General features: G+C 48.7%; 52 protein-coding genes, 14 non-coding genes and 1 pseudogene across 118 annotated transcripts in view; 26 read left to right on the top strand and 41 right to left on the bottom strand.

Annotated features, from left to right (window-relative positions):
- si:rp71-1c10.7 (uncharacterized) overlaps positions 1 to 1,161 on the top strand; it is a 17,074-nt gene extending 15,913 nt beyond the window's left edge. For both annotated transcript variants that reach the window (XM_015346205.2, XM_069188191.1), the window contains exon 5: positions 1 to 1,161. This exon is cut by the window's left edge and continues 2,821 nt beyond it. The gene's annotated coding sequence lies outside the window, so the exon portion shown is untranslated.
- An 11,140-nt stretch (positions 1,162 to 12,301) lies between these two features.
- LOC102687548 (beta-2-microglobulin) lies at positions 12,302 to 17,963 on the bottom strand. The gene is made up of 4 exons (XM_015346206.2): positions 17,799 to 17,963; positions 14,500 to 14,778; positions 13,727 to 13,772; positions 12,302 to 13,172 (listed from the first exon to the last, which is right to left on the bottom strand). The coding sequence occupies exons 1-3, from the start codon at positions 17,866 to 17,868 to the stop codon at positions 13,759 to 13,761; spliced, it is 363 nt and encodes a 120-aa protein (XP_015201692.1). The 5' UTR covers positions 17,869 to 17,963; the 3' UTR covers positions 12,302 to 13,172; positions 13,727 to 13,758.
- Positions 17,964 to 23,412: 5,449 nt separating this feature from the next.
- znf668 (zinc finger protein 668) lies at positions 23,413 to 27,573 on the bottom strand. 2 transcript variants are annotated; one of them, XM_069188068.1, is made up of 2 exons: positions 27,362 to 27,573; positions 23,413 to 25,925 (listed from the first exon to the last, which is right to left on the bottom strand). In XM_069188068.1, exon 2 carries the CDS (start codon positions 25,869 to 25,871, stop codon positions 24,033 to 24,035), a length of 1,839 nt encoding a protein of 612 aa, XP_069044169.1. In that variant the 5' UTR covers positions 25,872 to 25,925; positions 27,362 to 27,573; the 3' UTR covers positions 23,413 to 24,032. The 2 variants fall into 2 exon arrangements, with proteins under 2 accessions (XP_069044169.1, XP_069044170.1); XM_069188069.1 differs by lacking the exon at positions 27,362 to 27,573 and adding an exon at positions 26,180 to 27,340.
- Positions 27,574 to 28,822: 1,249 nt separating this feature from the next.
- znf646 (zinc finger protein 646) lies at positions 28,823 to 40,196 on the top strand. 2 transcript variants are annotated; one of them, XM_069188004.1, is made up of 4 exons: positions 28,823 to 29,440; positions 31,492 to 34,400; positions 36,953 to 38,221; positions 38,658 to 40,196. In XM_069188004.1, the coding sequence occupies exons 2-4, from the start codon at positions 31,756 to 31,758 to the stop codon at positions 39,427 to 39,429; spliced, it is 4,686 nt and encodes a 1,561-aa protein (XP_069044105.1). In that variant the 5' UTR covers positions 28,823 to 29,440; positions 31,492 to 31,755; the 3' UTR covers positions 39,430 to 40,196. The 2 variants fall into 2 exon arrangements, with proteins under 2 accessions (XP_069044105.1, XP_069044106.1); XM_069188005.1 differs by lacking the exon at positions 28,823 to 29,440 and adding an exon at positions 29,586 to 29,668.
- Positions 40,197 to 42,429: 2,233 nt separating this feature from the next.
- Positions 42,430 to 48,484, bottom strand: LOC138238142 (uncharacterized). 5 transcript variants are annotated; one of them, XM_069188181.1, is made up of 3 exons: positions 48,403 to 48,484; positions 45,136 to 45,460; positions 42,430 to 44,030 (listed from the first exon to the last, which is right to left on the bottom strand). In XM_069188181.1, exons 2-3 carry the CDS (start codon positions 45,458 to 45,460, stop codon positions 43,705 to 43,707), a joined length of 651 nt encoding a protein of 216 aa, XP_069044282.1. In that variant the 5' UTR covers positions 48,403 to 48,484; the 3' UTR covers positions 42,430 to 43,704. The 5 variants fall into 5 exon arrangements, with proteins under 5 accessions (XP_069044282.1, XP_069044280.1, XP_069044278.1 ...); XM_069188179.1 differs by having other exon boundaries at positions 45,136 to 45,505; positions 48,403 to 48,482; XM_069188177.1 differs by lacking the exon at positions 48,403 to 48,484 and adding an exon at positions 47,895 to 47,969 and having other exon boundaries at positions 45,136 to 45,505.
- An 838-nt stretch (positions 48,485 to 49,322) lies between these two features.
- On the bottom strand, positions 49,323 to 56,607 carry gjz1 (gap junction protein zeta 1). The gene is made up of 2 exons (XM_006630228.3): positions 56,442 to 56,607; positions 49,323 to 50,093 (listed from the first exon to the last, which is right to left on the bottom strand). Exon 2 carries the CDS (start codon positions 50,075 to 50,077, stop codon positions 49,325 to 49,327), a length of 753 nt encoding a protein of 250 aa, XP_006630291.2. The 5' UTR covers positions 50,078 to 50,093; positions 56,442 to 56,607; the 3' UTR covers positions 49,323 to 49,324.
- Positions 56,608 to 61,395: 4,788 nt separating this feature from the next.
- On the top strand, positions 61,396 to 81,129 carry LOC107077276 (complement factor B-like). The gene is made up of 18 exons (XM_069188054.1): positions 61,396 to 61,502; positions 62,233 to 62,421; positions 63,964 to 64,149; positions 66,077 to 66,250; positions 66,657 to 66,737; positions 69,521 to 69,615; positions 69,946 to 70,069; positions 70,385 to 70,492; positions 71,573 to 71,653; positions 71,795 to 71,923; positions 72,380 to 72,495; positions 72,662 to 72,788; positions 73,686 to 73,833; positions 74,902 to 74,987; positions 76,247 to 76,374; positions 78,267 to 78,357; positions 79,906 to 79,955; positions 80,721 to 81,129. The coding sequence occupies exons 1-18, from the start codon at positions 61,445 to 61,447 to the stop codon at positions 80,841 to 80,843; spliced, it is 2,094 nt and encodes a 697-aa protein (XP_069044155.1). The 5' UTR covers positions 61,396 to 61,444; the 3' UTR covers positions 80,844 to 81,129.
- Positions 81,130 to 108,387: 27,258 nt separating this feature from the next.
- On the top strand, positions 108,388 to 112,246 carry LOC102688361 (macrophage mannose receptor 1-like). The gene is made up of 5 exons (XM_069188286.1): positions 108,388 to 108,405; positions 109,313 to 109,451; positions 109,568 to 109,912; positions 111,351 to 111,698; positions 112,181 to 112,246. The coding sequence occupies exons 1-5, from the start codon at positions 108,388 to 108,390 to the stop codon at positions 112,183 to 112,185; spliced, it is 855 nt and encodes a 284-aa protein (XP_069044387.1). The 3' UTR covers positions 112,186 to 112,246.
- Positions 112,247 to 113,084: 838 nt separating this feature from the next.
- Positions 113,085 to 118,416, bottom strand: LOC138238125 (zinc finger protein 135-like). Of its 4 annotated transcripts, none has more exons than XM_069188081.1 (2): positions 118,336 to 118,416; positions 113,085 to 115,408 (listed from the first exon to the last, which is right to left on the bottom strand). In XM_069188081.1, the coding sequence occupies exon 2, from the start codon at positions 115,269 to 115,271 to the stop codon at positions 113,664 to 113,666; it is 1,608 nt and encodes a 535-aa protein (XP_069044182.1). In that variant the 5' UTR covers positions 115,272 to 115,408; positions 118,336 to 118,416; the 3' UTR covers positions 113,085 to 113,663. The 4 variants fall into 4 exon arrangements, with proteins under 4 accessions (XP_069044182.1, XP_069044180.1, XP_069044181.1 ...); XM_069188079.1 differs by lacking the exon at positions 118,336 to 118,416 and adding an exon at positions 117,259 to 117,923; XM_069188080.1 differs by lacking the exon at positions 118,336 to 118,416 and adding an exon at positions 117,430 to 117,923.
- Positions 118,047 to 120,933, top strand: LOC107077272 (zinc finger protein 16-like). Its single transcript, XM_069188094.1, has 3 exons — positions 118,047 to 118,629; positions 119,310 to 119,831; positions 120,374 to 120,933. The coding sequence occupies exons 1-3, from the start codon at positions 118,251 to 118,253 to the stop codon at positions 120,880 to 120,882; spliced, it is 1,410 nt and encodes a 469-aa protein (XP_069044195.1). The 5' UTR covers positions 118,047 to 118,250; the 3' UTR covers positions 120,883 to 120,933.
- Positions 120,934 to 122,725: 1,792 nt separating this feature from the next.
- Positions 122,726 to 139,459, bottom strand: rnf40 (ring finger protein 40). Of its 4 annotated transcripts, none has more exons than XM_069188040.1 (21): positions 139,383 to 139,459; positions 139,092 to 139,292; positions 137,289 to 137,475; positions 135,803 to 135,970; positions 134,730 to 134,964; positions 133,835 to 134,038; positions 133,624 to 133,745; positions 133,071 to 133,217; positions 132,508 to 132,582; positions 132,193 to 132,312; positions 131,552 to 131,731; positions 131,191 to 131,326; positions 129,472 to 129,593; positions 128,642 to 128,913; positions 126,906 to 127,023; positions 126,198 to 126,347; positions 125,590 to 125,802; positions 125,328 to 125,453; positions 124,907 to 125,047; positions 124,714 to 124,815; positions 122,726 to 124,328 (listed from the first exon to the last, which is right to left on the bottom strand). In XM_069188040.1, the coding sequence occupies exons 3-21, from the start codon at positions 137,427 to 137,429 to the stop codon at positions 124,152 to 124,154; spliced, it is 2,949 nt and encodes a 982-aa protein (XP_069044141.1). In that variant the 5' UTR covers positions 137,430 to 137,475; positions 139,092 to 139,292; positions 139,383 to 139,459; the 3' UTR covers positions 122,726 to 124,151. The 4 variants fall into 4 exon arrangements, with proteins under 4 accessions (XP_069044141.1, XP_069044144.1, XP_069044142.1 ...); XM_069188043.1 differs by having other exon boundaries at positions 133,835 to 134,035; XM_069188041.1 differs by lacking the exon at positions 139,092 to 139,292.
- cfap119 (cilia and flagella associated protein 119) lies at positions 139,287 to 144,961 on the top strand. Of its 2 annotated transcripts, XM_015346196.2 has the most exons (9): positions 139,287 to 139,720; positions 140,307 to 140,338; positions 141,193 to 141,258; positions 141,402 to 141,565; positions 142,008 to 142,078; positions 142,355 to 142,471; positions 142,913 to 142,988; positions 143,576 to 143,671; positions 144,751 to 144,961. In XM_015346196.2, exons 1-9 carry the CDS (start codon positions 139,694 to 139,696, stop codon positions 144,909 to 144,911), a joined length of 810 nt encoding a protein of 269 aa, XP_015201682.2. In that variant the 5' UTR covers positions 139,287 to 139,693; the 3' UTR covers positions 144,912 to 144,961. The 2 variants fall into 2 exon arrangements, with proteins under 2 accessions (XP_015201682.2, XP_015201683.2); XM_015346197.2 differs by lacking the exon at positions 142,355 to 142,471.
- Positions 144,962 to 145,938: 977 nt separating this feature from the next.
- phkg2 (phosphorylase kinase, gamma 2 (testis)) lies at positions 145,939 to 155,941 on the bottom strand. Of its 3 annotated transcripts, none has more exons than XM_069188103.1 (11): positions 154,969 to 155,941; positions 154,605 to 154,844; positions 152,949 to 153,050; positions 152,084 to 152,259; positions 150,786 to 150,840; positions 150,464 to 150,529; positions 150,212 to 150,375; positions 149,835 to 149,925; positions 149,432 to 149,585; positions 148,757 to 148,882; positions 145,939 to 148,188 (listed from the first exon to the last, which is right to left on the bottom strand). In XM_069188103.1, the coding sequence occupies exons 3-11, from the start codon at positions 153,041 to 153,043 to the stop codon at positions 147,931 to 147,933; spliced, it is 1,185 nt and encodes a 394-aa protein (XP_069044204.1). In that variant the 5' UTR covers positions 153,044 to 153,050; positions 154,605 to 154,844; positions 154,969 to 155,941; the 3' UTR covers positions 145,939 to 147,930. The 3 variants fall into 3 exon arrangements, with proteins under 3 accessions (XP_069044204.1, XP_069044203.1, XP_069044202.1); XM_069188102.1 differs by having other exon boundaries at positions 154,605 to 155,094; positions 155,627 to 155,941; XM_069188101.1 differs by having other exon boundaries at positions 154,605 to 155,941.
- Positions 155,942 to 157,219: 1,278 nt separating this feature from the next.
- fbrs (fibrosin) lies at positions 157,220 to 178,707 on the top strand. Of its 3 annotated transcripts, none has more exons than XM_069188019.1 (18): positions 157,220 to 159,722; positions 164,938 to 165,132; positions 166,305 to 166,340; positions 167,208 to 167,237; positions 167,771 to 167,816; positions 168,474 to 168,864; positions 169,008 to 169,288; positions 170,440 to 170,723; positions 171,575 to 171,619; positions 171,728 to 171,817; positions 172,047 to 172,115; positions 172,961 to 172,999; positions 173,410 to 173,481; positions 173,948 to 174,071; positions 174,226 to 174,306; positions 174,592 to 174,675; positions 175,035 to 175,221; positions 175,888 to 178,707. In XM_069188019.1, the coding sequence occupies exons 1-18, from the start codon at positions 159,438 to 159,440 to the stop codon at positions 177,326 to 177,328; spliced, it is 3,780 nt and encodes a 1,259-aa protein (XP_069044120.1). In that variant the 5' UTR covers positions 157,220 to 159,437; the 3' UTR covers positions 177,329 to 178,707. The 3 variants fall into 3 exon arrangements, with proteins under 3 accessions (XP_069044120.1, XP_069044119.1, XP_069044121.1); XM_069188018.1 differs by having other exon boundaries at positions 164,935 to 165,132; XM_069188020.1 differs by lacking the exon at positions 166,305 to 166,340 and having other exon boundaries at positions 164,935 to 165,132.
- Positions 178,708 to 190,356: 11,649 nt separating this feature from the next.
- srcap (Snf2-related CREBBP activator protein) lies at positions 190,357 to 219,459 on the top strand. 2 transcript variants are annotated; one of them, XM_069187997.1, is made up of 33 exons: positions 190,357 to 192,441; positions 193,142 to 193,180; positions 193,940 to 194,191; positions 194,862 to 195,047; positions 195,543 to 195,683; positions 196,384 to 196,576; positions 196,684 to 196,862; positions 197,896 to 197,983; positions 198,095 to 198,184; positions 198,330 to 198,542; positions 199,181 to 199,386; positions 199,649 to 199,826; positions 200,630 to 200,766; positions 200,859 to 201,028; positions 201,719 to 201,911; positions 201,993 to 202,129; positions 202,237 to 202,423; positions 202,831 to 203,000; positions 203,503 to 203,687; positions 204,053 to 204,325; positions 204,925 to 205,089; positions 205,339 to 205,512; positions 205,964 to 206,299; positions 206,442 to 206,596; positions 207,530 to 207,837; positions 208,094 to 208,296; positions 208,388 to 208,557; positions 208,750 to 208,946; positions 209,275 to 209,389; positions 209,884 to 210,012; positions 211,530 to 211,718; positions 212,214 to 212,297; positions 213,756 to 219,459. In XM_069187997.1, exons 1-33 carry the CDS (start codon positions 190,441 to 190,443, stop codon positions 217,752 to 217,754), a joined length of 11,442 nt encoding a protein of 3,813 aa, XP_069044098.1. In that variant the 5' UTR covers positions 190,357 to 190,440; the 3' UTR covers positions 217,755 to 219,459. The 2 variants fall into 2 exon arrangements, with proteins under 2 accessions (XP_069044098.1, XP_069044099.1); XM_069187998.1 differs by lacking the exon at positions 193,142 to 193,180.
- Positions 219,460 to 223,724: 4,265 nt separating this feature from the next.
- LOC138238144 (cardiotrophin-1-like) lies at positions 223,725 to 230,958 on the top strand. 4 transcript variants are annotated; one of them, XM_069188188.1, is made up of 3 exons: positions 223,725 to 223,844; positions 226,068 to 226,183; positions 227,898 to 230,958. In XM_069188188.1, exons 1-3 carry the CDS (start codon positions 223,829 to 223,831, stop codon positions 228,351 to 228,353), a joined length of 588 nt encoding a protein of 195 aa, XP_069044289.1. In that variant the 5' UTR covers positions 223,725 to 223,828; the 3' UTR covers positions 228,354 to 230,958. The 4 variants fall into 4 exon arrangements, with proteins under 4 accessions (XP_069044289.1, XP_069044288.1, XP_069044287.1 ...); XM_069188187.1 differs by having other exon boundaries at positions 226,065 to 226,183; XM_069188186.1 differs by having other exon boundaries at positions 223,725 to 223,865.
- A 78-nt stretch (positions 230,959 to 231,036) lies between these two features.
- On the bottom strand, positions 231,037 to 243,577 carry LOC102689590 (macrophage mannose receptor 1-like). Its single transcript, XM_069188072.1, has 8 exons — positions 243,246 to 243,577; positions 236,782 to 236,822; positions 235,873 to 236,217; positions 235,385 to 235,741; positions 233,999 to 234,331; positions 233,456 to 233,806; positions 232,036 to 232,386; positions 231,037 to 231,471 (listed from the first exon to the last, which is right to left on the bottom strand). The coding sequence occupies exons 1-8, from the start codon at positions 243,254 to 243,256 to the stop codon at positions 231,467 to 231,469; spliced, it is 1,794 nt and encodes a 597-aa protein (XP_069044173.1). The 5' UTR covers positions 243,257 to 243,577; the 3' UTR covers positions 231,037 to 231,466.
- A 4,731-nt stretch (positions 243,578 to 248,308) lies between these two features.
- On the top strand, positions 248,309 to 650,342 carry LOC102689789 (butyrophilin subfamily 1 member A1-like). 5 transcript variants are annotated; one of them, XM_069188105.1, is made up of 11 exons: positions 249,147 to 249,834; positions 250,410 to 250,484; positions 251,210 to 251,491; positions 640,379 to 640,486; positions 641,761 to 641,778; positions 642,320 to 642,346; positions 642,804 to 642,836; positions 643,400 to 643,426; positions 645,129 to 645,155; positions 647,770 to 647,796; positions 648,002 to 650,342. In XM_069188105.1, the coding sequence occupies exons 2-11, from the start codon at positions 250,412 to 250,414 to the stop codon at positions 648,526 to 648,528; spliced, it is 1,149 nt and encodes a 382-aa protein (XP_069044206.1). In that variant the 5' UTR covers positions 249,147 to 249,834; positions 250,410 to 250,411; the 3' UTR covers positions 648,529 to 650,342. The 5 variants fall into 5 exon arrangements, with proteins under 5 accessions (XP_015201677.1, XP_069044206.1, XP_069044205.1 ...); XM_015346191.2 differs by lacking the exons at positions 640,379 to 640,486; positions 641,761 to 641,778; positions 642,320 to 642,346; ... (3 more) ...; positions 647,770 to 647,796; positions 648,002 to 650,342 and adding exons at positions 248,309 to 248,653; positions 252,290 to 252,397; positions 252,744 to 252,770; ... (2 more) ...; positions 254,465 to 254,491; positions 256,253 to 257,076 and having other exon boundaries at positions 249,696 to 249,834; XM_069188104.1 differs by lacking the exons at positions 640,379 to 640,486; positions 641,761 to 641,778; positions 642,320 to 642,346; ... (3 more) ...; positions 647,770 to 647,796; positions 648,002 to 650,342 and adding exons at positions 252,290 to 252,397; positions 252,744 to 252,770; positions 253,413 to 253,439; ... (1 more) ...; positions 254,465 to 254,491; positions 256,253 to 257,076 and having other exon boundaries at positions 249,159 to 249,834.
- On the bottom strand, positions 258,358 to 285,376 carry tbc1d10b (TBC1 domain family, member 10b). Its single transcript, XM_069188048.1, has 11 exons — positions 285,111 to 285,376; positions 277,959 to 278,863; positions 273,332 to 273,431; positions 272,342 to 272,449; positions 271,688 to 271,794; positions 270,471 to 270,585; positions 268,253 to 268,318; positions 267,566 to 267,755; positions 267,221 to 267,375; positions 265,789 to 266,517; positions 258,358 to 262,252 (listed from the first exon to the last, which is right to left on the bottom strand). The coding sequence occupies exons 2-10, from the start codon at positions 278,849 to 278,851 to the stop codon at positions 265,819 to 265,821; spliced, it is 2,433 nt and encodes an 810-aa protein (XP_069044149.1). The 5' UTR covers positions 278,852 to 278,863; positions 285,111 to 285,376; the 3' UTR covers positions 258,358 to 262,252; positions 265,789 to 265,818.
- Positions 289,017 to 297,335, top strand: LOC102689987 (3 beta-hydroxysteroid dehydrogenase type 7). Its single transcript, XM_069188125.1, has 6 exons — positions 289,017 to 289,866; positions 292,674 to 292,829; positions 294,908 to 295,016; positions 295,580 to 295,679; positions 296,072 to 296,234; positions 296,395 to 297,335. The coding sequence occupies exons 1-6, from the start codon at positions 289,710 to 289,712 to the stop codon at positions 296,787 to 296,789; spliced, it is 1,080 nt and encodes a 359-aa protein (XP_069044226.1). The 5' UTR covers positions 289,017 to 289,709; the 3' UTR covers positions 296,790 to 297,335.
- On the bottom strand, positions 303,010 to 338,287 carry LOC102690188 (3 beta-hydroxysteroid dehydrogenase type 7-like). 4 transcript variants are annotated; one of them, XM_069188121.1, is made up of 7 exons: positions 338,140 to 338,287; positions 328,936 to 329,210; positions 318,163 to 318,318; positions 315,433 to 315,541; positions 308,919 to 309,018; positions 307,745 to 307,907; positions 303,010 to 306,797 (listed from the first exon to the last, which is right to left on the bottom strand). In XM_069188121.1, the coding sequence occupies exons 2-7, from the start codon at positions 329,090 to 329,092 to the stop codon at positions 306,403 to 306,405; spliced, it is 1,080 nt and encodes a 359-aa protein (XP_069044222.1). In that variant the 5' UTR covers positions 329,093 to 329,210; positions 338,140 to 338,287; the 3' UTR covers positions 303,010 to 306,402. The 4 variants fall into 4 exon arrangements, with proteins under 4 accessions (XP_069044222.1, XP_069044225.1, XP_069044224.1 ...); XM_069188124.1 differs by lacking the exon at positions 338,140 to 338,287 and adding an exon at positions 336,929 to 337,050; XM_069188123.1 differs by lacking the exon at positions 338,140 to 338,287 and adding an exon at positions 329,484 to 329,591.
- Positions 342,472 to 370,656, bottom strand: setd1a (SET domain containing 1A, histone lysine methyltransferase). The gene is made up of 21 exons (XM_069187999.1): positions 370,323 to 370,656; positions 367,808 to 367,954; positions 366,904 to 367,002; positions 364,835 to 365,105; positions 363,688 to 363,809; positions 363,297 to 363,526; positions 360,999 to 362,814; positions 359,920 to 360,912; positions 359,181 to 359,351; positions 359,003 to 359,090; positions 357,137 to 357,303; positions 357,002 to 357,044; positions 356,309 to 356,552; positions 356,103 to 356,218; positions 353,883 to 355,384; positions 353,300 to 353,645; positions 352,549 to 352,721; positions 350,140 to 350,250; positions 348,107 to 348,226; positions 347,593 to 347,730; positions 342,472 to 346,166 (listed from the first exon to the last, which is right to left on the bottom strand). The coding sequence occupies exons 2-21, from the start codon at positions 367,943 to 367,945 to the stop codon at positions 345,993 to 345,995; spliced, it is 7,062 nt and encodes a 2,353-aa protein (XP_069044100.1). The 5' UTR covers positions 367,946 to 367,954; positions 370,323 to 370,656; the 3' UTR covers positions 342,472 to 345,992.
- On the bottom strand, positions 373,497 to 381,119 carry LOC102690593 (calcium release-activated calcium channel protein 1). The gene is made up of 2 exons (XM_069188152.1): positions 380,238 to 381,119; positions 373,497 to 376,050 (listed from the first exon to the last, which is right to left on the bottom strand). Exons 1-2 carry the CDS (start codon positions 380,514 to 380,516, stop codon positions 375,502 to 375,504), a joined length of 828 nt encoding a protein of 275 aa, XP_069044253.1. The 5' UTR covers positions 380,517 to 381,119; the 3' UTR covers positions 373,497 to 375,501.
- LOC107077274 (F-box/LRR-repeat protein 19) lies at positions 383,303 to 408,030 on the top strand. Its single transcript, XM_069188047.1, has 11 exons — positions 383,303 to 383,982; positions 390,113 to 390,316; positions 391,064 to 391,207; positions 392,343 to 392,429; positions 394,283 to 394,462; positions 396,263 to 396,295; positions 397,563 to 398,839; positions 399,324 to 399,487; positions 399,573 to 399,734; positions 400,362 to 400,580; positions 400,673 to 408,030. The coding sequence occupies exons 2-11, from the start codon at positions 390,146 to 390,148 to the stop codon at positions 400,843 to 400,845; spliced, it is 2,610 nt and encodes an 869-aa protein (XP_069044148.1). The 5' UTR covers positions 383,303 to 383,982; positions 390,113 to 390,145; the 3' UTR covers positions 400,846 to 408,030.
- On the top strand, positions 414,186 to 414,292 carry LOC138238477 (U6 spliceosomal RNA). Its single transcript, XR_011189528.1, has one exon. It is a non-coding gene; the product is annotated as a U6 spliceosomal RNA (small nuclear RNA).
- Positions 415,499 to 415,605, top strand: LOC138238476 (U6 spliceosomal RNA). The gene has a single exon (XR_011189527.1). It is a non-coding gene; the product is annotated as a U6 spliceosomal RNA (small nuclear RNA).
- Positions 417,546 to 417,617, top strand: trnap-ugg (transfer RNA proline (anticodon UGG)). The gene has a single exon. It is a non-coding gene; the product is annotated as a tRNA-Pro (tRNA).
- trnam-cau (transfer RNA methionine (anticodon CAU)) lies at positions 417,957 to 418,029 on the bottom strand. Its single transcript has one exon. It is a non-coding gene; the product is annotated as a tRNA-Met (tRNA).
- Positions 420,941 to 478,808, bottom strand: zmp:0000001082 (integrin alpha-M). Of its 2 annotated transcripts, none has more exons than XM_069188028.1 (31): positions 478,704 to 478,808; positions 463,404 to 463,521; positions 453,351 to 453,445; positions 451,968 to 452,041; positions 449,955 to 450,069; positions 449,078 to 449,208; positions 447,817 to 447,962; positions 446,252 to 446,402; positions 442,660 to 442,795; positions 440,002 to 440,075; positions 438,463 to 438,583; positions 437,998 to 438,146; positions 436,378 to 436,518; positions 435,365 to 435,571; positions 434,096 to 434,226; positions 433,661 to 433,815; positions 432,939 to 433,099; positions 431,962 to 432,087; positions 430,917 to 430,987; positions 430,681 to 430,822; positions 430,034 to 430,126; positions 429,817 to 429,896; positions 429,359 to 429,439; positions 428,762 to 428,831; positions 427,544 to 427,651; positions 427,111 to 427,164; positions 425,423 to 425,542; positions 425,040 to 425,138; positions 424,114 to 424,146; positions 423,426 to 423,536; positions 420,941 to 422,732 (listed from the first exon to the last, which is right to left on the bottom strand). In XM_069188028.1, the coding sequence occupies exons 1-31, from the start codon at positions 478,747 to 478,749 to the stop codon at positions 422,484 to 422,486; spliced, it is 3,588 nt and encodes a 1,195-aa protein (XP_069044129.1). In that variant the 5' UTR covers positions 478,750 to 478,808; the 3' UTR covers positions 420,941 to 422,483. The 2 variants fall into 2 exon arrangements, with proteins under 2 accessions (XP_069044129.1, XP_069044128.1); XM_069188027.1 differs by lacking the exon at positions 478,704 to 478,808 and adding an exon at positions 477,094 to 477,740.
- LOC138238149 (CD59 glycoprotein-like) lies at positions 484,059 to 491,903 on the top strand. Its single transcript, XM_069188195.1, has 4 exons — positions 484,059 to 484,194; positions 490,462 to 490,547; positions 491,202 to 491,324; positions 491,671 to 491,903. Exons 2-4 carry the CDS (start codon positions 490,493 to 490,495, stop codon positions 491,769 to 491,771), a joined length of 279 nt encoding a protein of 92 aa, XP_069044296.1. The 5' UTR covers positions 484,059 to 484,194; positions 490,462 to 490,492; the 3' UTR covers positions 491,772 to 491,903.
- Positions 493,088 to 493,160, bottom strand: trnaa-agc (transfer RNA alanine (anticodon AGC)). The gene has a single exon. It is a non-coding gene; the product is annotated as a tRNA-Ala (tRNA).
- trnam-cau (transfer RNA methionine (anticodon CAU)) lies at positions 493,707 to 493,779 on the bottom strand. Its single transcript has one exon. It is a non-coding gene; the product is annotated as a tRNA-Met (tRNA).
- trnaa-agc (transfer RNA alanine (anticodon AGC)) lies at positions 625,158 to 625,230 on the bottom strand. Its single transcript has one exon. It is a non-coding gene; the product is annotated as a tRNA-Ala (tRNA).
- On the top strand, positions 628,878 to 628,949 carry trnap-agg (transfer RNA proline (anticodon AGG)). The gene has a single exon. It is a non-coding gene; the product is annotated as a tRNA-Pro (tRNA).
- On the top strand, positions 629,391 to 629,463 carry trnam-cau (transfer RNA methionine (anticodon CAU)). The gene has a single exon. It is a non-coding gene; the product is annotated as a tRNA-Met (tRNA).
- trnap-ugg (transfer RNA proline (anticodon UGG)) lies at positions 629,769 to 629,840 on the bottom strand. The gene has a single exon. It is a non-coding gene; the product is annotated as a tRNA-Pro (tRNA).
- trnaa-agc (transfer RNA alanine (anticodon AGC)) lies at positions 630,032 to 630,104 on the top strand. Its single transcript has one exon. It is a non-coding gene; the product is annotated as a tRNA-Ala (tRNA).
- On the bottom strand, positions 630,600 to 630,706 carry LOC138238475 (U6 spliceosomal RNA). Its single transcript, XR_011189526.1, has one exon. It is a non-coding gene; the product is annotated as a U6 spliceosomal RNA (small nuclear RNA).
- On the bottom strand, positions 631,908 to 632,014 carry LOC138238474 (U6 spliceosomal RNA). Its single transcript, XR_011189525.1, has one exon. It is a non-coding gene; the product is annotated as a U6 spliceosomal RNA (small nuclear RNA).
- LOC107076443 (butyrophilin subfamily 1 member A1-like) lies at positions 632,381 to 640,358 on the top strand. Of its 2 annotated transcripts, XM_069188162.1 has the most exons (6): positions 632,382 to 633,838; positions 633,955 to 634,048; positions 634,791 to 635,110; positions 636,247 to 636,321; positions 637,514 to 637,849; positions 639,079 to 640,358. In XM_069188162.1, the coding sequence occupies exons 4-6, from the start codon at positions 636,249 to 636,251 to the stop codon at positions 639,369 to 639,371; spliced, it is 702 nt and encodes a 233-aa protein (XP_069044263.1). In that variant the 5' UTR covers positions 632,382 to 633,838; positions 633,955 to 634,048; positions 634,791 to 635,110; positions 636,247 to 636,248; the 3' UTR covers positions 639,372 to 640,358. The 2 variants fall into 2 exon arrangements, with proteins under 2 accessions (XP_069044265.1, XP_069044263.1); XM_069188164.1 differs by lacking the exon at positions 634,791 to 635,110 and having other exon boundaries at positions 632,381 to 633,838.
- Positions 650,343 to 652,918: 2,576 nt separating the features above from the next.
- Positions 652,919 to 653,744, bottom strand: LOC102699015 (E3 ubiquitin-protein ligase TRIM47-like; annotated as a pseudogene).
- Positions 653,745 to 656,368: 2,624 nt separating this feature from the next.
- LOC138238150 (phospholipase A2 inhibitor and Ly6/PLAUR domain-containing protein-like) lies at positions 656,369 to 662,749 on the bottom strand. Its single transcript, XM_069188196.1, has 4 exons — positions 662,676 to 662,749; positions 660,312 to 660,401; positions 658,766 to 658,888; positions 656,369 to 657,242 (listed from the first exon to the last, which is right to left on the bottom strand). The coding sequence occupies exons 2-4, from the start codon at positions 660,358 to 660,360 to the stop codon at positions 657,142 to 657,144; spliced, it is 273 nt and encodes a 90-aa protein (XP_069044297.1). The 5' UTR covers positions 660,361 to 660,401; positions 662,676 to 662,749; the 3' UTR covers positions 656,369 to 657,141.
- Positions 662,750 to 663,815: 1,066 nt separating this feature from the next.
- Positions 663,816 to 678,877, top strand: LOC102699210 (septin-4-like). The gene is made up of 11 exons (XM_069188120.1): positions 663,816 to 663,948; positions 668,967 to 669,057; positions 669,402 to 669,488; positions 670,201 to 670,324; positions 671,584 to 671,718; positions 672,255 to 672,372; positions 672,737 to 672,838; positions 673,711 to 673,810; positions 675,254 to 675,419; positions 676,225 to 676,309; positions 678,474 to 678,877. Exons 1-11 carry the CDS (start codon positions 663,946 to 663,948, stop codon positions 678,552 to 678,554), a joined length of 1,092 nt encoding a protein of 363 aa, XP_069044221.1. The 5' UTR covers positions 663,816 to 663,945; the 3' UTR covers positions 678,555 to 678,877.
- Positions 678,878 to 679,032: 155 nt separating this feature from the next.
- On the bottom strand, positions 679,033 to 686,025 carry dctpp1 (dCTP pyrophosphatase 1). Its single transcript, XM_015346143.2, has 4 exons — positions 685,891 to 686,025; positions 683,118 to 683,255; positions 681,942 to 682,052; positions 679,033 to 680,845 (listed from the first exon to the last, which is right to left on the bottom strand). The coding sequence occupies exons 2-4, from the start codon at positions 683,231 to 683,233 to the stop codon at positions 680,617 to 680,619; spliced, it is 456 nt and encodes a 151-aa protein (XP_015201629.2). The 5' UTR covers positions 683,234 to 683,255; positions 685,891 to 686,025; the 3' UTR covers positions 679,033 to 680,616.
- A 2,190-nt stretch (positions 686,026 to 688,215) lies between these two features.
- On the top strand, positions 688,216 to 700,538 carry LOC102682500 (nicotinate-nucleotide pyrophosphorylase [carboxylating]). Of its 3 annotated transcripts, XM_069188127.1 has the most exons (6): positions 688,695 to 688,894; positions 693,304 to 693,370; positions 695,609 to 695,883; positions 697,000 to 697,310; positions 697,573 to 697,704; positions 699,852 to 700,538. In XM_069188127.1, the coding sequence occupies exons 3-6, from the start codon at positions 695,631 to 695,633 to the stop codon at positions 700,179 to 700,181; spliced, it is 1,026 nt and encodes a 341-aa protein (XP_069044228.1). In that variant the 5' UTR covers positions 688,695 to 688,894; positions 693,304 to 693,370; positions 695,609 to 695,630; the 3' UTR covers positions 700,182 to 700,538. The 3 variants fall into 3 exon arrangements, with proteins under 3 accessions (XP_069044229.1, XP_069044228.1, XP_069044227.1); XM_069188128.1 differs by lacking the exons at positions 688,695 to 688,894; positions 693,304 to 693,370 and adding an exon at positions 688,216 to 688,271; XM_069188126.1 differs by lacking the exon at positions 693,304 to 693,370 and having other exon boundaries at positions 688,700 to 688,894.
- An 811-nt stretch (positions 700,539 to 701,349) lies between these two features.
- LOC102682703 (branched-chain alpha-ketoacid dehydrogenase kinase-like) lies at positions 701,350 to 711,129 on the bottom strand. Its single transcript, XM_006630204.3, has 11 exons — positions 710,190 to 711,129; positions 708,412 to 708,480; positions 707,189 to 707,299; positions 706,096 to 706,143; positions 705,545 to 705,664; positions 705,240 to 705,338; positions 705,086 to 705,159; positions 704,876 to 705,004; positions 704,516 to 704,605; positions 704,122 to 704,283; positions 701,350 to 703,764 (listed from the first exon to the last, which is right to left on the bottom strand). The coding sequence occupies exons 1-11, from the start codon at positions 710,364 to 710,366 to the stop codon at positions 703,620 to 703,622; spliced, it is 1,224 nt and encodes a 407-aa protein (XP_006630267.2). The 5' UTR covers positions 710,367 to 711,129; the 3' UTR covers positions 701,350 to 703,619.
- A 98-nt stretch (positions 711,130 to 711,227) lies between these two features.
- Positions 711,228 to 721,074, top strand: LOC138238122 (E3 SUMO-protein ligase ZBED1-like). 5 transcript variants are annotated; one of them, XM_069188055.1, is made up of 6 exons: positions 711,228 to 712,044; positions 714,940 to 715,073; positions 715,820 to 715,939; positions 717,706 to 717,917; positions 719,133 to 719,338; positions 719,482 to 721,074. In XM_069188055.1, exons 2-6 carry the CDS (start codon positions 714,982 to 714,984, stop codon positions 720,934 to 720,936), a joined length of 2,085 nt encoding a protein of 694 aa, XP_069044156.1. In that variant the 5' UTR covers positions 711,228 to 712,044; positions 714,940 to 714,981; the 3' UTR covers positions 720,937 to 721,074. The 5 variants fall into 5 exon arrangements, with proteins under 5 accessions (XP_069044156.1, XP_069044160.1, XP_069044159.1 ...); XM_069188059.1 differs by having other exon boundaries at positions 719,133 to 719,256; positions 719,482 to 720,767; XM_069188058.1 differs by having other exon boundaries at positions 719,133 to 719,304; positions 719,482 to 720,767.
- Positions 715,463 to 715,564, top strand: LOC138238492 (U6atac minor spliceosomal RNA). Its single transcript, XR_011189543.1, has one exon. It is a non-coding gene; the product is annotated as a U6atac minor spliceosomal RNA (small nuclear RNA).
- A 2,809-nt stretch (positions 721,075 to 723,883) lies between the features above and the next one.
- On the top strand, positions 723,884 to 736,958 carry LOC107077267 (phospholipase A and acyltransferase 3-like). 2 transcript variants are annotated; one of them, XM_069188150.1, is made up of 6 exons: positions 723,891 to 724,234; positions 730,514 to 730,619; positions 731,125 to 731,393; positions 732,128 to 732,233; positions 732,815 to 733,086; positions 735,784 to 736,958. In XM_069188150.1, the coding sequence occupies exons 1-6, from the start codon at positions 724,220 to 724,222 to the stop codon at positions 735,865 to 735,867; spliced, it is 852 nt and encodes a 283-aa protein (XP_069044251.1). In that variant the 5' UTR covers positions 723,891 to 724,219; the 3' UTR covers positions 735,868 to 736,958. The 2 variants fall into 2 exon arrangements, with proteins under 2 accessions (XP_069044250.1, XP_069044251.1); XM_069188149.1 differs by lacking the exon at positions 735,784 to 736,958 and having other exon boundaries at positions 723,884 to 724,234; positions 732,815 to 734,125.
- Positions 736,959 to 737,502: 544 nt separating this feature from the next.
- On the bottom strand, positions 737,503 to 754,526 carry stx4 (syntaxin 4). The gene is made up of 11 exons (XM_006630199.3): positions 754,338 to 754,526; positions 752,716 to 752,829; positions 751,912 to 752,011; positions 749,429 to 749,503; positions 745,399 to 745,469; positions 744,720 to 744,828; positions 742,347 to 742,420; positions 741,710 to 741,847; positions 741,216 to 741,326; positions 740,180 to 740,308; positions 737,503 to 739,069 (listed from the first exon to the last, which is right to left on the bottom strand). Exons 1-10 carry the CDS (start codon positions 754,365 to 754,367, stop codon positions 740,228 to 740,230), a joined length of 903 nt encoding a protein of 300 aa, XP_006630262.1. The 5' UTR covers positions 754,368 to 754,526; the 3' UTR covers positions 737,503 to 739,069; positions 740,180 to 740,227.
- Positions 754,527 to 761,696: 7,170 nt separating this feature from the next.
- Positions 761,697 to 833,289, top strand: stx1b (syntaxin 1B). Of its 2 annotated transcripts, none has more exons than XM_015346140.2 (10): positions 761,697 to 762,029; positions 812,510 to 812,584; positions 815,979 to 816,078; positions 823,496 to 823,570; positions 824,206 to 824,279; positions 825,530 to 825,638; positions 827,321 to 827,394; positions 827,521 to 827,658; positions 828,574 to 828,684; positions 829,529 to 833,289. In XM_015346140.2, exons 1-10 carry the CDS (start codon positions 762,000 to 762,002, stop codon positions 829,607 to 829,609), a joined length of 867 nt encoding a protein of 288 aa, XP_015201626.1. In that variant the 5' UTR covers positions 761,697 to 761,999; the 3' UTR covers positions 829,610 to 833,289. The 2 variants fall into 2 exon arrangements, with proteins under 2 accessions (XP_015201626.1, XP_069044245.1); XM_069188144.1 differs by lacking the exon at positions 761,697 to 762,029 and adding an exon at positions 809,450 to 810,457.
- Positions 833,290 to 838,586: 5,297 nt separating this feature from the next.
- On the bottom strand, positions 838,587 to 842,618 carry LOC102683104 (zinc finger protein ZFP2-like). The gene is made up of 2 exons (XM_015346136.2): positions 842,199 to 842,618; positions 838,587 to 840,145 (listed from the first exon to the last, which is right to left on the bottom strand). The coding sequence occupies exons 1-2, from the start codon at positions 842,497 to 842,499 to the stop codon at positions 838,686 to 838,688; spliced, it is 1,761 nt and encodes a 586-aa protein (XP_015201622.2). The 5' UTR covers positions 842,500 to 842,618; the 3' UTR covers positions 838,587 to 838,685.
- A 1,160-nt stretch (positions 842,619 to 843,778) lies between these two features.
- On the bottom strand, positions 843,779 to 851,989 carry LOC107075321 (zinc finger protein 696). 2 transcript variants are annotated; one of them, XM_015346141.2, is made up of 3 exons: positions 851,616 to 851,989; positions 848,190 to 848,786; positions 843,779 to 847,528 (listed from the first exon to the last, which is right to left on the bottom strand). In XM_015346141.2, exons 1-3 carry the CDS (start codon positions 851,881 to 851,883, stop codon positions 846,744 to 846,746), a joined length of 1,650 nt encoding a protein of 549 aa, XP_015201627.2. In that variant the 5' UTR covers positions 851,884 to 851,989; the 3' UTR covers positions 843,779 to 846,743. The 2 variants fall into 2 exon arrangements, with proteins under 2 accessions (XP_015201627.2, XP_015201628.2); XM_015346142.2 differs by having other exon boundaries at positions 851,655 to 851,989.
- Positions 851,990 to 855,508: 3,519 nt separating this feature from the next.
- On the bottom strand, positions 855,509 to 865,592 carry LOC102683306 (E3 ubiquitin-protein ligase TRIM39-like). The gene is made up of 8 exons (XM_069188083.1): positions 865,464 to 865,592; positions 864,166 to 864,743; positions 863,660 to 863,755; positions 861,961 to 862,194; positions 860,220 to 860,367; positions 859,057 to 859,161; positions 858,301 to 858,381; positions 855,509 to 857,036 (listed from the first exon to the last, which is right to left on the bottom strand). Exons 1-8 carry the CDS (start codon positions 865,546 to 865,548, stop codon positions 856,762 to 856,764), a joined length of 1,602 nt encoding a protein of 533 aa, XP_069044184.1. The 5' UTR covers positions 865,549 to 865,592; the 3' UTR covers positions 855,509 to 856,761.
- A 9,460-nt stretch (positions 865,593 to 875,052) lies between these two features.
- Positions 875,053 to 893,945, bottom strand: LOC102683510 (calcium-activated chloride channel regulator 1-like). Its single transcript, XM_069188285.1, has 14 exons — positions 893,691 to 893,945; positions 890,425 to 890,568; positions 889,410 to 889,563; positions 887,134 to 887,242; positions 886,805 to 886,964; positions 885,850 to 886,077; positions 885,320 to 885,544; positions 882,469 to 882,646; positions 881,715 to 881,821; positions 879,901 to 880,122; positions 878,684 to 878,954; positions 877,718 to 877,873; positions 877,062 to 877,283; positions 875,053 to 876,051 (listed from the first exon to the last, which is right to left on the bottom strand). Exons 1-14 carry the CDS (start codon positions 893,943 to 893,945, stop codon positions 875,735 to 875,737), a joined length of 2,748 nt encoding a protein of 915 aa, XP_069044386.1. The 3' UTR covers positions 875,053 to 875,734.
- A 17,587-nt stretch (positions 893,946 to 911,532) lies between these two features.
- LOC138238120 (calcium-activated chloride channel regulator 1-like) lies at positions 911,533 to 931,125 on the bottom strand. The gene is made up of 14 exons (XM_069188046.1): positions 930,910 to 931,125; positions 926,549 to 926,692; positions 924,635 to 924,788; positions 924,116 to 924,224; positions 923,728 to 923,887; positions 922,557 to 922,784; positions 920,246 to 920,470; positions 919,226 to 919,403; positions 918,522 to 918,628; positions 917,413 to 917,634; positions 914,981 to 915,251; positions 914,150 to 914,314; positions 913,016 to 913,237; positions 911,533 to 912,410 (listed from the first exon to the last, which is right to left on the bottom strand). Exons 1-14 carry the CDS (start codon positions 931,054 to 931,056, stop codon positions 912,058 to 912,060), a joined length of 2,685 nt encoding a protein of 894 aa, XP_069044147.1. The 5' UTR covers positions 931,057 to 931,125; the 3' UTR covers positions 911,533 to 912,057.
- A 5,313-nt stretch (positions 931,126 to 936,438) lies between these two features.
- On the bottom strand, positions 936,439 to 972,187 carry LOC107077269 (calcium-activated chloride channel regulator 1-like). 2 transcript variants are annotated; one of them, XM_069188044.1, is made up of 13 exons: positions 959,583 to 959,778; positions 957,512 to 957,655; positions 955,596 to 955,749; positions 949,539 to 949,647; positions 948,282 to 948,441; positions 947,456 to 947,683; positions 945,463 to 945,687; positions 943,431 to 943,608; positions 942,599 to 942,705; positions 942,041 to 942,262; positions 939,517 to 939,787; positions 938,194 to 938,613; positions 936,439 to 937,637 (listed from the first exon to the last, which is right to left on the bottom strand). In XM_069188044.1, exons 1-13 carry the CDS (start codon positions 959,727 to 959,729, stop codon positions 937,285 to 937,287), a joined length of 2,718 nt encoding a protein of 905 aa, XP_069044145.1. In that variant the 5' UTR covers positions 959,730 to 959,778; the 3' UTR covers positions 936,439 to 937,284. The 2 variants fall into 2 exon arrangements, with proteins under 2 accessions (XP_069044145.1, XP_069044146.1); XM_069188045.1 differs by lacking the exons at positions 955,596 to 955,749; positions 957,512 to 957,655; positions 959,583 to 959,778 and adding an exon at positions 972,157 to 972,187.
- A 1,960-nt stretch (positions 972,188 to 974,147) lies between these two features.
- On the bottom strand, positions 974,148 to 1,003,705 carry LOC138238130 (zinc-binding protein A33-like). 4 transcript variants are annotated; one of them, XM_069188129.1, is made up of 9 exons: positions 1,003,625 to 1,003,687; positions 983,771 to 984,066; positions 982,885 to 982,935; positions 981,035 to 981,055; positions 980,263 to 980,283; positions 979,978 to 979,998; positions 979,347 to 979,364; positions 975,331 to 975,357; positions 974,148 to 975,200 (listed from the first exon to the last, which is right to left on the bottom strand). In XM_069188129.1, exons 2-9 carry the CDS (start codon positions 984,036 to 984,038, stop codon positions 974,659 to 974,661), a joined length of 969 nt encoding a protein of 322 aa, XP_069044230.1. In that variant the 5' UTR covers positions 984,039 to 984,066; positions 1,003,625 to 1,003,687; the 3' UTR covers positions 974,148 to 974,658. The 4 variants fall into 4 exon arrangements, with proteins under 4 accessions (XP_069044230.1, XP_069044232.1, XP_069044231.1 ...); XM_069188130.1 differs by lacking the exons at positions 974,148 to 975,200; positions 975,331 to 975,357; positions 979,347 to 979,364; ... (3 more) ...; positions 982,885 to 982,935; positions 983,771 to 984,066 and adding exons at positions 994,910 to 996,391; positions 996,522 to 996,548; positions 997,858 to 997,875; ... (3 more) ...; positions 1,002,153 to 1,002,203; positions 1,003,048 to 1,003,343 and having other exon boundaries at positions 1,003,625 to 1,003,705; XM_069188132.1 differs by lacking the exons at positions 974,148 to 975,200; positions 975,331 to 975,357; positions 979,347 to 979,364; ... (3 more) ...; positions 982,885 to 982,935; positions 983,771 to 984,066 and adding exons at positions 994,910 to 996,391; positions 996,522 to 996,548; positions 999,637 to 999,657; ... (1 more) ...; positions 1,002,153 to 1,002,203; positions 1,003,048 to 1,003,343 and having other exon boundaries at positions 1,003,625 to 1,003,705.
- A 14,888-nt stretch (positions 1,003,706 to 1,018,593) lies between these two features.
- Positions 1,018,594 to 1,027,411, bottom strand: LOC107076405 (erythroid membrane-associated protein-like). Its single transcript, XM_069188136.1, has 9 exons — positions 1,027,312 to 1,027,411; positions 1,026,732 to 1,027,027; positions 1,025,837 to 1,025,887; positions 1,023,922 to 1,023,942; positions 1,023,321 to 1,023,341; positions 1,023,038 to 1,023,058; positions 1,021,542 to 1,021,559; positions 1,020,206 to 1,020,232; positions 1,018,594 to 1,020,075 (listed from the first exon to the last, which is right to left on the bottom strand). Exons 2-9 carry the CDS (start codon positions 1,026,997 to 1,026,999, stop codon positions 1,019,534 to 1,019,536), a joined length of 969 nt encoding a protein of 322 aa, XP_069044237.1. The 5' UTR covers positions 1,027,000 to 1,027,027; positions 1,027,312 to 1,027,411; the 3' UTR covers positions 1,018,594 to 1,019,533.
- Positions 1,027,412 to 1,028,819: 1,408 nt separating this feature from the next.
- On the bottom strand, positions 1,028,820 to 1,053,556 carry LOC102683921 (E3 ubiquitin-protein ligase TRIM69-like). 3 transcript variants are annotated; one of them, XM_069188134.1, is made up of 8 exons: positions 1,053,249 to 1,053,556; positions 1,038,367 to 1,038,417; positions 1,035,603 to 1,035,623; positions 1,034,831 to 1,034,851; positions 1,034,546 to 1,034,566; positions 1,033,919 to 1,033,936; positions 1,029,927 to 1,029,953; positions 1,028,820 to 1,029,796 (listed from the first exon to the last, which is right to left on the bottom strand). In XM_069188134.1, the coding sequence occupies exons 1-8, from the start codon at positions 1,053,514 to 1,053,516 to the stop codon at positions 1,029,255 to 1,029,257; spliced, it is 969 nt and encodes a 322-aa protein (XP_069044235.1). In that variant the 5' UTR covers positions 1,053,517 to 1,053,556; the 3' UTR covers positions 1,028,820 to 1,029,254. The 3 variants fall into 3 exon arrangements, with proteins under 3 accessions (XP_069044235.1, XP_069044234.1, XP_069044236.1); XM_069188133.1 differs by lacking the exon at positions 1,053,249 to 1,053,556 and adding an exon at positions 1,039,262 to 1,039,737; XM_069188135.1 differs by lacking the exons at positions 1,033,919 to 1,033,936; positions 1,034,546 to 1,034,566; positions 1,053,249 to 1,053,556 and adding an exon at positions 1,039,262 to 1,039,737.
- Positions 1,044,311 to 1,049,372, bottom strand: LOC138238151 (E3 ubiquitin-protein ligase TRIM69-like; the record flags this gene model as incomplete). Its single annotated transcript, XM_069188197.1, has 6 exons — positions 1,044,311 to 1,045,451; positions 1,045,582 to 1,045,608; positions 1,046,703 to 1,046,720; positions 1,047,379 to 1,047,396; positions 1,048,853 to 1,048,873; positions 1,049,279 to 1,049,372. Coding segments are annotated over 6 exons (750 nt in total), but the record flags the coding sequence as incomplete, so codon positions are not given.
- Positions 1,053,557 to 1,060,427: 6,871 nt separating the features above from the next.
- Positions 1,060,428 to 1,066,585, bottom strand: LOC138238131 (E3 ubiquitin-protein ligase TRIM69-like). Of its 2 annotated transcripts, none has more exons than XM_069188139.1 (7): positions 1,066,105 to 1,066,585; positions 1,065,714 to 1,065,758; positions 1,064,491 to 1,064,526; positions 1,064,106 to 1,064,126; positions 1,062,345 to 1,062,362; positions 1,061,245 to 1,061,271; positions 1,060,428 to 1,061,123 (listed from the first exon to the last, which is right to left on the bottom strand). In XM_069188139.1, the coding sequence occupies exons 1-7, from the start codon at positions 1,066,370 to 1,066,372 to the stop codon at positions 1,060,582 to 1,060,584; spliced, it is 957 nt and encodes a 318-aa protein (XP_069044240.1). In that variant the 5' UTR covers positions 1,066,373 to 1,066,585; the 3' UTR covers positions 1,060,428 to 1,060,581. The 2 variants fall into 2 exon arrangements, with proteins under 2 accessions (XP_069044240.1, XP_069044241.1); XM_069188140.1 differs by having other exon boundaries at positions 1,064,506 to 1,064,526.
- A 1,771-nt stretch (positions 1,066,586 to 1,068,356) lies between these two features.
- Positions 1,068,357 to 1,074,137, bottom strand: LOC138238134 (erythroid membrane-associated protein-like). The gene is made up of 4 exons (XM_069188148.1): positions 1,073,216 to 1,074,137; positions 1,072,157 to 1,072,177; positions 1,070,380 to 1,070,406; positions 1,068,357 to 1,070,248 (listed from the first exon to the last, which is right to left on the bottom strand). The coding sequence occupies exons 1-4, from the start codon at positions 1,073,481 to 1,073,483 to the stop codon at positions 1,069,707 to 1,069,709; spliced, it is 858 nt and encodes a 285-aa protein (XP_069044249.1). The 5' UTR covers positions 1,073,484 to 1,074,137; the 3' UTR covers positions 1,068,357 to 1,069,706.
- A 2,131-nt stretch (positions 1,074,138 to 1,076,268) lies between these two features.
- LOC138238226 (pyrin-like) lies at positions 1,076,269 to 1,092,658 on the bottom strand. Its single transcript, XM_069188284.1, has 10 exons — positions 1,092,158 to 1,092,658; positions 1,091,767 to 1,091,811; positions 1,090,544 to 1,090,579; positions 1,090,159 to 1,090,179; positions 1,088,398 to 1,088,415; positions 1,087,298 to 1,087,324; positions 1,079,143 to 1,079,160; positions 1,077,661 to 1,077,687; positions 1,076,619 to 1,076,717; positions 1,076,269 to 1,076,327 (listed from the first exon to the last, which is right to left on the bottom strand). The coding sequence occupies exons 1-10, from the start codon at positions 1,092,423 to 1,092,425 to the stop codon at positions 1,076,269 to 1,076,271; spliced, it is 618 nt and encodes a 205-aa protein (XP_069044385.1). The 5' UTR covers positions 1,092,426 to 1,092,658.
- A 1,751-nt stretch (positions 1,092,659 to 1,094,409) lies between these two features.
- On the bottom strand, positions 1,094,410 to 1,100,189 carry LOC138238133 (erythroid membrane-associated protein-like). The gene is made up of 4 exons (XM_069188147.1): positions 1,099,269 to 1,100,189; positions 1,098,210 to 1,098,230; positions 1,096,433 to 1,096,459; positions 1,094,410 to 1,096,301 (listed from the first exon to the last, which is right to left on the bottom strand). Exons 1-4 carry the CDS (start codon positions 1,099,534 to 1,099,536, stop codon positions 1,095,760 to 1,095,762), a joined length of 858 nt encoding a protein of 285 aa, XP_069044248.1. The 5' UTR covers positions 1,099,537 to 1,100,189; the 3' UTR covers positions 1,094,410 to 1,095,759.
- A 12,009-nt stretch (positions 1,100,190 to 1,112,198) lies between these two features.
- LOC138238132 (E3 ubiquitin-protein ligase TRIM69-like) lies at positions 1,112,199 to 1,118,131 on the bottom strand. 2 transcript variants are annotated; one of them, XM_069188141.1, is made up of 7 exons: positions 1,117,591 to 1,118,131; positions 1,117,218 to 1,117,268; positions 1,115,921 to 1,115,941; positions 1,115,515 to 1,115,535; positions 1,114,314 to 1,114,331; positions 1,113,261 to 1,113,287; positions 1,112,199 to 1,113,141 (listed from the first exon to the last, which is right to left on the bottom strand). In XM_069188141.1, the coding sequence occupies exons 1-7, from the start codon at positions 1,117,865 to 1,117,867 to the stop codon at positions 1,112,600 to 1,112,602; spliced, it is 957 nt and encodes a 318-aa protein (XP_069044242.1). In that variant the 5' UTR covers positions 1,117,868 to 1,118,131; the 3' UTR covers positions 1,112,199 to 1,112,599. The 2 variants fall into 2 exon arrangements, with proteins under 2 accessions (XP_069044242.1, XP_069044243.1); XM_069188142.1 differs by having other exon boundaries at positions 1,117,600 to 1,118,131.
- A 6,898-nt stretch (positions 1,118,132 to 1,125,029) lies between these two features.
- Positions 1,125,030 to 1,127,681, bottom strand: part of LOC107077270 (butyrophilin subfamily 2 member A2-like) — a 5,480-nt gene continuing 2,828 nt past the window's right edge. For all 5 annotated transcript variants that reach the window (XR_011189285.1, XR_011189286.1, XR_011189287.1 and 2 more), the window contains exons 3-4: positions 1,126,778 to 1,126,804; positions 1,125,030 to 1,126,646 (exon numbers count right to left, since the gene is read on the bottom strand). Coding sequence is in view for 1 of the 5 variants with exons in the window: in XM_015346144.2 (XP_015201630.2) it covers positions 1,126,240 to 1,126,646; positions 1,126,778 to 1,126,804 (434 nt within the window). In the remaining 4 variants the exon portion in view is untranslated. The remainder of the gene's footprint in view (positions 1,126,647 to 1,126,777; positions 1,126,805 to 1,127,681) is intronic.

Here is a 1,127,681-nt window from a genome sequence, read left to right as displayed (position 1 = left end):
CAGTGAGTGTGTCTGCAGCAGGGCTGTCCAGTCCTGGTCCTGGAGGGCTGGCTGTTCAGTGTGGCTACAGGATGTCTTAGTCTCTTTAAAGCTGTAGCACCTGAAGAGCCAGGAGGAGCTGGTGAACTGATCCAATTAAGCCATTAATGAGCTGATTCAGGTCATTAAGAGCCCAGCTGCACTGTGAGCCTACAGCCCCCCTGGCACCACGGCACCATGACCGGGGCCCCTGGCTGAGCAGTACAGCTCAGGAGGAGACAGGTCCCCTGGGGGACAGAGCAGGTGTGTCTTGGTTACTGTGTGTCCATGAGTCACTGCCATGGACTCTGCAATGGGGCTGTGTCCCTTGTGTATTTAAAAGAAGTGTCTTATTTCTTCCTTCTAAGCACAATGTAATGAGCAATAACTTCTGCATGCAATAAGAAAGACATATTGAAGCAGGGGCCATGGAGCACACCCGCACAGCTGAAACCTGCCTGTCCCCGCTGTGAAAGGGATACCCGCCACTGAGGCGGCAGACAGGACGTGGGGCTCGTGAGACCCGACATGGCCCCCCGGCGTGTCTTGAGACACAGCACCGGGCACCAAAAGGAGCAGGCTCAAACCCACTAGCGCTTTGCCCATGAAGGGCTGAATGCAGAATGGATTCAGAACGACAGCTGATCGGGGGGGGGATGGGGGTCGTCGTATATTTATCCAGGACAGAGAGGGGGGCTCTGCCGGTCTCCAGCCCACAGCGTTTATCAGTTGCAGCTGCTCCAGAGAGTGCTGGTGGAGATGAGGAGAAGACTCTCAAACACGTCTCTGCAGAGGAGAGTGGGGTTCTGACCTCTGACCTCTGACCTCCTCTCTCATAACAGACACACCTGTCTTCAGGGGGACACCCCCCGCTCCTGTGTGTCCCATACACCCAGAAAATCACAATGCAGTTCTCTTGACAACTGTTGTATGAAATACTAAGAAACATTGTAAATAAACGTTATAGAATGTTTGTATTTTTAAATGCCTTATATATCCGCAAAGTTCGTTTTTCATACCGCCTGAGTTTTAAAAGCATTAATTTATTACACTTGCTAAAAAAGGAAACAGAGTTTATTAATTATTACGATGTGCAGGTTGTCATAAATTAATTTGAATAAACTGAGCACTTTGTGGTTTTCACATCTCGTCTCCGGTGTCATGACTCCAGTCTGAGAGGCCCGTGTCTGAGTGTGGGGGTGTGGGGGTGTGGGGGTGGGGTTTCTCCCCGTCTCTCCCAGACTGAGCCACGTGTCGGAGCGCTGTCGGAACTCCCGCAGCTTCCGGACCGGAATGAGTTCAGCATCCGTCAACAAAATACCTCACTTGCGCAGAAACAACTGCGAGGGCAGCTGGCTCAGGTGTTCAAAATCCTCAAGGACATCAGCCCAGTGAACCCGGAGGGGGCCTTCAGAACAAACAAAGAAACACAAACCAGGGAACACTGGTGGAAACTGTTGAAGTGCACTTGAAACCGAGAACAGGAGGGATGTCTTTACACCAAGGGTGGTGGGAGCGGGGAACAAGCTGCCCAAGTCTCTGTTGTTGAAGCCAATACCCTGACTTCTCTCAAGAAACAGCTGGATAAGATCCTCCAGTCAGGAGAGGAGGCTCTACTTTACACAAAGGGTGGTGGGAGTGGGGGACACGCTGCACGGCCTTGTAAGAGCCATTGGAGGAAACAGCTGGATGAGATCCGGGGATCAGTTGACTACTAAGCAGGCTGAGTCACCTCCTCTCGTCTGTGACCCGACCCGTCTTACGGTCTTATGTTCCTATGCACCACAAACCTGAAAGGCATTTCAAAATCTAACACAGGGGGTAAACAGTGTCGGCGCCCCACTCCCTGACCTCGGACACGGGGGGGACCCCCGGGCTGGGTGGTCTGAGCCACGCGCCGGACAGTGAGGCTGACCGGACACTGGCGCCCATCCCGGTGATCCCAGAGGCCGGCTCGGAGAGAGGGACAGTGCTTCACCGGCAGCCGGAGAGACCCCACCGCAGGAAGAACTAACCAGGGTAAAACTGGCTTCATCGCTAGAATCAGTCTTTCACAGGAGGTCAGGTGAGTAGCTCCCAGGTGTTTGTCTGTGGGCCGAGGGAGGGGTGTAAGCAGGTCCTTGATGGTCGCCTCTCTCAGCGCGGCGCCCGCTGTCTGAAGAAGACCTCAGACACAAGTCTGACTATAACACGCAGTACTGGGACACTGGGTTCAACAGTGTCGTAGTCTGATCAGTTCATGCTCCGGGGTCAGTCTGTGTGTAATATTAGCATCCCTCTCCTGGGCACTCCAATCCCTGGGCGGCCCCTCCTGGATGATGCTCCAGTCTGCTCACACACACCAGCTCTCAGTGGGGAGGAGAGCAGAGTGATGAAGCCAGTTCAGAGAGGGGGGTTATTAGGAGGCCATGACTGGTAAAGGACAGGGGGGAAATGTGGCCAGGGGGCTGGGGTAACACCCCACATCTTTTACAATCTTTAACCACAAAGTCAGGGCATTAGGACCCACACAGACTGCAGGGTGTGCGCCCCCTACTGGCCCCCCTAAATACCTCTCCCAGCAGCAACCTCAGCTTTCCCAGGAGTCTCCCCTCCAGGTACTGACCAGGCTCACAGCTGCCGAGTTCCACTGGGCTGCCAGCTGGGAGCTGTGGGGAGATACAGCTGCTGTGTGTGTGTAATGGGAGGAGGGGTACCGTCTTTTTCCTACGTGTCGTGTTTTCCATTCTCACAAACGCTAGAAAGCTTTTGCTCTCTCTCTCTCTCGGCGTTCACCGCTGTGTGAAACTCGGGGAGACTGAGAAAAACGTGGCCCACCGAGCATGAGGCCTCGGTTGGGGCGCCCGCTGTTGGAGGCACTGGCGAGACCGCGGGTTTTCTGTCCGCGGTTTGATGAAAGGGACCGGCGCACATCGGTTACTCATTCTCCTGCGGCCCTGGAGTTTGTTTGGCTGAACTGTAACCAAAGACAGCTGTTTCCAAGCGCTGCCTCACCGCCCCGGCTCGATTTGGACCGGATGACTCACAGTCCCGAGAAAAGCGCAGCACGGTTTTATACCATTCCTCCGGCGTGACGTGGCGCCGACGGGAGCCGGCACGGGCCAATGTCCGCGTGGGAAAGACAGGCACAGGCTCGTCCCCCCCGGGCCCGCGTGCCAGCCTGGCCCTCTGGTGGGGGGGGGCAGCGAGCGGCTCTGCGGCACATGACCGGCGCGAAGGGGTTGAGCCCAGCCCGGCCCTGCTGATGGCGGAGCGCCGGCTGCTGGCCCCTCCGGAAAATAGTATCGTTCGCTCTGAGGTCTGACCTGCCGCTGGATGCCACAGTAACCGCCCGTGAACGCCGAAACCTGCGCGGGTGGGTCGCCCGTTGTATTTGCACAGATACAAAGAACATGACTCCCAGGACACCGCTACTTGTTTCTGTGTTTGTTTCAGAATCTGTCAATACTGTCTTCGATTATTTTTGAGTTTCATTCAGAATCTCCCTAGGCAGACAACACACACACACACGCGCGCGCGCGCGTGTTCGTGGGTGTTTCCTGTTCACGCGCAGTCTTTTTTTTAATCTCCCTCGGTTGCTATAACTCCACCCGGAGAATGAAAGTTAGACCGTCGACAGCTTATTTAGACGTAGAAGAAGAGCCTTTAACTAAAAAAGGCCATTCACATCGTGAGAATGTCTCACATCGTCTGTTTGCCAGGCGATGACTGAGGATGGAGGAGGGGGGGGGGGGCATTTTTCCCGAACTGCAGTCCCACCCTTCCCCCGCACGCCCACAGACACGGACACAGTTCCGAGGAACTCCTTGATCCACAGCCGCGAGATAAGGATCAAGGAGTTCCTTGATTCCTCTCAGAAATGCCCGGTGTCCTCCTCTCTCTGAAGGTTCAAGTAACCCCTTACTCCCCACCCGCGTTCGCGAGGACAACCTTCACGCCACGCCCAAACGCCGACCGCAGGGCCAGTAACGACGGATAAAAGTTTATTTTTTATTATTATTTTGACCTTAGCCAAAACGTGCTTTCTTTTTTTTTTTCCACCAGCGGAGCAAAGCCTCCACGCCACACAGCCTGACCCGGCCGGCTCGCGCTTGAAGCCCACGCAAGAAGACGCAGAAGCGCGATTCCAGAGCTAATGGATAAGTCATTTTTAGTTGCCTTAGCTTTTACCTTTGTGTGAAGCACTTTGAGGTTCGCTGGAATGAAACGCGCTGTGTAAGTTAAGCGTATTATTAGTACTATAAGGAACGTGGACAAGGGCTCGCACTAGAACTAATGCGTCACCGCCCCCTGCTGGCCGGTTCTGATCGCAGCGCCATTCTGTCTCTGGGACGCCTGCGCGTTGTTTCCCTAGCAACCACGGCACTGAGGGCCAAACAGCAGCGTGTGGTGCCGATTATCAGCAGCCCGGGTGGGCGCTGGAGCCTGAAGGCCGGGTTCGTGGTTTAGTGTGATCCGAGAGGAGCCAGAGCTATCTTTCCATTCCTCCCAGCGTTCTAGTAGCAAATAGTATGACACCGGCTCCACATTCGTCAGAGACCCAGGCACCACAGGATGAACAGCATGGTGCAGTCCCGTCTGGAGTACAGACTCAGACTCTTCTCTGTGTGTGAACTCCCAGGGCGCTTCTCGAAAAGAGTAGGGGTGTAACCCCGGTGTCCTGGCCAAATTTCCAATTGGCCTTTACCAATCATGGCCTCCTAATAATCCCCCTCTATGAATTGGCTACATCACTCTGCTCTCCTCCCCACTGACAGCTGATGTGTGGTGAGCGTTCTGGCGCACTATGGCTGCCGTCGCATCATCCAGGTGGATGCTACACACTGGTGGTGGTGGAGGGGAGTCCCCATTACCTGTAAAGCGCTTTGAGTGGAGTGTCCAGAAAAGCGCTATATAAGTGTAACCAATTATTATTATTATTATTATTACTGAGGATCACGGTGCCCCAGCCTCTGATCACTGGCCCAGTTGGGAGTCTCACGTCAGACACGGGGGCTGTCATTGCCCGGGTCGAGAGATGGAGGTATTTCCTCTTTATTTAGGCCAAGCGAGAGGTTCGATGGGCCTGAAGGCTGGTCAGCTGGTAACACTGAGGAACACAAGCTACCAACTAGAGGAGGCCCACCCAGCCTGTCTGGTAGTTAATAGTTCACTGATCACAGGATCCCATCCAGCTGTTTCTTGAGAGAAGTCAGGGTATTGGCTCCAACCACATGGCTGACCAGCTTGTTCCACACTCCCACCACCCTCTGTGTAGAGAAGAGCCCCCCCCCCCTGTCCTGACTGGAGGATCTCATCCAGCTGTTTCTTGAGAGAAGCCAGGGTATCGGCTTCAACCACATGGTCGGAGTTCCACACTCCCACTACCCTTCATGTAAAGGAGTGCCCGCGGTTCGTAGTTTTAAACGCACTTCCACATTGGACACAAACCACTCAGACAGACTTCTGAAAACAGCTCCTCCAGCAGCTACAAGCAGCACACGGCTGGAATAACAGTCACTCTGATAACCCTCGCAATCGAATTAGGCCGTAATTTTGGAACCTTGCATATGTGTGAGGTGATAAATTTTGTTCTACTTCAGACTTCTTTCACACCAACCAAAAGCAAACCTGAACTCCTTGCCAGAGCCCTGATCACACTGGAATAAACGTCTTCCCCGTCTAGCATGAGCCAGGACTGACTCCTTATACCCCTACTGGCTGCTATCTGATAAAAAAGTACACAAACGTGCCCTGTCTGATGTGTCAGCTCAGCAGGCTCGCAAAGCTTGTCGGGTCTCTGCTGGCCTGATCTGATGAGAGACAGCCCTGCTCTGCTCCACAGGTAGATTTCCACTCTCATCAGCCAGGGGGCACAGCTGCCAGCCCCCCACTGGCCCAGCAGGAGAGGAAGCGTTGCCCTGGAAGCTGCCCAGGTTACAGGCCATGAGGAGGAGGAGGATGAGGAGGAGACTGGCTCCATGGAGTCTTACTCTCATCCCGGCACGAGACTGCTGCCCTCCGTCCACACACCCAGCCATTTTCTAACGGCTTCATCCAGTACAGGACTGGGAGGGAGCCGGAGCCCATCCCAGCAAGCACCAGGAGCAAGGCAGGGTACGCCCTGGACAGGACGCCAGTCCGTCACGGACACACACTCTGATTTTCCTGGAGGTTAGTTATTCCAGCATGTCTTTGGACTGTGGGAAGACACGGGAGCACCACACATGTGTTGGAGAATGAAGAGTCTCAAGCTGCCTGTTCATTACCGCCGATGGACTCAAGTAATTGAATCCAGAGGGAATCTACTCTCTGTACACACCACGACAGGAAAGACGGAAATCCCCAGAGGCTGAAACAGCTCGGTTCAAGGCCTACGGCTGCCTGAAACCTGTTTTCTTGTGAAATCCGGCCTGTCACTGTAAATCAGCAGTTTCACAAATGCAAGGCAGCCTTCTGCAATAAATCCAGGAAAGATCACGGATGTTGGGAGAGATCGCAAGGTGGGTATACACAAATTACAAACAGAAAGCAGAATTCAGGGTTGGAAAATAAGAAGGGATTTTAAACGCAGTGGTGAGGTGTGTTCAGTGTCAAGGTATCGCAGAAGGAATTATGTGCTCAGCCATATCTCCCTGCAGCTCACAGCTGGTAGCCCAGTGGAGCTCAGCAGGTGTGAGTCTGGTCAGTACCTGGAGGGGAGACTCCTGGGAAAGCTGAGGTTGCTGCTGGAAGAGGTGTTAGTGGGGCCAGTAGGGGGCGCTCACCCTGCAGTCTGTGTGGGTCCTAATGCCCCAGTATAGTGACAGGGACACTATACTGTAAACAGGTGCCGTCCTTCAGATGAGACATAAAACCGAAGTCTCTGTGGTCCTTAAAAATCCTGCAGCATCTCTCAATAAGAGTAGAGGCATAATGCTGGTGTCCTGGACGAATTTCCCCCTGGCCTTTATCAATCCAGGCCTCCTAATAACCCCTGTGTCAAACAGGAGCTTCATCCAGGTGGGGCTGCACACTGGTGGTGGTGTAGGGGATCCCCATTACCTGTAAAGCGCTTTGAGTGCAGTGTCCAGAAAAGCGCTATATAAGGGTAAGAAATCATTATTATTATTATGTGCCTGGGTGCTGTCAAGACAGAGGAGGGTTTGTCCGTAAGAGCCGTGTGATTCGCTGGTGAGCTGTGTCTGTCTCCGCCCTCCGCAGGAAAGCACCTACAAGCGCGGACGCCAGCAAATGCTGGTGTTGTCCACAAGGGGGAGCTATCTGACCACACTTCTGACAAGCAACCTTTTCTGTTAACTTCACAGTCGCGTCGCCGGATCAGCTGAACGGCTTCTCCCAGTTCTTTAACATTCTCCCAGTTCTCTTTAAAATAACATATTTTAACATTTAAATCAGATACTTTAAAGAGACCTGGAGCCCTTGCTGAGACCCTGGCGCTTCAGAACTAGCACTGGGTAGTGAAGTTGCCTTGAAAGAGGCCAGAGTATGAGATTCAAGAACTCCTTGTAGGCAGCAGCTGTATCTCCCTGCAGCTCACAGCCTTCAGCCCACTGAAGCTCAGCAGCTGTGAGCCTGGTCAGCACCTGCAGGGGAGACTCCTGGGAAAGGTGAGGTTGCTGCTGGGAGAGGTGTTAGTGGGGCCAGTAGGGGGTGCTCACCCTGCGGTCTGTGTGGGTCCTAATGCCCCAGTATAGTAATGGGGATGCTATACTGTAAAATGGTGCTGTCCTCTGAATGAGATGTAAAACTGAGGTCCTGACTCTCTGGTCATTAAAGATCCCAGGGCATCCCTTGAGAAGAGTAGGGGTGTTACCGCAGAGTCCTGGCCAAACTCCCCCTGGTCTTTACCAATCATGGCCTCCTAATAACCCCCCTCTCTGAAGTGGCTTCATCACTCTGCTCTCCTCCCCACTGAGAGCTGGTGTGTGTGAGCAGACTGGAGCATCATCCACATAAATTGAGAGGTCCAGAAAAGTGCAGTAAGTCTAAGAACATTATTATTGCTCACACCCTTAACTGAGTGCATGAAAATATCACCCGGGCGGGGCTACACATTGGTAATGTTAAAGAGAAGTTCCCGTTACCTGTAAAACGCTTTGGGTGGAGTGTTCAGAGAAGCACTATATAAGAGCAAGGAATTGTTATTAAGAAATTATAAGAACAAGTCTGGGCTTCCTGTTACACACTCCCCCTCCTCTTTGTGTAAAGACCCATTACAGTTTCTAACATGGCCATACTATCATTTTTCCTGCAATGGTGTTAATTCAGGTGCGACCAAGATTGTTCTTTTAACTCCTGATTCCAGATGTGTCACTCTAGAGAGTGGTAGCCATTTATCAAATGTCAGAAACCGGCCCTTCACTTACTTGCAGAAGGAACTATTCTCCCAACGATAACACCCCCCCGTGTCATCTGGGCTGGTCTCAGCTCGAACCCGTTGGGATGAATGGGTTCAGTGAACTGACGGGGCGGGGGCCCGACCCAGCCGCGGTACAGTCTCTCCTGGACGCGCCCGCTGGCTGTGCGGGACCCACCCGAAAGTGAAAGGAAGTTTTAAGTCATGTGTCACGAGTCCAGAAAACCCCTGAAGATTTTCCCGAACATTCTGGACGCTAATAAGGAGTCTCTTTATTTGATTTTAATGCTTCGTGTGCTTTGAAGCTACGGCGGGAAAGGAGGGGAGGGGAATCGGGCCGTAAAACGATATCAAACGTATCAAATTGCGCGAAACAAGCAGCCACGATATCTCCAGGTGACGTCCTCAAGACGAACATGTAGAAACTGCCGTTTAAATACAAGGGCGCAGAGTGAAATGGAAAATTCTGTGCGGTTTAACGCTAGTCATATCCCCCTGCAGCTCACAGCCTTCAGCCCACTGAGGCTCAGCAGGTGTGAGCCTGGTCAGCACCTGGAGGGGAGACTCCTGGGAAAGCTGAGGCTGCTGCTGGAAGAGGTGTTCGTGGGGCCAGTAGGGGGCGCTCACCCTGCGGTCTGTGTGGGTCCTCATGCCCCCGTATAGTGGGGACACTGTACTGTAAAAAGGTGCCGTCCTTTGGATGAGACATAAAGCCGAGGTCCTGACTCTCTGTAGTCATAAAGAGTAGGGGTGTTACCCTGGTGTCCTGGCCAGATTTCCCCCTGGTCTTTACCAGTTATGGCCTCCTAATAACCCCCTTCTCTGAACTGGCTTCATCACTCTGCTCTCCTCCCCGCTGAGAGCTGGTGTGTGTGAGCAGACTGGAGCATCAGCCAGGTGTGGAGACGCCATTACCTGTAAAGAGCTTTGAGTGGAGTGTGTCCAGAAAAGCGCTATATACAGGTAAATGTAAGGAATTATTATCAGTCTGGAAGTACAAACAAGTTTGGATTCAAGGCAATCAAGGCTGAACTTCTGTTGTGGTATCCCTGAAAGCTGCCTTTTATTTGAAACACTGCCGATTTACAGTAACTCGTTGGATTTCTAAAAATACAGGTTCAGGCAGCTGTAGGTCTTGAGTTGTTTCAGTCTCTGGGGATTTCCGTCTTTCCTGTCGTGGTGTGTACAGAGAGTAGATTCTCTCTGGATTGAATTATTTGAACAGCAAGCTGACGACCTGGAATCCATCGGCGGTAATGAACAGGCAGCTTGAGAAGCGTCGGACCTTTCACTCTCCGACACGGACTGGACACGATTCCTGCCAGCTTTTCCGACTCACTCGCTCTACCCGTCGGGCCGTCGGGGCTCCGGGCGAAAGCGAAAGTCTTTCTCGGCTCAGCGGTGCCCAGCGCCAGGGGAAACGCGGGAAGGGCGTCCTTTTATAGGGCGGAGTGTTGGCATTTTCCAGTTCGTCTGGATGCGTCATAGCCTGGTTAATGAAACTGATGCCCTTCTTGCACTGTACCGATTCTCTATTCAATACTCCATCGGGCCGTAGTCCTTTTTAACGTGGGACTTTTCACAGTTATGTGTGTTGGGTAAACGTGACCAACTTGTACGTTTTATCGTTGTGACGGATCATTAGTGTGGTTTATTCCACAGCTGGACACACACAGACACACACTCTCATAATCTAGTTTTAGATTATGTGTTTTGGGTAAACGCGACCAATTTGTACGTTTTATCGTTGTGACGGATCATGAGCGCGGTTTATTCCACAGCTGTCCCGGTTTGTAGTGGTGTAGAGTGGCCTGACTTTCCGTCAGTTCAATTCGCCTCACGGACGGGACACACGCTCGACCCGTGATGGCGACTAGCCTGGTGTCCCTTCCTTTTGTGTTCCTCAGTAAAACCCAGTGTGAGTAAAATGGTTCTGCTTCCATTCACTTGAAACCTTGATGCTGTATGTCAGAAAAGCGCAGTGGGGCAGTGGTTTGCATTGCTGCTTCTTTTCACTGGGGCCCTTCCAATTCCACACCTGGGGTGCTGTCTGTGTGGAGTTTGCATGTTCTCCTCAGGCATGTGTGGGTTTCCTGTGGGTGTTCCAGTGTCCTCCCACAGTCCAAAGACATGCTGGGAGGTGAATTGGCTTCTGGGAGAACTGGCCCTGGGAGTGTGTGTGTCCTGTGATGGACTGGTGTCTAGGGTGTGTGAGAGTGTGTGTCCTGTGATGGACCGGTGTCCAGGGTGTGTGAGAGTGTGTGTCCTGTGATGGACTGCTCTCCTGTCCAGGGTGTGTGAGAGTGTGTGTCTGTGTGTGTCCTGTGATGGACTGGTGTCCTGTCCAGGGTGTGCGAGAGTGTGTGTCTGTGTGTGTCCTGTGATGGACTGGTGTCCTGTCCAGAGTGTGTGAGAGTGTGTGTCCTGTGATAGATTGGTGTACTGTCCAGGGTGTGCGAGAGTGTGTGTCTGTGTGTGTCCTGTGATGGACTGGTGTCCTGTCCAGGGTGTGTGAGAGTCTGTGTGTGTCCTGTGATGGACTGTACCCTGCCTTGTGCCTGTTGCTTGCTGGGATAGACTCCAGTGCTGGAAAAAGCAGTCAGAAAGTGGATGGGTGGACAACGTGCATCTGTCAGACTTCATGGTGGGTTTGTGATCTGCTTCCTTAAGTCGTGGAGCCTAGAGACAGGTGTTCAGCCGCTCTGTGTATGCAGACCAGCAGTGGGGCTCAGTACCGTGAGGGACCATCTCGGTTCCGACAGCGTTTGCCTGCACAGAGCAGGTACAGGTTGGGTGGGGCTGTGTTACCCCTGATCTCTGTGGTGTGAGAGTGGGAGTGGGAGTGGGAGGGAGGGAGCCGGCCTTCTGTCTATCCACCCAGGCCTCTCCGGGCCATCAGACCCAACACGCCTAAATCGAAATCCCCCAGGAGGCCCTGCTGCCTGACCTCACTCAGTGCGCGTGCGTGTGTGTGTGTGTTTGTAGCAGAGCTAGTTTGGATACAGCGATGTCAGCGCCCTCCCTGCACGTAGCAGGGTCCCCAGCTGCCTAGGGTGAGGGAGGTCTTCTTTAGCTCCTGCGGCTGGTTCCCTGTTGCGTTACGCCAGAGACCCGGGTTCGCGCCCCAGGTGCTGCGGGACGGGACGGGTGGCGAAGGGCACGAGCCCGCGCGGAACCGCGGTGGTCACATGTTCAGGCAAGATGGCTCCCTCTCCTCTTGGGCTGGGCAGGGGCCCCTGTGGCATGTCAGAAACCCAGCCAGGCCAGCTCGTCCTCTCTGAACACCTGGCCAGAGTCTCGCTCTTTGTCAACGAGCGCTGGACGAGGAATGCGCGTCACATTAACCCAACTAGCTCTTTGGGCAGTAGCTACAGTGCGTAGAGAAAGTCTACACACCCCTCCCAGCACCGCCCAAGTACACCCCCACCCGAACAGCATCCTGCCTGTGACTGCAGCTTTCAACAGGGACGAGCTCGGGGGCGTGAGCCCCTGTCCAGCCCAGTTCACCAGGTCCTCATCCGGAATGACTTTCCAGAACGTCAGCGCACGTGCTTCTCACCCGGAGGGGTTGTGTGTAACAGAGTAAAACAAATTCTGTTTTAATGGGTCAGAAGGCAGGTGGATACATTCTGGTAAATACAGGTCAAATGGGTCTTGACGTCAGGCATTCGGGTCACAAAACGTCTCTCTCCCCATGTCTGACAATCTCACGGTGTCGTGCAACATTCAGACAGGACCCCACCGCAGGAACTTCCGATAGGCACTGACACGGACCCATCCAGGGTGTTCGGTAACTAGTAGCTCAGTGATCCCCAGACGTCATTCAGACGTTTCTTGAAGGTTCCCAAACAAGACACATTTCTGAACCATGATCCGAGACCTTGTTCTACTCCTGCCACTTCATCTGTCAGGTGCCGGAACGAACAAATTCACACAATCACAAGACCCTGTTATCTAGTTTTATTTAAAAAATACAGAGGAACAGAATTCAAATGTTTTTTAAAACTTCTACATCTTTAATATTATTATTAATAATGACAATAAAGTTGAATTGAATTATGGTGCTCAGAGCAATTGAAAACCCCAAGGAGGTTAAATAGAGTCGCATTTAGAATGTATTCTTTACAGCATCATCACACACCTGTATTTCAATAGTTGGAGGCTGTCAAGGATAAGAATTTTCCATTTATTTGATCTTCAATACAGTCCCTACATCCAGTATCTCTCTATGGGCTCTTTATAGCTGAAGCTCTTTCCTCTTCAGGTCTGATTAATCTACCCGCTGGTTCATGATCAGTGGTTAAAGGCAGATTTACGGGCAGTGGTTCAGTGAAAGAGACCCCACCAGGCGACAGAACTGGCGCTCTCCAGTCTACGATTCACCTTGTTCCAGTCCGCGAGGCGCCATAAATCAACCTTTAACATTTCCTGGTTTGGGTGGTCCAGGACGTTCCCCTAAATTCCTAAATCTGGGCTGGGGCCAGAATTACTGACAATCTTTTCACTTAAATTGGTTTAGCCCCCAGTCCAGGTAAACCTGATCTGTACAAAGTCACCAACTCTCTACCTGAAAAGTTATAAAAAAATAGGCACAAGAAATCCATACAGTTAAAGCAAACTCCCAAAACCCACCCACTCACGAAATTTAGACACTCCTCATATCAGGGGAGACCACGTTTGAGAATGCACAAGTTTGCATGAGGATACACAGAGAAATTTAAGCTGTTGCTGTATGCATGATCAGTAGATTTAGTGGGTTTGAAAAACTAAAGGTTTACAAAGATAGATTGCATGAGACATGAGGCGTGATCTTCACCTGCAACAGAAGAAAAATAATCAGGCATGTGACACGCAATAATGCCGTTCATTTACTTAATCCACTGCACTGATCACAAGGTGTCTGGTTTTTAGTGCAACAGCATGGCCAAACACTGAGTTCCAGGTGAGGTTTGAACATAAGATCAAGAACATTTTTAGCATTTCAATTAACTGAATCCAGAATGTCTCCAGTAACAGATAAAGGGAAGCCAGCACAGAGGTGATATAAATGGTGGTTGTGCTGAGTTAAGGTCAAGTTACAGTCCCAGGATTTTCACAGATATAATGAGATGGTTCTAACTGTAAAAACAACTTGAATATATAATAAACAAAGGGCTTGGAAATTCTTATGTCCAATTGTTAGAACATGTTAGAACATTTCTAGTAATAATTATTGATATTCACATGTTTTTATATAACAATTGATAGCAGAACTGACAACTTATGAACCTAGGCCCAGTATAATTCTCCACCCACTGTTAAATCACATTGTATTGTGTTCTACACTACTGCAGCTCTGAGAAAAGGAAATATTCACAAAAAATCTCTCACCTTAGGTGCACAGGCCGATCCTCTGACAGAATTTACATGTCAGGTTCTGTAAGCAGAGAAGGGGAAAAAAGGAGATCGGTCACATTTCCGCATCACACTTCACAGGCTCAAGAAACTCCTATCCAAGAACTGGAGAGATCCTATCCAAAAACTGAAGAGATCCTATCTAAGCAATGCGGTCTAAAATAACCGGTTTCGGTAGCATCAGCTCTGTTAATGTGATGACCGACCACCATCACACGCAAGTCTTCTACATTCTGGAACAAAATTGTTTTTCTCAAATACTGAGACAACTCACGAGGCTGAGGTTTATAAAAGGGTGTGGAAGGACTGCAGGAAGTGACCCCATGTTTCCTGGGACACTTTCAGAGGGGAGGAAGCTTGATAACGAGAGAGGACCACTGAATCCAGGTTCTCATCCCGCCAGGCTACTGGCTTAAACAACACGGCTGGGCAGCTTGTTCCACACTCCCACAGCCCTTTGTGTAAAGCAGTGTCTCCCACCCCGATTGGAGGGACTCATCCAGCTGTGCCTGCTTTCATCAACAACCTGGATCACGGATTTTATATTAAGGAGACACCCGGACAAAATCAATCAGAGAGGCACAATCAAATGAACTGCTGTTCGGGCGCCTCCCTGTAGGGGGCAGAGTGGAGTCTCAATTAAATCGCCATCATGTCCCGTCTCCCAGAGTGCTGGAGCCATGGGGTCTCCCCGATCAACCTCCCCTTTAGCTAGATGTGCTGCTGTGGAGCAGGAGCGGCACACCTACCCCAGGTGAACTCCTTTGGCACAGACAGGGTGCTGTGTGACACCCTGCAGGAGTAGATGTCCCCCTTCTTGGGGGTGAAGGGCACGGTCTGGGTCAGGTGGAAGTGCCAGCCCTGCTCAAAGGCCAGGTCGCTCTGCTTGACGCCCTCCATCTGCTGCTTGTTCTTCAGCAGCTCGATCTTGATGTCAGGGGGATGGAAGTCGCTGACGTGGCAGATCAGGGTGTTCGACTTGTCGTACTCCCCGGGGTTCCGGCTGTAGATCTGCACCTTGGGCTCGGCTGGGGGCAAAGGAAAAACACAAGACAAGCCGGTAAGCACACAGCTCCTCCTCTCGCTCTGAGCAGGGGGTCTCCCTGCACGACGTCCCGCGGCAGGAAGGGAAGGGCGGAGACGAGTCCTGCTCGGGGAAGCTGGAACGTTATTAGGTGTCATCTCTAGACATCTCTAGGTGGCTCTGTGGCTCAGGATCTGCGCCTGTGGCTGGAAGGTTGCCGGTTCGTATCCCTCAGCCGGCAGAGGAATCCTACTCTGTTGGGCCCCTGAGCGAGGCCCTTCGCCCCAGCTGCTCCAGGGGCGCTGTATAAATGGCTGACCCTGCGCTCTGACCCCCAGCTTCTCTCCCTGTCTGTGTGTCTCATGGAGAGCAAGCTGGGGTCTGTGAAAAGACACATTCCTAATGCAAGAAATTGTGTGGCCAATGAAGTGATCTGATCTTACAGTCCAGGAGAACACTGAAGAATTCTTGTCATGGGTTGCTGAGCGCCGCATTGTGCTGCTTTAAATACTAATGCTAACCCACTCCTTCTCCTAACTGGGTACAGCTCTATCCCCTTCCAGAGCCTGGTTTATATCGATTAAAACACAGAAACGTCTTCTGTGCCAGAACAGGCTGGTTTGGGTCAATATGTTTCACAGCTCAGTGCCAGCAGCCCTTTGGGTTGCATTTCAAACTGACGACAGGAGGCACCACTTTACACAAAGGAGGGTGGGAGCGTGGAACAAAGCTGCCCAGCCCAGCTGTTGAAGGAGATAACCCCGACTTCTCTCAAGGAGCTACTGGATGACGTCTTGGATCTATTCACTACTGACAAGCCTGATGGCCCGAATGGAGAACACGGGTTCGAGAGGTGGGCGGCCCAACAGTGATCCAAGTGGTGAAACAGGGACAGACGCCCCCCCCCCAACAGAAACAGCGGACACAGCTCGTCTGTGACACGATCAGTGGCCTGCAACGGGGAATTCCCTCATCATCGGGGGCTCAGACAGACCCTGCTGCCTCGCGAGGCTTCGACACCCCAGCGCTCCTGCGGAAAACACCGGGCCACCCGCGCGGTTCCCGACGCCGCCAGCTCAGTCTGGGGTTTCACACCGCCGGGAGGGAGGGCCGCCTTGCCCCGGGAGGTGTGCGCGTTCCAGCTCCCTGCCCCCGGGAGGGCAGCGGGGCACGAGAGCGACAACTGTCGCGCGGCGGATCAGCCGACGGTGGGCTTCCGCGTCCCGAGGAGCAGGTTCAAAAGTAACACTAGGAAGACATTCAGTGACCAGTCCAGGAGCCGCAGCAAGGGGTACACGGCAGAGCCCACACACACACACACAGTCCAGGGCTGACATTCCCGGACGCCAGCTTATCTCCCAGCATGTCCCTGGACTGTGGGAGGAAACCCATGTAAACCTGGGGAGAACATGCAGACTCCACACAGACAGCGCCCCAGGAACTGAACCCAGGGCCCCAGCCCAGCGCCGCCCCACGATAAAAACCTCCGGCTGGACCCGTGGAGAAGGAGTTTGGGAATACCTGCATGTTCTACACGGGCAGTTTGGGTAGGCAGCGTAGGCTGCAGAGGAACAAGTAAGGCTGTGGCGGTGGAGCCTTCTTCGGGCGTCTTTCCTTCTCTTTCCGGCAGGGAATAACCCCTTTACTTGTTCCCCTGCAGCCTGCGCAAGCCCTTCCGAAGCGGGGAGTATATTCAGCGCGCTGGATGGGCGCCAGGCGCCTGGGCGGAGCGACATCGCTGCGCCACAAGATGGAGGAGACGAGCCAGCTCCGGGGCCGTGCGCGGCACGTGGGGCCTGACGCGGACGATCACACAGGCCGCCGGACGCAAGCGCAGCGTCTCCCACCAGGACACTCCCACCGACACACACACACACACGCAGCGATGGTTCAGGCACAGAGCCCCGCAACAAGAACAAATACCACAATCCGCACGCTGTACAGCTCCTACCATGATTAAACCTGACCTTTCCCCCACCCCAGTGTTTTTAACTGTAAAAGAGTGAATGAAAAGGGTTTTTCTTCCCTTGAATTGTAAAAGATCACCCTGCACTTCGAAAGTACTTTTAAAAAAGATGTATTGGTGTCTGCTGGTGGGGTGGCGAGAGGTTTCTCTGTGTGTTTTGTCCTTATTTCTGATTTCTAGCCTAGTCTCCCTGACTGCAGTCCCATCAGTCTCCACAGTCTGCAGCAGAGCGGTCTTGAAAGCAGGTGATTTCTCGGAACGCGGTACTGCAACGCCAGGGGGCGCTGTCACCCCGCCTTCTCTCACCCCCAAACACTTCGCACCTCATCCGCGAACAGGTTCCCCCTGAGAACGACGGAGACGCACGGCAGGCGGTGAAAACTGAACGAGCTGGACCACCCAGACAGCCCCCTGTCGCCATCCTCCTGCTTTCCAGTGCGGCCTCGACGCCTGGACCTCTGTAGAAACTCGTACACAAACGGCGGCCGGGAAACCGAAAGTAAAACTTGCGATGCGGGAAAGTCCCTGGCGCTCGTCCAGGGGCCGTCGCCCCGAAAACAGAACAATAAAAGCGACTTTGCTGGCCCCTCAGACGCCCTAAAGGCGTTATTTCCAATAACTGACCGCGGTGAAGTTAGAGACCAGACGGACCAGCGGGTAAAAAGGCTGGCCGTGTAAATAACCGGCTCATACGAACAGGAGAGTCCGGTAATATCCAGACAGGGCGGCGCGGTACACGGATGTGTCATTTCTTCAGAGAAAAAGTTAAGGACAGCGATCCGGGACTCTAAACAACTTCTCCCTCCACTCAAACACATCCTGTTACACGACGGCTCCCCCCTTCCTCCTCAAACTGGCGTTGAGAATCTGGGCAACGCAAACCGCCGTCCGCCCCGGAGACCAGGGCGAGACGGACCCCCGCACTGCTGGCCTTCGCCACCGAGTTGTGCCGCCGAAGCCCCCCCCAGACGGGGCTCAGAAGTTGAAACCGTCCACGGCGAGGGACGCGGCTGAAATAACCATCCCGACGGCAAGCCCAGACACCGAGAAGCTTTTACCTGCTGCGGCGGCCGCCGAGTCGAGGTAAGCGAGGAAGGCCACCAGGGCTGTTAGATAGAGGACCTTCATCTTCGGCTTCTGGGTCGGTAAAGTCGGGGTTTCTGCGCAGCACGGCTCCGTGCGCTGTACCGGGTGACTCTGCAGGCTTCTGAGACACAACAGGAGGGACGAGACGTTAAATGCGGCGGAGGGTGGAGCGCTGTCCCGCCTTGCCCCGCTGTCCAATCAGCTATTTCTCCGCTGCTGAGACAGACGTCGCCAGGCAGGTTTCGGCGGCGCAGGTTGGGTGGACGCTGGTAGATGCGCACGGCCGAAACCGAAAGTGCGGCATGAGGGGCGGGGGGTGACAGGAGCCACTCTGAATCATCAGCTGTGTCTTGTTCCACACTCCCCCTATCCTTTGTGTAGAGTCTCCCGTCCTGACTTTTTCCATTTGAAGCAAAGATTGTGCGTTTAGTCAGCTGCTCTGTCTGTCCTCTGCGTGTGTTCCGCCGGCTGAAGCCCAGAACGAGATTAAATCAGCGGAGACCACCGAGAAAAGGCGGGTTCGGGGTTCGGTGTTCTGGGTCCGCTCCCTGCTTGCTCTCACAGGACGGTCTCGCCCGGCACAGCTGCGCAGTCAGGGCCAGAGATACTGGACACTGCTGGTGAAAGATGTTCTCTTACTGAGCCCGCTCAGGGCGGCCTCACACCTATCGAGAGAGGACATTTCCAAGGGCAGAGCCGCAGCGTGAGAGACACAGGGGGACACGGTGCCGTGCGGGTCAGAGGTGGTGGCCTGTTTACAAGCTCATAAGAAAGGTTTCAAACGAGAAGAGGCCATGTTGCCCATTCAGCCTGTCTGGGAGTAGCCAGTACATCCAGGGATGTCATTCAGCTGTTTTTCGAAAGAAGCCACAGTATCAACAACAACAACAACAACAACAACAACAATGGGGTAGCTTGTTCCACACTCCCACTTCCCTTTGTGTAAAGTTGTGGTTCTATTTTCCAATTATGTCCTCAGTACCTTCAGTCTATCAGTGTGGGACACTCCCTTCAGACTAAAGAGGCTCAGTTCCTTCAGGCTGTCTGTGTGGGATACTCCCTTGTGACTAAAGAGACTCAGTTCCTTCAGCCTGTCAGTGCAGTCTTGTGGTTAGGCCCAAGCCTCTTGTCAGTGTAAGACATTCCTTTTACACTTATCATTTTTTCAAGTTTCAACGAGTAGAAACCTATTTTTTCACCGCTATAAACAGTGGAACAACTAAATCAATAGTACCATTAATGAAACGCTCTGCCAACGCTGGGAACAAGAGCAGACTGGAATATAAAATAACTTTTTTGGATTTAAATAATCCTTTATAAAAATCCTGTTTGTGCTGAGAATAGGAACAACTATTCCTAAAGTAAGATTTACTTTTTAAATCTGTTACAGCACTTTGTAACATGCGCCGTGGTGGATTAGTTGAACACAGTTGTGGAGATGCGGCTGTTGAAAACAACAGCCGTGTCTCCTGGAGGCGGCGTCACCAGCCCGACGTTTCCTGTTGTGTTGATGTTTTGTAATGGCTTCTGCGTGGAAGGTTAGGGACATCTTTAGACATTAAGAAGTATATATCCCGTGTTTTTATGCCCAATGGGATCCACACACATATACAGTATGCGTACCAGCCGTGTGTGCTGTGTTGTTAAAGCAGGGCTAAATACTGCGTGTGGTTTTGTACAGTTCACCATAGGAGCGCGCCTACCACACAGTACTGTATATCCACTCTGTTTTCTCCCAAACTGTGTAGTCAACTTATGCGCATGGTAGCGAATTGTTATCCAGAGGATTTATCATTTGACGACTTGACAAGTTTTATATCAGGCCTGCCGCTGCCAAACAGCGAATCTACCGGAAGCAAAAAAAACCTAACGGCTCGACCCGCTCCTTAATCGTATACAAAAACAAGTCATTTAAAAGGTGTGAGGGGGAGTTGAGGATTGGTTTGTAGTATATTTTAAGATGAACAGCTGAACAAGAAATTGAAAAACTGACGCCTTTATATGTACATGTCTCTGTTGTTTCGTGTTTTTTTTCAAGGCACGGGTTGAACATCACAGCCAGACCTGTAAACGGAACCACTCCTCGGTGCCAGAACACAGATTTCAAACGGAAACCGAAACAAAGCGAGCGAAGACGACGCGGCGGTATTCCCCTACAATTCAGCCGCTCTCGTTGTGATGGTCTGTCGGTTTGTCGCTCTCTATTCGTGTCTGTGCCGGGGGATTTCGGCAATCAGGGAGTAAATAAATCACGGGATTTTGTCACGACCTGAAAACAGCTGCGTCCGCCGTAAAAATGGTTTTCTGGCGGTTAAAGCCAAGGAGGAGTTAAACAGAGATGTTAACGCGCCGTTCCCGTCCTCGGTAACACCCAGGCTGCGTAATCGACCTCACTGGGGCCAGATCTTCTTGAGAGCAGTTAATCTGCTTTACCCTGTTTCCAGTCGCGGGGGATTCCGGTTGAACTTGCGCACCCGCACCTTGAAGTATATCAGGAACATGAACGCCTGCCTATAGTCAGTATTCACCACCGTTTCAAGAGGCTCACAACCAGCTGTTACTTGGAAAGACATCAGGGTCTCAGCTTCATCCACATGGCTGGGCAGCTTGTTCCACACTCCTACCACCCTCTGTGTAATGTAGAGCCTCCTGTCCTGACTGGAGGATATCATCCAGCTGTGTCTTGTTCCACACTCCCCCTATCCTTTGTGTAGAGTCTCCCTTCCTGACTTTTTTTAATTTGAAGCAAGCTTGTATTATTTTTACTCTTAGGTTACTTTCTTTTGTCAACACCTTTCTTAACCATATACAAATAATATCATCATCATTCTTACACTTATATAGCGTTTTTCTGGACACCCCACTCAAAGTTCTTTACAGGTAATGGGGTCTCCTCTCCTGGATGATGCTCCAGTCTGCTCACACACACCAGCTCTCAGTGGGGAGGAGAGCAGAGTGATGAAGCCAGTTCAGAGAGGGGGGTTATTAGGAGGCCATGACTGGTAAAGGCCAGGGGGAAATCTGGCCAGGACACTGAGGTAACACCCCTACTCTTTTTGAGAAACACCCTGGGATTTTTAATGACCACAGAGTCAGGACATCGGTTTTACATCTTATTTTACATCTTAATTTGGATGACTCAAAACTTCCTTCATCTTAACTGTGACAAGACTGAAGTCATGCTTATTGGTACCCCCCATCAACTTCGTAAAGCCAGTCCTGTAACCCTGTCTGTAGATGGCTCTGTACTTGAGCTCCAATCAAAATTGAAAAACCTTGGGGTTATATTCGATTCTGGCTTAACATTCGACCCACATGTACAGCATACTGTCAAAACATCTTTTTTTCACCTTAGAAATATCGCAAGACTACGCCCTATGCTATCATTAACTGTGGCTGAAAAGCTGATCAACATATTTGTATTCTCTCGAATTGACTACTGCAATGTTCTGCTCCCTGGGGTATCTAAATCTACTCTGAACAAGCTGCAGTATGTCCAAAATTCAGCAGCCAGAATCCTGACCAGGTCTAGTGCAAGTGTTCACATTACTCCTATCCTGGAGTCCTTGCACTGGCTTCCGGTCAAATTCCGCGTAGACTTTAAAATCCTCATGCTCACCTACAAGGCTTTACATGGCTTGGCACCTCAATACCTGTCTGAACTTTTATCGCCCTACTCCCCACCTCGCAACCTCCGCTCTTCAAATTCTGCCCTCCTTACTGTCCCCCAAGCCCGTCTACATTGTATGGGCGACAGGGCCTTCTCCTGCTATGCCCCCAAGCTCTGGAACTCTTTGCCCAAGGATATTAGAGAGTCACCTTCTCTAAACTCCTTCAAATCCAGACTCAAAACCCTCCTTTTCAGAAAAGCCTTTACTTAACTGGTTCAATTCTTCACCCCTCTGCTCTTCTTAATACCATCTTCCACAGTCTCCTCTATTGTTATTGTTGTATTGTTGTAATTATAATTGTGTCCTGTCTTGTGAAATTTTCTTATTTATTGTTGTAGTCTTCTTATTTATTGTTATTGTCATCCTGTAAAGCGCTTTGAGAAGCCACCTTTAAAGGCGCTATATAAAATAAAGTTTATTATTATTATTATCACCTGGACAGCGCCTTTTTACAGTATAGTGTCCCTGTCACTATAGAGCGGCATTGGGACCCACACAGACAGTGTGAGCAGCCCCTACTGGCCCCACTAACACCTCTTCCAGCAGCAACCTCAGCTTTCCCAGGAGTCTCCCCTCCAGGTGCTGACCAGGCTCACACCTGCTGAGCTTCAGTGGGCTGAAGGCTGTGAGCTGCGGGTAATATCGTTTCCACCCAAAATCTCACATCACCGTCTATGTGTTAAAAGAACAAAACAAAACAAATGCCAGTGAGAACGTCCTTCCTGCCCCACGAATAAAACTTTATTACAATGCTCAGGTTGTGTCGGCTTAAGTCAACCTACTGCTTGCTGCTCAGAAGCGCCCCCTGGTGGACCTAGTTGATGATGCGCACTTTTTCTCACAGCAGTACTAGTATGTCTTTGGACAGTGGGAAGCAACCTGAACATTGATTTAAAACAAATGTCATAAAACAGTTTTGAATAATGTTATATGTAAATCAAATTCCTCTGTTTTCTGAAATAGTATTTATTAAAGAAATCAACATTGTAGATTCACGATTTGAGTAAAAGTTGCCTTCAAGCTCACTGAACATCCATTTGGCCTGTCCAGTACATTTGTTTCCAGGATCGGAGGCACCTGTTCTTGAGAGAAGTCAGGGTCCCGGCTTCAATAACACAGCTTGGCAACTTGTTCCACACTCCCACCACCCTCTGTGCATAGGTTTCCACATGGTTTCCACTTGTGCCGTGTTTCACGGGCTGTTCTGAAAATTTCACTGATATAGTCTGACACACCTCATAGGGGAAAACTATGATTTGGTCACTATCATTTCATTGTCCCCTGGCAACTTTTTTGTTTTGGTTCAAGAAAAGATCTTTGGCCGATCCGCTGCTGAAAACGTTCAGGACCTTTACTGGCCTCTGGTGGAAGGTTTAATTAAAGCAAGTGATATAGAAACGGAAAAGTCTTTCACATGCAGGAAGTGCAGACTCCCATCTGACAAACAAACAGTGTTTTGCTAAACGAGGACTCCAATATAGTGCACATATAGCCATTATCTTGACTTCTTTGAGAAAACAGCTGGATGAGATCCTCCAGGCAGGACAGGAGACTCTAGTTTACACAAAGGTTGGTGGGAGGGGGGAACAAGTTGCCCAGTCATGTTGTGGAAGTCGATACCCTGCCTTCTGTCAAGCAACAGCTGGATGAGATCCTGGGATCAATGAACCTCTACCAGCCAGCTGGCAGGTGAACGGAGTGGCCTCCCACAGTCGTTAAGCTTTCTCCTATTCCTGCAATCAGTGAACTACCCAGCCCTGCACTCTCCGCGTATCCCGTAAACAATTCCCGCCCCAGAGAGACGCTCGTTCACTCTCAGAGAGGGCATAAGATATACATGGCGGCATAAAACACAGAAACCACAGCCTGTGGAGTGTCCAAGGACAAAAGAAACACCACACACTCCTTTTGCCTGCCTTTCAAGTACTTTAATCAAACTTAACATGCTGGTTTCAAAGGCCCGTGACCTTTGACCTTCTGTCTGGGAAGCCAGGCGTGACGGTGAGTGACCGGGCCCAGCACGGTCCGCGCCGACGAGACCTCCGTTTTCCCGAAGACCGCCCTTGTGAATGTGTGTTTTTTCTAGCGCGCGTGCACACACACACACACACACCGTCCCCGCCCGGGGCGGTGGGGAGAAATCAGTTCCCGGCTGACTATCTCGTCCCCCCTCGCTTTTCTGCTCACCTGGGAGTGACCGAGGCTGCAGCACAGCACACCCCATCACCACCCCGCCACCCGTGCCCGGTGGGCGTGACGTCTTCCGCATCACTGTCTGGGAAAAGCGGATAAACACGAGCCCACTGGCGTATGTGGCGGGACCACTGGCGCGGCTTCTCTCCTGGACCCCGGGGAAGAGGGCGCCTTTCGTCCCGGAGCTGGGATCAGGGCACACCCGAGCACGCCCCGGCCCCCATCCGCTCTGCCCGCCCGCCGAGCAGAGGAGCGTCACCCCCGCCCTGCGGGGGGCGCTGTGGCGCGGCCGGAGCTCGAGGACGGCGCTGGCGGGGCACCAGTCTGGGTCCTGGGGCTCGGTCACTCGGGCTTGTCGATGTACACGGCGGCGGCGGGCAGGGCCTGGAAGGCGGCCAGGGGGACGGTGGTGAGGGGCAGGGCGTGGGGCTCCTCGGGGGGGGGCGGGGGCGGGGGGGCGTCTCCGCGGTGGGTGCGCTGGTGCTTGCGCAGGTAGGCGGCGAACAGGAAGGCCTTGCCGCACTGCTCGCAGGCGTGGGGGCGGCTGCTGGAGTGGATCCGCTCGTGCTTGCGCAGGCCCGCCTTGTTCAGGAAGCCCTTCCCGCACTGGGCGCAGGTGTGGGGGCGCGCCTCTGCCGCCGCCGCCGGGGCAGGGGCAGCCCTCTCGGGGGCCCCCGGCTCCCCGAACCCCGAGGGGTGCAGGGCCTCGTGGGCCCGCAGGGAGGCCCAGCTGGGGAAGACCAGCTCGCACTGCGGGCAGGCGAACTGCGCCAGCGCGGCGGCGGCGGGGTCCGGGGCGGGGGCCGGCGCCGGCGCCCGCTGCTCGGCCAGGTGGGTGCGCTCGTGCTTGCGCAGGCTGGACGACACCACGAAGGCCTTGAGGCACAGGCCGCACTTGAAGGGCCGCTCGCCGGAGTGCACGCGCCGGTGCTTGTTGAGGCTGGAGCGCTCGGCGAAGGCCTTGCCGCACTCGGCGCAGGAGAAGGGCCGCAGCCCCGTGTGCACCAGCAGGTGGCGCCGCAGGTCCCAGGAGGCCACGAAGGCCTTGTCGCAGCTCTGGCACTTGTAGGGCCGCTGGCCCGAGTGCACGCGCTGGTGCACCGCCAGGTCGGCCGGCTGCCTGAAGCGCTTGGCGCACTTGTCGCAGGGGTAGGGCTTGAAGCCCGAGTGCGCCCTCTGGTGGCGGCGGAAGCTGGAGGGGTCGGAGAACATCTTGCCGCACTGCGGGCAGAGGAAGGGCTTCTCGCCGGAGTGGGTGCGCAGGTGGCTCTGGTAGGAGGAGAGCTGCGTGAAGCCCTTGCCGCACTGCTCGCAGCCGTAGGGCTTGCTCTGGGCGTGGATGCGCAGGTGGCAGGCCAGCGAGGACGAGCGGGAGAAGGCCTTGCCGCAGTCCGAGCACAGGTAGGGCTTCTCGCCCGTGTGCGAGCGCTCGTGGTTCTTCAGGTCCTTCAGCTCCGTGTAGGTCTTGCCGCACTGGCCGCAGGCGTAGGGCCGGTGGCCCTGGTGGTTGCGCCGGTGCTTGCGGTAGACGGAGGGGTCGGCGAAGCTCTTGCCGCACTCGGCGCACAGGTAGGGCTTCTCGCCCGTGTGGGAGCGCTGGTGCACCTTGAGCTTGGACAGGGTGGGGTAGCTCTTGGCGCAGTGCGGGCAGGCGTGGGGCCGCTCGCCGCTGTGCTGCGTGGCGTGGATGCGCAGGCAGATGGCCTGCATGAAGGCCTTGCCGCACTCGGCGCAGACGAAGGGCTTCTCGCCCGTGTGGGAGCGCGAGTGGTTGCGCAGCTCGGTGGGCGTCTTGTAGGCCTTGTGGCACTGCGGGCACTGGAAGGGCCGCTGCGCCGAGTGGGCGCGCTGGTGCTTGGCCAGCTGCGCCCGGCTGGGGAAGGCCTTGCCGCAGTGCCCGCAGCCGTGCGCAGCCCGCTCCTTGCAGTGGGAGGCCCGGTGGGCCCGCAGCGCCGCCGCGCTGGGGAAGGCCTGCTGGCACGCGGCGCAGCGGTGCGGGCGGCCCGGCCTGGCCTGCCGGCCCTTCCGCTTCCTGGTTTCCGCCTCCCCCTCTTCGTCCTCCTTCGGCGCGCCCCGCGGCTCGCTCTCCCCCTGCTCCTCCTTCAGGCCCTCGCCCTCCGCGGAGGGGGGGTCAGCGCGCTCCGCGGCAGAGGGGGAGCTCCCGGGCTGGGCGGAGGCCATCTTTACTCAGGGCACAGGCGCTCAGCCTGCTGGGATTGTCTTCTGCGGTTTCCCCTGGCAACAGAGAACAGGCACCGTTACCGACGGTAACGGCATTCACAGGCGCGCAAACACTGAGCTCCAGAGGTCTTCCCCAGCGGGTCACCAAGCCCCGAAAAACATCTCTGAGGGCACAGGTCAGTCTCTCCCCCCCCAAAAAAAAGCCCATCCCCCAGACCAGGACCCTGACTGAACCCCCATAGAGAGGTTTCCACCTGAAGAGTCTTCACTGAATCTCAGGCCTCCAGAATCAAAAGGCCCTCACTTACACAGAGAGTGGTGGGAGTGTGGGTCAAGTTGCGCAGCCATGTTGTCAAAGTCAATACCCTGACTTCTCTCAAAAAACAGCTGGATGAGATCTTGCAGTCAGGACAGGACGTTCTACTTTACACAAAGGGTGGTGGGAGTGTGGAACAAGCTGCCCAGCCCCTACTAAACCGGCTAGATGGGCCAAAGTGCCTCCTGACTCCCCGTTTGTCAACTGTCTTTTTGTGTCGATTTGCTCACAACCCAAGAGTCGTGGTTCGTTTAAAGAGAGGGGGGCGCTTCAAACCTGACCCCAAGGGCTTCCAGGGTCACTCCAGGTCACTTCCCTGGTGGCCCCGCACGCCCAAAGCTCGAAAGAAAAACTTTCTCTTTCTGATCTTTGATCAAATATCGCTTAGTTCCTTTTCGCTGCCTGATTGACCTCGATACCACCCCTGAATATCTAAATTACTCTTTGGCGTTTAAAGAGCTACAAAGGCTTTCATTAAAAGAGAGCAAAAAAGGACGTTTTGAAAGGCTCCCAGGAATTATTTAATGCTTCTTCTATCTTCTATGCAGGTATATTATTTGTATTACAGCTTTCCTGACTACCAAACCAGCGCTTCTGAATAACGGACTTAAAAGCCAGCAGTTGTTTTTCCGAACAAGTTCCAGGGGTACATGCCCGCTAGGACCGAACAGGAGTGCAGGACCGCTGGGGTACCTTTCCATCACCCCTCCTTGCGCGAATAGCAGATTTGAAGGCAATCACAAAATGGCTGGCTTTAGGACCTCTGGGAGAGAGAGAGGGAGGGTGCGCTCGGAGAAGTTAAACCTTTCCGAGCCTCGCCAGCGGCTTAAATTTGTTACCGTAACGTTTAACGCCTGGCTTGGAAAGTCTCGCCGTCGGCGCGTCTGAAACGCCGCGTCGCGTTTCACTAAAAACCCGCTTATGTGGCAAAAGCGCTTCTCCTGTTGTTCTCCCATTAAATACACGTTTTAAAAAAAAAACAAGTTCGAAAACGAAGCAGACAAAATGGCTGGCTTTAGGACCAGACAAGGCAGCGCCGCCGAGTCAAACCCGCAGCCGGAACCGGTGCAGTTCTTGCGACAAGCGTGCAGGCAGCGGCGGCAGCCGGGAGCCGGAGCGGACCGGACCGGACCGGCTGCCGCGGCCCGCAGTTCTGAGGAGGCGGCGATCTCACCTGAGGCCGGGCGGGAGCGGATATCCAGCTCGGCGATGGTTACTGTAACACAAAAGCGCCGTGCTGTTTCTCCAAAGGGGCCGCGCTTGAACCAGCCTCGTCGGGCAGAGAGAGAGTGAGAGAGGAAGGGAGGGAGGGAGAGGAGGCGGGCCGGCTTTAGGACCATCACAGGGAAGAGGAGAGGAGGAGACACCTAGTGAAGGAGCCGCAGGGCCAACTTATCTGAAGTGCAATACTAATACTAATACTAATAATAATAATAATAATAATAATAATAATAATAATAATAGCATTAGCTTTGTATTGCTACCGCAATTGTAATGAAAAAAATAGTATATTTTGTTAGTTTTAAAATTTACATGGCTACAAATAGTGTTAACATTAACGCATTTTTGTCCACTTTTTATTCGATTAGATTATTCCTCGTTACGAATGTGCGCTGTACCATCGTCAAATAAAAAAAACGGAAAAAGAATGAAACAATGTCAGGGGTCTTTGTTGGTGATGAAACTGTGTCTTCGGCTTTAAGAAAAGGGCGGCGCGCCAGAGCTGCGTGGTAATATTGTACAGTGCGTGTGTCCGAGCGCCAGCTTCCGCCGCAGTTCGCCAGGAGCGGAGAAGAGCCCAGGTCACAGGTCACAGGTCACGCAGGTGCCCTGCGCTCCTGTCTGCCTCCCCTCTTCGGCTTGACTTGTTTTTTTAAATAAGTTTTTATTTAAATACCAGAAACACAAGAAAGTGGACAGCATATTGAAATAGATACAGAAATAGACACTTCACAGCCAGAGGAATTCACAACTGTTAAAACTAAAAATGATACTTTTTACATATTTCCAGTGTATGTCTTGCCTTTTGATTCAATCCACCCAGCTCCCCAACTGACACCATCAGATACTTTCAGGTATTTCCCCATTCTTTCACCTCACAGAATTACCCGGTGCACTGAAGAGGATTATGTAGGCCAAGGCCAAGACCAGAAAGGTCATCTAGATGCTAGTAGTTAATTGATTCCAGGATCTTACCTCAGGATCTCATTCATATGTTTCTTGAATTAAGTCTGGGTATCAGCTTAAACAACATGGCTGGGCAGCTTGTTCCCCACTCCCACCACCTTTTGTGTAAAGACATACCTCCTATTATCAGTTTTAAACTGAGCTTTTTTAAGTAATAAATTAACTAAAAAAACAGTAACTACCACTTTACCAAAAATACATTCAAATAGTTAAATACAAGGTAAAATACGACACCAATGTAAGGGTTGAAAAATGCAAATCTCTTTTTTTTTCCAACAAATAAATATCCAAATATTTTAGAATTGTCCTGTTTCAGGGTACAATACCCGGATCTAGACAGCTCCAGGGGGTATTTGCCTACACAGAGCCCCAAAACCCCAGGGGACCGTTTCGCACTCCGTCTGGGACAATCTTCACTGGTGGTTCTTGAGAGCGTCCTCTGATCCTTCTGGATGAATGGCGCTATAACAAATTCAGCTGTAAATTTTCATACATAATTGTATATGTGAAATGGGCGATACGGACGAGGTGACGTGAAGGGCTGCCCCGCTTGCTAATCTGTAGTTCTCTATCCAGGATATAAAAGAAAAACGTGTTTATTTATGGAACAGGTAAAGGTTTATTCCCTGCTGAAAAGAGAAGGGAAGAAACAACGTTTCGGCTGTGGAGCCTTCTTCGGGTGTGATTTATTTATTTATGTATTATTTATGCATTGTGTTCATTTATTACGACTTTTAGTTAGGCAACCTCTTTTTGAAAAAATGTATAATTTGCAGAGTTACATACCATTACAGAGTGGTTAAGTTTGTTTTTGTTATTATGTTACCTGGCGGCTGGCCGGATCCGAACAGCCACTGTGTCGGCGGAGAAGGGGGGGAAGGCTTTCGCGGGGACACACTTCCTGTTTCTTAGCAACCCCAGCAGGAAGTGTGTGGAGCCGAAGACAGACAGAGATCGAGAGGAGGCGAGAGGACGGGTTGAGCGGCTGTGACTAAAACCCCAAATCCGATCCCGGTCCAGGACGGCCTGTGAACAGGGTGGCCCGCGCAGGATGGCGGCGGACCGGGTAGGTTCGCTCGGTTTCCCTCGTCGCCATCCTTCCCTCTTTTTCAGCCCGTTTGTTTAGGGAAGCGATCTTTGTGTGTGTGTGTGAGACCGTCTCTCTCTCTCTCGGTGTGTGTTCAATAATAACACGGCGAACTGGGCTTGAGAGAAAATAACACCAGCAGCGACCTCCCGCACTGAGGGGACTGATCCTGGTCCCCAGCGGCAGTCAATTGCCTGAACGCGGCGGGTTAGTAACGTGTAAGATGTGATCACTAAGACCCTAAGCTAACTTGTAAGATATGATTTTCCACTTCCAACGGAATAAACACAACCTGTGCGACCGGGGATGAGTTGGTAGTGACGCGACGGAGCCGGTCGAGCTCGGGCGTTCGGCGTGGCGTGGCGAGTCGTGTCGTGTCGTGTCGGGCACCGCGGCGGCGTTTCCCCGCAGCTCGTCCCGGGACGACCCCGGGAGCTCTCTGTAACTTCGGGCCGGACGGCTAAACTCTCCGGTCTGGGTCACAGCGTCGGCTAGACCCACTTTTTTTCTTCCGCAAAGTGCTGATCCCACGCGGTTATTACTCATTCAAAGCGAAGGAGTCTCATCTGCTCACCGCTCCACAAAATGTCGAGCCGCCTGAGCGTGAGAGGTTGAACCGCTCCTTCATCTGGTGAAACGGGGTCTCGGACGGAGTCCGACCCCCCCTCCTCGTCCTGTCTTCTCCTGTCGTAGGGATTTTGAAGCCCCACGCAGAACGCAGACCAGACGAAGCGCGACCACAATTGAGCGATCTTTTCACCATGGCGTGGCAGTCGCGCCAGAAGCTAATATCAACTCACAATTTGAACTAATGAGCTTTTGTTGAAGTCTGGGAGTGACGCGGGGCAGACTTGGAGAGGTTTTTTTTGGTAATGAATTCCCAATTGTAGTGCGGGTTGTCCCTTTAAACTGTGTCCCACGAAGCCTTCATTCCGTGTATCTTCGATTGTTTGTTTTTTTGCGACCGGCCTTCGATGTTTCTCCGATACGTTCAAGGCTGAGGCCTCTTCCTCTCATTGTTCCTGAAGTTGTCTAATCGACCCCCTGATTGTCGCTAAGCTTGTGCGGACGGCCTCTAGAGATATGGGATGTTTGTTTTGAGGGTGGCAGGATACTTTGAACTGGGGGCAGGACAGGCAGTTTCTCACCCCTGTGTCGCGCTGGGATTCATCCCAGGGTGTGATATAGGCAGTAGGTTCACTTAATGACTCAAAATAGGAGATGCTTCTTTAGGCAAAGAGTTGCAGGTGGCTGGAACCAGAAACCCAGATGCCTTGCCCAAAGTTTGAGTTTCATGGGCTGCTGCTGCTGTGAAATCTCTGACAACAGGGCCTGGGTTAAAGGTCTCGTCTGAAGGTTGGGTCAGGAAGAGACGTTCAGTAACTTGCTCATAAGGGAGCAGTGAACCCGGGGCTTAAACACTGTCCCTTGTTGAGGAAATGGGCACTACTGTACAAAATACTTGACCAAAAAAATAATTTCTGGTACAGTACTATTGTCGTTTTCTGTCACGGCCAAGAGGACAGCGGGGACTACTTTACACAAAGGGTAGTGGGAGTCTGGAGCAAGCTGTCCAGCCTGGTAGTTGAGGCCGATGCCCTGGTTTCTCTCAAGAAACAGCTGGATGAGATCCTCCAACCAGGTCTGGAGGCACCACTTTACACAAAGGGTGGCGAGAGAGTTGAACAAGCTTTCCATATACTACAAAACTGGCTAGATGTGCGACAGATCCAGAGGCAGCTCTCGAGCATGATTCTGGGGTCAAATAACTGCTATCAAATGGGCCAAATGAGCCATAGTTCTTCTGTTCGTATGCAGGCTAACATCCAGAGACAGCACTCTCTTTCTGTTTTGCTGGGATATGAAAATGTTACACAGAAGGAATAATCAGCCATACCTGCTATTCATAGTATTTGATGGAGGATTGTGCAGGGGTTTAATGTGTCCAGGTAAAAATCCTGCAGCCGTCTCAGTTCTTTATCTTAGTTTCTTAGTTTAATTTATATGGTCGTCGGCCTTTGTTTTCGCAGCCCTGCGCCCTGATCCGCTCCGGGGATCTGTGACGGTGCTGGCGTCGGGAGAAGGGATGTGAGTCTCCGGATCCTGACCAGGAGGTTTGATTCCGGCTCATCTGGGCGGCATGAGGACTGCGCGCGCCTGCCCCGTGGACAGATTGCTGTGAGAAAGCGTGCCCGTTGTCTTTTCGAAAGCTCTCCTGCCCCTGAGGGAAAGGAGGGAGGGAGGGGTCCTTCCCAAATCCTCCTCCTCCTCCTCCTCCTCCTCCTCCTCCTGAGATGCAGGACCAGGCCCGGACCACCGGCTTCCAGTGCAAGCAGTGCGAGGTGGTGTGTCCGAGCTGGCCCGGTCTGCTGGAGCACGTGGAGAGCCACTACCAGCACGAGGAGGAGCGGCGCTTCTGGTGCGAGCAGTGCGGTCGCGGGTACCGGCACGCGGGCAGCCTGGTCAACCACAAGAAGACCCACGAGGTGGGGTCGTTCCAGTGCCCCGTGTGCGCGCGGGAGCTCAGCAACCCCTTGGCGCTGAAGAACCACCTGCGCATCCACACGCCGGGCAAGAACTACCCCTGCCCGGTGTGCGGCAAGGCCTTCCGACTGGCCACGCAGCTGGCCACTCACCAGAAGCTGCACGGCCCTCCGGGGGAGCCCCTGGGCCCCGTGGTGGCAGGATCTGACGAAACGGAAAGCGGGCCCGACGCGATTCCCGGGGAAGCCTCTCCGGGGGACCCCAGCGGCATGTTGACCGGTGTGCCCCCGCCAGCTCCCAGCAATAATCCGCCCCCTCCTCCGTTCCTCAGGGAGGTGGGGGATGTCCTCGACCCACCCGGGGGCAGCAGGGACCGCGATACCTTTCTGGAACAGGACCCGTCGGAGCAGGCGGATTCCCAGGCTTCGGTAACGGACTCGAGCCCCGATTGCGGGCTCCAGCCAGACGCCCACCTGGAAGCAGGGGTGGACAAGCCGAGCACCGAGGAAGACCGGCCGTTCAAGTGCAACCAGTGTGAGAAAACGTACAGGCACCATGGCAGTCTCATAAACCACAAGAAGTCCCACCAGTTGGGGGCGTACGAGTGCCACGTCTGCTACAAGCAGTTCAATAACCTGGCAGCTCTCAAGAGCCACTTGCGAATCCACAGCAAGTCCAAGGGCCGTCCAGCAGTGGCGTCTCCGTTCTCGGGCGCAGCCGCAGCGGAGCTGTCGGCGCCTCAGAACGGTGACGCATCCCACTTCTGCCACCTGTGTCAGGTGGCGTTCTCCAGCGAGGGGGAGTTTCAGGACCACGTGCTGCTGCACAACAGCACCTCTCTCTCGCTGGGGCCGCCCGACGACTTCTCCGACGACTTGTCTTATGACTACACCGGGGTCGGATCCCCTGATGATGGCGTCTATGCGCATCCACCTCTGATTGGCCGGAGCGACGAGAAGGAAGAGGCTGAAGAGGAGGAGTCTGTGGCGGCCGTGAATGGACAGATGTACACCTGCGCCTTCTGTGGGGAGAGCTACTCCGACCTCGAAAGCCTTAAGGCTCATTACCTCACGCACGATGCAGGTCTGCAGGATGAAGACGTGCCGCCCGAACAGGAAGAGGGAAACCCAGAAGGGACGCCGGCGGCCAAAGGGGAACCCAAGGTGAATCAGGCCGCGGCAGAGGTAACGGGATCGGATGAGCGCCGCTTCAAGTGCCAGCTTTGTGGCAAGAGCTATCGGCATGCTGGCAGCCTGATCAACCACAAGCGCTCCCACCAGACAGGAGTCTTTCAGTGCTCGATTTGCCAGAAGCACTACCCCCACCTCGCCGCCTTGAAAAGCCACCTCCGCATCCATAAATCGAAGCCTCCTGCGCTGCCCTTGAGCTCTGAGGGTGACTGGCTCTCCCCCGAGCCCTTGACTCTGGAAGGCCAGAGCTACGTCTTGCCTTTCTCTTCTCAGGTCCCAGATTCCGGATTGGCCATGCCTCAAGATGTCGCCCTTCCGGCTCCTCCAGATGACGCTGCAGATGCGTCGGGGAGTGTGTGCTTCCCGCCGTTTGATTCTGGCCTTGCCAGTAGCTGTCCTGCCTCCCCACCGACGCCAGATCCCGGATTTCAGGCCGAGAGGCACATGTGTGCCGACTGCGGGGAGACGTATTCCGATATCGCCGGGATCAAATCCCATCAGTGTCCGCGCCGGGAAAACCTGAACGGGCTGACGGGTAGCGGGGGATTCCGGGAGGCGGGGGACAATGCCGACGTGGAGGAGGACGGGAACGAGAGTCCGGTCCCCGTGGGGTCCAGGAGGCGAAAGCGCGGCCCGGCCCAGAAGCACGTGGAGGCGGAAGAGCGGCGGGATGCGGAGGAGTACGGGGAGCTCTGCCAGTGCTCCGTGTGCGGGAATCACTACGCCAGCCTGTCGGCCCTGCGGAGCCACCTCCGCTGCCACACGCTCCCCGGTGGCGCCGGCCGCTCCCCGGAAGCCGAGGACGAGGGCGGCCTGCTCATCTGCAGCGCCTGCGGGGAGAGCTTCTTGACCGAGCGGGACCTGGAGGACCACCAGCTCTCCCACGAGTCCGAGCTCGCCCCCCTCCCCCCGAAACCGGAAAGCAAGAGCCACGCGTGCGCCAGGTGCGGCGCCGTCTGCGACGACTACTACCCGCTGGGCGCCCACCGCTGCGCGGAGGACGCGGGCGGCGAGGCGGCGGAGGCGGCGGACGCGGGAGGGGAAGGGAAGGCGGAGAGCCCCGGCGCCCTGCAGGAGGGCCCCGACGCCGCGGACCGGCCCCATCGCTGCGAGCAGTGTGGCCGGGCCTACCGCCATGCCGGCAGCCTCCTCAACCACAAGAAGTCCCACAAGACCGGCGTCTTCCGCTGCTTCGTCTGCCAGAAGCGTTTCTACAACCTGCTGGCGCTCAAAAACCACCAGAGGGTGCACTTTGACATCAAGAGGTAAGACCGGCGGCGGAGGGGCAGGAGTCGGCCGCACCAGTCGCCCGCATCTTGTAAGAATACGACGAGAGGAGGCCGTTGGACCCGTCCAGTAAATTTGCCTTTTTAATAGTTAACTGAACCGCCGGTTCTTGAGAGAAGCCAGAGTATCGGCTTCATGACATGGCCGGGCAGTTGGTTCCACACTCACAGCACCCTTCGTGTAAAGTAGTGCCTACTGAGTCTCTGAACGCTGTTCCCTACTGTTTCACCGTGCCTTCTGTTTGCTTGAGAAGTTTCATTGAAGAAATCGGCTGTGTTGGCCTTCTAAACTCCTCTGAGGGTTTTTACTACTTGTGTTGGGTTGTAGTTTTGTTCTGTTCATGATTCAAGAAACTCAGTTCCTTCAGTCTGTCAGTGTAGGACACGCCGTTCAGACTAAAGAGACTCAGTTCCTTCAGTCTGTCAGTGTAGGACGCTCCGTTCAGACTTAAGAGACTCAGTTCCTTCAGTCTGTCAGTGTAGGACGCTCCGTTCAGACTAAAGAGACTCGGTTTCTTCAGCCTCCTGACACGCATTGTTTACAATCTTCTAAATACACAGCATCTTTTGATTTAAATTTCACACTTTTAAGTAAGTTAAGTAGCATAACATTTTGCCTTTTTAATTGGTTCACTGGATTGTCTTGAAACTGTACGTGACGCGTTAACATGAACTATAAATAGAAGTGCTGAACTAGAACACGCTGCGCATGAAAAAGACTGAGGTGTTTACCTTCTTACTGCTTACATGCAACACCCTGCTCTTGTTTGCATTAAACATCACCTGCTTGTGTCTGTTAGTATTGGAATCTTTCATGTGGTGCTTAATTCTAATGGGAAAGGGTGATTAAGGGGACAGCATGGTAGCCCAGTAGTTAGCATTGCTGCCTTACATGGCTGGGGTCCTGGGTTCAATTCCTGGGGTGCTCTCTGCGTGGAGTTTGTTCTTCCCATTTTCGCATGTGTTTCCTCCCAGAGTCCAGAGACGTACAGCTAGGTAAATTGTCTTCTGGGATTCATTGGGTTCGTTGAGTGTGTTTGTGTCCGTGTCTGCCCAGCGATGGACTGGTGTCCCATCCAGGAAGTACCCTGTCTAGCGCCCATTGCCTGCTGGGATTGCTCCCCCACGAGCCTGTACTGGACAAAGCACTTGAAAATGGGTGGAAAATCGTGAAACATTGCTCAGTCTGAACACCTGCTGGAGGTTAAGGACCGGCTCTTCTGAAACAAAGCTGCTCACTGAGAGTTTCCTCTTAAGACGTGGGGTGTAGTGGCCACAATGTGCTGTCAGTGCCTTACCTAATTTCCAGCAGGACTGATGTTTGCAGTGGTAGCTTAGAGGTTCTCCAGTTCCGATCCTGGATCACTCGCCTGGTCTTTGGTCTGTTACACCGTTGAGTTAGAAGCAGGATTTGATGGAACTGTTTAACTGTTCTAAACATGTCAAAGGTCACTGCTATATCTACTTAACCGTCTCGTTCAGGGGTTCCCAGTCCTGGTCTTGGAGGCTTACAAATCTGCTGGATTCCATTACGGCCCACCTCAATTGCTCAATTGAGCCTTTAATTGAGCTGACGAGTTTCCCGAGTAGGATGCAGTAAACCCTCGATATCCGCGCTTTTGCCTCTTGGTGGGAGAGGAAAGGCGGCCGCCCACTGCCACAGCATCGTCAGCTCTCAGATGGGCTTCACGCGCCCTGCAGCGTAGGAAAGGCACTGCTTGGTCAACAAAGAGTTCACGTGTCTCTGGAGCAGTGCCTCAGTAGTTCAGTTTCCTCTAGGGAAAGCGTTAGATGTGGCTTGTGGGTGTTATCAGAGCACTGCCTGCACGTGGCTCAGGTGAGTGAGGACATTTGATTCACTTTCTGATCTGTGGTTTCTGTGCTGTGATAAACTTTCTTACAGTACAGCAGTGCTGCAATTCCAGTAGTAAAACAAGATGTAAAGAAAAGGCAATCTAGTAAAGATGGGGGGGGGAAATGAGCTCTTAATACATGGTAAGCTGTTGTATCATAACAGTGATCTTATTTGCACATATATAAGCTTTTTTGAGGTTTCCAGTACTCATTTTCACTAAAAACAAACTTACTACAATTATTTAGATGCTGCGGAGCTATTTCTGAAACGGTTCATGGTTAAAGCACAATCACTGTGGAGATGCTTGTTCCTCGAGCTGTGGAGCCACATCCTGTTTTCCCCCTGAGATATTCAGTCTCGTGTTCACTAATTCACCATACAGCGAGATCTCGTGACGCCTAACTTCCCATGAATGCTGAGGTTTTATTGCATCTGCCATTTTTTTTTCTTCTTGGCGAATTTGAGGATTTATTTTGCCACCAAAGAGGCAGCTTCTCGCAGGTTTGAGCAGTTTGAATTAAGCCCATTAAGGGTTCAACTGTGTCGCCGAGAGCGGGGCTGGAGCCAAGACCTGGTGTGTGTGATCCAGGAGCAGGACTGGGAGCCCAGATCCCCCTTCCTTTCTCCTTCCGCCCCGGTCCTGAAGGCCTCCGCTCTCTCTCCCCCTCTGCTGCAGGCACAAGTGCTCGGAGTGCGGGAAAGCCTTCAAGATCCACAAGCAGCTGGTCAGCCACCAGAGGACGCACGAGGAGAACCGGGCCCGGGCCAAAGAGCTCAACCGGCAGCTGCAGCGCCTCCTGCAGGCAAACGGCGGTACTGCGGCGCCGGCGGCTTCTCCTCCCCCGCAGCCTGACCCGCCGGCGAAGCCGACGCCGAAGCGCAGCCAGCGGCAGAATCGTGGCCGCGTCCTGGATTCCAGTCTCCTGGGGGCGGGAAGGTGCGACTTCCCAGGGCCTCCTCCTCCCCCCGGAAACACCCCGTCCGCCCCCTCTGCCGGCGCCAAGCCCCCAGCCGACCCCGAGCCGCCGCCGCCGCCCCTCGCCGGGGACCCGCAGGACGAGCGGCCCTACGCCTGCGATCAGTGCGGCAGGACGTACCGGCACGCCGGCTCGCTGGTCAACCACAAGAACTCGCACAAGGTCGGCCAGTACTACTGCACCATCTGCAGCAACACCTACCCCAACCAGCTGGCCATGAAGAACCACCTGCGCAACCACTTCGCCGTCAAGAAGCACTGCTGCGCCGACTGCGGCAAGGCCTTCCGGGGCCGGCGGCAGCTGTCCAGCCACGAGCGCTCGCGCGTCTGCCGCCGGAAGAGGGGCCGGGACCCGCGGCGGCCCCGGAGGGCGGCCCCGAGGCGGGCCGGCGGCCCCGAGGCCGAGCCGGAGGCGGCGGGGGGGCCCCCCGGCGCTCGCTGCGCGCGGTGCGGGCAGGCCTTCGCCTCGGCGGCGGAGATGGCGGGGCACGCCTGCGCCCGCCCGCCGCGGGGGGATGGGGCGGGCGCGGCGAACGGCGGCGCCGGCTCCCCCTCCGGGGCCGCCGCCGCGCCCGAGGAGCGCCCCTTCCGCTGCGACGTCTGCGGCCGCACCTACCGCCACGCCGGCAGCCTGCTCAACCACAAGAACACCCACAAGACGGGGCGCTTCGACTGCGCCGTCTGCGCCAAGGCCTTCTCCAACCCCATGGCCCTGAAGAACCACCTGCGCATCCACACCCAGAAGAGGCGCCACTCCTGCCCGGACTGCGGCAAGGCCTTCCGGCTCGCCAGCGCCCTCCGCAGCCACCAGAAGGTCCACTGCGGCCGGGCGCCGGCCCAGTGCGCCGACTGCGGCAAGGCCTTCCTGGGCAGCAGCGGCCTGCGGCGGCACCGCTGCGCGGCCGAGGGGGGCCGCAGCCCGGAGCACGGCGGCGCGGAGGAGGCGGGAGGGGGCGAGCGCCGCTTCACGTGAGTCGATCGGGGGGGATCGTGCTGGCAGCTCCTGCGTGTAGCAATAATAATAATAATAATAGTAATAATAATATCCTCACACTTATACAGCGCTCTTCTGGACACTCCACTCAAAGCTCTTTACAGGTAATGGGGATCCCCTCCTCCACCACCAGTGTGCAGCATCCACCTGGATGATGCTCCAGTCTGCTCACACACACCAGCTCTCAGCGGGGAGGAGAGCAGAGTGATGAAGCCAGTTCAGAGAGGGGGGTTATTAGGAGGCCATGATTGGTCAAGGACAGGGGGCAATTTGGCCAGGATGACGGGGTGTGTGGGAGGTTAGGGAGTCCAGGTGCCCCCTGGGTACCCTTCCTGTGCAGGTACCAGGTACCCTTCCTGTGCAGCTGTGCGGGCCGCGGCCCTAACGGGTGTCTCCCTCTCCCCCCCACAGGTGTGAGCAGTGCGGCCGGTCCTACCGCCACGCGGGCTCGCTGCTCAACCACAAGAACACGCACACCACGGGCCTGTACCGCTGCTCCGCCTGCGCCAAGGAGTTCTCCAACCTGCTGGCGCTCAAGAACCACCGGCGCATCCACACGGAGGCGCGCCGCTTCGCCTGCCCGGACTGCGGCAAGGCCTTCCGCGTGTCGGCCCACCTGCTGAGCCACCGGCGCGTGCACGCCCGCGAGCGCCCGCGGGGCGGCCCGGAGCTGGGCTCGGGGCCCGGCCCGGCCTGCCGGCGGTGCCCCGGCCCCGAGGCGCCGCCCGGCGGGGAGAAGGCCCACGTGTGCGAGCACTGTGGCCGCACCTACCGGCACGCCGGCTCGCTGCTCAACCACAAGAACAGCCACAAGACGGGCTCCTTCTCCTGCGCCGCCTGCCAGAAGCAGTTCTCCAACCTGATGGCGCTGAAGAACCACCGGCGCATCCACACCGAGCCCAAGCGCTACCAGTGCCCGGACTGCGGCAAGGCCTTCCGCGTCTCCACGCAGCTCATCTGCCACCGGCGCGTGCACACCCGCGAGAAGCCCTTCGCCTGCCCGCTCTGCGGCAAGTGCTTCTCCAGCAAGTCCAACCTGCGGCACCACCAGAAGGTGCACAAGACCCGGCAGGCCGGGCTCGGCCTCGGCCTCGGCCTCGCAGCCCCCCTGGACGGGGGCTTCGCCGGCCTGGCGGGGCTCGGCTCGGGCGGGCTCGGCGCGGGCGGCTTCGCCGAGTGCTGACGAAGCCTGCGTGCAGCCTCTCCGGCGGGTCCGAGAAACTGACTCCGGGAAGACAGGACATCCCTGGGATTCTTCCCCTCCTCGAGGCCTTGAATCTGCCCGGCTCGCCCCACCTTCCCTAGTAATTTAAAAACATGAGTTTTTGTAAGGGCTGGATTTTGGATTCTGCATAATCGCTGACCGTGGGTGGTCATCCCTTGTACTCTCAAGAATCTTGTTTGTTTGTTTTTTTTTGAGGGGGGGGTTGCACATGTATATTTTTATTTATTGTTTGTTTTTTTTTAATTCACAAAACATAAACGGCCTAGAGGGACATCTGCCTCCACGCAGAAGCCTTTCCAGTTCTCTTTACCTCGGCGTTGCGGTCCTCCTCCGTGCTGTCCCGCAGGAGAGACTCTGAGTCCGGCAGCGGCTCTCGCCAGCCGGCGCGGTGCGGTGCAGCGGCGCCCCCCAGTATTAGTGCCTGAAAGACGAGGGGCTCTGCGGTGAGGGCGATTTCCGCTCCCCGAAACTCTGAACCGGCTGTACAAGTCTCCTGGGGTGAGACAGGTGCTTCTGCTAGCCGTGTCCCCTGGGGAAGAACAAATGACCTTTGAGTTTGTCCTTTGAGAACTCCAGTCCCCCTTCCTCCTGGATCGTGGCTGTAGACGACACTTCTGCTAGCGATGTCTGTGTCTGAGTTTCCAGCAGCGAGGAGAAAATGTTGTTGCAATAAAATAGATGGGGGTGGGGGAGGGGCTTCCCCAGCCCTGTCACGAGTCTGAAGAGCGAAGTTTCCGATTACAGCTCGTGGCGAGTGTGATTTTCCCATGTGTTTGTGTCCCTGCTGTGAGAACAGGAGAGGGCCCAGTGTGCTCATCTCGCTCGTTGTCTTGTTTAGAAATGTCCCCTGGGTTTCTTTCAGCTCCTTCTCAAGAGAAGCCAGGTTATCGTCTTCACCGACGGGGCCGGGCAGCTTGTTCCACGCCCCCAGCGTCCTTTGCGTATAGGTTTGTGGAACAAGCTGCCCAGCCCCGGTGTTAGCCGACGATAACCTGGCTTCTCTTGGGGAAACAGCTGGCTGCGATCCTCCAGTCAGGACAGATGTACGCAGAGAGTGGTGGGAGTGTCCTTGAAGCTGATCCTCCGGTTTCTTTCAAGAAACCACTGCATGAGATCCTGGGAGGACGGCTGTATGATGAAACCTCTGCGGGCGAGCTTTTTGGAGTGGGGAAGGTGGTTGCACTGGGGCAGTCCCACTCTGTCGCCCACAGAAGCCGGGGTCCGGTGGTACCAGTAGTCGACTGGAGACTGGAGACTTCCTTGGTTGCAGTAGATGGCCATGGCGCCTTTCTGAGCCTTGTCATGACCTCTCTTTCCACGGAGCGTTGCAACAGTATAGTGTCCCAATTGCTATACTGGGACATTAGGACCCACCCAGACTGCAGGGTGAGCGCCCCCTACTGGCCCTACTAAATACCTCTTCCAGCAGCAGCCTCAGCTTTCCCAGGAGTCTCCCCTCCAGGTGTTGACCAGGCTCAAACCTGCTGAGCCTCAATGGGGTAAAAGTGGGGTCCCTCGTCTTGACGTCTCTTTGTTAGTGAAGAAGGCGGTTCAGTGTGCACATAGTCTCCTCCTCTTCCCTCTTTGTAGAGTGGCCATGAGTTCCTTAGGCCTCTGGAGAAGACCATAGGCGACTAATTCATTTTGGCCTAATTAAACTCTTCTCCCCTGCTCTTGATCTGTTGTGTATTCACGATGCCTGCTGAATTTTTGAGTGACTTGTGCTTGTGCAATCCATTTGGATAAATGAGATGAGAGGGTGATCCTAGTTTTATAAACTTCTGCTTTTTTGGCCCAGTTACATAAACCTCATGCCAAACAATATACATATATATTTGCACATTTAAACTGCTGAGCAAGTCAAGGGGGTGTTGGTATAACCATTTACTGTATTTGTGTGCAGAAACAGAGACCAGATCTGTATAGGAACCAGTAAAGGTTGATTCCATGTTGAAAAGAGAAAAGAAGAAAAGAAACAGTGTTTTGGCTGTGGTGTCTTCTTCAGGTGTGATGAGGGCTTCGGGTGAACACCCGAAGAAGGCTCCACAACCGAAACGTATGTCTTTTCTTCCCCTTTCAGCAGGGAATAAATCTTTACTTGTTTCTTTGCAGCCTGCGCATGCTGCTGCAGCTCCCTACTTGAGCTAGATCTCGATATGTGTAAATGCTATATTCGGAGCTCAAGGCGGTCAGGATGCTCCAAGCGCTTCATCCGTTCCCTATACTGATGGAAGTGAGGAGACTGTGCCACGCCCCCCCCCCCCCCCCCGCGTAGAGTGTTGGTGATTGGATGAAGTGTGTGGTGGGGGGCGTGTCTTCCTCGACCTGTGTTCTCTATTTCCATCGTCATAGGGGGCCGAGCCCCTGAAGAATATGAGTGCATGTCTGTGGATCATTAATACCTCCCGCACTAACCCCCCACTCCCCGGCAGACTGCCAAACAGAGCTAGTTTTCCACCCGCTCCAAGCCAGGTTTACTCCAGGTTTAGTAGAAACTGGTGTCCTGACGCTCTCGGACCCTCAACATATCATCAACACGAGGTGTCGACTCGCTGCACGATTGAAAAACAAAAAAAGCGATACGATAATTCCCAGTTGTTATTTTTATATGTTCTAGTTATTTTATAGAAAGCAAAATCTTCAATTTCTTACTGGGAATGAGGTTGCCTGTCGGTTAATAGTACTGTGAATGTCATACCCGCGTACATCGTGTGGAAGAATGAAGTCAGCCTAAATTCACGTCAGATTTGATTGTTCTGTTCGATCTGTAAGAACAGACAAAAATTTAAACGGAGGAGCCAGCTGAGCCAAGTAAAGCCACGAGACCGGTACAACTCTGACTAGTCGCGGCGGTCAGGAGTTCAGACCTTGCAGGGCGCCAGTGCAGTGAACCACTCTGTCCACTAGGGGGCTCTGTAACGCCACCGAGTTCTTTTTGTCATACCAGGGAAGGGGGCGTTTTATTCTGGAAACAAGCTTTTATTACACTATAAAAGAACATAAAAATCAAAGTCAATAGGTTTGCATCGGTCTTGCAGTATTGGTTTTCTGGAGAAATCTTCAGAGCCAGTCATACTATAAAGCTGCAACAGCTGTGGAGTTGAATATTTCCATCAATGTAGAATTACTCAGATAAAGTCAGAGTCCTTTGCATGTGTTTTATATACCTCTTGTATACCTCAGCAAATGTCATTTTAGTCTCCCTGTCTGGGATAAACCGCTGAAGCCCCTGCAGGAAACACAAGACATACGAAGGATGTGAACAAAAGGTATCTGCTGTGATCTGGAGGAAAGCAAATGCCTTGATTCAAGCCAACACTGAAATTCACCATCTCGACACACGGTACACAGTGCAGGGAACGATCCCGCAAACCAGTCAGGAAGTAAGTGTGCTTGAGAATATTGTACAGTGACCAGGGCATGGTGGAGGGGATCAGGGGACTGTAGATCTCCAGGTGTCAGTGTGAACAGGAGTGTGGAGAAGGTGATCAGTACTGTAGATCTCCAGGTGTCAGTGTGAACAGGAGTGCGGAGGAGGTGATCAGGGGACTGTAGATCTCCAGGTGTCAGTGTGATCAGGAGTGTGGAGGAGGTGATCGGTACTGTAGATCTCCAGGTGTCAGTGTGATCAGGAGTGTGGAGGAGGTGATCAGTAGACTGTAGATCTCCAGGTGTCAGTGTGAGAAGGAGTGTGGAGGAGGTGATCAGTACTGTAGATCTCCAGGTGTCAGTGTGAACAGGAGTGTGGAGGAGGTGATCAGTACTGTAGATTTCCAGGTGTCAGTGTGAACAGGAGTGTGGAGGAGGTGATCAGTACTGTAGATCTCCAGGTGTCAGTGTGAGAAGGAGTGTGGAGGAGGTGATCAGTACTGTAGATCTCCAGGTGTCAGTGTGAACAGGAGTGTGGAGGAGGTGATCAGTACTGTAGATCTCCAGGTGTCAGTGTGAGAAGGAGTGTGGAGGAGGTGACCAGTAGACTGAAAATCTCCAGGTGTCAGTGTGAACAGGAGTGTGGAGGAGGTGATCAGGGGACTGTAGATCTCCAGGTGTCAGTGTGAACAGGAGTGTGGAGGAGGTGATCAGTACTGTAGATCTCCAGGTGTCACTGTGAACAGGAGTGTGGAGGAGGTGATCAGTAGACTGTAAATCTCCAGGTGTCAGTGTGAACAGCCTCTTGTTGAGGACAGTGATGATTCCCTTGTCCTGTGCAGCACTGGAGGTGACTGGTCATGGCTATCTGTGCCTCCTCCTCCGGCTGGGTCCCACCAGCAGGTAGACTGTATAACCAACACTGGCTAGAATATTGACTGTGGACGTAAAGCCCAGCGTCACCATTGCCATCTGCTTGTCGGAGCGGCCCAGCACCACGCACTGCACTTCCACTCTCGGGCAGAAGGAGGCGCTAGTCTGGCAGGACACGGTGTCGGGGGTTATGATGCTGGAGTTGATGGCAATCAGCACCCAGAGAAACGATGTCTCAATGAGGAGGAGGAGGAGGAGGAAGAAGAGGAGGGGGCAGGGGTTTGGGCGCTCCGGCTTTCCTGCCCCACCTTCACCGCCTGCGAACACACAAACAGGACATCAGTGGTTGAGGTGAGAGGCGCGACACCGATTGTACTGTCAGTCAAGAGCCTGAGAGCACAGGTGTGCACCTGCAGGTGACAGAAGCAGACCCCCAGCCCAGCAAAATCCTCTTATTCCACAGAGGAGCTGAACTGCACCAGTAGTTATAATATTTTATTTTACAGAGGCCTCTGGAGACAGACTCAGTCCACCCAGTAGCAGTATTAATCAGACCGCTTTCCTCTTTCATGGATGCTTTTCTCTATTGTAACTCTGGAAAAGGTTAGCCTGTGTCTGGTACTGCCCTATCAGACTAGACGAAATGACTCTCCACCCAAATTCATCGTGTTGTAACATGTCCCAGGTCTGGGCAAGCAATCGCCAGTCATTCTTTACGGAATATTGTTAAAACATGTTCTTCTTGTATGCTAAATTATCAGCTTCTGAAGGCTGATGCTATAGACAATATTACACCAGATCCATCTATTTCATAATGGCTTTATCCAGTACAGGATCACAGCGCTGCCGGAGGCTATCCCCGCAAGCAACGGGTGCAAGGCAGGGGACACACACACACACAGACACACAGATGGCACCCCAGGTCCAGAACTAAACCTAGGCAGCAATACTAACAACTGGACCACCTTGTCACCCATTGCATTGCAGTTTAAAGGTTCCGTTGTTGGAAAAAACTTTGTTTGGCAATGTCTCATAAAGTGATTTTTTTCCCCCAAAGGCCCTTGTGAGCTGAACAGAAAATATTAAATTTAACCCTTTCCATTCATTCCTCCATTGGCTGTTCCAAAGAAAATCCAGTTCAACACTTCAGGTTAAAGCTCATCATGCCAGATCAATCCGTACACAGAATCAGGTGCTGATTTAACCTAAGGTCAGGAAAGACTGCCTGTTTAAAACCCCTCCCCCTGCCCCTGTGATTGGCTGGTCATGTCACAGATGATTTAACCCAGGGTGAGGAATGGCTGCCTTTTTAAGCCCCGCCCCCTGTCCCTTGGCTCAGATTGGCTGGTCATGTCTGTTTAAGCCCCGCCTCCCCGCCTCTGGGCTCTGATTGGCTGGAGGGCTCGATGCGACTCTACTCACTGTCCTGAGGACCACTGCGTATCTTCCCCCTGCTGGCCACCTGCAGCAGCGCAATGGCCACGGCCACGGCCAGGAAGCTGAAGCTCCAGAGCGAGGCGGTGGGGAAGGAGAAGGCGTGGTTGAAGCAGAGGGCGTGGCAGAACTGGGTGAGGTTGCCGTCGCAGACGAAGTCCGTCCGGATGGCCCGCCAGCTGCTCTCGGCGCTGAAGAGCGCCAGCAGGCGCAGGCTGAGGAGCCCGTACCACACCGCCGGGCCGCGCAGCTCCAGCACCGAGCTCAGCACGGGCTGCAGGAAGCGACCCAGGCCGCCAACCAGCGACGCCATCTGGAGAGCGGGGCGCAGGTGACGGTCAGCGATCAGACATGCGCTCTAGATACACGGGAACACCAGAGAGGTCATGGACAAGAGGAGCCCCTCGGCCAAACCAGCCGGCTGGTGGGGAGGAGCTAATTGATCCTGAGATCTCATGCAGATGGTTCTCGAGAGAAGCCAGGATATCAGCTTCAACAACATGGCTGGGCAGCTTGTTCCACACTCCTACCACCCTCTGTGTAAAGACGTGCCTCCTGCACAGCTAAAATCAGTTGGACACAATGAAATACTGGTTGAAATTCGGGAGCAATCTTTGTTTCCATTCTGTTCAGATTGAACATGTTAGATAGATAGATACTTTATTGATCCCGTGAGGGAAATTGCAGATTTGTTGAGCTTGGAGCTACTTCTCCTCCAATTAATAAACAGTAAAGCAGAACAGACATTCGCTCAGTAATGCAGTGTCCTGTGTGCAGCGCTGTAACGCACAGTGTCCTCTGTGAGCTGTCCATCCTCCTGTCCATGAGTAAGACATCCAATCACTACTCATGAAAAAGGATTTAAGTTGATTCTGGACAATCACTGGGCTGTGCAGTAAAGCCCAGTGAGATCAGACTAAAATCACAGAACAATGCAGTAAAGCCCAGTGAAATCAGGGTAAAATCACAGGACAGTGCAGTAAAGTCCAGTGAGATCAGGGTTAAATCACAGGACAGGGCAGTAAAGCCCAGTGAGATTGTGGTAAAATCACATGACAGGGCAGTAAAGCCCAGTGAGATCAGGGTAAAATCACAGGGCTGTGCAGTAAAGCCCAGTGAGATCAGAGTAAAATCACAGGGCTGTGCAGTAAAGCCCAGTGAGATTGTGGTAAAATCACAGGACTGTGCAGTAACGCCCAGTGAGATCAGAGTACAGTAAGTAGAGAGGCACGACAAAGCATGTTCCCCATCATGTTTCATATTTCCTGAAAACCACGGTCTCTGTGGGAAGAGCTGGGAAAGGCGGATCTGAGGCAGAGAGGCACACAGGAAGTGCAAATATCCTCTCGGCGTGAGCCGGCCTGAAGCGGAGACGTGAATCTGTGCAGCTCGGTAGAGTGTTGGTCAGGCTGTGCAGACGTAGAGCAGAAAGACTCAGTTTTCACTGCAACACTGCGCTGCCTCGAGGTCCAAACTGTGTCTGACTTCTGTTTCCCTGCTCTGGCTCTGTCGGGGACCTCTCGTTAAATGTGGGGGGACCCTGGTTTTTCCCTGGGAGCTTAAAATGGGTTAGGGTCACCAACCTGCAGCTCTTGGGGTCTTGGGGTACGATTCTGTCCCCGAGCACGTTCTGTGTGGAGTCAGCATGTTGTTGCCTTGATCACATGCGCTTTCTCCATGCGCTCCAGTTTCTCCCTGTTTCCCAAGGGCCTGGGGGCTGGGATACCAGCTGGATAACAGCTGGGGGTTGGTAAACTGGCCTTTACTAATCATGGCCTCCTAATAACCCCCCTCTCTGAACTGGCTTCATCACTCTGGTCTTCTCCACACTGAGAGCTGGTGTGTGTGAGCAGACTGGCGCATCATCCAGGTGGGGCTGCACACTGGTGCTGGTGGAGGGGATCCCCATTACCTGTAAAGCACTTTGAGTGGAGTGTCCAGAAAGCGCTATATACAGGTAAGGGATTATTACTGTAATTGTTACGAGGAGGCATCTCTTTATTGTCCCTGTGTAGTTTAGCTTCTCCTTGCACTTACTTGCACTGTATATTTCCTGAACAGGCCCTGGGCTGGTTCAGCCCTCACCAGGAACTGTAATGTAGTGAATTATTTATTAACAAAAAAAGGAAACAAAACCTAACACTTTCTCCGGCCAGCTACTATGTGTCAGGAAGCTGAACCCATCCCCCCTTGAAAGGATCTACCAGTGCCAGGAAGCTGCAATCCAATAGGGGACAAGGAACTGCATGTAGTAATAAAAACAGGAGGCACGTCTTTACACAAAGGGTGGTGGGAGTGGGGAGCAAGCTGCCCAGCCATGTTGCTCAAGAAACAGAGATGGGGGGATCAATTAGCTACTAACTAGAAAACGTGGCAGGTGGATCGAGTGGCCTCTCCTTTCTAGCTAAACTGTAGCGGTTTTGATCAAAGTTGGAAATTAAATACTGTACATCAGGTTTTCCACCGCAGAACGTGTTCTAAAAGTCTCGTTTTCGCAGAGGCGACTGTGCGACACATTCAACACTCTCTCTCCGGTTTGAACCGCGGACTTCCCTTTCTCCCAGCCGGCGAGAGCGGTGCGTTACTAACGCCAGGCGCGGCGAAATCACGGTAAAGCGAGGTAGGACGATGTTATTCACCGCCGGCAAAGCGCTCGGGACTGCAGGTCCAGAGCGAATCCGGTTACAAAACAAACCCTGGCGGGGGGTCGTTTAAACGCGAAACCGTGTTGTGGAGAGTCTACCTACCCCTGTCTGAGACGGTGCTCGGCGGCAGGCGGCTGACGAGACGGGGCGGAGCGGCCGGGAAATGAAGTGGCTGCGCTCGGCACTTTTGGGAAGTGAAACCTCTCAATCTGCGCTTTCGAAAATGACAGCTCCGTCCCGAAGAGCCGGGGAAATCGGGAGACCGCGAGCAGCGGGGCGCATAAACAGGACGCCCCGCCTCTTATCAGCCCAGCCGGGGGCGCTGGGGCAGTTAGATCACGAGCCCTTGGGAAGAGTGATACTGTATACCATCATATTTGACAGGCAAGGAGGACCAAAGTCTGACTCGAGCTGTCATTTAACCAGGGATTAGTCTGTGATGAATTAGCCCGTGTCAGACCAGAGGTCAGTCAGAAAGTGGGGTCCCCCAAGGACCTGGGTTGGGGACCCCCGTCCTAGCGGATGATTCCCAGTGTCGCACTCTAAGGTGACATTCACTCACCACTTTATCAGCAATTAGCCACTAATTAATCAATTAGCCTGCACTCACCTGGAACAACTAACCAGGAGACAGTGAGACAGGGAGGTGTCCCAAGGACCTGGGGTGAAAACCGGACACCCCTCTGCTCCAGGGACCCAGGACCTGAAGAAGGGGCATCACTTCGGGGAGGGGCATGTGAAAGCTAGGGGGGCTCGGGGGGCCGCTGGAGGCCCCTGCAGAAGTCTCTCGTGCCCGGGTCTGTCGGCCTGCTGCAAGGCACCCAACACCGTGAACTGCCTCCTCCTCTCAGTCTTAAACAGCCTTTCCTGCAGTTTCTGCTCCTCTGCTCTTACTCTTTCTGATTCTTGGTTTCCCAAAGGATGCTTTTCCAGTTTCAAGAATATTCCAGCGTGGCAGGTTTCCTCCACAACCCTCAACACAAGGTACAGCACAGTTATAGTCTGATAAAAGAGACAAACATCGCCCCCCGCTGGTCCCCCAAGGCAGAAGTCAGTTTGTTGCAAATGAACATCTCGTCTTCCAGAGAGGCCTAACACTACAGCTCTTCCATCAGTCCATGATCAGCAGCCGCTCTCCAGGAGTGTTCTCCAGGGGCCTCTCGAGAATTACAGAAAAATCTTCTCTTCCAGATGTTTTCATTTCTGTTATCACCAAAAAACTAAGCTTCAGGAGCACAGAAGGTCTGACACCTGTCAGAGGTGCGCAGTTGCAGGAGTGTGGGAGGTCTGACACCTGTCAGAGCTGCGCAGCCGCAGGAGTGAGGGAGGTCTGACACCTGTCAGAGCTGCGCAGCTGCAGGAGTGAGGGAGGTCTGACACCTGTCAGAGCTGCGCAATTGCAGGAGTGAGGGAGGTCTGACACCTGTCAGAGCTGCGCAGCCGCAGGAGTGTGGGAGGTCTGACACCTGTCAGAGCTGCGCAGCTGCAGGCACAATGATGGCCGAGGACATGTGGCCACCAGTTTTGTGCGGCTAGGCACAGCTCTGCATGGAAACTCCCGGCACAGTGTCGCCTGCAGGCCTGGTCCTTCCCAGAATCAAGTAGTGCGTCAGGGAGTAGAGGAAGAAGAGGGCGCTGGTGAGGACGACCACGGCGGAGATGGAGCCCAGCGCGTAGATGGACATCCTCTTCTCGGCCGCCGCCCTCACGACGCACACGTAGGTCCCAGGGCACAGCTCGGTTCTGCAGAGGATGGGCGTCTCGTCCAGCGTGGGCAGGTTCCAGAAGACCAGGATGCCCAGGAAGGAGATCTCGATGGACATGCGCAGCGTCACACACAGCAGGTAGAACAACAGGGAGGCCTTGTGCCGGTGGAAGTCGATGATCACTTTGCGCTTGGGCCCGTTCTGCTCCTCGGCGTCGATCAGGCCCGCCTGGGCCTCCGACTCGGACAGCGCCGCCTTCTTGACGGCGGACTTGCGCAGCTGGGAGGCGAAGAGCTCCATGAGCAGCACGGACAGGATGAGCAGCACGTAGCAGAAGTTCCAGGCCATGACCGTGGGCCGGTGGAAGTGCTGGTTGAAGCAGGCCCGCTGGCACAGGTCGGGGCCCGTGGTGTTGCAGCTGAAGTCCGTGTCCAGCTTGGACCAGGGCAGCTGGGCCACGAACAGCACCACCAGCCGGATGCTGAGGAAGCCGAACCACAGCGTGCGGCCCTTGTAGTCCGTCGAGGCCTCGACCGCGGTGCGCAGGATGGGGATCAGCCCCGTGACGATGGCGGCCATCCTCCCGCCTCAGCGCCTGTCCGCACCGGGGGAGAAGCAGCGGCGTCATTAGTCAGGGGGTTACAGGGCGCTCTCAGGCCCGCGGGGAAGCACACACACTCGTCTCACACACCGCAGGATAAGACACTTAGTAAGACTGGACACGAGCGACAGGGGGCCTTCAGCCGGTCCAGCCCGTTTGGTAGTTAGCAGGTGATTCATCCCAGGATTCCTGAGAGAATCCAGGTTATCGGCTTCAACAACAAGGCTGGGCAACTTGTTCCCCCCTCCCACCACCCTTTGGGTACAGTAGGGCCTCTTGTCCTGACTGGAGGGTCTCATTCAGCTATTTCCAGAGAGATTCTTGAGTATCGGCTTCAAGAATAAGGTTGGGCAGCATGTTCCCCCCTCCCACCGCGCTTTGTGTAAAGTAGGGCACAAAGCCTCCTCCTGACTGGAGAATCTCATCCAGTTGTTTTCTGAGAGACTCCAAGGTATTGACTTCAACAACATAGGCTGGGCACCTTGTTGCACATCCCTGACACTCTTTCTGTAAAATAGTGCCTCCTGTCTTGACTGGAGGATCTCACCCAGCTGTTTCATGAAGGACGTCAGGGTATTATTCTTAAAATGTACTGAAGTTCTAGGGTCTCCTTACTCAAGAAAATTACTTGCTTAAATCATCAATAACTACTGAGCTCCTAATCCTTATCAAATACGCGATTCAGGGTGTGGTCAGAGGCTCTTTGGGAGTGGGGAGCTTCTTGAGTGTGTATTTGTTCCATAGCTTTTCCTCTTTGCCGTGTGGAATTAACCAGTATGTCCCATTACTGGTGAAGAATGTATGAGTCCGGGTATCCTGGGTCCTGTCCAGGAAGCACAGAGCTCCCTATGGATTCCTGCTTTCTGCTCTGCTGTCTGTCCTGCCCCCTATCGGAAACATCAGTCCTTCTCCGCTGCAGTGTGTACTGACTCGATGACGCGCCGTCATTACACACACCTCACACACGCGCCACATGCACACAGTCGCACCACACACTTCCACGTGCACACACTCACACGTAGACACACTCGCACACACTCGCACACACCCCTGCACGTGCACACACTCACACGTAGACACACTCGCACACACTCGCACACACCCCTGCACGTGCACACACTCACACGTAGACACACTCGCACACACTCGCACACACCCCTGCACATGCACACACTCACACGTAGACACACTCGCACACACCCCTGCACATGCACACACTCACACGTAGACACACTCGCACACACCCCTGCACATGCACACACTCGCACGTAGACACACTCGCACACACCCCTGCACATGCACACACTCGCACGTAGACACACTCGCACACACCCCTGCACATGCACACATTCACACGTAGACACACTCGCACACACCCCTGCACGTGCACACACTCACACGTAGACACACTCGCACACACCCCTGCACGTGCACACACTCACACGTAGACACACTCGCACATAACCCCGTACATGCACACACTCACACATTTGCACACACCACTGCACGTGCACACATACACACATACACACACTCGCACACACACACACTCGCACCACACACTCGCACACACCCCTGCACATGCACATGCACCACACACTCACACACACGCACACACTCGCACACTCGCACACACCCCTGCACATGCACACACACACAGATATGCACATACTCAAACACATGCACACACACGCACACGCACATACCTGGAAACCCCCCCCGCACATCCACACACACGAACCCCACATTCACACATACACACACTCACACTCTTGTATGCACATACAGACGTCCACATACACATGTGCACACGGATCTTTTGCTGTTGTAAGGCTGAGTTTTACTGGGCTCATTACTGAGAGTGACACACACACTCCCACGCCCAGCAGCTCAGAATGCACAGAATGTGCTTGCAGCCAATTAACAGATTCCCGCAGACTCTGGGAGCTGGATCGGAATGCAGATACCCTTCTGCAGTACTTTTCTAAAGCTTGTTCTCCTGAGATGAGCTTTTTCTCACTCAGACGTGAAGCAGGTGAGTGTTGACTTCTTAGCAGTTCTCATCCTGAACATATAAACCAAGTTTATTACTTGAGTTTCTGCTGCTGAAGACATCCCTAAATGTCTTTCCCCAACTGTGAGGTAAATTAAACTCTCCCACGAAAGCTAAGCACATACATTTTTACCCTGAAAGACTGAATCTGAATTATACCGATTTTATTTTCACAAAGGGTGGCGGGAGTGTGGAACAAGCCGCCCAGCCATGTTGTTGAAGCCGATACCCTGACTTCTCTCAAGAAACAGCTGTATAAGATCCTCCAGTCAGGACAGGAGGCTCTACTTTACACAGAGGGTGGTGGGAGTGTGGAACAAGAAGCCCAGCCATGTTGTTGAAGCCGATACCCCCACTTCTCTCAGGAAACAGCTGGATGAGATCCTGAGATCAATAAGCTACCAACTACCGGATGGGCCGAATGGCTGCGCTCGTTCCTAACCGTGTTGTGCTATCGGTGGAGGAGGTGCAGGTGTTTTGTGTGCCCATCCCTGCACTGTTGTGGGGGCCAGAGGGTTCCCCATGACACGCATCCCCTCATCACCCGTGAAGCGCTGGGCTGGGCGCCCACTCTGCCCGGCGTCTCTTCATGCTCTAAGACTATGGCTAGAATATCCGGCTTGCGGCGTGTCTGGTATCGAGGGGCCTCTCCTCGGGGTACACTGAGAGTGGCGTTGCAACAGAAGCCGCCGCCGCAGGGCTCACATTCTTCACAGAGCTGAGCCCCAGCCACTTGGCCCTGCCTGACACCGTGTCTTCAGGCACGCGCGAGCAGCCGTCAACGCTAAAGAGCCCGCTATGTCTAATCAGAGTTAGAGAACAGGGACTTGAACCCTGGACCCTCAGATTAAGAGCTTTAACGACGGAGCTATCCAGGCTCTGCTGATGTCCATTCGGAGATTTCAGGTTAAGGTAATAGAAAATTACACTGTAGGACCTGATCTGATTGCCTGTGTGGCTCTTGTGCTGTGAAGTCCCAGCACTTACTGTGACTAATTACACGTATTCTAATTCAGGCGTGCAATGCTATTATATTTAAATACAGATTCTACAAGGGAAACCTTTCAGGTTTACATTGTGTTCAATGAGCAAACAGAAGGTGCTGTGAGCCGCGGGACTGACGAATATCAATGAGGCTCCAGCTCTGCCACACCAGTGAAACGGCGGTCTGCGGTTTCCGCCTGCGGTACTGGGTTCGACTGGGGCGACCCCGATTCTGTCCGCACTCAGAAAGGGGCTGCAGGGCTGCCCGCTGCAGTTCGGGGCCAGCCTTTCTCGTTCGGTAACGAAAGGAGGGAAGTTATCCTTCCAGTTGTCCAGCCTGTCCAGTTGAACAGGTTTCCCTGCCAGGTGTGAGCAGGTGTGGGCCTGGAGAGTATTTGTCGAGAGGAGGGCCACGCCCAGCACTGCTCCCTGCTCTCCCATACTTCTGAAACAATAGCAGAACACGAACTTCAGGATGGAAGTGAACAATACAGGGTAGGGCATTTAAAACACAGCTGGACGGCATTCTCCAATCCAGACAGGAGACGCTACTTTACACAAAGGGCAATAGGAGTGTGTAACAAGCTGACCGGCCATGTTGTTCAAGCTGATGCCCTGACTTCTGTCAGGAAACAACTGGATGAGACGTTCAGCCAGGACAGGAGGCTCTACTTTACACAAAGCAGGGTGGGAGTGTGGAACAAGCTGCCCAGCCATGTTGTTGATGGCGATACCCTGGCTTCTCTCAAGAACCTACTGGATGAGATCTTGGGATCAATTAGCTTCTAATTACCAAACGAACTAGAAGAGCAAAAATGTCTGCTCTCTTTTGCATAATGTATCACATTTTCATAAAGAATGCATGGCTTGTGGTGAATCAGGTCTAGTGAATACAAACAGCAGACTGATCTACAAAAGATAAGGTGGCAGTGTGCTTATCAGGACTGAAATCTTGAATGGCTTCAAATTTCGCTCCCCTTTGTTTCAAATACCTGTTACTCACAGCTCACACGCAGCCTCCAGCCTCCAGCTTCTGTACTGCTCTCATACAGCCCCCAGCCTCTGTACTGCTCTCGCACAGCCTCCAGCATCTATATTGCTCTCTCACAGCCTCCAGCCTCTGTACTGCTCTCGCACAGCCTCCAGCCTCTGTACTGCTCTCGCACAGCCTCCAGCCTCTATACTGCTCTCGCACAGCCTCCAGCCTCTGTACTGCTCTCGCACAGCCTCCAGCCTCTGTACTGCTCTCGCACAGCCTCCAGCCTCTGTACTGCTCTCGCACAGCCTCCAGCCTCTATACTGCTCTCGCACAGCCTCCAGCCTCTATACTGCTCTCGCACAGCCTCCAGCCTCTGTACTGCTCTCACATAGCATCTAGCCTCTATACTGTTTACACACAGCCTCCAGCCTCTATACTGCTTGCACACAGCCTCCAGCATCTATACTGCTCTCATCCAGCCTCCAGCCTTCATACTGATTGCACACAGCCTCCAGCCTCTGTATTTCTCTCACACAGCCTCCAGCCTCTGTATTTCTCTCACACAGCCTCCAGCCTCTATACTGCTTGCACACAGCCCCCAGCCTCACTGCCTCTATACGGCTTGCACACAGCCTCCAGTCTCACTGCCTCTATACGGCTTGCACACAGCCTCCAGTTTCACTGCCTCTGTGCTGCTTGCACACAGCCTCCAGTCTCACTGCCTCTGTACTGCTTGCACACAGCCTCCAGCATCTATACTGCTCTCATCCAGCGTCCAGCCTTCATACTGCTTGCACACAGCCTCCAGCCTCACTGCCTCTATACGGCTTGCACACAGCCTCCAGTCTCACTGCCTCTGTATTGCTTGCACACAGCCTCCAGCCTCTATACTGCTCTCATACAGCCTCCAGCCTCTCTACTGCTCTCGCACAGCTTCTGGTCTCACTGCCTCTGTACCACTCTCACACAGCCTCCAGCCTCACCCCTCTGTACTGCTCCCACACTGAACCAGGCAAGCAACGTACACCCTGGACAGGACCCCAGTCCACTGCAGGGCACATACAGTATTATACACAGACACACATACTCACACCAGTGAGCGTGCGACCAGTTTTCCCAGAGGCCCATTAATCTACCAGCATGTCTTTGGACTGTGGGAGGAAACCTCTATGAATACAGGGAGAACATGCAAACTCCACACAGATAGCAAATAGCAGGTCTGGAATTGAACACAGGGCCCCAGCACATTGAAGCAACAATGCTAGCTGCTGCCACACTGTGCAGTCTGTGTTTGTTTTTATTCTACATTAGATTCCACAAATCTAAGATGCACCTGAAGAGGAGTGAGAGTCACTGTGCCTCTTCCTGCCCTTCAGAGGAGCTGTGCTGCGATTTCAGTCAGACGGGCCGGAAGAGTCCAGCACTGACCTCCTAGCCCTCTGCAGCTCCTGATTCGGGTATTCAGATATTTGGGGCAGGAGCTTCTGCTTGTGCTCCCTGATGAAAAGGGGGAAACAGACTGTAGTCCCCCTTTCTCGTGATCGGTCATCTTCTAGATTCCCGGTTTGAAATCGAGCAGATTTAAGCCCTAAAACAAAACAGATGCAGAAAATCCTGCCGGTCGCCTCTGAGCTTTCGTAGGAATGCTGTTGGAAAGCGAGAGCAACTCTCAGACCTGGTGGGATGGCCTCTGCTCCCTCACTCATCTCTCTCTGAGACGAGCTCGCTCCTGCTCTGCTTTTCTGCACTGACATTTCCCAGCGAGGAAGAGCCTGTTTCCACTCTGATCTCAGGGCTCTGCAGGGAAATCCACCGGTTCCACACACATCACACACACACCACACACACACACACACATCACACACACACCACACACACACATCACACACACCACACACACACATCACACACATCACATACAAACCACACACACACATCACACACACCGCACACACATCACACACATCACACACACACACATCATACACACCGCACACACATCACACATCTCACACACACACCACACACACATCACACACACATACATCTCACACACACATCATTCACATTACCACTCATTGCAGTTATCACACACACATACATCACACATCACACATCACACACATACCACACACTTCACACACAACACACACACCACACACATCACATACCACACACATCACACACCACACACATACATCACACATCACATACCACACACATACATCACACATACCTCTCTCACACGCACACATCCCATCAAGCCTCCCTCCCAGTCCAGCGGTGCTGGAAGGGTTGAAGAGGGATCCTGAGATCCGCCTCTCACCTGGTCAGAATCCGGATGAGACGAGAGATGGGAAGATCCTTCTCGGAGAGGAGGGGAGGGAGAAGGCTGGGACTCCCCGGTCAGCGCGAGCTCTCAGAGTGCAGGCGGAGGAGAGGAGAGGAGACCCGGCAGGGAGAGCAGTGGAGCCGTGCAGACTCCTGCCTGCAGGTAAAGGAAGAAGGACAAGGGGCGTGGAGAGGGAACCTGTCGGACAGGTACGCCTCCACAGGCGGCCTTAACCCTTTCCTCACCCCGACAGCCTGACGGAGGCAGGGAGAGCGCCAACATACTGCGACAGGCTGTTTTCCAGGTTTTCCAGGTTTTCCAGGTTACAATTGCTAACGTGTTTTTCAATACCAGGTTCACTTTTTTTTTTTGGACGATGACCATACACTTTCCACCTCTGTGAGGAAAGCCTCATCCACATCAATGATTCACTGGGGTGTCAGACTGGCCTCCAGCTCCATGACTCTCTAGCAGAAATCAAACCGATGAGGCTAGACAGTCAAAGCCTTACTGTGGACCTACAGTACAAGCAATAAGGCAGTGAGTGCTGTGTCCTACAGTGCCCTAGCGTTTCTGTTGAATAGACACCTTACCAGCACATACTGGTGCCTGAGCTCCTTGATACGATCACCGTTCCTCTCGGAAGGAACGGTGTACAGCTGCTTCATGCTGCTGTGGCGTTTTCGTCAGGGTCCGAGCTATCGCCATGAGGCCTACACTTTGAACATTTTGCAAAACAGTGTGGTCTGCCAGCACTCTGGCCTGAATTTCTCAAAGTTTGATTGCATTGGCCCTTGGTCTTTCCTCTTCAGAACAAATCCAATTAGCAGTGGTTCTGGAGGCTAATATTCACTGGATGCATTTCAGTGTCAGCCTTTGTAAAATGCATAACTTACCTGTTGGTTCGCTGGAAAGTTCTTACTATAGATGTGACAGTTGAATGGTTGAGATTTGGCTGAGCTCTTAGACCAGCCTCTCTCAATGACAGACCATGATTCGTGACACGGTCTATTATGGTAGCTCTTATCTCATCAGACACAATAGCCCGTGGTCTTCCCCTGTGGCGAATGCCACCACGCTTTCGAACTCCTCTCCCTCTTCCTCTCCATCGTCCAGCCGTTGGTCTTTCACCCCCTCCTGCAGTTCTTGCTGGGTCCATGTTGAGCGAAATCATTCCAAAGATTTCCTCTTTTTCCGAGGTGGTCGTGGAATTGAAGATCTCTCAGCACCTGGGTAGGTTTTCAGCTGAGATGGGAATCAACTGTGTTTGGTCTATTTACAGAACTTCAATCAGCAGCTTGTCTCAGTAACCTTTATCAAAAACTTTGGTGTGGACTTGGAATGCGCACAAATATATTTGCGACATGGCAAATTGCTATCCCCTTGGATTGTACTGTATATGTTAGGTTTTGAAACTTAGTGTTATCAGTGCGGAGCGGTGGCTCTGTGGCTAATGATCTGTCCCTGGAGCTGGAAAGTTACTGGTTCGTATCCCGTGGCCGGCAGAGGAATCCTACTCTGTTGGGCCCCTGAGCGAGGCCCTTCACCCCAGCTGCTCCAGGGGTGCTGTATAAATGGCTGACCCTGCGCTCTGACCCCCAGCTTCTCTCCCTGTCTGTGTGTCTCAGGGAGAGCAAGCTGGGGTCTGAGAAAAGACAAATTCCTAATACAAGAAATCGTATATGGCCAGTAAAGTGATCTGATCTGTACGTAAGCATTTGCACAGTGGGCTGTTAAAATACACTGTTTTGCTGGTAGTGGCGCTTGAGTGAGACGTGAATTGAAGAATTGTGAAAACTATGTTCACCGAATGCATTTTGTGTCTAAGCAATGAAAAAATCATTCATGGTTAGGTCCACATAGGGGGCTGTCGTGTTAACTGTGTGAAGAGCTTTGAAAAAGTGAACTCGGTATTGAAAAACACTGTAATTCATCAAACACCATCGGCGCTCATTCACCTGGAGAGATCAGCTCTCCTCACACACCTGGGGAATTCTCCAGCACATTCAGACACTCTTCATACAAACCCTAGCTCGGCTGTCAGTAGAATCACCGCAGGGCTGCTTGTTAACCACCTTGGAACCACTCCCTTTAGTTATTTAACAATGACATAATTGGTTCTTGAAGTTGCTGTGTAATTCCACCGAAATGTAACACAGGTGGGCAGCTTGTTCCACACCCCCACCACCCCTTGTGTAAAGTGATGCCTCCTGTTCTGTTTTAAAAGTACACTTCACTTTGTTCAGGTTAAACCCATGCTGAGGCACATGGATGTGTTTGTACGAAGGTGGTAATTATACCGAGCAGCTGTGGACAAGGTGGTAATGAGGTGGCACGAGGTTGTTTATCTGTCTTCAGATCTGCAGCTCCCCTTGAGGTCTTTGTGCCCGGAGAGAGGCAGGCGTGGAAGAGCGAAGGAGTGATGATGGTGTCCGGGCGTTTCTGCTCTGTCTCTCTCGGGCCGGGTTGAAAGTGAAAGATGGAAAAGTCGCCTGGCAGATCTGACTCTGGCTCTGCAGGACCCGGGTGCGACTGGGAGCCCTTCAGGTGCACCAAATGTAGAGACCAGTTAAGATCGCTCAAGCTGTGGAGGAGTCACGGCGCTTGAGTCGGAGCCGACAAGGTCTCACCTTCGAACCCGAGCCCAGCAGCCCATGAGGGCTCCAGGGCCAAGGGCCTTCCGGTAGTGCAGAGGGGTCAGGAAGAGAAGGAAGGAGAGCTCCTGACGTCCAGTTATGAGTGCGAAGGTCCCGGCACTGAACCACCACAAAGGAGCAGGTGGAGAATAATTCCATACTGAAAGGTTCTGTTGACCCAATGAGACCTTCGTCAGTTTCCGCCTGGAATGACGTCCCCTCAAACATGTTGTAATGTCTTTAGAAGTTTATACAGAAGCCTGGTTTATGGCTTAAATTAAGCAAGATAAAGAGAGATGCTGTTTCACACTCCGTAGTGGCACAAGGACACAGGGTCACATCTGGAAACTGAAGGGGAATTCATTTAGGACCGAGGAAAGGATATGCTTCTTTACACAAAGAGTGGCGGGTGTCTGGAACAGGCTTACCCGCCAGGGTTCTTAAGGCTCAAACTCTGGGGCCCTTTAAGACACAGTGGGATGAAAGCCGAGATCCACTCCACTATTAAACTCCCGTGAGCAGGGTGGGCCCTCGTGTGTCGCAGCACGTGAGTGTGTTTCGTAAGACTCGGGGAAAGAGGCTGTGGCGTGCGGAGGCGTGTGGTCCAGAGTTCTCTCTGGTGGAAACCACATCCGCGCTGTAACAGGAGCGCGTTGTGTTTGGGTGTGCTGGGGCGGTTTCTACGCGACCGGCCTCCTCCTCCTGATCCCGGCTGACTTGTTATTCAAATCCCAGCTCCTCTGTCGGAGCTCCGTTTCCCCGGCACGGACGCGGTGTGTTTGTGAAACTGCTCTCCAATCCATCAGCAGACCTGAGAGCTGTGGTAACTCCGCAGGGAACACAGTCTGAACAACAGATGAAAAAGGAACACAGTCTGAGCGCTGTTCAAATGTCCATCCATGTTCTAACTGATTTTTCCAGTACAGCGTTGCAGGGGAGCAACAGGCTCAAGGCAGGTCACACCCTGGAAGGGACGCCAGTCTGTAGCAGGAAACACAAACACAGACAAACCGGGGCCGGTTTTCCCAGAAGCCAGTTAACCCCCCAGCACGACAGTGGACTGTGAGAGGAAACCCATGTGAACAAGGGGAGAAACTCCACAGTGACAGGACCCCAGAAACCGAACCCGGGGCCCCAACACTGTGAGACAGAAATGCACCACTGTAGCACCCATCCTTTCAAATGTAAATATCATTATTCTGCACTCCGCTGCCTGAACTGCTTCAACCTGGGCGTGCTGAAGCTCACTTCCAGGTGTCTTGCTGGAACTGAAAGTGTCCGTGTCTTATTATTTGCCTGCCCTCTCCTGGTCACTGCAGATGGTCACCAGCTGCGAGTGATTGGAGGGGGAGGGTGGGGCTTCTTGACCGAACCACCAATCGCCCGCTGAGGACACAGGGATGCAGGGCGGAGTCAGTGATGTCATCACGCTCGTGCCTTTCGCAGAAGCTCCTGAGCGAGGTTCCTGAGAGGGCTGGCCGTCCGGTGAAATGTACTGACTGGTCCTGTGATCAAAGTTAAACCAACTTTCTCCTGAGGGCGTTGGATCATAAAGAACAAGCAGGTCCTTATGGTAGTGACAGCGGGGGTGTGATCGTCCCGCACACCTGGGGCGCTAACCCGGGTCTCCAGCATAACGCGACAGGGCACCAACTGCGTGAGGTAAAGGAGACCTCCCTCAGCCCAGGCAGCTGAGGTCCCTGGTACGTGCAGGGAGGGCACTGACATCACCGCACTAGCTCCGCTACAGGGGCAGAAATAAAGGTGAAAAACAATACCCAACAAGCCCAGATTAAAAAGCTTTCTGGGCCCCACTGAGAGTCGAACCCGTATCATTAGAACGGGAATCGTTCAACGCTACACTGCTGCCGAACCTCTATTACGAGCTAGGGGACAGATCAGGCCTACAGATGACACCAGAGTCAGAGTGTGGAACAAGATGTCCAGCCTATGTTGCTGAAGACTGATAACCTGACTTCTGTCAAGAAACAGCTGGATGAGATCCTCCAGTCAGGAGACGAGGCTCTACTTTACACAAAGAGCGGTGGGAGTGTGGAACAAGCTGCCCAGCCATGCATGAATGGCTTTGGTTGTCGATCCCCTGGTTCCCCCCAAGAAACAGCGGGATGCGATCTAACTTTTCACTATGAGATCAGAAATGGAATCTCACCTTTAACCTAAACTGAGCTGATTCCAGGTTCCAGGGGAGAGGAATCTTGTTTTGCCTGAACGGGACTCCTGGCAGGAGATGCTGCTCCTCTTAAACATTAACCCAGCGTCAACAGCAGCTCAGTTCCAGGAACAGGCGGGTCTTGTCTTCCACAGCAGAGTGCAGCTGAAGCCCAGAGGAAGACGCTCAGCATGAGTTCCTGTCTGCTCCTTCTCCTGACGGCCGCCTTCTTCTGCCCCGTCCGAACCGGTAAGAGACAGAACCCCCCCTCTTTCCAGGCCTGCGCTTCGAGCTTGGACTTTCCCTTCCCTGCTCTGTCGGACAGAACCTTCATTCCAGCCCTGTCTGTACGCAGATCAGACAGCCTGCAGTAAGCTGGGCTTGAAAGGACGTGGAGTTGAGTCTCTGGGCTTCTTCGGCCACAGGCTGGAAGCCGAGCTTTCGTTCTCGTGCTGGATTCTGACAGGAAGACCTGTCGACCTCCATGAGCCTCACCAGTCTGTGTCCAGTAGACACCGTCTGTCGTTTTGACTCCTTCAGAAAGATCAGAACGGCTACAGCGAAGAGAAGGTGTTTCGGCCCATTGTGCTTCTGTTTTACTCTCATAACTAGTGCTGCTTGTACTAGTCTGGGGTAGACCCACACTGTGAAAGTACTGAGGACAAATGCCTCTGGTTATATTAGAAACCACCCACCCACATTGTGACCCACTGATTGAGGGGGGACCTATAAGACTCACCGGACTGGGGCTGGAGCCCCTCTGATTGAGGGGGACCTATAAGACTCACCGGACTGGGGCTGGAGCCCCTCTGATTGAGGGGGACCTATAAGACTCACTGGACTGGGGCTGGATTCTGGTGTCGTCCTACCTTGTGCCCAGAGCTTCTGGCTCCAGGCTGGTGTGCCGCCCAGCGTGCTGCTCGTGGCTGGGCTGGAGGCCTTCACTGAGACCGCCCGCCCGCTGGGCCCTCTGTTCCAGAGCTGCTGTGCAGCGGCGCCGAGGAGATAAGGGGCGGCCAGGTGGAGTACCCAGGGGACCGCAGGGTGGGCAGCGTGCTGCAGTACGTGTGCCCCCCGCGCACGAGGGCCCAGCCCGTGTCGTGGAGGGTCTGCGGCCGGGACGGTCGCTGGAGCCCCCTGAGGACCGCCAGGACGGCCGCCTGCGTGCGTGAGTACAGACCGCTGCGACCCCCCGCCGGGCTCAACAGTAAGGTGTAAACACGTCAATAAAAACAAGATCACGCCATCTCAAGCACACACTCTTTCAGTTTTAAACCATGAAGCACCAATCATCGTCTGTTAAAGAGTAGAGAGGCCAGGGGCTCCAGCAGGCCTCAGACTGTTCCTTCAAGATCCAGGACAGAGTCGCTGCCAGAGACTCTGACGATAACGTGTCTCCAGGACAGCAAGCATACTAGGGATGCCTTACACCCAGGAGTCACTGGGATAGTAACCCTCACTGGGATCACTGGGACTGGAACTCACTGGGATCACTGGGACAGGAACTCATTGGGTCACTGGGACAGTACCTCATTGTGTCATGAGGACAGTCACGTATTGGGATCATTGGGACAGTAACTCACTGTGTCACTGGGACAGTAACTCACTGTGTCACTGGGACAGTAACCCACTGTGTCACCGGGACAGAAACTCACTGGGTCACTAGGACAGTAACTCATTGTGTCACTGGGACAGTACCTCATTGTGTCATGAGGACAGTCACGTATTGGGATCATTGGGACAGTAACTCACTGTGTCACTGGGACAGTACCTCATTGTGTCATGAGGACAGTCACGTATTGGGATCATTGGGACAGTAACTCACTGTGTCACTGGGACAGTAACTCACTGTGTCACCGGGACAGAAACTCACTGGGTCACTGGGACAGTAACTCATTGTGTCACTGGGACAGAAACTGTCACGCCCGACATCCCTCCCTAGAGGGCGCTCCACTGCTCCCATTATTGTCCGTGTGATTAAGCTCTCCAGGTGTACCCTTTCAGCGTTCTTATTTAAAGACCAGCTCCTCCAGTCCTCGGCGCTCATCATTAGGATAAGATGTCGCGAGGCCCGCCTAGCACCAGGAAACCCTACGGCCATCTCCTGAGGGCATAGGCCTCATCCCCGACACCTCCCGCTTCCTGAGCCCGGGGTCTGGAGGATCTCACCCCGTCACCCTTGGACCTCCATGTTTTGTCTCTCCGTGTGCTCCCCCCTCCCAGGGATTTGAACCTTGTCGCGTCCCAGGATGGATTCCTCGTTGATGGACTCTCGGACTGTGCCCTGACCTGCCTTTGGACCCGTTTGGATTTGGATGCCGTTTTGTCTTCCCCGTTCACTGTCTCACGGATTGTCACTATTATTTTGTGCACTATTAAACCCCTGTGTGTTCCTTTTTACCACGCCTCCTGTTTTCTCCAGCTCTTACCGCATCGCATAGGGTCTTCTACAAGATCTGACACGGATTTCAGTCCGTGTTCGTGACAGAAACTCACTGGGTCACTGGAACAGTAACTCATTGGGTCACTGGGACAGTAACTCACTGGGTCAGTGGGACAGTAACTCACTGGGTCACTGGGACAGTAACTCACTGGGTCACTGGGACAGAAGCTCATTGGGTCACTGGGGGATGATCATTGGTGTCACTAGTATGGTAACCCAACTCATCCCCGATAGACTGAAGTGCTCCCGTCCTTTGCCATGTGGCAGCTCTCCACTGCAGTGGTCCGATCACGCTGGAGAATGGCTGGTTTTCCCCACGCAAGGCCCTGTACAACATTGGAGACTCGGTGGAGTTCAGCTGCGCCGGGGGCCTGACGCTCTTCGGCTCCCCCAACAGGACCTGCCTGCCCACGGGCAAGTGGAGCGGCCAGACAACCTTCTGCGACGCGGGAGGTGAGTCCTGGGTCTTCGAACCCAGAGCAGCCTGGGGGAAGGTTGTTTAGATCACTGCCCACTGGCCTTGGGGGGGTGCTGGTAGATCATTAGGTGGGACTCTTTCTTTTTCTTAAATCAGGGACACTGTGCTGTAGGAGGAGCTGATTACTGATCATCACTTCCAGGACACTGTCAGTAAGAGTAGGGGTGTCCTGACTGCTGGTCAGTTCAGATCCCAGGACACTGTCAGTAAGAGTAGAGGTGTCCTGACTGCTGGTCAGTACAGATCCCAGGACACTGTCAGTAAGAGTAGGGGTGTCCTGACTGCTGGTCAGTACAGATCCCAGGACACTGTCAGTAAGAGTAGGGGTGTCCTGACTGCTGGTCAGTACAGATCCCAGGACACTGTCAGTAAGAGAAGAGGTGTCCTGACTGCTGGTCAGTACAGATCCCAGGACACTGTCAGTAAGAGTAGGGGTGTCCTGACTGCTGGTCAGTACAGATCCCAGGACACTGTCAGTAAGAGTAGGGGTGTCCTGACTGCTGGTCAGTCCAGATCCCAGGACACTGTCAGTAAGAGTAGAGGTGTCCTGACTGCTGGTCAGTTCAGATCCCAGGACACTGTCAGTAAGAGTAGGGGTGTCCTGACTGCTGGTCAGTACAGATCCCAGGACACTGTCAGTAAGACTAGAGGTGTCCTGACTGCTGGTCAGTCCAGATCCCAGGACACTGTCAGTAAGAGTAGAGGTGTCCTGACTGCTGGTCAGTACAGATCCCAGGACACTGTCAGTAAGAGTAGGGGTGTCCTGACTGGTCAGTCCAGATCCCAGGACACTGTCAGTAAGAGAAGAGGTGTCCTGACTGCTGGTCAGTACAGATCCCAGGACACTGTCAGTAAGAGTAGGGGTGTCCTGACTGCTGGTCAGTACAGATCCCAGGACACTGTCAGTAAGAGTAGGGGTGTCCTGACTGCTGGTCAGTCCAGATCCCAGGACACTGTCAGTAAGAGTAGAGGTGTCCTGACTGCTGGTCAGTACAGATCCCAGGACACTGTCAGTAAGAGTAGGGGTGTCCTGACTGCTGGTCAGTACAGATCCCAGGATACTGTCAGTAAGAGTAGAGGTGTCCTGACTGCTGGTCAGTCCAGATCCCAGGACACTGTCAGTAAGAGTAGGGGTGTCCTGACTGCTGGTCAGTCCAGATCCCAGGACACTGTCAGTAAGAGTAGAGGTGTCCTGACTGCTGGTCAGTACAGATCCCAGGACACTGTCTGTAAGAGTAGAGGTGTCCAGACCGCTGGTCAGTACAGATCCCAGGACACTGTCTGTAAGAGTAGAGGTGTCCAGACCGCTGGTCAGTCCAGATCCCAGGACACTGTCAGTAAGAGTAGGGGTGTCCTGACTGCTGGTCAGTACAGATACAGACACTGTCAGTAAGAGTAGAGGTGTCCAGACCGCTGGTCAGTTCAGATCCCAGGACACTGTCAGTAAGAGTAGGGGTGTCAACCCCGGTGTCCTGACTAAATTACACTCTGGGGGACATGGTCTGTCCTCCCTCAGGTTCCTCCTTAATCCCCCTGGTGCAACAGATTCTCTCTCCTGCCCCTGATCTGTGCATAGAGGTGCTGCTGTGTGTGGCCCAGATGGGGCTGCACGTCAATGCAGTGTGTGAAGTTCTTTGTGTTTCTTTGACATTACAGCCACTGTATACTTGTAGTTATTTAGAATTGTTACAAAGAGATTGGTTCCTTTACCCGCCAGTCTATGCCATTACTTTGAGATCAGAAATGGTTTTGCTTATTCATCTTTAAGCCCTTTCTAATGCAGCAGTAAGGTTTTTGTGTTGTGCAGCTACCACTGAAATTGAATTTGCTCATCGCAGTGGGTAGGATCTGGGGGCTCCTGAATGATGTTGAGACTGATTTTCTGGGGTGTCTCTTTCTCAGCGTCACTGTGCCAGAACCCAGGGGTGCCTATGGGCGGTCAGAGGGTGGGTCGACGCTTTGAGGAAGGTGACCGGGTTCGCTACACCTGTTACAAAAGCCTGGTTCTTTTGGGCTCTGTCTATAGAACCTGCCTGGAGGATGGGAGCTGGTCTGGTTTAGAACCCCGCTGTGAAGGTACTGGAGTCCATAACTGCACCAGCGTTTCACCATCAGCCACCATTGCCATGTTCACCAACAGCACATTCACTATTATCACAATCTCCATTAACAATCTGACCATATTCGCCAACAGCACTTTCATTATTATCACAATCTCCTTTTCCAGTGTACCTACAGCATGTTCACTATTATCACAATCTCCATAAGCAGTCTCGTCATGACCATGTTCACCAACAGCACGTTCACTACTATCACAATCTCCATTAACAATCTGACCATATTTTCCAACAGCACTTTCATTATTATCACAATCTCCTTTTCCAGTGTACCAACAGCATGTTCACGATTATCACAATCTCCATTAACAGTCTTTCCATGACCATGTTCACCATTACTCTCTCTCTCTGCTTGCATCTCACAGATCCTCATTCATACGATGAACCAGAAACAGTTGCGAAGCACCTGAAATTTTCTGAAGAAATTCTACTGAATCCAGACAAAGGTTTGTGCTGAGCAGGACAGCTGTAAAAGGTGTTTCTTTGTGGAGGCTCCTGAGAAATGTCAGTAGGCATCTTTACAAATGAACAAAACCAGTAGTGTTCTAAAGCTGATATGCACTTTTCCTTATCATTCACTCAGGGAGGAGTTACTTTACTTCTTTCTTCAGAAGGAAATATTATGTCCTTACCCATCTGTTAATTTAAAAATTACCAAGCTTTGGTTCTTGTTAGGTTTATTTTTCTTGATCTGTGAAACAATGTGATTGTTCCCCACAGCCTGGTAATTCAATTCTATCCCCCTGTTTATCAAACACAGTAAAAGAGTAGCAATATGGTAACCAAATAAAACAGAGGTTTTCGAAGTGAACTCATTGCAGGTGAAGCCGACAGAAATTTTGTAACTACTTCCTGAATCTCTTGGCAACACTTCAAACCATAAAAGACATCTGGTCTGTGTGTGTGTTTACTTATAGAGTGGCTCAGTGCTGGAGCAGTCAGCTCTGCCCTTCCTCCCGACATCCTTCTGTATGGAGTTAGTATGGTCACTATGTGGGGTGCTGATTTTCTCACACGTCTAAAAGATGCTAGAATGACTGTCACTAAATTAATGTCTGTCCTGTGATAGACTGGTGTCCTTTCCAGGGTGTGTTTGCATCCTGTGATGGACTGTTGTCCTATCTAGGATGTAGTCTCCCCCTGTATCCTGTGTTTACAAATTAGGCACTGGGTTGCTATGACTGACACCAAGAACAAGTGGGTTTTCGATAATGAGTGGACATTTACTTATATTATTTGCTTTAATTAGAAACTGAAATTGACTTGGCTAATTTCTTTAAAAAATAATAATTTACTTTCTCTGAGTTTCACTTAACCTATTCCCAGGCTGAACGCCACATCTTCTAGCACAGAGTAAAGGAGGAACGTGTTTGTGGAAGGTATCGGAAGTATGATCACTCTCTTTAAAACTCCCAGCTCGCCTATTACACTGGCATAATGGAGATACAGGCTTCTGATGTCCAAAACTTCCATTAAAAAAATTTCAACGACTTGGCGTAACTTCTGGATTAGCATCCTGGAGGAAGGGCGGCACTTTCTTGGAGCTGTTGGGTAAATGTTTTGTAAATGCAGTCCTAGCTGGTGGTGTTACCCCACTGCCATCAGAGTTCAATATTATAACAGCACACAAGTCACGCCTTTCACACAGGTCCGGGCTCAGAGACACTCCTTGTCGAAAGTGGCAGCAGCCACGTTGTGTCTGCAAACGTTTGCTCTTGATTCTTTTGATCATTTAGATTTTATTTTTCTCAGCCCTTCAGGACCGCCGCCGACCCAGAAAGATCTGTTCACTCCGTGCGGTCGCCCCCCTCCACAGACAGCCCCGAGAGCTGCCTGTTTCTGTGGGCCTGTGCCGTTGAAAGCATTGTGGAAACAGAGCATCTCTGTCTCTCTCTCTCTCTCAGTGTCTGTCGATGTCAATGCTTCGTCACAGACATTTGTGCGCAGCAAATATATGCAGTAAAAGGGGACCGGCACCAAGCCTCCTGACATGAATGGCGTAAACTGTTGAGTACAGGAAGTATTCAGTGTGCTAAGCTGGGGGAAGTGCCTCCCACAGACTGGTCCCTGTCCTCGACTTCACTGTAAAGTTCCTGGGAGACCGAGTCACGTGACTCCACAGAAAAGCTGCTCTGGCGCCACTTTCAACGGCAGAAACCAGCACAAACGGAGCACCAGCGAATGCTTCATTGCCTGTGCTGTTTGAAGGAGGTTAGATCTTTCAGGCTGGAGGAGCAGGAAGGGTAAAGACTACCGGTAACCTGCGGCATCCGATATCATTTTACTGACCGTTTCCTTTGGACGGTGCTGAGGGCAGGAACCTGAGTCCCTTGAAAACACACTGCATTTCTACCAGTTCACAGCTTAAATATGAGATACCAGAGAATGGTCTCCTTTCAATCTCAGATTTCTCAGACACAACGCAGATCCATCTGTCCATCTTCTAACAGCTTCATCCAGTACAGGGTCACAGGGCAGCCAGAGTCTATCCCAGCATGCAGGGGGCTCAAGGTAGGGTTCACCCTGCACAGGACGCCAGTCCACCACAGGGCTGACACACATACAAACACACTCACACCAGTGCCAGTTGTCCCAGAAGACAGTTAAGCTCCCAACATGTCTCTGGACTGTGGGAGGAAGCCCATGCGAGCACAGAGAACATGCAAACTCCACACAGATAGCACCCCAGGAATTGAACCCCAGAGCTGGGAGACCACTGCACCACTGCACTACCCAACAGCTCAGATTTCACTCGTTATCTGTGTTCAGTGTGACTTCGGAATGAGACTGGCACAACAGTGCTGGAGGAGACCCAGCTGTGAGGAGAGGGGGGTCTGGATGGAAAACCGGGGGGGTTTCTCCTGCTCCGGGTTCGAAAGGCGGTGCAAGTGGGAGTCTTGTTCCTTCAACGACCCAGTGAAAGTTTGCCCACTTGGGTCTGGCCAGGTCTCAGCGGTTCTGATCCAAGTGTTTGTATTGCGAGGGGACGGGATGATGAGAGCTGAGCTGTGAAACGGGCTCACAGTGGAGTGTCCAAGGTCGACCAGAGCTCAGGGGGCACCCCAGATCTCAGCGAGCAGGCTGACCCCCAGTTCCCCACCCCGAAGCCCCAGGAACGTGACCGCACATTTAGGAAAATCATGCCCAGGGTGGGAACTGACCCTCAGTGTTTCCAAACAGGCTAGGAACCTGCTATGAGCTCAGAGTTTCCTCTTGTTTCTATCCCCAGAGATCCACATCTACTTTGTGATAAAGGCGTCAAGCAGTGTGGGCACAGAGAATCTGAAGAAGGCTCTGCTCTTTGTGGATAATTTGTCTGGGATGGTGAGAAAAGCTCTTAGTAGCTGGCTTTGTAACTGCAGGAAGAAGTCAGGTTGTCAGCTGGGAAGCTTGTTGCACACTCCCACCACCCTTTGTGTAAAGTAATGCCTCCTGTTTTCAGTTTTAAAATCTCTTCCCTCTAGTTTCCACTTGTCTCTTGTGGTTGGTGTTTCAATGTTAATTCTGGGTTGATTCTCTTGGTGAGAGATTTTGAACACTTGTATCAGGTCCCATCATGACCTTGTCTGAGACTATAAAGATTCAGGCCTATTTCATCTGGCCTATAGCCTGACTGATTGTCTTGTCCTGTAACATGTTGTCTCATACTGCCAGGTCATGGCCTCCTCTGGACAGGTGAAATGCAGTCTGGTGCTGTTTGGCTCCTCAGCTAGAGAGATGGTTCCTCTCACCTCAAACCAGGTGGCCATGGAGATGGAGGATACAGATAATGTCACAGGTATGACACTACTCGGCTCCTGGAGTCTCACCACCTCACAGACATTAGTAATCCAGCTGGCTCTGTTAGCAGTGTGGAGTCCCACCCCCTCACAGACGAGGGGCCTAGAAATGATCATCTGCTATCGTCTACCAGGGCTCAGTGCCCTCTGTGAAGGCAGTGTGAGTGGGAAATGTCATCGCTACGATTTCTGTTAGCAGACCTCGTATTATCTTGAATACTGTGCAGGTAAATGGCTGTAAATATCCTCTCTGCTTCGTACGCCGGAATCGCACGGAGGCGGGAGTTGACGCTATCTCCCCCTCTGCACGCCAGATTTCCTGGAGCAGCCGGGCGTGAACACCGGAGAGGCCCTGACGGTTGTCCTGCAGTCCGTCCGGCGCAATCCCACCGGGAAGCAGATCGTCATCCTGGTCACGGACGGTAGGGTGTGGCAGAGGGCAGAGGCAGGAGGGCTCTCGGAGAAGAGGGGTACACAGGGGCAGCTGGCAGGAGTCTCAGTCCAGAAATGCTTGCACATCGGGGTCCACGTCTGTCAACACTGCGTTCTGGGCCTGCCTTTTGAAAGCTGATAACAACAATGAAGTGCAGTGCCACTGCACACAGATTAAGATCTGACAGTACTGACCCAGCCCAGGCCCCTGAGATCACATGCACCCTCTCATTCACCCATTTATCCATTCATCAACCCACCCATCCACCCATTCACCCATTCATCAACCCTACATCTACCCATTCACCCATTCACCCTTTCACCAACCCACCCATCCACCCATTCACCCATTCATCAACCCTACATCCACCCATTCACAAATTCACTCATTCACCCATTCATCAACCCTACATCCACCCATTCACCCATTCATCAACCCTACATCTACCCATTCACCCATTCACCCTTTCACCAACCCACCCATCCACCCATTCACCCATTCATCAACCCTACATCCACCCATTCACCAACCCTACATCCATTCACACATCCACCCATCCTCTCACCACCCGTCCACTCTTCCCTATTCTAACCCTTTTCCCCAGTACAGGGCCTCAGGGGAGCTGGAGGACACACCTTGGACAGAACGACAACAAACACGGGCACAGACACACACACTCACACCGGGGCCAATATTCCCAGAAGCCAGTTGACCCACCAGCATGTCTTTGGACTGTGGGAGGAAACCAGAACACCAGGAGGAAACCCATGTGATCACAGAGAGAACATGCAAACTCCACACAGATAGGACTCCAGGTCTGGAATTGAGCCCAGGGCCCCAGCGCTGTGAGGCAGACAGATCATGGAGACATAGCATGGTCAAGACTAAGATGGTTAAAACACGTGCAGCTTGGAAACTTTTGTGCAACCTGTGTATCGGTGCCTCGGTGTTGTCTGCTGGGAGTTGTGCAGTCACTTCAGGGCACACGTCAATGGACTCTAGCTGTTTTAGGCTGTAAGGAGGAAAGTGACCATGAGGAAGTCTCTCTTCCTCTCCTTCTCTGCTTCAGGGAGACACAACATGGGACCCAGCCCCTATTCCGTCATGCGCAACCTGACCAACGCCATCCCTGAGCCGGACAAGCACCTGGGTGAGTCTGGGGACCGAGAGGGGCTCCCTGACTGAGGATCCTGTCTAACACCCGAAACTGCACACTGGTGTATTGTCTCCAATTCTGACTCTCCGTCTCAATGTCGTGTGTGCCTGTTCGATCTCTGCCCGCGCTGTCCAGACGTGTTCGCCATCGGACTGGGCGACGCCAGCAAGGAGGAGCTGGACAGGATCTCCTCCTCCCAGAGGGCCGAGCAGAGATCCTTCTACCTGCCTGACTACAGCGCTCTGGACCGCGTGCTGCCCGAAGGTGAGCTTTCTCTCGTCGTTGATTGATTGATTGATTGATTCATTCATTTGATTGATTTGATTGGGTGATTGAATGATCGGTCGGTCGGTCGGTCGATTGATTGATTGAAGCAGTAGGTGAATCTGTCTGCCTGATCTCTCTGGGCTGCTCTGCAGAATCTGGGCAAGTACTAACTGGTTAGATTTCAGAGGGGAAACCTTATACTGCAGCAGAGAACAGCAATGTGTCAGGCCAGCTGCGGAGAGGATGGTAGTTACAGCTGTTTGTTTGTGTCTGTCTGTCCTGCAGTGCACTGGCGTGGGTCTCCTCCCACAGTCCAAACACGTGCTGGTGGGTTGACTGTTTTCGGGGAAATTGGCCCTGGTGTGAGTGTGTGTGCCCGTGTCTGTCTGGTGTCCTGAGGGCCTGATGTGATGAAAGGCGCTATATCCCCTGACATATCTCCTCTCTGATCAGCGTCCTCGGACAGCTGTGGAATCAGAGGGGAGAAGACCTTCCAGTACAAGAGGGTATTCGGAGGAGTGAATGCCAGAGACAAGCAGTGGCCCTGGCAGGTGCTGCTGAAGATGAAGGTACTTGAACCCGGGACCTCATAGCTTCTCTATGCGTGGTTAATTGGGATGGGTGCTGCCTTTCTGCTCCAGGGCCGTTACGTCCTCTCCCCTGGGATCCCACAATGCATTGCACCTGACTGTGTGACGTCAGCCTCACCCAGCGTGGGCGTGTGCTCTCTTCCAGAGTGATGGCAGCTGGAAACCAAAAGGGGGCGGCTCGATCATCTCCAGGCGCTGGGTCCTGACCGCGGCCCACGTCCTGATGTGCAGGGACGTGGTCTGTGGCGCTGCCGACGTCACAGTCGTTGCCGGTAATACCCGATCACCGCTAGCAGGCAAACGCACATTTCTGGCTATTAACAGGAAGAAAGACGTTCCAGCTCTCAGGAATTACAGGGAGGATTAATAATTTATATCCCAAAGTGTGATCAATTACTCAAATCCCCAGGCATCATCAATAACCTAACCTAAATATCAATAGAAGTGTATAGATTAGTAGAAGTGTGTTTGACTGAAGGGATCAGCTGGAAAACGATACAATGATTTGCGTGGTTGTTCTCATAACGTGTGGAGCCAATAGCACTACACAGGCCTTTAAGAACCAGACCTCCCGCGAAAACTACAGTAGAGTCTAAGTTTCCTGTGGTGAAATATTGGCAGAGACTCTGATATCCAAGTTCCGAATCAGATCCCCTCATATCCACGGTGGAGACAGTGGTGAATTAATTGTTGCCACCCGGCAGGTGACATTGGAGGTGACAATGGAGACCAGGGCAGGGGGCTACACACAGGCGGTAAAAACGACATACAAACCTACAATGAGACGTGCTGAGCTAGAAGAGGCTACTTGTGCCAGAGACTCATGTGTTATGTGGACACATTGCTTGCATCTTCTAGACGCAAATGGTCCGTGGACCACTGGTGGTCCGCCAGTGTGTGCCAGGTGGTCTGCGGGCTGACCGAGTCATGTTTCTTAAAGCAAGTCTCGGCAGAAGTCCCTTCTTCACATTAACTTTTCAAGTAATAAAAACAGTTGCAAAATATACGATTTAGTTCGTAAAAATATTAGTACTTTCATCAAATTTAATTCGGTATTAATTTTAGTACATTAATAGGTAATGATTTTACAGGGTAAGAAGTGAGTGTTGTTTGCTCCAGCCCCTTCTTCCAGCACTCCCATCACTGCTGCCCCCTTGTGTCCGCCGCAGGTATCACAAGGCGCACGGACAGCCAGGGCAGTGATCTGGTGGTGGAGGAGGTCATTGTGCATGAAATGTACAAGGACAACGAGAGCTATATCTACGACATTGGGCTGCTGAAGCTGAAGGAGGACATCGTCTTCGGCGAGCGCAAGAGGTACAGGGGTCAGAGACGTCTGCCCCACCAGCCACCAGCCAAGGGGCGCCTCGCGATGTTGAGCGGCGATGACCGACTCTGAGCTGAGAGTCAGCCTGTTGCGTAATTGACGAGAGGGACCATGTGTCAGGGCAGCACAGTGGCGCAGTGGTGTAGTAGCAGTAGTGGTAGTAGTAGCAGTTGCTGCCTCACACCTCCGGACCTAGGGTACTGTCTGCATGGAGTTTGCATGTTCTCTTTTTAGTTGGTATTTTTAGTTGGTTTCCTCTGGGAGCTCTGGTTCCTCCCATGGTCCAAAGACATGCTAGTAGGTTAATTGGATTGGTTTCTGGGAAAAACAGCCCTGGTGTGAGCGTGTGCGTGTCTGTGTGTGTCCTGCGATTCACTGGTGTCTTGTCCAGCGTGTGTCTTGCTGGGATAGGCTCTGGATTTCCACAGTGACCCAGAATAATAGGTTCTGTGAGCTTCAGTGAGCCTGATTAATAAGAAGTAGTATGAAAATGGATTTATGGGCTAATTGTGTCACAAAACATTAGTAAGACAAAGGCCACACAGACCCGCAGGAGGGAAGATCATGGCGGGGACGTCAGGGCTGCTACCAAACAGTGTTTTGATCCTGGGTTCAACTGCAGATTGGAGCACATTCTGTGTGGAGTTCACATGTTCCCCTGCATTGCATAGGAATGGTGATTATTTATGGTGAGAGAATGACCTACACAGTCCCACGGTGTCTCTCTCGTCTGTGCAGCGGTGACTCTGCAGTGACACTGTCTGTCTCGTCTGCGCGGCGGTGTCTCTGCAGTGACACTGTCTGTCTCGTCTGCGCAGCGGTGTCTCTGCAGTGACACTGTCTGTCTCGTCTGCGCAGCGGTGTCTCTGCAGTGACACTGTCTGTCTCGTCTGCGCAGCGGTGACTCTGCAGTGACACTGTCTGTCTCGTCTGCGCAGCGGTGTCTCTGCAGTGACACTGTCTGTCTCGTCTGCGCAGCGGTGACTCTGCAGTGACACTGTCTGTCTTGTCTGCGCGGCGGTGACTCTGCAGTGACACTGTCTGTCTCGTCTGCACAGGCCTGTCTGTCTCCCCTGCACGGCGGATCTCTCTCAAGTCCTCTCTCTTCCTGCACTGGACTGGCGCTCTCGCTGTGAGCACCAAGGTGAGACTGAATCCTCTCTTCCCTCGATCTGCAGCTGCTCTCAAACTCTTTGATGACACACACTTTCACCCTGAATTCCCGTCATGACACCACAAAAGGCTGGATGCCGTCTTCCCCTGTGAGCACTTGTGTGAGGGCTGTTTCGGCCAGCAGGGGGCGGCAGTGAGGCATGTTCTGGTGAGACTCTGAGCTCCAGGCTGAACTGGAGGGTTCAAACCCCTAACGTTGTCCCCTTTTAGGCAATGTACTTAGCTCCAATTGATCCATCAGCCCCCCTGCTGTTTAGATGAAGGAGTAAAAACATTTTTGGGATCAGCTCGGTTTTCTAGCACTTTGCCTTCAGTTGTGTGCTTCATTGGTGATTGATCTTAAAGTTTTTAGCCGCTGTAACACAGCTGCAAAATTACACTGAATATCTCTGTTTATCCATCTTTTGGATGAGATGTTAAACCGAGGTTCTGACTCTCAGTGGTCATTAAAGACTTTGTGTGCTGTCTGTGTGGAGTTTGCATGTTCTCTCCAAGTTCGCTGTGTCCCAGGTTTAGATCTGCCGCACAAGTTGCCAGAACCCTGATCCATCTGTGATCCCATCAGTTTTGACAACCTTCCCTGTCCCTGCTGATGAGAAGCAGAGCTATAACCCCCTGCTGCATCGCCAAGCCTGACAGCAGAGCTGGCTGACTGGGCTGGGTGTGAGGCAGATGCACCTCTCTCCATTTAGCCCTAAGCGTTCCTGTTTTGATCACAAGCCTCTTTATGCAGACACCATGTACGAGTTTCACTATTGAGCTTTCCGAGCAATGGCCCTGCAGAGGGTGCAAGAAGCTGGTTCGGCGAAGGTTTGAAATGTGTTTTCATTTGTGCTGGAAAAGGCTGTTGTCCAAAGGCCCTGCCAAGAAGACACACATGAGGTGCCTCCCCTGTGGCGCTCTGAACCCAGGCAGGTTCATAGGAGGATTTATGGTGTGAGCGCAGCTCTGGTCTCACTCTTTTATCACCTGTTTGGAAGTGAGCATTGCATGCATGCATCAGACCTACAGAAAATATCCCCCACACTGAGGCAGAGTGGGACAGTGTCGGTGATGAGGGTGTCGCTGCAGGGTCAGTTGTGGGCAGGTCAGGACAGCTGCTGCAGTTTCAGTCTAGCTGCCCCTCCACAGTCAAGGGCCAGCTTCGTGCGTGTCGCTCCCCTGGAGTCATCTCCCACTCTCCCGGCGGGAACGCGGGTCTCCGCTAATCCCCTCGCCTGTGACCCCCAGACCTGATCTTCACCGGCCGGGGCGGCGAGGACTACAGGACCGTCAACGGGTTCGTGACTGGCTGGGGAAAGATTAAGATGCGCAGATGTATGGAGGACAACCTGCAGTACGGCAGCATCACTGTGCAGGTGAGCCCCCCCCCACTCCGGATAAACGCCTCGATTGCAGGGGCGGGTTTATTGGTCAGTTCTGTTGAGATATGTCCTAATCCAGGCAACACGGTGGCGCAGTGGTCAGCATTGATGCCCACTAGACAGCATAGCTTTCACATAGCTTGTTGTGTAATTCGCTACTGGGAAAACTGGCCTTGGTGTGCGTGTGTCTGTGTATCTATGTGTGTCCTGTGATGGACTGGTGTCCTGTCCAGGGTGTGTGAGAGTGTGTGTCTGTGTGTGTCCTGTGATGGATTGGTGTCCTTTCCAGGGTGTATGAAAGTGTGTGTCTGTGTGTGTCCTGTGATGGATTGGTGTCCTTTCCAGGGTGTATGAAAGTGTGTGTCTGTGTGTGTCCTGTGATGGATTGGTGTCCTTTCCAGGGTGTATGAGAGTGTGTGTCTGTGTGTGTCCTGTGATGGACTGGTGTCCTGTCCAGGGTGTGTGAGAGTGTGTGTCTGTGTGTGTCCTGTGATGGACTGGTGTCCAGAGTGTGTGAGAGTGTGTGTCTGTGTGTGTCCTGTGATGGACTGGTGTCCTGTCCAGGGTGTGTGAGTCTGTGTGTGTCCTGTGATGGACTGGTGTCCAGTCTAGGGTGTGTGAGAGTGTGTGTCTGTGTGTGTCCTGTGATGGACTGGTGTCCTGTCCAGGGTGTGTGAGAGTGTGTGTCTGTGTGTGTCCTGTGATGGACTGGTGTCCAGGATGTGTGAGAGTGTGTGTCTGTGTGTGTCCTGTGATGGACTGGTGTCCTGTCCAGGGTGTGTGAGAGTGTGTGTCTGTGAGTGTCCTGTGATGGACTGGTGTCCAGGGTGTGTGAGAGTGTGTGTCTGTGTGTGTCCTGTGATGGATTGATGTCCTTTCCAGGGTGTGTGAGAGTGTGTGTCTGTGTGTGTCCTGTGATGGACTGGTGTCCTGTCCAGGGTGTGTGAGAGTGTGTGTCTGTGTGTGTCCTGTGATAGACTGGTGTCCAGAGTGTGTGAGAGTGTGTGTCTGTGTGTGTCCTGTGATGGACTGGTGTCCAGTCCAGGGTGTGTGAGTCTGTGTGTGTCCTGTGATGGACTGGTGTCCAGTCCAGGGTGTGTGACAGTGTGTGTCTGTGTATGGACTGGTGTCCAGGGTGTACTCTGCCTTGTTCTCGTTGCTTCCTGGGATAGACTCCAGCTCCCCGTGACCCTGTGCTGGATAAAGAGGTGGGAAAATGGGTGGATGTCCTAATCCAAGAAGATCACATGCAGTAGGAATACTCAGAGCTTGATGAGACAGGTTGTTATCTTGCCAAAGTGCATTAAACACATGAAAGTGTGTGTATGAGACATGAAAAGTGTTGGGTTTTGGATGCAATCTGCCTGCCTCTGACACCATGCTGCAGAGATCTGTGAAAGGATCTTTTGCGACAGAAGGAGGGCTGGGGTTACAGAGCTATCCTGGACCGAGGCTGAGAGACCTCTACCCACTTTGCCCTGTCTGCGGGACTTTGTGCTTTCCTGTGCCTGGTTATAGCAAAGGGGGACTAACGGTTGTCTAATTCATGAGTTGTCAACAACTAGTTTGTTTCTCATCTTCTAAAAGTTTGTGGCCAGCACTGCCTTTTGGGTTTGCTGGTGAAGTGAGTTTGTTAGAGGTCAATGGCAGTGCCGAGAGTTTGGAAATGACCCCAGGCTCCAGAGCAGGAGACTTTATTCCTGCAGGTTTTGTAAGCAGGTTGACAGACAAGACAGGTGGAAGACTTGTCTCGGCCAGGACTGACTTGAAACCCCCCCCAAAAAAACTGTCACACTTCCTAAAAGCTGTCATCTTGGTGGCTTGGTAACAAACGCCAGGAAGCAGCTGTCCGAGGAAATAATTCCTCTGCCTGCTTCCTCTCCCAGAGCCGGGAAAAGTGTGGGACAATCCTGCCAGATGTGCCCTTCACAGCCGAGAAGCTCTGCGCTAATGGAAACAATGTGGACGCTTGCAAAGGTAGGGCTTTCCATGGATATTGCTTTTGCCCTACAGCGCCCCCCTGAGGATGTTCTACATAACAGCTATTCTGATTTGAGCAGGACGGTGGCACTCTGGTGAGTGTATCGCTGCCTCACAGCCTCACAGCACTGGGGCCATGGGTTTGATTCCTGGGGTGTGGAGTCTGTATGTTCTCCCTGTGCTCATGTGAGTTTCCTCCAGGTGCTCCAGTTTCCCCCCACAGCCCAAAACATACTGGTCGGTGAATTGGTTTCTGGGAAAACGGGGATTGTGTCTGTTTCTGTGTGTGTGTCCTGTGATGCTTGGCTGAGGAGTGTTTAGGCGGGATTCTGACTTAGAGGCGTTCAGTCATTATCCCACAGATGGTAGCTTCGCACCATTGGCTCCTCAGCCAAGCACAGGCACCAAATGTCTGAACCTGATGGGTTGGTGTCCTGTCTAGAGTGTATCCTGCCTTGTGCCTGGTGCTTGTTGGGATAGGCTGGGATAGGCTCTGGCTCCTCTGTGACCCTGGGTTAGAAAATGGCTGGTCGGAGCCAATTGATTTGAACATCTCCTGCTGCTGTTTTTCTCCAAAGTGTCGGCTCTCTTGGGAAAGAGTGTTTACACTCTTTGTGTAAAGACCTACTTTCCATTGTCAATCCGAAATGCCCCACCTTTCCCTTTCCACTGGGTGAGAAGATGGGAAACTCCTTTTTAACACAGAGGTGTTACGATCTGGTCCCCAACGTACAGGAGCTGTGATCGGTGGCAAGACGAGCCCCAAGTGCTCAGAGGGACTCGCAGGAATCTGGGGGACGTGAGGTTGATGTGCGGCTCAAAGGGAAGGCTGTGTGGAGTTCCCTGCCTGGCCAGGGCCCTTGCAGCAATGAAAGAAATGTAGTGCTTCACTTCAAGGAAGAGAAACCGAGCGTTAACTCAATGTCAGAGCACTGAATCTCAGGGGACTTGATCTTCAAGAAGGAGCTCCATTGCGTGATGAGGGTGCGCCTGGTTGATTTAGTAACAGGGTCTGGGAGGTGTGTCCCAAGTGAGTCTACACGGGGTTAGATGCAGACTGAGTCTCCGTGTGAATGTCCTGGCTGTTAGGAGCAACCCCCAACACCCGAGACACTCCCAGCCCAGGTGTAACAAAGGGGAGCCGAGTGTCCGGATCAAGGTGGGCAACAGTGTTACAGAAGCCATTTTCCCGTGATCCTGAAGAAAAGGCAGGGAAGACATCCGTAGACCGGAGCTCTACTAGTGGCCAAACACACGCGAGTCGACTGGGCTGCTCTCTGATCGGAGCTGTGTGTCAGAATCGGAGCCTCTGGGGCCAGGCGAGAGGAGACACTGCACTGCCTGAGGCTCACCGCTCACACAAGCCGTTAAACTGCAGGCCTGAATCCCAGCTGACACACAGCAGGTTTCAGACGGAGGCCATGTGGCTATTTACAGTCAATGTGCTCGTGACTTATACAGACAAGACCCGGAGTCTCCGACCGTGTGTGGGCTGGTAGGCTGGTGGACTGCCCCCTGAACTCTGACCTCTGACCTCTGTTGCAGGAGATTCCGGAGGTCCCTTCGTCATCAAGAGGAATGGCCGCTGGATTCAGGTACATCCTTGCTCTAAGCCTCCTGATCATTCAGTCGCAGTGAAGCGGGCGAGGGTGGGACTGCAGTCCGAGAGAATTGTGAATGATTCAACTGCATCTTTCAGATGGCATTTGCCCACTTTAAGAAAGTGGGAATGGTGTTAATAACATCTCATCAAGATGTCTGAAGTAGAGACTGTTAGCGATATCATAGGGTTAGTTAAATAATACAATACTGTAGTCCAGTCCTGGTCCTGGAGCGGTCTGTCCTGAATAGAACTATACTCAGAGGACGGGACAGCTCTACAGACACACTGCCTAGCACACCAGGACCAGGACTGGACAGCCCTGCTGCAGACACACTGACCCCTCCAGGACCAGGACTGGACAGCCCTACAGACACACTGACTGACCCCTCCAGGACCAGGACTGGACAGCCCTGCTGCAGACACACTGACTGACCCCTCCAGGACCAGGACTGGACAGCCCTGCTGCAGACACACTGACTGACCCCTCCAGGACCAGGACTGGACAGGCATGCTACAAACATTGACCACTCCAGGACCAGAATGAGACGGGTCTGATCTCAGACAAAGGCATATTTCAGAATTATTGTCATGTTAGTTTACTCTACAATTTACACCAGAGGTCATGGCAAGTCAGTATGACCTGTATTTTTGAAAACACATTATTGAATACGACACCCTCATGCCATGAGCCCGCAGTCCAGTCAGTACAGTGCCGTCTCTGAGCTCGCGGTCGGTTTGCTGCCCTCTCCTGGCACAGATTGGGATTGTCAGCTATGGGGACAAGGACTGCACGAACGGCAGCACGGGATTCTACGTCAACGTGGCGCGGATGATGGAGTGGATCCGAGGGAAGGTGGGGGAGGACCTGCAGTTCGCCTGAGCGAGCGCGCCCTCCCGCCTGATCGCTACGCTCCCCTCTTCGCTCAAGCCTGGCCACCGGCTGCCGCCCCGGAGAGACGACTCCGTCCCATCATGCAGTCCAGCCTCCGCCGGGCTGTTTTTAAAGGCTACAGCGGGGAGACCAGCGTCAAACCCAGGACCATGATCCCCTGCGGTTCGAATAAAGGTGGACAGGGGGAGGGGGGGCGACGGGAAACTTGTTTCCCATCAGGGTTTTTTGTACTGGAAACCAGATCTTACAAATAAAGCGCAAAACTGAAAGATGAGCGGCGAGGCGCGTGATTCACTGAGTTTGTGATCTCCAGTCTGGTTGACACGATCGTCATCCCTCCTCTTAAGGGCGCTCCGGCTCTTTCACATTTTTGATGATTTCGTGCACCTGCCCCCAGTCCTGCCCCTCCTTGTTTTTAGCTGGGCGCTCTCGTTACTCCCAGCTCTGCGATGGAAGACGGACGCCCGGAGGCCCGCCTACCATCAATAATAATAATTAAAAATAATAATTGCTTACACTTATATAGCGCTTTTCTTGACACTCCACTCAAAGCGCTTTACAGGTAATGGGGACTCCCCTCCACCACCACCAATGTGCAGCATCCACCTGGATGATGCGACGGCAGCCATAGTGCGCCAGAACGCTCACCACACATCAGATATCAGTGGGGAGGAGAGCAGAGTAATGAAGCCAATTCATAGATGGGGATTATTAGGAGGCCATGATTGGTAAGGGCCAATGGGAAATTTGGCCAGGACGCCGGGGTTACACCCCTATCAAGTCCCTCTACTCCCGCAGCTTGAGGGCACAGGCCTCCTGTCGGCGTCCTGACCCAGCTGAATCCGGGACTCGGAGCACCTGGCGTCGTCATCCCGTTTTTATTCCCCGTCCCTGTACCCGATCCCGTTCCGGTTTTTAATCATGTTTTGTCACGTCTTGGCTGGATCTCCCCGTTTGGACTTTTGGACTTCGCCCAGGATTCCCCCCCCCCTGGACTCCTTGGACTTGTTCGCCCTGGCCACGCCCCCCCCGAGCCCCAGTTCACCATCGCCACGCCCTCCTGTCTGTCAACCCCTCCTGATCCTCGCCGTCCTGTTCCACGTACTCCCGGATTATCCCCGTCACGCTAATCAGCACGGACCAGTGGTGAAGGCGATCGGACCCTACGCGGTGCGGAGAGGGAACGAGTCAGAATTCCAGGGAGCTGGAACCGGAGCGAGGTCGGAGTCAGAGTGAGGTCGGGTATCCAGAGGGCCAGGCAGCGAGGTATCCAAGTCCAAAAGACGCGAGGCAGAGACGTGGTCGGAGGCAGCGCAGGGTCGGGTATCCAGTAGTCAGTATAGAAAGAAAGCGCACAAGAGGAAGGCTAGGACGATCTCAACAGTGAGCGAGGCGTGCGCGGGTCTCAATGAGGAAACAGGGAGCGCAGTGCTAATTGCTAACAGCGGCGCAGGTGTGTACGCCGGGAGGTGCGCGCGGGAGTGTGGTTCGTGACGATACCATCTGCACAGGGTCCTGAACTCCGCTTCATCACACTGGTTTGCTTGAACACCAGCGCTTCCCCTGAGCAGGTGCGGCCTGAGCTGGTCGCTCCGAGGTTTCCTGTGTGTCGGATTGATTCATCGGGGATCCGTTCACCTGCACAGGGTGTCAGGAGAGGGAGGCCCAAGCTACGTGCACGGTGCTTATTGGAGAGTTGGTATCGGATTGATCTGAGAATCCCATCCAGCTGTTTCTTGAGCCAGGGCCAGGGTATCGGCTTCAACAACATGGCTGGGCAGCTTGTTCCACACTCCCACCACCCTCTGTGTAAAACGGTGCCCAGAAAACAGTAACAATGATGAAATCATGTGATGTACAATACTACATATAATGAAATAGTTAATTTTGACAGGGAGTCATTAATATTGACAGGGCGGCGTAATAAACAGCTGGACCCTATGCGGAGGGTTTAGTACAGATCCGAGGGCAGAGCAGAAGGCTAAATCCAATATTCAAGGCAGAGGTTGAGAATCCAGAAAAATCCAAGGAAGGGAATAGACTGAGCTGGCGGCAAGCTGGCAAGCCTGGGACTCTAATACTGAGCCTGGAACAGCGAGACGAGAGGGTTCAAACAGGGCGGAGCTGAGGCGTGACTGGAGAATGAGGTTATTAGTGAGGGCGTGTGCGGAATGGGGTTGTAACAGAACCAGCCTGTGCTCAGGAGTCAGTGACGTGTTTAATCTCGACCTCTGACAGGAGGCAGCAGCACAAGGTCTTTATCTGAATCCCAGGTCCTGAAGACAGGATAGATCTTCTCCCCCTGATTGAAGGCCATGTCAGTGAACGTGAAGATGTGAGTCCTGGACTCCACTGTGTAAAAGGAGACCTTCCTCTCGTCAATATCCACACACACCTCCATCTCCACAGGCTGACGCTCAGGGGGGGGAGAGAGGTCTTAGTGTGAGTAAGAGCAGGGAAAGAAGGATATTCCCCATCCAGGCTTAAAACTTGGGACTGATCACTTTTCGAAATGTAGCAATACCTGCCGAACGGGACAAGACTGATGACAATGTCAAAGATTAACACTCCCCCAGAAACTGAGGCTTTACTTTTAAATTCTCCCAAATACGGACTCCTTTGTAGGTAAGTAAGTGATGTTTGGAATCTGTATGTGCAGACAAATCTACAAATCCTACAAAGTTGTTTTTTTAGCATAGTACAGTTCCCGTGGGAGAAAAAAAAAACTTCCAAGTCTTTATTGACATGAAAAACATGATTCTGAATTAACAAAATGAAGCCTCACTAACTTCATTAGCAAGTTTTGTAAGTAAGTTTTTTTTACTGATTTTTAACAACAGGTTATTTGTTATTCTACAATTTCCCTCACGGGATCAATAAAATATCTATCAACTATCATTTGGATATAGAATATTAATATTTCAGTGTGGTTATTTTATTTTGTATGATATGTTTTACTTACATGTTTTGAGGTGAGTTGAGCATACAGGACTGCTCCTGAGTTATTCAGGAAGTGCTATTGTACATTGATTTTTTTCCTGTTCTCTTCATTGTATTGGAGAGTAAACCTCCTTACCTTCTTGTTTTATAGCCGCAGGTTGTTTTGAATAAAGACACCAAAGTTAAAATGTAATAGACAGGTGAGGTTAGCATTGTGCCTCACAGCTCTTGGGTCTGTGGTCTAAGATGCCTGTAGTTGTCCAGATAATTAAATGAATTAAACTGCATTTGAAAAGCAGGGGGTGGCACAATGGTGCCGTGGTAAGCATGGCTATCTTGTAGCACTACGGCTCCAGGTTCAATTCTTGGGGTGCTATCTGTATGGAGTCTGCATGTTCTCCCCATGTTTGTGTGGGTTTCCTCCCACAGTCCACAGACATGCTGGGAGGTTAACTGGCTTCTAGGAACATTGGCCCCGGATAGGCTCTCCAGTTACTCTGAATTTAATGAAGTGTAGCTGTCACAATATAGTGAGCAGATTGCAAGTAAGCCTGACGTCTTCAGCTTGTGTTATCAGGCATGTAGAGCACAGGCAGGTTAGTGACATAGCCTGGGCTTGGGTTCGGCAGGAGGCGGGACATACCTGTCTCTGCACCCCTGGGAGCTAGGACTGGGATTATTTGGTCGTGGCACTTCAGCTCACAGTGACTCTCACAACGTGAGGACCTGAGCAAGGAAAGCATTCCTCCTCCCGGCGCCACAGGGAGGAATTTGTTACCTTGTGATTTACTTATTTTTAAACACCTTTTAACTCTTAACTCTTAACTATTGTAGATGCATCTTTGTGATATTAATATGAAAGAGACTTTTCACTTTTGTATCATTTAAATAAGATGCATAAAATCTGTAATCAAGTTGGTGGGGGGGGGTGATTAATGTGCTGTCATTTCCACATCTTCTCATCTCCTGTAACTGGTCCAGTAGAGAGCCCCCTGCTGTTGAGGTCTGAGTACTGCAGATACAGGCCAGAAATCCTGGGACAAGAAACTGGAGGATAGAGCAAGGTGTCTGTTTAACACATTGGAACTCTCTTATCTCTCCAGTCCAGCTCAAAGACATGCTGGTAGGTTAATTTCTTTCTGGGAAAACTGGCCCTGGTGCGAGTGTTTTTGTGGGTGTGTGCCCTGTGATTTCCCGTCCAAGTTGTGCCCTGCCTTGTGCCTGTTGCTTGCTGGGATAGGCTCTAGCTTACCCACAATCCTGAATTGGAAGAAGCTGTTAGAAAATCAGTACATGGTTTCATCTTGGCAAAACTCATGGTGGATGTACACTCCAGTGCAAAGTATTTGATCATTGCAAACATCAGTCAATGTAATTGATTAAACATTTAAAGTTGCTTTCAGGTTGAAAATGGAAGGGGCTTATGAGCTGGAAAGTGTACCCTCCCACACTGAGATCCCCAGGAAAAACCCCGGCAGCTTTAGAAACTACTTGTCTTGTTTAAATGTGTACCTTTTTGGGACCTATTTGTTCAGGTAAAAAAAGATTTCTCTAAAGCAATATCTGTTTTTATTTTATTTGTTCAATACATTTTTAAGCAAATACGTCAGTATATGCTGCTCGCTGACTTCTCAAGCTGTGTGTGAGCAGAGCAAACAGCTTTATATGAAAGAAGATGAAATACCACTGATGTGCCCGACTACTACCGTAATTAAGTGTTGCCTCTAATTAATAGGAAGTACCTAAAGGAGAATTTTGTCAAACACATTGTGAATATAAATAAAGTATTTAGACTATTTGCTAAAGTTTAGGAAGTTAATATATACTGATGGAAAAAAAAAACGCAACACCTCCACCTCCACACTCCTGTCTGCGTGGAACAGGCTGAAGAGGACCTGATGCCGCTGCTGTTGAGTTCATTGCAGCCTTTGTCTGGCCGAAGCCGGTCGGGTGTGAGCAGAGGGCCTCTGACAGGTCGCCTTGCTATAAGGCCAGCAGCATGGAGCCTCACTGTCCTGTCACTGATGTGGGCATTGTGTCGGCCATCAGTTTCAGCAGCAGTACGGGTGCCGGATCTGAATCGATTTTCACTGATCTTGGTCGGTCATCCGTCCTGCCGGTCTGCTGAAACCTTCTCTGCAGTCTGGACACAGTGGAGCGGCTCACTCTATAGTGTCTGGCAACGCTGGCACGTGACACGCCTGCCTGCAGCATGCCAATGACCCTCTCCCTTGCTTCTGGTGACATTCGAGGCATTATGGAATGACTAAGTGTGGCCTTTTTCTTGCAGTGACCTAAGCTTTGAATTAAGGCCTTTTTAAAGGTGACCTGATAAGGCATTGTTCCACCTGGACCTCATTTGGTAAAAGTGCACCTAACGAGCTTTCGTGTGATTGGCAAGTTGCAATGCCTCACTGCACAAGCTGTATTGCTGGTCAGAGGGCTTAAAACAAATTGACAATTTTTTGTGAAAGTACATAAGTATTCTCATTCCAGAAAATGTTGGGTTTCTTTTTTCATTCAGTGTATAATACAGCTACAATATTTAAAGTTAAGTGAAAATGTTTGTGAAGGGTCTTTATCAGAATTCATAGGGATTAATAAGAATAACAAAAAATGATCTCTCTTAAAAAGTTAAACGAAATGAGCCATAGAAGAAACTGGTTTAGTACCAGCAGGGGGCACTAGAGACACAGCTCCCAGAGCCCCAGAATAGGTAGTCTGGCTGCTGAGAGCTGCTGGCTGGGCTTCACTTGGTCTCACACTGACCTGAGGAGGAAAGACAGAACGAGTGAGAGGACACAGCTCCAGTGGGACAGCAGAGTGAGGGAAAGGAGACTTTGCTCTTACTCACCGTCTCTCTCCCCCTTGTGGAAGACTTTGCCACCCTGCTCTCTCCACTGCAGAGTTGTGTTTCCCATTGGAGTGCGCTTTGACAGTTCCCCTTGTACCTGGAAACAAGTTTTAGGAAACTGCGCTGAGACCCAGAGCCTCTTCTGAGGGGACAGCCGTGTGTGAAGCAGCGCCGATACCACCACATCTCTGTCTCTGTGCTGCGGTGGAGGATGAAGCCCCTTCACAGTCACACGGCAATACTGCTCTCAAAGGTAGAGCTGATCGGCCCCCGGAGAATGATCTATACATTCTGGACAGGATTTGTTCTCCAGGGCCCTGTGTAGCTTCTGTTCTTACCTGCTTCAAAATGAACTCCTTCGCTGCAGGATCATTGGGATCCTGTCCGTTCTGCTGTCTCAGCTCAATCCTCAACACAGCCCTTTTCTCTGGGGAAAAAGAAAATAGGCTCTTCCTAGTGACCAGGTTGGTGTGATTCTCCCTAATTTGACCTCGACCATCTACAAAACTTGTGCTCAGCGTCAGAGTGCCACCGCTGTCAGAGTAAGAGAAGAATGTGTGTGGATATGGTCTTTTCCCTGAGCCCAGATCAATCTCCACCTAATTAGAAGGGCTCAAGAACAGAGGTTGAGAACCTTTTGAGATATCTGTGTGCACCCAACACCTTCTGTAAAAGGGTATGAATAGTGCTTGATGCCAGTAATTAAGCACACAGTACCTGGCAGGGTAACAGAGGCTAAAAGATTAAAGTTCTGGTCCAGGTCAGTTTTAAAAAAAACAATTGTGTCTCTTCACTCTACCTGAGTAACACATGAATGGGTGCAGCTCATGACAGCTCACATCTGTCCAGTACCCATCTGGACCAATGGTGGCGCAAGAGAGCTGGGTCTTCCAGTTGGCATAGCTGGCCCTCTTTCCACTGACCCACTGCCAGTTCTCCTTACCGTGGTACATTCCGATCCAGGACAATCCCGAGACGTAACCTGGAAGCTTTTGAAGCTGCTGATTTTCCTGCTGACTGTAAATGGTGACCAGGTACTTGTTCAGGGATCTGCAGTGGCTTTGGGCTTGACTCCATGACATGAGTGTCGACATGAAGACACACCTTTCAGCGATACTCCTGGACCTGTCGGCTGAAAAATCCCATATTGAATGAAACAGAAGATGATAAAACCAATGATGGAACAGAACTTCCAGTGGAATCAATCGGTTCATATTCCAACATGTTTAGAAGGGGAGTTTTTCTGTAAGATTTGCTTGGAACACCAAAGGAAAACTAACGCCTGAAAGATATTTGTGCAGAATTCCTGTGGTTTCACACCCGACATATCTGCTTGAGGGTTCACCACTAATTGGTTTCTGTTTTTTTCTGTTCTTGATTTGTTCTTCCTTTCCTGCACTGCCCATGCTGTGACTGTATCTTTAACATTCTTGATAACTGACTTTGAGCATGGGGGTGAAGTGGTAAACATTGCTGCCTCAAAGCGCTGGGGCCACAGATCAAAGATATACTGGTAGGTTATTTGTCTCCTGGAAAAAGTGGCCCTGGTGTGAGTGTGTGCATGTCTGTCTGCCCTGCATTGTCTGTCCATTGCTTGCTGGGATAGCCTCTGGTTCCCCCACAACATTGTACTGGATAAAGCAGTTAGAAAATGGATGGATGGATAGACGACTGACTTTGCCAGCAGAGGCAGGTTTGGAATGGGACTTCTCCAGACTGAAGCAGTGAGACAGCAGTGCCGAGCGATGTCAGTAGTACTCATTTCCACACTGATGCTTGCTAGAAAGTATTTATATTTGGATATGTCACAGGAACTTACCATCACAACAGAAGAACGTATACATTTCAGTACAGTAGTAGTCACGCCACTGGGCTGGTTCCATTGCAACACAGAGCTGATTTCTATTTAGGTTGTTTGGTTCTATTGAATTCCACAGTCGTAATGATGAGTTTCCCCCATCATCCCACTCCCAAGGATCGTTGAACAGCCCGATCCAGAAGCTGCTGCCCTGCGCCGTCGCTTTCACTGCTTGGTTCTCACTGGGGCTGCTGATGGTGACCAGGTCAGCGTGCTGCTGTCTGCATTGATCTCGAGCAGTTGCCCAGGTCTGACTCTGCTTAATCAGGGTGTAGGTCCTGGAGCCCTGGCTGGTCTCTGATGAGGAGAAGAGCAGGCGAAAGAGATGGTTTTATGTGTGGACGGGCAAGTATGACCTGAGGGAAGATCGGCCTCTAAGTCAGAAGGGCTTAGAAGTTAAGTGGAAGGAAAGATGAAAACTAAAAGAAGGTTTGCCAAATGGCCTCCAGTCTCTTGTAACCTTTCTTATTTTCTTAGGAAACCATTAAAGAGTAAGCAGGGAGCTCCAAGGTAGTGTTATTTCCCTCTTGATGCTATAAAGGCCTGACAGTTTGATTATCACTTCTGGAGTGTCTCTTTCCACATACCTGTATAGAGGTGTCTACCACAGTTAGAAAATATGACATCAAATTTTAGTGTAGTAGAGAAAAGCAGTTTCAAAACAGAGCTTGAGAACACAGTGAGATTGTCATAATCCTCACAGTTTCTTACTTCTTATCAAATGATAATGAAATGGCTGCATTCTGCCCCTAACGAAATTACAGGTATAAACAAAACTATTACTGTTCTCAACATGAATTGGATTTGTATTTGCAGTACTGAGTTTCATGTGAAGCGATAACATCAGCCTGAGAATTGGTTATTGACAGGACCTGGCAAAGGTCTAGAGTGGCTGAAACCAACCTCTTGTGCAGTCTCCTTGCTGGGGTTGAGGTTACATTTATAGTTAGGAGTTTTCATTTATTTCAATACAGATCCAAATGTCTCAATAGCCAATCAGAATCTTGGGTACGGGGCTAGATGACAGAATCTTTGCGAGATGTTATCAGATGGATAGACTTACCCAGCTTGAGTAAGCTTGATCAATTTAGTGAAGAAGAGTGGGCAAATATTGCAGTGTCCACTTATACAAGAATACTCACAGGTATAATTTCTGCCAAAAGTGCCTGTACCAAATATTGACTCATGGTGGCGAATACTTATGCAATCAGTTATTTTCTGTTTTATATTTACAATTAATGTAGGAGGATCTGTAGAATTATATTTTGAGTTTAACATTATAGAGTTTTGTCAATCAATGGCAAAATAATCCTAAGTAAATCAATTTTGATTCCGTACTGTAACACGGTAAAATGTGAAAAAGTCCCAGGGGGTGTACACTTTTGATAGCTACTGCAATTCATCTTTCAGCATAAGTATAGCCAATTGGAGTCATGGGGATACAGGGCTAGATGACAGAATCTGTGCATTGTATTGTCCACAGTGTCATCAGACTGATACGTTTCTAGTCCATAACTAATGACACACTTCAGGGTTCAGCAGAGGCAGAATAGCTCTGATTTCAGTGTTCGGGCAGTTGATCAGTTTTGAAATGCTTAAAAATTGAAATCCAGAAAAGAATTGATAAAATAATGAGGTATGTTACTATAATATAAGAGGAAGTCCTTAAGATCCTTAAGACTAGCTAATGCATTTTAAAATGTTCCCCAACAAACAGACTGAGCCCTTTTACACAAGTTGAATTGCTGTACACACAGTGATTCAGTGGTGGCACTGGGGCTTGAACCTTCCTTTTAGAGACATCTTTTATCTACTGGACAACCTTCATGTATGAGAAAAATCTACTTGTGTTCTCAATACAAATTTGAGTTCATTAGGTAGGCGGTGCTTTTGGTCTTGACATGAAATGGATTCAAAATGAATGAGAATTCATTTAGTTGTTTGTTACCACTACAGTGATTCTTCTTAAGACCTTTGACATTTCTCGGCTTACCTGTGGAGCACATGAAGTAGTTCAGGTTCATACAGAGTGTATCTTCCCAGGTGCCTTCAGCGTTGACTTGAGCGCAGAAATAGGTACTCTTCCAGTTGTAGCTGGTGACTTCCTCCCCACTGGACCACTGCCAGTTTTGTTGGTCACGATACAACCCTATCCAGGCTTCTGTGTTGTTTCCAGCTAAATCTAACAGTATCTCTTGCATTCCTGCATTATTCACATCAGCCAGATCAGTGTAGGTCGTTCTACAGTACTGCCAGGCTTCATTCCAGGTCATTGGAGTTTCTACATAGTGGTATGTTCTGATCTGAGAGTGAGCCACTGCGCAGAGCCCTGAGGAACAAATCACACAAGTTGAGACTGTAACACCTGTTTTTCTATTATAAGATTTCTATTGTTTGCATGTTGGGGGTGTCCAAGTGCTCATAAAGTACCCTATTCTGAAAGGTCAAACTACGGGCATCCTCAGCTGTGTTTGCACAGCCGTCCTTTATCTGATTGTCTCACAATGACCTTCCCTTTCTGAATCCATGTTCTCCAGTTCTTCAGTAGGCTCTGCCTCAAGAAAGCTGTTGTTTTGTAAGTACAGTGGGGTCTCGGCATCTGTGAATTAAAGATTTGCGAATATGCTTATTTGTGATTCGTCTGGCCGACAGGGTCTTGGATGAAAGAGGAGCAGAATGGGATGGAACTGAGCTGAAGGTTGTTAAGAGCAACTTTCAAATTAGCAGAACAACAGAGTAAGAAAGATCGTGAGACGAATCTAGTGAGTGAGTGAGCCTCTCCCGGGACCCTGCCCAAGTACCCTCTACCAGTGTCTGCATCTCAACATGGTTGTGTTTTTGTACTGTAACAAATGCTCCTGGTTCAATGACGTTACAGGCTTCCTTTTTCATTTCAGTGTGGCATGATAATCACTGAGCAGGGAAATAGCTGGGAAGGCAGCTAAAGAAATTGCAGGCATCCACTGGACACAAAAGAGGGATTCATGTTGTTAAACTTATAACTAAGTGTGTGATTGCAGTTATTCCTTTTAGATGATAAGCATTATCTAAATTAAATTAAAGCCAATGCATTAGTACTTTAATTATCATTTAAGGGAGGTTTACATTACTCTTTTAATCATATGTACTGTATGTGAACTTGACCATTCGCTATGGTTCTCTGCACCAAACACTGGTGAATATCAAGACCCTACTGTGTCTGCTTCAGCTCTAATTGAAGTCAAGATTACTGAAGGTCGGGCCTCAGTTTCAGCTGAAATACCTACCCATCACAAATTTCAGACACACACTGCAGTGACAACATCTTGGAGTTCCCACTTGTCCGGGCCTAGGTTAGATCTCTACCTCTCCTTGCAGGGAGAATGCAAGGGGTTAACAGGCCGTGTCCCAGCTCCCTCCAGAGCGCAGAGTGGGATTTTGCATTGTTCCCTTAGTTACTGATGATTTGTCTGTTGCCTCTTTACTGGGAATTTGATTTCTTTGATTTGCATGTGAAGCTGCAGCTCTCCCCTCTATACAAGCCACTGCTGTTCCCCTATATCCTACACTCAGAACATTTGGTTATTTTTACCTGTCTGTATATGACAATCGTCTCGTACTAGGAATCATTTTATTGATCTTCTTTGAACACCAAGAACTATGCACCAAAACTGAACACAATATTCTGAATGGGATAGTATTAAGCTATTGTAAAGCTTGAGAATAAATTTCCTTAGTTCCTCTCTTTGTACTGTAAACCTCAGCATGAGTTTGCCTCTTTTATAGCTTCCCAGCACTTTCTTGATGAAGACATAGAAGACTCTACATCAATATGCAGAACGCTTTCATGTGCAGCTTTCTGCTTCCAAAGCACCCATGCAATGTGTATACCAGTGTGGATAAATTTGCACTACATCAGTGTTAAATTTCAAAGTGTTTGCCAAGTTCATAAGTTTGTTCAAGTCTTTGTGCCGTCCCTTTGCTGCTGTTTCTGTGTTTGTATCTCCCCTTGTGTTTGTTCTTCAACTGCTTTGCCAGCTGAATCCTACTCAAAGCCATGGAAGCAGATCAGGAAGAGCAACAGCCCTGTAACAGAAGCCTGCAGTGTACTCGAGCTCAGTCTGATTAATACATGGTAGAGATGGCATTGTACCCAAAAAGGCCCATAATAACCTGCAACACTGATAAAATGCATGATGCTGTAATAATCACGAAACAAAACTATTCCTGTACACAGGGCCACATGAAGACTGTCACGGCCCCCTCCCAACACACATCACTCCCAAACAACAAACACAACCGTGCCCTACATGTCATTACATTTAAAGTTCAAATCTTGTCCAAAACGTTGTACAAAAACAGAACTTAAGACAAGTTAGAATCAAAACGAAAGAGTAATTTATTGTTACAATTGAGAAAAGCCACCTTGGCCCTACATACGCATGTACAGTACAGAAGCATTTGGCCCAATTGGGAAGCGCCGCACTCTCAAATGGGCACAGCAGCACGTCGTATGCTTGTGCAGTCACAATTAATAGGCTACTGCAGGCATTGCTTAAATGGTTTTGTGGTGCTCTGACAGCAGTCTCTGAATAGTCCATTTCTGAGGGCTGTTCCTCTTACAACAGGGACACGAGGAACCAGCACGCAACTTGGTACACTTCATAAATCGAATCCAATCAATGACAAACCAATGCACCGCCGGGCGTTCTGGGTGAATTTAGGAACGCACCCATATGTGCTATAAAGCACACAGCACGTAGCCTGTGAAAGCAAAATGCAACATGAAGAAAAAAAACTACGTGAAAACCGTCTATGACAGCTACTGTAGCTACAGACTAATAAACAAAGGCATACGGTTGGCACAGAAATAATAACATCATGTAAACAGGCCTAATTTAGTCAAGTAATATTCACCTTAGCCCTCCTTCTGGTGTATTCTGAGTTGGCTTGCGATGTTTGGTGTACATCACAAAGCGAAGGCGGCAGGGCTTGGCGTTGAATCTGATAAGTGTCCAGAACTGGAACTGCCCAAGCGTGCTTTTTTTAAATGTCATTTGTTTTCCATGCTAAACTGGATAGCTGTGGCAAGCTCCTTATGCGAGTAGCTTACTCGATGTTGCACCACAACTGGCGGGATTTTTTATTTTACTCCGACATCAAGAGTTTGACAGCGACTTAGCCAATTATATCACATTGACCTTCCCCCTTTGATTTGTTTCCTTTTCTTATTGGTTCGAAACGCTATGACAATCGTCACACCGCCAAATTTTCTTTTAATCGTCTGGGTCAGAGAGGAATGGGCCAGGCTCACCCGTACCTACAGTATGTCCCCTGAATTGGAGTATTGACATTTTTTCGGGGGTCAACCCCCCCCCCCCCCCGTAGCACCAGCACTGGTGTGACTACCAGAACAGACGTTCGTGTTATAGAGTGACTTTGAAGAATGACGTATCGTAACAAAGAGCTGATCGATGCGTGCATTTAAAAAGTTAGAATATCATCATTTTATTCATGACACAAAAGTTTTTCTTGCAAAATGGAAGTGGGCAGGGAAATGACCCCATGGAGTATTTGAGAGATATTAACAGTACTGGTACTTAGCGATACATGGATAAATTGCAGTAATCTATTGTCGTCTCCTAAATATACCCCAAGTGCCCCAGTGGGGTCCCCCCCAAGCCTGGAGGCCTCAGCCTTGAGCCCCGGTTAGCCTGTGCATTAATACGTCACTGCCTGTACACGTCAGTTATAACACTAAGGTTCTTAGTAGCTTCTAATTAGCAAGCACCCATGTCCTTTCATTAAAACTCACAATACAGAAGAACCTTTACAGATGTTAGATATTCTTTCATTGTGAAAATGTTAGTCCAGTAATGATACTCAACAGGAGAGTCCAGACCGGGTTATTGCTAAGACTTGGGTATTGCATCAAACTCCTGTTGCTGGGGAGGGGCGTCATTAAAGATTGGAACATTATTACTGACTTGGGCGTTACTGGACTCTGGATTATTGCAGCAGATTTAAAATTATTACTGGCAGGGGTACAGTTGGATACAAGACAATCTTTAACAATACTCCAGTCCCTACTGATGTGATATTGGGAACAAGGGCCACTATAATAAAATAAGAATAATTCAACTGTGGCACAGCACCAGGGCACACAGTGCCTCATAGAAATGATTATACAGATCTACATTTTGAGCAGTGTTGTGGCAATATGGAGAATTGCACTATGCTTGAGCAGGCAGTTATTAAATCTCTCTCTCTCTGTTGCGATTAAAGAAGAGGGTGAATATGTTTGCCTCTGACTGACAACAGAAACTAAAAACTCACCTGCAAACAAGAGAACAGTAAGGCTGGTCTTCTCCATGGTCGCAATCTGTAGAGGGAGAGGGAGACAAGGCTTTAATCTCTAGTTTCACGCACTTAATAAGTAAACATAAATGAATAAAAAGTAAACCTGATAGAGGAGACATCCGTAGGTGTGATGGAAAACTGACAGAGCAGACGAAATTTTTTCAGCTTTTGCAATTAAAATGTAAGATCTCAGACCCCGAGAGTGAGAGGAAATCTGCATCGTTAATCCCTGTCAAAAGGCAAATGAATCATATAGCTTGAGAGTAGAATCCGCTTAACCATTGCAGTTCCAGGTTGTAAGATTCCGCAATCCATGAGCTCTCTAACCGTTTCTACCAAAACAGGGACGGTGGGGGAGCTGGAGTCAATCCCAGCAAGCAACGGGTGCAAGACAGGGGGCACCCTGGACAGGGCAACAGTCCATCAGACACAAACGCACTCTCCACATGCACATCCAGCAGGGGGTCACAGGGGAACTGGAGCCTATCCCAGCAAGCAACTGAGTGCTTGACGAAGACGAGTTACACCCCGGACAAGACACTTGTCAGGACAGACAGAGCCAAACATAGTCACACACGCTCACGCCTGGGCCACTTTTCCCAGAAGCCACTTTACCTCCCAGCATGTCTTTGGATTGTGGGAGGAAACCGGAGCACCTGGGGCAAACCCACATGAACACAGAACATACAAACTCCACACAGACAGCACCCCAGATCCAGAATTGAACCCAGGGCCCCAGTGCTGCCAGGCAGCGATGCTGACCCCTGCACCACCAATGGCAAAATAACCTTTTTACTGTTATTTTTGTTAAAACAACGTTTGAAAAAAAAAAGCCATGATTTAGCCGACACTTTTATCAAATGAGACTTCTATTCAAAATATTTGATACACTTCAGTTGACAGAAAAATATACACTAAGGCTTTCTGATAATTACATTAAGTAATAATGGAAGTGAGGCAGGATACTGTAACGGCATGTCACACTGCCAGATCATGATAGACTTTAATTCTGCCTGCACATCTGGAGATTTAGAAATGCTTTCAAATAAATAACGTGTTCAGCCTGAGATGAAGCGATATTGACATTAAAATCTACTTTGAAAGGTGTTTTCACATCTGTTTAAAAGAACAATGAAAACACTCTACAGAGATTACTTTAAACAGCTTCATCTCACAATTTAGGGTCTTTTACTCCAGTTTCAGATTTATATTACTTTTAAACACAAAACGCTGTTTAAAGGCTGTTGTTAGTTATATTTATTCAATTTGTGCTACTGTAAATGACAGAAGAGAACCTGTTAGCTGCAGCACTCATACCAACGTTCAGCAACATACAGCAGTGAGTCAGTCAGCTCCTTTAGACTTGCGAATGACAAAAGCAGTGTTTAAATGCAGAAGGATTTGTCAAAAACGCAGTCTTGTTTTACAATTTAAAAGTATACTTTGTAAAAGTGCTACTTTGCACTTGTTTTTGCTTGAGATATTTGTTTTTTTTTTAATTTCTACAAATACATGTTCTAACCGGCAACACCACTCCCAGTGAGCAGCTGGTCAGCCTTGATGACCGCTGACAAACACGCCAATTCCTTTGCTGCGGTCTGTGCCCAGTGCCCACTCCCACGCAGACTGACACCTCAGCCCTGGTCCGGGTGCGGTTGCTGTAAACAGTGACGGGCCGCTCCTACCTGTTTACTCCAGTCCGTCCGCACTGCCGCGTGCTCCCAGTGCTGTCTCCCAGTCTGCAGTGCTGCTGTATGGTCTTGTAGTATAGCATGCATGTCCGTCACATGCTGTATGCAAACTATAGGCCTGCTAACTAGGAAAATGTCATCAGCAGCTTTTTTGAAAGAAATTTCATCTGTAAGTAACACCAATAAAGGGAAAACGTTTATCGAGGGCACAAGCCTAAATACCGTAACGGATTTAATGTCTACAAAAAGCCATTAGAGTGATTTATTTCAAGAGAGGCAGACTCTGAAGAGCAGCTTCGTTGAAGGGGGTGAGACTTGAAATGCAGTACTTCTTAAACTGCAGGAGTTTTCGGACAGCGCTCGGATGGCAAAGCGAAGCGCAGGAGAGCAGCAAAGGGAACAACCTGATGTATGAGGGTGAGCCGTTGGGAATTAACCAAGAGATACCTCTTCACCACAGTACTGCGGACCCTGTTAGCCATTATTTCACCATGCCTTGGAGACCTTCCTTCCTCAGGCCAAGTGTCGCGATCGTAATCCCTCCTCTTAAGGGCGCTCTGGCTCTTTCTTATTTTACTGATTCTGTGCACCTGCCCTCAGTCCTGCCCCTCCTTATTTAAGCCCGGCGCTCTCGCTGCTCTGGGCTCAGCACTGGGAGATGGACGCCCGGAGGCCCGCCTGCCAGTGGGTCCAGGAGTGACCCGATGGCACAGGCTTCATCACGGCCTCCTGACCACCTGAGTCCGGGGCTCAGAGCGCCTGGCCTCGTCATCCTGGTTTTATTCCCCGTACCTGTCCCAGATCCCGTTCCGGGTTTTAACCTTGTCTATCTCCGTCTCGGATGGATCATCTGGTTTTGGACCTTGGACTTCGCCCCGGATTTCCCCCCCTGGGCTCCTTGGACTTGTTCACTGTCGTCACGCCCCCGTTTGTCAACCTGCCCTGATCCTCGTCGTCTCCTCCCCATTATCCTATTCCATTTACTTCCGGATTATACCGTCTGCATGGGGTCCTGAGCTACGCTTCACGGGAGGCTGAACCAGCTCCTGTTACACCAAGGAGATGGACGTCCGACATTGCGAGATCCTGATGGCATAGCGGGTTCTCCTGCGCCATGATGTCAAGTGCCCAGAGACCACATGGGCTGCACACGGTGCACGGAGAGGAGGTTGGTTTTGATCCCTCAGCCCTCTCCACCAGCTAGATATCAATGTACAGGGGGACTGTGTTGAATAATTAAGCAGTTTTTCATATCTGTGAAGTCTCTCTCTTTGTCGTTGAACCTTTAATGAGATTATTGTAGTAACACTATACAGTCACTTGACTCAAGATTGATATTAGATATTTGGTTTTATAGCATCTGGTTTGCATTAGGAAGATGAGCCATCATCAAATCATCACCACAACTCCTCTCTTGGTCAGCCCCCATGTGTATCCTTTTAAAAACTGCTATTCACACCAGGCTAAAAAGGCTGATTTGTGTAACCTGACTGAACGTATACTGTCTTTTGTAGCAATTGGTAAGCCCCTAGCTTTAATACTGTGGTATTTAAAATCCCAGACTATGTTTCAGAAGACGTTTTGTAACAAGAATGTGTAAACAGCAGCAGCCTCACATTGCATGCTGGGAAGTATTTCCATAAGCAAAGAGGTCACATCACATGACCACCCCAAAAGGATCAGGCAGGTGTCAATCACCATGGTAACAGGCTTGCTTGAGCTGCCACATCTAGTCCTCTCAAAATTGAGAAGTATCAGTAGGTATCAGTTGCCATGGAGTGAACTACTGTACAACGCCCAGCTTGTAGACCTGGCACAGACACAGAGCAGTCAAGACATGGCACTGGGCTGTTTTCTTTTCTGTGTTTTCATATTTTGTGTACAAAACCTGAAAATTAAAACCACTTCATTAGGCCGGGCAAGGATATTTCTTGTAGTTCCTAAATCTCTGTCCAATTTCTACAATGGAAAAGAAAAGTGTATTTTTATCACTCAAGAAATTTGATATTCTTTAGTAGGACTATTTTTTTTTCTGAAACTTTGATTCTGTGTATAAAAGCAAAATCAGACATCCAATTTAGAACTAGAGAGCTATAGACTGCAATATTTAACTTTGAAGAGAAAGTTAATGTGTAACTGCCCTCAGTGGATATATTAGACAACACAGTCCTTCTATAAGTCAGCAGTTGTACAGATCTCATGGTAATAGGAGGGCAGTCAGCATTTCTACAGATCTCATGGTAATAGGAAGACAGTCAGCATTTCTACAGATCTCATGGTAACACGAGGGCAGTCAGAGGTTGTACAGATCTCATGGTAACAGGAGGGCAGTCAGAGGTTGTACAGATCTCATGGTAACAGGAGGGCAGTCAGAGGTTGTACAGATCTCATGGTAACAGAAGGGCAGTCAGAGGTTGTACAGATTTCATGGTAACAGGAGGGCAGTCAGCATTTCTACAGATCTCATGGTAATAGAAGGACAGTCAGCAGGTGTACAGATCTCATGGTAACAGGAGGGCAGTCAGAGGTTGTACAGATTTCATGGTAACAGGAGGGCAGTCAGAGGTTGTACAGATCTCATGGTAACAGGAGGGCAGTCAGAGGTTGTACAGATTTCATGGTAACAGGAGGGCAGTCAGAGGTTGTACAGATCTCATGGTAACAGGAGGACAGTCAGCATTTCTACAGATCTCATGGTAACAGGAGGACAGTCAGAGGTTGTACAGATCTCATGGTAACAGGAGGGCAGTCAGAGTTTTTACAGATTTCATGGTAACAGGAGGGCAGTCAGAGGTTGTACAGATTTCATGGTAACAGGAGGACAGTCAGCATTTCTACAGATCTCATGGTAACAGGAGGACAGTCAGAGGTTGTACAGATCTCATGGTAACAGGAGGACAGTCAGAGGTTGTACAGATCTCATGGTAACAGGAGGGCAGTCAGAGGTTGTACAGATCTCATGGTAACAGGAGGACAGTCAGCATTTCTACAGATCTCATGGTAACAGGAGGACAGTCAGCAGGTGTACAGATCTCATGGTAATAGGAGGACAGTCAGAGGATGTACAGATCTCCCAGTAATGGGAGGACAGTCGTAAACAATCTTTTTAAGGTTTAGCTTTTAAAAATGACAAAAGTCATGAAAATTAGAATTGAAATTTTCTTGGAGTTTAAATATGTAAAACCCCTTAATCTTGGACCAAGCATGTGACCACCACAAAGGCATTTTCCTACAGTATTCAAATCTGAACATCCTGTTAGCTTTCTTTATCACTTCCTGCTTAATGAGCACCAGATTTCCTAGGTTTCTTCTTGTTGTTCTTTAGGATCGGAGCCACCTACCTTGTATTTATAATAGTTCAGGTGGGTAGCTGCGTCAGAATGCGTAGGTTGCAAAATAACAAGGAACAGGCATATTCCATGCTGAACCGAGAAGAAAGAAAACACAACGTTTCCATCTCTTTTCAGCATGGAATAAACCTATTATTTTTCCTTAATATTTATAATGTTGTTGTTTCTTACCTGTGTGAAGGATTTGTCCGTGTTAACTCTCATTTACCAGTGTCACAATCGTCATCCCTCCTCTTAAGGGCGCTCCGAGCCTTTCGTATTTTAGTTGCACCTGCCCCCTGTAATGCCGGTTAATATTTAAGCCCGGTGCTCCCGCTATTCCTGGCTCAGCTTTCGGAGATCAGCCTATCAGCGGAGGTCCAGGAGAGGAGGTCCATGAAGCATAGGCTTCATCACAGCGTCGTGACCGTCTAAGTGGTGCTCCACCTGGCCTCATTTTCCTGTTCAGGATCCCGTTCCGGATTTGAACTTTGTCTGTCTCAGATGGTTCTCCCGGTATCTGGACCCTGGACTGCGCCCTGGATTTCCCCCTTGGACTGTTTGGACTTGTTGGCCTGCGCCACTCCCTCCCGAGCTCCGGGTCACCGTCATCAAGCCCCCCCTGTCTGTCATTCCGTCCTGATCCTCATCGTGTTTTCCCTGTTGTCCTTCTCCAGGTACTTCCTGATGATACCGTCTGCATAAGGTCCTAAACTATGCACTTCACGGGAGCCCGGACCTGGATGGTGTCCAAATGTATCTGTCGCCTCACACACAGCGAAAGGGAGAGTTGTGAAAAATGAGTGCTGGGTGATCCAGCCCAGGCAGGGTGACCAGCTCTCGCTCATCGTGCTGGCTGAGCCCTGTGGGACAGAGCAGGACTGGGAAAGACAAGTGGAGCAAACTCTGGTAACAGATAGCGATTGGCCAGACAGCAGCCAGTGTTGGGGAGCAGGAGCACAGTTCGGGCTCCCCGTAGCGCTGGCACTGTGGGTAGAGCAGTGAGGCAGTGGGTGATTCCACCAGGAGTGGATTCCTTCAGAAGCCAGAAAACAAAAACAAAAATCCTTTAGGAAGGAGAAGAAAGAGGATAAACAGAGAACATCAGTTATTAAAATGACAGAATTTCTACTTAACAGAAAGCAGTTATGCTTGACCATTACACTGTGTCCTGAAAGTAAAGCATTGTTTTCAAGCCCTGACACATGAGATAAGACTGCAGCTAGCAGCCTCTGACGAGTTCTGACCTTTTTGAGTCAATCACAGTCTGTTCAGTGATGCCACAGGACACTGCTCGACGTCCAGCACTATTTTATCTTCTCATGTTCCTCTGTTTAAGTTGGGAGTGTTGAGCAAATCTAAACAACACCCACAACAATTCAATTCAATTCACCTTTATTGTCACTATACTTACACAGGTGCATAGTATAATGAAAAGTGTTTCTCATTAGTCACTCAGGTGCAGTATATAAATAGGACAGAAGATAAGACAATAGACAGTTACACAATAGCAATAACAGTAACGTGTAATAACATAACATAAATAATATGTAATCAAGTAATTAAAACTGTGCAAAATTCCACAAACAGATAAAATATAACAGGACAAAAACAGTGCAAGGTAATTCTTGGAACAGTGCAAAAATAGTATGGTGATTAATAAATATTACGACTGATACAGTTTTACTGAGCTATCGAAGAAACAGTACAATTTCGGCTTACATGTGTGTGTAGTGGTGTTGGAGTACAGTCCTTGTGGGTACAGGAAGACGTTAGGAGAGATCATAATATGATGGGAGGGAGTGGGGGCGTCACCAACTTGACAACTCTGGGGAAGAAGCTATTTTGGAGTCTAGTTGTGTGCGACTGGAGCGTCCGGAACTTTCTGCAGGATGGTAGGGGGACAAACAAGTTATGACTGGGGTGAGTGGGGTCAGACATAATCTTGGTGGCTTTTTTAAGACTCCTGGTGTTGTAGATTTCCTGGATGGATGGTAAGGCACTGCCGATGATGTGTTGGGCAGTTTTGACCACCCGCTGCAGTGCCTTACGGTCGGATGCGGTGCAGTTGCCGTACCAGACTGTGATGCAGCTGGTCAGTATGCTCTCCACCGTACATCTGTAGACGTTGGTGAGGATCTGTGGATGTAAGTGTATTTTCAAGAACACTACTAGGTCCTGAAATCAACATTTTCCAATCTAGGAACAAGTAAAGGTTTATTCCACGTTGAAAAGAGAAGAAAGGAAATGCAACGTTTCGGCTGTGGAGCCTTCGGGTGTCTCCATTAGGGGCTCTGGGGCTTTGCACCTGATGATCCCTGCCTGCAATAGTAAGCATGCAATAACAGTATAACCTGCAATAACTGACACCCGAAGAAGGCTCCACAGCCAAAATGTTGTTTCTTTTCTTCTCTTTTCAGCAGGGAATAAACCTTTGCTTGTTCCTTTGCAGCCTTAATCCATCTGATTTGTATATTGTATTGTGTGATGCGTGCAGCCTTTAGCATAGTGCAAGTGAACACAGCACTGAGACACAGCAGCCCTGAGGGCAGACTGGAACACAGCAGCACTGGGGACAGACAGACACTGGGACACAGCAGCACAGAGAACATTCATGGAAGGTTTGGTGTAGCCCACACTGAAAGGTAAGACCTGTATCTTACTATTGATGCCTAGATGAGAAAGAAGGATGCCTTTTTGTTTAGACAACATAAATTATTTGTATGTTGCCTTGGTGATGATCTGTTGAAAGAACCTTTTGCAAATAAATACCATTAACCTTCTTGTTTGCTTTGGAAATGTTTCTGGCTACTGTGTTCTCAATTGGTGCTGATTGATTGATTCTACACGGGTAGTGTTTTTCCAGTGTGTAGCTCCCAGGAGATGGTAAGAGTATTCCTCTGCATTCCTGAAAATGGGAGGTCTTTAAATCCCAGTCTCCTCGGGTGCTAGGATAACAGATCACTGTCTGGTTCCTGTGGCACAAGGCAGCTCTGTGTTCAGTGCTTATCCAGTCAAGCAGACACTCAGCTGGATTGGGTGTGTCTCACCTTATAGGTAGCCTGTTCCCAGACATACAACCCACTTTAAATAACCACAGCGTTGTCACGACTAGAGCGACACTAGCTTACCTGGGGCGGAAGAGCCTACAGCTCTGGGGAAACCAGGACAGAATTTGGTGAATGTTTTTTTAAGTCGACGTGATAGTCACAAGGGGTCTGGCGCCTGGGCTGAGCCCTAATGATTTAGGGGGTCAAGCCTGCTCCTTTTTCCCGCCGTACGAAACAAGTTCTGTCACCCTGTTCCACTCCGAATCCTTGCCCTCCCTTCCTATCCCGCTTCAATACGACACCAAGACATCCTGAGAGACGCTGGGATTGGGAACGTATTCTCCCACGGGAACGATGATATGAACACGCAGTGGGTTCCTGGAGGCCCGATACCCCGTTTTCCCCAAGATGCCCCAGAACTTTCTACTTGATCGATTACAGGTGAATAATATGGCCACTGTAATACCCTGTAATACATTCTTTATCTGTGGATTCACATTGCGTTGCCACTACAAGTAGATTATTGGTTGGTTTCTGTGTCCTTGACTTGATGACTTAAAACGAATTACACTCCACTGTACCCATAAACAGTGTACAGAGTGGACGCAGTCGTACAAGCAGGGGAGCCACTTGTGACGCTTGCTTCCTGGGGCACAACAGTTAGCTACCAGCTGCTAGCAAAAGCAGATCCTGGCTATGTACACACACACATTAGCGTAGTAGTCCCATGATTTACATACTCTTCCATGTGGTGTGAGACGGGTATTTAACCAAATAGCAAAGACTGTTATCACTTTATGGGGAAAATCCAAAGCACTTAGAGCAGTGAGTACATCTCTCCTTCCTCCGGGAGCTCAGGGATGGGATGGGAATCAAGAGAAAGCGCCCTCTTTCTAAGAGGGAACCCCGGACAAAGCGAAGACGAGCCCACCGAAGCTAGGATCACTGGGATGAAAAGCCTCCAAACTGGAATTTCAAAAACCAACATCAAGCGGCACAGCTGATAACAGCTGCCCTTGCAAGGGATGCAGAATCCAGCACTGGGACTTGAAACCCCCAGGTAAAGAGATTAAGCTTGTGCGAGTCTGGTTCGTGTGCTTTATTAAAGAAGAGAACTGGACCAAACTCCTCTGTAATACAAGTAGTAGACAAGTATGGTTGTAGCCCCAGACCTGAGCCCCTCCCCCCCCCCCTTTAGATCATTCCTCATGGGGAAAGGCGACTGGTTCAGTGACGGGCCGCTAGATGGCGCTCTTTCCAGGAGAGACCTCCCCCCCCAAGCTTGCACCGGGGGCAGTGATGGCCCATTTGTATACTTACGTTGTGGACAGCAATCACCATGGTATAATAAGCTGTAAATTCATTTAAATACAAGGTACCCCCTCCCCTTGTGCGTTACCTCTACCTACACACAATTTGAAAAGCAGCTTTGAACCCCGGTGTCAAACGGCACGGCCCCGAGAGGATCCCTCCATGTCCTCCACGCCGGCGTGTACCCTGCGCCGGCCTATGCACGATCAGGGGCCAGTCGTTCGTGCCGTGGCCCTCTGGACTGCTCCGTCTTGCCACCTGGATGGGGCAGTGCCCTCAGGCTGCTCCCTGTCTTAAAATGCCCACTCTCCAGGCCAGTCTCGTGCAACACAGACAGTGGGCCGCCCTTTGTGAAGACAGGAAGGATTGAGTTCCGTGAAGCTGGTTCTGCTGGCAGACGGGGGCAGACACGAGGGTCCTTGGGTCACTGGGAATCTGTTGTCAGACGAAGAGGAAGAGAGAGAGAGAGGAAGAGAGAGACAGGGCCATTGTCCCTACATTCTGGGGAAGTAGATGCAGAGACACACTAAACGTGTCACGTCTGTTAACCCTTGTGTAGCTGTTAACCAGAAACCAGTGTTTAGCTTTTGACCAGTGTATAGTGGTTGACCAATGTAGCTGTTGACCAGCGTGTAGCTGTTGGGCACCTAAGACGAGTTCAGGTTTTTAATGATTCTTTCTGTAATTCATGTGGGAAAAAAAGAAAATAAAGCTTTGGGGAATTCAGTATTTTTTCTCCCAGAATGCAATCAAGTTTTGTCAAGCTGCACTGCGGACACGTTGTGTATTTTTCTGTAGGACAGCGGACGATTCTGTCTCCTGCTGTGTTACGTCCTCCACGCTGTGAACCCACTCCCTGACTCCAGTCTCCTTTTTACCCGTTCCTTGGTTTTCCTGGACCGTCGTCATGGAGAAGGCTCAGCTGGCTGTCGCTCTCCTGGCAGGTGACTTCTCCTTTGTTTGTCAGGGACTCGGGAGTGAGGACCTGCTCAAACACAGCCTGTCCTCCAGCCCACAGCCTTCAGAGTATCAGGCTTCCTACTGGAGTTATCCCAGAGTGCTTCACACTGGATACAAATCCATTGTGCAAATCTGTCTAGGACGATGCAAGGTCTTCTTATACTGTTGTGCCTGGAAAGTGCCGGTACTCTTCTAGTGCCCCCTAGTGGCAGAAAAAACAACAACAATTGTTATCTCAGTCTTTCCATCCAAGGTCCAGCAATCTAACAGCAGCCATCCACAGCACAGAGCCAAGGTGGTTGTTTGTGATCAGCGGCAGGCCCTTCCAGCCGTTTCAATTCTTTAAAGGCTTTCCGCCCGCGTGACTCCTCTCTCCTCCTCTCCCCCGCAGTCTGTGTGATCGCCCCGGCCCCGGCCATGAAGTACTACTACATGAAGATTAATATGACCTGGGCTGATGCTCAGAAGTACTGCAGGTCGATCTTCGGTGACCTGGCCACTGTGAGCGGCCAGGCAGACCTGGATCGGCTCCAGGAGGCAGCAGGGACGCCAGGCGCACTGGCCGCCTGGATCGGGCTGTATAGGGAGACGCAGAACTGGCAGTGGTCCAACGGACAGGAGGTTACTTTCCACGGCTGGAAAAGAGTCCTGTTCTGTGGCCTGGTTAACACGGAGGGCACTCTGGAAGACGCACTGTGCCATGCTAATCATTACTTCATGTGCTACACAGGTAAACATAGTAAGACACACCATAATAGTAGGAAACTCTCGGAAACTGTAGTTATTTTAGTCTTTGATGCTACAGACAGACTCAGTGCATAATTATTCCAGTCTAGAATGTCCAAACCCATCTCACTACAGGTCTGGGTGGCTCTCGGGCAAGGTGGGACGCTGTCTAGCCCTAATTAGCTAGGTTGGTGGACAGCTTCCTTCTCATTGGTAAATCACTGAGTCCCTCAGCCAATCAGGGTGCAGCTTTCGAAGGCATCATGAGGATCTGAGCTACACAACTTCAGAGCTCACAGCAGCGGTCTGACTTTCCTCCTCGACTGCGTCACATTTGGGCTCAAACTCTTTAAAGCTATTAGCTGTTTTGGCCATTTTAATTGTAATGAATTTACTTAAAATATTACTTCCCCTAAGGAAAGAGGAAACAATGTTAGTTTCTGTCATTAGCCCCCAGAACCTTCTGGATCTGTCTCCCCTTTGAGATAATCTTATTTCAAGAACTGTTCCAGACCCGGTGTGGTGCAGCTATGCCACTATCCCCACCCTGGTGCAGATACTTTATTTCCATACCTCCACTTGGTTTTGATTCATAGAGGTCTTTACCTAAAATATTACTTTTCCAAATGAAAGAAGCGAGGAACCTGAGCATGAGAGGCATCCTCACAGTGTGGAAGTGTATTGAAATGCTGGTAATTCCAATGAGGAGACTGGAGAAATCGGTGCTCATTTACTCATGCTGAAGGAACTCAGAATCAGGACACACATTTTGTGGCACCATGTAAAAATGCCCAGTATTACATCGGTCTACAGGGTCATGTAATGCAGGTCAGGTCTAGTAGTTTCTTCACACATTACTGAGGAAATGTTCCCACAGCACCCCAGCTCTCTGACCCCACAGCCCCTCCTGTCTGAGCCTCAGACCCCTACAGTCCCTCCTGTCTGAGCCCCAGACCCCCCACAGCCCCTCCTGTCTGAGCCTGTGTGTCTCTGTCAGACTCCAGCCGGGGCTCCAGGACCTACACCCTGATTAAGCAGAGCAAGACCTGGGCAGCCGCTCGAGATCGCTGCAGACAGCAGCACACTGACCTGGTCACCATCAGCAGCCCCAGCGAGAACCAGGCAGTGAGGGAGGCGGCGCAGGGCAGCGTCTTCTGGATCGGGCTGTTCAACCAGCCCTGGGAGTGGTCCGACGGTAGCAATTTTACCTTTTCGTACTGGAACGAGACGCAGCCAAACAACTGGGAATTCACACAGAGCTGCTCAGACCTGTATTTCAGCAACTGGTCAAGGGGGCAGTGGAATGATGGAGGCTGCTTGGAGACATACCCCTTCATCTGCTGCGATGGTAAGACTGCTCAAAACCTCCGATTCTTTTCATCTCGGCTGCTCGGTTCCTGTGCAGGCATCGGCAAGGGGAAGTGTCATGGGCGACACAACACCTAGGCCTGCGCCTCATCAGATCCGTGGGGAACCCCAGAGCTCGCCCCTTTCTCCTGGTCCCCGCGAAAGAGGCTGCTGTCTGCCAGTGGACAGAGCTTTCCTCTGCTGATCTCTCACAACTGCAGTGGGGACGGCTTGTATGCATCTCACATCCCCAGTTCCCATCCCCCTCTGGCTCTCCGTGATGTCTGCCAAGCCCTGCACCCCGCAGGGTGGCTGAGACGCCCTTGACGCCTCTCCCTGCTAGTGCTCAACGTGGGCCCCGCCCGCATCCTCCGCCACACTCTGCAACCTGGGCTCCAGGCCCCCCGGGGCCTCGCTCACGCCAGACTGCAGCCTGGCCGCCAGTATCGTGGCCTCACTGGTGCTGGCCCCATGCCGTCAAGCCTGGCTGTGAGCTCGACCTCTGCTTCCCTGTCGGTCTTTCACGGCAAATCTGTTGTGTTTCCTGCTAACAAACTAAACAGGAGCTAGCCCAGAAATCAGGACTAGTGCGGTCAGGTTCCCTAAGCCTGCCTTCGTACACATCCCAGTATTGTGTCTGTGATGAAGCACTTCCCCATTGGCCGTGACTGAGCCTGCGTTAGTCTTTAGGAATCTGTCAGGGGCAGCCTACTGTATATCCGAGTTTCCTGTGTGGAATTCTGGATGCACAATAGGCCTTTGTAAGGGTCATCCACTGGCTTCTATGCAATAATAATAAATAAAAGTAATATCCTTACACATATTCTGGACACACTCCACTCAAAGCTCTTTACAGGTAACAGGGATTCTCCTCCTCCACCACCAGTGTGCAGCCCCACCTGGATGATGCTCCAGTCTGCTCACACACACCAGCTCTCAGTGGGGAGGAGAGCAGAGTGATGAAGCCAGTTCAGAGAGGAGGATTATTAGGAGGCCATGATTAATAAAGGCCGGTGGGAAATTTGGCCAGGATGCCGGGGTAACACCTCTACTCTCTTCGAGAAACACCCTGGGATTTTTAATGACTGCAGGGAGTCAGGACCTTAGTTTTATGTCTCATCCGAAGGATGGCGCCTTTCTTTTTTGTAAGAGTTAAGACACAGGGTGTCCCATGTGAGTCAGTAGTGGGGCCTTTGTTCTGTCTCAAACATAGAGGAAGGACATAGACCACAGTAACGACAGTGAATTTGTGAATTTTTTTAATTCTGCAATAAAGCTAAGATATTAGAGGTCAATTCATACTGTGAACAACTATTCTCAGTCATGACAGATCTTACGTTAGCACACAAGAATGTAAGAATGTAGCCCTGTTTGACTTCAGGGCCTGGCGATCCTGACAACGCTTGGAGAAGTGTGTCCCCTCCTTGCAGAGGGGAGGAGTGGCCCTTGGGGTGTCCTGGCACAGCTGCCAAGTGCCCGGCCCCTGATTTCTACCAGTGACCTTTCAACTATAAGGCTGTTTGGACTAAGAAATTGTCTGTAATCAGTGGGCTTAAGATCACAGTAAGTGATTCCCTTTTCTCAGCATGGGCCTCACATCTCAACATGATCACAGTTCATCATTTCCCAATGGCACAAGCCAGCCTGTGCCAACCATCCTGTCCCTACATCCTGCCTGTTTCATATATATTTATATGGTAGTAGCAGCAAGTGCATCAGTAATAATCGTCATTGTCTTAAATGCATCTGAAAATGAAATAGAGAAACACCTGAAAAAAACACCACAAGACTAGGAATTCAGCCACAAATCAGTGCTTGTGCTGGAGGCTTTTGCTGATTATGTAAAACATTTTTCCATATTATCCAGGTCCTGTGCTTCCGAAATCATGCCAGTTTGTTTCACAGGCCAAGTCATGGCAGGAGGCTCACAGCTACTGCAGGGCAGATAACAGGCACCTGGCTTCCATACACAGCCAGGAGGAACATGATCAGCTTTTACAGACTTCAGGCTTTTGTCATTGTATAACCTGGATCGGGCTGTACCACGGTAAGGAGAACTGGCAGTGGGTCAGCGGAGAGAGGGCCAGCTATGCCAACTGGAAGACCCGGCTCTTCTGCGCCACCGCTGGTCCGGATGGGTACTGGACAGATGTCGTCTGTGATGAGCTGCACTACTTCATGTGTTACACAGGTACAGTCACCCCCAAATCCCCACAGTACCCTAACTCTCACCCCAAAACCCCACAGCACCCCAACGCTATCCCCTTCACAACACCCCTCCTGTCTGAGCCTGTGTGTCTCTCTCAGACTCCAGCCAGGGCTCCAGGACCTACACCCTGATTGAGCAGAACAAGACCTGGGCAGCCGCTCGAGATCACTGCAGACAGCAGCACACTGACCTGGTCACCATCAGCAGCCCCAGAGAGAATGAGGCAGTGAGGGAGGCGGCGCAGGGCAGCGTCTTCTGGATCGGGCTGTTCAATGAGCCCTGGGAGTGGTCCGACGGGGGAGACTCGTCATTCCGAAACTGGGCGACAGGGGAACCAAGAAATTTAGCTGACAGTGAGAAGTGTGTACTTCAGAGCCTGGAGAGTGGCAGTCAGTGGAATGACATCACATGCCAGACTCTGCAACCGTTCTTCTGTCAACACGGTGAGGCTTGTGGGAACAGCAGTGAGGGAGACAAATAGGCTTATGCTTTTGAAACTTTTTAATTTAGTACATAAATAAAATAATTATTTTAGCATATGGACACCCAATCCAGGTCCTAATCAGTGTGTCTACAGGGTTTCGTTCCAACCTGGCTTTTAACTATCTTGATCAGCTCATTATTGGCTTAAAGGGACACATTTAACAACTTATTGTTTTTTTTCTTTTATTTCTACCACTGTCACCACCATCTGGGGGCTCGAACCCGGTTCCCCTCCAGGAGCCACTGTCCCCTCTAACTTCTTCTGAAACGGCCCCATGATAATTGTACTATAGAAGCAGATTTTCAGAATCCGAGCCCCCAGTGACCCAAATCTGAGGTAATAGTCTTCATAATCCAACACTGAGGTGACCTGCTCAACCCCCAGAATTTAATTTTTGATGTCACCCCATCAAAAAGGTGAAAGAAATGAAGATTCTTCACTGAGGCTTAAACCTTTCCCCAGCTGAGAGTATTTATTGCTCTGATTCACAATTCTAGTGTCATCCTCTTCTATCCATTTGCCCAGTAGTAGTTTCATGAGTTTGCCTACATACTGACCTGGGAGTCAAACATTACGTATAGTAAGCTCTTCTGTACAGATGTTATTTTTGGTAATAATGGGGAAAAGATACTTCTACTCTGGAATCCATCCATAGAACAGCAACCAGATACATTACATTCTGGTGCTTAAGAGAATGCCCTACACTGACAGACTGAAGGAACTGAGTCTCTTTAGTCTGAAGGGAGTGTCCCACACTGACAGGCTTCAGGAACTGAGTCTCTTTAGTCTGAAGAGAGTGTCCCACACTGACAGGCTGCAGGAACTGAGTCTCTTTAGTCTGAAGGGAGTGTCCCACACTGACAGGCTGAAGGAACTGAGTCTATTTAGTCTTCAAACAGAGAACAGAGAAGAATCCTCAAATGTATTCAGAATCCCCAGTTCAAAATCAGAAACTACAGGGAGATGCATTTAAAACAGAGAACAAGAGGCACTATTTTACACAAAATGTGATGGGACTGTGGAACAAGCTGCCCAGCTGTGTATCTGAAGCCAATACCCGGGCTTCCCTCATAAGAAACAGCTGGATGAGATCCTATAGTCAGGACAGCAGACACTACTGTTCACAGAGGTTGGGGCAGTCAGAAATCTAGAACCCGAATCGTGATCAGTGGCACAATCTTCCATAACAGCTCTTGTTCAGCTGTAATTAAACATTGGGCTTTTAAACTGGCATTGAATGCGATATTCTAATGTGATAGATTCAAAAGATTGTCTGGTCATTTAGACGCCTTGTGGTTTTCAATATTTCTCTCTCAATTTGTTTTGTTTTCTGAGCCAGTCTTTGAAACCTGACTAGCAGGCTGAAAGATAATCCCAGATTCTCCATCCATCTTCAGACTTTCAGTTGGTCCTGGTGAAGGAGAACAGGAGCTGGGAGGAGGCGCTGGACTACTGCAGGACTCACCACACTGACCTCACCAGCCTCCTCTCTCAGACGGAGCAGGACCTCGCCGCCCTGGAGGTGGAAGGCGCCCGGTCTCCCCACGTGTGGCTGGGCCTCAGGCAGAGCTTCGTATCCGGCTCCTGGTTCTGGGTGAACAGGGAGCCCCTGGGGTACACCGCGTGGGCCCGGGGAGAGCAGCCCCAGTGCCCCCAGTTGGGCCGCTGTGGAGCCATGTCCACCGAGACCTCCAGCTGGGCCGCGCTGGGCTGTGAGGAGAAGCTCAACTTCCTCTGCTACACAGGTAACCTGTCACTGCAGAGCTCATGGAGGACCTGTGCTCAACAGCACTCGTCCTTCTGTGTGTCCTGTGAGGGACTAATGTCCTGTCCACAGTGTGCGTGTGTGTCCTGTGAGGGACTAGTGTCCTGTCTAGGGTGTGTGTGTCCTATAATGGACTAGTGTCCTCTCCAGAGTGTGTGTGTGTCCTGTGATGGACTGCTGTCTTGTCCAGAGTGTGTGTATCCTGTGATGGACTGGTGTCCTGTCCAGAGTGTGTGTGTGTCCTGTGATGGACTGCTATCTTTCACAGGGTGTGTGTGTCTGTCCAGTGATGGACTGCTATCCTGTTCAGGGTGTGTGTGTGTCCTGTGATGAACAATGTCCTGTCCAGATTGTGTATCACCTACATTGGACATTTATTAGCAGTGTCTCCCCCAGTCCAGCAGGGGGCAGTGCAGCACCCGTGTGCTTTTCTAACTGTGTGGTTCTGTGTTTCCTCCACAGCTTAGTGTCTCCAGAGACCCACAGGCAGAGTCTGACAGCAGCAGCATCTCTCCAGGCACAGGCAGGAGGACTGGGCAGCTCTGGGGCTCTGGGAGCTGTGACTCTGGTGCCCTCTGCTGGCCCAGGCTCAGTTTTACAGCCCATTGGAGATGGTAGTTTCTAAAATTTTGCATTTCTGTGAGAGTAGGTTTCCTAATATGCAAGCTTTATAGATTTTAGAATTTTTGTTATTAATATACTTTGCAATTTTAAAGGAAGATGTTCAGAGCTCTTTGCTCTTGAACATTTACCCCATATTTTCAAAGTTGTAATACAGAAATGTACCTAGATATTATAATTGTAGAAGTTCAGCTCTGGGGAAAAAAATGGAAACTTTTAAGTGGGGTCAAGAAACTTTCTCTGTGCTTCATCAAGAGATGAAGAAACTAGACAAACTCTGAAAAGTCACACTGTAAATGTACTTCATTTGACTTAATCTGCTGTGTGTGATCAGTGGTTTAGATCTTTTGTTTTCATTAGTTTTCTTACATTTCTGATTTCTGATGAAGTCATACCCCCCCCATGATGGGTCTCTCAAGGGTGGAGGTGAGGATGTGGGCTTCCTGGGAGGAAGACACTGGAACTCTTCACTGAGCAGAAAGCTGTGCTTCTCGTCCAGCTTTGTGAAGTGTGAATGATGCTGTAACACACCATTGAAACGACTGTGCGTTTGCTGGGCTCGTCACTGACAATAAACAGGCTCTCTGCTTCGGCTCCGGTCACTGTAACCACAGGACTTGTGTGCGGATGATGCTCTAACACACTAATCAAACGAATGTATTATTCTCTGTGATCGTCACTAACAAGAAACAGCCTCTCTCCCTCCAGGCTCCTGTCTGTCACTGTAACCACAGGACACAAAAAGCAGCTTTCCTGATCCTTTATTAAACCAGACATGCCAACTGAGCTCGAATTCTGGCTGACAGCAAAGATTTACTTGTGCAGTACCAAACTGGTACCTGGAGCTCGAACCCATGACCCTCCACTCAGGAGCTCAAAGTCATACTGATTCCCAACTCTTACATGGCAACAGCAAATCTATCGCCCTCGTATCAAGGGACGTATTTGGAGAAGGGACGTCTTCTCCAAATGACAGCACTCGCAACGCCACTCTAATTTCTTAGCTAGGAAAGGAGATGCCCTGACCAGTGTGTAGGCAGCAGCTATATCCCCCTGCAGCTCACAGCCTTCAGCCCACTGAAGCTCAGCAGCTGTGAGCCTGGTCAGCACCTGGAGGGGAGACTCCTGGGAAAGCTGAGGCTGCTGCTGGAAGAGGTGTTAGAGGAGCCAGTAGGGAGTTGCTAACCCATGCGCTAGCACAATGTTGGTGGAGGGGAGTCCCCACTAAAAATGCTTCGAGTGGAGTGTCCAGAAAAGTGCTGAAGTGTAAGGAGAGAACCCCACTACAGGAGCTCAGGGATCTCCAGAGGCTGGCGCAGAGCTGTCAGGGTTCCTGTCTGTAGCTGGACTCTCCAGTGCTCTCGGGGCTCCTGTCTGTACCTGCAGACTGTGGGGCTCCTGCCTCCAGCCCGTCTCTGGTGTGGACTCTCTGGTGTGCTCTCAGGGCCCCCACCCGGCCGAAGCTCTTGCCACACTGCGTGCACCCATACGGCCTTTCGCCTGTGTGGATCTGCTGGTGGCGCCGCAGGGTGCCCAGCTGGCCGAAGCTCTTCCCGCAGGCGGCGCAGCAGTAGGGCCGCTCGCCAGTGTGCGTGCGCCGGTGGTTAGTGAGGCTGCACTCGCGGTTGAAGCTCCTGCCGCAGTGGGCGCAGGCGTAGGGCCGCTCACTGGTGTGGATACGCCGGTGGGCCTTCAGGTGCTCCAGCTGCATGAAGCTCCTCCCGCAGGCGGCGCAACAGTAGGGCCGCTCGCCGGTGTGGGTGCGTCGGTGGATCTCCAGCGCCCCCGTGTGGCCGAAGCGCTTGCCACACTGGGCGCAGCCGTACGGCTTCTCGCGCATGTGCACACGCTGGTGCACCCTCAGCTCCCCCGCCTGGCCGAAGGTTTTGCCGCAGCAGGCGCAGCCATGGGGGCGGTCCTCCGCGTGGGTGCGCCGGTGGGAGCCCAGCGCCCCCGACTGGCTGAAGCTCTTGCTGCACAGCGCGCAGCCGAAGGGCCGCTCGCCCGTGTGCACGCGCAGGTGCTTCCTCAGGTCCCCTGCCTGGCCGAAGCCGCGCCCGCACAGCGCACAGCTGTAGGGCCGCTCGCCGGTGTGGGTGCGCAGGTGGGTCTTCAGCTGCCCGGCGCGGCTGAAGCGCCGGCCGCACTCCGCGCAGCCATAGGGCCGCTCGCCTGTGTGCACGCGGTAGTGCGTCTCCAGCGCCCCCGAGTGGCTGAAGCGCCGGCCGCACTCCGTGCAGCTGTAGGGCCGCTCACCGGTGTGGGTGCGCAGGTGGGTCTTGAGCACGCCCGACTGGCCGAAGCGCTTGCCGCAGAGGGCGCAGGCGTAGGGCCGCTCGCCCGTGTGCACGCGCCGGTGGTTCTCCAGGCTGCACTCGCGGCTGAAGCCGCGGCCGCACTGCGCGCAGGTGTAGGGCCGCTCGCCCGTGTGGATGCGCTGGTGCCGCTTCAGCACGCCGGACTGGGCGAAGCTGCGGCCGCACTGCGCGCAGCAGTAGGGCCGCTCGCCTGTGTGGGTGCGCCGGTGCGTCCGCAGGCTGGCCGCCGACCCGAAGCTCCTGCTGCACTGGGCGCAGACGTGGCCGCCGCCGCCGCCTGACGGCTCTGGCGCAGGCTCAGGAGGGACGCGCCACACCGAGGACACGGGTTCGACTTCGCCTGGGCTTCCTGCAGACAGCGCCGTTCCGGGCTCCGCCTGCCCGCGTGGCTCCTGTTTGATGGGGGCGTACAGCGGGCCGAGTTCTGACTTGATGTCACCCGGGCCGAGGGGCTCCTGTTTAACGCGATCAGGGACTGGGAAGCCTCTTCTGTTGGAGCCCAGCTCTGCGCTCGGGGCAGATGGGACGCTGGCGCACTGTTCGGGCTCAGCTTTAATTTGGCCGCACCCAAGCACGGGCTCGGACCCCAGCTCTGTCGCGGCGGGAGGCTGCATGTTAGGGAGACCTGCAGTGTGGGGAGGAGCCCGGATCGGGGTGACCTCTGACCTCTTGTAGCCCCTTGATCCCTATGCCTGCTCTCCGGCCCGGCCTATGCTCAGTTTTCCTTGGGCTTTGGACTCGCAGGCCCAGCCTGAAAGAGTTAACAGAAACGTCAGATTACATGGGGAGCAGCTGAAATGTCTAGAATGAACAAAACCAGCCTGTTCTACGCTGCACCGCAGTGCTAACTGTAATGGCAGGTAAACATTCCAGGGGCTGACAACAGGACCAGACCCGCTGGACCGCAGAACCAGTTGGACAGAACCCGTTAATGAGAGTCTGTGTAACACTAATTAGCAATAAACAAGACGCAAGTGTAAGAGGGCAGCAGGTTCAGACAAAATGGAAATTCTTGTCTGAGCCACATTTCCCAGAAGGCTTTGGGGGAAGGAGCTGCTGCCCTCAAGTCACCTGAAAACAGCTGTTCAGGTGACTTTCAGAGCTGAACTTCCTGTCCAGTCCTCCCAGCCGTCCTGAACTGCACGTCCTGGCTCAGCCCCTTCCTCTGGCCCAGTACTTCCAGGACGGTTGAAAAAGCAGGAAGCGGAGGCTTTCTGAGGCGATTCCGATCCGCTGTCTGAGGGACGGAGAGCAGATGGGGTCTGCGCAGACTCGCTAGAGTGAGGAAGCAGCAACAGACCGGCAATGCTTCTGCTGTCCTGCAGGTACTGGGCCCCACAAGATAAAAATCTTATCTTGAGTCCAGGGGTGTGCAACGGGTCTGTCCTGTCACCCTGAGGCCGAGGCACTGAGGCCTGTGTGCAGCATGTGGAGTCTCAGTGCCAGCGTATCCTCTCCACTGTAATAATAATAATAATTGCTTACACTTATATAGCGCTTTTCTGGACACTCCACTCAAAGCGCTTTACAGGTAATGGGGATCCCCTCCACCACCACCAATGTGCAGCATCCACCTGGATGATGCGACGGCAGCCATAGTGCGCCAGAACGCTCACCACACATCAGCTATCAGTGGGGAGGAGAGCAGAGTAATGTAGCCAATTCATAGAGGGGGATTATTAGGAGGCCATGATGGGGTAAAGGCCAGGGGGGAAATTTGGCCAGGACACCGGGGTTACACCCCTACTCTTTTCGAGAAGCGCCCTGGGATTTTTAATGACCACAGAGAGTCAGGACCTCGGTTTTACGTCTCATCCGAAGGACGGCGCCTGTTTACTGTATAGTGTCCCCGTCACTATACTGGGGCATTAGGACCCACATGGACCGCAGGGTGAGCGCCCCCTGCTGGCCCCACTAACACCTCTTCCAGCAGCAACCTTAGTTTTTCCCAGGAGGTCTCCCATCCAGGTACTGACCAGGCTCACACCTGCTTAGCTTCAGTGGGTTGCCAGTTGTGAGTTGCAAGGTGATATGGCTGCTGGCTGTAGAGCACTGCTGTCCCACCCTGGTCCCTGAGGCCAGTGTGTGGACCCCTGAGGGTTTGATCAGGTCGGTAAGATGATCAGTTCAAGGAAGTCAGGAACAGCCACTCAATCTGAAACATCTCAGCTGTTGTCAGCTCTTAAACCTGCTGGACGGCCCCTGTAAACCACTGCGGGTCATAAACTACAACCCAAAACTTCAGAGCAGGAAAAGACACTTGCAAAATTCCAGTCAGTCAAATCGTTAGTTCACTTCAGTAATGACGCTGTGCAGGAATGAAAGCCAACAGGTTTGGACCTCTGAGACCTGCACAGGGGACACCTGCTCTCAGCTGCCTTTGTGTACAAGTGCTTCACGTCCGGGTCCAGCCTGAAATCGGCCGCAGCTGCTGGACTGGGGATCTCCGGGACACCCCCTCTGTGTGTCTGTCCCGCCACGGTGTTTGCACCGACACAGCCTGACGGCACCGAATAGTTCGTTACATCGCGATTAGCGACACCTTCGGGTCTCAAAACAAGACATTTTGTTTAACCGTGTTCACCCGTGTCCCTGACGTACTGTATTTCCTTGATCCTGGCCTCTTTTGGACTCCGGACGCTGCAGTTCACGAACCCGGACCCAGTCCAATTCGGGACCGGCGCTAGAGGCGACTCTGCTGCCGGTCACGGTGTCCCAGCCGTTACAGGCGGGAGGCTCCCCGGCGCCGGCGCTCGCTGGAGACACACCCACCTCGTCCCGGGGCTGGTCCGCCACGGCACCCCGGAGGTCTGGCGTGTCTGTATGTATGTCCTCAGCGGTGCGAGGCACGGTCGAGGGCCAAGAAGAAACAGGCTGTAGGATTTGGATGTGCGGGGAAGGCGGCTGCACGTCTGCGCAGCGCCTGCGAGCAGCTGCGCTCGTTCAGGGCTGCTGCTCCAGCTGCGCTCTGTTCCCCCGTCGGGACAGATGGAGTCCACACAGCGTTTGTTTAAAGCACAGATTCATGCAACCCCCCACCAACACGCGTCCCCCCGATGTTCCGGGCGCAGGATTATGAGGTTTCTGCAGCGAGACGACCTGCGGCTGCGTAGGGCAATAATGAAGCGCAGAATTGAATGACCGCTGTAGTTCCGAGTTCAAATGCCGACCACCACACCGCAAAGCTGTCTGTGGGAGTGATCGTTTTTTTTTTTTTTGGTGTTACACAGTGTGCTGCTGGTGCAATTGAAGGGATCATCCCAAACAGAGACCAGTAATCCGCGCAGTGTGGCACTAGAACATCAAGAACACCGTTTAGTATTTATTTTGATTAAATTTCCAGATGGAATTTGCAGGGAGGCTCAAAGGTCTGTAGTGAACTGAAATCTACGGGCGGGGGATTCCACCTGTCCTGAATGTAGGGCTCTCTGACGCATGTCTTCGATTTCACAGTAGTGTCAGCGCATACAGACCTGCGCTCCTCTGGACCCTAGAAATCGAACTGCGCCGATCGTGCCGACACTACGGTAGGCGGGTGACCCGGTGACCCCGCTGGGGGCGTGGCTCCAGCCAGGAAGGCGGAACTGCGCTGGATGCGTGCCTGTTTCGGGGGCGAAACCGAGTCGACGGCGCAGTTTAGGTTCCAGGTTGGACTTGCTGGTGAGGTTCAGTGCTTACCCGGGATGTCGGAGGCGGCGACGGCGGCGGCGTTCCGAGCGCAGCTCGACTCCGTCATGCGGCTGCTGCTGAAAGCGGCCGTGGGGGAGATCGCCAAGCTGGTGGAGGAGAGCTTCGCCGACTTCCAGCTCCGGCTCGCCCGCAGCGCGCAGGAGAACGAGAGCCTGAAGCTGAGGCTGCGCCTGGCGCAGAAGGAGCTGCGAGCGGCGCGACAGTGTCTGTCCGCGAACAGCAGGAGCCCCGGCCGCGGGCAGGAACGCCACACTCAGACGACACCCTCGGCAGCCGCTAGCGGTCAGTCAGCCTCACTGCACAGTACGAATCTTGACACGCTGGGGGACACAGTACAGCACAGCTCTCAAACACTGAGTGACGGTGCAGAACAGTACAGGTCTGACACTGAATCACACAGTGCAGTACAGCTCTGACACTGAGTCACGCAGTACACTACAGCACAGCTCTGACACCCTGAGTCACAGTGCAGTACAGCTCTGACACCCTGAGTCACAGTACAGCACAGCTCTGACACCCTGAGTCACGCAGTACACTACAGCACAGCTCTGACACCCTGAGTCACAGTGCAGTACAGCTCTGACACCCTGAGTCACGCAGTACAGCACAGCTCTGACACCCTGAATCAAAGTCAGTGCAGTACAGTACGGCTCTGACACAATTACACAGTACAGTAAAGCTCGGACACTGAGTGACAGTGCAGTGCAGTACAGTACAGCTCTGACACACTGAATCACACAGTACAGCACAGCTCTGACACACTGAGTCACAGTCACAGTGCAGTACAGCTCTGACACCCTGAGTCACGCAGTACAGGACAGCTCTGACACACTGAGTCACACAGTACAGGACAGCTCTGACACACTGAGTCACAGTCACAGTGCAGTACAGCACAGCTCTGACACACAGTCACACAGTACAGCTCTGTGAGCAAAATGAGATCATGTCTGTGTTTCCTACAGGCCGCCAGGACTGCTTTGGAATGATGGGCAATTCCTCCATCCAGCAGTGGTGCAACAGCACGCCTCAACAGCGCCGCCCTGGTGTAGGTCAGGAGGAACTGCCCGGACCAGATTTCGCTTTCATTCCGGATCCGAGAGCTCCCTGTGCAGACAACAGCTCTTCTGCACCGGGTTCGATTTCCCTCCTGCAGGGCACGCCCACCCCCAGCGAAACACGCACACAAGGGAGAACTCAGCGGCCTGGCACCACATGGCCGGGCCCGCAGGCCATGGAAGACTCCCGTGCTGATCCACACTCTGGCCAGCAGGGGGCGTGCAAGGTGGAGCGGGACCCCTTCGTCTTGGAGACGGGCGACACCCGCTGCACGGGTGGGGAGGACGCGGCTCCGGGGCCCACAGGCGGCACCGGGGGAGAGGAGAGGGGGAGCGGGCCAGAGCCCTCACTCCAGGTCAAAGAGGAGAGGTGTGAGCAGGACTGGACCGCCGCCGACCAGCAGGGGGCATTGGTGATCTGTGTGAAGAGTGAGTATGAACAATACCCAGGGACTGCAGTGCGATAAATTCTAGTCCAATCCATCCATTCTGGGGTTCTGGGGGCTCTGTGTGCCCCGGTGCACTAGTGCTCTGAGGCTTGGTGTGCCCCGGTGCACTAGTGCTCTGGGGGCTCTGTGTGCCCCGGTGCACTAGTGCTCTGGGGGCTCTGTGTGCCCCGGTGCACTAGTGCTCTGAGGCTTGGTGTGCCCTGGGGCACTAGTGCTCTGGGGGCTCTGTGTGCCCTGGTGCACTAGTGCTCTGAGGCTTGGTGTGCCCTGGTGCACTAGTGCTCTGAGGCTTGGTGTGCCCTGGTGCACTCGTGCTCTGTCTGTGTGCTGGAAGCATGGCTGAGAAGCGGTGGTCCATAGCGAGTTCAGAGCTTTTCCCACAGCCTGTGGCCGTTTTTTACTTGTTAGATTCCTTGGCAGAGGCACTCATCTCTCTCAAATCTCTCTCTCCCCCTCCTCCCCCTCTCACCATTCCTCTGTCCCCTCCTCCTCCTCTCTGTATCGCCCCCCCCCGTCCTGAAGTTGGTGAAACAGAAGTGGACTCCCGCTCTCCTTTCCCCGCGGGCGTCTCTGACGGAGGTGGGCCACCCGAGGGCTCGCGGGACAGCATGCCCCTCCCTGCGGCGGTGCAGGCGGACGGGCCGGAGCCGGCGGGGCAGCGCGCGGCCGGCTGCTTCAGGTGCGGGCGGCGGGTCTGCGCGGGGGGAGAGGGGCGGCCGTGCGGCGCCCGGCGCGGCGGGGGGGCGCCCTTCCCGGGCCCGCCCCCCCCGGAGCTCGGGCCGCGGGCGTTCCGGTGCCCCGAGTGCGGGAGGGTCTTCCCGCAGGCCGGCCAGCTGCGGCTGCACCAGCGCTCCCACGCCGGCGAGCGCGCCTTCCCCTGCCCGCAGTGCTGGAAGAGCTTCCGGCGCTCCGACAACCTGCGCCGCCACCTGCTCATCCACACGGGCGAGAAGCCCTACCGCTGCACGCGCTGCGCCCGCAACTTCCGCCACCTGCACAGCCTGAAGAAGCACAAGTGCGTCGCGCCCTGAGGCCTCCGGTTCCGATCCGGGACGGGTTGGTCTCGGCGTGCGGCCCTACGGCTGCCCGGACAGGGAGGAGCAGCGCCTCCTGCTGGCCTGCGCTCGGAAGGCGCGAGAGGAGCCCTTGTCCACCAGCAGCAGAGAACTAATTAAACCATTAAATCCGTAGGTGAGGACACAGGAGATAAGGGCCCTGGGGGGGTTCTGAATAAGTGGGTCAGAACACAACCCTACACCCCTCCTCAGCATGGCGGCATTTTAAAATCTGATCCGCTCTCTTCTCGGTCCGCCTGTCCAGAGAAGGAACCGTTCAGCTCAGAGCTGTGTCTGTCCGACCTGGTGCCTATGAAACGCTGCCCCCTAGTAGGCCTGCAGGTGGAATTGCATCCTGCAGTCCCCCCCCCCTGTCAGTTTCACTAGGAGACCAGTGTCACCTGCTGTCCCAGAATCCTTCGTGCTTCCAGGATCATTCTCACTGTGGCGCAGTCGTCCCTGTTCCCAACGAGAGATCGCAAGGATCCAACATCCCGACCTTCATTCTGGGTCTCGGAAGTGGGGGAACAGACAGTGGAGCCGCTTCTCCAGAACAAACATCGCGGGAAGAATGGGAACAGAGCGGGACACTCCACTCCATTTCTCTCTGCTCCACTCCTGTCCACTCCACTCCTCAGACCTGACCCTTTCCTCCAGCAGTCAGCTCTGTGGGAACGGGCCCAGATGACACGCACTGCATGCTGGGAAGGTGGCTGGAAAACTGGCATGTCCTGTAGCTGAGGATTTTGGTGACAGATGCCCAGGAAAAGCAGGTGACCCTGTGCAGGGGGGCTATCGGGGGAACGTGGCGGGGTGATGCAGCCTGTACCCCTCTCCGCCCACGCACCTTCTTAACTTCACTAACCGGCCCAGATGTGTCGCTGTAGCGGGTGTTGGGAGCACAAGCACATGCAGGTGATTAATGCACTTTCAACTAACGGTCAATCAATCAAAAACAGTGCCACATGATGTCCAAAATCGATTCATTGTTTCTACAAGTGTATTTGCAAGAATAAAGTTGTTGTTTTTGATGTTTTGTATACTTGTTGAAATGCCCACGGCAAAATATTAAAACAACCGTCGCCGCTTGCATCACAAGTGAGATAACTACCACAGAAACACCCCACTCTTACAGACAGCGCCTGCTACAACAGTGTCTCCCGTCACCACACACCCACAACAGCAGTGTCTCCCATCACCACACACCCAGAACCTCCTTCAGAAGTGTCTCCCATCACCACACACCCGGACCCTCCTTCAGAAGTGTCTCCCATCACCACAAACCCAGAACCTCCTACACCACAGTGTCTCCCATCGCCACACACCCAGAACCTCCTTCAGTAGTGTCTCTCATCACCACACACCCAGAACCTCCTTCAGTAGTGTCTCCCATCACCACAAACCCAGAACCTCCTACTGCACAGTGTCTCCCATCACCACACACTCAGAACCTACTACACCACAGCATCTCCCATCACCACATGCCCAGAACTCCTACAGTGGTACAGTATCTCCCATCACTGTACATCTAGAACCTCCTTCAGCAGTGTCTCCTGTCACCATATACCCAGAATCTCCTATAAAACAGTGTCTCCCGTCACCTCCTACAGCACAGTGTCAAACTGGGGTGCTGGTTTGGAAACTGTGGCTCGGAGGGGAGAGCGCCCCCTGCTGGTCGACCAGCACCACTGAGGTCTGACGGTACTGACCCGGCCCAGTCCACCCGGATCTGGCTTACAGGGTGGGAAATCTGCCGAAAGGTCAAGGGCATTTTGCTCTGTCCGGAACACAAACCACAACTCTGGAAACAAGCTGTTGGTTTTTCTTTTTTTTTACTGTATATCGTTAAGACAAGGCTGGCAGTTGGTGGTTTCATTACACATTAAAAAAATAAAAAATGATACACAGTAAGAGATAACGAGAATTCCACAAGGTGAGAAAAACAAAAGGAGAGAAAAAAAAATAAATCTAACTAAAAACGTCACCTGGCAACCACCCCATGGTCCTGATCCAATGGCAGGTCTTGTTACTGAGCACCCTCTGTGCTGTAGCCAATCAGCAAGGGCGGTGTTGGCCGTTTATCTCTACAGCACCGCCCATTTTCTCCATATGGAATTTCAACATTATTTCCCGTGCGCTTGAGCGCAGGGCAGAGGCAGGGAGGAGTTGAGAGCGTGAGGAGAGAGACCCTGTTACTCCTTTCAAAGGAACCTGGTAGCCCAGAAAACTACAGCTCATGCCTTGGCCATATCCGCGATTGTTCCAGAGAGAGGAAAGGGACTGGAGAACTGGATCAATGGAGAAGACAAATCCAGGTCAGATTCCTGTAAAACAGAGCTGACATCTTTGTTTATCCTTCTCTCAGTAGGTGATGTTCTTGCTCTCCAGGAGGGGGCGTCCCCTCTCTCACTAGGTCATGTCCCTGCTCTCCAGGAGGGGGCACCCTCTCTCTCACTAGGTCATGTCCCTGCTCTCCAGGAGGGGGCACCCTCTCTCTCTCACTAGGTCATGTCTTTGCTCTCCAGGAGGGGGCACCCTCTCTCTCACTAGGTCATGTCCTTGCTCTCCAGGAGGGGGCACCCTCTCTCTCTCACTAGGTCATGTCCCTACTCTCCAGGAGGGGGCACCCTCTCTCTCTCACTAGGTCATGTCCCTACTCTCCAGGAGGGGGCACCCTCTCTCTCTCACTAGGTCATGTTCTTGCTCTCCAGGAGGGGGCACCCTCTCTCTCTCACTAGGTCATGTCCTTGCTCTCCAGGAGGGGGAGCCCTGTCTCTCACTAGGTCATGTCCTTGCTCTCCAGGAGGGGGCACCCTCTCTCTCTCACTAGGTCATGTCCTTGCTCTCCAGGAGGGGGAGCCCTGTCTCTCACTAGGTCATGTCCTTGCTCTCCAGGAGGGGGCGTCCCCTCTCTCACTAGGTCATGTCCTTGCTCTCCAGGAGGGGGCACCCTCTCTCTCTCACTAGGTCATGTCCTTGCTCTCCAGGAGGGGGAGCCCTGTCTCTCACTAGGTCATGTCCTTGCTCTCCAGGAGGGGGCGTCCCCTCTCTCACTAGGTCATGTCCTTGCTCTCCAGGAGGGGGCGTCCCCTCTCTCACTAGGTCATGTCCTTGCTCTCCAGGAGGGGGCGTCCCCTCTCTCACTAGGTCATGTCCCTGCTCTCCAGGAGGGGGCGCCCTCTCTCTCTCACTAGGTCATGTCCCTGCTCTCCAGGAGCGGGCGCCCTCTCTCTCTCCCCTGCTCCCTAGTTGATGTAGATGCGGTGGAAGTCGTTGGCGCCAAAGGCGGCGTTGCACTTGGGGCACTTCCTCTGGCGCGTGTCGTAGCGCGTCTTCAGACACTCATAGCAGAAGACGTGGAAACACTTGGTCAGCACCGTCTCCTTGTCGCGAGTGTTGCAGCACGGACAGCGCAGCTTGGCCTGGGGGGGGGTGAGAGGGAGAGAGGGGGGGGTTATTGAGGCCCCGAGAGAGGCAGTACCACTCTGACGACACTCCTGCTGCCCAGAGATGCAGGCAGAGGAGAGGGGCAGGGGGACATGGAGGAGACTGTGGTCGCACGCTGCCGGCTCTGAGTTGCAGGGAGACATGGGATTCGTCAGCCAGGCTCCTCCCACCTTTCCTCCACACCCACCTCCCAGTCACTGGAGCAGAGCCTCTCCCAGTCCAGCCCTGACACTTCCACTGGAGTTCTGAGTCTCCCAGTCCAGCCCTGAGTCTCCCACTGCAGTTCGCAGTCCAGTCCTGACACTCCCAGTAGAGCTCTTGGACTCCCAGTTGAGTTCCCAGTCTCCCTGTCCCTCTCACCTTGTACTGGTTGATTTCCTCCTGCAGGATTTCATCAGCGTCCGTGTAGACCTCCACCTTCTTCTGCTTCTCCAGCTTGCGGCGCAGCCGAGACAAGTCCTCCTGCAGACAGACAGGCAGGGGGTCAAGGGTCAGGGGTCAGAGATATGAGAGCTCCAGTGTCAGCACTCGGTGTTTTATAGCCAGCGAGTACCTGTGCCCTCTTCAGGTTGAAGGACTCCCTCTCTCGGGCGCTACGATTGTCAGACACAGAGTTCTGGATCTCCTTCAGCTTGGCTTGCGTGTGTTCTAACTGCACCTTCAGATCCTCCGCCAGCTGGGCGGCTTCCACTGCCTAAGAGAGAGGGGTTAATACAGACACACTGACTGACTGGACACTCCAGTACATTAACACTGCACTGAGAGAGAGGGGTTCATACAGACACACTGACTGACTGGACACTCCAGTACATTAACACTGCACTGAGAGAGAGGGGTTCATACAGACACACTGACTGACTGGACACTCCAGTACATTAACACTGCCTGAGAGAGAGGGGTTAATACAGACACACTGACTGACAGGACACTACAGGACATTAACACAAAAGCAGTACAAGACACTCTCTTGGTACCTTCCTCTTGTTGAGCTCCAAGGCCTGTGTCCTCAGCCCCAGCTCCTTCTCCAGGCTGGCCAGGGTGCTCTGTAACACCCCCTCCTTCTCCTCCAGCTTCTGTACCGCTAGCAGCTGGGCGTCCACCTGGGAGACACGAGATCAGGGGGAGAGGAGACAGAGACAGCCTCGTGAGAGCAGATACCCCACCCAGACTTCCTCAGTCAGCACAAGAGCTGGGCAGTGGAATGGGAGTGGTGACGTGCAGCCCGGCGCCTCTCACCTGTGTCTTCAGGGTGAGCACCTGCTCGGCCAGCTCCTCCTTCTCCTCGCGCAGCAGCTTGTAGATCTGGTTGGATTTGATCCTCTCGCTCATCAGCTTGAAGTTGGCGTCGTCCTTCTCCCTCAGCTGCTGCATCAGCCTGATGTTCTGCTCCTGCATGTCTTCAAACGCCTGGCCTGTGACATCCATCTCACTGAGGAGAGCCTCCTCTTCCTAGTACAGCAGAGAGAGGGATTCATACAGACACACTGACTGACTGGACACTCCAGTACATTAACACTGCACTGAGAGAGAGGGGTTCATACAGACACACTGACTGACTGGACACTCCAGTACATTAACACTGCACTGAGAGAGAGGGGTTCATACAGACACACTGACTGGACACTCCAGTACATTAACACTGCACTGAGAGAGAGGGGTTCATACAGACACACTGACTGGACACTCCAGGACATTAACACTGCACTGAGAGAGAGGGGTTAATACAGACACACTGACTGACTGGACACTCCAGTACATTAACACTGCACTGAGAGAGTTGGAGACAGTAAAATGCAGAAACAGAAATTTAACAGTGACTGGCAGAAGTGTTATGAACGATGTACCTGCTTGGTGGCAGTGAGTTTTTTCTGCAGGTGTTCAATCTGTTCCTCAGCCACTCGGATCTTCCTCAAGGCATCTTCATCTGCCAGCTTCTTACTGTCCTTCCTCTCCTTCTCCTCCAGCTCGCGGATGCGAACCCGCAGCTCCTCAACCTAAGAGAGAGACAGGGGTTAATACAGACACATTGACTGACGGGACACTCCAGTACATTAACACTGCACTGAGAGAGAGGGGTTCATACAGACACACTGACTGGACACTCCAGTACATTAACACTGCACTGAGAGAGAGGGGTTAATACAGACACACTGACTGACTGGACACTCCAGTACATTAACACTGCACTGAGAGAGAGGGGTTCATACAGACACACTGACTGACTGGACACTCCAGTACATTAACACTGCACTGAGAGAGAGGGGTTCATACAGACACACTGACTGACTGGACACTCCAGTACATTAACACTGCACTGAGAGAGAGGGGTTCATACAGACACACTGACTGACTGGACACTCCAGTACATTAACACTGCACTGAGAGAGAGGGGTTCATACAGACACACTGACTGACTGGACACTCCAGTACATTAACACTGCACTGAGAGAGAGGGGTTCATACAGACACACTGACTGACTGGACACTCCAGTACATTAACACTGCACTGTGAGAGAGGGGTTCATACAGATATGTGAACACTAGTCTCTTACCTCGGCCTTGGATTTCCTCTCAGCAGCCATCAGCTGTACCTTGTCTCTCTGTTCCTTGGGTGCAGACTTGTACATGTCCAGCAGCAGCTTCATCTCCTTCTGGCTCTCCTGGGCTTTCCTGACCCAGAGAAAGAGGGGTTAATACAGACCCATGGTCCGGCTGGGCACTGCAGGGAAGCACTAATGAGTAACAGCGGAGAAATAATTCTGGACACAGAAGTTGACTGTCAGGTGACTGTCCCGAATATTTGGGAGGAATGTAGTATTGTGCCTTAAACGGAAGCAAAGTTGAAGAGCTCTGACCTCTTGAACACGCCCCCTGCCCACCCTGTAACGTCAGTCACAGACGTCCTACTCACTTCAGCGGAGGTGATGAGCTCTGACCTCTTGAACAAGTACCCTACCCACCCTGTAACGTCAGTCACAGGCGTCCTACTCACTTCAGCAGCGGTGATGAGCTCTGACCTCTTGAACTCGCCCCCTACCCACCCTGTAACGTCAGTCACAGGCGTCCTACTCACTTCAGCAGCAGTGATGAGCTCTGACCTCTTGAACACGCCCCCTGCCCACCCTGTAACGTCAGTCACAGACGTCCTACTCACTTCAGCGGAGGTGATGAGCTCTGACCTCTTGAACAAGTACCCTACCCACCCTGTAACGTCAGTCACAGGCGTCCTACTCACTTCAGCAGCGGTGATGAGCTCTGACCTCTTGAACTCGCCCCCTACCCACCCTGTAACGTCAGTCACAGGCGTCCTACTCACTTCAGCAGCAGTGATGAGCTCTGACCTCTTGAACTCGCCCCCTACCCACCCTGTAACGTCAGTCACAGGCGTCCTACTCACTTCAGCAGCAGTGATGAGCTCTGACCTCTTGAACACGCCCCCTACCCACCCTGTAACGTCAGTCACAGGCGTCCTACTCACTTCAGCAGCAGTGATGAGCTCTGACCTCTTGAACACGCCCCCTACCCACCCTGTAACGTCAGTCCCAGGCGTCCTACTCACTTCAGCAGCAGTGATGAGCTCTGACCTCTTGAACTCGCCCCCTACCCACCCTGTAACGTCAGTCACAGGCGTCCTACTCACTTCAGCGGAGGTGATGAGCTCTGACCTCTTGAACACACCCCCTACCCACCCTGTAACGTCAGTCACAGGCGTCCTACTCACTTCAGCAGCAGTGATGAGCTCTGACCTCTTGAACTCGCCCCCTACCCACCCTGTAACGTCAGTCCCAGGCGTCCTACTCACTTCAGCAGCAGTGATGAGCTCTGACCTCTTGAACACGCCCCCTACCCACCCTGTAACGTCAGTCACAGGCGTCCTACTCACTTCAGCAGCAGTGATGAGCTCTGACCTCTTGAACTCGCCCCCTACCCACCCTGTAACGTCAGTCCCAGGCGTCCTACTCACTTCAGCAGTGGTGATAAGCTCTGACCTCTTGAACACACCCCCTACCCACCCTGTAACGTCAGTCCCAGGCGTCCTACTCACTTCAGCAGCAGTGATGAGCTCTGACCTCTTGAACTCGCCCCCTACCCACCCTGTAACATCAGTCACAGGCGTCCTACTCACTTCAGCAGCAGTGATGAGCTCTGACCTCTTGAACACACCCCCTACCCACCCTGTAACGTCAGTCACAGGCGTCCTACTCACTTCAGCAGTAGTGATGAGCTCTGACCTCTTGAACACACACCCTACCCACTCTTTAATGTTAGTCACAGGCGTCCTACTCACTTCAGCTCGGCCCTCAGCAGCTTTAGTGTGTCGGAGTCCTTCCTCTTGAGCTCCTCGCTGCGCTGGCGCTCCCGCTCCCTCTCGCGCTCCCTCTCCCTCTCGCGCTCCCGCTCAGCCTCCCTCTCCCTCTCCCGGGCCCGCTGCCGCTCCAGCTCGCGCCGCCGCTCCTCCTCCTCCTCCTGGTCCTCCTCCTCCTCCTTCTTCACCTCAACGCCCCCCTCGCTCACTGCGTCCTCCAAGCCCGGGCCAGCCTCCCCGCTCTGACAGCGCAGCTGAGACGGAGGGAGGGGAACATGGTCAAACAGACACCATTCCCTAAAACTTACCAGTTTCCTCCCAGAGAGGTAGAGGCAGAGATGCACTTTCTCCTGCACTCTGGGATTAGACAAACATTCCTCCCTAAATTAACAACTCTGATCCCATAATTCACACACCTGCCAGAATCAGAACAGCTCCCTATCCTACTAGGGGAGGAAACTCCATAAAGCTGCAGCCTAGTATATGATCTCCTGTCATAACCTGAGGAACAGACAGTGAGTCCGTCTCTCAATAATAATAATAATACAGTGTGTGATCTCCTGTCACAGCCTGAGGAAAGGACAGTGACTCTATCAATATTATAGACCCTGTAAAATAAAAACAATAATAGAACCTCTTCCAAGCGTGACATTTACAGAAACAAAGAAAGCAGAGACAGTTCTCTGACGGCGGAGAAACATGGAAACTCCATACAAAAAGTATGTCACATTGGAATCGCATCATGAGGCAATATCACTCCCTACCACACTGCCTGTTATCTACACATTAAACAGAGAGGAGCTGATGCACACCTTGCCAATTTCAACTTGTGTCTCCCTCAGCTTCCTCTTGTATCTCTGCACGTCGCCCTTCAGCTGGTGGTTGTGGTTCTGGAGGCTGCTAATCAGGTGGCGCATCTCCCTATTAATGGGACCTGTGACACAATCACACCAAGGAAACATAGTGAGACACAGTGACAGCGAGAGAAAGAGCGAAACACAGTGGCACACACGCGCGCGCACACACACACAGAAACAGCGAAAGAAAGAGCCAGACACACTGGCACGAGAGGTGAGAGTCACAGGATTGGAAGTGAGTAGTGAGAAGGAAGAGAGTTATCTCCTCTTCCTTCTCACCCAAAACACAAAGGAAAAATCTTTGCATCCTTTGTCGATTTAAAAAAAGCATTTGACTTGATTTGACATGAAAGATTTGTTTTATAAACAACTCCAAAGTGGCATAGGGGGTATAGTGTAATTAAAGCCAGTCCTCAGGGAAACAGGTACAAATTCACACTCAACAGCAACACATTGGAGCACACATCCAGCTACACATATCTCGGTCTCACCATCAGCTCTTCTGGGAGTTTTGACCTGGCAGTGAAGGCACTGAGGGAAAAGGCACTCTGGCTTTCTATGCAATAAGAAGGAGGCTCTTCAACATCAATCCACCAACAAGAATCTGGCTCCAAATATTTGAAAGTGTAATCAAACCCATTGCCCTACACGGCAGTGAAGTGTGGGGTCCCCTCACAGACCAGGAGTACACTCAATTGGACAAACACCCCACAGAAACACCCACAGAGAAAAACACCCAACAACGGGTGCAGGGACGAATTAGGCCAGTACCCACTATCAATAAAAATACAGAAAAGAGTAATAAAGTATTGGCTACACCTAAAAAACAGCGACCAAAATTCCTACCACCACAAAGCCCTGCTGAGCCCAAAACAGAGCCCCCTGAGCCAGCTGGTCCTGAGGCTCACTGACCTGAGCCACACCGACACTAATCAGCATCAGGACAGCACTGCTAGAGCACCACAACCCAGACTCAACCACATCACAGCTCAGATCAAACAGCAATATCTCACACACTGGGACACACACACAAACACAACATCAACTGGAATGCTACAGAACTCTCTTAACAGACAATACACACTAGCCAAATATTTGACCAAGATAAGAAACAGCAAACAGAAACAGACCCTGAAGAAGTACGGGCTCAGTGACCACAGCCTGGCCATAGAAACTGGGTGACACAGGCAGACCTGGCTGCCCAGAGAGGACAGGCTGTGCTCCCACTGCCAGCGAGGAGAAATAGAGACAGAGGTGCACTTCCTACTGCACTGTGACAGATACTCTGGGATTAGAGAAACATTCTTCCCGAAATTCAGAAATCTAATCCCAGAGTTCCCTCACCTGTCAGCCAATCCTACTGGGAGAAGGAGGAGGGAACTCAGTTGAAGTGGCAGCCCAGTATGTGATCTCCTGTTACAGCCTGAGGAACAGTGAGCCTGTCTCCCAATAATTCCCCCTATGTTTACAGCATATGTAAATATTTTATGATATGTCTTTGTTGTAAACGTCTGTAATGTGTCTGTAGATTTTTTTTGTTTTGTTTCGTTAATTTTATTTTTATTTGCTATGGCAACACTGATTGTACTCATCAGTCATGCCAATAAAGCATTTTAAATTGAGTTAAATGAAAAAGTTATCTGCTCAGTGAGACAGTGAGAGGTGAGACTGTACCTGCTTGTTCATTGGCTGCCAGGTTCTGCTCAAACTCAATCCTCAGCATCTCGTACTCCTTCCTGACCTGTGCTAGAGTGTCCTCCAACTGGATCACCTCTGTGCGTAGCTTCTTCTGGAGAGATAGCTCATCACTCTGTGAGAGAGAGGGATTAATACAGACACACTGACTGGACACTCCAGTACATTAACACTGCACTGAGAGAGAGGGGTTCATACAGACACACTGACTGACTGGACACTCCAGTACATTAACACTGCACTGAGAGAGAGGGGTTAATAGAAACACACTGACTGGACACTACAGGACATTTAAATGCCTACCAGCGGCCAGGGAAGGAGACAGAAAAACAGGATGTACCTCCATGTGCTCGATCTGTCGCAGGTGGGCATTCTTGGTGGTCAGTAACAGGGCACGAGCTTCATCCAGCTGGGTCTTCACTTGCAGCGACTCATTATACAGCAGAGAGAACTGAGACTGCAGACACTTGAACTCAGGGGTCTCCTTCACCACCTCTTCTGGGATATTCCTAAGGTCCATCTGGAGAAAGAGAGGGGTTAATACAGACACACTGACGGATTGGACACTCCAGTACATTAACACTGCACTGAGAGAGAGGGGTTAATACAGACACACTGACGAATTGGACAATCCAGTACATTAACACTGCACTGAGAGAGAGGGGTTAATACAGACACACTGACGGATTGGACACTCCAGTACATTAACACTGCACTGAGAGAGAGGGGTTCATACAGACACACTGACTGACTGGACACTCCAGTACATTAACACTGCACTGAGAGAGAGGGGTTCATACAGACACACTGACTGGACACTCCAGTACATTAACACTGCACTGAGAGAGAGGGGTTAATACAGACACACTGACTGGACACTCCAGTACATTAACACTGCACTGAGAGAGAGGGGTTCATACAGACACACTGACTGACTGGACACTCCAGTACACTAACACTTACATAAGATATAAAGAATACCTTCAATTTTTCATTCTCCCTCACAGCCTCCTGGAGCTCCTGTTGCAGTTTCTCCAGCTCGGCCATGCGGCTGTTGGCCAGCTCCTGGTTCTGTTCCAACTCTGCATTCAGCATCTCAAACTACAAAGAGAAAACACACCGTCTCACAGAGACACGGGGACACACACACACACACACATCGTCTCACAGAGACATAGAGGATCAAAAGGAGACACAGAGAAACACAATGTCTCCCAGTTTGTTTGTCCCTCTCAGGTTCATTCCCATGTCATGAAAGAGTTCATTCCCATGTCTCACTGTTCATGAACTCTTTACCTTCTGGATGTTGAGGGTGATCTGTCCCCCAGGTAGACCTCCAGAGCGCCCCGAGGTGTAGTACCCAGAGTTCAGCTGAAACACGGAGACAGACACACCAGTCAATGAACATCATCACACAAAGAGCAACTCCCTCCTGCAGGGGTCACAGTGTGCTATAGGGACTGCAGACTGCGGGGGTCGCAGTGTCCTGTAGGGACTGCAGACTGCGGGGGTCGCAGTGTCCTGTAGGGACTGCAGACTGCGGGGGTCGCAGTGTCCTGTAGGGACTGCAGACTGCGGGGGTCGCAGTGTCCTGTAGGGACTGCAGACTGCGGGGGTCGCAGTGTCCTGTAGGGACTGCAGACTGCGGGGGTCGCAGTGTCCTGTAGGGACTGCAGACTGCGGGGGTCGCAGTGTCCTGTAGGGACTGCAGACTGCGGGGGTCGCAGTGTCCTGTAGGGACTGCAGACTGCGGGGGTCGCAGTGTCCTGTAGGGACTGCAGACTGCGGGGGTCGCAGTGTCCTGTAGGGACTGCAGACTGCGGGGGTCACAGTGTCCTGTGGCAAAGGATCGTTTGTACCTGTTCCAGGGCCTCGGCAAGGTGCTTGTTTAATTTTTGTTCCCTCTTCCTCAGTTTCTCGATGTCCCACTGCAGGTCCTCTACTGTCGTTTCCATCTCTGACACCTTTGTCTCCGAAGATGAAACCTTGTCCACCAGCTCATTATACTGAGAAGAGAGACACACTGACTGACTGGACACTCCAGTACATTAACACTGTACTGAGAGAGAGGGGTTCATACAGACACACTGACTGACTGGACACTCCAGTACATTAACACTGCACTGAGAGAGAGGGGTTCATACAGACACACTGACTGACTGGACACTCCAGTACATTAACACTGCACTGAGAGAGAGGGGTTCATACAGACACACTGACTGACTGGACACTCCAGTACATTAACACTGCACTGAGAGAGAGGGGTTCATACAGACACACTGACTGGACACTCCAGTACATTAACACTGCACTGAGAGAGAGGGGTTCATACAGACACACTGACTGACTGGACACTCCAGTACATTAACACTGCACTGAGAGAGGGGTTCATACAGACACACACTGCTGTACCTCGAGAGACATCTTGTGGTGGCGGCCCTGCAGACAGTTGGCCAGGTCCTGCAGCCTGAGGTTCTCCTCCAGCAGGGACTGACTGAGAGACAGCGCCTCTCGCTGGTTGTCGTCCTCAGCCACTGGAGCGGCACAGAGAGAGGGGGGTTAGTGTGCGGCCTGCCCGGGGCGTAGCCAGTGTCCCGTGCGCGGCGCGCGGCGCGGCGGGTACCTGCGGCCTTCACACGCCGGCACAGGCTCTCGATGCGGCGGTGCAGCCTGTCGAACACCGCGACCATCTTGGCCACCGCAGACTTGCTGAACTCCATCCTGCCCTGCAGCTGCAGCTCCAGCTCCTCCGCGCTGCTGCTGCCCAGAGAGGACAGGAACTCCTGCGCGCTGTCACTCAGGCCAGCAGGGGGAGACACAGGGCCTGCTGAGGGAGACAGTCACTGAGAGAGAGACAACTCAGACAGATAGAGACAGTGAGAGAACTGACGAAGTACAGGCTCAGTGACCACAGCCTGGCCATAGAAACTGGGTGACACAGGCAGACCTGGCTGTCCAGAGAGGACAGGCTGTGCTCCCACTGCCAGCAGGGAGAAATACAGACAGAAGTGCACTTCCTACTGCACTGTGACAGATCCTCTGGGATTAGAGAAACATTCTTCCCGAAATTCAGAAATCTAATCCCGGAGTTCCCACACCTGCCAGCCAATCCTACTGGGAGAGGGAGGAGGGAACTCAGTTGTACTGGCAGCCCAATATGTGATCTCCTGTCACAGCCTGAGGAACAGTGAGTCTGTCTCCCAGTAATGCTCCATCTGGCTACAGTATATGTAAATATTTTATGAAATGTCTCTGTTGTAAATGTCTGTAATATGTCTGTTGATTTTTTGGGGGTTTTATTTTTCATTTTGTTTCATGTTAATTTGATTAATTTTATTTGCTTTGGCAACACTGATTGTACCCATCGGTCATGCAAATAAAGCACTTTGAATTGAAATTGAACTGAGAGAGAGAGACAGTGTGACAGACAGACCATGAGAGAGAGAAGGACAGAAAGAGAGAGACAGACAGACCACCGGCCTGTCCTGTCCCATCCAAGGACTGGCGATGGGACTCACCCGACTCGCCCCCGTCCTGCTCCGGCTCCGCCGCCTCGGCCTGCTCCTCCCCCGGAGCCTGGGGCTGGAGTTCGGAGCCCTCCGCCTCCGGCTGCCCCTCTTCCAGGACGGGCACAGGCGCAGAGTCCAGTCCGGGGGCTGGTGCTGGGGCTGGAGCCAGAGTGGAGGCACAGGCCGGGGCTGGGGGCGTTTCGGTGTCCAGACGCTGCAGCAGGAACTGCACATTGTCATCCAGCTGTGTGAAGGGAAGGAGGAAGATGCAGGCGGTCACCTCTGTTCCTGCAGCCGGACTGAAAGCTCCAACTTGCCCTGCTAGCCTCTCGTGTCTTTGTTCAGTAGTATAGAACGTATTTATCACCTGTTATTTGTGTCTATCCCACCTGATGTGTGTCTGTGTCTGGGCTCAGAGCTCCAAACCCCCAGGGACAGGGAGCAGGTGTGCGCTGACTCCTGCGCTCTGGCCAGCTCGTCGTTACACACATCACAGGTAACACAGACCCCTGGGGTTCCAGCGTGGGCGCCCCAGTGTCAGTACCTGGCCCCAGTGTCAGTACCAGACCCCAGTGTCAGTGTGTGGGCGCCCCAGTGTCAGTACCAGACCCCACTGTTGGTGTGGGCGCCCCAGTGTCAGTACCTGGCCCCAGTGTCAGTATAAGACCCCAGTGTCAGTGTGTGGGCGCCCCAGTGTCAGTATAAGACCCCAGTGTCAGTGTGTGGGCACGCCAGTGTCAGTACCTGGCCCCAGTGTCAGTGTGTGGGCGCCCCAGTGTCAGTGTGGGAGCCCCAGGGTCAGTGTGGGAGCCCCAGGGTCAGTGTGGGGGCCCCAGCGTCAGTACCTGGCCCCAGTGTAAGTGTGGGAGCCCCAGGGTCAGTGTGGGAGCCCCAGGGTCAGTGTGGGAGCCCCAGCGTCAGTACCTGGCCCCAGTGTCAGTGTGGGAGCCCCAGTGTCAGTGTGGGAGCCCCAGCGTCAGTACCTGGCCCCAGTGTCAGTGTGGGAGCCCCAGGGTCAGTGTGGGAGCCCCAGGGTCAGTGTGGGAGCCCCAGGGTCAGTGTGGGAGCCCCAGCGTCAGTACCTGGCCCCAGTATCTGTTGACGATGAGCAGAGTGGTGTCGTCGGTGGCCTGTCTCTTCTCCAGCTTCTCGATTCGCTCCCGCAGCTCGTCCTCCAGCGCCTGCCTCTGCTCCAGCCGCTCGCACAGCTTCTTGTTCTTGAACTGCAGCACCTTCATGTCCATCTCCTCCTGCACAGGCAAGGGCACGCGGGGTCAGAGGGAACAGGCCCGGTGACACTCCTACACAGGGGGCGTACTAACACCGGGGACTGCGCCCCAGAGCGGGGCGACACTCGGGACTGCGCCCCAGAGCGCGGCGACACTCGGGACTGTGCCCCAGAGCGCGGCGACACTCGGGACTGCGCCCCAGAGCGCGGCGACACTCGGGACTGCGCCCCAGAGCGGGGCGTGTGGGGGGTCAACACTCGGGACTGCGCCCCAGAGCGGGGCGACACTCGGGACTGCGCCCCAGAGCGCGGCGACACTCGGGACTGCGCCCCAGAGCGCGGCGACACTCGGGACTGCGCCCCAGAGCGGGGCGACACTCGGGACTGCGCCCCAGAGCGCGGCGACACTCGGGACTGCGCCCCAGAGCGCGGCGACACTCGGGACTGCGCCCCAGAGCGCGGCGACACTCGGGACTGCGCCCCAGAGCGGGGCGTGTGGGGGGTCAACACTCGGGACTGCGCCCCAGAGCGCGGCGACACTCGGGACTGCGCCCCAGAGCGCGGCGACACTCGGGACTGCGCCCCAGAGCGCGGCGACACTCGGGACTGGCCCCAGAGCGGGGCGTGTGGGGGTCTACACTCGGGACTGCGCCCCAGAGCGGGGCGACACTCGGGGCTGGCCCCAGAGCGGGGCGTGTGGGGGGTCTACACTCGGGACTGCGCCCCAGAGCGCGGCGACACTCGGGACTGCGCCCCCAGAGCGCGGCGACACTCGGGACTGCGCCCCCAGAGCGCGGCGACACTCGGGGCTGGCCCCAGAGCGGGGCGTGTGGGGGGTCAACACTCGGGGCTGGCCCCAGAGCGGGGCGTGTGGGGGGTCTACACTCGGGACTGCGCCCCAGAGCGCGGCGACACTCGGGACTGCGCCCCCAGAGCGCGGCGACACTCGGGGCTGGCCCCAGAGCGGGGCGTGTGGGGGTCTACACTCGGGACTGCGCCCCAGAGCGCGGCGACACTCGGGACTGCGCCCCAGAGCGCGGCAAAACTCGGGGCTGGCCCCAGAGCGGGGCGTGTGGGGGGTCAACACTCGGGGCTGGCCCCAGAGCGGGGCGTGTGGGGGGTCTACACTCGGGACTGCGCCCCAGAGCGCGGCGACACTCGGGACTGCGCCCCAGAGCGGGGCGTGTGGGGGGTCTACACTCGGGACTGCGCCCCAGAGCGGGGCGTGTGGGGGGTCTACACTCGGGACTGTGCCCCAGAGTGGGGCGTGTGGGGGGTCTACACTCGGGACTGCGCCCCAGAGCGGGGGGGATGCAGGGTGGCAGAAGACAGTGGCTGACCGTAGAGGACACCCCTCCAAGGCGGATGGGCTCGATCAGAGTGGTGGTAGTCTTCTCCTCCCTTTTCCCTTTCTTCTCGGGGGGCCCCGGTGGGCTGTCTCCTCCTCCTGCTCCCCGCTTTCCTGCCCCTGCCCCTGACATGATCACTGACACTGCACGCCTCCTCCTGGCACTCCAAGAGCTACACCTGCAGAGACAGAGCCGTTTGTACATGACCAGTACATTAACACTGCACTGAGAGAGAGGGGTTCATACAGACACACTGACTGACTGGACACTCCAGTACATTAACACTGCACTGAGAGAGAGGGGTTCATACAGACACACTGACTGGACACTCCAGTACATTAACACTGCACTGAGAGAGAGGGGTTCATACAGACACACTGACTGACTGGACACTCCAGTACATTAACACTGCACTGAGAGAGAGGGGTTCATACAGACACACTGACTGACTGGACACTCCAGTACATTAACACTGCACTGAGAGAGAGGGGTTAATACAGACACACTGACTGACTGGACACTCCAGTACATTAACACTGCACTGAGAGAGAGGGGTTCATACAGACAGACTGACTGACTGGACACTCCAGGACATTAACACTGCACTGAGAGAGAGGGGTTCATACAGACACACTGACTGACTGGACACTCCAGTACATTAACACTGCACTGAGAGAGAGGGGTTCATACAGACACACTGACTGACTGGACACTCCAGTACATTAACACTGCACTGAGAGAGAGGGGTTCATACAGACACACTGACTGACTGGACACTCCAGTACATTAACACTGCACTGAGAGAGGGGTTCATACAGACACACTGACTGGACACTCCAGTACATTAACACTGCACTGAGAGAGAGGGGTTCATACAGACACACTGACTGGACACTCCAGTACATTAACACTGCACTGAGAGAGAGGGGTTCATACAGACACACTGACTGGACACTCCAGTACATTAACACTGCACTGAGAGAGAGGGGTTCATACAGACACACTTACTGACTGGACACTCCAGTACATTAACACTGCACTGAGAGAGAGGGGTTCATACAGACACACTGACTGACTGGACACTCCAGTACATTAACACTGCACTGAGAGAGAGGGGTTCATACAGACACACTGACTGACTGGACACTCCAGTACATTAACACTGCACTGAGAGAGAGGGGTTCATACAGACACACTGACTGACTGGACACTCCAGTACATTAACACTGCACTGAGAGAGAGGGGTTCATACAGACACACTGACTGACTGGACACTCCAGTACATTAACACTGCACTGAGAGAGAGGGGTTCATACAGACACACTGACTGACTGGACACTCCAGTACATTAACACTGCACTGAGAGAGAGGGGTTCATACAGACACACTGACTGACTGGACACTCCAGTACATTAACACTGCACTGAGAGAGAGGGGTTCATACAGACACACTGACTGACTGGACACTCCAGTACATTAACACTGCACTGAGAGAGAGGGGTTCATACAGACACACTGACTGACTGGACACTCCAGTACATTAACACTGCACTGAGAGAGAAGGGTTAATACAGACACACTGACTGACTGGACACTACAGTACACTAACACTGCACTGACAGAGAAGGGTTATTTAAGACACGGCTTGTACAGAACATTAAATTGGCCAATTTTTTTCAGTAACCTTCAGTCCTTCCACGTCTTCAGCGAAGAGAGATGTGGGTTGATCTGTAAGATTCCTGACAGACACATTTTTTGACAAAACGAACATCTGATGTTAGGCAGTGGACCTACTATCCTAGTAGGCGGGTCTTCCTAACGGTGTTCCTGTCCTGTTAGCATGACGCCCGATGCCCTCACTCTCCTGCACGACTGCAGTGTGCCCACCGTGAGCCGATCAGCGCTGCGGCGGCTGTTTGGCCCCGATCTCCGCACCCGACACGCAGAGCGATCCGCGTCCTTCTCCGTCTCCTCACCGCTGAGTTGACGTAGGACCTCGAAGGGAGTCACAACCGAGTAAACTGCTAATCTGGCACGATTTTTTCACGGAAAGTAATAAATTCACGAACAGAAAAGTGAACAAACCTCAGCGACTGTGACAGCGGCTCGCAATACAACACATCCTCCTCGTCACCCGGAAGTATATGTCGGACCGGCGCATTTCCGGGTCTCGCTCACGGGAAGAGGTTCCGGAAGCATCACGCAGAGGAAGCTGGGTTTCAGTTGCTGTGGAAACGAGCGAGACGCTCTTGACGCTACCGAAGGGGGTGGAGATGTTATTGTAGTTTAAATGATTAATCTTTTTATAACATTTAAGCATTACTGAAGGCTTTTTCATCCTAAACGCTAACCTCAGAATTCTGGGCTAAGATACGTTTTCAGAAAATCATCTTAGAATGAAGGGAGAAGGCCTTTTGACAATGGTAAGACTTCGTCTCAGCGTGGTCGGGCTAGCCATCTGGTACCGGCTTTGCTCTGCTTTTGCAAAAAGATAACATTCTGAAAAAATGGGTTAACAACAACACGGCCTGACTATTGTTTTTGTGGGTTTGTTCTCTCTCCTCTCCTATCTTGTCCAACACCTTCTCTCTCCTCGCCTGTCCTATCCTACTCAGTCCCTCTCCCTCTCTACTCCCCCCTCCTGTCCTGTCCGTCTCACCCTCTCTCCTCTCCTACTCCCTCTGTCCCTCTCTCTCTCCTGTCCCACTGCCTCTCTCTCCTCTCTTTCTCTCCTGTCCCTCTCTCCTCTTTCTCCTGTCCCTCTGTCTCTTCTGTCCCATTGCTTCTCTCTCCTGTCCCTCTCCTCTCTCTCTCCTGTCCCTCTCCCTCTCTCCCTTCTGTCCCATTGCCTCTCTCTCTCTCTCCTGTCCCTCTGTCTCTTCTGTCCCATTGCCTCTCTCTCCTGTCCCTCTCCTTCTCTCTCTCCTATCTCACTCCCTTTGTCCCTCACCCTCTCTCTCCCTCAGTCTTTCTGATAACGCCCTGTCCCCTGTGCTCTTGTCTCTGCAGCCTCGCCCTCTGAAGCCCAGAGTCCTGCTGTGGTGAGTTCAGTCTCCCTCTCCTGCAGCTTGTTCTGCACTATTAAAATGCAGGCTTGTGAGATGGGCTCTGTCCTTATCCTGATGTGATTCAGGTTGGAAACTGGCAGACACAGTTTTTTGCAGTTTGTGTTTCCCAGTGATTCCCCCAAGCTGACGTAGTACCAGTTAGGTAAGACCTGAACTGGACAGAGATGTTATTAAGCCTGCTGTGTTTATGGGAGCTCCCTTCACGATGATGGCTTATAAAACAAACACATCTGACAGCAGCTACATGACCCTGCAGCTCACAGCTTGCAACCCACTGAAGGGAGACTCCTGGGAAAGCTGAGCTTGCTGCTGGAAGAGATGTTAGTGGGGCCAGTAGGGGGCGCCCCAGCATAGTGATGGGGACACTATACTGTAAAAAGGCATCGTCCTTCTGATGAGACGTGAAACCGAGGTCCTGACTCTCTGTGGTCATTAAAAATCCCAGGGTGTTTCTTGAAAAGAGTAGAGGTGTTACCCCAGTGTCCTGCCAAAATTTCCCCCTATCCTTTACTAATCATGTCCTCCTAATAACCCCCCTCTCTGAACTGGCTTCATCACTCTGCTCTCCTCCCCACTGAGAGCTGGTGTGTGTGAGCAGACTGGAGCATCATCCAGGAGAGGAGACCCCATTACCTGTAAAGAGCTTTGAGTGGAGTGTCCAGAAAAGCGCTATAAAGGTGTGAGATTATTATTATTATATGATTATTATTACATCTTGGACGGGTAGTTATTGCTGAGATCCCTGCAGGGTAGCTGATGCCGTGGGGCGCAGGGGCGCCCCAGCAGTCTGGTCAGGGCAGTCAGTGACTCCGGCCGTCTGTGTGCAGGGCAGACCTCAGCTACGCCGACATGGAGGAGGTGGAGGCGGCGCAGACGACAGAGGAGCTGCAGAGGTCAGACCCAGAGCCTCCATACGTGTGTTAGCGGTCCGATTTCACCCGCCGCGGCGCTTTCGTAAGGGCCTCGTGGCAGGGACGCTCAGCTGAGCCACCAGTGCAGTGTGAACTCTCCCCCCCTCTGGCTCTCTCTCCCTCAGAGCGCTGGGCAGGGCGCTGGCTCTGCAGCTGTCCCGGCCCAGTGACAGCATCCTGGCCGACATGTACCTGTACGCTGTGCTGTTCTGCAGAGAGAGGCAGTTTAACAGGGAACAGACCTCAGTGCTGGTGTCCATCGTCAGAGCCCTGCACCTCGCCAATACTGGTAATCACAGCTCTGTGACCCCACACAGGAACCCCACAATGCCACTGTCTGTGACCCCACACTGTTTCACCATGCAGGAACCCCAAGCTGTAACCCCACACTGCCACTGTCTGTGACCCTACACTGTAACACCACACTGCCACTGTCTGTGACCCTACACTGTAACACCACACTGCCACTGTCTGTGACCCTACACTGTAACACCACACTGCCACTGTCTGTGACCCTACACTGTAACCCCACACTGCCACTGTCTGTGACCCTACACTGTAACACCACACTGCTGCTGTCTGTAACCCCACACCTCTGCTGTCTGTGACCCCACACTGTGAAGGAGAAGGAATAGCTGTGTTCTCATATCCTAGTCAGATTGAAAGGGGAGGCAATCCAGAGTGCAACTCTTCATAGCAACAGTAACCTGACTGGTGGACTTTCATTCCAGAGACGCCCCTCAACAACATGGAGTACTGCTTCAACTACTTCACTGAGCTGGTCCTGTGCCACTGCGTCAGGGTCAGTGTGTCTGTCACTGTCTCACTGCTCTGAGCTGGCTGTCTCTGTGTTTCACTGCTCTGAGCTGTCTGTCTGTGTCTCTACCTTGAGCTGTCTGTATGTCACTGTGTCTCACTGCTCTGAGCTGTCTGTCTCTGTGTCTCACACTCTGAGCTGTCTGTTTCTACCAGGTTACAAGTAGGTAGTGTATGTCAGTGTGTTAGCCCACATGTCTGTGTGCTGGGTGTTTAAAAATGATCTGGTCTCTCCCCCTCCCCGCTGTGTCCCTCTCTCCAGCGCCCTCCCTTCAGTATTGACCTCTTCAGCCCAGAGCAGGCCACACAGATCACAGAGTACCTCGTCAACACCTACTTCAGGCACTACGCCCTGTACAAGTACACCTTCACTCCCCAGGTGCTGAATGCCTGCAGCTTTTTCTGCCATTTCACAGACTCACTCTGCCCACCTGTCTGACTGACTGACTGACTGACTACTGATCTGTCTCACAGTCTGTCCACCTGTCTGACTGACTGACTACTGATCTGTCTCACAATCTTTCCACCTGTCAGACTGATTGACTACTGATGTGTCTCACACTCTGTCCACCTTTCTGGCTGACTGGCTGCTGATCTGTCTCACACTCTGCCCACCTATCTGACTGACTGGCTGCTGTTCTGTCTCACACTCTGCCCACCTGTCTGACTGACTGACTACTGATCTGTCTCGCACTCTGTCCACCTGTCTGTCTGACTGATGATCTGTCTCATATTCTGTGCACCAGTCTGTCTGACTGACTGCTGATCTGTCTCTCACTCTGTCCGCCTGACTGTCTGCTGGCCTGTCGCCCTCTTGCAGGTGAGACTGGACCTCTCTCTGACCTACTGCGGGATGCCTGAGGCCGAGGCAGTGGACAGTGACTCCCTGGAGCCAGGTACTGGCGCCACGCAGCAGCCCCAGCTCACACTGAGGCCTGTGTGCAGCATGTGGAGTCTCAGTGCCAGCGTATCCTCTCCACTGTAGAGCACTGCTGTCCCACCCTGGTCCCTGAGGCCAGTGTGTGGACCCCTGAGGGTTTGATCAGGTCGGTAAGATGATCAGTTCAAGGAAGTCAGGAACAGCCACTCAATCTGAAACACGACTGCTAAATCTCACCAGGCCTCACTTTGCGGTTTTGTTACACAGCAGAGTCTTTCATTGGCTGAAGCAACATGATTGATCTCAGCTGTTGTCAGCTCATAAACCTGCTGAATGCCCCTGTAAACCACTGCGGGTCATAAACTACAACCCAAAACTTCAGAGCAGGAAAAGACACTTGCAAAATTCCAGTCAGTCAAATCGCAAGCTCAATGAAGGCATCAGTTAAGTAATTGAGTAATCACTTTGTAAAAACTAGCATGTTAACAAGCATTTTAATAAGTTCAGTGAAGTCAGGAATGGAGTGACCCAGAAGACTTTGTATATTGGGGTGTCCTTTGGGCATCTTTGGGTGGTTGCGCCCATACCGTGACTCTGTTCCAGGGCCAGGGACTGACGAAGAGAAGGAGACAGCCACAGAGGTCCTGGAATCAACTGCTCACGACGAGGAGATAAAAGACACAGAGGTGGACCATACAGGTATTGCATGCTTAAGCAAAACCCTGCCAGATTACAGTGAGCAGCCTTTACCTGGAGCTCAGTTGTACACAATAAACCACCAAGCACTCGACAGAAGGAATGAGCACTGCAGTGTCTGGCACCTCAGAAGGCTGACGATCATGGGGTGTGCTTGCTGGGCATTCCCACTGCATCTGGTCTGCGTAAGAGATGGAGATCCACGCACCAGTCATTCTCAGTGCTCAAGGATCATCTGTGGCCAGCATTAAAGATCAGACTCTCCTGCATTCAAACTGAAAACATGAAGTGCAGGTTCCCCCAGTTTAAAACTCTTTACAAGAGCCCAGGCGTCCAGGGAAGAGCTGTTTTAAACATTAGATCAGGGCCAGTTTGCTCTGAGCCAGCTACAGCTACACAGACCCACTGAAGCTGCCTGTGGTTATCAGCTGGCTAGCACTTCTTTCATATTGCCCTAAACTCTAGAGTCCACAGGCAGTCCCGACCTCTCTCCCTCCCCCTGGGTGGAGCTAGGCTTTAATCCCTGTCCACTGCTAACAGCCCTGACCTCTCACTCTCTCTCACTCTTTCTAAACCCCTCCCCCTGGGTGGAGCTAGGCTTTAATCCCTGTCCACTGCTAACAGCCCTGACCTCTCACTCTCTCTCACTCTTTCTAAACCCCTCCCCCTGGGTGGAGCTAGGCTTTAATCCCTGTGTACTACTAACAGTCCTGACCTCTCACTCACTCTCCCTATTTCTAAACCCCTCCCCCTGGGTGGAGCTGGGCTTTAATCCCTGTGTACTACTAACAATCCTGACCTCTCACTCGCTCTCCCTATTTGTAAACCCCTCCCCCTGGGTGGAGCTGGGCTTTAATCCCTGTGTACTACTAACAGTCCCAACCTCTCCTTTCGCTTTCCCCCTTTCCAGGCTTTCCTAGAGTGGAAGGTGGAAGTGAGCTCTGAACTCTGCCCACTGCACATGGTCCTGACCTCTCACTTGCTCTCCCTCTTTCCAAGCCCCTCCCCCTGACTGCCAGAAAGCTCTAATCCCCACCCACTTCACATGGTCCTGATGTCTCATTTGCTCTCCCTCCCTCCAGGCCCCACCCCCTGGGCGGAGCTGAGCCAGATTGTGCAGAGAGAGCTGAGCTCGGAGGTGAGACGGGTGCAGACCGTGCTGGAGCAGCAGCTGAGGGAGAGCACACAGAGGTTGGACAGCAGACTCAGCTCGGTGGAGACGCGCCGCGACAAGAAGAAGTAAAACCCAGTGCTGCTGCCCTATTGCAATATTAAAATATCTGTTCCATTGAAGACTGCTGCTGTCTCCTTGAGTACTGGTGTTTCCAGTTACACAGGTCTGTGTAACACGCTTGCACTCCATGTTCCAGACACTGGCAACAAAGACAAGACCACAGGGGCCCAGACCACCACGCTGCAGGTGCTCGTTCATGTGACATTCATGCTGGCCCTGTGCACAGTCGTGCCCATGTCGTTGGGTTTGAACTGCTGTAAATTTCCAGCGGTTCAGTAGTGTTGAAAAATTAGTCACACAAGGCTAACAGCTAATGGCTCTTAGTGTCATTGGTCAGAGCAACATGGGCAAAATACCTTTGTTCTCCCCTTGTAGGTGGGCAGTTGGAAAAATGGAGGAAGAGCAAAGTTTTTCTGTATGAACCCCTCTCTCAGTGCAGTGTTAATGTACTGGAGTGTCCAGTCAGTCAGTGCGTCTGTATGAACCCCTCTCTCTCAGTGCAGTGTTAATGTACTGGAGTGTCCAGTCAGTGTGTCTGTATGAACCCCTCTCTCTCAGTGCAGTGTTAATGTACTGGAGTGTCCAGTCAGTCAGTGTGCCTGTATGAACCCCTCTCTCTCAGTGCAGTGTTAATGTACTGGAGTGTCCAGTCAGTCAGTGTGTCTGTATGAACCCCTCTCTCTCAGTGCAGTGTTAATGTACTGGAGTGTCCAGTCAGTCAGTGTGTCTGTATGAACCCCTCTCTCAGTGCAGTGTTAATGTACTGGAGTGTCCAGTCAGTCAGTGTGTCTGTATGAACCCCTCTCTCTCAGTGTAGTGTTAATGTACTGGAGTGTCCAGTCAGTCAGTGTGTCTGTATGAACCCCTCTCTCTCAGTGCAGTGTTAATGTACTGGAGTGTCCAGTCAGTCAGTGTGTCTGTATGAACCCCTCTCTCTCAGTGCAGTGTTAATGTACTGGAGTGTCCAGTCAGTCAGTGTGTCTGTATTAACCCCTCTCTCAAAAAGAAAGACAAATGAAAATGCCAGAATCACAGGTTTGTAAACCACAAGTTAATCTATATTTCTCACCAGCTTGTTTATGAATGTTTTAAACATCAAGTACAGTACATAGGATGCAGTGGTGTATACAGTACTCAACAGGAAAGCGCCGCACCGCCCTTCTCTGTGCATGACATGACCTGCCCTGTAGCAGTCAGTCCCCCCGCCCTCAGAGTTCAAGAGTGAAGGCTGTGTCCCTCTCTTACTGCGGACAGGGTCGGCCCCTATGTCCTGTGCACAAAGTCAGTCCTTTCCACAGTGGTGTGTGGACGGGAGCCCCGCTCGGAGACAGCTGTCCCTGCGAGAGGAGGGATCAGGGGTGTAGGGGGCAGTGTGATGGGGTACAACTGAAGTCACAGCCACCACACCCCCAGGACTCCACTTCCCAAACTCTGGAAGCCCCCCCTTCCCCCCACAGCCTGCGGATAACATGTATGCAGCCCTGCGGCTCTTCCACACTGACCCATCCATTCAAGTCAGAGAGCCGTGTCAGAGGCTTGCGACGCAGCGCAGCCCGAGGGGGGTTCAGACTTTCAGGTGTCCCACCACGTGCTCCTCGAGGGCTCGGCCGACCCCCCCGAAACCCTCAGCAGAGCAGGACGTCTGGAAGAGGGCGGCGCCAGCTCAATCTAGACCTCTTGGGACCAGCGTCGCGCACGGGTCTGGAGCTGCTGGTGCCTCAAGCACACTGACAGAGGCTGCTGGCCTGGCGCCCCCGGGGAGAGTCCACTGCAGCCAGTTCTTCCCCAGAGTCAACAGGCTGAGAGGCTCCGAAGTTCTCACCCGACAGAAATTTGAAGAAACGGCTGCATGAGACTCACGGATCACTTTTAGCCGTTAGCAACCCAACCCACTCATGGTTCTGCGAGAGCCATCCTGTCCTCCGAGCTGCTCAGCACTTCCATAAGCGTCTCTGGTCTTGGGCCTGCTGTGTAAGCTCGAGACGCTGGGAAACGGTCGCCCACGAAGTGCGAAACGAACTGCCCTCCAGGTCCTCCAGGTCCGGAAATGCAGCCAGAACACAGTACTGGCAGGAACCGCAATGGTCCCGGGGCCACTGAATTTGTGTCGCATTTGGACTTGGAATAATTAAGGATCGGGAACAAAACATTTAAAAATAAATTAAAAATTACAGACGGTCCCTCGGACAGGGCCCCGAGTTCTGGTCCTCACCCCTGCTGGTTTTCATCGCAGCCGAGCCCTCGACTGAAAAAAGGAACCTTAACTGAACCAGTCTGTCACTGGGCTGGAACCACGTGCGAGTTTATTCTTCTACTCAGAGGCTGGAGACTGGTAAGTCACCCAGGAGTTAAAAGGTATCTCAGTGCAGTGTCTGACTCCTACGTGGAACTGAAGACAAAAGAGTTTAAATTAAACCTAAATCTATGGAGTCTGTTCCCTAACTGAATGATATAACTAACGGGGCGCTCAGGTGGGACAAGGACCAGCAGGCGGGCTTCGGGGTCCCCAGGACTGGCCGCTGCAGGCAAGAGCGATGTGATAACCAGTGGTCTCCGGCTGGTGGTCTCCGGCTCGAGGGAAGGAAGCTGTGGCTCCACACTGGCGCTCGCCTGCGGGGGTGAGAGGGGTGGGGTGGGACGCCAGTGTCCAGGCAGGGGTGGGACGCCCCGGAGGGGGACCTCCACTCACACGACAGACGCCGCACCAGAACGCCATCTGGGAATGCTTCCCCTTAAAAAGTTCCTGGAGATCGATGCCCGTTCCCGATCTCCCCTTCAGCCAGCGGCGCAGGGACGGGGATTGGATCGCGACAAGTCCAGACCAACCGAAGCCCCCCCCCACCTCCCCAACCCACCCCCCCCGTGGGGATGTCGGCACAGGAACACGACGACGACGACGACAGACATGCAGGGCGCTCGGCGCACCACGGCAGGCGCAGAGGCGGGGCCCCTCAGACTCGGGATGGGAGGAGCGGGAGGGAGAGACGGCGCTCCCTCTCCTCCCCCGGTCTCCCCCGCACGGCCCCGCTCAGTCCCCCTCGGCCTCCTCCAGGCTGGCCAGCTCCAGCAGCACGGTCTTGGGCGAGTTCTGGAAGAGCGCGGCCCGGTTCTGCTGCTCGCCTTTCTTCACCCAGTGGCCATAGATCCGGAAGGCACAGGCGTCAATCAGCTTCCTCACCCCCCGCACGGAGTAGGGGTCACGGGTCAGCACATCGCGGGTCAGCGGCCGGGCACGACGATACCGAGAGTACACCCGGATTCCTGCCAGGACGGTCAGGATGAGCACCTTAGAGAGAGAGAGAGAGAGGGGTTCATACAGACACACTGACTGGACACTCCAGTACATTAACACCGCACTGAGAGAGAGGGGTTCATACAGACACACTGGACACTCCAGTACATTAACACTGCACTGAGAGAGAGGGGTTCATACAGACACACTGACTGACTGGACACTCCAGTACATGAACACTGCACTGAGAGAGAGGGGTTCATACAGACACACTGACTGACTGGACACTCCAGTACATTAACACTGCACTGAGAGAGAGGGGTTCATACAGACACACTGACTGACTGGACACTCCAGTACATTAACACTGCACTGAGAGAGAGGGGTTCATACAGACACACTGACTGACTGGACACTCCAGTACATGAACACTGCACTGAGAGAGAGGGGTTCATACAGACACACTGACTGACTGGACACTCCAGTACATGAACACTGCACTGAGAGAGAGGGGTTCATACAGACACACTGACTGGACACTACAGTACATTAACACTGCACTGAGAGAGAGGGGTTCATACAGACACACTGACTGACTGGACACCGTGGTTTATGCTCTCACCCTGAACTTCCTGTAGGGGCAGAACTGCCGGACCTCCTCGGGCTCGTAGAGACGGAAGAAGGGGTGGGCGAGGGCCTGCTCGGCCGTGAGGCGCAGCGAGGGGTCCACTACCAGCAGGCGACAGATCTGGAGTGGGACACAGGGGGCAGGAACGTGTCAGCGCATCGGTCTGCACCAGCGCCAGCCTGCTGACCTGCTGGCGTCCAGCTCCCCAGAAAGAGATGCAGTTCAACTCCGGGGCAGAGGGCATGCAGCTCTCGCCAGGGGTGCGGGTTCAGGAATGGCTTGCCATGACTAGAGAGGCCCTGACCTCTGACCTTTCACCCCTGGAGGGGTATTCACTGGTCAGAGGATGGGTGTCCCCACCTTACAGGAGAAGAGCACTCTGGTCCAATACTGGAGGGCCCTGCGAGGCCCTGTGCCCAGCACAATCACTACTACACACACTGCATCATGGGATAGACTGGCCTGTAGTGCACTGTGTTCCACTGCAGACTGTCCCATCACACTGCAGCACACTGTCCACACCCTGTCACAGTGGGAGTATAGGGGTGTAGTACAGTGACAGTGAGCACTGGGGTGTGGGACAGTGACAGTGAGCACTGGGGGTGTGGGACAGTGACAGTGAGCACTGGGGGTGTGGGACAGTGAGCACTGGGGTGCAGTCACACTCACCAGGTCCTTGACGGTGTCCGAGCGGTCGTCCCACTCCGGGGAGCTGAACTGGTACTTCCCCTCCATGATCATCCTGAGCATCAGCATCTGCTTCCGGTGCCAGAAGGGCGGCGAGCCGGCCAGGAGGGTGAATATGATCACCCCACACGCCCAGCTGCACAGGGCAAGAGAGAGAGAGAGAGAGAGTCAGACACCCCACACGCCCAGCTGCACAGGGCGAGAGAGAGAGAGAGAGAGACACCCCACTGCTAGAGAAATGCACCACACACACACCCTGAGCTCAGGCCAGCACACACACACTACAAACACACTGAGCTCAGGCCGACACACACACACACACACACACACAGAGCTCAGACTGGCGCACACACACACACTGAGCTCTGTGGTGACAGTGACTCACAGGTCCACTTCCTTGCTGTATCCTGGGTGAGTCTCATCCATGGAGCACTTCAGTATCTCAGGAGCCAGATACCCAGGGGTCCCACACAGCTCTGAGCGGGATGAGACAAACAGTGAGAGGCCTGTTCTAAACCCCCTTTCTCCCCTCCAGTCTCACGCCTCAGTATCTCTCTGAGCCTGTCTAGACAGCCAGGTCTGTCTATGTCCAGTTTCTACGTCCAGGCTGTGGTCACTGAGCCTGTCCTCTCTGGACAGCCAGGTCTGCCTGTGTCCAGTTTCTGTTGTCAGTGCCCAAGTATGACAGTCCTGCTCCAGCCCCCCTCTCTCTCCCACCCTCCAGCCCCTCTCTCTCCCACCCCCCCAGCCCCCCTCTCTCACCTCTCAGCCTCTCTCCTGGGCCCAGCTGACAGGAGAAGCCGAAGTCAGAAAGCTTGATGTTTCCATTGTCGTCTAGCAGGATGTTCTCGGGCTTTAGATCCCTGTGGATGATGTTGAGGGAGTGGAGGTATTGGACAGCCTGCAGCAGAGCCCGCATCATACTCCTGGACAGAGAGAGGGGTCAGAGCGGTCAGCACCGGACACTGCAGTGCAGCATCACCACGAGACTCGCCCACCACCCGACACACTCACCTGGTCTCCTTCTCACTCAGCGTGACCTTCTCTGTCAAGTAATCGAACAGCTCACCTCTCCTCATTCTGAAACGTCAGAGAGAGAGGGGTTCATACAGACACACTGACTGACTGGACACTCCAGTACATTAACACTGCACTGAGAGAGAGGGGTTCATACAGACACACTGACTGACTGGACACTCCAGTACATTAACACTGCACTGAGAGAGAGGGGGGTTCATACAGACACACTGACTGACTGGACACTCCAGTACATTAACACTGAACTGAGAGAGACAAGGTCAACTTTTCAATCATTGAGAGCAAAGGTAATACTCACAGATCAAACACCAGGAATATAAATGTGGACGATTCATAGGAATCAATGAGGGTAACTGAGGAGAGAGAAAAGAAAATCAGTCCCACATCTGGGACATGTCATTGATGTCTGCGGAGAAAGAGAGACTCACTGATGGAGGAGAATGGAGAGAGGGACAGACTCACTGATGGAGGGGTGTCCACAGAGAGAGAGAGAGACTCACTGACAGAGGGGTGTCCAGAGAGACAGAGACAGAGAGGTGCCCAGAGAGAGAGACAGACTCACTGATGGAGGAGAGTCGAGAGAGTGACAGACTCACTGACAGAGGGGTGTACGAAGAGACAGAGACAGAGAGGTGTCCAGAGAGAGAGAGAGACAGACTCACTGATGGAGGAGTGTCCAGAGAGACAGAGACAGAGAGGTGTCCACAGAGAGAGAGAGACAGACTCACTGATGGAGGAGTGTCCAGAGAGACAGAGACAGAGAGGTGTCCACAGAGAGAGAGAGACAGACTCACTGATGGAGGAGAATGGAGAGAGGGACAGACTCACTGATGGAGGGGTGTCCAGAGAGACAGAGACAGAGAGGTGTCCAGAGAGAGAGAGGTGTCCAGAGAGAGAGAGACTCACTGATGGAGGAGAGTGGAGAGAGGGACAGACTCACTGACAGAGGGGTGTCCAGAGAGACAGACAGACAGACTCACTGATGGAGGGGTGTCCAGAGAGACAGGGACAGAGAAGTGTCCAGAGAGAGAGAGAGGGAGAGGTGTCCAGAGAGAGAGAGGTGTCCAGAGAGAGAGAGACTCACTGATGGAGGAGTGTGGAGAGAGGGACAGACTCACTGATGGAGGGGTGTCCAGAGAGACAGACAGACAGACTCACTGATGGAGGGGTGTCCAGAGAGACAGGGACAGAGAAGTGTCCAGAGAGAGAGGGAGAGGTGTCCAGAGAGAGAGAGGTGTCCAGAGAGAGAGAGACTCACTGATGGAGGAGTGTGGAGAGAGGGACAGACTCACTGATGGAGGGGTGTCCAGAGAGACAGACAGACAGACTCACTGACAGAGGGGTGTCCAGAGAGACAGACAGACAGACTCACTGATGGAGGGGTGTCCAGAGAGACAGAGACAGAGAGGTGTCCACAGAGAGAGAGAGACAGACTCACTGATGGAGGAGAATGGAGAGAGGGACAGACTCACTGATGGAGGGGTGTCCAGAGAGACAGACAGACAGACTCACTGACAGAGGGGTGTCCAGAGAGACAGACAGACAGACAGACTCACTGACAGAGGGGTGTCCAGAGAGACAGACAGACAGACTCACTGATGGAGGGGTGTCCGCTCACAGTCTTGAGGATCTGTATCTCCTTCAGGGTGGAGCTCTTCACCTCCTGCAGCTGCTGCTCTGTCATCCTCTCAGCCGTGATCTCAATGATCTTCACCGCAAACTCCTGGCCGGACTGCCTGTGCACACACCGCCGCACCACGCTGCTCACGCCCCTGGAGACAGGGAGAGAGAGCTCCAGCACTCCGGCTCACACTGTAACCAGAATCCCAGAACTACTCCAGCTCACTGTCCAGTCAGGCCAGTCCAGCCTGGAGAGTCTCACACTGCTCTGTCGGTGTCAGTGGAGTCTGATTATAATCTAAATAAATCACTAATCAAGATCACAGTCCAGTCAGTCCAGTCCAGCCTGGAGTCTCACACTGCTCTGTCAGTGTCAGTGGAGTCTGATTATAATCTAAATAAATCACTAATCAAGATCACAGTCCAGTCAGTCCAGTCCAGCCTGGAGAGTCTCACACTGCTCTGTCAGTGTCAGTGGAGTCTGATTATAATCTCAGTTAATCACTAATCAAGATCACAGTCCAGTCAGTCCAGTCCAGCCTGGAGAGTCTCACACTGCTCTGTCAGTGTCAGTGGAGTCTGATTATAATCTCAGTTAATCACTAATCAAGATCACAGTCCAGTCAGTCCAGTCCAGCCTGGAGAGTCTCACACTGCTCTGTCAGTGTCAGTGGAGTCTGATTATAATCTCAGTTCATAACTAATCAAGATCACAGTCCAGTCAGTCCAGTCCAGCCTGGAGAGTCTCACACTGCTCTGTCAGTGTCAGTGGAGTCTGATTATAATCTCAGTTCATACCGAATCCAGCCCACAGTAAAGTCAGTCCTGTACTGGGACTCACCTGCCAATCACCTCTTTCGGATCATACTTCTGATAGAATTCTTTGGCTCCTGCCCAGTCAGGGAGCTCATCTCCCAGCTGCAGATCGCGGGTCATGTTAGGTCTTAAGAGAGAGAGAAAGACAGAGAGTCAGACCTGGCTGTCCAGAGAGGACATTATAATTATAAGCTCAGTGACCACAGCCTGGACATAGAAACTGGACAGGCAGACCTGGCTGTCCAGAGAGGACAGGCTCAGTGACCACAGCCTGGACATAGAAACTGGACAGACTGACCTGGCTGTCCAGAGAGGACAGGCTCAGTGACCACAGCCTGGACATAGAAACTGGACACAGACAGACCTGGCTGTCCAGAGAGGACAGGCTCAGTGACCACAGTCTGGATACAGAAACTGGACAGAGGCAGACCTGGCTGTCCAGAGAGGACAGGCTCAGTGACCACAGTCTGGACACAGGCCAACCTGATTGCCCAGAGTGGACAGATTGAGCTCTCACTGCGAGCAGGGAACCCTCCACAAGGTCAGCCCGTTCTCGTGGACACACAGTGACTGCTCAGAAACTGGACCTGGTGGACACGGTGATCAGCTGCACTTTCTGCTGCGCTGTGAGACATACTCTGGGATTAAGACCAGCATTCTTCCCAAACATAACACACAGAGTCCCAGAATTCCCACAGCCCCCAGTGCTGCTGGGAGGGGGACTCAGCAGGGAGCCTGTCTGGTCGTCTCACTGGTGTACATGTCTCTGAAACTCGTGGCAGATGCGACTGTGCTGGCAGCACCGTCCAGCCGCCTGTCGCACCGCGGAGGCTCGCCGAGCTCTGGACAGAGGGACAGCGGTATGAGACCCCAGCTGCGCCCCTCCCCGACGGGTCCACCCCCCCTGCCCCCCTGACCCCTGACCCCGCAGCAGGGAAATCCCAAAACCTGACGTGACCTTCCTCACTTCCACCATTGGCCTGGCCAGCGACCGGGAGGGGCAAAGGGGCATCTAGCACCCCAGGCGTGCTGGGTGGGGCAGGAGGGGCATCCAGTACCAAAGCTGTGCTGGGTGGGGCAGAGGGGCATCTAGCACCCCAGGCGTGCTGGGTGGGGCAGGAGGGGCATCCAGTACCACAGGCGTGCTGGGTGGGGCAGAGGGGCATCTAGCACCCCAGGCGTGCTGGGTGGGGCAGGAGGGGAATCTCGTACCCCAGGCGTGCTGGGTGGGGCAGGAGGGGAATCTCGTACCCCAGGCGTGCTGGGTGGGGCAGGAGGGACTGTTCAGGAACTAGCAATGAACCGATGGACTGCAGCAGCTGCAGTGCTGTGGGTCGGCAGCTCTGCCTGACCGAGGTCAAGGTGAACACGAAACACCCCCCCCGTTCCCGTGACCCTGTCCTGCGTGTAAGTCAAAAGGAGAAGCCGGGGAGGGCGTGGACGTTGCGGGTGGAACATGTATTCACTAGTATTGTGTGTAAATGTCACGTCGCCACCTCTCCAGTATCTCTCTCCCTGTCCACTCCACGACACTGCACTTGAACCCACGGCTACGGCTACGGCCCCCTCCCCCGAGCTACACGCGTGTTCTTACGTAATAGCGGCGCGCGCGCGCCCAGCAGCCTACAAGTTTTAATCCTCTGCCCCTCTGCCCCTCCCCCGGGAAACCAGGTACACTGACCAGTGTCTGTTCCTCGGGTCGTCACGTAGGACACGGCGGCGGCTGTAAGTGGAGCCTCGGCGAGCGTCCGGCGCTCAGGTCATCGTCCTCACAGCACGGGCAGGACTCGCTGCGGGCGTGAGGGACGCGTCCGAGCCGGGAGAGAGCGGCCCAGCTGCGAGATCCTGGCCCCCGGCGTCTCTTCTAGACCCGGGCGGGGAGCTGTGTGACCTCGGTCTGCACGGTGGTTACTCCGAGTCCCTGGAAATTCAGCGGCAGAGCGTCGGAGGGAGGGAATCGTACCTATGTGCAGCAGATCGAGCCGTATCCAGACTAATGCATTTAATCCAGAGCCGAAACTCGTCACTGTGGTCTCTGCAAATACCTGTACTTGCAGCTCGTCCGGGTTTGTTGTTGCTCCCAGCGGTAAAATGATCTGGTTACGACCTGTCACGGCTGATTGAAACACCTTCCCACCAATCGGGTTGCAGCAAAGCCTCGTCAAGGCGGTCTGCCAATGAAAACCCACCAATCTCTCTCTTCGTCACCAGGCTGTAACCAATCAAATCTCTCCACTCACTCCCTAGACCACGCCCGATCCAAACATTACGAAATTCTGAAGCCGTCTTGGCGCCATGTTGGTAGGGGACGAAAAAAAGGTCTTTCCACGCCCTGTGTGTGTTTTAGGGGTTATGTAGTACAGATGTCGGAGCAGACGGAGAAAATAGGAGCGGGGCGAATATGTGTGGAGTTTACAACCCCCTCTCTCCTTAATTCAGTAAGATTTATTTTATAGCTGAGGCCTTTACGACTTTCTAGAAAATGGGAAGAGGACGATGACTCAATAATGGAGACTAACGAAAGAACATTGGCGCCCCCTGCCTTGTCAATTAGAATTAATATTTAAACAATCCCAGTTTCTTTCCAGCCGCCTCTGGGATAATCCTGGGGAGTCAACTATCACCAACAACACCGCCGCAGTCTAAAACACCCTGCACTGATGATTTTGAAAATGAATCATGGGATGAATAGGTTCCTCTCACCTGGGACCTGTCTTCTCTTTTTAAACAAAGCACTGAACGCTGTTCTCTTCTAGGTAGCACTTTGTCAGCGTGCTGGGGCTCTGGTTTGTAATTGAACATAGAAAATGGTCATTCAAGGGCTACAATATGACTCTTAAACACCCAAAGCTTGCAAAGGTGAACAAAGGCTGTTGATGATGTTCACTGCAATGACCTTGTGTCTATAATATGGTATCTTGTTTATATACCACGATCATCCATGATTGAAAACTGAGGTATTGTATGTTCAAGCAGAATCAAAACTAATCTTGAAAGTACAAAGTGTAAAACATGCTATCTGAAAAAGAGATAAACCTCCTATCTGCTGTGAATACATTTAAACTCATAATCATTAAACATGACTGATATGCTGTGCTGTACGGGTTTTCTGTATACTTCACATACCCCCCTGTACACAGATCAGGGGCAGCAGAGAGAAACTGCTGCACCAGGAGGATTAAGAGGGACTGTCTAGCCCAGAGTAGAGTTTAGTCAAGACACTGGGGTCAACACCCCTACTTTTAGTGACTTACCAGCAGTCAGGACACCTCTACTCTTACTGACAGTGTCCTGGGATCTGGACTGACCAGCAGTCAGGACACCTCTACTCTTACTGACAGTGTCCTGGGATCTGTACTGACCAGCAGTCAGGACACCCCTACTCTTACTGATGGTGTCCTGGGATCTGTACTGACCAGCAGTCAGGACACCTCTACTCTTACTGACAGTGTCCTGGGATCTGTACTGACCAGCAGTCAGAACACCCCTACTCTTACTGACAGTGTCCTGGGATCTGTACTGACCAGGAGTCAGGACACCCCTACTCTTACGACAGTGTCCTGGGATCTGTACTGGGATCTGTACTGATCTGTACAGTACTGGACTACTGAGAAGAAGTTCAGGTGGGTATTTGTGTCAGCATGTGTAGGCTGCAAAGGGACAAGTAATAGGTGTAGCCTCATGCTCACCTATAAGGCTCTGCATGGCTTAGCACCCCAGTACCTGTCTGATTTACTATCGCCCTACTCCCCACCTCGCAACCTTCCCTCTTCTAATTCCTAACTGTCCCCCAAGCCCGTCTACATTGTATGGGCGACAGGGCCTTCTCCTGTTGTGTCCCCAAGCTCTGGAACTCTCTGCCCAAGGATATCAGAGAGTCACCTTCTCTAAACTCCTTCAAATCCAGACTCAAAACCCTCTTCTTCAGAAGAGCCATTACTGAACTGGCTCCATTCTTTACCCCTCTGCTCCTACTTTTCTTAACACCACCACCCAGGGTCTCCTCTGTATATTATAATTGTGTTTTATCTTGTGTATTCTTTTTTATTGTTGTTGTCATTCTGTAAAGCGCTTTGAGAAGCCACCTTTAAAGGTGCTATATAAAATACAGGTTATTATTATTATTATTATTATTATTCCATGCTGAAAAGAGAAGAAAGAAGACACAACGTTTCGGCTGTGGAGCCTTCTTCGGGCGTGAGGTCTCACAAGTGCCCCACAGGCAAGGAAGGTAAATAAGAAGCTCTAGAGCCGGGCAGGACGGGACTGCTGCTCCCCTCCGCTCCAGCAGGTGGCGCCACCCCCTCGGCTCTCCGCTGCACCGGAACAGGACAAGGACCAGCAGCGCAACAAGGATCTTCGCTTCAAGGGGAGGAAGTGAGGCGGTTCAGGGGCTGTAGTGAATAGTGAGAGCAGAAAGGGGAGAAAAAGGAGGAAATCTCCGACGTGGTGGTGGAGAAGACAGATTCTGAGAGAGGGAATACCGGATGCGTCGATCACCACCCTGGTGAATTTGGTCTCCGCGTCTTTTGGGAGGAGAAGGGACACTCTTTAAATAGCCCTCGCCGCCCGTGTGGGGCTGTGTGGGAGAGACGGAGACGGGCTCTCGCCGAGATGACGGCTGACTGGCTCCGCGGCGTCTGACAGCAGCAGCCCGGAGAGTGACCGGCTCTGACTCGGGGAGGAGGAGAGACGACCGCCGTCCCGGGGAAGCTGACGGCTGGCCGGCGCGTGAGGAAGACCCCGAAGACCTTGACACCGCCGCCGGTCTCGGGGGGGGGCGTCGCGCGCGGGCTGATCCGCACGCAGAGGCAGAGGGAGCTCGAGCCGCCCCGCGAGGCTCCACATTGTTCGAGGGGGGGAGCGGAGCAGAGCGGAGGCACGCGCTGACCGTCGCCAGTATAAAGGGCGCAGCGCTTCGGGGCGGGCAGGGGAGACGGAGCGGCTCGGTCCCGGGCTCTGCTGCTCTCGCCCCGCCGTGTCGGGGAGCACCGGCAGCCCCCGGCTCCGAATCGTGACGGGTTCGGGAGGAAACACCCCAACAACAGCTATCTGGCATAACGTCCCCCCCCCCTCCTCTCCGGGGCAGCGTCCATACTCGCCCCCTCCCTCCTCCTCCTCCCCCTCCTCCCCGCTCTCCCCTCCCCCTCGCCACCATCTGTGTCCCGGCCGCTCGCATTGTGCGCTCACGGTGCTGCGGGGCTTGCGGCGCGATTTCTACGCTTTTCTTCCTGTCCGCTCGGAGCAGAGACCCGTCTGGGCGGCTTGTTCCCGGGCCCTCGTCTCGGAGAGGTACCCGGAAAGCTCCTTTGTTCAAGAGTCAAGAGCGGGGAGGTTTTTCAGCGCTTCAACTACCCCCCCCCCTTCCTTTCCCCCGGTCTCTGTTGTGCTTCAGCGGGGCCGCGGAAGGAGGAGGAGTCCGACCTGAGAGCCCTCCGCCTGGGGAAGCGGCTGCAACGCGAAGCCGAGGCTTCTTCCGTCCCCGGGCCCCGTGGATGTTAATGGATGCGGAGAGCCGAGTGCGGGATTGGGAGAGGGAAGTGACCGCCGCGGCCGTTGTTTTCGGGAAGGGAGGCGCCATTTCCTTCGCCTCGCCTTGAAGAGGAGCCGCGCTCGCTCCTGCTCGGTGCGCCGTCTGTCTGCGACGCCGGAGCGGCTGAGCTGCTGGTGTCGAGGGAGAAGAGAGAGAGAGAGGGGCCTGCTCCCCTGTTTTCTCTCCTCCACAGGCCCTCACAGACCCCCCAGTTCGGATTTCCCTCTTCGCGGAGGGAGACTCGCCCGCGGAGCGACTCGCCTGCAGGACGCACGGCCGTTAGAGGAGGGCGAGCTCGAGCCCGGGCGCGGGCTGTCAAGCGGGTGTCCTCGCTCAACCTTGTCGCGAGCCCAGGGCACGAGCCTGCTGTCCCCCCGCGAGCCGGAAGGCGGAAGTCCTCGCCGAAGCGGACAGACAGACCGCGGGGTGGTTGTTGTTGTTGTTGTTGTCGTCGTCTTCGGGGTTAAGAGACACGAACCCTGCGGGGGTGAGACAGGCTGAGCCTCGGACGGGGCGCAGAGCGATGAGCGGCAGGTGTCGCTCGGCAGAACAGGGGAAAACCAGCGCCGAGCCCGCCGGCTGCGCCTCCTGAAAGGCCGGAGGGAGACCGCCAGGGCGAGAGGAGAGACCCCCGCGCCCCGCGAAGCGGCGGAGGCAGAGCCTGGTGCCCGGGCGTGGGCCATGCTGAGCCCGGCCGGCTCGGGGCTCGGTGTCAGCGGATTCGGGCTGGGCTGCGGGCAGGGCCGGCTCCCGGCGCAGTAGCGACGAGCCCTCGGCTCCTCGGCTTCGGCTCGGACCCACACGCCAGGGGCGCCTGCTCTAGTTTCGGCAGCGCGGACGGGATGAGCCGGCAGGCGCCGTGAGAGACGGAGAGCGACACACAGACGGGACAGACGCGTTTCGGACGACAAGAGCCGAGAGCGGATCTTCAAGGCGAGGACGCAGAGCGGAGAGCGGCCGGGGGCGCCCACGGACTGCGCCATGGACGGGCCGGGCCGCAGCGCCGGCTACAGGCAGAGCCGGCGGTCCCGCTCGCAGCGCGACCGAGAGCGGCGCCGCCGCCGCTCCGACCTCGCCGAGCAGCAGCGCGCCTCCTCGGGCTCCTCGGGCTCCGAGCGGGAGGCGGCGGGCGGGGAGGCGGGTGGCGGCGGCGCCAGCAGCCGCCACAGGCCGCCGCGCCGGCGGAAGCGGGAGTCGGTGTCGTGCGAGGAGGACATCATCGACGGCTTCGCCATCGCCAGCTTCGTCAGCCTGGAGGCGCTGGAGGTAAGCGGGCCCCGAGCACGGGCCTCTGGGGTTAGGGGTCAGGGCTGAGGTGTGTGTGTGGGGGGGTGTTGGGGTGCTAGGTGTGAGCAAGTTGCCGAGGTGGGGGGGTATTGGGGTGCCAGGTGTGAGCAAGTTGCTGAAGGGGGGTGTTGGGGTGCCAGGTGTGAGCAAGTTGCCGAGGTGGGGGGGTATTGGGGTGCCAGGTGTGAGCAAGTTGCCGAGGTAGGGTGTTGGGATGCCAGGTGTGAGCAAGTTGCCGCTCTGGGTCACGAGACGTGTGGGGATACTGGGGAGGGAGGGGTCAATGGGGATGTCACTGTGGCGCGGAGGACCCCGGCGATCTGCGTGTCCCCTGGCGGATGGAACACGCCTGGCAGAGTCTTCGCCGGACGGGGTTCGTCTGAACTGTTGTCAGCTCGTGAGCCGTGCTCCTGATGGATGGGACACGCCTGTGTCTTGCTCTCTGCTCCCCGCCTGGGAGTCGCCCATCACCATGGCGCTGCAGCGGTCGGGGGGACCCGGGCCCCTGGGCTCAGGGGGGATCCCAGTTTTCATCCACGGGCCGTCGCCCCGGCTCCCCGTCCTCCTCCTGGGCCTCTTCCAGCTGAGCTCTGGGACACGGCGGAGTCTTTGACGGACGGGGTTCGTCTGAACTGTTGTCAGCTCAAGAACTGTTGCCGTGCTCCTGAGCGCTGAAGAAACCGCACAGTGGGCTCTGTGAGGGCTTGGGTCAGGCAGGGTCTGGGGGTCCCACGGTGGACCGGGGCTCTGTGTGGCTTGGATCACATACAGGCGCTCTTGAGAACGCACCCAGGCACAAACAGTGGTGGGAGGCTGGAACAAGCTGCCCAGACATGTTGCCGAAGCCCCGGACTTCTCGAGGAGCAGCTGCATGAGACCCTGCCCTCAGGACAGGAGACTGGACGCGCAGGGTGCTGGGAGTGTGGAGCAGGCTGCCCAGACGTGAAGCGGATGCCCTGAGTGGACGAGATCGCCCCGGTCCTGTGACGCTGGGTTAGGGACACGGGGGCTGCGGCGTCCGTGAGCCCCAGCTCTTTGCCTGGATTGATCCCGCTGATCCCCGGCTGTACCGTTACTGGAGCGCCTCCTGCCAGCTCGCGTCCTGCCACGCCCCTCTCCCCCGGGATGGGGGATGAGCCACTGCTGTGGCTTACCCTATCTGCTCCGGCCCGCCGGACCCCCATCTGGGCCCGCACCCTGATCCCTCCGGACCACCAGACCCCTTCACACCCGGACCTCCGGACCTCCGGACCCCTTCACGCCCTCTCCCCATCTGGGCCCGGTCGTCTCCCAGTTCCCCCGCCCTGTGAACCTCGCTGCCGAAGGACCGGCCCGAATGGATCAGGACTGTTTCTTGCCGGAGCCAGGCCATCCTGCACATCGCTTCCGGACAGCAAGTCCGATCGGCTCCGTTTCCCCCGTCCTGGGGTTCTGAGCAGGACCCAGCTGGGGATGGACGTTCCTCTGTACAGGGGCCGTGCGTCCAGCGTGCAGGAGTTCACTCTGGGGTCGGACACTCGCGGCCGTGCTGAGGGAGCTCTGGGCCTGGTGTTGAGAGGGATGGCTTTTCCACACGATCCCTGAATCTCCGAGTCAGTTGAAGGAAGCCGACCTGCAGAGTGGATCCCAGTTGGGACAGAGGTCCAGCAGGCCAGGTGGTCAGAGACCTTCCCTTCATCGGAGCCTCCCTCCCGGTCTCCTCTTGGTCAATCAGCGTTGTCCCGAGTGTCGGAGATCCATGGACTCGAAGGGAACCGCTTCATCGCACAGACCTGTACCCCGCTTATTCCACTTATTTCTGAGTCAGCAGCCAACTGCTGAGGGGTACAGGTGGGAGGGGTGCTGTGTGGGTCACCCCAACATTGGGCATTCTGTCCATCTGGTGACAATTCAGTTCCGAACCCCAGAGCCCCATAAGTTACACCCCCTCAACCTTTAAGAGCCGAAAGCAAAATAGCACATCTCCCCAAACAGCTAAGTGCCATGAGTCTGGGATTAAAGGCAGGGCATCAGTTCTATCCTCCCCCACCTTCATGTTTAATGGACGCTCTCGCTAAGCTGGTGCTGCGTTGGGGGCAGTGTCCTTTTCTTCTGCAAGGAGCTGGGCCTTTTCTTTGCCTTATGAAAGGAAGGCAGCGGTTGAGCGGCAGCATCCTCCATGTTGAAGCTGAGGCCCGCTGTTGAGCCCGTCCAGGGCCCGGTTGTGCGGCCGAGATCTGGGCTGGAGCGAAGACCAGGTGTGTGTGTGTGTGGTCTGGGTTCTGGACCCTTGCGCAGAGCTGGCCGGTGACGGAGGGCTGCGCTGATGCAGGCAAGTCCGGAACCAGCACCCCCCCCGTTACAGCCGGGGCGCAGAGGCCTGCAGGCGCGAAGCAGGGTCACGGTGACGGGGAAGTGTTCACCCGCACAGTGATGGGGTTCTGGTGTACCCCAGCTTGCAGGTCCCGCGTGGCGCACGCCGCGTGGGTGGGGCCTTCCAGTCCGCCGGGCTGCTGCGCTCCTGCCGGCCCGAGTCTCGCCTGGTACTGGCTTCTTCAGACAGGCCCTCAGCCTCCTGGGTGCCCGGGTTCGAGGAGTGCTGGGACCCCCCGCCCAGTGGTGGCGACGTCCCGCGTGGATAATCTCGCAATCAGACGAGAGCTTCGCTCGCGTGTGTGCTCGACCCTGAGGGGAAGACTCCCTCCGGCGGCGGCGTATCGGCCCTTAATTAGACTCTCCCGGGAGTGTCTCTCCTGCTCTTTTCCAGCTCTGCTGTTCTCTTGGTTAAGGGTACAGCCCTGTCCTGGCCACTCTGGAGCCTAGTTAGCGCAGCTAGCTCTAGCCCCTGGAGAAAGGGCACACCCCTTGCAGAGTAACCTTGCGTGGCCTAATGGCCTGAAATCAAGACAGTTTCCCTCTGCGTTTACACAGTGTAACACACAACCCCTCCGGGTGAGAAGCACGTGCGCTGACGTTCTGGAAAGTCATTACGGATGAGGACCTGGTGAACTGGGCTGGACGGGGGCTCACGCCCCTGAGGTCGTCCCTGTTGGAATGAGTCGCGCTTGTGCGCGGATCGCTCTGTGCCAACGCAGCGCACCTGGTTCTGGTCCTGGTTCTTCCAGAGCTGCTCGAGGCCTGGGCCTCTCGGGGACAGTGATCTTCCTGCCCTCGGGCTGTGTGCCCTGGGTCCCCGTCATGCTGAAAGGTAGACGTCCTTCCCGATTCCAGTTTTCGTGACTGGAGAGCAGCAGGTTTTCTGCGTTTTTTTGCTCCCTCCGGTTTCCCTTCGGTCCTGACCAGTGCGGGGGTCCTGACTGCGGCCGAGCAACACCCCCCATTACAGAGCAGCGTTCTCCCCCCTCCACTGTGGGTCATGTGCTCTGTTGTTTGCGTTGCAGCCGGAAGGTTCTGTCCCGGTTTGAACCGGCCACGACCCGCTTTCCCCGCGCGGCATCTGGGTCCGGTGCAGTGCTGTGCGTTCCTCGCGCGCGGCTCGGTGTGGGCTCTCCTGGGCAGCGGCTTTCTTCCTGCTGCCTTCCCACACCACACGGGCGGCTCTTGTCACGAGCCCCTGGACTCTCGGTGGCCTCTCTTGCTGTGGGCCTGCCCTTGCTCGGTCATCCATTTTGGAGAGGTGACTTGACCTAGGCCAAGACGGGCCCTGGCAGGAGTGTGTCTGCGTCTGCCCTGCCCTCTTGCCCTCGGAGCCCGGCGCTCGCTGGCACGGCGCGGTTGGAAAGTGGGTGATCCACGCAGGGTCTAGCTGGTGCCCTACGTGGTCTTGACTCTTCCAAGAGAGATGTATGGCCCCCGACACCCGTCTCCCGCGCTGCGGCTTTCCAAGACGATATCCCGAGGACCTCCGGTAGCTCCTAGCTGCCCAGGGTCGACTCTTCACCTGGAGCAGCGGAGAGCTACAGGAAGGGCTGCTTCTGTTCTGGAGTCGTCAGAACCGCTCCAGTTGAGGCTGATTGGCTTGTTGTGTGATGTGGGAGGTAACGGGTCACACAGAGCTGGTTTACCATTGCTCTTGCGTTCGTCCGCGTGTTCACCCTCGGTGACTTTTCAGGATGTTGCGGAGGTTGTGTTGAGGTGTGTGAATAAAGGTCGGGTGGATTCCGTTGGCGTCTCTTATTTTCTCTCGGGCGGGGCCGCAGGGTGTGTGGCCGAGGGGTGCGGACTGTAATGACGCTCGCCTCGCGGTTCTCTTCGACGGCGGCGCGGTTCAGCTGGTGAAAGATCCAGTTCTGGCTCCGGGATCGAGGGTTTCCAGTCACGCGGTTAATGAGCTCATGAGCCCGACTGGAGCAGGTTCCAGACTCTCTCGGGTTGGGCGGGGGTCCCTGGTTCTGGTGGTCAGAGCAGCAGGAACACGGACTTCAGGCCCTGACTGTGTCCGAGACGGTGTCCGGGGGCTCTCGGACTCCGTTGCCATGGAGCCCAGCGTCTCCTGGTTTTGGCCTTGACCTGCGTGAGCTGGGCCCGGGTGCGGCCAGGAGCCGGTTATTCGTGTCCGACCCGGCTCTTGATCGTGACGTGACGTGCGGTCGCTGGGGGTGTGTGTGGAAGCGCTCTGCCAGTTTTTTTTTTGCTGAATCCAAGAAAAGTCTCGGACTTTCCACCTCCGGACGTGGTCGGAGGTGGGCGGGGAGGGGGGTGTGACGGACTGTCAGCTGTGTGTGTCTGAGAGGGCACAGCGCTGGCTGCTCCTTCCCCCTGTTCTTCCAGGAGAAACCAGGGCTCTAGTTTCCGGGGGGTGGGAGGTTGCGGAAGCCTGGAGTGAAATTGGGGTACCTGATCTCAACATACTGAGGCTGTGTGGTGTCGTGCGTGCCGCGTGTGCGTCTAGGAGCCTCTGGTTGATTCCTCTCTCCCACTGCAAGGGGCCTCGGCTGCTGTTCTATGTGAAACCGTGGCTCTAGTTTCTGAGGGTGAAATCGGGGTACCTGATCTCAACATACTGAGGTGTCGTGCGAGCCTTGTGTGTGTCCAGGGGCTTCTGGTTTGTTCCTCTCTCCCACTGTGAGAGGTAGCAGCTGCTGTTTTACAGGTGAAACCAGGGCTCTAGTTTCTGGGTGGAGGTGGTGGGAGCTTGGAGAAGAATTGGGGTACCCGAGTCTGGTGTGGTGCGTGCCTCGTGCGTGTCCAGGACCCTCTGGTTGATTCCTCTCTCTCTCTCTCCCTGTTGGTGTGTGTGTGTCTGCTGCAGAAGGACTGCTCCCTGAAGCCCCCAGAGCGAGTGGCCCTGTGGGAGCGCAGGGGTAGCAAGAGGAAGAGGGCGGAGGAGGAAGGGCCACGGTCGGACCCCGAGGACGGGGACCCCCTCCCCCCCCGGCCCCCCGCCGCCTTCTCCCGCCACGAGGGGGCCCCCGACCGAAGAGCCAGCAAGCGCCGGAGGAAGAGAGAGGTGAGAGGGCAGCGCCCTTGTCCCGCCCCGCGTCCCAGCCCGGAGGGGAAAGCTCGGGAAGATCCCGCTGCCTGACGCGAGACCCCTCCCGCTTCGTACCCGGGGTCTCGAGAGGCGTACTGGTACCCTAACAGAGCCCCGCGCTGCCGGAGAGCACTGGTGCCTGTTCGTGATCACCACACTTACTGCAGAGCAGTGGTTACAGGGGGCCTGCAGGCCTGTCGTTTCACCTCTCAGGGTCAGAAAGAATTGGCATGGAGGAGTGCCTTCCAAACCCCTGTGAAAGCAAAAAGTACACCGTAACGTGTAAAACCTCCAGTCTCCATCACGACGGAGGCACAGTTTCCAGATTTGCGCTGCGCTGTGTTCTGCGATTCACCAACAGTGAGTCAACAGGACTTCCCGAGACGAGAGCAGCCCTCTTACACTGTGAACAAGCAGGCTCGTGACTCCAATAGGAACAGTGCTTTCGGTTTTGAGGTGTTTCTGCAGACAAATAAAACTTACTGGCTAATTGCATGCGGATCAGGTTGGAACGTTACTGGTGGGATGTCTGCTGCACAACCTGTACTCATTCACTCGCACGTCCCGTTGCTTTAGTCATTACCGGGACTAGTGAGCAGGAAGGGCCCCAGTTCGTGGGGACTCGAACCCGAATCTGCGACAACGTGCCGACTAACAGTACTTTCACAGTGTTCAGATTAAGCACAAAATGGGGAACTTTGTAAATTTTTTTCTGTGTGGTCACGGAACTTATTTTGTTACTGAGATTTAACAGCCGCTCTGAGAAACTGGGACTGCAGTTCCTCCTTAAGATCAGTAAGGTGCGGAGGTGACCCTCTGCTGGGAGAATCTGAGAACTGGGGGCTGGGAAACCCGAGTGGAAGGTGTGCTTGTGTAGAAAGAGGGGTTTAATAAGGTCGGGATGAATGCCGCACAACCAGAAGTGTGGCGCTGCCCCCTGTGTGCTGCTCTGTGTGCTCAACTCTTTCTGTCCTTTTTTTTTCCTGTCATCTGTGCCCTGCCCTTGTGCCCTTTATTCTGTTCTCTACTCTGTGTCCTGTATCTTTCCGCCTGTGTCCTCTGTCCTCTTGAGCTGCCCTCTGCCCCCGGTGCTCCTGAACCCAGGAGGTGCCCTGTCCTGACAGTCCCTTCTCTCTGTGCTGTTGCAGGGTCCTGGGAGCCTGTTCCTGGAGACGGGCTACATCGTAAGTGTCCCTCCCCCCCAAGCCCCCCCCCCCGCCCGGCTTCAGCAGCGACCCGCCACGAGGATGTCTGTACATTTTGCGATGGCGGTGACAGCCTGTTACACCAGTTTTATGATAACTCCACTTTTGTTCCCCCACATTGGCTGGCTGGGGGATCTGAAGCAAGTGCTCTGATTGGCTAAGGCACCAAGCTGTTTTATATTCCCCACTCCCACCACCCTTTTTGTAAAGTAGGCCCAACTGGAGGATCTCATCCAGATGTGTCCTGGAAGAATCCCGGGTATCGGTTTCATCACAAGGCTGGGCACCTTGTTCTCCACTCCCACCCCCCTCTGTGTGAAGACACAGGGTGTTCATTATAGGCCTCAATTCTGGGGACAGCGGGCCTGAGATTTGGAAAAGGTTCTGCGATCATAACAGAGGTTACAAATCACAATTTGGCCCCTCTAGCTGGTTTAGTAGTGGCTGGCCAGCTTGTTCCACGCTCCTACCACCATTTGTGTACAGAGAAGCTGCTTTCCTTTCAGTCTGTGGACAGGTAGACCTCTGCTTGTCTCACTGTTCAGGCTGTTGGAAAAGCTTAGACCAGAAGCTGCCCTGCCCCTCCAGCCCTCCCACAGGCGCTCTGACAGACTCCCATAAGGAAGCAGGTCTTCGCCAATTCCAGTTCAACCAGTTCAAGCTGCTTCCTCCCCAGTCGGTTTTCCTAGTCTGAATGAGAAAGGTCCAGATCTCCCACTCCGGGATCGACAGGGATGGCCGTGTCCCGGGGGAGCTGTGATGCTGTGTTAGAGCCGGGATTAAGAGACAGTGCTGCCACAGTGGCTACATGAGACTAACCTGCTTTCTGTTTTCTCTCTGCTGCAGTGCGACACAGAGAGCGACTCTGGAGACAGGGTGAGTCTGCGAGTGTTGGTGACCATCTGACCTGGCCTAGGGACCCATGACCCGGTCCAGCCTGGAGTGTCTCGGACTGCTGTGTCAGTGTTGGGGGAATGTGTACCTTGTCTGAAGGCAGTCAGACTCCACTGACACTGACAGAGCAGTGTGAGACTCTCCAGGCTGGACTGGACTGACTGGACTGTGATCTTGATCAGTGATTAACTGAGATTATAATCAGACTCCACTGACACTGACAGAGCAGTGTGAGACTCTCCAGGCTGGACTGGACTGACTGGACTGTGATCTTGATTAGTGATTTATTTAGATTATAATCAGACTCCACTGATACTGACAGAGCAGTGTGAGACACTCCAGGCTGGACTGGACTGACCGTACTGCGGGCTGGATTAGTTATGAACTGTGATCATAATCAGACTCCACTGACAGAGCAGAGTGAGACTCTCCAGGCTGGCCTGGACTGACTGGACTGTGATCTTGAGTGGTTATTGATTGGGATTATAAATGGTCTCTCTCTCGCTGTGTTCAAGGTCTCTGACGACATGGATCGGATGTTCACGGTGACCACCAGGAAGGGTAAGGAAAGCCTCCCTCCAGTGAAGCTCCGGCTTTTTATTCCTCACTCAGGCACTCGGGTCGGAAGTTGGGGAGGGGGTTAGGTTTTTATTTAGAATAAATGAGTCCTAGTCACATGAACTGGGGGTTAGTACAACTAACTGTCAGCTGTGATGGTGTTAAATCCTAAAGAACATGGCAATGGTTCTGAAACCACGACGCATGCAGTCCTGTCGAGTGGTTCCCGGGAACATGGGTTCACACACACCGTGGAGAGCCAGGTTTATCTGGCACTGACTGTGCCAACTACAGCTCCCATAATCCCAAAGGGCCAATTCCTGTAGTGTTCCTGCATCATGATTCGCTAAGATGCCTGGTGGTCAGGGGGACTGGTCTGCCAGGAGCCCACTGGGAATGACCCCATGTGGGCTTATTTCTGAAACAGTGGGACAATGCAATGGGATGGAATTCCAAATGATTGCTTAGCATGGCACAGGACACTGGTAGCTTTCAGAGCCATGGCAGAGGTTCTGCACTGGGTCATCTTGGCACGCCGTCACTCCGCGACGGTCTTCCCAGAAACCCACGCCCTGCTCCGTTTCCAGCCAGGGTGCCAGCAGCCAGCTCCGGAGTGTATCGGGGTGCAGCAAGAGTAACTTCTCTCTCCCTCCCCGTCAGTGCCCGAGACGGCAGTGGGACCCGTGAACGGCCGCCCCTGTGACTCCTGTGGCCCTGCCCGGCTCTCGGTGACACCCCGCGTCTCGGGGCTCCAGCGCAGCCAGGAGAGGAGCCAGGACCCGCTGCCGCCCCCCCGCGATGCCCTGCTGCTGCTGCCGCCCGGCCCCGCGGCCCCACGCCACAGCCCCTCCCCCGCCCCGGTCCTGCCTTCCCAGCACCCCCGGCTCGGGCCCTCCCCCGCGCCCCAGCCCGCACAGCCCCAGCTCAACGGAGACGGCCGACCCCCCTCCCACGGCCCCAGCCCCCCGCAGCCCAGGAACAAGACGCCCCTGTCCTTCGGGCCCGCCCCGCAGACCGTCTACTCCTCAGGGCTGGGACTGAGCACCGTCAGGTGCGTGTGTGCTGGCGGGGGGGGGGTTCGGGTCGAGGTCCATCTGCTGTGGCGGTGCTACAGCGCCGCCGGACTGTCGGGTCCGGCTTGTCTCCGGGTTCAGCAGTGTACTCTTGTATTAACTCTCTCCCTCTCTCTCTCAGGAGCAGTACCCCTGTCAAGCGACCCTCCTCCAACCCCCACTCCCAGTCCCACCGCTCCTCCACGCCATCATCCACTGGAATGGCCATCTCGCTGGGGGGGGCCGGGGCCCCTCCCTCGTCTTCCCACAGCTTTGGTGGCGCCCTGCGGCCCCCCTCGCACCCAGGGTCTGGGGGAGCTGGACTGTTCACCCCCTCCCCCGGTTTGCCTCCTCCGCCACCTCTTCTTCAGGTGTCCAGCCATCACCACAGCACTGTCCCTGCCAACACTGCTGCCTTCACAGGTAGATATGGACACACTGTAGCACTGTACTGACGCACACTGTCGCTGTCCACACCGCTGTCCACTCTGCTAGATATGGACACACTGTAGCACTGTACTGATGCACACTGTCGCTGTCCACTCTGCTAGATATGGACACACTGTAGCACTGTACTGACGCACACTGTCGCTGTCCACACCGCTGTCCCCACTGCTAGATATGGACACACTGTAGCACTGTACTGACGCACACTGTCGCTGTCCTCACGGCTAGATATGGGCACACTGTAGCACTGTACTGACGCACACTGTCGCTGTCCACACCGCTAGATATGGACACACTGTAGCACTGTACTGATGCACACTGTCGCTGTCCACACTGCTAGATATGGACACACTGTAGCACTGTACTGACGCACACTGTCGCTGTCCACACCGCTGTCCCCACGGCTAGATATGGGCACACTGTAGCACTGTACTGACGCACACTGTCGCTGTCCTCACGGCTAGATATGGGCACACTGTAGCACTGTACTGACGCACACTGTCGCTGTCCACACCGCTGTCCACACTGCTAGATATGGACACACTGTAGCACTGTACTGATGCACACTGTCGCTGTCCACACTGCTAGATATGGACACACTGTAGCACTGTACTGACGCACACTGTCGCTGTCCACACGACTAGATATGGACACACTGTAGCACTGTCCAGTCAGTCAGTCAGTGTGTCTGTATGAACCCCTCTCTCTCAGTGCAGTGTTAATGTACTGGAGTGTCCAGTCAGTCAGTGTGTCTGTATGAACCCCTCTCTCTCAGTGCAGTGTTAATGTACTGGAGTGTCCAGTCAGTGTGTCTGTATGAACCCCTCTCTCTCAGTGCAGTGTTAATGTACTGGAGTGTCCAGTCAGTCAGTGTGTCTGTATGAACCCCTCTCTCTCAGTGCAGTGTTAATGTACCAGAGTGTCCAGTCAGTCAGTGTGTCTGTATGAACCCCTCTCTCTGTCAGTGCAGTGTTAATGTACTGGAGTGTCCAGTCAGTCAGTGTGTCTGTATGAACCCCTCTCTCTGTCAGTGCAGTGTTAATGTACTGGAGTGTCCAGTCAGTCAGTGTGTCTGTATGAACCCCTCTTTCTCACTCTCTCTCTTTCTCTCTTTGTTCTCTTCACAGATCACGACTTGCTGCGTCAGGAGTTGAACTCTCGGTTTCTGAGTCACAGCGCAGAGCCTGTGGGGGTTGGGGGAGGGGGTGGAGCGGGTGGGGGCCGCGGAGGGGCTGGGGGCGGCTCGGCGTCGGGGGCGGCCCCGGGTTCAGGTGCTGGGGCGTCCCCGGCCCAGCCTGCCATTCCCCCGCTGGCCTTCCAGTTCCACCAGCACAACCACCAGCACCAGCACACCCACACGCATCAGCACTTCACCCCCTTCCTGACCTCCCCCGCCGCTGCGCCCCCTCTGGTAGGTGTCGGGATTGCGCTCTTGCCCCTTTCCTCCACCGGGGCCTCGTCTTTCCTCGTCGGCGGCAGCTGCAGGCCAGGCTGTGAGGTGCCAGGCCGGGCCAGCGCTGACCCGAGGGCCGTGCCGTGGGGTCTGCTCTCCTTGTAGGTGGGGCTCTCGCACTGTGTCCCCCCCTGAAGGGGGGACCTGGGGCATCAGTGGGCTGTCCTGCTTCACATTGGAGACGTCCTGTGCTGGATCAGCAGGCCTGGGGCGCTGCTGTCTGGCCGCAGGCCTGGTCATCGGCACAGGGCCGTCCCGGGGCTCAGCAGCTCTGTTGCGCCCGACGTCCGAGCCCCTTGTCCTCTCCCGGGACCGGTCGTGGGCGTGGGCTGAGGGGCGGAGACGCTGAGCTCCGGTGCGTTGGTCTGATCCGCGTCTCCTAGCAGGACAGATCCTGCCTGGCGTGCGAGCCCCCCACCCCCCCTGTGGGCCAGGGGCGACTGGGCGGTGACCGCTGCGAGCTCGATCCACCCATCTCTGGGTGCCAGCTCTCAGGGCAGACGCTGGTTCTTTAGAAAGCAGCGCAGGGGGCTGTTGGGGTTGTGGAACTCTTTGGGCTGCCGTGTGACCTTTGACCCCAGTCCTGACTAAGTGCTGGAGAGGGTCCTGGGGCTCCGTCAGTGAACAACTCGCCTGCTCTCCCAGAGCCAGCCTCTTCTCTGGGCTTTAGAGCTGACCACTCCCAGCAGCTCCTGGTACCCAGTGGGACAAGGGAAGCAGGCCCTCACCCGCCCAGTTTCTCCGTCTTCGTTCGTCTCCCGCTTGTAGCGTTCAGCCTCTCAGTCCTTCCTTCTCTTTCTCTTTCTCAGTTCGACAAATTCCCAGGGAAGATGGAGGGGCTGTACCGACACAGTGTGAGTGGGGCCTCTATCTGTGTTTCTGTGTCCATGTCCATTTGCCTGCTCAGCTCTGTGTTTTTTCTGTTCCTCCCTGTGAGATCCTGCTTGTGTCCTCTCTTCCAGTTCTACCCCAACTACCCCCACTCTGTGCCTGGGATCCAGCCTGTACTGCCTGGACCATTCAGCTCACTGCAGGGAGCCTTCCAGCCAAAGGTGAGGACTCGCTGACCTTTGACCTTTCACACTGCAGCCCACACTGTTCTATATCGCCCTCACCCTTCCAGCAAAAGGATGGCACTGTCTCGGACACTTGTTCTTTCACACTGCCCCTGTGCCAAAACTCAGACCTGGGTTCTCTAGTTGTCGCACTCAGACCTAGATAGATCACTGCTCACTACCCACTCCCTAGCTGTTCCATGAGTGACAGTCTCTCTGCTTCCAGGCTACCAATCCAGAGATGGCAGCTCGACTAGGGGCGGTGCCTCACGCCCTGCAGCCCAAAGACCCCCGGGTGAGTGACAGTGTTTCTGGTGTGTATGTCCTCAGTCACTGTTGGTGCACAGTGAACAGGTGTGTGTGTGTGTGCAGTCTGTGATCAGGCTCTGGCTGTGCACAGTGAACAGGTGTGTGTGTGTTTGTGCAGTCTGTGATCAGGCTCTGGCTGTGCACAGTGAACAGGTGTGTGTGTGTTTGTGCAGTATGTGATCAGGCTCTGGTTGTGCACAGTGAACAGGTGTGTGTTTGTGCAGTCTGTGATCAGGCTCTGGTTGTGCACAGTGAATAGGTGTGTGTTTGTGCAGTCTGTGATCAGGCTCTGGTTGTGCACGGTGAACAGGTGTGTGTGTGCGCACAGTCTGTGATCAGGCTCTGGTTGTGCACAGTGAACAGGTGTGTGTTTGTGCAGTCTGTGATCAGGCTCTGGTTGTGCACAGTGAACAGGTGTGTGTGTTTGTGCAGTCTGTGATCAGGCTCTGGTTGTGCACAGTGAACAGGTGTGTGTGTTTGTGCAGTCTGTGATCAGGCTCTGGTTGTGCACAGTGAACAGGTGTGTGTGTTTGTGCAGTCTGTGATCGGGCTCTGGCTGTGCACAGCGAACAGGTGTGTGTTTGTGCAGTCTGTGATCGGGCTCTGGTTGTGCACAGTGAACAGGTGTGTGTGTTTGTGCAGTCTGTGATTGGGCTCTGGCTGTGCACAGCGAACAGGTGTGTGATTATTGTTAATTGTAGGACATGCTGTCAGTGTTTCCTTCTGATTATGGCTTGTTGAGATCACAGGTTGCCAGTAGCTAATTGACCTAATGAATTTGCTGGGCTCAGTGAGCTGTAACAGTGTTCTGATTCTCACTGTCTTTTTCAGCTGACTGATCACTTCAGGACTTCACTGCGAGTCAACAATGTAAGAACCTGCAATTGCTCTGACTCTTTTTGCTTAATCTACTTCTGACATCACAATCTGTCGGCATATTGCTCTGTCTCTGATGTTTATCAGTCAGTGTGTCTGTATTAACCCCTCTCTCAGTCAGTGTGTCTGTATGAACCCCTCTCTCTCAGTGCGGTGTTAATGTACTGGAGTGTCCAGTCAGTGTGTCTGTATTAACCCCTCTCTCTCAGTGCAGTGTTAATGTACTGGAGTGTCCAGTCAGTCAGTGTGTCTGTATTAACCCCTCTCTCTCAGTGCAGTGTTAATTTACTGTAGTGTCCAGTCAGTGTGTCTGTATTAACCCCTCTCTCTCAGTGCAGTGTTAATGTACTGGAGTGTCCAGTCAGTCAGGGTGTCTGTATTGACCCCTCTTATGCTCTCTCTAGAAGCCGGGCAAGTGGTGTGCAATGCATGTAAGAGTAGCTTGGATGATCCTGAGACACCAGGAGAAAGTCAAGGTAATGGCATTATGAAGAGAAGATACTTGAATTAAGAGGAATATTTGCAAATCTGCAAAGATTTGTAGTTTTATATGCTACTCTTATCCTGTGCATTATGTCCCAGATTAACAGCAAAATGTACCAGTTTCAGTCTAACGACCCTACTGCTTTCGAACATGTAGTAAGAAGTTTAGGATTGTTGTTAAGAGATTCCCACAGAGCAGTGTGAGACTCTCCAGGCTGAACTAGACCAACTTCACTGTGCTCTTGATTAGGTATGAACTGTGATAATAATCAGACTCTGACAGAGCAGTCTGAGACACTGCAGGCTGTACAGGACTGGACAGAGTTCACTGTAAACTGGGTTAGTGATTAACTGTGATGAGAATCGGGCTCTGAGAGAGCAGTCAGTGCCTCCCCGGTCCCCTGTCGCTTCTGTGCTGTACACTCTGTTGGTTTGCTCACTGTCCTCTCTGCTGCTCAGATGATGCAGGGGGACCCTCACAAGCTGGACTTCCGCACTGACCTGCTGGCCAGGATGCCCGGGGCAAGCTCTCTGCCCACCTCTCACCAGCTGGCACGGCCCGCCTCTCTCTTCTCTGCGGCTGGTGAGTCTGGGTCCGGCTGTCCCCCTTTCCTTTTTGCTCCTCCTGCCCGTTGGAGAGCGACCTTTTCCACATGGATCTGTCTGCACAGATCAACAGGGAGTCGGCCGTCGGTTCCTTCTCTTGACCTCCTTCACCCAGGCCTCTGTCTCGACAGGTGCAGTTCACCCCAGCTCCTCTCCGTTTGTTCCCCCCTCGGGACCTCACTCCTCTTTCCTGGCCCCAGCAACCCACCTAGGTAAGAATCTCTTGGGCGCACACGGCCCCCGTCGCACGGACACTGGTGTGTCGGCACTTTCGTGTGCACGGCCCCCGTCGCACGGACACTGGTGTGTCGGCACTTTCGCGTGCACGGACACTGGTGTGTCGGCACTTTCGCGTGCACGGACACTGGTGTGTCGGCATCTTCTTAGGTGCAAAAGGTGTCTTTAATTCCAGGAAGCAATCTGTACTTCTGTGACGAGCACTAACCAAGCTCTCCCATTTCTCTCCTCCTCCCGTCTCTCTTCTCTCTCTCCTGCAGATCCCTTTGGTCGCTCCCAGGCTTTCACACCTCTGGGAGCTCTGGGTAATGGGGCGTTTGGCGGCTTGGGCAGCCCCACACTGGGTGAGCACTGTGTGTCTGAGGGAACAGAGCACAGGGTTCGAGTGCAGACGGGGCGAGGGAGGGAACAGGGCACAGGGTTCGAGCGCAGAGATGGGGCGAGGGAGGGAACAGGGCACAGGGTTCGAGTGCAGACGGGGCGAGGGAGGGAACAGGGCACAGGGTTCGAGTGCAGAGACGGGGCGAGGGAGGGAACAGGGCACAGGGTTCGAGTGCAGAGACGGGGCGGGGGAGGGAACAGGGCACAGGGTTCGAGTGTAGAGACGGGGCGGGGGAGGGAACAGGGCACAGGGTTCGAGCGCAGAGGCGGGGTGAGACTGTCTGGTTCTGCTGGTCTAGATCTGCGTGTGTGCCTGTTGCAGGAGCTGGCTCCGTGTTCGGGCACAAGGACTCCCCGGGCGGGGTGACAGGGGGCTTCGGCAGCCCTCACGACACCTGGAACCGCCTGCACCGCACCCCCCCCTCCTTCCCCACCGCCCCCGCCTGGAGCAAGGGGTCCGAGAGCGAGCGCGACAGGGACGCCCCCCTCATCAAGGATGAGAAGGACCGGTAAGAGGTCTTATTCCTGCTGTTGGGCCCAGTTTTGGACCCGGTGTTGTTCCAGGTGTTGGGCCCAGCTCTGGATCAGGTGCTGGACCAAGTGTTATTCCCAGTGTTGGGCCCAGTTTTGGTCCTGGTGTTGTTCCCGGTGTTATTCCTGCTGTTGGACCCAGTTTTGGACCCTCTGTTATTCCAGGTGTCATTCCTGGTGTTGGGCCCAGTTTTGTACCAGTTGTTGTTCCCGGTGTAGGGCCCGGTTTTGGACCCGGTGTTATTCCAGGTGTTGGGCCCAGTTTTGTAACCTGTTGTTCCTAGTGTTATTCCTGCTGTTGGACCCAGTTTTGGACCCTCTGTTATTCCAGGTGTCATTCCTGGTGTTGGGCCCAGTTTTGTACCAGTTGTTGTTCCCGGTGTAGGGCCCGGTTTTGGACCCGGTGTTATTCCAGGTGTTGGGCCCAGTTTTGTAACCTGTTGTTCCTAGTGTTATTCCTGCTGTTGGACCCAGTTTTGGACCCTGTGTTATTCCAGGTTTTGTTCCCGGTGTTGGGCCCAGTTTTGTACCACGTGTTTATCCCAGTGTTAGTCCTGCTGTTGGGCCCTCTGTTATTCCAGGTGTTATTCCCGGTGTTGGGCCCTGGCCTGGTCACTAACCCCCCTACTCTCCTCCTCCCCCAGTGACAGCGCTGCCTATGGCCGCCACCCTGTCCGGATGTCTCCCGCCCACAAGCCGGCGCCTGCGTCCCATAGCAACGGCCACGGCAGCCACGGGCCAGGAGGAGGCCCGGACAGCGACGCCGCCCCGCGAGCGCGGAGCCGCGAGCCCAGCCGGGACCGGGACCACGAGAGGGAGAGGGAGAGGACCCGGGACAGGGAGAGAGACAGCCGGCAGGCCCCCGCAGCCCCCAGGAGCTCCTCGCTGGCGCCGGAGAGACCCCGCTCCTCCTCCTCGGCCTCCTCCTGCGCCCCCACCCCGGCCGGCGAGTCCTCGCGGCCCTCCCACACCCCCCCAGCCCGGCCCGAGGAGGCGGCGGCCCGCTCGTCCAGGGAGAACGGCTGCGCCCCAAACCCCCCTCCCGCGGACCGCAAGCCCAGCACCCCGGACCTGCTGCTGCCCCCCCAGCTGAAGAAGACGCCCGACGGTGCCCCGCCCGCCTCCCACGTGAAGGTGAAGGAGGAGCGCAAGGAGGAGCCGGAGCCCGTCCCAATCTCCCTGCCCCCGCCCCCGCCGCCGCACGCCTTCGAGAGGCCCAGCAGCCGCCCGCACCCCTCCGCCCTGCACCCCCCGCTGGCCCCAGGGCCGCCGCTGGGGCCCCCCGCCTTCCCCGCGCTGGGCTCCCTGTCGCTGCTGGAGCGCACACGCATGCTGGACTACCTGGGCGGGCCGGTGCCGGTGCTGGCGGGCGAGCGCTTCCCGCCCCACCACCACCACCACCCCGCCGCGCCGCCGCCGGCCTCCGCGCCCTTCGGCTGGGACTGGCGGGAGCTGAGCCAGCAGCAGCAGCGGCGGGAGGCGCTGGCCCTGCGCCCCGACCCGCACCTCAGCCGGCTGCTGGCCGCCCAGCACCACCATCACCACCACCACCACGCGCAGCGCTTCTACGAGTCCTCCGCCGCCGCCTCCTCGGCCGGCGGCGCCCCCGGGCGGGCGGACGACTTCGGCCTGCTGGCCCACGAGCGGCCCGGCGCCGGCGGCCTCCTGGACGAGGAGGAGCGGGCGCACATCCTGCGCGAGGACTTCGAGCGGGCGCGCTTCTACGCCGGCGTGCACTCCCACCCGGGGCCGCCCCACCCCGGGCAGCACCCCGTGGCGGCCGCCGCCCTGGAGCAGCTCGCCCACCCGGGGCTGCTGGCGCCCCACCACGGCCCCCCGCCGCCCCCGGGCGCGCTCTACTCCCGCCTCGGCCCGGCCCTGCACACCCACGCTCACCACCCCAACAGCCTGCTGACCAAGACCCCGCCCGGGCTGGTGGGGCCCCTGGGCGCCGGCCCCCCGCCGCCCCTCATCCCCACCGTGGCCCCCAGCAGGGCCTCCGCCTCCCCCCGCAGCTCCCGGATGGGGGGTCCCCCGGTCGAGCTGGCCATGTACGGTGCCCACAAGGACCGGGACTCCAGATAGTGGGGCGCGCAGTCGGGGCGCTGCCTGGTAGCGGGTGTCAGTTTGTTCCCCGGTTCCGGTGTCGTGACCCGCGGGGAGGAGAGGGCCAGCGCTGCAGGAACTCAAACCCTGAGCCGCCCCCAGCCCCTCTCCTTGGGGACAGGGCTGCTACCCCTCTGACCTCCTCCCCGGAGGCCCCAGTGGGATTCGGCAACGCAGTCCCTCCGAGGGGTCACCCTGTCCCCAGAGGGATGTCGGGGCTCCCCTGCTGTGGCACTGTGACAAAGTGTGTGGGGCGCCCCCGTTGTTTGTCCTCTGCTCTGCCCCCATGGTGGGGGGGGGAGGGGTGAAGGGTCTTGGAGATGGGGTGCCCCCATAATGTATGGGTGAAGGGTCTTGGAGATTGGGCGCCCTGTTGTGGGTGGTGAAGAGGTTTGGGGAGGGGGTGCCCCTGTCGTGGGGAAGTGAAGGGTTTTGGAGATGGGGTGCCCCCGTTGTCGGGGAGTGCAGGGTCTCGGAGAGGGGGGCCCCCGTCGGGGAGGGGTGAAAGGTCTCAGAAAAGAGCGAACTGCAGGCGTCTGAGACCCCCCCGCCCATCCTACATGCAGTGTGTCGAACCCAGACCCGCGCAGCGCAGAGGGAGTTCAACACACGCCGCCGTGCCCGGCAGCCCTCAGTGCATTCAGGCAGAAGTATGCACTGTGCTCTTAATTCAGGTGTCATTTTTCTATATAAATATTGTAAATTAGTCAAGTGTTTGCCCATCAGCACACACACGCTGGGCTATTAATCCCCTCTCGCGCACCTGGGCAGTACTACTGCGTAATATTATTGTTGCTATTATTATTATTGTAATTATTAATATTATTATTAATTATTTTTAATAAATATATTCCTTTTTTTGAGGCAGTTTTTTTATTTTTTTAAGTTTCCGGACTGTTACTGGCTCCTTTCCTTTAGGCTATTGTATGGACATTTGGATCACGACGTGAACATTTCAAGGAAAATACGTTTTGTGGGGAGGTGAGGTGAGGGCTCGTGTTGAACTCGTCAGGAGTCCTTCAGGGCTCCCCGCCCCGCTCTGCGTCTGGATATTGAGCGTTCCTCTTGAGGTCTGTGGCCTGCAGAGGCTCCTGGACTGTGCCCAAGAAGCGTGGAGCAGCAGTGGAGTCCTGGCAGGCGGGTTGTGAAGACAGGCCGCCCGCATCCTCCACCTTGACACAAGACCCCATCCGCACGGCCTGAGGAGGAACTCGGCTCTTCAGGACCCGGAGATCTGAAACACGCTGGAGAGCAACACAAAGAGAAGAGACTGCTATAATATGAATATTTTGTACATTTTTAACACCTGGGATTTCCTTCAAAAAAAAAGCTAACAATGAAAATGTTTTGGTTATTTATTTGGGTGTGTGTTTTTTCTTCTTGAGCATGGTTGCGTTGCCCGTCTGGGGAGGGACATTGTGTGAGAGCATGTCCACAGGGCTGTATTGGGACAGAGTGGAAGAGCTGCTCTGCTTGACCTCGCCCTACCAGAACTAAGAGCTGGTCCGCGTGCTTGTGCTAACTAGAATAACACTGCAGCACATGCCAGGGTTATTCGCTCGTTACTCCACTCATCCAGTAACACGGGGTCAAGTTCTGTAGTTATTCCACTGTTGGTGTAAGGTAGCGTCCCGAGCTGTAGTTATTCCACTAATGCAGTAACACAGGGCCATAAGCCGCAGTTATTCCACTAATAGTGTAAAACAGGGCTGTGCTCGGCAGTTATTCCACTAATTCAGTTTCAAGACCATGTTGTAGCTGCAGTTATTCCACGTACAGAGTTACAAAGGGGCCATGTGCTGCAGTTATTTCACTAATGCAGTGACAAGGCCGTGAGCTGCACTTCTTCCACTAATAGTGTAAAATGGGTCTGTTACTAAAACTATTCAATGATCTGCAGCTGCTTTATCAGGATCACAAGCACAATAAGCAAGTGCAACAAATCGAGGTGCTGAATTGCTCCCTAAAATCCAAAAAGTATTTCACTAGGGAAAAACGACATCCAAAGATTGAAAGCCTGGTGAGAAATGTGATTTATCCTGCTTGATTAATCGTTACTAGCCACCCCCCTACTCTTCTCAAGAAACATCCTGGGATTTTTAATGACCACAGAGTCAGGACCTCAGTTTTAGGTCTCATCCAATGGAAAGTGTCTTTTACTGGGGCATTAGGACCCACAGACTGCAGGGTGAGCGCCCCCTACTGGCCCCACGAACACCTCTTCCAGCAGCAGCCTCAGCTTTCCCAGGAGTCTCCCCTCCAGGTGCTGACAAGGCTCTTACTGCTGAGCCTCAGTGGGCTGAAGGCTGTGAGCTGCAGGGTGATACAGCTGACATTCCTCCATGTGTCCAAGTGCACAGTTATCCCCCTGCCCCCCTCACGTTGGCCGGGCTGACTGGCACAGAGCCACTTCTTTCTAAAAGGCAGCTGTTTAATGGTGAGGAACATGCATTGTGCATGGTGTGATCCCACTACCCACATCCCCCCCTGTACCGCACTGTCGCTGTCCGGTACCCCATTGTCCCTGCGCCGTACCCCACTCTCGCTGTCCTGTAGCCCACTGTCCCACTGGGGCTGAGGTCCGGCTCGCCGTGACCCCCGGATTCTGAAGGGATTCCAAGCTTGCCCGAGTTTCCCCTGGAAATGTCTCAGTCCCTCGCTCACTAGCGCAAGAGGGAGCCCCTTGTTCTGAAGAGGCCCAGCTGTGTGCAGGAGTTAGGGCACGCCTGGTCACACTGCATGAGTCGCCGAGTCATGACCCCCGCAGGGTCCAGACTTCAACAAGACATCTTTCTGCACATTTTAGAGCACCATTCAGATCAGATCACTTTATTGGCCCTATACAATCTCTTGCATTAGGAATTTGTCTTTTCTCAGACCCCAGCTTGATCCCCATGAGACACACAGACAGGGAGAGAGAAGCTGGGGGTCAGAGCGCAGGGTCAGCCATTTATACAGCACCCCTGGAGCAGCTGGGGTTAAGGACCTTGCTCAGGGGCCCAATGAAGTAGGATTCCTCTGCTGGCCGCGGGATTTGAACTGGCAACCTTCCAGCCACAGGCACAGATCCTGAGCCACAGAGCCCCGTTACTATTTCTTTGCTAATTATCCAGTTGATTCATCAGAACTTTTCTTAAGCCTTCAAAACTTGATTGGCTCCTTGGGCCTTAAATTAAGCGAGACGAAGACACTTCCAGAGTTAAAGACGGACCCCGCTAACCTCTCAGGGTGCTGTGCCTACCCTCAGCCACCATGGGCTCCTCTAAGCAGCTGACTGAGGACTTGAAAATAAAGACACGCGACTCTTACAAAGCAGGGGAAGGCTTTAAAAAGACATCTAAAAGCCTCCAACTTGGAATCTCCACCATCAGAAACATCGTGAAGAAATGGAAGTCAAAGGGAACCGTTGAAGTCAAAAACAGAAAACTGAACTGCTCGTAAACTGGTCAGATATACGCAGCAGAACCCACCTATCGCTGCAGAGGAGCTGCAGAAAGGTTAAAGTGCCACCGCAGTAGTGGTCCACAGGTCCACAGTACAGCCTGGCTTACACAAAAATGATCTGCACGGGAGAGCTGTCAGCAGGAAACGTCCTCAGAAGAGGCGACGTTGGAAGTATGCAAACCAATACTGGGATAAGGCGGAAACCGTTTGGAACAAAGGGCAGGTGGACTGATGAAACAGAAATTGAAAAGGTTTGGCCACAGCCACAGAAGATGCATTTGGAGAGAGACAGGTGAGGTATTGGAAGAAAAGAACACCTCGCCAGCTGTTCAGCACGGGGGGTGGATCCGTTACGCTTGGGAGTCGTGTGGCAGCCGGCGGCGGCACAGGAGACAGTGTGCGGGTAGAGGGGAGAATGGACTCTACTAAATATCCACACATCCTAGAAGCTCGTGTCCCAGAGTCAGTGAAGAAATGGAAGCTGAAAAGAGGCTGTATGTTTCAGCACGACGGCAATCCAAACATCCCTCAGAATCAACCATGAAGTACTAACAGGAACGGAAGATGAAGGTTTTGGAATGGCCTTCACGGTCCCCAGGCTTGAATAGTATTGAACATCTGTGGGGAGATCTCGACTGCACTGTACTACAGCTGCACATTACTGCTGCTGTTAATCCTACAGCTAGAAATCACTGTGGGTGTTCATGTGTTTTTTCGAAATTATTTCTACTATTAATACTACTGCTATACATAACTGTTGAGGTTAAGGCTTATCCCCTACAATTAATTCTGCTGTTAATACTACTGCTGTCTATTACTGCTGATGTTGACGCTACTGGTTATGTCATGGATCAGGTGACCCCTAAATTCAGGCTTGTTTTTACTGCAGCTCACATCTGTCTGCCCCCTTAGGCTCAGCAGCTGTGAGCCTGGTCAGTACCTGGAGGGGAGACTGCTGGGAAAGCTGAGGTTGCAGCTGGAAGAGGTGTTAGTGGGGCCAGTAGGGGGCGCTCACCCCAGAGTCTGTGTGGGTCCTTATGCCCCAGCATAGTGATGGAGACATATTATTCTGTAAAAAGGCGCAGTCCTTCAGATGAGACATAAAACCGAGGTCCTGACTCTCTGTGGTCATTAAAAATCCCAGGGTGTTTCTTGAAAAGAGTAGGGGTGTTACCCCAGCATCCTGGCCAAATTTCTCCCTGACCTTTACCAGTCATGGCCTCCTAATAATCCCCCTCTCTGAACTGGCTTCATCACTCTGCTCTCCTCCCCACTGAGAGCTGGTGTGTGTGAGCAGACTGGAGCATCATCCAGGTGGGGCTGCACACTGGTGGTGGAGGGGAGTCCCCATTACCTGTGAAGAGCTTTGAGTGGAGTGTCCAGAAAAGTGCTATATAACTGTAAGCAATAATTATTATTATTATTATTATTATTATTGTTATTACTATTACTGCTTCTATTACTCTGTTGTTATTACTGTGTTATTAATACTACTGCTGTAAATACTCCTACCTCTATTACTGTGGCTATTAATAATACTGCTGTAATTTTGCTGTATGCTACTGCTGCTCCTAACACTCCAGCTCTATATTACTGCTGCCCTTAATACTACAGCTCTATATTACTGCTGCCCTTAATACTACTCCTCTATATCACTGTTGCTCTTAATACTACAGCTGTCCATTACTGGTGCTCTTAATACTATTGCTGTATATCACTGTTGCTCTTATTGCTGCTGCTGTACACTACTACTGCTGTTAATACTACAGCTGTACATTACTGCTGGTCTTAATACTACAGCTGTACGTTACTGCTGCTCTTAATACTACAGATTTATGTTACTGCTGCTCTTGATACTACAGATTTATGTTACTGCTGCTCTTGATACTACAGTTGTACGTTACTGCTGCTCTTAATACTACAGCTGTACATTATTGCTATAGGTGTTAATACTACATCTAGACATTACTGTTGAGGTTAATACTAATCCTGTACATTAATTCTGCTGTACATTACTGATGCTGTTAATACTGTACTACTACTGTACACTAATGCTCCTATTAATACTACTGCTGTACATTAGTGCTGCTTTTAATACTACTGTACATTACTGCTGGTGTTAATTCTACTGTTGTATATTATCAATTTCCCTATGGGATTAATAAAGTAATATCTATCTATCTACTTCTGCTTTTAATATCACTGTAAATAGTCTGTGCTTTTAATATTGCTGATCTATATTATTACAGCTGTTAATACGACTGATATCACTACTGTATACTAGTGCCACTGTGAATACTATTGCTAACCATTACTGCAGGTGTTACAACACATATAATACACAATGACATATAATGACATATAATAATGTTCTACATTGCTTGTAATGTACTGCTGTTATTAATATTGCTGCTATATATTACTGCTGTTTGTAAAAATACTATTGGACATTTCTGTTGCTTTCAATACTGCTGCTGTAGTTTACTAGTGCTCTTTATACTACTGATTATCTTATTTCTGTTGTTAATACCACTGCTGCACAGTGCTGAAGCTACTCCTGAAATACATTACTGTCACTGCTAGTGCTGTAAATTACAGTTGATTTCAAAACTACTGCTGTACATTACTGCTGCTGTTAATACTACTGTTGTACAGTACTGCTGTAACTAATATTAATGCTGTATACTACTGCTGCTAACAGTACTGTTGTACATTATTGCAGCTGTTCATACTGCTGATCAAAAGTATTGTTGCTTTTCATACTACAGCTGTACATTACTGCTGCTCTTAATACTACACCTCTATATTACTGCTGCTCTTAATACTAGTGCTGTACATTACTGCTGTTCTTAATACTGCTGCTTCCATTACTCTGTTCTTAATACTACAGCAGCAGTGACATACAGCAATAGTATTAAGAGTGACAGTAATAGACAGCTGTAGTATTAACAACAGAGTCGTAATATATACTGTAGTAGTAATATTAATAACAGCAGTAATGTACAGAAATAGTATTATCAGCAGCAGTAGTATTGACAGAAATAGTAATAACAGCAGTAGTATTATCAGTTGCAGTAATGTTTAGTAGTATTAACAGCAGCGGTAATATGTACTGTAGCAATAATATTAATAACAGCGGTAATGTGCAGGAAACATCAGCAGCAGCAATGAGTAGTACTACCAGCTTGACTAAATTACTACTGCTGTTAATACTACTGCTGTAATAATAATCATTAATAATTGCTTACACTTATATAGCGCTTTTCTGGACACTCCACTCAAAGCGCTTTATAGGTAATGGGGATCCCCTCCACCACCACCAATGTGCAGCCCCACCTGGATGACCTGTACATCACTGCTGCTGTTCATACAACAGCTGTACATTACTGCTGTTCTTAATACTACTGCTGTACATTACTGCTGCTGTTCATACTACTGCTGTACATTACTGCTGTTCTTAATACTACTGCTGTACATCACTGCTGCTGTTCATACAACAGCTGTACATTTCTGTTGCTCTTAATACTTCTGCTGTACATTACTGCTGCCCTCAATTCTACAGCTGTACATTACTACTTCTGTTAATACTACAGCTGTACATTACTACTGCTGTTACTACTACAGCTGTACATTACTGTTGCTGTTATTGGCGCTACTGTCACAAATGCAAGTGAGTATAGTAATTGGTTTCATTACTCTGCTCTCCTCCCCACTGATACCCGGTGTGTGGGGAGCGTTCTGGCGCACTATGGCTGCCGTCGCATCATCCAGGTGGGGCTGCACACTGGTGGTGGTGGAGGGGATCCCCATTACCTGTAAAGAGCTTTGAGTGGAGTGTCCAGAAAAGCACTTAAAAAGTGTAAGCAATTATTACTATTATTATTATTAATTATTATTGATCAATTATAGTTATTAATCACTTGTATAATTAATAATACATGATAACAGTATTATATACTGTGGTAATAATATTTGATATTAATAATTGTTTCATGTAACAATGTATATTTTTATTGTTTAAATAACTATTTATTCATTATATTTATTAATGATATTTATTTATCTTCTTTCATCTCAAAGCAGGTACAAATGAATATCGTAAAAGGAGTTAAAAGTGGGGGGTATGAGAGGATCCCGCAAAATTCTGCTATGAGCTCCCAGGGTCCCCAAAATTCTGCTAGATCTCCTAGGGTTCCTCAGTGATCTGTCAGGGTTTCCAAGGATCTACAGGGATCAGCCTCAGGATCTCCCAGGGTCTCACAGGATTTCCACGCAGACAGGAATCCTTACTTTACAGCGGCTGCTAGAGGAATGAAAGGTGAAATGGTGTGTCTGTGGGCGCGCAGGTGGTTTTTGGGGGTACCCGGTGTGGGGAGATGGGGTCCCAGTGCAGCGAAACCGCTAGGTGGCGCAGTAGCTCCAGGACCCGCATGCACTTGGGTGCTGCTATGGCCTTTAACACAGGACTTCTGCTCGCTGTGGTCCCCTGGCGAAGGGCTATGCGCCCAGGAGGGGCGAGCGGGCTCGACGTGTCCGGGCTACAGGTGCGCAGGCGAGAGCCGGGCGGCTCAGCCCGGAGGGTCACGGGAGTCCGTCTCCGGCTTCTCAACTGGGGCACACGCAGAGCCCGTTCAGGCGACAGACGCTCCTGATATTTCGACCAAAGAGCATACGAGCGACATGCCGGAGGTGTAACGCACGGCAGGAGTAACTGTGAAAGAGGAAGACTCACGGTGGCGCCCGGGGACGACACTGGGGGAAAAAAAAACAAACGCTCGCCTTGGAGACAACTTCTTTCTCGCGCTGCAGGACGAGCAGAAAACTACACTTCCCGTCAGCCCCTGCCGCGGCGGCGGGCGGCCGGGCTCTCGCGAGGCTGCGGCGCGCTCCCAGCCTCTCGGCGCGCGGCGCTCCTCCATTTCGCTGAAACCCGAGTCTCCTCCCCGCAGCCGGCCGCCGAATTGCCGTCCGGACCCGCAGCCGGTTAGCCCTCACTTTTACCCGCTCCCACGGTCCCGCCAGCAGCTCGCTGGGTACCGAGAGACAGTTTGGAGCGGCCCTGTCACGGATTGAGGACGATTTCAGGCGGATGGCGACTCCTTCCCCGAGTTTTTAGTGAAAGAAAGCGGCTGAGAAATTCAGGTAGGAGGGGAGAGAAGATGGCGGCGGGGGTCGGGGAGGAGGAGGGGGGGGTTCCGCGAGGGGGCGAGCGCCGGGCGGCGCTCATGGGGCGGCATCAGCGACCGGCCTCCGCGTTGCGGGGGGGGGGTTGTGGCCGAAACAGGACCTCGCTGGGCAGCGGCTTGTCCCCGTCCTGTCCCACAGACTGGCACGGCGCGGTAGCGGCAGGGGAAATGCACTATTTCAGTCTGGTCCACGATGGGTTTTCGAGGCCGGTGGATGTTGTGGTGAGCTGCCTGGTCCCCCCCTGGCGGGCCCCCGCGCGGCGTGGGCTCAGAAATACCTGCGGAGGGAATTTTTGGGGAAGCGACCCCGAGCCGGGATAGGGTCCCGCAGCCGTGCGGAGCCCGGGGTCGGGGTGGGAAAATTTTCGGCTCCGAGGGAAAAAAAAAAAGCCTAATTTCTGGGCGGCGGTTGACCCCGCGGGTGACGTCACGGGGGTTTATTCCCTCGCCGGGGAGGAGGGGGTCTGGCGGGACACGGGAAGGTGGCGTGTGTGTGTGTGTGACCGGGATATTAATGTTTCACGGGCGAGCGCGGAGGTGCGCAGCCGTGGGAGCGGAGCCGGCCCGCCGTCGCCGGTGGGGTTACATAACTGGGCCGCCGCGGCTGCTGCCCGGGGCCGGCCCGGCGGAAACCCGGCGCCCTGCGGGTCCTGCAGGGGGAGTTGACCGGCTGAGGCTGAGCGGGGAGCGCAGCGGTACCGGCTCCTCCGCACTGGCAGGCCGCCCCGGGCTGAGGGCCTGCGTGCTGCCCGGCGTGTGTGCGAGAGCCTCGGCGAGGTCCCGCTCTCCTGCGAGTCTGCGGTGCTCGTGCGGGGTTCGTGCCCCTCTGGCTGCCTCTGCCGGGTGTGGGGGGTACCGCCGCCCCTCTCGTGTGCTCCGCTGCGGGCCCCGCAGAGCCCATTACCCGCCCGGACTCAGAGGTCCCGCCCGGAGCTGTCCCGGGTACCCCCGTGCAGGCAAAGTGAGGGCGGGAGACGAGGGGTACCCCCGTGTGGACAGGGTGAGGGTCTGAGACAAGGGGTATCCCCGTGAGGGCCGGAGACGAGGGGTACCCCCGTGCAGGCAGGGTGAGGGCTGGAGTGAGGGGTACCCCCCGTGCAGGCACGGTGAGGGTGGGAGTGAGGGGTACCCCCCGTGCAGGCACGGTGAGGGTGGGAGTGAGGGGTACCCCCGTGCAGGCACGGTGAGGGCTGACCTGCTTGCCTCCTGTCCAGCTCTATGCTGTGCTGCTCTCTGTCGCTGCTGCACCCCACATCGTGGAATCACGCACACACCCCCCAGGTCTGAGAGACGCACACACCCCCCAGGACAGGAGTGTACAGGCCCTGAGAGACGCACACACCCCCCAGGACAGGAGTGTACAGGCCCTTAGAGACGCACACACCCCCCAGGACAGGAGTGTACAGGCCCTGAGAGACGCACACACCCCCCAGGACAGGAGTGTACAGGCCCTGAGAGATGCGCGCGCACACACACACACACACACACACCCAGGACAGGAGTGTACATGCCCTGAGAGACGCACACACCCCCCCCAGGATAGGAGTGTACATGCCCTGAGAGACGCACACACCCCCCCCCCCCCAGGACAGGAGTGTACATGCCCTGAGAGATGTACACACACACCCTCCAGGACAGGAGTGTACAGGCCCTGAGAGTGAGACACACACCCCCAGGACAGGAGTGCACACTTCCTGTCACAGTACTGAAGCTCTTGACTGGTGTTCCAGATCACACTGTTCCTGTCACTGTACTGAGCCTCTTGACTGGTGTTCCAGATCACACTGTTCCTGTCACTGTACTGAGCCTCTTGACTGGTGTTCCAGATCACACTGTTCCTGTCACTGTACTGAGCCTCGTGACTGGTGTTCCAGATCACACTGTTCCTGTCACTGTACTCACTGTACTGAGCCTCTTGACTGGTGTTCCAGATCACACTGTTCCTGTCACTGTACTGAGCCTCTCGACTGGTGTTACAGATCACACTGTTCCTGTCACTGAACTCACTGTACTGAGCCTCTTGACTGGTGTTCCAGATCACACTGTTCCTGTCACTGTACTGAGCCTCTTGACTGGTGTTCCAGGTCACACTGTTCCTGTCACTGTACTCACTGTACTGAGCCTCTTGACTGGTGTTCCAGGTCACACTGTTCCTGTCACTGTACTGAGCCTCTTGACTGGTGTTACAGATCACACTGTTCCTGTCACTGTACTGAGCCTCTCGACTGGTGTTACAGATCACACTGTTCCTGTCACTGTACTGAGCCTCTCGACTGGTGTTACAGATCACACTGTTCCTGTCACTGTACTGAGCCTCTCGACTGGTGTTACAGATCACACTGTTCCTGTCACTGTACTGAGCCTCTTGACTGGTGTTCCAGATCAGACTGTTCCTGTCACTGTACTGAGCCTCGTGACTGGTGCTCCAGATCACACTGTTCCTGTCACTGTACTGAGCCTCTTGACTGGTGTTACAGATCACACTGTTCCTGTCACTGTACTGAGCCTCTCGACTGGTGTTACAGATCACACTGTTCCTGTCACTGTACTGAGCCTCTCGACTGGTGTTACAGATCACACTGTTCCTGTCACTGTACTGAGCCTCTCGACTGGTGCTCCAGATCACACTGTTCCTGTCACTGTACTGAGCCTCTTGACTGGTGCTCCAGATTGAACTTTTCCTCTCATCTCTGCCATTTATTTTCTTCTGTGCTCCTCAAGCCACCATTGTGTTCTATTCAGGTGCTGTTTAATATTTTGTGCTCTGTGGAGCAATAAGTCTCATTTTACTTGGAAAGTTAAGCGTCTTCCACTCCCCTTATTATTCTTTAGAAATGATGTTTCTTGCCAACTTCTGCAAGCGACGAAGGGACGCAGTATTTATCTGCGACCTGGTGATTCAGCTGCGAAGAAGCCCTGCATTTTTTTGTTTTGTTTCTGCGTCACGTACTAAAGCCCAGTCCTAAAGCATAGTCCAAAACCCAGATTTTTTTCTGGCTGAGATTTTGGAAGGAAAGCCGCGATGGCTCGTAGTTTCTCCTATTCCTTCCTTTCACTCAAGAGAACACGTTGGTGTCCCGATCTCGCGGTGATTCGTTCGCCGTTTTCGATCTGACCAGATCTGATGGAAATGCATGGGGGTTGAGAGCTGCGCGATGGCTGGCAGGCTGTCTCGAGGTCTCGGTCTCGGTCTCGCTGCGAGACGGATTCGCGTGCGTGCGTGCGTGCGTGCGTGCGTGCGTGCGTGCGTGCGTGCGTGCGTGCGTGCGTGCGTGTTTGGTCGGCGTTCGCGTGTTTCTCAGGAGGTCCGGCGGCCCACACAGCCCGCGTACGTCTGCGGGACACCGTGCCGAAGTGTTGGGCACCCTGCCGCACCTGCTTGTTCTGTTCCGCTCAGGGGGCCTACAGCAGAGTGGGGGGTGCCAGCCGGGGCTGGTGGGGGAAGGGGCCGGGGTTGCCCACCGGCCCTCAGTCCTCCCTCACGAAGTACCGGCGGAAAGCGGGCACCGTGCGAGGGTTTAGGGGAACCCGAGGCGGCAGGGAGAGGGTGTTCCCGGGCGCTCGGGTCACTGGGAGCGGAGGAGCGCCGTGACGTCTGGTGTGGCCGCTGTGTAGTAGGGGAAGGGGTGTCTGGGACCAGCCTTGAGCGTGGGCCAGCGGGGCTGTGCTGCACTGTGTGGAGCGTGACCTGTCCCCCCCTCTCTATCTTGCAGAAGCGCAGGTGCCCATCAACTCAGCATCCTGGAAGTGGAAAGCACAGACGAGCCTGGTCCTGAGCCACAGACAGGTCAGAGCGCCCCAACTGTCCCAGCCGCTACACCTGTCTGTCTGTCTCTCCTCGTGTGTCCCCCTGTCCCGCGCGCCGGCCCCAGCCGGTGAACATGCGTGTCCTCGTGTTGTTTGTGAGCTGGTGATGTTTGAGGAAATCCCCCTCTCGGCTCTCCTTCTTGCTTGCGTCAAGCTTTGCAAAACAGGTGGCGCTGTCGCCTTTCTGCATGCCTCTCCTGCTCATGTGCTCTTGTTCTATTGCGGTCTCTTCCAGGTGCGTTGTGCGGCGGTGGTTTTGGGGAGACGCTGCAGGGGTCCCCAGCTCCGGACGCCTCGCCCCTCAGACTGGCAGTCCAGAATGAGGCCGGGCTATCCCAGCATGCCCCGCAGCAGGCCGTCGCTGTCGCCACACAGCCGCCGCCACCGCCGCCCCCCCTACAGGAGAGAGAGCACAGCAGCAGCGCCCCGTGGGACACGCGCCCCCGCCCCCAAGCCGACGGCGCCGTGGAGCCCGAGAGCTGCCCGCACCCCGACAAGACCGCGACCGGCGCTGGCCAGCACGGAGCCGAGCCCCGGTGCGTCTCCCTGCCCGCGGCTGAGCAGCCCGAGGGCCCCAGGCCAGCTGAGTCCCTGCAGCAGGTGGGGGATCCCCGAGACGCCGCCGCCGCCGCGCAGGCCGGCTCCGCCCGCCTCATGGACTCGCAGGACACGGCCCTGGCCCCGCAGGAGGCCGAGACCCTCCCTGAGCCGGGCAGAGACGCGGCGGAGTCTCGCGGCCACGCGGTCCTGCAGGAGGCGGGCCGGCGCAGTCCCCCAGGGGGAGACGCCGCGGGGCCCGGCGATGGCGGGGCCGACGCGGCGCCCGGGCCCTTCCTCCGGGCTGCCGCAGATGAGGACGGGGCCGGGAGAGAGGACGGAGGAACACAGGGATGTCCCGGTATCCCAGGCAGCTCCCTCTCCCCTGCGGAGGGACAGACGCACGGAGGAGCAGGCGCCGCCCCCACAGGAGAGCCTCCGGCCTCCGAGAGCAGCTGGGGAGCCGACCCCGGCCCCCCGCCCACAGCTGCTGCCCCCCTCGGGCCCGGGGGCGACGGACTTGAACAGCAGGCCGCCCCGCTGTCCGGCTGCCCCGCTGCCGCCCCGGCCCAGGAGCCACCGAGCCCTCATGGCGAAGAAGCTCCTGGTGGGCCTGGCGGCGCGCCTGGCGCGGAGGCTGCTGCCGGGCGCGCGGACCCCCAGCCCGCCCAGCCCGGTGCGGAGGCGGGAGGCGACCAGGCCGGCGCTCAAGGCGCTGGCAGCCCTGCGGACCCAGGCGGCGCAGCGGGGGGCGGGCAGCGCGCGGGCCTGGCTGCTCCGGAGGCTGGGGCTCCTGCTGCTCCAGATCACTGCCAGGATGCGCTCCCGGAGGACGGCCCAGCCGCCTCCCAAGACCTTCCGATCCCTCCAGTAGAGTCCGAGTGTGACCACGGCGCCGCCAGCCTGCCCACCAATGACCTCGCGGCGCTGCAGGGGAGCCCGAGGGGAGCCGGGGGCGGTGGAGATGCGAGCCCTGGCGCCCACCAGGCAGAGGGCAGTGCCAGCCAGGTCCCGGGCAAACCCCTCGGTCCGTGCGCCAGTCGGGCCGAGCTGGCCCCGGGTCCTGTGGAGGAGGGCAGCGAGCCGCGCGACCGAGCCAGAGCCAACGACTGCGCGGCTCTGACCGGGGCTTCCCCGTCTGATGGGGGCTCCCCAGTCTCCGTCTGGGGGTGCAGGTCAGAGACTGTCCTCAACAACGACCCCCCGGTGAACCAGCACGACGACACCTGCTGCCTCCCCCTCAACGACCTCCACAGCGTCCCCTGCTCTCCCCTGGGTGCTGGACATGGGGACGGCTGCGCTCTCCAGAGCAGCCAGCAGGGGGAGCCCGACGGGAAGCCAGCTCTGCCTGCCCCCCGAGACCCTGCTGAGGAGGGCCAGGCCCGCAGTGGAGAGGAGGAACCCCTGCCTGGCCTCGTGGCTGGAGGACTGCTGCCGAGCGCAGACTCTTCTGAGGGGGCCAGCGGGCCCGGCGCTGGGGACCCGCTGGTGGCCTGTGTGGGCTCCCCGGAGCAGCCGGCGGAGCACGTTGGTCCCGGGAGGTCAGAGGTGGAGATGGGTGCCGCGGTGCTGGATGTTGTTGCCGGCGTGGTCAACGCCCGCGCGCCGTCGCCGTCGCCTCCGCTCTGCTCCGCGCCTGCCAGTGCGCCCCACACGGAGGAGAGCGCGGGTGACCCCGCTGGCCAGCCGGGGGGGACCCGGCCCGGCGGCTTGCCTGCTCCGGCGGCGCTCCCCGCCGTCGCCACCGGCCAGCCCGCGGCCGCCGCCGCCGCGCACCCCCAGCTGCGCACGGGCTCCGGGGTCTTCAGGCTGGGGCCGGTGTTCGCCCCGCCCGCGCCTGTGGCTGCTCCCGCGATGGACACTGGCGACAAGCCGAGGGAGACGCCCGCGGGCGCCGCCGACTGCCCCCTCCAGACCGACGGGCCGTCCCCCTGGCCCCTGTCTGCGGCCCCCGCGCAGCTCCCCGACACGCCGCCCTTCGGGGATCCCCCTGCCCGTGCTGCTGAACCCCGGGCGGACAGCACAGCCTCGGGGCCTCCGGGCGCTGCCGTGGAGGTGCCCGCCCGGGCCCAGGCCAGCGGACTCGGAACCGGAGAGCCCAGTCCGGCACAGTCCAAGGTACGGCGCGCGGCCCCGCGGTCATCGCCCGGGTGAAGCGGGCTGTTCGGTGCCGAGCCGTTGTGATGGCAGAATCTGGGGGGGGCTTGGTGTTCCATGGCCAGGGTTTAGGGTTAGGCGTGCGCTTCTGGGACCGGGTTCGAGAAACCCAGAGGAGGGCGTCCTGGCGGTCTCCCCAGAGATGCGCGAGGTGAGGAGCACTTGTTCCCGCCGGCGCCGAGTTGGGGAGGAGGAAGTGTGCGCCTGTGTGTGTGCGCGCGCTCGCTCGGTGGGGTCGCGGGGCGAATGGGACAGAAGGAGGTGTGGCGACAGTGCCCGCAGTGCGAGCAGCGGTAGCTCATGATCTCTTCTGGCCCCGGGGAGCCCCCTTCAAGCAGGGTTTGTGGGTCACCCTGAAATCGCCAGTTTCTAAAGATAAGGAGCATGTCTGCCTTTGAGAGAGAGAGCACACAGGTGTTTGGGAATGTTAGTAGCCCGCTGGGACACCTGTCTTGCCTGGTAGAAGAGTGGTCAGGGCAGGCGTGTTTGTGTCAGCGCAGGGACAGGTTGTTTGAGCCCAGTTCGGAGCTGACCAGCTGCAGACCCTCCCGGAGGTGCCAGGCTCTGCCTTCCTGCGCCTGCGGGTGGGAGACCCAGGACTGACTTGTGTTTCTGGACTGTTTTGCAGCTGAGGGTAATGACAGAGTGACTGTTTTGGCAGGGACAGGGCACGCCAGGCAGGGAGAGCACGTTCCTGAAGGTAAGAGTCGCGCAGGGGCGTTCTTGTACGCGCAGTGAAGATTTGTTTTTTAGACATTCTCAGTTTTTCTTTTGGGAGCTGGTGCTCGTCCTGCAGGCGGTGCGGAAACCTCGTAGTGAGATAGATAGATCTCCTCAGTATAAGCAGCATGTGCAGTAAACCTGTCCTGTGCACCAGGCCTGGCTGTCAGGGTGAGAGCATACGAGCTGGGAAGTGACTGGGTCTCCTTGCGGGTTGTCTGGCCTTGCCAGGGGGTTAGAGCTGGGGTTGTGAGCCAGCAGGGTTCCGTCTGGGACTGGAACTTGCAGGCCGGATTGTCACTTTGCCATTGTCCGGCTGAATTATTCCGTACGGTGTCCTGGAGAACTTTAGTTCCTCTTGGAGCAGGTCATATGAGATCTGTCATTCTCGCTGTCTCCCTGTCTTCCGGCTACCTGGGGCAGTGAAGGGAACAAGTCTGCGTCTCGTCTCCCTTTTCTACTTTTTTCGCTGCCGCCTCGTGGTTCTGCTTGGAAGACGTGCATTCTGGGGATCTAAACCCGGCTGGGAAAATCGTGCTTTAAAATCTCAGGAGGAGAGCAGTCCGCTCACGGTTATCCGGGGCGTGCAGGAAGGGTTCTGTGGCGTGATGCGGCCCCCGAGAGGCGTCTGGCATGTGCTATCGGATCACTTCTCTCACGACACCTCAGGCTGCCGGGGCTGCTGTGGTGGTGCTCCGCTCTCAAGGTGATGGTTTTCCTGTTGGCTTCTCTCCCGCAGCTGAACAAGTGGATCACGGACAGGATATCGCCGGCCCGCCCCTCTTCCTCCTCCTCCTCCTTCAGCCTCAGTGGCTGGACGCCCCCCGTGGAGCGCCACTTCACCCCCCTGCGGGGGCCCCATGGCAAGTTCATCTCCCCCCCTCAGCGGGCCCCTTCCACTGCCTCCTCGCCGGGCTCTCCGGCCGACTCCGCCCAGCGCCACGCCCGGGGAGAGCGCAGCCACTCGGACATCGCGGAGCTGGCCAAGCACGTGAGTCTGACCGCCCTGCATGCAGGCTGTGTGGAAGGTGCTGCGCTGACAAACGAGGTGCTTGGCGCTGCCTCCTCAGCATCTTAACAGGTCGTGGCCGCAGGGCAGTGGGCCAGGATTTGGTAGCTGGTGCTGAGAGGAAAAGTCTCCCCCTGCAACTCACTGCTGGGTCCCACTGTGCCAGTAGTGCTACTAATGGGGAGAAACACTGCAGCTCTTTTGTAGTTTCTGTGTGCTATCCTTCCTCTCCCTCTGTCTGTGTCCCAACCTGATTTTCCCCTCACTCTCCTCTCTCTCGGGCGCCCCACCCCTCCTCCCTCACTCTCCTCTCTCTCGGGCGCCCCACCCCTCCTCCCTCACTCTCCTCTCTCTCGGGCGCCCCACCCCTCCTCCCTCACTCTCCTCTCTCTCGGGCGCCCCACCCCTCCTCCCTCACTCTCCTCTCTCTCGGGCGCCCCACCCCTCCTCCCTCACTCTCGGCATCCCACCCACCCCTCCCTCGGCGTCCCACCCCTCCTCCCTCCTTCTCTCTGCGTCCCACCCCTCTCTCTCTCTCTCTCTCTCTCTCTCTCTCTACCTCCTCTCTCTCGGCGTCCCACCCCCCCCCCCTCTCTCTCCTCCCTCTCCTCTCTCTGGGTAACCCTGCCTCTCTCCCATTGTGCCTTTACAGGAGGCCGAGATTGAGCACCGCACAGCTGCTCTGAAGCGTGAGGGCTTCTGGTCCCTGAAGCGGCTGTCCCGAGTGGCGGAGCCCAGCCGACCCAAGGTGCACTGGGACTACCTGTGTGAGGAGATGCAGTGGCTGTCGGCTGACTTCGCGCAGGAGCGCCGCTGGAAGAGGGGCGTTGCTAGGAAGGTCTGTAACAGTCAGTGCTTCCTGGTGGGCAGGAGCTGCGCGGGTCTGCGCAGGCTGTCCATGGGCCTGGCAGTAATGTGCCCCTGATGCTGGGTGTTGGGGCTGGGGGGGAGGTGTGTTCAGGCTGTGACGTTGGGTGTCGGGGTGTTGAGGTTGCGGGGGTGCGTTCAGTCTGTGACGCCGGGTGTTGGGGTGTTGAGGTTGGAGGGGTGTGTTCAGGCTGTGTCGCCAGCTGTCAGGGTGTTGAGGTTGGAGGGATGAGTTCGGGCTGTGATGCTGGGGGGTGTGTGTTCAGGCCGTGATGCTGAGTGTCTGGGTGTTGGGGAGGTGTGCTCTGGCCGTAATGCGGGGCGTTGGGGCTGGGGAGGGGGTGTGCGTTCAGGCTGTGACGCTGGGTGTCTGGGTGTTGGGGAGGTGTGTTCAGGCCGTGATGCGGGGTGTTGGGGCTGGGGAGGGGGTGTGTGTTCAGGCTGTGACGCTGGGTGTCGTGTTCAGGTGGTGCGGATGGTGATGCGTCACCACGAGGAGCTGCGTCAGAAGGAGGAGCGTGCTCGCCGGGAGGAGCAGGCCAAGCTGCGGCGCATCGCCTCCTCCATCGCCAAGGAGGTGCGGGCCTTCTGGAGCAGCGTGGAGAAGGTACCAGCACTCGCCCCCCCCACCCTTCCTCATCCTCAGCATCTTAACAGGTCGTGGCCGCAGGGCAGTGGGCCAGGATTTGGTAGCTGGTGCTGAGAGGAAAAGTCTCCCCCTGCAACTCACTGCTGGGTCCCACTGTGCCAGTAGTGCTACTAATGGGGAGAAACACTGCAGCTCTGTTGTAGTTTCAGTACCCTATCATGCCTCTCTCTGACTGCAGCTCTGAATTTCCCAGTTATGTCCTGTAGTGTCCAGTCAGTGTGTCTGTATGAACCCCTCTCTCCCAGTGCAGTGTTAATGTACTGGAGTGTCCAGTCAGTCAGTGTGTCTGTATGAACCCCTCTCTCCCAGTGCAGTGTTAATGTACTGGAGTGTCCAGTCAGTCAGTGTGTCTGTATGAACCCCTCTCTCTCAGTGCAGTGTTAATGTACTGGAGTGTCCAGTCAGTCAGTGTGTCTGTATGAACCCCTCTCTCTCAGTGCAGTGTTAATGTACTGGAGTGTCCAGTCAGTCAGTGTGTCTGTATGAACCCCTCTCTCTCAGTGCAGTATTGATGTAGAGACAGACAGAAAAAAGAAACACAACAACTTGGAAAATCAAGTGTTAAGTACTGATATGGCTACAGGTATAACTGAGAACTTAATGAGGTGTGACGGAACTTATGAACGAGTGTGTTTGTATTAACTCCCGTCTCTCTCAGGTTGTGCAGTTCAAGCAGCAGTCTCGGCTGGAGGAGAAGAGGAAGAAGGCCCTGGACCTGCAGCTCGATTTCATCGTGGGCCAGACAGAAAAGTACTCCGACCTGCTGAGCCAGTCTCTGAGTGAGGCCCCTGCGGGATCCGTGCTCCTGCCGCGCCATGGGGCCCCGGTGCGGCCCGCTCCGGAGGAGGATGGTAATGTCTGATGAGGAGCAGCACGTGTGTGTCCATGGGGGGTGTGTGCACATATTCACAGGGACAGTGCGTGTTAGACTGTTCTCAGCTACCTCTGCTCTCCCCAGATGGAGACTTTGAGCCCCAGTGTGAGGAGGAGGACGATGAGGAGACCATTGAGGTGGAGGAGCAGCAGGAGGGCAACGACGCCGAGGCACAGCGGCGGGAGATAGAGCTCCTGAGGCAGGAGGGGGAGCTGCCCCTCGACCAGCTGCTGCAGACTCTACGCGCACAGACGGAGGCCCAGGTGAGGTTCTGCGCAGGCTGGACATGAGACGGGGGGCGGGCAGGAGCTTGCGCGGGTCTGCGCATCCGGGGGGAGGCAGGAGCTTGCGCCGGTCTGCGCATCCGGGGGGAGGCGGAGGGAGGCAGGAGCTGTGCGGATCTGCGCAGGCTGTGCAGGTGGGGAGACAGGAGTTGCGTGGGTCTGCGCAGGCGGGAGCTGAGTGGGTCTGCGCAGGCTGTGCCAGCGGGAAGGCAGGAGCTGCGCGGGTTTGCGCAGGTTGTGCCAGCGGGAAGGCAGGAGCTGCGTGGGTCTGCGCAGGCTGTCCAGGCGGGGGGAGGCAGGACCTGCGCGGGTCTGCGCAGGCTGTCCAGGCGGGGGGAGGCAGGACCTGCGCGGGTCTGCGCAGGCTGTCCAGGCGGGGGGAGGCAGGAGCTGCGCGGGTCTGCGCAGGCTGTCCAGGCGGGGGGAGGCAGGAGCTGCGCGGGTCTGCGCAGGCTGTCCAGGCGGGGGGAGGCAGGAGCTGCGTGGGTCTGCGCAGGCTGTGCAGGCGGGGGGAGGCAGGAGCTGCGCGGGTCTGCGCAGGCTGTGCAGGCGGGGGTCTGCGCAGGCTGTCCAGGCGGGGGGAGGCAGGAGCTGCGCGGGTCTGCGCAGGCTGTCCAGGCGGGGGGAGGCAGGAGCTGCGCGGGTCTGCGCAGGCTGTGCAGGCGGGGGGAGGCAGGAGCTGCGCGGGTCTGCGCAGGCTGTGCAGGCGGGGGGAGGCAGGAGCTGCGCGGGTCTGTCCAGGCGGGGGGAGGCAGGAGCTGCGCCCACTCCCCATCTCCCACCTGCGCAGACCCGCGCAGCTCCTGCCTCCCCCCGCCTGGACAGTCTGCGCAGGTGGGAGATGGGGAGTGGCAGGAGCTGCGCGGGTCTGCGCAGGTGGGAGACGGGGGGTGGCAGGAGCTGCGTGGGTCTGTGCAGGCTGTGCCCTCAGGCTGCTCACTCATTATGGTGACAGGAACGTGAGCACAAGCGGTAAGCCTTTGCTTGACTGCCTGCTCTCTCACTCAATCAGGACTCTTCAGAGGGTGAGGGCTCCCACAGCACCTCTCGTGCCCCAGAGGAGGATGAGGATGATGAGTTCGCTGCCAACGAGGACGAAGGTGAGTGGTATATTATGGTTTCTGCTGTGCACTCAGTAGTACTGCACTCTGCGCTGTTGTAATTAAATGGTGTCTCTGTACCTGTGCATTAATCCCTTTCTTTCTGTCCAGCGGAGGATGAGGAGGACACCATAGCAGCTCAGGAAGTAGTTGAGGGGGATGCTGATCATTCACAGGAGCTCAGTGACCTGGCCAGAGAAGGTAACACCACCCCTTGTTACTGCAGTGTTAATGTACTGTAGTGTCCAGTCAGTCAGTGTGTCTGTATTAACCCCTCTCTCTCAGTGCAGTGTTAATGTACTGGAGTGTTCAGTCAGTGTGTCTGTATTAATCCCCTCTCTATCAGGTGAAATGAGTATAGAGGAGCTGATGGAGCGCTATAGTGGTGCCTATGCTGAAGATTTTGAAGTGCCCTCAGCTTCGGAGTCATCCTCCAGCTCTGAGGAGGAGCAAGAGGAAGCAGATGAAGAGTCCGTGAATACTGGGGAGCGAGAGGAGGAAGATCAGAGTGAGGCAGCGGAGGGAGACCAGAGTGAGGAAGAGGAGAGTCACTGTTCAGGTAACTGGACCTGGAGCACATTGAAAAAATGACGTACACTCTGTCGGAGCATCCCATCATTTTTCCCACACAAGTTTAGAACCACGAGCTATTTGTGTTAAAAACCCGCCTGATGTGGAAGAGCCAGGTGTGTGTCACGGTCTTGATGTGCAGCTCCAAACCCCACGAGCGCACACAGGACAGGGAGCGGGTGTGTGCCGACTCCTGCGTTCAGGCTACCTCCGGGAAGAGAGGAGCGGAGCTCCGGCACACAGGACAGGGAGCGGGTGTGTGCCGACTCCTGCGTTCAGGCTACCTCCGGGAAGAGAGGAGCGGAGCTCCGGCACACAGGACAGGGAGCGGGTGTGTGCCGACTCCTGCGTTCAGGCTACCTCCGGGAAGAGAGGAGCGGAGCTCCGGCACACAGGACAGGGAGCGGGTGTGTGCTGACTCCTGCGTTCAGGCTACCTCCGGGAAGAGAGGAGCGGAGCTCCGGCCCCCTCCCCCTCCCCGCCGGATGAGAGGCGGGTGTGATAAGATATCGATTCTCCTTGGGCGAGAGTCTGGTGCTTAAGTAGGGGTCACGCTCAGAATATAGAGGGATCCTTCACTGGCCTGACTGACCAAGGGGTCTCTGTCTCCCCTTCGGTTTGCCCCAGACTCCTCTGCAGCCCTGGACAGCGATGACGGGCGCTCGAGTCCCGGGGGTGACGTGGGGGTGGCGTTCCTGCTGAAGGGGGACCGCAGCCCCCCCACCCCGGGAGAGAAGGTCCCCATTGCTCCCCGGCCCAAGAAGGAGATCAGCGACATCGCCGCCACAGCCGAGAGCCTGCAGCCAAAGGGGTACACGCTGGCCACCACCCAGGTAATAATAATAATAATTAATAATAATAAACTTTATTTTATATAGCGCCTTTAAAGGTGGCTTCTCAAAGCGCTTTACAGGATGACAATAACAATAAATAAGAAGACTACAACAATAATTAAGAAGATTTCACAAGATAGGACACAATTATAATTACAACAATAACAATAGAGGAGGCCGTGGAAGGTGCTATTAAGAAGAGCAGCGCCTGTCCATCTGGAGCCGTTCTCCCGGCTCACCCTCTCTCCCTCCTCTCCGCCAGGTGAAGACGCCTATCCCATTCCTGCTCTACGGCACGCTGCGGGAGTACCAGCACATCGGGCTGGACTGGCTGGTCACCATGTACGAGAAGAAACTCAACGGCATCTTGGCGGATGAGATGGGGCTGGGCAAGACCATCCAGACCATCTCGCTGCTGGCCCACCTGGCCTGCGAGAAAGGTACTGAGAGCCTGGGCATCACTGGACACTCCAGTACATTAACACTGCACTGAGAGAGAGGGGTTAATACAGACACACTGACTGACTGGACACTCCTGTACATTAACACTGCACTGAGAGAGAGGGAATCATGCAGACACACTGACTGACTGGACACTCCAGTACATTAACACTGCACTGAGAGACAGGGGTTCATACAGACACACTGACTGACTGGACACTCCAGTACATTAACACTGCACTGAGAGAGAGGGGTTAATACAGACACACTGACTGGACACTCCAGTACATTAACACTGCACTGAGAGAGAGGGGTTCATACAGACACACTGACTGACTGGACACTCCAGTACATTAACACTGCACTGAGAGAGAGGGGTTCATACAGACACACTGACTGACTGGACACTCCAGTACATTAACACTGCACTGAGAGAGAGGGGTTCATACAGACACACTGACTGACTGGACACTCCAGTACATTAACACTGCACTGAGAGAGAGGGGTTCATACAGACACACTGACTGACTGGACACTCCAGTACATTAACACTGCACTGAGAGAGAGGGGTTCATACAGACACACTGACTGACTGGACACTCCAGTACATTAACACTGCACTGAGAGAGAGGGGTTCATACAGACACACTGACTGACTGGACACTCCAGTACATTAACACTGCACTGGGAGAGAGGGGTTCATACAGACACACTGACTTTACGCAACGATATTTCAGTGAGCTATAAGGATTATTGGTGTCGCAGACCATGTTGTAAAATGTCTCCTCTCTCCCTCTCTGAGGTAACTGGGGGCCTCACTTGATCATTGTGCCCACCAGTGTGATGCTGAACTGGGAGATGGAGCTGAAGCGCTGGTGCCCTGGCTTCAAGATCCTCACTTACTATGGCAGCCAGAAGGAGCGCAAGCTCAAGAGACAGGTAGGGGGCAGCGCAGAGCTCTGCCCGTGCTGGTTGTGTGGCTGTGGACCCGCCCGGAGGCCTCAACCGTTGGTCTCTCTTCCACCCCCCAGGGCTGGACGAAGCCCAACGCTTTCCATGTCTGCATCACCTCCTACAAGCTGGTGCTGCAGGACCACCAGGCCTTCCGCCGCAAGAGCTGGCGCTACCTGATCCTGGACGAGGCGCAGAACATCAAGAACTTCAAGTCCCAGCGCTGGCAGAGCCTGCTCAACTTCAACAGGTGGGGTGCGCCCCGGGGCCGCTGGCTAACGTCCGCACCTCTCTCTCTCAGTTCAGTTTCAATTCTAGATGCTTTATTGGCATGGCCGATGTATATGATCTGGCAACACTGAAATTCAGTTAACACAACATCTACGGATATTTACAGTCATTTACGATACAGATACACCGTAATACAATTAAATACAAACATATGGAACACTATTGAGAGAGGGGCTCACTGTTCCTCAGGCTGTGTCAGGAAATCACTATTATCATTATTATTATTATTATTTTTATTATTATTATTATTATTATTATTGAGAGACAGGCTCACTGTTCCTCAGGCTGTGTCAGGAAATCACACACTATTATTGAGAGACAGGCTCACTGTTTCTCAGGCTGTGTCAGGAAATCACTATTATTATTATTATTATTATTATTATTATTGAGAGACAGGCTCACTGTCTGTTCCTCAGGCTGGGACAGGAGATCACACACTGTATTATTGTTATTGAGAGACAGGCTCACTGTCTGTTCCTCAGGCTGGGACAGGAGATCATATACTAGGCTGCAGCTCTGTTGAGTTTCCTCTCCCGGTAGGTTTGGGAGCTGTTGGGATTCTGGGAGGTGTGGGAATTCTGGAATGGGAGTTGTTAATTTGGGGAATGTTGGTCTAATCCCTGAATGTTTGTCCCTCTCTCACTCTCAGTCAGAGGAGGCTGCTGCTGACGGGCACGCCCCTGCAGAACAGCCTGATGGAGCTGTGGTCCCTGATGCACTTCCTGATGCCCCACGTCTTCCAGTCGCACCGCGAGTTCCGCGAGTGGTTCTCCAACCCGCTGACTGGCATGATCGAGGGCAGCCAGGAGTACAACGAGGGGCTGGTCAAGAGGCTGCACAAGGTACCGCCCCCGCCCTGGCCGACGCAGTGTGCTCCCCCAGTGCCCGAGCCTCGCCTCACGCTCTCCCCTCTCTCCGCGCAGGTGCTGCGGCCCTTCCTCCTGCGCCGGATCAAGGCCGACGTGGAGAAGCAGATGCCCAAGAAGTACGAGCACGTGGTGCGCTGCCGGCTGTCCAAGCGCCAGCGCTTCCTGTACGATGACTTCATGGCGCAGGCCTCGTGAGTACCCGCCACGTCCTTCGGGGTGGGGAGGGGAGGGTCACTGGGTTGCGGTAGCTGAGTTGGTCATCTCTCGCTCTCTCCCCTCCCCTCCTCCCTCTGTCCAGCACCCGGGAGACGTTGGCCAGCGGTCACTTCATGAGCGTCATCAACATCCTCATGCAGCTGCGGAAGGTGTGCAACCACCCCAACCTGTTTGACCCGCGGCCGATCCACTCGCCCTTCATCACACCCCGCATCCTGTACACCACCGCCTCGCTCGCCCTGCGCGGGCTGGACACGCACCCCTTTCAGGTGAGTCGCACCCTGATGAAGGACCACAGCCTGGACACGGATACTGGGCACAAGCTGACCTGGCTACTCATGGAGAGCAGGCTCAATGACATAGCCTAGACATAGGAACTGGACACAGGCAGTTGCTGACCCTCAGGCCTCTCTTTCTCCCCTGTGGCGCTGTGATCTGTGTTAATGTGACGTCACTGTGGCCCGTGTCTGTGCTGACCCTCAAGCCTCTTTCTCTCCCCTGCAGCGCTGTGACCTCTGTGTTAATGTGACGTCACTGTGGCCCGTGTGTCTGTGCTGACCCTCAGGCCTCTCTCTCTCTCTCCCCTGCAGCGCTGTGACCTCTGTGTTAATGTGACGTCACTGTGGCCCGTGTGTCTGTGCTGACCCTCGGGCCTCTCTCTCTCTCTCCCCTGCAGCGCTGTGACCTCTCCATGTTTGACCTCATTGGCCTGGAGGGCCGTGTGACGCGCTACCAGGCGGACGTCTTCCTGCCGCGGAGGAAGGTCTCCCGCCTGCTGGTCCAGGAGGTGATGGACTCTCCCGACCCGCCACCGCGGCCCAAACCCGTTCGCATGAAGGTCAACAGGTGCGCAGCTCCCGTTACCATGACGCCTTTGTGACACAGGAGGCCGGATGAGGCTGCATGGTGGTGCGCTTGCCGGTCTCGAAAAATTGAGGTTCGCTGCCAAGGAGCGGCGCTGTGTCTGGCGAGGTGTCAGTGACTTCCTGGGTAGTCCCTGGGCCTTCCCATCAGCAGAGCTCGTGTTCCCTAGCGAAAACCTGCGGTGTTGTGTGAATAACATCCAGACCTGGGTGTCGGGATGGGGGGGGGGGGTGGGGGTCGAACCCAAGTCAGAAACTCCATGGTCTCTTCGTATGGGGTGCCCGGTGATAGTGAAGGGATTCAGAAGACTTCAAGAAACCCTGGGGAACAGGGGTTCAGAGCTGCGATCCCAGACGGGGTCTGAAAGACCAGGGCCGTGGCAGCGTCGGTCTTCTGGTCCACAGTGCACTCTGGTAGCCGTCGCCTGATTAAACGCTCAATGCGTCTCTTAACCTCCCCCCTTCTCTCTCTCTCTCTCCGGCAGGATGTTCCAGCCGCTGCCGAAAGCGGACGGGCGCACTGTAGTGCTGGTGAACAGTCCCCGCCCCCCCGGCCCGGCCCCTTCTCCTGCCCCCTCGCCCTCCCCCCTGCTGCGCCCCCCTGTGGCCCCGGAGAGCGCTCCCGTTGCCGCCGCCCCCCTTCCGCAGCAGCAGCACCCCGCCCCTCCAGGTGAGCAGCCCCGGAGGCCGGGGGGCCGAGGCAGCGGGGCGGAGCGGTGGGCTGCCCGGCCCGCTCCTGTCCGGTGTGGGGCGTCAGGGTCTCCGTGTTGCAAACCCCCCCCCCCCCACACCCAATCGGGGAGCACGAGTCCTAGGCTGACCCGGGGCAGTTGTTCATTGTAACGGGCTGGGTGAAATGAGTGCAGCCAGCACAGGTTATCTATAAGATCAGAAGCTCGTCCTTGAGCGGGCTGTGATGTGTAACGAATTCATGTCATTTCTTGAGATATGGGCTCAAGGGACCGGGGGCGTGTTGTCAGCTGTGTGGCGTTGAGTCGTCTGTGCTAATGGGCCTCTTGTCCCTTTCTCTCCCAGTGACGGTGTGTTCGGTGCCGCCGGCTGCTCTGGCCCGGCCTCCGCTGGTCCCAGCTGGCCCCAGTGCTGTCTGCGTTGGCGGAACCGGGGTGAGGCCCGGCACCCCTTTGCCTGTACTGGCTGTGCGGCCTCCGGGATCCCCTGGCACCCTGCTCCGGACCCCGACGGCACCCGCAGCCTCTGCGCCCCCTCTGTCAGGCTACGCAACACCCACTGGTGGGACCGTCACCCAGCGAGTGCTCCTCACCCCGGACATGCAGGCCAGACTGCCCTGTGAGTGCACACTGTCTCTGACTGTGGATCTCTCTCTCTCTTTGTTGGTGTCTGTTAAAATTCTTTATTCACATGCTGGAGTTTATATCTCTCGTATTAACCCCCCTCTCTCAGTGCAGTGTTAATGTACTGGAGTGTCCAGTCAGTCAGTCAGTCTGTCTGTATGAACCCCTCTCTCTCAGTGCAGTGTTAATGTACTGGAGTGTCCAGTCAGTCAGTCTGTCTGTATGAACCCCTCTCTCTCAGTGCAGTGTTAATGTACTGGAGTGTCCAGTCAGTCAGTGTGTCTGTATGAACCCCTCTCTCTCAGTGCAGTGTTAATGTACTGGAGTGTCCAGTCAGTCAGTGTGTCTGTATGAACCCCTCTCTCTCAGTGCAGTGTTAATGTACTGGAGTGTCCAGTCAGTCAGTGTGTCTGTATGAACCCCTCTCTCTCAGTGCAGTGTTAATGTACTGGAGTGTCCAGTCAGTCAGTGTGTCTGTATGAACCCCTCTCTCTCAGTGCAGTGTTAATGTACTGGAGTGTCCAGTCAGTCAGTGTGTCTGTATGAACCCCTCTCTCTCAGTGCAGTGTTAATGTACTGTTACCCTCTCTCTAGCCGGTGAGGTGCTCAGTATAGCCCAACTTGCCTCTTTGGCCAGTCGCCCAGTCCAGTCATCTCAGGGCAGCAAGCCGGTCACCTTCCAGCTGCAGGGCAACAAGTTGACTCTGTCAGGAGCGCAGCTGCACCAGGTCAACATGAGCCAGCCTCGGCCTGTGCAGGGTGAGTGTCTGCGTGCTTCCCTTTAAAACCCTCTAGCGCGGATCTTGAGTGCGTGTTTTTATCCCCCGGCTCGGTGCAAGTGCTGTTGAGATGCCAGGTGCTGTCGTGTGTGTGTGTGTGTGCGCGTGCGTGTGCGTGTGTCTGGGATCCGGGTTTCTGTTTCGCTGCCTGCTCGCGCGCCCCTCCAGTGTCGTGAACTGTGCGTCGTGTTGATGTCATCAGTGACCAGATCCGTGCCCGTCTCTGCAGGGAACGTAGTTCACCTGGTGTCCAGTGGGGGGCAGCACCACCTGATAAGCCAGCCGGCCCAGGTGGCTGTGATCCAAACCGTGAGTCAGAGCAGCGCGGGGGTGGTCAGCACGCACCAGCCCACCCTGCCACCCGGTCCCCCCGGCCTGTCGCTGCCGCTGAATGCCACCCAAGGTAGGGCTCTTTCCGGCTCTTCCTCCCACGGTGCAGAACTGCGTCGACGGTTTTCTGTCCGGTCAGAGTCATGTTGCTTCAGTGCAAGGGTTAGTGGAGAACTGCTGGGACCTGTACGTGGTCTACTGCTCTGCTTCGTTGTGTCACTTTAAAAACTGAGGCCAAAACAGCTGGACTGGCAGACACTGTGGCAGCGGCAGATGAAATTTGGAATGATTCAGCTGATGTTCAAGCCTGGGCGAGCACCTGGCAGATGACGTTGAATGCAGGTTTCAAGTGCCAAGTTTCACGTGCGGGCAGCACTGACATGAACTGCTAATACAGAACAGGACAGGCAGACAGTGGTAATGTGCAAAATTTGCTTTTTTAACAACCAATTCAAAAGACAAATGGATGTGAGGATCTCGAGTTAAGTGTTGAGTTTTAATCAGTAGTAACTCTCTCTTTTCAGTTCCTTCCTCCATGGTGTCTGGCTCTGGCATTGTGAAGATCGTGGTGCGCCAGTCGGCTGGTAAAGAGGGGGTGCCCACCCTGGCTGTGCCCCCCACCCCCCGTGCCCCTCCCTCCTGCCCCACCCCCTCCCCCTCTCTTGCACCCCATTCCAATAGCAGCCCGTCCGTGCGCCCGGTGCCCCCCTCGCAGCCCGTCAGCCGGCCTCCTGCCCCCCTGCCCAGCCAGCTGGCCCCCCCACGGCCCCCCCCTCAGCCCCCGTCGCCCACCCCCACACTCCCGCCGCTGCGGCCCGTGCTGAGGGTGCTGCAGGGCCCTGCCGCCGGGACAGAGCAGGGTGAGGAGCGCCGCCGTCTCTCGGGGTGCTGAACCCCCGCCCGCAGGCACTGGGCTGCTCCTTGCTGCTTCAGTGATGCCCCTCCCTCCCTCGCAGACCTGTGTCCTAACTGCTGTCCCTCTCTCCCTCTGTCCGCTCGCAGCGCGCCTGAGCGCGACCCCGGGCCGGGACGACAGCGACGTCATCACCCTGCGCGTGGCCACGCCGTCGGGAGCGAGCCCCCACCTGGGCGGCGGGCTGAGCACCCCGAGAGTGCGCACGCAGGTGCCTCCGCCCCCCCGCTCGCCCTTCTACATGGTGAGTAGCCTCTGGGCCAGCCCCTGTACCGCTGAGGCCTGACCCCCTAGTGTCCAGGGGCTGACCCTTCTCCAGGCAAGCTGTGAGGACCCCAGCCAGCTGATCCCCAGTCTCATCTCGGGCAGGGCCGGCCGGTGGCAGGACTTGGCTCCCACCCGAGCTCGGAGCGGGGTTTCCTGCTCGAGTCACACGGCGGCGGCCCCTGCAGTCTGTTCGAAGAGATGAGCTTTGCTGATGGGGTCAGCGCCCTTGGTTTTCTCGATTAATCATTTTAGTTTGGCTGACGTTCAGGCAGCCATTTCGAAGCGGCGCCCTTTCCTGTACAGGGAGCTCTTTTTCCCAGCGCGAGTCGGCAGCTCTGCGACAACTTCATCGCTGCCGCTGGCCGTGCGTGTCCCGTGCGTGTCCCGTGCGTGTCCCGTGCGTGTCCCGTGCGTGTCCCGTGCGTGTCCCGTGCGTGTCCCGTGCGTGTCCCGTGCGTGTCCCGTGCGTGTCCCGTGCGTGTCCCGTGCGTGTCCCGTGCGAACCTGCGGTGGAGGAGCAGGGGTGCCCAAGCACTGTCCAGCTGCCTTTCGTGACGTTACACAAACACGTTTTGAGGCCGCAGGCTTTCATTGTGAAAGCAATTGGAACGTAAACCCTCCTTCGTTTTCCCCGCTTTCCTGCTGAAGGCTGGCGCGTGTGGTACCATTACACGAGTTTGAGAAAGTAAGGGCTAACGCTATGTCAGTCCTGAATGGGTTTTCTGGAGATCCTGCCCCTACCCGTTAGTTCCTATGGAATCAGTGGCGAGGAGTCTGTGCTGTCTTCGGGAACGCCACGGACATGTTGCAGCGCTCACTGTCGTTGTGACTCGTCCAGATGTCCGCGACGGGCGTGACCGAGCCCGGACCCGCTCTGATCAGTACCTGCGTCCCGGCTCTTTTCTTTCAGTCCTGGCTGGCGGACCGGCGCAAGGCCCAGCGTGAGGCCCGCCTCTCCCGGATCCTGCGCGTGAACGAGCAGCACTGCTCGGCCCGGCCCATCTACGGCCAGGAGGTCCTGCGCTTCCTGACCGTCCTGGACCGGCCCTCCGCCCCGTCTCCCGACGCCCCGGGGCACTGGCTGAGCTCCGGCTACGCCCACTGCCTGAACGCCCAGTCCCAGGCTCCGGACCGGTACTGGGAGCGCAGCGAGGCCCTGAGCCGGGTCATCCAGACCCCAGAGCAGCGGATAGAGCAGCTGTCCAACGTCATAGACAGGTGCAGACTAGTGGCGTGTCCCTGAGCTCACGCAATTCTTCCAGCAATGTTAGCCAGTCACTGTCCTGGTCCTGGAGAGCCCCAGTCCGGTGAGGCTTATAAGTCCCCCTCAATCAGATGGGCTCCAGCCCCAGTCCAGTGAGTCTTAGAGGTCCCCCTCAATCAGAGGGGCTCCAGTGGTTAGTTCAATGGTGGATTGAGGTCAGTTCCCCCAGTCTACAGTGAAGTGACCCCTGCTGCCCCCTCTCTTCCCCAGGTTCATCTTCGTGATCCCCCCAGTCGAGGCCCCGGCCGTGGCCCTGCACACCTCTCACCCCCCGCCCTGGCTGGCACACCGTGAGGCCGTGTTCAGGGAGAGGCTGCGCGCCGAACTGTCCCCGCGCACCGCCTGCCTGCACCGCGTCCACTGCAACATGCGGACGCAGTTCCCCGACCTGCGGCTCATCCAGTACGACTGCGGTGAGTCCTCCGGCCACCAGGGGGCGGTCTCGCAAGAGGCCCATTGGCCGGCGCACCTGTTACTCACCCCTCTCTGTCTGCCGGCCCGTAGGGAAGCTGCAGACTCTGCACATGCTGCTACGCCGGCTGAAGGCGGGGGGTCACCGCGTCCTGATCTTCACCCAGATGACCCGCATGCTGGACGTACTGGAGCAGTTCCTCAACTACCACGGACACATCTACCTGCGCCTGGATGGCAGCACCCGCGTGGAGCAGAGACAGGTGAGCTGTGGGGATGAGCACCGTTTGGAATTGGGAATGCTGGGCTGGAGGCTTCTTCAGTCAGCCCAGGAGACGGTGGAAAGGGCTCTTCTCCCTAGGAGCAGAAAGACTGAAGTGCTCACAGCGGCCTACACAGATTCCTGTTTCTCCTCCTGCTGCCTGGTGCTGACCCCTCCTCTCGCTCTCCCTCAGGCCTTAATGGAGCGCTTCAACGCAGACCGGCGGATATTCTGCTTCATCCTGTCGACCCGCAGTGGGGGCGTGGGGGTCAACCTGACCGGGGCCGACACCGTGGTCTTCTACGACAGCGACTGGAACCCCACCATGGACGCCCAGGCACAGGACCGCTGCCACCGGATTGGCCAGACCAGGGACGTGCACATCTACAGGTACAGTGCGGCGCTAATCCTGACACAGAGCTGACCGTGTCAGCCATCTGCAGCCCAGCGTCCCGCTGACGCAGGTCAGGGACAAGCGCCTCTACAACCCAGAGTCGCTCTAGAGCAGGTCAGGGACGAGCGCCTCTACGGCCCAGAGTCGCTCTAGAGCAGGCCGGGGACGAGCGCCTCTACGGCCCAGAGTCGCTCTAGAGCAGGCCGGGGACGAGCGCCTCTACGGCCCAGAGTCGCTCTAGAGCAGGTCGGGGACATCTACAGGTACAATTAAGTCTTCAGTTTTGTGCTGTGAGTTCACTGGGTATTGCTGGTTGTTGTTCAGACTGATCAGCGAGAGAACGGTGGAGGAGAACATCTTGAAGAAGGCCAATCAGAAGAGGATGCTGGGAGATATGGCCATCGAGGGTGGAAACTTCACTACAGCCTTCTTCAAACAGGTATTCCCTCCCCCCCCCCCCCCCATCTTCCTCCCGTCCTGGTGTCGGTGCCTCCTCAGCATCTTGACAGGTCGTGGCCGCAGGGCAGTGGGCCAGGATTTGGTAGCTGGTGCTGAGAGGAAAAGTCTCCCCCTGCAACTCACTGCTGGGTCCCACTGTGCCAGTAGTGCTACTAATGGGGAGAAACACTGCAGCTCTGTTGTAGTTTCAGTACCCTATCATGCCTCTCTCTGACTGCAGCTCTGAATTTCCCAGTTATGTCCTGTAGTGTCCAGTCAGTGTGTCTGTATTAACCCCTCTCTCTCAGTGCAGTGTTAATGTACTGGAGTGTCCAGTCAGTCAGTGTGTCTGTATGAACCCCTCTCTCTCAGTGCAGTGTTAATGTACTGGAGTGTCCAGTCAGTCAGTGTGTCTGTATTAACCCCTCTCTCTCAGTGCAGTGTTAATGTACTGGAGTGTCCAGTCAGTGTATTAACCTTTCTCTTTCTCCTTAGCAAACAATTCGGGAGCTCTTTGATCTGACCGAGGGGGAGAGGAAGGAGATGGAACAGCCCAACCAGGCCCCCTCCCGACAAGAGGAGGAAGAGGCCTTGAACAACAAACACACCTCTATCCTGGAACAGGTGAGGGGCTGCAGTGCACCTAGACACAACTGGCATCCCACAGGGCTCTGTTTTTGGTCCCATTCTTCATATCTATTGCATCTGTTTCCAGTTCAAGGCTTGTCCATTCATTTTCTAACCTTTTTATCCAGTATGAGGTTGTGGGTGAGTTGGAGCAAGCAATAGGCGCAAAGCAGGACACACCCTGGACAGGATGTCAGTCCATCACAGTGGACAGCAATGTTGACCACTGCACCTTATTTCTAGGCTTATGAAACACTGGAATCATACTCGCGCAAAACCTGGTACGAATTGCAAGCTACAGAGGGTCCCTGTTGGAAGTCGGCTTAATAATTTGTTGCTTTGCATATACGTTGTCAATTAAATTAATTATGCGTCGAACATCATACTGATCTGTCCTTTTTTCAGGGCACCAATAACTAGCACGTGTAGGTGGTTAGTGAATTGCCTTGTTCCAAAATGAAACAACAAAGGAAAAAGGCAAAATGTAACACGTAAAAATTGTTCTCGTAGCCAGTGCAGTTGCAAGTGACTCGGATTATGAATCGTTGTTCCGCCTCGTTAAAATCAATCTCTTACCTCTTCCCGCGACTTCATTGATCCGGGCGGTGGATTAAGGTGTGATTGCTCACTTTTAAAGCCTCTTCTTCACATTGGGCTTTCAGGAGGCTCCGTGATGAGGCAGTGGGCAAAGGGAAACTATCGGGGTGGGGATTTTGGCATGGTTTGACCTTGTGAACGCAGTGATGCGCACTAGGGTGGCGTGGGGTGAGGGAAGTGTTGGCTGCATCAGCGGTGTTGGAGTCGGGGGGAGGGGGGGGTATCGACCGTGTCGCAGTGCTTGACTGTTGGGTTTGACGAGCTGATAGCTGGAAAGGAGCTGATGCTGGCTCGCTGTTTCTCTGTACGCGTGAGTTCGGGGTACGTATCTGAAGGTCATGACATTATTCTCCATGGATAAGACTTTCCTCTTCTAAGCAGAGGTCACATGATCTCCCAGGCTTGTCGCGGCCAAGAGCTGCATTATTTAGGGACATATCCTGGACTTGCATGGGGACCCCCTGTACTGTTCTTCAGTGCACCCCTGTGACACTGGGTGGAAGTCCGACTTGGGACCATCAGCCCCATTAATTTCTGATTGGTAGAGCCTTCAGCTTGGCTGCTGGGGGAGGTTTATGCTGTGATGCTCCTGAACCCTCCGTGTTTTCCATTCTCATGGCTGGGGGGGCGTTCCCTTTTGTACGTCTTCACACTATACGTCACGGCTTTCCGTGGGCACGGGTTCGAGCCTGGATCGTGTCACGCCAGCCGTCCGGGACTGGCTGTCCTGGGGCAGTGTGGGATTGCTCGGCCAGAGCGCAAGCAGCTGGGTCTGCGTGCTGGGGCGGGGGGTCCTTCCCGTGCCGCCACGTTCTCCTGCCGCACGCCTCGGTCAAGTTCAGTCGGTTTCGCCTCTAGCTCTGCGGGCAGAAACTGCAGCGGCTGGCCCGGGGTTCACCAGCTCCTCTCTCTCCCAGGCGCTGTGCCGGGCGGAGGACGAGGAGGACATCGCCGCCGCCTCGCAGGCGAAGGCGGAGCAGGTGGCGGAGCTGGCCGAGTTCAACGAGAACATCCCGTTGGAGGAGGGCAGCGAGGGGGCGGGCCGAGAGCAGGAAGAGGAGGAGCTATCCAAGGCTGAGCAGGAGATCGCCGCCCTGGTGGAGCAGGTACAGACCGACACGGGACACACACACTCAGCAGATTGCAGCTCTAAAGCGGAGCGGAAACACACACCATGTTTGCCTCTTGCACCGGTGTGTCATTCTCGCCATGGGTCCAGGCTCCTGCCTCCAGGTGTCCAGTCAGTCAGTGTGTCTGTATGAACCCCTCTCTCTCAGTGCAGTGTTAATGTACTGGAGTGTCCAGTCAGTGTGTCTGTATGAACCCCTCTCTCTCAGTGCAGTGTTAATGTACTGGAGTCTCCAGTCAGTCAGTGTGTCTGTATGAACCCCTCTCTCTCAGTGCAGTGTTAATGTACTGGAGTGTCCAGTCAGTCAGTGTGTCTGTATGAACCCCTCTCTCTCAGTGCAGTGTTAATGTACTGGAGTGTCCAGTCAGTCAGTGTGTCTGTATGAACCCCTCTCTCTCAGTGCAGTGTTAATGTACTGGAGTCTCCAGTCAGTCAGTGTGTCTGTATGAACCCCTCTCTGTTTCTCTCACAGCTGACTCCAATAGAGCGCTATGCAATGAACTTCCTGGAGGCCTCACTGGAAGACGTCTGCAAGGAGGAGCTGAAACAGGCCGAGGTAACTGCCTTCTTTTCTCACAAGCTCTCCCACTGAGCTGCACTCGTGCGCACCGCCTGTATTTGAGCCGCGCCCTGAGAGAAGGGTTCTGGGCAGCTACTTATTAAGCAGTGGCCTTGGGTTCATATTAACAGGGAGGGACGACAAGGTCTCTGCCCTGCTGAGGAGCAGTTCCTGTGGTATAAAAAAAATATTCCAGACCTGTGTTTGCTGGATCTCCTGCGTGTGGTCCAGAGCGAGGTAGCAAAAGATGGCAACTAACAAGGTTGGGGCCCTCATTCTGCAGAAGTGGCCGCTAGGCTCGGTCTGAATCGGTGTTTTCCTCTTTGCAAGGGGCTAGCAGAGCAGTTGGTGTTTTTTTTTGTGTGCAAGATGTCCTCTCTAAAGGGACGTTGCTTCTGTCCTTACACCCACGTGTGGTTTCTGGGGTGGGCCGGTCCCAACGCAGCGTCGCTGTTTACGCCGCTGGCCGTGGCGTTCAGACGCTCTTCCTTGGTGTTATCGATGAATATGAAACTGAACCTGCAGCGCAGCCTAGCGACTGTCCACATTGACGCGGCAGGGCTGATGGTGTACAGCCATGCGGTGCTGGTGCCTTCCTTGAGTTTGGATCGGTCTCGATCTGTGAAGGCATGGCAGCTCTCCTCCTGGGGTGCGCGTGGTCCGAGGATGCGCCAACTGGTCTACTTATCCCAGAGCCTGCTGGAAGATTTTAGACTGGGCTGAGATTTTGGACTGCCACACTGTGGACATTTCAGCAGACGCTGTGGGTTTGTCTGAATTCCTCTCTCGGGGAGAACAGACACGATTGCGCCCCGTTTTCAAAACCCTTGAGGGCCGGGCTGGGGTAACCCGACGCGGATCAGGAACTGCCATATCTAAATGTTCCCGGGGGTCTCTGAGGTGAGCAGTGGTTTGGCTTCTTCGCGTGCAGGCAGCCAGCTTAGTGATGGAGTTGAAACGTTGCTTTCAGGGGTGGGTGTTGTCTCGGTTGTTTCACCGCCTCACAGTCCAGAAGAGCAGTGATGAGGAGTACTTACAGACCCCGGAGACGCAACCGGTTAGGTGTGAAGAAGGCTCTCAGGACGCCTTCTTCGCCTCTTGGCTTTGTCTGCCAGTCTCTGGACCGAGAGATGCTTAGAGTTCGATCGGGGTGCGTTTTCCTTGTGCTGTGGCCTGGGGCTCCGGTGATAATCAGCGAGGTGGTAATCCGATCAGGTTGTGACCACAATCTTTGTCGCCTGGTTCCCTGGAAGCTGCTTAGGGCGTTGTGCTGGTGCCAGAAGGGGTTCACAAGGGTTCAACTAATGCCAGCGTGACGGTGGTCGGGTTTTCAGAGTTTTGTCTGTGAAATATTTGCAAGGGGGATTCGAGGGGTTAAGAAACAGCTTGTGTCCAGAGCCCCTGACGCTGGAGCTCTTGTGCCTGACGCCCTCCTTCTCCTCTCCGTGTCCGCAGGAGCAGGTGGAAGCCGCCCGCAAGGGCCTGGACCAGGCCAAGGAGGAGGCGTTCAAGCTGCCCTCGGACGACGAGGCCCCGTCTGCGCCCCGCGCCCTGCCCGAGGACGCCCCGCACCGCCGGGCCCGCAAGACCAAGGAGAAGAGCGCCCTCTGCACCCGGGCCAGCGGGAGGCTGAGGCCTCGAACCCCCGCGGCGGAGGGGGCAGACGAACTTCCCCCCGCCCCCGCCCGGAGTCCGGGGGAGGTGACGGGAGACTCCCCTCCACAGCCTCGGATCGACGTCCTTCCTACCACCCTGGCTCGACCGGAGCCTGAGGCAGGGGCCCGGACCGAGGACAACATGCCAGTGCAGGAGGCGAGCACTGCATGTGTTTCCGCTCCGGCTCCGTCTCCGGCTCCGACCCTGGCTTCGGCTTCGGCTAATCCGAATCCGACTCCGGCTCCGGCTCAGACCCTGGCTTCGGCTTCGGCTAATCCGAATCCGACTCCGACTCCGGCTCCGGCTCCAGTTCAGGCTCCGCTGGTTCCCGCCCCCGAGGAGGACAGCACCCCGCAGCACAGAGACGTGCCTGAGCCTGCCGGCCTGGCTCTGCAGGGAGACACCAAAGACGAGCTCCACCTCCCTTCGCCACCGCCACTCACCCGCCTCGCCACCCCCGAAGCCCATCAGCTGCCCGAGCCAGCCGAGCCGGCGCCGCCTTCTCCCCAGAACAACCTTTTGCCCGACGCAGGCGTTGGGCAGCCAGAGGGAGGAGGAGGAGGCCTCCCTTCCCCGGGCCCTTCCTCCCCACCCCAGCCAGCCGCCTGCCAGGCCCCCAGGGACCCCCAGCCCCAGGTCTCCCCCCTCTCAGTGCCTTCTGCCGCCCCCACGTCTCCCTGTGGCGAGACCGAGAGGACGGCCCCACTCTCCCCTCCGGCCACCCCCGTACCCTCCTCCGAGCCCCCGCCTCCTTCGCAAAGGGGGGGCGGCCCCCACAGCCCCCCTGCCCCACTCCATGAAGAGCCAGAGCCTCATGCCGCCCCGCAGCCCAGAGCAGACAGGGCGCTGGAGCAGCCCGTCTCCACTAGGGAAGGGGGGTCAGCCCCCGGCTCGCCTGTGAAGAGCGAGCGGCTTGATTCCTGTGGGACGGCTGCCGCCATGTTGCCCGGATCCCTTGTCTACAGCAATGCGGACGAGGCAGGGCAAAGCAGCAGCCCTGGACATCGCGCTGCAGAACTGGGCACCCCACCTCCCCAGCCCCCGCCCGCCTCCCCCTTGCCCTCCCCCGGCTCCTCGCCCCCGGGCTCGCCGCCGCTGCCACAGGCGCCGGCCCGCTCTCCCCGCAAGCGGGTGTCGGCGGACGGAGAGGTGCTGAACAGCCTGCAGGAGGGGTCGCCCTCGGCCAAGGTGCTGCGCAAGCTCCCGGGCCGGCTGGTGACCGTGGTGGAGGAGAAGGAGCTCAAGCGCCGCAGGAGGGGAGCGAGCGGCCCGCGGAGGGACGCCGCCGGGGAGGCCGACCGAGGGGCGGACCCGGCCGCGGAGGACGGAGCCATGGCCGCCGGGGAGCCCCCCGGCCCCGGAGACCTGCTCGACCACGCACCCGCGCTGCCGGACTCCCTGCCCGGCCCCGGCAGGGCCTACCCCGCGGACATGCCCGTGCTCAGGAACCTGCCCGTGCGGCGGCGCCTGGAGACCGAGTCGCGGTTGGCGGCCCAGCTGGGCGAGCAGCCGGGCCGCGGCCGAGGGAGGGGCGCCGGGGGAACGGTGGGGGACAGGAGGAGCTTCTCGCCCGGCTCCCCTCGGAAACAGGACACCCCGCCGGAAAGGGACTGCTTGTCCTCGCCAGACAGCTCCGCCGCCACTCCCACCCCTCCGGGGAAGCGCAAGCGCGGCAGGCCCCCCAAGACGCCTCCCCGAGCCGTCGGGGACCCCAAAACCCTGGAGTCGTCGTCGTCGTCGCCCCCGCCGCCTCCCCCGGCCCAAGCGGCGGCGGCGGGAGACGGCAGCCTGTCGCCCTCCCCCAAACGCAAGCGGGGCCGGCCCCGCAAAGACCAGCGCCCGCCCGAGATGGCCGCGGACTGCCCCGCCAGCCCCTCCGCGTCGAGGTCCCCCGCTGCCGCCCCCACCTCTCCCCTCCTCCGCAGCTCCCCGCCCGATCCCTCCTGCCTGCCAGTGCCTGCCGAGACCCTGCCGCCCAGCCCCCACAGGCAGGAGGCGCAGCTGGAGGGGGAGGACAAAGAGGCAGCACTGAAGCAGAGTCCCACAGAGTCCCGAGTAGGAGAAGAGGGGGGGAATGGCAAGATGGCGCCGCCTGAGGAGAGCAAGAGCAAGGGCTCGGAGAACAGGAGGCCAGGGAAGAGGAGGGACAGCGAGAGCCGGGACTCGGAGGACAGGAGGCCAGGGAAGAGGAGAGACAGCGAGAGCGGGGCCGAGGCAGACGAGGAGTTGCCGCCCCACCGCAAGAAGAGGAGAGTGACCCGCTCCTCTCAGGAAGAGCACTCCCCCTCTCCCTCCCTGCGCAGAGTGACCCGAGCCGCCGTCAGGGGCCGCAGTCCCCGGCCAGAGGAGCAGCGGAGGCGCAGCCGGGCCAGGCAGGGGGGCAAGAGGGGCAAGAGGGGCAGACGCGCGGCACAGGAGGAGGAGACGGAGCCGCCGCAGCACCGGCGCAGCAGTCAGAGCCAGGAGTCGACGCGCTCTTCCTCCGCGTCGTCGTCCTCCTCCTCCTCCTGCTCGGCCTCCACCAGATCGTCCTCGCTGTCCACCGGCAAGAAGGGCGGCCGAGGGAAGGCAGCGGTCAAGAGAAAAGGAGAGGAGGTGGAGACAGAAGAGGAGGAGGACGCTCCCCAGAGGAGGGTCACCCGCTCCTCCCGGACAGACGCCCTGGCCGCCACCGCCACCTCGCAGTCCTCCTCCCCCTCGTCCTCCGATTCGGAGGCGTCCGGCGGGGCGGGCGAGCGGCGCCTGACACGGGCGTCCCAGCGCAGGCCGGAGGGCAGGCGGCGGGAGGCGGAGCGCCAGGGCGAGGGCGGGGACAGGAGGAGAGCGCCGAAGAACCTGAAGAGGAGAGAGCGTCCGCGGGAGGCGGGCTCGTCCGGCAGGCTCACGCCCAACACCACCACCACCACCGGGGGCGAGTCGGGCAGCGAGGTGTCGGTCAGGGCGACCCGCAGGACCCTCACACCCTTGCCCACCCGCCAGGACCCAGAATCCACCTCTGCACCTCGGGCCGCCGCGGCTGCCCCCCCGGACAGCGAGCGCAAGCAGAAGGCCGGCGCGAAACCGCGGCCGAGCCCCGTCCCCGAGGTCCTAGGCAAGCGCTGCTCAGCCCTCAACGCGGCCGCTAAGCTGCTCGCCATGCGCGGCCGGGGCTCGGCGGGTCCAGCCGGCAGAGGGGGCCGGCAGGGGGGCACCACCACCTCCTCCTCCTCCTCAGCGGACCGCAGCTGCCGGCCCGAGCCCCCGGCCGAGCACCCCGAGCCCGGCCCCCGCTGCACCAGGCAGAGGCCGGGGCCGCTGGTGCCCCCGCTGGAGGCGGGCGGCAAGAAGCCGGCGCAGAAGCGGGCGGAGGCGGGCGGGCGGCGGGCGCGCAGCAGGAGCAGGGCCTCGCGCCGCAGCAGCAGCGGGAGCTGCCGGAGCTGCAGCAGCAGCAGCAGCGGCGGCAGCCGGATCAGCCGCAGCCTCAGCTCCCAGAGCACGGGCCGCAGCCGGAGCAGCACGGGCGCGGACAAGACCTCCGGCAGCGACCGCGAGGAGCGCCGCTCGCGCCACAGGGGCCGCCGGCGGCAGGCGGAGGACTCCTCCTCGGACAGGGAGCGGGGGGGCCGCCGGAGGCCGTCCCGAGGGGGCGGGAGGCTGCGGAGCCGCCAGCCCCCCTCGGAGGGCACCCCCGACCGGGTGCTGCGCAGCGTGGCGGCCGCCGCCGCCGCCCAGGCCCGCACGCCCGCCAGCAACACGCGCTCCTCGTCCTCCTCCTCCTCGCAGCACCAGCCCCCGCCCCGCCGCCGGGGCAAGACCTGAGGGTCCCGAGGGCGCCGGACTCGACGCGCGGACAGAACCTGCCCCTCTCCGGGCGCCAGGCTGCTTTCGGGGGGGGGGGGGGATAAAACTGCTTCTCTCAGGCGCGCACCATTCCCCCTGCCCTCTCCTCTGCCACCCCCCTCTCTTGACGCGGCCGTGAGCGCCCCCTGGTGGACACCGCGAGGAGCCGCACTGCTCACGTACAGAGAGAAGGACCGTGGGGGGCCGGCTGCTGCGGCACTGTCTTGCCCTGCTGGAGGAGAGAGATGGGTGTCCGCTTGGGTCCCGGAGCCTGTCCGGGTCTGCGCCCCAACACGCTGGGGGTCAGACGCGCAGGCTTGGGGGTGGACGGGGGGCACACTGCTGCTAGCTCCCTGTAGGGGGCAGCGGGGATCAGGCGTGGGAAGGGGGGGGTCGGTTCTGTCCAGTTCTGTCCTTACAGCTGGACCCCTCTCCCTGATAGAGCACGCAGGAACCTCGTTTGGGGTAACAAACACTGGTTGCCCCCCCCTTTTCACCTGCCGTTTGTTTTTTCGAGAACTGTGGGAGGGACTGGGGGGGAGAGGGGAGTTGGTGCCAAACCTGCTGGGGTGCCGCTGGATGAACTGGGGTACAAGATGCCCCGTAGTTTGAGAAGGTGAGGGTTTTTTAGGGGCTTAGAGGGCTTGCTCTTCTACTCCAGAGGGAATCCAGCAGCCGGCACAGTACATGATGTCAGGTCGGAGCCAGGGGTGATTTTAGGGAGCTTTTTGGGGGTGAGGAGTGACGGCTGGGAGCGGGCAGGCAGTGTGTCTAGGGAGAAAGGGCTGTCGGCACTGCCCCCAGAGCGAGGTTCCTGCTGCCCAGCGGTGGCCCTGTGTGACCCGATCTGCGGTTCCAGTACCAGCAGCTGCAGGGCCCTGAGCTCCGGGGGGCGTCCTTTCAGTTTCAGGGGTTCCAGCGGTTCAGCGGAAGAGTAGGGGTGCCCCGTACCAAACTGCATGAGACCATCAATTGAAAAGCCAGGTGTTTCGACACGTTTCCGTCGGGGTTGAAGTGTACTTAATCTGTCTGCTCCCACTGAACAGACTCGGGGTTTCCTCCCCCCTTCCAGGCCTCATCTCCCCCCATCTGCCCCTCTCGGTACCCCACTAGCACCCCAAACCGGCGTCCACGCACTGTGGAGCCCGGTCTGACCACTGGAACTGGAGGGAGTGGGGGGGCTGGTGTTGCCTTAATGTGGAGACTGTTGGCCAATCGGCACATAAAATGACCCCCCCCTCTCCCTCTCTGTCCAGTCTAGCTCGCACCTTCTCTTTCCCTCTCCCTGCCCCTGGTCGAGCTGGCGCCCCATCTCTCCCTCTCCCTGTCCCCAGAGCGTCTGAGTCCTGTTCCGACCTCTATCTGGGGTTGGACTGGCCAAGCCCCTGTCCATCCTTGTTCAGAAGGCACACGCTGCAGGGCGCAGGGGAGCCAGAAGGGGGACCCCCCGAGTCTGAAGTGGAGGCAGCCATGAGCATGTCCGGGAGAGCTGGGGAGAGGCGTTAGGAGGCGGGGCTGGGGGGGAGTTCTGGGACTGGGAAGGAGTTTGGTGGGGGGGGGGGATGAAGGTTTTTACGTTGGACTTTATTTTCAGTTTCTACATTCCTGTGTTCCCGTGTAATTCCAGATTATTTTACTTGAACGAAAAACGATTAAATAAAAAGACCAAAAAACTTGAAAGAGCCTCTGCAGTGGTGGGTGTTTTTCACTGGGGTGGGGAGGGGGGGTGGAGGGCTGGCTAATTCTGCCCCGCCAACAGGCTTTAACCCCAACTGGCCCCCCTGGGTGTTTCATTCAATTACCTGACTTACTGGGAGCTGCCGGAGCAGTTGGCTAGTTCTCATCTACCTGGAAGTGTGGGGTTTTATTTCATCCACCCCTTTTCTAACCGCTTCTTCCAGTACAGGCTCGGGTGGAGCCGGAGCCTATCCCAGTGAGCCGTGGGCACAAGGCGGGGTACACCCTGATCGGGGTGCCAGTCCATTGCAGGGCAGACAGACGGACGCTCACACCAGAGCCAGTTTTCCCAGAAGCCCATTGACCTACCAGCTTGTCCTTGGATTGGGAAGGAAACCAGAGCACCCACAGGAAACCCACACGCATTTGGAGGACATGCAAGCTCCATGCAGACAGCTTGAACTCTCCGGGTCCGGAATTGAACTTGGGGGGCCCCGGCACCGCGCCACCACGCTGGCCTGTAAGTTTTTCTTTCCGCTGATGAAATTCAGTCATTGAAAGGCAAGTTACGTCCCGTTGAAGGGGGCAAAACAAACCATTAAAATGCATCGTGTCAAGTCAATTAAAGGACTAATGGTTTAACTGTGCGGCAGATCTGGGCTCGAGCCAAAACCGGGGGTGTGATCCAGAGTCGGGATTGAGATCCCCGTTTTAACCCTTCATGGCAAGGCCCGTGGTGGAGAGACACGGCTGAAACACTACCGCCGGGGCCTGAGTAGAAAAGTACAGGGAAGTGCAAAACCAAAAAGACATGACACTCTACAAAGCATAGTGTCGCTATACAAAGTGGAACACGCTGCCCAGCCATGTCGTGGAAGCCAATACCCTGACTTCTCTCAAGAAACAGCTGGATGAGATCCCTCAGTCAGGACAGGAGGCTCTACTTTACACACAGGGTGGTGGGAGTGTGGAACAAGCTACCCCCCACCATGTGGTTGAAGCCGATACCCTGACTTCTCTCAATAAACAGCTGGATGAGATCCTTCAGTCAGGACAGGAGGCTCTGCTTTACTCCCAGGGTGGTGGGAGTGCGGTCTGCATGTGAGAGACAGTAGAGTTCCCAATGTTTTGCACTTCAGTTATGAACTACCTGGGTCACCGATTTACTTCTTCATATTTTTAAAAAGGGACACAACTACGGAATATTGAGACATGCTCGTTAGTTTCTTTGTAAGGACATGCAGTTTCTTGCTAATATTTGCCTTTTAATGCTACATCCGCAACTGTTCTGATTAGGCTATGATATTGGTGACTATTTTAATTTTCCTGATCATACAAACGCGCAGAAGAACACAACTGCAGCATAGTCACTCTCGCACCAGTGGCACAGTGCTTGAACTCGACAGACGGGGTTACTGGAGGTCAAAAACACTGCGTGTGGTCACGTGATCACTGGAGAAACAAGGCGCTATATCTCGGGAACGAGAGCAACTGGAAAGCTATTTTCAACCGCACAAACACAGCACTAAGGAATGAGACCAGTTTGGTTTCCCTACGACACTGTAGAGGGGCTGAGTGACGGCAAGGCCCCGGAAGAACACGGCGCTATATCTCGGAAGCGGAAGAAGCACAAACGCTACTTTCAACAACACAAGAGTAGCGCTAACGAATGAGGTGGGTTTCATCGTTTGCGCTGTCTGTAGGGGGGACCAACTTCACGGAGCTGCTGCCCAGCCCTGTTGTTGGAGCCGATACCCTGACTTCCCCTTTCAGAAGCAGCTGGATGAGATCCTGGAACCAATGAACTATTGAAGTACCAAATGGGCTGGATGGACCAAAGGGCTTCGACTTGCGTGTGACCGATCTCCTGTTCTTCCAGGTCTCTCGGCTGTGAGAGAACACTGATCTCTGCCATTAGGCAAGTTTCCAAAACGCGAATGGTGAATAGGGGAAAGATGTCTGTATAAGACAAAACTCACGTTGGCTTTTCCGCAGTTTCATCCCCGGCGTGTTTTAAGTTTTGTGTCGCGGAGTAACGCCACTGAACGCGGAGGAATACCCATGCTGCTCAACTGCCCCACGTGCTTTGTGTTGGAAGTGCTAATTGGGAGGTGCTCCTCAATTCTCGTGCTATTTTCTTGTCACAAGAATGTGTCCAATGAGTGTGCCGGTGATAAAATTTCAGGTGATCATTTCCCTTTTTTTCCCCAAGGTGAAGTCTTAAACTTACCGTAGTGTTTCTTTATGATGAATTTAACGTGCATTTAAACCGTGCTAACATTTTTATTAGGATAAGTATTGCATTTGGTAAAGCTTTGGTTAGGTTTTGGAGTGGTCTGCCCCCTAATGCTATTTTCCCCATAAGCCCTGTATTTTTTTGCGTGATTTTGCGTAACGTGAGGTTTTACAGGAGCTCATCTATTGCGTTATAGCTCAACACCAGGTCAGAGACCCAGCTGGGGCCAACTCCAGCTCTTGAGTGGGGTTGGTCTTTCAGGTCATCCATTAAGAGTTCAAGGAGCTGGCAGTAGCTGCAATTAGCAGTGGGAAAGATTGCAGGTATGATGGGCAGTGGGGTCTCCGCTGCACATGAACTGCAGATCCGTAGACGGCAAAACCGGCCCGACGAGTGGAAGATGGTTTGGTGTTTGGCTGTCTCCTGCCTTCTCTATCACTGACCAAGGGTAAACAGAAATGTTGACAATCTCCACAGGAAAGGTTGCCCTTTATTGCTCACCTTGGCACTGTGTTGGACAGTCTTTGTCCGATTGTAGTGTCCATCTTAGCACTATATTAGTCCTGTCTGACTGTAGCAGCCAGCGTGGACCAGTACTGGACAGTCCTGTCTGACTGTAGCAGCCAGTGTTGGCACCATGTTGAACAGTCCCGCTAGAACTCTGCCCTGTACAGAGTTGGACACTTACAAATTGCAGGTAACCTGAGGCCGAGAGAGCCTGCAGGCTTCACATACCTTCCTCTGGGAAAGAGCTTTCTGGCGCCAGATCAATATACTGTAGTCGTTCAACATGAAGTGCTTTTGTACAGTACATTAACACTGCACTGAGAGAGAGGGGTTCATACAGACACACTGACTGACTGGACACTCCAGTACATTAACACTGCACTGAGAGAGAGGGGTTCATACAGACACACTGACTGACTGGACACTCCAGTACATTAACACTGTACTGAGAGAGAGGGGTTCATACAGACACACTGACTGACTGGACACTCCAGTACATTAACACTGCACTGAGAGAGAGGGGTTCATACAGACACACTGACTGACTGGACACTCCAGTACATTAACACTGCACTGAGAGAGAGGGGTTCATACAGACACACTGACTGGACACTCCAGTACATTAACACTGCACAGAGAGAGGGGTTCATACAGACACACTGACTGGACACTCCAGTACATTAACACTGCACTGAGAGAGAGGGGTTCATACAGACACACTGACTGACTGGACACTCCAGTACATTAACACTGCACTGAGAGAGGGGGGTTCATACAGACACACAGACTGACTGGACACTCCAGTACATTAACACTGCACTGAGAGAGAGGGGTTCATACAGACACCCTGACTGACTGGACACTCCAGTACATTAACACTGCACTGAGAGAGAGGGGTTCATACAGACACCCTGACTGACTGGACACTCCAGTACATTAACACTGCACTGAGAGAGAGGGGTTCATACAGACACACAGACTGACTGGACACTCCAGTACATTAACACTGCACTGAGAGAGAGGGGTTCATACAGACACACTGACTGGACACTCCAGTACATTAACACTGCACAGAGAGAGGGGTTCATACAGACACACTGACTGGACACTCCAGTACATTAACACTGCACTGAGAGAGAGGGGTTCATACAGACACACTGACTGACTGGACACTCCAGTACATTAACACTGCACTGAGAGAGAGGGGTTCATACAGACACACTGACTGACTGGACACTCCAGTACATTAACACTGCACTGAGAGAGAGGGGTTCATACAGACACACTGACTGACTGCACTTCTAGCTCTCAGTACAGTATTGGAGCAGGTCAGAGCGAGGTTAATCCTGCTTCAGACTCGCCTGGGTCGTTTACGGGAAAGAGCTCTTCAGAAGAACCCGCGTGTTACAGATTTGCTCTGGGGTCTAGCTGTGGCGTATCCTTTCTCGGGGGGCGGGTGGGGGCCCTCTGACGTGTACACGGGTGGGGGAGGGGGCTGTCCGAGTCCAGGCTACTTTTAAAGCCTGGTTTCTTCACTGGTCGGCACGCCGCCGGGCAGACCGGACTGGACTGGACAGGGCTCCGCGGCGCAGGGAACCACCGCCGAGGCTGTGCTTCAGTATCGACGGCAGCGATGGAAGTCGAGCGGGGTGTGTCGATTCGTGTTTTGTGTAAGAACTCGGACAAACCCCGCGTTTCTCCGGGTGGAGAAGCGGCCGGTACCTCTGGAGGGCGTGTGTCCGTGTGTTTGGAAAGTCAGCCTCGTTTGTGAAAAGCGCTCGGAGGAGACGAGTAGCGCAGACCTTCCGTCCGGCGGCTCAGGGCTACCGGCCTTAAAGCGGATGCATAAAGGCGCACATAAACCGCCGCGTGTTTGTATTGAGCGCTGGATTGAAAATCGGGCCACAGCCGAGTTTTCGGGAGTGTGCCGCGTAACAGCTCGCTATAACGCTACTCTGTCGCAAGGGATCACTCTTGCACTGTCGGATCCCAGCGCAGCGCGCGTACTGGACTGGGCCACGTCGCTCCCGCACCTGCGGCGCCTGTGTCTCTGTGGTTGAATGCCCCGGATTGCGTCTCCGGTGTGATTTGCTGTGGATTTCTCGCAGTCGCGCGCTCTCTGCATCGCGTCGTAGCAATATCACCTGCATCGGCTCAAAAAGCCGGGGTGCCTGGTTCTGGGGACCTCCGAACCTGTCGATTTTCACCCGCTCCGAGCTCGGTAAATGAACACTTTGGCCTCACAATACAAGCACTCCACCCGTCCCAGCGGGGGTCTGCTCTGTTTCCGCTTCATTCGGATTAAAATCGGTTTCGGTGCGCGTCGGTTTTCAGACGGGGGGCGTGGCTTTGAGTATGGTGGGCGTGTTTTTCACAGAGTGGGCGTGTCTTCCATGACGAACGGGTTGTCTTTAAGAGGGCGTGTCTTATTGGTTAAATGGGCGTGTCTTGTACGCTAAAGGGGTGTGTCTTTCGAGGTAATGGCGGGAAGTGGGGAGCTGGTGAACAGGCGTCTTCCTGCTGGGTGTCCAGGGTCCAGCACCCCAACAGTAATGCCCCTACTGAGACCGTTGTTAATTAGTTATCAATTAATCAATTAAGTCCTTTAGCGATAAGGACACTCTGATTTGCAGTTAAAGGTTTTTTTTTTAATGATGCAATTTCCAAGTCCTGCTGAAATAAAAAAAAAACCTTTAACTGCAAATCGGAGTGTCCTGATCGCTAAAGGACTTAATTGATTAATTGATAACTAATTACCAACGGTCTTGTGCGGTTATGTTCTGAAGTGGAGGGCAGCAGCACGGTTGAGCGGCTCGTTCCAGACCCCTGCCACTCTTTCCGCGAAGATGCGTTCCCACTTCCCGGCCTGCGTGACGCTGACCTTGAGAGGCAGTGACCGCGGATCGGGGCGATACGCTGCCTTCCCCGGCAGCGACGTGTCTCCCCCCCGCCCCCCTCTCCGCTGTGAGAAATCCCGGGTGGCGGGACAGGGGTTGTGCACGCTGGGTGGTGCCTGCTCTCCTCTCCGGGCTCGTCCTGTTGTGTCCTGCTGGGAGCTGGTGCAGTGCAGGCCGTGCAGGGGGGGTCCTCTCCCCCCTGCTTCTGGGAAGAGGCTGGGAGCAGCGGCGCTGCTGAACTGGACCTATTGTCTGATCCCGCTCGGTCGTGGAGTGGGGGTAGGGGGGTGTTAGAGAGTGGCGCCGGCAGTAAATCCCACATAATCTGCCTTCCGGCCGTCGCGGCGTGCCACTCTGTACTGCGCAGTGACCTCTGTACGGGCCCGAGCCAAGCGCAAGGCCCAGCAAACCTTTTCATACTCGGTATCGTCTTCAACAACATGGCTGGGCAGCTTGTTCCACACTCCCCCCACCCTCTGTGTAAAGAAGTGCCGTCTGTTCTCAGATTTAAATGCGTCACTCCTAAGATTCTCCCTTGTGCACGTGTGAGATTCACCGGATTCACTCTATCAATGCGTCAGCGTGTCTTTCTGTGTGACTGTTTCTCTATCCAAGTGTGACATCCTAGAGACTGCTGTCCCTCTCCTCTCACACTCCCCCTGAATTCACACACTGACACACCTGACTGGACTGTAGACACTGCTAGAGACACTGCTGTCCCTCTCCTCTCACACTCCCCCTGAACTCACACACTGACACACCTGACTGGACTGTAGACACTGCTAGAGACACTGCTGTCCCTCTCCTCTCACACTCCCCCTGAATTCACACACTGACACACCTGACTGGACTGTAGACACTGCTAGAGACTGCTGTCCCTCTCCTCTCACACTCCCCCTGAATTCACCAGCACACACTTGCACTCTCACCATTTCAGTAGTAAAGTTGCATGAGCCCATCTCTGTTTTCCAGCAGACCCAGACCTGGCCCAGTACGCCCCTCTCGAACCCAGTGTCCAGGACATGCTGGAGAAGTCCCACAGTCTGACAGTGCTGCTGCTGACCCACTGTAGGGATCTTCTGCTGGAATATGTGAGCGCTCACTCTGTACCTGCGGCTACGGGTTCGAATCAGTGACCCAGAGTGTGGAAAGGGCAAGGGTGGAGTGGGAGAAGTGAATAACAAGTAATTCCTTTCTTTTATATAGTGCCTTTCATCCAGGTGGATAATATATCCCTCTACCCATTTTCTAACTGCTTTATCCAGCACAGGGTCACGGGGAGCTGGAGTCTATCCCAGGAAGCAACGGGAACAAGGCAGGGTACACCCTGGACACCAGTCCATACACAGACACACACTGTCACACACCCTGAACTGGACACCAGTCCATCACAGGACACACACAGACACACACACCCTGGACAGGACACTAGTCCATCACAGGACACACACAGACACACACTCTCACACACCCTAGACACCAGTCCATACAGAGACACACACACCAGTTCTCCCAGAAGCCTCTTACCCTTCCAGTCTCTGGACTATGGGAGGAATCCCTCATGAACACAGGAAGAACATGCAGACTCCACACAGATGGAACGCCAGCACTGTGAGGCAGAAGTGCTCACCATGCTGTCCATGATAATCTATAAATATGAATTCCACTCTGGGTTGGTCTCCCTAGGGTTTGTCTCTCCTGCCCCCATAATCTGTGCAGGGGGGGGGTGCTGTGTGTCGCCCAGAAGAGGGATGAAAGGTGCTACATCAGTGCAAGAAATTGATCACCACTGATAGCAATTCCTGGATTGGATTTAGCCTCAGAATGCGGCAAAAAACATTTAATTTCCAGATTAAATGCAGAATCGCAGTTTTCTCCTTCTTCCTTGTATTGGTTTATCAATCAGAGACAGTCCATAAAATATCCAAGGTTAATAATAATAATAATAATTATTATTATTATTATAATTTACTTATATAGCGCTTTTCTGGACACTGCACTCAAAGCTCTTTACAGGTAACGGGGATCCCCTCCACCAGCACCAGTGTGCAGCCCCTCCTGGATGATGCTCCAGTCTGCTCACACACACCAGCTCTCAGTGGGGAGGAGAGCAGAGTGATGAAGCCAGTTCAGAGAGGGGGGTTTTTAGGACGCCATGACTGGTAAAGGCCAGGGGGAAATCTGGCCAGGACTCTGGGGTAACACCCCTACTTTTTTTGAGAAACAACCTGGGTTTTTTAATGACCACAGAGAGTCAGGACCTCAGTTTTACATCTCATCAGAAGGATGGTGCCTTTTTACAGTATAGTGTCCCTGTCACTGTACTGGGGCATAAGGACCCACACAGACTCTGGGGTGAGCACTTCCTACTGGCCCCACTAACACCTCTTCCAGCAGCAGCCTCAGCTTTCCCAGGAGTCTCCCCTCCAGGTACTGTCCAGGCTCACACCTGCTGAGCTCCAGGGGGCTGAAGGCTGTGAACTGTGAGCTGCAGGGTGATAGGTTCAAGCTACTGTAAGATCAGCCAAAGACACATCCTGTTTCTCCCGAGAGCAGGACAGGATTGGTTCAGTTTTCTCTAGAACGGAATCAAGGCAGTAAGAGGGATTTGGATGTGGGTGGCGGGACACCGTAAAATAATTCAGATAGCTGCGTCAGCTGGCACAGGCTGCCAATAAGGGTTTATTCCCTGCTGAAGAGGCGAAAGGAAACGCAGCATTTCAGCTGTGGAGCCTTCCCGCCTGAGGAAGGCTCCTGCTGTAAAACGAGGTGAGCTGACCCCCCTCCCCTCTCTGTCCCGTCCAGCGGCGGTGGCAGGGACCCCCGTTCCTGGACCAGAGCTTCTCTCCTCCTCCCTTCGCCTGCCCCGGCTGCCCCCCCCTGCTGCCGGCGGAGCTGCGGCGGAGCCCCCTGTCGGCCCCGGAGCGGCTGCGGGAGAGCCACGCCGCGCACCGCGTCCTGGCCGCGCGCCTGCTGCGGGTGCAGCGCTGGCAGGGCGAGCTCAACCCCCGGGCCCTGCGCCTCCACCGCCTGCTGGGGGAGGTGGGCAGCCGGCTCGGCCTCCTGGCGTCCAACCTGGCCGGCGCGCTGGGGCTGCCCGACTCGCCGGGCCTGCCGGAGGAGGAGGAGGAGGAGGAGGAGGAGGAGGAGTACGCCCGCAAGCTGGCCGGCTTGAGCGTCTGCCAGGCGGTCCTCAGCTGGCTGGAGGAGACGGAGAGGGACCTGCGCAGCCTGGCGTCCCCCCCGGCCCCGCAGCCCTGAGGAGAAGTGGACTCCCGGCCCCGTTCCTGGTGGGGGGATCCGAGAACGAGAGCTTCAGGACGGGGGCCCCTGTTTCCCACCATGCACCTGGAAAGAGTCGCCAAGCCCTGAGCCCCCCGCGGGCTCTTCCTCTGGACCGACCCCTCCGCCCCTCTCTTGCAGGCGGGCGGGAGGGACACGCCCCCTTGCGGGGAGAGCGGGACGAGGGGGTCGGATCCCGAAGGGAAGAGGTTGCGTGGGGACGTGAGGGGACAAACGAGGAGGGACAGGGACGGCCTGGATCTGACCCCTGGGCCTGCCGTTGGGAAGCCTTGTTTCGAGTGAACAGCTGGTGCCAGAAGAGTGGCCGGTGTGCGAGAGGAGTTTCTGGCCTCGGCTCAGGAAGGCAGGGCTGGGACCCCGGACCTCACGCTGGACCTCCTGCTGGGCGCAGTAGGAGCTCTGCTGCACAGTCCCAAATCTTACCCACATGCTGAACGCTGCTGCACGACGACAGCACTCCTGCTGATACACTGAACACTGCTGCACGACGACAGCACTCCTGGTGACACACTGAACACTGCTGCACGACGACAGCACTCCTGCTGACACACTGAACACTGCTGCACGACGACAGCACTCCTGCTGATACACTGAACACTGCTGCTCGACGACAGCACTCCTGATGAAACACTGAACACTGCTGTACGATGATAGCACACCTGCCGAAACACTGAACGCTGCTATACGACAACAGCACTCCTGCTGACACACTGAACACTGCTGCAGGACGACAGCACTCCTGCTGACACACTGAACACTGCTGCACGACAACAGCACTCCTGCTGACACACTGAACACTGCTGCACGACGACAGCACTCCTGCTAAAACACTGGACACTGCTATACGACGACAGCACTCCTGCTGACACACTGAACACTGCTGCACGACAAGAGCACTCCAGCTGACACAGTGAACACTGCTATACGACGACAGCACTCCCGCTGACACACTGAACACCAATACACGACAACAGCACTCCCGCTGACACACTGAACAGTACTGCATGACAACAGCACTCCCGCTGATACACTGAACACTGCTGCACGACGACAGCACTCCTGGTGACACACTGAACACTGCTGCACGACGACAGCACTCCTGCTGATACACTAAACACTGCTGCTCGACGACAGCACTCCTGATGAAACACTGAACACTGCTGTACGATGATAGCACACCTGCCGAAACACTGAATGCTGCTATACGACAACAGCACTCCTGCTGACACACTGAACACTGCTGCAGGACGACAGCACTCCTGCTGACACACTGAACACTGCTGCACGACAACAGCACTCCCGCTGACACACTGAACACTGCTATTCGACGACAGCACTCCCGCTGACACACTGAACACTGCTGCAGGACAACAGCACTCCTGCTGACACACTGAACACCGCAGCAGTGACACAGTGCTAGTACTGACACATGGACATCACCAACAGTCCTGCAGAGGAACGCTCCCATGTGCTCCTGAATAAGAAGTGGTGGATCTGGCACGGCTGACTGCCTTAGTGGTTTATTTTGTTAGTGTAGGTGCAGCACCATGAGGTCTTTTTGTGTGTAATGGGTTCGAGCGTTCCAGCCTGCTCTGGCAGACCCAGAGTCCACAGGGCTCGCAGCGGCGTGAGAAGGAGGTCGCTCTGGGCAGGACTGCTGACCCCAGAGCACTTAGATTTCCCCACCAGCGTACATCCACTCAGGCAGAGACTGAGTAGAGCCTCCTGTCCTGACTGCAGGATCTCATCTTGTAAGAAGTCATCTTGTAAGAAGTCAGAGTATCAAGTTCTAACAACATGGCTTGGCAGCGTGTTCCACACTCCCACCACCCTGTGTGTAAAGTAAAGCCTCCTGTCCTGACTGCAGGATCTCATCCAGCTGTTTCTTGTAAGACGTCAGAGTATGAGCTTCAACATTAGGGCTAGGCAGCTTGTGCCATACTGTCCCACCACCCGTTGTGTATATTAGTGCCTCTCATCTTCCAAAGGCAGCAACACTGGCTGATCAGTGGCTAACTGTGATTATGGGGCATAGACACACATGCACGCACACCCAAGACAGGACACCTATCCATTAAAACATCCACAAAAAAAGTAGGAGACGATTCAGACATACTAACTCATTTCTCGATGTGTTTTGTATGTCGAAGGAAACTGCAGCACCAAGCAAAAACCCCCCACACACACACTACTGAAGAGCATGCAAACTCCACACAGACACCCCAGATTCAAACCCAGGAACGCAGAGTGACACCCCTATCTGCTGCTCCCCCAGTGCCACTTCTTACAAACTCTGAATTACAGTACAGATTTCCTCGAGTCTTGTTTCATTCAATCCAACCTGAAGCCTTAATTACGATCGTTATTCGAATTGTCTGGTGAATTACTGAAGTCGCAATAACAGACAGGAGCTGAGAGAGAGAGAGAGAGAGAGCCCATTTATTGTCAGCGATGATCTCGGCAAACATCCAGACTCAATGAATCAGGTTTATAAACACGGCAGCGGTGCAAAGAGCTGTTCCCTCTATCTCCATCTTCAAATAAAAGCCCGCTACACCTCCTATATTATGGCTATATTCTCCTTTTATTTTCTCAGATAGCAGTTTATTGCAAATTATCTTAACAGCTTTTAACGTCACATTATAAAGTTGCAAAGGTTATGAATAAATCCTAAAAATCTGCAAAAGCTTGCCTATTAGGAGACCTACTGTACTGTAACAGAAATGTAAATCTTAACAGGAACAATAGGTTTATTCCATGCTGAAAGGAGAAGAGTGAAAAAAACGTTTCAGCTGTGAAGCCTTACATTGTGTTTTCTCTCTTCTCTTTTCAGCATGGAATAAACCTGTAACTCTTTCCTTTGCAAACTACACGTGCTGACGGAGCTCCCCACCCGAACTACTGTAAATCTGAACTATTACTACCATCTCCAATGGGCTGTAAACCTGAGCCTGGGCCAGCAGAGGGCACCAGAGTCACAGCTCCCAGAGTCCCAGAGCTGCCCAGTCCTCCTTCCTGTGCCTGGAGAGATGCTGCTGCTGTCAGACTCTGCCTGGGGGTCTCTGGAGACACTAAGCTGTGGAGGAAACACAGAACCACACAGTTAGAAAAGCACACAGGTGCTGCACTGCCCCCTGCTGGACTGGGGGAGTCACTGCTAATAAATGTCTAATGTAGGTGACACACAATCTGGACAGGACATTGTTCATCACAGGACACACACACACCCTGAACAGGATAGCAGTCCATCACTGGACAGACACACACACCCTGTGAAAGATAGCAGTCCATCACAGGACACACACACTCTGGACAAGACACTAGTCCATCACAGGACACACACACACTCTGGACAAGACACTAGTCCATCACAGGACACACACACACTCTGGACAAGACAGCAGTCCATCACAGGACACACACACACACTCTGGACAGGACAGCAGTCCATCACAGGACACACACACACTCTGGAGAGGACACTAGTCCATTATAGGACACACACACCCTAGACAGGACACTAGTCCCTCACAGGACACACACACATACCCTGGACAGGACACTAGTCCCTCACAGGACACACAGAAGGACGAGTGCTGTTGAGCACAGGTCCTCCATGAGCTCTGCAGTGACAGGTTACCTGTGTAGCAGAGGAAGTTGAGCTTCTCCTCACAGCCCAGCGCGGCCCAGCTGGAGGTCTCAGTGGACATGGCTCCACAGCGTCCCGACTGGGGGCACTGGGGCTGCTCTCCCTGGGCCCACGCGGTGTACCCCAGGGGCTCCCTGTTCACCCAGAACCAGGAGCCGGATATGACGCTCTGCCTGAGGCCAAGCCACACGTGGGGAGACCGGGCGCCTTCCACCTCCAGGGCGGCGAGGTCCTGCTCCGTCTGAGAGAGGAGGCTGGTGAGGTCAGTGTGGTGAGTCCTGCAGTAGTCCAGCGCCTCCTCCCAGCTCCTGTTCTCCTTCACCAGCACGATGTCTCGAGCATCTGAAGGCATGGAGGAGGAGGAGACAAGATAGCTTTACACACAGGGGGGTGGGGGGGTGGAACAAGCTGTTGAAGCCGATACCCTGGATTCCCTCAAGAAGCAGCTGGATGAGATCCTCCAATCAGGACAGGGCAGCTTACACAAAGGGTAGTGGGTGTATGGTCCAAATAATCAATTGAAGAAGATAGAATATCACATACTCAGATGTTCCCCCGTTAAAGTGTGTTATTTCCAACAGCTTCAGCACACAGAACTCTATGCAGTTTCCTCCTAACTTGGGAATTAAGAACTTGTTCCCTTATTTCTGACTAAACTGATCTAACAGGTTGATCACTTGGAGAACAGACAACTGGGAGTGACACAGGGTGAGTGCCCCCTACTGGTCACACTAACTTCTCTTCCAGCAGTAACCTCAGCTTTCCCAGGAGTCTCCCCTCCAGGTAGTGACCAGGCTCACACCTGCTGGGCTGCAGTGGGCTGCCAGCTGTGAGCTGTGGGGGAGATATGGTTGCCGTACCTCCTGTGAGGATCAAACTCATGACCTTCATATTATGAGACCGATGTGCTACCTACTGGACAGACACTGTATCAGATACACTCAGAATATGCCCATAGCAGGAATATCCAGGATTTGACATTGTATCAGATGTCCTCAGTGGGAGTGACAATGTATATGACACACCCTTTGTGGGAGGGGCACTGAATTAAACACGCCCACAGCAGGAGTGACAATCTATGAGACACTCCCACATCGAGTCAGTGCTCAAGTCTGATTGGTCGGCTCCAGCTCACACACCTGAGTGAGGGCGAATGAGTCCTCCCCCCATGAGCACAATTCCCAAAAACAATTCAGCTTCAGAAGGGCTGCCAGTGGATGTAAAGAGAGACCTCGAGTGGAAAAATGAAATGAATGATCATGTTAGAAAAACGTTCACCTGCAGCACGATCCAGAAGAGACAGTTTCCCCAGAGCTGACGGCCTCTGTGCTAAACCTGCATGAATAACTTCTGCACGAGGGGAAACACATGAACCTGTCTGTCAGCCTGCTGGAGCTGTGAGAGGACTCACCCCCAAGACAGAGGAAGGGAAACGCACGTCCACAATTCTTATCGATCAAGGCTCCCCTGGACGGACTGCTCAGAGACAGCAGTACACACTTCTCATTGCCACCCATGTTGTTCGGCTCCCCTGTCGTCCAGTTTCGGAATGACGAGTCTCCCCCGTCGGACCACTCCCAGGGCTCGTTGAACAGCCCGATCCAGAAGACGCTGCCCTGCGCCGCCTCCCTCACTGCCTGGTTCTCGCTGGGGCTGCTGATGGTGACCAGGTCAGTGTGCTGCTGTCTGCAGTGATCTCGAGCGGCTGCCCAGGTCTTGTTCTGCTCAATCAGGGTGTAGGTCCTGGAGCCCTGGCTGGAGTCTGAGAGAGAGAGAGAGCTCAGAGAGCTGGGGTGCTGTGGGGGTCTGGGGCTCAGAGAGCTGGGGTGCTGTGGGGGTCTGGGGGTGAGAGAGTTGGGGTGCTGTGGGGGTTTGTGGGTGAGAGATTTGGGGGGCTGTGGGGGTTCGGGGGTGAGAGAGTTGGGGTGCTGTGGGGGTTTGGGGGTGACTGTACCTGTGTAACACATGAAGTAGTGCAGCTCGTCACAGACGACATCTGTCCAGTACCCATCCGGACCAGCGGTGGCGCAGAAGAGCTGGGTCTTCCAGTTGGCATAGCTGGCCCTCTCTCCGCTGACCCACTGCCAGCTCTCCTTACCGTGGTACATTCCGATCCAGGACAATCCCAAGATGTAACCTGGAAACTGTTGAAGCTGCTGGTTTTCCTGCTGACTGTAAATGGTGACCAGGTCCTTGTTCAGGGATCTGCAGTGGCTTTGGGCTTGACTCCATGACATGAGTGTCGACATGAAGACACACCTGTCAGCGATACTCCTGGACCTGTCGGCTGAAACACAAATAGAGAATCAAACCTGAAACTCTTGAGAGGCTGAGTCTCGTCAGGGGACGTCCTGTCCAGGAGGGGTGATCTGAGGATCACCAGTGACCCCATTACTCACAGGTCTCCAGGAAAGAGACAGGAAGTGGTTCTGAGAGAGAGGGGCTCAAACCCTTACAAGGGCTGGAGATGATCTCACACTCTTCTGTCCCGTGCTGCTCTCCTGCAGTGTGTGTGAGTGTCACAGTGTCCTGTGTGTGTTACACTGCGACACTGTGTCTGTGAAACACTGTGTCCTGTGTGTGAGAGACACTGTGCCCTGCGTGTGTGTATGACACTGTGTACTGTGTGTGAGAGACACTGTGACAGTATGTCCTGTGTGTGTGAAAGACACAGTGTCCTATCTGTGCGTTACACTGTGACGTGTGTGTGTAACACTGTGTCCTGAGTGTGAGAGACACAGTTTCCTCTGTGTGTGTTACACTGTGTCCTGATGTGTAACGCTGTGTCCTGAGTGTGAGAGACAGTTTTCTCTGTCTGTGACACTTTGACACTGTGTACTGTGTGTGAGAGACACTGTGACAGTTTGTCCTGTGTGTGTAACACTGTGTCCTGAGTGTGAGAGACAGTTTTCTGTGTCTGTGACACTGTGACACTGTGTACTGTGTGTGAGAGACACTGTGACAGTGTGTCCTGTGTGTGTAACACTGTGTCCTGAGTGTGAGAGACAGTTTTCTGTGTCTGTGACACTGTGACACTGTGTACTGTGTGTGAGAGACACTGTGACAGTGTGTCCTGTGTGTGTAACACTGTGTCCTGAGTGTGAGAGACAGTTTTCTGTGTCTGTGACACTGTGACACTGTGTACTGTGTGTGAGAGACACTGTGACAGTGTGTCCTGTGTGTGTAACACTGTGTCCTGTGTGTGAAATTATTATGAAGCTGTGATCGGGGTAATAACAGGACCCCTGTGTCCCTCCCTCAGACTGACAGTGACAATTCCAGACTGAATCCGCAGTGGAAGAGCTGGGAAGATGCTGTTGGGAAGATGCTGAGGACTCACCGTCACAGCAGAGGAAGGACAGTGCAGTCAGGCAGTTCATATCGTACCACACAGATAGAGACACAATGACAGAGGGACCAGTCACTGAAACACAGAGCTCAGTTCCGTTCTGATTGTCAGGATCTCCTGGAGCCCACAGTCGAAATGACGAGTCTCCCCCATCAGACCACTCCCAGGGCTGGTTGAACAGCCCGATCCAGAAGACGCTGCCCCCTGCTATCTTCCTCACTGCCTGGTTCTCTCTGGGGCTGCTGATGGTGACCAGGTCAGTGTGCTGCTGTCTGCAGTGATCTCGAGCGGCTGCCCAGGTCTTGCTCTGCTTAATCAGGGTGTAGGTCCTGGAGCCCTGGCTGGAGTCTGAGAGAGACACACAGGCTCAGACAGGAGGGGCTGTGAGGGTGTGGGGCTCAGAGAGTTGGGGTGCTGCCTGCTGTTCACCTGCTGCCTCATAAAGACTTGACTGGAGCCTTAGAGCCGGTTGTCTTTACCTGTGGAGCACATGAAGTAGTTCAGATCGTCACACACTGCATCCTCCCAGGTGCCTTCAGCGTTGACTTTAGCACAGAAATAGGTCCTGTTCCAGTTGTAGTAGGTGACCTCGTCTCCACTGGACCACTGCCAGCGGGGCTGGTCCTGGTACAGCCCGATCCAGACCTGAGGGGCAGAGGAGCCCTGGGCTGCTACTAAAAGCTGCTGCAGCTGTGATTGGTCAAGCACGGTGGCCAGGTCACCATCGTCACCCTGTCTGCAGTACTGACGAGCGTCAAGCCAGCTCATTGCTGTCTTCACCAGGTAGGGTCTCCTGCTTCGGCCATGGGTGACCACGCTGAGCCCTGAGACATAAACACAGGCACTAATACACACCTGTCTGTAACTCCTCCAGCAACACACACACAGACACTAATACACACCTGTCTGTAACTCCTCCAGCAACACACACACAGACACTAATACACACCTGTCTGTAACAGCCTGTCAGTGTGGAGCACTCCCTCCACCCTAAAGAGACTCAGCTCCTTCAGCCTGTCAGTGTAGGACACTCCCTTCAGACTAAAGAGACTCTGTTCCTTCAGCCTGTCAGTATGGGACACTCCCTTCACAGTAATGAGACTCAGTTCCTTCAGTCTGTCAGTGTGGGACACTCCCTTCAGACTACAGAGGCTCAGTTCCTGCAGCCTGTCAGTGTGGGACACTCCCTTCAGACTACAGAGATTCTGATAATTTTCTTTTCCATAACATCACAACCAAACTTGTAAAAACATTGCATAAGTAGACCTTACTAGTGTGTTATACAGTTTTAACATCCCTTTATTTAAATTCTACATTTAAGCCATATCCCAGTATTTTGTTTGCCTTCTTTCGTGTGCTGTGTGCCAGCGAGAGGCGCCGTCACTCACCTGCCAGCAGGAGGACAGCCAGCCCCCTTCTCTCCATGAGCCTGTATGGGGAACAGGACCAGTGCTGAGTCAGCTCTTCCACACACAGACCCTGACTGAACTGGACTGAATGTCTTCAGTCTTCAACAGTGAAGACTGCCAGCAGACCTGACAGAAGTATTCAAAATCCTCAACCCCATCGACACAGTCACCCCACCAGACGTCTTCACAATCAACAGTGAGACACCAGCCTGCGAAATCAAGTGGAAAATACCAGGGAAGAATTTACAACTTATTTTCATAAAGGGTGGGGGGAGTGGGGAACAGGCTGCCCAGCCATCGTCGTTGAAGCCGATAACCTGACGTCTCTCAAGGAACAGCTGGATGAGATCCTTCAGTCAGGACAGGAGGCACTACTTTACACAAAGGGTGGTTGGAGTGTGGAACAAGCTGCCCAGCCATGTCGTTGAAGCCGATAGCCTGACGTCTCTCAAAGAACAGCTGGATGAGATCCTTGGTTTAATTAGCTACCAAACGGGCTGGGATGTGCGAATGGCCTCCTCTTGTCTGTGACCCGACTGATGTTTCCATAAGCAAAAACTGTCATTTGAGTTTTGACTGTGTGCCTGCTGGGTGCTGACAGACGGAGATATATATAGCGCAAGATCGGGGCCGTGTTTCCGAGCGCCTCTGCCGGACCGCGACGAAACGAGAAGTTTGGCCGGACCTGATTTTTGCAAACCAAATGGTTTTCACCCACCCACATCTCTCCACTCTGCCCGAGCTTCTGTCCTCTGCTGCAGTATGAATTTTCACTTCAAATGAACAATTCAGATTTGAAGTAATAACTACAAGACTGGGTTGCAATGTGGTGCAGTGGTGGGCATTGCTGCCTCTCACCTCTGGGGCCCGGGGGTTCAGTTCCAGAACTGGGGTGCTGTCTGTGTGGAGTTTGCATGTTCTCCCCTTGTTTGCATGGGTTTCCTCTAAGAGTTCAAAGGCAAGCTGGCAGGTTTATTGTCTTCTGGGAAAGCTGGCCCTGGCGCGAGGGTGCTTGTGCCTGTGTGCCTGCTCTGTCACGGACTAGCGGCTCGTCTGCGGTGTACTCAGCCGTGCGCCTGTGTCTTGCCGGGATAGGCTCCTGATTCCCCACCACCCTGAGGGGGAAAGTAGTGCCTCTTGTTCCCCACTCCCACCGCCCTGTGTGTAAACAGGGGCCTCCTGTTCACAGTTGTGCAGAAATGCACTACTCTGTAGTTTCCACATGTCTCCTGTGGATCTGTTGCGATGACTCTGTTAATGGCTTTGAGGGATTGTGAATACCTGTGTTAGGTACCTCATAGTATTCCCCATTCAAGAGATTCTGTTCCCTCAGTCAGTGTGGTACACTCCCTTCAGACTAAAGAGACTCAGTTCCTCCAGTCTGTCAGTGTGGGACACTCCCTTCAGACTAAAGAGACTGAGTTCCTTCAGTCTGTCAGGAAGAATCTATGGCCAGCAGCTATATCACCCTGCAGTCTGTGTGACAGAGACACTATACTGTAAAAAAGGCGCTGTGCTTCAGATGAAACATAAAACCTGACTCTGTGGTCATTTAAAATCGCAGGGTGTTTCTCGAAGAGAGTAGGAGTGTTACCCCTGTGTCCTGGCCAAATATCCCATTGACCCTTACCAGTCATGGCCTCCTAATAACCCCCCTCTCTGAACTGGCTTCATCACTCTGCTCTCCTCCCCACTGAGTGCTGGTGTGTGTGAGCAGACTGGAGCATCATCCAGGTGGGGCTGCACACTGGTGCTGGTGGAGGGGATCCCCATTACCTGTGAAGAGCTGTGAGTGCAGTGTCCAGTGTGAGGATATTATTATTATAATAATCTAGTGTCAGGTTTCCTCTGGTATAGCGATAGACTCTCGAGGGCCAGGACTGCTGGTGCTGCTCACTCTTTGCTCTCTACATTGCTCATGTCTTTGGAAATACTTCAGTTTAGATATTTTGCTGCAGTTTTGAATCCAGCTGCTCCCTATTCCCGAATGTTCAGCAAACCCCAGCAATCCTCAACGCCGCTGTGCGTGGACCTTAACTTGTCTCCTAGCTTGGGGCTGCTGCTTTTCAATATGGAAATGGGCGACACACTCTGTACGCTCCTGTCGGCACCTAACACTCTTTAGAAACACACAGTTCCAGTGTCTGGTGCTCGAGCTGCTGTATAAGCTGCGTGGAGAAATTGTCATTCACCTTGAACTCCGCTCTATTTGCAAGCCTTGGTCTGCAGAGCCGTCACAGGAAATACCACAGGCTGAGTGCAATTCGGAAACACAAACTGCAGTCCAGCCTTGTCTGAAGCAGACCACTGATACCTTGTCCTCACTCCTCTGATACTGCTGACCCCTGTGCTGGTCTCTACAGTACACTGACTCCTCTGATGGTCTATTCAGTAATATAGCTGAGTTCTCTGATGGTCTCTACAGCACACTGTCCCCTCTGCTGGTCTCTACAGTATACTGACCACTCTGCTGGTCTCTACAGTGATATAGCTGACCTCTCTGCTGGTCTCTACAGCACGCTGTCCCCTGTGCTGGTCTCTACAGTACACTGATCCCTCTGATGGTCTCTACAATAATACTGCTGTCCCCTCTGCTGGTCTCTACGGTACACTGACCCCTCTGAAGGTCTCTACAGTGATACTGCTGTCCCCTCTGCTGGTCTCTACGGTACACTGACCCCTCTGCTGGTCTCTACAGTGATACCGCTGACCTCTCTGCTGGTCTCTACAGCACGCTGTCCCCTGTGCTGGTCTCTACAGTATACTGACCACTCTGCTGTTCTCTACAGTGATATAGCTGACCTCTCTGCTGGTCTCTACAGTACACTGACCCCTCTGCTGGTCTCTACAGTGATACAGCTGACCTCTCTGATGGTCTCTACAGTGATATAGCTGACCCCTCTGCTGGTCTCTACAGTGATATAGCTGACTTCTCTGCTGGTCTCTACAGTGATACAGCTGACCTCTCTGATGGTCTCTACAGTGATATAGCTGACCTCTCGGCTGGTCTCTACAGTACAGTGACCCCTCTGACAATCCTGTTGGAAGGGCTATTTTTATTTAACACCTTGAAAGAAATATAATCATTAATAATAGTGCTTTACTTTTATACAGCGCTTTTCTGGACACTCTGGCCTGATGTATTTTCTGCGTGTGTTGTTACACGTTCCCAGGCTGGAACATGCAGGATGTCGACCTGTCTGACACTTTTATGGCTGCTTCTATTACGGATGATAAGGGTCCTTTGATTCGTGCAGATTCGAGTAGTGTGAAAAGGACTCCGGTGCAAATTAGTGAGAGTGATGTATATGCTGAAATTGCCCGTAACTAGAGAACAGCTTATTGCAGTGTGACCGTCGCGGTTCCGCGCTGGCTCGTTCCCTCCGCAACACCTGGGGCGCAAACCCGGGTCTCCGGCGTAACGCAACAGGGAACCAGCCGCAGGAGCTAAACGAGACCTCCCTTAGCCCAGTCGGCCGAGGTCCCCGCTATGCGCAGGGAGGGCGCTAACGTCACCGTGTCCGAACTAGCTCCGCTACAGCAGCACGGAAAGCCGGTTCTTCTCTCGCTGCTCCTCGGTCTGCTGTTGTGGATTCAAAGGCGGTTACGGAAAAATATGTGGCGTATTTTATCGCCAAGGAAATCCTGATGCGCGAATGGATTCCTCCCAGATGCAGAGACGATGGTTGGGAATTCCGTCTATCAGGTTGTCGTACCTACTGCTTCTCGCCCTCGTGTCCCGTGTTTAGCTCATTGTTCGCCTGGACACTTAGGGGTTACGAAAACACATAGCCGTATTTTAAGACATTTCTTTTGGCCGGGTCTGAAGGCAGACGTGGTCCGGTACTGTAGAACGTGCCCTACCTGTCAATGAACAGGAAAACCGAAAGCAGGTCATTCACTCTGCTCCGCTCTATCCCGTACCGACTATAGGATAAACATCTGTGCGCGTTATTAGTGACTGTGTTGGTCCCCGCTGCCAAAAACTAAATCTGCCAAGCAGTACTTGCTGACCGCGATGTGTGCTGCTACTCGCTTCCCCGAGGCTCTCCCGCTGCGTAAAATACCGCCTCCGGTGATCGTGAAGGCTCGGCTTCAATTCCTCTCTCTCTTCGGGCGGCCAAAAGTGATACAAACCGACCGAGGGACTAATTTTATGTCTAACCTTTCGGCACAGGTCATGAGGCAGCTGTCGGTTAAGCTCGCCACCTCTAGCGCTGGTCATCCAATGCGTGCGTATTGCTTCGAGGCTGGACAGGGCTGGGATGAGGGTGCGCCTCTTGTTGTGTTTGCTGTGAGGACAACCACGCAGGGATCTTTGGGGGTTCAGTCCAGCCGAACCTGTATTTGGAGGTAGTGTCAGTGGGCCTTTGAAATTGTTAAAAGACAAATGGAGCTCTGAAGATTCCGACTCTAATCATAATGTATTGGATTTTGTTGGTACTTTTCGCGAGAGATGACATCATGCTTGTTCTGTCGCTCAAAGGTCTCTGTCTTCCTCGCAGTCTAAAATGGAGACTCGATATGACAAGAAATCTGTTTTTCGGGAATTTCAGTCAGGAGACGAGGTTTTAGTCCTATTACCGATATCTGGTTCGGCTTTTACACGCACGATTTTCCGGCCCGTATGTCATTGACCGCAAACTGAGCGCAAGTGATGACGTTGTCTGCGCTCCCGACCGTAAACGACAAACCCTTATGTGTCACGTTAAGATGCTACAACTGTACTTTGATAGAGAAGATCGTCCTGGAAACAGCAGCGTGAAGCTAGCTACTCCTGGAAATGAGTCGGTTAATAACCCGGTAGTCCCTCCGGCTTCTGCATCTGTGGCGAGCAAGCAGTGGTGAACACGGCCCGGAGACAGGCGAGCTTGAAATGCGTAATGTGTCGATTCAGTGCGCTCGGTTAGCGGACTCGGAAGTTCTGGCTGACTTGTCTTCCTGCCTGTCTCATTTGTCTGAAATAGAAAGAAAAGATCTAATATCTCTCATTGAAAAACCGTTTCATTCCCTGTGCTTCAGCATGACACTGACGTGGGTAGCGCCCCTCCTATTGAACAGCGCCCTGATCGTGTAAACCCAAGGAAACGTGCTCTTCTGCAGAAGGAGAGCGCGGTCTAAGCGAAAACGAGTCCCAGTCCGTGGAGCTCCCCTTCTCTAGTAGTGCCCAAACCTGGCGGGACGAAGCGGTTTTGTACAGATGACAGAAAAGTCCAACTCGGCCGGATTCATGTCCTCTTCCCAGGATGGAAGATTGTATTGATCGCGTTGGGTCCGCCCAGCTTGACTTGCTGAAGGGTTATGGGCAAGTCCCTTTAACTGAACTTCGTCGCTCCGGACCGCTGCCCGCGGTACGCGGTGACGGCCCCAGGTACGCGCAACGCTCCGGCCGCGCTCACTTTCAGAGGCCGGTGGGTTGTGTGTTGGCGGGGGCGCGCCGAACTGTGGGGCATACCTGGAGGACGAGGTGGTGTACTCTTCCGGTACACGCCTCGGGAGCAGCGTCCGGGCGCCATGGGAAGGCTTCCTTGACACTCCGCTTGGCAAAAGGGGAATGTGCTAAAGCAGCCGTGACTTATTTGGGTAAGCAGGTGGGTCAAGGTCAGGTGCGCCCTGTTGGGTGCCGAAGTTGCCGCATCAAAAAGCGGACGTCCCTGTGCCTAGCACAAAACGCGAACTTCGCCGTGTTCTGGGAATGGCTGGGTACTGCCGTAACTTGTGCATATCAATCACAGACAGTGCAGGTCAGTTCAACCTAACAAGCACAGCTAACCGCCAGAGAGAAACAGGCACATTGTCTGTCTGTTATAGGGAACTGCTACAAGCCCCTAGTATTGCTGCCTCACAGCGCTGAGGCCCTGGGTACAATTCCAGACCTGGAGGGACTGTCTGTGGGGAGTTTGCATGTTCTTCCCATGTTCATGTGGGTGTCCAACTGTTGCTCTGGTTTCCTCCCACCGTCCAAAGACATGCGGACGACTCCCTTAATCAGCTTCAGGGAAAACTGGCCCTGGTGTGAGTGTGTGTGTGTGTGTTTCTGTCTGTCTGCCCTGAAATGGACTGGCGTCCTGTCCAGGGTGTACCCTGCCTTGTGCCCAGAGCTTGCTGGGAAAGGTTCTTGCTCCACCCGACCCTGTACTGGATAAAACCAGTTAGAAAATGGATGGCTGGAGATTAGCTTTCTTACTTTCAAACATTTTATAAATATACCCATCTTAAGTATATTCATTTTAGTTCTGGTTTATGCAGTACGAATGACAGCTATATACATGCTATTAATATTTGCTAATTTGTTGCAATGCATCTTGTTGTGAATAAGCATGAAGACCTTAGTTTGTGCTTGGAGGCTGCAGTGCTCTCTGTGTGTTTCTCTCTGTGCCCAGTGTCTGATCGCTCACCCTGGTCCGGGTGGGGCTCCTATAGACAGCGAGATGGGCTCCTACCTGCTCAGCATCGTGTCTGACACCTTGTCCTCAGTGCTGCTGTGTCCCAGAACTGGATCCCAGTCTGTCTCAGTCTGTCCTCAGTGCTGCTGTTTCTTAGTCTGTCCTCAGTGCTGCTGTTTCTTAGTCTGTCCTCAGGGCTGCTGTGTCTCAGTCTGTCCACAGTGCTGCTGTGTCTTGGTCTGTACTCAGTGCTGCCGTGTCTCGGTGTGTCCGTAGGGCTGCCGTGTCTCAGTGTGTCCTCAGGGCTGCTGTGTCTCAGTCTGTCCTCGGTGCTGCTGTGTCTCAGTCTGTCCTCAGGGCTGCTGTGTCTCAGTGTGTCCTCAGGGCTGCTGTGTCTCAGTCTGTCCTCGGTGCTGCTGTGTCTCAGTCTGTCCTCTGGGCTGCTGTGTCTCAGTGTGTCCTCAGGGCTGCCGTGTCTGAGTCTGTCCTCAGTGCTGCTGTGTCTCAGTCTGTCCTCAGTGCTGCCGTGTCCCAGTCTGTCCACAGGGCTGCTGTGTCTCAGTGTGTCCTCAGTGCTGCTGTGTCTCAATGTGTCCTCTGGGCTGCTGTGTCTCAGTCTGTCCTCAGGGCTGCTGTGTCTCAGTCTGTCCTCAGTGCTGCCGTGTCCCAGTCTGTCCACAGGGCTGCTGTGTCTCAGTGTGTCCTCAGTGCTGCTGTGTGCCAGTGTGTCCCAGTCTGTAGCTGGGCTGCTCTCAGTGCAGTACTGCTGTGTACACCCTTTTCGACAGTGAGAGGAGCCTTTTCCACATCCCAGAATGCAAATTCCTGCTCTGCCGCCTATGGAAATGCTTCTCCTCATTTTGTTTTCGCAGCTGTTTGTTGTTTTTGAAAGCACACTCGGCCACCACTCGGAGCGACCGCAGTGTGACAGCCTGAGACCGTGCCCGGAGAGGGGCTTTCCAAACAGTGCCAGAGTCTTCCACGGGACAGCAACTAGCGTTCAGCAGTGGACTATGTAAATGGGAATGCTCCCAGCTGCCCCACAGCTTAACTGTTGCTTTCTATCGACAGCTGCTGGGATGCTTCTGCCCACATGCCAGAGAGGCCTGAGCGTTTCGAACCACCTGACCGTTTAGCGCCACCTATAGAGCAGGAAGCAGGAAGGAGCAGAGTGCTCTGTCTCTTTCTCCTTTCCTGTTTCCCACAGAGCAGTGCAGCTGAACTGTGTCTGGAGCTGACATGTGATGCACACAGGTGCGGGGTTTTGCATGCAGGTAGCAAAAATATAAACTATCAATACAAAACTGGAAAACACCGAGCTGGAAGAGGTTACTTATGAAAAAGACTAAGGAGTTTATGTGGCCACATCATTTGCATTTTCTAGACCACATGGTGAGCCAACTCAGAAGGCACACAAAATATTGGGATATCATGAGATCGTGGGATTTAAAGCGAAGGGAGATAAAATTGTATAACACAATAGTTAGGCCTCATTTAGAAGATTGTGTACAATGTAGGTTGGCATGGTGACAGCACAGTGGTAAGCATTGCTGCCTCGCAGCTCTGGGGACCTGGGTTCAGTTCTGGACCTGGGTTGCTGTCTGTGTGGAGTTTGCATGTTCTCCTTGCATCCATGTGGGTTTCTCTCGCATGCTCTGGTTTCATCCTATGTTCCAAAGTCAGGCTGGTAGGTTAACTGGCTCCTGAGAAGACTGTCCCCGGTGTCTGTGAGTGCCCTGAGATGGACTGGTGTCCTGTCCAGGTTGTGTCCTGCCCTGTGCTTGTTGCTTGCTGGGTTAGGCTCTGGCACAACACCAAGCACAGAGCAAAGAGACACAACACCAAGCACAGAGCAGACAGATACAACACCCAGCACAGCACGGAGCAGACACAACACCAAGGACAGCACGGAGCAGACACAACACCAAGCACAGCACAGAGCAGACACAACACCAAGCACAGTGTGGAGCAGGCACAACACCAAGCACAGCACAGAGCAGACACAACACCAAGCACAGTGTGGAGCAGGCACAACACCAAGCACAGAGCAGACAGACACAACGCCCAGCACAGCACTGAGCAGACACAACACCAAGCACAGCGCGGAGCAGACACAACACCAAGCACAGAACAGACAGACACAACACCAATCAAAGAGCAGACAGACACAACACCAAGCACAGTGGGGAGCAGGCACAACACCAAGCACAGAACAGACAGACACAACACCAATCAAAGAGCAGACAGACACAACACCAAGCACAGTGGGGAGCAGGCACAACACCAAGCACAGCAGGGAGCGGACCCAGAGATGCAGTGGTGCATAAACCATTACCCCCACAATAATCATGGCAGTTAATAGACACATCACATCCACAGCCTTCTCCAGCACAGGCCTCAGGGGAGCCGGAGTCTATCCCAGCAAGCACCGGGCACGAGACAGGGTACAATCTTGACGAGACGCCAGTCCGTCACAGGGCACACACAGACACACACAATCATACCTGGGCTCATCTTTGCAGAAGACCGTAAACCATTAACCATTAGGGAGGAAGCAGCTGGAAGAAACCCGCGTGAAACCCCACACAGACAGCACCCCAGGACCCGAACCCGGGGCCCCAGCGCTGCGTCAACCCCCTGCCCATGACGCGGCTCAGTCGGACCGGATTGCTTAAACGCACAAGCGCTGCAGCTTCCTCTTTCGGGCCGGCTGTGTCGAACCCCCCGTGGACAGGCGAGGTCAGGCTCGGGCCTGGCGCCGCGGGGGGGAGGGGCACTGAGCTGCCCCGCCCTCTCAGTTATGGACGAGAAGGATTTTGGAACACTTTCGCTCACTTAGCTTCCGCCCTTAAAAGATACAGTAGTTGTACTTTGTCAGTGGTCAGGTACCCCCAGGAACCCCCAGCTCACACCAGGAGGAACAGCCCGGTGCTGGTCAGATCCGGGGTGGACCCGCCTGATCTGAGCGCACATTGGAATCCAAAGCCTCGCAGGTGAGCTAATTGTTGTTGCGATCGTAATCCCTCCTCTTAAGGGCGCTCCAGCTCGTTCAGATTTCACCCAATCACATGCACCTGCCCTCAGCCCCGCCCCTCTCGCTGCTCTGGGCTCAGCGCTGGGAGATGGACGCCCGGAGGCCCGCCTGCCAGTGGGTCCAGGAGTGACCCGACGGCACAAGCTTCATCACGGCGTCCTGACCGTCTGAGTCCGGGGCTCGGCTCGCCTGGCCTCGTCATCCTGGTTTTATTCCCCGTCCCTGTCCCAGATCCTGTTTTTCCGGATTTTAACCTTGTCTATGTTCGTCTCGGATGGATCATCCGGTTTTGGACCTTGGACTTTGCCCCGGATTTCCCCCCCCGAACTCCTTGGACCTGTTCGCCCTGGCCAGGCCCCCCTGTCTGTCAACCCCTCCAGATCCTCGTCCTCCTGTTCCACGTGCTTCCGGATCGTACCGCCTGCACAGGGTCCAGAACTACGCTTCACGGGAGCCCGGTCCGGCTCTCGTCACAGCTGTGCTGCTGAGCTTGCTAGCATCCTGAACGTGGACGTTAGAAAATGAGCACACAGGATCCAGTCGGCCCAACAGCCGATTCTGCTGTCTCTGAAGGAGCATGTGACCGAGGGGACGCTGTTCTTGGAGAGATAATTAATAATATTAATAATAATTGCTTACACAGCGCTCTTCTGGACACACTCCACTCAAAGCTCTTTACAGGTAACGGGGATCCCCTCCTCCACCACCAGTGTGCAGCCCCACCTGGATGATGCTCCAGTCTGCTCACACACACCAGCTCTCAGTGGGGAGGAGAGCAGAGTGAGGAAGCCAGTTCAGAGAGGGGGGTTATTAGGAGGCCATGACTGGTAAAGGCCAGGGGGAAATTTGGCCAGGACACAGGGGTAACACCCCTACTCTTTTCGAGAAACACCCTGGGATTTTTAATGACCACAGGGAGTCAGGACCCTGGTTTTACGTCTCATGCAAAGGACGGTGCCTGTTTACAGTATAGTGTCCCCGTCACTATACTGGGACATTAGGAACCACACAGACTGCAAGGTGAGCGCCCCCTACTGGCCCCACTAACACCTCTTCCAGCAGCAGCCTCAGCTTTCCCAGGAGTCTCCCCTCCAGGTACTGACTAGGCTCACAGCTGCTGAGCTCCAGGGGGCTGCCAGCTGGGAGCTCCTCTTGGAGGAGGCCTTGAGGGCCCTGGATCTGGGCAGTCAGAGCGTTCTGGGTGTTGGGATAAGTTAAACCGTTCCTCGATTTTGCCGAAGACAGATACGGGAGACTGCATTCACACCCGCGCTGGCGTCTAGGGCCTCAGCGGCCACGGGCCAGAGCTCACTCGCTGCTTTGAGGGACAGGTTTCCGGAACACGGACGTAGCGTGACGCGCAGACGGAAAGCCCGGCGGATTCAGTTGGCCTGCGAAAGGGATTTATCCAGCAAATTCCGTGGAGAATGGAAGGAGAAACTGCTCAGGAGGTTGAACTCTACAACGGAGAGAAGACGGCAACTTTATTGACTACGGGCATGCTAAAATGAACTTTTTAGTGGGTGGTTTTCTGGCGTGGCTAGTTGGGATTATGGACATGTTTGGTTTAGGGTTCTTAAGTAGCAAAGACTGTCGCCTGTTTTGGTTTTTACTTTAGTTGCTGCGCTGATTTTGCAGGTTGGTTGAAATGGTGTGGAAGTATGTCTCCTGACAACTGTCTAGTGGGCTAAGGGTTATGCTGTGTGCATGAATCGTTTGTTTGGGTTTGTTACCGTCGTGCTGCAGTGAAAAGTGAGTGTTGAGGTACAGTAGGCCACCTGTTTTACCGTCTGCGAGTCGGTATCTTCTATCATGAAGCGCTACTCAGCGGCATGGTTGTGCGATTTCACTTGGGTACTTGCACACGTCTCCCTCCCCCAGTAATGAATTCACACTGAAGACCCGCTTGTGGCGTCGAGAGTCGCCTTAGACTGAATTCTAAGACTGCCACCGAGGGGCCGGGTTTGTCAGGCAGGCGCACCTCCCAGGCTCTCCGTTTCAGGCTTTGCATGTGAAACCTCAGCTCCGATACTTCACGGGACGGACTACAAAATAACGCGGCGGAATCCGCAGTCGTTTCCTTACACGCTGTTTCACTTCAGTTAAAGTACATCACACGGACGAGCGACCGACTTGCCCGAAAGAAACCAGAAACTTGGCGTTTCTCTTTCAATCCGAGTAGTTTTTTCCCCCTCGCGCCACAGTGTCCGTATATATATATATTTGATTACAGAAATATAAGTGTGAAAGATTTACGCCAGTTCCTGTCCGGGTGACGGCAGCGTGTGGTTTTCCTACATGTTGTTTTTTCTCATGTGACTGCGTGTTGAGGGAAGTTCAAGGGCACATACAGTATCTCCTGGAGAGACGGGAGCCGTGCTCCGCACGTCGGACTCGGAGCGCCGTTCGCCTTGTGATGTTGCGCGTACAGGTAAGCGGGAAACGCCCGTGACTGTGCGTGGTACGCGTGTGTTCCGAGAGCTTGCGCACATCGTGATATAGCTGTGATTCGGTTTATTTCAGTTGTTTCGGAGTAATACCAGTTGGTGGTCTACAGTGCGTGATACTGTCCTTAATCGTGGCAGGGAAATACTGTACTGTACACTCCACTCAACGATCTTTACAGGCAATGGGGACTCTCCTCATCCACCACCAGTGTGCAGCCCCACCTGGATGATGCTCCAGTCTCCCCTCCAGGTACTGACCAGGCTCACACCTGCTGAGCTCCACCGGGCTGAAGGCTGTGAGCTGCTGGCTCTGTCAGCATCTATAGTATGTGATATGGACAATTAGAACTGACAGCTTTCTCATGGACACAGGGTGTTCTGGAGCCCAGCCTGTAATACACAATCTTTACCAGCACTCAGTGTGAAGTGATGTGGCATCACTAAATCAGGTCACCACTCTGATCTAATTAATCCCGTCAGGTGTTTCTCTTCACAGCATCCTGTGTCCTAATCTAGATAAATGTAAGAATCTCTCAAGAAACACGTGGATGAGCTCCTCCAGTCAGGACAGGAGGCCCTTCTTTACACAGAGGGTGGTGGGAGTGTGGAACAAGCTGCCCAGCCACGTTGTAGAAGCCGATCCCCTGGATCCTTCCATAGACACAGCTGGATGAGATCCGGGGAACAGTTAACTACTAAGCGCCACACGGGCCGGGTGGGCCGAGAGGTCTCTGCAGCTCGTCGCCGGGAGGTGAAGATTCCCGGAACAACAAGAGAGTCTGACCACACTGCGGCAGTTTAAGAAAGCCCAGGCGCGTCGGCCGCGATTGCACAGTTCCTCGCCCAGAAAGGGGAAGAGAGAGCTGGGGGGACGCTGCCCTGTGCCCTGCGCGAGTCAGACGAAGAGTCCTGGGAATCTTCGTGAACGGCGTGTCGAGGCAGGAGACAGACCTCATTGGATTGTTTAATGTGACTTGAAGGACTGAAAGCTTCAGAAGTGTCATTGTTTTTGTTTTCTACTGAAAGGCAAGTGTTCGGGAGCTGTAAAACCGCCGGAAAGTTGAGATTGATCCCACTGTGGACTGAACCGCTCTGGTCCAGCACCAGAGTTTGGGCCTCAACCACCTGCCTGGGAAGCCTGTTCCAGTCACCCACCACTCTTTGGGTAAGTTAATGTATCCATCCAAAATTAATTCCTTTTTAGTTTGCAGTTGTTTCACTGTGGGGTGTGGAAACCCCTGAGGATTTTATATACTGGGGTCCGATCTCGTCTCCGTCTCCGTCAAACCTGAAGAGATTTAGTATCTTTACCCAGCTGGTATCAGACAGTCGCCTGAGACCAGCAATCATTATTCTTGGTGCTCTTCTCTGAACTCCTTCTGTGGCTGTAATTTATTTTCTGTGCTGTGTTGACCGGAATGGAACACGATATTCTAGTTTAGATGTTTCTGATGCAGTTTCCCAAATTGTGGGAAGGTTCCAGGTGTTTCATGGAATCAGACGGGATCGTGTCCGAATAGTCCGGATGTGTAGGAAAAGTGTGGGTCAGCCATGCTGCTGAAGCCGATACCTTGGCTTCTCTCAAGAAACAGCTGGTTGAGATCCTCCTTTCAGGACCGGAGACTCTACTCTGCACCAAGGGTGGTGGGAGTGGGGAACAAGCTGGCCCGCCTTGTGGTTGAAGCCAATGGACTTGTACTGTGACATGGAGGCATGCAGTAATCAGTGGATCTCTTTCAGTGATGGTGTCTGTTGAGTCCAAGCATCTCCTTGTGATTCTGCTGCTTCTTGTCAGGATTCCTGTGACTGGATCAGGTAGGAAGAGTCCAAGTATTCAAAATCCTCTAGGGCACTGAGAATGGGAAGAGCATTTGAAACTGAGAACAGGAGACAGTGTATTACACAAAGAGTGGTAGGAGTGTGGAACAGGCTGCCCAGCCACAGTGGTGAAGCTGATACCCTGACTTCTTTCTTTCTAGACAACAGAACAGAATTCAATACGAAACAATTCAGCACAGTGCAAAGTAAACGCAGTCCAGCATACAAGTCAACACTACACAAGACAGCACAACATAACACATTGCAACACAACACCACACAGCACAGCATAGCACTCTGCATCAGCACAACAACACAGCACAGCATAGCACTCTGCATCACAACACAGCACAACATCACACATGTCAACACAACTGAACACAGCACTACACAACACAACTCAGCAGTCATTAAAGCACGTTTGTCTGCAGCCAGGTGTCCCTGTGACACTGATGCCATCTCCTGTACACAGACATGACCACCTGATGCTTGAACTATTTAGTTAGTTGACAGTATTCTCTGAGTCGGAGTGGAGAAACAGTCACTGCTTCTGCTTTTAGAAATTAAAATAATTGTGCGAGTTGTAATGTACAGAAGCTTCAGACTGTTGATAGGAAGCCTCCCCTTGTCTATCCTGTGTTCTGAATGCACAGTGTAGAAATATTTTACTTCAATGTGTTTTAATCAGCTGTGAAATATCTCCTGTTGTGACGAATCCACAGCCCTGGGCTCCCAGCCCTCAGTGTCTCTCCACTCCCCTGGAGGAGGTCAGACCCAGCTGCTGTGCAGGTCAGAGGGCTGGTTCCCTGCACCTGCAGTGATCTGGACAGACAGAGATGGACACGATGTGACCTCACTGTCCAGCACCACAGTGGAGAAGGACAGTCAGGGGCTCCTCAGTGTCAGCAGCTACATCCCAGTCCAGCAGGAGTCCAACATCTTCTCCTGTCTGGTCAGAAGTGCTCTTCCTGAACCAGACTGGGAATCTCAGCTCCACATACCCAGTGAGTATCGTACTAAGACAATATTTCAGGAGTTTTCAGAATTCATGTTTTAGTCATAACAGCAAGACAAAACTCATTCCCACTTCATCCATTTTCGAACATGCTTTATCCAGTACAAGGTCATGGGGGAGCCAGAGTCTATCCCAGCAAGCACTGGGGACAAGACAGGGTTCACCCGTGTGAATGCAGGGAGAACATGCGAACTCCACACAGACAGCACCTCAGGAACTGAGCGCCGGGCCCCAGAGCTGTGAGGCAGCGATGATATAACCACTGGGCCACCTGGACAGAGTCTTCTGAGCATCCAGACCAGTGACCCGTCTTTATTTCAGGCAGTTTCGCAGCACACTGAGGGATCGACACCTCTGCACTGCTTTTTACTGCTGATCTGTTTGGTTGTCATCCCACGGAAGACCAGAGATGACTGGACTCTGATTTAACCCACGTCCGTATCCTTCCAGTCAGTTCTGCAGCCGGGGGAACTGTTCCACAGCACCTGGAACAAGTCCCTTGTAGCGGCCTCTAGTGCCAGACCGTCATCAAGACACCCCTCTTGTGGCGCAACCTGCCGACATGTGGTAACAGGAAGTTGGATTTCCCACTCAGCCTCAATGACATCATTTCCCATGTGTTTGCTACATCGATAACCAGAAGTTCTCTTTTGTTTTTTTATGCTGACACAGTGATTTCCAGCAGTTTGGGATGTCTGCTCCCATGCATCTTTGCCTTATTGTGGGAGATCCAGGCTACTAGATGCTGTCAGTTCCTGTGGGATCACATTCCTGTGCTGTTTTCCAGGAGACTTTTTCCCTGGACCCTCTGGATGGATGGTGGCTCTCTGTGTAACAGCAGCTGTGGCTGTAGCTGTGTCAGCACTTCTGGTGATCCAGTGGGGGAGAATGGACAGTATGTGCTCATGAGAGATGTGTGTTTGAATGTCTGTGTGAGGAGGGGTTTAAACACCACTGTATGGCAGTTCACAATCAGCACAGGACACCCTGCTCTTGAGAACAGGGGTCAGTGTACAGACACCATTATATCATACTTTATAGGTTATTTTTCAGAGTGACACCGGTGTTATACACCCTCACATCCTCTCTCACTCCCTCACCCCTCTCTCTCTCACCCCTCTTATTCTTCGACTCCCTCTCCTCCTCCCTCACTCCCTCTTACCCCTCTCACTCGCTGCCTCACTCTCTGACTCTCTCAGGAAGCCAGCTGTGAGTGACTGTGTTGTCTGTGTTCTTTCCAGAGCTCGAGAGACGGTGGATATCTGAGTGTGAGTCACACAACGCAGAGGACCTGGAGCCGCACCGGAGTCACTCTCTCACTCCTCTCTGGGGAGCCTCGTCTCACTCTCTCACTCCTCTCTGCGGAGCCTCGTCTCACTCTCTCACTCCTCTCTGCAGAGCCTCGTCTCACTCTCTCACTCCTCTCTGTGGTGCCTGGTCACTCTCTCACTTCTCTCTATGGAGCCTCGTCTCACTCTCTCACTCCTCTCTGTGGTGCCTGGTCACTCTCTCACTCCTCTCTGCGGTGCCTGGTCACTCTCTCACTTCTCTCTGTGGAGCCTCGTCTCACTCTCTCACTCCTCTCCGCAGAGCTCTCGTCACTCTCTCACTCCTCTCTGCGGTGCATGGTCACTCTCTCACTCCTCTGTGTGCTTAGCACTCCTATCCAGTCTGGGCTACTGCTTCAAGCAGAGACATAGAGACTGTGATCTCAACACTATTACAGTTGGAAGCCAGAAATGTTATTGAATTATTAGCAGGCTGGACTGACTGAACACCCAGAGTTCACTTATTTAAAGATTTATAATACTAATTCTACACGCTTAAGCAGAAAAATACTTAATAACTTATATCACCTGACTTGTTGTGATTAAACTTTGCGGTCTTATACAAGTTTCTTTAATTTGCAGTGAATTTTGCACTTCGTCGAGAAATTGGTAAGTTTAGTTTAAAAAAATCCCTGGAACACGGTGTGACTGACTGAACATCCTGAAACACAGTGTGCGGTGTGACTGAACACCACATCAATCCCCGTCTTTTATCTCTACAGATACTGTGAAGAGAACTCCTGTCCCTAAATCAGGTGTGTGGAGACTTCTGACTTACAGCAATGACTATACTGATGCCTTACTCCCATGGTGGAGCCCAGTGTGTGTCTGTGACTCACAATGTCTGTGTTCCAGTGTGTGTCTGTGACTAACAGTTTCTGTATCTCTGTGTTCAGTGTGTGTCTGTGATTAACAGTGTCTGTGTCTCTGTGTTCCAGTGTGTGTCTGTGACTAACAGTGTCTGTATCTCTGTGTTCAGTGTGTGTCTGTGATTAACAGTGTCTGTATCTCTGTGTTCCAGTGTGTCTGTAACTAACTGTGTCTGTATCTCTGTGTTCAGTGTGTGTCTGTGATTAACAGTGTCTGTATCTCTGTGTTCAGTGTGTGTCTGTGATTAACAGTGTCTGTATCTCTGTGTTCAGTGTGTGTCTGTGATTAACAGTGTCTGTATTTCTGTGTTCAGTGTGTGTCTGTGACTAACAGTGTCTGTATCTCTGTGTTCAGTGTGTGTCTGTGACTAACAGTGTCTGGATCTCTGTGTTCAGTGTGTGTCTGTGACTAACAGTGTCTGGATCTCTGTGTTCAGTGAGTGTCTGTGATTAACAGTGTCTGGATCTCTGTGTTCAGTGAGTGTCTGTGATTAACAGTGTCTGGATCTCTGTGTTCAGTGTGTGTCTGTGATTAACAATGTCTGGATCTCTGTGTTCAGTGAGTGTCTGTGATTAACAATGTCTGGATCTCTGTGTTCAGTGAGTGTCTGTGATTAACAGTGTCTGGATCTCTGTGTTCAGTGTGTGTCTGTGACTAACAGTGTCTGTATCTCTGTGTCCCAGTGTGTGTCTGTGACTAACAGTGTCTGTATCTCTGTGTTCAGTGTGTCAGTGATTAACAGTGTCTGTATCTCTGTGTTTCAGAGTGGCAGTGGCTGTGCAGTGCTGCAGGTAGGTCCCATCTGCTGTTGAAGACAGACACAGTAAACCTTGCTGTTGTGATACACAGGGGCTGTTTTCTGGGGTTATTGAATACAGTCCCAGGGCTATATGTATTGGTCCCAGAGGGTTTGTGTTCCTGCGACATGGGTAATAATTTGGAGTCTCCTCTTCCTGGGACAGGAGTGACTTTGGGGTCTTTCTGTTCTGCCCAGCTGGTGTTCTCATAAGGTCCTGGACATTAACTGATGCAGTGGTTTGTTTAACTAAGAATGACACCGGAGTGTCAATATTATTTCACTGTGTCCTCACAGACAGCCGCTCCTGTGGAGTGAGTGAGTGAGTGAGTGATGCAGTATCCTGTTCTACACGGAAACGGTGTGAAGTTTCAGTGGAAGAGGATGCCTTGTCAGTATCAGGGCCAGGCTGACATTCCCCCTCACGTCCAGCAGAGGGTGCACCTGATCTTCATGGAATAACTCGCAGGACTGTCACTAGTCACCTGGACATGGGGACTCATTCACTAGAGCTTCCTTTGGGTTATGAAGCATCTACAGAATAAGATGTTTAGGTAGGGTGTTTAGGATCTGCCACATGTCCAGAATGCGTGCTAATGTATTCAGATGCATTAATCAGAATAACGATAGGTGCAGACATTAAGAGAAGCTGTTGAACTTTAAAGTGCTTCTTAACTTCAATGCAAATTAGTACTGATGAGACCCGGGTGAGGTGAGCGACCCTCTCCTGTTTATAAAGTTGGTTCCTCAGGGATCCCCATTACATGGGGTAAGGAGGTGTTAAAAGTATTATGTTGAATTTAAGAATTCAAGAACAGTTACAGAGTAGAAGAGGTCATTCTGCCCTCCAACCCATTTGATCACTAGTTACTAATTGGTCTCAGGTTCTCATCCAGCTGTTTCTTGAGAGACGTCAGGGTATCGGCTTCAACAACATGACTGGCAGGTCGTTCCACAGCCCCATCACCTTTTGTGTAAAGCACACAAAAGCAGCTCATCTGGGATCGAACCCGGGAGAAAGAGCCATCCCCCTGAGACCAGCGAGCTGCACCAGTCTGGCTCAACTTTCTGGACAGAAGGTGTCCAAAGTGTGTTGGTGGGCATCGACTGTCTTAGGCGGACTGTCCCTTAAAGACTGACGAGACCCTCTGACACCTGTATAGTGTGTGGACGGGTGCTCACACACCTCTATAGTGTGCGGACGGGTGCTCACACCTCTATAGTGTGCGGACGGGTGCTCACACCTCTATAGTGTGCGGACGGGTGCTCACACACCTCTATAGTGTGTGGATGGCTGCTCACACAGCTCTATAGTGTGCGGACGGGTGCTCACACAGCTCTATAGTGTGCAGACGGGTGCTCACACACCTCTATAGTGTGCAGACGGGTGCTCACACAGCTCTATAGTGTGCGGACGGGTGCTCACACCTCTATAGTGTGCAGACTGGTGCTCACACAGTTCTATAGTGTGTGGACGGGTGCTCACACAGTTCTATAGTGTGTGGACGGGTGCTCACACACCTCTATAGTGTGCAGACTGGTGCTCACACAGCTCTATAGTGTGTGGACGGGTGCTCACACCTCTATAGTGTGCAGACTGGTTCTCACACAGCTCTATAGTGTGCGGACGGGTGCTCACACTCCTCTAGTGTGCAGCCGGGTGCTCACAGACCAGAAAGGATCTTTTCATACTTTTCAGGTATCAACTTCAAGCTTTCTCTGAATTCCTGCCATCTTCCGTTTCCTTCTCCCTCAGGGGAGCTCACTCTGGACCCGGATACAGCCCACGGCGGACTAGTCCTCTCCCGGGATGGGCTGGGGGTGAGACTGGACAGGTGGATGGTTTCCCAGAGCAGCTTGTCCAAGGAAGGGAGGAGAGTGAGTCTGGGAAAACAGATGGATCACTTTGCCAACCCACGCAGATTCGATTCCCAGCCCTGTGTCCTGGCCAGGCAGGGCTTCACCTCCGGGAGACACTACTGGGAGGTGGAGGGGAATGAGGACTGGAGAATCGGAGTGAGCAGAGAGTCTGCGCAGAGGACAAGAGGGTTCAAATTCACCCCACAGGAGGGTTACTGGGGTCTGGGATGTTATTCTTCTTGCCTCATTGCACTTACTGACCCAGTGACCCCCCTTCACTGCAGTCTGCAGCCCAGGAGGGTGGGGGTGTGTGTGGACATCGAGGAGAGGCAGGTGTCTTTTTACAGTGTGGAGACCAGGACACACATCTACACTTTCACTGACATGGTCTTCAAACAGGGGGAGAAGATCTGTCCATTCTTCTGGACGATTGATAAGCAGAATGAGCTTGTGCTGCTGCCCCCTGTCAGCGGTGGAGATTAAACACTCGCATTTGCACACACAGACTGATATACACTATGTCACAGAATACCGGACAAGCCCACAGTGGGACTAATGCTGTATTAGACACCTTCACAGTATGAGTGACTCTGAACAGACGCCCACATCAGGGAGTGACTGTATCTGATACACCCACAGTAGGGAGTGACCCTGTACCAGACACAGACCACAGTGGGGAATAACTCTGTATTACGCCAATAAAAGTTATAGTCAAGACATTATAGTCTGAAGGGAGTGTCCTACAGTGACAGACTGAGGGAACTGAGTCTCTTTAGTCTGAAGGAAGTGTCCCACACTGACAGACTGGAGGAACTGAGGCTCTTTAGTCTGAAGGGAGTGTCCCACACTGACAGGCTGGGGGAACCGAGTCTCTTTAATTTTTGGATTACAGACTAAAGAAGATTGCAATACAAGTGTTCAGAATCTTCAAGGGCATCAACAGAGTCAAGAGAATTTCTCCAGAATCAACAGTAAACACGATCTAGAGGTGCTCAGATGGGAAAATACAGGGAAGAGCGTTTAAAACCAAGATCAGTGGTTTAAGGGCTGTGCACAGCGTTTGTTCTGTAGACTGAAGCTACACGTCTGTGGCCACAGGGTAGACAGCCCACGAGACTAAACCATACTCGGGTCCCCCCCACGCTGAGGCCCACTTTCTGCACCACCATTACAGTCCTGCTTCTCAGTGTGAATGGATGAATATAGGAATGGGACCAGCAGCACTGCCTGGTGGCTGGGCCATCCACAGGTCAATCCCATGGCCACCAGTCTGGGGCCTGTGGGGTCCCTCCCAGACACCAGCACCTGAAGAGCTGGGAGAAGTTAAGTCAGGTTCATCAAGCCAGCAAGGAGCTGATTGATACAGCTCGTTAAGAGTCCGTTAAGAGTTCCTGAGGGAAATCCCACAGACACTCCAGCCCTCCAGGCGCAGGACTGCAGACTCTGATCGGTCAGCAGTTGGTAATTAACTCAAATCATCCCAGAACGGCAAATTATCAGATTTGCAATTAGGTCTAGGAAAGGCATCAGCATTCAGCAATTCAGAAATCACCCTGAAACGCTGGGAATTAATATATTATTTTTATTATCATTGTCATCAGGGTCATCAGCATCATTATTATTAACAGTTAAAGACATGGCGCAGAGATCTGCTGTCGTGTTTAAGGAATGATGGGTAGTTTTTTCAAAACAAGTGTGGTTTCGGGGAAACTGGCACACGACAAGAGACAAGCCACCCGCACACACAGACGCACAAACACACACACACGCACACAGGACAACAACAGGTTAGAAAACAAAGCCATAAAAAAAAATAAAAAAAAAACGACGCACACGCACGCACACCTAGAACGGTGATCCAGATCTGCGTGGTGACGAGATCCCTCCCTCCACTGGCTCAGCACCGGCGGCGGCACTTCAGCCTGCTACAGTAAAGGATCTGAGCTGCTTCGCCATTCCAGAGCGACTGAGCTCTCCGGCCTCCTCCCCGCCGCCTCTGGGATCCCTCCGAATCCATCGCACAGGCCCGGAACCCCGACTCACCCCTGTCCCCGCCCCCTCGCTCTCCCAGCAGCGTGCAGATTGTTTCAGTGAAGTGTGCATATCAGCACGTAGGCTGGAAACAACATGATGGAGCAGAGTTTCTTTGAAATGGGCTAAGGACCCTTCTTAAAGGCCAGTCCCGGGCTGCTAACCCTGCACGAGCTCCTTGTTGAGAAATCTGTCTTTCGTCGAGGCCATCCGCCTTTAAATCAGGTGCGTCAAACTCGGACTGGGGTGTCCCAGGCTCATGGGATTAATTCATGAACGAGACCGGCAGTGCCCCCTAGTGGCTCAGCGTGAAGGGGGTTGACCTCTGTGATCCCATCCAGGGGTCACCAGCTCTGCTCCTAGAGTACTCCGTTAACCCGATTGTTTTCTTAATGAGATTTTTCTTAATGAAGCTGTTTTACAGTCGATCACACAAGACATTTCAATACAGGTACAGTTGCCAGCAAGCGACCTCAGTGCCCGGTGAGAAGTGTTATAGTCACACAGCTAATTAAGGAATTAATTAGACCAACTACGTATTTGAGAACAGGGGAACAAAGATCAGAAGACACCAGGCACCCCACGATCTGAGTCCGAGACCCCCAGTGCTACATCAGGAGTTCTTGGTTTTCGTTCCAGCCCTGCAGTGACTCGATAACGGGATTAATTGGAACTATGCAGCTGGTCTCAGCTCTTAAACCTTGAATACTGTCCTCAAACTGTAGCACGTCACAAATACAATCTTTCGAGTAGAACAAATAGCATGCACATATTCCAATCTAGCAACTCGTTAGTTCAATTAAGGCCTCAGTTAAGTCATTAAGCTGGGCTGGGGTGAATTTCAGAAGATGTCAGGCCCTGCAGGCAGCGAGCTTGTCAGACTCTGCTTGCAACACTGTGCCACCTCTTCTCCAAGGGCACTCCTGAAATACCGCTCTAGGGCTCAAATCCAGGCCCTCCTCGCGTTCAGAAATGCATGTGGACATACAGTACGACAGACAAGCTCTTCCAGGGGAGTCCAGGCTGACAATACCTTTGAACACTGTCCAGAGTTGTGTGTTTTTAAGAAAGGCGGACCAGTTTTTTTCTGTAAACACTTCTGGGGTCAAATTCCATCACCAGTTCCAGGGTCAAACTCGGCCCATTTAGAGCATCGTTAAGGTAATCGCGCTGGGGATAGGATCCTGCTGGGGATGGTGTTTCCCTTTCTGTCCCCGGATACTAGGAGGGAAGACAGCAGGAAAGGGGAGGGGAGGGCGCCTCTGTCCGGGTGCGCTCCGAGCGGAGGGAGTACTGGGCCAGAGCAGAACACACCCTCATCAGCCACACCACTTCCCCGGCCGCCGGCACCCTCCTGCTGCCCCAGCTTCCGCGGGGGGGGGGGGTGTTTCAGTTTCCTTTCATCTGCGCAGCTCTTTCTCGCCAACCCCCGTTCGGCACTACTTTACACAATGGATGGCAGGAGTGTGGAGCAAGATTCCCAGCCACGTCACTGAAGCCAATACCCTGGGATTCTCCGGAGGGACAGCCGGATGAGATGCGAGACGCCAACAGACCAGCAAAGCAAACCCGTGCCCTCCTCCTGTTGGTGGCCTCACACGTTTGTAGTCAGATTTTAACTCTGCGGCAGACGAGCAAACAAGGAAACTGAGACGTAGGCAGATCAGGCTGCTGTGCTGCGGGACCCTCACCCGCTATTCCAGTTATTTCCCAGTTCGGGAGCAGACTGGCCGCAGGTCCTCCGGGCAGGACAGATGCTGACCGATAGCCCGGGGCGGCCAGATGGGGGGGGGGGGGGGGGCCCAAGTGGCCAGTGCACCTCTGCTCTCTGCTCTCTGACCTCTGACCCCTGCCCCCCCGCTCGGCCTGTGACCTTCCGGGCCCCCGCGGCCCGTCTCCGGGACGCGCGTGGCCAGGACAGCGACTGCAGTCCCACATCCCCGAGCGCGCAGGTCTCTTTCAGAGCAGGTAACCAGCAGCTCCAGCAGGCCGAGACCGGGCCAGACCAGTCCTCAAGTCAGGAAGTTTGGTCTCCTGTGTCCGTCGGAGACCTGCGTGATCATGGGGCCCGGAGACGTGGCTGGCCAGCGCAGAACAGTGCAAACTGCCACTTTAATCAGCTGTAAACATAGGCGGAGTGCGGAGAACATCCGTTCTCCATTTGAATAAAAATTAACTTAAAAAGAGTTTAAAAAAAAAAACAAGAAAACGAGAGATTTCTTCACTTTCAGTACGACAGGACTGACGATTCTACACATCACACAGCTAAAGACACCTCGTTTGTAAAGGATCAGTGTCATTCTGCTGTACTTCCCATCTCTCACTGTGTCTCCTTTCCTGTTGTGTGTGTTTATTACCGAGGGAGTCTCTGTGATCTCCTCTCACTGTGTCTCCTGTCCTGTTGTGTTTATTAATGAGGGATTCTCTGTGATCTCCTCTCTCTGTGTCTCCTGTCCTGTTGTGTGTGTTTATTACCGAGGGATTCTCTGTGATCTCCTCTCTCTCACTGTGTCTCCTGCCCTGTTGTGTGTGTTTATTACTGAGGGATTCTCTGTGATCTCCTCTCACTGTGTCTCCTGTCCTGTTGTGTTTATTAATGAGGGATTCTCTGTGATCTCCTCTCTCACTGTGTCTCCTGTCCTGTTGTGTGTGTTTATTACCGAGGGATTCTCTGTGATCTCCTCTCTCTCACTGTGTCTCCTGCCCTGTTGTGTGTGTTTATTACTGAGGGATTCTCTGTGATCTCCTCTCTCACTGTGTCTCCTGTCCTGTTGTGTGTGTTTATTACTGAGGGATTCTCTGTGATCTCCTCTCTCACTGTGTCTCCTGTCCTGTTGTGTGTGTTTATTACTGAGGGATTCTCTGTGATCTCCTCTCTCACTGTGTCTCCTGTCCTGTTGTGTGTGTTTATTACCGAGGGATTCTCTGTGATCATCTCTCTCACTGTGTCTCCTGTCCTGTTGTGTGTGTTTATTACCGAGGGATTCTCTGTGATCTCCTCTCTCACTGCGTCTCCCGCCCAGTTGTGTGTGTTTATTACTGAGGGATTCTCTGTGATCTCCTCTCTGTGTCTCCTGTCCTGTTGAATGTGCTTATCACCAAGAGGCTCTGTGTTCTCCTCTTTCATTGTCTCCTGTCCTGTTGTGTGCTTATTACTGAGATACTCTCTGTGCTCCCCTCTCTCTGAGCGTCTCCTGTCCCATGTGTTTATCACTGATACACGGCGTTACCTCCTCTGTCTCTAACTGTACCTCCTTTCCTGCAGCGACTGATGCACTTGCTATTATATACAGGATGGGAGGCCCAGTGAGAGAAGGTAATGGGTTCTTGGGGGGGGGGCAGAATTACAGAACACTAAACTACTAAACCACATACACTATTTCTATTATAAATATATTCTCATGTGCTGCACTGCATTATTATTAAAGTTTGCTTGCGGGTGTTGGGCTCGGACAGCCTGCCGAGCAGGAAGAGCCGCCCGTCTTCGGTGTTAATGCAGGGCGGGGCGGGGAGGGGTCCAGCAACGGGTTGGCTATTTATAAGCGCGGGCGCCGATCCGTCGGCTCCGCGCGCGCCCCGCGGCCGGAAGAAGAGCGGGAAACGTGAAACCCCCCCGCTGGGCTCCGCCAGATGTGCGCGCCCGCCGCCCCCCAGGTGGTTTGTGGGAAGCCGTGTGCTCGCCCAGGCCCCGGCGGGAAGGGAAACGCGCGGGAGCGGGATCGCGGCCCCTCCGTCTCCGCCCGCGGCTGCTCCGGCTTCCAGGCCATTAGGTCCCGCCGCCCCATCTGTCCCCACCTTCCACCTGCTCCCGGTTTCCGAGACTGGAATACTGTGGCAGAGAGAGACGGCCGTCCTGGGAGTCCTCCTGTCGTGAGAGAGAGACAGCTCAGCTGTCCTGTACAACAGCACTTGCCCACGTGCACTGACTGAAAATGGACAATCACCTCTTTCGGAATGTCTTCTTATCGCAATAATAGTGAACATTTGTTACGAGTGTTTACTAATTGTGAGAATGTTTTCTATTGTGAAATGCTGTTTTGGAAATAAAGTTTATTTTGAGAGAAAAGAAAAACAGCACAGACACCAGGGGAGACAGTACTGCATCTGTGGGACAGTGTGCGTCTCACACCTCTCTCTGTGACAGTGTGCGTCTCACACCTCTCTCTGTGACAGTGTGCGTCTCACACCTCTCTCTGTGACAGTGTGCGTCTCACACCTCTCTCTGTGACAGTGTGCGTCTCACACCTCTCTCTGTGACAGTGTGCGTCTCACACCTCTCTCTGTGACAAGTGTGCGTCTCACACCTCTCTCTGTGACAAGTGTGCGTCTCACACCTCTCTCTGTGACAGTGTGCGTCTCACACCTCTCTCTGTGACAGTGTGCGTCTCGCCTCTCTCTCTGTGACAGTGTGCGTCTCGCCTCTCTCTCTGTGACAGTGTGCGTCTCGCCTCTCTCTCTGTGACAGTGTGCGTCTCGCCTCTCTCTCTGTGACAGTGTGCGTCTCGCCTCTCTCTCTCTGTGACAGTGTGCGTCTCACCTCTCTCTCTGTGACAGTGTGCGTCTCACACCTCTCTCTCTGTGACAGTGTGCGTCTCGCCTCTCTCTCTCTGTGACAGTGTGCGTCTCACCTCTCTCTCTGTGAGTGTGCGTCTCACACCTCTCTCTGTGACAGTGTGCGTCTCGCCTCTCTCTCTGTGACAGCGTGCGTCCCGCCTCTCTCTGTGACAGCGTGCGTCTCGCCTCTCTCTCTGTGACAGCGTGCGTCTCACACCTCTCTCTCTGTGACAGCGTGCGTCTCACACCTCTCTCTCTGTGACAGCGTGCGTCTCGCCTCTCTCTCTCTGTGACAGCGTGCGTCTCGCCTCTCTCTCTCTGTGACAGCGTGCGTCTCGCCTCTCTCTGTGACAGCGTGCGTCTCGCCTCTCTCTCTCTGTGACAGCGTGCGTCTCGCCTCTCTCTCTCTGTGACAGCGTGCGTCTCGCACCTCTCTCTCTGTGACAGCGTGCGTCTCGCACCTCTCTCTGTGTGACAGCGTGCGTCTCGCACCTCTCTCTCTCTGTGACAGCGTGCGTCTCGCACCTCTCTCTCTCTGTGACAGTGTGCGTCTCGCACCTCTCTCTCTGTGACAGTGTGCGTCTCGCACCTCTCTCTCTGTGACAGTGTGCGTCTCGCACCTCTCTCTGTGACAGTGTGCGTCTCGCACCTCTCTCTCTGTGACAGTGTGCGTCTCGCACCTCTCTCTCTGTGACAGTGTGCGTCTCGCACCTCTCTCTCTGTGACAGTGTGCGTCTCGCCTCTCTCTCTGTGACAGTGTGCGTCTCGCCTCTCTCTCTGTGACAGTGTGCGTCTCGCCTCTCTCTCTCTGTGACAGTGTGCGTCTCACCTCTCTCTCTGTGACAGTGTGCGTCTCACACCTCTCTCTCTGTGACAGTGTGCGTCTCGCCTCTCTCTCTGTAACAGTGTGCGTCTCACCTCTCTCTCTGTGACAGTGTGCGTCTCACACCTCTCTCTCTGTGACAGTGTGCGTCTCGCCTCTCTCTCTCTGTGACAGTGTGCGTCTCACCTCTCTCTGTGACAGTGTGCGTCTCGCCTCTCTCTGTGACAGTGTGCGTCTCACACCTCTCTCTCTGTGACAGTGTGCGTCTCGCACCTCTCTCTGTGACAGTGTGCGTCTCGCCTCTCTCTCTGTGACAGTGTGCGTCTCGCCTCTCTCTCTGTGACAGTGTGCGTCTCGCCTCTCTCTCTGTGACAGTGTGCGTCTCGCCTCTCTCTCTCTGTGACAGTGTGCGTCTCGCCTCTCTCTCTCTGTGACAGTGTGCGTCTCGCCTCTCTCTTTCTGTGACAGTGTGCGTCTCGCCTCTCTCTCTGTGACAGTGTGCGTCTCACACCTCTCTCTCCGTGACAGTGTGCGTCTCGCCTCTCTCTCCGTGACAGTGTGCGTCTCACCTCTCTCTCTGTGACAGTGTGCGTCTCACACCTCTCTCTCTGTGACAGTGTGCGTCTCACCTCTCTCTCTGTGACAGTGTGCGTCTCACCTCTCTCTCTGTGACAGTGTGCATCTCACACCTCTCTCTGTGACAGTGTGCGTCTCACCTCACTCTCTGTGACAGTGTGCGTCTCACACCTCTCTCTGTGACAGTGTGCGTCTCACACCTCTCTGTGACAGCGTGCGTCTCGCCTCTCTCTCTCTGTGACAGCGTGCGTCTCACACCTCTCTCTGTGACAGCGTGCGTCTCACACCTCTCTCTTTGTGACAGCGTGCGTCTCACACCTCTCTCTGTGACAGTGTGCGTCTCACACCTCTCTCTGTGACAGTGTGCGTCTCACACCTCTCTCTGTGACAGCGTGCGTCTCACACCTCTCTCTGTGACAGCGTGCGTCTCACACCTCGCTCTCTGTGACAGCGTGCGTCTCTCACCTCTTTCTCTCTGTGACAGTGTGCGTCTCGCCTCTCTCTCTGTGACAGCGTGCGTCTCACACCTCTCTCTGTGACAGCGTGCGTCTCACACCTCTCTCTTTGTGACAGCGTGCGTCTCACACCTCTCTCTGTGACAGTGTGCGTCTCACACCTCTCTCTGTGACAGTGTGCGTCTCACACCTCTCTCTGTGACAGTGTGCGTCTCACACCTCTCTCTGTGACAGTGTGCGTCTCACACCTCTCTCTGTGACAGCGTGCGTCTCACACCTCTCTCTGTGACAGCGTGCGTCTCACACCTCGCTCTCTGTGACAGCGTGCGTCTCACACCTCGCTCTCTGTGACAGCGTGCGTCTCTCACCTCTCTCTCTGTGACAGCGTGCGTCTCACACTTCTCTCTCTGTGACAGAGTGCGTCTCACACCTCTCTCTCTGTGACAGCGTGCGTCTCGCCTCTCTCTCTGTGACAGCGTGCGTCTCGCCTCTCTCTCTGTGACAGCGTGCGTCTCGCCTCTCTCTCTGTGACAGCGTGCGTCTCGCCTCTCTCTCTGTGACAGCGTGCGTCTCGCCTCTCTCTCTGTGACAGTGTGCGTCTCACACCTCTCTCTCTGTGACAGTGTGCGTCTCGCCTCTCTCTCTGTGACAGTGTGCGTCTCGCCTCTCTCTCTCCGAGACAGTGTGCGTCTCGCCTCTCTCTCTCCGAGACAGTGTGCGTCTCGCCTCTCTCTCTCCGTGACAGTGTGCGTCTCACACCTCTCTCTCTATGACAGTGTGCGTCTCGCCTCTCTCTCTGTGACAGTGTGCGTCTCGCCTCTCTCTCTGTGACAGTGTGCGTCTCGCCTCTCTCTCTGTGACAGTGTGCGTCTCGCCTCTCTCTCTGTGACAGTGTGCGTCTCGCCTCTCTCTCTGTGACAGTGTGCGTCTCACCTCTCTCTCTGTGACAGTGTGCGTCTCACACCTCTCTCTCTGTGACAGTGTGCGTCTCACCTCTCTCTCTGTTACAGTGTCTCTCTCTCTTCAGAAATAGGTGTCCTTGGGTTCGGCTGCCCCGTTCTCCTCCGCCTGCCCGTCTGCCCCCGTCTCCCCAGCGGTGGCGGCCGCTGCCCCCCCGTTCTCCTTCTTCTTTCCACCTCCGCTCTTCTTCCTCTCCTTCTCCGCCTTCTCCTTCTCCTTCTTCTGCCTCTCCCGCTCCGCCTTCTCCACCTTCTCCCGCTCCTTCCGCTCCTTGGCGCGCTGCTTCTCCTCCTCTTTCTCCCGCTTCTTGTCCTCCCTGCTCTTCTTCTTCTTCTTGCCCTCCTCGGCCCCTCCTCCTCCTCCCGGGGCCTCGCCCAGGGCCCCTGTGACTGGGAGGGGGGTGTTGTTGGCTGTGGGGGAAGGCAAGGTGGGCACCACAGCCTCCGAGACGACTTTGGGGCTGGGGGGCGGGTTGTGGGCGAGCCTGAGGGCAGCAGGGGGCAGCTGCGAGAGCGAGGACGCGTCGCCCCGAGTGCGCCGGAAGGTGGGCAGGCTGAGGAGGCTGGCGGAGGAGCGCAGCGGCCCCGCGGGCGGGGGCAGGGAGGCGTGGGAGCTCCGCAGGCGCTGCTCCTGGATGGCGCGCGTGCCGTGGAGCCGGCGGCAGGGCTGGTGCTGCAGCTCCCCTCGCGTCTCCCGCCAGCGCTTCACCTGCACCTTGCTCTCGCGCTCGATTAGGGCCTCCGTCACTGGGAGGGAGATCACCTGGGGAGCAGGGACGGGGGTTAGTGTGGCCAGACTGACCCCGAGGTAGAGAGGAGTCGCAGCACTGGACACTGAGCACAGAGCTCAGTGAGCAAGACAGGCCTAATCAACAGAGCACAGAGCACACACACTGAAAGACAGGCCAAATCAACAGAGCATAGAGTGTACATCCAGCAAGACAGACCCAATCAACAGAGTAAAGAGTGCATGCACTGAATGACAGGTCGAATCAACAGAGCATAGAGTGTACATTCAGCAAGACAGGCCCAATCAACAGAGCACAGAGCGCACACACTGAACGACAGGCCCAATCAACGGAGCATAGAGTGTACATCCAACAAGACAGGCCCAATCAACAGAGTACAGGGCGCACGCACCAAAAAACATGCCTAATCAACAGAGCACAGAGCCCACACACCGAACAATAGGCCGATTCAACATAGCACAGAGTGCACACCCAGCAAGACGGGCCAAATCAACAGAGCACAGAGCGCATGCACCGAATGACAGGCCCAATCAACAGAGTACAGAGCGCATGCAATGAAAGGGGAGTCTAATCAAAAAAGCACAGAGTGCACACCCAGCAAGACAGGCCTAATCAACAGAGTACAGAGCAAGGCACCAAAAGACATGCCTAATCAACAGATCACAGAGTGCAAGAGGCACTGCAGTTGCCATATAATACAATACAGGATGTACAGACCTCGTGCACTAGTGCTTCCTCCTTCACGTTGTCCGGGGGGATGTTCCTTAGCCGCTCCATGGTCTCATACATCCCCTGACACTCGCGCAGCTGCTGCACAGAGCCCAACATCTGGCGCAGGAGCACCAGCCCCACACGAAATATAATCTTTACTCCTACAGGGAGAGAGAGACAGAAAGGGAGTTAATACAGACATAAGGAGAGAAAAACAGAGGGGTTGATATTGACTCCTACAGAATACAGGGATAAGATCATCCTCATGTTCTCCTCACCCTCTAATTCCATTCTGTCAGAGTCTACTCTCCAGACACACTCCCCTTCTCTTGCACATTCCTGTGTCCCTACCTTCGCAGAAGAACATGTCCCAGACCCGGAGAACGCAGGCCCAGGGCAGGGTGCGGGAGTACACACACATGAACCACTCTGTCATGTACAGGATGGGGTCGATCTTGAACTTCTTCAGGTGTCTGTAGGCCATGGGGCAAACCCTCCGCAGAAGAGAGAAGAAGATCTCTCCATCCAGCTGAATCGCCTCCTGCACAAGAGGGAGGGGTTCATACAGACACACTGACTGACTGGACACTCCAGTACATTAACACTGCACTGTGAGAGAGGGGTTCATACAGGCACACTGACTGACTGGACACTCCAGTACATTAACACTGCACTGAGAGAGAGGGGTTCATACAGACACACTGACTGACTGGACACTCCAGTACATTAACACTGCACTGAGAGAGAGGGGCTCATACAGACACACTGACTGGACACTCCAGTACATTAACACTGCACTGAGAGAGAGGGGTTCATACAGACACAAACAGGCAGAGAGGAGGAGGAACTGTCACTTGAAAAACTAAAAAAAAACTAAAGAATTTCAACAGGAAAAACTGAGGATCCAAAGAGATTCTGTTAAGATTTCTGCCTGACCTAAACAATATTGGTTTATTGTTCATTTTCTGAGTTTGTCTGTCTACAGTGGGAGCTTGTGTCACATCCCCTCATCGACCAGCAGGTGGAGCAGGGACTCACCAGGCCTGCACTGTAGTAGCCAGGTAGGTACTTCTCACAAATCTGAACCAGGCACCAGAAAGCTTGCTGAGAGAAAGGAGACAAGCACCTCGTTAGGTACTGCACACACAGTTCCTCGTTAGGGTCTGCAGTACTACACTCCACACACACAGCTCGTCGTTAGGGTCTGCAGTACTACACTCCACACACACAGCTCCTCGTGAGGGTCTAGAGTACTACACTCCACACACACAGCTCCTCGTCAGGGTCTAGAGTACTACACTCCACACACACAGCTCCTCGTGAGGGTCTAGAGTACTACACTCCACACACACAGCTCCTCGTGAGGGTCTAGAGTACTACACTCCACACACACAGCTCCTCGTGAGGGTCTAGAGTAATACACTCCACACACACAGCTCCTCGTGAGGGTCTAGAGTACTACACTCCACACACACAGCTCTTCGTGAGGGTCTAGAGTACTACACTCCACACACACAGCTCCTCGTCAGGGTCTAGAGTACTACACTCCACACACACAGCTCCTCGTGAGGGTCTAGAGTACTACACTCAACACACACAGCTCCTCGTGAGGGTCTAGAGTACTACACTCCACACACACAGCTCCTCGTGAGGGTCTGCAGTACTACACTCCACACACACAGCTCCTCGTCAGGGTCTAGAGTACTACACTCCACACACACAGCTCCTCGTTAGGGTCTAGAGTACTACACTCCACACACACAGCTCCTCATCAGGGTCTAGAGTACTACACTCCACACACACAGCTCCTCGTGAGGGTCTGCAGTACTACACTCCACACACACAGCTCCTCGTGAGGGTCTGCAGTACTACACTCCACACACACAGCTCCTCGTGAGGGTCTAGAGTACTACACTCCACACACACAGCTCCTCGTGAGGGTCTAGAGTACTACACTCCACACACACAGCTCCTCGTCAGGGTCTAGAGTACTACACTCCACACACACAGCTCCTCATCAGGGTCTAGAGTACTACACTCCACACACACACCTCCTCGTGAGGGTCTGCAGTACTACACTCCACACACACAGCTCCTCGTGAGGGTCTGCAGTACTACACTCCACACACACAGCTCCTCGTGAGGGTCTAGAGTACTACACTCCACACACACAGCTCCTAGTGAGGGTCTAGAGTACTACACTCCACACACACAGCTCTTCGTGAGGGTCTAGAGTACTACACTCCACACACACAGCTCCTCGTCAGGGTCTAGAGTACTACACTCCACACACACAGCTCCTCGTGAGGGTCTAGAGTACTACACTCAACACACACAGCTCCTCGTGAGGGTCTAGAGTACTACACTCCACACACACAGCTCCTCGTGAGGGTCTGCAGTACTACACTCCACACACACAGCTCCTCGTGAGGGTCTAGAGTACTACACTCCACACACACAGCTCCTCGTGAGGGTCTAGAGTACTACACTCCACACACACAGCTCCTAGTGAGGGTCTAGAGTACTACACTCCACACACACAGCTCCTCGTCAGGGTCTAGAGTACTACACTCCACACACACAGCTCCTCGTCAGGGTCTAGAGTACTACACTCCACACACACAGCTCCTCATCAGGGTCTAGAGTACTACACTCCACACACACAGCTCCTCGTGAGGGTCTGCAGTACTACACTCCACACACACAGCTCCTCGTGAGGGTCTAGAGTACTACACTCCACACACACACAGCTCCTCGTGAGGGTCTGCAGTACTACACTCCACACACACAGCTCCTCGTGAGGTTCTAGAGTACTACACTCCACACACACAGCTCCTCGTGAGGGTCTAGAGTACTACACTCCACACACACAGCTCCTCGTGAGGGTCTAGAGTACTACACTCCACACACACAGCTCCTAGTGAGGGTCTAGAGTACTACACTCCACACACACACACGCACAGCTCCTCGTGAGGGTCTAGAGTACTACACTCCACACACACAGCTCCTCGTGAGGGTCTAGAGTACTACACTCCACACACACAGCTCTTCGTGAGGGTCTGCAGTACTACACTCCCCACACACACACACAGCTCCTCATGAGGATCTGCAGTACTACACTCCACACACACACAGCTCCTCGTCAGGGTCTAGAGTACTACACTCCACACACACAGCTCCTCGTCAGGGTCTGCAGTACTAGAGAAAGCCACACTGCGTGCCTCGCTTGTGCCCCCCAGCTCTCAGGCCCTCTCACCTCGGCTGGCATGTGCATGAGCAGCACTGCGGCCACAGGGGCCTGTGCCTGGCAGTAGCCCTCCTCGGGCCGGTACACCGTGTAGGCCTTCAGGATACGATACAGGTCCTGCTGCCTGAGACGCAGAGAGACGGGTTAGTACACTGGACACTGCTGTGTGTGCGCGGGGACAGTGGGGCAGTGTGTCACAAGGTCTCAGTGTATGTGTGCGTGTGGGGACAGTGTCTCAATGTGTGTGCGTGCGTGCGGGGACAGTGTCTCACAGTGTCTCAGTGTGTATGCGCGGGGACAATGTCTCGCAGTGTCTCAGTGTGTGTGTGTGTGCGAGGGGACAATGTCTCGCAGTGTCTCAGTGTGTATGTGTGTGCGCGGGGACAATGTCTCGCAGTGTCTCAGTGTGTATGTGTGTGCGCGGGGACAATGTCTCGCAGTGTCTCAGTGTGTATGTGTGTGCGCGGGGACAATGTCTCGCAGTGTCTCAGTGTGTATGTGTGTGCGCGGGGACAATGTCTCGCAGTGTCTCAGTGTGTGTGTGTGTGTGCGTGGGGACAATGTCTCGCAGTGTCTCGGTGTGTGGGTGTGCGCGGGGACAATGTCTCGCAGTGTTTCAGTGTATGTGTGCGCGGGGACAATGTCTCGCAGTGTTTCAGTGTGTGTGTGTGGTGACAATGTCTCGCAGTGTCTCAGTGTGTGTGTGTGCGCGGGGACAATGTCTCGCAGTGTCTCAGTGTGTGGGTGTGCGCGGGGACAATGTCTCGCAGTGTCTCAGTGTGTGGGTGTGCGTGGGGATAATGTCTCGCAGTGTCTCAGTGTGTGTGTGTGTGCGCGGGGACAATGTCTCACAGCATCTCAGTGTGTGTGTGTGCGCGGGGACAATGTCTCGCAGTGTCTCAGTGTGTGTGTGTGTGTGCGCGGGGACAATGTCTCGCAGTGTCTCAGTGTGTGTGTGTGTGCGCGGGGACAATGTCTCACAGCATCTCAGTGTGTGTGTGTGCGCGGGGACAATGTCTCGCAGTGTCTCAGTGTGTGGGTGTGCGCGGGGACAATGTCTCGCAGTGTCTCAGTGTGTGTGTGTGTGCGCGGGGACAATGTCTCGCAGTGTCTCAGTGTGTGTGTGTGTGCGCGGGGACAATGTCTCGCAGTGTCTCAGTGTGTGTGTGTGTGTCTGCGAGCGCAGGGACAGTGTCTCAGTGTGTGTGCGGGGGACAGTCTCTCACCCGTGTCCACCCCGTGCGGCGAACATCTCGTGGAAGGGGAACTGGCGGTGCAGGTCCTTCTCTATGATGTCCAGCCACTTCGGGTCCCCGGGCTCCCTCTCCAGGGCCTGGGGCAGACAGAGGGACACAGGCCGCCGCGTGTCAGTCAGCTTTGCCCTGCCCGGGCCAATCACGAGACGGGGGAAATCTTGACAGCTTGATCCCCTCCCCCTGGGCCTGTCCCTCACACCGCCTCCAATCCCACAGTGCCTGGATCCCAACCCCCTTGTACCCCCCACCCACCCCCAGTGTGACACACGCACTGGGCTCAGGCCTGCACCCTCCGCGCCGCCCCGGCCAGAGCGCACTCCGACGGGCAGGGATCACGGGAGGCAGAGAGGATTATGGGATTAACCCTCAGAGCGGGGGCTCAGTCTGGAAGAGCAGATGAGGGAGGGGGATTAGGGCTGGGAACCCCAGGGGAGAGGCGAGAGGAGGACACACCACCCCTTGCCTGCCCGTCGTGGTCTCCTCATCTGTCTATAATCTGTCTCGTCTGTGCGGTTTCCCTTTCTGCCCGTCGCCTCAGGCTTCTGCTGATTCTGGTAGAGTAACCGTCTTCTCTCAGCCTGTCCAGACTTCTCCTGTCTACTAGCCAGTCCGCCCGGCTCTCACCTCAAACTTCCCGGGGTTCTGGTCCATCACTTCTTTGCTGTTGGACAGGAACTGCCAAGCCTTTGCCCGCAGAGAGGAGGGGATCCCCTTCCTGCAGCGTAGCTTCACCTGCGCCCAAAAAAAAACATGGTGAGACGCCCCAGAACACGTTCACAGAGCAAGACGCACAAGTCTGGAAACATACTCACTGGGACAACTCATCATCAGTGAAAGAGAGATGATGCCTAGCACACACAGTCCTAAAGAGCAGCCCTGAAACACTCACAATTAAACCCCAAAGCAGACACAGCTGGAATAGTCACGCTGAAAATAGGGCTGTAGGATCCCAGCAGGAATAGTCACGTTGAGAATACGGCTGCAGGAAACCAGCTGGAACAGTCACGCTGAGAATAGGGCTGTAGGAACCCAGCCAGAATAGTCACAGTGAGAACAGTGGTGAAGGAACAAAGACACAGCTGGAATGGTCACACTGAGAATAGGGCTGTAGGATCCCAGCTGGAATAGTCACGTTGAGAATAGTGCTGCAGGAAACCAGCTGGAATAGTCACGCTGAGAATAGGGCTGTAGGATTCCAGCTGGAATAGTCACGCTGAGAATAGGGCTGTAGGATCAAGGCTGGAATAGCCACACTGAGAATAGGGCTGTAGGATCCCAGCTGGAATAGCCACACTGAGAACAGTGGTGAAGGAACAAAGACACAGCTGGAATAGTCACGTTGAGAATAGGGCTGTAGGATCCCAGCTGGAATAGTCACGCTGAGAATAGTCCTGTAGGAAATCAGGTGGAATAGTCATGTTGAGAATAGTCCTGTAGGAAATCAGGTGGAATAGTCACGTTGAGAATAGTGCTGCAGGAAATCAGCTGGAATAGTCACGCTGAAAATAGGGCTGTAGGATTAAAAATAGTCCTGGTAGAAAAACTTTGGTCAAATCCAAACTAACAACAATCACACAGACACACAGAAACAGATTCACAGAATGACACCTGTACCTTCTGGAAGCGCCGGGAGACCCACTTGTCCCAGTTATTGAACATGTCCAACCACTTCATCTCCCTCTGCCGAGCCACCTCCACTCTCATCTCCCGCTCACTGGGACACACAGAGAGAGGGGTTAATACAGACACACTGACTGGACACTCCAGTACATTAACACTGCACTGAGAGAGAGGGGTTCATACAGACACACTGACTGGACACTCCAGTACATTAACACTGCACTGAGAGAGAGGGGTTCATACAGACACACTGACTGACTGGACACTCCAGTACATTAACACTGCACTGAGAGAGAGGGGTTCATACAGACACACTGACTGACTGGACACTCCAGTACATTAACACTGCACTGAGAGAGAGGGGTTCATACAGACACACTGACTGACTGGACACTCCAGTACATTAACACTGCACTGAGAGAGAGGGGTTCATACAGACACACTGACTGACTGGACACTCCAGTACAGTAACACTGCACTGAGGGAGAGGGGTTCATACAGACACACTGACTGACTGGACACTCCAGTACATTAACACTGCACTGAGAGAGAGGGGTTCATACAGACACACTGACTGACTGGACACTCCAGTACATTAACACTGCACTGAGAGAGAGGGGTTAATACAGACACACTGACTGACTGGACACCCCAGTACATTAACACTGCACTGAGAGAGAGGGGTTCATACAGACACACTGACTGGACACTCCAGTACATTAGCACTGCACTGAGAGAGAGGGGTTCATACAGACACACTGACTGGACACTCCAGTACATTAGCACTGCACTGAGAGAGAGGGGTTCATACAGACACACTGACTGGCTACTCCAGTACATTAACACTGCACTGAGAGAGAGGGGTTCATACAGACACACTGACTGACTGGACACTCCAGTACATTAACACTGCACTGAGAGAGAGGGGTTCATACAGACACACTGACTGACTGGACACCCCAGTACATTAACACTGCACTGAGAGAGAGGGGTTCATACAGACACACTGACTGGACACTCCAGTACATTAACACTGCACTGAGAGAGAGGGGTTCATACAGACACACTGACTGGACACTCCAGTACATTAACACTGCACTGAGAGAGAGGGGTTCATACAGACACACTGACTGACTGGACACTCCAGTACATTAACACTGCACTGAGAGAGAGGGGTTCATACAGACACACTGACTGACTGGACACTCCAGTACATTAACACTGCACTGAGAGAGAGGGGTTCATACAGACACACTGACTGGACACTCCAGTACATTAACACTGCACTGAGAGAGAGGGGTTCATACAGACACACTGACTGACTGGACACTCCAGTACATTAACACTGCACTGAGAGAGAGGGGTTCATACAGACACACTGACTGACTGGACACTCCAGTACAGTAACACTGCACTGAGGGAGAGGGGTTCATACAGACACACTGACTGACTGGACACTCCAGTACATTAACACTGCACTGAGAGAGAGGGGTTCATACAGACACACTGACTGACTGGACACTCCAGTACATTAACACTGCACTGAGAGAGAGGGGTTAATACAGACACACTGACTGACTGGACACTCCAGTACATTAACACTGCACTGAGAGAGAGGGGTTCATACAGACACACTGACTGACTGGACACCCCAGTACATTAACACTGCACTGAGAGAGAGGGGATCATACAGACACACTGACTGGACACTCCAGTACATTAGCACTGCACTGAGAGAGAGGGGTTCATACAGACACACTGACTGGACACTCCAGTACATTAACACTGCACTGAGAGAGAGGGGTTCATACAGACACACTGACTGACTGGACACTCCAGTACATTAACACTGCACTGAGAGAGAGGGGTTAATACAGACACACTGACTGGACACTACAGTACATTAATACTGCAATGAGGGAGACATTTAATTTAGTCACCCTTTGGTGTAGCATAACACTGTACTGCATTTAGGTATTCTTTCAACTACAATGATGGTAGTTTCCAGTCAGTAAGATAAGATCATAAATTACAGCTGCAATTAAAACCACAGCAGTCCTCATCAACTGCAATACTGTGTGAAATCAGAGACCTCTGATCCTAATTTAGAAAAAGGGAGTGATAGCGATCATTGTGAGTAAGATGCATTTTCGGAAGCACACATTGAATCACAACTGGGAGGAAAGGAGGTATGTAATCTTTATGCATACAGGTACAGGAAGTCCTTAAACACTGACACAGCCAGTGGACTCTTACTGTCCACTGACACAGCCCAGTCACAGAGCTCTGGAGTCCTCCAGTCCACTGACACAGCCCAGTCACAGAGCTCTAGACTCCTCCAGTCCACTGACACAGCCCAGTCACAGAGCTCTAGACTCCTCCTGTCCAGTGACACAGCCCAGTCACAGAGCTCTAGACTCCTCCTGTCCAGTGACACAGCCCAGTCACAGAGCTCTAGACTCTTACTGTCCACTGACACAGCCCAGTCACAGAGCTCTAGACTCCTCCAGTCCACTGACACAGCCCAGTCACGGGGCTCTAGACTCTTACTCTCCACTGACACAGCCCAGTCACAGAGCTCTAGACTCCTCCAGTCCACTGACATAGCCCAGTCACAGAGCTCTAGACTCCTCCAGTCCACTGACACAGCCCAGTCACAGAGCTCTAGACTCCTCCAGTCCACTGACACAGCCCAGCCACAGAGCTCTGGACTCCTCCAGTCCACTGACACAGCCCAGTCACAGAGCTCTGGACTCCTCCTGTCCACTTACACAGCCCAGTCACGGGGGTCTAGACTCTTACTGTCCACTGACACAGCCCAGTCACAGAGCTCTAGACTCTTACTGTCCACTGACACAGCCCAGTCACGGGGCTCTAGACTCTTACTGTCCACTGATACAGCCCAATCACAGGGACTCTAGACTCCTCCAGTCCACTGACACAGCCCAGTCACGGAGCTCTAGACTCCTCTAGTCCACTGACACAGCCCAGTCACAGAGCTCTAGACTCCTCCAGTCCACTGACACAGCCCAGTCACGGGGCTCTAGACTCTTACTGTCCACTGACACAGCCCAGTCACAGAGCTCTAGACTCCTCCAGTCCACTGACACAGCCCAGTCACAGAGCTCTAGACTCCTCCAGTCCACTGACACAGCCTAGTCACAGAGCTCTAGACTCCTCCAGTCCACTGACACAGCCCAGTCACAGAGCTCTAGACTCTTACTGTCCACTGACACAGCCCAGTCACAGAGCTCTAGACTCCTCCAGTCCACTGACACAGCCCAGTCACAGAGCTCTAGACTCCTCCAGTCCACTGACACAGCCCAGTCACAGAGCTCTAGACTCCTCCAGTCCACTGACACAGCCCAGTCACAGAGCTCTAGACTCCTCTAGTCCACTGACACAGCCCAGTCACAGAGCTCTAGACTCCTCTAGTCCACTGACACAGCCCAGTCACAGAGCTCTAGACTCCTCCAGTCTACTGACACAGCCCAGTCACGGGGCTCTAGACTCCTCCAGTCCGCTGACACAGCCCAGTCACAGAGCTCTAGACTCTTACTGTCCACTGACACAGCCCAGTCACAGAGCTCTAGACTCCTCCAGTCCACTGACACAGCCCAGTCACGGGGCTCTAGACTCCTCCAGTCCACTGACACAGCCCAGTCACAGAGCTCTAGACTCCTCCAGTCTACTGACACAGCCTGGTCACAGAGCTCTAGACTCCTCCAGTCCACTGACACAGCCCAGTCACAGAGCTCTAGACTCCTCCAGTCTACTGACACAGCCCAGTCACAGAGCTCTAGACTCCTCCAGTCCACTGACACAGCCCAGTCACAGAGCTCTAGACTCCTCCAGTCCACTGACACAGCCCAGTCACAGAGCTCTAGACTCCTCCAGTCTACTGACACAGCCCAGTCACAGAGCTCTAGACTCCTCCAGTCCACTGACAGCCCAGTCACGGGGCTCTAGACTCCCCCAGTCCACTGACACAGCCCAGTCACAGAGCTCTAGACTCCTCCAGTCCACTGACACAGCCCAGTCACAGAGCTCTAGACTCCTCCAGTCCACTGACAAGCCCAGTCACAGAGCTCTAGACTCCTCCAGTCCACTGACACAGCCCAGTCACAGAGCTCTAGACTCCTCCAGTCCACTGACACAGCCCAGTCACGGGGCTCTAGACTCCTCCAGTCCACTGACACAGCCCAGTCACAGAGCTCTAGACTCCTCCAGTCCACTGACACAGCCCAGTCACAGAGCTCTAGACTCCTCCAGTCCACTGACACAGCCCAGTCACAGAGCTCTAGACTCCTCCAGTCCACTGACACAGCCCAGTCACAGAGCTCTAGACTCCTCCTGTCCGCTGACACAGCCCAGTCACAGAGCTCTAGACTCCTCCTGTCCGCTGACACAGCCCAGTCACGGGGCTCTAGACTCCCCCAGTCCACTGACACAGCCCAGTCACAGAGCTCTAGACTCCTCCAGTCCACTGACACAGCCCAGTCACAGAGCTCTGGACTCTTACTGTCCACTGACACAGCCCAGTCACGGGGCTCTAGACTCTTACTCTGTACAGTAGTGACCCCAGTGTCAGGGTGCAGTGACCCCAGTGTCGGGGACTCACCTGTTCTCGCTATACTGCGATCCCCCCAGGAACCCGTACTTGTCCGTGCGGCGGAAGGTCATGCCGTTGATCTCCGAGTCGGAGCCAAGCGAGCTGGCGTCGTCGCCCAGGCCGGCCAGGGACTCCAGCGTGCCGGACATCAGGCTGGCCGACTCCAGGTAGCTGAGCGTGTCGGGGGCGGGGGGCCCGCGGCGCACCCCGGGGAGCAGCGAGACCGAGCCCGACAGCTGGGGCGGCTCCTGGACCAGGGGGATCGCTGGGGACTGCGGTCCCGGAGGGGGCTCCGCACCTTCCTGCTGGGGTGTTTGTGCACTTTTCTCGAGGTCCGTCTGGCCCTGCCCCGGGGGGGGAGGTGCCCCCGTACCCCCGTCCGAGTTCTGCCAAGGCTGCGGGGAAGGGGAAGTGTGTGGTTCCACTGGGGTTTGGGGGTCCACCCCCGGTGCATGGAGGCGGCTTCTGTCCGCCCCCTCGTCCCGCCCGCCGTGCGGACGAGGCTCAGCTCCCACGCCGTGGGGGGACGGGCTTACTGGCGGGTCGGCAGGTCTGGACCCGAGGTTGGCTGCCCCCCTGTCTGGTCCCGAACTTCCATCGGCGTACCCCACCTGGTCCCTCAGGCCGTGCCCTGTTGGGGACCCCGCTCCGGGCTTCGCGGGGGGCAAGGGGACGGCCGGCTTTGCCCTGGCTGGCGATACAACCCTGACCAAGCCCCCCGGCCTGCTGCCTGGGCCCATCACAGCGGGGTCGGTGTACAGGGCCGATTTGGGTACGGGGGATTTGCTGGCGTCATTGGGGACCCCTGGTCGGTGCTGTGGGTCAGGGGGGGTCTGCGCTGGGGTGTTGCGGGGGTCCCCTAGGCCCTGGGGTGAATGCGTGAGTGCTGAAATTTCGGCCATATCCGCAGAATCCTGAGAGAGAAACAAACGAAAAGACAAGAGTGAAAACTGAGCAAAATCTGTCCGCTTTAATCTGCCTTTGACTGACTCACTGACCCCACAATCAGGGGAGATCTGTCCTCGACTGACCCCCACAATCAGGGGAGATCTGTACTTGACTGACCCCCCACAATCAGGGGAGATCTGTCCTTGACTGACCCCCCACAATCAGGGGAGATCTGTCCTTGACTGACCCCACAATCAGGGGAGATCTGTCCTTGACTGACCCCCACAATCAGGGGAGATCTGTCCTTGACTGACCCCCCCACAATCAGGGGAGATCTGTACTTGACTGACCCCCCACAATCAGGGGAGATCTGTCCTTGACCGACCCCCCACAATCAGGGGAGATCTGTCCTTGACTGACCCCCCCACAATCAGGGGAGATCTGTACTTGACTGACCCCCCACAATCAGGGGAGATCTGTCCTTGACTGACCCCCCCACAATCAGGGGAGATCCGTCCTTGACTGACCCCCCACAATCAGGGGAGATCTGTCCTTGACTGACCCCCCCACAATCAGGGGAGATCTGTCCTTGACTGACCCCCCCACAATCAGGGGAGATCCGTCCTTGACTGACCCCCACAATCAGGGGAGATCTGTCCTTGACTGACCCCCACAATCAGGGGAGATCTGTCCTTGACTGACCCCCACAATCAGGGGAGATCTGTCCTTGACCGACCCCACAATCAGTGGAGATCTGTCCTCGACTGACCCCCCACAATCAGGGGAGATCTGTCCTTGACTGACCCCCACAATCAGGGGAGATCTGTCCTTGACTGACCCCCCCACAATCAGGGGAGATCTGTACTTGACCGACCCCCCACAATCAGGGGAGATCTGTACTTGACCGACCCCCCACAATCAGGGGAGATCTGTACTTGACCGACCCCCCACAATCGGGGGAGATCTGTCCTTGACCGACCCCACAATCAGGGGAGATCTGTCCTTGACCGACCCCACAATCGGGGGAGATCTGTCCTTGACCGACCCCACAATCAGGGGAGATCTGTCCTTGACCGACCCCACAATCAGGGGAGATCTGTCCTTGACCGATCCCCCACAATCAGGGGAGATCTGTCCTTGACTGACCCCCCACAATCAGGGGAGATCTGTCCTTGACCAACTGACCATTGCCTAGAAAAGACATGGCATCGGAAGTCATCCCCTTAACAGCACAAGCACCTTGATCGTAGCCAGAACGCAGAATTAACAACATCAGCCTTCATTAGCATCTGCAATGGCGAATGCACAGAGAAAATGCAGCAGCCAGTGACAGGTGACCAGTTCCCGGGAACACTGGGACACTGTGGACCAGCAGCCCCTGCTCTGATCTCATTAACACCAGCCAGCCGTGGGCGGGCGGGGCATGAGCTCAGGGGGCGGGTCTCAGTCTGAGTCTTTGATTCAGTGTTCATGCCTGTGCCCAGTGATGGACTAGACCCATCCAGGTTGCATCCTGCCTTGTGCCCGTTGTTGGCCAGGTCCTTTACCAGATAAAGGGGTTAGAATAGGGCTGAATAGAAGGTAGGTGTCAAGAACAGAAGTAATCACATTTCAGAGAAGACGACAACCACTTTAAACGTTAACCGAACGTCTCTCTCAGCATGCAGAGTATGTACGAGCTGGGAAACCCTTGCAGTGCAGGAAAGAGATACAGCACAGTGTGCTCTCTTTATTGCGCACTAACCTGCACAATGACCTGCTGCTGCTAATTATGGCCCAGCGTAAACAGAAATAGACCTCAGAACGTGATGGGTGGACAGAGGACAGGTCCCACGACTGGCGTGGACGGTCTCAGCCGTGCTGCAGCGGCTCTAAGCACTTCTCTAGGTTATAAATATAGCCCTGCTGAGGAGAAGACTTCCTGTCTGGGAGTGAGTCAGAGTAGCACTCACAGCTTGTGAGCAGTCCTTACAGGACCGAGACCCCACACTACAGCCCTGGACACGGGACCGAGACCCCACACTACAGTCCAGGACACAGGATGAGACCCCACACTACAGCCCTGGACACAGGATGAGACCCCACACTACAGCCCTGGACACAGGACCGAGACCCCACACTACAGCCCTGGACACAGGACCGAGACCCCACACTACAGCCCTGGACACAGGATGAGACCCCACACTACAGCCCTGGACACAGGACCGAGACCCCACAGTACAGCCCTAGACACAGGACCGAGACCCCACAGTACAGCCCTGGACACAGGACCGAGACCCCACAGTACAGCCCTGGACACAGGACCGAGACCCCACAGTACAGCCCAGGACGCAGGATGAGACCCCACACTACAGCCCTGGACACAGGACCGAGACCCCACACTACAGCCCTGGACACAGGACCGAGACCCCACACTACAGCCCTGGACACAGGACCGAGACCCCACACTACAGCCCTGGACACAGGACCGAGACCCCACACTACAGCCCTGGACACAGGATGAGACCCCACACTACAGCCCTGGACACAGGACCGAGACCCCACACTACAGTCCAGGACGCAGGACCGAGACCCCACACTACAGTCCTGGACACAGGACCGAGACCCCACAGTACAGCCCTGGACACAGGATGAGACCCCACAGTACAGCCCTGGACACAGGATGAGACCCCACACTACAGTCCAGGACGCAGGATGAGACCCCACACTACAGCCCTGGACGCAGGATGAGACCCCACACTACAGCCCTGGACACAGGACCGAGACCCCACAGTACAGTCCAGGACACAGGATGAGACCCCACACTACAGTCCTGGACACAGGACCGAGACCCCACAGTACAGCCCTGGACACAGGATGAGACCCCACACTACAGCCCTGGACACAGGATGAGACCCCACACTACAGCCCTGGACACAGGATGAGACCCCACACTACAGCCCTGGAGACAGGACCGAGACCCCACAGTACAGCCCTGGACACAGGATGAGACCCCACACTACAGCCCTGGACACAGGATGAGACCCCACACTACAGCCCTGGACACAGGACCGAGACCCCACACTACAGCCCTGGACGCAGGATAAGACCCCACACTACAGCCCTGGACACAGGACCGAGACCCCACACTACAGCCCTGGACGCAGGATGAGACCCCACACTACAGCCCTGGACACAGGATGAGACCCCACACTACAGCCCTGGACACAGGACCGAGACCCCACAGTACAGCCCTGGACACAGGACCGAGACCCCACACTACAGCCCTGGACGCAGGATGAGACCCCACACTACAGCCCTGGACGCAGGATGAGACCCCACACTACAGCCCTGGACGCAGGATGAGACCCCACAGTACAGCCCTGGACACAGGATGAGACCCCACACTACAGTCCTGGACACAGGATGAGACCCCACACTACAGCCCTGGACACAGGATGAGACCCCACACTACAGCCCTGGACACAGGATGAGACCCCACACTACAGCCCTGGACACGGGACCGAGACCCCACACTACAGTCCAGGACACAGGATGAGACCCCACACTACAGCCCTGGACACAGGATGAGACCCCACACTACAGCCCTGGACACAGGACCGAGACCCCACACTACAGCCCTGGACACAGGATGAGACCCCACACTACAGCCCTGGACACAGGACCGAGACCCCACAGTACAGCCCTAGACACAGGACCGAGACCCCACAGTACAGCCCTGGACACAGGACCGAGACCCCACAGTACAGCCCTGGACACAGGATGAGACCCCACACTACAGTCCAGGACGCAGGATGAGACCCCACACTACAGCCCTGGACACAGGACCGAGACCCCACACTACAGCCCTGGACACAGGACCGAGACCCCACACTACAGCCCTGGACACAGGACCGAGACCCCACACTACAGCCCTGGACACAGGACCGAGACCCCACACTACAGCCCTGGACACAGGATGAGACCCCACACTACAGCCCTGGACACAGGACCGAGACCCCACACTACAGTCCAGGACGCAGGACCGAGACCCCACACTACAGTCCTGGACACAGGACCGAGACCCCACAGTACAGCCCTGGACACAGGATGAGACCCCACAGTACAGCCCTGGACACAGGATGAGACCCCACACTACAGTCCAGGACGCAGGATGAGACCCCACACTACAGCCCTGGACGCAGGATGAGACCCCACACTACAGCCCTGGACACAGGACCGAGACCCCACAGTACAGTCCAGGACACAGGATGAGACCCCACACTACAGTCCTGGACACAGGACCGAGACCCCACAGTACAGCCCTGGACACAGGATGAGACCCCACACTACAGCCCTGGACACAGGATGAGACCCCACACTACAGCCCTGGACACAGGATGAGACCCCACACTACAGCCCTGGAGACAGGACCGAGACCCCACAGTACAGCCCTGGACACAGGATGAGACCCCACACTACAGCCCTGGACACAGGATGAGACCCCACACTACAGCCCTGGACACAGGACCGAGACCCCACACTACAGCCCTGGACGCAGGATAAGACCCCACACTACAGCCCTGGACACAGGACCGAGACCCCACACTACAGCCCTGGACGCAGGATGAGACCCCACACTACAGCCCTGGACACAGGATGAGACCCCACACTACAGCCCTGGACACAGGACCGAGACCCCACAGTACAGCCCTGGACACAGGACCGAGACCCCACACTACAGCCCTGGACGCAGGATGAGACCCCACACTACAGCCCTGGACGCAGGATGAGACCCCACACTACAGTCCTGGACACAGGACCGAGACCCCACAGTACAGCCCTGGACACAGGATGAGACCCCACACTACAGTCCTGGACACAGGATGAGACCCCACACTACAGCCCTGGACACAGGATGAGACCCCACACTACAGCCCTGGACACAGGATGAGACCCCACACTACAGCCCTGGACACAGGACCGAGACTCCACACTACAGCCCTGGACACAGGACCGAGACTCCACACTACAGCCCTGGACACAGGACTGAGACCCCACACTACAGTCCTGGACACAGGATGAGACCCCACACTACAGTCCAGGACACAGTCCTGATGTAAAACAAACTGCCCCTTGGTTATAATAAAGACAGTCTCCCTCTCTTCCTCTTGTCCCCAGTTTCTCCAAGTATGTACACTCATCTCTGCCCAGCTAGAGATCAGGGCTTCACCATGCAGCACCTCTGCACAGGAAAGCCTGGCGATTCGCTCCGGGCTCCAGGCTCCAGGCTCCAGCAGAAGGAACTCGACAGGTTGTAATCTTAGCGACTCAGTCTCACCAGCGATGACTGCAGGCCAACACAGAGCCACATGGTCAGGCCACACCTTGACAGTCCAGTGTGCTGAGCTGCTGTCCTGGGCTACAGTGGGACTGTGGAGGTCAGATTCACTACAGGTGCTCTTGGTTCAGACTGAGCAACCCCTCCAGGACAGGACTGGACAGCCCTGCTGCAGACACACTGACTGACCCCTCCAGGACCAGGACTGGACAGCCCTGCTGCAGAAACACTCACTGACCCCTCCAGGACCAGGACTGGACAGCCCTGCTGCAGACACACTGACTGACCCCTCCAGGACCAGGACTGGACAGCCCTGCTGCAGAAACACTCACTGACCCCTCCAGGACCAGGACTGGACAGCCCTGCTTCAGACACACTGACTGACCTTCAAGGACAAGGACTGGACAGCCCTGTTGCAGACACACTGACCCCTCCAGGACCAGGACTGGACAGCCCTACTGACAAACTGACTGACCCCTCCAGGACCAGGACTGGACAGCCCTGCTGCAGACACACTGACTGACTCCTCCAGGACCAGGACTGGATATCGCGGATGCGGACACACTGGCCGGCCCTGGAGGTCTCTCTTGGCCCGTGATGACAGAGAAATACGCATCACCGCTGTACAACCCAGCAGAGAGAACTGAGAGAACTGCACATCCCGATAAACTACAGCTCGGCAACGCCGCCTCGGTGCAGCAGTTCCCCGCGTCGTTCCGCTACCCGGCCCCGCTATCCGCTCGGGGCGGAGACGAAGCTCAGCTACTCCTGCACGGCGCCCTGGCGGAGGTTTCAGATCCGTCCCCCCGCCTGGCCTCGCAAGCTTCGTCGACACAACTTCCCAATTCAAAAACATGCAGCATCACCGCAGAGTTACACCTCCGGCCCCCCTCCCCGCTGGGCCCGGGCCTCAGCCCCGGCCTTGCCCAGCCGCGCTCGCCCCCGCCACTCACCCACAGCCGGGATCGCCGGCAGGTTGCGTCCGCCGCCGCCGCCGCCGGCCGGGGGGTCCGTCACCTCGGCCAGCCCCCTCCCGCCTCCACCACAGCGCCCGTTACCGGACCCCTCCCGTCGGGAGCGACTGGACGAACTGCGGAAAGCGGAGACCGTGCCGTCGGCTACCTCGTCCTCAGACCTGGCGGAACTCCAGCTCCCGTCCCGCCTCCATCTTTTCAGCCGGGCCGCTCCCTTTCCCGTGAGAAAAGGACGTTTTTGTTCGGGAATTGATGCGAGCGGAGTGCAAGCGCTGCTTGTCAAACCACAAGCCTGTCTCTCTCTCTCTCCCCTGTCAGCCCGACACCGTCCGCATTTCCTCACTGACAGCGGCGTGCGCGCCCCCGACACGCCGGCCCCAGGCTTGCAGACCGGGAGCCAAAAGGGCCGGCCGAAGAGCGTGCGCGAGCCCGCGTGTGCGTGCGAGCGAGCGAGCAAGGGAGCGAGCAGGCGGCCTCGCGTCGCGCGGCGCGCGGCCTTAATCACCGGCGATCGTAGCTCAGCACTGCCGATGAGGCAGCGGTGGCCTTTAACATTACTGTTCAGCCGACGCCTTTATCTGAGGAGAGGAACCGGTAGTTACTGGACCACAACAAGCAACCTGCTACAATACGGCCTCAGATGACGGAAATTACAGTAATACACTTCCGCCTGGGCTGGAAAATACAGAAATTAAATCAACAGGAAGCCGAAACACAAATAAAATCAAGCAGGAGCTAGACAGTTTTCCTCTCTGTGTCAGACAAGCATTGAACAACCTGACTTTGCTGTCCCAAATGGGAAATTTGCTTTGCTGGCAGGTGAAAGACATAACACAGTACACAATACATTGAACACAACACGAACCCGTCAGTAAATAAGACACATTGTTCAAGTTCAAGTTTGTTGTCATTATACTCGTATACAGGTATATGGTAAAACGAAATGCTATTTAGCTAGCTCTCAGACGATAAGTACTACAAAAAAAAAGCAACAATACAATTGTATAACAAAAGAAAGACTGAGAGAACAGGCAGTGTGCAAAACAACAACAGATGTGCAAAAATATGCATCAACAGAATGAAATAAAGGATAGAAATGATGGGGAGTGAGCTATTGACATGTGAGGTAGAGGGAGATTTTCAATGTGTGTTTGGGTTTTTGGTAAGAAAGAAAGGAAGAAGGCACTGTGAGGTTCAGATCATAGGTGAGAGTGAGAGTGAGAGAGGCTGGGAGTTTAACAGTTTGATAGTGCGGGGGTAAACACTGTCTCTGAGTCTGGAAGTCCGGGCCCGAATGCTCCGGTACCGTCTTCCAGATGGTAGCAGATCATAAAGTCTGTAGCTGGTGTGTGTGGGGTCTTTGATGATGCTTAGAGCTTTCCTCAAGTACCGTCTGTGTCATGTCACGTCACGTCACATACATGGACCGCATGACGAGAAAGAAAAAGAAACGCTGTATATGCATTCACTAAAATATACAGCCAGTTGTCCCAGTTAAGCAGGTGAAAAGCCTTTGGAATACAAGAGACCTGTGTCCTGCTGCATTTGCATACAGGTAGTCTGAGTCAACGCCCAGTGCCGTTGTCGTCAGCGTGCCTGACTACTGCCACAGACGGACCCCCTGGGCTCCCTCTCAGAAACGCGGCGTTATCTTTCCCCACATGAAGTGCTGGCCCTGGGCCCTCTCCGCGCCCGAGGCGAGCACGCTGAGAGCCGGAAATGTAGCCGTTCCCCTCCCAGTCTCAGCCCCCAGCTCCAGTGAAGGGCGGCCTCTGCAGGCAGGCCACAGCGGCCACGACACTGGAACGCGCAAAACAGTGTTTTCACGTAAATACCTCCACGGCACGGTCCTATTTTGGGCAAAATATTATTAGACGAGCCTCGTGTCAGTGGCTTCTCAGCACTGACGCTGGACTCCCTGATGTCATACGAGGTACGGCCGTCTGGGACATGCAGTTATAAATGTACACTGTCCGTGTGAAAAACAGAATGAGGACAAGACGCAGTGGCCGTGGACACAGGACACCTCACAGACGTGAGTGGGGGGCCGTTCTGCCCCACGGCCTGTTTGAGAGGCCGCAGGCTGGCTGATCGCAGGATCTCATCCGGCTGCTCCTCCAGAGAATCCAGGGTGTGGGCTTCGACGACATGGCGGGGCTGCTTGTTCCACGCCCCCGCCCCCCTGGGTGTAAACTAGGGCCTCCTGCCCGCCTGGAGGATCTGATCCACCTCACTCTTGCTCCCTACTCCCACCACCCTGGGTGTAAAGTAGTGCAAATCTTTTGCTTGATTGATCAAAAACTTTTAATTAGCAAGTGGGGTGGGTTTCAGGCACCAGGCTTAACGATCCAGGGTCTGAAGAGACCGTCCATATTCTGTTTTTTTTTGTTTTAATGCAATGACCAAAGAAAAGTATAATATATATTTTATAATAGTGATTAGAAACAGCCCCTTTCACAGGGTAGGCTACAGCTGTGCTCCACTGGTCAGCCCCAATACTGCCTAAACAACTGTGCCTCCCTGCAGCTTAATTAACCACGAAGAGAAACAGATGAGCAGAGAGATGAGGGGCTTCTGCTTTCTGGTGGCGTGGACTGTCGGAGCTGGTTCACGCGAGCGAAGAACGCTGTTGGAAAAGAGCTGGCGGGATCTCAAGTGAAGCTCTGGTCCGGCCCGGCCCGGTGCCTGCATGCGGAGAGGTACAGGCTCTGACCCAGTACGGGCTCAGTGGCCTGGGTCCGGCTGGCTCGGAGCCTGGAGAGAGGGCCCAGCGGTGAGCAGCCGTGTGGGCGTGGAGGCTGTATTGTTCTCACAGAGACGCAGGGGGAAGTTGAGCCCTGCTGATACGGGGTATTAATAGACACAGAGAGAAGTCAATCTGACGTCTCACCTCAACTTCCTCCAACCTTCAACTCAGATGAAGTGCTCACACACAGGACGGACAGAGCCAGGGTGCACACAGAGCCGTGCACACTGGACTGGCAGAGCTGCACAGACACACACAGAGCTGCACAGAGCCCCACACACACACTGGACTGGCAGAGCTGCACAGTGACACACACACTGGACTGACAGAGCTGGACAGAGCCACACACACTCACAGGACTGGCAGAGCTGCACAGTGACACACACAGAGCTGCACAGAGCTCCACACACACTGGACTGACAGAGCTGGACAGTGACACACACACTGGACTGACAGAGCTGGACAGAGCCACACACACTCACAGGACTGGCAGAGCTGCACAGAGACACACACACAGGACTGGCAGAGCTGCACAGTGACACACACACAGGACTGGCAGAGCTGGACAGTGACACACACACTGGACTGGCAGAGCTGCACAGTGACACACACACTGGACTGACAGAGCTGGACAGAGCCACACACACTCACAGGACTGGCAGAGCTGCACAGAGACACACACACCGGACTGACAGAGCTGCACAGACACACACACACACACACACACACACACACACACACACACACACGACTGACAGAGCTGCACAGAGACACACACACTCACAGATCTGACTGAGCTGCACAGAGACACACACAGGACTGACAGAGCTGCACAGAGCCACACACACTCACAGGACTGACAGAGCTGCACAGTGACACACACACCGGACTGACAGAGCTGCACAGACACACACACACACACACACACACACACACACACACACGACTGACAGAGCTGCACAGAGACACACACACTCACAGATCTGACTGAGCTGCACAGAGACACACACAGGACTGACAGAGCTGCACAGAGCCACACACACTCACAGGACTGACAGAGCTGCACAGTGACACACACACCGGACTGACAGAGCTGCACAGACACACACACACACACACACACACACACACACACACACACACACACGACTGACAGAGCTGCACAGAGACACACACACTCACAGATCTGACTGAGCTGCACAGAGACACACACAGGACTGACAGAGCTGCACAGAGACACACACACACAGGACTGACAGAGCTGTACAGAGACACACACACACACTGGACTGACAGAGCTGCACAGAGACACACACAGGACTGACAGAGCTGCACAGACACACACACACACTCACAGGACTGATTGAGCTGCACAGAGCCACACACAGAAAATTAAGGCACTATATCTCGATACAAAGCCATTGAAGAAGCTACTTTTCACGGCACAATGTACCACACACGAATGACAGCAGCTCGGTCCCCCTGCACTGCTGTACGGGCTTGAGTGACGACACAGCAAAAATAACAAGGCGCTACTGTATATCCCGGAAACCAAAAGAGCCAAACCGGCCCCAAACCGGCACACACAGAGCACTAACGTACCCGGCGGGTTTGGTTGTCCGAGCTGTTTGACGGGAGGCCCAACCCACGGAGCTGTCCACGCTCCAGGGGGGTCTCGCGGTCACTCCCCCCGCCCCTCCCGCCCCTCTTGTAGATCCTGCAGCGCCGGACCCGGGGCTCAGAGGGCGATCCGCTTTTGAGGGAGAAGGGAGTCCGATCCGGTCCGCCACTTTAACACAACCGCCGAGCCAGAGACGCCGAGGACAGCGAGGATGACGGTCCAGCCGGGGAGGGTGTACCTAGTGACGGGCGGCTGCGGGTTCCTGGGTCAGCACCTGGTCCGCTTGCTGGTGGAGAAGGAGGAGACGGTGTCGGAGGTCCGGCTCTTCGACCTGCACGTGGACCCCAGCCTGGAGCAGCTCGGCACAGGTGAGGCCGGTCCGGGGTTCGAGGCACTGGCTGCCGAAGGCGCTATACAGGCGGGAAGACCGGCAGCGCCTGCTCAGTCGGGGCAGGTGGCTGTAAACCCGCTCGGTCCCAGAGTGAACCGGATTGACACCCGAGAGCGCTTCGGGCTTCAGCCGGACGGACGTCCCGGAGAGCGACGAATGCCGGCGGAGACCAGACTAACAGCGCGGGGTCGAGCCGACCCGCACCGAGGTGACCGCGGCGTGTCCGTCACAGGTCCGGGTGTCGCGGTGTCTCAGTCTCGCCGGTCCCGGCGGGCGAGCTCGGTCTCCTCCGTGATTCGCGCTCGGGGCGCTGAGCGCGGAGTGAAGGACACGCGAAAGCGCGGCATCGGCGCGTAGGCCGGTGGTTAGCGGGTCCGTCCTGCGGGTCCCGCGTGTCCTTGTCCCGCACGAACGTGTCCGGCGACGGACAGATGCCCTCGCGCAGGGGAGTAGCTTCTCTCCTGGCGCCGCGTGCCCGTCGGGGTCAGGCTCCGGCGCACCGCGAGCCAGAAGGGTGCCGCGGTCACGGGTGAAGCGGTGAGGTGAGGGGTACAGGAGGGCTCCCCGAGGGAGGACAAACGGATCACCTCCGGTTCTGCTGCGGGGCTCTCAGCCGACACGGGACCCGAACTCTCACGGTTGGACTCGAGCCCGTTAAAATGGATGCGGAGACCCGCAGCGTTTTTCAGCATTATTTGGGGTTCGTCGGGCTAAATCTAAGGGGAGTGATGGGGCTACCGTTGTCCTGGAGGTGATGTTTTTACAATTTGCCAGTGAAATCAATGCGAGGGACATTGATGCATGACGCTCTGCATGCTCTGTGAGCGGTGAGCCGGTTTGTGCAGAGGGAGGAGAACAGCCCCGCAGGTGATCCCAGCGGTGAGCGCTGGTCGCCACGGCCCCTGCTCTCGTGCCTGCGGCTCGCCGCGAGGCCAGGGCGGGGTGTCGGTACCCCGAGGTCAGCAGTGTGGTGACTCAGAGGCAACTGTGGGCTGCGTCATGCAAAACACAACACAGGGAGGGGGGAGAGGAGGCCCTCGGCCCATTTGGGCTACAAAAGAGAACTGACCCCAGGAACTCATGCAGATGTCTCTTGTTCCACACCCCCACCACCCTGTGGGTAAAGTAGAGCCTCCTGCTCTGACTGCTCTGAAGAGAAAACAGAGGGTCTGCTTCAACAACGTGGCTGGACAGCTTGTTCCACACTCCCACTGCCCTAAATTCAATTAATTCGAGTTTAGCTTCATTGTCATAGAAGCAGGATATTGACTCTTTCTCTCTGTCATAGGCTTTGTCTGAAGACTGAAGAGACTCAGTTCCTCCAGCCTGTCAGTGTAGGACACTCCCTTCAGATCCTTCATGCTCCCTCAGCCTATCATGTGAACATGAGGAAAACATACAAATTCCACACAGATAACACCCCAGGAATTAAATGCAGGGCCCCCGAGAGTAGTGATGAAGCAGTGATAAACACTTTCCTACTTTCAGTTATTTGTAAATCTTAGTTCATTAATATTATACAGTACAGTTCATGTGCTGTGACATTACAGTATCTGTGCAGTCCAGTCCATTCTGGTGTATGTGTGACATCACAGCGCCTGCGCAGTCCAGTCCATTCTGGTGTCTGTGTGACATCACAGTGTCTGAGCAGTCCAGTCCAGTCTGGTGTCTGTGTGACATCACAGCGCCTGCGCAGTCCAGTCCAGTCTGGTGTATGTGTGACATCACAGCGCCTGCGCAGTCCAGTCCAGTCTGGTGTATGTGTGACATCACAGCGCCTGCGCAGTCCAGTCCAGTCTGGTGTCTGTGTGACATCACAGCGCCTGCGCAGTCCAGTCCAGTCTGGTGTCTTTGCGACATCACAGCGCCTGCGCAGTCCAGTCCAGTCTGGTGTATGTGTGACATCACAGCGCCTGCGCAGTCCAGTCCAGTCTGGTGTCTGTGTGACATCACAGCGCCTGCGCAGTCCAGTCCATTCTGGTTTATGTGTGACATCACAGCTCCTGCGCAGTCCAGTCCATTCTGGTGTATGTGTGACATCACAGCGCCTGCGCAGTCCAGTCCAGTCTGGTCTATGTGTGACATCACAGCGCCTGCGCAGTCCAGTCCATTCTGGTGTATGTGCGACATCACAGCGCCTGCGCAGTCCAGTCCAGTCTGGTGTCTTTGCGACATCACAGCGCCTGCGCAGTCCAGTCCAGTCTGGTGTATGTGTGACATCACAGCGCCTGCGCAGTCCAGTCCAGTCTGGTGTCTGTATGACATCACAGCGCCTGCGCAGTCCAGTCCATTCTGGTTTATGTGTGACATCACAGCGCCTGTGTGGTTCAGTCCATTCTGGTGTCTGTGTGACATCACAGCGCCTGTGTGGTCCAGTCTATTCTGGTGTCTGTGTGACATCACAGCGCCTGTGCGGTCCAGTCCATTCTGGTGTCTGTGTGACATCACAGCGCCTGCGCGGTCCAGTCCAGTCTGGTGTCTGTGTGACATCACAGCGCCTGTGCGGTCCAGTCCATTCTGGTGTCTGTGTGACATCACAGCGCCTGTGTGGTCCAGTCCATTCTGGTGTCTGTGTGACATCACAGCGCCTGCGCGGTCCAGTCCAGTCTGGCGTCTGTGTGACATCACAGCGCCTGTGCGGTCCAGTCCATTCTGGTGTCTGTGTGACATCACAGCGCCTGTGCGGTCCAGTCCAGTCTGGTGTATGTGTGACATCACAGCGCCTGTGCAGTCCAGTATGTACAGCTGTATGTGTGACATCACGGTTTTTCCCTCTTCCCACAGAGAGAGTGAAGATCCGACTGATCCAGGGTGACATCACTGACTACCCCACAGTAAGAGATGCCCTGCAGGGGGCGCACCTCGTCATCCACTCTGCCAGCCTGGTGGACGTCCATTACCGTATCCCTGAGGAGACCATCCGCGCGGTCAACGTGCACGGTGAGTCCCGGCCGCGCCGCTCCCTCCCTGCTGGGCACCAGTGCCCGGGCACTGACCCTGCCGACCCCTGTCCATACCTGGAGCGCTAAGCTGCGGGCGCTGATGGAAGAGACGCTGACGAGCTGCATCTTCTGATGCCAGCTCACATGTTTCTGCCCTCCCACCGGCACACAGACAGGCTGGACTGCCAGTCCGTCTCGGGAGCGGGCACGGGGAACGCACTGCCACTGACGATCAGAGTACCCAGGTCTGAAGAGGGTACACTATGCTGACAAACTGAAGGAACTGAGTCTCCTTAGTCTGAAGGGAGTGTCCCACACTGACAGGCTGAAGGAACTGAATCTCTGAAGTCTTTAGATGAAGTCTTTAAGGGAAAGTGTCAATATCCTGCTTCCATGACAATGAAGCTAAACTCGAATTATTTGAATTTAGGGCAGTGGGAGTGTGGAACAAGCTGTCCAGCCACGTTGTTGAAGCAGACCCTCTGTTTTCTCTTAAGAAACAGCTGGCTGAGATCCTCCAGTCAGAGCAGGAGGCTCTACTTTACCCACAGGGTGGTGGGGGTGTGGAACAAGAGACATCTGCATGAGTTCCTTGGGTCAGTTCTCTTTCGTAGCCCAAACGGGCCGAGGGCCTCCTCTCCCCCCTCCCTGTGTTGTGTTTTGCATGACGCAGCCCACAGTCGCCTCTGAGTCACCCCGCTGCCGACTTTGGGGTACTGACACCCCGCCCTGGCCTCGCGGCTAGCCGCAGGCATGAGAGCAGGGCTGTGGCGACCAGCGCTCACTGCTGGGATCACCTGCGGGGCTGTTCTCCTCCCTCTGCACAAACCATCTCCTCCAGGCTTGTTCTTCACATTCATTTTACTGACAAATAATAAGGAAAGCACCTGTAGGACAACTATATTCACATCGCTCTCCACTACCCTTCGATTCAGAAGAGAAGAGCGACGAGGTACATTTTGGGCTGCAGGAACTGAGTCTCTTTAGTCTGAAGGGAGTGTCCCACACTGACAGGCTGGAGGAACTGAGTCTCTTTAGTCTGTATTAACAGAGAAGATTACAAGGTGACTGACACAGGTATTCAAAATCTTCAAAGCCATTGACAAAGTTAACCCAGAAGATTTCTTCAGAAACTGCAGTAAAGCACAAACCAGGATTACAAGTGGAAACCACAGGGATGTGGATTTCAAACCGAGAAGAGAGGGCACTACTTAACACACAGGTGGGGTGGGAGTGTGGAACAAGCTGCTCAGCCATGTTGAAGTTGATACTCTGACGTCTGGCAAGAAACAGCTGGATGAGACACACAGATCAATTGTCTTCTTACTGCATCACAGGCCAGACCAGCCGAATGGCTGCTCTCCTCTGTGTAACGTACAGTTCTTTCCGGACCCTATGCGGACGACACAATCCGAAGAAGTGGGGAAACGTGGGGAAAAGTCATGCAGGAATACGGAGCTGAAAACAGGGGGGCGTGTCCAAAGTGCGCTGGTGCACGGGGGAGGTGTGGCCGAGGCAAACAATCCAAAAGTAACCCATAGAGGGAAACCAAAAACACAAGAAAGTCCATAGCCAGGTGATCCATCCAAACAAGGAATTAAAAAACACGAACCGGGTCGGAACTGGCGGACAAGGAACAGGAACAGGAACAGGAACAGAGGTTAAAACCTTAACGGGACCAGGCGCTTCCAGGTCCCGGACTTGCACGGTGCGGAAACCAGATGCAGAGCCAGGGTGATCGTCAGCGTCTGGCTTTTAAGGTGGGCTGGGAAAAGGGGTCAGGTGCACAGAATTAAGTCTAAAGTGAAAGGGCTGGAGCACCCTTAAGGAGGAGGGAATATAATGTGACACTCTGTGGCTCTTCTTATCAGTTGAGTGTAATTCTTCAAGTTGATTTGAATTGTTATGTCATTGCAGATGAAACTGAGGAGGGTTACAAGGGAATCTCACTCTGCCGTGATGTGTTCTTAAATTTGCTGTGTTTTGCAGGTCCTCTGGAAGCTCAGAGCAGTGGTGTCAGTTTGCTCAGGGTGTCGAGGTCCTCTGACGCCCCCTCTGGTGTGTGTGTGTCTGCAGGTACTGAGAACGTGCTGCGCGCCTGCGAGGAGCTGGGGGTCCAGTATCTTGTCTACACCAGCAGCATGAATGTTGTGGGGCCCAATTCCAAAGGAGACCACTTTTACAGGCAAGGCTGTCTCACTGACTCATTACTGTCTCTCTGTGTCATTCCTGTCTCTTTAACTCCCAATCGGATCTCTCCTGTACCGTTCAGATCTCTCCTGATCCCAGTCAGATCTCTCCTGTACTGTTCAGATCTCTCCTGATCCCAGTCGGATCTCTCCTGGACCTGGTCACAACTCTCCTGTTCCCAGTTGGATCTCTCCTGTACCGCTCAGATCTCTCCTGATCCCAGTTGGATCTCTCCTGTACCGTTCAGATCTCTCCTGTTCCCAATCGGATCTCTCCTGTACCATTCAGATCTCTCCTGATCCCAGTCGGATCTCTCCTGTACCGCTCAGATCTCTCTTGATCCCAGTCGGATCTCTCCTGTACCGTTCAGATCTCTCCTGATCCCAGTCGGATCTCTCCTGTACCGCTCAGATCTCTCCTGATCCCAGTCGGATCTCTCCAGGTGTCACCGGCACACCTGTGCTCTTTCCTCCCTGTCGTTCGCTCCTCCTGGAGCTGGAGTGGCTGTGTGGAGGAGGAGCTGGACTGACTCTCCTCTCTCTCCGCTGGCGCCCGCAGGGGGGACGAGGACACGGAGTACAATGTCTTCCACGACATGGCCTACCCCAAGAGCAAGGCGGAGGCCGAGAGGCTGGTCCTGAACGCCAACGGCAAGCAGGTAAGACTGCAGCCCCCCGGTCCTGTGGGCACAGAGCCCTCACTGCTGCAGACTGGCACTGAGGGGCTGTACCTCCTGCCCCAGTCTGTCCTGTGGGCACAGTGCCCTCACTGCTGTAGACTGGCACTGAGGGACTGTACCTCCTGCCCCAGTCTGTCCTTTGGGCACAGAGCCCTCACTGCTGCAGACTGGCACTTAGGGACTGTACCTCCTGCCCCAGTCTGTACTGTAACCACCTGAAGAAGGCTCCACGGCCGAAACGTTGTGTTCTTTCTTCTTTTTTTCAGCATGGAATAAACCTATTACTTGTTCCTTTGCAGCCTACGCATGCTGACGCAGCTACCCACCTGAACTACTGTAACCACAGTACCCAATGTGTGATGTTGTTTCAGATCAGTGGGGAGAAGGTCCTGTACACTTGTGCCTTGCGCCCCACTGGTATCTATGGGGAGAACCACCAGGTGATGAAGGATTTCTACAAAAGGGGCATGAAGACTGGGAGCTGGATACTGCGTGCCATTACCAACAACATTGAACAGGGCCGTGTCTATGCAGGTACACACACTGATCCTCACTCACACCACACCTCAAAATCACCTCTGTTTCACTTTCCTTACCCCACACGTGAACATCACCTACATCTCACTGTCTTCTCACCTCATACCTGAACATCACCTCCGACTCACAGTTTGTCTCCTGTATCTCTGTGCCTCAGGGAATGTAGCCTGGATGCACCTGCTGGCCTGCAGGTCCCTGCAGGAGCGCCCCCTACTGCTGGGAGGGCAGGTGTACTTCTGCTATGACGAGTCTCCTTACAAGAATTTTGTGGACTTCAACATGCAGTTCCTGTCGGGTTTCGGCTTCCGCGAGGTGCGCATCCCCATGTGGCTGCTGTGGGCCGCGGCCATGACCAACGACCTGCTGCACACGCTGCTCAGGCCGCTGTGCAACTACTCGCCCCAGCTGAACCGCTACACGCTGGCCGTGGCCAGCACCACCTTCACCGTGAGCACCGACAAGGCCCGCCGCCACTTCGGCTACCAGCCCCTGTACTCCTGGGAGGAGAGCCGGTGCCGCACGCAGGCCTGGGTGCAGACCTTCCGGGAGTGAGCGTGGAGGTGCCGATCCGAGCGGATCAGTGGCGCCGCAGGGACGGGGAGGGTGGAGGGACAACAGAGAGTCCCATGTTGGCAGTGACTCTGTATCAGACACACCCCCACGATGGGAGTGGCTCTGTATCAGGCACGCCCCCGTTGTGGGAGTGGCTCTGTATCAGACACACCCCCACGATGGGAGTGGCTCTGTATCAGACACGCCCCCATGGTGGGGGGGGGCGTTTCTGTTTCGGACACACCCACAAGGGAGGAGTGACACTGTCCTGGACACACCCAAAGTTAGAGTGATCCACCCAAGGAAGAGCGTCTGCACGGTGGGCACACGAGCTGGTCTCCTACAACAAGTGTCCCAGGTCACCTTGGTGGACTTCCCCCTACTGGTCCACTGACAATTGTAGCAGCAGTTTCGTCTTCGTTTAAGTCCTGTTGAGCTCCTGAGATCTGACTACATCAGGGTGCAGGGTGGCAACTCTACTGTCTGTGTGAATCAGAAACAGTTTTTTTTTTTTGTTTTACACTCAATAAACATGTGGTTTTAAAATACTGTGCACCTCTGTTTTCTGTTACCGTTTGAGTAGGACATTTTGCTCATCATGTAGTCCTTTATTCAAGACATCTGTTGGAAGGTGCTCTGACACAAGCGCAGCTACAACAACACAAAACCCAGTCAACCAAGACACAGCACAGATCAGACAACACCTGTGTGTCCCTTATTTAGGGGCACACACACTACCTGGACTGCTACAGACCCTAAACTGACAGTAACACTAGTCTGACCAGCGTAGGAGGCAGCAATGAGAAACCAAGTCTGAGGAAGTACAGATACAGTCAGACCTGGCTTGAGAGGACAGGCTCAGTGACCACAGTCTGGACATAGAAACTGGACACAGGCAGACCTGTCTGTCCAGAGATAACAGGCCAAGTGACCACAGTCTGCACAACTGGATCACCATGTGATCTCCTGTCACAGCCTGAGAAGCAAACATTGAGCCTGTCTCTCAATAATAATACAGTGCGTGATCTCCTGTCCCACCCTGAGGAACAGACAGTGAGCCTGTCTCTCAATAATAATACAGTGCGTGATCTCCTGTCCCACCCTGAGGAACAGACAGTGAGCCTGTCTCTCAATAATAATACAGTGTGTGATCTCCTGTCCCACCCTGAGGAACAGACAGTGAGCCTGTCTCTCAATAATAATACTGTGTGTGATCTCCTGTCCCAGCCTGAGGAACAGAAAGTGAGCCTGTCTCTCAATAATAATAATAATAATAACAACAATAATAATAGGTGGCACAGTGTTGCAGTGGTTATCATTGCTGCCCTGTAGCGCTGGGGCCCTGGGTTCAACTCCTGGTGTGCTCTATGTGTGGAGTTGGTATGTTCTCCCAGTATTCACGTGGGTTTCCTTCTACCGTCTAGAGACGTGGGTAAGTGAATTGTCTTCTGAGAAAACTGGCTCCGGTGTGAGAATGTGTGTCTGGGTCTGTCAAGGGTGTATCTCACCTTTCACCTTTCACGCAGTGCTTCCTGGGAGTAGGCTGCGGACCCCTGTGACCAGGGGAAAATCATTGAACATTGTACTTCCGAATCCGACCAGCAGATGGCAGCCTGACCCAGCAATTCACCGCCAGCTGCTCCTCTTGCTTCCTCTGCTGACACCCAGGTGGGAAATTTGCATTGCAGGCAGGTACGCAATCGTGCCAATATATTCGTAACCGCTGACAATTGTAGACTACACCTTTTCACCACTGTTGGTTTTCCAGCCGGTTGATTTTTATGATTCACTAGGAATGACAACACCCAAGATCAGAGCGTGATGAACTATTGTGGAGCGAATATTGGCTTAACCCGCTTGGCTGAGGGCCGACCTCCTGGCGCACAATACATCTAGCACAACACGAGCCCATTTTCAAATACGAAACACAATCACGAGACGAGACAAACAAATTGGCAGCTAAAGTTATCGTCACCATTTAGAAAAAAAAGAAGAAATTGGGCCGTATGTGAGTAAGGTTGACACATCTATGACGAAGAAAGAAAAAAGTCAAAAACACAAGCAGTTGTCCAGATTAAGCTGGTTAGTAGCTGTAAGAATAAAGGAGAACGTGGTTCTATTGCACTTAAATCGACGCCCAGACAGAAGGAGCTCAGGTTCACAGTTCAAGGGGTGGTCATGAGAATCTGTGATCATACTGTCTGTGATCATACTGTTTGTGATTATACTGTCTGTGATTGATTATACTGTCTGTGATTGATTATACTGTCTGTGATCATACTGTCTGTGATCATACTGTCTGTCTGACAGCTGCAGCTGGAGCTCTGATGACTTTGCTGGCTGCCTTCACAATCCTGCTCAGTCTGTTTCTATTGTGTGCTCAGGTTACCAAACCGGGCTCCTGCAGTGAATGTTAGGACGGGTTCAATGAAACCTCTAGAGGATAAAGTCATGGTTGTAGCACACATATTAAAGGAGAACTGCAGTCCCAATGTCTCAGATAGGTCATTAAATCTTAGTACAAGAATAAATTATTTGAAGTTATCGAAAAAATTACAAATTTCCAATTGAGCACAAAATTGTGATCTTTGCAAAGCCCTGGTCTCGCCAGAGGGAAGTGTGAGAGTAGTCCCCACGAACTGGGGCCCTTCCTGCTCACTAGTCCGGTAATGACTAAAGCAACGGGACGTGCGAGTGAATGAGTACAGGTTCTGCAGCAGACATCCCACCACAGAAGTGTGCCAACGTGATCTGCACCGAGAGTTAGATAATAAATTGTATTTGTTGGCAAAACCGAAAGCAACATTTCTATTGGATTAAGAGCTGTTTTCACAAGCCGCACTCGTCACCGGAAAGTTCGCCGCCTCGTTCTGAATCGCAGAACATGACGCTGCGCATACCTGGAAAATTTTGTCTCTGTTGTGATGGAAATTGGAGGTTTTATGCGCTGCTGTGTTCTTTTTCGTATTCACTGGGGTTTGAGACGCACGATTCTTTCTGACCCTGAAACCTGAAAACAGGGCTGCGGGTCCCCTCTACAAGAGCAGAGTTTCGTCAGGAAAAACAATCACTCTCGACTCTTCCTGCACAGGGCATCTGTGTTTTCCCCAAAGGTTAGTTTTTATCAGCAATCGTGCCAACATATTAGATAAGAGATCAGATCACTTTATCAGCCCTATACACTTTCTTGCATTAGGCCTTTGTCTTTTCACATACCTCAGCTTGCTCTCCATGAGACACACAGACAGGGAGAGAGAAGCCTGAAGTCAGAGCACAGCATCAGCCATTGTACAGCACCCCTAGAGCAGTTGAGGTTAAGGGCCTTGCTCAAGGGCCCAACAGAGTAAGATTCCTTTGCCGGACGCAGGATTTGAACCAGCAACATTCCAGCCACAAGCCCAGATCCTTAGCCACCACTCCACCAGTAACCACTGGCAATTGTGGGCTACGCCTTTTCATCACTGTTGGTTTTGCAGCCGGTTGATTTCTATAATTCACCAGGAATGACAACACCCAAGATCAGAGCGTGATGAACTATTGTGGAGCGAATATTGGCTTAACCCGCTTGGCTGAGGGCCGACCTCCCGGCCACAGGACGAGGAGGCCAGGACCCCCCCGCAGGGTGACCAAGGGGCAGCTGCAAAGGTGGAGGTGGGATGCAGAAGTCGCACGCGAGGGAGAGTAGGAAATCCCGCTGGTATTTATAGCGTTCGGTGGAGGAAGGACGAAGGGAGTGATTGCAAATTACTGACAGCTGCGGATGATCGAGCGTGGTTGTTGTCATCCCTCCCGAACTTTCGTTATCAACTCCGTTCATTGATCGCGTCTTTGGTCATGGGGTAGATCGAACTGATGGGAGGAAGGAGGTGCGACAGCACTCAATAAAATAGTCCACCCCACTGGCCCATGACCGGGGTCTGTGACCGGGGTCTGTGACAGCTACAGAGTCCTCAGCTGTCTTAGCGATACGTCTGTCCTCCAACGGGCCACAGCACCACCAGGCAACAGTGACGGTCAAGACCAGACGCCAGATGTGGGTAGCTGTTGGGATCGAGTCTGTCTCCACTCTTATAGATGGGCGTGCTCAGGCGGGAGGAAACATCCGGCTGTCACGATGAGATTGAGGAGTTTGAGCAGGGCTTGTTGCAACTTCGGGCTGCCGTGTTTCAGCGTCTCGTTGTTGACTCCATCGTGGCCACAGGCTTTGCGTGGTCTGAGGGGCCTGGAGTTTGTCCAGTAGCTCCTGCTCAGTGATCAGGGAGTCTAAGGGGTTTTGGTTGTCTTTGATAGCCAATTCCAAAATTTCGAGTTTTTCATAAACAGTGCTGTGGTCTGATTGATTTGTATTTGGGAGCTTTTGACAGAGATTTTCACAGTGTGTTTGCCAGATGTTCCATTGTGGACGGCCGGTCCTTCTGGTTTTGATTGAACTTGTTCCACTCCTCCCAGAAGCCGCTCTGACTGAGTGACGAGTGGCGTGCTCGGGTGCGTGCTGGAGAAGTCTTGCCGTGTCGCAGTACCCGACGGCGCAGAGCTGTGCTGTGTGGCTGTCTGTGTGTTTGATCTGAGAGTTCTCGGTGTGCTGTTCCGTTGCGTTTACACTCCCTATAAAAAACCACAGTTGTTTCGCTTTTGCTTTTCGGGGGTTGTTGTTTTTTACCCGCCCCACCCTGTACTTGTGTCTCCCAGATGTAAATGTTTAGACCCATTTCCATGGAGTTATTTGGATTGGATGGGAGCTCCCAGGCGGCGAGGAAACACCCTTAGCCCTCAGCTCTTCACCCTGGACCGATTCCCACGGAAGGCTGGCCCACAGCTGGGATCGTCCCTGCACTCCGGCTGGGTGGCGCGTCCTCGGACTGCCAGGCGATGAGAAACGAGCAGTTTCCCATCATAACCCCTTTCCCCGGGTTTCTCCATTCCTCGTTTTATTATCTTTTTTTTAATCTGCAGACTGCACCGGGCGACAGAAGGGAAACTCTTTCTCAGGCTCTCCACTGGCGCGCAGGAAACAGAGGAAAGAGTGCGAAGGGACCTACAGCCTAGGCGACTCTCTTAACACGCAAGCCAGGACTCGGCGCACTGCGGGAAGAGCTGATCCTCGCGGTGGGACCCGCCCAGCGCACGGCTCCGTCCTGCCTCGAAGACACTCTCTGTGTAGAGACTCTGGCATTCAAATTCGCAGCGCTGAATGAGCACAGCCTTGCCAGCGAATTAACAGTGAGAAGACACCGGACAACAATAATGTTAGACCTAGTAGAGGGCTGTGGGGGGCTATCCCAGGAAGCAACAGGCGCAGGGCAGGGTACACCCTGGACAGGACACCACTCCATCACAGGACACACACAGATCCACACTCTCACACACCCTGGACAGTACACCAATCTATCACAGGACACACACAGACACACACTCTCACACACCCTGGACAGGACACCAGTCCATCACAGGACACACACAGACACACACTCTCACACACCCTGGACAGGACACCTGTCCATCACAGGACACACACAGATACACACTCTCACACACCCTGGACAGGACACCAGTCCATCACAGGACACACACTCTCACACACCCTGGACAGGACACCTGTCCATCACAGGACACACACAGATACACACTCTCACACACCCTGGACAGGACACCAGTCCATCACAGGACACACACAGACACACACTCTCACACACCCTGGACAGGACACCAGTCCATCACAGGACACACACAGACACACACTCTCACACACCCTGGACAGGACACCAGTCCATCACAGGACACACACAGACACACACTCTCACACACCCTGGACAGGACACCAGTCCATCACAGGACACACACTCTCACACACCCTGGACAGGACACCAGTCCATCACAGGACACACACAGACACACACTCTCACACACCCTGGACAGGATACCTGTCCATCACAGGACACACACAGACACCCACTCTCACACACCCTGGACAGGACACCAGTCCATCACAGGACACACACAGACACACACTCTCACACACCCTGGACAGGACACCTGTCCATCACAGGACACACACAGACACACACTCTCACACACCCTGGACAGGACACCAGTCCATCACAGGACACACACAGACACATACTGTCACACACAAAAGAGGGGGTGCACCTCCCCAGTCCACCAGCACATTAGTAATGACACCCCAAAAGGCCGACAAAAAGGACAGGGATAGCAGCAGGGGTCTAGGGGTTGTTAAAGATAGTTTTATTGATTTATTTAAAAAATGACAATAAATACTAATTTAAATACATTTCGATACAGAATTGCTACGCAGTTTTTACACATTGTTTTTAGTTTTGTACATTGTTATGCTACGCTATGCATGTGTACTTTAAAATTAAATATATTACTTTCTTTAACACTGACTAAAGAAACACAAGTTTGAAATTAAGGTCAGGCAGGAGGAGGGAGGGAAGTCAGGAACTATTTTCTCTCAATGACTTTCCTGCGGGGAAAATAGATCCGGCTGGCAAGAAGGCAGAAGTAACGAGGTTTCTCAATGGATTAGTACGCCCTTGCCTTCCCAACATCAGAAACTCGGTTTTAACAGAATCGATCATCAACAAACACCTTCAAACGGAAATCTAGAGGACTGCTTTTCTACACACGGTGAGCAAAATGGCCTCCTCACAGGGTAAGAGAAATAAGAAGTTTGTTTCGAAAACAACTTTAAGTGAGGGTAAAACAACAAATCAATAACTTTACTATTTGCACAGACAGCAGTGTTACCATCCAGCAGCCTGATTAGACCAGATCTCAGGAGCTCAGCAGAACTGGACAGGGTCAGTACTGTCAGGACTCTGTAGGAGATCAGACAGGTGCTGTAATTGTGTCGGTGGCCCAGTAGGGGGCAGTCCATTAAGGTGACTTGAGACACTATGTTGTAGGAGGTACTGTCCTGACTGCTGGTCAGTACAGATCCCAGGGCACTGTCTGTAAAAGTAGGGGTGTTGACCCCAGTGTCTTGACTAAACTCTACTCTGGGCTAGACAGTCCCTCTTAATCCTCCTGTTGCAGCTGTTTCTCTCTGCTGCCCCTGATCTGTGTTGGGTGGCTGCAGTCAGTGAGTCTCCTCCTGTGTGTAAAGACCTTCAGGATACTTGCTGGTAAAAGGCACAATATGAATACAAGAACTTATATCCTCACCCCAAATCCAGATTTCTAACATAAAGTCATAACTAGGTTTATATTACAATTCATTACAAAAGCACCCTGTTTATATGCTGAAGGATACATCATTACTTTTCAAAGATAATTCAAGATTAAAGATCACACAACATATCCTTACAAATAGGCAAATAAAACAAAAGACATGGTGTTTTCATGAAGGTAAAAGGTTATTTGCTTCAAATCCAAAACATAAGTTGCTACAAGGTTCCCTGTTCTGGTCTGTCTGACAACCTTTTTTTCCACCTAATCTATTCATTATAACCCACCAGTCCTGCAGTGCCTATTTCTGCACCCATGTTGCTGCTCTGGGGAGAGAAGGAGCGGCTTGAGCCGCTAAAGTAGTAGCAAACCAGGCCTTTCCCCTAATGCATTGGCAAAGGACTCGGCTGCCGCGAGTGATGTGGCAGAAGGCCATGCGCGTCTGGGCGTGCGCCACCGAAAGGCAACAGCAGACCAGGCCGATGTGTCAAAAGACAGCCGCGAGAAGGTACAGGCAGGGGGTCAGCGGCTCGAACCCCGGGCAGCCCTGAGAATTGTACGGAGATTCGCTCAGCTGTCAGAAGGGCGGAATCTTCCTGCAGGACCTGGTGGGTGTCGGGGTGGGGGGCACCAGCTCGTACCCCCACTGTGCAGACGCTCTTGCCGAAGGAGGCAGTGGCTCCCCTGGTCTCTGCGAGCCGGGGGGATTATTGCTAACGAGGGCGGCGGGAAATCGTCCAACTTTTGGAAAGGTTGGGCAAAGTGCTCTTGGCAAACGAAAGCAGGCGAAGGCTCTGGGTTTGCTCCACCAGAGCGGGGCGGGTCCGCGGACAACGGGAAGTCTGAAACAACGCCGGGCAGTGCGGCGACTGCGGTAAACCTGGCGCTCCGGCGCTCTCCTCCTGCTGGCTCAGCGCGTGAAGGGCAGACCCCGCGCCTACCGCCGAGTCCGGAGATTCACAGGGGCACAACACCAAGCAGGGAACGGAGCAGGCACACACTCTGCAGGGCCCGAGGTCCTGTGGCCCATCGGGGAGACGCAGGCAGAGAGCCCAGGACGACCCAGACAGTCGGGTTTGTGTGGCTCAGCGTCGCCGTAGAGCTGTGGCTCCCAGTCCTGCTCCAGGAGGATCTGCGTCTCCTGGTTTTCACTCCAGCCTGAGCTCTTCCTCACAGACTGACTCATTTCAGTTCCCCGTTGGGGGGGGGGGGGGGGTGATTATCAATTTGCTTTCAGCTTTTAAAAGTTCAGGTGGGATTTGTAACTGTATCAACCCTGTTCCAGTTCTGAACCCGAAATGTAACATGGAGCAACTTGCCCAAAGTGGGCGGATCTGATACAGCGCCACTCCCACTCTGGGCGTGTCCGATAAAGGGCCACTCCCACTGGCATGTCTACTAGCATGGTCACTAGCGTGTCTGAGTGTCTGATACACAGACAGTCCCACCAGGGGGGTGTCTTAAACAGTGTCACTCCCACTTGGGGGCATGTCCAAGATAGTGTCACTCCCCTGTTGGGGCGTGTCTAACCGTGTCACTCCCACTTGAGGGCATGTCCAAGATAGTGTCACTCTGGACTGACACAGGTCTGAAGAAATACGTCAAAACACTGAATGAGCAAGAGGACGAATTAAACCTTCAATCAGCAGTGGAGATTTGGCGCTCAGCTGGAGGGAGAGCCAGCAGACTGGGTTCCTGCAGGACCAAGACTGGGTCCACTGATCTGCAGGAGCTGCTGTACAAATTCAACAGCAGCACTCAGAGCACAGTTCAGCACGTGACCAGGGTACGACAGACCTGAGCTGTACTGCTGGCCCTGCAGTGTGAGGTCAGGTGTCAAGGTTAACGGCAGAGAGACTGGAATGAAGGAGAGAGTCTCGTCTGAGGAACCTGAGACAAGCAGGTCAGCTCTGACTGAAGGCACACAGTGAGGGCAGAGTGAGAGAGACAGTGACAGGGAGTGAGAGCGAGAAAGAGTGAGAGAGAGTGAGAGAGAGCAGGAGTGAGAGACACAGTGACAGGGAGTGAGGATGAGAGAGAGTGAAAGGTGTGAAGGAAAGAGTGAGTGAGAGAGACTGGGATAGAGTGAGAGAGTGGGAGAGTGAGAGTGAGAGAGATAGAGTGAGGGTGAGAGTGGGTCTGAGAGACTGGGAGAGAGTGTGAGTGTGAGAGTGAGAGAGATAGAGTGAGGGTGAGAGTGAGTCTGAGAGACTGGGAGAGAGTGTGAGTGTGAGAGTGAGAGAGAAAGAGAGAGTAGAAGCGTCAGAGAGACTGTGTGAGGGACTGGAACAGGGAGGGTGTGAGAGTGAGACAGAGGGAGAGGTTGCAGGTTTGAGATGCCTCTCGTCTTCTGGACTCTCTGTTGTCTCTCCCCCCTCCCCGTCCCTGCGGCGCCACTGATCCGCTCGGATCGGCACCCCCACGCTCACTCCCGGAAGGTCTGCACCCAGGCCAGCGTGCGGCACCGGCTCTCCTCCCAGGAGTACAGGGGCTGGTAGCCGAAGTGGCGGCGGGCCTTGTCGGTGCTCACGGTGAAGGTGGTGCTGGCCACGGCCAGCGTGTAGCGGTTCAGCAGGGGCGAGTAGCTACACAGCGGCCTGAGCAGCGTGTGCAGCAGGTCGTTGGTCATGGCCGCGGCCCACAGCAGCCACATGGGGATGCGCACCTCGCGGAAGCCGAAGCCCGACAGGAACTGCATGTTGAAGTCCTCATAGCTCTTGTAGGGAGACTCGTCATAGCAGAAGTACACCTGCCCTCCCAGCAGTAGGGGGCGCTCCTGCAGGGACCTGCAGGCCAGCAGGTGCATCCAGGCTACATTTCCTGAGGCAGAGAGATACAGGAGACAAACTGTGAGACGGAGGTGATGTTCAGGTGTGGGGTGGTGAGACAGAAGTGATACGCAGGTGTGGGGTGAGGGGAACCACAGTGAGACGGAGGTGATGTTCAGGTGTGGAGTAAAGAGACAGTGAGACGGAGGTGATGTTCAGGTGTGGGGTGAGGAGACAGTGAGACAGAGGTGATGTTCAGCTGTGGGGTGAGGAGACAGTGATTTGGAGTGAGGAGACAGAGCGATGGAGGTGATGTTCAGGTGTGTGATGAGGAGACAGACAGAGAGACACAGAGATACACAAACTGTGAGACAGAGGTGATGTTCAGGTGTGGGGTGAGGAGACAGTGAGACGGAGGTGGTTTTCAGGTGTAGGGTGAGGAGACAATGAGATGGAGGTGATGTTCAGGTGTGGGGTGAGAAGAACCACAGTGAAACGGAAGTGATGTTCTGGTGTAGGGTGAGGAGACTGTAAGGCAGAGGTGATGTTCAGGTGTGTGGGGAGGAGACAGTGACTAGGAGAGTCTGACATGCTGAGGCTGACTGGCAGAGCCTGGTGAAATGGGGCTGCCAGGGAAGCATGATGAAAACACAAGCTCACAGCGAAGGCACTTTGCTGGACCAGTGTTGCAGATGATGATCAAAAAGCAGAAATTAGACGGCATTTCTGATATCCTGCGTTGTGCTAAGCAGGCAGGAGACTGTACTACCTCAGGAAGCTCAATGTCAGAGCACTGACGCAGCACAGATTTGAGATTTAAATGCTTTACTGGAGTCAGTGCTTAATTGGAGGCTTGAGTGGAGGCGGCCGGAGCTGGTCCTCATGGGTTCGGCAGGAACACATGCACTCATGGGAATTCTGCTGTTTCCCATGATGACTGCAGGCTGCCCGGGTGTTACAGGAATGAGCTGGTGTGGGAGTGAGGATCAGAGTGTGTACCTGCGTAGACACGGCCATGTTCAATGTGCTCGGGGATGCCCCTCAGTATCCAGCCCCCAGTCTTCATGCCCCTGTTGTAGAAATCCTTCATCAGCTGATGGTTCTCCCCATAGATACCAGTGGGGCGCAGGGCACAAGTGTACAGGACCTTCTCCCCGCTGATCTGAAACAACATCACACATTGGGTACTGTGGTTACAGTACAGACTGGGGCAGGAGGTACAGTCCCTCAGTGCCAGTCTGCAGCAGTGAGGGCTCTGTGCCCACAGGACAGACTGGGCCAGGAGGTACAGTCCCTCAGTCCCAGTCTGCAGCAGTGAGGGCTCTGTGCCCACAGGACAGACTGGGCCAGGAGGTACAGTCCCTCAGTCCCAGTCTGCAGCAGTGAGGGCACTGTGCCCACAGGACAGACTGGGGCAGGAGGTACAGTCCCTCAGTGCCAGTCTGCAGTAGTGAGGGCTCTGTGATCACAGGACAGACTGGGGCAGGAGGTACAGCCCCTCAGTGCCAGTCTGCAGCAGTGAGGGCTCTGTGCCCACAGGACAGACTGGGCCAGGAGGTACAGTCCCTCAGTCCCAGTCTGCAGCAGTGAGGGCACTGTGCCCACAGGACAGACTGGGGCAGGAGGTACAGTCCCTCAGTGCCAGTCTGCACCAGTGAGGGCTCTGTGCCCACAGTACAGACTGGGGCAGGAGGTACAGTCCCTCAGTGCCTGTCTGCAGCAGTGAGGGCTCTGTGCCCACAGTACAGACTGGGGCAGGAGGTACAGTCCCTCAGTGCCAGTCTGCAGTAGTGAGGGCTCTGTGATCACAGGACAGACTGGGGCAGGAGGTACAGCCCCTCAGTGCCAGTCTGCAGCAGTGAGGGCTCTGTGCCCACAGGACAGACTGGGGCAGGAGGTACAGTCCCTCAGTGCCAGTCTACAGCAGTGAGGGCACTGTGCCCACAGGACAGACTGGGGCAGGAGGTACAGCCCCTCAGTGCCAGTCTGCAGCAGTGAGGGCTCTGTGCCCACAGGACAGACTGGGGCAGGAGGTACAGTCCCTAAGTGCCAGTCTGCAGCAGTGAGGGCTCTGTGCCCACAGGACAGACTGGGGCAGGAGGTACAGTCCCTCAGTGCCAGTCTGCAGCAGTGAGGGCTCTGTGCCCACAGGACCGGGGGGCTGCAGTCTTACCTGCTTGCCGTTGGCGTTCAGGACCAGCCTCTCGGCCTCCGCCTTGCTCTTGGGGTAGGCCATGTCGTGGAAGACATTGTACTCCGTGTCCTCGTCCCCCCTGCGGGCGCCAGCGGAGAGAGAGGGGAGTCAGTCCAGCTCCTCCTCCACACAGCCACTCCAGCTCCAGGAGGAGCGAACGACAGGGAGGAAAGAGCACAGGTGTGCCGGTGACACCTGGAGAGATCCGACTGGGATCAGGAGAGATCTGAGCGGTACAGGAGAGATCCGACTGGGATCAGGAGAGATCTGAGCGGTACAGGAGAGATCCGACTGGGATCAGGAGAGATCTGAGCGGTACAGGAGAGATCCAACTGGGATCAGGAGAGATCTGAGCGGTACAGGAGAGATCTGACTGGGATCAGGAGAGATCTGAGTGGTACAGGAGAGATCCGACTGGGATCAGGAGAGATCTGAGCGGTACAGGAGAGATCCGACTGGGATCAGGAGAGATCTGAGCGGTACAGGAGAGATCTGACTGGCTGTAGGAGAGAATCGATCGGGACTAGGAGACAGGGCTCACTTCCTCGCTGCGTGCCTGTGGTGGACACCACACAGGCCTAAGCCTGGCTGTACTCTCGCCTGGCCTTTCAGGAAAGGAGGCGATACCAGAGCCCGCAGAGCAGGATTGAACAGCCCGGCTTGACCTTTGACCCCAGCACATGTGACAAATCTTGTTTGGACACTGCAGTGCAGTTTTACTTCCAGCCAGATCCCGAACAATCAGAACAAAAAACAGCCCAGGACACAGATTTCTCCCTGACCTAAGCAACTGCTGTGACTATTTTTCTCTCTCCTGAAAAATGTGAATCATCTCCGCTGCCAAAATCCGAGTCTGGCAGCCTGACTGTCCGGATCTGCATTCCTAAAGTGCAGAGAGCGAGGGAGGGCCCTGGAGGGGCCAGATCTCAGGAGAGGAGTGTTCATAAACAGAGAGGGGGAGCCGAAGAGAAGGAGAGGGGCAGGGAGAGGGGAACAGGGAGACAGGGAGAGACAGGCAGAGAGAGAGAGACAGGCGAGACAAGGCAGAGAGATAGAGAGTATACGTAAATATTTACAGTATATGTAAATATCTACAGTATATGTAATATTTACAGTATATGTAAATATTTTAGGATATGTCTCTGTTGTAAATGTCTGTAGATTCTATTTTACTTTTATTTTTTGTTTTGTTTCATGTGAATTTCATTATTTGTATTTGCTTTGGCAACACTGATTGTACCCATCGGTCGTGCTAATAAAGCACCTTGAATTGAATTGAATTTAACTGAAATTGCGAGACAGGCAGGGAGAGAGGTGGATGAATGGGAATTCAAGAAGGGAGGGAATCCAGCTGTATCGCATCAGCTGCTGGGTTGGTCTGTCCTGGGACACCAGTATTAATGTGTGAGACACGTGGCCAGGAGACTGAGAGAAAAACAACATTTTCCCCTGATCCACTAATTCCACTCTCCTGCTGTGTGTTGTGCTCATTACTGAGGGACTCTCTGTGATCTCCCCCCTCCCTCTCTCTCTCTCTCTGTGTGTGTCTCTTGTTTTGTTATGCGGGTTTATACTGAAATTATATCTACTGAATTATATCTTTTGTGTGGTTTCCTGAATAGTTGCCTCTGGAAAGTATTGTTTTTGTTTTCGACTGCAGACAGAGGGAGGGTGTGGGAGGCAGAGAAGAGGGGAGTGAATCTGGAATTAACTCTGAAAATCTCAACAAACAGTCATGCAAGGACCCAGTACAATAATAACACTGTACTACACCGCTGTAACACACAGTCTCCCCTCAGCCCGGTACTGTAATAACACTGTACTACACTGCTGTAACACACAGTCTCCCCTCAGCCCAGTACTGTAATAACACTGTACTACACTGCTGTAACACACAGTCTCCCCTCAGCCCTGTACTGTAATAACACTGTACTACACTGCTGTAACACACAGTCTCCCCTCAGCCCGGTACTGTAATAACACTGTACTACACCGCTGTGACACACGGTCTCCCCTCAGCCCGGTACTGTAATAACACTGTACTACACTACTGTACTGTACCAAACCAGCACAGCGGTCCTGCTCTCAGGCATGAAGCACACAATGCACCAGGCAAAAATCCCCAGAATTTTGCCAGATGTTCCCAGAACCTCAGCAATCTCTACTCTCTGGATTTCACGGGATGACTGTTTTCCAAAAGCATGTGCACTGTGTCCCGCCTAACCCTCTCTGATGTAGACCCTACTTCTCACAGTGGGATAGATCCTCCTCACTCTGAGGAAGACCCTGCTCCTCACAGTGGGATAGATCCTCCTCACTCTGAGGAAGACCAGGCTCCTCACAGTGGGATAGATCCTCCTCACTTTGATGAAGACCAGGCTCCTCACAGTGGGATAGATCCTTCTCACTTTGATGAAGACCAGGCTCCTCACAGTGGGATAGATCCTCCTCACTTCGATGAAGACCAGGCTCCTCACAGTGGGATAGATCCTCCTCACTTTGATGAAGACCAGGCTCCTCACAGTGGGATAGATCCTCCTCACTTTGATGAAGACCAGGCTCCTCACAGTGGGATAGATCCTCCTCACTTTGATGAAGACCAGGCTCCATACAGAGCCTACTATACGCTGCACAATATCGGTGGAGCTTAGAACAGAAGTCTGTGTGAAACTGATGCAGCCTCAAGCGGAGCCCATCCCGACCTGACAAAATACTTCACATTCTACTGTGCCTGTTAGCACTGAGGTCTGGACCATTTCCAGCCTTTAAGTCATAAGTTTAAAATGTTTCCCTTGGTCCTCCTCCTGACAGCTGGCACGCTCTTCCAGTGGGCTGTATCTGTGCCCAAGGGAGAGCACTTTCTCGGAAAATCGGAACAGCAGCTTTGGAATTCCGATGGAGCAGCCTGGAGCCTCCTTCCTCGTAGCTCCGGGGTCCTGGGTTCAGATCTGGCGCACAACATCTGTCTGTGCGGAGTCTGCATGTTCTCTTCCAGCGATGGGTTGGCGTCCCAGGCAGGGAGGTAGCAGGCACATGCTAACGGTCCAGCAGGTGTGGATGGTTTTGAGCAGGTGTGTGCTGTACTTAGCCAGAAATACCAGAAAACACATCAGCTCCTTACATGGAGCGTCAACTGGTTGGGTTTGGTTACCGTTCCAGTTTACCCTTCAGGTGCTGCAACAGGCTGTTTTCCCAAAGCCCTCTCTGGTACGGGGGAGCCACTGGGAACACAGTGACAAGGGACATCTTCTGGAGCACGTTTCCACACGTTTGTCCACATTTATAGCCCAACATCAAACATGGTGTGGGCAATGGGAGTGTGGAACAAGCTGCCCAGTCCCGTTGTTGAAGCCGACAGCCTGACGCCTCTCAAGAGACAGCTGAATCAGATCCTCCAGAGAGGTGATAACTGGGGAAATCCAGAAGGTGTTACGTGTTCACTTCATTTCTGAAATTAACACTACCCACACAAAAACACAAACACAACTTCACAACCCCACCCCCACAGTGTCAAACCAGCCTGACCAGCAGGTGAGGGGTTGAGCGCTGTGCACCTGGAGTGTGACTGACAGTACTGTAAAACCTGGAGTGGATCAGGGCGCTGTGCACCTGGAGTGTGACTGACAGTACTGTAAAACCTGGAGCGGATCAGGGCGCTGTGCACCTGGAGTGTGACTGACAGTACTGTAATAAGAGCAGGTCCGCTAACACAATTTCAGCTGGAACATGTTTTGCTATGTAACCTGTTGCCAGGGCGTTCATCTTTACAAACAGGCACAGGACGTTTCTTAGCCGGCTCAGTCAGCCGCGCACCAGGAATGAGATCCCTTTCCCTGGGTTCGGCCACCGAGCACAAGGAGTTAACACCCGATAGAAGCAGACAAACCACACAACACGGGCCATCCGCCTTCACAGCCTGCAGCTGAGACGCTGCTGGCAGGACAAGGCCTATTGTCAGAGCCCACCTCCTCCACCGGCGTCTCTGAAACCACGTCTCAGAAACCCCAGTGAGTCAGGACTGGAACCCACTGACCTCTCAACTGCTCAGCAATAACCCCTCGTAGGGCCTTGTTTTCTGGAATTGAAAGTAAATATGCAGAGAATGACACACAGGTGCTTACACTACAGGAAAGGAACCGCAGGTGGGGGGAAAAGTAAGTGACCTCAGCCGGTCAGAGCTCAGAAGGCCCAACTTTCCACACAGAGGGGTGGGAGTGTGGAACAAGCTGCCCAGCCACGCTGCTGGGTGAGACACTCAGTCAGGACAGGAGGCTCTTCTTTACACAGAGGGTGGCGGGAGTGTGGAACAAGCTGCCCAGCCACGCTGCTGGGTGAGATACTCCAGTCAGGACAGGAGGCTCTTCTTTACACAGAGGGTGGCGGGAGTGTGGAACACACTGCTCAGCCATGTCCGGACTTCTCCCAAGAAACAGTTGGATGAGATCCTGGGATCAATTAGCTAATTAGCTACCGGCAACCAAGGGGGAAGTTGGTCCAAACGGCCCCCTCTCATTTGTGACTTGTCTTGTGTTTTAATGCTTGCTTCCAGTTCAGTTCTGGAGTCACATCCAGTACCTCACAGCAGGCCCTCTGGCCTGGGAGCTGGAAACTCCGTCTCAGCTGGCGCGGGGAGAAGGCCAGATAGGAGTCAGAGAATCAGACACCAGCCCTCCTGTCTGCACCGGGACAGGCATCCAATAACAACACAGGACCCTTCCTGGACCTCGTGCCTGACACGTCTGTTCTCACATCTCAGCTGCCTGTCTCTCTCCTTCAGCAGGGGCTCACGTTGTCATCTGTCATCCACATGACCGATTTCCTTCGTCTCAACAGACGTTTTCACACCTGCTGTTAAGCATTTTGAGGAACAACACTTACAGGTGCTCTTGCATGAGACAAAGCACAGACCCTAAACTGACAGTAACACTAGCTGGTTGTCTGACCAGCATAGGAGGCAGCAACGAGAAACCGAGTTTGAGGAAATACAGATACAGGCAGACTTGGCTTGAGAGGACTGCTCAGTGACCACAGACTGGACATAGAAACTGGACAGACTGACCTGGCTGTCCAGAAAGGACAGGCTCAGTGACTACAGATTGGACATAGAAACTGGACACAGGACTACCTGGCTGTCCAGAGAGGACAGGCTCAGTGACCACAGCCTGGACGTAGAAACTGGACAAAGGCAGACCTGGCTGCCCAGAGAGGACAGGCTGAGCTCTCACTGCCAACAGGAAAAAACAGAGACAGATGCACTCTCTGCTGCACTGTGAGACATACTCTGGGATTAGATCAACATTTTTTGCTCAAATAAACGCATTCCCCAAATTCCCACTCCTGCCAGAATCAGAACAGCTCCAGTCCTGTGATGTTCTATTGCTGTAAATGTCTTCTAACTGTTATTCTCTTGGGAAGGCTGTGATCCCTGGTCACGACAACAGAGCTGAGGACAGACAGACAACAGAGAGAGGAGAGAGGGCTGAGAGACAGAGGAGAGACAAACGGGAGTGAGAGATAGCAAGACACAGAGGAGAGACACTGAAGAGACGAGAGAGAAGAGACACGGAAGAGTGAGAGACAGGAATGAGAGGGAACAGAGACAGAGGAGAGGGAGAGACAAGAGAGACAGGAGTGAGAGAGAACAGGGACAGAGGAGAGGGAGAGAAAGAGGAGGAGAGTGAGAGAGGAGGAGGAGAGGGAGTGAAAGAGAGGAGGAGAGGGAGTGAAAGGGAACAAGATGTGGACAGAAGAACAAGCCACGAGAGACAGAAGGAACACAGCCATGGATCTCTCACTCAGTGTATAAACACAGAAACACGCCGGCACATCCCCACTCCTCCTCCCAGCACAGACCCGACTGGACAACCTGATCTATCTGTGTGGAGTCTGCATGTTCTCCCTGTTTTTGTGTGGGTTTCCTCCAGGTGCTCCAGTTTCCTCCCACAGCCCAAAGACATGCTGGCAGGCTAACTGGTTTGTGGGAAAATTGGCCCTGGTGTGAGTATGTGCCTGCCCTGCGATGGGCTGTGTCCCTTCCAGCACCTGTCAGGCCTTGTGTCTCTCGCTTGCTGGGATAGACTCTGGCTCCCAGGCAACCCTCACTTGGGCGAAGAGCATGGATGGGTGAATAGTTTGAAATCTGTGTACAGCTTTAGTCACCATGATACAGAAAAGATGTTGCTGCTCTAGCATCAGTCCAGAGAAGAGCAACCAGATACAATCTGGGACTGAAGGGGAAAGTTTTGCTGAACTGAAAGTACAGGGCGACAGGGAATCAGACAGGAAGACAGGGAGATAAACAGGGCAACAGGGAATCACACAGGGAGACAGGGAGATAAACAGGGTGACGGGGTAACAGTAATGACACAGAGAGTAATTATACAGTGAGAAAGGAATGACACAGGGAGACAGGAATGAGGCAGAGAGACAGGAATGAGGCAGAGAGACAGTAATGAGTCAAAGAGACAGTAATGAGTCAGTGAGACAGCCTTGCCTGTAGAAGTGGTCTCCCTTGACATTGGGCCCCACCACCTCCATGCTGCTGGTGTAGACAAGATACTGGACCCCCAGCTCCTCGCAGGCGCGCAGCACGTTCTCAGTCCCTGCAGACACACACACACACCAGAGGGGGCGTCAGAGAACCTCGACACCCTGAGCAAACTGACACCACTGCTCTGAGCTTCCAGAGGACCTGCTAAACACAGCGAATCTAAGAACACATCACGGCAGAGTGCGATTCCCTTGTAACCCTCCTCAGTTTCATCTGCAATGACATAAAAATTCAAATCAACCTGAAGAATTACACTCAACTGATAAGAAGAGTCATTCGGCTGGTCTGGCCTGTGATGCAGTAAGAAGACAATTGATCTGTGTGTCTCATCCAGCTGTTTCTTGCCAGACGTCAGAGTATCAGCTTCAACATGGCTGAAATCTTCTGGGTTAACTTTGTCAATGGCTTTGAAGATTCTGAATACCTGTGTCAGTCACCTTGTAATCTTCTCTGTTAATACAGACTCAAGAGACTCAGTTCCTCCAGCCTGTCAGTGATGGAAACTCCCTTCAAACTAAAGAGACTCAGTTGCTCCAGCCTGTCAGTGTGGGACACTCCCTTCAGACTAAAGAGACTCAGGTCCTCCAGTCTGTCAGTGTGGGACACTCCCTTCAGACTAAAGAGACTCAGGTCCTCCAGTCTGTCAGTGTGGGACACTCCCTTCAGACTAAAGAGACTCAGTTCCTTCAGACTGTTAGTGTAGGATTCTCTCTTCAGCCCCAGAATTGATCTAATTTCTCTTCTCTTGACAGATTCCAGAGCAGCAATATTTTTTTCTATAGTGTTGTGATGACTAAGGATACACACAATATTCTAAATTTGTTACAGTTTTCACATAAATGCTTCCCCTGACTGGAAGAAGGAAGTCATGAGTCAACATGAACATCTCTGTCTTTCTCACAAGGGAATTTGAAAGTAATGTTTAATAATGCAATATAGAGTACTATTTTACTCCTGCGCTTATACTGTATTGGGCTTGTAGAAAACATATTACTTCAGATTTTCTTTAGTTGTCCTACAGCAAATTGAGACCCTATAACCTGATAACAAAGCATCAATTTATATCATAATCAGAGAAATAATTACTAAAATGAGTCTTATTCATGAAGTTAATCATTCACATACTAATATGAAAGTACCTATGGTGTTAAAAGAACAACAAGATAAAAAGTAAAATAGAAATTGATCTTCCTTAGACTGCCATAAATGATATGTAGCTTGAAAAGCACTGAAAAACAATTACTTGGTTTTGAAAATCTGTGAGGACATATCGTACAGAGTGACTGAACTCACACAGCTCAGTGCTCAACTTGCCACCCTGAGACAAAAGACCAAGCGAATCAAATGACCACATCTTTTGCAACAAGAAGGAATTGTTGTCGAGTTTCACAGCTCCACCTGTTGGCGCGGTCTGGAGTTACAGGCAGGTCTGGGGGAGCCTACTAGTCTGACTTCTGGGGTGCCCGTTCCTCCACTAACGGGTGCCCACAGGTGGGGCTGCAGGCCCTCACAGCAAAACTCTCTTTCCTGGGAAGCAGAAGAACCATTTCCTTCGCTGGCTGTCAACCACACCTCTCCGAAGTGGGGGAATGGGCCTCGAGCACCAATATTTTCCACACTCCGGGTAGCCACGGGAACATCCTGTTTTCCTCTTTCCATAGCAACGAGCTGTGGATAGAAATTGCTTCCATCTGAGTTTCCAGGCCTTTGTGTTTCCTAATAACACACATCAAAGCGATCTGGACTTGGACTGGACTTGGAACGAGGACATTTGGATCTGGATCTGCCTCCGTGACTCAGCTGTTGGAAAATAAGACTTACGAGGAGTCAGACCAGGCAGTGCAGGAGAGCTCTTGCTTCGGGACACTGTCCTGTCCCGGGCAGTGCAGGAGAGCTCTTTCTTCGGGACACTGTCCTGTCCCGGGCAGTGAAGGAGAGCTCTTTCTTCGGGACACTGTCCTGTCCCGGGCAGTGCAGGAGAGCTCTTTCTTCGGGACACTGTCCTGTCCCGGGCAGTGAAGGAGAGCTCTTTCTTCGGGACACTGTCCTGTCCCGGGCAGTGCAGGAGAGCTCTTTCTTCGGGACACTATCCTGTCCCGGGCAGTGCAGGAGAGCTCTTTCTTCGGGACACTGTCCTGTCCCGGGCAGTGCAGGAGACCTCTTGCTTTGGGACACTGTCCTGTCCCGGGCAGTGCAGGAGAGCTCTTTCTTCGGGACACTGTCCTGTCCCGGGCAGTGCAGGAGAGCTCTTTCTTCGGGACACTGTCCTGTCCCGGGCAGTGCAGGAGAGCTCTTTCTTCGGGACACTGTCCTGTCCTGGGCAGTGCAGGAGGATACTTTCTCCAGTGTTCAAGTCCAGACTGCAGGTCCTTCCGTGTGGAGTTTGCATGTTACCAACTTATTCATGCCTCAGTAGCCTAAGGGCATGCTGGGTACTCTGATCGTCAGTGGCAGCGTTCCCCGTGCCCGCTCCCGAGACAGACTGGCAGTCCAGCCTGTCTGTGTGCCGGTGGGAGGGCAGAAACATGTGAGCTGGCATCAGAAGATGCAGCTCGTCAGCGTCTCTTCCATCAGCGCCCGCAGCTTAGCGCTCCAGGTGTGGACAGGGGTCGGCAGGGTCAGTGCCCGGGCACTGGTGCCCAGCAGGGAGGGAGCGGCGCGGCCGGGACTCACCGTGCACGTTGACCGCGCGGATGGTCTCCTCAGGGATACGGTACCAGACGTCCACCAGGCTGGCGGAGTGGATGACGAGGTGCACCCCCTGCAGGGCATCTCTTACTGTGGGGTAGTCAGTGATGTCACCCTGGATCAGTCGGATCTTCACTCGCTCTGTGGGAAGAAGGAAAAACTGTGATGTCACACATACAGCACTGCACAGACACTGTGATGTCATACATAATGGACTGTGTATCACACTGAGATGTCATACACAGTGTAATGTGCAGGAGCTGTGATGTCAAACATAATGATCTGCACAGACACTGAGATGTCATACATAATGGAATGCACAGCCACTGTGATGTCATACATAGTGTAATGTGCAGGAGCTGTGATGTCATACATACACCAGGCTGAACTGCACTGAACTCCACAGGGGCTGTAATGTCACACCCCACACACTGTACTCTAACATTATAGACTGGAGGGTGTAAATAACTGAAAACAAGAGGGGTAAAATTACATCAAGGTCCTGATAAAGGCTTGCCAAATTCTAAAATGATGTTAACTGCACACGCCCTGTGGTGAAGGAATACCAGGTGGAACCAATTCAATACAACATGAGGTCTCCATGGCACAAAGAGGTAACGGGGTAAAAAGCAGGGCAGCCAACTCGCAACACAAACAGTACATTGACAAGCGCACAATCACTCAGTGAGCAGAGCGTGAGATAGGGATCTGTGCATGCCAGGGCCCTGCCTCTCACAGAGCCAGGATGCTCAGCCAGTACCCAGGCTCCCCTCAAGAAACGGCTGGATCCTCCTGACCTCTGACCCCTTCCTGACGTTCTTACGTAACAGCGTGCTGTATACTGTTACACCACAGGAGGAGCCGAGCAGGGGAAGTGTGGTCATTCTTGTGGTTCGCAGCACCTCTGGGATCTAGGGGCTGGTGAAAGATTACAGGCCCCACTGAAACCGCTCTTACAACACGGTCTAACAGTTCAACTGTTGCACCCCTCCAAGGCCCAGGAACAAAGACTTCGCTTCAGGCCGCGATTGCCCTGCCAGTCCGCTCGGATCGATTCGAATGAACTCGCTGCTGCAACGTCTGGAGCTGGGCCACTGTAAACACTCTGGAGTACAGACTCCTGCCCACGGTCAAGCACGCAGCCTGGATCACACACACACACACATAGCTCAAGCACACAGCCTGGATCACACACACACACATAGCTCAAGCACGCAGCCTGGATCACACACACACACACAGCTCAAGCACGCAGCCTGGATCACACACACACACACGCACGCACGCACGCACGCACGCACGCACACACACACACACACAGCTCAAGCACACAGCATGTATCACACACACAGCTCAAGCACACAGCCTGTATCACACACACAGCTCAAGCACACAGCCTGTATCACACACACAGCTCACACACACAGCCTGTATCACACACACAGCTCACACACACAGCCTGTATCACACACACAGCTCACACACACAGCCTGTATCACACACACAGCTAACACACAAAGCTTGTATCACACACACAGCTCACAAACACAGCTTGTATCACACACACAGCTTACACACACAAGCTGATCCCAGCACCTGGCCTGTGTGCACTCACATTTCCATCCAGCACAGAGCCCAGTATAGGGCACAGGGCCTGTGTGCACTCACACCTCTGACAAGCACAGAGCACAGGGCCTGTGTGCACTCACACCTCTGCCCAGCACAGAGCACAGCACAGAGCACAGAGCCTGTTTGCAGTCACACCTCTGACAAGCACAGAGCACAGCACAGAGCACAGGGCCTGTGTGCACTCACACCTCTGCCCAGCACAGAGCACACAGCTTTAATACAGACAGACGACACAACAATACACAGCCATACGCACAACAGACACGCAACACAGCACGACACAGTGAGGCACGCAACGGACACGCAACATAACGAAGCACAACACCCCTTTCACACAGCACAACGCGCGCAGCTCCTGCGAAGCGGCTCAGCTGGCGACAGCGCTGTACTCACACGCCAGAGCTCCCCAGCCAAGCCGAGCAGCGGGTCTGGCGCTGTGTCGTGTGGCGCAATCCCGCAGTTAATTCATTACAACAATTTCAAACAGTTTGCCTCTGGAGCGGGGCTCTGCAGGGGGCTCAGACACTCGCGAGGCTGGCGCCGGGCCCAGGACAGAGGCTGCGGAGCGTGCCGTCCCCCTGCTGACCGCGGGGAGAGGAGGGCAGAGTGCAGCTGGCACAGGGGGGATGAGGGGGAGTGGGCAGAACACCTCCACTGGCCCCCCGGGCGGGCGGGGGGCTAGCAGCACGGATCGAGCCAGAGAGAGAGAGAGGGCTGCAAGAAGAGCTCTTACTGCTTCCCAGCAGGCACAGCTGTGCGGCTCTCTCTTCACACTGCTGTCTGCACCCTGGACAGAAGATCAGCAGCTTCTGGAGAGGAGCCGGGGTATCGGCTTCAAGCGCACGGCTGGGGAAACCCCATTCCCCATCCCCTCTCAGGAAACAGCTGGAGGAGATCCTCCAGTCGGGACAGGACACTCTACTTTACACACAGGGTGGTGGGAGTGTGGAACACGAGACAGGTGGATCAGATCCTCCAGTCAGGACAGGACACTCTACTTTACACAGAGGGGGGTGGGAGTGTGGAACATGAGACAGGTGGATTAGATCCTCCAGTCGGGACAGGACACTCTACTTTACACACAGGGTGGTGGGAGTGTGGAACACGAGACAGGTGGATCAGATCCTCCAGTCGGACACTCTACTTTACACACAGGGGGTGGGAGTGTGGAACAAGCTGTCCAGACATGTGGTTGAAGCCGATACCCGGACTCCTCTCAAGGAACAGCTGGATGAGATCCTGGGATCAATTAGCAGCTACATGACTGAACGGGACTCCTCTCGCCTGTGACCCGTCTTGTCCTCCTCTCTCCCGGCCAGGGGTGGGGGGGGGGGTGTTCGGGGCTTGACGCCTCTCCTGCCTCTGGAGTCGGCAGGGCGTAGGCTGCAGTGGAGCGGTCCAGCGCGTGGGCGCAGGTCAGACGCTCTTCTGACTCAGAGAGCACCGCGCCGGGCTCGCGTTGCTGGGTGGGCACGAGATCGTCAAGGCCATGCGCCCCCACCCAGCGGGGAAGTGGAAGTGCGCGGGGAGATAAGGCAGCGTGGGATGACCGCGGAGTAAGGCAGAGGGAACTTCCCTCCCCCACCGCAAGACGTGAGCCAGGAAACGCGCGCGGCACGCTGCAGTGGAGAGAAGCTGCAGTTCACCTGGGCTGACTTTCCCACCACACCCCCGTAACCCTGATTTCTTTGGTTCAGCCTGCACTTACTGGAAATCGCAGGAGGAACAAACCACCCGCAACAGAGAGGGGTGGGGGAGGTTTGTAAGAACTGGGTCCCTTCAGACAAGAAAAAGCCTGTTTGTGACTGGCTTGAGAAGCATTACATCACTCTGATCTGTTTCCCTCTGGATATCTCCTCTCACACTAGTGCCATAACATTAAAACACACACAGCAGGACAGGAGACACACAGAGAGAGAGGAGATCACAGAGAATCCCTCAGTAATACACACACACACCAGGACAGGAGACACAGTGAGAGAGAGGGGAGATCACAGAGAATCCCTCAGTAATAAAAACACACAACAGGACAGGAGACACAGTGAGAGAGAGAAGAGATCACAGAGAATCCCTCAGTAATAAAAACACACAACAGGACAGGAGACACAGTGAGAGAGGGGAGATCACAGAGAAACCCTCAGTAACAGACACAACATGACAGGAGACACAGTGAGAGAGGAGATCACAGAGAATCCTTCAGTGATAAACACCCAACAGGACAGGAGACACAGTGAGAGAGAGGAGATCACAGAGAATCCCTCAGTAATAAAAACACACAACAGGACAGGAGACACAGTGAGAGAGGGGAGATCACAGAGAAACCCTCAGTAACAGACACAACATGACAGGAGACACAGTGAGAGAGGAGATCACAGAGAATCCTTCAGTGATAAACACCCAACAGGACAGGAGACACAGTGAGAGAGAGGAGATCACAGAGAATCCCTCAGTAATAAACACACACAACAGGATAGGAGACACAGTGAGAGAGAGGGGAGATCACAGAGAAACCCTCAGTAATACACACAACAGGACAGGAGACACAGTGAGAGAGAGGAGATAACTGGGGAAATCCAGAAGGTGTAACGTCTTCACTTCATTTCTGAAATTAACACTACCCACACTGACCCAAAAACACAAACACAACTTCACAACCCCACCCCCACAGTGTCAAACCAGCCTGGCCAGCAGGTGAGGAGTTGAGTGCTGTGCACCTGCAGTGTGACTGACAGTACTGTAAAACCTGGAGCGGATCAGGGCGCTGTGCACCTGGAGTGTGACTGACAGTACTGTAAAACCTGGAGCGGATCAGGGCGCTGTGCACCTGGAGTGTGACTGACAGTACTGTAATAAGAGCAGGTCTGCTGACACTATTTCAGCTGGAACGCGTGGCAACACCCTGTTTTGCTATGTAACCTGTTGCCAGGGCGTTCATCTTTACAAACAGGCACAGGACGTTTCTTAGCCGGCTCAGTCAGCCGCGCACCAGGAATGAGATCCCTTTCCCTGGGTTCGGCCACCGAGCACAAGGAGTTAACACCCGATAGAAGCAGACAAGCCACACAACGCGGGCCATCCGTCTTCACAGCCTGCAGCTGAGACGCTGCTGGCAGGACAAGGCCTATTGTCAGAGCCCACCTCCTCCACCGGCGTCTCTGAAACCACGTCTCAGAAACCCCTGTGAGTCAGGACTGGAACCCACTGACCTCTCAACTGCTCAGCAATAACCCCTCGTAGGGCCTTGTTTTCTGGAACTGAAAGTAAATATGCAGACAATGACACACAGGTGCTTACACTACAGGAAAGGAACTGCAGGCGGGAGGAAAAGTAAGTGACCTCAGCCGTTCAGAGCTCAGAAGGCCCAACTTTCCACACAGAGGGGTGGGAGTGTGGAACAAGCTGCCCAGCCACGCTGCTGGGTGAGACACTCACTCAGGACAGGAGGCTCTTCTTTACACAGAGGGTGGCGGGAGTGTGGAACAAGCTGCCCAGCCATGATGTTGATCAAGTATCTAAAACTACCCGAAAGGTCAGATGGGATCGGATCAGCTCTGGACTGGTCTTCCGATGAGTGACACTCTGTTTCCAGCAGCACGGACTCTCCTCCCAGGTTTTTGTGTTTGCCACTCTGGGGGAGAGGCCGGGCCAGAGCCAGGAGCCCCGCCAGGCTGCCCCAGAACTGGCGACCTGGAAGGAGACGTCACTGGGCAGGCCCATCACGATTTCCCATGAGCAATCGCCCGCGCGGGAAACCACACCACCGGATTTCCTGCGCCGCCAGTGCACTGCAGCGCCACGATCTGACCCGGTTTCGCCTACGCTGCCTTCGGCTTCGAGGCCCACACCCCGGCCGACCCCAGGCCCTCCTCTCCTCCTGTGCGCGCGGTTCTGAATCTCGCCGCCATCGCCGCCCCTGGCACCACCCGATCTTGTTACCCATCTGCCCCGCGGGAGGCGGGCTGGGGGGCCGTCTGCACCCCGCTTTTCAACCACAAGGAAGTGGCATCTGGAAATGAAACAAGCAGCTCCGTGCAGGTTGGAAACTCTACGTGCAGAGAGGTAGAGGGAGTGAGCGTCCGCATTCGTACACCCACACTGTAATCCCAAGAGTAAAAAATCCATGAGCTCTTTGTCCAGACACAGAGGACATAGGTGAAACTACAGGCAAGAGCCTTTAAAACGGAGAACAGGCAGCAGTTCTTTACACAGAGAGTGGTGGGAGTGGGGAACAGGCTGCCCAGCCATGTTGTTGAAGCCGATACCCTGGTTTCTCTCACGAAAGAACTGGATGAGATCCTGAGATCTACTGTCCACTAACAGCCAAACAGTCTGCGACCGGTCTTGTGTTTCTAATGTCTGAAGGTATCGACACTGAGGCTCCACAGCCTGAGGAGTGGCCTGAGGGTGTGTGAGAGAGACAGAGTGAGTGTGCGAGAGAGTGTCAGCATGAGTGTGTCTGAGTGTGTGTGTGTGAAAGTTTTTGTGAGATTGTGTATGTGAGTGTGAGAGTGCGAGTGTGAGCATGAGTGTGTCTGAGAGTGTGTGTCCGTGTGTGAGATCGTGAGATCGTGAGAATGAGTGTGAGGGTGTGTGTGCGTGTGTGTGAGACTGCGGGAGTGTGAGATCATGAGATTGTGAGAATGAGTGTGAGGGTGTGTGTGCGTGTGAGACTGCGGGAGTGTGAGATCGTGACATTGTGAGAATGAGTGTGAGGGTGTGTGTGCGTGTGTGTGTGAGACTGTGGGAGTGTGAGATCGTGAAATTGTGAGAATGAGTGTGAGGGTGTGTGTGTGCGCGTGTGAGACTGTGGGAGTGAGTGTGCATGTGTGTCCAGGACACTGTCCCCCCTGACCGCTAGGACAGCAGGAAGCCCCGGAGGTCGCGCACCGGAAGTGGAGCCCTGAGGCAGGCGGGCAGCAGGAGCCTCTCGGCCAGCTCGCCTGCGGGCGCGGTCGGCGCGGCCCAGATGTGCTCCCTCACCACATCATCGGGTCAGCCCAGCTGTGCTCCGACTGACGCATTCCCTTCCTCGGGTGGGAACAGCGGCTCCGTCCTCCCTGTGCGGCTGGGAACGGCGCGGGGTCCGCTGGCGAAAACTCGCTCACCGTAATGAACACGTTAGTTAACGCTCGAAGCTCACGGCGCACCGGGTTCCAGACAGGAAACCCTTCTTCTCCCTTTTTCTAAGAATAATTAAAGGCAATGGAGACCCGCGCCTCAGTGGACCCTTCATATGAGACATAAAACCGAGGTCCTGACTCCCTGTGGTCATTAAAAATCCCAGGGCGTTTCTCGAAAAGAATAGGGGTGTAACCCCGGTGTCCTGGCCAAATTTCCCACCGGCCTTTATTAATCATGGCCTCCTAATAACCCCCCTCTCTGAACTGGCTTCATCACTCTGCTCTCCTCCCCACTGAGAGCTGGTGTGTGTGAGCAGACTGGAGCATCATCCAGGAGGGGCTGCACACTGGTGCTGGAGGGGATCCCCATTACCTGTAACCTGTTTGAGTGGTGTCCAGGAGAGCGCTATATAAGTGTGAGGATATTACTATGTCCAATCGTGCATAGGAATCCAGTTAACTTCAAGCTTATTATTATTGTTGTTGTATTAAGTTGTGATAACCACTGTGCCGGTTTAAACAGAGGTTTAGTCTCTATACAGCTATAGCGCAGAAGATGAAGCTGCAGCAGAGGTCCAGAGTTCGTCCCTTTCGAACCGGCCGAACCCGCGACAGCTTTTACCGAACCTTCAGCCGCACGCAGGCGGGTGACCGGCGCCCTCGTGCTCTCCCCCACCGCACCTGCCGGCTCGCGCTCGTTACCCCCTCGCGCCTCAGCTAACCCCCTCCGTCTGAACCGACGCGTTTCTTGATCGGAAGGTTCGCCAGCTCCGCTCATCTGACGTCACTCAGGAAAAGAACAGGTAGAAGCCGAGAACACCCGCGCAGCTCCAGTCCGTCCAGTGCCCGGGACACGTCACGGTCCGATTCATGAACCGAGCTCAGGGGTGACGCATCCCTGCAGGCGCGTGGGGAACCCTGCGCCAGCTGTGATCCAAATTTCCAAATTGGCCCCGTTTCTTAAAAACTAGTGGCGAACAACGTTCCCTCTAATTTTTAATGGCCTGTGTGCGCAAAAACTTCAAGTTCTGCCATTGTTTTTCCCCAGTGACAAAACCTTCTGCGCACTAAATTGATGTAGATTGATGTAAAATTGTAAACCCGAAATTCTTTTGTGTTAATATAGTCATTCTCGTAGCTACTAAAAATTGTATTTGCTTGTTTTAACAGAAAATGTGAGCTACTTCGTTTTTGGGGGCAATTTAGTTGTATTCTAATGTTATGCAGTTTATAATGCACATAGATATCACGACAGTCCGAACGGTGTACGAATAATTCATTAATTTTTTTCTCTCTCCTTTCTTTGGCATTTGCCCATTCTGTGTAAACCTGACTAATGAGCCCTCCATCCATTTGAAAGCTATTAATTCTCATCGGCATAGCCAAATGTTATTAGACAGTGGAGCACTTTTAGCAACAGACTGCTCCAGCTACGGTGTTCAAGGAAACGACTCCGCAGGTCCTTCCTCTCGGCGGCTGTCAGGGTGTATAACACTGCCCTAGGCTAGGACTGTCAGCCCTTCATCTGCTCGTCTATGGACAGCATGTTGCACTATTGCACTTTTTGGACACTCAATCTGTATAAGCCTATGCACATTTTGCACATATTTGTATTGTTTTTACAGTGACTATGATCATATTTTGCACACACCTATGTATTTATTTATTTTATATTACTGTACGTATTCTAATTTTTTGTCTATCCTGGTGTCTGTTTTTTTTTTTTTTTGCTTGTCTTGAGCTACTGTAACACATCAATTTCCCTTCGGGATCAATACAGTCTTATCTATCTATCCAAATGCTTAATTCAGCTTTGCAAGGTCACAAAACTATTCGTTCTGAAGTGCAAAGGTCACCACATCAGCAAAGTCTGTAACTAGTTTCCATTTAATTTTGTCACGCACAGCACAGTTAAAGCCAGTGCAGCGTGTATCTATGACAGTATTTTCAGCTAAAAACTCTGTCTATTCTGAGCCTAAAGCATTAACTTGCTGATCAAAGTCTGACCATTCTTGTACTTCATCTGCGGGAAACCTCTCTTCCAAATCAACACAAAGCCGTTATAAAAGTTAACAGAGAACTCATATCCACTGCCATGTTTTCTTTGCTCAGCAAGGCCTCAACTAAGAACACCTGTGCACGACCCCCGCGACAGAAAGACGGTAGTACGTGGTTCAAGGTCGAAAGGTTCAGTAACGTCGCGGCTACCGCGTTTGACAAAAGAGAGATATCCAGCCATGTTGTGGAAGCCGATGCCCTGGCTTCTCTCGAGAAACACCTGCCTGAGATCCTCCAGCCAGGACAGGAGGCTCTACTTTACACACAGGGTGGTGGGAGTGTGGAACAGGAGACGGCAAAGCTCCGTGAAGATGCTTGTTTTTTTCGGGGGTGGTGATGTCACCCCGCCTTCCTACAACGTCGTAGGGGAGCCTTACCGGCCTCATGCGTTAGTGCTGCGTTTGTGCCGTTGAAAGTAGCGTTTGTGCTGCTTTCGTTCCCGGGATATAGCGCCTTGTTTTTCGGGTGATCGCGTGACCATGTATGGCGACTTTGACCTGGAGTAACCCCGTCTGCCGAGTTCAAGCGTCTGTTACTGGTGGGAGAGTAAGAGTACCTGACATTTTATTTCCCTGTTTTCCCGGGGGGTGGTTTGTTTTTGCATTTAACACCAGAATATTCTGCGTGTTTGTGTGAACATTAAAATTAAATTAAAAATTGTCATGGATATCATACCCTAATCAGAACAGTTGCGGATGTAGGCTTAAAAGGCGAACATTAGCAAGCAACTGCATGTTTTTACAAAGAGGCTTTAACGAGCACGTCTCAATACTTCGTAGCTGTGTCCTTTTTTAAACATCTGAAGAATCATCAGAATAATAATTTCTCATTGTGTTCTATGTAGTAAGGTGACCCGAGTAGTTCATAACAACGTTGGAGACTGCCGGCTCACACATGCAGACTGCGGAAATATTGGAAAATATTATTTTCAGGTAAAGTAACTGAACATATACCTAAGGTTGTTAAGAATTACTCATTACCCATGTCTTCGTATTTACGTCGTATTCACTATCAACGGCACAAACCCAGCACTAACGACTGAGGTGGGTTTCATCATTTGTGCTGTTTGGGGGGAGGGGGGGGGGGCACCTTCGCGCAGCTAGACAGCTGGCTGAGATCCTCCAGTCAGGACAGGAGGCTCTACTTTACATACAGGGTGGTGGGGGTGTGGAACAGGCTGGGTGAGTTCCTGGGATCAGTTCTCTTTAATAGCCCAAACGGGCCGAGGGCCTCCTCTCGCCCTTCACAGCTGTTGTGTTTTGCATATCGCAGCCCTCGGGTGCCTCTGAGTCTGGTCTCGCGGCCGGCTCCCCCTGAGCCGCAGGCACGCGAGCCGCGATCGATGTCGCTACTTTCATTGCCAGCCGGGCTGTTCACTCCGTCAGCAAAAGCCATTGTGCTGGCAAATTGTGAGAACAGCACTTTACGTTCAGCACGATTAACCCCACATCATGTTGAAGAGCGCTGCAGGTCTCCAGATTTATTTTAACGGACCGTCGCCGGACACGTTCGCGCGGGACAGGGACACGCGGGACCCGCAGGACGGACCCGCTAACCACCGGCCTCCGCGCCGATTCCGCGCTTTCGCGTGTCCTTCACTCCGCGCTCAGCGCCCCGAGCGCGAATCACGGAGGAGACTGAGACACCGCGACACCCGGACCTGTGACGGACACGCCGCGGTCACCTCGGTGCGGGTCGGCTCGACCCCGCGCTGTTAGTCCGGTCTCCGCCGGCATTCGTCGCTCTCCGGGACGTCCGTCCGGCTGAAGCCCGAAGCGCTCTCGGGTGTCAATCCGGTTCACCCTGGGACCGAGCGGGTTTACAGCCACCTGCCCCGACCGAGCAGGCGCTGCCGGATCTCCACAGCGGCGCAGCGGCGGATCGAGTCCGGGTCTTCCCGCCTGTATAGCGCCTTCGGCAGCCAGTGCCTCGAACCCCGGACCGGCCTCACCTGTGCCGAGCTGCTCCAGGCTGGGGTCCACGTGCAGGTCGAAGAGCCGGACCTCCGACACCGTCTCCTCCTTCTCCACCAGCAAGCGGACCAGGTGCTGACCCAGGAACCCGCAGCCGCCCGTCACTAGGTACACCCGCCCCGGCTGGACCGTCATCCTCGCTGTCCTCGGCGTCTCTGGCTCGGCGGTTGTGTTAAAGCGGCGGACCGGAATGGACTCCCTTCTCCCTCAAAAGCGGATCGCCCTCTGAGCCCCGGGTCCGGCGCTGCAGGATCTACGAGAGGGGCGGGAGGGGCGGGAGCCCCGGTTACCAGGCGACACTCCACGACGCCAGTTCTCTTGTATAATTTATTTACGACATCGCTCTAATCAAAAAGTGACAGGCTCGGGGACTGGCAGTGGGAGAGAGAGAGCTGGCCTTGACCCAAATGGTATCTTATCTCTACTCCCGGGTCCGTCCTTCAAAACGCGCAGAGGCAGCAGAAAAAGACAGCTCGCCAGCGCTTCGCCCAAGCAGCTGAACAAAAATAAGGAAAGAAAAACATACTGACGGCAACTGACGGAGAGAGATTGCGGCGTTGGTGCCTGAGCTGTGGATCTGTCGCAAGTGCGGTGAAGCCGAGCCGAGCAGAGCGGAGCTCCGGATCGGTGTGCTGGAGCTCTGGCGCTGCGCAGACGGGCTCCACACCCACACACACACCCACACCCACCTCGGTCCGCAGCCCTGCCTGAGTGCGCACGGCCCCGGGTTCGAGGTCGAGCCGGTGTCGCTCTTGGCCCGCTGGGGGGCACCGTCGCGTGTCTGCGTTTTTAATCAGCCGGGGCTGGGATGCATGAGCCCAGGATGGGGAATGGATGAATTAAGGGGCCGGCCCGTCCTACACAGTTTATTTTTAACACATAGAGTCGCACCTGCACGATGCGAAACCTCAAAGATTCGCGGTGGTGATTCTTTTTTAAATTAAAGTTTCTAAAACGATAAGGTCTAGGACGGACAGCCACCGATTTGTTCTAGGCCAGCCACGACTGTTGTTGGAACCGCAATCTGGGGCGACCTGGGGCGACCTTGTTAATTGATTCTGAGCTCAGGAGGAGAAAGCGAAGCGGAACGTGCTGTAGGTACCAGTTTGTCTCGCCACGTCCGGAGCGGAAGTGACGCTCGGACGCTAGCCGCCGGCTCGCGAGCTAACGGGTCGGGTCCGGCGTCCGTCCCGATCCGGCTACCAAGAGAGCCCAGCACGTCATTTCACAGAAGTGAGGTGGGTGACAGGGCTGTGGCGCGCTGGTTGAAACAATTCTCATTTTGCGCATTTCCGCCGGGCGGCAGTTTCCCGGACAGTCCCGGAGGTCGTGGCGGGTCGTAGAAATCTCACACACACACAATAATGGCAATTCACAGGCGGAGTCGATCTGCTGTTACTCGCTGGAGTCTTGAACATACGGTTGGACCAGGACCAGGACCAGGACCAGGGACGGCGCGCACGCACATGAACTCACTGGTCAAAACCCCAGCCCAGCTGCTGGGGTTTTCATGATTTGAATTGCACCCCAGATCGATCTATCCGGCTGCTCTGATCTGCTTGCAGCTCTGTGGAAGATGGGAAGCTTCCCAGTAAATATCCATACAAAGGCAATGTTTTTTGCGGCACTAAAGAGAAAGGTCTCATCTCTCGACCAGCGTGATTTGCTCAGGTCACCAAGCCTGTCTTTGTCTTGTTTTTTACACTGGTTTTACAATCGAGAGACTTTCTGTAAGTAAGAATTCCATTGTACCAGTCCCGGTTACATATGGCAATAAAGTTCAAGTTCAAGTTCAAGCAAGGGTCCAGTTTATGATAATATCCTCACACTTATATAGCGCTCTTCTGGACACTCCACTCTTTACAGGTAATGGGGATCCCCTCCAGCACCAGTGTGCAGCCCCTCCTGGATGATGCTCCAGTCTGCTCACACACACCAGCTCCCAGTGGGGAGGAGAGCAGAGTGATGAAGCCAGTTCAGAGAGGGGGGTTACTAGGAGGCCATGATTAGTAAAGGCCAGGGAGAAATTTGGCCAGGACACCGGGTTTACTTACACCCCTACTCTTTTCGAGAAAGGCCCTGAGATTTTTAATGACCGCAGAGAGTCAGGACCTCGGTTTTATGTCTCATCAGAAGGACAGTATAGTGTCCCCGACACTGTACTGGGGCATTAGGACCCACACAGCGCCCCCTAGTGTCCCCACTAACACATGACTGACTAGGCTCACACCTGCTGAGCTTCAGGGTGATAAAGCAGATGGATTGATAGGAGGGCAATTCCTGGAATGACTTCTGACTGGAACACAGGACAGGGCAGAAACTAGAGGAACAAGCTCCCAGCCATGTTGCAGAAGCCAATACCCTGGATTCTTCCATAGACACAGCTGGATGAGATCCTGCAGTCAGGACAGGAGGCTCTACTTTACACACAGGGTGGTGGGAGTGTGGAACAAGCTGCCCAGTCAAGTTGATTAAGCTGGGGCCCTAACTTCTCTCAAGAAACAGCTGGATGAGATCCTCCAGTGAGGACAGGAGACTAAACTTTACACAGACTGTGGCAGGAGTGTGGAACAAGTGGCCCAGCCATGTGGATGAAGCTGATGAATTCTTCTCTCGAGGGGAAGGAAATGGCTCATCCAAGAGGGCTTGCCAGTAATCCTAGGAAAGCTCTGTGTTTGTGGGAGTGTAGGAAAAGAACTGTCATTCCATACAGTCCAGCCGGATACCGAACATCCCTGGCAGTAAACACCTGCAGGAAGAGCAGAGCTCAGCCAAACATTTCTGCCCCCGCAACACATTCCTCCCCGGGTCTCCACCCCTGTCATCCATCATGAGAATCAGAGGCTTCACTGGCATGTTTATAAATACACTTCACAAAACTGAAGTACTGTTTACACCACTCAGACAGAGTTCAGAGAGCTAATCCAGACACACTGACAGGACACTCCAGTACATTAACACTGCACTGAGAGAGAGGGGTTCATACAGACACACTGACTGACTGGACACTCCAGTACATTAACACTGCACTGAGAGAGAGGGGTTCATACAGACACACTGACTGGACACTCCAGTACATTAACACTGCACTGAGAGAGAGGGGTTCATACAGACACACTGACTGACTGGACACTCCAGTACATTAACACTGCACTGAGAGAGAGGGGCTCATACAGACACACTGACTGACTGGACACTCCAGTACATTAACACTGCACTGAGAGAGAGGGGTTCATACAGACACACTGACTGGACACTCCAGTACATTAACACTGCACTGAGAGAGAGGGGCTCATACAGACACACTGACTGACTGGACACTCCAGTACATTAACACTGCACTGAGAGAGAGGGGCTCATACAGACACACTGACTGACTGGACACTCTAGTACATTAACACTGCACTGAGAGAGAGGGGCTCATACAGACACACTGACTGACTGGACACTCCAGTACATTAACACTGCACTGAGAGAGAGGGGTTCATACAGACACACTGACTGACTGGACACTCCAGTACATTAACACTGCACTGAGAGAGAGGGGTTCATACAGGCACACTGACTGACTGGACACTCCGGTACATGAACAGTCTCTCATTTCCACTGAGAACAAGGTTAACACAGATGCAGTAATTAACAGGAAAACGCGGTACTCTGATGAATTCTGTCCTGCACCCGTAGGGTGGCAGTAAGCACTCATCGCCAATACAAATTAAATCAAACCTTGAGCCAAGGAGAATTCCTCACTAATTTTCGAATGAACAACAAAGCAGGCGACAGGGTGCCACAGAAGAAATCAGAGCGGTTCTCTGCACGTCACACAGCACTGGGGCGATAGCAGCATGCAGTACTTTGACTCGCTGTGTCCCTGGCCCCTTGTCCTGTAGACTCTGCTATGTGCTGATAAGAGCCCTGATAAGGCCAGCCTTGTGAAAGGTTTTCGGGAGAGAGTTGTAAGCGCCGGACCCGGACCCGATCCTGAAAGGGGGGTATCTGAGTGGAAGGAGACCCATCTGAGTCCAGAGTCCAGACAAGTCTCCCAGCAGGACTGGCAGTCTGACTCCCAGAGCACAGCAATCTGATCCGCTCCAGGTTTTACACTGTTCACACTCCGCCTTCCTGTACAGACTCTTACAGGACACACTGTACACACACACCTGTACAGACTCTTACAGGACACACTGTATACACACACACACACCTGTACAGACTCTTACAGGACACGCTGTATACACACACACACCTGTACAGACTCTTACAGGACACGCTGTATACACACACACACCTGTACAGACTCTTACAGGACACACTGTATACACACACACACACCTGTACAGACTCTTACAGGACACACTGTATACACACACACACACACCTGTACAGACTCTTACAGGACACACTGTACACACACACCTGTACAGACTCTTACAGGACACACTGTATACACACACACACACCTGTACAGACTCTTACAGGACACACTGTATACACACACACACACACCTGTACAGACTCTTACAGGACACACTGTATACACACACACACACACCTGTACAGACTCTTACAGGACACACTGTATACACACACACACACACCTGTACAGACTCTTACAGGACACACTGTAAACACACACACACACACCTGTACAGACTCTTACAGGACACACTGTAAACACACACACACCTGTACAGACTCTTACGGGACACACTGTATACACACACACACACACACACACACACACACACACACACACACACACACACCTGTACAGACTCTTACAGGACACACTGTATACACACACACACCTGTACAGACTCTTACAGGACACACTGTATACACACACACACACCTGTACAGACTCTTACAGGACACACTGTATATACACACACACACCTGTACAGACTCTTACAGGACACACTGTATACACACACACACACACCTGTACAGACTCTTACAGGACACACTGTACACACACACACCTGTACAGACTCTTACAGGACACACTGTATACACACACACACACCTGTACAGACTCTTACAGGACACACTGTATACACACACACACACACCTGTACAGACTCTTACAGGACACACTGTATACACACACACACACACACCTGTACAGACTCTTACAGGACACACTGTAAACACACACACACCTGTACAGACTCTTACGGGACACACTGTATACACACACACACACACACACACACCTGTACAGACTCTTACGGGACACACTGTATACACACACACCTGTACAGACTCTTACAGGACACACTGTTAACACACACACACACACACACACCTGTACAGACTCTTACGGGACACACTGTATATATACACACACACACACCTGTACAGACTCTTACGGGACACACTGTATACACACACACACACACCTGTACAGACTCTTACAGGACACACTGTATACACACACACACACCTGTACAGACTCTTACTGGACACACTGTATACACACACACACACCTGTACAGACTCTTACAGGACACACTGTAAACACACACACACACCTGTACAGACTCTTACGGGACACACTGTATACACACACACACACACACACACACACACACACACCTGTACAGACTCTTACGGGACACACTGTAAACACATACACACCTGTACAGACTCTTACAGGACACACTGTAAACACACACACACACCTGTACAGACTCTTACAGGACACACTGTAAACACACGCACACCTGTACAGACTCTTACAGGACACACTTTAAACACACACACACCTGTACAGACTCTTATGGGACACACTGTATACACACACACACACCTGTACAGACTCTTACAGGACACACTGTAAACACACACACACACCTGTACAGACTCTTACAGGACACACTGTATATACACACACACACACTCACACCTGTACAGACTCTTACTGGAGACACTGTACACACACACCTGTACAGACTCTTACTAGACACAATCAGGAAAATCAGAATTACTTGTAGAATTATAGAGCCACAAATATTTACATTTAAGACCCCTGTTAATATGACCACAGTGTATAAAAGGCAAAAGAAGAACTAATTTTCCCCAGAGCAGTGTGCTACTTGGTGAAGTGTCAGAAACTCCCTTCACTCTACACAGACACATGACTTACTGTTGCGAGCAGCCTGACACATATCTCTCTCTCTCTCTCACAGTTCCCCTCCCTCACATGAGTTTGGTAGTGTGTGCAGAGTCCACATGCAGAACTGCCCTCTCACTCAGGAACTGCCCCCTCATTCACCCTGAGGCATGTCAACCTGTGGTCATGCCTCTGGTGACTGGTCTGCTACTACCTTACCATCCTCAGGAGGCCCAGGCCGTACTGTGTGCTGGGTCAGTCCTATGGACATCCAGGGAGGACACTGTCATATTCAAGCAATGCCACAAGTGAAAAGCCAGATGAGATCCTCCAGTCAGGACAGGAGACTCTACTTTACACAAAGGGTGGCGGGAGTGTGGAACAAGTTGCCGAGCCCCGTTGTTGAAGCCGATACCCAGTTGTTTCTCAGGAAGAGAATAGTTCAAGAGGAGAGTTCAAGAGAGGAGAGAGGCCGGGAGAGCAGCAGACGAGGAGGGTGGAGAGACTAGAGCAGTCTGTTCTGGTCTGATAAGCTTTGGATGCATCTTCTCCCGGTCAGATAACATCAAGATGCCTCTCCCGGGAGCGCTGTGCCACTTCTTGGAACAGCCGGAGGTGCAGGAGACATGCAGGGGCAAGTCTGCACCAACCTGTTGCACAGCCAGCCTTTTGCACTCGAACCCTGCACGGCATGTCCTCCTCTGGTATGCTCCATGACCGGTCCGACGTGTGCTAGTCCTGAACGCTCAGTTCCAGGTTATCTACGCACCAGCAGGCAGTAGGAAGTGATTCACCCATCCATCCAGTTTGTAATCGCTGTCTCCAGCACAGGGCCAGGGCAGGGGGGGAGCTGGAGCCTATCCCAGCCAGCAACAGGTGCAACGTGGGGTCCAGCCTGATGGGCCTCCAGTCCTTCATAGGGCAGACAGACACAGACACTCACACCTGGGCCAAATTTTCCAGAAGCCAAATAAGCTGCCAGCATGACTTGGGACTGTGGGAGAAAACCGGCGCATTCCGAGGACACCTGTGTGAACTCAGCGAGAGCATGCAAATTCCACACAGACTGCACCCCCAGGAATTGAAGCCAGGGCCCCAGGGCTGTGGGGCAGCAATGCTAAACACTTCGCCCCCATACCACTATGTGAAGCGATGCAGCAGCTTACGCAGCTCATGACACAGACTGATCTGACTGACTCACTGACGGGTGTTTATCAGCAGTGACATGTGTTGCTCTCTTTTACTATTAACGTCATGTGTTCTCGGCTTGATAAAGCTCGAAGGCATTGAAATACCATAATACCTCACTTTGCACCAGGGCTACATTCCAGAGGAAGTCATGTTGACGTTCCTGCTGGCTCGGTGGCTTCAGAGCAGCAGACTGGAGCAGGTTGTGAGAAAATAGAAAACTGTCCAGGCGCCCTCTGCTGGCGAAGGGTGGTACAGCAGGCCAATAACATCACAGAGAGGGTGACACACCCCCCTCTGCTGTAAACTTACACCCTTCCCATCTGGGACACCTGTCTGCTCCCCGAGGGGGTAACATTAATAGATCTACGAAACTGCTTTCCCCCGTATTCAGTTTCGTTTCTGAATAATCCAAAAGAGGAACATATTCTCCTACTGCAGCTTTTTTTATAGCACACGTTGCTGAAGCACTTTCTGTCCCTGTTGAGGCCTGCAGAGCTCTGGAGAGCAGACACCGAACGTATACGCCAGGGAAGGAAACTCCAGCTGGCCTGGCTGGAGCTCTGAGGCTGTCCGCTGGTTAATGAAAAGCTGGCAGAGAGAGAGAGAGACGTGCCACACGACTGCGCAGCTCTGAACTCTTGCCCTGTTTTCAGAAGCATACTCACAGGAAGGATGCCTGCTGACAGAGCCTCCCCTCCCCCAGACGTGCGATCTCACACACACATACACAGGCGACACGGTCCGGCGGAGTCCTGCACACTCCGAGGAGTCTGGTGTCCCGAAACCCCTGCCCGGGAAAACAGTGCAGCTGTAACTGGGAATACACACATTGACCTGCGAGTGTGCACCTTTAACTGGGAATACACACATTTACCTGCGAGTGCTCACCTGTAACTGGGAATACACACATTGACCTGCGAGTGCTCACCTGTAACTGGGAATACACACATTGACCTGCGAGTGCTCACCTGTAACTGGGAATACACACATTGACCTGCGAGTGTGCACCTGTAACTGGGAATACACACATTGACCTGCGAGTGCGAGGCTGTAACTGGAGATACACACATTGACCTGCGAGTGCGCACCTGTAACTGGGAATACACACATTGACCTGCAGGTGCGCGGCTGTAACTGGGAATACACACATTGACCTGCGAGTGCGAGGCTGTAACTGGAGATACACACATTGACCTGCGAGTGCGCACCTGTAACTGGGAATACACACATTGACCTGCGAGTGCGCACCTGTAACTGGGAATACACACATTGACCTGCGAGTGCGCACCTGTAACTGGGAACACACACATTGACCTGCGAGTGCTCACCTGTAACTGGGAATACACACATTGACCTGCGAGTGCGCACCTGTAACTGGGAATACACACATTGACCTGCGAGTGCTCACCTGTAACTGAGAATACACACATTGACCTGCAAATGCGAGGCTGTAACTGTTGAAAGAGTGGAGATAACAGAGTCTCTCAGTAATAAACACACACAACAGGACAGGAGACAGAGTGAGAGAGAGGACACCACAGAGGGTCTCTCAGTAACACAGAAAGAAGTCCCAGGATGAAGTTGTTGTTTTAGTCTCAGACGGTGTCCAAATCTCCCAGACACGTTCCGGCTAATCAGGGCAAGCAGAGCTTGCTTTTGATCACAAACCACGCAGTATGATCTTGGTCTTTTTTTTTCTGTCTGTGATTTATCCCGATCCATTCCACAATGCCACTGGATCCACGTCCCATACCCACATACCCAGAATCCACCTCTCTCACTGCTTGGCCAGCAGGATCTGGGTCCTGATCCAGAATTTCCACCCATCAGACTCTCTCCCCCCCTCTGACCGCGTGGTAGAAAGAAGGACACACACCTGCCTCTCACTCCCGCGCTCTCAGGAAGCGGATCTTTCTACCAGACACCTCTGGATCTCCAGCTGTTTCCTCGCGGTGTGCAGCCCTCTTCTTCCTCCCCTCGGTCTTGGTGCGGCCCATGTTTGGGCTTTTCTCCTGAGCGAGAGCGAGGCAGACAGACAGAGAACATCTGTGAAAGCAGAGACCGGCGAGGCTTCTCTCCTCTGCCTGGTCCTAGAGCCCGTAAGATACTGGCCCCCTTCAAGAGGCGTCTGCAGTTGAGGATGTCTGTGCTCAGACACGTCAGGCCCTGCAGAGCTGCTGCTAGATCAGGAAAACATCAGCAATTCTGAATGACAACATTCAAACGCAGACTCCTCCTGTCCACTGACACAGCCCGGTCAAGGGGCTCTAGACTCCTCCAGTCCACTGACACAGCCCAGTCACGGGGCTCTAGACTCTTACTGTCCACTGACACAGCCCAGTCACAGAGCTCTAGACTCCTCCAGTCCACTGACACAGCCCAGTCACAGAGCTCTAGACTCTTACTGTCCACTGACACAGCCCAGTCACAGAGCTCTAGACTCCTCCAGTCCGCTGACACAGCCCAGTCACAGAGCTCTAGACTCCTCCAGTCCACTGACACAGCCCAGTCACGGGGCTCTAGACTCCTCCAGTCCACTGACACAGCCCAGTCACGGGGCTCTAGACTCCTCCAGTCCACTGACACAGCCCAGTCACAGAGCTCTAGACTCCTCCTGTCCACTGACACAGCCCGGTCAAGGGGCTCTAGACTCCTCCAGTCCACTGACACAGCCCAGTCACGGGGCTCTAGACTCTTACTGTCCACTGACACAGCCCAGTCACGGGGCTCTAGACTCTTACTGTCCACTGACACAGCCCAGTCACGGGGCTCTAGACTCCTCCAGTCCACTGACACAGCCCAGTCACGGGGCTCTAGACTCCTCCAGTCCACTGACACAGCCCAGTCACAGAGCTCTGGACTCCTCCAGTCCACTGACACAGCCCAGTCACAGAGCTCTAGACTCTTACTGTCCACTGACACAGCCCAGTCACAGAGCTCTAGACTCCTCCAGTCCACTGACACAGCCCAGCCACAGGGCTCTAGACTCCTCCAGTCCACTGACACAGCCCAGTCACAGAGCTGTAGACTCCTCCAGTCCACTGACACAGCCCAGTCACAGAGCTCTAGACTCTTCTTGTCCTCTAGAGTGTTACTGTCCCTGTGGTATGCACTGTTTGCCTGCACTATTTACAGTAGATGCAGCAGCAAAGGTCTCTGTGGTTGTTTTCTCACACTCATGTGTGTGAGTTTTCTCGGCAGAGGCTGTACAGAGCTTGTGCTCCCTGCAGTGGTGCTGCATACTTCCTGCACCAGAGAGAGAGCAGCGAACCGCACAGCCACAGATACGCCCCCCCACTGTACTGCCCCCAATACAGCAACACAGCAGAGTGGAAAACACTCGCTAGCGTTCAACGAAAATAGTTGTGCTGAAAACAGGGCAGGAAGGCTGATGGGGTGGGATAGTGGCACAGCGGTGAGCTTGGCTGCTTTGCAGCGCTGGGGCCCTGGGTCCAGTTCCTGGGGTGCTGTCTGTGTGGAGTCTGCATGTTCCTCCAGTGCTCCCCTGGGTTTCCTCCAGGCGCTCCAGTTTCCCCCCACAGGCCAGCGAGTTGATTGCCGGCGAGTTCGTTGGCTTCTGGGAGAACTGGCCCTGGCCCTGGTGTGAGTGTGTCGTACAAGCACGTTGCACAGGAAGGCAAGACTCCAGGGAGGGCAGGGTAATGGGACCAGTACCCAATCTGCCAGCTGGCAGATTTTCCTAGACTGGGTTTCTTCAGTCAAGAAGAATCTTGCGAGTTCAATCTTCACACGTCCCTTGATGCCTGTGTTTATTTAAGAAGGAGACAGAGAAACTGGTCACTTCCAAACGCACAGAAGATACTGATTTTAAATGCAAAATCCCCCGCCGCCCCCCCACCCGGGCAAACAGAGGAACACAATTACAGAACTGTTCCTCTCGCACCAGCGGCACAGCGCTTGAACTCGGCAGACGGGGTCACTGGAGGTCAAAGTCACTGTGTGTGGTCACGTGATCACCAGAAATACAAGGTGCTATATCTCGGGAACGAGAGCAGCACAAAAACTCCTTTCAACGGCACAAACCGGAGGTGGGTTTCATCGTTTGTGCTGTCTGTAGGGGGGGGCAACTTCTCAGAGCTGGAAAAGCTGTGCTGTGCGGAGATGGTTCTGGCAGTCGGGCGAAGGAAAGAAGTAGGTCAGTGAGACAATAACTGAGCTGTCCACCGGGGGGGGAGGCTGTCTGGTCATTAATTACTGTATTCCCTTCTCTGCAGTGCTTGTCTTCTGCAATTCCTCACCCTGGGGACTGAAAAACTAGGCCACTCAAAGGCCAGAGGCCAGCCTGCTGCACTGTGATTGGTCACTCCAGGACCTGTGATGTCACACCTACCCTTCCCCAGTGCACACAGGTGTAACAGAAACTATCTGGCATGAGGTTGTCTTTCTGCTAACTGGATTGAAAAACCCCTCTCTGGCTTAATCTCAACAGGGGTCCGTTCTAAACTGGGTGAAGCTGTGTGCCTGCTCTGTGCCTGCTGAGGAGCAGAGACAGACACCTTCTGTGTGCAGTGCTGGCAGAGAGAGTTCGTGACCTTTTGGAGCACCTAGGAGTAGACACCGACAGTAACCTGTGCTGGATTCCTCACGTTGAGAGTGTTTGCTCCAAAGGTCAGCAGCGCTTATAGTTCCTGCGAAGACTAAGAGTGTTTGGGGTTCGACAGGAAGTAAGGCTACTCTTTTACCATGCTGTAATCGAGAGCATTATCAGATACGGTATTACAGTGTGGTTTGGTAATCTATCAGTTCATTTAAAATCACAAATTACCCGTCTCATCCAGACAGCTTTGAAGGCCATGGGAGTTAAACAGCAACCTTCACTGGGGACAATCTTTGAAAAATCCATAATCAAACAGGCAGGAAAAATTATATCAGATCCTTCCCAAATCCTCAACTATGAATATCAACTTCTTCCTTCTGGCAAACGTTTTAGGGTTCCCAAATATAAGTCAAACAGATACAAACATTCCTTTGTTCCACTATCCATTAAAGCTGTCAACACAAATGTCAAGGATAAACACAATTTTGACTCTTACAACCCACTTGAGTGCAATATGTTTTGTGATGTATCATAAATGTTACATGTTGTTATGTGTTATACTGTACATGTGCAATAGAATGATGTGCAAAGTTTTTCTTATTTCTTGTAATAGTATAATGTGCAATGTTTTTCGTTAAATGTACAGGAGTGCTGTGTGTCCATAAAGCATTTCCCTCAGGGGACAATAAAATCTTATCACCTGGAAAGAGGAGAACAAGCTGTGTTACAAATACGACTGTATTATTTGCAACAACCACTTATCCAGTCCTATGTTCTCATGAACTGCTCCAGTGTTCTTCAGTGATGAGGACAGTCGTGTTCTCACGAACATACTTGTGTTCTTCAGTGATGAGGACAGTCCTGTGTTCTCATGAATATACTCATGTTCTTCAGTGATGAGGACAGTCCTGTGTTCTCATGAATAGACTTGTGTTCTTCAGTGATGTGGACAGTCTTGTGTTCTCATGAACTGCTCCAGTGTTGTTCAGTGATGACGACAGTCTTGTGTTCTCATGAACAGCTCCAGTGTTCTTCAGTAATACAGTAAAGCTGAGCCTTCTGTGCCTGTCAGTGTGAGAAAGAAGGCCCCCTCCAAACCGTGAGAAGAGAGAAGACAAAAGACAAATGAGAGAAACAGAAGTGGTTACAATACGAGACACTGTTAATGCCACTGTGGTGATCAGGATGTGGCGAAACGACATGTCTGCATTGTGAAAATGTGTGGAGTATCGCAATAGTTACCTCTTCCTCAGTGCTGCAGAGTCCCCCAGTCACCATTGGACCCCTCGACACCAGGCCTGCGTCTCCCTGGAGCCACGTGCTCAAGATCACACTTCTCCTGGACACCTGGACCACTGACTGGCCGGTCAACACCCGCGCTGGCTGGGCTAAACCCTGCTTCCACAGGGTTCCTTTCTGTCCACAATATTAGGAACCTTGTGCATGTTTGGTTCACTGCTCCTGGGAGAGAGGGTGCAGGGACAGCAGGACAGGGGCTCCTGGGAGAGGGGGTGCAGGGACTGCGGGACAGGGGCTCCTGGGAGGGGGGGCGCAGGGACTATAGGACAGGGGCTCCTGGGAGGGGGGGCGCAGGGACTGTAGGAATGCAAGGGCCTTTTAAATGAACAGAAAACACACACTGTTTTCACCTTTTTTTAAAAAATATTTTAATGCACCATTAATAAAGGGTTGAACGCATTAATACAAGAGAAAAAAAAATAAAATTAAAACGAAAAAAACAATGGAAACTTATGTACACTTTTGAAGTAGGAAAGAACAGAACGTATTTACAGAGCAATAACGCGTGTTTCTACAAGAAACAGCCACATCTACAATATGTACAGCTCGTCTGCTTCCTTTGCACTGAAAAGCTCCTTTTGAATTTTTAAATATTTTACAAGTATGAACACAGGACAGAATCAATGCTGACAGCCCGACTCCCCCCACCCTCCCACCCCCGGACCCCTGGCCTGACTGTCCATTGCTCAGGCGGGCCAGATCCCCATGCTATGAGGGGGAGAGCTCTGTCAGTACCCCTCACATGGTGCAGAGCCTGACCCGGTCCGAACAAGGTCGCTGTTAGCCCACCTCCCCCCCGTCAATTCGGACGAGTGGAAGTATGGCTGCCCACTTCAGCGAAACCCCTAAAGGGGTCAGGAAGTTCCCCTCGAACAGCCACCACCACCCCCACCCTCTCTCTCCCAGACCCCGCCGCCCAGCTTGTGAACAGTGTGTCCTTAACCACACCGACTGCCACCCATGCAAGGGGACCGCCGCCGCCGGGGGGGCCTTCCTATCCCATCCTGCCTTGCAGGAAAGCAGCTAACCCACTGGTCCCCTCTGAGAACAGACACGCCCTCATACCCTAGCGTGACCTCTGACCTTCAGGGGCCCAGACCCCATCAACCCTTTAACACTTCCAAAGGTAATCGGAGAGAACATTTCACTTGAAGTGGTGATTTGGGCAAGGGGGGGTCAGGGGTTCTGGTGATCTCTGCCCGCTCTGCGCTGCAGGCCCAGGGACCAGCTGCGCCCCGCTGACCCAGTGGCCAAGCCAGGCCTGTAAATGGATCTGAGCCAGAGGCAGTGGCAGGCAGACGGAGACAGGACCAAGGGGACTTTCTGTCAGGGTAACTTTGCCCTGGCAGACACAGGACTGACACTGTGCGCTTTGAGCACGTCGCTGGATCTGAAGATGACTGAGGCTCGTGCGGGCTGGCCACCGATCTTCGGGACACATTGGCGAGCTCGCCGAGAGGCAGGCACCTGCCATTACAACCACTACGGTATAAAACGGTCTTTTGGTCAGGGAGTGGATAGCCAGGACTGGAAGCTGAGGCTATCCTGTACTCTCAAACAAGGTGTCAAGCAAGGCAAAGGATCTCTGAAGCAGTGACCCTCCCGAGACGAGGGTGTATAAGGAGCCCAGGCTTCACCTCTGTGACTGAGGCACTGCACCTGAGACCAGACCAGTGCACTCGACAGCCGACTCAGCCGATGTGGCCAAGAGCTCGGGCAAAAAAGCCCTCCGTGACCAGGAGTAAGGAGCATCATCCCAGTGGGAGATTCCTGACTGTGGGACCGAGAATTCAGGATTAGGGTCTCCAACCCTGGTGCTGGGGAGCCCCAGGACCAGCTGGGTGTATAATTCACCTCTGAAGGCTCCATCACAACCACTGTCATCAGTCAAACAGGAGGTGCCAAGTGAAGCAATTTAAAGATCATGTGGGACCGCAGGCCCTTCTGAATCGAATAGATCGCTCGTTTAATTCATCAGGAATGCACAGGCGCACCTGACCTTAAGTAAAAGCTGAGTAACTGGAATAAGGCTCTCAAGAACCTGGGCTGGAGATCCCCAGTTTAGATTTCAATGGAATTAATGTTGTAACACAGCAAAGCAAAGAAGCAACAGCCAGCTTGATACAGCGCTGCCCCCTGGCGTGCAATGTAAGAACTGCAGGCACGATTCTGGCTCTATAATTCACCTGTACAGGGAAGTTAAGCCCAATTCAAAAATGAGACTTTGAATGATCATATAGGCATGACGTTTTTGTGTTCCCCCTAAAAATGTTTTATATAGGGCGATAAAGTGCTAAGAGTTTTCATTCCTGAAACTGAGCGGCTAGGCTCTGAAATTTTAAGTAAGTGCTGTTGGCAAGAATCAAGGGAAACTGTTATTTTCTCCAAACTCCAGTATGGGCAGGCTCTCTCTTCAGACCCTTCACCAGCTGTTCTCAGAGTGCGGGAGACACCCCTCCCCCACCCCTACACCTTTCAGCTCCATGCTTTTATAGAGTGGCCTCTTTAAACACTGCGCAGGGGCCTGTGGGACACTCGGGGGCAAGCAAGCTGTCTGTCTGAACTCTGATCGGACACTTCTGTACAGCGCTGAGCTTGTGCGCCTGTGTAACGCCACTCACAGTCCTTCATTGAGGAAATCAGGGGCGGCTCGGCCTAGAGCCTAACAGCCCTCAAGCCTTCATGCTTCTGTAAAAGACCTACGTACTTTGCAGGAGAATCTGGCCCAGCTTTCCTATGGAGAATGAATGACTGCCCTTCAGGGGTATGTGGACCGTGGTTCCAGGCTCCCATGGTCATGTGAGCCAGGCGTGAGGGGAGTCAGCGTCCCAAACGCCAGGCGTGAGGGGAGTCAGCATTCCCGAGTGCCAGGCGTGAGGGGAGTCAGTGTTGTTAGTTCTGGGAGACATGGTTTACAGCAGGTGCACCCTAAAATACAGCACTCCCCTGAGGGGTGGGTGTCAGCACGTGGGTACTGGAACAGTATTCTGGGGTACAGCGTGTGGGTACTGGAACTGTATTTTGGGATACAGAGTGGCCACTGGAGCTGTATTGTGAAGTACAACTCATGGGTCCTGGAGCTGTAGTGGGGGGTACAGTGTGTGTAGTGGAGTGGTATTTTGGGGTGCAGCGTGTGGGTACCAGAGATGTATGTTGAGGCATAGCACTTGGGTATTGGAGTTGTATTTTGGAGTGCAGATCGTGGATACTTCAGCTGTATTTTGGGGTACAGCATGGGGTACTGGAGCTGTATTTTCGGGTGCAGATCATGGGTACTGAAGTTGTATTGGGGGTACAATGTGTGGGTATCAGAACTGTATTTTAGGGTACAGAGTGGGGGTACCAAAACTGTATTGTGGGGTAAGGCATCTGGGAACTGGAGCTGTATTTTGGGACACAGCATTTGTGTTTTGGAGCTGTATTTTGGAGTGCAGATTGTGGATACTTGAGCTGTATTTTGGGGCACAGCATTCGTGTACCGGAGCTGTATTTTGGGGTACAGCATGTGTGTACCGGAGCTGTATTTTGGGGTGTGGATCATGTGTACTGGAGTTGTATTGGGGGTACAATGTGTGGGTACCGGAACTGTATTTTAAGGTACAATGTGAATACTGGAGCTGTATTTTGGGGAACAGCATCTAGGAACTGGGGCTGTATTTTGGGGAACAGCATGTGGGCATTGGAAGGGTATTTTAGGGCACAGCACGTAGATATTGGAGCTGTATTTTGGGGCAGGGCATGTGGGGCCTGGAGTTGTACGGCTGAGAACAGCTCGTGGGTCCTGGAGGTGTCTTGCAGGGTGAAGATCGCAGGGAAGAGGACTGAAACTGGGGGCGCAGCACGAACGGGACATGAGTTGCGGTGCGGCCCCTCTAGTTGAGCGTGCCCCGGCAGTTCTCCGTCCCGCACAGACAGGGGATTTTGTTCTCCTCGATGGGGAACTTGTAGTCGTAGGTGATCTCCTCGTTGATGCCAATGGGCTGCTTGGAGTAGATGACAATCTTCTTCTGCGACTCCAGCGTGATCACCTTCGCATAGCAGTTTGGCTGCAAGGAGAAAGGAGGGAGAGGGGGTGTGAGGGGCGAGGGATCCCAGTTCCATACACCGGATATCGGGGCGACTGGGTACAGTGGCTAAGGATCTGGACTCCTGACCAGACGGTTGTGGGTTCACTTCCCAGGCAAGCACATTGCAACTCAGTAAAATATAAATCAACGAGTTATACTAATTAAAAAACTTGTCTCAGCACAGGTACTGGTATGGACACACTGTGTGTCGGTATCCCAGGGTGCAGCAGCTGTCAGTGAAGTGTGTCGGTATCCCAGGGTGCAGCAGTGGTCAGTGAAGGGCGTCGGTACCCCAGTGTGCAGCAGTGGTCAGTGAAGGGCGTCAGTATCTCAGTGTGCAGCAGTGGTCAGTGAAGGGCGTCAGTATCTCAGTGTGCAGCAGTGGTCAGTGAAGGGCATCAGTATCTCAGTGTGCAGCAGTGGTCAGTGAAGGGCGTCAGTATCTCAGTGTGCAGCAGTGGTCAGTGAAGGGCGTCGGTATCCCAGGGTGCAGCAGTGGTCAGTGAAGGGCGTCAGTACCCCAGTGTGCAGCAGTGGTCAGTGAAGGGCGTCAGTACCTCAGTGTGCAGCAGTGGTCAGTGAAGGGCGTCAGTACCTCAGTGTGCAGCAGTGGTCAGTGAAGGGCGTCAGTATCTCAGTGTGCAGCAGTGGTCAGTGAAGGGTGTCGGTATCCCAGGGTGCAGCAGTGGTCAGTGAAGGGCGTCAGTACCTCAGTGTGCAGCAGTGGTCAGTGAAGGGCGTCAGTACCCCAGTGTGCAGCAGTGGTCAGTGAAGGGCGTCAGTACCCCAGAGTGCAGCAGTGGTCAGTGAAGGGCGTCAGTACCTCAGTGTGCAGCAGTGGTCAGTGAAGGGTGTCGGTACCCCAGTGTGCAGCAGTGGTCAGTGAAGGGCGTCAGTATCTCAGTGTGCAGCAGTGGTCAGTGAAGTGTGTCAGTACCCCAGTGTGCAGCAGTGGTCAGTGAAGGGCGTCAGTACCCCAGTGTGCAGCAGTGGTCAGTGAAGGGCGTCAGTACCCCAGTGTGCAGCAGTGGTCAGTGAAGGGCGTCAGTACCTCAGTGTGCAGCAGTGGTCAGTGAAGGGCGTCAGTATCTCAGTGTGCAGCAGTGGTCAGTGAAGGGCGTCAGTATCTCAGTGTGCAGCAGTGGTCAGTGAAGGGCGTCGGTACCTCAGTGTGCAGCAGTGGTCAGTGAAGGGCGTCGGTACCCCAGAGTGCAGCAGTGGTCAGTGAAGGGCGTCGGTACCCCAGAGTGCAGCAGTGGTCAGTGAAGGGTGTCGGTACCCCAGAGTGCAGCAGTGGTCAGTGAAGGGCGTCGGTACCTCAGTGTGCAGCAGTGGTCAGTGAAGGGCGTCAGTACCCCAGTGTGCAGCAGTGGTCAGTGAAGGGCGTCAGGCCGTGCGTACTCACCGTGCAGCAGTGGTTGATGAACCGGGCCAGGTTGCCACACTTGGTGGCGTCGATGATGGTATCGTGGTCGACTCTGAACAGGTAGCTGCTCCCGATGCCCTCCTGGGCGTAACGCTTCTCCCGCATGTCCGCCACCACCTGCCACAACACGCCCACATCAGTCACAGCACAGCACGGGCACCCCGGCGTCCTGGCCAGATTTCCCCCTGGCCTTTACCAATCATGGCCTCCTGATAACCCCCGTCTCTCAACTGGCTTCATCACTCTGCTCTCCTCCCCACTGAGAGCTGGCATGAGCAGACTAGCGCATTGTCCAGGTGGGGTCGCACACTGGTGCAATCCCATCATCCCCAGTAACCACCTGACACAGCACCAGGCTGCCCAGGGGCCACAGCAGCCCGGTCCTAACGAACGATCGCCACTCTTGTTTCCCGAGCAGGAATGCCTGCTGGAGTCTCCAGAGGGTGATGCTACGAGGGCAGGTGTCGGAGAAACCAGGGAACCCCCATCTTACCTGGCGGATGTTCTGGCCCACATACTCGATCACCATCTCGTCAGCCGCAATGGGCTCCATGGCAAACAGCCCCCACTCGTGAATCCGACTGCGGCCGAATCGCAGCTTCTTCTTACGGAACTGAGAGGGAAGAGCAAACACACAGAGGGGTCAATACAGCACACTGCCACTGCACAGAGAGAGAGAAAGGATCAATACAGCACACTGCCACTGTACAGAGAGAGAGAGGATCAATACAGCACACTGACACTGCATAGAGAGAGAGAGGGGTCAATACAGCACACTGCCACTGCACAGAGAGAGAGAGGATCAATACAGCACACAGCCACTGTACAGAGAGAGAGAGGGGTCAATACAACACACTGCCACTATACAGAGAGAGAGGATCAATACAGCATGCAGCCACTGTACAGAGAGAGAGGGGTCAATACAGCACACTGCCACTGCACAGAGAGAGAGGGGTCAATACAGCACAATGCCACTGTACAGAGAGAGAGGATCAATACAGCACACTGCCACTGCACAGAGAGAGAGAGAGGATCAATACAGCACACAGCCACTGTACAGAGAGAGAGAGGGGTCAATACAACACACTGCCACTGTACAGAGAGAGAGGATCAATACAGCACGCAGCCACTGTACAGAGAGAGAGGGGTCAATACAGCACACTGCCACTGCACAGAGAGAGAGGGGTCAATACAGCACAATGCCACTGTACAGAGAGAGAGGATCAATACAGCACACTGCTACTGCACAGAGAGAGAGAGGGGTCAATACAGCACACTGCCACTGCACAGAGAGAGAGAGGGGTCAATACAGCACACTGCCACTGCACAGAGAGGATCAATACAGCACACTGCCACTGCACAGAGAGAAAGAGGGGTCAATACAGCACACAGCCACTGTACAGAGAGAGAGAGGATCAATACAGCACACTCCCACTGCACAGAGAGAGAGGGGTCAATACAGCACACTCCCACTGCACAGAGAGAGAGGATCAATACAGCACACAGCCACTGTACAGAGAGAGAGAGGGGTCAATACAGCACACAGCCACTGTACAGAGAGAGAGAGAGGATCAATACAGCACACAGCCACTGCACAGAGAGAGAGAGGGGTCAATACAGCACACTCCCACTGCACAGAGAGAGAGGATCAATACAGCACACTGCCACTGCACAGAGAGAGAGGATCAATACAGCACACTGCCACTGTACAGAGAGAGGGGTCAATACAGCACACTGCCACTGTACAGAGAGAGAGGATCAATACAGCACACTGCCACTGTACAGAGAGAGAGGATCAATACAGCACACTGCCACTGTACAGAGAGAGGGGTCAATACAGCACACTGCCACTGCACAGAGAGAGAGGATCAATACAGCACACTGCCACTGTAAAGAGAGAGGGGTCAATACAGCACACTGCCACTGCACAGAGAGAGAGAGGATCAATACAGCACACTGCCACTGTATAGAGAGAGAGGGGTCAATACAGCACACTGCCACTGCACAGAGAGAGGGGTCAATACAGCACACTGCCACTGCACAGAGAGAAAGAGGGGTCAATACAGCACACTGCCACTGTACAGAGAGAGAGAGGGGTCAATACAACACACTGCCACTGTACAGAGAGAGAGGATCAATACAGCACGCAGCCACTGTACAGAGAGAGAGAGGGGACACAGATAGTCTGAGTCTGAAGGCTGAAGGAACTGAGTCTCTAGTCTGAACTAAAGGATAAAAACTGAATCTCTTCAGTCTTGAACAGACAAGACTACAAGACAGCTCAGAAAAACAGCAGACCTTCCAAGATTTGGATCCTGTGTCTACACTGAATCCTGGGTTGGATCCCGTGTCTCTTTTCCATTTTCTCTATAGATGACCTTGCCTCAACCCCCAAGGGTGTGAATAACACAAGAGTTATGTTATGGGGGGGAACCTCTTGCGCCCTCAGTAACAAAGCTCCAGTCTCCGAAAGGCCCGACTCCCCCGACTCCCCCGACGACACACCGTTCAGCTCTCCGGACTCACCTTGAGCTGGTTCAGCTTGAGCAGGTCGCTGTCCATCACGGCCTGTGTCCCGATGGCGCTCAGCAGCCTCCTCTGCTCCGAGCGGCGCTCCGACAGCACGCGGTTCGTACCCTGGCCACAGCGGGAGAGACACGCCGTGAGGGCCTGCTGGACACTCGACACAGCTCTGAGACCCCCTTACCGACCCTGTCCCCCAGCTCCCGCTGACACAGCCCCGCACTCCCGTCTCCCACTGACGTGACCCTGCCCGCGCTCCCATCTCCCACTGCTGGCTCCTTGCTCCCACTGACACACACCCCCACACTCCCGTCTCCCGCTGACACCCCCCCGTCTTCTGTCTCCTGCTGACAACCCCCCACACTCCCGTCTTCCACTAACAACCCCCTGCTTGCTCCCGTCTCCCACTGACACACACCCCTGCGCCCCCGTCTCCCACTGACACATCCCCACACTCTCTCCCGTCTCCCACTGACACATCCACCGTCTCCCGTCTCCCACTGACACCCCCCCCACTCTCCCGTCTCCCACTGACACATCCCCAAACTCCCCCATCTCCAACTGACACCCTCCACCATGCTCCCATCTCCCACTGACACCCCCCAGCTCGCTCGCGTCTCCCTCTGACACCCCACACACTCCCTTCTCCCCCTGACACCCCCCCACACTACCGTTGACACACCCCCCTCTGCACTCCCATTGACACCCCCCGCGCTCGTCTCCCGCTGACACCCCCCCACACTCCCGTCTCCCACTGACACCCCCCAGCGCTCCCGTCTCCCACTGACACCCCCCCCCACACTCCCATCTCCCACTGACACAGCCCCGCGATCCCGTCTCCCACTGACACACCCGACTGCTCACTCCCATCTCCCACTGACATACCTCCCGTCTTCCGTCTCCCACTGACACCCCCCACACTCCCGTCTCCCACTGACACCCCCCCCACACTCCCGTCTCCCACTGACACCCCCCACCGTCTTCCGTCTCCCACCGACACCCCCCCCCACACTCCCGTCTCCCACTGACACAGCCACGCGATCACGTCTCCCACTGACACACCCGACTGCTCACTCCCATCTCCCACTGACATACCTCCCGTCTTCCGTCTCCCACTGACACCCCCCACACTCCCGTCTCCCACTGACACCCCCCACACTCCCGTCTCCCACTGACACCCCCCACCGTCTTCCGTCTCCCACCGACACCCCCCCCACACTCCCGTCTCCCACTGACACCCCCCCCACACTCCCGTCTCCCACTGACACCCCCCTGCGCTCCCGTCTCCCACTGACACACCCCCCTGCGTTCCCATCTTCCACTGACACCCTCCACAGCGCTCGCGTCTCCCACTGACACCCCTCCACACTCCCATTGACCCCCCCCCACACTTCCGTTTCCTGCTGACCCCCCCACACTCCAGTCTCCCGCTGACACCCCCCCGCGCTCCAGTCTCCCGCTGACACCCCCCCGGCTCCAGTCTCCCGCTGACACCCCCCCCGGCTCCAGTCTCCCACCGACACACCCCCACACTCCTATCTTCCACTGACACCCCACTGCACTCCCATCTCCGCCTGACACACCCCTCCGCTCGCTCCCGCCATCCACTGACACACCCCCACACTCCCGCCATCCACTGACATACCCCCACACTCCCGTCTCTCTCTGACACACCCCCACACTCCCGCCTCCCAGTGACACACCCCCACACTCCCGTCTCTCTCTGACACACCCCCACACTCCCGTCTCTCTCTGACACACCCCCACACTCCCGCCTCCCAGTGACACACCCCCACACTCCCGCCTCCCACTGACACCCCCCCACACTCCCGCCTCCCACTGACACCCCCCCACACTCCCGTCTCTCTCTGACACACCCCCACACTCCCGCCTCCCACTGACACCCCCCCACACTCCCGTCTCCCACTGACACACCCCCACACTCCCGTCTCTCTCTGACACACCCCCACACTCCCGCCTCCCACTGACACCCCCCCACACTCCCGCCTCCCACTGACACCCCCCCACACTCCCGTCTCTCTCTGACACACCCCCACACTCCTGTCTCTCACTGACACACCCCCACACTCCCGTCTCCCACTGACACACCCCCACACTCCCGCCTCCCACTGACACACCCCCACACTCCCGCCTCCCAGTGACACACCCCCACACTCCTGTCTCTCTCTGACACACCCCCACACTCCCGCCATCCACTGACACACCCCCACACTCCCGCCATCCACTGACACACCCCCACACTCCCGCCTCCCAGTGACACACCCCCACACTCCCGTCTCCCACTGACACACCCCCACACTCCCGCCTCCCACTGACACACACCCCCCCGCTCGCTCCTATCGCTCCCCTCCTGTCAGCGAGGCGTGCCCCGGCGCAGCTCGGCCCGCTCACCTGGCTGTCGTACTCCAGCTCGCGGGCCGTGACGGGGTAGATGTTGAGATAGACGTCCTTCTCCTTCTTGCTGATGGAGTAGTAGCCCTCGCTCCGCGCGCAGCCCGTCTTGTGCTCGCGCAGCTGCCCGTCCTGCGACCTCTTCTTCCGCCGCGGGTTCGGGATGTTGGTGAGTGAGGAGGTCGTCAAGGTCAATGCCGACAGGGGCGGCTCACGGCAAACGGACAGCGGTGCTGACGGGCATGGATGGATTAGGGGGTTTACCGGGCTCTATTTTGACGGATTTTGGTGCTCTGCAAGTCTGGGGCTCAGCGGATCGTAGGGGCTCTGCGAGTCTGGGGCTCTGTGGATCGTAGGGGCTCTGCGAGTCTGGGGCTCTGCGGATCGTAGGGGCTCTGCGAGTCTGGGGCTCTGTGGATCGTAGGGGCTCTGCGAGTCTGGGGCTCTGCGGATCGTAGGGGCTCTGCGGATCGTAGGGGCTCTGCGTGTCTGGGGCCCTGTGGATCGTAGGGGCTCTGCGTGTCTGGGGCTCTGAGTGTCTGGGGCTCTGTGGATCGTAGGGGCTCTGTGGATCGTAGGGGCTCTGTGGATCGTAGGGGCTCCACGAGTCTGGGGCTCTGTGGATCGTAGGGGCTCTGCGTGCCTGGGGCTCTGCGTGCCTGGGGCTCTGTGGATCGTAGGGGCTCTGCTAATGTGGAGCCCTGCGTGTCTGGGGCTCAGCCGGCCACCGTCCCGCAGCAGTAAAGGATATTGGTGTGGTGGACCCAGTGCGTGTCGTTCAGCCAGTCCGTGCTGTGGTCCTCCTGCAGCAGCCGCTCGTAGGTCATCTTGAGGAAGCGCATGTCCTCCACGTCCAGCCCCGAGTTCCAGATGTCGTACAGGATGGTCATCTGCTCGAACTCGCTGCGCTGCTCGTACTGCAGGGCGGGGGGCGCCAGCGGGCCGCTGGGCGTGACCGTTTGCTGCAGGAAGAGCCGCTCGCTCTTCCTCAGCTCCTCGCCCGCCCGCTCGCGCCGCCGCTCGCCCCCCTCCTCCTCCTCCTCCTCGTCCGAGTTCACCTCTCCCGGCTCCAGGTCCTCCACGTCCACATCCTCCTCCTGCTCCGGGGACACCCGGGGAGGTAGAGGAAGAAGTGGGGAGGAAGAGGAGGAGGAGGAAGAGAGGGGAGAGGAAGAAGAGGAGGAGGTGGAGGGAGGGGGGAAGGAAGTAGAGAGTAGAGAAGGGGGAGGAGGAGGGAGGGAGGAAGAGGAGGAGAGAGGTTAGCACAAACAGCACTGAGCCCCCCCACGGCGTCACACACTGACCTGCCCTCCCCAGGGACGGGCCGGACTCACCTCCGCCTGCCTCCTCTTCCTCTGCTTCCGGCTCTGTCGCTCCTTCTGCTTCTGCTGCTGCTCCTGCTTCTCTTTCCTCCGCTTCTTGCGGCCGCGGCTCCTGACCCGCCCCCTCTCCTCTTCCGGGGGCCCGCTGCCCCTGCGCCTGGCCGGGGGGGTCCCGGGGGTGAGGGCCGGGGCCGGGGCCGGGGCGGCGGAGGCCTGGGTGCGATCGCCGCCCTCCGCGTCCTCGAACGCGGCGACGGCGGCCAGCGGGGGCAGCAGGTCCAGCGGGTCGGCCCGGGCTGGGCCCGGCGCGCAGGGGGCCTCCCCGATCACCTCCTCGGGCGCCTCCAGCACCCCGGTGATGGGGTGGTGGTTGATGTCGGCGGGGGGCGGGGCTTCGGCTCTGGGGGCCTTCTTCTGGGCAGCGGCCGCGGCCACGAGGGGGGGCGGCGGCGGCGGGGCCAGGGGCTTGGAGTAGTTGTGCTCCAGCCACACGGCCAGCCCCTCGGGGTACGGGCTGGGGGGCGGCCCCTGCTCAGGCTGCTGCTGCTGCAGCTGCTGCTCTTCGGCCTCGTCCGACGTCTCCGTCTCCTCCGAGTCGGGGGCCTCCGGCTCCAGCTTGAGCGCCACGTCGGCCAGGACGGACAGGTCGGGGGGCGCGGAGGGCGGGGAGGAGGTGTGGGCCAGCTCCAAGAGACTGGACGCCCCCAGCTGCTCCCTCAGCCTCAGGCCCCGCGCCCCGTCTCCCGCCCCCCGCCCCTGCTCCTCCTCGTCCTCGTCCTCCGCGGCGGCGGGAGGCGGGAGGGGGGGCGCCGACAGGCTGACGCTGCGGGGCCGGCCCCGGGGGCGCCCGCGCAGCGAGGCGGGGGCGGCGGCCGGCTCCTCGGAGGGCGCCTTCACCAGCGACGCGTGGTCCAGCGGGAGGTTGTGCACCGTGCGGCAGACCTGGGGCGCCGGGCCGGCCGCGGGGGGCGATTTGGGGGAGTCCTTGCTGGAGCGGCGCGAGGGGGACTTGCTCTGGGCGGGGGGCGAGGGGGGAGGGGGCGCGGGCCGCTTCTGGTCGTCGGGCCGCAGCGAGCGCACGGGAGGAGGGACGGTGAGGACGGAGGCGTGGGGCGGCGGCTGCGGGCCGGGCAGCGGGGCGCCCCCTTCGCTCGGCTTGGTGGCGAAGGGCAGCAGGACGGGGGACGGCCGGTCCGGTCTGGGGGAGGGCGGCGAGGCCACTGTGGGCGGCGCGGGGGCCGTGAGGATGGACTCGGGGGGCTGCGGCTTGACGGGGGACAGGAGCAGGGAGGGGGAGGGCGAGGGGGACAGCGGGGGCAGGAGCAGGGGCCCAGGCGAGGGCGCGGGCGTGGGGCCCTCCTCCGCGGAGAAGGACACGGTCTTGCGGCGCTTCTTGAGGGGCGGCAGAAGCAGCACTGGGGAGGGCTCCTCTCGGCGGGACAGTGCGGAGGCGGCAGTGGCCGACTGGCCAGCAGGGGGCACGGCTGCTTCCGACTGCTGCTCCTCGCCTCTCGCTGAAGGACAGAAACATAATCGAGGGGGCGTCAGCGAACCCTGGCCACAGACTGACAGCAAAAGCCTGTCCTCTTTTCCTGCTTTCGTTTGCATTAGCTGTAGAACCATGGGCAAGAGGAGAGCGGAAGCCACGGCGATATTACAGGTTTTAATTTAGGTCTGCAAAACATCATCAAATCGCTTTGTATGCGGATAATATACTGTTGTTTCTATCAAATCCAGAAATGTCCTTTCTCCTAGAAGTTATTCAAGCATTTAGTGAGTTGTCTGGTTACAATGTCACTCACTTGCACGCTCACTCTCTTGGATTTGTGTTCTCACACAATCACTCCTTCGCATGCTCACTCTCTCAGACTTGTGCACTCACACAATCACTCCCTCGCACGCTCACTCTCTCAGACTTGTGCACTTGCACAATCACTCCCTCGTACGCTCACTCTCTAGGGCTTGTGCACTTGCACAATCACGTCTTCGCACGCTCACTCTCTCAGACTTGTGCACTCGCACAATCACTCCCTCGCACGCTCACTCTCTAGGGCTTGTGCACTCACACAATTACTCCCTCGCACGCTCACTCTCTACGGCTTGTGCACTCACACAATCACTCCCTCGCACGTTCTCTCTCAGACTTATGTGCTTGCACTATCACTCCTTCACACACACTCTCTCAGACTTATACACATGCAGATGGACTGGGAACTCGGAGAATGGTCTCACCTGTCTTGACCTCTCCCGTCTGGGGCACGTCTGGTGCGGCTGAGGCCCCACTGACTTTTGACCCATCTGGAATGGCGGCAGCAATAGCTGACGATGGAAAGAGACGCTCCTTCTCACTGAAAAAACACAAGGCAGGTGTTTTAGGAATTATCCTAAATTAGAAAAACATTAGAAAAACTGTTTCTCTGTCCAGCTACTTCGTCTACCTGTCCTTCTCTCTCTCCCTGTCCTCGGCAGAGCTGTCCATTGTAGACTCATCCATGGTGTCGACCGAGTCCTCCCCCTCGCTTACTCCCTCCTCCACTCTAGCCCCCTCCTCCTCCTCTTCTTCCTCATCCTCCTCGTCCTCAGAGGAAGAGGACGATGAACCCGAGCTGCTTTCCGAGTCGGAGGAGGAAGCACTCTCATCATCAGAGTCCACCTTCGAGGAGCCCTCACTGACAGCCTCATCTGCAGAGAGAGACGAGTAAACAGACTGACTGGACACTCCAGGACATTAACACTGCACTGAGAGAGAGGGGTTCATACAGACACACTGACTGACTGGACACTCCAGTCCATTAACACTGCACTGAGAGAGAGGGGTTCATACAGACACCCTGACTGACTGGACACTCCAGTACATTAACACTGCACTGAGAGAGAGGCGTTCATACAGACACACTGACTGACTGGACACTCCAGTACATTAACACTGCACCGAGAGAGAGGGCAAGGGGTTAATAGAGATAACCTCCTACAGTGCATGTAATACCGTCATCAATAATATATACGACCAAATCCCCTTTCACCACAGATTAATTTCTTGTTCTTGTCTATGTTATATTGCCCCCTGGGGATTATAAAAACACTCTCAGTCTAAAAAATTAACTTTCAGAAATAAAATAGGCGAAACCTACCTTCCGAGTCCTTGTCACTGTCGTCGTCATCATCGTCATCCTCCTGGTGTGATCAAAGCACAGAAGTGAATATTTCGTGGCCACTTAATTCCGTACAGTGCAACAGGAGCACAGGCTGGGGGAGGGGAGCCGTACCTTGTCTGAAGAGGAGCCCTCCGAAGTCTCCTCTCCTTCGCTGTCCAGGTCAAACGCTTTCCGCCTCTTCAGTCGCCCTTTCCTTCGGGCCCCGTCCCCGTCCCTTCCTGGGCCCGTCCCGGAGTCCGCGTGGCCCAGGAGACCCATCCCCTTGTCCCGGTACGAGTCTGAGGGAGAAGGCCGAGAGGGAGGCATTCACAAGGAGGATCTACAGCATCCACCCCCTGCCAAGCTCGGGCTGCGATCACCTGAAAGTGTGACGCAACCCATCGCCCTCTACGGCAGCGGATGGGACAAACAGCCCTTTCAAGCCCTGCACGCAGAGCTCTGAGAAGACCGCCCTCCGTGTGCAAGGCCAAAACAGGCCAATACTCACTGCTGGTCAAGGTACAGAAGAGCGCAATCAAATATTGGAAATACTGAGAAACAGGGACCAGCATTCCTGCCACCACAAGGCCCTGCCGAGCCCAGAGCTGAGCCCAGAGAAGAGCCCCCTCAGCCAGCTGGTCCTGAAGCTCTCCGACACCAACTCTAATCCCAGAATTCCCACACGTGTCAGAATCAGAACAGCTACTGTTCTGATTCTGAGGAAACTCAAACAGTGCTGCAGCCCAATATATGATCTCCTGACAGCCTGAGGAACAGACAGTGAGACTGTTTCTCAATAATACAGTGTGTGACCTCCTGTCACAGCCTAAGGAACAGACTAAATAAAAAAACTAAAGTTGTATGTGTTTTATGTGTTGTAGCAGGCATGGCTCGCTGGTCTAGGGGTATAATCCCTTGTGTGCTCTTTAGGCAGAGCGGTGGCGCTAAGGATCTGCACCCGTGGCTGGAAGGTTGCTGGTTCAAATCCTGCTGCCGGCAGAGTAATACTATATTCCGTTGGGCCTGAGCAAGGCCCTTAACCCCAACTGCTCCAGGGGTGCCGTATAAATGTCTGACCCTGCGCTCTGACCCCCAGCTTCTCTCCCTGTCTGTGTGTCTCATGGAGAGCAAGCTGGGGTCTGTGAAAAGACAAATTCCTAATGCAAGAAGTTGTATATTTCTTATATGTAGACATTTTATTGGCCAGTTAGATAAGATAAGATCACTTTGATTGTATATGACCAATAAAGTAATCTTATCTTATCTAACTGGCCAATAAAATGTCTACACTGTAAATGTCTGTTGTGGTTGTTGAGGTTACTTTCTATGCTTTAGCAAGACTGTAATTACACGTTGCACCAATGAAGCTTGTTTAATTTGAATTGGAGAGATGGGTTAATTACAGACACAACGACTTGACACTGAGAAGCTTTTCTCAGTTTATCTGGTGAAAAATTAAAACGACCCGTGACCCCTGCTAGTTTTCCCTTCATGAGTGCATCCCTGATTTCATTACACAGAATTATAATTATAATAAACACTTCTCTTCAAAAGGCACCTCAACTTCCACTTCATCTCCAGCACTGACACTGGAACAACCCCGACACCTCCAGCCTCGCCGTTGTGATTCAGCGCGCCCGGGCTGCCGAGACAGAACTTGACTGTTCTCGTTCCCGTGCCAATGACAGGCGGAGCGCTCGTACGAGGACAGACCGAGACCGTGGGCTCTGGTCCGAGACCACCGGGGATACGGAACTCAAGACGGGGAACCGTGCGCAACCCCGAGTTTGTCAGGGACCTGGGTGGGGGGGAACAGTGGTCAGGGCAGTAGCGTGTGTCACCCGACCCCACGGTTTTGGACTCCCTTTTGGCTCTGCTCCCTGTGTATCCCTCGGGGTTCCCCCCCTCCTGCTTGCGCCCCGGCTGCCGTCGACCCTGGCCCCCAGCCCGCGTCGTCCCAGGGGGACAGGAGTGCGAGAAGGGGCCGGCCTGACTCACCGTCGTCATCCTCGTCGGCTGGGGTCGAAGGCCGCGGCCTCTTCAGGTCTCCGGCCTCGGAGAGCTCCAGCGGTTCCTTCCTCTTCACCTGAGGACGGCACGGGGAGCGTTAGGCGCGGAGGTGCGGGGCGGACGTGGCGCTCGGGCCCGCGGGCCAGGCGCGGCTCGCGCGCGGTACCTTGAAGGACGGCAGCCTCAGCGCTCCCCTCAGAGAGAAGCCCTCCAGCCCGCCGCTCTTGGCCCAGTCGACCAGCGACAGCAGCGCCGCCTCGCGCGGCCGGCTCGCCTTCTCCTCCTTCTCCTTCTTCTCCTCCTCGCGCACCGGCGCCTTCACCACCGTCTGGAACGGCTGGGTAACGGACAGACAGACACGCCAGCGTGTTAGCCAGCTGCGCCCTGTGGCTCACTGCCCTGTCCACCGTCCCCGCACCCCGTCTCTCAGCCCCCATATCTCTGTCCCTGCAATGTGTCTCCGTTCCCTGTCTCTCAGCCCCCCATATCTCTGTCCCTGCGCCCCGTGTCTCCGTGCCCTGTCTCTCAGCCCCCCACATCTCTGTCCCTGCTCTCCGTGCCCTGTCTCTCAGCCCCCCATATCTCTGTCCCTGCTCTCCGTGCCCTGTCTCTCAGCCCCCCATATCTCTGTCCCTGCGCCCCGTGTCTCCCCGCCCTGTGTCTCCGTGCCTGCGCCCCATGTTTCTCAGTCTCCCACATCTCCGTTCTGTCCCTGCGCCCCGGTGTCTCCGTCCCTGCGCCCCATCTCTCAGCTCCCCATGTCTCCATGCCTGCGCCCCGTCTCTCAGCTCCCCATGTCTCCATGCCTGCGCCCCGTCTCTCAGGCCCCCCATGTCCCCATGCCTGCGCCTCGTCTCTCAGGCCCCCCAGGTCCCCATGCCTGCGCCCCGCTGCCAGGGCCGTACCTTGGCCTTGCGCTCCTTCCTCTCCCACCACTCGTCGAAGGTGCCGAAGGCGATGTTCTCGATCATCTTGCGGTTCAGGTCCCTCTGCATGATGTTCTTCATCTCCTGGATGAGGGCGGCCAGCACCAGGTCCACCGTGGCCTCGTGGGGGTGCCGCTGGGCCGGGGGGGGCGGCAGCGCGCTGAACCCGGGGTACGAGGACGTCGCCGAGGGCGACAGGGGGCCGTAGAGGTTCTGAGAGGGGTGGTAAGGGGGGAACTGTGGCGGCAGGCAGTGGGGCCACGAGTGCGGGTGGGGAGGGGGCAGGGAGTGTGGGTGGGGGGGCTCAGGGTATCCGTAAGGGAGCGGCGCGATGGGCGGGGGGCCGTAGCGGTGGTCCTGGTCGAAACGCGCCCCATCTTGGTCCATGTAGGCGTGGGGCGGGGGAGGGGGGAGGCTGTGGAGGTGGGGCGGCCCGTGAGAGGGGGGGTAGGCGCTGAAGTCGGGGTCTCGGATCTCAGTGGCCCCGCCCACCCTGCTGCCGGCCGCCCCGTTGCTGGTGCCTGCGTTGCCCTGGCAACCCCCCAGGCGCATCTGGTGCAGCCGGCTGAGCATCTGCGTCTGCATCTGGAAGGACATGGGGGCGCCGCCCGTGTACTGGCTCACCAGCTCCATGGAGCTGGCGTAGTCGTAGACGGAGTGGTGGGGGGGCGGCAGCGGAGGGTACTCGAGGTGGGACAGGGGTGGGGGCAGCCCGGGCGGGGGCTGCAGGCCGAACCCGGGGGGAGGTGGGGGCATGTGAGGGGGGAAGGAAGGCAGGGGAGGGGGCAGGACGGTGCTGAAGTGCTGCTGCTGCTGCTGCTGCGCGGCGTCTGAGCCGGCGGAGTCCGAGGGGTCGGAGGTCGGGGCCCCGCCGGGGACGGCCTGGGGAGCCTGGTCAGGGGCGGACGGCGGCCCCAGCTCCTCCTCTTCCTCGGAAATCTCCATGTCCTCGCCGGAGGATTGGGGAGAGGACTGTGGGACGGACAGAGAGGTTAGGCAGGCCTGGAGAGATGCGCTGTAAAACGACACACACACATACCGCGGCGCGCCAGACTCACCTGCCCCTGGCCATTGTGCGCGGGGGGGCTGTCGCCGCTCTCGGTCCGGGGGCAGGGGATGGTCAACGTGGAGTGGGGGGTCTCGTCGGGCTCCTGCCCCCCACACAGAGGCTCGGGGAGCGCGGCGGTGGGGTCCGACGGAGGGGGCGGCAGGGCGGAAGAGCAGGAGGAGGAAGAGGAGGAGGAGGGGGCAGCGGGGCTCCTCCGCGCCCCCTCCTTCCTGCCCGAGGCCCTCCGCCGCCGGCTCTCCTTCTCCCCCCGGCGGCCGCGCGCCCCCTCCGCGTCCCGGTCCCCTCCGCGGCGCCGCTCCCTGCGCCGCCTCTCGCGCTCCCTCTCCTGCGCCTCCTGCCCCTCCGCGCTCCCCTTCTCCCCCTCCTCCTCTTCCTCCCCCTCTCCCTGCGGCCGCGACCCCTCCTCTCCCTCCTCCTGCCCCTCCCCCTCCTCCTCCTCCTCCTCGTCGGAGGCCAGGAAGGAGAACTTGGTCTTCTGCTCCTTCAGGAGCATCTCGATGCGCGAGTCCAGGCTGCTGCTGTGGTAGACGAAGGGCAGGCTCTCGTTGGTGGAGTCGGGCTCGGGCGAGGCGGCGCGCCGCCGCGGGGGCGAGGAGGAGGAGGAGGGTGAGGCCAGCGGGGGCGGCAGGGGGGGCGCGGGCGGGGAGGAGGAGGAGGAGATCAGCGCGGGGTGGTGGGCCGGCGCGGGGGACTCCGAGGGGCAGTGCTCGGCCGGGGGAGGGGAGCGGGGGGGCGCCGGGGCCCAGTCCGTGGGGGGCTCGGCAGAGGCGGGGGGCGGGCTCCGCTCCGCGGGGAAGTAGCCGTCCAGGTGGGGCGGGCCTCCGGGGGGGCCGTAGCTCTCGGCGACGGCGGCGGTGATGACGGAGGCGGGGGGCAGGGGCGGAGGGGGAGGGGGCGGCGCCAGCACGCGGTAGTCCCTGTCGCCGCCGGCGCCGCCGCCGCCCCCCCTGCCCGGGGCCTGGGGCCGGAAGACCTGCTCCAGCCGGGAGGACAGCGGGAGCGAGGGGTCGGAGGAGGACGAGGAGGAGGAGGAGGAGGAGGAGAGCGGAGCGGGGGGCGGGAGGGGGTGGTCCTTGCCGGGGCCCGAGGAAGAGGAGGCCGCGGCCGGGGGGGTCAGGGAAACGGAGCCGGCGGTGCCGGCGCCCCGGCCCTGGGAGTAGCGCAGGTCCGAGCTGTTGGCGTACTCGCCGTCGCGGTCCCGGCTGCTCCGGCGCCGCCCGCCGCCGTGGTGGTTGTGCGAGTGGTGGTGGTTGCGGTGGCGCTGGTGGTGGTGGTAGCCCCCCTCCCCGGAGCGGTGCCCCGAGCTGGAACCCGAGCCCCCGCCCCCGCCGCTGCGGTAGCCCCGGTCCTCCCGGCGCTCCGAGTGGTGGTGGGAGTGGTAGGAGGACGAGGACTTGGAGGCACCGCCGCCGTCCAGGTGGTGGTGGTGGTAGGAGCGGCTGTCGGAGGCCCGCCGCGAGCCCGCCGAGGGGCCGTAGCGCCCCGACTCCCTGCCCGGGTCCGGGAGGGCGGGCGCGTCGTACTGGGCCGGGTGGAGCGGGGGGCCGCCCGCGTTGCCGTACGGTGGGGGGTAGGGGGCGTCGCTGGGGAGGAAGGAGCCCAGGGGCGGGGGGTACGGCTGGCTGGGCCGGCGGGAGTAGGCCGAGTCCTGGGGCAGCAGCGGCGGCGGGTGTGCGGGGTACGGGTCGTCGTGGTAGCGGGGGGGCTTGAACCCCGAGGAAGAGGAGGAGATGGAGGAAGACAGCAGGTGGTCTTGAGGGTAGGAGCTGCTCAGGCTGGTCCCGCTGAAGCCAGCGCCACCGTGCCTGGACAGAGGGAGAGCAAGAGTCAAGACACGTCACTGGACTGGGGCTGGAGCCCCTCTGATTGAGGGGGACCTATAAGACTCACTGGACTGGGGCTGGAGCCCCTCTGATTGAGGGGGACCTATAAGACTCACTGGACTGGGGCTGGAGCCCCTCTGATTGAGGGGGACCTATAAGACTCACTGGACTGGGGCTGGAGCCCCTCTGATTGAGGGGGACCTATAAGACTCACCGGACTGGGGCTGGAGCCCCTCTGACTGAGGGGGACCTATAAGACTCACTGGAATGGGGATCTCCAGGACTCCTGGGGTCTCGAACCCTGGGCTAAACCACTGAAAACTCCACCCTTAATTACAAGCTTTAAAAAGCACGTGAGAAAACACAGTGTCGTTCTACACAGCTGGGCTGGCCACTCTGCCGCTAAGCCAATGTCTGTCAGCGAAGTGACCAGTTAACAAGAGCTGCTGGGCGCCGGAGCTGACCTGTTGGAGTAGGCCGAGTCCTGGGAGTAGGGCGTGCCGGAGCGGGGCGTGTAGGGGGTGCCCCCGCCCTGCGAGGAGGTGGAGGAGCCCGGGGTATAGGGCCCCCCCAGTGAGGAGGAGGGTGTGTCCATCCTCTGGTCGCTGGAGAAGCCGGTGTCCACAGAGCAGGGCGTGTTGCTGCCCCCAGGAGTGAGGGCGTCCGTGGACACCCGTCTCCGCAGCTCCGTCAGCTGTGACGCAGAGGGAGAGACGGACAAGGAGTCAGTCCGGGGCAGGAGAGACCGCGAGGCGAGGGGAGAGGACAACGGGGAGGTCAGAGGTCAGACGGCTAACACACCGCCGGGGTTCATCGGGCTGGGAATTACACCCCCCTCCCCTGCCCCACGCTCACCGTGTCGGGGTGCGCCAGAGGGGGCAGGAACCTCTCGGACAGGGCCTTGCCCCCAGTGGGGACGGTCTGGGGCGTGTAGGAGCCGCTGACAATCAGGTCGTAGTACTTCATTCTCTGCTGTCCTGCACAGAGAGACACGGAGAGAGACATAGAGGGTCACTGCTGCCTCACATATGCTGTCTAACCATATCGCCACAGCCAGCCTTCTACACTGAACTGGATACAGTGAACACAGGACCGGTCTCTGCAGTGAGTCAGGGTGAGTCCAGTGTGCAGAGAGGATACAGTGAACACAGGACCGGTCTCTGCAGTGAGTCAGGGTGAGTCCAGTGTGCAGAGAGGATACAGTGAACACAGGACCGGTCTCTGCTATGAGTCAGGGTGAGTCCAGTGTGCAGAGAGGATACAGTGAACACAGGACCGGTCTCTGCAGTGAGTCAGGGTGAGTCCAGTGTGCAGAGAGGATACAGTGAACACAGGACCGGTCTCTGCAGTGAGTCAGGGTGAGTCCAGCGTGCAGAGAGGATACAGTGAACACAGGACCGGTCTCTACTGTGAGTCAAGCGTGCAGAGAGGATACAGTGAACACAGGACCGGTCTCTGCAGTGAGTCAGGGTGAGTCCAGTGTGCAGAGAGGATACAGTGAACAAAGGACCGGTCTCTGCAGTGAGTCAGGGTGAGTCCAGTGTGCAGAGAGGATACAGTGAACACAGGACCGGTCTCTGCAGTGAGTCAGGGTGAGTCCAGCGTGCAGAGAGGATACAGTGAACACAGGACCAGTCTCTGCAGTGAGTCAGGGTGAGTCCAGCGTGCAGAGAGGATACAGTGAACACAGGACGGGTCTCTGCATTGAGTCAGGGTGAGTCCAGCGTACAGAGAGGATACAGTGAACACAGGACCGGTCTCTACTGTGAGTCAGGGTGAGTCCAGCGTGCAGAGAGGATACAGTGAACACAGGACGGGTCTCTGCATTGAGTCAGGGTGAGTCCAGCGTGCAGAGAGGATACAGTGAACACAGGACGGGTCTCTACTGTGAGTCAGGGTGAGTCCAGGGTACAGAGAGGATACAGTGAACACAGGACCGGTCTCTGCAGTGAGTCAGGGTGAGTCCAGTGTACAGAGAGGATACAGTGAACACAGGACCCACCTCTGATGTCAAGCTGCACGTGGACAATGTTGCCCATGACTGAGGTGTTGTGAAGGTGTTTGACCGTCTCCTTGGCACCCCGAGTGCTACTGAACAGGACCTTGGCCAGCCCCAGGTGTTTGCGGGTTTTGGGGTGAAACAGGATCTCCATTTCTTCCACTTCCCCAAATTTGGCGCACATCTCGGCAAGAAAGGGCTCGCGGATGTTGTCGTTGAGGTGAGCGAATGTCACTTCCTTCAGGGGGACGGGACCCACATAGTACTCATCCAGCTAAGAAAGAGGAGGAGACAGTGAGTACCCTTACCCTTACTGAGAGAGAGGGGTTCATACAGACACACTGACTGGACACTCCAGTACATTAACACTGCACTGAGAGAGAGGGGTTAATACAGACACACTGACTGACTGGACACTCCAGTACATTAACACTGCACTGAGAGAGAGGGGTTCATACAGACACACTTACTGACTAGACACTCCAGTACATTAACACTGCACTGAGAGAGAGGGGTTCATACAGACACACTGACTGACTGGACACTCCAGTACATTAACACTGCACTGAGAGAGAGGGGTTCATACAGACACACTGACTGACTGGACACTCCAGTACATTAACACTGCACTGAGAGAGAGGGGTTCATACAGACACACTGACTGACTGGACACTCCAGTACATTAACACTGCACTGAGAGAGAGGGGTTCATACAGACACACTGACTGACTGGACACTCCAGTACATTAACACTGCACTGAGAGAGAGGGGTTCATACAGACACACTGACTGACTGGACACTCCAGTACATTAACACTGCACTGAGAGAGAGGGGTTCATACAGACACACTGACTGACTGGACACTCCAGTACATTAACACTGCACTGAGAGAGGGGGGTTCATACAGACACACTGACTGACTGGACACTCCAGTACATTAACACTGCACTGAGAGAGAGGGGTTCATACAGACACACTTACTGACTAGACACTCCAGTACATTAACACTGCACTGGGAGAGAGGGGTTAATACAGACACACTTACTGACTGGACACTCCAGTACATTAACACTGCACTGAGAGAGAGGGGTTCATACAGACACACTGACTGGACACTCCAGTACATTAACACTGCACTGAGAGAGAGGGGTTAATACAGACACACTGACTGACTGGACACTCCAGTACATTAACACTGCACTGAGAGAGAGGGGTTCATACAGACACACTTACTGACTGGACACTCCAGTACATTAACACTGCACTGAGAGAGAGGGGTTCATACAGACACACTGACTGGACACTCCAGTACATTAACACTGCACTGAGAGAGAGGGGTTCATAAAGACACACTGACTGACTGGACACTCCAGTACATTAACACTGCACTGAGAGAGAGGGGTTCATACAGAAACACTGACTGGACACTCCAGTACATTAACACTGCACTGAGAGAGAGGGGTTCATACAGACACACTGACTGACTGGACACTCCAGTACATTAACACTGCACTGAGAGAGAGGGGTTCATACAGACACACTGACTGACTGGACACTCCAGTACATTAACACTGCACTGAGAGAGAGGGGTTCATACAGACACACTGACTGGACACTCCAGTACATTAACACTGCACTGAGAGAGAGGGGTTCATACAGACACACTGACTGACTGGACACTCCAGTACATTAACACTGCACTGAGAGAGAGGGGTTCATACAGACACACTGACTGACTGGACACTCCAGTACATTAACACTGCACTGAGAGAGAGGGGTTCATACAGACACACTGACTGGACACTCCAGTACATTAACACTGCACTGAGAGAGAGGGGTTCATACAGACACACTGACTGACTGGACACTCCAGTACATTAACACTGCACTGAGAGAGAGGGGTTCATACAGACACACTGACTGGACACTCCAGTACATTAACACTGCACTGAGAGAGAGGGGTTCATACAGACACACTGACTGACTGGACACTCCAGTACATTAACACTGCACTGAGAGAGAGGGGTTCATACAGACACACTCAGGGATGAGAAGGGTGTGAATATCTGACCTTGAATTTTGGCACTGGCAGGGACAGCTCTCTGTGTTTGGACCAGATCCTTCGGGGGCGAGGGTCCCGCACTTCTCCCACAGGGGCGAACCCCGAGTCCTGGGACATTAACACACACTTAAACCTTAAACACACTTAATTAATTAATTATAATAATTGCTTACACTTATATAGCGCTTTTCTGGACACTCCACTCAAAGCGCTTTACAGGTAATGGGGACTCCCCTCCACCACCACCAATGTGCAGCCCCACCTGGACGATGCGACGGCAGCCATAGTGCGCCAGAACGCTCACCACACACCAGCTCTCAGTGGGGAGGAGAGCAGAGTAATGTAGCCAATTCATAGAGGGGGATTATAAGAAGGCCATGATTAGTAAGGGCCAATTGGAAATTTGGCCAGGACACCGGGGTTACACCCCTACTCTTTTCGAGAAGCGCCCTGGGATTTTTAATGACCACAGAGAGTCAGGACCTCGGTTTTACGTCTCATCCGAAGGACGGCGCCTGTTTACAGTATAGTGTCCCCGTCACTATACTGGGGCATTAGGATCCACATGGACCGCAGGGTGAGCGCCCCCTGCTGGCCCCACTAACACCTCTTCCAGCAGCAACCTTAGTTTTTCCCAGGAGGTCTCCCATCCAGGTACTGACCAGGCTCACACCTGCTTAGCTTCAGTGGGTTGCCAGTTGTGAGTTGCAGGGTGATATGGCTGCTGGTAAATTAGCACTCACCTGAACCCCGAGTTGTAGGAACGTAACGGTCACTTTAACACACTCAACTCCTGTTGTCATCAGGTTTCCACCCACATGGTCACTGACACACACAGAAACTGACGCCACCAGCAGGTCGTCACTGACACCTCTCACACACCATCAGTAAACGCCGGAAGGGCGACACTAACCGGCACGCTGAAGTGGACTCCATCGTATCTGTAGATCTTCTGTGAAACCTTTTTCAAGGCTGGATCCACAATCAGCTTGTAGCTCCTCCACTGGACATTGAGGGCTCTCTGTGTGTCTGCCCCGCTGTCTGGATCCATACTCACTCACTGTTGAGCACAGGGAGGGAGGAACAATGCTTCAGTGAGGAATCCCTGACCCTGGTTAGTAACACATTAGCATAACTCATTGGTCCCCCCAAGGCTCACTGTGAGCAGCACTGAAGCGATTATCAACAACAAGCTCAACACATGCAACCGTCTTACCCAATAACATTCCAGTTCTCCCTGCCCTGCCTACGCCAACTGGCTCAACAGAACTCACATTCCTATATCTCAGAAGAAGTGACAGAAAATTCCCCAAACAGAAAGGCGTCTGATATCACCACCATTCAGGATAACACTGATGCTGTCACCACCACCACCACCGTCGCCCGCGGCTTCACATCCACACCAGCGCTCCTCGCGGCATCACACCAGCGCTCCCCACGGCATCACTACCACACCAGCGCTCCCCGGTATCACACCCACACCCCTGGCATCAAACCCACACCAGCGCTCCCCGCGCCATCACACCCAAACCCCCGGCATCACAACCACACTCACACCACCAACACTGCCCCCAGTATCGCATCCACCCCACCACTCCCCGTGGAATCACAACCACACCCACACCACCGCCGCCAACCAAATAGCACAATAACAACAGAACTACCCGTCCGGCACCACCAATCCAAAAAGCACAGTAAGAACAGAACCACAGGTCCAGCACCACGACCCAAACAGCACAATAACAAAAACCTTACAGTCCGACACCACGACCCAAACAGCTAAGTAACAGGACCAGTAGTCAGGCACCATTGACCCAACAAGTAGATTAACAACAGAACTACCCGACCGGCACCAACGACCCTAACAGCACAGTAACAATAGGCCCGCCCAGCACCACTGACCAAATAGCATAATAACAACAGAACTACCGGTCCAGCAGCACCGACCCAAACAGCACAGTAACAACAGAAATTACAGTTCGACACCACGACCCAAAACGGCACAGTAACAACAGAACTTACAGTCTGACACCACGACCCAAACAGCTAAGTAACAACAGGACCAGCAGTCAGGCACCATTGACCCAAACTGCACAATAACAATAGAACCACCGGTCCAGCACCACTGACCCAAACTGCACAATAACAACAGAACTTAACAGTGCGACACTGACCCAAACCGCACAATAACAACAGAACTTAACAGTCTGACACTGACCCAAACTGCACAATAACAACAGAACTTAACAGTGCAACACTGACCCAAACTGCACAATAACAACAGAACGTACAGTCTGACACTGACCCAAACTGCACAATAACAACAGAACCACCCGTCCGGCACCACTAACCCAAACAGCATAATAAAAAAGAACCGCCCTTTCGTGCGCCGCACTCTGGGCTCGGCCTGTAGTTTCAAGTTGAAGCCCTGCAGCCCGACGCTTTCTTCCACCGGGGGATCCTAATATTTTGGCCAGTCAAGCACACACCTGGACGTACACGCGTCCTCACTGGTTACGTACCGGGGTAAGAGCACATAAAGCCCGTGCGCTCCTGTCCGGAAGTCCGCCCAGCGGGACCGGGGATCGCCCGGCGCGCCGCCCCCTGCGAGCGTGTTGTTGTGTCCCGCGGAGGAGCGCACCGTCTCCCGCTTCCGGACACCAGGGACGGCAACACGCTGGTCCTCGCCTGCGGGCCACCCGGGCCCTGGACTGACTAACGCGCTCCTCGGGGAGCCTTCGCTGCGCTAACCGGGCTGGAGCGGAGTCTCCGGCAGCGGGAAAATGAAGCGGAGATCACCCGCCGCTGGGTACCTCACACCCAGCACCTTGACCCGGTCAGCCCGCCCCGGGGCTCCGGCTGTGGGACCCCGCGGTGCTGCCCGGGACTGCCCGGGTGTCCGGCGGTGCGACCGGCCCGGGGAGTAGAACTGTCGACCCCGAGCTCGGGCTGTCGCTACCCCGACTCGGCGCTCACCGTCACGGGCGGGACTTCACAGAACAACAAACTTCCCCGAAAATAATGGCACGCGTTCAATCCCGGGAATGAAGGTGGTATTGAAGCGAACAACGGGATGCCCTACCTTCTCCGTCCTCTCACCCGCATCCACCCTCCCGCCTCTCCCCCATCTCCACTGGGCCTCGGCTCCTCTGCCAGGCCGGCGCCCTCGCTCCCGGAATCGGCTCGCTTCAAACTCCCAGCCCGCGGCTCCGGCGCAGGCCTCACCCGAACGGGAGCCGCACAGAGCGCCGTACCCCGAAAAACCGCCACCCCTTCCACTCCACTCCCCGCCTTTTCGGCCGCTAAGAGCGTCGCTAATGTTCCGATTCTCGGATATGTGACCCCCAAGCAGAAATATAAACGGGAAGCGGTTTTTTATTTCGGAAAACGGAGATAAAAAATTAGCCGAGAGGCGGCCGCGTACTGACCTGAACACCTCGCCTGGTCTCCATCAGTCACTGCGAATTACATCCCTGTGTCCGCAGTCGCACTTTCTACACGTCTGTCTGCTAACCAGTGCACAAGAAGGCAGGGAAGGGAAAATACATTAAAATAAAAACGGAATCACTAGAGTCCTTGCTTTCTATCAAAACACAGATGTTTTCTTGTCCGGTTTACGGCCTTCGTTAGGCGTGATAAATATAAATAACAACAAGAGCGAACTCCGCCACTACTTCTCTCTGCCTATTAGCGTTAGCAGTTTTGGTGAATCTGCCGTTTTCGATCTCGAACTAAGTGTTCTCAATCGGAACTGCGCAAACAGCTCGCGCTCCCCCTCACAAACAAAAGATAAACTAACAAGAGATTCCCATCAGCTGATTCGTAGTCTTCAACACTACAACTCAAATGGAAAGACGCAAAGAGGACCTGTATTATTCCTTTGTTTAGAAGCATAGGCCTACATTTTTACACTTTTTACCATAAAATTGAGACGGTTATGGAAGTGCTATGTTCTAAAAGAGTGAGAACACCACCGTTTGCTTTAATAATACTTTTTTAAAAACAGTAGCATGCCTGTGGAAACTGCCGACTGTAATGGCGAGCTAGCTGTGGAGAAGTGGCGTGGTTACAGGCCGGAAGTGGGATTGAATGTTTTTACACGTTGCTGTGTTGTCGTATTTGAGCGCTACGTGTGAAATTCAGTGCTTCGGGAACCATTTAAACATTTTATTTTATACGAAGCGCCTTGTGTGAATTATACGAGACAGAAATAAGTCGATGTGAATACTATGAACTGCAGTTAAACCTCCTATCGTTGGCGCGCCGTCGCAACACAGCAACAAGACAACAGTCTTTGTGTCTGAAAGTGAATTTAATGCAGAAGCATCTATAACGACTCAGTGTTATCTATATATCCATGTATTTTAATAACCATTGAACGCTATTTTAACCTGAACCGGAGTCACCTACTTTCGGAGGTGACGGAAGGTTGCTATAGTTTTTTTTTCTTCAAAATTGTATTTAACATCAACCCATACTAACAAGGGAGAAAAAGGTATCCAAAAAGACCAGTGAACAAAGACAAAACACAGGTTAGATCTCTATAGTCGGCGGTTGATTCTGAGCGCCATCGCAGTAATCTGATGGTTCACGCACTCGGTTGTAGTCAGGTTTCTGTTAAGAGCAACAGTCATCGTCCACCCATAGGCCCGGCGAGTTTTCTTTACTTTTCTTACTTGGATTATGGACAGATAATAACTGTGCCGTACATAACCGTTTAAATTTATCTTAAAATATCAGCGTTGGGACTGCTGTGTGCGATGTACGTGTAAAACTAGGTGTAATAAATGTGTACAGAAAGTGGATTTACTGCCGTAGCATCGTCTGCTTGTGAACTATATTCTTCTCGATGAAAAAGGCACGGCGTTCCCACAGTGTCGGCTGTCCCCCGCAGCTGACCTGTGCGTCTCCGCGGCTCATGCCTTTATCGATCCGCTTGCTAGTCCAGAGGGGGGAGCTGTGGGTGACACCGGTGCTAGTGGTCATCATCGCTGCCTCGCAGGGCTGGGGCCTTGCTTTCAGTTCCAGCCCTGGGGTGCTGTCTGAGAGGAGTTTGCACGTTCTCCTCGAGTTCGTGTGGATTTCCTCCTGTGGCTTCCGTTTGCTCCCACAGCCCAAAGACATTTTCTTTCTAACAAACTAAACTTTATTTCACAATAGACATCTTACAATGAGTACACACTCCCGACAAGTCATACAACCTCTACTACAGTATATTGCAAACGCTTTTGAAAGGCTGATTGTCCTTTTCCAATCTGTGCAAGTGGTTGCTGGGGCTGGATTGGCACAAACGGAGTCCCTCCAGGCCCTGCCTCCTGCTGTCGTCCTTGCCTTTCTCCCTGTCCCGGCTCTGGAACTGTGGACATACTGGCAAGCTAAGTGGCATCTGTGAATGTGGAATGTGGCACCTGAGCATGAGTTTTACCTTTATAGTATTTCATACACGTACACGAAGCCCAGGCCTATCATCGTGTCACAGATCACCAGTGTGCTCTCACAAGTGTCACAAGGGTTGCAGTCGGTCTCTGTATCATTTGGCAGTTCAAAAGCCTCTATGATTCACCACATGATCAAATTCAACCTCAACAGCAGCTGCAGTCCTTTCCTGGCACACTGAAATTTAGAATATTGCATTGCTAACTTACAAGCCTTCATCTGGACATTAAATTATCACGAGTATTCAGCTATATATATGATAAAGAAGCATATATATATATAACTTTTGACCCACATATTGGCTTACTCGTATGAATAATTCAAATATTTGAAATAAGTGGCACATTAGTATAGTGGTGAGCGCTGCTGCCTTGCAGCACCGGGGCCCTGGGTTCAGCTCCTGGGGTGCTGTCTGTGTGGAGTTTGCATGATCTCACAGTGTTCTCATGGGTCTCCTCTGGGTGCTCTCTGCCTTGCACATGCTCCTTGCAGGTCTAGGTTATACCTCCCCCGTGACCCTGAATCGGAAGCAGTCGGAAAACGGTCGGATGAATTAGTGGCCCCTTCAGTTTCTGCCTGGTAGGACAGCAGCTTTAATCCCGAGTACCATAATAACAACAGGATCAGCTGGTCTCGGCCTCCTCGAGACGCCTCCTCTCCCACTGCGCGCTCAGTCGACGGCCGAAGCAGCGCGAGGGGAATTCTGATCCCAAAATACCCGCCAGGGTCCTGGATACCCGATCCCTGCTCCCGGAGAAGCGGTCACGCCCGGAGGAGGAGGCGTGTCGTCGCCTGAGCTCCCGACTGCTGACCTCCACCGCTCTCAATTGCTGCTGACTCGGACTGTGCAAGTTAATTAAGAGATAACGACCCCTCCAGACTCGGCACCAGGGCCTGGGGCCAGCTGGGTAAAACTGGAAAAGTCATTAAACATTCCTGAACTTAAAATCTCCCACCCCCCAAAACACACACTCATAATTAAACTTCCCAGCAACACTTTGATACCCCACGAGCGTCTACGTCAGGCCCTGCGTGACGCAGGAGGCGGCCCCTGCAGTGTTTGAGCCTGCTCAGTGTCATGCCTAGTGTTGTGTCTGTCTCGGGGGAAGGCGGAGTGTGTGCCCCCAACAGGCCCAGGCGAGGAAGAGACGAGACACACGGCCACCTTCTATTTCCAAAATATAATATTTAATTACGAAAAAAGCGCCGGGGATATTTACAAGACCGGACACAAAGGGAAAGAGACAGGGAGGCGGGGTAGCTCCCGAGGCCTGGCGCTCCCTGTGGGAACGAGGAGTTCGTCTCCGGGTGACGCTCGGGGCTCAGACAGGGGTGCCGCCACCCACCGAGAGGATCGTCTGTCGTGGGGACCCCCGCAGCCCACCTAATTGTCCTTGACCCCTTCCTCTTCCTGCAAGCTGGTTCGCAGCCCGACGCCTCCTCGACCACCCCCCCCCCTCAGGCCAGAGGGCAGGGAGGGCACGGGGAACCTGGGACTGGCCATTTCTCACTGCGGCCACTAGATGGCCCTGGAGCACCTGCAGGAAACCAACGCCAACACAGGGAGAACATGCACACTCCACACAGACAGCACTCCAGGTCCAAAGTTGAACCCAGGGCCCCAGCAACGCTCACCACTGCACCCCCATGCTGTCCCCATCCACTAATGTATAACCACTTATAATATATTGAATCGTACGCACTGATATCATACAACGATACATTTTTCGTTCCGCGCGATATATAAATGATGAATTTCTTTGTGGACCCCCTCGTTAAAGAACCGCCCTCCCTAATGCGGCCCCTGTTCCAGTGTCGGCGTCTCGTAGCCAGTGCAGGGCACACTGGGAACGAGTGATGGAGAGCAGGCGTGGGGGGGGAACACAGGAACAGGGAAGGTTCATTCCATGCTGAAAAGCAAAGAAATGAAGCAAAACGTTTAGGCTGTGGAGCCTTCTTCAGGTCTGTGAGGAACACGCAGGCTCCACGCAGAATGACCCAGGGTCATGGCAAACCCTGTGTCCTGCTGAGTCTCTCTGCCGCGTCAATGAATCGCCATAAGAAGCCGGGCTTCCTCACAAAGCACTCAGATTGGGCCCGGGTTCGAATTGCAGGTTACAGCTGGTGGAATAAGGACTCCCACTACAAGGGTTGAGGATCTCCAGCCCCAGCTGGGCTGTAATGCCTCTCACTGCCATAAAGATGTGATGGGACCTGATGCACATGCTCACAATCCTCAACGACACTGACAGAGTCGGTCCAATGAGCTTCCTCAGAACTCGGCAGCGGACAAAGGTTCAAACTACAGTCAATGCATTAAAAACTGAGAACAGGAGGCTCTGCTTTACACACAGGGTGGCGGGAGTGTGGAACAGCAGTACTGGACAGCTTGGTCAAGGCGATACCCTGGCTTTTGGGATCAACAACCCAAAAGGCCCGAACAGGCTCCTCTTGCCTGTGACCCATCTTGCGCCCGCATCCCTAAAAGAACTGCTCCTCTGCTTCACCGGCAGGCTGGCTGTCGGGAGGTGCAGGTTACAAGGTTAGGATTCGAACCCGTGTGGCATGCCTTTACTAGCACAGTCCCCCGGCAACAGCCCTGCATTCGTGCTCCCTGCACGGAGCTGAACCGGAAGTGATGTAACCACCCTCTTCCTCACACAGCGCCTGGCTCACCCTCCCTCCGCCTCCACCCATCCCCCCAGCCCCCTCCCTCGCCAGGAGCCGCGGGGGGGCAGCTGTGGCCGCGGGGTGCTCAGACCGTGTCCAGCTGTGGCCGCGGGGTGCTCAGACCGTGTCCAGCTGTGCCCGCGGGGTGCTCAGACCGTGTCCAGCTGTGGCCGCGGGGTGCTCAGACCGTGTCCAGCTGTGCCCGCGGGGTGCTCAGACCGTGTCCAGCTGTGCCCGCGGGGTGCTCAGACCGTGTCCAGCTGTGCCCGCGGGATGCTCAGACCATGTCCAGCTGTGGCCGAAGGGTGCTCAGACCGTGTCCAGCTGTGCCCGCGGGGTGCACAGACCGTGTCCAGCTGTGGCTGAAGGGTGCACAGACCGTGTCCAGCTGTGCCCGCGGGATGCTCAGGCCATGTCCAGCTGTGGCTGAAGGGTGCTCAGACCATGTCCAGCTGTGGCCGCGGGGTGCTCAGACCGTGTCCAGCTGTGCCCGCGGGGTGCTCAGACCGTGTCCAGCTGTTGCTGCAGGGTGCTCAGGCAGAGCAGCTCCTGGCTGTGTCTCTGGCTCTTGTGGGTCAGCAGCGCCCGGTAGAAGTGCAGGGCGAAGAGGGCGAACAGCAGCCCCGCGGGAACCATCACCACGGTGGCCACCAGGGCGGCGCCGTACCCCTCGCTGCTCCTGCCCCCCTCCACCGCTGCCTCGGAGGAGTTTGAGCGGAGGGAATCCGCGGTCTGGGGCCTCCCCCCGAGGGGCAAGAACTTGACCCAGCAGAGGAGGGCCACCTCGGCCAGGAACAGCAGCAGCCCCAGGGCGTTGGAGAAGCCCCAGGCCAGCTCGATGTAGGGGCGCAGGACGAGGTGGGGCGACTGGGCCACGCAGCGCAGGTTGTGGATGTTGCTGACGGCCTCCAGGTGCGGCAGGATGCAGGTGCTGACCAGCAGGGCGAAGAGGTGCAGGGCCACCAGCACGGTGGTGACCACGCTGAAGGACACCAGCAGGCCGGGGGGGTAGGGGTAGTCGTCCTGCAGGGACACCTCCACCATGGCGACCTGGGGAGGTAAGATATCGCTGGTCAGCACCAGCGAGGCTCAACTGAATCCAGAATCCTGACCAGGTCTAGTGCAAGTGTTCACATTACTCCTATCCTGGAGTCCTTGCACTGGCTTCCGCTCAAATTCCGTGTAGACTTTAAAATCCTCATGCTCACCTACAAGGCTTTACATGGCTTGGCACCTCAATACCTGTCTGAACTTTTATCGCCCTACTCCCCACCTCGCAACCTCCGCTCTTCAAATTCTGCCCTCCTTACTGTCCCCCAAGCCCGTCTACATTGTATGGGCGACAGGGCCTTCTCCTGCTATGCCCCCAAGCTCTGGAACACTTTGCCCAAGGATATTAGAGAGTCACCTTCTCTAAACTCCTTCAAATCCAGACTCAAAACCCTCCTTTTCAGAAAAGCCTTTACTTAACTGGTTCCATTCTTCACCCCTCTGCTCTTCTTAATACCATCTTCCACGGTCTCCTCTATTGTTATTGTTGTATTGTTGTAATTATAATTGTGTCCTGTCTTGTGAAATTTTCTTATTTATTGTTGTGGTCTTCTTATTTATTGTTATTGTCATCCTGTAAAGTGCTTTGAGAAGCCACCTTTAAAGGCGCTATATAAAATAAAGTTTATTATTATATTATTATATAACTGGACCGCTCCCACCTCCATGCCCCGGCCAGTGGCCTGCTGGGTAAGGGATCCATCGGTGTTGCCCCCACTGAGCGGATTTTGGGGAGCCCTGCTCTAGAGACACCAGCCTCAGGCTCAATTCAAGGTCTATTATCCTCTGGGGGAAATTATGTCTTACTGCACAGGCCAACACAACAATACAACAAACATTACCAACAGGGAAGACAGCAGAACATACAGCAGCTAAGAGAGACACTTCGAGTGAGATGGTTTCAGCTCTCATAAGACAAAGTTTGCGGACACAGTGATTCAAATCTGATTGGAGTGAGACAGCTGTCAAACTTTCTGACACTTCCTGCGCCTTCTACCAGCTGAAAAGACACCTGGCCATTTCCTGCTGTGGGATTTCTGGTTTCCTGTTTACCCTCCTGAGGGCTGCGATTGGCCCACCCACCACAGGGAGGGGGCGTGGCGTTGGGAGGGGTTCTAACCAATGAGAGCCTGGTTGTCGGGGGCAACAGCGGCCAGACAGGAAACGCCGCGGCCCTGAGGAGGAGCGTGAGCACGGGAAGTGGTGAAACGTCTCTCTCAGCTGGGGAATCTGTTCTGTATTCATTCCAAAGCTTTCATTCTGCAATACAGACGACAACACTCTGTCGGAGCAACTGACCCGCTCCCCAGCGTGAAACCCCTGACCCGGTTGTTTTTCATTTCAGTGACACAGCACGGCCCCCAGACGGACATCAGGAACTCGGCCTGTTCTTCTTATCAAGCTTGAGCCAGCAGCCATTTCACCCTGAAACTCACAGCCTTCAGCCCCCTGGAGCTCAGCAGGTGTGAGACTGGTCAGTACCTGGAGGGGAGACTCCTGGGAAAGCTGAGGTTGCAGCTGGGAGAGGTGTTAGTGGGGCCAGTAGGGGGCGCTCACCCTGTGGTCTGTGTGGGTCCTAATGCCCCAGTATAGTGACGGGGACAGTATACTGTAAAAAGGCACCGTCCTTCGGATGAGACGTAAAACTGAGGTCCTGACTCTCTGTGATCATTAAAAATCCCAGGGCGTTTCTCGAAAAGAGTAGGGGTGTAACCCCAGCATCCTGGCCAAATTTCCCATTGGATCTTATTAATAATCCCCATCTACAAATTGTCTTCATCACTCTGTTCTCCTCCCCACTAATAGCTGGTGTGTGGCGAGCAGTCTGGTGCACTATGGCTGCCGTCGCATCATCCAGGTGGGGCTGCACACTGGTGGTGGTGGAGGGGATCCCCAATACCTGTAAAGCGCTTTGAGTGGAGTGTCCAGGAAAGTGCTATATAAGTGTAAGCAATTATTATTAATTACTGTATATGTACCGCCCCACTACTTGCAATTTATTTAGCCATCACATGCTGCTCTCAGGGTTTTATGTGCTTTCATGTGGTTTTATGTGACTTGAGTGGTTTTTCTGTTTTGCTCTGCGCGTCTAATGTGTGATGTATTCCTTCTGGCAGATGCCAGGGACGATTTTCCACAGTTGTGGACAGCACAGGCCCCATCCGTCTTCTCGGGAACTGGCGGCCGGCGGTCAGCTGGAGGTTATCCGCGGATCCGGCCGTGGGAACAGTAATCCGGGATGAGTTACTGCTGGGAAAGCGGGCTGAGCCAGCCGGGGACGACGTGCCGGACCACGGAGCGCCGCTCCGACTCAAATTCCAGCATTCACAGAACAAAGAGACGTGCTCAGAATAGGCCCGCGGCATTTCCTGACAGGCTGTGCCGGAGTGCAGTCACTGGACCACGTCCGTCTGGAGAGGAGCCTGGGGGGCGCTCTGGGGGCATGGGTGACCCCACTTCTGCCCCATATCACCTGAGCCCCTGAGGACAAAGAGGCTGACTGGACACCTTGAAGGGCTGCCACTGGTGCTCTTGTGACATAGGAGGGACCCTGTACTGGTTAATGAATTTCTTACCGATTAGAAACTGGGCTCTGGAGGAGAGCAACTATACTGGGGAGATGGTGAGGACAGTGGGACTGTTTGCTCCACCTCATTAAATAGCCACAGCTCATTAATTTCCACTCCTCGTCAAATAGCCACAGCTCGTTAAATGGTAACACCTCGTTAATGATCCCACCCGGTCATGGTAACACGTCGTTAATGAAGATACCTCGTTAAATGGTAACACCTCATTAATGCCTCCACCCTCTGATGGTAACACCTTGTTAATGACCACACCTCATTAATGACCGCACCCTGTGATGGTAACACCTCATCAAATAGCCACCCCTCCTTAATATCTGCACCTCGTTAAATGGTAACAGCTCGTTAATGACCTCACTGGTTAAGCAGCCGCTCACTGAGAGCTGTGGATGTTGGAGGAGGAGGAGGAGGAAGAGGAAAACTGTGCTTCAGGAATGGCTGACCAAGCCCTGCTGGCTGAACGTCTGAGCAGAAGGTTTCAGGCCCCAGAGACTGAGACAAGATCAGATCAGATCAGATCACTGTATTGGCCCTATACAATCTCTTGCATTAGGAATTTGCCTTTTCACAGACCCCAGCTTGCTCTCCAAGAAGAAGCTGGGGGTCAGAGCGCAGGGTCAGCTGTTTTATACGGCGCCCCTGGAGCAGTTGGGGTTAAGGGCCTCGCTCAGGGGCCCAACAGAGTAGTATTCCTCTGCTGGCCTCGGGATTCGAACCGGCAACTTTCCAGCCACAGGTGCAAGCACAGACCCGCTAATAAACCCTCATTAATTACATAATTACACATCACTCAGGATGTAACAAAACTCTTCTTCTCATTCTCTCCTCTACTGAAAAGAATGGAAGGCTCAGCGATCAGGGGTGCAGTCGGACAGAAGACCCTGGTCTGGGGGCGACTGCAGCCCCAGGGCCCCCTGTGACCCCCTGACTCGGAGGGAGGGGGGTGAGAGTGACCACAGCAGGTCGGCCTTAGGTCGAGCTAAGCAGGGCCTGATGCAGAAGCTCGTGCTCTTTGGGCCAGCGGTTCCCAGTCCACCCGAGCGCTCGATTAAACCGACCTAACAACAGCTTTCGTCTGAACCCCGTTTCCTGCTGCTCCAGGTGCGGCACCTGCCAGTCCAGCTACAGCTCTGAGGAGAAACATTAAATCTTCCAAGTCGCGAAGGTTTAGGGATCGTTCCAGTTAAGAGGTCGCGCCCCACGGGACCAGCACTGGCGACACCTGACCTGGGTGAGCCGGGAGCGCCGTGGGATCACGGGCTCTATCGCCGGGTAGCTGCTCCGCGGATATCGCCGCGGCCCGTCCACGGACACACGGAGCCCGGCCCGAGGAGCTCTCGGCAGCGCCGCACACTTCCACGGTGACGGTTCCACGTCCGAGCGTGCCGTAGTTACCGGCGGGTGACAAACACACGCCCATCTTCTACCCACGCACGTAAGCCAGCACCTTTGCCGAGACCCAACGCGAGTTCCGTGCTTCAGCGCCAGGCTTTTTTTTTTTAAAAAAAAACTTGCGTCTCGGTGGGTAACAGTTGTTCTAACAACTTTTAAGGTCCCAACACAACTATCTCTGGCTGACCCCCCCCCGGTGCCCTTACTCACCATGGCGAAGCCGGAGAGCAGCGCCGAGGTGCGGCCGGACGCCTTCAGCTTGGCCCGGCTGAGGTACAGCCGGCGCCAGTTCAGCGCCTGGACCGAGTGCTGGTTGGCGCTGACCAGGTCGATGTAGGTGCTGGTGATGAAGTCCTGGTAGGAGGAGAGCGCCCCGGCGGGGTCCGAGTCCGGCGCGGCTCCCGAGCCGCCCTTCCTGTCGCTCGGCGGCTCCCCGATCGCGGCGGGGCTGGGGGCGGTGGAGCCGCCGGGTCCCGCCTCGGGTTGCATGGCTGGCGCTGGGCTACAGATCCTGCGCCCTCGTCCCCTGGCGAGAGCCGGCCCGGCCCAGTTCCAGGCCGGACGGTGTGAGCTGTGCCGGCACCGGGGAGAGAAAGGGAGAGAGACGCCGGCTGACCGCCTCTGCCACTCAGGGGCAGCGTAGCTAAGAGAGAGAGACGCGCCGGAAACCGGGGGCGTGGAGGCGCGTCTAAAAATATCGAAGTATCGGGCAGAGCCGCTCCGCTTGCGAACAGTGGGAACTCGGACCAGAACCGACCGCAGGAAGAGCGGAGAAGACGTTTCCACGTTTCCAGGAGACCGCCTGTTGAACGATGCGCTGCGGTGGGTCCGGCTGTCCGGCTCTCGCTCCCTGAGCTCTGTGACGGGCTGGGAGAGACTCACCCGCTTCCCGAGAGGAATCGCTCTCTCCAGCGCCACTCCCTAAAGCCGCTCCTGACAACAACAGGGCGGCGCAGTGGCCAGCACGGCCGCCGGGGGCCTTGCGGCTGTCTGCGGGGAGTGTGCATGTTCTCCCCGCGCTCGCATGGGTCTCCTCCGACAGGTGGAAGCTATTCAAGGACAGATTAATTCTGGGAAAACTGGCCCTGGAGTGTGTGTGTGTGTGTGTTTGTTTGTGCCCTGTCCAGAGTGAATCCTGCCCTGTGCTTGCTGGGGTAGACTCCAGGGTCCCCCACCACCCATAATAATAATAATAATAATAATAATAATAATCTGTAATTGTGGGTTCAGTTGAGCTGTTACTAATTGATACTAATAGCTGCTAATACTCTAATAGCTGCTAATGCAAATGTTCCTTCCCAACGGAGTTTTGACTCTGACCTCAGCGACATCATTAACTCAGCACCCAGTGACATCACATTCTGCCACGTGACATCACTGGCTGCGGCTGGACAGCGACTCTGCTGATTGGGGCGCAAAGCCCCCTGTCTGAGAGCGGCCCCAGCTTTGAACTGAAACACAAATGACATTACAGACTGGCGCAGAAGGACTGGGTCCGTTAAAGGGCTTCAGTTGAGAGCAGCTCATCGATGGGACCGGATCTAGAACTCCCTCCCACACCAGCACCAGAGCACACAAGTGGAGGCTGAGAAGTGCACATAAGACTGAGAGGAGGCTTTACTTTACACAAAGGGTGCTGGGAGTGTGGGACAAGTTGCCCAGCCATGTTGTTGAAGCTGATACCCTGACTTCTCTCAATAACCAGCTGGATGAGATCCACCAGTCAGGGCAGGAGGCTCTACTGTGATCTTAGATTCACTACAAAGTGAGAGGGATCTATCCCACTGTGAGGAGTAGAGTCTTCCTCAGAGTGAGGAGGATCTATCCCACTGTGAGGAGCAGGGTCTTCCTCAGAGTGAGAAGGATCTATCCCACTGTGAGGAGCCTGTGAATTGCAGACGGTGCAGCTGTCATCTCAGATTTGGACTGCAAGTAAATTTGAGGTAGTTCAAGTAGGGAGCTGCGTCAGCATGAGTAGGCTGCAAAGGAACAAGTAACGGTTTGTTCCAGGTTGAAAGGAGAAAAAAGGAAGCACAACTTTTTGGCTGGGGAGCATTTTTCGTGTGTGACAGTAAATCTGAGTGTCATCAGAGCAGCAGGAAAACCCAGGTCCACAATGGAGAATGATCTGACCTGACCAACAGGCAGCATGTAAATACTCAATAGTCAAATCCAAGCACAGAACCCCATGGGACAGTACCAGGTTTAAAGCATCCAGGATTTAGAGATTGGCTCCTGGTAGCCAAATAGGAGCCAGACTGAGGAAGGGATGAGGGAAGTAACAGCTCTTGGTAGAACGTTTTCCATGTTATCCATATTATGAAATCCCTTCATTGACATTACTATGAGTATTCATAACATAACATCACTTTATTAGCCCTATACAAATTCTTGCATTAGGAATTTGTCTTTTCTCACACCTCAGCTTGCTCTCCATGAGACACACAGACAGGGAGAGAAGCCTGGGGTCAGAGCACAGACAGACAGAGTAAGATTCCTCTGCCGGCCGCAGGATTTGAACCAGTAACTTTCCAGCCACAGGTGCAGATCCTTAGCCACAGAACCACTACTCCATCCCCACAGAACCACTGCTTCAGTAATGATAAAGGGTAATGTAAATCAATGTATATTATTAATATGCTTATATATCAAATATCTAATTATTCATTCATCATCATTCAGGTGGGGCTGCACATTGGCCATTAGAAGTCCCCATTACCTTTAAAGCACTTTGTGTGGAGTGTCCAGAAAAGCGCTATATAAGTGTAAGCAATTATTATTAATTATTATTAATCAGTTTTATACTAATAATAAAACAGTGCGCGAGTGAGCAACATTTAAGTTTAAATATGTACAGATGTGTGCTCTGGCACGTTTTATTTTGAAAAAAACACTGGTAGGGGAACAAAACTGCAAACCCCACAACACCTCATGACACCATGTTCCAGTCCGCCCAGCGGCCACATGACACTATGAAGTCCTTTTCCATCTCCAGTCATCCCAAGAACAATGGAAACCCCATTGAATTCGCCTACAACTCCCAGTACCCCTTTCAGTGCAGCATGGTGGGGGCGGGGAAAGGAAGGGGGCGGTGGTCAACAGTAGGGTCAAAGGTCTCGTCCGCCATGTTGATTTGTAGTTTTCCATTAAGCGTTTCACAGCAGTAGACAACAGCGACGAAGGGGAGCGAAAACTACAAGTCCCAACGGGCACGGTCCCGCCCCTGTCAGGGGTGAAAGGGAGGGGGCGACCCCGTGTCCGCCATGATGTTTTTTTTTCCATTTTTAATTTTTTTTTTCATTTTTTATTCAAGACAAAAAATGGAGAACGTCCATCGCCGTGGTGTTTCTGAGAGGGCAGGAGAGACAAACGTGCCTTGGAACTAAAACCATGAAGCGGTTTTGACAATTTACCGTGAAGCACGAGCGCGGCTCAGCCCTGTTCGTCTGTCGTTTCCTTTTTTTTGTTTCATTTTTGGTGGAGCAGCAGGCGACCATATTCGAAACAAATTCCTGTGCTGCTCGGAAAAATTACCTACAGAATCCAGCTTTTCCCCCCCCGTTTGACGCCAGCGTGACCGCCGCCTGAGCTGCGTCTCCGGCCAGTGGCGGTTCCCGTGTGTAAAATTAAACCAGCCGAGGACCTGAGCGGTGCGGGCAGAGCACCCGAACCCCGAAAGGACGCGAGGAGACCGGGGGGAGGCAGGGCAGCGGCGAGCAGAGACCGGCGATGGGCTCGCAGTTTCGCTTTCGCCCAAAATAAGGAGACAGACCATGCATCCGTCCGTCTGCCGGGGACCGGGTCGCGAGTGACCGAGGACAGAGAGCGAGAGACCCGTCACGATAAGACTCCCTCCCCTCCCCCTACTGCTGTATCATTTCATTTTATTTTTTAAATTAAACCCCCAAAGTTGTTTGAATGCCCGAACTAGGAGCATGCGCCTCGGAACCAGCAGGTAAGCGATGCCTCGTTTTGTGTCCATCGTGTGTGTCTCTCTCTCTGTGTGTGTGTGTATGGGGGACTGAGATGCCCTGTTATTACACGAGGAAGAGCGAGGAGGAGGAGGGACGGAGGTGTGTAGATCGATTGCGGGGTTTTGTTGATCGATTCCTTCATAAGACCTAGTATGTTATCCGCAGCTGTGGGTGATCATAACAGGAGGCCACGCTTTGTGTGTGTGTGTGGGGAGTATCGGGAGGGGGGATCTGAGGTTGCACGAAGGACAGAGCAGGGAATGGGAATCGGGGCTCTACCTATCTGAGGGATGAGTTGAGAGAGCCCCAGTCGCGAGTGGCGTGGAAGAACCGTGTGCGTGGATCCGCCGGGAGGCACTGCGTCTACCCGGTCTGCCTGGGAGGAAGTGAGGGCAGATCAGCACCCTGGAGCAGGGAGTTCAGCTGGGGTCCTGGGACACTCGGCACCCCGGCATGACCTGGAGGGAGCTCGGCGTCTCCTGTCTTCTCTGCAACTGGTCGCAATCCTGAAGTGTATCTAAATTCCTGTTCCTGCCGCTGGACAGGTATGGTGTGATTGTAAGAGTCCACTGGTGCTGGACAGGTACAGTGTGATTGTTAGAGTATACTGGCGCTGAACAGGTGCAGTGTGATTGTTGGAGTACACTGGCGCTGGACAGGTGCAGTGTGATTGTTGGAGTACACTGGCGCTGGACAGGTGCAGTGTGATTGTTGGAGTACACTGGCGCTGGACAGGTGCAGTGTGATTGTTGGAGTACACTGGCGCTGGACAGGTACGGTGTGATTGTTGGAGTACACTGGCGCTGGACAGGTACAGTGTGATTGTTAGGGTACACTGGCGCTGGACAGGTACGGCATGATTGTTAGGGTACACTGGCGCTGAACAGGTACGGTATGATTGTTAGGGTACACTGGTGCTGGACAGGTGCAGTGTGATTGTTAGAGTACACTTGGGCTGAACAGGTACAGTGTGATTGTTAGAGTATACTGGTGCTGAACAGGTGCAGTGTGATTGTTAGAGTACACTGGCGCTGAACAGGTACAGTGTGATTGTTAGAGTATACTGGTGCTGAACAGGTGCAGTGTGATTGTTAGGGTACACTGTCGCTGAACACGTACAGTGCGATTGTTAGGGTACACTGATGCTGAACATGTACACTGGCGCTGAACACGTACAGTGTGATTGTTAGGGTACGCTGATGCTGAACAGGGGCAGTGCGATTGTTAGGGTACACTGTCGCTGAACACGTACAGTGCGATTGTTAGGGTACACTGATACTGAACATGTACACTGGCGCTGAACACATACAGTGCGATTGTTAGGGTACACTGATGCTGAACAGGGGCAGTGGGATTGTTAGGGTACACTGGTGCTGAACAGGGGCAGTGCGATTGTTAGGGTACACTGACGCTGAACACGTACAATGCGATTGTCAGGGTACACTGGCGCTGAACACGTACAGTGTGATTGTAAGGGTACACTGGCGCTGAACACATACGGTGTGATTGTTAGGGTACACTGGTGCTGAACAGGGGCAGTGCGATTGTTAGGGTACACTGGCGCTGAACACATACGGTGTGATTGTTAGGGTACACTGGCGCTAGACAGGTACATTGTGATTGTTAGGGTACACTGGTGCTGAACAGGGGCAGTGCGATTGTTAGGGTACACTGGTGCTGAACAGGTGCAGTGTGATTGTTAGGGTACACTGGCGCTGGACACGTACAGTGCGATTGTTAGGGTACACTAGCGCTGAACATGTACGCTGGCACTGAACACATACGGTGTGATTGTTAGGGTACACTGGTGCTGAACAGGTACAGTGCGATTGTTAGGGTACACTGGCACTGGAAAGGTATGGTGTGATTGTTAGGGTGCACTGGCGCTGAACAGGTGTGGTGTGATTGTTAGGGTGCACTGGCGCTGAACAGGTGTGGTGTGATTGTTAGGGTGCACTGGCGCTGAACAGGTGTGGTGTGATTGTTAGGGTACACTGGTGGCTGAATATGCAGTTTGTTTTCTCAGTGTTAGTGGCAAAGGAAATCAAATAGTAATGGAGACATCACAGTTACTCTTACTATATTATTAGATGTTGTATTTACAGTAATATTTACTGCCGTTGCACTAAGAGCAGGGCACTTGGAGTTTCAGCAACAGCAGGGCACTAGCAGTTGCAGCAGCAGCAGGAGCAGGGCACTAGCAGTTGCAGCAGCAGCAGCAGCAGGGCACCAGCAGTTGCAGCAGCAGCCCCAGGGCACTAGCAGTTGCAGGAGCAGCAGCAGGAGCAGGGCACCAGCAGTTGCAGCAGCAGGAGCAGGAGCAGGGCACCAGCAGTTGCAGGAGCAGCAGCAGGAGCAGGGCACCAGCAGTTGCAGCAGCAGGAGCAGGAGCAGGGCACCAGCAGTTGCAGGAGCAGCAGCAGGAGCAGGGCACCAGCAGTTGCAGCAGCAGGAGCAGGAGCAGGGCACTAGCAGTTGCAGGAGCAGCCCCAGGGCACTAGCAGTTGCAGGAGCAGCCCCAGGGCACTAGCAGTTGCAGCAGCAGGAGCAGGGCACTAGCAGTTGCAGCAGCAGCAGCAGGAGCAGGGCACCAGCAGTTGCAGCAGCAGGAGCAGGGCACCAGCAGTTGCAGCAGCAGCAGCAGGAGCAGGGCACCAGCAGTTGCAGCAGCAGCAGCAGCAGCAGGGCACCAGCAGTTGCAGCAGCAGTAGCAGCAGGGCACCAGCAGTTGCAGGAGCAGCCCCAGGGCACTAGCAGTTGCAGCAGCAGGAGCAGGGCACCAGCAGTTGCAGCAGCAGCAGCAGGAGCAGGGCACCAGCAGTTGCAGCAGCAGCAGCAGCAGGGCACCAGCAGTTGCAGCAGCAGCAGCAGCAGCAGGGCACCAGCAGTTGCAGCAGCAGCCCCAGGGCACTAGCAGTTGCAGCAGCAGCCCCAGGGCACTAGCAGTTGCAGCAGCAGCCCCAGGGCACTAGCAGTTGCAGGAGCAGCAGCAGCAGCAGGGCACCAGCAGTTGCAGGAGCAGCAGCAGCAGCAGGGCACCAGCAGTTGCAGCAGCAGCAGCAGGAGCAGGGCACCAGCAGTTGCAGCAGCAGCAGCAGGGCACTAGCAGTTGCAGCAGCAGCAGCAGCAGCAGCAGGGCACTAGCAGTTGCAGCAGCAGCAGCAGCAGGGCACCAGCAGTTGCAGCAGCAGCCCCAGGGCACTAGCAGTTGTAGCAGCAGCAGCAGGGCACCAGCAGTTGCAGCAGCAGCAGCAGGAGCAGGGCACCAGCAGTAGCAGCAGGGCACCAGCAGTTGCAGCAGCAGCAGCAGGAGCAGGGCACCAGCAGTTGCAGCAGCAGTAGCAGCAGGGCACCAGCAGTTGCAGCAGCAGCAGCCCCAGGGCACCAGCAGTTGCAGCAGCAGCAGAAGGAGCAGGGCACCAGCAGTTGCAGCAGCAGCAGCAGCAGGGCACCAGCAGTTGCAGCAGCAGCAGCCCCAGGGCACCAGCAGTTGCAGCAGCAGCCCCAGGGCACTAGCAGTTGCAGCAGCAGCAGCAGCAGGGCACCAGCAGTTGCAGCAGCAGCCCCAGGGCACTAGCAGTTGCAGGAGCAGCAGCAGGAGCAGGGCACTAGCAGTTGCAGCAGCAGCAGCAGGGCACTAGCAGTTGCAGCAGCAGCAGCAGCAGCAGGGCACTAGCAGTTGCAGCAGCAGCCCCAGGGCACTAGCAGTTGCAGCAGCAGCAGCAGCAGCAGCAGCAGGGCACTAGCAGTTGCAGGAGCAGCAGCAGCAGCAGCAGGAGCAGGGCACCAGCAGTTGCAGCAGCAGTAGCAGCAGGGCACTAGCAGTTGCAGGAGCAGCCCCAGGGCACTAGCAGTTGCAGCAGCAGGAGCAGGGCACTAGCAGTTGCAGCAGCAGCAGCAGCAGCAGCAGCAGGAGCAGGGCACCAGCAGTTGCAGTAGCAGCAGCCCCAGGGCACCAGCAGTTGCAGTAGCAGCAGCCCCAGGGCACTAGCAGTTTCAGTAGCAGCAGCAGGGCACTAGCAGGTGCAATTGCAGCAGCAGCAGGGCACTAGCAGTTGCAGCTGCAGCAGGGAATAGGAATAGGTGTTGCAGCTATAGCTGCCACAGGTAACTAGCTGTTGACTGGCTTGGAGCGAGTGAGCTTTGTGCTCATGGCTGGGGACCGAGCCCTGTCCCACCCCTGCTATCCTGTCAGACTGGAATGGGCTGGGCAGCTGCTTCACTCTGGCAGAGGGAAAGAGGGAGGGAGGTTTAGAGAGGAAACTCCCATTTGTGCTGATCTTGGGCAGAGTCTCCCGTCTTTTCTCTCTTGGTTTCTCCTCCCTTCTGTTTCTCTAGTGACATTCCTCTCTTTTTGTTCCCCTCTTCTCCTGCTCCTCTCTCCTCTTTCCTCTCTCTGTCTTCATCTGTTTGGTCTCTCTGTAGTTGTGGTGACGAGCTGCTTGTTTACCATGAGGAGGAGGCCTGTCTTTCTGGAGTGTAGGCACCATGTGGGCTGTCCTTGACCAATTCTGAGACAGCCTCTTCCCAGCAGTCTGACCCATGCAGACTCTGCAGGAGCGCTCTACAGTCCCAGATAGATGGGGGGGCCCATCCCCTCCCAGGGCGCCGTTAAATTACAGCGGTCGGTCTGTCGACCTGTCCTGTTAGCCCAGTGTAGCGTGGGTCCAGTGCCGGGGCCTGCTGGGCCATTCACCCATGGAGACGTGTTTGAATGGGAAGTTGCGTTATAACATGATGGTGTTAGTAAGAACCGTTAGTGTCAGGCAAAACATGCAGGAGGTCGGTCCTGTTAAAATAGCCCCTGTTTCACAGTTAGTAGTTTATTCATCCCAGGAGCTCATCCAGTTTGTTGCTTGAAAGGGTACACACTTGTTCCACGGTCCCACCACTCTTTGTGTGAAGTAGTGCGTCCTGTTCTCAATTTCAAACGCTTTTCCCTTTTGTTTCCGCTTGGTCCCTCTGGTTAGTGCTTCACTGTTGGTTCTGAAAAAACATCTGATGGGTTGGCTCAGTTTTGAGGTTCGGTGCGTGAGGCAGAGGAGGGGGACAGTTTAAAGGGTAAACTTAGCCCCTGTACCAGATTGAGGCAGAAAATACAACCAGTTTGTTTTGGGAAGGAAAAAAATAGCTTTTCTAAAAAAAATGATGAGAAAATTAAAAAACTTGTGGGGGAAAAATCTCCAAAAAACAGAATCTCATGTATACCCCCTTTTGAAAGAAACATTCGAAAAAAACTTTTGAGGATTTTGAATACATGCATCTTTGTCCCCTCACGGTGTTCCATGTTCAAAACTAAAACGGTTCAGACTTTGCCTTCAGACTACAGAAACAGACTCAGTTTCTTCAGCCTGTCAGTGTGGGACACTCCCTTCAGACTAAAGAGACTCAGTTCCTTCAGCCTGTCAGTGTGGGACACTCCCTTCAGTTTCTCACCAGGCCTCTCTTATGTTCTGAAATCATTACACATTACACATTTCTGTGGAGGTTTGTCGGGTGTGTTTCAGCTACTGCAGCAGTGTGGCCCTCTAATAATTCATTTATCATTTGCTACACTTTCACTATGGCCTTAGCCATTCTGGGATTTCATCCTTCTTTCAGGGCAGTGTTAATGTACTGGAGTGTCCAGTCAGTCAGTGTGTCTGTATGAACCCCTCTCTCTCAGTGCAGTGTTAATGTACTGGAGTGTCCAGTCAGTCAGTGTGTCTGTATGAACCCCTCTCTCTCAGTGCAGTGTTAATGTACTGGAGTGTCCAGTCAGTCAGTGTGTCTGTATGAACCCCTCTCTCTCAGTGCAGTGTTAATGTACTGGAGTGTCCAGTCAGTCAGTGTGTCTGTATGAACCCCTCTCTCTCAGTGCAGTGTTAATGTACTGGAGTGTCCAGTCAGTCAGTGTGTCTGTATGAACCCCTCTCTCTCAGTGCAGTGTTAATGTACTGGAGTGTCCAGTCAGTGTGTCTGTATGAACCCCTCTCTCTCAGTGCAGTGTTAATGTACTGGAGTGTCCAGTCAGTCAGTGTGTCTGTATGAACCCCTCTCTCTCAGTGCAGTGTTAATGTACTGGAGTGTGCAGTCAGTCAGGGTGTATTTAACTCCCTGTTTCTCTCTCAGTGTGTGCAGTGCCAGTTGAAGCAGGCAGTGGGGATGTCTGGCAGTAAGGCTCTGGGCGGTGCCCGGCGGCGCAGGACGCGGTGCCGGCGATGCCAGGCCTGCATGCGGACAGAGTGCGGAGAGTGCCACTTCTGTAAGGACATGAAGAAATTTGGTGGGCCGGGGCGCATGAAGCAGTCCTGCCTGCTCCGACAGTGTACTGCAGTAAGTACAAGAAATTTCCTAACCGACCCGCTGTCTCTCCTGAACACCCAGTCAATCCGCTGTCCCTCCCGGATGTGGTGCCTGACCGGCTTTGTATTCTGTATGCCGTGCCTGTGCGACCCGTGTCTTTCCTGTACGTGGTGCCCAGCCGACCTTCTGTCTATCCCTTCCCTCTGCTTAACCAAACCGTTGTCTCTCCCTGATACTACACCCAACTGATCTGCTGTTTCCCCTAGACATGCTACCTAAGGGACCTGCTGTCTCTCCTAGACCTGGTGCCCGAATAACTCGCTGTATCTCCTCTACACCCTGACTGCTTGATTGATCCACTGTCTCTCCCCTAACCTGCCTGACCGATCTGCTGTCTCTCCCGGACACCCTTCCTGACTGACCCGCTGTCTGTTCCCTATACCCTTCCTGACTGACCCTCCGTCTCTCCTTAACATTGTGCCCGATGACCTGCTGTCTCTCCCGGATGCTGTGCCTGATGACCCACTGTCTCTGCCCTACACCCTGCCTGATCAATAAGCTATCTCTCCTCTACACACCGCCTGTCCAAAGCTGTGTCTTCCCCTGATGTCGTACCCTACCGATCAACTTTCTCTCCCCCACACCATGCCTGATCAACCCGCTGTCTCTCCCCGGTGCTGTAGCTTACCGACCTGCTGTCTCTCCCGGATACGTTGCCTGACGAACCCACTGTCTGCCTCTGCCCTGCACCCTCTCACCTGTGTTGTGTCCCCTCAGCCAGTGCTACCCCACACAGCCGTGTGCCTGTCCTGTGGTGAGGCTGGGAAGGAGGACACGGTGGACTCGGAGGAGGAGAAGTTCAGCCTGTCCTTGATGGAGTGTACCATCTGCAACGAGATCATCCACCCAGGCTGCCTCAAGGTGGGTGCCCCTGCGCGCACACATGCACCCCTCTGCCTTGTGTCCCTCGCGCCTGCCCCTGGCAGAGAAGGTGAGCAAGCGCAGGTAGAGATCGGTCACAGCATGGAGCCAGCTCCGGTAGTGAAGGGTGGTATTGATTAGTCACAGCCGTGAGCCAGCGCCGGTAGTGAAGGGTCACAGCCGTGAGCCAGCGCCGGTAGTGAAGGGTCACAGCCGTGAGCCAGCGCCGGTAGCGAAGGGTCACAGCCGTGAGCCGGCGCCGGTAGTGAAGGGTCACAGCCGTGAGCCGGCGCCGGTAGCGATGGGTCACAGCCGTGAGCCGGCGCCGGTAGTGAAGGGTCACAGCCGTGAGCCAGCTGAAGGGTCACAGCCGTGAGCCGGCGCCGGTAGCGAAGGGTCACAGCCGTGAACCGGCGCCGGTAGCGAAGGGTCACAGCCGTGAACCGGCGCCGGTAGCGAAGGGTCACAGCCGTGAACCGGCGCCGGTAGTGAAGGGTCACAGCCGTGAGCCAGCTGAAGGGTCACAGCCGTGAGCCGGCGCCGGTAGTGAAGGGTCACAGCCGTGAGCCGGCGCCGGTAGTGAAGGGTCACAGCCGTGAGCCGGCGCCGGTAGCGAAGGGTCACAGCCGTGAGCCAGCTGAAGGGTCACAGCCGTGAGCCGGCGCCGGTAGCGAAGGGTCACAGCCGTGAGCCGGCGCCGGTAGCGAAGGGTCACAGCCGTGAGCCGGCGCCGGTAGCGAAGGGTCACAGCCGTGAGCTGGCGCCGGTAACGAAGGGTCACAGCCGTGAGCCAGCTGAAGGGTCACAGCCGTGAGCCAGCTGAAGGGTCACAGCCGTGAGCCAGCTGAAGGGTCACAGCCGTGAGCCGGCGCCGGTAGCGAAGGGTCACAGCCGTGAGCCGGCGCCGGTAGCGAAGGGTCACAGCCGTGAGCCAGCGCCAGTAGCGAAGGGACACAGCCGTGAGCCGGCGCCAGTAGTGAAGGCTCACAGCCGTGAGTCAGCTGAAGGGTCACAGCCGTGAGTCAGCGCCAGTAGCGAAGGGACACAGCCGTGAGCCGGCGCCAGTAGTGAAGGCTCACAGCCGTGAGCCGGCGCCGGTAGGGACTTTCTAACACCCCTTGTCTCTGTGTTGCAGATGAGCAGGGCTGAGGGCATTATCAATGACGAAATCCCCAACTGCTGGGAGTGTCCCAGGTGCCACAAGGAAGGCAAGACAAGCAAGGTGAGTAAGGCTGCTGCTGCAAGAGGTGCTGAAGGACCTCAAGGGGGTCCTGTATTTGAGGGGGCGTTGTGAAAAAAGTGAAGCCATTTTGGATGCAGTTTGAAAAATGTAGGATTGATGGCAAAATTTGTTTATAGACTAAGAGGCTCTAAAAGATTTTACCTTAAGAATGCCACTGCATACCAGTGTTTACGCTTTTAGCAGTTGTCAACCCTGGTGTCCTGACTGGTCACTACAGATCCCAGGACACCGTCAGTAAGAGTAGGGGTGTCCTGACTGCTGGTCAGTACAGATCCCAGGACACTGTCAGTAAGAGTAGGGGTGTCCTGACTGGTCAGTCCAGATCCCAGGACACTGTCAGTAAGAGTAGGGGTGTCCTGACTGCTGGTCAGTCCAGATCCCAGGACACTGTCAGTAAGAGTAGGGGTGTCCTGACTGCTGGTCAGTCCAGATCCCAGGACACTGTCAGTAAGAGTAGGGGTGTCCTGACTGGTCAGTACAGATCCCAGGGCACTGTCAGTAAGAGTAGGGGTGTCCTGACTGGTCAGTCCAGATCCCAGGACACTGTCAGTAAGAGTAGAGGTGTCCTGACTGCTGGTCAGTCCAGATCCCAGGACACTGTCAGTAAGAGTAGGGGTGTCCTGACTGCTGGTCAGTCCAGATCCCAGGACACTGTCAGTAAGAGTAGGGGTGTCCTGACTGGTCAGTACAGATCCCAGGGCACTGTCAGTAAGAGTAGGGGTGTCCTGACTGGTCAGTACAGATCCCAGGACACTGTCAGTAAGAGTAGGGGTGTCCTGACTGGTCAGTCCAGATCCCAGGACACCGTCAGTAAGAGTAGGGGTGTCCTGACTGCTGGTCAGTACAGATCCCAGGACATCGTCAGTAAGAGAGGGGGTGTCCTGACTGGTCAGTACAGATCCCAGGACACCGTCAGTAAGAGTAGGGGTGTCCTGACTGCTGGTCAGTACAGATCCCAGGACACTGTCAGTAAGAGTAGGGGTGTCCTGACTGCTGGTCAGTACAGATCCCAGGACATCGTCAGTAAGAGAGGGGGTGTCCTGACTGGTCAGTACAGATCCCAGGACACCGTCAGTAAGAGTAGGGGTGTCCTGACTGCTGGTCAGTACAGATCCCAGGACACCGTCAGTAAGAGTAGGGGTGTCCTGACTGCTGGTCAGTCCAGATCCCAGGACACTGTCAGTAAGAGTAGGGGTGTCCTGACTGCTGGTCAGTCCAGATCCCAGGACACTGTCAGTAAGAGTAGGGGTGTCCTGACTGCTGGTCAGTCCAGATCCCAGGACACTGTCAGTAAGAGTAGGGGTGTCCTGACTGCTGGTCAGTCCAGATCCCAGGACACTGTCAGTAAGAGTAGGGGTGTCCTGACTGCTGGTCAGTCCAGATCCCAGGACACTGTCAGTAAGAGTAGGGGTGTCCTGACTGCTGGTCAGTACAGATCCCAGGACACTGTCAGTAAGAGTAGGGGTGTCCTGACTGCTGGTCAGTCCAGATCCCAGGACACTGTCAGTAAGAGTAGGGGTGTCCTGACTGCTGGTCAGTACAGATCCCAGGACACTGTCAGTAAGAGTAGGGGTGTCCTGACTGCTGGTCAGTCCAGATCCCAGGACACTGTCAGTAAGAGTAGGGGTGTCCTGACTGCTGGTCAGTCCAGATCCCAGGACACTGTCAGTAAGAGTAGGGGTGTCCTGACTGCTGGTCAGTACAGATCCCAGGACACTGTCAGTAAGAGTAGGGGTGTCCTGACTGCTGGTCAGTACAGTGTCAGTCAGAGTTGGACTGCTGGTTAAACTAAGGCCCCGATATGACATACCTTCATTCTCCTCCTCCTGCAGGACCAGGGAGATGGCTCTGGGAAGCGGCGGACAGACAATGGGGAGGTGGGGCGCTGGAAGCTGACGGACGACCCCCCTCCAAACAAGAAGAAGCCCCCCGCCCCAGAAGAGGGGGGGCAGGGAGGACACAAGCGCAAGAAAGAGAAGGAGCTGCCCCAGGAAAGTGGGCCTAAGAAGAAGGTGAGGAAGGGAGAGGGCTGTGTGTTTGGGTGGTAGGGGTATCCCTCTCTCACTCCTGTCTGTCCCTTAGCGCGTCGGTGTATCCCTCTCTCACTCCTGTCTGTCCCTTAGCGCGTTGGTGTATCCCTCTCTCACTCCTGTCTGTCCCTTAGCGCGTCGGTGTGTCACTCTCTCACTCCTGTCTGTCCCTTAGCGCGTCGGTGTATCCCTCTCTCACTCCTGTCTGTCCCTTAGCACGTCGGTGTATCCCTCTCTCACTCCTGTCTGTCCCTTAGCGTGTCGGTGTATCCCTCTCTCACTCCTGTCTGTCCCTTAGCGTGTCGGTGTATCCCTCTCTCACTCCTGTCTGTCCCTTAGCGTGTCGGTGTATCCCTCTCTCACTCCTGTCTGTCCCTTAGCGTGTCGGTGTATCCCTCTCTCACTCCTGTCTGTCCCTTAGCGTGTCGGTGTATCCCTCTCTCACTCCTGTCTGTCCCTTAGCGTGTCGGTGTATCCCTCTCTCACTCCTGTCTGTCCCTTAGCGCGTCGGTGTATCCCTCTCTCACTCCTGTCTGTCCCTTAGCGTGTCGGTGTATCCCTCTCTCACTCCTGTCTGTCCCTTAGCGTGTCGGTGTATCCCTCTCTCACTCCTGTCTGTCCCTTAGCGTGTCGGTGTATCCCTCTCTCACTCCTGTCTGTCCCTTAGCGCGTCGGTGTATCCCTCTCTCACTCCTGTCTGTCCCTTAGTGTGTCGGTGTGTCACTCTCTCACTCCTGTCTGTCCCTTAGCGTGTCGGTGTATCCCTCTCTCACTCCTGTCTGTCCCTTAGCACGTCGGTGTATCCCTCTCTCACTCCTGTCTGTCCCTTAGTGTGTCGGTGTATCCCTCTCTCACTCCTGTCTGTCCCTTAGTGTGTCGGTGTGTCACTCTCTCACTCCTGTCTGTCCCTTAGCGCGTCGGTGTATCCCTCTCTCACTCCTGTCTGTCCCTTAGCGTGTTGGTGTATCCCTCTCTCACTCCTGTCTGTCCCTTAGCGTGTCGGTGTATCCCTCTCTCACTCCTGTCTGTCCCTTAGCGCGTCGGTGTATCCCTCTCTCACTCCTGTCTGTCCCTTAGTGTGTCGGTGTGTCACTCTCTCACTCCTGTCTGTCCTTTAGTGTGTCGGTGTGTCACTCTCTCACTCCTGTCTGTCCTTTAGTGTGTCGGTGTGTCACTCTCTCACTCCTGTCTGTCCCTTAGCGTGTCGGTGTATCCCTCTCTCAGTCCTGTCTGTCCCTTAGTGTGTCGGTGTGTCACTCTCTCACTCCTGTCTGTCCCTTAGCGCGTCGGTGTATCCCTCTCTCACTCCTGTCTGTCCCTTAGCGCGTCGGTGTATCCCTCTCTCACTCCTGTCTGTCCCTTAGTGTGTCGGTGTGTCACTCTCTCACTCCTGTCTGTCCCTTAGCGTGTCGGTGTGTCACTCTCTCACTCCTGTCTGTCCCTTAGTGTGTCGGTGTGTCCCTCTCTCACTCCTGTCTGTCCCTTAGCGCGTCGGTGTATCCCTCTCTCACTCCTGTCTGTCCCTTAGCGTGTCGGTGTGTCTCTCTCTCACTCCTGTCTGTCCCTTAGCGTGTCGGTGTATCCCTCTCTCACTCCTGTCTGTCCCTTAGTGTGTCGGTGTGTCACTCTCTCACTCCTGTCTGTCCCTTAGCGTGTCGGTGTATCCCTCTCTCACTCCTGTCTGTCCCTTAGCGTGTCATCGGTCATGCTAATAAAGCACCTTGAATTGAATTGAATTGAAATTGTCTCTTCATCATCCTGAGTTTGTTTTCTCTCTTGCAGGTTAAAGGAGGCCGAGAGAAGCACCTCAAGAAGGTACACAGCTCAGAGTGAGGACGCTGGTCAGAACCCCAGTGCAGTGTGCACCCCTAATCTTAACACAGCTCAGAGTGAGGACGCTGGTCAGAACCCCAGTGCAGTGTGCACCCCTAATCTTAACACAGTTCAGAGTGAGGACGCTGGTCAGAACCCCAGTGCAGTGTGCACCCCTAATCTTAACACAGCTCAGAGTGAGGATGCTGGTCAGAACCCCAGTGCAGTGTGCACCCCTAATCTTAACACAGCTCAGAGTGAGGACGCTGGTCAGAACCCCAGTGCAGTGTGCACCCCTAATCTTAACACAGCTCAGAGTGAGGACGCTGGTCAGAACCCCAGTGCAGTGTGCACCCCTAATCTTAACACAGCTCAGAGTGAGGACGCTGGTCAGAACCCCAGTGCAGTGTGCACCCCTAATCTTAACACAGCTCAGAGTGAGGACGCTGGTAGCTTCTACAAATGTCCTTTCCTTATCTAGCATCCAAATTCTTTCCCAAAAGAAACTCCTCAGTCCATTCTCAATAAGGACTCAATAAGTCCATGCAGTGCTTATTGAGGGGTTTTGCTTCCTTCCTAGAGAGCACAGGTTGATGGCCACTGTAAGCTCCCACTTCCTGGTTTTTAAATGTCACCCGACATTATGTTCCACCAATTGGTCAGGCGGCAGAGGATGGCAGGTCATGGCCCCACTGCCTTCTGGGGAGTGTAGTCTGGTTGAGAGCTGCCATCTTATCCCCACCTGCCGCCCATCTTGTAACACGCACAGCTAGACGAAGATGTGACCCTCTGGGGATGTTTTTCCCGCTGTTGTCCAAACTGTTGAGTGGCTTTGCCGTGAGAAATTCAGACTGCTGCAAGGGCGCAGTACGACCGTGGTGAGAAGGTGAAAACTCCAGCCCTGTGGTTTGCGGAGCTGGAAGGAGGGGGGCGTTTTCTTTCCAGGGGGGCAGCGCTGGCTCACGGTCCGAGCGTGCGCCGTGCGACCGTTCCCCGTTTGTCCGACTGCCGTTTTGGACTGTCCTCCGCGCCCAGTTCCCCCGTCTCGCTGACAGGGTCTATGAGAGCTTCTCTGACCAGCCGAAGATCAGCCCAATTACGACAGCCGCAAATTAACACGGTTAACTAGCTCTGGGGTGGGAAATCGAGGTAACGTTCTCCTGTGTGACGGCCGCAGGGAAGCCCAGACCTGCCTCTCTCAGCCTGTCCCAGGCAGGTGGGAGGTGCCGGGGACCTCTGTCTGACCTTTTCTCTCTCCGTCTCGGCACAGAAGCAGAAGCCAAACTCCTCCTCGGACTCGGCCGGAGGCAGCGGCGCCGGGGGTCCCCCGCCCCCCCCCTCCTCCTCCTCCTCCTCCTCGCAGGCCCCCGCGGGTTCGGACGCCGGCCCGAACCCCAGCCCCGCGCTGGCCCCCCCGGGCGCCGCCTCGCAGGCGGCCGACCAGCGCTCGCACCAGCGCGAGAAACTGGAGCGCTTCAAGCGCATGTGCCAGCTGCTGGAGCGCGTGCGCGACTCCAGCTCCTCCAGCTCCTCCAGCTCCGAGTCCGAGTCCGACTCCGACTCCCAGGGCTCCGAGGACCGGGCGGGCGGCGGCGGCGCCTCCGAGCCTGGCTCGCCCGCCGCCGGCCCCAACAACAGCAGCAGCAGCAACAACAACAGCGGCGGGCGCGGCCGAGACCGAGACCGAGAGCGGGAGCGCCGCCTGGCCGAGCTGGGGTTCAGCGCCAGCGAGGACGAGGAGGACGAGGAGGAGGAGGAGCGGGCGGCGGCGGAGGAGGAGGAGGGGGAGAGGAAGGCGGGGGGCGAGGGGGAGAACGAGAGGCCGCGGCGGAAGAGCGAGGGGGACAGGGACAGCCAGAGGGGCCGGGGGCTCGCCAAGGGGTCGGCGGAGGAGGAGGACCGGAAGCCGCCCCTGTCGCCGCCCCCCTCCCCGCTGCCCCCCCCCTCCTCCGGGCCCCACCCGCCCACCGCCTCCTCCCTGCACCCCAACCCGCCCCCCTCCCACCCCGTCATCAAGCAGGAGGCCAAGCGCAACGGCTCGGAGACCCGCAACGGGCGCACGCGGGCGGGCACGAGGGAGAGCGCCGCGCAGGAGAAGGAGAACGCCAACGCCAACCACCGCCGGGGCAAAGGGGGCAACCGCAAGATCCGGCAGCAGCCGGGCCAGCAGAACCAGGCCCCGGCCTCCGGCCCGACCCAGAACACTAGCGCCAACGGGGGCGGCGGCGCTGGGGGGGGGGGCTCCCACCCGGGACCCAACAACAGCCAGGCCTCCGGCCAGCTGCCCAGCCCCCCCGGCCGGCTGGCCGCCCGCTCCCAGCTGCTGAAGCGCGCCCCCCCGCCGGGGCCCGCCCCGCCCCCGCGGCCCGTGCAGATGGAGAGGCACCTGGTGCGCCCCCCGCCGGCCTGCCCCGAGCCCCACTGCCTGCCCCTGGACTGCGGCGCCTCCCACGTCATGCAGCGCGACGTCTGGCTCAGCGTCTTCCAGCACCTCACCCAGCGCGAGCTCTGCGTCTGCATGAGGGTCTGTCGCACCTGGAGCCGCTGGTGAGCAGCGGGCTGGGCGCAAGGGCGGCTCGGAGGGGTTTCACGCTTTCTTTACTCCTCTGCCTCTCCCTCCCTCTGCCCACTCCCTCTCTCTCTCTTTCTTTACCTCTCCCCTTCCCCCTTTTCACTGTCTGCCCTCTCCCTCTCTCTCCCTCTCTCTCCCCCTCTCTCCCTCTCTCTCCCCCTCTCCCCCTCTCTCTCCCCCTCTCCCCCTCCCTCTCCCCCTCCCTCTCCCCCTCTCTCTCCCCCTCTCCCTCTCTCCCTCTCTCCCTCTCCCTCTCTCCCTCTCTCCCTCTCCCTCTCTCCCTCTCTCTCCCTCTCTCTCCCTCCCTCTCTCTCCCTCTCTCCCTCTCTCCCTCTCTATCTCTCCCCCTCTCTCCCCCTCTCTTCCCCCTCTCTCCCCCCCCCCTCTCTCTCTCTCCCTCCCTCCCTCTCTCTCTCTCCCTCCCTCTCTCTCTCTCACTCTCTCCCCTGTCTCCCTTAGGTGCTGTGACAAGCGGCTCTGGACCCAGATTGACCTGAGCCGGCGGCGCTCCATCACCCCCCCGATGCTGAGCGGGATCATCCGCCGGCAGCCCGTGTCCCTGGACCTGGGATACACCAACATCTCCAAGAAACAGCTCATGTGGCTGATCAACCGGCTACAGGGTGAGACCTGCCGCTGGTCGCTGGCCGCTGCCCCCCGTCTCTCCCCGCTCCCCGCTCACTGCTCGCTGCTCTGCCTCTGTGCCAGGTCTGCGGGAGCTGGTCCTGTCGGGCTGCCCCTGGTCGTCCGTGTCGGCGCTCTGCTCGGCTCTGTGCCCCTGCCTGCAGGCGCTGGACCTGCGCTTCGTGGAGGATCTGAAGGACTCGCAGCTCCGGGAGCTGCTGGCGCCTCCAGCTGAGACACGCACAGGTCAGACACACACTGCTGATCCCCTGTGCACTCACACGTGCTTGGTTTGTCTGTATGAGCCCCCCTCTCTCAGTGCAGTGTTAATGTACTGGAGTGTCCAGTCAGTCAGTGTGTCTGTATGAACCCCTCTCTCTCAGTGCAGTGTTAATGTACTGGAGTGTCCAGTCAGTCAGTGTGTCTGTATTAACCCCTCTCTCTCAGTGCAGTGTTAATGTACTGGAGTGTCCAGTCAGTGTGTCTGTATGAACCCCTCTCTCTCAGTGCAGTGTTAATGTACTGGAGTGTCCAGTCAGTCAGTGTGTCTGTATGAACCCCTCTCTCTCAGTGCAGTGTTAATGTACTGGAGTGTCCAGTCAGTGTGTCTGTATGAACCCCTCTCTCTCAGTGCAGTGTTAATGTACTGGAGTGTCCAGTCAGTCAGTGTGTCTGTATGAACCCCTCTCTCTCAGTGCAGTGTTAATGTACTGGAGTGTCCAGTCAGTCAGTGTGTCTGTATGAACCCCTCTCTCTCAGTGCAGTGTTAATGTACTGGAGTGTCCAGTCAGTCAGTGTGTCTGTATGAACCCCTCTCTCTCAGTGCAGTGTTAATGTACTGGAGTGTCCAGTCAACCTCTGTCTGTTTCACAGGCCACACCGAGAATCGGGGGCGGTTCCAGAATGTGGCAGAACTCCGGCTGGCAGGTTTGGAAGTGACGGACAGCTGTGCTCGCTTGCTCGTGCGATACCTTCCCCACCTGACCAAGCTGGACCTCAGCCAGTGTCCCCAGGTCACTGACCAGGCCGTCCACACGCTGACCGCTCCCACCTCCCCGCTGAGGGACACACTGACACACGTTAACCTCTCAGGTACCGAGGCTCGATGGGAGCGACGCCGTGAGAGCCGCCGTGACGCTGCGGGGGCCGTGTCTGTATTCACTCCCTCCCCGTGTGTCTCCCAGGCTGTGCGAGGGTCACCGACCAGAGCCTGGCGCTGCTGCGGCGTTGTCCGTCCCTGTGTCGTGTGGACCTGCGCTCCTGCCGCTTGGTGTCGCCCGACGCCTGTCAGCACTGGGCCCAGAACTGCGCCCGCTTCTCCTGCCCCGAGGACAGACTGCTGCTTAAGAACAGCTAACGGGCACACACTCCCCGCCACCGAGAGAGGGAGAGAGAGAGACGGCATCGTTCGCTCCTGCTCTGCTCGCACTCATGGGACGGGCCCAGAGAGAGAGAGAGAGTGGTACCGGGATCGAGAGGGAGTGAGACTGTGACACCGGGATCGAGAGGGAGGGAGAGAGTGTGACACTGGGATCGAGAGGGAGGGAGAGAGTGTGACACCGGGATCGAGAGGGAGGGAGAGAGTGGTACCGGGATCGAGAGGGAGGGAGTGAGACAGTGTGACACTGGGATCGAGAGGGAGTGAGACAGTGTGACACCGGGATCGAGAGGGAGGGAGTGAGACAGTGTGACACCGGGATCGAGAGGGAGGGAGTGAGACAGTGTGACACCGGGATCGAGAGGGAGTGAGACAGTGTGACACCGGGATCGAGAGGGAGTGAGACAGTGTGACACCGGGATCGAGAGGGAGTGAGAGAGTGAGACAGTGTGATCGAGAGGGAGGGAGTGAGAGAGTGTGACACTGGGATCGAGAGGGAGGGAGAGAGTGAGACAGTGTGATCGAGAGGGAGGGAGTGAGACAGTGTGACACTGGGATCGAGAGGGAGTGAGACAGTGTGACACCGGGATCGAGAGGGAGGGAGTGAGACAGTGTGACACCGGGATCGAGAGGGAGGGAGAGAGTGTGACACTGGGATCGAGAGGGAGGGAGAGAGTGTGACACCGGGATCGAGAGGGAGGGAGAGAGTGGTACCGGGATCGAGAGGGAGGGAGTGAGACAGTGTGACACTGGGATCGAGAGGGAGTGAGACAGTGTGACACCGGGATCGAGAGGGAGGGAGTGAGACAGTGTGACACCGGGATCGAGAGGGAGGGAGTGAGACAGTGTGACACCGGGATCGAGAGGGAGTGAGACAGTGTGACACCGGGATCGAGAGGGAGTGAGACAGTGTGACACCGGGATCGAGAGGGAGTGAGAGAGTGAGACAGTGTGATCGAGAGGGAGGGAGTGAGAGAGTGTGACACTGGGATCGAGAGGGAGGGAGAGAGTGAGACAGTGTGATCGAGAGGGAGGGAGTGAGACAGTGTGACACTGGGATCGAGAGGGAGGAAGAGAGTGAGACAGTGTGATCGAGAGGGAGGGAGGGAGTGAGACAATGTGACACCGGGATGGAGAGGGAGGAAGAGAGTGAGACAGTGTGATCGAGAGGGAGGGTGAGTGTGGCATCACGAGTGGGAGAGGGAGTGAGAGAAACTGGCACTGTGAGTCAGGGAGTGAGACACTTGATGCAGGAGGCAGAGAGTGAAAGGGGGAGAGTGTGACGTACAGAATGAGTGAGTCACAGGAGACACACTGCTACCTTCCACTCCTGCTGTAGAGTTGGCAGTGGGCAGCAGAGACAATGAGAGAGAGGGACAGTGATCGGGCACTCTATCTCCCTATATCCCAGGCCAGCCGTGTGAAGCACTCACCTTCAGGAGCACTGAGCAGCCAGGTGCATCACCAGAAGGCCAGTTACAGGGCACTGTGGGTGCTGATGGCACACAAGATGCAAGTAAAGCAGCGCATGCCTGCCGCCTGCTGGCACGTTTTTGTCATTATTACTGCTGTGTTAATGTTGGGCACACAGATCAGCTATCATCCCCTCTCTGACTCGCCTCCCTGCAGTCCATTTTCTCGGTCCTTCGAGAGCAGGGCCAGACAGTTGTCAATTCTCAGTCACTGCACTGGTCCTGGTGTGGGCTAGAGGTCGCTGGTCTGACCCTGGGATTCACTCTTAATGCATCTCACGCTGACAGCAGCTGACAGCAGGGAGGGACGCCGCTCTTGCAAAGAGTGAAAGAGGAGCAGCCATGAGGTGGCGCAGAGGCAACAACGGTGTGCGCTGACAATTCCCGGTTCCCAGAGGAAAAGGAGGAGAGAAATCGGTGACCCCGAGGTCAGGTTACAGATCGTAGACCAGGGGTATACATGCAGTATGCCTTTTGATCACATAGTGAAGAAATAGAGGTGTGACTTGAAATGAAGGCTCGGCCGTCATTTAAACTGTGAAGTACATTCCTGCTTGGTCATCCCATCCCCCCGGGCCGAGCCCTCCTGTTGTGGCAGCGGTCACTGCCTGCGAGAGAGGGGGCTGACCAGGTTTCTCCGCTCCTGTCCTGGGGGACCCGCCGTGTCTCCTGGTTCTCATTTCGGCTGAGCTCTTGAATCCCCGCTGCTCATCGATGCCTTGAATTGAACTGCAGGCTTGTTCGGCTGTCGCTGCACACTGCCCTTGGCTTCAAACAGGCCAGACTGCAGGGTGTTTCATTTACGGCTTTGGCATACAGACCTTTGTTCAGACTTTCCTCAGCTTGCTCTTTTGCTTCCTTAATTCATACTAGGTTGAATAGCTAATGGTAAATGGGCACAGGTGGGAGTGACACTGCATCAGACACGTGTGGAATTCAGTGGGGATAGGGCATTTAATGTGTGCCACCCACAGTGTGGAGTGCTACTGTATCAGACACACCCACAGTGGGGAGTGACCCTGTATGAGACACACCCATAGTGGGGAGTGATCCTGTATGAGACACACCCACGGTGGGGAGTGATGCTGTATCAGACACACCCAGAGTGTAGCGTGATGCTGTACTAGACACGCCCACAGTGGGGGAGTGGCCCTGTATCAGACACGCCCATGGTGGGGAGTGACCCTGTGTCAGACACGCCCACGGTGGAGAGTGATGCTGTATCAGATACATCCAGAGTGTAGAGTGATGGTGTATCAGACACGCCCACGGTGGGGAGTGGCCCTGTATCAGACACGCCCACGGTGGGGAGTGGCCCTGTATCAGACACGCCCACGGTGGGGAGTGGCCCTGTATCAGACACGCCCACGGTGGGGAGTGGCCCTGTATCAGACACGCCCACGGTGGGGAGTGGCCCTGTATCAGACACGCCCACGGTGGGGAGTGGCCCTGTATCAGACACAAGGGTGGTTGGTTTCGGCTCACTCACTGAACGAGGGAACCTGCAGGACCAGAGCCAGGTCCTACTGCCCTGAAGCAACATCCTGAGCAGAGTACAGGTGGACAGCTGTGAGACTTAACAGACCTAGCGAGGATAATTATCATGATGGCAGTGTAAAGCTGGCAGTGGGCACCAGAGAGAGTGAGAGAGAGGAACCGTGGTCTGTCCTTCCTTTCCAGATGTAAAATAAGACGCCTTTCCAGTTGTAAAATAAGGAACCCCAAAATCTGACTATCGAATGTTCTTAGGAAGATGCTGCTATAAGAGGTGATGTGGTTACTAGGTGCTATGATTTTGCCACGGGTATTTTGAGAAAGGGTCATGGGTAGATCATGGGGGGGAAAAAACAGTCATGTGAATGTACACGTCATGTGGGTTTCTTTACATCCGTACCGCATTGAACAGCAGAATTTGGCCCATCGGTGAAATGAACTGCAGAAGGGACAATAGCCACTTGCACGCTTTTTCAAGTTTTCAGGGGCACTCCATTGTAGGTATGACACTAATGTTTCTCAGGGAGCATTCCAGAGCCGGGCTGCGTCGGCGTTCTGGAACACGTGATGGGAGTGTTAGAGGTGGGGAAAAGTCCTCTCCCCGTCCATGAAACCTCTGTCCCGTGCTGCGCTGGATTTCGTGCTCTTGCCTGCCCGTTCAAGGGCCGTGCGGCCCCCCGTCGTCTCTGGCGGCAGTTCCCAGCCTGTGGGCGGTGGCCCCCTTGTGGTCAGTGAAGCTACTGCAGAGGGTCTGCGGGAAAACGCCGTCATGACCTGGATGGAGACAGATCCTCCCTCTCCGTCCTGACGTCCTGTCTGGGAAGTCTGGCACTGTCGAAGTGGAGAGTAATTCCCAGTTAGAGGTGTGCACAGTGGTCAGCTTTGCCGTCTTGCAGCGTGGGGGGCCCCGAGTTCAAATCCGGACCTGGGGTGCTGTATGTGCGGAATTTGTATGTTCTCCCTGGGTTTGCCTAGGTTTCCTCCCGGTGTCCCGGTTTTCTTTCTCCATAACTTTAAATCTCTCTGACCGCTCCAGGGCAAAATGTAATCTCTAAAGGTTACAACTCACTCGATCAGTGAACTCTTAGCCGAATCTGGGTTCAGGTACCTGAAGAACAAAGCCCGGCAGAGACAACTGGGCTGAGGACACCAAGGTCATTTCTCAGCTCTTGTGTATCGGGGTGCTCAGCGAACTCTGTAGCAGAAGGAGAGCGCCTCCAGCAATCTTGGAGTTGTCCTGTTTCTTTTTGCACTGCGTCAGTGATATTATTGTCCTTCTGTACGAGCGTGCGCGTCAGGCCCTGCGTGAGGCACAATGCCAGACTACCTGGTACAGCTGTGGCTTGTGGCTGTGCCGTTCTTTGCTTGGTATTGTGCTACAGCTACAACTACAAACCCGATAGTTTGGAGACGTGCTGTATGGACACCTGCAGGAGACGCTGTACCTCCTTTCAGGAACAGTCGTGCCAGGGATTTTAGTGGAGTGGTCTATACGAAGGGTAGCGTGTCAGAGAGTGCAGGAACACCAGTCAGATTGGAAGGAACTGAAATGGTGTTGGCACAGTGCTTATGTTGTGCGCATAAGAAACTGTGCACGTGAGTGAGAAAGCCTGTGGTGAGATTCTTGTGTGTGTCCATGCAGCAGTGTGAGATTCTTGTGTTTGTCCATGCAGCCTGTGCAAGATTCTTGTTTGTGGCCGTGCAGCAGTGTGCGAGTGTGAGATTCCTGTGTGTGTCCATGCAGCAGTGTGAGATTCTTGTTTGTGGCCATGCAGCAGTGTGCGAGTATGAGATTCTTGTGTGTGTCCATGCAGCAGTGTGAGATTCTTGTTTGTGGCCATGCAGCAGTGTGCAAGAGTGAGACTCTTGTGTGTGTCCGTGCAACAGTGTGTGAGTGTGAGATTCTTGTGTGGCACTGCACCATGTGTGAGGTTCTTGAGTGTGACTGTGCAACAGTGTGTGAGAGATTCTTGTGTGTGGCCGTGCAGCAGTGTGTGAGTGTGAGAGACTGTGTGTCTGCATACAGCGTGTCCATGTGTGAACACAAACCCAGGGAACTGGGTGGAGTGACCTCAGCCCATTTCTCACCTAATCCCACCCCAAACGGGAGCCCGCGAGTCCAGAGCCTTGGCGCCTTGGCCGACGAGTCCTCCTAGCTCGTGCAGGGCAGCCAGGGAGCAGAAGCGATCGGATCGAGCAGAGTCCGGGATCGCAGGCTTGGTGGGACAGCACCGGAGAGAGCGCCCCTTAGCCTCCCACCCCCATCACTACATGTGCCATTTCAGGGACTTATTCTTCGTCTGTTTCTCTTTCTTTCTTCAGCCAGTTCGGCACCGCTCTCCCTCTCCGTCCCACGGGGAGGAGGGGAGAGAGGGAGCCCTTGTGCTCGACAATGCACTGAACCGTACTGGAGCCAACCGGGCTGGACTGGGCCGGACTTTGCTGAGGTGGTCTGGACTGCACTGCATTGTATTGTGTTCGGTGCAACTTTGCCTAGACTGTGTTGTGGTGTGTACTGAGCTGGCCTGATGTACTGTACCGTGCTGTGCTGTGCTGGACTGCAGTGCATTGTATTGTACTAAACTGATCTAGACTCTGTTGCACTGAACTGGACTGTTCTGTTTTCTGTCCCGGTTGGCTTTAAACGCAACTGAACTGTATTGGACTTCCTACTATGAGTACTCCACACACTTGTATTTGACTGGACGGTTGTCTTTTATTGTACTGGACTGGTCTTATTATATACTGTACTGGAACTGAAGGGTTATTATTGTACTGGACTGTGCTATACTGTGTGGGAACAGAATGGGGAGTATTGGACTGGATGGTGCTATACTGTGTGGGAACAGAATGGATAGTATTGTACTGTACTGGATTGTATTATTCTGTACCGCCCTTTCTGATCCCCTCTTGTACTGGACCAGTCTGTATCCTACTGTACAGTAACAGAAGGGGCAGTATTGGACTGGACCATATTATATTGTCCAGCTTCTTCTGATACTGTGCAGGAGAATGCAGCCTGGTCCAATTTAATATAGGAACAGCATGGACAGTATTGGATTGGACCATATTATTATGTATTGTCCATGCTGTTCCTATATTATATTGGACCAGGCTGTATTCTGCTGTACCATAACAGAATGGGTAGTATTGTACTGTACAGGACTGTATTAATACTAAATGGCAACAGAATTGGTAATATTGTACCGTATAATTCTATATGCGTGCAGAATGGGCAGTATTTACTGTGCTGGACTGTAATATACAATATGAGAGCAGAATGGGTAGGACTGGGCTGGACTGTATCAATACTGAACTGCCCGTTCTGTTCCCATATTGTACTGATATGGGCTGCACTGTTCTGTACAGATGCAGAAACAGCAGTACTGTACTGGGCCGAACAGTTTAGCCTGACTCAGGGAAGTGTCGTACAGAAGTGTTCACTGAGCTGTGAGCTGGACCTGCTTTTAGATGAGTGTCCTGGAGGCTGGTATGTGTTTCTGAACTGTATGTTACTTTTCCGGGCGGCGGTGTCTTGTCTTGGCTTTGGTTAGGTGCCCGGTGCTGTCGACTGTACTGGGCCATATTGGGCCAACTGCACAGAGGAGATGGACACTGTGGACTGCCCCGTCTTGTACTGAGCTCTTCTGTTCCACATTTGGTTTACTGTGGTTTGGACCGTGTTGTACTTCACTGTTTTGAACTGTACTGATCTGTTTTACTTCATTCGTGGCTCTATAACGCCATGCTGGGCTGTATTGTACTGTTCTGGACTGGACTGAGCTACATGGTACTGGACTGGACCATATCGGACTGGACTGACCTCAGCTCGCTGTCTCTTGTCGGACCTTGCCAAAATTCCAGCTTCCCTCTATCGGGGGGGGGGGCTTTTATTGATTGTTCTTTTATTTTGTCTGTTTTATAATTTTATTTTTTTATCCTGCTTTTCTTTTTCTTCCATTTTTTTTTGTTGGTTGCTGTTTCATGAACATGACAAAAAAAAATCCCAAAACAGATGGGAGAGAGATTGAGAGAGAGAGAGAAGCACTCACCTCTAAGAAAAGACTTTCCTCGGGAAATGAACAAAAAACGTTTGACAAAATGAAAAAAAAAATCAAGGCAGCTACTTAAAGGGTAACTACTGTACAAAAGAGAAAATAATGAAAAAGTGGAAATAAAGGAGATGGGCTTGTTTTTATGAGCTGTGTGGAAGTGGTGTGGGTTTCAGTGATTCGAGTGCTTACCGACTCCTTGCACGTCCGCCTTAACTCGGATGCACCTGAAGACAGGGCTTGAGCCGCCAGCAGGCTCTGAGCAGGCCAACAAGTGGTTCCCTTGCTGCAGGGGCAGCAGTGTGGCGCCTCGGTGGCTGGGGTCCTGCACTTGTGGCTGGAAGACTGAGGGTTGTCCACCTTGGAGAAAGATTCACTTCACTCGCCACTAAGCGACACTTTATTCCCTGGTGTAGACTGCAACACTAAAACACGCCGCTGTATACATGGGTCCCCGTGGAAGTCTCTTTGAATAAAAGCACCAGCCAGATGAATTAGTAATGGGTAACCTGGGTATTAAGTCAGAGGGGAGCTGGCATGAAGTGCTGAAGAGGCAGTCATCCTCCAGGACAGACGTTGATCATCCTTAGGCTACTGTGTTCACTCTTCCAGATCCTGCCGTGGTTCACAAGAAATCGCCAGTCCTGGAACTGAGGGGCTCCAGTCCAGTGAGTCTTAGAGGTCCCCCTCAATCAGAGGGTCTCCAGCCCCAGTCCAGTGAGTCTTAGAGGTCCCCCTCAATCAGAGGGGCTCCAGCCCCAGTCCAGTGAGTTATAGGTCCCCCCTCAATCAGAGGGGCTCCAGCCCCAGTCTAGTGAGTCTTAGAGGTCCCCCTCAATCAGAGGGTCTTCAACCCCAGTCCAGAGAGTCTTATAGGTCCCCCCTCAATCAGAGGGTCTCCAGCCCCAGTCCAGTGAGTCTTAGAGGTCCCCCTCAATCAGAGGGGCTCCAGCCCCAGTCTAGTGAGTCTTAGAGGTCCCCCTCAATCAGAGGGTCTTCAACCCCAGTCCAGCGAGTGTTTTAGGCCCCCTTCACTCATACAGACTGGTGTAGGGAGGTAGATCTCTCCTGTCTGGAATAGAGGGGTCTGGGAGGAGGTTGCATCCTCGTGTATCAAGTCCTAAAGGCTGCAGATTCAGGTTCAACCCAGGTTTCACACTCACTAGTGTCACCAGCACACGGGGTCGCACTTGGAAACCGAAGGGGGATCCATTTAGGACCGAGAACAGGAGCCCCTTCTTTACGCGAAGAGTGGGTGGTGTCTGGGCACTGATGAGACCCCGCTGGCTGCACCGGTACGTGTGCTCAGCTCCTCGTCTCCCACACGAGCCGGAGGGGCCGAGCGCTCCTTTCTTCTCCGCGGAGACAACTACAGGCTGGGGGCGGTGTTTTGTATCGCTGCCTCGCAGGGCTGGGGCCCGGGGGTTCAGTTCCTGGGGGTGCTGTCTGTGTGGAGTTCGCATGTTCTCCCCGTGTTTGAGTGGGTTTCCGCCCGCGGTCCTCGTACATATGGCAGCTTGATTGTCTGCTGGGTGAACTGGCCCTGGGGTGAGGGCGTGCCTGGGTCTGTGTGTGCCCTGTGCCGGACCGATGCCTCATCCAGGGTGAACCCTGTGGCTCCGGCTCCCTTCCAACCCCGGATTGGAAGAAGTGGCATTGCGTACATATTACAGACAGTAAAGTAAAGCACACAGGAATAAGGGCATGTTAAACTCAATGAATAAACATAGTGAAAATCGCAGGAGTCGCATGCAAGGACGATCCCTCGTCACGACCCATGACGTGAGGCATCGGGACCTTGATGATAGCGATTGACGCGCTTTAGGTGATGATAGTGATTTCGCTTCGTTATCAAGTGTCATACAATGAGGGGGTTGTCTCACTCCAGATGGGACTGTATTCCAGAAGCCAGGGGCCCTAAACTGAGGAATGCCGACTTTTCGAGTTCAGTGGCTCCGCACAGCAGCCCCAGGCGAGTCTCTCGGGTTTCCGACAGGACCGCCGCCAGGGGAGAAATCTGTAGGCCGGCGTCCGAAACTCTGAGGGGGGCGGTGATATTTCGGTTGAAACGGAGCCGTTGCAAGTACCCACGCGAAATCGCGCCAACCATGCCGCCGGCAGAAGATAACGACGTGCCCGCTGGTATTTAGCGATGAAGCACGGTTTCACGTTCAGCAGCACTCTCGCGATTATTATTGTAACGTTTTCAGAGCTGGGCGAGGATTGACACGGTAATATCAGTAATATCTCGTTTAAAAGAGAAACGGCGCTTTTATTTTCACGACCAGAAGGAGAGAAATGAAGAGCGCAACGCACTGGGGTCTATTCGGGTACAGGTACACAGGATAGGGTGGCAATTGGGCGCAAGTATAACGGGGGTGCGAAACCAGGGAACTATTGACACGAATCCGGGCGATCTCACCACTCTGTACGCCCGTTTTGCAGTGGGTCAGCCGCACTGGTCAGCGGCTCTCCTCGGCCCCGCCCCGCCCCTCGCGGCGCACCCCAGCCGGGCGCCCTTCGGCCTCAGCGCCAGGCGAGGGCGCTACATTAGGATTGTCTGGAGCGACAAAGTACCATACTCGTTCATTTTTGCAGCTACATCGGCGGTGACGAGGTTCTGAATCGTTAAGAAAAAAATAGTTGTAAAACCAACAGAAAGCACCAACGTCTATAACTACAGTCCTAGTTACATAACGATTGTAAGTATAAGGATAAACTGGCGCAAGGAATCGGTCCCCCTGAGCAAACAGGATTGTCATAATGTTTGACACCCAATGACGCAGACACGAATGTGCCGTTCCTGGACGGATAACCCTCCTGCACTTCAAACAGCCCGATGTAGGGACCGTGAATACGGGCTGAGTGCAGTTATCTGACCATTGACAAAGTACAACTATTTTTAGGGCGCAAGTTAAGTGAGCGAAAGGGGACCCCCTTTTTTTTCAATCTGTTAAATTGAGCAAATAGTAACCGTGCCTTAATATTTGCAGAAATATGTCCAGTTTAAGTTTGTTCGCTGCAGAGGTTGTGTTAACTTCTTGTCACTTAGAAAATCAACACAACTTGTAGTTTGGCCAGGGGCGCCCAAACGTCTGCATGAAACTGTAGTCCTTCAAAGAAGTGGGTGTCCTTCACCCTCGAGGGGCTGAACTGGGCCCCCCACACCCTGGTGCAGACATGTTCATGAGGCAGAGATGGGCAAAGCTTCTCTGACTGGACTGTGGGGACATAGCGCTGCAGCAGCAGCTCTCTGATGGGAACTGAGGTGCTGTCTAGCAGCATGACCTAATACTCGGGCCAGAAATCGTCCACAGAAGAGAGGCGTCTTGTCAAGCAGGCAGAATCAGTTTCTCCTAGGGGTCAGGAAAAGGTCATCTGACCTTGTGCAGTGGGAGGCTCTTAAATGTGATCGCTGGGTGATGAATAGGTATGGTCAAACTGTTGCCTAGCAACGAGCTGGGGCGCTCAGACTATTTTCCTAGGAGTGTGTGGGTGTGGCCAGACCGATGATTAGCACTCGGTGGGTGTGGTCAAACCAATACTTAGCACTGAGTGGGTGTGGCCAGACCGATGTCTAGCACCGAATGGGTGTGGTCAGACCAATGTCTAGCGCGGAGTGGGTGTGGCCAGACAGGTGCTTAGCACCGAGTGGGTGTGGCCTGACTGTTGCCAGGTGAGAAGAGAAAAGGAGGGGACTAGAACTGAAAGGACATGCAGCTTTGGCAATTATCCCTGTTTGAGCAGCAGTGCTCGTCATGGTGGACTGCCTTTGTACAGTGTTGAGTATCAGCGAGCCAGAACAGTGACTCCCCCTCCTCGGCCTGTGTGCTGACAGTTAGGGGCCATCCTTCTGAGATACTGGGACGGATGTTCCTTTGGTAGTTATAATAATTCCTTGGAACAATTAATAGGTTTATTGCAAACAAGCAGACCCCACATAAGTGGGAAAATGTGAAGAAGAAGAAGATTCCACGCTGAAAAGAGAAGAGAGAACAACAACATGGCTGGGCAGCCTGTTCCACACTGCCACCTCCCTTCGTGTAAAGTAGTGTCTCCTGTCTTGACTGGAGGATACAGCAACTTTCACCCAGTTCTCTCTCTTCTCTTTTCAGCATGGAATAAATGTTCCTTTGCAGACTAACTACCCACCTTTTTTTTAGCGCTTTTTTCAAGACATGGCTGAATGGGATGGATTAATTTTTAACTAGCAAGCTCGATGAGCTGAACGGCCTCCAGTCGTTTTGATTGTAAACTGGTCTTTAAAGGAGGCTCAAATATACTAAAAAGCATTCTGAGTAGAAGAACAGATAACGCAGGAAAGTCAACTTGTTCCTGGCAGACGGAGGTGGACAATAATGTCAGGATCCCATCACATCACTTTCAATCACCACTCTTCCAGTTCAGAGTGCCTATCCTGGGAAGCACTGGGTGCAAGGCAGGAACCATCAGGGTCATGCTCAGTCCAAGCTGCGTTATTCCTGGGGAGAAATGTGCTGCGTGAGATCCTCCAGTCCGCACAGGACACGCTGCTTTGCACAAAGGGTGGTGGGGGTGTGGAACAGGCTGCCCCGCCACGTGGTTGAAGCCGATACCACAACTTCTTTCCAGAGTCAGCTGGATGAGATCCTGGGATCATTTAACTACTAACAAACGTTCTGGATGGGCCGGCTGGCCACTTTGCCTGTGACCCGGCTAGTGTTCTTGCTTCTCCAAGCGATCTGCTGTAATAGAAGTGAGGCTGTTGGCCCAGAATCGCAGCCACACAGTACTCAGGCGGGAACTGTGCTTCAGTGGTGCTCTGGGATGAGTTTCAGCAAATCCAGAGCCAATCAGTTGTGGAATAGACTAGCTGCTCTAGTGTACAGTATTATCAATTTCAGTCGGATTGCAGCATCTGCTCACGGCCACCAGGTGGCGCATGACACCCTCGCCACGAATAGTCATTGCATAGTCGGTTTTGAGTGCCTTCTAACTTTTGGTCATTTAAAGTACAATTTTGCTCATCGGCTTTTGCAATACAAAAAAAAATTACTTTTTAATAATGCAATGAGTGTGTCGGTGTTTAAAAACGAAATTACTTTGTTTGAGTGTTTTTAGTTTGTATCTGCAGATATTCACCCTTAGAAGTAGGGGTGGGAATCTCTAGGCACCTCACGATTCGATTCGATTTCGATTCAGGGTGCCACACTGTGATTGTAAATCGATTCTCGATTTTTTTTCTTACCATGTGACTATGTGCTGCTTTTGTAACATAGAAAATGCAAAACACCTCACAGGTTACTGCCACCCTATTGGCTTTCTTCAGTGAATCCAAAACCTGAGTTTTGGTGTCGTTGTAGAGCGCTGGTATTGCTGTTTCACTAAAGTGATGCCGAGACGCTACGCTGTATCTCGGCTCCAGCGTTTGCGAAATTTCAGCGAAAGCCCGGGCTTTTCAACGACGGCGTAGGGGCGCAAATCGTTTGCGATAAAACCTGGGGGTTTATGGGGTTTATTCTGGTTAATTAACTTCGTAATAAATCATAAAAACCATAATCAAGGGTTAATGCTGAACAGTGACAGAGCACAAAATCGATACAGAGACTGAAGACAGGAGGAGAGAGAAACAGAAGAGAAGACACAGAGATGAAGGAAAGTCAGTATCACCCTCCTCTTCTTTAAAGCTTGTGCCATGAGCGCTTGTCCTGATCAACCCTGATCCAGTTAATTACAGTGAACAGGCCTTCTGGTCTCTTCTGCTGCCTGGAGCCCCGATCCTGCTGGGTCGCTGTCACAGCCCTGCTGTTTACAGTGGTGGATATTTCATTCTACACCAGGAGCTCTGTCTGCACTCAGAGAAACGCTGCTCAGTCCACGAGTTCGTGAAGCACCGGTCCTGCTGGAGAAGCGACTGCAGCCGAACAGCAGATCGCTCCGAGTGTCTTTGTGTCTGAAGGACTAAAACTCCTCCCCTCCTTCCTCAGGGCCGGGCCTGAATCCTGCAGAGAGGAAGTCCCGCCTTCTCCACGGGCTCCCTTGCCATTGGACGATCGTGGCTCAGTCTTTCTGCTGCACAGACATCTCCCAGAGTTCTCCTCTGCCTCCGTGGAAAAAAAAAGTTTTTAAAAGGGTTTTTTCGCTCCATTCAGAACATCTCTTAATTGTGATGTGTTGAAGAAAGACTTCTTGGAATATGATACTGATCATATATGTTGATGTGAAAACATAATTATGAATTCTTGACTACAGTGCTCACCATAAATGGCGCACATATCTCATGTGCCCTGCAATAAATACCGCCCGCACAGGCTAGATTATCGTGCTCGCTTCGGCAGCACATATACTAAAATTGGAACGATACAGAGAAGATTAGCATGGCCCCTGCGCAAGGATGACACGCAAATTCGTGAAGCGTTCCATATTTTTGTCCTCCTTTCTATTATAAAGGATGCGACGGGACTGTTGCTGAACATATTGCAGTGTTTGAGGAGCGTCAGTGTGAAGTGAGGTGCAGGAGAGTTTCCTTTCTATGTTGACTGGAGAAATGTCTGCAGCAGCTCCTATCACTCAGTAGATATAAATCCAATTTAAACTCCTGGTGTAATACCGGAAAACTTGAAAAGGAGGTGAAGTTCTATTCTCGCTGTGAAATGAGACTATATCTTGTGATCGAGATGTCCATGAAGTCTAACAGCGTTTGCTAATCACATCCTGAGTGCCTTCCTCAGGGCCTGGGACAGGGGGGTGTCTGAGGTGATATTTACACACAGGCAGGTGAAGAGTCAGGTAAACACAGTGATCAAAGGGGGTTTATGAGGTTTATTCTGACTAATTAACTTAATAATAAATCATTAAACCCATAATCAAGGGTTAATGCTCGACAGTGACAGAGCACAAAATCCATACAGAGACTGAAGACAGGAGGAGAGAGAAACAGAAGAGAAGACACAGAGATGAAGGAAAGTCAGTATCACCCTCCTCTTCTTTAAAGCTTGTGCCATGAGCGCTTGTCCTGATCAACCCTGATCCAGTTAATTACAGTGAACAGTCCTTCTGGTCTCTTCTGCTGCCTGGAGCCCCGATCCTGCTGGGTCGCTGTCACAGCCCTGCTGTTTACAGTGGTGGATATTTCATTCTACACCAGGAGCTCCGTCTGCACTCAGAGAAACGCTGCTCAGTCCACGAGTTCATGAAGCACCGGTCCTGCTGGAGAAGCGACTGCAGCCGAACAACAGCAGGTCGCTCTGAGTGTCTTTGTGTCTGAAGGACTTAAACATCTCCCCCTCCTTCCTCAGGGCCGGGCCTGAATCCTGCAGAGAGGAAGTCCCGCCTTCTCCACAGGCTCCCTTGCTATTGGACAGTCCACGGCTGTCAGTCTCTCTGCTGCACAGACGTTTCCCAGAGATCTCTGCTCCAATGTGAAAGAACAAGTTTTTAAAAAGGTTCTGAATGGAGAGAAAATACCATCTCTAAATTGTGATTTGCTTAAGAAACATTTGTTGAAACATAATACTGATCATACATGTTAATGTATAATATTAGGCATGAATTCTGAACTACAGTGCTCACCATGAGTGGGGGACATATCTCATGTGCCCTGCCATAAATACCGCCCGCACAGGCTAGATTGTCGTGCTCGCTTCGGCAGCACATATACTAAAATTGGAACGATACAGAGAAGATTAGCATGGCCCCTGCGCAAGGATGACACGCAAATTCGTGAAGCGTTCCATATTTTTGTCCTTCTTTCTATTGTAAAGGATGCGACGGGACTGTTGCTGAACATATTGCAGTGTTTGAGGGGCGTCAGTGTGAAGTGAGGTGCAGGAGAGTTTCCTTTCTTTGTTGACTGGAGAAATGTCTGCAGCAGCTCCTATCACTCAGTAGATCTAAATCCAATTTAAACACCTGGTTAAACACTTGAAGATGAAAAAGGAGGTGAAATTCTCTCTGTAAAATTAGACTATATTGTTGTGATCCAGGTGGCCATGAAGTCAGCGCTTGCTGATCACATCCTGAGTGCCTTCCTCAGGGCCTGGGACAGGGGGGTGTCTGAGGTGATATTTACCCACAGGCAGGTGAAGAGGCAGGTAAACACAGTGATCAAAGGGGGTTTATGAAGTTTATTCTGGTTAATTAACTTAATAACAAATCATGAAAACCATAATCAAGGGTTAATGTTCAACAGTGACAGAGCACGAAATGAATGAAGACGAGAGAGAGAAGAGGACTGATCCTGAGTTTATCAAGAATGTAAAGGAGACAGACATCATGATCCTACAGGAGATGTGGTGTGAGGGAGACGTGGCTACCCACTGCCCCCCCAGGCTACGAGGAGATCATGGTGGCCTCTATCAAAAAACCCCAAATCACTCGGGGCAGAGACTTGGGGGATGATTGTGTAGTACAGAGGAGCGCTCAGTCACTCCATATAATTAGTAAAGAGAGAAGAGTCACGAGTTTGGCTTAAAATCAAAGGAAATATCAATTGTACAGAAAATTAGGTTTTCCTGTGTGGTTTACTACAGTGAGGGAATTCTCCCCAGTCTCCACACGGAGATCGGTCTTTTCCAGGGCCAGGGAAACGTGCTGCTCTGTGCTGACCTCAATGCATGAACAGGCACACTGGCAGACTTCACCAGCACACAGGGAAATACTCATGTATTTCGGATAATCCCCTCTGTACCACACACCGGTCACCTCACACAGGTGCAGCCATGACACAACGGTCAATAGCACCGGGCGCGAGCTGCTGCAGCTCTGTCAAGGGCTGGGCCTGTACATCGTCAACGGCAGGACTAGAGGGGACTCTCTAGGCAGGTTCACCTACAGCTCAGCTCTGGGCAGCAGTGTGGTGGACTACGCCATCACCGACCTGGACCCCTCCTGTATCAGTGCCTTCACTGTCAGGCCACAAACTCCTCTCTCCGACCACAGCCAGATCACACTCTACATGAAGAGAGCACAACAGCACAGAGACACACTGACACAGCCCAGCCAGCTGTATGACCCCAACCAGGCGTACAGATGGGACACTGGGCGATGAAGAAATTTAAACACTGTTGGACATATTCCACTAAATGACTAAACAGACTCTAAAATTTGAAAAAGATGAAGTGGCATAATACAGGAATGTGTTCAAATGTAACGCACATAAAGGATCACTATTGCACTTATTATGGTATTATCAGCACAGTCATTCTGGACCTCCACAGTGGGGAATGCTCTCAGACACCTAAATATCTCAGTTCCACTTACTGCCATTACATGTATCCTTAGTGATTTATCAAAGGAAAAAGTAGCAATTCAATATAAAAATACTTTTTTGACTGTATTATTGCTGGAAAAATAATATGGCGAAAATGGGTGGACAGCACAGGACCGTCCTGCAAAGACTGGATGAAAGGGGCTGCATCACAAGTTACATTTGAATGACAAATACCAAAGATGCATGACGAGGTCATCCAAGAGCTCAACGCACAGCACTCTAACGGGATCCGAAGGCGGCCGTTTTCCAACGCGGAAAAGCAAAACGCCGATTACGCAAAACCAGAAAAACAATCCAACAGCTCCACCTACAGACCGGTCAAGGCATCACCCGCGCCTGGGTGTTTTTCTCGGTATCGCGACAAGAGAGCTCGAGAAGCCATTTCTTGCGTTGCGAAGAGCTGTTCTCCGCGGCTCGTTGGTCTAGGGGTATGATTCTCGCTTTGGGTGCGAGAGGTCCCGGGTTCAAATCCCGGACGAGCCCTTACACTTTTCTTTTTTTTCTTGATCTTGTGAATGAAGAATGGCGTGATATCCAGAGCTCCTCGTGTGTTGTACGGCACTCCGGGGGGCAGCGACGGAGACGGATTTACGCTGTAAAACACAACTAGTCGCGGGAGCCCGTGCCCAGGAGCCCCTGCTCGCCGCTGTGCTCGTCCAGACGCTGTAGAAAGCCGCGGGTGGCGACTGACAGTCGAATCGTGAGCACAAACCAGTGGGGCATGTCGACTAAATGCCCCAGTTTTGCTGCGGTAGGTGGGCAAGATCACGTCCGACTGCACTGCCGTCTATCAGAAAGGAAAAGAAAAAAAAGCCGCGGCCCTGCCCCGTGTGAGGATCGAACTCACGACCTTCAGATTATGAGACTGACGCGCTACCTACTGCGCTAACGAGGCTCGGCGCGACCAAGGAGGCGACACAGCGCAGGCCACGACTCATCTGTCGCTTTTAAGATTGTTTTTTTTTCTCGGTACCTCCCCGCAAATCCTCTCCGAAATCCGCGCGTGATGTCTCTCATCCACCACGTGTAAAATGAGTTATATGCCACAAATGAGGAGATGCACACAGCCCTTGCGTGCTTTGCTCCCGGTTCCCCTGTCTTTTGTACAGATGATGTTAGATTTCGTTCATGTGGCGACGGTAAAATAAATACACACACAGTATATACCTGCAATCTCTAGCAAAGACACCAATAGAATCGCACGCTCAACGGGCTCTTCCTATCCGTATCGGGAGAAGCGAAGGCAGGAAGCCTCTCGCGGGAGCTGCCTGTTCCCTTAGGGATCCGGGAAGGTCAGCAGGAGATTTAGGGGAAACTTGTTCTGAACTGGATCCGGCACCGGGATGGGTCCGGCGTCCGCAGCGGCGCTGCACGGGATAAAGCAGTAAGAAAATGACCGGACCGATGGATTTTTTTCCATGTGATCACTCCAATACCTTTCTTCCTTAAAAAAAAAATCCCTGCAGATCCTGTGCCGAGTCCGTCTCCCGCCTCCATCCTACGGTACCCCGAGTCTTTCTGGCTGAAGTGGGGGGTCCCCGGTCCAGCAGCCTGTCCTCTCCGCCTGGCGTATTGAGGAGCTGTCTGGTCTCGGTTCCGCAGAGCACTAATAAGGAAAGTCAGGACCCTCTTAGGGCGCTGTGGTGAGTGCGCTGCTGCCTCGCTCACCTGGGTCTCCCCCAGGGGCCTCTGGTTTCCTCCCGCGGTCCAGAGACAGTCTGGTAGGTTCCTGGGCTTCTAGGAAAGCTCAGAAAGCCGGATTTATCTCTGACACACGTAGGTTCACGCCATCTACTCCATTGTAAAGTACATACTGCCTCTGGAAAGGTTGACAAACTCAGCCACCAATTATAAACACGTTTTGTAGAGCAGGCTTTCATTTCAAGTGCAATGCAAAACCGCTACAAGAACCATCTCTTGCACCTGTGAAAGGCAGCACGGCTCCTCGCTGTTCTTATTTACAGCACAGGGAGGTCAGACAGGTCACAGACTAGAGGAGGCCATTCGCACATTCCAGCCCGTTTGGTAGCTAATTAAACCAAGGATCTCATCCAGCTGTTTCTTGAGAGCCGTCAGGCTATCGGTTTCAACAACATGGCTGGGCGGCTTGTTCCACACTCCCACCACCCTTTGTGTAAAGTAGTGCCTCCTGTCCTGACTGAAGGATCTCATCCAGCTGTTTCTTGAGAGAAGTCAGGGTATCGGCTTCAACAACATGGCTGGGCGGCTTGTCCCCCACTCCCACCACTCTGTGTGTAATGTAGAGCCTCCTGTCCTCAATTTTTAATTGCACTTCCCTGTCATTCTCACTGGTGTCCCCGGTATGTGTTTCACTGCTGATTCTGAATGCTTAACCACTGTGCCACCCTTGGGAGGATGAACGCATATTATCTAAATACTTTGAAGTAACATACAGCGTCTTTGAAAAACTGAACTGTTCAATATTGATGACCTTCTGACCCTTTAACTGGTTTGAGATACACGGCAACATCGTCTTGCAGGGAAGATGAGCATGCGGTTCAGATGACTGAACTCGGGGGTGGCGCAGAGGGGCAGGCTGCATGGACATGATGGCTGGGAGACACTCAGCCCCATTTCAACACAAAACATGGGGTCCCACAGACCAGACTGCTCATTCCATTAACTGCTTCATACTATGCTCCACACCTGGCCTCCATCAAGCTCCCCATTGACCCACGCGGGGTACAGTTTCTCTCTGTCCCCCTGATCTGATGTGCAGGTTGGGGTACAGTTTCTCTCTGCTCCCCCTGATCTGCTGGTGCAGTCTGGGGTACAGTTTCTATATAATAATAATAATATAATAATATATTATTATATATATATAATATAATATATTATATATAATAAAATGTTTCTTTATTAGCCCTATACAATTTCTTGCATTAGGAATTCATCTTTTTGCATACCCCAGCTTTTCTCCATGGAAACACAGACAGGGAGAGAAGCTTGGGGTCAGCCATTGTAAGGCACCCCTAGAGCAGTTGGGGTTAAGGGCCTTGCTCAGGGGCCCAATGGAGTAGGATTCCTCTGCAGGCCACAGGATTTGAACCGGCAACCTTCCAGCCACAGGCACAGCCACAGAGCCACCGCTCCACCCTTCCCTCTGTTCCCCCCCCGCGATCTGCTGGTGCAGTCTGGGGTACAGTTTCTCTCTGCCCCCCGATCTGATGTGAGGTTGTGGTACAGTCTGGGGTACAGATTCTCTCTGCCCCCCTGATCTGCTGTGCAGGTTGGGGTACAGTTTCTCTCTGCTCCCCCCCGATCTGCTGGTGCAGTCTGGGGTACAGTTTCTCTTTGCACCCCAGGATCTGTGTGCAGGTTGGGGTACAGTCTGGGGTACAGCTTCTCTCTGCCCCCCTGATCTGATGTGTAGGTTGTGGTACAGTCTGGGGTACAGATTCTCTCTTCTCCCCCTGATCTGCTGGTGCAGTCTGGAGTACAGTTTCTCTTTGCTCCCCAGGATCTGTGTGCAGGTTGGGGTACAGTCTGGGGTACAGCTGCTCTCTCTCCCCCCGATCTGTGTGCAGGGGGGTTGCTGCGTGTCACCCAGGAGGGGGCTCTACCTCACTGGGGGAAGGCTAAGTGGGGGTGTGTCCTGAGTGAAACGTGCTTGAGAGGCGCTACGTAACTGCAAGGAGTCCTCATTCTAACGTTCATCTCGTCACACACAGATGATGAGACCCCTCGATCTACACCCGCCTCTGGAAAACCTTGTGTCCATTGTGCAGACCCCTTTCATACACAGCTGCCGCCAACGCGGTAGGAAGAGAGAAAGAAGACCGCACTCCGTCTTTAAAGGATTTATTTTAAGTGTTGAAGAGCAAAACTCATAATAATTATTTACACCCATAGTGCCACCTAGGATCTGTAAGGAAAGGGTTCTTTTGGGACCCTATGCAGACGACACAATCTGGGGATGAGTGAGGAAAACACGGGGGAAAAAAATGCATGCAGGAGGCGGGGATGAAAACAGGGGGCGTGTCCAAGGTGTTCTGGGGGGTGAGTCCGGGGCAAACTGTCCAAAACAGAGTCCAAAGGGCAATTCAAGACGAGGCAAAAGTCCAAAGCCGGGCGGTCCACCCGAGACGAAGACAAGCAGGATCACAAACCAGAGCGGGATGCGGTGGAGGGTCGGGGGGAACAGGGAGGACACGGGACCAGACGCTCCAATATGGGAACCAATGCAGAGCCCGAACAGAGTGAGCGACTGGCTCTTATAGGGAGGCAGAAACCAGGAGCAGGTGCACTAAATCAACTCAAAAGTGAACGAGCCGGAGCACCTTAAGGAGGAGGGACTACAGTCGTGACAGGATCACTCTCGCTCTAGCTTTCTGATTGATTCCTCGCACACTGTACAGAGGAGTTAACTGTAACCTGAATCCTGCAGAGAAAAGTACGTCTCCAGTGAGGACTGGGAGAGAAGGCTACGGCTTCACCCATTCAGAGCAGACGGCGTTATTTTACATCATCGCACTCCAGTCTCCCAGTCATCTATCCTCTTCCTCAAACGGCAGAGGGGCCCTGCTAGTCCCACACCTCGCCCGTCGCCAGGCAGAATCCGCTCCTGTGAGCACGGGCAGGCACGGTGCCCGTCTCACAGCGCACGTCTCAGAACTGCCGAGCTGCAGCTGCCGAGACCAGGGCTGTCCGGATCCCGGTCCCGGACGTACTGGAAGTACAAGAGAACGAGCTGATCCGGGCCGTCTGTGGGCTGAGCTGGAATGAAGACCCCCCCTCGTCTCCGACGTGCTCGCGAATCGGACAGCCTTCCCGCCGTGTGGACCTGCAGCCCTGATCGCGGGGGCCTGCGCCCAGCAGGTCTTGCAGATCGCCCCTGAAGCCTCAGTGCGCGAAGACGTGGAGCTCAAGGTCAGCTCGGTGTGTTAATTGGATCCCTCCAGCCAGGAGTGACGGCGGTGGACTGAGGGGAGGGGGCGCTATAAAGGGCAGGGATCCCTTCGAAGGACTCGCCTGTTTTAGGGAGTGTAAGGTGACTGAAGTGCCCCAGGTGTCTCTGGTTGAGAAGCGCCCGGATGGACTGGGGCCCTCCGGGTGTCCCAGCGCGGGGGGGCGAGGGGGGAGCGGCCCTGGGGCGAGCCTGCAGGTCCGAGAGTGGTTCAGAGAAAGGAAAAAAAAAATCAAGTTCTTGTTCGATTATATGATTGGAAAAATAAGACAGCCGGGAGGATAAATACACAGCCGTTCCCCCAGACGGGTGACTTTGAGCGGCGCCTGCCGAGCTCCGGCAGAAGTGGGCTTTCCCGGGCCGGAGTCGCCATCAGCCGGAAGGAAGCTGTTGTCTGTGGGCGCCTGGCGTCTCTGATGACCTCACTTGCTCTCCGCCTGGGCTTCGCTGCCGTTCTTCACCCCCTCCTTGCCATTGGCCATTTCATCGTCCGTGCCGCCCTCTGGGGTGTCAGTACCCAGGAGCCCCTTCTTCTCCGCCGGGGCCTTGCCCGGGACGGCCCCCCCGTCCTGCCCCGCCTCGGGGTCCGGCTCGGCCCCAGGCTCGCCGTGCATCGCCGCCTGCTCTCTTTCCTGCTCGTAGTTGTGCTTGTTCCTCTTGAAGAAGCCCAGCTAAGGAGCAGAGATGACATTTCACAGATGACACCCTCGCAGACACCCCGACTGACTGACTGACTGACACACTCACAGACACCCCGACTGACTGACACCCTCGCAGACACCTTGACTGACTGACTGACACACTCACAGACACCCCGACTGACTGACTGACTGACTGACTGACTGACTGACTGACTGACTGACTGACTGACTGACTGACACCCTCGCAGACACCCCGACTGACTGACCGACACGCTCGCAGACACCCCGACTGACTGACACACTCACAGACACCCCGACTGACTGACACCCTCGCAGACACCCTGACTGACTGACCGACACGCTCGCAGACACCCCGACTGACTGACACACTCACAGACACCCCGACTGACTGACCGACACGCTCGCAGACACCCCGACTGACCGACACACTCACAGACACCCCGACTGACCGACACACTGACTGACTGACACACTTGCAGACACCCCGACTGACTGACACACTCACAGACACCCCGACTGACTGACTGACACACTCGCAGACACCCCGACTGACTGACACACTCGCAGACACCCTGACTAATTGACTGACACACTCGCAGACACCCTGACTAATTGACTGAGTGACACACTCGCAGACACCCCGACTGACTGAGTGACGTGCTGTCTGATGGGTTTTCCTCGGCTGATTGACAGGATGCCCACCTTATAGAGAATCAGTATGAGGATGATCAGCACCAGGAGCCCTCCTCCAATCCCCACACCAGTGATGAACGCGGTGTGAGGGGGGATCACCAGCTCAGCCTTGGTAAGGAACTGAAGGAGAGAGACAGGAAGACTGCTGTTAGGACTGCGATGCTCAGCACCAGACTGCAGGAGTGCGTCCCGGAGACCAGGAGACCAGACTTCCGAAGGGTGGTCTTCCCAACTTCCCATGCGGTCCCTATGACCGTATCACTGCCAGTCCTGTCTGAGGATTCTGACCAATGAGCTGGTTCACAAAAAGACACTTCCATACAGTACAGTCTGCAGTCCAGAAATGATCCAGTATCTGAGCTTATTATAAATGATGTGATCCCATAAATGGAAGGCTGTGGGGTCGAATCCCAGGTGGGACACTGCTGGTGTTCACCTTGATCGAGGTACTTCACCTAAACTGCTCCAGCAAACCCCCCCAGCTGTACACATGGGTGCAGCTATAAGTCACCTTAGGTAAACTTGTCAGCCAAGTTAAGTGTTGAAATGGCTCTTTTGACAGGTCATGCCAAAGCTGGAAAGAAGCTCTGGCTTGTCTGACAGCCACTCAGAGGAGCACTCAGTCCAGCTTTTCAAAGGCCCTGATTGTCCTGGAATAGCGCCACGCCGGGCTGTAAGCAATAAAAAACTGCATTACCTTTGCCTTGTGGAACTGGTTGTTTTTGCTGTCCTGGAAAAAAGAGAAGACACAGATCTTGCTCCATTCATTGCACAAAGGACGGAGTGGCACTGATGTCGCTGCTCAGTCTAATGCAGACCTCGTTACGTGAGCAAAGTGGGGGTGAAGCCTTTCGGAGGCTCCTTAGGGAATATGTGTGTATACTGCTGTGAGGGGGACAGACCGAGACATTGAGTCTTAGTGGGAGGGAGAGGCACAATGAGACAGGCGTCAAGGGGCAGTGAGACAGGCATCAGAAGAGGGAGTGAGACAGGCGTCAAGGGGGAGTGAGACAGGCGTCAAGGGGGAGTGAGACATGCATCAGAAGAGAGAGTGAGACAGGCATCAGCAGAGGGAATGAGGCAGGTATAAGGAGAGGGAGTGAGACAGGCGTCGAGGGGGAGTGAGACAGGTGTCAGGAGAGGGAGTGAGACAGGCGTCGAGGGGGAGTGAGACAGGTGTCAGGAGAGGGAGTGAGACAGGCGTCGAGGGGGAGTGAGACAGGTGTCAGGAGAGGGAGTGAGACAGGCGTCGAGGGGGAGTGAGATAGGTATAAGGAGAGGGAGTGAGACAGCAGAGTGACGATTGTGAGACTGACAGTTTGAGATACAGGGTCTAAGTGGGACAGGGAGTGAGAGGGACAGTGAGATGAGCCAGGGAGCCGGGGAGTGAGACAAGTCTTGAGAGAGGAAGTGAGACAGAGGTCTTAAAGGGGACTCAGACAATGTGTTGGGAAGCAGTGTGAGGGAGGAGAGGGGAGTGAGGTGAGAGGCACAGAGAGGCACAGGAGCTGAACGATAGCAGGAGGCTGGGTGTGAGAGTCAGAGAGGGAGCTACTGAGAGTGTTCTCTTCTTCGGCAGGGACCCCCACTGCACTGTCGCAGGAGGACACCGTGGACACTGACCCCTGAGCTACTGTATTGGACGTAGCGCCTGGTGTCGTAGCTGAGCTGGGCAGAGCTGGAGAAGTCCACTTGGATCCTCTCCTCAGAGAAGGACAGCTTCTGCATGGAGGACAACAGGAGACTGTCACAGGCGGGGAACACATTCGCTCATGTGTAGATCATTGATCCCAGAATCTCATCCAGCCATATGCTTCACAGCATGGCTGGGCAGCTTGTTCCACACTCCCACCACCCTCTGTGTAGAGACGTGCCTCCTGTTCTTTGTGTTAAATGCACTTTCCTGCAGTTTCCACATGCAGCCTTGGCTTCTGTTTCACAAACAGAAAGCAGCACAGTGACTGAGTGATAAAAAACCCATGCCCTGCCCAGTTCACACGACTCACCCCTTTCAGATCCTCGACGTTAAAGCTGGACGGCCCAGAGAAACTGATGTGGATGGAGGAGCCCTTCTCCAGCATGGCTATCTGACACACGATCACCTTGCACTTCAAGGCTTCGCATTCCTGCAAACACAGACGCAGAGACACACAGTCAGTCTGCACCACTGTGACGCGATCTGGATCGGCATTAAGAGCAGATTCGAGGAATCAGAGATGAGGCACTACTGTGCACTAATCGCTGTGGCCACATGGCGGCAGCAGCGAGGGGGCAGAGGTGATGAGGCCATGAGTTGGAATAGGGGTCAGACTGTACTCCTTTCCTCGGGGGAAGGGGTGGTGCTAAAGTTTGTGTTTGTGGCAGAGTCATCATAACGGCCACAAAACCTTGCCAACAAGGAAGTCAGGGCAGACAGTGTTTCAGCAACGTGTGCTGTCACAAAAGCTACAGTAAAAGAAGACGTCTCTATTTCGCATTATTCAGAAGTGAAACAGAATAGGGGGGAAACAGATTCCTAGATGCATTAATGTTACCCCCTCGGGGAGCAGACAGGTGTCCCAGATGGGAAGGGTGTAAGTTTACAGCAGAGGGGGGTGTGTCACCCTCTCTGTGATGTTATTGGCCTGCTGTACCACCCTTCGCCAGCAGAGGGCGCCTGGACAGTTTTCTATTTTCTCACAACCTGCTCCAGTCTGCTGCTCTGAAGCCACCGAGCCAGCAGGAAGGACAGCAGGTGGAGACCCGTTCAATAGCAGGCTGGTAGAGAAGAGCTGCATTAGCTCCACCTGTCTCTGTGGCCTGTCTTTGCAGTTGGACTCACAACAGATGTCCAGCCCCCCAGTACTTGTGATCAATCTTCCCTGCATCTGCAAAACACTCTCCGTTCCAAAAGCCCCAAAACATTTTTACTGATCGTAGGTGCACCGGCGGACGTCATCCAGGGCTCTTGGGGTATGAAGCCCCTTAGCTGAAGCCCCAGTTCTGACTCCGTTGATATTTTGGGGGAGTGACAAAAGTCAAATCGTTAATAATAATAATAATAATAATAATAATAATAATAATAATAATAATGATAATAATTGCTTACACTTATATAGCACTTTTCTGGACACTCCACTCAAAGTGCTTTACAAGTAATGGGGATCCCCTCCTCCACCCCCAGTGTGCAGCCCCACCTGGATGATGCAACGGCAGCCATAGTGCGCCAGAACGCTCCCCACACACCAGCTCTCAGTGTGGAGGGGAGCAGAGTGATGAAGCCAGTTCATAGATAGGGATTATTAGGAGGCCATGATTGGGAAAGGCCAGGGGGAATTTGCCCAGGACGCCAGGGTTACACCCCTACTCTTTTCAAGAAACGCCCTGGGATTTTTAATGACCACAGAGAGTCAGGACCTCGGTTTTACGTCTCATCCGAAGGACAGTGCCTATTTACAGTATAGTGTCCCCACCACTATACTGGGGCATTAGGACCCATATGGACCACAGGGTGAGCGCCCCCTGCTGGTCCTACTAACACCTCTTCCAGCAGCAACCTCAGCTTTCCCAGGAGGTTTCACATCCAGGTACTGACCAGGCTCACACCTGCTGAGGACTCTTGGGATGTCAGGCACACGACAGGGTGGAGGAGAAATGGGCAAAGAGGAGGAGAAGGATGAAGTGCGGGAGAGAGAGAGAGAGAGAAAGAGCTCACTTTGATTTCCATTGCTGTCTGCGACGCTATGTTCTCGCACTGGGTGAGTTTCTCCTGCGGGGAAAAGAGGGAGAGAGATCAATCCCGCGGCCCCCAGCTCATGGACACAGAAGGCTTAATGAGAAGCACAGAAGGTTAAACTCCCACCCAGAACTGTGAAACAGCTAATTAAACCAAGTAAGAACAGTTTTAACAGTGAACAGTGCCTCTGTTCTCTTTAAATTACAGACATCTGTGTTATATATTGTATATCAGTAGATATGGGGGGTGCTACTTTACACAAAGAGTGGTGGGAGTGCAAAGTCAGCCTTGTGATAGTTACAAACTAATTTTCTTCTTTTCCGCAGCTGTGAAAGGTACAGATTTAGATGGAATAGCTCTTCCTCATCGGTAAATCTCTCAGCATCTATGGAAAGCCAGACTCTGTTCTTACCATGTCGGATGAGATACTCTGGACGTTCCACCAAAAGTTGCTGGAAAACTGGGTGGGGATGGTGAAGGCGACGTCGATGGGCAGACCCTTCTGTCCCTCATTCTTCACCTGCAGAGCGCCAGAGAGCCAGGAGATCAAGACACAGCCCTGGTGTCCCTGGCACTGAAGGCATCACCCACAGGCGTGCCACACTCTGCCCCCAAAGGTGACTTTAACAGTCTAAAACAGCCTATACTGGACTACATGAAACAACATGCATCGTCCCTTAAGAGAAATCCTTCACTTTGGCCATGAATGACTCTTCCATCATTTCCCTGGGTTCGAGCACACTGGAGCCTTGTCCTGGACGTACAGGGCGGTACAGGGTGGACATGCAAACTCCACACAGAAAGACACGTCTTTCTCTGTTCCTATGTACCCATTTGCTAACTGCTTCTGTTGAGGGTGGTGGGGAGCCAGAGCCTATCCCAGCAAGCAATGGGAGGGTCACGGGGCAGACAGACACAGATACAAATGCACGCACTCACACCTGGGCCGATTTTCACAAAAGCTAATTAACCTGCCAGCATGTCTTTGGACTATGAGAGGAAATCCACGTGAACATGGAGAATGTACAAACTCCACACAGACAACACCCCAGGAATTGGGTTCAGGGCCTCAGTGCTGCTGGGCAGCAATGCTAAACACTGCTCCGCCATCCTGCCTTCCATCGCTGAATAAATGAAAATCTTTGTTCATTTTCACACTTGCTGAAGCTCAATAATTAATGTCTCAGTAATTTATGAATACATATGAATGCTCTGCTTCCCTGCAGGGAAGTGCATTTGAAACCGGAACAGGTGGCACTACTTTACACAGAGGGTGGCGGGAGTGTGGAACAAGCTGATATCCCCGATTCAAGAATGACAATCACTCCCACAATCCTTTCCTAATTGGAGGATGTCATCCAGATGTCTATTGAAAGAATCCAGGGTATCAGCTTTCACAACATGGCTGGGCAGTGGGTTCCCTACCCTCACCACTTTGTGCGCAAAGTAGTGCCTTTACACAAATTGTGACAGAGCAAAACACTGAGGTAAACACCCATTTATTATAGTCACTTTGACTTAATGGAGTCAGTGCCTTAAGTAGGACTGAAGACATTTAGTCCCTCAATTCTGAGGTCAAGCGGTTCGGGGGTCAAGGGTTCGTTTGTGCTGAATTCTGGGAATTCTTTACCTCATACTCATGCTTGATGTCCGTGGATGCAATGTCCTCCACTGTGAAATTGAAGTAATTTGAATCCAGCCTTGAAGAAGGAAAACGACACGTCAGGAGGTGTTTCCTTTGACTCATGTGACATCACGAGGCGATGAATATGCATGTAGATCTTTTCTGGGTGTGACTGCGGATTGCTCAGGGAAGAAGCCCTGGTGGTTTGGACTGCATCAATCAGTCCTGTAAGGTAGGGCCCTGTAATTAAACTGGAAGGTTGTGGGTTCCAATCCCATGCGAGACAGTGCTGTTGGCCACCTTGAAGAAGGTGCTGCTTCAGTAAAACACACAGTTTTATAAATAGGTGCAAATTCCCCCCTGGATTAAAAGTGTCAGCCACACCCTTTAGTAAAGTAAAATGCATCGTTCAAGAGCACAACAGCACTGTCCCAGCTGGGATTAGAACCGACAACTCTCTAATTACAAGACCAGATAGCTACCCACACCACCCTGGTGGATCATACACAGCAATCCATATGCTTGTATGAAGAGCTAGAAATGTACACAAGCTGTCACCCCAGCTGGTGCAGAGAGAGAATGGAGGAACGGAAGGAGACTCACCCCTTGACTGTGACGTCAATGGCAAACAGCACTGGAATTTCCTTGGTGAGGACAGTTTCATTGGAGAATTTTCCATTGTCACTGCAGAACACATCAGAATTTCAAACACGGTCTTTTATAAGGGATTGTACGTGTAGCTATGTGGTTGACTGGGCTTGGCTGTGTGATTGACAGGGCATGGCTGTGGGGCTCATTGGGGCGTGGTTGTGTGGTTGATTGTGTGCTGTGTGCTCAACCATGTGCTGTGTGCCCTGGTGCTCACCTGTGTACTGTGTGTCCTGAGGCTAACCTGTCTGCTGTGTGCCCTGATACTCACCTGTGCCTTGATGCTCATCTGTGTGCTGTGTGCCCTGATGCTCACCTGTGTACTGTGTCCTGATACTCACCAGTGCCTTGATGCTCACCTCTGTGCTGTGTCCCCTGATGCTCACCTGTGTGCTGTGTGCCCTGAGGCTCACCTGTGTGCTTTCACAGTGATCTCCATGGTCTCGTTCCAATCTGCTTCAGGGGAGATTCTGAACTGATTGAGAAATACTGCCTGTGACAGACACCGGTAGAGAGAGAGAGATTCAGGGCCCTTGTTGATAAATTACTGCATGGGATTGTTTCACACAGAGACAGAGACGACGTGAGAGTCACAGACAGGAACAGAAACCAACAGCATCGAGTTCTTACGGTGGTGTCGCCCCGGTAGACAGGAGGGCTGACGCTACAGAGAGTCTTCTCCGGAGATTCTACATTGCAACTGGCCAGAGTGCGCCGGCTAGCCTGCAACAGAGCACCCGGCACTGGGTCAGTAAAGCTCATGGTACAGTATCAATAAATGAACTACAGCACACAGCACAGGGTCAGTAAAGCTCATGGTACAGTATCAATACACTACAGTAGCACAGAGCCAGTACAACACATGATACAGTATCAATAGATACTCTGCAGCAGCACAGAGTCAGTGAAGCACACGGTATTGTAGCAATAGATACACTGCAGCGGCACAGAGTCAGTAAGACACATGGTACTGTAGCAACAGATACACTGCAGCAGCACAGAGTCAGTAAAACACACGGTACTGTAGCAATAGATACACTGCAGCGGCACAGAGTCAGTAAAGCACACGGTACTGTAGCAAAAGATACACTGCAGCAGCAGAGAGTCAGTAAAACACACGGTACTGTAGCAACAGATACACTGCAGCAGCACAGAGTCAGTAAAGCACACGGTACTGTAGCAATAGATACACTTCAGCAGCAGTAAAGCTCGTAGTACAAAGTCTAAGTGTTGCGCTGTCTTTACCACCTGCAGAACAGGGCAGGCCGGCGCCTCACCTCTATGACTTCCATCTTGGAGAAGGAGAGGCCTCTGGGGACGAGCAGAAGCAGAGAGGTGTTGTAGGAGTCCTCCCCCCGATTGGCCAGCTTCACCATCACATTGATGCGCCCCTGGTGCACCACCAGCAGGGAGGGAGAGCTGGGGGAGGCCAAGAGAGGGGTCAATTCAGGCTCCGCCGCTCCTTCACGCGGCCGCGCGGCACACTGGACCGGGACGGGCGGGGGGTACGTACGAGAAGTTGAAGTCAAGGTGCAGGTCGGCAATGCAGGTGTCGTTGGCACCACAGTTCTTCTCGAAAGGAACCTTGGAAGGGTTGGTTGGAAAGAGGAATGAGAACAGGCAGGAGTGACAGCAATCAGACCCCCAGCTCCCCCAGTGCCCCCCCTGTCCTGCAGCACTGGTCCAACTGGCAGAATAACACTTCTTCGCACAATCCAGCCAGGCAGGGGTTCTCCATCCACCGTCCACTGGCCTTGTTCCAACTGGGCCCTTAATTCCCAGGGCTGCTTAGTGGCTGTAACTGATTTGCTTGCTGGTATAGACTGGTTTCTACACTTGGTCCTTGGGTCTAAGAATACGCCTATAGCGGCAGGGAGGGGGGGGGGGAGGGCAGGGTGTGGCAATGTGTCTGACACGCCCACGAGGGGAGTGTCACTCTATCTGGCACACCCACAATGGGAGTGACAATGTATTGGGCCCGCCCACGATGGGAGGGGCACTGTGTCAGACCCGCCCACCGTGAGTCAGTGCTCAAGTCTGATTGGTCAACTCCAGCTCACACACCTGAGTGAGGGCGAAAGGGTCCTGACCTTCCCCCATGAGCACAGGGATCGATCCTATTCCAAAAGCTGGCCTGGAGTAGAAATGTGAAATAAATCAGCCTATGATTGAGAAGTCGGCTGCAGCACAATCCTGAGGCTGTGAAACACTGCAGTAAGGAATTAATTTCAGCAATTACATTCTGTCTGTTATATCTCTGTCATGTGCTCCATGACTATTCCTCTAACGTTATTCTAACTGCAGTCATGGTAATTTTTTTCCACAGACTGCAGGGAAAGAGGCGCCCAAACTCGTGACCTGCTGGTCTGGTCCCGGTTTTCATCCTAACTCATCTCTTAACCTCTGGAGGCCGCTGCGTTGAGGAGAGCTCGAAAACCTTGCAGACACAGCGCCCCCTACAGGACGAGGACAGACCCCTCCCCACCGCTGCTGCAGGGCGCACCTCCCTGCCGAATGTCCATGTTGAACATACCGCTGCGAGAGAGAGAGGGGCTTACCTCGATGTACTCGACGTTCCTGCTGTCGATGTTGAGGATGGGGGTCAGAGCAGGGGAGCTGGGGCCCTCCGTCTGCGAGAAGGTCAGTTTGATCTTTACAGGAGAGACCGTGTCCTTGACGCAGTTCTGCAAAAGAACGGTGGGGAGGTTTCAGGGCAGCTTGCGAAGCGTATGGCTTCGGGGCCGCGTGTTCGCGTTGCTCTGCGGCTGGCTCTCCCAGATCGGGACACGGCGAGAGGGCGAGGGCGTTTTCATGGGCGCCGCCGTGGTTTTCCTGTCCTATCCCAGCTCCTCAGCTCGCGGGAGGTTTTAGGGACATGAACTGAGCTGCCACTAGGAGGCACCGCTTCAGGCTGAAATACAGTGACACCTGGAGTGAAGTATAAAGAGAGAGGACGGCACACCGGGCCCCACTGGAGAGCGTCATGCAGTCAGACTCAGGATGTGCACAGATTACAACAGAATAAGTGATCAATAGATCAATAGAGGTGATACAGACTGTGTGGGAATAAGTGATCTGTTCAGGAGTGATACAGACTATGTGAGAATAAGTGATCTGTACGGTTATAATACAGACTGTGTGGGAATAAGTGATCTGTTCAGGAGTGATACAGACTGTGGGAATAAGTGATCGGTACGGGAGTGATACAGACTGTGTGGGAATAAGTGATCAGTATAGGAGTGATACAGACTGTGGGAATAAGTGATCTGTTCAGGAGTGACACAGACTGTAGGAATAAGTGATCTGTTCAGGAGTGATACAGACTGTGGGAATAAGTGATCTGTACAGGAGTGAGACAGACTGTGTGGGAATAAGTGATCTGTTCAGGAGTGATACAGACTGTGGGAATAAGTGATCTGTACAGGAGTGAGACAGACTGTGTGGGAATAAGTGATCTGTTCAGGAGTGATACAGACTGTGTGGGAATAAGTGATCTGTTCAGGAGTGTCACCTATACCAGTGTGGGGTCTCCTACCTCCATGTAGACACTCTTGGTGTGGCAGGTTATTCTCTGCGGTAGCTGGACTGTGTCCTGGATCTTCCTCAGGTCCAGCTTAGATCCGCTGAACGTCGCCCGGCTCCTCTGCCTCACACTGTCCAGGTCCAGCTGGTACGTCACATTCAGGCCAGAGGTATCTGGGCTCGGACACACCACACTGACAGTCAGGGGTACAGAGGGGGACTGGGGTGCAGGGTGTAGTGATGAGCTTAAGGACACAGGGCATCGGGCTACTCTGGTATAGGGAAGTGGGATATATGGTTATGAGAGTAATTTGTAAAGCAGTGGGGTACAGGATTGGAGTGGGGTCACTGATGGTCACATTCAGAGTGGAAAGGGGGCGCAGGGGAGGGGTCAGTGATGTGAGAGAGGAAAGGGGGCGCAGGGGAGGGTCAGTGATGTGAGAGAGGAAAGGGGGCGCAGGGGAGGGTCAGTGATGTGAGAGAGGAAAGGGGGCGCAGGGGAGGCTCAGTGATGTGAGAGAGGAAAGGGGGCGCAGGGGAGGCTCAGTGATGTGAGAGAGGAAAGGAGGCGCAGGGGAGGGTCAGTGATGTGAGAGAGGAAAGGAGGCGCAGGGGAGGCTCAGTGATGTGAGAGAGGAAAGGGGGCGCAGGGGAGGCTCAGTGATGTGAGAGAGGAAAGGGGGCGCAGGGGAGGGTCAGTGAGCTGCGGTCAATCCACAGTATCTGGCTCCTCACCGGGTGTGTTTTTAGTGTCCAGCTCCACACTGAAGCACACGGTCAGGTTCAGGACGGGGCTCTCGGAGCTCACTCCCAGGCAGTCGAAGTGGGCCAGGGAGATCTGGGTCGGCTCGAAGGACAGACGCCCCCACACACTGAGGACAGGCCGGGACCTGGAGAGGTAGGCACAGAGCTCAGGAGGTCGTGTGGTCAGACAGGACAGTGTACATCGTGTCCGTGACCTGTGTCTGGACACTGGACAGTGGGGTGGTCAGTCAGGACAGTGGACATTGTCTCTGTGACCAGTGTCTGGACACTTGACAGTAAGGTGGTCAGTCAGGACAGCGGACGCCGTAACCGTGACCAGTGTCTGGACACAGGACAGTAAGGTGGTCAGTCAGGACAGCGGACGCCATGACAGTGACCGGTGTCTGGATAACAGTGCTGATTTACCTGAGAACAATCACATCTCCCATCGCCCCCACTGTGATGTCCGTCAGTCCGTCCGCACTCAGGTCCATCAAGCCACTGACAGAGTGACCAAAGTACCTGAGCCTAGGAGACAGGGTCTCTGCAAGGATATGCTGGACAGACAAAGACACAGAACCGATTTGAACCAAAATGCAGTGCTAATGCAGTCCAGTCAGTGTGTCTGTATGAACCCCTCTCTCTCAGTGCAGTGTTAATGTACTGGAGTGTCCAGTCAGTCAGTGTGTCTGTATGAACCCCTCTCTCTCAGTGCAGTGTTAATGTACTGGAGTGTCCAGTCAGTCAGTGTGTCTGTATGAACCCCTCTCTCTCAGTGCAGTGTTAATGTACTGGAGTGTCCAGTCAGTGTGTCTGTATGAACCCCTCTCTCTCAGTGCAGTGTTAATGTCCTGTAGTGTCCAGTCAGTCAGTGTGTCTGTATGAACCCCTCTCTCTCAGTGCAGTGTTAATGTACTGGAGTGTCCAGTCAGTCAGTGTGTCTGTATGAACCCCTCTCTCTCAGTGCAGTGTTAATGTACTGGAGTGTCCAGTCAGTCAGTGTGTCTGTATGAACCCCTATCTCTCAGTGCAGTGTTAATGTACTGGAGTGTCCAGTCAGTCAGTGTGTCTGTATGAACCCCTCTCTCTCAGTGCAGTGTTAATGTACTGGAGTGTCCAGTCAGTGTGTCTGTATGAACCCCTCTCTCTCAGTGCAGTGTTAATGTACTGGAGTGTCCAGTCAGTCAGTGTGTCTGTATGAACCCCTCTCTCTCAGTGCAGTGTTAATGTACTGGAGTGTCCAGTCAGTGTGTCTGTATGAACCCCTCTCTCTCAGTGCAGTGTTAATGTACTGGAGTGTCCAGTCAGTCAGTGTGTCTGTATGAACCCCTCTCTCTCAGTGCAGTGTTAATGTACTGGAGTGTCCAGTCAGTCAGTGTGTCTGTATGAACCCCTATCTCTCAGTGCAGTGTTAATGTACTGGAGTGTCCAGTCAGTCAGTGTGTCTGTATGAACCCCTCTCTCTCAGTGCAGTGTTAATGTACTGGAGTGTCCAGTCAGTGTGTCTGTATGAACCCCTCTCTCTCAGTGCAGTGTTAATGTACTGGAGTGTCCAGTCAGTCAGTGTGTCTGTATGAACCCCTCTCTCTCAGTGCAGTGTTAATGTACTGGAGTGTCCAGTCAGTCAGTGTGTCTGTACTAACTGTAAATTAAGTACAGTACAGTAAGTCTCTGTTAATTAGTTACTCTCCCTACCTGGCTGTACTGAGCCTTGATTCCATCTTCTCTGTCACCCAGGTAGATGTAGAGAGCCCCCCGGTGGTCATTCTCTAGAGGCGCCCCCACTGCCACATCATCGAGCCCGTCGCCATTGAGGTCTTGTAGAGAGGCCATGGCCGAGCCGAACCGGGAGAAGGGCGAACTGGTCGCCCCGCTGATGTTCTGAACCGGGGAGAGGAACCCCTGTGTGGAGAGGTAACGGCACATGACCATGGAGCGGGACAGGGAGTCAGTGCACATTCCTCCCCTTGCGCTGAGAGGACACATCCCTGGACTGCTCCAACAACAGCATTGTGACCGTGATGAATGGCCCATAGACACCAGGACCCCAGACATGAGCCATGGAGCTAAGAGAAATGGATTGCAGGTCATAGGAAGCCATTGGAATAGAACAGGTTCCTTCACTGTTGACTTTGTCTTTCCAGGACTCTACTCGAGAGCCGCGAGCCCAGAAAATAACAGGAACAGGTCAATCAGAACAAGGCTGGAGCTGCAGCACGGTTTCTCACTCTAGCAGGCATTCCCAGGGTACAGTGCGCTTATTATTCCCATCAAGTGCTTCTTGTCTGCAACACAAGCAGGTTACCTACAGCCTGAACATGTGTAAGAAGGCAGAGGGTCAGGCCACCTGGCCAACTAAGATTTGGATACCCGATTCGTTCATTTCTGGACATCTGGTCAGCTAAGATCCAACGTTACAGGAGGTTGTCTGTTTATTAAACATGAAGGATTAAGGGATTACTGTTGGTCTGTTAGTGAACTCTACTCTGTGTATTAACATATTGTACTGGTCTATAGTCTGCTATAGGGTATCACCACACAGAGCTCCATACTGTATTAGATCACACTGTTCTACAATATACTGTGTCAGTCTGCACTGCACTGAAATGGGTGTTTTTTCTATAAGCTATAATGTAGTGAGCCCTTTCCGACATCATACATTAGTAAACGGGTTATTCCTGCCTTCTCTGGTGAGCTGCTGTCCTCACCTCGTCAGCCACTTTGTACACAAACACCATCCCCTCTCTCTGGTCCTCATAGTGCAGTGGCGCCCCCACCAGGAGAAAGTCAGTCTGGTTGTCTGAGTCCACATCCAGGGAGCACAGCTCCCCTCCAAAGTAGGAGCCGATCTAGGATGGAAAGGGGGAGCGTGTTTCTATGTTTTCCGACAGCCAGTCAGGCAGCCCTGTTGCAGCAGAGACCACAGCCACAACAGCAGCAGAGAATCACTTTCACAGGGACTATGGGAGAAACTACAGGGGAGCAGGCATGCTGTAAAATGGGCAGCAGCAGAGGACAGCATGGAGCCGCAGTGGGGAGCACGAACAAGGACAAATAAAGCCCTTCTTATGGCGCTGTGACGATCATCGCTGCCGCCTCGCAGCTCTGGGGCCCTGGGTCCAATTGCTGGGGTTCTGTCTGTGGGGAGTCTGCGTGTTGTCTTTGTGTTCGCGTGGATTTCCTCTGGCTGCTCCGGTTTGCCTCCCGCAATCCAAAGACTGTGCTGGTGGGTGGATTGTCTCCGGGGAAGATGGACCCGGGTGCGAGTGTGCGTGTCTGTGTCTGTCCCGCGATGGACTGCTGGGACGCGCTCCAGCTCCCCCAGCCCCCCGAGTTGGCAGGGGCAGTTAGAGGATGGGTGGATGGATGGCTACTGCAGGGCACCTTTCCTACAGTTCAGCCTGGTGAGGCTAGATAAGGGTGAACTGAAGATTAAGATCTTCATTGTTTTTTGCAACAGGGGAGAGTGCTGCAGAGAGGATTTGCAGAGTCTACATGTGTCAACAACATGAACCGGAAACATGAAACCAAGCTGGCAGGAACTCCTGAGCCTAATGCAACTGCAGGAAGCTTGCAGCAAGAAGAGGAAACCGGGAGTTTCTCAACTAGGAAACCACACACCTACAGAACCCCACGCCCTGTGAGCACAGGTCCTGTAAAGGCTACATGCGCTGGCGCGTGCAGTCCTGCAGCTGATGGGACTGGAGCCAGGACTGGCCCCCACTTAGACAAAATTGGCATTGCAGTCTGAATCTATGCCCAGAGTTCCCTTCTGAAGAAGCTTCATTCTAACCCTTACCCTAACCGCCCAACAGGGAAGAGAGAGAGTCATCCACCCCAGTGGCCTGCAGCGCTGTCAGTGAGAGCTGTTGCCTATTACTTGCCAGCAGGGGGCACGATAGGGGTCGGGGAAAAGACGAATTCCTAATGCAAGAAACTGTATATGGCTCATAAAGTGATCTGATCCGATCTCTTTAATCTTATAGAGCACACGGGGGAGGATGTGGGCACTTTGTCTCTTTATCGCTCTCCGGATAGTACGGCTTTATAGTGGTGTATCACTCTAACTTCGTATAATCGAAGACAGAATGGTTAAGCTACCAAAGCGACCCCTCATCTGCGATCATTCTTGTGTTTTCAGTGGTCTTGCCGGTGCTTCTTCTGCGCTACCTCAGATTCATGTGATCAAGCAGGAGCTCACCCGCAGACCCGCCCTTGACTCCTGTCTCCGTCTAGGGCGCTGTAGCCCCTCCTGCTGGCTAGGCTGAGGGCTCAGGCACTCCGGGTGCGGTGACTGAGGGGTCCTGGGACCGGCGGCCCAACTCTACCTGTTGCCCCGACAGCCGGAACGCCTCCTCCCAGCGGGTGCTGCTTTCGGACTTCCGGAAGAGCAGGACGGTGCCCCGGTGTTCGGCGCGGGGAGCCCCCGCCGCCAGCAGGGAGAAGGGACCCCTGAGCCCGCGGGCCAGCGCGTAGCCTGGGCGGGAGAGAAAACCGCGGGGCGGGTCAGAGACGCCAGGGGGCGCCGGGCGCTCTCACACACCTCTCAGGCCGCTCGCGGGCCATGATGATGACGCTTCCGGCAGAGGGCAGCGGCCGGAAGCTCCCGCGGGTCTGTCCAGCCGGGCTTACCCAGAAGCCGGGCCCCCCGATCCGGTCCAGGTTTTCACAGAGGGGGAGCCGGCAGCTGGTAAAACCTGGAGCGGATCCGGACCGGGAGCTCCTCCGGGAGCCGCAATGCCTGCTGGTACGACCCGCCTGCCCCTGGGGGGGGCTGTTCGTCTCTGACTCACCCAGGTAAGAGTCTTCGGACACATTCACCGGGATGACAGGGGTCTCGGACAGACTGGGGGAGATTTCGCTGACGGAGCCTTGCCAGTTGTTGTAGCCCACCGCCCCCAACATTAAGGAGTCCTGAGAGCAGAGGGAGAGGACCGGTATCAGACACTCTGCGGACAAACACGCTCCATTGGCCCTGCAGCGCAGGTGTACTCTCCTGCCTCGGGCCTGGGAGAGAACGAGCCCCGCCACGGCTCAGACAACCACCAAATCTGACTCACTTTGGCTTCTTCGTATGGTCAAAAACATTCATTTTTAAGAACATTTGAAAGGTCATGAGATAGAGGGGGCCATGCAGCCCACCCGTCCTGTTTGGGAGTTTCTAGAGAGAAGTCAGGGTATCGGCTTTAACAGCACGGCAGGGCAGCTTGTTCCACACTCCCACCACCCTGTGTGCAAAGCAGAGCCTCCTGTCCTGACTGGAGGAGCTCAACCAGCTGTGTCTTGTAAGAAGTCAGAGTATCGGCTTTAACAACATGGCTGGGCAGCTTGTTCCACACTCCCACCACCCTGTGTGTAAAGCAGAGCCTCCTGTCATGACTTTAGGATCTCATCCAGCTGTGTCTTGTAAGAAGTCAGAGTATCGTCTCTAACAACATGGCTGGGCAGCTTGTTCCACACTCCCACTTTAAATGGTACAAGGTTGTGGAAGAGCTGCAGTCTGTCCCAGCAAGCAATCAGCACGAGGCAGGATTCGCCCTGGACAGGATGTCAGTCCATCACAGGGTAGACACGCACTCACACCAGAAGCCAATTAACCTCCCAGCGTGTCTGTGGAACTTGGGAGGAAACTGGAGCACCTGGAGGAAGCCTCTGCAAACATGGGGAGAACATGCACACTCCACACAGACAGCACCCTAGGGCCAGCATTGAGTCCAGGGCCCCGGCACTGCGAGGCAGTCACACTCACCACTGCACTACCATGCTGCCCACAGGGATAATATGGCGGAATTAAAACCGAATTTCTCCCACGAGGTCTTCCTTAGTGGGCGTCCAGGTGGCATCCAGTCACAGCGCTGTCCAGCGGCGGCTGGGAATGAGCTTTAATTTGTGCAGCAGAAGGGCTGGGAGAAGTCTCAAGAACACACGCACCCCCTGTCTCCCCCCCCGATGAGCTGCCCCAATGTCTCTTGGTGACCACTGCCTGAGAACCTCCCTACGGCCCACTAGCTGAGCTTGACCGGGTCACCTCCAGCACACACACCTCACTTCAGGGCAGGTTCTGGAGCAAAGGAGCTTGTCCGGTTCACGCAACGGGACCGCAGGCCGGGCGATGTCGCGGGCCGAGGGTCAAACCGCCTCGGGCCCGAGGCATTTCACACCCTGCCCGGTCGCCCCGTCTCGGCTGGATGTGTTTACTGGGATCCACTGGGGGGTGACGGGTGTGACGCAAAGCGTACAACAGCACCACCCCACCGTGGATTCGAACCCACAACCTCCTGGTGAGGAGTCCGGGACCCTGTCTGCTGTGCTACACTGCTACCCCGACTCACCTCGTTGTAGAGCGCGCTGAATCCGGTCTGGGACATCTCCTTCTCAAACTTCTTCTTGTTGGTGCTGCTCACACCTGCAGGGAAGACGGGGAGTCGGTCAGTGAGGCCGCTAGCCCAGGGGTGCGGATCCTGGACCGCACGCCGGGTTTTCGCTCCTGCCCAGTTCTCAGTTACACACTCAACCCCTTAAAGGACTGAATGACAGGATGAATGTGAACTGGTTGACTGCTTTCAGCTCCTAAAGACAAACACACACTCTCCATTAAGACTAAGACTGCTACGTTCTCAGTTTTAAGTTGGTTTTGTTTCTGGTTCAGCTAGATCATGCAGAATGGGAGGATTCTGACCTCTGATTAACCCCTGATCACTGGGCACAGATCACAGTCACTGGTTATCACACAGGGAAGATACTGTCTGACACCTTCTGACGGTGTGGGATTGTTCTGGATAGTTGTAGGCTCCCAGACAGGCTCCTGGGAAAAGGGGGTCAGAGGACACTGACGCCTCACAGCTCCTCTGCTCTTGGCTTCTTCAGGGGAGCCGGCAGCTGGCAAAACCTGGAGCGGATCTGCATGTGGAGATCCTGCTAGAGCCGCAGTCCTTGCCTTGTATGCATGTGGGATTTCAGGGCTGTCGCGTGGGCTGAACAATTGGCCAGTTTCTCAAGGCTAACACAACCCCCACAACCAGTGAGTGCTCTGTGGTTATGTCACGATCGCTACTCCTCCTCTTAAGGGGGATATTCCCGCATATTCAAGATGGCGGCGCGCATGGACGCAGCGGCTTCATTAGCTCTCGGATGACTTGATTACATGTTATTTATGTTATGTTATTACATGTTACTGTTATTGCTATTGTGTAACTGTCTATTGTCTTATCTTCTGTCCTATTTATATACTGCACCTGAGTGACTAATGAGAAACACTTTTCATTATACTGTGCACCTGTGTATGTTTAATGACAATAAAGTTGAATTGAATTGAATTGAATTGAATTAAGGGCGCTCCAGCCCTTCCTCGTTTTCCCCCATTGCTTACACCTGTTCCTTTGCCCAGCCCCTCTTTAGTTTCACCTTTAAAGCCAGATGCAGGCGTTTGCTTGAGGCTTCTCATTGAATCTCCTTTTGTGAGAGCCGGGGTCCTGCAGTGTCTGGCTCCGTCATGGTTTTAGTTTCCTGTTCCTGATTCCCTGCCCCGCCGGTCCCGACCTGACCCGGTTCTTGTTTTTAATTACTTCGGATGGATCCCCTGGTCTTGGACTCAACCTCCTGCTTTGGATTCCCCCTCTGGTTTTACCCTTGGATTGTTGGCCCTGGATTCACTCCCCCTGGCCACCTGCACTCCTCAGACACCCCCCCCCCCCCCCCCGTCTCCAGACCCTTCTCCTGCATGACTATTTTCCTTAGTGTATCCTCACAATTCCGCATCGTGTGGTCCGCATAGGGCCCGGAAAGAACTGTTTGTGACAGGTTAGAAGCTGTGGGGCGGCTGTTGTGCGTCAGGAAACACCCGCTACCTCGTGTAAGAGGGCAACAGGGTCAAACAAGATGGTGGCTCTTGTCTGAAACTACAATACCCAGAAGGCACTGGGGGGCCATCCTCAGGCACCTGCCCAGTCGGAGGAAGACGGTCAGAGGAAATCTGAGATTACTGATCAGTGGCTGGGGGCTGGCTTCATTTTGGTTACCTGACCCCACTGCTACATTGGTTGCACTCCAAGATGCTCCCTGATCCTCATACTGCCTTCTTAAATACTAAACAGCTTCCTGCCTACATGCAAACCATTCTTTGCACCATAGGTAGTGGCACTGAACCAACACAGCGCCCTCTAGAGGCATGTACTATAATAATAATAATTGCTTACACTTATATAGCGGTTTTCTGGATATCCCCAGGTAATGGGGATCCCCTCCTCCACCACCAGTGTGCAGCCCCACCTGGATGATGTTACGGCAGCCATAGTGCGCCAGAACGCTCACCACACACCAGCTATTAGTGGGGAGGAGAGGAGAGTAATGAAGCCACTTCATAGATAGGGATTATTAGGAGGCCATGACTGGTAAGGGCCAATGGGAAATTTGGCCAGGACGCCGGGGTTACACCCCTACTCTTTTCAAGAAAGGCCCTGGGATTTTAAATGACCAAAGAGAGTCAGGACCTTGGTTTTATGTTTCATCCGAAGGACGGCGCCCGTTTACAGTATAGTGTCCCTGTCACTATACTGGAGCATTAGGACCCACATGGACCGCAGGGTGAGCGCCCCCTGCTGGCCCCATTAACACCTCTTCCAGCAGCAACCTTAGTTTTTCCCAGGAGGTCTCCCCTCCAGGTACTGAACAGGCTCACACCTGCTGAGCTTCAGTGGGCTGTCAGTTGTGAGTTGCAGGGTGATATGGCTGCTGGCTTTGTACTGTACTGTACTGTACTGTACTGTACTGTAATGTGCTGTCACTGGGGAGTGTGCGTCCTGAGTCTCTAACAGGTGTGGGAGTTTCTTGAGCTCTGCAAAGTCCAGGTGCCCTTTGTCTTTCCCCTGGCCGAATTGACTTCACTGAGCTGTTTGCCTTCGAAGTCCAGTCCCCTCTGAAGGTGCAGCACAGGCAGATGGCCCTCCCCGCCGCCTAGTGGCAGGACCGCGACAGTGAGCAGGAGCCGGTACCTTCAATGCTGTAGATCTTGTTCTGCAGGTTGTCCAGGACATTCTTCAGTCCTCCGTAGTTCTGGATGTAGAAGGTGTTGTTCTCTTTGGGTTCAGAGGAGAGTTTCTTCAGGTTTCTGAGGTCGAGATTCCCAACCTGTCGCAAAGAAAAGCCCTCGTTATGCTTTACTGCTCCACAGATTTGAGCTGCAGATGTAACTGGAAGGCTCATTCACTACACTTCCGGGCAGTTCGCACACGGGTGTCAAAGGATTAGTGTTACAGTAGTTTTTCTCATTTGCACCCAAACTGCTTTTGAAACTATTCTCTCTTTAACAAACAAACAGCACAAAACGTGATCAAGCAAATAATTCCAGAGATAAAAAAGAACGACAAAACAACCCAAAACACCCAAAACAATACACAACAAACAACATAAAAACACACACAAGGAAAAGGAAAAAAAAACTAAATAGAGCATTAATCAATAGTCTTCTGTCCAATACAGTTACCAGAACTTATTCATTATTTCCCTGTCTTTCAAGATGAAACATTTCTATTTTTTTAAACCCCTCAATTTTTTTAACTCTTCTATCACATTTTCCCCCAACATAATCTTTTCCAACATATAATAATGTTCTGCAGTATGCTTAAAATAATTTAATATTCAGGAACAAGTCAAAGGTCTATCCCAGGCCGAAAGGAGACGAAAGGAAACACAACATTTCGGCTGTGGAGCCTTCTTTTGGTGTGCTTTATTCAATATTTTAATTTAATAATAATTTCATATTCATATATTCATATTCATATATTATATACCTTTGGAAAGTAGTGGTAGTGTATTAAACACAATCTTACAATCCATCCCAAGATCCCCGAATATTATAACCTGCAGTGTAACCGTGAAGTTGTCTGTTATAGGAAGTAACCAGTCCTGTACTGATACTCAAAGTCTGTCCACTTCTGGAAAATACCAAAATGAGGGAAATGAATCTTCATCATCTTCACCACAAAACCAACAAATACAAGATTCTACAACACCGCAAATGCTTGACATTTTTTTGTAGAAAGAAAAGTATAGTATAAATCATCTTAAACTGAAGTTGTAAGGCAGAGTTTATAGTAGTCCCGTGAATCAACTTAAACAGCGTTGCTTAAGGAACAGGAACATTAAACAGCTCTTCCCAAAACCTGAAAAATGTATGTGGAATAGCATATATATTGTTATTATTATTTCTGAAACATATAGTCAAGGTTTCTATAGGAATAAATAAAGAGATACAGGACACTCCTGTCTTACTCCACTCGTCAGTTCAAATCTTTCTGATAAATATCCACTTTTTTTGCAAATTTACTTATGGGTTTCAGACCCAGTGCCTCAAGCCAAGGACAACAAGAGCTACCAAAATTAACATACTGCAGACATCTAAACAAATGGACCCGCTTCAAATTAGCAACAGTATTTTTCCAAATCTGCACTAAATAATAACCCTGCGCATCTGTTCATTTCCATAACAATCTACAGGATCAATGTATCACCAATATATCAACTGTCAGTAAACCCCCCTTTTGGTCCTTTGTATGTATATTTTATCAGTCACTATCCTGAAGCTAAGAGCCAAACATTTAGATGAAATATGATTATCACTGCATAATAAAGTCAAAGCTCGTCAGTTTTCTTAACTGAATCATGCTTTTATAATAGTGAAATAAATCCCTCCCTCGGCGTGGGAGAGAGTTCCTCCAATTTGAAAGCCTCTTATCTCAGTTAAAAATACTCTATACGGCTCAGTCAGGTGCCCATCTCAGCCTGGAGACTTTCCAGGACAGAAGGACTCTACTGCTTGAAACGATTGTTCCTCAGATGTCAAGCCATCACAACTAGCCTTTTGATCTGAAATCTGACAAAAACCAGCTATTTTGCCCCATATAACATCTTAAATCTGGATTTCTTAAACCTGCACATATCAACCAAAGCCGAGGAGGACAATAAATAAGAAATAGTTCAAAATGTCACCTGAAGAAGACTCCACAGCCGAAACGTTGAGTTTCTTTATCTTCTCTTTCAAACCCTTACTTGTTCCTTTGCAGCCTACGCAGACTGATGCCACTCCCTGCGTGAACTAGATTAAAATGTGTTTGGGTGTGGATTATATTGGCTAGCTCTTTGTCTATACACATGAGTCTTCAAAACAGTATTAAAGCCTCCCCCCATTATAGAACAATCAACTTCACACTTCACGTGTTCCACGTATTATTTAAAAAAGGCAGCAGCATCGGAATTTGGAGCACAGACGTTTGAAAGATTAAAGATAACTAAGTGATCGATAGAAACGTCAACCAAAATCTGTCTGCCCTCAGAATCCTTAATAAATGTGTGTATAGTACAGTACATGGAGCAATATTTCCTATTAAAATAGGCTCAGTTCGGTTTATTGTCAGACACACAAGTGCAAGGAACTGCTTATTTGCACATGTGGCTCCTATACAGAGACATTAAAGGAATCGCCAAAAAAACATAAACTCAGAACAGCAGCAGCAACAACAACAAGTTAAATAACGTTAAAGAAAAGTCAGAGAAGCAGTGTGGGGAAAAAACACATCAGTGTGCGCCAGTGGTCGGGGTCGGGTTCAGTAATCTGACAGCTTGCAGGACGAATCGGTCTCTGAATCCGGAGGTTCCTGCCTTTATACTCCTGTCACGCCCACCAGAGGGAAGGGGAGAACAGTGAGGAACCAGGCTGACTGGTGTCCTTAGCCATACTGCCAGCCCTCCTGAGACAGCGAGTTGTAGAAATGTCTGAAACAGAGGGGAGCTGTACTGCAGCGAGGGGCCGGGCCGACCCGATCACCCCCTGGAACAGCATTCCGCTCAGACGACGAGCTGCTGCCCAACCACACTGTGATCCCGCACGGGAGCACACTCTCCATAGCGCACCTCCTAACCTGCAAGTACCCCTTTCATAATAGAGCCACACGGCCGAAACGTTGTGTCTCTTTTCTTTTCCTTTTTTTCCTTTCAGCATGGAATAAAGCTTTACTTGTTCCTAAAATACACCCCTCCCCTCCTGTTCCTTCCATTTCAGTTCATCTTCTTCCACTGGATGGCTCTCTTTTGGAAATACAATATATCACATTCATTCTTATCCCCGAGCCCAGCCCAAACGTCATCTCTTTTACTTGCAGGATGAAGGCAATTGGAACTTGCAACACCTTTTAATCACGGAAAACTAGAAATAGAGCAGTAATAATTACAATATACTTGCAATATATTGCTTTTCTCTTCTGACTCCCATTCCTATTTTTTCTTATTGGAGTACAGAAAAAGAATTGGACTAAACAGAGTATACAAATCCTTGTGTCAGGGCACAGTGACTCCTCTCCTACATTCGTGACCACAAGGTGAGGAAAAACTAAACAAACACGACATTAACAAACGTGTCCGAACAGAAAAAAACAGAAAGACAAACGACAAATCAAAAATGAAAAATTAAACCTATTGTTCTGTAGAGAACTTTGAGACGCACGTTTTAAAGGTGCTATTTACAAATGAAGTTTTTTGTTATTATGAAGAAAAACTCATAGAAGCTGTTTTTAATAAACTGAGACTTACCCCAATCACATAGCGAATGATGCCTTTATTATTCAGAGTGTCGACGATGTTATAATCATCAAAGTCAGTGGGGTCTCCATCTGTGATAATGATCAGGACCTTTGTGCCATTGTCTTTGGCTCCAGCTGTTTTGTTGTACAGAACATGGTTCCTGTAAGACACGCACAAAGGCACCTCTTCAGTCACACTCCCTTTTGTGGGACACACCCCACTGGTCAGACACAGCCCTGAGACACCCCCCCACCCCGCCTCAATTGAGATGCACCTTATTCTGTGGGACATGCCCCCTCAATTGAGATACGCTGTACTCTCTTCTGTGGGACACACAGCCTGTGGTCAGACACACCCCTGAGACACACCCCCTCCTGTGGGACACACCCCCTCAGTTGAGATACACCACCGCCTGTGATCAGACACACCCCTGAGACACACCCCCTCCTGTGGGACACACCCCCTCAGTTGAGATACACCTCCTCCTGTGGGACACACCGCCTGTGATCAGACACACCCCTGAGACACACCCCCTCCTGTGGGACACACCCCCTCAGTTGAGATACACCCCCTCCTGTGGGACACACCCCCTCAGTTGAGATACACCTCCTCCTGTGGGACACACTGCCTGTGATCAGACACACCCCTGAGACACACCCCCTCCTGTGGGACACACCCCCTCAGTTGAGATACACCACCGCCTGTGGTCAGACACACCCCTGAGACACACCCCCTCCTGTGGGACACACCGCCTGTGATCAGACACACCCCTGAGACACACCCCCTCCTGTGGGACACACCCCCTCAGTTGAGATACACCTCCTCCTGTGGGACACACCGCCTGTGGTCAGACACACCCCTGAGACACACCCCCTCCTGTGGGACACACCCCCTCAGTTGAGATACACCCCCTCCTGTGGGACACACCCCCTCAGTTGAGATACACCTCCTCCTGTGCGACACACCGCCTGTGATCAGACACACCCCTTAGACACACCCCCTCCTGTGGGACACACCCCCTCAGTTGAGATACACCTCCTCCTGTGGGACACACCGCCTGTGGTCAGACACACCCCTGAGACACACCCCCTCCTGTGGGACACACCCCCTACAGACAGACACACCCCCTTCTGTGAGACACACCTGCTCCAGTTAGACCCATGCCATGGGATACATCCAGTTAAGCTAGACACGTTTGAACAGCGAACATGAGACATATCCTCTTCCACGAGACCCAACCCATGCAGTGAGGCACCTCACTTCCACGACACACAGCTCCTTCTGTCAGATATGCCACATCAGTGATGTGCACACAGATTTCACTGTGCTCTGAAAGGCGTCAGGGGCTCACGATCGACACCGATTTCTCTGTGTTTATCTCAGACTTGTTTCACTACACTTTCTTGGCCCTGAGTGCTATTTTTGTTCTTGGGGGACGAGTCCTGTCCTCTGTCTCTAGACCACCTAAGACAGCAGTCCACAAGGCCCATCTAACCTCTGGTTTCTAGCAGCTCATTGATTGGAGGATCTCCTCTAACACGGACACCATGAAAACGAAGAGGATGGAGGCTTACACAGTGAAGTCCAGAGCTTCGTGGGTGTTGGTGAGAGATTTCATGTGGCCCGCGTCCTTCAGCAGCCCTGCAAGGTTCTTGCGCTGCTGGTACTGTTCAAAGGTGAACTCCGTCCGGAACGTTGTGGAGAACTGCACCGCAGCGAACTGGAGGGCAGTGACACAGAGAGAAACGTCAAGGAACGCACAAGGAATACAGACAGACGCGTCTACGAGCCGGCGAGCTCCTGGACGCCACGGCGAAACACAACAGGTACGGTCTTGCGGTCCCTTCACATCATCCTGAGACCCGGAAGCAGACAGACCCAGAGTCCACGAGCGACTGCAGACCAGCTGACTGTAAAGTTCGGTCCGGGGTGCTAGAAGGCGGGACACACACATATCTACCTATCCGATGCCTTCTGAAGAGACATTACTTCCCACGTTCCCATGTTTGTGTCCAATGCCTGTAAATACGCCAGTGCCACGACTGAACGCTAGCTGGACAAAGCAGCTTTCGGTGACTTAATAAAGGGAAAAGGTGCAGTTAGTCAGCAGGACTCTCCCAACTCCCAGTGTTGTGTCACTGCTGTCACGATTGTAGCCCTCCCCCTTAAGGGCGCTCCGGCTCTTTCCCGTCTGACCTGATTTTGTGCACCACTACGCTACACTTGATCTTAGCCAAAATCTCGCCTCCTTCCAGCCCCCCTTAAAAGCCGCCCCCTGACATTAATCCGGGCTCTGCTCTGGTTTCCGTACCAGGCGAGTCTGGGACCTGGAAGCGCCTGGTCCCGTCCAGGTTTTAGTTTCTGTTCCTGCTCCCTTTCCCGTGCCGGTTCCGACCCGGTTCCCATTTTTAAATCTTGTTGGTCTTGGATGGACCGCCCGGTTTGGGACATTTGGATTCCCCCTTGGATCTTCTCCGGGATCGTTCGCCTCGGCCACACCTCCCCCGAACACCAGCGCTCCAAGGCCACGCCCCCTGTTTTCATTCCCGTTTCCTGCATGACTCCCCCCCCCCGTGTTTCTGCACTTTTCCCTGGATCGTGCCGTCCGCATAGGGTCCGTTCATTACAACTGCGAGATCTCGTTAACACTCACGCCCATGCCGGGCCGATCATTGTGCCCAACGGCCAGGGACTCGCGATGCACAGCGATGCAATCTGGCACTTCAGCGATGTCACGATCACCGAAGTCAGTGGGGTCTGCAGCCGTGGCGGTGATCAGGACTGGACCGCGGACCCCGGAGGAGCAGACTGCAGCCGCCGCGGCCTCCCACTTGCCTGGATGGAGGAGTTGGTGAGGTTCCTCATGATGTCCACGATGAACTCCTTGTTCTTCTCGAAGTCGGCGGGAGTCAGGCTCTCCGAGCCGTCAAACAGGAACACCAGGTCTACGTCTCTCTTGAAGCAGCCTGGCCCACAGGGAAAACACACGTCGGGAATTCGGCCCTGAGCGCGGCGCGGCGCGGGGCGGCAGCGTGGTGCCGCGGTCAGGGCCGCACACTCCAAACGGGAAGGTCCTGGGTTCGAATCCCAGGTGAGACTCTGGTATTGCACAACGTGAGCAGTTCACGGCACTGAATCACTCCCGTAAAACACATAGCTGTGAAAATGGCAAATTTCAGTTGCTCTGGATTAAAACAGTGAATAAATAAGTGAACTATAATACTGGAGTTTTAAGGAAGAATGGTTACAAATGAGACCTTGTAGCCTGTTTGGTAGCTGATTCCAGCTGTACATGAAGAAATAAAAGTATGTGCCTGTTCACAACTCCCACCACCCTGTGTGTAAAGCAGAGTCTCCTGTCCTGACTGGAGGATCTCATCCAGCTGTTTCTCGAGAGAATCCAGGGTACCGGCTGCAACAAGATGGCTGGACAGCTTGATCCACACTGCCTTCTCGCTCACTGGGCTGGAAGAAGTCAGGGTACTGGACCGAACACCACAGCGCTGACTCCTGCCTGGAATTACTCATTGACTGTGCTGATGATTTAACATGGGCAGCCGCTCACATGGCTGGGTGTTGTCCTGGAGCAGCGCAGGCGGGGACTTCAGCCCAAGGTGAACAACAGCTGCGTGGCAGCCTGGGATCCAAGCCCACTCAGCTGGTGGCCCCACTCAGAAACATGCCCCCTCCGCGGCGAGTGGGCGGCCCTTACCCTGGTAGGAGGGGGTGAGGTTGCCGGTGAGCTGCAGGTGCTGGTCGAACTGGTAGCAGATGCTGTTCAGGTACATGTTGGAGGCGCAGCCGTGGGCCAGGGAGGGGCTGCAGGTCTGGGGGGAGAGTCACAGGTCAGATCTCCAGAGCCACACAGCAGGGGAGCAAGGGGCAGGGGCGCTGAGGAGGAGCAGGTCTGGAGGGAGAGCCACAGGTCAGATCTCCAGAGCCACACAGCAGGGGAGCAAGGGGCAGGGGCGCTGAGGAGGAGCAGGTCCGGAGGGAGAGTCACAGGTCAGATCTCCAGAGCCACACAGCAGGGGAGCAAGGGGCAGGGGTGCTGAGGAGGAGCAGGTCCGGAGGGAGAGCCACAGGTCAGATCTCCAGAGCCACACAGCAGGGGAGCAAGGGGCAGGGGCGCTGAGGAGGAGCAGGTCCGGAGGGAGAGCCACAGGTCAGATCTCCAGAGCCACACAGCAGGGGAGCAAGGGGCAGGGGCGCTGAGGAGGAGCAGGTCCGGAGGGAGAGTCACAGGTCAGATCTCCAGAGCCACACAGCAGGGGAGCAAGGGGCAGGGGCGCTGAGGAGGAGCAGGTCCGGAGGGAGAGCCACAGGTCAGATCTCCAGAGCCACACAGCAGGGGAGCAAGGGGCAGGGGCGCTGAGGAGGAGCAGGTCCGGAGGGAGAGTCACAGGTCAGATCTCCAGAGCCACACAGCAGGGGAGCAAGGGGCAGGGGCGCTGAGGAGGAGCAGGTCCGGAGGGAGAGCCACAGGTCAGATCTCCAGAGCCACACAGCAGGGGAGCAAGGGGCAGGGGCGCTGAGGAGGAGCAGGTCCGGAGGGAGAGCCACAGGTCAGATCTCCAGAGCCACACAGCAGGGGAGCAAGGGGCAGGGGCGCTGAGGAGGAGCAGGTCCGGAGGGAGAGCCACAGGTCAGATCTCCAGAGCCACACAGCAGGGGAGCAAGGGGCAGGGGCGCTGAGGAGGAGCAGGTCCGGAGGGAGAGCCACAGGTCAGATCTCCAGAGCCACACAGCAGGGGAGCAAGGGGCAGGGGCGCTGAGGAGGAGCAGGTCCGGAGGGAGAGCCACAGGTCAGATCTCCAGAGCCACACAGCAGGGGAGCAAGGGGCAGGGGCGCTGAGGAGGAGCAGGTCCGGAGGGAGAGCCACAGGTCAGATCTCCAGAGCCACACAGCAGGGGAGCAAGGGGCAGGGGCGCTGAGGAGGAGCAGGTCTGGAGGGAGAGCCACAGGTCAGATCTCCAGAGCCAGTACCAGGGGAGCAAGGGGCAGGGGCGCTGAGGAGGAGCAGGTCTGGAGGGAGAGCCACAGGTCAGATCTCCAGAGCCAGTACCAGGGGAGCAAGGGGCAGGAGTGCTGAGGAGGAGCAGGTCCGGAAGGAGAGCCACAGGTCAGATCTCCAGAGCCAGTACCAGGGGAGCAAGGGGCAGGGGCGCTGAGGAGGAGCAGGAGGAAGAGGAGGAAGAGGACAAGGGGTGAACTAGAAGAGGGCAGTGGGGTGAGGAAGAGGAAGGCAGTGGAGTTGGGCAGTGGGGTGAAGAAGAGGAAGGCAGTGGAGTAGGAAGAGGAAGAGGGGAGGAGGGCAGTGGGGTGAAGAAGAGGAGGGCAGTGGAGTGATGTTAGAGAGAGGGGAGGAGGGCAGTGGGGTGAGGAAGAGGAGGGCAGTGGAATAGGCTGAGGAAGAGGGGAGGAGGGCACTGAGGTGAGGAAGAGGGGAAGAGGGCAGTGAATGAGGAAGAGGAGGGTAGTGGAGTAGGGTGAGGAAGAGGGGAGGAGGGCAGGAGGGTGAGAAGGAGGAGGGTAGTGGTGTGAGGAATTGGGCAGGAGAGTGGTGAGGTGAGGAAGAGGGGAGGAGGGCAATGAGGTTAGGAAGAGCAGGGTAGTGGTGTAGGGTGAGGAAGAGGAGGGCAGTGGGCTTGGGTGAGAAAGAGGAGTGCTTGGGGTATAGTGAGGAAGAGGAGGAGGACAGTGAGGAAGAGGAAGGAGACTTACTGTGAGCTGAGGGTTGCTCCCCATCCTGGCAGCAAGGGACAGTCCCACAGCTTTCACTGAGTCCATGACCGTAACTAGAGAGAAGAGAGAACAGCTTTTCACAAAAAACACACCACAGTCTGAAGCAACTGCAGGAGACCAGCGCCACCTTCTGTCCCACCCGAGAGACAGACAAGAGAACAGCACCACCTTCTGTCACACGCGAGAGACAGACCGGAAACCAGCGCCACCTTCTGTCACACCTGAGAGACAGACTGGAGACCAGCGCCACCTTCTCTCTCACCTGAGAGACAGGACCAGAGACCAGTGCCACCTTCTCTCTCACCTGAGAGACAGGATCAGAGACCAGTGCCACCTTCTCTCTCACCTGAGAGACAGGACCAGAGACCAGTGCCACCTTCTCTCTCACCTGAGAGACAGGACCAGAGACCAGCGCCACCTTCTCTCTCACCTGAGAGACAGGACCAGAGACCAGTGCCACCTTCTCTCTCACCTGAGAGACAGGATCAGAGACCAGTGCCACCTTCTGTCACACCTGAGAGACAGACCGGAGACCAGCGCCACCTTCTCTCTCACCTGAGAGACAGGACCAGAGACCAGACCCACCTTTGTCCTAATGTGATGTAGTGTACATACTTGTCATTGACAAGGGACAGAGCATCTTCTGATCTGACCTTGGGTTCTTCAATACAGTTTGCATGTTCCCTCTGTGTTCATGGGAGTTATCCAGGTGCTCTGACTTGCTTCCTCTTTAAAAGATACACTGGAGAAGGGGTGGGTGGGCAGTTAACACATTGCCCCTATTTGCACAAGTATGTGTGTCCTGTCCCACAAGTAGCTCTGCCTTGCACTCTACCGGGCTGCTGGGAGTCTTACCTGGAGTAAGGTAATAAATGACAGTCGGATAATGGCAGAAAGGATACAAGGCCTTTTCTGTTTCGGTGCTTTTGCTCTCTCTCCCCCATTCAAATTCAGAGAGCTTTATTAAGAGGAGTGCTGAAATACTGCGCTGCCAAAGACATAACAGCAAACAAGACCTTCCAAATATTAAAAACGCATTGCGAGACTCTCCCTCTCTTCATTTGGGTTGTAAAATAGAAGCAAAAATGAGCTCTCTGTCCTGACAACCAATCTCATACACGGATTCCTGGTAGGCTTTTGAGATATTAAGCCGACAAGAACAGAAGTGAATTTCTGAAAGGTAGAGTTGGACTTTAAACCAGGTGTATGTTGTAGAGACTCTTGCTTTTGGCAGAGCATGCCCTGTGTGCCTAGTCCTTCAGTGCCCTCATAGCCAGGTCAAAACTCCCCCTCTCTCAGTTGGTATCTCTAAGTCACAGGAGAATCAGGGAGCTGTCCAGGACGCTCTCAGGGGCAGGTTACCTTCATTTAAGATAAGCTGGCAGGAGTTTGGTTCGTAAGCACACTTGTAGATTCCTCCAGTTCTGTTGTCTTTTAATGGAGCGCTGACGATGATCCTGAAACACAGAACAAAGGGTAGTCAGACTCCCTCAACACACTCCTCTGAAAAAGAAATTTAACAACATTAAATGGTCACAGATGAGAGGAAGCTGTTGGGCCAACCTAAATGCTTGGTAGCTTTTGGTTAATTGACGCCATGATCTCATCCAGCTGTTCCTTCAGCGACATGACAGGGCAACTTGTTCCACCTGCATAGGAGGCTTTACATTACACAAAGGGTGGTGGGAGTGTGGAACAAGCTGCCCGGCCTTGTTGTTGAACAAGCCGATACCCTGGCTGCTCTCGAGAAACAGCTGGATGAGATCCTCCAGTCAGAACAGGAGGCTCTTCTTTACACACAGGGTGGTAGGAGTGTGGAACAAGCTGCCCAGCCCAGTGTGTTGTTAAAGCTGATACTCTGACTTCTTACAAGAAACAGCTGGATGAGATCCTGCAGTTAGGACAGGAGACACTACCTTACACAAAGGGTGGTGGGAGTGTGGAGCAATAACAGAGATAATGGCCGGGTAATTGGCCAGGCTACCAGAGAGAGAGCGACCCTTATAGATGTTGAGGCGTGGGCTGTTTTGTGCCTCTGCAGACAGGAAGACAACCCCAAGCAGAACAAGCAGACATGGGTGCAGATGAATTCAGGAGCCGAGCTGTGTCGGTTCTCAGCGCGCCGCTGGTCTCGGCGTTGGGAAACGGCGCAGCTCGAGAGCGAGCTCTTATCTCACCCTGCAGCGCCGAGACCTCTCACACTCGACAAACAGCCGTGTTTCTCACGAAGTCCGCTGGGCGCGCGTGTGTGGGTGTGTGTGTGTGTGGGGGGTGGGGAGGTGGAACGTGAGAAAACATGCACGTCTGTGAGTTCACCTCAATTTCACCCTATTCTTATCTTGCAAAATCGACTGCAGGGCCTCTGCAGACCCCTCATGGGCCCCTCACGGAGTCCGAGCTCCCATTCAGCCCTCCTTGCACGTTCCCTCGATCGAGGGGGGTAATTACATGAGCACATAAGATGAGAGGAGGATAATTGGCCCTTCCAGCCTGTTTGGTATTTGGACGTTAAATGATCCCCTCAGCTGCTTCATGAAGAAAAATCAGGGTATCGGCTTCAAAAACATGACTGGGCAGCTTGTTCCACGCTCCCACCACCGTGTGTGTAAAGTAGAGCCTCCTGTCCTGACTGGAGGATCTCATCCAGCTGGTTCTTGCAAGAAGTCTGGGTATCGGCTCCAACAACAACACGACTAGGCAGCTTGTCCCACACTCCCACTACCCTTTGTGTAAAGTAGAGCCTCCTGGTTCATGTTACTCTGGGAGAGTTTTATAGCCATTAGGAATCTGAAGCCGCACTAGCGAGGAAGTGTTTTTATTAGAAAGGTCTACAGCTGGATCCACCGGCAGAGAATCTCTCTCTCTCAGAGAGCAAACTGAGCTCCAGGGCCCAGAGCTCACCGCGGGATCACGTCGCAAGCAAACTGTGACCGGGATTCCCAGTGGCAGGGCACGGGTAGCAGAGTGCCACCAGGGGGGCGGTAGGGCTGGGATTAGGCAGCCCGGGCTATCTTGCAACAGAGCGGGAGACACACTGAGAGAGAGGAGATCACGAGAATCCCTTAGTAATAAACACACACAACAGGACAGGAGACACAGTGAGAGGAGATCACAGAGAATCCCTTATTAATAAACACACACAACAGGACAGGAGACACAGTGAGAGGAGATCACAGAGAATCCCTTAGTAATAAACACACACAACAGGACAGGAGACACAGTGAGAGGAGATCAAAGAGAATCCCTCATTAATAAACACACACAACAGGACAGGAGACTCAGTGAGAGAAAGAGGAGATCTCAAAACATTCTTGTAAAAGGAACCTTTCTTTTAAACTATTGAGAAAGAGTCATCTAATTTGGCTTGATTTCAGCAGCTTTAGTTCCCCAGTTCCGCTGTTGCAATTTGACTCTGAGTTCAACTTCTGCTTCACTTTTATGTATAGTGATTCTCACTATTACATTGAGCCAAACATGTCAAAAAGTCCCTTGCTAGTTAACTGTTTAACTGTTTCGCCTCTGTACTGCATTTTTAAAGACAGGCCCAAACTGTCTTTATCATGCTCTTTATCACCCTACAGGGAGTAGGGTAGGTCAATCCTGAATGACTGCCATTCAGGAGGAACATGCAGACTCCCCCCAGACACTCACTCGCAAGAGCGCCGCACACTACCAGGCTGCGGAGGCGTGCGGTTTCGTTTGCACCCCCTCTGACGAAGGTTTTTGCACCCGTCTGCTAAACGGGCCCCTGGTGTCAGTAAAGCATGAGGCAGGCGAACTCAATTCACAGCACAACAGTGTGGTAAGAAACCACAAGAAACTGGCATCAGTTGCAGCACAGTTGCAGAACCCCCAGACCTCAGTCATGTCCACTTGGAGAGTCGGGATCACAAACAGCCCCCATCCAAGCTGTGCTTTCTGTAGGTAGGGCATGCTCCTTACAGAATCCGTAAAGATTTAGACAGGGGTGTTTGGATGCTAGCTAGCTAGCTGCGAACGAGACTCTGTGACCTGTCTTTGGGTTGGTGCTGTCCAGTGTCATAATGCTGGCAAGTGGCTAATTTAAGCCGTAAACCAGACTTCTACTGTAAAGACGTCCAGAGATCTTACAAAATGTTTGAGGGGACATCATGCCAGGTGGAAAATGACTCTGTTTCCAGTGGAGACAAAGTGTTAATTCCCATTGTCAGTAATTGCTGGGAAAGTAAATATGAACTCAAATACGGTGCCTAGGAGTCGTGGGAGTGAGCTCCACGTTGACTCCTGTCAGTGCTTTGTTGTTGCCGTCTATATCGGCCTCCTTGCTCTCCGCCATCTTGTCACAGTCTGTCGATTGTCTGCATGGGAGCCCAAGCGAGAATGACTGTCTCTCCCCTGAGGATCAAGCGCTCTAAATTTAGTGCGGAGAGCGTGAGCTGTTGCCCTGCTGGGATCCCACTGCCATGTCTCAGCTTAGTCCCACCCTGAGCCACACGGCACTTCCTGTGCCCATTAATTCCCCTAGGCTGAAGGGCCTGCCCCCCCCACTGTGTGTCTGCCAAGAAATCAAACAGCCTGATAAAAAAACTGCTGAGAAACATTCGATAGAAAAAGCACTGCCACAGCCACAAACTGAAGAGCAAAGCAGAGAGGGTCAGATGGCCCTTTAGAGACAGTTTTTGCTCTTATCGTCTTCCAAATCTAAATACTTGTTCAAATAAAAAAGAGAATATTATATGATTTTGCTATGAAGTACTGTGGTTTTAAGTGATCTGACTCCAGTTTTATATACTATGAAGTGACTTTACTATGAAGTTTTCCACTCCGCAGTGCCCACAGTCGGATTTCTACACTGTCAACAACTTAAGATGTTCCTAATGCGTTCAGTCCCTTTTCAGAGTCCACAGAAAACCGTATTACCCAGCAGTCAGTCCTCTACAGCGTATTTTACTATACAATAACTGTACTATGGTTTACTGTGATATGACTGTAGTATGATGTACTGTATCATAGTTAACTACACAATGACTGTACTATGATGTTTTATGGTTTACTATGACACTATACTTACTGTGGTTTACTGTGATGTCACTGTGCTATGATGTACTGTATCATGGTTTGCTATGCAATGTGACTTTGCTTTACTGTGATATGACTGTACTACGGTGTATTATGGTTTACGGTGCAGTGACTTACAGTGGTGCAGTGTGCCGTGTGTGACAGCAGCTTGGGTATGTCGACGGGCTCTCCAGCTGTGCATAGCCACGCCTCTTTCAGCCTGCAGGGAAACCCTCTCTGCTTCTCCCCTCTCCCACACACTCTCCTCCTGCAGCAGTGCTGCCATGCGCAGCAATATCTCCTCCGCACACTGCAGCTCGTGGACTCTTGGGCTCAGAGTTTCACACCTGTGACACGTCGCCCTACATATCTCGTCCACACACTCGGTCCTCCCTGGCCTCCTCTGAGGTTATCTCGAGGTTATCTGTCACGCTGGTCCTTTTCCAGAGGTAACAGAGGAAGACCCTGGGTTCTCTTGATCTCATTTGGCCACACCTGTTCTTCCCCTCATCCATCAACACCCCAGACCTCACTGTGTTTAACACAACTCCACACCCCTTCATCCATCAACACCTCAGACCTCACTGTGTTTAACACAACTCAACAACCCTCATCCATCAACACCCCAGACCTCACTGTGTTTAACACAACTCCACACCCCTTCATCCATCAACACCTCAGACCTCACTGTGTTTAACACAACTCCACACCCCTTCATCCATCAACACCTCAGACCTCACTGTGTCCAACACAACTCAACAACCCTCATCCATCAACACCCCAGACCTCACTGTGTTTAACACAACTCAACAACCCTCATCCATCAACACCCCAGACCTCACTGTGTCCAACACAACTCAACAACCCTCATCCATCAACACCCCAGACCTCACTGTGTTTAACACAACTCAACAACCCTCATCCATCAACACCCCAGACCTCACTGTGTTTAACACAACTCCACACCCCTTCATCCATCAACACCTCAGACCTCACTGTGTTTAACACAACTCAACAACCCTCATCCATCAACACCTCAGACCTCACTGTGTTTAACACAACTCAACAACCCTCATCCATCAACACCTCAGACCTCACTGTGTTTAACACAACTCAACAACCCTCATCCATCAACACCCCAGACCTCACTGTGTTTAACACAACTCAACAACCCTCATCCATCAACACCTCAGACCTCACTGTGTTTAACACAACTCAACAACCCTCATCCATCAACACCCCAGACCTCACTGTGTTTAACACAACTCAACAACCCTCATCCATCAACACCCCAGACCTCACTGTGTTTAACACAACTCAACAACCCTCATCCATCAACACCTCAGACCTCACTGTGTTTAACACAACTCAACAACCCTCATCCATCAACACCCCAGACCTCACTGTGTTTAACACAACTCAACAACCCTCATCCATCAACACCCCAGACCTCACTGTGTCCAACACAACTCCACACCCCTTCATCCATCAACACCCCAGACCTCACTGTGTTTAACACAACTCAACAACCCTCATCCATCAACACCCCAGACCTCACTGTGTCCAACACAACTCAACAACCCTCATCCATCAACACCCCAGACCTCACTGTGTTTAACACAACTCAACAACCCTCATCCATCAACACCTCAGACCTCACTGTGTTTAACACAACTCCACCCCCCCTCATCCAGCAAAACCCCATAAAGTGTTTACATTGTGCAGTGTACCAAAGCCCAGTGAAAGCACACTACAACCACACCAGAACATCTTACTGGAAATCCACACAACACCAGAGGAAAATCCACAAAGGAAAACTTGTGGAAAAAAAGAGAAAGGGCCATTGTAGCCCATTTGTTAGTTAGTAGTTAATTGTTATTGGTTTTGACTTCAGCCACAGTGCTGGGCAGCGTGTTCTACACTCCTACCACCCTTTGTGTAAAGTAGTGCCTCCAGTCCTCAGTTTTAGTGGCACCTCCCTGTAGTTTCCAACCAGCTCGTGGACTCTTGGGCTCAGAGTTTCACACCTGTGACACGTCGCCCTACATATCTCGTCCACACACTCGGTCCTCCCTGGCCTCCTCTGAGGTTATCTCGAGGTTATCTGTCACGCTGGTCCTTTTCCAGAAGGAACAGAGGAAGACCCTGGGTTCTCTTGATCTCATTTGGCCACACCTGTTCTTCCCCTCATCCATCAACACCCCAGACCTCACTGTGTTTAACACAACTCCACACCCCTTCATCCATCAACACCTCAGACCTCACTGTGTTTAACACAACTCAACAACCCTCATCCATCAACACCCCAGACCTCACTGTGTTTAACACAACTCAACAACCCTCATCCATCAACACCCCAGACCTCACTGTGTTTAACACAACTCCACACCCCTTCATCCATCAACACCCCAGACCTCACTGTGTTTAACACAACTCCACACCCCTTCATCCATCAACACCTCAGACCTCACTGTGTTTAACACAACTCAACAACCCTCATCCATCAACACCCCAGACCTCACTGTGTTTAACACAACTCAACAACCCTCATCCATCAACATCCCAGACCTCACTGTGTTTAACACAACTCAACAACCCTCATCCATCAACACCCCAGACCTCACTGTGTCCAACACAACTCCACACCCCTTCATCCATCAACACCTCAGACCTCACTGTGTTTAACACAACTCCACCCCCCTTCATCCATCAACACCTCAGACCTCACTGTGTTTAACACAACTCCACCCCCCCTCATCCAGCAAAACCCCATGAAGTGTTTACATTGTGCAGTGTACCAAAGCCCAGTGAAAGCACACTACAACCACACCAGAACATCTTACTGGAAATCCACACAACACCAGAGGAAAATCCACAAAGGAAAACTTGTGGAAAAAAAGAGAAAGGGCCATTGTAGCCCATTTGTTAGTTAGTAGTTAATTGATATTGGTTTTGGCTTCAGCCACAGTGCTGGGCAGCGTGTTCTACACTCCCACCACCCTCTGTGTAAAGTAGTGCCTCCAGTCCTCAGTTTTAGTGGCACCTCCCTGTAGTTTCCAACCATGCCCTCTCATTCAGGTGTGAGAATTCACTCGGAATTCAGTGTGGAAGTTCAGAGGTCACGGGTCATATCAGCGTATTAACTTAATAACATTTTAATCTTGATGTGCTCAACCGCACGCACAAGGCAGAGTGTGGGAGAGGATATAACAGAGGAAGCTAAGTGATAAACAACTCAGTACAGCTCCTCCTCTTCCTTCCTATGATACAAACACCAATCTGCTACAATAAATGTCCTAGAACTTTCATGACATGCTTTATCACCAAATATTGAGCAACACTCCTCGTTAATCTGAGTGTTGCAGATCGAGTGCCAGGATGTAACAAACAGTTCTTTCCAGACCCTATGCAGACGACACAATTCGAGATGGAGTGAGGAAACACTGGGAAAAAGTCATGCAGGAATATGGGGATGAAAACGGGGGGGCGTGTCAGAAGTGCGCAGGTGTCCAGGGGGGTGAGTCCGGGGCAAACAACCCAGTAGAAATCCAAAGGGGGAATCCAAACACGAGTAAAGTCCAAAGCTGGGGGGTCCATCCGGGAACAGACAAGATACAAACTGGAACCGGCGGAAGGGGAACGGGAACAGAGACTAAAACCTTAACTGGACCAGGCGCTTCCAGGGCAGAGCCGGGATTAACGTCAGCGCCAGGCTTTAAAAGGTGGACAGGGAACAGGCTGAAAAAGGGGACAGGTGCACAAAATCATGTCCAAAGTGAAAGGTCCGAGGCGCGCTTAAGGGGGAAGGGACTACTGTTGCGACACCAGGCCGGCTGGCTGCCCGCGTCCTCCGAGTGAAGACCTGACCCCTCTGGGATTTGAGCTCTGCATCGGCTCTGCTCTCGCTCGAACATTTCGTTTCTCCGACCCCGGCCTGTAGGGGGAGATCTAACAACCGGAATAGAAAAGTATTGTTCCTGCCGATTGATTCAGGCGTGGTCATCAATTAATAAAAGGCTTCTTGACACCTGAAGAAGGCTCCACACCTGAAACATGGTGTTTCTTGTCTTCTCTTTTCGGCATGCAATAAACCTTTACTTCTTCCTTTGACGCGGCTCCCTGCTTGAACCCCTAAAGTCGATCATACCCCTTTAAGCGATGAGGTGCCCCAGACCGAGCACAGCATACTCAGAGAGCACCAGTGCGTTGCAGAGCTTAGGCGTAACTCCCAGGGATTCCAATTCAGCTCTCGCAGACATGCAAGGAGCACGGAGCACCTTCAAAAATCAAATTCACGGGCCTGAATTTGAACTGCCTCCTCCACGAGTTCGTCTAGGTCCTTCCGGAAGTCTCCAGAAACAAATTTAATTTGTTTGCCGAGGAAGCCCCATTGGAATCCAAATGGCTGAAACAGGACTGGAAGAGCAATGGGGCCTAAGATGGGTCCCTGGTGTACACCACTGCGCCCCTCAGCCCGTTTAACGTTCGTTGTGCCCCTTAAAGAGTTCATACGCACCTCCAACCTCTTAATGGATATTCAATACCTTTACGATCTTGCCGATCAAGCACCCCAGATCTGGGGGTGTGGTGGTTCCCCTTGGCAGGATCGTCATCTGGGGCGCTGTTTACGTTCTGGGGGAGGGGCCCACTCTCAGTGGCTGTGGACTCTCAGTGGCTGTGGTCATGGCCCAGAGCCCCTCCCGGGACTTCTCCTTTTTGGTGGAGAAACAGCGAAGACTAATTTCTCAAGCTTCCTGCACCCAGGCAAGTAAGAGGTTCTGTAATCTCTAGAAGCTCTATACGGAGACCTAAAGCCTGAAGACCAGTAGCATGATTAGCATGGCCCCTGTGCACGAAAACGCGGTTCTGGTCCCTAGTCCGGGATGACACATTTGTGATGTCATTTTCTAAGTCAGTATTACGCCATATTTTATGTCATCCGCTATGTCGTTTGACATGTGAGGAGAACGTGCAAGTAAGCCTTTCATTGTACCCGGGTGCATATGGATGATAAACCATATCATGGATATGGATGATGAACTTGAAGTTGAACAAATGATTTGATCCTCATGGATGACCACTGACGTGGGAGTATTCTAGAAGCCTTGGGCCTCTGAGAATGTTCCGGAAGCACCGGGCTGAGAAAGTTCTAGATGCTTTGCGACGGCCTCTCAAGGCCAGGTCTGTCCTGACACCTCGAGTTCGCCAAACCACGGGAGAGAAACTACAGAAGAGAGCAGGAGAGAGCGGAAGAGAGAGGCAGGGATGCCCTTTCAGCTTTCTGGCACTCCTGACACTTGACCTACTGTGTCTTAGAAGCCGAAAGGCGTCACGGGATGCCTCTCAGAAATGTTTTTTTTTTCTGCGAAGAAAACCGAACTGAGACGCCCGAGAGGTCGTGTTTTTTTTTTTAAAAACAACACAAAAAAAAAAAACCGAAAACGCGGTTCTGGTCCCGAGTCTGGGAGCGGGTTACCCCGGATCCCGAATTCTGGCTGTGAGGCTGAGGAAACGCGGACCGGTCGCTGGAAACGGCACCGCACCTCTCCCGCGCGCCCATCTCGCCTTGATCTCCCGCTCGAGCCCCTTTCAGTCGGCTGGCAGCGACCTCGCAGCGGAGAGCTGAAAGTGTCGGCGCAGCTTAACCTTACATCCTGGGGGGAGGCGGCTGCCGAGAACAGCGGAGAGCTGTTGTTTTTTTTAGCGATGTGCTGCGCAGGGCGTGAAAGCGAAATGCGTTCCGAGTTGAGCGCGGGTACCACACACACACACACCCCAGGCGCTCGACTCTTTGAGGGTGATCACTTTAGCACAGTATTACGTCAATATTACATCATAGTCGGGACACACGCACGGGACAGGACACCAGTCTGTTACAGGACACACACACAGGACAGAACACACATACCTGATAGGACAGCGGTCCATCACAGGACATACATACACACAGGACACCAGTCTGTCACGGGACACACACACAGACCCAGGACAGGACACAAACACTGGAGAGGACACCAGTCCATCATAGGAAACCAATGGACAGGACAGCAGTCCATCACAGGACACACACACACACAGCACAGGACACACACACTGGAGAGGACACCAGTCCGTCACAGGAAACACGATGGACAGGACAGCAGTCTATCACAGGACACACACACACACTGGAGAGGACAACAGCCCATCAGATCTTCTGTTGCTGAAATAAAAACAGGGCTTTCACCTTCATCATGGGAACGCCGTGAGAAATATAATCACCCAATTCCCGTGGGCGAGGACAGTCACCTCAGGAGCATTAGGAAACGTCTAACTCTCGCAGTGAGCAGTGTCAAGTCTCCAGGGATGCTGTACGGAGCTGAGATTGGAATAGCTCACCATTTCTCCTGTCCCGCTCCGTATTGGATGGTCTTGTATCCGAAGTAGTCCTGAGAGCTCCCGCTGTAGATGATGGGGCTGGTGGTGTCAATGTTGAAGCCCTCGGAGACTCCGCCCGCTGTCGGACACAAGACAGGTCACATTAGGGAGGGAGCCTATCACAGACTGGGACACCCTGGGGTCCAGGGCAAAACCCGCCGGCCTGACGGTTCTGTCGCCTTTCATGCCACCTCGCCCAGGTGGAGAAAAACCCCTCTTTCCTGAAAAGAGCTCGGAAGACTGGCCCGGCCGCTCTGGTCAGGCCTGACAGACGGGAGGACAGGAATTCAAAGCTGAATCCAAACAATCGGGAGTGGTGAGGGTGGAAGAGCCGTTACAACTGAGAACAGGAGGCAGTTCTTTACGCAGAGGGTGGTGGGAGTGGGGCACAAGCTGCCCCAGCCATGCTGTTGAAGCCGATACCCTGACTTCTCTCGAGAAACAGCTGGGATGGGGATATTTTTTTTAACTACCAATCGGGCAGAATGGACAGGGCCAGAACCAAAAACTGGACCTTTGCTTAGAGCAGCAGCAGCAGTCCAGTGCTGAAAGCACCTCTGTCTTCCCTCCTGTGTGTGAAGCCCATTGGCCCCCTTTAAGACGGAAGATATTCTGGACTTGCAGCTCGTTAGAGTTCTTGTCACTGTTATTGTAGGTGTTTACTACTGGGGGGGATACTGTTATGCACACTGTGATGATTTCTTTCTAAGCAATTTTAAAATGAAAAACCATAGCTCCCAGGTGACAGGACTGCACTGCGAAATTTTTTCCTAACACCACTGGAGTAAAACTCAGCGTTGCTGGCCAGATCTTTCCAGCGTGTTTGATGCATGTACTCTGAAAAGATCAGTGATGGGTCTCCCCTCCGTCCCCTTTAAGAGCTGTGAGCAGAAGTGACGTGTCCAGGAAACATTAATTCTCTTCTCCAAAGGTGTCAGATGAAATTTCTTAGTCAACCACCACCATGACTGTAACGTCTGGGACAAGGGTTTGAAAGACATGTAATTCTTCTCCACTTGTTAATTTCATTATGACTGTCTCTTTAGTTAGTTTTAGTTCTCACACAACCTCTTACTGATCTGATCTTCTGGGATCTCTCTTACTGACATGATCTCACCCATTAATTTTCTATCCACATCATGCGGTTCAGGTCGGTGGGGCAGCTGGGGTCTATCCCAGCAAGCAACAGGCACAAGCAAGGGTTCACCCTGGACAGGACACCAGTCCATCACAGGACACACACAGACACACACTCTCACACACTATCACAGGGCAGACAGACACAAACACACACACACACACCAGGGCCAGGTCAGGATACTACTGTGCCGCCCATAATTACATAAGATCTCTCAATTCAAGCCTATGATTGCGCCATTTAAACTTTTGATTTGGGAAATGAAAGTTTTCTTCTCCCAAGGTGTGTTCTGGGTAGAAATTCAAACAGAATTTCGCGGCGGGGATGGTTCTGACTGGGTGACGCACCATTCTGGGGTTGTGTTAGATATTACCCTTTGCATTCGGACCAGAAAGGTCCAGTTTTGTCTTGTCTGATCACTAAACCTTCTGCCACATGTTTGCAGAATCACCTGGGCGCTTTGTTCCAAATTCCACGAGGGATTGGAGTTTTTCTCAGGTCATACAAGCCCCCTGGCCTGGAGAGACGGGGGCACTGTTGACTGCTGGACATTTTCTGCCACATCAGCCAGGAGCTCTGTGACCAAGGTCCTACTGGTTTAGAGACACAGACTGGTCCAGGCAGTGTCTGCCTGCCTCAACTTCTTAACGGTCCACCCCTTCCAGCTCTTAGAGATGTCGAGACTCTTCAAAATGTTTTTCTAATGTCTTCTGACCTGTGATTTTCTGCACCTCTATCCCTGAGTTGTTCTGAAAGCTCCTGGGTTGAGTCTCTGGCTGTAATTCACCACTTAACTGCAGGGTCTTACAGACACAGTTTTACAGTTTATTCTGAACTCATGAGAAACAGTATATTACTGCACAGACAGAGGCTACTAAACTAACTGTGTGGCTCATTAAGGTGATTAGGTGCACCTAAATTAATCTATTTTTACCAAGGCAAAGGATTTGCATGCAATCACGATTCTTACATTTTTATTTTGCATTGATAATTGATTTAATTCTGTTTTTGTTGTTGATGTGTCGGGTCGGTGGTGTTTATCACAAATCCTAATGCTGCTTCGAAGTGCCATGACTGCAGGCTCTAAAGTCACAGGGTGTGAAAACTGTGAGACTCTGAATACCTCTGTAAGACTGAACTATAAACACAAAACTGGAAACGCTGGGCTAGAGGAGACTCCTAATGACAACGAAACAGCAGCAGGAGAGTCATTTCCATGTTTCCAGACTGAAATCTAGGATCTCACAGACCTGTTCAGCCTCCCCATTAAATGGTAAATTGATATCAGCCGCAATGCAAAGCAGACCTTCATGGTGCTTGTCTCTGCTGAGCCTGGGCCCTTCTGTCTAGAAGCACAAACCTGTCTTCATACAGCTGAAGAGAATAACAGGGTCTTTCATATTCACAGCCACCCGATTTCTGTCACAGGGTGTGAAAACTCTGCCAGGTGCTGAGTATTTCTGCAAGGCTCTGAGTGTCTGCACCAGCAGCCTCGCCGTTCAGCGGGTCGAAGCAGAAGGAGAGGGACAGGTGAGGAACAGAAAGAGACATTCTAGAGGCTCAAGTTCGGGCTGCAGACCTGAGTGAGGTGGCAGCTGTGTTCAGTCTCAAAATGTAATGAATTATTAATTCCTTTCTTATAGAGCGCTCTTTGGGACATATTACAGGTAATGGGGACTCCTCTCCACCACCACCAGTGTGCAGCCCCACCTGGATGATGCTCCAGTCTGCTCACACACACCAGCTCTCAGTGGGGAGGAGAGCAGAGTGAGGAAGCCAGTTCAGAGAGGGGGGTTATTAGGAGGCCATGACTGGTAAAGGACAGGGGGAAATTTGGCCAGGACACTGGGGAAACACCCCTATTTTTTTTTAGAAACAACCTGGGTTTTTTAATGACCACAGAGAGTCAGGGCCTCAGGTTTACGTCTCATCCAAACGACAGCACCTTTTTACAGTATTGTGCCCCAGTCACTATACTGGAACATTAGGACCCACCCAGACTGCAGGGTGATGTAGCTGCTAAGGGTTAGCTCAGCATCATGCACATGGAATGTGTAAATTTATTTAGACTGATCTTCTGAGTGTTTATTAAGAATACGAGGCTATTCTATCAGCCAAGATGAAAAGGGGTTTTAAAGAAATATATTTATCTTTATTACTCCCCTGCATACTGCATGTCTTTTTATAGCAAGGGCGTACGCAAGACCATTACTTAGAATCAGGCGCGTCGGGTGGTGAAGATCCTGTCTAGAGAGAGCCTATCACAGGAAATCTACTGCAATTTGGACATCACATCGTGTTCAAGTGTATTCCACTTCATAACGTTTGCTCTGTATGCTCTGACACACGGAGCCAGGGTTAGAACAGGCTGTCGCCTCGTCAGACCTGCAGCGTGAGTTATAGCTGGAGATGGAGGTGGAGAGCAGAGAGGGGTTTGTTTTTGTGTTTGCAGTTTCACATCTCTTCCGAAACAAAGACATTTCAGTTTCCCACTATGACACAGTGGCGATGGCTGAGTCAGGGAGGGGTGAGTCACCCTCTTCACCTCCTTGGTGAATCATCCTTAACTGATCAATGATCAATGAATGTATCAGACTCACTGGACTGGGGCTGGAGCCCCTCTGATTGAGGGGGACCTATTAAGTCTCATGGGACTCGGCCTCACAGCTACTTAACACACTCCAGGTCCACAACATCACACTGAGAGAAGATCGCTTTCAATAATCACTTTATACAATATCGGCTCATGGGGGTGACCGAGTCTATCCCAGCAAGCAATGGGCACAAGGCAGGATACACCCTGGATGGGACACCAGTCAATTGCAGGGTACAAACACACACTTAGGCCAGGGCCAGTTTTCCCAGAAGCCCTTTAACCTACCAGCTCTTGACTGTGGGAGGAAACTGGAGCACCCTGAAGAAACCCACACAAACACGGAGAGAACATGCAAACTCCACACAGACAGTACTCCTGAAATTGAACTCAAAAACCCAGCACTGAGAGCACTGGGAGGCAGCACTGTGTTTTTCCTTATATGCATTCGTCTCTGAAATTGGGGACACAAAGCAACCAAACAGGTCGTAGCAATCGGACTCTGAAGCACTTGTCTGAACGAACACAGAAAACTCAGGCCTCACAAAGGCGGCGGACAGGTTAACTCAAGAGCCCGACAAACAAAAATGGCGGACGGACTTGAATCCCACTGGACACTACAGGATTAAGATCAGAGCAAAACGGACGCAGGACCACTGTAGTCGAATTTCTCCAACAGCCGGTGTTGTTTCCCTAACATCAGAGACAGCCCAAACGGACATTCACTGACAGCGGGAATAAGAAAACCGTTATCCAGAACTAGCGAGCTCTTCCGAGAACAGCAGACCTCAGCTTTCGTCACGCTCCGAGCTCTACTGATACAAAAAGGAGATCAGGTAAGATACAAATATAGTTGCGTCCCCTTGGAAACGTCCCCACAACATTCAACGTTCCTGGGACGGCGGGTTTTGTTTTGTTTTGTTGTTTTTTATTTGTGCGCGGGAGTGCCGAGTGGCGACGGCAGGACGGCGGTGTTTCTGCAGCTGTGACAAACAGGGCCGCCGCGGTGCCGTTCCACGCGTCTCCCCCACGGCCCCGTCTGCACCGAGGCGGCTGCAGGTGTCGCGGCCATGTGCGCCCGCGCCCTGAAGTCGAGTGTCAGATCTCTCGCCTTACCGTTGAGCAACCGCGAAACAAGTTACCCAACCTTCGCTCGAAGAAATGAGGGAGATGCTGTTTTTTTTTTTGCTGTTTTCTTTTTGATAAGCCGTGGAAAATATGCGCTGTGTTTTTTTTTAATATATATATAGAACTATTCATTCTACGAAGCTAGGGTGTGATTTCTGTGGTGTGTTGTGCTCTTCGCGCAATGGCTGTAAATATCACACATCGCACGCACCCCCCGGCAGCTGCAAAGCGGCGCTGCCTGCGTGACTCGCGTGTGAACACCACGCTGCTTTCTCAGGGGATCTCCAGACCTGTTCTCGGGTGCTCCAAGAGCTCAGGTGAGGCCCCCTTTCACATTGCGAGCCCCCCCCTCATTATTTCGGGTAGATGGGGTAAAAAATATTTTAAAGTAACGAATGGCATGATCGGAAGCTTTAGGCGGCCATTTTGAAACTCCTAAAGAAGGGTCGATTCAGTGCTGAAAGGGGGGATGTTTTTTCACAAGTTTCGAGTTTTTTTGACTTGAGTCAAGAGTCACAGTATATGGTAAAAGGTCCAAATTCGCCTCAAGTCGAGAAACACAGCCAGAGGGTTGAAGTGGGGGACCATCCCCCCTTGGCTGAGGCTCGGGCCTCATGCCTCCCCTCGCAGGGCCTGTCTGTTCTCAGTCTTGCAGAGGGTCCCCGGCTTCAGTCACCAGCGCTCAGCTCGATTCCACCGGTCAAGTGGCCGGGGGGGGTCTGATCGCTGCTCGAGCAGATACAGTTTGGCTGGGTGTGGCCGTCGTAGTTCCGCGCGGGCTTGTGCCCTCACTCCCCTACCCCGCTGCTCTGTCCCGCGACACCTGGGGCGCGAACCCGGGTCTTCGGCGGAACACAACAAGGAACCAGCCGGGTGAGCTAAAGGAGACCTCCCTCAGCCCAGGTCCCTGCTACGCGCAGGGAGGGCGATGACGTCACCTTGCCAGAACTGGCTCCACTACATGGGTTCTCGGGTGTCCTGGGACATTGCACAAAGCTTCAGAGAGAGAGGGTAAACACACGAGGCATGACACCCCTCAAGACTTAAGCGTGCAGAGAATTTTTTAAGGTGTCACGGTGGTGTAGGTGGTGAGCCTGGCAGGGCTGGGGTGCTGGGTTCAATTCCAGACCCGGGGTGCTGTCTTGTGTGGAGTTTGCGTGCTCCCCCTGTGTTTGTGTGGGGTTCCTGTGTGTCATACCGTGAAACTCCTCCCAGGCTTGGGGTTGTGAGTAAGGTGGAGTGCTCTCTTGAGATGAGCGGCCGGCCGAGAGGAGAGTTTCCCCTGAAGTCTGTGCTGTGCGCGGCAGGGCTGTTTCTCAGTCTCATGCAGACGTCAGATCGAGGAAGAGGAGGAGGAGGAACAGGGCAGAAGTGCGAACGAATGAGTCCCCCCGAGTCTGGGAATTCCAGGTACGCCTTTTCGAAGTTCCTGCCACAGTATCAGTGTTCATGAGTACTTGGAGAATAACAGTTCATTGGAGGTTTCATTTCACACCTCTCTACACCTATCCTGACTTCACACCTCTTGATTGGCCTCTCTGTCCCCTGCTCCCGCCCCTCGCTCCTCCTCTCTCCCAGCCTTTGTTCTCCCGCTACATTACCTTTGCCTACTGCCTTGTCTCTCTTACACCTGAAGAAGAAACGTTGTGTTTTCTTTCTTCTTTTTTTTCAGCATGGAATAAACCTATTACTTGTTCCCTTGGAGAATAACGACAGTGCGTTACCAAGTTTCTCAGCCTCCACCATCAAGGGAACAGGCTGCCCAGCCGTGTTGTGGAAGCCGATACCCTGGCTTCTCTCACGAAACAGCTGGATGAGATCCTGCAGTCGGGACAGGAGGCTCTATTTTACACACAGAGTGGTGGGAGTGGGGAACATGCGGCCCAGCCGTGTTGTGGAAGCCGATACCCTGGCTTCTCTCAAGAAACAGCTGGATGAGCTCCTTCAGCCAGAACAGGAGGTTCTGCTTTACACACAGGGTGGTGGGAGTGTGGAACAAGCTGCCCAGCCATGTTGTTAAAGCTGATACTCTGACTTCTTACAAGAAACAGCTGGATGAGATCCTAACGTCATGACAGGAGGCTCTGCTTTACACACAGGGTGGTGGGAGTGGGGAACAAGCTGCCCAGCCATGTTGTTAAAGCTGATACTCTTACTTTTCTCAAGAAACAGCTGGATGAGATCCTCCAGTCAGAACAAGAGGCTCTGCTTTACACACAGGGTGGTGGGAGTGGGGAACAAGCTGCCCAGCCATATTGTTAAAGCTGATACTGTGACTTCTCTCAAGAAACAGCTGGATGAGATCCTCCAGTCAGAACAGGGGGCTCTGCTTTACACACAGGGTAGTGGGAGCATATGTAATGTCTGCCTTATTGGCAGATGTGGCAATAAGGCTCTTAAGGAGATGGATTCCCATTTCCCTTGTATCTGTCAAACCTGCACATCAGCGGCCTTTTAAAGTTAGTGAGAACTGGAAGAACTCCCCAAAGAAATGGTGGCATTCTGGGGGCTAGCGGGCGCTATCCGGCCTGCGTGCATCGTCAGGGTTCCTGCCCAGCGGAGGGCAGTGTGGGAAGAAGGGCCTGAGAACGAGGCCCGAACAGCAGAGGTGTCAGCGCCTCAGCCAGGAATAGCTTCTGGGGAACTCGTGGTGGGACCCAACCCTTGAGGCCTCGGACACTTACCAGAAGCAGGCACCTAAAAATAAAACAGGCCGCCAGCCTGACACTTGAGCAGAAACTTAGCTCTGCGCATAGGCCTAAGGCAGAGACTACAACGTTCCTGGTGAAACAAGGGAGGGTTGGTGAAGCCCTGCACCAGTTTGCGCTGATCTCTGCCGACAGCATCACCCTTTAGATTATTTGTCTCAGGTTCATTCTAGCTCTTACTCTAGGTGCTGCTATCCCGCTTGTGGACATAGACTCCGGCTCTCCTGCGACCCCGTACTGGATAAAAGATCTAGAGCAGTAAGGTCACTGGTTCAGTGAATTGAAGTGGAGCGTGGTGCCCAAGCGTTCATAGCGATGTCACTTTTAGACATGTGACCCTGCTGGTGCTGTGTGAGACAGGTGAGTGTGGGACAGGTGAGTGTGACCCTGCTGGTGCTGTGTGAGACAGGTGAGTGTGACCCTGCTGGTGCTGTGTGAGACAGGTGAGTGTGGGACAGGTGAGTGTGACCCTGCTGGTGCTGTGTGAGACAGGAGAGTGTCAGAGAGGGGAGTGTGACCCTGCTGGTGCTGTGTGAGACAGGTGAGTGTGGGACAGGTGATTGTGATCCTGCTGGTGCTGTGTGAGACAGGTGAGTGTGGGACAGGTGAGTGTGATCCTGCTGGTGCTGTGTGAGACAGGTGAGTGTGAGACAGGTGAGTGTGACCCTGCTGGTGCTGTGTGAGACAGGTGAGTGTGGGACAGGTGAGTGTGATCCTGCTGGTGCTGTGTGAGACAGGTGAGTGTGAGACAGGTGAGTGTGACCCTGCTGGTGCTGTGTGAGACAGGTGAGTGTGGGACAGGTGAGTGTGACCCTGCTGGTGCTGTGTGAGACAGGTGAGTGTGGGACAGGTGAGTGTGACCCTGCTGGTGCTGTGTGAGACAGGAGAGTGTGAGACAGGTGAGTGTGACCCTGCTGGTGCTGTGTGAGACAGGTGAGTGTGGGACAGGTGAGTGTGACCCTGCTGGTGCTGTGTGAGACAGGAGAGTGTCAGAGAGGGGAGTGTGACCCTGCTGGTGCTGTGTGAGACAGGTGAGTGTGGGACAGGTGAGTGTGACCCTGCTGGTGCTGTGTGAGACAGGAGAGTGTCAGAGAGGGGAGTGTGACCCTGCTGGTGCTGTGTGAGACAGGTGAGTGTGATCCTGCTGGTGCTGTGTGAGACAGGTGAGTGTCAGACAGGTGAGTGTGACCCTGCTGGTGCTGTGTGAGACAGGAGAATGTGAGAGAGGGGAGTGTGACCCTGCTGGTGCTGTGAGACAGGAGAGTGTGACCCTGTTGGTGCTGTGTGAGACAGGAGAGTGTGAGACAGGAGAGTGTGAGAGAGGGGAGTGTGACCCTGTTGGTGCTGTGTGAGACAGCTGAGTTAAGTTAAGTGACTCAGTAGAAGTCAGGGATGGGCACTTGTGGCTCCCAAGAGTATTTCCAGTGATCTCTACCTTAATCAGCTGCACAAGTCACATCGTTTTGTTCAGAGGGAAGTCAGAGAATCCCTCAGTAATAAACACGCACAACAGGACAGGAGACACAGCGATGGAGAGCAGAAAAAAGAGAAATCCTTAGTAATAAACATATGCAACAGGACAGGAGACAGAGAGGAGAGACAACAGAGAATCCCTCAATAACAAGCACACATGACAGAACAGAAGACACAGCGAGAGAGAGGAGAAAACATGGAAACATTCAGTCATAAACACACAACAAGACAGGAGACAGGTGTTAGATTAACGGTTTTATCTTGAGGCAGGCGAGGCGGTAGCGGAAGCACTGAGCTCCGGTCTGCCCCCTTCAACTGCTTTGCATGTTATAGCCCTCTGTTTCGGCGAGCGTGTCACTGAAACTCCTCAGGGATCCAGTCCCTGACTTCCACCGGCGGAACCGCACCGCATCGCCAAGAGCGGCCGTCTTTCTTGACGAGAGACGGGCGGCCGGCGCGCCTTCCCCGGGCCGGACACGCCAGGGGGCAAACACAGTGAAACCACGGCCTGTCTACCCCCCGCAAGTCTGAAAATGAGTCCGCGGCAGGTGGTGAAAGATAAAAATCCACATTCCTCTCTTTCTCTCTCTGTCCCGGAATTAACCCACACAGGAGTATCTGTGTGCAACTCGAGCCGGGATCGGACACCCAGTCCGAACCACAACTCGGTCACGCATGAGCCGAGCGGCGCGGCGAAGAAATCCGACCTCTCGCAACACAGCGGCGACCCACTTTCCGCGGAGCCACGCCCCCCCCCCCCGCGCAAACCGACCGCGGGCACGAGCTGCGCCGGCCCACGCAGCCCCCCCGCCGCCTGGAGCCTCAGCTCGCGAGCCTGCCGCGTGGCGATTTTCCTCTGCGCCCCGCTAGCGGAGGCGGAAGAAATAAGAGCACAGAACCACTGAACTGTTCAAGAAAAAGAACTCGAAAGGACAAAGAGGAGTGTAAAAACATAAAGCTGACAGACCAGAGGAGCCATTCCGCCCGTCTGGCCCGAGTGGTAGCTAATTCATGTCTTGAGAGAAGTCAGGGTATCGGCTTGAACAACGTGGCTGGGCCGCTTGTTCCACACCCCCGCCACCCTTTGTGTAAAGCAGTGTCCCCTGTCCTGACTGGAGGATCTCAACGAGCTGTTTCTTGAGAGAGGTCAGGGTATCGGTTTCAACAACATGACTGGGCCCCTTGTTCCACACTCCCACCACCCTGTGTGTAAAGTAGTGTCTCCTGTTCTCTGTTTTAAATGCACTTCCGCAGCTTCTTTGCCATTTTACAAGATTTGAAAGTTGCTATTCCTCTTCGGGGATAAAGAACATGATGTCCTCTTAATTTGTACGCTCAGCCCTACTTCTTTTAGCACGCGCACAACTGTCCAGTTTTTAACGTGCCGAAAATGGACGCAGGAAGAGGCGCGCAGTTTTATTCTCAACCACCTAGTTTCCTGTGGTTCAGCAGCCCGGCTGGAGGAGGAGGCTGAGGGCAGGCAGCACTGTGAGCCGCTCCCCGCTGGGGAGCAGGGTTGTGCGTTAAGCTTGGTGCGATGAGGTCATTCCCAGCGGGGTCAGCAGAGGTCAAATCCCCCCCCCCATTGCCCCCACTCAATCTGGGCTCCCGGCCAGCCACCTCCCGGTCTAATTAGCCCTCGTCAAGGGTGGACAGCCCCTACTCCTGCCCCAGTAGATACTTTCTAGCATGCCACAGAGAGACGACACCCAGCACGCGCGTGACATGCACTCTCTGTTTTTCCGATCACGCACTCTGTCACATCTGCACGCCTTCACCGACCAGAGAGCTGCTTCTGACAGGAATTTCTACAGCTCTACATCGCTGGCCAGTGGGTGTGATCAAGGCCCCCACTTCACAGGCGCTGCCGGGTGAAACCAAACTCAAGCTCTCGAGCGAGGAGCTGCAGCTCTCTTAAGATATTGCTTTTTTTTTTAAAAAAGCAGCAATCAGCATCGCCATGCTGGGGCCCTGGCTTCAGTTCCCGGGGTGCTGTCTGTGTGGAGTTTGCACGTTCTCTCCAGGTTGACGCGCGTTTCCTCTGGGTGCGCCCGTTTTCACACTGCACAGAAATGCCGGTGGGTTCACTGACTTCTGGGAAGCTGTCCCTGGTGTGCGTGGGTCTGCCCTGCCATGGACTGGTGTCCTGCCCAGGGTTTGCCTTGCCTTTGTGCCCATTGCTTGCTGGGATAGGCTCCAGCTCCCCCGCAACCCTGAACTGGATGAGGCGACGGGAGGCTGGAAGGATAGAGGCTCGCTGTGCTGCAGCGCGCTGCGTCACCCCCCTACAGCATGAAGTGCAGATACACACAGATAGCACGAAGGACATGGTGTCATGTAAACCTTGAAAACAATAGTTGCAGCTCTTCCCTCTAGCTATCATCTGATCTCCTCTGTTTCTCTTTATCAGCGCGGCTCGTGGTCAACCACCTCTTTAGTACAGAACTGGTAAGAGCTCCTCTATCTGGGGTGACAGCAAATTCTGCTGCTGAGCTCTGGATCTCCAGTGCTGATTGGAGATTTTATTTCCGATCGCAGTCCCTAGTTTCAAAACTACCCAACTTCACCGACATCGGGGAAGAACTTGAAGCTTCTTTCCTGAAGCGGCTCGGACTGGTTTCTGCCTCGACAGCTCTTACTGCTCGATCAGTCGATCGTGAGCGGACGCGGATGAGTGCGACGCGATCCGACGGGCCCACGGAGGTGACAGGGCCGTTACAGGGCCGACGCTAATGACACATCCCGCTTGGTCTGTTAGAAGCCGAAAGCAGGTCTAAAAGAAAAACCTCCCAATCAATTCGTGATTCAGATCTCGGCTGGAGCCACGGAGGGGCCTTTTTCCCGGGATCGGGCTCGGGAAACCCTGCTCTGGCTTGTCCTGGTCCCGATGGAGCCGTCTGTCTCTTGGTGTTTGGTCCAGCCCAGCTTCGTTAGGAAGGCCTCACTGAGGGCTTGTGGGTATTTGGCCAAGGTGTCGGAATTGGCAGGTCACAGATGAGCACGGACGCCGTGCCCTGGGATTCAGACCTCGTCCCTCTTCGGTTTGCTGTGGTAGGATTCGGCCAAGGCTAGGACCCCATGTTTTGAAAAGCGCTCCCCACAATCTCGCACAAACTCAGCCACGGATAAGACTCGTTATGGGAACGTGTTCGCCGGAGTCTCCCACCTTTCTCCGTCATTCCCAGCTGCTCCTGTCTCCAATGGATGAGCAGTGGACGTGTTTAAAAGCAGCAGGGGGGCACCTGTTCTGAACCTGACGTGAAACCAGCTCTGTCCGCTGCTTGTATCAGAAAGGAGACGCAGAGAGGAGATCGTTCCTGTCACTAAACCCCGAGGGCAGAAACCCGCAGCCCATTTAGAGCTCATCTGGACTCCAGCCCAGACGGAAGGGGCGCAGATCCAGTTTCAGGGGTGGCCCACAAACAACTGCGTGCGCAGAGCAGGGCAACAGAGAGAGAAAGAGCGAGAGAGAGAGAGCCATTGTTCTGCTTTCTTGACCAGATAGTTCTCTCTTCCTCTGCATCCATCGTCACTGCTGAAATAGGGGCTTTTAATGTAACCCACAACACACTTTAAACACACTGATCACAAGGCAGCTACAGCAGATGCCTGGTGTCTCCAAACCCACGTAGACCACAGCTCTCTGCTTAGAGGTCTTTAATTAGAAGTGGCTCGGACTGATTTCTGCCTCGACAGCTCTTACTGCTTGATCAGTCGATCGTGAGCAGACGCAGATGAGTGCGACGCGATCCGACGGGCCCACGGAGGTGACAGGCCAGTACAGGGCTGACGCTAATGACAAATCCTGCTTGGTCTGTTAGAAGCTGAAAGCAGGTCTAAAACAAAAACCTCTGCTCTGGCTTGTCCTGGTCAGAATTGGCAGGACGGGTTACAGATGAGCACAGACCCTGTGCCCTAGATTTTAAAGCTCAGAGAGAGAGAGAGAAAGATCCATTGTTCTGCTTTCTTGACCAGATAGTTCTCTCTTCCTCTGCATCCATCGTCACTGCTGAAATAGGGGCTTTTAATGTAACCCACAACACACTTTAAACACACTGATCACAAGGCAGCTACAGCAGATGTCTGGTGTCTCCAAACCCACAGAGACCACAGCTCTCTGCTTAGAGGTCTTTAATTAGAGGTAGAATAACAGAACAAATGGCGGTCAGTGCAGGAAAAAGAGAGACAGCGCCAGATGTTGGCTGAAAACCCCATTGTTCCACACTCCCACCACTCTCTGTGTAACGTACTGTCTCCTGTACTGATCCCTGTATCTCACCCAGCTGTCTCTTGAGAGAAGTCAGGGTATTCAACAACATGGCTGGGCAGGTTGTTCCATACTCCCACCACCCTCCTGTTCTCCTGCTTAACTGTATTACAGAACTCTCAGTGCTGGATGCAGCGCACAGACAGGTCCCATGGTTTACACACCACTCCTCATTGAATCGAGATGCAAATGCGACACTAAATTCGACAGCTCACAGCGGACATGAGTGTTGACTTCTGGAAACTGTTTGCAGAGGAACTGCAGGCATGTACTGTATTACGCTATTTCCAGAGATATCAGCACAGAACCGTTTTACAGAAACCTTGAGATTCCTGTGATCTGACCTGATCCAAGAGGATGCCCCCCTCCTCCTCCTCCACGCCCGGATTGAGACATCGGTCAGACTCCGGTCTGTTTCCATCCACACAGCTGGGCACTTTGCTGGAATGCGGGCTGCTTCTTCCAGAGTCAGACAGCAATGACCCCCCTTAGGATCTGAACCCCAAACCTTCACGGTCCAAGTCTAGACCCCTGACCACTCCTCCACACTGCCAACTCAGTGGGACCTGTCTCAGCTGCCTCTGGGACCGGTCGCAATTGCGTGTGGGTTTTCCACAGCTCCAGTTCCCACTGATGGCCAGTTTCACTGTTTTACAGCGGGTTTTCCACAGCTCCAGTTCCCACCGATGGCCAGTTTCACTGTTTTACAGCGGGTTTTCCACAGCTCCGGCTCCCACTGATGGCCGGTTGCCGTGTTTTACGATGCACTGCTCGCTACAATCCTCATCTCCTTTGCTTGGGCCAAGAACCGCTCTGAGGGAAATCTTAGCTGGAGAGTATTCCTACTGAGATTTGGCAAAGCCAGGAGTGGGGTCCTGCGCACCCCTGTGCACCCAGGGACGCCCTCTGGCCTGCCAGGAACACTGCGCACTTTGAGAAGAACCCCTCGCGCATCTGGGGTCTCTGGGCCTCATGTGCACGTGTGTGATAAACGCGCAGCAAGTCGTGAGAAGAGCTTGTTCTTCAAGGATTAGGCAATTCACAGAGCCTGCTTTTTCAGAAAAACACAGTACTATTACACAGGGTGGCAAGAGGGTGGTTTCCTGTTCACGTTTCTTTAAAAAAAAATACCCCACTATTACAGCTTACATCCTACTTTCTGTTCAAGTAACATGTCTCTTGTGTGCAGATGCTGAATTCAGTTTCTGAGCTGCTGGGGGTTCTTGGATCTACAAGTTCTGAGAAAGTTGCTTGGAACCAGACTTTGGGGTCGGAGTGGACCCACATCAGAGACTGACACTGCGACACCGCGCGCCTCATCTGCAGAAGGGCAACATGCCTGCCTTGCACTAAGGATGTGCGGCTACTTTTCAGGGGTGGGCTGACGAGCCCCCAGTCCCTGGGCAGACTGGGTACCGGTAAGCGAACAGCTGAACGAGTGGCCCCAGATCTGGGGAGCGTACCGTGTTTCGGCTGAGATCTCCCCTGGCCCCACATTTCAGACCGCCCATCGCCAGTCTCCCCTTCTCCCACTCTGGGGACCCCAAAACTCCCTGCCCCACCCCTACCCCCACCCCATTTCCCAGCACCTCGGCCCCCAGCATCAGGCTGTGGGATTCCGCTGGAAAACAACTTTTTGCCCTGCAAAACTGTAATCTCAGCCCTTTCTTATTTCCCAAGTCATCGATGGCACTGGGTCCTACTGACGGGCCAATTGGGCTTCTCCGTGCGGTCAGCATGCTGTTTCCAGATAGTCCAGGGCTCAGTCTCACTTTCCTGCTCAGACCTCTGTACTGAGCATAAGAGCTTTTCAAAAAACAGCTCGCTTGCAGTTTCTCTTCCAGTCTGCATTCAGGTTATTGCACAAACCCCTTCATAAAACTGCAGTGCCCCCAACACTACCTCCCCCCACCCCAGCTGTGGCACAGAGGATTAAAGTCCCCGAGGGTCTTACCAGAGAGGAGGATCCCTAGGGAGAATAAAATCCGACCAGGAGTCATCTCTGCTCATCCACGGACTACAGATCTGTGGCCACAAGCAGGAAATAACGGTTGATTTCAAACCCCACGCCGATGTACCATGTGATTTCCTGTTGTTTTTTTTATGCAACACTTTCTTAGCAGCAGAAAGAAGGCCCCTGTGAACTCGTCTGCAGGATGAGCTGGCGGTGTGTGCGGGCTGGGGCTTAGCTTCTCGACCGCTCGGCCCGGAGGGTCCGGAGCCAGTGGGGGCTCAGACGGCCGGGGGGCGCTCAAGATGAACACGCTCCTGTGCTCCACAAAGCGGCCGGCCTTGTGCGCCTGCTGCTGTAAAACGGAACACAAGACAATGAGGCGCTTAGCGCTGTGCTCCCCGCAGAGCTCAGCAGTGGACAGTGGAACGTGAACCGCAGGGCACGGGTGAAAGTTAATTTAAAACGGCGTCACGTTGTTGGAGCAGATTCCCTGTCCCCTCACAGGGAACAGCTGGATGAGGTCCTCCAGTCGGGACAGGAGACTCTGCTTTACACACAGGGTGGTGGGAGTGTGGAACAAGCTGCCCCAACCCTGTTGTTGGAGCCGATACCCTGGCTTACAAAGGTAAAATGTGCCTAATGGCCTCTCGCATTCATGGCCTCTCAACTGATCTTAGGACTAGTAGCCACCACCTGATATGATGTGGGTTTCTTGGAAAACAAAATCCGTCAAACCCCATAGACATGACTTGGGAAAGCACATCACCACCAGCTCTGGGGTGCTGTCTGTGTGGAGTTTGTATGTTCCTCCTGCCATTGTCTAAGGACATGCTGACAGGCACATTGGCTTCTGGGAAAATTGACCCTGGTGTGTGAGCGTGTAGCCAGCCTTGGACTGGCGTCCTGTCCAGGGTGTGTCCTGCCGCGGGCCTTTTGCATGCTGGGACAGGCTCCAGCTGCCCCGTGAAACTGAATTGAAAGAAGTGGTTAGAAAACGGCTGGCTGGTGCTGATGGTGGCAGACTGGGGAGCCGCCGGGCCTCCCAGTCCTCCCTGGCCAGGCCGCAACAGGAACTGAAACTCTGGATCGGAGCGCTGGTGGCCCAGAGGAGACGGAAATAGACACCAGGGTGACACTTCTGCTATTATTGCTGGTAGAGCCAGGATGTCTGCTCTCCACTGTCCCAACTGATTGCTGTAACGCCCTGCTCGCTGGGGTATCTAAATCCACACTGAACAAACTACAGCATGGCCTGCATTCGGCAGCCAGAATCCTGACCAGGTCGTGTGCAGGCTATCGCATTACTCCTGTCCTGGAGACCCTGCACTGGCTTCCTGTCATGTTTCGTGTCAACTTCAAAATCCCTATGCTCACCTACAGTATAAGATTCTGCATGGCTTGGCACCTCTGTACCTGTCTGATTTACTATCGTCCTACTCCCCACCTGGCAATCTTTGCTCTTCCAATTCTGGTCTCCTGTCTGTCCCCTAAGCCCGTCTATACTCTGGGGGTGACAGGGCCTTCTCTTGCTGCGCCCTAAAGCTCTGGATCTCTATCCCTAAGGATATCAGAGAGTCACCTTCCCTAAACTCTTTCAAATCTAGACCTTCTTCTCTAGAAGGGCTTTTCTTTAATTGCTTTTCTTTCCTACTGTATTCCAAAAAAGTCGATTTGGGTTGTGTAATTCTCCAGTCTCCTCACATTCTGCATTTTCTCCATTCACTTACAGCACATTGAGAAGCCACTTTTAAAGGCGCTATATAAAATAACGATTATTATTGACACCCATTTCCTGTGACAGCCAGACTGCTCTTGCTAGAACCCGATACTGCCATTCCCACTCCTGCTGCCGATCCGCCTATTATCCAGAGAAGGAGCTACATCCCACCCTAGTGTGCTATCTACCCCCCCATTCAGAATTTGCCCCACCTCGCCCCACTCATGCAGTTGTCCGTGTGGAGCAAAGCACCTCACTCCAGGGTACAGTGCCACCCATCCTCTGGATCTGAACCCCGTAACCCCCTTATGTGGAGTGTTTCCTACACAGTTTCAATTAACCAGCCTTTCCTTTGACCTAAAACCACTCTCCACCCCCCAAAAAAAAAACTGATTCCAGCAGCACCCCCCCCAATCTTCAACACTAATTCACGCACTCAAACTCAAACCGCTCGTCTGTAATCCCATCGGCGGCTCATAGACTCCCGGGAGAAACTCTTTACAGCTGTGAGACGCCCTCTGGTGGCAGGATGGCCGCTCCTGCAGCCCCCTCCAGTGGAGGACTGGGGGTTCGCTGGCCACGTCACACCAGTGGTTCTCAAACTGTGTTCCGCAGGGGTTCCGTGAGCTCTCACATAGGCTACAAGAAAAATAAATATTTGCTATCAATAATAAAAAAAAAGTGTCACGATGGCTTTGCGTGGCTCCAGGAAGTCAGAAACAATAGGTATATCTTCTGAAACGTCATCTTCAAATTCACTCTCTTAACATACATTTCTGTACTTTCGCTGCTAGAGCCTGAAGGCACCTCAGAGGTGTCGGATGAAATTCCCTCTTCCATCTGCTCTTCTGTCTTGCTTGGAGATACAGATGTTTGCCATTTCGCCCGCCGGCAAATCTCAAAAACTCTCGCAATGAGAGAAAATGGCGTGTTACTGGGTAGACAGATCGCGGCGCTGAAATCACTGCAACCACGAGAGAAAAAAAAAGAAGAAAAATGTGAAAAATAATGTGACTTCACGTCACAAGAATATGAGAAGTTCATTGACCCGATTTACAGACTCGTCCTTGCAAACAGCTTTCATCAAACACGTATGATGAAAATCCGGTTTCACGCAGGTAGTTAGTCACAAACGGGTGAAGGAACAGAAAGTGCTGTTGCCAGAGTTTTGGTGCAGCACCGAAAACGAATATCTAGTATTATCAGAGAAAGCTCTTTCTGTTCTTCACCCGTTTGTGACCAACTACCTGCGTGAAACCGGATTTTCATCATACGTGTCCACAAATTGGAAGTAGCGCAACAGATCGGATGCAGAGCCGAACACGAGTCTGCAACTCACATCTATAACTCCAAATATAAAGGAAATTGTAGGAGTAAAAGGCAGACTCACTCATCACACTGAGACTGTTCTGTTCCTGCTGGATTTAAATAAATGTTGATTCAAAATGATCAGTGCTCTTTTTAAAAAAAACTCATGTATTGTTGTCTCACTGTGTTTTAGTCATTTTGCTACCAACTTTTCCTATCTGTGCCCAGTTAGACCACAGTAAGTGTCGTCTGGTTCTATAAATCTATTAGTTGTTTTTTTCCCCTTTGTTAACAATGTAAAAAAATAAAAGCTTTCAAACCAGAAGGAAACCTTCTCTGGTTTTCTTCTAACTTGGTCGAACCAGTGGTTAGACTTTGATTATTTTACTCTCAACGAGTATTTCAGTGATTAAGCTTTATTGAACTGTAGGGGTGCTAATCGTAGACAAGCTCTCGTGTGATTAATCCATCCGTTTTCACTTCCGCTTTTCCTGCTGAGGGTCGAGGTGAAGCCCGAGTGGATGGGGCGCCCCTCCACCGCAGGGCAGGGCAAGTGCAAGCCAATCGTACATAGGGACAATCTGGGGGCCACAGTAAAGACTGAGGGGGGAAATTTGGCCAGACAGCGGGATAACTCCCTACTCTCCTCGAGAAAGTACCTGGGCATCTTTAATGAGCACGGAGAGTCAGGACCTCGGTTTAGCGCCCACTACAGTATAGTGTCCCCGCCACTATGCTGGGGCATTAGGACCCGCACAGACCGGTCCCACTAACACCTCTTCTAGCAGCAACCTTAGTTTTTTCCCAGGAGTCTCCCATCCAGGTAGTGACCAGGCTCAGCCCTGCTGAGCTCCAGAGGGCTGCCCGCTGTGAGTTGCAGAGTGATATGGCTGCTGGCCTCCTGCGATTAAGAAATGACTGAAATAAACTCGATGGGCTCATACAATGCTTACAATTAAAACAAAAGCGATCGATAGTTTCTTCCTTAATAATTGGCTGAATTGCGTCTGAATAGCAGTCCTAGAATGCCTTTTGCAGATCACCGCCATAGCTAATCCTGAAAAGTAAGAAAAAAGGTTTCTGGGGATCCGCGACATCCTCTTCGACAGAGAAGGGTTCCGTCACCGAAAAAGTTGGAAAACCACTGCTGTAGTTACACCGCCGGCTTATTGTAATGTGCGATTTTTCTGTAGTTTTTTCCCCCCGACATTATACTCTTTTTTTCCACCCATACAGTTCCGCCGGGTCGAGCGGAGGGGAACGGGGGACGGGAGAGCGGCTCACACACAGACTGTCGCCAGGGGCGGGAAAGGATCCGGAGACAACGGCTCTTTCGGGGGCTTAGCGCGAGAATGAGCACAGGGGGGTCGGGGGTCCCCTATTTATACAGAAGGGGAAAAGGGGGGACGCGAGTCCGCTGGAGTTGGCGGGCTGGAGGGACAAGTCCTCGGTCCTCAGGGGGCAGCCCGCTGCCGGAACGCTGCGATATTTACTGTCGAATAACGTAACGTTTACTGTTCGGTCCACTTGTGACTGGACAAAAGGAGACATTATTGTAAGGGAGTGAGTACTTTCTTCAGGTACCACTCCCCTCGATTTTGTTAGGGAAAGCAGTTTTCCTCTAAAACGGGGCATTTATTGTTTACTGTCTTTGAAGGGACAGTGTTTGTATGGGTTCGGTATCCTGCCCCGGTACGCGGTCCCGGCGCATTTTAAGTAAGTAAATAAACGGCCCCCTAATTTATAAATGCGCTGTCCACAGTCTGAATCTCGTTGGATCGAATGCGGGCCCGATTATAATCCGCGGTGCGGAGCACCATCGCAAGGGGCCGGCTATGGCGTCGCAGGTCTGTACAGTCCCGGCAGTGCGGGCGGGTCTCCACGGTCGCGGCTCGGGTGTCCGCTCGTCCCCCGAGCGAAGAGGAAAGAACGTCTCGAGTTCGCTTCCGGGCCGATCTTGTCACGGCCCCCGAAGCGATCTGGAGGCGCCCCTCCCCTGACTGGGTCCGGGAATCAATTTCTATTTCCCCGCAATCCAGCGGGCGGGGTGGATGAGCCAGAGGCGGGGCTCGTCCGGTGTGTGGTGTGTGGTTCACACCTGGTGCTGAGCTAACGGGCTTGTGTCCGGCTCGTATTTACCGATATCAAGTGTGTTGTTTTCTTTTATTTTTCTTTGGAATTTGGGAAGGGGATACCGGCACTCCCTCTTTTCGCTGCGAAGGGGGGAGGCAGTAAGCATATCTGAGTTTTCTGTCCCCCCCACACACCTCCAGGGTGAGCTGACACATTATCCGAGAACCGCTCTACATTTCGCCGCCTCGGGTCCCATCTCCCTTCAACAGCCACAGTGGACAATGGCGCCCCGGCGGGCACGTACGCGCGGGGGCCGGGGCGGGCGAGGGCGGTATAAAGACCGGGACCGCGGCCGCCGAGTCGCACCGAAGCCCCGGCGCCACCCGAGACCAGGTGAGGCGGACGTGTGCGGCTCCCGGAAGCGAAGCGGGGCTCCGGGCTGGGGGGACGGGCAGCCCGGTTCGGTCTGCGCTGACCTCCAGCGCCAGTCGTTGTAATAGCGGAGCCGGAGCGACAGATAGGATCTGTAAACGAGAACCGTTGTAAAAACGCCGTTTTTACTTGTCGGCAGGTTATTTCTGAAAAATGTTAAGCGCCCGGGACGGGATTTCAGGGTCACTGAGACCCTGATCTTGGATTGTGGGGTGGGGGGATATTTAAGGATGCTTGTCCTCCCATTAAAGGGGGTGTCTACAAACAGAGGTGCCAGCTCTCACTGCATCTCGCGTCTTGCGGGGATCTTGGCGGAGTGACCGGAGTGCGACGTGGATGTGTGCGCTTCCTGGTGTTTGTGAGCGTCTGTTCGTTCTGTAGGGTGTCTCCAGTTTAGGGACGAAACTCAAGTTCAAGTTTATTTGTCCGTCCAGCCATATACAAGTATCCAGGGGAGCGAGATGTCGCTCTCCAGGTCTGCGGTGCGAATACAGGCAGACACTGACAAGCCAATGCTACAGTCTATGTACACGTAGACATTTCTGACAGGGTACAGGGTGCAGGGCACATAAAGTGCAATGTGCATAGTGCAATTGACTTGACAGGATTGTGCAAAGAATACAGCGGACAGTATGCCTGACATAGGCAAAAAAGAAGCAGGTTTCCAGATTTGGAGTAGGTGCAGTAGGTACCAGGGTGTTGAAGAGCTTGTGAAGAAAAGCTGTTGGGGGGTCTGGTGGAGCTGGCCTGCATACTGCGATACCTTTTACCAGACGGTAGGAGGGCAAAGAGGTTGCAGGAGGGGTGGGAGGGATCGTCCACAATACTGGAGGCTTTTTGTGTGTGCAGCCTTTGTGGTACTGTGTGTGACCTGAATGGACGGAAGGGAGGCTCCAGTGATGTTCTGTGCTGTATTGCCAACTCGTTGCAGGGACTGCCTTAAACGTCCGGAGAACCCGCAACACACGTCCGCTTTCACTATAATAATCAACATTGCTTCTATATTATATAGACACTTTTACTACTGCTGCTGCAGCTCGTTCGGTAGTTTTTATTACACTCCACAGGTACGGTATACAGCTGATACTAATCAGTTTTCAGCATCCAAAGACAGGGAGTAAAGCGTGGAGGTGCTGCCCCCTATTGGTTACAGTGTGTAACGCACGAATAAATGCAGCACCTCCGATTCCTCGTGGCTTCATGGAAGATAGATACGTTAGTTCAGTTTCAGATAGATACATTAGTTCAGGACTTGAACTACTCAGCCTCCGTCTGATCAGACGTCCTCTAAATCGTTTTGTAGATCTCTTCGTCATGCTGTATAATCTCGGCTGACTTCCCCGTCTTTCTCACACCCGAAGAAGGCTCCGCAGCCGAAACGTGGTGTTTCCTTTCTTCTCCCTTCAGCAGGGAATAAACCTATTACTTGTTTCTTTGCAGCCTACGCATGCTGACGCAGCTACCTACTTGAACTAAGTTCAGACTCAGTGTGGTTTGTGCAAAATATTGTGTTACTTATTTAAAAAAATTACACATTCAATGCAGTGGAGGTGGAAAATTAAAATGATACCAAGTCAGCAAATAGCCTGATATCAGTCCGTCGGAGCAGAAGCTGTGATAGGGATGATAGCTATGATCACCCTGCAGCTCTGAGCTGACAGCCCACTGGAGTTCAGCAGGTGTGAGCCTGGTCAGTACCTGCAGAGGAGACTCCTGGGAGAAACTGAGGCTGGAAGAGGTAGCCAGTAGGGGGTGTTCACCCTGCAGTCGGTGTGGGTCCTAATGCACCAGTGTAGACACTCAACTGTAAAAAAGGTGCTGTCCTTCAGAAGAGACAAAAAAACTGAGTTTCTGACTCTCTGTGGTCATAAAAAATCCTAGGCTGTTTCTCGAGAAAAGTAGGGGTGTTATAATGGTATTCTGTCCAAATGTCCGCCTGTCCTTTACCAGTCATGGCCTCCTAATAATCCCCCTATCTGATCACTCTGTTCTCCTCCACACTGAAGATATCACTTCAATTGTCCTCAGTGCACAGCATGAGCATTTTGTAAACTAACTATGACAGTAAAACAGTGGCAGTACAGTGTAATTCATCAGGTCTCGTACGATGGTGTTGTAGTGTCTGGGCAAGTAGCTCTGTCAGTGTCCGCGCTGTAGTGATAATGACACAGAAACGGGGATACAGTTGGAGAACTTGTTGTTGTTGCCCTGTGGGCAGTAGAAGAGAAATGTTTCAGACACGGAATTAGAGTAATTAATTCCTTTGAAGATTTGACTTCAGTCTTTGTTCAAGCTTAATCTTTAATAAGGAAGTGATGATAGCCTGAGACAATTAAGCAATTAAGGTTGATTGATTAATTAAGTACCTGAAGCACAAGTCGAATCAGACTACTTTACTCCTGGTCTAGGTCACAGGGCCCCCATCTGTAGCTGTCAGGTGAATACTCCTTAGAGAGTCCTGGAGATCATCCAGTGGGACACTTACTGTAGGAACATGAACCACGAAACCAATAATAAACACGAACGTTTATTATTATTACTATTAATCATACTCATCAGCTCTCTTAAATCTTTTCTTGAGTTTCTGCTGTGTGTCTGTGAAGGGGCAATAATCTAGGGATAGTTAACACAGGGGGCAGGTTATTATAATAATAAACTATTTTATATAGCGCCTTTAAAGGTGGCTTCTCAAAGCACTTTACAGAATGACAACAACAATAAATAAAGAGAATACACAAGATAAAACACAATTATAATATACAGAGGAGAACCTGGGTGGTGGTACTAAGAAAAGTGGAAGCAGAGGGGTAAAGAATGGAGCCAGTTCAGTAATGGCTCTTCTGAAGAAGAGGGTTTTGAGTCTGGATTTGAAGGCGTTTAGAGAAGGTGACTCTCTGATATCCTTGGGCAGAGAGTTCCAGAGCTTGGGGGCATCACAGGTGAAGGCCCTGTCGCCCATACAATGTAGACGGGCTTGGGGGACAGTAAGGAGACCAGAATTAGAAGAGCAAGGTTGCGAGGTGGGGAGTAGGGCAATAATAGTTCAGACAGGTACTGAGGTGCCAAGCCATGCAGAGCCTTACAGGTGAGCATGAGGATTTTAAATTCCACACGGAATGTGGCAGGAAGCCAGTGCAAGGACTCCAGGATAGGAGTGATGTGATCACTTGCACTAGACCTGGTCAGGATTCTGGCTGCTGGATTTTGGACATACTGGAGTTTGTTCAAAGTAGATTTAGTGACCCTAGCGAGTAGAGCATTACATTAGCCAATTCGAGAGAACACAAATGTGTTGATCAGCTTTTCAGCCACAGGTAGTGATAACATAGAGCGAAGTCTAGTGATATTTCTGAGGTGAAAAAAGGTGTTTTGACAATATGCTGCACATGTGGGTCAAATGTTAAGCCAGAATTGAATATCACCCCAAGGTTTTGCAATTCAGACTGAAGCTCAAGTACAGAACCATCTGCAGATAGGGTTACAGGATTGGCTTTACAAAGTTAATGGGGGGTACCAATAAGCATGACTTCAGTCTCGTCACAGTTAAGATTAAGGACATTTTGAGTCATCCAAGTTTTTATGTCAGTGGTGCAATTAAATAGAATAGAGACAGTCACATCAGTGTCAGGTTATGTATGGAAGAATATTTGAGTACCATCAGCATAGAAATGATAGCTGAGGCCATGTGATCTTAAAAGCTAAGTGGAAACATGTAAACTCTGAAGAGCAAGGGGCCCAGTATTGAGCCCTGAGGAACACCAGACTTAACAAGACCAATTTCAGATCTATACCCATGATTCACTTTTAAAACCAGAGACCCTATAACTGCATAATTTACAGGAGACAGCAGACACTAAATAAAAGCATGAATTAACCCACAGACCACCTTTGCTGCTTAATGTGACTAAATTCATTACCACAGTATGTTCATGTAAATAGAATGGCACAATCCTTAAAGATGATCGTGAATGGTTCTGTGTTTTGTTAGTCTGCCATTTTTTTGGCAGCTGGAAAACCGAAATAACTCCATGTTGAAAGAACCTCATTGAACCAATCAGAAAGGTGTTTTCAACAGCGGGGTTCTCGTGCTGGCGAGAATCACCACACCGGTCAATCAACCTGCTGGTGTGAGGACGCGCGCCGGTGGGTGATCGGCCACACCCGCGCGCAGTTCGTCACCTTGCCAATTCAGACCTGCCCCTGCACGGCTCTTAGGCTCTGTCCTGGTGTCCCCTCCGTGCTGACCGCTGTTCTCCGCTTGACCCAGGGCCGCCGCGTACGGTTGCTCAGGTTCTGCACTGCGCAAGGGCGCCACATCTAAGGGGGCGCCATTCACATCGTAGATATCTTTATTATTTCGAAAATGTTTCAAATTTGTGTTGACTCCAAAGATGGGTGTATATTTATAATGACAATTCTCTGGCAGATGGCAGTAACATGTCTCGTTCTAACAGGAACGATATTGTTCCACTTCGACTTACGCGGGAGGAAGGAGTTCGATAATCGAAAGACCTTGTTGATGTAACAACATCTATATATATATAGAAAACACATTTTATATATTATTCAAGTTCAAGTTTATTGTCACTATACTCACATACAGGTATATGGTATAACGAAATGCTAATTAGCTCGCTCTCAGACGATAAGTAGTACAAAAAAAACAACAACAATACAATTGTATAATAAAAGAAAGACAGAGACAACAGGCAGTGTGCAAAACAACAACAGATGTGCAAAAATATGCATCAACAGAATGAAATAAAGGATAGAAATGATGGGGAGTGAGCTATTGACATGTATGGTAGAGGTAGATTTCAATGTGTGTTTGGGTTTTTGGTAAGAAAGAAAGGAAGAAGGCACTGTGAGGTTCAGATCATAGGTGAGAGGTGAGGTGAGAGTGAGAGTGAGAGAGGCTATAAACACACACACACATATATATATATAGAAAACAGATTTGAATCTATCGTCGAATATGCAATGGGAAAGTCAAGTTGATGCCATCATGCCTCTAAAAACTCAATTAGAGGCAGTATGCAATGCTCTTTTAGAAATTGTTGATGATATTAATAAAGGTATAGATTCTAGAATGCAAGCAAGGTATACTTTCGAAAATATCCACTTTTAACTTGATTTGCTCAGTGCTGATTTGAGATGATGTTTTAAGTAAAATGAATGTTGTCAGCCAAATGATGCAGGAACCAAAATTCAATGTACATAATGCCCTTGAAAGAGTGGAAGGGATTAAGAAGTTCTTTGAAGAAAAATGCGGCGATGATGTTTCCGAAAAATGTTATTGATGCTAAACAAATTGCAGAGTCTCTTGACATTGACAACTTCTCCAACACAGAAAATACTAGAAAACGGAGGAAAAGCCTCATTTCAACTCATCCAAGACTCATTTCCAGCCCATCTATGATCCGAAACTAAACTTCAAAATCAATTTCTTTTCTTCTATATTGTATACAACAATATCATCTTTAAAAGAAAGGGTTACGATACTGAAGGACTATCATGGCCTTTTCAGTGTTCTGGGTGACATATGTAATTTGAATAATTACGATGAACGTGAACTACTGCAACAGTGTGAAAATGTACAATTGAAATTGACTGCTGAACGTAGTAAGGAATGTGATATTGACGGGACATCGACGTATGAGGAACTAAAAACTTCAGTTGTGTTCTAAAATCAAGTATGACACCCGTTGAAGTATTGCAATATATTTGCAGCAATAATTCGCTGGACACGTTACCGAATACTTTTGTAGCTCTCCGGATATATTTATCTTTGCCAATATCGGTCGCCAGTGGAAAACGTAGCTTCTCCAAATCAAAATTTATTAAAAACAACTGCAATGTCACAAGAAAGACTGTCAAATCTAGCGACCGTTTCTATAGAAAACGAGATATCGGAGCAAGGCCCGAGCTTCAGAGCAGCGCACTCCAGCCAGCAAGAGAGAGACGCAACCAAACTGAAAATCTTCCCACCAACACCAGCAGCTATTCAAAACGAAGGAAGTGCACTTTTCGAATGATAAGAGCTCAGAAATGGCATAGATCTCTGTTCTACTGCTCGTTCACCATGACTCCCATTCCTCAAAGGGCTTTTTTCACTTCGCAGATTCATTGTCTTTAACCCTCTCAGCTGAGACCCTGCAATTTCCCAGCAGCAGTGATTCTTCATGTAGGCTGTGTGATCATTATTACTGCTTCTGTTTCCAATTCCAGGAATTAACACTTCGTTTTGCTGTGAGACGCCATGGAGATGAAATCGCAAGTGTTTCTTGCTGTTGTCCTGCTGGCTCTGAGCTGTGGTGAGTTCACTCTCTCTCCCTCACTGCTGTCCTGCTGGATCTGAGCTGTGTTGAGTTTACTGTTTCTCTCTGACTGCTGTCCTGCTGGATCTGAGCTGTGTTGAGTTTACTGTTTCTCTCTGACTGCTGTCCTGCTGCATCTGAGCTGTGTTGAGTTCACTGTTTCTCTCTGATTGCTGTCCTGCAGGCTCTGGGCTGTGTTAAGTCCACTGTTCTCCCCAGCTGTTATGTCCTGTACTGTCACTGTGTTCCTCCTGCAGTGTCTCAGTGATGTCCTGTACTGTCACTGTACTGTGATGTCCTGTACTGTCACTGTGTTCCTCCTGCAGTGTCTCAGTGATGTCCCGTACTGTCACTGTACTGTGATGTCCTGTACTGTCACTGTGTTCCTCCTGCAGTGTCTCAGTGATGTCCTGTACTGTCACTGTACTGTGATGTCCTGTACTGTCACTCTGTTCCTCCTGCAGTGTCTCAGTGATGTCCTGTACTGTCACTCTGTTCCTCCTGCAGTGTCTCAGTGATGTCCTGTACTGTCACTGTGTTCCTCCTGCAGTGTCTCAGTGATGTCCTGTACTGTCACTGTACTGTGATGTCCTGTACTGTCACTCTGTTCCTCCTGCAGTGTCTCAGTGTCTGTGTTCATTCTGGTTGCAGGAGAAGCTCTGAGATGTAATAACTGTGTGGCTGTGGGTCGCTATGGCTCCTGCACCACCAAAGTGGAGACCTGTGGATACCAACAGGACACCTGCATCACTGCTGTCTTCAACTACCCTCTCTGTAGGTCGACATCTTTCTACTGGATATCAGTCACTTAAGACAGTTTCTCTTTATGTTAACATGGACACTGTCCGTAACAATTTCTATGGTTTCTAACAGATAGTGTGCAAATAATATTAGATAGATACTTTATTGATCCCGTGAGTCTTATAGGTCCCCCTCAATCAGAGGGGCTCCAGCCCCAGTTCAGTGAGTCTTATAGGTCCCCCTCAATCAGAGGGGCTCCAGCCCCAGTCCAGAGAGTCTTAGAGGTCCCCGCTAAATCAGATTTTCAATTGTTATTTGACGTGGAGGGCGGGTCTCTCTCCTATTCCTCCACTGATGTCATCCCCTGTCGTTTCCTCAGACGGGCATTTCCGAAGGTGCATCCGGGCCTCCGACTGCTTCATGCTTCAGAGCAGCTCCTACGTCAACGCGCGATGCTGCACCACCGACCTCTGCAACTGAAGCCTTTCCCAGAATCCCACGCTGTCCCCGCTTCCACTGTCTCTAACCCCCCCCTTGCCCTTGTATACTAATCTAGACAAATGGAGTAAAAAGCAAGCATGAGTTATAACTAAACGGTCTGAGTGTGGAATCTTGTCGTGGGGGACGGGGGAAAGGTCTCTCAAACTTTCATCATTCCATCCCGGAGCGGATTAGAAAGGAGACAGAAATGAAACCGGTTTCGCCCTGAGCGTCTTCCAGGCTGTAACACGCGCGCTGCCTGATCACGGGGGACGTGGCGGACTGACCGCTGTGTCCACCAGGTGTCGCCAAAGACCAGAGAGCACCGGAATGAACGAGCCAGAGCTCAGTATCTGGTGTTCGCTTTCTGAGTTTTCTTAAGGTGTTTATTACAATTCATGCGGACATTCACAAAATAATGAGAGTAGGAGGAATAAAAGTAACGAATTAGTTGTAAAATACATTTAATGTTTCACAATATCCTACAGGATTAATGAACAATGTCTGTTGATTGAAGTGTTATAATTGACAAAAATTAAGAAAGGATTTAGCAGCGCGGTATTCATCATGTTGCATCTCCGTTTCACATGACTGCACAGTATATTCGTATTAATTAAAAAAACAGTATTTATATTTTTTCCTCATATACGAGTGTGATTTGGGCTTGAAATATGTCATCTGGTAGTTTAGCGAACAGCCGGCGATACCAGACAGCCCCTCCCTCCTAGGAGTCCTGTTGAAGCAAAGCTCTGCTGTGCTGTACTTTCACCCGCTGTGTGCTCGGCACTCACTGTATTATACTGTACTTATATTACAGTGTATACAATACTGAACACTGAACTTGTTCCTTTGCAGCCTAGGCATGCTGACGCAGCTACCCACCTGAACTTCTACTCACTGTATTTGTTCAGGTGGGTAGCTGTGTCAGCATGCGTAGGCTGCAAAGGAACAAATAATAGGTTTATTCCAGGCTGAAAAAAAAGAAGAAAGAGAACACAACGTTTCGGCCGTGGAGCCTTCTTCAGGTGGACATATAATACTCACTGTATTATATAATAATGGGTTGAAAGGGACACATTCTGACGTGGGTTTAATTAAGACTGAACCCTGTGAGTTAGAAAATGAATAGTCTATCAAATACACCGCGGATTTTCCTCTGTTTTAACAGGTTTTCCGTGGAAGGGTTAAGTAATTGTAAGCTCTGTAATTGAAAACATGGGGGTGAGATGTCATCGCGTCCTTACAGCGCTCGACGCAATGACAACATGGCAAGGAAGACAGGAGCCTGTCCTCTCTAGTACATAGAGCGCAAAAGCTGGAGGATGCGGGCATCGATCCCGCTACCTCTCGCATGCTAAGCGAGCGCTCTACCATTTGAGCTAATCCCCCTCGCTGTGCATGTGAGCAGCTCCGTCCCGGACACACTGAACTCCTCACGAGTCTTCTGTGCGATCGCACACATGTGAGAAACAAACTTGAAATCAGAAAACTCACGACCTCTCTGGCTCTTGCTTTTTGGTTGCGAGAGGTCCCGGCTTCAAATTGCAGACAAGCCCTGTTTTATTCCATGATTGCAAGAACATACGTCCAGCTCTCCTCGTATTTTCTGCTTTTATGAAACGACTGTAGTAGCACAGCGGAGTGCGCATCGTGATCACTCCTCGCTCACTGTGAGGTTATAGCGAGGTGTTTGAGCTGGCGGGCTGACTGCTGGTTTACAACAACCGGTCGTGGAAACAACTTCACTACTCGGAGTTTCTCTGCTGCTCTCATGTATCATTATTTTAAAAATTTGTTAGTGGACGCCGAGCATCACGGCAAGGGATCGAACCGTCGATCGCGGACTAAACACCTCTTAGTCGGCGAGGAAGGGATGAACGCGAGTGTGTGCGAGTGAACGTCTCATCTGCGAAGAGCCCAAAACAGCAGCGATCCTGCCCCGTGTGAGGATCGAACTCACGACCTTCAGATTATGAGACTGACGCGCTACCTACTGCGCTAACGAGGCTGGATGAGAGCTGAACATGTAGGATCCCACCCATCGGGAACAAACTGTTCTTCCTCCTGCGCTGTTGAAACAAGATCCACTAGACTCAAGAACAGCTGCTATCCCACTGCAGTGCGCGTCCTCAACAGCTCACTGCAGGGCCTCAGACTCAATGCATGTCCACACGCTGCTCTTTCTCATGGTCTACTATGTTTTTTATCATTACTACATACTTCTCACTACTATTCCCACAACATATTGATTGCTCGTGTTGTTATTTATTGTTTGTAATGTACTGTCTCCATTGTGCGGTGGTGTCTGTTGTTGTCCGGAGAGATCAGTGAGAATAAGAATTCAAATGTTCATGTGGCAATAAACTTCCCTACTCCTCTAGTCTACTCGTTTCAGATACACAGTAGATAAGAGGTGAGCTTGAGACGTCTTCCAATCATCACAGAACAGAACTGGGCTCGTCCGGGACCTCTCGCACCCGAAGCGGGGATCATACCCCTAGACAAACGACCCACACAGTAGTGCAGGTGGGGAGCTGCGTCAGCATGCGTAGGCTGCAAATGAACAAGTAAAGGTTTATTCCATGCTGAAAAGAAAAGACGGAAAACACAACGTTTCGGCCGTGGAGCCTTCTTCAGGTGTCTTTGTCAGTCTGTTTTCAAATCGTTCTCTTCAGAAAGACCGCGAAAAAAGGGTGACGATTCAGTTGTCGAAATGAGCCTTTTATTTGTTCCTTTGCAGCCTGCACATGCTGACGCAGCTTCCCACCTGAAATGAACATTATATATATTCGAACATTATTTCCGTGTGACTGTTGCAGCTTCCCACCTGAAATGAACATTATATATATATATTCGAACATTATTTCCGTGTGACTGTTGTAACTCTGACAATATTCCCCCCCAAAGGACTCAAACGCCGAGCTGAAGAAAAGAGAAGCAGAACACCACGCGTAGTGATAGAAAGCGCATTTAACCGATGACTACAAAACTTAGAAACGCACATCAGACAAACAACGTTCAGAAATAGAGTACAAGGCAAGCATGTGATATAACTGAGCGCTCTGGGTGTCGTGGGAAACGTCTCTCCCACTTTCACACGTCATTTTCATCTTCCATCCCGGAGCGGATTAGAAAGGAGACAGAAATGAAACCGGTTTCGCCCTGAGCGTCTTCCAGGCTGTAACACGCGCGCTGCCTGATCACGGGGGACGTGGCGGACTGACCGCTGTGTCCACCAGGTGTCGCCAAAGACCAGAGAGCACCGGAATGAACGGGCCAGAGCTCAGTATCTGGTGTTCGCTTTCTGAGTTTTCTTAAGGTGCTTATTACAATTCATGCGGACATTCACAAAATAATGAGAGTAGGAGGAATAAAGGTAAGAAATCAGTTGTACAATACATTTAATAAATTAAAGTATCTGGCGGTATTAATCAGCGATTTCAGTTGATATAAGTGATTAGACCTGTTGATAATTACAAATTAACGAACGATTTTAGCAGCTCGGCATTCTTATGTTGCAACCACGTTTTATATTCCTCGCAGTCATGTAAAGTATATACATATATATTTTCTCATATACGAGTGTGATTTGGGCTTGAAATATGTCATCTGGTAGTTCAGCGAACAGCCGGCGATACCGGACAGCCCTTCCCTCCTAGGAGTCCTGTTGAAGTGAAGCTCTGCTGTGCTGTACTCTCACCCGCTGTGCGCTCGGCACTCACTGTATTGTCGAAATGAGCCTTTTATTTGTTCCTTTGCAGCCTTCACATGCTGACGCAGCTTCCCACCTGAAATGAACATTATATATATTCGAACATTATTTTTAAGGATTAGTGATAACTTGTTCCTATCTGCACTGTCCTCGGACAGTTTTAGTCACCTTTTTGTATATTGCCCCATTCATTGATTTTATCCCCAAACTGAGCCAGATGAAAAGTGTGAAGAATACCTGTTCTAATGGGTAAACTCTCTTCATTTTGTCATTTAAAGTGCAGCTAAAAGTGCAACAGCGGGCAACATTCTATGGTTCTTGTAACCCTAACCCTAGCCAGGCATTAAAAGCATGCTGATTTAACTACCATTTAACAGCATTTTTCAGATTCATGAAAATTTGCCTAAACCAGACAGATTATTAAAGAAGATACATTTCCTAGAGGTTTTAAAAACCGTTTTGATAGTTTGAGACTGATTTTTGGGGGTTTGAGGAAAAAATTCAACTTTGATGTTTGGAGGGCTTCTGAGACACCCTGCCGGAATGCACATTTGAAACCCTAGCTAGGGTTAGGGTTAGCATTCCCACAACAGGTAGAAGTTTTTTACTGTCAGTGCTGCATTCCGGGCCCCCAGTTATCTTTAGGATGAGTGGTAATTTGCTCCTATCTGCACTTTTAGTTTTCGGAGAGTTTTGGTCACCTTTTTGTATATTGCCCTTTGCAGTGATTTTATCCAAAACTGAGCCAGATGAAAAGTGTGAAGAATACCTGTTCTAATGGGTAAACTCTCTTCATTTTGTCATTTAAAGTGCAGCTAAAAGTGCAACAGCGGGCAAAATTCTATTTTTCTTGTAACCCTAACCCTAGCCAGGCATTAAAAGCATGCCGATTTAACTACCATTTAACAGCATTTTTCAGCTTCATGAAAATGTGCCTCAACAAGACAGATTATTAAAGAAGATACAGATGCCGCCATTCAAAATGCGTGGGGTACACCACGGTACAACACGGTGGGCGTGTCGCATCGAAACGTGGTATGATGCAGTGTAACAGATTCCCTTCAGATGATATAGACATAAGAATATCCATGCATGGTCAAAAAATGGCGTTAAGCACTTAAAATAGTAACATGCTGTAAGAAGATCGGCTAAACTGGGAAGAAAATGCTTTCAGAGAAAAGGTTTCAGGTGTGAAGAACACAGATCCCCAATGCCATTTCAACCAAACCTGTCCCCACACGCCCTGCCCCCACTGCCATTAGAATATACACAAAGCACTGAAGTCTTCCGAGCTGATGACGATGTTGATTTCTGTCAACACCTTCCAGCAGCACTCCCGTGCCCAGACGAGAGAGAGACACGAGACAAGCCCGCCAAGAGCCCGAGAGAGAGAGAGGGAGAGAGCGAGAGAGAGAGAGAAGAGAGAGAGAGTAACACCAAGGGGTGCGGAACCAGGAAACTATTGACATGGAAAACGGGCGATCTCCCCAGACTGTCGCCCGTTTCACTGTTACCCGGATACCTCTTTATCCAGGTAACAGTTTCACAACTCCCCCTCCCCCCGCCTGTCTGACTTTTTTTTTAACACTTCTGTGCCCGCATTGCAGCGGGTAAGATATTTTTCCAAGAAAAAAAAAAGAAATTAAAAAAGTTTCACCAGACCCTCTTCTCGTCTTGTGTCTAATTTTTAGTTTAGAAGGATTCAAGCAGGATTTGAGATGAAAGGCAGCAACCTCAATTAAGCCCAAATCATAACTGAACCAGTTTACATTACGTTATTACATTTATTACAGTTATTACATTTTAGCGTTTCATTCTGAGCAGAAGACCCTCACACCTGAAGAAGGCTTGCATTTTCTCTCTTCTCTTTTAAGCATGCGTACAATGCTGTAATACAATTTAAAACAATTAAAAGTTTAAACAGTATCAACTAAACTCCATTGATATAAGTATCGAGTGGTATTAAATAAATACAGCTTTTTACTATAGATTACACTTTTCTAAAATGTATTTAAAAAATAAAAACGATTACAATCTAATCTTTCCACGTTTGATCCCAAAATCCAAAGAAAAATAAATCTGAACGGGAAAAGACTATGCTGAAAGTTCATTAAGATACTTAGTAGACAAAGATAATGATTTACGTTGCATTTGTCTGATTGTGAATAAAAAAAGATTTAATTAAACACGCATTTGCGATTTAAATCAAAATGGGGGTAACGGGACTCTCTCTTATTATCAACACTAGTTCAATTGTGGTTCTTCTCAGATACTGAAGTTGGGCATTCAGGTAGATTGCCAGGCAAAATAAAAACAGGTTTCGATAGTTAATAACTACTTTTTATGCGCGAAACACGGGGGATTTTTCTTCCTCCTGATCAACTTAGAAATCATTGTACCCTGTAAGGTTTTTACTTCTTAATTAAACGTTTAAAATACAGGTTTCGAATAGAAAAAATCATCTTCTGTTGTCTTCCTGGTATGTAGAACAGATCGGCAGGTCTTTTTTCCCCAATCAGAGGGGTGTCAGATGGTGTCAGCCAATCACCATTCTGAAGCTGTGCCATAATCTCTGGTATAGGCACACCCCAGAAAACTGTCGCATAGTTTAAATCATTTTCATTTTAGAAAATTATGAAACGCTCGGTTAAAAGCAAGGGAGATTGTCTGTTATAGTGGACAAAAAACAAGAGTTAGCTGTGGCGTTATTGGAAACCCAATTTTAACAACAAAATACTTGGCAAATTTTCATGAAGCTGAAAAATGCTGATAAATGGTAGTTAAATCGGCATGCTTTTAATGCCTGGCTAGGGTTAGGGTTACAAGAACCATAGAATTTTGCCCGCTGTTGCACTTTTAACTGCACTTTAAATGACAAAATGAAGAGAGTTTACCCATTAGAACAGGTTTTCTTCACACTTTTCATCTGGCTCAGTTTTGGATAAAATCAATGGATAGGGCAATATACAAAAAGGTGACCAAAACTGTCCGAAAACTAAAAGTGCAGATAGGAGCAAATTATCACTCATCCTAAAGATGACTGGGGACCCGGAATGCAGCACTGACAGTAAAAAACTTCTACCTGTTGTGGGAATGCTAACCCTAACCCTAGCTAGGGTTTCAAATGTGCATTCCGGCAGGATGTCTCAGAAGCCCTCCAAACATCAAAGTTGAATTTTTTCCTCAAACGAAAAAAAATCAGTCTCAAACTATCAAAACGGTTTCTAAAACCTCTAGGAAATGTATCTTCTTTAATAATCTGTCTGGTTTAGGCAAATTTTCATGAAGCTGAAAAATGCTGTTAAATGGTAGTTAAATCGGCATGCTTTTAATGCCTGGCTAGGGTTAGGGTTACAAGAACCATAGAATTTTGCCCGCTGTTGTACTTTTAGCTGCTCTTTAAATGACAAAATGAAGAGAGTTTACCCATTAGAACAGATATTCTTCACACTTTTCATCTGGCTCAGTTTTGGATAAAATCACTGGATAGGGCAATATACAAAAAGGTGACCAAAACTGTCCGAAAACTAAAAGTGCAGATAGGAGCAAATTATCACTCATCCTAAAGATAACTGGGGACCCGGAATGCAGCACTGACAGTAAAAAACTTCTACCTGTTGTGGGAATGCTAACCCTAACCCTAGCTAGGGTTTCAAATGTGCATTCCGGCAGGGTGTCTCAGGAGCCCTCCAAACATCAAAGATGAATTTTTTCCTCAAACCAAAAAAAATCAGTCTCAAACTATCAAAACGGTTTTTAAAACCTCTTGGAAATGTATCTATTTAATAATCTGTCTTGTTTAGGCAAATTTTCATGAAGCTGAAAAATGCTGTTAAATGGTAGTTAAATCGGCATGCTTTTAATGCCTGGCTAGGGTTAGGGTTACAAGTACCATAGAATTTTTCCCGCTGTTGCACTTTTAGCTGCACTTTAAATGACAAAATGAAGAGAGTTTACCCATTAGAACAGGTTTTCGTCACACTTTTCATCTGGCTCAGTTTTGGATAAAATCACTACATAGGGCAATATCCAAAAAGGTGACCAAAACTGTGCGAAAACTAAAAGTGCAGATAGGACCAAATTATCACTCATCCTAAAGATAACTGGGGGCCGGAATGCAGCACTGACAGTAAAAAACTTCTACCTGTTGTGGGAATGCTAACCCTAACCCTAGCTAGGGTTTCAAATGTGCATTCCGGCAGGGTGTCTCAGAAGCCCTCCAAACATCAAAGTTGAATTTTTTCCTCAAACTCCAAAAAATCAGTCTCAAACTATCAAAACGGTTTCTAAAACCTCTAGGAAATGTATCTTCTTTAATAATCTGTCTGGTTTAGGCAAATTTTCATGAAGCTGAAAAATGCTGTTAAATGGTAGTTAAATCGGCATGCTTTTAATGCCTGGCTAGGGTTAGGGTTACAAGAACCATAGAATTTTGCCCGCTGTTGCACTTTTAGCTGCACTTTAAATGACAAAATGAAGAGAGTTTACCCATTAGAACAGGTATTCTTCACACTTTTCATCTGGCTCAGTTTTGGATGAAATCAATGGATAGGGCAATATACAAAAAGGTGACCAAAACTGTCCGAAAACTAAAAGTGCAGATAGGAGCAAATTATCACTCACCCTAAAGATAACTGGGGGCCCGGAATGCAGCACTGACAGTATAAAACTTCTACCTGTTGTGGGAATGCTAACCCTAACCCTAGCTAGGGTTTCAAATGTGCATTCTGGCAGGGTATCTCAGAAGCCCTCCAAACATCAAAGTTGAATTTTTTCCTCAAACTCCAAAAAATCAGTCTCAAACTATCAAAACGGTTTCTAAAACCTCTAGGAAATGTATCTTCTTTAATAATCTGTCTGGTTTAGGCAAATTTTCATGAAGCTGAAAAATGTTGTTAAATGGTAGTTAAATCGGCATGCTTTTGATGCCTGGCTAGGGTTAGGGTTACAAGAACCATAGAATTTTGCCCGCTGTTGCACTTTTAGCTGCACTTTAAATGACAAAATGAAGAGAGTTTACCCATTAGAACAGGTTTTCTTCACACTTTTCATCTGGCTCAGTTTTGGATAAAATCACTACATAGGGCAATATACAAAAAGGTGACCAAAACTGTCCGAAAACTAAAAGTGCAGATAGGAGCAAATTATCACTCATCCTAAAGATAACTGGGGGCCCGGAATGCAGCACTGACAGTAAAAAACTTCTACCTGTTGTGGGAATGCTAACCCTAACCCTAGCTAGGGTTTCAAATGTGCATTCCGGCAGGGTGTCTCAGAAGCCCTCCAAACATCAAAGTTGAATTTTTTCCTCAAACTCCAAAAAATCAGTCTCAAACTATCAAAACGGTTTCTAAAACCTCTAGGAAATGTATCTTCTTTAATAATCTGTCTGGTTTAGGCAAATTTTCATGAAGCTGAAAAATGCTGTTAAATGGTAGTTAAATCGGCATGCTTTTAATGCCTGGCTAGGGTTAGGGTTACAAGAACCATAGAATTTTGCCCGCTGTTGCACTTTTAGCTGCACTTTAAATGACAAAATGAAGAGAGTTTAACCATTAGAACAGGTATTCTTCACACTTTTCATCTAGCTCAGTTTTTGATAAAATCAATGGATAGGGCAATATACAAAAAGGTGACCAAAACTGTCCGAAAACTAAAAGTGCAGATAGGAGCAAATTATCACTCATCCTAGAGATAACTGGGGGCCTGGAATGCAGCACTGACAGTAAAAAACTTCTACCTGTTGTGGGAATGCTAACCCTAACCCTAGCTAGGGTTTCAAATGTGCATTCCGGCAGGGTATCTCAGAAGCCCTCCAAACATCAAAGTTGAATTTTTTCCTCAAACGCCAAAAAATCAGTCTCAAACTATCAAAACGGTTTCTAAAACCTCTAGGAAATGTATCTTCTTTAATAATCTGTCTGGTTTAGGCAAATTTTCATGAAGCTGAAAAATGCTGTTAAATGGTAGTTAAATCGGCATGCTTTTAATGCCTGGCTAGGGTTAGGGTTACAAGAACCATAGAATTTTGCCCGCTGTTGCACTTTTAGCTGCACTTTAAATGACAAAATGAAGAGAGTTTACCCATTAGAACAGGTTTTCTTCACACTTTTCATCTGGCTCAGTTTTGGATAAAATCAATGGATAGGGCAATATACAAAAAGGTGACCAAAACTGTCCGAAAACTAAAAGTGCAGATAGGAGCAAATTATCACTCATCCTAAAGATAACTGGGGGCCCGGAATGCAGCACTGACAGTAAAAAACTTCTACCTGTTGTGGGAATGCTAACCCTAACCCTAGCTAGGGTTTCAAATGTGCATTCCGGCAGGGTGTCTCAGAAGCCCTCCAAACATCAAAGTTGATTTTTTTCCTCAAACTCCAAAAAATCAGTCTCAAACTATCAAAACGGTTTCTAAAACCTCTAGGAAATGTATCTTCTTTAATAATCTGTCTGGTTTAGGCAAATTTTCATGAAGCTGAAAAATGCTGTTAAATGGTAGTTAAATCGGCATGCTTTTAATGCCTGGCTAGGGTTAGGGTTACAAGAACCATAGAATTTTGCCCGCTGTTGCACTTTTAGCTGCACTTTAAATGACAAAATGAAGAGAGTTTACCCATTAGAACAGGTTTTCTTCACACTTTTCATCTGGCTCAGTTTTGGATGAAATCAATGGATAGGGCAATATACAAAAAGGTGACCAAAACTGTCCGAAAACTAAAAGTGCAGATAGGAGCAAATTATCACTCATCCTAAAGATAACTGGGGGCCCGGAATGCAGCACTGACAGTAAAAAACTTCTACCTGTTGTGGGAATGCTAACCCTAACCCTAGCTAGGGTTTCAAATGTGCATTCCGGCAGGGTATCTCAGAAGCCCTCCAAACATCAAAGTTGAATTTTTTCCTCAAACGAAAAAAAATCAGTCTCAAACTATCAAAACGGTTTCTAAAACCTCTAGGAAATGTATCTTCTTTAATAATCTGTCTGGTTTAGGCAAATTTTCATGAAGCTTAAAAATGCTGTTAAATGGTAGTTAAATCGGCATGCTTTTAATGCCTGGCTAGGGTTAGGGTTACAAGAACCATAGAATTTTGCCCGCTGTTGCACTTTTAGCTGCACTTTAAATGACAAAATGAAGAGAGTTTACCCATTAGAACAGGTTTTCTTCACACTTTTCATCTGGCTCAGTTTTGGATAAAATCACTACATAGGGCAATATACAAAAAGGTGACCAAAACTGTCCGAAAACTAAAAGTGCAGATAGGAGCAAATTATCACTCATCCTAAAGATAACTGGGGGCCCGGAATGCAGCACTGACAGTAAAAAACTTCTACCTGTTGTGGGAATGCTAACCCTAACCCTAGCTAGGGTTTCAAATGTGCATTCCGGCAGGGTGTCTCAGAAGCCCTCCAAACATCAAAGTTGAATTTTTTCCTCAAACTCCAAAAAATCAGTCTCAAACTATCAAAACGGTTTCTAAAACCTCTAGGAAATGTATCTTCTTTAATAATCTGTCTGGTTTAGGCAAATTTTCATGAAGCTGAAAAATACTGTTAAATGGTAGTTAAATCGGCATGCTTTTAATGCCTGGCGAGGGTTAGGGTTACAAGAACCATAGAATTTTGCCCGCTGTTGCACTTTTAGCTGCACTTTAAATGACAAAATGAAGAGAGTTTACCCATTAGAACAGGTATTCTTCACACTTTTCATCTGGCTAAGTTTTGGATGAAATCAATGGATAGGGCAATATACAAAAAGGTGACCAAAACTGTCCGAAAACTAAAAGTGCAGATAGGAGCAAATTATCACTCACCCTAAAGATAACTGGGGGCCCGGAATGCAGCACTGACAGTAAAAAACTTCTACCTGTTGTGGGAATGCTAACCCTAACCCTAGCTAGGGTTTCAAATGTGCATTCCGGCAGGGTATCTCAGAAGCCCTCCAAACATCAAAGTTGAATTTTTTCCTCAAACGAAAAAAAATCAGTCTCAAACTATCAAAACGGTTTCTAAAACCTCTAGGAAATGTATCTTCTTTAATAATCTGTCTGGTTTAGGCAAATTTTCATGAAGCTTAAAAATGTTGTTAAATGGTAGTTAAATCGGCATGCTTTTAATGCCTGGCTAGGGTTAGGGTTACAAGAACCATAGAATTTTGCCCGCTGTTGCACTTTTAGCTGCACTTTAAATGACAAAATGAAGAGAGTTTACCCATTAGAACAGGTATTCTTCACACTTTTCATCTGGCTCAGTTTTGGATGAAATCAATGGATAGGGCAATATACAAAAAGGTGACCAAAACTGTCCGAAAACTAAAAGTGCAGATAGGAGCAAATTATCACTCATCCTAAAGATAACTGGGGGCCCGGAATGCAGCACTGACAGTAAAAAACTTCTACCTGTTGTGGGAATGCTAACCCTAACCCTGGCTAGGGTTTCAAATGTGCATTCCGGCAGGGTGTCTCAGAAGCCCTCCAAACATCAAAGTTGAATTTTTTCCTCAAACTCCAAAAAATCAGTCTCAAACTATCAAAACGGTTTCTAAAACCTCTAGGAAATGTATCTTCTTTAATAATCTGTCTGGTTTAGGCAAATTTTCATGAAGCTGAAAAATGCTGTTAAATGGTAGTTAAATCGGCATGCTTTTAATGCCTGGCTAGGGTTAGGGTTACAAGAACCATAGAATTTTGCCCGCTGTTGCACTTTTACCTGCACTTTAAATGACAAAATGAAGAGAGATTACCCATTAGAACAGGTTTTCTTCACACTTTTCATCTGGCTCAGTTTTGGATAAAATCACTACATAGGGCAATATACAAAAAGGTGACCAAAACTGTCTGAAAACTAAAAGTGCAGATAGGAGCAAATTATCACTCATCCTAAAGATAACTGGGGGCCCGGAATGCAGCACTGACAGTAAAAAACTTCTACCTGTTGTGGGAATGCTAACCCTAACCCTAGCTAGGGTTTCAAATGTGCATTCCGGCAGGGTGTCTCAGAAGCCCTCCAAACATCAAAGTTGAATTTTTTCCTCAAACTCCAAAAAATCAGTCTCAAACTATCAAAACGGTTTCTAAAACCTCTAGGAAATGTATCTTCTTTACTAATCTGTCTGGTTTAGGCAAATTTTCATGAAGCTGAAAAATGCTGTTAAATGGTAGTTAAATCGGCATGCTTTTAATGCCTGGCTAGGGTTAGGGTTACAAGAACCATAGAATTTTGCCCGCTGTTGCACTTTTAGCTGCACTTTAAATGACAAAATGAAGAGAGTTTACCCATTAGAACAGGTATTCTTCACACTTTTCATCTGGCTCAGTTTTTGATAAAATCAATGGATAGGGCAATATACAAAAAGGTGACCAAAACTGTCCGAAAACTAAAAGTGCAGATAGGAGCAAATTATCACTCACCCTAAAGATAACTGGGGGCCCGGAATGCAGCACTGACAGTATAAAACTTCTACCTGTTGTGGGAATGCTAACCCTAACCCTAGCTAGGGTTTCAAATGTGCATTCCGGCAGGGTATCTCAGAAGCCCTCCAAACATCAAAGTTGAATTTTTTCCTCAAACTCCAAAAAATCAGTCTCAAACTATCAAAACGGTTTCTAAAACCTCTAGGAAATGTATCTTCTTTAATAATCTGTCTGGTTTAGGCAAATTTTCATGAAGCTGAAAAATGCTGTTAAATGGTAGTTAAATCGGCATGCTTTTGATGGCTGGCTAGGGTTAGGGTTACAAGAACCATAGAATTTTGCCCGCTGTTGCACTTTTAGCTGCACTTTAAATGACAAAATGAAGAGAGTTTACCCATTAGAACAGGTATTCTTCACACTTTTCATCTGGCTCAGTTTTGGATGAAATCAATGGATAGGGCAATATACAAAAAGGTGACCAAAACTGTCCGAAAACTAAAAGTGCAGATAGGAGCAAATTATCACTCATCCTAAAGATAACTGGGGGCCCGGAATGCAGCACTGACAGTAAAAAACGTCTACCTGTTGTGGGAATGCTAACCCTAACCCTAGCTAGGGTTTCAAATGTGCATTCCGGCAGGGTGTCTCAGAAGCCCTCCAAACATCAAAGTTGAATTTTTTCCTCAAACTCCAAAAAATCAGTCTCAAACTATCAAAACGGTTTCTAAAACCTCTAGGAAATGTATCTTCTTTAATAATCTGTCTGGTTTAGGCAAATTTTCATGAAGCTGAAAAATGCTGTTAAATGGTAGTTAAATCGGCATGCTTTTAATGCCTGGCTAGGGTTAGGGTTACAAGAACCATAGAATTTTGCCCGCTGTTGCACTTTTAGCTGCACTTTAAATGACAAAATGAAGAGAGTTTAACCATTAGAACAGGTATTCTTCACACTTTTCATCTGGCTCAGTTTTTGATAAAATCAATGGATAGGGCAATATACAAAAAGGTGACCAAAACTGTCCGAAAACTAAAAGTGCAGATAGGAGCAAATTATCACTCACCCTAAAGATAACTGGGGGCCCGGAATGCAGCACTGACAGTATAAAACTTCTACCTGTTGTGGGAATGCTAACCCTAACCCTAGCTAGGGTTTCAAATGTGCATTCCGGCAGGGTATCTCAGAAGCCCTCCAAACATCAAAGTTGAATTTTTTCCTCAAACTCCAAAAAATCAGTCTCAAACTATCAAAACGGTTTCTAAAACCTCTAGGAAATGTATCTTCTTTAATAATCTGTCTGGTTTAGGCAAATTTTCATGAAGCTGAAAAATGCTGTTAAATGGTAGTTAAATCGGCATGCTTTTGATGGCTGGCTAGGGTTAGGGTTACAAGAACCATAGAATTTTGCCCGCTGTTGCACTTTTAGCTGCACTTTAAATGACAAAATGAAGAGAGTTTACCCATTACAACAGGTATTCTTCACACTTTTCATCTGGCTCAGTTTTGGATGAAATCAATGGATAGGGCAATATACAAAAAGGTGACCAAAACTGTCCGAAAACTAAAAGTGCAGATAGGAGCAAATTATCACTCATCCTAAAGATAACTGGGGGCCCGGAATGCAGCACTGACAGTAAAAAACTTCTACCTGTTGTGGGAATGCTAACCTTAAACCTAGCTAGGGTTTCAAATGTGCATTCCGGCAGGGTATCTCAGAAGCCCTCCAAACATCAAAGTTGAATTTTTTCCTCAAACTCCAAAAAATCAGTCTCAAACTATCAAAACGGTTTCTAAAACCTCTAGGAAATGTATCTTCTTTAATAATCTGTCTGGTTTAGGCAAATTTTCATGAAGCTGAAAAATGCTGTTAAATGGTAGTTAAATCGGCATGCTTTTAATGCCTGGCTAGGGTTAGGGTTACAAGAACCATAGAATTTTGCCCGCTGTTGCACTTTTAGCTGCACTTTAAATGACAAAATGAAGAGAGTTTACCCATTAGAACAGGTATTCTTCATACTTTTCATCTGGCTCAGTTTTGGATGAAATCAATGGATAGGGCAATATACAAAAAGGTGACCAAAACTGTCCGAAAACTAAAAGTGCAGATAGGAGCAAATTATCACTCACCCTAAAGATAACTGGGGGCCCGGAATGCAGCACTGACAGTAAAAAACTTCTACCTGTTGTGGGAATGCTAACCCTAACCCTAGCTAGGGTTTCGAATGTGCATTCCGGCAGGGTGTCTCAGAAGCCCTCCAAACATCAAAGTTGAATTTTTTCCTCAAACTCCAAAAAATCAGTCTCAAACTATCAAAACGGTTTCTAAAACCTCTAGGAAATGTATCTTCTTTAATAATCTGTCTGGTTTAGGCAAATTTTCATGAAGCTGAAAAATGCTGTTAAATGGTAGTTAAATCGGCATGCTTTTAATGCCTGGCTAGGGTTAGGGTTACAAGAACCATAGAATGTTGCCCGCTGTTGCACTTTTAGCTGCACTTTAAATGACAAAATGAAGAGAGTTTAACCATTAGAACAGGTATTCTTCACACTTTTCATCTGGCTCAGTTTTTGATAAAATCAATGGATAGGGCAATATACAAAAAGGTGACCAAAACTGTCCGAAAACTAAAAGTGCAGATAGGAGCAAATTATCACTCATCCTAGAGATAACTGGGGGCCTGGAATGCAGCACTGACAGTAAAAAACTTCTACCTGTTGTGGGAATGCTAACCTTAAACCTAGCTAGGGTTTCAAATGTGCATTCCGGCAGGGTATCTCAGAAGCCCTCCAAACATCAAAGTTGAATTTTTTCCTCAAACTCCAAAAAATCAGTCTCAAACTATCAAAACGGTTTCTAAAACCTCTAGGAAATGTATCTTCTTTAATAATCTGTCTGGTTTAGGCAAATTTTCATGAAGCTTAAAAATGCTGTTAAATGGTAGTTAAATCGGCATGCTTTTAATGCCTGGCTAGGGTTAGGGTTACAAGAACCATAGAATTTTGCCCGCTGTTGCACTTTTAGCTGCACTTTAAATGACAAAATGAAGAGAGTTTACCCATTAGAACAGGTATTCTTCACACTTTTCATCTGGCTCAGTTTTGGATGAAATCAATGGATAGGGCAATATACAAAAAGGTGACCAAAACTGTCCGAAAACTAAAAGTGCAGATAGGACCAAATTATCACTCACCCTAAAGATAACTGGGGGCCCGGAATGCAGCACTGACAGTATAAAACTTCTACCTGTTGTGGGAATGCTAACCCTAACCCTAGCTAGGGTTTCAAATGTGCATTCCGGCAGGGTATCTCAGAAGCCCTCCAAACATCAAAGTTGAATTTTTTCCTCAAACGAAAAAAAATCAGTCTCAAACTATCAAAACGGTTTCTAAAACCTCTAGGAAATGTATATTATTTAATAATCTGTCTGGTTTAGGCAAATTTTCATGAAGCTGAAAAATGCTGTTAAATGGTAGTTAAATCGGCATGCTTTTGATGCCTGGCTAGGGTTAGGGTTACAAGAACCATAGAATTTTGCCCGCTGTTGCACTTTTAGCTGCACTTTAAATGACAAAATGAAGAGAGTTTACCCATTAGAACAGGTTTTCTTCACACTTTTCATCTGGCTCAGTTTTGGATAAAATCACTACATAGGGCAATATACAAAAAGGTGACCAAAACTGTCCGAAAACTAAAAGTGCAGATAGGAGCAAATTATCACTCATCCTAAAGATAACTGGGGGCCCGGAATGCAGCACTGACAGTAAAAAACTTCTACCTGTTGTGGGAATGCTAACCCTAACCCTAGCTAGGGTTTCAAATGTGCATTCCGGCAGGGTGTCTCAGAAGCCCTCCAAACATCAAAGTTGAATTTTTTCCTCAAACTCCAAAAAATCAGTCTCAAACTATCAAAACGGTTTCTAAAACCTCTAGGAAATGTATCTTCTTCAATAATCTGTCTGGTTTAGGCAAATTTTCATGAAGCTGAAAAATGCTGTTAAATGGTAGTTAAATCGGCATGCTTTTAATGCCTGGCTAGGGTTAGGGTTACAAGAACCATAGAATTTTGCCCGCTGTTGCACTTTTAGCTGCACTTTAAATGACAAAATGAAGAGAGTTTACCCATTAGAACAGGTTTTCTTCACACTTTTCATCTGGCTCAGTTTTGGATAAAATCACTACATAGGGCAATATACAAAAAGGTGACCAAAACTGTCCGAAAACTAAAAGTGCAGATAGGAGCAAATTATCACTCATCCTAAAGATAACTGCTGGCCCGGAATGCAGCACTGACAGTAAAAAACTTCTACCTGTTGTGGGAATGCTAACCGTAACCCTAGCTAGGGTTTCAAATGTGCATTCCGGCAGGGTGTCTCAGAAGCCCTCCAAACATCAAAGTTGAATTTTTTCCTCAAACTCCAAAAAATCAGTCTCAAACTATCAAAACGGTTTCTAAAACCTCTAGGAAATGTATCTTCTTTAATAATCTGTCTGGTTTAGGCAAATTTTCATGAAGCTGAAAAATGCTGTTAAATGGCAGTTAAATCGGCATGCTTTTAATGCCTGGCTAGGGTTAGGGTTACAAGAACCATAGAATTTTGCCCGCTGTTGCACTTTTAGCTGCACTTTAAATGACAAAATGAAGAGAGTTTACCCATTAGAACAGGTATTCTTCACACTTTTCATCTGGCTCAGTTTTGGATGAAATCAATGGATAGGGCAATATACAAAAAGGTGACCAAAACTGTCCGAAAACTAAAAGTGCAGATAGGAGCAAATTATCACTCACCCTAAAGATAACTGGGGGCCCGGAATGCAGCACTGACAGTAAAAAACTTCTACCTGTTGTGGGAATGCTAACCCTAACCCTAGCTAGGGTTTCAAATGTGCATTCCGGCAGGGTATCTCAGAAGCCCTCCAAACATCAAAGTTGAATTTTTTCCTCAAACGAAAAAAAATCAGTCTCAAACTATCAAAACGGTTTCTAAAACCTCTAGGAAATGTATCTTCTTTAATAATCTGTCTGGTTTAGGCAAATTTTCATGAAGCTGAAAAATGCTGTTAAATGGTAGTTAAATCGGCATGCTTTTAATGCCTGGCTAGGGTTAAGGTTACAAGAACCATAGAATTTTGCCCGCTGTTGCACTTTTAGCTGCACTTTAAATGACAAAATGAAGAGAGTTTACCCATTAGAACAGGTTTTCTTCACACTTTTCATCTGGCTCAGTTTTGGATAAAATCACTACATAGGGCAATATCCAAAAAGGTGACCAAAACTGTCCGAAAACTAAAAGTGCAGATAGGAGCAAATTATCACTCATCCTAAAGATAACTGGGGGCCCGGAATGCAGCACTGACAGTAAAAAACTTCTACCTGTTGTGGGAATGCTAACCCTAACCCTAGCTAGGGTTTCAAATGTGCATTCCGGCAGGGTGTCTCAGAAGCCCTCCAAACATCAAAGTTGAATTTTTTCCTCAAACGCCAAAAAATCAGTCTCAAACTATCAAAACGGTTTCTAAAACCTCTAGGAAATATATCTTCTTTAATAATCTGTCTGGTTTAGGCAAATTTTCATGAAGCTGAAAAATGCTGTTAAATGGTAGTTAAATCGGCATGCTTTTAATGCCTGGCTAGGGTTAGGGTTACAAGAACCATAGAATTTTGCCCGCTGTTGCACTTTTAGCTGCACTTTAAATGACAAAATGAAGAGAGTTTACCCATTAGAACAGGTTTTCTTCACACTTTTCATCTGGCTCAGTTTTGGATAAAATCACTACATAGGGCAATATACAAAAAGGTGACCAAAACTGTCCGAAAACTAAAAGTGCAGATAGGAGCAAATTATCACTCATCCTAAAGATAACTGGGGGCCCGGAATGCAGCACTGACAGTAAAAAACTTCTACCTGTTGTGGGAATGCTAACCCTAACCCTAGCTAGGGTTTCAAATGTGCATTCCGGCAGGGTGTCTCAGAAGCCCTCCAAACATCAAAGTTGAATTTTTTCCTCAAACTCCAAAAAATCAGTCTCAAACTATCAAAACGGTTTCTAAAACCTCTAGGAAATGTATCTTCTTCAATAATCTGTCTGGTTTAGGCAAATTTTCATGAAGCTGAAAAATGCTGTTAAATGGTAGTTAAATCGGCATGCTTTTAATGCCTGGCTAGGGTTAGGGTTACAAGAACCATAGAATTTTGCCCGCTGTTGCACTTTTAGCTGCACTTTAAATGACAAAATGAAGAGAGTTTACCCATTAGAACAGGTTTTCTTCACACTTTTCATCTGGCTCAGTTTTGGATAAAATCACTACATAGGGAAATATACAAAAAGGTGACCAAAACTGTCCGAAAACTAAAAGTGCAGATAGGAGCAAATTATCACTCATCCTAAAGATAACTGCTGGCCCGGAATGCAGCACTGACAGTAAAAAACTTCTACCTGTTGTGGGAATGCTAACCGTAACCCTAGCTAGGGTTTCAAATGTGCATTCCGGCAGGGTGTCTCAGAAGCCCTCCAAACATCAAAGTTGAATTTTTTCCTCAAACTCCAAAAAATCAGTCTCAAACTATCAAAACGGTTTCTAAAACCTCTAGGAAATGTATCTTCTTTAATAATCTGTCTGGTTTAGGCAAATTTTCATGAAGCTGAAAAATGCTGTTAAATGGCAGTTAAATCGGCATGCTTTTAATGCCTGGCTAGGGTTAGGGTTACAAGAACCATAGAATTTTGCCCGCTGTTGCACTTTTAGCTGCACTTTAAATGACAAAATGAAGAGAGTTTACCCATTAGAACAGGTATTCTTCACACTTTTCATCTGGCTCAGTTTTGGATGAAATCAATGGATAGGGCAATATACAAAAAGGTGACCAAAACTGTCCGAAAACTAAAAGTGCAGATAGGAGCAAATTATCACTCACCCTAAAGATAACTGGGGGCCCGGAATGCAGCACTGACAGTAAAAAACTTCTACCTGTTGTGGGAATGCTAACCCTAACCCTAGCTAGGGTTTCAAATGTGCATTCCGGCAGGGTATCTCAGAAGCCCTCCAAACATCAAAGTTGAATTTTTTCCTCAAACGAAAAAAAATCAGTCTCAAACTATCAAAACGGTTTCTAAAACCTCTAGGAAATGTATCTTCTTTAATAATCTGTCTGGTTTAGGCAAATTTTCATGAAGCTGAAAAATGCTGTTAAATGGTAGTTAAATCGGCATGCTTTTAATGCCTGGCTAGGGTTAGGGTTACAAGAACCATAGAATTTTGCCCGCTGTTGCACTTTTAGCTGCACTTTAAATGACAAAATGAAGAGAGTTTACCCATTAGAACAGGTTTTCTTCACACTTTTCATCTGGCTCAGTTTTGGATAAAATCACTACATAGGGCAATATACAAAAAGGTGACCAAAACTGTCCGAAAACTAAAAGTGCAGATAGGAGCAAATTATCACTCATCCTAAAGATAACTGGGGGCCCGGAATGCAGCACTGACAGTAAAAAACTTCTACCTGTTGTGGGAATGCTAACCCTAACCCTAGCTAGGGTTTCAAATGTGCATTCCGGCAGGGTGTCTCAGAAGCCCTCCAAACATCAAAGTTGAATTTTTTCCTCAAACGCCAAAAAATCAGTCTCAAACTATCAAAACGGTTTCTAAAACCTCTAGGAAATATATCTTCTTTAATAATCTGTCTGGTTTAGGCAAATTTTCATGAAGCTGAAAAATGCTGTTAAATGGTAGTTAAATCGGCATGCTTTTAATGCCTGGCTAGGGTTAGGGTTACAAGAACCATAGAATTTTGCCCGCTGTTGCACTTTTAGCTGCACTTTAAATGACAAAATGAAGAGAGTTTACCCATTAGAACAGGTTTTCTTCACACTTTTCATCTGGCTCAGTTTTGGATAAAATCACTACATAGGGCAATATACAAAAAGGTGACCAAAACTGTCCGAAAACTAAAAGTGCAGATAGGAGCAAATTATCACTCATCCTAAAGATAACTGGGGGCCCGGAATGCAGCACTGACAGTAAAAAACTTCTACCTGTTGTGGGAATGCTAACCCTAACCCTAGCTAGGGTTTCAAATGTGCATTCCGGCAGGATGTCTCAGAAGCCCTCCAAACATCAAAGTTGAATTTTTTCCTCAAACGAAAAAAAATCAGTCTCAAACTATCAAAACGGTTTCTAAAACCTATAGGAAATGTATCTTCTTTAATAATCTGTCTGGTTTAGGCAAATTTTCATGAAGCTTAAAAATGCTGTTAAATGGTAGTTAAATCGGCATGCTTTTAATGCCTGGCTAGGGTTAGGGTTACAAGAACCATAGAATTTTGCCCGCTGTTGCACTTTTAGCTGCACTTTAAATGACAAAATGAAGAGAGTTTACCCATTAGAACAGGTATTCTTCACACTTTTCATCTGGCTCAGTTTTTGATAAAATCAATGGATAGGGCAATATACAAAAAGGTGACCAAAACTGTCCGAAAACTAAAAGTGCAGATAGGAGCAAATTATCACTCACCCTAAAGATAACTGGGGGCCCGGAATGCAGCACTGACAGTATAAAACTTCTACCTGTTGTGGGAATGCTAACCCTAACCCTAGCTAGGGTTTCAAATGTGCATTCCGGCAGGGTATCTCAGAAGCCCTCCAAACATCAAAGTTGAATTTTTTCCTCAAACTCCAAAAAATCAGTCTCAAACTATCAAAACGGTTTCTAAAACCTCTAGGAAATGTATCTTCTTTAATAATCTGTCTGGTTTAGGCAAATTTTCATGAAGCTGAAAAATGCTGTTAAATGGTAGTTAAATCGGCATGCTTTTGATGCCTGGCTAGGGTTAGGGTTACAAGAACCATAGAATTTTGCCCGCTGTTGCACTTTTAGCTGCACTTTAAATGACAAAATGAAGAGAGTTTACCCATTAGAAAAGGTTTTCTTCACACTTTTCATCTGGCTCAGTTTTGGATGAAATCAATGGATAGGGCAATATACAAAAAGGTGACCAAAACTGTCCGAAAACTAAAAGTGCAGATAGGAGCAAATTATCACTCATCCTAAAGATAACTGGGGGCCCGGAATGCAGCACTGACAGTAAAAAACTTCTACCTGTTGTGGGAATGCTAACCCTAACCCTAGCTAGGGTTTCAAATGTGCATTCCGGCAGGGTGTCTCAGAAGCCCTCCAAACATCAAAGTTGAATTTTTTCCTCAAACGAAAAAAAATCAGTCTCAAACTATCAAAACAGTTTCTAAAACCTCTAGGAAATGTATCTTCTTTAATAATCTGTCTGGTTTAGGCAAATTTTCATGAAGCTGAAAAATGCTGTTAAATGGTAGTTAAATCGGCATGCTTTTAATGCCTGGCTAGGGTTAGGGTTAGAAGAACCATAGAATTTTGCCCGCTGTTGCACTTTTAGCTGCACTTTAAATGACAAAATGAAGAGAGTTTACCCATTAGAACAGGTATTCTTCACACTTTTCATCTGGCTCAGTTTTTGATAAAATCAATGGATAGGGCAATATACAAAAAGGTGACCAAAACTGTCCGAAAACTAAAAGTGCAGATAGGAGCAAATTATCACTCACCCTAAAGATAACTGGGGGCCCGGAATGCAGCACTGACAGTATAAAACTTCTACCTGTTGTGGGAATGCTAACCCTAACCCTAGCTAGGGTTTCAAATGTGCATTCCGGCAGGGTATCTCAGAAGCCCTCCAAACATCAAAGTTGAATTTTTTCCTCAAACTCCAAAAAATCAGTCTCAAACTATCAAAACGGTTTCTAAAACCTCTAGGAAATGTATATTCTTTAATAATCTGTCTGGTTTAGGCAAATTTTCATGAAGCTGAAAAATGCTGTTAAATGGTAGTTAAATCGGCATGCTTTTGATGCCTGGCTAGGGTTAGGGTTACAAGAACCATAGAATTTTGCCCGCTGTTGCACTTTTAGCTGCACTTTAAATGACAAAATGAAGAGAGTTTACCCATTAGAACAGGTTTTCTTCACACTTTTCATCTGGCTCAGTTTTGGATAAAATCACTACATAGGGCAATATACAAAAAGGTGACCAAAACTGTCCGAAAACTAAAAGTGCAGATAGGAGCAAATTATCACTCATCCTAAAGATAACTGGGGGCCCGGAATGCAGCACTGACAGTAAAAAACTTCTACCTGTTGTGGGAATGCTAACCCTAACCCTAGCTAGGGTTTCAAATGTGCATTCCGGCAGGGTGTCTCAGAAGCCCTCCAAACATCAAAGTTGAATTTTTTCCTCAAACTCCAAAAAATCAGTCTCAAACTATCAAAACGGTTTCTAAAACCTCTATGAAATGTATCTTCTTTAATAATCTGTCTGGTTTAGGCAAATTTTCATGAAGCTGAAAAATGCTGTTAAATGGTAGTTAAATCGGCATGCTTTTAATGCCTGGCTAGGGTTAGGGTTACAAGAACCATAGAATTTTGCCCGCTGTTGCACTTTTAGCTGCACTTTAAATGACAAAATGAAGAGAGTTTACCCATTAGAACAGTTTTTCTTCACACTTTTCATCTGGCTCAGTTTTGGATAAAATCACTACATAGGGAAATATACAAAAAGGTGACCAAAACTGTCCGAAAACTAAAAGTGCAGATAGGAGCAAATTATCACTCATCCTAAAGATAACTGCTGGCCCGGAATGCAGCACTGACAGTAAAAAACTTCTACCTGTTGTGGGAATGCTAACCGTAACCCTAGCTAGGGTTTCAAATGTGCATTCCGGCAGGGTGTCTCAGAAGCCCTCCAAACATCAAAGTTGAATTTTTTCCTCAAACTCCAAATAATCAGTCTCAAACTATCAAAACGGTTTCTAAAACCTCTAGGAAATGTATCTTCTTTAATAATCTGTCTGGTTTAGGCAAATTTTCATGAAGCTGAAAAATGCTGTTAAATGGCAGTTAAATCGGCATGCTTTTAATGCCTGGCTAGGGTTAGGGTTACAAGAACCATAGAATTTTGCCCGCTGTTGCACTTTTAGCTGCACTTTAAATGACAAAATGAAGAGAGTTTACCCATTAGAACAGGTATTCTTCACACTTTTCATCTGGCTCAGTTTTGGATGAAATCAATGGATAGGGCAATATACAAAAAGGTGACCAAAACTGTCCGAAAACTAAAAGTGCAGATAGGAGCAAATTATCACTCACCCTAAAGATAACTGGGGGCCCGGAATGCAGCACTGACAGTAAAAAACTTCTACCTGTTGTGGGAATGCTAACCCTAACCCTAGCTAGGGTTTCAAATGTGCATTCCGGCAGGGTATCTCAGAAGCCCTCCAAACATCAAAGTTGAATTTTTTCCTCAAACGAAAAAAAATCAGTCTCAAACTATCAAAACGGTTTCTAAAACCTCTAGGAAATGTATCTTCTTTAATAATCTGTCTGGTTTAGGCAAATTTTCATGAAGCTGAAAAATGCTGTTAAATGGAAGTTAAATCGGCATGCTTTTGATGCCTGGCTAGGGTTAGGGTTACAAGAACCATAGAATTTTGCCCGCTGTTGCACTTTTAGCTGCACTTTAAATGACAAAATGAAGAGAGTTTACCCATTAGAACAGGTTTTCTTCACACTTTTCATCTGGCTCAGTTTTGGATAAAATCACTACATAGGGCAATATACAAAAAGGTGACCAAAACTGTCCGAAAACTAAAAGTGCAGATAGGAGCAAATTATCACTCATCCTAAAGATAACTGGGGGCCCGGAATGCAGCACTGACAGTAAAAAATTTCTACCTGTTGTGGGAATGCTAACCCTAACCCTAGCTAGGGTTTCAAATGTGCATTCCGGCAGGGTGTCTCAGAAGCCCTCCAAACATCAAAGTTGAATTTTTTCCTCAAACGCCAAAAAATCAGTCTCAAACTATCAAAACGGTTTCTAAAACCTCTAGGAAATGTATCTTCTTTAATAATCTGTCTGGTTTAGGCAAATTTTCATGAAGCTGAAAAATGCTGTTAAATGGTAGTTAAATCGGCATGCTTTTAATGCCTGGCTAGGGTTAGGGTTACAAGAACCATAGAATTTTGCCCGCTGTTGCACTTTTAGCTGCACTTTAAATGACAAAATGAAGAGAGTTTACCCATTAGAACAGGTATTCTTCACACTTTTCATCTGGCTCAGTTTTGGATGAAATCAATGGATAGGGCAATATACAAAAAGGTGACCAAAACTGTCCGAAAACTAAAAGTGCAGATAGGAGCAAATTATCACTCATCCTAAAGATAACTGGGGGCCCGGAATGCAGCACTGACAGTAAAAAACTTCTACCTGTTGTGGGAATGCTGACCCTAACCCTAGCTAGGGTTTCAAATGTGCATTCCGGCAGGGTGTCTCAGAAGCCCTCCAAACATCAAAGTTGAATTTTTTCCTCAAACTCCAAAAAATCAGTGTCAAACTATCAAAACGGTTTCTAAAACCTCTAGGAAATGTATCTTCTTCAATAATCTGTCTGGTTTAGGCAAATTTTCATGAAGCTGAAAAATGCTGTTAAATGGTAGTTAAATCGGCATGCTTTTAATGCCTGGCTAGGGTTAGGGTTACAAGAACCATAGAATTTTGCCCGCTGTTGCACTTTTAGCTGCACTTTAAATGACAAAATGAAGAGAGTTTACCCATTAGAACAGGTATTCTTCACACTTTTCATCTGGCTCAGTTTTGGATGAAATCAATGGATAGGGCAATATACAAAAAGGTGACCAAAACTGTCCGAAAACTAAAAGTGCAGATAGGAGCAAATTATCACTCACCCTAAAGATAACTGGGGGCCCGGAATGCAGCACTGACAGTATAAAACTTCTACCTGTTGTGGGAATACTAACCCTAACCCTAGCTAGGGATTCAAATGTGCATTCCGGCAGGGTATCTCAGAAGCCCTCCAAACATCAAAGTTGAATTTTTTCCTCAAACTCCAAAAAATCAGTCTCAAACTATCAAAACGGTTTCTAAAACCTCTAGGAAATGTATCTTCTTTAATAATCTGTCTGGTTTAGGCAAATTTTCATGAAGCTGAAAAATGTTGTTAAATGGTAGTTAAATCGGCATGCTTTTGATGCCTGGCTAGGGTTAGGGTTACAAGAACCATAGAATTTTGCCCGCTGTTGCACTTTTAGCTGCACTTTAAATGACAAAATGAAGAGAGTTTACCCATTAGAACAGGTTTTCTTCACACTTTTCATCTGGCTCAGTTTTGGATAAAATCACTACATAGGGCAATATACAAAAAGGTGACCAAAACTGTCCGAAAACTAAAAGTGCAGATAGGAGCAAATTATCACTCACCCTAAAGATAACTGGGGGCCCGGAATGCAGCACTGACAGTATAAAACTTCTACTTGTTGTGGGAATGCTAACCCTAACCCTAGCTAGGGTTTCAAATGTGCATTCCGGCAGGGTGTCTCAGAAGCCCTCCAAACATCAAAGTTGAATTTTTTCCTCAAACGCCAAAAAATCAGTCTCAAACTATCAAAACGGTTTCTAAAACCTCTAGGAAATGTATCTTCTTTAATAATCTGTCTGGTTTAGGCAAATTTTCATGAAGCTGAAAAATGCTGTTAAATGGTAGTTAAATCGGCATGCTTTTAATGCCTGGCTAGGGTTAGGGTTACAAGAACCATAGAATTTTGCCCGCTGTTGCACTTTTAGCTGCACTTTAAATGACAAAATGAAGAGAGTTTACCCATTAGAACAGGTATTCTTCACACTTTTCATCTGGCTCAGTTTTGGATAAAATCAATGGATAGGGCAATATCCAAAAAGGTGACCAAAACTGTCCGAAAACTAAAAGTGCAGATAGGAGCAAATTATCACTCATCCTAAAGATAACTGGGGGCCCGGAATGCAGCACTGACAGTAAAAAACTTCTACCTGTTGTGGGAATGCTAACCCTAACCCTAGCTAGGGTTTCAAATGTGCATTCCGGCAGGGTGTCTCAGAAGCCCTCCAAACATCAAAGTTGAATTTTTCCTCAAACGCCATAAAATCAGTCTCAAACTATCAAAACGGTTTCTAAAACCTCTAGGAAATGTATCTTCTTTAATAATCTGTCTGGTTTAGGCAAATTTTCATGAAGCTGAAAAATGCTGTTAAATGGCAGTTAAATCGGCATGCTTTTAATGCCTGGCTAGGGTTAGGGTTACAAGAACCATAGAATTTTGCCCGCTGTTGCACTTTTAGCTGCACTTTAAATGACAAAATGAAGAGAGTTTACCCATTAGAACAGGTATTCTTCACACTTTTCATCTGGCTCAGTTTTGGATGAAATCAATGGATAGGGCAATATACAAAAAGGTGACCAAAACTGTCCGAAAACTAAAAGTGCAGATAGGAGCAAATTATCACTCACCCTAAAGATAACTGGGGGCCCGGAATGCAGCACTGACAGTAAAAAACTTCTACCTGTTGTGGGAATGCTAACCCTAACCCTAGCTAGGGTTTCAAATGTGCATTCCGGCAGGGTATCTCAGAAGCCCTCCAAACATCAAAGTTGAATTTTTTCCTCAAACTCCAAAAAATCAGTCTCAAACTATCAAAACGGTTTCTAAAACCTCTAGGAAATGTATCTTCTTTAATAATCTGTCTGGTTTAGGCAAATTTTCATGAAGCTGAAAAATGCTGTTAAATGGTAGTTAAATCGGCATGCTTTTGATGCCTGGCTAGGGTTAGGGTTACAAGAACCATAGAATTTTGCCCGCTGTTGCACTTTTAGCTGCACTTTAAATGACAAAATGAAGAGAGTTTACCCATTAGAACAGGTTTTCTTCACACTTTTCATCTGGCTCAGTTTTGGATAAAATCACTACATAGGGCAATATACAAAAAGGTGACCAAAACTGTCCGAAAACTAAAAGTGCAGATAGGAGCAAATTATCACTCATCCTAAAGATAACTGGGGGCCCGGAATGCAGCACTGACAGTAAAAAATTTCTACCTGTTGTGGGAATGCTAACCCTAACCCTAGCTAGGGTTTCAAATGTGCATTCCGGCAGGGTGTCTCAGAAGCCCTCCAAACATCAAAGTTGAATTTTTTCCTCAAACGCCAAAAAATCAGTCTCAAACTATCAAAACGGTTTCTAAAACCTCTAGGAAATGTATCTTCTTTAATAATCTGTCTGGTTTAGGCAAATTTTCATGAAGCTGAAAAATGCTGTTAAATGGTAGTTAAATCGGCATGCTTTTAATGCCTGGCTAGGGTTAGGGTTACAAGAACCATAGAATTTTGCCCGCTGTTGCACTTTTAGCTGCACTTTAAATGACAAAATGAAGAGAGTTTACCCATTAGAACAGGTATTCTTCACACTTTTCATCTGGCTCAGTTTTGGATGAAATCAATGGATAGGGCAATATACAAAAAGGTGACCAAAACTGTCCGAAAACTAAAAGTGCAGATAGGAGCAAATTATCACTCATCCTAAAGATAACTGGGGGCCCGGAATGCAGCACTGACAGTAAAAAACTTCTACCTGTTGTGGGAATGCTAACCCTAACCCTAGCTAGGGTTTCAAATGTGCATTCCGGCAGGGTGTCTCAGAAGCCCTCCAAACATCAAAGTTGAATTTTTTCCTCAAACTCCAAAAAATCAGTGTCAAACTATCAAAACGGTTTCTAAAACCTCTAGGAAATGTATCTTCTTCAATAATCTGTCTGGTTTAGGCAAATTTTCATGAAGCTGAAAAATGCTGTTAAATGGTAGTTAAATCGGCATGCTTTTAATGCCTGGCTAGGGTTAGGGTTACAAGAACCATAGAATTTTGCCCGCTGTTGCACTTTTAGCTGCACTTTAAATGACAAAATGAAGAGAGTTTACCCATTAGAACAGGTATTCTTCACACTTTTCATCTGGCTCAGTTTTGGATGAAATCAATGGATAGGGCAATATACAAAAAGGTGACCAAAACTGTCCGAAAACTAAAAGTGCAGATAGGAGCAAATTATCACTCACCCTAAAGATAACTGGGGGCCCGGAATGCAGCACTGACAGTATAAAACTTCTAACTGTTGTGGGAATACTAACCCTAACCCTAGCTAGGGATTCAAATGTGCATTCCGGCAGGGTATCTCAGAAGCCCTCCAAACATCAAAGTTGAATTTTTTCCTCAAACTCCAAAAAATCAGTCTCAAACTATCAAAACGGTTTCTAAAACCTCTAGGAAATGTATCTTCTTTAATAATCTGTCTGGTTTAGGCAAATTTTCATGAAGCTGAAAAATGTTGTTAAATGGTAGTTAAATCGGCATGCTTTTGATGCCTGGCTAGGGTTAGGGTTACAAGAACCATAGAATTTTGCCCGCTGTTGCACTTTTAGCTGCACTTTAAATGACAAAATGAAGAGAGTTTACCCATTAGAACAGGTTTTCTTCACACTTTTCATCTGGCTCAGTTTTGGATAAAATCACTACATAGGGCAATATACAAAAAGGTGACCAAAACTGTCCGAAAACTAAAAGTGCAGATAGGAGCAAATTATCACTCACCCTAAAGATAACTGGGGGCCCGGAATGCAGCACTGACAGTATAAAACTTCTACCTGTTGTGGGAATGCTAACCCTAACCCTAGCTAGGGTTTCAAATGTGCATTCCGGCAGGGTATCTCAGAAGCCCTCCAAACATCAAAGTTGAATTTTTTCCTCAAACTCCAAAAAATCAGTCTCAAACTATCAAAACGGTTTCTAAAACCTCTAGGAAATGTATCTTCTTTAATAATCTGTCTGGTTTAGGCAAATTTTCATGAAGCTGAAAAATGCTGTTAAATGGTAGTTAAATCGGCATGCTTTTAATGCCTGGCTAGGGTTAGGGTTACAAGAACCATAGAATTTTGCCCGCTGTTGCACTTTTAGCTGCACTTTAAATGACAAAATGAAGAGAGTTTACCCATTAGAACAGGTATTCTTCACACTTTTCATCTGGCTCAGTTTTTGATAAAATCAATGGATAGGGCAATATACAAAAAGGTGACCAAAACTGTCCGAAAACTAAAAGTGCAGATAGGAGCAAATTATCACTCATCCTAGAGATAACTGGGGTCCCGGAATGCAGCACTGACAGTAAAAAACTTCTACCTGTTGTGGGAATGCTAACCCTAAACCTAGCTCGGGTTTCAAATGTGCATTCCGGCAGGGTGTCTCAGAAGCCCTCCAAACATCAAAGTTGATTTTTTTCCTCAAACTCCAAAAAATCAGTCTCAAACTATCAAAACGGTTTCTAAAACCTCTATGAAATGTATCTTCTTTAATAATCTGTCTGGTTTAGGCAAATTTTCATGAAGCTGAAAAATGCTGTTAAATGGTAGTTAAATCGGCATGCTTTTAATGCCTGGCTAGGGTTAGGGTTACAAGAACCATAGAATTTTGCCCGCTGTTGCACTTTTAGCTGCACTTTAAATGACAAAATGAAGAGAGTTTAACCATTAGAACAGGTATTCTTCACACTTTTCATCTGGCTCAGTTTTGGATAAAATCAATGGATAGGGCAATATCCAAAAAGGTGACCAAAACTGTCCGAAAACTAAAAGTGCAGATAGGAGCAAATTATCACTCATCCTAAAGATAACTGGGGGCCCGGAATGCAGCACTGACAGTAAAAAACTTCTACCTGTTGTGGGAATGCTAACCCTAACCCTAGCTAGGGTTTCAAATGTGCATTCCGGCAGGGTGTCTCAGAAGCCCTCCAAACATCAAAGTTGAATTTTTCCTCAAACGCCATAAAATCAGTCTCAAACTATCAAAACGGTTTCTAAAACCTCTAGGAAATGTATCTTCTTTAATAATCTGTCTGGTTTAGGCAAATTTTCATGAAGCTGAAAAATGCTGTTAAATGGTAGTTAAATCGGCATGCTTTTAATGCCTGGCTAGGGTTAGGGTTACAAGAACCATAGAATTTTGCCCGCTGTTGCACTTTTAGCTGCACTTTAAATGACAAAATGAAGAGAGTTTACCCATTAGAACAGGTATTCTTCACACTTTTCATCTGGCTCAGTTTTTGATAAAATCAATGGATAGGGCAATATACAAAAAGGTGACCAAAACTGTCCGAAAACTAAAAGTGCAGATAGGAGCAAATTATCACTCATCCTAGAGATAACTGGGGTCCCGGAATGCAGCACTGACAGTAAAAAACTTCTACCTGTTGTGGGAATGCTAACCCTAAACCTAGCTCGGGTTTCAAATGTGCATTCCGGCAGGGTGTCTCAGAAGCCCTCCAAACATCAAAGTTGATTTTTTTCCTCAAACTCCAAAAAATCAGTCTCAAACTATCAAAACGGTTTCTAAAACCTCTATGAAATGTATCTTCTTTAATAATCTGTCTGGTTTAGGCAAATTTTCATGAAGCTGAAAAATGCTGTTAAATGGTAGTTAAATCGGCATGCTTTTAATGCCTGGCTAGGGTTAGGGTTACAAGAACCATAGAATTTTGCCCGCTGTTGCACTTTTAGCTGCACTTTAAATGACAAAATGAAGAGAGTTTACCCATTAGAACAGGTATTCTTCACACTTTTCATCTGGCTCAGTTTTTGATAAAATCAATGGATAGGGCAATATACAAAAAGGTGACCAAAACTGTCGGAAAACTAAAAGTGCAGATAGGAGCAAATTATCACTCATCCTAGAGATAACTGGGGTCCCGGAATGCAGCACTGACAGTAAAAAACTTCTACCTGTTGTGGGAATGCTAACCCTAAACCTAGCTCGGGTTTCAAATGTGCATTCCGGCAGGGTGTCTCAGAAGCCCTCCAAACATCAAAGTTGATTTTTTTCCTCAAACTCCAAAAAATCAGTCTCAAACTATCAAAACGGTTTCTAAAACCTCTATGAAATGTATCTTCTTTAATAATCTGTCTGGTTTAGGCAAATTTTCATGAAGCTGAAAAATGCTGTTAAATGGTAGTTAAATCGGCATGCTTTTAATGCCTGGCTAGGGTTAGGGTTACAAGAACTATAGAATTTTGCCCCCTGTTGCACTTTTAGCTGCACTTTAAATGACAAAATGAAGAGAGTTTACCCATTAGAACAGGTTTTCTTCACACTTTTCATCTGGCTCAGTTTTGGATGAAATCAATGGATAGGGCAATATACAAAAAGGTGACCAAAACTGTCCGAAAACTAAAAGTGCAGATAGGAGCAAATTATCACTCATCCTAGAGATAATTTGGGGCTCGGAATGCAGCACTGACAGTAAAAAACTTCTACCTGTTGTGGGAATGCTAACCCTAAACCTAGCTAGGGTTTCAAATGTGCATTCCGGCAGGGTATCTCAGAAGCCCTCCAAACATCAAAGTTGAATTTTTTCCTCAAACGAAAAAAAATCAGTCTCAAACTATCAAAACGGTTTCTAAAACCTCTAGGAAATGTATCTTCTTTAATAATCTGTCTGGTTTAGGCAAATTTTCATGAAGCTGAAAAATGCTGTTAAATGGTAGTTAAATCGGCATGCTTTTAATGCCTGGCTAGGGTTAGGGTTACAAGAACCATAGAATTTTGCCCGCTGTTGCACTTTTAGCTACATTTTAAATGACAAAATGAAGAGAGTTTACCCATTAGAACAGGTTTTCTTCACACTTTTCATCTGGCTCAGTTTTGGATAAAATCACTACATAGGGCAATATCCAAAAAGGTGACCAAAACTGTCCGAAAACTAAAAGTGCAGATAGGAGCAAATTATCACTCAACCTAGAGATAACTGGTGGCCCGGAATGCAGCACTGACTGTAAAAAACTTCTACCTGTTGTGGGAATGCTAACCCTAACCCTAGCTAGGGTTTCAAATGTGCATTCCGGCAGGGTGTCTCAGAAGCCCTCCAAACATCAAAGTTGAATTTTTTCCTCAAACTCCAAAAAATCAGTCTCAAACTATCAAAACGGTTTCTAAAACCTCTAGGAAATGTATCTTCTTTAATAATCTGTCTGGTTTAGGCAAATTTTCATGAAGCTGAAAAATGCTGTTAAATGGTAGTTAAATCGGCATGCTTTTAATGCCTGGCTAGGGTTAGGGTTAGAAGAACCATAGAATTTTGCCCGCTGTTGCACTTTTAGCTGCACTTTAAATGACAAAATGAAGAGAGTTTACCGATTAGAACAGGTTTTCTTCACACTTTTCATCTGGCTCAGTTTTGGATAAAATCACTACATAGGGCAATATACAAAAAGGTGACCAAAACTGTCCGAAAACTAAAAGTGCAGATAGGAGCAAATTATCACTCATCCTAAAGATAACTGGGGGCCCGGAATGCAGCACTGACAGTAAAAAACTTCTACCTGTTGTGGGAATGCTAACCCTAACCCTAGCTAGGGTTTCAAATGTGCATTCCGGCAGGGTATCTCAGAAGCCCTCCAAACATCAAAGTTGAATTTTTTCCTCAAACGAAAAAAAATCAGTCTCAAACTATCAAAACGGTTTCTAAAACCTCTAGGAAATGTATCTTCTTTAATAATCTGTCTGGTTTAGGCAAATTTTCATGAAGCTGAAAAATGCTGCTAAATGGTAGTTAAATCGGCATGCTTTTAATGCCTGGCTAGGGTTAGGGTTACAAGAACCATAGAATTTTGCCCGCTGTTGCACTTTTAGCTACATTTTAAATGACAAAATGAAGAGAGTTTACCCATTAGAACAGGTTTTCTTCACACTTTTCATCTGGCTCAGTTTTGGATAAAATCACTACATAGGGCAATATACAAAAAGGTGACCAAAACTGTCCGAAAACTAAAAGTGCAGATAGGAGCAAATTATCACTCATCCTAAAGATAACTGGGGGCCCGGAATGCAGCACTGACAGTAAAAAACTTCTACCTGTTGTGGGAATGCTAACCCTAACCCTAGCTAGGGTTTCAAATGTGCATTCCGGCAGGGTGTCTCAGAAGCCCTCCAAACATCAAAGTTGAATTTTTTCCTCAAACTCCAAAAAATCAGTCTCAAACTATCAAAACGGTTTCTAAAACCTCTAGGAAATGTATCTTCTTTAATAATCTGTCTGGTTTAGGCAAATTTTCATGAAGCTGAAAAATGCTGTTAAATGGTAGTTAAATCGGCATGCTTTTAATGCCTGGCTAGGGTTAGGGTTACAGGAACCATAGAATTTTGCCCGCTGTTGCACTTTTAGCTGCACTTTAAATGACAAAATGAAGAGAGTTTACCCATTAGAACAGGTTTTCTTCACACTTTTCATCTGGCTCAGTTTTGGATAAAATCACTACATAGGGCAATATACAAAAAGGTGACCAAAACTGTCCGAAAACTAAAAGTGCAGATAGGAGCAAATTATCACTCATCCTAAAGATAACTGGGGGCCCGGAATGCAGCACTGACAGTAAAAAACTTCTACCTGTTGTGGGAATGCTAACCCTAACCCTAGCTAGGGTTTCAAATGTGCATTCCGGCAGGGTGTCTCAGAAGCCCTCCAAACATCAAAGTTGAATTTTTTCCTCAAACTCCAAAAAATCAGTCTCAAACTATCAAAACGGTTTCTAAAACCTCTAGGAAATGTATCTTCTTTAATAATCTGTCTGGTTTAGGCAAATTTTCATGAAGCTGAAAAATGCTGTTAAATGGTAGTTAAATCGGCATGCTTTTAATGCCTGGCTAGGGTTAGGGTTACAGGAACCATAGAATTTTGCCCGCTGTTGCACTTTTAGCTGCACTTTAAATGACAAAATGAAGAGAGTTTACCCATTAGAACAGGTATTCTTCACACTTTTCATCTGGCTCAGTTTTTGATAAAATCAATGGATAGGGCAATATACAAAAAGGTGACCAAAACTGTCCGAAAACTAAAAGTGCAGATAGGAGCAAATTATCACTCATCCTAAAGATAACTGGGGGCCCGGAATGCAGCACTGACAGTAAAAAACTTCTACCTGTTGTGGGAATGCTAACCCTAACCCTAGCTAGGGTTTCAAATGTGCATTCCGGCAGGGTGTCTCAGAAGCCCTCCAAACATCAAAGTTGAATTTTTTCCTCAAACTCCAAAAAATCAGTCTCAAACTATCAAAACGGTTTCTAAAACCTCTAGGAAATGTATCTTCTTTAATAATCTGTCTGGTTTAGGCAAATTTTCATGAAGCTGAAAAATGCTGTTAAATTGTAGTTAAATCGGCATGCTTTTAATGCCTGGCTAGGGTTAGGGTTACAAGAACCATAGAATTTTGCCCGCTGTTGCACTTTTAGCTGCACTTTAAATGACAAAATGAAGAGAGTTTACCCATTAGAACAGGTTTTCTTCACACTTTTCATCTGGCTCAGTTTTGGATAAAATCAATGGATAGGGCAATATCCAAAAAGGTGACCAAAACTGTCCGAAAACTAAAAGTGCAGATAGGAGCAAATTATCACTCAACCTAGAGATAACTGGTGGCCCGGAATGCAGCACTGACTGTAAAAAACTTCTACCTGTTGTGGGAATGCTAACCCTAACCCTAGCTAGGGTTTCAAATGTGCATTCCGGCAGGGTGTCTCAGAAGCCCTCCAAACATCAAAGTTGAATTTTTTCCTCAAACTCCAAAAAATCAGTCTCAAACTATCAAAACGGTTTCTAAAACCTCTAGGAAATGTATCTTCTTTAATAATCTGTCTGGTTTAGGCAAATTTTCATTAAACTGAAAAATGCTGTTAAATGGTAGTTAAATCGGCATGCTTTTAATGCCTGGCTAGGGTTAGGGTTACAAGAACCATAGAATTTTGCCCGCTGTTGCACTTTTAGCTACACTTTAAATGACAAAATGAAGAGAGTTTACCCATTAGAACAGGTATTCTTCACACTTTTCATCTGGCTCAGTTTTGGATAAAATCACTACATAGGGCAATATACAAAAAGGTGACCAAAACTGTCCGAAAACTAAAAGTGCAGATAGGAGCAAATTATCACTCATCCTAAAGATAACTGGGGGCCCGGAATGCAGCACTGACAGTAAAAAACTTCTACCTGTTGTGGGAATGCTAACCCTAACCCTAGCTAGGGTTTCAAATGTGCATTCCGGCAGGGTGTCTCAGAAGCCCTCCAAACATCAAAGTTGAATTTTTTCCTCAAACTCCAAAAAATCAGTCTAAAACTATCAAAACGGTTTCTAAAACCTCTAGGAAATGTATCTTCTTTAATAATCTGTCTGGTTTAGGTAAATTTTCATGAAGCTGAAAAATGCTGTTAAATGGTAGTTAAATCGGCATGCTTTTAATGCCTGGCTAGGGTTAGGGTTACAAGAACCATAGAATTTTGCCCGCTGTTGCACTTTTAGCTGCACTTTAAATGACAAAATGAAGAGAGTTTACCCATTAGAACAGGTATTCTTCACACTTTTCATCTGGCTCAGTTTTGGATGAAATCAATAGATAGGGCAATATACAAAAAGGTGACCAAAACTGTCCGAAAACTAAAAGTGCAGATAGGAGCAAATTATCACTCATCCTAAAGATAACTGGGGGCCCGGAATGCAGCACTGACAGTAAAAAACTTCTACCTGTTGTGGGAATGCTAACCCTAACCCTAGCTAGGGTTTCAAATGTGCATTCCGGCAGGGTGTCTCAGAAGCCCTCCAAACATCAAAGTTGAATTTTTTCCTCAAACTCCAAAAAATCAGTCTCAAACTATCAAAACGGTTTCTAAAACCTCTAGGAAATGTATCTTCTTTAATAATCTGTCTGGTTTAGGCAAATTTTCATTAAACTGAAAAATGCTGTTAAATGGTAGTTAAATCGGCATGCTTTTAATGCCTGGCTAGGGTTAGGGTTACAAGAACCATAGAATTTTGCCCACTGTTGCACTTTTAGCTACACTTTAAATGACAAAATGAAGAGAGTTTACCCATTAGAACAGGTTTTCATCACACTTTTCATCTGGCTCAGTTTTGGATAAAATCACTACATAGGGCAATATACAAAAAGGTGACCAAAACTGTCCGAAAACTAAAAGTGCAGATAGGAGCAAATTATCACTCATCCTAAAGATAACTGGGGGCCCGGAATGCAGCACTGACAGTAAAAAACTTCTACCTGTTGTGGGAATGCTAACCCTAACCCTAGCTAGGGTTTCAAATGTGCATTCCGGCAGGGTGTCTCAGAAGCCCTCCAAACATCAAAGTTGAATTTTTTCCTCAAACTCCAAAAAATCAGTCTCAAACTATCAAAACGGTTTCTAAAACCTCTAGGAAATGTATCTTCTTTAATAATCTGTCTGGTTTAGGTAAATTTTCATGAAGCTGAAAAATGCTGTTAAATGGTAGTTAAATCGGCATGCTTTTAATGCCTGGCTAGGGTTAGGGTTACAAGAACCATAGAATTTTGCCCGCTGTTGCACTTTTAGCTGCACTTTAAATGACAAAATGAAGAGAGTTTACCCATTAGAACAGGTATTCTTCACACTTTTCATCTGGCTCAGTTTTGGATGAAATCAATAGATAGGGCAATATACAAAAAGGTGACCAAAACTGTCCGAAAACTAAAAGTGCAGATAGGAGCAAATTATCACTCATCCTAAAGATAACTGGGGGCCCGGAATGCAGCACTGACAGTAAAAAACTTCTACCTGTTGTGGGAATGCTAACCCTAACCCTAGCTAGGGTTTCAAATGTGCATTCCGGCAGGGTGTCTCAGAAGCCCTCCAAACATCAAAGTTGAATTTTTTCCTCAAACTCCAAAAAATCAGTCTCAAACTATCAAAACGGTTTCTAAAACCTCTAGGAAATGTATCTTCTTTAATAATCTGTCTGGTTTAGGCAAATTTTCATGAAGCTGAAAAATGCTGTTAAATGGTAGTTAAATCGGCATGCTTTTAATGCCTGGCTAGGGTTAGGGTTACAGGAACCATAGAATTTTGCCCGCTGTTGCACTTTTAGCTGCACTTTAAATGACAAAATGAAGAGAGTTTACCCATTAGAACAGGTTTTCTTCACACTTTTCATCTGGCTCAGTTTTTGATAAAATCAATGGATAGGGCAATATACAAAAAGGTGACCAAAACTGTCCGAAAACTAAAAGTGCAGATAGGAGCAAATTATCACTCATCCTAAAGATAACTGGGGGCCCGGAATGCAGCACTGACAGTAAAAAACTTCTACCTGTTGTGGGAATGCTAACCCTAACCCTAGCTAGGGTTTCAAATGTGCATTCCGGCAGGGTGTCTCAGAAGCCCTCCAAACATCAAAGTTGAATTTTTTCCTCAAACTCCAAAAAATCAGTCTAAAACTATCAAAACGGTTTCTAAAACCTCTAGGAAATGTATCTTCTTTAATAATCTGTCTGGTTTAGGTAAATTTTCATGAAGCTGAAAAATGCTGTTAAATGGTAGTTAAATCGGAATGCTTTTAATGCCTGGCTAGGGTTAGGGTTACAAGAACCATAGAATTTTGCCCGCTGTTGCACTTTTAGCTGCACTTTAAATGACAAAATGAAGAGAGTTTACCCATTAGAACAGGTATTCTTCACACTTTTCATCTGGCTCAGTTTTGGATGAAATCAATAGATAGGGCAATATACAAAAAGGTGACCAAAACTGTCCGAAAACTAAAAGTGCAGATAGGAGCAAATTATCACTCATCCTAAAGATAACTGGGGGCCCGGAATGCAGCACTGACAGTAAAAAACTTCTACCTGTTGTGGGAATGCTAACCCTAACCCTAGCTAGGGTTTCAAATGTGCATTCCGGCAGGGTGTCTCAGAAGCCCTCCAAACATCAAAGTTGAATTTTTTCCTCAAACTCCAAAAAATCAGTCTCAAACTATCAAAACGGTTTCTAAAACCTCTAGGAAATGTATCTTCTTTAATAATCTGTCTGGTTTAGGCAAATTTTCATTAAACTGAAAAATGCTGTTAAATGGTAGTTAAATCGGCATGCTTTTAATGCCTGGCTAGGGTTAGGGTTACAAGAACCATAGAATTTTGCCCACTGTTGCACTTTTAGCTACACTTTAAATGACAAAATGAAGAGAGTTTACCCATTAGAACAGGTTTTCATCACACTTTTCATCTGGCTCAGTTTTGGATAAAATCACTACATAGGGCAATATACAAAAAGGTGACCAAAACTGTCCGAAAACTAAAAGTGCAGATAGGAGCAAATTATCACTCATCCTAAAGATAACTGGGGGCCCGGAATGCAGCACTGACAGTAAAAAACTTCTACCTGTTGTGGGAATGCTAACCCTAACCCTAGCTAGGGTTTCAAATGTGCATTCCGGCAGGGTGTCTCAGAAGCCCTCCAAACATCAAAGTTGAATTTTTTCCTCAAACTCCAAAAAATCAGTCTCAAACTATCAAAACGGTTTCTAAAACCTCTAGGAAATGTATCTTCTTTTATAATCTGTCTGGTTTAGGCAAATTTTCATGAAGCTGAAAAATGCTGTTAAATGGTAGTTAAATCGGCATGCTTTTAATGCCTGGCTAGGGTTAGGGTTACAAGAACCATAGAATTTTGCCCGCTGTTGCACTTTTAGCTGCACTTTAAATGACAAAATGAAGAGAGTTTACCCATTAGAACAGGTATTCTTCACACTTTTCATCTGGCTCAGTTTTGGATAAAATCACTACATAGGGCAATATACAAAAAGGTGACCAAAACTGTCCGAAAACTAAAAGTGCAGATAGGAGCAAATTATCACTCATCCTAAAGATAACTGGGGGCCCGGAATGCAGCACTGACAGTAAAAAACTTCTACCTGTTGTGGGAATGCTAACCCTAACCCTAGCTAGGGTTTCAAATGTGCATTCCGGCAGGGTGTCTCAGAAGCCCTCCAAACATCAAAGTTGAATTTTTTCCTCAAACGCCAAAAAATCAGTCTCAAACTATCAAAACGGTTTCTAAAACCTCTAGGAAATGTATCTTCTTTAATAATCTGTCTGGTTTAGGTAAATTTTCATGAAGCTGAAAAATGCTGTTAAATGGTAGTTAAATCGGAATGCTTTTAATGCCTGGCTAGGGTTAGGGTTACAAGAACCATAGAATTTTGCCCGCTGTTGCACTTTTAGCTGCACTTTAAATGACAAAATGAAGAGAGTTTACCCATTAGAACAGGTATTCTTCACACTTTTCATCTGGCTCAGTTTTGGATGAAATCAATAGATAGGGCAATATACAAAAAGGTGACCAAAACTGTCCGAAAACTAAAAGTGCAGATAGGAGCAAATTATCACTCATCCTAAAGATAACTGGGGGCCCGGAATGCAGCACTGACAGTAAAAAACTTCTACCTGTTGTGGGAATGCTAACCCTAACCCTAGCTAGGGTTTCAAATGTGCATTCCGGCAGGGTGTCTCAGAAGCCCTCCAAACATCAAAGTTGAATTTTTTCCTCAAACTCCAAAAAATCAGTCTCAAACTATCAAAACGGTTTCTAAAACCTCTAGGAAATGTATCTTCTTTAATAATCTGTCTGGTTTAGGCAAATTTTCATTAAACTGAAAAATGCTGTTAAATGGTAGTTAAATCGGCATGCTTTTAATGCCTGGCTAGGGTTAGGGTTACAAGAACCATAGAATTTTGCCCACTGTTGCACTTTTAGCTACACTTTAAATGACAAAATGAAGAGAGTTTACCCATTAGAACAGGTTTTCATCACACTTTTCATCTGGCTCAGTTTTGGATAAAATCACTACATAGGGCAATATACAAAAAGGTGACCAAAACTGTCCGAAAACTAAAAGTGCAGATAGGAGCAAATTATCACTCATCCTAAAGATAACTGGGGGCCCGGAATGCAGCACTGACAGTAAAAAACTTCTACCTGTTGTGGGAATGCTAACCCTAACCCTAGCTAGGGTTTCAAATGTGCATTCCGGCAGGGTGTCTCAGAAGCCCTCCAAACATCAAAGTTGAATTTTTTCCTCAAACTCCAAAAAATCAGTCTCAAACTATCAAAACGGTTTCTAAAACCTCTAGGAAATGTATCTTCTTTTATAATCTGTCTGGTTTAGGCAAATTTTCATGAAGCTGAAAAATGCTGTTAAATGGTAGTTAAATCGGCATGCTTTTAATGCCTGGCTAGGGTTAGGGTTACAAGAACCATAGAATTTTGCCCGCTGTTGCACTTTTAGCTGCACTTTAAATGACAAAATGAAGAGAGTTTACCCATTAGAACAGGTATTCTTCACACTTTTCATCTGGCTCAGTTTTGGATAAAATCACTACATAGGGCAATATACAAAAAGGTGACCAAAACTGTCCGAAAACTAAAAGTGCAGATAGGAGCAAATTATCACTCATCCTAAAGATAACTGGGGGCCCGGAATGCAGCACTGACAGTAAAATACTTCTACCTGTTGTGGGAATGCTAACCCTAACCCTAGCTAGGGTTTCAAATGTGCATTCCGGCAGGGTGTCTCAGAAGCCCTCCAAACATCAAAGTTGAATTTTTTCCTCAAACGCCAAAAAATCAGTCTCAAACTATCAAAACGGTTTCTAAAACCTCTAGGAAATGTATCTTCTTTAATAATCTGTCTGGTTTAGGCAAATTTTCATGAAGCTGAAAAATGCTGTTAAATGGTAGTTAAATCGGCATGCTTTTAATGCCTGGCTAGGGTTAGGGTTACAAGAACCATAGAATTTTGCCCGCTGTTGCACTTTTAGCTGCACTTTAAATGACAAAATGAAGAGAGTTTACCCATTAGAACAGGTATTCTTCACACTTTTCATCTGGCTCAGTTTTGGATAAAATCACTACATAGGGCAATATACAAAAAGGTGACCAAAACTGTCCGAAAACTAAAAGTGCAGATAGGAGCAAGTTATCACTCATCCTAAAGATAACTGGGGGCCCGGAATGCAGCACTGACAGTAAAAAACTTCTACCTGTTGTGGGAATGCTAACCCTAACCCTACCTAGGGTTTCAAATGTGCATTCCGGCAGGGTGTCTCAGAAGCCCTCCAAACATCAAAGTTGAATTTTTTCCTCAAACGCCAAAAAATCAGTCTCAAACTATCAAAACGGTTTCTAAAACCTCTAGGAAATGTATCTTCTTTAATAATCTGTCTGGTTTAGGCAAATTTTCATGAAGCTGAAAAATGCTGTTAAATGGTAGTTAAATCGGCATGCTTTTAATGCCTGGCTAGGGTTAGGGTTACAAGAACCATAGAATTTTGCCCGCTGTTGCACTTTTAGCTGCACTTTAAATGACAAAATGAAGAGAGTTTAGCCATTAGAACAGGTTTTCTTCACACTTTTCATCTGGCTCAGTTTTTGATAAAATCAATGGATAGGGCAATATACAAAAAGGTGACCAAAACTGTCCGAAAACTAAAAGTGCAGATAGGAGCAAATTATCACTCATCCTAAAGATAACTGGGGGCCCGGAATGCAGCACTGACAGTAAAAAACTTCTACCTGTTGTGGGAATGCTAACCCTAACCCTAGCTAGGGTTTCAAATGTGCATTCCGGCAGGGTGTCTCAGAAGCCCTCCAAACATCAAAGTTGAATTTTTTCCTCAAACTCCAAAAAATCAGTCTCAAACTATCAAAACGGTTTCTAAAACCTCTAGGAAATGTATCTTCTTTAATGATCTGTCTGGTTTAGGCAAATTTTCATGAAGCTGAAAAATGCTGTTAAATGGTAGTTAAATCGGCATGCTTTTAATGCCTGGCTAGGGTTAGGGTTACAGGAACCATAGAATTTTGCCCGCTGTTGCACTTTTAGCTGCACTTTAAATGACAAAATGAAGAGAGTTTACCCATTAGAACAGGTTTTCTTCACACTTTTCATCTGGCTCAGTTTTTGATAAAATCAATGGATAGGGCAATATACAAAAAGGTGACCAAAACTGTCCGAAAACTAAAAGTGCAGATAGGAGCAAATTATCACTCATCCTAAAGATAACTGGGGGCCCGGAATGCAGCACTGACAGTAAAAAACTTCTACCTGTTGTGGGAATGCTAACCCTAACCCTAGCTAGGGTTTCAAATGTGCATTCCGGCAGGGTGTCTCAGAAGCCCTCCAAACATCAAAGTTGAATTCTTTCCTCAAACTCCAAAAAATCAGTCTCAAACTATCAAAACGGTTTCTAAAACCTCTAGGAAATGTATCTTCTTTTATAATCTGTCTGGTTTAGGCAAATTTTCATGAAGCTGAAAAATGCTGTTAAATGGTAGTTAAATCGGCATGCTTTTAATGCCTGGCTAGGGTTAGGGTTACAAGAACCATAGAATTTTGCCCGCTGTTGCACTTTTAGCTGCACTTTAAATGACAAAATGAAGAGAGTTTACCCATTAGAACAGGTATTCTTCACACTTTTCATCTGGCTCAGTTTTGGATAAAATCACTACATAGGGCAATATACAAAAAGGTGACCAAAACTGTCCGAAAACTAAAAGTGCAGATAGGAGCAAATTATCACTCATCCTAAAGATAACTGGGGGCCCGGAATGCAGCACTGACAGTAAAAAACTTCTACCTGTTGTGGGAATGCTAACCCTAACCCTAGCTAGGGTTTCAAATGTGCATTCCGGCAGGGTGTCTCAGAAGCCCTCCAAACATCAAAGTTGAATTTTTTCCTCAAACGCCAAAAAATCAGTCTCAAACTATCAAAACGGTTTCTAAAACCTCTAGGAAATGTATCTTCTTTAATAATCTGTCTGGTTTAGGCAAATTTTCATGAAGCTGAAAAATGCTGTTAAATGGTAGTTAAATCGGCATGCTTTTAATGCCTGGCTAGGGTTAGGGTTACAAGAACCATAGAATTTTGCCCGCTGTTGCACTTTTAGCTGCACTTTAAATGACAAAATGAAGAGAGTTTACCCATTAGAACAGGTATTCTTCACACTTTTCATCTGGCTCAGTTTTGGATAAAATCACTACATAGGGCAATATACAAAAAGGTGACCAAAACTGTCCGAAAACTAAAAGTGCAGATAGGAGCAAATTATCACTCATCCTAAAGATAACTGGGGGCCCGGAATGCAGCACTGACAGTAAAAAACTTCTACCTGTTGTGGGAATGCTAACCCTAACCCTAGCTAGGGTTTCAAATGTGCATTCCGGCAGGGTGTCTCAGAAGCCCTCCAAACATCAAAGTTGAATTTTTTCCTCAAACTCCAAAAAATCAGTCTAAAACTATCAAAACGGTTTCTAAAACCTCTAGGAAATGTATCTTCTTTAATAATCTGTCTGGTTTAGGTAAATTTTCATGAAGCTGAAAAATGCTGTTAAATGGTAGTAAAATCGGAATGCTTTTAATGCCTGGCTAGGGTTAGGGTTACAAGAACCATAGAATTTTGCCCGCTGTTGCACTTTTAGCTGCACTTTAAATGACAAAATGAAGAGAGTTTACCCATTAGAACAGGTATTCTTCACACTTTTCATCTGGCTCAGTTTTGGATGAAATCAATAGATAGGGCAATATACAAAAAGGTGACCAAAACTGTCCGAAAACTAAAAGTGCAGATAGGAGCAAATTATCACTCATCCTAAAGATAACTGGGGGCCCGGAATGCAGCACTGACAGTAAAAAACTTCTACCTGTTGTGGGAATGCTAACCCTAACCCTAGCTAGGGTTTCAAATGTGCATTCCGGCAGGGTGTCTCAGAAGCCCTCCAAACATCAAAGTTGAATTTTTTCCTCAAACTCCAAAAAATCAGTCTCAAACTATCAAAACGGTTTCTAAAACCTCTAGGAAATGTATCTTCTTTAATAATCTGTCTGGTTTAGGCAAATTTTCATTAAACTGAAAAATGCTGTTAAATGGTAGTTAAATCGGCATGCTTTTAATGCCTGGCTAGGGTTAGGGTTACAAGAACCATAGAATTTTGCCCACTGTTGCACTTTTAGCTACACTTTAAATGACAAAATGAAGAGAGTTTACCCATTAGAACAGGTTTTCATCACACTTTTCATCTGGCTCAGTTTTGGATAAAATCACTACATAGGGCAATATACAAAAAGGTGACCAAAACTGTCCGAAAACTAAAAGTGCAGATAGGAGCAAATTATCACTCATCCTAAAGATAACTGGGGGCCCGGAATGCAGCACTGACAGTAAAAAACTTCTACCTGTTGTGGGAATGCTAACCCTAACCCTAGCTAGGGTTTCAAATGTGCATTCCGGCAGGGTGTCTCAGAAGCCCTCCAAACATCAAAGTTGAATTTTTTCCTCAAACTCCAAAAAATCAGTCTCAAACTATCAAAACGGTTTCTAAAACCTCTAGGAAATGTATCTTCTTTTATAATCTGTCTGGTTTAGGCAAATTTTCATGAAGCTGAAAAATGCTGTTAAATGGTAGTTAAATCGGCATGCTTTTAATGCCTGGCTAGGGTTAGGGTTCCAAGAACCATAGAATTTTGCCCGCTGTTGCACTTTTAGCTGCACTTTAAATGACAAAATGAAGAGAGTTTACCCATTAGAACAGGTATTCTTCACACTTTTCATCTGGCTCAGTTTTGGATAAAATCACTACATAGGGCAATATACAAAAAGGTGACCAAAACTGTCCGAAAACTAAAAGTGCAGATAGGAGCAAATTATCACTCATCCTAAAGATAACTGGGGGCCCGGAATGCAGCACTGACAGTAAAATACTTCTACCTGTTGTGGGAATGCTAACCCTAACCCTAGCTAGGGTTTCAAATGTGCATTCCGGCAGGGTGTCTCAGAAGCCCTCCAAACATCAAAGTTGAATTTTTTCCTCAAACGCCAAAAAATCAGTCTCAAACTATCAAAACGGTTTCTAAAACCTCTAGGAAATGTATCTTCTTTAATAATCTGTCTGGTTTAGGCAAATTTTCATGAAGCTGAAAAATGCTGTTAAATGGTAGTTAAATCGGCATGCTTTTAATGCCTGGCTAGGGTTAGGGTTACAAGAACCATAGAATTTTGCCCGCTGTTGCACTTTTAGCTGCACTTTAAATGACAAAATGAAGAGAGTTTACCCATTAGAACAGGTATTCTTCACACTTTTCATCTGGCTCAGTTTTGGATAAAATCACTACATAGGGCAATATACAAAAAGGTGACCAAAACTGTCCGAAAACTAAAAGTGCAGATAGGAGCAAGTTATCACTCATCCTAAAGATAACTGGGGGCCCGGAATGCAGCACTGACAGTAAAAAACTTCTACCTGTTGTGGGAATGCTAACCCTAACCCTAGCTAGGGTTTCAAATGTGCATTCCGGCAGGGTGTCTCAGAAGCCCTCCAAACATCAAAGTTGAATTTTTTCCTCAAACGCCAAAAAATCAGTCTCAAACTATCAAAACGGTTTCTAAAACCTCTAGGAAATGTATCTTCTTTAATAATCTGTCTGGTTTAGGCAAATTTTCATGAAGCTGAAAAATGCTGTTAAATGGTAGTTAAATCGGCATGCTTTTAATGCCTGGCTAGGGTTAGGGTTACAAGAACCATAGAATTTTGCCCGCTGTTGCACTTTTAGCTGCACTTTAAATGACAAAATGAAGAGAGTTTAGCCATTAGAACAGGTTTTCTTCACACTTTTCATCTGGCTCAGTTTTTGATAAAATCAATGGATAGGGCAATATACAAAAAGGTGACCAAAACTGTCCGAAAACTAAAAGTGCAGATAGGAGCAAATTATCACTCATCCTAAAGATAACTGGGGGCCCGGAATGCAGCACTGACAGTAAAAAACTTCTACCTGTTGTGGGAATGCTAACCCTAACCCTAGCTAGGGTTTCAAATGTGCATTCCGGCAGGGTGTCTCAGAAGCCCTCCAAACATCAAAGTTGAATTTTTTCCTCAAACTCCAAAAAATTAGTCTCAAACTATCAAAACGGTTTCTAAAACCTCTAGGAAATGTATCTTCTTTAATGATCTGTCTGGTTTAGGCAAATTTTCATGAAGCTGAAAAATGCTGTTAAATGGTAGTTAAATCGGCATGCTTTTAATGCCTGGCTAGGGTTAGGGTTACAGGAACCATAGAATTTTGCCCGCTGTTGCACTTTTAGCTGCACTTTAAATGACAAAATGAAGAGAGTTTACCCATTAGAACAGGTTTTCTTCACACTTTTCATCTGGCTCAGTTTTTGATAAAATCAATGGATAGGGCAATATACAAAAAGGTGACCAAAACTGTCCGAAAACTAAAAGTGCAGATAGGAGCAAATTATCACTCATCCTAAAGATAACTGGGGGCCCGGAATGCAGCACTGACAGTAAAAAACTTCTACCTGTTGTGGGAATGCTAACCCTAACCCTAGCTAGGGTTTCAAATGTGCATTCCGGCAGGGTGTCTCAGAAGCCCTCCAAACATCAAAGTTGAATTCTTTCCTCAAACTCCAAAAAATCAGTCTCAAACTATCAAAACGGTTTCTAAAACCTCTAGGAAATGTATCTTCTTTAATAATCTGTCTGGTTTAGGCAAATTTTCATGAAGCTGAAAAATGCTGTTAAATGGTAGTTAAATCGGCATGCTTTTAATGCCTGGCTAGGGTTAGGGTTACAAGAACCATAGAATTTTGCCCGCTGTTGCACTTTTAGCTGCACTTTAAATGACAAAATGAAGAGAGTTTACCCATTAGAACAGGTATTCTTCACACTTTTCATCTGGCTCAGTTTTTGATAAAATCAATGGATAGGGCAATATACAAAAAGGTGACCAAAACTGTCCGAAAACTAAAAGTGCAGATAGGAGCAAATTATCACTCATCCTAAAGATAACTGGGGGCCCGGAATGCAGCACTGACAGTAAAAAACTTCTACCTGTTGTGGGAATGCTAACCCTAACCCTAGCTAGGGTTTCAAATGTGCATTCCGGCAGGGTGTCTCAGAAGCCCTCCAAACATCAAAGTTGAATTTTTTCCTCAAACTCCAAAAAATCAGTCTCAAACTATCAAAACGGTTTCTAAAACCTCTAGGAAATGTATCTTCTTTAATAATCTGTCTGGTTTAGGCAAATTTTCATGAAGCTGAAAAATGCTGTTAAATGGTAGTTAAATCGGCATGCTTTTAATGCCTGGCTAGGGTTAGGGTTAGAAGAACCATAGAATTTTGCCCGCTGTTGCACTTTTAGCTACACTTTAAATGACAAAATGAAGAGAGTTTAGTCATTAGAACAGGTTTTCTTCACACTTTTCATCTGGCTCAGTTTTGGATAAAATCACTACATAGGGCAATATACAAAAAGGTGACCAAAACTGTCCGAAAACTAAAAGTGCAGATAGGAGCAAATTATCACTCATCCTAAAGATAACTGGGGGCCCGGAATGCAGCACTGACAGTAAAAAACTTCTACCTGTTGTGGGAATGCTAACCCTAACCCTAGCTAGGGTTTCAAATGTGCATTCCGGCAGGGTGTCTCAGAAGCCCTCCAAACATCAAAGTTGAATTTTTTCCTCAAACGCCAAAAAATCAGTCTCAAACTATCAAAACGGTTTCTAAAACCTCTAGGAAATGTATCTTCTTTAATAATCTGTCTGGTTTAGGCAAATTTTCATGAAGCTGAAAAATGCTGTTAAATGGTAGTTAAATCGGCATGCTTTTAATACCTGGCTAGGGTTAGGGTTACAAGAACCATAGAATTTTGCCCGCTGTTGCACTTTTAGCTGCACTTTAAATGACAAAATGAAGAGAGTTTACCCATTAGAACAGGTATTCTTCACACTTTTCATCTGGCTCAGTTTTGGATAAAATCACTACATAGGGCAATATACAAAAAGGTGACCAAAACTGTCCGAAAACTAAAAGTGCAGATAGGAGCAAGTTTTCACTCATCCTAAAGATAACTGGGGGCCCGGAATGCAGCACTGACAGTAAAAAACTTCTACCTGTTGTGGGAATGCTAACCCTAACCCTAGCTAGGGTTTCAAATGTGCATTCCGGCAGGGTGTCTCAGAAGCCCTCCAAACATCAAAGTTGAATTTTTTCCTCAAACTCCAAAAAATCAGTCTCAAACTATCAAAACGGTTTCTAAAACCTCTAGGAAATGTATCTTCTTTAATAATCTGTCTGGTTTAGGCAAATTTTCATTAAACTGAAAAATGCTGTTAAATGGTAGTTAAATCGGCATGCTTTTAATGCCTGGCTAGGGTTAGGGTTACAAGAACCATAGAATTTTGCCCGCTGTTGCACTTTTAGCTACACTTTAAATGACAAAATGAAGAGAGTTTAGCCATTAGAACAGGTTTTCTTCACACTTTTCATCTGGCTCAGTTTTGGATAAAATCACTACATAGGGCAATATACAAAAAGGTGACCAAAACTGTCCGAAAACTAAAAGTGCAGATAGGAGCAAATTATCACTCATCCTAAAGATAACTGGGGGCCCGGAATGCAGCACTGACAGTAAAAAACTTCTACCTGTTGTGGGAATGCTAACCCTAACCCTAGCTAGGGTTTCAAATGTGCATTCCGGCAGGGTGTCTCAGAAGCCCTCCAAACATCAAAGTTGAATTTTTTCCTCAAACGCCAAAAAATCAGTCTCAAACTATCAAAACGGTTTCTAAAACCTCTAGGAAATGTATCTTCTTTAATAATCTGTCTGGTTTAGGCAAATTTTCATGAAGCTGAAAAATGCTGTTAAATGGTAGTTAAATCGGCATGCTTTTAATGCCTGGCTAGGGTTAGGGTTACAAGAACCATAGAATTTTGCCCGCTGTTGCACTTTTAGCTGCACTTTAAATGACAAAATGAAGAGAGTTTACCCATTAGAACAGGTATTCTTCACACTTTTCATCTGGCTCAGTTTTTGATAAAATCAATGGATAGGGCAATATACAAAAAGGTGACCAAAACTGTCCGAAAACTAAAAGTGCAGATAGGAGCAAATTATCACTCATCCTAAAGATAACTGGGGGCCCGGAATGCAGCACTGACAGTAAAAAACTTCTACCTGTTGTGGGAATGCTAACCCTAACCCTAGCTAGGGTTTCAAATGTGCATTCCGGCAGGGTGTCTCAGAAGCCCTCCAAACATCAAAGTTGAATTTTTTCCTCAAACTCCAAAAAATCAGTCTCAAACTATCAAAACGGTTTCTAAAACCTCTAGGAAATGTATCTTCTTTAATAATCTGTCTGGTTTAGGCAAATTTTCATGAAGCTCAAAAATGCTGTTAAATGGTAGTTAAATCGGCATGCTTTTAATGCCTGGCTAGGGTTAGGGTTAGAAGAACCATAGAATTTTGCCCGCTGTTGCACTTTTAGCTACACTTTAAATGACAAAATGAAGAGAGTTTAGTCATTAGAACAGGTTTTCTTCACACTTTTCATCTGGCTCAGTTTTGGATAAAATCACTACATAGGGCAATATACAAAAAGGTGACCAAAACTGTCCGAAAACTAAAAGTGCAGATAGGAGCAAATTATCACTCATCCTAAAGATAACTGGGGGCCCGGAATGCAGCACTGACAGTAAAAAACTTCTACCTGTTGTGGGAATGCTAACCCTAACCCTAGCTAGGGTTTCAAATGTGCATTCCGGCAGGGTGTCTCAGAAGCCCTCCAAACATCAAAGTTGAATTTTTTCCTCAAACGCCAAAAAATCAGTCTCAAACTATCAAAACGGTTTCTAAAACCTCTAGGAAATGTATCTTCTTTAATAATCTGTCTGGTTTAGGCAAATTTTCATGAAGCTGAAAAATGCTGTTAAATGGTAGTTAAATCGGCATGCTTTTAATACCTGGCTAGGGTTAGGGTTACAAGAACCATAGAATTTTGCCCGCTGTTGCACTTTTAGCTGCACTTTAAATGACAAAATGAAGAGAGTTTACCCATTAGAACAGGTATTCTTCACACGTTTCATCTGGCTCAGTTTTGGATAAAATCACTACATAGGGCAATATACAAAAAGGTGACCAAAACTGTCCGAAAACTAAAAGTGCAGATAGGAGCAAGTTATCACTCATCCTAAAGATAACTGGGGGCCCGGAATGCAGCACTGACAGTAAAAAACTTCTACCTGTTGTGGGAATGCTAACCCTAACCCTAGCTAGGGTTTCAAATGTGCATTCCGGCAGGGTGTCTCAGAAGCCCTCCAAACATCAAAGTTGAATTTTTTCCTCAAACTCCAAAAAATCAGTCTCAAACTATCAAAACGGTTTCTAAAACCTCTAGGAAATGTATCTTCTTTAATAATCTGTCTGGTTTAGGCAAATTTTCATTAAACTGAAAAATGCTGTTAAATGGTAGTTAAATCGGCATGCTTTTAATGCCTGGCTAGGGTTAGGGTTACAAGAACCATAGAATTTTGCCCGCTGTTGCACTTTTAGCTACACTTTAAATGACAAAATGAAGAGAGTTTAGCCATTAGAACAGGTTTTCTTCACACTTTTCATCTGGCTCAGTTTTGGATAAAATCACTACATAGGGCAATATACAAAAAGGTGACCAAAACTGTCCGAAAACTAAAAGTGCAGATAGGAGCAAGTTATCACTCATCCTAAAGATAACTGGGGGCCCGGAATGCAGCACTGACAGTAAAAAACTTCTACCTGTTGTGGGAATGCTAACCCTAACCCTAGCTAGGGTTTCAAATGTGCATTCCGGCAGGGTGTCTCAGAAGCCCTCCAAACATCAAAGTTGAATTTTTTCCTCAAACTCCAAAAAATCAGTCTCAAACTATCAAAACGGTTTCTAAAACCTCTAGGAAATGTATCTTCTTTAATAATCTGTCTGGTTTAGGCAAATTTTCATTAAACTGAAAAATGCTGTTAAATGGTAGTTAAATCGGCATGCTTTTAATGCCTGGCTAGGGTTAGGGTTACAAGAACCATAGAATTTTGCCCGCTGTTGCACTTTTAGCTGCACTTTAAATGACAAAATGAAGAGAGTTTACCCATTAGAACAGGTATTCTTCACACTTTTCATCTGGCTCAGTTTTGGATGAAATCAATAGATAGGGCAATATACAAAAAGGTGACCAAAACTGTCCGAAAACTAAAAGTGCAGATAGGAGCAAATTATCACTCATCCTAAAGATAACTGGGGGCCCGGAATGCAGCACTGACAGTAAAAAACTTCTACCTGTTGTGGGAATGCTAACCCTAACCCTAGCTAGGGTTTCAAATGTGCATTCCGGCAGGGTGTCTCAGAAGCCCTCCAAACATCAAAGTTGAATTTTTTCCTCAAACTCCAAAAAATCAGTCTCAAACTATCAAAACGGTTTCTAAAACCTCTAGGAAATGTATCTTCTTTAATAATCTGTCTGGTTTAGGCAAATTTTCATTAAACTGAAAAATGCTGTTAAATGGTAGTTAAATCGGCATGCTTTTAATGCCTGGCTAGGGTTAGGGTTACAAGAACCATAGAATTTTGCCCGCTGTTGCACTTTTAGCTGCACTTTAAATGACAAAATGAAGAGAGTTTACCCATTAGAACAGGTATTCTTCACACTTTTCATCTGGCTCAGTTTTGGATGAAATCAATAGATAGGGCAATATACAAAAAGGTGACCAAAACTGTCCGAAAACTAAAAGTGCAGATAGGAGCAAATTATCACTCATCCTAAAGATAACTGGGGGCCCGGAATGCAGCACTGACAGTAAAAAACTTCTACCTGTTGTGGGAATGCTAACCCTAACCCTAGCTAGGGTTTCAAATGTGCATTCCGGCAGGGTATCTCAGAAGCCCTCCAAACATCAAAGTTGAATTTTTTCCTCAAACTCCAAAAAATCAGTCTCAAACTATCAAAACGGTTTCTAAAACCTCTAGGAAATGTATCTTCTTTAATAATCTGTCTGGTTTAGGCAAATTTTCATGAAGCTGAAAAATGCTGTTAAATGGTAGTTAAATCGGCATGCTTTTAATGCCTGGCTAGGGTTAGGGTTACAAGAACCATAGAATTTTGCCCGCTGTTGCACTTTTAGCTGCACATTAAATGACAAAATGAAGAGAGTTTACCCATTAGAACAGGTATTCTTCACACTTTTCATCTGGCTCAGTTTTTGATAAAATCAATGGATAGGGCAATATACAAAAAGGTGACCAAAACTGTCCGAAAACTAAAAGTGCAGATAGGAGCAAATTATCACTCATCATAAAGATAACTGGGGGCCCGGAATGCAGCACTGACAGTAAAAAACTTCTACCTGTTGTGGGAATGCTAACCCTAACCCTAGCTAGGGTTTCAAATGTGCATTCCGGCAGGGTGTCTCAGAAGCCCTCCAAACATCAAAGTTGAATTTTTTCCTCAAACTCCAAAAAATCAGTCTCAAACTATCAAAACGGTTTCTAAAACCTCTAGGAAATGTATCTTCTTTAATAATCTGTCTGGTTTAGGCAAATTTTCATTAAACTGAAAAATGCTGTTAAATGGTAGTTAAATCGGCATGCTTTTAATGCCTGGCTAGGGTTAGGGTTACAAGAACCATAGAATTTTGCCCGCTGTTGCACTTTTAGCTACACTTTAAATGACAAAATGAAGAGAGTTTAGCCATTAGAACAGGTTTTCTTCACACTTTTCATCTGGCTCAGTTTTGGATAAAATCACTACATAGGGCAATATACAAAAAGGTGACCAAAACTGTCCGAAAACTAAAAGTGCAGATAGGAGCAAATTATCACTCATCCTAAAGATAACTGGGGGCCCGGAATGCAGCACTGACAGTAAAAAACTTCTACCTGTTGTGGGAATGCTAACCCTAACCCTAGCTAGGGTTTCAAATGTGCATTCCGGCAGGGTGTCTCAGAAGCCCTCCAAACATCAAAGTTGAATTTTTTCCTCAAACGCCAAAAAATCAGTCTCAAACTATCAAAACGGTTTCTAAAACCTCTAGGAAATGTATCTTCTTTAATAATCTGTCTGGTTTAGGCAAATTTTCATGAAGCTGAAAAATGCTGTTAAATGGTAGTTAAATCGGCATGCTTTTAATGCCTGGCTAGGGTTAGGGTTACAAGAACCATAGAATTTTGCCCGCTGTTGCACTTTTAGCTGCACTTTAAATGACAAAATGAAGAGAGTTTACCCATTAGAACAGGTATTCTTCACACTTTTCATCTGGCTCAGTTTTGGATGAAATCAATAGATAGGGCAATATACAAAAAGGTGACCAAAACTGTCCGAAAACTAAAAGTGCAGATAGGAGCAAATTATCACTCATCCTAAAGATAACCGGGGGCCCGGAATGCAGCACTGACAGTAAAAAACTTCTACCTGTTGTGGGAATGCTAACCCTAACCCTAGCTAGGGTTTCAAATGTGCATTCCGGCAGGGTGTCTCAGAAGCCCTCCAAACATCAAAGTTGAATTTTTTCCTCAAACTCCAAAAAATCAGTCTCAAACTATCAAAACGGTTTCTAAAACCTCTAGGAAATGTATCTTCTTTAATAATCTGTCTGGTTTAGGCAAATTTTCATGAAGCTGAAAAATGCTGTTAAATGGTAGTTAAATCGGCATGCTTTTAATGCCTGGCTAGGGTTAGGGTTACAGGAACCATAGAATTTTGCCCGCTGTTGCACTTTTAGCTGCACTTTAAATGACAAAATGAAGAGAGTTTACCCATTAGAACAGGTATTCTTCACACTTTTCATCTGGCTCAGTTTTGGATAAAATCACTGCAAAGGGCAATATACAAAAAGGTGACCAAAACTGTCCGAAAACTAAAAGTGCAGATAGGAGCAAATTATCACTCATCCTAAAGATAACTGGGGGCCCGGAATGCAGCACTGACAGTAAAAAACTTCTACCTGTTGTGGGAATGCTAACCCTAACCCTAGCTAGGGTTTCAAATGTGCATTCCGGCAGGGTGTCTCAGAAGCCCTCCAAACATCAAAGTTGAATTTTTTCCTCAAACGCCAAAAAATCAGTCTCAAACTATCAAAACGGTTTCTAAAACCTCTAGGAAATGTATCTTCTTTAATAATCTGTCTGGTTTAGGCAAATTTTCATGAAGCTGAAAAATGCTGTTAAATGGTAGTTAAATCGGCATGCTTTTAATGCCTGGCTAGGGTTAGGGTTACAAGAACCATAGAATTTTGCCCGCTGTTGCACTTTTAGCTGCACTTTAAATGACAAAATGAAGAGAGTTTACCCATTAGAACAGGTATTCTTCACACTTTTCATCTGGCTCAGTTTTGGATAAAATCACTACATAGGGCAATATACAAAAAGGTGACCAAAACTGTCCGAAAACTAAAAGTGCAGATAGGAGCAAGTTATCACTCATCCTAAAGATAACTGGGGGCCCGGAATGCAGCACTGACAGTAAAAAACTTCTACCTGTTGTGGGAATGCTAACCCTAACCCTAGCTAGGGTTTTAAATGTGCATTCCGGCAGGGTGTCTCAGAAGCCCTCCAAACATCAAAGTTGAATTTTTTCCTCAAACTCCAAAAAATCAGTCTCAAACTATCAAAACGGTTTCTAAAACCTCTAGGAAATGTATCTTCTTTAATAATCTGTCTGGTTTAGGCAAATTTTCATTAAACTGAAAAATGCTGTTAAATGGTAGTTAAATCGGCATGCTTTTAATGCCTGGCTAGGGTTAGGGTTACAAGAACCATAGAATTTTGCCCGCTGTTGCACTTTTAGCTACACTTTAAATGACAAAATGAAGAGAGTTTAGCCATTAGAACAGGTTTTCTTCACACTTTTCATCTGGCTCAGTTTTGGATAAAATCACTACATAGGGCAATATACAAAAAGGTGACCAAAACTGTCCGAAAATTAAAAGTGCAGATAGGAGCAAATTATCACTCATCCTAAAGATAACTGGGGGCCCGGAATGCAGCACTGACAGTAAAAAACTTCTACCTGTTGTGGGAATGCTAACCCTAACCCTAGCTAGGGTTTCAAATGTGCATTCCGGCAGGGTGTCTCAGAAGCCCTCCAAACATCAAAGTTGAATTTTTTCCTCAAACGCCAAAAAATCAGTCTCAAACTATCAAAACGGTTTCTAAAACCTCTAGGAAATGTATCTTCTTTAATAATCTGTCTGGTTTAGGCAAATTTTCATGAAGCTGAAAAATGCTGTTAAATGGTAGTTAAATCGGCATGCTTTTAATGCCTGGCTAGGGTTAGGGTTACAAGAACCATAGAATTTTGCCCGCTGTTGCACTTTTAGCTGCACTTTAAATGACAAAATGAAGAGAGTTTACCCATTAGAACAGGTATTCTTCACACTTTTCATCTGGCTCAGTTTTGGATGAAATCAATAGATAGTGCAATATACAAAAAGGTGACCAAAACTGTCCGAAAACTAAAAGTGCAGATAGGAGCAAATTATCACTCATCCTAAAGATAACTGGGGGCCCGGAATGCAGCACTGACAGTAAAAAACTTCTACCTGTTGTGGGAATGCTAACCCTAACCCTAGCTAGGGTTTCAAATGTGCATTCCGGCAGGGTGTCTCAGAAGCCCTCCAAACATCAAAGTTGAATTTTTTCCTCAAACGCCAAAAAATCAGTCTCAAACTATCAAAACGGTTTCTAAAACCTCTAGGAAATGTATCTTCTTTAATAATCTGTCTGGTTTAGGCAAATTTTCATGAAGCTGAAAAATGCTGTTAAATGGTAGTTAAATCGGCATGCTTTTAATGCCTGGCTAGGGTTAGGGTTACAAGAACCATAGAATTTTGCCCGCTGTTGCACTTTTAGCTGCACTTTAAATGACAAAATGAAGAGAGTTTACCCATTAGAACAGGTATTCTTCACACTTTTCATCTGGCTCAGTTTTGGATAAAATCACTACATAGGGCAATATACAAAAAGGTGACCAAAACTGTCCGAAAACTAAAAGTGCAGATAGGAGCAAGTTATCACTCATCCTAAAGATAACTGGGGGCCCGGAATGCAGCACTGACAGTAAAAAACTTCTACCTGTTGTGGGAATGCTAACCCTAACCCTAGCTAGGGTTTCAAATGTGCATTCCGGCAGGGTGTCTCAGAAGCCCTCCAAACATCAAAGTTGAATTTTTTCCTCAAACTCCAAAAAATCAGTCTCAAACTATCAAAACGGTTTCTAAAACCTCTAGGAAATGTATCTTCTTTAATAATCTGTCTGGTTTAGGCAAATTTTCATTAAACTGAAAAATGCTGTTAAATGGTAGTTAAATCGGCATGCTTTTAATGCCTGGCTAGGGTTAGGGTTACAAGAACCATAGAATTTTGCCCGCTGTTGCACTTTTAGCTACACTTTAAATGACAAAATGAAGAGAGTTTAGCCATTAGAACAGGTTTTCTTCACACTTTTCATCTGGCTCAGTTTTGGATAAAATCACTACATAGGGCAATATACAAAAAGGTGACCAAAACTGTCCGAAAACTAAAAGTGCAGATAGGAGCAAATTATCACTCATCCTAAAGATAACTGGGGGCCCGGAATGCAGCACTGACAGTAAAAAACTTCTACCTGTTGTGGGAATGCTAACCCTAACCCTAGCTAGGGTTTCAAATGTGCATTCCGGCAGGGTGTCTCAGAAGCCCTCCAAACATCAAAGTTGAATTTTTTCCTCAAACGCCAAAAAATCAGTCTCAAACTATCAAAACGGTTTCTAAAACCTCTAGGAAATGTATCTTCTTTAATAATCTGTCTGGTTTAGGCAAATTTTCATGAAGCTGAAAAATGCTGTTAAATGGTAGTTAAATCGGCATGCTTTTAATGCCTGGCTAGGGTTAGGGTTACAAGAACCATAGAATTTTGCCCGCTGTTGCACTTTTAGCTGCACTTTAAATGACAAAATGAAGAGAGTTTACCCATTAGAACAGGTATTCTTCACACTTTTCATCTGGCTCAGTTTTGGATGAAATCAATAGATAGGGCAATATACAAAAAGGTGACCAAAACTGTCCGAAAACTAAAAGTGCAGATAGGAGCAAATTATCACTCATCCTAAAGATAACTGGGGGCCCGGAATGCAGCACTGACAGTAAAAAACTTCTACCTGTTGTGGGAATGCTAACCCTAACCCTAGCTAGGGTTTCAAATGTGCATTCCGGCAGGGTATCTCAGAAGCCCTCCAAACATCAAAGTTGAATTTTTTCCTCAAACTCCAAAAAATCAGTCTCAAACTATCAAAACGGTTTCTAAAACCTCTAGGAAATGTATCTTCTTTAATAATCTGTCTGGTTTAGGCAAATTTTCATGAAGCTGAAAAATGCTATTAAATGGTAGTTAAATCGGCATGCTTTTAATGCCTGGCTAGGGTTAGGGTTACAAGAACCATAGAATTTTGCCCGCTGTTGCACTTTTAGCTGCACTTTAAATGACAAAATGAAGAGAGTTTACCCATTAGAACAGGTTTTCTTCACACTTTTCATCTGGCTCAGTTTTGGATAAAATCACTACATAGGGCAATATATAAAAAGGTGACCAAAACTGTCCGAAAACTAAAAGTGCAGATAGGAGCAAATTATCACTCATCCTAAAGATAACGGGGGGCCCGGAATGCAGCACTGACAGTAAAAAACTTCTACCTGTTGTGGGAATGCTAACCCTAACCCTAGCTAGGGTTTCAAATGTGCATTCCGGCAAGGTGTCTCAGAAGCCCTCCAAACAACAAAGTTGAATTTTTTCCTCAAACTCCAAAAAATCAGTCTCAAACTATTAAAACGGTTTCTAAAACCTCTAGGAAATGTATCTCCTTTAATAATCTGTCTGGTTTAGGCAAATTTTCATGAAGCTGAAAAATGCTGTTAAATGGTAGTTAAATCGTCATGCTTTTAATGCCTGGCTAGGGTTAGGGTTACAAGAACCATAGAATTTTGCCCGCTGTTGCACTTTTAGCTGCACTTTAAATGACAAAATGAAGAGAGTTTACCCATTAGAACAGGTTTTCTTCACACTTTTCATCTGGCTCAGTTTTGGATAAAATCAATAGATAGGGCAATATACAAAAAGGTGACCAAAACTGTCCGAAAACTAAAAGTGCAGATAGGAGCAAATTATCACTCATCCTAAAGATAACTGGGGGCCCGGAATGCAGCACTGACAGTAAAAAACTTCTACCTGTTGTGGGAATGCTAACCCTAACCCTAGCTAGGGTTTCAAATGTGCATTCCGGCAGGGTGTCTCAGAAGCCCTCCAAACATCAAAGTTGAATTTTTTCCTCAAACTCCAAAAAATCTGTCTCAAACTATCAAAACGGTTTCTAAAACCTCTAGGAAATGTATCTTCTTTAATAATCTGTCTGGTTTAGGCAAATTTTCATGAAGCTGAAAAATGCTGTTAAATGGTAGTTAAATCGGCATGCTTTTAATGCCTGGCTAGGGTTAAGGTTACAAGAACCATAGAATTTTGCCCGCTGTTGCACTTTTAGCTGCACTTTAAATGACAAAATGAAGAGAGTTTACCCATTAGAACAGGTATTCTTCACACTTTTCATCTGGCTCAGTTTTGGATAAAATCACTACATAGGGCAATATACAAAAAGGTGACCAAAACTGTCCGAAAACTAAAAGTGCAGATAGGAGCAAATTATCACTCATCCTAAAGATAACTGGGGGCCCGGAATGCAGCACTGACAGTAAAAAACTTCTACCTGTTGTGGGAATGCTAACCCTAACCCTAGCTAGGGTTTCAAATGTGCATTCCGGCAGGGTATCTCAGAAGCCCTCCAAACATCAAAGTTGAATTTTTTCCTCAAACGCCAAAAAATCAGTCTCAAACTATCAAAACGGTTTCTAAAACCTCTAGGAAATGTATCTTCTTTAATAATCTGTCTGGTTTAGGCAAATTTTCATGAAGCTGAAAAATGCTGTTAAATGGTAGTTAAATCGGCATGCTTTTAATGCCTGGCTAGGGTTAGGGTTACAAGAACCATAGAATTTTGCCCGCTGTTGCACTTTTAGCTGCACTTTAAATGACAAAATGAAGAGAGTTTACCCATTAGAACAGGTATTCTTCACACTTTTCATCTGGCTCAGTTTTGGATGAAATCAATAGATAGTGCAATATACAAAAAGGTGACCAAAACTGTCCGAAAACTAAAAGTGCAGATAGGAGCAAATTATCACTCATCCTAAAGATAACTGGGGGCCCGGAATGCAGCACTGACAGTAAAAAACTTCTACCTGTTGTGGGAATGCTAACCCTAACCCTAGCTAGGGTTTCAAATGTGCATTCCGGCAGGGTATCTCAGAAGCCCTCCAAACATCAAAGTTGAATTTTTTCCTCAAACTCCAAAAAATCAGTCTCAAACTATCAAAACGGTTTCTAAAACCTCTAGGAAATGTATCTTCTTTAATAATCTGTCTGGTTTAGGCAAATTTTCATGAAGCTGAAAAATGCTATTAAATGGTAGTTAAATCGGCATGCTTTTAATGCCTGGCTAGGGTTAGGGTTACAAGAACCATAGAATTTTGCCCGCTGTTGCACTTTTAGCTGCACATTAAATGACAAAATGAAGAGAGTTTACCCATTAGAACAGGTATTCTTCACACTTTTCATCTGGCTCAGTTTTTGATAAAATCAATGGATAGGGCAATATACAAAAAGGTGACCAAAACTGTCCGAAAACTAAAAGTGCAGATAGGAGCAAATTATCACTCATCATAAAGATAACTGGGGGCCCGGAATGCAGCACTGACAGTAAAAAACTTCTACCTGTTGTGGGAATGCTAACCCTAACCCTAGCTAGGGTTTCAAATGTGTATTCCGGCAGGGTGTCTCAGAAGCCCTCCAAACATCAACGTTGAATTTTTTCCTCAAACTCCAAAAAATCAGTCTCAAACTATCAAAACGGTTTCTAAAACCTCTAGGAAATGTATCTTCTTTAATAATCTGTCTGGTTTAGGCAAATTTTCATGAAGCTGAAAAATGCTGTTAAATGGTAGTTAAATCGGCATGCTTTTAATGCCTGGCTAGGGTTAGGGTTACAAGAACCATAGAAATTTGCCCGCTGTTGCACTTTTAGCTGCACTTTAAATGACAAAATGAAGAGAGTTTAGCCATTAGAACAGGTTTTCTTCACACTTTTCATCTGGCTCAGTTTTGGATAAAATCACTACATAGGGCAATATACAAAAAGGTGACCAAAACTGTCCGAAAACTAAAAGTGCAGATAGGAGCAAATTATCACTCATCCTAAAGATAACTGGGGGCCCGGAATGCAGCACTGACAGTAAAAAACTTCTACCTGTTGTGGGAATGCTAACCCTAACCCTAGCTAGGGTTTCAAATGTGCATTCCGGCAGGGTGTCTCAGAAGCCCTCCAAACATCAAAGTTGAATTTTTTCCTCAAACGCCAAAAAATCAGTCTCAAACTATCAAAACGGTTTCTAAAACCTCTAGGAAATGTATCTTCTTTAATAATCTGTCTGGTTTAGGCAAATTTTCATGAAGCTGAAAAATGCTGTTAAATGGTAGTTAAATCGGCATGCTTTTAATGCCTGGCTAGGGTTAGGGTTACAAGAACCATAGAATTTTGCCCGCTGTTGCACTTTTAGCTGCACTTTAAATGACAAAATGAAGAGAGTTTACCCATTAGAACAGGTATTCTTCACACTTTTCATCTGGCTCAGTTTTGGATAAAATCACTACATAGGGCAATATACAAAAAGGTGACCAAAACTGTCCGAAAACTAAAAGTGCAGATAGGAGCAAGTTATCACTCATCCTAAAGATAACTGGGGGCCCGGAATGCAGCACTGACAGTAAAAAACTTCTACCTGTTGTGGGAATGCTAACCCTAACCCTAGCTAGGGTTTCAAATGTGCATTCCGGCAGGGTGTCTCAGAAGCCCTCCAAACATCAAAGTTGAATTTTTTCCTCAAACTCCAAAAAATCAGTCTCAAACTATCAAAACGGTTTCTAAAACCTCTAGGAAATGTATCTTCTTTAATAATCTGTCTGGTTTAGGCAAATTTTCATTAAACTGAAAAATGCTGTTAAATGGTAGTTAAATCGGCATGCTTTTAATGCCTGGCTAGGGTTAGGGTTACAAGAACCATAGAATTTTGCCCGCTGTTGCACTTTTAGCTACACTTTAAATGACAAAATGAAGAGAGTTTAGCCATTAGAACAGGTTTTCTTCACACTTTTCATCTGGCTCAGTTTTGGATAAAATCACTACATAGGGCAATATACAAAAAGGTGACCAAAACTGTCCGAAAACTAAAAGTGCAGATAGGAGCAAATTATCACTCATCCTAAAGATAACTGGGGGCCCGGAATGCAGCACTGACAGTAAAAAACTTCTACCTGTTGTGGGAATGCTAACCCTAACCCTAGCTAGGGTTTCAAATGTGCATTCCGGCAGGGTGTCTCAGAAGCCCTCCAAACATCAAAGTTGAATTTTTTCCTCAAACGCCAAAAAATCAGTCTCAAACTATCAAAACGGTTTCTAAAACCTCTAGGAAATGTATCTTCTTTAATAATCTGTCTGGTTTAGGCAAATTTTCATGAAGCTGAAAAATGCTGTTAAATGGTAGTTAAATCGGCATGCTTTTAATGCCTGGCTAGGGTTAGGGTTACAAGAACCATAGAATTTTGCCCGCTGTTGCACTTTTAGCTGCACTTTAAATGACAAAATGAAGAGAGTTTACCCATTAGAACAGGTATTCTTCACACTTTTCATCTGGCTCAGTTTTGGATGAAATCAATAGATAGGGCAATATACAAAAAGGTGACCAAAACTGTCCGAAAACTAAAAGTGCAGATAGGAGCAAATTATCACTCATCCTAAAGATAACTGGGGGCCCGGAATGCAGCACTGACAGTAAAAAACTTCTACCTGTTGTGGGAATGCTAACCCTAACCCTAGCTAGGGTTTCAAATGTGCATTCCGGCAGGGTATCTCAGAAGCCCTCCAAACATCAAAGTTGAATTTTTTCCTCAAACTCCAAAAAATCAGTCTCAAACTATCAAAACGGTTTCTAAAACCTCTAGGAAATGTATCTTCTTTAATAATCTGTCTGGTTTAGGCAAATTTTCATGAAGCTGAAAAATGCTATTAAATGGTAGTTAAATCGGCATGCTTTTAATGCCTGGCTAGGGTTAGGGTTACAAGAACCATAGAATTTTGCCCGCTGTTGCACTTTTAGCTGCACATTAAATGACAAAATGAAGAGAGTTTACCCATTAGAACAGGTATTCTTCACACTTTTCATCTGGCTCAGTTTTTGATAAAATCAATGGATAGGGCAATATACAAAAAGGTGACCAAAACTGTCCGAAAACTAAAAGTGCAGATAGGAGCAAATTATCACTCATCATAAAGATAACTGGGGGCCCGGAATGCAGCACTGACAGTAAAAAACTTCTACCTGTTGTGGGAATGCTAACCCTAACCCTAGCTAGGGTTTCAAATGTGCATTCCGGCAGGGTGTCTCAGAAGCCCTCCAAACATCAACGTTGAATTTTTTCCTCAAACTCCAAAAAATCAGTCTCAAACTATCAAAACGGTTTCTAAAACCTCTAGGAAATGTATCTTCTTTAATAATCTGTCTGGTTTAGGCAAATTTTCATGAAGCTGAAAAATGCTGTTAAATGGTAGTTAAATCGGCATGCTTTTAATGCCTGGCTAGGGTTAGGGTTACAAGAACCATAGAAATTTGCCCGCTGTTGCACTTTTAGCTGCACTTTAAATGACAAAATGAAGAGAGTTTACCCATTAGAACAGGTTTTCTTCACACTTTTCATCTGGCTCAGTTTTGGATAAAATCACTACATAGGGCAATATATAAAAAGGTGACCAAAACTGTCCGAAAACTAAAAGTGCAGATAGGAGCAAATTATCACTCATCCTAAAGATAACGGGGGGCCCGGAATGCAGCACTGACAGTAAAAAACTTCTACCTGTTGTGGGAATGCTAACCCTAACCCTAGCTAGGGTTTCAAATGTGCATTCCGGCAGGGTGTCTCAGAAGCCCTCCAAACATCAAAGTTGAATTTTTTCCTCAAACTCCAAAAAATCAGTCTCAAACTATCAAAACGGTTTCTAAAACCTCTAGGAAATGTATCTTCTTTAATAATCTGTCTGGTTTAGGCAAATTTTCATGAAGCTGAAAAATGCTGTTAAATGGTAGTTAAATCGGCATGCTTTTAATGCCTGGCTAGGGTTAGGGTTACAAGAACCATAGAATTTTGCCCGCTGTTGCACTTTTAGCTGCACTTTAAATGACAAAATGAAGAGAGTTTACCCATTAGAACAGGTATTCTTCACACTTTTCATCTGGCTCAGTTTTGGATGAAATCAATGGATAGGGCAATATACAAAAAGGTGACCAAAACTGTCCGAAAACTAAAAGTGCAGATAGGAGCAAATTATCACTCATCCTAAAGATAACTGGGGGCCCGGAATGCAGCACTGACAGTAAAAAACTTCTACCTGTTGTGGGAATGCTAACCCTAACCCTAGCTAGGGTTTCAAATGTGCATTCCGGCAGGGTGTCTCAGAAGCCCTCCAAACATCAAAGTTGATTTTTTTCCTCAAACTCCAAAAAATCAGTCTCAAACTATCAAAACGGTTTCTAAAACCTCTAGGAAATGTATCTTCTTTAATAATCTGTCTGGTTTAGGCAAATTTTCATGATGCTGAAAAATGCTGTTAAATGGTAGTTAAATCGGCATGCTTTTAATGCCTGGCTAGGGTTAGGGTTACAAGAACCATAGAATTTTGCCCGCTGTTGCACTTTTATCTGCACTTTAAATGACAAAATTAAGAGAGTTTACCCATTAGAACAGGTATTCTTCACACTTTTCATCTGGCTCAGTTTTGGATAAAATCAATGGATAGAGCAATATACAAAAAGGTGACCAAAACTGTCCGAAAACTAAAAGTGCAGATAGGAGCAAATTATCACTCATCCTAATGATAACTGGGGGCCCGGAATGCAGCACTGATAGTAAAAAACTTCTACCTGTTGTGGGAATGCTAACCCTAACCCTAGCTAGGGTTTCAAATGTGCATTCCGGCAGGGTGTCTCAGAAGCCCTCCAAACATCAAAGTTGATTTTTTTCCTCAAACTCCAAAAAATCAGTCTCAAACTATCAAAACGGTTTCTAAAACCTCTAGGAAATGTATCTTCTTTAATAATCTGTCTGGTTTAGGCAAATTTTCATGAAGCTGAAAAATGCTGTTAAATGGTAGTTAAATCGGCATGCTTTTAATGCCTGGCTAGGGTTAGGGTTACAAGAACCATAGAATTTTGCCCGCTGTTGCACTTTTAGCTGCACTTTAAATGACAAAATGAAGAGAGTTTTCCCATTAGAACAGGTATTCTTCACACTTTTCATCTGGCTCAGTTTTGGATAAAATCAATGGATAGGGCAATATCCAAAAAGGTGACCAAAACTGTCCGAAAACTAAAAGTGCAGATAGGAGCAAATTATCACTCATCCTAAAGATAACTGGGGGCCCGGAATGCAGCACTGACAGTAAAAAACTTCTACCTGTTGTGGGAATGCTAACCCTAACCCTAGCTAGGGTTTCAAATGTGCATTCCGGCAGGGTGTCTCAGAAGCCCTCCAAACATCAAAGTTGATTTTTTTCCTCAAACTCCAAAAAATCAGTCTCAAACTATCAAAACGGTTTCTAAAACCTCTAGGAAATGTATCTTCTTTAATAATCTGTCTGGTTTAGGCAAATTTTCATGAAGCTGAAAAATGCTGTTAAATGGTAGTTAAATCGGAAAGCTTTTAATGCCTGGCTAGGGTTAGGGTTACAAGAACCATAGAATTTTGCCCGCTGTTGCACTTTTAGCTGCACTTTAAATGACAAAATGAAGAGAGTTTACCCATTAGAACAAGTTTTCTTCACACTTTTCATCTGGCTCAGTTTTGGATAAAATCAATGGATAGGGCAATATCCAAAAAGGTGACCAAAACTGTCCGAAAACTAAAAGTGCAGATAGGAGCAAATTATCACTCATCCTAAAGATAACTGGGGACCCGGAATGCAGCACTGACAGTAAAAAACTTCTACCTGTTGTGGGAATACTATCCCTAACCCTAGCTAGGGTTTCAAATGTACACAGGGTGACTCAGAAGCCCTCCAAACATCAAAGTTAAATTTTTTCCTCAAACTCCAAAAAATCAATCTCAAACTATCAAAACGGTTTCTAAAACCTCTAAGAAATGTATCTTCTTTAATAATCTGTCTGGTTTAGGCAAATTTTCATGAAGCTGAAAAATGCTGTTAAATGGTAGTTAAATCGGCATGCTTTTAATGCCTGGCTAGGGTTAGGGTTACAAGAACCATAGAATTTTGCCCGCTGTTGCACTTTTAGCTGCACTTTAAATGACAAAATGAAGAGAGTTTACCCATTAGAACAGGTATTCTTCACACTTTTCATCTGGCTCAGTTTTGGATAAAATCAAAGGATTGGGCAATATCCAAAAAGGTGACCAAAACTGTCCGAAAACTAAAAGTGCAGATAGGAGCAAATTATCACTCATCCTAAAGATAACTGGGGGCCCGGAATGCAGCACTGACAGTAAAAAACTTCTACCTGTTGTGGGAATGCTAACCCTAACCCTAGCTAGGGTTTCAAATGTGCATTCCGGCAGGGTGTCTCAGAAGCCCTCCAAACATCAAAGTTGAATTTTTTCCTCAAACTCCAAAAAATCAGTCTCAAACTATCAAAACGGTTTCTAAAACCTCTAGGAAATGTATCTTCTTTAAAGATCTGTCTGGTTTAGGCAAATTTTCATGAAGCTGAAATATGCTGTTAAATGGTAGTTAAATCGGCATGCTTTTAATGCCTGGCTAGGGTTAGGTTTACAAGAACCATAGAATTTTGCCCGCTGTTGCACTTTTAGCTGCACTTTAAATGACAAAATGAAGAGAGTTTACCCATTAGAACAGGTATTCTTCACACTTTTCATCTGGCTCAGTTTTGGATAAAATCAATGGATAGGGCAATATCCAAAAAGGTGACCAAAACTGTCCGAAAACTAAAAGTGCAGATAGGAGCAAATTATCACTCATCCTAAAGATAACTGGGGGCCCGGAATGCAGCACTGACAGTAAAAAACTTCTACCTGTTGTGGGAATGCTAACCCTAACCCTAGCTAGGGTTTCAAATGTGCATTCCGGCAGGGTGTCTCAGAAGCCCTCCAAACATCAAAGTTGAATTTTTTCCTCAAACTCCAAAAAATCAGTCTCAAACTATCAAAACAGTTTCTAAAACCTCTAGGAAATGTATCTTCTTTAATAATCTGTCTGGTTTAGGCAAATTTTCATGAAGCTGAAAAATGCTGTTAAATGGTAGTTAAATCGGCATGCTTTTAATGCCTGGCTAGGGTTAGGGTTACAAGAACCATAGAATTTTGCCCGCTGTTGCACTTTTAGCTGCGATTTAAATGACAAAATGAAGAGAGTTTACCCATTAGAACAGGTATTCTTCACACTTTTCATCTGGCTCAGTTTTGGATAAAATCAATGGATAGGGCAATATCCAAAAAGGTGACCAAAACTGTCCGAAAACTAAAAGTGCAGATAGGAGCAAATTATCACTCATCCTAAAGATAACTGGGGGCCCGGAATGCAGCACTGACAGTAAAAAACTTCTACCTGTTGTGGGAATGCTAACCCTAACCCTAGCTAGGGTTTCAAATGTGCATTCCGGCAGGGTGTCTCAGAAGCCCTCCAAACATCAAAGTTGAATTTTTTTTTCAAACTCCAAAAAAGCAGTCTCAAACTATCAAAACGGTTTCTAAAACCTCTAGGAAATGTATCTTCTTTAATAATCTGTCTGGTTTAGGCAAATTTTCATGATGCTGAAAAATGCTGTTAAATGGTAGTTAAATCGTCATGCTTTTAATGCCTGGCTAGGGTTAGGGTTACAAGAACCATAGAATTTTGCCCGCTGATGCACTTTTAGCTGCACTTTAAATGACAAAATGAAGAGAGTTTTCCCATTAGAACAGGTATTCTTCACACTTTTCATCTGGCTCAGTTTTGGATAAAATCAATGGATAGGGCAATATCCAAAAAGGTGACCAAAACTGTCCGAAAACTAAAAGTGCAGATAGGAGCAAATTATCACTCATCCTAAAGATAACTGGGGGCCCGGAATGCAGCACTGACAGTAAAAAACTTCTACCTGTTGTGGGAATGCTAACCCTAACCCTAGCTAGGGTTTCAAATGTGCATTCCGGCAGGGTGTCTCAGAAGCCCTCCAAACATCAAAGTTGAATTTTTTCCTCAAACTCCAAAAAATCAGTCTCAAACTATCAAAACGGTTTCTAAAACCTCTAGGAAATGTATCTTCTTTAATAATCTGTCTGGTTTAGGCAAATTTTCATGAAGCTGAAAAATGCTTTTAAATGGTAGTTAAATCGGCATGCTTTTAATGCCTGGCTAGGGTTAGGGTTACAAGAACCATAGAATTTTGCCCGCTGTTGCACTTTTAGCTGCACTTTAAATGACAAAATGAAGAGAGTTTACCCATTAGAACAGGTATTCTTCACACTTTTCATCTGGCTCAGTTTTGGATAAAATCACTGCAAAGGGCAATATACAAAAAGGTGACCAAAACTGTCCGAAAACTAAAAGTGCAGATAGGAGCAAATTGTCACTCATCCTAAAGATAACTGGGGACCCGGAATGCAGCACTGACAGTAAAAATCTTCTACCTGTTGTGGGAATGCTAACCCTAACCCTAGCTAGGGTTTCAAATGTGCATTCCGGCAGGGTGTCTCAGAAGCCCTCCAAACATCAAAGTTGATTTTTTTCCTCAAACTCCAAAAAAGCAGTCTCAAACTATCAAAACGGTTTCTAAAACCTCTAGGAAATGTATCTTCTTTAATAATCTGTCTGGTTTAGGCAAATTTTCATGATGCTGAAAAATGCTGTTAAATGGTAGTTAAATCGGCATGCTTTTAATGCCTGGCTAGGGTTAGGGTTACAAGAACCATAGAATTTTGCCCGCTGTTGCACTTTTAGCTGCACTTTAAATGACAAAATGAAGAGAGTTTAACCATTAGAACAGGTATTCTTCACACTTTTCATCTGGCTCAGTTTTGGATAAAATCAATGGATAGGGCAATATCCAAAAAGGTGACCAAAACTGTCCGAAAACTAAAAGTGCAGATAGGAGCAAATTATCACTCATCCTAAAGATAACTGGGGGCCCGGAATGCAGCACTGACAGTAAAAAACTTCTACCTGTTGTGGGAATGCTAACCCTAACCCTAGCTAGGGTTTCAAATGTGCATTCCGGCAGGGTGTCTCAGAAGCCCTCCAAACATCAAAGTTGAATTTTTTCCTCAAACTCCAAAAAATCAGTCTCAAACTATCAAAACGGTTTCTAAAACCTCTAGGAAATGTATCTTCTTTAATAATCTGTCTGGTTTAGGCAAATTTTCATGAAGCTGAAAAATGCTTTTAAATGGTAGTTAAATCGGCATGCTTTTAATGCCTGGCTAGGGTTAGGGTTACAAGAACCATAGAATTTTGCCCGCTGTTGCACTTTTAGCTGCACTTTAAATGACAAAATGAAGAGAGTTTACCCATTAGAACAGATATTCTTCACACTTTTCATCTGGCTCAGTTTTGGATAAAATCACTGCAAAGGGCAATATACAAAAAGGTGACCAAAACTGTCCGAAAACTAAAAGTGCAGATAGGAGCAAATTGTCACTCATCCTAAAGATAACTGGGGACCCGGAATGCAGCACTGACAGTAAAAATCTTCTACCTGTTGTGGGAATGCTAACCCTAACCCTAGCTAGGGTTTCAAATGTGCATTCCGGCAGGGTGTCTCAGAAGCCCTCCAAACATCAAAGTTGATTTTTTTCCTCAAACTCCAAAAAAGCAGTCTCAAACTATCAAAACGGTTTCTAAAACCTCTAGGAAATGTATCTTCTTTAATAATCTGTCTGGTTTAGGCAAATTTTCATGATGCTGAAAAATGCTGTTAAATGGTAGTTAAATCGGCATGCTTTTAATGCCTGGCTAGGGTTAGGGTTACAAGAACCATAGAATTTTGCCCGCTGTTGCACTTTTAGCTGCACTTTAAATGACAAAATGAAGAGAGTTTAACCATTAGAACAGGTATTCTTCACACTTTTCATCTGGCTCAGTTTTGGATAAAATCAATGGATAGGGCAATATCCAAAAAGGTGACCAAAACTGTCCGAAAACTAAAAGTGCAGATAGGAGCAAATTATCACTCATCCTAAAGATAACTGGGGGCCCGGAATGCAGCACTGACAGTAAAAAACTTCTACCTGTTGTGGGAATGCTAACCCTAACCCTAGCTAGGGTTTCAAATGTGCATTCCGGCAGGGTGTCTCAGAAGCCCTCCAAACATCAAAGTTGAATTTTTTCCTCAAACTCCAAAAAATCAGTCTCAAACTATCAAAACGGTTTCTAAAACCTCTAGGAAATGTATCTTCTTTAATAATCTGTCTGGTTTAGGCAAATTTTCATGAAGCTGAAAAATGCTGTTAAATGGTAGTTAAATCGGCATGCTTTTAATGCCTGGCTAGGGTTAGGGTTACAAGAACCATAGAATTTTGCCCGCTGTTGCACTTTTAGCTGCACTTTAAATGACAAAATGAAGAGAGTTTACCCATTAGAACAGGTATTCTTCACACTTTTCATCTGGCTCAGTTTTGGATGAAATCAATGGATAGGGCAATATACAAAAAGGTGACCAAAACTGTCCGAAAACTAAAAGTGCAGATAGGAGCAAATTATCACTCATCCTAAAGATAACTGGGGGCCCGGAATGCAGCACTGACAGTAAAAAACTTCTACCTGTTGTGGGAATGCTAACCCTAACCCTAGCTAGGGTTTCAAATGTGCATTTCGGCAGGGTGTCTCAGAAGCCCTCCAAACATCAAAGTTGATTTTTTTCCTCAAACTCCAAAAAATCAGTCTCAAACTATCAAAACGGTTTCTAAAACCTCTAGGAAATGTATCTTCTTTAATAATCTGTCTGGTTTAGGCAAATTTTCATGATGCTGAAAAATGCTGTTAAATGGTAGTTAAATCGGCATGCTTTTAATGCCTGGCTAGGGTTAGGGTTACAAGAACCATAGAATTTTGCCCGCTGTTGCACTTTTATCTGCACTTTAAATGACAAAATTAAGAGAGTTTACCCATTAGAACAGGTATTCTTCACACTTTTCATCTGGCTCAGTTTTGGATAAAATCAATGGATAGAGCAATATACAAAAAGGTGACCAAAACTGTCCGAAAACTAAAAGTGCAGATAGGAGCAAATTATCACTCATCCTAATGATAACTGGGGGCCCGGAATGCAGCACTGATAGTAAAAAACTTCTACCTGTTGTGGGAATGCTAACCCTAACCCTAGCTAGGGTTTCAAATGTGCATTCCGGCAGGGTGTCTCAGAAGCCCTCCAAACATCAAAGTTGATTTTTTTCCTCAAACTCCAAAAAATCAGTCTCAAACTATCAAAACGGTTTCTAAAACCTCTAGGAAATGTATCTTCTTTAATAATCTGTCTGGTTTAGGCAAATTTTCATGAAGCTGAAAAATGCTGTTAAATGGTAGTTAAATCGGCATGCTTTTAATGCCTGGCTAGGGTTAGGGTTACAAGAACCATAGAATTTTGCCCGCTGTTGCACTTTTAGCTGCACTTTAAATGACAAAATGAAGAGAGTTTTCCCATTAGAACAGGTATTCTTCACACTTTTCATCTGGCTCAGTTTTGGATAAAATCAATGGATAGGGCAATATCCAAAAAGGTGACCAAAACTGTCCGAAAACTAAAAGTGCAGATAGGAGCAAATTATCACTCATCCTAAAGATAACTGGGGGCCCGGAATGCAGCACTGACAGTAAAAAACTTCTACCTGTTGTGGGAATGCTAACCCTAACCCTAGCTAGGGTTTCAAATGTGCATTCCGGCAGGGTGTCTCAGAAGCCCTCCAAACATCAAAGTTGATTTTTTTCCTCAAACTCCAAAAAATCAGTCTCAAACTATCAAAACGGTTTCTAAAACCTCTAGGAAATGTATCTTCTTTAATAATCTGTCTGGTTTAGGCAAATTTTCATGAAGCTGAAAAATGCTGTTAAATGGTAGTTAAATCGGAATGCTTTTAATGCCTGGCTAGGGTTAGGGTTACAAGAACCATAGAATTTTGCCCGCTGTTGCACTTTTAGCTGCACTTTAAATGACAAAATGAAGAGAGTTTACCCATTAGAACAAGTTTTCTTCACACTTTTCATCTGGCTCAGTTTTGGATAAAATCAATGGATAGGGCAATATCCAAAAAGGTGTCCAAAACTGTCCGAAAACTAAAAGTGCAGATAGGAGCAAATTATCACTCATCCTAAAGATAACTGGGGACCCGGAATGCAGCACTGACAGTAAAAAACTTCTACCTGTTGTGGGAATGCTAACCCTAACCCTAGCTAGGGTTTCAAATGTGCATTCCGGCAGGGTGTCTCAGAAGCCCTCCAAACATCAAAGTTAAATTTTTTCCTCAAACTCCAAAAAATCAATCTCAAACTATCAAAACGGTTTCTAAAACCTCTAAGAAATGTATCTTCTTTAATAATCTGTCTGGTTTAGGCAAATTTTCATGAAGCTGAAAAATGCTGTTAAATGGTAGTTAAATCGGCATGCTTTTAATGCCTGGCTAGGGTTAGGGTTACAAGAACCATAGAATTTTGCCCGCTGTTGCACTTTTAGCTGCACTTTAAATGACAAAATGAAGAGAGTTTACCCATTAGAACAGGTATTCTTCACACTTTTCATCTGGCTCAGTTTTGGATAAAATCAAAGGATTGGGCAATATCCAAAAAGGTGACCAAAACTGTCCGAAAACTAAAAGTGCAGATAGGAGCAAATTATCACTCATCCTAAAGATAACTGGGGGCCCGGAATGCAGCACTGACAGTAAAAAACTTCTACCTGTTGTGGGAATGCTAACCCTAACCCTAGCTATGGTTTCAAATGTGCATTCCAGCAGGGTGTCTCAGAAGCCCTCCAAACATCAAAGTTGAATTTTTTCCTCAAACTCCAAAAAATCAGTCTCAAACTATCAAAACGGTTTCTAAAACCTCTAGGAAATGTATCTTCTTTAATAATCTGTCTGGTTTAGGCAAATTTTCATGAAGCTGAAAAATGCTGTTAAATGGTAGTTAAATCGGCATGCTTTTAATGCCTGGCTAGGGTTAGGGTTACAAGAACCATAGAATTTTGCTCGCTGTTGCACTTTTAGCTGCACTTTAAATGACAAAATGAAGAGAGTTTACCCATTAGAACAGGTATTCTTCACACTTTTCATCTGGCTCAGTTTTGGATAAAATCACTGCAAAGGGCAATATACAAAAAGGTGACCAAAACTGTCCGAAAACTAAAAGTGCAGATAGGAGCAAATTGTCACTCATCCTAAAGATAACTGGGGACCCGGAATGCAGCACTGATAGTAAAAAACTTCTACCTGTTGTGGGAATGCTAACCCTAACCCTAGCTAGGGTTTCAAATGTGCATTCCGGCAGGGTGTCTCAGAAGCCCTCCAAACATCAAAGTTGAATTTTTTCCTCAAACTCCAAAAAATCAGTCTCAAACTATCAAAACGGTTTCTAAAACCTCTAGGAAATGTATCTTCTTTAAAGATCTGTCTGGTTTAGGCAAATTTTCATGAAGCTGAAATATGCTGTTAAATGGTAGTTAAATCGGCATGCTTTTAATGCCTGGCTAGGGTTAGGTTTACAAGAACCATAGAATTTTGCCCGCTGTTGCACTTTTAGCTGCACTTTAAATGACAAAATGAAGAGAGTTTACCCATTAGAACAGGTATTCTTCACACTTTTCATCTGGCTCAGTTTTGGATAAAATCAATGGATAGGGCAATATCCAAAAAGGTGACCAAAACTGTCCGAAAACTAAAAGTGCAGATAGGAGCAAATTATCACTCATCCTAAAGATAACTGGGGGCCCGGAATGCAGCACTGACAGTAAAAAACTTCTACCTGTTGTGGGAATGCTAACCCTAACCCTAGCTAGGGTTTCAAATGTGCATTCCGGCAGGGTGTCTCAGAAGCCCTCCAAACATCAAAGTTGAATTTTTTCCTCAAACTCCAAAAAATCAGTCTCAAACTATCAAAACAGTTTCTAAAACCTCTAGGAAATGTATCTTCTTTAATAATCTGTCTGGTTTAGGCAAATTTTCATGAAGCTGAAAAATGCTGTTAAATGGTAGTTAAATAGGCATGCTTTTAATGCCTGGCTAGGGTTAGGGTTACAAGAACCATAGAATTTTGCCCGCTGTTGCACTTTTAGCTGCGCTTTAAATGACAAAATGAAGAGAGTTTACCCATTAGAACAGGTATTCTTCACACTTTTCATCTGGCTCAGTTTTGGATAAAATCAATGGATAGGGCAATATACAAAAAGGTGACCAAAACTGTCCGAAAACTAAAAGTGCAGATAGGAGCAAATTATCACTCATCCTAAAGATAACTGGGGGCCCGGAATGCAGCACTGACAGTAAAAAACTTCTACCTGTTGTGGGAATGCTAACCCTAACCCTAGCTAGGGTTTCAAATGTGCATTCCGGCAGGGTGTCTCAGAAGCCCTCCAAACATCAAAGTTGAATTTTTTTTTCAAACTCCAAAAAAGCAGTCTCAAACTATCAAAACGGTTTCTAAAACCTCTAGGAAATGTATCTTCTTTAATAATCTGTCTGGTTTAGGCAAATTTTCATGATGCTGAAAAATGCTGTTAAATGGTAGTTAAATTGTCATGCTTTTAATGCCTGGCTAGGGTTAGGGTTACAAGAACCATAGAATTTTGCCCGCTGATGCACTTTTAGCTGCACTTTAAATGACAAAATGAAGAGAGTTTACCCATTAGAACAGGTATTCTTCACACTTTTCATCTGGCTCAGTTTTGGATAAAATCAATGGATAGGGAATATAGAAAAAGGTGACCAAAACTGTCCGAAAACTAAAAGTGCAGATAGGAGCAAATTATCACTCATCCTAAAGATAACTGGGGGCCCGGAATGCAGCACTGACAGTAAAAAACTTCTACCTGTTGTGGGAATGCTAACCCTAACCCTAGCTAGGGTTTCAAATGTGCATTCCGGCAGGGTGTCTCAGAAGCCCTCCAAACATCAAAGTTGAATTTTTTCCTCAAACTCCAAAAAATCAGTCTCAAACTATCAAAACGGTTTCTAAAACCTCTAGGAAATGTATCTTCTTTAATAATCTGTCTGGTTTAGGCAAATTTTCATGAAGCTGAAAAATGCTGTTAAATGGTAGTTAAATCGGAATGCTTTTAATGCCTGGCTAGGGTTAGGGTTACAAGAACCATAGAATTTTGCCCGCTGTTGCACTTTTAGCTGCACTTTAAATGACAAAATGAAGAGAGTTTTCCCATTAGAACAGGTATTCTTCACACTTTTCATCTGGCTCAGTTTTGGATAAAATCAATGGATAGGGCAATATCCAAAAAGGTGACCAAAACTGTCCGAAAACTAAAAGTGCAGATAGGAGCAAATTATCACTCATCCTAAAGATAACTGGGGGCCCGGAATGCAGCACTGACAGTAAAAAACTTCTACCTGTTGTGGGAATGCTAACCCTAACCCTAGCTAGGGTTTCAAATGTGCATTCCGGCAGGGTGTCTCAGAAGCCCTCCAAACATCAAAGTTGAATTTTTTCCTCAAACTCCAAAAAATCAGTCTCAAACTATCAAAACGGTTTCTAAAACCTCTAGGAAATGTATCTTCTTTAATAATCTGTCTGGTTTAGGCAAATTTTCATGAAGCTGAAAAATGCTTTTAAATGGTAGTTAAATCGGCATGCTTTTAATGCCTGGCTAGGGTTAGGGTTACAAGAACCATAGAATTTTGCCCGCTGTTGCACTTTTAGCTGCACTTTAAATGACAAAATGAAGAGAGTTTACCCATTAGAACAGGTATTCTTCACACTTTTCATCTGGCTCAGTTTTGGATAAAATCACTGCAAAGGGCAATATACAAAAAGGTGACCAAAACTGTCCGAAAACTAAAAGTGCAGATAGGAGCAAATTGTCACTCATCCTAAAGATAACTGGGGACCCGGAATGCAGCACTGACAGTAAAAATCTTCTACCTGTTGTGGGAATGCTAACCCTAACCCTAGCTAGGGTTTCAAATGTGCATTCCGGCAGGGTGTCTCAGAAGCCCTCCAAACATCAAAGTTGATTTTTTTCCTCAAACTCCAAAAAATCAGTCTCAAACTATCAAAACGGTTTCTAAAACCTCTAGGAAATGTATCTTCTTTAATAATCTGTCTGGTTTAGGCAAATTTTCATGATGCTGAAAAATGCTGTTAAATGGTAGTTAAATCGGCATGCTTTTAATGCCTGGCTAGGGTTAGGGTTACAAGAACCATAGAATTTTGCCCGCTGTTGCACTTTTAGCTGCACTTTAAATGACAAAATGAAGAGAGTTTAACCATTAGAACAGGTATTCTTCACACTTTTCATCTGGCTCAGTTTTGGATAAAATCAATGGATAGGGCAATATCCAAAAAGGTGACCAAAACTGTCCGAAAACTAAAAGTGCAGATAGTAGCAAATTATCACTCATCCTAAAGATAACTGGGGGCCCGGAATGCAGCACTGACAGTAAAAAACTTCTACCTGTTGTGGGAATGCTAACCCTAACCCTAGCTAGGGTTTCAAATGTGCATTCCGGCAGGGTGTCTCAGAAGCCCTCCAAACATCAAAGTTGATTTTTTTCCTCAAACTCCAAAAAATCAGTCTCAAACTATCAAAACGGTTTCTAAAACCTCTAGGAAATATATCTTCTTTAATAATCTGTCTGGTTTAGGCAAATTTTCATGAAGCTGAAAAATGCTATTAAATGGTAGTTAAATCGGCATCCGCTTTTAATGCCTGGCTAGGGTTAGGGTTACAAGAACCATAGAATTTTGCCCGCTGTTGCACTTTTAGCTGCGCTTTAAATGACAAAATGAAGAGAGTTTACCCATTAGAACAGGTATTCTTCACACTTTTCATCTGGCTCAGTTTTGGATAAAATCAATGGATAGGGCAATATCCAAAAAGGTGACCAAAACTGTCCGAAAACTAAAAGTGCAGATAGGAGCAAACTATCACTCATCCTAAAGATAACTGGGGACCCGGAATGCAGCACTGACAGTAAAAAACTTCTACCTGTTGTGGGAATGCTAACCCTAACCCTAGCTAGGGTTTCAAATGTGCATTCCGGCAGGGTATCTCAGAAGCCCTCCAAACATCAAAGTTGAATTTTTTCCTCAAACCAAAAAAAATCAGTCTCAAACTATCAAAACGGTTTCTAAAACCTCTAGGAAATGTATCTTCTTTAATAATCTGTCTGGTTTAGGCAAATTTTCATGAAGCTGAAAAATGCTGTTAAATGGTAGTTAAATCGGCATGCTTTTAATGCCTGGCTAGGGTTAGGGTTACAAGAACCATAGAATTTTGCCCGCTGTTGCACTTTTAGCTGCACTTTAAATGACAAAATGAAGAGAGTTTACCCATTAGAACAGGTATTCTTCACACTTTTCATCTGGCTCAGTTTTGGATAAAATCACTGAAAAGGGCAATATACAAAAAGGTGACCAAAACTCTCCGAAAACTAAAAGTGCAGATAGGAGCAAACTATCACTCATCCTAAAGATAACTGGGGACCCGGAATGCAGCACTGACAGTTAAAAACTTCTACCTCTTGTGGGAATGCTAACCCTAACCCTAGCTAGGGTTTCAAATGTGCATTCTGGCAGGGTGTCTCAGAAGCCCTCCAAACATCAAAGTTGATTTTTTTCCTCAAACTCCAAGAAATCAGTCTCAAACTATCAAAACGGTTTCTAAAACCTCTAGGAAATGTATCTTCTTTAATAATCTGTCTGGTTTAGGCAAATTTTCATGAAGCTGAAAAATGCTGTTAAATGGTAGTTAAATCGGCATGCTTTTAATGCCTGGCTAGGGTTAGGGTTACAAGAACCATAGAATTTTGCCCGCTGTTGCACTTTTAGCTGCACTTAAAATGACAAAATGAAGAGAGTTTACCCATTAGAACAGGTATTCTTCACACTTTTCATCTGGCTCAGTTTTGGATGAAATCAATGGATAGGGCAATATACAAAAAGGTGACCAAAACTGTCCGAAAACTAAAAGTGCAGATAGGAGGAAATTATCACTCATCCTAAAGATAACTGGGGACCCGGAATGCAGCACTGACAGTAAAAAACTTCTACCTGTTGTGGGAATGCTAACCCTAACCCTAGCTAGGGTTTCAAATGTGCATTCCGGCAGGGTGTCTCAGAGGCCCTCCAAACATCAAAGTTAAAGTTTTTCCTCAAACTCCAAAAAATCAGTCTCAAACTATCAAAACGGTTTCTAAAACCTCTAGGAAATGTATCTTCTTTAATAATCTGTCAGGTTTAGACAAATTTTCATGAAGCTGAAAAATGCTGTTAAATGGTAGTTAAATCGGCATGCTTTTAATGCCTGTTTAGGGTTAGGGTTACAAGAACCATAGAATTTTGCCCGCTGTTGCACTTTTAGTTACACTTTAAATGACAAAATGAAGAGAGTTTACCCATTAGAACAGGTATTCTTCACACTTTTCATCTGGCTCAGTTTTGGATAAAATCACTGAAAAGGGCAATATACAAAAAGGTGACCAAAACTATCCGAAAACTAAAAGTGCAGATAGGAGCAAATTATCACTCATCCTAAAGATAACTGGGGACCCGGAATGCAGCACTGACAGTAAAAAACTTCTACCTGTTGTGGGAATGCTAACCCTAACCCTAGCTAGGGTTTCAAATGTGCATTCCGGCAGGGTGTCTCAGAAGCCCTCCAAACATCAAAGTTGATTTTTTTCCTCAAACTCCAAAAAATCAGTCTCAAACTATCAAAACGGTTTCTAAAACCTCTAGGAAATGTATCTTCTTTAATAATCTGTCTGGTTTAGGCAAATTTTCATGAAGCTGAAAAATGCTGTTAAATGGTAGTTAAATCGGCATGCTTTTAATGCTTGGCTAGGGTTAGGGTTACAAGAACCATAGAATTTTGCCCGCTGTTGCACTTTTAGCTGCACTTTAAATGACAATATGAAGAGAGTTTACCCATTAGAACAGGTTTTCTTCACACTTTTCATCTGGCTCAGTTTTGTATAAAATCACTACATAGGGCAATATACAAAAAGGTGACCAAAACTGTCCGAAAACTAAAAGTGCAGATAGGAGCAAATTATAACTCATCCTTAAGATAACTGGGGGCCCGGAATGCAGCACTGACAGTAAAAAACTTCTACCTGTTGTGGGAATGCTAACCCTAACCCTAGCTAGGGTTTCAAATGTGCATTCCGGCAGGGTATCTCAGAAGCCCTCCAAACATCAAAGTTGAATTTTTTCCACAAACCAAAATAAATCATTCTCAAACTATCAAAACGGTTTCTAAAACCTCTAGGAAATGTATCTTCTTTAATAATCTGTCTGGTTTAGGCAAATTTTCATGAAGCTGAAAAATGCTGTTAAATGGTAGTTAAATCGGCATGCTTTTAATGCCTGGCTAGGGTTAGGGTTACAAGAACCATAGAATTTTGCCCGCTGTTGCACTTTTAGCTGCACTTTAAATGACAAAATGAAGAGAGTTTACCCATTAGAACAGGTATTCTTCACACTTTTCATCTGGCTCAGTTTTGGATAAAATCACTGAAAAGGGCAATATACAAAAAGGTGACCAAAACTCTCCGAAAACTAAAAGTGCAGATAGGAGCAAATTATAACTCATCCTAAAGATAACTGGGGGCCCGGAATGCAGCACTGACAGTAAAAAACTTCTACCTGTTGTGGGAATGCTAACCCTAACCCTAGCTAGGGTTTCAAATGTGCATTCCGGCAGGGTGTCTCAGAGGCCCTCCAAACATCAAAGTTAAAGTTTTTCCTCAAACTCCAAAAAATCAGTCTCAAACTATCAAAACGGTTTCTAAAACCTCTAGGAAATGTATCTTCTTTAATAATCTGTCAGGTTTAGACAAATTTTCATGAAGCTGAAAAATGCTGTTAAATGGTAGTTAAATCGGCATGCTTTTAATGCCTGTTTAGGGTTAGGGTTACAAGAACCATAGAATTTTGCCCGCTGTTGCACTTTTAGTTACACTTTAAATGACAAAATGAAGAGAGTTTACCCATTAGAACAGGTATTCTTCACACTTTTCATCTGGCTCAGTTTTGGATAAAATCACTGAAAAGGGCAATATACAAAAAGGTGACCAAAACTGTCCGAAAACTAAAAGTGCAGATAGGAGGAAATTATCACTCATCCTAAAGATAACTGGGGACCCGGAATGCAGCACTGACAGTTAAAAACTTCTACCTCTTGTGGGAATGCTAACCCTAACCCTAGCTAGGGTTTCAAATGTGCATTCTGGCAGGGTGTCTCAGAAGCCCTCCAAACATCAAAGTTGATTTTTTTCCTCAAACTCCAAGAAATCAGTCTCAAACTATCAAAACGGTTTCTAAAACCTCTAGGAAATGTATCTTCTTTAATAATCTGTCTGGTTTAGGCAAATTTTCATGAAGCTGAAAAATGCTGTTAAATGGTAGTTAAATCGGCATGCTTTTAATGCCTGGCTAGGGTTAGGGTTACAAGAACCATAGAATTTTGCCCGCTGTTGCACTTTTAGCTGCACTTAAAATGACAAAATGAAGAGAGTTTACCCATTAGAACAGGTATTCTTCACACTTTTCATCTGGCTCAGTTTTGGATGAAATCAATGGATAGGGCAATATACAAAAAGGTGACCAAAACTGTCCGAAAACTAAAAGTGCAGATAGGAGGAAATTATCACTCATCCTAAAGATAACTGGGGACCCGGAATGCAGCACTGACAGTAAAAAACTTCTACCTGTTGTGGGAATGCTAACCCTAACCCTAGCTAGGGTTTCAAATGTGCATTCCGGCAGGGTGTCTCAGAGGCCCTCCAAACATCAAAGTTAAAGTTTTTCCTCAAACTCCAAAAAATCAGTCTCAAACTATCAAAACGGTTTCTAAAACCTCTAGGAAATGTATCTTCTTTAATAATCTGTCAGGTTTAGACAAATTTTCATGAAGCTGAAAAATGCTGTTAAATGGTAGTTAAATCGGCATGCTTTTAATGCCTGTTTAGGGTTAGGGTTACAAGAACCATAGAATTTTGCCCGCTGTTGCACTTTTAGTTACACTTTAAATGACAAAATGAAGAGAGTTTACCCATTAGAACAGGTATTCTTCACACTTTTCATCTGGCTCAGTTTTGGATAAAATCACTGAAAAGGGCAATATACAAAAAGGTGACCAAAACTATCCGAAAACTAAAAGTGCAGATAGGAGCAAATTATCACTCATCCTAAAGATAACTGGGGACCCGGAATGCAGCACTGACAGTAAAAAACTTCTACCTGTTGTGGGAATGCTAACCCTAACCCTAGCTAGGGTTTCAAATGTGCATTCCGGCAGGGTGTCTCAGAAGCCCTCCAAACATCAAAGTTGATTTTTTTCCTCAAACTCCAAAAAATCAGTCTCAAACTATCAAAACGGTTTCTAAAACCTCTAGGAAATGTATCTTCTTTAATAATCTGTCTGGTTTAGGCAAATTTTCATGAAGCTGAAAAATGCTGTTAAATGGTAGTTAAATCGGCATGCTTTTAATGCTTGGCTAGGGTTAGGGTTACAAGAACCATAGAATTTTGCCCGCTGTTGCACTTTTAGCTGCACTTTAAATGACAATATGAAGAGAGTTTACCCATTAGAACAGGTTTTCTTCACACTTTTCATCTGGCTCAGTTTTGTATAAAATCACTACATAGGGCAATATACAAAAAGGTGACCAAAACTGTCCGAAAACTAAAAGTGCAGATAGGAGCAAATTATAACTCATCCTTAAGATAACTGGGGGCCCGGAATGCAGCACTGACAGTAAAAAACTTCTACCTGTTGTGGGAATGCTAACCCTAACCCTAGCTAGGGTTTCAAATGTGCATTCCGGCAGGGTATCTCAGAAGCCCTCCAAACATCAAAGTTGAATTTTTTCCACAAACCAAAATAAATCATTCTCAAACTATCAAAACGGTTTCTAAAACCTCTAGGAAATGTATCTTCTTTAATAATCTGTCTGGTTTAGGCAAATTTTCATGAAGCTGAAAAATGCTGTTAAATGGTAGTTAAATCGGCATGCTTTTAATGCCTGGCTAGGGTTAGGGTTACAAGAACCATAGAATTTTGCCCGCTGTTGCACTTTTAGCTGCACTTTAAATGACAAAATGAAGAGAGTTTACCCATTAGAACAGGTATTCTTCACACTTTTCATCTGGCTCAGTTTTGGATAAAATCACTGAAAAGGGCAATATACAAAAAGGTGACCAAAGCTGTCCGAAAACTAAAAGTGCAGATAGGACCAAATTATCACTCATCCTAAAGATAACTGGGGGCCCGGAATGTAGCACTGACAGTTAAAAACTTCTACCTTTTGTGGGAATGCTAACCCTAACCCTAGCTAGGGTTTCAAATGTGCATTCCGGCAGGGTGTCTCAGAAGCCCTCCAAACATCAAAGTTGAATTTTTTCCTCAAACTCCAAGAAATCAGTCTCAAACTATCAAAACGGTTTCTAAAACCTCTAGGAAATGTATCTTCTTTAATAATCTGTCTTGTTTGGGCAAATTTTCATGAAGCTGAAAAATGCTGTTAAATGGTAGTTAAATCAGCATGCTTTTAATGCCTGGCTAGGGTTAGGGTTACAAGAACCATAGAATTTTGCCCGCTGTTGCACTTTTAGCTGCACTTTAAATGACAAAATGAAGAGAGTTTACCCATTAGAACAGGTATTCTTCACACTTTTCATCTGGCTCAGTTTTGGATGAAATCAATGGATAGGGCAATATACAAAAAGGTGACCAAAACTGTCCGAAAACTAAAAGTGCAGATAGGAGGAAATTATCACTCATCCTAAAGATAACTGGGGACCCGGAATGCAGCACTGACAGTAAAAAACTTCTACCTGTTGTGGGAATGCTAACCCTAACCCTAGCTAGGGTTTCAAATGTGCATTCCGGCAGGGTGTCTCAGAGGCCCTCCAAACATCAAAGTTAAAGTTTTTCCTCAAACTCCAAAAAATCAGTCTCAAACTATCAAAACGGTTTCTAAAACCTCTAGGAAATGTATCTTCTTTAATAATCTGTCAGGTTTAGACAAATTTTCATGAAGCTGAAAAATGCTGTTAAATGGTAGTTAAATCGGCATGCTTTTAATGCCTGTTTAGGGTTAGGGTTACAAGAACCATAGAATTTTGCCCGCTGTTGCACTTTTAGTTACACTTTAAATGACAAAATGAAGAGAGTTTACCCATTAGAACAGGTATTCTTCACACTTTTCATCTGGCTCAGTTTTGGATAAAATCACTGAAAAGGGCAATATACAAAAAGGTGACCAAAACTGTCCGAAAACTAAAAGTGCAGATAGGAGGAAATTATCACTCATCCTAAAGATAACTGGGGACCCGGAATGCAGCACTGACAGTAAAAAACTTCTACCTGTTGTGGGAATGCTAACCCTAACCCTAGCTAGGGTTTCAAATGTGCATTCCGGCAGGGTGTCTCAGAAGCCCTCCAAACATCAAAGTTGATTTTTTTCCTCAAACTCCAAAAAATCAGTCTCAAACTATCAAAACGGTTTCTAAAACCTCTAGGAAATGTATCTTCTTTAATAATCTGTCTGGTTTAGGCAAATTTTCATGAAGCTGAAAAATGCTGTTAAATGGTAGTTAAATCGGCATGCTTTTAATGCTTGGCTAGGGTTAGGGTTACAAGAACCATAGAATTTTGCCCGCTGTTGCACTTTTAGCTGCACTTTAAATGACAATATGAAGAGAGTTTACCCATTAGAACAGGTTTTCTTCACACTTTTCATCTGGCTCAGTTTTGTATAAAATCACTACATAGGGCAATATACAAAAAGGTGACCAAAACTGTCCGAAAACTAAAAGTGCAGATAGGAGCAAATTATAACTCATCCTTAAGATAACTGGGGGCCCGGAATGCAGCACTGACAGTAAAAAACTTCTACCTGTTGTGGGAATGCTAACCCTAACCCTAGCTAGGGTTTCAAATGTGCATTCCGGCAGGGTATCTCAGAAGCCCTCCAAACATCAAAGTTGAATTTTTTCCACAAACCAAAATAAATCATTCTCAAACTATCAAAACGGTTTCTAAAACCTCTAGGAAATGTATCTTCTTTAATAATCTGTCTGGTTTAGGCAAATTTTCATGAAGCTGAAAAATGCTGTTAAATGGTAGTTAAATCGGCATGCTTTTAATGCCTGGCTAGGGTTAGGGTTACAAGAACCATAGAATTTTGCCCGCTGTTGCACTTTTAGCTGCACTTTAAATGACAAAATGAAGAGAGTTTACCCATTAGAACAGGTATTCTTCACACTTTTCATCTGGCTCAGTTTTGGATAAAATCACTGAAAAGGGCAATATACAAAAAGGTGACCAAAACTATCCGAAAACTAAAAGTGCAGATAGGAGCAAATTATCACTCATCCTAAAGATAACTGGGGACCCGGAATGCAGCACTGACAGTAAAAAACTTCTACCTGTTGTGGGAATGCTAACCCTAACCCTAGCTAGGGTTTCAAATGTGCATTCCGGCAGGGTGTCTCAGAAGCCCTCCAAACATCAAAGTTGATTTTTTTCCTCAAACTCCAAAAAATCAGTCTCAAACTATCAAAACGGTTTCTAAAACCTCTAGGAAATGTATCTTCTTTAATAATCTGTCTGGTTTAGGCAAATTTTCATGAAGCTGAAAAATGCTGTTAAATGGTAGTTAAATCGGCATGCTTTTAATGCTTGGCTAGGGTTAGGGTTACAAGAACCATAGAATTTTGCCCGCTGTTGCACTTTTAGCTGCACTTTAAATGACAATATGAAGAGAGTTTACCCATTAGAACAGGTTTTCTTCACACTTTTCATCTGGCTCAGTTTTGGATAAAATCACTACATAGGGCAATATACAAAAAGGTGACCAAAACTGTCCGAAAACTAAAAGTGCAGATAGGAGGAAATTATCACTCATCCTAAAGATAACTGGGGACCCGGAATGCAGCACTGACAGTAAAAAACTTCTACCTGTTGTGGGAATGCTAACCCTAACCCTAGCTAGGGTTTCAAATGTGCATTCCGGCAGGGTGTCTCAGAGGCCCTCCAAACATCAAAGTTAAAGTTTTTCCTCAAACTCCAAAAAATCAGTCTCAAACTATCAAAACGGTTTCTAAAACCTCTAGGAAATGTATCTTCTTTAATAATCTGTCAGGTTTAGACAAATTTTCATGAAGCTGAAAAATGCTGTTAAATGGTAGTTAAATCGGCATGCTTTTAATGCCTGGTTAGGGTTAGGGTTACAAGAACCATAGAATTTTGCCCGCTGTTGCACTTTTAGTTGCACTTTAAATGACAAAATGAAGAGAGTTTACCCATTAGAACAGGTATTCTTCACACTTTTCATCTGGCTCAGTTTTGGATAAAATCACTGAAAAGGGCAATATACAAAAAGGTGACCAAAACTCTCCGAAAACTAAAAGTGCAGATAGGATCAAATTATCACTCATCCTAAAGATAACTGGGGGCCCGGAATGTAGCACTGACAGTAAAAAACCTCTACCTGTTGTGGGAATGCTAACCCTAACCCTAGCTAGGGTTTCAAATGTGCATTCCGGCAGGGTGTCTCAGAAGCCCTCCAAACATCAAAGTTGAATTTTTTTCTCAAACCAAAAAAAATCAGTCTCAAACTATCAAAACAGTTTCTAAAACCTCTAGGAAATGTATCTTCTTTAATAATCTGTCTTGTTTGGGCAAATTTTCATGAAGCTGAAAAATGCTGTTAAATGGTAGTTAAATCGGCATGCTTTTAATGCCTGGCTAGGGTTAGGGTTACAAGAACCATAGAATTTTGCCCGCTGTTGCACTTTTAGCTGCACTTAAAATGACAAAATGAAGAGAGTTTACCCATTAGAACAGGTATTCTTCACACTTTTCATCTGGCTCAGTTTTGGATAAAATCACTGGATAGGGCAATATACAAAAAGGTGACCAAAACTGTCCGAAAACTAAAAGTGCAGATAGGAGCAAATTATCACTCATCCTAAAGATAACTGGGGACCCGGAATGCAGCACTGACAGTAAAAAAGTTCTACCTGTTGTGGGAATACTAACCCTAACCCTAGCTAGGGTTTCAAATGTGCATTCCGGCAGGGTGTCTCAGAAGCCCTCCAAACATCAAAGATGAATTTTTTCCTCAAACCAAAAAAAATCAGTCTCAAACTATCAAAACGGTTTTTAAAACCTCTTGGAAATGTATCTATTTAATAATCTGTCTTGTTTAGGCAAATTTTCATGAAGCTGAAAAATGCTGTTAAATGGTAGTTAAATCGGTATGCTTTTAATGCCTGGCTAGGGTTAGGGTTACAAGTACCATAGAATTTTGCCCGCTGTTGCACTTTTAGCTGCACTTTAAATGACAAAATGAAGAGAGTTTACCCATTAGAACAGGTTTTCTTCACACTTTTCATCTGGCTCAGTTTTGGATGAAATCAATGGATAGGGCAATATACAAAAAGGTGACCAAAACTGTCCGAAAACTAAAAGTGCAGATAGGAAAAATTATCACTCATCCTAAAGATAACTGGGGGCCCGGAATGTAGCACTGACAGTAAAAAACTTCTACCTGTTGTGGGAATGCTAACCCTAACCCTAGCTAGGGTTTCAAATGTGCATTCCGGCAGGGTGTCTCAGAAGCCCTCCAAACATCAAAGTTGAATTTTTTCCTCAAACTCCAAAAAATCAGTCTCAAACTATCAAAACGGTTTCTAAAACCTCTTGGAAATGTATCTTCTTTAATAATCTGTCTGGTTTAGTCAAATTTTCATGAAGCTGAAAAATGCTGTTAAATGGTAGTTAAATCGGCATGCTTTTAATGCCTGGCTAGGGTTAGGGTTACAAGAACCATAGAATTTTGCCCGCTGTTGCACTTTTAGCTACACTTTAAATGACAAAATGAAGAGAGTTTACCCATTAGAACAGGTATTCTTCACACTTTTCATCTGGCTCAGTTTTGGATAAAATCACTACATAGGACAATATACAAAAAGGTGACCAAAACTGTCCGAAAACTAAAAGTGCAGATAGGAGCAAACTATCACTCATCCTAAAGATAACTGGGGACCCGGAATGCAGCACTGACAGTAAAAAACTTCTACCTGTTGTGGGAATGCTAACCCTAACCCTAGCTAGGGTTTCAAATGTGCATTCCGGCAGGGTATCTCAGAAGCCCTCCAAACATCAAAGTTGAATTTTTTCCTCAAACCAAAAAAAATCAGTCTCAAACTATCAAAACGGTTTCTAAAACCTCTAGGAAATGTATCTTCTTTAATAATCTGTCTGGTTTAGGCAAATTTTCATGAAGCTGAAAAATGCTGTTAAATGGTAGTTAAATCGGCATGCTTTTAATGCCTGGCTAGGGTTAGGGTTACAAGAACCATAGAATTTTGCCCGCTGTTGCACTTTTAGCTGCACTTAAAATGACAAAATGAAGAGAGTTTACCCATTAGAACAGGTATTCTTCACACTTTTCATCTGGCTCAGTTTTGGATGAAATCAATGGATAGGGCAATATACAAAAAGGTGAGCAAAACTGTCCGAAAACTAAAAGTGCAGATAGGACCAAATTATCACTCATCCTAAAGATAACTGGGGGCCCGGAATGTAGCACTGACAGTAAAAAACTTCTACCTGTTGTGGGAATGCTAACCCTAACCCTAGCTAGGGTTTCAAATGTACATTCTGGCAGGGTGTCTCAGAAGCCCTCCAAACATCAAAGTTAAATTTTTTCCTTAAACTCCAAAAAATCAGTCTCAAACTATCAAAACGGTTTCTAAAACCTCTAGGAAATGTATCTTCTTTAATAATCTGTCTGGTTTAGGCAAATTTTCATGAAGCTGAAAAATGCTGTTAAATGGTAGTTAAATCGGCATGCTTTTAATGCCTGGCTAGGGTTAGGGTTACAAGAACCATAGAATTTTGCCCGCTGTTGCACTTTTAGCTGCACTTTAAATGACAAAATGAAGAGAGTTTACCCATTAGAACAGGTTTTCTTCACACTTTTCATCTGGCTCAGTTTTGGATAAAATCACTACATAGGGCAATATACAAAAAGGTGACCAAAACTGTCCGAAAACTAAAAGTGCAGATAGGAGGAAATTATCACTCATCCTAAAGATAACTGGGGACCCGGAATGCAGCACTGACAGTAAAAAACTTCTACCTGTTGTGGGAATGCTAACCCTAACCCTAGCTAGGGTTTCAAATGTGCATTCCGGCAGGGTGTCTCAGAGGCCCTCCAAACATCAAAGTTAAAGTTTTTCCTCAAACTCCAAAAAATCAGTCTCAAACTATCAAAACGGTTTCTAAAACCTCTAGGAAATGTATCTTCTTTAATAATCTGTCAGGTTTAGACAAATTTTCATGAAGCTGAAAAATGCTGTTAAATGGTAGTTAAATCGGCATGCTTTTAATGCCTGGTTAGGGTTAGGGTTACAAGAACCATAGAATTTTGCCCGCTGTTGCACTTTTAGTTGCACTTTAAATGACAAAATGAAGAGAGTTTACCCATTAGAACAGGTATTCTTCACACTTTTCATCTGGCTCAGTTTTGGATAAAATCACTGAAAAGGGCAATATACAAAAAGGTGACCAAAACTCTCCGAAAACTAAAAGTGCAGATAGGAGCAAATTATAACTCATCCTTAAGATAACTGGGGGCCCGGAATGCAGCACTGACAGTAAAAAACTTCTACCTGTTGTGGGAATGCTAACCCTAACCCTAGCTAGGGTTTCAAATGTGCATTCCGGCAGGGTATCTCAGAAGCCCTCCAAACATCAAAGTTGAATTTTTTCCTCAAACCAAAATAAATCTTTCTCAAACTATCAAAACGGTTTCTAAAACCTCTAGGAAATGTATCTTCTTTAATAATCTGTCTGGTTTAGGCAAATTTTCATGAAGCTGAAAAATGCTGTTAAATGGTAGTTAAATCGGCATGCTTTTAATGCCTGGCTAGGGTTAGGGTTACAAGAACCATAGAATTTTGCCCGCTGTTGCACTTTTAGCTGCACTTTAAATGACAAAATGAAGAGAGTTTACCCATTAGAACAGGTATTCTTCACACTTTTCATCTGGCTCAGTTTTGGATAAAATCACTGAAAAGGGCAATATACAAAAAGGTGACCAAAGCTGTCCGAAAACTAAAAGTGCAGATAGGACCAAATTATCACTCATCCTAAAGATAACTGGGGGCCCGGAATGTAGCACTGACAGTTAAAAACTTCTACCTTTTGTGGGAATGCTAACCCTAACCCTAGCTAGGGTTTCAAATGTGCATTCCGGCAGGGTGTCTCAGAAGCCCTCCAAACATCAAAGTTGAATTTTTTCCTCAAACTCCAAAAAATCAGTCTCAAACTATCAAAACAGTTTCTAAAACCTCTAGGAAATGTATCTTCTTTAATAATCTGTCTTGTTTGGGCAAATTTTCATGAAGCTGAAAAATGCTGTTAAATGGTAGTTAAATCGGCATGCTTTTAATGCCTGGCTAGGGTTAGGGTTACAAGAACCATAGAATTTTGCCCGCTGTTGCACTTTTAGCTGCACTTTAAATGACAAAATGAAGAGAGTTTACCCATTAGAACAGGTATTCTTCACACTTTTCATCTGGCTCGGTTTTGGATGAAATCAATGGATAGGGCAATATACAAAAAGGTGACCAAAACTGTCTGAAAACTAAAAGTGCAGATAGGATCAAATTATCACTCATCCTAAAGATAACTGGGGGCCCGGAATGTAGCACTGACAGTAAAAAACCTCTACCTGTTGTGGGAATGCTAACCCTAACCCTAGCTAGGGTTTCAAATGTGCATTCCGGCAGGGTGTCTCAGAAGCCCTCCAAACATCAAAGTTGAATTTTTTTCTCAAACCAAAAAAAATCAGTCTCAAACTATCAAAACAGTTTCTAAAACCTCTAGGAAATGTATCTTCTTTAATAATCTGTCTTGTTTGGGCAAATTTTCATGAACCTGAAAAATGCTGTTAAATGGTAGTTAAATCGGCATGCTTTTAATGCCTGGCTAGGGTTAGGGTTACAAGAACCATAGAATTTTGCCCGCTGTTGCACTTTTAGCTGCACTTAAAATGACAAAATGAAGAGTGTTTACCCATTAGAACAGGTATTCTTCACACTTTTCATCTGGCTCAGTTTTGGATGAAATCAATGGATAGGGCAATATACAAAAAGGTGACCAAAACTGTCCGAAAACTAAAAGTGCAGATAGGAAAAATTATCACTCATCCTAAAGATAACTGGGGGCCCGGAATGTAGCACTGACAGTAAAAAACTTCTACCTGTTGTGGGAATGCTAACCCTAACCCTAGCTAGGGTTTCAAATGTGCATTCCGGCAGGGTGTCTCAGAAGCCCTCCAAACATCAAAGTTGAATTTTTTCCTCAAACTCCAAAAAATCAGTCTCAAACTATCAAAACGGTTTCTAAAACCTCTAGGAAATGTATCTTCTTTAATAATCTGTCTGGTTTAGGCAAATTTTCATGAAGCTGAAAAATGCTGTTAAATGGTAGTTAAATCGGCATGCTTTTAATGCCTGGCTAGGGTTAGGGTTACAAGAACCATAGAATTTTGCCCGCTGTTGCACTTTTAGCTGCACTTAAAATGACAAAATGAAGAGAGTTTACCCATTAGAACAGGTATTCTTCACACTTTTCATCTGGCTCAGTTTTGGATGAAATCAATGGATAGGGCAATATACAAAAAGGTGAGCAAAACTGTCCGAAAACTAAAAGTGCAGATAGGACCAAATTATCACTCATCCTAAAGATAACTGGGGGCCCGGAATGTAGCACTGACAGTAAAAAACTTCTACCTGTTGTGGGAATGCTAACCCTAACCCTAGCTAGGGTTTCAAATGTACATTCTGGCAGGGTGTCTCAGAAGCCCTCCAAACATCAAAGTTAAATTTTTTCCTTAAACTCCAAAAAATCAGTCTCAAACTATCAAAACGGTTTCTAAAACCTCTAGGAAATGTATCTTCTTTAATAATCTGTCTGGTTTAGGCAAATTTTCATGAAGCTGAAAAATGCTGTTAAATGGTAGTTAAATCGGCATGCTTTTAATGCCTGGCTAGGGTTAGGGTTACAAGAACCATAGAATTTTGCCCGCTGTTGCACTTTTAGCTGCACTTTAAATGACAAAATGAAGAGAGTTTACCCATTAGAACAGGTTTTCTTCACACTTTTCATCTGGCTCAGTTTTGGATAAAATCACTACATAGGGCAATATACAAAAAGGTGACCAAAACTGTCCGAAAACTAAAAGTGCAGATAGGAGGAAATTATCACTCATCCTAAAGATAACTGGGGACCCGGAATGCAGCACTGACAGTAAAAAACTTCTACCTGTTGTGGGAATGCTAACCCTAACCCTAGCTAGGGTTTCAAATGTGCATTCCGGCAGGGTGTCTCAGAGGCCCTCCAAACATCAAAGTTAAAGTTTTTCCTCAAACTCCAAAAAATCAGTCTCAAACTATCAAAACGGTTTCTAAAACCTCTAGGAAATGTATCTTCTTTAATAATCTGTCAGGTTTAGACAAATTTTCATGAAGCTGAAAAATGCTGTTAAATGGTAGTTAAATCGGCATGCTTTTAATGCCTGGTTAGGGTTAGGGTTACAAGAACCATAGAATTTTGCCCGCTGTTGCACTTTTAGTTGCACTTTAAATGACAAAATGAAGAGAGTTTACCCATTAGAACAGGTATTCTTCACACTTTTCATCTGGCTCAGTTTTGGATAAAATCACTGAAAAGGGCAATATACAAAAAGGTGACCAAAACTGTCCGAAAACTAAAAGTGCAGATAGGAAAAATTATCACTCATCCTAAAGATAACTGGGGGCCCGGAATGTAGCACTGACAGTAAAAAACTTCTACCTGTTGTGGGAATGCTAACCCTAACCCTAGCTAGGGTTTCAAATGTGCATTCCGGCAGGGTGTCTCAGAAGCCCTCCAAACATCAAAGTTGAATTTTTTCCTCAAACTCCAAAAAATCAGTCTCAAACTATCAAAACGGTTTCTAAAACCTCTTGGAAATGTATCTTCTTTAATAATCTGTCTGGTTTAGGCAAATTTTCATGAAGCTGAAAAATGCTGTTAAATGGTAGTTAAATCGGCATGCTTTTAATGCCTGGCTAGGGTTAGGGTTACAAGAACCATAGAATTTTGCCCGCTGTTGCACTTTTAGCTACACTTTAAATGGCAAAATGAAGAGAGTTTACCCATTAGAACAGGTATTCTTCACACTTTTCATCTGGCTCAGTTTTGGATAAAATCACTACATAGGACAATATACAAAAAGGTGACCAAAACTGTCCGAAAACTAAAAGTGCAGATAGGAGCAAACTATCACTCATCCTAAAGATAACTGGGGACCCGGAATGCAGCACTGACAGTAAAAAACTTCTACCTGTTGTGGGAATGCTAACCCTAACCCTAGCTAGGGTTTCAAATGTGCATTCCGGCAGGGTATCTCAGAAGCCCTCCAAACATCAAAGTTGAATTTTTTCCTCAAACCAAAAAAAATCAGTCTCAAACTATCAAAACGGTTTCTAAAACCTCTAGGAAATGTATCTTCTTTAATAATCTGTCTGGTTTAGGCAAATTTTCATGAAGCTGAAAAATGCTGTTAAATGGTAGTTAAATCGGCATGCTTTTAATGCCTGGCTAGGGTTAGGGTTACAAGAACCATAGAATTTTGCCCGCTGTTGCACTTTTAGCTGCACTTTAAATGACAAAATGAAGAGAGTTTACCCATTAGAACAGGTATTCTTCACACTTTTCATCTGGTTCAGTTTTGGATAAAATCACTACATAGGACAATATACAAAAAGGTGACCAAAACTCTCCGAAAACTAAAAGTGCAGATAGGAGCAAAGTATCACTCATCCTAAAGATAACTGGGGACCCGGAATGCAGCACTGACAGTTAAAAACTTCTACCTCTTGTGGGAATGCTAACCCTAACCCTAGCTAGGGTTTCAAATGTGCATTCTGGCAGGGTGTCTCAGAAGCCCTCCAAACATCAAAGTTGATTTTTTTCCTCAAACTCCAAGAAATCAGTCTCAAACTATCAAAACGGTTTCTAAAACCTCTAGGAAATGTATCTTCTTTAATAATCTGTCTGGTTTAGGCAAATTTTCATGAAGCTGAAAAATGCTGTTAAATGGTAGTTAAATCGGCATGCTTTTAATGCCTGGCTAGGGTTAGGGTTACAAGAACCATAGAATTTTGAACGCTGTTGCACTTTTAGCTGCACTTAAAATGACAAAATGAAGAGAGTTTACCCATTAGAACAGGTATTCTTCACACTTTTCATCTGGCTCAGTTTTGGATGAAATCAATGGATAGGGCAATATACAAAAAGGTGAGCAAAACTGTCCGAAAACTAAAAGTGCAGATAGGACCAAATTATCACTCATCCTAAAGATAACTGGGGGCCCGGAATGTAGTACTGACAGTAAAAAACTTCTACCTGTTGTGGGAATGCTAACCCTAACCCTAGCTAGGGTTTCAAATGTACATTCTGGCAGGGTGTCTCAGAAGCCCTCCAAACATCAAAGTTAAATTTTTTCCTCAAACTCCAAAAAATCAGTCTCAAACTATCAAAACGGTTTCTAAAACCTCTAGGAAATGTATCTTCTTTAATAATCTGTCTGGTTTAGGCAAATTTTCATGAAGCTGAAAAATGCTGTTAAATGGTAGTTAAATCGGCATGCTTTTAATGCCTGGCTAGGGTTAGGGTTACAAGAACCATAGAATTTTGCCCGCTGTTGCACTTTTAGCTGCACTTTAAATGACAAAATGAAGAGAGTTTACCCATTAGAACAGGTTTTCTTCACACTTTTCATCTGGCTCAGTTTTGGATAAAATCACTACATAGGGCAATATACAAAAAGGTGACCAAAACTGTCCGAAAACTAAAAGTGCAGATAGGAGGAAATTATCACTCATCCTAAAGATAACTGGGGACCCGGAATGCAGCACTGACAGTAAAAAACTTCTACCTGTTGTGGGAATGCTAACCCTAACCCTAGCTAGGGTTTCAAATGTGCATTCCGGCAGGGTGTCTCAGAGGCCCTCCAAACATCAAAGTTAAAGTTTTTCCTCAAACTCCAAAAAATCAGTCTCAAACTATCAAAACGGTTTCTAAAACCTCTAGGAAATGTATCTTCTTTAATAATCTGTCAGGTTTAGACAAATTTTCATGAAGCTGAAAAATGCTGTTAAATGGTAGTTAAATCAGCATGCTTTTAATGCCTGGCTAGGGTTAGGGTTACAAGAACCATAGAATTTTGCCCGCTGTTGCACTTTTAGCTGCACTTTAAATGACAAAATGAAGAGAGTTTACCCATTAGAACAGGTATTCTTCACACTTTTCATCTGGCTCAGTTTTGGATAAAATCACTGAAAAGGGCAATATACAAAAAGGTGACCAAAACTATCCGAAAACTAAAAGTGCAGATAGGAGCAAATTATCACTCATCCTAAAGATAACTGGGGACCCGGAATGCAGCACTGACAGTAAAAAACTTCTACCTGTTGTGGGAATGCTAACCCTAACCCTAGCTAGGGTTTCAAATGTGCATTCCGGCAGGGTATCTCAGAAGCCCTCCAAACATCAAAGTTGAATTTTTTCCTCAAACCAAAAAAAATCAGTCTCAAACTATCAAAACGGTTTCTAAAACCTCTAGGAAATGTATCTTCTTTAATAATCTGTCTGGTTTAGGCAAATTTTCATGAAGCTGAAAAATGCTGTTAAATGGTAGTTAAATCGGCATGCTTTTAATGCCTGGCTAGGGTTAGGGTTACAAGAACCATAGAATTTTGCCCGCTGTTGCACTTTTAGCTGCACTTTAAATGACAAAATGAAGAGAGTTTACCCATTAGAACAGGTATTCTTCACACTTTTCATCTGGCTCGGTTTTGGATGAAATCAATGGATAGGGCAATATACAAAAAGGTGACCAAAACTGTCCGAAAACTAAAAGTGCAGATAGGAAAAATTATCACTCATCCTAAAGATAACTGGGGGCCCGGAATGTAGCACTGACAGTAAAAAACTTCTACCTGTTGTGGGAATGCTAACCCTAACCCTAGCTAGGGTTTCAAATGTACATTCTGGCAGGGTGTCTCAGAAGCCCTCCAAACATCAAAGTTAAATTTTTTCCTCAAAGTCCAAAAAATCAGTCTCAAACTATCAAAACGGTTTCTAAAACCTCTAGGAAATGTATCTTCTTTAATAATCTGTCTTGTTTGGGCAAATTTTCATGAAGCTGAAAAATGCTGTTAAATGGTAGTTAAATCAGCATGCTTTTAATGCCTGGCTAGGGTTAGGGTTACAAGAACCATAGAATTTTGCCCGCTGTTGCACTTTTAGCTGCACTTTAAATGACAAAATGAAGAGAGTTTACCCATTAGAACAGGTATTCCTCACACTTTTCATCTGGCTCAGTTTTGGATAAAATCACTGAAAAGGGCAATATACAAAAAGGTGACCAAAACTATCCGAAAACTAAAAGTGCAGATAGGAGCAAATTATCACTCATCCTAAAGATAACTGGGGACCCGGAATGCAGCACTGACAGTAAAAAACTTCTACCTGATGTGGGAATGCTAACCCTAACCCTAGCTAGGGTTTCAAATGTGCATTCCGGCAGGGTGTCTCAGAAGCCCTCCAAACAACAAAGTTAAATTTTTTCCTCAAACTCCAAAAAATCAGTCTCAAACTATCAAAACGGTTTCTAAAACCTCTAGGAAATGTATCTTCTTTAATAATCTGTCTGGTTTAGGCAAATTTTCATGAAGCTGAAAAATGCTGTTAAATGGTAGTTAAATCGGCATGCTTTTAATGCCTGGCTAGGGTTAGGGTTACAAGAACCATAGAATTTTGCCCGCTGTTGCACTTTTAGCTGCACTTTAAATGACAAAATGAAGAGAGTTTACCCATTAGAACAGGTATTCATCACAATTTTCATCTGGCTCAGTTTTGGATAAAATCACTGAAAAGGGCAATATACAAAAAGGTGACCAAAACTCTCCGAAAACTAAAAGTGCAGATAGGAGCAAATTATCACTCATCCTAAAGATAACTGGGGACCCGGAATGTGCACTGACAGTAAAAAACTTCTACCTGTTGTGGGAATGCTAACCCTAACCCTAGCTAGGGTTTCAAATGTGCATTCCGGCAGGGTATCTCAGAAGCCCTCCAAACATCAAAGTTGAATTATTTCCTCAAACCAAAAAAAAATCAGTCTCAAACTATCAAAACGGTTTCTAAAACCTCTAGGAAATGTATCTTCTTTAATAATCTGTCTGGTTTAGGCAAATTTTCATGAAGCTGAAAAATGCTGTTAAATGGTAGTTAAATCGGCATGCTTTTAATGCCTGGCTAGGGTTAGGGTTACAAGAACCATAGAATTTTGCCCGCTGTTGCACTTTTAGCTGCACTTTAAATGACAACATGAAGAGAGTTTACCCATTAGAACAGGTATTCTTCACACTTTTCATCTGGCTCAGATTTGGATGAAATCAATGGATAGGGCAATATACAAAAAGGTGACCAAAACTGTCCGAAAACTAAAAGTGCAGATAGGACCAAATTATCACTCATCCTAAAGATAACTGGGGACCCGAAATGCAGCACTGACAGTAAAAAACTTCTACCTATTGTGGGAATGCTAACCCTAACCCTAGCTAGGGTTTCAAATGTGCATTCCGGCAGGGTATCTCAGAAGCCCTCCAAACATCAAAGTTGAATTTTTTCCTCAAACCAATAAAAATCAGTCTCAAACTATCAAAACGGTTTCTAAAACCTCTAGGAAATGTATCTTCTTTAATAATCTGTCTGGTTTAGGCAAATTTTCATGAAGCTGAAAAATGCTGTTAAATGGTAGTTAAATCGGCATGCTTTTAATGCCTGGCTAGGGTTAGGGTTACAAGAACCATAGAATTTTGCCCGCTGTTGCACTTTTAGCTGCACTTTAAATGACAAAATGAAGAGAGTTTACCCATTAGAACAGGTATTCTTCACACTTTTCATCTGGCTCAGTTTTGGATAAAATCACTGAAAAGGGCAATATACAAAAAGGTGACCAAAACTCTCCGAAAACTAAAAGTGCAGATAGGAGCAAATTATCACTCATCCTAAAGATAACTGGGGACCCGGAATGCAGCACTGACAGTAAAAAACTTCTACCTGTTGTGGGAATGCTAACCCTAACCCTAGCTGGGGTTTCAAATGTGCATTCCGGCAGGGTATCTCAGAAGCCCTCCAAACATCAAAGTTGAATTTTTTCCTCAAACCCAAAAAAATCAGTCTCAAACTATCAAAACGGTTTCTAAAACCTCTAGGAAATGTATCTTCTTTAATAATCTGTCTGGTTTAGGCAAATTTTCATGAAGCTGAAAAATGCTGTTAAATGGTAGTTAAATCGGCATGCTTTTAATGCCTGGCTAGGGTTAGGGTTACAAGAACCATAGAATTTTGCCCGCTGTTGCACTTTTAGCTGCACTTTAAATGACAAAATGAAGAGAGTTTACCCATTAGAACAGGTATTCTTCACACTTTTCATCTGGCTCAGTTTTGGATGAAATCAATGGATAGGGCAATATACAAAAAGGTGACCAAAACTGTCCGAAAACTAAAAGTGCAGATAGGACCAAATTATCACTCATCCTAAAGATAACTGGGGGCCCGGAATGTAGCACTGACAGTAAAAAACTTCTACCTGTTGTGGGAATGCTAACCCTAACCCTAGCTAGGGTTTCAAATGTACATTCTGGCAGGGTGTCTCAGAAGCCCTCCAAACATCAAAGTTAAATTTTTTCCTAAAACTCCAAAAAATCAGTCTCAAACTATCAAAACGGTTTCTAAAACCTCTAGGAAATGTATCTTCTTTAATAATCTGTCTGGTTTAGGCAAATTTTCATGATGCTGAAAAATGCTGTTAAATGATAGTTAAATCGGCATGCTTTTAATGCCTGGCTAGGGTTAGGGTTACAAGAACCATAGAATTTTGCCCGCTGTTGCACTTTTAGCTGCACTTTAAATGACAAAATGAAGAGAGTTTACCCATTAGAACAGGTATTCTTCACACTTTTCATCTGGCTCAGTTTTGGATGAAATCAATGGATAGGGCAATATCCAAAAAGGTGACCAAAACTGTCCGAAAACTAAAAGTGCAGATAGGAGCAAATTATCACTCATCCTAAAGATAACTGGGGGCCCGGAATGCAGCACTGACAGTAAAAAACTTCTACCTGTTGTGGGAATGCTAACCCTAACCCTAGCTAGGGTTTCAAATGTGCATTCCGGCAGGGTGTCTCAGAAGCCCTCCAAACATCAAAGTTGAATTTTTTCTTCAAACTCCAAAAAATCAGTCTCAAACTATCAAAACGGTTTCTAAAACCTCTAGGAAATGTATCTTCTTTAATAATCTGTCTGGTTTAGGCAAATTTTCATGAAGCTGAAAAATGCTGTTAAATGGTAGTTAAATCGGCATGCTTTTAATGCCTGGCTAGGGTTAGGGTTACAAGAACCATAGAATTTTGCCCACTGTTGCACTTTTAGCTGCACTTTAAATGACAAAATGAAGAGAGTTTACCCATTAGAACAGGTATTCTTCACACTTTTCATCTGGCTCAGTTTTGGATAAAATCACTGAAAAGGGCAATATACAAAAAGGTGACCAAAACTCTCCGAAAACTAAAAGTGCAGATAGGAGCAAATTATCACTCATCCTAAAGATAACTGGGGACCCGGAATGTGCACTGACAGTAAAAAACTTCTACCTGTTGTGGGAATGCTAACCCTAACCCTAGCTAGGGTTTCAAATGTGCATTCCGGCAGGGTATCTCAGAAGCCCTCCAAACATCAAAGTTGAATTTTTTCCTCAAACTCCAAAAAATCAGTCTCAAACTATCAAAACGGTTTCTAAAACCTCTAGGAAATGTATCTTCTTTAATAATCTGTCTGGTTTAGGCAAATTTTCATGAAGCTGAAAAATGCTGTTAAATGGTAGATAAATCGGCATGCTTTTAATGCCTGGCTAGGGTTAGGGTTACAAGAACCATAGAATTTTGCCCGCTGTTGCACTTTTAGCTGCACTTTAAATGACAAAATGAAGAGAGTTTACCCATTAGAAAAGGTATTCTTCACACTTTTAATCTGGCTCAGTTTTGGATAAAATCACTACATAGGGCAATATACAAAAAGGTGACCAAAACTCTCCGAAAACTAAAAGTGCAGATAGGAGCAAATTATCACTCATCCTAAAGATAACTGGGGACCCGGAATGCAGCACTGACAGTAAAAAACTTCTACCTGTTGTGGGAATGCTAACCCTGACCCTACCTAGGGTTTCAAATGTGCATTCCGGCAGGGTATCTCAGAAGCCCTCCAAACATCAAAGTTGAATTTTTTCCTCAAACCAATAAAAATCAGTCTCAAACTATCAAAACGGTTTCTAAAACCTCTAGGAAATGTATCTTCTTTAATAATCTGTCTGGTTTAGGCAAATTTTCATGAAGCTGAAAAATGCTGTTAAATGGTAGTTAAATCGGCATGCTTTTAATGCCTGGCTAGGGTTAGGGTTACAAGAACCATAGAATTTTGCCCGCTGTTGCACTTTTAGCTGCACTTTAAATGACAAAATGAAGAGAGTTTACCCATTAGAACAGGTATTCTTCACACTTTTCATCTGGCTCAGTTTTGGATGAAATCAATGGATAGGGCAATATACAAAAAGGTGACCAAAACTGTCCGAAAACTAAAAGTGCAGATAGGACCAAATTATCACTCATCCTAAAGATAACTGGGGGCCCAGAATGTAGCACTGACAGTAAAAAACTTCTACCTGTTGTGGGAATGCTAACCCTAACCCTAGCTAGGGTTTCAAATGTACATTCTGGCAGGGTGTCTCAGAAGCCCTCCAAACATCAAAGTTAAATTTTTTCCTCAAACCAAAATAAATCTTTCTCAAACTATCAAAACGGTTTCTAAAACCTCTAGGAAATGTATCTTCTTTAATAATCTGTCTGGTTTAGGCAAATTTTCATGAAGCTGAAAAATGCTGTTAAATGGTAGTTAAATCGGCATGCTTTTAATGCCTGGCTAGGGTTAGGGTTACAAGAACCATAGAATTTTGCCCGCTGTTGCACTTTTAGCTGCACTTTAAATGACAAAATGAAGAGAGTTTACCCATTAGAACAGGTATTCTTCACAATTTTCATCTGGCTCAGTTTTGGATAAAATCACTGAAAAGGGCAATATACAAAAAGGTGACCAAAGCTGTCCGAAAACTAAAAGTGCAGATAGGACCAAATTATCACTCATCCTAAAGATAACTGGGGGCCCGGAATGTAGCACTGACAGTTAAAAACTTCTACCTTTTGTGGGAATGCTAACCCTAACCCTAGCTAGGGTTTCAAATGTGCATTCCGGCAGGGTGTCTCAGAAGCCCTCCAAACATCAAAGTTGAATTTTTTCCTCAAACTCCAAAAAATCAGTCTCAAACTATCAAAACAGTTTCTAAAACCTCTAGGAAATGTATCTTCTTTAATAATCTGTCTTGTTTGGGCAAATTTTCATGAAGCTGAAAAATGCTGTTAAATGGTAGTTAAATCAGCATGCTTTTAATGCCTGGCTAGGGTTAGGGTTACAAGAACCATAGAATTTTGCCCGCTGTTGCACTTTTAGCTGCACTTTAAATGACAAAATGAAGAGAGTTTACCCATTAGAACAGGTATTCTTCACACTTTTCATCTGGCTCAGTTTTGGATAAAATCACTGAAAAGGGCAATATACAAAAAGGTGACCAAAACTATCCGAAAACTAAAAGTGCAGATAGGAGCAAATTATCACTCATCCTAAAGATAACTGGGGACCCGGAATGCAGCACTGACAGTAAAAAACTTCTACCTGTTGTGGGAATGCTAACCCTAACCCTAGCTAGGGTTTCAAATGTGCATTCCGGCAGGGTATCTCAGAAGCCCTCCAAACATCAAAGTTGAATTTTTTCCTCAAACCAAAAAAAATCAGTCTCAAACTATCAAAACGGTTTCTAAAACCTCTAGGAAATGTATCTTCTTTAATAATCTGTCTGGTTTAGGCAAATTTTCATGAAGCTGAAAAATGCTGTTAAATGGTAGTTAAATCGGCATGCTTTTATTGCCTGGCTAGGGTTAGGGTTACAAGAACCATAGAATTTTGCCCGCTGTAGCACTTTTAGCTGCACTTTAAATGACAAAATGAAGAGAGTTTACCCATTAGAACAGGTATTCTTCACACTTTTCATCTGGCTCGGTTTTGGATGAAATCAATGGATAGGGCAATATACAAAAAGGTGACCAAAACTGTCCGAAAACTAAAAGTGCAGATAGGAAAAATTATCACTCATCCTAAAGATAACTGGGGGCCCGGAATGTAGCACTGACAGTAAAAAACTTCTACCTGTTGTGGGAATGCTAACCCTAACCCTAGCTAGGGTTTCAAATGTACATTCTGGCAGGGTGTCTCAGAAGCCCTCCAAACATCAAAGTTGAATTATTTCCTCAAACCAAAAAAAAATCAGTCTCAAACTATCAAAACGGTTTCTAAAACCTCTAGGAAATGTATCTTCTTTAATAATCTGTCTGGTTTAGGCAAATTTTCATGAAGCTGAAAAATGCTGTTAAATGGTAGTTAAATCGGCATGCTTTTAATGCCTGGCTAGGGTTAGGGTTACAAGAACCATAGAATTTTGCCCGCTGTTGCACTTTTAGCTGCACTTTAAATGACAAAATGAAGAGAGTTTACCCATTAGAACAGGTATTCTTCACACTTTTCATCTGGCTCAGATTTGGATGAAATCAATGGATAGGGCAATATACAAAAAGGTGACCAAAACTGTCCGAAAACTAAAAGTGCAGATAGGACCAAATTATCACTCATCCTAAAGATAACTGGGGACCCGAAATGCAGCACTGACAGTAAAAAACTTCTACCTATTGTGGGAATGCTAACCCTAACCCTAGCTAGGGTTTCAAATGTGCATTCCGGCAGGGTATCTCAGAAGCCCTCCAAACATCAAAGTTGAATTTTTTCCTCAAACTCCAAAAAATCAGTCTCAAACTATCAAAACGGTTTCTAAAACCTCTAGGAAATGTATCTTCTTTAATAATCTGTCTGGTTTAGGCAAATTTTCATGAAGCTGAAAAATGCTGTTAAATGGTAGATAAATCGGCATGCTTTTAATGCCTGGCTAGGGTTAGGGTTACAAGAACCATAGAATTTTGCCCGCTGTTGCACTTTTAGCTGCACTTTAAATGACAAAATGAAGAGAGTTTACCCATTAGAAAAGGTATTCTTCACACTTTTAATCTGGCTCAGTTTTGGATAAAATCACTACATAGGGCAATATACAAAAAGGTGACCAAAACTCTCCGAAAACTAAAAGTGCAGATAGGAGCAAATTATCACTCATCCTAAAGATAACTGGGGACCCGGAATGCAGCACTGACAGTAAAAAACTTCTACCTGTTGTGGGAATGCTAACCCTAACCCTACCTAGGGTTTCAAATGTGCATTCCGGCAGGGTATCTCAGAAGCCCTCCAAACATCAAAGTTGAATTTTTTCCTCAAACCAATAAAAATCAGTCTCAAACTATCAAAACGGTTTCTAAAACCTCTAGGAAATGTATCTTCTTTAATAATCTGTCTGGTTTAGGCAAATTTTCATGATGCTGAAAAATGCTGTTAAATGATAGTTAAATCGGCATGCTTTTAATGCCTGGCTAGGGTTAGGGTTACAAGAACCATAGAATTTTGCCCGCTGTTGCACTTTTAGCTGCACTTTAAATGACAAAATGAAGAGAGTTTACCCATTAGAACAGGTATTCTTCACACTTTTCATCTGGCTCAGTTTTGGATAAAATCACTGAAAAGGGCAATATACAAAAAGGTGACCAAAACTCTCCGAAAACTAAAAGTGCAGATAGGAGCAAATTATCACTCATCCTAAAGATAACTGGGGACCCGGAATGTGCACTGACAGTAAAAAACTTCTACCTGTTGTGGGAATGCTAACCCTAACCCTAGCTAGGGTTTCAAATGTGCATTCCGGCAGGGTATCTCAGAAGCCCTCCAAACATCAAAGTTGAATTTTTTCCTCAAACTCCAAAAAATCAGTCTCAAACTATCAAAACGGTTTCTAAAACCTCTAGGAAATGTATCTTCTTTAATAATCTGTCTGGTTTAGGCAAATTTTCATGAAGCTGAAAAATGCTGTTAAATGGTAGATAAATCGGCATGCTTTTAATGCCTGGCTAGGGTTAGGGTTACAAGAACCATAGAATTTTCCCCGCTGTTGCACTTTTAGCTGCACTTTAAATGACAAAATGAAGAGAGTTTACCCATTAGAAAAGGTATTCTTCACACTTTTAATCTGGCTCAGTTTTGGATAAAATCACTACATAGGGCAATATACAAAAAGGTGACCAAAACTCTCCGAAAACTAAAAGTGCAGATAGGAGCAAATTATCACTCATCCTAAAGATAACTGGGGACCCGGAATGCAGCACTGACAGTAAAAAACTTCTACCTGTTGTGGGAATGCTAACCCTAACCCTACCTAGGGTTTCAAATGTGCATTCCGGCAGGGTATCTCAGAAGCCCTCCAAACATCAAAGTTGAATTTTTTCCTCAAACCAATAAAAATCAGTCTCAAACTATCAAAACGGTTTCTAAAACCTCTAGGAAATGTATCTTCTTTAATAATCTGTCTGGTTTAGGCAAATTTTCATGATGCTGAAAAATGCTGTTAAATGATAGTTAAATCGGCATGCTTTTAATGCCTGGCTAGGGTTAGGGTTACAAGAACCATAGAATTTTGCCCGCTGTTGCACTTTTAGCTGCACTTTAAATGACAAAATGAAGAGAGTTTACCCATTAGAACAGGTATTCTTCACACTTTTCATCTGGCTCAGTTTTGGATAAAATCACTGAAAAGGGCAATATACAAAAAGGTGACCAAAACTCTCCGAAAACTAAAAGTGCAGATAGGAGCAAATTATCACTCATCCTAAAGATAACTGGGGACCCGGAATGTGCACTGACAGTAAAAAACTTCTACCTGTTGTGGGAATGCTAACCCTAACCCTAGCTAGGGTTTCAAATGTGCATTCCGGCAGGGTATCTCAGAAGCCCTCCAAACATCAAAGTTGAATTTTTTCCTCAAACTCCAAAAAATCAGTCTCAAACTATCAAAACGGTTTCTAAAACCTCTAGGAAATGTATCTTCTTTAATAATCTGTCTGGTTTAGGCAAATTTTCATGAAGCTGAAAAATGCTGTTAAATGGTAGATAAATCGGCATGCTTTTAATGCCTGGCTAGGGTTAGGGTTACAAGAACCATAGAATTTTGCCCGCTGTTGCACTTTTAGCTGCACTTTAAATGACAAAATGAAGAGAGTTTACCCATTAGAAAAGGTATTCTTCACACTTTTAATCTGGCTCAGTTTTGGATAAAATCACTACATAGGGCAATATACAAAAAGGTGACCAAAACTCTCCGAAAACTAAAAGTGCAGATAGGAGCAAATTATCACTCATCCTAAAGATAACTGGGGACCCGGAATGCAGCACTGACAGTAAAAAACTTCTACCTGTTGTGGGAATGCTAACCCTAACCCTAGCTAGGGTTTCAAATGTGCATTCCGGCAGGGTATCTCAGAAGCCCTCCAAACATCAAAGTTGAATTTTTTCCTCAAACCAATAAAAATCAGTCTCAAACTATCAAAACGGTTTCTAAAACCTCTAGGAAATGTATCTTCTTTAATAATCTGTCTGGTTTAGGCAAATTTTCATGAAGCTGAAAAATGCTGTTAAATGGTAGTTAAATCGGCATGCTTTTAATGCCTGGCTAGGGTTAGGGTTACAAGAACCATAGAATTTTGCCCGCTGTTGCACTTTTAGCTGCACTTTAAATGACAAAATGAAGAGAGTTTACCCATTAGAACAGGTATTCTTCACACTTTTCATCTGGCTCAGTTTTGGATAAAATCACTGAAAAGGGCAATATACAAAAAGGTGACCAAAACTCTCCGAAAACTAAAAGTGCAGATAGGAGCAAATTATCACTCATCCTAAAGATAACTGGGGACCCGGAATGCAGCACTGACAGTAAAAAACTTCTACCTGTTGTGGGAATACTAACCCTAACCCTAGCTGGGGTTTCAAATGTGCATTCCGGCAGGGTATCTCAGAAGCCCTCCAAACATCAAAGTTGAATTTTTTCCTCAAACCAAAAAAAATCAGTCTCAAACTATCAAAACGGTTTCTAAAACCTCTAGGAAATGTATCTTCTTTAATAATCTGTCTGGTTTAGGCAAATTTTCATGAAGCTGAAAAATGCTGTTAAATGGTAGTTAAATCGGCATGCTTTTAATGCCTGGCTAGGGTTAGGGTTACAAGAACCATAGAATTTTGCCCGCTGTTGCACTTTTAGCTGCACTTTAAATGACAAAATGAAGAGAGTTTACCCATTAGAACAGGTATTCTTCACACTTTTCATCTGGCTCAGTTTTGGATGAAATCAATGGATAGGGCAATATACAAAAAGGTGACCAAAACTGTCCGAAAACTAAAAGTGCAGATAGGACCAAATTATCACTCATCCTAAAGATAACTGGGGGCCCGGAATGTAGCACTGACAGTAAAAAACTTCTACCTGTTGTGGGAATGCTAACACTAACTCTAGCTAGGGTTTCAAATGTACATTCTGGCAGGGTGTCTCAGAAGCCCTCCAAACATCAAAGTTAAATTTTTTCCTCAAACTCCAAAAAATCAGTCTCAAACTATCAAAACGGTTTCTAAAACCTCTAGGAAATGTATCTTCTTTAATAATCTGTCTGGTTTAGGCAAATTTTCATGATGCTGAAAAATGCTGTTAAATGATAGTTAAATCGGCATGCTTTTAATGCCTGGCTAGGGTTAGGGTTACAAGAACCATAGAATTTTGCCCGCTGTTGCACTTTTAGCTGCACTTTAAATGACAAAATGAAGAGAGTTTACCCATTAGAACAGGTATTCTTCACACTTTTCATCTGGCTCAGTTTTGGATGAAATCAATGGATAGGGCAATATCCAAAAAGGTGACCAAAACTGTCCGAAAACTAAAAGTGCAGATAGGAGCAAATTATCACTCATCCTAAAGATAACTGGGGGCCCGGAATGCAGCACTGACAGTAAAAAACTTCTACCTGTTGTGGGAATGCTAACCCTAACCCTAGCTAGGGTTTCAAATGTGCATTCCGGCAGGGTGTCTCAGAAGCCCTCCAAACATCAAAGTTGAATTTTTTCTTCAAACTCCAAAAAATCAGTCTCAAACTATCAAAACGGTTTCTAAAACCTCTAGGAAATGTATCTTCTTTAATAATCTGTCTGGTTTAGGCAAATTTTCATGAAGCTGAAAAATGCTGTTAAATGGTAGTTAAATCGGCATGCTTTTAATGCCTGGCTAGGGTTAGGGTTACAAGAACCATAGAATTTTGCCCGCTGTTGCACTTTTAGCTGCACTTTAAATGACAAAATGAAGAGAGTTTACCCATTAGAACAGGTATTCTTCACACTTTTCATCTGGCTCAGTTTTGGATAAAATCACTGAAAAGGGCAATATACAAAAAGGTGACCAAAACTCTCCGAAAACTAAAAGTGCAGATAGGAGCAAATTATCACTCATCCTAAAGATAACTGGGGACCCGGAATGCAGCACTGACAGTAAAAAACTTCTACCTGTTGTGGGAATGCTAACCCTAACCCTAGCTAGGGTTTCAAATGTGCATTCCGGCAGGGTATCTCAGAAGCCCTCCAAACATCAAAGTTGAATTTTTTCCTCAAACCAATAAAAATCAGTCTCAAACTATCAAAACGGTTTCTAAAACCTCTAGGAAATGTATCTTCTTTAATAATCTGTCTGGTTTAGGCAAATTTTCATGAAGCTGAAAAATGCTGTTAAATGGTAGTTAAATCGGCATGCTTTTAATGCCTGGCTAGGGTTAGGGTTACAAGAACCATAGAATTTTGCCCGCTGTTGCACTTTTAGCTGCACTTTAAATGACAAAATGAAGAGAGTTTACCCATTAGAACAGGTATTCTTCACACTTTTCATCTGGCTCAGTTTTGGATAAAATCACTGAAAAGGGCAATATACAAAAAGGTGACCAAAACTCTCCGAAAACTAAAAGTGCAGATAGGAGCAAATTATCACTCATCCTAAAGATAACTGGGGACCCGGAATGCAGCACTGACAGTAAAAAACTTCTACCTGTTGTGGGAATACTAACCCTAACCCTAGCTGGGGTTTCAAATGTGCATTCCGGCAGGGTATCTCAGAAGCCCTCCAAACATCAAAGTTGAATTTTTTCCTCAAACCAAAAAAAATCAGTCTCAAACTATCAAAACGGTTTCTAAAACCTCTAGGAAATGTATCTTCTTTAATAATCTGTCTGGTTTAGGCAAATTTTCATGAAGCTGAAAAATGCTGTTAAATGGTAGTTAAATCGGCATGCTTTTAATGCCTGGCTAGGGTTAGGGTTACAAGAACCATAGAATTTTGCCCGCTGTTGCACTTTTAGCTGCACTTTAAATGACAAAATGAAGAGAGTTTACCCATTAGAACAGGTATTCTTCACACTTTTCATCTGGCTCAGTTTTGGATGAAATCAATGGATAGGGCAATATACAAAAAGGTGACCAAAACTGTCCGAAAACTAAAAGTGCAGATAGGACCAAATTATCACTCATCCTAAAGATAACTGGGGGCCCGGAATGTAGCACTGACAGTAAAAAACTTCTACCTGTTGTGGGAATGCTAACACTAACTCTAGCTAGGGTTTCAAATGTACATTCTGGCAGGGTGTCTCAGAAGCCCTCCAAACATCAAAGTTAAATTTTTTCCTCAAACTCCAAAAAATCAGTCTCAAACTATCAAAACGGTTTCTAAAACCTCTAGGAAATGTATCTTCTTTAATAATCTGTCTGGTTTAGGCAAATTTTCATGATGCTGAAAAATGCTGTTAAATGATAGTTAAATCGGCATGCTTTTAATGCCTGGCTAGGGTTAGGGTTACAAGAACCATAGAATTTTGCCCGCTGTTGCACTTTTAGCTGCACTTTAAATGACAAAATGAAGAGAGTTTACCCATTAGAACAGGTATTCTTCACACTTTTCATCTGGCTCAGTTTTGGATGAAATCAATGGATAGGGCAATATCCAAAAAGGTGACCAAAACTGTCCGAAAACTAAAAGTGCAGATAGGAGCAAATTATCACTCATCCTAAAGATAACTGGGGGCCCGGAATGCAGCACTGACAGTAAAAAACTTCTACCTGTTGTGGGAATGCTAACCCTAACCCTAGCTAGGGTTTCAAATGTGCATTCCGGCAGGGTGTCTCAGAAGCCCTCCAAACATCAAAGTTGAATTTTTTCTTCAAACTCCAAAAAATCAGTCTCAAACTATCAAAACGGTTTCTAAAACCTCTAGGAAATGTATCTTCTTTAATAATCTGTCTGGTTTAGGCAAATTTTCATGAAGCTGAAAAATGCTGTTAAATGGTAGTTAAATCGGCATGCTTTTAATGCCTGGCTAGGGTTAGGGTTACAAGAACCATAGAATTTTGCCCGCTGTTGCACTTTTAGCTGCACTTTAAATGACAAAATGAAGAGAGTTTACCCATTAGAACAGGTATTCTTCACACTTTTCATCTGGCTCAGTTTTGGATAAAATCACTGAAAAGGGCAATATACAAAAAGGTGACCAAAACTCTCCGAAAACTAAAAGTGCAGATAGGAGCAAATTATCACTCATCCTAAAGATAACTGGGGACCCGGAATGTGCACTGACAGTAAAAAACTTCTACCTGTTGTGGGAATGCTAACCCTAACCCTAGCTAGGGTTTCAAATGTGCATTCCGGCAGGGTATCTCAGAAGCCCTCCAAACATCAAAGTTGAATTTTTTCCTCAAACTCCAAAAAATCAGTCTCAAACTATCAAAACGGTTTCTAAAACCTCTAGGAAATGTATCTTCTTTAATAATCTGTCTGGTTTAGGCAAATTTTCATGAAGCTGAAAAATGCTGTTAAATGGTAGATAAATCGGCATGCTTTTAATGCCTGGCTAGGGTTAGGGTTACAAGAACCATAGAATTTTGCCCGCTGTTGCACTTTTAGCTGCACTTTAAATGACAAAATGAAGAGAGTTTACCCATTAGAAAAGGTATTCTTCACACTTTTAATCTGGCTCAGTTTTGGATAAAATCACTACATAGGGCAATATACAAAAAGGTGACCAAAACTCTCCGAAAACTAAAAGTGCAGATAGGAGCAAATTATCACTCATCCTAAAGATAACTGGGGACCCGGAATGCAGCACTGACAGTAAAAAACTTCTACCTGTTGTGGGAATGCTAACCCTAACCCTACCTAGGGTTTCAAATGTGCATTCCGGCAGGGTATCTCAGAAGCCCTCCAAACATCAAAGTTGAATTTTTTCCTCAAACCAATAAAAATCAGTCTCAAACTATCAAAACGGTTTCTAAAACCTCTAGGAAATGTATCTTCTTTAATAATCTGTCTGGTTTAGGCAAATTTTCATGAAGCTGAAAAATGCTGTTAAATGGTAGTTAAATCGGCATGCTTTTAATGCCTGGCTAGGGTTAGGGTTACAAGAACCATAGAATTTTGCCCGCTGTTGCACTTTTAGCTGCACTTTAAATGACAAAATGAAGAGAGTTTACCCATTAGAACAGGTATTCTTCACACTTTTCATCTGGCTCAGTTTTGGATAAAATCACTGAAAAGGGCAATATACAAAAAGGTGACCAAAACTCTCCGAAAACTAAAAGTGCAGATAGGAGCAAATTATCACTCATCCTAAAGATAACTGGGGACCCGGAATGCAGCACTGACAGTAAAAAACTTCTACCTGTTGTGGGAATGCTAACCCTAACCCTAGCTGGGGTTTCAAATGTGCATTCCGGCAGGGTATCTCAGAAGCCCTCCAAACATCAAAGTTGAATTTTTTCCTCAAACCAAAAAAAATCAGTCTCAAACTATCAAAACGGTTTCTAAAACCTCTAGGAAATGTATCTTCTTTAATAATCTGTCTGGTTTAGGCAAATTTTCATGAAGCTGAAAAATGCTGTTAAATGGTAGTTAAATCGGCATGCTTTTAATGCCTGGCTAGGGTTAGGGTTACAAGAACCATAGAATTTTGCCCGCTGTTGCACTTTTAGCTGCACTTTAAATGACAAAATGAAGAGAGTTTACCCATTAGAACAGGTATTCTTCACACTTTTCATCTGGCTCAGTTTTGGATGAAATCAATGGATAGGGCAATATACAAAAAGGTGACCAAAACTGTCCGAAAACTAAAAGTGCAGATAGGACCAAATTATCACTCATCCTAAAGATAACTGGGGGCCCGGAATGTAGCACTGACAGTAAAAAACTTCTACCTGTTGTGGGAATGCTAACCCTAACCCTAGCTAGGGTTTCAAATGTACATTCTGGCAGGGTGTCTCAGAAGCCCTCCAAACATCAAAGTTAAATTTTTTCCTCAAACTCCAAAAAATCAGTCTCAAACTATCAAAACGGTTTCTAAAACCTCTAGGAAATGTATCTTCTTTAATAATCTGTCTGGTTTAGGCAAATTTTCATGATGCTGAAAAATGCTGTTAAATGATAGTTAAATCGGCATGCTTTTAATGCCTGGCTAGGGTTAGGGTTACAAGAACCATAGAATTTTGCCCGCTGTTGCACTTTTAGCTGCACTTTAAATGACAAAATGAAGAGAGTTTACCCATTAGAACAGGTATTCTTCACACTTTTCATCTGGCTCAGTTTTGGATGAAATCAATGGATAGGGCAATATCCAAAAAGGTGACCAAAACTGTCCGAAAACTAAAAGTGCAGATAGGAGCAAATTATCACTCATCCTAAAGATAACTGGGGGCCCGGAATGCAGCACTGACAGTAAAAAACTTCTACCTGTTGTGGGAATGCTAACCCTAACCCTAGCTAGGGTTTCAAATGTGCATTCCGGCAGGGTGTCTCAGAAGCCCTCCAAACATCAAAGTTGAATTTTTTCTTCAAACTCCAAAAAATCAGTCTCAAACTATCAAAACGGTTTCTAAAACCTCTAGGAAATGTATCTTCTTTAATAATCTGTCTGGTTTAGGCAAATTTTCATGAAGCTGAAAAATGCTGTTAAATGGTAGTTAAATCGGCATGCTTTTAATGCCTGGCTAGGGTTAGGGTTACAAGAACCATAGAATTTTGCCCGCTGTTGCACTTTTAGCTGCACTTTAAATGACAAAATGAAGAGAGTTTACCCATTAGAACAGGTATTCTTCACACTTTTCATCTGGCTCAGTTTTGGATGAAATCAATGGATAGGGCAATATCCAAAAAGGTGACCAAAACTGTCCGAAAACTAAAAGTGCAGATAGGAGCAAATTATCACTCATCCTAAAGATAACTGGGGGCCCGGAATGCAGCACTGACAGTAAAAAACTTCTACCTGTTGTGGGAATGCTAACCCTAACCCTAGCTAGGGTTTCAAATGTGCATTCCGGCAGGGTGTCTCAGAAGCCCTCCAAACATCAAAGTTGAATTTTTTCTTCAAACTCCAAAAAATCAGTCTCAAACTATCAAAACGGTTTCTAAAACCTCTAGGAAATGTATCTTCTTTAATAATCTGTCTGGTTTAGGCAAATTTTCATGAAGCTGAAAAATGCTGTTAAATGGTAGTTAAATCGGCATGCTTTTAATGCCTGGCTAGGGTTAGGGTTACAAGAACCATAGAATTTTGCCCGCTGTTGCACTTTTAGCTGCACTTTAAATGACAAAATGAAGAGAGTTTACCCATTAGAACAGGTATTCTTCACACTTTTCATCTGGCTCAGTTTTGGATAAAATCACTGAAAAGGGCAATATACAAAAAGGTGACCAAAACTCTCCGAAAACTAAAAGTGCAGATAGGAGCAAATTATCACTCATCCTAAAGATAACTGGGGACCCGGAATGTGCACTGACAGTAAAAAACTTCTACCTGTTGTGGGAATGCTAACCCTAACCCTAGCTAGGGTTTCAAATGTGCATTCCGGCAGGGTATCTCAGAAGCCCTCCAAACATCAAAGTTGAATTTTTTCCTCAAACTCCAAAAAATCAGTCTCAAACTATCAAAACGGTTTCTAAAACCTCTAGGAAATGTATCTTCTTTAATAATCTGTCTGGTTTAGGCAAATTTTCATGAAGCTGAAAAATGCTGTTAAATGGTAGATAAATCGGCATGCTTTTAATGCCTGGCTAGGGTTAGGGTTACAAGAACCATAGAATTTTGCCCGCTGTTGCACTTTTAGCTGCACTTTAAATGACAAAATGAAGAGAGTTTACCCATTAGAACAGGTATTCTTCACACTTTTCATCTGGCTCAGTTTTGGATAAAATCACTGAAAAGGGCAATATACAAAAAGGTGACCAAAACTCTCCGAAAACTAAAAGTGCAGATAGGAGCAAATTATCACTCATCCTAAAGATAACTGGGGACCCGGAATGCAGCACTGACAGTAAAAAACTTCTACCTGTTGTGGGAATGCTAACCCTAACCCTAGCTGGGGTTTCAAATGTGCATTCCGGCAGGGTATCTCAGAAGCCCTCCAAACATCAAAGTTGAATTTTTTCCTCAAACCCAAAAAAATCAGTCTCAAACTATCAAAACGGTTTCTAAAACCTCTAGGAAATGTATCTTCTTTAATAATCTGTCTGGTTTAGGCAAATTTTCATGAAGCTGAAAAATGCTGTTAAATGGTAGTTAAATCGGCATGCTTTTAATGCCTGGCTAGGGTTAGGGTTACAAGAACCATAGAATTTTGCCCGCTGTTGCACTTTTAGCTGCACTTTAAATGACAAAATGAAGAGAGTTTACCCATTAGAACAGGTATTCTTCACACTTTTCATCTGGCTCAGTTTTGGATGAAATCAATGGATAGGGCAATATACAAAAAGGTGACCAAAACTGTCCGAAAACTAAAAGTGCAGATAGGACCAAATTATCACTCATCCTAAAGATAACTGGGGGCCCGGAATGTAGCACTGACAGTAAAAAACTTCTACCTGTTGTGGGAATGCTAACCCTAACCCTAGCTAGGGTTTCAAATGTACATTCTGGCAGGGTGTCTCAGAAGCCCTCCAAACATCAAAGTTAAATTTTTTCCTCAAACTCCAAAAAATCAGTCTCAAACTATCAAAACGGTTTCTAAAACCTCTAGGAAATGTATCTTCTTTAATAATCTGTCTGGTTTAGGCAAATTTTCATGATGCTGAAAAATGCTGTTAAATGATAGTTAAATCGGCATGCTTTTAATGGCTGGCTAGGGTTAGGGTTACAAGAACCATAGAATTTTGCCCGCTGTTGCACTTTTAGCTGCACTTTAAATGACAAAATGAAGAGAGTTTACCCATTAGAACAGGTATTCTTCACACTTTTCATCTGGCTCAGTTTTGGATGAAATCAATGGATAGGGCAATATCCAAAAAGGTGACCAAAACTGTCCGAAAACTAAAAGTGCAGATAGGAGCAAATTATCACTCATCCTAAAGATAACTGGGGGCCCGGAATGCAGCACTGACAGTAAAAAACTTCTACCTGTTGTGGGAATGCTAACCCTAACCCTAGCTAGGGTTTCAAATGTGCATTCCGGCAGGGTGTCTCAGAAGCCCTCCAAACATCAAAGTTGAATTTTTTCTTCAAACTCCAAAAAATCAGTCTCAAACTATCAAAACGGTTTCTAAAACCTCTAGGAAATGTATCTTCTTTAATAATCTGTCTGGTTTAGGCAAATTTTCATGAAGCTGAAAAATGCTGTTAAATGGTAGTTAAATCGGCATGCTTTTAATGCCTGGCTAGGGTTAGGGTTACAAGAACCATAGAATTCTGCCCGCTGTTGCACTTTTAGCTGCACTTTAAATGACAAAATGAAGAGAGTTTACCCATTAGAACAGGTATTCTTCACACTTTTCATCTGGCTCAGTTTTGGATAAAATCACTGAAAAGGGCAATATACAAAAAGGTGACCAAAACTCTCCGAAAACTAAAAGTGCAGATAGGAGCAAATTATCACTCATCCTAAAGATAACTGGGGACCCGGAATGTGCACTGACAGTAAAAAACTTCTACCTGTTGTGGGAATGCTAACCCTAACCCTAGCTAGGGTTTCAAATGTGCATTCCGGCAGGGTATCTCAGAAGCCCTCCAAACATCAAAGTTGAGTTTTTTCCTCAAACTCCAAAAAATCAGTCTCAAACTATCAAAACGGTTTCTAAAACCTCTAGGAAATGTATCTTCTTTAATAATCTGTCTGGTTTAGGCAAATTTTCATGAAGCTGAAAAATGCTGTTAAATGGTAGTTAAATCGGCATGCTTTTAATGCCTGGCTAGGGTTAGGGTTACAAGAACCATAGAATTTTGCCCGCTGTTGCACTTTTAGCTGCACTTTAAATGACAAAATGAAGAGAGTTTACCCATTAGAACAGGTTTTCTTCACACTTTTCATCTGGCTCAGTTTTGGATAAAATCACTACATAGGGCAATATACAAAAAGGTGACCAAAACTGTCCGAAAACTAAAAGTGCAGATAGGAGGAAATTATCACTCATCCTAAAGATAACTGGGGACCCGGAATGCAGCACTGACAGTAAAAAACTTCTACCTGTTGTGGGAATGCTAACCCTAACCCTAGCTAGGGTTTCAAATGTGCATTCCGGCAGGGTGTCTCAGAGGCCCTCCAAACATCAAAGTTAAAGTTTTTCCTCAAACTCCAAAAAATCAGTCTCAAACTATCAAAACGGTTTCTAAAACCTCTAGGAAATGTATCTTCTTTAATAATCTGTCAGGTTTAGACAAATTTTCATGAAGCTGAAAAATGCTGTTAAATGGTAGTTAAATCGGCATGCTTTTAATGCCTGGTTAGGGTTAGGGTTACAAGAACCATAGAATTTTGCCCGCTGTTGCACTTTTAGTTGCACTTTAAATGACAAAATGAAGAGAGTTTACCCATTAGAACAGGTATTCTTCACACTTTTCATCTGGCTCAGTTTTGGATAAAATCACTGAAAAGGGCAATATACAAAAAGGTGACCAAAACTCTCCGAAAACTAAAAGTGCAGATAGGAGCAAATTATAACTCATCCTTAAGATAACTGGGGGCCCGGAATGCAGCACTGACAGTAAAAAACTTCTACCTGTTGTGGGAATGCTAACCCTAACCCTAGCTAGGGTTTCAAATGTGCATTCCGGCAGGGTATCTCAGAAGCCCTCCAAACATCAAAGTTGAATTTTTTCCTCAAACCAAAATAAATCTTTCTCAAACTATCAAAACGGTTTCTAAAACCTCTAGGAAATGTATCTTCTTTAATAATCTGTCTGGTTTAGGCAAATTTTCATGAAGCTGAAAAATGCTGTTAAATGGTAGTTAAATCGGCATGCTTTTAATGCCTGGCTAGGGTTAGGGTTACAAGAACCATAGAATTTTGCCCGCTGTTGCACTTTTAGCTGCACTTTAAATGACAAAATGAAGAGAGTTTACCCATTAGAACAGGTATTCTTCACACTTTTCATCTGGCTCAGTTTTGGATAAAATCACTGAAAAGGGCAATATACAAAAAGGTGACCAAAGCTGTCCGAAAACTAAAAGTGCAGATAGGACCAAATTATCACTCATCCTAAAGATAACTGGGGACCCGGAATGCAGCACTGACAGTAAAAAACTTCTACCTTTTGTGGGAATGCTAACCCTAACCCTAGCTAGGGTTTCAAATGTGCATTCCGGCAGGGTGTCTCAGAAGCCCTCCAAACATCAAAGTTGAATTTTTTCCTCAAACTCCAAAAAATCAGTCTCAAACTATCAAAACAGTTTCTAAAACCTCTAGGAAATGTATCTTCTTTAATAATCTGTCTTGTTTGGGCAAATTTTCATGAAGCTGAAAAATGCTGTTAAATGGTAGTTAAATCAGCATGCTTTTAATGCCTGGCTAGGGTTAGGGTTACAAGAACCATAGAATTTTGCCCGCTGTTGCACTTTTAGCTGCACTTTAAATGACAAAATGAAGAGAGTTTACCCATTAGAACAGGTATTCTTCACACTTTTCATCTGGCTCAGTTTTGGATAAAATCACTGAAAAGGGCAATATACAAAAAGGTGACCAAAACTATCCGAAAACTAAAAGTGCAGATAGGAGCAAATTATCACTCATCCTAAAGATAACTGGGGACCCGGAATGCAGCACTGACAGTAAAAAACTTCTACCTGTTGTGGGAATGCTAACCCTAACCCTAGCTAGGGTTTCAAATGTGCATTCCGGCAGGGTATCTCAGAAGCCCTCCAAACATCAAAGTTGAATTTTTTCCTCAAACCAAAAAAAATCAGTCTCAAACTATCAAAACGGTTTCTAAAACCTCTAGGAAATGTATCTTCTTTAATAATCTGTCTGGTTTAGGCAAATTTTCATGAAGCTGAAAAATGCTGTTAAATGGTAGTTAAATCGGCATGCTTTTAATGCCTGGCTAGGGTTAGGGTTACAAGAACCATAGAATTTTGCCCGCTGTTGCACTTTTAGCTGCACTTTAAATGACAAAATGAAGAGAGTTTACCCATTAGAACAGGTATTCTTCACACTTTTCATCTGGCTCAGTTTTGGATAAAATCACTGAAAAGGGCAATATACAAAAAGGTGACCAAAACTCTCCGAAAACTAAAAGTGCAGATAGGAGCAAATTATCACTCATCCTAAAGATAACTGGGGACCCGGAATGCAGCACTGACAGTAAAAAACTTCTACCTGTTGTGGGAATGCTAACCCTAACCCTACCTAGGGTTTCAAATGTGCATTCCGGCAGGGTATCTCAGAAGCCCTCCAAACATCAAAGTTGAATTTTTTCCTCAAACCAATAAAAATCAGTCTCAAACTATCAAAACGGTTTCTAAAACCTCTAGGAAATGTATCTTCTTTAATAATCTGTCTGGTTTAGGCAAATTTTCATGAAGCTGAAAAATGCTGTTAAATGGTAGTTAAATCGGCATGCTTTTAATGCCTGGCTAGGGTTAGGGTTACAAGAACCATAGAATTTTGCCCGCTGTTGCACTTTTAGCTGCACTTTAAATGACAAAATGAAGAGAGTTTACCCATTAGAACAGGTATTCTTCACACTTTTCATCTGGCTCAGTTTTGGATAAAATCACTGAAAAGGGCAATATACAAAAAGGTGACCAAAACTCTCCGAAAACTAAAAGTGCAGATAGGAGCAAATTATCACTCATCCTAAAGATAACTGGGGACCCGGAATGCAGCACTGACAGTAAAAAACTTCTACCTGTTGTGGGAATGCTAACCCTAACCCTAGCTGGGGTTTCAAATGTGCATTCCGGCAGGGTATCTCAGAAGCCCTCCAAACATCAAAGTTGAATTTTTTCCTCAAACCCAAAAAAATCAGTCTCAAACTATCAAAATGGTTTCTAAAACCTCTAGGAAATGTATCTTCTTTAATAATCTGTCTGGTTTAGGCAAATTTTCATGAAGCTGAAAAATGCTGTTAAATGGTAGTTAAATCGGCATGCTTTTAATGCCTGGCTAGGGTTAGGGTTACAAGAACCATAGAATTTTGCCCGCTGTTGCACTTTTAGCTGCACTTTAAATGACAAAATGAAGAGAGTTTACCCATTAGAACAGGTATTCTTCACACTTTTCATCTGGCTCAGTTTTGGATAAAATCACTGAAAAGGGCAATATACAAAAAGGTGACCAAAACTCTCCGAAAACTAAAAGTGCAGATAGGAGCAAATTATCACTCATCCTAAAGATAACTGGGGACCCGGAATGCAGCACTGACAGTAAAAAACTTCTACCTGTTGTGGGAATGCTAACCCTAACCCTAGCTGGGGTTTCAAATGTGCATTCCGGCAGGGTATCTCAGAAGCCCTCCAAACATCAAAGTTGAATTTTTTCCTCAAACCAAAAAAAATCAGTCTCAAACTATCAAAACGGTTTCTAAAACCTCTAGGAAATGTATCTTCTTTAATAATCTGTCTGGTTTAGGCAAATTTTCATGAAGCTGAAAAATGCTGTTAAATGGTAGTTAAATCGGCATGCTTTTAATGCCTGGCTAGGGTTAGGGTTACAAGAACCATAGAATTTTGCCCGCTGTTGCACTTTTAGCTGCACTTTAAATGACAAAATGAAGAGAGTTTACCCATTAGAACAGGTATTCTTCACACTTTTCATCTGGCTCAGTTTTGGATGAAATCAATGGATAGGGCAATATACAAAAAGGTGACCAAAACTGTCCGAAAACTAAAAGTGCAGATAGGACCAAATTATCACTCATCCTAAAGATAACTGGGGGCCCGGAATGTAGCACTGACAGTAAAAAACTTCTACCTGTTGTGGGAATGCTAACCCTAACCCTAGCTAGGGTTTCAAATGTACATTCTGGCAGGGTGTCTCAGAAGCCCTCCAAACATCAAAGTTAAATTTTTTCCTCAAACTCCAAAAAATCAGTCTCAAACTATCAAAACGGTTTCTAAAACCTCTAGGAAATGTATCTTCTTTAATAATCTGTCTGGTTTAGGCAAATTTTCATGATGCTGAAAAATGCTGTTAAATGATAGTTAAATCGGCATGCTTTTAATGCCTGGCTAGGGTTAGGGTTACAAGAACCATAGAATTTTGCCCGCTGTTGCACTTTTAGCTGCACTTTAAATGACAAAATGAAGAGAGTTTACCCATTAGAACAGGTATTCTTCACACTTTTCATCTGGCTCAGATTTGGATGAAATCAATGGATAGGGCAATATCCAAAAAGGTGACCAAAACTGTCCGAAAACTAAAAGTGCACATAGGAGCAAATTATCACTCATCCTAAAGATAACTGGGGGCCCGGAATGCAGCACTGACAGTAAAAAACTTCTACCTGTTGTGGGAATGCTAACCCTAACCCTAGCTAGGGTTTCAAATGTGCATTCCGGCAGGGTGTCTCAGAAGCCCTCCAAACATCAAAGTTGAATTTTTTCTTCAAACTCCAAAAAATCAGTCTCAAACTATCAAAACGGTTTCTAAAACCTCTAGGAAATGTATCTTCTAAAATAATCTGTCTGGTTTAGGCAAATTTTCATGAAGCTGAAAAATGCTGTTAAATGGTAGTTAAATCGGCATGCTTTTAATGCCTGGCTAGGGTTAGGGTTACAAGAACCATAGAATTTTGCCCGCTGTTGCACTTTTAGCTGCACTTTAAATGACAAAATGAAGAGAGTTTACCCATTAGAACAGGTATTCTTCACACTTTTCATCTGGCTCAGTTTTGGATGAAATCAATGGATAGGGCAATATCCAAAAAGGTGACCAAAACTGTCCGAAAACTAAAAGTGCAGATAGGAGCAAATTATCACTCATCCTAAAGATAACTGGGGGCCCGGAATGCAGCACTGACAGTAAAAAACTTCTACCTGTTGTGGGAATGCTAACCCTAACCCTAGCTAGGGTTTCAAATGTGCATTCCGGCAGGGTGTCTCAGAAGCCCTCCAAACATCAAAGTTGAATTTTTTCTTCAAACTCCAAAAAATCAGTCTCAAACTATCAAAACGGTTTCTAAAACCTCTAGGAAATGTATCTTCTTTAATAATCTGTCTGGTTTAGGCAAATTTTCATGAAGCTGAAAAATGCTGTTAAATGGTAGTTAAATCGGCATGCTTTTAATGCCTGGCTAGGGTTAGGGTTACAAGAACCATAGAATTTTGCCCGCTGTTGCACTTTTAGCTGCACTTTAAATGACAAAATGAAGAGAGTTTACCCATTAGAACAGGTATTCTTCACACTTTTTATCTGGCTCAGTTTTGGATAAAATCACTGAAAAGGGCAATATACAAAAAGGTGACCAAAACTCTCCGAAAACTAAAAGTGCAGATAGGAGCAAATTATCACTCATCCTAAAGATAACTGGGGACCCGGAATGTACACTGACAGTAAAAAACTTCTACCTGTTGTGGGAATGCTAACCCTAACCCTAGCTAGGGTTTCAAATGTGCATTCCGGCAGGGTATCTCAGAAGCCCTCCAAACATCAAAGTTGAATTTTTTCCTCAAACTCCAAAAAATCAGTCTCAAACTATCAAAACGGTTTCTAAAACCTCTAGGAAATGTATCTTCTTTAATAATCTGTCTGGTTTAGGCAAATTTTCATGAAGCTGAAAAATGCTGTTAAATGGTAGATAAATCGGCATGCTTTTAATGCCTGGCTAGGGTTAGGGTTACAAGAACCATAGAATTTTGCCCGCTGTTGCACTTTTAGCTGCACTTTAAATGACAAAATGAAGAGAGTTTACCCATTAGAACAGGTATTCTTCACACTTTTCATCTGGCTCAGTTTTGGATGAAATCAATGGATAGGGCAATATACAAAAAGGTGACCAAAACTGTCCGAAAACTAAAAGTGCAGATAGGACCAAATTATCACTCATCCTAAAGATAACTGGGGGCCCGGAATGTAGCACTGACAGTAAAAAACTTCTACCTGTTGTGGGAATGCTAACCCTAACCCTAGCTAGGGTTTCAAATGTACATTCTGGCAGGGTGTCTCAGAAGCCCTCCAAACATCAAAGTTAAATTTTTTCCTCAAACTCCAAAAAATCAGTCTCAAACTATCAAAACGGTTTCTAAAACCTCTAGGAAATGTATCTTCTTTAATAATCTGTCTGGTTTAGGCAAATTTTCATGATGCTGAAAAATGCTGTTAAATGATAGTTAAATCGGCATGCTTTTAATGCCTGGCTAGGGTTAGGGTTACAAGAACCATAGAATTTTGCCCGCTGTTGCACTTTTAGCTGCACTTTAAATGACAAAATGAAGAGAGTTTACCCATTAGAACAGGTATTCTTCACACTTTTCATCTGGCTCAGTTTTGGATGAAATCAATGGATAGGGCAATATCCAAAAAGGTGACCAAAACTGTCCGAAAACTAAAAGTGCAGATAGGAGCAAATTATCACTCATCCTAAAGATAACTGGGGGCCCGGAATGCAGCACTGACAATAAAAAACTTCTACCTGTTGTGGGAATGCTAACCCTAACCCTAGCTAGGGTTTCAAATGTGCATTCCGGCAGGGTGTCTCAGAAGCCCTCCAAACATCAAAGTTGAATTTTTTCTTCAAACTCCAAAAAATCAGTCTCAAACTATCAAAACGGTTTCTAAAACCTCTAGGAAATGTATCTTCTTTAATAATCTGTCTGGTTTAGGCAAATTTTCATGAAGCTGAAAAATGCTGTTAAATGGTAGTTAAATCGGCATGCTTTTAATGCCTGGCTAGGGTTAGGGTTACAAGAACCATAGAATTCTGCCCGCTGTTGCACTTTTAGCTGCACTTTAAATGACAAAATGAAGAGAGTTTACCCATTAGAACAGGTATTCTTCACACTTTTCATCTGGCTCAGTTTTGGATAAAATCACTGAAAAGGGCAATATACAAAAAGGTGACCAAAACTCTCCGAAAACTAAAAGTGCAGATAGGAGCAAATTATCACTCATCCTAAAGATAACTGGGGACCCGGAATGTGCACTGACAGTAAAAAACTTCTACCTGTTGTGGGAATGCTAACCCTAACCCTAGCTAGGGTTTCAAATGTGCATTCCGGCAGGGTATCTCAGAAGCCCTCCAAACATCAAAGTTGAGTTTTTTCCTCAAACTCCAAAAAATCAGTCTCAAACTATCAAAACGGTTTCTAAAACCTCTAGGAAATGTATCTTCTTTAATAATCTGTCTGGTTTAGGCAAATTTTCATGAAGCTGAAAAATGCTGTTAAATGGTAGTTAAATCGGCATGCTTTTAATGCCTGGCTAGGGTTAGGGTTACAAGAACCATAGAATTTTGCCCGCTGTTGCACTTTTAGCTGCACTTTAAATGACAAAATGAAGAGAGTTTACCCATTAGAACAGGTTTTCTTCACACTTTTCATCTGGCTCAGTTTTGGATAAAATCACTACATAGGGCAATATACAAAAAGGTGACCAAAACTGTCCGAAAACTAAAAGTGCAGATAGGAGGAAATTATCACTCATCCTAAAGATAACTGGGGACCCGGAATGCAGCACTGACAGTAAAAAACTTCTACCTGTTGTGGGAATGCTAACCCTAACCCTAGCTAGGGTTTCAAATGTGCATTCCGGCAGGGTGTCTCAGAGGCCCTCCAAACATCAAAGTTAAAGTTTTTCCTCAAACTCCAAAAAATCAGTCTCAAACTATCAAAACGGTTTCTAAAACCTCTAGGAAATGTATCTTCTTTAATAATCTGTCAGGTTTAGACAAATTTTCATGAAGCTGAAAAATGCTGTTAAATGGTAGTTAAATCGGCATGCTTTTAATGCCTGGTTAGGGTTAGGGTTACAAGAACCATAGAATTTTGCCCGCTGTTGCACTTTTAGTTGCACTTTAAATGACAAAATGAAGAGAGTTTACCCATTAGAACAGGTATTCTTCACACTTTTCATCTGGCTCAGTTTTGGATAAAATCACTGAAAAGGGCAATATACAAAAAGGTGACCAAAACTCTCCGAAAACTAAAAGTGCAGATAGGAGCAAATTATAACTCATCCTTAAGATAACTGGGGGCCCGGAATGCAGCACTGACAGTAAAAAACTTCTACCTGTTGTGGGAATGCTAACCCTAACCCTAGCTAGGGTTTCAAATGTGCATTCCGGCAGGGTGTCTCAGAAGCCCTCCAAACATCAAAGTTGAATTTTTTCCTCAAACTCCAAAAAATCAGTCTCAAACTATCAAAACAGTTTCTAAAACCTCTAGGAAATGTATCTTCTTTAATAATCTGTCTTGTTTGGGCAAATTTTCATGAAGCTGAAAAATGCTGTTAAATGGTAGTTAAATCAGCATGCTTTTAATGCCTGGCTAGGGTTAGGGTTACAAGAACCATAGAATTTTGCCCGCTGTTGCACTTTTAGCTGCACTTTAAATGACAAAATGAAGAGAGTTTACCCATTAGAACAGGTATTCTTCACACTTTTCATCTGGCTCAGTTTTGGATAAAATCACTGAAAAGGGCAATATACAAAAAGGTGACCAAAACTATGCGAAAACTAAAAGTGCAGATAGGAGCAAATTATCACTCATCCTAAAGATAACTGGGGACCCGGAATGCAGCACTGACAGTAAAAAACTTCTACCTGTTGTGGGAATGCTAACCCTAACCCTAGCTAGGGTTTCAAATGTGCATTCCGGCAGGGTATCTCAGAAGCCCTCCAAACATCAAAGTTGAATTTTTTCCTCAAACCAAAAAAAATCAGTCTCAAACTATCAAAACGGTTTCTAAAACCTCTAGGAAATGTATCTTCTTTAATAATCTGTCTGGTTTAGGCAAATTTTCATGAAGCTGAAAAATGCTGTTAAATGGTAGTTAAATCGGCATGCTTTTAATGCCTGGCTAGGGTTAGGGTTACAAGAACCATAGAATTTTGCCCGCTGTTGCACTTTTAGCTGCACTTTAAATGACAAAATGAAGAGAGTTTACCCATTAGAACAGGTATTCTTCACACTTTTCATCTGGCTCAGTTTTGGATGAAATCAATGGATAGGGCAATATACAAAAAGGTGACCAAAACTGTCCGAAAACTAAAAGTGCAGATAGGACCAAATTATCACTCATCCTAAAGATAACTGGGGGCCCGGAATGTAGCACTGACAGTAAAAAACTTCTACCTGTTGTGGGAATGCTAACCCTAACCCTAGCTAGGGTTTCAAATGTACATTCTGGCAGGGTGTCTCAGAAGCCCTCCAAACATCAAAGTTAAATTTTTTCCTCAAACTCCAAAAAATCAGTCTCAAACTATCAAAACGGTTTCTAAAACCTCTAGGAAATGTATCTTCTTTAATAATCTGTCTGGTTTAGGCAAATTTTCATGATGCTGAAAAATGCTGTTAAATGATAGTTAAATCGGCATGCTTTTAATGCCTGGCTAGGGTTAGGGTTACAAGAACCATAGAATTTTGCCCGCTGTTGCACTTTTAGCTGCACTTTAAATGACAAAATGAAGAGAGTTTACCCATTAGAACAGGTATTCTTCACACTTTTCATCTGGCTCAGTTTTGGATGAAATCAATGGATAGGGCAATATCCAAAAAGGTGACCAAAACTGTCCGAAAACTAAAAGTGCAGATAGGAGCAAATTATCACTCATCCTAAAGATAACTGGGGGCCCGGAATGCAGCACTGACAGTAAAAAACTTCTACCTGTTGTGGGAATGATAACCCTAACCCTAGCTAGGGTTTCAAATGTGCATTCCGGCAGGGTGTCTCAGAAGCCCTCCAAACATCAAAGTTGAATTTTTTCTTCAAACTCCAAAAAATCAGTCTCAAACTATCAAAACGGTTTCTAAAACCTCTAGGAAATGTATCTTCTTTAATAATCTGTCTGGTTTAGGCAAATTTTCATGAAGCTGAAAAATGCTGTTAAATGGTAGTTAAATCGGCATGCTTTTAATGCCTGGCTAGGGTTAGGGTTACAAGAACCATAGAATTTTGCCCGCTGTTGCACTTTTAGCTGCACTTTAAATGACAAAATGAAGAGAGTTTACCCATTAGAACAGGTATTCTTCACACTTTTCATCTGGCTCAGTTTTGGATAAAATCACTGAAAAGGGCAATATACAAAAAGGTGACCAAAACTCTCCGAAAACTAAAAGTGCAGATAGGAGCAAATTATCACTCATCCTAAAGATAACTGGGGACCCGGAATGTGCACTGACAGTAAAAAACTTCTACCTGTTGTGGGAATGCTAACCCTAACCCTAGCTAGGGTTTCAAATGTGCATTCCGGCAGGGTATCTCAGAAGCCCTCCAAACATCAAAGTTGAGTTTTTTCCTCAAACTCCAAAAAATCAGTCTCAAACTATCAAAACGGTTTCTAAAACCTCTAGGAAATGTATCTTCTTTAATAATCTGTCTGGTTTAGGCAAATTTTCATGAAGCTGAAAAATGCTGTTAAATGGTAGTTAAATCGGCATGCTTTTAATGCCTGGCTAGGGTTAGGGTTACAAGAACCATAGAATTTTGCCCGCTGTTGCACTTTTAGCTGCACTTTAAATGACAAAATGAAGAGAGTTTACCCATTAGAACAGGTTTTCTTCACACTTTTCATCTGGCTCAGTTTTGGATAAAATCACTACATAGGGCAATATACAAAAAGGTGACCAAAACTGTCCGAAAACTAAAAGTGCAGATAGGAGGAAATTATCACTCATCCTAAAGATAACTGGGGACCCGGAATGCAGCACTGACAGTAAAAAACTTCTACCTGTTGTGGGAATGCTAACCCTAACCCTAGCTAGGGTTTCAAATGTGCATTCCGGCAGGGTGTCTCAGAGGCCCTCCAAACATCAAAGTTAAAGTTTTTCCTCAAACTCCAAAAAATCAGTCTCAAACTATCAAAACGGTTTCTAAAACCTCTAGGAAATGTATCTTCTTTAATAATCTGTCAGGTTTAGACAAATTTTCATGAAGCTGAAAAATGCTGTTAAATGGTAGTTAAATCGGCATGCTTTTAATGCCTGGCTAGGGTTAGGGTTACAAGAACCATAGAATTTTGCCCGCTGTTGCACTTTTAGTTGCACTTTAAATGACAAAATGAAGAGAGTTTACCCATTAGAACAGGTATTCTTCACACTTTTCATCTGGCTCAGTTTTGGATAAAATCACTGAAAAGGGCAATATACAAAAAGGTGACCAAAACTCTCCGAAAACTAAAAGTGCAGATAGGAGCAAATTATAACTCATCCTTAAGATAACTGGGGGCCCGGAATGCAGCACTGACAGTAAAAAACTTCTACCTGTTGTGGGAATGCTAACCCTAACCCTAGCTAGGGTTTCAAATGTGCATTCCGGCAGGGTATCTCAGAAGCCCTCCAAACATCAAAGTTGAATTTTTTCCTCAAACCAAAAAAAATCAGTCTCAAACTATCAAAACGGTTTCTAAAACCTCTAGGAAATGTATCTTCTTTAATAATCTGTCTGGTTTAGGCAAATTTTCATGAAGCTGAAAAATGCTGTTAAATGGTAGTTAAATCGGCATGCTTTTAATGCCTGGCTAGGGTTAGGGTTACAAGAACCATAGAATTTTGCCCGCTGTTGCACTTTTAGCTGCACTTTAAATGACAAAATGAAGAGAGTTTACCCATTAGAACAGGTATTCTTCACACTTTTCATCTGGCTCGGTTTTGGATGAAATCAATGGATAGGGCAATATACAAAAAGGTGACCAAAACTGTCCGAAAACTAAAAGTGCAGATAGGAAAAATTATCACTCATCCTAAAGATAACTGGGGGCCCGGAATGTAGCACTGACAGTAAAAAACTTCTACCTGTTGTGGGAATGCTAACCCTAACCCTAGCTAGGGTTTCAAATGTACATTCTGGCAGGGTGTCTCAGAAGCCCTCCAAACATCAAAGTTAAATTTTTTCCTCAAAGTCCAAAAAATCAGTCTCAAACTATCAAAACGGTTTCTAAAACCTCTAGGAAATGTATCTTCTTTAATAATCTGTCTTGTTTGGGCAAATTTTCATGAAGCTGAAAAATGCTGTTAAATGGTAGTTAAATCAGCATGCTTTTAATGCCTGGCTAGGGTTAGGGTTACAAGAACCATAGAATTTTGCCCGCTGTTGCACTTTTAGCTGCACTTTAAATGACAAAATGAAGAGAGTTTACCCATTAGAACAGGTATTCCTCACACTTTTCATCTGGCTCAGTTTTGGATAAAATCACTGAGAAGGGCAATATACAAAAAGGTGACCAAAACTATCCGAAAACTAAAAGTGCAGATAGGAGCAAATTATCACTCATCCTAAAGATAACTGGGGACCCGGAATGCAGCACTGACAGTAAAAAACTTCTACCTGATGTGGGAATGCTAACCCTAACCCTAGCTAGGGTTTCAAATGTGCATTCCGGCAGGGTGTCTCAGAAGCCCTCCAAACAACAAAGTTAAATTTTTTCCTCAAACTCCAAAAAATCAGTCTCAAACTATCAAAACGGTTTCTAAAACCTCTAGGAAATGTATCTTCTTTAATAATCTGTCTGGTTTAGGCAAATTTTCATGAAGCTGAAAAATGCTGTTAAATGGTAGTTAAATCGGCATGCTTTTAATGCCTGGCTAGGGTTAGGGTTACAAGAACCATAGAATTTTGCCCGCTGTTGCACTTTTAGCTGCACTTTAAATGACAAAATGAAGAGAGTTTACCCATTAGAACAGGTATTCATCACAATTTTCATCTGGCTCAGTTTTGGATAAAATCACTGAAAAGGGCAATATACAAAAAGGTGACCAAAACTCTCCGAAAACTAAAAGTGCAGATAGGAGCAAATTATCACTCATCCTAAAGATAACTGGGGACCCGGAATGTGCACTGACAGTAAAAAACTTCTACCTGTTGTGGGAATGCTAACCCTAACCCTAGCTAGGGTTTCAAATGTGCATTCCGGCAGGGTATCTCAGAAGCCCTCCAAACATCAAAGTTGAATTATTTCCTCAAACCAAAAAAAAATCAGTCTCAAACTATCAAAACGGTTTCTAAAACCTCTAGGAAATGTATCTTCTTTAATAATCTGTCTGGTTTAGGCAAATTTTCATGAAGCTGAAAAATGCTGTTAAATGGTAGTTAAATCGGCATGCTTTTAATGCCTGGCTAGGGTTAGGGTTACAAGAACCATAGAATTTTGCCCGCTGTTGCACTTTTAGCTGCACTTTAAATGACAAAATGAAGAGAGTTTACCCATTAGAACAGGTATTCTTCACACTTTTCATCTGGCTCAGTTTTGGATGAAATCAATGGATAGGGCAATATACAAAAAGGTGACCAAAACTGTCCGAAAACTAAAAGTGCAGATAGGACCAAATTATCACTCATCCTAAAGATAACTGGGGACCCGAAATGCAGCACTGACAGTAAAAAACTTCTACCTATTGTGGGAATGCTAACCCTAACCCTAGCTAGGGTTTCAAATGTGCATTCCGGCAGGGTATCTCAGAAGCCCTCCAAACATCAAAGTTGAATTTTTTCCTCAAACCAATAAAAATCAGTCTCAAACTATCAAAACGGTTTCTAAAACCTCTAGGAAATGTATCTTCTTTAATAATCTGTCTGGTTTAGGCAAATTTTCATGAAGCTGAAAAATGCTGTTAAATGGTAGATAAATCGGCATGCTTTTAATGCCTGGCTAGGGTTAGGGTTACAAGAACCATAGAATTTTGCCCGCTGTTGCACTTTTAGCTGCACTTTAAATGACAAAATGAAGAGAGTTTACCCATTAGAAAAGGTATTCTTCACACTTTTAATCTGGCTCAGTTTTGGATAAAATCACTACATAGGGCAATATACAAAAAGGTGACCAAAACTGTCCGAAAACTAAAAGTGCAGATAGGAGCAAATTATCACTCATCCTAAAGATAACTGGGGACCCGGAATGCAGCACTGACAGTAAAAAACTTCTACCTGTTGTGGGAATGCTAACCCTAACCCTACCTAGGGTTTCAAATGTGCATTCCGGCAGGGTATCTCAGAAGCCCTCCAAACATCAAAGTTGAATTTTTTCCTCAAACCAATAAAAATCAGTCTCAAACTATCAAAACGGTTTCTAAAACCTCTAGGAAATGTATCTTCTTTAATAATCTGTCTGGTTTAGGCAAATTTTCATGAAGCTGAAAAATGCTGTTAAATGGTAGTTAAATCGGCATGCTTTTAATGCCTGGCTAGGGTTAGGGTTACAAGAACCATAGAATTTTGCCCGCTGTTGCACTTTTAGCTGCACTTTAAATGACAAAATGAAGAGAGTTTACCCATTAGAACAGGTATTCTTCACACTTTTCATCTGGCTCAGTTTTGGATAAAATCACTGAAAAGGGCAATATACAAAAAGGTGACCAAAACTGTCCGAAAACTAAAACTGCAGATAGGAGCAAATTATCACTCATCCTAAAGATAACTGGGGACCCGGAATGCAGCACTGACAGTAAAAAACTTCTACCTGTTGTGGGAATGCTAACCCTAACCCTAGATGGGGTTTCAAATGTGCATTCCGGCAGGGTATCTCAGAAGCCCTCCAAACATCAAAGTTGAATTTTTTCCTCAAACCAAAAAAAATCAGTCTCAAACTATCAAAACGGTTTCTAAAACCTCTAGGAAATGTATCTTCTTTAATAATCTGTCTGGTTTAGGCAAATTTTCATGAAGCTGAAAAATGCTGTTAAATGGTAGTTAAATCGGCATGCTTTTAATGCCTGGCTAGGGTTAGGGTTACAAGAACCATAGAATTTTGCCCGCTGTTGCACTTTTAGCTGCACTTTAAATGACAAAATGAAGAGAGTTTACCCATTAGAACAGGTATTCTTCACACTTTTCATCTGGCTCAGTTATGGATGAAATCAATGGATAGGGCAATATACAAAAAGGTGACCAAAACTGTCCGAAAACTAAAAGTGCAGATAGGACCAAATTATCACTCATCCTAAAGATAACTGGGGGCCGGGAATGTAGCACTGACAGTAAAAAACTTCTACCTGTTGTGGGAATGCTAACCCTAACCCTAGCTAGGGTTTCAAATGTACATTCTGGCAGGGTGTCTCAGAAGCCCTCCAAACATCAAAGTTAAATTTTTTCCTCAAACTCCAAAAAATCAGTCTCAAACTATCAAAACGGTTTCTAAAACCTCTAGGAAATGTATCTTCTTTAATAATCTGTCTGGTTTAGGCAAATTTTCATGATGCTGAAAAATGCTGTTAAATGATAGTTAAATCGGCATGCTTTTAATGCCTGGCTAGGGTTAGGGTTACAAGAACCATAGAATTTTGCCCGCTGTTGCACTTTTAGCTGCACTTTAAATGACAAAATGAAGAGAGTTTACCCATTAGAACAGGTATTCTTCACACTTTTCATCTGGCTCAGTTTTGGATGAAATCAATGGATAGGGCAATATCCAAAAAGGTGACCAAAACTGTCCGAAAACTAAAAGTGCAGATAGGAGCAAATTATCACTCATCCTAAAGATAACTGGGGGCCCGGAATGCAGCACTGACAGTAAAAAACTTCTACCTGTTGTGGGAATGCTAACCCTAACCCTAGCTAGGGTTTCAAATGTGCATTCCGGCAGGGTGTCTCAGAAGCCCTCCAAACATCAAAGTTGAATTTTTTCTTCAAACTCCAAAAAATCAGTCTCAAACTATCAAAACGGTTTCTAAAACCTCTAGGAAATGTATCTTCTTTAATAATCTGTCTGGTTTAGGCAAATTTTCATGAAGCTGAAAAATGCTGTTAAATGGTAGTTAAATCGGCATGCTTTTAATGCCTGGCTAGGGTTAGGGTTAAAAGAACCATAGAATTTTGCCCACTGTTACACTTCAACATTTTCATTAATGTGAAAAATGCTGTCATATGGTAGTCAAATTAAAGAAGATACATTTCCTAGAGGTTTTAAAAACCATTTTGAATGTTTGAGACTGATTTCTATCTATAAACTAGGATTATGGTTAGAAATACCACTAAAGGTGCACTTCAATTAGAGTGATTTTTGGATTTCAAACGTCTGAAACAAGATAGGAGCATTATTTTTGTTGTGTACCTCCATTTTGTGATTTGTATGTTGTCTCTTCTCTATGGGTAGTTGCATTGCAATCTTTATACCTAAATCAAATTGAGGTCTACAATGCTTCTCAAAGTTTACATTTCAGCCTAATGCAAATGTTCTCTGAAAAATAGCCTTTTTCTCAACTGATTAAAACTCATTGCAAACGTTCTCTAAACTGCGCTGTGACTTTTTGCATCCTCTGCCATTCTGCAAGTATTTCAGCTTCCATCAGGGCAGTGTAAAACCACACAGATACAGGAATGTCACGTTATAGTGGTGCCAAGCTTTTAAATTTCGATAAAACATCTTGCTACAATCATGGAAAGAATCTGACCTGCCTCAATGTAAACTTTTATCAGTGTAAAAGGCATCTCACATAACAAATCACTCCTCAATTAATGAACAACAGGGCTTAATTTTGCTGAGGAACCAAACCCACTTTTACTTTACAATGTTAAAGAATCTTTATAATACAAAGAAAAAATAGACTTAGCAGAAGTTTTCTGAATTCTACTGTGAACTGCTATACCGGACGAAAAGAGTATATTTGTGTAACAAGGCAGAATGGTAGTGTAAAGACAATGCTGAACCACCAAAGCCTGATGTTGAGACACTCACAAAACTGGAAAATTCAGCATTATCACAGGATCATTGGGAAACCACTTCCATCTGTAGGAAGCTTAATTGCTATAAGAGACCATATAGAGGTTGTCTACTCATACCCTTGCAGTGCTCTAGATGGTGAGATATACTTCATCTCTGAGTGATTGTGTGTGGTTATTGAAAGGTTCACAAAATACAATTTGGTTTAAAATCAATCAAAGGCTTACGCATGGTATAACAAAAATAAGAGCAGCTCTTATATTACTGTATCTGTTGTTGTCCAAAGATAATTCCAATGTTCATGTGGCAATAAACTTCCCTACTCCTCTAGTCTACTCGTTTCAGATACACAAAGATAAGAAGTATGTTTGATACATCTTCCTGTCATCACAGGACAGAACTAGACTCAGTCAGGATTTGAACCCGGGACCTCTCGCACCCGACGCGAGAATCATACCCCTAGACAAACGACCCACACATTAGTGCAGGTGGGGAGCTGCGTCAGCATGCGTAGGCTGCAAATGAACAAGTAAAGGTTTATTCCATGCTGAAAAGAAAAGACGGAAAACACAACGTTTCGGCCGTGGATCCTTCTTCAGGTGTCTTTGTCAGTCTGTTTTCAAATCTTTCTCTTCAGAAAGACCGCGAAAAAAGGGTGACGATTCAGTTGTCGAAATGAGCCTTTTACTTGTTCCTTTCCAGCCTACACATGCTGACGCAGCTTCCCACCTGAAATGAACATTATATATATTCGAACATTATTTCCGTGTGACTGTTGCAGCTTCCCACCTGAAATGAACATTATATATATATATTCGAACATTATTTCCGTGTGACTGTTGTAACTCTGACAATATTCCCCCCCAAAGGACTCAAACGCCGAGCTGAAGAAAAGAGAAGCAGAACACCACGCGTAGTGATAGAAAGCGCATTTAACCGATGACTACAAAACTTAGAAACGCACATCAGACAAACAACGTTCAGAAATAGAGTACAAGGCAAGCATGTGATATAACTGAGCGCTCTGGGTGTCGTGGGAAACGTCTCTCCCACTTTCACACGTCATTTTCATCTTCCATCCCGGAGCGGATTAGAAAGGAGACAGAAATGAAACCGGTTTCGCCCTGAGCGTCTTCCAGGCTGTAACACGCGCGCTGCCTGATCACGGGGGACGTGGCGGACTGACCGCTGTGTCCACCAGGTGTCGCCAAAGACCAGAGAGCACCGGAATGAACGAGCCAGAGCTCAGTATCTGGTGTTCGCTTTCTGAGTTTTCTTAAGGTGCTTATTACAATTCATGCGGACATTCACAAAATAATGAGAGTAGGAGGAATAAAAGTAAGAAATCAGTTGTACAATACATTTACTAAATTAAAGTATCTGGCGGTATTAATCAGCGATTTCAGTTGATATAAGTGATTAGACCTGTTGATAATTAAAAATTAACGAACGATTTTAGCAGCTCGGCATTCATTATGTTGCAACCACGTTTTATATACCTCGCAGTCATGTAAAGTATATACATATTCATATGCTGTATACTGTGTATATATATATATTCTCATATACGAGTGTGATTTGGGCTTGAAATGTCATCTGGTAGTTCAGCGAACAGCCGGCGATACCAGACAGCCCTTCCCTCCTAGGAGTCCTGTTGAAGCGAAGCGAAGCTCTGCTGTGCTGTACTCTCACCCGCTGTGCGCTCGGCACTCACTGTATTACATAATAATGGGTTGAAAGGGATACATTCTGGCGTGGGCTTAATTAAGATTGAACCCTGTGAGTTAGAAAATGAATAGTCTATCAGATACTCCGCGGATTTTCTCCTGTTTTAACAGGTTTCCCGTGGAAGGGTTAAGTTAAGCTCTGTAATTGAAAACGTGGGGGTGAGATGTCATCGCGTCCTTACAGCGCTCGACGCAATGACAACATGGCAAGGAAGACAGGAGTCTGTCCTCTCTAGTACATAGTTTCATCTGACTTAAAATAAACAAAGATTTAGCAACGCTGCAAGTGAGACAACGGTCTCTCTTATATAGACCATAGAGCGCAAAAGCTGGAGGATGCGGGCATCGATCCCGCTACCTCTCGCATGCTAAGCGAGCGCTCTACCATTTGAGCTAATCCCCCTCGCTGTGCATGTGAGCAGCTCCGTCCCGGACACACTGAACTCCTCACGAGTCTTCTGTGCGATCGCACACATGTGAGAAACAGACTTGAAATCAGAAAACTCACGACCTCTCTGGCTCTTGCTTTTTGGTTGCGAGAGGTCCCGGCTTCAAATTGCAGACAAGCCCTGTTTTATTCCATGATTGCAAGAACATACGTCCAGCTCTCCTCGTATTTTCTGCGTTTATGAAACGACTGTAGTAGCACAGCGGAGTGCGCATCGTGATCACTCCTCGCTCACTGTGAGGTTATAGCGAGGTGTTTGAGCTGGCGGGCTGTCTGCTGGTTTACAACAACCAGTCGTGGAAACACCTTCACCACCATTGGACCGAGCAGATCACCACCTCAGGAAGGGGAGTTAGCTCAAATGGTAGAGCGCTTGCTTAATAGCGGACAGACTCTTGTCTTACTTTTAATGTTGTGAAGACTTTGCATCGAACACTGGAAAGACGCGATGATCTCTCACCGCTACGTTTTCAATTTATTGAGCTGTAACTTATCACCTCCACGGGAAACCTGTTAGAATAGGAGAAAGTCTGCGATGTGGTTTATAGATTATTTATTTTCTAACACAGAGGTGTCAATCCTAATTACACCCACGTCAGAATGTGTCCCTTTCAACCCATTATTATATAATACAGTGAGTGCCGAGCACACAGCGGGTAAAAAGTACAGCACAGCAGAGCTTCAACTCAATAGGACTCCTAGGAGGGAAGGGCTGTCCGGTATCGCCGGCTGTTCGCTAAACTACCAGATGACATATTTCAAGCTCAAATCACACTCGTATATGAGAAAATATATATATGTATACAGCATATGAATATGTATATACTTTACATGACTGCGAGGAATATAAAACATGGGTGCAACATAATAAATCGCAAGCTGCTGAAATCGTTTATTCATTTTTGATTCAAGATTTTTTTATTTGCCATATACAACAAGTGTATTGGAAAACTTACTCGTTCAACTGTAGCCAGTAACAGTAGAGAGAAAAAAAATAGGCACAAACGACAAACAGACATGGACAATAAATGTAGCCAATAGACATTATAATACAGCCAAGACAGGACAGTGCAAACAGTGCAGTACCTTAAAGTGCAGGTGCTAATATGAGCTGTTTAAGATGCGGGCTGCTTGGGGGAAGAAACTGTTTCTGAATCTATTTGTCAGTGTTCTGATACTGTGATACCTCCTACCAGAACCCAGGGGTGAAAACAGATCGTGGCCCGGGTGAATTGGGTCCCGAAGTATAAATCGAGCCCGGATGTGGCAGCGGTCGAGATCTATCTGGTCGATGGAGGGTAGCTCGGTCCCAGTGATTTTCTGGGCAGACCTCACAACCCTCTGTATGGCTGTTCTGTCCTGTACTGTGGCTCCACCATACCACACCGTAACACCACCGGGCAGGACACTCTCAATCGGATTATGGTAACAATTGGTGAGTGTTGTCGTGCTCATCCCCCACTTCCTTAACTGTCTCAGGAAGTGAAGGCGCTGGTGGGCGTTAGTGAGGATGGCAGCAGTGTTCTCTGGCCAGCTCAGCCTCTCAGAGATCTGGAGGCTGTGGAACCTGAGGGTGCTGACAGTTTCGACTGGAGCCCTGTGAATGAGGATGGGTGTGTGATGTCCTCCGTGCCTCCTGAAGCCCACTATAACCTCTTATGTTTTGGCGATGTTAAGCGCGAGGTTGTTGTTGTGGCACCACTCCACCAGCTCTGCTACCTCACTCCTGAGGGTGGTTTCATCATTGTTGCTGATAAGACCGATGACTGTGGCAGCATCAGCAGACTTTGTGATGCAGTTGCTGTTCAATCTAGCCACACAGTCATGTGTAATTAGAAAATACAGCCATGGGCTCAGGCAGCAGCCCTGGGGGGGCCCTGTGTTGAGGATCAGAGGGGATGAAATTTTTTGTTTCCAGTCCTCACCACTTGGGGTCTGCCTGTCAGGAAGTCCAGGACCCAGTTGCAGATGGAGTTGTTGAGGTCCAGACCCCTGAGCTTGACCACCTTTCTGCCTGGCACAGTTGTGTTGAAGGCTGAGCTGAAGTCCATAAATAACATCCAGGCACAGGTGCTCCTCTTGTCCAGGTGGTCAAGACTGGTGTGAAGGGCCAGTGAGACAGCATCGTCCACTGACCTATTATTCCTACAAGCAAACTGCAGGGGGTCCAGGGAGTCCGGGACAATACTGTTGATGTGTCCCATCACCAGTTTCTTCAGGCACGTCGTGACTACTGAGGTGAGTGTCACCTGGCAGCAGGCATTCGGACATGACACCTTGGTTGCTTTAAGCTGTGGCACGATAGTAGTTCTCTTGAAACACAGTGGGACAGTAGACAGGGATAGTGACGTGTTAGATATTACAGTGAAGACGGGGGCCAGCTGTGCTCCGCGTGCCTTTAAAACGCAGGAGGGGAGGCCATCAGAGCCGGCAGCCTTGCGTGGCTTCACCTTTCCGAAAGCTCTCCGTACCTCCTGTTCAGACAGCTGCAGCACAAACTCCCCAGGCTCACTGGGCGTTTTGTGTGAAGGGGCCGTGTTGTGAGCTTCAAACCTCGCATAGAAGTTGTTTAGTTGGTCAGCAGCTGTTGTTTTAACACCCATTTGTCCTTTATAATTAGCGATAGCCCTCAGGACATTCCAGAGGCACGCTGTGTTAATGCCCACACATTGTGATTCAAGCCTGTCTCTGTAGTCTCTGTAGTCCCTTTTCGCATGTCTGACAGCCCGCTCCAGGTCACAGCTGGCTTTCCTGTACAGCCCAGGGTCTCCAGAGTTGAAGGCCACAGACTGCTCCTTCAGCTTGGCTTTGATTTTATTAATGAACCATGGTTTGTGATTGGGGCATGACTTAATTCTTTTATTTGGAACACAAATATCCACACAGTATTTAATATACTGTGTAACTGTATTATCATGATTATCACAAGGTAGAATCACTTAAATGAACTGAAATTGTTCATTTATACCAGGAGATATTTTGAAACATTAAATGTATTTTACAACTAATTTCTTACTTTCATTTCTCCTACAGTCACTATTGTTACGAACAGAAACTAAGAAACGAAGAAACACCAGATACTGAGCTCTGGCTCGTTCATTCCTGTGCTCTCTGGTCTTTGGCGACACCTGGTGGACACAGCGGTCAGTCCGCCACGTCCCCCGTGATCAGGCAGCGCGCGTGTTACAGCCTGGAAACCGGTTTCGTTTCTGTCTCCTTTCTAATCCGCTCCGGGGTGGAATGATGAAAGTGGGAGAGACTTTTCCCCCTGTCACCCACGACACGATTCCACACTCAGACCGCTTAGTAATAACTCACGCTTGCTTTTTACTCCATTTCTGAACGTTGTTTGCCTGGTGTACGTTTCTAAGTTTTCTGGTCATCATTTTAATGCGCTTTATACGACTTCGCTTGTCGTTCTGGTCTCTTGTCCGGTGTGTTATGAAGATGAGATCTTCCCTTTTCTTCAGCCCGGCGTTTTAATCTTTTGGGGGAATATGGTCTGAGTTTACAACAGTCACACGGAAATACTGTTCATACAGATCATGTTCATTTCGACAACTGAATCGTCACGCCTTTTGAAACCCCCTCACGCACCATGTGGCTCGTTGGTCTAGGGGTATGATTCTCGCTTAGGGTGCGAGAGGTCCCGGGTTCAAATCCCGGACGAGCCCACTTTTTTTTTTTATGTGATGAAAGGAAGACTTCACCTCTTATCTACTGTGTATCTGAAACGAGTAGACTAAAGGAGCAGGGAATTTTATTGGCACATGTACATTTGAATTCTTATTCTCACTGATCTCTCCGAACAACAACAGACACCACCGCACAATGGAGACAGTACATTACAAACAATAAATAACAACACGAGCAATCAATATGTTGTGGGAATAGTAGTGAGAAGTATGTAGTAGTGATAAAAAACATAGTAGACCATGAGAAAGAGCAGCGTGTGGACATGCATTGAGTCTGAGGCCCTGCAGTGAGCTGTTGAGGACGCGCACTGCAGTGGGATAGCAGCTGTTCTTGAGTCTAGTGGATCTTGTTTCAACAGCGCAGGAGGAAGAACAGTTTGTTCCGGATGGCTGGGATCCTACATGCTCAGCTCTCAGCCAGCCTCGTTAGCGCAGTAGGTAGCGCGTCAGTCTCATAATCTGAAGGTCGTGAGTTCGATCCTCACACGGGGCAGGATCGCTGCTGTTTTGGGCTCTTCGCAGATGAGGCATGAGACGTTCACTCACACACTCGCGTTCATCCCTTCCACGCCGACTACGAGGTGTTTAGTCCGCGATAAACACGGTTCGATCCCTCGTTGTGATGCTCGGCGTCCACTCACACATTTTTAAAATAATGATACATGACAGCAGCAGAGAAACTCCGAGTGGTGAAGGTGTTTCCGCGACAGCAACTGGCTATAACCTCATGACACTCGCTCTGCTGTGCTACCGAGGAGGGCTGGATATGTCTTCCTACAATTATAGAAAAAAAAAAGTGGGCTCGTCCGGGATTTGAACCCGGGACCTCTCGCACCCAAAGCGAGAATCATACCCCTAGACCAACGAGCCGCTCAAGAAACCTTTTCTCTGATTTCACATGTGTTCTTCGTACACAGAGACCGGAGACAGACCAGTGCAGTGAGACTCGCACCGATCGCTCAGAGGGATAAACCCCGAGTCTGCGGGGCTGGGGCTCGAGAGGGCGCGCGAGAAGAAGCAGTCAGTGACGTGAGAGAACGCAGCAGGAGTGACTGGCGCGAGGGGGATTAGCTCAAATGGTAGAGCGCTCGCTTAGCATGCGAGAGGTAGCGGGATCGATGCCCGCATCCTCCAGCTTTTGCGCTCTATGGTCTATATAAGAGAGACCGTTGTCTCACTTGCAGCGTTGTTAAATCTTTGTTTATTTTGAGTCAGATGAAAATGCTATATCTGTCTGCAGTTAGGGTTGGAGACATTAAGAGCTATTTTGAAGAGGAATAATATTCCTGGTTGCCGAAGACATTTTTGTACAATCGTTGGCGATCATAAAACACAGAACTTAACAAGATGTTCGATAATTTGGGACTTTTTGTTAGTTTGGATATTCTGTTATTTCAGAGCTATTAAATAGTATGAATTGAAAATGGAATTATAAAATTTCGTACGCGATGGCAAAACCAGAGAAGTTGAGTATTGGTATGAACGGTGTGATCTTGTATAGTATATAGGTGTTACGGTTCAGCATCGGTATTTGATTAAGGATGTCTTGTGACGTGGAGCTCTATGGCGCTAATTAAATGTAATAGAATAATAGAATAATAATAGAAAAATAATAACAGAAAGGAGGACAAAAATATGGAACGCTTCACGAATTTGCGTGTCATCCTTGCGCAGGGGCCATGCTAATCTTCTCTGTATCGTTCCAATTTTAGTATATGTGCTGCCGAAGCGAGCACGACATACAAGTCTGTGCGGGCGGTATTTATTGCAGGGCACATGAGATATGTGCGCCACTCATGGTGAGCACTGTAGCCAAGAAGTCATAATTATGTTTTCACATCAACAAATATGATCAGTACTATGTTCCAAGAAGTCTTTCTTCAGTACATCACAATTAAGAGATGTTCTGAATGGAGCGAAAAAACCCTTTTAAAAACTTTTTTTTTCACGGAGGCAGAGGAGAACTCTGGGAGATGTCTTTGCAGCAGAGAGACTGAACCACGATCGTCCAATGGCAAGGGAGCCCGTAGAGAAGGCGGGACTTCCTCTCTGCAGGATTCAGGCCCGGCCCTGAGGAAGGAGGGGAGGAGTTTAAGTCCTTCAGACACAAAGACACTCAGAGCGACCTGCTGTTGTTCGGCTGCAGTCGCTTCTCCAGCAGGACCGGTGTTTCATGAACTCGTGGACTGAGCAGCGTTTCTCTGAGTGCAGACAGAGCTCCAGGTGTAGAATGAAATATCCACCACTGTAAACAGCAGGGCTGTGACAGCGACCCAGCAGGATCGGGGCTCCAGGCAGCAGAAGAGACCAGAAGGACTGTTCACTGTAATTAACTGGATCAGGGTTGATCAGGACAAGCGCTCATGGCACAAGCTTTAAAGAAGAGGAGGGTGATACTGACTTTCCTTCATCTCTGTGTCTTCTCTTCTGTTCTCTCTCCTCCGGTCTTCAGTCTCTGTATAGATTTTGTGCTCTGTTACTGTCGAGCATTAACCCTTGATTATGGATTTTATGATTTATTATAAAGTTAATTAACCAGAATAAGCCATAATAAATCCCTTTGATCACTGTGTTTACCTGACTCTTCACCTGCCTGTGTGTAAATATCACCTCAGACACCCCCCTGTCCCAGGCCCTGAGGAAGGCACTCAGGATGTGATCAGCAAACGCTGTTAGACTTCATGGCCGCCTGGATCACAACAATATAGTCTCATTTCACAGAGAGAATAGAATTTCACCTCCTTTTCCAGCTTTCCAGTATTATACCAGGAGTGTAAATTGGATTTACATCTACTGAGTGATAGGAGCTGCTGCAGACATTTCTCCAGTCAACATAGAAAGGAAACTCTCCTGCACCTCACTTCACACTGACGCCCCTCAAACACTGCAATATGTTCAGTAACTGCCCGTCTCTTCCATTATAATAGAAAGAAGGACAAAAATATGGAACGCTTCACGAATTTGCGTGTCATCCTTGCGCAGGGGCCATGCTAATCTTCTCTGTATCGTTCCAATTTTAGTATATGTGCTGCCGAAGCGAGCACGACATATGAATCTATGCGGGCGGTATTTATCGCAGGGCACATGAGATATGTCCCCCATTCATGGTGAGCACTGTAGTTCAGAATTCATGATTATTCTTTCACATTAACATATATGATCAGTACTATGTTTTAACAAGTCTTTCTTCAGCACATCACAATTAAGAGATGTTCTGAATTGAGAGAAAATACCCTTTTAAAAACTTTTTTTTCACGGAGGCAGCAGAGAACTCTGGGAGATGTCTGTGCAGCAGAAAGACTGAACCACGATCGTCCAATGGCAAGGGAGCCCGTGGAGAAGGCGGGACTTCCTCTCTGCAGGATTCAGGCCCGGCCCTGAGGAAGGAGGGGAGGAGTTTTAGTCCTTCAGACACAAAGACACTCGGAGCGACCTGCTGTTGTTCGGCTGCGGTCGCTTCTCCAGCAGGAGCGGTGCTTCACGAACTCGTGGACTGAGCAGCTCCTGTACAGCGACTCATGCTAAAGCGTAACTAAATGACTGTTGTTGTAAATGTGGGGGAAGTGAAAGTGAACCAGTGAGTCGCAGGAAACCTGCCCGAGGCAGCAGAGGGACCTGAAAACTGTAGAGCGGTAGAGTAGTACATTAGTTTATAGCTCTGTGCTCATGTACACTGGCTCCCTGATTCACACTTTTCTCTCAGAGACGTACACATAGAACAGCAGAGTACCCCACACAATGTAGACGTTACATTTCAAACATAGTAAATAATAACAACCAGAATGAACTGAGTGCTTAAATCAGGCTGGGAGGGAAGTCCCGATGTTCAGCAAAACCCCTCCCGCCACAAAAGGAATGTGACCTCCGGGGGTGGGATAGCTCAGTGTTTGAGCTTGGCAGCAGTGTACAGAGGTTTGTGTGTACTGAGTATACTGAGGACTGCGTGGCAGGGGGAGAAGGAAGCAGTGTGTTTCTGACACTGCACAGCGCCCCGGGGAAAGTTCAAACACTCTTTTTCCAAAGGAACACAACTCCCATGAGATCAGAATTTATTTGACCTTTGTTTTCACTTTGTAACGCACAACCTCCGACGTCATTTCAGCAGGTGAACACCTGGAAAAATGGGTTGGATAAGTGTTCACACCCCTCAGGAAGAGCAATGGTAAATCAGCTCCGGTGTGACCTATTACCTCCCACATGACACAACAAGCCAATCAGCCACCCCCCCGTTCAACTGGAGCGGTTCTGATGACTTCAGAACAGAAGCAGCCCTTCCTGTCGCTCTCCTCTGCTGGGTAGTGTGTCCCCAGGTGAAGACACAACTGTGCCAACAAGGTCAATGTCCCCTGGGACAATGTGGAAAGGCACAGAGCAGGAGATGGATTTGAAAAGATTGCAGAGGCCGTACATCTCTGTCGGAACGCAGTCGTGACCATCGTTAAGAAGTGAGAGGAGTTTGGCACCACCCAGACCCTGTCTAGATCAGGCCGTCAGTCCCTACCAGATGACCAGGCCAGAAGGAGTCTGATCAGAGAGGCCGCTAGGAGACCAGTGGCAACTTTGAAAGAGCTGCAGGCCTTCACTGCTTGGCTTCGTGACTGGGCAAACTGCACCTGTGACGGCAAAATATCCCCGGCACTCCACGGATCGGCCTTATCTCTTCCACGTAGGGATCAAATCAGTTATTGCTGCACTTTACAGGAGATCATCCGTATCCACCCAGTTTCGTTCGATTCATCATGCGAGGCACCTCTTCAGCCTGATCCAGTTACTGAAAAAATATCCACACTCCCACAGTGGTGGTGGTCTCCCTGGGTGCAGAGGAAGCAAGATATCAGATGGGGAACTGCGTAACAGCTCATCAACTGGTACAGTGAGCGATGCTCCCTCTGATTTTTAATGGCCTCTGTGCGCAAAAATTTCAGGTTGTGCAAATGTTTTCACCTTTTTTTTAAATTGTTAACCTGAAATTCTTTTAATACAGTCATTCTCATAGAAGCATGGAGATCCAAAAGACCGGGACAGCGATTCGATGAGCCACGTCACAGAGAGAGTGTGGAGCGAGCATGAGCAGTGAGGTACGAGACTACGAGAGCAGAGATATCGATGATCGAGTAGCAATAATAATGCACACAGCCAAGTTGGGCCTCAATTGTCTCCTGTGGTCAATTGGGCATTTTTCAATTGACGACCGTGTTTATTTTATTATTGGCATGTTTTTGGGGGGAATTTAATTTTTTTTTATGCGCAGTTCAATTTCCTATGCCGGCTGATTTCGTAACCTGTGTGCGCACGCACACGCGCGCAGCTTAGAGGGGACATTGACAGTGAGATAATTGATTTCACTTCCTTTGACGACACCAGGTAGCCCATTGACAATTAAACCAGGTTCCCTCCTTGCCCCCGCTCTCAACGAGCAGCTGCTTGCTTTCCTAGTTGCTCCCCTGCTTCACAAATTCCTGCCTCCCTCTCTCCCCCGCCCAGGGCTGAACAGGCCTGGCTCCGGCTTGTCCCGGGAGACGTGTGTATCTGCACGGAAGCCTGTTAGAGCCAGGGAGGAGAAATATTTTTTAAACAAGATAGTAAAATGAGACACCTCTTTTCGTTTAAACATGATAACATTGCATTAAAGCACGATAATTCATTTGGGAACAATATTGCCTACTATATTCATACCTTGCATTATGTAGGCAATAACATCATCCCACACTACGTTGTATCGTGCTTTAACAGAAGAAAAACCTCACACTCCACAAAATAAATATGTATGTTTTCTCCCTGCCTCTAATAAGCTTCGGCATATCTGTGCTTCGTGTGCAGGCTGATTTGAATACCCAGAGTCCTCGGCCTGCTGTCTCCGCCGTGTCTCTGACTGCAGGCAGGCTGTGAGCTGGAGGGGTGTGGGAATGTGGCTCTGCAGGCTGGGCGGGGCTGAGCTGGCCAAACAGGTCTGCTCTGCTACAGCGAGGGCAGGGAGTGAATTGTGTACCTGGACTAGTCAACACTACAGTCAGGTACCGCTCACAGTACTGGGGATTATACTGGAGAGGAGGCTTCACCTTTCAATTCATAGCCATCTCTCTACAGCTGCCACAGAGCCACATTGCAGAGACACTGATCCGGGAGCTGGACTGTGTGAGGTCAGTGCTGAAGAGGGGTCAGAGGACAAGACTGAAGCTGCTGTGTGCTGGAGGGACAGTGAGATCAGTCAGATACAGCAGTGTGTGAGTGATCAGTCAGGACTGAAGCTGCTGTGTGCTGGAGTGACAGTGAGGTCAGTCAGATACAGCAGTGTGTGAGTGATCAGTCAGTCAGGACTGAAGCTGCTGTGTGCTGGAGTGACAGTGAGGTCAGTCAGATACAGCAGTGTGTGTGTGATCAGTCAGTCAGGACTGAAGCTGCTGTGTGCTGGAGAGACAGTGAGATCAGTCAGATACAGCAGTGTGTGAGTGATCAGTCAGTCAGGACTGAAGCTGCTGTGTGCTGGAGGGACAGTGAGATCAGTCAGATACAGCAGTGTGTGAGTGATCAGTCAGTCAGGACTGAAGCTGCTGTGTGCTGGAGTGACAGTGAGGTCAGTCAGATACAGCAGTGTGTGTGTGATCAGTCAGTCAGGACTGAAGCTGCTGTGTGCTGGAGTGACAGTGAGATCAGTCAGATACAGCAGTGTGTGAGTGATCAGTCAGTCAGGACTGAAGCTGCTGTGTGCTGGAGTGACAGTGAGATCAGTCAGATACAGCAGTGTGTGAGTGATCAGTCAGTCAGGACTGAAGCTGCTGTGTGCTGGAGTGACAGTGAGGTCAGTCAGATACAGCAGTGTGTGTGTGATCAGTCAGTCAGGACTGAAGCTGCTGTGTGCTGGAGTGACAGTGAGATCAGTCAGATACAGCAGTGTGTGAGTGATCAGTCAGGACTGAAGCTGCTGTGTGCTGGAGTGACAGTGAGATCAGTCAGATACAGCAGTGTGTGTGTGATCAGTCAGTCAGGACTGAAGCTGCTGTGTGCTGGAGTGACAGTGAGATCAGTCAGATACAGCAGTGTGTGAGTGATCAGTCAGGACTGAAGCTGCTGTGTGCTGGAGGGACAGTGAGATCAGTCAGATACAACAGTGTGTGTGTGATCAGTCAGGACTGAAGCTGCTGTGTGCTGGAGTGACAGTGAGATCAGTCAGATACAGCAGTGTGTGAAAAAGCTGTTTTCTCCGCTGGGGCCTATTCCACTGAACAAAATGTGTCGCTTTTCAAATTGATGAATCAGAATATCTTTTTTGTTTCAGACATGACGTCAGAGACAAAGATGTGGCTCCTTGCACTTCTGTCGCTTCTCCACAGAACTTCTGTCTCAGAAACAGGTACAGTCAGGAGGGACGTTGTGAGACAATATCAATTCTTCTGAGCTCCCGTCTCCAGAACGAAGTTAAAGGCAGTGAGGCTGTCTTGACCCTAGAGTATGTATCCATAGAAAATCCAGGGATGGATTCTGCACTAGAAACCCCAATTCATCACTTTGAGCTGGTGACTAAAGACCCTGGCTCTTAAAATTGAGGTCCTGACTGTTAGCGGTCATTGATCGTCGGTCTTAATAGTAGGGGTGTCTGCCCTGGTGTCCCACCTGAGCTCCACCTCAAACATCAGTTGGAATCCCTCTTTCCGATTCTACTCTCTCCACAAGACCTGTGTCTCAGGATCAGGTGCAGCAAGGAGAGACTCCTTTTCCCATTCAAATATCTCTTCAGTTTAATGGTCCCTGCCCCACAGAGCCCTCTGTTGCTCATGGTGTCCGGGTGAGGTCTGCGGAGAGGCCCCGGATCTGGTACTGATGAGTCTGCTGTCCCAGCGGGTTCAGTTTCGGCATGCCTAGTGGGTGCCTAGCAGACTCTAGTGGGTGGGGAGTGGGCCGAGTTGCCAGGCGGAGATCTGGAGAGACAGGAGAGGAGACGAGTGGAGTGCTATCTGTTTGAATGTTCTTCCTGTGTTTGCGTGGGATTCCTCCAGGTGCTCCAGCTTCTTCCCACTGTCCAAAGATAGCCCGTCATTTCAAGAGATCATACTGCATCGGGATCTACCAGTTTAGAGTGGCACAACAGTACATCGAACTATAGTTCTCGTGTGTCGTAGTACAGCATTTAATCCTAATGCAAACTCTAAAGACTGCTCACTAAATGAAGCCAGAGCATTTATCTTAGACAACTGCTGACTGACTGGAAGGGCTGATTGGAGTGGCCTGGGAGAGAGATTACCAGGAGTTTCTGGAGACAGTCCAGGGGTTCCCTGACGGCCGGTGTGAGGAAGATCAGGGGAGAGGGAGAAGTCAGAGGTCACCGATCTTCGCTCCTCCTCAGTCACGTGCGAGGTTGAATCAGAGGGCAGATGTTTGACTTGGGCTGCCTAAACACTGCAGGAACAGCTATAAAGCAGAAACACAGAAAACAGTGCCTGGCTGACGCATGCGCTGTTTTGTTCCATAATGCCAGTGCAAGCTTGTCTCAGTGGGCTTTCTACATAGAAGAGTCTCATGCAGTCTGTGTGCTCTTTCTCTTTCAGAGACGTTTCAGGTTCTTGGTCCCCCTGCTCCTGTTGTTGTGTCCCCCGGAGAAGACGTCGTCCTGCCCTGTTCCCTCTCACCCAGCGTCAGCGCCCTGGACCAGGTGGTCAGGTGGTTGAGAGTCGGTCTCATCGTTCCCATCTGCTTGTACGCAAACCAGCAGTACATCCTGCAGGACCCGCTCTCCCCCTACTGGGGAAGGACTGAACTCTTCACGGCTGAGCTTGCCAGGGGCAATGTGTCTTTAATCCTGAGAGATGTGAGGCACTCCGACCGGGGACAGTACAAGTGTTTGGTAGAGTTTAAAGAAGCTGTGGTTGACCTGGGTGTGAGAGGTAAGGGTGTCAACTCACTCACAGTTTGGTTTCCTGCCTGATGACAGAATAACATTTGAGATGTGTGGGATTGAGCACACTATTGTCCAGCATGTCTCTGATGATTCATACGTACAGCTGTGTACCTTCAGGTACATATCCCAATATATGGGCTGTGGTACCATATGCTTCACAATAAGGGTGGTGGGAGTGTGGAACAAGCCACCCAGCTATGTGGTTGAAGTTCATATCCTGTTTTCTTTCAAGAAACCTCTGGATGATCCTTTCTAAATCAGTTTTAGTGATTGAAGGGATATATCATAATCGATTAAAATAAATATGTTACAATTTGAGCAATGAATGGCTCATGTGACCAGTGTTGTTGGTAGACCACTTAGTGGCACATTTCCAAGTCAGTGTCCCAGTGTAGCAATGCCACAGGGACACTGTGCTGTAAAAGGTGCTGGGTTTCAAATGAAAGTGAGTCCTTGACCGCAGGTCAGTCCAGATCCCAGGACATTGTCAGTAAGAGTAGGGGTGTCCTGACTGCTGGTCAGTACAGATCCCAGGACACTGTCAGTAAGAGTAGGGGTGTCCTGACTGGTCAGTCCAGACCCCAGGACACTGTCAGTAAGAGTAGAGGTGTCCTGACCGCAGGTCAGTCCAGATCCCAGGACACTGTCAGTAAGAGTAGGGGTGTCCTGACTGCTGGTCAGTCCAGATCCCAGGACACTGTCAGTAAGAGTAGGGGTGTCCTGACTGCTGGTCAGTCCAGATCCCAGGACACTGTCAGTAAGAGTAGGGGTGTCCTGACTGCTGGTCAGTACAGATCCCAGGACACCGTCAGTAAGAGTAGGGGTGTCCTGACTGCTGGTCAGTACAGATCCCAGGACACCGTCAGTAAGAGTAGGGGTGTCCTGACTGCTGGTCAGTACAGATCCCAGGACACCATCAGTAAGAGTAGGGGTGTCCTGACTGCTGGTCAGTACAGATCCCAGGACACTGTCAGTAAGAGTAGGGGTGTCCTGACTGCTGGTCAGTACAGATCCCAGGACACCGTCAGTAAGAGTAGGGGTATCCTGACTGCTGGCCAAAGCTGAAAAAGCACACTCAGATATATCATATTTCTGTTACAGGCATATGTTTTTAGGTTTTCTTTTTTGCTGTGACACATCTCGGTCAGAAGTTAGCAATGGGTCAGGTCAGGAATTGATTTCAGTGTATCTCTATCTGATGTCTCACACCCACAGCCCTGGGCTCCCAGCCCTCAGTGTCTCTCCACTCCCCTGGAGGAGGTCAGACCCAGCTGCTGTGCAGGTCAGAGGGCTGGTTCCCTGCACCTGCAGTGATCTGGACAGACAGGGATGGACACGATGTGACCTCACTGTCCAGCACCACAGTGGAGAAGGACAGTCAGGGGCTCCTCAGTGTCAGCAGCTACATCCCAGTCCAGCAGGAGTCCAACATCTTCTCCTGTCTGGTCAGAAGTGCCCAACCTGGGCCAGACTGGGGACCTCAGCTCCACATTCCCAGTAAGTATTGAGTATGAATATTGGAGCTCACCTGTAACACATCAAGTGTATCACAACCATCCATAATACATAAATAAGCCCATCCATCCATTTTCTCAAAATGTGATCTAATACAGGGTTGCGGGGGGAGCTGGAGTCTATCCCAGCTAGCAAGGGGCACAAGGCAGGATACACCCTGGACAGCACACCAGTCCATCCCAAGGCAGACAGACACAGACACACCCACATCGGGGCCAGTTTTCCTAGATGTCCAATAATCTACCAGCATGTGTTTAGACTGTGGGAGGAAACACAAGGGGAACATACAAACTCCACGCAGATAGCACCCCAGGAACTGATCCCAGGACCCAGGCAGTGTAAGGCAGCCATATCAACCACTGCACATCCGTCCTGTTCATAATTGCCTCCTGTTATTCCTTACATCTTCAGAGCTTGATCTCTCTGGAACTCAGGAGCTGAGCAAGGCTGGGCCTGGGCAGTCCTGGCATGTCATAATTGTAAAGAAAACCTTGCTGCAATGGGCGTTGGTGGGCCAGTAGGGGGTGCTCTCTTCCATCTGCACTGGAATTTCCAAATCAGCACTGCAGTATAGTGAGAGGGGATACAGTGCTGAAGAGAAGGTGTTGTTCTTCCGATGGGAATGTTCTGCTGCTGGTCCTGACTTACCTGGTCATTAAAGATGCAGCTCCCAGGACAACAGATTGAAAGACTGGAGGTGTCAATCCTGACCTCCCAGCTAAACCCAAAACCGATCTTGTACTCTGACTTTCCCTAATATTCCCTTTTATTCCAGCTGTTCACGAAATGTTTCATTTTTCAAAATGATCCTGCCGTGAATCGGGGATATTGTTGTGCACATTGGCCACAAGGTGGAGCTTTGCTTCACTGGTGGATGAAATGGTCCTCATCTTTATCTGATGCTCTTTGGGGTGAAAAGTGCTCTACAGTGGGATTCATGATACTAGCCGATGGCTTGTCTGTCATTCCTGTGGGATCACATTCCTGTGCTGTTTTCCAGGAGACTTTTTCCCTGAACCCTCTGGATGGATGGTGGCTCTCTGTGTAACAGCAGCTGTGACTGTAGCAGCGTCAGCACTTCTGGTGATCCAGTGGAGGAGAATGGACAGTATGTGCTCATTAGAGATGTGTGTCTGATTGTCTGTGTGAGGAGGGGTTTAAACACCACTGCATGACAGTTCACGAGCAGCACAGGACACCCTGCTCTTGAGAACAAGAGTTTCCATATGGCTCTGTACAGATATCACGTAAAGAACTGTAGCCAACCCAATGATTTATCTTCTCCAAGCAGGGTGGGCTATGTGCTGCTAAATACTCATTTCAGTCTGAGTAAGGATCAGTGCACAAGACTGCCTCCAGAATCAGCCCCTGCACTTAAAAACACATCTCTCTCTTCAGATGCATCTAGTTCCGAGTTTTTGTCCGATGGATGTGTGTGATATCACTTGATATCCCTAAGGAATTGCTCTATGAATGGGCATCTTTGAGCATCCCATCTTCTTGACCACGCAGAGGGGCTCCTTTGTATTTCGAAAGCCCCGGAGAGCAGTGTGCAGAACTCTTACTCAGTGTGCTCATGTCACCCCACAAACACTGCCACAGAGTCTTAACGTCTCAACATTGCCAAAGGCCAGTCAATGAGCTAAGTGCTCATGAGCCGCCATGCTGGGCAATTTGTAGAGTTCGACCTGCTGCTGAAAATGCTCTCACTTAAGGTGACGGGTGTTCTCCAAGAAAAAGGTTTCAGTATGAAGACTGATAGAACAGGGGTCAAGTCTAATGGCTGCATGTCAAGAGCTCAATCCAGGCTCATCTCTACCAGGGATAACAGAGAAAGACAGAAGATCGCCTTTGTATTGCACATCTGATCCGTCGCGTGGAGCGTTTTGTAGAATTTCACAAGATGATGATGCTGAAGATGCGTTCTCATAGACCAGATGTCCTCTTTTTCAAAAGGTTCTAGCAGGACTATCTATGTGCCCTGGTTCGTTTAGAAAGAGGCGCATACAAGGGTGCTCAGGAGCCCTAACAGAGCTCATCTCCAGTAGAGCTGATCCCTGTGCATGACTCCTACTGTGGTCTGTGGGACCAGTAGGGGGCGCTCACCCTGTGGTCTGTGTGGGTCCTAATGCCTCTGTGTAGTGATTGGGGGTAAAATAATAATATACCAGAGACAGACAGTGTGAGTGCCTAGCACTGTAGTTCCTGCGCACTGGGCCACAGTCTCCCCAGGGGCCTGTGGTAAGTGTGGTATATAAGATGAGTGTAAGTGTAAGTGTAAGTATAGAAGAAGATTTTTAGGGCTGTTTAAGGTTAAAATGTTTTATCTCTTGTGGTCCTCATCCTGTGCCACTCACTCTAGTGTCTATGTTTTCTTACCAGGGGAGGAGAAACTGATAAGTAAGTATTTCAATAAAGACATATGGAATGTTGTTTTTTTGTCAGTCTGTTGGAATTTCAGGCACGAGTCCCTGAAGTGTTTTTGAGGGTGAGTGAAGCTTCTTTTCTGGAAAAAAAGACCACACTGAGGTATTTTTGTTTACCTTCTTAGTGTATTTAAAGTAAGAAGAACGCTTCTGAACACAGTTACATATGCCACCGTGCATATTTAAAGCAGTATTTATCTGTCGTTATACAGCGGTCTCTATTTTCTAAGTAACCTCTTGTAATTATGGCCCCAGACTAGCTCTGTTGGTAGAGCACGAGACCCATAATCTCAAGGTAGTGGGTTTGTGTCCCATGTCAGGTGCCAGGTCCTCCTTGTTGGAGGTTGGGCACAAGGCTACCACCCCTGTCCTGTAAAAAAACAATATAAACTACATGCCGGAAGGCATAACAGGCAACATCCATCCATCTTGTTATTAATTCTGTGCTGGTATTGGGCAGTTAGGTACAGTGTGTAAGGAAACCTGAGTGTCATTGGTCATCTCCTTTCTTGCAGGCCTTCCTGTCATCCAGAGAGAACTGGGTAAGTCCTCCCTCCTCCTGGAGGAAGATGTGTCGCTGTCCTGGCCTGCTGGGTAGTTAGTAGATCGTGGATCCCAGCATCTTCTCCAGATGGCTCTTGAGGAAGCTGGGATCCGGGTCGGTGTCCTCTCCAGGGAGAGAGCAACCCGTGGTTCTGCCCTCTATCCTCTACATTACCCAGCCACCCTTTCTCTAACCGCATCCTCTACTGGCCAATTAACCTGCCAGTATGTCTCCGGACTCTGGGAGGAAACTGGAGCACCAGGAGGGAGCCCACAGGAACACAAGGGTAACATACAAACTCCACATGGACAGCACCCCGGGTCCAGAACTGAGCCCAAAGCCCCAGCAATGTGAAGCAGCAGTGCTCACCACTGCCCCACCATACAGATTAGTGAAAACTCTAAACAGAGTCATTCTTGAATGTCCTAAACAAGGATCCACTCTTCTCTTTACAGATGCCGTGAAGCGTGCCCCAATCCCCAAATCCCGTACGTATGCTGCTGGCATCCTGTCAACAGACTCTATGTCTCTGTGTTCCAGTCTGTGATTAACAGTGTCTGTATCTCTGTTCCAGTGTGTGTCTGTGACTAACTGTGTCTGTATCTCTGTGTTCAGTGTGTGTCTGTGATTAACGGTGTCTGTATCTCTGTGTTCAGTGTGTGTCTGTGATTAACGGTGTTTGTATCTCTGTGTTCAGTGTGTGTCTGTGATTAACAGTGTCTGGATCTCTGTGTTCCAGTGTGTGTCTGTGATTAACAGTGTCTGTATCTCTATGTTCAGTGCATGTCTGTGATTAACAGTGTCTGGATCTCTGTGTTCTAGTGTGTCTGTAACTAACTGTGTCTGTATCTCTGTGTTCAGTGTGTGTCTGTGATTAACAATGTCTGTATCTCTGTGTTCAGTGTGTGTCTGTGATTAACAGTGTCTGGATCTCTGTGTTCCAGTGTGGGTCTGTATCTCTGTGTTCTAGTGTGTCTGTGACCAACAGTGTGTGTATCTCTGTGTTCAGTGTGTGTCTGTGATTAACAGTGTCTGTATCTCTGTGTTTCAGAGTGGCAGTGGCTGTGCAGTGCTGCAGGTAGGTCTTTCTCCTTCTGAAGATAAAGGCACAGTAAATGATCTGCCATCAAAGACTCTTGTTCCTGGTGTCGTGTCAGTGTTCCTGGCCCAGGCCCAGGGAGGTGCTCACCCCATCACCACAGTGTGTCAGTCAGGGGAAGACAAGGGCTGCCCCCTGTGAACATTGTCTTAAAACTACATCTCCCAGAATACACTGTACTATCTGAACCAGTTGTTCCCAGTCCTGGTCCTGGTGACCCACACGCCTGTTGGTTTTTGTTCCAGCCGAGCCCGTAGTCAAACCCTGAATTGGCTGAAGAAGAATGTGATTACTGTGAACTGTTTCTGCCCAGCTCTTTAACACGTCAGGGCTTTAATTGTTGTATTTTCTAAGTGAGATAAAATTCCAAACTTGCGATATCCTGGTATCCGTTAGGTATCACAAGAGCCAGTGGTTTGGCTGGGAGGGACTCTTTCGTTGCGCAAATCTGGCCACATCATCCACTTGCACTGGTTGAAAAAGGACAATCACCTCTTTCAGAAAGCTTTTATTTTGATGGTTGTTTCATAATGTGTTAGCACCTGTACAGATTGTGAGAATGTTTAGTGTTTTGAGATGCCTTTCTTTGAAATAGAGTTTATTTATTTATTTGAGAATGTCACTCCATCTCCCTGTGTGGGAAAGCCCTGCAGGACTGTCCATGGGCAGTGACTCACCTGGGTCTGGGAGAGCTGCAGAGGCCGTTGGCTTAGTATGAGGGATCCAGATAAGAGCTGCGTCATGTGGAGAATCTTTGAAGTGCAAGTTCTCAGAATGAACAACTGCAGTCAGTTCTCGGGTTGTGAATAGCCCATTTTATTTGAGATCATATAATTTCCCTGGTTTCATAAACAGTTTCCCGGGCAGAACAGTCAGGGCCAGGGAGGGATTGTCATAAAGCTGGGCTGTTTTCTCCTTGAAAGTGTGAAATACTGAAATACAGGATGGACAGTCCTGCCTGCATCTGCTCACATCTGAAGAAGTTTTAAATGTTTATCACATTCATTTAAAAATAGAGTGTAGTAGATCCTACAGGGGAGGCATGGTGGGGCAGTGGTTATCACTGCTGCCTCGCAGCGCTGGGACCCTGGGTTCAATTCCTAGGGTACCATCTGTGTGGAGTTTGCATGCTCTCCCCTGTTCATGTGAGTTTCGTCCCCGTGCTCTGGTTTCCTCCCACAGTCCACATGCTGGGAGGTAAATGGGAAAATTGGCCCTGTAGTGAGTGGTAAATTACCCAGAATGCTATGTGAACGCTGTGTGGAGCGGACCCTGAGGTGAGACACCTTCGTCCACTGGGAAGCGTCTTCTTTGGGTGCAGTGCTGTGTCAGTGCAAATGTGTGCACATCAGTGTTGTCTTTCCACAGATTGTGCCCCCACAAACAACGTCTTCACAGCGCGCTTCATCAGGCTCACTCATTCACTGTCTTACTGCCGACACAAGTGTGCTTTGAACACTTTTAAGGAAGTAGCATGGCAGCACGTTGAAAGTAATGTACTGTAGCTATTTACCGTGTATCAGGAATGTGATGTATACAGGACAGATACTGTGGCCCTTCTCATCTGTCCGCAATTGCATGACCTGCTGGCCAGAGCCGATATCTTACCTATGCTGGTCAGTGTCCAGTGTCCACTAGCGTCCTACGGCTCAGTGCTGACTCTCTCCTGTCGTCCTTACAGATGAAGAGAGGCCCATTCCAGAACTGCGTAAGTACACCGTGCAGGGAAGCACAACTTCTGACGGGTGACAGGGACGATCGTATCACCAGTCACCAGCTCTCTGTTGTGAACCGCATTCCTACGAGCACCCCTCGCCGCCACCACCCGCGCACTAATGAATCAGTTGTCATTCTCACACTCTTCCCTATTTATACCCTCTCACTCTGTTCAGTCCCCGCTCACTATTGAGAATAACCCTTGGCTTTCTCTTCTGCGTGTAAGCTCCACTCGACTTGATTTCTGGCCCCCCAACCTTGTTTTCCTCCTGCTTCGCCTTCGTATCGTCTCTCGTTTTGGATTCGGATGCTCTCGACCTGACTCTTGGGATACCCGACCTAGCTCTCCTCCCTCGACTACGACGTTTGCCTTTTGCCTTTGGGATTTGGACGACCATCAGTAGCTACCTACAGTCTCAGTGCCGCATAGGGTCCCACCAGGTGCTCCTGACGCCATCCCTGACACTCTTCTATATCCCATCTCCTGTCACCAGCTTCCGGACCATCCGTGTCTCCAGCTGCTTGAGCTTGTCCCTCTGTCCTGGGTTTCAGGACTATTTCACTGGACACAAGATCTACACATGCAGCTGAAGGCCTTGTGAGACTCTTCTCCCCTCTTGTCTAATCTTCTTCTGGTTTACTGGCCAATTTAGACTCTGATTTTCATTCTGCTGGAACGGTGATGGTAGATTTCTGTACTGCAGGCATGAGCTTTCACAGTCTGCACAGATAAGCGGATTGGTGTAATTAGTCTTTGAATGGCTATCTACTACAGACAGTACTGACCGCCAGACCCGTCAGCACTGACTGTACTGACATCGTACGTCATACGGCGTGGAGTCCAGTGTGTGTCTGTGACTATTAGTGTCTGTATCTCCGTGCTCAGTGTGTGTCTGTGATCAACAGTGTCTGTATCTCCGTGTTCAGTGTGTGTCTGTGACTAACAGTGTCTGTATCTCTGTGTTCAGTGTGTGTCTGTGACTAACAGTGTCTGTATCTCTGTGTTCAGTGTGTCTGTGATCAACAGTGTCTGTATCTCCGGGTTCAGTGTGTGTCTGTGATTAACAGTGTCTGTATCTCTGTGTTCAGTGTGTGTCTGTGATCAACAGTGTCTGTATCTCCGTGTTCAGTGTGTGTCTGTGATTAACAGTGTCTGTATCTCTGTGTCCAGTGTGTGTCTGTGACTAACTGTGTCTGTATCTCTGTGTTCAGTGTGTGTCTGTGATTAACAGTGTCTGTATCTCTGTGTTCAGTGTGTGTCTGTGATTAACGGTGTCTGTATCTCTGTGTTCAGTGTGTGTCTGTGATTAACGGCGTCTGTATCTCTGTGTTCAGTGTGTGTCTGTGATTAACAGTGTCTGTATCTCTGTGTTCAGTGTGTGTCTGTGATTAACAGTGTCTGTATCTCTGTGTTCAGTGTGTGTCTGTGATTAACGGTGTCTGTATCTCTGTGTTCAGTGTGTGTCTGTGATTAACGGTGTCTGTATCTCCGTGTTCAGTGTGTGTCTGTGATTAACAGTGTCTGTATCTCTGTGTTCAGTGTGTGTCTGTGATTAACAGTGTCTGTATCTCTGTGTTCAGTGTGTGTCTGTGATTAACAGTGTCTGTATCTCTGTGTTCAGTGTGTGTCTGTGATTAACGGTGTCTGTATCTCTGTGTTCAGTGTGTGTCTGTGATTAACGGTGTCTCTATCTCTGTGTTCAGTGTGTGTCTGTGATTAACAGTGTCTGTATCTCTGTGTTCAGTGTGTGTCTGTGATCAACAGTGTCTGTATCTCTGTGTTCCAGTGTGCGTCTGTGATTAACAATGTCTGTATCTCTGTGTTCAGTGTGTGTCTGTGACTAACAGTGTCTGTATCTCTGTGTTCAGTGTGTGTCTGTGACTAACAGTGTCTGTATCTCTGTGTTCAGTGTGTGTCTGTGATCAACAGTGTCTGTATCTCTGTGTTCCAGTGTGCGTCTGTGATTAACAATGTCTGTATCTCTGTGTTCAGTGTGTGTCTGTGATTAACAGTGTCTGTATCTCTGTATTCAGTGTGTCAGTGATTAACAGTGTCTGTATCTCTGTGTTCAGTGTGTGTCTGTGACTAACAGTGTCTGTATCTCTGTGTTCAGTGTGTGTCTGTGATTAACAGTGTCTGTATCTCTGTGTTCCAGTGTGCGTCTGTGATTAACAATGTCTGTATCTCTGTGTTCAGTGTGTGTCTGTGACTAACAGTGTCTGTATCTCTGTGTTCAGTGTGTGTCTGTGACTAACAGTGTCTGTATCTCTGTGTTCAGTGTGTGTCTGTGATCAACAGTGTCTGTATCTCTGTGTTCCAGTGTGCGTCTGTGATTAACAATGTCTGTATCTCTGTGTTCAGTGTGTGTCTGTGATTAACAGTGTCTGTATCTCTGTGTTCAGTGTGTGTCTGTGATTAACAGTGTCTGTATCTCTGTATTCAGTGTGTCAGTGATTAACAGTGTCTGTATCTCTGTGTTCAGTGTGTGTCTGTGATTAACAGTGTCTGTATCTCTGTGTTCTAGTGTGTCTGTGACTAACAGTGTCTGTATCTCTGTGTTCAGTGTGTGTCTGTGACTAACAGTGCCTGTATCTCTGTGTTTCAGAGTGGCAGTGGCTGCGCAGTGCTGCAGGTAGGTCCCATCTGCTAAACACACAGCACTCACTCTGCTGTTGTCACACACTACGGTAGTTTTAAACTCCTGGTGTCGGGGGTTTTTGAGACCAGTCCCAGTGGTGGGTGAGTGGGTGGGTGTATGTTACCAGCACTGGATGGCTGGATAGCTCACAGACCAGAGATTCCCAGTCCTCCTGACCTCTCCTGTTTCATCCCCACAGCGGATGTGACTCTGGCCCCTGACACTGCTCACTGTAATCTGTCCCTGTCTGAGGATGGGAGGAGAGTGAGCCTGGGACAGGAGCAGGACCTTCCTCCCAGCCCACAGAGATTCGATTCCCAGCCCTGTGTCCTGGCCAGGCAGGGCTTCACCTCTGGGAGACACTACTGGGAGGTGGAGATGAATGACTGGTGGAGAACAGGAGTGAGCAGAGAGTCTGCGGAGAGGAAGGGAGACTTCAGCTTCTCTCCTCAGACAGGGTCCTGGGCTCTGGGCTGGGATTATCCTCAGCTCTCTGCTCTCACTGACCCTAAAACCAATATTCCTTGGAGGCAGCAGCCCAGGAGGCTGGGGGTGTGTGTGGATATCGAGGAGAGACAGGTCTCCTTTTACAATGCGGAGTCCAGGACTCACATCTACACTTTCACTGACATGGTCTTGAATCAGGGGGAGAAGATCTATCCCGTCTTCTGTACCTTCAATCATAAAACCCTCGTGCTGGTGCCTCCTGCCAGCTATATAGACTAAACACAGCCAGGGTGATCTCAGTCATAGCTCTTATTATCCTTTATCCAGTGTCAAGGGTGCGCGTATCCCAGCAGTGGGAATGTTCATGCAGAAACCATGTGTCACGATTATAGTCCCCCCTCCTTAAGGGTGCTCCAGCCCTTTCACTAAGACTTTATTCTCTGCACCTGTTCCCTATTCCCATGCCACCTTAAAAGCCAGGCGCTGACGCTCTTCCGGGCTCTGCATCTGATTTCCATATCGTGCGAGTCCGGGACCAGGAAGCGCCTGGTCCCGTTAAGGTTTTAACCCCTGTTCCTTGTCCCTGTCCGCCGGTTCCGACCCGGTCTTCGTGGTTTTTAATTCTTGTTCTGATGGATCTCCTGGTTTTGGACTTTCTCGTGTGTTTTTGGATTTTCCCTAAGGATTACTCTTGGATTGTTCGCCTCGGCCACGCCTCCCCCGTGCACCAGCGCACCTTGGACACGCCCCCCTGTCTTCTGCCCCGTATTCCTGCATGACGTTTCCCCAGTGTTCCCCCACTTCGTCGGATTGTGTCGTCCGCATAGGGTCCGGAAAGAACTGTTCGTTACACCATGATGGTCAGACCGTCATTGCTTGTCTGGTCTGCGCTGGTTCTGTTCTCCAGTTCACTTCAAAGCTGCGGCTGGCTACACCCAAATACAGGAAGCCAGTGAAATAAGCGTGAGAGATCTATTGATCTATTGATCGCCAAAGGCGAGGGAGAGAGTTAAAGACACAGAAATGTCACCTGTATTACTGTTCGTTATCTCTCTCCACTGCTGATGGGTGAAAGGCTTTTTCATTGTCTGGAGTGGAAATGGTAGCTGCTCGATATGGGGTTTTTTTTGCGGTTGTGTTTTGGGGTCGGGGATGCTGAAATGCAAATCTGTGCTACCCTCTCCCAGGCTCCTATGTGTGGTGCAGGGATTTTTTGAAAGGAGTCTGTTTATTGAAATGTGATATTTTCCTTTGTTATTATTGTATTTATAGCAGAGGAGAGATCCCTTGGGGGGAAGCAGGGTGACGTAGTGGTCAGCATTGCTGTCTGGCTGCGCTGGGGCCCTGAGTTCAGTTCCTGAGGTGCTGTCTGTGTGGAGTTTGCATGTTCTCCCCCGTTCAAGGGGGTTTTCTCCAGCCCAAAGCTGAATAGGCTTCTGGGAAATGTGGCCCTGGTGTGAGTGTGTGTAATCTGTGTCTGAATAAAGTGGTTAGGAAAGGATGGATGAGATCTGTCAAGTTCTGTAAAGGTGTGCTCAAGTCTCAGGGTTATCGGACAGTGCGAGCAGGTCCGAACCGAGTGCTGACCAGCAGACGTTCTGCCTCGCTGGGTGTGGCACTGCGGCCCTGCACTCGTTTCTGGACTGGAGCAGAGGGGAAACGAGGAGGGACAAGAAGCAGAGAAGAAAGATTCATCTCTGCAACAAATTCCACCATAAAACTCCTCAATGAACAGAACTCACATTTAATATAGGAAAGCAGCTATATTTCTCATATTGGTCGATTTCCCCTTTTAAAAGCATCCTTAATGGTATGTTTGCCTTCTTTCAGCGTCGGTCCAGTGTGTGGGCTCACCGGTGGAGGATTATGTATTTCTGAGAATGGGCTTATTTTTCAGCAGTAAAGATTTGCATCTGCCTCTGAGAGTCAAGTTAGTCAGAGTCCTTGAGCTCTGGAGTGGACTGTAAATCTGTAGATCTGTAAATATGATTTTGTGTGTTGTGGATTTTGTAAAGCTTTGATCCATGAATACTTGTTTTCTAACACAATGCCTTGTAATTATTATTCACAGAACAATAAAGCTCTTAAGTGAACGTGCTGGATAATTCTTGACCAGTGGGGCTGTTTCAGTGTTTGCATTGAATAGCTTTTAGAATTTGCTTGCTGATGTCAGGACTGTTATAGCCTGACTGTTCTTGCACCCCTGTTATAAGGAGTTACAATGAAAGTTCAGCTGGGGTGACAGCAGCCAAATTCAATCAGCCTCAGCTGTCCTAAATCAAAATCTTTCTGCAGCCGTATCACCTTGCAACTCACAGCAGGCAGCCCACTGGAGCTCAGCAGGTGTGAGTCTGGTCAGTACCTGGAGGGGAGAATCCTGGGAAAAGCTGTGGTTGCTGCTGGAAGAGGTGTTAGTGGGGCCAGTAGGGGGCGCTCACCCTGCAGTCTATGTGGGTCCTAATGCCCCAGTATAGTGATGGGGACACTATACTGTAAAAAAGGCGTCATCCTTCATATGAGACTTAAAACAGACTCTCTGTGGTCATTAAAAATCCTAGGGTGTTTCTCGAAAAGAGTAGAGGTGTTACCCCAGAGTCCTGGTCAAATTTCCACCTGGCCTTTACCAGTCATGTCCTCCTAATAACCCCCCTCTCTGAACTGGCTTCATCACTCTGCTCTCCTCCCCACTGAGAGCTGGTGTGTGTGAGCAGACTGGTGGTGGAGAGGATCCCCATTACCTGTAAAGTACTTTGAGTGGAGTGTCCAGGAGAATTCTATTTAAGTGTAAGGAGTATTATTTCTTGATGTTATTTCCATCACCTTCAGTTTCAAACTGAACTGGGGCTGGATACTCCAGGACCAGGGCTGGGGTCCCTATACTGACTGGATCAGAGATCTCCAGGACCAGGGCTGGGGTCCCTGCACTGACTGGATCAGAGATCTCCAGGACCAGGGCTGGGGTCCCTGCACTGACTGGATCAGAGATCTCCAGGACCAGCAGACAACAGTCATGCTCAGCCACATACTTTATACAGCAGGACTCCGAGACGAGCAACATGAGCTCTGTGGGCAATTCGTCAGCAGAAGAGCAGGAGGCAGCCTTGTGCGGCTGCAGGCTTTATTGAGCTCAGTAAGTACAGCACCGCGGCGCTGGGTCTGCCCTGCAGCACAGACACTGCAAGAGCTGATCTACCAGCTCAGAGAGAAGGTCGTATCACTCTGTCAGAGTTTGTCCTGTTCTTTGATATATGATTACTTCTACTCTTAACACCCTGTGGCAGGAAAGAGGTGGCTGCAGCTGTGAAAGCAAATCAGTTTTATCCTGAGCTATCATACCTGTAGGTTAAGGCTGAGCTATCTTAACTGTTGGTAAAGCCTGCTTAAGCAGTAAAACCATCATGCAGGATATAGGCAATAAATATACGTCCCATTTCAGACTCATGCTGGATGTTTCCTGGGTCTGGAAGGTGTAACGGGGCTCGGAGCACTGGGAGCCTTGCAGAAGTGGCGCCTCCCCCCTCTGACAGTGTACAACTGTCCCGTGCCAGAGGACCTGGGCTGGCGGAGTTACCCGCTGTCCAGAAGGTGGCGATGCACATGCATGGAGCCTGCAAGTGACCAGGGTTCGAAGCCCAGCAGGGGTACGGGAGGGCTGTATTCGTCACAAAGCCTGTACACATTGACGCGGGTCAGAGGTGACGTTCTCCGGCCTGACTAGAACACCTCCATTATTATGTCAAAAATCCGTTTAGCTCTTAAGGTTAATTATATGAGTCTTGTGCAATTAGCCCCGGGGGCAGACATTCTCATCCCCTTGGCTTGTGTTCATTTGGAAAAAGGGTAGACATTGTTGGACCCTTTGAGGATTTTGAATGTCTGTATCAGGTCGCCTTGTAATCTTCTCTATTCAAGGCTAAAGAGACTCAAATCCTCCAGCCTGTCAGTGTGGGACACTCCCTTCAGACTAAAGAGACTCAGTTCCTCCATCCTGTCAGTGCGGGACACTGTTTTCAGACTAAAGAGACTCAGTTCCTTCAGCCTGTCAGTACGGGACACTCCCTTCAGGCTAAGGAGACTCAGTTCCTGACCAGCTGCAGTTTGCATACCCCAGTGATGGCAGGTGGCTAGTCAGCTGATTCAGTCTGCGTGCCTGACGGGAGAGAGGATCAGAGGGGCTGAGTTTGTGCCGTCCTGGTTCATACGGGGGCTGAAGTATGGGTAGAGTTTCTCAGTGAAGGAGGCCATGAAGGTGTAGATATGAGAGCTGGCCTCCACATTGTACATTCAATATTGTATTAAGGCAAATACAATGCTGTATCTATACTTTTAATTACTCTCACACGTTTTAGATGAAATGAATAATCATTTGAGATAGGCTTTCTTTTAGCCAATGAATACCCTTATAGTAGAAGCTTTTGTTAAGTATCCCTCCTGAATTTACATCAGCCTAACAATGGTCTTTAGGAGACACAGTGGTACCTTGAAATGGTGGGACCCTGGGTTCAAGTCTTGACCTGGGGTGCTGTCTGTGTGGAGTTTGCATGTTCACGGGGGTGTTCTGGTTTTCTCCCAGAGTTCAAAGACATGCTGGTAGACCCTGCTGTGAGAGTGTATCTGCCCTGCCCTTGCGCCTGTTGCTTGCTGGGATAGACTCTAGCTCCCTGGCGCCCCTGAAGTGGATGGAGCAGTTACAAAATGGATGGATGTTCATGGTGCCTGTGCAGTAGAGATGTTTCCTTGCGAAGTTGTGGTGCTTCATTGCGCTGTCTGACTGTTTTCTGCAAGTTATCTCGAATAAAACCTGAGTACACTGTAGTTAACGGCTTTAATGCATTTAGGATATATCGATGAATGCTTGAAACGCAGGATTCGAATTCGAAAACCCACCTTCCTCGCTCTGCATTCCTCCTCTAACGGGACAATGCTGTGGGTCCGGTGGTCTGACTCGGCGCAGAACTGACAAATACAGGTCCGATCAGTCGTGCAGAACAGCTCCAGGAGTCTCTCGTGCCTCTTGCACAGCTTGTGCTTCAGGTGGCTCACTGGCTCCGTCAATCTGTGTGTCCTGAAGGCAGCTCCTTGATAGTGCGGCTGGACGTGCTCGTCGCAGTAGGAGGCCAGACACACCAGGCAGGACTTCACCGCCCTGAGCTTCTCCGCGGTGCAGACGTCACAGGGCACCTCCCCTGGGCCGGCGGCGCCCCCGTCAGCGCGGTCTAATCTTGTCCTCCTGAACTGCTCAGCCATTTCCTCAATAAACCTGTTAACGCTGAGATCAGGCCTTAGAGGAAAAGTCTTCTTACACAGCGGGCACTGACAACCCCCCCCCAGCTGTCCCAGTACCCCCCGATACAGGCCTGGCAGAAGTTGTGCCCGCAGGGAAGGGAGACCGGGCTGGCGAACACATCCAGGCAGATCGAGCACAGGAACTGCTCTTCGGACAGCAGGCTGCTGGGTGAGGCCATTTCTGTGAACGGAGAAGTGGCAACAGACATAGATGAGAGGAGAAGATCATCCCATCCATCCATTTTCTAACGGCTTTATCCAGGACCAGGTCACGGGGGAGCTGGAGTCTATCCCAGCAAGTACCGGGCACAAGGGCACAAGGCAGGGTACACCCTGGATGGGACGCCAGTCACACCGGGGCCGGTTTTCCCAGTAGCCAATTCACACACCTGCACATCTCGGCTGCCCTCAACTGCAGCTGGAGATGGAAAAGCCCACAGGGAGACACTGAGCACTGATCCTGCTGAGAAAAGAGGGGCATATTGCCAAAACAGCTGGATACAGCTGCGTCACCAAACAAACAGGGTGCGAGAGGAATCAGCGCAGTCACCCCCAGACCTTCTGATTGAAAGGGTGAACCGGAGGGAAGATCCCTCTGGACACTGAGGCCTCGGACGGAAACAGAATCAGATTTGGAAGTATCTCTGAAGGTACCATGAATCCGATGGGATCACCGCTACAGGGACTCCTGACAGCTGGTCCTTTTCCTCTATCTTCCCAGACCCCGACGACATCGCCAGCGCTAACTTTCCTTCTAGCTCGGCTCTCTTAATGAGTGAGTGGGGTCTTCGTCGGGGTCTCAGGAGGGGGTGCCCTGTGCGTTTCATCAACGAACCCCCCACAGCTCTGGGGGGCTCGACAGCAGAACCCCGCAGTTTAACCTGAGAGAACGTCGCTCTGGAATCCGAGGCCTCGGGCATGAACAGAACCGATAACGTCTGACGGTCCCACGACTTGACTTACCCCGGCACTGCAGAAGTTCACTTCCACTTGGAAATCCCAAATTCAATTCAATTCAATTCAACTTTATTGTCATTAAACATACAGGTGCATAGTATAATGAAAAGTGTTTCTCATTAGTCACTCAGGTGCAGTATATAAATATGACAGAAGATAAGACAATAGACAGTAACACAATAGCAATAACAGTAACATGTAATAACATAACATAAATAACGTAATCAAGTAATCAAAACTGTGCAAAATTCCGCAAACAGAGAAAATATAACAGGACAAAAACAGTGCAAGGTAATTCTTGGTACAGTGCAAAAAATAGTATGGTTAAAAGTAGTATGGTTAATTAATAAATATTAAATATTATTATGCCTGTTACAGTTTTACTGGGCTATCGAGGGGACAGTACAATTCCTCGAACTTTCTGAGGGCGTTCTCTCATCTGTGGAAAACAAGCCCTTTCAGTCCTTATATCGTCATTAGTGAAGCTAACAGGGTCCAGCCTTTGAACTGACAGGTGGTTGGATGACCTGGAGAGATTGCAAGCAGCTCTGACGCAGCTTGGAAAGAGTCCCAGCTCTGGAAAAGCCTTTAACTCTTCGCGTTCCTCTGTTCCCCCTCTCCCTTCACTCCTCTGAGAGCCGGTCCTCCTCACACAAGGCCAGGGCTCCAGTCCAGCAGGGTGCTCATGTCTTCATGAAGAGGAAACAGGGCAGCAGCTCTTCCCAGCGACAGGGTGCAGCTCTGCAGGTCTCTCTCACTTCTGGACAGAGACTCAGGGGAGCTCCTCTCTGTCCAGAGCTGCTGTGCTGTGTGGCTCCTCTGCTCTGGAAGGAGCAGGATTAACCCTTCCCACCCCGCTGGGCTCCCCGCCTCTCTCAGCACCACTGACACCAGTCCACAGGTGCCCAGCTGAGTCCCTGAAAATTAAGATTTTATCATCTCACAAAAGATACATTTAATAGTCAGGAATGCTGCTATGTTGTTTAATGTGCAGGTTTTGGCATGCTTTAATATTAGACAACGAAGACAGAGTACTCTCCAGTAGGGGAGTATTTAATTCTTTAAGGAATTCATAGGTGCAGCGTTGATATTACAGCATTACAGTTACAGCAATACATTTTGGTACACGGACTTGTTAACATTGTCTTTCCTACACAGTTTTTTACCACAGTTCGGGGCGAAGTACTGTATATTTGCCTGGATGTATTTGAAAATGACTGCTACTGCTTTCACTTTGAACCTAAATGGAGCAATAGTGTCACAAAAGGAGACAAAGCTGGGAGTGTAGAATATCTTCGGACAAAACAGATGTTACTCGCAGGGTTTTTTCTGATTTTCTTTGGAGTGTGCACTGGCAGAAGAAATCACTTTGCAAAAGGGGGAACAGTGACTGTGTTACAAAGATCACTCTTCTCTGGTCTACAAAGTGGCTGCATGAGAATTATGGACCTCACACAAACACACACGATGGAGGGTTAAATTCACAGCACCGGCTTCTGAACTCTGGACTCCTCTCTGTTGAAGAAGAAGAGCCCAGAATTGTTTGTGATGTGTGTTGCTCGTGTAGGCAAACCAGCTATGGGAACTCAGGGGAAAAACAAAGCAACACAAAAAAAGAAACTCACTAAAACAAAGCAGAACCCTGAATCCACAAGGGTTCCGAATTCCTATCACACAAAATGGATGAGCTATGTGGTTCAGAATTTCTTTAACATTTCTGTTTTGTTGATGAACGTATGAGTTGCACTTGACAGATGACTGCACAGGCTTAGAAATTTGATCTTTCTGTCCAGAGTTTCCTTTACAGCTTGTTTCCTGTCCCTTCTATAGTATCTTGACACTACAAGTGGAAAAGCATCACAGGACACATAGGAACTCTCATTTAAAAGCTTTATTTCAGAAGAAAAAATGAGAAATGACAAAAGGAGTGCATTATAGCTGATTCTTTATAGTGGTATACAGTATACAGTTCGAAAGCTGCTCCTTTGTTGTGGGGATCTAACTATCAGTCGCACACACCATGTCACCTGGTTCCAGCAGAGGGCGACGCAGGGCGACGCAGGGCGACTTGATGAGATGACTGGGTGGGCCATCGAGAGATGGAGGCAGCAGGGAGATGGTCTAGGGGTCTGATGCAGGGTGGATCTAATGAGAGATACACCTTCGACGGTGTAGTTCCAGGTGAAGGGGCAGAAGAGACTGAACGATTCGACCTCACTTTACTCCGACCGTTCCTACTGAGATCACCATTAATGATCACTCCTATTGGTTTAACATTTGATCCTCAAATGAAGTGTATTTAACCTCTGATGCTTGCCTTGAGTTTGGGTATACAACTACCGTGAATACAAGAAGAAAATCCATCTCGCTGCTGTCTCCGGCCTCGTGTATTTTTGGATGTCCCGACTACGTGCTCCTTACACAAGCCAAGACAAATCGAGGACTCGGGCATCAAGAAAAACCCTCTGCCGGGCCTGGAATAAGACCAGGCCCAACACCCAGGCCGTTCTCCCACACAAATATCCACACAGCAAAGGTGGCGTTAGGGCCGGGATGATGAGAGGACACTAGGACAAGTGGAGATCTGTAAGAAACAGGGGAGAGACAGAAACTCCACTGCTAGTGGAACAGGATCCCTGCTCTGCCCCCTCAGTTACAGAGGTCCCTTTTGCAGCACGTGGCTTTGAAGTAGCGGGAGGACTGCAGGCTGAAGCAATCCGTTCCTTTGATGCATCGGCGGAAATACCCATCTGCAAGACAGAGACAGGAGGTGGAGTTTGGGGGGGGATCTGAGGGCGTTTTCTCAAGCCATCATTGTTTCATGTCATTCAAAGGGCTAGAACTGAGCCTCGTTTTTCACGATTGGGCTGCACAGGAGTGGTGACTAGCTTGCACGAGGAGGTTGCACGTCGAGGCTTCCCTGTATCCGTGAGAGTCAGTGTCTGTGCTCACGCAGCAGGTGCGCTTTAAATTCCACACACACATGAAGCGGCTGCAGCTGTTGTTTCACTTGGGAAAACCAGAACGTGCAAGGTCTGTGCTCAGGACGTTTTCATTAAACGTCAGAGCCTAACAAACAGAAATGGTTCTTGCTTACAGGGGAAGGTGATGAAGACCATGCTGACACAGCAGTGCTGTTGGCAGTGGTCTTACAGGGAAAGGTGATGAAGACCATGCTGACACAGCAGTGCTGTTGGCAGTGGTCTTACAGGGAAAGGTGATGAAGAACATGCAGACACAGCAGTGCTGTTGACAGTGGTCTTACAGGGGAAGGTGATGAAGACCATGCAGACACAGCAGTGCTGTTGACAGTGGTCTTACAGGGGAAGGTGATGAAGACCATGCAGACACAGCAGTGCTGTTGACAGTGGTCTTACAGGGGAAGGTGATGAAGAACATGCAGACACAGCAGTGCTGTTGACAGTGGTCTTACAGGGGAAGGTGATGAAGAACATGCAGACACAGCAGTGCTGTTGACAGTGGTCTTACAGGGGAAGGTGATGAAGAACATGCTGACACAGCAGTGCTGTTGACAGTGGTCTTACAGGGGAAGGTGATGAAGAACATGCAGACACAGCAGTGCTGTTGACAGTGGTCTTACAGGGGAAGGTGATGAAGACCATGCAGACACAGCAGTGCTGTTGACAGTGGTCTTACAGGGGAAGGTGATGAAGAACATGCAGACACAGCAGTGCTGGTGACAGTGGTCTTACAGGGAAAGGTGATGAAGAACATGCAGACACAGCAGTGCTGTTGACAGTGGTCTTACAGGGAAAGGTGATGAAGAACATGCAGACACAGCAGTGCTGTTGACAGTGGACTTACAGGGGAAGGTGATGAAGAACATGCAGACACAGCAGTGCTGTTGACAGTGGACTTACAGGGAAAGGTGATGAAGACCATGCAGACACAGCAGTGCTGTTGACAGTGGACTTACAGGGGAAGGCGATGAAGACCATGCAGACACAGCAGTGCTGTTGACAGTGGACTTACAGGGGGAGGCGATGAAGAACATGCAGACACAGCAGTGCTGTTGACAGTGGTCTTACAGGGAAAGGTGATGAAGACCATGCAGACACAGCAGTGCTGTTGACAGTGGACTTACAGGGAAAGGTGATGAAGACCATGCAGACACAGCAGTGCTGTTGACAGTGGACTTACAGGGAAAGGTGATGAAGACCATGCAGACACAGCAGTGCTGTTGACAGTGGACTTACAGGGGAAGGTGATGAAGACCATGCAGACACAGCAGTGCTGTTGACAGTGGACTTACAGGGGGAGGCGATGAAGATGGCACGGACACAGTAGTTCTGGTCACGACCACATGTCTCCACGGTGGGGGTGCAGGCACCGCCGGGTCTGTTGGCGATGCAGAGGTTGCACTTCAGAGCCTGTCCTGCAAAGAACGAGTGAAGATCCCCATTCAGAGCAGTGAGCGGGCGTGTGTCTGTTGCCCGTGTGCACTACTACTCCATCAAGAGAACACACGTCTGGGGTGGCTCCCAGGGTGAGGTGCGCGCCTTGCAATTCTGCCCTCCTCCACAAACCTCCTGACGAGCCAGAGGTCAACTAAAAGGACCGGCAGGCAGATGAAACGTTTCAAGATTGCATCCAGTGCATTTTTTTCCTTTGGTTTCAGTGCCCGCGTTGTTGCGGCAGAAATAATGGGTGAGGGTGACAGCACCACCTTGCACAACATCTTTCTACTAGTTCGTCTCTTCGGTGATCTGTCCCGTGTGATATTTTAGCCAGTAGGGGGAGATCTACTCACAAGCAGAGTTCGGTTTCTTGAAGCAACTCGGCGACATGAAAGAGGCCAGGCAAGCATGAAAGAAGCACCCACAGCCTCTCTCGGCATGGGTGCACGTCTGCTTTTCTGAATGACCTTGGCTCCCATTGTCGCTGACTGCTCGCGGAAACTGGGGGTTGAGGGACAGGTGGAACCTAGCTGTAATTAACCTCGATCGAGTTCTTCCGGGGGGAAATGTCGTAGCACAGTGGTCAGTATTGCTACCTCGCAGTGCTCGGGCCTTGGGTTCAATTTGGACCTGGGGTGCTATTTGGGTGGAGTTTGCGTGTTCTCTCTGGGTTTGCTCCAGTTTCCTCCTACTGCCACAGATATGCTTGTAGGTTAATTGGCTTCTGGGAAAACTGGCCCTGGTGTGTGTGTGTGTGTGTGTGTGTGTGTGTTTGTGTCTGTCTGTCCTGTGACGGACTGGTGTCCGGTCCGGGGTGAACCCTGCCTTGCGCCTGTTGCGTGCTGGGATAGGCCCCAGCTCCCCCACAACCCTGCATTGGATGAAGCGATGAGAAAATGGTTGGATGATCCCAGATCTCATCCAGCTGTTTCTTGAAAGAAGCCAGCGCATTGGTTTCAACAACATTTCTGGGCAGCTAGTTCCACACTCCCACCACCCTGTGTGTAAAGTAGAGCCTCCTGTCCTGATTGGAGGATCTCATCCAGCTGTTTCTTGAAAGAAGCCAGGATATCAGCTTCAACAACATGGCTGGGAAGTTTGATTGAACCGTACTTGCTTAACGGAACACTGCTTCAGTAAAATGGACCGCAATAGCAAACACGTCAGAACAATCAACAGGCGGGCAGTACTTGGGAAGGCTTTTTTGAAAAAAAAAGACGATTCACTTCCTAAGCAAGGGTATGGCTTTAAATACATCTCACTATTGCCTTTTTGTGAGGGGAAAGACATCACTCCACCTGCCCCATGACAGTTTGGCGTGGAGTTTTGGAGTTCTGGCCGGTAGTCACAGACACGCTGACGATCGCAGAGTGGACAAAGGGAGGTGAAATGTAAATTTACCAAAGCCCAGAGTCAGCAGGAGAACCAGAATGCAGGTTAATCCTCTCATCTTTCTCTCAATGGTGGATACAGCTGTTTTTCTGTTTGCTCCTAGAACAAAGAATGAAGTTCAAGGAGAATGCAAGGTTAGACCCTGTTCATAGTACAGCACTCAGGATTAAAGGTGATGTTCTAGCAGGAACTGAAGGGGCCACTAATTCCTTTTCAGGCTTACAGGTGAAGCATAACCTATCCCAGCAACAAGCAGGTGCAAGGCAGAGAGCACCCAGAATGGGCCCATGAGAACATGCAAACTCCACACAGACAGCACCCCTGGAGCTGAACCCAGGGCCCCAGTGCTGCAAGGCACCAGTGCTCACCACTATACTAATGTGTCACTTATTTAAAGTTTTTGAATTATTCATACAAGTAAGCCAATATGTGGGTCCAAACTAATATATATGCTACTTTATCATACTGTATATATAGCTGAATACTCATAATAATTTAATGTCCAGCTGAAGGCTTGTAAGTTGGTGTAGGTGTGACTCCACAGTGCCGAAAACGACCCTGGTTTTCCTAAGATTACATACACTTTACATACACTTTACATTTAACTACATAAAATAACACCACATTGAACCCCTGTACCCCTAAATCCACTCTGCCCTCTCACAACCACCAGCGTGGAGTCGCCTCACAATAAACAGCAGAACAAATACTCGGGTGACACCCAGATGGGACGGAACACACTTATCAAGAGTCATGCCATGTTTACTTCAATGTACAGTGCACTTCCCTCCTTTGAGTGTTGATCTCAATATGTTTCTCAGAACACTTCATCACAGACTCCAGGCCCTGTGTGTGTGAGTAGGTGTAATACTGGTGACGCCTTTCATCACAATTAGAACAGGAGATGTAGATCTATTGTATTATGGCTAGAATACAATCTTACGGGGAATATTACAATACATCTCACAGAGACAGGCACTTAAATCATTACTTAGTAACAATAATATTTTAGTAAGAAGCTGCTACTGCAGCTAGAACTGCACTCAGTCCTGTACTTTAGTGTTCTCTAGAGGGCAGCAAAGGGCATCGCTAACAAACACTGTTAGGGTTAGTAATTAATAATAATAATAATTGTTTACACTTGTGTAGCGCTTCACAGGTAGTGGGGTCTCCCCTCCACCAGCACCAGTGTGCAGCCCCACCTGGATGATGCTCCAGTCTGCTCACACACACCAGCTCTCAGTGGGGAGGAGAGCAGAGTGATGAAGCCAGTTCAGAGAGGGGGGTTATTAGGAGGCCATAACTGGTAAAGGACAGGGGGGAAATTTGGCCAGGACACCAGTGTTACCCCCCTACCCTTTTTGAAAAACAGGCCATGTTTATTGAAGTTGGCACTGACCCAGCGTGCAGAGCTGTATACTGACACAGGATATTCCCAGTTAGTCCACTGAATTGCAGTGGGCTCAGAGTGACCAGACTGCGCTGACGTGTCAGGACAGACAAACTGTTACTGATTCTAAAGGATTGTTTTGTAATCACCTCGACTACTGATCCCAAGATACTGGAATCATAGTACAAACCAGCGCAGGGCTAGCTGTTGGTGTTGAACAAACAGCACAGTTGTTTTGAAATAAGGGCAACCTTTCTGTCCTCCTTGGTCCTGTGTTGGAGCCCATGGACACTGGTACTGACACTGAATAATATACTGTTATTCGTATATTCCATATACACGCACACAGTACTGCAATAGAGAGAGCATCCAGACACCCACACATTTGCTAACAGCTGCATCCACTACACAGGTTGGAGTCTATCCCAGAAAGTAATGGGAACAAGGCAGGGCACACCCGGGATGGGACACCAGTCCATCACAAGGCAAATAGACACACACAGTCACACACAGTCACACCAGGGCCAGTTTTTACAGAAACCAATTATCCTGCCTGTCTTTGGACTGTGGGAGGAAACCCACGTAAACTTGGGCAGAACGTACAAACTCCACACAGGTAGCACCCCAGGAAGTGAACCCAGAGCTCCAGCACCATGAGGGGGGAATGCTCACGACTGCACCACCGTCCTGCCTAAAGAGAACATCTCCTTTCTGACTTCAGTGACACCGCTCCATGTTTGCAGCATGAATGAGACTGAAGCTGATGCCGTTCAGTAGGGCACCTATTCAAGACAGCATGGAGATAGTCGGAGCATTTTGCAGTTTGCAGTACCAGGGGTTTGTTTTTCCTCACTTTTCGGTTGGTGCATGGGAAGGAAACAGAACACTTTTAAAGAAACAAGCGCTGTCGGGACGAGAAGAACACAGGAGGAGACTGACAGTGAAAGACCGGGAGAGAGAAGACCATGGAAATTGCAGCTTACCTGTCGGTGCGTCTCCTCTCTGACTGGAGGGACTTCAGGGGGTGAGGCCCTTTTAAAGCAAACAGCTCTCTTTGGAAATGGCAAAAAAACAATGAAAAAGTACAGGCTGTTCCTCCAACATCCCCTCCTGAGGAGGTTGAGAGAGAGGTGACCTCGACCTAGAGCTCGGACTGCACAGTGGGCACACACACACACAGAACGGGATTGGTCAGCGCTGACACAAACACTTCGCTGATGTTTCTCACCACTCACCTGTGCTGTTTCCCACGAGAACCTTTCACACGGTGCGATGACGTTGACATATTGATTTGTGATCAGCGCACGCTGTGATCAGGGTGAGGTCAACGATTGTGCGGATTGTGAGCGATTGGACGCCAAACGACACCAAGTCACTCCTGCGCTCTTTAAACTCCAACTGCAAAACAACACATACTGTAACTCCGGTCTGCGGCCCTCGTCTGAGGAAGCCTTCGGATTTCTGCAATCAGGGATGAAGGATTAGGCCAGTGGGTGATTGTGTTAGGTTACAGTAATGGAATGGTTTGGTTAGAATAACAGGAAACAACAACTGCATGGAGCTCACTCAGCTCGTAGTCCACAGTGATTGCTCCCAGGACCTCATGTGTTGAAGGAGGCCAAAGTATAGGCTTCAAGTATTGGGCTGAGTAGCTAAGGATGGATGAGGAATAAGACACTGCTGTCCCTCTCCTCTCATACTCTCCCTGAATTCACACACTGACACACCTGACTGGACTGAAGACACTGCTAGAGACCCTACAGTCCCTCTCCTCAAACTTTCCCCCTGAATTCACACACTGACACACCTGACTGGACTGTAGACACTGATAGAGACACTGCTGTCCCTCTCCTCTTATAATCAGCACTTTGATTTCTGACTGCACTGCAGACAAATTGTCAGTGGCTAGTCACTACTTCTACAGTAATAAACCAGAGTAAAGTCTCTCCATACACATCATTGAGACAGTTCACCACAGATAAGTTTCATAAAGGCACATAGAAGCCCCTGAAAGTCTCCCCAGCCAATGCGAGAACAGGTTAGTTTGTGGTTTTGCTTCTGGTCTCACTTCCTGCTTTTTCTTGAGTTTCCACTGCAGAGACAGGAAGTCGCTTATCGGATGGTGTGTTTGTGTGTGCGCCTGTGTTTAGTCATACAGAGAGAGAAGCTTCAGAAAAACACACCTTTTATTGCAACAGACATCAGGAAGAGACGCACAGTCGCGGTTCTGAGCTACGCATTCTCTGCAAGAAGATGGTAAGGCGCTGACTTTTGCAGTTTGTTTTCCTCATGCCGGTGAAATCCAGGTCTGAGCTTCAGGCTCTGGGACTGACTCCACTCAGGTGGGCTTGTGGGGAGTGTGATGGAGATGATGACCTTGAGGAAAGGTAGTGGTCCTGGAAGTGACCCCTACTCCTTCAACAATATAAGAAGTGAAAAACTACAACAAAGGCATGACCTGGGCTCTTTGAACATTTTTTAAAGTTCAGAGATGACAAACAGATAACAAAATAAAAGTCCTCTTTTAGACACGTAGTCAACAGTCTGTGGGTTGATATCTTCTACATTTGCTCTGTAAAGGGGAAGAAAAAGCTGATCATCTCTGCGCAGCAACAGAGGTAGCAGGAATGCAGAACACCTGTTTCTGAACTAAAGAGGAACAGGTTTTCAGTCCCTGCAGAGGCCAGGGTTGATGTCTGAGTGTGTTGCTAGGGCATCGCTGGATCAGGTCGATACTGCACACATAATGTGCTGAAACAAGAAGAAACCTTTGGGGAACGCTTTGTTTGAGCCTTGCTGCAAAATGGCTTCATAACCGCTTCTTAACTGCTTATAACGCTTGTACGATGCAATGCTAATACAAATGTCACGACTTTTAAGACACCTTGTGTCATTTGCACATGTTATAAGCACCGTATATCATGATTATAACGTCTTGAGCAGCAGTTATGAAGAGATTTGGAAGCCATTATGCAGCAACGCACAAATCAAAAAGAAAGCCAAGCTTTCTCAGCAGGGGGTCAAGACGTCCCACTGCCGTTCGGTGGAAAGAAGTGTCATCTCTAAGATCAGGCCACTCTGGAGAGCAGAGAGAGCAGAGACATGCAATCATCTCTCCCTGTCTGCGCTGCACGCGGCCTGTGTGCTTCAAAGCATCTCTCTCCACTACCAGATGTGTCGTGTTTAGAGAAGCTTCTTTCAGTATATATTTAGGACCAGCGTATATTTAAAGTTCACATTTAGCTTCAACATATATAGCACAGTACAGAGGGGAGCCTGCCAGAGGCTCTTGAACGTCACAGACTCCCCCTGCAGACGTCCCACACAGCTGGCGCCTCCCTCTGTTCACACTCAGATCACAATCCTGCACTTTCTTCCTCGTCCGAGGTCTGGAGGGTTGGCGTTGTTCCGTGACTGCGTCTGTCTCTGTGCGATCCGGTTCCCGTGATCGTGATTCCTGGTGCAGAAGGCTCAAGAGGAGTGTGCTCCCCTGTGCAGCTCAGAGCCTGGTGCTCAAGGTTGGGGCACAGCGAGCCAGTGTTGTATTGAGGATGTTATGGATCCATAATGTGGGGTTGATATTGAAAGTACATGTGTGCATGTGTAATTTAGAGCTGGCTTGCGAATGTACTGGGCTGACTTGTGGTGTGGGGGGAGACAATCAGTGCAAGATCGTATTGGGTATCAGAAATCATGTACTGTCGGTATTGTGGAGTGATGGACGGGCAGGATTAACAATCAGAAATCATGTACTGTCGGTATTGTGGAGTGATGGACTGGAGCAGGATTAACAATCAGAAATCATGTACTGTCGGTATTGTGGAGTGATGGACTGGAGCAGGATTAACAATCAGAAATCATGTACTGTAAATAAAGTACAATATAAGACTAGAACAGCATCGGGAATCAGATTTAATGGATGTTCGACACTGTAGAGTACAGTGTACAGGACAGGACAATTGTTAGGAATTAGAAACAAAATACTACCATTTGGTGGTACACCTTGCAGCACTGGGGCCCTGGGTTCAATAACACACCTGGGGCACTATCTTCAAGGAGTCTGCATGTTCTCCCCATGTTCGCATGGGTTGCCTACCACAGTCCAAAGACATACTGGTGGGTTTATTGACCTCTGGGAGAACTGGCCCTGCTGTGCATCTGTTTGTGTGTCTGCCGTGTGATGAGCTGGCATCCCATCCAGGGTGTATCCTGCCTTGTGCCAGTTGTTTGATGGGATAGACTCTGGCTCCCCTGCATTTCTGTACTGGATAAATCTGCATGGATGGATACTGTCAATATTATAGGACTGCACCAGTATTAGGATTATGATACAGAGAGCTGAAAAGTTACGAGCCTTATACAGTGAGGAAATGACAGCATCTTCGACAGAGGTATGCATTGACTTTTTGTACTTTATAAAGGAGTTTTCGTGTTCTTCAAACCACAACTGAAAAAGTGTCATTGCATGACTGTGTGACTCTAGAACAGTGTGCCCAGCTGGATGGGTGTGATTCCCACTGGCTGTGTGACTCTAGAACAGTGTGCCCAGCTGGATGAGTGTGATTCCCACTGGCAGTGTGACTCTAGAACAGTGTGCCCAGCTGGATGGGTGTGATTCCCACTGGCTGTGTGACTCTAGAACAGTGTGCCCAGCTGGTTGAGTGTGATTCCCACTGGCAGTGTGACTCTAGAACAGTGTGCCCAGCTGGATGGGTGTGATTCCCACTGGCTGTGTGACTCTAGAACAGTGTGCCCAGCTGGATGAGTGTGATTCCCACTGGCAGTGTGACTCTAGAACAGTGTGCCCAGCTGGATGGGTGTGATTCCCACTGGCAGTGTGACTCTAGAACACGGTGCTTGGGCTGAGTGTTCCCCCATGGCCAGAACTGGTCCCTCGGCTTTCCTCCTTTATGTAGGCCTGCTGCAGGGCCGTTAGATCGCAGGTCGCTCTGCTCACTCCTCAGCAGCTGTTTGAACCGTACAAGTCTGACTCACATCCGCTGCAGCCCTCAGCTTCCTGGCTTGCTCTGACAGCAGCAGGCTGGCCGTGCAGCTGCGCAGTGAGGCGCCGCAGGGCAGGCTGCAGAGCACAGGCAGGCCTACACACGCTGGCCCCAGACAGACCGGCCAGTGGCCTTCAGGAGTGTGAGCGTCACTCCGCTGCTGAGAAATGTCTATCGCTCTTCTGTGTTTAAGAAAAGAGCTAATTATTCTGTTTCACTGGTTGCTGTGAGAGTCGTTGCTGGTTTCACTGGTTGCTGGTTACCTCTCAGCCTTCAACTGCAGCAGCTCAGGCTCAGATTCGCTCTACACTACAGTGCAATCTCTGTGGAGTTTGTACGTTCTCTGTGCGTTTCCTCCAGATGTTCTGGTGTCCTCCTATAGTCTAAACACATGCTGGTAGGTGAATTGGCTTCTGGGAAGATTTGCCCTAGTCTGTGTGTCTGTCCGCCTTGTGATGGACTGGTGTCCCATCCAAGGTGTAGCCTGCCTTGCACCCGTTGCTTGCTGGGATAGACTCCGGCTCCCCTGTGACCCTGTATTGGATAGAGAGGTTAGAAAATGGCTGGATGGATGAATATTTAGTAGGAACTAAAGTTGGTACAGTAACTGACTGAGAAGTACAAACTGTTCAACCTGTTTAGGGGGGTGAATTCAGTCTATTATCACATTACAGCTGTTCCATCCTTTGTCAGATATTAACTGTCTTTCAGAAGCATTTTGGCAACATTTGTAAAAACAGGACACACGTCTGTGATGAATATTTTCGCCTTCCAGCTACATCAGGATGTAACTTCCAAAAACAGAAAAAAAAAAACTGCAAAGTTTGTTCCAGAATTCTACCGCGCAAACAGTATAGCCCAGATAAAATAGATTGAATTGTTATGATGTCATTTAAAGAATTTTGCACTGTGTTGTCGAGCTGGGTGGCATAAGACTCACTTGAAATATAGGGGGCTTGCAGGACAACAGAGCAGGCCTCTCCAAGCACAGTGAGCCGCTTAGCAGATAACAGTACAGTCGACGTGAGCCGACAACCAACTAGCGGAAGAAAAGACAGAGCTCAGCTCTTTTTCCGCGCCCGTCTTCAAGGAAAGAAACGTTAAGGGCTGGGCTCGGCTGTCTCACAGATCAATTCAGACCGGAGTACGGCCAACCGACCGGGCTGGCCTGTACCCACGGCTTCCGGGGGCGGCTCCAGACCGTGCCGACCCTGATCTGGAAGGAACAGTGCTCTGATGATAACGGCTTGGGAGCAACCGATGAGCCCGGCTACAGGGCGGCTGGCGTTGTCAGTGTCAGAGAGGGGAAGCGTGAGCTAAGATGCAGACTTATGCTGTGCTGTGCTGTGCTGTGCTGTGCGTGTGCGCGTTTGTGTGTGTGTGTGATGGTGGCAGCCAAGAGTGCGTGTGAGCCAACTGAAGGCTTTCAGGAAGAGCAGAGCCGTGAGGGGAGTTAACCCGAGCTCTGCAGTCAACATGATTGAATAAAGAAGGAGAGAAACTGGCCCGAGATCCAAGGCGAAGGAAGCTGGGCATTGAATCTGAAAGTCTTATCCACCCTGAGAAACAGCACTTTGCTTGGGTACCAGCTGCAGGAAACTGCCTGTGTTCCGTAGTTGTTTTCTGGAGTGGCTCCAACACATTAAAAATATTGAAGTTTGAAGATAATTCTACTGTGGGCACAGAGGTGCATTGATTAGCATTGGCATCTCATAGCTCTGGGACCCTGGGGGGAGTTCCTGGATGCTCTCAGAGTAGAAATTGCATTTGAACTTGCATGGGTTTCCTCCCACAGCCCAGAAACATACAGGTGGAAGATTTGGCTACCAGGAAAGCTGGCTTTGATGTGAGAGTGTGTGTGTGTCTGTGTGTCTCCTGTGATGGACTGGTGTCCTGTCCAGGGTGTACCCTGCCCTGTGCCCATTGCATGCTGGGATAGGCTCCGGTTCCCCTTGGGCCCTTGAACTGGAATAAACAAAAAGAAAATGGATGGATGGACAATTCTGCTGGGCATTAATCTCTCCAGGTGAATTCTTGAGGGTGAGAGCCAGTTGGTGGCCTCTGCAGGCAATAAATCCAAACACTATTCCTGTCATCCTGAGAGTCCTTTTCCCACCAGACGATGTGACCCTGCCCGGCCAGGCTGGAACTCTTCATTATCTAATACAACTACGACAGCTTCAGAAAATTGACAGTCCCCTCCCTCCCATAGTTAGAAACCTGAAAGGAATCATCCAGCTGCTCATACTGACCGCTGGTCTCTCTCCCCAGGACAAGGAGTATGTGGGCTTTGCCACCCTTCCCAACCAGGTCCACCGTAAGTCAGTGAAGAAGGGCTTTGACTTCACCCTGATGGTGGCAGGTGAGACACAGACCTCAGTCTCTCTCAGTGCAGTGTTAATGTACTGTAGTGTCCAGTCAGTCAGTGTGTCTGTATTAACCCCCCTCTCTGTGCAGTGTTAATGGACTAGAGTGTCCAGTCAGTCAGTGTGTCTGTATGAACCCCTCTCTCTCAGTGCAGTGTTAATGTACTGGAGTGTCCAATCAGTCAGTGTGTCTGTATTAACCCCTCTCTCTCAGTGCAGTGTTAATGTACTGGAGTGTCCAGTCAGTCAGTGTGTCTGTATTAACCCCTCTCTCTCAGTGCAGTGTTAATCATTCACTCAGTCAGAGTCTTAGTGATAAACCCTCTCTCTCTTCCATCAGGGGAGTCAGGCCTGGGTAAATCCACTCTGATTGACAGCCTCTTCCTCACTGACCTATACAAAGAAAGGACGATTCTTCAGGCTGAAGGTAAGTCCAGCCATGCAGTGGCGAAGCTGAGCCGCTGGACTCACTGGTACAGACTTGCTGGAGTCTTTCCGATACAGTCGCATGTTTGTCCATCTCAGCTGCCAAATAGCAGAGGAAGTGGGAGTGCAGCTCAGCTGTAACACCGGATCAAATGTGTTTCTGCCTCTGACAGCAAGAGGGCACGGCGTGATGTCGTTATCTGACAGCACTCATGCTGCAGACACTGTGATATTCTCACAGCGCTCGGAACTGCCTTCCCGAACCCAAAGGTTTGGAAAACAACAAAGCCCCGTTCAATCATTCCTGTGTCCTGCCAGTTGAATATGTCAGCGTAATATTATTTTGATGGGTACAGTATACAGTATACTGTATAAGCTCCGAAAGGATTTGGACACAGATAAGAGCAACTGCAGACAATCTATTTATACAGTTGTATTAGCGTGTAGTCATGTTTTGTGGTATAATTATAGCAATGCCAACAGGTGCTCTGCAGGATTATTGATATTGATAATTATAATGTGCAAATTTGAATTTATGGGTGAGGTGCGTTTTGCAGTACACTATCATGGCTAATCTAGGGACTCCAGTGTGAGTGAGATACCAACACTGTCCTGCAGACTGGAGTGCAGGGAGAGCCATTCAGCGTACTGTGCAAACACGCAGTGAATTGACATCAGAATCCAATGAGCATGACTGTCTCTATACATTTCAGAGCGCATTAAGCAGACTTTAGAGATCACAAAGAATGCTGTGGACATCGAGGAGAGAGGGGTGAAAGTGAAGCTGACTGTGGTGGACACTCCAGGATTTGGAGATGCAGTGGACAACACCGAGTGGTCAGTCTGTTGAGACATTACACTCATGACACAACAGCACACAGCGCTCACTAATGACACAACTGCACACGGCAGTCACTAATAACATGCCTGCACACAGGGCTCACTAATGACACTATAAAAATATCCCAAAAAAATTTGGATGAGTCAAAACTTCCTTCATCTTAACTGCGACAAGACTGAAGTCACGCTTATTGGTACTCCCCATCTACTTCATTAAGCCAGTCCTGTAACCCTGTCTGTAGATGGTTCTGTACTTGAGCTTCAATCTAAATTGAAAAACCTTGGGCTGATATTCGATTCTGGCTTAACATTCCTCCCACATGTGCAGCATACTGTCAAAACATATTTTTTTCACCTCAGAAATATCGCTAGACTACGTCCTATGCTATCATTAAGTGTGGCTGAAAAGCTGATCAACACATTTGTGTTCTCTTGAATTGACTACTGTAATGCTCTACTCGCTGGGGTATCTAAATCTACTCTGAACAAACTGCAGTATGTCCAAAATCCAGCAGCCAGAATCCTGACCAGGTCTAGTGCAAATGATCACATTACTCCTATCCTGGAGTCCTTGCACTGGCTTCCGGTCAAATTCCATGTGGACTTTAAAATCCTCATGCTCACCTATAAGGCTCTGCATGGCTTGGCACCTCTGAACTATTATCGCCCTACTCCCCACCTCGCAACCTTCGCTCTTCTAATTCTGCTCTCCTTAATGTCCCCCAAGCCCGTCTACATTGTATGGGTGACAGGCCCTTCTCCTGTTATGCCCCCAAGCTCTGGAACTCTCTCCCCAAGGATATCAGAGAGTCACCTTCTCTAAACTCCTTCAAATCCAGACTCAAAACCCTCTTCTTCAGAAAAGCCATTACTGAACTGGTTCCATTCTTTACCCCTCTGCTTCCACTTTTCTTAGTACCACCACCAACAGTCTCCTCTGTATATTATAATTGTGTTTTATCTTGTGTATTCTCTTTATTTATTGTTGTCGTCATTCTGTAAAGCGCTCTGAGAAGCCACCTTTAAAGGCGCTATATAAAAGAAAGTTTATTATTATTAATGACACGACAGCACACAGCGCTCACTAATGACACGACAGCACACTTGCCATACTGTGGCTGAGGTTGCCATAGTGACTGGGAGGTCACAGTCACCTTCTTGTGTCAGATCGTCCGACTGTCCTGTCCGCCGCCCGTCCCCCATGAACCGCCCCTGCCCCCACATAACCAGCCCCTGCCTCCCCGTCTGCTCCCCAGCTGGAAGTCCATCGCCCAGTACATCGACCAGCAGTTCGAGCAGTACTTCCGCGACGAGAGCGGGCTGAACCGCAAGAACATCCAGGACAACCGCGTGCACTGCGTCCTCTACTTCGTCTCCCCCTATGGGCACGGGTGGGTACTGCGCTCTGGCACAGATCAGCACACAGATTAACATATTGGATCAAATGAATGATGGTGGCGCAGTGGCGAGCGTTGCTGCCTCTAGGCGCTGGGGCCCCGGGTTCAATTCTGGATCTGGGGCTCTCTCTGTGTGGAGTTTGCATGTTTGCCCCTGTGCTTGCATGGGTTTGTTCACACCATGCTCTAGTTTCCTCCAACAGTTCAAACACATGTGAATAGGTTAATTGGCTCATGGCAAGACTGGCCATGGTATGAGTCTGTGTCTATCTGCCCTGTGATGGACAGACGTCCTGTCCAGGGTGTATCAGACCTTATCCCCTGTTGCTCGCTGGGATAGACTCTGGCTCCCCCGCAACGCTGTACTGGAGAAAGCGGTTAGAAAACGGATGGATAATGACTGAGTCCTGTCAATTTGACAGAACCCTCCTCCCTCTCTGAGACTCGGTGATAATGCAGTTTAGTGCCATCCCCGTGTGTGCGGTGACCTCTCCCTCTCTCTACGGTCCTCCTATCTTTCTCTCCCGCAGCCTGCGTCCTCTGGACGTGGAGTTCATGAAGGCGATTCACGAGAAGGTGAACATCGTCCCGGTCATCGCTAAGGCCGACACCCTCACCCCTGCAGAGGTCAAGACCATGAAACAGAGGGTGAGAGAGACTGACAGAACTCCCCAAGACGGCCTCGTGTAGTGTGCACTCAGTGTGTACTCGCCCCTCTCTCTCTCCCTCTTCTTTCTTTCTGGAACTTCCACCAGTTCCACCAGGGAGGCTCTGGGGCTGCGGCCTGCCTCTGTGACTGGTTTGGCGTTTCTGCCAGTGCTGCAGTCTTGCTGCTGAGAGATGCCATGTGCGAGCAGTCCGGGCCGACACGCACACGCAAACCGCAGGCCGTGTTGTGGCCTGGGCTGGCGTGTTCCCCCAAGCCTGCCCCTGCCCTCTGGGGGAGGGGGAGGAGGTGCTCGTCGAGTCCAGGCTGGGCTCCGCGTCACTGTCTCTTCACGCCCTCCCGCAGGTGCGAGACGAAATCGAGGAGTTCGGCATCAACATCTACCAGTTCCCCGACTGCGACTCCGACGAGGACGAGGAGTTCAAGCAGCAGGACCTGGCGCTGAAGGTGAGTGCGCCGAGCTCGGGGCGCACACAGGAAAGCCTTTCACGTCAAATAAGGTCTCCCCCTTTCCCCCCCCCCCCGTCCGCCCATCCGGACCCCCCGGCTGGGCGGCTTCTGCAAGTCAAGTGTGCCGATTTAGGTGCGGGAAAAAAATTCATTTCAAAGGCCCAGGTAGCAGATCGCCAGCTCTGCTGGGAAGGAAGCCTGCAGCCACTGGGGCTGTAAGAGCCCAGGCTGGCGTTACGACTGGCAACCAAGATATAAGTTGACCCTATGCAGTAGTTGATCAGGAATCTAACCCAGGTGTTAGAAAAGCCAAAGTACTTAGCTAATATGCTGAATCCAATATCGTGGTCAAAACAAAGCGAAGGTCAGGAAGGCAGAGGTGTGGCAGACGATAGGCAGACCGCAGGCGGGAGATTTTGAAAAAACGAAGCTCCAGTTGGAAACTCAATGCTGAGCATTGTGATGGAGGTGAAGAGCCCTTAAATAATATGGGAACGTATCAGAGCCTGACAACAAAGACAAAGCGTGAAAGAGGAGCAGTATAACCTAGAAGCTGGGGTGACAAGACTGTCGGACACTGCTCTTTGGAAGAACATGTTGATCACACGCAGTTTACTCTCTCCTGCCTCCCCATAGCCTACAGCGCCACCCGTGCTTGTGGCGGCAGGGTGTAAGCGCAGCTTTGTTCCTCCACACTCATACCCCCACCCTCGTTCAGGCCCCCCAGTGCTCTGCTGCTTCTTTCCCAGCCCAGCACCTGGAAAAGTGGAATGGGCTGGAAGGGGAGGGAAGTCCCAGGACAAACTGGGAAGCGTTTGCTCTCGCGGGTGAGATAAGCTCCTGTTCTTTTTTCCCCTTCCCGGGACTAGGAGAGCATTCCGTTCGCGGTGATCGGCAGCACCACCCTCCTGAACGACAGCAAGGAGCGGCCCACGAGAGGACGGGTGTACCCCTGGGGCGTGGTGGAGAGTAAGTGCAGGAGGGGGAAGAGACCGTCACTCCAAGACACTCTTGCTAAAGCTTTTTAATATTACAGCAGCATCTCAACATTCGCCAAATTCACATAATACCAGCCCCTTCCATCGCATAATGTCCCACAGTAGACAGTATGTATGGTAAAACACATATGTAACTCTCCCTTACATAAAAATTCAAATTCTAAAGCATTGGCTTGATGTGAATTAAAATAACATTGATCAACTAAAAGAACAGTTATCACAAACTTAAAGCCATCAACTAAAACAACATGAATCCCTCCTCTGTACCCAGCGGATGCCTGCACTGATGAAACAGTCATAATCCAGTCAGAGAGCCAGTAAATTCATCTCCAGCCTGTCATTCCCCGCACTGCTGACCCAGAACCTGGAGCGTTAGTTACAGTACAGAACCTGGACCAGGCGAAGATGCGAGTGCTGAGTAGCAGGGGGCAGGGAGAGGCTCCCCCACTTGTTAGATTCATTTCCCGATCCTAGACTTTTTGGCCAGACAGAATCACCTATAAGAAAATTCAGGAATGTTAAATCTGCAGATGTTTAGACCCCTAATGTGCCCATATTTTTTTATTTCAAGCCGAAGCATTTCAGCCTCCCACCAGGTGAGGGCGCCAGTGCAATTCGACTCTAGGTATTGTGCTGTTGCTGGTGGCCCTCTGATTGGTCAGATTGTTGAGAGCACAGCTGCCAACTGCCCTGCTGCATGCTCATTGCCGAAAGGTTGTACAATTAATTCCGTCACATTGTGCTCCAGTATGCACAGAGCCTTGACAGGGCTCCATTCTGTTTTACCCATTGTGTTTTATTAGTCAGCTGTGAAACAGATCAATCAGCCCTGCTTTGCCTGGCGAGAGAGGGAGAGAGGGGAAGAAGGACACACCTAATCCTCTGACATTAGTTTAATGTTACTGTTTCAAACTGACCTCGACTCCACTTCTAAATCCTGGTTTTCACTTGACAACCAAATCAATCTACAGATGGACTCTGTCCTAATCGCTCATGCTTCATTCCTCCTGCTGTAGCCTCTCAGAAATGGCTTCTCACAGCTCCACGGCTCTCTTTATCATCTCGTACAACGCAGAGCAATATGTCGAACTCCAGTCCTGGAGGGTGAACGTTAGCTGACCTTTGATCCTCCCCAGCTCTCATTAATTTATCATAAATGATTGATGAATTAGTTCAAAGTAATATTTTTTGTCCAGCCATGTGCATCATACACCATTAATAGTAGTTAACCTGGAATGTTTTAAGTGATAAACTGAGGAAATATAAACTTAGATTTGTCCAGCAGAGCAAACAGGTTAATTAAATCCCTATAGACCTCCAGGAACTGATTCTGATAACCTGTCTCTTCTCTTCACAAGCACATGACCTGTCTGTCTCTCCAGTTGACTAGCCTGTGACCTGTCTGTCTCTCCAGTTGACAACCCCACGCACTGCGACTTCATGAAGCTCAGGAACATGCTCATCCAGACGCACATGCAGGACCTGAAAGATGTCACCCAGGAGGTTCATTACGAGAACTACCGGGCCCGGTGCATCCAGAGCCTGACCCGCATCGGGGCCAAAGACCGCAGCTCCCGCAAGTGAGGGTCTCAGCTTCCACCACCTCTGAAGCTTCACAAGCAAACCCAGACTTCACCAGCACACATACCTGACTCTACTGTAGATACTGCTGTCCCTCTCCTCTCACACTCCCCCTGAATTCACACACTGAGACACACCTGACTGGACTGTAGACACTGCTGTCCCTCTCCTCTCACACTCCCCCTGAATTCACACACTGACACACCTGACTGGACTGTAGACACTGCAAGAGACACTGCTGTCCCTCTCCTCTCACACTCCCCCTGGATTCACACACTGAGACACACCTGACTGGACTGTAGACACTGCTGTCCCTCTCCTCTCACACTCCCCCTGAATTCACACACTGACACACCTGACTGGACTGTAGACACTGCAAGAGACACTGCTGTCCCTCTCCTCTCACACTCCCCCTGGATTCACACACTGACACACACCTGACTGGACTGTAGACACTGCTAATGACACTGCTGTCCCTCTCCTCTCACACTCCCCCTGAATTCACACACTGACACACACCTGACTGGACTGTAGACACTGCTAATGACACTGCTGTCCCTCTCCTCTCACACTCCCCCTGAATTCACACACTGAGACACACCTGACTGGATTGTAGACACTGATGTCCCTCTCCTCTCACACTCCCCCTCAATTCACATACTGACACACCTGACTGGACTGTAGACACTGCTGTCCCTCTCTTCTCACACTCCCCCTGAATTCACACACTGACACACCTGACTGGACTGTAGACACTGCTAGAGACACTCCACATTTCTTAAGCTCTGTCTTTCCTCTTCACAGTAAAATCTCTCGTCAGAGCATCACCGAGCTGTCTCTGCTCCCGCTGTCCGAGACGGAGAAGCTCATCCGGGAGAAAGATGAGGAGGTAATCCTAATCCGCAGGGAATCCTTCTGCATCCACTAACACTTCCCAGCTCCTACGGGGGCTCCGAGATTCATGTCTGTGATCCGATTACCCCAACCTCCTCCACAAAATCAGATGCCTCCCAAAAAAACAGAATGAAGTTTGTTGCTCCTTCTCCAACATAAAATCAGATCTTGGCCATATACAGATTATTGGCCATATACAATCTCTTGAATTTGTCTTTTCTCAGACCCCAGCTTGCTCTCCACGAGACACACAGTCAGGGAGAGAGAAGCTGGGGGTCAGAGCGCAGGGTCAGCCATTTATACAGCACCCCTGGAGCAGCTGGGGTTAACGGCCTTGCTCAGGGGCCCAACAGAGTAGGATTCCTCTGCTGGCCCCAAGATTTGAACTGGCAACCTTCCAGCCACAGGCACAGATCCTGAGCCACAGTGCCACTGCTCCGCCCCCAGCCACCGGGCCAGTACAAACCACAGCATATGTGACAGTTACAATGCCGTGCCTCCTGGTAGCCGGTTGCTGCCCAGTTGGTTAGTTCTCTATAGAGATGAGTTTCCAGAATCATAAATCCTTTAAACACTATCAGAGAAAAAGTCCCTAACCATACCTGAACAAATTAGTATCAAAACTCCCTTTGTGCTGTTTTGCTGCCCCCTGCTGGACACCCCCTGGTATAGCACAAATTCCCTGTCCACAAGCGTGAGCTGGCAGGACCAGATGGCTCCCCATGAGCATTTTGAGTGCTAATCTGCCAGGAGGATTTCAATTTTCAAATTTTTTTTAATGTTCCACATTTTCCAGTTGATTCTACCACAGACCACATAGTGGCATTCATTGTAACTTCACTTCATCCCAATGCAGTAGAAATTGAATTTTAAACCAGCTTGGCAAATGAGGTAGAACTCAGGAATTCATGATCACAAGAACATCGTGATTCAGGGACCAATGAGGCAAAACAGTCAGGGCCTGTGAGGAGATGTGAAAAACACTGTCACTCAACTCTGTCAACACTCTGTCAATCAGAGTAAATGCTAGCAGTACTCTGTGTCAGTACCCTGTCAGTCAGGTTCAGCAGTGCTCTGTGTCAGTACCCTGTCAGTCAGGCTTAGCAGTGCTGTGTCAGGACAGTCAGGCAGGCTCAGCAGTACTCTGTCAGTCAGGGTAAGTGCTCTAACCCCATCAGTCTGCAGCAGTACTCTGTGTTAGTACTCTGTGTCAGTGCTCTAACCCCATCAGTCTGCAGCAGTACTCTGTGTCAGTGCCCTGTCAGTGAGAGTTAGTGCTGCAGCAGTACTCTGTGTCAGTGCCCTGTCAGTGCTCTAACCCCGTCAGTCTGCAGCAGTACTGTGTCAGTGCCCTGTCAGTGAGAGTTAGTGCTGCAGCAGTACTCTGTGTCAGTGCCCTGTCAGTGCTCTAACCCCGTCAGTCTGCAGCAGTACTCTGTGTCAGTGCCCTGTCAGTGCTCTAACCCCGTCAGTCTGCAGCAGTACTCTGTGTCAGTGCCCTGTCAGTGAGAGTTAGTGCTGCAGCAGTACTCTGTGTCAGTGCCCTGTCAGTGCTCTAACCCCGTCAGTCTGCAGCAGTACTGTGTCAGTGCCCTGTCAGTGAGAGTTAGTGCTGCAGCAGTACTCTGTGTCAGTGCCCTGTCAGTGCTCTAACCCCGTCAGTCTGCAGCAGTACTCTGTGTCAGTGCCCTGTCAGTGCTCTAACCCCGTCAGTCTGCAGCAGTACTCTGTGTCAGTGCCCTGTCAGTGAGAGTTAGTGCTGCAGCAGTACTCTGTGTCAGTGCCCTGTCAGTGAGTTAGTGCTGCAGCAGTACTCTGTGTCAGTGCCCTGTCAGTGCTCTAACCCCATCAGTCTGCAACAGTACTCTGTGTCAGTGCCCTGTCAGTGCTCTAACCCCGTCAGTCTGCAACAGTACTCTGTGTCAGTGCCCTGTCAGTGCTCTAACCCCGTCAGTCTGCAGCAGTACTCTGTGTCAGTGCCCTGTCAGTGAGAGTTAGTGCTGCAGCAGTACTCTGTGTCAGTGCCCTGTCAGTGCTCTAACCCCGTCAGTCTGCAGCAGTACTCTGTGTCAGTGCCCTGTCAGTGCTCTAACCCCGTCAGTCTGCAGCAGTACGCCGTGTCAGTGCTCTCGGTGACGCCAGGTGCTTCTCTCCCCCAGCTGCGCCGGATGCAGGAGATGCTCCAGAAGATGCAGCAGCAGATGCAGCAGAGCCAGGGGGAGCAGTCCGACACCCTCTAACCTCGAACCTCCAACCTGCCGACTCGAGCGGACAGGAACACCAGTTCCAAACTCTTCTTCGCCCTCCAGAGCAACAGCCACGGCCCAAGGCTTTCCGGCGATTCCTGTACAGAACTATCTACTTTGGAGACACCGTCTAGGACAGTTACTGTATTGCTTTAATAACTATAAATAAGCTTTAACAGAACCTGGGACCCCTGTTGCTGCTTTCAAGCATTTAGAAGGTACTACAAGGGGAAAAGCTTTTAACACTGTTCAAAAGCTTCCGACTTTTACGATATATGTTTTACCTCTATAGCTTTATTAAAGAAAGTTCATATTCAGTTCACTTTTTCTTTTTATTGGTCACCTGAAACACCCACAAGATAATTTCTCAGGTCTCAGGTCATTAGATAGAGGGTGACTAATTATTCGCCAAATTGCTGTCATTAAACACCCTGGAATATTTTTGCCAACAGTCACTCACAGAAACAACATCTCCCCGTTAAAAGATGGTCTTTATTTTCCAGTTTCTCCTGTACACGAGAAGAGGTCTTAGTTAACAAGATGAGAGAACTGGCGCTGAATTATGACCTCCTGTGTTTCGGAGCGTCTTGGGGCTTCACAAAAATACACCCAATTGAGCCGAGATGAACCAGACTGCATTGTAGAAGAAATTGTACAGGAAATACAGTTGTTTAAGAACTTACTGTGGAATTGCACTGAAACACCAAACATTGGTGATCTGTACAAAGATGAATGTAATTAACTGTCACCCTAGGAGCCAACATTGAATTAACCATTGTAAACTTATTTGTATCCGAGGCTACATCCCTAACCTCCCACTTTACACACATGGGCATTTTGTTCCTTGCTCTCAAGGTACGAGAGCTGTGCCCCCTCTGGGATTTGAACCTGCAACCTCCCAGTAACGAACACAGTGCCCCAACCACAGCTCCACGTATTCTGCCCACGCAGACTTAGGCTTCTGACTCGCCTGCCTACCCAGCGGGAGAGTTACTCTCAGGCCCTTTTCCGACACCTTAGGATGGTCAAGCCTTTCATCTTCCACAAAGTCACAACTAATCCCGATTTCTGCGATATGAAAACTGCTGGGACTGAAAGCCCACCAATACCTGAACCCTGAGAGACTCACAGCTAAGAACCCAGCTACGCCTGTCGCTTGGGACTAACCAAGAGGTCCACACGGCGCGGTTTTAAAATGAGGCGGCCAGTAAGCCCAGCAGATCTGGCTGGACGATTCGCAAACGGTGCGTGAAAGTAAACAGCATTCGCACTTTCCTGGCACCAGAAAGCTTTGACTAAAACAACTCAGGTTAAAACTAGACACTCGAAACGCAGACCAACATAGACGCCACCACACAGTCATAGAGAGTTTTCCTCTTCCAGTGCTGAAAATAAAAATCGCTGAAAATCGCAAAAAATAAAGCCTGGAGGGACTGAGGCTGCTGGGGGTGCACTTGACGAGCAGAGCACTACAGGGCCCCTGGTAACGTTATCAGCAGAGTAAACGTGTGCACTCTGAGGAACTGTGTCACTAATAATGAAAGAAGTGAAGTGACAAGCCAGGCACAAGTCAACTTCCACCTTTAAAAATGGAAATTAAATTATGATGTGGTTTTCGGTTAACCTGGTTTGCTTGCACATTTTAAACTGCTAAAATAAACTGCTGCTGTGTGCCTGAAATTCAGTTTTTCACATCCAACACCCTTCCCCCACAAGTCTAGAAGGCCAGGCTGCATGGTATCTACCAACCCCCCTTACCCAGTATACAACACCAGGCCCCATGGCATCACCCCCCCCCTTTACCCAGTATACAACTCCAGGCCCCATGGCATCATCCCCTCCCCCCAGTATACAACACCAGGCCCCATGGTGTCCAACACCCCCCCAGTCTAGTATGCCAGGTCCCACAGAGCCCAACACACAGGTCTACATGTCTACAGGATACAGGTCTAGAGCACCAGGCTCCAGGACTCACGGCATCCAAATCCCTCCCCCAGCCAGGTCCTGAACACCAGACGGCCCCCCCCCCCAGCCCTGTCTACAACACCGGGCCCCCTCAGTCCTGGTACTCTGTGTACTTCTTGGCCAGCCCGTGGACTTTGCTGGCCGGGTACTTGGACCGGTTGATGGCCATCTTGGCCAGCACGGCCTTCGGGAGGTCCACGCGGCACTTCTCAGCCAGCTCCACCAGGTAGATGAGCACGTCGCTGAGCTCGTGGGACAGCTGCTCTCGCTCCCGCTCCGTCCAGCTGGGCAGGCCCTCCGCCACCTCTCCTTTCCACTGGCTGAGCGGGGGACAGGACAGAAGGCAGGTTGATGCGCATGACCCGTGCCGCGACGCCCCCCCGTGGCATTACAACACAGCGGCCCTCCACCCTCCACGACTGGTATCACAGCTCTCTGGAGATGCAGATCAGAGCTGTGCTCTCTGCCGGCGGTTAACGACACAACAAGTATCGCTTCCCCATGACAGACTGCACCTCTCCCTTCTGCGATTCACCCCCTGTGGAGCTGCACTCTCCAGCGATCCTTCCTGTGTGTTGTATTGGTCCACCACATGCAATGAATTGAGCGCACTGTTCATTGACAGAGTCCATCCCAGCTGTGCTCAATACAGGCTGACTTGGGAAGAGGGAATGATTCAAGAAACGCAGTTCTGCCCACATAATGGAGCACATTATGGACCATCTGCTGGTGACATGAGCTCAGACAATCCTCTGGCTGCACGTCTAGGAGGAGCACAGAACCTGGGGGGAACAGCTCTGAGGACGTTTCGCATTTATTCTCGAAATCAACTTACTAATCCAAGGAATTGGGTTCATAGGAAACGCTCTTAAAAAAAACAATACAGACTCTGTATATTTACACGAGGATGGGAGACCCAAACGCTCCTGATTAATTTGAAGCCATTCTAATTTTGAGCAACCTTTAGTTAGCTCTGCAGGCCCTCAGTCAGAGAGGGAAGAAAATCTCAAACAAACTTTAATTAAAATGGACATTATAGCATTTTGTATGCCCCCAAAAAACAAAGTACCATGCTTATATATGAAAGATTTCTATAAATACCTTATCATTAACATATGGAGATTCAAACTCTGAAGCAATCAAGTGCAACAGAGATGTGATAGCTCTGTGTTATTAAAGAAGCCCTGAAACACCTGCATGCAGTTATTCAAGGTAATGGCTCCTCCTCAATTCAGTGAAAACTGCAAGTTCGTCAGCCTTCTTTACCATTTTCAAACTGCCCTCATGTGGTCAAGGTCAGGGGTTCAAGGACACACAGCGCTTGGCCAGGTTCTGGCACAGTCAAGTACATGAGGCGGTGGCCAGAATTCACACCAAGGTACCCTGGGAGCGTTTGTGCTCCGGACGGATACTTACAACAACTCCGAGACCTCGCCAACTTCCCCCACCATGGCCAGCAGCAGGTTCCGAGGCTGGTGGTACTGCTCCCAGTTCCGCTCGTCCGTGAACTCGGCCTGGAGCCTCCGGCTGTGAGGACAACAGAGCCAGAGCAGTGTCAGTGCCACTAAAGATCAAGACGTGAGCCAGCAGCAGGTCAGAAGAGTGAAGCTTTTGAAAAGTAAAAGCCCAGCAGCAGACAAGGAAAAGACACGTCACTGATCAAGTGGAGCATCAGCTGTCAGCTTGATAGATCAAGTCTGATCACATTAGGATGAGCTCTCAGCTCGATTGATCAAGTCTGATCACCTTAGCACCAGCTCTCAGCTCGATTGATCAAGTCTGATCGCCTAAATATCTCAAGTAGCATCTATGGTAAATGGAGCACGATTTCACAAGATCTCACCATGTAAAAAATAAAACTTGAAAGCTTAGACCTAGATTCCAGGAGCATAAAGAATACAATTAAAAAAAAATAAAAACTGCCAGAATTAACAGGGAACGGCGAGAGTGATGGAGAAAATGACCCAGGGCTGGGAAGGAGGCAGCATATTGCCAGGATGACAGAGAGAACAGACGGGGACAGGGAACACTTCTTTACATAAAGAGTTGTGGGTGTCTGGAACAGGCTTGCCAGTCAGGTGCTTCAGCCATCAGGTGTGATCGAACACGTGACTTCTGGCATACACTGGGCACGTGGCCTGAAGGATTCTGTGACCCCTGCCCTAACAAATCAACATGAGCACAACGCTGATACCAAGACCTGCATGTCTGCGTCTCAGTCATTTTGTGCTTGGTGGTATGATCATCCATCCACCCATCTTCCAACAGCTTTATCCAGGACAGGGTTGTGAGGTGGACAGAAGGCAGGGGACAACCTTCACAGAATACCCCCCTCCCAAGAAACCAATTAACCACCATGCATGTCTTTGGATTGTGGAAGGAAACCGGAGCACCTGGAAGAAACCCACATGAATGGGGGAGAACATGCAGACTCCACACAGAGAGCACCACAGGAATCGAACCCAGGGCACCAGCGCTGAGAGGCAGCAGTGCTCACCGCTGCGCCACCCAGATGTGATAATATCAACGCTGTATCGCCCGTCAGGGTGAGAAAGTTGCCGCAGGTAAAAGCAAGACGGAAGGGAGCCTCACATGTCCTCCAGGGTGGGAGTGGGGCTGAAGGAGAACCTCTCGGGGGCCGGCAGCCCGTTCTGCTGGGCAGCTGGGGCTTCCGACACCTCCTGGGCCTTCACTGAGCTCTCGGCCATGCTGTCCACGATCACCGGCAACCTGCAACCACACCGGACTGTCAGGACTGACTCTGCCCTGAACAAACTACCACACTCCTACCACTACACTCCTACCATAACCCTCACCTATAACAGGACTGTTCTCCTGTACTGGACTGTAGCTCCTATTGTAACAGGACTGTTCTCCTGTACTGGACTGTAGCTCCTATTGTAACAGACTGTTCTCCTGTACTGGACTGTAGCTCCTATTGTAACAGGACTGTTCTACTGTACTGGACTGTAGCTCCTATTGTAACAGCCTGTTCTACTATACTGGACTGTAGCTCCTATTGTAACAGGACTGTTCTCCTGTACTGGACTGTAGCTCCTATTGTAACAGGACTGTTCTCCTGTACTGGACTGTAGCTCCTATTGTAACAGGACTGTTCTCCTGTACTGGGACTGTAGCTCCTATTGTAACAGGACTGTTCTCCTGTACTGGGACTGTAGCTCCTATTGTAACAGGACTGTTCTCCTGTACTGGGACTGTAGCTCCTATTGTAACAGGACTGTTCTCCTGTACTGGACTGTAGCTCCTATTGTAACAGGACTGTTCTACTGCACTGGACTGTAGCTCCTATTGTAACAGACTGTTCTCCTGTACTGGACTGTAGCTCCTATTGTAACAGGACTGTTCTCCTGTACTGGACTGTAGCTCCTATTGTAACAGGACTGTTCTCCTGTACTGGACTGTAGCTCCTATTGTAACAGGACTGTTCTCCTGTACTGGACTGAAGCTCCTATTGTAACAGGACTGTTCTCCTGTACTGGGACTGTAGCTCCTATTGTAACAGGACTGTTCTCCTGTACTGGACTGTAGCTCCTATTGTAACAGGACTGTTCTCCTGTACTGGACTGAAGCTCCTATTGTAACAGGACTGTTCTCCTGTACTGGACTGTAGCTCCTATTGTAACAGGACTGTTCTCCTGTACTGGACTGTAGCTCCTATTGTAACAGGACTGTTCTCCTGTACTGGACTGTAGCTCCTATTGTAACAGGACTGTTCTCCTGTACTGGACTGTAGCTCCTATTGTAACAGGACTGTTCTCCTGTACTGGACTGTAGCTCCTATTGTAACAGGACTGTTCTCCTGTACTGGACTGAAGCTCCTATTGTAACAGGACTGTTCTCCTGTACTGGGACTGTAGCTCCTATTGTAACAGGACTGTTCTCCTGTACTGGACTGTAGCTCCTATTGTAACAGACTGTTCTCCTGTACTGGACTGTAGCTCCTATTGTAACATACTGTTCTCCTGTACTGGACTGTAGCTCCTATTGTAACAGGACTGTTCTCCTGTACTGGGACTGTAGCTCCTATTGTAACAGGACTGTTCTACTGCACTGGACTGTAGCTCCTATTGTAACTGGACTGTTCTACTGCACTGGACTGTAGCTCCTATTGTAACTGAACTGTTCTCCTGTACTGGGACTGTAGCTCCTATTGTAACAGACTGTTCTCCTGTACTGGACTGTAGCTCCTATTGTAACAGGACTGTTCTCCTGTACTGGGACTGTATCTCCTATTGTAACAGACTGTTCTCCTGTACTGGGACTGTAGCTCCTATTGTAACAGGACTGTTCTCCTGTACTGGACTGTAGCTCCTATTGTAACAGGACTGTTCTCCTGTACTGGGCTGTAGCTCCTATTGTAACAGGACTGTTCTCCTGTACTGGACTGTAGCTCCTATTGTAACAGACTGTTCTCCTGTACTGGACTGTAGCTCCTATTGTAACAGGACTGTTCTCCTGTACTGGGCTGTAGCTCCTATTGTAACAGGACTGTTCTCCTGTACTGGACTGTAGCTCCTATTGTAACAGACTGTTCTCCTGTACTGGACTGTAGCTCCTATTGTAACAGGACTGTTCTCCTGTACTGGACTGTAGCTCCTATTGTAACAGACTGTTCTACTGCACTGGACTGTAGCTCCTATTGTAACAGACTGTTCTACTGCACTGGACTGTAGCTCCTATTGTAACAGACTGTTCTCCTGTACTGGACTGTAGCTCCTATTGTAACAGGACTGTTCTACTGCACTGGGACTGTAGCTCCTATTGTAACAGACTGTTCTACTGTACTGGACTGTAGCTCCTATTGTAACAGACTGTTCTCCTGTACTGGGACTGTAGCTCCTATTGTAACAGACTGTTCTCCTGTACTGGACTGTAGCTCCTATTGTAACAGGACTGTTCTCCTGTACTGGGACTGTAGCTCCTATTGTAACTGGACTGTTCTACTGCACTAGGATCTGCACAGTAATACAATTCGGCACCCACGTGGGGAGGCTGCACTTCACTGGTGGATGAGGTGGGTCATTTCTTATTTACAAAGCAATAGAGAATTAGTTGATATTAAAAGCGGTATATAAATGCAATGCCTTACTGTTCTGTAGGACTCTTGTCGCAAAATTCCTATTTAACCATATAGCCTGCTCTTGTTTGTTATCACAGTTTTACTGCAAAATGACAAGTTCTAAAACTCTTTTTCGTCTATCTAAAGTACTTACAATGAAATTATTAAAACAAAAACCGCACCAAGGGCCTCACGCAGTACACAATACACGATTCGTCTCATGTTTCAGCAAAAAAAACTGCGAAACATAGCTGTATCAGACACCTCGAGAGATTTTAAACTTACCCCTGTTGACCGTGGCAATTCTTGGCAGTCCTAAAATTTGCTGTTCTTTACTCCTGACTCACTCAATGCGATTACGTATTCCCCTGCGAGTCCTGCTGCACGCGTCAAACTCCCGCCAATGCCATTCGGCTTCTCTTCCGGTTGCTCAGCAGGAAGGGGCGGTTCACGCAGCCAATGAGTGAACACGACTCCGTTAAGATAACCAATCGGAATGCAGCACCGGGGAGGGTGGGCGGTGGTGTTGTGACATCATTCTGTAGGCTCTTCTCCGGCTCCTATTGGTTCTGAAATATTTAGTACGAGAACTGCACGTCAAGTACAAATCAAAATAGTCTGCACTTTCTTTCATTAACACTTTTAATGTGTCAGTGGAAATAAGCAATTAATGAATTAGTACAGTTTATAGATACATTGTCTGGAGCTTGTTGTAGTGTTATCCAAAGACGAGTTTACATTGATCTGTTTTAACTTCACAAGCAATGTCACTAGTGATTTCATGAAAACATCAACAGAGTAATAGTAAAGTGCAAAATGAAGGGTAAATAGGAAGAATAAAGGTAAGGAAAGTAATTGGACAGTTAAAGTAAAAAACGATTTTAGGGAACCAATAATCACAGGGTGTAAACAGAAGGGTTTATTATATTACGAATAAATTCGGCACTGTAAGTGGTAATAGGTGTCAGTGAAGTCACTTGCGTGCTTTGGCTTATAGGTTTAAAATTCTTTAGACCTTTTTACGCTTAGAGCTCTAGGTTGAATTCATCATTGACGTACAAGGAAGAATCGCTTTTTGAGCAGAAATAAGCGGGGTTTGGCATGGTGGTGCAGTGGCGAGCATTGCTTCCAGGTCGCGCTGGTGCCCCGTTTCCTCTCACAGTCCAAAGACATGCTGGTGGGTTATCAATTCAATTCAAGGTGCTTTATTAGCATGACCGATGGGTACAATCAGTGTTGCCAAAGCAAATAAAATAATGAAATTCACATGAAACAAAACAAAAAATAAAAGCAAAATAAGATCTACAGACATTAATTGACTTCTGAGATAACCGGCCCTGGTATGAGTGTGTGCCGTGCCGTGTCGTGCCTGTCCTGTCCTGTCATGTGTGTGTAGCGCAGGGATCCAAGAGGAGTTAGTCTCTTTGCTGTCCGGTTTGGGTTGGGTTGGGGGCAGCTCGGTATTATGGGTGAGGATTATTTCGTGCCTGGTTTCCGCTCTGCAAAGCGCTCCTTCTGTAATGTCAGCGTGACTCCTCTTCGGAGCTCAGCTGTCTGTTCTCGGTCTGTTCCTGTGTGCGTTGTCACTCCAGCGTGAGGTTATGATCACGGGAGCTCACATTGGACCTGCTGTGAATTCTGACTTAACGCTGTGATGTTTTTGTCGGAGAGGAGATACTGGGTTGTACACCTGCACTTCCACTGGTGGAAAATAAACCTTTTGGGTTTAAAAGCAAACAGGTTCAGCGAGAGAAGGTTATCTAATTGTGAGTCTCGGGACCGCTGTTGTGGCCAAAGTATGCTCTTACACCCCTGGAACTGAAGTAGTTTTCTTCTTGTATTTGTACAAAAGAAATGTGTTATTGCTGTGCAGAACGTATAGCCTAACCTTGTCGTGAAGCCTACAGAACCTCTGTGTGCTCTTTACTTTTTGCGGACATTCTGCGGAACCTTCTGAAGTCCTTCTCGGTTGTTCACAAAATGTCAGAACCATGGTATTTTGGGAACCCCTAGACCAATGAATTGGGGGGGTACCAGGAGATTTCCTCGAGATATATACTCGTTAACCACGGAGGACATAATTTCTAAGAGAAAATCCAAGGAGGTTCATTTCAAATTGAGAACAGGGGGCACGCTCTCTACACAAAGGGTGGTGGGAGGGTGGAACAGGCTGCCAACCATACTGTTGAAGCCGATACCCTGACCTCTCTCACGCAACAGCTGGATGAGATCTTCCAGTCAGGACAGGAGGGTCTACTTTACACACAGAGTGGTGGGAGTGGGGAACATGCTGCCCAGCTATGTTGTGGAGGCTGATTGAAGACCCTCACAGCAGACAGACGCTGGAGAAACAGTTCTGTGTTCAAGGTGAAAGGAGAAAATGAGGCTGGCAAGTTCCACAGACTGGAAGAGGTACAAAATGCAAGGAGCAATGGTATTTGTGGTTGGTACAGTACAGACACATAACAGCACGTCAAGCTCATCTGGAGTCGATTGCGGTAGATAACCTGTTTCTGAGCAGTTTCGCAAGAGCTAGCTAGCAGCTATATTACTGGCCAGTAGCCATATCGCAACTAGCAACCAACTGAAGCTAAGCAGGTGTGAGCTTGGTCATTACCTGGATGGAAGACCTCCTGGGAAGAACTAAGGTTGCTGCTGGAAGAGGTGTAAGTAGGGCCAGGAGTGGGTGCTCACCCTGTGGTCCATGTGAGTCCTAATTTAAGCAGTGATGGGGGACACTGCTTAAAACATGTATTTTATAGATACATTTGTATAGAAAACTACTTTTGTATATGTAATGCAGATATTTTTCAAAACTCTACACTGGGGAAATTCTCTGAAGGCAATATCCTTTGTGATCTGCTCAAACAGGAGCCGATTTATGTGTCAAAATCAATAATTTTACTTGTTTTTCCATTTTTCTCAACACACAGACTCAGCACTGTATTTTGCTGACCACTCGGAAAATGAGTCGATGTTTTGAGCGTGTAAAAGCAAATCGTTTGGGTCGGTGTTTCGCAAAATGTGGCCTAGCGAGGGGACTGATCGATGCAACTACATCATTCAGCGCAGAAGAGCCCCTGCCTCTTCCCATGGCAAGAGATTGTACCGCCCACGTGTTTCACACAGGAACTCTGTGCTGCTTTCGGTCGGCCCGTACGGGTATTTAACAAGAAAGTTTGCACAACTTTTCAGCTATTAGGTGAGGAGTCGGACAAGACTGATTGTAAAGCAGACGCTTAAATCTCCACTTCTGCACAAGAATCTCAGCCACAATTTACCGATACAGGTATGAATCTTTGATACCTACCCATCATGCAAAATTAGCTACGAGATATTGGACTGTCTGCTGTCTGACACTGAATTACAGAACCGGGCGCTCCTTGAGTACAGGGGAAGGTATTTTCAAAGAGTAAAAGTGTCTTGTGGTTAATAGCAACTTACCTATGATAAAGGTATGTCAGTTCACTGATGTAGTAAAAAAAACGTAATTAGCATCTTGTAGATAACAGTGGTTTATTACAGTTTTACTTAAATACCCAATATGCTTAAATATAGTGGGGTTAGTTTTCCTGTGGTACTGTGGTGTGTGTGTCATTGTTAAAAAAAAAAAACAACGCAACCTTTAAGTATCCTCGAGTTTTTTTAACATCCACGTATTAAAAATACCAGTCCGACTCCAAATGGCATCTTTATGGCTCTGTTTCTCTCCGTCCGGGTGAATAGATTAATACGTTGTCAGTTATTAGCACTTGTACGTCTAGCACATTTGTATAGTAAACGCAATTGTCTGTGTGAAAGCGTCGCGTCGATGTGCAGTATTGTTCAGCGAATACCGTTATACTTCGTCATATTTTTTATAGCATGTTGAGACTAACGAGTAGAAAAGCAAAATTGATCTCCGCTGTGTACTGTGGACTTTACCACGCACTGGTTAATATTAACCCAGAGACAAATCACATCTCCACACTGTTGGACTTGCAGGCGTTAACCACACGAGGGAGCTCTACATCTTCATAGCCTCAGGATTAAACCCTAGGGCTCACCTGAATAGTAATGATCGTAATTAACAAATTCCTTACACTTATATTGCGCTTTTCTGGACAGTCCACGCAAAGCGCTTTACAGGTAATGGGGATCCCCTCTACCATCACCTAGTGGTAGGAATAAAGCATGCGGAAAGTCATTTTCATAAGGAATTATATACAGCTTCAACCAGGCCCAGCCTTCAGAAATGGATCAAGTTTTATTCCTCCAGATCAAATCTAGAGAACCGCTTATAAACCCCACCACCTTCAGTCATACCATCTACTGGTAGGTTAAGTGGCTTCTGGGAAAACTGACCCTGGTGTGAGTATGTGCCCGTGTGTGTCCAGGGACAGACTGGTATCCTATCCCGGACATATCTTGCCTTGCACCCATTGTTTGTTGGGATAGAATCCGGCTCCCCAGCAACCCTAAACTTTTGTATCTTTTCCCCACTGCGGTTTATTGAAATACTCAAGAGGTATTCTGCTGCTTTAAATATCTGGATTATGCTTTGGATTTATAAAAATATGCTGCACAGCACCAAGGGGGAAGGAAAAACCTCCTTATCTGCAAGGAAATAATATTTCAGGAAGCAGAATTCATTGTGGCTAGGGCTGTACCTCACCCCCATGATGTCAGATGAACTACAAGTGTCTGCATGTATTTCTCCCATACAGGTATCGGTATGGTAGATGGGCTGTCTCAGTTCAAACCAACCAGATCTGGGACAACTCCCACCTCCGTTCCTCTCTGCTGGGGGTGGTACATGTCACAATCCAATACCTGATTTGGTGAAACATGCCCATTTTAAAAGGTGCAGCTTGTATAATTTGTACAAATCTTTTCGCATTTCCTGGTTTTAGCCCCACTCCTGCTGTAGGTTTCAAAACCAAGTGCAGTTACTCTCTCAGTACCCACTAAATGTTCAAGTTTAGTTTTTTTGAAGAGCAGATGAGCCCATACCCATTTAATTGAAAGCAGCTAAAGATATCTGCCTTTACTAAAAGATTATATAAAACTTTTAGGGTTCGTTATTACTTCTCAATCCTGTCATTTAGGTTTTCTGAATGGTCTACCTGCCTTCTGTAGAGAACCTGAAATGGTCAGACATTTCTGGGTTTCAAGAGTGATTAGTCATGTTACACAACTCATGACCACAGTAGCCACACTTTTCAGACAGGGTTTCTTGGAACATCTACTGCTAAAACCATGGGACTTGAAACACCAGAGCACACTATGGGTTCAACTCAATAACATTTGCAGAAAAAACATTCCCATTTGAATTTAATAAAAAAAGCCTTCCCTTGCAATAGTTCACTAAAGTAAGTATTGAAAATCATCAATGGAGGTGTTCAGCTGTTGAAACAGAAGTTCTTTTAAAGAACAGCTATTTTTGTGGCTCACTCATAGCCACATAGTGGCTTTGAACAAGCCTGACAGCCCTTTCCAGATTGTGTGGCTCTTCTGAAGGCAGTCAGCCTCTGTGGTTTGAGGAATGTGAACTCCCAGGACTTCCTGCTGGAGAACATCTGCATTTGCCCTCAGAGGGCAGCCTTCTAGCATGAAGTAATGGCCATCACCAGGGCTTCATAGGCAAGATTCTCCTGCAGTAAGCACACAGTGTAAAAAAAAAAAAAAAAAAACAGGAGTGGTCATTCATGTATAGAACATTTGAAGAGCCATTCTGAGTCCGAGGGAGTCTGGGTATTTACTTTCTTGCCTGCCATAACATCAGGAAAGACTGTCTGGTTGTGGCGACTAGGCCACTTGGCAAACAAGAACTCAGTAATGACATCCAGCACCATGGAAGTACTCCATCAAATGCAGTTTAAGGACACAAACCTTATAAAATAGTATTTATAGCATTTAGTGATCAAAAGGGTCAGTTATTTTAATTGGATGGGATCTGGTTTTGTAGGGGACAAGGACCTCAGTTTTGTAGTCTTGAGAATAGCATCCACTACTTTTTGCAAGCCCTAGTTGAATAGCATCTTTGACAGAGGCACAGATTACACCCTTGTAAATTACCAATCAGCTTTAACAGTGCTTACAGAGATCTTGGCATGGAAAAAAAGAGTTTTAACCAAGGTTAACTTGCTTTCAATTGCAAAACTTCACATTAAAAAAGTGACCATATTGCAGAATGTGAATAATCAGGAGATAACATGCACACAGAAACAACTCCAAACAAAGAAACCGCAAAGTAAAGAAACAGACTCACCATATTTGTGGAGCACTGCACAGAATCACAATCTGTAGCACCAGCCCAGCCAGGTCTCATTTCCATAGATCAAGGTGTAACTCAACAGAATCCTGTTTATACAAAGACAACTTGTCCAGAGACCAAAAAGACTATGAAGCTCAAAGAGAAATGCACCAGCTTCCTGATTCCAACCTCCATTTTTAAAGGCTTATCCACTCCCCAGTTTGTCAGAGCAGCAGGTGAGACTCATCACTGATTGGCTCGGTGGTTTCCTATCTGATTGTCAATTGGTGATGGAGGGCATGTGAGCTGTGGTTCAGAATCTCATTAGATTACAATGAATTGAATTAAGCAGAATTCTTCTGTGATGACGACTGGGATGTGATGATTGAGATCAGGATATCAAAGACCCCTCCCTCTCCAAAATAAGGAGAAGGAACTTCTCACAGGAAGTTTGTGTTTGTCAGTGATTATGGTGATTGTATCAAAGTACAAGAAACGTTTTTTAATTGCAGTCAAAATATTTTCTACAGCTTCTTTAAAAGCTTACAGCTCAGATCACTTTGCATCGAATAGAAAAAAATAGTGTACAAGAAAACCAGTTTTCAAGGAGTGACAATGTACAAGAGTATAAATCAAAGAAACATGTTGCAGAATTAATTCAAACTGCCAAGCTTAGATTTGTCAACCGTAGGGATCGATGGAGGTGACCTGCAATAGGAAATAAAGGCTTTATACAGAGTTGGCAGAGTTTTCAAGGAATTACAAGTAACCTGGATAAAATGACTTAGCAGCCAGCTGCCTTGCTTAATGTTACTTTGCTCTTCTCATGATACTGTTGCAGCTGGAGGACTCAACTTTGAAATTCGTCTGTTTGCGAAACAAACACTTCTAGTTCATTCTGTTGCTAAATGTTCCCAGCTTCACGCTACTCTGAAGACGGGCTAGGGGGAGAACTGGCTACTGGGAAAACTGGCTGTGGTGTGAGTGCATGCAAGCCTGTTTGTGTCTGTCTGCCCCGTGATGGAGTGGCGTCCCATCCAGGGTGCGCCCTGCCTTGCACCCATCGCTTGCTGGGATAGGGTCCAGCTCCCTCACAACCATGTACCAGATGAAGCAGTTAGAAAATGGATGGATGGATAAACTCAGGTCCTCCGAACTGCTCCGGAGACACATTTCAAGTCAGAAGGCCCTCAGCCTGGCTGACTAGCCTGGAGTCACGCCTGACCTGGTACCTTCCTTGCGTGTGAGAATGTGTGCAGAGAGGAATGGAGGTGGGAATTGTCCCGGATCTAGTTGGTTTGAACTGGGACAGCCCCTCTACCATACCGATAACCGTACGGGAGAAATACAGGCAGACACTTGTAGTTCATCTGACATCACGGCGGTGAGGTACAGCCCCGGCCAGAATGAATTCCACTTCCTGAAATATTATTACTTATTATTTCACTTCCATATGGCCTCAGTCTGAGTCTGCTTGGACAGAAGGCGACTCCCTGACGATACAGATCAGTCGGCCCCCGACAGTGAAAGGTGAGTTTTCACAAGGATCTCTCCGCGAGCAGGAATTCTGTCATTGGATGAATATGAGCAACATTCTGCTCTACCACCCAGAGTAGAGGCTGCCGTGATCTTTCTGTTCCCCGTGTTGTAAGGAAGTGTGATTTCTGGACACGTCTTGCACAATAGACTGGGGGAAAATACCGTGACGGCTTAGAGGTGCTGGTGACCGCTGGGCTCTGCCAGGCTGGTTCTCTGGCATCTGGAAGTGTGCGAGCTCTGCTAGCTAGCCCACTCGTGCTTGTTGTATGGTACATTCTCGAGCACGGCACGGCCTTGTGCAGATTCATCACTTATTGAGCTGAACACACGCAGCCACACAGCACTGGGACAGCCCTGCAGGACAGACACACTGCTGGGGTCTCCCAGCTCTCTATACAGCACAGATACACGTGTGATACAGGCCTTGTGCAGACTGGTCACTGGGACAGCCCTGCAGGACAGACACACTGCTGGGGTCTGCCAGCTCTCTATACAGCACAGATACACGTGTGATACAGGCCTTGTGCAGACTGGTCACTGGGACAGCCCTGCAGGACAGACACACTGCTGGGGTCTCCCAGCTCTCTATACAGCACAGATACACGTGTGATACAGGCCTTGTGCAGACTGGTCACTGGGACAGCCCTGCAGGACAGACACACTGCTGGGGTCTCCCAGCTCTCTATACAGCACAGATACACGTGTGATACAGGCCTTGTGCAGACTGGTCACTGGGACAGCCCTGCAGGACAGACACACTGCTGGGGTCTCCCAGCTCTCTATACAGCACAGATACACATGTGATACAGGCCTTGTGCAGACTGGTCACTGGGACAGCCCTGCAGGACAGACACACTGCTGGGGTCTCCCAGCTCTCTATACAGCACAGATACACGTGTGATACAGGCCTTGTGCAGACTGGTCACTGGGACAGCCCTGCAGGACAGACACACTGCTGGGGTCTGCCAGCTCTCTATACAGCACAGATACACGTGTGATACAGGCCTTGTGCAGACTGGTCACTGGGACAGCTCTGCAGGACAGACACACTGCTGGGGTCTCCCAGCTCTCTATACAGCACAGATACACGTGTGATACAGGCCTTGTGCAGACTGGTCACTGGGACAGCCCTGCTGGACAGACACACTGCTGGGGTCTCCCAGCTCTCTATACAGCACAGATACACGTGTGATACAGGCCTTGTGCAGACTGGTCACTGGGACAGCCCTGCTGGACAGACACACTGCTGGGGTCTCCCAGCTCTCTATACAGCACAGATACACGTGTGATACAGGCCTTGTGCAGACTGGTCACTGGGACAGCCCTGCTGGACAGACACACTGCTGGGGTCTTCCAGCTCTCTATACAGCACAGATACAGAGGTCCCGATTGGCTTGCGTTTCTGAGAACTCGGCTGTGATCATCCCTGCTGGTCTGCGGTCCTTCCTGAATTCAACTACGACAATCTACGAGATCGCGTGGAGTTCTGCGGTGTGTTTTCTTGTCGAAGTCGGCGAATGCTGAATTATTTCCGGCCCTCCAAGAATGAGATAGGCTGGTGGTGGCTCCAGACTGCAGGATACTCTGCTGTTTAGGCACTGCTGCCCTTCCCATGGGCTCCTCCTGATGGGACAGCAGTCCAGAAAGTGGACGCGTGTCCTCGTGCTTTCTGCGTAACAGTGGCTTTTTTGGAACGCGGGAAGTTTGTTAGCTGTCCTCTTAACGGTGCACTAATCTGTCCTGCGCCATGTAGTGCTGTGTAGAGAGAAGCTCTACACAGGGCTGTGGCAACGGCACAGAGGATCACAGGATGTGGTTTCCCATCAATCAATGAGATCCACACCATCCGCTGTCACAATAACGCCTGATATAATAAAGCACAATAAAGTCATTCAGGATCCCAGCCATCCGGAACAAACTGTTCTCCCCCCTGTGCTCTGGCAAGCGGTACCGCGCTGTTCAAACAAGATCCACTGGACTCCAGAACAGCTTCTATCCCACTGCAGGGCCTCAGGACTCAACACTCTTTTAATTTTGACTGCCATGTATTCATTGTCCCGTCTGTTTATTTGCTTATACTGTCACTGTTTATTATTTCCTGTTTTGTAATGTACTGTCTTTATTGTGTGGTTATCTCTTGTACATGTATAATGGTAGCAGTACGTACGGCTGATAATCTCCTCTGTCTAACACTGACCTGCAATGTGAGCCTTTTTCTTTTTTTTGCAGCACACGGCCCCGCCCCTCCACTATGACATCACCAGCCCTGGACCTATCGGCAGTCCTCCCGCCTCCCCGGCTGGCGCAGCTGGCTCGCGATTGGCTGGCGGAGGACGTGCCGCAGTTCGACCCGGCGGGGGCGTGCGTGGGGAGCAGGGAGGTCACGGCCACGCTGCTGTGCAAGAGCCCCGGCAGCGTGCTGGCGGGGACCCCGTTCTTCGCCGCCGTCTTCGCCGAGCTGGGCTGCAGGGTGGAGTGGCTCTTCCCGGAGGGGGCCAGCCTGGGTGAGGAGGGGGGGACGTTTAATTAGGTGCCGATGCCCCAGTGTCCAACAGAAAGGAGAACCGCCATGTTCAGGCGTGACGATACACAGTTTGCACCTAGGAGGACGGGAAGATTTATTACATGGATAAATCAGTCAGGGCTGGCAAGATGGCGCATTGCTGCCTCACAGCTCCGGGCCCTGGGTTCAGTTCCTGAGGTGCTATCTGTGTGGAGTTTGCATGTTCTCCCCTTAGTTCATGTGGGTTTCCCCAGGTGCTCTGCTTTCCTCCCACAGACTAAAGACATGCTGGTGGGTTAATTGGCCCTGGTGTGTTGTGTCTGGGTGTGTCCTGTGATGGACTGGTGTTCAGGGTGTATGAGAGAGTGTCTGTGTGTGTCCTGTGATGGACTGGTGTCCTGTCCAGGGTGTGTGAGAGTGTGTGTCTGTGTGTGTCCTGTGATGGACTGGTGTCCTGTCCAGGGTGTGTGAGAGTGTGTGTCTGTGTGTGTCCTGTGATGGACTGGTGTTCAGGGTGTGTGAGAGTGTGTGTCTGTGTGTGTCCTGTGATGGACTGGTGTCCTGTCCAGGGTGTGTGTGAGTGTGTGTCTGTGTGTGTCCTGTGATGGACTGGTGTCCTGTCCAGGGTGTGTGACAGTGTGTGTCTGTGTGTGTCCTGTGATGGACTGGTGTCCTGTCCAGGGTGTGTGAGAGTGTGTGTCTGTGTGTGTCCTGTGATGGACTGGTGTCCTGTCCAGGGTGTGTGAGAGTGTGTGTCTGTGTGTGTCCTGTGATGGACTGGTGTTCAGGGTGTGTGAGAGTGTGTGTCTGTGTGTGTCCTGTGATGGACTGGTGTCCTGTCCAGGGTGTGTGTGAGTGTGTGTCTGTGTGTGTCCTGTGATGGACTGGTGTCCTGTCCAGGGTGTGTGACAGTGTGTGTCTGTGTGTGTCCTGTGATGGACTGGTGTCCTGTCCAGGGTGTGTGAGAGTGTGTCTGTGTTTGTCCTGTGATAGACTCCAGCTCCCCCGTGACCCTGTACCAGATGGAGTTGTTAGAGAATGGATGGATGTGCAGATAGATGAACCGATTGTTTCGGCCGTCGCCTGTGCTGTAGCTGCAGCGTGTTTGTGCCTCCAGGATCAGAGCAGGTCACCCAGGTGGCGCGGGTACGAGGCCCAGCCAGGTGCGTGCTGCTGGGGGAGCGCAGTGCCCTCAACGCCCTGGCGCGCGCCTCAGGCATCGCCACCCGCTGCCGCCACCTCCTGGACACCGCCGGCACGGCGGGCTGGAAGGGCACTCTGGCCGGCACGCGCAAGACCACGCCGGGCTTCCGCATCGTGGAGAAGTACGCCATGCTGGTGGGCGGCGTGGCCACGCACCGCAGCGACCTGAGTGGAATGGTCATGCTGAAGGACAACCACGTGTGGGCCTGTGGGAGCGTCACCCAGGTGGGTAGAGACACAGTGGGGGGCCTGTCGGGGTCTGTGGGCCTGTGGGAGCGTCACTCGGGTGGGTAGAGACACAGTGGGGGGCCGGTCGGGGTTCAAGCTCAGCTGTGGGCCTGTGGGAGCGTCACTCGGGTCACTCGGGTGAGAAGGTGGTCAGTGGGGTGACAGGAGGTTGAGGAAAGCCCAAGAAGAAGGCACTACTGGAGAGAAGAGATGTCTGCGGTGACCTGTCCCTCTCCCTGTCCCTGTCCCTGTCCCGCAGGCAGTGAGAGACGCGCGCGCAGTGTGCGGGTTCTCCAGCAAGATCGAGGTGGAGTGCGGCAGCGAGGAGGAGGGCAGAGAGGCTGCGCTCGCTGGGGCAGACATTGTCATGCTGGACAACTTCAAGCCACAGGTCAGGGGTCAGAGGTCAGGGGTTGTGGAGCTCCTCTCGAGTCATACAGGGAACCAGTGTGGACCCAAACACACTTATTTACCCGTGGGGCTTCCCAAGAATGGTTTTGGATAACGGCCCACATGGAGAGCGTGGCTCAGGTTCCATCTCTGTTCCAGCTAAAGTGGGTTCATTTTGGGTGGCACTGTTGCACAGTGGTGAGCATGCCAGCACTGGGGCCCTGGGCACCATTCCTGGGGTGCTGTCTGTGTGGAGTTTGTATGTTCTCCCCATGTTAATACACCAGACTGGCCCTGGTGTGTGTCTGTGTCTGCCCCACGATGGACTGGCGTCCCATCCAGGGTGTACCCTGCCCTGAACCAGCTCCCTCACTGGGATAGACTGGACTGGCCTGGATAAAGCTGTTAGAAAATGGGTGGGCGAATGTGGCCGAGCAAGCTTGGAGTCGCACACTCTCCTCTGTGCGTCCATGGCTGCTGACCCAGCGCTTCTTCTCTGGGGTGCGCGGGGTCTCTCTCTCACCCTTGACCTGGAACACCAGGCGGAGCTCCAGGCCTGTTCCCGGGGCATCGGGGAGGCGCAGGGTGTTGTCACGCTCCAGGCTGAAAAAAAAGCTCTGGAGTGTGCAGGCAGATTTCTCAAACTGAACAGGAAAAAACATCGAATCTTTAGAGTTGGGAGTCTCCTACTGCTTCTCCCCCAGGGGGAAGTGTGGTCAATAAAACTACCGGCCAAAACATACTTCTCATTGCGAGCCCCTGCACAGTAGGAGCTTCGTCTTGGGTCTGTTGGACTGCAGCTTCCTGTCAGCGAGTGTTTGAGTCTGCTTCATGTGCAGTGTTAATGTACTGGAGTGTCCAGTCAGTCAGTGTGTCTGTATGAACCCCTCTCTCTCAGTGCAGTGTTAATGTACTGGAGTGTCCAGTCAGTGTGTCTGTATGAACCCCTCTCTCTCAGTGCAGTGTTAATGTACTGGAGTGTCCAGTCAGTCAGTGTGTCTGTATGAACCCCTCTCTCTCAGTGCAGTGTTAATGTACTGGAGTGTCCAGTCAGTCAGTGTGTCTGTATGAACCCCTCTCTCTCAGTGCAGTGTTAATGTACTGGAGTGTCCAGTCAGTCAGTGTGTCTGTATGAACCCCTCTCTCTCAGTGCAGTGTTAATGTCCTGGAGTGTCCAGTCAGTCAGTGTGTCTGTATGAACCCCTCTCTCTCAGTGCAGTGTTAATGTCCTGGAGTGTCCAGTCAGTCAGTGTGTCTGTATGAACCCCTCTCTCTCAGTGCAGTGTTAATGTACTGGAGTGTCCAGTCAGTCAGTGTGTCTATTAACCCCTCTCTCTCAGTGCAGTGTTAATGTCCTGGAGTGTCCAGTCAGTCAGTGTGTCTGTATGAACCCCTCTCTCTCAGTGCAGTGTTAATGTCCTGGAGTGTCCAGTCAGTCAGTGTGTCTGTATGAACCCCTCTCTCTCAGTGCAGTGTTAATGTACTGGAGTGTCCAGTCAGTGTGTCTGTATGAACCCCTCTCTCTCAGTGCAGTGTTAATGTACTGGAGTGTCCAGTCAGTCAGTGTGTCTGTATGAACCCCTCTCTCTCAGTGCAGTGTTAATGTACTGGAGTGTCCAGTCAGTCAGTGTGTCTGTATGAACCCCTCTCTCTCAGTGCAGTGTTAATGTACTGGAGTGTCCAGTCAGTCAGTGTGTCTGTATGAACCCCTCTCTCTCAGTGCAGTGTTAATGTACTGGAGTGTCCAGTCAGTCAGTGTGTCTGTATGAACCCCTCTCTCTCAGTGCAGTGTTAATGTACTGGAGTGTCCAGTCAGTCAGTGTGTCTGTATGAACCCCTCTCTCTCAGTGCAGTGTTAATGTACTGGAGTGTCCAGTCAGTCAGTGTGTCTGTATGAACCCCTCTCTCTCAGTGCAGTGTTAATGTACTGGAGTGTCTAGTCAGTCAGTGTGTTTATTAACCCCTCTCTCTCAGTGCAGTGTTAATGTACTGGAGTGTCCAGTCAGTCAGTGTGTCTGTATGAACCCCTCTCTCTCAGTACAGTGTTAATGTACTGGAGTGTCCAGTCAGTGTGTCTGTATGAACCCCTCTCTCTCAGTGCAGTGTTAATGTACTGGAGTGATTCAGTATGGGCCCTGTCTCTCTCAGGCTCTCCATGCTGCGGCTCGCTCTCTGAAGCAGCAGTTCCCCTTGTTGCTGATCGAGGCCAGCGGAGGAGTGACCCCGGACTCCCTCTCTCAATTTCTCTCCCCGAACGTCGACGTCATCTCTCTGGGCTGCATCACCCAGGGCTGCCCTGTGGTCGACTTCTCCCTCAAGGTCCCGCGTCCCCCTGGCGCCGGGCCCAGTGCGCCCAGAGACGGTCTCCTTCCCCACACCAACGGTGCCACCAGCCCCGGAGACCGTGGCAGCAGCCCCAGCAACGACATCATCACCACCTTAAGCTCTCCAATGTCTCGCAGGGACTTTGCCTTTTAAAAAAATGACATTAAACCCACAGATTTCACCTGTACATGCAGTGTGAGGCTGGCAGCTTGAACTACATTTCCCAGAAAGCTTTGGGAGGGGAATGCCCTGACCAATTGGGAGACAATAAATTGGTCATGTGACATTTTAAAACCAGGAAGCTGAATCTTCTGGGAAGAGAGAGAAGACCTTGTGTGGGACTGAGTCTGGGTGAGATGAGAGTTTTAGAGATGAGTCCCCAGCTGACCCCTAGTTTCTGAGAAGCTGGTGAACATCTGAAGATGTCCAGTTAATTGACTCAAAGATGAGTTTAGGCTTCTGTTTGGTTTGATCTTTTACCTCACACGGTAGATAAAGTTTTATGCTGTACTGCTGTCTGCGTTCTGGGGTCCTGCCCGTTGAGCTTGCCTACTGGAAGAGACATAACGCACCCGACGAAAAGGATGAGGGCTGTTTCAATCTGGGCGGTGGAATGTTTCCTTATGTTTTTTTCCTAATGCGTTTGTATGGCTGTGCTTTCTTGTGAAAGTGGGTTTGGTTGTGGAGCAAAGCTGTTTTGTGTGCCTCTGAGCTGCACCCACTTGACACCTGTAGCCCCCAGTACAGAGGCTCACTTCCCACTGATCTGCTGCCTGCTTGAGCTCCCTCTACACATTACCTGGGGCGGGAACCCCAAGGAGCTTGGGGTATACCTATCATACCTAAACCTGACATCCTGTTCTTGACACCAGATTACTGTTCATGTGTTGACTTCAGACTGACAGACTGAAGGGACTGAGTCTCTTTAGTCTGAAGGGCGAGTCATACACTGTCAGACTGAAGGAACTGTCTTTTTAGTCTGAAGGGAGTGTCCCACCCTGACAGGCTGAAGGAACTGAGTCTCTTTAGTCTTGAGGGGAGTGTCCCACACTGAGAGGCTAGAGGAACTGAGTCTCTTTAGTCTGAAGGGAGTGTCCCACACCGACAGACTGAAGGAACTGAGTCTCTTTAGTCTGGAGTGTACTACACTGACAGGCTGGAGGACCTGAGTCTCCTTAGTCTTGAAAAGAGAAGACGATACGGTAACCTGATACAAGTACATTGACCCAGGATTTCTTCAGACTCAGGAGTGAAGCAGAAAGCAGGGGAAATGAGTGGAAACTACAGTGAAATGAGAAATCAAGTATACAAGACAAACCAGCACGTTTCTCCACCACAGTTTATTCTACTTCTAGCAGTTCACCAGTGCTTCCCCGAGGTGCGTGCGGAGTGGCCTGAGGGGGGATGGGAGCCGTCCAGCACAGCGAGCGGTTAAGACTGAGAAGAGGTTCACACTTCAGGGGAACGCGGGTCCGGGGCTGAAAGCCTGAGTCTGAGGATTTCATCGAGCAGCTTAGTTTCCAGGTAAAATTCTGTTCCTGAGGAATTCCGCAGGGAACCCGGCCGACCCCCCGACAGCAGAACACAGCGGAAAAGCAAAGTCCAGCACCTTTCTTTCCACCACTGGAAACTGTGACCAACACTTGCTCCTACATCCTCTACAGCTGAGAGCTCCCCTCCCAGACCTCCTCCTCGCGGAAAAAAAGGGGGACCCCCCGCCCAGTCCCCAGCAGAGCCACACCTGCGCTCCGCCCCACGGCAGGCTCCTTTAATCCCTAACCGCGGGTGTGCGTGCTTGGACTTGTCCGTCCCTGCGGGCCGCAACCCAGCCCGCTGTGCCGAACTCGGGTCCCCCAGCACTCATTAGATCGGATCGGATCCAGGCTGCGGAGCTCAGCCCACACCCCTGGGAAGAGAGACCCCCGGACTGGCCCAGCTGCTGCGGCCTGGGGCGACCAGGCGGCCGTACCCCATCGCGTTCCATCTTCCAGCTGGACAGGCAGAGAGGGTCGCGGTCGGAAAAGAAACGGCAGCTTCCCAGCGATCCCGCTCACGGGTTTTAGCCTTTCGGCCTTTTCAGTTAACAGCAATAGCAGCTTGCTGTCCTCGCAGAACGGGATTTTAATGAGATGACGGACAAACGGGCAAAGGCAACTTGCTCTGAAAGGGTTAAAAACCAGATGGGAGGGCCAACCCATCTGGTCCCAGCCCCGGGGTGATGCAATTGTGAGAAACTGTATCCTGTGGTCCAGCGCTAACTGCAGTGATGAAAGACATGGATCACACACAAGGACTGCAGGCAAACGGTCTCCCAGACCTCATCAGAAAAAAACTTCAGCAGGGTTGTAGCCGCTGCCCTCCTAGATACACCAAGCCTGGCCAGCAGAGAGCACCAGTTACATAATTTAGTTCTTCACGTCAGTGTCAATGTCCTTCTTCGTGAATGTGCGAGGAACGGTCTCTGCGAGTCTCGAGTTCGTCACGAGAAGAGGCAAAACAGGTCTCTGCTGCACAGCAGCTCGGAGATCACCAGACAACACCACCAGCACAGCTCGGGCGTGATCTCCCCAGAACAACTGGAATTCCTCTTTTTAAAGAGCTGTCCTCCTTTCACAGGCTCTGCGCCTAAATGCACATCTGACACTCAGGTCTGATCCAGCTGTGTCCCGTCCTGTAGGTCTGTCTGGGCGTCGGGGAAGTCCTGCTCAGGTCTGATCCGGCTGTGTCCCGTCCTATAGGACAGTCTGGGCGTCAGGGAGGTCCTGCTCAGGTCTGATCCGGCTGTGTCCCGTCCTGTAGGACAGTCTGGGCGTCAGGGAGGTCCTGCTCAGGTCTGATCCGGCTGTGTCCCGTCCTGTAGGACAGTCTGGGCGTCGGGGAAGTCCTGCTCAGGTCTGATCCGGCTGTGTCCCGTCCTGTAGGACAGTCTGGGCGTCGGGGAGGTCCTGCTCAGGTCTGATCCGGCTGTGTCCCGTCCTGTAGGACAGTCTGGGCGTCAGGGAGGTCCTGCTCAGGTCTGATCCGGCTGTGTCCCGTCCTGTAGGACAGTCTGGGCGTCGGGGAAGTCCTGCTCAGGTCTGATCCGGCTGTGTCCCGTCCTATAGGACAGTCTGGGCGTGGGGGAAGTCCTGCTCAGGTCTGATCCAGCTGTGTCCCGTCCTATAGGACAGTCTGGGCGTGGGGGAAGTCCTGCTCAGGTCTGATCCGGCTGTGTCCCGTCCTGTAGGACAGTCTGGGCGTCAGGGAGGTCCTGCTCAGGTCTGATCCGGCTGTGTCCCGTCCTGTAGGACAGTCTGGGCGTGGGGGAAATCCTGCTCAGGTCTGATCCGGCTGTGTCCCGTCCTATAGGACAGTCTGGGCGTCAGGGAGGTCCTGCTCAGGTCTGATCCGGCTGTGTCCCGTCCTGTAGGACAGTCTGGGCGTCAGGGAGGTCCTGCTCCGGCTGTGTCCCGTCCTGTAGGTCTGTCTGGGCATGTGCAAGAGGAGCTGGGCAGTGTCGCCAGCGTGTATGGAAGGGAGCATGTGGTGTGCACCGCTGTGTAGGGTCTAGGGTGGCTCTGATGTCTAGTGTGAACAGAGCAAGGACAGGGCTCAGATGCGGAAGCTTTCCTCCTTGCCATCGATGTGTCGGAGCCGCAGGTAGACGTCGGTGCCGATGCCCTGGAGGGACTGCAGAGACAGAGAGCCACCTAGGTACTCCGCATAGGCCCTTGAGGTGGGCAGTCCAAACCCAAACCTACACAGAGAGAGGGGGGTTAATACAGACACACTGACTGGACACTCCACTACATTAACACTGCACTGAGAGAGAGGGGCTCATACAGACACACTGACTGACTGGACACTCCAGTACATTAACACTGCACTGAGAGAGAGGGGTTCATACAGACACACTGACTGGACACTCCAGTACATTAACACTGCACTGAGAGAGAGGGGCTCATACAGACACACTGACTGACTGGACACTCCAGTACATTAACACTGCACTGAGAGAGAGGGGTTTATACAGACACACTGACTGACTGGACACTCCAGTACATTAACACTGCACTGAGAGAGAGGGGTTGATAAGGAAACACTGTTCTCTTACCCATGCATGGGGCTGGACTGTCCACTGTTCACCATATCCACCATGTTGCCCATCAGGTCTCCCAGCCGCGGGTCCTGGGTGCTGCTCTCTGCTGTGGTGAAGTGATAGTCCGTCACCTTCTCCATCATCTCATGAGGAATCCCTCCCCCGCGGTCCGAAATCCTAGAACGTTAACAGTGCACTGAGAGGGGTAGGACCAACGTCTAGGGGACAGCAATAGCGGGACACAGCAGAGCCCAAGGAGTGTACAAGAGCCACAACTGTGTAAATTTCGATGGCCTGAGGGGAACCAGAGGACACCGTGGCCTTGGAGGAGTGGAGACGTCAGCTGTGAGCACCGACCTGCTGATGATGTCCACTCAGAGAGACAGACTCACCAGGAGCGAGCACTGACCTGATGATGATGTCCACGCTGTTGTTGGCGATGGTGACCACAATGTCCGGGACATTGAAGGGAGTGTCCAGGTGGCTCTCAATGGTGGCCCTGTGCAGGGACACACAGGCACAGAGTGAGACTGGAGATGTCTGATGTGCGTCTTTCAAACAACAGCAAAACACCGGCAGCAGCAGGATCCATAGGAACCTGCTGACTGTCATTCAACACTGAACGATGGGATTGGAGTCTCCAAAGAGAGGAGTCTGGAGAAGCGGGATTGGGAATGGGGATAGGCAGAGGCAGAAGCAGAGAGAGAGAGAGAAGTCTGGAGAAGCGGGAATGGGATCGGGCAGAGAGAGGGATGATGGGAAGCCTGACCTCATGGCGTTCTTCAGCAGCTCCGGCAGGATGTAGTCCAGAGGCATGGGGATGTAGGGGAACCGGGCCGCCACGTGGCCGTTGATCCGAACGCGCGGCGCACTGCCGTACTTGTGTTCGCACAGCCGCCTGGGACAGAGAGAGGGGTTCAAGCACACCCAGGCAGGCTCCAGGCCACGCAGCGCGCGGGCGCGGACAGGCTGTGGTTACCTGGCGAAGTCCACCCACTTCTCGATCACCTTCTTGGGAGACATGCGGGTACAGATGATCCCGACGAAGTCAGCCTGAGGCCAGAGAGAGAGGTCAGCCGACACGCCGACGGTAAGGAACACAAACCGGTTGGCGATCCCGTCCTGGGACTCACCTTGTCCTCGTGCAGAGCCAGATGGTGAGTGGCCAGCATGCGGATTCCCAAACGGGATGTCAGGGTCTTGTCCAGGAACTGCCTCACTACCGCCTCCTCCTGGTGCAGGACAAAAACAGCAACAAGGTGAACTCCTCCCCGGCTCCTTGCCCCCACGACGTCCTCACGTAGCAGAAGCTTATGATTGGGGTCTTCGGGTGTTTGAGGTCCTGTGTGGGAGGCTTTCCCTGAAGCCCTGTCTCCGTTCTGCACCCCATGTGCGTCTGTCCTCTCTCTCTCTCTCCGTTCTGTCCCTGTGCTCGTACCTGTATGTGCTTGCGACTCTCCCTGACGCCCTCAGCCAGCAAGGTGACCACATCCTTATGGTCATCCAGCAGTCTCCGGAGGAGCTGGCAGTACTTTGCCTCCGTCTCATGGTCATTGATCTGCAAGAGGCAGGGAATCCAGTAACTCACAGTGCCTTCTGGCCAGGGTGGTCAGGAGTACTTGTGAGGGATCTGCAACAGTCTATCTCCCAGCATGCAATGGGCACAAGTCAGGATACACCCTGGAAGGTACACCAGTGGGTACACACAGACACACTCATACAGCAGGGCCAATTTTCCCAGAAGCCAATTAACCCACCAGCATTTCTTTGGACAGTGGGAGGAAACCCAGAAGAACTCGGGGAGAACATGCAAACTCCACACTGATGGCCCCAGCAATTGAACCCAGGGCCCCAGCTCTGCCAGGCAGCAATGTTAATCACTGCCCCACCAGTGGAAGGTCAGATCTAACCATAGGAATTGTGTCACTGGAGTCGTGAAAAATCCTGTTTGGGAAAACTGGAATGCGGCTTCACGTGGGTCAGACTCACCAGGGGGAATTCGCTCAGCTTGTGGAAGGCACGGATGTACAGCTCGTGCTGAAAAGACAGAAAAAGAGCGGTTCTGGTCTGGCAGCCGGAAGAAAAGTGCCTACAGGCTCTAAACAGGAGCAAGAGCAGCCACCAGAGAGACTGCTGATCTGAAGGGAATCTCACTCTACAGCAGGGGCACTGACGGGGTACTGAACAGACACGACAGGTACATTAATTGTGCTGGCTGACGGGTATCTCCTGCGAATGTCACCGGACGGCGGCGTGGGTCTGTGGTCACTGATAAATTCATACACACTCCGTCCACCTGGGACTCCTGCTCTGCTCCAGGTTGTTGTCGAATAGCCTGAACAAGCCCGTGCCTAATGACTGGACTCTGAGTCCAGTGAGCCACAGTTCACCCCCGACCACCCCAGTACTGGTGAATGACACAGGTACTGTACATTAATAGTGTTGGTCAACACTGGTCATCGGCAGGGCTGGGCAACAGGTAACTCCTGTGACATTATGAAGCTGCTGTGCTGGTTTTTTCCTCTGCTGCCGGAAGGCTCACACTGCACTCCTCTTCTTACACTGCACCTGTTCTCCTCACATTGCACTATTCCTCCGCCTTGTAGCACCACATTAGGGCTCTGTCCTGAGACTGCAGCCCTGCCCTGACAGAGGTCCCGGGACAATCGCCCAGGGCTCTGTCACACATCTCCCCTGACAGAGGTCTCCCTCACAGAGGGCTCTATCACAGATCTCCCCTGACAGAGGTCTCCCTCACAGAGGGCTCTAGCACAGATCTCCCCTCCCTCACAGAGGGCTCTAGTACAGATCTCCCCTGACAGAGGTCCTGGGACGCTCGCCCAGGGCTCTAGCACAGATCTCCCCTGACAGAGGTCCCGGGACAATCGCCCAGGGCTCTGTCACACATCTCCCCTGACAGAGGTCTCCCTCACAGAGGGCTCTATCACAGATCTCCCCTGACAGAGGTCTCCCTCACAGAGGGCTCTAGCACAGATCTCCCCTGACAGAGGTCCTGGGACGCTCGCCCAGGGCTCTAGCACAGATCTCCCCTGACAGAGGTCCTGGGACCCTTCCCACTCACCAGCCTCAGGATGGTGGGGTTGCAGCCGATGATGAAGGGCAGGCCGCGAAAGGCCTTGATGCGGTGGGCGATGCGGACCGGCAGCTCCTTGTGCAGGTACCTGGCGCTCTTCTGCAGAGGAAGAACAGAGGTCAGAGGGCGGACCCCGGGCGACTGACGTTACAGACCGTGATAAATCTCAGACATCAACTTCATCATCGTAGCGAGTTGACAACCACGTGTTTGGTAACTGGTCTTACAAGTGCCATTCGATCTCTATTCTTGACAATTTTCCCTTTGTCCCTTTGAACAAATGTCCCTTTGTTCAAGACAATGTTTCAGATCTCCACACAAACAGTTCCAAAGCTTGTATTTCCCCCCCACACACACACACACATCTACTAACAGCTCTATCCAGTACGGGGTCAGGGGAGAGCGGGAGTCTATCCCAGCAAGAAACAGGTGCAGGGCAGGGTACACCCTGGACAGGACACCACTCCACCGCAAGGCACATACACACCAGGGGCTATGTTCCCAGAATCCAATTAACCTACCAGCATGTCTTTGGACTGCGTGAGGAAACAAGAGCAACCAGAGGAAACGCACGCGAATATGGGGAGAACGTGCAAACTCCACATATTTAGCACCCCAAGCATTAAGCCCAGTGGTCAGTATTATGGGGTGCCAAGCACTGCATCACCAATCTGTCAAAGAGATTTCAAAATACTTCTTGAAAATATTTAGTATTCTTTTATATTTCTCAGGAAGTATCTTCGGCTTCAGTCGAATTCCACATTGTCCCAATATCTAATACAAACAGGATTCTACCAGGACAGCCACCTTGCCAGGAATTTAAGGGGTTCAGCTGTAGAAACGAGGCTGACCTTTGAGCCAAGAGGAAATACCAGGCAAGGCTGAAGGGACTCGCTTTATTTCTGCATTCTGAGTATGACCAGCCGATAACCTGAAGCCAGGGCAGTCCTGTCCCGATCCTGGTGGGGGCGCCGCGTCCACAGGATTTCCAGGTCTCTTTAGCTGCTGCCCAGCTGACCCAGAGAATCCAGCTGACCCAGTGAAGCTCGTCTCAAGCGGAGCCGGAGTGAAAAAGTGTGCAGGTACACACCAGCCCTCCAGGACCAGGATCGGACACCCCCCCGCATTAAGGAAAGAGTTAAAGAGGTACCCCTGTACAGATCACAATGATAAGAGGGACATTCCCACAAAGATCCCACGGGAAGACTTACAAGAATGTGACTCCCATCAGGTGACTTCCCTGCGTACAGCATCATGGTGGGCGTGAGGCGAACGGAGGGCTGGAGAGGGGAAAAACATGTTTATATGTAAAGATTCAAATCCATTCACTTATGGTCAGGCCTCAGATGGAAGGAACACAGACGCCTTTTACACAGAGGGTGGTGGGAGTGTGGAACAAGCTACCCAGCCATGTTGTAGAAGCCGATACGCTGACTTCTCAGAAGAGACGGCTGGATGAGATCCTGGGACCTCTTATATACTATCAAACAAGGTAGACAGGTCATGCTTGTGACCCGTCTTATCCTCAATCAACACACAACGTACAAGCAGAATAAAACGTTACTCAATTTAAACTTTAACATTCATAGTAAATCATGAAAGCATGTTGAACCATTAATACTATTGAAAGGGAATGGTATTAATGTAGTTCTCACTCACTTTGTGCCTTTATTAATAGGTGATAGGACTATTAACCCCTCTCTCTCAGTGCAGTGTTAATGTACTGGAGTGTCCAGTCAGTCAGTGTGTCTGTATGAACCCCTCTCTCTCAGTGCAGTGTTAATGTACTGGAGTGTCCAGTCAGTCAGTGTGTCTGTATGAACCCCTCTCTCTCAGTGCAGTGTTAATGTACTGGAGTGTCCAGTCAGTCAGTGTGTCTGTATGAACCCCTCTCTCTCAGTGCAGTGTTAATGTACTGGAGTGTCCAGTCAGCGTGTCTGTATGAACCCCTCTCTCTCAGTGCAGTGTTAATGTACTGGAGTGTCCAGTCAGTCAGTGTGTCTGTATGAACCCCTCTCTCTCAGTGCAGTGTTAATGTACTGGAGTGTCCAGTCAGTCAGTGTGTCTGTATGAACCCCTCTCTCTCAGTGCAGTGTTAATGTACTGGAGTGTCCAGTCAGTCAGTGTGTCTGTATGAACCCCTCTCTCTCAGTGCAGTGTTAATGTACTGGAGTGTCCAGTCAGTGTGTCTGTATGAACCCCTCTCTCTCAGTGCAGTGTTAATGTACTGGAGTGTCCAGTCAGTCAGTGTGTCTGTATGAACCCCTCTCTCTCAGTGCAGTGTTAATGTACTGGAGTGTCCAGTCAGTCAGTGTGTCTGTATGAACCCCTCTCTCTCAGTGCAGTGTTAATGTACTGGAGTGTCCAGTCAGTCAGTGTGTCTGTATGAACCCCTCTCTCTCAGTGCAGTGTTAATGTACTGGAGTGTCCAGTCAGTCAGTGTGTCTGTATGAACCCCTCTCTCTCAGTGCAGTGTTAATGTACTGGAGTGTCCAGTCAGCGTGTCTGTATGAACCCCTCTCTCTCAGTGCAGTGTTAATGTACTGGAGTGTCCAGTCAGTCAGTGTGTCTGTATGAACCCCTCTCTCTCAGTGCAGTGTTAATGTACTGGAGTGTCCAGTCAGTCAGTGTGTCTGTATGAACCCCTCTCTCTCAGTGCAGTGTTAATGTACTGGAGTGTCCAGTCAGTCAGTGTGTCTGTATGAACCCCTCTCTCTCAGTGCAGTGTTAATGTACTGGAGTGTCCAGTCAGTGTGTCTGTATGAACCCCTCTCTCTCAGTGCAGTGTTAATGTACTGGAGTGTCCAGTCAGTCAGTGTGTCTGTATGAACCCCTCTCTCTCAGTGCAGTGTTAATGTACTGGAGTGTCCAGTCAGTCAGTGTGTCTGTATGAACCCCTCTCTCTCAGTGCAGTGTTAATGTACTGGAGTGTACAGACGCGGTTTCTGTATTTGACCGCATAATCAGGCGAGAAGTGTCCTTTACTTACCTTTTCCGAAGCGATGTCAATAGCCGACTGGTTGTAGAATGACGTCACGGTTTTGGAGCGCTCCCGGGCCAGTTCGTGGTTTTCCGTGGCGGAGGTGGATCGGAAACGAACCAGACACCGGGTTCCCCGAACCACCGGCCCCAGCCTCTCCATGTGAACGACCACAAACTTCAGCATCACGGCGGCCGTCCCCTCGCAGCTGCTTAAAAACAATCTGACGTCCTAACTTAACGTTAAGACTTCAGTCATTCTGAATAAAAGCCCCCCTTAAAGCCTTCACTTTAACTACCTGCTCAGAAACTAGACGGCAGAACACAGACACCACCAATCAGCTCTGATTAAATCGCAATTAAATGGAGGCGGTTATGCGCACGGCTGCAATATTGTCGCAAAACAAAAAAAGAACTTCAATCCCTGGCACGCCCTGCGCAACCGTTGCTTTTGTCGTAATAGCAGCCTAATTTGTTTTTCGTGTGTGCAGTTAATGTGTAATTCACATCTCCCACGGCTTTAAATGCAATGAGACGTTCTCCATTGTCTTCATGAGGCTGCACCAACGTGTGGCAGGAGTCCGATTCCTGGGGAAGACGGGATCTGTCCCTCGCTGGGTCCTGCGGTTTTCAGGACCGGGGTTTTACTCCGGGGCTGGTGTCAATCCAACAGGCCGAAAACGTCAAGCTTCCTTGTCGGGGAACGCCGCGTCCCCCTGCGACAGCGCACCGCGACGGGTCGCCATGATGGAGCCGGTATCGACCGGGCTGCCGTCTCTCATCCTCGCCCGGAACAGGGGTGTCTCCGCCGTCGCGTCGCCCTCGCCGTCGGAACCTGCCGGGATCCACGGAACCATGAAAGAAAAGTCCGTTTTCCGTTATTTTTTTCTCCCCCTTCTCCTCTGCTTTCTGCCGTGGTAGACGTGCGTTGACACACGAACGTACAAAACACAAACACGGGTGACGCGGCCGTGCAGGACCGCCCCTCCCGCTGGGGTCAAAGGTCGAGGCCAGCTGTGCGCCATGTTGGTAGAGGGTTAACACAAATGCAGAGCCGGCCTCCTTTTGGTGTTACAGTTTTGAGTATTTTGAATGAGCATTTAAATTTATTTTCACGTTACGCCAGTAAAGCTCATTTGTATTTTCAAATATTAAGTCTGATTATTATTTGCATTAATAAGGGGCGCATTGTGTAGTGCAGGTGCCGACTACTTTTAAAGTTTCTGATAATTTATTGTTTATAGTGTATTTTTAATATTCGACACTTAAGTCACTTAAAGAGTTTTGATGCCAACAAATCGACTAAATGTAATCTGAGTTATATGTGTTGATGTATTTTAACTGCAGTTGCTATATATTCATTCAACTGTACATGAAGCAGATAAGTTGTAGTCGTCTTTGTTTTTCTACAGTACATATACATACAATTTTCTATGCTAATTAATTTAAATTGAGATCCCAAAGCCGATCACCTATTTAAAATATTTTGCATGTACATCAATGAGACAAAATTATGAATTCCTCTCTTCAATAGTATATACTAAAGTCATATCAATGGAGCCGTCAACATCCATTATTCTCAAAGCCTTGATTAGAGGAGTTTGACACCTTGCGACTGCTTCGCGTTTTGACTCGAGTCCCTTCCCCTTTCGACTCGATCTGCTCGGTGCTCGACTCGCCCGACTGAACCCAATGACTTGATGAATCAAACGAACGAATCGCGCGGGGATCGACTCATCCGATTCACCGAAGTTTCTCGCGGCCAAAACCAGAAAGACAAGTGCGGCCCGACCGCCGACCGCACAGCCCCGATATCCTTGTCGTCACCGACAGCGACTCGCAGGCGGGCCCGGCTCTTGAGGACGGTGAGTGGTTCGTGTGTAACGGACCGGTCAGCCACTGAGGCGTGAGCGCAGTAAGGGGGCCGGTGGGTGTGGGGGGGGCTTTGTAGCCAGGCTGGCCAGACGGACATCAGACATCCTCTGCCGAAGTAGTTAAAGCAAGACGCAGCTGATAAAATGTTCTAGCACAGCAGGTGCCTGAGTACAATTACTAAGTCTCTATCGATCATCTGACGTGATCAGAATCGATAACCCCCCGTTCTTCGCAGAAAAACCGATACTGTCCTTTCTAACCAAGCTCGACAAAACCCGCGATTCGAGACTCCCTAATAAATCCCTTGTTTTATATTTCAACTGTAGATTTTTTTTTTCACGGTAATCTTCAGGATAAGAGTGCGTTATATGGATAAGTTTCTTGGCGAACTACTCCCTTGGGTATGACCCCCGGGATATCTCCCCATTGACTGCAGTGCAAGCGTCCTAACTCGTCGTTGTCCGTTTACACGAAAAAGACCAATCTGGCGGCCCCATAACTACAGCTTTCGTGTTATAAAACTAAATTCAGAGCTCTTCGCTGAGAGGCGTCATTACTCGGTTCAGAAGTCGGAGGAGAACTTGATCTTTTACGCTTGCCTTGTCAGATTGTTTCTCTGTTGCACGTTTTGTCCCCCCCCGTAGGGGTGTAACAGACAAGGGAGATGAGGTTTGGAATCTCAAAGCGATGTCGCTTTTCAAATTACTTTCGTAAACCAACACACAGGGAATGATGCGGTTACGCCGCCCAGCCACCGGGCTGCTTTTGAGAGCGGACAGGATATGACGTCTGGCAGCAAGCGGAAAGGCTTTAACTCTTTAACTCCCCGCCTCCCCGAGCAGCGGGGCTGATTCCACCGGCCCCCTGAGCTATCGCGGGGTCTCACTGGCTCTATTGCTTTTCAGTGCGATGGAGCCTCTGAGCTCAGTGCTTCCAATCCACCTTTTAATCGATTCTTGCGCCCAGTCCAGGGTTTCAGAGTTCAGTTTGTTTGCCATACGCACAAGTGCCATGAAGTGAAATGCTTATTTGTATGTGTGCTGCAATAGGAAGGCATTAAGGAAACGCCAACTGAAACGGAGAACAGCAGCAAACAAAGTAAACAACGTTAAATAACATTCAAACACAACTCGGCACAAGCTGTGTCAAGAAAAAAAACATCAGTGTGAGTCAGTGGTACAAAGAGCTTGTGGGAAGAAGCTGTCTCTGAATGATGGGGTTTGTGCCTTTATGCTCCTGTAGTGCTTACCAGAGGGCAGGGGAGACAAAATTGAGGAAACCAGGACAATTGTTATCCTTGGCAGTAACCCCAGCCGTCCCGAGACAGCGAGTTCTTTCAAAATGTTCATCTTCAGTCATACAACTTCAGGAAGCAGAACACAGAGCGATCTCTGTGGAAGAGCTTTTGAACAGGAGACCCTCTGCCTGTGAGCGGGCACGTTTCTGATGGGCCTGACAGTGTGGCCATCCATGTGTCACGTGTTACACGCACACACTCACACCAGGGCCATGTTTCCCTGAAGCTAGTTATTCTACCAGCATGTCTCTGGACTTTGGGAGGGAACCCGAGTGAACATGAGGAGGACACGCAAACACCACACAGACAGCACTCCAGGTCTGGAATTGAACCCAGGGCCCCAGTGCTGCACCACCAGGGTGCCCCTGACCGTGTGCCACATGTTTCCTTAAGGAGCATTGTATTTTCTCTGTGCACAGGTCCTGTTAGTGACATTTCGCATCTGAATAAGATAAGATCAGATCACTTTATTGGTCATATACATGCATTAGGAATTTGTCTTTTCTCAGACCCCAACTTGCTCTCCATGAGACACACAGACAGGGAGAGAAGCTGGGGGTCAGAGCACAGGGTCAGCCATTTATACAGCACCCCTGGAGCAGCTGGGGTTAAGGGCCTCGCTCAGGGGCCCAGCAGGGTAGGATTCCTCTGCCGGCCGCGGGATTGGAACCAGCAACCTTCCAGCCACAGTCACAGATCCTTAGCCGCAGTGCCACTGCTCTGCCCGAATAAGGAATAAGGGCAGTACTGGACTGGAGAAACTGGTAGAGCTGATGCCTTTTACAACCTTTAAAACTGTGAAAGAGAACATGGCTGGGTTGCACTCCAGAAGACACAGGCATCCCCCAGGTCTGGGCTGAAAACTGCTATCAAACAGAGAAACTTAGGGTCACTCTTTCCTGATCCTGGAGGGCTGTTGTGTCCATGACCTCTAGTCTGGCTGAGCTCATAACGACCTGATCCAGCTCATTCTTGGATTAATTAGACCAGCTGAACAGCTTCTCCTGCTGCAGACACACTGACCAGCCCTCCAGGACCAGGACTGGACAGCCCTGCTGCAGACACACTGACTGACCCCTCCAGGACCAGGACTGGACAGCCCTGCTGCAGACACACTGACTGACCCCTCCAGGACTAGGACTGGACAGCCCTACTGCAGACACACTGACCCCTCCAGGACCAGGACTGGACAGCCCCGCTGCAGACACACTGATTGACCCTTCCAGGACCAGGACTGGACAGCCCTGCTGCAGACACACTGACTGACCCCTCCAGGACCAGGACTGGACAGCCCTACAGACACACTGACTGACCCCTCCAGGACCAGGACTGGACAGCCTGGGTGCAGACACACAGACCACTGTGACTGTATTTTGTTGCTGTTTCTCTCTCTGCCTGTGGACTCCTCACTGGGTGCTACTAGCAGGTGAAATAGTAAACAGCACCTGTGGGTAGTGGTGGACGTTACCCTGCAGGGCTGTAATGAAGGAAGTTCATTGATCTGTGCTGCTGCTGCTGCTGACATGCAGATGGCAGATGGGAGCCTGTCTCTTACTCCTCGTGTGTCTGGGTGCGTGTGTTTCGACAGGTCCACTGAGCGCTGCCTGGCTGCCCCCGGTCAGCCCCGGCCATGACCTCCGAAGAGGGGGAGCCTGGCCATGAAACGCCCCTCTGCAGGGATCCTGGGGCGCCCTGCGCTGCTGCGAGCCCCGATCTCAAGAGGTGAGAGGAGCTGTGTTTGTGTGTGCGAGGCCCTGACTCCCTCCTGTGACAGGCCCGATGGCATGTCAATGCCCCAAATCAGGGGTTCCCAGTCCGGCTCCTGGGGGACCCCCACACCTGCCACTGAGCTGTCTGCCGAAATGAGCCCTTCAGTAATTAAATTAAATTGCAACCAGCCAGCCAGTTGCAGGAAAACAACTCTCATCGTGGGAGCAGTGCTTTTCCTGTAACTTTCCTGTAACTGTAACAGTATAGTCTGAACATTGCTTGTGCCGGGTGGGGTTGCTGTGCTCTGTTTGCTCTCTCTGACACTGTTCAGGGCTGCAGCGCTGTGGGTGTTTTGAAGAGGGCTCGTATGCAGAACTACTGTACTTCGTTTGAAACCGTACGTGTGGCGTGAGAAGAGAGGGGGTTGGCACTCCCCCGGAGCCTGTAACACACGTACGCCTAAGACATTGCCACCCACTTGGTGGCATCTCTAAGTGTCTTTTGGGCAGCTCAGTGGTGCGCCATCTGTGTGGAGTTTGCATGTTCTTCCCGTGTTTGTGTGGGTTTTCTCCGAGTGCTCTGGTTTCCTCCTGAAAATTGGCCCTGTTGTGAGTGGGTGTCTGTGTGTGTCCTGTGATGGACTGGTGTCCTGTCCAGGGTGTGTGAGAGTGGGTGTCCTGTGATGGACTGGTGTCCTGTCCAGGGTGTGTGAGAGTGTGTCTGTGACGGGTGGCCTGTGTCCGCGTGTGTTGTCTCAGGGTCAAGCTGGAGAGAGACGCATCCCCGGCCCCCAGCTCCGGCCGCCTGTCTGCAGACTACGACCACTCCGTGGGCCGGCTCGTCGTGGTGAAAGAGGACCCCTTCGCCCCCGATCCGAGGTGAGAAGGATTGGAATTCCCTTTCTGTCGGACACGGTCTCCTGGTAACAGATGCGAGGGATCAGCTTTATTGCACAGTATCCATTCATCTTACAATGAGTGTGTGCTCTAACAAAACATCTCCACTAAAAAAAGTTCTTAAAAGAGTTCTTAAAAAGGTGATTGTGCTTTTTTCAGCCCGTTCCCTGCGCAACTGTTGCTGGATTGGCACAAACAGAGTCCCTCCAGGCCCTGCCTCCTGCTGTCGTCCTTGCCTTTCTCCCTGTCCCGGCTCTGGAACTGCGGAGCAGGAGCTCAGAGCACAGGGATTTCCTCTTTAATCCCTGTACAGTCCCACAGTCCCCTCCAGCGCTCCCTCACTGTGGAGAAGCCTCACCTGGCAACATCACTCTTCATCCTCCCTCTGAGGTCCGCCAGGATCCTCTCCTCCAGCTCCCTCGCTCCCCACTCTGTGTTGTGCCGGATGAGAGTGTACCTCATCTTCCACAGTCCGTGTTCTGTCAGGAGCAGGAGCTGTGTCCCCTTGTCCAGTGTGGTCAGTGCCAGCCCCAGCAGAACGCACTGGTAACTGAGCACCACTCCCCATCCCAGGAGCTGCATAGTGCTTCCGTTCTATCCCACACTGCTTGGGTGAAGGGGCAGCTCTGTTTCCTTTTAGTCATGTCTTATTTTACTGGGGGAGGCGACAGACTCTGATTTCATTGACGTGTTCAGTGACCCAGGACACCGTTGGTCAAGGGGAGGCGCCCTGGGGCTGGAGGGTTGTTAGTGTGGTGCTCATTGGTAAGCAGGGTGACAAAACCGTGACCCAAGAAATTGAAGGAGGGCAGATGTTTCTGTGCATGAGCAAAATAATCAGACTGCTTTTCTAACCTCAGGTGCGCATTGGCAAAAGGAATCCTGGGTTGTTTTTTGTCTGTTAAATAACATAAAGGCAAGGTGTGAACTTGGGGCCAGCCTGGGAGAGTTACCTATGGTGGCGACACGAAAGAAGATGCCGAGAATAAAAAGTTTTACAGTTTGCTACATGGGGTCTTTTCTCCTCAAGTTCACCCAGCAGTCTGTATACAAGTGTTCTGAAATGTTCCGGCTCTTAAGAAACTCTGGTGCGCCTCTCTCGTCAGACAGGGTACCTCCCAGTGCCGAATAAATGATCTTTTTTCACTACTTCAGCTACCGTCTGGTTATTTCTGCTCCTGGAGAGGAACGTTTTTTCTTTCCCAAGCCTTCATAATTATCACACCTAATCACAATAACATAATCTAACATAAATAATATGAGTTATGTTACTTTTGAGGTTAGGGCATCAATTGTTCGAACTAAGTTAGAGGACTGCCTGTGTGTTCTTTTCTGTGAAATAAAATTCCTTTTTTTTATGTGGCAATTTGGATTTCCACGGGCAGCAAGGTGGCAGTTAACGTGTCCGTTCGGGCCTCGAAGCGCTGAGGCCCTGGTTTGCTGTCTGTGTGGAGTCTGCATGTTGGCGTGGGTTTCCTGCAGGGGGGCGCTCCAGTTTCCTCCCCGCCGTCCGCGGACATGTTGGAAGCTTCATTGGCTTCTGGGAAGACTGGCCCCCGGTGTGAGTGAGCGTGTGCCGGTGTTTGTGTCTGGCTGCTGTGCCTCCCATCCAGGGGCGTATCCCCCGCCTTATGCCCATTGCATGCTGGGATAGGCCCTGGCCGCCCTCTCGTGGAGGATGCTGGGGGAAACGGGATGGATGTGTCTGCCCATTCAAACCCTAACCCTAACGAGTCGCTTCCCTTCAGTGTGTCAGCAGGGAACCAGAAACACTCCCGGGTCTGGGAGGTGTTCACCCTGTTTGCCAACAACAAGCTGATGTGCTCGCTGTGTGGGACCGTGCTGTCCTACCACAAGAACACTTCCGGGATGGTCCGGCACCTGCGCGTCAAGCACGCCGAGCAGTACGACGCGGCGCCGGATGGCGACGGAGCCGCGCGCCCGGCGCCCGGCGATCCAGGTGAACCGCGCCGTGAGGTTCTGAGAGTTCGGAGTTTGGTTGATTGTCAGACACACAAGTGCAAGGAACTGCTTATTTGCACGTGCGGCTCCTATAACAGAGACATTAAAGGAATCGCCAAAAAACATAAACTCATAACAGCAGCAGCAACAACAACAAGTTAAATAACGTTAAAGGAAAGTCAGAGAAGCAGTGTGGGGAAAAAACACATCAGTGTGCGCCAGTGGTCGGGGTCGGGTTCAGTAATCTGACAGCTTGCAGGACGAATTGGTCTCTGAATCCGGAGGTTCCTGCCTTTATACTCCTGTCACGCCCACCAGAGGGAAGGGGGCAGAACAGTGAGGAACCAGGCTGACTGGTGTCCTTAGCCATACTGCCAGCCCTCCTGAGACAGCGAGTTGTAGAAATGTCTGAAACAGAGGGGAGCTGTACTGCAGTGAGGGGCCGGGCCGACCCGATCGCCCCCTGGAACAGCCTTCCGCTCAGACGACGAGCTGCTGCCCAACCACACTGTGATCCCGCACGGGAGCACACTCTCCATAGCGCACCTGTAAGATGTGGCGAGGGCGGTTGAAGACTGCTCTGAGCACTCCTCCAGGCTGCAGTGCCCTCGGCCCTGCGGACAATACCAGCAGCTGTGCACGCCCTGAGACTGCCTCTCACAACAGGCTTGTTTTTTGAAAGGGGTTCGTTAAAAATACCGCTTCAGTAGGCCTTTCATATTTGGTGCAAGATGTCCTAAAAATAATTATTGTTCTTTCCTCTAGGGCAGGGAGCAGTGGTCTTCTGTTGTTTGGCAAACTTACTGTCCGCCCGGCCAGGGAATATCGTATATTATTCAGGACAAAAACGTGCACCCTTCCCTCCAGGAAGTCCCATTGATTTTTGGAACGTTCAGAATTTTTGCTGCTGATAATTTTCCTAAATTTCTTGCCTTTTTTTTTTAATTTTTTTTTTTCCTGAATACTCTTCAGGGGCGGAGTGGTGTTTAATTGCCTCACAGCCCTCGGGTCCTGTTCGACTGGGGATCTGGGGGCACGCTCTGTGGGGAGTTTGCATGTTCTCCTCGGGTCTGGAGGGGGTTGATCTCGGAGTACTGGGGCTTCCTCTCGCAGCCCAGAGACGAGTCCCCTGTCTGTATGAATCCCCCCCCCCCCCCCATTAAGACCCGTGTTTTCCGATTACGGCTTCTGAGCGTTGATTTCCTGTGTGCAGCCAGGGCGGCGAGGAAGAGGACGCTGGACGAGGCGCTGCTGGACGTCATCACCGGGGACTGCCAGCCCTTCTCCCTCGTGGAGGACGAAGGCTTCAGGAACTTCGTGACGCTACTGGATCCCCGGTACGCCCTCCCCAGCAGGAAGACCCTCAAGAGCATGGCAGCCGGCCGGTACGCCCTGCACAGGGACCGGGTCATGGCGGAGGTGCGGGCGGCCCAACACGTCAGCCTGAGCACGGACATGTGGGCGTCCGCCCGCGAGGACGCCTACCTCGCGGTGACGGGCCACTTTGTCTCCCAGGATGCCCGGCTCGCCACCTATTTATTGGACATCCTCCATTTCCCCAGCCCCCCGACGTCCGCCCACGTCTCCGAGGCCCTGGGCGGCGTGCTGGCTGCCTGGGATCTCCGCGGGAAGGTCACCGCCGTCGTCACGGGCGACGCCGAGGTGGTGCCGGCGGCGGCCCGGCGCCTGGACCTCCCCCACCTGCCCTGTTTCGCCCGCGCCCTCGACTCGCTGGTGGCCGGCGCCCTGCGGCACGCGCCCGAGCTGGACGCCGTCCGGGCCAAGGCGAGGGCCATCGTGGGCCTCTTCCGGGCCTGTCCCGCCGCCCGGGAGAAGCTGGCCCGGATCCAGGGGCAGCTGGGCGGGCCGCGGCTCAAGCTGCCGAAGGAGGCGGGGGCCAGGTGGGGCAGCACCTACGAGATGCTGCGGGGCCTGCTGGCGCAGAAGGAGGGCGTCGCGGCCGCGCTGGCCGCCCTGCGCGCGGACGTGGGCCCGCTGACGGCCCCCGAGTGCGACCTGGCGGGGCAGTGCCTGGGCGTCCTGGAGCCCTTCCACACGGCGGCCGCCGAGCTGGCCTCGGAGCCCCGCGTCGCCGCCTCCAAGGTCATCCCGCTCACCAAGATGCTGCAGCGCGCCCTGGAGCAGCGGCGCCGGCGCGTCAGCCACCGCGCGGCCGCCGCGCTGCTGGCGGAGCTGGAGGCCGGCGTGCGGAGCCGGGGGGCGGAGGCCGAGCGGGCCCGCCCGCTGGCCGCCAGCACCCTGCTGGACCCCCGCTTCAAGGTCCTGGCCTTCGGGAGCTCCGACAGCGCCCAGGAGGCCGTGCGGCTCCTGGTGGGCGAGTGCTGCTCGCGGGCGGGCGCCCCCCCGCCGGCCCCGGCCCCCCCCGCCGCCGCCGCCGCGGGCCCCAGCCTGTGGGAGGAGTTCGACTCCAGGGTGCGGGAGACGCAGAGGGCGCGCGGCAGCGCCGCCGCCGAGGCCGCCGTGGAGATGCAGCGCTACGTCGGCGACGCCTACCTCGCCCGCGCGGCCGACCCGCTCGGCTACTGGGCCGCCAACTCCGCCAAGTACCCCGGCCTGGCCCGCCTGGCCTACAAGTACCTCGGCCTGCCGGCGGCGGCCGTGCCGGGCCACCAGGTCTTCTCCAAGTCCGGGGATGTCCTGCGGGCGCGGAGGAGCCGGCTGAGGAGCGGCGCCGTGCAGCAGGTGTTGTTCCTGAACCACAACGCCTCGGGAGGCGGGCTCCTCCGTTAGCCTCGGGGCGCTCGGGGTGCATTCTTCGGCAGAGGGGCCGGCTTTTAAAAACCCACGTTCCGAACTTTTGCTTCCCAGAATTGTCCTACGTTTCTTGCCTTTTTTTTGCTGTTTCTTTTCCTGGGTACTCTTCAGGGGGGGAGTGGTGTTCAATTCCCCTCTGCTCTTGCGGCCTGTTGATGTGGGACCTGGGAGCACACTCTGTGGGGAGTTTGCACATTCTCCTCGGGTCTGGGGAGGGTGGGAGTGTGCCTGAAGAGTTATGATTCAAGACTTCGGTATTACACTTGTACATTTCTCTCCTTTTTTATTTATTTACAGTACCACTGTAATTGTTTTTATACTCTTATACTAAGTCCTTTGCTATTTTGTTCAAAGGTTTTATAAAGAATGCTTATTCTGTCCTCGGGGCCTCTGATCATTGGTCTTTGATTTGTGTGTTTTGCCACCTTATTGTCCATCCTCATCCCACCAGGGGAATTCTGTTATTCCATCCATCCATTTGCTCCTCGCTTCTTCCGGGTCGGGGTCGCAGGGGAGCCGGAGTCTATCCCAGCAAGCCACGGGCTCAAGGCGGGGTGCACCCACAGAGACAGACACACACTAGCACACACCAGGGCCAGTTTTCCCAGAAGACAAGTCCCCTCCCAGCCTGTCTTTTGGACTGCGGGAGGGAAACTGGAGCCCCTGGAGAAGGAGACCCCCGTGAACCTGGGGAGAGCGTGCAAACTCCACACACGTGGCGCTCCAGGAATTGAACCCAGGGCCCCAGCGCTGTGCCACAAAACCACTCGCATCCCATTATGAATTCCCTCCAACCTGTGCAGCCAATCTACCGGGGACTGCCTTTAGAATGGAGCACACATCATTCTCCAAGGGAAGGTGAAAGCAGCAGCGGGCAAGGACAGGGGTCCGCAGGCCGGTGCGAGGGGCCGGCGGGGGTCCTGGAGTGAGGGTGAGGTGTGGGAGGGCGCCCCAGGGGCAGAACGTGTAGCACATGTAGACATCGGGCTGTGGCCTGAGGTCACTGACCTGCTCTCCTGACCGGGCTCCAGAGAGGTTTGGAACAGACATCTGCTGTTGTAGGTGACGCCACAGAGACAGCTGAAAGGCGGGACAACATCATCAAAAGCAGCCCCTGGACCATCAGGAGAATGTGGACTCTCAAACCCCCGTTCATGGTAATAACGGGGCTGGACTCAGACTATAAAAACCTCTGTAAACTGGTGGCAATTCAGGGCACTATGGGAAATGCACCTCGCATGTCTGTGGCCTTCAGTGTTCTCCCGAAGTGGCCATTTTCATTACAATGAAACTCATGTGACTCCTTGCATCCCTACACCCAGACAGTGAGGAAGGTGGGCCGTGTCCTTCCTGTTGATGTTAGCTCGGGAAGACGCGCCAGGCATGCTTGGGAGTGGGGATGAGGAGAGATACCGCCGTCCTCGGCGGCGGAGACGAGAGGAATTTTCATCAGCGCGTCTTGACCGTGGCCGTATTCAAAGTTTTTATTAACTGACTGCAGGAGCTCTCGTCGTTGTTAAAGGGCAGCAGAGTGCTGGGTTCAGCGTGAGGAGTTTGCATGTTCTCCCTGGGTTTGTGTGGGCTTTCGCTGGGCGCTTGATGGAGTTCTGCCCCCCCCCCTCCTCCTCCTGAAAGGCTTGCTGGGAAGGTACAGTTGACTCCTCCGGGTTGTCCCTGTGTTCCCAGCCATGTGATGGGCTAGTGTCCCATCCAGGGGGTTCACACTGTACGCTGTGGGATAGGCTGTGTTTTTCCACAGGCCTCGGTAGGATAATAGTGCATGGGTGGCAGGTACAGTATATAGCCCAGCAAGCAGAGCTTGTCTACTGCATGCAAGCACAAAACTATCAGCAGTGTCATTCATTAAATACTACTCCTCAATTCCGTTCAATAGCATCGGTCTTATTTCAGAGGAATTCCCCACAAAGAAGTGGTCGAAGTTTCCACCTTCCACTCGGTCTCTCCCAGATGACTGCTTTTCTCACGCAGAACTAATCAGTTTCCTTCCTGTTGCTCTTCTCCACCTCGAGGACCTGCCGGGGACAAGATTATTTAAGTAGACTCTTGTTTCTCTGATGTGTTATGAACTGTGTAAACTTTGTACATAGTGCCCGTTTTCACGTTGGCGTATGTGCTTTGAATAAAAACACGTCTTTTAAAATACGTGGCTCGACAGACAGGTCGAATCTTCACACGTCCCTTGATTCCTGTGTTTATTTAAGAAGGGAGACAATGCGAAACCTTTTACTTCTTCGGATATTTAAAAAAGGACACCGCTACGAGTTATTACGACGTGCTCCTTAAAGCCTCTGTGTAAGAACATGCAGTTGTTCGCTTTTTAAGGCTTCACTCGCAACTCTCCTGATTCGGGTATGATATTGGAGACAAATGTAATTTTTCTGTTCACACAAACACACAGAAGATACTGCTATTAAATGCAAAATCCACCGCCATCCCACACCCGGGCAAACAGAGGAACAGAACTGCAGAACAGTTCCTCTCGCACCAGCGGCACAGCGCTTGAACTCGGCAGACGGGGTCACTGGAGGTCAAAGGCACCGCCTGTGGTCACGTGATCACCGGAAACACAAGGCGCTATATCTCGGGAACGAGAGCAGCACAAACGCTACTTTCAACGGCACAAACGTAGCACTAGGGAATGAGGTGGGCTTCATCGTTTGTGCTGTCTGTAGGGGGGCAACTTCACGAAGCTTTCTGGGAGGGGTCCAGCACCTGGCCCTCGGTGATCGCAGAAGGCAAACACATCGGACCCGTGTGCTCGCTCCGCCTCGACCCCCACGCTGGTGCTCCTTTCTGAAGGCGTTATGCGTCAGAGCCCGAGAGGTCCGAGTGGAGCAAGAGACTGTTCACCCCAGCAATGGCAATCAAGTGGAAGAACAGTTTCTTGGACCACTTCCTTGTTTTGTGCGCCAAATTGTTCGTCTTTATTAGGGCGTCAGACAAATCCCCCCTCCGCCAAGACCCGTTGGTTTTTTTTTTACTTTGTGCAGGCAAAAAAAAACAACAACAACTAACAAATAAAATGTTTACACCATCGAAAATGGAGTGACAGACGAAGTCGAGACCCTCAATAGCAAATCACTCTTCTTCGTTCAGCTTGGCGTCTTTGCGGATCATCCCTAGACACGCTGATACACGGCAGTGCAGTGCCCGACAGGACCGAGTCCCATTTCTGACTAAACCAGATTTTTCTCCCCCTCCCCAAAAAAAAATAGATTAAATCTAATGTCCAGACCCAGAACTAACGGAAAAGCACCTTGGTTTAGCCAGATTTGCGTCTTTGCTAAGGCTGATGATATTTTGTTTTATCATTTCTGTTGCTCAATTGGCACGGACACGGAACAGTCTCGTTCCTGACCTAACCAAACAAGTCTGCCACGCACACCGATATAAGTGTCCAGGAAATCGAAACTTAACTCGGTTGTGGTGAAAACCGTCAGTGAGTGACTCGTGAGTCGGAGCCGTGTCACACTCTCGGGAACACATCAGGACAACACCGGGGAGATGGGCGATTTCAACGTAAGTGTCGTTTCTTTCTATTGTTTTAAATACGGTTGTCTTCATTTATTTCCCGAAGGTGCATAAAATGCCGTTACATATGTCACAGTAAGGGGAGCCCTATGGGCGAGGAATGTTCCTGCCTCGTGTACGACTACGCCACCTAGCAATACAAACGGGGTGCTATGGGCCCTCTACATTACCACAGGTCCTCTTTATCTCCCAGAATCACCAATGCACACACAGACCAGCGACAGGCGTTTGTATTGCATAAGTGCCCTTTTTATTTTCCAACCACGTTTACATTCACTATCACCCCAAAACACAACGAAAACGGTATTCGCAGCAGCAAAAGATCCTTCCCAGGGTGAATAATGAATACAGAATACATACATAATGAATACATAACACATCATGAATAATGAATACAGAGGGGCAGCAGTCTTCCCTGTAAAATACTGAAGAGAGGCCACTCGAACGTTTCTTCTTAGCACCTGTAGTCTCTTATGGCCCACTTGAAGGAGAGGGGTATCAGTTTGAATCGGCTAGCTGGGCCAGTTTCCTTGTTCCTCGCCTCTAGGTATTAGAAGTCTCGGCACAGGTTCTCCGTGGTCTCGCACTCTGCAGCTTCCCTGGTGCCGCCTGTGTCGTCTCCAGGATCCAGAGGGAATCGGGGGGCTCCCTCTGTTCTGTCTCAGGTGTTTTTACCCCTCTCCTTAGCCAATCCCTTCTCAGGGAATTTTCCACAGTCCCTGGCAGAATCGGGTTCGCCCAGTAATTTCCCAGGAGGAAGCTCGCGTTGTTTGAGGGGTGTGGGAGTCCCGAGCGAGGTGTTATGGGCCCTTATCACCTGTTCACTCTCCGGCTCTCCCTCCTCCTCCCTTGGTCTGGATAAAACTGGCTCGGCGACTCCTCACACCTCCAAGTATCGATACCTAATTGGTCCCTGAACGACTTGGGTTTGACCGTTGTTACTGACTGCTCCTGCTAGACGGTATTCATTAGAACAACTGCAGTCGCCACCCTTGAGTGAGGAAACGCCACCTTGGAAATCAACATAACCCAATCAATCCCAGCCTGCTACTGCCTCAGTGGCCCACATCCTGCGACACATACAGTACAGTACGATTTGTTATTTATTCCACCGTTAATGGCACACGGTTCGAGACACCGTACATTTAAAGGTTTCTGCACCACAGAGACAAATATATATATTAGAAAGTCATAGGTTTATTCCATGCTGAAAAGGAAAGAAAGAAGATACAACATTTCGTCCGCATATGTTTCTCCATATGCTGCCGCTGAGACCTGGAAAACTTGCAAATATACTGACTGACCCCTCCAGGACCAGGACTGGACAGCCCTGCTGCAGACACACTGATTGACCCCTCCAGGACCAGGACTGGACAGCCCCGCTGCAGACACACTGACTGACCCCTCCAGGACCAGGACTGGACAGCCCTGCTGCAGACACACTGACTGACCCCTCCAGGACCAGGACTGGACAGCCCTGCTGCAGACACACTGACTGACCCCTCCAGGACCAGGACTGGACAGCCCTGCTGCAGACACACTCACTGACCCCTCCAGGACCAGGACTGGACAGCCCTGTTGCAGACACACTGACTGACCCCTCCAGGACCAGGACTGGACAGCCCTGCTGCAGACACACTCACTGACCCCTCCAGGACCAGGACTGGACAGCCCCGCTGCAGACACACTGACTGACCCCTCCAGGACCAGGACTGGACAGCCCTACAGACACACTGACTGACCCCTCCAGGACCAGGACTGGACAGCCCTGCTTCAGACACACTGACTGACCCCTCCAGGACCAGGACTGGACAGCCCTGCTGCAGACACACTGACTGACCCCTCCAGGACCAGGACTGGACAGCCCTACAGACACACTGACTGACCCCTCCAGGACCAGGACTGGACAGCCCTGCTTCAGACACACTGACTGACCCCTCCAGGACCAGGACTGGACAGCCCCGCTGCAGACACACTGACTGACCCCTCCAGGACCAGGACTGGACAGCCCTGCTGCAGACACACTGACTGACCCCTCCAGGACCAGGACTGGACAGCCCTACAGACACACTGACTGACCCCTCCAGGACCAGGACTGGACAGCCCTGCTGCAGACACACTGACTGACCCCTCCAGGACCAGGACTGGACAGCCCTGCTGCAGACACACTGACTGACCCCTCCAGGACCAGGACTGGACAGCCCTACAGACACACTGACTGACCCCTCCAGGACCAGGACTGGACAGCCCCGCTGCAGACACACTGACTGACCCCTCCAGGACCAGGACTGGACAGCCCCGCTGCAGACACACTGTTAAGGGCCTTCAAGGACCTATAGGCTATCATAGAAGTCAGGGGCACACTGTGTTCTCAGTATCACACTTTTACTCAGTTATTTTCACATAGGTTAAAAGTAATAATTGCAGTAATTGATACATTATCAGAGTGGCACAGTGGTCAGCATTGCTGCCTCACAGCACTGGGACCTGGATTAACTTCTGGGGTGCTGTCTGTGTGGAGTTTGTATGCTCTCCCCTTGTTCACATGGGTTAACTCCCACAGTCTAAAGACATTTTTTTTCTAACAAAATAAACTTCACAACAGACATCTTACAGTGACTACACACTCTAACAAAACCATGCAATCTCTACTAAAATAACAAATGTTATTCTTAAAGGCTGATTGTCCTTTTTAAATCTGTGCAAGTGGTTGCTGGGGCTGGATTGGCACAAACAGAGTCCCTCCAGGCCCTGCCTCCTGCTGTCGTCCTTGCCTTTCTCCCTGTCCCGGCTCTGGAACTGCGGAGCAGGAGCTCAGAGCACAGGGATTTCCTCTTTAATCCCTGTACAGTCCCACAGTCCCCTCCAGCGCTCCCTCACTGTGGAGAAGCCTCACCTGATGACATCACTCATCACATCCTCCCTCTGAGGTCCGCCAGGATCCTCTCCTCCAGCTCCCTCGCTCCCCACTCTGTGTCGTGCCGGATGAGAGTGTACCTCGTCGTCCACAGTCCGTGTTCTATCAGGAGCAGGAGCTGTGTCCCCTTGTCCAGTGTGGTCAGTGCCAGCCCCAGCAGGATGCACTGGTAACTGAGTTACCAGTCCCAGGAGCTGAAGAGTTTTGTCCATCCTGCCCCACACTGCCTTGGCGAAGGGGCAGCTCCAGAACAGGTGCTCCAGAGTCTCCTCAATGAAACACGTGATTTCCATAAAAGATCACTCCCCCCAACCACCAAAAGAAGAAGGGTAGGTTTTGGTGAAGGTGAGCGTCCTGACTGACAAAGGCCAGGCAGGTCAGGGTGGGAACCTGAGGTCACGGACTCAGATGGGGAAACATGGGACAGCCACACACATAGTCTTCCACCCCATGTACACAAACTCCTGTCCTTCCCCCCAAGTCCTAGGTGTTAGGAATGTTCCTGATAGTTCCTAACTATCCCAGACAAGTTCCCCACTATCCCAGCGTGCTCTCCCAGGGACTGCTTGTCTGCTCTGTGCCCCATGGCTGCCTGATGAGGGCGCTACAATATAACAATATATGGAGAACAGGAGGGGTGACGGCACACAACCTTGGGGAGCACCTGCATTTAAAAACCAATTCATCTGAGAACACACTGTTCATGTGGACTCCCTGAGGTCTATCTGTGAAGAAGTCCAGAACAGCTTCTGTCCCACTGCAGTCCGCCAACTGCAGTGCCTTCATGCACATCTGCACTGCGGAATTTTTTAGAGTCTACCATTTTTTGGGGTCTCACTACTACATGTTTATTTATTTTTCCACAACATACTTCTTGTCCCTGTGGTCTACAATGTGTGGTGTTGTCTGTTGTTCTGTGTATGTCCCGGGAGATCAGCGTGGTGAAGAATTCCATATGACAATAAACTCCTCTACTCACTGCTGCTACTAAGTCTCCAATCCAGTGTAGAATACTCCCATCCACATGCAAGGCAAAGAGGCATTGTAAAATAAATGAACTTGCATAGTACTGAAAGCAGAGCTAAAATCAATAAAAAAGGGCCTGCACCAAAGAATTTGGATGCTGGAGATGCTTGGCTCTGAACTCAACTAAAGTAAGTGTTGCATCCTCTGTCTCTCTGTGTGCTCTGTCAGCAAATGGTAAAGGATCCAAAACGTCCATTACTGATAACATTACTGAGAGCTAAAGGTCTAAAGTCTTTAAATGATTAAGCCTCCTGCCTTTTGGGAAAAGGTACAAAAGTAGATGCCTTCCCTACGTCTGGCACAGTATGGACATTGAGCACAAGCTGAGAAAGTGGGGTAAAATACCTTTGGAAGTTGCCCAATTCAGACATTTGGCACTTTCCTCCTTAACCCGTCAGGCCCTGGTGCTTGTTTTAAGGCATGCAAGACAATGTGGTAGATTTCTTGAAAATGGCCAGTACAAATCTTGAGGATTTTATATGGTCTGTGCGCATTGTGCACAGCCAGGTGTAGTTTTGAAAACTAGCCACATTTTGCACATATGTCTGGCAGTGATCAGTGAGTATATCAGTAAGCAGTAAGTGTAGCAGTGGTAAGTAAGTGTATCAGTGATCAGTAAGTGAGGCTGTGATCAGTAAGTGTAGCAGTGATCAATAAGTATGACAGTGATCAGTAAGTATAGCAGTGATCAGTAAGTGTGGCAGTGATCAGTAAGCGTGGCAGTGATCAGTAGGTGTAGCAGTGATCAGTAAGTGAGGCTGTGATCAGTAGGTGTAGCAGTGATCAGTAAGTGAGGCTGTGATCAGTAGGTGTAGCAGTGATCAGTAAGCGTGGCAGTGATCAGTAAGCGTGGCAGTGATCAGTAAGTGAGGCTGTGATCAGTAAGTGAGGCTGTGATCAGTGGGTGTAGCAATGATCAGTAAGTGAGGCTGTGATCAGTGGGTGTAGCAGTGATCAGTAAGTATGACAGTGATCAGTAAGTATAGCAGTGATCAGTAAGTGTGGCAGTGATCAGTAAGCGTGGCAGTGATCAGTAGGTGTAGCAGTGATCAGTAAGTGAGGCTGTGATCAGTGGGTGTAGCAGTGATCAGTAAGTGAGGCTGTGATCAGTGGGTGTAGCAGTGATCAGTAAGTGAGGCTGTGATCAGTGGGTGTATCAGTGATCAGTAAGTGAGGCTGTGATCAGTGGGTGTAGCAGTGATCAGTAAGTGAGGCTGTGATCAGTAGGTGTAGCAGTGATCAGTAAGTGAGGCTGTGATCAGTAGGTGTAGCAGTGATCAGTAAGTGAGGCTGTGATCAGTAGGTGTAGCAGTGATCAGTAAGTGAGTCTGTGATCAGTAAGTGAGGCTGTGATCAGTGGGTGTATCAGTGATCAGTAAGTGAGTCTGTGATCAGTAAGTGAGGCTGTGATCAGTGGGTGTAGCAATGATCAGTAAGCGTGGCAGTGATCAGTAAGTGAGGCTGTGATCAGTAAGTGAGGCTGTGATCAGTGGGTGTAGCAGTGATCAGTAAGTGAGGCTGTGATCAGTGGGTGTAGCAGTGATCAGTAAGTGTAGCAGTGATCAGTAAGCGTGGCAGTGATCAATAGGCGTGGCAGTGATCAGTAAGTGAGGCTGTGATCAGTGGGTGTGGCAGTGATCAGTAAGTGTAGCAGTGATCAGTAAGCGTGGCTGTGATCAGTGGGTGTAGCAGTGATCAGTAAGTGAGGCTGTGATCAGTGGGTGTAGCAGTGATCAGTAGGTGTAGCAGTGATCAGTGGGTGTAGCAGTGATCAGTAAGTGAGGCTGTGATCAGTGGGTGTAGCAGTGATCAGTAAGCGTGGCTGTGATCAGTAGGTGTAGCAGTGATCAGTAAGTGTAGCAGTGATCAGTAAGTGAGGCTGTGATCAGTGGGTGTAGCAGTGATCAGTAAGTGAGCCTGTGATCAGTAGGTGTAGCAGTGATCAGTAAGCGTGGCTGTGATCAGTAGGTGTAGCAGTGATCAGTAAGCGTGGCTGTGATCAGTAGATGTAGCAGTGATCAGTAAGTGTGGCAGTGATCAGTAAGCGTGGCAGTGATCAGTAGGTGAGGCTGTGATCAGTGGGTGTAGCAGTGATCAGTAAGCGTGGCTGGAAAGTAAGTTCCTGGTAAGACCAGGAACAGCAAGGTCAAAGGATGGCCAGAGGACAACGATGTGAGATTCCATGACCAGGAGAGCCAGTGTAACACTGGGAAAACAGCATGTCGGTTTCCCACTAGCTCAAAGATCGTATTTCAGTAACATCCAGTCCACAAAGATGACAAAAAGACACTGATTCATTTTTCTTTTTCTTTTGTTCTTTTTAGTATGCCACACTACGGAACGGAGACATTATAGAGATTCTTCGGGATGTTGCCCACCACTGGGTGCTGTACACCGGCAAAGGATATGTGGTCCATCTCGCTCATTCCAGTATGTGGAGTCTTCCTGTCTGCTGACTATAACTGGCCTGCACAGAGGCACACTGTGTTCATTGATCTGAGGGTTGTTTTAGATAAATAGTAATAGCAGCTCATGTCAGTAATCTCTGTCACTACAGTATGGGGTGTACAGTACTCTCACTATGTGGTGTGCAGTGACAGTAACCATGGGATGAGCAGCACTGTCAGTATGGAGTGTACAGGACAGCATGTACAGTATATACACAGTACTCTTGGCATGATGAGTACAGTAGCTCAGTAATAGTTGCTGTCATCTGTAGCAGTTTTCATCCCACAGGATCTCAGAGAACCTAACTTGTTTCTTCCTCCTCTGAAGTGCCTCCCCACCCGCTGTCATATGCAGAAGCCCCCCTAGATCAAGAGGACCCCTGCAGAAGTTCTCTCCAGTTGCGTTAAGGGGGTGTGTATTAGCACAGTCTGTGACTAGCTTAACATTAACCGTCTGCCATCCTTGCTCTTCCCTCCTGTCTGCCCAGCCAAGAATACGGCTGGCTCAGGAAGCTTCTTCGCCTCGTCTGGCGACGTCAAAACTATGGTTAAGAAGGAGAGGCTGGAGTTCATACCTGGGTTCTCACGAGTCCGCGTCAACAACAAATACGACAGCAGGTATCGCCCGCGGCCTGGCGGTGACATCATCAGAGAAGCAGAGAAGATGGTAGATGAGGTCCTGCCCTACCCCGTGACGCCCAAAACCTGCGAGCGCTTCGTGGCCGCGCTGAGATACAACATGCCTTTCACCGACCAGGTCAGAGAAGCCAGAACGACTCCCCCGTTTCCTCGGTCTCGCAGTAAACGGTGGGCTCGTGAGTAATTTGTCCCGCGCAAAGGAGGAGCCAGTTAGCAAGCTTGAAATATCCAGCACCCGATGTGGACCTTTACACTGCCACCTTGCAAGGACTGCTGGGGTTTCTGTGGTTCAGGGAGGCTTCGCATAAAAAGCAACAGAGAAAAGTAGAGAAGTCAGCATTGCTGCTTTACAGTGCTGGGACGCTGGGGTGCTGTTTGTGTATGGCTTGCATGCGGGTGCTCCAGTTTCCTCCCCGCAGTCTGAAGACATGCTTTTAGGTTAATTGGCTGAGGGGAAATGGGCCCTAGTGTGTGTACTGTGATGGGCTAGGGCCCGTCCCCTATCCTGAAGGGATACGACCGAGCTCCACCATGACCCTGCACTGGATAAAGGCGTTAGGAAAAGGATGTATGTTATCAGCTATCACTGCAGTTATCACCTGATAGAAATGTAAGGAGGGTCACAGTTCGACTCGTCCTGTCCGCTCAGACAGCAGTGATCCCTTGAGCCCCGAATCGCTTTTGTCGAACAGCTTGAAGGAACCGGCTTCAGATTCCTTCAAAATCAAGGCTCTCCTGTACTACTCTCCTGAGCCACGCACTGCCGGGGAATAAGGGGAGGGTCTTCTTGATAACGCCATGATCGCAGGAAAGATTTGAACTGACGGCTCCCACTTCCGGTGTGTTTTCCAGTTCCCCGAGCCGCACCGAGGAGACCTCCTGGAGTTCCCCAGGGATAGATTCACTCACTGGGGCTTGTACATGGGCGATGGCTACGTGATTCACTTGGCACCCATAGGTGAATCACTGCTCAGGTTCTTTCGGAACTGAACCACAGCCTCTGCCAGTAGGAAGGACGGTAGAACCGAGTATTGCAGAGGTCATGGTGTGTTATGGGCACAAAAGTGAACTATTGAAACAGAGAGAAACTATTATGGACAGCATGGAGGCCCAGTGGGGAGCATTACCGCCTCACAGCGCAGGAGTCCCGGGTTCAATTCTTTGGGGGTGGAGTTTGTATGTTCTCCCGTATTCATGTGGGTTTCCTCTGGGTGCTCTGGTTTCTCCCCACAGTCCGAAGATGTGTAGGTTGGTGGGTTAATTGGCTTCTGGGAATATTGGCCCTGGTGCGAGTGTGTGTTTCTGTGAGGATCTGTCCCGTGCCCCGTGCTTCCCACGTCAGGCTCCCACGTCACTGTGACCCTGAATTGGAAAAGTGGTTCTTGAAAGTGACGTGATGACAAAATCTCCAAGCACAGCGACAGACGCGGCCCAATCTGACCGGCCTGAGCGTTCTGGAGCTGGTTAAGCCCTATGGCACAGGTCGGCGGGCGTCCTCAGAAAGCTGCACGTGTGCATTTGTGTTCCTCTGTCCTCCAGGCGGGGGCGGCGGCAGGGTCTTGTCTGGCTATTTCTCCTCCGCGACGTCGTCCCATGCCCACGTCCTGAAGGAGCTGCTGAAGGACGTAGCCGGGCCCGGGCTCGATTACAGAGTCCAGAACAAGGATCAGATCCACCCACCCCTCCCGGTCGACGCTATCATGCAGGAGGCCGAGGCGAAGATCGGTACGGTCGTGGGGTACTCCTTCCCCTCCCGCAACTGCGAGCACTTCGTCACGGAGCTGAGATACGGCCGCGGTTTCTCCGCGCAGGTCAGTGTTCTCCTCTGTACTGACAGTGGAAAATTCTCCCAGGTGGACAGGAGCAGCTGCCGGTCCCTTCCAAACCCACAGCCCTCGTGACGGTGCCGGTGAGCTGTCAAAAGCTCTGATGGACTGGCGTCCATAACTAGCTCGTGGGGATCGTGTCCGGCTCCTCCGAGCCCCTGTAAGGATGGATGGAGGTGTCTTCTCTCCCTCCCCTGTTCTCTAGTCACTCTTGTGAAGTGGCCTTCATTCGGGCTCATCCAGGTTTTACCCCTCACCTCACGATGAACACAGCTCCGTTGGTGTCCTCACTGTTCTAGATATTCGGATTGTACTCCATTTATGCAAGGCCAGTTAATTTGCTCCTCGGCCCAAATAGGTTTTTATCAGTCCATTTGATTTATCCCCCTATGCATAACTGAGTTTTTATTATCTGGCGTTTGCGATATGATGCATTCGATATTGTTGTGTGTCAAGGGGTATTACACAAGGGGGTTTCTACACATCGCAGTGCCCCAGCCTTTAAAGGTAAAACAATGGGCAGAGCTGGGATGTAGGCAGAAACTGGACCCTTATCTCATTTTGTCACTTGAGGCTGCTCAAGTGGTCAACTGCCACACTGCTCAAAGATCTAGCTGACCAAACATCTGTCCTAGTTTTTAGCTAAAACTCAACCAATTGCAGTTAAAGCAGTAACGCAGCCTTCAAGAGGATAGATAGAGAGGACAAGATCAAAAAGATCCCATGGAAGAAGTCACAACACAGAACAAGACAGGAGAAGAGACTACGAGAGAGCACATCCTTTTGACAAATCAGAGACAGGTATTTGAGAACTAAAGAGACCTACTATAGGCTTCAAGTAAGGGACCACTGCCTTACAATTCTGGAAATACACATTTTCTATTTGTCTTATCCAAGAGACTACTGAGACATCTCTTTTGTTTACCGATGCATTATTTGGAATAGGGAAAAAAGATCCTCATTTATTTAGATTTCATTTTAGTGAGACGTTTATTCCCGAGTAGGAGCTCTATTTAAAAGAAGATCCTTATTAGATCCTTATTAGATCCAATACACAGTATTTGTGTATTGGTCAGAGCGTAAGTCATGTTTTTCCGTGTCTCTAGGGAAAAAACCTGTTGCTCACAGTACTGGAAATATCTGTACAAATTGGTCCCTGATGTTGTGAGTTGTGTACGTTCTCTGTGTAAATATCTGTCCTTTTAAAACTTTTGCTACTTAGCCGTCACTAAAGAAACTAGGAAAACGTGTAATTCCATGAAGTGTAATTAACTTTTTATTAATTTGCTTGAGTGCAAACTTGTGTCAGGAGCTCATCTTGGTTATAATTTAACCCCTTCTTTATTCAATAAGTCACACCCCCTCTTGTCTATTATTAACCAGTTTCCTAGTAACTCCTTTATTTTCCTTATTTGTAGACAAATGGCTGTCTTTTGTTAACTACAGTCTGAATTGTCTTTTTTTTCTCAAACCTTTTAGGCTATAGTTGCTAAGCACAGTTAGGGCACAATTTGAGTCCTCACCAGGTGAGAAAAGAAAACGTTTGATTCTCCTGCTTCTGAAGCCCTGGGAGGAGAGATGCTTGAATAGAGCTGCAGCCCTCCTCCTCTTTAATAATAATAATTTAATAATAATTGCTTATATAGCGTTTTTCTGGACACTCCACTCACAGCGCTTTACAGGTATTGGGGATCCCCTCCACCACCACCAATGTGCAGCCCCACCTGGATGATGCGACGGCAGCCATAGTGCACCAGAACGCTCACCACACATCAGCTATCAGTGGGGAGGAGAACAGAGTAATGAAGCCGATTCATAGAGGGGGATTATCAGGAGGCCATGATTAGTAAGGGCCAATGGGAAATTTGGCCAGGACGCCGGGGTTACACCCCTACTCTTTTCAAGAAACACCCTGGGATTTTTAATGACCACAGAGTGTCACTAACACCTCTTCCAGCAGCAACCTTAGTTTTTCCCAGGAGGTCTCCCATCCAGGTACTGACCAGGCTCACACCTGTTTAGCTTCAGTGGGCTGTCAGTTGTGAGTTGCAGGGTGATATGGCTGCTAACAGCTGCTCTGTTAAAGGGACAGATTAAACAGCAGTGCGAGAGCAGGTGTCGCTCCCCACCCTGTGCCTGTGGGGGTAACACCCGGCACCGGGTGTGTTTCTCAGTCTTTTTCGGACCAGGGACCAGTCCCTCAAGGTCCTTGTCGTTGGAGGACAGCTTGGGGTAAGAATGGAACAGCGGAAGAGGGACAGTCGAACTCACTCGTTCCACATGACGGTGCCCCTCAGACTTGATCCCGGGGACGAGTGGATGGGGAAACAGCAGCACGAGTAGGACTAGGTACCACAGCGACCGTGGGCCGAACCAGACCCAAACACAACTGGCAGGCGCAGATTTTTTAAAAGAGAAACGCACAAAAAATTAGCAAATGCCACCGTCACAAAAACACTAACTGCCAGGGTGACTAGTATAATGCGTCAGTAAAAAGTGTTTTTTATGCTCAAGGCTCATTTTACGGCATGTTTGTCTTCTGCCCCTCTGACTTCTCAGGCCTTCCTGAAAATCTGGTGCCCTCCTCCTTTCCGGCTTTGCAAATTACAGGCCGCCTCAGTACTCAGCTTGTGTTTGATGATATGACACGAATAATATCCTTTTCTGTCTTCTTTATTACAGGTGGTTGAAGGTTCTCAGTTGGCTGTTTCTGTCAGTGTTGTGGGTGCTGTAGGATATGCGCTGCTGAGAATTCTTTTCAGATAGGCAAGGGGTGAATTCCACTGCATGGCACAACTGTTCTCAATTAACTGCGCTCCGCAATGCAAACATACTCCAGCAAAGCTTTACAGAAGAAATCCAAAATAGCAGAACACTAGAACATAAGTTTAATTGACTGGATCCCTTTGAAGGTTTGTGTGGTCTATGATGAAGAATCCTTAAGCGGGATCCCACGTTTTCCTGGTAAGGATCATAGCAAACAGGAGCCCATCCCATTAGACTGGGGCTCAAGGCAGGAACACACCCTGCGTGGGATACTAGTCCACTGCAGGACGCACAGAGGCACAGGTTAGAGACACCAGTTAACCCCGCAAAAACCCAATCGAAGCCTAGGAAAACATTCATTCATTGTCGGGCCAGTGCAGTAAAAAGGACTCAACCACCAACATTATACTTCATATCATGAATTTTACATTTCTGGATAAATGTTCAACATTTATTTTATGCCCTGCCTTGCAATGTAGTGAAATCTAGTGAGATCATGTAGTGAAAGATGTCATAAGCATTTTTATGTATGCACCACATACTGCATATAAACCCGGTAAAAGCACCATATCTTGCTTGATAACCATTAACTTTCACGTAGTTGAGATCAGCTATATTTCTTTTAATTCACATATATTCATGTGCCCTGATTTGTTTTCACACTATACAGTGTGTATCTATTCATTCTCCTTAATCTTTAGTCATGATTACTCGTACTCATATTCCGTATGATATAATGAATACAGTGGACGCTGCTACATACAGGGGGTGTTGCTCTTTCTGAGCCGGAGGTTTGAGTCCTTCCCCTGGGCGCCTTGCTTGTCAGGGTGACACAGAAGACATGAAAGCAGAAAGACACTGGAGCTCGTGCCCTCCCTAGCTGTGCCACCCACCCAGAGCCAGCAGGGCGGTCTTCGCTGGCCCGCTGCACAGTCTCCCGAGGTCGCTGTCCCAGACCGCCTGAGTCTGGAAGGAACCAAGCCCTCTTGTACTAATGTGTGCTGTGCGAAGGGGTTAGATAACTCCGGCAGCTCTCTGTTGTGTGCGGCAGACCCTGTGCTGTGCTGAGCTCAATAAAGGCTGAATCTGCACATGACTGTGTCATGACTGTGTCAACTATCACACTGTACCGCACCGCAGCAACCCCACCGTCACACTGTACCGCACCGCAGCTGTGTGTGTGTATCACCCCACCATCACACTGTACCGCACCGCGGCTGTGTGTGTGTGTGTGTATCACCCCACCGTCACACTGTACCGCATCGTGGCTGTGTGTGTGTGTGTGTGTGTGTGTGTCACCCCACCGTCACACTGTACCGCACCGCGGCTGTGTGTGTGTGTGTGTGTGTATATCACCCCACCGTCACACTGTACTGCACCGCAGCTGTGTGTGTGTGTGTGTGTGTGTCACTCCACAGTCATACTGTACCTCATCGCGGCGGTGTGCGCATCAACCCCACCGTCACACTGTACCGCAGTGCAGCTGTGTGTAGAGTAGTTCCAGTGTCGTTGTGTGTATCAGCTGTATTGTATATGTGCGGCTACTGGGGTAAGCTGTAATTTCGTTTTTAAGATCTGTTCCCAAGAATCAAGCATATCTAGAAGGAGAAGTGAAGTAAACCAGTACGCAGTACGCAATATTAATATCATTTTATTTTATAAAAACACCTTGAATGTCAGTATAAGCAGGTTATATTTTAGTGTACAATGAAAGTGTCGGCAAACAGAATTCACCTCAAGGACGAGGCACAAACCACACGCTCAGAGCCGAGCCCGCTCTCCACTCCAGGCCTCCAACACAGCAGGAGGATGCTGCATGCCAGGTAGGGCAGGACACAGACGCTAATACCTTTAGAACCCGGCCACCTATGTCGTAAAGGGGGGGGTGGGTGGGTGCTCATTTTGATCTGGCAGTGCTCGGACGCCAGCGCGTCCCTGTCCTGAGCTCGAGCGCCGGCTCGGGACCTGCGAGGAGGCACATCCCGCGTCAGGTCGGCACAGGCGGTGCGAAACGACTTAACAGACCGCCGAGGAGCTCAACACGACGCCCATTTCAAACCCTTCGGCTTCAGAGCGCACGCACGGCCGGGGCGCACGTACGACACGCACACAGAACAGCGGAACAGCAGACACACACACACACACACACACACCTCATGCCTGGAAACGGGAGCCTCTTCTCCTTGAGGGAATACTGAAGAATTTGTATTCTTTTTGAGAATTTGAGAAACTGAACAAGATTCAAATATCCCGTTTCTGCAGAGCAAATAAGGCAGCAAATTTAAACATCACTGGCAGAACATAAATGATACACAGAGGTATTTAAATAAGACTAAAATGACTGAAATGTTAATATTCCCCGAAGTCCAATTACAGTATCCATCCAGCCATGTTCTGACAGCTTCATCCAGTACAGGGTCATGAGGGAGCCAGTCTATCCCAGCAAGCAACAGGTGCAAGGAAGAAACCAGAGCACCCGAAGCCCATGGGAGCATGGGGAGAGCATGCAGACTCCACACAGACAGCACCCCAGGAATTGAACCCAGGGCCCCAGCGCTGCCAGGCAGCAACGTCAACCACTGCGCCACCTTGCCACACCCATCCCATCATGCCAGAACTCAGTTAATGTAAGGGTTAATCCTGGGACAACTACAGTAACATCTGATAATTAAACCGTTAAGAAAAATGTGTGGAAATATTTTAAAACCGCCTCACAAAAATGTGTTCACTATAAATAGCTGCACACAAAGTAAAATAAATCGCAATAATTTCAAACGCGTAACAGACACTTTTGCTGTTCCAATCCGAAGTAGGTCATATGTTTTCAAATTCCCGCGCGACTGGAGCGGCGTGGGTCACCGGCGCGATCGCCGACCCCAGACGCACACGGAACACAGTCTGCCGAGCCGGGGCCTGCTGGGAAGGGGCCGCACACACGACGCGGAGGCTTGCTCTCGCACAGACAGACAAGCGCACACCCATCCGCGCACGCACACGCGCACTCACGCCAACAGCCCTGGGGGGGTGAAGACCATGGTATTATCGTCGCGGCTCAGGCAAGCCACAAGAGGGCCAAGGCGACGACGGAGTCTGGGCGGACGACGCCTCCGCAGGTCCGGAATTTGCTCAGTGCTGGGCCGACTTGTTCCTCCGAGTCAGGTGAGGACTGCACAGGGATGAAGACGCAGAAAGCAGGATCACACTGGAAAGAGAGAGAGAGAGGGGGGGACACAATCAGGTCTTAAACGAGAGCCTGTGATCTAGTCTAGATCCACAGGGGCGCACTGTGGAGCTCTCTTATCCCAGGAAAGCCCTTGTGTAAGAGGACTGCCTTGCGGTTTCTCAGCAGCTTTTGCTTCCTTGTGTTCATCCCACCGGAAAGATCCGAGATAAGGGTGATCATCCAGAGTGGCACAGGGGAGGCAGCGCTACGGCCCCGGTGTCCAATCCACAGCATCTGAGGTGCTGTGTGTGGGGAGTTCGCATGTCCCCCCCCCCCCCATTCACAAGGGTTTCCACCCGCAGTCCAGAGACATGCTGGGTGGTGAATTGGCTTCTGGGAAAACTGGCCCTGGTGTGAGTGTGTGTGTCGGTCTGCACTACAACGGACTGGTGTCCTGCCCGGGGTGTATCCTGCCTTGTCTGCTGCTTGCTGGCATAGACTCCGGCTCCCTGCGATCCTGAATTGGATGATGTCGTTAGAAAACAGATGGAAGGTTGGATGTTGCTGCACATTTTTTTAAAACGCCTGTTTGTGCTCCACTAGAGTAACAGCCCAGCTGTGTCAAGAGCAGCTACTGTTTTGCCTGGTGTTTCAGCACTGAGCAGCCACAAACACCAAGCACGTGGGCGATGGCTCAGACAGCTGCAATACCCTGCCCGCCCGGTAGGGGGCATCCTATCAAAGCTGCCTGCCTCTCTGTGCCTTGGTGTGAAAAGACGACAGATTCCTCCAACCCACAGTACCCTATTCTTTCCCACGCCAGCCAATAAAAATCAAATGACTCAAACTGCCTGCAGGGAGTCCAAAACAGCGTGTGGAAACTGAATGCTTCTCAAGCACGGAATCCCTCCCCAAACAACACAGAGGGATAAATATGATCAACTGACCCACATCCACTGAACTGCTGAAGACGACCGTTACTGCTGATATCCTAAATTACCCGCACAACTCCACTGCAAGATCTATTACATGAAAGCCAGCTTGGAGGTTAGGAATGGGCGACCGATGTCTTTAGTGCCAATAAAGCTCGCTGTACCTGAATTGGAGAGGTAGACAGACGGCCAGAGAGAGGGAAGAGGAGACACTCACCGGGAGAAGGCACCAGGAGGAGGAGGCGTGAGGCAGGCAGGGCCTCCGTCAGCTGGCGAACGTGCCGGCCAAGATGGCGATGATGACAAGGATGAGGACGATCACGCACACCGCGATGCACAGCTTCTTCTGCAAGAACACAGGTGGCAAGTCAGTCCAGCCTGACACCGACACGCGTCTTTGCACAAGGCGGAGACGGGCAGCACAACGTGCCACCATGTTGAGGAGAAGTATTTAATCTCAACTGCCCCTCACAGGACAGGGCTAACCACTGCGATCCCGAGTTGCCCCAAAACGATCCTGAACATCTAAAACAAGTATCCTGTTTTAGTTTAAGCGCTAGCGTGTCAGCACCGATACACGTGCCAGTGTGCGTTTGCTCATGCATGCATCACTACATGTATGTAGTATGTATGGACCATCGAACCAGGAAGACGACCAATCCCATAATGCAACATTCAACATGGCACCTGTGCCCTGTGTCAAGAGTTGGTGGCACCCTCCCTCTTGCCCGCTCGGACTCTTCCGTTACCACCCGCTGGGGCAGATGACCCGCCCCACTCGCGTGACCCGCCAGCCGCTCCGTCACGACCACCCCGAGCTCGTCACGGTGTCCTCCGATCGCGGCTCTCGTACTCGCTCCGAGATTCCCCGGCTCCCCGGATTTGCTCCTACTCCCTGCTTTCTGGTACCGGATTCTCCCTTCGCTGCTCTCGCTCGCTCGTGCCCTCCGGGTTCAGCCTGTGGTTCCGGGACCGCATTCCGGTTTTGCCTGCTGCCGCTCGCCAGGTTGACCCCTGACCCCTGACCTCTGACCCCTGACCCCCCACCCCCCACCCCCCACCCCCCCCACCTCCAATCAGGAGACCATGCCTTGAGCGAAAAAAGGGCATAGTCTTGCTCTTCACACCTCCCTCTACTAACAGAAAGGATGCCCCATTACCCCCAGCTGCAGAGACGGGCTTTGCAAAACCGGACGCGATGGTTGTTAAAGGGCTCGCTCGCCACCCCAGCCCTGAAGCCTCCTCCCCCTCACCTTCTGGGATTTCACGTGGTACTCCTTGGCCTTCTCCGTGTCAGCCGTGGCTTTCTCCACGTAGTTGGACGACTGCAGGATGTTGCTCTCGATGCGGTTCACCATCTCGCCCTGCCGAGACAAGAGGACAAGGGCCCAGCTGGCGCGTGCCGACTCCGGGGGCGGACGAGCACGGGCGGAGAACGGCCCGGGAGAGGCTGAGGGCAGTGGTGACGCACAGGCTGCAACACCCAGGAAGGCGCTAATGGGGACTGGGAGCAGGAGCTCGTCTTTACACAAAGGGTGGCTGGAGTGTGGAACAAGCTGCCCAGCCATGTTGTTGAAGCCGATACCCTGACCTCTCTCAAGAAACAGCTGGATGAGATCCTCCAGTCAGGACAGGAGGCTCTACTTTACACACAGGGGGGAAAACTGGATGGCTTTTGGAAACCTTCTTGTCTGTTTTTCACAAAATTAACCACTGGGATTGGTGTGAGAAAGGTGGGCTGGCTCACCTGGGCCTCCACCTCCATGGCCAGGTACTGGAACATCTCGTGTAGGTCTCGTATACTCCTCTCCAGCTTCAGGATCTCCTCGTGCCTAGTCTCGATCTCGTTCAGGGCCTGCTTGGTGGCATGTGTGTCCCTTAGGATCTGAGAGAGAGGTGGGGAAGGGTGCCCAATGATTATCCAGAAACATAGGATAATCCTATATTCTCGTGACACTGACTGGACACTCCAGTACATTAACACTGCACTGAGAGAGAGGGGTTCATACAGACACACTGACTGACTGGACACTCCAGTACATTAACACTGCACTGAGAGAGAGGGGTTCATACAGACACACTGACTGACTGGACACTCCAGTACATTAATACATTCTTAAGTAATTCTATACTGTATTATATGGGAACTAATTAAATTTGGGCTACAAAACTAATTAACCAATTGTATTAGAATCAGCACAGGGAAGTGTGATAGATAATAGAAAAATATTTAAGGACTGTTCTAATTAAATCAATTTGAGAAAAACACACAAAGCATCTCTGTGTGTTTCACTTCCATGTGCATGATTTTTAAAAAACTTTTGAGATGGACTCCTGACTATCTTTTAATGGGGAGATGGAAAAATTTCTCCAACAGCACTAACATTTTGTGTGAAGACATCCGTCTGTCCACTCTCCAGCATCTGGTCCAGCTCTTCGTCCGTCACGTTGGTCCCAGCTGAGAATCAAAACACCAGCACCATGAGGTACTGAGAGATACAAACACATTCAGAACACCAGCACCATGAGGTACTGAGAGATACACACACATTCAGAACACCAGCACCATGGGGTACTGAGAGATACATACACATTCAGAACACCAGCACCATGGGGTACTGAGAGATACAAACACATTCAGAACACCAGCACCATGAGGTACTGAGAGATACACACAGCCGTGTCCAGCCGGGCCTCACCGACACATTCAGAACACCAGCACCATGGGGTACTGAGAGATACACACACAGCTGGGCCAACCGGGCCTCACCAACACATTCAGAACACCAGCACCATGGGGTACTGAGAGATACACACAGCCGGGCCTCACCGACACATCAACTGCTATAGGCCAATGCCTGGCACAAAATATAATGCACAAAAAATAAACGAACACACTTTCTTGCGGTGCCGTCTACATGTGTTTAACAGTACACAGGTCTTTACTTGCACCTCGGCACTTTATTTTGTTCTGTCGTTGCATACAGTACATGTCTACACTACATCACTACATCCCGCTATTGTCAAAAGACTACTCTACTCTATTTTCACAAACACGTCCTGCTGCAACAGGTCTGCTGCCCAGCTCATCTGCTGGAGCGAGGCTTTCTGAAGGACCCCTCTGCTGGACAGTATGTGCAGGAGAGGGGATACCCAGGAACGCTGGGTCGAAACGCACGAAAGACATGGAGAAAAGGAAAACTTACTGATCGCCTGGAGCGCGTGGAGAGGCACAGGGAGAGCACAAACAACAGAAGAAAGGTTTAGGACAAGACCCTTCACCCACGAGCTCTGTAGAAGACCCCCCCCCTCAGTTTCCTGTACTTTGCTGTCCTTTCAGAGCAGGGGAACTGCACCGCTACTTTTTATACCCCCGGGGTTAGAAAGAATCGGCGTTGCCTCCTATTTACGCCACAAAATAGATTAAACTTCCAGGTGCTGCATGTGCAGCCTCATATTCTGTGTTTCAGAGCACAGTAACGAAATTTCTGGTGATGTGTGTAGCCCTGTGACACTGTAATCAAGCAGGCTTGTGAATAGAACTCTTTTAATCCAAAAGAAATATTACTCTCCACTTTGGGACTGTTTTGCCTACAAATACTACTTGCTTGTTAACTTGGAGCGTTTCTGCAGTGAAATGTCTCCTGCACAAACTATACTAATTTGCTGGTAAATTACATTAGTTATTACAGTGGCTAGTGAGCAGGAAGGGCTGCTTCAGGTGACAAATCATGGGAACTCGAAGGTGAGTTTGCGACACCATGGCGACTCATAGTATTTTCACAAAGTTCACAATTTTGTGCTTCACTTGAAATCTGTACATTTTTTTTCTGTACCGTCAATGGATTTATTTTGTTACCGAGGCTTAAGAATCTGACTGCAGGTCCTCTTTAAGGATCTGTTTTAATTTCTATGGCATAAACCACTGGGATTAACTTTGTTTGTTCCCAGCCTCAGTTAAAACCTGGCCCAATCCACTGTTCGCTTTAGTCTGTCATTGTACCATGGCCTCCTAATAACCCCCCTCTCTGAACTGGCTACATCACTCTGCTCTCCTCCCCACTGAGAGCTGGTGTGTGTGAGCAGACTGGAGCATCATCCAGGAGGGGAGACCCCATTACCTGTAAAGAGGTAGAGAGTGGAGTGTCCAGAAAAGCGCTATATAAGAGTTAGGAATTATTACTACTACTTTGAGCCCCATGGCACCAACAGCTGCACAAGACATCAATCAGAGTCCTGATGCAGATAAGATAAGATCACCACATACAATCTCTTGCATTAGGAATGTGTCTTTTCCCAGACCCCAGCTTGCTCCCCATGAGACACACAGACAGGGAGAGAGAAGCTGGGGGTCAGAGCGCAGGGTCAGCCATTTATACAGCACCCCCGGAGCAGCTGGGGTGAAGGGCCTCGCTCAGGGGCCTAATGGAGTAGGATTCCTCTGCCGGCCGCGGGATCCCGAGCCACAGAGCCACCGCTCCGCCCGCGAGAGCTTCTCACAAGGTTCACAAGAGCCAAGGACAAACCCGCCCAGCTCACCAATTCCGTGGCACCACTGAGGGAACCCCATTCCAGGTCAGCTAAGGACACAGCTCAGCCGCTGTTCTAGATCAAAGGGTCCTTCCCTGCACAAGACAAGGACGCCATTTCCACAGCCCGTCAGCTCCGTCACAGAGCGCAGAGCCCTGCCCGGAGAGCAGGAGCGTGCCGTGTCTCGCTCCAGTGCCCTGCGGCGGGAGCGGGAGGCGCAGACTCACTGATCTTCAGCTGGCGCTGGATCCTCTCCACGTTGCGGTCCCTGTACTGCGACTGCACGGCGTTGCATCTGCCCATCAGCTCCACAAACTCCCGCGACAGGATCCCGTGCTGCGGGGGGCACAGAGCGTCGGTCAGCAACACAGACGGGGGAGCTCGGGACAAAATCTTGCAGGGCACTTTGTTGCACTTCAGGTGTTACGGGCTCTGGCACACAGGTCAACTCCAAGCGCACGTCTCCTCCACTTTCTAACCAGACACAGAGCTCTGGAGCGCAGGCCTCAGCGCCACATTCCCTCCTCACCTGGATCACTTCCTTCTACAGAGGCCCAGCCTTCCCAGCAAGACCGAGTGCGGAGTCTCGGTCCACCCAGGGTCTGCCTTGGGGCCTTTAAAGGCAGGCCGTGGAGGATGTGGGGTCACTACCCCCGGGGAACAGCCACAGCACGGCGGCTGGCCCCCACCTTCCCAGGGGTGACTGCAGGGCCTGACCGATACGCTGCACACACACCCAAGACCTGCGCCCAGCTGGTCCGGCCTGAGGTGGCTCAAACTGCTATCTGACTGCTGCCACACAGGCACCCCCGGACAGACCTGGGGCTCCCCTGAACGGGGCAATTCAATCAACTCTGAAAGAGCGTGGACCGGGGCGACAGCCTGCCCTGCTGCAGGGCCGCTCACCTGTGTTCTCTGCATCCTAACGTTGACAGGCACATACTTCCCATCCTCCTCTTCCTTTTTGGGTTCAATACCTGAAAAACAGAAAACACAGTAAACACAAGGCAAGGCACTGTACATCTCTGCCAAAACAAAACTGTTGATTGGACGCTTAGGAAAACATTTGTCCAGCTTGGTTCAGTAACTCCTCCTGTTTTGTAAGGCAAAGGTGATTTTAATCCCATCCACCCATTTTCAAACCACTTTATCCAGTACAGGGTCACGGAAGAGCAAGCAGTGGGTGCAAGGCAGGGTTTACCCTGGACAGGACACCAGTCCATCACAGGACACACACAGACACACACTCTCACACACCCTGGAGAGGACACCAGTCCATCACACGACACATACAGACACACACTCTCACACACCCTGGACAGGACACCAGTCCATCACAGGACACACACAGACACACTCTCACACACACCCTGGACAGGACACCAGTCCATCACAGGACACACACTCTCACACACCCTGGACAGAACACCAGTCCATCACAGGACACACAGACACACTCTCTCACACACCCTGGACAGGACACCAGTCCATCACAGGACACACACTCTCACACACCCTGGACAGAACACCAGTCCATCACAGGACACACACAGACACACACCGTCACACACCCTGGACAGGACACCAGTCCATCACAGGACACACACAGACACACACTCTCACACACACCCTGGACAGGACACCAGTCCATCACAGGACACACACTCTCACACACCCTGGACAGAACACCAGTCCATCACAGGACACACACAGACACACACTGTCACACACCCTGGACAGGACACCAGTCCATCACAGGACACACACTCTCACACACCCTGGACAGGACACCAGTCCATCACAGGACACACAGACACACACTCACACACACCCTGGACAGGACGCCAGTCCATCACAGGACACACACAGACACACACCCTGGACAGGACGCCAGTCCATCACAGGACACACACAGACACACACTCACACACACCCTGGACAGGACGCCAGTCCATCACAGGACACACACTCTCACATACCCTGGGCAGGACACCAGTCCATCACAGGACACACACAGACACACACTCTCACACACCCCGGACAGGACACCAGCCCATCACAGGACACACACTCTCACACACCCCGGACAGGACACCAGCCCATCACAGGACACACACTCTCACACACCCCGGACAGGACACCAGCCCATCACAGGACACACACTCTCACACACCCCGGACAGGACACCAGCCCATCACAGGACACACACTCTCACACACCCCGGACAGGACACCAGTCCATCACAGGACACACACTCTCACACACCCTGGACAGGACACCAGTCCATCACAGGACAAACACAGACACACACTCTGGACAGGACACCGGTCCATCACAGGGCAGACTGACACAGACACACACTTACACACTTACAATTTTCCAGAAGCCAATTATCCTACCAGCATGTCTTTGGGAAGAAGCCAGAGCACCCAGAGAAAACCCACACGAACACGGGAAGAACATGCGAACTCCACACAGACAGCACCCCAAGAATTGAACCCGGGGCTCCAGCGCTGCGAAGCAGCCATGCTCACCACTGCACCATTACGATGCCTGTTTTTACTTCCTTAATAAACCATTCAATTCTTTCACAAGTAACAGGGCTGTGACTGATTCTACAAAACTCTGAGCACAAGCTGGCCACCGAACTGCAGAAGGAAAAGGCTCAAGTTTTTTCTGATCAATTTGCCAGGCGGTAGAAGCCGGCATAAATGCGAAGTGTTTAAAAATGACTCTGCTGTCATGCTGCATCACAGCCACTAACACCAGCCTGAGTTAACACATGTTCCCCAGCTCAAGTGACACAGCCTGCGCAGGAACAGGTTTAAGCAGATGTCTAAACAAAGCAGATCTGTGGAGCTGTGAACCATGAACGGCTGTCAGCAACACAGAGTAACCCTTACACACCATGACACACACAGCAAGCAGGACCTGACTGACCAGCGGAGACGTCACCACGGTTACATGAACATAAGAGCACAAGCCGGGTCACAAACGAGAGCAGCCATTCGGCCTGTCTGGCCTGCTTGGAAGCTCTTGGTTAATTGATCACAGGATCTCATCGAGCTGTTCCCTGAGAGAAGTCTGGGTCCAGCAAGTCTCGTTACAGCTTTCTCCACACTCCCATAACCTCTAGCTCGTGTATCACAGGCCGTCTGTCTGTCAATGTCTTTGAGGATTTTGAATACTTTTATTTTATTCACCTTGCAATATTCTCTCTTCAAGACTAAAGAGACTCGGTTCCTGCAGCCTCTCAGTATGGGACACTCCCTTCAGACTAAAGAGACTCGCTTCCTTCAGCCCATCAGTGTAGGACACTCCCTTCAGCCTCAGAATGTATTCTAGAATAGGCTTTATATATCACAATACTCTTCTAGCTCTGCTTTAACAGATCCAAACAAAATGACATAATGAGGTTTTTATGTCACTGAAGTTCCTCCTTCTCCAGAGATCACAGTGTGTTCTGCTCTTGGGCATGCTTTTATCGAAACACTAGTTAGTTTGTGCCGTGACATAGCCACAGCCCGGTGAGAACTTTCCTCTGAAAATCCCCGGAGATCTGTTTGCAGGGAAGCACAGTGCAGTAGCACATCTGACCACTATGTGTCAGACAGACTATGCGTCACTCTCCCTTGATTAAAAACTGTAGTTCAGGGTGTTTCCCTTAACATTTGTACTGCTGTCTTTCTCAGCCTTACGGGTTTTAAACTAAAAAACAACAACATCTTGTTTGTTTTTTCTCAAAGAACTGGGATGTCCTAGGTAAACCATCCTCTGCCAGAGTAAGAGGGCCTTTACCCCTGCATCAGACTCCAACCAATCAAAATAATCCATCCCCTTTATCCAGTACAGGGTCATGGGGGAGCTGGAGTCTATCCCAGCAAGCAACAAGCGCATGGTGGGGTACACCTGGACAGGACACCATTCCGTCACAGGACACACACTCTCACACACCCTGGACAGGACACCAGTCCATCACAGGACACACACAGACACACACTCTCACACACACCCTGGGCAGGACACCAGTCCATCACAGGACACACACAGACACACACTCTCACACACACCCTGGGCAGGACACCAGTCCATCACAGGACACACACAGACACACACTCTCACACACACCCTGGGCAGGACACCAGTCCATCACAGGACACACACAGACACACACTCTCACACATACCCTGGGCAGGACACCAGTCCATCACAGGACACACACAGACACACACTCTCACACATACCCTGGGCAGGACACCAGTCCATCACAGGACACACACAGACACACACTCTCACACACACCCTGGGCAGGACACCAGTCCATCACAGGACACACACAGACACACACTCTCACACACACCCTGGGCAGGACACCAGTCCATCACAGGACACACACAGACACACACTCTCACACACCCTGGACAGGACACCAGTCCATCACAGGACACCCACATTAACATATCAGCACGCTTGAACACGGAGAGAGCATGCAAACTCTACACAGATAGCACCCCAGGTGCAGAATCGAACCCGGGGCCCCGGCACCATGTTAGCCATGCACCGCCATGCCAGCCCCAGTCAAAACCAACCCTTCTAATCCAGGGAAAAAGAGGTCTGTTCCCAGTCGGCTTCTGTAGAGCCGAAGCTCCACCCAGCCGCAAAACTGGAATAACCACACCGCCGCCGACGGGCCCCAGAAGCGAGTTCCTTCTCCCCGCGCCGGGATTTGTTTTTGTTTTGTTTTTTAAACCCTTCCGAGCCCGACGTGAGGGCGACGGGTTTGTCCGCCACCGCGAAAAGACACGGGCCTCTGCCAGCGTCGACCCCGGCACACGAGGGCAGGGGTTACTCACCCGACAGGGGGCACGCGCATGGCACCCAGCCCTGCCGCCCCGAGGGAGGGAGGGAGGGAGGACGGCTGTGGCGGCAGACTTACTCTTCAGCTTCTTCTGAATGTGGCTGGCACTCATCTTGATCTCGTCCCTCAGCGCCTGCAGGTCTCGCTTCATACCTGAGGGGAGACAACCCAGATCAACAGGGGTCAGGGGTGAGGACAGGACGGGCGGGACCCCCCCCTCCTGAAACCTTCACTTCCGCTACGGCCATATCCATGCGACACAGCACGGGGCACAAAAAGGACGAGACTCAAACCCATATCGGGATCTGGAACCCTGTCCTTAGGCAGCATGCAGGGTCTGATGTAGACACTGGTGCAGGCGGCTCATAGTCCACAGAGTGGGGGGAAAAATGGTCAGTTCAACAAGCTTCGTTTTAACAGCCCATTATCCCATCACCCGATGACACCGTCTTTGAAACCACTCTATAAGACAGGACTATTACTTTGCAATGCGAAGTTTTGAGGTGTCACATTAGGCACTTTTCTTTGAGGTCAGGTTGAATGATTCGAAAAATCAGATGAGATGAGTTGAAGTCGGGGGGGGGAAGAACTGACAAAACTGTAAAAAAACATGTTTTATTTAGGGAAAAAAAGAACAAAGTGCGTAATGAGAAATAATTCAGGAGGAAATGCCCCTTGTGCTGCACTGTTCTGGTGGTGGGGGGGCAGGGCAGAACCAAGCCCAGATACAGACCAACTCCACTCCAAGACATCTTAATATCTAAAACGGAGACTTATACCTGCAATCTCTCGGCTCAAGCCCAGACTCGGGGAAATTTCTCTGGGCAGAGAAGTGAAAACCTTACAGTACTGCTCTGAAACAGCACCTCCGTTGTACACAGCTCCTACAGGGAACAGAGGTGCACAGTATTGTACTTATCCCAAATACAGCACCCTGGATCGCACTGCAAGACAGGGCTTGTCGTCACCTCCCAGGCTTCCTGGGAAACGTGCCCAGTGACTCAGGGCTGGGATCCGGTGGAGTGCGTCTGGTGCTTTTCTACATCGGGGGGACCCAAGAGGGCAGGATCCTTCAGCACAAGCTAAACCATTGGCTGAAGGAAGCACATCTCCAGTCTTCCTCAGGAGACGCCGTTGGGTGAAGGCAGCGCATCTCCAGTCTTCCTCAGGAGACGCCGTTGGGTGAAGGCAGCGCATCTCCAGTCTTCCTCAGGAGACGCCGTTGGGTGAAGGCAGCGCATCTCCAGTCTTCCTCAGGAGACGCCGTTGGGTGAAGGCAGCGCATCTCCAGTCTTCCTCAGGAGACGCCGTTGGGTGAAGGCAGCGCATCTCCGGTCTCCTGCAGGAGATGCCGTTGGGTGAAGGCAGCGCATCTCTGGTCTCCTGCAGGAGATGCCGTTGGCTGAAGGCAGCGCCTCTCCAGTCTTCCTCAGGAGACGCCGTTCGGTGAAGGCAGCGCATCTCCGGTCTCCCGCAGGAAACGCCGTTGGGTGAAGGCAGCGCATCTCCAGTCTTCCTCAGGAAACGCCGTTGGGTGAAGGCAGCGCATCTCCAGTCTTCCTCAGGAGACGCCGTTGGGTGAAGGCAGCGCATCTCCAGTCTTCCTCAGGAGACGCCGTTGGGTGAAGGCAGCGCATCTCCAGTCTTCCTCAGGAGACGCCGTTGGGTGAAGGCAGCGCATCTCCAGTCTCCCGCAGGAGACGCCGTTGGGTGAAGACAGCGCATCTCCGGTCTTCCTCAGGAGACACCGTTGGGTGAAGGCAGCGCATCTCCAGTCTTCCTCAAGAGACGCCGTTGGGTGAAGGCAGCGCATCTCCGGTCTCCCATAGGAGACGCCGTTGGGTGAAGGCAGCGCATCTCCAGTCTTCCTCAGGAGACGCCGTTGGCTGAAGGCAGCGCATCTCCAGTCTTCCTCAGGAGACGCCGTTGGGTGAAGGCAGCGCATCTCCAGTCTCCCATAGGAGACGCCGTTGGGTGAAGGCAGCGCATCTCCAGTCTTCCTCAGGAGACGCTGTTGGCTGAAGGCAGCGCATCTCCAGTCTTCCTCAGGAGACGCTGTTGGCTGAAGGCAGCGCATCTCCAGTCTTCCTCAGGAGACGCTGTTGGCTGAAGGCAGCGCATCTCCAGTCTCCCGCAGGAGACGCTGTTTGGTGAAGGGGTAAATAAATTGCTACATCTGTAAATGAGGCATGGCCTACGAATGCATAGCCAAAGGATCCACTCCTGGGTTTTACCAGTGGCAGATATTTGAACCAAGACTGCAGCCTCCAAATGCATAGCAGGTTGATCCAGTTCCAGGTTTTGTAAGCTGCTAAGCTTTTCGACTCCGCCACATGCAACAGCAACTCCGCGAGAGCTGGGCAGACCTTCATCCTGCAGTGCTCATCCCCTAGAACAGAGCACCATGCCGCTCCAGAAACACGTCATCACCGCGCACTGAAAGAAGGACGCTTCACAGGCGCCTTCTGAACCGGAGCTCTGACCATCCGGAAAGGAAGGAGCCGAGTCCCGTTCCGCGTGCAATGTCGCACGGGAGTGTCCCGGGGGAGAAGCTTACTCACTTTCCTCAGGCAGGGCCACTCCCAGTATCGTCCTCTGCTTGACCTCCAGGCTGTTGACCTTCATGGTGAGAGCGGCCAGGCCCTCGTGGATCTCTCTCACCTGCCGGACAGACACGGGGTCCAAGAGGTTAGTGACCGGCGCCCCCACAGGACACGCAGTCCCCCGATTTATTTATAGGGGGCGGTGCTTTTCCGACCCACTGAACGATTCTATCTTCCCAGCATGCCTCAAACGGACAGATCGCTTGTAGGTCTTCCTACACGCACCGGTAACACAGGAAGCCAACACAAGGCAGGTCACAAAAGAGAGGAGGCACATACCCAAGGGGACGTCCACTGGAGGAAATGATTAGTTTCGTTTCGCTACTTTATTGTGCTTTGCGCCCAAGGTTCTTGCGAGGCAGAGACTACTACCAGCTACTGCTCAGCAAGTCAGGCAGAGAAGAGAGACAGGGCTGCGCTGTGTGAACTAAGGGGGGAATTATAGAGAAAACCAGGAGGACGAGCCCAGAGGGATGTATGTACCCAGGACACCAGCCCCACTCCCTACATCGCTCTGCAGAGGATATTTTACGACACACTTTCAACACTGCTCAGCAGGAACTTAAATACATCAATTCTAGTTAAAAGTTCTTCTTGTGACTTTATGGGTTCGTCACACATGGAAACATCAGTGTTGTTCCTGTGGCTGGGATTCCCAGACTGCTCCAGCTTGGATTCAGACCTTCAGGGGTGACCGTCACCGAGGGGACACTAGTCCACCATAGACAGATTCTCATTAACAGGTTCAAGAGTTAAAATTACCTTCTGGAAAAATTCATCGTTCTCATCCTTGGCAGCTTTCTGTGATGTTTTCCCTGTTCCTGGCTTTATCATCAGAGGTCTGCCTTCCTCCTCCTCATCAGAACTCTCCGCCTTCTGCACACAGAGAGAGAGGGGTTCATACAGACACACTGACTGACTGGACACTCCAGTACATTAACACTGCACTGAGAGAGAGGGGTTCATACAGACACACTGACTGACTGGACACTCCAGTACATTAACACTGCACTGAGAGAGAGGGGTTCATACAGACACACTGACTGACTGGACACTCCAGTACATTAACACTGCACTGAGAGAGAGGGGTTCATACAGACACACTGACTGACTGGACACTCCAGTACATTAACACTGCACTGAGAGAGAGGGGTTCATACAGACACACTGACTGGACACTCCAGTACATTAACACTGCACTGAGAGAGAGGGGTTCATACAGACACACTGACTGACTGGACACTCCAGTACATTAACACTGCACTGAGAGAGAGGGGTTCATACAGACACACTGACTGGACACTCCAGTACATTAACACTGCACTGAGAGAGGGATTAATACACTCTTTTACTCACACAGGTGTTGGTATTAATCTGATCTAAGGGGAGTACAACACAGCACTGCAGAGGGAAACCGAAAGCGAGGAGCAACGTTCATCAGTATTTCCACGTTAATACTCTTAGGCTTTATGACAGACTCCAGGGTAGCTCAAGTTGGGACTACTAACACATCCAGAAGAAAATCACCCAAAACAAACAGCACCTTTAATATTAAATTTACCGGTATGCTTGAATATTTAATTCAAAAAGACACTAGGCGTATTAACTCACAACCTCTGTCCGCATACTGCCCAGATTAACCGAGAACCACTGACAGACTGGTACTGTCTGACAGAGGGACACTGTCCGTACTAAGCGCGAGAGACGTTTGGTGGAAAAAACGTGGAGATACTGGGCAGTGGCAGGCGATCATTCAAGTTGACATAAAGACCGTCCCTTGTGGGCGTCCGGGACAAAGTACTCTTATTCCATGCAACAAGTCGAGCTCCTTCGTCCTTTCCGTGTGAAGTTTCGTTTCGGGCTGGACGTCACTGAAGAAGACACCTTCTGTGTGTGTGTGTCAGGAGCCCCCGGACTGCCTGTTGAGGTGGAGCGCTATTTATACACCGGGCAGCCCCGGAGGGGGGTTTGGAGAAACTATTTTTTAAACAGGCCGTCGCTTCTCAGCTCCCGTGTGTTGTTTTCTTAGTGCTTCAGAACATAGCAGAAGATACAACACAGATAACAGGGAACCAGACGATGAGAGGAAGCCCAGATACGCGATTTTAACTGTCTTCCTTCTTTGTCCTTTTAATTTCAACGGGACCTTCACAAATCTATCTTTTATTATTATTATCATGCTTATTTTCCACGATCAGCGCCTCGTCAACGACTGAAGTGCAAAAAAAAAAGGACGAGGGCAAAGCTACCCCCAGCCCTTTCTCGGTGTCGATCGCGACGTAGAAAGTAGCGAGACTGTGTGCCACAACACGCCCAGGGTGCGTGCAAAGCAGACAGCCACCAGCCCGGCTGGCCGAGGGTCGGAGAGACGGGACCGCACTTACATCGCCCAGCTCTCTCGTCCGGTCTCGCATCTCGGCTGCACCCCGACCCCACTCGCATCCAGACCCGACACGGAAAACGGACTTTGCACCCGGGCTCTACGACGGCACGCACTCGACCTCCTCCTGCGCTCCCAGTAAACTTTCCTGCCAGCGGCGCTGCAGCGTGACTCTGCCGGCCAATCACGCCGCCCTCCGGGAGGAAGTCGGGCCCCGCGCATGCGCGGCCGGCCTGCGCAGGGGAGGGCGGGAGCAGGGGGTGGTCTGGGTGTCGCTTATTGTGATTCCTTCGGAATGGAAGTGATTTATTCTCCGGTTGAGAACAATTTAAGGGGGTTTAAACTATCCCTGACCCCTTTCATTAATGACAGTGCGGTAGTCATTCGCGTTGCTCGCTAGGGGGCCCTGGTGTTCCAACTGCAGTTGTTCCCAGAAGAATCATTAACGTCATTCAGCCAACGCAGCACATCACTACTCGGGGCAAAGTGTTTATAGTATTACAATCTAGCGGACTTTATAGATCGATAAAATACATAAATCAGGCGACACAACAGCGAGCACAAAACGGAGCATTTAAAAACTTGGCTCTATCCGAGGAACCGATGTTTCAGTGGTGGTTGCAGTAGTGTTTGGGTGAAACACGAACCAGAGGGCACGAGTGACAGTTGCAAGGAAGCGCATTTAAAATTCAGAGCAGGAGGCAGCATTTTACACAAAGGGTGGTGGGAGTGTGGAACAAGCTGCCCAGCCATGTTGTTGAAGCCGATACCTTGTTTCAGGACACAGCTGTATGAGATCCTGATGATCTCACTCTTCATATACTGTAGATATGCAGTACCAGTACCAGTCAAAGGTACTGTGTGAAACCAGGTTTTTCCATCATTATCTGTAGTTTAAACTGTATAAACTTGTTAATCAACACTTAATATTTAATTACATGATACTGTATGTGAACTTATAATCTTAGGTGAACTGCATTGAAAATGTTAATTTTTCATTTTCAATAAAATGAATACTCAAAGCAAGCAGTCTGAAGCCCAGGTTAATTAAAAGTCAGAAATGTGTATAACACGGTGTTAGCACACTAAAAGAAGTTTGAAATTGTCTTTGTTAGATGTTCCCACAGTTTACTAGCATGTTACCTCATTTACCTTTTGTAAAGACACACGTGATTATTATAAATATAGGGAGCATGGGCAAACGTTTGTCATTCCTGAATGAACATAGCAAAATTTGCTCAGCAAGCAAGGAAGAAACACAGTTTATAATTACTTTAAGAAATGAAAGTCAATCTTTAAGACAAATTGCAAGAACAAATTGCTAGTGTCAGTAACTGCTGTGGCCAAGACTATCAAACGATATGAAGAATCTGGCACTCAGGAGGACCGAAAAAGATCAGGCAGGCCAAAGGTGACCTCAGAATCAGAGAATACGTTCATTAGAGTCACAAGTCTGCCAAACTGGCGACTAACTGACCCTGAAATACAGGCTGAGCTCAGTGCAACTAGAAGACCAGATGTTTCAGAGGAGTTCACCTGTTCAGAGGAGGTTGCGTGAAGCTGGCCTCAAAGGTCCATTTTCTGTGTTTTTTGGCCCAGGCAGGTCTCTTCTTCTTATTCTGCACTCTTAACAAGGGTGTCTTTGCAGCAGTCTTCCTGGTAGGCCAGCGTCACACCGCCGCCTCTGAAAATGATCCAAAACGATCCTTTGCTTTGAGACTGTGTGTTTTTGTTTTTGCAAATTGAAGTGTGCTTTTCCTTCTAACGCTCGGTGTCACTTCACATCATTAATAAACCAGGCCAGTTTGTGGGTCAGCAGTTCCCACCGTGTTTCTGTTAACTACTGCGCACACACAGTATTTATCACTGCCCAGATCCACTGATCTTCAGATCTGGGGCTCTTGGCAGGACCAGGAAAGTGCTACAGAGTTGCAGCCTTCAGAGTTTTAGCCTTGCAGTTTTCAGCCCAGCCAGATCAATCAGTGAAAATCCATCTGTCACCCTCTTCCAAACTACAGTAACACATCTTTATTGATTCATGACGCAAAGTGAAAATACAATCTTTAGCGATTTCTTGTTCTTTTAAAAAAGCTGTACTGTATATATGATCATTAATGTTTTTAATTTGTGCCTGTTCCTGTTTTTAAGCTAAGGTTATTACTGTCGTTTTGAATGGAAGAGTTTACATTAAAACAGATGAGATGGAGAAAATAGTTTTATCTGAAATACTCCCATGCACACGATTCCTACGTCGAAAATACTCCAGTCCACACGATTCTTATATAGAAAATACTCCAGTCCACACGATTAATATATCCAAAATACTCCAGTCCACCCTATTCCTATATCTGAAATACTCCAGTGCACACAATTCCTACATCTGAAATACTCCAGTCCCAAGATTCTTATATCCAAAATACTCCAGTCCACATGATTCTGATATCGAAAATACTAAAGTCTACACAATTCTTATATCGAAAATACTCCAGTCCACACAATTCTTATATCCAAAATACTTATCCAAAATACTTAGTGCATATATTCCCTGTATCTGAAAAACTCCAGTCCACACTATCCCTATATCTGAGATACTCCAGTCCACACTATTCCTGTATCTGAAATAGTCCAGTCCACACACTTAATTCCCAAGTCTCCACCCGTGTCATCAGATGGTGCAGACACCACACCTGTCGTGAGGTTCTTACTTGTTAACAGTGCAGGTGTAGTCGAACAGCAGACAAGCTGTGTGTTTAGAGCGCCATCTGCTGGGATAGCCTGACTCTCTTTCTCACCCTAACCTTGGCTGGAAACTTCATCCTTCACCTGTCAAATTCAGATCTTTCTTGACATGAGTGATGAATTACAGTGCCGCCAAAGTACTACCCATTATTAGGCTGTGACAGGAGATCACACACAGGACTGCAGCTCTGCTGCATTTCCTCCCTCAGTACAGGACTGGGAGCTGTTCCTGTTCTGCCAGCTGATGGAATTCTTAGATTATTTTAGGGAAGAATGTATACTACTAGAGTATTTCTTGTAGTGCTGCAGAAAGTGCATCTCCTCTTCTGTTTTGCCTTGCTGTCCTCTCTAGGCAGCCAGGCCTGTCTGTGTCCAGTTTCCATGTCCAGTCTGTGTTCACTGAGCCTGTCCTCCCTGGACAGCCAGGTCTGTATGTGTCCAGTTTCCATGTCCAGTCTGTGGTCACTGGGCCTGTCTTCTCTAGATAGCCAGGTCTGCCTGTGTCCAGTTTCTATGTCCAGACTGTGGTCACTGAGCCTGTCCTCTCTGGACAGCCAGCTCTGCAGGTGTATTAGGCAGACCAGAGAAAAGCCCTGTACTCCGTCCTCTGGGAACGCAGCATGGACAGAGCAGTCCTGGCCCTTGTTCTGTTGGCAGGCAGCAGAGTTCCAGAGGGAAGAGAGCCAGCATCCTTGATTATAAATCAGTGTTTCCCCCAGAATACCTCTGGATATTCGATTTGAGCTTTGGCAGCGACTGAGGAACTGTTGCAAACTGCAGGCACACAGAACGACCTGGCTCCCAGCCCTGGTGACTTTCTATATTTTAATCTAGCAGGGGATTAATACGGGCTGAGGAAGATGATGACGAAGATGATGGAGATGCTGTACTTAATATATATGTATCTACAGTCTATGGAGAGTGAGACAGAAAAGGGGCGTGTGTGCTTCATCAGGTAGAGATACGAGAGAGTCAGGGGGCTAATGGAGGTGATGGCGACAGGAAGATGAGCCAATCAATCAATCCACCAACCAATTCATCAATCCATCCGTGTTTTTGACAGTTTTATCCAGTTCAAGGCCGCAGGGGAGCCAGAGCCTATTCCTGCAAGCCCAGGTGACGGGCTCGAGCACGGTCCACCCTGTCCATCACGGGACAGACAGACACAGGCTCACACCCGGGCCGGTTTTCCCAGAAGCCAATTCAGCTCCCAGCGTGCCTCTGGACTGCGGGAGGAAACCGGCGCACCAGGAGGAGACCCACACGAGCACGGGGAGAAGGGCACTGGCCGCCCTCACTGGGGGGACCCTGATGGCCCTCGGCCCGCAGTCAGCTCTGGCAGGATCTCCTGCTGCAGAGGCGATGGGGGTGACCAGCCCACGAACGTGAGAGCCCAGACTGACAGCAGAGTGCACCGTGGGACACGGCGCGCTTGAGGAAGCTACAGTGCTTCACTGAGACATCTTTCATGTCTTCTAGCCCATCGGCTCTCAGTCCTAATCCTGGGGGACGGCTCACCGATTCACTCTCACTCTCACCTATGATCTGAACCTCACAGTGCCTTCTTCCTTTCTTTCTTACCAAAAACTCAAACACACATTGAAAATCTACCTCTACCTCACATGTCAAAAGCTCACTCCCAATCATTTCTATCCCTTTATTTTCTTCTGTTGATGCATATTTTTGCACATACCCTGTTACCTTTTTGTTGTTTTGCACATTGCCTGTTGTTGTTTTTTGCACATCGTGTGTTGTTGTTGTTTTGCACATTGCCTGTTGTTGTTTTTTTGCACATCGTCTGTTGTTGTTTTTTGCACACTGCCTGTTGTCTCTGTCTTTCTTTTGCTACACAATTGTATTGTTGTTGTTGTTTTTCTCTTTGTACTACTTATGTCCGAGAGCTAGCTAAATAGCATTTCGTTATACCCTATACCATGTATATGAGTGTAATGACAATTAACTTGAAACTTGAACCGATGACTTCAGCTGGATTGTTCATTGCAGGCTAACTGATTCCAGCTTTCCTACTGCGGCGCCATTTGAACGTTTTTCGGAATCTCCCGAAGTGCCGGATGGGAGCGGTCGGCAAGCGGAACCGGGCCTGGGTCGAAGCCGGAACATTCAGAACCGCCCTCAGTGGCGTGTGTGAGCTGAATCGGACCAGCGGGACTGGAACAAAAAAAGGAAAGCGCCCGGTGTTGACACAGCGTCGTTCCCAGTCTCTGCCTCCTCATCGCCAACCGGTCTCCTGCTCTGAGCTGTTGAGGGAAATATACGAGTCCTTCATTTTCATTCTTTGCTGATTAGGCTCTGTTCTCAACAAGCTGCAATATGTTCAGACCTCTGCAGCTGAACTGCTTCTTCACACCAGACACCGGCAGCATGTCACTCCCACACGCGTTTCTCTGTGGCTGTTGCCTGTAAAGTCACGTATTCGATTCAGGATCCTGTCGCCGACTTCCAGGGCTCTAAACAATCTGGCTCCATCACGCGTCTCTGAGCTCCTCCGTGTCCACCCTCCGCTCAGCTGGGGCTGCTCCTCTGCTCACTGGCCGCAGGACGAAACCAGGGGCTGGTCTCCAGGCCTTTTGTGTTGCTGCTGCAGCGGTGTGGAATAATCTTCCTCTGACTCTGCGAGAAACAGCTTCTGTAACTCTCTTTAGATCTAAACGGGAAACGTGCCTTTTAACCAAGGTCTACCTCCGATCGCCTACAGGCAGTCTGTAAAAACCCGTGTGCTCTTGTCGCTCTTAGTTTTCTTACTTCATGCACTTTCATTGTACTTTTTTGGGTCTTTTTCTTTTTTCCTCCTTGGGTTTGGAAAGGCGCTTTATAAATCAAAAGTTGTTGTGATTATCAAGCCCAGGGGAACTGGGATGGTGTAATGAAATCGTACAGCGCGCTGGTGTGACCGGGGTCAGAGGAGCGTGCCCGATGGTCTTCACCATCCAGATATAGTCCTGGAGGGTGGCAGGGTCGTGCAGTGGTTAGCAGAGCAGCCCTGGGGCCCTGGGTTCAGTTCCTGGGGTGCTGTCTGTGTGGAGTCTGCATGTTCTCCACGTGTTCTCGAGAGCTTCCTCCCACAGTCCAAAGACATCCTGCTAGGTTAAACTGGGAGAATTGACCCTAGTGTGAGTGTGTGTCTGTGTGTGACCTGTGATGGACTGGTGTTCTGTCCAGGGTGTGTGAGAGTGTGTGAGAGTGTGTGTCCTGTGATGGACTGGTGTCCTGTCCAGGGTGTGTGAGAGTGTGTGTCCTGTGATGGACTGGTGTCCTGTCCAGGGTGTGTGAGAGAGTGTGTCTGTGTGTGTCCTGTGATGGACTGACGTCCTGTCCAGGGTGTGTGAGAGTGTGCGTCTGTGTGTGTCCTGTGATGGACTGACGTCCTGTCCAGGGTGTGTGAGAGAGTGTGTCTGTGTGTGTCCTGTGATGGACTGGCGTCCTGTCCAGGGTGTGTGAGAGTGTGCGTCTGTGTGTGTCCTGTGATGGACTGACGTCCTGTCCAGGGTGTGTGAGAGAGTGTGTCTGTGTGTGTCCTGTGATGGACTGGCGTCCTGTCCAGCGTGTGTGAGAGTGTGTCTGTGTGTGTCCTGTGATGGACTGGTGTCCTGCCCAGGGTGTGTGAGAGTGTGTGTCTGTGTGTGACCTGTGATGGACTGGTGTCCTGTCCAGGGTGTGTGTCTGTGTGTGTCCTGTGATGGACTGGCGTCCTGTCCAGGGTGTGTGAGAGTGTGTGTCTGTGTGTGTCCTGTGATGGACTGGTGTCCTGTCCAGGGTGTGTGAGAGTGTGTGTCTGTGTGCGTCCTGTGATGGACTGGTGTCCTGTCCAGGGTGTGTGAGAGTGTGTGTCTGTGTGCGTCCTGTGATGGACTGGTGTCCTGCCCAGGGTATGTGAGAGTGTGTGTCCTGTGATGGACTGGTGTCCTGTCCAGGGTGTGTGAGAGTGTGTGTCTGTGTGTGTCCTGTGATGGACTGGTGTCCTGTCCACGGTGTATGAGAATGTGTGTCTGTGTGTGTCCTGTGATGGACTGGTGTCCTGTGTCTGTGTGTGTCCTGTGATGGACTGGCGTCATTTCCAGGGTGTGTGAGAGAGTGTGTCTGTGTGTGTCCTGTGATGGACTGGCGTCCTGTCCAGGGTGTGTGAGAGTGTGTGTCTGTGTGTGTCCTGTGATGGACTGTGCCACCATGAGTGTATGGGCATGTCGAAGGTGGAATTTCTGCCAGTGTGAGGAAACTCGTTTGCTGGCTAGTGGAGAGCCTCATGCGTTACCAAGCGGTGCTGTATTTTGCGTATTGTAACCTTCCGTTACGGGGGAGGGGATATTTCACAGAGCCACGGTGCCAGCACACTCACTTTACCGGGGAACTGTCGGTGAACACCGGGGGCTCCTTCTCTGACACGCGCGTCCAGACACGCAGACGCACTCCCTCACACTTCGGCCGCACAAACTACAACTCCCAGCCGTGTGTGTGTGTGTTCGTGTGCGACCACGAAACGGGAGGAGGGAGAGGGGGGGAGAGTGGAGGGGCGGAGGGCAGGTCGCGCGGAGGGAGTGTGTGGTCTGATAGAAGAGAGCGAGAGAGAGGGGGAGAGAAAGAGAAAGAGAGAGAGACACGGTCGCGCAGGCGCAGTGCTCATCCCATGCATCTTTTTTTTTTTTGCAGCATCAGTACCGAGAGCGAGTATCACCTTCAGTGAGCGAGCGCGGCTGGCACATAGCATCTCTTCCGCGGAAAGAGAGAGAGAGAGAGACAGGGAAAAGGGGGAAACGAAGAGGAGAAAGAGAGAAAAGAGAAGGGAAAAAAAAGGAAAGGAGAAAAAAAAAACCCCGGAGGGAGACAGGGACGAGCCAGGGACGGGAGCACCGAGGGAGAGGGACCGATCGCCGGCCGAGATTCAGCTCCTCAGCGACGCACGAAAGGCACCATGAAGGACCGCACGCAGGAGCTGCGAAGTGTAAGCCGTTTTTACCGACTGACTCCCACCCCCCCCCCCTCTCCCCCCATCCCCTCTCCCCTCCCCACCTCCGTAACCCGCCGCAAACGGGCGTTATGACAGAGCCGCTTCTCCGAGCCGCCGTGCTCGCCAGCGCCTGGCTGAGTCCGGCTCCGCGGAGACTGACTGCAACTGGGCGCCGTGTCACAGACACACGTCCGCCCGGACCTCGGTCCGGTCCGGTCCGGTCGGGTCCGGTCCGGTCCGGTCCGGTCCGCTGAGTTTCCGCACCGGCGGTGCCGTGAGGCGCGGGGCTCACAGAGAAACCAGTCGTTTCTCTGTAAAAACAAAAAAACCCAAAACAAACCGCCGTTTCTGCAGCAGGAGCAGGAAAGTGTGTTATAAGGGACTTGTCGAAGAAGAACGTGTTGTATCGTACATCATCATCGTGATCATGATCATGGTCATCATCACCCCTCGGTATTCGGAAGCTATACATTCCTTTGGTGAGGAGGTACTATAGGACCTGAATCCACCCCCCCCTCCTTCCCAAGACACACACACCCCTAAGATATTAATGGTGCCGTTTCCACCTTCGCACCGTTCCGCCATTCCGGTCTGCACCCCGCTGCTGCCGCGCGCGGGGCTGGGGGACACCGAGCGGGGCGACAGCGGGGTTCAGGGGTGCCGGGAGAGGGTGTGTGTGTGTGTGTGCGTGCGTGCGGCGGGGATGTCGACAGTTGTGTTAACTGGGATGAACCGGGAACCGTGGCTGGGTGTATCGGGGTTGTGAGTCAGTGAGTGAAATTATGTGACCCGCAATCCGTACTATAATGGTAATAATAATAATAATAATAATAATAATAATAATAATAATAATAATAATAATAATAATGCCCTTTTCATTCCGTAACGTGACGTTACGTGTGTGTCGCCCCGGCCAATCCTAAATGCGGTATGAATATTAGTATCCGGGAATTTACATAGTGTGTGTCTTTGTGTGTAACTATATATAAATACACACACACACGTATGACGACACTAATCATCTTCCTTGCATTTCGTTCTCCCCAGAACCCGCATACAGCTGGTGTTTGACGTTAGTCCGGCTCACCGCCTTTGTCACGTTGACAAAATAAATATCCTGGCGGAAAACGCCTCGTCTGTTTTCCGTGCTCCGCACGGCGTGCAGATGCCCCCTGTTTGGATGGGGGCAGGTTTTATTCGCCACAGCGGGCAGCGCTATGAATTCGCGTCCTGGGCGCTGCGAAGCGTCGTTTCGGCCAGCGACCCCGCCATCAGGCGCTCTGCGGCTCGGGCAGCGGTGCCGAGTCCCCCTCTCTCCCTCTCTCCCTCTCCCTCTCTCTCTCTCTCGGCTATGGCGGTGCTGTGGTGCGGCACACGGCAGAGAGGCAGTTCTGCACCTCGCTGAATCACTGAACCGGGGAGTCCGTGTGGTCGCTCCCCCCACGTCTCCCTCATAGCCCGGGTCTCGGACCTCGCTACGGGACGACGCGTATTATGTGCTTTTATAAAAAAAAACAACAAAAAGTCCGCGTCGCCCTTATTCTCGACGTTCATACAAACATAGTATATGAGTCTAGGCACTGGGACGGGATATTATGGGTTGTTTTAGATCGTTTTACTTTCAGCTGTCGCCAAACGGTCGCCCAGGCAACCTTCGCCATAAACCCAGGCTTATCAGAAGGCGCACCGGGGGTGATTCCGCATGGCAGCGTCTGGCCGAGGCGGCCTGACTTTCCCCGAGCGGGTCCGGCTGCACCTCGGGCGTGTGCGTGTGCGTGTGTGCGTGTGCGCGCCTGCGAGAGAGAGGGGGTCTGTGATCGCCGCTCACTGCAGTGCAATTCCTCCATCGATTCGCCTCTCATTGATCAGAAGAGGGGAGGAGGGAGAGAGGAGGGGTTATATGAAAGAGAAACGGCCTCTCCATTCACCACCCCGCTTCTCCGCGGCCCTCTCTCTCTCTCTCCCCCCCCCCCCTTTTTTTTGGGGCTCGGGGAGCAGATGATTCAAGGCGGAGTTTTAGTCACAGTCTCCGCTACCGCGCCGTGTTCCCGATGCGTCTAAAACCGCATCACGAGAACCGCCGCGACTGGTGTTAAGTGCGGAGGAGATCGGACTGTCATCAGGCTGTTGCCTGGTTAAAGCCAGAAATGATCTCGCCGCTCGCGTGCGCGCGATGGGCAGAATACACGCGGAAGAAAAATCGTTACTAATTGAAATGCTAGTTTATATTAACACTGTAGTCTGCATCAGCTCGATATTGCACCTCTGACATTCAGCTGCAGGGGATTATGGTGAAGTTGTTTTATTAAGCAGCTGCTTCTGAAGTCAATGAATTTCTGTTGTACGTTAGGAAAGCCCCTCACGGTAACTATAGACAACTATTCTACTGCACTGTAGCACTGTACTGGGACTGTAGCTCCTATTGTAACAGACTGTTCTCCTGTACTGGGACTGTAGCTCCTATTGTAACAGACTGTTCTCCTGTACTGGACTGTAGCTCCTATTGTAACAGACTGTTCTCCTGTACTGGACTGTAGGTCCTATTGTAACAGACTGTTCTCCTGTACTGGACTGTAGCTCCTATTGTAACAGACTGTTCTCCTGTACTGGACTGTAGGTCCTATTGTAACAGACTGTTCTTCTGTACTGGACTGTAGCTCCTATTGTAACAGACTGTTCTCCTGTACTGGGCTGTAGCTCCTATTGTAACAGGACTGTTCTCCTGTACTGGGACTGTAGCTCCTATTGTAACAGGACTGTTCTCCTGTACTGGGACTGTAGCTCCTATTGTAACAGGACTGTTCTCCTGTACTGGACTGTAGCCCCTATTGTAACAGGACTGTTCTACTGTACTGGACTGTAGCTCCTATTGTAACAGACTGTTCTCCTGTACTGGACTGTAGCTCCTATTGTAACAGGACTGTTCTCCTGTACTGGGACTGTAGCTCCTATTGTAACAGGACTGTTCTCCTGTACTGGAACTGTAGCTCCTATTGTAACAGGACTGTTCTACTGTACTGGACTGTAGCTCCTATTGTAACAGGACTGTTCTACTGTACTGGACTGTAGCTCCTATTGTAACAGGACTGTTCTCCTGTACTGGGACTGTAGCTCCTATTGTAACAGGACTGTTCTCCTGTACTGGACTGTAGCTCCTATTGTAACAGGACTGTTCTACTGTACTGGACTGTAGCTCCTATTGTAACAGGACTGTTCTACTGTACTGGACTGTAGCTCCTATTGTAACAGGACTGTTCTACTGTACTGGACTGTAGCTCCTATTGTAACAGGACTGTTCTACTGTACTGGACTGTAGCTCCTATTGTAACAGGACTGTTCTCCTGTACTGGGACTGTAGCTCCTATTGTAACAGGACTGTTCTCCTGTACTGGACTGTAGCTCCTATTGTAACAGGACTGTTCTACTGTACTGGACTGTAGCTCCTATTGTAACAGACTGTTCTCCTGTACTGGGACTGTAGCTCCTATTGTAACAGACTGTTCTCCTGTACTGGACTGTAGCTCCTATTGTAACAGGACTGTTCTCCTGTACTGGACTGTAGCTCCTATTGTAACAGGACTGTTCTACTGTACTGGACTGTAGCTCCTATTGTAACAGGACTGTTCTACTGTACTGGACTGTAGCTCCTATTGTAACAGACTGTTCTCCTGTACTGGGACTGTAGCTCCTATTGTAACAGACTGTTCTCCTGTACTGGGACTGTAGCTCCTATTGTAACAGACTGTTCTCCTGTACTGGGACTGTAGCTCCTATTGTAACAGGACTGTTCTACTGTACTGGGACTGTAGCTCCTATTGTAACAGACTGTTCTCCTGTACTGGAACTGTAGCTCCTATTGTAACAGACTGTTCTCCTGTACTGGGACTGTAGCTCCTATTGTAACAGGACTGTTCTACTGTACTGGGACTGTAGCTCCTATTGTAACAGACTGTTCTCCTGTACTGGACTGTAGCTCCTATTGTAACAGGACTGTTCTACTGTACTGGGACTGTAGCTCCTATTGTAACAGGACTGTTCTCCTGTACTGGAACTGTAGCTCCTATTGTAACAGACTGTTCTCCTGTACTGGAACTGTAGCTCCTATTGTAACAGACTGTTCTACTGTACTGGACTGCAGCTCCTATTGTAATGGGACTGTTCTCCTGTACTGGGACTGTAGCTCCTATTGTAATGGGACTGTTCTCCTGTACTGGGACTGTAGCTCCTATTGTAACAGACTGTTCTCCTGTACTGGAACTGTAGCTCCTATTGTAATGGGACTGTTCTCCTGTACTGGACTGTAGCTCCTATTGTAACAGACTGTTCTCCTGTACTGGGACTGTAGCTCCTATTGTAACAGGACTGTTCTCCTGTACTGGGACTGTAGCTCCTATTGTAACAGACTGTTCTCCTGTACTGGAACTGTAGCTCCTATTGTAACAGACTGTTCTCCTGTACTGGAACTGTAGCTCCTATTGTAACAGGACTGTTCTCCTGTACTGGACTGTAGCTCCTATTGTAACAGACTGTTCTCCTGTACTGGGACTGTAGCTCCTATTGTAACGGGACTGTTCTCCTGTACTGGGACTGTAGCTCCTATTGTAACAGGACTGTTCTCCTGTACTGCACTGTAGCTCCTATTGGAACAGGACTGTTCTCCTGTACTGGACTGTAGCTCCTATTGTAACAGGACTGTTCTCCTGTACTAGACTGTAGCTCCTATTGTAACAGACTGTTCTACTGTACTGGACTGTAGCTCCTATTGTAACAGACTGTTCTCCTGTACTGGACTGTAGCTCCTATTGTAACAGGACTGTTCTCCTGTACTGGACTGTAGCTCCTATTGTAACAGGACTGTTCTCCTGTACTGGGACTGTAGCTCCTATTGTAACAGGACTGTTCTCCTGTACTGGGACTGTAGCTCCTATTGTAACGGGACTGTTCTCCTGTACTGGGACTGTAGCTCCTATTGTAACAGGACTGTTCTCCTGTACTGCACTGTAGCTCCTATTGTAACAGGACTGTTCTCCTGTACTGGACTGTAGCTCCTATTGTAACAGGACTGTTCTCCTGTACTAGACTGTAGCTCCTATTGTAACAGACTGTTCTACTGTACTGGACTGTAGCTCCTATTGTAACAGGACTGTTCTCCTGTACTGGGACTGTAGCTCCTATTGTAACAGGACTGTTCTCCTGTACTGGACTGTAGCTCCTATTGTAACAGGACTGTTCTCCTGTACTGGACTGTAGCTCCTATTGTAACAGGACTGTTCTCCTGTACTGGACTGTAGCTCCTATTGTAACAGGACTGTTCTCCTGTACTGGAACTGTAGCTCCTATTGTAACAGGACTGTTCTCCTGTACTGGACTGCAGCTCCTGTTGACCGTTTGCTGTACTCTTACTATACTGTCCATTGTGACAATCAAGCAATCTTTATTGAATTTGTTGCCCTTTGGAAAACCCCAGGTTTTAAAACTCTTTACTTGGATGAAATGATAAAATGACAATTCTAAGAAAGACAATTAGTACGAATTTTTCTGAAGTCCTGTATGTAAAGGTACGGTACAAAAATAAAAAAAAGAAGCAGAATTATATACACAACAAGAATGACAAAACAAAAAAAAACTTTCAAAAAGCTGCATGTTTAACATGGGTCTTGAAAAAACTGTCCCCCTAGAACGTACCCCTGCAAATTGTGCCATATTCCTGGACCCAGGAGCTGAAGAGTCCACCACTAGTAGTTTAGAATCGATCCTGAACCCCACTGGAAACCAGAGAAGCTCCGCTAACCTGGGGCCTTCTTTGGTCGTACGTGTTTGGTTAGTTCGAAACTGAGGGGGATCAGTTTGTACAAGCTGCAGTTAGAATTGACTATGATCTGGACTCCCTGGGAATCAGGTCTTGTGCTGTAATTCACTGAGGAAGTTACTGAGGCGTGCGTCCGTATCGTGGCATCTCACGGAGAACGAAGTCGTCTTGTCTTGTGCAGTATTCTCGGGCCGAAGGACGGGCTCTGTCGTAGCCCTTCTGAAATGGTTGCAGCTAGGGCGGCTCGGTGGCACAGCGTTGCTTTAGCCTCACAGCGCTGGGGCTCCGGGTTCAATTCCGGCCTGGAAGTGCTGTCTGCGTGGAGCTTGCACGTTCTCCCTGCGCTTGCTTGGGCTCCCTCCAGCTGCTCTGGTTTTCTTCCGCGGTCCGGAGGCCAATGGGCTGCTGGGAAGGGGGGCGCTGGCGCGAGTGCGCGTGTGTTTGTGGGGGCGTGCGATGGACAGGTGTCCCGCGCCCTGCCTTCTGCCCTGTGCTTGCTGAGACAGGCTCTGGTGTCTCCTGGGTCTCAAACAGGATGGAGAGACGGCCTGGAAAACACGCAGGTGTCTCATCCCCATCAGCCTGCAGTGGGGCAGGAGGCTGCTGGGGGCCTGGGCAGAGCGGTGCGGTCCGGCTCGGAGATCTGTTGCTTCTGGTTTGCGGGAGTTGAAAAGTCTCCCGTACCGCAGCGGTCTTATCTGACTTTTGAGTTAATAATGAAAGCACTCACTGAGGGAATGTATGCAAAATAACCAAGTCTTGCATCTTCCAGTGTGCAATTTATATAAGTAACTAGATACCTTATGCCACCATCACCGGGAGGTTATATATGGAAATATAATTTGTAAAAACACAACAAACAGGTAGCAATCCACACGAAAAGATTCCTTTGTCTTCTTAAATAGAATAAAATCAGGTCTCAATGGGATCATAAACAGAAGATATTTCCTGGTTTCCAAGACAGGTGCAGTTGGACGATATGAAAGTTGAACTCATGTCTGCAGGGTTGTCCGAACACTCTTTCCTCTTTGATACTTGTAGTGTTAAAAGAGCGCCTGCGGAGCTTTCTGGAATTTTTAAAACCGTTTCTGACCTGTCGTGGAAATGTAACAAGGCAGCAGCGTGTTCAGCGTAACAATCACACAATGACCTTTGCTGCACCTGGACCCTTTGCGTTGTGTGCTTCTCTGTGTCTGGGTTTCTAGCAGGAACACACAGGCGATGTGTGAAGAGCTTCTCAAAGAGGGTGTGTAAGGGAAACTGGTGGCCTATGGGTCTGCACAACTGGTACAGGAGCAATAGAGTCTGTCTGCAGAGGGTTTACAGACGGGGTCAGACAATCAGTATACTGTATGTCTGTCCACAGATCAGTTAAAAACTGTTTACCTACCCTCAAAGCAAATATACTGCAGACCATGGAGGCTCTGTGTGTCTGTGCACAAAGCAGTTATAATCCAGGGCAAGAGGGACTGTGTGTCTGTGCACAGAGCGGTTATAATCCAGGGCAAGAGGGACTGTGTGTCTGGGCACAGAGCAGTTATAATCCAGGGCAAGAGGGACTGTGTGTCTGTGCACAGAGCGGTTATAATCCAGGGCGAGAGGGAACCATGTGTCTGTGCACAGAGCAGTTATGATCCTCGGCAATAAGGGGCCATGTGTCTGTGCACAGAATAGTTATAATCCAGGGTGAGAGGGACTGTGTGTCTGTGTACAGAGCAGTTATAATCCTTGGCAGTAAGGGACTATGTGTCTGTGCACAGAGTAGTTATAATCCAGGGCGAGAGGGACTGTGTGTCTGGGCACAGAGCAGTTATAATCCAGGGCAAGAGGGACTGTGTGTCTGTGCACAGAGCGGTTATAATCCAGGGCGAGAGGGAACCATGTGTCTGTGCACAGAGCAGTTATGATCCTCGGCAATAAGGGGCCATGTGTCTGTGCACAGAATAGTTATAATCCAGGGTGAGAGGGACTGTGTGTCTGTGTACAGAGCAGTTATAATCCTTGGCAGTAAGGGACTATGTGTCTGTGCACAGAGTAGTTATAATCCAGGCTGAGAGGGACTGTGTGTCTGTGCACAGAGCAGTTATAATCCAGGACAAGAGGGGACTGTATGTCTGTGCACAGAGCAGTTATAATCCAGGGCTGGTTCCAGACATCCAGACATCTCTGGATATCAGTTACCACACCAGAGCTAGTGAGATCGCCATTCAGATATACTGTATATCCATATATGAGCTCCCACAATTTGATAACAGTTCTGTCGCACATGTTAAATGTAGTAATCCTGTGGAATATGTACTATTATAGAAAGACTGTTTTCTGTTTCTGAAGTCTTGTCTCCTAGGGCACAGAACCTAAGCTGTTTTACTTCATGCTGTACAAAATCTAGACCTTGTTTCATAATTAGCAGATGTTTGCACTTTAATTAACTGGGAAAGCTGCACATCTACACACTTCTGTTCAGAAACACTATGTGTTATGAGTGTGGGGCAGCAGCATATTTTTAGCTAAACAGCTAATGGTATGAATAGAACCTGAGGCGAATGTATTTTTATAATATATTCACATTTCAAGTGAAAGTCAAATTCAATATTCTATATGCGTTTGTGTCCACAATCCTCTTTGTGGTGATGGCATTTCCAAAGATTGGTCTCTCGTTCACAAGAGACGAGCACTAAATATTGCGCCTAGTTTCATTTAAAATACTCAGAAGATACCCAGCTGTGACTGGTAGGTCAGGGAGGCATGCTGGTACAGTGGTTAACATTTCTGCCTCGCTGGGGCCCTGGGTTCAATTCCAGGGGTGCTGTCTGTGTGGAGTTTGCATGGTCTCCCCCTTATTCTCGTGGGTTTCCCCCAGGTGCTCCGGTTCCTTTCCACAGCCTGAAGACATGCTGGGAGGTGAATTGGCTTCTGGGAGAATTGGCCCTGGTGTGAGTGTCTGTCTGTCTGCTGTCTATACTGGTCTGCGCTGGTGGTGATGGACTGGTGTCTGATCCAAGGTGTATCCTGCCTTGCGCCCGTTGCTTGCAGGGATAGACTCCAGCTGCCCTCCAAGCCTGTACTGGATAAAGCCATTAGGAAGTGACAGGATGGAATGAGAGGCCATTTATTAACTATGCCTGAAGTCCCCCCTTCCTCCACGCGATCTCTAATACAGGATATTATCTAGCAGGACAGATGTCCAGAAAGGCGCACTGTGTGTGTTCCAGTGTTGAAGGAGCCTCCCCACACAGTGAGACACCCAGACCTGTACACACCACAGTCCAGCCCTACCGAACCCAAGAGGAGAGTGCCATCAGACTCATCAGGACAGTATGTAACTGTAAAAGCTTGTTCCACACTCCCACCACCCTTTGTGTAAAGAGGTGCCATCTATCCTTAGTTTTAAGTGCTAATTGTTTTCACTTGTGTCCTCTGGTTCGTGTTGCCCTGTTGGTTCTGAAGTCCCCCGGGCGGACTTGGATCAGGCCCCCTTATAGTCTTTACTAGTATCTGTGCGCAAAATCAAGGCGTCAAACTGAAAGATGATGTCTAGTGTTTCCTGTTTTGTATTTCTAGCTGATGCTTTTACTGCCTGCCTGCAAAGCCCTGTCCTTCTCCCCATGTAAATGAGCAGTTTGCCCATTCTTTAATTTGAAGCACTGCCTGACCTGCACCGCCACAGATCTCCAAACGATGGGGCTTGTCTATTGAGTAGAACATGAAGAAGCCTGCCCTGCTCGCTGGCTTGGCTGGTCGACTTGTTGACTTGTTGATCGAGGTTGTGCCGGAGTCTGTGCTGCAATCCACCATTTTTTTGGTTTGCGGTGACGTTGCTGGGTTTGTTTTTTTCTCGAAACCAGGTCCAGGACTGTAACTGTGACCTCCGTAGCCTGTCAATTCCAGGCTTTGCCTGGTTGTCGCAGGGGGGGGGCAATACCTTAGATTTTCTGCCTCTACAAGGTGGGTTGTAATTGACTTTGACGAGGGGGTCCATCGGTCCGTCTGTCCTTGCTTTGCAGAAGCTCGTCGATTCAAAGTTCCCCTGGCCAGGCTTTGAGATCAGCAGGTCCTGAACTCCTGTTCTGCCCCTCACTTCTGGAAATCCATTCTGGCTGAAAAAACATGTTATCAACCATGACATACTGTTTTCACCCACCCCTTGTGGATTGTTCCTAGACCCTGTTTTCTGCTCCAGCCACTGGAAAGCACATGGAGAATGAGCACATGTGGGCGTGACCCTTCAACATGCTCCTCCCCCTGGTTGCTTTGATACATAGGTTAGTGCGCCCTGATTGGAGGAGAGGTGCCACACCTCCTCAGGTCCCCTTGAGCCTAGTAGTTCTCAAGACCAAAAGACAAGGGGATCCCTGGCTAATTGTGCCAAAAGTGCACCACTCAGATGTCTAGTGTTGCAGTCCGGGTCAGAACCATATGGATTACAGGAAAGCTTTACTGGTTGAGCTCCTCCAAAGACTATTGGACCCCTTAGTTTATGCCCAATTTGGATTGGTTGAAGGCACGATGATGTCACAAAGGGCTTCCGCTGACATGCCATACCTGGCACAAAGAGTGCTGGGTAAAAGCAAATCGTATAGTCTTGTGACCACCTTCGCAGAGTGCGCGAGTCATCATGTCTATATAGGGCAGAACATCCACCCAGGAAGGGTTTTATTGACACGGACAGTGACAGAGCTGGGAATTTTGAAGGAAAACGGCCGGTTAATTCTCCGACTCTTAAGCCACGAAGAGGGGAAGTGAGGCAGACGGGAAGGGGGGGGAGGGGGAGTGTAGTTATGGAAACTGGCATGGAAGGGGGTGTAATGAGGGTAATGGGCTGGAGGGAACAGCTGTGTGTCTACAGAGCCGCTCGGAGCACGGAGACAGCACGTGGCTGAGCTCTCCGGAAGACCTGAGTGGAAGAACAGGCCCGGAGCTTTCCTGCAGGCTGCCTTCACGGAAATCTGAAACATCCTAGTGGACTGCCCTCCGTAGCCTGGTTCAGGATTATTCCAGGTGCAGCTTCCAGATGTGATCCACCATCACCCACGCATCTGCTATTACTTGATCAGCACAAAAGTGTCAAACCCACTATGCCCAAGGGCCAGACCTCCGCTAAAGGGGCGGGGATAATGGGAGTGACATCACCATTACAGTCCTATCCTATACTGCGAGACCAATTACATAAGCGGTTCTTTCTCTGTGTGTGTTTTTAATTGACCTTTAAAATACTTCCATCTACATTTATTTATTCGAGGGGCGGCGCAGTGGCACAGTGGTGAGCGTTGCTGCCTCGCAGCTCTGAGCGTTTGTGTGCGTTTCCTCTGGGTGCTCTGGTTTCCTCCCACAGTCAAAGACATACTGGAAGCTTAATTGGCTTCTGGAAAACTTGTGCCTGGGGTGAGTGTGTTTGTGTCCAGGGTGTATCCTGCCTAGTGCCCGTTGCTTTATTGTGATAAGGCTCCAGCTCTCCCACACTCCTGATATTCGATGAAGCTGTTAGAAAGTAGATGGATGGAAAGATTTATTGATTTGGCTTAAACATTTGTCCTTAGGAATTTACTTTTGCAGCCATTTTACAGCTGGCTGTTTTACTGGAGGTAATAGGATGACATGCCTCATTCGAAGGAACAACGATAGCATCTCACCTGGGATTTGAACCCACAGCTTCAGAATTACAGAGCTTCTGCTCCACACGGCCACAACAGTTTCTGCTCCCTCTTACAGTCACTGTCCTAGTCATCCTTTGTAATACCCCTGTGGGACTGCTCCTTCTCCTCAGCTTGTCTGGAGACTCTTGTAGCTGTCAGTGCTGGGCTGGGTGAGGCGGGGGAGATCCTAGGCACCAGTGGAGGGGAACCACACCCTGTCCACTCTTGTTCAGGGCTCAGGCAGGAGAGACATTTTGAGCAACACACCCAACTGGATGGGCCATGTGGTCAGAATGATCTTTTACGGCCTCAACTCGGCGAAAGATGGGCGTCTGATGCAAAGTTTCTCTTGACAAGCTTGTCCTTGGCAGTTTCGGCCCTGAACCATTGTCCTTGCTGCTGTTGCCCGTGGGAGGGTTGGGAAACAGGCATCATGGTACGGCCCTGTACTCCCATGAGTCCTGGCGCGTGCTAAAGCGCCCCAAAGGCGTGTGGAAGTCAGCAGAGACAGCGAGAGCTGGGAGAAGGCAGTGTGATGACAAAGGTGCCATGTGACGCTTTCAGGAGGGGCTGAAGAGATGGTCTGACCATGGTTTAAGAACATAAGCACATAAGGAAGGAAGGACGCGGATGAGAAGAGGCCTCTCAAACCAACCAGCCTATTTGGTAGTTAGTAGCTTATTGATCCCAGATCTCATCCAGCTGTTTCATGAGGAAACCAGGGTATCGGCTTCAACAACATGGCGGGACAGCTCGTGCCACTCTCCCACCACCCCGTGTGTAGAGTCAGTCCCACCTGTTCTCAGTTCTAACTGCTCTTCCCTGTAGTCTCCACGCGTGCCCTGTGGTTGAGTCTGTAGGAATTCTCGGTGCTGGCTCTGCGGAGCTCTGTGAGGACTCTGAACCCTGGTCTCAGGTCCCCTTGGAGCAAAGGTATCTGGTTGCCCTACTCAGAGCTGCAAGAGCTTCTCAGGTTTCCTTGTCTTGCCGGCCCGGGCACCTGTGGGTGTGTTTGATTGTGTCTGTGTGAGCTGTTGCTACTGCAGGTCGTGCTGGCGCTGCTGTTCTGAGGCTCGTGGGTCTTTTCAGCTCAGGAGTGAAAGACAACTTAAATGCATAAAATGCAATATAAAAATCAACATTAATGCATAAATGCAAAGCATAATGCACAGAGTATAAAGAAACGTGTAGACCCTACATCCCACAGGTCCAGACGGATGTGTTTGATGCAGTTCTAGTGGCCCAGAAAATACCTTTCAGAATGTATTAGCATTGTATTCGGCCCAATATCCTTGCAGATTCTTTGGAAATGTCGCCTCACAATCAGGGCACCCACAACAAGATGCCTTGTAGTCCCATAATAATCAGCCGGACTTTATTTTGCAGGGGTTCAAAAGAGTATTTAAGGGGCACTCAATGGCATCTCTTAATCAATCCAGAAAAAATAACTCAATTGATAGGCGTCCTCTGTGTACAGTACCGTCAGTTCTGCTGTTTGTGTACAGAGTTTTGTAGGTATGTGGGGACTGCTCTGTATGAGACTGAACAGGGGAGAGGAGTCGGGGTGCAGACGGAGCGAACAGTGGAATAGGGGTGAGGAGTTGGGGTGCAGATGGCACAATCAGTGGAGTAGGGGAGAGGAGTCGGGGTGCAGACAGAGCGATCAGTGGAATAGGGGTGAGGAGTCGGGGTGCAGACAAGGCGACCAGTGGAAGGGCCCCGAATGGGGGTGAGGAGTCAGGGTACAGATGGGGCAATCAGTTGATGACCCAGAATGGGGGTGAGGAGTCAGTACAGACAGGGCGATCAGTTGATGACCCTGAATAGGTCCAGTGCATCTTGGGCAGCTGTGATAGGCAGGAAAAGGGGTGACTCACCCTATGCGGGGGTCCTGTGCACGATTGGCCACAAGCTCCTGCTGTTTCGTCAGCTGATTGGACAGTGGTAGCTCCCTGCTGTGAAAAGGTCAGAGCAGTGCTGAGCGTCAGACTCTTCCTCCTGATCACCTCTCGCATGACAGGGCTGGAGTGCCTCTTTGTGCCTTTCCAGACTCTCGAGCTTTACTGATACACAGCATTCATGACAGAGACCTGACCACATGATGTTGCCGGAGATACAGTAATCATAAAGCTGAACACATCAGTTTAAAAGTTTGACATATACCAGGGGTGCCTTTTGCCTTGTTGTTTTTCAAATTTTTGGTGAACTTTAAGTAATATTGAATTTTTATCTTATAAACATCAAATAGGAAGTAGCACTGGACCCTTTTGTGTTGTGGATGTGATATATATCCTTTATTAATAATAGATTCATTGTAAATACACATTCTTTTTCCATACATCCTGCAAAAATACACAATAACACTTTTTACTCCATAAAAGTAACGTTTGCATCGAAATGCTTAGAGATGAAGTTTTCCAAGTGAATACATTTTGAATGCAGGATATTCCCGTAACAAATAAATGTGTCAGAATTTCTTCTCCAGACCGAAATACCACACATCAATCACCTTGTCCGTGTCAGAGCAAGAAAGTGTCGGTTTCATGGGCTAAAACCTCTCATTTGCAAACCACTGATTCTTGAAAGTTGTTTCTTCAGCCTGGTGTGCAGAGGCACTGTCTATTAGGAGCTGTCCAAGCTCTTTCCGGGTCGATAGGCTCTGACAGCTCCCAGCTTGTTTTTTCCTGTCTGTAGGAGGGTGCCAGGGTGACGCACCGTCACGCCTGAGCTCAGCTGTCCTCTGCGCAGTAGCGAGGGGTCAGCCTGGTGGAGGAAACTCTGTGTGTCATCTTGCGGCACTGCTAGAAAGCCATCCTCATATTTCTCAGCATGACAGAGGGACACTGGGAAGGTCGATGGCGAGAGGCCCGTCTTGCCCTCACGCCAACGTGAACTCCCCCAGACCCTCAGAGACTCCCCCACGCCTTGGGCTCGAAAAGCCTCTCCCGTTCTCTCTTATTTCGACCCGTGGCCAAAAATGCTTCATCTGTCTGCAAGTCACATTCCCCCCTAGACCAGGAGCAATTCCAGCTGCTCACCCACTGGAATTATTCTGCTCTGCTGTCATAAGTAGGGATCTTCCACCCTAGACCGGGAGATCCCCGATCTAGTTATTTCTGGGGTCCCCAAGCCCTGTCTCAGAGAACCCTGGTCAAGTCAGCACAGGGGTACCCAGCTATGGATCCAGAGAGCCCTGATCCGGACAGCCACAGAGATCTCCAGTACAGCCAGCTGCAGTTCTGGTGAGCCCCAGTCCAAAGAGTGCTAGGGTGTCCAGGCTTGGGTCGAGTTAGTACTGGAGTCCCAAACCCTAGTACAGTCAACACTGAGGTCCCCTGGTCCTGGAGAGCTTCAGTCCAGACAGTGCTGGATCCAGATAGCTCGGTCCAGTTCATACTGGAGTCCCCTGCCCCCGTCAAAGACAACCCCAGTACAGCCCACAGTGGGTGTTGCCACGCCCTGGTCCCGTCTGTACAGGGTCAACAGACTTCTCTGCCCCCGAGCTGCTTACAGCTCAGATCACAGCCCACACTGGCCCTAGCAGGGCTCCAGCACCCTTTGGAAAAGAGGCCCTTGCCTGCAAGCTCCAGGGTGCCAGCAGGGGGCGCTGGCGCTGAGAAAGCCCTGGCCGACCCAGTGGGGGCAGCGCTGCTTGGGGGAGTGGCGATCATGGGCAGCTCGACCCCGTCTGCTCACACACACCAGCTCTCAGTGGGGAGGAGAGCAGAGTGATGAAGCCAGTTCAGAGAGGGGGGTTATTAGGAGGCCATGACTGGTAAAGGCCAGGACATCGGGGTAACACCCCTACTTTCTTTGAGAAACACCCTGGGGTTTTTAATGACCACAGAGAGTCGGGACCTCGGTTTTACATCTCATCTGAAGGACGGCGCCTTTTTATAGTATAGTTTCTCCACCATTAGAGAACCCACTTTAGGGGTAAGGACCCACATAGATTGCAGGGTGAGCACTTCCTACTGGCCCCACTAACACCTCTTCCAGCAGCAACCTTAGTTTTTCCCAGGAGTCTCCCCTCCAGGTACTGGCCAGTCTCACACTTGCTGAGCTCCAGTGGGCTGCCAGCTGTGAGCTGCTGGGTGATATGACTTGTCTCCTGCAGCCCCCGTAGGGCCACTGGGAAGCTATAATGCACTCCTCCTCCTTTTCAAAGACAGAAGACATAGCCTGTGTGTGAGCCAGCATCACCCAGAATCACCTCCGCTTGTTAGGCCTACAGACAGCAAGAGGGCGCGTGGCCTGCTGGTACTGCAGATGTTTTTAGGAGTAGGTCCCTCCCCTACCACTAGAGGCCGCCAGTGTAACCGAGCTGTAACCCGAGCCTTTACGGACAAACGTCCCCAGCGTTCAGGCTCTCCAGTGGCTGTGCAGTACCTTCCTCTTGGCATAGGGGCCACAGAAAAAAACAGCCAGTGTCTTCACACGTGCGATGAACAGTGGGAGTTTTTTTCTTTTAACAAGTGCTGAAACCTGTCTGATGATCGGCCGTTAGATTCCTGTATCATGTTGCTGAAAGGGCAGCGTGCTCTGAGCCCGCAAGACACCCATCGTGAGGATATACACGTACATAAAAAAACTGGTTTGGATCAGAGGAGGGCATTCGGGCCATCCTGCCTGTCTGGCTGTTCATAGTTTATTGATCTCAGCAGCTTCTTGAAAGGTCCCAGGGGCTTGTCTTCAATAGCATGGCTGAGTGTGTTGTTCCTGACCCCCCCAACAGCCTTTACTTTACAGATGTGCCTCCTGGGTTCGGTTTCAAAGACGCAGCTCTGAGCGGGAGACAGTCTGCCTCTGGGACGAGAGGAGACGAGTAACTGAGCTTAAGGATTAAGGATCTGGGCTAGACAGCTTCAAACAGCCAAGAGGACATGGGGCTGGCACAAAACAGGAACAGAACTGGCACAGAGCAGGAACAGGAGAGGATTAGAACAGGCACAGAACAGGAACAGGAGAGGAATAGTATAAGCACAGGAAGAGAACAGGAACAGGACAGGAAGAGAACAGGAACAGAGCAGGAACAGGAGAGGATTAGAACAGGCACAGACAAGAACAGGAGAGGATTAGAACAGGCACAGAACAGGAACAGGAGAGGAATAGAACAGGAACAGAGCAGGAACAGGAGAGGATAAGAACAGGAACAGAACAGGAACAGGAGCGGAATAGAACAGGAACAGAGCAGGAACAGGAGCGGAATAGAATAGGAACAGAGCAGGAACAAAGCAGGAACAGAGCAGGAACAGGAGAGGATTAGAACAGTAACAGAGCAGGAACAGGAGCGGAATAGAACAGGAACAGAGCAGGAACAGAATATAATCTTTGTAAAATGCCATCTTTTGAATAGGGAGTGTTATTTTGGGAATATTATGGTGGCGCAGTGGTGAGCATCGCTGCCTAGTAGTGCTGGGGCCCGAGCACAGACACATGCATGCACATCCAGACGAGCACACACACACACAACCAGAGAAGTAGAAGTGAACATGCACACAAGCACATCTTGCTCAACAGGCCCTGCTGGTGACTTGCCCTTGCCCACTGTCACATTCTTAGAGTGTTATATTCCCGATGTCCAACGAGCAAGAGGAGAAAGGAGATAATCCATCTGTTCTTCTAAGAGGCGGCGTCTTCTGTGCTCTGTTGCCACAGAAGGATCTGCAGAAATTCCCCTCACTGCAGGCTGCACCCTCCGACTTCATGTTTGAGGAAGCAGCTCTGCTTCACGAGGAATAATGGCACCTGACAAGAGCCCGTGTTTAAGGGTGATCATGGGGAATTCAGGGGGAAGAAGCTGTGGTATGGTCACCCAGGAGTTGCAGAGAGAGAGGGGAGAATCAAGGGGGCGCTATAGAGCAGTTGTGGCGGGGCTCGCTCCCCAGGAAGTGAGGTCACGGAGGATGTGACATCAGAGCAGCAGAGGCCCTCCCAGTGCTTTCACAGACCAGACTACTCCTCTCTTCCCACTGTGTTCATCCCGGGTCCCCTCAAGGACGGTCTCTGTGCGTCGCAAGCCGGCCGTTGTGTGTCGGATTATTGAACCCGGAGCGCCCGTGAGTTTAGAGTTAACACGCATGCTGCTGGTGTCCTTCTGTGGCCTTCTGTGCCGAGAGACAGCGGCTCCGCACCTGAACACAGCAGAGCCAAGGGCACACACCAGCCTGTAATTAACAAATAATTGTCTGATTGTCGGTGTGAGCCCCAGATACACTGGGGACTCGTGTTTCATCCTTATTATTAATCAGACAGCGCTGTTAATTCCTAATAGCGGTAAAAAAATGTCCCCTGTTATCTCCTGAAACATAATTATCTGCCCCTCCGTTTCCTCACTGCTACATTCAGTACGAGTTCACAGGGGCGCAAGGCAGGGTACAGCCTGGGCACACACACAGACACACACACACACTCACACCACAGCCAATGTCGATTAACCTACTGGTCTGTCTTGTCTTGGGACTGTGGAAGTAGACCAGAGGAAAGCATGTGGAGAACATGCAAACTCCACACAGACAGGACCACAGGATTTGAACCCAGGACTCCAGTGCTGTGAGGCAGCAGTGGTAATTACTGCCCCAGTGTGCCACCTGAGATAAACCTACATCTGTGTTATGTTTGTCCCAGATATCCATGTGTCATTATATACAGATTTAAAAAAGTCCAGTTCTTGGCCACAGTTAGGCCTTTCAACTGCTAACAACTCAATAGATGGACAATCACGCAGTTTATCAATGTGAATCAATGTGTACTGCGAAGAAATTGCAACTCTCTGATGGTATTGGGCCACTGGAACTGGTCAGAGTTATTGATCAATGTCTGATTTAGCAAGTCCTGTTGTTATTGATAGCAAGGTGGCAGATATCAATGCAGTTGAGCAGTGTTACTTTACCTGGACTGTCTGGTGGTAGTGGGTGTGAGTGGTATTGACTAGTGTTATTGATACTGTCTGATGCTATTGGGTGATCAGGCATTGATCAGTTTTCCTGGTGCTGGCAGGAGGTCCCCGGGCTGCTATGGGGTAAGAGTTAGGAGCACTATTGTGGTGTGTGAGCTGCTCTGGCATCAGTCAGTGAGCCGTGTACACTCACACATCGTCTCTGCTTCGACCTCTGCTGATCGAGGTCAGCGACCCCTGTGTTCCCTCGGAATGGTGTCTCTGGGTTGGGGTCTCGGCCACCTTCTGATTGTGCGTCTTGCATGAGTGAGTCCCAGATTTCCCATGAGCCCCAGACATTACGCTGAAACTGTGTCGTTCGACAGCGGGGCACAAGTGTACCAAGTACAGCTCGTACCGGGCTGGGCCGGTGAACCTCATTTTGTGACTCCTGGGCCTTTCTAGGTGCGCTTGAGCAGCTATGGAATGGACTGCTCATCCACCCATCTGTTTTCTAACTGCTCTATCTAGTGTGGGGTCATGGGGGATCTGGAGTCTATCCTAGTTAGCAACGGGCACAAGGCAGGATACGCCCTGGATGAGACGCCAGTCCGTCGCAGGGCAGACAGACACAGACACACACACTCGCGCCAGGGCCAGTTTTCCCAGATGCCGACCTCCACAGTCAAGATCACCACGATCACCTACCAGCGCTGGACTGCCGACGACAGTCTGTGCACAAACGTACAAACAGGCAGCGATCCTGACCACTGCAGCGCCATGAGACTGCGGTGCGCATGCTCGGCTGATGCCAGGACGTTCCGGGCAGAGTTTTCCGGTGTCTTTGTGCGGGAGCAGGCCCTGTCGGGATTATTGAGCAGCGCAGCTCTCTGAGCGCTGCGGCTTCACGCCGCCGAAAGCCGAGGCGCTAGATTAGATCATCTGAAGGGATCGGCGGATCGATGCCGTTGATCTGCGCTGTCGGCCGGGGCGTGTGAGCCGTGCTGTCGACGAGGGTCACTGGTACCCAGTGAGAGTATTGGGAGATCATTGCTATTGATCAGATCAGTGAGAGCTCTTCTGATAGAATGAACTTTTCTGCGTTATTGATCAGTCTAATTGTCACACCCTGTTATTGATCGGGTTTAGACGGGGCTGTGTGGTTGCGGTACGCCGCTATCGACGGGGTGACGGCAAAGCTAAAGGCCGATGCGGTTCCGGACGGGTCCGGGAGATCTTGTTTTCTTTCTCCGATCGCTTGATGTGCTCGTACTGCACTTCGGCAGAGCCGAGCCCTTCCCCAGTCCAGCAGGATTTATAGAAGAGGGGATCTGCAGTGCAGGAGGGGGCGGGCGCCCACCGTAGTGCTGGCAGAGCGAACGGGCTGCCCGGTTCTGATTCTGTGGGTTCAGAGAACCAGAACTCGGTCGGTCTGGCTGGGTGGTGTGCCTGCAGCCCCTGCCAGCGTGAGGCGGTGGAGGCGGTGGAGGGGGGAGACAGAGACAGGGGGGGAGTGGGAAGCGTGTTGTCTCTGCGCCAGGAGCTGAGTCAGCAGAGCCAGTCGCTGGACACACACACAGACGCCCACGCCGGCTCCCCCTGCTCTCTGCCTCTCCCCGCGTCTGTGTGCGCTGCGCAGTGTGGCCCTCCACCCCCCCACCTCCCTCTCCCTGGGTATGTGTTCACCCCTCCATCCCTCCACCCATCTAATCTCCACCTGTCTCCCTCTCCCTCTCCCTGCTTGTCTGTCTCTCTGTCTATCTCCCTGTCTCCCCGCCAGTCTGTCTATCTCCCTGCCTGCCTGTCTCCCTGTCTGTCTGCCTCTCTATCTGTCTCCCTGCCTGTCTGTCTATCTCCCTGTCTGCCTGTCTCCCTGTCTGTCTCTCTATCTCCCTGTCTGTCTCTCTGTCTATTTCCCTGTCTCCCTGCCTGTCTCTCTCTATGTCTCCCTGTCTGCCTGTCTCCCTGTCTGTCTCTCTGTCTCCCTGTCTCCCTGCCTGTCTGTCTCTCTGTCTCCCTGTCTGCCTGTCTCCCTGTCTGTCTCTCTATCTCCCTGTCTGTCTCTCTGTCTATTTCCCTGTCTCCCTGCCTGTCTGTCTCTCTGTCTCCCTGTCTGTCTCTCTATCTCCCTGTCTCCCTGCCTGTCTGTCTCCCTGCCTGTCCCCCTGCCTGTCTGTCCTCAGAGCAGGCTGATCCCTGTGCTCATCAGAAACACGCTAACTCACAGTGCTCCTCTCCGCCGAGCCTGAGAGTGCGACAGCGAGCCCCAGAAACCTGCATCTTCCACAGCGCCGTGATCGATCACCCCTCTCCGTACGGCAGCACAGTACAGTTCAGAAAACCTGAGGCTCAGCACCCGGCTGGCAAAAGACGAAGCTCGAACGAGGAACGCGCTGCACGGGCGGTCAGAGTGTGACTCCAGACGCACTGAGCTAGCAGGCGTAAGCCTTTGGCCTCTGGGGTTTCTATTTATATCAGGCCCAGAGCAGTTCAAACCACACTCGTGTCCGACGCTGAGAAAGCCACTGAGGCCTCTGGCTTCTGTGTGTGTGCTAGGTCACGCTCCGCCCCCACTCCGGCCAAGTCAGTATTGAGTTATTGATCGACCGGCCATCTGGACAGCGGTCTCTGGGGAAGCAGAGGAAGGGCTTTTCTGCTCCTTCTGCGAATCCATTACCTCTAAATTATTCAAGCAGGGAGGATTGCTTTTCTGGGACTGGTTATTTCAGCAGGCTTTGTACCTGATGTACAGAATATTTATGATTGGGGTGCAGGAGGACATCAGCGCAATGCATAACTAGTGGCTATACAATCTGCATACTTATTAGAGCTTCTGTAGGCTGTAGCGTGTACACACTGCATGGCCCAGCGCTTCTTATATAGAACACAAGAGCTGTCACACAGGAGAGAAGGCATTCGTCCCATCTCGCCTGTTAGGTAGTTAATAAGCTTACTGATCCCAGGATCTTATTCTGGAGAGCATCCTTTGTATCTGCTTTGATAACCTGGCTGAGTTGCTTGTTCTGTACTCCTACCACCCTTTGTGTAAGGTAGTGCCTCCTTATTCTCAGTTTTATAACCGGTTGCCTGGAGTTTCCATTTGTGTCCCCTGGTTGGCGTCCCCTGTGGGACTGTAGGTCGGCTGGGGAGACTGTGTCAGAGATTAAAGAGATTCCGTTTTTTAGACTGTCTGCATTTAGATACTGTTCATATTATTTAACAATGTGCACAATTTTGTTCTAAAAAAGATATGGCTGCTCTGGAATCCATCCGATGAAGATCCACCAGCCAATAGTTCTCCCAAACCGACACAGTCAATTTCTTCAGGATCAACAGTGAAACAAGAAACAGAGGACGCAAGAGGAAAGTACAGGGAAGCGCATTTGAAACTGAGAACAGGAGACACTTCTTTACACAGAGGGTGGCGGGGGTGTGGAACAAGCTGCCCAGCCATGCCGTTGAAGCCGATCCCCTGACTTCTCTCAAGAAACAGCTGGTTGAGATCCTCCAGTCAGGACAGGAGGCTTTACTTTACACAGAGGGTGGTGGGGGTGTGGAACAAGCTGCCCAGCCATGTTGTTGACTTCAAGAAGCAGCTGGATGAGATGCTGGGATCAATTAACTACTTACGACCAGACGGGCTGAATGGTGTCCTCTCGTCTGCGTCCTGCCCTTTGCTCTCATAGCGCTGAGAGCCGCGGCTCTTTTGGAAGTAACTTCAGGCTCTGCTCGAAACCAGCCGGGTAGCTCGACTGGACCACGTCACCAACTGAGTCTCCAACTAATGTGGACGAGACCGCTCGAATTTCATGGGCTGCCCAGGCTGCCGAGTTACTGTGTGCCAGTTTAGTGCAGGGTACCGTAGGGCACCCTGGCGTCTCTCTCTCTCCATCCGACTCGTGTTTCTGCTCATTCCGTCCTCCCATCACACCCCAGTCTCTCTCTCTCTCATTCTCGCTCCCTCCTACTTGTCACCTTTCGGAGTCTCCGAATCTCCTGACATCCCCCACGCGGCCTCTTGTCACACACACCCCAGCAGCGAAACTGCAAAGCAGCACCGACTGCGGCAGGAGCTGCAGGCGACCGATACAGCCGCTGACTTGGGCACAGGCTCCCCCCGGAGGCCAGCAGAGGGACTGCACTGCTGCCAATACCAAAGTGTCATTACTGGAGCTCTTCAAAACCTAGTCCTCAAGTGGCGAAGGGGGGCTGCCTGGGAGAACTGAACTGGTCCAATTAAGTCACACTGGCCCGTTTTGATCTGAACCCTGCCTGCTGTGTTGGGCTTCTACGGAGAGCTACGCAAGACAGGTCACAGATGCGAGGAGGCTGTTCTGCCCAGCTGCCCAATTTGGTAATTAGTAGTTAATTGATCCCAGGATCTCATCCAGCTGTGTCTATGAAAGAAGTCAGGGTATCAGCTTCAACAACATAGCTGGGCAGGTTGTTCCACACTCCCACCTCCCTGCATGCAAAGTAGTGCCTCCTGTTCTCTGTTTTAAACCCTGTGTTGTCCAGCTGAAATCAAGGGTACATTCATGCCTTTGTCTTCAAATGAAAGACGTGAGCTAGTCTGGGATTATTTCTGTGCTTCACAGGTGTGAAGATGATGGGGGAGGTAGATTGAGGTTGTGTGTGTGCTGGTCTGGACGTCTTTGGGGCTCTGCTGATGAAGGAACATCAGTTTGCAGCGGCAGTGACCTAGAGAGGGTTTCTCTCAGCTGTCTGATGAGCTGAGGATGGAGGCAGATTTAAATGATCACAGGGAGGCATGGAATCGCATCTTCATCCGTGAGCTTTGGAGCAACGTGCAGCTGGGATTTGAAAGCTTGCTCTCAGTGTCTTACTCCATATTGTGTACAGTGTGTGATCTGAACATGAAAGGGCAGACAGAAAGAATGACATTGTTTCTACACTACCAAATAATGCAAGAGCTGGTGACATATTTTAATAATAATAAACTTTATTTGATATAGTGCCCTGAACAGTGGCTTCTTATAGTGCTTTACAAGAAAAGAACACAAGCAGAGGAAACAGCAAAACTGCAGCTACAACGATGGTTTGGAAGGCAATAGGGATGTAAAGGGCTGTCAGAGTTAAAGAAGAGCCCTTCTAGAGAAGAAGGTCCTGAGTCTGGATTTGAAAGAGTTTAGGGAAGGTGACTCTCTGATATCCTTAGGGATAGAGATCCAGAGCTTTGGGGCAGAGCAGGAGCAAATGGTGCTTGAATTCCTTTTCTGTTTTGTTATTCACATCCTAATGAGCCTTTAGACCTATTTAAATGAGACAACTTCTAACTTTTCAATCATCAGCCTCTATTTGATGCTGAAGAGAACTATCTGGAGGCTATTTGGATGACATAGCTCGTAACCATCTGTGTGTCATCGCTAGTGACCGGTGAGCTGTCTGGGTGGCATCACTAGTGACTGGCGAGCTGTTTGGGAGACATCACTAGTGACTGGTGAGCTGTCTGGGTGAAATCACTAGAGACTTGCAAGCTGTCTGGGTGGCATCACTAGAGACTGGTGAGCTGTCTGTGTGTCATCGCTAGTGACTGGCGAGCTGTCTGGGTGACATCACTAGTGACTGGTGAGATGTCTGTGTGACATCACTAGTGACTGCTGAATAAACACCCCTGACATGGGCTATGATCAGCTAACATCCTCGAGTCTGACAGGTAATCCTCGGGTATTGCAGGTATTGGAATGACTGTCTGCCTCTTCACCAAGGTCTCTGGAAACTGTAAATGTCACATGCAACATGGCTCTCTAAGCAAAGAGCAAACTGAGAATAACTCCAGGTCTGGTTTGAAACAGAAAGAGAGAATCAAAGCTGTAATTCGCAGGGCACTCTGGGAGTTTAACCACGAGCATCACCCCTCCTGTCCCACAGCCCGCAGAAGCAGGACAAACTGTAACCCCCAGTTAGATGTTTCCAGTTTAGGAGACTTAACCTCACGCCTTGTCAAATAAATTCACTGGGAATTTATTTCACTGGGAAAAAAAAGTTAAATGCACTGAAAAGATTCTGGAGTACTTTTTTGAAAATCTGGTTTAACCTGCTTGGCTGAGGGCTGACCCCCCTGGCCAGAGGACGAGGAGGCTGGGACCCCCATGCAGACCGAGGAGTGACCAGGGGGCAGCTGCAGAGGTGGAGATGGGGTGGAGCTGGGATGCAAGAAGACATATTCGAGGGAGAGAAGGGGATCACGCGCAGTATTATACTGTTTTAAGACAGGAAATGACATCAGGAGTGATTGCGAGTTACTGACAGCTGGGCCTGGTCGAACTTGTTGTCATACAGAATCTTGTGCACGAATCCTGTCCCTCTTCCTACAGCATGTGACCTTATTTCTGTACAAATCATTGCTCTGTGTTTGTAACTAAATCCTGCATGTGCTGTAACCCTGTGTACTTGCACTGTACCTGCATGTCATGTTCAGAATGTTCCTTCAAAACACTCGCCTTTGAAGCTGAAAGTCAGCTGTGGCTTTTGTTAAGATTGTGCATGACTTTGTGTACCACAACTGTCTCCCTTCAATGGAACTGCATGCTGTGTGGCGTGTACTGTATGTTCTCTCAATAAATGTCCTTTGCCAAGTGTCATGTGATCGTGTTGGGATTCTGTTCATGTGCTGCACCTTTCTCCAGACGGAAGAGCACGTTTTATTCACTCATTTCTGACACAGAAACTTGCATGGCGGAGAAACGGAAGGGAAAGATCAAGCATTGTTTGGGCATCATTACTGTTGGTGTTTTTGACTCTTTCTTATCCTTGTGTTGTGTGTGATTGTGTGCCGATCTCTCTCATTGTGTCCTGTGCTGTGTGTGTTGGTGTCTGTAAAGTTGCTGTGTGCCGATCTCTCTCATTGTGTCCTGTGCTGTGTGTGTTAGTGTCTGTAAAGTTGCTGTGTGCCGATCTCTCTCCCAGTAGCCTGTGCTGTGTGTGTTAGTGTCTGTAAAGTTGCTGATTGTGTGCCGATCTCTCTCCCTGTAGCCATTGCTGTGTGTGTTAGTGTCTGTAAAGTTGCTGTGTCCCGATCTCTCTCCCAGTAGCCTGTGCTGAGTGTGTTAGTGCCTGTAAAGTTGCTGATTGTGTGCCGATCTCTCTCCCTGTAGCCTGTGCTGTGTGTGGGCATCTGTCCCTGTGTGTGAAAGTACTGGCTTTCTCTAAACCGCTGTCAGCTGCAGAAATGTTGCACGGGAGTGGGATTAAGCCTCCACCTGTACTAGTTCCTGTGTTTCAGGGCTCGTTTAGGGGTCTGAAATGCAAACTGATGAAGCACTGCCTAGCATCCACGTCTAGCTGGTGTCCATCAGCATGTCTGTCTACGGGTGCCGATTGCGAATCGTGTGCTGGGTTCTGCAAGGACAGCATATGACTGTTGCCTGAGCGACACAGGGGCGATCACCTGTAGGGTGGGACAGAGAGATCAGTTACATGACTCCACTGCCTTCTGCAACAGGGCAGGCTGCTCAGGCTCTCGATTAGACTGCCTGTGCACGAGCTCCCATTGAGACACCCAGGCCTGACGCAGAACGACCTCCGCAGAGACACAATACCAAGCACAAAGAGGAGCAGGCACAAACACGGCCTGGTGTGTCGTGCTTGGCCTGATTCAGACATTCATGCTGAATGCTGATTTGTACATACTGTATTTGTGGAGAAACTGGATGATTTTGTGAAGCTTTGGCATGGGGATTTATTTTATCAGTATTATTAGTCCTGAGCAAGCTAGACCAGATCTGCAGAAATGTCTCGCTTTCTTCTCTCGGTCTTTATCCCTCGTGACCTGATGCTGGGCTTGACCATCAGTGACTCTGGTTTCTCATGTTGATTGATCTCTTACCATCTTAACATAACACCACAGGCTATTGAACTCTGTCGTGCCCAAACTCCTTTTCTAGTTATTTTACATGGCCAGAACTGCCCATCTACCAGGCTGATCTTGCTGAAACACCTTTAGCAACCTGAATTCTCTTTGGTTTGTCCTCTTCTTGTGCGAGACACGTGTTTCTCTGCTGTAGCTGCTGAAATGTCTCTGAACAGGTCAGCAGTTACCACAGGGGGAAGCTCCCATGGGAATCTGTGGGATTAAACGCTGGATTAATGCATCAGGCTGAGAGGCTAGGGGAGTTCCAGTGCCTATAGAACAGCAGAGCCGGAGACACCAGCCTCAGAAGTCAATACCTCTGTCTGGGATGCTGTGGAAATAAGTACAGAGACAGTACAACATCATCCATCCATTTACTAACTGCTTTATCTGGTACAGGGTCCTGGGGGAGCTGCAGTCTATCCCAGCAAGCAATGGGACCACGGCAGGGTACACCCTGGATGGGACACCAGTCCATCACAGGGCACACAGACTCAAACACACACTCACACCAGGGCCAATTTTCCCCAGAAACAAATGAACGTGCCAACATGTCTTTGGACTGTGAGGGGCAACCCATGTGCACATGGGGAGAACATGCAAACGGCACACAGGCGGCACCCCAGGTCCAAGACTGAACCCAGGCTGGACCAATGCTCCATGGTGAGGTAGCAATGCTGCCCACTGCACTACTGTGCCACCCCTTCACGTTATCACTTGCCATATTATCCAGACTTTAGGAAGTCCAGACACGAGTGGGCTAACAGGAGAATAACCAGGTGACAGTGCAACACTCTGCTGTCTTGACCAAGTGTGGTTTAGAGGGGACTGGAACACTTGTCTCCTTTCACTGGGCCCCAGTGAACTCAAATCTCAGCTGGAGCACTGTGATTCATCCACCCGCTCGCTCCCCACAACGCAGAGAAACCGACAAGGCGCCCACTCCAGGTCAGAGCAGGCCGCGAGCCGCGCAGCGGTTACAAAACCCAGTATTTCATATTCCAGTGAGGTGACGCATCTGTGCCAACAGTCCTCGCAAACAGACAGCTTGTGCCTGCAGCGTGCCAGCCATCACCTGGGATGGGCTGAGTGACTGGATCAGGCTGCGGCGCAGGGGGAGTCTGGCAGGAGCAGGGGCATGGAAACACGCTGCTGGGCAAATGTTGGGTTGCCTCCATCGCAAACAATTATTGTATTGATTGCTGTAATGAGTGTGTGTCAACGCCACGCTCTGTGTTAATCAGCGTTTGCTCCCACCAAGAACAAGGAGTTGGATTACCGGAGTCAGAGGCTCTGTGTGGCTTGGCTCTGCTCTCTCTCGTCCGCCCGTGGGTTTTCTGTTATTAATGCATGTGCAAGAGCCATTTTGAGGAATTTTATCCCACCATCCTCCTCGGCCCTGGGATTTACAGTGATGTTAGTGTCACGAACATCACTAGTCTTCCCTTCCTCGCTCACGATTGAGGTCTCCTCCCTGAGCTGTGTTTTCGTACGTCTCCCACCCTGCTTTGCTTGTTGTTAGACCCCCGGAATTCTGACTCAACGCCTCCCTTCGACCACGTCTTCGCCTCCCCATGTGGTACTTACGAACTCCCGATGCCTTCCCGGATTTTGGACCCCAGCTCTTGTGCTCGACCACATCTTCGCCTACCGACTAATCTCCTGACCTTCGCCATCAGAAGTGCCTCGCATAGAATCCCAATCTACCGAAGTCCGGCCATACCTGACAGTTAGGAAGTCATCCAGATCTGGTGTGGTGCCATACATACCGCCCATGTCCACTGTTTGAAATAGTGTGGGCCCCCATAGAATCGATCCGCTTACCCATGATCCCTTGCTCTGGCAGAAAGATGGACAGCGCTCCAGCGCTTTGTCCCGGTTGGTCACAGAAACCGTCTCTCTCTTACCTCTTTGGGCCTTGGCAGGTGTTTCAATCGATGACTCTGCTTTGCAACCAAATGGCCTGCTGCACCCATTAACGGCCTTTAATTGCCTTGGGTCAGCTCTGAACCCCGAGACACGCAGGGACATGCTGTATTACGGCTATAAGATTCACGCCCCTCTGTTGTGCTCTTGAAACACCAAAAGCCGTAGAATACTGCCCAGGTGCCTCATGGGAAGGCCAATGTACAGTCTCTACACACATGTACAATAGCCGCAGGCACTAGGCATAATTAATAGATGACTGAACAGCTCTGTATCTGAAACCATCCACAGCACAGGCTGAGCACCTGTGGGCTTCTCACTCCATAGTGCCACGCTTTGCCTTGCCCAGGTTAGCAGCACGCAGGCAAGACATCCTGGGCAGTGGAATGCTAGGGGTTTTATTGGTAGGACTTTCCAGTACGAATGGGGATTCTTACCTCCAAGGCAAGGTGACAAAGTCCACCCAGCGGACTTCTTTGGAATCAACAACAAAACACCAACCACAGGGCAGAAGGGGGAAGGGCACTGAAAACTGAGAGCGGGAGACGCTGCTTTACACACAGGGTGGTGGGAGTGTGGAACAATGCTGTTGGAGCTGATACCCTGGCTCTCCTCAAGAACCAGCTGGATGAGATCTGGGATCAATGAGATGGCAGCTACACAGCGTACTGAGAACAAGATACAGAATTGATCTGCAAAGCCTGCTCCAGGAGCTCTTGTTTAGATTGTTCAAGATTGCCTCTGCCCGACTGTGTCATTAGCTTGATAGTCGAATGGACAGAAAGTGATTAAAATAACGACTGTGGTGGGTTAGGGCCGCCAGATAAGACTCTTCTGTCTGACAGCCTCGGTTTCTTGCATTTTACTGTTGGGAGTGCTGCACGTAATACTGACGCATTTTCCAGCACTATCTAGAGCCCTGGGCTGAGTGCAGGTACAGGATGTTCACACCACAGAGGTGGGAATCCGGCTGGGAAATCAGACAAATCCAGTTTCCGTTTCAAATGCAGCCGCTGGCGGACGCGCGCCGGAACACGACAGTCACCCTCGTGACCGCCAGATCGGAAGGCAGCATTCCTCTGGGGAAGAAAAAGGGGCGCCCTTGTTCCTCAAGTGTTGATTTCCACCTCGGAGGAGCCCAGAGACGAGATGAAACACAAGATTAAAAACCGGCGAACGGGTGAACCTCTAGCTGTCCATGTCGCGCAGCTCCGCGCCGGCTAGCGCCTCCGCCCACAGCGAGAGGCTGTGTTAGCAGAGAACACCCTGACACTTGGCGCGGAGGCTGTCTCTGCGTGTGGTTTCGGAATGTGCTTCCTGCTGGCTCAGCGAAACCAGGAGCAGACTGTGTAACCGCCCTGTACGTACCGCGTGTAACATGTATCACACAGCACACAGACCCATACATCCTGCTTATAACATATCATACAGCACGTCACCATATTACTGCATGTAACGTTTTATACAACACATAACTATAGTACTGCATATCACATGTATCACACAATACATATGACTACTAGGTGCAGTATATCACATATATCATACAACACATATGACTATAGTACTGCATATCATATATATCATATAACACATGACCATAGTACTGCATATCACATGTATCACACAATACATATGACTACTAGGTGCAGCATATCACATATATCATACAACACATATGACTATAGTACTGCATATCATATATATCATGTAACACGACCATAGTACTGCATATCACATGTATCACACAACACATACTGTATAACTACTAGGTTCAGCATATCACGTGTACTGTATCACACAACACATATAACTACTAGGTGCAGCATATCACTTATATCATACAACACATATAATTATAGTACTGCATATCATATATATCATACACCACACAACCATATTACTGCCTGTAACATATTTCACACAACACATAGGTGTAATATTGCATGTAATATGTATCATACAATACATATAACCACAGATAACACATGACCATATGTACTACGCATAGCATGTATCATACAACACGTAAACATACAGTTCTACTGCATAGATCATTATTGATATCAGCCACTTGTATCAACTCTTTCTACAACTGTGAGATGGGAAAGAGCACGAAAGAGGATTTTTGTAGCCCACAAATGCACACTCGTTGTGACTTTCAGAGCTCGAGTTGAACCGAGGTCGACCCCCGGTTTCCTCCCGCACTGCAGCTCCGGCAGCTCAGAGAGCGCTCGCTCCCAGCCGGGCTGTGTGACTCAGAGCCGGACTCCGCAGAGCGGAACGCAGCCCGGCCGCGCCGCACCGAGACTGGCCAATCAGAGGGCGGCGTGGGGGGGGGGGGGGAGGAGCTCATTTGTCGCGCTGGGAGGCGGTCATTGGCTCGGACGCGTCAAGGAGGTGTGACCCTTCCCGGAGCACCTGAGCTGGGCGCCCGTTGATTGGCCCAGAGGAGGGTCTGGAGAGGCGGGAGGTCGTCCCTCCCCCCCGAAGTTGTGGCTCGTCTGGTCCGCAGGCGGGGTGCTGGAGTCCTGTAGCGGTTTCTGCAGCCAAGCGGGCGGTGACCGCAGCAGGAATTAGGAAGGTTGCAGAGATGCGCGTCCTTCGAAATATACGTCCGATCTAAAAGCGACAGTGTTTTTTTCCCAGAAGCGTCTATCAGACAGCACTGCTAAGCCTAGCGCTGTCTGCCGGTGGCATTTGGGTTTCTCCTCTTAACCGGAACAGCTAGGGCTTTGCTATCCCTACCCTTCCGCGTTCGGAGGGATATTGACAATTAACGCCACGTCTCCCTCCAGGGGCAGACGGCGGAGACTGACAGTGGCCGCAAGCCGGTGTTGGTCACCGGGGCGCCGGTTGCATGAGAGCTGCCGAGCGTGTTTGACTCCAGCGGGCGCCGAACGGGAAAGCGTTTCTGCCGACGGGCGCCTTCTCGGCGGACCTGCGCCAACGGGAGCCGGCAGGTCACGCCTGCTGGAGGGCAGTTGCAAGAGCGATGGTCCTCCTCTCTTCCCCCGGTGTCTGTGAGCCCTGGCCCGGCTCCAGGGGCCGGTCAGTGGGCTGTCCTCCTGCGAGAGGAGAGGAGATGATCATCTGCGCAGCCTTGTGGTGTATCGATCGTTTCCCAAATGAACAGAACTTCGATAAACCCCTCCCCGGTTTTCCCCTAACCTTAGCTGTGCTACCCCGCCACCCCTCTAAAATAGAGGTTGAGGCTGGTGCTGGAGTGCTCTTTCAGACAGGCGGGGAGCTGCTCAGATGAGTGTCACAGGAAAGAGATTAAATATTAAAGCGCGCTTCCTCACTGAAGGACGAGACAGAGGACCTCTCTGCCCCGCAGACACTGAGAGCCACAGGGCTGGGGGCATGTGCCGTCTGCGCAGAGTCTGACACAGAGCCAGAAAGGGCAAAACTCTAGCAGTGTGAACAGAGCCGTGCATCAGAGATCTGGGCTGCTGTGTGTGTAGAGATCAGTATTAGAGAGTTGGGCTGCGGTGTGTGTAGGGCTCAGTATTAGAGTGTTGGGCTGCGGTGTGTGTAGAGATCAGTATTAGAGTGTTGGGCTGCGGTGTGTGTAGGGCTCAGTATTAGAGTGTTGAGCTGCGGTGTGTGTAGAGATCAGTATTAGAGTGTTGGGCTGCGGTGTGTGTAGAGATCAGTATTAGAGTGTTGGGCTGCGGTGTGTGTAGAGATCAGTATTAGAGTGTTGGGCTGCGGTGTGTGTAGGGCTCAGTATTAGAGTGTTGGGCTGCGGTGTGTGTAGAGATCAGTATTAGAGTGTTGGGCTGCGGTGTGTGTAGGGCTCAGTATTAGAGTGTTGAGCTGCGGTGTGTGTAGAGATCAGTATTAGAGTGTTGGGCTGCGGTGTGTGTAGAGATCAGTATTAGAGTGTTGGGCTGCGGTGTGTGTAGAGATCAGTATTAGAGTGTTGGGCTGCGGTGTGTGTAGAGATCAGTATTAGAGTGTTGGGCTGCGGTGTGTGTAGAGATCAGTATTAGAGTGTTGGGCTGCGGTGTGTGTAGAGATCAGTATTAGAGTGTTGAGCTGCGGTGTGTGTAGAGATCAGTATTAGAGAGTTGGGCTGCGGTGTGTGTAGAGATCAGTATTAGAGAGTTGGGCTGCGGTGTGTGTAGGGCTCAGTATTAGAGTGTTGGGCTGCGGTGTGTGTAGGGCTCAGTATTAGAGTGTTAGGCTGCGGTGTGTGTAGAGATCAGTATTAGAGTGTTGGGCTGCGGTGTGTGTAGAGATCAGTATTAGAGTGTTGGGCTGCGGTGTGTGTAGAGATCAGTATTAGAGTGTTGGGCTGCGGTGTGTGTAGAGATCAGTATTAGAGTGTTGGGCTGCGGTGTGTGTAGGGCTCAGTATTAGAGTGTTGGGCTGCGGTGTGTGTAGGGCTCAGTATTAGAGTGTTGAGCTGTTGTGTGTGTAGAGATCAGTATTAGAGTGTTGGGCTGCGGTGTGTGTAGGGCTCAGTATTAGAGTGTTGAGCTGTTGTGTGTGTAGAGATCAGTATTAGAGAGTTGGGCTGCGGTGTGTGTAGAGATCAGTATTAGAGTGTTGGGCTGCGGTGTGTGTAGAGATCAGTATTAGAGTGTTGGGCTGCGGTGTGTGTAGAGATCAGTATTAGAGTGTTGGGCTGCGGTGTGTGTAGAGATCAGTATTAGAGTGTTGGGCTGCGGTGTGTGTAGGGCTCAGTATTAGAGTGTTGGGCTGCGGTGTGTGTAGAGATCAGTATTAGAGTGTTGGGCTGCGGTGTGTGTAGAGATCAGTATTAGAGTGTTGGGCTGCGGTGTGTGTAGGGCTCAGTATTAGAGTGTTGGGCTGCGGTGTGTGTAGAGATCAGTATTAGAGTGTTGGGCTGCGGTGTGTGTAGGGCTCAGTATTAGAGTGTTGGGCTGTGGTGTGTGTAGAGATCAGTATTAGAGTGTTGGGCTGCGGTGTGTGTAGGGCTCAGTATTAGAGAGTTGGGCTGCGGTGTGTGTAGAGATCAGTATTAGAGTGTTGGGCTGCGGTGTGTGTAGAGATCAGTATTAGAGTGTTGGGCTGCGGTGTGTGTAGAGATCAGTATTAGAGTGTTGGGCTGCGGTGTGTGTAGAGATCAGTATTAGAGTGTTGAGCTGCGGTGTGTGTAGAGATCAGTATTAGAGTGTTGGGCTGCGGTGTGTGTAGGGCTCAGTATTAGAGTGTTGGGCTGCGGTGTGTGTAGGGCTCAGTATTAGAGTGTTGGGCTGCGGTGTGTGTAGGGCTCAGTATTAGAGTGTTGGGCTGCGGTGTGTGTAGAGATCAGTATTAGAGTGTTGGGCTGCGGTGTGTGTAGGGCTCAGTATTAGAGTGTTGGGCTGCGGTGTGTGTAGAGATCAGTATTAGAGAGTTGGGCTGCGGTGTGTGTAGGGCTCAGTATTAGAGTGTTGGGCTGCGGTGTGTGTAGGGCTCAGTATTATAGTGTTGGGCTGCGGTGTGTGTAGGGCTCAGTATTAGAGTGTTGGGCTGCGGTGTGTGTAGAGATCAGTATTAGAGTGTTGAGCTGCGGTGTGTGTAGGGCTCAGTATTAGAGTGTTGGGCTGCGGTGTGTGTAGAGATCAGTATTAGAGAGTTGGGCTGCGGTGTGTGTAGGGCTCAGTATTAGAGTGTTGGGCTGCGGTGTGTGTAGGGCTCAGTATTATAGTGTTGGGCTGCGGTGTGTGTAGGGCTCAGTATTAGAGTGTTGGGCTGCGGTGTGTGTAGAGATCAGTATTAGAGTGTTGGGCTGCGGTGTGTGTAGAGATCAGTATTAGAGTGTTGGGCTGCGGTGTGTGTAGGGCTCAGTATTAGAGTGTTGGGCTGCGGTGTGTGTAGAGATCAGTATTAGAGAGTTGGGCTGCGGTGTGTGTAGAGATCAGTATTAGAGTGTTGGGCTGCGGTGTGTGTAGAGATCAGTATTAGAGTGTTGGGCTGCGGTGTGTGTAGAGATCAGTATTAGAGTGTTGAGCTGCGGTGTGTGTAGAGATCAGTATTAGAGTGTTGGGCTGCGGTGTGTGTAGGGCTCAGTATTAGAGTGTTGGGCTGCGGTGTGTGTAGGGCTCAGTATTAGAGTGTTGGGCTGCGGTGTGTGTAGGGCTCAGTATTAGAGAGTTGGGCTGCGGTGTGTGTAGAGATCAGTATTAGAGTGTTGGGCTGCGGTGTGTGTAGAGATCAGTATTAGAGTGTTGGGCTGCGGTGTGTGTAGAGATCAGTATTAGAGTGTTGGGCTGCGGTGTGTGTAGAGATCAGTATTAGAGTGTTGGGCTGCGGTGTGTGTAGAGATCAGTATTAGAGTGTTGGGCTGCGGTGTGTGTAGAGATCAGTATTAGAGTGTTGGGCTGCGGTGTGTGTAGGGCTCAGTATTAGAGTGTTGAGCTGCGGTGTGTGTAGGGCTCAGTATTAGAGTGTTGGGCTGCGGTGTGTGTAGGGCTCAGTATTGGAGTGTTGGGCTGCGGTGTGTGTAGGGCTCAGTATTAGAGTGTTGGGCTGCAGTGTGTGTAGGGCTCAGTATTAGAGTGTTGGGCTGCGGTGTGTGTAGGGCTCAGTATTAGAGTGTTGGGCTGCGGTGTGTGTAGGGCTCAGTATTAGAGTGTTGGGCTGCAGTGTGTGTAGGGCTCAGTATTAGAGTGTTGGGCTGCAGTGTGTGTAGGGCTCAGTATTAGAGTGTTGGGCTGCGGTGTGTGTAGGGCTCAGTATTAGAGTGTTGGGCTGCGGTGTGTGTAGGGCTCAGTATTAGAGTGTTGGGCTGCGGTGTGTGTAGGGCTCAGTATTGGAGTGTTGGGCTGTGGTGTGTGTAGAGATCAGTATTAGAGTGTTGGGCTGCGGTGTGTGTAGGGCTCAGTATTAGAGTGTTGGGCTGCGGTGTGTGAAGAGCTCAGTATTAGAGTGTTGGGCTGCGGTGTGTGTAGAGATCAGTATTAGAGTGTTGGGCTGCGGTGTGTGTAGGGCTCAGTATTAGAGTGTTGGGCTGCGGTGTGTGTAGGGCTCAGTATTAGAGTGTTGGGCTGCGGTGTGTGTAGGGCTCAGTATTAGAGTGTTGGGCTGCGGTGTGTGTAGAGATCAGTATTAGAGTGTTGGGCTGCGGTGTGTGTAGGGCTCAGTATTAGAGTGTTGGGCTGCGGTGTGTGTAGAGATCAGTATTAGAGAGTTGGGCTGCGGTGTGTGTAGAGATCAGTATTAGAGTGTTGGGCTGCGGTGTGTGTAGGGCTCAGTATTAGAGTGTTGGGCTGCGGTGTGTGTAGGGCTCAGTATTAGAGAGTTGGGCTGCGGTGTGTGTAGGGCTCAGTATTAGAGTGTTGGGCTGCGGTGTGTGTAGGGCTCAGTATTAGAGTGTTGGGCTGCGGTGTGTGTAGAGATCAGTATTAGAGAGTTGGGCTGCGGTGTGTGTAGGGCTCAGTATTAGAGTGTTGAGCTGCGGTGTGTGTAGGGCTCAGTATTAGAGTGTTGGGCTGCGGTGTGTGTAGGGCTCAGTATTAGAGTGTTGGGCTGCGGTGTGTGTAGGGCTCAGTATTAGAGTGTTGGGCTGCGGTGTGTGTAGAGATCAGTATTAGAGTGTTGGGCTGCGGTGTGTGTAGAGATCAGTATTAGAGTGTTGGGCTGCGGTGTGTGTAGAGATCAGTATTAGAGTGTTGGGCTGCGGTGTGTGTAGGGCTCAGTATTAGAGTGTTGGGCTGCGGTGTGTGTAGGGCTCAGTATTAGAGTGTTGGGCTGCGGTGTGTGTAGAGATCAGTATTAGAGAGTTGGGCTGCGGTGTGTGTAGAGATCAGTATTAGAGTGTTGAGCTGCGGTGTGTGTAGAGATCAGTATTAGAGTGTTGGGCTGCGGTGTGTGTAGAGATCAGTATTAGAGTGTTGAGCTGCGGTGTGTGTAGAGATCAGTATTAGAGTGTTGGGCTGCGGTGTGTGTAGAGATCAGTATTAGAGTGTTGGGCTGCGGTGTGTGTAGAGCTCAGTATTAGAGTGTTGGGCTGCAGTGTGTGTAGGGCTCAGTATTAGAGTGTTGGGCTGCGGTGTGTGTAGGGCTCAGTATTAGAGTGTTGGGCTGCAGTGTGTGTAGGGCTCAGTATTAGAGTGTTGGGCTGCGGTGTGTGTAGGGCTCAGTATTAGAGTGTTGGGCTGCAGTGTGTGTAGGGCTCAGTATTAGAGTGTTGGGCTGCGGTGTGTGTAGGGCTCAGTATTAGAGTGTTGGGCTGCGGTGTGTGTAGAGATCAGTATTAGAGTGTTGGGCTGCGGTGTGTGTAGGGCTCAGTATTAGAGTGTTGGGCTGCGGTGTGTGTAGGGCTCAGTATTAGAGTGTTGAGCTGCGGTGTGTGTAGAGATCAGTATTAGAGTGTTGGGCTGCGGTGTGTGTAGGGCTCAGTATTAGAGAGTTGGGCTGCGGTGTGTGTAGAGATCAGTATTAGAGAGTTGGGCTGCGGTGTGTGTAGGGCTCAGTATTAGAGTGTTGGGCTGCGGTGTGTGTAGGGCTCAGTATTAGAGAGTTGGGCTGCGGTGTGTGTAGGGCTCAGTATTATAGTGTTGAGCTGCGGTGTGTGTAGAGATCAGTATTAGAGTGTTGGGCTGCGGTGTGTGTAGGGCTCAGTATTAGAGTGTTGAGCTGCGGTGTGTGTAGAGATCAGTATTAGAGTGTTGGGCTGCGGTGTGTGTAGAGATCAGTATTAGAGTGTTGGGCTGCGGTGTGTGTAGAGATCAGTATTAGAGTGTTGGGCTGCGGTGTGTGTAGAGATCAGTATTAGAGAGTTGGGCTGCGGTGTGTGTAGGGCTCAGTATTAGAGTGTTGGGCTGCGGTGTGTGTAGGGCTCAGTATTAGAGAGTTGGGCTGCGGTGTGTGTAGGGCTCAGTATTAGAGTGTTGGGCTGCGGTGTGTGTAGAGATCAGTATTAGAGTGTTGGGCTGCGGTGTGTGTAGAGATCAGTATTAGAGTGTTGGGCTGCGGTGTGTGTAGAGATCAGTATTAGAGTGTTGGGCTGCGGTGTGTGTAGAGATCAGTATTAGAGTGTTGAGCTGCGGTGTGTGTAGAGATCAGTATTAGAGTGTTGGGCTGCGGTGTGTGTAGGGCTCAGTATTAGAGTGTTGGGCTGCGGTGTGTGTAGAGATCAGTATTAGAGTGTTGGGCTGCGGTGTGTGTAGGGCTCAGTATTAGAGTGTTGGGCTGCGGTGTGTGTAGGGCTCAGTATTAGAGTGTTGGGCTGCGGTGTGTGTAGAGATCAGTATTAGAGTGTTGGGCTGCGGTGTGTGTAGGGCTCAGTATTAGAGTGTTGGGCTGCGGTGTGTGTAGGGCTCAGTATTAGAGTGTTGGGCTGCGGTGTGTGTAGAGATCAGTATTAGAGAGTTGGGCTGCGGTGTGTGTAGGGCTCAGTATTAGAGTGTTGGGCTGCGGTGTGTGTAGGGCTCAGTATTATAGTGTTGGGCTGCGGTGTGTGTAGGGCTCAGTATTAGAGTGTTGGGCTGCGGTGTGTGTAGAGATCAGTATTAGAGTGTTGGGCTGCGGTGTGTGTAGAGATCAGTATTAGAGTGTTGGGCTGCGGTGTGTGTAGGGCTCAGTATTAGAGTGTTGGGCTGCGGTGTGTGTAGAGATCAGTATTAGAGAGTTGGGCTGCGGTGTGTGTAGAGATCAGTATTAGAGTGTTGGGCTGCGGTGTGTGTAGAGATCAGTATTAGAGTGTTGGGCTGCGGTGTGTGTAGAGATCAGTATTAGAGTGTTGGGCTGCGGTGTGTGTAGAGATCAGTATTAGAGTGTTGGGCTGCGGTGTGTGTAGAGATCAGTATTAGAGTGTTGAGCTGCGGTGTGTGTAGAGATCAGTATTAGAGTGTTGGGCTGCGGTGTGTGTAGGGCTCAGTATTAGAGTGTTGGGCTGCGGTGTGTGTAGGGCTCAGTATTAGAGTGTTGGGCTGCGGTGTGTGTAGGGCTCAGTATTAGAGAGTTGGGCTGCGGTGTGTGTAGAGATCAGTATTAGAGTGTTGGGCTGCGGTGTGTGTAGAGATCAGTATTAGAGTGTTGGGCTGCGGTGTGTGTAGAGATCAGTATTAGAGTGTTGGGCTGCGGTGTGTGTAGAGATCAGTATTAGAGTGTTGGGCTGCGGTGTGTGTAGAGATCAGTATTAGAGTGTTGGGCTGCGGTGTGTGTAGGGCTCAGTATTAGAGTGTTGGGCTGCGGTGTGTGTAGGGCTCAGTATTAGAGTGTTGGGCTGCGGTGTGTGTAGGGCTCAGTATTGGAGTGTTGGGCTGTGGTGTGTGTAGAGATCAGTATTAGAGTGTTGGGCTGCGGTGTGTGTAGGGCTCAGTATTAGAGTGTTGGGCTGCGGTGTGTGTAGAGATCAGTATTAGAGTGTTGGGCTGCGGTGTGTGTAGAGATCAGTATTAGAGTGTTGGGCTGCGGTGTGTGTAGGGCTCAGTATTAGAGTGTTGGGCTGCGGTGTGTGTAGAGATCAGTATTAGAGTGTTGGGCTGCGGTGTGTGTAGGGCTCAGTATTAGAGTGTTGGGCTGCGGTGTGTGTAGAGATCAGTATTAGAGAGTTGGGCTGCGGTGTGTGTAGAGATCAGTATTAGAGTGTTGGGCTGCGGTGTGTGTAGGGCTCAGTATTAGAGTGTTGGGCTGCGGTGTGTGTAGGGCTCAGTATTAGAGAGTTGGGCTGCGGTGTGTGTAGGGCTCAGTATTAGAGTGTTGGGCTGCGGTGTGTGTAGGGCTCAGTATTAGAGTGTTGGGCTGCGGTGTGTGTAGAGATCAGTATTAGAGAGTTGGGCTGCGGTGTGTGTAGGGCTCAGTATTAGAGTGTTGAGCTGCGGTGTGTGTAGGGCTCAGTATTAGAGTGTTGGGCTGCGGTGTGTGTAGGGCTCAGTATTAGAGTGTTGGGCTGCGGTGTGTGTAGGGCTCAGTATTAGAGTGTTGGGCTGCGGTGTGTGTAGAGATCAGTATTAGAGTGTTGGGCTGCGGTGTGTGTAGAGATCAGTATTAGAGTGTTGGGCTGCGGTGTGTGTAGAGATCAGTATTAGAGTGTTGGGCTGCGGTGTGTGTAGGGCTCAGTATTAGAGTGTTGGGCTGCGGTGTGTGTAGGGCTCAGTATTAGAGTGTTGGGCTGCGGTGTGTGTAGAGATCAGTATTAGAGAGTTGGGCTGCGGTGTGTGTAGAGATCAGTATTAGAGTGTTGAGCTGCGGTGTGTGTAGAGATCAGTATTAGAGTGTTGGGCTGCGGTGTGTGTAGAGATCAGTATTAGAGTGTTGAGCTGCGGTGTGTGTAGAGATCAGTATTAGAGTGTTGGGCTGCGGTGTGTGTAGAGATCAGTATTAGAGTGTTGGGCTGCGGTGTGTGTAGAGCTCAGTATTAGAGTGTTGGGCTGCAGTGTGTGTAGGGCTCAGTATTAGAGTGTTGGGCTGCGGTGTGTGTAGGGCTCAGTATTAGAGTGTTGGGCTGCAGTGTGTGTAGGGCTCAGTATTAGAGTGTTGGGCTGCGGTGTGTGTAGGGCTCAGTATTAGAGTGTTGGGCTGCAGTGTGTGTAGGGCTCAGTATTAGAGTGTTGGGCTGCGGTGTGTGTAGGGCTCAGTATTAGAGTGTTGGGCTGCGGTGTGTGTAGAGATCAGTATTAGAGTGTTGGGCTGCGGTGTGTGTAGGGCTCAGTATTAGAGTGTTGGGCTGCGGTGTGTGTAGGGCTCAGTATTAGAGTGTTGAGCTGCGGTGTGTGTAGAGATCAGTATTAGAGTGTTGGGCTGCGGTGTGTGTAGGGCTCAGTATTAGAGAGTTGGGCTGCGGTGTGTGTAGAGATCAGTATTAGAGAGTTGGGCTGCGGTGTGTGTAGGGCTCAGTATTAGAGTGTTGGGCTGCGGTGTGTGTAGGGCTCAGTATTAGAGAGTTGGGCTGCGGTGTGTGTAGGGCTCAGTATTATAGTGTTGAGCTGCGGTGTGTGTAGAGATCAGTATTAGAGTGTTGGGCTGCGGTGTGTGTAGGGCTCAGTATTAGAGTGTTGAGCTGCGGTGTGTGTAGAGATCAGTATTAGAGTGTTGGGCTGCGGTGTGTGTAGAGATCAGTATTAGAGTGTTGGGCTGCGGTGTGTGTAGAGATCAGTATTAGAGTGTTGGGCTGCGGTGTGTGTAGAGATCAGTATTAGAGAGTTGGGCTGCGGTGTGTGTAGGGCTCAGTATTAGAGTGTTGGGCTGCGGTGTGTGTAGGGCTCAGTATTAGAGAGTTGGGCTGCGGTGTGTGTAGGGCTCAGTATTAGAGTGTTGGGCTGCGGTGTGTGTAGAGATCAGTATTAGAGTGTTGGGCTGCGGTGTGTGTAGGGCTCAGTATTAGAGAGTTGGGCTGCGGTGTGTGTAGGGCTCAGTATTAGAGTGTTGGGCTGCGGTGTGTGTAGGGCTCAGTATTAGAGTGTTGGGCTGCGGTGTGTGTAGAGATCAGTATTAGAGTGTTGGGCTGCGGTGTGTGTAGGGCTCAGTATTAGAGTGTTGGGCTGCGGTGTGTGTAGGGCTCAGTATTAGAGTGTTGGGCTGCGGTGTGTGTAGAGATCAGTATTAGAGTGTTGGGCTGCGGTGTGTGTAGGGCTCAGTATTAGAGTGTTGGGCTGCGGTGTGTGTAGGGCTCAGTATTAGAGAGTTGGGCTGCGGTGTGTGTAGGGCTCAGTATTAGAGTGTTGGGCTGCGGTGTGTGTAGAGATCAGTATTAGAGTGTTGGGCTGCGGTGTGTGTAGGGCTCAGTATTAGAGAGTTGGGCTGCGGTGTGTGTAGGGCTCAGTATTAGAGTGTTGGGCTGCGGTGTGTGTAGAGATCAGTATTAGAGTGTTGGGCTGCGGTGTGTGTAGGGCTCAGTATTAGAGAGTTGGGCTGCGGTGTGTGTAGAGATCAGTATTAGAGTGTTGGGCTGCGGTGTGTGTAGAGATCAGTATTAGAGTGTTGGGCTGCGGTGTGTGTAGAGATCAGTATTAGAGTGTTGGGCTGCGGTGTGTGTAGAGATCAGTATTAGAGAGTTGGGCTGCGGTGTGTGTAGAGATCAGTATTAGAGAGTTGGGCTGCGGTGTGTGTAGAGATCAGTATTAGAGAGTTGGGCTGCGGTGTGTGTAGAGATCAGTATTAGAGTGTTGGGCTGCGGTGTGTGTAGGGCTCAGTATTAGAGTGTTGGGCTGCGGTGTGTGTAGAGATCAGTATTAGAGTGTTGAGCTGCGGTGTGTGTAGAGATCAGTATTAGAGAGTTGGGCTGCGGTGTGTGTAGAGATCAGTATTAGAGTGTTGGGCTGCGGTGTGTGTAGAGATCAGTATTAGAGTGTTGAGCTGCGGTGTGTGTAGGGCTCAGTATTAGAGTGTTGGGCTGCGGTGTGTGTAGGGCTCAGTATTGGAGTGTTGGGCTGCGGTGTGTGTAGAGCTCAGTATTAGAGTGTTGGGCTGCGGTGTGTGTAGAGATCAGTATTAGAGTGTTGGGCTGCGGTGTGTGTAGGGCTCAGTATTAGAGAGTTGGGCTGCGGTGTGTGTAGAGATCAGTATTAGAGTGTTGGGCTGCGGTGTGTGTAGAGATCAGTATTAGAGTGTTGGGCTGCGGTGTGTGTAGGGCTCAGTATTAGAGTGTTGGGCTGCGGTGTGTGTAGAGATCAGTATTAGAGTGTTGAGCTGCGGTGTGTGTAGAGATCAGTATTAGAGTGTTGGGCTGCGGTGTGTGTAGGGCTCAGTATTAGAGTGTTGGGCTGCGGTGTGTGTAGAGATCAGTATTAGAGTGTTGGGCTGCGGTGTGTGTAGAGATCAGTATTAGAGTGTTGGGCTGCGGTGTGTGTAGAGATCAGTATTAGAGTGTTGGGCTGCGGTGTGTGTAGGGCTCAGTATTAGAGTGTTGGGCTGCGGTGTGTGTAGAGATCAGTATTAGAGTGTTGGGCTGCGGTGTGTGTAGGGCTCAGTATTAGAGTGTTGGGCTGCGGTGTGTGTAGGGCTCAGTATTAGAGTGTTGGGCTGCAGTGTGTGTAGAGATCAGTATAAGAGTGTTGAGCTGCGGTGTGTGTAGAGATCAGTATTAGAGTGTTGGGCTGCGGTGTGTGTAGGGCTCAGTATTAGAGTGTTGGGCTGCGGTGTGTGTAGGGCTCAGTATTAGAGTGTTGGGCTGCGGTGTGTGTAGGGCTCAGTATTAGAGAGTTGGGCTGCAGTGTGTGTAGAGATCAGTATAAGAGAGTTGGGCTGCGGTGTGTGTAGAGATCAGTATTAGAGTGTTGAGCTGCGGTGTGTGTAGGGCTCAGTATTAGAGTGTTGGGCTGCGGTGTGTGTAGAGATCAGTATTAGAGTGTTGGGCTGCGGTGTGTGTAGAGATCAGTATTAGAGTGTTGGGCTGCGGTGTGTGTAGGGCTCAGTATTAGAGTGTTGGGCTGCGGTGTGTGTAGAGATCAGTATTAGAGTGTTGGGCTGTTGTGTGTGTAGGGCTCAGTATTAGAGAGTTGGGCTGCAGTGTGTGTAGAGATCAGTATAAGAGAGTTGGGCTGCGGTGTGTGTAGAGATCAGTATTAGAGTGTTGAGCTGCGGTGTGTGTAGGGCTCAGTATTAGAGTGTTGGGCTGCGGTGTGTGTAGAGATCAGTATTAGAGTGTTGGGCTGCGGTGTGTGTAGAGATCAGTATTAGAGTGTTGGGCTGCGGTGTGTGTAGGGCTCAGTATTAGAGTGTTGGGCTGCGGTGTGTGTAGAGATCAGTATTAGAGAGTTGGGCTGCGGTGTGTGTAGAGATCAGTATTAGAGTGTTGGGCTGCGGTGTGTGTAGGGCTCAGTATTAGAGTGTTGGGCTGCGGTGTGTGTAGAGATCAGTATTAGAGTGTTGGGCTGCGGTGTGTGTAGAGATCAGTATTAGAGTGTTGGGCTGCGGTGTGTGTAGGGCTCAGTATTAGAGTGTTGAGCTGCGGTGTGTGTAGGGCTCAGTATTAGAGTGTTGGGCTGCGGTGTGTGTAGGGCTCAGTATTAGAGTGTTGGGCTGCGGTGTGTGTAGGGCTCAGTATTAGAGAGTTGGGCTGCGGTGTGTGTAGAGATCAGTATTATAGTGTTGAGCTGCGGTGTGTGTAGGGCTCAGTATTAGAGTGTTGGGCTGCGGTGTGTGTAGGGCTCAGTATTAGAGTGTTGGGCTGCGGTGTGTGTAGGGCTCAGTATTAGAGTGTTGGGCTGCGGTGTGTGTAGGGCTCAGTATTAGAGTGTTGGGCTGCGGTGTGTGTAGAGATCAGTATTAGAGTGTTGGGCTGCGGTGTGTGTAGAGATCAGTATTAGAGTGTTGGGCTGCGGTGTGTGTAGAGATCAGTATTAGAGTGTTGGGCTGCGGTGTGTGTAGAGATCAGTATTAGAGTGTTGAGCTGCGGTGTGTGTAGAGATCAGTATTAGAGTGTTGAGCTGCGGTGTGTGTAGAGATCAGTATTAGAGTGTTGGGCTGCGGTGTGTGTAGAGATCAGTATTAGAGTGTTGAGCTGCGGTGTGTGTAGAGATCAGTATTAGAGTGTTGGGCTGCGGTGTGTGTAGGGCTCAGTATTAGAGTGTTGGGCTGCGGTGTGTGTAGAGATCAGTATTAGAGTGTTGGGCTGCGGTGTGTGTAGGGCTCAGTATTAGAGTGTTGGGCTGCGGTGTGTGTAGAGATCAGTATTAGAGAGTTGGGCTGCGGTGTGTGTAGAGATCAGTATTAGAGTGTTGGGCTGCGGTGTGTGTAGGGCTCAGTATTATAGTGTTGGGCTGCGGTGTGTGTAGGGCTCAGTATTAGAGTGTTGGGCTGCGGTGTGTGTAGAGATCAGTATTAGAGTGTTGGGCTGCGGTGTGTGTAGGGCTCAGTATTAGAGTGTTGAGCTGCGGTGTGTGTAGAGATCAGTATTAGAGTGTTGAGCTGCGGTGTGTGTAGAGATCAGTATTAGAGTGTTGGGCTGCGGTGTGTGTAGAGATCAGTATTAGAGTGTTGAGCTGCGGTGTGTGTAGAGATCAGTATTAGAGTGTTGGGCTGCGGTGTGTGTAGAGATCAGTATTAGAGAGTTGGGCTGCGGTGTGTGTAGGGCTCAGTATTAGAGTGTTGGGCTGCGGTGTGTGTAGAGATCAGTATTAGAGTGTTGGGCTGCGGTGTGTGTAGAGATCAGTATTAGAGAGTTGGGCTGCGGTGTGTGTAGAGATCAGTATTAGAGTGTTGGGCTGCGGTGTGTGTAGAGATCAGTATTAGAGTGTTGGGCTGCGGTGTGTGTAGAGATCAGTATTAGAGTGTTGGGCTGCGGTGTGTGTAGGGCTCAGTATTAGAGAGTTGGGCTGCGGTGTGTGTAGGGCTCAGTATTAGAGTGTTGGGCTGCGGTGTGTGTAGAGATCAGTATTAGAGTGTTGAGCTGCGGTGTGTGTAGAGATCAGTATTAGAGTGTTGGGCTGCGGTGTGTGTAGAGATCAGTATTAGAGTGTTGGGCTGCGGTGTGTGTAGAGATCAGTATTAGAGAGTTGGGCTGCGGTGTGTGTAGGGCTCAGTATTAGAGTGTTGGGCTGCGGTGTGTGTAGAGATCAGTATTAGAGTGTTGGGCTGCGGTGTGTGTAGAGATCAGTATTTGAATGTTGGGCTGCGGTGTGTGTAGGGCTCAGTATTAGAGTGTTGGGCTGCGGTGTGTGTAGAGATCAGTATTAGAGAGTTGAGCTGCGGTGTGTGTAGAGATCAGTATTAGAGAGTTGGGCTGCGGTGTGTGTAGAGATCAGTATTAGAGTGTTGGGCTGCGGTGTGTGTAGAGATCAGTATTAGAGTGTTGGGCTGCGGTGTGTGTAGAGATCAGTATTAGAGTGTTGGGCTGCGGTGTGTGTAGAGATCAGTATTAGAGAGTTGGGCTGCGGTGTGTGTAGAGATCAGTATTAGAGTGTTGGGCTGCGGTGTGTGTAGGGCTCAGTATTAGAGTGTTGGGCTGCGGTGTGTGTAGAGATCAGTATTAGAGTGTTGGGCTGCGGTGTGTGTAGAGATCAGTATTAGAGTGTTGGGCTGCGGTGTGTGTAGGGCTCAGTATTAGAGTGTTGGGCTGCGGTGTGTGTAGGGCTCAGTATTAGAGAGTTGGGCTGCGGTGTGTGTAGAGATCAGTATTAGAGTGTTGGGCTGCGGTGTGTGTAGAGATCAGTATTAGAGTGTTGGGCTGCGGTGTGTGTAGGGCTCAGTATTAGAGTGTTGGGCTGCGGTGTGTGTAGAGATCAGTATTAGAGTGTTGGGCTGCGGTGTGTGTAGGGCTCAGTATTAGAGTGTTGAGCTGCGGTGTGTGTAGGGCTCAGTATTAGAGTGTTGGGCTGCGGTGTGTGTAGAGATCAGTATTAGAGTGTTGGGCTGCGGTGTGTGTAGGGCTCAGTATTAGAGAGTTGGGCTGCGGTGTGTGTAGGGCTCAGTATTAGAGTGTTGGGCTGCGGTGTGTGTAGGGCTCAGTATTAGAGTGTTGGGCTGCGGTGTGTGTAGAGATCAGTATTAGAGTGTTGAGCTGCGGTGTGTGTAGAGATCAGTATTAGAGTGTTGGGCTGCGGTGTGTGTAGAGATCAGTATTAGAGTGTTGGGCTGCGGTGTGTGTAGGGCTCAGTATTAGAGTGTTGGGCTGCGGTGTGTGTAGAGATCAGTATTAGAGTGTTGGGCTGCGGTGTGTGTAGGGCTCAGTATTAGAGTGTTGGGCTGCGGTGTGTGTAGAGATCAGTATTAGAGTGTTGGGCTGCGGTGTGTGTAGGGCTCAGTATTAGAGTGTTGAGCTGCGGTGTGTGTAGGGCTCAGTATTAGAGTGTTGGGCTGCGGTGTGTGTAGAGATCAGTATTAGAGTGTTGGGCTGCGGTGTGTGTAGAGATCAGTATTAGAGTGTTGGGCTGCGGTGTGTGTAGGGCTCAGTATTAGAGTGTTGGGCTGCGGTGTGTGTAGAGATCAGTATTAGAGTGTTGGGCTGCGGTGTGTGTAGGGCTCAGTATTAGAGTGTTGGGCTGCGGTGTGTGTAGGGCTCAGTATTAGAGTGTTGGGCTGCGGTGTGTGTAGAGATCAGTATTAGAGTGTTGGGCTGCGGTGTGTGTAGAGCTCAGTATTAGAGTGTTGGGCTGCGGTGTGTGTAGAGATCAGTATTATAGTGTTGGGCTGCGGTGTGTGTAGGGCTCAGTATTAGAGTGTTGGGCTGCGGTGTGTGTAGAGATCAGTATTAGAGTGTTGGGCTGCGGTGTGTGTAGAGATCAGTATTAGAGTGTTGGGCTGCGGTGTGTGTAGAGATCAGTATTAGAGTGTTGGGCTGCGGTGTGTGTAGAGATCAGTATTAGAGTGTTGGGCTGTTGTGTGTGTAGGGCTCAGTATTAGAGTGTTGGGCTGCGGTGTGTGTAGAGATCAGTATTAGAGTGTTGGGCTGCGGTGTGTGTAGAGATCAGTATTAGAGTGTTGGGCTGTTGTGTGTGTAGGGCTCAGTATTAGAGTGTTGGGCTGCGGTGTGTGTAGAGATCAGTATTAGAGTGTTGGGCTGCGGTGTGTGTAGGGCTCAGTATTAGAGTGTTGGGCTGCGGTGTGTGTAGAGATCAGTATTAGAGTGTTGGGCTGCGGTGTGTGTAGGGCTCAGTATTGGAGTGTTGGGCTGCGGTGTGTGTAGGGCTCAGTATTAGAGTGTTGGGCTGCGGTGTGTGTAGAGATCAGTATTAGAGTGTTGAGCTGCGGTGTGTGTAGGGCTCAGTATTAGAGTGTTGAGCTGCGGTGTGTGTAGGGCTCAGTATTAGAGTGTTGGGCTGCGGTGTGTGTAGAGATCAGTATTAGAGTGTTGGGCTGCTGTGTGTGTAGAGATCAGTATTAGAGAGTTGGGCTGCGGTGTGTGTAGAGATCAGTATTAGAGTGTTGGGCTGCGGTGTGTGTAGAGATCAGTATTAGAGTGTTGGGCTGCGGTGTGTGTAGAGATCAGTATTAGAGTGTTGGGCTGCGGTGTGTGTAGGGCTCAGTATTAGAGAGTTGGGCTGCGGTGTGTGTAGAGATCAGTATTAGAGAGTTGGGCTGCGGTGTGTGTAGGGCTCAGTATTAGAGTGTTGAGCTGCGGTGTGTGTAGGGCTCAGTATTAGAGTGTTGGGCTGCGGTGTGTGTAGGGCTCAGTATTAGAGTGTTGGGCTGCGGTGTGTGTAGGGCTCAGTATTAGAGTGTTGGGCTGCGGTGTGTGTAGAGATCAGTATTAGAGAGTTGGGCTGCGGTGTGTGTAGAGATCAGTATTAGAGTGTTGGGCTGCGGTGTGTGTAGGGCTCAGTATTAGAGTGTTGGGCTGCGGTGTGTGTAGAGATCAGTATTAGAGAGTTGGGCTGCGGTGTGTGTAGAGATCAGTATTAGAGTGTTGGGCTGCGGTGTGTGTAGAGATCAGTATTAGAGTGTTGGGCTGCGGTGTGTGTAGGGCTCAGTATTAGAGTGTTGGGCTGCGGTGTGTGTAGAGATCAGTATACAGTAGAGCTAAGCAGCCCTGTGTACAGTAGCTGAGATTTGCAGTACTGGGTAATGGTGTTTTCAGTGGATCAGTGTTCGTCTGTACGAGTGCAGTGTGTTCAGTAGTGTAACGGGTCTTGTGGCACGTTAGGTGAGTCTGTTTCACTGAAATTATTATTCACAACTGCCAATAGTGTTCAATGACCTGGCAGCAAATTGGCAGCCCACTAAAGTGAGCTTAAGCGAGTTTAATTCAGGTTTGTATTTGCGTCCTTACAGGTGCCTGAGAGAGCAGCTTGAATCTGAGCTCTGCATTGCTGCAGACGTGCTGTGAGTCAGTGCCTGATATCTGTTAGTCAGAGAGGCAGGAGCCGGGATTACAGGCAGCAGGTGCAGCTGGTCATATGGTGTAAGGTCAGTGTGTTGAGCTGATGTCACTTCCCAAGAGTATTCACACTCCAGTGGTGGGGGGGGCCTGGCTTTTGGCGTAGAGGAGCCAGTCCGGGTGAGGTGGGTCAGTTGCATGGAGGAGATGGTCCTTAGTGTCCAGCAGTATCTACACACCACCAGTGAGAAGTATTGGAATTGACAGCTGATGCTTGGCAGGGGCGTCTGTGTGAGGCCCTGCACCACGCACAGGACCACGCTACGCCAGACAGTGCCGTGTTTGTGTTTGCATTGTCTGCTTCGGGTGTCACGTGTGCCTGCTGTGCGTCTCGCTCTGTTCCAGCAGGTGCACTCTCTGGCAGCGGCGATCGGCAACTGTGAATTGGCAGTGTGCTGTAGATCGGCAGCCCGCTGGCACAGTGAGTTTGAGCTGTGTCTGGGTCCTTTCAGGTGCCTGAGAGAGCAGCTTGAATCTGAGCTCTGCATTGCTGCAGATGTGCTGTGAGTCAGTGCCTGATATCTGTTAGTCAGAGAGGCAGGAGCCGGGATTACAGGGAGCAGGTGCAGCTGGTCACATGGTGTAAGGTCAGTGCGTCTGTGTCACGCCCTGCACTGTGCACATAGATTAAGATAAGAAATCTGTACATCTCGAAGGTCCTCTCTACAAAGTTTTTTCAGAACTGTCTCGTGAATCTCATGGACACAGATGTTATCTGAAAAGAGAAGAATCTCTGTGCCATGCAGCACGAGCAAACAGAGACATCACACTTTAAAAAAAAATCAGACTTTTGCTCTTCTTGTGGTTCAAAATTCATACACTGCATAACTCCTATTTGGAGTTCTCTAATAACTGGACAAAAGATATTGGATAAGACACTGTATGCCTAGATGCATATACTGTATGAACCATTAACCAGAAGGCACAATCGGATACTGCAGGGAGGTCTATTTACAACCGGGAACAGGCATTGCTTTACACAAAGGGTGGTGGGAGGGTGGAACAAGTTGCCCAGCCAAGAAACAGCTGGATGAGATGCTGGGATCAATTAACTATGAACAACTGAACAGGCTGGATAGGCTGAATGGCTTTCTCTCGTCTCGTCTTCTGCTCTCGAGAATCAGGTCACATTCTTGTCCGGAATACTCTTCCAAGTATCCTATCAGTACAAGACAGTCTGACGTTAGGAATGGTGTACAAGAATGTAACACGCAATATAGTGACGTGTCTGTATTTGTGTGCTTACATACTGTATTTTTGAATAAATTATATATATTGTCTGTATTCTCACAGATATTTATCTGTGTTGCAAAATATACCTAATTATGTAGTTTTCTGACCTCACAGTAAAGGCAGCTCTAATGTTAAGTAATGTTTACTTCCCACACAAGATTAGAACGACTTGTCCGTCCATGTGCGATTGTGCTTTTCTGTGTGTTTGTGTGTGTGCTCTGAGGCAGACTGGAGTGGCTGTAATATGATCTCATGCTGTGCTGAAGTCATGAGCTGTACTGTGACCTTGGCCAGGGCAACCAACACAGAGAGATCAAGAACTGGTGGAGGCAGAGAGAGAGAGAGATGTAAGACCTGATGGAGGCAGAGAGAGAGAGAGAGAGATGTAAGAACTGATGGAGGCAGAGAGAGAGAGAGAGAGAGAGAGAGAGAGAGAGAGAGAGAGAGAGAGAGAGAGAGAGAGAGAGATGTAAGACCTGATGGAGGCAGAGAGAGAGAGAGAGATCAAGAACTGATGGAGGCAGAGAGAGAGAGATGTACAAACAGCATAGAAACACAGTGAGGCTGGGAGAGAGACAGATGTACAGAGCAAACACACACACACACACACACACACACACACACACACACACACACACACACACAGAGGCAGAGACACATGTACAGAACAGACTGACAGAGACAGAGGCAGAGAAACAGATGTACAGAAAGCATAGAGATACTGACAGAAGCATAAACATAACACAAATTCAGGGTTTTTCAAAGACCACCACACTAAGTGAAACAGAGGCACAAACGAAGAGGGAGAGAGACAGACACACAGTGACATTTGATCGCTTTTTAGCTTGTTGATTCAAAAGACCTTGTGAAACCAGTGAACGGGCTTCCATGACAGGCCCTAGGGCGGTTTTCCAACCACCCATGACTGAGTGTGAAAAAGCGCTTCCCAGTTTCTGCCCTCAACTCTGTGTTCTCTGTCTCGGCTGTGGTCTCCTTGTTGAGCTCCAGGCTGTGGTTCAGCTTACAGACCCGAGACGGTGGGTCTGGGAGGCTGGGAACCGTGGTTACAGACTACCTCCAAGTCAACACTCTCTGGCTGTCAGGGTGCACCCGGAGCCGCATCGGATGGGCAGTCAATGTCTGTGCCCAGCGTCCTCTCTGCCGGGGAGAGGCAGGCCATCCTCCGTGTGTCTGTGTGTGAGCCCAATGTCTGTCCCAGTACCCTACTGCTGTTGGGCCAAGACCTGTATTAACCCCACCTGTCTCTCTTTCTCTCCCCTCTCCCCTCTCCTCCCTCCTCCTCTCCCTCTCTCCCCTCTTCTCTCTCCTTCCTCCTCTCTCTCCTTTCTCTCTCTCTCTCCTCCCTCTTTCCTTCCTCCTCTCCCTCTCCTCCCTCTCTGTCACAGGCTAAGGACAGCGATGATGATGAGGAAGTCGTCCAGGTGGACCGCGATCACTTCATGGATGAGTTCTTCGAGCAGGTAAGACCTCGCTGGAGTGGCAGAGATGCTGAGGACAGTCCCCGTTCCTTCATTTCCAGAGCTCACAGTCTCCTCGTGCGGCCGTGCAAGCACGTGGAAAAACCAGCAGTGTTATGACATCAGACCTCCAGAACCGGAAGCAGCTGTTTCCCCGAGAATCTGCTTCCACCGCATAGCTGGGGAATTTGCTCCAGACACCCGCTACTCTTTGTGCAAGGAACACGTCTCCTATGCCTTGTCACCTGTGACTGTTTCTGGCTGTTCTGAAGTGTGATTTCACCCATTTTCTGCCTGCTTGGCACGCCCTCCAGGGGCGAGGTGTCATGACACGGGTCCTGCGCACAGGTGGGACACACAAGGGCGGCAGTGCCCTCCGCCCACGTTCTTATCGCTTCATGCGGTTCAGGGAGTCTATCCCAGCAAGCAGTGGGCGCAAGGCAGGATCCACTCTGGAAGGGATGCCAGTGCGTTGCAGAGCACACACAGACACACGCACTCTCACACCAGGGCCAGTCCTTCCAGCACATCTGTGGACTGGGGGAGGAAACCCATGCGAAGTTCTAGGACATGCTAACGCCACACAGACAGCACCCCAGGGCCCCGGTGCTGCAAGGCAACAACGCTCACCCCTGTGCCACTGTGCCACCCTTCACATCTTCTGCCTGGGGAAAATAGGTAGTCCGTCAGGGCGTTTCCTGGTGGCTATTCGTGACCAGAGAAGGGGGATTTGAGCATTCGTAACACAGCACGGGTGTAATAAAGGAGGACTCGGCAACACTGGAAACAGTCCTGTCCTCTGTATCATTCTCAGTGTGGGATTAGCCAGAATGAAGTCATGTTTACTTCACACAAGCGTTAACGGGTGTTAAGCCACTGTCAGCCCACTGGAGCTCAGCAGGTGTGAGCCTGGTCAGTACCTGGATGGGAGACTAAGGCTGCTGCTGGAAGAGGTGTTAGTGGGGCCAGCAGGGGGCGCTCACCTTGTGGTCTGTGTGGGTTCTAATGCCCCAGTATAGTGACGGGGACACTGTACTGTAAACAGGCGCCGTCCTTCAGATGAGATGTAAAACCGAAGTCCCGACTCTCTGTGGTCATTAAAAATCCCTGGGCATTTCTTGAAATGAGTAGGGGTGTAACCCCGGCGTCCTGGCCAAATTTCCCATTGGCCTTTACCAGTCATGGCCTCCTAATAATCCCCCCATATGAATTGGCTTCATCACTCTGCTCTCCTCCCCACTGATACCCGGTGTGTGGGGAGTGTTCTGGCGCACTATGGCTGCCGTCGCATCATCCGGGTGGGGCTGCACACTGGTGGTGGTGGAGGGGATCCCCATTACCTGTAAAGCGCTTTGAGTGGAGTGTCCAGAAAAGCGCTATAGAAGTGTAAGCAATTATTATTATTATTAATATGGACAGAAGCTATTTAACAGCCAATCACTTGCAAGAGTTGGTTTTGTATGCTGATGAGGGCGGGAGTGTCCTCCCAAATGAGCTTGTGAGGCCTTATGGGTATCAGAATAACTACCTGACTGGAAGCATTAGAAGCCATTACTGTCACACTAAACGCAGTCGCAGGGATCTGAAAAACATCATCCAATTGAATGTCCGGGAAAGTCATGCAGATTTCCTGGGGACCTGGAAATCTACAGTACCTGAAAAAGCAAAAAGAGCAATTACCGCTTAGCTGCAGAGGTGGCGACCTTAAGCGAAACGTTTTTTGGGAGTCTGTGCTTCGAGGGGGATCGCAGAAGTCCAAGCTAAAACATCTGCCGCCTTTTCATGAGTCCCACTTCAAATGAGTTTACAAAGTGCCCACCTGTGCCTGACTGATGGGCTCTGGTGAATCGACCAGCACAAATTCGAATTAGGAGGTCACTGTTGTCACGGGTCTTTACAGCAATGAACAAGGCAGAGCTTTCTGTCGCTTGAATAGTTTTGACCCTTCCCTGCGGATCTGGGTTTTCCACTCCGAACACCATAAATGGTCCCAGGCAGAATTTTGCCAGCTTGGATATTTTTTCCAGCAGGAAGATCCGAATGCTCGGATCTGCTCTTGGAGGGCAGTGTTTCTGTCTGGGTAGACGTCTCTCTTGTTCTCTGTCTTTTCTCCCTGTGCGGGCTGTGTGTATCAGGGGAGAGCCAACTCCAGTCCCTCAGGGACAGAGCTCTATAGGTATTTTTCAATTAGCAACTGACACAGACCTGACAATTATGGGATTTTGACTTCATCCTCCAATCTTAATGAGATCTTCATCCGACTCAATCAATCATGCCCATCACTGCTGAGAGGAAGGGCGTCCCTAATATAGTGGCCGGGCAGTGGCCGCAGTAATGGATTGTAGAGGGGAGAACCTGACTCTGCCAGTCTCTCTAATAGGCTATTTGAATGAGCTTAATGAATGGCTCTGGTTGGCGGTAATGATGTTAAGGGACTTCATTAGGAGAAACAATTCTGCCTGAAGTCTCTGTTCCGCTTTCCACATCTCGCCCAGTCTGTGTACAGGGGCTGCAGAGCTCTGCTGACTGTGGCTGGCAGAAGCTACATTGTGCCAGTGCTTTTGTCTAAACAGTGGAACACACCACATGAGTGGAAACTATATTTACGCAGAGGGTGGTGGGAGTGTGGAACAAGCTGCACAGTCATAGCGTTGAAGCCTATACCCTCACTTCTTTCAACAAAAAGCTGGATGAGATTCTCCAGTCAGGACAGGAGGCTCTACTTTACACAGGGTGGCGGGGGTGTGGAACAAGCTGCCCAGCCATGTGTTTGAAGACAATATCCTGGGATCAATCTGCTACTAACTACCAATTGGTTAATGAGAGTGTAAATTTGTCTATGTGTAAGTGTGTGTCAGTTTTTTTTTGTGCGAGTGTCCATTTGTGTGTAACTGTTAGTATGTCAGCTTGTGTGTTGTGTGTGTTTGAGTGAGGCAGACGTTCCTAAAGAACTATATCCCAGTATGGTGACAGGGGACACTGCGCTATCTGCAATTATGTCTGTATATTCAGGACCTGTGATAAGAGCAAGACTAAGCTATAGTGGGTACTACTGTGCTTGAGCCTCATCTCTTTTGTGCTTTGTGTTATGCCAAGAACGTGGCTATGAAATCAATAATCCCACTGTTCTGCATCGCCAGCACATGTCTGTTAAAGAGACAGCAGGTCCTGTAATGCGAGTCCACTGTTTAATGGACACGTCTGTGATCCTGCTCTCCCTGAGCATTCATCCTTCAGGCTGAGGTTTGTGGTTTCTGTGTGCACTGCGTTTGGTCAAGTTCTGGAGGAGTCTGTGCATTCACCACTCCGGAAGAGGAGCGATCCTGGATGAGCCAGGCCTGGGGAGAGCTGCTCCCACACTGTCTGTGTCACTTTGGCGTTTTCCCCCTGTGTGCAGGTGGAGGAGATCCGCGGATGTATAGAGAAGCTGTCCGAGGATGTGGAGCAGGTGAAGAAACAGCACAGCGCCATCCTGGCAGCCCCCAACCCCGACGAGAGTGAGTCAGCCCACATGCTCAGCCACACACCACCCCCTGGTGGCTGCTCTGTGTAGCGCATGCAGTGAGACATCTGTTGTTCAGAGACATGTCAGACTGGCAGGATTCTCTTCTCTGAAAGCGGACAGAGGAAATGGCAGTGCCAGAGACATAGTACCAAGCAGACAGCTACACAGAGAGAAGACAGTAGGAACAAGAGAGACAGCGACAGTGTAGGAGACAGGGCAGTAGGAACAGGAGAGACAGTGTAGGAGACAGGACAACAGGAACAGGAGAGATAGTGTAGGAGACAGGACAGTAGGAACAGGAGAGACAGAGACAGTGTAGGAGACAGGACAGTAGGAACAGGAGAGACAGTGTAGGAGACAGGACAGTAGGAACAGGAGAGACAGAGACAGTGTAAAAGACAGGACAGTAGGAACAGGAGAGACAGTGTAGGAGACAGGACAACAGGAACAGGAGAGACAGTGTAGGAGACAGGACAGTAGGAACAGGAGAGACAGAGACAGTGTAAAAGACAGGACAGTAGGAACAGGAGAGACAGTGTAGGAGACAGGACAACAGGAACAGGAGAGACAGTGTAGGAGACAGGACAGTAGGAACAGGAGAGACAGTGTAGGAGACAGGACAACAGGAACAGGAGAGACAGTGTAGGAGACAGGACAGTAGGAACAGGAGAGACAGTGTAGGAGACAGGACGGTAGGAACAGGAGAGACAGAGACAGTGTAGGAGACAGGACAAAATTGTAATGTGTATACAGTTGTTGGAGGTTTTTGTAAAGTATGAATAAATAAAGATAATTAAACAGATGGCATGGTGGCATAGTGGTGGGCATTGCTACCTCCCAGCTCTGGCGCCCCTGGGTTTAATTCAGGAACAAGGGTGCTGTCTGTGTGGAGTTTGCATGATCGCCCCATGTACACGTGAGTTTCAACACACAGTCCAGAGACACGCTGGTAGGTGAATTGGCTTCTGGGAAAACTGTCCCTGTTGTCAGTGTGTGCTAACAACTGTCTGCCCTGTGATGGACTGGTGTCCCGTCCAGGGTGTATCCTGCCTTGTGCCCGTTGCATGCTGGGATAGGCTCCGGCTCCCCCACGACCTTGTTCTGGAGACAGCAGTCAGAATTAGAAACCTCTTCAGGAGAATCTGTCTAGTCTAGTGCAAATCCCTGAAATGAAAAGAAAGAAGAGGGATTTGGAGGATGCGGGTGCTTCTGTAGGGGTGTCACCTTGCCTGTTTTTTTATTTTAGCTTCTGTTCATGTTTTTATTATCGGTTGTTCATTTGACTTTTGGTTCCCATTTGTTCATGTCTTATGTGGTGTTTTGGATTTGTTTTTTTTCTTTCTTTCTTTGTTTTTTTTTTGCATCACAAAGGAATGTCGTGGGAAGAATAGGTCTTCCTGGGATCCGGAGTTAAGTGTTGATCTCGCTAACTGGTACCTGGTGACCTTGCCTGGTTAACCGGTTAACTGGTTAACGAGCGTGGGCGTACTGTGGTGCTGTGTGTGTGCTCTGCGAAGGCGAGTGCATCTTTCTCCTTCACGTTTTCCTACAAAAGCTTAGAAACACCCTGCGAAGACAGCACAGTATTCTCTGTCTTGAAGAGAGGAGACGGCAAGGGGGACGAGACATTCTCCAGAATGCCCAGCGAGACCCCCCAAGCACGGGAGACGAGTGGAAACAATGTAGAAGTGCATTTAAAACCGAGAACAGGGGCCACTACTTTACGCAAAGGGTGGAGGGAGTGGGGAACAAGATGCCCGGCCAATACCCAGGCTTCTTTCGAGAACCAGCTGGATGAGACATCCTGACATCCGTTAACTCTTAACTACAAAATGGGCCCCCTCTTGTCTGTGGTGTTTCTAAGCTTTTGATCAGTTCCGTACGAAGATATATTTTTACATTGGTGGAGAAAAATACAGAGTGTGCTTGTGTGTTTTTTTTTTTTTTTTTGCTGGACTGGCACTCTTGGCTACAGATCTGTACGCGGTGGTGGGGAATATCACGTTGCCCCACAGAGGCCGATATTATTGCAAACGCTTTGACTCCTCTGCAGTGAAGTTTCCCCCCAGGTTAACGGAAAACCGCAATGTCCCTCTGTTGTAGCCAAGCTTGAGAGAAGTTTCTTAGGGCGAGCGGGCTGTTTCCCTGTGGTCCAGTCGAGGAAGGAGCAGGCAGAGCACATTCAGAAACAGCAGTGAAAACATGGTAAAGCCAGGTGCAGCTGAGAAGCAGGTTATGTCGGCTTCCCAGGAATAGTCCTGACCCAGTGCACCAGGGCTGGCCCGGTACACCAGGTGACCCAGTTTGATTGGATCTTGGGCTGGATCGGGGAGCACTGAGCTTTTATTTCTTCAACCGTGTGACTTTCTCAGAACTCACCCGCGCCCCCCCCGAGTGATCAAGGAGCTGTCTAATACCTGACCCGAAAATGAAGGAGGCAAAACCACTACAGTACATGTCTGAACGGCAGAGGATGTCCTGTCTCGCTGTGTGTGCATCGGTGTGGCTGTCTCATTAAAGACAGACAGCAAATACCTCCAAGATCTAGCAAACCTGACAAAACAGGTTTTGAGACGCCAGCTACAACGCCATACTGTTTTTCGAACACTCTCTTATAAAACAGTGATGCTGATACTCCGGCTTCTCTTAAGAAACAGCTGGATGAGATCCTCCAGTCAGGACAGGAGGCTCTACTTTACAAAGAGGGTAGTGGGAGTGTGGAACAAGCTGCCCAGCCATGTTGTTGAACCCAATACCCTGACTTCTCTCAAGAAACAGCTGGATGAGATCAATTAGTTTCTAAACAACCGATCAGGCTAGATGGGCCAAATGTTCTTGTGTGCTACAAAGAAGAATTAAATGCACTTAAAAATGTTTATTGAGAGCTTAGTCATAGGTAATGGGAAGTGACCTCAGGCGAGACTCCGAGTTTGGGCAGCGGAGGGGAAAGGACACTGAGGGACACTACAGCTCCAGCACAACACCGAGCGTCAGAGAGCAGGACAGGCATGTGTATCTGTGCGCTCTGCCCGCACGCAGTCAACACGCTGGGGAGTGTGAGGGAGGGAGTGTGTGTGAGGTGCGCTGGGGAGTGTGAGGGAGGAGGAGTGTATGTGAGGTGCGCTAGGGAGTGTGAGTGAGGAGGAGTGTGTGTGTGGTGCGCTGGGGAGTGTGAGTGAGGAGGAGTGTGTGTGTGGTACACTGGGGAGTGTGAGTGAGGGAGTGTGTGTGTGGTGTGCTGGGGAGTGTGAGTGAGGAGGAGTGTGTGTGTGGTGCGCTGGGGAGTGTGAGTGAGGAGGAGTGTGTGTGTGGTACACTGGGGAGTGTGAGTGAGGGAGTGTGTGTGTGGTGCGCTGGGGAGTGTGGGTGAGGAGGAGTGTGTGTGTGGTGCACTGGGGAGTGTGAGTGAGGGGGAGTGTGTGTGTGGTGCACTGGGGAGTGTGAGTGAGGAGGAGTGTGTGTGTGGTGCCCTGGGGAGTGTGAGTGAGGAGGAGTGTGTGTGGTGTGTGCTGGGGAGTGTGAGGGAGGGGGAGTGTGTGTGGTGCGCTGGGGAGTGTGAGGGAGGGGGAGTGTGTGTGGTGCGCTGGGGAGTGTGAGTGAGGAGGAGTGTGTGTGTGGTGCACTGGGGAGTGTGAGTGAGGAGGAGTGTGTGTGTGGTACACTGGGGAGTGTGAGTGAGGGGGAGTGTGTGTGGTGCGCTGGGGAGTGTGAGTGAGGGGGAGTGTGTGTGTGGTGCGCTGGGGAGTGTGAGTGAGGGAGTGTGTGTGGTGCGCTGGGGAGTGTGAGTGAGGAGGAGTGTGTGTGTGGTGCGCTGGGGAGTATGAGTGAGGAGGAGTGTGTGTGTGGTGCGCCGGGGAGTGTGAGTGAGGGGGAGTGTGTGTGTGGAGCGCTGGGGAGTATGAGTGAGGAGGAGTGTGTGTGTGGTGCGCCGGGGAGTGTGAGTGAGGGGGAGTGTGTGTGTGGAGCGCTGGGGAGTGTGAGTGAGGAGGAGTGTGTGTGTGGTGTGCTGGGGAGTATGAGTGAGGAGGAGTGTGTGTGTGGAGCGCTGGGGAGTGTGAGTGAGGAGGAGTGTGTGTGTGGAGCGCTGGGGAGTGTGAGTGAGGAGGAGTGTGTGTGGTGCGCTGGGGAGTATGAGTGAGGAGGAGTGTGTGTGTGGAGCGCTGGGGAGTGTGAGTGAGGGAGTGTGTGTGTGGTGCGCTGGGGAGTGTGAGTGAGGAGGAGTGTGTGTGTGGTGCACTGGGGAGTGTGAGTGAGGGAGTGTGTGTGTGGTGCGCTGGGGAGTGTGAGTGAGGAGGAGTGTGTGTGTGGTGCGCTGGGGAGTGTGAGTGAGGAGGAGTGTGTGTGGAGCGCTGGGGAGTGTGAGTGAGGAGGAGTGTGTGTGTGGAGCGCTGGGGAGTGTGAGTGAGGAGGAGTGTGTGTGAGGTGCACTGGGGAGTGTGAGTGAGGAGGAGTGTGTGTGTGGTGCGCTGGGGAGTGTGAGTGAGGAGGAGTGTGTGTGTGGTGCGCTGGGGAGTATGAGTGAGGAGGAGTGTGTGTGTGGTGCACTGGGGAGTGTGAGTGAGGGAGTGTGTGTGTGGTGCGCTGGGGAGTGTGAGTGAGGAGGAGTGTGTGTGTGGTGCACTGGGGAGTGTGAGTGAGGGAGTGTGTGTGTGGTGCGCTGGGGAGTGTGAGTGAGGAGGAGTGTGTGTGTGGTGCGCTGGGGAGTGTGAGTGAGGAGGAGTGTGTGTGGAGCGCTGGGGAGTGTGAGTGAGGAGGAGTGTGTGTGTGGAGCGCTGGGGAGTGTGAGTGAGGAGGAGTGTGTGTGTGGTGCGCTGGGGAGTGTGAGTGAGGAGGAGTGTGTGTGTGGTGCGCTGGGGAGTGTGAGTGAGGAGGAGTGTGTGTGGAGCGCTGGGGAGTGTGAGTGAGGAGGAGTGTGTGTGTGGAGCGCTGGGGAGTGTGAGTGAGGAGGAGTGTGTGTGTGGTGCACTGGGGAGTGTGAGTGAGGAGGAGTGTGTGTGTGGTGCACTGGGGAGTGTGAGTGAGGGAGTGTGTGTGTGGTGCGCTGGGGAGTGTGAGTGAGGAGGAGTGTGTGTGTGGTGCGCTGGGGAGTGTGAGTGAGGAGGAGTGTGTGTGGAGCGCTGGGGAGTGTGAGTGAGGAGGAGTGTGTGTGTGGAGCGCTGGGGAGTGTGAGTGAGGAGGAGTGTGTGTGTGGTGCGCTGGGGAGTGTGAGTGAGGAGGAGTGTGTGTGTGGTGCGCTGGGGAGTGTGAGTGAGGAGGAGTGTGTGTGGAGCGCTGGGGAGTGTGAGTGAGGAGGAGTGTGTGTGTGGAGCGCTGGGCAGTGTGAGTGAGGAGGAGTGTGTGTGTGGTGCGCTGGGGAGTGTGAGTGAGGAGGAGTGTGTGTGTGGTGCGCTGGGGAGTGTGAGTGAGGGGGATTGTGAGTGAGGAGGAGTGTGTGTGGAGCGCTGGGGAGTGTGAGTGAGGAGGAGTGTGTGTGTGGAGCGCTGGGGAGTGTGAGTGAGGGAGTGTGTGTGTGGTGCGCTGGGGAGTGTGAGTGAGGAGGAGTGTGTGTGTGGTGCGCTGGGGAGTGTGAGTGAGGAGGAGTGTGTGTGTGGTGCGCTGGGGAGTGTGAGTGAGGAGGAGTGTGTGTGGAGCGCTGGGGAGTGTGAGTGAGGAGGAGTGTGTGTGTGGAGCGCTGGGGAGTGTGAGTGAGGGAGTGTGTGTGGGGTAGAGGGCGGCCTGGTGTCCAGTGACACAGAGACACTGCAGTCTTCATAAATCACAGTCCAGCAGTGCAGAGACGCTGCCCGGCCAGCACACGCATCATGAGCCCCCCACCCCTCCCTGATGCATTGCGCCAGCTCCCTGGATCTCCACGCCAGGTGTGCAGCACACACACTGAGGAGGAGCCGGCACGCTCGTGTGTGTGTGTGTGTGTGTGTGTGCAGCACCCAGCCACTGCAGTGTGTGCCATGGGCTGGTGTCTTCAACCCTCGTGCCATGTGAGAGGTGGGGGCAGAGAAAGCAGGGTGAGGCTCAAAATCTTCCTCCTGCCTCACTCTCCCATCCCTAAGTACACGGATACGCGTCAGTCACTGTGTGGAGACTTAGAAAGCTCATAAAGCTCAGCTCCAGTGGTCCTGCACACTGCTGAAGCTGCCGAAGCCTCTCTCTCAGTGCAGTGTTAATGTACTGGAGTGTCCAGTCAGTGTGTCTGTATGAACCCCTCTCTCTCAGTGCAGTGTTAATGTACTGGAGTGTCCAGTCAGTCAGTGTGTCTGTATGAACCCCTCTCTCTCAGTGCAGTGTTAATGTACTGGAGTGTCCAGTCAGTGTGTCTGTATGAACCCCTCTCTCTCAGTGCAGTGTTAATGTACTGGAGTGTCCAGTCAGTGTGTCTGTATGAACCCCTCTCTCAGTGCAGTGTTAATGTACTGGAATGTCCAGTCAGTGTGTCTGTATGAACCCCTCTCTCTCTGTGCAGTGTTAATGTACTGGAGTGTCCAGTCAGTGTGTCTGTATGAACCCCTCTCTCTCAGTGCAGTGTTCATGTACTGGAGTGTCCAGTCAGTCAGTGTGTCTGTATGAACCCCTCTCTCTCAGTGCAGTGTTCATGTACTGGAGTGTCCAGTCAGTCAGTGTGTCTGTATGAACCCCTCTCTCTCAGTGCAGTGTTAAAGTACTGGAGTGTCCAGTCAGTCAGCGTGTCTGTATGAACCCCTCTCTCTCAGTGCAGTGTTAATGTACTGGAGTGTCCAGTCAGTCAGTGTGTCTGTATTAACCCCTCTCTCTCAGTGCAGTGTTAATGTACTGGAGTGTCCAGTCAGTCAGTGTGTCTGTATCAACCCCTCTCTCTCAGTGCAGTGTTAATGTACTGGAGTGTCCAGTCAGTGTGTCTGTATGAACCCCTCTCTCTCAGTGCAGTGTTAATGTACTGGAGTGTCCAGTCAGTGTGTCTGTATGAACCCCTCTCTCTCAGTGCAGTGTTAATGTACTGGAGTGTCCAGTCAGTCAGTGTGTCTGTATGAACCCCTGTCTCTCAGTGCAGTGTTAATGTACTGGAGTGTCCAGTCAGTCAGTGTGTCTGTATTAACCCCTCTCTCTCAGTGCAGTGTTAATGTACTGGAGTGTCCAGTCAGTGTGTCTGTATGAACCCCTCTCTCTCAGTGCAGTGTTAATGTACTGGAGTGTCCAGTCAGTCAGTGTGTCTGTATGAACCCCTCTCTCTCAGTGCAGTGTTAATGTACTGGAGTGTCCAGTCAGTGTGTCTGTATTAACCCCTCTCTCTCAGTGCAGTGTTAATGTACTGGAGTGTCCAGTCAGTCAGTGTGTCTGTATGAACCCCTCTCTCTCAGTGCAGTGTTAATGTACTGGAGTGTCCAGTCAGTCAGTGTGTCTGTATTAACCCCTCTCTCTCTCTTTCTGTCTCACAGAAACCAAGCAAGAATTGGAAGATCTGACGGCCGACATCAAAAAGACGGCCAACAAAGTTAGATCCAAATTAAAAGGTACTGTTGACTCCGGTGTCCATAGAATTGCTTTTCAAAAGACATTGAAAAGTACGAAGAAGACCTGGGGGCTGTGTGACTGAGACACATTAGCAAGTGGAAACATAATACAACAGGGTCTCAACATTTGTGAGGGTTCAGTACACAGAACTGTGACAAATGGCCAAATTCCCCAGGAGCATAATGTACTATTAACGTTATATTTGTATTAATGTGAATTTAAATAACATTGATCAACTAAAAGAACAGTTATCACAAACTTAAAGCCATCAACTAAAACAATATGAATCCCTCCTCTGTACCCAGTGGATGCCTGCACTGATGAAACAGTCATAAACCTGTCAGAGAGCCAGTAAATTCATCTCCAGCCTGTCATTCCCCGCACTGCTGACCCAGAACCTGGAGCGTTAGTTACAGTACAGAACCTGGACCAGGCTGAGATGCTGCTGCTGGGTATTGGGTACTTGGGCAGGGGGCAGGGAGAGCCTCACTGACTAGCTGGATTTGTCTCACAATCATCGTATGTTGCGCTGCTAATCTGAAAGTTGCAGTTAACAACAATTTGTTGGGTTTTGTTTTCCCTTTCAGACTGGTTTTTACATTTTTGTAACCTTTCCCACTTTTCTCCTTGACAGCGATCGAGCAAAGCATAGAGCAGGAGGAAGGGCTCAACAGATCATCTGCTGACTTGCGAATTCGTAAAACACAGGTAAGAGCTCTCCACTTCCTGCTGATGGGCTCAACTTCCTGTTGATATGATTCTCCACTTCCTGCTGATGCTTTCAACTTCCTGTTGATAGAATTCTCCACTTCCTGTTGACAAGGCTTTTCATTTCCTGTGGTAAAGGCAGCGAGATTTGGATGGGGGTAAAAGCCAGATAGTAACCCTTTAAAAAAGGTTAAAAATACAGTATTTCACCCCTTTCTTGTGTCCAGGCGAAATTTATCAATATATTCTGGGTTGCTTTTTACGTAATCAAGTGTTCTTATCAGCAGTGAACCTGCCAGAGCAGTGAACTAGTCACTCAGCACTCTAGTTTGTTCCTGTGCAGAGTGGAAACCAAAGCACACATCATCCTGGGAGGTTAACCCTAACCAGGTTCTTTCTCAGTTCTCTGTGAGAGAGAGCAATACAACATCAGTGATAATAGTAATTTTAATACCTCAAATGTTACATGCCAGATTGGTAATAAGATCATACATTTTAGTCTGGGTCTTTAAATAATAAGATAAGATCACTGTATTGGTCATATATAATCTCTTGCATTAGGAATTTGTCTTTTCGCATACCCCAGCTTGCTCTCCATGAGACACACAGACAGGGAGAGAAGCTTGGGGTCAGAGCACAGGGTCAGCCTTTTATACAGTGCCCCTGGAGCAGCTGGGGTTAAGGGCCTTGCTCAGGGGCCCAACGGATTAGGAGTCCTCTGCCAGCTGCGAGATTTGAACTGGCAACCTTCCAGCCACAGGCGCAGATCCTGAGCCACAGAGCCACCACACCACCTGAGCTTAGTAATTAGCATAACAGGAACTCAGCACACAGATTGCCCGTCTCTTCAAATAATGCAGAACCGCAGAGAAATTACACCTTGCTTGTGTAAAACAGCTCAGAGAAGCACAAAGTTAAAGGATTCTCAAGACCAGTAAAAAGAGTAGGTAAGAATAAAGACACTAACACTAGTGCAACAGTGTGAAGTACATGGTGGGGATATATAATACCATGTATTCAGTTTTTTCAAGAGCTGCTCAGCCAATCCAAGGTCCCAAACTGGACAGGGCCCTACACATACGTTCATACAGCCATGAGGTTTGGCTAATCCAGACAGCACGTCTGTGGGCAGCGGTGGTGGTGGTGGGGGAAGCAGAGAGACAGAACTAGGGCCTTAGTGCCCCTCGTGGTGTCAACACTCTCACCTGAAACCTCCACAACCTGAGCTCTGCCTTCCTTGTCCTCTCCAGCACTCCACGCTGTCACGCAAGTTCGTGGAGGTCATGACCGAGTACAACACCACGCAGTCCAAGTACCGTGACCGCTGCAAGGACCGTATCCAGAGGCAGCTGGAGATCAGTGAGTGATGCCCCAGTGCTCCCCGTACCGACACACCGGAGATCAGAGATGCACCCCAGCCTCCCCGTACCGACACACCGGAGATCAGAGACACACCCCAGCCTCCCTGTACCGACACACCGGAGATCAGAGACACACCCCACACTCCCTGTACCGACACACCGGAGATCAGAGACACACCCCAGCCTCCCTGTACCGACACACCGGAGATCAGAGACACACCCCAGCCTCCCTGTACCGACACACCGGAGATCAGAGACACACCCCAGCCTCCCCGTACCGACACACCGGAGATCAGAGACACACCCCACACTCCCCGTACCGACACACCGGAGATCAGAGACACACCCCACACTCCCCGTACCGACACACCGGAGATCAGAGACACACCCCAGCCTCCCTGTACCGACACACCGGAGATCAGAGACGCACCCCACACTCCCCGTACCGACACACCGGAGATCAGAGACACACCCCACACTCCCCGTACCGACACACCGGAGATCAGAGACACACCCCAGCCTCCCCGTACCGACACACCGGAGATCAGAGACACACCCCAGCCTCCCCGTACCGACACACCGGAGATCAGAGACGCACCCCACACTCCCCGTACCGACACACCGGAGATCAGAGACACACCCCAGCCTCCCCGTACCGACACACCGGAGATCAGAGACACACCCCAGCCTCCCCGTACCGACACACCGGAGATCAGAGACACACCCCACACTCCCTGTACCGACACACCGGAGATCAGAGACACACCCCACACTCCCTGTACCGACACACCGGAGATCAGAGACACACCCCAGCCTCCCCGTACCGACACACCGGAGATCAGAGACACACCCCACACTCCCTGTACCGACACACCGGAGATCAGAGACACACCCCAGCCTCCCTGTACCGACACACCGGAGATCAGAGACACACCCCACACTCCCCGTACCGACACACCGGAGATCAGAGACACACCCCACACTCCCTGTACTGACACACCGGAGATCAGAGACACACCCCACACTCCCTGTACTGACACACCGGAGATCAGAGACGCACCCAAGCCTCCCTGTACCGACACACCGGAGATCAGAGACACACCCCACACTCCCTGTACCGACACACCGGAGATCAGAGACACACCCCAGCCTCCCTGTACCGACACACCGGAGATCAGAGACACACCCCACACTCCCAGTACCGACACACCGGAGATCAGAGACACACCCCAGCCTCCCCGTACCGACACACCGGAGATCAGAGACACACCCCACACTCCCTGTACCGACACACCGGAGATCAGAGACACACCCCACACTCCCTGTACCGACACACCGGAGATCAGAGACGCACCCCACACTCCCTGTACCGACACACCGGAGATCAGAGACATTTGCACTCTAGCAACTTTGCTACCAGTGGAGTTTAGAAAACCAGGCCACAGCCATGCTGTCGTTCCTGCTGTGCTACAGTGTGCCCAGCTCACCTGCAGGCACGCCCGCATGTAGGCACATCCTGTGCACGGGGCGGCACACCAATTCACAAGCACGCCCGACTGGCACCAGCGTCGCTGCCCATCTGCCCGTCTTGACTTGCCCCCATTCTGCCCCGACACGACACGCAATGGGACTGTCATGAGACGCTGGCAGAGGAGTTTGATTGTCCGACCTGTTTTCCAGCTGGGAGAACAACCACCAACGAGGAGCTGGAGGACATGCTGGAAAGTGGCAAGCTGGCCATTTTCACCGATGACGTAAGTCCCGCCCGCGCCCTCATTCAAAATGGCCGCCCGGCAGGGGTGGGGGAAAGCCAGTGCTGCGCTCTGATTGGGGGGCCTGGCTCGAGCGTTAATACACCGTCTCCCTCTGCCCCCCCCCAGATCAAGATGGACTCTCAGATGACCAAGCAGGCGCTGAACGAGATCGAGACCAGGCACAACGAGATCATCAAGCTGGAGAACAGCATCCGGGAGCTGCACGACATGTTTGTGGACATGGCCATGCTGGTGGAGAGCCAGGTGCGCCCGCTCCGCTCCGGTACTCTGCTTCAGAGAGCCCCTCACGGGCTGTGTGACACATCTGGGGGCCGGGGCTTCGTGTGAGGGGAGTACGAGCAGGCGGGGTGTACAAAAACAGCCCCCCCCTCCAGCAAGCAACAGGCACTAGGCAGAATACACCCTGGACTTGACGTTAGTCCATCACAGGGCGGGCAGATGACGCTCACGCCAGGGCCAGTTTTCCCAGGAGCCAATTCACCTAGCAGACTGCAGGAGAAAACCCACACAAGCACAGGGAGAACATGCAAACTCCACACAGATAGCACCCCAGGAATTGAACCCGGGGCCCCAGCGCCGTGTGGCAGCAGTGCTCACTGCTGTGCCGCTGTGCTGCCTGCATACAGTAAATGCAGCTCTAATAAGAACAGTGCTATTTTATTTACAATAAAAGGCTGTGCCTCTTCTTGAATTACTCTGTCAGTAGCCGGGCAGCTTGCTAATTACAAAATCTAAAAAAGTACTTTTCCCTTCTTCCAAAACCCAGTAAAGACAATCGTCCACTGTCACTTCCTGACTTCCTTCTTTCTCTCCTGTCTGGTACAGTGAATAACAGGCTCCACTCTCTGCAGAGTGCTGATGGCCAGCTGGGAGCTTCAGCTTCCTTGTTTTTAAATATCACCCGACCAATTGTATTCCACCAACAGGTCAGGTGACTGCGGACAGCCGGTCATTTCCCACTGCCTTCTGGGGAATGTAGTTCAGACAAGAACTGCTATCTCAACTCCAGCTACTCCCACAGAAAGCACAGGATTTGACCCATTGATCTGAATTCTATGCAGAGTGAGAGTGTGTGACTGTGTGTCAGTGTGGGTGTATGTGAGTGTGAGTCTCTCCCAGGTGTTGTGCACTGACGGTGCTGGTGTGTTTGTCTGACAGGGCGAGATGATAGACAGAATCGAGTACAACGTGGAGCACTCAGTAGACTATGTGGAGAGAGCTGTGTCTGACACAAAGAAGGCTGTCAAATACCAGAGCAAGGCCCGCAGGGTAAGTACACACACAACACAACTTTGACACTGACACAGCCTAATGTCCAGTCAGTGTGTCTGTATGAACTCCTCTCTCTCAGTGCAGTGTTAATGTACTGGAGTGTCCAGTCAGTCAGTGTGTCTGTATGAACCCCTCTCTCAGTGCAGTGTTAATGTACTGGAGTGTTCAGTCAGTGTGTCTGTATGAACCCCTCTCTCTCAGTGCAGTGTTAATGTACTGGAGTGTCCAGTCAGTTAGTGTGTCTGTATGAACCCCTCTCTCTCTCAGTGCAGTGTTAATGTACTGGAGTGTCCAGTCAGTTAGTGTGTCTGCATGAACCCCTCTCTCTCAGTGCAGTGTTAATGTACTGGAATGTCCAGTCAGTGTGTCTGTATTAACCCCTCTCTCTCAGTACAGTGTTAATGTACTGGAGTGTCCAGTCAGTCAATGTGTCTGTATTAACCCCTCTCTCTCAGTGCAGTGTTAATGTACTGGAGTGTCCAGTCAGTGTGTCTGTATGAACCCCTCTCTCTCAGTGCAGTGTTAATGTACTGGAATGTCCAGTCAGTGTGTCTGTATTAACCCCTCTCTCTCAGTACAGTGTTAATGTACTGGAGTGTCCAGTCAGTGTGTCTGTATGAACCCCTCTCTCTCAGTGCAGTGTTAATGTACTGGAGTGTCCAGTCAGTCAGTGTGTCTGTATGAACCCCTCTCTCTCAGTGCAGTGTTAATGTACTGGAGTGTCCAGTCAGTCAGTGTGTCTGTATGAACCCCTCTCTCTCAGTGCAGTGTTAATGTACTGGAGTGTCCAGTCAGTCAGTGTGTCTGTATTAACCCCTCTCTCTCTCGTGTATCCCTGCAGAAGAAGATCATGATCATTATCTGCTGTGTGGTCCTAGGAGTGGTGCTGGCCTCAAGTATTGGAGGAACGCTGGGATTTTAGCGGGATGCAAAAAACAGCAAGAAAACCACAAGAAACAGATAAGGGGACTCTAAAATGGGGGGAGGGGGGGGGGAACAGATTATGGAAAATGATGAGAAAAACAATAAGAGAAAATAAGTTAAAAAATTCTAATAAACGTAATACTTACAATGTACATGTAAATGTATTGAACATACAACAGCACATAATACAGCTACCTGTAAAGAAATACAAAGTAATTGTTTCTTTCACTTGGGAAGTGACGGCTAAATCTCAGTTCGTTTCCGAGCGTTAGGGTCCTGGTTCAGACAGCGATGTGTTCAGCTCCAGAAACGAGTCTTTCACATCTCGTCCTCCGCTGTGCTTTTGATTCGGCGCAGTAGGCTGGGGCAACGCGATCCGTTATTCCCTCATGCCCGGCCTGAGTCAAGACAGGCCTCATGCAGCAGGCCTGGACTGGTACGTACGCAGCACAACACCAAGCACAAAACCGAGCAGGCACTAACACAGCAGCACTCTGGGTCATGCAGAGGGCTGGGGCCTCAACTCGGGAAATCTGAAGTGTTGTAAGAGAGCAGAACTCTCACAATCTGTTATTTAAGTGGAGGGCGTGCTCTTTTCAGGACTCTTTTTTAAATTAATTGCTCCCTAATCTGGCAAGTACACAAAGACGGAGGCTGGTCCATGATTCCAAAACAGTAATACTTGGCATTTGTGCTTGGCCAGGAACTGCACACTTTAATCTTCCATTCGCAATATTTGTGACCACCCCCAGCCAGACACAGGAATGATTGACCCATTTCTTTGGGGGGGGGATAGACTAGGGGGGTGGATCTGTAAAAATTGAACAAACTACGTGTCTTCGATGTACTTGTACTACCAGTCCCGCCAGATCCGTTGAGATATTTCTTTTTGTCCGTCTTGTCCGCCGGCAAGAGGGAAACCAGATCTAAGAAGGGAAAACTGTAGTTCACAGTTGGCGTGACTGCGGGCCTTTCCGGGCCCGAGCCAAGCCCTTGAGAGACGGGAGGAGGAGACGCTGAGGTTTGGCCGTGACTCCTCTTCTGTCGACTCAGAACCAGAGCTGTGGGCGCGCCCGTTTCTTTCCGACTTCCGGAGAAAGTGCATTTTCGTTTTCAATGTAGATGGTATATTGTAGTCTGTGACGTGACCAGTGGCTTCTATCTTTCCTCAGTTCGCCCAGAATTCCGTTGGGGTCGAGTTTTTTGTTGTCGTTTTCTCTTTTCTTTTTTAAATTTTTTCCGTTGTCGTTTTTTTGGAAACAAAGGACTTTAAATAATAATAATAAGAATAATAAGAATAATAAGAATAATTATTTATCATCTTTTCCTTTTTAAAAAATACTGTAAATCAAAAAAGTGCAGCAAATGGAAGATGAAACAAAGAATACTTTTGCAGTGGCTGAAGAGATGTGTAAGGATATGAATAATGGTATGATTATAATATAAATATATATAAGAATACGTATATGGGTTTTAAACAGAAAGACTTTTAGGCTTCCTAACGTGATTCAATGTGTCTTGAATTAGTTTGTTTCCCACCCTCAAATAGTAGTATTTGCTCGCACATATATGTGTGTGTGTGTCAAAGTGGTGTTGAGAGTTTATGTACATAGGCATTTCCTAACAACTTTCACCTGGCTTGTCGTGTCATCAAACAGGGCTAAAACTACACTCCCCATCCTTTGCATTGTTTTGAAAAAGAAGTCTCCCCATCATCCCCTGCATTCTGTTTTAAAGTAGAAGTCTCTACATCATCCCCTCCCTCCCACCCCCGAGAATAAATGTGACCTTCACATGCTCGACAGATCGGTTTAATCTCCCGGTCTTGTACAACAGCATGCTCCAAAGTTGTCGCTCACTGTACAATTACAGCAAGTTGCAAAGTGGGAAAGTGTTGCGGACCAGCTTTGTTCTGAGTTCCAAGTGGAGGTCGGAAGGTGGATCAAGTCACTGAATGAACTGGGGAATGTGAGGATGTTGACGGTGCTCGGTGAGGGAAGGCACCGCTGAGTCTTTCTGCCTTTGACACTGTGGAGTCTCTGTCTCATCAGTGCTTTCAATAGCTTAATTCAATCCTGTGATGCGAAAAAAGAGCTATTCAGCCATTGAGGAAGAGCTGGAATGAAGATGAGTGGTAGCATAGCAGGGAAGAGCCGAGTCTGCGACTGCCTGGGTAGTCCAGGGTCAGACACAGGGCACAGGAGAGGGCGTCTATACCCTCGCCCGAGAGTTTGGTAAAAGAGGGTCGCTATCCTCTAAAATGGCCGTTTTAATCAAGCGGGGAACGACTTTGAGTGCAACACTTACTTTTTGCTTCACGTGTATTCAGTCTGGGCACTGTGAAAGGTTCATTTCTCACACCGCATGAGAAAAGTAGGAGAAGACATGATGTAATCTGAAATCTAACCTGCTTCTCCACTGAAGCAGGTTAGGGTCAGTGGAGAAGGGCAGGGGCTTTCATGGTTTTGCGGAAACTTCTCTTTTACTTGGCGTGTTCTTTCAGGGCTGCGCGGGCCTTGAGCCTCTTTTTGATCTTTGAAGCCGACACAACGTCTTAATAGAGATCGTGACATAAAGGCAAGGGGTCCCCGCCTGTGTTTACCCAGCTCCTCCTTCGCGGACGTAAAGACTTGTCTTCCAATTCTGACCAAACATGCCTTGCAGCTATTTCTGACCTGCTGTCCAAGTGACTGTGACTGTGGAGAAGGAATGAAGGGTTCTGGACTCTATTCTTATACCAGATGGTTGTTTTGGATTGGGGTCCCAGTGTTGTGTCTTTCACCTCGGTCGCTCCAGCTGTCTAATATAATACGAGGTGTTTTCTGTAGAGTGTGGTGTCAGCGGTGGGATTTGATCCCCTCTTTATCTGGCAGTTCTCCAGGGCCTGAGCTGATGCGAGATGCAGATGTGTCCTCTTTCAATAACCTTAGCTACTTAGTAAAGCTGCAGCTGCCCTGTGTGCCTGCTTAGACATGTGAAAGCCTGTTCCAGTGGGCCAAGGCCAACAGGTGCCTGTGTCCGACTACAATATGAATCGATTTGCTTTTTCCATCTGGTGTAAAAGTAGGTTGCAGCCTTGATTGGTACCCCTGAAGCACCAGGAAGTTTGCATGACAGGTCATTTACGATTCACTTGGTCTGTTAGAGGAGAGGGATTTGTCTCTCTCTGTCGTTGGCACCAGCTTTAACAATATCGGCACCTTACAACACTTCTGATTCTCAAAGATCACTGTCCATGTTCAATTCTTAAGGCACAGGGATGAGAAGAATACCAACGTTCCTGTAAAAAGTAACGAATTCAATGGTTGAAGAGTAACAAGGCTAGAATCTTCATGAACAAAAAACTGATTCTGACGGGCTAAGAAATTCTGCACATTGCAGAATATGCCCGCTTTTCAAAAATAACAATTTTAGAGCCGCCCAGTGACTTCTATCCTAAGAATCAGCCTCATTGGTTTCACCTGACCGAATCAATTAGCCGGCGGTTCCATAAGCATGCTGGGAACACTGCTCTGAGGTCCCGCAACCCGGGCTGTGCAGTCGCCGGTTCATAGCCACTACCAGGCTTCATGACGCCTGACAGGCAGGAGCTGTCTCCTGTCTCCGTCCCGTCTCTTCTGGTAGAAGTACAGCCACACAGGCCGCCAGGACCTCCGTCAGATTCCACATAAACCTGCGGTGCCGGAAGGTAAAAAGCGATACAGATGTATCCCCGATCTGAATACAGACTTCTTCCAGGGACTTTGAGGATCCAAGTACAGCCCTGGTCAACCCCTTGTGCTCCCATACACGTCAAGACAAGCACAGAGCGTACATTGACCCCAGAAGGTGAAGGGCACACACGCGTGGTACAGGAATTTCAGCATCAGATCACGAATCCGTAACGTAATCCACTCCAGCTGCCAGAGAAGACCACGGGTTTCTTCTGCTTTTACCTGCCTGGTTTCTTACAATAAGGGAATCGAACTCCGATCCTGTAGGTTCACGGTGATTGATTAGCCACCGCCAGTGTGTTGGCAGCTATCTACAGAGCCATGTCAGCAATAGGGTCTCTAATTACAGGTGCATCTAGTGTTCTGTGGGAAGGAGCACAGTGACGCTGAGACAGGTTTCCTTTTCTCTACCGGATTCATCAGATATTGACGTGCCTCTTGGCTTTGAACACTAGCACATCACAATATTTGTGATAGTCTGCAGTCTTTCCCGGAAAGTCACGATCCCGGCCCCAGCTCTGGTGATGCTGCGGAGTTCATCCAGCCGGATTCCGAGCTGGAACAGGGCACCCCTGTGCCATCCCTGGAAAAGCAGGCACCAGAGCCATGGGTACAGGGGTGAGCACTGATTGGTGGGGGGGGCATTCTTTTGTCGCACAGTGTTTGGAGCCTTTCTGCGGTGCCAGACTTCCCCTCTGCCTCAGGTCTGGGGCGTCTATGAGAAATATCCATGCGAGCACATGAAAGTGTGAGGGGGCCGGGATAATGTTTGAGGCCTGTAACCACTCTGCTGGTTCTCCCGTCTGCCAGTGCTGGCTAGGTAGTACGGATATATGTCTCATATAGCTAAAGCTCTAAATCTATACTCTAATTAGGGGTTCTAATTAATAAGGAGGACATTTGTGTCAGCCGGTTCATGCTCTTGCTTCGTCACTGACCCATCCAGCAATTTTCTAAACAGCTTCTTCCAATTCAGGGTCGCAGGGGAGCCGGAGTCTATCCCAGCAAGCAATGAGCACAAGGCAGGCTACACCTTGGATGGGACACCAGTCCACTGCTGGGCAGTCAGACACAGACATGCTCACCCTCACACCAGAGCCAATGACTGGTCAGCTTTTAAGTCTTTTTCTGTGCTCAGACCCTGGTTTCCAAAATTCCTCTGTTGAAGAGCAGTATTTCCATCCCCTTCAGCACAAAGGACTTGAAGCAGTCTGTCCTCAACTTGCGAAATAAGAATGTGCTCTCTTATATCAAGCTAAAGCTGGCCAGGAGAGTGTCATGCTCCCCTGTGACCCTGGACGGATGTCTGGATAAAGACGAAGAAACAGGTTGGAGTGACACTGTATCAGACACGCCCGCTTTGGAAATGTCACCATCAGATGCCCACAGTGGGCGTGGCGCCGAATCAGTCACATCCATGGTAGGAGTGATGTCGTATCAGACACAACCCAGAGTGGGCGTGGCATTATATCGGACACACCCAGGGTGGGCGTGGCATTATATCGGACACATCCAGGGTGGGCGTGGCATCCTATCGGGCACACCCACACAGCATCAGTGTCCTTCCTTACGCTTAATTCCAATCGCTCAGGCTTCATCTCGAGCACGTGACCAAGGGCAGCCTTGAAAGTCGCCAACTAGCACACTTAGCTGAAAGAAGATTAAAAAAAAAAAGACCTCAGGCCGAAAATTAGCCTGTGATGCAGATCTTGGGTGGAGCAAAAACCCAGACACAGGGGGTTCCCCATGGTCCCAGAGCACACAACTCTGGCTCATCCAGGCATCCTGTTGGTGCAGGAGTGTAACGCAGGGATCGTCGTGACGGAGGGAAAACCCACACAGCGTCACGGGTGTCTCCAGATCTGCGTCCAGTCTTACCCCCAGCGATCCCGTTTTTTAGAAAATGATCCCTCACCTCCTCACATAATGACTTGAGCTTCTCTGTCCAGGAGAAGAGCCCAGATCTGTCCATCGTTGTGTTTCAGTATTATGAGTTTCCATCAGTATCATCCACTCTCAAGGCACGTGTGTGTGTGTGTGTCTGAGCGTGTGTGTCGGGGGGAAGAGGGTGGGGCTGGGGGGGGGGAAGAGAAGGATTTGTTGTGACAAAAGACAGTGGACAATGCAAAACAGAGGGAAGGAATGGAAAAAATAAAGAAAAGGCTGAAGTAAACCATTATTAACTCTGATGATTCTAATAATTCTCGTTTCAAAATAAGACGTTATGTTACAAACTGAATGCTCGCAAACTCTTGTCGAAACTGAATTGGAATTTCGTGTCTTGTAATTACTGTAAATACTTCCAAAAACAGATTTGCATGTCAGTGTATGGACCTATTGAAAAAAAAAAGTCACGTTCCCGTCAAAGTCTCAAAGTCGGCCGACGTGCGGGACTAAACCAGCGCCCCAGCAGAACCAGATGCTGCAGAAAAGCCCATGAGCCAGGTTTGCTACTACGGGATGCAATTCCATCTGGGTCGAACTCCAAAGTGCTTCCCAGCTAGCCTCCCCACGCGCAGGGACCCCCGAGTTCCTAACAGCGGTCTTCCCCGACGCCTCTCCCATTCATTCCCAGCTTTCATCCCGGACCCTCCCCTCTCCCTGCCTGTGGCCATCCCTCAGGCTGCTGCCCCCAGGAACTTTATCCCAACCCCCCTCCCCCTTCCGCTGGGTTTCCAAAGAGCAGGCTCGTCTGGAAAGACAATTCCCGGTCCCTCTCGAGACCCTGTCCCTTTCTAGATCAGCGCCACCAACGTCTGGTAATGCTTTATTATACGTGTGAACTAGAAGGTCAGTATTAGCTCTTCTACTGAGCATACCAGCACTTAACACATCACGGGTTGCAAACGTGTGCAACTCTCATCAGTGAAGGTATTTTGTAAGTAATACACGCCCACTCTATTTTACTTCATTAATAATATTTATGAGGAGGCATACTTTAGGCAGTTACAAATCATAAAGAGACTTTTTTTTGTGTGTGTGTGTTGTGCCCACTAATAAGAGCTAATAAGTGCCTAACCACACCCACCTAAAATAAAGTGTTACCTGACGTCGAACATACCTCACTTGGGAAGCACGTTTCGCTCTGCTCTGGGCTGTCGATCTCCCTGCCTCGGCCTGGGCCCGTCTGTCACGGCCGGCCTCCCCCCCCCGCTGTCGCTTGCTCGTTAGAACCAGCCCCCCCCTGCCCCGCCACCCCCGCGTCGCCCCGCGTCCGAGCGTGAAAGCGCTGCTACACCAGCCCCTTGCTGCAGCAGCAGACTGGTCATCAGCACCCCGGGCAGCTCCACGCTCACTCCCCGACACGGGGGAGGGTGGGGGAAATGCGGAAGAATACAGAGAAAAAAACAAAACGAGACTCTGCGACTTTGACGGGAACCGAACAGCGAACTCGTGTCCCGTTTTTCTTTTCCGTTTCCGTGTGTGTGCGTGTGCGCGTACTGTATTGTAACTCTCTCTCTGTCCCTCTCTCTCTCTCTCGCGTACTGCTGTTCCCCCTGTTCTGTTTAGTTAGTGTGACGTGCCAGTATTTTCCCCCCTCTCTCCTTCCTTCTTTCCCTCAATCTATAAGATGACAACTCTATGCAGATGCTGTCTTTTTTAAGTGTGTGAAATAAAAAAAAAAACGAATAAAGAGATAAAGGATTGTTCAGTGTATCTCGCTGTGGTCGGCTGTTTTTCCACTTTGTCTTTCAGTCTTTTTGAAATGCACTGTAGAGTCACCCCTTTTACCCCAATACAGGTGTGGTGTTCAGACACAGACACAAATATGGCAAAATGGAACTGTAAAGGAACAAGCAGACAGGTGTCAAAGAAGGCTCCACAGCCAAAACGTTTATTTTCTTCTCTTTTCTGCCTGGAATAAACCTTGACTTGTTCCTGTGCATGCGGACGCGGCTCACTGCTTCAACTAGCATGAAACTGCGACACACTGAGAATGAGCAACTGAGAATGAGCAACAGCCCTATCTGTCGTACCAGCAGTGAAACACTCAACCTCTCGCATCCATCCATTTTCAAACCGCTTCTTCCAATTCAGGGTTGTGGAGGAGTCTATCCCAGCCAGAAACAGGCCCAATAAAAATAATAATGTTGCTTTATTAGCCCTATACAATTTCTCGCATTAGGAATTCATCTTTTCGCAGACCCCAGCTTGCTCTCCATGAGACACACAGACAGGGGTAGAGAAGCTGGGGGTCAGAGCGCAGGTTCAGCCATTTATACAGCACCCCTGGAGCAGCTGGGGTGAAGGGCCTCGCTCAGGGGCCCAACAGAGTAGGATTCCTCTGCCGGCTGCAGGATTTGAACCGGCAACCTTCCAGCCACAGGCACAGATCCTGAGCCACAGAGCCACCGCTCCTCCCCTACTTTAACTAGTAGGGGGCAGAGCGCCTACTAGTTAACTACTTTAACAAGGTGGGATACACCTGTGGACAGGAAGCCAGCACACTGCAGGGCACATACACACAGACTCTCTCACACCAGGTTTTCCCAAATTAAAGGGGAACTGCAGTCCCAGTTTCTCAGACCAGTTTCTCAGAATCTCAGAAACAAAAGAAATTCATTGACGTTAAAGAAAAATGAATTTACCCGTTCCGAATTAAGCTCGGAATCATAAAGTTTGTGAAAGTACTGTAAGTCGACATGTTATTGCAAACTTGCATCCGAGTCCCCAGGAATTATGACGTGATGTGGCCCTTCCTGCTCACTAGTCACAACAGTGACTTATGTCATGCATGCAGAGTTAACGAGCAAGTAGTATTTGTAAGCAAAACAGTCCCAAAGTGGAGAGTAATATTTCTATCGGACTAAAAGAGTTCTATTCACAAGCCTGCTTGATTACAGTGTCATAGGACCACACACATCACTGAAAACTGTTACTGTGCTCTGAAACGGAGAATCTGACGCTGCACATACCTGGAAATGTTGTCTATTTGGCGATGTAAAACCTTTATGGCGATTCTTTTTCACCCCAGAGTCTAAAAGTAGCGCTCCAGTTCCCCTTTAACCTACTGTGGGAGGAATCCAGAGGCAACCCACACCAACCTGGAGAGAACATCCAAACTCCACACAGACAGCACCCCAGCTCCGGAACTGAACCCAGGGTCGCTGCGCCTCACCGGATCTAGACTGGCCGTCACCCCCGCCAGCCCTCCCCGTGTTAAAGAAACGGCACCACGGGCACCGCACAAATCGTCTTTTTTGCAGAGCACACGGGCAAAAGGCCCCTCCGGTACCGGCAGGGCTCTGAAGGCGAGACGCAGGCCCCGTCGAGAGAGATCAGAACCAAAAACTGCCAACGCGAGACCGAGTCGGATCACGGGCGGCGCGCGCCCTCGAGCGCCGGAAAAACATGGAGCCCCTAGAGGGGCGGAGCCGCCGCCGCCGCGGCCCCCCCGGCGTCCGCTTGCCCCGCCCCCCCGCCAGCGGGCTGGGCGGGGCGGGCGTGGGAGCGCTGGTGGGAGCGCAGGTTCCCCAGCTGCTTGAAGCTCAGCCCGCACTCGGGGCAGGCGTAGGGCGCCTCGCCGGTGTGCACGCGCCGGTGGGTCTTGAGTACCTGCGCGCGGCCGAAGCTCTTGCCGCACACGTCGCAGACGTAGGGCCGCTCGCCCGTGTGGGTGCGCCGGTGGTACTCCAGGTGGTGCACGCGGTGGAAGGTGCGGCCGCACTGCTCGCAGCCGTAGGGCCGCTCGCCCGTGTGCGCCCTCTGGTGGAGCCGCAGCTCCGCCGCCGTCTTGAAGGCCTTGGCGCACTCGCCGCAGCCGAAGGGCTTCTCCGCCGTGTGGGTGCGCTGGTGGCTCTTGAGCAGCTTGGCCGTGCGGAAGGCCTTGGCGCAGGAGGTGCAGGAGAAGGGCTTGTCGTCCGAGTGGGTGCGGCGGTGCACCTGCAGGGCCCCCAGGGTGCCGAAGCGCTTCCCGCACTGGGCGCAGGCGTGGGGCCTCTCGCCCGTGTGGATGCGCTTGTGGACGCTGAGGGCGGCCAGCTGGCTGAAGGCCTTCTGGCACACGGGGCAGGAGTAGGGCCTCTCGCCCGTGTGCACGCGCTCGTGGATCTTCACCTGCTTGGCCTGGGCGAAGGCCTTGCCGCAGTGGGGGCAGAGGTGGGATTTGAGCGCCGCGTGGGTGGCGAGATGGGACTTGAGGTAGTCCCCGCGGCTGAAGCTCTTCCAGCACTGGGGGCAGGCGTAGGGCGTGACGCCCGAGTGCACGCTCTGGTGCTTCTTCAGGGTCTCGGGCCGGCTGAAGCGCTTGCCGCAGGCCCCGCAGCCGAAGGGACGCTCCCCCGTGTGCGAGCGCAGGTGCGCCACCAGGTGCCCCCGCTGGCCGAAGCTCTTGCCGCACTGCTGGCAGAGGTGGCGCAGCTTGCCCGCGTGGGCCCGCTGGTGGCGCCACAGCTGCTGGGCCTGGCCGAAGCTCTTGCCGCAGGCGCCGCAGCCGTAGGGCTTCCCGTCTGCGGGCGGCGGCGGCGGTCTCTTCTGGTCCTCGGGAACCCCCGCGGGGTGGGAGACGGGGGCCAGGAGCAGGACGCCGGGCTCGCCCTGTCCCGCGGCCGGTTGGGAATCGGAGACGCCGTTGTAATACCCCTCGTCCCCCTCCTCTTCCTCCTCCTCCTCCTCCTCGACAGGGCCCCCTCTGGGGCAGCCGGGGGGCGCGAGGGGCTCGTAATCGTGCTCGTTGGCCACGCCGGCCAGGGTGGCGGCCGCGAACGAGGCCTCCTGCTCCGAGGCGGGGAAGGGCCGGGGGGTGACGATGATGTGGACGATGTCCGGGTACGCCGGCGTCACCACCGCGGCCTTGGCGCCGCAGTAAGCCGGCTCCTGTCCTGCGGGCGGCAAGAAACAACATGGTCACGCACAGCATTCACAGCGCAGACCACAGGAAGAAACACAGGAGACTGCATGGCTTTCAGGTCACCCACCCACCTTCTAACGGCATTCTCCAGGACCGGACTGAGGGAGAGCTGGAGTCTATCCCAGCAAGCAACAGGTGCAGGGCAGGGTACACCCTGGACAGGACGCTCGTCCATCACAGGGCTGGCAGACACAGAGACGCACTCATACCAGGGCCAATTCTCCCGGACGCCAATGAACCCCCCAGCCTGTCTTTGGACCGTGGGAGGAAACCCAGGCAAATACCAAGCGAACATGACAATGCCATGCAGACAGCTCCACAGATCTGGGCCCCAGCACTGCGAGGCAGCCAGCGGCCACATCCCCCTGCAGCTCACAGCTGGCAGCCCACTGGAGCTCAGCAGGCGTGAGCCTGGTCAGTACCTGGAGGGGAGACTCCCGGGAAAGCGGATGTTACTGCCGGTCTGGGTGGGTCCTCATGCCCCGGTATAGTGACGGGACGCTATACTGTAAAAAAGTGCCTTCCTTCGGATGAGATGTCATTAAAACTCCCAGGGCGTTTCTCAAAAAGAGGAGGGGCGTCGCTCTGGTGTCATGGCCAAATTGACCATACCTATCTGCCTCATCCTCACCTCATCACAGAGAAAGTTAGAGTGGGGCGCTATGGCTTATTATTCCACAAGATGGCAGCACCGCCTTCTCCGATTGTCAGCATCGAGCATCGAGCTGGTCTTCATGTGTCTGCAGTGTGTGTGTGTGTGCTCGGCTGTTAAGAAACCTCTGACCAGGCTCCTCTGAGAGTTTGGGGGATGTTAACGAGAGCTCGGAGGTATAGAGGTCTGGCTCTAGAAGTCAAAGCCACAAGCCGAGCAAACACAAGCACATTGTACACGGATCGAGGACCGCTTTCTGAAGAGTTACAAGGATAAGATCAGATCACTTTATTGGCCATATACAACTACTTGTCTTTTATACAGACCCCAGCTTGCTCTCCATGAGACACACAGACAGAGGGAGAGAAGCTGGGGGTCAGAGTGCAGGGTCAGCCATTTATACAGCACCCCTGGAGCAGCTGGGGTGAAGGGCCTCGCTCAGGGGCCCAATAGAGTAGGATTCCTCTGCCGGCTGAGGGATACGAACCAGCAACCTTCCAGCACACAGGCGCTGATCCCGAGCCCCAGAGCCACAACAGAAGAAGCACTGCAATCATTGAAGATGGCTAACGGAAAAGACTTGGACTGCAGACGCTGAGAGAAACAGCACTGGAATGACATCCAGCAAAGACAGCTGACTCATGCAGGAGAGGCGACTGTTTGGGAGTCTCAGACAAGACAGCTTTGACAAGAGACGGTTTTCACTGTCGCCACAGTCAAGAGAGAGAGAGAGACAGCTACAACGAAATACACAAGGGGCAGCTGAAAGGACCTTAATGCAAGGGAGTTATTCAAACTGGCAAGGGAAAAAAAAAAAGATTCAAGTCTCAATTCCTAAGCCATATTTAATGTTAAAAGCAAAGAGAGAAGATTGTCGGTAGGGGGAGCCCTAATATTGTCCCGTGGAAAAAAGTTCTTGGCATGACGCGGATGTACACGGGACTGGACATCAACACTCGGGGAGGTCACACACGAAGCCCACTTCACATGTACCCCTCGGTCTCGCTGTTCTCTGCCACCCGGCCCGTCTTTGATTGAGAAAGGCGCCAGGTACCGCCCGCCGCGCCACCTCTCGTCAACACGACGTGCGTGAGGTTTAAGGCTCGGGTCAGAGAAATGCATTTCAGTGACTGATAAGGCACCCTCAGTTTTCGCAACAGGTCTGTGTCATTAGTTCGCCATCGGACTAATGAAACAAACCCAGGTCTGTGTGGAGTTCACAGGCAGTTCTGCAGCAGCCAGCGTCACAGTGAACGTGGTCGGCGGCAGGTTAACAACTTCACCACTTTCCGGCATCTTGCAAGCGGGGCGACTCTCACGCACAGAGTCCCGGCTTCAGAGGCCAGCGTCGCGACGACCTCCAGGCTCTTACCGGCAGACGTCGCTCGTAGGTCACAGCCCCCCTCTCCCCCCGCAGGTCCATCGTCCGTTTCGCTGCCGCCCGGGCGGACGTCGCCCTCGCCCGTCCCCACCAGCGCCAGCTCTCGCTCGCACTCCTGCAGCCTGTCCGACAGCGCCTTGATTTCGGCTTCTTTACTGGCGATCTCGCCGTACAGACCGACCACGCTGTCCTCCACCAGCCTGGTGATGCCGGACACGGCTTGCTTCAGCAGGCAATCCATGAAGGAGGAGAGCTGGCTCTCAAAAGCGGAGATATACACGGGGCCCTCCATCGTGCTGCTCAGTTCAGAAAGGACTCGTTCCCGGTTTCTTAATAGTGCGGCACCGCAGTGCCATTCCAGCTGCGCTTGTGATGAGTTTACGTTTCCCCCCGGAAGTACTAGAGCCGTGATACGCCGGAGGGTCAGAGGTCACAAACTGGCCGTATGACCAGGAGAAAACGCGCACCTCTTTTTCAGTGTGTACAGAAACCGTTCACGTTTGTGTGGAAGGTGTGCTGTGTGTTAATTCATGGAGTGAAGGGGTGATTGATTGTTAAGATAAATGTTTTTGTTTAACAAAAACATTTTGATTGATGTTGATTGATTGTTAAAATAAATGTTTAGATTACATTTAAAACTGAAATGAGGAGCCACATCTTTACCAGAAGCGTGGTCACAATGTGGAACAAGCTGCCCAGCCATAAAACTATCCACAAAGGGCTACTTAAATATAGACATGGAGATAGCCACGTACAGTACAGGAAAAATGTGTTTGTAACTTTATAGATATAAAACAACAATGTAAATGTTTGTAAACATGTAAATCCCCAGGAATATATATGGCACAAAAGAAACATATCATGAAGGCATCCATCCATTTTCTAACTGAATTACCCAATTTCGGGGGAGCAAGGTAGGATACACTCCAGATGGGACACCAGTCCATCACAGAGCACACAAACACCACACCAGGGCCAGTTTTCCCAGAAACCAATGAATGTACCAGCATGTCTTTGGAGTGTGGGAGGAAACCCCAACAAACACAGGGAGAACATACAAACTCCACACAGACAGCACCCCAGGTCCAGAACTGAACCCAGAGCCCCAGTACTGCGAGACAGCAATGCTCACCACTGTGCCACAGAGCTGCTCAAGTGTTGGGACCATTCTTGTCGATTCAATTTCAAGTAAAACCTCTTCTCCCATTTCATTTAATTTTACCTTTGGGTTTTTTATTTCATCTAAGCCCTCACACAAATCTATTTCTCTGTTATTGAGCACAAGGCCGAATCATTGTGCCCGTTCGCAGTCCGTAACAATGGAACACCAAGTTCACAGCTTTCACAACAATGTGAATGTAACTGCTTGATTTATACCTCAGTGAAATGTAACACAGAAGATTATGAACCAGCAGATAACTGGGCTAATTTGTCAGAACACTTAGCAGCTAGTAAAATAACACCAGCCAACTTAGACGCAACTAAACCTTTTTCCAGTTCACATTATTTGATTTAACAGGGAGAAGAGCAGGTCAAGAAGCAAAGAACAAAACACCCATTTAACAATCAAATGAAAACCAGGTAAATTTATTTTCACATGTAGACAGATCTGCGAACCTTTCATCACCATAGATATTCCAGAGCACAACTCTTTTTGTCACACCATGCTTCTGCTCTTACATCACTTTCTGTTTTATTTCCAAATTCATTTTGAATTTGGGACTTTCATGGCACCCAAAGGAACTGATCATTCTAAACGAATGAAGCTCATCACAGCAGCTCCCGATGCTTCTGGCAAAAAAGGGCGAAAACACTGAAGACACTTCTTGGCCTTCTGCACCCTTATTTCACATCTAAATATCTAAATCAACAGAACCAACCAGGGACATCAAGTTGTGGGACAGGAGAGATGCAGCTTGGAACTAAAACCACACCACCTCACAGGGACCATATTACATCCACTCATCCATTTTCTAATCACTTTGTCCAGTACAGGGTTGCAGAGCAGCTGGAGTCTATTTCTGCAAGCAACAGGCACAAGGCAGGATTCACCCTGGACAGGACACCACTCCATCCCAGAGCAGAAATACACACTCTCACCAGGGGTAATTCTCCCAGATCAGATCACTTTATTAGTCATATATGATTACTTGTATTAGGAATTTGTCTTTTTGCATACCCCAGCCTTGCTGCCCATGAGACAAACAGACAGGGAGTCTGGGTCAGAGCACAGGGTCAGCCATTTATACAGCACCCCTGGAGCAGCTGGGGTGAAGGGCCTCGCTCAGGGGCCCAACAGAGTAGGATTCCCTGCCGTCCACAGGATTTAAACCGGCAACCTTCCAGCCACAGGTGCAGAGACTTAGCCACAGAGCCATCGCGCCGTTTAACCTACCACCATGTTTTTGGGCTCTGGGAGGAAACCCACACAAACACAGGGAGACCATACAAACTCCACACAGATAGCATCCCAGGTCTCAAATTGAACCCAAAGTTCTAGCACTGCCAGACAGCAACGAGGCAGCGATCTCACAAACTCAGGCAACAACCAAGCCAACAAAAAAAAGCAATCGCATTGTTAAAGTCTTTTGGTCTGTCTTTAAAATGACCATCACATGGACCAAAACCTAGATTTGGCCTCATTGCATCTTGTGTGTTTTGAAGTATTTTCTACTTATATTTAATTATTTCAATTATTATTTATTTCTCACTAATACAAACGTTCCTCCAGCAGGAAATACTGGAAAAATAAATGCTGGTGTCACAAACAGGTTGAATGAAAGGTGAAAGAGATTTATCAGGGCTCTTGAGCAATTCAGCCAGTACTGAGCTCTTGCTCTAAGGGCAGGATGAGATCTCTGGATCTGATGAACTGAGGTTCTGTCCTGTGTCCTGTCACTAGCTGACCAGGATGAGAGCTCAGATATTGCAGGTTCTGTCCTGTGTCCTGTCACTAGCTGACCAGGATGAGAGCTCAGATATTGCAGGTTCTGTCCTGTGTCCTGTCACTAGATGACTGTGATGAGAGCTCAGATATTGCAGGTTCTGTCCTGGGTCTTGTCACTAGCTGACTGTGATGAGAGCTCAGACATTGCAGGTTCTGTCCTGTGTCCTGTCACTAGATGACTGTGATGAGAGCTGAGACGTTGCAGGTTCTGTCCTGGGTCTCGTCACTAGCTGACTGTGATGAGAGCTGAGACGTTGCAGGTTCTGTCCTGGGTCTCGTCACTAGCTGACTGTGATGAGAGCTGAGATATTGCAGGTTCTGTCCTGGGTCTCGTCACTAGCTGACTGTGATGAGAGCTGAGACGTTGCAGGTTCTGTCCTGGGTCTCGTCACTAGCTGACTGTGATGAGAGCTGAGACGTTGCAGGTTCTGTCCTGGGTCTCGTCACTAGCTGACTGTGATGAGAGCTGAGACGTTGCAGGTTCTGTCCTGGGTCTCGTCACTAGCTGACTGTGATGAGAGCTGAGACGTTGCAGGTTCTGTCCTGGGTCTCGTCACTAGATGACTGTGATGAGAGCTGAGACGTTGCAGGTTCTGTCCTGGGTCTCGTCACTAGATGACTGTGATGAGAGCTCAGATGTTGCAGGTTCTGTCCTGGGTTCCAACACAAGCTGACCATGATGAGAACTTCCCATTTCTGAAGTGGTGCCATGATCTCATCAACTTCATCCTGATGAAACAGCCTTGCTGGCCATCTGCCATCAAAGGGGCTCATTTCTCCTAGGGCACTGTTCTCCCATGATGGCTCCTGGTGGAAGCCAAGACACAGCCAGCGTTAGCCCACACCAAGTAGCTGTGATTAGACAAACGCATTCGAATCCAGATTCAACATTTTTCCACCAGCGTCTGTTCAGAACCAGAGGCTTCAGCAGCAAGGTTAAGGGAAAGACTTGAGCCATCCTGGGTCCCTCATCCCTCAGCTGCTTTAGAAACTCAGGTCTGCAAGATGTGGAGGACATGTCTGTTGGGGTTGCCTTAAATTTCCTTGGCTCTAATTCAACCATCCTGGATACCATCCACCCCGGATACTTTAAGCCAGGGATTCTCACTGCTTGGGTCCTGGAGGGTCAGAGCATCATCTCATCTCATCTCCCCTGCCTGTGATTGGCTTGCTGGTTTGTCTTAATCACAACCGTTCCCAAGTATTTGGTCGTCAAACACCTTCGAGTTCCTGCCTAAACCCGCGGGGCGGTGGCCCTCTATGACTCGCGGTGGTTATATGGTCACTCCTCTCAATGGACTCAAGTGTCGAGAACCCTAGATGGTTTTCAAGAGTACGGGCGGTCGTCACGTTGTGGCCCTGCAGGTGAACGGTCGGAAGGCTCTGCTGGGGAAACTCTTTCCCGCACCGCGGGCACCGATCAGGCCTCCTGGTCTGCGTGGCCCCACGTGGGTGGCACCGCGCAGCTTGGGAGCTCGGCCGCAGCTCTTACTGTACGGGCCGCAGAAGAACCTCTCGCGCGGGTCCCGGGCGCAGGGCTGTGGCCCGACTCGCGGAACCGGAGTCAGTCCTCTCGGCGGGAACTCCCGTCACCGCCTGCTCCTCTCGCCTCCCTGCCCGAGCTCTTGAGTCCTGCCGGGAGCGGGGGGCGGGCCGTGGGCCGTGTGAGCCGACAGGTGGCGCTTGAGGGAGTAGCGCCTGGTGAAGCTCTTGTGGCACTGGCCGCAGGGAAATCGGGGTTTCCCGCCGGCCTCTGCGTCCTTCTGGGGCACTGGGGGCTCAGCTGGTCGACGGCGCTTGGGGTGCTGGGCGGCTCGGTGCGGGGGAAGGCTGTTCCGCCTGCTCGCCGGCTCCTCGCAATGGATACAGCCCAGCGGGTTCCTGCCTCTCCGACGTCTGAGCCGTCGGACGTGGCCCGCGGGTGGACCGCAGATCTTCCCGGGCGGCTCGTCGGGCCTCGAGTGGATTCGCTTGTGTCTGTCCAAGCTGCTCAGGTACCCGAACGTCTTCCCGCACTCGGCGCACCTGAAGCGATCCCTCATGTGAATCTGCAGGTGTCTTCTGACGCTGTAGGAGCTGGAGAGCTTCTTGCCGCAGTGCGGGCAATGATATCCCGCTGCGGGCTCTTGGGTCAGGGGGCCGCCGTGGAGACTGGGACTCTCCTTGCTCCGGCGCAGTTCCATCTGGAAGCCGGGAGACTGGGCTGGTGTGGGAGGTTCGGATCCGGAAGCCGAGTGGCCCGGGGGCAGGGTTTGCCCTGGGCCAGTCTGAGCGTGGGGAACGGGTGTGCGCGAAAATCTCTGGGGCTCTTCTCCGCCAGCGAAGAGCTCGTCCTGTTCATCAGGGGCAGCAGTGTCGCTCTCCGGTGTTTCGGCTTTCCGTGCCAAGAGCAGAGGGAGACAAACACAGACATTAGCTTTATTAATCTTTTGAAAGAGAACCAACACCCCAGGAGATATCTCGTTGCTTTGGGTAGCGACTGTACTGTTCCCACAATCGAAAAACAAACCATGTGATGTATTAATATTATGGTCAGAAGTGTTCCAATTCATATTAGGCACATTTGGAAATTAATTTGTTCTCAGCCTGACTCTTTGGCAGGTGCAGACTTACAGATGCTTTCAGCTACAACGTCTTTCAGCTACAACCTCCCAGACTTTACACATCTTTGAATTAATGTCTGTCCGTCCATCTTCTAACGGCTTTATCCAGTGCAGGGTCGCGGGAGCCTATCCCAGCAAGCAACAGGTGCAAGGCAGGATACACCCTGGATAGGACGCTAGTCCACTGCAGGGCACACTCACAACAGGGGGGAAATCTTCTCAGAAGCCATTTAACCTGACAGCATGTCTTTGTACTGGGGGAGGAAACGGAAGCAAATACAGGATGAACATACAAACTCCCTGCAGATGGTACCCCAGGAATTGAGCCCAGAGCCTCAGCACTGCACTTCAACATGTCCCAGGACATGAGATAACCCATGTCACCTTAGAAAGTGGAAAAGAGAGCAGAAACAGGACCAAAGGAATACTTACGCTTCTGGTCACTCGGCTGAGACCCGAATAGAGGGACGCCGTCCCCCTCTGGGGCGCCCGCCTGGCATTCATCGCAGGGCGAAGAGCAAACAGACGCCCTCTCCGCCGTCCAGGCACACCAGCCATCCGCGGGACCCTCTGCCTGGGATAAGACCCCGGCAGCAAGGTCAGCGTCCCCCGACAGCCAGGGTGGCTGGCTGTCCCCCCCGCAGGGGGCTCGGGCCCCCGCAGGGGGCTCGGGCAGCCCCGGAGGGGTGCCGCCCGGCTCCAGTTCAAGGTGCCCATTCACCCGCGGAGATCCCGCGTGGGAAATTCGCAGCAGGTCGCCCGGATCCCCGTCCGTGGAGCCGTGCTCCGAGCCCAGCGGCTCCGCGGGGACAACAGGAGAGGGCAGGACGAACTGCAGATCGATGGCCGAGGGGTCGATTTCAATGACGTAGAAAGAGGCGCCCGAGTCGTCCCGCTGACTTCTGCCCTGGCTGCGGACGCCCTCCTTGTCCGGCGCGCGTGCCGGCCCCCGGTCGTGTCTCGTCCTGGGGCCCTCCTCTGGCTCCGGCACGCCGCCCCCATCCTCCACGGCACAGCCCTCTCCGGCTCCTGCGTGAGGAGGAAAAGAGCACGCCTTTCATGGAGAGAGCAGCACGCCCCAGGTTTCTTAGCGCCCTCCAGGCCCGAGCACGACCCCGCCTCCGGACGGGTTCTCTTGGCATGTTTTATAGCAGCGCTGCTCTGGGACAGCTTTTCAGGGAGGCCACCAGTGACATTTTTTTTAAGAAAACCTTTTGGATCGTGTTTTTGCCATCATAACCCACCACAGGGGCACGGGCTTGCTATCCCAGCAAGCTCTGGGTGCAAGGCAGGGTACGCCCTGGAGAGGATATCACACAGAGACAGTTTTCCCAGCACCCAATTAACCTCCCACATGTTTTTGGACTGTGGTAGGAAACAGGGCCATCCTGAGGAAACCCACATGAATAGGGGGAAGAACATGCAAATTCCACACAGATAGGACTCCCAAGTCTGGAATTGAACCCGGGGCCCCAGCACTATGAGGCAGCAACGTCCACCACTGAGCCACCATGCCACCCTCCTTGTGCTGTATTTACTTCACAACGCAAAGACAGCGAGGAGGACAATGGACGACACACTGGTTTGTGGTGTGACAGCACAGTACAGTACAGTGCCTACAGCCTGGCCACCACAACACCCCTCCACTTCCACTGCCTCCAGAAACATTAGTACCGACCCCTGTGACGCATAATAAATTTAGTTTTTTTTATTAACTGATGACATGTATGCAAAACAACAAGCCAGGTGATTTCTGGCGGGGTCCCCTCTGTACTGCTGTTAAGACGAGGGTGGCACTTTATGCACTTCTCCAGTGCAACGCAGTTACCTACAGTTACACAGTTGCACCACGTTGTTTATGATGCTGAGTTCATGAAGTTGGGCCCTGTTGTGATACATCGGGAGTCAGGACACAAGAGTCGATTGTCAGCTATATAGAGCACTCTGGAGATCCCTGAGCACACAGAGCCCTCCTGTCCCTCGGCCTGCAGAGCTTTTCATTTGCTTCATACAAAGGAACTTCAGGTTCACTTGAATATGGTCCTTTTCCTCTATCAAATCTTGAATATGTGGTAATGTACAGTATATAGTTGTACAATATATGCTACTGATATGGTATCTTTCCAATGATATCACAGAAAACCACTGCCAAGTCTAAACCTCTCCCTTCTCCCTTGTCAGGAAACTCTTGTTATATCACTCATGCCAATTTATACAACAGAGATAGTGGCGTTTTGATAACTCCATAGCAGCCTTAGCAACATGCATAGTGAGTTATAAAGCTGCCTCTCAGTTTCTTTGGTTACTAAAGTATATAGGAAGTGATGTCATCATGAGGATGTCAGAAAAGGATGGAAAATGACAACACCACATTTACTCCCAGTATTATGTGCGAGCCTGGTATTCCTTTACGTGTAGAGGCACAGAGGTAGTTTACAACAAATGTCACCCTACAAAGTGCTTCCTGTCACAACTGAACCACAACAGCTCAAACTGTCCCAGGTCATAGTTCAGAGTGTAGCTGAGCTGATGGGCAACTCACACAAGAGTGACTTTGACTAGGAAACACAAGTGACTGTGCTGCCCGTACAACTGTCCACTGACAAGAACTGAGCAGACACCCAGCCTCTCACCACCCCCTAAAACCATCACTGTGGATTCCAAGTTATCAATCAAACTTGGGGCGGAGCAGTGGCACTATTGCTCAAGATTTGCACCCGCGGCTGGAAAGTTGCTGGTTCAAATCCCATAGCTGGTAGAGGAATCCTACTTTGTTGGGCCCCTGAGCGAGGCCCTTCACCCCAGCTGCTCCAGGGTTGCTGTATAAATGGCTGACCCTGTGCTCTGACCCCCAGCTTCTCTCTCCCTGTCTGTGTGTCTCATGAAAAGACTGTGAAAAGACAAATTCCTAATAGAAGTAATTATATATGGCTAATAAAGTGATCTTATCTAAAGATGGGGATGCAGTGGTGCACTTATCTCAATCGGTGTGGAGCAAAGGAGAATAAGGTTGTGCAAAGCTTATTCTGATCTACCCCACTAGCAGATCAGCACAGGTTTAGCAAGCACTGTACACACACAGTATGAGCTGAACACTGGCATCAACAGACATGCCTGTAGCTACACATTCAAGACAGACTTTTCCATCAGGACTCTCTGTTTTCTCACACTAGACATTTCCACGTGATTCACTGATCCATCCACACTGAGGGAACAGCGCTCATGTTCTGCTGTGACGATGACGAGTCATGAGACTCCACCACTTTGGGTGCGGAGAAATATTCGAGAGGGACAGCACAGTGGTGTAATGGTTAGCACTGGGTCTCTGGGTTCAATTCTGGACCTAAGGTGATGTAAGTGTGGAGTTTGCATGTTCTCCCAATGTTCCAAAAGGCTTCCTCTCACGTTCGAAAGAATATGCTAGTAGGGCTTCTGGAAAGTGTGAGTGTGTGCGTGTGTGTCTGTGTCTGTCCCGTGATGGACTGGTGTCCCATCCTGCCTTGTGCCCGTTGCTTGCTGGGATAGACTCCAGCTCCCACACGATCCTGTACTGGAAGAAATGTTTAGAAAACGGATGGACAGAAATATATTCAAGAGACTCAGCAGCACAACCACCTGTTGGCCCAGATATGTGGCAAAAGAACAGACAGGGCAGACTGCCACAGAACACACAGGGGTACAGCCAGCCAATATTAAGCGTCAGTCCCACTGGCTAAGATGGTGCCATACATGCCACGCACCAGACACAGAGACCAGATGAAATCCACGCACTTTTCCACACGCAAAACAACGACTTTTATCATCCGCGTCCCGTGCCGTGTGCGATGCCTCGTTAGGGAAACGGGAAGGGAAACTTGCCCTCGGATGAACGGCTCGGCTCTTTGGAGCTCCGCTCACCGGCAGGGCTGGCCGGACACAGCTGCCGCCTCTCGGCTCTCAGCGACTCCTCCAGCTGGCGCAGCTCCGCCGAGAGGGTCTGGTTCTGCCTCCGCTTGCGCGTCAGCTCGGCGCGCAGGCCGGCCAGGCTGCCTCGCAGCAGCTGCGCGATTTCCGACACCGTGTTCTGCACGTTCCTCTCTATGAGCGACGACAGCTGGATTTCCAACTTCAGCGGAGTCTCCGCCATTCTCTCCCCGGAGCGCGCAGCAGACGGCGCACGGCCCGAGGCTGCGTTTCTGCAGACGCTTCGAGTCAGCGCATTTCAGCCGTGCACATCGCTCCGGTTGAGGCGACTTTACCGCGCGATTGCATATATAGGCGCACGCACTTTCCAGGTACACTTTCCTAGTACAATAAAAGGAAACCCTTTGATAATGTAATAATAATAATAATAATAATAATAATAATAATAATAATAATAATAAAAAACTTTATTTTATATAGCGCCTTTAAAGGTGGCTTCTCAAAGCGCTTTACAGGATGACAATAACAATAAATAAGAAGAATACAACAATAAATACCCAAAATAAATCACTAGGCCCTCAACTACGACTGCAACTATGACTGCAACGATGGCTGCGACAGTGACTAGTCACAACATAGGATAAAATCATAGAATCGGTCTTTCTGACCAATCGTAATTCTTAATCAATATTGTCCATCCATCCATTTTCGAATCACTTTATCCAGTACAGGGTCACAGGGGAGCCAGCATCTATGCCAAGCACCAAGTACAAGGCTGGATTCACCCTGGACTGGACGTGAGTCCATCGCAGGGCAGACACACTCACAGCAGGACCAGTTTAGCCAGAAGCCAATTTCCCTCCCAGTATGTCTTTGGACTGTGACAGGAAACCGGAGCACCTGGAGGAAACTCACACAGTAATGGGGAAAACCTACAAACTACACATACATAGCACCCCAGGTCTGGAATTGAATTGAATTGTATTGAATTGACAACTGAATCTAGGGCCTCACCGTTGAAAGGAAGTGACTCTTATCACTACGCCATCATGCCTACACCTAAATCAAGATTGTTAGTTTCTTAAAATAAAACCTGCTTGAAAATGTTCAAAATCAAAAAACAACAATGACAATAGAGCTGATTTGTCCTTTTGTTTTCTAAATCGCTGAGTCTTTGAATTGTAGTCAGTGATTTATGACCAAATGTACCTATTTCATTTATTCATGGATGATGGGTGGCATGATGACTAGTGGTTAGCATCAGAGTGCTGGGGTGCTGGGCTCGATTGCTGAAGTGCTAGTGTGAAAGACTCTGTTTAAATCTGCATGTTCTCTCTGTGTTTACTTGGGGTTCCTCTGGGTGTTCTGGTTTCCTCCCACAGTCCAAAGACATGCTGGGAAAACTGGCCCTGGTGTGTGAGTGTGTGTGTCTGTGTGCCCTGTGACAGACTGGCGTCCCATCCAGGGTGTATCCTGCCTTGTGCTAGCAGCTTGCTGGGATTGGACTGGAATCTGTAGTAGTATGTAGCAGTTCAGGTGGGTAGCTGCGTCAGCATGCGTAGGCTGCAAAGGCCTACGCCTTCTTCAGGTGTGAGGGAATTAATTGTTCAGTTCTTGCACAAAGGCACTGAACTGACACCTGAAGAAGGCTCCATGGCCGAAACGTTGTGTTTTCTTTCTTCTCTTTTCAGCCTGGAATAAACCTTTACTTGTTCCTCTGTATAAGTATGTTTTTTAATCAGTGCACATGCATTCTACTCATGAATATTGATAGAATGGCTAATATTGATTGAAACTGTAGTATTGATTGATACTAATAATGATTTTGGGATTGGTTAGCGATGATCATTTTTGCTGTCCTAATAGCACATTCATATTCTGCAATGTCTGTCCTTTTCTGTCGCTTCTGCGTAAGCTTCAAATTCCGTGACAGCTGCATGAAAGCTGATATACAGTACAGTACATGCAGTGCCCCCATTCCTCATGCCCCTTTCCCGTGAGAATGTTTAGAAGATGTTAAGGTGGCCTTGATGGAAGGAACTTGGTGGGTAGCTGTATCAAAACATACAGATAAGGGCTGGAAGACACTGGCCTCCTTAAAATCTCCGTGGGGGGGAGGGTTACTACTCACACAGGCTCAAGTAAAGGACGCCAAGGTCATCACTCCCCCCCACCCCACCTCGCCCCAAGTCCTGGGGTTGCCACGGTAACTCCCTTATTTTGTCATAGGCTCCTGTGATGAAGAACACTAGAGTGGAAGTATTATGGGGTGTAGTCTGATATAATCATGCAGGGTAGGTGGGAGGGCTAAATGATGTTCAGTTTCTGCAACGCACAATTTATTAACCACTTAGTCAGAAACTCACAGTAGAGGTGGGCAATAGTCAGCCAGCCACCTCCAGCTGAAAGTATATTTAATGCCAGGTGCTTGGTCCTATTCGTCGAGATTCCTGTGCTCCATGGAGCTCCCACTGTGTACACTGAGAATAAAGGTAGAAGATCCTCCTCACTACTGTCTGTGGTCTGATCCATCTTTGGGGCTCAGTTGAATCCTCTTTTCTTCAGATTTCCTCTGTCACACAGACATGGTTCTGATGGATTAAACATAATGATCCGTCACCACCTCTTCCTTTCTAAGTTGATGGTGTTTGTGGAAACATTTGTGATGCAAAAAAAGTATTGTGGAGCACGTCATTACACATTTTGATTCCTCACTACTTACCTTGATGACAGAAAGTGTGCCTTTGTGCAAGAACTGAACAATCAATTCCTAATCAGAGGCCCAGAGCGTACATTTCTGCTATGTAAATCCTGCAAGTGAGTATGATTCTGAAGAACATTTCATCCTATTATGATAATGAGTGATGTTCATGTATATAGAGTTCTAGTACTAAATAGAGTAAGACTGCATTAACTCCATAGTCCAAAGGCAGGCTAGTAAGCTAAACGGCTTCTAGGAACATTTTCACTAATGTGACTGTGTGCTTGTGCTTGCTGGGATTGGCTCTGGCTCCCCAGTGACCCCATACCAGATAAAGCGTCTTTAAAAGTAGATGGATGGATGAAAGATTGCACCATGACTCATTTTAATATACATATTAAGATGAATTATTAAACAATATAGGTCTTTAGCTTTTGCATGTTGAGTTCCACCAGCCTCATTTTCCAAGTTACTGTGTGTTGACAGAACAGTGATAGGATCTGTACATGTACATGTACTGGGTTTTGAACCAAGACACAGATAGACCCAGGGGCTATTACAATTAAAAATAAACAATAAAAAGGGAGCTGTCTGCAGCATATGGTTCTGTCAGGCAACACCTCTTTGGAGGGAGGACTGCCACAATAAAATCTATAGATTATATAATATATAGTCTAGGTGGCAGGGTGGTACCCAGAGTTCTCTACAGAACTCCAGATGTGGTGGAGCTGTGCAGTTTCACCATAAACTCTCTCTCGGCTGGTATTCTGTAGTCTGGTTGTCTTTAAGTGCAGTTTAAAACAAGCTCCAACGTTTCAAAATATGGGGACAACGCAGACTCTAACGAATGGAAAAGAATGGTAAGTCATGGACTAGAATAGAGAACACAAGCTTTCTTAAAAGATCAGGAGAAGGAGGGAAGAAAGCTCGTTGGTGGGTATCATACTTTTCTTTTCATTCAGTTTGATGCTTTCTGCATTAGAAGTGAAACAAGGGGAGACCATTAGGTTTTTATTCCGTACCTAATATTCATTACTGGTAGGGTGATATAAACTTGGATAGAGAGATGTTTTACTATTTAATTTAACATTGTCATGTCACCAGGGACCACAGGGCTACTGTAAAATGCAATAAAGTCAAAAAAGAGTTAGCAGCAATGATTCATTTCATACATACAGTAAACGCACAGTTCAAAGTGTATAAATTTACAATATTTCAACACATTTTACTACATTTAAGTACTTAAAAACGTCAATATACAGTGATACTTGAGAGATATTGATACAGACCACAAAGTTCGGTTAAGATCTACTTTGGAATTCCTGTAACAAAATGAGTTGTTAACACAGGAATTTCAATTGACATTTTGACAAACTTTTCAGTTTTAAGAGAGGATTTTGTCAGCTTGTGTTCCCATTTTCAAACTGCTTCTACCATTTCATTGTCACAGGGGAGGCAAAGAATATCCCAGGAAGCAACGGGAACAAGGCAGGATACACCCTGGATGGGGCACCAGTCCATTACAGGTGTTGTAACAGACAAATCAGTTCTGGATCCCAAGATGAAGTTTAAACAGGTGAGTTTTATTGCGTGCAAGGAACAATAAAACCGAAGTACTGTTCGAAATACTGGTACAAAACGTCCAGTTTATAGAGCCCTTTTCTGCCGCTTCTGACGTAGCTCGTTACCATGGTAATGGGGGGAGGTCACGGTGTCCGGCCAGTTCACAGACTTTGGTCACTCTTAATGGTCAGAGTTAGGTTTCCTTCCCTGGGGGGGTTCCTAGCTGGCCTCTGGAATCCTTATCAGTTATCCCCCTTTGCTGCCACAACCCTAAGCCTGTTACTTAAAAGTCCAGTCCTCATGCAGAAAGGACTCAGTTAACTCCTTCTTCACATCTTATATCTTTCTTCACAGGGCAGGCACACAGAATGTAACCTGCACACAATCTGGGTGAACACATGGAAACATACAAACGCCTCTGCACTGTGAGGCAGCAATGTGCTGCTGTGCCACCCTCTCAGTTTTAATAATGCCATGACACTTTGGTATGGTCCACTTCAATATGTGAGTTTAGTACTCTCTTTGGCTTAAATTCCTGCTGCCTGTTCCAGAGATAACCTGTTATTTATTCTTTATGTGTGCAGGAGAAGAGATTATCAGTGGGGCAGAATTTTTACCATCGCTGTTGAGACCAGGGCTGAAGTATGGGTAGAGCTTCTCAGTGAAGGAGGCCATGAAGGTGTAGATATGAGAGCTGGCCTCCACGTTGTAAAAGGACACCTGCCCCCCCTCATAGTCCACATACACCCCCACCTTCCGGGGCCTCGTGCTCAGGGGCAGAGCAACAGCATTGTCAGTAAGTGCCTGATACTCCTTTCCATTCTTGAGCCAAATACTTCAGTACCCATCCTCTGGGCTCAACGTGATCTCTCCCTTACGGTCCACGGACTCTCTGGCCACTCCCAAATCCCACTCCGTCTTGTCCCCCACCTCCACCTCCCAGTAGTGTCTCCCCGAGGTGAAACCCTCCGCGCCCAGGACACAGAAGTCTTGGTCGAATCTCTCTGGATTGTCAGGGAGATCCTGTGGTGCGTCTCCCAGTCTCACCTGTTTCCCATCCTCAGACAGGATGAGACTGGGATGAGCAGTACTGGAGTCCAGAGTCACATTGACTGTGGGGCAGAGAGGAGACAGACGTGGTAAAACCATCTCTCCAATAATACAACATCAAATGATTTAGAAACATCAGCAACCGAGTTCTGCCTGGAAACCTCAGTGTGACAAATGCAACTTACATTTTTGATGGAATATAAATGCAAATATGGGTACAAACGTCTTAGATTCTCGTTCTGTCCTGCTTCTACTGTCTACTTCTGAAACTTTGCTGGTTTCTCTTTTATTCTGCGGAAATTCAAGAATTTTTAATAAGCCAATGCAAGCAGTGGTGATCCACAGGAGTTACAATTCATGTTGTCAAGTGCAATGTGATCCCTACACAAAAAAGCAACAGGTCCAGGAACCTGTGCACTATGGATGATTGATTCTGAGGCTTTACGATGCACTTGTACAATATACCTCATTATGATTATTTTGAAGAGAACATGGAAGGGAATATCTATGGAGTTTGAAATAGAGGTCTGGAATGAAGGTTAGATCCTAATCTTGCACTCTTCCACTCGCCTACGCATATTGGTCTCACACCCGGGACTTTCCTTTGCTTTGCTTGTCTCTCTACTGCACCTCTCACCACTCTGTCACCTTTGTTAGGATTTCATGCAGCTACTGAGACGGAAATAAATGTACAGACTTTTTTCAGCAATATTGTGCCTGAGAAAAGCGAGAAACTCATCTCTCCGTGAAAATGTCTTCGATTTTGAATACAGGCAGCTGCCGGTAATAGAGGAAGAAGCAGCTATGTTTACCAGGAAAATGTTACCTGAGGAAATCAGAGAATGTCATGGCTCCTTTTTTAGATGACAGAGAAGAGGAGACACAGTAATGGAATTACACTAAATAAGAGAGAGAGTGGATTGTGTGCCACTGTTTCCCCAGGTTCTCAACAGGATGGAGATTAGGGAAGGCGATGGAATGTGTCTCTTGTTATTCTGTCACTGAAAGGCTCAATGGTAATGCACACGGCACAGTGATTAGCAGTGCTCGGGCCCCGGCTTCAATTCCTGGGGTGCTATCTGCATGGAGTTTGTATGTTCGCCCCGTGTTTACCTGGGTTTCCTCCAGGTGCTCTGATTTCCTCCCAAGACTCTCCAAAGCGGGTAGGTGAATTGACTTCAGGGATAATTGGCCCTGCTGTGAATGTGTGTCCTGTGATGGGCAAAAAGGCTCTATCCTCTTAACTAGGACCCCTAACATTCCAGCCAGCGGGTTTACTGTCTTCCCCATATAAACTGCCCAAACATTGCAAACCACTGTGCTTACCCATCCTCACGCTGGTGGAGGAGATTTGTGCATTTCTCATTTCATCTTGTGGGGTCTGCTTTTGCATATGAGTGTGAGCATCTGCAAAGATACACAGTTCAAGCGTCGCCAGCTTAGAAATACTGAACACGTGGAATAAAAAGTCCAGAACAAAAAGACCATTAATATTGATATGGCATATTTAAATTGTCAGTTTATACTGTATCTTGTACCATCATGAATGATTGCTATAACACGTGATCACTAGGATTCTAGAGAGCTGGCTAGTGCTGATACTGCTGATACTCTCCCTACTTCACTCTCTTGGCTGCCTCCCTGGTTCATTCCTAATAAAGTAAAAGGTGATCTGTGACAGCACTGATCTTCATTCAACACTGTCACTTCCTCAGCTAGGCAAGTTCATGCTAAAGAATAAATACTGCTGCAAAGGAACAAGTAGTAGGTTTATTCCATGCTGGAAAGGTGGAAGTTATTCCATTTCAGCATGGAATAAACCTATTACTTGTTCCTTTGCAGCCTAAGCATGCTGACGCAGCTAGTCACCTGGACTATAAATACTGCTGTCCCTTTATATTCGTTGTCTCATTTAATCATTACTGGAATTTGACCGAACTGCTGAATAATGCTAACAGTGACAAAAAATATCCCAATTCAAACATTTCAGTGCAGTATTACAGATTTACTAGTTCTCAAACACGCTACCCCACACTCCATTCCAGACAGGAAGAGAACACTGTCGTTCTCCTCAATACTCACAGAAGCCGAGCAGTACAGCAGTGAGAATGACCGTCCACATGTAAGACAGGACCATTGTTCTCCAGCTGCACGATGACCTTCTCCTGGCAGGGTTGTCCTGAGGTCCTGGGAAGACACAGGCTCTTAATCATGACCACTGAACACGCTGGTCTTACAATTCAGCTTGATCTATCCCATCAAGAACATAAAGGATATAATATAGGGCAATCAGACACAGGCCCTGGTAAAAACATGGGTTTTGAGTTTGTTTTTGAAGAGACTCAAAGAATTTGTTTCTTAAAGAGTCAGAGGAAGGGCATTACATAGCAAAGAAGCAAAGACAGAAAAACTATAGTCACCAAAAGGCTGAGATTTAGTCCTGGGTACAGTGAGTAAAGGGCTGGACTCAACCAAGTGCCCAGAATGACACACTGAATGCTTTAGTATTTAAGTCTCCCTCAACTCTGATCAAAGCCCACAAAAGTTGCGAGCCATGAGTTTGAAGAAGAAACACGGTGGTTTTGAGCCTCAGCCTCCTGTGATTCTGCATTGAGTCTAACTGTGTAGTCTGGGTGGCATTTCGGGTGTTTGTACAGTGTGACTTTGTGCCTTGTGCCTATGCTAAATATAAAGAAGTAAGGAAGGAGAATTATTAAAATTAAATCTGATTCTTATTTAATATATTTGATTTGCTTGCTATTAGCTAATAAAGATAGAAATGCTACAATATAAAGCTGACAGCCATATCTTGAAAGAAACCAAGGTGGTGGGAGTGTGGAGCAAGTAGTCCAGCCACGTTTTTGAAACCAATACCCAAACTTCTCTCAAAAAGCAGCTGGAGGAGATCCCTCAGTCAGGACAGGAGGCTCTGCTTTACACAGAGGGTGGCAGGAGGGTAGAACAAGCTGCCGTGTTGTTGAAGCTGATACCCTGACTTCTCTCAAGAAACAGCTGGACGAGTTCCACAGAAAAAAACAAACAGCACCATCTGATTGCACTGACGTCAAAGAGTTTAACAGCACCTGTGTTATTTCTTCAGATACTTGTTGTGCAGGTTAAGTCTGTGGGTGGTTTTGGATTTCAGAGCACAGCCTGTTTCTGATGAGTATCAGAGTCACTCAAAGTTAGACCCTCCAAGCGTGAAAGCCTGTTTCAGTTGGTCAGGTCTCACACAGAATACAAACCCTTGTTTTTCAACTTCCTTAGCTCTTCCAGGAATCTCTCCTCCAGGTGGGTCAGAGCTTCCCAAGAGGAGTCCGCACTAGGCTCTGTGGGGAGAGTGATGCTGGACCACTCCTTGGTTTGTGGAGGAGAGCACAGGGAGGGGAAACACTAGAGTAGAGAGAGAGGAGAGATTCAGCATTGTGAGTTGTTGTTATGTACTGTGTGTCCCCTGTGGCTCGCCATATGTTGTAAGACTGAGGATTATGGGATGCCCCCCCGCCTTAGTTTTCTGACGTCTCATTCCTCTGCTTCACAGCACTTTCCTCTGCACTTAATACCACATAATGTTGCTGTAAAGTTATATAGTAAGACACCACTGTTTTGTTGTCAAGAAGCTAGCGATCCTCTCACTAGACTACAGGGTGGAGACAGTGGAGCAAATGCTACATTTTACACTCAGGACTTTTGACTAGACTTTGAATTTGACTATCATTTTGGTAACAAGAGCATTAGAGTGACGCACTTTTACAATGATCTAATTAACGCCACCACTAATCAGCCCCTACCTGTCATCGCAGTTGTGCTATTCTCCTGAACTGCTTATAAAAGCCTTCTGTCCTCAGCTAACAGAACCAAAACAGCCCACATTGAAAGGTTATCTTTCAAGTGGTGGAGAATTATTCCCAGCTGGGGCATGAATGAAGCAAGCAAATGTAAGAGCTGTTGTTAAATCTCACTCTCGCATTACTCAGTGGACATCCAGGTCTCAGAAGCACTGCCTTCTAAATGCTAGACTGGGTTTTATTGTAGACATAATAATTCCTCACACTTATATAGTGCTTTACAGGTAATGGGGATCCCCTCCACCAGCACCAGTGTGCAGCCCCACCTGGATGATGCTCCAGTCTGCTCACACACACCAGCTCTCAGTGGGGAGGAGAGCAGAGTGAAGAAGCCAGTTCTGAGAGGGGGGTTATTAGAAGGCCATGACTGGTAAAGGACAGGTGGAAATTTGGCCAGAACACCGGCGTAACACCCCTACTCTTTTCGAGAAACACCCTGGGATTTCTAATGACCACAGAGAGTCAGGACCTCAGTTTCAGCCAAAGGACGGTGCCTTTTTACAGCATAGTGTCCCCATCACTATACTTGGGCATTAGGACCCACACAGACCGCAGGGTGAGCGCCCCCTACTGGCCCCACTAACACCTCTTCCAGCAGCAACCCTAGCTTTCCCAGGAGTCTGCCCTCCAGGTACTGACCAGGCTAACACCTGCTGAGCTTCAGTGAGCTGCCAGTGTGAGTTGTGGGGTCAAATAGCTGTTGTCCATACGGAGCAGACAGTGGTCTGCTCCATAGTATCACAGCTGCTTCTGCCATGGGATTGCTAGTCACGTTGAAACACAACTAATAACACACCTGTCAATCAATTACCATGACAGCAAGGTCAGGAAGGAAATCAATACCACCGGCAAATATGTAAGACCTGCATTTGCTGTTCTGTGGCACTCAGACTGAGTGTGTTCTCACCTGGTCTCTGTGTTCCCTAGTGTGCAGCTTGGTTTTTCAACTTTTGTTTGTTTCCTTTTGGCCTTTTTCTCGTGCCTTTTTCAGGTTTTGGACTTTGCCTTCTCTCTCTGGTTTTGCCCTTTGGATTTCCTTCAGTTGTCTGTTGTCACAGCCTGGACCCCTGCCTGTTTGCTGACGTCTGCCTTCAGATTGCCCCAAAGTGCGTGAAGCATGTTCCACACGTCCTCTCACCTGCAGGAAGAGGAGGTGGTCCTCGGTGCGGGCGAGCTGCTCCAGCTCTGCATTCCTCCTCTTTATAGCGGCCATCTCCTGCTCCAGCTCCTTGATCAGGCCTTCAGCCTGCACCTCGGCTGCCCTCTGCTTGTCCTCCAGCGCTTTGATGACCTCGGCCTGGCTCCTCTCCACGCAGTGGGCCAGCGCAGTGCACAGCTTCACGCTGTCCTTCATCTCTTTCTGCACCCAGCGCTGAGGGGGCGAGAGGACACGGACGGGAGAACCAGGGAAATCTCTGAACAGCCGAAACCTGCAGGAAGTTCCTATCGGATTCTCCGATGCGTGCTATCCAATGAGCCTCAAGAAACCAAATGATCTGAGCCAGTGCTTCTCAAGCTCTGGGCTGCAGCCCCCTAGGGTGCTCAGAGAAAGGTAGAAAGAGAAGAAAAGAACCCAAATATTGCTGTCGCAAAAAAAGCAATCTAAAAACAGGACTGACTGGATGCACACTATATACTCTGAAATCTATTCATTAATTACACAAAATAATTTTGGCCCAAAAGCTAATGCACTTTTGTCCCGATGAAGGCTTTTGTGGGGAGATATTGAGAAGTTGTTAATTAATAAATGTTGTGGTAGCACAGCCTTGTCTGGAACACATTTCAAGGGTTTGTCGCAATATAAATGGATGGAAAAAAGAAAAGCAACACCCCTTCCTCCACACTCTGGCCTTCCCGTCTGTGTGAAACAGGCTGAGAGAGTCCATCGCAGCCTCTGTCTGGCCCAAGCCAGTCGGGTGTGATGTCTAGGAGGTGTGAGCAGAGGGCCTCTGACAGGTCTCCTTGTTCTAAGGCCAGCAGCATGGAGCCTCACTGTCCTGTCACTGATGCGGACATTGTGTCTGCTGGCAGCTTCAGCAGCGGTACGGGTGGTAGATCTGAAACGATCTCTCAGATGGACCAGTCTGATGTGTCGGCCCTGCTCTGGTGTGGTCACACAAGGGGACCCGATCTTGGACGGTTATCTGCAGCCACCTGCAGTCTGCCTGTCTGCTGAAACCTTCTCTGCAGCTGGGACACAGTGGAGAGGCTTACTCCATAGTGTCTGGCAACGCTGGCACATGACATGCCTGCCTGCAGCATGCCAATGGCCCTCTCCCTTGCATCTGGTGACATTGGAGGCATTATGGAATGCACAGAAAACTGACTAAGTGTGGCCTTTATCTTGCAGTGATCTGAGCTTTGAATTAAGGCCTTTTTAAAGGTGACCTGATCAGGCATTTTTCCACCTGGACCTCATTGGGTAAAAGAGCACCTAATGAGCTTTCAAGTTGTAATACAACAAGTTGTATTACTTGTCAGAGGGCTTAAACCAAATTGACAACTTTTTGTGAAAATACTACAGAGTAACTGTAGTATTCTCTTTCCAGGAAATGTTGCGTTTCTTTTTTCCATCAGTATATTTTGAAGTATACAGTGTGCGTCCAATCAATCCTGTATTTGATGATGCAGAGATAGGTCTGTGACCCCTGCAGCACCCCACTCAGAAAGACTGACAGGACTCACTGTGTCTCAGAGAGCAGAGACCCCAGCACTGAGCCCTGCAGTACCCACTCAGAAACACTGACAGGACTGTCTCAGAGAGAGCAGTGACCCCAGCAGTGAACCCTGCAGTACCCCACTCAGAAAGATTTGACAAGGCTCATTACAGGACTCACTTTGTGGAGTTTCACAGATTTTTTGACGTCCTCCACCTTCTTCAGTCTGTCCTGGGCCATCTGCTGTAATTGTGCCTGTGTCTTCCTCATATTATTCTGCAGGCAGCATAATAAAACACAGGACCACACAGACTATTCATCACTTCCTGAATCAGATAGTCCAGACTGGTAGAACTTTACAAGGAGTAAAACATGATATGCAGTCAGAGCTTCAAATCGGCCAAATTTCTGCGGAGGATTAAGATTTGAAATTGTGCTGATCAAAGAAACGCTCAAGGGAGTTCAGGATGATATTAAAACTATTTGATCTTAGAATTTTATGTCATATGGGCGGTGGCGTTATATTGCATGAATAAGTTATCATTTTATCTAAGCAATATATGAAAAAAGCATTATATTTCTTATTAGCATACTTCATCTTGACCTCACATGTTTAAGAAGCGCTTGCGCACAGATCAACACAGACATTGCTCTTGCGCATTTCAACATTGAACATCTCCACCAACCTGAAGCTCCAGCCTTTGTGCTTCTATGGGGACAGTGCTGTGTGTCCGGTGGTCTTTCTTGGTGCACAGCCGACAGATGAAAGCCTGGTCTCTCCTGCAGAACAGCTCCAGCTGTCTGCCGTGCTTCCTGCACAGCTTGTCCCTCAAGCTGCGTGCTGGGTCGACCAGCCGGTGCCTGCTCAGTCTCCCGACCTCGCGGTGCGGCTGGACGTGCTCGTCGCAGTAGGAGGCCAGACACACCAGGCAGGACTTCACCGCCCTGAGCTTCTCCGCAGTGCAGACGTCACAGGGCACCTCCCCTGGGCCGGCGGCGCCCCCGTCAGCGCGGCTGCTTCTCGTGGCCTTGAACTGCTCCGCGATCTCGCTCAAGGTCCGGTTAATCTGGAGACTGGGTCTTCGGCCGAACGCCTCCTTACACAGCGGGCACTGACACGCACCCCCGCTGTCCCAGTACCCCCCGATACAGGCCTGGCAGAAGTTGTGCCCGCAGGGGAGGGAGACCGGGCTGGCGAACACATCCAGGCAGATCGAGCACAGGAGCTGCTCTTCGGACAGCAGGCTGCCGGGCGAAATCATTTCTGGTCGAAACAAAGGCAAACGCAAGAGATTATTGAAGCAGCACGAGTTTACAGAGACAGAAATACTGTAGATGTACAGTAAGTGCAATCATGGTTTTCAAACTATAACCTAGCCCAGACTATAGCTGAATAGCAAAGTAAATGAAGCAAGTTAACCAGGCACACTGGATGCGTCTGAGTATCATTCATGAAGTGCAGGTACAATTACCTGTGGGGAATGGACAGCTTTGTTTCAAGGAATATTTTTCAAAAGCAAAATGTCTCGTTTCCCGTAACTCAATCCTTAGGAATTTAGACGTTTGACACAAGAACAAAGATCACACCAGAATTTTTACAATACAGTATTGTCTCTGTGTTCTTTCGAAGGTGCTTCTGCTGAAGTAGCTGCCGTACAGTCAGACTCACTGGCACTGATCCTGACTGGAAGGCATCTCTTATCTTTCAAGCATGGTGGGTTCTGGCTTTTCCTGATGCTGAAGAGTTGCGTTTCCCTGGGCATCATCACACAGAGATAGTTCAGGTGGGTAGCTGCGTCGGCATGCGTAGGCTGCAAAGGTTGAGAGGGAGGAGGAGTGAGAGGCGGGAGCAGGGGACAGAAAGAGAGGCCAATCAAGAGGTGATTTGTTGATTGGCCCACCTCTTGATTGGCCTCTCTTTTTGTCCCCTGCTCCCGCCTCTCACTCCTCCTCCCTCCCAACCTTTGTTCTCCCGCTACTTTACCTTTGCCTACTGCCCTGTCTCTCTCACACCTGAAGAAGGCTCCACGGCCGAAACATTGTGTTCTCTTTCTTCTTTTTTTCAGCATGGAATAAACCTATTACTTGTTCCATCACACAGAGATGCTCATTCCCATGAACACTGCAATTCTTTCTCTGCCTCTTTCATTGAGAGAACTGTGGTTGGAAAAGGGGCGGGGGTGTTAAAATTCCGCTCTTATCGGCATTCCAGATCTCCAGACAGAGCACTGTCTGCAGCTGTCTGTCAGCGAAGTCACACTTCCTATCGATGGGCCCATTATCTGTGTGTTCTTCAAGTCAATCGCCACCAGTGTCCAGGGTTTCTCCGAGCACTGACTGAAATCAAGCACCCAGAGACGCTGCCAGGTCTTCAGCCTTCCATCCAGCCTTTACTGATGCTCTCTGAACCACAGGAGCCCTGCCCAGCCTCGCCCTTGTCTTCTGTCTTCTTTGTGCTCCATGTCAACATGCATATTAACAGCTCAATGCACATCTGGGAGACACATTGCCAGTACAGACTGGACTGTCACACACTTCACTGGGACACAGTACCAGTACAGACTGGACTGTCACACACAGCACCGAGACACAGTATACCAGTATAGACTGGACTGTCACACACAACACTGAGACACATTACCGGTACAGACTGGACTGTCACACACAGCACCGAGACACAGTACCAGTACAGACTGGACTGTCACACACCCCACTGGGACACAGTATACCAGTATAGACTGGACTGTCACACACAACACTGAGACACAGTACCAGTACAGACTGGACTGTCACACACAGCACCGAGACACAGTACCAGTACAGACTGGACTGTCACACACTCCACTGGGACACAGTACCAGTACAGACTGGACTGTCACACACTCCAGTGGGACACAGTATACCAGTATAGACTGGACTGTCACACACAACACTGAGACACATTACCGGTACAGACTGGACTGTCACACACAGCACTGAGACACAGTACCAGTACAGACTGGACTGTCACACACTCCACTGGGACACAGTATACCAGTATAGACTGGACTGTCACACACAACACTGAGACACATTACCGGTACAGACTGGACTGTCACACACAGCACCGAGACACAGTACCAGTACAGACTGGACTGTCACACACAGCACCGAGACACAGTACCAGTACAGACTGGACTGTCACACACTCCAGTGGGACACAGTACCTTCATCGACTGGACTGTCACACACAGCACCGAGACACAGTATCAATACAGACTGGACTGTCACACATTCCACTGGGACACAGTACCAGTATAGACTGGACTGTCACACACAGCACCGAGACACAGTATCAGTATAGACTGGACTGTCACACACAGCACCGAGACACAGTACCATAATACAAAAGGCATAATTATAAATGTTGCTAACAGGAACAAGGAAGAAAGACAGAAAAAGATAAAGACAGAAAAAGATAGAAAGGGAGCCAGCTTAAGAATGCAGTTATGCAGGTAACATTGAGTCAAAACATTTACTAGCAATCACAAACAAAATGCTTCCGGGTGAAGTCCCTTTTATTTCACAATGTGAAATAACTGGGAAATACTTTTTTATTAAAGATAAGAATTATCTTAAAGAAATACAAAGATCAATGGGACAAGGATGATCAATGCATCGCAGGAGCATAGATCAGACACTCAACATTGCACATTATACTTTCCCTTTCAAGCTTCACTTGTTTAAAGATGTTGTTCTTTCCTTCTTCCACAATTTACTGAATTTATTGATATCCTAGAGCAGCTGGAACAGCACCTGCAGTAAGCATTTATTTCTGGTACGTTGCTGAATGCCGATAGTGAAAACATAACTTTTATTACTTAGAAAATCTCAATACAGCATTTACCTTTGAAGGTGATAGAAGCACAGCTCTGTCCCTGTCGGTCTCCTCTCCTTTGCCCTGTCCCTCCCTGAGCTCCCACTGTCCCTGTCAGTCTCTCCTGAGCCCTGTCCCTCCCTGAGCTCCCACTGTCCCTGTCCGTCTCCTCTCCTGAGCCCTGTCCCTCCCTGAGCTCCTACTGTCCCTGTCGGTCTCCTCTCCTGAGCCCTGTCCCCCCCTGAGCTCCCACTGTCCCTGTCGGTCTCTCCTGAGCCCTGTCCCCCCCTGAGCTCCCACTGTCCCTGTCGGTCTCTCCTGAGCCCTGTCCCTCCCTGAGCTCCCACTGTCCCTGTCAGTCTCTCCTGAGCCCTGTCCCTCCCTGAGCTCCCACTGTCCCTGTCTGTCTCCTCTCCTGAGCCCTGTCCCTCCCTGAGGTCCCAGTGTCCCTGTCGGTCTCCTCTCCTGAGCCCTGTCCCTCCCTGAGCTCCCACTGTCCCTGTCGGTCTCCTCTCCTGAGCCCTGTCCCTCCCTGAGGTCCCACTGTCCCTGTTGGTCTCCTCTCCTGAGCCCTGTCCCTCCCTGAGGTCCCACTGTGCCTGTCGGTCTCCTCTCCTGAGCCCTGTCCCTCCCTGAGCTCCCACTGTCCCTGTCCGTCTCCTCTCCTGAGCCCTGTCCCTCCCTGAGGTCCCACTGTCCCTGTCGGTCTCCTCTCCTGAGCCCTGGGGCAGCAACACAGCTCTAGGAACGTTGCTGTGTTGTGGAGTGAAGAGCAGTTTTTAAATGCTGCTGTGTCCTGGGACTCCGCCCTCTGCCCCTGAGGCAGACTACGTGCCTGTAATATATTTTCCTACAAAACAAGCTGGAGTATGTAAAGAGCATGTAATGAGTCAGGATCAAGCTATTCTAGTCAGGCTAGCGGTCCGGTTCTTTTGTGAACGCAACAGGCATCTACAAAGCATGTCTGTTTCTACAGCACAGGGAAATCACAGAGATCTACACAACTATGTTTCCAAAACCTTAAGAGCTCAGACTCTCACTGGAGTCTTACACAGCTGCAGGGCTGAAATTCACACCATACACCCCAGTCATATCGCCCTTTCAGAGGATTAACTCCAGACTTGCTGGTCCTGGGGTCATTCACAAGACTGGAAAATACAATATCCCCCATTGCTTTCTTATACCAGTGCTACCAGGGCATAACTTAGTTTAAGAAATGCAAAATATCCTTTTTTTCCCAAACATATGTAAACAAAAGCTTTGAAACAAAGTTTCTAGCAACAAGCACTTGAACAAACTTTTGTCCTTACAGTCCGTTTCCATTTTCTAGTCAACATTTTCTGCAATCAGACCAAATTCTAATGAAATCGGAATAAACTATAGTTATAGCTGATGTACTTTCACAAAAAGTTGTCAATTTGTTTTAAGCCCTCTGACCAGCAATTTGCAAATAAAAAGCTGCTAATAGTGCCTTGATCTGAGGATCTCATCCCGTGACGGTGTCACAGGGGTGGGGCACAATTCTGTTCAACTAAGAAAAGGGATTTCATGTTTTACTTTTTTATTTTAGTTTGAACCCCCCTGTGTTCGTCTCTGATCACTCTTTCCACTTTGGGAACCAGCAACAGCAGAAAGATAACTTCAGCCGCCGGTGCGCAGGAGTAAAGACTGGAGACGTCAGCCCCTTGCTGTTTAAGACGGTAGACCAGTCGAGCGACTCTGAGGCAGTGATGGGAAATGTGCGAGAACTTGACGAGCAAGGGCAGCATTTTGGAGGTTTAGACGTGTTCCGCCAGTGCTGGTATTTAAGCACACGTTCGCTCTTCTGGAACAGTGACTTGTTCTTCATGAGGAAGCACTGGAGGCTGCTGCTGGGTTGTCAAGGTATGAAGCCTTCCTTGGAAATGGCCTGGAGAAATGGCCTGTGCCAAAGCGCTGTGTCACTCTGTTTGGCTCTGCCGAGCCCCAGCTGCGTGAAGCACATGGGAAAACTTCAAACTGATCTGCTCTCTGACTCCCTGCACCCCCCCACACAATCAATGTGCAGGAAGAACTGATGGCAGGCCACAAAAGCGGTTTGTCTCTTCGATTTCCGGCCGAGTCCAGACGGGACCGGGCGGCTTCCCCTCCAGGCAGGAAGTGCTCGGTGAAGTCGGCAGCGCGCCCAAAACGGCCATCAATAAGGGCCAATTCAGACTGACTTCGGTCTGACTGACCGCCGTCCGGACCTCGTCAGCGCGGGTTAGGCCGCGGGGTGGAAATCGCGTGAATGCGGCGGTTGTCCCTAGCAACCGCGGGGCGCGAATCGCTCCCAGCCCCTTGGGGACACACTCCCTGAAGATCAGGCGAATTTGCACCTTTGCATCCATGACGATTTACTCTCTGGCTAGAGAGAGTGCTTTTCTTATTTCCCTCCTCTTGGGCTTCGTTTGGGGCTGTGCACGGCGATGGCGGGAGACCCCCTGGGAGACGCTGACTCCTCAGGCCTGTGAGAAGCTATTCGCCAAGCTGAGCAACGTTTCCCATACACGCCAAGTCCTTAACGTTGGACAGAATTAAGGTTTCTCAGTTCCTTGCACTGTCGCCCCACCTCTGTCACGGATGTCGGAAAGGCATGCCGTGGAATGGCCAGGAGAGCATTGAAGACCCTATGCGTAGCGGCAAAACGGGGGTTAGCCCGGGCTCAGGAGATCAGATGATGTCGGGTAGAAACCTACGCCCTCAGGCCCTCAGGCCGCGGAGGAGACGACCTGGTGCTACAGTAGGTGGGTCTCAAGACATCCAAAACCCTCAATGCTGAGCGAGGAGGAAAGCGTGACCTGGAAATATATAGCCCCACACAAGGACACACTGGAAAGACAAGCAAAACACAGGGAAACTAGGGTCAGGACAGAGTAGGAGCGCCCTCTGGCTGTAGAGGGCGTGACAATCTCACGATGAGTAGAGAGCAGAGTAGAGGAGTTTAATGCTCTATGTTCATGTGCACTGGAATTCTGATTCACGCTGATCTCTCAGGACGTACACAGTATCTTACAAACATAGTAAATATTAACAACAGGAGCAATGAATATGTAGTGGAGAAAAAAAATGTGGCAGACCAGGCGCAAAGTACATGGGGCAAACACATTGAGTCTGAAGTTAGCTGTTAAGGATGCGTACTGCACGATGAATAAGCAATGAGCCTATCTTCACCTTTTTTTTCAAAGTCTTTTGCCTGCTCATATTGTACATTGCACCGTTCGGTACTTGTGCTCCAAACCCGAGTCAGACAAAAAGTTGCAGGAAAACCTCTCCTGCTTAGTAAATTCTCTTCATTTTGTCATTTACGACTACTTGCAACAACTTTTTGTATGACTCAGTTTTGGAATAAAAGTACCGAACGGCGGAATATTCATCATAAGCAGCCAAAAGTCTAAAAAAAAAGAGATGAAGATAGGAGCATATTACCACTTTTCCTAAAATTCAAAATCAAAATTAATATGGGACCCAAAAGCCAGCCCTGAGCTTAAAAATTGTCTGAGTAGTGTGAGTGCTACCCCAAACCCTAGCTGGGGTTTCAACTGAGCCGTTTCGCAATCTTTCTATGAAGCCCTCCAGTCATCGGAGTTTCATATATTCCCCAAAGCAAACTGTATGAGTGAGAAACAATTGCAGCCGTTGAGAAAAGATGTCTCAAATGTATTAGATTTGATAATGCTTTGTTCCCTCTTTTGATCCGACGGACCTTTTTGCAACACAATTTCCTAATGGTACACTGCGCCATCCAGGCAGCCTGGAGTTTCCCCCAGAAAAGAAATTCCAGAAGAGTCCCAAAGCTCATCATGGGCCCCAAAATCCGGTGCCGAGCGTCAAAATTGTCGAAGTAGAGTTTCTAAACCTAACCCTAGCTGTGGCTTCAACTGAGCCATTTCAAAAAGCGTTTGAGCTGTCGCCAGAAAACACTGCTGAGGGACAATCTTTTTCCAATTAAGAATTTAAGTTATATACTCTTTAGACTTTTAATAATTTAAAACTGTGTATAACAGCATGTTAATCAATATACATTAAAAAGTCGGGTATTTTTTATAAAAGCAATTTTGCTCAGTTGGACAAAAGTACACAACCTTCCACCTTCTAAGCTCATGCACAGTAAAGAGATTAAAAGATTAAATCGTTTCACTAACAACCGATGTACCATGAGTACCCCAGTTGTACGGTATGGGGTTGTACCGTGCGTTTTGAATGGCTGAATCTGTGTATCTGAACCTCTCTGGGTATTTTGACATGTTCCCCAAACCTAAATGGATGAATGGGATAAAATCAAAACAACTGATCAAAGCTCTTGTAAGTGAATGACATACAAAAATGCTTGGTTACAAATTTTGATCCGACCACATCAGTTTTGGTTTAAATTTACCAGCGGTGCACCATGACTTCCAGGCCCCAGAGAGTTTCCGGAAAAAAAGATTTCAGACAGGATCAAGAAATCACTCGTCCTAAACTTGGCTTGGGCCCAAAATGCAGACCTCAGCTTAAAAACTGTGTAAGTAGTGTGTGAATGCTAACCCTAACCCTACTGGGGTGGCAACTGAGCATTTCCACGATCTATACCTGAACCTCTCTGGGCATCGGATTTTGACATGTGCCCCAAACCTAAAGGTATGAATGGCATAAAATCAAAACCATTGATCAAATCTCTTGCAAGTGAATGGCATTCAATAATGCTTGGTTTCAAATTTTGATCCGACCGAATCAGTTTTGGTTGAAATTTACCAGCGGTGCACTGGCCATCCAGGCCCCAGAGAGTTTCCGGAAAAACAAAATTCAGATAGGAGCACGGAATCACTTGTCCGCGGTCCATGTGGGTCCTAATGCCCCAGTATAGTGACGGGGACACTATACTGTAAACAGGCGCCGTCCTTCGGATGAGACGTAAAACCGAGGTCCTGACTCTCTGTGGTCATTAAAAATCCCAGGGCGCTTCTCGAAAAGAGTAGGGGTGTAACCCCGGTGTCCTGGCCAAACTTCCAATTGGCCCTTACTAATCATGGCCTCCTAATAATCCCCCTCTATGAATTGGCTACATTACTCTGCTCTCCTCCCCACTGATAGCTGATGTGTGGTGAGCGTTCTGGCGCACTATGGCTGCCGTCGCATCATCCAGGTGGATGCTGCACATTGGTGGTGGTCGAGGGGAGTCCCCATTACCTGTAAAGCGCTTTGAGTGGAGTGTCCAGAAAAGCGCTATATAAGTGTTAGCAATTATTATTATTATTATTATTGTCCTAAACTTGATTTGGGCCCATAATGCAGTCCTGAGCTTAAAAACCGTGTAAGTAGTGCGTGAGTGCTAACCCTAACCCTAGCTGGGGTGCCAACTGAGCCATTTCGCAATCTTTCTATGAAGCCTTCCAATCATCGGATTTTGATATATTCCCCAAAGCAAACTGTATCAGTGAGAAACAATTGTAGCCGTTGAGAAAAGATGTTCCAAATTTGTTCGATTCGGTAATGTTTTTTCCTCCTTTTGATCTAACGGACTGTTTTGCAACAATTTCCGAATGGTACACCGCACCATCCAGGAAGCCTGGAGTTTCCCAAATAATTTTTTTTAGAAAGGACCAAAAAAACACTCGTCCTAAAGCTGTCTTGGGCCCCAAAATCCGGTTCTTAGCATAAAAATTGTCTTTGTGTTGTTTGAATGCCAGCTTGAATGCAAAGTTCACTTGAGACCCAAAATCCAGGAAGTGTAAAAAATGTCCCAGTAGTGTGGGAATGCTAACCCTAATCCTAGCTGGGGTTTCAACAGAGTAATTCTGCAGTGATTCTCTGAAGCTCTCCAGTCATCAGATTTGAATGTGTCCTTCAAACTAAAAAATAGGAATCTAAAATAGTGAAAACCATTGAAAAAAGCTTCTTCAATCGTGTATCTTAATTTGGCAAATTTTCAGTCTGCTGAAAAAATGCTGTAACATTGGTATTTAAATGAGCATGGATTTGAGGCCAATAATAATAATAATTGCTTACACTTATATAGCGCTTTTCTGGCCACTCCACTCAAAGCGCTTTTACAGGTAATGGGGACTCCCCTCCACCACCACCAATGTGCAGCATCCACCTGGATGATGCGACGGCAGCCATAGTGCGCCAGAACACTCACCACACATCAGATATCAGTGGGGAGGAGAGCAGAGTAATGTAGCCAATTCATAGAGGGGGATTATTAGGAAGCCATGATTGGTAAGGGCCAATGGGAAATTTGGCCAGGACGCCGGGGTTACACCCCTACTCTTTTCGAGAAACACCCTGGGATTTTTAATGACCACAGAGAGTCAGGACCTCAGTTTTACATCTCATCCGAAGGACGGCGCCTGTTTACAGTACAGTGTCCCCGTCACTATACTGGGGCATTAGGACCCACATGGACCGCAGGGTGAGCGCCCCCTGCTGGCCCCACTAACACCTCTTCCAGCAGCAACCTTAGTTTTTCCCAGGAGGTCTCCCATCCAGGTACTGACCAGGCTCACACCTGCTGAGCTTCAGTGGGTTGCCAGTTGTGAGTTGCAGGGTGATATGGCTGCTGGCATAAAGTGTAGGGTTTGGGATACAAGAACCACTAAAGGTTGAGTACATTTATACATCAAGTTAAATTACTAAATTCAATTAAGAGAGTTAACACTGTAGGAAAGATTTTCTTTCAACTTTTTTGTCTGACTCAAGTACTGAACGGTGCAATATACAATATAAGCAGCCGACATTCTCAGAAAAAAAAAAGTTGAATAAAGGAGCAAATTACCACTTGTTCTAAAGTGCACTTGGAACACACAATCCAGCACTGAGTGAAACAAATGTCCAATTAGTGTGGGAATGCTAACCCCAAGCCTAGCCGATGTTTCAACAGAGCAATTCCGCAGTGTGTCTCTGAAGCTCTACTGTCAGCGTGTTTGTATCTGTTTCTCAAAACAAAAATTTGGATTCTGTAACAATCACCCATGAAAAAAGCTCTTGGGAATTTTTCTTCTTTTATTCTTTACTGTATCGTCTTGAAGCACATTTCCAATCAGCTGAAAAAGTGCTGCCAAAATGGTATTTATATGAGTGTGTATTTCCTGGCAGTGTAAAGTTTGGGTTACAATTACCATTATATGATGACTCCAGTTATACGTCTAGTTGCACATTAAATGAGAATATTAGAGTATGACAGGTTTTCATACAAGTTTTCATTGACTCTGTTTTGGAATACAATTCCTGAATAGTGCAATGTACAATACAATCAGCCAAAAGTCTCAGAAAAAAGGAACAAATTGTCACTCGTCCTAAAGTTCACCTGGGACCCAAAATCCAGCACCTGTAGTAAAAAACTAGTTCTGACCCTAACCCTAGCCTTTTCTAGATACAGTAAGTGTGACAAGGTGGCACAGCAGGTATTGCTGCCTTATGGTGCTGGGGCTCTAGGCTCAATTCATATGGTCATCATATAGTCATTCATCTGTGTGGAACTTGTGTATTCTTCTCATTTCATCTGGGTGCTCTGTTTTCTTCCCAAATCCCATAACATGCTCATAGGTTATCTGGCTTCTGGTATCACTGGCCTAGTGTGAGTGTGTTTGTGTCATGTAACATGCCTTGTGTCTGTTGTTTCCTGGCTACAGCTCCCCCACCAGCCTGTACTGGATAAAGCAGTTAAACAATTAATGTATGGAAGAACTAGATAATTGCGCAGTCAAACATGCACACATACAGTAGGAGTATTTTATTTAGACGCATAAGGAGTCAAACCATTTCTTGCTAAACTGAAAACACCAGTCAGCACAATCAATCTTAACCCAGTGAACCACTCTTAACCCCAAATTACAGTTTGAATGAGAAGGATTGGCACATAGAGACTTTAAAGAAAACATTAATTCCCTGTGAAGAACAGAAAAAAAAAAACGAACCAAACTCTTTTCTCACAAAATCGAAGGTGACAGAGTTCAAGATGACACTAAAAGATGAAATCATCTGTGTAGCAGGACTGCGTTCACCAGAACGCATCCAGTTGTTCAATTAACCCCAGTCCTTTAGAAATCCAAACAACCACATTGCAAACATGATTAGAGATATAGCAAATAATCTGAAAACAGACTCATCGGTACTCTATCTGGAAGCTTACAGGTTACATACTGCCAAGTGCTTCTGAATCCATTATTTGGCCTGAAAACTACCTACAACTGATAAAATTAAGGGTTTTGGAAACTGAGTTTCAAACAGATAAAAATATCACTTTTCACCAGCCTAATGTCAATTTTTTTCCAGTCTGCAGAGAGTGACTATAATAATACTCCAGATTTTAACCTGAGTACTTTAAAGCAAGGGCAGTAGCATGATACTGTTACTGTACATCACAGGGTTATATAAGATCCCATATGCATTTCGGATACTCAGATCCAGCAGATCCAGAGGTACAACCAGCAGCGTGATGGATCAGATCCAGCAGGAGCCTGGGAGAGGGCCTCGTATGTGGACAACTGGGTGATGCTGGAGATCTCAGAGGTGCCCCCCTCTTCATCCGTGGCGCGCAGGGCGAGGTAGACCACAGATTGGTTCATGGCAGCCAAGGACTCCAAAGGCAGGAGGAGAGTCTGGGTCTGTCCTGCTGGAACACTGTGCAGAGAGGAGGTGTTGAGGGGCAGAGCAGCAGTGAAGCTCTCTCTCAGGGCCTGTGGGCTGAGGCCAATTCTGATGTCATAGCTGGAGACTGGAGGAGAGGGAGAGGAAGATCAGAGGGGTTTGGAAAAAGGACTGGGGTTCTAGTCTGTATGTCTCTCAGCTGTCCCGGTGTTGTGATGGGTGTCCAGTCTGTGTCTCTTACCTGTCTCAGTGTAGAGATGTGTGTCCCGTCTATGTCTCTCAGCTGTCCCAGTGTAGTGATGAGTGTCCAGTCTGTGTCTCTCACCTGTCCCAGTGTAGTGATGGGTGTCCAGTCTGTGCTCTCACCTGTCCCAGTGTAGTGATGGGTGTCCAGTCTGTGCTCTCACCTGTCCCAGTGTAGTGATGGGTGTCCAGTCTGTGTCTCTCACCTGTCCCAGTGTAGTGATGGGTGTCCAGTCTGTGTCTCTCACCTGTCCCCTGTCCCAGTGTAGTGATGGGTGTCCAGTCTGTGTCTCTCACCTGTCCCCTGTCCCAGTGTAGTGGTGGGTGTCCAGTCTGTGTCTCTCACCTGTCCCAGTAAAGTGATGGGTGTCCAGTCTGTGTCTCTCACCTGTCCCAGTGTAGTGATGGGTGTCCAGTCTGTGCTCTCACCTGTCCCAGTGTAGTGATGGGGGTCCAGTCTGTGCTCTCACCTGTCCCAGTGTAGTGATGGGTGTCCAGTCTGTGTCTCTCACCTGTCCCAGTGTAGTGATGGGTGTCCAGTCTGTGTCTCTCACCTGTCCCCTGTCCCAGTGTAGTGATGGGTGTCCAGTCTGTGCTCTCACCTGTCCCAGTGTAGTGATGGGTGTCCAGTCTGTGTCTCTCACCTGTCCCAGTGTAGTGATGGGTGTCCAGTCTGTGTCTCTCACCTGTCCCAGTGTAGTGATGGGTGTCCAGTCTGTGCTCTCACCTGTCCCAGTGTAGTGATGGGTGTCCAGTCTGTGTCTCTCACCTGTCCCAGTGTAGTGATGGGTGTCCAGTCTGTGTCTCTCACCTGTCCCAGTGTAGTGATGGGTGTCCAGTCTATGTCTCTCACCTGTCCCAGTGTAGTGATGGGTGTCCAGTCTGTGCTCTCACCTGTCCCAGTGTAGTAGTCATCTCCAGGTGCAGTCCACTGCAGAACGACAGTGTTGTTGGCCACAGAGGCGGTCAGGTCGGTCACTTTTCCAGGGGGGAAGTCATCCCTGAGCACAGCTGGCACTCCCTTCACTGTCACTGTGCCCCCACTGGCAGTGCGGCTGAAGCTGCCGAGAGCTGTGCTAGTCTGGCGAAGAGAGGGGGCGCTACGACGCATCCTACCTATGAATTAAAAGAAAGAAAGATTACAGTGTTACAAGTGGCAGTAGGTCCTTGCTGTGATTTTGTGTGTACGTGAGTGAGAGAAATGGGAAAGTTAATTTAAGTGTACATGTCTAAGTGTGTTGAGGTTAACACTTCTGTATGTGGTTCATATTGTTGTATATGTATGGTATTGTGCTCTTTGTAGTGTGTATTGACGAGTACACATTGTAGTGTGTGTATTGTAATTATTGGTGTGTTATAATTCAAGTATTGTAGTGTGTATAGTGTATTCTGCATATTGTTCTTGTGCATGTTGTACTGTAGAGTGCATTTCATTGTGTGTTTTGTGCATATTGTATTGTGTGTGTTAGAGTGTGTCTGTTTTATTCCGAGTATTGTGGTGTCTTTATTTTAGTTTGCATGTATCCTTTGTATTTCTAAGTCTTTCGTACCACTGCTATGTCGAGGTCTTTCTGGAACAGCATTTTTGGGGTACTCCACTCCGCCCTTGACACCCTGCACCTCAAACTTTACACTGTATCTCCCGTTACCCTTAAAGCTGTGGAACATAGCTGAGTATATGCCATCATCTTTCGTTTTATCAGCTCCTGCAAAGAGAGAGTTGTATAAACACAGGCGGAGAATAAGCTGACTGTACAGTCCACAGTACATTGAACTGAGAAGGAGAGAGATGGCAATGAACACTAGATGGCAAGACAGCAGCTAGAGAGAGAGAAGGAGGAACCACTTCAATTGAAAAAGTCCACTAGACTCTCAGTATGACATTCAGGTCCTTGCAAAAGAATTCAGCCCAGGCATAAGTAGACATGAATTCAACCCCTTTGCTGTAGCAAACCTAAAGGAATTTAGGTCCAAAAAATCACTTTAATGAGCCACACAATTTTGCACAAACTCAACACAGTGCATGACTCAATCAACACCATCCCTACAGTCAAGCATGGGGGTGCAGTAGTATTATAGATCTGCTCTTCATCAGCAGGGACTGGGAAGCTTGTCAAGACTGATGGGAACACAGTTCTGGCAAATGTTAGAGGAAAAACTCCTTCAGACCCAAAACCGGGATACATTTCTCTTTTCAACATGACTATGATTTAAAGCACAAGGCTACATGGTCACCAAACCAACTGTCAGTCAGGTAAATGACAGACGCATTCTAGCTAGATTATTAAAAAAACATTATGCTCTGGCATCATACAGTACCTTCCCACTACTGTGGAGTATGTTTTACAGTGCAGTGGTCTCCGGCCAAGCTGTATTAGTTTGTGATTTTTAAAAGTTTTGGAAATGAGAACCTATTCCCAGTTGATTTATCTGGTTAAATAAAGGGCTGTACCTCCAAAGCTCCCTGAACTGCCCTGATATGTGTAATGTGCAAATGACAGACAGTCAACACGTGCCTGTACCGCTGTCGACCAGACGCAGTTTATTCACGGTCTTTTCACCAAGGTCCACTATAGCTGTGACGTTGGCATTGATGACAGGCCAGGCGCCCTGGGACAGCTGAGCAGAGATCAGGAGGGGCTGAGGGTAGGTTGTCTGTGTCTCGCTTATGCCTCCAGTGACAGTGACCGGAGGGACACATTCATCGGCGGCTCTGGAGGTCACTAGCAATGTGAAGGTCTGGGGGGAGCTGTGGGTGTTGACAATCTTGTAGCTCCATATACCAATCTGCAAGATTTAACCAAGAATGAGAATTTAATACAGGCACTTGCAGGTCAACGAACATGTTTTGGCATCTTTAGCAGAGCAGAGAGATGAACCAGAAGGGCAGCAGGCAAGGATGAAAGGAGCTCTGTAAAGAGGATGCTTGTAGCAAAGAGAAGAAGAGGTGGAGATTTGCCAACCTTGAGATTTTTGGTGCCACCCCAGACAGATGTACTGTAAAAGCAGCCATATTTTAGAGTGTCTGCATCCTTTAGAATCCTATAGGGCTGAAGCAGCTAAATGATTCATAGTGCTGAGTTCTGCAGGTGTCATTAAAAATGATTGTTTCAATTTAATTTGGTGTAGCTCAGTACAGATGAGCTAAACTGACCGATGGAAAATGAGACATGCTTGGAGCCAGGGCAGAATTCTGTAAGTGTCAAGATATAAAAAAGGCTTGCTTAAAATGTACAGGACATAGTGCACATCAAAACAATATCAGGAAGGGACAATATCAGCAGGTATGTAAGGTTAGTGTTAGTACTTAATATGTATGGAATCATAACTGGAATATTTTAACTAAACAATAGAGCTCTTCATCAGTCACAAAACTTCCTCAAGGTCTGTTAAAGAACTGACTTTGTAAAAACAACAGTAATTGATGTTGTCAAGAGAAAGTGATCTACTTAAAAAAACAGGACCTAAACTATTTTCACTTCACCCATCAAAACCGTTTTTCTCTTGTTCCCATCAGACACCTGATTTTCACTAACAACCTCCAGCTTTTACTCAGAACGTACTCTAAATATCAAATGTGATATTTAATTAAATGAAGTACTGCAATAATGACATCAAGCATCTTATAATGATTATATAAGACAAATGTAAATGAATGTTGAAGTCTCTATTCAACTCTCCTAATGCCTGAATGGCTTTATTGATTTAGTAATTGTTCCTGTGTGTTCAGTACCTCGGCTATTCCAGGGATGTTCAGCTTGGCGATTTTCTCCCCTGAGTGTATTTCCATGTCGTTATTTTTGTAGGATCCTCCACTCGGGCTGCGGACTGTGATGTCTGGCTGGGCATGTTCCCAGGTGAATGCCAGCACGGTGTTTTTGCCAACAGTGGAGTCCACAGGGACTTCACCCTGGAACCATGACCCTGGGATAGTCCTACCCCCTTTGCTCAGCAGCTGGATTTGAAAGAAGAGAGAGAAAAAAGTCAAGCGCCAAAGTCTAAAAGATAACAAATTAGACTGGAGATTCACCTCCTCCAGTCCCTCAGGAAAGGAAGCTGGAAGCCGTCTCTAGAACTGGCCTTAAAGGAACACAACAATGTTAGACGTGCTAGAGAAGAGGTTTCCTGTTTAAAATGTTCCACCAAACTCAGATGTATTTCAGATTTATTTTGCAAACCTGATAATATTATCTAATATAGGGATAAGATGTTTGATACTAATTTGGAGTCTGACTCAAGGGGTGCACAAGTTTTAAACTTTTGTAATCTTGGAATTTTGTTCAGGATGTTTCTATGACCACAAGAAGTCATGGACACATTTTATAACCCATAATCACCCTTCTCTGATCTGCTCCCCCACTTCCATCTTCCTCCTCTGTCAGATCTGCTCCCCAAATTCACCCTTCTTCATCTGTCTGATATGCTTCTTCTGCTTCTTTTTCCTTCGCAGTATGATCTGCTGTCTGTGTTCTCTTATCTTCTTCTGTTTGATTTGCTCCCTGTTCCCCCATTTCCCTCTGTTTGATCTTATCTGCATTTTCCCTCTTCCTCTGTTGTCTGATCTGCTAGCTTTGTTCCCTCATCCCCATCTGTGTGAGCTGTGTGATCCACAGCCTTTTGTCCCTCTTCATCCTCTGTCTGATCTGCTGCCTTTATTCCCTCTTTCTTCTGTTGGATCTGGTCCCCCGTTCCCTCCTCCTCTGTCTGATCTGCCGCCTGTGTTCTTTCGTCTTCCTCTGACTTGCTCCCTGTTCCCTCATCCTCCTCTGTCTAATCTTCTTTACATGCCCCCTCTTCCTTCATTGTCTGATCTGCTGCCTCTGTTCCCTCATCCTAATCTGTGTGACTGCAGTCTCATTCCCTTCTTCATCCTCTGTCTAGTCTGCTGCCTTTATACCCCCTTCCTACACTGTGTGATCTGCTACCCCTTTTCCCTCTTCCTTGTCTGTCTGATCTGCTGTATCTGTTCTCTCCTGTGCTCACTCACCCTAGAACACACCACTGCTTTACTGAAATCTACCCCTCAACTTGTGGAAGGTCCCAGCTGCTCACTGTCCATCATTACAGCCATCTCAGCCCAGCTCCTGACCCTACCTTCCTGTGGTGACTCTCCCTGGGGTGCATGGCAAATTCGAACATTTTGCCTTTCTTTCCTATGTCTTAAATATTTCATCAGACGAGATGGGGCTGAGACCACATAATTGTTATCAGCAAATTCTTTTACAATTAGAGCGACACTTGATTCTTTTATTGCAATTACTCTCTGGATAATTGCAATATTACTGTGCATGAGACAGAGACTGTTCTGTAATGAATTTCCAGGAATTCACGACATATTCTGTCTGAATATTGTTCTTTGTTACCATTTTTCATGTGATCGATGTGTTTGGTTGACATCCGCGAAACTTGAAGCTGTACATCATCTTGTGGGACATTATAGATGCTGAAGCATTCTGAGCCCTTGAGTGCTCCCATTATTAGACAATTGTTTTATAACAACCTAAAAATTATAATAGTAGGAACGGTAAGAGCAGCTCAAAGCCACACCTGGACAGCACTAGTGATGTCATCTCCAGACTGAGAAGTGATGTCACTGAATGCATCCATCAGTGCGTTGGAGTCCAGTTTGTCATTGGCTGAGAAACTCTTTCCTCCTGTTCAATGAAATCACAATGGATTTAGATATGGCAGCACTAAATGGACAGCATTACAAACCAATGTGATGTCACTTAACATCCAAGCATTCTGGTACATGTTCTATTTGGAAGGTGTTTTCTCAGTCATGCTCAAAGAAATGACACCTATCTAGGAAATTTCAACTCGAATAGGTTTGCCACAGTACTCACAGATGGGAAAATTGCTCAATCTAAACTAAATCATGCAAAGGGGATGGGTAGTGATCCAGGAGACGTGGATCACAAACAGTCTTACTTTATCAAGAAGGTTACGGAAACAACAGATGTAATTGGAGTGTCTGCAAAACCATGACATTTTAAGAGATCTCCAACAAGGATTTAGAAAGGGTTGGTTTTGTTCTGCTGATTCCTGCATTCCCTGAATTTTGTTCAGTTAATTTCAGGGAAAGGAAAACCCCTGTGTCCTTGCCCCTTGAAAAATAAAAAAAACACTTCCTTTCAACTTTCAAAAGAATCTGGAAAGACAAACCATATCCCCTTTCCTCTTGTTCAGATAGAAGCAGTCCAGATGTTTCCCAATATGTGATTGTCTCAATGCACTGCTTTGCAGGAAGCTAAGCTCACAAGGTAGAACAGTGGAGAGTCTCGACCCCTGGCTGAAATACCTGTCCCGGTCGCAAACTCCTCCAGCCGGGGGTCGGCACTGGGTCCCAGAGCGATGGTGTGGACGTGGACACCACTCCTCTTCACTTCCTCCAGACAGGACCCTACGCTGCTGTCTTCACCATCCGTCAGGAGAATGATCTCGTCCCCAGCCGTGTCCCCGTCATCCTGTCGGAGAACCTGGGAGAGGAGGAACTGGTCAGGACAGCAGTGTGGAGCAGCGCTCGGGGTTCAAATCCCAGGTGAGACACTGCTGCTGTGCTCCTCAGTGAGGTACAGTGCTTCACCTGAATCAGCTGTAACAGATGTTGGTTCAGAAAATATGCACCGCCGGCGATTGCAGGCTCAGGTCAATATCTCAGATAGGAGATAGAAGACCAACGAGGGGTCCTCCCTGGGATGGAATAATCCCTTGCAAAACAGTTGAAAAAAAGAAAGAGGAGGCCTTTCTCTTCTAACGAGGGGCAAAGAAACAGGAATGTGCACCTGAGCTTCAGTTCTGAAACAAACGCAAAAACACTTGTGTGGGAATCTTATGTAGCTGCTCCTTCAGAGTGGGTAATGATCTTGACATTCATTCCCACGCGGATGATGGAGGTGAGGACCGAGCCAGGTGTGTCGTCTTTCTTTGCCCTCTAGTGGTGATCAGTGGATTTACAATTCGGAATGCCTCTTCTGTGCCACACAGCCCAGTCAAATACCCAGCTGTATAAACAGATGTAGGGTACTTTGACTCCATGTCAAACCAAATAAATTAGAAAATCATATTTTTCAAAGGGGTGCTGTGCTGTGACCCTGTAACTATATTAAAGCTGCTCCTGTGCTTATTGCTGATCCTATTTCCTGCCCAGGCTTTGAGCACATGTTTGACATCCAGCATGGTGGAGCCTTTTCATTTTTTTCTCTACAATTTCCATTGCATTTGATTTTAACTAAACACTGTACTGGTTTATTAGAGATGCCCATTAAAGTCATGCGAGCTGATACACACAGATGCAAGTCATGCACCAGCCCATAACTGTCGCACTTTCCCGTTGAAGAACAGCAGTCAGAAGCTGCAGGCTGGGTCCAAGTCTAGAGAAGGAATGAGCTTAAAGGTGAGAGAGCAAGCCATGGGCAATCATCCCAAAGCCATCATCCAAAACAAATAAGGGTCAAAGCCAGAGAGACTCAAAAACAAAGCACAGTCCATAGGGGAAATCCAAGAGTGGAGTCAAACAAAGCACAAGTCAGAAAATGAGGTAAGCACACTATGAATTCCCAAACTAAGATGAAGATCTCTAAGACTGCAACCCGAGTATGACAGGGTCAGGTCTTCAACAGCCAGGTCGAAGTGTGCACAAGTGGGATTGATTTTCTACCTGATCTGGGGTTATAGTAACTGTGTCACGCCCAGTACACCTAGAGGGCGCTCTACTTTCCTCCTGTTCCTAGTTCCCTGTGATTATTCTTGTCTTTCTGGTGCGTCTTGTTGTGGAGCCTATTTACTTCCTGCTTCTGCTCTGCTCCTCGCTCAGCATTGAGGTTCGGATGTCTTGAGACCCACCTAGCACCAGGTCACTCCTGTCCTTGGCCTGAGGGCCTAGGTTTCTATACGGCTTCTCCTGAACAGCTGAGCCTGGGCTAACCCCCGTCTCGCTGCTACGCATAGGGTCTATTTTCGCTCCCCTGCCATTCCACGGTTCGTCCTTTCCGACATCCGTGACAAACTGCTGGCAGTTGTGGTGATTCTAGTGCAGTTTTGCGATACTTCATTGAGAGCAAGCATGACACAGCCACGCCGTTTACCCACCTTGGAAGTGAAATGAAATATATCCCTGGAACTCCAAGGCACTGAGCAGTGTGCATACAACATTATAACTAGACGAATACCGCATATAACCCAAATCGTGACTGGGGAGAAGAAATATCCCAAACAAATAAGTAATAAGTTAATAATTATAATGATTAATAATTATAATAAGTTAATGATAAGCTAATAATTCATAAATGCAGCCTGCTTTCACTTTTATAGTTTTTGTCATTTGGAACCCCTTGCTGATCCCTGTACTGGTCATTTGTATTTAGTTAATGTTAAATTGGCTACATTAACTCGATCCATGTGAAGTTTGCATGGTTTCCCTGTTGTTTTCCTCCAGGTACTCCGGTTTTCTCCAACAGTTCAGGAAAATTGTGGCTGGTGTAAGTGTGTGGGTCTACAGTATATCTAACTTTGTGTCTGTACGTGCCCTCTGATGGACTGGTGTCCCACCCAGGGTGAATCCAGCCTTGCACACTCATCTCAGGGTAGACACAGACACACTCACACCAAGGACAATTTTCCCAGCAGACAATTAACCTACCAGAATGCTTTTGGGCTGTAGGAGCAAACCCACGCAAACACAGGAAAAATATACAAACTCCACACAGATAACACCCAGGTCCATAAGTGCTCAGAAACAACAATGCTATCCACTGCACCACTGTGCCACCACCTTATAGATATAATTGACCACAAATCTGTTAGCCTGTACCACTTTGAGAACCCATACTATAAAACCTGAACAAAATGCAACAATGTTCCTCCTTTAGTAGATATCAATTTGAAAAACACTTTGAAGAACAGAAATGATTTAAAATTCAAAAGCAAGCTGATGAACTGGAGTTCAAATTTGGATGTGTTTGAGAACGACTGATACATTATCATTAGCTGTGAGTTTATGGATATCTCTCAGTAACAGTCTCATCATAACAGTCCCCTCTCTGCTCCTCATTAGCCCTTTTGTGCCCTGCTTCATGTGCAAATGTAGCTGGACAGGTCAGAGCTCGCACTCATGCAGTCAGTTCTGGCCGGTCATTTAGGACTTGACTCACCTCCAACGCTTTCTGGACGCCGCTGCAGATCTTGGTGCCTCCATCGGCTGCAGAAGGCAGCGCACTGGCCAGCTGGGTCCGTGCCGCCTGCCCATCGATGAGAACCAGACCCTTCAAGATCTGGGCAGAACCTTTGAACTCCACGATGCCCACTCGCGAGCCCTGCTCCACAATCTGGTCCACGAAGATCATCGCAGCCTGACGGAGCCTGTTGATCCGGTCAGACTGGAAGAGGGAAAAAGCAGAGTAACACAGCTCATATCGTCATCTCCTGAAGCAAGACAGCTCCCCACAAAGGGAGGTGGCATTGACTGCAGACAAGGGCAGGGTCTTGAATGCAGTTCCTGTGTCTTATCATCTAAATACCAGAAGGAGACATAGCCAATAGATCCTGTGTACAGTGCATGAGAGTGCAGAAAGACTTGTTATTTAAATTTATCCAACACACAAAGTATTCTGCATTACGCAAATGGTCCAGAGACTACCAATCTTGCTCCTGATTGTATAATGAATGAATAATGAAAACTTACATCCTTCATGCTCCCAGAGGTGTCCAGCACCAGACATACCACACGTTGTCTGGCCCTCAGCAGAGTGAAGGTTGGACTGGGGGGGTCCGCTGTCATGGGGGGGTTGTTGCCACCTCTGAAGTCCTTAGTCTGGCTGATGACACCCCAGACACTCCTGTAGTCACACTGCTTGTTCTGGTCATTTAGTACCTCGAAATTGTGAGTGCTGTCATCACAGAACTCAGTAACCTTGGTGGCACAAATAAAAAACATATATTTCTATATTATACATTTTGGGAGTCACACTTTTTGGCTCTGTGGCACTGCATTGTGTATATCTTGATTAACTTGTGTAACCAACGAAAGATGTTATTATATAGTGAACTCCATATATTGAAACAAGGGTGGATCCAAAACCAACAACTGAAATTCAAGAGCTTAACATGAGTTGTCTCATGTCAAGTCACGTCTTCTTTCAACAGAGTATTGTGAGCTGTAGATCACACGTCTAGAAGCGTCAGGATGGGTTTTTGGAATAGATCGGCTCCCGAGCAACTATGTGAGAAAAATGGCTCAAATATGTTCTTTTGTTCAAACTATCTCTGATGGTTAAGATACCTCTACTCTTATTTCTTCTCACACTGAGGCAGTGTGAGAAGAGGAATCATTCTACAGGAGCTCACCTGTGTGACTGAGGCAGTATGAGGAGCAGTATTGTTCTACAATGTATTGCTGAGGCTGTGTAAGGAGCTGTATCACACTACAGGAGCTGACCTGTATGACTATAGCAGCGTGAGGAACAGTATCTTTCTATAGGATCTCACCTGACTATGACTGAGGCTGTCTCAGGGGCTGTATCTTTCTACATGAGCTCACTTGTGTGACTGAGGCTGTGTAATGACCAGTATCTTCCAATACAAGCTTGCCTGTGTGACTGAGGCATTATGAGGAGCAGCATCTTTTTACAGGAGCTCACCTGTGGAATGGAAGGCTGATACATGATTGAGGCCTTTGTGTTCTGCTCCTTGTGAGGGATGAAGACACAGTTCTTTGAGGGCAGCCCTGTCCAGGGGTCTATCTTACAGTCTCTCTTCGAATAACGATTCTTGATTGAGCCCCTAATGTTCTTAGAGCACCTGAGAGAGTTAGAGAGAGTACAGAGGTGCAGTTGTTATGCACTGATTGGATACTAAAGTACATAAGCATTGTGCTTGTTGTGAAGTCTCGGTGGACACCTTGTGCAAAGGAGAACAGAACGAATTGTGAAGAGTGAGACAGAATTCTAGAGAAGGGATTTTCACTTACCTAACAGCTTCTATCTCACCAGTGAAATGCCTATGAAATGGTTGCTGGAAGTTAAATTCACTGAACACTCCCCATCGCAAGATTGCCCAGGTGTACACTAACACACGACCTGGAGCACAAGAGGAGAATAATTCAGTGTGTGAAGACAAAATGTAAGAAACAATGGGTTTAAAGATGTTCAATCTGTGAGGAAGATACTATATATAAACACAGTTCACCTATCCATTTTCTAATCTCTTCATTCAATTCAGGGTCACAGGAGAGCCGTAGCCTCTGTAGCAACAGGTACGAGGCAGGATCTACCCTGGATCTGAAGCTGGTTCATCACAGGGCACATACAGACACAAACACTCACACCCTCCCATCAGGCCCAATGTGCTTCCATAGATAAATGACCTACAGTACCAGCATGTGTTTGGACTGTGGGAGGAAACTGGAACACCCTTAGAAAACCCACGTGTTCACAGGGAGAACATACAGACCCTGCACAGATAGTCTGGAATTGAACCCAGGACCCCAGCAAGGCAGCAATGCTCACCACTGCACCACTGTGCTGCCCCCCAATAGTTCAGTTTGATGAAAAAGGAGAAACCAGTTGTTTGGTCTATTTAAAACATGCATTTTGAAGTAGGTGTCTTGTGCACATACGACACTTCGGTAGTTCAGTCTAATTCTATTTATGATTAGCTGATTACTTTAAAAGGATAGAGTACTTATTACCTTGGTGTTAACTCATCTGGCTCAGGAAAGGACAGTGTTGGCTGTAGATCAGCACTGTCACAACCTCCCTCACTTACAAGGAATGAAACAGGGAGGCAGCTGCAAGGGTGAAGAGGTGTTAGCCCCATGGGCCTGGCTAAATTCTATGCGGAGCCTCCACAATCTGACCTCCCTAAAACTTCAACTGGTGAAGCAATTTCTCTCATTTATATAACTAGGCTGTGAGAAAAACCTCGATCAAAGGCTTAAGCCATTTGTGTCTTTCTTACAGCAAAGATAAATCGTTATTCTGTAATCTATACTGATGGAAAAAAGAAACGCAACACCTTCTCCTCCACACTCTGGCCCTCCCGTCTGCGTGGAACAGGCTGAAGAGTGACCTGATGCCACTGCTGACGAGTCCATCGCAGCCTCTGTCTGGCCTAAGCCAGTTGTGTGTGATGTTTAGGAGGTGTGAGCAGAGGGCCTCTGACAGGTTGCCTTGTTCTAAGGCCGGCAGAATGGAGCCTCACTGTCCTGTCACTGATGCAGACATTGTGTTTGCTGGCAGTTTCAGCAGCAGTAGAGGTGGCAGATCTGAAACGATCTCTCAGGTGGACCAGTCTGATGTGTGAGTCCTGCTCTGGTGTGGTCACTTGAGGGGGACCGGATCTTGGACGGTCTGTCCTGCCAGTCTGCTGAAACCTTCTCTGCAGCCGGGACACAGTGGAGCAGCTTACTCCATAGTGTCTGGCAACGCTGGCACGTGACACGCCTGCCTGCAGCATGCCAATGACCCTCTCCCTTGCTTCTGGTGACATTCAAGGCATTATGGAATGACTAAGTGTGGCCTTTTTCTTGCAGTGACCTAAGCTTTGAATTAAGGCCTTTTTAAAGGTGACCTGTTCCACCTGGACCTTGTTGGGTAAAAGCGTAGGTAACGAGCTTTCGTGAGATTGGCAAGTTGCAATGCCTCACTGCACAAGCTGTATTGCTGGTCAGGGGGCTTAAAACAAATGGACAACTTTTTGTGAAAGTACATAAGCTACTGTGCAACTATAGTATTCTCAATCCAGAAAATGTTGTGTTTCTTTTTTCCATCAGTATATATATATAATATGTATTCAACCCCACTTGGTGGAAGCACATCTGTCAGCAATTAATACCAATTGCTGCAGCTGAATGCCTTTTTGGGAGGAAGAATGGTGGCACAGTAGTGATCACTGCTGCCTTACAGTGCTGGGGTCCTGGGTTCAGTTCAAGACCTGGGGCACTCTCGGTGTGTATTTTGTATGTTCTCCATGGGTCACTGCGGGTTTCCTCCAGGTGTTCCAGGATCCTCCCACAGTCCAAAGACTTCTTGGTTGGTGAATTGACTTTGGGAGAAATTGGCCCTGGTGCAAATGTGTGTGTGTTCGTGTCTGTGTGTGCCCTTCCAATGGTATGGCGAACCGTCAAGAGTGTACCCTTGCTTTTGTTAGGAGTGTACCCTGACTCTGGCTCCCCCACGACCTTGAGTTGAATAAGCATCAGAAACAACCAGTGGGAGTCCGAGGTGCTCAGGGCTGCAGTCTCACCTCTGGGTCCGTACATGTCGATGGCCTGGTCATTCAACAGGTATTCGGGGGTCAGGTGGATATGTTTCCCCTCTTTACCACAGTAACCAAGAGTGGAAGTGTATGGAGCGCCGATGCTCTTGTCACAGAATGGATCAGCAACCTGCACACTTGCCTGTAACAGACAAACAAAGCTTTGCATAACAACAGTGGTACCCGTGTGAGTGTGTTTTCACTGTAGGATGAACTAGTGTCCAATTCAGGAGGCAGTCCTTCCTGTCACCCTATGGCACTGGGCTAGGCTGAGAATGGAGATTGTCTGAGGTGTATTGAGATGCCCGAGGGTATCGGGATAGGCTGAGGTTTGAGAAGGCGCTGGGATAAACTGAAGCTTGAGGAAGGAAGGACTTGGGAGTTGAGGGTTGGGGACTGAGGAATACTGGGATGAAGACTGAGGTTTGAGGGTAAGGGTTACCAGGGTAGTGTCACAGACTAAAATATCGTAACATTGTGTTTTCTCTCTTCTCTTTTCAGCAGGGAATAAACCTTCACTTGTTCCTATTGCTGTATATATTGCTCACAAAATATGAAGAATCGATAAATCAAATATATTAAATTTTAATATAACTGTAACGTAAGTCTAAAACCTAAATGTAACTGATCAAAAATGTCATTTCCCAATCCTTTCTCAAAAGCATGGAAATTATTTTCAAAAACGTTCTTAAAAGAACTGTATGTGTACGTGTATTAAAACAAGGGATTTAGGGAAATTGGATGTCAGCATATGCAACCCACCTCCCCGCGCACAGACACACAAACATGCGCCCACACATATCCACAACGAACAACATAGACCACTTCGAGCTCCCCATTTCTTTGCTGCTTATACCTTTATATTTCATATCCAAGTACCGGTTTCTAAATTTCAGTCCAACATTTTCAGTCAGAAGACATTACACATATTACAACCCAACACATAATATCACACATAACACAATAACACAGTGTGCAGCGCTGTAGTGATGTGTAGTTGTACCTCTTTATAGGTCTCAGTGCTTGGTTTCTTGTAGAGAGAATGATTTTCTTTCCAGGTTGTGGGAATTAAAATCCTCACGTCCTTGAAGAACGCCCGTTTCCTTGCGGCCGTGAACAGGTAAGGGGAAGCCTCTGTGAACATTTCCTGGAGGAAAGAACAAGCGAGGTGATTACAGCATCATTTACTGTGCTTTCACTTCTACAGTTCGCCTGACCCTCAGATGCTAGTGCAGCCCCAGATCTGAACCACCCCACCCGAAGCACTCTGCTGGATTCTGTGGATTCACTGCAAGCTTCCACTTTTCATCTCCTTGACAATTCCTTTAGAATCGATTTTCCCAGCATTCCCCCAAGCAAGAGCCTCATCAGCCCTGAATTCTGCTTTTGAAAAGCCTGACGTCCCTCTCGCCAAGAACACGTTTTCACATCCTTCAGAAACCTCAGATTTCTTTGAATCAGTTAGTTCTGAAGGATATTTGGATATATCTGGCCTCAAGGCTCGATTGCAATTAATGATGTCTCTCCACCTACCTGTCAACTACTGTACATTTTGTACTAAGAAAGACCTATTATCCGTACTGCGCACCTCCACTACTGCATATGAGTCATTCCTGAGCACCTGTCTCTTATCTCATGTGTTTTTTATATTTAGCCCCAGGATGGATTGTCTGGCACAGGTCCGCTCTCTGGGATTCCATGTTTCGGCTGCAGTGGAAGTGTATGTGACTCTCACCACTGTGCCACTTAAGCAGTGATCATCCACACCTGTGTCCCATTATTCATAAAGACTGCTGTTTAAGATCTGGTTACCGAACAATCTGGCTCCATCATACATCTCTGAACTCCTCCATGCTGTCGGCTCCATTCACACGAGGCTGCTCCTCCGCTCACTGTACCCAGGACTAAATCATGGGCTTTTGGTGACCATGCCTCTTCTGTCGCTGCTCCAGTGTTGTGAAATGACCTTTCTCAGACTTTAATTCTTTAATTCTTTAACTTTAATTCTCTTCAAATCTAAACTTAAAACACCTTTTAACCAAGGTCTTTGTCTGATTGCCTACATCTGTAAAAACCTGTATGCTCTTGTTTATTTCCTTTCTTCGTTCACTTTTTATTGTATTTCTGTGTCTTTTTCTTTATGACGTACAGCATCCTTTGGTTTGTATTATTATTATGATGATTAAAATCAGCTTCTCTCCTCAGTAACCACTCAGTAGTGACGGGTGTGTCAGTGTCAGGTTTCTCCCTGCTATCTTTGCTAGTTTTGGCTCTGACCCCTGCTTGCTCCAGACTTTGTCTTTTGGGTTTTTCTCTCGGACTTTACCCCCACCTGGTTCTTGACTACGCCTCTGCCTAGTGTTTGCGCTAGTGTTTCAAACTCGGTACCACACCCATCTCTGCAGCTGGTTGTTCCAACATATCCTTCTGGATCAAACGTCACTTCAAATTTCACAGCAGAGCTTCCACTATCACGCTTGTTTCTGGGAAAGTGGGAAACCTTTTCATGTGAACGAACCACCTAAGGTCAGATTATCTACAAATAACTTAAGCGGAATTCCGTTTTTTTCCCCTCAGCTCCTGTGTGGCCTATGCTACGGAAGCTCATTAGTGCCACAGAGAAAAATAGATTCTTTGTGTTTAAACTAGACAGCACTGGGTTTTAATGTCATTTATGTGACATAGTATTGCATTTATACAAGAAAATTGTTGCCTTTAAACAAGAACATTATTGCATTGATATGACATAACTGCATTAAAACATGATAGTTAATCTGTGAACAACATTCCCTACTATATTAATATTGAGTATTATCTGTGCAATAATATTGTCCCATGCAAAGTAGTATTGACTTTAACAACAGAAGAATGTCATTACACTACCCTTTTTGCAAAACATTAATCTATAGAAGCATGCGTACTTTTTTTTTACAGTACATGAAGTACCACACTGTTTCAGTGAGCATTCCTGGGTTAAATGTTTATCATTTTTAACATTTCTGTGAGAAGTAGCCATGACACGGCTTTCTAAATGTATGACTACTGAATGAACATTGCCGATTACTGTGACCAACAATAACAGTAACAGTATGCCAACAGCAGGTATATGTCTTACTGTCAAGTCATAGTGAATGTATTCCTTTAGAATGTTAAAAGAGTAGGCAAAAACCCATGTACAGTACATTTTTCTGCAGTTTCGCATAAAGAATAATGTTTGGAAAGCTGTGTCACAGAAACGGTGAAATGACACGCATTTAACCCAGGAATGCTCAATCACGGGGTGTTCTACTTCATATATACAATAGACAGAACGTGCTTCTTTACATTACTGTTTTTCAAAAAGAGGATTGTGATGATATTCTTGTGTTGTTACAGTTAATGCTGCTTTGCATGGCACAATATTATTGTGTATACAATATAATACAATATATTAAAATAGTAGTCAATATTGTTCACTAATTAACTGTCACTTCTTAATGCAGTTAAATGCAATCATTTTATAGTTTAAACACAAGTCCATATTGTAAAAATAAAATAATTGTCAATAATTTTCTCTTTTAAATGCAATACTATCTCTTTAAAAGTGCAAAAAAGGTGTTTTTCTCCACAGCGCTGATTAGCTTCTGTACTCTGCTCCCTGCGTGAATCTGTTTCTCATCTGAAAATGATTTTGCTTCTGAAAAGCTGTCCGACACTCTGAACTGCTCATTCGCAGTACATTATTCCCTCTTCCTGCACACATCCTGTCTACCAGTTGGTACAGCCTTAGGTCCGGTAACTGCTTCTCCTACATCTCTCAAAGTCTAGAATCCCTTGTCCAGTGAACCCTCTTTGGCTTCACGATGTTCTCCCAATTCACAGCTCCCTCATCCTTCCCCTGCCTATCTGACACAAGTGTTGTGTCTCTCAATACTTCACTGTTACACCTTGAGAAAAGCTGCGCAGGCCTAATCAGCTCAGGTGCTACTTCATGGATCTTCACCGATCACCAGCCCCGCGTCTCCCTCCGTCCTTGTTTTCATTAAAGAGAGAGGCCTTGGCGTTTCTCAGATCAGGTCTGTGAAATCCTAGATCCTAACGCAGTCTGGATTCTCCGCTTTGCAATTTTCTGGTCACCCCTTCCGAATTGACATGGCTTCCTGAGCCGCCTGTCAGAGGCAGCAGTGCCACTGATAGCAGTGCTGATAGTAGCATTGGCAGCATTAGTAGATTTGGGAGCTGTGTTAGTACTCAGAGCTGTAGCAATTCGCTCTGTCTTTAGGACCTTACCTTGATCTTCTCAATGAGCGCTGGGTTCTCAGGCACATGGGGGTTGATGGCAACGACCACCCCTGTGTATCCATTATTAATCAGCTGGACTGGAGACCCCAGAGTTACAGAGCCCATCCAGCACAGCAGCAGCACAGAGGACAGCATTTCTTTGGAGCTCAGAAGGAGGGATTGTGTGTGCCGTGTTCCTGAACTATTTATTGAAAAACATTTATGGTAGGCGTGGATCATCTGCAGCTCCAGTCTTCTCCACATCTCTCCTGATGACACAGTCTCATAAACAGTTTACGTGCCCTGTCCTTCACCTCATTTTGTCCCGTGTCTCAATGGAATAACCTTATCAGCTTTGCTTTTCACAAACACATGTTCTACCAGGTTTTGTACCAAAGCCAGCATGAAGTGTGATGGGCCACAACAAAATCGTTATAAAGAACAAAGAACTTTATTCACAAACCAAAACAGCAGCACAGGTGGTAAAATGATAGTAAAAGCATGGACAGCTACATTTTTCAAATGTATGTTTGTGTTTATTTTGGGGTATGGACTAAACACTGTTCAGGTGTACAGAAAGTACAGTTTATGATTGATATAGACTATTTTAATAATTATATAAGAATACATTAATGGCAGTAGACCACAGTTAAGACAATGTTTAAAAGGCATTTTTAGAAAAGATATTAAACAATATGGAGACATTTCTGGATTTGGAACAAATGTAAGAAAATCAAAGGCTGTGACAGTAGGTCAAACACCACCTCAGGACATTAAGTTTAAGCTTAAGTTAGGCTCAAAATACAATTAAGTACCTTAAATTAAAATTACTGTACAGTTTATCAGACCTATATTCTTACATTTTTGGAGTACTAGAAAATAAACTTAAAGAGGATTGAAATAGATGGAACTTGTCACCTTTAACAATTATCAGAAAAGCTGATGCTATAAAAGTGAATGTTCTTCCAAGATTTATGTTTTTTTCCCAGACTTTCCCAGACCAATAAATGTTCCTCCAAAGGTGATAAATTGTTTATAGAGAGCAGAAGGAAAAAAGGGGACAGATTTATGATCATTAAGCTGTCTAATCAATGGAGGGATTGACATGACCGAATCTAAGTAATTACAGGCACAGGTCTGCGGTTGTATGTGAAAGTTTGGGAAGCCCTGGTCAAACTGCATGTTCCACACAATCTCTAAGTGAAAAAGAGTTAAAACAACCTCTGCAGGATACAAACTTAAACATGCCATATTTCGGCACGTTCTAATGCCCTATTACTGTTTGCTGAATTTAACAGCTTGACATAAAATAAAACAGTGAATGTGACGTGCCAAAGTTTCACGCCGGCACCCTGTCACTTAGTACTTTTTAACACCTCCTTTGGCAGAAATCACAGCTGCCAAACGTTTCTTGTGGCCAGCTAAGAGTCTTTCTATTCTTGCTTTAGGAATTGTTTCCCACTCCTCCTTGCTCAGAAATATTTTTAGGTCGCCTTGCATGCACTGCATGTTCGAGATCTCTGAACAGATTTTCAATAATATTCAAGTCTGGGGAACCTTCATCTTCCATTCCTGTAGGTACTTCATGGTTGATTCTGAGGGATATTTTGGATTGTTTTCTCACTGAAATATCCAACCTCTTTTCAGCTTCCATTTCTTCACTGACTCTGGGACACGAGCTTCTAGGATGTGTTGATATTTAGTAGAATCCATTCTTCCCTCTATCCGCACACTGGTTCCTGTGCCACCGGCTGCCACACAACTCTAAAGCATAACAGCTGGCAAGGTGTTCTTTTCTTCAAATACCCCACTTGTTTCTCTCCAAATAAATCTTTTGTGGTTGTGGCCAAAAAGTAAAATTTTTGTTTTATCAGTCAACGGTATTTTTTTCCAAAACGTTTCTAAGTAAAAGGCTTAGATCAATCTAAGTATTGTTTTGGATACCTCATATGTTGCCTTTTGTGATGAGGTCGTAGGAAAGGTTTTCTTCTGATAGCACTTCTATGCAAATTTTTTGTGTGTGAGCAGCGCTGTACTGTGGACCTCTGGATCACTACTCTGGTGCCAGATAAACCTTTCTGCAGCTCCTTTGCAGTGATATGTGGGTTCTGGTTTGCATATCTGACCACCTTGCGAGCTATCAGAGATTTTTCTGGGTATTCCAGGTCTTGCCTGGACTTCAACAGTTCCCCCTAACTCTGATTTCTGACAGTGGAAATTCCAAGCTGGAAGTGTGTAGATATCTTCTTATAGCCTTCCCTTGCTTTGTAAGAGTCAATTATCTTTATTTTCAAGTCCTCGGTCAACTGCGTAGAACAGCCCAAGGTTGGTGAGAATGGGCACGACATCTTGAGAGGTTAGAAGGGTCAGAGTCTGTATTCAGCTCTAGAATTGTCTTCACCTGGTTTAATTTAAGGCCTAAGAAGTTTTGTGGCCTTAAAAAAAGTATCAATGAATCAACTGGAAGAGTGTCCAAACTTTTGCACATGCCACCTTCACCGTTTCATTTTCTTTCAATCTGTTAAATTCAGCAAATAAATAAATAGTGATTTTGTGCGTTAGAATGTGCAGAAATATGCTATGTTTCAGTTTGTATGCTGCAGAGGTTGTGTTAACTTCTTTTACTTAGAGATTCAGTGAAAATGCAATTTGACCAGGGGTGTCCAAACTTTTGCATACAACTGTAGGCCTGGGTTCCACACATGCTTGTAATCCTTATGACCTTAATCTTGAAAACCAAATAACTTTTAATTGCTAAGTGGTTATCCTTGGTGACCTACCTAGACAAACTAGAAAATGTTTACATTAGGTGTAGATTCAAAGGAAACAGCTGATATGATAACATGGAATTACACTGAATATTCTAACTTGTATTTATATAACAGCAGCATGGCACATACAGTACATGTCCAAAAGAAGCTAACATCTGTCTGTCTAAATTTACAGATCAGCAGTTAACAAATGAGCAATGGACGGAGACACACAGACTACTTACAACGTTGTCTTGAAAGCTCACCTGCAGGTGATGTCAGACACCCTACTTTAGCAATACAGGCCTGTTGACTGCTTTCTCTTCAGAGGAATAGGATGGTCCAAATCAAATAGTTCTACTGAATTTAGTTAATGCTATATTTCAAACCTGGTCAAGCCAAAGAAATGTCCATCACATTCTAATGTTACTGGATATGTGCCACCATTCTATGGTCTATGGTTAGGATGTTTTCCAAGCTGAAAAGTATAATGTTAGAAGCATTGTAATATACTTTACAGTATTACACTAGGAACGTCCAGACTCTGCAACTGCATTCTAATGGTGCTTCCCTATCAGCCTTTGTATTCCAGAGAACATTAATGACAATTTCTCTATCTTACAGGATGATACCTCCACTGGTACCCTATTTTCTGACTGACCCATCATCATCTCATCGCATCCCTCAGATGACTTCTTGTATTTCCAGTTACCTTATTTTCTTGATCTTTTACAGACAATGCCCAACTATTTACATTGGTGAGACAGGGAAGATACTGGGAGACCATTTCAGGGAACATGCCAGGGCTGGGGCGATCAAAGATCTCTCCAGACCAATAGTTTCCCATTTCACCTTTAACGACCATGATCAGACTGATCTCTCCGACTGCTTCCTCACAGAGGGATTTTGGAACTCCTTCTGCAGAAAGGCACCTGAAATCAAGGATCACACTAGGACAGTAGTTCTCAAACTCTTTGGACCAAGTACCACCCCTGATCAAACCAAAGCATCCAACTACCACCTACAGTACAAGCCATCTTCTCATAGGAACCCCAGAAAATCTTAATGACCAACATGAGCACGCATGCACGCACACACTCACATACACATATAATAAATATTATAATAATAAACTTGATTTGATATAGCGCCTTTAAAGGCCGTTTCTCAAATCAGAATGACAACAGAATTCTGTACAGAATGACAACAGGAACAGCAACAATTAAAAATAAACAATAAAAAAGCACTATTTCAGTGAGAGGGGTGAGCCTGTTTAGTTGAGCAAAGCAGGTGTGAATTTATTGGTCGAGCCTTAATACAATTCACAACAGTCTAACAGATTTTAATCAAAATTAGATTATGCTTTAAAAGCGTTGGAAAATATGTGTATTCAGAATGCTGTAAAACCATTGGTTTCTGTTTGCAAAAAATAAATTAAAACAGATCCACACTTTACACCAGATACAACAGATAACACTTGTGTTTTGGCCAATAGAGGGCTGTAGTATCATCAGATGATCACTGATAAAGGGACAGGGAATCTACAGTATCTAAAATATTTAATATTCTGAACACTCAAGTTTTTTTAATGAACTGCAAGTTACAGGTAGAACATATTACAAAGATCCAGGGAATCAGGAACATGTTTGATGAAATTCATCTTTCAATTCTGTTTATAGCACAAATGTAGGATAAATTGAATATCAAGTGTCTTAGTTGACTAATGTCTTAGACAACTAATGTCTTAGTTGTTGGGTCAACTGAGTCATTTGCTGGGACACAGATTAGAAGAAGGAGGAGTCAAGGTTCTGTTCAAAGGTGAAAATAAATGTCAAGCAGAATCACATTTTAATATTTGGACTGATATATCTCTGAATACTTTGAAGACAACTTATACTTGGTTTTGGAGGGGAGAATGCTTAGAAAATTCCTATGAGATTTTTGAAGAGTCCTATTATACAAGCTGAATAGAGTAAACACTGCTGCTTGTTGGAGAAATGGTGGGGGTGCATACAGGTGATCACCCCCATATCTTCTATACCTGCCCTGTTTTGGCATGAAATTCTTAAAGTACTGGAATCGATTTACACACGTCGGCTCTATTTATGTCCAGAGAATTTTCTTTGTGGAAGAACCCCACGGGTTGTTTTCCAAAACAGATAAATATTTGTTTTAGAATATTGGGAATAACTGCAATTCAAAGCAGATACAACTGTGACTTCAATCACAAACACCTCACATCAGTAAACTGGAGTGAAACAATTAGTGAAGTTCGTGAAGTGGAGTGGACAACACAGAGGATAAGCAGTCAGAATAAGCTTTTTGAAACGGGGCAAAAAAGAGAAAGATCAATATGATGTGAAGTTATATTGTGTTCACTCTGTGTGTGTGTGCTTGTGTGTGCCCTGCAATGGACTACTGTCCCGTCTAGAATGTGTCTCACGTTGAGCCCAGCACTACCTGGGACAGGCTCCAGGCCACTATGACCCTGAATTGGACAAACAGCTACTGAAAGTAGTGTGATCTTTACTTGAACTTGAACTTGAACTTTATTGCCATATGTAACCGGTACTGGTACAATGGAATTCTTACTTACAGAAAGTCTCTCGATTGTAAAACAAGTGCAAAAAACAAGACAAAGTGCAGACAGTGCATCAAGACAATATACAAACAAACAATAGACAATGTGCAAGTAAACATGTAGACAGTTTGAATGTAAACAATACAGACGTGTAAACAATGACTGGAGATGTGCAATAGGTAAGAAATCATAAAATGGTAGATGGTGATGGTGTAGGTGTAGTCCGAGGGGGATGGCTAAATGTGTTCGCCAGTCTTAATGACCATCTAATCTTGAAAACCAAATAACTTTTAATTGCTAAGTGGTTATCCTTGGTGACCTACCTAGACAAACTAGAAAATGTTTACATTAGGTGTAGATTCAAAGGAAACAGCTGATATGATAACATGGAATTACACTGAATATTCTAACTTGTATTTATATAACAGCAGCATGGCACATACAGTACATGTCCAAAAGAAGCTAACATCTGTCTGTCTAAATTTACAGATCAGCAGTTAACAAATGAGCAATGGACGGAGACACACAGACTACAGTACTTACAACGTTGTCTTGAAAGCTCATCTGCAGGTGATGTCAGACACCCTACTTTAGCAATACAGGCCTGTTGACTGCTTTCTCTTCAGAGGAATAGGATGGTCCAAATCAAATAGTTCTACTGAATTTAGTTAATGCTATATTTCAAACCTGGTCAAGCCAAAGAAATGTCCATCACATTCTAATGTTACTGGATATGTGCCACCATTCTATGGTCTATGGTTAGGATGTTTTCCAAGCTGAAAAGTATAATGTTAGAAGCATTGTAATATACTTTACAGTATTACACTAGGAACGTCCAGACTCTGCAACTGAATTCCATTGGTGCTTCCCTATCAGCCTTTATATTCCAGAGAACATTAATGACAATTTCTCTATCTTACAGGATGATACCTCCTGATACCTGCTTGTGGATAGAAGCTATTGAAGAATCTAGTGGAAAGTGTCCGTATGCTCTTGTATCTCTTGCCTGAGGGCAGTGGGGTGAAGAGCTCATGCCCGGGGTGGTGACAGTTCTCTTTGATGGCCAGAATTCTACCACGGCAGCGGTCCTCATAGAGCTGTTTAATCTCGGTGAGACCGCAGTCGATGATCTTCTGGGCCATATTGACCATTCTCTGCAGTGCCTTTCTTTCTCGCGAAGAGGTGTTGCCATACCACATGGTGATCCCGTTGGTGAGGATGCTCTCGATGGTGCAGCGGTAGAAGTTCACCAACACATGATTGGCATCCCCCATTGCTTGAGGCACCTCAAGAAATAAAGGCGCTGCTGAGCCTTCTTCATGATAGAGTCAGTGTTCACAGTCCAGGTTAGATCTTTAGAGATGTGAATTCCCAAAAACCTAAAGCTGGTGACTGTTTCACATCTCATCCGAAGGACGGCGTTGAGAGACCATGTGAGGTCCTTGGTGATATGGATGCCAAGGAATTCGAAGTTCCTGACCCTGTTCACTTCAGTCCCGTTGATGTGGATAGGGGCATGTCCGGTTTGCAGTTTCCTGAAATCAATGATCAGCTCTTTGGTTTTGCTGACGTTGAGGGTGGGGTTATTGTCTTCACTCCACATTGTAAGGAGATTAACCTCCTCCCTGTAGGCCCTCTCATCATTGTCTGTGATCAGACCTCCAACTGTGGTGTCATCGGCAAACTTGATGATGGAGTTGGTGTTGTGTTTGGCCTTACAGTCGTGGGTATAGAGGGAGTAGAGCAATGGACTAAGCACACACCCCTGGGGGACCCCAGTGTTCAGAGTTAGTGTGCCGGAGGTGTGGTTTCCAAGCCTGACAGCCTGAGGTCTGCCTGTCAGAAAGTCTCGTATCCAGTTGCAGAGGGTGGTGTCAAGACCCAGTGCACTGAGTTTCTTGACTAGTTTCTCTGGAATGATAGTGTTAAAAGCTGAGCTGAAGTCGATGAATAGTAGTCTTGCATATGTGTTCTTTTTATCCAGATGGGATAGGGTAGTTTGTAAACAATGGAGACTGCGTCATCTGTGGATCTGTTGGGCTGGTAGGCAAATTGTATTCTGTATTCTGCTTATTCAAATACGGTAAGCGGTGTAGAAGTGTTGTGAGTCATGTTTTTTTTTTATTTTCCATTGTGTGGAATTAACCTTTTTCTTATGTCTTGCTCCTTCAGCCAACATTGCTCCCCACTTGAACCTTTGTTCATTTACAGTATCTCAAGTCCCAGTGTTTAGCTACAGGAGATCTGTTTGCAGTAAAGGTATTTAACCAATAGATACAATCCATTTCTCTAAGATCAGTACATACTGTAGTCTTCTTTCTTCATGGCTTTGAGTTGTAGACACAGATTTTATCCATTTATCCCTACTACCTTAACAGTACTGCTCAGTACAGCAGCATGGCTTTAGTTGCTCATGGGTGTGATATGAGGAAAAAAAGAGGTAATCTATGTGACTGGGGATGTCTGAGGCACAGTATCTTTCTACTGGAGCTCACCTGTGCAATGGAAGGCTGATACATGATTGAGACTTTTGTATTCTGCTCTCTGTCGGGGATGAAGACGCAGCTCTTTGTGGGCAGCCCCGTGCTGGGGTCTATCTCACAGTCTGTCTCCCCACTGGGGTTCTTCAATGTGCCCCTAATGTGCTCAGAGCACCTGAGAGAGTATGGAGGGGCAGCTGGTACATTGATTGGGCACTTAAAGGTCATGAGCATTGTGCTAAGTCATGGCAGACGTGTAGAGCATTGGAGAAAGGAAGACACTGAACTTTGAACTTCAGAGAGAAAACCAGAGTGAAAGTTGTTGCTAAATTCAGCAATAATAGAGGAGCAAATATCTCCTAAACACAGGATTTTGAAACTAAAACTGAGTTGAATTGATGAAGAAAGCATTTTCACTTACCTAACAGCTTCTGTCGCACCAGTTTCACTCATATAAAAGGGTTCCTGGAAGTTAAATTCACTGAACACCCCCCATCGCAGGATTGCCCAAGTATACACTAATACACGACCTGGAGCACAGAAAGAGGAGAACATTAAAGTCTATTAACACAAGTTGTAAGAGACAAGGGGATTAAAACAGACTCACAGAACATGTATACAACACAGAGAAAACCCTGCATTTACATCTTCAATCTGTTCCTATTGAAATAGCCATAGGTGATAATGTGATTACTTCACAGCACTCAACCACTGCTTTGCCTGTTGTGCACTTCTATAATATTGATAATAATAATAATAATTATTATAATAATAATAATAATAATAATAATAATAATAATAATAATAATAATAATAATAATAATATTGATGACTGTGCTTCCTGATCTGAATTTTCAGTTATTTTTTAACCAAATTTGTCTTTACCAAATCTTTATCAAATTCTTTACCAAACTAAATGCCCCCATGATCCTGCTCAAGGTCTCCAAAATGTTGTCAAAGACCTACAATGGAAGCCCCTGTGCAACAGGACCTTGACTATCTCCAACAAGCATCCTCCACTGTCCTCTCACTGGCAACATGGATCGTAGCACCCCAGAGCTCCAAACTAATGACATCGAGATGATCCAATTATATGCTGTAATGGGTGAAGACCAAAATATGTGCTATAACATGAATCCCTTCCTGACTCAACCATAGTATAAAAGAAAGAAGGACTCCTATTAGGAGTTCATGATTAAACAACAGAGGGGAATGGGCAAGCAATGTCTTCTACCCCAGTATAAATCAAATTCTGAAGTCTAGAATCTTGAAGGTGATACCAGAATTTCATGCTTTGATTGTCAATAGCAGGATTATCATTGTCAAACCACACTGACAATGGATAAATCTAAGGCCTATAATAAAATTGATACACTAGTTTAGAAGAAGCCAGGCTTCCTAAGAATCTTTCAGACTATAAAACCAGTCGCTTCTTTTTACATTCAAATTTCAAAATTCTGTGTGTCCCAAGAGCCTGAAAAGGGAGAGAATGACATCAAAGCATTTGAGGGAAATATATTCATTTGTGTGATAGCAAATTAAAGTTGTTCACTATAATGTCATGGAAGTAAAAAATAATGAATAAGAAAGTCTTTAATCAGTGGCAATTGGTAAGTTAGCTTTCTCCGCTGCAAAAATGTCATGGCAGTAATGCTGATATTTTGACAATTAATTTCATACACTGAAAATCATTTCTAAAATTGAAAAAGTAGGGATTGACAGACACTGTTTGCATACAACCATATACCATCTGCATAGAGTAATACAGATAATTTGAGGATTGTTACCAGTAAAAGGGGCAAATGTATTAGATGCTGAGCTAGAGGCTCCAAAGACAAGGCCAGTAACAAGGCCAGTAAAAAGTGAGTTTTACTGATGAGTGACTCTAACTGTGACTGCAAACTGGGATGGATACGTGTCCTTTCAGTACCATTGAAAATGGATTACAATATCTGATGAACGTTACAGATGAAAATATTTCCAAGGACAATATGATATTCATAAATCCTAACCATCAAATGATTCTCCTGTTTCACATTCAGAGAGTGAATCTGACCCATTCCTGATATGATACTGTATATACTCAATATTAATTCAGTCCCTTTTCTATAGCCAAATTAGGTTAGTAATAAGGTAATAAGGGTGGTTGGCATTGCTACAGTACCTTGCAGGGCTCTGTGTTCAATTCCTGGGGTACTATGTGGAGTATTACACATATACTACACATATAATGTATATATAATATATACATATATAATGTATATATTGTATATGTACATATATATACATATATATACATAGTATTACACATATAGTACCTATGTGGAGTTTATATATTCCCCCCACGTTCACACGGTTTTCCAAACAGTCTAAAGACATGCGAGGAGGTTGATTGTCTTCTGGGAAATTTATCCCTGATGTGAGTGTGTTTGTGTCTGTGTGAGCCCTGCATTGAACTGGTGTCCTGCCCAGGGTGTATCCAGCCTTGTGCCCTATTCTTCTCAGTATTGGCTCTGGGCCCACTGTGACCCTGAATTGGATCAGCAGTTATTGAAAGTAATGTGATCTGGTAATGTATTGAAAGAACATAATTTCCTGTAGTTGTCTGGATACTTGTATCCATACCTCTACTAGGATTTAATTTACAATCCAGAAGCTCATGACTAGCTGAGACATCCAGGACTCAGCAGATACGTGTGGTTCATCACACAAGGTGGAAGAACGTGTTAAAATACACTGAGTGCAATACAAGGGTATGTCCAGCAGAGGGAACCCTCTGTCCACTCTTTCAGACTTGAAAATCGAAATCCCTTCATAGTATTAAGACTCAGCAGCACCCAGTTCCACGGCAAGGCAGCCTGCAGTCAAAACAATAGAAACATATTTCGGACTGATTTTAATATTAATTAAAACTGTCATTGTTGTTCAATGGATATAGAGTTTGAATGTTAGACTGCTTGTGCTGGAAGTCTTAAGTCAATTAATTATTCATCTTGAAAATTCACTTTTACGTGTTTAGTGGTTACTGTTATCCATGGTGACCTACTTTTTAGACAACGTTTACATTAAGCGTAGATTCAAGTATGAGAAATAATGTTATTGTCACAGCTTTTATTTATGTAGCACACGTACTGCGCATACAATACAAGTCCAAAAGCAGCTATTGTAGCATCTGTCTGTCTAAACCAGTGTCAGATGTCCTGTCTGGGAGTGCAAGAAATGCCAGAATTAAAATGATTCTAGATAAGTGTGTATTTTTAAATGTTTACTTATTTGTACTGTGAACTAATATATATATATATATTTCTAAAAGATGTGCTTAATTTGTCATATATTCTTAATTTAGTTGCAATTGTAAAATATAATTTCACGTCTTTCATTCTTCAGTTATTAGTTACCTAGTCATACCCTGTACCCTATATCTCAGGTTAAAAGAACTGGTCTACTTCAACAATTATTCACAAGGGGTGTGAGAACACATGTTCACAAGAGGAAAATTACCAGAGGCAGAAGAACATTGCTGTTTCCTTATCAAGGCTGTCGACCCCTCCTTGGGAGGTACTGTAGTTCAGGACGATTTGTGGCTCCTTGTTCCCTCTCGTGCGCAGAGATGCATCTTTGTTCATTGTGCACATAAAGACTTTTTTGTTCTTCTTTGAGCAGTAACAGCATGATTGCTTTCAGAAAAAGCATTGTTTAGGAATTCACAGATCTGCCCTCCCTATTCAAAAGGGAACTCTGGCTTATTTTTTACTCTATGTTGGCAGGACGTGAATCACATGTTATGTTATGACCATACAGCCCTTCACTCATATCCAGCACAACCTGTAGGCCCTGATTCTTCTCAGGTGCTCCTTCAGATGGTTTTCCAGAATAGACCTGCAGATATTTATATATTTTAGGCATATTTATTGCATATGTTCTGGGCATAGCTAGATTTCACATCACGTGCTGCCCAAATTTCGATGCCTTACTTTGCAGGCTTGTTTGGCTCATGCACCATAATGTGCGAGGCCAGGATTGCACAAGAGGCAGGATCTCGTCCTATTTTACCCCAAACATCTCTGATCGCAGCCAGCTTGTCTCTTTCACAGTGAGTGGGTCTGGCATGACGATGATTGAAACAAATTACATGAAATTATTCCGGTTACATGGTTGCTGAAAAAGTTCCCACTCTGGAAACTACACAGGGAAAATCCAAGGGAAAATCCAAAGAATGTGAACTGTCCTGAGCCTGGGTTCTGCCTCTTTGTAGAGACAGTAGGAAAAGCTGGATGGATGGTGTGAGTAAACATGAACTCATGCACTGTTTGTGCAAAACTGACTCATGAGAGCTGTTTCTCATTTTGGGTTAGAAATTTAGATTATTTAAATGATCTAACCGCACATTCTCGTGTCCTTATTTCTAGAGGACAGCTCTTTGTTCCAGATCCAGTTCCAGATATACGGCCTTACAAAAGTATTCACCCCCTTCCCATGGTGCCCCACTGTTGCTTTTGCTGATTTCAGTGGCAGGTGAAAGAAGCTTCATATCATTTCTTTCAAATCAGGGAAGAAAACGGAATGATACATTGATAAGAACTACTTCTTTTTCATAGTCGTTTTATTGTCTTTTAGTGTATTTTTGTCATGTTCTGGTATATAAAAAGACTCTGTTTATAACATATAACAATATATATATATATTATATATAACATTTTTGTTAGATTAATTATTACATTTGTTCTAGCTTTGGTTAGGTATTTGGTTAGGTTTTGAGTGTTCTGCCCCTAACCCTGTTTTTCCCATAAGCCCTGTTATTTTTATTGCGCAATTTTGCATACCACGAAGTTTTACAGGAATTCATCTATCACGTTATAGCAGAGACGCCTGTACTTTAAAGGAGAAGCTGTGGTATGATGCAAAACAGACTTCTCTGTGAGAGAAAACTGAACAGTGCTGAAAATAAACACTAACAACATCCCAATTAGAACCACAGCGCGGACAATATGTTTTGTCTCGAAAAAGAAAGAACTGGAGGAGTAAGCAATAAGCAAGGAGCAGCTTATCCAAGGAAGATGACAATATTTGATGATGAAAAAACTAAAGTAACAGCCAAAGAGATAGCAGATAACCCCCAGAGTGCAGAGCTAAAAGTATCTCCATTCACTGTGCTCAGAGGACTTCAAGAGGAGAAACCCAAGGGCAAATCTGTCATCAGCAGTAGACCAGGCTAGATCTGAGTTTGCACAGAATTTCAAAGATGTGCCACAATACATTTCTGGACAGATGAGATGAAGATAAACATTCATCAATGAATTGGCTACATTACTCTGCTCTCCACCCCACTGATAGCTGCTGTGTGGTGAGCGTTCTGGCGCACTATGGCTGCCGTTGCATCATCCAGGTGGGGCTGCACATTGGTGGTGGTGGAGGGGAGTCCCCATTACCTGTAAAGCGCTTTGAGTGGAGTGTCCAGAAAAGCGCTATGTAAGTGTAAGCAATTATTAATTATTATTATTATTATCAAAGAGATGGAGAGTCTCTCTCTCCAAAAGTGTGTGGAAAGAGAGGAACTGCTGATGCTTCTCAGCACACTATCTCATTTGTGAAGCGTGATGGAGTTGGTGCCATGGCTTGTGCAACAGACTCTGGAAATGACTCTGGTCTTCATTGATGATGAAACAGACGATGACAGCAGCAGAAGGGTTTCTGAAGTGCACCAAAACTTTTTTCTGCTCCACGTCCAAAACAAATTCCTCCGAACTCATTAGGAGACAACCCTGCAGTGATGACCCAAATATAAACATCAATTGTTGTGCATGCATTTCACATTTTGAAGAGGAAACCAAAGTCAAAATAACTCCACAACCAAGAAGCAACAGAACGTAGCTGCAGTATAGGCTTGGCAAAGCAACTCAGGAGTCTGGTGCTGTTGATGGATCACAGACTGGAAGCAGTCATTGGTAGTGTATGCATGTAATTGGTACTGTTTGTGACTATAACAGCGCAGCCAGATCTGTTTCAAAACTGGGTTGGGCTACCAGACAACAGCATGGAGACACTGCAGAACCAGAAGGAAAAAGAAGTGCAGTACCTGCATTTTCACCAGTTTTTTTAGGGCATAGGCTTTGCCTTCTTGGAAATGGTTTCCCTATTTAGGGATTGAGAGAGGAAACAGAAATTGCTTACTCTGGTTATGAAACAGACATTTGCGGTCTCTCCGACAGTGAGAAATCTGGTATAAATGAATAGTGTCGCCATCTCCTTTTGAATTGTCGTGTCATCAAAATGAACAGTTTTGGATAGTGCTTCAGGACAGATTTTCTGTCTCCACATACTGGCCATGCATTTAAAGTCACCAATCACACCTCGATCCACAGGTAAGATCAAGATATTCCCAAAGGACTACTCTCTCGGATTTTTCGCCTCGGCCACACCTCCCCCGTGCACCAGCGCACCTTGGACACGCCCCCCCTGTCTTCTGCCCCGTTTTCCTGCATGACGTTTCCCCAGTGTTTCCCCACTCCGTCGGACTCCGTTCGTTACATGGCCTTCACCAATTATGGCCTCTTAATACTCCCCATGTCTGAACTTGCTGTGGCTGCCGTCTATGACTACACCAGCAGCTGTAGTAGATGTGGAAGCTGAGCTAGTATTCAGAGCTGTAGCAACTCCCTGTGTTACCTTGATCTTGTTAATGAGCGCTGGGTTCTCAGGCACACGGGGGTTGATGGCGACGACCACCCCCCTGTATCCATTATTAATCAGCTGGACTGGAGACCCCAGAGTTACAGAGACCGTCCAGCACAGCAGCAGCACAGAAGACAACATTCCTTTGGAGCTCAGAAGGAGGGTTTGCTGTGTGTGCGCTGTGTTCCTGCACTATTTATTGAAAGACCCAAGCAGGGGAATACCTGTTGGGAGTGGAACAGCTGGAGCATGTCTCCACTTTTCTCCATATCTCTCCTTCTGACGCAGTCTCAGAAACACTGTTTTGCCTTTTCCTTCCTCTCATACTACTGTATTGTCGCTCAGAAGAATAACACAGTTTTATCACCATTACTTTGCACTTTTAACCCATTCTCTAATTACAGTTTACAGTGTGACGGCCCATACCTAAATCATGATAAAGAACAATTATCTTCAATTTTGAAGTAAGACCATAGCAAAGAATACATATGTTTTACACATTTTTACACATTACACACCTGCTACACACAATTGTTACTGGTGGTTTGTCAGACTGCAGAGAGATTTCTTTCCTGTTTGGCAATGCACAAGAGTGACAGAAAGTGAGCATTTCTCACTTTCTATCTACTGGTACATATTTTGGAAAATTACACGAATCCAAGAATTAATCCTCTAAGTCACCCTACCAGAAGTGAGGAACCCCCATAGCTCAGACCTCAAGAGAAGCTCAATCTCTCAAAGCAAAGTCACATTTTTTGGCTGAACTTATGAAAATAATAGTCTATTTGTTTGCTAGAGGTTGACTTCCAGGCAATCCGGTTGGACTCCTGCCAGAACAGCTGAGAAGAGCCAAGAAAACCAGCTGCAGTTACAACAGAAATCTCATTGTCTGTCAAAACTGTTACTACTGTACGCATACTAAGGATTTTATTTTTGTTTGTAACAGGATCACAAAGATTCTACTTAGAACGGCTTCCATACTCTCCCCTACCTCTGTATGAAGAAACATCTTGTGTTTTGTGGCTCACAACTAAGGTTATTTTCCAAAGATAAAAGGTTTTCTGAGGGGTTTGTCACCTTTTTACAAGTAGAAATATCCTGTGAAATGAATGAATCTGTGCCCTGATGAAATGAGGTAAAGAAGTACACAAGCTTATTCACAGGTATGTCATGCCCATTCTCACAGAAACTCTGGTTTGTGCACCTGAAGCACGAGGAAACACTTAAAAGGGAACCCCAGTTCCAATTTCTCAGACCAGTTATTACATCTCAGTAATAAATTCATTGACAGTATAGAAAACCTTTACGTGACTATGCTCAGGACCGTCTTTTGTGTTTTGAACCCAGCTTGCTTCTTCAACAGCTCTCACGGACCATCCTTGTGCCTTGTGTACCTGTGGCTTTGAAGCCCTTTTTTTACTACATCTCTTTACTACTCTTTCAGATACCTGCTGTGCTCTTGGCCAGTATACTACTGACTTTGATCCTCGCTTGCTTGTTACAAACCTGTCCTGGCGAAACGTCCCATTGGCCTTTACCAGTCATGGCTTCCTAATAATCCCCAACTATGAACTGGCATCGTCACTCTGCTCTCCTCGCCACTGAAAGCTGCCATGTGGTGAGCATACTGGTGGACTATGGCCACCGTCACATTATCCAGGTGGGGCTGCACGTTGGTGCTGGTGGAGGGGAGTCCCCATTACCTGTAAAGCCATTAGAATGGAGTGTTCAGAAAAGCGCTATATAAGTGAATTATTATTATTAAACCTGGATTATGTTTTTCGTTTCACCTTTGCCTGCCTGTTCCCTGCCTGCGCAGCTGCTTCACATGCAACTGGATTCATCCTTCCATCCCACTGTTGACTTTGGAAGTGCCTGGTTAGAGGAGGCTGTCATTGCGCTATTTAGACAGAGCTGCCTGAAAAGTTAAAGGATGAGCTGGTCTCCAGGGATCTACCCCACGAACTGGAAACTTTAATTAACCTGGCAATCCTTTTGGACAATCATCTTCATGAAAAGAGAGGAAATGTCTTCATACCAGACAAGATTTAGACAAGATGGACTTTATTTTTCTTACAATTTAACTTTACCATCCCATACAAACTAAAGGCTAAGACACACAAGACCAATGCCTTCACAGACCTTAAAAATCTGACCTACTGTATATAGAGAAGGCTTAAAGCCTAAATCCTAGACAGGCAAGATACACAAATTTTCAACAGACCCGCAGCCCATCATCCCTCCCTCCTGCATCATTTGAACCACCCTTCTGAAGGAGCAACAGCCAGCGTGATCAGCTTTGGCCTCTAATCCTGCATCTCCAAACACTGCTTGACAAGCTGTTCATCCCTCTTGCTGCCAGGTTGGAGGTTTTGCTTCAGGGACATATTTTGCAGCTTGCTGGCTATCCCAGTATGCAATGAACCAAAAACCTCTTTTCACGCACGATCCCCTGGCAATCCTTGTTGTGTGCCCAGATGTGCTCCACGAGGCGGGGTGGGGCTGGTTGTCATACACTGGTCTGTGCACCTGAAGCACTACTGCTAAAAGACAAGCCTCCACTCGGTTAACTTGTCAATTACTGCCATACGTTAATATGGTCGTAGATGTTTTCCACATGTGCTCAGTTATCCAATACTGACCTTGTCCACCAGTGGATATTTCAGAACGGTAATGACAGTTACTGTCACGATTATAGTCCCCCCTCCTTAAGGGTGCTCCAGCCCTTTCACTTAAGACTTCATTCTCTGCACCTGTTTCCCATTCCCTGCCCACCTTAAAAGCCAGGCGCTGACGCTCTTCCGGGCTTTGCATCTGATTTCCATATCGTGCGAGTCCGGGACCTGGAAGCGCCTGGTCCCGTTAAGGTTTTAACCTCTGTTCCCGTTCCTGTTCCCCGTCCGCCGGTTCCGACCCGGCCTTCGTGGTTTTTAATCCTTCTTCTGATGGATCTCCTGGTTTTGGACTTACTCGTGTGTTTTGGATACTCTAAGGATTACTCTCTGGGATTGTTCGCCTCGGCCACGCCTCCCCCGTGCACCAGCGCACCTTGCACACGCCCCCCTGTCTTCTGCCCCGTATTCCTTGCTGACGTTTTCCCAGTGTTTCCCCACTCCGTCGGACTGTGTCGTCCGCATAGGGTCCGGAAAGAACTGTTCGTTACAGTCACTTCTGGATTATACCGTCTGCATAGGGTCCTAAATATGCACTACACAGGAGTCAGGACCAGCTCCCATTACAGGAAACCCATCAAATATGTAGCTGCTTTGTGCCTATTGCTTACTGGGATAGGTCCTGGTTTCCCCTGTACTAGATAAAGCAGTCAAAATGATGGATGGGACAAATAGATTATTGCACAATCAAACGTGTTCCCTTCTGAGTATTTTATTTAGACAGAAGGCAGGTTGATCGTAATGTCTTCATTACTCCATTGAAAAATAGTAGATGGGTGAAAATACAAACCATTTCTTATTGAACTGAAAACATCCAATCTGTACAGTCAATCTTAAGTCAATGACATTATACTTTTCATCAGTGAGGATTTGAATCTGTAAACTTAAAACATGAATTAGCTGTTAAAAAAATAAAGAAGAAACTGTCAGCTAACCGAATGTGCCCCTCAAAAAATCCAAGGTGATAAAATAAAAGATGACACTCTGAGCTGGACTAAAAAGCTGAATGCATGAAATTGCTCGATCAACTACAATTCTGCCAACCCTTTTGAAATCCGAATAACAAGACTGAAAATATGTTTAGTGATATACAGTAGCAAATTATCTGACAACAGACACAATTACGATAATTATACACCAGGTTTTAAATTCCGTACTTTAATGCAAGGGCAGAAGCATGATGCTGTGACATCACAGGGTGATATAAAGCCCTCGTGCCTTTCAGATACTCAGATCCAGCAGAGCCAGAGCTGCCACCAGCAGAAACACAGAACAGAATCCAACAGGAGCTGGGGAGGCGTGTCCCTGGGAGAGGGGCAACATTAAAGGGTCAAATGTGGACACTTGGGTGATGGTGGAGGTCTCAGAGGTGCCCCCCTCTTCATCCGTGGCGCGCAGGGCGAGGTAGACCACTGATTGGTTCATGGCAGCCAAGGGCTCCAAAGGCAGGAGGAGAGTCTGGGTCTGTCCTGCTGGAACACTGTGCAGAGAGGAGGTGTTGAGGGGCAGAGCAGCAGTGAAGCTCTCTCTCAGGGCCTGTGGGCTGAGGCCAATTCTGATGTCATAGCTGGAGACTGGAGGAGAGGGAGAGGGAGATCAGAGGGGGGAGGAACAAGGACTGAGGACTGGAGGAGAGAGCCTTCCCATTGTAGTGATGGGTGTCCAGTCAGTGTGTCTCTCACCTGTCCCAGTGTAGTGATGGGTGTCCAGTCAGTGTGTCTCTCACCTGTCCCAGTGTAGTGATGGGTGTCCAGTCTGTGTCTCTCACCTGTCCCAGTGTAGTGATGGGTGTCCAGTCTGTGCTCTCACCTGTCCCAGTGTAGTGATGGGGGTCCAGTCTGTGCTCTCACCTGTCCCAGTGTAGTGATGGGTGTCCAGTCTGTGTCTCTCACCTGTCCCAGTGTAGTGATGGGTGTCCAGTCTGTGCACTCACCTGTCCCAGTGTAGTGATGGGTGTCCAGTCTGTGCTCTCACCTGTCCCAGTGTAGTGATGGGTGTCCAGTCTGTGCTCTCACCTGTCCCAGTGTAGTGATGGGTGTCCAGTCTGTGCTCTCACCTGTCCCAGTGTAGTGATGGGTGTCCAGTCTGTGCTCTCACCTGTCCCAGTGTAGTGATGGGTGTCCAGTCTGTGCTCTCACCTGTCCCAGTGTAGTGATGGGTGTCCAGTCTGTGCTCTCACCTGTCCCAGTGTAGTAGTCATCTCCAGGTGCAGTCCACTGCAGAACGACAGTGTTGTTGACCACAGAGGCGGTCAGGTCGGTCACTTTTCCAGGGGGGAAGTCATCCCTGGGCACAGCTGGCACTCCCTTCACTGTCACTGTGCCCCCACTGGCAGTGCGGCTGAAGCTGCCGAGAGCTGTGCTAGTCTGGCGAAGAGAGGGGGCGCTACGACGCATCCTACCTATGAATTAAAAGAAAGAAAGATTACAGTGTTACAAGGCTCCATACTGAAGGTCCCAGCTGTGACTATGTGTGTACAGTATGTGTGTGATAGGCATAGTTATAACACAAGTGCACTGTACACAGTTTTTGTGTGAGAAACTGATAGTCAAATTGTGTTGTTTCTGTCTGTACTGTGTATTCTATTGTATAGTGTGTTGTATGGTGAATGTTATAGTATGTGTATTGTAGTGTGAATGCTGCACTGCATATATGTTCCTGTGCAAGTTATATTGCATGTATGCGGTGAATCATTGTCAGGGTTACCCTGTCAGTCGGCCTCTGCTCCAACCACTCATCACTCAGTTTGGACTCCAGTTCTCAAGCTTGCTCCCTTCATTCTTTGAAGCCTCCTGTGTTTTGTATTTTTGCTGGGTTTCTTGTTAATTCAATCACGATTGCTGGATCTATGCCTTGCTTCATTACTGTTTCCCGGATTGGACCTGCAATGCCCAACCTTGACTTATCTTCTCCAGCGAAACACAATCTCTCCTGCTTGAAAATTCCCTGTGTGCTTCTGCCTGTTTCCACCTCAGCAGGATGTCTCCAGCTCTGCAGCTCTGTGACCGCAGATGTCAGCCAAGATCTCTGCTTTGAACCCGTCCCCTTCTCAGCTGTGGCTTTGAACCCCTGCCTGCGCGCAGCACTACTCTGCAGTCTCTGTCAGTGCACCCCCTGCACACCCTGGGTCTCATCCGCCTTGTGCCCAGCAAGTAAGTCATCTGACCACTCCCTGTGTACTGCGAGTCCCACCGTGCAGCAGGATCAGTACAGTTGTATTGTGTGTATTGCCGTGTGTGTGTTACAGTATGCCGATTGGCACTTGCATGCATCGTGCCCTTTTGCATACATTGTGTTTCGAAGTGTTTCGTACCACTGCTTTGTCGAGGTCTTTCAGGAACACTGTTGTCGGGGTACAGTCTGGTCTCCACTTTGCCCTCCACACCCTGTACCTCAAACTTCAGGCCGTATCTCCCATTAGCCCTATAGTTGTAGAAGAGACCTGAGTATATGCCATCATTTTTCTTTTTATCAGCTCCTGCAAAGAGAGAGGAGAGGGAGAGAGGGACCAATAAACAGTGATTGGCGGATTGTAACCAGAGAGAGAGAAACTGCCTTAAAAATCACTTGAAAATCCTTCTTAAAGGCTCCTTTTATTATTCTCAATATGATATATAGTGTCTTGCAAAAGTATTTAGCCCATTGTGCAGTTTTCACACTTTGTTACTCTAAAGATTGCTATCATGACACAAAAAACATTTTTGTTTAGGTTTTCTAAATGTTTGTCTGTTTCTCAATTCCTTGGTCTACTGCCTTCCTGGATAACAGTGGTCAGCAGCTCTGTAACAGGTAGACAGATGACCGGTGATTCCATCCTACTGTGGAATATGGCTCCAACAAGAACCACCAAAAAGTACTTAGTTCTGGCATCATAATGACCCACTACTGTGGAGGATTGTTTACAACAGCAGTGATCTCTATTGGCCCCTATACCAGCTGCTGTTGTACCCTTGAATGAGATACTGGACTCAGATTGCTTCAGTAAATGCTAAGTATCTTTCAGTACTTTTTCAAAGTTGTCTTTGGAAATGAGAACATATTCTCAGTTGATATGTCTGGTTAAATAAAGGGCTGTAGCTCCATGGCTCCCTGAACTATACTGATACACTGTAATCAGAAAATGATGAACATTCAATAGACTTGCCTATACCACCATCGAACAGATCCAGCTTCACTGTGTTCTTATCACTGAGGTCCACTACGGCCTTGACATCAGCGTTGATGACAGGCCGGGCGCCCTGGGACAGCTGCGCAGAGATGACGAGGGGCTGGGGGTAGGTCACCTCGGTCTCGCTCATGCCTCCAGTGACAATGACCGGAGGGACACATTCATCAATGGCTCTGGAGGTCACTTGCAAAGTGAAGGTCTGGGGGGAGCTGTGGGTATTGACAACTTCATAGCTCCATGTACCACTCTGCAAAATTTAACCAAAAAGGAGAATTGATAAGCAACTATTCAGCTAATGTAAGCAAGCTCAGTCCGTTAATAAGGAGATCACCTCTCTGTACAGCCTGGACACAGACAGAACCTCCTCATCCTCCTTGTTGGTAGTGAGGAATCCAGAATAAGTGCTTTTAACAATTTATCTTCTAAAGATCAAGCTGCATATTCTTTGCCTGTCAGCAGGAAACATATAGCAAGTGGTGTCCATTCATGATTTCCCAAAATACTTTCACTAATACTTTGTTTGTTACACTATATTAAAAGACTAACTTTATAACCGTTCCTAGAGATTGGCTGTGGCAAGCTACTCTCCCACATGCATGCGTAATAAACGACTCCTCTTTCACCAACATCAGGACTCTGTCATTTTATATGACACTACAGTAGTATAAGGATGTCTAACTCATTTCAGCTCCTTTCCCTCATGTGGATTTTCATTCCCACCGAGGTCAAATCACTCACTGAGAGTCCACCCAGGTTGATGACAGGTGAGAGTAGTTTAGCACATGGTTTTATTATATTTGTTTAAATCAGTGAGGATGGACAAAACCATGATCCATTCATTTTCTAGACTACTTTATGTTGTGTAACCCCGGCATCCTGGCCAAATTTCCCATTGGCCCTTACCAATCATGGGCTCCTAATAATCCCCATCTATGAATTGGCTTCATTACTCTGCTCTCCTCCCCACTGATAGCTGATGTGTGGTGAGTGTTCTGGCGCACTATGGCTGCTGCACATTGGTGCTGGTGGAGGGGAGTCCCCATTACCTATAAAGCGCTTTTTTGTGTCCAGAAAATCGCTTTTTTAAGTGTAAGCAATTATTATTATTATTATTATTATTATTATTATTATTATTATTATTATTATTATTATTATCTAAAAAAGGGTCACAGGGCAGCTGGAGCCTATCCAGCAGTCAATGGGTGCAAGGCTGGTACACCCTGGACAGGACACTAGTCCATCACAGGACACACACAGACACACACTCTCACACACCCTGGGCAGGATGTCAGTGCATCGCAGGGCAAATACACACACACACACCCTCACACACCCTGGATAGGACGCCAGTCCATCGCAGGACACACACAGACACATACTCTCACACACCCTGGACAGGACACCACTCCATCGCAGGACACATCCAGACACACACTCTCACACACCGTGGACAGGATGTCAGTCCATCGCAGGGCAAATACTCAGACACACACTCTCACACACCTTGGACAGGACGCCAGTCCATCGCAGGACACATCCAGTCACACACTCTCACACACCCTGGACAGGACACCAGTCCATCACAGGGTAAATACACAGACACAGACACACACAATGCCAGATGCCAAGTCACCTACTAGCATGTCTTTGGACTGTGAGAGGAATCGGGGGCAGCTGGAAGAAATCTGTGTGAACTACATGCGTATAACACCCCAGGCATACATACTGTATGTAATACAATCAAATCTTACAATAAATCCTTTTGGGGAAGACGATACAGTATATGCAGCAAGTGTTTTTACTTGCATTTATTAATTGTAAATGATTAAATATGGAATTGTATTTTTTTTAAAGTTTGATGTTCAAAAACTAATTTAAGTGGATGACATTATTTGACTACTAAAATGAACTTTTCTAGACTGCTGCTCCGCATGTATTTAGTGATGAAGACTGTAGTCTAGTCTATAGTATAATCTGATCTAGACTGTAGTCTAGTTTGTAGTATTGTATAGTCACATCTAGACTGTTATACAGTATAAGTCATAGTAAGAATATAGTCTCAACACAGTATAGTCTGATCTAGGTTATATTATAGTCTGAATTTTCAAAACCAGAAAAAGTACAAATGCAAAAATGCTAGCAAGGTACAAGTAATCATAAACGTTTGTATGTTAGTAGACATGTGGCGCATGAAGTTTAATGTGGATAAATTCCAAACATTAGAAGCTGGCTGAAGAAGATATTCTCTGAATATCAAACAGGTGATATTTAACTATAAGAAACAATAAATCAAATAAGATTGAGCATTTTCTACTAATTATATAAGATGAATACCTTATGGATAAACGTAGACATCTCTAACCAACTCCCAAATTTCTGTTTAATAATTGTTCCTGTGTGTTTAGTACCTGAGCTATTCCAGGGATCTTAAACAAGACGATTTTCTCCCCTGAGTGTATTTCCATGTCGTTATTTTTGTAGGATCCTCCACTCGGGCTGCGGACTGTGATGTCCGGCTGGGCGTGTTCCCAGGTGAATGTCAGCACGGTGTCGTTGCCCACAGTGGGGTCCACAGGGACTTCACCCTGAAACTGTGACCCCGGGTCTGTCCGACTCCCTTTGCTCAGCAGCTGAGGGTTTGATGGAACAGAGAGAAAAAAGTCAAGAATGAAAATCTTCAATGTGTATAAAGAAGATAAAGAATATAGGTTTTTAAAATGTTTTTAAATGTTAATGTTTAAAGAGTTCAGGTTTTCTAAAAAATTGTTCTTAAAGTTAAATAGTCAAATTTTATTTTAAGATTTATTTGAAGGTTACTTGGATATTGTTGATGAATCTTACTGAAGGTAAATCTTGCCTCTTTTTGCAATCTATTATTTTTTCTAGAATCACATTTGAATGGATACATTTTGATTTCACAAGGCCTAAAGCTCAATATTTCATTACAATGACTGGCAAAAGCATTCACCCCCTTCCAATGATGTCCTGTTTAGTTGAACAGGACTAAATATTTCATAAAGATTGTTTTATGGTGCATCGTTTTCTTTATAGTAATATGGCGCATCTATATTTTATTTGATTCGTCTTTGTACCTTGAGAAGAAAGGGAATTGAATTAAAGGTTGCATAATTAATCATAAAACCTTTAACCTTTTCACCTGTAAATTTAAGTTAGTATCTCCACTCTCTCGATATTCTGATGAGCCAGTTGATTTCTATAACCACCTCCACCTAAGTACTTCATGCACTTGCTCTGCACTTCTGAGTGGATTTCCAAGAATTCATGACATGTCCTGTCTGAACGTTTTGCTTTGTTAGCATTTTCCATGTGACCAACATGAGTAGTTGACATACAGTACGTGACACCTGAAGAGGTTTTGCAACATCTTGTTGGGACATTCTAAAGCCTGAAGCATTCTGTGCCCTTGATTGCTCCCATCATTAGCCAATGGCTACATTACTGTGTCACGGATGGGTATTATAACAACAGGAGCAGTGAGAACAGCTCAAAGACCCACCTGGACAGCACTGGTGATGTCATCTCCAGACTGAGAAGTGATGCTACCAAATGAGATGATCAGTTCGTTGGAGTCCAGTTTGTCACTGGCTGAGAAACGTGTTCCTCCTGTGCAGGGACATCACAATGGATTTGAATATGACAGTACTAGATGAACAGCACTGCAAGACAATGTGATGTCTCTAAACATCAAAGCATAAAGGTGCACATTCTTGTCAGACTGAACAGAAGTGTTTAGTCACAACTCCAGTCACTCTGCCTACAGCACTTTTACTGCATTATTCTGCACTTTTAGTGCACTAAAGCACTTATTTAAATGTGTTGGCATATGTGCAGTAATTCGGAGCCTCTGTTAGAATATTATAAAATATCATCTCCCATAAGACAAGGATAATGCGGTCTATTAAGCAAGAAAGAAACTATAAATATATCCATCCATATTCTAACCATTTCATCTAATTCAGGGTCATGGGGGAACCCGTGTTTCTCCCGGCAAGCGATGGGAGCAGGGCAAGATACACCCTGGAGGGGACACCAGTCCATCACAGGGCAGACAGTTACAAACACAAACACACTCACATCGAAGCAAGTCTTCCAAAAGCCAACCAGCAATACTGTACATTTAGACTGTAGAAGGAAACCAGAGCACCCAGAGGAAATCCATGCAAACACATCAGAGAAAGTCCCGACCTCTGGCTGAAGTACCTGTCTCTTTCGCAAACTCCTCCAGCCGGGGGTCGGCACTGGGTCCCAGAGCGATGGTGTGGACGTGGACACCACTCCTCTTCACTTCCTCCAGACAGGACCCTACGCTGCTGTCTTCACCGTCCGTCAGGAGAATGATCTCATCCCCAGCCGTGTCCCCGTCATCCTGTCGGAGAACCTGGGAGAGGAGGAGCTGGTCAGGACAGCAGTGTGGAGCAGCGCTCGGGGTTCAAATCCCAGGTGAGACACTGCTGCTGCGCTCTTGAGCACCTGAAATGTTCTACTAAAATCTCTTGCCTGTATAAAAGGAAGCTGCTTTCTATAGAAGTGTTAAACATGCAGGCACAGTGGTGAGCATTGCTGTCTTGCAGTGCTGGAGCTGGTTCAATTCCTGGGGTGCTGTTGTGTGGAGTTTATGTGTTCTCCTGTACTCTCATGGTTTTTGTCTGGACATACTGTACTGGAGGTTAATTGGCTTTTGAGAAAACTGGCCATGGTATGAGTGTGTCTATGTTTATCATGCAATGGACTGATGGCCCAAGGTTTATCCTGCCTTCACCTGTTGCTTGCTGGGATAGACTCCGGCCCCCCCTCAACCCTGTACTGGAATAAGTGAATAGAATGCTTAAAATTATAAAGACGTTTTTACAGGGGTGCTGTGCTATGTACCTATAACTATACACCCTCTACAATGCACATGAGGTTATTTTAATCATACTTCCTGCCCAGACCTTGGTAGACCTGTAGGAGGTGCTATAATCACAAATCCTTACAGGCGAAGCACCTTGACATTCTTGATTTAAATTCAAGTTTCCCATAATTTTCAATTTATTTAGTTTTAATAAAATATTGATCTGGTTTATTACGCAATATTCTTTTTACAAAAAAGATGTACAGTACTTATGTCCACACAACACTTACATCTTCTACACAATGTGCTGAGGCAAGAAAATTGTAAAATGATTCCAATATATAGTTAAATGTGTAAAATTCTGGCAGGTCAATGCAGAGCTCGCTCACCTCAAACGCTTTCTGGATGCCGCTGCAGATCTTGGTGCCTCCATCGGCTGCAGAAGGCAGCGCACTGGCAAGCTGGGTCCGTGCCGCCTGCCCATCGATGAGAACCAGACCCTTCAAGATCCGGGCATAATTTTTGAACTCCACGATGCCCACTCGCGAGCCCTGCTCCACAATCTGGTCCAGGAAGATCATCGCAGCCTGACGGAGCCTGTTGATCCGGTCAGACTGGAAGAGGGAAGAGGCAGAACTAATACCACTCGTTTGCCAGAGTTCCACGAATCTTTGAAAGGCTTAAATGAAGAGTCTGAGACAGACTTTGTTTATTTGGAAATTTAAAGGTGAGTGACTGAGAGACTGAGAGACTGTATGAATTGCTTGTTTAGAATACAGTAAGTGGTTTAGCTGCTCAACTTGGATGGTTAAGGTCTTCAAGAAAAAGTTATGATAAAAGCTCAAAGGACAGCAAAACCTTTTGGCTGCGGTGTTTTGATTTTTCTTACTCTGTGAAAAAAGGCACTTTGAGTGCTTTTAAACCTCACAGCTGTATTTTTGTTCTGTCTGTTGGACTAGGCCTACTTATTTTAAAAATCCTATAATGGATCGTGTCAATGTCCAAGGGTCTGTCACACTATACTGTATATAACAATACAAGCTGGGAAATGCTGAGCTTAAAGATGCTACAAACAAAAACTGATGTAGTTCTGTTCACATATGGGCTGACCTAGTCATCTTTCTTAAAGCAAGTCTAAGCAGCTTCACTCTTCACATTAACTTTTTAATAAAAACATTTGCAAAATATGCAATTTTGTTCATAAAAAAGTTAGTACTTTCATAAAACTAAGTTCAATTTTAATTTTAGTACATTAATAGGTGATGATTTTTACGAGGTAAGAAGTGGACGTAGGCATAGGTGGTCCACCGCATCTGTGACTTGGATTAAGTGGTCCGCGGACCATAGAACTTTGAGAGCCACTGCTCTAGACAATGTGGAGAAGCAAGAAAGTTATATTATTATTAGAATACATAGATAAAAATGTAAAATTAAAATCAATGGATGTTATTAGAATATAGTATGACGCACTAGCAAAGCTTCCAAATTGAATCTGCAAATCTGTCTAGTTTACGAACCATACCAGAGGAAAAGGCTCCCATCAATGATATATTATATTACTGTATGTACTGTACTGTATATTGGCATACTGTATATGACACCAGAAGCACAGACTGGAATGTGCACTCCAGTGGTCCACATTTCATCCTGAAAATAACACCCTTTTCAAGCGTCCATTTCATTCCTAAAAGGTGAGGTGAAAAAAAACTTACCAGGTTATCTACTGTTGGAAAACAAAAATCACTTTTCCTTTACTGAAAGTGCAGAAATGAGCCTGTTCTTATACAGTAGCTTCATTTCTACTGTTCAAGTACTGCCTGACAGTATTGTGTCTAATTTTGTATATTGTGTATTGTGTCTATTCTTGTAAATGACCATCATCAGTGAGAGATAAAGCAGAGAGCTCTGGGAGTCAGAACTTGCTTCTTGCTTTTTGCTTATGAACCCTACAGCAGCACACAGGGGAGATTTGCAGACTCCTTCAAGCCAATCATCTTTCAGCACATGGGCAGCACCGCCCTCTTACTGGATGCTCAGAACTGATTGGAGGAGACGCACATCCCTCATGACAGCACCAATAGACTGCAAGCTGGGTATTATCATGACCCAGGAGAGGCCCTGGCTGGCAAGTCCAATCCTAGAAGTGGTGACGCCACTTAACAAACCCAAGTGTCCAATAGAGCTGCCTAGTGACATGACCCAGGCTTGAATTCAAAAACTTTGACTGAGCCTCTCAGGACACCTTACCTTGATGTTATGTTTAACACTGTACTTTCATTTGAATTGCATGGTAGGAAAGTCATATTGGCATCTTCCTTCCACCTGTGTAAGACTGATGGGTAAAGGCCTTTGTTCTGCCTGTCTGATATTGAAATATTGATACAGTATGTGACTTTTCATGACATAACATCACCATTTTCATGCAGGTGAAACAGGTCTCAAATCTTGTTGTCTTAGTACCAGCAGGAGACATAGCCAACAGATTCTGTGCATGTGCACCACAGACCACCACAAGAGAAATGTTTGCTTTTAAACTTAATTCAATGCACAAAGAAAGGGAAAGAAACTGATACTGTCAGTCTACTGTATATATGATTAAAAAATCAGGCCATGCATTCACTGAGCTGCTTTATACAATGCAGAACTCTGGCAACTGTGACTACCCATCCTTCTCTTGGTTGTGTAATAATGAAAACGTACCTGTGTCATGCTCCCGGAGGTGTCCAGCACCAGACATACCACTCGTTGTCTGGCCCTCAGCAGAGTGAAGGTTGGACTGGGGGGATCTGCTGTCATGGGGGCGTTGTTGCCACCTTTGAAGTCAGGAGTCTGGCTGATGACGTCCCAGACACTCCTGTAGTCACAGAGCTTGTTCTGGGCATTCTGCACCCAGAAATTGTGAGTGTTCTCATCACAGAATGTGGCTTCCTTGGAGCAATGAATAAAAAAACATATTATATGTAGTATATAGACATGTGGAGGTTAATTCCACCCTGGAATGTAAGTAAAGGGGGGGCATGATGTCACAGTGGTTCTTATTACTGCCTTGCTGCCCTGGGACCCTGGGTTCAATTCTGAATATGGGGTGCTATCTGTGTGGAGTCTGCATGTTCATCCTTGGTTCACGTGGGATTCCTCAGGGTCTCTGGTCTGCACCCCAAGTCCAAAGACACAGTAGTAAGTTAATTGGTTTCTGGGAAAATTGTTCCTTTTGTGAATGGTGTTGGTGTCTGCCCTGTGATGGACTGGTGTGCTGCCAGGGGTGTATCCTGCCTTCACCCATTGCTTGCCAAGGATAATCTCTGCCTCCCCTCTCAACCCTGAATTGGATGAGATGGTTAGAAAATGGATGGATGTAGAATGGTTCTTCATTCTATATTTCCACATGGAGTTGACCATTTTTTGTTTCCATTGCAGCCAACACACAAGCTGAGAGCTCCTGACTCAAACCTTTGTTCATTTGTCTCTAGTCCTATGTTTACCTACAACCTACAGATCACAGTTAAGGTACAGTATTTGACCAACAGGCACAATTGACTTCTTCATGACCGGTCTACTTTCTTCATTGGCTTTGAAGGGGTAGAGTTGTAGATACAGATACAGTATTTCCATTTCTGCCTGCTATCTATGTTAACAGTATACTGCTCACTACAGTACCAGTTTTCTGTTTTCAGGTGTGAAGTGAATAAAAGGCAAAACGAAAGAGCTCACATACAGTACCGTTTGTGACTGAGGCTGTGTAAGGAGCAGTCTCTTTCAATAGGAGCTCACCTGTGAGACTGAGACTGAGGGAGGAGCAATATCAATCTACAGGAGCTCACCTGTGTGATTGAGGCAGTATGAGGAGCAATATCTTTCTACTGGAGCTCACCTGTGCAATAGTAGGCTGATACATGATTGAGACATTTGTATTCTGCTCACTGTCAGGGATGAAGACACAGTTCTTTGTGGGCAGCAGTGTGCTGGGGTCTATCTCACAATGTCTATCTCCATCACGGTTCTTCAATGTGCCGCTAATGTGTTCAGGACACCTAAGAGTATAGGAGAGAACAGATAGGCAATTGGTACACCTAAGTGTCATGAGAAGTGTGCTGAATCTTGACAGTCATCTAGAGTAATGGAGAAGAGGAAAAACCTGTGTGTAGAGTCAGAGTGAAAGCTGTTGGGGCAGCAATAATGAAGGAGCAGATTAGATGCTTAGACTGAGATTGAGCTAAAATGTGTGTGGAGATCTTGCTGGAGAAGGGATTTCCACTCACCTAACAGCTTCTATCTCACCAGTGTCATGCATATAAAAGGGTTCCTGGGAATTCAACTCACTGAACACTCCCCATCGCAGGACTGCCCAGCTATACAATAATACACGACCTGGAACACAGAAAGAAATAGTGCAGTCTAGTAACACGAGATGTACTGTAAGAGACAGGGGGATTATGAAGAGACTCTTTTGTATATTTGCTTAGTTTAAAAATACCACAAATTATGCTCAAAATGCATAACTGCAGCTAAGGAGAACAAGAATATATTTCACAATACAGCTTGGCTCATTGATTTCTAGCTTCCATTCTGAGTTACTATGAAGTTGGATCAATCTGATGCTTGATTAGAAGAAGTTAACAAGCTACGCAGAGCTCTGTTCATTGAGCTCTAATCTACCTACTCAAACTAAAGCACAATGGCACAACGGCTCTCCAGGTTTACAACCAGGATAAGAGGTGGACACCTGGATGCAAGCTAACTTCAGTGGGAGTCCGAGGTGCTCAGGGCTGCAGTCTTACCTCTGGGTCCATACATTTCAAGGGCCTGGTCATTCAACAGGTATGCAGGGGTCAGATGGACATGTTCCCCTTCTTCACCACATTTACCAAGAGTGGAAGTGTATGGAGTACCGATGCTGTTGTCACAGAATGGATCAGCAACCAGCACACTTGCCTGTGACAGATAAATCATATATTGATATTGTTAGTGGTACAATAGTGGTACCTGTGTGAGTGTGTGTGTACTCACTGGTGTCCCATCCAGGAAGAAGCCCCTCCTATCACCCTTTGCTACCAGGAGAGACTCAGTTTTGAGGGGTCAGGGAATAGGGATATAATGAAAATTGAGGGTTAGGGGTCCTGGGACAATCTTAGTGTTGAGGGTTAAATGTACTGGAATAGGCTGTGGGTTGAGGATTAATGTTAAAGATTGGTTTCATCCTTAAAGATTGGTAGTCCTTAACAAGATTAAGCAGCATTGCTGTAATACATCACTCAACTGGTCGTAGTGAAATAGCTACTGTCTCTAGAATAGTAGGGGTTATCAGGAAATAGTACCAAATGAGTTTAACAAGATGAATAATGTCTGATTATACCTCGCCATTATGAGGATGTGATTTCTCCAAAAATTATCCAAATTGTCCACATTTTAATTCACAACTCCAGCATGCACTGAAAAAGTCTTGGCCATGTTACACCTGTGGCTAATTTAATTCATCGCGGTTCATTATTGTTGAAGAAAGATATAAGATGTGAAGAAAGGGTTAACTGAGTCCTGTCTGCATGGGGACTGGACTTCTACGTAGCAGGCTTAGAGTTATGGCAGGAAAGGGGGATAACTGATAAGGATTCCAGAGGCCAGCTAGGAAACCCCCAAGGGAAGGAAACCTAACACTGACCATTAAGAGTGACCAAAGTCTGTGAACTGGCCGGACACCGTGACCTCCCCCCATTACCATGGTAACGAGCTACGTCAGAAGCGGCAGAAAAGAGCTCTATAAACTGGAAGTTTTGTACCAGTATTTCGAACAGTACTTCGGTTTTATTGTTCCTTACATGCAATAAAACTCATTTGTTTGAACTTCATCTCCGGATCCAGAACTTATTCATCCGTTACAACATTGTTATGCCTTTAAGTGCACAAGAAATACAGTGTGTTTTTAAATTCTCTATAAATATTTATAATTAAAATATTTTTAGAATTAAAATATGTATTTTTCTGTATTAATGATCTAATTAGTACTTATACACAGTTACTAATAATTCTGTGAACAATAATTCTATTCGTGTTCTCCAGTATTATGACATACTGTCTCATTTCGATTTTTGGTAGAAACATGGCAACAACATTCTTTCTCAACAATATAATCAGCGTATTTTATGAAATTGTCGCTAGTACAGTATGCATAACGTATACTGTAATTAGTGCAGGAAAACAATTTAAATGTTGTACCAATTTCTCTAAAAACCACATGGAGCTGTGCTATTTAGGGGTTCACCACGGCCCCTGGCAGTTTTACAGAATAATGCAGTCCTGCAATTATTTGAAAAAAATAAAAAAGCAATGTCTTGTTGACACAGCGGTGCCTACAGAGGTACTGTATAACGACTGACACCTTGCAAATTCTAATTCTAGAATCCAGATAGGGACATATTGAAAACAGTGCATAGACATCTAACAGAAATAGTTCATTTAAAAACACTTTTAAGGTTGGATTAAAATTGGATTGGATTAAATTGGATTAAATTTCAGTTTAACCTTATGAATCTATTTTTATAATACACTCACACTAACATATGTATATTTAATGTACAGGGAAAACAAGTCATTCCCTCAATTTTAGTCCAGCGTTTTCAGTCTAATACACATCATGAAATATTGTATATCTACTGTAGCACAGCATGAAATCCTGTAGAGATGCCTATTTTTTGTACCTTAAAATAGGTCTCAGTGCCTGGTTTCCTGTAGAGAGAGTTGTTTTCTTTCCACGTTGTGGGAATTAAAATCTTCACATCCTGGAAAAAAGCACGTTTCTTTGTGGCCGTGAACAGGTAAGGGGAAGCTTCTGTGAACATTTCCTGAAGAAAAAAAAAGTGAGAGAGGTGATTAATCAGTGTGTCCGCAGTGGTGCTGTCCAATTTGGATCCTGAAGAGGTGCTCGGTGTGTCTGCAGTGGTGCAGTCCAGACCTGGTTCTGGAGTGACCAGTGTGTACTGCAGGGCTGCAGAGGGCCCATTTACTGGCAGGGCCCTCGCCAACAGGCATGTCCGGACCTGGTTTTGGAGTCAGTGTGTTGTCAGTGGTCAGTGGTCAGTGGACTAAAGCAGGCCTGTCCAGTCCTGAATCTGGAAGGGTCAGGGTTTCTGCAGCAGGGCTGTCTTGTCCTGATCCTGCAGGGCTGGTCCTAGTGGGCAGGGTTCCTGTGCTTTATAACTGCAGGGCAATGAAAAGCTGAGAGAAGCTGTTATATTGACCCCATTAAGCTGATTGAGTTTTTCGGGAGCTGGGTTAGAACAAAAACCTGCAGACAGGCACTGGCCTTCCAAACCTTCAGCCCCCTGTTTCCTCTCCTTGTTTCTAGTGTCCTCCCTGGTCTCACATCAACATTTTTTATGCTTTCAGATCTCTTGGTTTTCTTATCTCTTGGCCCCTGGTTTCATTTCACATGTTGCAGTCTTCTCAGCCCAGAGTCTCTCTGGTGTCCTACCCTCAGCTCAGCCAGCAGGTGTTCATTGTTTCTACTGCCCCTGTGTCTGGTGTCATCCCAGGTCCCAGATTAACCTTTTTATGGTTTCCAATCTCTTCCTATCTCTTGGACCCGGGTTTCATCTCACTTGTTGCTTTTAATGCCGTTTTCAGACCAGAGGCTCTCTGGTGTCCTGCTCTGAAGGTGTCCTGTGACCCTCTCTCTCTTCACTTTCCACCTGACTTCTAGCACAACACAACTTCCAACCACTCTCACAATTGTTCAGGCCAAAATCATGAAGGCCTCAGGGTTAAGAATCTGAGCAAAAGGTCCGACCATAAAACCCCCATACTTAGCTCTCTTTCTTGGCTTCCTGTCTGGTACAGGGCGGACTTTAATATCCTTCTACTTACTAACAAGGCTCTCAGAGGTCAGGCACCTGTCTATCTAATGGAACTTATTAAAGTTTAGCATCCAAGTCGCTTAGATCACAGAATGCAGGCCTTCTTCATATTCCACGAATTAATAAAATAACAGTTGGCGGTAAAGCTTTAGTTACAGGGCTCCTACTGTAGCTTATGGAACAGTCTCCCACCCCATGCTCGGGATGCCGAGTCAATCTCAGTATTCAAATCCAGACTGAAGACCTATTACTTCAGCCTAGCCTACTCACACCTTACATCAAGGCGTGCTGCAGCCATGGCTGCTGGTGCTGGTGTACAGGCCATTGTGTGTCTGTGTGTTGGCCCACCAGGCAGATACATCTGTTCTGACCAGACTATCCTATCCTCCTCCCCACATGTCCGGATGGTGCCTGAGCTGGGCACCACCTGAGTTGGATGCTGGATCACTGCCATGGCTCCAAGAGGGACATCGTGGATATAGCTATCGTTTATGAGAATGTACTGGTCTACAGAGATCTGCACGGAGTACTGGCACACAGAAGACATGATGGATGGATTCATACCTTTATTCAGGTATTCCTTTTTTATTAATTGCATAATGTTAGCATGCCAAAAGGGGTTGGGCAGCCAATTGACATTGGACCCCTAGAGGTTATGTTTCTCCTTACTAGAGTTTTTGGTTCCTCTCCTCCATTGTCTTCTGGCCTTCTGTGTTCTGTATTCACAACATGTATGGTCACTTGCTTTGTTAAGTGCCATGGGGCAGACTTGTTGTGAAAGGCCGTATATAAAAAGAAATTAAATTGAATTGAACAATTAGCTTACTAGCATGTTTTTTGCACTGTGGGTGGAAACAGGAGCTCCTGGAGGGTATCGGTTGTCATGTTTACAATAACATGTTTACAACTCCTCTTCCTGCAGCAACTGTGGTGGCTTGATGCTGAATTGCTTTTCCACCCTAGTCTGTTTTTACTCGATACCTAGAGGATGAGCTCTTGTTTGGTTTCTCTGTCTCAGATTTCCTCTCCTGTCAACGTACAAATCTTGAATTGGCCACTTCTGACCCTGAGTCAGCAGACTCCTCATTCCTAGTTGAAGACAGCAATGGCTTTATTGTCCAATATCTTGATTCTCCCTTCTCCTTCTGCTTCTGCTCCTACTGTACTCAGTACCCCATCTACTGTCTCCTCTTATTGTGTATTCTCTATTGTGCACATCTTGTGTATTGTTTTTATTGTTGTTTTGTCATTCTGTAAAGCAATTTGAGAAGCCACCTTTAAATATTATTATTATTATTATTATTATTATTATTATTAATTTTATTATTAGTGTGCTGCATCAACCCCATCAGAGTTTCAAGTCACAAGTATTCTGGGAAGAAATGCTAATTAAATGACTTGTCAGAAGCTTTTAACCCTTCAATTATTAACAGCCTGTTTTTTCTTTCCATCATCAGGTGCCTTCAGTTTCATAGCCAACATCTCCAGCACTTTCCAAACCTGCTTCTTGACCCCCATGTTTTGCATGTCATTGTCGTCAGCTTACCGGTACTTTGTCATACATGGATATTGAACACATGAAGCAGCCCAAAGATCTTCTACACTGTACCGCCTTTGTCAGATTGTGGTGCGCAAATTACAGTCTATCAGATTTTCATCTCTTTAAAATTGATTTCAGAGTCGGGTTGCCTGCTTACTAAGCACATGACTTCTACTACTTTTACAAAGTTGGAGTTTCTTAGATACGTTCTCACTTCTGAGGCTTTTTCCACCTCCTTGCCTGGAACCTCAATCGCATTCAGTTACATCTCTTCACCTTCTTGTCAGGGAAGTCTTGTACTAATAGTGAACTGCTATTCAATACCTCATTATACCTCATCTACACCTTGGAAATCAGGGCCACAAAAAGATGACATATATACCTTGAAAATTATTTGGCTCATATGTATTGTATTGTATGTGTTACATAAAGTCTGAATTCTGAATTCTGCTTGCCATTGGATACACTGGATCAAAAGATTATTTCAGACATAAAATTCCACAATTATTCAATCTGACAAGCAATAACAAAAAATAAAACAATCATGCAAGTTGAAAATCCTATGTGTTTCTCATTTTGCCAATGTAGTGTACATTTTTGTGCATGTTACATATGATCACAGAAGCCTACAAATGACCATAAACACAGATATACAGTACAAATAAGAACAACAGGATCCATGAGACAGCATCCATTTAATAACATTCAGTTTAATGATTCAGCATTTCTCTTCACTGTTTCCCTACAAATAAAAACCGAAATATTATAATGGTATTACATTTATCCCTATCAAAATGATTTGTTGTGAGGAAAGCATAATTGTGTTGTGTTTTAATACAGGAAACTGGAGGGAAGCTGACATTTGAACAGGAAAACAAATTAACTTCCTCATCAAAGAACTGACAAAAGTATACGTCCTGTTTTCACCTCTCTAAGCTTGAAAAAGTGGTACGAGAGACATAATTCACATTCATGTGGTACAACACCAAAATAAAGACAAAAGCAGCAAATTACAGAAATGTTTTGGTTCTATTTCAACCCAGTGATAAATAAGATGATATCATATAGAAAATTAGAATTTTGTCTCATAAAGATCACCAATATCTTATTTGTATGGTGTGTTAATGTGTGATTGGTCATTTAGATATTGAAAAGCATCGTAATAAACTTCTTGATCAACCCTGCTTTTAATCATTCATCAACTAACTTTTTTCACATTACATGTTGTTGAAGAGGTTTGACGCTCAGCTCAACAGCTCAATTTCTAGTACTTTACAGATTTGGTCAACAATACTGTACTGATGCTTTTTGCTGGAGTTAGTAAGAACATCCAAACAGCCAAACAAGATAATCCAGATAAATTAAAGTTTAGACTTGCATGCTTTCTGACAAAACTGACCTTGTATTGCTGTAGGCATTGTTAGGTTTGCAGAATGCCTCTGTTTTTTTTAAGTGAGGTTTTAAATTGAATTATCTTATAATACAAAAAAGAATCTGAATGTTCTGAACAACAACCTAATTTAAATACAATATACTGTACCCTGTAAGTAAAGACAGCTTCCACTAAGCTAAGTTAAAGACAGTAGCACTAGCAGCAGTAGTAGATGTTAAATCTGATTTAGTATTAGTAAGGCAACAACAACTCCCTGTGTCCTGAGGACCTTACCTTGATCTTGTCAATGAGCTCTGGGTTCTCAGGCACACGGGGGTTGATGGCGACGACCACTCCTCTGTATCCATTATTAATCAGCTGGACTGGAGACCCCAGAGTTACAGAGATCGTCGAGCACAGCAGCAGCACAGAAGACAACATTCCTTTGGAGCTCAGAAGGAGGGATTGTGTGGGTGTGCTGTGATCCCGCACTATTTATTGAAAGCCCCCAGCAGGGGAGTGCTTGGTAGTCACGAATCAGTACTAACATGTCTCCTGTTTTCTCCATATCTCTCACTGCATAGTCTCACAAACACTTTGCCTGACCTTTCCTTCCCCTAGTTTTGCCCTGTGTTGTTTCTCAAGAAATTAACTCTGCTTTAAATCATTAAATCATTAAAATCATTAATTTTTAACTAACGCACTCTCTGCCACTTTAACTAACACACATTTGTGCCAGGATAAATACAGTATGAAGTGTTTTGGTATTGGACATTACCCACAATAGTATTACACACAAGGAACTTTATTTGTGAAGCAAACCGTTCGCAAAGTCAGTAAATTGATAATAAAAGCATGGGCAGCTATATTTTGCAGATGTATTTTGAGTGTACTGTATTTTTGGGTATATACAAGACACTACTGAGGTATAAAGACAAATCAAAAAGTTTGATTTGTTTTCTATTTTCAATAATTACTGTACTGAATTATATTGTAACGCAACGGGGGCTCAGGCGGGCGCCCTTGCCGCATTAGGTCGGCCCCTGCACCGTCCGGGGCTCGAACCCAGGACTCCCGCATCTCTCTGCAGCGACCTAGCCCCGTGAGCCAAAGAGAGATCTCTCTTTAGCTCACGGGGCTGGGTCGCTGCAGAGAGACGCGGAAGTCCCGGGTTCGAGCCTCCAGTCGGGATGGGGCCGACCAGATGCGGCTAGGGCGCCCGCCTGAGCCCCCGTTGCGTTACATTGGTGTCAGAAGCGGGGCGGGATAGCCCTTCGCCGGGGACGGCGATTTAAGCGGGGGAGAGTGTAACGCTTACGGCCGACAGGCGCTGTGTAAGAGCCGGCGTACCAGAGCGGGTGACGTCACCGCCCTTCCCTGTGATAGCAGGACCACAGCTACTGGGCTGTGGAGAGATCTCTCTTTGGCTCACGGGGCTAGGTCGCTGCAGAGAGACGCAGGAGTCCTGGGTTCGAGCCCCGGACGGTGCAGGGGCCGACCTAATGCGGCAAGGGCGCCCGCCTGAGCCCCTGTTGCGTTACAATATGAACACATTAAGACCACAAGTTACGAAGATACACATACCGTATCTAAAAGAGGCATATTTTTACTCATACAACATTGTATTATCATACGACATAAGGACTTTGGGGTGTCCTGGATAAATTCTGCTCTGCACTTGATGATTCTGATACTTTCTTGATGTTGCTGCTACTTCTATTAAAACATTCAGAAATAATCAGTGTGTTTCTGTAAGGTTAGGAGAACCTCCCACCAGAGCACGGTGCAGCAGCCCCTCTCCACAGCAGAGCAGGGGGAGAGAGGAGCTGCTTCATCAATCTTACTCTACGTCCTAAGGAGAGAATGTGTGGAAACAAAAATGACACAAAATGGTACTTTTTCAACACATACTGTATTTAACCTCAAATGATTGCAACGTTTGAGATCCATGTGTGGGAAACTATGTGAACCTTTAGATTCACTAACTGTGGCACCACCTTGAGCTGCAATGGCTGCAAATAAACAATTCCTGTAAGCGCTGATCAGTCTCTCACATTGGTTTTGAGGACTTCTGGGGCTCCATAGAGAAGGTCTTCAGCTCTGTGACATTTGAGAGTTGCTTTGCATGGACAGCTTGTGGCTCCTGCCACAACATCTCCAGGGGGGTTCGGTCTGAATTTTCACCAGGCCGTTGTAAAACGCGGACCTGCTTCTTCTGTGTTCCTTTGTAGATGTGCTTGTGTTGTTTAGGACCATTCTCGTGCTGTAACACTCACTTTTAGCTCAGCTTCAGGTCTCTTTGAGAGTCTTCTGATACAATTTTGTATCAGCATTTGAAAGGAATTAGGTCAGGCTTTTCTTACACTATTGTTATATTAGCGTTACTGTAGTGTTGCTAATGCGCTACATGCCATTTATAATCTTAAAAATGTAAAATTCCCACATTTGATTTTGTGTGATCTTCACCTTCACACTGTTTTTATGTGCCATGTATTGGTTATTAACATGCTATGTTTAATCGAAATAATATGAAGAACCGTATGTATTCAAATAGTAGTATTATTATTTATACTTACTCGTCAAAAGACGATTGCCGAGATTTTTGCAGATTACTTCTTCGTTGAAAAACGTGACAGTATTTAACCAAAATCAATGAATATCAGCAATGCATTGTGAAAAAGATTGTGAAAAGATGCTGTGTTAGATATGTTTTCAGTTTCAATTATACAGTATATGCATTTATTAATGTTGTCGATATTACGGTTGCAATTTAACATTGATAATACATCGCCCTGTCATAGAAATATACCTATCAAGGAAGCCACGAGAGAGAGTTCTCACCCGAGTAAGGTCTTTATTTCAATATTGCAACATTGGGATCCCCGTGTCAGAGACTCAACTCATTACAAGCAGTACAGACTTTTTATAAAGATGTTGCAATGCAAGGGAAAGTACAGCACTTTGTTCCCTCCAATACTTCTCCTTTCCTTAGGACAAAACGGATTACACCCTAAAAACGAAAGAAGAAGCACCAATATATTTTTTTTCAAAGCTTAGCAGTTACCCTCGGCTAATTTAGTCATCTAGACAGTCTTCTAAGAATCTGCACGTAGCACAGCAGTTACATATTTTCCTAAAGTTCTTTACATTTGAAGACTCAATTTAATTATTAGATTTCCATTTCAATTACCTCCTTTTTATACTTAAAATGTTTAAAAGTTAGATCCTTCATATGGATTCCCAGGAGGCTCCTGTCACGATCGTTACTCCTCCTCTTAAGGGCGCTCCAGCCCTTCCTCGTTCTGTCCCATTTCCCACACCTGTTCCTTATTCCAGCCCCTCTTTAGTTCCACCTTTAAAGCCAGACGCGGGCGTTTGCTCGGGGCTTCTCATTGAATCCCGTTTCGTGAGAGCCCGGGGTCCTGCCGCGTCTGGCTCCGTTTTGGTTTTAGGTTCCTGTTCCTGATTCCTTGTCCCGCCGGTTCCGGCGGTCCCGACCCGGTTCTGGTTTTTAATTACTTTGGATGGATACCCTGGTCTTGGACTTTGCCTTCCGTTTTGGATTTCCCTTTTGGATTTATGCTTGGATTGTTTGCCCCGGACTCATTTCCCCTGGACACCAGCTCACCTCGGACATGCCACCCTGTCTCCTGACCGACTCCTGCATGATATTTTTCCCTATTGTTTCTTCACCTTTCGGATCGTGTCGTCCGCATAGGGCCCAGAAAGAACTGTTCCTGACGGCTCCCATACTTCAGATTCTTGCGTTCTTATCAGAATATACTGATGCGTAAACATTCATCACCATATTGCGAAGCATTGGAATAATACATGTCATACAGCAACATGAAAACGGGAAGACAAGTGTTACAGCTACTATAACCAGTGTTAGTAACTTAAAGAGAAACATTCCCCATGGTCCAAACAGTGACTCTAATCAGAAGAAGAAAGTGGGTGCATCTTTGATGCCTCTCTCCTTTTTCACTCATTAGTTCTTAAAGCACAGGTAAATCCCTATGGGCTGGAGCCCAGCATAATCTTAGGGGGTTTCCAAGATAGGTCAACAGCTGGGTAATAACTCTTGGGGAAAAATCTACACTTTGTCCCCCTGCCTCAGCTGTGCCGTTTTGCAGAACAATTCTAGCTGAAGTTGTAAAATTTCTCTTCTGTTCCTGCAAAACATCTAATTATGAACAAACAAACCACAATAATCATTTGCATCTAGGGAAATAACTCCCAAGGGTAACCCCCCTTAAAACTATATTGTTCTGCCACTAGATAAGAGAACCTTTCCCATGAAATCATTTTTTGACCTTTGTGATCCTTTCAGGGAGTAAATTAGCACAGAAGCAACAGCTTTAGTCCACATGTTTTTCAAGCAGGATATTAACAGTATGATCATAACGAATAATACCAGAAACACAAATATGTATTGAACCGGAGACCCTCCCCATGTTCCTAGCACAGACTGTAGCCACACACCAATGCCCCAATCATCTGGATTATAATTATGATTTTTTTTTTGTTCTTCATCATAGATGTGCTGTTCTATATCATTAAGGTGCTCAGAATCGTCTAGAATACAAATACTGCTTAGTCTTCGCTCACCTAAATAGCTGTTTACTATCACCCTAATAGAGAATGGCCTAGAACTGTGATTATAGCGGGGAGCATACAGTTAGTTCCATTCTAATACATTTGAGTTAAAAAAAAAGATTAAAAGCAGAACTATTTAGCCATGTCAATAAACCTAATATGTAAAAGCCATTGCAATTGCTATAAAAAGGCTTTAGGCATTGCTAGAGAGTCATTTCTGCTATTAGGCATTGAAAAAAAAACTTTAGAGTGGCCTTCAGGTGTGACAAAAATAGCCACTGATAATAATCTGATTGATTACAACCTTCTGTGTCAATAATTGACTGCTGGAATGCAGGTAGAAGGCAGCCAAAGGCCCACCCCCTAAGGGCTATGAATGGCTGAACATACAATGAATGAAAACATTTTTTTTTCCAATCAGACCTTTTTGAAGTGGTCGGTTTCAAAATTCAATTCCAATAGCCAATACGTCTCTGTTTCCTCCAGGTCTGGAGATGAGTAAGGTTAGCCTTTTGTGGATATATCACTAGACTTACGGATGACGAAAACAAGTTAAAAACATGGGACATATTCTTTTTCTCATAGTTTTTGCTTTTGCGGACATGTTTTGCTGGCTTACTGATTACTTATCGACGCGCTTCGGAAGCTTGCTTAGGTGCATCATCAGATAAAAAGTCTGTTATTGTGTTCGATTGCCTCTGCGTATTTCGGTTTCCGAAAACGGTTTTGTGAAGCACCGGTTGTCTATTTTCGATTGATAAAAGGTTTTCTGTAAAGGTCTGTTGGTTTTTTGGTTTTGTTGGTAAAGCACAATGAAATGAGATGTAGTCTTCAGTCAATATTGACCTAGGTCGAACCTGCCAGCACATAGAAAGTTAGTAAGGGCCACACAATGGCATGGTGGCTCGTATTGCTATTTTGCAGCCATGGGGCCTTGGATTCAATTTCTGGGGTGTTATCTGCATGGAGTCTGTACAGTATGTACTCCAATGTTCACACACAGGTATGAGAAGTGTGTCTTAAGTCAATATTGACCTAGTCAATATTGTTCACGTAGGTTTCCTCCCACAGTAGGTTAAATGGCTTCTGGAAATATTGGCCCTTGTGTTTGTATCTGTTTGTGTCTTGCAATACTCCTGCTGCTTGCTGGGCTTGCTCCCCTGCACCCTTGTACTGGATAAAGCAGTTAGAAAAGTGATGGATCGAAGAACTAGATAACTGCAGAGTCACTTCTGAGTATTTTATTTAGACGGAAGACAGGTTGACTGTAAGGTCTTCATTAGCTCCATTGAAAAATAGCAGATGAATAAAGTCAAAACTTTTTTTGCTAAACTGAAAATACCCAGTAAGTATAATCAAATGTATGTCAATGACATTACATTTTGCATCAGTTGGCTTTTTGCATACAAAATTAGAAAAAATCCAAGGTCAACGACATCACTAAAAATATTTAAATAGATCTTCAATAGGACCACATTCGCAAATGCTCACTTTCAAGTTTTAGTTTTTACAATAGTTAGATATTAACTAATAGTTTTAGTTACTGTGGTACAATAAATCTCAAGTCCATGGCACTGCATTTTGGATCAGTCAGATTTCCACATACCAACTTTAAAACACATTGATTAGCTGATAAAAAGAAGAAATTATACAAAAAGCTTACTACATGTGCAACTCACAAAATTCAAGATGATAGATTACAATCCAACTTTATAGCAGCTTTGGAACAGGATGGGATTATCAATTTAATTGATCGCTTAACCCCAGTTCTTTAAAAATCCAAACAACATAGCAATCATGTATAAACTGAAACCAGACTCATTGCTTCACTCTGCCTGGAAGCTCTCCAGTTACGGCTACAACCATCACTTAATCCATTGTTTGACAGGGAAACAGCCCACAGCTGGCAAAATAGAGAAGCTTGGGAATTTCCAGAAGAAAAAATGATCACGTTGCACAGCCTGCAGGGAGTGAGTGTAATAATACACCAAGTTTTAACTTGAGTACTTTAAAAGAGAAGCAGTTTGCATGATACTGTTACATCACAGTGTTATATAAGGACCTGTGTGCATTTCAGATACTCAGATCCAGCAGAACCAGAGCTGTTACCAGCAGAAACACAGAACAAAATCCAACAGGAGCTGGGGAGGCGTGTCCCTGGGAGAGGGGCAACATTAAAGGGTCAAATGTGGACACTTGGGTGATGGTGGAGGTCTCAGAGGTGCCCCCCTCTTCATCTGTGGCACGCAGGGCGAGGTAGACCACTGATTGGTTCATGGCAGCCAAGGAGTCCAAAGGCAGGAGGAGAGTCTGGGTCTGTCCTGCTGGAACACTGTGCAGAGAGGAGGTGTTGAGGGGCAGAGCAGCAGTGAAGCTCTCTCTCAGGGCCTGTGGGCTGAGGCCAATTCTGATGTCATAGCTGGAGACTGGAGGAGAGGGAGAGGAAGATCAGAGGGGGGAGGAACCCAGTGTCTCTCTCCTGTCCCAGTGTTGTGATGGGTGTCCAGTCTGTGTCTCTCTCCTGTCCCAGTGTAGTGATGGGTGTCCAGTCTGTGTCTCTCACCTGTCCCAGTGTAGTGATGGGGGTCCAGTCTGTGTGTCTTTCACCTGTCCCAGTGTAGTGATGGGGGTCCAGTCAGTGTGTCTCTCACCTGTCCCAGTGTAGTGATGGGTGTCCAGTCTGTGTCTTTCTCCTGTCCCAGTGTAGTGATGGGTGTCTAGTCTGTGCTCTCACCTGTCCCAGTGTAGTGATGGGTGTCCAGTCTGTGCTCTCACCTGTCCCAGTGTAGTGATGGGTGTCCAGTCTGTGCTCTCACCTGTCCCAGTGTAGTGATGGGGGTCCAGTCTGTGCTCTCACCTGTCCCAGTGTAGTGATGGGGGTCCAGTCTGTGTCTCTCACCTGTCCCAGTGTAGTGATGGGTGTCCAGTCTGTGTCTCTCACCTGTCCCAGTGTAGTGATGGGTGTCCAGTCTGTGCTCTCACCTGTCCCAGTGTAGTAGTCATCTCCAGGTGCAGTCCACTGCAGAACGACAGTGTTGTTGACCACAGAGGCGGTCAGGTCGGTCACTTTTCCAGGGGGGAAGTCATCCCTGGGCACAGCTGGCACTCCCTTCACTGTCACTGTGCCCCCACTGGCAGTGCGGCTGAAGCTGCCGAGAGCTGTGCTAGTCTGGCGAAGAGAGGGGGCGCTACGACGCATGTTGAATTGTATCCTTTGTGTTCTTAGGTGTCTTGTACCACTGCTTGGTCGAGATCTTTCAGGAACAGTGTTTTCAGGATACATTCTGGTCATCACTCTGCCCTCCACACCCAGCGCCTCGAACTTCAGGCTGTATCGCCCGTTACCCTCGTAGTTGTGAAAGATAGCGGAGTATATGCCATCATCTTTCAATTGATCCCCAGCTGCAAAGAAAGAGGTACTGTATTAGCACAGCCGAAGAATAATCCACCAGTGCAGCTACAGCACACTGCAAGGAGAAGAAGAGAGGGGCCAATAGATACTGACTGGCATTAGGAACTGCTTTTAAAGAAAACACTTAAAAATCCACTTTTTAAAAAGTCCTGTTCTGTTTTCAATAGGAAATGCTGTACAGTGCCTGGCAAAAGTATTCAGACTTTATATTTTTCATATAAAATAACTTTCATATTTTGATTTTGTTGCATTAAAGATTGCTAATGCAGTATGACGTAAAAGGTTTCCAAGGGCAGGTCTATTGCTCAGTTCCTTGCTCTGTTCTCCCAGTGGTGCAGTGCATGTCGGGAGCTCTGCTCTCTCCCTGGATAGCAGAGGTCAGCAGCTCCTGGGAGCCTCCGCTCCCTGATTTATCTGTCACCTGATCAACTGTCAGTCAGGTGACTTACTCTAGATGACAGGTAAATTCCCACATCCTTCTGGGAAATGTGGCACCGTCAAGACCAGCCATCTTGTCTCCACCTACTCCTGTCTTAAACCGTTACTAATAAAACATTCTGATCTTTACCTTCACAAATTAGGCCTTCTGTTTTCAGAATTCTAGCTTCAAGTTGCCAGATAACTACTGTGGAAGGTGTTTTACAACAGTAGTCTTCTCTATTGGCTCTGATACCAACTGTTGTTGTACCCTTAAGTGACATACAGGACTTAAATTGTTCCACTTAAGCGCTGTATCAGTCTATACTTTTAAAAGTTGTCTTTCAAAATGAGAACATGTTCTGGTTTTCTGATTACATGAAGGGCTTTGTGCCATAAGAGGGTTGTGGTGTCACGGTTCCCCGATCTGCCCTGATATGTGTGCAAATGATGGACCGTCAGCCGTGAACACGTACCTGTGCCACCGTCGAACAGAGCCAGCTTCACTGTGGTCTTATCACTGAGGTCCACTACAGCCATGACATCAGCGTTGATGACGGGCCAGTTGCCCTGGGACAGCTGCGAAGAGATGACGAGGGGCCGGGGATAGATCACCTCAGTCTCGCTCATGCCTCCAGTGACAGTGACCGGAGGGACACATTCATCGGCGGCTCTGGAGGTCACTAGCAATGTGAAGGTCTGGGGGGAGCTGTGGGTGTTGACAACCTTGTAGCTCCATGTACCACTCTGCAAGAATTGACCAAGAAAGAGAATTCATAAACTTTAGTTATTCAGCTAATGCAAGCTAGCTGAATCCATTACTGAATGAGATCTCCTCACGGTACCTCTCGCATTTGCACTCTCTTAATGAGAGTGGACACAGTCTGAACCCTTTGTCCACCTTGCTGGTCCTACAATATGTGTCTCTAATTTAGCCGAGAGGACTGACTAAGTTCACACAGAATCATGTCAGCTCCTTTCCCTCATGTGACATTTCACTCCCTCCGATGCTAATTACTCATTCAGGGTACTGTAGGTTTGTCTTTTGATTTTGCAGGTTTTCCTATTTAACTGACCACCCAGACAGGAAGAAATTGTAAAATCCGCCCAGGTCTTGATGTCAAGCCTCGAAACAGATGAGAGCAGTGCAGTGTCTGGTTTTATGAAATGTGTCACAAATAGCAAGAACTAGTTGATCTGAACAGAAGGGGGACAGAATAGATATTATCCACCACCCCTTCACAAACCTCTTTATCCATTACAGTGTGAGCAGAGCCCGATCCTATTCCAGTAAGACATGTGGCACGGGTGCCAGAGAGGCATGCCCTGGAATGGCAGGAGAGCGAAAAAAAGACCCTATGTGTATCGGCAAGACGGGGCTCAGCTGGATTCACAGACGTGGAAGAAAGAGAGGATCTGGTGGACTCCGACAGGGAGGAATTGCCAGCCGAGGATGTCACGGATGTCAGAAGGGCATGCCAGGCCAGGAGAGCAAAAAAGACCCGATGCGAAGCAGAAAAGGGGGAAAGACGGAGGTTAGCCCGGGCTCTGGGGGTCAGACTATGTCTTATGCCCTCAGGCCACGGAAGAGACAACCTGGTGCTAGGCGGGTCTCAGGACATCCGAACCCTCAACACTGAGCGAGGAGGAAATGGTGACCCGGACATATACAGCCCCACACAAAGACACACCGGAAAGCCAAGCAAAACACAGGGGAACTTGGGATAGGACAGAGCAGAAGCCCCCTCTAGCTGTAGTGGGTGTGACAAAATGGGCACAAGGCGGGCTACACCCTGGACAGGACGCCAGTCCATCACAGGGCACACAGAGATACAAATAAACATTCAGATCAGGGCAATTTTTCCCACAGGGAAAACATGGGGAGTACATAAAAACTCCACACAGATAGGACAGCAAAAATTTGAATCCAGGCCCCAGATATTATAACCCAGAACGGATATTACATGTGATAAAATCAAAACGTACAAGAAATATGTTGGAGGAAGAAACTAAATGCAGCATGTAGGTGTTTATGTGTTTATTACTTGTAAATTCGTTATTAGGTAGGGGTTCTAATTTCAAAAAGTTTAACATTTAAAATGATTTAAATGGAGGTTGTTCTTTGAATACTAAATGGTCACTGCTGCTTCTCACTTTATATCACTAATGTAGACTGCAGTCTGCAGTATAATCTAATCAAGACTGTAGTATAATCTATTATAAAGTCTGATCTAACCTGTAGGGTAGTCAGTGGTATAGTACTGTCTGATCAAGACTGTACTGTAGTGTATAGTGTCGTATATTCTGATCTACACTGTATTATAGTCTGTAGTAGAGTATAATCTAATTAGGAGTCTATGAGTATAGTGTTATCTAGACTGTAGTATAGTCTACATATAAATATGGTCTGATCTAGAATGTAATATAGTTCATATTTACAAAAACAGTGTGTGCAAATGCAAAAATGCTAGAAAAAGCACAGGTAATTATAAAGGTGTAGAGAGATCACTTTATTGGCCATATACAATTTCTTGCATTAGGAATTTGTCCTTTCTCATACCCTAGCTTGCTCTCCATGAGACACACAGACAGGGAGAGAAGCTTGGGGTCAGAGCGCAGGGTCAGCCATTTATACAGCAGCCCTGGAGCAGCTGGGGTTATGGGTCTTGCTCAGGGGCCCAACAGAGTAGGATTCCTCTGCCGGCCACATGATTCAAACCAGCAACCTTCCAGCCACAGGCACAGATCCTGAGCCACAGAGCAACAGAGTTGTTTGCATATTAGCAGACACTTTACAATTGAAGGTTAATGTGGATAAATGCAAAGCATCAGAAGCTCACAAAAGATGATACACAGTACTCTGACTATCAAACAGGTGATAACTGGAAGAAACAACACATCAAGTAAGATCAAGGATAGATAGATTTATAAGCCTCTAACCAGCTCCCTAATGAATGAATGTCCTTATGGGTTTAATAACTGTTCCTGTGTGTTCAGTACCTCGGCTATTCCAGGGATGTTCAGCTTGGCGATTCTCTCCCCAGAGTGTATTTCCATGTCGTTATTATTGTAGGATCCTCCACTCGGGCTGCGGACTGTGATGTCCGGCTGGGCGTGTTCCCAGGTGAATGTCAGCACGGTGTTGTTGCCCACAGTGGGGTCCACAGGGACTTCACCCTGAAACTGTGACCCCGGGTCTGTCCGACTCCCTTTGCTCAGCAGCTGAGGGTTTGGAGGAAAAGAGAGAAAAAAAGTCAAGCAACAAAAACTTTAATATTTAATGTTTAATGTGCTGTATAAATGACTGACACTGCCGTCTGACCTCAAGCTTCTCTCTCTGTCTATGTGTCTCATGGAGAGCAAGTTGAGGTATCCCAAAAGACAAATTCCTAATACGAGAAATTGTATATGGCCAATAAAGAGATCTCTTATCTTATTGAAGCCTGAAGCATTCTGAGCCCTTGATTGCTTCCAGAATTAAGAACGGCTACATTATAACATCACAGATACTGTAGGTATTATAACAGCAGGTACAGTGAGATCAGCTCAAAGCCACACCTGGACAGCACTGGCGATGTCATCTCCAGACTGAGAAGTGATGTCACTGAATGCAATGATTAGTGCGTCAGAGTCCAGTTTGTCACTGGCTGAGAAACGTGTTCCTCCTGTACAGTGACATCACAATGGATTTGAATATGACAGTACTAAATGCATGGCATTGCAAGACAATGTGATGTCCGTTAATATTAGAGCATTCAGGTATACGTTCTGGACACAAAGATGCATTTAGCTCACAACTCCAGTCACTCTACACAGCCTTATTTTATGATTATTTAGATTATTCTGTACTTTTAGTGTATTCAAACACTCTTTGAGTTGATTTGGACATACAATATGTGCAGAAATTCAGAGTATCTATTAGAATATTTTAAACATCATCTCCAGTAAGGCTACAATGAGGAAGTCTACTGAGAACGCAAGTTAATACAAATAAATGAATGAATGGTTAATGATTAGTTAATGATTACTGAATACTAGTTAATGAAAAGCAATCATACAAAGGAGATGGGAAAAGAATCAGGAAATGTGCAGTACAATCAAATCAGCAAACCCATGGCATTTTACAAGATTGCCGACAAGGATTTAGAGAGGGGCCAGCTAAATCCAAGTTTTGTTCAATGCATTGCAGGCCAAGGAAAACCTCCATGTTCCTGCCATGTTTTCAGAAGTGTTTACTGAGAGGCAGATAGTTTCCCTTTTCCGGGATGCACAGAGAGGCAGTCCAGGTGTTTCCTGATCAGTGATTGTCTCCACACACTGCGTTACAGGAAGCTAAACTCACATGAAAGAGCACCAGACAGACTCTCAACCTCTGGCTGAAGTACTGTACCTGTCCCAATTGCAAACTCCTCCAGCCGGGGGTCGGCACTGGGTCCCAGAGCGATGGTGTGAATGGTGACACCACTGCTCTTCACTTCCTCCAGACAAGATCCTACACCTTTGTCTTGGCCATCCGTCAGGAGAATGATCTCGTCCCCAGCCGTGTCCCCGTCATCCTGTCGGAGAACCTGGGAGAGGAGGAACTGGTCAGGACAGCCGTGTGGAGCAGCGCTCAGGGTTGTGCGCTTATATCTAGAAGGTTGCGGGTTCAAGCTGCAGGTGAGAGACTGCTGTTTTACCCTTGAGCAAAGTGCTTCACCTGAAATGGTCCAGTGGTAGAGTTTGATCTGTAGATGTGAAAGGTTTCATTCTAGATCTGGTTCAGCTCTGCTGAGGAAGAGAGAGAGGCACCTGCTGTGTGGAATGTTTACAGAGTGTCACGATTATAGTCCCCCCTCCTTAAGGATGCTCCAGCCCTTTCACTTTAGATTTAATTCTGTGCACCTGACCCCTTTTCCCAGCCCGCCTTAAAAGCCAGGCGCTGACGTTCATCCTGGCTCTGCATCTGGTTTCCGCACTGTGCGAGTCCGGGACCTGGAAGCGCCTGGTCCCGTTAAGGTTTTAATCTCTGTTCCCGTTCCCTGTCCGCCGGTTCCGACCCGGTTTCTGGTTTTAATTTTTGTTTGGATGGATCACCTGGCAATGGACTTATTCTTGTGTTTTGGATTCCCTCTATGGATTGTTTTTTGGATTGTTTGCCTCGGCCACACCTTCCCCGTGCACCAGTGCACTTTGGACACGCCCCCCTGTTTTCAGCCCCGTATTCCTGCATGACGTTTCCCCAGTGTTTCCCCACTTCTTCGGATTGTGTCGTCCGCATAGGGTCCGGAAAGAACTGTTCGTTACACAGAGTGAGTAAGTGACATTTCAGAGCAGCCGGAAGACAAGGGTAAGCTGTGCCAAGAATATTTTAAAAGGCAATGTCTTGTAAATATGCAAAACTCTTTGCTCTAATTATGACATTTATGGTGTAGCAGCAATGCTTATTAGTAAACTAGAGAATTGAAGTGTTGCTGTGGATTTTTAGTAAGGCCTTGACCACAGCATACAGTAGCTCTGTTGATTCTAGCATGATGGGTTGCAGGGGAGACAACCCTTTCTGACAAGCAGCACATCGCAGGACTGTAACACAAACCAGGACACTACTCTTCATAATGGATATCTGGCCTTTAGAGTTTCTGCGTCTACATATACAGCCCAGCCTCTACTCACGCCCTAATAGCTAATAGACTGATTACTATTGATTAGTGAGCAGAAGAGTAGTTTGGCATGGAAGCAGGAAGACAGCTAACAGTTAGCAGCTAGCAGTACTGGCGAGTTTGAAATTGGAACGCCGTGGAAGTCAGTGGTGACCTGCAAGAGTACTCTGATGCAGAAAACAGAAGACAGCTCTCATGTTCCAAATCTAACTAGATCATAAGAACTAATTTTGAGTTGAACCCCCCAAAATAGAAGGAATATCAGCTGCATTGGGAGAGGGAAGAGTCTAGAGCTAATATCGGCCTATTTTATGCCAGTTTGCACCCGTAGACAGAATAAGAAGGACTGGAGAGAGAGGAGAGACAAAACACCAGATATAAGCTGGGGACACAGATGTGGTGGGCTGGATTTTTGACCAGACAGGCTCCCCAAGCAAACTGGAAGAAGAAACGCGGACGCTATGGTAGGCACAGAGCTACCTGTTTTCAGGAGAGGGTTGAGGCTGAAGGGAGCTAGACTCCTGTCCTAGATGAACATGACGAAGATGAGATACCAGCAATGCCAAGGGTGAAAAATGTCTGTTGGTAACAAAGTGAAATGCAGAGTTCTAGTAAGGAAGGACAGGGTCATGTTTAACCACGCAGATTTTCGACACAGGGAAGCAGAAGTACAGGATTCGAATTTGACCTCCACCTGAACTGCTGTTCGATGACACCATGAACTGCATGAAATTGCTCTCCCTGCTACTTGGCAGCCTTTTTCGTCACCATCAGCTCACTCACCCCAAACGCTTTCTGGATGCCAGTGCAGATCTCGGTGCCGCCACCTGTTAAAGAAGGCAGCTCGTTGGCAAGCTGAGCCCGTGCCTCCTTCCCGTCAATGAGAACCAGATCTATTAAAACGTGGGCGAAATGTTTGAACTCCACGATGCCCACTCGCGAGCCCTGTTCCACAATCTGGTCCAGGAAGATCGTCGCAGCCTGACGGAGTCTGTGGATCCGACCGCACTGGAAGAGGGAAAAGGCAAAGTTAACATAACTCAGACTGTCAAGTGGCAGCTCCTGAAGGAAGACAGCTTCCCGGGAGAGATTGCAAACTATTCCACCTTGGAGAAGATGATCTAGATTCCGATACAGTTACTGTAATAAACGAATCACATTTGCAGATGATACCAAAATAGGAGGATTATCAAACACTGAAGAAGCAGGGATTGAAATTCAAAGAGATTTAATTCACTACTGGGTGAAACGCCTGGTAGATGATGTTGAATGTTGTTGCATGCAGGAAGTAAAAACATAAACTGTTCATAACTATACAAAATGGGAAATACTGAGCTAAAAGAGGCTTCTGGCACTCTTCAAGAGTCAGTTCCATGTATAAGGGGTGAGAATGAAGGATTTTCAAGTCTATTGTTGAGAATATGATGTAAGACTTTTTTTCTATTTTTCTCAATATAATTGTAGAAGAAACCTTTTTTTTAAAGCTTCTTTTTTGCTGTTTAAATACTCCTTCCTAGTATAGTGGATATATATACTTGTATTTGTCCATGAGCAATGAGAGAGAGTTCACAGCTTTGTGGCTGCCAAAGCTTTTTCGCTTTTTGTTCTTGGCTCAGAGCTATGAACCCCAATCTGATGCAGAGGGGATCACGAGGAAGTGTTTGCAGACTCCTTCAACCCTCCCACATTCAGGCCACTTGTCTTTTAACACACCATAGGCAACAGACTGCAAGCAGGGGGTGCTGCACGGGGTATCAGAAGATGCCTGGCTGGTTACTACCCTTGAGGAATCCTGGCTACGGTCGGTAGTGACATGACCCCATGATCAGAGATCTCAACTTGCAATCAAACCCGCAATCATAGATCTCAACCCATGATGGAAACTGTGATCACAAAGCTCAACCCACTGACCTAGTTTTTTAGGACAGGTTCAGAACAGATGGGGAATCTTTTGGGCAGGATTCAAAGTATGAGAGACACAGGTTAGTAATGCTGAGAGCACTACCTGACATATAAGGTATCTCAGTACCCCATCTGTGGCAGAACAAGGTTTACAGTATATATTGTATAATCGATGTAATTGGTACCTGTTAATTGGAGGATGGTGGCAGGGACAGTCTGCCCTGGGAGGTGTTTGACTCCTTGTGCAAATGCACCTGGTTTCTGAGGAGTCCGAGGGCTGCGAGTACTGATTCACCCAGGTAAAATAATGGGGACACAGTTGATTGGTTCAGAGTTGATTTTTTTCGAGTCTCACTGAAAGGCTCATGTCCTTCAGTCACCTCAGCGTGGCATCTAACACTGCACTGGGGGGGGAGGGGCTCTGACGTCCCTCTACATCCTCAGATTCCTTTCTCTGCTGTTTGTGTGTATGTTTTCGTCCATTGCCTCATGTCTCCATTGTTGCCCAACTCTTACTGTTCCTTTAAAATTACAGTTAGGGCATTGTGGGGTGAGAGAGTCTGAGCGAGCACAACCATTAAGTGGCCTTTGCTGATGGTGACGTCACCAGAAGCCGACATGCATCGGAAGGTCTTAAATCGTGTTTTAGTACCAGCCGGAGATGTGCAGTAGTAAACAGATTCTGTGCATGTGCACCCCAGACCAGTACAAGAGAAAGACTTGCTCTTAAACATCATCCAGTGCACAAACACAGTGCACAAACAGATACTGTCAGTCTATATATGACTAAACAATCAGGGCATGCATTCACTGAGCAAATTCTGTGAGTGAGACTGCCCATCCTTCACCCGCTTGTGTAGTAACGAAAACTTACGTCTTTCATGCTCCCGGAGGTGTCCAGCACCAGACATACCACACGTTGTCTGGCCCTCAGCAGAGTGAAGGTTGGACTGGGGGGGTCCGCTGTCATGGGGGCGTTGTTGCCACCTTTGAAGTCGGGAGTCTGGCTGATGACGTCCCAGACACTCCTGTAGTCACAGAGCTTGTTTTGGGCATTTAGTACCTTGGAATTGTGAGATCTGTCATCACAGAATGTGGCTTCCTTGGTGCAACAAATAAACACATATATTATAAACCATATACAATGGTTTGTAAATATACAATAAACAAGCAAAGTTTAATTTCTCACTGAAATGTACAAAGAATAAACACATTTTTTGGATGTTGAAAAGTTTTTCCTTCCTATTTTTCAGTGTGGAAGTAACCATTTCCTGTTCTTTGTTACAGCCAATACACACTGATGCAGCTCCCAACTTTTGTATCATGCCCAATGTCTACGTACAGTACAGCCCACCAGGTTACAGTTATTAGACTAATAGGCATAATCCATTTCTAATAGACTAGTACATGGTCTTTTTTCTTCAGTGATTGTGAAGGGGTAGAGTTGTAGATATTGATTTTTCCATTTCTCCCAGCTTTTTATCTCAACAATATTGTTCAGTACAGTAGGATGGCTTCGCTTCTTCACGTATGTGATATGAAGAATGGCAGCCTGTGACTGAGGCAGTATGAGGGGCAGTATCTTCCTATAGCAGCTCACCTGTGTGACTGAGGCTATATAAGGAGCAGCATATTTTTACAGGAACGCACTTGTGTGACTGAAGCAGTTTAAGGAGCACTATCATTCTATAGGAGCTCACCTGTGCAATGGAAGGCTGATACATGATGGAGACTTTTGTATTCTGCTTGATGTGAGGGACGAAGACACAGTTATTTGTGGGCTGCCCTGCGCTGGGGTCTATCTCACAGTCTGTCTCCCCATTGGGGTTCTTCAATGTGCCCCTATAATTTTTAGGGCAACTAAGAGATTAAGAGAGAGCACAGAGGGACAGTTGTTACACTGATTGGACACTAAGGTACCTGAGTATTGTACTGAATAGGTATCTACAGCAATGGAGAAATGAGAACCTGTGTGTTGATTCAGAGAGAAAATCAGAGGGAAATTTGTTGGGAGAATTAAAATATAATAAATAATAATAATAATAATAATAATAATAATAATAATAATAATAATAAAGAATAGATTCCAGTTATACTTAGCACTCCGGTGGATGGGAGAGATGGACCTTTGATAAGGTAGGAACCCAAACACGAGGTTCAAACAACCCAGTAAGTAAGGGAAGTAAGCATGAGCAGAGCGGGAAATGGGGCCGAGGAGGGAGAGCATGGACGGATGTGCCTGGAGTGGCTGAACAGCGCTGCACACTCACTGGGGCTGGGCTGAGCACTATGTGTGACCTGGAGGGGCTGTGGCCTAGAAGAGCTCGTAGGTTGCTGGCATGTTGTCAAGCGGGGCTCTTCGAGCTCATGGCCAGGCGGGCAGGAGCCAAAGCCAGGAAAGTCAGAAGAGACACTGTCCAAAACACCCGGGGGGAATCCATGGGCGTAGGTCCAAGCCGGGATTCACACTATAAACATTTCAAGCCTTAGGGGAAATCCCATAACAAGTTCAGGATAAGCCGGATCAGGAATCCTAAATGAACACCAGCGAGGGCACATGGGGACAAAGATAGCATCATGGGAACTTGGGAATAGAGGAACAGAGGTAGCAACCAGGAAATGAGAGACTGGGCTACAGAGGTAGCACACATGGTAACAATCAGGAACCCGGGAATACAGAAATGTGAGAGCAAAGGATGAAGAGAACAAACCTCAGAAACTATCAAACTATCAAACGACTCCATACCACAGCACCAAGTGCAGTCTGACCTGGCAGTAAGCAGCCTGCACCTTCTAAGGCTGGAGTGCTCATAATTGCACACAGGTGATCAGGCTTTGCTGTGGTACCAGCTGTTGACAAGAGAGGTAACCACGGCGCTGGAGCTGGGTCGGACATGACAATTCCATGCTAAAACTAAGACTGAACATGTATTGGTTTAGAAGGGATTGTCACTTACCTAACAGCTTCTGCCTCACCAGTTTTATCCATATAAAAGGGTTCCTGAGAGTTAAATTCACTGAACACTCCCCATCGCAGAATGGCCCAAGTGTACACTAATACTCGACCTATAGCACAGAAAGAGGAGAATATTTCTGTGTGTGAACACAAGGTATGAAAGACAATGGGTTAAAACAGGCGCACAGTACGTGGAAGCTACAGTATATATACAGTACACTGAAGAGAAAAACCTGCATGTACTGAACGTGTTGAATCTGTGGTACTGTAGGTGGTAACCTACTTTGATACCTTCACAGCTTCTAACAGTACATGATTAAAAGAGGAGAAAGCAGATGTCTGGCCCTTGTCAGTTTTGAAGCAGTCGTCTTCCTGTTAACATTCCTGTCTCACTGGAATGTTAATTCCTGGAGTAATATCTGTGTGGAGATTGTATGGTTTGCTTGTGTTTACATAGGTTTCCTCCTGGTTCTCCAGTTTCTGTCACGAAAGCGTTCTTTCCGGACCCTATGCAGACGACACAATCCAGAGTAGAGTACACGGGGAAAAGGCATGCGGGAGTCGGGAATGAAAACAAGGGGCGTGTCCATGGTGCGCTGGTGTTTGGGGGAGGTGTGGCCAAGGCAAACAATCCAGTCCAAATGGAGCCAAAACTCCAAAACCGGGCGGTCCATCCAAGACAAACAGAATTAAAAGCGGAACCGGGTCAGAACCGGCAGGAACAGGAACTTAAAACCTTGATGGGACCAGGCGCTTCCAGGTTCCGGGCTCGCCTGGTACAGAAACCAGAGCAGAGCCCAGAATAGAGTGAGCGCCTGGCTTTCAAGGAAAAGGGGAGCAGGTGCGGTGGATGAGTAGAAAACAAGGAAGGGCTGGAGCCTCCTTAAGAGGAGGGGTTTACGAACATGACAGTTTCCTCCCACCAAAGACCACTGGTGGGTTAATTGGCTTCTGGGAAAAATGACCCTGAGTGTGCGTGATGGACTAGCGTCCCCTCCATGGTGTATCCTGCCTTCCGCCTGTTGCTTGCTGATATAGGCTCTGCTTTCCCTGCGACCCTGCTTTGGATAAGCTCTTATTGAAAGTGATGTGTGATATGATGTATAATTGCAACCTAAGCATTAATATAGTTAAGAATGCGGTTTGTCTCCCTGCTTCCTAGCCTTCATTCTCAGGTACTGTAAAGCACAGTTTCAAAAACTGTTTCTCCAGAACCATGAGATCCTCTAGTTTGTTTGTTCCAGCTGACTTCATTGGATCACTCTGTTGCTTAATTAGAAGAAATCAACAACCTTTCCCGAGCTCTGCTCATTGAGCTCTTAGCTACCTACAGAATAAAACCTTCCATTGCAGTCTGCTAAGATAACATATGAGAGACAAAGAGATTAAAACAAGTCTGCATGATATATTAAAACTGCATATATAAATGCATATATAACCCTGCATATACAGTATATCCTCAGACTCTTACTATTGCAACTAATGTAGGTGGTAATGTGATAACACAGAGTGCTAGCTAATGAATGTTACAGATGAAGGTATTTCTTGGGACAATGTCTTTCAGAAATCCTAACCATAAAAAAAATCCAATTTTTCACACACAGATCCTACTTGACCCCTTCTTGATATAAACTTAATTTCTAATCAGTACTAATGGGTAATTGCATACATATGCATCCTCATGCTATGACAAAGCTTAATTAAATTTCTGTAGTTCAGGTGCACAAAAGGTATCGACAAGACATACAGTACAGTTGAATATCCTCTGTCTGTGAGTAATATCAGTGGTTGACATGAGTTCAGAATAAATGCACTAGTGTGATATCCACTGCTTAGCAAAGGAGCACCAGCTGGCTAGGGAAACAAGCAGCACAGTGAACACCAGCAAGCACAGGCAAGAGTGGTGACAAACGAAATAGTCTCGAGTCAAGGTACGATGAAACAATGGTCAAATCCAAGAAAATGTCGCAACGGAAGACGGGGAGAATTCAAGCCGACATCACTCATAAACAGGCCAAATAAACAGAGGAGTGTAACAAGCACAGGGGTGATCCAGGAACAAAGTTGAGACAATGTGAAGTTAGGAAACCAAAGTACAAAGTAGGGAACAAAAGAACTCGTGTGAAAGAGCTAAGAGCACTGTCAGAGCAGCCTTTAAAGAGCATGATTCACCAGAGAGCAATAGAGTTAGTAATACGGCACAGGTGAGTTGAGCTTTCTGTCTCATTGCATGTTGGCAACCAGCACAGTTGACAAGAGAGAGAAGGGACACGTCTGGCTGTAATGTAATGATCGGCAGATGGTCTACCAGATGATCAGTGTGCGTGAGCATGACAACCTGTAGGAGCTCAACCTGTAAAGCTGGTAGAGACCCGTCCAAAAGGACCTTCAGCAGTGATTGCTGACAAAAGCACTTCCACCAATTATTGACGCTCATCAAAAAGCTTGGAAATACATTACGATCACTTCAAGAGATGGACCTAATGATCTGCCAATTATGTCCCAGTGTGGGTGAAGAGCTGTCCCACCTGTTCACACTCAGTCCGGGGCTATTAAAGAACTTGCTTAAAGAACAATGCTAGGTTACTCAGTCATAGTGCTTTGTTCTTGTCTTGGTGTTGAGTTGTGTGTTGTGGATTTCCCTTGTACGGTTTGCTGTGTTTCCCGGGCTTTTCAACTTGCTTGGACTCAGCTGTAAGGTTTTGTCTTTGGAACTTTTGGTACAGTTTTTTTGTCCTCTGCCTGTTCTTGGATTAAGGCTTTGGACTGTTTTTGCTTTCCCTGCTTCTTGTCTTGTGTGCTGCTCACCTGCTGCTGTCTGTGCTTCACCTGGCTTAATGTTGCCGCATAGCCTCTGTAGCTACAAGAAAGTGCAGTATTTGACTCAGTGCTGAATACTTACAGTATACAAAATAACGTATTTGTTTGGGATTTTTCTTTGCTGTTATTTCTGACATTTCCTCCTAGTCATTAGGAGGTGCCAATTACAGCTGCAAGACACCATAGGTCAGCTACTACTGCTAATGAGAAACTATGCTTGTCTTTATAGCCTTTACTTGTTTCCAATTCTATGTCCATCTGAAACTGAAAGTACTGTAACTGCAACTATTATTTTTCCCTTTTCACAACAGCTCAGTAGAAAGTGCAGATTAATTAGTTTTGACAAATAACCTAAACCAAAATATTGAATTTACTGTTGTAGCAGCAATGCTTATTAATAAGCCACAGATTTAAGTGTTGGTGTAGATTTGTTTTTTTTTCAGTGAGCTGCCTCTCTGTGGTACAAGCCCCAGAATATTTATTTTAAATATACATATATCTGTATTTTTAGAATGCTTAGTTTCTTGTTCTGTGTGGCAGGGCCACTGGTAATTTTACCTGAAGCCGAAGGAGGGTGCCCGTGTCCTCTCGATAAGCCTTTAAATCGCTGTTTCTATAACTCCCACTGTATAAAAGAGAATGAGTCACGTGCATGTTCTAAGCATGTAAGTACAGCTGTAGGTGAGTTACTTGTGAGACTCCAGCAGAGTAATTGTGTTGCTTAAAAGTACAAGTTAAAAGCAATTTTTTTGTTTCCTTTGAAGAAAGATAAAAGATGTGGAGAAAGGGTTAACATTCCTTTCTGCACAAGGACTGGACTTCTTATGACACAAGACATTCCAGACCTAGAGTTATGGCAGGAAAGGGTGGGAACCGATAAGGATTCCAGAGGCCAGCTAGGAAACCCCCAGGGAAGGAAACCTAACACTGACCATTAAGAGTGACCAAAGTCTGTGACCTGGCCGGACACCGTGACCTCCCCCCATTACCATGGTAACGAGATATGTCAGAAGTGGTAGAGAAGGCCTATATACTGTAAACTGGAAGTTTTGTACCGGTAGTTCGATCAATACTTCAGTTTTATTGTTCCTTGCATGCAATAAAACCCATCTGTTTAAACTTCATCTCGGGATCCCAAACTCATTTGTCGGTTACAACACCTTTCTATTCTTTTTAGACCAGACGTCCAACGAACTAAGAGAAAACATATAGGAGAATTCACGCTTTTTCTATGATAGTGGGAGAAGTTTGTATTAAAAGGTCATAACCTGTAAGCCACAGAAAAGACCTCTCCCAAGGAAAAATACAAGATTGTCAAGTCAGGATATACTGTAGGAGCTGAGGGCCAGCTTGTCAGAGTGCAGTCATGGACAAGCTAGAATGCATAATCGCAGTCCACATGAGCTCATAATGTGAGAATTACCGTTCGACAGGTATTTATGCAAAACGTCTGCATATGACCGTGTAAAGCAGAATTCCACAAACTCAAAATATGTTACCATTACAAATATCGTGTGAGTATTGGATTCAACCTTAGAAAATAGTTTATTTAATCATTCAGATAAGGGTCTGTAGCATTATAACACGCTGTGGTAAAAATTCTGTTGACTCTTCCTGCACCCAGTAATTAGACCAAGAAATTTTACTTTATGTAAGATATTGGTGGTGCTTCAATACTAACTGCCTTGGCACACAAAGAGCGAGAGGTAAGCAAATAGACATCATTTGAAATACCTAATTACAGTTTGTATTCTAAAGTAGTATTGCCGACTTAATTTTTACAATCTATTGTTTTATTAGTTCCTCGTGGCCTGCTCTTCAAGAAAGCGCTGTACACGATCTTCCAAGACAATCAGGATAGTAAGAAAGAAAGAGGAAAGACGGAGAGAACAGAGAACATGCCATCTCCATTCAAGGATTCACTGTGCAATAAATTGCGTTTTGATTTGTTTATAGTCACTCCATGAAATGCCTTTCGTGTATTAACTTTAATGCTTTTATGTTCATATTCTATGCATCAAAATATGTACAGTATTCATTATTTTGTGAATCCGTGTGCAGACTGCTTGTTATTCTGTCATATTAATTCCAAATAGCCAGGATACACACCTTATTATTGCAATTACAATTGTATCAGTAAGTTCACACAATCCCTACACTGTATTTCATAATTGTTGTCATATTATTTTACTAGTTATTAGTTGTAACTTTGTTAATGAGTTTCCTTTAATCCAGTTTTTACGGTTCTCATTACAAACAGCACAATAGCTATAGTGAGTCTCACCAATAAGTTAATTGAATAGGGTGCTGTGATTGTTTCTAATTACACATTTTGATTGGCCAACTGGTGTACAGTATAGTTGAGCAGACTCTTCTGTATGTTTGCTCATTTAAACATTCTACAAATAAAGTTCAAAGCATACAACTGTACAAAAGTGAAGATAAATGTATTTCACAATAGCCTGATGGCCTGATTCTTAACTTGAATTCTCATGTCCTGTCAATCATTCAGGTCCTGTCAGGAAGAATCATTTGTTTAACTAGAAGAAGCTTTCTAGATCTCTGCTCATTGAGCTCTTAGGGGCTGTTACTTGACAGACAGAAACATCTAGAACTACAACTAGAAGCAAATACTAAGATGGCCACGAGAGAATGCTAGCAGTCAAGATGAAGCAATTGCTGGAACAGGGAACAGCAGTGTCTGCTAACTTAGCAGATGTGCAGAGTGAAAGAAGGCTGCCGCATTAAGGACTGTGGAGAGGAGAGCTGAGAGAGATTGTGGAGAGAGGAATCGGACCACAGGAAGACCTGAGCCTCAAGAGAAAGGAATCTAACTACGGCAAACTCCGATATTTGATAGAAAGGGAAGACTTGAGAGACAATTCAAATCATGGGTGTGTCTGTGCCCTAGGACCCACATGATGACCACGCCACCTGTGGCATCACACTACCTACGTATATGACCTACTGCCTGAGACAGGCTGGCATAGCCGATCTGACTTTCTGGCCTGCTCTCCTATCTCAGATTCAGGCTGCAGCCCCCTGCAACACCCTCAGGAGGCCCCTGGACTCAAACTCCTGAGCCCTCACTATCCTGCAGTCGCTCCACCCCCTGCCTGGACTCTACCAGAGTCCTGCCAACAGGCCACCATGGTGTCTGGGACTCCAGCACACCTGGACACAAGCTCACCTCAGAATAATTAGTGAGTGTCTGAGGTGCGCAGGGCTGCAGTCTCACCTCTGGGTCCATACATGACGATGGCCTGGTCATTCAACAGGTATTCGGGGGTCAGGTGAATATGTTCCCCTTCTTGACCACAGTTACCAAGAGTGGAAGTGTATGGAGTGCCGATGCTGTTGTCACAGAATGGATCAGCAACCAGCACACTTGCCTGTAACAGAAAAGCTTTGGGTAACAACAGTGGTATCTGTGTGAGTGTAGCTTTCTCTGTGGACTGAAGTGGTGTCCAATTCAGGAGGCAGTTACTCTATGCTGCCAGGATAGACTGGGGATTGATGGTACTGGGATAAGTTGGGGGTCTGGAATTAATGGTACTGGCACTGGCTGAGGGTTGAGAATTTTGGGAAACTGGGATAGGCTGAGGGTTGAGAATTAAAGTTATTTGGAACAGGCAGAACTTTGAGGTTCAAGAGTATTGGGTTAGACTGGGGGTGGAGGGTTAAGGTTATATGGGAGATGTTGAAGGTACCAGGATTGGTTTAAGGGTTTTTCTTAAATAGAGTAATCAGCTTTCCAGTAATGCATCACACGTTAAGGAGCGTTAAGGAGCTGGTCCTGCTGAAAAACCACTGCCTATGGAATTATAGAGAAATAGGACCAAATGAACTGGACATGATGAATATATCCTATTATTTGTAGCCATTCTGATGGTGTGATTTCTTCTAAAATGCTTCAATATGTAACCGTCTTCATTTGCAGTCCCCACATGTAGTTAAAATGCCTTGGCCAGTATTTAACACCTGAGACCAGTTTAATTCTTCACAGTTCATTTTTGTTAGGCCCTTCAGTGCACATTCATGCTAACATACAGTCTGTATTTATTAGATCATAAGAAAATAAAATATGTTTGTCCCACAAGGGATGTGTTTTAGTTGTTTTTTTTTTACATCGAGCACTTTAATGTTAATACATTAAAGGATCACATTAATGTATTTTGTTACTGAAAGATAATTCAATCAAGGGATGAAAGTGTTTACTATTACTTCATATCACCAGAGGCTATATCACCCCGCAGGTAACAACTGGCAGCCCACTGTAAGTCAGCAGGTGTGAGCCTGGTCAGTAGCTGGATGGGAGGCCTCCTGGGAAAACTAAGGTTGCTGCTGTAAGAGGAGTTAGTGGGACCAGTAGGGGGCGCTCACCCTGCAATCTGTGTGGGTCCTAATGCCCCATAACACTGAAGTCCCAACTCTCCTTGGTCATCAGTAATCCCAGGGTATTTCTAAAACATATTAGGGGTGTTACCCCACTGGCATGGCCAAATTTCCTCCCGATACCAAAAAACCTAATAATAAACTCCCCCTTTTATGAATTGGCCTCATTACTCTGATAGCTTCTTAACTCCTTAGTCTGTAGTCTGGTTTCACACACTGATAACTGGTGCACTTTGGCTGCCATCGTGGGGCTACACATGGGTGTTGTAGGAAGGGGGTTGGCATTACCTAAAGGCCTTTGAGTGTTACATCCATTCATGCATGGGAATCCATATAACAGAAAGTTTATATTAACCGATTATTATTAGTAGTAGTAGTAGTAGTAGTTTAGTCCTGATTAGTGGTATTTAAATTGCCATGCAGTAAAATCAGAATGGGACCATATTGAAAACAGCACATAGAATTCTGTCATGAACAGGTTATTAGCAATATTGAGTTTTATCTTAACCTTATACAGGTATTTTGTGTAATGAAACTGAATTTAAAGCAATCAAGTTACACTCATACTTACACACATCCTCACACAAATACAGTATACTGCATATATTTATTGAACATATACTGTAGATCTACCTGTCTCTCAACTTCAGTCCAGAATCTCTTATCTAATATGTGAATGTGTAACTAAAATAAAACATAACATAAAATACTATATATATATACAGTTGCACAGCATAAAATCCAGTAGTGTTTTTGTACCTTAACATAAGTCTCAGTGCCTGGTTTCCTGTAGAGAGAATTGTTTTCTTTCCATGTTCTTGGAATTAAAATCCTCACATCCTGGAAGAAAGCTCGTTTCCTTGTGGCCGTGAACAGAGAAAGGGAAGCCTCTGTGAACATTTCCTGAGGAGAAAGGCAAATGAGGTGATTAATCAGCATTTCCACATCAGGGCTGTCCAGTCCTGGTCCTGGAGGTCCAGTCATCATGTCCACATCAGGGCTGTCCAGTCCTGGTCCTGGAGGGCTGGTCAGGGCTTTGTATGTCTCTTTATACAGTAACAGGGCTTTATAAAAGCTGAGAAATGCTGTTACATTGGCTCCATTAAGCTGATTGAGTTGAGATGAGTTAGAATGGAAACCTGCAGACAGATACTGGCCTTCCAAACCTTCAACTCCTTGTTTCTACTGCCCTTGTGTCTGGTGTCATCCCAGGTCCCAGATTAATCTTTTTATGGTTTCTAATCTCTTCCTATCTCTTGGACCCTGGTTTCATCTCACTTGTTGCTTTTAATGCTTTTTTAACCAGACCAGAGGCTCTCTGGTGTCCTGCTCTGAGGGTGTCCTGTGACCCTCTCTCTCTTCACTTCCCACCTGACATCTAGCACAACACAACTTCCAACCACTCTCACAATTGTTCAGGCCAAAATCTGAATCAGAATCTGAAGGTCCACACCTTGTATAGTTTACAAAACAAAAACAGGATAATTCAACTGGGGCTTATTCTACGTGGGCTGATGTTCAAGAACTGCCAGCTGGCTTCTCCCTGCTGCTGATTAGGCTGACTACCTGTCACCATCTCGATTCACTGGGACTCAGGCCTGGGTTTGATCTGATTCATTCTTCGTGTAGTCTTACTTCTGCTCTCTCCTCGGTCTCTCCTCTGCTCTCTGGGAATGCAGTTTCAATATATTGTGTGTTTAGCTCATCTATTACTTTGCCACTGGCCCCAGCATTCTATCAAGCTCACAGCCCAGCCTTTGGTACTGGATGGGACCTGCACAAATAAAATAATAACAACCCAAAATGAGGCAATCCAATGAAAAGTTATATCATCTCATTGGCCTTGGGTCTGTCCTGCATCCCACCTCTGGCTCAGACAGCAGGTGTTTACTCTGTCCTGGGCATCCAGTTTGGCCGCAGACTCCCTCCTCTCAGCTCCTGCTTCAGACATCATATGTAACGCATGATATCTGTCTTCTCTTTTAACGTTTCCACGTTCCTCCCCTCCATTGCTGCATTTCGCCCTGCTGCTCCTGATGCCACCTCTTTGGCCCCGAGTCTGTCCAGCGTTCAATCTGCACCCCAATCATGCACCTTCTCTGCATTTCCATACTGTGCTTGTAGGTTCCTTTCTTCCCTGTTTCTACATGGTGGTTTTGGGGTTCCCTTGTTTCCTTTGGTTTCTTTTGGTGGTGGAGCCTCCTCATCCTCCTCATCCTATAACTGGGAGGCTCCCTCTTAACCAATCCGGTAAAGCCAAAACCTTTTGTATTTAAATACCCAAACATCAGAAAGCCTCTGATTCTTGGATGGCGTTATTCCATGTGAAATTCTTGTTTAGCCCAATGTGCCAGAATTATTACAGAATTATTACTCTTTTCACCAAAGCTGTGCCAGAGGACAAAGAACTCATATGCATCTAACTACACCAACCGCAAATTAATATTCTTTGCAAAATCATTTACAGGGTGGAAAATGATGATTTATGTACTTATCGATTTATCCAGATAACCTAAAGTTTAAAATTGCATTCATCATGACAGAATTGACCTTTTGTTACTGCAAGTGTTATTGCATTTGGAGAATGCCTTGTTTAAAAAACAAAGTTTTTAAATTTCATTATGTTATGCTGCACAAAGAAAGAATTTAAATATTCAGAACAACAATAATCTAGTTTAAATATAGCTATTCATAGCTTCCATACTGCTCCAATGTATTAGAGGAAGCAGTGATCTCTATGCTGATAGTCGTACTAGCAACTGTAGCAGACATGAAATCTGAATTAATATTAGTAAAGCAACAGCAATTCTCTGTGTCCTGAGGACCTTACCTTGATCTTCTCAATGAGCGCTGGGTTCTCAGGCACACGGGGGTTGATGGCGACGACCACCCCCCTGTATCCATTATTAATCAGCTGGACTGGAGACCCCAGAGTTACAGAGACCGTCCAGCACAGCAGCAGCACAGAGGACAACATTTCTTTGGAGCTCAGAGCGAGGGTTTGCTGTGTGTGTGCTGTGATCCCACACTGTTGAAAGACACACACAGAGAAATGCCTAGTGGGTGTGGATTAGCTGTAGTATGTTTCTAATTTTCTTCAAATCTCTCCTTGCCACTTAGTCTATAAAAAAGCTTCTCTGCCTTTTCATTCCTCTCTTGTTACTTTGTTGTTTTTCAGAAGAATAACTCAGATTCATCGATGCTTTCTCTGCTAGGTATCTGTGCCAAGATAATTACAATTTGCTGTGTGATGAATCACGATAAAGCACAAATACATGATGCCATTATTTGTGAAGCAAAACAATAGCAGTGAAAAGTCTGGACAGATACAGTATGTTTTACACATGTATTTTGTAAGAATGTTTTGGCATGGATTAAACATTGTCCGGGTGCACAGAAAGTACAACTGTTGTTGTTTGATGTAAGTTCTTTACAATTTTTAATAATTGCTACATATGAACACACTCATTAATAAATGTAGATCACAGTTACATTGAGACACAAGTCTATATTGGGCATTTTTTTCTCATAACAAACAATATACACGCTCCAGGACAGTGACTCATTGAGCCGAGGTCCTGCCCCAGTGCTGTGTGAACATCTGGCATCTATCAATTGCAAGGATAGAAAAGGACTTTGGCCAGTATATACGGCGTGTCAGACTATCAGGTATTGTGCAGAATGAGAACAAGTGAGCAGGAAGTGAAGACATCCGTGAAAGGTGAAAACGTGAGTGTGAGTAACTGGTGAGTGGGAAAAATCATGAGCTGATAGGCCCGCCTAGTGGGGTGAGGCCTGTCTGGTACAAGTAGTAACAGATCAGTATGGGAAAGAATTACAGTAAATTTGAAATGAAAAGAGAAATGCATTTACAAAGATACTGTATAAGTCAGAAACAATAAAACAGGTTTCGGGGCAACATACTGTAGTTTCCCACGGTGGTGTGTAATAGCTTCAGTAATTGCCTAATTGTTTAATTACTCGGAGAGCACATTCTCATGGCTGTAACTATGATTAGGGTTCGTATGTAAGGGTGTGTCACAAAAGTAGGAAAGAGGACATCTGGAGCACCAGGTCTGCAGGGAGTTGGAGCAGTAGAAGGTTTAAAATAAGAGGTGCTCAACGTTCTCCTTAAACTAACAAGTGCCATTAGTTGCTTTCACACAACTGTATGGTGGAAACCAAACCCACAACAGTTCTAATCTTGATAGGGGTGGCACCTTCAAAATTCATCTACCCAATAATGTAAGCACTTGATTTTAATTATTTCCTTAACTGAGCCAATGAAACTAAGGGTACACTTGCTTTTCCCCATCCCCGGTCCTTGCTTCCACACTGTTTGTTTCACTTTTTCCAACATTTTCTTTCAAGATGCAAGGAATTGGTTAGTCTAAACTCTATGGGGTATTTTCATGAAAGCTAGCTTTGAGTCAGGAAGAGTAGCAGGGTTGTTGGAGAATTTTTTCCTGCTTCCCCTTAAAAGACAGCAAGGAGTCCATCTCAGATGTTTAAAGAATTTTTTATTTTATGCACAGGGGAGCGAAACACACAGACATGCTTGGCATGTTTCTCTCAAAGTAATTAAACTAGCACAGTCCTTACATTTTCTGTTATCTACAGTACCATGCTTCCCTGTGCTGATCAGATTGGCAGCGTTCTAGAATCACGCACATCTCCACCTTCCCTATTTGCCAAAAATAACTTACTATAACACGATTGGTAACTTAGGTTCATAGCACACGTTCCTATATAACGCAGTTTAGAATTACATCGTAGTCCTTGTGTCCAGCATTCTTTCAATCCAGTTTAAACAAGTTCTGTATGTCCATCTAATAAAATATTGCAGCTTCAGCAGAAAAGGTATGTACAGTACAAAGTTCACAAAGACCCTTTCAACAGGGTAAAACCATGAAATTGTGCATATTAATATTTAGGGTCCACAAACATTTTCTTGGCACTGCAGATTTACACAGAAAAAAAAATTAAATGGTATGTTTGTGTCACCAAGAAGCGAAAGAGCACATCTGGAGCAACTGGTGTGCAAGCAATCTACATAGCAGAAGTAGTTAAATAGCATACTTCGGAGTGTGTATATGTAGTACTGCTATTGAGTGTCACGGATGTCAGAAAGGACGAGCTGTGGAATGGCAGGAGAGCGTTTAAGACCCTATGCGTAGTGGCGAGATGGGGTAAGCCCAGGCTTAGCTGTTCAAGAAATGCCGTAAAGAAACCTAGGCCCTCAGGTAGCAGACATGGGGCGACCTGGTGCTAGGTGGGTCTCAGGACAACCGAACATCAATGCTGAGCGAGTAGCAGAGCAGAAGCAGGAAATAAATAGGCTCCACAACAAGACACACCAGAAAGACAAGAATAATCACAGGGGACTAGGAACAGGAGGAAAGTAGAGTGCCCTCTAGGTGTACTGGGTGTGACATTGAGGGCTGGAATTACAAATCTGCTGGTGCTGTTGCTGAGAATTGTCTTGCTCCTGTTTTTCAATAAAGCTTGGAAGTCTCCCAGCCCTTGAAATCCAGCACAATGAGTCACTCTACCAGGAACTTCCACAGCACAAAACACAAGAGGAGCACAATCTGAGTTTAGGAACTCTAGAGAAAGGGCTGCCAAACCAAAGACACATTCTTTGGCTGAATAAAACAAAATAATTTTCTATTATTTCATAAGAAGGTGACTTCCAGACAAACCAGATGGACAGAGAAAACTCCAGAAAACGAACTGTACTCATAACAGAACTTTCAGTGTTATTAGCACTCACGCTGAAGTTGCAGCTGAAGGTTCAAATATTTTTAGTAGGTCGTTTCTGAACAGGATCACAAACGACAAACTTCTTGTTCTGTTTGTAGTAACAGACAAATAAGTTCTAGAACCCGAGATGACGTAACTGAGTTTATTGCATGCAAGGAACAATAAGACCAAAGTTTTCCTCTGCTTTTCCTCTTACTGTAATACTCCAGTATGATAGAAGCAGTAGCTCGATGCTGTTTCATCAATAGATCAAAGGTAAATACCGTCAAAGGTGCTTCTACCAAATATTGAGTGCACAGATCTGAATAGTTAAGCATTCAACACCTTTTCTCTTTAGGTTTTGACATTAACAGTACTTATCTTCTCTATAAATTGGCTTTATTACTCTGCTCTCCTCCTCACTGATCGCTGATGTGTGGTGAGCGTTCTGGCGCACTATGGCTATCATCCAGGTGGATGCTGCACATTGGTGGTGGTGGAGGGGATCCCCAATACCTGTAAAGCGCTTTGAGTGGGCTGTCCAGAAAAGCGCTATATAAGTGTAAGCAATTATTATTATTATTATTATTATTATTATTATTATTATTATCTTAGCCTTAGATCAATTCAGTTTGAGCATTCATGCTTTGAGAATACTAAGCTTACAAACATTTATGCATCATTTGGTCATTTTACAGTAGACTTCCAGGGGATCATAAGTTCCTTGTATCCCTTCTCCCACTGGTGATGGGCAAATCAGAGCCTCTTTTCATTTCCTGTGTAGCAGAGGTCAGCAGCTCCTTCAAACCACTGCTTCCTGGTTTACCATCTGTCAGTCAGCTGGTAAATTCCCACATCCTTCTGGGGAACAAGAACCATGTTGTCACCACCTTCTGCTGTCTTACACTCTTGTAGATTTAGATACCCTAGCAAGTAGGACATTAGAGTAGTCAAAAGGACAAAAGACAGAAGTGTTGACCAGCTTTTCAGCAGCAGTTAGCGACAACATTGTCACGAAGCACAGTTCTGAACCCTTTGTAGGCGGTATAATCCAGAAGTAAGTGGAGAAGGAGGATGGGGAGGAGACGACGAGGATCAGGAGGGGTTGACAGACAGGGGGGCGTGACGATGGTGAACTGGTGCTCGGGGGGCGTGGCCAGGGCGAACAAGTCCAAGGAGTCCAGGGGGAAATCCAGGGCGAAGTCCAAGGTCCTAATCAAACAAGACAAAGTTAAAAACCGGAACGGGATCCGGTGCAGTGAGAGGGAATAAAAATGGGATGACGGGGCCAGGCGCTCTGAGCCCCACACTCAGCTGGGTCAGGACGCCGATAGGAGGCCTGTGCCCTCAAGCCGCGGACTTGATGGTAGGCAGGCCGCCGGGCGTCCGTCTTCCAATGCAGAGCCGGGAGTAGCGAATGAGCCCGGCTTAAATAAGGAGGGGCAGGACTGGGGGCAGGTGCACGGGATCGGCAAAATGATGACAGGCCGGGCACCCTGGGACAGCTGCGCAGAGATGACGAGGGGCTGGGGGTAGGTCACCTCGGTCTCGCTCATGCCTCCAGTGACAGTGACCGGAGGGACACATTCATCGGCGGCTCTGGAGGTCACTAGCAATGTGAAGGTCTGGGGGGAGCTGTGGGTGTTGACAACCTTGTAGCTCCATGTACCACTCTACAAGATTTGACCAAAATGGAGAATTCAGTACAGACATGGGGAACTCATGTCTCTCATTTCTGACTCTGGACCAATATTCCCACGCTTGTCTTGCTTTTTATCAAACAAGAGACAGAATCTACAAACCTGCTCCAGAAACAGTGAAGTTCAGCCCCAACCAGGCTCGTGCCAACACAGTGTTTTGGCACCTTTATCAGAGTACAGAGATGAACCAGAAAGAGAGCAGCAAGGATGAGATCTGCCAACCTTGAGATTTTTTGGTACCACCCCAGACAGATGTAAATGTAGGGAGTTTCTGACTGACTGACTGACTGACTGCTTCTAGCTAGGGCAGAGTTCTGTAATTGTCAAGAGATAAAAAAGGCTTAAAAAAGGACACACAGCAATTTTCTTCACATCAAAATACTTTTAAAAAAATGAAGCTGGGAAAATCTGCATATATTCAAGGTTGTAGTATGAATATGTATGAAATAATTACTGGACTTTGTTAAATGCACAACTCTGCATACTGTAGGTCACCAATTCTGTTTTTGTAAAAACAAAAGACAGATGTCAAAGGAAGTTGACAGCTTTGTTAGGAGCAGAAATCGATGTGATCCTAATGACGTTGTCAAAAGAAAGAGTGATCTACTTAAAAAAACAGAACATTAGCCATCTGAGCACGAAACAAACTCAACTGTCACAATCCTCATGAGATACAGTATAAAAGGCCTAGACAAGGCCTGGCAGTTTCTCTGCTCTGTGGGTCAGACCCAGTGCTGCATTGCTGTGTGCATTGAGCTCAATAAAAACTGGATCTGTCTTCTGTTCTTCTGCTAATGAGTTTCCCACAACAAAAAGGGGAAATTCTCACAGTCAGTGAGATGCAAGTCAGAACCAAATTGTGATGAACAGCTGTGCTAGACCCCTGCCACATGGCCTTGTGGCCTGTCAGGGATATTTCTGTGTAGCTCTTTCTATAGTGTCCATTTCTATGCTATGTGCATTTGTTGTATTTTGTTATGCGTTAGCTGTTGTGGATCCATCATCTTGTATCAGGTTACAGAGCCTGTTAACCCACCTCTTAAACTGGAGCTTCACCTGTCCATCAAGAGGACCAGGAGTGGGACCTATACTGTATATCCTGGCCTAGATGGTGTAGCTCTAATGGAACAGATAAAGGTTTATTCCATACTGAAAAGAGAAGAACACAATGTTTCTGCTGTGGAGCCTTCTTTGGGTGTGATAATTGGTTAGGTTTCGTCTGGTATGCTGGTTTTTTTATTTGCACATTTTTGGGGGTTTTCCCTTTTTACATCCGCACTTATTTTGATCATTTTCAGATGTTTTTTTATTATTTGACGGACTCCTCATGCTAGGTAGTCGGTCACGCCAACATCACAGATCCCCAACAAAATGAGATTTCCATACCCCCCCAGAAAATCAAACATGAATCAGCGATGAAAGGCTTTGAGGGTAAGAACAGGATAAGCAGTCGTCACCAGCAGTAGCATTTGTTCGTTTAATGATTTAATCTGAGAAACGCTGCTCCAGCTGGATCTGTTTTGGCTCTGTGTGGATGCTAAGCCTCATTCATCACTCCTGCCTTCCCGTCTTCGTTCAGCACCTCTCGAAAGCCAGGGCACGAGTGTAAGACCTTGCACTTCTTAGCCATGTGATTCGGTTTCGCAAGAAAACACTAGCTTGAGCCGGAGCCAAGACTATTCAAAGGTTGTGATGATACCAGCACATTTGGCACTAAAGGACCAACTCTGCCTGCGGATCCCTTGTTTCTTGAGGTTCTAATATATTGCTTCAGATCCCCTCCGGGATTCGATATCTAACACACTAACTGTAGATCTACCCCACTCAGGAAGACAGCACAGTCTTTGTCCTTTTCAGTTGCTTTTTACTTTGCTCTTCTGACAGCTCAGTTAACGCTAGAGCTTCTGCACATACTGTTTACATCCAGTTTCTCAAGCCCTTCAGCTTAACTCTTCAATGAGTACCAGGTGCAAGCTTAGTACTACAGTGTGTGAAACTGGAAAACCCAGATTCAAAAGAACATGGTCAGAAAGGCCTCACCTGTAGTCCAAGATGAGAGAAGTGAAAAACAAAAGAGCTACAGTATTTAGAAATTCCTGAATCCAGGGTGTATCCTTTGTTATGAGTTGGGCTAAGAACAAACTGGGTTAGATCAAAGCATTCCAACAAAGCTGGAAAATCCATCGCAAAACTGGAAGACCACGGATCAATATGGATATAAACGATACCAAGAATGAGAATCCTCTTAAATCTGAGACATAAAAAAGAAAGTAAATCGACAAACCCGCCTAAAATGCATCCAGAGGGGATCTGTAGACAGTAACAATAGTAGAGTGGAGAACAGAGACACTAAGAGTAATGCAGTAGAAGAGTACGGAGAGCAGAAGAGTACTAGATGTATTCTTCACCCTATGTCTCTTAATCACCAGGCACTCAAGCATCTGTCCTGTGACACACTTCTTCCCCATACTCCCCACACACATGGGCAGAGGTGGCTCTGTGGCTCAGGATCTGCACTCGTGGCTGGAAAGTTGCTGGTTCAAATCCTGCGGCTGGCAGAGGAATCCTACTCTGTTGGGCTCCTTAACCCCAGCTGCTCCAGGGGTGCTGTATAAATGGCTGACCCTGCGCTCTGACCCCCAGCTTCTCTCCCTGTCTGTGTGTCTCATGGAGAGCAAGCTGGGGTCTGGGAAAAGACCAATTCCTAATGCAAGCAATTGTGTATGGCCAATAAAGTGATCTGATCTTATTACTCTTCACTTCATTCAGGACTCAACCTGTCCCATCAAGGATCCTCTCTCTCTTGCCTATGAGAGGAAATTACACTGCTACTGCTATAACAAACAATGCCCCAGCCCTCGAGGTTCTGACACCTGACAAGACCAATGTAAATGAATGTAGAAGCCTCTACCCAGCCCCAGAAGCCATACCTATTATTGTAGGATCCTCCACTCGGGCTGCGGACTGTGATGTCTGGCTGGGCGTGTTCCCAGGTGAATGTCAGCACGGTGTTGTTGCCCACAGTGGGGTCCACAGGGACTTCACCCTGAAACTGTGACCCCGGGTCTGTCCGACTCCCTTTGCTCAGCAGCTGGGTTTAAAGGGAATAGAGAGAAAAAATAAAAAGAGTCAAACACCAAACTGTAAAAGATAACAATTTAGTCTGGTGATTCACCTCTGTAGCGCTGTTCTTAGAAAGAGCTTCTGTTTTACAAGCAACAACAATGAAAACCTGAGTTCAATTCAATTCAAGCTTTGCTGCCCCCTAGGGGAAATGTGTTTTACGGCACAGTCAAACACAACACAGTGACAATACACATCATCAAAAGGGAAGAGAATACAGCAGTGTTACAGGAGAAAAGAGACAAGAGACAAGAGTCAAGGTAGTTACATTGCATTGTTCAAGAGTGTGAGTCTGGTGGTTTTACACCTGAGGGCACAGAGGCGTCTCCCAGATGAGAGAAGTGTGAATTCACAATGGAGGGGGTGAGACACACACTCCCTGATGCTTTTGGCTTTCTTAGTCACCCTCTGTTTGTAAAGGACGCTTAAGTTGATTTGATTTTCCTCATTTTAAATGCTCCTACACTTGAATAGCTACTGCAAATGCTAGTTCCATCCATCCATTCTTGCATTTCGGTGTCGCACAGAAGCCAGAGTCTATCCCAGGAAGCGACGACCACAAGGCAGAACTTCACCCTGGACAGATGCCAGTCCATCGTGGCAAACGTTAATATTTTATGGCAATTCGTCAGCCACCAGACGCATAAGTCTTTCACGTGTTGCTGACTAGTTTTCAGGGTTATCAGGATAATCTTGTAAACATGATAGTGATGGAGTTTATTTAACTAAAGTTCGTGAGGGATGACAACAACCACGCACAATCATCCCCAGTCGTCAGCGATTAGCAATCACTCCCTTCGTCCTTCCTCCACTGAACACTATAAATACCAAATGCGATATCTCTCTCCCTCGTGTGCGACTTCTGTATCCCACCTCCACCTCTGCAGCTGCCCCTTGGTTACCCTGCGTTGGGGTCCTGGCCTCCTCGTCCTGCGGCCAGGAGGTCGGCTCTCAGCCAAGTGGGTTAAGCCAAATATTCACTCCACAATAGTTCATTACGCTTCGATTTTGGGGCGTTGTCATTCCTCGTGAATTCACTTGGGGATTAGAACTTGGATCTTGGTTAGGGGTCCGACCCATGGGGTGTGCAATTATTTACATTTTTGAATCAGCGATTTTTGTTCAGGATGTTTCTAGTTTCTAGTTGACAGTGCTGTTTCTGACCACTTATAAGAAAATGAATTTTATGTAATGCTTTTCATGGTACATTATTTTATATGTCTTTATGCATTAACAAGAAAAAAAATAGATTTAAAGTCACATCCTGAAAACTCTAACCTCTTTATCATTAAGTTCAGCTTGTTATCTCAACTCTCTGGAAAATTAGGTTTAATCTTTGAAAAAGAATAAGGTCTGGATATCATCAGATATCAACAGCAACATATCTGTCAACCCTAAAACATTCTAGTTGCAGCCCATACATAGAATCATGTCCCTGGGAATAGAGTTAGTTCTTAAACAGCCCCACGCTGCACTCTGGTGGTTGTTTTCAAACAGTTTAGATGTCTTACACTAGTGTGGCTAAATCTGTTTTTCCATTTCTATCCAATTACAAATGCACTTGATGTATGTAAAATACTCTTGTGTTTGATATATTTTGAAAGTCATTTTAGTGTACATTTTACCTTAAAGCTTTTCAACATTAGACACACATCTTTCCCCTTTCCATTTACACCAGAAGACTGGTGACAACCTCATTCTTGTCACACGCCCCTGCTGCCCCTGTTCCCTCTCCCTCCTCTGTCTGAGTACAACATGCTTTCTCTTCCTTCTGCCACAATTGTACTGTAGTGCTGCTGTGCATCTGTGTTTTCCTCCAGCTTTCCCCAGCTTCGGTGTTTCAATCCCCTCTGGCTTCACTCTGCTCACCTCCAACCTGCGCTACTATCCTCACTTCTGCCCTAGAACACACCACTGCTTTACTGAAATCTACCCCTCGTCTTGTGGACGGTCCCAGCTGCTCACTGTCCATCATTACAGCCATCTCAGCCCAGCTCCTGACCCTACCCTCCCGTGGTGACTCTGAGCAGTGCATTCTTCCTGGGGTTCGTGACAAATTCAAACAAATGTGCCTTTCTTTCCCATGTCTCGAACATTGCATCGCATGAGATGGGGCAGAGGCCACATAACTGTTTTGAGCAAATTCTAAATTTAGGGTGACACTTGAATCTTCTCAGCACTGGATAATTACATGTGCATGAGACAGAGACTGCACTGTGATTAACTTCCAGGAATTCATGACATGTCCTACCTTTCCCTTTGTTACCAATTCTCATGTGGCCGATGTGCTTGTTTGACATCTGTGACATCTGAAGCATCTCGGGACATTCCAAAGCCTGAAGCATTCTGCACCCTTGATTGCTCCAGTTATTAGCCAATGGCTACATTACTGTGTCACGGATGGGTATTATAACACCAGGAGCAGTGAGAACAGCTCAAAGCCCCACCTGGACAGCACTGGCGATGTCATCTCCAGACTGAGAAGTGATGTCACTGAATGCATCCATCAGTGCGTTGGAGTCCAGTTTGTCATTGGCTGAGAAACTCTTTCCTCCTGTTCAATGACATCACACTGGATTTGAATATGACAGCAGTAAATGAACAGCATTGCAAGCCAACGTGACATCCACTATCATCAAAGCATTCAGGTGCATGTCCTTGTCACTCTGAAAACAGACTTGTTTAGTTCACAACACCACTCCCACAGCCTTTTGGACTCTTTATTTAGATTATTCTGCTCTTTTAGTGCACTAAATACACAGAAGTGCCTTAATGAACGTTTTGAGAATCGTTTTGGCATATGCACAGCAATCCAAAGTATCTGTTAGAATCTGTGTTTATCCTTGTTTATCCTTGTTTAAACACCTCATTTAATAAAGGGCAAAAATGTCAGCACTTAGGAATTCAAACAATTTACATGGGTACATACCTGTTTAAAATTTTACCACTTTAAAATGATATTTCAATAACTTCTTTATTCCGAACCCCACCCTTTCTGGATATTCCGTGTTATAGCTGAGATTGAGCTTGTATTGCCAGAGAAAGGATTTTCACTTACCTAATGGGTTCTTTCACACTATATTCAGAAATATGAAAGAGCTCCTGGGTGTTAAATTCACTGAACACTCCCCATCACAGAACTGGTCAGGTATACACCAATACACGACCTGGAGCACAGAAGGAGGAGAATAGTTCTGTGTGTGAACACAAGGTATGAAAGACAGTGGGTTAAAACAGGCGCACTCTCACGGATGTCAGAGGGAATGAACCCTGGAATGGGAGGAGAGTGGAAAAAGACCCTATGCGAAGCGGTGGAACAGGGAGTTAGCCCGGGCTCAGCATTGACGTTCAGATGTCCTGAGACCTGCCTAGCACCAGGCCGCCGCTCTGTCTGTGGCCTGAGGGCATAGGTTTCTATACGGCAATTCCTGAACTCCTGCACTGCTGAGCCCAGGCTAACTCCCTGTTCCGCCGCTACGCATAGGGTCGTTTTCGCTCTCCTGCCATTCCACGGTTCTTCTCTTCCAACATCCGTGACAGAATGCTGAGCAAAGGTGAATGAGTGACCCGGAAATATATAGCCCCAGAGAGAGAGATACCAGAACGACAGCAAAGCAGTGCAGGAGTTCAGGAACTACCGTATAGAAACCTATGCCATCAAAACATGGATGGAGTGGCGACCTGGCGCTAGGCGGGTCTCAGGACATCCGAACGTCAATGCTGAGCGAAGGTGATTCAGTGACCCGGAAATATATAGCCCCAGAGATAGAGATACCGGAAGGGCAGCAAAGTACAGGAAACTAGGGATAGGACAGAGTAGGAGTGCCATCTGGCTGCAAAGGGTGTGACACGCACACTATGTGGAAGCTACAGTATACTGTATATACAGTACAGTACACGCAAGAGAAAAACCTGCATGTACATTCAACATCTTGAATCTGCAGTAGGTGGTAGCCTTCTTTGATACCTTCACAGCTTCTAACAGTACATGATTAATTAAAAGAGGAGAAAGCAGATGTCTCGCCTTTTTTCAGTTTTGAAGCAGTCGTCTTCTTGTTAACATTCCTGCCTCACTGGGGCCCTGGATTTAATTCCTGGGGTTCTATCTGTGTGGAGATTGTATGGTCTGCTTGTGTTCAGATGGGTTTCCTCCTGGTTCTCCAGTTTCCTCCCACCAATGACCAAAGACATACTGGTGGGTTAATTGGCTTGGAGTGTGCGTGATGGACTAGTGTCCCTTCCATGGTGTATCCTGCCTTGCACCTGTTGCTTGCTGATATAGGCTCTGCTTTCCCTGCGACCCTGCTTTGGTTAAGCACTTATTGAAAGTGATGTGTGATATGATGTATAATTGCAACTTAAGCATGAATATATTTAAGAATGCAGTTTGTCTCCCTGCTTCCTAGCTTTCATTCTCAGGTACTGTAAAGCACAGTTTCCAAAGCTGTTTCTGCAGAACCATGAGATCTTCTAGTTTGTTTGTTCCAGCTGAATTCATTGGATCAATCTGTCGCTTAATTAGAAGAAATCAACAACCTTTCCCGAGCTCTGCTCATTGAGCTCTTAGCTACCTTTAAAACCTACAGCACAATTAATCTCTGGGACAAGGGTTTGACACCTGGACACAAGATCATTTCAGAAACAGTCAGTGGGTGTCTGAGGTGTGCAGGGCTGCAGTTGTGTCTGTGTGTGCCCTTCCAATGGTATGATGAACCGTCAAGAGTGTACCCTTGCTTTTGTTAGGAGTGTACCCTGACTCTGGCTCCCCCACGACCTTGAGTTGAATAAGCATCAGAAACTACCAGTGGGAGTCCGAGGTGCTCAGGGCTGCAGTCTCACCTCTGGGTCCGTACATGTTGATGGCCTGGTCATTCAACAGGTATTCGGGGGTCAGGTGGATATGTTTCCCCTCTTTACCACAGTAACCAAGAGTGGAAGTGTATGGAGCACCGATGCTCTTGTCACAGAATGGATCAGCAACCAGCACACTTGCCTGTAACAGACAAATAAAGCTTTAGATGCCAGTGGAGGTCCCAGTGTGAGTGTCTGTGCACTCTGGAATGAACTGATGTCCCACCTAGAAGGTAGTCCCTCCTATCACCTTATGCTGCTGCAATAGGCTTGTGAGTTAAGGGGTGAAGGTATTGTGATAGGCCTGAGGATTGAGGTCTGATGTTACTGGAATAGGTTTTAGGTTTGAGGGTATGGGAATAGGATGAGGATTGCAAGTATTTGGATTGGAATATTTGGCCCTGCAGGGTGTCCTGTCCAGGGTGTTTGTCTGTGTGTGTCCTGTGGTGGACTGGTGTCCTGTCCAGGGTGTATCCTGTCTTGCTCCTGTTGCTTGTTGGGATTGGTTCATGCTACCTTCTGACCCTGAATTAGGAGAAGTGGTTAGAAGAGGTTTAGATGGATTAGCAAATTCCCAGTGTGGATTTATTAATTTGTGTGGAAGCCAGTGTAGCGGCAATGCTTGTTAATAAGACAGAATTAAGAGTTACTGTGCTTTCCTAAATGAGGCCCCATCTCTATCTCCATCTCTGTGGTGCAGCCACAGAGAAGTTATTCATGCAGGCTGATTTAAGGTGTTTTCTTTTGATAAGGGACAGCTCCCAAATGGGGATGCTCCCAGAGGCTGCAACAGAGCCTGTCAGCTGGTTTGGTGTTCTTACCAGGAAATCCGAATCCATACAGTGGAGTAAACCCCATTTTCCACATTGCGTTTCGAGAATTTAATTGTACCTCAACACAAGTTGTTATCAATTTAATTCATGAATAATGTATTTACTTCCTAATCTAGAGTAACAGTGGGTAATAACACTGATTAGCGATTTGGTATAGCCGAACGATATATTGAAATATATTCTCTGTTGTGTATCTCTTTGTGTTTGCATCTCTTCAAGATTATATACCTTGTATTTTGATAGCCCTCACAGTAAGGTCTGCCACCTGTATCCAGGCAGACTGGTATATGTTTGGTGCACAATTTATGTTTAATAAATGTATCTCGTGTATTGAATCCGTGTGTGTGCGTTGTTTGTTGTTCTGACGATTGATTTTCTAAAAGCTACAATGAATCACCTCGTGATTACTGCTACAATTGATAATTGTCTTAGTAAAATCAGAAAACCACTACACCAGTAAGCAGTTTAAAGTTTTCCTGAGAGTGTGAGTATCCAAATTTTGTCACGATCGTAATCCCTCCTCTTAAGGGCCCTCCATGCTCTTTCACATTTTGCTGATTCTGTGCACCTGCCCTCAGTCCTGCCCCTCCTTATTTAAGATGGGTGCTCTTGCTACTCCCGGCTCTGCGATGGAAGACGGAGGCCCGCCTACCACCAAGTCTTCCTGTGTCCGTGGCTTGAGGGCACAGGCCTTCTATCGGCGTCCCGACCCAGCTGAGTCCGGGGCTCAGAGCGCCTGGCCCCGTCATCCCATTTTTATTCCCTCTCACTGCACTGGATCCCGTTCCGGTTTTTATCCTTGTCTAGTTTTTGTTTCGGATGTATCTGCCGGCTATGGACTTTTGGACTGCTCCCTGGTTTCCCCTTCTGGATAGTTTTGGACTTGTTTGCCTGTGCCACGTCCCCCAAGCACCAGTTCACCATTGTCACGACCCCCTGTCAGTCAGCCAATCCTGACCCTGTCGTGTTTACCTGTTGTCCTTCTCCAGTCTCTTCCGGATTTTACCGTCTGCATAGGGTCCAAAATATGCACTACACGGGAGTCTGAACTGGCTCCCGTTACAAATTTGGCCTTTTGAGTAAAGCAAAAGAACAAAATGTGGTAACAATGCTAAACAAATTATTTTTTTAAAAAGAAGAAACCCATTTCTTTGAGAGGCATGTTTCTTTAATCTCACAAGATAAAAAATAATAAACAGCTACAGAATAAAAGGTTAAGTCCAATGTTACGTCAAGAAAGGAGTTTATTCCCTTTTTCAACATAAATCTTAATGTTTGTTTTCAGTGTAGTTCCAGTATCTTTCTGTCTTTCTGTTCACATCGTTGCTGGATACACGGAAGAGCAGGCAGGTTAAAATACATAAAATGAACAGCAATTTAAATTTTTTTTTTTCTAAAAGGTTTTAGAATTTTTACAACCTTCACTTTTTACTAGTAATTTTTAAATCATATTGTCCGACTGACAGCCCTTACAGATTAAATAATTGAATTTTAATAATTGGAGTGAAGCTCGAGTAACAAAACTGAAGGCATTTTATTTGTTGTTTGATCAACAAACCCAACACAAAATAATAGTACACCCAATCTGTGGCAAATCAGTAAACCCAAAATACACAGCAGTTATTATACATGCTGCCCCTCCCACAGATGTTGTGTGTCACTCAGAGGGACTGACAGGAGTGATGATCAGTGGGGCTGAGTTTTTACCCCCATCATCAGTACAGGGGCTGAAGAAAGGGTAGATCTTCTCCCTGAAGTTGCAAGTGAACGTATAAATATGAGACTCCTCCTCCACATTGTAAAAGGAGACCTGCCCCCCCTCATAATCCACATACACCCCCACCTTCTGGGGCTTCATGGTCAGGGGGAGGTCGAAAGAAGGGGTTGTTATTGCTTCATACTTTCCTTTCCTCAGCCACACAGTCCAGAAACCTTTCTCAGGGGACAGTGTGATCTGCCCCTTCCTTTTGATGGACTCTCTGGCGACGCCTAAAGTCCAGGCGGACTTATTTTTCACCTTCACCTCCCAGTAGTGTCGACCTGAGGTGATCCCATCCTTTCCCAGGACATCGACACAGGAAGTAAATCTCTCTGGATTGTCGGGGAGATCCTGTCTTATGTCGCCATCTCTGACTTGTTTCCCATTTCTAGACACAATGAGGCTGGGATGAGCTGTTCTGGGGTCCAGAGTCACGTCCACTATGGACAAGAAAGGAGACGAATGAGAAGATCTGATGATGAACAGTGTTAAGCAATCCCAGCTCACTGAACCTGTACTTTGTATATTTTAATGAGATTGATGAATGCTTGAGAAAACAAATAGTCTCACCTGCATTAGTGCGTGCGCTCTCAAATTCTGTAAAGAGAAAGAAACGATAGTTCCAGAAAAAAAAACATCAAAATTTCTCTGTGTCCAGCTGGAGATAAAAACAGGTTGTCTTCACTGCTGTCTGTTACGCCCCGCCCCCGGAGGACTCGTCATTCCACCTCGCATTCCAGCACGGTTCCCAATTAGCCCATTTACCCCAGCCTATTTAATGCTGCTTCACACTCTCCCCTGTGCTCAGTATTAGGGTTTTTCCTGGTTAGAGCTACTTTGTCTTTCGCTATTACTTACTACAGTACTTGGTTTTTGGTTTCCTGACCCTGGTTTATTCTTCAACCACATCTCCTGGTTTTGGTTTTGGTACTTTGATTATTGTTCTGGTTTCAACTCTTGTCTTCCTCCAGGCTTATGGCTCCGCTTCTGGGTTTGTACTTGTTCCCCTTCAGCTTTTGGACCTCAGATTGTTATATCGACTACGCCTCTAGAGATCGTCCTGGTATTTCTGCACAGGGTCCTCACTAATATTTCCGGTGAAGAGGTGTGTCTTCGTTACTGTCTGTGTTGAGATCGGATGTGTGAACAGGTGTGTCTTTACTGCTGTCTGTGTTGAGATCAGGTGTGCAGCAGGGTGATCTTGTGTGTCAGGGGTGTGTCCAGCAGGAGAAACTGCTGTGTGATGCTGCTCTTCCCACAGGGGAGTTTAAGCTGCTCTCTGTCCCTGAGCCACAGCTCTGCCTCACTGCTTCACAGTCAGAAGCTCTGGGACAGATAAAATGCTCAGACTCCTGTGAGGAGGGCTATGACCTCAGTATACAAGCAGGATCCTGACTTCAAGGTCTTGCTTCAGAGAGCCCCTTCTCATAAAACAACAAGCCAGAGGAGCAGGTGCCTCCATAGAAAGAGCAGACCTGACTATGCAGGAACTGCTATGGAGAGCAAACTCCCACATAAAGACAAATCAAGACATGAAACAGGAAATGTGACGTCAATGGATACACAGAATGGGTACTGTATAAAGGTGCCATCCTTTTGAAGGTAAATTCCAGACTGTTTCTTGAAAAGAGTAGAGGTGTTACCGCACTGTCCTGACTAAATTTCTCCCAGGTCCTTACCAGTCATGGCCTCCAACTAACCCCCATCTGTGAACTGAATTCATCACTCTGTTCTCCTCCCTACTGAATGGTGATGTGTGATGATTATAATGGCGCATCATCCACACAGGAGCAAATAGATGGTGGTGGAGGGGAGTCCCCATTCCTGTAAAAAGCTTTGAGTGAAGTGTCCAGAAAAGTGCTAGGTAAATGTATTTTTAATGCAAAAGTGCTGCCAAGCAGCAAAGGAGAAAAAACACAGAGAGGGCACGATAACCATAATAACCATATGAACGTGAACACATGAACAGGAGTACTTTATCAAAATATTACAGAGCACTAAGTAGCAGAATCTAAGAAACCTGCACAGCAGAGATGAAAATCTCTGGGATATAAGGTAACCACTTTAAATACATATTTTAAAATGCAGAAATCGTCTAATATGGTGAGATTCAGTAAATGTGTTAGGTACTAATCCATGGTGGCAGCCATGGGATGGCTAGCCGAAGGACAGTGTGTCCCTGGAGAAAACAGGCAGGCCTTCGTTCACAAGCAAAGGCACTGCCACAGCTCAAAGCAGAGGAGCCTTGGGGCACCGTGACATCATCAGAGGAAGTGGATGATAAAGGATGTTGTGAGGAGCTGGGGGCGTGGCCCAGAGTCACCTCTCTACGACCAACAGCTGTTGGACCTGCACCAATGACAGAACCTCAAGGGGAGATGGTGGCCCTTCTCCAAGACTTTCTGTCTTGGCAACAGAAGAGAGAGGAGGGGCATTTGGAAGAATTACGTGGACTTTAATCCCCCCTTCAGGAGATCTTAGTTGTGCCCAGGGTAGCACTAGCTACGCAGGCTTGGGGAGCAACACCAGGAAGCGTGGAGACAGCAGGTAGTCCAGCACCATGACAACGCACCACATCAGATCAGGATCGGGGTCCACCGCGTTCAACACCCTTGTCTGCTACACGTGCTTCAGCAGAGAGCATGTTCCGGAAAGAACCTAAGATGGCCCCCCTACCAGCAAGGTGAGGAGATCAAAAACTATCTCCAGCGATTTGAGCACATGGTCAGAACCTGGAATTGGCCGGAGAAGGAGTGGGCCTGTTGGCTAGTGCCTCTGCTCACAGGCAAGGCCTTGGAGAATTAATGCCGTGGATGAGGACCAATCCAACACGTACAGTGACCCAAAGGAAGCATTACTTACTAAATTTTACATATCGCCAGAAACATACCGACAGCGTTTCAGGATGACCACAATTCCACCAGGAGAAATGCCTATGGAAACCAACAAGGCCTGAACGGTCTATACAGAAGATGGATTCACCCAGAGCAGTGTTACAAAGAGGAGATTGCCAAGGTCATCATTGGGGAGCAGTTGCTATGTGTGACACCAGGACCTGGGTGAAAGAACATACTGTAAGCCAGCCAATGGGTTGACAGAAGCCAAGCTGGCTCTTCAATACATCAACGCCCAACAAGGAGAACATCAACGACACTTATCTTCTATGCCCAGAGGTACCAGGGACAGCCTGGACCTTAATGGTAGCACTACTGAGACAAGAAGGATGCAGGGGGAGGCCAAGATGAAGACCATAGTCAGTGAATCCCCAGGACATAAAGTCTTTACCTGCGCTGTGTGTAAGCCGAAACTATCTGGTTTCTGTTATGTCCCAAGGGAGGGAGACAGTCCTGGGTGGAAAAAGTACTGGTGAGAGTGCTGGTAATTTAGCAAATTGCCCTGTTATAATTAATGGTCAGGAAGTAACAGCTCTACTGGATACAGGCAGTTCAATGACTCTGGTTAAACAGTCCCTTGTCCCTGATAGTAAAATTGATTTTGGAAACCAATCTTTTAAGGTGTACATAGGGAAAAACAGAAACACCCTATGACAGAACTAACTGTGGGGGTGGATGCACAGATGTACAGTACTTGTTAAATGCAGGAGTTGTTCCAGAGCTGCCAGCAGACATAATCTGCCTGTGATAACAGACTTGTTACAAAATGAAGTTCTGAGAATCAAACTAGGATACAAACATCATGTGCGGTCTTTACAAAAGCCCAAGCAAGAGCTGGTTTGCAGCCACTCCCGGTCAATGATGATAGTCCGTGTGAGGGAGGAACTAAAGGGCCAAGAAAAACACGCCGCCAGCGGCGCATTGCAAAATAATTGGGTACTCCAACGTCTAAGATTGATGGATCTGGTCTTGCTGTCCAGGGATGAGAAGTCCTGATAACATTGCTTCTTTACAGCGTGATGACTTGTCTCTGCAACCGTTGTTTGAAAATGTGTGGAGAGTAGGAATCCTAAAACAGAATATCATTGTGGGGTTGTTTATTCCATTGATGATGGTTGGAGAGATGGGCGCAAACGGGGAGACGGGGAACAAACGTTTGGTTGTTCCTCAAACATGTAGACCAATAGTGTTTCACCTCACACACACAATGCCCTGGGCAGACCTTGCTGATGGTGTGTAAGGTGGAGGAGGAAAAGGATGACTTGGCCGCAGGACAGAGGAAGCAGCAGACAGAGGTGAACCCAAAACACCTGACTGTGGGCCAGGCAGCTGAGTTCGCTGATAGGACCTAAGGGTGGTGGGACTCCTGGCTTATAGCTCTCAGAGGAAGTGTTTGTGAGTTTTTGTGTATTTTTGTTCTATTGTGTTCTTATTTTGCACTATATATACTGTAATTGTATTGTTGGTTTATGGGGAGCAGTGTCCAAATAAACCACCACTTTGGCACCTAAGTGCTATTGTGGCTGAGCCATCATTCTATTTAGAAAGAATTCACTTGGGCACTCCTCCAGCCCTCCCTGTGACACAACAGAAGAATGAAATATGTATTAAATACACAGTTGAGTAGACACACTTAGTAGAACACCCAACTGAGCCATTGGAGTTTTGTTACAGAGGACATTATTTCCTTACCTCCAGGTCTGCATCTTTCTATAAAAAGAAAGAACAAAATGTATTAAGCAGCCTGTAAACACTGATCATCTAGTAATGCTCAGACCTGAGATGAGATGCCAACAGCACAGGCACACACTACTACTGTCACTACTGCCACCACTGCACTACTACTGTCAGTACTACTGTCACTACTGCTGTCAAGACTCTACTTACTGTCAAAAGTGCAGCCACTTCTGCTGTCACTACTACAGTTCCTACTGATGTCGAGACTGCTGTCACTACCACTACTGCACTTCTACTGTCACCACCATTGTCACTAATAGTGTCAGTATGCTGTCACTGATAATGTCACTACTGTCAGTACTACTGCACTACTATTATCACACCTATTACTGCTACTGTCTCTGTAAAAATGTATATAAATTAAAATTATAGTTGTTATTATTATTATTAAGTGAGTAGGCTTAAAATTTATACAACATGACAGTTTTTAAATGTGTCTGTGTGTGTGGAGACGGGCGGGGCGGCGGGTAATCGCAAAATATTAGTAACCCCAAAAAAGTGTCAAACTCTCAAAAAGGTTAAGAACCCCTGGTCTACTCTTTCAGGAATCTTGTAAATGAAGTTCTGCAACACTTTGGCTACTCACCCAGCTCCACAGCAAGCCGGCCTGCAGGCAAAATAGAGGAAAGCATGTGTTGGACGGGTTTTAATATTCATTTAAACTGAGATTCTTGCTTAATGTACATGCAGTTTGAATGCTAGACTGCTTGGGTTATGTTATTGTCACAGCTTTCAGTGTAGTAGAAGCAGACATGCACATATGAGTCCAAAAGACGCTACTGTAGCATCTGTCTGTCTAAACATCAGTACTTTCATCGGTAGGACAATTGCAGTGTTAAAACACAAAGACACACAAAGACAGAGTACTTACGCAGTTGTTTTAAAAGCTTATCTGTGGGTAAAACACAAAAGTCAGACAGGTTTAACTTCTACTTTAGCAATACAGACCTATTCACTGCTTTCTCTTCAGGGGAACCAAGTCAATAGTTCAACTGAATTTAGTTTATGCATATTTCATAACCGTTCAAGACAAGGAAATGTACATCACATTAAAATTCTTACTGGAAATGTGCAATCATTATATGAAATATTGTAGCGCCCACGCCTGGTGTCTTGGCGGATGCACACCCAGCTAATGGCTGGGAAACGTAACTGGAGGATGGACTGGGGGTCTGCAGGATGACCACTAATTAACCCTGACTATGTAAATAAAGACTAAGAAGCATTGTGTACATAGTTGACTGTTGGTTACCCCTGTTTCATCCCATGAGGCTTATTAACCCTAAATCTACATGTTCCCATTACTGTGCTTGTGTGTGTTTAGCTCTTCTTGAGTTTGGTGTTAAAGTCTCTGTTGCCTGGTTACTGGCTGACTGAGGTCTGTAAGTAAAGAGTGTGTGTGTGCGCGCGCTACTGAAGAATGTTGCCTTGGTTATTCCTTTATTAACTCCACATTTGCTACAATATTGTGTTAGGAGCAGTGAAATATAAAGCGCAGGCATTTCTAGTACTTTTTGTGGAGTAAATACAATCATCTGAAGAAAAAATTGTGAACATCTGAAAGTTATGCTTCAACCATGATGAAGAATTTCAATGTTGCAATTCTTCCTTCTCTTATGTTACCAAAAATGTTTAAAACTTACCCTTCTCTTTAGAACTCTCATCTGTCAATACAAATAAAAAAAAACAGGTCAGAAAAAGATAAAGAAAAATAAAAACCATGATAAAATTCATCAGTGCTGAAAACAGTAATTGCACTGATGATCTGTTGTGTGATCCTCCTGGTTTCGTTAGTGCACACAGCAGACCTGCTGTACTGTATATACAGCATCCTTGCAAAGATTTATTGTAGATCAAGACCTGCAGTATTTTTTTAATTATATTTTTCATGCTGATGATGGAAGTTTGAGATCACTACTGCGGTCACTACTATCATCATTAGTGCCACTACTGTCACTACTACTACAGCTACTACTGTACAGCTCATTTCACCCCAAACACACTAAAAACTCTCTCCCTTTTTCACAGTTACTTAGGCTATGACAACTATGCAGCGACAACATCGACTTCGAGAACCAAGCCCTCGAAATGTACTCCTTTTTCATCAACAGAGGATACCCCAGCAGTGTGATTGACAGGGCCCTTGCCCGAGCCAAAAACACCCCCAGGACCATCAACCCGATCAGGAACTCCCGACGTAACAACTGCATTCCTTTGGTGCTTCCCTACCACCCTAACACACTAATACCAATTCTGCTGTCACTACTATTACTACTACTTTCATTCCCTCTAATACTACTGTCACTACTTCACTGCAGTCACTACTACTGTCACTACTACCACTACCACTGACACTACTTCTGTCACTACTATCACTACAGCTCTCACTACTACACTACTGTTGTCACTAGTGCAGTCAATGCTCTAGCAAAATATCAGAGGAGAAAAGGAAATCCCAAAACAAGTGTCAATGAGGCAACAGTCTCATAAGCGTGTGAATGAAAGTAACAAAATCCACTGATCACTGCAAAATTACAGAGTCTGCCCCCGAAATGTAAACCTCTCGTGAGCATCAGGAACAGGAAGTATAGTTTTTCAAACTAAAAACCATACAAGCAAAATAGACTAAGTGGCCTCACATTTCTTTGCACACTTTCTTATGTTCTCATGTATCTGGCATGAAGGTGTGAATGTATTTTACTTTCATTATCCCTTACAAGCTCATCCCATGAGGAGCAGATTCCTTCTCATTATCTGGGTCCTGCAGGTTCTACCAGTTGATTGGTAATGAGTCGTTCTTATTTAAGAGGAAATGAAATGCAGCAACGTTTGTGACCATTGAGGTTTTAGAGATGAACCCACTTATTGTTATTTTAACCTGCCTTGAGATAGCTCTTTCTCTTCCCTGAAACAAAGGGCTTTGTTAAGATCAAATCAGAAACAGAACAGGTATGAAGGCCCAGATTTATGTCAAAGTCATAGAGAAGATTTCCCAGATAACCTGTCAGCATGTCTTCGGATTATCAGAGGAAATAAGAGCAGCTGCAGAAACAACACGGGGAGAACATGTCAACTCCACACAGACAGCACTCCCAATCCGGAAGTGAACCCAGGGCCTCAGCGCTGCAAGTCAGCAATGCCAACAACGCTCTGACCATAACTGTGTACAGTACCCAACAATTCATGTCCACTACAGGAAACAGATTCAAACCAAAAACACTCGTTACTTAGCTAAGGCTCCAGAAAAATGTCATCAGAAGGCAAAGGAAAACAGAGGATAGAGATTTAATAGGTATTGTGTTACTGGTACAGGTTTTTTCAAAGTAGTCTAAAGCTGAGAGTCTCAGGAATGAAGGATCAGATCAGAAAATTGTTTTGTTCTCTCTGTTCTCTGTTCTTCATTATCCAAAACATTGTGAGAGGATGGCAGGTTCTGACAAGATGGCAGCTCTTCTGACATATTGAAAATGTTAAATAAATGTTAAATACTCACCTTCCTCATCCTCATCTTCATCATCATCCTCGTCCTCATCAGAAGAGTCATCTGTCAATGACAATGAAGGAAAATGTCAGTACGGGTGAAACACTGATGACTGCAGTAACAGTACGGAGCTCCACACTCTCACAACCAGACTCCAGCACACAGCTGCCACCCAGCAGGTTTCATAATCTTTCTGACCTACTGCAGTGCAGTCAGTATCATTGCACAGGTGTATTTATAAAATATTAATGAACACTTTTCATTTGTTTTTCTTTCATGCATAGATCACGGTACAATACAGTGCACATATACAGTATATCACGATATGTAGATAATGTGCATACAGAACTCCAGAACTATTATAAAGTCACAATGCGTTTCTGTTCTGAGTAGGGGCCTGATCTGAACTTGTTTTCTGAACTTGCCAGTGGCTGTCAGAATGGCAACCTCTGTGTCTGGATGAGCCAGGAAGCTGCTGAAGCACAATGACCTCGTGCAGGAGGGAGGAGAGTCACACAGGCTCATGAAGTGCATACATGGGAAGGTGTCAGTGGGTGAGATCAGGGTTTGACTCTCTCCTGACCTTTCATTTACAACTGTGTAGAGACACTTGTTTTATGAAGCATTTTGCTTGTTTTTAAAAACAGAATACATAGCTTTAGTAAAGATAAGGTCCCCTTATTTGTTATGACATCCTCCATTTCTATCAGTATACTCTAATAATGAACAGCTACTGTATATTTAACCTCTTTTACTGTGATGAGACATTCAATATAGATCTGAAAAGGAAACCTCTCTTTAAGAAAGAGAAGAACAACAACACAAGCTTTTAACTATTCTGTGAAGTAAAACACCAAAACATGAGTCTGATTTTAAAAGAATCACCTTTAGAACTTACCACATTCTATCTTGCTTTCCAGATCTGAAGCGACTTTGTTTTCGTGAATGCCACGCAGAATTGTAATTGTCTTTTTAACAGCGCCGTGTTCCTGATAGACAGCAATCAGACGTGTTGCCAGCTCTATGGCATCATAGTTGATTGCTTCTGCTCTAGGGAACTTGCCTCCTCCTCCCATGTCAATGAGCTTGTCCTTAAATCTCTTCAACCTGTCTGAATCCAGACTCTCCAGGCTGTGGATGATGTGGTCCTTGATGGTTGAGCTCATTTTCTATAAAGCTCTTCTCACAGTTTCTCTGTGAATATTTATAGCACAATTACACCAAATGCACTGTAAAAAAAGTTAAAGTTTAACCCAGTTGCTTTGTTGAATACCAATAAAAATGAAAACTGAGGTGATTTCTAGCAAACTATACGGTACAGTTACAGTACAATATATATGTAGTTATAGAATGTATGTCGTCTCTCTGTCAGAGTTCTTCTCTGTGGCTTTGACTTGCTGAAGTCACTCTTCAAACCTGCTGTTTCACAAGTGTGTCTTGGGGCGGGATCTTGGGTAGCTGCTATATCAGAATTTTTTTTCCTGTCCTGATGAACTAAATAAAACTTTTACTTGCCTAAATAAACCTCATACATTCCTAAATTCAGTGATTATTTTTCTTATTGTTCAATTTAAAGATCATGATCATCAGGATGTTTTTCCACCTGCATTAAACAAGTATTACATCATTTCCTACAATGAGAACCAAGAGTATTTTGTTCCAGTAAAAATATTTACAGTACAGTAAGAACGAAACAAGCGTTAACTGTTACAAAGTCCACAGCTCGTCTTGCCCCTTGGAATTCATTAGATAAGCAGTTATGCCTCCAAGACTTTGTCTTTTCATGACTTTGATCAGCAGTTATTCCTCCACTGGAAGGGGTAAGGCTTTGAGACTTGATTACATCAAGATATGCACTTGAAAACTCAAAAGCACTGCTGTTACTCTGCACACACTGCATTGCTGTTTTTCGAATGAGCTATAAAAATGAGGATCCCCACATACTGCCATCCCAATGGGCTTCCAGGACTCAGACACCAGTGAACAGTTCTCACAATTAATGTACCTCTGACATTAATCACTGCTGGGGTGATCTGGGGTGAACTGTGACTGTCTGGGCTCAGAGACCAGTGAACAGTTCTCACAATTAATGTACCTCTGACATTAATCACTGCTGGGGTGATCTGGGGTGAACTGTGGCTGTTTGGGCTCAGAGACCCGTGAACAGGCACGGGCTTCTCCAGGCTTTATGACGACAATGGGGAAGAATCCCACAAGACTGCTCCCACAAGGAGCAGAGCAGGAGTCCCACATGGACAGTGAGTGTGTATGAACTTATCAGTGACCACAGATACACACCGCTGACCTGTGACCTTACAGGAAACATTTGTTGATCAACCCATCTGATGACAAATCTTAACCTGTGGAGTCTATTTGCCTGCAGTTATATTGCTTGGAATATACCTTAATCCAGTGGAGACCTGTTTTGGAGTTTTGTGTGAATTTACTGACAGAATATTTAGTTGTAACAGTAAACAGTGTGAGTTTACTTTGGCTATTAGGAATCAATCAGCAGAACAACAGGGACTCTTCAGGAGGATTCACAACACACAGAATGCATCTATTTAAGTATAAAACAATTTGTACATAAAAGCATTTGAGGTAAATACACAAGAGTCGGATTTGATTCAGATGGCACATGAGAATTATTGAGCTATAATGAGTATAAAGGAATGTTTCATAAAACAAGGATAATACACATAGTACAAGATCAATTACACTAGCTCCTTATAAACACATCAATATTCAGGTTCTAATAAGTAAATAGTGTTACTTAAATTAATTAAATTGGTATCAACATGTGTTAATGTAACAATTGAATTCTCGAGGACAGTAATAGTCGATATTATATTATACTCAACCACAAACGTGGATTCGTAACTCCAGCGGAGACCGATAGGGGAAAAGCTGACTGTGTCTGTCACAGTGCTGTCCAATCTGTGCTCTGCTGCATTGATGCTTAAATAATTCTGTCTTTAAGTACTGGCTTAGTCTCAAACTTGGAGCTTCAGAAAAACGTTTAAGTACCAAAGTTTAGACAACAAGTGTGGCTGGCACATGGTTCTGTTGTCAGTCAGCCAAATTGGTTCAGCGGGAAAGTTAGAGGTGATGCACAACTTTTTAACTGGGGAAAATACAGTTGGTGATTGGTCAAGAAGCTACCAGGTGGAGTGTGTCTCCATTCCCGTCAGGTCTCTGGCTGGTTGATAATCTTCTTGGATGATTGTCCATGGCCTGTGACTTTTAAGATTATGTCCAGCCCAGGTATCTAGGCTATCTGCTGGACATTCAGGAGCTTGCAGTGGACATCCATCTTAGGGCTTATGGACAACTGGATCTGGACTGTCCTAGGAAAGTCTTCCCACATACAAAGACCTTTAGATCATCCTGCGACTGAGATCACAGAACGGTTCCTCTTTAGCTACATTCCTGTAACAAGCAACAGGCTATAGGTAAAGGCACACAAACCTTACTAGAAATCTTTAATAACACTTAATCTAAGTGAAATAATTGGACTTCCCCCTATACCTGCAATGTATAAATATTTTCCTCTGCATTTTAAAATAGTTTTTTTTTATAGGTGCTGTATTGTAATAATTTTATTAGAAGTCTCTGCTTTTGCTGTCAAGGCAATTTTGAAGACTTGATCTGGAAAATGGAAGTGGAAGAACTGTTGACAGACACTGAGGTTTTTCTCTGCAGTTCAGAGATAATTACAAAGGCAGAGGGACGTGCTTTAGGTCACACAAGGAGCACGGAGGTGAGGTGTCAGTTTGTAAAACCCTTCGTGTTTCCGTTTCATTTGTCATATCTTCAGTCCGCTTTCATCTTTGTTATAGCCTTTTCTTAACCACAAGCTTCTTAAATTGCGAATGAGTTTCCTGTCTCAAATCTAGAGTAGTTCTGCAGAAGCATCTACTCTGACGCTATTCAGTGTCTCATCTCAACTGTTATAAAACTATTTACAGTATTAAAGTATTTATTGGTAAATTGGTGGATTCTGTGTTCAATATAGTGCATCATTTTATAGTATTTCGTATACTGTATGATACTGTATGTGTTTGTTATTCAGGAATATTTCTTTCTTTACTTTGAATCTTTTTGTAACACCACAAAAAATTTCCTTTTAACCCGTGAGGCTGGTTTGGTTTGACTTTGACTGGACTGGACTGGATTTCAATCCAGAGAAAGTTTGTTCTTCCATTTGAAGATTCCAAGGTGGCAGAGTGGTGAGCAATGTTGTTTCACATTGCTGCGGCCCTGGGCCTAATTCCTGGGGTGCTGTCTTTGTGGAGTTTGCCTGTTCTCCGTGTTCATGTGGGTTTCCTCCTGGTGGTGTCCTGTCCAGTGTGTCTGTGTGTCTGTGTGTCTGCCTGCCCTGTGATGGGGTGGTTGTCCTGTCCAGGGTGTATCCTGTCTTGCTCCTGTTGCTTGTTGGGACTGGCTCCTGCCATGACCCTGAATTAGGAGAAGTGGTTAGAAGAGGTTTAGATGGATGAGCAAATCCCCAGTGTGGATTTATTTATCTGTGAGGAATCCAGTAAGCAGTTTACTGTTTGACTGAGAGTGTGGGTTTCCACGTTTTTAGCATAAAGCAAAAGAACAAAATGTGGTACCAATGCTGAACAAATTATATATTTATGAAAGAAGAATCCCATTTCATTAAGAAGCATGCTTTTTTAACACATAACAGATAAAAAAGTATTTATAAACAGCTACTGTCTTGTAGTGCAGGGGCATTTCCAGAATAAAGGGATAAGCAGCACGGTGGTGCAGTGAACAGCATGTCACACCCTCTGCAGCCAGAAGGTACTCCTACTCTTTCCTGTCCCTAGTTTCCTGTGCTTTGCTGTCCTTCCAGTGTCTCTCTCTCTGAGGCTATATATTTCCGGGTCTCTCATTCACCTTTGTTCAGCATTGAGTTTCAGATGTCCTGAGACCCGCCTAGCATCTCCCCATGTCCACTGCCTGAGGGCATTGGTTTCTATCCGACTCTTGAACTGCTGAGCCCGGGCTAACCCCCGTTCCTCCGCTACGCATATGGGTCTTTTTTCACTCTCCTGCCATTCCACGGTTTGTCCCTTCCAACATCCGTGACACAGCATTGCTACCTTTCATTGCTGGGGTCTGGGGTTCAGTTCCAGACCTGGGGAGCTGTCTGCATGTAGTTATTCCACAAATAGACCTGAGGTCACCAATCATAAGCTCACTTACATCTGCTGTACTGTGTTACTCTACTCTTTCAGGAATCATGAAAATGAAGTTCTGCAACACTTTGGCTACTCACCCAGGTCCACAGCAAGCCGGCCTACAGGCAAAATAAAGGAAAGCATGTGTTGGATGGATTTTAATATTAATTTAAACTGAGATTCTTGATTAATGATCATACAGTTTGAATATTAGACTGCTTGTTAGTCCCTACTTATATTGAAAATCTTGAAAAACATCTCACATTTGTTTAGCAGGCGTCGTTATCCATTGTGACCTACATTCTATACAAAGTTTCCATTAAGTGTAGATTCAAAGGAAACAGCAGATATGATGACATGCCAGTACAAGAAATAATAGTGTTATTGTCACAGCTTTCAGTGTTGTAGAAGCACACCTGCACATACAAAATGTGTACCAAAGAATCTAGTATGTATCTGTTTAAACTTACTGACTCATCAGGAGAAAAATAGCAATGTTAAAACACATAGACACACAGACAAACAACTTACACAGTAGTCTTGGAAGCTCATCTGTAGGTGAAACACAAAAGTGTTACGAGGGGAACTTTTCTGGTTCTTCTCTCTCCAACATCTCTCTTCTGGACTCAACATCCCTTAATAAACTAGTTACACACATGAAACCCACCACATCTATTTTAGATCCCATTCCCACCACTTTATTTCAGTCCTGTTTCTCTTCTCTCTGTCCCGTTGTCCTCAATATTATAAATGAATCCTTGAGCACTGACATTGTACTAACGGTCCTCAAAACTGCTGCCATTACCCCCATGCCAAAAAAGCCTAACATGGCTCTCGACAATCTAAACAATGTTCTCCCCATCTCCAACTTACCCTTTCTTCCAAAAATTCTGGAACGTGCTGTCACATTTCAGTTACGTAACCACCTCATGACAAACAACCTTTTCGAACCCCTCCAATCTGGCTTCCGTCAACTTCACAGCACAGAAACCGCCCTGGTCAAAGTCACTAACGATCTTCTAATAGCTTCTGATTCTGGTTCTCTTTCTATACTCATCCTTCTTGATCTCAGTGCTGCTTTTGACACTGTTGACCATAACATCTTACTTTCACGTCTTGAGACTGTGTTTGGAGTTTCTGACACTGCTCTCAAGTGGTTCAAGTCTTACCTCACTGATCCCTGTCACTTTGTCTGTCTTAATGGGTATATAGTAGGTCTGAAATTGGTCTTGTTAAGTCTGGTGTTCCTCAGGGCTCGATACTGGGCATTTACATGTGATAAAATTATTCTTAATTCTTCTATAAGTCTTTGATATCTTAAACACTTGTCTTGAAACTTTCCACTCCAGCAGTTGTGAAAGTATGTAGTTCCACTTTTGTCTGTATATGCTGACCTGTCATGTCTGTTGTAATCGCAAGGCATAACTGCAATATGTTCCTGGCAGTGTTACAAAAACAATGAGAAACTTGCTTAACTCTTCTTCATGTCCACAGCCGATGTCAAATCCCTTTTATGGACAAGTTTTACAGACTTTACTGTACAAAAAGACCACTCTTTGTAATACTTCTTTGAGTCTGGCCTGCAAGAGCTAGGCTCCCATATGCATATGTAATAAAGAAGACTTCTGCTACACTGACACCCAGTTTGCTGTCATTTGTTTGACACAACACATGTTTCCACTTGGTCAGCTTTTAAGATCACATGGCCTCACCTATCATTTCCATGCTGATAATACTGATGATACATCCTTACCAAACCTTACCCCGATGTAGCTTTCTCTATTTTATCTAATTGCATGTCTGACAAAAACTTGGATGATTCAAAATCTCCTTCATCTTAACTGCGACAAGACTGAAGTCATGCTTATCGGCACCTCCATCAACTTTGTAATGCCATTCCTGTAACCCTGTCTGTAGATGGTTCTGTACTTGAGCTTCAGTCTAAATGAAAAAACCTAGGGGTGATATTTGATTCTGGCTTAACATTCGACCCACATGTTCAGCATATTTTTTAAACATCTTTTTTTCACCTCAAAAATATCGCTAGATTACGCCCTATGTTATCACTTACTGTGGCTGAAAAGCTGATCAACACAATTATGTTCTCCCGAATTTACTACTGTAGAGCTCTACTCTCTGGGGTATCTAAATCTACATTGATAAAACTGCAGTGTGTCCAAAATTCAGCAGACGGAATCCTGAATGGGTCTAGTGCAAGTGTTCACATTACTCCTATCCTGGGATCCTTGCACTGGCTTCCTGTCAAATTCCGTGTGGACTTTAATATCCTCATTCTAACCTATAAGGCTCTGCATGGCCTGGCACCTCAGTACCTGTCTGAACTATTATCGCCCTACTCCCCACCTCACAACCTTCGCTCTTCTAATTCTGGTCTTCTAACTGTCCCCCAAGCCCGTCTTCATTCTATGGGTGACAGGGTCCTCTCCTGTTATGCCCCCAAACTCTGGAACTCTCTTCCCAAGGATATCAGAGAGTCACCTTCTCTAAACTCCTTCAAATCCAGATTTAAAACCTTCTTCTTTAGAAGAGGCTTTACTTAACTGGTTCCATTCTTTACCCCTCTGCTTTTCTTAGTACCACCATCCATGGTCTGCTCTGTATATTGTAATTGTGTTTTATCTTGTGTATTGTTTGTATTTATTGTTGTTGTCATTCTGTAAAGCGCTTCAAGAAGCCACCCTTTAAGTTGCTATATAAAATAAAGTTGATGATTATTATATCAGGAAAATAAAGTATATGCTCAGTAGAGGGTGTATAATATATTGTCTGTTAATCAAACAACAATTATGTTAATCAGCAATTATGGACAACCATTTTTTGCCAAGGTTGTGAATATTATAATGTCTCTGAAGTCACATCCAAACTTCCTGTAAAATTAAAAAACACAGAAATACAAGTGGGCACTGATTTGCATCCAGGATACTCTAATGTTACAAATCCTGCCCCGAAAAGTGCCCCTTCTCCCCTTTTGAGCCACTGCCCACAAAAAGGTCTCTGCACTTCTCTGCTCTACCACCATTACCCTTCTTCTTAAGGACAAGGAAGCCCTTTCTTGTTTATCTTTGATTTCCTACACCTGCCTCCGGTTCCAGCCCCAGTCCTACAAAAGCCAGACGCTCCTACCAGCCTGGGCTCAGCTTTGGAAGATGGACGCCTGGAAGCCCGTTTAGCAGTGAGTCCAGGAGGGCCTTGATGGCATCGACTTCACAACTGGCTCCTGACCATCTGGGTCCAGGGCTGGGAGCGCCTGGCCCCGTTACCCTCTTTATTCCCCCGACCCTTCGCCGGATCCCACTCCGGCTTTTTCCTAGTCTTTTTCCCTGTGTTTCTCTCACTCCCCTCCGGATTCTGCCGTCTGCATAAGGTCCTGAAAAAGCTTTTATGACACTACCACTACCATTGTCACTACTTTTTTTTATCAGCAGGTTAGTGGAGTCGCCATGGGCACCAGGATGGGACCCAGCTATGCCAATATTTTTGGGTAGAAGAATGCTTCTTCGCTTCGTACACATGCTTTGTCTCTGACCTCTACAGGCGATACATCGATGACTACATCGGTACCGCCACATGCTCTAATGAACAGCTAGAACAATTCCAGCATCACTTCATCAACTTCCACCCTTCCCACAAATATACAGTTAACATATCTTCCAATACTCTTCTGTTTCTAGACATAAACTTATTCACTAACCATCCAGGACTCTCTACTTCGGTCTATTACAAACCCACAGATTCACAAAGCTAAATCCTGTACAGCTCATTTCACCCTAAACATACTAAATAAACATACCCACCTGAACTACCCACCTGAAATTCTAAAAATTCTCTCCCTTTTTCACAGTTCCTCATGTTTTTCCAAAACCAAGCACTCAAAATGCACTTTTTTCATCAACAGAGGATACCCCACCCATGTTATCAACAAGGCCCTCACCTGAGCCAAAAACAGACCACAGATCATAAACTCAATCAGGAAGTGATGAGTTTACCACCTCACAACCACATTCCTTTGGTGCTTCCCTACCACCCTAACACACTTTCTATCCCCAGGACCATTAACAAGAACTTTCCATCTTACAGGATGATCCTTCCATTGGTACCCTTTTTTATGACCTCCCATCATCTCATATCACTGCCCACCTAATCTGTGTAACTTCCTTGTTCACAGCTCCTTTGACCACCCTCAACAACCATCCACAACAGGCTCTTTCCCCTGCAACAGAACTAACTGCATCACCTGAAAATATATATCTAACACCACGCTCAGAACAATTCTGGATTGCTCAGATGACATCTTGTACCTCCAGCAACCTTATTAACTGCATCTCTTGCAGACAATGCCCAACCATCTACATTGGGGAAATAAGAAGGAGACTCAGAGACTGCATCAATGACTGTCAGGAGTAAAGATCTCTACAAGCCCATAGTCTCATTTCACCTCTAACGGCCATGATCACTCTGATTTCTCAGTCTGTGTTCTCCTATGCTTTATACGCTACCGACTTCCCTCTCTTTCTCATACCCAAAGAAGGCTCCACAGCTGAAACGTTGTGTTTCTTTTCTTCCCTTTTCAGCATGGAATAAACTTTTACTTGTTCATATATACATCATGGTACGTAAATCGTATGCATACAGAACTCCAGAACTAGAATAAAGTCACAATGAGTGACTCACATTTCTTTTCTGAGTAGGGGCATGATCTGAACTTGTTTTCTGAACTTGCCAGTGGCTGACAGAAAGGCGATCTGTTCTGTAAGGATGAGCCAGGAAGCTGCTGCAAGCACAATGACTGGGTGGTGAGAGGGAGGCGAAAACAAAATGAGAAACATACACAGAAACTCGTAAGTGTGTGAGGTTATGGCTTGACCTCCTCCTGACCTTTCATTTAAAACTGTGTCTGAGATGAGAGATGAGAGAGATGTCTTCTGAAGCATTTTGCTTATTAACTAAAGAAAGATTAGTTTAGTAAAGATAAGGTCCCCTCACTTGTTATGACTTTCTCAATTTTTGTCAGTTTTTTGAAACAATAAACATCTAAACTTATTTTACTGTGATGGGACATACAATATAAATTTTAAAAGGTAACGCTCTATAAGTGGGTAAAAAAACTATTCCGTGTAGTAGAAAACCACAACATAACTCTGAATATTTAAAAAAATCACCTTTAGCACTTACTATGTTGCTGTTATGACATGGTTTATTCAGACTGACTGCTACATCTAAAGGCCGGAATGCAATCCAACTGCAGATGGTCCGCGATTTCCGGAAACTGTCGGAGATTATAGAGAAAAGAGGAAAAAATGTCAGAGCTGGATCCAGGCTGGGAAAAAGGCTGGTTATATAGGCAGGATAATAACCCATGGGAATGTTTCAGACAGAACAGGGTCAAGGCAAGTTCAGGTAACTGGAGTTTGGGGCTAGGAGTCTGGAAGAGGGTTTATTCTAGAATTAGTTTAAGAATAACTAATAATAATAAGAACTGAGAGACGCGGGGACAGACCAGAGTGTAGTGGTTAATGGTTAATGGCAGTTCGGGTGATTTATAGATGGTCAAGGAGGGGTGAATATGCACACAACCCAGCAATTGGAGCTACATGAGAAATGAGAAATGTGTTCGTTCAGAGAAGCACTGCAGTCTCTCCTGGCTACCAAGGGCTACCTGTCTGGGCATGACAGTCCCAACATGCTTTTCAGTTCTGAACTGATTGAGCTGTTTTCATGAATGATACACCAAATGTCAGGCTAACTTCACCATATTCCTGAAGGACAGCAATTAGACAATACCAGTTCTATCTTGTCACAGTTGGCTACTTCCACCCCAGGAAACTGGCCTCATCTTCCAAAGAGCTTGTTCTTAAGTCTCTTCAACCTGTCTGAATCCAAATGGTCAATGCTGTTGATGATGTGATCCTTGATGGTTGAGCTTTCCTTAAATACCAATGATTTCAAGTAAGCTAATACAGTACAGTTACAGTACAGTATTGTACAATATTGTATTGTATTGTATTGATTGTACAATTGTATTGTTCTGAATTGTATTGTATTGATTATTGTATTAGTGGTTATTATACTCAGCTCTTTCCCCTGTTTGAGCTCCTGTGCTCGAGAAGAAGACTAAGATGTGCCTAATCTGGAACAAAGTAGTTCTGGAAGAGCACTTACTGTATCCTGAACCTATTCAGTGACTCATCTCAACACTATCATACAATTATTTCTTAAAGTATTTGCAGTATTGGTAATTTCAATGTAACACAGCATTTTATAGTATTTTGTATATGACACTGTATGTGGGCGTTTTATTTATTTTTTTTATTTTTCTTCTTTGTATCTTTTTAAAATAGTTATTTCGAGTATTCCACAAAAGATTCTCTATATCCTGTATACAGTTGGTTTGGCAGTGACATGGACTTTGACTGGACTTGGAATGATCAACTGTAATCCAGAGAACTCCACTTGTGCTCGGTGGCTTTGGTGATGTTTATCTGTTGAAAGTATGTCCTGCCTTTAGATTATTCCTACTGTAGGTACAGGGTAGTGAGCATTGCTGTGACCCAGGGTTCAGTTCCTTGGGTGCTGTCTGTGTGGAGTTTACCTGTTCTCTGTACTCATATGGGTTTTTTCCAGGTACTCTGGTTTTCTCCCACATTACAAACACACACTGGTAGGTTAATTGGTTCCTGGGAACATTAGGCCTGATGTGAGTGTGTCTGTGTGTCTGCCCTGAGACAGACGGGTGTCTTGTCTTGCTCCTGTTGCTTATTGGACTGGCTCCTGCTACCTTATGTCCATGAATTAGGACTGCTTAGAAGATGTATGGATGGATTAGCAAATTCCCAAAATGGATTTATTTATTAGTGCAGAAGTCAATAAGCGGTTTACAGTTTGTCTGAGAGTGACAGCATCCAAGTTTGGTACCGTTGATGAACAAATTATTTAAGAAAGAAGAACCCAGTTTCATTGAGAAGCCTGTATTTTAACACATAACAGATAAAAAAATATTCATAAACAGCTCCAATCTCATAGCGAAGGGACATTTCCAGAATAAAGGGATAAGCATCATGGTGGTGCAGTGATGAGCATTGCTGTCTTTCATTGCTGGGGTCTGGGGTTCAGTTCCAGACCCGGGGAGCTGTCTGCATGTATTATTCCACAAATAGAGCTGAGGTCACCAATCATAAACTCACTTACATCTGCTGTACTGTGTGGACAATCTCTAAACAATCAGAGAAAGAACATTTATTTTGCTTGTTTGTACAGTATTGTCTTATGTCCAATGTTAGGTGAATAAAGGACATTATTACTTTTATTCAACATAAATATTTACTTAGTTTTCAGTATCTTTCTGTCATTATCTTACATTGTTGCTAGAAACAGGAATGAGCAGGAAGGTTAAAACATAAAAAAACAATAATTAAAAAAATGAATTTTAAATGAATGAATTTTCACTTTTTTATTACTAGATTTGAAAGCATAATGATTTTCATGAAAATCTCTGGCTGACAGCTATCACAGATTTAATAATTTCATCTTGCTGATCTAAATGTCATTTTTGTAACTCTCAGAGGCTGTTGGGATGCTTGAAATGCTTGATCCTACAGAGGATCAGAAATCAGTGGAAACAGAGTTCAAGTAAAAGTGATTTCTCTTTCATTTCTTACAGGATCAACAAACCCAATGCAAAATAATAGTACAACCTATCTGTGATAAATCAGTGAACCCAAAAGATACAGCAGTTATTATACATGCTGCCCCTCCAACAGATATTGTGTGTCACTCAGAGGGACTGACAGGAGTGATGATCAGTGGGGCTGAGTTTTTACCCCCATCATTTTTACAGGGGCTGAAGAAAGGGTAGATCTTCTCCCTGAAGTTGCAAGTGAACGTATAAATATGAGACTCCTCCTCCACATTGTAAAAGGAGACCTGCCCCCCCTCATAATCCACATACACCCCCACCTTCCGGGGCTTCATGGTCAGGGGTAGCTTGACAGAAGGGGTTGTGATTGCTTTGTAACTTCCATCCCTCAACCACACCATCCAGAACCCATCCTCAGGACTCAGTGTGATCTGCCCCTTCCTTTTGATAGACTCTCTGACAACTCCTAAATCCCACTCAGTCTTCTTTCCAACCTTCACCTCCCAGTAGTGTCGACCTGAGGTGATCCCATCCTTTCCCAGGACATTGACACAGGAAGTAAATCTCTCTGGATTGTCCGGGAGATCCTGTCGTATGTCACCATGTCTGACTTGTTTCCCATTCCTAGACACAATGAGACGGGGATGAGCTGTTCTAGGGTCCAGAGTCACGTCCACTATGGACAAGAAAGGAGACGAATGAGAAGATCTGTGGATGAACAGTGTTAAGTAATCCCTGGGCACTGAACCTGTACTTTGTGTATTTTAATGAGATTGACGAATGCTTGAGAAAGCAAACAGTCTCACCTGCATTCCTGCGTGCCCTCTCAAATTCTGTAAAGAGAAAGGAATGATAGTAAAAGAAAAAAAACTGTAACAAATTTTATATCAGTTTGCAGCTGGAAATAAAATAAGATTGTCTTCACTGCTGTCTGTGTTGAGATCAGGTGTGTGAACAGGTGTGTCTCACTGCTGTCTGTGTTGAGATCAGGTGTGCAGCAGGGTGATCTTGTGTGTCAGGGGTGTGTCCAGCTGGAGACAGTGCTGTGTGATGCTGCTCCTCCCACAGTGGAGTTTGAACTGCTCTCTGTCCCTGAGCCACAGCTCTGCCTCAGTGCTTCACAGTCAGAAGCTCTGGAACAGAGAAAGGGCTCAGACTCCTGTGAGGAGGGCTATGACCTCAGTATACAAGCAGGATCCTGACTTCAAGGTCTTGCTTCAGAGAGCTCCTTCTGAAAAAACAACAAGCTGGAGGAGTAGGTGCCTCCATAGAAAGAGCAGACCTGACTCCCAGGAAAAACATGCTACAGACAGACTTGAAAATGTGACATCAATAGACATACACAATGGGGACTGTACTGTATAAAAGCTTCAGTCTTAGTAAAACTGAGGTCCAGACTATACTGTATGTGGTCATTAAAAATCCCAGGGTGTTTTTCGAAAAGAGTAGAGGTGTTACCCTGATGTCCCCGCCAAATTTCCCCCTGGCCTTTACCAGTCATGGCTTCCTAATTATCCCCGTCTCTGAACTGGCTTCATCACTCTATGGCTGCTGTTGCATCATCCAGGTGGGGCTGCGCATTGGTGCTGGTGGAGGGGAGTCCCTGTTATCTGTGAAGAGCTTTGAGTGCAGTGTCCTAAAAAGCCTCTATATGTGTAAGGATTATTTATTTATTAATGAAAAAGAGCTGCCTAGCAAATATCAGGAAGAGTGATGCTCACTCTTTTATTTGGGGAGATGAGATCTAGAGGATCATTCAGACTCCTGGGACAGTAAACCTGCCCCACCAGGTGGGGATATTTCAGAAACTCCTACCACTTTTGACTTGAACAGAAACAACCATATTGATGCTGTTTGCATGTCAGTGAGAGTGCTTTATCAAATCGTTACAGCAGACAAAGAAGCAGAATCTGAGAAGCCTATTTACTAGGACAGCCACTGATGTCACAGCGGAGAAGAAAATCTCTGGAATTTAAGGGAAAAATAAAACGCAGACATTTTCTAATATGAAATCCAATAATTGCATTACATCCAAATCCATGCAGCATCTATAGAAATATGTATTAAGTATACAGGTATACACTTAGTGGAACACATCCAACTGAGGTATTGGAACTACGTAACAGGACATATTTTCCTTACCTCCAGGTCTGCATCTTTCTATAACAATAAGAAAAAGGGTATCAGAGAACTGGGAGATTGAGAGATTGAGATGGCAGTGAGCTCACTTTCATTAGCTCAAATCACGTGCAACCTGTAAACACTGATCTTATCTTGAACTGATGCTCAGCTCTGAGATGCAAAGGGTACAGGCACAAACCACTGCTGTCAGTACTGCCACCACTGCACTACTACTGTAGATCCTACTGTTGCTTCTGCTGTACTTCCGAGTCTAGTATAACAGTGGGTAATGACACTGACTAGCGATTTGGTATAGCCGAACGATATACAGTATTAAAATATATGCTCTGTTCTGTATCTCTTTGTGTTTGCATCTCTTTGAGATTGTGTACCTTGTATATTGATAACCCTCACAGTAAGGTCTGCCGCCTGTATCCATGCAGACTGATATATGTTTGGTGCACAATTTATGTTTAATAAATGTGTTTCGTGCATCAAATCCGTGTCTGTGCGTTGTTAGTTGTTCTGACGATTGATTTTCTAAAAGCCATAACGAACTACCGCATGATTACTGCTACAATTAATGATTCTCCCAGTAAAATCACAAAATCCCCTACAACTGTCACTAATAATGACTTTACTGTCACTTTTGCAGTTACTACTGCTGGCACTACTACCACTATATACTGTACTGCTACAGTCTCTACTACGTTTATTACTGCAGTCACTGCTGTCACTATTACTGTGAATACTGCTGTCACTACTGCATTACTATTGTCCCAACACCTGTTCCTGCTACTGTAACTACAGCTCTGCAACATTGCAATAATACTGTTGTCATGGCAGTAGTGATCTCTGTATTATTACTTGAAATTATGAAGAAGACCAACACAGACGGTTAACTAGTACTGAAGAATCTATATTCTTGATTGTCAGGTAGTGTATAATCTGGGAGATTCTTACTGTTTTTTTTTGTCTGCTTTGTTTTTTTCTTCAATGTAAATAACTGTGGTATATTAGTATAGTGGAAATAAAGCATTTTTTTATTTTTAGGTAATTATTATTATATAACATTAAAAATATTTCTTCTTCTTCTTCTTCTTCTTCTTCTTCTTCTTCTTATTATTATTATTATTATTATTCAGAATATATTTACTGAATAAAAGTAATTTATGTGTAGTTGATTAATTTTTCACTCAGCAGAGGAATCTCTGGTGTGGATCTGATCTTGTTCTGATTATTTACAGATGTTGACTCTGCTCATCATACCACTTACATGGTAATTTTAGATCATTTTAATTGTATGCATATAATCATCCCAAAACACCAACATCTGCTTATTTTAATAATTTTCTGACTTGTGAGCTGGTAATAAGGCTGACAAGGTGGAGCTGTGGCTAACATTGCTCCCTTCCAGCACTGACTGCACTCTGTCCAGTTAGTCTGCTCTTTCAGGAGTCATGTAAATGAAGTTCAGTAGAAATTTTAGGGTAGAACAGCACACATAGGCTACTCACCCAGCTCCACAGCAAGCCGGCCTGCAGGCAAAATAAAGGAAAGCATGGGTTGGATGGATTTTAATATTAATTAAAACTAAGATTCTTGTTTAATGTACATACAGTTTGAATGCTAGACTGCTTGGGTTATGTTATTGTCACAGCTTTCAGTGTTGTAGAAGCAGACCTGCACATATGAGTCCAAAAGACACTACTGTAGCATCTGTCTGTCTAAACATCAGTACTTTCATTGGTAGAAACATTACTGTTAAAACACAAAGACACACACAGACAGAGTACTTACGCAGTTGTTTTAAAAGCTCATCTGTGGGTAAAACACAAAAGTCAGACAGGTTTAACTCCTACTTCCGCAATACAGACCTATTCACTGCTTTCTCTACAGAGGAATAGGATGATTCAAATCAAATACTGTAGTTCTACTGAATTCACTTCATGCTTGTTTCAAAACTGTTTAAGGCATGGAAAGGTAATACATTGCATGACAATTCTGATTGGAAATGTTCAAGCATTACATAAAATATTATGTTAGGTGCACTGTAATATATAATGCACACTTCTCTAATCCTTTTTTTTGGAGGAGAGGGAGAGTAGAGTAGTATATTGCCATACTGTATGTAGACGTACATTGGAATTCTTAATCGCGCTGATCTCTCGGGACATGCACAGTACAACAGACAACACTAAACAATGTAGACAACAGGGATGACATATATTTTCTGGAAAATAAATATGTAGTAGTGAGACCAAAAAAATGGTACACTAGGTAAAACGTGCATAGTGCAGATGTGTATTAAGACATATCTTAAGGAACATCTTAAGGTGTATTAAGGTTTCCAATATTGAAAATATTCCTTCTCTTGTTACTAAAAATATTTAAAACTTACCCATCTCTTTAGAAGTCTCTTCTGTCAATGCAAATAAAAAAACATGTCAAAAAAAGGAAAATAAAAAGCTTGATAAAATATATCAGTGCTGAAATCAGTAATAGCACTGATGATTTTTTGTGTGATCCTCCTGGATTCTTTAGTGCACACAAAAGGCCGGCTGCACATACATCATCCTTGCAAACATTTATTGTAGATCAAGACCTGCAGTATCTTTGAATTTTTTTTATGATGAAAGTTTGACAGCACTACTGCAATCACTACTAATGTCATTACTACTACTACTGCACTACAACTGTACTGCAGTCACTACTGCAGCCGCTACTGCAGTAAGTATTGTTGTCACTACTGCTGTCAATACCACTGTCATTACTACCACTACTACTGTCACTACTTGTACCACTACTGTCACTATTTTAGTGCAGTCACTACCACTGAAACTACCACCAATTCTGCTGTCACTACTATTACTACCACTGTCATTCCCTCTAATACTACTGTCACTACTTTACTGCAGTCACTACTATCACTGCAGCTGTCACTACTACCACCACTGTTGTCACGAGTGCAGTCAATTCTCTAGCAAAATATCAGAGGGGAAAAGGAAATCTCAAAACAAGTGTTAATGAGGCAACAGTCTCACAAGTGTGTGAGTGAAAGCAACAAAATCCACTGTTCACTGCAAAATTACACAGTCTGCCCCCGAAATGTAAACCTCTCATGAGAATCAGGAACAGGAAGTACTGTATAGTTTTTCAAACTAAAAACCAAATGAGCAAAATGGACTAAGTGGCCTCACGCTTCTTTGCACACTTTCTTATGTTCTCATGTATCTGGCATGAAGGTGTGAATGTATTTTACTTTCATTATCCCTTACAAGCTCATCCCATGAGGAGCAGATTCCTTCTCATTATCTTGGTCCTGCAGGTTCTACCAGTTGATTGGTAATGAGTCGTTCTTATTTAAGAGGAAATGAAATGCAGCAACTTTTGTGACCATTGAGGTTTTAGAGATGAACCCACTTATTGGTTTTTTAACTTGCCTTGAGATAGCTCTTTCTCTTCCCTGAAACAAAGGGCTTTGTTAAGATCAAATCAGAAACAGAACAGGTATGAAGGCCCAGGTTTATGTCAAAGTCATAGAGAAGAGCTGTTGTACAAGATGCCAGTGAGACTGAAAACAGGGCTCGTGTGCATCTATTCACCCGTCCATCCATGTTCTAACCACTTTATGGGCTACAGGGAAGTCAGAGCCTATCCCAGAAAGCAACAGGCACAAGGATACACCCTGCACAGGATGCCAGTCCATTACAAGACACACAGACAGACTCACACCAGGGCCAGATTTCCCAGGAGCCAGTTAACCTGTCAGCATGTCTTTGGATTATCAGAGGAAATAAGAGCAGCTGCAGAAACAACACGGGGAGAACATGTCAACTCCACACAGACAGCACTCCCAATCCGGAAGTGAACCCAGGGCCTCAGCGCTGCAAGTCAGCAATGCCAACAACGCTCTGACCATAACTGTGTACAGTACCCAACAATTCATGTCCACTACAGGAAACAGATGCCTGCATATTCAGCCTTATAGGCATTAATAAATATAGCAGCAGTTTTACAATCTGCACAAACCAAAAACACTCAAGTTACTTAGCTAAGGCTCCAACAAAGTCATCTGCAGGCAAAGGAAAACAGAGGATAGAGATTTAATAGGTATTGTGTTACTGGTAAAGGTTTTTTCAAAGTAGTCTAAAGCTGAGAGTCTCAGGAATGAAGGATAAGATCAGAAAATTGTTTTGTTCTCTCTGTTCTCTGTTCTTCATTATCAAAAAAACATTGTGAGAGGATGGCAGGTTCAGACAAGATGGCAGCTCTTCTGAAATATTGAAAATGTTAAATAAATGATAAATACTCACCGTCCTCATCCTCATCTTCATCATCATCCTCGTCCTCATCAGAAGAGTCATCTGTCAATGACAATGAAGGAAAATGTCAGTACGGGTGAAACACTGATGACTGCAGTAACAGTACGGAGCTCCACACTCTCACAACCAGACTCCAGCACTCAGCTGCCACCCAGCAGATTTCATGATCTTTCTGACCTACTGCGGTACAGTCAGTATCATTGCAGAGGTGTATTTATAAAATATAAATGAACACTTTTCATTTGTTTTTCTTTCATGCATAGATCACGGTACAATACAGTGCACATATACAGTATATCACGATATGTAGATAATGTGCATACAGAACTCCAGAACTAGAATAAAGTCACAATGAGTGACTCAAGTTTCTGTTCTGAGTAGGGGCCTGATCTCAACTTGTTTTCTGAACTTGCCAGTGGCTGTCAGAATGGCAACCTGTGTGTCTGGATGAGCCAGGAAGCTGCTGAAGCACAATGACTTCGTGCAGGAGGGAGGAGAGTCACACAGGCTCATGAAGTGCATACATGGGAAGGTGTCAGTGGGTGAGATCAGGGTTTGACCCTTTCCTGACCTTTCATTTACAACTGTGTAGAGACACTTGTTTTATGAAGCATTTTGCTTGTTTTTAAAAACAGAATACATAGCTTTAGTAAAGATAAGGTCCCCTTATTTGTTATGACATCCTCCATTTCTATCAGTATACTCTAATAATGAGCAGCTACTGTATATTTAACCTCTTTTACTGTGATGAGACATTCAATATAGATCTGAAAAGGAAACCTCTCTTTAAGAAAGAGAAGAACAACAACACAAGCTTTTAACTATTCTGTGAAGTAAAACACCAAAAAAAGAGTCTGATTTTAAAAGAATCACCTTTAGAACTTACCACATTCTATCTTGCTTTCCAGATCTGAAGCGACTTTGTTTTCGTGAATGCCATGCAGAATTGTAATTGTCTTTTTAACAGCGCCGTGTTCCTGATAGACAGCAATCAGACGTGTTGCCAGCTCTATGGCATCATAGTTGATTGCTTCTGCTCTAGGGAACTTGCCTCCTCCTCCCATGTCAATGAGCTTGTCCTTAAATCTCTTCAACCTGTCTGAATCCAGACTCTTCAGGCTGTGGATGATGTGGTCCTTGATGGCTGAGCTCATTTTCTATAAAGCTCTTCTCACAGTTTCTCTGTGAATATTTATAGCACAATTACGCCAAATGCACTGCAAAAAAAGCTAAAGTTCAACCCAGTTACTCTGTTGAATACCAATAAAAATGAAAACTGAGGTGATTTCAAGCAAACTATACGGTACAGTTACAGTACAATATATAGGTTTATTCCATGCTGAAAAAAAAGAAGAAAGAGAACACAACGTTTTGGTCGTTGTGTTCTCTTTCTTTTTTTTCAGCATGGAATAAACCTATTACTTGTTCCTTTGCAGCCTACGCATGCTGACGCAGCTACCCACCTGAACTACAGTACAATATACTGTATATGTAGTTATAGTATGAATGTCGTCTGTCTTGTCGTCTCTCTGTCAGAGTTCTTCTCTGTGGCTTTGACTTGCTGACGTCACTCTTCAAACCTGCTGTTTCACAAGTGTGTCTTGGGGCGGGATCTTGGGTAGCTGCTATGTCAGAACTTTTTTCCTGTCCTGATGAACTTAATAAAACTTTTACTTGCCTAAATAAACCTCATACCTTCCTAAATTCAGTGATTATTTTTCTTATTGTTCAATTTAAAGATCATGATAATCAGGATTTTTTCCACTTGCATTAAACAAGTATTACATCATTTCCTACAATGAGAACCAAGAGTATTTTTTTCCAGTGAAAATATTTACAGTACAGTAAGAACGAAACAAGCGTTAACTGTTACAAAGTCCACAGCTCGTCTTGCCCCTTGGAATTCATTAGATAAGCAGTTATGCCTCCAATACTTTGTCTTTTCATGACTTTGATCAGCAGTTATTCCTCCACTGGAAGGAGTAAGGCTTTGAGACTTGATTACATCAAGATATGCACCTGAAAACTCAAAAGCACTGCTGTTACTCTGCACACACTGCATTGTCGTTTTTCGAATGAGCTATAAAAATGAGGATCCCCACACACTGCCATCCCAATGGGCTTCCAGGGCTCAGACACCAGTGAACAGTTCTCACAATTAATGTACCTCTGACATTAATCACTGCTGGGGTGATCTGGGGTGAACTGTGGCTGTTTGGGCTCAGAGACCAGTGAACAAGCACGGGCTTCTCCAGGCTTTATGACGACAATGGGGAAGAATCCCACAAGACTGCTCCCACAAGGAGCAGAGCAGGAGTCCCTCATGGACAGTGAGTGTGTATGAACTTATCAGTGACCACAGATACACACCGCTGACCTGTGACCTTACAGGAAACATTTGTTGATCAACCCATCTGATGACAAATTTTAACCTGTGGAGTCTATTTGCCTGCAGTTATATTGCTTGGAATATACCTTAATCCAGTGGAGACCTGTTTGGAGGTTTTGTGTGAATTTACTGACAGAATATTTAGTTGTAACAGTAAACAGTGTGAGTTTACTTTGGCTATTAGGAATCAATCAGCAGAACAACAGGGACTCTTCAGGAGGATTCACAACACACAGAATGCATCTATTTAAGTATAAAACAATTTGTACATAAAAGCATTTGAGGTAAATACACAAGAGTCGGATTTGATTCAGATGGCACATGAGAATTATTGAGCTATAATGAGTATAAAGGAATGTTTCATAAAACAAGGATAATACACATAGTACAAGATCAATTACACTAGCTCCTTATAAACACATCAATATTCAGGTTCTAATAAGTAAATAGTGTTACTTAAATGAATTAAATTGGTACAGTATCAACATGTGTTAATGCAACAATTGAATTCTCGCGGACAGTAATAGTCGTTATTATATTATACTCAACCACAAACGTGGATTTGTAACTCCAGCGGAGACCGATAGGGGAAAAGCTGACTGTGTCTGTCACAGTGCTGTCCAATCTGTGCTCTGCTGCATTGATGCTTAAATAATTCTGTCTTTAAGTACTGGCTTACTCTCAAACTTGGAGCTTCAGAAAAATGTTTAAGTACCAAAGTTTAGACAACAAGTGTGGCTGGCACATGGTTCTGTTGTCAGTCAGCCAAATTGGTTCAGCGGGAAAGTTAGAGGTGATGCACAACTTTTTAACTGGGGAAAATACAGTTGGTGATTGGTCAAGAAGCTACCAGGTGGAGTGTGTCCCCATTCCCGTCAGGTCTCTGGCTGGTTGATAATCTTCTTGGATGATTGTCCATGTCCTGTGACTTTTATGATTATGTCCAGCCCGTTGTCTATGGCTCTCTGCTGGACACCCAGGAGCTAGCAGTGGACATCCATCTTAGGGCTTATGGACAACTGGATCTGGACTGTCCTAGGAAAGTCTTCCCACATACAAAGACCTTTAGATCATCCTGCGACTGAGATCACAGAACGGTTCCTCTTTAGCTACATTCCTGTAACAAGCAACAGGCTATAGGTAAAGGCACACAAACCTTACTAGAAATCTTTAATAACACAATCTAAGTGAAATAATTGGACTTCCCCCTATACCTGCAATGTATAAATATTTTCCTCTGCATTTTAAAATAGTTTTTTTTATAGGTGCTATATTGTAATAATTTTATTAGAAGTCTCTGCTTTTGCTGTCAAGGCAATTTTGAAGACTTGATCTGGAAAATGGAAGTGGAAGAACTGTTGACAGACCTTGGTTTTTCTCTGCAGTTCAGAGATAATTACAAAGGCAGAGGGACGTGCTTTAGATCACACAAGAAGCACGGAGGTGAGGTGTCAGTTTGTAAAACCCTTCGTGTTTCTGTTTCACTTGTCATATCTTCAGTCCGCTTTCATCTTTGTTATAGCCTTTTCTTAACCACAAGCTTCTTAAATTGCGAATGAGTTTCCTGTCTCAAATCTAGAGCAGTTCTGCAGAAGCATCTACTCTGACGCTATTCAGTGTCTCATCTCAACTGTTATTAAACTATTTACAGTATTAAAGTATTTATTGGTAAATTGGTGGATTCTGTGTTCAATGTAGTGCATCATTTTATAGTATTTCGTATACTGTATGATACTGTATGTGTTTGTTATTCAGGAATATTTCTTTCTTTGAATCTTTTTGTAACACCACAAAAAATTTCCTTTTAACCCTTGAGGTTGGGTTGGTTTGACTTTGACTGGACTGGATTTCAATCCAGAGAAAGTTTGTTCTTCCATTTGAAGATTCCAAGGTGGCAGAGTGGTGAGCAATGTTGTTTCACATTGCTGCGGCCCTGGGCCTAATTCCTGGGGTGCTGTCTTTGTGGAGTTTGCCTGTTCTCCGTGTTCATGTGGGTTTCCTCCTGGTGGTGTCCTGTCCAGTGTGTCTGTGTGTCTGTGTGTCTGCCTGCCCTGTGATGGGGTGGTTGTCCTGTCCAGGGTGTATCCTGTCTTTCTCCTGTTGCTTGTTGGGACTGGCTCCTGCCATGACCCTGAATTAGGAGAAGTGGTTAGAAGAGGTTTAGATGGATGAGCAAATCCCCAGTGTGGATTTATTTATCTGTGAGGAAGCCAGTAAGCAGTTTACTGTTTGACTGAGAGTGTGGGTATCCACGTTTTTAGCATAAAGCAAAAGAACAAAATGTGGTACCAATGCTGAACAAATTATATATTTAAGAAAGAAGAATCCCATTTCATTAAGAAGCATACCTTTTTAACACATAACAGATAAAAAAGTATTTATAAACAGCTACTGTCTTGTAGTGCAGGGGCATTTCCAGAATAAAGGGATAAGCAGCACGGTGGTGCAGAGAACAGCATGTCACACCCTCTGCAGCCAGAAGGTACTCCTACTCTTTCCTGTCCCTAGTTTCCTGTGCTTTGCTGTCCTTCCAGTGTCTCTCTCTCTGAGGCTATATATTTCCGGGTCTCTCATTCACCTTTGTTCAGCATTGAGTTTCAGATGTCCTGAGACCCGCCTAGCATCTCCCCATGTCCACTGCCTGAGGGCATTGGTTTCTATCCGACTCTTGAACTGCTGAGCCCGGGCTAACCCCCGTTCCTCCGCTACGCATATGGGTCTTTTTTCACTCTCCTGCCATTCCACGGTTTGTCCCTTCCAACATCCGTGACACAGCATTGCTACCTTTCATTGCTGGGGTCTGGGGTTCAGTTCCAGACCTGGGGAGCTGTCTGCATGTAGTTATTCCACAAATAGACCTGAGGTCACCAATCATAAGCTCACTTACATCTGCTGTACTGTGTTACTCTACTCTTTCAGGAATCATGAAAATGAAGTTCTGCAACACTTTGGCTACTCACCCAGGTCCACAGCAAGCCGGCCTACAGGCAAAATAAAGGAAAGCATGTGTTGGATGGATTTTAATATTAATTTAAACTGAGATTCTTGATTAATGATCATACAGTTTGAATATTAGACTGCTTGTTAGTCCCTACTTATATTGAAAATCTTGAAAAACATCTCACATTTGTTTAGCAGGCGTCGTTATCCATTGTGACCTACATTCTATACAAAGTTTCCATTAAGTGTAGATTCAAAGGAAACAGCAGATATGATGACATGCCAGTACAAGAAATAATAGTGTTATTGTCACAGCTTTCAGTGTTGTAGAAGCACACCTGCACATACAAAATGTGTACCAAAGAATCTAGTATGTATCTGTTTAAACTTACTGACTCATCAGGAGAAAAATAGCAATGTTAAAACACATAGACACACAGACAAACAACTTACACAGTAGTCTTGGAAGCTCATCTGTAGGTGAAACACAAAAGTGTTACGAGAGGAACTTTTCTGGTTCTTCTCTCTCCAACATCTCTCTTCTGGACTCAACATCCCTTAATAAACTAGTTACACACATGAAACCCACCACATCTATTTTAGATCCCATTCCCACCACTTTATTTCAGTCCTGTTTCTCTTCTCTCTGTCCCGTTGTCCTCAATATTATAAATGAATCCTTGAGCACTGACATTGTACTAACGGTCCTCAAAACTGCTGCCATTACCCCCATGCCAAAAAAGCCTAACATGGCTCTCGACAATCTAAACAATGTTCTCCCCATCTCCAACTTACCCTTTCTTCCAAAAATTCTGGAACGTGCTGTCACATTTCAGTTACGTAACCACCTCATGACAAACAACCTTTTCGAACCCCTCCAATCTGGCTTCCAACAACTTCACAGCACAGAAACTGCCCTGGTCAAAGTCACTAACGATCTTCTAATAGCTTCTGATTCTGGTTCTCTTTCTATACTCATCCTTCTTGATCTCAGTGCTGCTTTTGACACTGTTGACCATAACATCTTACTTTCTCGTCTTGAGACTGTGTTTGGAGTTTCTGACACTGCTCTCAAGTGGTTCAAGTCTTACCTCACTGATCCCTGTCACTTTGTCTGTCTTAATGGGTATATAGTAGGTCTGAAATTGGTCTTGTTAAGTCTGGTGTTCCTCAGGGCTCGATACTGGGCATTTACATGTGAAGAAATTATTCTTAATTCTTCTATAAGTCTTTGATATCTTAAACACTTGTCTTGAAACTTTCCACTCCAGCAGTTGTGAAAGTATGTAGTTCCACTTTTGTCTGTATATGCTGACCTGTCATGTCTGTTGTAATCGCAAGGCATAACTGCAATATGTTCCTGGCAGTGTTACAAAAACAATGAGAAACTTGCTTAACTCTTCTTCATGTCCACAGCCGATGTCAAATCCCTTTTATGGACAAGTTTTACAGACTTTACTGTACAAAAAGACCACTCTTTGTAATACTTCTTTGAGTCTGGCCTGCAAGAGCTAGGCTCCCATATGCATATGTAATAAAGAAGACTTCTGCTACACTGACACCCAGTTTGCTGTCATTTGTTTGACACAACACATGTTTCCACTTGGTCAGCTTTTAAGATCACATGGCCTCAGCTATCATTTCCATGCTGATAATACTGATGATACATCCTTACCAAACCTTACCCCGATGTAGCTTTCTCTATTTTATCTAATTGCATGTCTGACAAAAACTTGGATAATTCAAAATTTCCTTCATCTTAACTGCGACAAGACTGAAGTCATGCTTATCGGCACCTCCATCAACTTTGTAATGCCATTCCTGTAACCCTGTCTGTAGATGGTTCTGTACTTGAGCTTCAGTCTAAATGAAAAAACCTAGGGGTGATATTTGATTCTGGCTTAACATTCGACCCACATGTTCAGCATTTTTTAAACATCTTTTTTTCACCTCAAAAATATCGCTAGATTACGCCCTATATGTTATCACTTACTGTGGCTGAAAAGCTGATCAACACAATTATGTTCTCCCGAATTTACTACTGTAGAGCTCTACTCTCTGGGGTATCTAAATCTACATTGATAAAACTGCAGTGTGTCCAAAATTCAGCAGACGGAATCCTGAATGGGTCTAGTGCAAGTGTTCACATTACTCCTATCCTGGGATCCTTGCACTGGCTTCCTGTCAAATTCCGTGTGGACTTTAATATCCTCATTCTAACCTATAAGGCTCTGCATGGCCTGGCACCTCAGTACCTGTCTGAACTATTATCGCCCTACTCCCCACCTCACAACCTTTGCTCTTCTAATTCTGGTCTTCTAACTGTCCCCCAAGCCCGTCTTCATTCTATGGGTGACAGGGTCCTCTCCTGTTATGCCCCCAAACTCTGGAACTCTCTTCCCAAGGATATCAGAGAGTCACCTTCTCTAAACTCCTTCAAATCCAGATTTAAAACCTTCTTCTTTAGAAGAGCCTTTACTTAACTGGTTCCATTCTTCACCCCTCTGCTTTTCTTAGTACCACCATCTATGGTCTGCTCTGTATATTGTAATTGTGTTTTATCTTGTGTATTGTTTGTATTTATTGTTGTTGTCATTCTGTAAAGCGCTTCGAGAAGCCACCCTTTAAGTTGCTATATAAAATAAAGTTGATGATTATTATATCAGGAAAATAAAGTATATGCTCAGTAGACGGTGTATAATATATTGTCTGTTAATCAAACAGCAATTATGTTAATCAGCAATTATGGACAACCATTTTTTGCCAAGGTTGTGAATATTATAATGCCTCTGAAGTCACATCCAAACTTCCTGTAAAATTAAAAAACACAGAAATATAAGTGGGCACTGATTTGGATCCAGGATACTCTAATGTAACAAATCCTGCCCCGGAAAGTGCCTCTTCTCCCCTTTTGAGCCACTGCCCACAAAAAGGTCTCTGCACTTCTCTGCTCTACCACCATTACCCTTCTTCTTAAGGACAAGGAAGCCCTTTCTTGTTTATCTTTGATTTCCTACACCTGCCTCCGGTTCCAGCCCCAGTCCTACAAAAGCCAGACGCTCCTACCAGCCTGGGCTCAGCTTTGGAAGATGGACGCCTGGAAGCCCGCCTAGCAGTGAGTCCAGGAGGGCCTTGATGGCATCGACTTCACAACTGGCTCCTGACCATCTGGGTCCAGGGCTGGGAGCGCCTGGCCCCGTTACCCTCTTTATTCCCCCGACCCTTCGCCGGATCCCACTCCGGCTTTTTCCTAGTCTTTTTCTCTCACTGATCCCTGTCACTTTGTCTGTCTTAATGGGTATATAGTAGGTCTGAAATTGGTCTTGTTAAGTCTGGTGTTCCTCAGGGCTTGATACTGGGCATTTACATGTGAAGAAATTATTCTTAATTCTTCTATAAGTCTTTGATATCTTAAACACTTGTCTTGAAACTTTCCACTCCAGCAGTTGTGAAAGTATGTAGTTCCACTTTTGTCTGTATATGCTGACCTGTCATGTCTGTTGTAATCGCAAGGCATAACTGCAATATGTTCTTGGCAGTGTTACAAAAACAATGAGAAACTTGCTTAACTCTTCTTCATGTCCACAGCCGATGTCAAATCCCTTTTATGGACAAGTTTTACAGACTTTACTGTACAAAAAGACCACTCTTTGTAATACTTCTTTGAGTCTGGCCTGCAAGAGGTAGGCTCCCATATGCATATGTAATAAAGAAGACTTCTGCTACACTGACACCCAGTTTGCTGTCATTTGTTTGACACAACACATGTTTCCACTTGGTCAGCTTTTAAGATCACATGGCCTCAGCTATCATTTCCATGCTGATAATACTGATAATACATCCTTACCAAACCTTACCCCGATGTAGCTTTCTCTATTTTATCTAATTGCATGTCTGACAAAAACTTGGATGATTCAAAATTTCCTTCATCTTAACTGCGACAAGACTGAAGTCATGCTTATCGGCACCTCCATCAACTTTGTAATGCCATTCCTGTAACCCTGTCTGTAGATGGTTCTGTACTTGAGCTTCAGTCTAAATGAAAAAACCTAGGGGTGATATTTGATTCTGGCTTAACATTCGACCCACATGTTCAGCATTTTTTAAACATCTTTTTTTCACCTCAAAAATATCGCTAGATTACGCCCTATGTTATCACTTACTGTGGCTGAAAAGCTGATCAACACAATTATGTTCTCCCGAATTTACTACTGTAGAGCTCTAATCTCTGGGGTATCTAAATCTACATTGATAAAACTGCAGTGTGTCCAAAATTCAGCAGACGGAATCCTGAATGGGTCTAGTGCAAGTGTTCACATTACTCCTATCCTGGGGTCCCTGCACTGGCTTCCTGTCAAATTCCGTGTGGACTTTAATATCCTCATTCTAACCTATAAGGCTCTGCATGGCCTGGCACCTCAGTACCTGTCTGAACTATCATCGCCCTACTCCGCACCTCACAACCTTCGCTCTTCTAATTCTGGTCTTCTAACTGTCCCCCAAGCCCGTCTTCATTCTATGGGTGACAGGGTCCTCTCCTGTTATGCCCCCAAACTCTGGAACTCTCTTCCCAAGGATATCAGAGAGTCACCTTCTCTAAACTCCTTCAAATCCAGATTTAAAACCTTCTTCTTTAGAAGAGCCTTTACTTAACTGGTTCCATTCTTCACCCCTCTGCTTTTCTTAGTACCACCATCTATGGTCTGCTCTGTATATTGTAATTGTGTTTTATCTTGTGTATTGTTTGTATTTATTGTTGTTGTCATTCTGTAAAGCGCTTCGAGAAGCCACCCTTTAAGTTGCTATATAAAATAAAGTTGATGATTATTATATCAGGAAAATAAAGTATATGCTCAGTAGACGGTGTATAATATATTGTCTGTTAATCAAACAGCAATTATGTTAATCAGCAATTATGGACAACCATTTTTTGCCAAGGTTGTGAATATTATAATGCCTCTGAAGTCACATCCAAACTTCCTGTAAAATTAAAAAACACAGAAATATAAGTGGGCACTGATTTGGATCCAGGATACTCTAATGTAACAAATCCTGCCCCGGAAAGTGCCTCTTCTCCCCTTTTGAGCCACTGCCCACAAAAAGGTCTCTGCACTTCTCTGCTCTACCACCATTACCCTTCTTCTTAAGGACAAGGAAGCCCTTTCTTGTTTATCTTTGATTTCCTACACCTGCCTCCGGTTCCAGCCCCAGTCCTACAAAAGCCAGACGCTCCTACCAGCCTGGGCTCAGCTTTGGAAGATGGACGCCTGGAAGCCCGCCTAGCAGTGAGTCCAGGAGGGCCTTGATGGCATCGACTTCACAACTGGCTCCTGACCATCTGGGTCCAGGGCTGGGAGCGCCTGGCCCCGTTACCCTCTTTATTCCCCCGACCCTTCGCCGGATCCCACTCCGGCTTTTTCCTAGTCTTTTTCTCTCACTGATCCCTGTCACTTTGTCTGTCTTAATGGGTATATAGTAGGTCTGAAATTGGTCTTGTTAAGTCTGGTGTTCCTCAGGGCTTGATACTGGGCATTTACATGTGAAGAAATTATTCTTAATTCTTCTATAAGTCTTTGATATCTTAAACACTTGTCTTGAAACTTTCCACTCCAGCAGTTGTGAAAGTATGTAGTTCCACTTTTGTCTGTATATGCTGAACTGTCATGTCTGTTGTAATCGCAAGGCATAACTGCAATATGTTCTTGGCAGTGTTACAAAAACAATGAGAAACTTGCTTAACTCTTCTTCATGTCCACAGCCGATGTCAAATCCCTTTTATGGACAAGTTTTACAGACTTTACTGTACAAAAAGACCACTCTTTGTAATACTTCTTTGAGTCTGGCCTGCAAGAGGTAGGCTCCCATATGCATATGTAATAAAGAAGACTTCTGCTACACTGACACCCAGTTTGCTGTCATTTGTTTGACACAACACATGTTTCCACTTGGTCAGCTTTTAAGATCACATGGCCTCAGCTATCATTTCCATGCTGATAATACTGATGATACATCCTTACCAAACCTTACCCCGATGTAGCTTTCTCTATTTTATCTAATTGCATGTCTGACAAAAACTTGGATGATTCAAAATTTCCTTCATCTTAACTGCGACAAGACTGAAGTCATGCTTATCGGCACCTCCATCAACTTTGTAATGCCATTCCTGTAACCCTGTCTGTAGATGGTTCTGTACTTGAGCTTCAGTCTAAATGAAAAAACCTAGGGGTGATATTTGATTCTGGCTTAACATTCGACCCACATGTTCAGCATTTTTTAAACATCTTTTTTTCACCTCAAAAATATCGCTAGATTACGCCCTATGTTATCACTTACTGTGGCTGAAAAGCTGATCAACACAATTATGTTCTCCCGAATTTACTACTGTAGAGCTCTACTCTCTGGGGTATCTAAATCTACATTGATAAAACTGCAGTGTGTCCAAAATTCAGCAGACGGAATCCTGAATGGGTCTAGTGCAAGTGTTCACATTACTCCTATCCTGGGGTCCCTGCACTGGCTTCCTGTCAAATTCCGTGTGGACTTTAATATCCTCATTCTAACCTATAAGGCTCTGCATGGCCTGGCACCTCAGTACCTGTCTGAACTATCATCGCCCTACTCCGCACCTCACAACCTTCGCTCTTCTAATTCTGGTCTTCTAACTGTCCCCCAAGCCCGTCTTCATTCTATGGGTGACAGGGTCCTCTCCTGTTATGCCCCCAAACTCTGGAACTCTCTTCCCAAGGATATCAGAGAGTCACCTTCTCTAAACTCCTTCAAATCCAGATTTAAAACCTTCTTCTTTAGAAGAGCCTTTACTTAACTGGTTCCATTCTTCACCCCTCTGCTTTTCTTAGTACCACCATCTATGGTCTGCTCTGTATATTGTAATTGTGTTTTATCTTGTGTATTGTTTGTATTTATTGTTGTTGTCATTCTGTAAAGCGCTTCGAGAAGCCACCCTTTAAGTTGCTATATAAAATAAAGTTGATGATTATTATATCAGGAAAATAAAGTATATGCTCAGTAGACGGTGTATAATATATTGTCTGTTAATCAAACAGCAATTATGTTAATCAGCAATTATGGACAACCATTTTTTGCCAAGGTTGTGAATATTATAATGCCTCTGAAGTCACATCCAAACTTCCTGTAAAATTAAAAAACACAGAAATATAAGTGGGCACTGATTTGGATCCAGGATACTCTAATGTAACAAATCCTGCCCCGGAAAGTGCCTCTTCTCCCCTTTTGAGCCACTGCCCACAAAAAGGTCTCTGCACTTCTCTGCTCTACCACCATTACCCTTCTTCTTAAGGACAAGGAAGCCCTTTCTTGTTTATCTTTGATTTCCTACACCTGCCTCCGGTTCCAGCCCCAGTCCTACAAAAGCCAGACGCTCCTACCAGCCTGGGCTCAGCTTTGGAAGATGGACACCTGGAAGCCCGCCTAGCAGTGAGTCCAGGAGGGCCTTGATGGCATCGACTTCACAACTGGCTCCTGACCATCTGGGTCCAGGGCTGGGAGCGCCTGGCCCCGTTACCCTCTTTATTCCCCCGACCCTTCGCCGGATCCCACTCCGGCTTTTTCCTAGTCTTTTTCTCTCACTCCCCTCCGGATTCTGCCATCTGCATGAGGTCCTGAAAAAGCTTTTATGACACTACCACTACCACTGTCACTACTTTTTTTTATCAGCAGGTTAGTGGAGTCGCCATGGGCACCAGGATGGGACCCAGCTATGCCAATATTTTTGGGTAGAAGAATGCTTCTTCGCTTCGTACACATGCTTTGTCTCTGACCTCTACAGGCGATACATCGATGACTACATCGGTACCGCCACATGCTCTAATGAACAGCTAGAACAATTCCAGCATCACTTCATCAACTTCCACCCTTCCCACAAATATACAGTTAACATATCTTCCAATACTCTTCTGTTTCTAGACATAAACTTATTCACTAACCATCCAGGACTCTCTACTTTGGTCTATTACAAACCCACAGATTCACAAAGCTAAATCCTGTACAGCTCATTTCACCCTAAACATACTAAATAAACATACCCACCTGAACTACCCACCTGGAATTCTAAAAATTCTCTCCCTTTTTCACATGTTCCTCATGTTTTTCCAAAACCAAGCACTCAAAATGCACTCTTTTTTCATCAACAGAGGATACCCCACCCATGTTATCAACAAGGCCCTCACCTGAGCCAAAAACAGACCAAGGATCATAAACTCAATCAGGAAGTGATGAGTTTACCACCTCACAACCACATTCCTTTGGTGCTTCCCTACCACCCTAACACACTTTCTATCCCCAGGACCATTAACAAGAACTTTCCATCTTACAGGATGATCCTTCCATTGGTACCCTTTTTTATGACCTCCCATCATCTCATATCACTGCCCACCTAATCTGTGTAACTTCCTTGTTCACAGCTCCTTTGACCACCCTCAACAACCATCCACAACAGGCTCTTTCCCCTGCAACAGAACTAACTGCATCACCTGAAAATATATATCTAACACCACGCTCAGAACAATTCTGGATTGCTCAGATGACATCTTGTACCTCCAGCAACCTTATTAACTGCATCTCTTGCAGACAATGCCCAACCATCTACATTGGGGAAATAAGAAGGAGACTCAGAGACTGCATCAATGACTGTCAGGAGTAAAGATCTCTACAAGCCCATAGTCTCATTTCACCTCTAACGGCCATGATCACTCTGATTTCTCAGTCTGTGTTCTCCTATGCTTTATACGCTACCGACTTCCCTCTCTTTCTCATACCCAAAGAAGGCTCCACAGCTGAAACGTTGTGTTTCTTTTCTTCCCTTTTCAGCATGGAATAAACTTTTACTTGTTCATATATACATCATGGTACGTAAATCGTATGCATACAGAACTCCAGAACTAGAATAAAGTCACAATGAGTGACTCACATTTCTTTTCTGAGTAGGGGCATGATCTGAACTTGTTTTCTGAACTTGCCAGTGGCTGACAGAAAGGCGATCTGTTCTGTAAGGATGAGCCAGGAAGCTGCTGCAAGCACAATGACTGGGTGGTGAGAGGGAGGCGAAAACAAAATGAGAAACATACACAGAAACTCGTAAGTGTGTGAGGTTATGGCTTGACCTCCTCCTGACCTTTCATTTAAAACTGTGTCTGAGATGAGAGATGAGAGAGATGTCTTCTGAAGCATTTTGCTTATTAACTAAAGAAAGATTAGTTTAGTAAAGATAAGGTCCCCTCACTTGTTATGACTTTCTCAATTTTTGTCAGTTTTTTGAAACAATAAACATCTAAACTTATTTTACTGTGATGGGACATACAATATAAATTTTAAAAGGTAACGCTCTATAAGTGGGTAAAAAAACTATTCCGTGTAGTAGAAAACCACAACATAACTCTGAATATTTAAAAAAATCACCTTTAGCACTTACTATGTTGCTGTTATGACATGGTTTATTCAGACTGACTGCTACATCTAAAGGCCGGAATGCAATCCAACTGCAGATGGTCCGCGATTTCCGGAAACTGTCGGAGATTATAGAGAAAAGAGGAAAAAATGTCAGAGCTGGATCCAGGCTGGGAAAAAGGCTGGTTATATAGGCAGGATAATAACCCATGGGAATGTTTCAGACAGAACAGGGTCAAGGCAAGTTCAGGTAACTGGAGTTTGGGGCTAGGAGTCTGGAAGAGGGTTTATTCTAGAATTAGTTTAAGAATAACTAATAATAATAAGAACTGAGAGACGCGGGGACAGACCAGAGTGTAGTGGTTAATGGTTAATGGCAGTTCGGGTGATTTATAGATGGTCAAGGAGGGGTGAATATGCACACAACCCAGCAATTGGAGCTACATGAGAAATGAGAAATGTGTTCGTTCAGAGAAGCACTGCAGTCTCTCCTGGCTACCAAGGGCTACCTGTCTGGGCATGACAGTCCCAACATGCTTTTCAGTTCTGAACTGATTGAGCTGTTTTCATGAATGATACACCAAATGTCAGGCTAACTTCACCATATTCCTGAAGGACAGCAATTAGACAATACCAGTTCTATCTTGTCACAGTTGGCTACTTCCACCCCAGGAAACTGGCCTCATCTTCCAAAGAGCTTGTTCTTAAGTCTCTTCAACCTGTCTGAATCCAAATGGTCAATGCTGTTGATGATGTGATCCTTGATGGTTGAGCTTTCCTTAAATACCAATGATTTCAAGTAAGCTAATACAGTACAGTTACAGTACAGTATTGTACAATATTGTATTGTATTGTATTGATTGTACAATTGTATTGTTCTGAATTGTATTGTATTGATTATTGTATTAGTGGTTATTATACTCAGCTCTTTCCCCTGTTTGAGCTCCTGTGCTCGAGAAGAAGACTAAGATGTGCCTAATCTGGAACAAAGTAGTTCTGGAAGAGCACTTACTGTATCCTGAACCTATTCAGTGACTCATCTCAACACTATCATACAATTATTTCTTAAAGTATTTGCAGTATTGGTAATTTCAATGTAACACAGCATTTTATAGTATTTTGTATATGACACTGTATGTGGGCGTTTTATTTATTTTTTTTATTTTTCTTCTTTGTATCTTTTTAAAATAGTTATTTCGAGTATTCCACAAAAGATTCTCTATATCCTGTATACAGTTGGTTTGGCAGTGACATGGACTTTGACTGGACTTGGAATGATCAACTGTAATCCAGAGAACTCCACTTGTGCTCGGTGGCTTTGGTGATGTTTATCTGTTGAAAGTATGTCCTGCCTTTAGATTATTCCTACTGTAGGTACAGGGTAGTGAGCATTGCTGTGACCCAGGGTTCAGTTCCTTGGGTGCTGTCTGTGTGGAGTTTACCTGTTCTCTGTACTCATATGGGTTTTTTCCAGGTACTCTGGTTTTCTCCCACATTACAAACACACACTGGTAGGTTAATTGGTTCCTGGGAACATTAGGCCTGATGTGAGTGTGTCTGTGTGTCTGCCCTGAGACAGACGGGTGTCTTGTCTTGCTCCTGTTGCTTATTGGACTGGCTCCTGCTACCTTATGTCCATGAATTAGGACTGCTTAGAAGATGTATGGATGGATTAGCAAATTCCCAAAATGGATTTATTTATTAGTGCAGAAGTCAATAAGCGGTTTACAGTTTGTCTGAGAGTGACAGCATCCAAGTTTGGTACCGTTGATGAACAAATTATTTAAGAAAGAAGAACCCAGTTTCATTGAGAAGCCTGTATTTTAACACATAACAGATAAAAAAATATTCATAAACAGCTCCAATCTCATAGCGAAGGGACATTTCCAGAATAAAGGGATAAGCATCATGGTGGTGCAGTGATGAGCATTGCTGTCTTTCATTGCTGGGGTCTGGGGTTCAGTTCCAGACCCGGGGAGCTGTCTGCATGTATTATTCCACAAATAGAGCTGAGGTCACCAATCATAAACTCACTTACATCTGCTGTACTGTGTGGACAATCTCTAAACAATCAGAGAAAGAACATTTATTTTGCTTGTTTGTACAGTATTGTCTTATGTCCAATGTTAGGTGAATAAAGGACATTATTACTTTTATTCAACATAAATATTTACTTAGTTTTCAGTATCTTTCTGTCATTATCTTACATTGTTGCTAGAAACAGGAATGAGCAGGAAGGTTAAAACATAAAAAAACAATAATTAAAAAAATGAATTTTAAATGAATGAATTTTCACTTTTTTATTACTAGATTTGAAAGCATAATGATTTTCATGAAAATCTCTGGCTGACAGCTATCACAGATTTAATAATTTCATCTTGCTGATCTAAATGTCATTTTTGTAACTCTCAGAGGCTGTTGGGATGCTTGAAATGCTTGATCCTACAGAGGATCAGAAATCAGTGGAAACAGAGTTCAAGTAAAAGTGATTTCTCTTTCATTTCTTACAGGATCAACAAACCCAATGCAAAATAATAGTACAACCTATCTGTGATAAATCAGTGAACCCAAAAGATACAGCAGTTATTATACATGCTGCCCCTCCAACAGATATTGTGTGTCACTCAGAGGGACTGACAGGAGTGATGATCAGTGGGGCTGAGTTTTTACCCCCATCATTTTTACAGGGGCTGAAGAAAGGGTAGATCTTCTCCCTGAAGTTGCAAGTGAACGTATAAATATGAGACTCCTCCTCCACATTGTAAAAGGAGACCTGCCCCCCCTCATAATCCACATACACCCCCACCTTCCGGGGCTTCATGGTCAGGGGTAGCTTGACAGAAGGGGTTGTGATTGCTTTGTAACTTCCATCCCTCAACCACACCATCCAGAACCCATCCTCAGGACTCAGTGTGATCTGCCCCTTCCTTTTGATAGACTCTCTGACAACTCCTAAATCCCACTCAGTCTTCTTTCCAACCTTCACCTCCCAGTAGTGTCGACCTGAGGTGATCCCATCCTTTCCCAGGACATTGACACAGGAAGTAAATCTCTCTGGATTGTCCGGGAGATCCTGTCGTATGTCACCATGTCTGACTTGTTTCCCATTCCTAGACACAATGAGACGGGGATGAGCTGTTCTAGGGTCCAGAGTCACGTCCACTATGGACAAGAAAGGAGACGAATGAGAAGATCTGTGGATGAACAGTGTTAAGTAATCCCTGGGCACTGAACCTGTACTTTGTGTATTTTAATGAGATTGACGAATGCTTGAGAAAGCAAACAGTCTCACCTGCATTCCTGCGTGCCCTCTCAAATTCTGTAAAGAGAAAGGAATGATAGTAAAAGAAAAAAAACTGTAACAAATTTTATATCAGTTTGCAGCTGGAAATAAAATAAGATTGTCTTCACTGCTGTCTGTGTTGAGATCAGGTGTGTGAACAGGTGTGTCTCACTGCTGTCTGTGTTGAGATCAGGTGTGCAGCAGGGTGATCTTGTGTGTCAGGGGTGTGTCCAGCTGGAGACAGTGCTGTGTGATGCTGCTCCTCCCACAGTGGAGTTTGAACTGCTCTCTGTCCCTGAGCCACAGCTCTGCCTCAGTGCTTCACAGTCAGAAGCTCTGGAACAGAGAAAGGGCTCAGACTCCTGTGAGGAGGGCTATGACCTCAGTATACAAGCAGGATCCTGACTTCAAGGTCTTGCTTCAGAGAGCTCCTTCTGAAAAAACAACAAGCTGGAGGAGTAGGTGCCTCCATAGAAAGAGCAGACCTGACTCCCAGGAAAAACATGCTACAGACAGACTTGAAAATGTGACATCAATAGACATACACAATGGGGACTGTACTGTATAAAAGCTTCAGTCTTAGTAAAACTGAGGTCCAGACTATACTGTATGTGGTCATTAAAAATCCCAGGGTGTTTTTCGAAAAGAGTAGAGGTGTTACCCTGATGTCCCCGCCAAATTTCCCCCTGGCCTTTACCAGTCATGGCTTCCTAATTATCCCCGTCTCTGAACTGGCTTCATCACTCTATGGCTGCTGTTGCATCATCCAGGTGGGGCTGCGCATTGGTGCTGGTGGAGGGGAGTCCCTGTTATCTGTGAAGAGCTTTGAGTGCAGTGTCCTAAAAAGCCTCTATATGTGTAAGGATTATTTATTTATTAATGAAAAAGAGCTGCCTAGCAAATATCAGGAAGAGTGATGCTCACTCTTTTATTTGGGGAGATGAGATCTAGAGGATCATTCAGACTCCTGGGACAGTAAACCTGCCCCACCAGGTGGGGATATTTCAGAAACTCCTACCACTTTTGACTTGAACAGAAACAACCATATTGATGCTGTTTGCATGTCAGTGAGAGTGCTTTATCAAATCGTTACAGCAGACAAAGAAGCAGAATCTGAGAAGCCTATTTACTAGGACAGCCACTGATGTCACAGCGGAGAAGAAAATCTCTGGAATTTAAGGGAAAAATAAAACGCAGACATTTTCTAATATGAAATCCAATAATTGCATTACATCCAAATCCATGCAGCATCTATAGAAATATGTATTAAGTATACAGGTATACACTTAGTGGAACACATCCAACTGAGGTATTGGAACTACGTAACAGGACATATTTTCCTTACCTCCAGGTCTGCATCTTTCTATAACAATAAGAAAAAGGGTATCAGAGAACTGGGAGATTGAGAGATTGAGATGGCAGTGAGCTCACTTTCATTAGCTCAAATCACGTGCAACCTGTAAACACTGATCTTATCTTGAACTGATGCTCAGCTCTGAGATGCAAAGGGTACAGGCACAAACCACTGCTGTCAGTACTGCCACCACTGCACTACTACTGTAGATCCTACTGTTGCTTCTGCTGTACTTCCGAGTCTAGTATAACAGTGGGTAATGACACTGACTAGCGATTTGGTATAGCCGAACGATATACAGTATTAAAATATATGCTCTGTTCTGTATCTCTTTGTGTTTGCATCTCTTTGAGATTGTGTACCTTGTATATTGATAACCCTCACAGCAAGGTCTGCCGCCTGTATCCATGCAGACTGATATATGTTTGGTGCACAATTTATGTTTAATAAATGTGTTTCGTGCATCAAATCCGTGTCTGTGCGTTGTTAGTTGTTCTGACGATTGATTTTCTAAAAGCCATAACGAACTACCGCATGATTACTGCTACAATTAATGATTCTCCCAGTAAAATCACAAAATCCCCTACAACTGTCACTAATAATGACTTTACTGTCACTTTTGCAGTTACTACTGCTGGCACTACTACCACTATATACTGTACTGCTACAGTCTCTACTACGTTTATTACTGCAGTCACTGCTGTCACTATTACTGTGAATACTGCTGTCACTACTGCATTACTATTGTCCCAACACCTGTTCCTGCTACTGTAACTACAGCTCTGCAACATTGCAATAATACTGTTGTCATGGCAGTAGTGATCTCTGTATTATTACTTGAAATTATGAAGAAGACCAACACAGACGGTTAACTAGTACTGAAGAATCTATATTCTTGATTGTCAGGTAGTGTATAATCTGGGAGATTCTTACTGTTTTTTTTTGTCTGCTTTGTTTTTTTCTTCAATGTAAATAACTGTGGTATATTAGTATAGTGGAAATAAAGCATTTTTTTATTTTTAGGTAATTATTATTATATAACATTAAAAATATTTCTTCTTCTTCTTCTTCTTCTTCTTCTTCTTCTTATTATTATTATTATTATTATTATTCAGAATATATTTACTGAATAAAAGTAATTTATGTGTAGTTGATTAATTTTTCACTCAGCAGAGGAATCTCTGGTGTGGATCTGATCTTGTTCTGATTATTTACAGATGTTGACTCTGCTCATCATACCACTTACATGGTAATTTTAGATCATTTTAATTGTATGCATATAATCATCCCAAAACACCAACATCTGCTTATTTTAATAATTTTCTGACTTGTGAGCTGGTAATAAGGCTGACAAGGTGGAGCTGTGGCTAACATTGCTCCCTTCCAGCACTGACTGCACTCTGTCCAGTTAGTCTGCTCTTTCAGGAGTCATGTAAATGAAGTTCAGTAGAAATTTTAGGGTAGAACAGCACACATAGGCTACTCACCCAGCTCCACAGCAAGCCGGCCTGCAGGCAAAATAAAGGAAAGCATGGGTTGGATGGATTTTAATATTAATTAAAACTAAGATTCTTGTTTAATGTACATACAGTTTGAATGCTAGACTGCTTGGGTTATGTTATTGTCACAGCTTTCAGTGTTGTAGAAGCAGACCTGCACATATGAGTCCAAAAGACACTACTGTAGCATCTGTCTGTCTAAACATCAGTACTTTCATTGGTAGAAACATTACTGTTAAAACACAAAGACACACACAGACAGAGTACTTACGCAGTTGTTTTAAAAGCTCATCTGTGGGTAAAACACAAAAGTCAGACAGGTTTAACTCCTACTTCCGCAATACAGACCTATTCACTGCTTTCTCTACAGAGGAATAGGATGATTCAAATCAAATACTGTAGTTCTACTGAATTCACTTCATGCTTGTTTCAAAACTGTTTAAGGCATGGAAAGGTAATACATTGCATGACAATTCTGATTGGAAATGTTCAAGCATTACATAAAATATTATGTTAGGTGCACTGTAATATATAATGCACACTTCTCTAATCCTTTTTTTTGGAGGAGAGGGAGAGTAGAGTAGTATATTGCCATACTGTATGTAGACGTACATTGGAATTCTTAATCGCGCTGATCTCTCGGGACATGCACAGTACAACAGACAACACTAAACAATGTAGACAACAGGGATGACATATATTTTCTGGAAAATAAATATGTAGTAGTGAGACCAAAAAAATGGTACACTAGGTAAAACGTGCATAGTGCAGATGTGTATTAAGACATATCTTAAGGAACATCTTAAGGTGTATTAAGGTTTCCAATATTGAAAATATTCCTTCTCTTGTTACTAAAAATATTTAAAACTTACCCATCTCTTTAGAAGTCTCTTCTGTCAATGCAAATAAAAAAACATGTCAAAAAAAGGAAAATAAAAAGCTTGATAAAATATATCAGTGCTGAAATCAGTAATAGCACTGATGATTTTTTGTGTGATCCTCCTGGATTCTTTAGTGCACACAAAAGGCCGGCTGCACATACATCATCCTTGCAAACATTTATTGTAGATCAAGACCTGCAGTATCTTTGAATTTTTTTTATGATGAAAGTTTGACAGCACTACTGCAATCACTACTAATGTCATTACTACTACTACTGCACTACAACTGTACTGCAGTCACTACTGCAGCCGCTACTGCAGTAAGTATTGTTGTCACTACTGCTGTCAATACCACTGTCATTACTACCACTACTACTGTCACTACTTGTACCACTACTGTCACTATTTTAGTGCAGTCACTACCACTGAAACTACCACCAATGCTGCTGTCACTACTATTACTACCACTGTCATTCCCTCTAATACTACTGTCACTACTTTACTGCAGTCACTACTATCACTGCAGCTGTCACTACTACCACCACTGTTGTCACGAGTGCAGTCAATTCTCTAGCAAAATATCAGAGGGGAAAAGGAAATCTCAAAACAAGTGTTAATGAGGCAACAGTCTCACAAGTGTGTGAGTGAAAGCAACAAAATCCACTGTTCACTGCAAAATAACACAGTCTGCCCCCGAAATGTAAACCTCTCATGAGAATCAGGAACAGGAAGTACTGTATAGTTTTTCAAACTAAAAACCAAATGAGCAAAATGGACTAAGTGGCCTCACGCTTCTTTGCACACTTTCTTATGTTCTCATGTATCTGGCATGAAGGTGTGAATGTATTTTACTTTCATTATCCCTTACAAGCTCATCCCATGAGGAGCAGATTCCTTCTCATTATCTTGGTCCTGCAGGTTCTACCAGTTGATTGGTAATGAGTCGTTCTTATTTAAGAGGAAATGAAATGCAGCAACTTTTGTGACCATTGAGGTTTTAGAGATGAACCCACTTATTGGTTTTTTAACTTGCCTTGAGATAGCTCTTTCTCTTCCCTGAAACAAAGGGCTTTGTTAAGATCAAATCAGAAACAGAACAGGTATGAAGGCCCAGGTTTATGTCAAAGTCATAGAGAAGAGCTGTTGTACAAGATGCCAGTGAGACTGAAAACAGGGCTCGTGTGCATCTATTCACCCGTCCATCCATGTTCTAACCACTTTATGGGCTACAGGGAAGTCAGAGCCTATCCCAGAAAGCAACAGGCACAAGGATACACCCTGCACAGGATGCCAGTCCATTACAAGACACACAGACAGACTCACACCAGGGCCAGATTTCCCAGGAGCCAGTTAACCTGTCAGCATGTCTTTGGATTATCAGAGGAAATAAGAGCAGCTGCAGAAACAACACGGGGAGAACATGTCAACTCCACACAGACAGCACTCCCAATCCGGAAGTGAACCCAGGGCCTCAGCGCTGCAAGTCAGCAATGCCAACAACGCTCTGACCATAACTGTGTACAGTACCCAACAATTCATGTCCACTACAGGAAACAGATGCCTGCATATTCAGCCTTATAGGCATTAATAAATATAGCAGCAGTTTTACAATCTGCACAAACCAAAAACACTCAAGTTACTTAGCTAAGGCTCCAACAAAGTCATCTGCAGGCAAAGGAAAACAGAGGATAGAGATTTAATAGGTATTGTGTTACTGGTACAGGTTTTTTCAAAGCAGTCTAAAGCTGAGAGTCTCAGGAATGAAGGATCAGATCAGAAAATTGTTTTGTTCTCTCTGTTCTCTGTTCTTCATTATCAAAAAAACATTGTGAGAGGATGGCAGGTTCAGACAAGATGGCAGCTCTTCTGAAATATTGAAAATGTTAAATAAATGATAAATACTCACCGTCCTCATCCTCATCTTCATCATCATCCTCGTCCTCATCAGAAGAGTCATCTGTCAATGACAATGAAGGAAAATGTCAGTACGGGTGAAACACTGATGACTGCAGTAACAGTACGGAGCTCCACACTTTCACAACCAGACTCCAGCACTCAGCTGCCACCCAGCAGATTTCATGATCTTTCTGACCTACTGCAGTACAGTCAGTATCATTGCAGAGGTGTATTTATAAAATATAAATGAACACTTTTCATTTGTTTTTCTTTCATGCATAGATCACGGTACAATACAGTGCACATATACAGTATATCACGATATGTAGATAATGTGCATACAGAACTCCAGAACTAGAATATAGTCACAATGAGTGACTCAAGTTTCTGTTCTGAGTAGGGGCCTGATCTGAACTTGTTTTCTGAACTTGCCAGTGGCTGTCAGAATGGTGACCTGTGTGTCTGGATGAGCCAGGAAGCTGCTGAAGCACAATGACTTCGTGTAGGAGGGAGGAGAGTCACACAGGCTCATGAAGTGCATACATGGGAAGGTGTCAGTGGGTGAGATCAGGGTTTGACCCTTTCCTGACCTTTCATTTACAACTGTGTAGAGACACTTGTTTTATGAAGCATTTTGCTTGTTTTTAAAAACAGAATACATAGCTTTAGTAAAGATAAGGTCCCCTTATTTGTTATGACATCCTCCATTTCTATCAGTATACTCTAATAATGAACAGCTACTGTATATTTAACCTCTTTTACTGTGATGAGACATTCAATATAGATCTGAAAAGGAAACCTCTCTTTAAGAAAGAGAAGAACAACAACACAAGCTTTTAACTATTCTGTGAAGTAAAACACCAAAACATGAGTCTGATTTTAAAAGAATCACCTTTAGAACTTACCACATTCTATCTTGCTTTCCAGATCTGAAGCGACTTTGTTTTCGTGAATGCCACGCAGAATTGTAATTGTCTTTTTAACAGCGCCGTGTTCCTGATAGACAGCAATCAGACGTGTTGCCAGCTCTATGGCATCATAGTTGATTGCTTCTGCTCTAGGGAACTTGCCTCCTCCTCCCATGTCAATGAGCTTGTCCTTAAATCTCTTCAACCTGTCTGAATCCAGACTCTTCAGGCTGTGGATGATGTGGTCCTTGATGGCTGAGCTCATTTTCTATAAAGCTCTTCTCACAGTTTCTCTGTGAATATTTATAGCACAATTACGCCAAATGCACTGTAAAAAAAGCTAAAGTTCAACCCAGTTACTCTGTTGAATACCAATAAAAATGAAAACTGAGGTGATTTCAAGCAAACTATACAGTACAGTTACAGTACAATATATAGGTTTATTCCATGCTGAAAAAAAAGAAGAAAGAGAACACAACGACCAAAACGTTGTGTTCTCTTTCTTCTTTTTTTTCAGCATGGAATAAACCTATTACTTGTTCCTTTGCAGCCTACGCATGCTGACGCAGCTACCCACCTGAACTACAGTACAATATACTGTATATGTAGTTATAGTATGAATGTCGTCTGTCTTGTCGTCTCTCTGTCAGAGTTCTTCTCTGTGGCTTTGACTTGCTGAAGTCACTCTTCAAACCTGCTGTTTCACAAGTGTGTCTTGGGGCGGGATCTTGGGTAGCTGCTATGTCAGAATTTTTTTTCCTGTCCTGATGAACTAAATAAAACTTTTACTTGCCTAAATAAACCTCATACCTTCCTAAATTCAGTGATTATTTTTCTTATTGTTCAATTTAAAGATCATGATAATCAGGATTTTTTCCACTTGCATTAAACAAGTATTACATCATTTCCTACAACGAGAACCAAGAGTATTTTTTTCCAGTGAAAATATTTACAGTACAGTAAGAACGAAACAAGCGTTAACTGTTACAAAGTCCACAGCTCGTCTTGCCCCTTGAAATTCATTAGATAAGCAGTTATGCCTCCAAGACTTTGTCTTTTCATGACTTTGATCAGCAGTTATTCCTCCACTGGAAGGGGTAAGGCTTTGAGACTTGATTACATCAAGATATGCACCTGAAAACTCAAAAGCACTGCTGTTACTCTGCACACACTGCATTGTCGTTTTTCGAATGAGCTATAAAAATGAGGATCCCCACACACTGCCATCCCAATGGGCTTCCAGGGCTCAGACACCAGTGAACAGTTCTCACAATTAATGTACCTCTGACATTAATCACTGCTGGGGTGATCTGGGGTGAACTGTGGCTGTTTGGGCTCAGAGACCAGTGAACAGGCACGGGCTTCTCCAGGCTTTATGACGACAATGGGGAAGAAGCTCTTTCACATTTTGCTGATTCTGTGCACCTGCCCTCAGTCCTGCCCCTCCTTATTTAAGCTGGGTGCTCTTGCTACTCGCGGCTCTGCATTGGAAGACGGACGCCCGGCGGCCTGCCTACCATCAAGTCCGCGGCTTGAGGGCACAGGCCTCCTATCGGCGTCCCGACCCAGCTGAGTCCGGGGCTCAGAGCGCCTGGCCCCGTTATCCCATTTTTATTCTCCCTCTTCCTGCACCGGATCCCGTTCCGGTTTTTATCCTTGTCTAGTTTTTGTTTCGGATGGATCTGCCGGCTATGGACTTTTGGACTGCTCCCTGGTTTCCCCTTCTGGATAGTTTTGGACTTGCTCGCCTGTGCCACGCCCCCCAAGCACCAGTTCACCATTGTCACGACCCCCTGTCAGTCAACCAATCCTGACCCTGTCGTGTTTACCTGTTGTCCTTCTCCAGTCTCTTCCGGATTTTACCGTCTGCATAGGGTCCAAAATATGCACTACACGGGAGTCTGAACTGGCTCCCGTTACAAATTTGGCCTTTTGAGTAAAGCAAAAGAACAAAATGTGGTAACAATGCTAAACAAATTATTTCTTTGAAAACGAAACCCATTTCTTTGAGAGGCATGTTTCTTTAATCTCACAAGATAAAAAATAATAAATAAACAGCTACAGAATAAAGGGTTAAGTCCAATGTTACGTCAAGAAAGGAGTTTATTCCCTTTTTCAACATAAATCTTAATGTTTGTTTTCAGTGTAGTTCCAGTATCTTTGTGCCTTTCTGTTCACATTGTTGCTAGATACACGGAAGAGCAGGCAGGTTAAAATACATAAAATGAACAACAATTTAAAAAAAATGATTTTTTTCTAAAAGGTTTTAGAATTTTTACAACCTTCACTTTTTACTAGTAATTTTTAAATCATATTGTCCGACTGACAGCCCTTACAGATTAAATAATTGAATTTTAATAATTGGAGTGAAGCTCGAGTAACAAAACTGAAGGCATTTTATTTGTTGTTTGATCAACAAACCCAACACAAAATAATAGTACACCCAATCTGTGGCAAATTAGTGAACCCAAAATACACAGCAGTTATTATACATGCTGCCCCCTCCACAGATGTTGTGTGTCACTCAGAGGGACTGACAGGAGTGATGATCAGAGGGGCTGAGTTTTTACCCCCATCATTGGTACAGGGGCCGAAGAAAGGGTAGATCTTCTCCCTGAAGTTGCAAGTGAACGTATAAATATGAGACTCCTCCTCCACATTGTAAAAGGAGACCTGCCCCCCCTCATAATCCACATACACCCCCACCTTCCGGGGCTTCATGGTCAGGGGGAGGTCGAAAGAAGGGGTTGTTATTGCTTCATACTTTCCTTTCCTCAGCCACACAGTCCAGAAACCTTTCTCAGGGGACAGTGTGATCTGCCCCTTCCTTTTAATCGACTCTCTGACAACTCCTAAAGTCCAGGCTGACTTATTTTTCACTTTCACCTCCCAGTAGTGTCGACCTGAGGTGATCCCATCCTTTCCCAGGACATCGACACAGGAAGTAAATCTCTCTGGATTGTCGGGGAGATCCTGTCGTATGTCACCATGTCTAACTTGTTTCCCATTCCTCGACACAATGAGGCTGGGATGAGCTGTTCTGGGGTCCAGAGTCACGTCCACTATAGACAAGAAAGGAGACCAATGAGAAGAGCTGATGATGAACAGTGTTAAGCAATCCCAGCTCACTGAACCTGTACTTTGTATATTTTAATGAGATTGATGAATGCTTGAGAAAACAAATAGTCTCACCTGCATTAGTGCGTGCGCTCTCAAATTCTGTAAAGAGAAAGAAACGATAGTTCCAGAAAAAAAAACATCAAAATTTCTGTCTGTGTCCAGCTGGAGATAAAAACAGGTTGTTTTCACTGCTGTCTGTTACGCCACGCCCCCGGAGGACTCGTCATTCCACCTCGCATTCCAGCACGGTTCCCAATTAGCCCATTTACCCCAGCCTATTTAATGCTGCTTCACACTCTCCCCTGTGCTCAGTATTAGGGTTTTTCCTGGTTAGATCTACTTTGTCTTTCGCTATTACTTACTACAGTACTTGGTTTTTGGTTTCCTGACCCTGGTTTATTCTTCAACCACATCTCCTGGTTTTGGTTTTGGTACTTTGATTATTGTTCTGGTTTCAACTCTTGTCTTCCTCCAGGCTTATGGCTCCGCTTCTGGGTTTGTACTTGTTCCCCTTCAGCTTTTGGACCTCAGATTGTTATATCGACTACGCCTCTAGAGATCGTCCTGGTATTTCTGCACAGGGTCCTCACTAATATTTCCGGTGAACAGGTGTGTCTTCGTTACTGTCTGTGTTGAGATCGGATGTGTGAACAGGTGAGTCTTTACTGCTGTCTGTGTTGAGATCAGGTGTTCAGCAGGGTGACCTTGTGTGTCAGGGGGGGTGTGTCCAGCAGGAGAAACTGCTGTGTGATGCTGCTCCTCCCACAGTGGAGTTTAAGCTGCTCTCTGTCCCTGAGCCTCAGCTCTGCCTCACTGCTTCACAGTCAGAAGCTCTGGGACAGATAAAATGCTCAGACTCCTGTGAGGAGGGCTATGACCTCAGTATACAAGCAGGATCCTGACTTCAAGGTCTTGCTTCAGAGAGCCCCTTCTCATAAAACAACAAGCCAGAGGAGCAGGTGCCTCCATAGAAAGAGCAGACCTGACTATGCAGGAACTGCTATGGAGAGCAAACTCCCACATAAAGACAAATCAAGACATGAAACAGGAAATGTGACATCAATGGATACACAGAATGGGTACTGTATAAAGGTGCCATCCTTTTGAAGGTAAATCCCAGACTGTTTCTTGAAAAGAGTAGAGGTGTTACCGCACTGTCCTGACTAAATTTCTCCCAGGTCCTTACCAGTCATGGCCTCCAACTAACCCCCATCTGTGAACTGAATTCATCACTCTGTTCTCCTCCCTACTGAATGGTGATGTGTGATGATTATAATGGCACATCATCCACACAGGAGCAAATAAATGGTGGTGGAGGGGAGTCCCTGTTCCTGTAAAAAGCTTTGAGTGAAGTGTCCAGAAAAGTGCTAGGTAAATGTATTTTTAATGCAAAAGTGCTGCCAAGCAGCAAAGGAGAAACAACACAGAGAGGGCACGATAACCATAATAACCATATGAACGTGAACACATGAACAGGAGTACTTTATCAAAATATTACAGAGCACTAAGTAGCAGAATCTAAGAAACCTGCACAGCAGAGATGAAAATCTCTGGGATATAAGGTAACCACTTTAAATACATATTTTAAAATGCAGAAATCGTCTAATATGGTTAGATTCAGTACCATGGTGGCAGCCATGGGATGGCTAGCCGAAGGACAGTGTGTCCCTGGAGAAAACAGGCAGGCCTTCGTTCACAAGCAAAGGCACTGCCACAGCTCAAAGCAGAGGAGCCTTGGGGCACCGTGACATCATCAGAGGAAGTGGATGAGGAAGGATGTTGTGAGGAGCTGGGGGCGTGGCCCAGAGTCACCTCTCTACGACCAACAGCTGTTGGACCTGCACCAATGACAGAACCTCAAGGGGAGATGGTGGCCCTTCTCCAAGACTTTCTGTCTTGGCAACAGAAGAGAGAGGAGGGGCATTTGGAAGAATTACGTGGACTTTAATCCCCCCTTCAGGAGATCTTAGTTGTGCCCAGGGTAGCACTAGCTACGCAGGCTTGGGGAGCAACACCAGGAAGCGTGGAGACAGCAGGTAGTCCAGCACCATGACAACGCACCACATCAGATCAGGATCGGGGTCCACCGCGTTCAACACCCTTGTCTGCTACACGTGCTTCAGCAGAGAGCATGTTCCGGAAAGAACCTAAGATGGCCCCCCTACCAGCAAGGTGAGGAGATCAAAAACTATCTCCAGCGATTTGAGCACATGGTCAGAACCTGGAATTGGCCGGAGAAGGAGTGGGCCTGTTGGCTAGTGCCTCTGCTCACAGGCAAGGCCTTGGAGAATTAATGCCGTGGATGAGGACCGATCCAACACGTACAGTGACCCAAAGGAAGCATTACTTACTAAATTTTACATATCGCCAGAAACATACCGACAGCGTTTCAGGATGACCACAATTCCACCAGGAGAAATGCCTATGGAAACCAACAAGGCCTGAACGGTCTATACAGAAGATGGATTCACCCAGAGCAGTGTTACAAAGAGGAGATTGCCAAGGTCATCATTTGGGAGCAGTTGCTATGTGTGACACCAGGACCTGGGGGAAAGAACATACTGTAAGCCAGCCAATGGGTTGACAGAAGCCAAGCTGGCTCTTCAATACATCAACGCCCAACAAGGAGAACATCAACGACACTTATCTTCTATGCCCAGAGGTACCAGGGACAGCCTGGACCTTAATGGTAGCACTACTGAGACAAGAAGGATGCAGGGGGAGGCCAAGATGAAGACCATAGTCAGGACATAAAGTCTTTACCTGCGCTGTGTGTAAGCCGAAACTATCTGGTTTCTGTTATGTCCCAAGGGAGGGAGACTTTCCTGGGTGGAAAAAGATGGTGAGAGTGCTGGTAATTTAGCAAATTGCCCTGTTATAATTAATGGTCAGGAAGTAACAGCTCTACTGGATACAGGCAGTTCAATGACTCTGGTTAAACAGTCCCTTGTCCCTGATAGTAAAATTGATTTTGGAAACCAATCATTTAAGGTGTACATAGGGAAAAACAGAAACACCCTATGACAGAACTAACTGTGGGGGTGGATGCACAGATGTACAGTACTTGTTAAATGCAGGAGTTGTTCCAGAGCTGCCAGCAGACATAATCTGCCTGTAATAACAGACTTGTTAAAAAATGAACAGTTCTGAGAATCAAACTAGGATACAAACATCATGTGCGGTCTTTACAAAAGCCCAAGCAAGAGCTGGTTTGCAGCCACTCCCGGTCAATGATGATAGTCCGTGTGAGGGAGGAACTAAAGGGCCAAGAAAAACACGCCGCCAGCGGCGCATTGCAAAATAATTGGGTACTCCAACGTCTAAGATTGATGGATCTGGTCTTGCTGTCCAGGGATGAGAAGTCCTGATAACATTGCTTCTTTACAGCTTGATGACTTGTCTCTGCAACCGTTGTTTAAAAATGTGTGGAGAGTAGGAATCCTAAAACAGAATATCATTGTGGGGTTGTTTATTCCATTGATAATAGTTGGAGAGACAGGCGCAAACGGGGAGACGGGGAACAAGCGTTTGGTTGTTCCTCAAACATGTAGACCAATAGTGTTTCACCTCACACACACAATGCCCTGGGCAGACCTTGCTGATGGTGTGTAAGGTGGAGGAGGAAAAGGATGACTTGGCCGCAGGACAGAGGAAGCAGCAGACAGAGGTGAACCCAAAACACCTGACTGTGGGCCAGGCAGCTGAGTTCGCTGATAGGACCTAAGGGTGGTGGGACTCCTGGCTTATAGCTCTCAGAGGAAGTGTTTGTGAGTTTTTGTGTATTTTTGTTCTATTGAGTTCTTATTTTGCACTATATATACTGTAATTGTATTGTTGGTTTATGGGGAGCAGTGTCCAAATAAACCACCACTTTGGCACTTAAGTGCTATTGTGGCTGAGCCATCATTCTATTTAGAAAGAATTCACTTGGGCACTCCTCCAGCCCTCCCTGTGACACAACAGAAGAATGAAATATGTATTAAATACACAGTTGAGTAGACACACTTAGTAGAACACCCAACTGAGCCATTGGAGTTTTGTTACAGAGGACATTATTTCCTTACCTCCAGGTCTGCATCTTTCTATAAAAAGAAAGAACAAAATGTATTAAGCAGCCTGTAAACACTGATCATCTATGCTCAGACCTGAGATGAGATGCCAACAGCACAGGCACACACTACTACTGTCACTACTGCCACCACTGCACTACTACTGTCAGTACTACTGTCACTACTGCTGTCAAGACTCTACTTACTGTCAAAAGTGCAGCCACTTCTGCTGTCACTACTACAGTTCCTACTGATGTCGAGACTGCTGTCACTACCACTACTGCACTTCTACTGTCACCACCATTGTCACTAATAGTGTCAGTATGCTGTCACTGATAATGTCACTACTGTCAATACTACTGCACTACTATTATCACACCTATTACTGCTACTGTCACTGTAAAAATGTATATAAATTAAAATTATAGTTGTTATTATTATTATTAAGTGAGTAGGCTTACAATTTATACAACATGACAGTTTTTAAATGTGTCTGTGTGTGTGGAGACGGGCGGGGCGGCGGGTAATCGCAAAATATTAGTAACCCCAAAAAAGGGTCGAACTCTCAAAAAGGTTAAGAACCCCTGGTCTACTCTTTCAGGAATCTTGTAAATGAAGTTCTGCAACACTTTGGCTACTCACCCAGCTCCACAGCAAGCCGGCCTGCAGGCAAAATAGAGGAAAGCATGTGTTGGACGGGTTTTAATATTCATTTAAACTGAGATTCTTGCTTAATGTACATGCAGTTTGAATGCTAGACTGCTTGGGTTATGTTATTGTCACAGCTTTCAGTGTAGTAGAAGCAGACATGCACATATGAGTCCAAAAGACGCTACTGTAGCATCTGTCTGTCTAAACATCAGTACTTTCATCGGTAGGACAATTGCAGTGTTAAAACACAAAGACACACAAAGACAGAGTACTTACGCAGTTGTTTTAAAAGCTTATCTGTGGGTAAAACACAAAAGTCACACAGGTTTAACTTCTACTTTAGCAATACAGACCTATTCACTGCTTTCTCTTCAGGGGAACCAAATCAATAGTTCAACTGAATTTAGTTTATGCATATTTCATAACTGTTCAAGACGATGAAATGTACATCACATTAAAATTCTTACTGGAAATGTGCAACCATTATATGAAATATTGTAGCGCCCACGCCTGGTGTCTTGGCGGATGCACACCCGGCTAACGGCTGGGAAACGTAGCTGGGGGATGGACTGGGGGTCTGCAGGATGACCACTAATTAACCCTGACTATGTAAATAAAGACTAAGAAGCATTGTGTACATAGTTGACTGTTGGTTACCCCTGTTTCATCCCATGAGGCTTATTAACCCTAAATCTACATGTTCCCATTACTGTGCTTGTGTGTGTTTAGCTCTTCTTGAGTTTGGTGTTAAAGTCTCTGTTGCCTGGTTACTGGCTGACTGAGGTCTCTAAGTAAAGAGTGTGTGTGTGCGCGCGCTACTGAAGAATGTTGCCATGGTTATTCCTTTATTAACTCCACGTCTGCTACAATATTGTGTTAGGAGCACTGAAATATAAAGCGCAGGCATTTCTAGTACTTTTTGTGGAGTAAATACAATCATCTGAAGAAAAAATTGTGAACATCTGAAAGTTATGCTTCAACCATGATCAAGAATTTCAATGTTGCAATTCTTCCTTCTCTTATGTTACCAAAAATGTTTAAAACTTACCCTTCTCTTTAGAACTCTCATCTGTCAATACAAATAAAAAAAACAGGTCAGAAAAAGATAAAGAAAAATAAAAACCATGATAAAATTCATCAGTGCTGAAAACAGTAATTGCACTGATGATCTGTTGTGTGATCCTCCTGGTTTCGTTAGTGCACACAGCAGACCTGTTGTACTGTATATACAGCATCCTTGCAAAGATTTATTGTAGATCAAGACCTGCAGTATTTTTTTAATTATATTTTTCATGCTGATGATGGAAGTTTGAGATCACTACTGCGGTCACTACTATCATCATTAGTGCCACTACTGTCACTACTACTACAGCTACTACTGTACAGCTCATTTCACCCCAAACACACTAAAAACTCTCTCCCTTTTTCACAGTTCCTTAGGTTATGACAACTATGCAGTGACGACATCGACTTCGAGAACCAAGCCCTCGAAATGTACTCCTTTTTCATCAACAGAGGATACCCCAGCAGTGTGATTGACAGGGCCCTTGCCCGAGCCAAAAACACCCCCAGGACCATCAACCCGATCAGGAACTCCCGACGTAACAACTGCATTCCTTTGGTGCTTCCCTACCACCCTAACACACTTCCTATCCCCAGGACTATTATCCACAACTTTTCCATCCAACAGGATGATCCCTCCATTGGGGCCCTCTTTTCTGATCGCCCCATCATCTCATATCGCCAACCACCTAATCTGCATAATCTTCTTGTTCACAGCTCCCTTGACTGGCCTCAACAACCATCTACACCAGGATGTTTCCCATGCAACAGAGCTTGCTGTATCACCTGCAAGTACACATCCAACACCACACTCGTTCAAGGCCCCTCAGGACAATTCCGGATCGCCCAGATGGCATCTTGCACCTCCAGCAACCTTATTTACTTTGTCTCTTGCAGCAAATGCCCAGCCATCTACATTGGAGAAACAGGAATGAGACTCGGAGACCACTTCAGAGAACACGTCAGGGCTGTGAAGATTAAAGATCTCTCCAAGCCCATTGTTTCTCATTTCACCTCTGACGGCCACGACCACTCTAATCTCTCCGTCTGTGTTCTCAAAGACAGTTTTCCGAACTCATACATCAGAAAGACTACCAAAACCAAAATTATTCTGCAGCTAGGATCACACATTCTCCCTTCTCTTAACGACAGACTACTGTTCTTTTAAATCTTCTCCATTCATTGGAAGTTTCATTTCACACCTCTCTGCACCCATTCTGACTTTACACCTCTTGATTGGCCTCTCTTTCTGTCCCCTGCTCCCACCTCTCGCTCCTCCTCCCTCCCAACCTTTGTTCTCCTGCTACATTACCTTTGCCTACTGCCTTGTCTCTCTCACACCTGAAGAAGGCTCCACTGGCGAAACGTTGTGTTCTCTTTCTTCTTTTTTTCAGCATGGAATAAACCTATTACTTGTTCCTTTGCAGCCTATGCATGCTGACGCAGCTACCCGCCTGAACTACTTCTATCACTACTGTCACTATTTTAGTGCAGTCACTACCGCTGATACTAATACCAATTCTGCTGTCACTACTATTACTACTACTGTCGTTCCCTCTAATACTACTGTCACTACTTCACTGCAGTCACTACTACTGTCACTACCACTACCACTGACACTACTTCTGTCACTACTATCACTACAGCTCTCACTACTACAGTACACTACTGTTGTCACTAGTGCAGTCAATTCTCTAGCAAAATATCAGAGGAGAAAAGAAAATCCCAAAACAAGTGTCAATGAGGCAACAGTCTCATAAGCGTGTGAATGAAAGTAACAAAATCCACTGTTCACTGCAAAATTACAGAGTCTGCCCCCGAAATGTAAACCTCTCGTGAGCATCAGGAACAGGAAGTATAGTTTTTCAAACTAAAAACCATACAAGCAAAATGGACTAAGTGGCCTCACGCTTCTTTGCACACTTTCTTATGTTCTCATGTATCTGGCATGAAGGTGTGAATGTATTTTACTTTCATTATCCCTTACAAGCTCATCCCATGAAGAGCTGATTCCTTCTCATTATCTTGGTCCTGCAGGTTCTACCAGTTGATTGGTAATGAGTCGTTCTTATTTAAGAGGAAATGAAATGCAGCAACGTTTGTGACCATTGAGGTTTTAGAGATGAACCCACTTATTGTTATTTTAACCTGCCTTGAGATAGCTCTTTCTCTTCCCTGAAACAAAGGGCTTTGTTAAGATCAAATCAGAAACAGAACAGGTATGAAGGCCCAGATTTATGTCAAAGTCATAGAGAAGATTTCCCAGGAGCCAGTTAACCTGTCAGCATGTCTTTGGATTATCAGAGGAAATAAGAGCAGCTGCAGAAACAACACGGGGAGAACATGTCAACTCCACACAGACAGCACTCCCAATCCGGAAGTGAACCCAGGGCCTCAGCGCTGCAAGTCAGCAATGCCAACAACGCTCTGACCATAACTGTGTACAGTACCCAACAATTCATGTCCACTACAGGAAGCAGATTCAAACCAAAAACACTCAAGTTACTTAGCTAAGGCTCCAGAAAAATGTCATCAGAAGGCAAAGGAAAACAGAGGACACAGATTTAATAGGTATTGTGTTACTGGTACAGGAATGAGTCTCAGGAATGAAGGATCAGATCAGAAAATTGTTTTGTTCTCTCTGTTCTCTGTTCTTCATTATCCAAAACATTGTGAGAGGATGGCAGGTTCTGACAAGATGGCAGCTCTTCTGACATATTGAAAATGTTAAATAAATGTTAAATACTCACCTTCCTCATCCTCATCTTCATCATCATCCTCGTCCTCATCAGAAGAGTCATCTGTCAATGACAATGAAGGAAAATGTCAGTACGGGTGAAACAGTGATGACTGCAGTAACAGTACGGAGCTCCACACTCTCACAACCAGACTCCAGCACACAGCTGCCACCCAGCAGATTTCATGATCTTTCTGACCTACTGCAGTGCAGTCAGTATCATTGCACAGATTTATTTATAAAATATTAATGAACACTTTTCATTTGTTTTTCTTTCATGCATAGATCACGGTACAATACAGTGCACATATACAGTATATCACGATATGTAGATAATGTGCATACAGAACTCCAGAACTAGAATAAAGTCACAATGAGTGACTCAAGTTTCTGTTCTGAGTAGGGGCCTGATCTCAACTTGTTTTCTGAACTTGCCAGTGGCTGTCAGAATGGCAACCTGTGTGTCTGGATGAGCCAGGAAGCTGCTGAAGCACAATGACCTCGTGCAGGAGGGAGGAGAGTCACACAGGCTCATGAAGTGCATACATGGGAAGGTGTCAGTGGGTGAGATCAGGGTTTGACCCTCTCCTGACCTTTCATTTACAACTGTGTAGAGACACTTGTTTTATGAAGCATTTTGCTTGTTTTTAAAAACAGAATACATAGCTTAAGTAAACATAAGGTCCCCTTATTTGTTATGACATCCTCCATTTCTATCAGTATACTCTAATAATGAACAGCTACTGTATATTTAACCTCTTTTACTGTGATGAGACATTCAATATAGATCTGAAAAGGAAACCTCTCTTTAAGAAAGAGAAGAACAACAACACAAGCTTTTAACTATTCTGTGAAGTAAAACACCAAAAAATGAGTCTGATTTTAAAAGAATCACCTTTAGAACTTACCACATTCTATCTTGCTTTCCAGATCTGAAGCGACTTTGTTTTCGTGAATGCCACGCAGAATTGCAATTGTCTTTTTAACAGCGCCGTGTTCCTGATAGACAGCAATCAGACGTGTTGCCAGCTCTATAGCATCATAGTTGATGACTTCTGCTCTAGGGAACTTGCCTCCTTCTCCCATGTCAATGAGCTTGTCCTTAAATCTCTTCAACCTGTCTGAATCCAGACTCTCCAGGCTGTGGATGATGTGGTCCTTGATGGTTGAGCTCATTTTCTATAAAGCTCTTCTCACAGTTTCTCTGTGAATATTTATAGCACAATTACACCAAATGCACTGTAAAAAAAGTTAAAGTTTAACCCAGTTGCTTTGTTGAATACCAATAAAAATGAAAACTGAGGTGATTTCTAGCAAACTATACGGTACAGTTACAGTACAATATATAAGTAGTTACAGAATGTATGTCGTCTCTCTGTCAGAGTTCTTCTCTGTGGTTTTGACTTGCTGAAGTCACTCTTCAAACCTGCTGTTTCACAAGTGTGTCTTGGGGTGGGATATTGGGTAGCTGCTATGTCAGAACTTTTTTTCTGTCCTGGTGAGCTAAATAAAACTTTTACTTGCCTAAATAAACCTCATACCTTCCTAAATTCAGTTATTATTTTTCTTATTGTTCAATTTAAAGATCATGATAATCAGGATTTTTTTCCACTTGCATTAAACAAGTATTACATCATTTCCTACAATGAGAACCAAGAGTATTTTTTTCCAGTGAAAATATTTACAGTACAGTAAGAACGAAACAAGCGTTAACTGTTACAAAGTCCACAGCTCGTCTTGCCCCTTGGAATTCATTAGATAAGCAGTTATTCCTCCAAGACTTTGTCTTTTCATGACTTTGATCAGCAGTTATTCCTCCACTGGAAGGGGTAAGGCTTTGAGACTTGATTACATCAAGATATGCACTTGAAAACTCAAAAGCACTGCTGTTACTCTGCACACACTGCATTGCCGTTTTTCGAATGAGCTATAAAAATCCCAATGGGCTTCCAGGGCTCAGACACCAGTGAACAGTTCTCACAATTAATGTACCTCTGACATTAATCACTGCTGGGGTGATCTGGGGTGAACTGTGACTGTCTGGGCTCAGAGACCAGTGAACAGTTCTCCCAATTAATGTACCTCTGACATTAATCACTGCTGGGGTGATCTGGGGTGAACTGTGGCTGTTTGGGCTCAGAGACCAGTGAACAGGCACGGGCTTCTCCAGGCTTTATGACGACAATGGGGAAGAATCCCACAAGACTGCTCCCACAAGGAGCAGAGCAGGAGTCCCACATGGACAGTGAGTGTGTATGAACTTATCAGTGACCACAGATACACACCGCTGACCTGTGACCTTACAGGAAACATTTGTTGATCAACCCATCTGATGACAAATCTTAACCTGTGGAGTCTATTGGCCTGCAGTTATATTGCTTGGAATATACCTTAATCCAGTGGAGACCTGTTTGGGGGTTTTGTGTGAATTTACTGACAGAATATTTAGTTGTAACAGTAAACAGTGTGAGTTTACTTTGGCTATTAGGAATCAATCAGCAGAACAACAGGGACTCTTCAGGAGGATTCACAACACACAGAATGCATCTATTTAAGTATAAAACAATTTGTACATAAAAGCATTTGAGGTAAATACACAAGAGTCGGATTTGATTCAGATGGCACATGAGAATTATTGAGCTATAATGAGTATAAAGGAATGTTTCATAAAACAAGGATAATACACATAGTACAAGATCAATTACACTAGCTCCTTATAAACACATCAATATTCAGGTTCTAATAAGTAAATAGTGTTACTTAAATGAATTAAATTGGTATCAACATGTGTTAATGTAACAATAGAATTCTCGAGGACAGTAATAGTCGATATTATATTATACTCAACCACAAACGTGGATTCGTAACTCCAGCGGAGACCGATAGGGGAAAAGCTGACTGTGTCTGTCACAGTGCTGTCCAATCTGTGCTCTGCTGCATTGATGCTTAAATAATTCTGTCTTTAAGTACTGGCTTAGTCTCAAACTTGGAGCTTCAGAAAAACGTTTAAGTACCAAAGTTTAGACAACAAGTGTGGCTGGCACATGGTTCTGTTGTCAGTCAGCCAAATTGGTTCAGCGGGAAAGTTAGAGGTGATGCACAACTTTTTAACTGGGGAAAATACAGTTGGTGATTGGTCAAGAAGCTACCAGGTGGAGTGTGTCCCCATTCCCGTCAGGTCTCTGGCTGGTTGATAATCTTCTTTGATGATTGTCCATGGCCTGTGACTTTTAAGATTATGTCCAGCCCAGGTATCTTGGCTATCTGCTGGACATTCAGGAGCTTGCAGTGGACATCCATCTTAGGGCTTATGGACAACTGGATCTGGACTGTCCTAGGAAAGTCTTCCCACATACAAAGACCTTTAGATCATCCTGCGACTGAGATCACAGAACGGTTCCTCTTTAGCTACATTCCTGTAACAAGCAACAGGCTATAGGTAAAGGCACACAAACCTTACTAGAAATCTTTAATAACACTTAATCTAAGTGAAATAATTGGACTTCTCCCTATACCTGCAATGTATAAATATTTTCCTCTGCATTTTAAAATAGTTTTTTTTTATAGGTGCTATATTGTAATAATTTTATTAGAAGTCTCTGCTTTTGCTGTCAAGGCAATTTTGAAGACTTGATCTGGAAAATGGAAGTGGAAGAACTGTTGACAGACCTTGGTTTTTCTCTGCAGTTCAGAGATAATTACAAAGGCAGAGGGACGTGCTTTAGGTCACACAAGAAGCACGGAGGTGAGGTGTCAGTTTGTAAAACCCTTCGTGTTTCTGTTTCACTTGTCATATATTAAGTCCGCTTTCATCTTTGTTATAGCCTTTTCTTAACCACAAGCTTCTTAAATTGTGAATGAGTTTCCTGTCTCAAATCTAGAGCAGTTCTGCAGTAGCATCTACTCTGAGGCTATTCAGTGTCTCATCTCAACTGTTATAAAACTATTTACAGTATTAAAGTATTTATTGGTAAATTGGTGGATTCTGTGTTCAATGTAGTGCATCATTTTATAGTATTTCGTATACTGTATGATACTGTATGTGTTTGTTATTCAGGAATATTTCTTTCTTTACTTTGAATCTTTTTGTAACACAACAAAAAATTTCCTTTTAACCCGTGAGGCTGGTTTGGTTTGACTTTGACTGGACTGGACTGGATTTCAATCCAGAGAAAGTTTGTTCTTCCATTTGAAGATTCCAAGGTGGCAGAGTGGTGAGCAATGTTGTTTCACATTGCTGCGGCCCTGGGCCTAATTCCTGGGGTGCTGTCTTTGTGGAGTTTGCCTGTTCTCCGTGTTCATGTGGGTTTCCTCCTGGTGGTGTCCTGTCCAGTGTGTCTGTGTGTCTGTGTGTCTGCCTGCCCTGTGATGGGGTGGTTGTCCTGTCCAGGGTGTATCCTGTCTTTCTCCTGTTGCTTGTTGGGACTGGGTACTGCCATGACCCTGAATTAGGAGAAGTGGTTAGAAGAGGTTTAGATGGATGAGCAAATCCCCAGTGTGGATTTATTTATCTGTGAGGAATCCAGTAAGCAGTTTACTGTTTGACTGAGAGTGTGGGTATCCACGTTTTTAGCATAAAGCAAATGAACAAAATGTGGTACCAATGCTGAACAAATTATATATTTAAGAAAGAAGAATACCATTTCATTGAGAAGCATGCTTTTTTAACACATAACAGATAAAAAATTATTTATAAACAGCTACTGTCTTGTAGAGCAGGGGCATTTCCAGATTAAAGGGATAAGCAGCATGGGGGTGCAGTGATCAGGATTGCTGTGTTTCATTGCTGGGGTCTGGGGTTCAGTTCCAGACCTGGGGAGCTGTCTGCATGTATTATTCCACAAATAGAGCTGAGGTCACCAATCATAAACTCACTTACATCTGCTGTACTGTGTGGAAAATCTCTAAACAATCAGAGAAAGCATTCACTGGGGTCGTTTCTATTGTCTTATGTCCAACCGTTATGTGAACAAAGGAGATTTTTCAATATACTGATAATATTTATTTTAGCTTTCATTGTAATTTCAGTATCTTCCTCTCTTTGTCTTTACATTTTTGAGAGAGACTAGGAGGCAGTACAGCGGACAGGTTAAAATACAGAAAATGAACTGGACATTTTAAAAACTTAATTTATTTTTCTAAATAATCGGTTTTAGGATTTTTGCAGCCTTCACTTTTTGATTAGCAGCTTTGAAAGCATAATGATTTTCTTGAAAATCTCTGGCTGACAGTCCTCACTGATTTAATAATTCCATGTTGCTTTTGGATATTGCTTCGCTAAATGTTATTTTTTCTAATTCTCACAGGCTGCGGGGATGTTTGAAATGCTTGCTCCTATAGAGAATCAGAAATCAGTGGAAAAGGAGATCGAGTAACGAAACTGTCTGATCAATAAACATAGCACAATATGCCTGCTAGTCCACAACACAACACAAACACAACAGCAAGTCAATGAACCCAAAATACACAATCGTTATTATACATGCTGCCCCTCCCACAGATATCCTACTCTATCCCGTACCTAGTTTCCTGTCCTTTGCTGTCCGGTGTCTCTCTCTCTGGGGCTATATATTTCCGTGTCTCTCATTCACCTTTACTCAGCATTGACGTTCAGATGTCTTGAGACCCGCCGAGCATCCAAATCACCCCACATCCGCTGCATGAGGGCATACGACTCCTGCACTGCTGAGCCCGGGCTAACCCCTGTTCCTCCGCTATGCATAGGGTCTTTTTCTGCTCTCCTGTCTCTCCACGGTTCGTCCCTTCCGACATCTGTGAAACAGCATTGCTGCCTTTCATTGCTGGGGTCTGGGGTTCAGTTCCGGACCTGGGGTGCTGTCTGCATGTAGTTATTCCACATATAGACCTGAGGTCACCGATCATAAACTCACTTACATCTGCTGTACTGTGTGGACAATCTCTAAACAATCAGAGAAAGTGCATTCACTGGGGTTGTTTGTACAGTGTTTTCTTAAGTCCGTTATGTGAACATAAGAGATTATTACTGTTTCAATATACAGGAAAACTTTATTTTAGCTTTCATTGTAATTTTAATACTTCCTCTCTTTGTCTTTACAATTTTGCTAGAGACTAAAAGGCAGCAGAGGTGGCAGGTTAAAATACAGAAAAAAACATATTTATTTTTCGAAATAATCAGCTTTAGAATTTGTACAGCCTTCACTTTTTTATTAGTACAGTAACTTTGAAAGCAGAATGATTTTCATGAAAATCTCTGGCTGATAGCTTTCACAAATGTAATAATTCCATGTTGCTTTTGGATATTGCTGATCTACAGTAAATGTTATTATTGTAACTCTCACAGGCTATGGTGATGTTTGAAATGCTAGATCCTATAGGGAATCAGAAATCAGAAGAAAAGGAGCTCGAGTCACAAAACTGCGTGATCAAAAAACAGAACACAATATGCATACTAGTCAACAACACAACACAAACAGAACAAAAAGTCAATGAACCCAAAATACACAACAGTTATTATACATGCTGCCCCTCCTATAGATATTATGTGTCACTCAGAGGGACTGACAGGAGTGATGATCAGTGGAGCTTTCATCACTCCTGTCAGTGAGTGGCTACTGGAGTTTTCACCCCCATCATTGGTACAGGGGCTGAAGAACGGGTAGATCTTCTCCCTGAAGTTGCAAGTGAACGTATAAATATGAGACTCCTCCTCCACATTGTAAAAGGAGACCTGCCCCCCCTCATAATCCACATACACCCCCACCTTCCGGGGCTTCTGGGCCAGCCGGAGGTCAACAGGGACAGTGGAATTTGCTGTGTATGTCCCACCCCTCAGCCACACAGTCCAGATGCCAGCCTCAGGGCACAGTGTGATCTGCCCCTTCCTTTTGATGGACTCTCTGACAACTCCTAAAGTCCAGGCGGACTTATTTTTCACCTTCACCTCCCAGTAGTGTCGACCTGAGGTGAACCCATCCTTTCCCAGGACATTGACACAGGAAGTAAATCTCTCTGGATTGTCGGGGAGATCCTGTCGTATGTCACCATGTCTAACTTGTTTCCCATTCCTCGACACAATGAGGCTGGGATGAGCTGTTCTGGGGTCCAGAGTCACGTCCACTATAGACAAGAAAGGAGACGAATGAGAAGATCTGTGGATGAACAGTGTTAAGTAATCCCAGTGCACTGAACCTGTACTTTGTATATTTTAATGAGATTGATGAATGCTTGAGAAACCAAACAGTCTCACCTGCATTCCTGTGTGCACTCTCAAGTTCTGTAAAGAGAAAGAAACAAAAGCTGAAAACTTTGTTCCAGAATTTTTGTTTGTGTCAGCTGGAGGAAGTAACAGGTGTGTCTTCACTGCTGTGTGTGTTGAGATCAGGTATGTGAACAGATGTGTCTTCACTGCTGTCTGCGTTGAGTTCAGGTGTGTGAACAGGTGTGTCTCACTGCTGTCTGTGTTGAGATGAGGTGTGTGAACAGATGTGTCTTCACTGCTGTCTGTGTTGAGATTAGGTGTGTGAACAGGTGTGTCTCACTGCTGTCTGTGTTGAGATGAGGTGTGTGAACAGATGTGTCTTCACTGCTGTCTGTGTTGAGTTCAGGTGTGTGAACAGGTGTGTCTTCACTACTGTCTGTGTTGAGTTCAGGTATGCGAACAGGTGTGTCTTCACTGCTGTCTGTGTTGAGATCAGGTGTGCAGCAGGATGATCTTGTGTGTCAGGGTGAGTATATCCAGCTGTGACATCAATGGCTACATATAATGGGGACACTGAATTGTATAAAGGCATCAGTCTTCTCATGGGACATAAAACCAAGTTTCTGACTCTATGTGTTCTTTAAAAACAAAAAAAACTGCTTAGCAAATATCAGAAACAACAGAGAGTTCAAGAACAGAAGGAGGAAATGAGAAAGGTAAAAGAGGATATGATGCTCATTGTTTTATTGGGGAGATGGGACCTAGAAGATAATTCAGGCTCCTGGGACAGTAAACCTGCCCCCCAAGGTGGGGATATTTCAGAAACTCCTCCCACATTTGGCCTGATCAGAAACAACCATATTGATGTTGTTTACACGTCAATGGCAGTACTTTATCAAATCGTTACAACAGACAAAGAAGCAGAATCTGAGAAACCTATTCACTAGGACAGCCACTGATGTCACAGCGGAGGAGAAAATCTCTGGAATTTAAGGGAACAATAAAACACAGACATTTTCTAATATGAAATTCAATAATTGCATTAGATTCTAATCCATACAGTATCTAAAGAAATATGTATTAAGTATATAGGTATAGCATAACTCACTTAGTAGAACACATCCAACTGAACCTTTTTGGCCGAGTAATACAAAACAGATTTTCCTTACCTGCAGGTCTGCATCTTTCTGTAAAAATAAGAAAAAAGGTATCAGAGATCTGGGAGGTTCTTTTTTCCTCGCCCTGTGCTGGCAGGGAGATGGCCGTGAACTCTCTTTCATTAGCTCACATCACATGCAGCCTGTAAACACTGATCTTCTAGTGATACTCAGCGCTGAGATGCCAACAGCACAGAAATCAGAGAGTTCAAGAACAGAAGGAAGGAACGACACAGAAGGGTAAAAGAGGATGTGTTGCTCACTCTTTTATTTGGGGAGATGGGATCTAGAAGATCATTCAGACTCCTGGGACAGCAAACCTGCCCCCCCAGGAGGGGATATTTCAGAAACTCCTCCCACATTTGACATGAACAGAAACAACCATATTGATGCTGTTTGCACGTCAGTGAGCGTGCTTTATCAAACCGTTACAGAGGACAAAGAATCTGAGAAACCTATTCACTAGGACAGCCACTGATGTCACAGCGGAGAAGAACATCTCTGAAATTTAAGGGAACAATAAAACACAGACATTTTCTAATATGAAATTCAATAATTGCATTAGATTCTAATCCATACATTATTTAAAGAAATACGTATTAAGTATACAGGTATGGTGTAACTTACTAAGTAGAACACATCCAACTGAACCTTTTTGGCTGAGTAAAACAAAGCCTATTTTCCTTACCTCTTGGTCTGCATCTTTCTGTAAAATAAGAAAAAAAATTCTGTAAAAATCAAATAACTGAGAGGTGCTTTTTTCCTTACCTTGTGCTGGTGGGGAGATAGCAGTGAACTCACTTTCTGTCCCGATCGTAATCCCTTCTATTGTAGTTGAGTACCTGCCCCCTGTTCTGTCTCCTTATTTAAGCCTGCTGCTCTTGCTATTCCTAGCCAGGAGTGACCCGACGGCATCGGCTTCACCGCGGCGTCCTGACTATCTGAGCGCCTGGCCTCATTACCTTGGTTTTATTCCCTGTCCCTGTTCCAGATCCTGTTCTTGATTTTAACTGTGTTTGTCTTGTCTTGGATGGATTTTGGACTTCGGACTGCACCCAGGATTCCCCACTTGGACTATCTGAACTTTTGGCAGAACCACGCCACCTGAGCACCGGATCACAGTCATCATGCCTCCCTGTCTATCAACCTGTCCTATCCTGCTGTACCTTCCCCTGATGTTCTTCTCCACTTACAGTACTTCCAGATTATACCGTCTCCATAGAGTCCTGAACTATGCTTTGTTACACTTTCATTATTTCACATTACATTCAGCCTGTAAACACTGATCTTCTAGTGATACTCAGCCCTGAGATACCAACAGCACAGGCACACACCACTGCTGTCACTACTGCCACCACTGCACTACTACTGTCAGTACTACTGTCACTTCTGTCACTACTGCTCTCACTAATACTGTCACTTAAAATGTCTCTACTGTCACTTTTGCAGTTGCTACTGCTGACACTACTACCACTATATACTACTACTGTCTCTACAACATTTATTGCTACAGTCACTGCTGTCACTACTGTTGCTAATACTGTCACTATTACTGTGATTATTGCTGTCACTACTGCACTACTTTTGTCACTACATCTTTTCCTGCTACTGTCACTACAGCACTGGAACATTCCAATAATACTGTTGTCATGGCAGTAGTGAAAACAAACAGGATGATCTCTGTATTAATTCTTGAAATTACAAAGAACACCAACAATTAATACTGAAGAATCTATTTTCCTACATCATGTAGTGTATAACCTGGGAGATTCTTATTGTTTTTTTTTTCCTCTGCATTGTTTTTTTTTTCATTTTCTTATTAATATTTCACTCAGCAGAGGAATCTCTGGTGTGGATCTGATCTTATTATGATTACTTACAGATGTTGGCTACCAGCTGTTGACTTTGCTCATCATACCACTTACATAGTAATTTTACAGAATTTTAATTTAATGCACATAATCCCAGGAAAACCATCCCAAAACACAAAATACTGTTTATTTTAATAATGTTCTGGCTTGTGAGCTGGTAATAAGGCCGGCAAGGTGGAGCAGTGGTTAGCATTGATCCTTTCCAGCATTGACTGCATTGTGTCTCTGTCCAGTTAGTCTGCTCTTTCAGGAATCATGTAAATGAAGTTCTGCAACACTTTGGCTACTCACCCAGGTCCACAGCAAGCTGGCCTGCAGGCAAAATAGAGGAAAGCATGTGTTGGACGGGTTTTAATATTCATTTAAACTGAGATTCTTGTTTAATGAGCATACAGTACAGTTTGAATACTAGACCCTACTTATATTGAAAATCTTGAAAAACATCTCACTTTTGTTTAGCAGGTGTCGTAATCCATTGTGACCTACATTCTATACAAAGTTTCCTTTAAGTGTAGATTCAAAGGAAACAGCAGATGTAATGGCATGCATGTACAAGAAATAATAGTGTTATTGTCACAGCTTTCAGTGTTGTAGAAGCACACCTACACATACAATATGTGTACCAAAGAATCTAATATGTATCTTTTTAAACTTACTGACTCGTCAGGAGAAAAATAGCAATGTTAAAACACAAAGGCACACAAACAAACTACTTACACAGTAGTCTTGGAAACTCATCTGCAGGTGAAACACAAAAGTCAGACAGGTTTATGTCCTGCTTTAGCAATACAGAACTAGCCACTGCTTTCTCTTAAAAGGAGTAGGATGGTACATATCAAATATTATAGGTTATGCTTATTTCAAAACTGTTGAGGCAAAGTAATCTACATCACATTATAAAGTTAGTGGAAATGTGCAACCATTATATCAAATGTTTGGAACAGTGTAATATACTGTACAATGCAGACTTCACACCTGTGGTGCTCATGTTAAACATTTTTGAACAGTGAGACGATACACAGATTTTTCAGAAGGACTGTACAAAAGTAATACAGCAAGGATGTCATATTGAGCACTTTGTGTTTAAGAAAGACTATTTTCATTCACCTATTCTATGTTTGCAAACTGATGAACTCGCCAAGTTAATGTCTGCATGGCTACTTAACTAGTTAGATTTGAGATTTCCTTAAGAAAATTTAGTTAACTGAGTAGACGAGCCAGTCTTTTTGAATTTGATATAAACAGCTGACATGCGTATTCTTTATACAGTACATATGTATATATATGATTCAGTCACAGAAACAGGAGAGCCTTCAGAATAAAAAAGAAGAGAGAAAAAAGAGAATTTAGGGAGGCAGCTAATGGGAGTGCATCGCTTCATAACTGGGGCACAACTAGTGGTAAATGGTCATCAAAAAAGCCAGTTCCTTAGGCTACATTCTACGTACACCTCAGAAACAGAACGATTACATCGGTAAATATTGTATGACTTAAGTTTTGATGAAAATCAAAACTGCCTGTAGCCTATTTACAAAAAATATACAGTCTATGTGTGTAGTAATTCCATTCCATCAAATTCTTTGATTTGATGTGCTATCATGTGAACTCTTGCTCTTAAGATGGAAAGAGATTGCATTTGGTATTGCATGTAATTGGTAACTTTTTTATGCTTTGTCCTCTTGTTAAGATGTGTTACAAAAGGAACTTTTCTGGTTCTTCTCTCTCCAACATCTCTCTTCTGGACTCAACATCCCTTAATAAACTAGTTACGCACATGAAACCCACCACATCTATTTTAGATCCCATTCCCACCACTTTATTTCAGTCCTGTTTCTCTTCTCTCTGTCCCATTGTCCTCAATATTATAAATGAATCCTTGAGCACTGACATTGTACCAACGGTCCTCAAAACTGCTGCCATTACCCCCATGCCAAAAAAGCCTAACATGGCTCTCGACAATCTAAACAATGTTCTCCCCATCTCCAACTTACCCTTTCTTCCAAAAATTCTGGAACGTGCTGTCACATTTCAGTTACCTAACCACCTCATGACAAACAGCCTTTTCGAACCCCTCCAATCTGGCTTCCGTCAACTTCACAGCACAGAAACTGCCCTGGTCAAAGTCACTAACGATCTTCTAATAGCTTCTGATTCTGGTTCTCTTTCTATACTCATCCTTCTTGATCTCAGTGCTGCTTTTGACACTGTTGACCATAACATCTTACTTTCTCATCTTGAGACTGTGTTTGGAGTTTCTGACACTGCTCTCAAGTGGTTCAAGTCTTACATCACTGATCGCTGTCACTTTGTCTGTCTTAATGGGTATACAGTAGGTCTGAAATTGGTCTTGTTAAGTCTGGTGTTCCTCAGGGCTCGACACTGGGCATTTACATGTGAAGAAATTATTCTTAATTCTTCTATAAGTCTTTGATATCTTAAACACTTGTCTTGAAACTTTCCACTCCAGCAGTTGTGAAAGTATGTAGTTCCAATTTGTCTGTATATGCTGACCTGTCATGTCTGTTGTAATCGCAAGGCATAACTGCCATATGTTCCTGGCAGTGTTACAAAAACAATGAGAAACTTGCTTAACTCTTGTCCACAGCCGATGTCAAATCCCTTTTATGGACAAGTTTTACAGACTTTACTGTACAAAAAGACCACTCTTTGTAATACTTCTTTGAGTCTGGCCTGCAAGAGGTAGGCTCCCATATGCATATGTAATAAAGAAGACTTCTGCTACACTGACACCCAGATTGCTGTCATTTGTTTGACACAACACATATTTCCACTTGGTCAGCTTTTAAGATCACATGGCCTCAGCTATCATTTCCATGCTGATAATACTGATGATACATCCATACCAAACCTGACACTGATGTGGCTTTCTCTATTTTATCTAATTGCATGTCTGACAAAAACTTGGATGATTCAAAATTTCTTTCATCTGAACTGCGACAAGACTGAAGTCATGCTTATCGGCACCCCCCATCAACTTTGTAATGCCAATCCTGTAACCCTATCTGTAGATGGTTCTGTACTTGAGCTTCAGTCTAAATGAAAAAACCTAGGGGTGATATTCGATTCTGGCTTAACATTCGACCCACATGTTCAGCATATTTTTTAAACATCTTTTTTTCACCTCAAAAATATTTCTAGATTACGCCCTATGTTATCACTCATATGCTCAGTAGAGGGTGTATAATATATTGTCTGTTAATCAAACAGCAATTATGTTAATCAGCAATTATGGACAACCATTTTTTGCCAAGGTTGTGAATATTATAATCCCTCTGAAGTCACATCCAAACTTCCTGTAAAATTAAAAAACACAGAAATACAAGTGGGCACTGATTTACATCCAGGATACTCTAATGTAACAAATCCTGCCCCGGAAAGTGCCCCTTCTCCCCTTTTGAGCCACTGCCCACAAAAAGGTCTCTGCACTTCTCTGCTCTACCACCATTACCCTTCTTCTTAAGGACAAGGAAGCCCTTTCTTGTTTATCTTTGATTTCCTACACCTGCCTCCGGTTCCAGCCCCAGTCCTACAAAAGCCAGACGCTCCTACCAGCCTGGGCTCAGCTTTGGAAGATGGACGCCTGGAAGCCCGTTTAGCAGTGAGTCCAGGAGGGCCTTGATGGCATCGACTTCACAACTGGCTCCTGACCATCTGGGTCCAGGGCTGGGAGCGCCTGGCCCCGTTACCCTCTTTATTCCCCCGACCCTTCGCCGGATCCCACTCCGGCTTTTTCCTAGTCTTTTTCTCTCACTCCCCTCCGGATTCTGCCATCTGCATAAGGTCCTGAAGAAGGCTTTGTGACACTACCACTACCACTGTCAGTACTACCATTGTCAGTACTACCACTACCACTGTCTCAACTACTGTAACATTACCACTGTCTCTACTACCACAATATACTACTGTCTCCCAACGTGCCGCCCATAACTGTTTACAGTACACAACAATTCATATCCATTACAGGAAGTAGATACCTGCTTATTCAGAATTGTAGGTATTAATAAATCAGCAACAGTTTTACAATATGCAAAAACCAAAAAAAATTAAGTTAGTTAGCAAAAGCTCCAGCAAAGTCATCTGCAGGCAAAGGAAAACAGAGGATAGAGATTTAATAGGTATTGTGTTACTGATTTTTCAACTAAAGGAGTAGATCAAAAATCATTTTGTTCTCTCTGTATTTTCTTAATTCAAAACGTTCTGAGAGGATGGCAGGTTCTGACAAGATGGCAGCTCTTCTGAAATATTGAAAATGTTAAATAAATGTTAAATATTCACCGTCCTCATCCTCATCTTCATCATCCTCGTCCTCGTCGGAAGAGTCATCTGTCAATGACAATGAAGGAAAATGTCAGTACGGGTGAAACAGTGATGACTGCAGTAACAGTACGGAGCTCCACACTCTCACAACCAGACTCCAGCACTCAGCTGCCACCCAGCAGGTTTCATGATCTTTCTGACCTACTGCAGTGCAGTCAGTATCATTGCACAGGTGTATTTATAAAATATAAATGAACACTTTTCTTTTGTTTTTCTTTCATGCATAGATCACGGTGAATACAACACAATGTACATATACAGTATATCATAGTACTTAGATTTTAACTATTCTGTGAAGTAGAGAACCAAAACATAAATCTGATTTAAAATAATCACCTTTAGAACTTACCAACTTTCATCCTGTTTTCCAGATCTGAAGCGATTTTGTTTTCGTGAATGTTACGCAGAATTTTAATTGTGTTTTCAACTGCTCCATGTTCCTGATAGACAGCAATCAGACGTGTTGCCAGGTCTACCGTATCATATTTTTCGACTTCTGCTCTAGGGAACTGGCCATCTTTTCCCATATCAATGAGCTTCTCCTTGAATTTCTTCAACCTGTCTGAATCCAGACTGTCCAGGCTGTCCATGATCCGGTCCTTGATGGTTGAGCTCATTTTCTATAAATCTCTTCTCCAATTCCTCTGTGGATATTTATAGTACTGTAGCGGCGAGGCTTATTAATAAGAAAGAATTAAGTGTTCTGAGCTTTCCCAAATGAGGCCCCATTTCTCTGTTCATCTCTGTGGTGCAGCCACAGAGAAACTATTCATGCAGGCTGATTTAAGGTTCCTTTGATAAAGGACAGCTCCCAAAGGGGGATGCACTTAGCTAAGCCTGGCTATCATGATCAATGGTCATCCATTGGTGCCTATCTGTCCAGGGAGTGCCAGTTGGACATCTGGACTGCATTCCTAAGTGTCAGGAGTAAGTGACTCATATCTCACCTTGATCAACCAATCAGGGACTGGTAGGGCCGAGTAACCCACGTGGGACTCTGATGCCCATGGAACTTTCAGCCAATCAACGAGCTGAAGTTCCTCCAGGTAAAAACAGGCAACACAGAGAGCCTGAGAGATTCAGTAAGATTCAGAAGGGATTCTGTGGAGAATTCTGTGGACTATTCTAAAGGGAATTCAAAGGAGAATTCCAGGGCAGGACGGCCCAGGAGCAGAAGGCTCCCAAGGGCAGGACATTCTCGCAGCGCGCCTCCTGACCATCCTGAGACTCAGCCCGGACAACCACGGAACGACCAGTGTGTCCGAGTGCTAGAACTTTCCTTTGTTCTAAGAGTCTAGAGCGGAGATTGCCAGAGAGTAACCAGAGGATCCACCCGAGGTTAGCACCAGCAGCAGGCCTCGTCAACAGGTCAGAACTGTGGACAGCTGAATCACTATTCAGAACTAGCTCTTCATCAGGAACGAACCAGTCCTCTTCCTGACTTGCTGGGACCCACAGTCATCTTTTCTCCTGTGCACAAACTTTGCTAGTTAAAGCCAACACTAACTAGCCGGTCAGTGAACATCAGCAGCGCACCGTCGCAAGCCGCACAGCACAGCCTGGCACCGAGCCAGAGAGCGCGGATTGGACAGCAACAGCCTGCAACTGTTTCTTTGTGCCTGCAGGAGATCTGAATCCCCAGAGATTGGATGAGTATTCAACTTCAATGCATTACAGCTTGAGAATTCAATTGTTATCCCAACCAGTTGATATCAATTTAATTTCTAAGAGTTATGTACTTGTTTTGAGTATCTAATGTAGAAGTTATAACAAAGTTCATTTACGAAACGGTCTTAATGAATGATATACTGAACGTATGTCCTCTTGATATGTGTAACACTTTGTAACTGATTGAATATATATCTTTTGTATTCTGATAACCCTTTCGATAAGATCTGTTAGGTTTATATGCATATTCTACAGATGCAGCCATTCAAAATGGGTGAGGTATTTCGCGGCATACCCCGGTGGGCGTGTCGCGGTGTCACGCGGTATCACGTGGTGTCACGTATCATTTGACGCTCTGCCGGAAACTATCCGGCGTCGCCTTGTAAAACCGCCAGGGGGAGCTTAACCTCTCATTTACAGCATTTGAGCCTTTAATTTTGAACTGTGTATTACAGCATGTTAATCATCAGTCATTAAAATGTTGGTATATTTTATGAAAGCAAGATTGCTCAGTTGGACAAAAGTACACAACCTACCTTTATCAGAAATATTTATGCATCAAAGCCTTTACTGAAGATATTACTAATAGTATTAATAATGGATGACTTTGGACAAGCTGTAAGCTGTGCCCGTTGTAGATATTGAATTTTACCACTGAAGGGAAATCTTAGTAGCTGAGCATAAAAAGAATAGGAGCATACTGTAACGCGTGTGAAGGCCATAAACGATATTAATTTTGGAACATAAACATACAGTATATGGCTGGTCTCGGTACTTTAAAGAAAAAAATACACACCAGTATTCCATTTCTCCCTAAACATTGTAAGCTTCGAAGTCTTTAACTAACGTGATACCGGAGTCAACAAGCATACTTTTAGAATTTGATTAAAAGGGAATATAATATGGAATCGCGTATCTCAAGAAATTAAAAACGATATAATTATATTCATGTTGCAAAAGAACTGCAACGGACATAAAAACTCCCTTGCTTTTAACAGAGCGTTCCATAATTTCTAACTACGAAAATGCCAGGTGAAAGGATTTGTAAACATATTTTGTTAAAGCAAGTCAGTTTTTTCCGCAACACATAAAATACATTTTTCCAAGAAAGTTTAGCCTTTGTCACTAATGAAACCACTAAATAAAGACATAAATATATAAATCTTAAGATTTGTTTTATTTAATGTTGGTAGCAGGATGAACTGTCAGAGTGTATATTTTGTCGCAGAGTTGCTGCAAGATGTTAACAGTGAAAAAGGTATTTAGAAATGAGTTATTTCAAGATGAAAAAGAAAACATACACGAAACATGGTTTCATTATGACCAGAATCGGTCTTGAGATATTTTTAACTTGATTTACAGTATTTGAGAGGTATGTCTTAATACCGATACTACAGTGCTTAAGTACTGCTCACGTATATGTTTCTAGGTTTATATTATGCATTTCATACGGTCAAATTACTTTTGAGCAACTAATAAGAAGCGCGAAACGGTATGCGTTTTAGTTTCGTTTTGTGCTGGGACCCGTGGATTGATTAGAGATATCAAGTACATACAAGTCATTTTTTAAATGTTGTAGTTCGTCTTGAAAAAATGTTACGAGTACATCATCTATCAACAATTACACAGGTTCTGTTTCCATATTGCGGATTTTGGTTACGTAATATTATTTTCTAGATTTCACGTTGTGAATATATGATTTGGGCAAACAGAGCCGCAAAGAAGTACATTATTGGTTGTTGGTTTTTTTTTTTGCAGTTTTATCTAGAACAAGCGATGCTTAAACCTTTGTCTGATTCTTGTGAAACTATCCACACGACAGTTACAGTACCTAGGAGTTGACTTCAGTGATGTCACTGATGGGATGTTTCTAAAAATCCATCCTCTGTAAAACGTCTTCTCTAGTTGTCCTGCATATGTATTCGCTAATGAAGCTGTGTGTTCTGAGCCTGGATCTCTACATTTCTGTATGAACCAGCTTAGAGGGCTAAAGACAGCTTGTGTTTAAATTGAGTGTAAGGCAATTTATGCTTCTAAAGTCATGGTCAGCATTTATTTTTGTACTGTGCTGTAAACTTGTTCTGTGCCAAGTCACATTATTTTATAGCGTTTTTATAGCGTTATCAAATCCGGTGGCGCTGTGTGTTACTGTAGTTTCCTGACTCCCATGTCACATGGTCTGTGATTGAAACCTGTAAAACCGGTTTAATTCGTCACAGCCAGCACTCTTCAGGTGTGAGGGTCTTCTGCTCAGAATGAAACGCTAAAATGTTTGTGTATATTCTAATGGTAGTGGGGGCAGGGTGTGTGGGAACAGGTTTGGTTGAAATTGCATTGGAGATCTATGTTCTTCACACCTGAAACATTTTCTCTGAAAGCATTTTCTTCGCAGTTTAACCGGTCTTGTTACAGCATGTTACAGTTTACTATTATTAACCATATTAATTTTAAGTGCTTAATGTAAAATCTTGTAAAAATATATTTTCATTGTTCAAATATCTGACTATCATATAATAAGTTAAATACAAAACTAAAGAAAAAATAGGGTTAAATATAATTCAAAATATTTTGCTAACAATGTTAACTGTTTATGAATAATAAAATGTATTAACTAAGGAGTAGGATGGCACAGTTGTTAGTATGTTTTTTGTTTTGTTTCTTTTTCATAAATACAACAGTAGTACCCGATGTCTCAGTGGCTTTCAAAATTAAATTATGCATGCAAACCTGTGAACTAGAAAGATAACTAAGATATCCATCCATTATATTCCATAATATCCATGAAATATATGGCGCTGAAATATGTGTGACGCAGTGGTGGCCTGGCACGGTGAGGTGCGCTGGCAGCTGTGTGATGCAGTGGTGGCCTGGCACGGTGAGGTGCGCTGGCAGCTCTGTTCACCGTGCCAGGCCACCACTGCGTCACATAGCTGCAAACGTCAGCTCCAACATCCTGGGGGGGAGAGATTTGGAGAGAGAGAAATTATATCCACGGTAGAGGAGGTAGAGTCACTGGCCAGCAATGCAGGGACTGTCTCCTCCACATGGGGTTCTCTCCAAGGTTTCAGGGCGTTCACGTGGTATATCTTTTTTACGGTGGTCCGGATGGTATACCCTGTATGTGACTGGCTCGGTCCGTTCGCGGATTTCGTAGGGTCCCTGCCATCTCCCGTAAAGCTTGCACTCCGGTGAGGGCAGTAGCAGCATTACGCGATTCCCAGGGAGAAAGATGCTTTGCTGCACTGAACGATCATAGCACTCCTTTTGTCTGCCTTGCGCTCGCTGTAGGTGATCCCCCGCTAGTGGTGCAAGCCTGTCCTGAAGGGAATGGACATAATCGAGCACATTGTGGGACGACAATCGCTGTGACTCCCAAACTTCCCAGGCGACATGCAAGATTCCTTGGGTGTTCTCCCATATAATAACTCGAAGGGGGAGAACCCTGTGGAGGCTTGGGGTACCTCTCGGATGGCAAATATCAGGAGAGGGAGGATCAAGTCCCAGTCTTTCCTGTCGGCTTGCAAGACCTTTTTCAGCATCTGCTTCTGGGTTTTATTAAAATCTCTCCACCAGCCCGTCTGTTTGTGGATGCTGTACTGAAGCTCTCAGGAATTTTATGTTCAGGAGTTTAGCTTTCTCTTGCATCAGGTGTGAAGTGAACTGAGTTCCTTGGTCAGTTAATATTTCTTTCGGCAAGCCAAAACAGGTGAAGAGATTTACCATCTCCTTAGCGATGCTGGTGCTGACGGCCCTACGTAGAGGTATCGCCTTCGGATACCTGGAGCGTAATCCACAATTTCCTTTCCCCCGGAGACACCACAGTACATACCGTTTGAATGATAAACTGCTTGTGTTCCATATGTTTAAGTTCCTACTTACAAGTTCTTAATCTCACTTCTCTGTGTTTAGCAGGTGTGATTAGCCATTGTGACCTTCATTTTACATATTTCCACTAAGCCTAGATTCAAATGAAACAACAGATATGATGATGCAAATGCAAGTAATAATAATGTTATTGTTACAGCTTTCTGTATTGTAGAAGGAGACCTTCTACAAAAGCAGAGCTCCACACTCTCACAACCAGACTCCAGCACACAGCTGCCACCCAGCAGATTTCATGTTCTTTCTGACCTACTGCAGTACAGTCAGTATCATTGCAGAGGTGTATTTATAAAATATAAATGAACCCTTTTCATTCATTTTTCTTTCATGCATAGATCACGGTTCATACAGTACAGTATACATATATACACATATATCATATGTGCCTTCCTCTAAATCTTTTTCTAAATCCCTTTGTCATTCCTTCTCCTCCTCCCTGGACTACGTGACCCCTTCTCTCACTAAACCAGCTCTTCTCAGCGATCTTTTTCAAAACTAGGCTTTCTAACCCCCACCTATTACTTTACAGATGTCGTCATTACAACATCATTCCTAAAGGATTTTGCCTGAAATTTAACACTCTCCTTTGACTCCAACACCACCGAGAGTAACACTAAAAAATGTTTACAATAATTTTCGAGGAAACTAATGCTTTGTACCATTTTCTCCCTCAAATAACAAATTACCCTTTCTGACAACAACATCAAAGTACTGTAGCTAAGGAATTTTTACAGCTAACAGCTCCACATCATCCCTTTATAACTAATTTCATCAGATCTCTTAACTCCAAGCTTCCTCACCGGAGAGAAGGATAAAAAACTTAATAATTAAAGACTTAAACTTGTCTTTTTATGACCTTGATCAGCAGTTATTCCTCCACTGGAAGGGGTAAGGCTTTAAGACTTGATTACATTAAAATATTTACTTGCAAACTCAAAAGCACAGCTGTTACCTTGCACACACTGCATTGCTGTGGTTCAAGTGAACTATGAGAGGACCCTTCATACACTGCTATCCCGATGGGCCTCCAGGACTCAGAGACCAGTGAAAAGCCCTACTGATCCCCACTTTTAATCAGCACAATTAAAGTAGCTGTGTCATTCACCACTGCTGGGATGGTATGGGGTAAACTGTGGCTGATTAGGCTAAGAGACCAGTGAACAGGCATGGGTTTGTCTAGGCTGTACAAGAGGAAGTCGACGGAATCCCACAAGACAGCAACTTCAGAAACCAGGAGAAGATCAGGAGTCCCAGGTGGGCAGTGTGAGTGAATTTATCAGTGACTGTTGACACACGCCGCTGACCTGTGATCTTCACAGGAAATACTTGTTGATCAACCCAGCTGATTACAATGTCAGAACACCTCTTTTAAAACAGATTGCTGGAACAATCAACTGTGAATTTACAGCACTTGTAAATGATGTTTCTTTGGATGCTTAAAATACACAGTAGTTCCTTGGACAACTGCAACGTGTAAATATTTTTCTTTGCATTTTAAACCTATTTTGATAGGTGCTGTTATGTAATAATTTTCAAAGAAATCTCTGCATTTGCTGTAAAGACAATTTTGAAGACTTCATCTGTAAAATTAAAGTAGAAGAACTGATGACAGACATTTTTACTCTACAGTACAGAGGTCACATTGTAGGCAGAGGTATGTGCTTTAATTCACCAAGTGAAAATGGAGCTCGAGTAACAAAACTGATGGATCTGTTATTTTTTGCAAAATAATACTACTCCAAACTACGGCACGTCAGTGATGCCAATTTTTGCAGCCTTCACTTTTTTATTAGCAACTTTGAAAGCATAATGATTTTCATGAAAATGGCTGACAGCATTCATAGATTTAATAATTCCATGTTGCTTTTGGATATTGCTGATCAAAATGTTATTTTTGTCACTTTCACAAGCTATGGTCATGTTTGTAATGCTTGATCCTATAGCGAATCAGAAATCAGTGGAAACAGAGCTCGAGACACAAATCTGATGGTGCTTTTATTTTTTCTGTGATTAATAAACACAACACAAAAAAGCTGCCCATCCATAATAATTCTCCAAATCTGTGGCAAGTCAGTGATTTCAAAAGACACAGCAGTTATTATACATGCTGCCCCTCCTATAGATATTGTGTTTCACTCAGGGGGACTGACAGGAGTGATGATCAGAGGGGCTGAGTTTTTACCCCCATCATTGGTACAGGGGCTGAAGAATGGGTAGAGCTTCTCCCTGAAGTTGCAAGTGAACGTATAAATATGAGACTCCTCCTCCACATTGTAAAAGGAGACCTGCCCCCCCTCATAATCCACATACACCCCCAGCTTCCGGGGCCTCATGGTCAGGGGGAGATCGAGAGCAGGGATTGTGCTTACTGTGTACGTCCTATTTCTCAGTCCCAAAGTCCAGAACCCATCCTCAGTGCTCAGTGAGATCTGCTTTTTCCTTTTGATGGACTCTCTGACAACTCCTAAATCCCACTCAGTCTTCTTCCCAACCTTCACCTCCCAGTAGTGTCTCCCTGAGGTGAACCCATCCTTTCCCAGGACATCGACACAGGAAGTAAATCTCTCTGGATTGTCAGGGAGATCCTGTCGTATGTCACCATGTCTGACTTGTTTCCCATTCCTAGACACAATGAGATGGGGATGAGCTGTTCTGGGGTCCAGAGTCACGTCCACTATGGACAAGAAAGGAGAAGAGTTGATGATGAACAGTGTAAAGTAATCTCAGTGCACTGAACCTGTACTTTGTGTATTTTAATGAGATTGATGAATGCTTGAGAAAGCAAATAGTCTCACCTGCATTCCTACGTGCACTCTCAAATTCTGTAAAGAGAAAGAAATTATAGTTTCAGAAAAAAAAATGTAACAAGATTTATGTGTCCAGCTGGAGATAAAAACAGCTGTGTCTTCACTGCTGTCTGTGTTGAGATCACATGTGAACACGTGTGTCTTCACTGCTGTCTGTGTTGAGATCAGGTGTGTGAACAGGTGTGTCTCACTGCTGTCTGTGTTGAGATCAGGTGTGCAGCAGGGTGATCTTGTGTGTCAAGGTGAGTATGTCCAGCTGTGACATCAATGGCTACATGTAATGGGAACACTGTACTGTATAATGTGTACTGAACATGTACATGTGATTTGCATTAATCGGAAATCCGAGGACCTGACTCTATGTGGTAATTAAAAATTACCAAGGGTGTTTCTCGAAAAGAGTAGGGGTGTTAGCCAAGTGTCCCAGCCAAATTTCCCCTGGCCTTTACCAATCATGGCCTCCTCATAATCCCCATCTCTGAACTGGCTTCATCACTCTATGACTGCTGTCACATCATCCAGGTGGGGCTGCACATTGGTGCTGGTGGAGGGGAGTCCCTATTACCTATTTAAGTGCAGTGTCCAGAAGAGCCTCTTTACGTGTAAGGATTATTTATTTATTAATGAAAAAGAGCTGCCTAGCAAATATCAGGAAGAGTTTTTATTTGGGGAGATGGGATCTAGAAGATCATTCAGACTCCTGGGACAGTAAACCTGCCCCCCCAGGTGGGGATATTTCAGAAACTCCTCCCATAATTGACTTGAACAGAAACAACCATATTGATGCTGATTGCATGTCAATGGCAGTACTTTATCAATTCATTACAGAGGACAAAGAAGCAGAATCTGAGAAAACTATTCACTTGGACAGCCACTGATGTCACAGCGGAGAAGAACATCTCTGAAATTTAAGGGAACAATAAAAACAAGACATTTTCAAATATGAAATCCAATAATTGTGTTAGATTCTAATCCATGCAGCATCTAAAGAAATATGTATTAAGTATACAGGTATGGTGTAACTTACTTAGTAGAACACATCCAACTGAACCTTTTTGGCTCAGTAAAATGAAACATATTTCCCTTACCTTCAGGTCTGCATCTTTCTGTAAAAATAAGAAAAAAGTAATCAGAGAATTCATTGGGAGGTAATTTTTTCCTCACCCTCTGCTGGCAGGGAGATGGCAGTGAGCTCACTTTCATTAGCTCACATCACATGCAGCCTGTAAATATTAATCTTTCAATTGATACTGAGCCCTGAGATACCAACAGCACAGGCACACACCACTGCTGTCACTACAGCCACCACTGCACTACTACAATCAGTACTACTGTCAGTGCTACTGCTGTTTCTGTTGTCACTGATACTCTTATGACTGTTGTTCCTACTACTGTAACTATGGCTGTCACTACTTTTGTCACTTCTACTACTGCACTACTACTGCTGTCACCACTGCTCTCACAAGTACTGTCACTAGTAATGTCTCTACTGTCACTTTTACAATAACTACTGCTGGCACTACTAACACTATATACTAATTCTGTCTCTACTGCATTTACTGTATTGCTACAGTCACTGCTGTCACTACTGCCACTAATACTGTCACTACTACTGTGAATACTGCTGTCACTACTGCATTACTATTGTCACTACACCCTACTGTCACTACAGCACTGCTACATTGCAATAACACTGCTGTCATGGCAGTAGTGAAAACAAACAGAATGATCTCTGTGTTATTACTTGAAATTATGAAGAAGAATTAAGACCGACACAGAAGATTAACTCATACTGAAGAATCTATTTTCTTGATGATCATGTTGTGTATAATTGGAAAAAGATCTTTTTCTTATTGTGTTTTTCTGCACTGTTTTTTTTTCTTCATTTTCTTCACTGGAAAACTTAACATAATGTGTTATTTTAAGTTGTTGTTGTTGTTATTATTACATAACAGTATAACTATCTGAATTATTATTTAGAAAATAGTTTCTAAATAACAGTAAATGTATTTGTAGTTGATTAATATTTCACTCAGCAGGGGAACCTCTGGTATGTAGATGATGTTGTCCTGATCACTTACAGATCTAAGTTGCCAACAGTTGACTCTGGTCATCACTACTTCCATATTAATTTTAGATTTTAGATGTCTCAATTTTAATATTATCCACATAATCACAGGTAAACCATCCCCAGACACCAACATCTGTTTAGTTTAATAGTTTCTGAGCTGGTAATAAGGCCGGCAAGGTGGTGTCACGATTAGTTCCCCCTCCTTAAGGGTGCTCCAGCCCTTTCACTTGAGACTTTATTCTGTGCACCTGTTTCCTATTCCCAGCCCACCTTAAAAGCCAGGCGCTGACGCTCATCCGGGCTCTGCATCTGATTTCCGTATCGTGCGAGTCCGGGACCTGGAAGCGCCTGGTCCCGTTAAGGTTTTAATCTCGGTTCCCGTTCCCGTTCCCGTTCCCTGTCCGCCGGTTCCGACCCGGCCTTCGTGTTTTAATTCCGCGTTTTGATGGATCTCCTGGTTTTGGACTTACCCTTGTGTTTTGGATTCTCTCTAAGGACTACTCTTTTGGATTGTTTGCCTCGGCCACACCTTCCCCGTGCACCAGCGCACTTTGGACACGCCCCCCTGTTTTCAGCCCCGTATCCCTGCATAACGTTTTCCCAGTGTTTTCCCCACTTCGTCGGATTGTGTCGTCCGCATAGGGTCCGGAAAGAACTGTTCGTTACAGGTGGAGCAGTGGTTAGCATTGATCCTTTCCAGCATTGTGTGTCTCTGTCCAGTTAGTCTGCTCTTTCAGGAATCTTGTAAATGAAGTTCTGCAACACTTTGGCTACTCACCCAGGTCCACAGCAAGCCGGCCTGCAGGCAAAATAGAGGAAAGCATGTGTTGGATGGGTTTTAATATTTAAACTGAGATTCTTGTTTAATGAGCATACAGTTTGATTACTAGACTGCTCTGCTTGTAAGTCCCTACTTATATTGAATATCTTGATAACATCTCACTTTTGTTTAGCAGGTGTCAGAATCCACTGTGACGTACATTCTATACAAAGCTTCCATTAAGTGTAGATTCAAAGGAAACAGCAGATATGATGGCATGCAAGTACAAGAAAAAATAGTGTTATAGTCACAGCTTTCAGTGTGTACAAAAGAATCTAGCATGTATCTGTTTAAACTTATTGACTCAGGAGAAAACTAGCAATTTTAAAGCGCAAAGACTTACAGGCAAGTAACTTACACAGTAGTCTCGGAAGCTCATCTGCAGGTGAAACAAAAGTCAGACAGGTTTATCTCCTACTTTAGCAACACAGACCTATTCACTGCTTTTTTTTAGAGGAATAGGGTGGTACATAAAAGTACAAGAAATGTACTGTACATCACATTATAATGCTAGTGTAAATGTGCAACCGTTATATAAAATGTTTGGAGCTGTGTAACATACGGCATAATGCACACTTCTCTAGTAATTTTTGTCTAGTAAATATAATCATCTGAACAGCAATTAAATTACATTATTGAAGTTATTCCTCATCTTGTTACCAAAATGTTTAAAACTCCACCCCTCTCTTTCAAAGCCTTATCTGTTAATGCAAAAATGAAACAAGGTCAGAAAAAAGATAAAGGAAAATATAAAACATGATAAAATATATCAGTGCTGAAAACTGTAATTGCACTGACGATCTGTAGCATGATCAGCTTAAAATTGTAGAGCAAGACATGTAGTACTACTCAAATCACTACTTCTATCATGACTACCACTACTGCACTACTACCGTCACTACCCTCTGCAATCACAATTGTTGTTATTGCTGCTGTCACTATTTCTGTCACTACTACCACTTTCATTATCTCTACTACCACTACCATTGTCACTGCAACCACTACAACTGCCTCAACTACCACTACCATAGTCAATGCTACCACTACCACTGTCTCAACTACCACTACCATCATCTCTACTACCACTACTATTGTCTCTGCTACCACTACCACTGTCTCTACTACCACTATTACTACTACCTTCTCCAACTGTGCCAACGTGCAGCCCATAACTGTGTCTAGTACACAAAAATTAATGTCCGTTACAGGAAACAGATGCCTGCTTATTCAGCCTTATACTGTAGGTACTAATGATTACAGCAACAGTTTGACAATATCCAAAAACCAAAAACACTTTGCTAGAAGTCCAGCAAATCGATCTCTAAGCAGCAGAGATATAGAGGATAGAGACTTAATAGGTATTGTGCTACGGATACAGGTTTGCAATATAAAGCTGAGAGTCTTGGAAATCAAGGATCAGATCAGAAAATAATTTTGTTCTCTCAGTTCTCCATTCCTCGTTATCCAACACATTGTGGGAGGATGGCAGGTTCAGACAAGATGTGGCTTATCTTCTGAAATACTGAGAATATCCCACTATAGGGTACCAAAATGTTAAATACTCACCGTCCTCATCCTCATCATCATCCTCGTCCTCGTCGGAAGAGTCACCTGTCAATGAAAATCAAGGAAAATGTCAGTACGGGTGAAACAGTGATGACTGCAGTAACAGTATGGAGCTCCACACTCTCACAACCAGACTCCAGCACACAGCTGCCACCCAGCAGATGTCATGATCTTTCTGACCTACTGCGGTACAGTCAGCATCATTGCACAGGTGTATTTATAAAATATAAATGAATACTTTTCTTTTGTTTTTCGTTCATGCATAGATCACGGTGCATACAATACAGTGTACATACTGTCTACAGTACATCATAGTACTTAGATTTAAACTATTCTGGGAAGTAGAAAACCAAAACATAAATCTGATTTTAAAATCACCTTTAGAACTTACCATTTTCCATCTTGCTTTCCAGATCTGAAGCGATTTTGTTTTCGTGAATGCCACGCAGAATTTTAATTGTGTTTTCAACTGCTCCATGTTCCTGATAGACAGCAATCAGACGTGTTGCCAGGTCTATCATATCATATTTGTTGACTTCTGCTCTAGGGAACTGGCCATCTTTTCCCATGTCAATGAGCTTCTCCTTGAATCTCTTCAACCTGTCTGAATCCAGACTACCCAGGCTGTCGATGATCCGGTCCTTGATGGTTGAGCTCATTTTCTATAAATCTCTTCTCCAATTCCTCTGTGGATATTTATAGTACAATGAAGCAAAGTCTTTGTAAAAAAGTTTAAGTTCAACCCAACTTCTCTCTTCAATACCAATGAAAGAAAAGCTGAGGTGATTTTAAGCAAGCTGATACGATACAGTGTTAAGAAATGTTTATCTCCTGTCTTGTCGTCTCTCCTTCAGAGTTCTTCTCTGTGGCTTTGACTTGCTGACGTCACTCTTCAAACCTGCTGTTTCACAAGTGTGTCTTGGGGCGGGATCTTGGGTACCTTTTTCTGCCCTGATGTACTTAAAAATAAAATGTTTACTTACCTAAAATAACTTCCTAAATACAATGATTGCGTTTTCAACATTAAGAACAAAATAAACAGATTTTTTTAATGTTTCCATTTCTTTGGATGCCATTAAACAAGTATCACTTAATTCCTTACAATGATAAACAATAGTCTTTTTTTTCCAGTGAAATAAAGTACAATAAGAACAAAACAAGTTTTAAGTGTTACAAAGTCCAACAGTGTGTCCAACCCCTTGTAATGCATTAGAGACCACCAACTCTACTGTTCCTGATTGTTTATGAAATGCTTCATATTCTAGAAGAAGAAATACAACCTAGTTTCTCTTTTAATACATGCTAACATATTGACTGGAATTTTGTTAATCCCTCAAAACATAGAAAAGCTTATGAAGGAAAACAAGCTTTGCCTTTTTTATGATTTTATCAGCAGTTATTCTTCCACTGGAATATATAAGAATTTGAAACATAATTACAAGATTTGCTATTGAAAACTCAAAAGCACTGTTGTTTCCTTACACACACTGCATTGCTGTTTTTCAAACGAGCTATGAAAATGAAGACCCTTCATACACTACCTTCCCAAAGGGCCTCCAGGGCTCAGAGACCAGTGAGCAGTCCTCACAATTAATGTACCTCTGACATTAATCACTGTTGGAGTGATCTGGGGTGAACTTTGGCTGAATGGGCTCAGAGACCAGTGAACAGACACAGACTTGTCCAAGCTGTACAAGAGGAAAGTGTCAGAATCCCCAGAATCCCACAAGACAGCACCAGCAACCTGGAGCAGAGCAGGTGGATGAACTTATCAGTGACCACAGACACACACTGCTGATCTATACAGAAAATATTTGTTGCCATCTGATGGCAAATTTTAACCTGTGGAGTCAATTTACCTGCAGTTATATAGCTCGGAATATACCCTAATCCAGTGGAGACCTGATTGGGAGTTTTGTGTGAATTTACTGACAGAATATTTAGTTGTACAGTAAATAGTGTGAGTCTACTTTGGCTATTAGGAATCAATCGGCGGAACAACAGGGACTCTTCAGGAGGATTCACAACACACAGAATGCACTATTTAAGGATAAAAGCATTTGAGATAAATATAGTACATGAGAGTCTCATTGGATACAGATGGCAACTTGTCACATGAGAATTATCAAGCCATAATGAGTATATAGAAATGACTCATAAAACAAGGATAATACATACTGTATACTGTAGCAAAAGATCAATTACACTAGCTTGCTTATCAGTCTTATTAACAGGGAAGTTGGCAATGTTGATGATGACAGGGAAGCAATACCATTTACAATATTTGTATTTTGATCAGTTAGGTAAAATTGAAATTCACCTTTCTTCCGGTGAAAGACAAAATTTCCATCGTGTGGAAAAACCTTTCTTTTTGGTAATATTTTTGATACAAGTCTCTTCTTTTGCTGTCAAGACAATTTTAAAGACTTGATCTGGAAAATGGAAGTGTAAGAACTGCTGACAGACATTGGTTTTTCTCTGCAGTTCAGAGATAATTACAAAGGCAGAGGGACGTGCTTTAGGTCACACAAGAAGAGGTGAGGTGAGGTGAGTTTATAAAACCCTTCGTGTTTCTGTTTCACTTGTCATATCTTCAGTCCACTTGTTTGCTTAGCAATAAACCACATGACTAAGGTCGAAAAATACATTTTTATGAACATTTATGTTTAATAATTCATTGAGGTGCACCGATTAGTAACACGCAAGTACTATAAAAAACACAACTATGAAACAAAAAACACAAAAATAAAAGGGTAAAGGTTAATTTACAATAAAAGTCAATAATTAACAACATTTTCTGGCTCGTGGGCTTTGAAAAACATGCTTTACCAAGAACCTCAACACATGTTTAACTCACAAAGCATGGATCAATGAGGTTGCACAGAAAAAAATGGAAAACATACAGTAAAAAATAATGAACATAAGAAGCCCATTAGAAGCATATTTTACAGAAAAATTAAAAAGAATAAAAGTAGAGAAAAAAAGAGTTCAACAGCACAGGAAGTGAGAAACAAACACAACTGAAACTTACAAGAGGGGATGTTCAGAGAGACAGACCATCAGCGTGAACACACATACTGCTGCCTCCAGATATGTTCATCGTCTTTTAAACTTCAACTAAAAATAATTAGGTGGCTTTTAGCGGAAGGCAACAGAACAAAATGTGGTACCAATGCTGAACAAATTATTTCTTTAAGAAAGAAACCATTTCATTCAGAAACATGTTTTTAACACATAACAGATAAAAATGTATTTGTTACCAATTGCTACAGGTATCTTGTAGAGCAGGGGCATTTCCGGAATAAAGGGATAAGCAGCATGGGGGTGCAGTGATCCGCATTGCTTTATTTCATTGCTGGGGTCTGGGGTTCAGTTCCAGACCTGGGGAGCTGTCTGCATGTATTATTCCACAAATAGACCTGAGGTCACCAATCATAAACTCACTTACTGTACATCTACTGAGTGGACAATCCCTAAACAGTTAGAGAAAGTGCATTCATTGAGGTTGTTTCTATTGTCTTATGTCCAACATTATGTGAACAAAGGAGATTACTGAAAGGCAGCAGAGCAGGCAGGATAAAATACAGACAATGAACTGCGCGTTTGAAAAAACATAATTTATTTTTCTAAATAATCAGTTTTAATATTTTTACAGCCTTCTCTTTTTTGATTAGAAACTTTTATAGCATAAGGATTTTCATAAAAATCTCTGGCTAACAGCCCTCACAGATGTAATAATTCCATGCTGCTTTTATATATTACTGATCTAAATGTCATTTTTGTAACTCTCACAGGGTATTCTGATGATTGTAATGCTTGATGTTAAAGGAAGTTAGAAATCAGTGGAAATAGAGCTCGAGTAACAAAACTGATGGCGCTGTTATTTTAGTTTTTGCTTGATCAACGAACAACACAAAATAATCTGATTTTAATATGATTTCAAAAGACACAGCAGTTATTATACATGCTGCCCCCTCCCACAGATGTTGTGTGTCACTCAGGGGGACTGACAGGAGTGATGATCAGAGGGGCTGAGTTTTCACCCCCATCATTGGTACAGGGGCTGAAGAACGGGTAGATCTTCTCCCTGAAGGTGTCGTAAAAGGTGAACATGTGGGACCTGGCCTCCACGTTGTAGAAGGAGACCTGCCCCTCCTCGTAATCCACACACACCCCCACCTTTTGGGGCTTCTGGGCCAGCCGGAGGTCAACAGGGACAGTGGAATTTGCTGTGTACGTCCCACCCCTCAGCCACACAGTCCAGATGCCAGCCTCAGGGCATAGTGTGATCTGCCCCTTCCTTTTGATGGACTCTCTGACGACTCCTAAAGTCCAGGCGGACTTATTTTTCACCTTCACCTCCCAGTAGTGTCGACCTGAGGTGAACCCATCCTTTCCCAGGACATCGACACAGGAAGTAAATCTCTCTGGATTGTTGGGGAGATCCTGTCGTGTGTCACCATGTCTGACTTGTTTGCCATCCTCAGACAGGATGAGATGGGGATGAGCTGTTCTGGGGTCCAGAGTCACGTCCACTATGGACAAGAAAGGAGACGAATGAGAAGATCTGTGGATGAACAGTGTTAAGTAATCCCAGTGCACTGAACCTATACTTTGTGTATCTTTAATGAGATTGACGAATGCTTGAGAAACCAAACAGTCTCACCTGCATTCCTGCGTGCCCTCTCAAATTCTGTAAAGAGAAAGAAATGTAACAAGATTTAAGTATGTGTCCAGCTGGAGATAAAAACAGGTGTGTCTTCACTGCTGTCTGTGTTGAGTTCAGGTGTGTGAACAGGTGTGTCCTCACTGCTGTCTGTGTTGAGATCAGGTGTGTGAACAGGTGTGTCTCACTGCTGTCTGTGTTGAGATCAGGTGTGCAGCAGGGTGATCTTGTGTGTCAGGGGTGTGTGCAGCTGGAGAAAGTGCTGTTTGATGCTGCTCCTCCCACAGGGTAGTTTGAACTGCTCTCTGTCCCTGAGCCTCAGCTCTGCCTCACTCCTTCACAGTCAGAAGCTCTGGGACAGAGAAAATGCTCAGACTCCTGTGAGGAGGGCTATGACCTCAGTCTACAAGCAGGATCCTGACTTCAAGGTCTTGCTTCAGAGAGCCCCTTCTCATAAAACAACAAGCCAGAGGAGCAGGTGCCTCCATAGAAAGAGCAGACCTGACTCCCAGGAAAAAACATGCTACAGACAGACAAATCAAGACTTGTGGTGACACTATACTGTATAAAAGCATCAGTGAGAGTCAGTGAAGATCCTGACTCTGTGTGGTCATTAAAAATCCCAGGGTGTTTCTCGAAAAGAGTAGGGGTGTTACCCTGGCGTCCTGGCCAAATTTCCCCCTAGCCTTTACCAGTCATGGCCTCCTAATTATCCCCGTCTCTGAACTGGCTTCATCCTTCTGCTCTCCTCCCCACTGAGAGCTGCTGTGTATGAGCAGCCTGGTGCATCATCCAGGTGGGGCTGTTTGCTCGTCAGTGAGAGTACATTCTCAAATCGTTACAGCAGACAAAGAAGCAGAATCTGAGAAATCTATTCACTAGGACAGCGACTGATATGGGGATATGCTTTTTTCCTCACCCTGTGCTGGCAGGGAGATGGCAGTGAGCTCCCTTTCATTAGCTCACATCACATTCAACCTGTAAATACTGATCTTCTAGTGATTCTGAGCCCTGAGATTCCAACAGCACAGGCACACACCACTGTTGTCAGTACTGACACTACTGCACTTCTGCTGTCACTACTATTGTTGCTTCTCTTGTCACTGCTACTGTTAGGGCTGCTGTTTCTGCTACTGTCACTACTGTCATGGCAGTAGTGAAAACAGTGTGATATATGTATTATTACTTTAGATTATGAAGAAGACCAACACAGAAATTAACTAGTACTGAAGATTTTTATTTTCTTGATTATCCTGTGCTGTATAATTGAGGATAAATCTTATTCTTACTGTGTTTCTGTGTGTTGTTTTTTCTTCATTTTCTTCAATAAAAAACTTAACAAAATTTGATATTTTAAGTAGTTATTATATAGCAGAATAACTATCGGAATTATTATTCAGAACATATTTTCAGATTCATAGGAAATGTATTTGTAGTTGATTAATATTTCACTCAGCAGGGGAATCTCTGGTATAGAGATGATGTTGTCCTGATCACTTATAGATCTTAGTTGGCAACTGTTGACTCTGGTCATCATACTAATTACACAGTGATTTTAGATCATTTTAATTTTAACCACATAATCACAGGTAAACCATCTGAAAAATAAAACCTCTGTATTTTAGTAGTTTCTGAGCTGGTAATAAATAAGGCTGACAAGGTGGAGCAGTGGTTAGCATTGATCCTTTCCAGCATTGACTGCATTGTGTCTCTGTCCAGTTAGTCTGCTCTTTCAGGAATCATGAAAATGAAGTTCTGCAACACTTTGGCTACTCACCCAGGTCCACAGCAAGCCGGCCTGCAGGCAAAATAAAGGAAAGCATGTGTTGGACGGGTTTTAATATTCATTTAAACTGAGATTCTTGTTTAATGTACATACAGTTTGAATGCTAGACTGCTTGAGTTCACATGTGTAAGTCCCTACTTATATTCAAAATCTTGAAAAACAACTCACGTTTCTGTGTTTAACTGGTGGCGTTATTCATTGTGACATTCTATACAAAGTTTCAATTAAGTGTAGATTCAAAGGAAACAGCAGATATGATGTCATGCAAGTACAAGAAAAAATAATGTTATTGTCACACCTTTCAGTATTGTATAAGCTGACCTTCACGTACAATATGTGTACAAAAGAATCTAGCATGTATCTGTTTAAACCTACTGACTTGTTAGGAGAAAAATAGCAATTTAAAAGCACAAAGACACACAAACTACTTCCACAGCAGTCTTGGAAGATCATCTGCTGGGGAAACACAAAAGTCAAAAGTCAAAATCTCCTACTTTAGCAATACAGCAGCGATATTCCCTGCTTTCTCTTCAGAGGAATGGTATGGTACATATAAAATATTATAGTTTATGCTTATTTCAAAACTATTCAGGGAAAGAAATATACATTACATTATAATGTCAATGGAAAAAAATAAACATAAATAAAATATATCAGTGCTAAAAACTGTAATTGTTCTGATGATGTGTTGCATGATCTACCTGACTTCACTAGTGCATACAGCAGGCCTGCTGTACAAACAGTGTCCTTGCAAGATTTATTATAGATCAAGACCTGCAGTATTACTCAAATTACTACTTCTGTCATGGCTACCACTACTACACTACTACCGTCACTAACCCTGCAGTCACTATTGCTGTCATTGCAGAGGTGTATTTATAAAATATAAATGAACACCTTTCATTTGTTTTTCTTTCATGCATAGATCACGGTGCATACAATACAATGGACATATACAATATATCATGTTACATACTGTAGATTTTAACTATACTGTGAAGTAGAAAACCAAAACATGAATCTGATTTTAAAATAACCTTTAGAACTTACCATGTTCCATCTTCCCTTCCAGATCTGAAGCGATTTTGTTTTCGTGAAGGCCACGCAGAATTGTAATTGTCTTATTAACTGCGCCATCTTCCTCAAAGACATTAATCAGACGTGTTGCCAGGTCTATCGTATCACAGTTGATGACTTCTACTCTAGGGAACTGGCCATCTTTTCCCATGTCAATGAGCTTCTCCTTGAATCTCTTCAACCTGTCTGAATCCAGACTACCCAGGCTGTTGATGATCCGGTCCTTGATGGTTGAGCTCATTTTCTATAAATCTCTTCTCCAATTCCTCTGTGGATATTTATAGTACAATGAAGCAAAGTCTTAAAAAAGTTTAAGTTTAACCCAACTACTCTTTTCAATAGCAATGAAAGGAAAACTTGAAGTGATTTTAAGCAAGCTGATACGATACAGTTTCAGGAAATGTTTGTCTTCTGTCTTTTCGTCTCTCTGTCAGAGTTCTTCTCTGTGGCTTTGACTTGCTGACATCACTCTTCAAACCTGCAGTTTCACAAGTGTGTCTTGGGGCGGGATCTTTGTACCTTTTTCTGCCCTGATGTACTTAAAAATAAAATGTTTACTTACCTAAAATAACTTCTAAAATAAAAAAAAACTAAAATAACTTCCTAAATTTAATGATTATTTTTTCAACTTTAAGAACATGATAAGCAGGTTTTTTACTGTTTCCATTTCTTTGCATGCTATTAAACAAGTATTACATAATTCCTTCCAATGACAAACAATAGTCTATTTTTCCAGTGAAATAAAGTACAAGACTGTTACATGTTACAAAGTCCAACAGTGTGTCCTGCCCCTTACAATTCATTATATAACACCGACTCTATTATACCTGTTTGTTTATGAAATGGCTCAAATTGTAGAAGAAAAAATACAACCTCAGTCTAGTTTCAATTTTAATACATGCTAACATATTGACTTGAATAATGTTAATCCTCCAAAAACACAGGAAAGTGTATGACAAAAAACAAGACAGCCTCTGAACCTTTGCCATTTTTATGATTTGCTCAGCAGTTATTCCTCTACTGGAATGCTTAGACTTTGAAACTCGATTACAGGAAAATCACTTTCAAACTCAAAAGCACTGCTTTTGCCTTGCAAACACACTGCATTGCTGTAGTTCGAATGAGCTATAAAAGAGTGGACCCTTCATACACTGCCATCCCAATGGGCCTGCAGGGCTCAGACACCAGTGAGCAGTTCTCACAATTAATGTACCTCTGACAGTAATCACTGTTGGAGTGATCTGGGGTGAACTGTGGCTGTTTGGGCTCAGAGACCAGTGAACAGGCATGGGCTTGTCCAAGCTGTACAAGAGGAAAGTGTCAGAATCCCACAAGACACCATCATCAACCTGGAGCAGAGCAGGAATTCCAGGTGGACAGTGAGTGTGTATGAATTTATCAGTGACCACAGGCACGCACTTCTGACCTCCGACATTCACAGGAAATACTTGTTGATCAACCCTGCTGATGACAAATTTTGATCTGTGGAGTCCATTTACCTCGAGTGTGTTGCAGTTGTAAGAGTTCTTTGGATGCTTAAAATATACATTAGTCCAGTGGAGACCTGTTTGATGGTTTTGATTAGGAATCAATCAGCAGAACAACGAGGAGTCTTCAGAAGGATTCACAACACACTGAACACATTTATTGATACAGAAACAATGTGTACATAAAAGCATTTGGGGTAAACACACGAGAGTCGGCTTAGATACAGACGGCAACTCGTTGTCATGCTCTCTGCAGCCAGGGGGCCCTCCTTCTCTGTCCTGTCTCTCATTTCCGGTTCTCTGTTGTGCTTCCGGTGTTTCTCCCTCTCTGGGGCTATATATTTCCGGGTCTTTCAGTCTGCCGGGTCTCAGCATTGACGTTCGGATGTCCTGAAACCCGCCTAGCACCAGGTCGCCTCACGTCCGCTACCTGAGGGCATAGGTTTCCATACGGCTTCTCCAGAACAGCTGAGCCCAGGCCTTTTTCCCGTCTCGCCGCTACGCATAGGGTCTTTTCGCTCTCCTGCCTCTCCATGGTCTGTCCTTTCCAACATCCCTGTCACTCATCACATGAGAATTATCAAACTATAGCATGTTAGAAGAAATGGTACATACAACAAGGATAATACATACAGTACAAGATCAATTACACTAGTTCCTTCTCACTATCTTCTATTCTACTATCTTGCAGTCTTATTAACACATCAACATTCAGGTTCTCATAAGTAAAACCTTCTGCTTAAGTGAATTAAATTGGTATTAATATGTGTTATATAATAATTGAATTCTCAAGGACAGTAACAATCAATATTAAATTTTACTCATCCATAAACATGGATTAGTAACTCCCGCACAGAAGGATGGGAGAAGAGCTGACTGTGTCAGTCACAATGATGCTCTACTGCAATGATGTCCAGGGCGGTGACTTTTTAGTAGTCACGCCAGGGTGATAGAAACACAATTTTCTCCCCAAATAGCGGATACAGTACATTCAAGTCCAACCGTATTGCTGCTGACATTAAGCTACTGTAGCTGCTACAGGCTAGACCTCGGGCAGAATTCTGTCTTTACGTACTGGGTTTTTCTCAAACTTGGAGCTTCCGAAAAAAGTTTAAATCCCAAAGTTTAGACAACAAGTGTGGCCGGAATGTGGTTCTGTTGTCAGTCAGCCAAGTTAGTTCGGCCGAGAGATGGGGGAAAGTATAACGAAACCGTTCTTTCCAGACACTATGCGGACGACGGGGTGGAGTGAGGAAACACTAGGAAAAAGTCATGCAGGAATCAGGAATGAATACGGGGGGGCCTGTCCAAGGTGCGCAGGCGTCCAGGAGGATGTGTCCGGAGCAAACCATTCAGAGGTAATCCAGACGGGGAATCAAAAAACAGGCAAAGTCCAAAGCCGGGCGGTCCATCCGAGAACAGACAGGTTAAAAACAGGAACCGGGTCGGAACCGGCAGGGAGAACAAGAACAGGAACAGAAACTTAAAAACATAATGTAGCCAGGCGATTACAGGTCCCGGGCTCGCATGATATGGGAATCAGATGCAGAGCCTCGAACTGAGTGGGTGTCTGGTTTTTAAGGGGGACGGGAAGGAGGCTGGAACAAGGGGCAGGTGCACAAAATCAGGTCCGAAGTGAAAGAGCTGGAGCGCCCTTAAGGAGGAGGGACTACAATCGTGACATACATTAATGGGGTTGAAAGAGCATGTCATTCATCTAGCTAGGTTATTACTACTTAAACATGAATTGGAAGTGAAGTGCTTCAGGGATCTGTGAGATTCCAGATCCGTACAGATGGGTAAGCTCTGTTAGAGGAGGAGCACTGTACTGGTTATGGGAGGGCAGACATGCACATAAACCTGAAGCTCAAAATCCATCACAGTCTTACTGTGCCAAAGATAGCTGTTAAAACCATGTCTGACTTTTTTGCCACCGTTGTACAGGACGAGGTGGGGATGGGCTGTTTCGGCGTCCAGAGTCACATCAACTGGCAAAGAAAGTGGCAAAGAAAAATATTGATCTCATTCAGCATATGAGCACATGAAATCTTTCATTTTTTTAACTTAAATTGAACTGTGTAAAGTGAGTGAGGAGATTAAACAGATTTTTATAATTGGGGAGTGATGAATATCATCGAGAAATGGAGCACAAAATTATCTCACCTTTTACTAAGAAAGGGATGTAACTGCAGGAATGAATAATCGTGCATGTTGTGCACCTTGAACTGGCCGCTAATGACCAATTCACCATGTGCTAAATACTCTTTGCATTTATTTCCACAGTGAACAGATTCTCCACCCCAACATGAATAAAATGCCTATAGTGATGGCGGCAGGGCTGATCCCAGAGTAAGAAGTGTTCACAACATTGTTAAAGACACATGTACGCCATGCTCTGTTTACATGACCGTTTATTTCTCTTTGAGCTGATGTAAGCCTCCCATCACACCTGCTTGCCTTCATTTTTTTGAGGATTTCTTCTTGAAAGGAGTGGGATTTCTTTTCCCGTCTTATTATTCAAAGTGTGCTGGAATCAAATAAAGGCCGATCAAGAATGAAAACCAATGCCGTGGTCAAGAATAAAACATAAAAAAATGTTTAAAAAGTAACAAGTGTTTTGGGGCCAGTAGCCATGAATTCCAATTTATTCCAACTTCAGATTGTGTTTTTCCACGTGAATAAAGTGTAACAGTTCAACTAACGTGTTCCCAATCAGAGTTCTTGTTGGAAATCATATTTTCATAACTTATCTAAGCACCTGCTTCATTAACTTTCATGAAATGTTTCCAAATCTTCAGAAACTGAGAATTGAACAGTGATGTATTAAAACTGCTGTAATCAAACGCCAGAGCTGTGAGGCAGTGAGATGACACTGCGACACTGTTTGATTCTTTCTTAAGTACTACATATCTGAAAATAAAATAGCCTCACCCGCATGCTTTCGCATCCTCTTGAATTCTGGGGGAAAAAAAATAGAGAATTAAGAGTAAAATTCTCCTTGTTCTTCTGCCTACCTCCCATTATTGTGGGGTTCTAAATATGGGGGCTGTAATGAAAATAGATATTGACGTCACACATCAGACAGACGTCAGTCCAGTAAAGGAACAAGTAATAGGTTTTATCCATGCTGAAAAGAGAAGGATGAAAAAGGAAAAGAAACAGGAGGGCCGTACAGTATGTGCCTTCAGTGCAAAACTACTGGTAGTGATTAAATTAACATGTTCCTCATTACCCTCTATTGAGCTGGCTAACTGTAGGACACTGAAGCAGTTCAGGGAAAGAAGCACATTTAGCACTGAACTGGACACCCATTTCACTTTTACATCCTGTAGATTGTTATACAGTTAGTGGAAAATACTGTATGTGTGCCAGGCCTCTTCCAAATGTTCACAAGGAAGCTGTTGCACTGCGACCTCCTGAGCTCGGCTTTGGTACTTGAGCTGCTGAGGCATCTGCAGTCCCTTTAAGGTCTTCTGCTTTGTTTGCCTTTTGGCGTAAGAACAGGGAGTGTCTTGTTTGACTTTCAGACTGTGTGAAAATCTCTACTCTGCTTGTATAAATGAAAACCACAATCAACATTTGATTGCAACAGAATGCACTTCTGACATGCCAATCCATCCCACCGTTTTCTGTTTTATCCGATCCAGGGTCACGGGGAGGCTAGAAGCTATCCCAGCAAGCAACGGGCACACAGTGAGGCACACCCTGGACTGGATGCCATGGCCAATTTTTCCTAGTAGTCAATCCACATAACAGCATGTCTTTGAAATGTGGGAGGAATTCAGAGCACCTGGAGGAAAATCACACGAACACAGGTAGAACATGCAAACTCCACACAGACAGCACTCCAGGAATTGAACTCAAGGCCCCAGTGCTCGCCACTGTGCCACCATGATGATGCCAATCATAATGTCATAATATCAATGAAAGTGCAAGCTCAAGACATCCACCAGTAAGGAGCGGGACCTCAAATCTCCGTGATCACCTTCAGACAGCAGCTGCAACAGCTGGAACAAGAATGCCATACCAATATGATGGGTTCCAAGTGTCTAGTTGCAATATACCAACTCAGTACTGGAATCCTATGGGTTTGCCTTCTTTAATTGGTAGCATTAATATAACTTTTTTATAACTTTGCCGTGATAGCCTTCAGTCTTCAAATACAATTAATTAGTAGCTAATTTGAATGGCTTGCCAAAGAATTAGCAGCTGATTATCTACCAATATATTCACCATATAAACTGGAACAAGATCTTCTGACTTGAAACTCTCTCTATACAAACCGTGCACAAACTGTGGTAGTGTAATATCGCTGGCAACTACATGCAGTGTTATTTGAGGTTGCCAGAACGATTTTTTGTGTGGGTTTTTGTGTGGGTGCAGCCAAAGTGGTGCAGTGGCCTTTCTCCTCACCTTCAGGTCTGCATTTTTCTGAAAGAAAAAGAGAACACAAAATCAGACAAATCAGACAAATCATTAAAAGAGAAAATACTGTATATTAGAAAAGCATGGACACTTGGGTCTCAAAGTATCAAACCCTTTGCTGGTCAGTCATTTATACAGCACCCCTGGAGCAGCTGGGGTTAAGGGCCTCGCTCAGGGGCCCAGTGGCGTAGGATTCCTCTGCTATGAACCAGCAACCTTCCAGCCACAGGCACAGATCCTGAGCCACAGAGCCACCACACCACCCCACTAGCCACCCTACCGCATTGATACCTCACAGCGGCAGGACCCTGGTTTCATCTTTCCCCACGCTCGCATGGGTTCGCTCCCACAGGCCACAGGCCACAGGCCACAGACACGCTAGTAAGCTAATTGGCCCTGATGCGAGTGTGAGAGAACCCCAGTGAAGATCTGGTGTTTTGTCCAGGGTGAACCCTGCCTCACGTCCATCCACAGACGGATTCACTAACGGGGCTGAGCAAGCCAAGCCCAGGGCTCAAGCCAGAAAATACCCAGAGACTCCTGGGTGTACCCTGCCTTGCACCCATTGCTTGCCAGGATAGGCTCTGGTCCGCCACTGGCTAACCCTATACTGGATAAAGAGGTTCATAAATTGATGGATGTATACATTGTTACGGAACAGTTCTTTCCAGACCCTATGCAGATGACACAATCCGGGGTGGAGTGAGGAAACACTAGGAAAAAGTCATGCAGGATTCAGGAATATATATGGGTGGGGGGGCGTGTTCAAAGTGCGCAGGTGTCCAGGGGTGTGAGTCCGGGGCAAACAGCCCAAGGATGAGACGAACGGAAAATCCAAAAGACAGGGCAAAAGTCCAAAAGCCAGGCGATCCATACGAGACAGACGGGTTAAAAACAGGAACCAGGTCGGAACCAGCAGAGGGAACGGAAACTTAAAAACATGACGGAGCCAGGCGATTACAGGGTCGCACGATATGGGAATCAGATGCAGAGCCCCGAACTGAGTGGGTGTCTGGCTTTTAAGGGGGACGGGAAGGAGGCTGGAACAAGGGGCAGGTGCACAAAATCAGGTCCGAAGTGAAAGAGCTGGAGCGCCCTTAAGGAGGAGGGACTACAATCGTGACAGAAAGTTAATGGTGTTGCACAGCTTTTTAACTGGGGAAAATACAGGCAGTTCTGACTCCCACAAAGCGTGCTATGAAAGACCCTATACATGACGGTATAATCTGGAAATGTCTGGAGAATGACATCAGAGAAGACACGGTGAGGAATGGATGGGATGACGGACAGGGGGGCGGTGAAGACTGTGATCTGGTGCATGGGGGGAGTGCAGGCGAACAAGTCCGAAAAGAAATCCAATGGGGGAAATCAGGGCACAGTCCAAGGTTCGGGTGCCTGGAGATCCAACAGAGAAGAAGACAATTAAAGCGAGCTAAATTAAAGGGACAGGGAAGTGGGACCAGGAACACGAAGGGTTAAAACCATAATGGGACAGGGCTCTCCGAGCCCCGGACTCAGTAGGTCAGGACGTCTGGGGAAAAGGCCTTGCCCTCAGGTAGGTGGGCCTTCAGACGTCCGTCTTCTACAGCTGAGCCCTAAACTATGGAGACACCAGGCTTAAATAGGGAAACGGGGATAGGAAACAGCTGGGATAAATAAGGCTGGTGAACACAATGAAAAAGGTAGGAATGCCCTCTCGGGGAGGGATAGTTGGTGATTGGTCAAGAAGCTACCAGGTGGTCCCCATTCCCCTCAGGGGAACCCTGATTGGTTGGTCATCTTGTTGGATGGTTGACCATGGCTTGTACTTTTAAGATTATGTCCAGCCAAGATGTGGGGAGCTAAGAGAGGTTGGAGTGGTGCCACTGTGGTTAACGATCTGTGCCTGTGGCTGGAAGGTTGCCGGTTCAAATCCTGTGGCTGGCAGAGGAATCCTACTCTGTTGGGCTTCTAATCCCAGCTGGTCCCGGGGTTCTATACAATGGCTGACCCTGTACTCTGACCCCAAGCTTCTCTCCCTGTCTGTGTGTCTCATGGAGAGCAAGCTGGGGTCTGTGAAGAGAATTCCTAATGCAAGAAATTGTCTATGGCCAATAAAGTGATCTTATGTCTATGGCTCTCTGCTGGACATCCAGGAGCTAGCAATGAACATCCATTTTAGGGAGTATGGACAACTGGATCTGGATTGTCCTAGGAAAGATCCTTATCCAGATGACAAAAACTCATCTTCCTCACTTCCCACATGCAAAGACCATTAGATCATCCTGCAGCTGAGATCACAGAGAGGCTCCTCTTTAGAAACATTCCTGTGACCAGCAACAGGCTGCAGGTCAGGGCATGCAAACCTTACTAGAACTCTTTAATAACACTTAATCTAGGTGCAATAATAGGCCTTGTCACTATACTTGCAATGTATATTTTCCTCTACATTTTAAAAACATTTTAAAGGTGCTGTATTGTAATACTTTTGATAGAAGTATCTGCATTTGCTGTACAGACAATTTTGAAGAACCAATTTTTAGCTCACACAAGAAGCATGGAGGTGAGGTGTCAGTGTTTCTGTTTCATTTGTGGTATCTTCAGTCTGCTTTCCTCTTTGTTACAGCCTTTTCATATTAACCACAAGCTAGCTTGTCATTAGCAATAAACCTCATGACTAAGATGGAAAAATACATTTTTATGAATATTTATCTTCATTATTTTATTGAGGTACACTGATAAATTACATAGAAAAACTATAAAGAAAAAAACACATGAAACAAGCATGAAACAAGACAAATGAAGGTTAACAGGACAATAAAAGCGCTATAAAGGTAAATATTTTACACACAGAATAGCACAGAGGTGAGGTGTCAGTTTCTAAAAGCTTTTAGAGCACTGTGATCATGTGACCATGCACGTTGACTTTGACCTGCAAGTTCAAGCGCTGTGCCACTAGTGCGAGAGTAACAATTCTGCAATTTTGTTCCTCTGTTTGCCCGGGTGTGGGATAGAAGCAACAATCTCATAATAAGATGAGGCATTCAGAGCTAGAGCAGACGTACAGACACAGAAGGAAGGGCTGAAATAAACTGAGTGTATATATATGTATATTGTGTGTGTTTGTTTACTCTTTCAGGAATCATATTGTGATAGTGTCAGTAGAGTAAGGATGCTGCCTGAGCACCGGCAGAGCGCGTGCTGTCTTCCATGCGGTGTGCCAGTGTGTAGACGTCTGCAGAGGTATCAGTTCTCTGCTACAGGAAAGAAACCTCTCTCTGAGTGGAGAAATTAGTTTGTATCGCCAGTGAGGGGGAACACAATCAGTTCTACCATGAACGCTGTCTGCGGGCGCGTGGGGATCTTAAATCGCAGCGCTATTAGCGTTAGGTGTGGAAGCTGCGCATTCCCACGTGCCGCAGAGTAGGAATTGCAGTGGGAGGTGTGTTCCACTGTCACATACCCTCCCCCTCAGCTTGGAGGGGATCCCCTAAGCGTCCAATTGATGTTGTCGGAAGAGGGCATCCGCGTTTCGGTGGGCAATCCCCGCCCGGTGTTGTACCACGAAACGATAAGGTTGTAGGGCAAGGAACCACCTGGTCACCAGGGCATTTTTCTCTTTGTTAGACTTCATCCAGGTGAGCGGTGCATGATCTATAATGAGGGTGAATTCCCTGCCCAACAGGTAATACCTCAGTGTTTCGATTGCCCACTTGACCGCCAGACACTCCTTCTACACGACAGCATATTTATGCTCCCGGGACAGTAGCTTTCTGCTCAAGTATAGGACAGGATGTTCTTCGCCATTAAAGTCTTGAGATAGGACTGCCCCTATGCCCTTTTCGGAGACGTCCGTTTGAAGGATGAACCTCTGTTGAAAGGTAGGGACCCTTAAGACTGGATCCTGGCATAAAGCGACCTTGCGGTTACTAAAGGCTTTAGCCGCTTCCGGGGTCCAGCGCACAGTCTGGGGAGCTGCCGTGCGCGTGAAATCGGTCAGGGGTGCAGCCCTCTCGGCAAGGCTGGGAATAAACCGGCCTTAATAATTTAAAAGCCCCAGGAAAGCCTTGATTTGGGTCTTCGATTTTGGTATCGTCCAGTCCCGGGTGGCCTCTATCAGGCGTTGAAAGATGGCGGGGGCTCCATGGAAACCGAAGGGCGACACATTGTACTGGTAAAGCCCCATAGGAGTCGAAAAAGCGGTCTTCGGCTTTGTTGGGCTCGACAGGGGGATTTACCAATTACCTTTTGTAAGGTCTAAGGTGGTAATAATTTGGCCTTGCCCAGCTTCTCCAGGAGCTCATCTATCCGGGGCATTGGGTAGGCATCAAAACGGGAGACGTCATTGCAGAAACGCCAGGAACCAGTAGGCTTCAGGGTGAGCACAACGGGCCTGGACCAGGGCCTGTGGCTTTCCTCGATGACGTCAGCTCCAACATCCTGGGGGGGAGAGATTTGGAGAGAGAGAAATTATATCCACGGTAGAGGAGGTAGAGTCACTGGCCAGCAATGCAGGGACTGTCTCCTCCACATGGGGTTCTCTCCAAGGTTTCAGGGCGTTCACGTGGTATATCTTTTTTACGGTGGTCCGGATGGTATACCCTGTATGTGACTGGCTCGGTCCGTTCGCGGATTTCGTAGGGTCCCTGCCATCTCCCGTAAAGCTTGCACTCCGGTGAGGGCAGTAGCAGCATTACGCGATTCCCAGGGAGAAAGATGCTTTGCTGCACTGAACGATCATAGCACTCCTTTTGTCTGCCTTGCGCTCGCTGTAGGTGATCCCCCGCTAGTGGTGCAAGCCTGTCCTGAAGGGAATGGACATAATCGAGCACATTGTGGGACGACAATCGCTGTGACTCCCAAACTTCCCAGGCGACATGCAAGATTCCTTGGGTGTTCTCCCATATAATAACTCGAAGGGGGAGAACCCTGTGGAGGCTTGGGGTACCTCTCGGATGGCAAATATCAGGAGAGGGAGGATCAAGTCCCAGTCTTTCCTGTCGGCTTGCAAGACCTTTTTCAGCATCTGCTTCTGGGTTTTATTAAAATCTCTCCACCAGCCCGTCTGTTTGTGGATGCTGTACTGAAGCTCTCAGGAATTTTATGTTCAGGAGTTTAGCTTTCTCTTGCATCAGGTGTGAAGTGAACTGAGTTCCTTGGTCAGTTAATATTTCTTTCGGCAAGCCAAAACAGGTGAAGAGATTTACCATCTCCTTAGCGATGCTGGTGCTGACGGCCCTACGTAGAGGTATCGCCTTCGGATACCTGGAGCGTAATCCACAATTTCCTTTCCCCCGGAGACACCACAGTACATACCGTTTGAATGATAAACTGCTTGTGTTCCATATGTTTAAGTTCCTACTTACAAGTTCTTAATCTCACTTCTCTGTGTTTAGCAGGTGTGATTAGCCATTGTGACCTTCATTTTACATATTTCCACTAAGCCTAGATTCAAATGAAACAACAGATATGATGATGCAAATGCAAGTAATAATAATGTTATTGTTACAGCTTTCTGTATTGTAGAAGGAGACCTTCTACAAAAGCAGAGCTCCACACTCTCACAACCAGACTCCAGCACACAGCTGCCACCCAGCAGATTTCATGTTCTTTCTGACCTACTGCAGTACAGTCAGTATCATTGCAGAGGTGTATTTATAAAATATAAATGAACCCTTTTCATTCATTTTTCTTTCATGCATAGATCACGGTTCATACAGTACAGTATACATATATACACATATATCATATGTGCCTTCCTCTAAATCTTTTTCTAAATCCCTTTGTCATTCCTTCTCCTCCTCCCTGGACTACGTGACCCCTTCTCTCACTAAACCAGCTCTTCTCAGCGATCTTTTTCAAAACTAGGCTTTCTAACCCCCACCTATTACTTTACAGATGTCGTCATTACAACATCATTCCTAAAGGATTTTGCCTGAAATTTAACACTCTCCTTTGACTCCAACACCACCGAGAGTAACACTAAAAAATGTTTACAATAATTTTCGAGGAAACTAATGCTTTGTACCATTTTCTCCCTCAAATAACAAATTACCCTTTCTGACAACAACATCAAAGTACTGTAGCTAAGGAATTTTTACAGCTAACAGCTCCACATCATCCCTTTATAACTAATTTCATCAGATCTCTTAACTCCAAGCTTCCTCACCGGAGAGAAGGATAAAAAACTTAATAATTAAAGACTTAAACTTGTCTTTTTATGACCTTGATCAGCAGTTATTCCTCCACTGGAAGGGGTAAGGCTTTAAGACTTGATTACATTAAAATATTTACTTGCAAACTCAAAAGCACAGCTGTTACCTTGCACACACTGCATTGCTGTGGTTCAAGTGAACTATGAGAGGACCCTTCATACACTGCTATCCCGATGGGCCTCCAGGACTCAGAGACCAGTGAAAAGCCCTACTGATCCCCACTTTTAATCAGCACAATTAAAGTAGCTGTGTCATTCACCACTGCTGGGATGGTATGGGGTAAACTGTGGCTGATTAGGCTAAGAGACCAGTGAACAGGCATGGGTTTGTCTAGGCTGTACAAGAGGAAGTCGACGGAATCCCACAAGACAGCAACTTCAGAAACCAGGAGAAGATCAGGAGTCCCAGGTGGGCAGTGTGAGTGAATTTATCAGTGACTGTTGACACACGCCGCTGACCTGTGATCTTCACAGGAAATACTTGTTGATCAACCCAGCTGATTACAATGTCAGAACACCTCTTTTAAAACAGATTGCTGGAACAATCAACTGTGAATTTACAGCACTTGTAAATGATGTTTCTTTGGATGCTTAAAATACACAGTAGTTCCTTGGACAACTGCAACGTGTAAATATTTTTCTTTGCATTTTAAACCTATTTTGATAGGTGCTGTTATGTAATAATTTTCAAAGAAATCTCTGCATTTGCTGTAAAGACAATTTTGAAGACTTCATCTGTAAAATTAAAGTAGAAGAACTGATGACAGACATTTTTACTCTACAGTACAGAGGTCACATTGTAGGCAGAGGTATGTGCTTTAATTCACCAAGTGAAAATGGAGCTCGAGTAACAAAACTGATGGATCTGTTATTTTTTGCAAAATAATACTACTCCAAACTACGGCACGTCAGTGATGCCAATTTTTGCAGCCTTCACTTTTTTATTAGCAACTTTGAAAGCATAATGATTTTCATGAAAATGGCTGACAGCATTCATAGATTTAATAATTCCATGTTGCTTTTGGATATTGCTGATCAAAATGTTATTTTTGTCACTTTCACAAGCTATGGTCATGTTTGTAATGCTTGATCCTATAGCGAATCAGAAATCAGTGGAAACAGAGCTCGAGACACAAATCTGATGGTGCTTTTATTTTTTCTGTGATTAATAAACACAACACAAAAAAGCTGCCCATCCATAATAATTCTCCAAATCTGTGGCAAGTCAGTGATTTCAAAAGACACAGCAGTTATTATACATGCTGCCCCTCCTATAGATATTGTGTTTCACTCAGGGGGACTGACAGGAGTGATGATCAGAGGGGCTGAGTTTTTACCCCCATCATTGGTACAGGGGCTGAAGAATGGGTAGAGCTTCTCCCTGAAGTTGCAAGTGAACGTATAAATATGAGACTCCTCCTCCACATTGTAAAAGGAGACCTGCCCCCCCTCATAATCCACATACACCCCCAGCTTCCGGGGCCTCATGGTCAGGGGGAGATCGAGAGCAGGGATTGTGCTTACTGTGTACGTCCTATTTCTCAGTCCCAAAGTCCAGAACCCATCCTCAGTGCTCAGTGAGATCTGCTTTTTCCTTTTGATGGACTCTCTGACAACTCCTAAATCCCACTCAGTCTTCTTCCCAACCTTCACCTCCCAGTAGTGTCTCCCTGAGGTGAACCCATCCTTTCCCAGGACATCGACACAGGAAGTAAATCTCTCTGGATTGTCAGGGAGATCCTGTCGTATGTCACCATGTCTGACTTGTTTCCCATTCCTAGACACAATGAGATGGGGATGAGCTGTTCTGGGGTCCAGAGTCACGTCCACTATGGACAAGAAAGGAGAAGAGTTGATGATGAACAGTGTAAAGTAATCTCAGTGCACTGAACCTGTACTTTGTGTATTTTAATGAGATTGATGAATGCTTGAGAAAGCAAATAGTCTCACCTGCATTCCTACGTGCACTCTCAAATTCTGTAAAGAGAAAGAAATTATAGTTTCAGAAAAAAAAATGTAACAAGATTTATGTGTCCAGCTGGAGATAAAAACAGCTGTGTCTTCACTGCTGTCTGTGTTGAGATCACATGTGAACACGTGTGTCTTCACTGCTGTCTGTGTTGAGATCAGGTGTGTGAACAGGTGTGTCTCACTGCTGTCTGTGTTGAGATCAGGTGTGCAGCAGGGTGATCTTGTGTGTCAAGGTGAGTATGTCCAGCTGTGACATCAATGGCTACATGTAATGGGAACACTGTACTGTATAATGTGTACTGAACATGTACATGTGATTTGCATTAATCGGAAATCCGAGGACCTGACTCTATGTGGTAATTAAAAATTACCAAGGGTGTTTCTCGAAAAGAGTAGGGGTGTTAGCCAAGTGTCCCAGCCAAATTTCCCCTGGCCTTTACCAATCATGGCCTCCTCATAATCCCCATCTCTGAACTGGCTTCATCACTCTATGACTGCTGTCACATCATCCAGGTGGGGCTGCACATTGGTGCTGGTGGAGGGGAGTCCCTATTACCTATTTAAGTGCAGTGTCCAGAAGAGCCTCTTTACGTGTAAGGATTATTTATTTATTAATGAAAAAGAGCTGCCTAGCAAATATCAGGAAGAGTTTTTATTTGGGGAGATGGGATCTAGAAGATCATTCAGACTCCTGGGACAGTAAACCTGCCCCCCCAGGTGGGGATATTTCAGAAACTCCTCCCATAATTGACTTGAACAGAAACAACCATATTGATGCTGATTGCATGTCAATGGCAGTACTTTATCAATTCATTACAGAGGACAAAGAAGCAGAATCTGAGAAAACTATTCACTTGGACAGCCACTGATGTCACAGCGGAGAAGAACATCTCTGAAATTTAAGGGAACAATAAAAACAAGACATTTTCAAATATGAAATCCAATAATTGTGTTAGATTCTAATCCATGCAGCATCTAAAGAAATATGTATTAAGTATACAGGTATGGTGTAACTTACTTAGTAGAACACATCCAACTGAACCTTTTTGGCTCAGTAAAATGAAACATATTTCCCTTACCTTCAGGTCTGCATCTTTCTGTAAAAATAAGAAAAAAGTAATCAGAGAATTCATTGGGAGGTAATTTTTTCCTCACCCTCTGCTGGCAGGGAGATGGCAGTGAGCTCACTTTCATTAGCTCACATCACATGCAGCCTGTAAATATTAATCTTTCAATTGATACTGAGCCCTGAGATACCAACAGCACAGGCACACACCACTGCTGTCACTACAGCCACCACTGCACTACTACAATCAGTACTACTGTCAGTGCTACTGCTGTTTCTGTTGTCACTGATACTCTTATGACTGTTGTTCCTACTACTGTAACTATGGCTGTCACTACTTTTGTCACTTCTACTACTGCACTACTACTGCTGTCACCACTGCTCTCACAAGTACTGTCACTAGTAATGTCTCTACTGTCACTTTTACAATAACTACTGCTGGCACTACTAACACTATATACTAATTCTGTCTCTACTGCATTTACTGTATTGCTACAGTCACTGCTGTCACTACTGCCACTAATACTGTCACTACTACTGTGAATACTGCTGTCACTACTGCATTACTATTGTCACTACACCCTACTGTCACTACAGCACTGCTACATTGCAATAACACTGCTGTCATGGCAGTAGTGAAAACAAACAGAATGATCTCTGTGTTATTACTTGAAATTATGAAGAAGAATTAAGACCGACACAGAAGATTAACTCATACTGAAGAATCTATTTTCTTGATGATCATGTTGTGTATAATTGGAAAAAGATCTTTTTCTTATTGTGTTTTTCTGCACTGTTTTTTTTTCTTCATTTTCTTCACTGGAAAACTTAACATAATGTGTTATTTTAAGTTGTTGTTGTTGTTATTATTACATAACAGTATAACTATCTGAATTATTATTTAGAAAATAGTTTCTAAATAACAGTAAATGTATTTGTAGTTGATTAATATTTCACTCAGCAGGGGAACCTCTGGTATGTAAATGATGTTGTCCTGATCACTTACAGATCTAAGTTGCCAACAGTTGACTCTGGTCATCACTACTTCCATATTAATTTTAGATTTTAGATGTCTCAATTTTAATATTATCCACATAATCACAGGTAAACCATCCCCAGACACCAACATCTGTTTAGTTTAATAGTTTCTGAGCTGGTAATAAGGCCGGCAAGGTGGTGTCACGATTAGTTCCCCCTCCTTAAGGGTGCTCCAGCCCTTTCACTTGAGACTTTATTCTGTGCACCTGTTTCCTATTCCCAGCCCACCTTAAAAGCCAGGCGCTGACGCTCATCCGGGCTCTGCATCTGATTTCCGTATCGTGCGAGTCCGGGACCTGGAAGCGCCTGGTCCCGTTAAGGTTTTAATCTCGGTTCCCGTTCCCGTTCCCGTTCCCTGTCCGCCGGTTCCGACCCGGCCTTCGTGTTTTAATTCCGCGTTTTGATGGATCTCCTGGTTTTGGACTTACCCTTGTGTTTTGGATTCTCTCTAAGGACTACTCTTTTGGATTGTTTGCCTCGGCCACACCTTCCCCGTGCACCAGCGCACTTTGGACACGCCCCCCTGTTTTCAGCCCCGTATCCCTGCATAACGTTTTCCCAGTGTTTTCCCCACTTCGTCGGATTGTGTCGTCCGCATAGGGTCCGGAAAGAACTGTTCGTTACAGGTGGAGCAGTGGTTAGCATTGATCCTTTCCAGCATTGTGTGTCTCTGTCCAGTTAGTCTGCTCTTTCAGGAATCTTGTAAATGAAGTTCTGCAACACTTTGGCTACTCACCCAGGTCCACAGCAAGCCGGCCTGCAGGCAAAATAGAGGAAAGCATGTGTTGGATGGGTTTTAATATTTAAACTGAGATTCTTGTTTAATGAGCATACAGTTTGATTACTAGACTGCTCTGCTTGTAAGTCCCTACTTATATTGAATATCTTGATAACATCTCACTTTTGTTTAGCAGGTGTCAGAATCCACTGTGACGTACATTCTATACAAAGCTTCCATTAAGTGTAGATTCAAAGGAAACAGCAGATATGATGGCATGCAAGTACAAGAAAAAATAGTGTTATAGTCACAGCTTTCAGTGTGTACAAAAGAATCTAGCATGTATCTGTTTAAACTTATTGACTCAGGAGAAAACTAGCAATTTTAAAGCGCAAAGACTTACAGGCAAGTAACTTACACAGTAGTCTCGGAAGCTCATCTGCAGGTGAAACAAAAGTCAGACAGGTTTATCTCCTACTTTAGCAACACAGACCTATTCACTGCTTTTTTTTAGAGGAATAGGGTGGTACATAAAAGTACAAGAAATGTACTGTACATCACATTATAATGCTAGTGTAAATGTGCAACCGTTATATAAAATGTTTGGAGCTGTGTAACATACGGCATAATGCACACTTCTCTAGTAATTTTTGTCTAGTAAATATAATCATCTGAACAGCAATTAAATTACATTATTGAAGTTATTCCTCATCTTGTTACCAAAATGTTTAAAACTCCACCCCTCTCTTTCAAAGCCTTATCTGTTAATGCAAAAATGAAACAAGGTCAGAAAAAAGATAAAGGAAAATATAAAACATGATAAAATATATCAGTGCTGAAAACTGTAATTGCACTGACGATCTGTAGCATGATCAGCTTAAAATTGTAGAGCAAGACATGTAGTACTACTCAAATCACTACTTCTATCATGACTACCACTACTGCACTACTACCGTCACTACCCTCTGCAATCACAATTGTTGTTATTGCTGCTGTCACTATTTCTGTCACTACTACCACTTTCATTATCTCTACTACCACTACCATTGTCACTGCAACCACTACAACTGCCTCAACTACCACTACCATAGTCAATGCTACCACTACCACTGTCTCAACTACCACTACCATCATCTCTACTACCACTACTATTGTCTCTGCTACCACTACCACTGTCTCTACTACCACTATTACTACTACCTTCTCCAACTGTGCCAACGTGCAGCCCATAACTGTGTCTAGTACACAAAAATTAATGTCCGTTACAGGAAACAGATGCCTGCTTATTCAGCCTTATACTGTAGGTACTAATGATTACAGCAACAGTTTGACAATATCCAAAAACCAAAAACACTTTGCTAGAAGTCCAGCAAATCGATCTCTAAGCAGCAGAGATATAGAGGATAGAGACTTAATAGGTATTGTGCTACGGATACAGGTTTGCAATATAAAGCTGAGAGTCTTGGAAATCAAGGATCAGATCAGAAAATAATTTTGTTCTCTCAGTTCTCCATTCCTCGTTATCCAACACATTGTGGGAGGATGGCAGGTTCAGACAAGATGTGGCTTATCTTCTGAAATACTGAGAATATCCCACTATAGGGTACCAAAATGTTAAATACTCACCGTCCTCATCCTCATCATCATCCTCGTCCTCGTCGGAAGAGTCACCTGTCAATGAAAATCAAGGAAAATGTCAGTACGGGTGAAACAGTGATGACTGCAGTAACAGTATGGAGCTCCACACTCTCACAACCAGACTCCAGCACACAGCTGCCACCCAGCAGATGTCATGATCTTTCTGACCTACTGCGGTACAGTCAGCATCATTGCACAGGTGTATTTATAAAATATAAATGAATACTTTTCTTTTGTTTTTCGTTCATGCATAGATCACGGTGCATACAATACAGTGTACATACTGTCTACAGTACATCATAGTACTTAGATTTAAACTATTCTGGGAAGTAGAAAACCAAAACATAAATCTGATTTTAAAATCACCTTTAGAACTTACCATTTTCCATCTTGCTTTCCAGATCTGAAGCGATTTTGTTTTCGTGAATGCCACGCAGAATTTTAATTGTGTTTTCAACTGCTCCATGTTCCTGATAGACAGCAATCAGACGTGTTGCCAGGTCTATCATATCATATTTGTTGACTTCTGCTCTAGGGAACTGGCCATCTTTTCCCATGTCAATGAGCTTCTCCTTGAATCTCTTCAACCTGTCTGAATCCAGACTACCCAGGCTGTCGATGATCCGGTCCTTGATGGTTGAGCTCATTTTCTATAAATCTCTTCTCCAATTCCTCTGTGGATATTTATAGTACAATGAAGCAAAGTCTTTGTAAAAAAGTTTAAGTTCAACCCAACTTCTCTCTTCAATACCAATGAAAGAAAAGCTGAGGTGATTTTAAGCAAGCTGATACGATACAGTGTTAAGAAATGTTTATCTCCTGTCTTGTCGTCTCTCCTTCAGAGTTCTTCTCTGTGGCTTTGACTTGCTGACGTCACTCTTCAAACCTGCTGTTTCACAAGTGTGTCTTGGGGCGGGATCTTGGGTACCTTTTTCTGCCCTGATGTACTTAAAAATAAAATGTTTACTTACCTAAAATAACTTCCTAAATACAATGATTGCGTTTTCAACATTAAGAACAAAATAAACAGATTTTTTTAATGTTTCCATTTCTTTGGATGCCATTAAACAAGTATCACTTAATTCCTTACAATGATAAACAATAGTCTTTTTTTTCCAGTGAAATAAAGTACAATAAGAACAAAACAAGTTTTAAGTGTTACAAAGTCCAACAGTGTGTCCAACCCCTTGTAATGCATTAGAGACCACCAACTCTACTGTTCCTGATTGTTTATGAAATGCTTCATATTCTAGAAGAAGAAATACAACCTAGTTTCTCTTTTAATACATGCTAACATATTGACTGGAATTTTGTTAATCCCTCAAAACATAGAAAAGCTTATGAAGGAAAACAAGCTTTGCCTTTTTTATGATTTTATCAGCAGTTATTCTTCCACTGGAATATATAAGAATTTGAAACATAATTACAAGATTTGCTATTGAAAACTCAAAAGCACTGTTGTTTCCTTACACACACTGCATTGCTGTTTTTCAAACGAGCTATGAAAATGAAGACCCTTCATACACTACCTTCCCAAAGGGCCTCCAGGGCTCAGAGACCAGTGAGCAGTCCTCACAATTAATGTACCTCTGACATTAATCACTGTTGGAGTGATCTGGGGTGAACTTTGGCTGAATGGGCTCAGAGACCAGTGAACAGACACAGACTTGTCCAAGCTGTACAAGAGGAAAGTGTCAGAATCCCCAGAATCCCACAAGACAGCACCAGCAACCTGGAGCAGAGCAGGTGGATGAACTTATCAGTGACCACAGACACACACTGCTGATCTATACAGAAAATATTTGTTGCCATCTGATGGCAAATTTTAACCTGTGGAGTCAATTTACCTGCAGTTATATAGCTCGGAATATACCCTAATCCAGTGGAGACCTGATTGGGAGTTTTGTGTGAATTTACTGACAGAATATTTAGTTGTACAGTAAATAGTGTGAGTCTACTTTGGCTATTAGGAATCAATCGGCGGAACAACAGGGACTCTTCAGGAGGATTCACAACACACAGAATGCACTATTTAAGGATAAAAGCATTTGAGATAAATATAGTACATGAGAGTCTCATTGGATACAGATGGCAACTTGTCACATGAGAATTATCAAGCCATAATGAGTATATAGAAATGACTCATAAAACAAGGATAATACATACTGTATACTGTAGCAAAAGATCAATTACACTAGCTTGCTTATCAGTCTTATTAACAGGGAAGTTGGCAATGTTGATGATGACAGGGAAGCAATACCATTTACAATATTTGTATTTTGATCAGTTAGGTAAAATTGAAATTCACCTTTCTTCCGGTGAAAGACAAAATTTCCATCGTGTGGAAAAACCTTTCTTTTTGGTAATATTTTTGATACAAGTCTCTTCTTTTGCTGTCAAGACAATTTTAAAGACTTGATCTGGAAAATGGAAGTGTAAGAACTGCTGACAGACATTGGTTTTTCTCTGCAGTTCAGAGATAATTACAAAGGCAGAGGGACGTGCTTTAGGTCACACAAGAAGAGGTGAGGTGAGGTGAGTTTATAAAACCCTTCGTGTTTCTGTTTCACTTGTCATATCTTCAGTCCGCTTGTTTGCTTAGCAATAAACCACATGACTAAGGTCGAAAAATACATTTTTATGAACATTTATGTTTAATAATTCATTGAGGTGCACCGATTAGTAACACGCAAGTACTATAAAAAACACAACTATGAAACAAAAAACACAAAAATAAAAGGGTAAAGGTTAATTTACAATAAAAGTCAATAATTAACAACATTTTCTGGCTCGTGGGCTTTGAAAAACATGCTTTACCAAGAACCTCAACACATGTTTAACTCACAAAGCATGGATCAATGAGGTTGCACAGAAAAAAATGGAAAACATACAGTAAAAAATAATGAACATAAGAAGCCCATTAGAAGCATATTTTACAGAAAAATTAAAAAGAATAAAAGTAGAGAAAAAAAGAGTTCAACAGCACAGGAAGTGAGAAACAAACACAACTGAAACTTACAAGAGGGGATGTTCAGAGAGACAGACCATCAGCGTGAACACACATACTGCTGCCTCCAGATATGTTCATCGTCTTTTAAACTTCAACTAAAAATAATTAGGTGGCTTTTAGCGGAAGGCAACAGAACAAAATGTGGTACCAATGCTGAACAAATTATTTCTTTAAGAAAGAAACCATTTCATTCAGAAACATGTTTTTAACACATAACAGATAAAAATGTATTTGTTACCAATTGCTACAGGTATCTTGTAGAGCAGGGGCATTTCCGGAATAAAGGGATAAGCAGCATGGGGGTGCAGTGATCCGCATTGCTTTATTTCATTGCTGGGGTCTGGGGTTCAGTTCCAGACCTGGGGAGCTGTCTGCATGTATTATTCCACAAATAGACCTGAGGTCACCAATCATAAACTCACTTACTGTACATCTACTGAGTGGACAATCCCTAAACAGTTAGAGAAAGTGCATTCATTGAGGTTGTTTCTATTGTCTTATGTCCAACATTATGTGAACAAAGGAGATTACTGAAAGGCAGCAGAGCAGGCAGGATAAAATACAGACAATGAACTGCGCGTTTGAAAAAACATAATTTATTTTTCTAAATAATCAGTTTTAATATTTTTACAGCCTTCTCTTTTTTGATTAGAAACTTTTATAGCATAAGGATTTTCATAAAAATCTCTGGCTAACAGCCCTCACAGATGTAATAATTCCATGCTGCTTTTATATATTACTGATCTAAATGTCATTTTTGTAACTCTCACAGGGTATTCTGATGATTGTAATGCTTGATGTTAAAGGAAGTTAGAAATCAGTGGAAATAGAGCTCGAGTAACAAAACTGATGGCGCTGTTATTTTAGTTTTTGCTTGATCAACGAACAACACAAAATAATCTGATTTTAATATGATTTCAAAAGACACAGCAGTTATTATACATGCTGCCCCCTCCCACAGATGTTGTGTGTCACTCAGGGGGACTGACAGGAGTGATGATCAGAGGGGCTGAGTTTTCACCCCCATCATTGGTACAGGGGCTGAAGAACGGGTAGATCTTCTCCCTGAAGGTGTCGTAAAAGGTGAACATGTGGGACCTGGCCTCCACGTTGTAGAAGGAGACCTGCCCCTCCTCGTAATCCACACACACCCCCACCTTTTGGGGCTTCTGGGCCAGCCGGAGGTCAACAGGGACAGTGGAATTTGCTGTGTACGTCCCACCCCTCAGCCACACAGTCCAGATGCCAGCCTCAGGGCATAGTGTGATCTGCCCCTTCCTTTTGATGGACTCTCTGACGACTCCTAAAGTCCAGGCGGACTTATTTTTCACCTTCACCTCCCAGTAGTGTCGACCTGAGGTGAACCCATCCTTTCCCAGGACATCGACACAGGAAGTAAATCTCTCTGGATTGTTGGGGAGATCCTGTCGTGTGTCACCATGTCTGACTTGTTTGCCATCCTCAGACAGGATGAGATGGGGATGAGCTGTTCTGGGGTCCAGAGTCACGTCCACTATGGACAAGAAAGGAGACGAATGAGAAGATCTGTGGATGAACAGTGTTAAGTAATCCCAGTGCACTGAACCTATACTTTGTGTATCTTTAATGAGATTGACGAATGCTTGAGAAACCAAACAGTCTCACCTGCATTCCTGCGTGCCCTCTCAAATTCTGTAAAGAGAAAGAAATGTAACAAGATTTAAGTATGTGTCCAGCTGGAGATAAAAACAGGTGTGTCTTCACTGCTGTCTGTGTTGAGTTCAGGTGTGTGAACAGGTGTGTCCTCACTGCTGTCTGTGTTGAGATCAGGTGTGTGAACAGGTGTGTCTCACTGCTGTCTGTGTTGAGATCAGGTGTGCAGCAGGGTGATCTTGTGTGTCAGGGGTGTGTGCAGCTGGAGAAAGTGCTGTTTGATGCTGCTCCTCCCACAGGGTAGTTTGAACTGCTCTCTGTCCCTGAGCCTCAGCTCTGCCTCACTCCTTCACAGTCAGAAGCTCTGGGACAGAGAAAATGCTCAGACTCCTGTGAGGAGGGCTATGACCTCAGTCTACAAGCAGGATCCTGACTTCAAGGTCTTGCTTCAGAGAGCCCCTTCTCATAAAACAACAAGCCAGAGGAGCAGGTGCCTCCATAGAAAGAGCAGACCTGACTCCCAGGAAAAAACATGCTACAGACAGACAAATCAAGACTTGTGGTGACACTATACTGTATAAAAGCATCAGTGAGAGTCAGTGAAGATCCTGACTCTGTGTGGTCATTAAAAATCCCAGGGTGTTTCTCGAAAAGAGTAGGGGTGTTACCCTGGCGTCCTGGCCAAATTTCCCCCTAGCCTTTACCAGTCATGGCCTCCTAATTATCCCCGTCTCTGAACTGGCTTCATCCTTCTGCTCTCCTCCCCACTGAGAGCTGCTGTGTATGAGCAGCCTGGTGCATCATCCAGGTGGGGCTGTTTGCTCGTCAGTGAGAGTACATTCTCAAATCGTTACAGCAGACAAAGAAGCAGAATCTGAGAAATCTATTCACTAGGACAGCGACTGATATGGGGATATGCTTTTTTCCTCACCCTGTGCTGGCAGGGAGATGGCAGTGAGCTCCCTTTCATTAGCTCACATCACATTCAACCTGTAAATACTGATCTTCTAGTGATTCTGAGCCCTGAGATTCCAACAGCACAGGCACACACCACTGTTGTCAGTACTGACACTACTGCACTTCTGCTGTCACTACTATTGTTGCTTCTCTTGTCACTGCTACTGTTAGGGCTGCTGTTTCTGCTACTGTCACTACTGTCATGGCAGTAGTGAAAACAGTGTGATATATGTATTATTACTTTAGATTATGAAGAAGACCAACACAGAAATTAACTAGTACTGAAGATTTTTATTTTCTTGATTATCCTGTGCTGTATAATTGAGGATAAATCTTATTCTTACTGTGTTTCTGTGTGTTGTTTTTTCTTCATTTTCTTCAATAAAAAAATTAACAAAATTTGATATTTTAAGTAGTTATTATATAGCAGAATAACTATCGGAATTATTATTCAGAACATATTTTCAGATTCATAGGAAATGTATTTGTAGTTGATTAATATTTCACTCAGCAGGGGAATCTCTGGTATAGAGATGATGTTGTCCTGATCACTTATAGATCTTAGTTGGCAACTGTTGACTCTGGTCATCATACTAATTACACAGTGATTTTAGATCATTTTAATTTTAACCACATAATCACAGGTAAACCATCTGAAAAATAAAACCTCTGTATTTTAGTAGTTTCTGAGCTGGTAATAAATAAGGCTGACAAGGTGGAGCAGTGGTTAGCATTGATCCTTTCCAGCATTGACTGCATTGTGTCTCTGTCCAGTTAGTCTGCTCTTTCAGGAATCATGAAAATGAAGTTCTGCAACACTTTGGCTACTCACCCAGGTCCACAGCAAGCCGGCCTGCAGGCAAAATAAAGGAAAGCATGTGTTGGACGGGTTTTAATATTCATTTAAACTGAGATTCTTGTTTAATGTACATACAGTTTGAATGCTAGACTGCTTGAGTTCACATGTGTAAGTCCCTACTTATATTCAAAATCTTGAAAAACAACTCACGTTTCTGTGTTTAACTGGTGGCGTTATTCATTGTGACATTCTATACAAAGTTTCAATTAAGTGTAGATTCAAAGGAAACAGCAGATATGATGTCATGCAAGTACAAGAAAAAATAATGTTATTGTCACACCTTTCAGTATTGTATAAGCTGACCTTCACGTACAATATGTGTACAAAAGAATCTAGCATGTATCTGTTTAAACCTACTGACTTGTTAGGAGAAAAATAGCAATTTAAAAGCACAAAGACACACAAACTACTTCCACAGCAGTCTTGGAAGATCATCTGCTGGGGAAACACAAAAGTCAAAAGTCAAAATCTCCTACTTTAGCAATACAGCAGCGATATTCCCTGCTTTCTCTTCAGAGGAATGGTATGGTACATATAAAATATTATAGTTTATGCTTATTTCAAAACTATTCAGGGAAAGAAATATACATTACATTATAATGTCAATGGAAAAAAATAAACATAAATAAAATATATCAGTGCTAAAAACTGTAATTGTTCTGATGATGTGTTGCATGATCTACCTGACTTCACTAGTGCATACAGCAGGCCTGCTGTACAAACAGTGTCCTTGCAAGATTTATTATAGATCAAGACCTGCAGTATTACTCAAATTACTACTTCTGTCATGGCTACCACTACTACACTACTACCGTCACTAACCCTGCAGTCACTATTGCTGTCATTGCAGAGGTGTATTTATAAAATATAAATGAACACCTTTCATTTGTTTTTCTTTCATGCATAGATCACGGTGCATACAATACAATGGACATATACAATATATCATGTTACATACTGTAGATTTTAACTATACTGTGAAGTAGAAAACCAAAACATGAATCTGATTTTAAAATAACCTTTAGAACTTACCATGTTCCATCTTCCCTTCCAGATCTGAAGCGATTTTGTTTTCGTGAAGGCCACGCAGAATTGTAATTGTCTTATTAACTGCGCCATCTTCCTCAAAGACATTAATCAGACGTGTTGCCAGGTCTATCGTATCACAGTTGATGACTTCTACTCTAGGGAACTGGCCATCTTTTCCCATGTCAATGAGCTTCTCCTTGAATCTCTTCAACCTGTCTGAATCCAGACTACCCAGGCTGTTGATGATCCGGTCCTTGATGGTTGAGCTCATTTTCTATAAATCTCTTCTCCAATTCCTCTGTGGATATTTATAGTACAATGAAGCAAAGTCTTAAAAAAGTTTAAGTTTAACCCAACTACTCTTTTCAATAGCAATGAAAGGAAAACTTGAAGTGATTTTAAGCAAGCTGATACGATACAGTTTCAGGAAATGTTTGTCTTCTGTCTTTTCGTCTCTCTGTCAGAGTTCTTCTCTGTGGCTTTGACTTGCTGACATCACTCTTCAAACCTGCAGTTTCACAAGTGTGTCTTGGGGCGGGATCTTTGTACCTTTTTCTGCCCTGATGTACTTAAAAATAAAATGTTTACTTACCTAAAATAACTTCTAAAATAAAAAAAAACTAAAATAACTTCCTAAATTTAATGATTATTTTTTCAACTTTAAGAACATGATAAGCAGGTTTTTTACTGTTTCCATTTCTTTGCATGCTATTAAACAAGTATTACATAATTCCTTCCAATGACAAACAATAGTCTATTTTTCCAGTGAAATAAAGTACAAGACTGTTACATGTTACAAAGTCCAACAGTGTGTCCTGCCCCTTACAATTCATTATATAACACCGACTCTATTATACCTGTTTGTTTATGAAATGGCTCAAATTGTAGAAGAAAAAATACAACCTCAGTCTAGTTTCAATTTTAATACATGCTAACATATTGACTTGAATAATGTTAATCCTCCAAAAACACAGGAAAGTGTATGACAAAAAACAAGACAGCCTCTGAACCTTTGCCATTTTTATGATTTGCTCAGCAGTTATTCCTCTACTGGAATGCTTAGACTTTGAAACTCGATTACAGGAAAATCACTTTCAAACTCAAAAGCACTGCTTTTGCCTTGCAAACACACTGCATTGCTGTAGTTCGAATGAGCTATAAAAGAGTGGACCCTTCATACACTGCCATCCCAATGGGCCTGCAGGGCTCAGACACCAGTGAGCAGTTCTCACAATTAATGTACCTCTGACAGTAATCACTGTTGGAGTGATCTGGGGTGAACTGTGGCTGTTTGGGCTCAGAGACCAGTGAACAGGCATGGGCTTGTCCAAGCTGTACAAGAGGAAAGTGTCAGAATCCCACAAGACACCATCATCAACCTGGAGCAGAGCAGGAATTCCAGGTGGACAGTGAGTGTGTATGAATTTATCAGTGACCACAGGCACGCACTTCTGACCTCCGACATTCACAGGAAATACTTGTTGATCAACCCTGCTGATGACAAATTTTGATCTGTGGAGTCCATTTACCTCGAGTGTGTTGCAGTTGTAAGAGTTCTTTGGATGCTTAAAATATACATTAGTCCAGTGGAGACCTGTTTGATGGTTTTGATTAGGAATCAATCAGCAGAACAACGAGGAGTCTTCAGAAGGATTCACAACACACTGAACACATTTATTGATACAGAAACAATGTGTACATAAAAGCATTTGGGGTAAACACACGAGAGTCGGCTTAGATACAGACGGCAACTCGTTGTCATGCTCTCTGCAGCCAGGGGGCCCTCCTTCTCTGTCCTGTCTCTCATTTCCGGTTCTCTGTTGTGCTTCCGGTGTTTCTCCCTCTCTGGGGCTATATATTTCCGGGTCTTTCAGTCTGCCGGGTCTCAGCATTGACGTTCGGATGTCCTGAAACCCGCCTAGCACCAGGTCGCCTCACGTCCGCTACCTGAGGGCATAGGTTTCCATACGGCTTCTCCAGAACAGCTGAGCCCAGGCCTTTTTCCCGTCTCGCCGCTACGCATAGGGTCTTTTCGCTCTCCTGCCTCTCCATGGTCTGTCCTTTCCAACATCCCTGTCACTCATCACATGAGAATTATCAAACTATAGCATGTTAGAAGAAATGGTACATACAACAAGGATAATACATACAGTACAAGATCAATTACACTAGTTCCTTCTCACTATCTTCTATTCTACTATCTTGCAGTCTTATTAACACATCAACATTCAGGTTCTCATAAGTAAAACCTTCTGCTTAAGTGAATTAAATTGGTATTAATATGTGTTATATAATAATTGAATTCTCAAGGACAGTAACAATCAATATTAAATTTTACTCATCCATAAACATGGATTAGTAACTCCCGCACAGAAGGATGGGAGAAGAGCTGACTGTGTCAGTCACAATGATGCTCTACTGCAATGATGTCCAGGGCGGTGACTTTTTAGTAGTCACGCCAGGGTGATAGAAACACAATTTTCTCCCCAAATAGCGGATACAGTACATTCAAGTCCAACCGTATTGCTGCTGACATTAAGCTACTGTAGCTGCTACAGGCTAGACCTCGGGCAGAATTCTGTCTTTACGTACTGGGTTTTTCTCAAACTTGGAGCTTCCGAAAAAAGTTTAAATCCCAAAGTTTAGACAACAAGTGTGGCCGGAATGTGGTTCTGTTGTCAGTCAGCCAAGTTAGTTCGGCCGAGAGATGGGGGAAAGTATAACGAAACCGTTCTTTCCAGACACTATGCGGACGACGGGGTGGAGTGAGGAAACACTAGGAAAAAGTCATGCAGGAATCAGGAATGAATACGGGGGGGCCTGTCCAAGGTGCGCAGGCGTCCAGGAGGATGTGTCCGGAGCAAACCATTCAGAGGTAATCCAGACGGGGAATCAAAAAACAGGCAAAGTCCAAAGCCGGGCGGTCCATCCGAGAACAGACAGGTTAAAAACAGGAACCGGGTCGGAACCGGCAGGGAGAACAAGAACAGGAACAGAAACTTAAAAACATAATGTAGCCAGGCGATTACAGGTCCCGGGCTCGCATGATATGGGAATCAGATGCAGAGCCTCGAACTGAGTGGGTGTCTGGTTTTTAAGGGGGACGGGAAGGAGGCTGGAACAAGGGGCAGGTGCACAAAATCAGGTCCGAAGTGAAAGAGCTGGAGCGCCCTTAAGGAGGAGGGACTACAATCGTGACATACATTAATGGGGTTGAAAGAGCATGTCATTCATCTAGCTAGGTTATTACTACTTAAACATGAATTGGAAGTGAAGTGCTTCAGGGATCTGTGAGATTCCAGATCCGTACAGATGGGTAAGCTCTGTTAGAGGAGGAGCACTGTACTGGTTATGGGAGGGCAGACATGCACATAAACCTGAAGCTCAAAATCCATCACAGTCTTACTGTGCCAAAGATAGCTGTTAAAACCATGTCTGACTTTTTTGCCACCGTTGTACAGGACGAGGTGGGGATGGGCTGTTTCGGCGTCCAGAGTCACATCAACTGGCAAAGAAAGTGGCAAAGAAAAATATTGATCTCATTCAGCATATGAGCACATGAAATCTTTCATTTTTTTAACTTAAATTGAACTGTGTAAAGTGAGTGAGGAGATTAAACAGATTTTTATAATTGGGGAGTGATGAATATCATCGAGAAATGGAGCACAAAATTATCTCACCTTTTACTAAGAAAGGGATGTAACTGCAGGAATGAATAATCGTGCATGTTGTGCACCTTGAACTGGCCGCTAATGACCAATTCACCATGTGCTAAATACTCTTTGCATTTATTTCCACAGTGAACAGATTCTCCACCCCAACATGAATAAAATGCCTATAGTGATGGCGGCAGGGCTGATCCCAGAGTAAGAAGTGTTCACAACATTGTTAAAGACACATGTACGCCATGCTCTGTTTACATGACCGTTTATTTCTCTTTGAGCTGATGTAAGCCTCCCATCACACCTGCTTGCCTTCATTTTTTTGAGGATTTCTTCTTGAAAGGAGTGGGATTTCTTTTCCCGTCTTATTATTCAAAGTGTGCTGGAATCAAATAAAGGCCGATCAAGAATGAAAACCAATGCCGTGGTCAAGAATAAAACATAAAAAAATGTTTAAAAAGTAACAAGTGTTTTGGGGCCAGTAGCCATGAATTCCAATTTATTCCAACTTCAGATTGTGTTTTTCCACGTGAATAAAGTGTAACAGTTCAACTAACGTGTTCCCAATCAGAGTTCTTGTTGGAAATCATATTTTCATAACTTATCTAAGCACCTGCTTCATTAACTTTCATGAAATGTTTCCAAATCTTCAGAAACTGAGAATTGAACAGTGATGTATTAAAACTGCTGTAATCAAACGCCAGAGCTGTGAGGCAGTGAGATGACACTGCGACACTGTTTGATTCTTTCTTAAGTACTACATATCTGAAAATAAAATAGCCTCACCCGCATGCTTTCGCATCCTCTTGAATTCTGGGGGAAAAAAAATAGAGAATTAAGAGTAAAATTCTCCTTGTTCTTCTGCCTACCTCCCATTATTGTGGGGTTCTAAATATGGGGGCTGTAATGAAAATAGATATTGACGTCACACATCAGACAGACGTCAGTCCAGTAAAGGAACAAGTAATAGGTTTTATCCATGCTGAAAAGAGAAGGATGAAAAAGGAAAAGAAACAGGAGGGCCGTACAGTATGTGCCTTCAGTGCAAAACTACTGGTAGTGATTAAATTAACATGTTCCTCATTACCCTCTATTGAGCTGGCTAACTGTAGGACACTGAAGCAGTTCAGGGAAAGAAGCACATTTAGCACTGAACTGGACACCCATTTCACTTTTACATCCTGTAGATTGTTATACAGTTAGTGGAAAATACTGTATGTGTGCCAGGCCTCTTCCAAATGTTCACAAGGAAGCTGTTGCACTGCGACCTCCTGAGCTCGGCTTTGGTACTTGAGCTGCTGAGGCATCTGCAGTCCCTTTAAGGTCTTCTGCTTTGTTTGCCTTTTGGCGTAAGAACAGGGAGTGTCTTGTTTGACTTTCAGACTGTGTGAAAATCTCTACTCTGCTTGTATAAATGAAAACCACAATCAACATTTGATTGCAACAGAATGCACTTCTGACATGCCAATCCATCCCACCGTTTTCTGTTTTATCCGATCCAGGGTCACGGGGAGGCTAGAAGCTATCCCAGCAAGCAACGGGCACACAGTGAGGCACACCCTGGACTGGATGCCATGGCCAATTTTTCCTAGTAGTCAATCCACATAACAGCATGTCTTTGAAATGTGGGAGGAATTCAGAGCACCTGGAGGAAAATCACACGAACACAGGTAGAACATGCAAACTCCACACAGACAGCACTCCAGGAATTGAACTCAAGGCCCCAGTGCTCGCCACTGTGCCACCATGATGATGCCAATCATAATGTCATAATATCAATGAAAGTGCAAGCTCAAGACATCCACCAGTAAGGAGCGGGACCTCAAATCTCCGTGATCACCTTCAGACAGCAGCTGCAACAGCTGGAACAAGAATGCCATACCAATATGATGGGTTCCAAGTGTCTAGTTGCAATATACCAACTCAGTACTGGAATCCTATGGGTTTGCCTTCTTTAATTGGTAGCATTAATATAACTTTTTTATAACTTTGCCGTGATAGCCTTCAGTCTTCAAATACAATTAATTAGTAGCTAATTTGAATGGCTTGCCAAAGAATTAGCAGCTGATTATCTACCAATATATTCACCATATAAACTGGAACAAGATCTTCTGACTTGAAACTCTCTCTATACAAACCGTGCACAAACTGTGGTAGTGTAATATCGCTGGCAACTACATGCAGTGTTATTTGAGGTTGCCAGAACGATTTTTTGTGTGGGTTTTTGTGTGGGTGCAGCCAAAGTGGTGCAGTGGCCTTTCTCCTCACCTTCAGGTCTGCATTTTTCTGAAAGAAAAAGAGAACACAAAATCAGACAAATCAGACAAATCATTAAAAGAGAAAATACTGTATATTAGAAAAGCATGGACACTTGGGTCTCAAAGTATCAAACCCTTTGCTGGTCAGTCATTTATACAGCACCCCTGGAGCAGCTGGGGTTAAGGGCCTCGCTCAGGGGCCCAGTGGCGTAGGATTCCTCTGCTATGAACCAGCAACCTTCCAGCCACAGGCACAGATCCTGAGCCACAGAGCCACCACACCACCCCACTAGCCACCCTACCGCATTGATACCTCACAGCGGCAGGACCCTGGTTTCATCTTTCCCCACGCTCGCATGGGTTCGCTCCCACAGGCCACAGGCCACAGGCCACAGACACGCTAGTAAGCTAATTGGCCCTGATGCGAGTGTGAGAGAACCCCAGTGAAGATCTGGTGTTTTGTCCAGGGTGAACCCTGCCTCACGTCCATCCACAGACGGATTCACTAACGGGGCTGAGCAAGCCAAGCCCAGGGCTCAAGCCAGAAAATACCCAGAGACTCCTGGGTGTACCCTGCCTTGCACCCATTGCTTGCCAGGATAGGCTCTGGTCCGCCACTGGCTAACCCTATACTGGATAAAGAGGTTCATAAATTGATGGATGTATACATTGTTACGGAACAGTTCTTTCCAGACCCTATGCAGATGACACAATCCGGGGTGGAGTGAGGAAACACTAGGAAAAAGTCATGCAGGATTCAGGAATATATATGGGTGGGGGGGCGTGTTCAAAGTGCGCAGGTGTCCAGGGGTGTGAGTCCGGGGCAAACAGCCCAAGGATGAGACGAACGGAAAATCCAAAAGACAGGGCAAAAGTCCAAAAGCCAGGCGATCCATACGAGACAGACGGGTTAAAAACAGGAACCAGGTCGGAACCAGCAGAGGGAACGGAAACTTAAAAACATGACGGAGCCAGGCGATTACAGGGTCGCACGATATGGGAATCAGATGCAGAGCCCCGAACTGAGTGGGTGTCTGGCTTTTAAGGGGGACGGGAAGGAGGCTGGAACAAGGGGCAGGTGCACAAAATCAGGTCCGAAGTGAAAGAGCTGGAGCGCCCTTAAGGAGGAGGGACTACAATCGTGACAGAAAGTTAATGGTGTTGCACAGCTTTTTAACTGGGGAAAATACAGGCAGTTCTGACTCCCACAAAGCGTGCTATGAAAGACCCTATACATGACGGTATAATCTGGAAATGTCTGGAGAATGACATCAGAGAAGACACGGTGAGGAATGGATGGGATGACGGACAGGGGGGCGGTGAAGACTGTGATCTGGTGCATGGGGGGAGTGCAGGCGAACAAGTCCGAAAAGAAATCCAATGGGGGAAATCAGGGCACAGTCCAAGGTTCGGGTGCCTGGAGATCCAACAGAGAAGAAGACAATTAAAGCGAGCTAAATTAAAGGGACAGGGAAGTGGGACCAGGAACACGAAGGGTTAAAACCATAATGGGACAGGGCTCTCCGAGCCCCGGACTCAGTAGGTCAGGACGTCTGGGGAAAAGGCCTTGCCCTCAGGTAGGTGGGCCTTCAGACGTCCGTCTTCTACAGCTGAGCCCTAAACTATGGAGACACCAGGCTTAAATAGGGAAACGGGGATAGGAAACAGCTGGGATAAATAAGGCTGGTGAACACAATGAAAAAGGTAGGAATGCCCTCTCGGGGAGGGATAGTTGGTGATTGGTCAAGAAGCTACCAGGTGGTCCCCATTCCCCTCAGGGGAACCCTGATTGGTTGGTCATCTTGTTGGATGGTTGACCATGGCTTGTACTTTTAAGATTATGTCCAGCCAAGATGTGGGGAGCTAAGAGAGGTTGGAGTGGTGCCACTGTGGTTAACGATCTGTGCCTGTGGCTGGAAGGTTGCCGGTTCAAATCCTGTGGCTGGCAGAGGAATCCTACTCTGTTGGGCTTCTAATCCCAGCTGGTCCCGGGGTTCTATACAATGGCTGACCCTGTACTCTGACCCCAAGCTTCTCTCCCTGTCTGTGTGTCTCATGGAGAGCAAGCTGGGGTCTGTGAAGAGAATTCCTAATGCAAGAAATTGTCTATGGCCAATAAAGTGATCTTATGTCTATGGCTCTCTGCTGGACATCCAGGAGCTAGCAATGAACATCCATTTTAGGGAGTATGGACAACTGGATCTGGATTGTCCTAGGAAAGATCCTTATCCAGATGACAAAAACTCATCTTCCTCACTTCCCACATGCAAAGACCATTAGATCATCCTGCAGCTGAGATCACAGAGAGGCTCCTCTTTAGAAACATTCCTGTGACCAGCAACAGGCTGCAGGTCAGGGCATGCAAACCTTACTAGAACTCTTTAATAACACTTAATCTAGGTGCAATAATAGGCCTTGTCACTATACTTGCAATGTATATTTTCCTCTACATTTTAAAAACATTTTAAAGGTGCTGTATTGTAATACTTTTGATAGAAGTATCTGCATTTGCTGTACAGACAATTTTGAAGAACCAATTTTTAGCTCACACAAGAAGCATGGAGGTGAGGTGTCAGTGTTTCTGTTTCATTTGTGGTATCTTCAGTCTGCTTTCCTCTTTGTTACAGCCTTTTCATATTAACCACAAGCTAGCTTGTCATTAGCAATAAACCTCATGACTAAGATGGAAAAATACATTTTTATGAATATTTATCTTCATTATTTTATTGAGGTACACTGATAAATTACATAGAAAAACTATAAAGAAAAAAACACATGAAACAAGCATGAAACAAGACAAATGAAGGTTAACAGGACAATAAAAGCGCTATAAAGGTAAATATTTTACACACAGAATAGCACAGAGGTGAGGTGTCAGTTTCTGAAAGCTTTTAGAGCACTGTGATCACGTGACCATGCACGTTGACTTTGACCTGCAAGTTCAAGCGCTGTGCCGCTAGTGCGAGAGTAACAATTCTGCAATTTTGTTCCTCTGTTTGCCCGGGTGTGGGATAGAAGCAACAATCTCATAATAAGATGAGGCATTCAGAGCTAGAGCAGACGTACAGACAAAGAAGGAAGGGCTGAAATAAACTGAGTGTATATATATGTATATTGTGTGTGTTTGTTTACTCTTTTTGGAATCATATTGTGATAGTGTCAGTAGAGTAAGGATGCTGCCTGAGCACCGGCAGAGCGCGTGCTGTCTTCCATGCGGTGTGCCAGTGTGTAGACGTCTGCAGAGGTATCAGTTCTCTGCTACAGGAAAGAAACCTCTCTCTGAGTGGAGAAATTAGTTTGTATCGCCAGTGAGGGGGAACACAATCAGTTCTACCATGAACGCTGTCTGCGGGCGCGTGGGGATCTTAAATCGCAGCGCTATTAGCGTTAGGTGTGGAAGCTGCGCATTCCCACGTGCCGCAGAGTAGGAATTGCAGTGGGAGGTGTGTTCCACTGTCACATACCCTCCCCCTCAGCTTGGAGGGGATCCCCTAAGCGTCCAATTGATGTTGTCGGAAGAGGGCATCCGCGTTTCGGTGGGCAATCCCCGCCCGGTGTTGTACCACGAAACGATAAGGTTGTAGGGCAAGGAACCACCTGGTCACCAGGGCATTTTTCTCTTTGTTAGACTTCATCCAGGTGAGCGGTGCATGATCTATAATGAGGGTGAATTCCCTGCCCAACAGGTAATACCTCAGTGTTTCGATTGCCCACTTGACCGCCAGACACTCCTTCTACACGACAGCATATTTATGCTCCCGGGACAGTAGCTTTCTGCTCAAGTATAGGACAGGATGTTCTTCGCCATTAAAGTCTTGAGATAGGACTGCCCCTATGCCCTTTTCGGAGACATCTGTTTGAAGGATGAACCTCTGTTGAAAGGTAGGGACCCTGGACTGGATCCTGGCATAAAGCGACATTGCGGTTACTAAAGGCTTTAGCCGCTTCCTGGGTCCAGCGCACAGTCTGGGGAGCTGCCGTGCGCGTGAAATCGGTCAGGGGTGCAGCCCTCTCGGCAAGGCTGGGAATAAACCGGCCTTAATAATTTAAAAGCCCCAGGAAAGCCTTGATTTGGGTCTTCGATTTTGGTATCGTCCAGTCCCGGGTGGCCTCTATCAGGCGTTGAAAGATGGCGGGGGCTCCATGGAGACCGAAGGGCGACACATTGTACTGGTAAAGCCCCATAGGAGTCGAAAAAGCGGTCTTCGGCTTTGTTGGGCTCGACAGGGGGATTTACCAATTACCTTTTGTAAGGTCTAAGGTGGTAATAAATTTGGCCTTGCCCAGCTTCTCCAGGAGCTCATCTATCCGGGGCATTGGGTAGGCATCAAAACGGGAGACGTCATTGCAGAAACGCCAGGAACCGTCAGGCTTCGGGGTGAGCACAACAGGCCTGGACCAGGGCCTGTGGCTTTCCTCGATGACGTCAGCTCCAACATCCTGGGGGGGAGAGATTTGGAGAGAGAGAAATTATATCCACGGTAGAGGAGGTAGAGTCACTGGCCAGCAATGCAGGGACTGTCTCCTCCACATGGGGTTCTCTCCAAGGTTTCAGGGCGTTCACGTGGTATATCTTTTTTACGGTGGTCCGGATGGTATACCCTGTATGTGACTGGCTCGGTCCGTTCGCGGATTTCGTAGGGTCCCTGCCATCTCCCGTAAAGCTTGCACTCTGGTGAGGGCAGTAGCAGCATTACACGATTCCCAGGGAGAAAGATCCTTTGCTGCACTGAACGATCATAGCACTCCTTTTGTCTGCCTTGCACTCGCTGTAGGTGATCCCCCATTAGTGGTGCAAGCCTGTCCTGAAGGGAATGGACATAATCGAGCACATTGTGGGACGACAATCCCTGTGACTCCCAAACTTCTCAGGCGACATGCAAGATTTCTCGGGGTTGTCTACCATATAATAACTCGAAGGGGGAGAACCCTGTGGAGGCTTGGGGTACCTCTCGGATGGCAAATATCAGGAGAGGGAGGATTAAGTCCCAGTCTTTCCTGTCGGCTTGCAAGACCTTTTTCAGCATCTGCTTCTGGGTTTTATTAAAATCTCTCCACCAGCCCGTCTGTTTGTGGATGCTGTACTGAAGCTCTCAGGAATTTTATGTTCAGGAGTTTAGCTTTCTCTTGCATCAGGTGTGAAGTGAACTGAGTTCCTTGGTCAGTTAATATTTCTTTCGGCAAGCCAAAACAGGTGAAGAGATTTACCATCTCCTTAGCGATGCTGGTGCTGACGGCCCTACGTAGAGGTATCGCCTTCGGATACCTGGAGCGTAATCCACAATTTCCTTTCCCCCGGAGGCACCACAGTACATACCGTTTGAATGTTAGACTGCTTGTGTTCCATATGTTTAAGTTCCTACTTACAAGTTCTTAATCTCACTTCTGTGTGTTTAGCAGGTGTGATTAGCCATTGTGACCTACATTCTACATATTTCCACTAAGCGTAGATTCAAATGAAACAGCAGATATGATGATGCAAATGCAAGTAATAATAATGTTATTGTTACAGCTTTCTGTATTGTGAGAAGGAGACCTTCTACAAAAGCAGAGCTCCACACTCTCACAACCAGACTCCAGCACACAGCTGCCACCCAGCAGATTTCATGATCTTTCTGACCTACTGCAGTGCAATCAGTATCATTGCAGAGATGTATTTATAAAATATAAATGAACCCTTTTCATTTATTTTTCTTTCATGCATAGATCACGGTTCATACAGTACAGTATACATATATACACATATATCATATGTGCCTTCCTCTAAATCGTTTACTAAATCCCTTTATCATTCCTTCTCCTCCTCCCTGGACTACGTGACCCCTTCTCTCACTAAACCAGCTCTTCTCAGCGATCTTTTTCAAAACTAGGCTTTCTAACCCCCGCCTATTACTTTACAGATGTCGTCATTACAACATCATTCCTAAAGGATTTTGCCTGAAATTTAACACTCTCCTTGGACTCCAACACCACCGAGAGTAACACTAAAAAATGTTTACAATAATTTTCGAGGAAACTAATGCTTTGTACCATTTTCTCCCTCAAATAACAAATTACCCTTTCTGACAACAACATCAAAGTACTGTAGCTAAGGAATTTTTACAGTTAACAGCTCCACATCATCCCTTTATAACTAATTTCATCAGATCTCTTAACTCCAAACTTCCTCACCGGAGAGAAGGATAAAAAACTTAATAATTAAAGACTTAAACTTGTCTTTTTATGACCTTGATCAGCAGTTATTCCTCCACTGGAAGGGGTAAGGCTTTAAGACTTGATTACATTAAAATATTTACTTGCAAACTCAAAAGCACAGCTGTTACCTTGCACACACTGCATTGCTGTGGTTCAAGTGAACTATGAGAGGACCCTTCATACACTGCTATCCCGATGGGCCTCCAGGACTCAGAGACCAGTGAAAAGCCCTACTGATCCCCACTTTTAATCAGCACAATTAAAGTAGCTGTGTCATTCACCACTGCTGGGATGGTATGGGGTGAACTGTGGCTGATTGGGCTCAGAGACCAGTGAACAGGCATGGGTTTGTCTAGGCTGTACAAGAGGAAGTCGACAGAATCCCACAAGACAGCAACTTCAGAAACCTGGAGAAGATCAGGAGTCCCAGGTGGGCAGTGTGAGTGAATTTATCAGTGACTGTTGACACACGCCGCTGACCTGTGATCTTCACAGGAAATACTTGTTGAGCAACCCAGCTGATTACAATGTCAGAACACCTCTTTTAAAACAGATTGCTGGAACAATCAACTGTGAATTTACAGGACTTGTAAATGATGTTTCTTTGGATGCTTAGAATACACAGTAGTTCCTTGGACAACTGCAACGTGTAAATATTTTTCTTTGCATTTTAAACCTATTTTGATAGGTGCTGTTATGTAATAATTTTCAAAGAAATCTCTGCATTTGCTTTAAAGACAATTTTGAAGACTTCATCTGTAAAATTAAAGTAGAAGAACTGATGACAGACATTTTTACTCTACAGTACAGAGGTCACATTGTAGGCAGAGGTATGTGCTTTAATTCACCAAGTGAAAATGGAGCTCGAGTAACAAAACTGATGGGTCTGTTATGTTTTGCAAAATAATACTATTCCAAACTACGGCAAGTCAGTGATTCCAATTTTTGCAGCCTTCATTTTTTTATTAGCAACTTTGAAAGCATAATGATTTTCATGAAAATGGCTGACAGCATTCATAGATTTAATAATTCCATGTTGCTTATGGATATTGCTGATCAAAATGTTATTTTTGTCACTTTCACAAGCTATGGTCATGTTTGTAATGCTTGATCCTAAAGCTGCCCATCCCATAATAATTCTCCCAATCTGTGGCAAGTCAGTGATTTCAAAAGGCACAGCAGTTATTATACATGCTGTCCCTCCTATAGATGTTGTGTTTCACTCAGGGGGACTGACAGGAGTGATGATCAGAGGGGCTGAGTTTTTACCCCCATCATTGGTACAGGGGCTGAAGAATGGGTAGATCTTCTCCCTGAAGTTGCAAGTGAACGTATAAATATGAGACTCCTCCTCCACATTGTAAAAGGAGACCTGCCCCCCCTCATAATCCACATACACCCCCAGCTTCCGGGGCCTCATGGTCAGGGGGAGATCGAGAGCAGGGATTGTGCTTACTGTGTACGTCCTATTTCTCAGTCCCAAAGTCCAGAACCCATCCTCAGTGCTCAGTGAGATCTGCTTTTTCCTTTTGATGGACTCTCTGACAACTCCTAAATCCCACTCAGTCTTCTTCCCAACCTTCACCTCCCAGTAGTGTCTCCCTGAGGTGAACCCATCCTTTCCCAGGACATCTACACAGGAAGTAAATCTCTCTGGATTGTTGGGGAGATCCTGTCGTATGTCACCATCTCTGACTTGTTTTCCATTCCTAGACACAATGAGGCAGGGATGAGCTGTTCTGGGGTCCAGAGTCACGTCAACTATGGACAAGAAAGGAGAAGAGTTGATGATGAACAGTGTTAAGCAGTCCCAATGTACTGAATCTATGTTGTGTATTTTAGTGAGATTGATGAATGCTTGAGAAAGCAAATAGTCTCACCTGCATTCCTACGTGCACTTTCAAATTCTGTAAAGAGAAAGAAATTATAGTTTCAGAAAAACAAATGTAAAAAGATGTATGTGTCCACCTGGAGATAAAAACAGCTGTGTCTTCACTGCTGTCTGTGTTGAGATCAGGTGTGTGAACAGGTGTGTCTTCACTGCTGTCTGTGTTGAGATCAGGTGTGCAGCAGAGTGATCTTGTGTGTCAAGGTGAGTATGTCCAGCTGTGACATCAATGGCTACATGTAATGGGAACACTGTACTGTATAATGTGTACATCTACATGTGATTTGCATGAATCGGAAATCCGAGGACCTGACTCTATGTGGTAATTAAAAATTACCAAGGGTGTTTCTCGAAAAGAGTAGGGGTGTTAGCCAAGTGTCCCAGCCAAATTTCCCCTGGCCTTTACCAATCATGGCCTCCTCATAATCCCCATCTCTGAACTGGCTTCATCACTCTATGACTGCTGTCACATCATCCAGGTGGGGCTGCACATTGGTGCTGGTGGAGGGGAGTCCCTATTACCTATTTAAGTGCAGTGTCCAGAAGAGCCTCTTTACGTGTAAGGATTATTTATTTATTAATGAAAAAGAGCTGCCTAGCAAATATCAGGAAGAGTTTTTATTTGGGGAGATGGGATCTAGAAGATCATTCAGACTCCTGGGACAGTAAACCTGCCCCCCCAGGTGGGGATATTTCAGAAACTCCTCCCATAATTGACTTGAACAGAAACAACCATATTGATGCTGATTGCATGTCAATGGCAGTACTTTATCAATTCGTTACAGAGGACAAAGAAGCAGAATCTGAGAAAACTATTCACTAGGACAGCCACTGATGTCACAGCGGAGAAGAACATCTCTGAAATTTAAGGGAACAATAAAAACAAGACATTTTCAAATATGAAATCCAATAATTGTGTTAGATTCTAATCCATGCAGCATCTAAAGAAATATGTATTAAGTATACAGGTATGGTGTAACTTACTTAGTAGAACACATCCAACTGAACCTTTTTGGCTCAGTAATATGAAACATATTTTCCTTACCTTCAGGTCTGCATCTTTCTGTAAAAATAAGAAAAAAGTAATCAGAGAATTCATTGGGAGGTAATTTTTTCCTCACCCTCTGCTGGCAGGGAGATGGCAGTGAGCTCACTTTCATTAGCTCACATCACATGCAGCCTGTAAATATTAATCTTTCAATTGATACTGAGCCCTGAGATACCAACAGCACAGGCACACACCACTGCTGTCACTACTGCTGTCACTACTACTGTAACTATGGCTGTCACTACTATTGTCACTTCCACTACTGCACTACTACTGCTGTTACCACTGCTCTCACAAGTACTGTCACTAGTAATGTCTCTACTGTCACTTTTACAATAACTACTGCTGGCACTACTAACACTATATACTAATACTGTCTCTACTGCATTTACTGTATTGCTACAGTCACTGCTGTCACTACTGCCACTAATACTGTCACTACTACTGTGAATACTGCTGTCACTACTGCATTACTATTGTCACTACACCCTACTCTCACTACAGCACTGCTACATTGCAATAACACTGCTGTCATGGCAGTAGTGAAAACAAACAGAATGATCTCTGTGTTATTACTTGAAATTATGAAGAAGAATTAAGACCAACACAGAAGATTAACTCATACTGAAGAATCTATTTTCTTGATGATCATGTTGTGTATAATTGGAAAAAGATCTTTTTCTTATTGTGTTTTTCTGCACTGTTTTTTTTTCTTCATTTTCTTCACTGAAAAACTTAACAGAATGTGTTATTTTAAGTTGTTGTTGTTATTATTACATAACAGTATAACTATCTGAATTATTATTTAGAAAATAGTTTCTAAATAACAGTAAATGTATTTGTAGTTGATTAATATTTCACTCAGCAGGGGAACCTCTGGTATGTAGATGATGTTGTCCTGATCACTTACAGATCTAAGTTGCCAACAGTTGACTCTGGTCATCATACTACTTACATAATAATTTTAGATTTTAGATGTCTCAATTTTAATATTATCCACATAATCACAGGTAAACCATCCCCAGACACCAACATCTGTTTAGTTTAATAGTTTCTGAGCTGGTAATAAGGCCGGCAAGGTGGAGCAGTGGTTAGCATTGATCCTTTCCAGCATTGACTGCATTGTGTGTCTCTGTCCAGTTAGTCTGCTCTTTCAGGAATCCTGTAAATGAAGTTCTGCAACACTTTGGCTACTCACCCATGTCCACAGCAAGCCGGCCTGCAGGCAAAATAGAGGAAAGCATGTGTTGGACGGGTTTTAATATTTATTTAAACTGAGATTCTTGTTTAATGAGCATACAGTTTGATTACTAGACTGCTCTGCTTGTAAGTCCCTACTTATATTGAAAATCTTGAAAAAATATCTCACTTTTGTTTAGCAGGTGTCGGAATCCACTGTGACCTACATTCTATACAAAGTTTCCATTAAGTGTTGAATCAAAGGAAACAGCAGATATGATGGCATGCAAGTACAAGAAAAAATAGTGTTATAGTCACAGCTTTCAGTGTGTACAAAAGAATCTAGCATGTATCTGTTTAAACTTATTGACTCAGGAGAAAACTAGCAATTTTAAAGCACAAAGACACACAGGCAAATAACTTACACAGTAGTCTTGGAAGCTCATCTGCAGGTGAAACACAAAAGTCAGACAGGTTTATTTCCCACTTTAGCAACACAGACCTATTCACTGCTTTTTTTTAGAGGAATAGGATGGTACATAAAAGTACAAGAAATGTACTGTACATCACATTATAATGCTAGTGTAAATGTGCAACCATTACATAAAATGTTTGGAGCTGTGTAACATACGGCATAATGCACACTTCTCTAGTAATTTTTGTCTAGTAAATATAAGCATCTGAACAGCAATTAAATTCCATTATTGAAGTTATTCCTTGTCTTGTTACCAATCTGTTGCCTTATCTGTTAATGCAAAAATGAAACAAGGTCAGAAAAAAAATATAAAGGAAATCATATCAAGGAAAAAATATCAAGGAAAATATAAAACATGATAAAATATATCAGTGCTGAAAACTGTAATTGCACTGATGATCTGTAGCATGATCAGCTTAATATTGTAGAGCAAGACATGCAGTACTACTCAAATCACTACTTCTATCATGACTACCACTACTGCACTACTACCGTCACTACCCTCTGCAATCACAATTGTTATTGCTGCTGTCACTACTTCTGTCACTACTACCACTTTCATTATCTCTACTACCACTACCATTCTCAATGCTACTGTACCACTACCACTGTCTCAACTACCACTACCATCATCTCTACTACCACTACTATTGTCTCTGCTACCACTACCACTGTCTCTACTACCACTATTACTACTACCTTCTCCAACTGTGCCAACGTGCAAGCCCATAACTGTGTCCAGCACACAAAAATTCATGTCCGTTACAGGAAACAGATGCCTGCTTATTCAGCCTTATACTGTAGGTACTAATGAATACAGCAACAGTTTGACAATATCCAAAAACCAAAAACACTTTGCTAGAAGTCCAGCAAATCGATCTCTAAGCAGCAGAGATATAGAGCATAGAGACTTAATAGGTATTGTGTTACTGATACAGGTTTGCAATGTAAAGCTGAGAGTCTTGGGAATCAAGGATCAGATCAGAAAATAATTTTGTTCTCTCAGTTCTCCGTTCCTCGTTATCCAGGTGGATGCTGCACATTGGTGGTGGTGGAGGGGAGTCCCCATTACCTGTAAAGCGCTTTGAGTGGAGTGTCCAGAAAAGCGCTATATAAGTGTAAGCAATTATTATTATTATTATTATCCAACACATTGTGGGAGGATGGCAGGTTCAGACAAGATGTGGCTTCTCTTCTGAAATACTGAGAATATCCCACCATAGGTTACCAAAATGTTAAATACTCACCGTCCTCATCCTCATCTTCATCATCATCCTCGTCCTCGTCGGAAGAGTCACCTGTCAATGAAAATCAAGTATGGGTGTAACACTGATGACTGCAGTAACAGTACGGAGCTCCACACTCTCACAACCAGACTCCAGCACACAGCTGCCACCCAGCAGGTTTCATGATCTTTCTGACCTACTGCAGTGCAGTCAGCATCATTGCACAGGTGTATTTATAAAATATAAATGAACACTTTTCTTTTGTTTTTCGTTCATGCATAGATCACGGTGCATACAATACAGTGTACATACTGTCTACAGTATATCATAGTACTTAGATTTAAACTATTCTGGGAAGTAGAAAACCAAAACATAAATCTGACTTTAAAATCACCTTTAGAACCATGTTCCATCTTGCTTTCCAGATCTGAAGCGATTTTGTTTTCGTGAATGCTACGCAGAATTTTAATTGTGTTTTCAACTGCGCCATGTTCCTGATAGACAGCAATCAGACGTGTTGCCAGGTCTATAGTATCATATTCGGTGACTTCTGCTCTAGGGAACTGGCCATCTTTTCCCATGTCAATGAGCTTCTCCTTGAATCTCTTCAACCTGTCTGAATCCAGACTACCCAGGCTGTCGATGATCCGGTCCTTGATGGTTGAGCTCATTTTCTATAAATCTCTTCTCCAATTCCTCTGTGGATATTTATAGTACAATGAAGCAAAGTCTTTGTAAAAACGTTTAAGTCCAGCTACTCTCTTCAATACCAATGAAAGGAAAACTGAGGTGATTTTAAGCAAGCTGATACGGTACAGTGTCAGGAAATGTTTGTCTCCTGTCTTGTCGTCTCTCCTTCAGAGTTCTTCTCTGTGGCTTTGACTTGCTGACATCACTCTTCAAACCTGCTGTTTCACAAGTGTGTCTTGGGGCGGGATCTTGGGTACCTTTTATCTTCCCTGATGTACTTAAAAATAAAATGTTTACTTATCTAAAATACCTTTCTAAATTCATTGATTATTTTTCAACTTTAAGAACATGATAAACAGTTTTTTTACTGTTTCCATTTCTTTGCATGCCATTAAACAATTATTACATAATTCCTTACAATGATAAACAAGAGTTTTGTTTTCCAGTAAAATAAAGTACAATAAGAACAAAACAAGTGTTAACTGTTACAAAGTCCAACAGTGTGTCCAACCCCTTGCAAAGGTTCAAATTCTAGAAGAAGAAATACAACCTCAGTCTAGTTTCTATTTGAATACGTGCTAACATATTGACTTGAATAATGTTAATCCTCCAAAACACAGGAAAGTGTATGAAGTTAAAGTTTGCCTTGCAAACACACTGAATTGCTGTAGCTCGAAAGAGCATTGATAGAAGCACCCCTCATACACTGCCATCCCAATGGGCCTCCAGTGCTCAGACACCAGTGAACAGTTTTCACAATTAATGTACCTCTGACATTAATCACTGCTGGGGTGATCTAGGGTGAACTGTGGCTGATTGGGCTCAGAGACCAGTGAACAGGCACAAGTTTGTCCAGGCTGTACAAGAGGAAAGTGACGGAATCCCATAAGACAGCAGCTTCAGCAACTTGGAGCAGATCAGGAGTTCCAGGTGGACAGTGACCATAGACACACTAAGACACCAGAGGGCACCCCAACCTCTACTGCCTACTTCATCTGTGAGGCAGAATCGCAGATCAAGCAGACGGCAGTAGCCAATCCCTGCTTACCCAGTGTCCCTACCTTACCACGCCTCCCCTCCCCAAACCTATTTAAACCCTGCTCCTTGTTCAAGCTTAGTATTGTTGTGCTTAGTATTGTTTTCAACTTTATGAGCTCTTGATCTAGCCTTTGTGGAAATCTTGCCTGACTTATGGATTTTGGCCTGTTTCCTGACCTTGACTTTTGGATTGTGGGTTTGGTGCTTGATACTGCATTTGTCTTCTGGCTTTGGACTTTCGCTAGCCTCTTGACCCTTGACCTTGGAATTCCCTAACTGTCTTAGGACTTTTGTGACCTTGAAACCTGCATAGGGTCCATTCCTTGTTTTCAGAGCTGTGGACCAGCTTAACACAAACTGCTGACCTGTGACCTTTACAGGACCTTAACCTTTGTTGATCAACTCAACTGGTGACAAATTTTGATCAGTAAGTCCTGCAGTATGTTGCCTAGAGTATACACTTGTCCAATGGAGAGCTGTTTGGGGGTTTTGTGTGAATTTTTCTCGCATTATGTTTAGTTGTAATATTAAATTGCATGAGTTTACTTTCACTATTAGGAATCAGCAGAACAACGAGGAGTTTTCACTCTTCCTCCTTCTCCAACAACGCCAGCCGCAGCACTGCTTGGCATTGGGTCAGACAGCACCGATTGGACACAGCAACAGCCTGCCACTGTTTCCACTGTGTCCACAGGAAATCTGAATCCACAGAGATTGGATGAGTATTCAACATTCTGCATTACAGCTCGAGAATTCAATTGTTACCTCAACCCCAGTTGATATCAATTTAATTCCTATGAGTGATGTACTTGTTTTGAGTATCTAGTGTAGAAGTTGTAATCCATGTTCATTTACGAAACGGTATAAATGAATGATATACTGAATGTATAAGGAACAAGTAATAGGTTTATTCCATGATGAAAAAAAGAAGAAAGAGAACACAACGTTTCGGCCGTGGAGCCTTCTTCAGGTGTGATGCTGACGCAGCTACCCACCTGAACTACTACCATATACTATAGTAGTTCAGGTGGGGAGTTGCGTCAGCATGCGCAGGCTGCAAAGGAACACGTAATAGGTTTATTCCATGCTGAAAAAAAGAAGAAAGAGAACACAACGTTTCGGCCGTGGAGCCTTTTTCAGGTGTATCATGCCTGTCACAAGTCATAGTGACAGTTAACTGTGGTGTGCTGACCAGCCATTTACTTCCCACCTGCTGTTCATGGGGTTCATTAACCTCCCTCTGCTCGTTGGTAGCTTTACACCCTTCATTGGTGGATCATTAAGACAAAGCCAATGGATAGCTTTGGTAGCCATACCCATCTCAAGATTTGGAACCGAATTCAATCTTGGATGGCCTTCTGGGTGAGCTACGAGCGATGGGGTGGTTAACATCACAGGCTCCTCTACTGAGAAGAGTGGAATCAAGTGGGTTGGGAATTGTGCCATGGCTACACTGGCTACGGTGGCGCAAAGCTCCCTTAACAGGTCTTGCGTCAACATTCTGGCCTGTTGCACACAAGCGTAAACCCATTGTATAACACCGACAATCATGCCCACTGGGTGGGGAATAAGATTTAACCCTGTTGCATAGAAAGTCGCCTGTAGGGTTTTCCCTAGGCTTTCCAGCTTTTGCTGCTGTTGATACAGCCTGTCACTACCTTCAGGCATCTCTGACAACTGCCTTCTTGGGGCAGTCAGGGTGAGAGTGCCAGTAGCACACAAACCTACCAAAAATAGCAAACGCACAACAGTGGCGGCAGCAATCAGTCCTCCCAAAAGTCTTTTAGGGTGGCTGATCCTAGTTATCTCCTGACTGACTGTCACCTTTCTAAGCTGGCGGAACATGTACATGGTTTCTTTCTCAGTATGCCATGTGGCATCCTGGGCAACAACATCCTGGAAATCTGGGGAGATCTAACGCAGCTGGTGATGCTGCTCCTCCACTTCCAGGGCATCTGCTTTTCCGATCTGTTCATGCCTGTGCTCTAGGAACCCCAATGGGGGTAGCGCAGCGGTGGAGCATGCCTGACCCTCGGCTGAGTGGTCATCTGGAGCACCTGAGTGATCTGGGATTGTTACCCCATTCTCACTGTTCAGGTCCACCCTGCCCACCTCCTGATTGAGGAATCCCTCTATCGGCATGTTTGTAATCGTTCGCTGGGGGTGGGTGTAGTGCACCTGCTCGCTCCCTCCTTCCCTCGCTAGGGGTTCAGGGAGCTGCCCCGGCACTGGGATAGCTAGTTCACGGTCTTTGAACTCGCTATCACTCACCAAGCGGGGATTCTGACACCCCCCTTTGCCATGTTCTGCACTGGCAGGCAGGTGACTTGACCATCCAGCTCCAGTCTGGGTGAACCACTGTTGGTCAGACTCAGACTGACAGACTGAGCTGGTGGCTGGAAGAAAACCTGCTCGTCTTTCATTCTCTGTCCCTTCCTGGGGACTGGGTGTGTTGGAAACCCTGCCGTCGGGGCAGGAACAATCAGGTCCATCTCACTCACTACCTGGTAGTTCTGAGAAATTATGTTACCTGACTGCAGGTTCCTTGGGTCACAGCAGAGGGGATCGGCATCTGGGATCAGGTGTGTCCACAGCGCAGTAGTCCCAGTGTCCAGCTGGGCTCTCTGTCTAACCTGTGAATGTTGCACCAGGGGCACCTGGAGGTGGCTCTGTGACTGCTGCTCAAGCAGATCCTCACTAATAGAGGATTTCTCAGAGCTAAGGGTGAGGGCTACGTCACCAACCTGCTTTCCTGCCATCTGGATCCCTTCCACCACTGTGGGGTGGTGGTCCTGACCCCTCTTGGGTGCCAGGGTGCACAGGGAAAGCTCCTTTTCATCGCTAGGTGGGGAGATCAGCTCCTCTTTAGGGATGTAAAAGGTGTGTGCTTTCAAGCGCTGCGGCTGCTTGGAGCACCACTCCTGTGGCAGGGAGGCTGTTGGGACCTCGGCCAGGGCAGGACTACCCTGTATATCCGGGGAACAAGAAAATATTTTTATTTCTTGTCCAGAGGGAACAGAAGGAATCCCTGCATGGGCTTCTGTGTTCGGTGGACACTGTGTGAGCACAGTCTGCCTCTTGGCCCCTCTTTCCTTCTGTACAAAAGGCTTAGGAGCCTTGACCTGATCCCACAATTTACCTTGCTGGTGATCCACCAATGGTTCCTCTCTGAGTCGCATGACCTTTTCTTTTTCTACCCGTTTGACCTTGCTGTATAAACCTGATGACATCAAACACCTTTCAACCTCAGTGTCAATCAGTGTCTCACTGGGTAAGACATCTCCCATAGCAACCTTGAGGTAAAAGCCTCTAGCTTTTCCTCTCTGATTTAACTTCTCCAGAAAATGTTCTGGAGCCTGCCTGCTCTCTGACTTCAGGGGTGGAGTCAGCACTCGCTTGAGAGTGGCTGACCTCATCCAGGCAGGATCCCTTCTGCTCAATCAGATAGACTGAGGGAGGGAGAGGGGCAGGTCTCCACCTCCTCCAGTGGAGAGGGGTTTGGCCCGCACTCCTGAGGTGGAGAGTTCTAGCTCATTCACGTTTCCGGCAGCCTTGGGGAGTGTTGTCCCTGTCCAAATAAAGCCTGTTCAAGCCTGGTCAGGCGGCTATTGACTCCTTATGCTCAGCCTTTCTCTAGCTCTTCCTCTCCCCCAGTGTTCTCATGGCGTTTAGGACGCTGTGTGCGGTCCTGTGTGCCTGCTTTGTGCCAGGGCTAAGCTGGCTCAGGTGCTCCTTCAAGCAGGAGGGAGTTGAACCCTGCTGGCTCTGACGGCGAATACAGTCGCTTTAACAGCTTTTTGCTCAGAGCGACTTTGGACATCATACTCCCAGGCTTTCTGCGCTAATCTCCTAATATCAGTCATGTTCATGGTCTGTGCATCTGTATGCATTAAGATCATCTTTCTGACTGATGGGTGGAGATTGGCAATGAATAAACCCTTGAAATTTGCGTTCTCTTCACAACCCTCATCATTTCGCCCTGCAAAATAAGTTTGTCTACTGTAAGTCTCTCGTAATATTCGCGAGGGGACTCGGCTCTCTCGTGCTTAATGTTAAGGGCGGCGGCAATCGCGGCATACGGGTCAATAAACGCACTGTTTTCTTCATCTGCCTAGCCATCCTCTCATGTACAGCTCTGCTGGTAGTTTTCCTGACCAGAAACACTTTCTCCTGTTCTGTGGCGTTTGGCAGGTACTGCAGGGTATACCTGAGGTCCTGAATATAACTCGCGATATTATTCTCTGACACTGCGGGGTCAAGTCTCTCTATGTCCTTCGCTAGCCGTCTCAGCGAGTGGAGGTTTATTTTCCCAGCTTCTCTGCTGATGGAGAGATGGCGGAGATCGTGGTTGGGAGTACGACACCTTAATTGACTCAGCTCTCTACCCCACACTGTCCCGTTTACAGATCCCGGCCGGGAGAGCTCTCTCTCAGGCGGAACCCTTAACACCCGGCTAACCGAGCCCTCCAGACCGCTTGGCGGTGAGGAACGCCTGCGTTGCATCCAGTTCCTGTCTAAGCGAGTTTTTATCTTCACTGACACGCAACAAGTCCTTGCGCATTATATGTGTAACGCAACGGGGGCTCGGGCGGGCGCCCTTGCCGCATCTGGTCGGCCCCTGCACCCTCCGGGGCTCGAACCCGGGACTTCCGCGTCTCTCTGCAGCGACCTAGCCCCGTGAGCCAAAGAGAGATCTCTCTACAGCCCAGTAGCTGTGGTCCTGCTATCACAGGGAAGGGCGGTGACGTCACCCGCTCTGGTACGCCGGCTCTTACACAGCGCCTGTCGGCCGTAAGCGTTACATATGGTTACGTTCGTATTAACTCTCCAATTCCCTTTCTTTTTCATGCAGGCTAGCTTCTAGCCTTCTCTGAGTTCTCTCAACGACAGCTTTCTCAATACTGTGCCAGTGGTCAGACTTGTCGCTGCTAGAGAGAGTGCTTATTAGCAACTCTAATTCAGACCTTTTAACAACATCGTTAAACTTAAGAGTTACTTTTAGATACGAAATCACAGTTTTACCACAGAAGACCACAAGATCAAATATGCAATCAACCCGGTAGATCGCAAAAGATCACAGAAAATCAAGCACTGCTTAAAGAGCAAGGGGAACTTTTTTTCTTTTTCAGCACACTCCGTATTGTCGTGCGGGAAAACCCGCGGCGTTTTCTTTGGTTGATTTATTCCTCTCGGTCGTCTCATTTCACTCTAAGCCATCCTCACACGGGGCGCCAATAACTGTAGGGTTTTGTGCATTTACTGCTACAATTAATAATTGTCTCAGGAAATGCACAAACCCCTACAGTTATTGGTGCCTCGTGAGAGGACGCCTACAGTGGAGTGTGTCCCCATTCCCATCAGGTCTCTGATTGGTTGGTAATCTTCTTGGACAATTGTCCATGGCCTGTGACTTTTAAGATTGTGTCCAGCCCAGATGACTATGGCTCTCTGCTGGACATCCAGGAGCTAGAAGTGGACATCCATCTTAGGGAGTATGAACAATTGGATCTGGATTGTCCTAGGAAAGACCCTTATCCAGAAGACAAACTCATCTCCCTCACTTCCCACATGCAAAGACCACTAGGGCATTCTGTGGCTGAGATCACAGAGAGGTTCCTCTTTAGAAACATTCCTGTGACAGGCGACAGGCTGTAGGTCAGGGCACGCAAACCTTACTAGAAATCTTTAATAACACTTAACCTAGGTGCAATAATAGGCCTTCTCCCTCTACCTGCAATGTATACATATATTGTTTTGCATTTTAATAACAATTTATAGGTGCTGTATTGTACTTATTTTGATAGAAGTCTCTGCTTTTGCTGTCAAGACAATTGTGAAGACTTGATCTGGAAAATGGAGGTGGAAGAACTGTTGACAGACACTGAGGTTTTTCTCTGCAGTTCAGAGGTAATTACAAAGGCAGAGGGACGTGCTTTAGGTCACACAAGAAGCACGGAGGTGAGGTGTCAGTTTCTAAAACCCTTCGTGTTTCTGTTTCACTTGTCATATCTTCAGTCCGCTTTCGTCTTTGTTACAGCCTTTCCTTATTAACCACAAGCTTGCTCGGTCCTTACCACTAAAGCACATGACTAAGATGGAAAACAACAGTACATTTTTATGAACATTTATGTTTAATAATTTATTGAGGTGTACCTATTAATAACACACAAGTACTATAAAGAAGGAAACACAAATATGAAACATAAAACAAAACAAAAAGGTAAAGGTTAATTTACAATAAAAGTCAATAATTAACTATTTCCTGTCTCATGGGCTTTGCAAAAACAGCTTTACCAAAAACCTCAACACACGTTTAACTCACAAAGCATGGATCAAAGAGGTTGCACACACAAAAAAAATTGAAAATATGCCACATACAGCAAAAAATAATGAACACAAGAAGCCCATTAGAAGCATATTTGACTGAAAAATGCTCATCTAAACACTTGGAAAGAGAATAGCTAAACCTAGAGAAAAAGAGTTCAACAGCACAGGAAGTGAGAAACAAACACAACTGAAACTTACAAGGGGGGATGTTCAGAGAGACAGACCATCAGCGTGAACACACACATGCTGCTGCCTTCAGATATGTTCATCGTCTTTTAAACTTCAACTAAAAATAATTAGGTGGCTTTTAGCGGAAGGCAACAGAACAAAATGTGGTACCAATGCTGAACAAATTATTTCTTTAAGAAACAAACCCATTTCATTCAGAAACATGTTTTTAACACATAACAGATAAAAATGTATTTGTTACCAATTGCTACAGGTATCTTGTAGAGCAGGGGCATTTCCAGAATAAAGGGATAAGCAGCATGGGGGTGCAGTGATCAGCATTGCTGTCTTTCATTGCTGGGGTCTGGGGTTCAGTTCCAGACCTGGGGAGCTGTCTGCATGTCCACAAATAGACCTGAGGTCACCAATCATAAACTCACTTACTGTACATCTACTGAGTGGACAATCCCTAAACAGTTAGAGAAAGTGCATTCATTGAGGTTGTTTCTATTGTCTTATGTCCAACATTATGTGAACAAAGGAGATTACTGAAAGGCAGCAGAGCAGGCAGGATAAAATACAGACAATGAACTGCGCGTTTGTAAAAACATCATTTGTTTTTAATATTTTTACAGCCTTCTCTTTTTTGATTAGAAACTTTTATAGCATAAGGATTTTCATAAAAAATCTCTGGATAAAAGCCCTCACAGATGTAATAATTCCATGCTGCTTTTATATATTACTGATCTAGATGTCATTTTTGTAACTCTCACAGGGTATTCTGATGACTGTAATGCTTGATGTTAAAGGAAGTTAGAAATCAGTGGAAATAGAGCTCGAGTAACAAAACTGATGGCGCTGTTATTTTAGTTTTTGCTTGATCAACAAACAACACAAAATCAACAGGGACAGTGGAATTTGCTGTGTACGTCCCACCCCTCAGCCACACAGTCCAGATGCCAGCCTCAGGGCACAGTGTGATCTGCCCCTTCCTTTTGATGGACTCTCTGACGACTCCTAAAGTCCAGGCGGACTTATTTTTCACCTTCACCTCCCAGTAGTGTCGACCTGAGGTGAACCCATCCTTTCCCAGGACATCGACACAGGAAGTAAATCTCTCTGGATTGTCAGGCAGATCCTGTCGTGTGTCACCATGTCTAACTTGTTTGCCATCCTCAGACAGGATGAGATGGGGATGAGCTGTTCTGGGGTCCAGAGTCACGTCCACTATGGACAAGAAAGGAGACGAATGAGAAGATCTGTGGATGAACAGTGTTAAGTAATCCCAGTGCACTGAACCTATACTTTGTGTATCTTTAATGAGATTGACGAATGCTTGAGAAACCAAACAGTCTCACCTGCATTCCTGCGTGCCCTCTCAAATTCTGTAAAGAGAAAGAAATGTAACAAGATTTAAGTATGTGTCCAGCTGGAGATAAAAACAGGTGTGTCTTCACTGCTGTCTGTGTTGAGTTCAGGTGTGTGAACAGGTGTGTCTTCACTGCTGTCTGTGTTGAGATCAGGTGTGTGAACAGGTGTGTCTCACTGCTGTCTGTGTTGAGATCAGGTGTGCAGCAGGGTGATCTTGTGTGTCAGGGGTGTGTTCAGCTGGAGAAAGTGCTGTGTGATGCTGCTCCTCCCAAAGTGGAGTTTGAACTGCTCTCTGTCCCTGAGCCTCAGCTCTGCCTCACTGCTTCACAGTCAGAAGCTCTGGGACAGAGAAAATGCTCAGACTCCTGTGAGGAGGGCTATGACCTCAGTCTACAAGCAGGATCCTGACTTCAAGGTCTTGCTTCAGAGAGCCCCTTCTCATAAAACAACAAGCCAGAGGAGCAGGTGCCTCCATAGAAAGAGCAGACCTGACTCCCAGGAAAAAACATGCTACAGACAGACAAATCAAGACTTGTGGTGACACTATACTGTATAAAAGCATCAGTGAGAGTCAGTGAAGATCCTGACTCTCTGTGGTCATTAAAAATCCCAGGGTGTTTCTCAAAAAGAGTAGGGGTGTTACCCTGGCGTCCTGGCCAAATTTCCCCCTAGCCTTTACCAGTCATGGCCTCCTAATTATCCCCGTCTCTGAACTGGCTTCATCCTTCTGCTCTCCTCCCCACTGAGAGCTGCTGTGTATGAGCAGCCTGGTGCATCATCCAGGTGGGGCTGTTTGCTCGTCAGTGAGAGTACATTCTCAAATCGTTACAGCAGACAAAGAAGCAGAATCTGAGAAATCTATTCACTAGGACAGCGACTGATATGGGGATA

Source organism: Lepisosteus oculatus, chromosome 4, assembly GCF_040954835.1.
Source record: "Lepisosteus oculatus isolate fLepOcu1 chromosome 4, fLepOcu1.hap2, whole genome shotgun sequence".
NCBI lineage: Eukaryota > Metazoa > Chordata > Actinopteri > Semionotiformes > Lepisosteidae > Lepisosteus > Lepisosteus oculatus.
Note: the sequence above shows the minus strand (reverse complement) of the source record. Positions and strands in the feature narration are given on the sequence as shown.

What these genes read in the sequence shown, in the direction of transcription:
- LOC107077267 (XM_069188149.1), top strand. An exon ending in GGTCCATCTCGCTCATTCCA is followed by an intron (nt 730,620 to 731,124) that starts GTATGTGGAGTC and finishes CTGTCTGCCCAG; the next exon opens with CCAAGAATACGGCTGGCTCA. An exon ending in ACATGCCTTTCACCGACCAG is followed by an intron (nt 731,394 to 732,127) that starts GTCAGAGAAGCC and finishes TGTGTTTTCCAG; the next exon opens with TTCCCCGAGCCGCACCGAGG.
- LOC102690593 (XM_069188152.1), bottom strand. Translation starts at nt 380,516, where the DNA reads ATGCAACCCGAGGCGGGACCCGGCGGCTCCACCGCCCCCAGCCCCGCC. An exon ending in TGCTCTCCGGCTTCGCCATG is followed by an intron (nt 376,051 to 380,237) that starts GTGAGTAAGGGC and finishes TTACCTCCCCAG; the next exon opens with GTCGCCATGGTGGAGGTGTC.
- LOC138238134 (XM_069188148.1), bottom strand. Translation starts at nt 1,073,483, where the DNA reads ATGAGCTCAACCATCAAGGACCGGATCATCAACAGCCTGGGTAGTCTG. An exon ending in GGAAGGGAAGATGGAACATG is followed by an intron (nt 1,072,178 to 1,073,215) that starts GTAAGTTCTAAA and finishes TTTTGCCTGCAG; the next exon opens with GCCGGCTTGCTGTGGACCTG. An exon ending in CCGGCTTGCTGTGGACCTGG is followed by an intron (nt 1,070,407 to 1,072,156) that starts GTGAGTAGCCAA and finishes TTCTCTTTACAG; the next exon opens with AATTTGAGAGGGCACGCAGG.
- phkg2 (XM_069188101.1), bottom strand. Translation starts at nt 153,043, where the DNA reads ATGACCCGCGATCTGCAGCTGGGAGATGAGCTCCCTGACTGGGCAGGA. An exon ending in CCGAAAGAGGTGATTGGCAG is followed by an intron (nt 152,260 to 152,948) that starts GTGAGTCCCAGT and finishes CCCTGTCTCCAG; the next exon opens with GGGCGTGAGCAGCGTGGTGC. An exon ending in ATATTCCTGGTGTTTGATCT is followed by an intron (nt 150,530 to 150,785) that starts GTGAGTATTACC and finishes CTGACGTTTCAG; the next exon opens with AATGAGGAGAGGTGAGCTGT.
- LOC102688361 (XM_069188286.1), top strand. An exon ending in CTACTTCATGTGTTACACAG is followed by an intron (nt 109,452 to 109,567) that starts GTACAGTCACCC and finishes TGTCTCTCTCAG; the next exon opens with ACTCCAGCCAGGGCTCCAGG. An exon ending in ACCGTTCTTCTGTCAACACG is followed by an intron (nt 109,913 to 111,350) that starts GTGAGGCTTGTG and finishes ATCCATCTTCAG; the next exon opens with ACTTTCAGTTGGTCCTGGTG.
- LOC138238120 (XM_069188046.1), bottom strand. Translation starts at nt 931,056, where the DNA reads ATGTTGTCTTCTGTGCTGCTGCTGTGCTCGACGATCTCTGTAACTCTG. An exon ending in GCATCCAGAAAGCGTTTGAG is followed by an intron (nt 919,404 to 920,245) that starts GTGAGCGAGCTC and finishes CTCCTCTCCCAG; the next exon opens with GTTCTCCGACAGGATGACGG. An exon ending in AAGACCTCGACAAAGCAGTG is followed by an intron (nt 913,238 to 914,149) that starts GTACGAAACACT and finishes TTTAATTCATAG; the next exon opens with GTAGGATGCGTCGTAGCGCC.
- LOC102682500 (XM_069188128.1), top strand. Translation starts at nt 695,631, where the DNA reads ATGACATCACCAGCCCTGGACCTATCGGCAGTCCTCCCGCCTCCCCGG. An exon ending in CCCGGAGGGGGCCAGCCTGG is followed by an intron (nt 695,884 to 696,999) that starts GTGAGGAGGGGG and finishes TTGTGCCTCCAG; the next exon opens with GATCAGAGCAGGTCACCCAG. An exon ending in CCTGTGGGAGCGTCACCCAG is followed by an intron (nt 697,311 to 697,572) that starts GTGGGTAGAGAC and finishes CCTGTCCCGCAG; the next exon opens with GCAGTGAGAGACGCGCGCGC.
- srcap (XM_069187997.1), top strand. Translation starts at nt 190,441, where the DNA reads ATGGACTCGCAGGACACGGCCCTGGCCCCGCAGGAGGCCGAGACCCTC. An exon ending in CATGCAGGCCAGACTGCCCT is followed by an intron (nt 204,326 to 204,924) that starts GTGAGTGCACAC and finishes CCCTCTCTCTAG; the next exon opens with CCGGTGAGGTGCTCAGTATA. An exon ending in CTACAGCCTTCTTCAAACAG is followed by an intron (nt 209,390 to 209,883) that starts GTATTCCCTCCC and finishes CTTTCTCCTTAG; the next exon opens with CAAACAATTCGGGAGCTCTT.
- cfap119 (XM_015346196.2), top strand. Translation starts at nt 139,694, where the DNA reads ATGAAGGGAGAAGGCCTTTTGACAATG. An exon ending in AGTACACCTTCACTCCCCAG is followed by an intron (nt 142,472 to 142,912) that starts GTGCTGAATGCC and finishes GCCCTCTTGCAG; the next exon opens with GTGAGACTGGACCTCTCTCT. An exon ending in CAGTGACTCCCTGGAGCCAG is followed by an intron (nt 142,989 to 143,575) that starts GTACTGGCGCCA and finishes ACTCTGTTCCAG; the next exon opens with GGCCAGGGACTGACGAAGAG.
- LOC138238131 (XM_069188139.1), bottom strand. Translation starts at nt 1,066,372, where the DNA reads ATGAGCTCAACCATCAAGGACCGGATCATCGACAGCCTGGGTAGTCTG. An exon ending in TGATGATGAGGATGAGGACG is followed by an intron (nt 1,064,527 to 1,065,713) that starts GTGAGTATTTAA and finishes TTTCACCTGCAG; the next exon opens with ATGAGCTTCCGAGACTACTG. An exon ending in GAGTGCACGTAGGAATGCAG is followed by an intron (nt 1,061,124 to 1,061,244) that starts GTGAGACTATTT and finishes TCTTGTCCATAG; the next exon opens with TGGACGTGACTCTGGACCCC.
- LOC102683104 (XM_015346136.2), bottom strand. Translation starts at nt 842,499, where the DNA reads ATGGAGGGCCCCGTGTATATCTCCGCTTTTGAGAGCCAGCTCTCCTCC. An exon ending in CCTACGAGCGACGTCTGCCG is followed by an intron (nt 840,146 to 842,198) that starts GTAAGAGCCTGG and finishes TGCCGCCCGCAG; the next exon opens with GACAGGAGCCGGCTTACTGC.
- LOC107077274 (XM_069188047.1), top strand. Translation starts at nt 390,146, where the DNA reads ATGTCTGGCAGTAAGGCTCTGGGCGGTGCCCGGCGGCGCAGGACGCGG. An exon ending in TGCTCCGACAGTGTACTGCA is followed by an intron (nt 390,317 to 391,063) that starts GTAAGTACAAGA and finishes GTGTCCCCTCAG; the next exon opens with CCAGTGCTACCCCACACAGC. An exon ending in GAGAGAAGCACCTCAAGAAG is followed by an intron (nt 396,296 to 397,562) that starts GTACACAGCTCA and finishes GTCTCGGCACAG; the next exon opens with AAGCAGAAGCCAAACTCCTC.
- znf646 (XM_069188004.1), top strand. Translation starts at nt 31,756, where the DNA reads ATGCAGGACCAGGCCCGGACCACCGGCTTCCAGTGCAAGCAGTGCGAG. An exon ending in GTGCACTTTGACATCAAGAG is followed by an intron (nt 34,401 to 36,952) that starts GTAAGACCGGCG and finishes CCTCTGCTGCAG; the next exon opens with GCACAAGTGCTCGGAGTGCG. An exon ending in GGGGGCGAGCGCCGCTTCAC is followed by an intron (nt 38,222 to 38,657) that starts GTGAGTCGATCG and finishes TCCCCCCCACAG; the next exon opens with GTGTGAGCAGTGCGGCCGGT.
- stx4 (XM_006630199.3), bottom strand. Translation starts at nt 754,367, where the DNA reads ATGCGAGACCGGACGAGAGAGCTGGGCGAT. An exon ending in AGTGGCCCTGCCTGAGGAAA is followed by an intron (nt 749,504 to 751,911) that starts GTGAGTAAGCTT and finishes GTCTCCCCTCAG; the next exon opens with GTATGAAGCGAGACCTGCAG. An exon ending in CCATGGAGGTGGAGGCCCAG is followed by an intron (nt 741,327 to 741,709) that starts GTGAGCCAGCCC and finishes TTGTCTCGGCAG; the next exon opens with GGCGAGATGGTGAACCGCAT.
- LOC107077269 (XM_069188044.1), bottom strand. Translation starts at nt 959,729, where the DNA reads ATGTTGTCCTCTGTGCTGCTGCTGTGCTGGACGGTCTCTGTAACTCTG. An exon ending in GGTGAGGCAGAAGCTGTTAG is followed by an intron (nt 948,442 to 949,538) that starts GTAAGTGACAAT and finishes TTAATCTCTTAG; the next exon opens with TTGCCCTAAAAATTATAGGG. An exon ending in ATCAGCCTTCCATTGCACAG is followed by an intron (nt 947,684 to 948,281) that starts GTGAGCTCCTAT and finishes TGTTGCACCAAG; the next exon opens with GAAGCCACATTCTGTGATGA.
- LOC138238125 (XM_069188081.1), bottom strand. Translation starts at nt 115,271, where the DNA reads ATGCAGCCTCCCGCCGCGACAGAGCTGGGGTCCGAGCCCGTGCTTGGG.
- LOC138238226 (XM_069188284.1), bottom strand. Translation starts at nt 1,092,425, where the DNA reads ATGAGCTCAACCATCAAGGACCGGATCATCGACAGCCTGGGTAGTCTG. An exon ending in TGATGATGAGGATGAGGACG is followed by an intron (nt 1,090,580 to 1,091,766) that starts GTGAGTATTTAA and finishes TTTCACCTGCAG; the next exon opens with ATGAGCTTCCGAGACTACTG. An exon ending in ACTGTGTAAGTTACTTGCCT is followed by an intron (nt 1,090,180 to 1,090,543) that starts GTAAGTCTTTGC and finishes TTTTGCCTGCAG; the next exon opens with GCCGGCTTGCTGTGGACCTG.
- LOC102683921 (XM_069188134.1), bottom strand. Translation starts at nt 1,053,516, where the DNA reads ATGAGCTCAACCATCAAGGACCGGATCATGGACAGCCTGGACAGTCTG. An exon ending in TAAGCTTTTAAAACAACTGC is followed by an intron (nt 1,034,567 to 1,034,830) that starts GTAAGTACTCTG and finishes TTTTGCCTGCAG; the next exon opens with GCCGGCTTGCTGTGGAGCTG. An exon ending in GAGCGCACGCACTAATGCAG is followed by an intron (nt 1,029,797 to 1,029,926) that starts GTGAGACTATTT and finishes TCTTGTCTATAG; the next exon opens with TGGACGTGACTCTGGACCCC.
- znf668 (XM_069188068.1), bottom strand. Translation starts at nt 25,871, where the DNA reads ATGGCCTCCGCCCAGCCCGGGAGCTCCCCCTCTGCCGCGGAGCGCGCT.
- LOC102689789 (XM_015346191.2), top strand. Translation starts at nt 250,412, where the DNA reads ATGGTGTCTGTTGAGTCCAAGCATCTCCTTGTGATTCTGCTGCTTCTT. An exon ending in GAGACGGTGGATATCTGAGT is followed by an intron (nt 252,771 to 253,412) that starts GTGAGTCACACA and finishes TTTAATTTGCAG; the next exon opens with TGAATTTTGCACTTCGTCGA. An exon ending in AACTCCTGTCCCTAAATCAG is followed by an intron (nt 253,586 to 254,464) that starts GTGTGTGGAGAC and finishes TCTGTGTTTCAG; the next exon opens with AGTGGCAGTGGCTGTGCAGT.
- LOC138238142 (XM_069188181.1), bottom strand. Translation starts at nt 45,460, where the DNA reads ATGGCGTCGCTGGTTGGCGGCCTGGGTCGCTTCCTGCAGCCCGTGCTG. An exon ending in ACGCAGTGGTCCTCAGGACA is followed by an intron (nt 44,031 to 45,135) that starts GTGAGTAGAGTC and finishes GTGTGTTCGCAG; the next exon opens with GCGGTGAAGGTGGGGCAGGA.
- setd1a (XM_069187999.1), bottom strand. Translation starts at nt 367,945, where the DNA reads ATGGATCCAGACAGCGGGGCAGACACACAGAGAGCCCTCAATGTCCAG. An exon ending in GCACTGGGTCCACCACACCA is followed by an intron (nt 352,722 to 353,299) that starts ATATCCTTTACT and finishes CGACCTCCTCAC; the next exon opens with TCACCAACATCCCGAACCCG. An exon ending in TCATCAACCACTGCTGCACG is followed by an intron (nt 346,167 to 347,592) that starts GTGAGTACGCAC and finishes TTCTCCTTGCAG; the next exon opens with CCAAACTGCTATGCGAAGGT.
- dctpp1 (XM_015346143.2), bottom strand. Translation starts at nt 683,233, where the DNA reads ATGGCCGAGAGCTCAGTGAAGGCCCAGGAGGTGTCGGAAGCCCCAGCT. An exon ending in ACTCCCACCCTGGAGGACAT is followed by an intron (nt 682,053 to 683,117) that starts GTGAGGCTCCCT and finishes TTGTCCTCACAG; the next exon opens with CCGGAGGCTCCAGGCCGAGT. An exon ending in GGCGAGGTCTCGGAGTTGTT is followed by an intron (nt 680,846 to 681,941) that starts GTAAGTATCCGT and finishes TCCCCCGCTCAG; the next exon opens with CCAGTGGAAAGGAGAGGTGG.
- zmp:0000001082 (XM_069188027.1), bottom strand. Translation starts at nt 477,145, where the DNA reads ATGTCTCAATCCGGGCGTGGAGGAGGAGGAGGGGGGCATCCTCTTGGA. An exon ending in CCAAGAGTGTCTACATGGAG is followed by an intron (nt 432,088 to 432,938) that starts GTAGGAGACCCC and finishes GTTCTTTTGCAG; the next exon opens with AACTGCGTCAAGGACACGGT. An exon ending in ATTGACGTCACAGTCAAGGG is followed by an intron (nt 428,832 to 429,358) that starts GTGAGTCTCCTT and finishes TCCTTCTTCAAG; the next exon opens with GCTGGATTCAAATTACTTCA.
- LOC138238149 (XM_069188195.1), top strand. Translation starts at nt 490,493, where the DNA reads ATGGAGATGAAATCGCAAGTGTTTCTTGCTGTTGTCCTGCTGGCTCTG. An exon ending in CCTGCTGGCTCTGAGCTGTG is followed by an intron (nt 490,548 to 491,201) that starts GTGAGTTCACTC and finishes TTCTGGTTGCAG; the next exon opens with GAGAAGCTCTGAGATGTAAT. An exon ending in TGTCTTCAACTACCCTCTCT is followed by an intron (nt 491,325 to 491,670) that starts GTAGGTCGACAT and finishes TCGTTTCCTCAG; the next exon opens with ACGGGCATTTCCGAAGGTGC.
- LOC102690188 (XM_069188121.1), bottom strand. Translation starts at nt 329,092, where the DNA reads ATGACGGTCCAGCCGGGGCGGGTGTACCTAGTGACGGGCGGCTGCGGG. An exon ending in CCTGGAGCAGCTCGGCACAG is followed by an intron (nt 318,319 to 328,935) that starts GTGAGGCCGGTC and finishes TTCTTCCCACAG; the next exon opens with AGCGAGTGAAGATCCGACTG. An exon ending in AAGGGAGACCACTTCTACAG is followed by an intron (nt 309,019 to 315,432) that starts GCAAGGCTGTCT and finishes TGGCGCCCGCAG; the next exon opens with GGGGGACGAGGACACGGAGT.
- fbrs (XM_069188018.1), top strand. Translation starts at nt 159,438, where the DNA reads ATGGACGGGCCGGGCCGCAGCGCCGGCTACAGGCAGAGCCGGCGGTCC. An exon ending in AGAGCGACTCTGGAGACAGG is followed by an intron (nt 167,238 to 167,770) that starts GTGAGTCTGCGA and finishes GCTGTGTTCAAG; the next exon opens with GTCTCTGACGACATGGATCG. An exon ending in GGCCCCAGCAACCCACCTAG is followed by an intron (nt 174,307 to 174,591) that starts GTAAGAATCTCT and finishes TCTCTCCTGCAG; the next exon opens with ATCCCTTTGGTCGCTCCCAG.
- LOC107077276 (XM_069188054.1), top strand. Translation starts at nt 61,445, where the DNA reads ATGAGTTCCTGTCTGCTCCTTCTCCTGACGGCCGCCTTCTTCTGCCCC. An exon ending in CTTCTGCCCCGTCCGAACCG is followed by an intron (nt 61,503 to 62,232) that starts GTAAGAGACAGA and finishes CCTCTGTTCCAG; the next exon opens with AGCTGCTGTGCAGCGGCGCC. An exon ending in TGAGCCGGACAAGCACCTGG is followed by an intron (nt 71,654 to 71,794) that starts GTGAGTCTGGGG and finishes CGCGCTGTCCAG; the next exon opens with ACGTGTTCGCCATCGGACTG.
- LOC102687548 (XM_015346206.2), bottom strand. Translation starts at nt 17,868, where the DNA reads ATGAAGGTCCTCTATCTAACAGCCCTGGTGGCCTTCCTCGCTTACCTC. An exon ending in CTCGGCGGCCGCCGCAGCAG is followed by an intron (nt 14,779 to 17,798) that starts GTAAAAGCTTCT and finishes CTTTGCCCCCAG; the next exon opens with CCGAGCCCAAGGTGCAGATC.
- LOC102699210 (XM_069188120.1), top strand. An exon ending in CTTCACCCTGATGGTGGCAG is followed by an intron (nt 669,058 to 669,401) that starts GTGAGACACAGA and finishes CTCTTCCATCAG; the next exon opens with GGGAGTCAGGCCTGGGTAAA. An exon ending in TCAAGACCATGAAACAGAGG is followed by an intron (nt 672,373 to 672,736) that starts GTGAGAGAGACT and finishes GCCCTCCCGCAG; the next exon opens with GTGCGAGACGAAATCGAGGA.
- LOC138238132 (XM_069188141.1), bottom strand. Translation starts at nt 1,117,867, where the DNA reads ATGAGCTCAACCATCAAGGACCGGATCATCGACAGCCTGGGTAGTCTG. An exon ending in TGAAGATGAGGATGAGGACG is followed by an intron (nt 1,115,942 to 1,117,217) that starts GTGAGTATTTAA and finishes TTTCACCTGCAG; the next exon opens with ATGAGCTTCCAAGACTACTG. An exon ending in TGAGCTTCCAAGACTACTGT is followed by an intron (nt 1,115,536 to 1,115,920) that starts GTAAGTTATTTG and finishes TTTTGCCTGCAG; the next exon opens with GCCGGCTTGCTGTGGACATG.
- LOC102689590 (XM_069188072.1), bottom strand. An exon ending in GTCCTTCCTCTGCTGTGACG is followed by an intron (nt 234,332 to 235,384) that starts GTGAGTCCTCAG and finishes TTTGTGTTTCAG; the next exon opens with CCGACAGGTCCAGGAGTATC. An exon ending in CTACTTCATGTGTTACACAG is followed by an intron (nt 233,807 to 233,998) that starts GTACAGTCACCC and finishes TCTCTCTCTCAG; the next exon opens with ACTCCAGCCAGGGCTCCAGG.
- LOC138238122 (XM_069188055.1), top strand. Translation starts at nt 714,982, where the DNA reads ATGACCTCCGAAGAGGGGGAGCCTGGCCATGAAACGCCCCTCTGCAGG. An exon ending in GCGAGCCCCGATCTCAAGAG is followed by an intron (nt 715,074 to 715,819) that starts GTGAGAGGAGCT and finishes GTGTTGTCTCAG; the next exon opens with GGTCAAGCTGGAGAGAGACG. An exon ending in GGGACCGGGTCATGGCGGAG is followed by an intron (nt 719,339 to 719,481) that starts GTGCGGGCGGCC and finishes CCATTTCCCCAG; the next exon opens with CCCCCCGACGTCCGCCCACG.
- rnf40 (XM_069188040.1), bottom strand. Translation starts at nt 137,429, where the DNA reads ATGTCAGGGGCAGGGGCAGGAAAGCGGGGAGCAGGAGGAGGAGACAGC. An exon ending in ACCACAAGATGTCTCTCGAG is followed by an intron (nt 133,218 to 133,623) that starts GTACAGCAGTGT and finishes CTCTCTTCTCAG; the next exon opens with TATAATGAGCTGGTGGACAA. An exon ending in GGCAGCCAATGAACAAGCAG is followed by an intron (nt 129,594 to 131,190) that starts GTACAGTCTCAC and finishes ATTGTGTCACAG; the next exon opens with GTCCCATTAATAGGGAGATG.
- LOC138238130 (XM_069188130.1), bottom strand. Translation starts at nt 1,003,315, where the DNA reads ATGAGCTCAGCCATCAAGGACCACATCATCCACAGCCTGAAGAGTCTG. An exon ending in GGAAAGCAAGATAGAATGTG is followed by an intron (nt 1,002,204 to 1,003,047) that starts GTAAGTTCTAAA and finishes TGTCATTGACAG; the next exon opens with ATGACTCTTCTGATGAGGAC. An exon ending in GAGGGCACGCAGGAATGCAG is followed by an intron (nt 996,392 to 996,521) that starts GTGAGACTGTTT and finishes TCTTGTCCATAG; the next exon opens with TGGACGTGACTCTGGACCCT.
- LOC138238133 (XM_069188147.1), bottom strand. Translation starts at nt 1,099,536, where the DNA reads ATGAGCTCAACCATCAAGGACCGGATCATCAACAGCCTGGGTAGTCTG. An exon ending in GGAAGGGAAGATGGAACATG is followed by an intron (nt 1,098,231 to 1,099,268) that starts GTAAGTTCTAAA and finishes TTTTGCCTGCAG; the next exon opens with GCCGGCTTGCTGTGGACCTG. An exon ending in GAGGGCACGCAGGAATGCAG is followed by an intron (nt 1,096,302 to 1,096,432) that starts GTGAGACTGTTT and finishes TCTTGTCCATAG; the next exon opens with TGGACGTGACTCTGGACCCC.
- LOC102683510 (XM_069188285.1), bottom strand. Translation starts at nt 893,945, where the DNA reads ATGTGGAGAAGACTGGAGCTGCAGATGATCCACGCCTACCATAAATGT. An exon ending in CGCTCATTGAGAAGATCAAG is followed by an intron (nt 890,569 to 893,690) that starts GTAAGGTCCTAA and finishes TCTTTCCTCCAG; the next exon opens with GAAATGTTCACAGAGGCTTC. An exon ending in ATCAGCCTTCCATTCCACAG is followed by an intron (nt 886,078 to 886,804) that starts GTGAGCTCCTGT and finishes TGTGCCACCAAG; the next exon opens with GTTACTGAGTTCTGTGATGA.
- LOC138238144 (XM_069188185.1), top strand. Translation starts at nt 223,829, where the DNA reads ATGGAAGTCGAGCGGGGTGTGTCGATTCGTGTTTTGT. An exon ending in TGTGTCGATTCGTGTTTTGT is followed by an intron (nt 223,866 to 226,064) that starts GTAAGAACTCGG and finishes TCTGTTTTCCAG; the next exon opens with CAGACCCAGACCTGGCCCAG. An exon ending in GGGATCTTCTGCTGGAATAT is followed by an intron (nt 226,184 to 227,897) that starts GTGAGCGCTCAC and finishes TGTCCCGTCCAG; the next exon opens with CGGCGGTGGCAGGGACCCCC.
- LOC138238150 (XM_069188196.1), bottom strand. Translation starts at nt 660,360, where the DNA reads ATGAGAGGATTAACCTGCATTCTGGTTCTCCTGCTGACTCTGGGCTTT. An exon ending in CCTGCTGACTCTGGGCTTTG is followed by an intron (nt 658,889 to 660,311) that starts GTAAATTTACAT and finishes CGTTCTTTGCAG; the next exon opens with GACAGGCTCTGAAGTGCAAC. An exon ending in CATCTTCATCGCCTCCCCCT is followed by an intron (nt 657,243 to 658,765) that starts GTAAGTCCACTG and finishes TCTGTCTTGCAG; the next exon opens with ATGGGTATTTCCGCCGATGC.
- LOC107076443 (XM_069188164.1), top strand. Translation starts at nt 636,249, where the DNA reads ATGACGTCAGAGACAAAGATGTGGCTCCTTGCACTTCTGTCGCTTCTC. An exon ending in AACTTCTGTCTCAGAAACAG is followed by an intron (nt 636,322 to 637,513) that starts GTACAGTCAGGA and finishes TTTCTCTTTCAG; the next exon opens with AGACGTTTCAGGTTCTTGGT. An exon ending in GGTTGACCTGGGTGTGAGAG is followed by an intron (nt 637,850 to 639,078) that starts GTAAGGGTGTCA and finishes TCACACCCACAG; the next exon opens with CCCTGGGCTCCCAGCCCTCA.
- tbc1d10b (XM_069188048.1), bottom strand. Translation starts at nt 278,851, where the DNA reads ATGGCCGAAATTTCAGCACTCACGCATTCACCCCAGGGCCTAGGGGAC. An exon ending in GCTACTACAGTGCAGGCCTG is followed by an intron (nt 267,756 to 268,252) that starts GTGAGTCCCTGC and finishes CCTCTTGTGCAG; the next exon opens with GAGGCGATTCAGCTGGATGG. An exon ending in AGGAAGCACTAGTGCACGAG is followed by an intron (nt 266,518 to 267,220) that starts GTCTGTACATCC and finishes CCTGCTCCCCAG; the next exon opens with GTGATCTCCCTCCCAGTGAC.
- stx1b (XM_015346140.2), top strand. Translation starts at nt 762,000, where the DNA reads ATGAAGGACCGCACGCAGGAGCTGCGAAGT. An exon ending in AGTTAGATCCAAATTAAAAG is followed by an intron (nt 823,571 to 824,205) that starts GTACTGTTGACT and finishes TCTCCTTGACAG; the next exon opens with CGATCGAGCAAAGCATAGAG. An exon ending in TGGCCATTTTCACCGATGAC is followed by an intron (nt 827,395 to 827,520) that starts GTAAGTCCCGCC and finishes GCCCCCCCCCAG; the next exon opens with ATCAAGATGGACTCTCAGAT.
- LOC107077272 (XM_069188094.1), top strand. Translation starts at nt 118,251, where the DNA reads ATGCGTGCCTGTTTCGGGGGCGAAACCGAGTCGACGGCGCAGTTTAGG. An exon ending in ACCCTCGGCAGCCGCTAGCG is followed by an intron (nt 118,630 to 119,309) that starts GTCAGTCAGCCT and finishes TGTTTCCTACAG; the next exon opens with GCCGCCAGGACTGCTTTGGA. An exon ending in ATTGGTGATCTGTGTGAAGA is followed by an intron (nt 119,832 to 120,373) that starts GTGAGTATGAAC and finishes CCCGTCCTGAAG; the next exon opens with TTGGTGAAACAGAAGTGGAC.
- LOC102689987 (XM_069188125.1), top strand. Translation starts at nt 289,710, where the DNA reads ATGACGGTCCAGCCGGGGAGGGTGTACCTAGTGACGGGCGGCTGCGGG. An exon ending in CCTGGAGCAGCTCGGCACAG is followed by an intron (nt 289,867 to 292,673) that starts GTGAGGCCGGTC and finishes CTCTTCCCACAG; the next exon opens with AGAGAGTGAAGATCCGACTG. An exon ending in AAAGGAGACCACTTTTACAG is followed by an intron (nt 295,017 to 295,579) that starts GCAAGGCTGTCT and finishes TGGCGCCCGCAG; the next exon opens with GGGGGACGAGGACACGGAGT.
- gjz1 (XM_006630228.3), bottom strand. Translation starts at nt 50,077, where the DNA reads ATGGCCGCCATCGTCACGGGGCTGATCCCCATCCTGCGCACCGCGGTC.
- LOC102682703 (XM_006630204.3), bottom strand. Translation starts at nt 710,366, where the DNA reads ATGCTGAAGTTTGTGGTCGTTCACATGGAGAGGCTGGGGCCGGTGGTT. An exon ending in TTGACATCGCTTCGGAAAAG is followed by an intron (nt 708,481 to 710,189) that starts GTAAGTAAAGGA and finishes TCCCCTCTCCAG; the next exon opens with CCCTCCGTTCGCCTCACGCC. An exon ending in AGCTGAGCGAATTCCCCCTG is followed by an intron (nt 705,665 to 706,095) that starts GTGAGTCTGACC and finishes TGCCTCTTGCAG; the next exon opens with ATCAATGACCATGAGACGGA.
- LOC102683306 (XM_069188083.1), bottom strand. Translation starts at nt 865,548, where the DNA reads ATGCTGAAAAAAAGAAGAAAGAGAACACAATGTTTCGGCCGTGGAGCC. An exon ending in CACAAAGGCTGGAGCTTCAG is followed by an intron (nt 863,756 to 864,165) that starts GTTGGTGGAGAT and finishes TGCTGCCTGCAG; the next exon opens with AATAATATGAGGAAGACACA. An exon ending in CTCCACCAGCGTGAGGATGG is followed by an intron (nt 857,037 to 858,300) that starts GTAAGCACAGTG and finishes TCTGCCCCACAG; the next exon opens with TCAATGTGACTCTGGACTCC.
- LOC107075321 (XM_015346141.2), bottom strand. Translation starts at nt 851,883, where the DNA reads ATGGCGGAGACTCCGCTGAAGTTGGAAATCCAGCTGTCGTCGCTCATA. An exon ending in GCCGAGCCGTTCATCCGAGG is followed by an intron (nt 848,787 to 851,615) that starts GCAAGTTTCCCT and finishes CTCCTCACGCAG; the next exon opens with GAGCCGGAGAGGGCTGTGCC. An exon ending in TCAGCCGAGTGACCAGAAGC is followed by an intron (nt 847,529 to 848,189) that starts GTAAGTATTCCT and finishes TGGCACGGAAAG; the next exon opens with CCGAAACACCGGAGAGCGAC.
- LOC107076405 (XM_069188136.1), bottom strand. Translation starts at nt 1,026,999, where the DNA reads ATGAGCTCAGCCATCAAGGACCACATCATCCACAGCCTGAAGAGTCTG. An exon ending in TGAAGATGAGGATGAGGACG is followed by an intron (nt 1,023,943 to 1,025,836) that starts GTGAGTATTTAT and finishes TTGCATTGACAG; the next exon opens with AAGAGACTTCTAAAGAGATG. An exon ending in AGAGACTTCTAAAGAGATGG is followed by an intron (nt 1,023,342 to 1,023,921) that starts GTAAGTTTTAAA and finishes TTTTACCCACAG; the next exon opens with ATGAGCTTTTAAAACAACTG.